This window comes from Aquarana catesbeiana, linkage group LG05 (genome assembly GCF_042186555.1).
Source record: "Aquarana catesbeiana isolate 2022-GZ linkage group LG05, ASM4218655v1, whole genome shotgun sequence".
Classification (NCBI taxonomy): domain Eukaryota; kingdom Metazoa; phylum Chordata; class Amphibia; order Anura; family Ranidae; genus Aquarana; species Aquarana catesbeiana.
The window spans coordinates 585,036,504-586,189,936 of record NC_133328.1 but is presented as its reverse complement, the minus strand read 5'-3'; the positions used below and the strand labels follow the sequence as shown (position 1 = coordinate 586,189,936).

The 1,153,433-nt window shown below is 42.0% G+C and overlaps 1 protein-coding gene and 1 pseudogene across 3 annotated transcripts; both read right to left on the bottom strand.

Annotated features, from left to right (window-relative positions):
• Window positions 1–241,710: 241,710 nt before the first annotated feature.
• ZFPM2 (zinc finger protein, FOG family member 2) lies at window positions 241,711–817,520 on the bottom strand. Of its 3 annotated transcripts, XM_073632140.1 has the most exons (8): window positions 816,925–817,519; window positions 708,703–708,861; window positions 693,910–694,011; window positions 583,169–583,293; window positions 477,849–477,960; window positions 261,832–262,038; window positions 256,472–256,696; window positions 241,711–248,017 (listed from the first exon to the last, which is right to left on the bottom strand). In XM_073632140.1, exons 1-8 carry the CDS (start codon window positions 816,962–816,964, stop codon window positions 245,535–245,537), a joined length of 3,453 nt encoding a protein of 1,150 aa, XP_073488241.1. In that variant the 5' UTR covers window positions 816,965–817,519; the 3' UTR covers window positions 241,711–245,534. The 3 variants fall into 3 exon arrangements, with proteins under 3 accessions (XP_073488241.1, XP_073488243.1, XP_073488242.1); XM_073632142.1 differs by lacking the exon at window positions 256,472–256,696 and having other exon boundaries at window positions 816,925–817,520; XM_073632141.1 differs by lacking the exon at window positions 816,925–817,519 and having other exon boundaries at window positions 693,910–694,036; window positions 708,703–708,857.
• LOC141146399 (U2 spliceosomal RNA) lies at window positions 636,573–636,735 on the bottom strand (annotated as a pseudogene).
• Window positions 817,521–1,153,433: the final 335,913 nt, after the last annotated feature.

Genomic DNA, 1,153,433 nt, shown 5'->3' with positions numbered 1-1,153,433 from the left:
TAGGTTTTTAAATGTAAAAATGAATTCAGAATGTATATCACACGTGTTTTAAAGTGATGCCAAACAGAGAAATATTAATTGCCATAATTCATTTACATAAATCATATATATCATGCCACTGTATTTTTGTTTTATAATTTTAATCCTCTAAGTACCTTATTCCTTCACATCTGTTGTGTGGTCCCATAATCTTTCCCTGTTCTTTGGCATGTGCAGGGAAAGATCTTTGGGAGGAGCTTCTATTATTCTGTTGATGTATGCTCTCTACAGCAGTGGTGACCAGTGCTTAACCCTTTCATGACTAAGCCTATTTTTGAAATTTGGTGTTTACAAGTTAAAATCCGTATTTTTTGCTAGAAAATTACTTAGAACCCCCAAACATTATATATATTTTTTTAGAAGAGAGTCTAAAGAATAAAATGGCGATTGTTGCAATATTTTTTATCACACGGTATTTGTGCAGCGGTGTTTTAAACGCAAATTTTTGGAAAAGTGACACTTTCATGAATTTTAAAAAATCCAAACAGTAAAGTTACCCCAATTTTTTTGTATAATGTGAAAGATGATGTTACGCCGAGTAAATAGATACCAAACATGTCACCCTTTATAATTGCACGCACTCGTGGAATGGCGACGAACTACGGTACCTATGAATTTCCATAGGCGATGCTTTAAAAATTTTTTACGGTTACCAGGTTTGAGCTACAGAGGAGGTCTAGGGCTAGAATTATTGCTCTCGCTCTGACGATCGCGGCGATACCTCACATGTGTGGTTTGAACACCGTTTACATATGGGGGCGCGACTTCCGTATGCGTTTTCTTCGCTGCGCGAGCTCGCGGGGACGGGGGCGCTTTAAAAATTTTTTTTTTTTATTTATTTATTTATTTTATTTATTTTTGTACTTTTATAAATTGTGTTTAAAAATTTTTTTTTTTTTTTTTACTTTTATTGCTGTCACAAGCAATGTAAACATCCCTTGTGACAGTAATATGTGGTGACAGGTACTCTTTATGGAGGGATGGGGGGTCTAAAAGACCCCCCATCCCTCCTTTACACTTCAAAGTATTCAGATCGCCGAAAACGGCGATTCTGAATACTGTGTACTTTTTTAAATTCGGCGCCATTGGCAGCCGAGTAAACGGGAAGTGACGTCATGACGTCGCTTCCGCGTTTACAATTAGAAGGCTGGAACGAAGCCGCTCACAGCTTCGTTCCAGCCCGCCCCAGCCGCCGGAGATTCCCGAATGGACACCGGGCCTCCCGATCGCACGGGTAACAGCGGCGGGAGGCGGCGGGAGGGGGGGGATGTCCCCTCCCGCTCCTCCGGTATAACAGCCGAGCGGCTTTTAGCCGCATCGGTTGTTATATTCGGGTAGCCGATCGCCCGCTGAAAACAATGGTACCGGGATGATGCCTGCAGCTGCGGGCATCATCCCGGTATAACCCCGGAAAGCCGAGGACGCATATGTGCGTTCGGTCGGCGGGAAGGGGTTAAAATATTGGGGAGGGAGGGGGGGGGGACTAGCACCAAAACCTCCACGCCCAATGGGAGATATAAGGTATCTAAAGGTATATTTTGTGTGCATTAATATGGTGTAGGCAGAGTTTGAGATGACTGACACTAGCTTTCATTATTTTCAAACAGTATCTGCATTCAAGGCTCTTTTTTTTTTACCTTACAGGTATTAGCAATGACATTGGATATATTAAATATTGATTTATATTAAAACTAAGCATTTTTGTGAATGCAATTAATCAGCATACTATATCCTGTCTCTGTAGTGGCTAGCAATAGGACATGGAGGAGGAGGGTGGGATTGGAGTGTCATTTACCACTTTGTATACACCCACATGTGTGACTCTATAGCAGTGGTTCTCAACTCCTGTCCTCAGGGCCCACTAACAGGCCAGATTTCAAGTATTACCATAGGGAGATGCAGACTAGAATATTGCAATCACTGAGCAGTAAAAGATATCACCTGTGACATTTCAGTTATCTTGTAAAACTGTCCTGTTAGTGGGTCCAGAGGACAGGAGTTGAGAACCACTGCTCTATAGTTACATGGGCTGCACGAAAAAGGAGAAAATGAAGAGCTTAGAACTGAGCATGCTCAGTAGAGGACACCGGCTCGTCTCCACAATCTCGACCTGCAATGGGGGCACAGAGAAGATGGGAGGGACAGCTGAAGGCAAAATTAACCAGATATATTTCACTCTACACAAAACAAATGCTTTAGTGGCTTTGTGAGTATGGGCACACTTTCAGTTTGGGTTTGATGACACTTTAAGTTTTTAAAGAATATCTAAAATCTAAGCTGCAATGTTAAAAAAAAAAAAAAATGTTTTCCTTGTTTTGCATGCTTGCATTTCTTCCATTCTCAGCCATTTTCTGCCTGTGCATTGCTCTGCAGTCTGGACCGCCTTACTGATAGTGACAACTGTTTTCTTGCATTTGATGTACTAACATTGGAAAAATGACAGATTATTAATTTTACTACATTTACTTTACGGTTCGCACCAGAACATACGAACAGGCAAAAAATTTGTGCGAACATGCGAACACCATTAAAGTCTTTGAGAAATGAACATGAAAAATGAAAAGTGCTCATTTTAAAGGCTTATATGCCATAAAAAGTGTTTGGGGACCCGGGTACTGCCCCAGGTGACATGTATCAATGCAAAAAAAAAGGTTTAAAAACAGACCTTTTTTCAGGAGCAGTGATTTTAACAATGCTTAAAGTGAAACAATAAAAATTAAATATTCCTTTAAATATCGTGCCTTAGTCTGCCCGTAAGGTAGCAACTCGTCCTGATATGTTTTACGTTTCCGTAGCAAAATTACATTTCTAAAGGAAAAAAAAATTTAAACTTGCTAGTGGCTGTAATGTATTGCCGGGTCCCGGCAGTATAGATAAAAATCAAGGAAAAAAACTTTTTTTCGGGTCTGTCTGCGCTGTGATTGAAGAAAGATGGACATCACAGGGCACTTTTTTTTAACCAAGGAATTGTCAAAAACTGTCTCCTGTCATTTTTACTTTTTTGACACTTTTTTGGTGAATGGGTAGGGGTACATTCACATAGGGGATGGGATCTGTGGGTTCCCTTGTTAAAGGGGGCTTCCAGATTCCGATAAGCCCCCCGCCTGCAGACCCCACAACCACTGGGCAAGGGTTGTGGGGATGAGGCCCTTGTCCCCATCAACATGGGGACAAAGTGCTTTGGGGGACCCCAAATCATCCTCCCAATGTTGAGGGCATGTGGCCTAGTAGGGTTCAGGAGGGGGAGGGCGCATGCTCACCCCCCCTATCCTGACCTGCCAGGTTGCATGCTCGGATAAGGGTCTGATATGGATTTTGGAGGGGACCCCTACACCATTTTTTTTTTTTATTTTGGCACAGGGGTCCCCTTAAAATACATACCAGACCTGAAGGGCCTGGTATGGATTTTGGGGGGGAACCCCATGCCATTTTTTTTTAAATTTCGGCATGTGGTTCCCCTTAAAATCCATACCAGACCTGAAGGGCCTGGTATGGATTTTGGGGGGGACCCCACGCCATTTTTTTTTAAATTTGGGCACGGGGTTCCCCTTAAAATCCATACCAGACCTGAAGAAGAATTTCATGAATAAAGGGATTGTAGGCAGCAGCAGATTCAAAATGGAGCGGTTCTAATACATTTTATTTTGGAATCATTTTAGGGGCATTTGTACTGTCCAGGCATTTTTTATTTGATATGTTTTATAATAGAGAAAGGGAAAGTGCTTTTTTTCAAAATCTTTGGTTTACTTTTAACTTTTGGCCCCCTTCACACTGGCGGAGTCCGCTAGTGGATCTGCCAGCTCAGCAGGGGATTTTTCTCCTGATCCCCACTGAGCAGGCGGATGACAGGTCTGTGTCCACTCTGCTGATGTAGAGCGGACACAGATACAGCCCACTGTCCTCTATGAACCGTCAGATGGAAATGGACTGCCTGTCTATTTCCATCTGACTGTCATCCGATCCGATCCACCAGGCGGATGGATAATAGATCCCTAGCCGTCTGCTTTTAGCAGACAGGATCAGATCAGGTGTCGACAGGTGTCAGTGGACCCATGTCCGCTGACATCTGCGCTCCATAGAGAGCAATGGATCCACCTGAAAACTGACCTGTCGGTCCATCAGTGTGAAAGGGGCCTTATACAGTGCCTTGAAAAAGTATTCATACCACTTTGAAATTTTCCACTATTTGTCATGTTACAACACCAACACAAAATGGCACATAATTGTGAAGTGGAAGGAAAATAATAAATGGTTTTCCAAATTTTTTCCATACAAATATGTGAAAAGTGTGGCGTGCATTTGTATTTAGCTCCCCTGAGTCACTACTTTGTAGAATCACCTTTCATTGCAATTACTGCTGCAAGTCTTTTTTAGGTATGTCTCCACCAACTTTGCACATCTAGAGAGTGAAATTTTTGCCCATTCTTCCTTAGAATAGCTCAAGCTCTGTCAGTTTGGATGGAGAACATCAGTGAACAGCAATTTTCAAGTCTTGCCACAGATTCTCAATTGGATTTAGGTCTGGACCTTAACTGGGCCATTCTAATACATGAATATGCTTTTATCTAAACCATTCCATTGTAGCTCTGGCTGTATGTTTAGGGTCCTTGTCCTGCTGGGAGGTGAACCTCCGCCCTAGTTGGCTTCATCCATCTTCTTATCAACTCTGACCAACTTCCCTGTCCCTGCTGAAGAAAAGCATACCTGCAAAATAATGCTGCCACCACCATGTTTCACGGTCAGGATGTTGTGTTCAGGGTGATGTGCAGTGTTAGTTTTACGCCACACAGAGGGGTTCATTTAATATAGTGCCACGCACTAATTAGCAGTAATCACCGCTAATTAGTGCTAATTACTTCTAGTTAGCACTAAATAGCCTCAAATTACTACGATCACGGTATTAGCGCCCAAACGAAATTCACAATAGCACTGGGGCAAAAATGCTCCCAAAACCGAATTTACTATAGCGCCCAGACAACCCTTATCTTGCTAGGACCTGGAGTATTGCACATAAAAATAATGTTTAGAGCATGATATGGTACTGAAATATGTGGAAAATTGTTTAAAGATAATCTGCTTTTAAACTGTGTTAAAAAATGTTATATAAAATATAACTATACTATACTAAAATATCTTTAAAAGTCTGAGAAGAGCTCATTTCCCTGTTTCTTTACAACTAGGTGCCAGCACAACTGAGCATGCTCAGACATGCAAACAACTCTCATTTTAACTCCCATGTCTTTTTTACCAAGAGTTATAGTACATACCAGCACGAGCACTGGTTTAAAAAGCGTTTTTTCAGAGTGAAGATTAGCGTTATGTAGCCCAATGCCAGTTTCAGCTATTGATTCCAAAGGCACAATTGTAACTTCCCCAAATAAATACTTTTCATGTTGAGATGAAATGTATCTTTCTCTAAAAAAAAAATGTCCTTGCAACAATGTTGCTTCTTCATCTACTTTGTTTCTAAGAATGCTAGCTCTCACCCATCTCACAAAAATCTTTACCCAAACTCACACAGGTATATTTACAAACCACAAACAGAAATCAAAACGTAATTTCCAAAAATATGAAGGTAACATCACTATTCTACACTCACACACCAAGAACAAACAAATATCACAGAATAAATCAAGTAGAATAACTCCCGGCTAATGTAATTCCACCACCCATATGTCCAAAGAAATGCAGTATTTATGTGTAGGAGGGATACCCATTTGGCAGCACAGTGGCTAACAGGTTAGCACTACTGCTTAGCAGTGCTTTGTTTGCTGGTTCAAATTCCAAGCATGCCACTTCATGTAGAGAAGTTGTCTGTTCTTCCTATGTTGTTAAACATGACTCCTGGTGCTTACATAAATTATGTCTAAATGTAGTATTTATGTGTAGGAGGGTCCTACCACCATTGCAAATTGTGTCATATGTTTTCAATGGGCAAGGATTATAATCAGCCTTAACATTTCCCCACCAGCATTAATTGCAGCCTCTTACCAAGCCAAAACCCACAAAATGACAGCTGTTTATCTCTCAGCATGCTGACAGTAATCAGCCATAGCCAGCCTTCAAAACAGATGGCATATGCCAGAAACAGGTTGTTCAGTGTCTCTCTGGCCTTCTACAGTACATCTGCATTGATTAATTTCTTGCACCAGTGGGACTTAGGACAGTTTGACACCACCGAGATGCAGCCTACACACAAGCACAGTGGCTGACAGGTTAGCACTTCTGCCTAGCAGCACTGGGGTTCTTGGTTTTAATCCCAATCCTGCTTTCCAGTTAGAGGTTTTTCTTCTGTCTTATTGTAAAAGTTTTTTTTCATCAGATGACATTTTTGATGGGTTTCACATAATACAACCCCGACAAATCACATTATGAATCAAGCAAATGTGGGTTTGCACCAAATCTAAAACTGGGGTGTTTTGGCCCAGATATGGATATATAAGTCTGGTGGGATCCTGCACACATATTTTAATGTTGTATGCTTATGATGAATGACAAATGTGCTTTGTCACCAATTTGTGTGACGCAGCCCTCACAAAGTTTCCATTTCCTGTTTCGGACCCTCCACATGGAACAACAACGTACAAGTTTGATTTGGAGATTTTTGGGATCACTGATCATGGCCAGAGCCTTGGACAATTGTTATTTTGAAGTTTACCCTGCACAGATATCTATGCTGATGCATTTTTTCATTTGTAAAGAGTGTTTTCCTAATTAGCAGATGTGAGCACTTGAGGCCTACTTGAAGAGACAGAATCAATTACACTGGTTGGTGTGTCCTTTACTGGGTAGGTGTGCGAGCAATCCTAGCTAGGTTATTTTAAAGCCTGCATTTGTGGCAGGTGTTTGGCCTAAGAACAGGCCTGAATTGTTCTTTTGCAGTATGTATTTTGGGTTACAAATAGATATGTTTTTGCCTTTTTTTTGGGGGGGGGGTGCATAATTCCTGACCCACACCCCACTAAGACTGTTGTTTGATGATTGCTTCTAAATCTCACATGTTAGACTTACAACTGCTATGTAATGGTTTAGATGAAAAGGAAGGTTCCTGCTAATTCATTCCTGCCGTGCATGTCAATGTAGTTTGTGCACTGCCTTTTTTGGCTTTATTATTATTTTATCTGTTTTTGCTTATGATAATCCTGCGTTTAACTTTTGTAGGGGTTTGGGGCGAGGACTTCTGATCACCACAAAGGTTTGTCATGGTTGTTATTAGCTTGATTTTTATCCCTGCTTTTCTAAAACAACCCTCCTCCAACGCTGCGGCCCGCCAATCCCTACACTTCCATGGCGCACATTTAATATATAACTATAGGGCGTGACCACCGGATGGCATCATCCAGAGACTCCGTCCCCTTGCGATGTCACGGACCTAGTGTGCCCCAGTGGTGAAGTCACAAGGAGTGGGGTCTCTGAATGATGTCATCTGCCCCATCGCAGCATCGTAAGAGGTTCTTTTTTAATATTTTGAGCGGGTCGGCAGTGGGAGTGGCAGCAGAGGAAGAAGAAGAAGGCCATAGGATGAAGCGGGGAAAAAGAAGCTGGAGGAAGACCGGGGGAAAAAGGGGAAGGCTGGAGGAAGAAGCAGGGGAAGGAGAATTCTGAAGGAAGAAGGAGAAGACTGGAGGAAAAAGAAGACATTTTTAATAATAGACTTGTCAAAAACTGGCTATTGTCTTTTGGCACACTACACTACTTTTTTTGGTGAATGGGTAGGGGTACAATCATATTCATTCACATAGGGGGGTGGGATCTGGGGCCCCTTGTTAAAGGGGGCTTCCAGATTCCGATAAGCCCCCTGCCCGCAGACCTGACTGTCAGGAAGAGGCCCTTGTCCTCATCAACATGGGGAGAAGGTGCTTTGGGGGGAACCCTCCGCAGGTTGAGGGCATGTGGCCTGGTACAGTTCAGGAGGGGGGGTGCTCGCTTGCCCCCCCTTTCCTGACCTCCAGGCTGCATGCTCGGATAAGGGTCTGGTATGGATTTGGGGGGCACCACACCAATTTTCTTTTGAATTTTGGTCATGGGGGTTCCCCTTAAAATCCATCCCAGACCCAAAGCACCTGGTATGTACTGGGGGGAACCACGTGCCTTTTTTTCATTTTTATTTAATTTATATTGCCAGGTGCCGGCAATACATTACAGCAGCGAGGAAGTTTAAATTACATTTTTTCCTTTAGAAATGTCATTATTGCTGCAGCACTGTTCTACACATTGCACAGATGTACCACTTTACATGCAGACTAAAGGGACACCCCCCCAGGCACTATAATTAAAGGAATATTTTATTTTTATTGTTTCACTTTAAGCATCATTAATCACTGCTCCTTTAAAAACAACCGTTTTAAAAACCTTTTTTGCATTGATACATGTCCCTTAGGGCAGTACCCAGGTCCCGATACAATTTTTATGGCTAATAATTTGCATACAAGCCTTCAATGAGGACTTTGGATTTTGCAGGTTCGAGCCCCATTGACTTCAACAATATGCGGATATGCCGATGTGACAGGCATGTTCGCTGGCAATAGCTCTTTCCATTTGTATGTCTGCCCAGTTGAAGTCGTAATTTATTCTAATTGGGCGCTATTAAATGTAGAGCGCCCAGTACTTCCTGGGAATCTTAGTAAATCAGCCCCATAGTGTTTTGCTTTTAGGTCAAAAAGTTCCATGTTTTGGTCTCATCTGACCAGAGCACCATCTTCCACATGTTTGCTGTGTCCCCCACAGGGCTTCTTGTAAACTGCAGTCGTGCTGGAATTGGTTAATTAAACTCGCATTTGTTAACCGTGGGTCATTATAAATGAAAAAACATGCTGTGTAGACTCAAAAAGCGGTAAAGAATACGGAGGGATGATAGATGATACAATATATACCCTGACTGTTTGCATTAAATTGCACTTTTTGACAGCACTGATCGAGGTGGAACCGGATAAACTAAATTACAGGAGTTGATTAAAAGTTTCCCCCATTGATAAAATATGTTATGTGCATTCATGAGTGGTTAAAAATACTAAATACTAAGGCACAACTGGTGACATGATGTATAACTTAATCGATTGCATCATGTCACTTCTTGAATACATATGTCCCAATAGTGTGGAAATCATGTTGTTGGAGGTTGTGAGTGTATTTAGGGTTAACACCAGCTCGCAGTATATAAGAGAGGTGAGCTGAGCTGTGTGGCCACGCCCTCTGATGAAGTGATGACGAAACGCGTGAGGGTGTGACCACGCAGCTCCATTTACAATCTGTTAGCTATTGTCTCAACCTGGGAACGCCGCTCTCTGAGAGATTCGAGGGGTAGTGAGAGACAGATGAGCAATAAGGACAGGATTGTTTTACATGCTTTATATGCTTTTATACTTTGATTTTATTGTAAGTGCGCATTTTTAAGGGGGGTTTTGGAACTGATGAATCTTGTTTAAGAAATAACACTATGTGCACCTATCTTTTCATTACGAGTGAAATCTAGATGGAAGGATGCAGTCCCAGATGCCAACAATATTCATTACAAGCGTTTGAGCAGAGTCTTTCTGGTGAGTTCATTACCATAGGGGTGTGCTTCTTCACACGGTGTGGTGATCCAGGATTTTAATTGGAAACTACATGAACAAACCAGGGATGGAGTTATGATTGGCTCTATTTGTGGACTTTTTTGTATTTCACACTTTTGGTCTACAATAAGTGTGGTATTTAAGTGCTGCTAAGGTTGAAGTTTGACTACAACATATCTTAATTTTATTTGATTTAATTTACAGCAGCTGCTAATCATATGTTGGTCCTAATTATTCTATGTGCGCTGGGTGGGAGGGATTATTCAAATCTTTGTGGATTTTCTTTCTTTGTTTGTTTTGAAGCTTCATTTTTGATTACCCATAGCAGCCATTGATGCAGTAAAATTTATAGATAACCGACCTAATAATCTTGATTCATTGTTCTCTGTTGATGGAACATTAGTTGAGAACGAGGACCAGAGCTTTCTGCTAACCTCTTTGGGTTATGCTTTGGAAAAGCAGATCCGTACCTGATGGGATATTTGCACTTTTGAACACTACTTAAAAGAAAAAATCATTATGCGGAACCTTAGATGGGAAGTGAAGCCACAGAATGGTTTAAACGATGAAGCATCCATGACAGAGTGGCACAATTTCTTTAATGTAGTGGGTTTAAAACTTCAGGAGTTAGTGCTCAAAAGAAAAAAACAAAAAATTAAGAATTTAGAAAAAAGATTATGGATCTACAAATTAAATTAGACCCGATTAAAGATACACAACAAGCACAAAAAAAAGAAAATAAAAAAAATTCATACAGATATGGGAGATTTTAGGAATAATTCCATTTATATATGATAAAGTACTAATGTATTGTCCTCTGAAACAGGAGAGAATTTGATACTAGCCCCTCCACCAATTAGAAATATACCAAATCACACTGGGAACACTACTACAACAAGTGTAAGAACACCAGGATGTACCTCAATCAGTGCAAAGAGATCGAGGAGGACAAAGGGGTAGAGGAAATAGAAAAAATGAAGGTAAAAAAACCCTAATCAGTGGTATCACCAAAATAAAGCATATTATCAGATTAGAAAACCTTCAAGAGATCAATATAAAAATTATGAGCAAGGAGATCAATACAACTCATATCCTGACTCACCTGTCCAACAGTATTCTAGACCCCAAGGAAGCTTTGAGTCCTCCCAGTATACCAGAGATCAGGGGTGGTGTAATCAGCCTCAATGGGAAAGACCACACAATCCAAAGGATACAAACATTTTTTTACAACTTTTAAAGACAAGTGTATCTAGTAACAGCAGATGTTGCATCTTTATATACTGTGATACATGATGACGCCTTGTTTGCCCTTAATTTGGCATTGAGCTAGAGAGATGACCTACCATGGTTACAAAAGAAGTTTTTAGGGATAGTTTTCGACTATTACCAAGAGCTTATAGATAGGGGCGAGTGGCGCTACCTGTATTGGATACCTGGTTGGATGTGTGCTCGTGTATAAATATATAAAGGTGGGTGTGTGCCCAGTGGGATTAATATCCTGTGCTACTTGTGTGCAAGACCAGTGCCTTCTAATTTTAGGATATAAATGGCTACCCTTCTGCCCAAGTGTGAATTGATCCAATAAAAAATAATAAATAAATCAATCAGTAAACATTCCCTCTAGTGCGTGAAGAGGAATAAATAAATATATACATTTCTAAATGCAAATCCTCCTTCTCATAATTATAATGCCTGTGCATTAATAACATTGATCTAAAAATGTATCTTAACATCCAATATTATTATCCCGTGCTACTTGTGTGCAAGACCAGTGCCTTCTAATTTTAGGATATAAATTAGAAGGCACTGGTCTTGCACACAAGTAGCACGGGATATTAATATTGGATGTTAAGATGCATTTTTAGATCAATGTTATTAATGCACAGGCATTATAATTATGAGAAGGAGGATTTGCATTTAGAAATTTATATATTTATTTATTCCTCTTCACGCACTAGAGGGAATGTTTACTGATTGATTTATTTATTATTTTTTATTGGATCAATTCACACTTGGGCGGAAGGGTAGCCATTTATATCCTAAAATTAGAAGGCACTGGTCTTGCACACAAGTAGCACAGGATATTAATCCCACTGGGCACACACTCACCTTTATATATTTATACACGAGCACACATCCAACCAGGTATCCAATACAGGTAGCGCCACTCGCCCCTATCTATAAGCTCTTGGTACTATATCTCACCCCTTTGGGGGTGTGTAAGGGGAGGCTGCAAACCTTTTTTAGTCTGTGAGCGCGGAAACTTTTTTATACTATAGATAGTTTTCGACTATTGTCTGTCCCATAATTATTTTTGGTTCTCTAATAAGTTTTACGCTCAGAGGAAAGGCATTGCTATGCGCGCTAAGTTTGCGCCGAGTTTAGCGAACCTTTTTATGAGTGAATGGGAGGATAGATTAATTTATGCTTAAACAGAGAGGTGAACTTTTATTTTATAAAAAGGTTCATAGACGATCTGATCTTTATTTGGTTAGGTACTGAAAGATCTCTGGTTAAATTTGTGGAGGATTTGAATCAGAATAAGAACAATATAAAATTGGAGTGTCAATGGAGTAGTGAACAAATTAAATATTTGGATTTCACAGTGATGTTAAGAGATGAAGGATTAACTACTACTCCTACTAAGTATTTTTTAAACCAACAGATCGAAATAGCTATTTACCTATTCAAAGTGGGCGCCATCCAACATGGCTTAAGAATATACCCAAGGGACAGTTCACAAGAATTAGAAGGAACTGTTCTCGGGATGAGGACTTTGTAGCACAAACTCAGATTATTAAAAAATGATTTGTGGAAAAGAGCTATAAAACCACATTTTTAGATAATGCCATACAAGAAGTTAGCCAATTCACTCAAGAGTTTTGTTTAGCTGATAAGGCAAGACAGAATGATATCAAACATGAGTGGGGCTTTATCAGTAAATATCATACCCAGTATAGGGAGGTGGAAACAATTTTTAGGATATATTGGCCTATATTAGGGATGGATAAAATATTAATGAAAGCGGTACCCAAAGACCCAATGTTTATATACAGGAAGGGGCCCACGTTTGGGGACAAGATAGTAAAAAAGATATTAGATCAACCGACTAGACCTTCAATGTTTTGGGACAAAGCTGGATTTTATGCTTGTCGCATATGTCTAGTTTGTCGCCAGGTGCACACACACTTAGCAAGTTTGAATCCACAGGCAATGGGAAGTAACTTGCAATTAAGGACTTTATTTCATTTAACTTGGCGCATGTGGTGTATGCACTGCAATGTCCTTGCAACTTAATGTACATTGGACGTACCAAAAGAACTGTTGGCAAAAGTATATTGGAACACATCAATAATATTAAAATTGGTTATAAAGATCATAGCGTATCAATGCACTTTTAATGCAAACATAATAGGGACCCTTCAGGTTTGAGATTATGGGGTATAGAAAAGATGAATCCTGTATGGATAGGAAGCAATAGAGTCAGAGACTCGTCAAAGTGTGAGACAAAGTGGATTTATTTAACTCATACATTATACCTTAATGGAATGAATATAGAATTGGACTTCAACTGTTTTATTAGTGATTATTAATTTATAGAATTTTTTTTGAGATGATATTGCTATGAATTTTAATAACGCCATTATATATTTTAGATTGAATAGTAATTCGATGTTCTTGTTGTATATTAAAATATGAATATATGAATGAAGATATGAATAATAATGTATATTTTGATTAGTGTGTGTATAGGATTTTAGATGAAATGAATGGTTTGTAGATCCCTGCCCTAAGTAATGTGTGATATAAGGACCCTTATTAGGGATAAAGTATTATTATTTTACCACCTTTTGATAATAAGGAGTCCATACATGCAGCGATTTGGCGAATCCGATCGTGCTGGAATTGATTAATTAAACGCGCATTTGTTAACCGGGGGTCATTATAAATGAAAAAATCATGATGTGTAGACCCAAAAAGCAGTAAAGAATACGAAGGGATGATAGATGATACAATATATATCCTGACCGTTTGCATTAAATTGCACTATTTGACAGCACCGATCGAGATGGAACCGGATAAACTAAATCGCAGTAGTTGATTAAAAGTTTACACCAATGATAAAATACCGTATTTATCGGCGTATAACACGCACTTTTTTCCCCTTAAAATCAGGGGAAAATCGCGGGTGCGTGTTATACGCCGATCCCCTGCGATCCTGACCTGTCAGAATTAAAAAATCGCTGACCGCGATTTGAAAATGGCGCCGCCGGCGCCGAAATACACAGTGCCAGTCCTCGGCTCTTCTCGACGGCTTTCGGTTTCACTCGAGCGCCGCCCGAACCTAGCCGAGTATACTCGGCTAGTTTCGGATAGCTCCGCTCACCGTCCGACTGAAACCGAAAGTAAACGAGAGCCGCCGAGAAGAGCCGAGGAACGGCTCTGTGTATTTTGGCGCCGGCGGCGCCATTTTCAAATCGCGGTCGGCGATTTTGAAGCTCACAGGCTTCAGCAAGGCTGGACTGGGGCAAGGCTGGACTGGGGCAAGGCTGGACTGGACACTGGGGAAGGCTGCACTGACATGGCTGCACTGACATGGCTGCACTGACATGGCTGCACTAGCAAGGCTGCACTGACATGGCTGCACTAGCAAGGCTGCACTGACATGGCTGCACTGGCAAGGCTGCACTGGCAAGGCTGCACTGACATGGCTGCACTGGCAAGGCTGCACTGACATGGCTGCACTGACAAGGCTGCACTGACAAGGCTGCACTGGGCAAGGCTGGACTGGGGCAAGGCTGCACTGAGAAGGCTGCAATGATGGGCATTTAAATGTAAGTTTTTTTCCCTTCAACTTCCCTCCTAAAAGTTTTTTTTCCTTAAAATTCCCTCCTAAATTGAGGTGCGTGTTATACGCCGGTGCGTGTTATACGCCGATAAATACGGTATGTTATGTGCATTCATGAGTGGTTAAAAATACTAAAGAACAACTGGTCACATGATGTATAACCTAATCGATTGCAGCATGTCACTTCTTGAATACATACAGTATGTCCCAATAGCGTGAAAATCGTGTTGTTGGAGGTTGCGAGTGTAGGGTTAACACCTGATGCTCACGGTATATAAGAGAGGTGAGCTGAGCTGTGTGGCCATGCCCTCTGATGAAGTGATGACAAAACGCGTGAGGGCGTGACCAGCTCCCTTTACGATCTGTTAGCTAACGCCACTCTCTGAGAGATTTGAGGAGTGGTGAGAGACAGATTACCGATAAGGACAGGATTGTTTTACATGCTTTATATACTTTTATACTTTGATTGTATTGTAAGTGCGCATTTGTAAGGGGGGTTTTGGAACTAATAAATCTTGTTTATGGAATTACACTATGTGCACCTATTTTTTCATTACGAGTGAGATCTAGATGGAAGGATGCCGTCCCAGATGCCAACAATAATCATTACAAGCATTTGAGCAGAGTCTGTCTGGTGAGTTAATTACCATAGGAGTGTGCTTCTTCACACGGTGCGGTGATGGGATCCAGGATTTTAATTGCAACCTACATATTTATTTGTAAAAAAATTTGGAAAACCATTTATCATTTTCCTTCCACTTTACAATTATTTGCCACTTTGTGTTGGTCTATCACATAAAATCCCAATATAATACATTCAGGTATTTGGTTGTAATATGACAAAATGTGGAAAAATTTCAAGGGGCATGCATACTTTTTCAAGGCTCTATATAGTATAGTAAAGAAGAAAAAAATATAAAAAAAGTATAGAAAAAAAAAACATTGATTATTACATACCAACAAAAGAAAGCGTTATCTGTCTCAAAGGATCATATACATGCATTTGGGTATACTATTGCATGATGAGTAATAGTCAGTCAAACTACCACAGCCCTGAAAGCTAAAAAAATAGCCTGGTAATGAAGGGGTGTATTCGGGCTGATACTGAACACATATAGGTGTATGCATCTACAGTATAATATGGGTACAATTGAACATAATGTCATAATCAACTGACCGGAGAAGCTGGTTGGTTTAGTGATACAACATAAGTCTGTCATAAAAAATATGTATAGATGCCCATACGGCTATGTGTATGCTCAAAAAAACAATAAAACAGGTTCAACCTCAGATCTCCTGTCTCCCATGACAAATATGAAACGTTGTGGTCAAGAATGTCACACTCACTTATAGCCCACTGTTCCACTCTTACTTCTAAACAACCCAAACACCCTTCATATTTATACAGGCATACCCCACTTTTAAGTACATAATGGAGTTTATTTACTAAAGCTGGAAAGTGCAAAATCAGGCTCACTTCTGCATAGAAACCAATGAGCTTCCAGGTTTTACTACCGAAGCTTAATTGAACAAGCTGGGGTTAGAAGCTCATTGGGCAGAAGTGAGCCTGATTTTGCACTTCCCAGCTTTAGTAAATAAACCCCATTGTGTACTTAAAAGTGGAGTATGCCTATATATATATATATATATATATATATATATATATATATATATATATATATATATATACAGTATATATATCGCATTTAACTCCTGGATTGATTTGCTCAGAGTTTAAACCATCATATAAATTCTGGTGGCTAGTTGATGGTTGTATTTACAAATATCTGACACAAATCTGCCCTTGCTGTGGCCTGTCATCATGTGACTTGCAACAAAGTTACAATGTTGCAGCTTAAAAACATGCTGGGCTGCCATTAATTCTTAATGGCACCCCCACCGCATCCTAAACCACAGCACAAATTCCTACGGGCCTTGTGTTTGACATATGTGGAGTAGACGCTTCTTTTCCCTGTGCGGTATAACTGAACACAGATTCGCAGGAAGTTTTTTTTTAGGTTTTTCTTTCCTTTTGCAGTTTTGTAATTGCAGTGAAAGGTGGTTCTACAAAGTATTGACTCTGGGGGGCTGAATACAAATGCACCCCACACTATTCAGATATTTATTTGTAAAAAATGTTAAAAACCATTTATCATTTTCCTTCTACTTCAAAATTATGTGCCACTTTGTGTTGGTCTATCACATAAAATCCCAATAAAATACATTTACATTTTTGGTTGTAACATGACAAAATGTGGAAAGTTTCAAGGGGTATGAATACTTTTTCAAGGCACTGTATATCTGTAGTGTTTTCTTATCTCTCTCCAAAGCACTAAATCCTCTGTCTTTCTGCTGTCTTGTTGCTCTGTTATCAGCATGATAAATTCTGACAAGTTCTCTGTTAACCGAGATAAAACCAGCCTGAAATTTGTGTTCAGGGAGGTTGCTATAAATAGATTAGCAGAGAGCTTGCCTTGTCACAGCACAGCTCTGCAAGTCTCTGCCTATGTGGAGAGGGTGTGTGTCTTTCCTCCAATCAGCTGTCTTGGTTGTATGCCAAGAATTCACTCCCAGTGCTGAACAGGAAGAGAAAATCTCTAACACGATGTGCAATTTCTAAAGAATATATAAAGCTGAAGATATGAATGTAAAACTTATGTAGGGAGATTTGTTTCATCCCTGTGTATCATCTTAGGCTGTTCACTTCACTGGGTATATGTGAGGGTTTACATGCATTTTAAAGCAGGGTTAGGTTATAAAAACATTTCCCAAGCTTTGAACATCTCATAGAGCACTGTTCAATCCATCATCCAAAAATAGAAAGAGTATGGCACAACTGCAAACCTACCAAGACATGGCCCTCCACCTAAACTGACAGGCTGGAGAGCATTAATGAGAGAAGCAGCCAAGAGGCCCATGGTAACTCTGGAGGAGCTGCAGAGATCCACAGCTAAGGTGGGAGAATCTGTCCACAGGACAACTATTAGTCGTGCACTCCACAAATCTGGCCTTGGCCTGGAAGAGTGGCAAGAAGAAAGCCATTGTTGAAAGAGAGCCATATGAAGTCCCGTTTGCAGTTTACGAGAAGCCACGTGGGGGACACAGCAAACATGTGGAAGAAGATGGTCTGGTCAGACGAGACCAAAATTGAACTTTTTTGGCCTAAACGCAAAACTCTATGTGTGGTGGAAAACTAACACTGCACATCACCCTGAACACACCATCCCCATCGTGGAATATGGTGGTGGCAGTATCATGCTGTGGGGATGCTTTTCTTCAGCAGGGACAGGGAAGCTGGTCAGAGTGTATGAGAAGATGGATGGAGCCAAATACAGAGCAATCTTAGAAGAAAACCTGTTAGAGTCTGCAAAACATTTAAGACTGGGGCGCAGGTTCACCTTCCAGCATTACCACTACCCTAAACTTACAACCAGAGCTACAATGGAATGGTTTAGATCAAAGCATATTCATGTGTTAGAATGGTCCAGTCAAATTCCAGACCTAAACCCATTTGAGAATCTGTGGCAAGACTTGAAAATTGCTGTTCACAGATGCTCACCACCATCCAATCTGCTAGAGCTTGAGCTTTTTTGCAAAGAAGAATGGGCAAACATGTCACTCTCTAGATGTGCAAAGCTGGTAGAGACATCCCCAAAAAGACTTGCAGCTGTAATTGCAGTGAAAGGTGGTTCTACAAAGTATTGACTCAGGGGGGCTGAATACAAATGCACCCCACACTTTTCACATATTTATCTGTAAAAAAAAATTGAAAACCATTTATCAATTTTCTTCCACTTCACAATTATGTCCCACTTTGTGTTGGTCTATCACATAAAATCCCAATAAAATATGTTTTTGGTTGTAACATGACAACATGTGGAAATATTTCAAGGGGTAAGAATACTTTTTCAAGGCACTGTATTTTTTAGGTTTCTGGCCTAGATCAAAATGATGTTATAAATATCAGGAGTGTTCATGGACATTATTTTTTTTTTCATCTGGAGGAGGGGGGTTAGTTGGCTAAGCACACCCTCCTGTCCACATGCCTGGTCTAAGGGCAGATGGATTCCAGGAAGTAAATGCTACATGAATAATTAATCTGCCCTTACTCAAGATGGCTAGAAATGCAAGGGGGTGTTTTCTAAGGTTATTTCTCAATAAAATACAGCATGGAGGCATAGATAGATGGGTGAGTTTAAATTAAAATGAATTATATAGCATTTTCATTTTGTGGTTCTCAGATACAGTTTAACTCCGCTTTAAATTAGTGTTCAAATAGCACCATTTTCTTTACATACCATATTATATTAACAGTACATAAAAAAAGTTGTATGGTAATTATATATGTTATATAAATGTTTTAAAAAAGTGGAATTCGCCATTAAGATCTGGCTGCAAAAAAGTGAGCGCAGTTTAAAAAGTTTTCCATCAATGCCAAAAGCATTTTTTATGTAAAGATATGACAGTAAGTTGTCCTTTGGTATTTGTATCCAAGGGAACTGGCTTCCTTTACATCCACCCCATCAGCAAATATCAGCTCTTCTTCTCTTTCAACCTAACATGCCTAATGTTCTGAGAGATGACCTTTAGCTTCTCCTTCTCTATTTAATTTGCTGCAGAATTGGCACATATACTGCCTAAAAGTAAAACAAACAGCACATCTCATTAGGATATCTATTTTATTTACAGATCTATATTACGCTCATATTTTCTCCACAACACTTTGCAGGGAAAATTGAAGGATTTCTATTTGTATATATAAGGTTTTAGGTAGGTGTGAAGAAATGCTGTAAAGTAATGCCCCGTACACACGGTCGGACATTGATCGGACATTCCGACAACAAAATCCTAGGATTTTGTCCGACGGATGTTGGCTCAAACTTGTCTTGCATACACACGGTCACACAAAGTTGTCGGAAAATCCGATCATTCTGAATGCGGTGACGTAAAACACGTACGTTGGGACTATAAATGGGGCAGTAGCCAATAGCTTTCATCTCTTTATTTATTCTGAGCATGCGTGGCGCTTTGTGCATCAGATTTGTGTACACACGATCAGAAATTCCGACAACAGATTTTGTTGTCGGAAAATTTTATAGCCTGCTCTCAAACTTTGTGTGTCGGAAAATCCGATGGAAAATGTGTGATGGAGCCTACACACGGTCGGAATTTCCGACAACAAGGTCCTATCACACATTTTCCGTCGGAAAATCCGACCGTGTGTACAGGGCATAAGAATGGTTTCAAAAATACACAGTGGGTATAGAAAAGAATCACTGCCCTTTAAAGTAATCACAATTTTTTTTGCTTTGCAGCCTGAAATGAAGACAGAGACAGTTTTTGTTTTATCCATCCGTATTTACTTAGTACAACTTATAACATCCAAGTGAAAGATATACTCTAACACCAACATGTCAGAAAAAAAAATTCAAAAAGTTCAAAAACAGAATCACTGAGTTGGAAAAAGGATCACCCCCCTTGTGTCAGTATTTTGTTGTACCACCTTTTGCTATAATTCCAGCCTTTAGTCTGTTGGAATATATCACTACTAATGCCGCGTACACATGACCAGACTTTCCGGCAGAAAAGGTCAGATGGAATCATTCCGTCGGACATTCTGATTGTGTGTGGGCTTCATCAGACTTTTTCTTTCTAAAATTCTGACGGACCTAGAAATAGAACATGTTTCAAATCTTTCTGACGGAATCAGTTCCTATTGGGAAAACCGCTCGTCTGTATGCTATTCCGATGGACCAAAATTGACGCAAGGGCAGCTATTGGCTATTGGCTACTGAACTCCCTTTTTCTAGTCCCGTTGAAAGACTGTCAGAGTCTATTCTGACGGAAAGTCCAGTCGTGTGTATGTGGCATAACTTTGCACATCTAGATTTTGCAATATGTGCCCTCTTTGCAAAACTGTTCAAGTTCAGTTAAATTTGATGGTGACTGTTTGTCTGAAGTCATTCCACAGCTTTTCAATGGGGTTTAAGACTAGGCTCTGACTAGGCTATGAAAGAACGTTCACCTTTTTCTCCTGCAACCACTGTGTGGTCATTTTTGCTGTGTGCTTTGGGTCATTGTTATGTTGGAAGGTAAACCTTCTTCCCATTGACAACTTTCTGGCAGAGAGCAGCAGATTTTCCTCAAGAATTTGATGGTATTTTGCCCCATCCATGTTTCCTTCTATCCTGACAAGTGCTCTAGTCCCTGCTGCAGAGAAACAACCACATATCAGGATATTACCACCGCCATTCTTTACTGTAGTAATGGTGTTATTTGGATGGTAAGCTGTATTGGATTTCTGCCAGACATATCATTTGGTGTTGAGGCCAAATAATTCAATTTTAGCTTCATCTGACCATAAAATCTTTTTTCATGTGGCCTTTTTTCTTCCAACCCTCCCATACAAGCCAGTTTGTAAATTTGTGATATTGTTGTCACATAGACACAATGACTACTCTTTGTCATAAATTCCTGCAACTGCTCCAGAGTTGCCTTAGGCCTCTTGGTAGCCTCTCTGACCAGTTTCCTCCTGGCTCTTTCATCCAGTCTGGAGCGACGTCCTTATCCAAGATGGGTCTCTGTTGTACCAAATACCTTCAAATTCCTAATAAGAGACTTCACTGTGACCGGTTAGTTTTTGTGTGCCGCTCAGGCTCGGTGAAGAGGGGGGCTGTACAAATGGATGCATCTGCATCTGCTGCTGAGAGTGCCGGCAAGGGATGGAGTCCATCCCAGCTCCTGTAATAGCTCGAAAGAAAGAGGGGTTACCCCCTGAATGCTGCACATCTAGAGAATCCTATGGAGGTGGATGGAGTGGCAACCTCAGCCTGGAGTCCAATCAGGCCACACCCCCAACACATTTTTCTTCGCCCCCCAGAACTTAGTCATGGGGATAGAGATCACATGCATATGGGGAATATTTAAGCATCATTGGTACTCACTCAATTAGTGTGGAGGGGTAGCAGGTGTATATGATTTCCTATGATTACTATTTGTCAGAAGAAAATCTGTGAGCTCAATAGGAACAAGTATGCTACACCCAGTACAATAAAGAATATATAAGTGCAAAAAGAAGTGCATAAGCGCTTATATTCCCAATTCGACCTTTAAAATAAATGTATTAGTGGATTGATTAAAAACTGAGGTTTTTTTTATATATGTGTTATATATAGTGTCTCGCTATGTTAGTTTTTTTTGTTTGTTCTGATATCTGATCGATGGTAGGCCTCTTGGTACTCTCTGACCAGTTTCCTCCTGGCTCTTTCATCCAGTCTGGAGCAACGTCCTTATCCAGTATGGGTCTGTGTTGTACCAAATACCTTCCACTTCTTAATAGACTTCACTGTGCTTCTAGCACAGTGATAAAGCATTTGAATTGTTTTCTGTATCCATCTCCTGACTTGTGCTTGTCCACAACTTTATACCGGAGATCTTTTGACAGTTCCTTGCTAACCATTGTCTATTGCTTCAGTTGCACTATCAGGGACTGAAATGCTCCAGGAAAGCTCCTTTCATGCTGAGCTAATCAAAACGACTACAGCTGATCACAGTTGAAAGTAAAATAGCTTTGTGTGCCACTGAGAAGGTGATTAGCTACACCTGATGGAGTTTACAAATTATTTTTAGGATGGGGGTGTTCCTTTTTCCAACGCGGGATTCTGTTTTTTAATTTAATTTTTTTTTTTTTTTTTTACATGTTGGTGTTACATCTTTTACTTGGATGTTATACATTACACAGAGTAAATACAGCTGGATAAAGCAAAGACTGTGTCTGTCTTCATTTCAAGCTGCAAAGTAACAAAATGTGATTATCTTAAAGGGGGTTATTCTTTTAAATACCCACTGTATATTTTAATTGTTTATTTTTATCAAATTACAAAATGCAAAGTGAATGAGGGCTTGAAAGTGTTTTTAGTAAAACTTCACACACATGGGAGTAAGAGAATAACAATATGGCTGTGCCAATTTCACAGTGCTATACGCTATGATGCCAAATGGATTTAATTTGCATTGAAAACATTTGCTCATGCGCTGATAATAGGTTAACATGACCATGAGGAACACAACATATAAGCTCTAGTATTATGGACATGTTATCACAGATCATCAAAGTTGGCTATTTTCGTATGACATCCACAATGTTACATTGTTTTTGTCCATATTTTTGAAGCTCTGTATACATAAAGCTATGTACATGTGTTTGATAATTGCATGTACTTAATACATTGCGCGACTTGTACTAACAGCCTTCATATTAAGTAAATGTTGCCATGTTGGTAAAGACTTCTATTACAGCCCATGCCTGAGGGAGAATAATGCTGCAAATTTGTGGGGTTGTTCTTGAGTCCTGCATGTTGTTGAGTACACAGGGGTTGATTTACTAAAACCGGAGAGTGCAAAATCTGGTGCAGTTGTGCACGGTAGCCAATCAGCTTCTAACTTCAGGCCTTACTCTGAGGAAGCGTTAGTTGTACCCTGTGTTCTGTGCATGTCCATGCACTGTGTTTATGGCCTTTTGTCAGTTGCATTTTGTAAGTACTCACTTTTATACAAAAATTTCTTATTATTAAATTACCGTATTTATCGGCCTATAACACGCACTTTTTTCCCCTGAAAATCAGGGGAAAATCGTGGGTGCGTGTTATAGGCCGATCCCCGCCGATTTCTGTGTCATCGGAGCGATCGCGGCAATTGCCGCGGTCGCCGCCGACATACACAGCCGTGGGTAGATTCAAAAATGGTGCCAAGACTGCAGGGAGTCGAGATACACATACTCGAGTGTTCTCGGCTTTTTCCGGCGCCGCCGTCACGCCCAGTCCCGCCCCTGGACCTGTGTTATGTCCATCATAGGGCGGGACTGGGCGTGACTGTGAGCGGCGCCGAAAAAAGCCGAGAAAACTCGGGTATGTGTATCTCGGCTCTTGTCGGATCCGAGATACACATACCCGAGTGTTCTCGGCTTTTTTCGGCGCCGCTCACAGTCACGCCCAGTCCCGCCCTATGATGGACATAACACAGGTCCAGGGGCGGGACTGGGCGTGACGGCGGCGCCGGAAAAAGCCGAGAACACTCGAGTATGTGTATCTCGGCTCCCTGCAGTCTCGGCGCCATTTTTTGAATCTACACCGAGTGCACAAAGCTGCACTGACATGGCTGGACTGGGGCAGACCTGCACTAACGAAGCTGCACTGGGGCAAGGCTGCACTGAGGCAAGGCTGCACTGGGGCAAAGCTTCACTGACAAGGCTGCACTGGGGCAAAGCTGCACTGACAAGGCTGCACTGACAAAGCTGCACTGACACTGAAAAGGCTGCAGATGGACAGATAAGGCTGCATTGATGGGCATTTTAATGTAAGTTTTTTTTTCCTTAAACTTCCCTCCTAAAAATTTTTTTTCCTTAAAATTCTCTCCTAAACTTGGGGTGCGTGTTATACGCCGGCGCGTGTTATACGCCGATAAATACGGTATCTCTGGTAATGTACTAGGTGTGCGCACCTTCCATTTCTGTTTTTCTTGTATCTAACTTCAGCTTGTTCAATTAGGCTTTGACAATAAAACCTGGAAGCTGATTGGTATCTATGCAGAGCTGCACCAGATTTTGCACTCCCCAGTTTTAGTAAAGCGACCCCATTGTGTTTGCGCCCCAACCAAGCCACCATAATGGGCTAGATCCCAGATCCACATCTTGCTCAAACATAACAGGGAAACCTCCAATGTGTGGACATCACTGAATTACTTGTATGAAGAATAATAGTGTGATGTTTAGAGCAGAAATAAAATTCCCACCATGTGGCCACAATGTCCTTCTCACAATGCTCAATAGTACAACTTTATTATTAAAAAAAAAAGTGAAAGCTGGAGCCAAATGGTCATGGAGGAGAAATGTACTGGCTTTCCAAACATTGCACAGGTCCTTGGTAGGATGGATGATATGCCTGGTGCCCAAAATGGAACCTGAGGACCACATGCTGCCCTTTGCCACTTACTGTGTGGCACTCGGGGCCCTTGCAGACAGTAATCTGTGTTTTATATTGCCATGTTATAGTCCTGATTTCTAGCAGTCTCTCTCGTAATATGTCTCCAGTCTATGCCTATCTCTTGAAGTATGTCCCCAACAACTCCTATAGCATGTTCACAGTCTGACAGTCTCCTGCAGCATGTCTGCAGTCTCTGAACATCTCACATCTGCAGTCTCTGAACATCTCACGTCTGCAGTCTCTGACCATCTCCTTTATCATGTCTGCAGTTCCTGACCATTTCTTGTATCATGTCTGCAGTCTCTGATCATTTCTTGTATCATGTCTGAAGTCTCTGACTATCTCATGTACCATGTCTGCAGTCTCTGCCTATCTCCTGTATCATGTCCGCAGTCTATGACCATCTCTTATATTATGTTTGCAGTCTCTGACCATCTCCTGTATCATGCCTGCCGTCTCTGGCCATATCATATACCATGTCCTCAGTCTCTTACCAGCTCTTGTATTATATTTGCAGTCTCTGACCAAATCATTTATCATGTTCACAGTCTCTGACCATCTCTTGTATCATGTCTGCAGCCTCTGACCATCTCCCATATCATGTCTGCAGTCTTTGGCCATGTCTTGTATCATACCCATAGATGTTGTATCCTGTTGTGTGCCTGCTGTCTCTAACATTGAATATTCGCTGGATTTAATATGTGGCCCTTTGGTGATATCGAGGGATGCACCTGAGATCCCTCATTTCAAGAAGGTTGACCATCACTGGGCTATATAAACAGCTTTACTACATTATCTTTTACGCATTACAAGAAGCTTAGGGATTCACTGGAGCTAGCTGGACAGTAGCATACATAAGATCAATACCAAGATGAATCGTTCAGCAGTCATACCATATCCCTGATTGAGTTCAAAAGGAATTTTTTTCATGTATGCCCAGAGTGTCTCTTTAAGTGAGATGAGTGGAAGTAAGTAATGAACACTGTCTACTTTCATCCAGCCCTATGTAACACGCACATACTAAAGTGTTCGTGGAGGTTAAAAGATAATGATGTAGAATCCAGTAATGATGATTCCTAATGACATAAATATAGCCCCTGGGGTGAGAAGAGTATGACAAAGTGTACTTCCGTGTATAGGCTTTTGAGTTCTTGCTTATTAAGACTAATTATTTCTTGATATTCTATCTCTGCAAATGAGACGAAAACACACAGAAGAGGTGATTCCATGTATTCAATCTATCAAAAGGGACAACGGCTGCCTGTTTGGTTTATTATTTTGTTTTAATATACACACAGGATAGTTCTCATATATAGACTGAATCATAATTACCCCATTTGTGGATCATATATAAGCAGCATGCATTGCAAGGACATCAGTAGGAGTTTATAACCATCCTGACACTGCCAGTAATAAATCTAATTAATGTCACTGCTACTTAGAAATATTTACTATGTAAAGACACTTTACAGAGCTTCAGGGTGCCTTGGGCATTTTGGGCTGTATTTTCCAAGTGCCAGATGAATGTTTTGTATTAAAACTGTTATTATAGCCTAAAAGTGAATGGTTATAAGAACATTTACATTTCAATTCATGCAAATCTTAGATTTTTGCAAAAAACAAACAATGTTTATCCCACACTAAAAGTGCTTCTACCAACATAAACACTTGACAGTAGCACTCACCAATATTTAAACATAAAGATAAATATACCTTAATAAAATAACATAAATATGTTGCGCTGTCACTTTAAGTTACATAGTTGGTAAGGTTGAAAAAAGAGACCAGTCCATCCAGTTCAACCTGTGTGTGTGAGTGTGCTTGTGTTTATATAAATAGTACATTGTATATCCCGGTATGTTGTGATCACAAAGGTGCCCATCTAATCGTTTTTTTTAAACTATCAATGCTCCTTGTTGATACTACTGCTTGTGGAAGAGAATTCCAGAACCTTACCGCTCTGATATTAAAGAACCCTCTACGCAGCTTAAGTTTAAACCGCTTCTCTTCCAATTTCAGTGAATGGCTGCGTGTCTTTTTAAACTCCCTTTCACTGAAAAGTTTTTCTGTATGCTAGGCGGGTCACCAGTACGGTATTTGTATATCGCTATCATATCCCCTCTCAAGCTTCTCCTCTCCAAAGAGAATAAGTTCAATGCTTGTAGTCTTTTCCCATAGCTGAGTCCTCCATTCCCTTAAATAGCTTTGTTGCCCTTATCTGGACTCTCTCCAGCTCCAGCACATCCATCCTGAGGGATGGTGCACAGAACTGGACGGCATACTCAGAGAGTCTTGTAGAGTGAGAGAATTATCATTGTATCTCTGGAGTAAATCCCCTTTTTAATGCATGCCAGTATTTTGCTGGGTTTGCTTGCAGCGGCAAGTGATTGATATGAACCCTTCACAAGTCACAAAAGCCAACTATCAAAGTGAGAGAAATGATAAATTCACCAATAATCATATTAATGTGCCCATAAATATATGTAAAGTCCCAAGTGCAAAAATCCAGAATCCACCAATCAGTGAAAGTAATTCTCCTAAAAAACATACAAAAAATAAGTGTTTAAAAATACATATTGCATATTGAATCCTAATTTGTTTGGTCTGACCATGCGATACATGGTAAAGCTTTAAAGTCAAATTCCAGCTTTCTTTTCATTAGAACTAAATGGAATGATCAATCCCAGCACAGATCATACCTCTGTACCATGTTTCTCTGTTGTCTGCAGATCCCCAGATATATTCTGGGTTTAGTTGTGGCTTTGTATCATGTGACACTCTGTATATCATGCTAATAGACTCTGTCCCTTCCACAGCCACTTCTTGCAGCAGCTAGAGTCAGACTTTGCAAATGATGTTTCTTCCTTCACAGCTCTGATGGTGGGTGCAAATGAATACATCCTAATTAGTATTCAGTTCCACCCAGTCACACCTACAGGAAGAGCCCAAACCTCCCAAGTCCCACCTAACAGATCCCAGCATTATTTAAAATCAAATAGGAAACATCTTCGTACAAAGCTGGTACTGAAAGCTAGCTGTGCTGCTCATGGGCAGGATTGAATGGATCACAATTAGAATTCCATCCTGCCCAGTTAAATATGCCGACCAGTGTGACCAGGGAGAGACCCACCCCTCAGATCCCGCCCTCCCAGGGTCCTGATCTATGTGAAGTGATCCATTTACATATGAAGGAAACACCTTCACAATAACCTCCCATAGCTCTTCCTCTGTAGTCTTGCAGTAAGCCATTATTCTCTAGCAAGACAAGAGGAGATATGAGAAATGTACACCTTTCACTGCCCACATGAAGGCCCAGAAACTCCCACAGTAACCCTAGGACCCACCCATATCAGCTCCCAGAACTGGTAAAAGTAAGTCCCGCAGCTCGCCCTGAAACTATAGAGGCTCAAAGGATCATGGGACATGTAGTATCAGGACTGGTAAAAGAAGGAAACAGGAAGTCAGAGAATGCTGAAATTCAGCAAGGAGGAGTAGTGACATCACAGACACAGAAACCTAAAGGAGGGAAGTTGCACACAAACTAACAGTGGGGTTGTGATTCATTTACATGCACAATGCATCTGTTGTTTTGGGGGAGGAAAAGCTGGAGTTCTTCTTTTCAATTACTCTGATACATTGACTAAAGCAGGGGTAGGCAACCTTAACCGCTTCCGGACCGCCCCACGTACATTTACTGCAGGAGGGCGCCCAGCTGCACAAAATCACGTACCTGTACATGATTTCGTGAACGCGGTTTAGGGGGCATGCATACGCTGCTCTTGCTGTGATTGGACACAATGGGAGCCAATCAGCGGGTTTGGCGGCCACGACTCGCTGATCATTCACAGGAGAGGCGGATTAGCTGTCTGCCTGTGTTAACAAGGCAAACGGCGGATCTGTCAGGAAGGGAAATAAAGATCTTCTGAATCACGGATCTCTCTTTTTCTTCAGTGTGACACTGCCCCCCACAGTTACTAAGCACCTCCCTAGGGAACATTTAACCCTTTGATCTCCCCTGGTGTTAACCCCTTCCCTGACAGTGCCATTTATACAGTAATCAGTCCATTTTTATAGTGCTGATCACTGTATTGATGTCACTGGTCCCCAAAAAGTGTCACTCAGTGTCAGATTTGTCTGCCGCAATGTTGCAGTCCTGCTAAAATTTCGCAGATCGCCGCCATTACCAGGAAAATAAATAAATAAAAGTCCCTAAATCTATCCCGTAGTTTGTAGATGCTATAACTTTTGCGCAAACCAATCAATATACGCTTATCGAGAATTTTTTTACCAAAAATATGTAGATGAATACATATTGGCCTAAATTGATAAAGACATTTTTTGTTTGGATACGTATTATAGCAGAAAGTAAAAAATATTTTTTCAAAATTGTCTGTCTTTTTTTTGTTTTAGAGCGCAGAAAATAAAAAAGGCAATCAAATACCACAAAAAGAAAGCTCTACTTGTGGGGAAAAAAAAAGGACATCAGTTTTATTGGGGTACAGTGTCGCTCGACCGCGCAGTTGTCAGTTAAAGCGACGCAGTGCCGTATTACAAAAAATGGCCTGGTCGGGAAGTGGGTAAAACCTTCCGGAGCTGAAGAGGTGGATATCAACCAGAACAACATGAGAGAAGTCAAAGATCACCCGACACAGTGTCGCCTCCTCACACCTGATTTAAACCTCTAATTGCCGTACTAACGTGTAGCAATCGCATGCATTGCACAGCAATCATGGGTTTAAATCAGGCGGTGAGGAGGCAACATATCGCTTCCTCACCACCTGTCACACACACACTCGGATTGCTTTTTAGGGAAGCAGAAGTGCCTGCCGCACTTAGGCATGAGCCCTTACTATTCTGAGCCCCCTATAAGGCTGCTTTCACACTGATGTGCTGCAGTTTACCCAACACCATGGGTGCAGTGCCTTTGCAAATTTCCTGGTTTAGCTGTGCTTTGCCATAGACTTCTATTATATCCTGCAGGCGTGGTGCAGTTTTTGAAAGCACACTAAAATTCCTGCACCAGTTTTGGTGTGCTTTCAAAAAGTGCACCAAACCTGCAGCATATACAGTAATAGAAGTCTAATGCTAAGCGCAACAAACCCACAGGAAAGCTGCAGGTAGGTGTGGGTAAACTGCAGCAAATCAGTGTGAAAGCAGCCCTATATGATTATGCCCAGTGTATTGCTTCACACTGACATGAAGATCTCTTCTTCCCTGCTGCTGGCACCAATCTGGAGACCGCTAGCAAGGATTAAAGGTGGAGTGCAGTAGGTATCACTCCATAGGGGACAGGAGTCGGCACTACAGAGGAGGCATCAGCTTATGCGGCTCATGCTCCCTACTAGAGCTCCAACTTTGCAAGTACTCCCTCTGTATTGCACTTTGTTTGATGCTCTGGGATGACTGCTCAGCAAGCCCAGACCATGATCTACCAGTCACCTGTCCATGATCTACTGGTTGCTGACCCCTGGACTAGCTTAGGATAGAGTGAAGTGGGATTAGAACTCCTATCAGGTTTTTATTTCTGTTTGTGTCCCCATTCACCCTCTATATTTGTCATTTTCACTCTTATCACGAAAAGTGAAAGTGAAAGAAAATCCCAAATTTTTTGTTGTCATCAGAACAGTAATAGAGGGGAAATATTCCATTTGGAACACTAGTTCCAGTGACCCTCATGACAATCAAGGACTCCTTTACTTTGGACACGTTTCCTTTCACTTTCTGTTTTGGCTATGAGGTAGGAAGTGAAGCGAAATCTCCCCATTATGACACAGATGGCAAAAGAAGCTGACAGGGGTTATAACTCACCCTTACTCTTTCCAAGTTTTTCATTTAGCGCTACTTTAAAGTGGTAGTAAACTCCCTCTTAAAACTTGTACCTACAAGTACGCTTATACTAAAGCTTACATGTAGGTACAGTGAAAATCTCCTAAATGTGTGCTGTTTAGAAGATATTCACAATTTCAGCAGCCGGTGATGTCACCGCCTTGAGTTCTGTATTAAGGTGTGAGTGTGACTGTAAATCATGTGCGGGAGTGATGTCATTGCGATGGGAGGGGGAGAGGAGGCAGGAGCAAGAGAGAGCAAGCTGACAGATAGAGACTCACAGCCCGCAGCTCTCAAGCCACAAACCGCTCTGACAAGTGAGCGGGGGGGGCTGCTGACACTTGGATACATTAGCTCAAATTATTTTTTTGGGGGAGGGGTTTAACCACTTGCTTACTGGGCACTTAAACCCCCCTCCTGCCCAGACCAATTTTTAGCTTTCAGCGCTGTCACACTGAATGACAATTGCGCAGTCATACAACACTGTACCCAAATGAAATTTTTATCATTTTTTTCACACAAATAGAGCTTTCTTTTGGTGGTATTTAAACACCACTTGGGTTTTTGTTAAACAAACAAAAAAAGACAGAAATTTTTGAAAAAAGCTGTCATTGGCTGACAGCTGATCAAATGGTAGGGGGTCGGGATCGACCCCTTACTCCGATCTGTGATCAGCCGAGTCTCATAGACTCCCTGATCACAGAGCGCGCCGCGCACCCTACAGGGAGTGCGCAGGCCGCTCGAGCACAGGAGGACGTCTATGGACGCCCTCCCAGCAAAGTAGTTCCGCTCTGTAGTCGCCTTTTGGCTATAGCGTGGACGGAAAGAGGTTAACTGATCCAAATCATTCCTCTTACTATCTCATCCCACAGTACCTGTGCAGAGGGGTTGTTATAAAGTCTTTGTGGTTTTCTTTCATATGTCGCAGCTCTCTAGCAATTCCTAAATAGCTTCTGTGAAAACTGTGTAAAAATTATCCCGGATAGCAAGGATAACTTAACACAAATTTGTGGTAGTGTTGAATTGTAAGTCTGTTTGAACATTTTCACTGGCAAATTGTACACTTGCAGAGCACTTGAAGCAAGTTCTAGTTGACACTTTTCCAATTTGTGGCAAATTTGTGTGGCAAGTCTCTAGCAAGAGCAAAGTTGCAGTGGGGAGTCTACATCAAGAGCTCTGCAAGTCTACAACATTGAAATTCAGCCACAGTGACCCCCTGTGGTGGGATGACTATTGCACAACATAGCTGAACCAGAACTTACAGCAGACTTGCAGAATGTTTGCAAAGAAAGTTAATCTGGTCATGCGATGCGGAACAAACTTATGAAACCTGGCAAGTCTGGCAATAACTTTGCAAGTAATTTTCAAACCTGCAGCACAATTGCTTGATATCTGAGATCTTTACCTTCAAAACTTATGAAAACAGTCCTCCTTTCCTGACTGGAGGGATATAGGGATATAGGTAGCAAAATTAATTTGTACAGGAAGTTTTCACAGCTGCTGCCTAGGGATTGCTAGAGAGCTGTGACATTAGAGAGTGGGAATTAAAGAGCTTACATCAGCCTCTATGTACTGTATGTGCTGTGGCATGCCATAGCAAGATACATGGCATCGGAGTCCGTCATCTCAATTTTTTTTTTATTTGGTGCACTTAGCAATGGGGTCACTATAATAGTCTGCTACTGGGGAGGCAGGATCTATCTTGATCTGGCCATGGTCAATAATATCCAAACTGTTAAAGACCTTGCCATTTTCTTCATCTTCCTCATGGAGGCGATACCCATACCTATTGACGTAACCCAAAGTGCCAGAGTATATAATGGCAGCAGGAAAGGCAATACAGAGTGAACTTTCTTCTAAAGAAAAAAAAACAAAACAAAACTCTACTACTTCCAGAGGCAGGGGGACTAGGGCTGTCATTATTCTGTCTATTTGGAATACTGTGAGATAGACACTTCATTTTCAGCTGTCAGTAGAGGCAGAACATGCAGTAAAAATAGACCTGTTTTATCAGTGTATACATTTTCACTTTACTTTATTTATGATATCCTTTGTCTCTTGGATGTCATTTACACAAGCCTGTCTGTCTCCAGAACTTCATATTCTTTGAGTGCGTGGGAACTGATTAAAGTTTGTGCTGTACAGCGCAACTCCTGTAGACCTGTCTGTCTGTCTAGCAGGCATGTGAAACGTCCTAATTTTTACCTAAATCCTCCCACATATTTCCTATATCACTTTGTATTTTGCATAGATTCGGCTGTCCTGTCACTAGTCATTAGGCAAGTATTGCTTGGATTTTATCGGTGGAAAGGTTTTGCATGAAGCCATGGTCATAATAAATGGCAGATAAGGCATCATTATGACCACAAAAGACATTTTACTTTCTTCTCTTATAATAAATTATATTCCTGGTGTTTTACATAAAGCAATAGTGATTTTTTTTTTTCATGAAAAAAAATGTAATGAACCCCGCTTGTTTGTGTGCAAATTTAAAGCGTATCTTAACCCAAAAACCAAAAAGTTAAAGCAGACCTTCACCTGAACCCAGGGTTGCCAACTGCCAGTACATTTACTTAGTTTGTAAAAATCTGTAATTTTTACAGCTGTCTGTACATATCAGGTACTGATAATTTGTCATACTCTGTTGACTTTTTAAAGGGGTTGTAAACCCTCATGGTTTTTCACCTTAATGCATTTTATGCATTAAGGTGAAAAACCTTCTGTGGTGCTGCATCCCCCCCCCGAGCCCCCATTTTACTTACCTGACTCCGATCCTTCTCCGGCCGGGAACAAGCACACCAGCTCTGCCTGGTGTCTCATTTCTTGATTGGATAGATTGATAGCAGCGCAGCCATTGGCTTCTGCTGTTGTCAATCAAATCCAATGATGCGGCGCCAGGGGGGGCGGGGCCGAGTCCTGCATTCAGTGTGAATGGACACAGATGCGGGATTCAGGAGCGCGCCCACATGGGTATCCACCAAGGACAGCGCTTCTCCAATGTGGACACTCGATGCGGGGAGGAGCCACGGCTACCGCTAAGGGACCCCAGAAAAGGATGATCGGGCTACTCTGTGCAAAACGAACTGCACAGTGGAGGTAAGTATGACATGATTGGGTTTTTTTGTTTTTTTTAAAACAAGGGTTTACAGCCCCTTTAAGTGTAAACCAGGCAAATTACTTGTTATGGGTATTTTCAGTGTTTCCTATATGGTGTTTATACTGTTTAACCACTTCCTGCCAGGAGGACGTTCCCTGGTCTCAATGGTGATACCGGGATGATGCCTGCACCTACAGGCATCATTCCAGTATGGTTATTTTCAGCCAGCGATTCTCTTTCATGCAGAAGTGATCTGAGTGGCTAATTAGGGGCTCTACTGTAGGATCGCGGAGTCCGGGAGCGATGCGAACAGCGGTGAAGGCTGCCCTAAACAGAGAGAGAGGAACTGACCTCATTCTCTTCTCTCTGTAACCCTGGAAACTGGGAGCGACGAGTTATGTCATCACTTCTGGTTCCGCCTCTTTGTTTACCTGGCCACCAGCGGCAAAGAAAGCAGCCGATCAGACCGATTTGTGTCTGATCGGCTGCAAGAGAGGCTAGAGAAGAGATTTGGGGTCGCCAGATCTCTCCATAAAGAGGATGTGTCACAGCCCAAGCTGAGGGGATGTTGTTCATCCCTTGTGATACCAATTAAGGTAATGCAAAAAAACTTTTTTTTTGTATAAAATAATTAATAATTAAAAAAAAATGAAAGCGCCTTGTGCCACCGTGCTCACACACTAATGCAAATGCATACGTTACTCCTGCAAGCATATGTAAATGGTAAATGCACCACATGTGAGGTATTGTCACGAACGTCAGAGCGAGAGCAGTAATTATAGCACCAGAACTCCTGTGCAACTCTAAACTGGTAATGGTAAAGGCATTTAAAGCGTAGCCTATGGAGAATTTTAACCACTTCCAATCCATGCCAATTCTGACACTTCACCCCTACATGTAAAAATCATCAATTTTTTTCTAGAAATATTACTCAGAACCCCCAAAACATTATATATATATATATATATATATATATATATATATATATATATATATATATATATATATATATATATATATATTTTTAGCGGAGACCCTAGGGAACAAAATGGCGGTCGTTGCAACTTTTTCAAACGCGTTTGAAGAAAAAATGTTTCATGAATAAAAAAATAAATAAATAAATAAAAATTGTGAACGTTCATAGAATGGCGCCAAACTTTTTTAACAGCATACATGTTTAGAGATACAGAGGAGGTCTTGGGCTAGAATTATTGCTACTCTCTAACATTCGCGGTTATACCTCACATGTGTGATTTAAACATTGTTTACATATGTGGACATGACGTACGTATGTATTTTCTTCTGCGTGCAAGCTCGCGTGGACAGGGGCAATTTTTTTTTATTGTTTATTTTATTTAAATATTTTTATTTTTTCACTTTCCCTTTAAATAACAAAAAAATGTGGTCACTTTTATTCCTATTACAAGGAATGTAAACATCCCTTGTAATAGGAATACTGTGTGACAGGTCCTCTTTATAAACCCCACATCTCTCCTCTAGGCAGGAAAGGCTGAGATCAAAAAAAAAAATCACGATCCCAGCCTTTTCTGCCGTGTTCCCGGCTGTGTTTACTTCCGCCGGCCTGGACGTGATGTTAAACTGTCGCGCCCAGGCCTCCGAGAGTCTTATGCCCTGTACACATGTTCGGACATTGATTGGATATTCCGACAACAAAATCCATGTATTTTTTCCGATGGATGTTGGCTCAAACTTGTCTTGCATACACACGGTCACACAAAGTTGTCGGATAATACGATCATTCTGAACGCGGTGACGTAAAACGCGTACGTCGGGACTATAAACGGGGCAGATGCCAATAGCTTTCATCTCTTAATTTATTCTGGGCATGCGTGGCACTTTGTGCGTCGGATTTGTGTACACACGATCGTAATTTCCGACAACGGATTTTGTTGTCGGAAAATTTTATAGCAAGCTCTTAAACTTTGTGTATCGGAAATTCCTATGGAAAATGTGTGATGGAGCCTACACACGGTCGGAATTTCCGACAACAAGGTCCTATCACACATTTTCCATCAGAAAATCCTATCGTGTTTACAGGGCAATAGAGATTGCCGGGACCATCTGCCCCTCGGTTATCTCTATGACTCTCTTCCGGCACTGGCGGATTCCTTCTCTGGGTCACCGATCATACGGAAGAGCCCGGAGAAGCACCATAGGGCGGCGGGAGGGGACGTAAGAACTATCGAGTGGCTGAACTGCCAATATGATTGTTCTTGCGGTCCACAGAATCGCCGGCTGAAAAAAACTATATCTGGATGATGCCTGTAGCTGCAGGCATCATTCAGATATCCCCCCACAAAGTCCATGATGTCATATGAAGTACCTTTGCCGCAAGGTGGTTAAGCACCATAGCGTGCCACCATTCCATGGGCAGACGCAATTTTAAAGCATGACATGTTAGGTATCTATTTACTTGGTGCAGCATCACCTTTCACATTATACAAAAAATTGGGCTAACTTTAGTGATATATTTTTTTTTAAATTCATTAAAATGTTTTTTTTTTTTTTTTTGCAAAAAAAAGTGTGTCTGAAAAACCGCTGCGCTAATATTGTGTGACATAAAAAATTGCAATACCCACCATTTTATTCTATAGGGCCTCTGCTAAAAAAATACATATATATATATATATATATATATATATATATATATATATATATATATATATATATATATATATATATATAATGTTTGGGAGTTCTAAGTAATTTTCTAGCAAAAACAAGTTGATTTTTACATGTAGGAGCGAAGTGTAATGGCCTGTACACACAATCGGACATTGATCGGACATTCCGACAACAAAATCCATCTGATTTTGGGCCAAACTTGTCTTGCATACACACGGCCGCACAAAGTTGTTGGAAAGTCCGCTCGTTCTGAACGCGGTGACGTAAAACACGTACGTCGGGACTATAAATGGGGCAGTGGCCAATAGCTTTCATCTCTTAATTTATTCTGAACATGCGTGGCACTTTGTGCGCCGGATTTGTGTACACACGATCGGAATTTAAATGATCGGATTTTGTTGTCGGAAAATTTTATATCCTGCTCTCAAACTTTGTGTGTCAGAAATTCCGATGGAAAAAGTTCGATGGAGCCCACACATAATCGGAATTTTCGACAACAAAATCCGATCGCACTTTTTCCATTGGAAAATCCGTGTGTACAGGGCATAAGAATTGGCTCGGATGGGCAGTGGTTAAATATTAATTGTCTTATTTTTTCTGTCATTGTTTAGGTTGCCAGTAAAAAATGTGCTCCATCAGTAATTTTTTCATGTTTTGTCAGTAAAAAATGCAGTGGAAGGTTGACAGCACTGCCTGGACCATCAACAATAAAGTAAAGGCCCCATTTAAATTCTTGTTAAAAGACATAATTAAAGAGAAACTTCATCTTAAAAAATAAATGAATTAATTTTAAAAAGTCAGCAGCTACAAATACTGTAACTGCTGACTTTTAATAATCAGGTTGTAACTAAGAAAGGGGTCCCTGTCCCAGCTTATTTCCATGTGGCTATCACGTACAGCTGGGCTCCGCCTTTACATACAGGGTCTCAAGGTCTCAAGGTGTCATGCTGATGTTCAGCCCAAACCCATATACTGTTTAATGTGCACAAATGTCAGTCCTAGCCCTCTTCATCCTGTTGGTCACTGTTCACACCTGGAGTACACTCACAGAGGCCTAGGCGGGGAACTCCTTTTACGTCCATCACCACTCACTATAGAGCCGACTAGGCTTGCACCATTGAAGCACATTACTCCTCACTCCAGGCATCGCTCACAGTAGAATATCACTCAGAGGCTTCTTGCTACCAAAAGTTTCTTTACTCTGCAGTATTGCAAACAAAACAGCCAAATACTGAGTTGCATTGCTTCCAAATATCGGTGAATAAACATGCTCCCAACTTTGCAGCATAGTTCCATTAGCATAAGAGAACATGGTAGTGCTTATACCGATGTAGTACCCTTCTAGGTAGGTGCTAGAGGAGAGTATAGTTTTTGGTCTTTCTGCTTACCAGGAAGATGGTCAGGTAAAACTTAGAGTGCTCTCTGCCTACCAAGGAGCAGGATATATTGGTTAGGTCTGCTCATTGTACTCAGGTGCAGCTCAGCTTGTTCTGACTGTTCCCCACTGGTCCAATAGAGAGGCATGTTGGACAGTGGGAGGGGACCTGCCAAGTGAGTGCACAGGCTTTGTTACAGCCCTGGCAATTGGCAGAAGGAAAGTGCTGCATTGCATTGTCGGATACTTTATATAAAGCCAGAGTACATGGGCTCAGAGTTACTTGGGCCAGGGAACAGAGCCTAGGAGGGAGAGGGGTGGCTGCCCTCTCCTCCGTGGTGCAGGCCGTGCGGCCCTGGGTGTTTGACCCAGGGGCCTAGAGAGAGAGAAAGAAGCTGAACCCAGAGGTCCTGCAGAGCTGACTAGAAGGGAGACACCATAATAAATCTGCTTCTGCCTACTGTGAGTACAGATCTGTGTCTTTGGGGTATGTCGAGTGAGGGTCGTCCCCTTTAGCTAGAAGAGTCAGTGGATGGGTGTCAGTAAAGAGGATGCTAGAGAGTGTCCTGAAGATAATGTAGTGCATCAAGTCTGCTGCTAGTGAGAGCAAAAAGACTTAACCCTTCCATACATGTGGTTGTATGGTTAAAGCAGTGTGTCTGCTTCCACAGATAATTCAGTGAGGTCAAGTGAGAGTTGTCCTAATCTATTGTGAATAGTTCCAGTTGGAGTATCCCACTCATCCCTTCTCCCATCCGAGTTCCAAATAAAATACAAAAAAAAAACAAATACCCTGTACTGGTCATTGAGTAATGAACAAGCTGGAGTAAGGGTGAGACAAGTGGGTGCTCCTACCAAACAAGAAGGAACCCCTAGCAACCAAGTGGGAACCCTCTGCACCTATGTGGGGATCCTCAGCAACTAAGTGGGAACCATTGGCAAACAGCTGCAGGTAACTAGAGAGGTGCCTATGAAGTCAACACTAAGCAAGCCCTACGGGGACAGTGCTGCACCATTAATCACAGTGCTTCCTTAATTTTTCTTATTCAGGGCTTGCTCTGAGGGTTTCCCATGGTCCCCTCCCAGGTAGGGGAGAGCACTCTTACAGCTCTCTTTCCGGTGGCACCAAAGAGTCTCTCCAAGGAAGATGACCCCAATCTCTGACTTCTATCACCTTATGAAGGGGCACCCTACATTATCACTCCACAATTAGGAAAAGTACATTTCTCACCTTCCTACAAAGTACTCAACAATCCCTGGAGTTCATGGCTGTCTTCCCGCAGCTGCTTCTCTCTCCTGTAGGGCCCCGGCACCACCATCTTCAATTTGGGAGCTGTGTGTGACTTCCTGAGGAATCACAGTCAGCTCCTCTCCACTGCGCAAGTGCGAGATCATGTGATGCAGTGAGACAGTATGCATGGTGTGTCCTAGAAGGCTTTCGGTGGGGATGTGTGACCACTGCCATTAAAAAAAGAAAGCCTCAAATTTGTTAGGGGAGGGGGCGAGAAGGAGGATGGGTGATACTTTCACTTTTGAGTGAAGGTCCACTTCCATTAAAAAGACAAAATTACTGCCCATTGCAGTCTGTTGTAGCCTCCAATTTTTTTACTTTTCTTATCTCTAGTGCTCTTCCCCCAGAAGCCATTTTTTGAAAGGGCAGAGGATTCTCTCCCCGATTACTTTCTAGAGGTATAATCCCCCCATGACAACGGGCAGAAAAATCGAATGCCCGTGCACTTAGCATACCCCAGTATACTATACATAGTCTAATTGGGAAAAAAAAATTACACCAAGATCATTGGAGATTTTTCCAATTTATAGGAACTCTTGTAAGATCTTGCTATTTACACATGAGATTTCCCTGAAAGACACAATGATAAAAACACTGTGTATGGTGACAAAGCCAGGGCATCGCAGCTGCCCCCTGGGAAGGCTACTTTACCAGACAGTGCTTTTATCATTGAATGACATCCCTAATTTTGGTCTTCTACATCTGTGTTTGCCAAAAAATTTATCAGGGGTACCTATTTGCAGTCAGTGCATCCTTCAGTACATATTTGAATCCCCTAGATAGATACCATAGAATGTCACAAGCATGTCTCAGTGCAATCATTATAGTGCAATTGCCAGCTACAGTAATAAAGATGTTTTGTAAAGTTTCCCTGTAGCAGAGACCTCTTAGAATTCCTATGAGAAGTTTGTATTGTTACAGCAAAATGTCAACTGTGAGTTTAGATAAATGGTGAGGTCAGGGAGAGACGATTATTATACATGACATTTCTTTGCTGGCCAGTGTTAACCTTTTGTTTCTGTTGGCTTAACTTTCAGCTCTGAGATACGGCAATGTAATGAACTTAGAAAGTTTTCACTTTATCCAATATAAAAGTGTCAAGAAACTTCTTTTTTTTTGTTGAATTTTTTATTTAATCAAACAACAAGATCCATAGCATCAAAGCAGAGGAAATGTAAGTATTAACAGAATAACACAGTACAGAACAGTATGACATCATATAAGAGACAAAATTAAAACTGCACGTGTCAAACTGCACTATGCGATTCTGGCCCGTATCTCTACAAGACATAACAGTATATCTATACAAAAATGAGGAGGCCTTTTGTCGGAGGAAAAAATAAAAAATGGTTCTATGAATCCTGCCCAACTAGTTTTCTCTTTTTCTAAAATCTAGAGAAGTAGAGAGTAGAGCCATGAGGATATGGAGAAAAAAATTGAAGAAAAAGAGATCACAGATTAAAAAAGGAGTAGTTGAAAGGAAATGAGGAAAAGTTGGTGGGGGGGAGTTGTAAACAAGGGATGGGGAGGGTAAAAAGGGCATGGATGCACAGAGTGTCTGAAAGGTCTGGAATTTAGTTCGTCATTTCTGTCAGAATCCATATGTCTCTCAGGAGAGGTAGCAGATGAATTCAGTCGGCAGTATTGTTTGCAAAGAGCGCTTGCCCCTCGTCAGAAGAGAAGATGAACAAATTCCATAAGGTCCAAGTTTTGGAATATCAGTCATGTTGGTTTCTTGATGAGAGGACAAGGTCTTCCATTTTGTTTATTTCCTTCACTTTTCTAAGCCAGAGATTACTGGTCGGTGGGTGTGGAGATTTCCAGTTAAGAGGGATACATGCCTTGACAGCGCCAAGAAGGTGGTGGATAACCGACTTCTTATACATTTTCTCTGGATTAGCGGAGCCATGAAGAAGAAAGAAGACTGGGTCACGGTGATTTTTTATATGATTCAACGGACCTCTGTCCAAAACTGTTCAAGTTTGGGACATGTCCAAAAGATGTGCAAAAGTGTTCCTCTGTCTTCCTGGCATCGCCAGCAATGGTCCAATGTTGAGGGAAAGAATTTGTGTAATTGTGATGGTGTACGATACCACCTGGACAGAATTTTAAAATTCGTCTCTTGTATTCTTGTGCAGATGGAAGATTTGTATGTAAACCTAAGAATGTGGTGTCGTTGGTTTGCACTGAATTTACTGTCTAGGTCTCTTTCCCAACTAGTCAAACCGGGAAGTTGATGGTTTTCTGGGGAGTAATGAACAGGTTATATGTTAAAGAGAGTATGTGCGGTAGAGCTCCAATATCTGAACAATATTCTTCAAGAGTGGTGAGGGGTTGACTAAAGTTTCCGGGTGGTGGTATGGACTTTAAGAAGTTGCACACACTGGGAGGACACAGAACCCATGGTGCAGCTGCTCTGACTTGTCTAAGGTAAATAATGTAACCCTTTTCCTTACATCCACAATTAAGCTGTACTTTGAATGGCTTATGGAGCTGTGGTATGTATATACATACTGAGCACCAGTATTGCCGATGGAGCTGAAAGATAATATTATACCTTATGCTCCTTGATAGATCCAAGAGCCCTTACTTATTATTGGAACATACGTTCCTTTTTTTGTGTCATTGCAGCTGCTGAACATAGGCGTTTTTCTGCCAATTTCTCCTGAATTGTGGTATTGAAGATCCACCAGCCACTACAGACAAAACCTATATGCGTGTCAGCACAGGGACCAACTGTTCATTATGCACCAATAGTACCCCTTATAGTTCCTATATTTGGGGTGTTGTTAGTTACTGGATATTTGCTTTGGGAGTCAGTTTACAGGCAACCCTAGTTTCCATATGACAAAAGGTATGTACAATTAAATACGCATTAGAGTCTCTCCCCCCTCAAATTCATTGGGGGGAACCTCTTATTTAATATACCACTAGAGCCTTTTTCTTTTTTTTCTTTTTGCTCTTTTTGCTCTCGTTTTCTGTATACATACCCCCCCTTTTTTTGTTCTTTAGCTGACTAGAGAACTTACACACTCAGCTGACGGACGTGACGCCCTTTGTGTCCGGTCCTGATCTGCTGGCGGTCTTGGTTTCGCGGCAGCGGCGCTGCTCTTGGGTCTGGACCCTGGTGGCTAACCACACTCTCCCTCCTCCCCCTTGCCCAAATTGGATGCCATGTGATGCCGATCTCGTAATAGCATGGTTAGAATACTTCTTTATTACAATATTACATCTTTACCATGTAAACAGTTGTATATATGTATTATTAATTTTTGATATATAACATTTTTTCTTTGTGTGTTTTCTCTGTCCTTTTTTTTTTTTTTCCACAATACTGTTCCTCAGACAGATATACACCTCACCTCCAGCCCCTGAAGAAGAAGTAGCAACCTCAAAACGCGTTGGACCTGCACTGTCAATTAGCTCCTGCTGATACAGCCTCTGTGGGGTTATGTGTAGCTCTGTCGACTTGGCGTGTATATCCTGGTTGTATTATCAATATTTGTAAATTGTGGCATCCATATTTGTTTTTATTTATGTGCCTTAGTATATGTTATACTTTTAAATTCTTGATACAATAAAATTTTGATATATTTTTTCATATTTTCTGTTATACTTTTCTGAGACCTCCGCCCTTTAAAATCCCACTTAAGAGGAAAAATCATCTAGTGTATATGAATATAGGGATGTGGGCTGGTTGTCTCCTTCCATTAAGTTCTTGTCACCACCATAGTCTCTTTCTCTAGTGGTCATCGCTCTCCTTCTCCTCGGGCTTCCCACTCCAAATCAAAATCAAAACGCAACCATATCCATCATCAGACTCTGCAGACTCTGGGCTTTAAATGTTGAGTTCACATTAGGTTCCCGGGCACCGGAAGAACTGTTCTCAACAAATCTTCAAGGCTTGAAATCGTCAGCTGAATTAATAGCGGAGGCAGTGGTGGACTTGGTCAGATTCACCTCCCGCATCATGGCCCACTCAGTCACGGCTAGGCTCTTTGGCTCAAACATTGGTCCGCAGATTCTGCCTCAAAACAGGTTTTATGTTCCATCCCTTTCTCAGTGAACACTCTCTTTGGTAAAACGCTAGAAGAGGCAATTCGTCGGGTGACTGGAGGGAAGTCTGGTCTTCTCCCCCAGGATTGGATGCGTCGTCCGCAGTCGTTTCAGACGAATAGAGAAGGCCAGGTCCTATCGGCCAGGTAGAGAGTTTTCACACTTTTCATGGCGATCTTGTGGCACTTTTTGCCGATAACTCAAAGTCAAAGGCCCCTCAACCTCTAAAATCCACAGCATAGTCCTTTTGAAGGGCGGCCCGCCCAGGGACTGCCAGTAGGGGCAAGACTGACCATCTACAGTGGTATCTGGGCGGAGAGGATAACAGAGAATTACTGGGTCCTGGAAGTAGTTCAGAATGGCCTTCGTCTTCAGTTCCAAAGTTTTCCTCCAAGAAGATGGAAATTCCCACTTCAGCAGAAATGCGGGCGTCACTGGAGGTGTACATCAGAGTTACTAGCTCTTCATGTTATTGTACCGGTGCCGGAGGAAGAGCAGGGTCGGGGAGTATGTTCCCCTCTCTTTCTCATCCAGAAAGTATCAAGAAAATGGCGCCCTGTCTTAGATTTAGGAAACTCCTCTCTGAAGCCACAGCCATTCCGGATGGAATCTCTCAAACTATTTCAGCAGTAATTAGTCGGGGCGACTGGATGGTCTCAGTGGACCTCGGAAAAGCGTATTTCCATATCCCAGTGGCCGATGTTCATCAATGCTTTCTAAGGTTTTTCTACGCGGGCAACCACTTTTAATTCAGATTCCTTCCCTTTGGGCTCAGCTCAGCGCCAAGAACTTTTATAAAAGTTCTAGTAACGGTAATTGCCTATCTTTGAAAAAGAGGAATAAGAATATTCCATTACTTGGACGATGTCCTGATCCTTGCTCAATCGGAAGATCTTTTGCTATGGCACCGGGATCAAGTTGTTACCACCTTAACACAGTTCGGATAGATGATAAATACGGCAAAAAAACAGCTCACTCCGTGCTAAACCTTAGTTTATTTGGGCATGTCTTTCGACTCCCTCCAATACAAGATAATCCACGTTTTAGCAGAAGCCTCTCCTATGAGGGATGAGGCTTCTGCTAAGAGGGATGAGTTTTTTAGGGAGCCCGACGGCCTGTATCTTGGCAGTTCCATGGGCGCAATGGCACAGGAGGAGATTCCAATTCGGTCTTCTCAGCCAATTAAGTCGTGGTTCCCTACATCAGAAAATACACATTCCGGCCTTTATTCACAATGATCTGCAGTGGTGGAGCAGAGCAGACAACCAAGCCGGGCAAGCCCATCAACCATGGGGGCTGGGACACGATCACTTCGGATGCGAGTCTCCAGGGTTGGGGTGCGCATTGCCAGGGACAGCATGCTCAGGGTAGATGGCCTCCTCAGGTCCCCTGTTCATCAAACCTGCTGGAACTCGCAGAGGCCAGGGAAGCTCTAAAGGTTTTTCTTCCCATCATTCAAGGCAAGAGGGTCAAACTTCTAATGGACAACAAGATGGCTGTTTCTTATGTCATGAAACAGGGAGGAACAAGAAGTCTACACCTGCTCCAGATAGCATCAGAGATCTTCAGATTTGCCGAAAAATCACCTGCTAGATCTCACAGTGGCGCAGAACACCTTGGTGGACCATCTAAATCACAACTTCACCAGCAACACAGAGTGGAGGTTGAACCCAAAATATCTCATGGAGATCTTCGATCAGTGGGGGATACCCAAGGTGGACCTTATGGCAACACCGGACAATTGTCAGGTTCCCCGGTTCTTCTCCAGGTTCTTCTGTCAACAGGCCCTGGCACATGATGCTCTCTCCCAATAATGGAAGTTCAGTCGGGTATACATATTCCCTCCGACGGTCATTACTGAAGATCATGGAAGAGAAAGTCTTGGCAATAGTAATTACTCCATTCTAGCCAAGGAGACCATGGTTCTCCCTCCTCTGTCACCTGGCGGCATGCTCACCAGTCAAATTGCCTCAGAATCAGGACCTACATCTTCAGCACGGCCAGTTTCACCCCAATCCAGCCCACCTAGCCTTGACTGCATGGCTTTTGAAAGGGACAGGCTGAACAGTCTAAATCTGCCTGAGTCAGTGGTGTCTATCCTACTAACAGCAAGAAAACTTTCTACTAAAGCCACCTATCACCGAGTTTGGAGGAGATTCGAGTCTTTTTCCACCCAACAGGGGTTTTTGATCCAGACCCCCTCGGTGATGAATGTGCTGTCTTTTCTTCAGTTCGGTCTGGATGCAGGCCTCAGCTACAATACCATTAAGGTGCAAGTTTTGGCGCTCACAGCATTAACTGAGGTTCCTTGGGCTAAAGATCAGCTTGTTATCAGGCTCCTCAAAGCAGCCATCAAGATTCAGCCACCGATTCGTTCCATGTTTCCAAGGTGGCTGGTACTGAATGGGTTACTGAAGTCACCATTTTTTCGGATTCGACCAGCTCTATATATTTTCTAACTTTGAAGATGGTATTCCTCACAGCAGTGGTGTCAGCTAGGCGAGTTTCCGATATTGCCGGATTTTCCTGTAAAGAGCCGTATTGCACATTTTTCCCAGAGACAGTTGTGTTACGTCCTTCTCCAAATTTCCTGATGAAGGTCTCTTCGGAGTTCCACTTTAATTGGCAGTCAGTACCTCCAGCCTTTTTACCTTCACCTTTGAACCCGGAATGGTCAGAATTGCACAAGTTGGACCTGAAGACCATGTTGCAGACGTATTTGGAGAGAACAGAGGCATTTTGAAAATCTGAGGCTCTTTTTATATATCCAAATGGCCCCAAAAGGGGCATGCCAGCCTCCCCAAGGGTCATTTCGTCGTGGGTGGTGAAAACAATTCGGATGGCATACTCACTAGAAGGCCTTCCCCTCCCCAGGAAATTTGTGTGCATTCGACCAGAATTCGTCTCATCCTCCTGGGCGGCCTGGTGCAAGGTATCAGTGGATGGGGTCTGTAAGGCGGCATGCTGGAGTTCTCCTAACACTTTCATTAAGCATTACAAGCTGGCTGTAGCATCTTCCCAATTAGGTCGCATGGGAACTTCTGTTTTGTCCTCTGCTCTGTCTAGATGTTAATAAACTTACCTTTTGGAAGCACCTGGTGTCTGATTTTTTGTTTTTCCCTCCCTTTGTGTATGCTAGTTAGGTCCAGAGGTTGTGCTGGCAGGAGGATGAGCCAGGAAAATAGAACATTGTTATCCATACTTACCGTAATTTTACTTTCCTGGCTCTGCCTCAGGACAGCACACACCCTCCCTGGACCGTCGCAAGCTATTTACAAGAACACCTGCACCGTGTACTGCTTGTCTTTTATCTATCTATACAGGGGTGTCCTATATGGAGAGTCAAGGGGCGGGGTTGACCCGAGATTGTGCTGTCCTGTGGCAGAGCCAGGAAAGGAAAATTACGCTATGGATAACAATTTTCCATTATCTTTTTGGGCCCTTTGCTGATACTACCTGTTTCTATATAGGATGTATACACCCTGTTCCAAATTATTATGCAAATTCTATTTCAGTGTCACAAAGATTAAATATTTTGCTTTTCAGTTTAACTCATGGATGGCATTGTGTCTCAGGGCTCTTTTGATCACTGAAAACAATCTTGGACACTTGTGATAATTAGATTGCCAGGTGAGCCCAATTAAAGGAAAAACTACTAAACGGGGGTGTTCCACATTATTAAGCAGAGCATTTTCAAGCAATATGGGGAAGAAAAAGGATCCCTTTGCTGCCGAAAAGAGTGAAATAGTTCAATGCCTTGGACGAGGTATGAAAACATTAGATATTTCACAAAAACGTAAGCGTGATTATCGCACTATTAAGAGATTTGTGGCTGATTCAGAGTTTGACAGGTTTCATGCAGATAAAGGCACATTGAGGAAGATTTCTGCAAGATCCATGCATTGGATCAAGAGAGCAGCTGATAAAAAAACCATTACATAGCAGCAAACAGATATTTGAAGCTGCTGGTGCCTCTGGAGTCCCACGGACATCAAGGTGTAGAGTCCTCCAGAATCTTGCAACTGTGCATAAACCTTCCATTTGGCCACCACTAACCAATGCTCACAAGCAGAAACAGCTGCATCGGGCAGAAAAATACATGAAGACTAATTTTCAAACAGTCCTGTTCACTGATGAGTGCTGTGCAACCCTGGATGGTCCAGATGGATGGAGTAGTGGATGGTTGGTGGACGGCCACCCTGTTGCAACAAGGCTGCGATGTCAGCAAGGCGGTGGTGGAGTCATGTTTTGGGCCGGAAGCATGGGAAGAGAGCTGGTCGGTCCCTTTAGGGTCCGCAAAGGTGTAAAGATGACCTCTGTAAAGTATGTGGAGTTCCTGACCGGCCACTTCCTTCCTGGTACAGAAGGAAGAACTATGCTTTCTGTAATAAAATCATCTTCATGCATGACAATGCACCATCTCATGCTGCAAAAAATACCTCTGCATCAATGGCTGCTATGGGGATAAAAGGAGATAAAGTCATGGGGTGGCCCCCATCCTCCCCTGACCCCAATCCTATTGGGAACCTTTGGAGCATCCTCAAGCAAAAGAGCTATGAGGGTCTGAGGAAGTTAACATCCAAACAGCAGCTCTGGGAGGCTATTCTGACATCTTACAAACAAATTCAAGCAGAAACTGTCCAAAAACTCACAAGTTCAATGGATGCAAGACCTATGAAGCTGCTATCAAACAAGGGGTCCTATGTTAAAATGTAACGTGACCTGTTTAAATGTTTAAAAAGTTTTAAATGTTGTTCAAAGTTTGATTGAAATAGCCTTTGATTTCAGTAAATATGCTGTAAACACAACAAATGACAATTTTTAGTTCTTTACAACCTATAAAGTGTTTTGAAACTTACTGTGCGTAATAATTTGGAACAGTGCATTGTAAGTTTTTTATTTAGAAAAAAAACTGTTATCATTAGGAGGTTTGTTCAATAAAATTTGAATTGTACTCCTTAATAGTCGATAACATGAGAATTATGCCGACTGTTGTTTACATCAATTATTTAGGTAAATGAGAAAAATATCATTGGCATAATAATTTGTAACAGGGTGTATACTGTTATTAAACTCTTCTTATATAAAGCTTGTATTACTTCTATACTTGTGTGCATCTTTATTCTTATGGTTAATGTGATATGCTAGTTGCAGTAGTTCTTTTGCTCCCAAATGCTTTGTTTAGATTACTGAATTTTTTCCCATTAAAGCTCCCACTTTTTTTTTTTTTTTTTTTAATATCCATATCTTTTGTTGATAATGGATATATAAAGCACTCACGATTGTGTTAAAAATCGGCACATGATTGCCGATTTTAAAGAGGAATATATCTTATATTCCTGTTTTGTAGAGGTTTCCATAGTGCTTGTGGGCATGTGAAGCCCACAAGCACTATCTTCCGGGCTCTGGTGCAGCTGAGCTACCAGCATGCACCGCCCCTTCTCGCGCATGCGGCGTATGCACGGCGCAGCGCCGTACACTTCTGACGTTGCCATCACAATGGGCAGCTTCGTCGAAAGTGCCCGCCCCCGTTGTGATGGCAACAAAGCCCTCAGCGCTCGTCCAGTGACTCCTGGGAAATGATGACAGACATCTCCCAGGAGCACTAGCGAGCACGGGCGCCGAGGGAAATGACATCAGGTGCCTTGGAGAGGAAGAGGCAGATTGCGAGGGACCCCCTAGCAACAGACCTGAAGAGGTGAGTAAAAAAAAAAAAAAATTCCAAAGGTTGTTCTAGGTATTGAATTGAGTTGAATAATGTATTTTTTTTCTGAGTGGAACTCCGCTTTAACCACTTGACGACCACCTCACGCCGATATACGTCGGCAAGGTGGCACGGACAGGCAGAATCACGTACATATACGTGATCTGCCTTCCGCGGGTGGGGGGTCTGATCGGACCCCCCCCCATGCCCGAGGCGGTCGCCATTTCTTCCCGGGCGATGAGAGGTGAGGGGGAGGCCATCCATTCGTGGCCACCCCCTCCCGGCGAATGAAAAGCTTCCTTTCCCTCTGTAATGTAAACAGAGGGAGAGGAAGTGATGTCATCCCTCCTCGAGCCGATCTTTTCGATCAGGCGCCGAGGAGAGAAGACATCAATGTAAGTTACACCAACACTACACTAACAGTAGAACACGCCAGGCACACTTTTCACCCCCCAACCCCCCCCGATCACCCCCCGATCACCCCCCTGTACCCCTTGTCACACTGACACCAATAGCATTTTTTTTTTTTGCATTGGTGTCAGTTTGTGACAGTTATAAGTGTTAGGGCAGTTAGGTTAGCCCCCTTTAGGTCTAGGGTACCCCCCTTTAGGTCCAGGGTACCCCCCTAACCCCCCCTAATAAAGGTTAACCCCTTGATCACCCCCCCGTCGCCAGTGTCGCTAAGCGATCGTTTTTCTGATCGCTGTATTAGTGACACAGGTGACGCTAATTAGGGAGGTAAGTATATAGGTTCGCTGTCAGTGTTTTATAGCGACAGGGACCCCCATATACTACCTAATAAAGGTTTTAACCCCCTGATTGCCCCCTAGTTAACCCTTTCACCAGCGATCACCGTATAAGTGTTACGGGTGACGCTGGTTAGTTTGTTTGTTTTTTATAGTTTTAGGGCACCCGCCGTTTATTACCTTATAAAGGTTTAACCCCCTAATTGCCCGGCGGTGATATAAGTTAAATTTTTAGGGTCAGATAAGGTCTGCGTCGCCCCAGGCAGCGTCAGGTTAGCGCCAGTACCGCTAACACCCACACACGCAGCATACACCTCCCTTAGTGCTATAGTATCTGAACGGATCGATATCTGATCCGATCAGATCTATACTCCCCAGCAGTTTAGGGTTCCCAAAAACGCAGTGTTAGCGGGATCAGCCCAGATACCTGCTAGCACCTGCATTTTGCCCCTCGGCCCAGCCCTGCCCAGCCCTGCCCAGCCCACCCAAGTGCAGTATCGATCGATCACTAACACCTACAAAACACTAAGCACACATAACTGCAGCATTCGCAGAGTCAGGCCTGATCCCTGCGATCGCTAACTTTTTTTGGTAGCGTTTTGATACAGTCGCTGGCAGTCAGGAGCTTTTTTGCCTGTGAGTCTCACTAGTGTACCCCTAAATTTAGAGCCCAAAATGGCAAATCGAAGAGGCCTACACGTTTCTGAGCATGACAGATAGTGAAGAGGAAGTCACTCATCTGTCAGATTCAGGCTCAGATCCTGTAGAGGACAGCGGCTCCATGACAGATAACTCTGACGACGGAGTTGTGGTCCCTGCCAAGGTCAGGCGTACCAGACCCCAATCTTCTTCTTCTGTCCTTGAAGTTCAAGAACCGCAGGGCTCTTGTATGGAGCAGAGCAGTACTAGTGCCGCTATTCCTTCTGGTGAACTGGCAAGCACCAGCGGCCTAGTACACCCTGGTCTTACATCCAGCACTGCAGTATCACGTGGTGATGTGGCGAGTCCCATAAGTGCAGTTCAAGCTGGCGAGGTGGCAAGCACAAGTAGTGTCCCGCTGCCACCAAGAAGATAAAGACAGGCCATTGTGCCCATAGTGCCCTTCCTGCTGCATTCGCCAATCCGAATTGTGAACCCACCACTTCTGCAGCACCCGTACTTCCCCCATTCACTGGCCAACCCGGAATTTAGGTGGAAACAGTTGATTTTACGCCACTGGATTTTTATTCGCTGTTTTTCACCGAAGATCTATATAGATCTATTGTGGACCAAAGCAATTTATACGCTGGTCAACACATCGCTGCTAATCCCCAGTCCTCCCTTGCCAGAGATTGGAGACCAATTACAGTCTCCGAATTTAAGATCTTTCTGGGCCTTTCCCTCAACATGGGCTTGAATAAAAAGAGTAAGTTGCGGTCATATTGGTCCACTGACCCAATTTACCATGCGCCCGTGTTCTCTGCCTCCATGGCCAGGGCACGATACGAGCAGATTTTGCGGTTCATGCACTTCAATGACAATGAACTCTGTTGTCCTCGTGGAGACCCTGGATACGATCGGCTCTACAAAATTCAGCCCCTCGTAAACCACTTCAACCAACGTTTTGCAGACTTGTTTACTCCCCATCAAGTTGTCTGCGTTGATGAGTCCCTGATTACATTTTCTGGCCGCTTGTCATTCAAACAATACCTTCCCAGCAAGCGTGCCAGATACGGGGTCAAGATGTATAAGCTCTGTGACAGGGCCACAGGCTATACATGTAGTTTTATGGTTTACGAGGGCAAAGATAGTCACGTAGAGCCGACAAACTGCCCTGACTACATAGGAAGCGCTGGCAAGATAGTGTGGAACTTGGTGTCATCCTTATTCGGAAAGGGTTACCACTTGTATGTGGACAATTATTACACGAGCGTGCCACATTTTAGTCACTTGTTTGATCAGCAGATTGGAGCATGTGGCACCGTGCGACCTAATTGCCGGGGCTTTCCCCAGCAGCTTGTAGATTCCCGTCTTAGGCTGGGGGAGAGAGCCTGCTTGAAGTGTAATAACTTGCTCGCTATGAAGTGGAGGGATAAGAAGAATGTTTTCGTTCTCACCTCCCTTCATGCAGACACGACGACCCAAATTACTACGGCGACTGGTGTTATGGAGAAACCCCTCTGTGTTCACGAATATAACCAAAATATGGGAGGGGTGGACCTCAACGACCAGTTGTTGGCACTGTACCTAGTTGCCCATAAGGCCAGACGCTGGTACAAAAAAGTGTCTGTTTATTTATTTCAATTGGCTTTGCTAAATGCTTATGTGCTATACAGAGCTTCAGGACAGACTGGATCCTTCCTTAAATTCCAGGAAGAGATCGTCAGAGCCCTTCTGTATCCAGACGGTGCTCCACCTCACCATCCCCAACCAAATGCAGTAAGCAGGCTGCATGAGAGGCATTTTCCTTATGCCCTCCCGAGTACCCCTACCCAAAAAGCCCCCCAAAAAAGATGTCGTGTCTGCAGCAAGCGCAGATTTAGGCGTGACACCCGGTGTTATTGTCCCTCCTGTCCTGGCAATCCTGGTCTTTGCATGGGTGAATGTTTTGAACGCTACCATTCACTAGTTGAGTATTAGTGTAGGGTACAGCACTGCACAGACTAGGACACACTTTCACAGGGTCTCCCAAGATGCCATTGCATTTTGAGAGACCCAAACCTGGTACCAGTTCGAAAAGTTAAAAGTTACTAAAAAAAGTGTAAAAAACAAAAAAAAAATAAAAATAAAAACACAAAAAAAATATAAAATAAAAAAACCAAAAATAGTTGTTGTTTTATTGTTCTCTCCCTCTCTCTATTCTCTCTCTATTGTTCTGCTCTTTTTTACTGTATTCTATTCTGCAATGTTTTATTGTTATTATGTTTTACCATATTTGCTTTTCAGATATGCAATTTTTTTATACTTTACTGTTTACTGTGTTTTGTTGGTAACCATTTTATTGTTTTCAGGTACGCCATTCAGCAGCAGAGCGGATTTACTTATTTTGACAGCAACAGCGTTTGCTCCCACGATACATAAATCCGTGACTCCAGGGCTGTCGGTGATTTCACCACCACAGTTACATACTTCAGCATATATGCCGAAGCGTGGGGGCAGCAGTGGGTGGAGGAGCGATTTTCTCCTGCCTTTTGTGGGAGGATGCCCCCATGCTTCGGCATATATATATTTTAGGCACAGGTTGCGTTAAATGTTTTATTTTTTACTATGTTTTTTTTTGTATTTACTTTGCAGGTATGGTAAGTCTTACTGTTATACTGTAATGTTACTTTGTTTTATTGTTAACCATCATTTGCTTAGCAGGTACGCCATTCAGTTGCAGCGCGGATTTATATATCTTGACAGCAACAGCGTTTGCTCCCACGATATATGACTCCGTGACTCCAGCGCTGTCGGAGGTGATTTCACCACCACAGTTACATACTTCAGCATATATGCCGAAGCGTGGGGGCAGCAGTGGGTGGAGGAGCGATTTGCTCCTGCCTTTTGTGGGAGGATGCCCCCATACTTCGGCATATATAAATGGTGCATGTATGCCCATCATTAGAAGTGGGTGGATGAAGGGAGGTATTCTAATGGTGGGCATACCCACCGATCAATATCTTTTTTCATTCAGCCCACAGGCTGCATGAAAAAAAAGTTTACAATATATGCCCAACAAGGACCAGCAACGTACTGGTATGTTGCTGGACTTTGAGTGGTTATACCAGAATGATGCCTGCAGGTTTGTATCCATCTTGGTATCATTCTTTTCAGCCAGCGGTCGGCTTTCATGTAAAAGCAATCCTAGCGGCTAATTAGCCTCTAGACTGCTTTTACAAGCAGTGGGAGGGAATGCCCCCCCACCGTCTTCCATGTTTTTCTCTGGCTCTCCTGTCCCAACAGGGAACCTGAAAATGCAGCCGGTGATTCAGCCAGCTGACCATAGAGCTGATCAGAGACCAGAATGGCTCCAAACATTTCTATGGCCTAAGAAACCGGAAGCTACGAGCATTTCATGACTTAGATTTCGCCGGATGTAAACAGCGCCATTGGGAAATTGGGAAAGCATTTTATCACACCGATCTTGGTGTGGTCAGATGCTTTGAGGGCAGAGGAGAGATCTAGGGTCTAATAGACCCCAATTTTTTAAAAAAAGAGTACCTGTCACTACCTATTGCTATCATAGGGGATATTTACATTCCCTGAGATAACAATAAAAATGATTAAAAAACATAAAAATGTAAGGAACAGTTTAAAAATAAGATAAAAAATCAAAAAAATAATAAAGAAAAAAAAAAAAAAAGCACCCCTGTCCCCCCCTGCTCTCGCGCAAAGGCGAACGCAAGCGTCGGTCTGGCGTCAAATGTAAACAGCAATTGCACCATGCATGTGAGGTATCACCGCGAAGGTCAGATCGAGGGCAGTAATTTTAGCAGTAGACCTCCTCTGTAAATCTAAAGTGGCAACCTGTAAAGGCTTTTAAAGGCTTTTAAAAATGTATTTAGTTTGTCGCCATTACATGTTTGTGTGCAATTTTAAAGCATGTCATGTTTGGTATGCATGTACTCGGCCTAAGATCATATTTTTTATTTCATCAAACATTTGGGCAATATAGTGTGTTTTAGTGCATTAAAATTTTAAAAAGTGTGTTTTTTCCCAAAAAAATGCGTTTGAAAAATCGCTGCACAATTACTGTGTGAAAAAAAAAAATGAAACACCCACCATTTTAATCTGTAGGGCATTTGCTTTAAAAAAATATATAATGTTTGGGGGTTCAAAGTAATTTTCTTGCAAAAAAAAATAATTTTTTCATGTAAACAAAAAGTGTCAGAAAGGGCTTTGTCTTCAAGTGGTTAGAAGAGTGGGTGATGTGTGACATAAGCTTCTAAATGTTGTGCATAAAATGCCAGGACAGTTCAAAACCCCCCCAAATAACCCCATTTTGGAAAGTAGACACCCCAAGCTATTTGCTGAGAGGCATGTCGAGTCCATGGAATATTTTATATTGTGACACAAGTTGCGGGAAAAAGACAAATTTTTTTATTTTTTTTATTTTTATGCACAAAGTTGTCACTAAATGATATATTGCTCAAACATGCCATGGGGATATGTGAAATTACACCCCAAAATAAATTCTGTTGCTTTGAGCAATATATCATTTAGTGACAACTGTGCAAAAAAAAAAAAAAAAAATGTGTTACATTCCCGCAACTTGTGTCAAAATGAGTGAAATCACAACTTTACGCCCTTAGAAATCCTGAAGGCAGTGCTTGGTTTTCGGGGCCCCGTATGCGGCTAGGCTCCCAAAAAGTCCTAAACATGTGGCATCCCCGTACTCAACACGCCTCTCAGCAAATAGCTTGGGGTGTCTACTTTCCAAAATGGGGTCATTTGGGGGGGGTTTGTGCCATCTGGGCATTTTATGGCCTTCAAAACTGTGATAGGTAGTGAGGAGTGAAATCAAAAATGTATGCCCTTAGAAATCCTGAAGGCAGTGATTGGTTTTCGGGGCCCCGTACGCGGCTAGGCTCCCAAAAAGTCCCACACATGTGGTATCCCTGTACTCAGGAGAAGCAGCTGGATGTATTTTGGGGTGCAATTCCACATAGGCTCATGGCCTGTGTGAGCAATATATCATTTAGTGACAACTTTTTGTAAATATTTTTTTTTTTTTGTCATTATTCAATCACTTGGGACAAAAAAAATAAATATTCAATGGGTTCGACATGCCTCTCAGAAATTTCCTTGGGGTGTCTACTCAACACGCCTCTCAGCAAATAGCTTGGGGTGTCTACTTTCCAAAATGGGGTCATTTGGGGGGGGGGGGTTGTACTGCCCTGCCATTTTAGCACCTCAAGAAATGACATAGGCAGTCATAAACTAAAAGCTGTGTAAATTCCAGAAAATGTACCCTAGTTTGTAGACGCTATAACTTTTGTGCAAACCAATAAATATACGCTTATTGACATTTTTTTTACCAAAGACATGTGGCTGAATACATTTTGGCCTAAATGTATGACTAAAATTGAGTTTATTGGATTTTTAACAAAAAGTAGAAAATATCATTTTTTTTCAAAATGTTCGGTCTTTTTCCGTTTATAGCGCAAGAAATAAAAACGACAGAGGTGATCAAATACCATCAAAAGAAAGCTCTATTTGTGGGAAGAAAAGGACGCAAATTTCGTTTGGGTACAGCATTGCATGACCGCGCAATTAGCAGTTAAACCGACGCAGTGCCAAATTGGAAAAAGTCCTCTGGTCCTTAGGCAGCATAATGGTCCGGGGCTAAAGTGGTTAAGAAAATCCCCTCTGTTCACAGATGCCCCTGTCATGGGATACGGCACTGACAACTTTAATATCAATCCCACTTTTCCACCTAGTGAAGGTTCTGGTTCTGTTAATTACCCACAGGTTTAGCTCAATATCCTGTTTGGGGAGGGCGACTTCTCATAACCACCAAAAAAGAGGTCTATACTTATATGAGAAGAAGAAATGCTCACAGCTCAAAAAAAACCCCTAGCAACCTCAGGAGGAACCATAAGATTACAGGTTTTTTGCTGTCTGTATTTTCATTGGAGAGATTATTGATGATGCACTGATGACCATTGTCACCAAGAAAGAATGTGAGGGGAAATCTAAAATCTACGAGTTGTCTTCAAAAAAAGAGATAAGGGGGAAAACCTGTAATGAGAACACTTGTTCCAGGAATTCTCACTTGTGGAAATTTCATCTACAGTAGCTCACAAAAGTGAGTACACCCCTCACATTTTTGTAAATATTTTATTATATCTTTTCATGTGACAACACTGAAGAAATTACTATTATTTCTTCTCTTCTTGATATTGCCAACAGTGATGAGCCGGGATTAGCACCTTGGATCAGGTGTGTCCATTTTTTGCCTGAAGCAGTGTGTGCACCCTTGTTCTGTTTACAGAAGAAATTACACTTTGCTACACTGTAAAGTAGTGAGTGTACAGCTTGTATTATGCCACGCACACACAATCGGAAATTTGGCCAGCAAAAGACCGATGAGAGCTTTTGGTCGGAAAATGCGACGTGTATGTATGCTCCATCTGACTTTTGCTGGCCGAATTTACGCCAGCAAAAGATTGAGAGCATGTTCCCAATTTTCCCGAAGGAAAACGTTTCTATCGGAAATTCCGTTCCTGTGTATGCAATTCCGACGCGCAAAAAAACACGCATTCTCAGAATCAAGTACAAGACGGAGCCGCTCAGTCTGGTAAAACGACCGTTTGTAATGGAGATGGCACATTCGCCACACTGCAAATTTTTTAATCTTTCAATGCAGCGCATTCTCTTCTTCTTTATAATGCTAAAAGAATGAAGTTGTTTTGCTGCTCATATTCACACAGACTTCTCACAAACTTATTTCTTTATTATTTCTCATGATCTCCTGAATAATCTTTTTGGTTTTTAAAGCCAGGTCTCCATAATAATGTTTATAATTAATTTTCTATAATCATTTTTTTTTCTCTGGAATCAAGATCTCCTGTTTTTTTTTTTTTTTTATTATTTTATAGTGATCTCCATTTTTTTTATTTTGTATGTCATGTTTCCACAAGACCATTATTATCTTGTCTTTGTAAATCTCAATGAGGTTGGTTGGTGTCCCTTGTTAATTTGACATTGTATTTTTTAAACTGTCCCTTTTGAAGTAAAACACATAGGCAAGTATTTCTGAAAGAAAAATATCTGTTTATTCTGGGTCATAACAAAATAAAGAGGAAGGCAACGCTGGAGAAACTGGTGAAATTTGCAAAGCCATTGTACCCCAGGGCAGACATCAATAATATTAGAGTCAAAATTGGTGGCCTGAGAAGTCCTTATAATAGTGAGCACAATCCGGTCCAGGACTACAAGAGATCAGGAACAGCAGCAGATGACATATCTGTCCCCAGGCTGTGGTCAGACCACAGCCTGCATCTTTTGCCAGATCAGACTGAACCCAGGCCATAACTCTCTGGTCTTAGACGCTTACTTCCAGGCTGTGGTTGTGGCGTTGGAGGTGTGGCAGGAGGTAGAGGAGGAGGATGACCTGGAGGAGGAGAAGGAGGACCATGGTTCAACTCACAAATGTGGCTTTGACTTTTGAGTTGGCCCCTCAAGCCCTTGTTTAGGGCTTGTAACATCACTTCCTCGCATATGAGGCGTTTGCCCTCCTTTATTTCCAGCATTTTGCATGCTGTGATGTATGCAAAGTCCTCTTGAACACTGTGGGGGGTTCTGAGGGCCGCAGTAGCCTTCAGAAATAGGCCAATTGCTGCATCCTTCATTTTACTCCTCTTCCTGCCACTTTTTGGTGGAAGATGGAGGGGAGCGACCTGCGATTCTGGCAGGCTACTGGGCCCAGCCACCTCCTGGCTGCCACTTTCCACGGCCTGGCTGAGGCTTTCCTATGTATGAAAAAGGGACATCAAAAGGGTTCATCAATCACAGACAATTTTCAAATCATGACTGTTGCAAATTGAATGTTAATAAATAGAAAAGACTATCATTCTGACCCCAGCATTTTTCATTCTTGTCCCAATCATTTGTGGCTACTACTGTCTATTGATATGTAAACCACTTTGTGAAATCAGAAGTTAGTGATCAAAATTAGCATATATTTTACATCATTAATTTAAAAACCAGAAATATTTTGAAGAATGCTATACCTGGCTCAAGCTGGGTTCCTTCACATGTTGCTGCCTGGAAGGCCCAGGTTGGATGTCAGAAGCCTCAGCTGGGGGGGGGGGGGGAGTGTGGAAGGAAGACTGGAGAGGGCTGGCCTGGGTTCAGTCTGGCCTGCCAGAAAATGCAGTCTGTCATAATACCACGGCCTGGGTACATAAATGTCATCTGCTGCAGCTCCTGATCTCAGGGAATCCTGGACCTTCTTGAGCTCCATATTATAAGTGCTCCTCATGCCACCAATTAGGGCCTTCAAATAGGGGATGTCTGCCGTGGGGATCACCGGCTTCACAAATTCCACCAATTGATCCAGCGCTGCCTTCCTCTTTGCTTGATTGTTATAATAGGGGTGGTTTACCTGCCACAGACAGGGCAGCTCCCTGTACATATCAATGAATATGGGCATAAAGTCCTCGTCATTGAATAGATCCATTTTCTCTGCAAGACACAACACAAGACAAACCCAAATGTCAGGCGAAACTCTCCTGATCTTGACCCAATATAGGCCTCAATCTATAAGCAGCATAGGCCACTGATGCACCAACTTAAAATTGTACCTTCGTTATAACGATCGGCGCTTCCGCTACACCTTCCTCCGCTCACAGATTGAACGTACGACGCATGCGTATTACGCTTTATATACACTGTGCATGCGTGAGACTCCGCCCGCGTCGCCCGCCCCTGACGTTCTTTATAGAATCCGTCTCTTTCATCACAGTGGGAGACGAACGACATGGCGGAGACACAGCAGGTGCTTAATAGCAGTAACGAGGAGGAAAGCCCGGAGCAAGAAATGTCCCGATCCAGGAGGAGAAGATTTAAGGCCTCAAATATGTCCTTTGAAGAGATGGTGGAGATGGTCAAATATTGAAGAGGGCCGATTATGATGGGAAGTATGGACCGTACCTAAACCCAAATGTGAGAAAGGCCAAGATCATGACTAAAGTTGTGAAGAGTCTGCGCCGGAATGTTGGGGTACGACGATCCAAGGAGCAATTGAGGAAACACTGGTCGGACCTCAAATTAAGGGAGCAGAATCAGTATAGAAGGATCAAGAAAGTGCTTCTAAAAAGTAAGTAGTTGTCGTGTGTTCCTATTCTTATTATTACTTGCATGCTGCGCCATGTGCTTTTCTTTACTGTTGGACAGTTTAAAATGCCTACTTTCATGTTCGTGGGCACAGTAATCGGTCGTAGTAAACATTGTTCATTTGCCAACTAAATACAATGTTTTTGCCAGATACAGGGTTAACTACATTTGGGCATAATTTGTATTCAAAGAAGCTTAGGACATTGTTGTCTAGATGTGTTTCGAATTGCAAACTTGATTCAATGTAATGTAAGGAGAGCACACTCAGTGGCTGTTTACACATCTGGACTCTGGAGCACTAGTGTGGGACACAAGAACAAACTTTTTTAGGGTGTCCCACACAGGTGCTCCAGTGGATAATTGGGGTGACTACATGTGTGAAAACTGTCCAAAAAAGGTAAGTATTCCAGCATTGGTAAGGGAAGAAATCATGTCTTCAGCTTTGAACTCTGCCCAAAACAATTGTACCCCACTTCCAAGCAATGTTTCATATTCCTATTTCTGGACTCAAATATTGGTGTGCTAAGTATACCTTTTGTTTCATTCTCATAGGTGAGCAAAGACTCGGAAAAAATTAGGACACCAGGGACCCCCCCCCCCCCACCTCCTGAAGGAAGGGAACAAAGCTCACAACCTGAGGATGTGGAGGAAGGAGAGGTGGTGGAGATTGTCACCACAACAGGTCAGTGTCAGACACCACAGATTCAGGTAATAGATGTATGCCTGCATATTTAAAATACATGGTGTGTATTTTTATTTTAGGTGATGTTCAGGTTGCACTACCAAAATCCAGTCATTTCACCAGTGACAGTGCACAATGGATGATCCAGGAAATCATGTTTTGTAGTCAGGATTTGGACATTATCAAAGAAAAAACCAAGGAGATTGAACAAAGACTGAAGAACATGATTGATGTACTAGGGGGAATTTAAATCCTAAAAAGATTCCTGGAATGTTATTTTTTTTTTGTTTTTGTTTTTTTTTTTTAATATCTTATCTAAAGTTTTAATACAGTTTAAAAGCCACATTTGGAAGATGCACACAGTGTGTCAACATGTGCTATCTGCTATCAGAGGATATCAATGTATGCGTTTTGTGGGTGCAACCCCTTCCTCCCAGCTCTAGTAGGTGAGAGGAAGGGGTTGCACCCCCAAAACACGTTCATTGATCCCCCATGATGGGAGATAGCACATGTTGACATTAGGTATGGGATCAGAAAGGAAATCCCCATTTTGACTCACAATTTGTGTGCATCTTCTAAATTTGGCTTTTACAGGGGTGACTTCGCCCCATCTGATGAAGGCAAGATCAAGACCTTTTTCACACTATAAAATGTCTGATATTGCCTTCTTTTTTGCAATGTTGAACTTTGTAAGTTCCAGAGTTGTGTATGTTATGTTTGTAAAAGTGCCTGTTTCTGTATTTTTTCAGAATTTTCAAGGTAAAACTTTGAAAAAACAAATGTGTTTTTTTTTTTTTTCCCGCCAAATGTTTTATAAAACGCACATGTGAATGTGCACTGAGTAAAAGGTTTTATATTCAACAATGTGTGGCTTCTTCTTTCAATGATCAATACCATTTTTTGTGTTCAGTTGGTGTTTACAGTGACCATGGGTGTTATTTAATAATGGAAAAAACACTTGGCACTACAAGTGCACTAGAGGAACCTTGGAGACAGCTAAAAGAAACCCAAGCATTACATGAAAATCAAGATTTGATCTGATAAAAGAGAAAATGTATTCAAAATGTGCTGGCATAGCAATGGCCCCCCTACCTGTAAAATATTCTACATATTTTTCTTGCACTTCCCGGGCGCTTTGGGGGGACAAGCCAGGATGGCCAGCTTCCAGGGCCGTCATTGGAGTTTCTGAAAGTCTGGCCTCAGGCCCAAATGAGGCAACATAATTAGGATTATTACACCAAGCCCACACAGCACGAACTCTACGAGGAGTACATACCCGCAACATGGCTTCTAAACGGTCGGCTGGTCAGATCGAACTAAACAGAACGCACTGAAGAACAGCAAGGCCTGTGAAGAGCGAGCTGAAAATCAGTAACGAGCAGACAAGAACGCACTGAAAAACAGATATGAACTGACTTCACCCACTGAGAAGCAGATACAAACCCCGCAAGCACAAACTGAACAGCAGTAAAACGATCTGAAAAAGCAGGCGTCTGAAAAACGTGAATCGTCTCTCACCAAACTTCTACTAACACCAGATAATGACCAGATTAGCAGAAGGAGCCCAAAGTGTGGCACGCTGGCTATTGAACTTCCCTTTTCTAGTCCCGCTGTACGTGTTGTAGGTCACCGCATTCTGGACGGTCGGACTTCGGTGTGACCGTGTGTACGCAAGACAAGCTTGAGCGGAATTCTGTCTGAAAAACCATCATAGCTTTTTCCCGATGAGAATTCCGATCGTGTGTATGCGGCATAACAGTGTAAATTTGCTGTCCCCTCAAAATAACTCAAAACACAGCCATTAATGTCTAAACTGCTAGCAACAAAAGTGAGTACACCCTAAGCGAAAATGTCCAGATTGGGCCCAATTAGCCATTTTTCCTCCCCGGTGTCATGTGGCTCATTAGTGTTACAAGGTCTCAGGTGTGACAGCATTGCTGCAGAGGTTGAAGGGGTGGGGGGTCAACCTGTCAGTGCTTAGACCATACGCCGCACACTGCATTAAATTTGTCTGCATGGCTGTGGTCCCAGAAGGAAGCCTCTTCTAAAGATGATCCTCAAGAAAGCCTGCAAACAGTTAGCTGAAGACAAGCAGACTAAGGACATGAATTACTGGAACCATGTCCTGTAATCTGATGAGACCAAGATAAACTTATTTGGTTCAGATGGTATCACGCGTGTGTGGCAGTAACCGGGTGAGATGTACAAATACAAGTGTGCCTTGCCTACAGTCAAGCATGATGGTGGGAGTGTCATGGTCTGGGGCTGCATGAGTGCTGCTGGCACTGGGGAGCTACAGTTCATTGAGGGAACCATGGATGCTAATATGCACTGTGACATACTGAAGCAGAGCATGATCTCCTCCCTTCGGAGACTGGGCTGCAGGGCAGTATTCCAACATAAGGTCCCCAAACACACCTCCAAGACGACCACTGCCTTGCTAAAGCTTAGGGTAAAGGTGATGGACTGGCCAAGCATGTATCCAGACCTAAATCCTAATGAGCATCTGTGGGGCATCCTCAAACGGAAGGTGGAGGAGCGCAAGGTCTCTAACATCCACCAGCTCTGTGATGTCATCATGGAGGAGTGGAAGAGGACTCCAGTGGCAACCTGTGAAGCTCTGGTGAACTCCATGCCCAAGAGGGTTAAGGCAGTGCTGGAAAATAATGGTGGCCACACAAAATATTGACACTTTGGGCCCGATTTGGACATTTTTACTTAGGGGTGTACTCACTTTTGTTGCCAGTGGTTTAGACATTAATGGCTGTGTGTTGAGTTATTTTGAGGGGACAGAAAATTTACACTGTTATACAAGCTGTACACTCACTACTTTACATTGTAGCAAAGTGTCATTTCTTCAGTGTTGTCACATGAAAAGGTATACAGAATATTTACAAACATGTGAGGGGTTTTTGTAAATATTTTGTAAAATATTTATTAAAATGTGAGGGGTGTACTCACTTTGTGAGATACTGTAACTTTCTGTTGCGTATCTGGGACTTAAAGTGATGAAAAATGTTTCCAATAATATACAGACAGCAAACAATAATTTGGTAAGGGCTTTACCACTTTAAAAAAAGTTTGTGCTGTACAAACTTTTTGACATCATATGCAGGTGGAAAGCTCATCAAAAATGATTGACTGATACGTTCTATGTATCCTTTGCCATTTTGTGGGTATATAAATATCTAGGCTAGTTGGAAAACAGATTTATAAATAAACATTTCCACTTGAATTTACTCACCTATATGTTCATTATGTAACTACCAGCTTGGGAAGGTTTTCAGTCTTCAGCAGAGCAAGTCTGTGTCATGAAATCACCCTATTTTCTGAAAGCATTGTTCTACTTCACATGTTAATAGAGTAATGGAGTCTTTTCCCTTGACAACCAGCAAGCCAAACTTTAGAAAGTTTTAGTTAAACTCTCATTTGATTCCCTCCTGCACTATTGTAACCTCCGTCAGAGACTTTCCTATATGACAGCACCACAAACAATAGAGTGAAATGAAAACCAGAGAATTTAATTAATGGGTTTCCCCTGTCTCAGTCTGAGAGTTAAATAATAATCTAAGTGCCATTTAATTGGAAAAGTTGATGCCAAAAACTTTGGATGTGACAAATGTTTGCTATCGTCTCTGATACAAAGAGATCATCCAAGTAAATTAACACATTGAAGCAATTAGAAGGCAGTGAGGAATCCAGGTGGGAATTGATCAGATAGCTGTAATGGAAAACAATAGTTCAAAAGAATTGTTGGAGGTTTTATAAAGGAGAGTACACGAGAGACACAAATGGTACTTTAAAAGAATCCCTGTAGAAAACAAAACGTTCCTATAACTTCTAATTGCAGATCTGTTTTGGACGCTTAACTTGACCTGTTATTAAAGTGTATCTAAAGCCAAAACTTTTTTCTTTGTTTTGTATAACAACCCTTTCAAATTTTTGATTGCTGTCTTGCTGGGGAAAGTCACTCTCTTTATTTGTCCTAGCAACCAGAACTAGAACATAATGGAAAACCCATCATTTTTAATTGTTATTGCCATAGGAGGAAGAAGTATCCCAATTGGCACATTTCCTGTGGCCACTGACAACTAAGACAGGATTTCTATTCACTTTGGAGAAATTTCCTCTCATTTGAAGAGGATGTGAAGAGAAATCTTCCCAATGGGACACAGGAAAAAAGAAACATGATAGGAATTTTAACCTTTTTCTAAAAAATATATAGATATAGTTTTTACATTTGTCTCAGATTCAGGTGTTGAAGGCTGCCAAAATGCAACCAAATGCAGCAGATATTCAAGCAACCTAGAAAAATGAATTGTGTATGCATACCCTGTTTTAACCACCACCTCCCTTCATGACCACTTGACCAGGCCATTTTTTGCTATATGGCACTGTGTTACTTTAACTAACAATTGAGCGGTCATGCCACTCTGTACCCAAATAAAATGTACTGTACGTCCTTTTTTCCCCACAAATAGAGCTTTCTTTTGGTGGTCACCTCTGCCTTTTTTCTTTTTTTCACTATGAAAAAAATATAATATATATTTTATATTTTCTGCTATTAATCATATCCAATAACAAAGTTGAAAAAATAAATTTTTTTCATAAATTTAGGCCAATATGTATTCGTCCACATATTTTTGGTAAAAAAAAAATCCCAATACGCGTATATTGATTGGTTTGTGCAAAAGTTATGGCGTCTACAAACTATGTGATATTTTAATTTTATTTTTTTACTAGTAAGGGGGGCAATCTGCAACTTATAGTGGGAATGGGATATTGCGATGGACATTCTGACACTAACTGATACTTTTGATACTTTTTGGGGACCTGTGACACTAATACAGTAATCAGTGCTAAAAATATGCAGTGTCACTGTACTAATGACAAAGGCTGGGAAGGGGTTAACATCATTGGTGTTTAAAGGGATAACTGTGTGCCTAACCAGTGTTTATGTGAACTGTGACAGGTGTTTTTACTAGGGGAAGAAATGGAACTGCGGGGATGCAAATTCCATCCCTTCTCTCCTGTTAGAACAGTTATTTGCCTTGTTTACATAGGCAGCTCACCGTTCTGTTTCTCTGCCTAACAATCGACGGAAGCAGGCGGACATCAGGTATCATGCACACGCTGATCAGCTCCCACTGTGTGTAATCATAGCAGAAGCGAGCCACTGGTGGCACGCATGCATGCCCACTACTCGTTGGAGTCGGATCACGTATGTATACGTGATCTGGGGCAGAGGTGCCGTCCTGTAGCAGTGAAATGGACCTTTACCACTTCCAGCCCAATCACGTCGTATGATGTCTTTGACTTTCAGTGGGAATATCTGAATAATGACTGCAGCTACAGGCATCATTCAGATATCCTTGTTTTCAGCCGGCGATTCTGTGCACCATAAGAATGATCATAGTGGCAGTTTGACCAATTGATCATTCTTACAGGCGACGGGAGGGGACATCCCCCCTTCCCGCCCCCATCAGGTGCTTCTTCGGGCTCTCCCGTGCCATCGGGGACCCGGAGAAAGAATCGGCTGCCGCCAAATGACGACCATAGAAATTTCCGGTGATCAGATGGTCACCAGTCATCTCTATGACCGCCGGAGGCCCGGGCACGGCGTTATGAAGTCACGTCTGGGCCGCGGTTGTGAATAAAGCCGCGATCACGGCTGGTAAGCATGAGATCGTGAATTTTATTTCTGATCTCATGCTTTCCAGCCTGGAGGAGAGATGTGGGGTCTTATTGACCCCGCATCTCTCCATAAAGAGGACCTGTCACGCACCATTCCTATTACAAGGGATGTTTACATTCCTTGTAATAGGAATAAAAATGATCAAAAAAAATGTAAAAGAAAGTGTAAAAGTAAAAAAAAATAAAGTAAAATAAATAATAAAAAAAAAATTTAGAGCCCCCCTGTCCCCGGTTGCCGTTCAAACCACACATGTGAGGTATCAATGCGTGCATTCAAGCGCAAGCAACCATTTTAGCACTAGACCTCCTCTGTAACTCTAAACTGGTGACCTGTAAAAAAAATGTGAAGTGTCGCCTATGGAGATTTTTAAGTACCAAAGTTTGGCGCCATTCCATGAGTGTGCACAATTTTAAAGAATGACATGTTGGGTATCTATTTACTCAGCATAACATCATCTTTCACATTATACAAAAAATTGGGCTAACTATACTGTTTTGTTGTTTTTTAAATTCATGAAACAGTTTTTTTTCCAAAAAAAAGCGTTTGAAAAATCGTTGCGCAAATACCATGCGAGATAAAAAGTTGAATGACCGTCATTTTATTCCCTATGGTGTCTGCTAAAAAAACATATATAATGTTAGGGGGTTCTGAGTAATTTTCCAGCAAAAAAAATGATGATTTTTACATGTAGGAGAGGAATACCAGAATAGGCCGGGTATGGAAGTGGTTAAGGGCGGACCTTACGTGGGTAAGCTAAATATGCAGTGCTGAAAAACCTAGCACAATAGGATCCACTTTAACTTATCCCCCACAGCTATTACCTTTTGTTCCACTTGACCCTCCCTTCTAGGTTTTAAGCTCTATTGAGCAGGGCCCTGTTGGCGCTATAAAAATCCTGTATAATAATAATAATAACTTGTGAGCCACACATCAGGCTAAGATGCTGTGTAAAAAGTAACACATAGTCCACCTAAAATCAAAATTTACACACAGCGTGGCTCAGCCATGCCTCTTGCTCCCTGCTCATAGCTTTTGATTGACAGCAGCAGGAACCAATGGCTCCCACTGCTATCAGTGCAGATTGTGAGAGCTGGAATTGGGGAAAGAAGAACTGCAGCTGGGCACAGCACTGGGTCCATACAGGACTAAGGTACGTGTTTGGGGGGGGGGGGGGGGCAGGTAGTAGGTTTTTTTACCTTAATGCAGAGAATACATTAAAGAGGAACTGCAACCTTTTCCCTCCTCCCCCCTCCCCCAGCTTTTTCCTTGCTTACCTGTCTTCCTGTCTTCTACATAGTATGCATACTCACCTAGCCAGCAGGTCCAGTGTTAAGCTGCTGAGATCCTCTTCTCTGCTGCCACTGCACTGGTCTGGCGTTCCCATGTTGTCTGTGATAGCTGCTGGCTCTTCCGCCGCCGCGCCCCTTTTTGATGAATAGGATTGCACGTCATGCATCCCAGAAGGCACTTGGGGCATCACGTCATTCACAAATTCTGGACACCGAGGGCGGGCCGAGCCTTGGATGCAAAGAAAAACACCATAATTAAGCAAACAAACAATATCAGCACTGTGGAGGGGAAGCAAGATGGAGAGGAGGAGAGTGATGTGGGAGGGTGAAGGTCCACATTAAGATAAAAACTACTTAAAATACTAGTACATTTAATTCCTCCCACGATTTCCATTATATTAGGTAGAGACAGAAAACAGAGCATATGCCATAGCGTGAGACCATTCATTAGATTAAAAAAAGGTCACAAAGCACTCACATTTGTTGGTACCCAATCCAACACTAGGGATCAAAGATGTATTTATATATCAGAGACAGGCTCCACTCACTGGCTTAAATCTAGAACTACCAATCAGAATGTATTTTCCACTCATCTTCCTGCAGTACATACAATTACTGATTGCTGTGGGTTATTTTACTTTGTATTTCATCACTGTTCCTTGCATCCCCTAAAAATGCTTGAATATGTGTTGTACTGTGTGCATAGAGAGGTGAAAGGTAAAAGTGCTATAGAATGTATAAATGTTATCCATTCCTAATTGGTACACTATCAAACAGTATCACCTTGAAGGAATTCTGAACCAAAAGTGTTTATTTCCATTCTGTGATTTCAATGGGTATAACCTCAAGTGCTTCCATGAAATAACTTCACCTCCTGCACCGCATTGAGAATTACATTTTGCCTGCTGAGATTGAAGCCTTGGCCCATAGGTTTAGATTACGTTAGTTTTAGAGAGACTGTAATAGGATTAGTTTAGAAGCTATCATTTCTGACACTGGATACAATGAATGAAGTATCTAGTTTTTATGGAAAATGTCATAAGCTGAGAACAAAGCAATGATCATGAGGCTGGTAGGTATGGAAGCACATAACCCGCAACTCAGGATGAAGAATATAGTTACATGGTTAATAAATTTGAAAAAAGGCCATTGCTCATGAAGATTAAACTCTTGTAATTCCCGCTGCTTTGGTCCAAAGAAGGGAAACTTCAATTTGCCAATTTTGTTTTACAAGAGAATAACCTTGATTACATTTTCTTGTCAAATTTGTTAATTGATTTTGAAAATATAAACATTGGTACAATTAACAAAATATTCATTACATTAAATGGTAGCATTAGTAGAATTTACATATCAAATCTCAGTATTACTTGTAGTTACAAGCGTTTAAAGAATTAAATAGGCTATATGATGTTTGAAAGACTAAGGTGTTACAATCAATTTTAACAATTATATAATCAAGAGCAACAAAAAATGAAAAAGTTGTTAAACTTTTAACTTTTAGAGTAATGTGTAATAAAGAAATAGTATTAATTACTACGACATTCATTTACTTATAATAGGACATTAGAGCTTTCTAACTATTATTGTGTTATAATTGAACATTATAAAAGTGAATGTTTCCCTACCATTCTGTTATATAAAAAAATATATATGAGAAGACAGGATAGAATAAGGAGAAAAGAAAAGACTAAAAAGAAAAGTAAAGATAAGAAGAAAAAGTCTGGATTAGTAGAGGTTTCTGGGGATTTCTTAGTAACAATATATACATAGTTCTATTCAGCAGTTATTCAAAACAAAGTTATATAGTTACCAAAGTCTTAGTAAAGCAGTGTCCTTTGATTGTGAAAAAAAAAAAAGAAGTGTCAAAATTAGGAGAAAGAAAGTGGGTCACCCAAGGATTCCATATTTTCTCAAATTTATGTATGTTATCGTTGGATATGGCATCTGTTTTCAAGAGGATCATGGCCTGATGTATTCTATTCGTAGTTTCAGAAAGCATTAATGATGCGGACTTCTGCGCTTTGGTGATGGTCTGTTTTGCGGCTGTGGTAATTTGTAGAAGGAGTTTAAACTGGGTATAGGAGATTTGGGTAGGCTCTAAATTTAGAAGCGCAATTGCTGGATCTGGGATGATAGTTTTCTTGTATAATTTAGAGAGCATTTGGAATATTTCTTTCCAATAATTTTTTGCTATATGACAATCCCAAAAGATATGAAAATGCGTTCCTGGATCACCACACCCGCAAAAGCAAAGTGGAGAGTATTGTGGAACAAATTTTGCAATCCTAACAGGGACCAGATACCAACGCAAAAGTACTTTATAGTTTGCCTCTAAGGCTACTACATTTTGACAAGTTACTTGGGTATTGGCCCAGCAAGATTTTAAGGAGCTCCGTATGAATGCTTGTGTTTTATGTTGTAGGTTCCTAAGGAAATATGCCGGGATAGGAATGGGTAATACACGAAAGATATATAACATTTTAGGTACTACCGTCATTTTTATTACATTTATTTTACCAATCCATGATATTGGCAAAGAAGACCATTGTTTAAGAAAATTAGTAATTTTTCGTAGTAGTGAAGAATAGTTAGCAGAGAAGATATCAGACAGATTGGGGTAAGAGTAATACCTAGATACATGGGGTGAGATGTTGATCATGTGAAAGGGAGAGATGCTTGAGCTTGTTGTAGTGTTTGCAGGGGTAAAGAGACGTTTAAAGCTGTGAGTTTATAATTAGTCCAGAAATGTGGGCAAAGTGATCTAGTTTGCTTATAAGATTGGGAGCAGAAATATGAGGAGAAGAAAAATGAATATATCATCAGCAAACAGACATAATTTATGTTGATGGCCTAAATCTATGCCCTTGATTCAGGGGTCTGTACGGAGAGCCTAGGCAAGAGGTTCAATGAGTAAGGCAAATAAGAGTGGGGAGAGAGGACAACCCTGACGTGTTCCTCTATTTATGTCAAACATGTCTGATTTGTATCCTGCATATTTAAAATATGCCTTTGCATTATTATAAAGTGAAGTGACCCAGCTTATAAAATGAGGGCCAAAGCCCCATTTTTTAGAGCAAATTTTAAGTAGGGCCACGTCACTGTATCAAATTTTTTGATATCTAATGACAGGAGACACAGAGGTATTCGCCTTGTTTTAGCTGCTTGAATCAATAATGCTGTTCTACGAACATTATCTGCTGCTTGTCATAGAGGAATGAAACCTACTTGATCTTTGCTTATTAATGAACCAATTATATTATTGAGACGAGATGCCATTACTTTCGCTAGTAGTTTTATATCTTGGTTTAATAAGGATATAGGTCTAAAGTTAGTACAAGATGAGTCATCAGACTGAGGTTCAGGGATCATTGAAATTATTGCTGTTAAAGTTTCCGGTCGGAAGCATTGTTTGTTAAGTAGGGAGTTAAATGCTTTTGTCAGTATGGGAGTAAGAATATGGGAACATTTTTTATAGTAGAGGGCTGAGAATCCATCAGGGCCTGGTCGTTTATTTAACTTAAGGGATTTAATTGCTATTTCGATTTCTATAGGTTTAATAGGACTTTCAAGGCTATCGTATTGAACTTGAGAAATGGTCAGAAGTTTAACATGTGAAAAAAATTATTCTGCTGAGGATTGGTTGAAGGATCCTTCTTTTTTGTATAAAGAAGTGAGATGTTTATGAAAGATGTGTAAGATCTTTGCTGGGTTACTAGTGTATTTATCATGGCTTAAAGGGGCTATTTAATTTTTTAGGCGCATGTGCAAGAAGGGTGCCAGGTTTATTAGCTTTAAAGTAGAATTTATGTTTAGATTTACATAATGTTTTGTCCACCGATTCTAATAGGAATAGGTCAAGATTCAAACTTGCCTTATCAAGTTGTGTTTTTGGTGTAGGGTTAGATTGGAAATTTGTGTGGCAGTCATTGAATTATTTTTCTAGTTTTTGTTGTAGTTGTCGTTTTTCCTTTTTAAGGTATGATGCTTGTCGTAAACAGACCCCTCTAGGAACAGGTTTATGGGCTTCCCACAATGTCAGTGGGGATATATCAGGAGTATCATTGTTTCCGAGATATTCTTTGATTGCTGATTCTAATGCTGGCCATACACTATAGGAAAAATCGGCCTCAATTCGGTCATCTAGACAGTTCGTTCGTTTTTCGGCCAGTTAATGAGCACAAGATTGATAATTGTTGTGACGTTTTTGAGCCGAAAAAACAAAGGACAAGTTTGGAAATTTTCTGCCGAATGAACAATAAATTGAAAGGTTAATGTGTTTCCTGTGCGAACTGACTGCACTAGGTATATGTCAAAAAATGAAAAAAATGCAGTAATTTATGTCCACTGAACGATTTATCGGTCATTACATGATGGCACTATCGTTTGAGCTCACGGCCGAATGTTCGTTGTTTATGTGCCATGTGGGGTCTTGAGCTTGGGATTAAAGAAGTAAAGGTTGAAATTATCGCACAATGATCTGTCCAAGTATAAGGTTTAATATAAGAGTTGAGTAATTCTGGTGACATACTTATAGATATTAGAATATGGTCAATACGGGAAAAAGATTTATGTGGGTGGGAATAAAAAGAGAATAGACGGTTTGAAGAATTAATTTCACGCCAGGAATCTAGCAGTGAATGTTGTTGAAGGAGTCTTTGAAATTTTCGAGATTGAGAGCTGGATATGGTTGGAGTTGGGGATTTATCTAGATAGGGATATAGAACTTGATTTGAATCACCACAAATCAAAAGTGTGCCCATTTTATGCAAATCTATTACTTGTAGCAAGTGAGAGAGGAATGATGTTGGTCATTTATTAGGTGCATAATAGGAAACAATTGTGAGTGGGATATCACATAGGTGTCCCAAAAGTATGAGATAGTGGCCTTGTGGATCTTTGATCTCTGTTATGAGGGAAAAAGGTTTAGTTCAGTGAAATGATATTAGTACTTCTCTGCGTTTTGATTTAGCTGAAGCAGTAAAAACTTGGGGGGAGAATGTCCCAAAATATTTAGGGGTTGAAGTTTCAGTAAAATGCGTCCCTTGGAGGCACACTATATGGGCTTTTGCGGAGGATAAAGAGCTGAATACTTTAGTTCATTTATAAGGGATGTTTAGACCTTGGACATTTAAGGTTAGAACATTTAAAGGAGCCATATATAATTCTTACATAAGATATATCGATATACTTCTGTTATCAGGTGCGGAATCAGAGAAACCCCAGGGAAAGATCGGATAAAAGAAGAAAGGAGAAGTAGATTATGAGAGAAGAAAGAAAGAATAAGAGTCATATATTTAAAATAAGTTATAATTACTGATATATACATAAAAATAAAATGATGGCGTACGGAGCCCGCAAATCTGCTAGCTCAGAGGCACAAAGTCTATCCAAGGAGGCTCCTCACACTGTAACCCGAATGGAGGGGAGTCCTAGGACAGAAAAAATGGGGGCAGCAGTGACCAATTCTCGGTCAAATTTTATGAAAAATATGTAAAAAATTTAATTTAGACATCCGATTTTGGCTATACTCCTTAAAAATAAGCAAACATAAGAGTAGGATTAAATAGTATTCCTTTTAACAAATCCTTAATGAATTTTAGATAAAATTAAATGTAAGGTTATACAATTTAACTTATAACATGTTAAGAACTTTAAATATTTAAAATTAAAGATAGGATAGGTGAACTGTAAAGTTGAATGAGCTTCAGAGAGAAATGCAAAATGCATTCAGTCCATTGTGTCCGGTGGGTCCAGGTCTGGAGAATTGAATCGACCCCTTTTTGATGAACTTTGTCTGCTTCTGTCAGTTCCAGGCTTAGAGGCACTTTGTGGAGAATTGGATATTGTACGCCCTGGTAGAGGGCCCATTGTAAAGATGAAGATTTTGCAATGTGTTCTGTAATTCTTCGGAAGATCTTCTTGAATATTTGGTGCCTTGAAATGTAAAACGAATAGAAAATGGGAATCCCCATTGATAAGAGATATGGTGGTGTTGGAGATTTTGGAGCAAAGGTTTCATCACGCGCTGTTTAGCAACTGTTATTGGGGGTAGGTCAGCAAAAATCTGGTATGAATGTCCTTGAAATTTAAGAGATTCTTTGTTCCTGGCAGCTATCATAAGTTGCTCTTTTGTGCAAAAAAAAAATGGAACTTTACAATTATGTCACGAGGGGGACCTTCAGCTTTGCGTGGCCCCAAATCTGTCTATTTCCAATCTTTCAATTGGGATTGACGGCGTTAATTCCTGAAAAAGAGCAGTCATAGTCGATTGAAGGTCAATGATTGACTCAGGCATACCTTGTATGCGAAGGTTTGATCGACGTGCCCTATTCTCAAAGTCTTCTAAACAAGCTTGCAGCATTAAATTTTCATCTTTAAGAGTCTCAAATTCATTGTCATGTGATAGTACATTAGTTTCAATGTCATCCATTCTGTTTTCCAATTCAGCTGTGTGTTGACCTAAATCTTATATTTCTTTTCTCAGTTTCTCTGTAATTTGGTCAGAGGTCTGCTTTAAAGCTTTCTGTAGCATTTTCTCTATTTGTTTTAATATATTTGGGTGTAATGTATCTGCTTGTTGTGGCTGGGAGCTGGCGCTCTATTCACTGTCTGTGTCATACAGTTCCTGAGGTAAATGCAGCTGTTTCTTGTCAGCGCATGCTTTAGCTGTGTGAGGAGAATTTGACTGAGCCATATTACAGGAGCCTCTGAGAGGTTTTTCCTGGAGGCTTTTCACTTTTTTGCCTCGGGCAGCTCCCAAAACCATTCTATTTGGTTCGCAGGGTACTAAGGAGGATATCAGTATGCTTTTTGTTTAGTTACCCTGCCATTCAGGCGTCTGTGGTGGCCACAAAGTCCCGGGAAGAACGGAGCCTCAGCGGGACATGTCCGTCACTGTCCGTTCCCCTGCCTTGATTACATTTTATACAATGTGCAGTCATTTTCAGTCAACGTTCTTTTGAATAGCGTATTTGAGATTCTATCTAAAAGGCTTTTAAAACCTAAAAGCAGAGAAGTGTAGTGTTTAAAATGTTTCTAAAGCCAAAACCTTTTTTTTAAGTTTTGGATAGAGCATGGAAGATTTAGAATATCTGTGAAGATTTGTTTCCTGCCTGTCTCCCTGCTGAGTAGACTGACCCTCTCTATTTGTCCTAGGGACAGTGATCTTTATAAACAAGACTCAAAATTAAGAGAAAGATGGAAAAATATGAGATTTTAGAGGTCCAGGTAAATCTTGCAATAGGGACACTTGTTCTAGTGACACTTGTAGAGATTTCCTCTCACTTTCTATTGTGTTTGCAGGACATAAGGAAAACAATACCATGACAGGGGTTTTAAAACCCACCTCTGGGCTGTTTTTTAATGCCCCTAGAGGTTTATAAAATAATTAAATAAAAACCTCTGACTTCAATACTTACCTTCACTCCAGAGCTTCACTGAGTGCTCTTCTTCTCCACAAGATGTCCCCAGTGACCTGAGTTAAATGACACACAAAGGTTTATTTAGTAAAGGCAAATAGACTGTGCAGTTGCCCTCTGCAAGAGCAGTTGCCCCAAAGCTTAGTAAATGAGATAAAGATCCACTTTGCAAAGAATACCCAATGATATGCAAAGAAAATGTAAAAATCTGCATTTTTGCTTGCACTTGATTGGATGATGGAAGTCAGCAGATCTTCTGCTCATTTACTAAGCTCTGGAGCAACTGCTCTTGCAGAGTACAACTGCACAGTCTATTTGCCTTTACTAAATTAACCCCACAGCGTTACTCAACAAAGAAGACTGGAGGAAGACTGAGTGAAAGGTGTCATAGTCCATTAACAAAGGTTACTGCCCCCCCCCCCCCCCCCCAAGCATGGCACCCTGTATTAATTACAGAAAGTAGCACTTACTGCATCGTCCAGATCTGCCCAAAGATGGCTAAAAATCAAAGGGTTTAGCCATGGAGTCAGGTGACCAGCCAGATGACATCTTAAAAAGTAAAGTTAAAATAAAAAAAACATACTGCTGGGAGAGGCATCAAACTGGAGATAGGGCCCTCTGGGTGGACAAAAGCATGGAGCCTGTAGCTCAGGGTTGGACTTTCACTGTTACCGGAATATGTCATATGTCGGCAGCAACAGGGGGTTTCATTCACACTCCAGGCTGCTACAGCAGCTGGAAATGCATGTGGTATATGTCACAAGCCCACTGTCAGCTTTTAGATCAGAGGTCTCCGAACTGCGGCCCTTTGCTTACCTGTATGTGGCCCTTGTGGCACTGTTCCTCCCACTGATACAAGGCACCATTCCTCCCACTGATACAAGGCACTGTTCCTCCCACTGACACCAACAATGAGTTACCATTCACCCCAGAGACACAAACAGTGGGGAAATATTCCTCCCACTGACACCAATGATGGGACACCATTACTTTGACTGACAATAGTGATGGGGCATTATTCCTTTCACTGACACCAGCAATGGGGCATAAATCCTCCAACTGATATAATAGGTTGGGGAGTATTCCTCCCACTGACACCAACAATAGGGCACTATTCTCTCTCCTACTGACCACAGGCACTATGTCATTTTTTTTACTCCCACTGGCCACCAAGCCTGAGACATTGTTTACTCTTGCTGACCACAGTTTGGCCCTCCTAAAGCCTGAAGGAAAGTAAACTGGCCCTTTGTTTATAACATTTGGAGACCCCTGTTTTAGATGAAAGTGACTGTTAGCTGTACAGGGACTGTACACAGACCCCCTCTCAAATGGGCATGCGTCTGCCATTTTTTCCAGGCTCTACTATACCACCTGCAGGTGGGTAGAGGGGAGGGAGACCACCCAACATTAATTTGCTCATATTCCCTAGTTAGTCAGAACATGGCAGCAACAAGGATTTTGTCACTTATGGTTTCTCCTGTTACATTCCCTGAACTGCTGTGGCTGGGTAAGATGCTAATGGAGCATGATTTGCACTCCTTCAGTTTCAGTGGAGTGTGGGGGAGACATGAAAAGTCTAATAGACCCCTGATGTCTCATTAAAAGATATTAGTGCATTATTAGTCCCCTATGTGTTTGCAAAAAAGTTAAGTTAAAAACTATAGGTACACCCAGGCACTTAACCCCTCCCCCCAAAAATACTTTTTTTAGCCCCCACATATATACGTAAATGCACATGTATGGTGCCCCTTCAAAAGAAATAATTGATTGCTCTACATTTTATATATTGCTGCACACATCGGAGTGAGAGCAATACTTCTAGGTCCATTATTCCTACTTTACTCTAAACTGATGACTTGTAACAGCTATTAAAGTGTTGCCTATGGGTACTGAAGTCTGACGCCGATCTACGGACACACATAATTTTAAGGCTTGGCATGTTGAGTATCTATTTACTTGGCACAGCCTCAACTCATAGTTTTAATGGGTAAAATTTTTTATTTAAGTGCAATAAAATACAACATAGTAGGACGTAAAAAATTGGAACTACCAACATTTTGATCTACATGGTCTCTGCTTTCAGAAAATGTATAATATCTGGGTTTTTTTTACGTAATTTTTGGGCCTAAAATGATTATTTTAACATGTGTGCCAAAAAAAAAAAAATGGTTTTACCAGCGAAAGGGTAAACCCCTCCCTACTCTAATCATCAAAAAAGAAAGAATACAAATATTTAACCAAACATACACTTAAAACTATATCTGGGTGTGCTAGCAACAGATTAGTAATAAGTGACCCTGATATTATTGAGGCCTGAATCAGCCAAGCAACTAGCATTTTCAAAGGGGTTCAGCAATAGAAAGTTCCATTTTTTTCTAAGAACAGGTTTCCTTGAAGCCTTCAATATCATGACACCTGTATAAAAAACAGCAGGAAATGGGGCTCGTTGGTTGTTAAAAATATGAAAATACATATATAATTTCAAAACTTGTTTTTCAACTCTGTTTAACCTTAATTCTATTTTAAAATTGGAATAAAGGTTTGGAGCTAAAACAGCCTGCAATATTTAGTTGTAATATGTGCTGCACACAGCTGGGTGCCCTTCCATTATATAACTATGATAAATTGTCTGAGCAACTATTACTTTCCTGTTTCATTAAATTTTCCAGTAAATCAGCAGAATACTAAATGATTATAGAGTATACACACTAAACAACAGCAGAAATCTGCTAAATAATCTATACAGCTACAATTCTATTATCAGGAATGTGTGCAACTTCCAAAATCCGCAAAAAGAGCAACTCCAGGCAAAACTTTTTTATAGTTATATGGTGTGGATTGTTTGGATTTACTGGTGCTTCTACACAAAAGTTCGGACCCGAATAACGAACCCCATTAAAGTCAATAGGACCCGAACGTCAAAAATCAAAAGTGCCCATTTTGAAGGCTTATATGCAAGTAATTGGGCATACAATGGTTATAGGGGTCCGGGTCCTGGGGACATGTATCAATGAAAAAAAGTTTTTGAAAAACGTCATTTTTAAATGAGCAGTCATTTATGGATTTTTAAAGTGAAAGGGTAAAAATGAAAAATTCCTTTTGATATAGTGCCTGGGGGGTCCCCTTAGTCTACCTGTAAAGTGGCAGATCTGTACCATGTCTAGAATCTGCTGCAGCAATAATTGCATTTATAAAGCCAAAAAAATGACTTTTTCCCTCCAAGCTGCCTTTATTTTGCACAGCAACAGCTGGGGAGGCAGTGTGTATGATGAGGCCACAATGTACTGCACTGGGAACAAGATTGGAGATTTTTTGGATACATTCTGGTGTCACTTTGACTTTGGATAGAAGTAACAGGTGTGTAAAAATTGGTCTTTGAGTGTCGGTGTTGCCTTCCCACTGTAACCCTATAGAGGTACTCTTAATGAAAGCACCTGTCAAACAAGTGCTGAAAAATTGGTCTTTGAGTGTTAATTGTGCCCATGAAACCTATACCAAAAACATTCTTCCAAATGAAATGATTGAACACCCTCAAAGCTAGGCAGCCTTGAAGTCCTGCAGCGACTCCACATCCCAAAAAGACTTAATCAGTGACATCGGCATCAGGGGCTTCATAGCTGGTAATCCAGGACTAATTCATTTTTATAAAAGTCAAACGGTCCAAGGAGTCTGTGGACAGATGTGTTCTATGATCAGTAATGAAACCTCCTGCAGCAGTGAATGCCCGCTCTGAAAGCACGCTGGATGCAGAGCAGCCCATACTGGACAAGTTCTGGCCAGTGGTCTATTCTCATGACCCAGTGAGTCAGTAGATCGTCAGCTGGAAAGCTCTCCATCTCTGTTTTGGCCCCGAGGTAATCGTCCACCATGTGATGCAGATGCTGCTGATGGGTTGTGGAAGCTGACAGCTCTAGGCGGCGAGGACTAAAAAAATTCCAAAATGCCTCCCTTAGGCTGACGTCTTCTCCAACACTCCTCTCTTGACCAACAGAAGACTCAAAACTAAGTTTTCCACGACACTGTAACCTGCTGGAGTCAAGAAAAACATTCAATAAAATCCTCTTTAACGTGTCCTCAAGAGATTTTATCTTCTGCACTCTCTGTGGGGACTGGATGAGTTCTGAGACTTTCCCCTTATAACAGTGGTCAAGGAGGGTTGCCAACCAGGATTCTTCCTTCTCCTTTATGCCATGTATTATTGGGTCCTTTCGCAGGCTTTGAAGCATGAGGTTGCCCATGCACCTAAAATTTGGATTGAGGATTGAGAAGCAGACTCCTCGGGGTCAATCAGGATGACAGCATCTGGAACTTCCTCCTCCCAGCCATGTACTACTCCCAAGGGTCCTGGGGTTGGAAAGCCATCACTTACAGATTGACGTATGTCTTCCTCTTCTTTGAAGCCTGTGAAAGTGCCAGAATCCTTCTCCTCATCCTCCTCCCCTCTCTCCTCTTGTGTGTTCTGTGATATAGGAATGATGGTGTCTGGATAAAGTGGGCCTTGAGAGGAAAGGAAGTCCTCCTCTTTCTCCTGCTGCTCTGCCTCTAGTGTCCTGTCCATAATGCCACACAGAGTCTGCTCCAGCAGGAACACAACAGGGATTGTGTCACTGATGCATGCACTGTCACGGCTCACCATCCTTGTGGCCTCCTCAAATGGTGACAATACAGTGCATACATCCTTAATGATCAGCCATTGGCGTGGGGAAAAATAAGCTGAGGTGGCCCTATGCTATACTGGCATAGGTACTCGTTGATGGCCCTCTGCTGCATGTATAGCAGCTACAGCATTCCCAAAGCTGAGTTCCACCTGGTGGGCATGTCACAAATCAGGCGGTTTACAGGCAGGTGGAATTCCCGCTGAATTTCAGCCTACCAAGCACTGTCTGTGTATGACCGCCTGAAATGGGTACAGACTCTTCTGGCCTACTTTAGTACATCTTGCAACCCTGGGTACGTACTTCGGAAATGTTGCACCACCAAATTGAGGACATGTGCCAGGCATGGCACATGTGTCAACTTTCCCTGTCTAAGAGTGGACAGGAGGTTTGAGCCATTATTGGACACCATCATTCCTGGCTCCAGCTGGCATGGTGTGAACCACCTCTGAGCCTTTCACTGCAGAGCTGCAAGAATCTCTGCTCCGGTGTGGTTCCTGTCCCCTAAACACACCAGCTGAAGCACTGCATGGCACCTTTTAGCCTGACTCTGGGAATAGCCCTTTGAACACTTAGGGGTACCTGATGTTCATAGGACAATTCTGCAGAGGAGGACATGGAGGTGTCGGAGGAGGAGGAGGGGGTAGAGCTCACAGGTCTGGCATCATCACCACCAGCTGTATGGAGACGTGGGGGCACACAAGCTGCAGCACTGAGCCCTGTCCTACATTCTTTCGAGTTGCAAGCAGCGTTGCCCTGTGTGCTGTGAACGAAATATATCGTCCCTGCCCATGATTGCTGGACCACGGGTCAGCAGTAAGGTGGATTTTATGGCTGACTTCCTTGCCCAACGATGCCAGAACATTCCCTTCCACGTGATGGTAGAGGGATGGAACGGCCTTACGTTAAAAGTAGTAGCGACTGGGAACCTGCCATTGGGGTACAGCACATTGTGCAAATTCACGGAAGGAGGCAGAATCCACCAGGGTGAAAGGCAGAAGTTGGAGAGCCAACAGCTTTGACAAGCTTGCATTTAGACGCTGGGCATGTGGGTGGCAGGGACTGTATTTTTTTTCCGCTGCAGCAGATGCGGCAGAGAAATTTGCCAGCTACAGTCTACAGCTGGTGGTGTGCTTCTGGCAGATGTGCTGCTAGGACCTGGGACACCCTGTGCTATACCATCATCCTTGTCAGTGGAGGCTGCTGAGAGGTAATGTCGGTATCGCAGGGGCAGACTTAAGTGGGTAAAGAGGAGGAGGAGGGGCAGATTTTTGCCCCTTTTGTGTGGCTTTTAGGTGCTCTTGCCAATGGGCTGAGTGGTTGGACATTAAATGCCTTGTTAAGCATGTAGCACCCAAATGGTTGGTGTTTTGCCACGTTTGATGTGCCTGAGACACAGTTTGAGGATAGCAACATGGCGATCTGCTGCAGATGTGCTGAAAAAGGCCCAGACAGCTGAGCTTTGGGGAGTGGGCTGGGAGATAACAGCTGAAGAATGTGATGGAATAGGGTGGCTGCTACTACTCTACTCTTTCTTGATGTCGGCCTCCTTGGGCTTGTGCCGCCTCACCTTCAGTTTCCTCCTCTGCTCTATCTGGAACCCAAGTCGCATCAGTGACATCATCATCCTCATCATCATCATCATCATCATCATCATCATCATCTCCATCTCCATCTCCATCTCCTCCATCTTCATCATTACCACTGGAGACAACTTGGCAATACGCTGAGGCTTGGGGAACATGGATGCCAATTTGTCTACCAGTGTTTCTCCCTCTCTCTAGGCTCATGCTCCTGTCATCCCCAACCTCAGAACCAACATCTGAATCCAGCAATGGCTGGGCATCATCAAGGAGCAAGTGGTTGACGCTGTGGTCAAATAACTCAGCTGTCTCCTCAATGGCTGATGTTGGGGCTATGGCAGGAATAGATGTTGACAAGGAGGCAGGTTTATCCTCTCTGGCAACTGCAGGGGACTGCACACTTGTTTCTGCTTGCATGACAGAGGATGAGGAGGATGAGGAAGGGTTACTAAGCCAGTCCACCACCTCTTCTGCATGCTGTGCCTGGATAGTACAGGCAAACTCACTAAACAGAGGAAATTATGCCCTGCCTGAGGACTGACCACCATGTCCACCTTTGCCTGTGGACACATTTTGTTGCTGGCCCCCTTACAGTGCCAAGGGAACGTCTGCCTCTCCTTGCTGTCCTCCCAGACATTATTGGGAGAGAGGGGGCAGTGCTTATAAGCAAATGTAAAGAGGAAGTTGAAATCTGTACGCAGATGCACTTTAATCAATGTAAAGAGGTGTTTGGTGCACTTTAATTTGAGTACTCACACTACACAGACACACTGCATGGATACACTATAATATACTGCAATATAATGCACCAAACATACAGTGACGCACAGAACTATGACGTTAAATTGGCAGTAACACACACAAAACTATATGGCGTTAAACTGGCAGTAACGCACACAAAACTATATGGGGTTAAACTGGCAGTAACGCACACAAATCTATATGGGGTTAAACTGGCAGTAACGCACACAACTATATGGCGTTAAACTGGCAGTAACGCACACAAAACTATATGGGGTTAAACTGGCAGTAACGCACACAAAACTATATGGCATTAAACTGGCAGTAAAGCACACAGAACTAAATGACATTAAACTGGCAGTAATGCATGCAAAACTTTACGGCATTAAAGTGGCAGTAACACACACAGAAGTAAATGGGGTTAAACTGGCAGTAACGCACACAGACATAAATGGCATTAAACTGCAGTAACGCACAAAACTATATGGTGTTAAACTGGCAGTAACGCACGCAGAACTATATGGCGTTAAACTGGCAGTAACGCACACAAAACTATATGGCGTTAAACTGGCAGTAACGCACAGAGAAGTAAATGGCGTTAAACTGGCAGTAACGCACACAGAAGTGAATGGTGTTAAACTGGCAGTAATGCAATTAAAGAGACGGCGTTTAGCCGTCGCTACACTGACGCTATCTGAACTGTCCCTACTCTAGCTATACACTAATGTAAAGATTACTGACACAGTCTCACTACACTACACTGAAACTGTCCGAGCTGTCCCTACTCTACGCTATTGTATGTATGAATGACATGGTCTCACTACACTAAAGTGAAACTATCTGAGCTATCCCTACTCTAGCTGCACACTGTGCAAAGCTGAATGATGTTCCTCCTCACTACACTCACACTATTCCTAGACTGACTAAAACTAATATTCTACACTGACAATTGAAGCAAAATAGCACAGTATAGCACACTAACTAACTAATAACACTGAACAGAGCAATATGGCCTTAAATTGGCAGTAACGCACACAAAACTATATGGTGTTAAACTGGCAGTAACGCACACCAAACTATATGGCATTAAACTGGCAGTAACGCACACAAAACTATATGGGGTTAAACTGGCAGTAAAGCACACAGAACTATATGACGTTAAACTGGCAGTAACACACGCAAAACTATATGGCATTAAACTGGCAGTAACGCACACAGAAGTAAATGGGGTTAAACTGGCAGTAACGCACACAGAAGTAAATGGCGTTAAACTGCAGTAACGCACAAAACTATATGGTGTTAAACTGGCAGTAACGCACACAGAACTATATGGTGTTAAACTGGCAGTAACACACACTAAACGATATGGCGTTAAACTGGCAGTAACGCACACAAAATCATATGGCATTAAGCTGGCAGTAACGCACACAGAAGTAAATGGCGTAAAACTGACAGTAACGCACACAAGTATATGGCATTAAACTGGCAGTAATGCACACAAAATGATATGGTGTTAAACTGGCAGTAACACACAAAAAACGATATGGCGTTAAACTGGCAGTGACACACACAGAACTATATGGCATTAAACTGGCAGTAACGCACACAAAACGATATGGCGTTAAACTGGCAGTAACGCACACAAAACGATATGGCGTTAAACTGGCAGTAACGGACACAGAAATAAATGGCTCTAAACTGGCAGTAATGCAATTAAAGAGACGGTGTTCAACCGTCACTACACTGACGCTATCTGAGCTGTCCCTACTCTATCTATACACTAATGTAAAGATTACTGACACAGTCTCACTACACTACACTGAAACTATCTGAGCTGTCCCTACTCTACACTATTGTATATATGAATGACATGGTCTCACCACAGTACAGTGAAACTATCTGAGCTGCCCTACTCTAGCTGCACACTGTGCAAAGCTGAATGATGTTCCTCCCCACTACACTCACACTATCCCTAGACTGATACCAAACTAATATTCTACACTGACAATTAAAGCAAAATAGCACAGTATAGCACACTAACTAATAACACTGAACAGAGCCCAGTTCTATCTCTCTCCACGGCAAAATCACAATGAAAATGGCTGCCATTGAAACAATACCTTTATACTGTGGGGCGGGAATGAGCCATGATTGGATAAAGTCATGATGACAGTGTCCAATCAAGACTCTGACAGTGCTCTGTGCCCTGACTGGCTGAAGCTTTCACTGCTTCAGCCAATCAGGGCTTGCAATGCACTGTTCAGCGCCACAATGCATTGTGGTCAGTTCAGGGTGTCTGAACAAACAGTCAAATGACCCGTTTGTTCGGCTGTTCTCCGAACGACTGAACAACGAAAGTTCGGCTGGAACTTAGACTCGGGCCGAACCGCTCGCCCATCCCTAATAATGATACATGTTTTAAAGAATGAATTAACACATTATTTATTTTTTATTTATTTTTTATTGTTATTCAGTCCACATTAACAGGTAAATTGTAGAGATGAGTAAAATTTTTTAAAAAAGAGGATTATATGGACTTGATTAACAGGTAAATATGACAGTGTCTATCATATGTGTTAAAATTCTGTACAGAGCCTAAAGCCTCATACACACTATTAGATTTTTTGCAGATTTTTGTCCTCAGATTTACCAAAACCATATACTAAGAGGTCAAACCTTAATGCAGCATACACATGACCGGACTTTACGGCATACTTGGTCCAGCGGACCGGAGTCCGTCGGACAATTCGATCGTGTGTGGGCTCCAGCGGACTTTTTTTCCCAAAAGTTCGACGGACCTAGAAATGAAACGTGTTTCAAATCTTTCCGACGGACTCGAGTCCGGTCGAAAAGTCAGCTCGTCTGTATGCTAGTCCGACGGACAAAAACCGACGCTAGGGCAGCTATTGACTATTGGCTATGAACTTCCTTGTTTTAGTCTGGTCGTACGTCATCACGTATTAATCCGTCGGACTTTGGTTGATCGTGTGTAGGCAAGTGCATTCATTCAGAAAGTCCGTCAAAGTACGCCAGACCTAGTCCGTCAAAGTTTGCCCGTGTGTAGGCGGCATAAGAGTTTCAATTTTTATGCAATCAGGCAGGCCCTTGCACTACATGGTTTTGGTAAATCTGAAGACAAAAATCTGCAGAAAATCTAATAGTGTGTATGGGGCCTTATGCTGCATACACACGACCGGTTTTGCCCTCAGAATAAACTCTGAAGGTTTCTCCGACGGAACTCTGATAGAATTCCACTCAAGCGGTCTTGCCTACACATGGTCACACCAAAGTCCGATCGTCTAGAACGCGGTGACGTACAACGGAACTAGAAAAAGGAAGTGCAATAGCGAGCACACCACCCTTTGGGCTCCTTCTGCTAATCTTGTGTTTATCTCGTGTTAGTAGAAGTTTGGTGAGAGACGATTCGCGCTTTCTTTGCAGTCCGTTACTGCTCTTCAGTTTGTGCTTGTGGGTTTGTATCTGCTTTTCAGAGCATGTAGACAGTTCGCATCTGTTTTTCTGTGTGTTCTTGTCCACTCGTTTCTGATTTTCAGCTTACTCTTCACAGGCCTTGCTGTTCTTCAGTGCGTTCTGTTAGTTCGTTCTGACCAGCCGACCGTTTTGAAGCCATGTTGCGGGGACGTACTCGTCGTAGAGTTCAAGCTGTGTGGGGGCTTCATGTTGGGGTTCATTCTTTGACCCAAGCCCAGTCCATGAACAGGGTGGGGAGGAGTTCATAGACCAAGAATTGATTACTCCAGCGTGACCAATTCTCTCACATGCCTTTGCTTCGTGAGATTCAGGAGAATAATCCTGATGATTTCAGGAGCTTTCTCAGGATGACAGACCCCATTTTTCACCATCTGTTGGCTTTGCTGACCCCTTATATTAGCAGGCAGGACACCTGCATGAGGCAAGCCATCACTCCAGAGCAAAGGCTAGTCGCCACGTTGCGGTACTTTGCGACTGGGAGAAGTCTACAGGACCTCAAGTTCTCGACTGGCATCTCCCCCCAGGCTCTGGGGATCATTATCCCAGAGACCTGTTCTGCTATTATTCAGGTCCTCCAGAAGGACTATATTAGGGTAAGTTTTCTCCTTTAACATCACATTCTATTGTATTTAATGTTTGCTAATGTATTGTATTTCTTTCCTCATTCCATAATTACCATGATTGTAATATGCTGTGAATGTCCCCTTTGTTCTCATGCATGCTGAAATCTTTTTTTGCCTTCACTAACCTCCCCAGCATGCTATCCTTGGCCCATATACACCTAGCCTAGTTACTTAACAATGTATTTTGTCAGCTCCATTGTAGTGCTTTACCCCAAACACCCCCTAAAATGTGTACAATTGTTATTGTTAACCTTAAATTCAGGCAGAGTGCCATAGGCTTTTTTTGGGGGTCCCAAACTCAGCTCAAACCCTTCCCCCCCCTAAAATTTTTACAATGGGCCATCAGAGGGGGGAAGGGGGGATCTGATAAGTGGACCTTATATTTTTGTCTTAAAATACTCCTTAAAATAAAAGTTATACTGATGTTGGGCAAGAATGTTTGTGTCTAATCTGCTTGCAATGTTATGTGCAAAAGTACTAATATATATTTTTCTGTTTTGACTCCACAGTTTCCATCAGCGCCACAGGAATGGCAGACCGTGGCCTCCCAATTTGCCGACCGTTGGGACTTTCCCAACTTTGGAGGGGCTATAGATGGGAAGCACGTCCATTTCATGCCACCACCCCATTCGGGATCTTACTATTATAACTATAAGGGGTTTAATAGTATAGTGTTAATGGCAGTGGTGTCGGCACAATATGAGTTCCTCTACGTGGACGTGGAGAAGAATGGTCAGATGTCAGATGGAGCAGTCTTCGCCCAGACAGAGTTTTACCAACGGCTCCAGAGTGGTGGCCTGGCATTACCAGCTGATGTGAACAGCGTTGAAGGACTCCCGTTTATCTTTCTTGCTGATAAAGCGTTCGGTCTGGGCGAGCACCTGATGAGGCCATTTCCCCAGAGGACCCTCACCCTGGAGAGGAGGGTTTTTAACTACTGGCTGACCAGAGCCAGAAGAGTCGTTGAGAATGCCTTCGGGATAATGGCCAGCCAGTTCCGCCTGTTTCTGACAGCATGGCGGAATACAAATTTTTAAGAAAAAATGCCCACAATTATATAGCCTCAGTTGGGCTTGAGGCCGGACTTCCTTCAAATCCTCTGACAGGCCTGGATACTGGCCATCCTGGCTTGGCACCCCAAAGCGCCCGTGAAGTTCGGGATAAATATGTCAATTATTTACGGGTGGGGGGGCCATTGCAATGCCAGATAATGTCTAAATACTTTTTTAATAATAAAAAAATAATATCTGATAAAATCTTGCATTTTCTTTATTGCTTGTGTTTCTTTTTGGCTGTCTCCTAGGTTCTCCTAGTGAACTTGTAGTGCCAAGTGGATTTTCCTTTAGTAAATAAGCCCCATTGTCACTGTAAACACAAAATTACTTACAAAACTGGTATTGAGCATTGAAATAAGAAGCCACACATTGTTCATTAGCAAACTTTTTACTCTGTGCACATTCACGTGTGCGTTATAAAATTTTGCAGTAACATTTTTTTTTTTTTTTTGTTCTTATTTTTTTATAAATTATTATTTTTTTTATTTCTAAACATAACATACCCAACTCTGGAACTTACAAAGTTCAACATAGAAAAACTGAAGGCAATATCAGACATTATAGTGTCAAAATAGTCTTGATATTGCATTCATCAGATGGGGTGATGTCACCCCGTAAAAGCCAAATTTTGAAGATGCACACAATTTGGGAGTCAAAATGGGTATTTCCCACCTGATCCCACGCCTAATGTCAACATGTGCTATCTCCCATCATGGGGGACCAATGGACGTGTTTTGGGGGTGCAACCCCTTCCTCTCACCTACTAGTGTGTCTATTTTTAAATAATTTTCTTAATAGATGTATACTTTGTAAACATATCTGTATGCGTCCACTTACTGGGTACCGACATAGTCCATCTACAATACTGGTGTTACTGGGCAACAACAATGGAGTAGCCCTAGTTAACCCGCACCCTCTCTCATATTCTATCAGGATGATGGTACCCACCCCTACCCATTATACAGTATATCCAATGAGGCAGCACCAATTCAATTAGGAGGATGGGGTTGCACCCACAAAACGCGTACATTGATATCCCCTGCTGGCAGATAGCACATGTTGACACAACGTGTGCATCTTCAAAATTTGGCTTTTAAAATGTCAAAAAAAAGTTTTTGTTTTAAGTCCAAAAAATGGGAAAATGGTGGCATTTAGAAGAAATTCAGATTTTCCCCAACACCTCAATCATGTTCTTCATTTGTTGTTCCATAACATTAAGTTTCTTCCTCATGATGTCAAGTTCACTATTCCATACCATGATGTTTTTTATTAGCCTTTGTTCCACAACCAGCACATCACCTAAAAATTAGCGTAAAAACATGTATTATAAATATGCAGACATACATATATTACCTGAAGCTGGGGTGTCAGACACTCACCTGTTGTGGTGACAATCTCATCGACTTTCTCCACCTCTCCTTCCTCCAGATCCTCGGGGTGTGTTGTATTTCTGAGTTCCCCTTCTTTTTGAGGTGGGGGGTCCCTGGTGTCCTCTGAGTGGTGTCCTCTGAGTCTTTTCTCCCCTATGAGAATGAAACAAAAGGTATACTTAGCACACAGATATTTGAGTCAAGAAATAGGAATATGAAACATTGCTGGGAAGTGGGGGACAATTGTCTGTTTTGGGCAGAGTTCCAAGCTGAAAACATGATTTTTTACCTTACCAAAGCTGGAATACTTACCTTTTTGTGACAATTTTCACACATGGAGACACCCCAAGTATCCACTGGAGCACCTGTGTGGGACACCTTAAAGAGTTTGTTCTTATGTTCCACACTATTGCTCCTGAATCCAGATGTGTAAACAGCTGCTAATGCCGCGTACACACGACCGGTCTTTCCGTTGGACCGAAGTCTGACAGTCTTTCCGACAGAGTTCCGACGGAGTTCCGCTGTAATGGACTTGCTTACGCACGATCACACCAAAGTCCGTTCGTTTAGAACGTGATGACGTAAGATGGGACTAGAAAAGAAGTCCAATAGCCAGTAGCCAATAGCTGCCCTTGCGTCGTTCTTGGTCCGTCGGACTATCATACAGACAAGCGGTTTTCCCGAACTGAGTCCGTTGGAAAGATTATAAACATGTTCTATGTCAGATTTTTCAAAAGAGTAGGTCCGATGAAGCCCACACATGATCGGAATGTCCGACGGAATCGTTCCGTCGGACCTTTTCTGCCGGAAAGTCCGCTCGTGTGTATGCGCCATTAGTGTCCTCTCCTTACATTACACTGAATCCAGCTTGCATTTCATTCTAGTTACAAACACATCTAGACAGCAATGTACTAAACGTATTTTTAGACAAATAGGCATGACCAAATGTATTTAACCTGTATCTGCCCAAAACATCGTAATTAATGAGCGAACGATGTTTCCAACGACCAATTACTGTGCCCACAAACATGAAAGTCGCCATTTTAAACTGTACAACAGTAAAGAAAATCACATGGCGCATCATGCAAGTATAATAATAATGACAGGAACACAGGACAAGTACTTCCTTTTTAGAAGCACTCTCTTGATTCTTCTATACTGATCCTGCTCCCTCAGTTTCCGGTCTGACCAGCGTTTCCTCAATTGCTCCTTGGATCATCATAATCCAAGGACTCTTCACAACTTTAGTCATGATCTTGGCCTTTCTCACATTTGGGTTTAGGTACGGTCCATGCTTCCCATCATAGTCGTTCCTCCTCAAGCTGTCCACCATCTCCACCATCTCTATAAAAGCCATATTTGAGGCCTTAAATCTTCTCCTTCGGGATCGGGTCCTTTTGGGCACCGGGCTTTCCTCCACCTCGTTAGTGGAATTAACACACACCTGCTCTTTCTCCGCCATGTCACTCCTACTGCGCGCCTTCAAGAGAAAATTGGGATCTTAAGGAACATGTATAAGAAGGAGCACACTCAGATCAGGAGCAGCAGCAGTGCAAGTGTATGTACCCAGGCTGTGGTACTTCAACAAACTGCGGTTTCTGGGCGACCAGACTGAAGCCAGGGAATCACTTTCTACCCTTCCCTGCAGCCTTCCCTTCACCCTTCCCTCAACTCCAGCAGAGGCTGACGAGGTACAACTTGGGCCTTACATCCTGGAAGAAGTGGATGCTCCCAGCTGGAGCCAGGTCCATTACTTTTATACATATTTATTGTCCTAATATTAATGATGCTATCTAGATGTTATAATTGATAAATAATTATTGATATATAAATCACTTTGTTTTAAATCATAAGACAGTAGTGGCAAAAAATGTTTGGGACAAGAATGAAAAATGCTGGGGTCAGAATGATAGTCTTTTCTATTTATTAACATTTAATTTGCAAGTCATGAGCTAAAAATTGTGCATGATTGATGAAGCAAAAACAAAAACTATGTCCCTTTTTTATACACAGGATGAGCTCAGCCAGGACGAGGGTCTGGAAAGTGGCAGGCAGGAGGAGGCTGTGCCCAGTGATAGCCAGGAGATGGCCATTCCCGTAACAGCCAGGAGGTGGCTGGCCCCAGTAAGACCCTCACCTAATCCCAGGTGCCTCCCCTCTGCCTTCAAACGAAAAAAGGCCCAGGAAGGGGACGATGACCGAGGAGGCAGCACTGGGCCTCATTAGGAAAGCAAGAAATGTCCTCCGAAGCCAACCCGACACTGAAGAGGCCTATGGCTGCTATCCAGCCACAAGATTGTTGAAATTAGAGGAGGGCCAACGCTTCTTCTGTGAGGGAATTATTGTTGAGGCCCTTCAGAAGGGGTTGAGGGGCTAGCTGACAGAGAACAGCCACATATATGATCTCATCCATTCTCCTCCTCCTCCTCCTCCTGCCACAAGTCCACCACCAGAGCCACAGCCTCCAAGGAAGGCTGCAGGGAAGGCTGCAGGGAAGGGTGCAGGGCAGCGTGGAGGGAAGGCTGCAGTGAAGAGAAGAAAGTGATGGCCTGGGTTCAGTCTGGTCGGACAGAAGACGCAGGCTGGTGTAGTACCACAGCCTGAGGACAGATATGTCATCTGCTGCTGGTCCTGATCTCTGGGAGTCCTGGACGAGATTGTGATCACTATTATATGGACTCCTCAAGATAACAATTTTTTTTACACAGACTTGATGTGTGCCCTGGGGGCCAAAAGGCTTCACAAATTCCAAAAGTTTCTCGAGCGTTGCCTTCATCTTTATTTTGTTACCCAGAATAAATGGATATTTTATTTTCGGAAAATACTTGCCTATGTGTTTTTATTCAAAAAGTTTGTGAGTAGGCAGGTACATTTCAAAAAGACAATGTCAAATTAACAAGGGAAACCAGCCTCCTTGAGGTTAAAAAATGCAAGATAATAATGTTATTGTGGTAACTTGACACACAAAAAATAAATAAAAAATTAGGGAGATCACTAGAAACTAATTTTGCAATAATCACAAAAAAAGGAGATCTTGATGAAATAAAAAATAAAAAAAGATGACGCTAAAAAAATAATTTGAAACATTATTCTGGAGATCTGGCTTTAAAAAAATAAAAGATTATTCATGAGATCACGAGAAATTATAAAGAAATAAGTTTGTGAGAACTCTGTGTGAATATCAGCAGCAAAACTACTTCATTATTCTAGCATTATAAAACACAAAAGAATGCGCTCCATTAAAAGATTACAGAATTTGCAGTATGAGGAATGTGCTATCTCCATTCCGAACGCTAGTTTTACCAGACCAAGCGCTTCCGTCTTGTACTTGCTTCTGCGCATGCGTCGTTTTTGGTACGTCGGAACAGCATACAGACGAGCGGGTTTCCTGATAGTAATTAGTTCCGTCAGAAAAATTTAGAACATGTTCTCTATCTAAGTCTGTCTGAATTTTCGACAGAAAAAGTCCGATGGGGCATATACACGGTCAGAATATACGATGAAAAGCTCCCATCGGACTTTTTCTGACGGATATTCCACTTGTGTGTACGCGGCATAAGACTCCACTTTGTGTAATAAGATGCTGTGGAGATAGCATTTATTTGGAGTCTATCCAACTGGCTGGTAGTATTTGCCACATGGCCTTAATTTTGCTATCAATAACAAAGTGTGTTCTAGTATGGGGAAGTAAGACAGTTATCTAAAATAGATCTTTCAGTTCCATGCATGTGTAGGCATAGTGAAAGTGCCATTAATCAATATATAGGGTCTGCTTTTATTGTACTAATCGCATAGGTATAAAGGTTTATTAAACTGCTTTTAGGGGATTCAACTCAAGGGATACACTAAAAACTGGTTAAAGTCTTTGATCTATATAGAATGTTTTACAAGAATATGGTGAATGGAGTAAATATGATCTTAAGGGAATAGAAATCTTCATAACATATGCAATTAAAGTTGTTCTTTTATTCACATCAGGCCAACAGGACAGCACAGGATAACTGTCCTGAGATGAGGATCCTGCGTAGTCCCAAAATACTGCATGGAACAATGTAAAATTATCCTGCCATGACTGTGTAGCACTAAGGTCTTGGGCAGCCACTCACCACTCCTGAACACCATTCACTGGGAGGGTGGGGGAGCCTAGAGGTGTGCAAGACTTTTGGAAGTTGATTTTTGCCCAGGATCCCTGTAGGGGTAACACCATGGAACTAACTGGCAATGGTGCTATTAATAACTAAAGGTACCAGTGGGAACTCATTCACAGTGGGGGATGAGGGATGAGATTGCTATTTTTGCTAAAGAAAGTTTTGCACTAAAGCTGAAATGCTGGCAGGAAAAAAAAAAAAAAATGCCAACTAGGGCCAAGGCCCACCCCACTGGAACTTGAATACTTTGCTAGAAATTGGGAAGGGCTGTGTGTTATTTAGGCTCCCGCCTGGCTAGCCATACACCAGTTTTTACAGTGGAGGGCTTCTTTCCTGGCTGCATACCACTTGCCCAGCTACCTATGCCTCTTCAGGTGTGGCCTTTTTGAGCTGCCACTGGAGGAAAGCAGATGTGTGCAGGATCCCAGGGAATTGTGGGAAATAAGTTAAGGGGCCTGCACCTGCATTTGAGCATTGTGGGCAAATGGGTACTCCACTACATGTTGAAGAACTGGCTTGCAAATATCATTATCTATTTCATGTAATTAGGGAAACAATCATTGTTGGCAGTATGTTTAACTGAGCCTAAAATGCAGCTTTAAATATGTTTTTAACTGATACAGATATTTGAAACTTGAAACAAATTTCCTTTACGCCACTGCACAGTAGCACACAGGACTAGGGATTTACTGCAGTGCAGACAAGATTCCTGCTAAGAGAAAGGGAGGAGAATCACAAATTGAAGACTGCCACATACACTATGTAATGTCAAATATGGAGTTGCTGGACCAGGGTGCAAGTTTCATAGAGGACCTTGACCTGTCCTAAAGCTAAGCCCACACAGCTCAGACGTGGGCCCTGCCCTCTCTATTCAACAGCCCAATTTGAGAGTTTCTATAGGCCACCAACTGTTAAACAAGGAAGAGGCCTGGAGTTAGCTCCAGATTGGGCTTACGATTAGGATAACCGAAAATTTGACATGTTGCATTATCACTTTGCTTACAAAAGGTTGAGTTTTGAATTTCTTCTTGACTAGAGATTCAGGGTGTCCAATCCATACTCATGGGTTGAGTATTTTCTTTTCCAGTTCAAAGTGATGATCCACATTTCAACTCCAGTAACTATTATTTTCCAAAAAGTCCCTATTTTGTGATGTAAGCCTTTGATGGGTTTTGGCTCTTGGTTTATCTTCAAACCACAAAAAACAGATCACTGTTCACAGTTCCTCTTTGGAGCAAACAGGGAGTGGTGCAGCCATGTTTACTGTACAATAGTGATAGAGTAAACTGAATGATGAAGGTCAAAGATCTGATAAAGTGTCAACAAAGGCACCATCTCTCGACATTCGTGCTCAGACATCTGTAAAGCCAACCTAAAGATTTTTATAGCAAAAGATCTTTATAGATATAAAGATTAGATAGATAGATAGATAGATACGGGGAGCTGGATTCAAATTTTCTAAGGGTGACTGAAATTGTCACTATATATAATGTCATTTAGGGATGAGCCGAACACCCCCCTGTTCGGTTCGCACCAGAACTTGCGAACAGTCAAAAAATTTGCTCGAACACGCGAACACCGTTAAAGTCTATGGGACACGAACGTGAATAATCAAAAGTGCTCATTTTAAAGGCTTATATGCAAGTTATTGTCATAAAAAGTGTTTGGAGACCTGGGCCATGCCCCAGGGGACATGGATCAATGCAAAAAAAAGTTTTAAACAGCCGTTTTTTCGGGAGCAGTGATTTTAATAATGCTTAAAGTGAAACAATAAAAGTGTAATATTCCTTTAAATTTCGTACCTGGGGGGGTGTCTATAGTATACCTGTAAAGTGGCGCATGTTTCCCGTGTTTAGAACAGTCTGACAGCAAAATGACATTTCAAAGGAAAAAAAGTCATTTAAAACTACTCGCGGCTATTAATAAATTGCCGGTCCGACAATACACATAAAAGTTTCATTGATAAAAATGGCATGGGAATTCCCCACAGGGGAACCCCAAACCAAAATTTAAAAAAAAAGACGTGGGGGTCCCCCTAAATTCCATACCAGGCCCTTCATGTCTGGTATGGATATTAAGGGGAACCCCGGCCAAAATTAAAAAAAAAAAAAAAATGGCGTGGGGTCCCCCTCAAAATCTATACCAGACCCTTCGGGTCTGGTAGGGATTTTAAAGGGAACCCGGCGGCAACATTTATTTAAAAATTGGCGTGGGGTCCCCCCAAAAAATCTATACAGACCCTTATCCGAACACGCAACCTGGCAGGCCGCAGGAAAAGAGGGGGGGACGAGAGAGCGCCCCCCTCCTGATCCGTACCAGGCCACATGCCCTCAACATTGGGAGGGTGCTTTGGGGTAGCCCCCAAAACACCTTGTCCCCATGTTGATGGGGACAAGGGCCTCATCCCCACAACCCTTGGCCGGTGGTTGTGGGGGTCTGCGGGCGGGGTGCTTATCAGAATCTGTAAGCCCCCTTTAACAAGGGGACCCCCAGATCCCGGTCCTCCCCCCGTGTGAAATGGTAAGGGGGTACAAAAGTAGCCCTACCCCCCTTGTTAAAGGGGGCTTCCAGATTCCGATAAGCCCCCCGCCCGCAAACCCCCCAGCCACCGGGCAAGGGTTGTGAGGATGAGGCCCTTGTCCCCATCAACACGGGGACAAGGTGTTTTGGGGGGCTACCCCAAAGCACCCTCCCAATGTTGAGGGCATGTGGCCTGGTACGGTTCAGGAGGGGGGGATCTCTCGTCCCCCCTCTTTTCCTGTGGCCTGCCAGGTTGCGTGCTCGGATAAGGGTCTGGTATGGATTTTTGGGGGAACCCACGCCGATTTTTTTTAAAATTTTGGCCGGGGTTCCCCTTAATATCCATATCAGACATGAAGGGCCTGGTATGGAATTTAGGGGGACCCCCCATGTCATTTTTTTTTTTTTTTAATTTTGGTTCCCCTGTGGGGAATTCCCATGCCGTTTTTATCAATGAGCTTTTTTGTGTATTGTCGGGCCGGCAATTCATTAATAGCCGCGAGTAGTTTTAAATGACTTTTTTTCCTTTGAAATTTCATTTTGCTGTCAGACTGTTCTAAACACGGGAAACATGAGCCCCTTTACAGGCATACTATAGACACCCCTCAGGTACGAAATTTAAAGGAATATTACACTTTTGTTGTTTGACTTTAAGCATTATTAAAATCACTGCTCCCGAAAAAACGTCCGTTTTTAAAACTTTTTTTTGCATTGATCCATGTCCCCTGGGGCAGGACCCAGGTCCCCAAACACTTTTTATGACAATACCATGCATATAAGACTTTAAAATTAGCACTTTTGATTTCTCCCATAGACTTTTAAAGGGTGTTCTGCAGCTTTCGAATTTGCCGCGAACACCCCAAATTGTTCGCTGTTCGGCGAAATAGCAAACAGCCGATGTTCGAGTCGAACATGAGTTCGACTCGAACTCGAAGCTCATCCCTAATGTCCTTATATATACATTATCTCACAAAAGTGAGTACCCCCCTCACATTTTTGTAAATATTTTATTATATCTTTTCATTTGACAACACTGAAGAAATGACACTTTGCTACAATGTAAAGTAGTGAGTGTACAGCTTGTATAACAGTGTAAATTTGCTGCCCCCTCAAAATAACTCAAGACACAGCCATTAATGTCTAAACCGCTGGCAACAAAACTGAGTACACCCCCTAAGTGAAATTAGTCCAAATTGGGCCCAAAGTGTCAATATTTTGTGTGGCCACCATTATTATCCAGCACTGTCTTAACCCTCTTTGGCATGGAGTTCATCACAGCGTCACAGGTTACAACTGGAGTCCTCTTCCACTCCTCCATAATGACATCATGGAGCTGGTGGATGTTAGAGACCTTGCACTCCTCCACCTTCCATTTGAGAATGCCCCACAGATGCTCAATAGGGATGAGCCGAACACCCCCGGTTCGGTTCGCACCTGAACTTACAAACAGGCAAAACGTGTGCTAATGCACGAACACCATTAAAGTCTATGTGAAACAAACATAAAAAATCAAAAGTGCTCATTTTCAAGGCTAATATGCATGATATTGCCATAAAAAATGTTTGGGGACCTGGGTACTGCCCCAGGGGACATGTATCAATGCAAAAAAATTTTTTTTTAAACTGACGTTTTTTCAGGAGCAGTGATTTTAGGAATGCTTAAAGCGGAGTTTCACCCGTTTTTTAGTTTATTAAAAGTCAGCAGCTACAAAAAGCATAGCTGCTGACTTTTAATAGACCGACACTTACCTGCCCCAAGGTCCAGCGAGGTGGCCGCGCTCGGAGGCTAGCTCCTCTTGCGCTGCTCTCTCCTATTGGCCTGCCGGTCTTCTGGGACCTGAGTTGTGTCCCAGAAGATTGCTGGCAGGGAGGGGCCACCTAGGGCAAGAGGAGTCGCCTAGGCGCCGAAGATAAGAAGCAGGAAGTGGGACAGGAAGTCCCATGAAAAAAGGGTACACACTCCCCCCCAAAAAAATGACATGCCAAATGTGGCATGTCAGGGGGCGAGGAGTGCTTAGAGCAAAGCGGAAGTTCCACTTTTGGGTGGAACTCGGCTTTAAAGTGAAACAATAAAAATGAAATATTTCTTTAAATATCATGCCTGGGGGGTGTCCTTAGTCTGCCTTTAAAGTAGCAAATCTTTCCCGTGTTTCTAACAGTACCACAGCAAAATGACATTGTAAAGGAAAAAATGTCATTTAAAACTGCTGGCGGCTGTAATGTATTATTGGGTCCTGGCAATATAGATAAAAATCATTGAAAAAAATAGCATGGGTTCCCCCCCAGTCCATTACCAGGCCCTTTAGGTCTAGTATGAATATTAAGGGGAACCCCACACCAAAGTGAAAAAAAAAATTAGTGGGGCCCCCCAAAATCCATACCAGACCTTCAGGTATGGTATGGATATTAAGGGGAACCCTGCACTAAAATGTAAAAAAAAATGATGTGGGGGTCTCCACAAAATCCATACCAGGCCCGATTTTAAGGGGAACCCTGTGCCAAAATTAAAAAAAAAATGGCATGGGGGTCCCCCCAAAATCCATACCAGACCCTTATCCGAGCACACAACCTTTCAGGCCACAGGAAAAGGGGGGCGAGAGCACCCCCCCTCCTGAACCATAACAGGCCACATGCCCTCAACATGGGAGGGTGTTTTGGGGTCCCCCCAAAGCACTTTGTCCCCATGTTGATGGGGACAAGGGCCTCTTCCCCACAACCCTTGCCCGGTGGTTGTGGGGGTCTGCAGGTGGAGGGCTTATCTGAATCTGGAAGCCCCCTTTTACAAAGGGACCCCCAGATCCCACCCCCCTATGTGAATGGGTATTACATTGTACCCCTACACATTCACCAAAAAAAGTGTAAAAAAAAGTATAAATGACAGTTAAAAGTTTGGGACAATTCCCTTATTAAAAAAAAAACTGAAAAACTCTACCTCGATGGGAGGCGCCCACCGACTGCAGCCTTTTAGCTTTGACAGCATCACAACATCACAACATCATGTTACATCACTTAACGTCAGAGGGCGTGGGATCACTCATTTACGTCACAGGGTGGCCCCGCCCTCAGCTATATAACAGCTGACATCGCAAAAAGGCTGCAGTCAGCGGGTGCCTCCCATTGAGGCAGAGTTTTTTCGTTTTTCTTCTTTTCTCAGTCCGTTGGCGCTGTTTGACGATGGATTTACATTGCGGGACTTTTTTTTTTTTTAATAAATGAATTGTCCCAAACTGTCTCCTGTCATTTTTACTTTTTTGACACTTTTTTTGGTGAATGAGTAGGGGTACGCATCTGAAGGGCCTAGTATAGATTTTAGGAGGGGCCCCATGCCATTTTTTTAAAATTTTGGAGGAGGGTTCCCCTTAATATCCATACCAGACCCAAGGGGCCTGGTAATGGACTGGGGGGGAACCCATGCCGTGTTTTTCAATGATGTGTATGTATATTACCAGGATCCGTCAACACATTACAGCCGCGAGCAGTTTTAAATTACATTTTTTCCTTTACAAATGTAATTTTGCTGTTCTCATTCATAAAACTATGTACGCCCGCTATGTAAGCAGCCTTACATAGTGTGGGGTGTGGACTCAGCTCACAGCAGAGTGCTGTGATTGGCCAAAGCACGTAGGTTAGGTGGCCAATCAGCAGCCGTCAATGCACTGCGATCTCGCAGTGCATTGACGGTCTCACCGTTCATTATGAGGCGTTCCGCGGGCGCTCGAATTTCCCGCGAATGCCCCCTAATGTTCTAAATTCAGCGAACGGGCGAACACCCGATGTTCGAGTCAATAGGGTTTAGGTCTGGAAAAATGCTTGGTCAGTCCATCACTTTTACCCTCAGCTTCTTTAGCAAGGCAGTGGTCGTCTTGGAGGTGTATTTGGGGTCGTTATCAGGTTGGAATACTGCCCTGCGGCCCAGTCTCCGAAGGGAGGGGATCAGGCTCCGCTTCAGTATGTCAAAGTACATGTTGGCATTTATGGTTCCCTCAATGAACTGTAGCTCCCCAGTGCCGGCAGCACTCATGCAGCCCCAGACCATGACACTCCCACCACCATGCTTGACTGCAGGCAAGAAACACTTGTCTTTGTACTCCTCACCTGGTTGCTGCCACACACGCTTGACACCATCTAAACCAAAAAAGTTGATCTTGGTCTCATCAGACCACAGGACATGATTCCAGTAATCTATGTACCTAGTCTGCTTATCTTCAGCAAACTGTTTGTGGGCTTTCTTGGGCATCATCTTTAGAAGAGGCTTCCTTCTGGAGTGACAGCTATGCAGACCAATTTTATGCAGTGTACGGCGTATGGTCTGAGCACTGACAGGCTGACTCCCCCCACCCCTTCAACCTCGGCAGCAATGCTGGCAGCACTCATACGTCTATTTCCCAAAGACAACCTCTCAATATGACGCTGAGCACGTGCACTCAACTTCATTAGTTACCCATGGCGAGGTCTGTTCTGAGTGGAACCTGTCCTGTTAAACCACTGTATGGTCTTGGCCACCGTGCTGCAGCTCAGTTTTAGGGTCTTGGCAATCTTCCTATAGCCTAGGCCATCTTTATGTAGAGCAACAATTCTTTTTTTCAGATCCTCAGAGAGTTATTTGCCATGAGGTGCCATGTTGAACTTCCAGTGTCCAGTATTAGAGAGTGAGAGCGATAACACCAAATTTAACACACCTGCTCCCCATTCACACCTGAGACCTTGTAACACTAATGAGTCACATGACACCATGGAGGGAAAATGGCTAATTGGGCCCAATTTGGGCATTTTTCACTTAGGGGTGTACTCAGTAGTGCATTTAAGTTTTGTGCTGCCCTAAGCCTGATTAAACTCGTGCACACCCTAATTCAAATATGACCCACCCCTTCCTGTCAAGGTCACACCCCTTGCTGTTTAAGTGGGGACACTAGTTCTGAGGGCCTGGGGGGGGGGGGGGGCAATGGATTCCCTTAATTTGCATAGATTTCCTCTTACTTCCTGTTTGGCTATGGGCAGGACGTGAAGAGAAATCTCTGCAATGGGGCAAGGATGGTAAAAAATAAACTGACAGGGGCTATAACCCTCCCTTATTCTATCCAAAATGAAAAAAAAGTGTTGCCTATAGTTCTACTTAAAGCACAAATCTCTGATAATTTTATGGAGAGGACTAAGAAGATATAACCATACCAATAGTGCAGCAGAAAACATATAGCACAGTGAGGAAGGTTTGTGGTCCAGGATGAGAGGACAGTCAAAATTAGAAGCGCCCCCCCCACAGTTGCGAAATGCCGGCCGCCCACATATTGGAAGCAGTGCAGCCGCTTTATGGGGGGCGCTAGACTCATTTGCCTTTCAGCCCAGTCCGCCCCATAAGACTGGCACTACACTAATGCCCTGTACATACGTTCGGATTTTCAGACGGATTTTCAGACGGAGCTTGTTGTCGGAAATTCCGACCGTATGTGGGCTCCATCGGATTTTTTCCATCGGATTTTCTGACACACAAATTTTGAGAGCAGGCTATAAAATTTTCCAACAACAAAATCCGATCGCGTCAATTCCGACCGTGTGTGGACAATTCCGACGCACAGAGTGCCACGCATGCTCAGAAGACATTCCCAGACGGAACTGCTCGGTCTGGTAAAATTAGCGTTCAGAATGGATATAGCACTTTCGTCAGGCTGCAATGTTTTAATTTGTTTAATGCAGCGCACTCTGTTCTTCTTTATAATGCTAGAAGAATGAAGTAGTTTCGCTGCTCATATTCTCACAAACTTATTTCTTTATTATTTATTGTGATTTCATCAATATAATATTTGTATTTGTCACATCTGATTCAAAAATTTTTTTTTTTTTTTTGGTTAGTATTTTTTTCAAGCCTGATGTTTATTTTTTTTTTAACTCCAAAATATTTTTGGGTGTGTTTTGTGCGTCAAGTTACCACAACACCATTATTATTGAGTATTATTTAATCTCAAGGAGGTTGCTTGGTGTTGGTGTCTCTTGTTAATTTCACATTGTATTTTTGAAATGTCCTTACCTCCTCACAAACAAACTGTCCTTTTAGAAGGAAAACGCACATAGGCGAGTATAATTGAAATAAAAATTCCTTTATTAGGGGTCCTAACCAAACAAAGAGGGAGGCAATGCTGGAGAAACAGCAAAAATTGCCGAAGCCTTTGGCCACCAGGGAACACATCAATTATTTCATGGCAAAATTGGTGGCCTGAGGAGTCCATATCTAAGGGAGTTCAATCTGGTCCAGAAGTCCTAGAGATCATGAACAGCAGCAGATGACATGTATGTCCCCAGGCTGTGATAATACAAGAGCCTGCATCTTTTGTCAGACCAGACTGAACCCAAGGCCATCACTCTCCGGTCTTCCTTCCACGCTTCCTTCCACGCTGTGTCTGTGGTGGTGGAGTTATGGCAGGAGGAGGAGGAGGAGGATGGTCCAACTCACACAGGAGGGTATTGGGTGTGATTTCGCCCCTCACCCCCTTAGTTAAGGTTTTATAAAGAATGTCCTCACACATGAGGCGTTGACCCACCTGCACGTCCTTCAGTTTTGTGGCAGCCATGCAGGCAAAGGCCTCTTCGCGAGTGGGGAAGGCTCTGAGGGACAAAGAAGCCTCCTGAATCAGCCTGAGTGCTGAATCCTGCACGTTACTCCCCTTCCTGGGTGTTTTGTTTGGAAGGCGGAGGGGAGGGACCTGTGATTCTGTCAGGCTCCTACTGGGCCCGGCCTTCTCCTGGCTGCCACTTAGCCCTGCCTCCTCCTGGCTGCCACTAACCCCTGCCTCCTCCTGGCTGCCACATTCCACAGCCTCCTCCTGTGTGCCACATTCCACAGCCTCCTACTGGCTGAGGTCTTCCTGTGTATGAAAAAGGGACATCGTTTTAGTTTTTTCTTCATCAATCTCACACAATTTTCACCTCATGACTGTTGCAAATTGAATGTAAACAAATATAACAGATTATCATTCTGAGCCCAAATCAGCAATTAGTGATCAATAATAACATCTGGTAAACATCATTTATTTATTGACCAGAAATCTGTAGAAGAATGCTATACCTGGCTCCAGCTGGGCTCCTGCACTTCTTCCTGGCTGGAAGTCCCAGGTTGGACATCCGAAGCCTCAGCTGGGGTGGAAGATAGGGTGGAAGGAAGGGTTGAGAGGGATTCCCTAAATTCAGTCTGGTCTGACAGAAATTGCAGCCTCTCATAGTACCACAGCCTGGGGACATAAACGTCATCTGCTGCAGCTCCGGATCTCTGGGAATCCGTGACCTTTTTGCGCTCCCAAGATAGGTGCTCCTCAGGCCACCAATTTTGGCTTTTAAATAGGGGATGGTTGCTGTGGGGACCACCGGCTTCACCAACTCCAGCAGTTTCTCCAGCACTGCCTGCCTCTTTTGTTTATTATTGTATTGGGGGTGTTTGATCTGCTACAGACAGGGCAGCTCCCTGTATTTGTCTATGAACAGGGGGAGGAAGTTGTGGTCATTGAAGCCATCCATTTTATCTGCAATACACAAGACAAACCCTAATGTCAGGCTAAAGTCTCCTAATCTTGTCCCAATATAGGCCTCAATCTATAAGCAGTATAGGCCCAATTTTTATTCTTACCTTTGTTATCACGATCGGCGCCTCCGATACTCCTTCCTCTGCTCACAGATCGTACGTATGTTTTATATACACTGCGCATGCGTGAAACCCACAACTGAACAGCAGAAAACGATCTGAAAGCCACGAGTCTGAAAAAGCGCGAATCGTCTCTCACCAAACTTTTACTAACACGAGATTAGCAAAAGGAACCCAAAGGGTGCCGCACTTGGTTCTGAACTGCCCTTTTATAGTCTCATCGTACGTGGTGTATGTGACCGCGTTCTTGGCGATCGGAAATTCCGACAACTTTGTGCGACTGTGTGTATGCAAAACAAGTTTGAGCCAACATCCGTCGGAAAAAATCCATGGATTTTGTTGTCAGAATGTCCGATCAATGTCCGATCGTGTGTACGGGGCATAACAGTGCAGCGCAAGCCGGCGGGGACTCTTTCCGTGCTGCCCCCCTGCAAAGTGCTGCACAAGGCCTGGACCTGTTATACAAGCTGTACACTCACTACTTTACATTGTAGCATAGTGTCATTTCTTCAGTGTTGTCACATGAAAAGATAGAATAAAATATTTACAAAAATGTGAAGGGTGTACTCACTTTTGTGAGATACTGTGTGTGTATAAATATATATATATATATATATATATATATATATATATATATATATACACACACACAGTATCTTTTTTAATATGAAATATTTGCATCTTTGCACCATTGTCTTATTTGTTGTAATGCAGGAGAGAATCCTAAAGCCTGTTTACGGCTGAACAAGTTTGTGATGATGTAAAAAATGGTGATGTATTGTCAAGCAAGATAGAGATATGTATTCCTTCCCTTCCATAATACGGATCCAGGTAAGGTTGATATAGTAGGGACAGGATATCTGTCGGCCTTTGTGGCCTTGGCACAGAGTTCACTCAAGCAAAACATCTTAATTTGATAAGACAATTGATTTTCTCCATCCAATACATGACAACTTGTCATTTTAATTAGTGTTCTTTCCGCTGCACTGAAGTCTCTTAATATTATTGTAGCATGACCGATTTCCATTTGAATGTTGGCTGAGACAATGCTGGGAAGTATTAAAGAATGGGCGGAGGGGCTTGTTAGTTTTATCCTTCAGCATTGTAGCAGAATATTGGGAAAAGGATTGACAGACTGTAATTTAGCTTGCAGCCAGGATACTAAACTAGAGCATTCGGAAAATGGGAACAGTTTCTTTTAGTGACAATTTTTCAGCATGAAATACTCAGTGTTATACATTTGGATTAAAGTGGAATGCACAAAAAAAAAAAAAAAAACGTACTATAATTTTTCATGTTATGTGAATGTCTGCTAATGTGTCAGTGTAACACGTACAGGTATTTTTTCCATCTTTCGTCAGGCAATTAATGCTGATCTGAAAAACAGGATAAGTACTAGACAGCTCAGTCCAGTACTCACTTAGGCCCCTTTCACGTAGGCAATGCTGCTGACTCGCCATCCATGGTGGATTACTTTGTCAGCAGTGGCTGACCTGCGGTTAGCAGGTTATAAGGAGATGATATGTCACCCATCTACGGCATGTCTGTTTGAAATCCTTTCTCTTCCATTAGGCTCGGTTGCAGCATGGCCCCTTGAACTTCTATAGGGCACAGTGACAGATGGTATTGCCTGCTGAATGTGACAAGCCCTACATTTTTTGACATGCCACGATGCAAAGCCTTATGGCTGCGACAATGAGTGTAGGTCCGTCCGGCAGCCATTGCTGGTTTTTGTCAGGCAGGCAAGGCATGTTAATAATATGCCTCAACTGCCTGGTTTTTCTGCACCAACAATGCCCAAGTGAAATGAGCCCTAAAGTGAGTAACATCTAGAAATGTTAATTGTGCCTAAGGCCGCTTACACACGGGCGGACTTTTCGACGGACTTTTGACGGACTTCCGACGGACTTTTGAATGAACGGACTTGCCTACACGCGAACACACCAAAATCCGACGGATTCTTACATGATGATGTATGACCGGACTAAAATAAGGAAGTTGATAGCCAGTAGCCAATAGCTGCTCTAGCGTCGGTTTTCGTCCTTCGGACTAGCATGCAGACGAGCGGATTTTTCGACCGGGCTCGAGTCCGTCGGAAAGATTTGAAGCATGTTTCAAATCTAAAGTCCATCAGATTTTCGACTGGAAAAGTCCGCTGAAGGTCCGATGAAGCCTACACACGATCGGATTGTCCGCCGGACGAGTCCGGTCGAAAAGTCCGCTCATGTGTACGCTGCATAAGCGGTACCCTGAAAAAAATCGACCTTTTCTTTGGAATTCCTCCTGAAATATAACAGTGGACTTTCATGCCCATAGAGCCCCGTAGTTACAGTATATCTTTGCAGTGTGTGATCTAAGGCACTGCTGTCTCTGCTGATAGTCTTAGAAGATCTGGAGTGGCATTTGGTGATATCACTGTAACAAGTCATTAGTACTCTATAAGACTGTAAGGCTGACACTCCCAGTGACTGATCTGTCCTAGGGAAAGGTAAAATGAGTTCTGAGGTGGGTGATGGGTGGGGCAGGGGCAGGGGCAGCATTTACTAGAACTGATCGCCTGTAGCTGCCCCCTGCAGCAGCTAAAATCTGGCTTCTCTTCCTCTCCCTCCCGGTTTTAGCTGTTGCAGGAGGGGACTACAGGGGATCAGTTTCAGTAAATGCTGCCTGGCCACACCGATCACCCCCCCCCCCCCCTTCTGTTCTGGTTCCTCTTCCTTCTGCTGACTGGGCTTCTTTGTGTGCTTCACTTGTCCCCCCCCCAGCACTTCTGGCTTACTTTTCTCTCCCTTTCAGCTGCTTTTAAGGGGGAACAACATGGTATTGGTTCACCCCTCCTTTCTCTCCCTCTGGCTGCTGTGGGGCACACAGGTAGTTGTCTCAGGATGAAGAGTGAGGGAGGGGTGCAGAAAATACACTGTTACCAAAACTATTGGGACGCCTGACTTTATACACATGAACTTTAATGGCATCCTAGTCTTAGTCCGTAGGGTTCAATATTGAGTTGCCCCACCCTTTGCAGCTATAACAGCTTCCACTCTTCTGGGAAGGCGGTCCACAAGGTTTAGGAGTGTCTATGGGAATGTTTTACCATTCTTCCAGAAGGTGAGGTCAGGCACTGATGTGGAGGAGAAGACCTGGCTTGCAGTCTCCGCTTTAATTCATCCCAAAGGTGTTCTAATGGGTTGAGGTCAGGACTCTGTGCAGGCCAGTCAAGTTCCTCCACCCCAAACTTGCATTCTATGCATGAAGGTAAAAAAAACATTCTGTGTGCAGCAGCATCCCCAACCCCCCTAATACTTACCTGAGCCCCATCGCGATCCAGCAATGTGTATGACAGCCTTGGCTCTCCGGGGACTCTCACTCCTCATATGGCTGAGGCAATCACAGCCAGTGAGCCAATGAGCAGAGAGAGGGGGTGGGTCCGAGCCATGGCTCTGTGGGTGAATGAACACACAGAACAGTAGTTTGGAAGCACGGCTGCACGGGTGCCCCCTCAGCGAGCTGGCTGCTGTGGGGGCACTGGGTAGGAGGGAGGGGCCAGGAGTGCCACCATGGAACCTGAGAAGAGGAGGAAAAAAACAAACATGTTATACTTACCTGATCTGTGCAGTGGTTTTGCAACAAGCCTTTACTGTCACTTTAAGGGCTCATTCACATGGGTTCTCTTGCCCATACAGTGTGAATGAGCGGTTTGTTTGTGTGGCTGAAGCCACTTGTTACTCTATAACAGGCATCACTAAATGGCACACCAAGGGCCAAGCCCGGACTGCGCCAATGCTCCATCTGGCCCCGCTGTGGTTGCGCCATTTAGGATCTGCTTTTATTTCTTCAGCCGATGCTGCCTGTTGGCTCCGTTATCTTCACAGAGCTGACATCAGAAGAGCAGCACAGTGACGCACGGAGGTAGGGGGCTGGCCCAGTTAACTGATTGGTTGCTAGAACTGCCCTGCATTCTAACAACCAATCAGTTAACTGGGGCAGGTCCTGCCCTCCGTCCATCCCTTTGCTGCACTTCCGATGTCAGCTGCTGTGCCTCCTACTGTGCTGTGCCTCCGATGTCAGCTGCTGTGCCCTGTGAAAAGTAAGACAGGGAAGAGGGCACTGTTATGAAGGATGGAGGGGGAAAGGGGAAAGGATCAGAAACTGTAAGGAATAAGTAGGGGTGATATGAAGGGGGATGGGGTTCTACAAAGGGGATGAGGACAGAAATGTGAAGGGGGACTGGGGATTGCGGTGTGAAGGGGAGTGCTATAAAGGGGGTGAGGACAGTTATGTGAAGCGGGTGCTATAAAAGGGATGAGGACAGGAATGTGAAGGGGGTGCTATAAAGGGGGTGAGCACAGGAATGTAAAGGGAGGTTGGGGGCTGCAGTGTGAAAGAGGGTGATATGAAGGGGGCTGGAAACTGCAATTTGAAGTAGGGGGTGATATAAAGGGGTACCGCAGACAAGAATGTTAAGGGGGGGCTGAGGACTGTAATGTGAAGGGGGGATGATGTGCAGGGGAACTGAGAACACTGATGTAATAAAAAGGATTGTGATGTAAAGGATCTGAGGCTAGCTTCACATTATTACCTACTGCATGTAGGCGGCCCCATCATTGCAGTCGACTGCCTTATAAGCAGAAACGCAGAAAAATAAGTCCCTTCCCTGACCCTTTTTTTTAAATTTAATTGCGCTATACCAAGCTGCATGGTACTGTGGCACCATGCGGTGTGGCACTTGCAAAAATTTGCCACATTTGCCATTGTACAGAGGTACCATTGAGAGTCAAACAAATGATTCGGACCTCGGCTGGAAGAAAATTTTATTGACTGGACCTTCGTGAATTCTAATGCAATACCCCTGCTTTATGGGAATGCAGAGGCTGTATGAACACAGGTCTTAATTTGACAGGTGCGCAGGTGTACCTGTGCTGGGGGCCATAGAACCACCTGTCAAATTAGAACCAGTGGCTGTGTTCTTACAGCCGTTGCATCCCCTTATGTAACATAGACTGCCTGCACACAACTTTTGTAAATTATGATGTATTTGTAAATTATTTTAGTATATTTTTAGCAAAAATATTGTTTTTATATTTTTGGGGGGGGGGGGGGTAGGGGGTGCTATCAGGTAGGCTGTATAGGGCCCTGTGAATTCTAACAGCGGCTACTATTGGGGAGTCGTGACTATGCCTTTGCTCCTTGCCTTTTTTGTGCAGGTACAGCAGCTTCCAGAGTTCATGTTTCTCTTTAAAGTAAATGGTGAGCATAGAACCAGTTGGAAAATTATGTACATGATAATATTTATGAAATGTAGCTAATTAGCATGATTTGCTACATAAGGAGTTGACCTCTCCTTCTGTCAAAGTGATGCAGATGATGTCATTTTCAAACAACTTGAGTGCATTGCTATCTCTTAGATATCGTCTAGCTGTAAACTGTGCTGTCAATCATGGTGGATAGGCAAAGAGCAGTAACCCACTTTTTTTGAGCAGAAAATTGAGGATCTGCTAATTAGCACATTAGTGTATCCCTGAGAAGTGTTACCCTGCTTTAGGTATGTTTCAAAAGCTGTGGTTGTGATCTCATGAAGCAATTACTTTAGTCTCAGAAAATATGGTTATGCTCCATTGCATAAAGTAGCTACACCACAGTAAGGCTCAACCCTTTTGAGACTGGACTCCAAATGTACGTAAAACATTTTTTCGGGGGCTGTAAAATAGAATACCCTATTTCTAAAGATTTTAAATGACTAAATTGTTGACTTTTTTCAAAATTTTTCACAAAACAAATGTAGTACCCTGGGGTTTAGTCAGGGAGATCCTCACTAAAATTCCTTATCAGGAGTAGCTACTGCAGTAAATGGATAGAGATCTATTTATTTCTCCCTGAGTTTGGACTTGTTGCACTTTTCTCTTCTACCGGCCGGGAACTTGGTGGTACCGGATATGAGAATGGCAACCCAAGGTCAGGTTATGGGTATATGGGGTGTCTCAGCCAATGGGCAGGGGTTTTATTGAATTTCTTGACCTGCGGGGAGAACCTATATATTCGGATGAGGTCAGGTGATCATTGTTCTGTGCCACCAGGATTGCTGTCAGGGTGGACGTGTGTCACACGCCCCAGGCTGCTAGGCTGGAGATTGGGCCTATCCTGGGGGCATCTGGCTGTCAGGCTGTGTGAGGGCATATCCAGAAGGGACAGGGCAGTGCAGGGTTTGGATTGCGGCTTGCAGTCCATCCAGGAGTGATGGTTCTGCCAGCCGGAGAACCTGTCGTAGTCGGAGGTAGAAGGAAAGCTGTTGCCACTAAGGGACCAACTACCTTTACCAGGGACCACAGTGAGTAACTTAAGCAAGTACCGGAGCAGTATTCTCACCGAACGGGCATGGTGGAGAATCGGAAAACTTCAGGCTGTGATCAAGTCAGGGACCCAACCAGCAGAGCAGCCTTGTGAGTCAAGCCAGGGACCGAGACGGTCAGCAGGGGTGAAGCTTGAGAGGTATCCGGAGTGCCAGGCTAGGGACCCAGCAGGGAAGCGTGGGTGACGCTTGAGGGAGATACCACCGCAAAAGCCTTGAGGAGCTCACGGGATTCAGAGTCTGTGAATCAGAGGGTCCAGTGAGAGACTAGGAGCTCAAGGGGCTGAATAACTACAAGTAGAAGTTGTAGTGAAGCTAAGTGAACTGTTGAGCTTTGTGTTAGGAACTGTTAAGTACTGTTGCCATAGGAGACAGCAAACCTGCACGTGCAGAAGGGGTGCCTTGCTGGGGCCTTTCCCTGTACGGCTGTTCTCCTATTGAAGTCTCGGAGTCTGCTAATTGAAATTGCTACCACTTAAGGGTGTCCTGGCCTTAAACCTCTTTCCCTTCAAAATATAAAAGCACTGTTAAAAGAAATAAAACCTCTTTTTGCATCCAAGAAGTGTCTGTCGCCCAATGACTTTCACCATCTTTGCACCTACTATGCCTCACAATCCACTGTATATGGAAGGATGTCAGCTGTCTTTGGCCTTGAAGGTCCTCATTAGGCTGGAAGAGGTTAAAGACTTGCTACACAAACTATTTAGAAGAACCTATTTAAAAGTTAAGTTTGCCTTTTCTTACCATTATTTCTTAGACTTTTAGATTCCACCATTGTTAAAACATCACAATTTCCCCAAATATGTTGTATTTTATTTAATAGAAAAAAAAACTTTTGTTCCCAGGTGTAAAAAATATATGACTGCTTTTTATAGTTTGCAAGTGCCTATTATTAGAGCTTTTTGTTCTCAGAGAATAGGTTCAGGTACCCACATCCCCCGCCATGCAGCCCCTCCTGTCCACCAGGGAGAGAAGCAAAGTGACATTTGCAGTGATACATGGGGGTGTGTACACAAGGTTCAGGAATGCATAATGAGCAGATTACAAGGCTCAGGAGTGCATATTGTGCAGGGCTCAGAAGTGCATACCAAGCAGAGCACAGGGATCAGGAGTGTCTATTATGCAGGGTGCAGGGATCAGGAGCATGTATTTTTCAAGGAGCAGGGCTCAGGAGTACATATTGTACAGAGTGCAGGGCTCAGGAGTGCATATTGTACATTTTTTTTTGGGGGGGGGGGGCGTCAAACAATCCACCTGCTGCCAAACCCTAAACCCCCCCCTACGGTCGGTCGGGTCTCAGGTACCTCCCGGTTGGTCACCAGCCCCACACTTATCCCATCTAGGTAGCGGGCAGCACTTTCTCCGGGCAGCGTCTCCTCCTCCTGGTGCTTCAGTGGCACATAGGATCGCTTCTCCTCTTGCCCAATCGGGTGACAGATCTCAGGACCCGCTTCCTGATCGGCCAAGAGGAGAATCAGGAAGACAATAGCGAATATTAATTTGCTGTTGTTACACAACTGGGTGGGCTCTGCGCCCCAAGCCCACCCTTTTTTGAAGCCTATTAGAGACTCTGGCCCTCTGGCTCTAATCACGTGCTTCTTAAAAAAAAAAAAAGGCCATTGGAATCCATGGGTCCGGCACCCCGCATGTAGATTGGGGAGCCTGATGCATGGATTAGGGGGGCATGGAATAGCCGCCCCTGTGCCCTGCATTACAGGCCACCACCGCTCTGAAATATGTATTGTGCAGTGTTCAGGAGTGTGTATTACAGAGGGCTCAAGAATGCATATTGTGCAATACTCAAGAGTGCATATTGTACAGGGCACAGGGCTCAGGAGTGCATATCATAAAAGTTATAGGGCTCCAGAGTGCATTTTGTGCAGTGCTCAGGAGTGTGTATCATATTTAAATGACTTTCCCCCCACACCCCTAACCCCCCCTCCCCCCAGTACAATATAGCTAACACTGAAGCTAACAGGAGGAGCCGCTACCATGGGACTAGTAGCCTCCTCCACTGTGTCATGTGAGCAGGGATGGTTGTGTGTGAGCCGCTGTAAGAGGCACTGTCATTGGAAAACACAGAAGCCAACAGAGGAAGTGAGTGGTGCAGAAAAGTAGAAAACCTCCTCTATCGGCTTCTGTGTTTTCCAGTGACAGGTCAGTAAGTGGAGAGCACGGGGCCAATGCGAAAGGTAGCGATACGGAGTAACATCACGTTCCAGACGCAAAGAAGCCCTGCTTATTATTCAAAGGAAAAACAACTTGCTTGAAGTTGCAAATTTGCATGCAACTTGATCATAAATTGTCAACACAGAGGGGGTTAGGAAAATCCACTTTGCACTGCAAGTGCCCTTGAAAGTACACTGAAAGTGCACTTGGATGTAAAGTCGCTGTAGATCCGAGGGGGACATGGAAGGAAAATAAAAAACAGCATTTTAGCTTGCACATGATTGGATAATAAAAGGAGCCGAGCTTCCACTCATTTCAGATCTACCCCTTAGATTTAGATTTATTTATTTATTTCAGGTACTTATATAGCGCTGTCAATTTACGCAGCGCTTTACATATATATTGTACATTCACATCAGTCCCTACCCTCAAGGAGCTTACAATCTAAGGTCCCTAACTCACATTCATACATACTAGGGACAATTTAGACAGGATCCAATTAACCTACCAGCATGTCTTTGGAGTGTGGGAGGAAACCCACGCAGGCACATGCAAACTCCAGGCAGGTAGTGTCGTGGCTGGGATACGAACCAGCGACCCTTCTTACTGCTAGGTGAAAGTGTTATCCACTACACCACTGTGCCGCCCAGATTGACTGCACTTCCAAGTGCACTTTCAGTGCAAAGTGGATTTGCCTTTCGAAAATAACCCCCAGAGTCCCCATTAAGACTCAAATAAATAACTGCCACATGTTGTTATCTGTGAAACCAAAAAACAAATTCAGGGACCCATTTTTATATTCAACCAGAAACTTCTCTCACCCTAGTTAAAGAGAAGAAGGGAGGCACCAAGTACTGGTAGTAAAGAAATTAAAAGTCACATGCAGCAACAATTCAACTGATTCTTTCAAACTGTCTTCCCCCATGCAGAGTGCTCTTTAGGTCTTCCCTCACCCTGCTTTACTTCCATTAAGCTGCCTCACAATCACAGAAATGTCCTATTTCAACTTTATTAAATAAAGTCTAAATAGGGCCATCTACATTATGTTGTTGCAGTGCACCCATAAAGCATTGGACCATGCCACCAATATCATTCAACTACTGACCAAATCACTGGTCAACTTGGATGGGCAGTGATTAAGTGCAGATGGAAGGGGAATATATGCTCAGAAACAAAGTCTGAAATTCATAAGTGGACTGGTAAATAGATCCAAAGGACCTTCTCACATTTCCACATGAATCTGAATAGGCAGTGAGTAGACAGTTTTCATAATACACTAAAATTTATTTTTCCCAAATCTCAAACTCCTCCTAAATTAACAAACAGCCACATCTTCTGCACTGGTCTACACACACATAATAAACTTTGCTCAGACTGATACTAAGATTTATAGAAATTAATATCATCCAAATAAAAGTCACAGCAGTGTAATCCACCCCTTGGGAATTCCGCTCATTATTATTCCTGGAATTACAGGCAAGAAGTGTAAATTCATGCCAGTTTTATTCATTCACAGTGCAATAGCAAGACACTGTAAAATTTATAGGTTTATTAAATTATTTTCTCCTGTAGATTTTACAATAGCTAATTTGTCAGACAGAAGGCCCTTCCTTCTCAGTGACTGGTTGTTGTAGTTTTTTTTTGTTTTTGATATAGTCTCATTAAAAGTCCATTATAGTCAAACTTTTAACATTGGAATTAGTAAAACTGATGTACTGTAGTCTGCATGCCAAAACCTTTGCTTTTTAATCTTGGTATTGACTGAGTACACCAAGCCACCCTGCTTAGAAATATTTTCTAGTACCTTGGGGTTTTATGAAATTTGAATCCCAAAACTATTAATCTGCCCAGAGATTCCCAACAAATTTCTATACAGATCGCAAAGTGCATCCCAATTAGGCAAGAAGCAAATATTTATAACCTGCTTCAACCTCATTAGAGATTACAAAAAGAATGGTTAGGTTTCATGACACACAATTAAAGAGAACAGTGCCCCCTGTTCCTCACAAGGTACTTTTTGAAGCATTTTCCTTGACATGTTTACATTATATAAATAGCTTTTTAAAGTGAAATGCATGGACCTTTTGAAGTGAAGCACATTTGCAATGCATCCTCAATTGTATTGGCAGTTGTTAGGGACCGGCCTGTGACAAAGATGTCCAAAGAAGTGGTTGCTGGTCATAAGCAGTGTGGCTGCCTGTCTGGGGTGCAGTCCGATATCGATCAATATACTGTAGATTGGACATCACTGGTACATCTTCGGCTCCCACTCTATTGACCCTTCTTTGGATTTCTTTTTAGACCAGCCCATCCCACATTACAGTTGCCTGTTATGCATACCTCCCAACTTTTTAAGATGGGAATGAGGGACACCTATCAGCAAAAGTATACAGGCATAGGACACCCCCCCCCCGCTACACCCCCTTAAAGGAGAATTGTTCAAAAAAAGAAGATTGGTTTAACCCACAAGTGCTTTTTTACCACTACTATTCCTTTATATTGGCTTTTGGAATTTACAAATGCAGCAATTTAGAAAGCAGATGAAAGGTTTAATGCTGGAAAACACTTTTTGATAGATAAAAAGGGCATTTTATATACATCCATATAGATCAGACCAAAATGAGGGACAAATGAGGAGGAATGAGGGACAGAGGGACATTACTCCAAATCAGGGACAGTTGGAAGCTATGTGTTATGTACTTTCTTAGCTTGTGGGAGCAGCCCTATTTACCCTAAACTCTCTTGTACTCCACCTGCTCTAAACCTCATTGCATCATCCTTGCTCATTGCCATAGTTCTGGCTATCCTAGGCAACAGCCCCTATTGTTACACCCAAATATTTTTGTGTTTCATACTTTAGTATCGTATACACCCTACCTATCTGGCTCCTGCTAAATTATTGCCTACTCTCTGTATACCTCACCCCGGTGTGGTACGTCACTTCCACGGGTGCATCCGGCCCTCCTTCTTCCCCCCACTGCCTTCTGAGACCTGAGTGTGTCCCAGAAGACGATGGGACCATTCAGAAAGCGCAGCGCGACTCGCGCATGCACAGTAGGAAACCAGCTGTGAAGCCTGAAGGCTTCACTGCCGGTTTCCCTTGCTTGCAATGTCGTCACCTGCACCCGAAGAAGATGGACGGATAGGCTTGGGGTGCTGACATCGAGGTCTCCCTGGTCAGGTAAGTGTCCTTATATTAAAATTCAGCAGCTACAATATTTGTAGCTGCTGACTTTTAATTTTTTTTCCCCAGGCTGAAACTCCTCTTTCTATTTACAAATGTTTTTATGTAAGATTCACACAAATTTCACCCATGTATTCTACGTATTCCAATTGAATCCGAGTAGAGAAATGTATGACTTTTGGATGAAAACTCTGTGACTCTTAAGTGAAAATATTTCTAAATTGACCCACTCTATCAGCATTGACACCCTTGGACAAGAAGTGACTTACTGGCAGGATCAACTGGGGAAAACTGAAAGAAAAAGAGAGATAAAAACAACTCCTTTAACACAAATTAAAGAGCTGTTTTATTTTTTATAATGGGGTTTGCACCATTTTAGACGTGGTGATATTCAGGATATCAGGCGTTCACCAAGCAGTGTTATTACTTCCTTTTGAAAATATGTTATTTAGTAAAATCATTTTCATTTCGGTTATGTTTGATGCTTAGGTTTTGTAGGGCCCTGTAATTAATGCAACAAAATAAAAGCCTGGCTATTATGCCTCTGCAGGAACTGTGCACAGCAGGTAGATCTCATATGTGAAAACTGATGCTGGTAAAACCCAATTAAATACTGCTGGAATGATTCTGGAAAATAGATGTTCACAGTGGAAATAACACTTGGTAAACAGTGACCCCTAAAGGAAAGGTGGACATATTAAATATTATAGTTTAATATATTCGTTTTAATGTGCATTTAAAGGCAATTTCAGAGAGTTTATTTAATAGTTTAGTTTGTTTTAAAGCTGAATTGCAGGCAGATATGAACGATATAAATTAATGGAGCTTTATATTAATTAATACACCAATATAATTACAATATAAATAGACCAAACAGACAGTGTTTTTGATCAGTCCGTTGGATGCGCTTGGAGGTCCGTGCAGCTAGCTGTGTGTCCTTGATTTCAACAGGCTGCCTGCACATCTCTGTATGGAAGACCTGTGCACCCTGGGCAGCTGAAGATAGCCCTTTGTACATGTGTACGCATCGGCACACTCATGTAAATGAAACCCTAGGTCCATTTCACACAGGCAGACCACCTATTGTTCTCTATGGGGCGGCGGATGTCAGCGGACATATATGAGCTGTCACCCACCGGCATCCGATCTGGTCTGCCCACCGGCATCTGACAGATGGTTATACATTCCCCATCCGATTGGATGACAATCAGGTGGAAAAGGACATTCCCCATAGAGAACAGCGGACTGAAAAATAAGGGTCACTGCCCATCTGCAGCCTCACCATTGCCATCAATGCAGCCTGATCAATGCCCATCTGCAGCCTCACAGGTGCCATCAATGCAGGCTCATCAGTGCCATCAATGCAGCAGCCTCACCATTGCCATCAATGCAGCCTGATCAATGTCAATCTGCAGCCTCACAAGTGCCATCAATGCAGCCTCACAAGTGCCATCAATGCAGCAGCCTCACCATTGCCTTCGATGCAGCAACCTCAACATTGCCATCAGTGCAGTCTGATCGATGCCCATCTGCAGCCTAGAGGGGACAGGGAGGGGGGCAGGACAAACGCTGACAGATTACGTACAGTGAGAATCTCCTGTGATAGACAGAACAGTAGTCCAATGGTGGCCCAGGAGACGGGGCCTTACAGAGGCCGCCAAGTAAACAGGAGATACTCCCTGTATGTAATCTGATGGCGCTCGTACCGCCCCCCCACCCCACCCCCCCGTCCCCTCCGAGGCAGCTAAAATTGAAGTATCGACGTTTAACACACACACGCTATTTGCTCCCGATTTTCAGGGTGAAAAAGTGCGTGTTATACACCAATAAATACAGTATCTATAGCAGTTATAATTAAAGCAAGTGTCTTGTTCCCTTTTGTGCAAAGATTTTCAACCAATGTTATGTAGGCCTAATACATATTTCTCATGGGTTCGGGGGGTCATTTATTTATTCATTTATTATTGCAGGTACTTATATAGCACCGTCAATTTACAGAGCGCTTTACATATTTATTATACATTCACATCATTCCTTCCCTCAAGGAGCTTATCTAATGTCCCTAACTCACATTCATACATACACATATTAAGGCCAATTTAGACAGGAGGCAATTAACCTACCAGCATGTCTTTGATTCTGTTTGTCAAACATTTTATACTGACAATTACCAAAGAAAATAATATATAGACTAGAACTGAGAACTATATTAGTTAATTATCCACGTTAGCATTAGACTAACTCTCAGAAAAATAGGCCAAAAAGTCGTTTTTTGTTTTCAACCATCATATATGATACAACAGTATATAGTTTGTATAGTATAGTTGGTAATTACACATTTTTACATAGCATGATATTTGTGCAATTGTTTTCTGTAAAAACATTTTTTTAAAAATACACTAACTAATTTTAGGGCGCACAATCAAAATATAATTCACATTTATTTTTTGGCAAAACTTAAAAGATGAAACAGTGTCGAGTAAATAGATCAATTAAGTCAAACCATAAAATCGTGTATGAAATAGAAATGCAACAAAAAAATTACAATGCTCAAAACTATCCATAGCTCACCTTTTAAAAACCTTTACAACTAATTGTTTTAGAGTTAAATGTAAATAATGAGAATTATCTCTCTCACTCTGGTGTGCATGGTGATGCCCAGTGTGGTACGCAATTGTCATTTACATATGCTAATGAGTCCAGAAGGTAGGGACGTTTACGTATGTGTATGGGGCAGGGCTAAGGATCACCTAATTATTTATGTGCTCACCATCCTGAGTCACTGGTGGTAACCCTGAGTTAGAAGATAGGGATCTATATCCTTCTGGTTCGCCATTATTATGGCCAGGAATTGAATTTTACCCCAAGTAACACTTGGGAATACCAGGTGTAGCAATGTGGACTACAATTGCAAAGTGCGGTGATCCTCTGTTTTCTGTATATCATGTTGTCCCTCTAGTGCCCAGCATCACTAACTGACCTCATATTTGTGAGGCAAACCAGAGGGATTGTGGGATTAGTAGTTTCTCAGAATGGCAATTGCTCCGCATGACTATACACCTGGACTACCTATCCCAGGGATCTTTGCTACCATCAGGAAGATTGCTGGGAGGAGCTATAAAAGAAGCCAGGGACCCGCCTTATGGTCTCCTCCACCTGGGCCTTGTGCAAGACAGACCTCTCCGCACACGGAGGGTGAGGTCACAGCCTACCACGCAGGGTACAACTTTCCAACCCGGACGAGAAGGGCCAAACTCTGCCGGCTGTTTGTCCGACATCCATCCAGCACCATCTCGATCATCCGACAACCCGTGCTTCAAGCCTCGCATCAGGAGATCATCACAGCGGATCCGCTGCAAGAACTTCGCTCTGGGAGCTGCAGTCCAGAAGTTATTAAATCGACCTGGTTATTGGTGAGAGGGCAATTGCGCACCTTTACAAACCTTTCCTTATTACTTCGCTGGGGCACTGTGTACAGACAGCTTTACCTTGGGAATACTTTACAGCACCTATCTTTGAACACTGTACATAGACATCTTTAGCTTCATCCATTCCAAGAAATACCATTGTCTCATTACTGCACCTTATTGGATACAGGTTATGAGCTCCGACTGCCAGTGAAGACTATCACGCCTGCAACGTGGACATTGCTGTCATCGCTGCTTAAAGGGCCCTCATATCATTCCTATTAAACTTGATCTCTTAGGAATTAAGGTTAAATAGGTCAGCCTGGGTTCCCCCTTTGGAAGTTTTGGCAGAACTAATGTTTAACTCTTGCTTATCCTTTCAGGTCATGTTCGAGTGGTATTCCTTTGTACATATGTGTATATAATATACTGTTACCATCAAATTATCTTAACTTGTGTCATTGTAGAGGAATTCCTCTGCTGAGCTAGAACTGTTACCCAAAGCCCAGTGGATCTATTACCTCCTCTGTGTAACAATATTCTCTCCGAGTTATTCCAGTAAACGTTAATAGCATATAAACGCAATTGTTTGATGGAGTTTTTTGACTTATTACTTTAAGGTGGTGCAAGGATGTCTGAACCCAGAATGTCAGGTGGGTTGGAATGTTCACAAGGTCATGGCGCTGCAGATGAGCAGGTAAATCCAAGCAGTCCCCAACAGGGTCGTGCTACACATATTAACATTGATTTCCTGGCCTGAATAATGGAATAAGGACACAGAGCACTACAGTATCTTCCATCTGGGGTTCCTTGACAACACGGCTTATGGATGTGTAATGCTTCAATTCAAGTGTGATCATGGGGAGATGCAGCGTGATGCAGTAACAGAAAACACATGGAGTCCAGCTGAAATGACAGGAATATATAATAACAAAAGTAAACAACAAACAGGCACAGTGGGAAGGCAACCCAACTGGGAGCACTCAGAAGTTGTAACAGCAAAGTGGCAGTAGAGTGATGGATCAAAGGTGCTGACAGCAACTTTCTCTAGTAGAGAAATGCGGCTTGCCGGTTAGGCTTCCAGGAAGGATGGCATATCCCTGCACTTTCATTACTCCTCCAAAACCTTTCCCTGATGCTAAGCACTGTTCCTGACAGATGGATGACCTGACCCTACTCTAGCTACTCGCAAAATGTGCACCAAACCCAGGAGTCAGGGTCTCAAATAGACTGCCTGTCCCAAGATGGTTGCCAGAGTCACGCGTGATACCGGCATCCAATCGGATAGCTACCTCCTGATGACAGAGGAAACCATACAGGAACTAGGTTCCTCTCAACTACCTCCTCTACTTGCATTACCACTGCAAATAAGTGCCACCTGCAGTGGAGAAAGTACACTGCACCTGCCTACATGATACTTGTAGGTGTAGTCCTACTTTTTCCTTTATGTTTATTAAGTGATTTTTACAATCCAGTGCCCTTTGAGTGTTGTTTTTTTTAGTTGACTCACTATATCTCACTAGTACATATACAAAGCTGGCAAGGATTGGCTCTGGTACATTACTTGGTCAGTAAGTCCCTATCCTTGCCTTTGGGCACCCAGAGAAGATAGGTAGGCAAATTGTGGTTGTGGAGAGGGACTTAAAATTTTTGCCTACTTACTATGTTCATGGTAACATATACCACAGTCCTTGTATCCACACAATATGCTATAAATGACTGTACCACAAGCGAGACTCTGATGCCGCGTACACACAAGCAGACTTTTCGACCGGACTGGTCCGACGGTCTATCCGACGGACTTTCGGCGACTTCCGACGGACTTTCCTAACGAACGGACTTGCCTGCACACGATCACACCAAAGTCCGACGGATTCGTACGTGATGATGTACGACCGGACTAAAAAGAGGAACTGAATAGCCAGTAGCCAATAGCTGCCCTAGCTTCGGTTTTAGTCCGTCGAACTAGCATACAGACGAGCGGATTTTTCGACCGGACTCGAGTCCGTCGGAAAGATTTGAAACATGTTTTATTTCTAAGTCCGTCTGACTTTTGGGAAAAAAAAGTCCACTGGAGCCCACACACGATCGAATTGTCCGACGGAGTCCGGTCCGCCGGAGCAAGTCTGCCAGAAAGTCCGCTTTTGTGTACGCGGCAGAACAGACACATACAAACCTCAGCACAATCATTTGTAAAAAAAAAAAGAAACGCTTCCACAACTGACAATATTCTTTGTACAGCCTACTTTGAGAAACAACTTTATTAAAGTAGTCAATAATTCCTAGCAACTAGCAACTGTTTTACAATGTAGCATAAAGTGTGCAAGGGTCAGAAGTATATAATACCCTTTAAGTGCAGTGGCCATAAGCGTGTCATATACAGCCCAGTGTTCAGAGTGCAATGATTAGTTCTAATATTCTATTAGAAGCACCCCTACTGAAATGATTGGTATGCCTGTCATACTGTATACTGTAGGTATAGAGCAATATGAATGTACATTGAAAATACTTTCCCCCCCTCACCCCTGTTTGTTTGGAACAAGCAGTGCATGCTAGTTGTCTAGAATCACGTTGTACCTTTAAGCACACTGTGACATGACTATGGTGGGAGTGAACAGACCAGTGGTGTTCCGTAGAAGGAGGTGGGGGGGTGGGTCGCAACTGTAATCCTGCCATTGCCAACGGAAGTTGCTGCATTCCACTCATTACAGCAGAAGGAAAAAGGTCCCCATCCGCCCTCCCCTTTTCATCACTTTGTTTTGTTTCATTTGTCTTTCCCTTGTGTACGAGCATTTGTAGGTGCACATGTTTTTCCTTGAATGTATTTTATTTTGATGTTCAAAAAGAAAAAAAAAAAAAAATAGAAGCACACATAAAAAAGAAGAAAAAGAAAAAATGCCTTTCCATTTGTCTTTTGATTTTTACATTTGTTTGTATGCTCTTTGTTCTTACCTTGTATGTGTTTGTGTTTACATTTTTTTTCTCCTGTAGTAGGTATTATTGTCACAGCAAGCATGGTCTGAGATGGCAGTAAAAATGCTGGCGAAGTTGTGCAGCTTGAAATTAAGGATGGAGGCTAGAATCGGCGCAAGAAGTCCCACTAACAGCAATGGAAAAAAATGGTTGTCTTCTTAGCAGTGGCAGCTGGTGGGTTTTTTTTTGGGGGGGGGGGCAAACAACCATCCCCCGGGCGGCTGAGATTTAGTGTGAAAATAGCGAATATTCATTCGCTATCTCACACAACTGGGTGAGCTTCAGGCGCAGTACTCTGTGCCTGGAGCCCACCCTTTTTTGAAGTCTATTAGAGCCTCTGGCTCTAATCATGTGCTTCAAAAAAACACTCCCCCCACATTGGAATTCATGGTCCAGCTCCCTGTATGTAGATCAGGGGGCTGGACGCATGGATAGGGGGGCGGTGCCCGTGCACCACTAATGGACAGGCCGCCACTGTTTCTAATGCCGCGTACACATGAGCGGACTTTTCGCCGGACTGGTCCGACAGTCTATCCGACGGACTTTCGAACGGATTTGCCTACACATGATCACACCAAAGTCCGACGGATTCGTACGTGATGACGTATGACCAAACTAAAATAAGGAAGCTGATAGCCAGTAGCCAATAGCTGCCGTAGTGTCGGTTTTAGTTGGTCGGACTAGCATACAGACGAGCGGATTTTTTGACCGGACTCGAGTCCGTTGAAAAGATTTGAAACATGTTTTATGTCTAGGTCTGTTGGGCTTTTGGGGAAAAAAAAGTCAGCTGGAGCCCACACATGATCGAATTGTCCGATGGAGTCCGGTCCGCCGGACCAAGTCTGCCGGAAAGGCCGCTCGTGTGTATGCGGCATTAGATATGTAAGTTATGTTTTAACATTTATGGCACGTTTTTGGAACGGCTGAAGCTCCGGTAAGCGATTGGGGGCAGTATTGGCTTCAGACATCAGACATTGCCAGCAGAGTCCCCCTTACATCAGACATTGCCAGTGGAGTCCCCCCTTACATCAGACATTGCCAGCGGAGTCCCCCCTTACATCAGACATTGCCAGCGGAGTCCCCCCTTACATCAGACATTGCCAGCGGAGTCCCCCCTTACATCAGACATTGCCAGTGGAGTCCCCCCTTACATCAGACATTGCCAGCGGAGTCCCCCCTTACATCAGGCATTGCCAGCGGAGTCCCCCCTTACATCAGGCATTGCCAGCGGAGTCCCCCCTTACATCAGACATTGCCAGCGGAGTCCCCCCTTACATCAGGCATTGCCAGCGGAGTCCCCCCTTACATCAGGCATTGCCAGCAGTCCGGTCCGCCGGACCAAGTCTGGCGGAAAGGCCGCTCGTGTGTATGCGGCATTAGATATGTAAGTTATGTTTTAACATTTATGGCACGTTTTTGGAACGGCTGAAGCTCCGGTAAGCGATTGGGGGCAGTATTGGCTTCAGACATCAGACATTGCCAGCAGAGTCCCCCCTTACATCAGACATTGCCATTGGAGTCCCCCCTTACATCAGACATTGCCAGCGGAGTCCCCCCTTACATCAGACATTGCCAGCGGAGTCCCCCCTTACATCAGGCATTGCCAGCGGAGTCCCCCCTTACATCAGGCATTGCCAGCGGAGTCCCCCCTTACATCAGACATTGCCAGCGGAGTCCCCCCTTACATCAGGCATTGCCAGCAGAGTCCTGTCCTTACACCAGGCATCCCTCAATGGAGCCCCCCCTTTCCTTACATCAAGCATTCCCAGCAGTGGAGACTCTCTCCGCCGCCATTACTAAATAGAATGGGGACAAAATAGCCGGGTGGCTGCCAATAGCAATTGAGCTGCGGCGCCGCCCACCCCCGTCCCTTCCCACATCAGGTCACAGACAGACGACAGCGGGGCGGGAGGTGGGCGGTGCCACAGCTCAAATTCTATTGGCAACCACCCGGCCATTGCTAAACAGCAATTTGGTCTTCGGGAAAATGGCGGCCGGTGGAGACATTGTCTTCGTCGGCCACGGACCTCTAGCGGCGGTAGCGGTAGTGGCGGCGGTGGCAGCAGCGAAAAAAAATCAGTAAAATAAGAATTTCCCGGGACATTTCCCGGGAATGGCTATATCCGGGGAAAAGGTTTAAATCCCGGGAATGTCCCGGGGAAATTCGTGACAGTTGGTAAGTATGGGAGTGTAAGGCCAGAGCAGCAGTGCTGCAAGTGAGAGCCAACTAGGCTGAATGTCATTTTGTTGATGGACAAAGGAATGCTGAAAACCCCTGCGAGGGAAACCTATGTTTGTTTGCTGAACTTGCTATTAATAAAAATGGGCAAACAAAGCCCTTAAAAAGAAGAACCAGTGAGTGTCCTTAAAGCTCTACATTTGACGCTAGTCCTTTACAACATTTACATAAAATATATTTCATTCTAACATGAAAACTGTGTCAGTGTAATTTGTCATGGTTCAAGGTGAATGGGAGGCATTTATGGTTGTTAGGGGAGTAGAGATGACCACTACACCAGTGGTCATCAACCCTGTCCTCAGGGCCCACTAACAGGCCAGGTTTTAAGTATTACCTTGGGGAGATGCAGACTAGAATACTGCAATCACTGAGCAGCAAATGATATCTCCTGTGATGTATTTCAGTTATCTTGCAAAGCTGGCCTGTTATTTGGCCCTGAGGACAGGGTTGATGACCACTGCACTACACCAATGCTTTATGCACTTTACAAATCCCATAGTCCATACTCCATCTCCAGAGGAAGCAGGAGAGGATGGCTACATTCCTACATACAGATTTGGAGGAGCATGAGAGCAATAGAAGGTACCTTTTTGAGTTAGGAATATACACTATATTGCCAAAAGTATTGGGACACCTGCATTCACACGCACATGAACTTTAATGGCATCGCAGTCTTATGCCGCGTACACACGAGCGGACTTTACGGCGGACTTTGCCCGGCGGACTTTTCGTCGGACTTTGTTTGCTCCTTGCGCCGGACTTAAAAACGAACGGACTTGGCCACACACGGTCACTGCAAAAGTCCGCTGGTTTTGAACGCGGTGACGTATAGCACGTACGACGGGACTAGAAAAAGGAAGTCCAAGCCCCACTCCGGCACCCTTTGGGCTCCTTCTGCTAATCTCGTGTTAGTAGAAGTTTGGTTAGAGACGATTCGCGCTTTTCACACTTCAGCTTATTTCGTTCGTTTTCTGCGGTTCAGTTTGTGCTTGTGAGGTTTGTATCTGCTTTTCAGTGCGTGTTGGTCAGTTCGTAACCTGCCTTGCAGGCCGTTCTGCTCCGCTCGTTCCTGATTTTCAGGTCGTTCTTCATAGGCCTTGCTGTTCTTCAGTGCGTTTGTTATAAGTTTGTTTGTTTGAGCAGCCGACCATTTTGAAGCCATGTCGAGTGGACGTTCTCGTTCTCGAGTTCGTGCTTTGTGGGGACTTGGTGTTGGGGTTAATACTTTGACCCGAGTCCAGTCCATGAACAGGGCGAGGAGGAGTTCATGGACCAAGAATTGGTTGCGCCAGCGTGACCAGTTCTGTCATATGCCTTTGCTCCGTGAGCTCCGTGAGAACAATCCTGATGATTTCAGGAATTTTCTCAGGATGACGGACCCCATCTTTGAGCGTCTGCTGGCTATGCTGACCCCCTATATCAGCAGGCAGGATACCTGCATGAGGCAAGCCATCAGTGCGGAGCAGAGGCTAGTTGCCACGTTACGTTATTTGGCGACAGGGAGAAGTCTTCAGGACTTAAAGTTCTCGACAGGCATCTCCCCCCAGGCTCTGGGGATCATAATCCCAGAGACCTGTTCTGCTATTATTCAGGTCCTGCAGAAGGAATATATGAAGGTAAGTTTTATCCTTTAACATTACATGATATGTATTAAATGTTTTTTGATGTATTGTAGAACTGTCCTCTTTACCTAATTGCCATGCTTTCAATCTGCTGTGAATGTCCCCTTTATCTTTGTGAATGCCTATTTTAATAATTTATTGCCCTATGCATGCCTAATTTTTTTCATTAACCTCCCCACCATGCAATGCTGGGTGCATTTTTATCTCTAGACTATAGTCCATTGAACAATGTATATTGTCTGCTCCATTGTCTTGTTTGTCCCTCCCCCACCCCACTAATGTTTCAGCCAGTCAGGTGTGTTTGTTAACCTAATTAGAACCCCTCCCCCACCCCACTAATGTTTCAGCCAGTCAGGTGTGTTTGTTAACCTAATTAGAACCCCTCCCCCACCCCACTAATGTTTCAGCCAGTCAGGTGTGTTTGTTAACCTAATTAGAACCCCTCCCCCACCCCACTAATGTTTCAGCCAGTCAGGTGTGTTTGTTAACCTAATTAGAACCCCTCCCCCACCCCACTAATGTTTCAGCCAGTCAGGTGTGTTTGTTAACCTAATTAGAACCCCTCCCCCACCCCACTAATGTTTCAGCCAGTCAGGTGTGTTTGTTAACCTAATTAGAACCCCTCCCCCACCCCACTAATGTTTCAGCCAGTCAGGTGTGTTTGTTAACCTAATTAGAACCCCTCCCCCACCCCACTAATGTTTCAGCCAGTCAGGTGTGTTTGTTAACCTAATTAGAACCCCTCCCCCACATTCAAATGTATCAATGGGCCATCATAGGGGGTGATTAATCTTATAAGTGTGCCTTATGTTTTTCAACATTTCAATTACAAACACACATATTCATAATATTTGACTGCTGTTGTTTACTAATGTTTTGGTGTAATCTGAAATAAAATTTTTGTTATTAAAGTCCTTATCTTTTTTTTTTGCACTCCACAGTTTCCTACAAGTCCACAGGAATGGCAGACTGTGGCCTCCCAGTTCGCTGACCGTTGGGACTTTCCCAACTGTGTCGGGGCGATTGACGGGAAACATGTCCGGATTGTGCCACCACCGCATTCGGGGTCTTATTTCTTTAACTACAAGGGGTTCCATAGTGTAGTTTTGATGGCGGTGGTCTCGGCACATTTGGAGTTTATGTTTGTGGATGTGGGGAAGAACGGCCGGATGTCTGATGGAGGAGTCTTTGCACAGACCGAGCTGTGCCATCGTCTCCAGACCGGTGGCCTGGAATTGCCACCTGATGACGATAATGTGGATGGACTCCCCTCAGTTTTTATTGCTGATGAAGCATTTGCTCTCTGTGAGAACTTGATGAGGCCGTTCCCCCAAAGGACACTCACCCCTGAGAGGAGGGTATTTAATTATCGGCTGGCCAGAGCAAGAAGGGTTGTGGAGAATGCCTTTGGTATTCTGGCCAGCCGGTTCCGTATCTTCCTTACGGCTATTAATTTGGCAGACTATAAAATCAACCACGTCATCCTTGCTTGCTGCATCTTGCATAACTTTTTAAGGAGACATTCAGCTACATATCTATCCTCTGTTGGGCCTGAGCCCAGACTGGAAGAGTCTAGTAGCACTTTCACAGGCCTAGAAATTGGGCGTATTGGCTTGGCCCCCCGAACCGCACGTCAAGTGCGTGACCGTTATGTCAATTATTTTAATGGTCGGGGGGCCATTGCTATTCAGCAACAGCTGTAAGTTTATATCAAAAATAAAAAAGAAAATTGGTTTATCTAAATATCTTGTTTTTATTGTTGTTTACCTTTAAGTTATGTCTGTCTCCTAGTGCACTTGTAGTAGTGTCAAGTGCGTTTCGCTTTAGTTAATCAGGCCCACAAAAACAACCCCGAAATTTTGACTTCAAGAAACAGCCACACACATTGTATAGTGTAAAAAATTTTACTTGGTGCACATTGAAAGGTGCATTTTTTACCATATTTTTTTTTTTTTTTTTTTTTTTTCAAAAATATTTTACGTTGTGTAAAAAAATACTATTTTAGTAAATTATTCAAGCCATTTTTTCTCAAAAATATAGACCTTTATCTAACAAGATTTACATACACAACAGTGTTTTTAGAAACAAAAATTAGAATATAAATTAACTTACAAAGTTCAACAATATTTCAAGAACGGTGCATGTAATGTCACCCTTGGAAATTGTTCATTTATAAGATGCTCAAAATTGAGCTTTAAGAAAGGGTCAAGTCAACATGTGCTATCTCCTATCATGGGAGAGCAATGTACGTGTTTTGTGTGTGCAATCCCATTTTTGGTTCCTCTCACCACCAAAGAATTTTCAGGATGAAGGGTTTGCAAACACAAAACAAGTACATTGCTAACCCATGATGGAAGATAGCACATGATGACACACCGTGTGCATCACACATTTTAAATTTGGGTATACCCCCAAAATATTCCAAAAATTTTTGATAACAAAATAACTTCACAAGGAAATGAAGAACATGATTGATGTTTTTAGGCCAAACGTGATTATATTCGGCCCAAAACATCAATCATGTTCTTCATTTCCTGTTGCATGGAGTCCAGGCGAAGTTTCATGCTGTGAATTTGTTCACGCATTTGATCTATGTGGCCATTCCACAGCATAATCTGGCCAATTAATCTTTGTGCACTGTCTGTGGTGAAGTGCTCTGCCGCTTGGCCTTCCACAACCAGAAACTCACCTAAAACGAGTGAATAAAAACAAGGTTTACAATATGCACGCCAAAATACAGTAAAACTGAAGCTGGGGTGTCAGTCACTCACTTGGTGGGCTTGAAACCTCGCACACTTCCTCCACCTCTCCTTCCTCAAGGTCGTCGGGTGGGCGTGGTCTTGGGCTGGGGCTTGGGGTAGGTTCGGCCTCAGGCTGGTGACTTGGGGGGGTCCTGAGATCCTTGGACTGTTGTCTGAGTCTTTTCTCCCCTATGAGATTAGAAAAAAAGGTATAGTTAAAAAACACTGATCTTTTATGTTTTAATAAATAAAGTAGAACGTTGGTTAATATTTTTTGGAAATTTTCACAGATGCTGACACCTCAATGATCTCCTATGTGTATTACCCCTCAAAAATTTCGTTATGGTCACATAGTACACTAGAAAATGCATTTCCTTAGCAAAATGCGTGGGAATGCTGAATAGCTACATGGCTAAAATGACCGCCATCAAAACTGCCCCATCATATTCCTATATTATAAATCAGTACATGGTGTGTCTGTCCCCTCCCCCTGGGCTCTGTAATCAGAGCTGAGATGCTCCAGCCACCTCCCCCCTGTGTATAACAGAAGCTTGGGTAACCATGGCAACAAAACAAACACAGTACACTCTGATTAATGTCTAAAATGTCACGAAATGACCTCTAAACAAAAATCTTTTTCTCCAAAATTTAAAAAAATATCAAACAGAAAGGATATAGCCAGATAGATGAATATTTAGTGAACATTGTAAAGTTTGTTTGGTGTCTCTAGGTGAAAGTATGAAGGACCGGAAACTTTTGGGAGCGGAAGAAGAATTTGAGGATTTCAAGCATGCTCCCATTGAATTCAATGTTGAAAAAAGTGAATAAAAAATTATTATTTAAGAAAGTATAAATGTTATTAACAAATTTGAAAATGACCACACATCAGCTAAAAGAGACGAACATTTTAATAGTTGAATGGTTTTAATAGCTGAAAGTATGCAGAAGTTACGCAGAGCCAAAAAACGTACAGAAGAAAAGTCTAAGTAAATTTATACACAAATAAAATCGAAGAACAATAGTGGGACTGCTAAATCATTCCCACTAACTATAGTGCTCGTGAGTCCAGATGTGGAAACAGCTGCTGTGTCCTGTCCCTACATTACACTGAATCATTTTGGATGAAGCATTATATTTTCAAACACATCTACACCACATCAACTCATTGTGGGAATTCGCAAAATTATCAAGCCATAAATGTATATCCAACCCTGTACCATCGTATTTGGCGAAAAAATAACGTCACTTTCTAAAGTATCCGATCTATTCCAAAGAACGGTATTTACGAACGATGCAGAAAAACCGCCAAAAATAAGGATCAGCATGCAAGTTCTGTATCTCAATAGTAAAACACAAGTACTTACTTTTTTTCAGCAGCTTCTTTATTCGCCAATATTGCTCTGGCTCACGACTTTTTATGTCAGACCACCGCTTCCGCAATTGTTCTTTCAAACGTTTTGTCCCAAATTTCTCTTCCAGAGCGGTGACAACTGAGGACATTATTTTGTCCTTTCTCAGATTGGGTCGTGTGTACGGTCCTTTTTTGCCATCGTAGTCCTCCCTTCTTAATATGGACACCATCTCCACCATCTCTCCAAAAGCCATGTTGGTGGCCTTATATCTCCTCCGGGATGTGGATGTTTGGGGCTCCGGGCTTTCCTCCGCGCTACTTGCACTTAATCGCTCCGCCATCTTTTGCTATCTACTCCCACTGCGCAACGAAGAGTGAAGGGGCGGGGCCAAATCGTACTTACGAACGTCAGGGGCGGGCGACGCAGGCGGAGCATGACACATGCGCAGTGTATATAAAGCTAGTACGATGGCCTATGTATGTCCGTGCGGAAGTAGCGAGCGGAACAAACGAAGGTAAGATTAAAGTGTGTGTGTGTGTGTGTGTGTGTTTGTGTGTGTCCCCGTGTGTGTCCCCTAGATTACAACACAAACTAATCCTGAGATTTGGGACTGACATTTAAGTTTTGATCTTGTGTCTTGTCTTGCAGAAATAATGAATCCCTTTAAAGAGGAAGAGTTTTTGACACATTTCATTGATCTCTATGAGCAGAAGAAAAACCTCTGGGAGGTCAAACACCCCCAATATTATAATCGTGATGTTAGGAAGGCAACACTGGGCACACTTTTAGAGTTTGTGAAGACTCGACTCCCCCAGGCAGACCTCAAGTTTGTGGACAGGAAAATAGGTATCTTGCGTAATATGTATAAGCGGGAACACAGAAAAATCCTGGAGTCGCTGAGATCCGGGGCAGCAGCTGACCAAGTTTATGTACCCAAGTTGTGGTATTACCACAAACTGCAATTCCTGGATGAGCAGACCGAAGCCAGGCAATCCCTTTCCACCCTTCCCTCCAGCCTTCCCTCCACCCTTCCCTCCAGCCTTCCCTCCAGCCTTCCCTCCAGCCTTCCATCCACCTCCACCCCAGCTGAGGAGTCCCAGGATGAACTGGGCCTTTTCACCATAGATGAAGTGGATGCGCCCAGCTTCAGCCAGGTATACTTTTTTGGAACATTTTGGGATTGTGTAAATGTTATTAATGATGTTAAGGTGTTAATTTTGAAAGTGCTTCATCAAAAATCACTTCTGCACAAAGAGTAATATGTAGACATATCACTAGACGTAACTTCTGATCTTGTTGATCATCTGAAATAATGGTGTGGTGAAATAGATAGCCTTTACTATTTTGTGTAATTATCTTTGAAAGTTAGGAGCTGAAAATTGTGTGTGATTGCATAACCGAAAATTACAACTATGTCCCTTTTTTTTACACAGGATGACCTCAGCCAGGAGGAGGCCTTGCCCAGTGGGAGAGAGGAGGAGGCTGTGGCTGGGCCAAGTAGAAGCCGCACAGAGTGTCAGGTGCCTCCCCTCCGCATTCTCCACCAAAGGCCCAGGAGGATGACTGCAACAGAGCAGGAATCCCTAGAGCTCATACGGGAAGCAAGCCGGATCCTGAGTAAACCTCCCAATGTAGAGGAGGCGTATGGCACCTATATAGCCGGCAGATTACAGGAGTTGGAAAAGGGCCAACGCCTCCTCTGTGAGGGTCTATTTTTCCAGGCTTACCAGAAGGGCTTGAGAGGGGAGCTTACTGCTAACACATATATAGCAGATGAAGCCACTCCTACTCCTCCTCCTCCTCCTGCCCCAAGTACACCACCAGAGGCACAACCTCCGAGGAAGGCTGCAGAGAAGCGTGGAGGGAAGGCTGCAGAGAAGCGTGGAGGGAAGGCTACACGGAAGAGTCGAAAGTGATTGCCTGGTTTCTGTCTGGTCTGACTGTGCTCCCTGTGCTCCCTATAGTCGCAAGATACCTATTTTCTTGTCCTGAAACTTGATGTGTGTCCTGGGGGACGAAAGGCTTCCCAGATTCTAAAAGTGTGTCCAGTGTTGCCTTCCTAATTTTTGTGTTTATTAAAAAAATACTTTTGGGTTTACCTTACATTCTTGCCTATGTCTTTGGATTAAAAGACGCCATTTTGTTTGGGAGTAGGCAGGTACAGGTCGAAAAGACTATGGGGTTGATTTTAGAAAAGCAAATAGTCTGTGCACTTTGCAGAGGGCAGTTGCCCTCTGCAAGTGCAATTGCTCCAGAGCATCAGAAATTAGTTAAAAGCTTGACTTTGCAAAGAGTACCCAATCCTGTGCAAGTAAAACCAAAAAAATAACCTTTTTGCTTGCACATGATTGGATGATGGAAGTCAGCAGAGCTGCTTCACATTTAATAAAGCTTGGGAGCAACTGCTCTTGCAGAGGGCAAATGCAATTTCAAAAATGCACAGCCTTTTTACCTTTAGGAAAGCAAGAATTTATTTTGATTTTACATGATTTTAGGAATCAATCAGCAGAGCTTCCCCGAATTTAAGCTCTTGCCCTCAGTTTTTATGCGACTGCACTTCCAACAAGTGCACTTGGTGTGCAATTTCTCAAGTGAACGTTTCACTTGATATTCTTAAATGATTTAAGCCTTTTGTCAAAAACAAGCTCGGGGGAAGCTCTGCTGATTTTTTCAGAAAAACATGTCAAATAAAAATTAATTGTTTTGGTTTGGGCTTCCTTGCATGTGCCCCTCGGATCCACAGCGAACACACTTCAAAATGCTCTTTATGTGGAATTATATGTATAATTAGCAATTGGAGTGAAAAATGATTTTGCATTTGTTAAATACACCCCCCTATGTCTAATGAACAAGGGACAACAACCTCATTAAGGTTCTTTAAAACAACACAAAATATGAATGTTAATTGTGGTAACTTGAAAATACACACCAAAAATGTGGTTAGCATTTAACACACATTGTAAAATAGCTAAAGTGTTGAAATAAAAAAAAAAAAAAAAAAATATTTTACAATTAAAAATTTATGGAGATCTGGCTGTTACAAAATATTATATTAGTCATGGCAGGAGGATAAATCACGAAGAAAGAAGTTTGTGAGAACTCTGTGTGAATATAAAGCAGAAAAACAACTTCATTCCTCTCGCATTATCAATCCTAAAAAAAGGCTGTATTAAAAGACGACAGAAGAGGAATGTGCTAGCTTCAAGACGAAGGCTAGTTTTACCAGACCGAGCGCTTCCGTCTTGTAATTGCTTTAGAGCATGCGTCAGTTTGAGTTCGTCGGACTAGCACACAGACGATCGGTTTGTCCGCTAGAAAGAAGAGTCCGTCGGATAAATTTTAAACAAGTTTCAAATCTAATTCCGTCCAACTTTTTAGAAAACAAAGTCCGCTGGAGCCCACACACATCGAATTGTCCGACGAAATCCAGTCCGCCGGGCAAAGTCCGCCGTAAAGTCCGCTCGTGTGTACGCGGCATTAGTCTATAGGGTTCAATATTGAGTTGGCCCACCCTTTGCAGCCATAACATCTTCATACTCTTCTGGGAAGGCTGTCCACAAGGTTTAGGAGTGTGTCTATGGGAATGTTTTTTTTTTAAATCAGATTCTTTTTATTGATTTTTAAAAACAGAAGAAGAGAAAAAACTCTTCCTTACAACAAAATCAAAAACAAAAACATACATCAAATTGCATTGCCAAGGACATATTATTATCCAAACATACAATCAATCAGCTTATGTTTCCTGCAATATTATGGTATATATAGGGTTACAATCAATCTATGAAGACAAATCTTTACGTATCTATACCAATTTCAGCTTTATCTCGTATTTTCTATGATTAGTAAGTGTGTCCTTTTAGTACTTTGTACCCCTACCCCGCTCCCGGTCCTTCAACGGACAATCGGTCGGTGTAGAGGTACCTCTCCCCTCTAAACAATGGGGGGCAGGGGGGGTAGTATCTGCTTTCTTTCTTTAACTAATATATAATTAAAACCATATAACTCATCACCGCAGAGTAAGACAACTTCTCATCAAAATTATTATGTCAGTTTGATCTATATTCTGAGTCCCTATAACATCATATCATCCTGTATCCATTCAATGTAGACAGCCTCCCTCCTCGTCTATGGGAATGTTTGACCATTCTTCCCGAAGCGCATTTGTGAGGTCAGCACTGATGTGGACGAGAAAGCCTGGCTCGCATTCTCCGCTCTAATTCATCCCAAAGGTATTCTATTGGGTTGAGGTCAGCTCTCTGTGCAGGCCAGTCAAGTTCCTCCACCCCAAACTCACTCATCCATGTCTTTATGGACCTTGTTTGTACACTGGTGCGCAGTCATGTTGGAAAAGGAAGAGGTCATCCCCAAATTGTTCCCACAAAGTTTTGAGTATGAAATTGTCCAAAATGTCTTGGTATGCTGACATCTTAAGATTTCCCATCACTGGAACTAAGGGGCCAAGCGCAACCCCTGAAAAACAACCTCACACCTTAACCTCCCCTCCACCAAATGATTTGGACCAGTGCACAAAATAAGGTCCATAAAGACATGGATGAGTGAGTTAATTCTATTTGACACAAAAGAAAACGGCCTAAATTTAGACTTGGGTTTTCTTACTCATTATCCAAGTTTTATGACCCCCTCAGTGACTGTCACCACACCCCCCCTAGTCTAAAGCTTAGCACACACTGGCAGAATGTCGGGGACATTCGGCCCCTGTGTACTGCAGCCAGTCTGACAGAAGCCCACCGTTCGAAAAAGGTCTCCAGCTCCCGATCAAGTGCAAGAATAGCTCCCAACTGTCCCTGATTTCAAGGGACTGTCCCTGATTTGGAGCAATGTCTCTCTGTCCCTCATTTGTCCCTCATTTTGGTCTGATCTATATAGTTGTATATAAAATGCACTTTTTATTTTTCAAAAAGTGTTTCCCACTTTCATCCAATTTCTAAATTGCTGCATTTGTACATTTTAAAAGCCAATATAAAGGAATAGTAGTGGTAAAAAAAGCACTTGTGGATTTAATTAACCTTTTTTTTTTTTGGGGGGGGGTTTATCCTTCTTTAAGGGGCGTGGCAAGGGGTGTGTCCTATGCCTACGTACATTTGCTAGTAGGTGTCCCTCATTCCCATCTCAAAATGTTGGGAGGTATGAGTGCAAGTGCATTAAGGTGTCCCACATAATGGGAATATAAGACACTGTCACAACATAAGTAGTAGATCTATCTATCTATCTATCTATCTATCTATCTATCTATCTATCTATCTATCTATCTATCTATCTATCTATCTATCTATCTATCTAGCGATGTTGTAATAAATACAAAGCTTCCTCTGATTGTCTAAGTCAGAGGTTGTGACATCATCAGCCTGCCTCTCTGACTCAGCCAATCAGAGGCAGCTCTGTATTTATTGATAGAATACATTGCTTGCTCTGAGCGGCTGAGCACTGCTGCGGTAGACTCTTCTGTGTTCTGGGTATGAGACAGTCTCAGCTCGCACCTGGAACACGTTTTGGTATTGCCTTATGTTGCCGCAGCTACATTCAGTTTATACAGCTCATCCAGCGGCCTCACAGGTTAGTGAGGGACATAGGTAGTTTGGCCAGTTTGGCCAAAATGAACTATGTAAAGTGAGTGGGCAGATGGAGTTCTTCTTTAAATGGAAATGGTCTATACAGCATCATTGACCTATTAATATTGTTTGAATATATCATGTAGGATGGCCACCAACTTTTGATGATACAGTATTTCAAATGGACTAATTACTACTAGATATACAATGAGATTGATAAATGAGAACCTTCACAGACATTAACTATGAATAACTACATGCTTATACAGTAACTTAATAATTTTTTTTCCACGTTGGGCAAACTGTGTATTGGTTTGATAAGTACTTATAGAAATCAATGTTCTCTTTCTGCCCTCTTGTGGTTTCATTAAGTATGGCTACAGAATCAATAATGATTAACAACAGAGATCACCAGCTTAGTCAGCTAGCAAGGTTGTCACCTAGATGTTATTTTATTGGCCTCGCTGACAAAAATAGTTATTACTAGCAGGCTGCTAATAGAAATCGGATCATGTGGTTGGTATTTTTATGACTCGTGAGCCATGATTAACTCTCTCGGTTTGAAAAGTAGTATTCAAAGAGAAGTTGTTACTTGGGAAATTAAAGAGACTGTCATTTTTCTCTGAATAGGCGAAGTGACAAAGTCTTGAATGTTCACCCTGCTTATACTCACCTTCCCCACCACTCCATTCTGTAATGATTGATAGGAGTCTTAACCCCAAGTAGGGTTTGTGTCAGATGATGTTGGAGTTGTTGATGTTCTCCCCATATGACAGTTTTCGAGAGAAGGTCACACTCCACATCCAGAATCACTGGGGATTTTGAGAGAGTTCTGACAGATCAACAGAGTAGTAGGTGAGCATGGTGATGGTGAGAATAAGTAGGTCAGGCGGTGACCTTTTGCTGTAAAGGTAAGCCTAACCTGAATATAAAGGTATATATAGTATTTACCTTTCATATATAAAGCAAAAAATAACTCAAACCAAATATTTTTAAGTGACAAAACCTATTCACATGTGCAGTACCACTATCTGATTCCTTCAGTTGTCTCTGGTTATGATTCTGACTGTTTTTTGGTTTCTGCTCTCTTCCTGCTGCCTGCCTTAAACCTCTGCTTGATCTTCAACTCCACTTGGCTGCTGCCAGCATTGACCCCCAGCCAGCTGTATGATTTAATACTTCCTTCTGGTCCTGTATAAAGTGTTAGATGTAACTATCTAGGTAATTCTGAGGGGGACAATTGCTTAAGGCGACCTGCAAAGCAACATCTGCACCATAACTATAGCTAGACACTACTAAAGCTTGCAAATAGGTGAAAGCCTTCTGCCACCTTCCAGTGACAGAAAGGATCCACCTCAACCTCAACCACAGGTTTATCATCCTGTGGATCTACATTTTCTTGCCTGGCACATTTTAGTATCTGACTTATCGGTTCAGTATACAAAAGAATAACCATAACTATGTTGTCAACAAATCTGAAGTATTGTCTGTTCTAGAATAACTACAAAGCATGCTGGACACAAGCTTCACCCCCTGTGGCAACTTCTGGTGTAGTAATTTTGTTATGTAATGGTATCAACCAAATCATCAAACCGCAATGAACAACTTGATGTTTACTGAATGAATGCAAGGTGAACTGACAATGGGAAACGTGTCAGCTTTATTGTTTTATTGTCACTCTGATGTACCAATAAACGTCACTTCAAGGATTACAGTTTTGCCGGCTCTCCTTATTACTGTTGCATTGGAGTGTGTTGGGACACATCGAGCCTCGGCACCTGTGAGTGGACCTGGTGTATGGATTAAGTTGTCCCTGCAGAGAGCGCTGTTACCTTTCTTCTTTTCAATGCAGATAGAATGGTCGGAAGGTATGCAATATTGTTGGACAAAGAATAACAGTCAATTAAACCAGGGGTCTCCAAACTGTGGCCCAGGAGCCAGATGTGGCCCTCTGCTTGCCCTTACCCGGCCCTTGGGGCACTATTCATCCCACTTACATGAGACACTATTCTACACACTAACATCAACAATGGGGAACTATTTCTCCCACTGACATCAACAATGGGGCACTGTTCCTCCCCCTATGTACTACTAAAGATGGGGCACTGTTTACTCTCACTGATGGCAAAAAAAAAATTATGCCCACAGTCCGGTGCCACTAAAGTCTGAGGGACAATAAGCTGGCCCCTCATTTAGAAAGTTTGAATTATAACAGAGATACTGGAATACTTTCCACACATAACCACAAGGTGGCAGCAAAATATAGTATACCGTAGTATAAGAAAAGCTTGTATGCAAAACAAATGGTGTAACACAGACTACTACTATTATTGTTATTATTATTACAGATTTATATAGCGCCAAAAGTTTGTGAAGCGCTTTACAACATGAGGGCAGACAGTACAGTACCAATACAATTCAATACCAGAGGAATTAGTGGGCCCTGCTTGTTAGAGTTTACAATCTAAAAGGGAGGGTAAAGTAATACAAAAGATAAAAACTGTGAAGCATGAGCTGATGGAGAAAATAAAAGTACAGTTGTAAATACACCTACTTGTGGGTCCCTGGGAATGGGAAAAGAAGCAGTGGCATTTATCTCCCCTGGGACATGTACCCACTACTGGACAAGATGGATAAAGAGAGACTTCACTACATTCACTACATATTTGCTGTCTTTGGCATGTCTGTAGACCATACAAATTCATCTTCTGCAACGTTCTAAGGTAATTTTCCAAAGTTAGACCTCTGGTTGTGCCGGGAGGGCTGAGTATCAGATCCATCTATCAGGTCATAAGGTAAAATGCCCTTCTATTCAGGCATGTCATTAGATAGTAGATCAGAGAGCTCCACATCAGGGCTGACTGACATCATCAGGTTTGGTAACTTCTCCCAAGGGTCTTGGAGGTACTTGTGGAAGAGCAGGAGTTACCATTGGACCTCTGATGGTCTAGACACCTGTGGCTCATGACCTTGGACAGGTGCTCCATACCATCTATGCGCCTCTGCATGGCTTTTGATGAGTTTGAGAAACCTTCTGTGTTGAGTTCTCAGCTTGCTTTGAGTACCCACCTTCCAGATGTCATAGACTTGTATGCCCGGAAAAGGTTACTTAAACTGTTGAGCTTTTGATGGATGCTGTTTACACTCCTAAATACAGGATATCAGAATGTCCTCCACTTCTTCAGAGGGGATGGTACCCAAAAGGTCATAAGGTCCCCTGAGAGCACAGTCAAACATAATGTTATAGGATGAGTGACCTGTTGCTGAGTGCACTGTTTGTTGTACTTCTAGTCTACCTCACCCAAGTAGTGGTCCATTCCTTTTGTTTTCTCGTGGGCTAGGCCTTTCAACAGATGCATCAGGGTGCAGTTGAATCTTTAGCATGCTATTTTGCCTTGTAGGTGGTATAGGGTAGTATGTGTATTTTTTTTATTTTTTATTTTTTTAGTTTCCATATAACTTTATTGAAAAATATTTTCCTTGTCAAAAGAAGTTTATTGAGTATACAATGTTATAAAGATACATAAATATACATAAAGTAAGTTTACAAGGATCTATAAAGTAAGCTCATTGTTTTACAGTAGGGTTTATATAGGTAAATATCATGAAATTTCAAATATTAAACATTGGGTTCACGTAAACCTAAATTAAAGATATATATCATTTCCTTAGTTACTTTTGTAGGTATTTAAATGATTTATACCTACTATACATATTGTTTACAAGTAGAGTGTATATAGGTCAAATAAGTTCTGATAATGAGCTTTAATCGTAAGGTGGAGAAAAGGAAAGAGAAAGAAGAAAAAGGGTTGAAAGGTAGAGGTATGGTCCACAAGGTTGTCCCGCTCGTCAGTTTATTATTCTTTTTAGTTCTCTTTGAAGCCTTAGAATGGGTGTCTCTGTAAGTCATTTAATCTGTTACCATGGCAACAGGACAGAGTCATTGAAATTTGACAGGAACTGTTGTTTTATCCAAGGATGCCAAAGTTTTTCAAATTTTGGAATTTGATTTTGATCGATGGTTACCATCTTAGCATGGGACATTGTATTATTCATTCTGTGAATTGTTTCTGCTAGTACCAATGTAGGAGATTTCCATGCCTTGGCCACTGTTTGTTTTGCAGCCGTTATTAGTTGGATCATAAGTTTGAATTGAGAGAGTGTTAACCATTCCGGTTTTAGATTAAGTAAAGTTAAATATGGATCTGGTTGTATTATTTTTTTAAATATTTTAGATGCAATCACGAAGACTTCCTTCCAGAAGGTTTGGATTACTGGGCATGTCCACCATATGTGTAAATATGTGCCTATTTCTGGGCATCCTCGAAAACAAAGAGTTGAGGTATTAGGTGAATATTTTGCAACTCTAGCGGGTACAAGGTACCAGCGAGTTAGGACTTTATAATTTGTCTCTAGTGCCAAGATGTTGGGTGAAGATGACTTAGATGTGAGCCATATATTAGACCAGTCCGTGTCTTCTAAAGTTCGTCCCAGGTCCTCCTCCCACCTCTGAACGTAAGAGGGTCTATTAAGATTTGCTACTCCATATAATTGATTATAAAGTGATGAAATTGTACCTTTAGCAAATGGATCTTTTGTACAGATTGATTCAAAAATGGATAATTGGGATAATGGTGTATCCCCCTTTAGGAATGGTGTATAGAAATTTTTGATTTGGAGATATCTAAATATCTCAGAGTTTGGTAGATCATATTTTTCTCTAAGCGATGGGAATGAAAGGAATGATTTAGATGCTATGAAGTCATTTAGTGTCTGAATGCCTGATGTTGTCCAAGCTTTAAAAGAATTTGGGTAGATCCATGCCGGATAAAAGGCCGGATTTCTGATAAAAGAAAGGAGAGGATTGTGTGGAGATTGTAACTGATATTTGGTTTTTAGTTTATCCCAGAGAGATAAGAAGTGTTTAGTTATGGGATTATGAATTTTAAAGCGGTCTTTAGGATCAAGCCATAATAAATTTGATATTAATAGAGGGTCATTTTCTGAAGCCTCTATAAATACCCATAATGGGATTTCCTGTTTTGCATGGTATTTGGACAGACTGGCCAAATGTGCTGCTCTGTAGTAGTTAGTAAAATTAGGGTATCCCAGGCCTCCTTTATTTTTGGGAAGATGTAGTGTGTGTATAGGTATACGTGGTTTAGAAGAACCCCATATAAACGAAGTTGCTCTTTTTTGTACTATTCTCAAAAAATAGGAAGGAATTGGAATAGGGAGGACTCTGAATAGATAAAGCAATTTGGGTAGAATAGTCATTTTGATTGCATTAATCTTCCCTATCCAGGATAAAGGAAGTTGCGACCATTGTTTTATTAGATTTGTGATCTGTCTTAATACAGGAGGATAATTGGTTGAGAATAAGTCAGAATGAGATGCTGTTAAATGAATTCCAAGATATGGGATTGATTTTTCTGCCCATGTGAATGGGAGTGCAGCCCTAGCCGGGATCAATTCCATGTTTGTGAGTGAAATATTAAGCACTAGGCATTTCTTAGGATTAATCATAAGGCCGGATAGGGCTGCAAATCCATCAAGAGCTGGTATTAAGTTAGGACCAGAGACCTGTGGTGATGATAGTAAAAGTAATATATCGTCTGCAAATATACATAATTTGTGTGTAATACCTCCTACTTCAATGCCAGTTATAGTTTGGTTTGTTCTGATGTATTGGGCCATGGGTTCGAGTATAAGGGCAAATAATAAGGGAGATAATGGGCAACCCTGTCGGGTACCTCTTTCGATATTAAAGGCTTCAGATTTGTATCCAGCATATTTTATATAGGCTTTGGGTTTATTATATAATGCTTTGATCCATGTTAAAAAGTGGGGTCCAAAAACCCATTTTTGTAATGAATATTGCATATATTGCCAGGATACTGTGTCAAATGCCCTCTTAATATCGAGAGATAGAAAACATAAAGGGATTTTCCGTTTTTTAGCAATATGTGCCAATAACACTGCCCTGCGTATATTATCGCCTGCCTGTCTATTTGGCATGAAGCCTACTTGATCTCTATGTATTAATTTTCCTATAATGCTATTGAGGCGTTTTGCTATTATTTTTGCTAATAATTTAATATCGAGGTTTAACAGAGAGATAGGCCGATAATTCACACAGGAAGTATCATCAGAAAGGGGTTTTGGGATCATACAAACAATTGCCATTAGTGTTTCTTGCCGAAAAGAATGTCCATCTAGAAGTTTGTTAAAAGTTTCAGTGAGAATGGGAGAGAGTATTTCTGAGAATGTTTTATAGTATAAAGCCGAGTAGCCGTCTGGGCCTGGTCTTTTGTTAAGTTTTAGGTCTTTTATGGCGTTAGCAACTTCATCTATAGTTATAGGCTCATCCAAACTGCTTTTTTGATTCTGAGATAACTCAGGTAAGGTTATTTTTGAGAAGAAGGATTCAGCTTCTGTAGGATTAAATTCATTGTTTGTCTTGTATAAATTTGCGAGATGTGAGTGAAATTTATGGACTATTTTAACTGGATTACAAGTGTAAACATTTTTTGATAATTTCAAACGTATTGGTTTGAAAGATTTGCTAGTTGAATTTAATGCCCGAGCCAAATATGTACCTGGTTTGTTTGTATTCATGTAGAAATTGTGTTTGGAGCGTTTGAGGGATTTATCAACTGACTCATTGAGAAATAGATCGTATTCCAATCTAGATTTTTCCAGATGAGATTTTGTACTCTGAGATGGATTATCTTGAAATGATATGTAGGCTGCATTAAAATTGAGTTCTAGTTTTTTTGCTAGATTTTTGCGTTCCCGTTTAAATAGTGCCATTTGTCTTTGTATTGTACCACGCAAGACAGGCTTATGAGCTTCCCACAGTGTTATTGGGGAGATGTCTGTTGTATTATTAATTGATATGTATTCCTTTAAAGCTTGTTCAATGGCCATCTGATGTAGTGGGTGTTTGAGCATTATGTCCGGTAAGTACCACGTTGGGTCATGCGCTTTTGGTATGGCTGAGGCTATAGTAGTGTATACTGCATTATGGTCAGACCACGGAATCGGAATTATATCTGATGCAATAATTTCTGGTATCATTCCTATTGTTAGAAAAATATGATCTATTCTGGTGAAGGTTTGATGAGGGTGCGAGAAATAAGTGAATTTCTTTTTTATTGGGTTACTTTCTCTCCATGAATCTACTAGATTGTATTTGGAAAGAAGTTGAGAAAAAGGTAATCTAGAGGTTATTTTGGATGGTGTAAAAGGTGATTTATCTAGAAATGGGAGGAGGACCTGGTTCGAATCCCCACACATTATCACTGTTCCTATTTTGTGTGTATTAATCACTTGTAATATATGTGAGAGGAATGGTGTAGGTTGTTTGTTAGGAGCGTAGTAGGAAATCACCGTGATTGCTGTATCCATTATATAACCCATGAGTATCAGGTATCTACCTTCTGGGTCTTTAATTTCTGATGATAAGGTGAATGGTGTGGATCGGTGAAATGCAATTAGAGTTCCCCTTTGCTTGGTACAGGCAGAAGCCGTGTAAATTTGTTGATAAAAAGGAGAAATATATTTTGGAGTAGAATCTTTGGTGAAGTGTGTTTCTTGGAGGCATACTATGTGAGCCTTCTTGTTATGGAAAGTACGGAAGGCTTTGGTCCTTTTTTGAGGGACATTTATTCCCTGAACATTCAGGGAAAGTATATTCAGTGGTGCCATGGCAATGGATCAAATAGTTTTGACTTACTTTTTGTTATGCAGAGCTGACTGCGCAGATCAACCTGTGTGGACTGAAGAGATGAATAGATAGAAAAGAAACCAGTGAATTCTGGAGTAAAGAGTAAACAAAAAACATATGAGATTAGATGATACATTGTATAAATTATTTTTTGCAAGTAATCACAATTTACCCGTGAAAGAGAATAAATATCTCTCTCAGGGGAATAAGTGCCTTCGTCACACTCCCACATAATATGGTTGGGAGAATGAGGAGGGCTAATGGGGGTACACGGATCTTCCGCTTACAGGAGAGAAGTGCTATGTCAAAAGACATCAAAATGATGTTTCATTAATTGGAGTGCAGAATATAGTTTTTATTGAAATTATTTATTCCAGGGTGGTTGTATATGGTTAGTCTTGCCCTAGGCTAAATAATTCAGTTAGAAAGGTACTGTTAATAACTTTGGTATTGATGAAGATAGTTTGAATTATTTTGGGATTTTAACCCTTTTAGAGTAAACAATTACATATTTTATTCATATGTAACTGTTTAGATATGTTAACTCATAAAATTGAGGTTGTATTGCTTCAGATTAGAATAAACAAAAACATAATTCTAGGAACTAGTTAGGTAATAATATATTTGTTTTAAGAAAAGAAAGAAAAAGCTTCCATTACTTCTGGATTATTGAACATATTTGTCCTAAAAAGTTATAAATCTATTGTTATTACCTGATAATATATAACTGAACAAGAATTTCCTTATTTCACTTATATATTCTAAGGCTATATGAATCAGAAGTAATAAGAAATATAACTGGAATGTAACATGATCCCATACAGTGTGTGACTATCAGAATGCAGTTACATTCAGTTATAAATATAGGTTTTTTATAGAGAACCATCTCTTAGTATAATAAATGAAGAGATATCAGGAATTAGGATGTCAGTCCATTGAATCTTCTTGGTCCATGGATGATGTGGCATAACGGCCTCTTTTGTGAGAATGATGATTCCCATTTTGTTCTGAAATTTTCTGGGTGCTGCCTGAAGGTGAAGATGACGCCATTCTTCTGCATGTGGGAGTGTTGCTGCTTGTGGGTTCTGTCAGATTTAATTTTAAAAGGGTTTGTTGTAGTTCATCTGCTGATCTGCTTCTGTAAATTGTACCTTGGTAGTTAAATCTGACTGAAAAGGGGAAGCCCCATTGATACATAATGTTGTGGCGTTGCAGTTCCATTAGTTGGGGTTTCATGGATCGTCTTTTAGTAATAGTAAGTTGGGATAGGTCAGCAAAAATTTGATAATTGTGTCCTTGAAAATTAAGTTCTTTTTTTTCTCTTGCAGCAATTAGTATTTGTTCTTTCGTTCTGTAATAATGAAATTTTGTGATTATATCACGTGGGGGTCCATCTTTCTTTTTGGCTGTGAGGGCTCTGTGTACTCTGTCCAGTTCTAAACGTTCAATAGGGATATCTGGCTTTAGTTCTTGTAATAGAGCAGTAATAGTAGATTGCAGGTCTGTCACAGTTTCAGGTATTCCCCTTATGCGCAAGTTTGAACGTCTGGCTCTATTTTCGTAATCTTCGAGCTTAGTTTGAAGTATTAAATTCTCTTTTTTTAATTGTTCCAATTCTGTTATATTTTCTTGGGTTGTAATTTCAATTTCATCCATTTTTATTTCTAAGGCTGCGGTGCGGTTTCCCAGCTCTCTTATTTCTTTGGTTAGGCTTTTTGTTATTTGGTCTGAGGTTTGTTTTAAAGCCTTATGAAGCATCTTTTCAAATTGTAATAATATTACTGGGGATACTGAGGAGGCTTGTGGAGAAGTTTGTGAGAGGATTTGTTCTGTATCTGACTCAAATGGAGAGTCTTGCTGTGACATTTTCTGTCTGTGAGAGCGCCCTGATGCTGTATCTTGTGAGGTGACTGGAGCTGCTTCAGCTGCAGTGAGTGCCTGTGAGCTCTTTGTGAGGTGATTTTTATTTCTGCCACGGTTTCCTCCCAGTACCATATTTCCTGCCCAAACTTTCACAGTTTGTTCCCTGGGGCAAAAATGTTCAAATGGATACCTTTTGAGCCTGCAGGCTCCGCTTTGTCCTTCTCTTCTCTCCTCAGCGGTGTGGAGCTCTAACAATGCATGTCTGCTCTGCTAGGCTCCGCCTCCTGCCCCGTCGAAAAATATTTTCTGAAATCAAACAAAATGTATAGTAGTCTTTAAAAAATACATAACAACTGATTGGATGGTATGTGTAGAGTGAAGAGACAAAGAATGGCCAAGGGGGCAGATCATAAAAGGAAAGCAAGATGAGGGAAGGGATGGAGAAGAGGAAAGGTAGTATAGGGGGAGAGGTAGGGTGAGGGAGATGGGAAGTCAAGATTATGCATGTGAGTCGGTACCGGTATGACTTTGAATAATGAGAAACAACTCATGTACAAATTAGGAAAGCATTTGAGAGAATGTTATTAAGCTCAGGTAGGTATAGATAAGGGCTCCTGGCACAGACGAATTGGTAAGAATGAGTGGGTTGTGTGCATAAGGATAGGATAAGTATTTTTTTTCTCGAGGGTATCAGAGTTCCAAGGAGCATTTCTGGTGGGTAAGCCAGGGTTGCCATTGGTGAAGAAATCTCCTTTGTAGAAGGTGGGCTTTGGCAAAAGCGTATTCATAATAGGCTTGCTTATTTAAGAGATGGGTGATCATAGCAGGATCAGGAGGTAGTGGGGATTTCCAATTGCTAGCAATAAGTAACCGGGCTGCGATAAAAGTGTGTACAAGGATTACATGAAAGTCGGAGGGCCAGGAGTCCATGTCTAATCCCAATAAAGCTGGTTTAGGAGTGGGTGGAATATTAAGTCAGTAATGCTGGACATGAACGAGAATACTTGAGACCAGAAGTACAGAAGTACGGGGCAGTGCCACCATATGTGGGATGAGGATCCAAAGTGAGCCACAGTTCCTCCAACAGAGGGAATTGATTTGCGTAAAAGCAAGCTAGTTTTTCTGGGGTACAGTACCGGCCGTGTAAAAGTTTCTAGGAAGACTCCCAGTGTGTGACACATCTTGAAACTTACAGGGGTAACAAAGATGCTTTTTTCCATTGTTGTACAATGGCTGTGAATCTAAGTTCCTTTTCCCATGAGAGTAGGGCATTTGGTTTCTTCAGGGCGGATGATGAGTTCAGTAAAGCGTATATAGGGGCGATTCATTTGGAGTTGGGTGATGTAGAGTCGAATATATTCAACAGATCATTCAGGATATGAGGTTCATCAAATTTGATATGCCGAAGTGCGTGGCGTACTTGAAGGTATTTGAAAAATTCTGAGTTCGGAAGTGAGTACCTGAAGTGGAGATCTTGAAAAGAATGTAGATGGGTATCTTTATACAGATGAGAAATTGTGTGAATGCCAGTCAGTTCCCAGGAGTGCAGGTATATGTCAGGTATCAAGTTCCTTAGTGATGATATTGGTATTTTCTGGAGCACATTTGGGGGGAGAATGTGAGGCTGGTTCAGTATGGAGGACCATACTCTGTAGGCTGCGGTGATAGTTGCTAGGAAGTGACGTGTAGGATGTGTCTGGAGGATCTTTGTTCCCAGTATACTTTTGAGGTCAGATTCCAAATCCGTTTGTTTGATTTGGATCCACAAGAGCAATGAGGTTGGGTTCCACCACATTTTCATTTGTGCTAAAATAGATGCTGTGTAGTAGAGTGTGATGTTTGGAGCTCCCAGACCTAGAGCTTTGACAGGAAGGAGAGAAGTAGTTGATTTTATCCATGAGGGTTTGCCTTTCCAAATCAAAAAGTTTAATATTGCTTGTATTTTCTTCAGGTGTGCTTAGAGGAAAGGGATTGGCAGAGTTCTAAACAAATATAGGACATGAGGCAGCATAAACATTTTGACCAAGGCTATGCGACCAGCCCAGGAGAATGAGATTGGTTGTAAGTTGGTGTTCAGATGGGTAAGCTTGGAGAGAAGGGCATTAAAGTTGTTTTGAAATAGTTTAGCACTGGGAGTGGTCAGCAGTATTCCTAGGTATTGAAGAGAGAAGGGAGCCCAAAAGAAGAAAGCAACGCGCAAGACTTGCATTTTAATAGAAGGGGTTAGTCCGATGGCTAACATTTGGCATTTTGCATGGTTAAGTTTATACAGTGAAAGTAAGCCAAATTGTTCTAGTAATTTAGACGGGGGGGGGGGGGGGGTAGAGACTGACGAGGGTTAGTTAAGGATAGGATTACGTCGTCTGCATGTAAGCCTATTTTGTGTTCAGTGTCGCCAACGGTTATGCCAAAGATAGAGGGGAGAGATCGAATGTGTTCTGCTAGTGGCTCCATTATCAAGGAGAATATAAGAGGGGCTAAGGGACATCCTTGTCTGGTGCCATTTGTGATGTTGAAGGGTAATGAAATAAGGCCTGATGTCCAGACTTTTGCACGGGGCAAAAGCAAGTGTAGAGAGTGGTTAGTGCTGAAAGGATCCGTCCTATGAAACCAAGCCTCTGGAGCACTTTGTTCACGTACATCCAGTGAAACCTGTCGCAGGTTTTTTCTGCATTGAATGAAATTAGAAGCGAGGGAATGTGGTGATGTTTAGCCCACTGTATAAGATTGATAGAGTGACGTGTACCATCGACCCAGGACGAAACCTACCTGATCTGGATGAATTAACCAAGGGGTAATTTTAACTATGTGAGTGGCAATAAGTTTAGCATAGAGTTTTGTGTCTAAATTAAGAAGGGAGATAGGAAGGAAGTTGGCAGGGTCTTCAGGAGGCTTACCAGGCTTCGGAATATTTATAATGAAAGATTCAAGGAGTTTTTTGGGGCAATTACTGTGGTCTATGATGCTTTTAAAGGAATCTGTTAGGAAAGGGATCAGTCGGTTCACAAATTGTTTATAGTATTCATTAATGAATCCATTGGGGACTGGGGATTTATGTAGGGGGAGTGAATGAATCGCATTGGTGACTTCAACTGTAGAGAATGGCGCTAATAGTTCTTTAAAGGCTAAGTTCACCTTTTTTTTTCTAAATTCCAACTCCCCCATACACCAATCTAGTATTTATGTACTTTTTTTGCAAAAATATTAAAGCTTTCCATAAAATCTACAGACATGTACCTTGCTGTCCTACATCAATGGTTCAAAAAGTATCTATTGCTTCTGTCTTACATCCATACAGACTGTAGGGAGAAAGTGTGAAGGAGAAGAGAGAAAGGCAAGACACGTGTGCATAGCACACTGGTTCTACTGGGGAGGGTATAACAAAAACAGTAAATATAATAATATCAACTCAAGAAGTTCAAGCTGGTAGCTCGGCACAGGAGAACAGTGAGAGAAGAATGTAAACAATGTATTTAAATGTCGCTATGGAAGGAGGGGCTATAAGCCCAGGCAAGTCAGGTAATATTAGCTTTATGCCAGGATTCCGGAACGTGATCTGGAGGGGTGTTAGAGGTGGGGTGGTTATTCCCTGGTGGGGAGGGGCCCCAGTTTTAAAGTTACTTCAGGCCCTGTTTAGAGTGGTGAAAAGTGATGGTTTTGCCCTGAAACATGATGATAAGCTTAGTGGGAAACCCCCAGCAGTGAGGGATGTTGTGCTCTCTCAGTGTAGCTGTGATCTGGGAGAATTATTTCTGCTTTTGGGCAGTGGCTGCAGAAATATCAGCATAGATTTTCAAGGAAGCGAATGGCTCTGGTAATGTGGGTGCTTTCCTTGCTTCCAGGAAGATGCATTCTTTAGCTTGGAAAAAGTGTAGACAGGTGAGGACGTCTTGTGGCTTGTCCATGTACATGTGATGGCTTGAAAATCCTATGTGCCCGATCGATCATAAGATCTAGCTCTGTAAGTGATGGAGCTAATGACTTGAAGAGACGTTGCAAGTAGGCAGGGAGCTCTGCAGAAGGAATGGACTCTGGACTGCTTTTGAGGTTGTTCCTGCGAGAGCGGTCTTCTAAGTCAGTGAGTTTAGTAGTAATGCGTTCTAGCACTTCAGCTTGAGCATGATGTGCATCCACTAATTTATTGTAAGCTGTGGCATAATCATAAATCTGTTTTTCTACAGTATCTGTGCGGTCACCTAAATCATTAATTTGGGACTGCATGCGTGACATAGAGTGGTGCATATCTTTTCTCAAATCTTTTGAAGGGAGAGAAGCATTTGCAAGTAGGCAGGGAGCTCTGCAAGAGGAATGGACTCTGGTATCCCTCTGCTTTTGAGGTTGTTCCTGCGAGAGCGGTCTTCTAAGTCAGTGAATTTAGTGGTAATGCATTCTAGCACTTCAGCTTGAGCATGATGTGCATCCACTAATTCATTGTAAGCTGTGGCATAATCATGAATCTGTTTTTCTACAGTATCTGTGCGGTCACCTAAATCATCATTGAAGGGAGAGAAGCATTTTCTTAATGGTGTTCTCAGATACATTGTTATCTCTGGTGTGCAGCTCTGCCAGAGAGTCCTTGGTTTCCTCATCTGAGTCAGAAGCCCAGGCATGAGAAACAGAGGAGGGAAAGGTTAATGTTTTTTGCTTACCGGGGCTGGATGAGAAGGGGAGGCATATGGAAAAGAAGCAGCCCGCATGGTGGATTCATTGGGCTGGGTTGGCAGCTTTGTGCAGTTCATACTTTTATTCCCTGTGCGGGTGGAGGGATGAGAGGAGGTGCACTGAGGAGAGGAAGGTGCCGCTCTGGCTGTGGAGCCAGTGCTATCTTGAGAGCCATGGGGCCGCGATCCGGTGAAGAATTCTGTCAGCTTGTGGGGACCCGCTGACAGAGTTTTCTTTTTCTTGGACATGCTATCGGGTGGTTCCGGGTCTCAGGCGTCCGTTCAGGGCAAGGAAGGAGCGGCATATGTCAGTGTAGCGCCTCTATGTTCTCCCGTGCCGGCCGGAGGGAGGATACTATGCAGCCATCTTAGTTTGCGGCTTGGCTCCGCCAGTATGTGTATTTTTGATGCCTAGAGAGTGGCACCACTTTGGGAAGAACTTGCTTTCAAAGCAGTGTCCCTGATCTGTGTGTATCTTCTGTGGGCATCAGTAGGGGAGGCAGAAGTACTTCCACACTATTTGGGTGGCAGTCTTGATGGTCTGATCATGAGTTAATATGCCTACCACAAACTTGGTAAAGTGGTCCACCATAAGGAGTGCATGATGTTAACCAACTTCCACCATCTTGACTTTCAGAAATCCAACAGTCAGTACTTCTAATAGGGCGGATGTGTGCCATGTTATGGGTGATACCCAGGCCTCAGCTTCTTTGACATTAACTTGGTCACGCAGTGCGAACAAATTTGTTTGATCAACTGGAACAGATCCACACACATGGCTTTCCTTTTAAATTAGTCAAACATTTTGTTGACACCCAGATGTTCTGCTTCCAAATGGATTCTTTTTGCCAAGGAGATGACAGCATGACCTGCCAGGTGAACGTTATTCTGTGGTATAACTGTACTGCCTTGATTTGGGGGCAAGTACTTTTTCCCTTTAGGTCCATCTATGGTTTTCATATAGGTCGCCCTCCAGTCAAGTCTGGGATTTTCCCTTTTAAGCTTCTTCATCCACATCTTGCTGTGGTCGGGCTACAGAGTAGCAGGACAGTGCATCTGCCACCTGGCTGTTCTCCCTAGGGTGGTAATGCAGGGACAACTTTGCTAGACAGGCTGCCCATTGTTGAGTGACAAGTTTAGCTGTTTGGAGATGTACTAATAAATTGTTATGCATCCAGTCCTTGAACATTGCCTCTGTCAAATACTATGCAAAATATTACTGTCCACACCAAGGCCAGCAGATCCAGCTTGAAAGAGTTGTTGTTCACAGGATTTCTCTCATTTACATGTAGGCTGCAACTGGCACAAATGATGACTCTCTCTTTACTGTCTTGCACTTGTGAGAGCAAAGCCCAGAGGCCCTGGGTAGTGGCTTCAGTTCTTAGCAAGGATGCAAGGGAGAAGTCAGCAAAGGCAAGTACATGGGCTGACATCAGCTATTGCTTCAAAAAGTATAACCCTTCTTGTTGGTCTGGTCTCCATTTTACCTTCATGTGGCCTCCCTTTTAGCCCTGTGAAGGAGTTTGCAGATTGGATAATATCGCGCTAGCGCTTGGAAGACCCAGACCTCTGTCAAGGTTGCTAGGGGCTTCCGCTATTGTATGGCTTTCAGTTTCTCAGGGTTGAGGAGCATATCTTTCCTGTAGATGACATGTCCTAGGTATTCTAGATAGGCAATGTGTTCTGCAAATGTGGCAGAGGACACCACTACATCATCTAAATAAATCAGGATGCTATCTACAGTAGGGTTATGTATCCAAGACAGTGTTCCATTGTCCTTTTGAAAGGTGTATTGCTCAGCCCAAACAGCATCCTCTTGAACTCATACAATCCTATAAGAGTAATTAAAACAGTTTTAGGGTGATGTGCCTTGGCAGCAGGGATCAGCTGATACCCACTGGGAAGACTGGTTGTGGGTAAAATTCTGGCCTGCCCTAGGGCGGTGAGGGATTCCTCAATTCATGGAAGAGGAAGCCATGGTTCCTCTGTGAAAACCACTCTGTCCATTTTATCCCAGCCTTTCCGAATTTTTTCTTTTTTTTTTATATGACAGAATCCTTGAAATAACTTACTGGTCTGGGGGAACTTTTGCTACTAATTATTATATCTACAGCTCATGGTACATTAGTGTCATTGTCAGTGAGAAGAATGCTCATTTATAGATATAGTCATTGGCAAATTTTCCCTCTTACAGATAAAGTAGCTAAAAAGATTATAGTTCTCAGTAGTTACTAATTGAGAGCTATAAATTTCTGATTATTCAAGAAACCCCTAGCAATCTCTGAATTAACCCTGTTTGATAAAAACTGACTTATCCACTAGATGTCTTATTGCCTCCAGCTGAGTGAGTAAGAGTTCCTAGGCATTTAGCTGTTTACCTGTCAAATGATTTGTATTTCTCTTCATGCAGTCCCAGAGTTATACACAGCTATGTCACATTGCACAGCCCTGTCTGGCAGGACAGAAGACCTAATTTTGTTCTCTACTGCATAGAAAATGAAATGGCGTCTCCTGTGTGCCTCCTAATTTTTTATCAACCAGCTGCCACCAATTTTGGTGGAAATCCAAAAAAGCATTTGATTTTGTATGTTGAGGTGCTAGCTATTATTGTTTACACCATAAATCTTAACACATAAATCCATTTAAAAAACAACCACACAAGTGAATAAAGATATAAAACTAAAAAAAAAACAATTCTGTACTATTGATAGCAGTGAGAAAATGTCCTGTAATCAATTATAGCAATAACAGTCCTTTTTGCAATTTCTTTATGTCACTACGTGTTCATTTATGAACCATGCTCTTACTTAAAAGTGCTCCTTTTTGCAAATATGCACCACCACCTGTAGTAAGGGGGCCACTCACAAGATGGCTTTGGTCCACCAGGACCCTTACAGCTTATATGAAATTCCTTTATATTGGCATGGGCTCAGCATCCATCCAATGTAACCAGCAGGAATATCCCAAAATGAAAAAAATAAATACCAGAAGATCGTGCAGTACGTTTATTAACCACTATTTTTCAGACTTGGTGTTTACTAGTTAAAATCTTTTTTTTTTGCTAGAAAATTACTTAGAACCTGAAACATTATATATATTTTTTTCAGACACCCTAAAGAATAAAATGGCGGTCATTGCAATACTTTATGTGACACCGTATTTGCGAAGCGGTCTTACAAGCGCAATTTTTTGGGAAAAAATACACTTTTTTTAATTAAAAAAAATAAGACGAGAGTAAAGTTAGCCCAATTTTTTTTTATATTGTGAAAGATAATGTTACACTAAGTAAATTGATACCCAACATGTCACGCTTCAAAATTGCGCCGGCTCTTGGAATGGCGACAAACTTTTACCCTTAAAATTCTCCATAGGCAACGTTTAAAAATTTCTACGGGTTACCAGTATTGAGTTACAGAGGAGGTCTAGTGCTACAATTATTGCTTTTGCTCTAATGATCGCGATGATACCTCACATGTGTGGTTTGAACACCGTTTTCATATGCGGGCGTGACATGAGTATGTGTTCGCTTCTGCGTGCGAGTTCGGCGGGACGGGCGCTTTCATTTTTTATTTTTTTTCCTATCTATTTTACTTTTTATTTTTGACTCTGTCCTTTTAAAAAAAAAAATCTGGGTCAATTTTATTCCTATTACAGGGAATGTAAACATCCCTTGTAATAGAAAAAAAGCATCACAGGACCTCTTAAATGTGAGATCTGGGGTCAAAAAGACCTCAGAGATAACATTTATACTAAGATGTAATCAAAAAAATAAAAATAATAAAAAAAGTCATTTTTTTTTTTTCAAAATTAAATTCCCTTTAAGACCATTGGGTGGAAGTGACATCCATCCAATGGTGTGGAGCCGAGTGGGGGCCATCTTTCCCTAACTCGGCTCCATGCCTGTCAGGTAAGAGGTCCTGATTGTCTTCGCCGCTACCGGCGGGTCCGTTGAGCGGTGGAGACCACCGGAGCGTGGCAGGAGGGGGGCCCTCTCCCCCCCTGATAAAAGTGATCTTGCGGTGGATACGCCATAGAGACCACTTTTATCTGAAAGAGGATTGCCCACTGATGACGAGGATACTGGGGTTATGGCAGCTATCTTCTGCCATAACAACCATATTCCTCTTCAAACAGCCGACGTACAACGACATTGGGTGGTCCTTAAGTGGTTAAAAACTTTTCCCATAAAAACTTAAGCCAGTAAACTCACATTTTCATGTGTGGTATAGTGGCACCCACTGTAAATCGCCTGGTTTATTTAAAATCCTTGCTGCTCGTATCTATGAGCTGGTGTGCGTTCCACCTGCGTACCCCCTAGATCAGACGTAACTAAAACGGAAGTATCATCGCTACAAGGACCTTAATGCATTTCACCAGAAGGCGTCATCAAGAAGTCAAAACTTCCTGATGACACCTTCTGGTGAAACGCATTGAGGTCCTTGTAGCTGTGATACTTCTGGTTTCGTCACGTCCGATCTAGGTGGTACGCAGGTGGAACGCACGCGGCTCAAAGATACAAGCAGCAAGGATTTTAAATAAACCGGGCGATTTACAGTGGGTGCCACTACACGGCACATCATGGATATGTGAGTTTACTGGCTTATGTTTTTATGGTAAACGTTTTTAATAAATGTACTGCACGATCATTTGGTATTGTTTTTTCGGTTCGGGATATCCCTTCTGGTGACATTGGATGCTTGCTGAGCCTATGGCAATAGAAAGGGAATTTGTATAAGCTGTGATGGTCCTGGTGGCCCAAAGTTATTTGGGTGTCCCTGCTGGTGAAACTGGATGGGTGCTGAGCCCATGCCAATATAAAGGAATTTCATATAAGCAGTGAGGGTCCTGGTGGCCCAAAGCTATCTGGTGAGTGGTCCCCCTTACTACAGGTGGTGGTGCACATTTGCAAAAAGAAGCACTTTTAAGTTAGAAGAGCATGGTTCACAAATGAACATGTCGTGGCATAAAGAAATTAAATAATGAATCAAGTCATTGATTACAGGACATTTTCTCACTGCTATCAATAGCATGGAATTGTTTTATTTGATTTTTCTCTCCATTTAGTGCGCTTTTTTAAAGTGGATTCATGTGTTAAAATATTACTAAAAGCAAAACTTTTTTTTAATTTTGAATAAATTGCAGAGGGATTAGAACGGCTGTCAGTTTTTATTGCTGTTTGTGTCCCCGTTAGGGAGATTCACCCTCTCTGTTTGTTTGCCATTATTGGTGAAAGTAAAAAAAAAAATATTAAGTTTTATAAAACTTTTTCTGGTTTCAGCAAACTATTTACAGATCTTACAGGGGTAGCTGCTGCCTCTATGCTTCTGTCTGTAATGTGCAACCTTCCTCTTGCTCCAGTATGCGAGGGAGAGGTTAGAGGATGCTCAGTGAGAGAGAAAGGAGCTACTGGAAGCATGGAACATCCTGCCCTATATTCTGTACCCTTAGATTCAGGGACATTCAAATGATATACTTTGTCACAAACATTACCTTAGTTCATGTCTTTCACGGTGTTGTATGGCTGGTATGTTCCTGTGTTTTTCAAAGTGTCTTGTTTACCTGATATTCATCGATGGAAGGATAAAATCTTCTTTCAGTAAATAAACCTATAAACTGTGCGTCAAATAAGATCTTTAGATTTCGCCTGCCTAGTTATTGCAACGTCCATCATTGTGACCTTCTAAGAGGGCTCTTTGTATTGGATTGATGGAAACACCGATAGGATAGGCAACTCTACAAATCTTCAATTACATCAGTGATCATTCTGATTACAGCAACATTGCCCTCCACACAATGGCTTGTATCTACAAGACTGTGTGCTCTTTGTGCCAGGTCCAAATGCAATCTTGGGTTTTAAATTGTAATCACTGGCCAAGTTTGGATTGATTCTGTCCATTTTTCTGAGGCATAAAAGGAAGCTTCTGAAGAACTCCACAAAACATCAATAGCATTATAACTGGTCACTAACATAATAACTGTAGATACTTTAATAATATTAGCAATTTAGTTTAATAATAATTTGCAAAATAAAGTCCAACTTAACGTTCAGCTTAAAGCCTAAGCGCAGCCAAAATCACAAACAGAAAAATCAGCACAAGGGACATAACTTACAGTCAATAAGCTGTCCCCCCCCGCTGCCGTAATCTTCCAGTTAATATAACTAAGGGGCTGTCACAGGCTCTCATGAACAGTAACCGACTAGCCCGCCCTGTCTGCCGGTTCCACCAATCATAGAAATGTACAAAGAAGAGAGCTCAAGGCTACCCTAGTGTAATACTGTTAAATGCCAAAAATGCAGATTCAAGTTAAAAAGGGTTACACTCACAAACATGGATCAGAGGGTCGCATGTACAGCAAAGTAGATGTCTCCTCTCCTGGCCTGAATGGATGGGTTGGCTCCCAGAAACGAGTGATATGGATGGGGGATGTTAGAGCGAACTCCGCTTCCTCATCGTGTCAGGCTGTGTTTGCTGTATGACACGCGCACGGTCCAGCCGGCGCAGCGTGACGTCACTTGTGGCTGTAAAGAAGGAGTTACTTAACTCACCTGGTCCTCCGTTTACGGCCACGAGTGACGTCACGCTGCGCCGGCTGGACCGTGCGCGTATCATACAGCAAACACAGCCTGACACGATGAGGAAGCAAAGTTTGCTCTAACATCCCCCATCCATATCACTCGTTTCTGGGAGACATTCAGGCCAGGAGAGGAGACATCTACTTTGCTGTACATGCGACCCTCTGAACCATGTTTGTGAGTGTAACTCTTTTTAACTTGAATCTGCATTTTTGGCATTAAACAATATTACACTAGGGTAGCCTTGCGCTCTCTTCTCTTTGTACATTTCAGATCAAGTCCGCCACCCTGTGGATTCTTGAGAGAGCTGCAGCACCTAGAGCTAAGAGAACTTTCTTCTTTTTTTTTATACAGACTGTTATATTATGTGTGTTGCCTATGGGGACAGTGGCAGCACTGGTCTGGTGTGATTTTTTTGTGTGTTTTGGATTTTTCACCAATCATAGAAGCCATACTACAACTCCTATGAATGAAACACAATCTATGAATGGAGCTACAAATTATCCACCAATCTTGCATTGTTAGATTGTGTTCCATTCATAGATTTAGTAGTACGGCCTCTATGAATGGAGTAGGTGGGTGGAAAGGACTGGCATAGTGGAGCTCTCTTGATGGGAGCTTGTGACAGCCCGTTAGCTGTAATAACCACCCACCACACAGGAAGACTGCAGCAGTGAGGTTTGAGGATGCAGGTCAGAGCAATACACGGCTTTAGGTGCATTTTATGAGCAGCTTTTCTCCTGCCAAGAGTTCTGCCATTTAGAGGAGCAAAGCAAATGCCCTGTATGCATGGGGCCTTAAGAGCTCATTCACACCATGTCAGTTGAGCTGCACTGATCTACATAGGACAACACAGGCTCAATGCAAGGAAATATAGAAAAGAGACATGCTGCATTTTTACCCAATGCACTCCACCTCACTGCATATCACCACATTGTCACATGTTTAAGGCACTGCAGTACATAGGGTTGAATGAAGTGTAATTTTGTGACACTTCAATAAAGTAAAAAAAAAAAAGCGAACAGTGTGATGCATTGTAACAATACATCACACCATGCCTCGTAGGGTTGCTACCTGTCCAGGATTCACCCTGACAGTCCGGGTTTTGAATCATGTGTCCGGGTTTCAGTCTGCCTGAAACCCGGACACATTATTCAGGCAGAAATGTGGCTCAGACCAGGGCCTGACAGGAGGGTGAGGGGGCACTATGCGCTCCACATTACTGTTCTCTTTGGAGTGCCCAAAAGTGTCCCAGGTCTGTTACAATCCTATATTGTAAACTAAAAAAACAAGAAACGTTTGCTGTGGTAAAGTGTTCAGGTTTGGCTTTAAAAAAAGTGGCAACCGTATGTCTCGCTGACCCTACACACTGTACACAAGCATACACATGTTTTAGCACATCCGTTGATCTGACTAGGTCATTGCAAGCTCTGGTGTGCACATGCACCGCATGTCACTAGACCTAGTTAAATTAAGTGTTATTTGGCGATGCCATTGCCAGGCGGCAGGGGCGGACTGATAACTCATGGGGCTCCCGGGCAATAGGAGATTATGGGGCCCCCAGGCAATCAGAGATTATGGGGCCACACAGTATACACACACACAGTATACAATCACACAGTATACACATACATGTACACACAGTATACACAGACAGATGTAAAAAAAACACAGATTTATACATACTGTCCCTGGTTTTACTGAGGCTGGCAACCCTGATGGGGCCCCCTAGTGGCCCAGGGCCCTCGGGCAGTGCCCTAATCGTTCAATGGTAAGTCCGCCCCTGCCAGGCGGTCAACCTTCTGTAGTTAGAATGCAACTGGGCAGTTGCTCAGCGTAAGAACCAGAAGCTAGTGGAGATCACTGAAGTGGCTGTTTCGACTACAGCTTCTAGAGGCATCAGTCACGTATGGTATTTACAAAGTTACATTGGTCCACAACTTTGGTAAAAATATCCACGCCTGAAATTCTTCTTTATAAAAACAATAAAAAGGGAAGAGTGCAATGCATTGTAACTGTGCACTATAATAAAAATGTAAAGAAATCTGGGCAAAAGATAAAAAAATTACAAAATTAAGCAACCACAAAATAATTGTGAAACAAATTGCTAAACAGGAAATATATGAAAAGGCAGTGCTACATCTACAAAAAAAATTTAAATTATAAACCAATTAAAGTGCAATAAAGTTAATACAACAAATGAAGAAAGTGCTTGCACAACAAAGTCCATACATTCATTCAGAAATAATGTAATTAGTAAGTGAAAATCCATGTATTTGAATGAGATTGGTTAAGAATAAAAGTGCTTACACCCCCTTGTGTCACCACTCATGGAAGCCTTTTACCAGATACCATGGACCATTATATTCTAAATGGTCAGACAGCACTCAAGTAAATTACGCCACCTTGCAGAGGCGTAACTAGAACCCGGTGAAAAAACCATGAAGGGCCTCCCTGACCCCCCCTTCCATCCGAGCCTTGAGCTTCCAGTTGTGGGAGGGAGACAACCCAGAACCCTGCCTCCCACGTTCCCTCTGGTGCACGCATCCAGCAGGCTCTGTGACTGCTGTGTCCTTTGGGCACAGCTTATCACAGATCATGGTAAAAGGCCAATCACAGTGGCCCCTTAACATGATCAGCTAATCACAGACTTTTCTGTTATTAGCAGTCCTTTCTTCCCACGCTGTGTTTGTGTGAGGAAAGGAGAGCCATTAACTGGCAAGACTGTCAGTACATTGTTTACACTGAAAATCAGTGGCCCGATGATCAGAGCTGCCCCATTAGTGCCACCTATCAGTGCCTCCTCCGCAGGACTCTCTCATACATTCCAGAGCCTGCACTGACAGTTCCCCCTCATTCCTCCCTCGCATGGATGGCAGAGAAGAGAGCCGATCTGCTCCTTCTCCTCCGGCCCCTCACCTCCTGTGTGCACCACATGCATGATCATTCACATGCTGGGCTTCACACTTCCCATGGTGCACACATGAAGAGAGGGGCCGGAGGAGAAAAAGCAGATCAGCTCTCTCCTCGCCCATTCGTGTGAGGGAGGAGGGAGGGGGAACTGTCAGTGCAGGATCTGGGCTGTATGAGAGAGACACACTCAGCTCAGACCCCCGCTGTTGCAACCTCTCTGGGGCCCCCTTGACAGTAGCAGAATGCCAGAGCCCGGTCACAAGTTCCACCTTTGCAACCCTGGTAGTTCCGCCACTGCCACCTGGTGTCCAGATCTCTAACTCGTCCTCCATTGGGATCCTCTCATCCACCATACAATGTCCCCACGTTTCTCCCTTAGTGAGTTTGGTGATGCCACAAATACAGAGACCTCTCAGACAGATGACGAAATCTACAAAGAGCATCTAGACCACCCTCTCCCCACTCTATTGCCATTCCTACTCCTTTGATGGGAATGTACTATGCAGGTTTAGGATACTGGTGTCCACAGGATACTACATGGAGACTGGGTGGTGATTAAAAGACATGTCAGGAAATTGAAGGTGTCCATTTATGATTGCCCATTTCAAGTCCTGCTGACCAATGCCCAGTGGCACCCACTTCATTAGGGGTGCAGGGGTGCAGGGGCGCCGCCCCCCTAATCTCCATGCAGGACACCAGACACATGAACTTCAATGGGTGTTTTTTTTTTTTTTAGAAGCACATGATTAGAGCCTGAGGCTCTAATTGGCTTCAAAAAAGGGTGAGGTCGGGGCGCAGAGCACTGCACTCTAAGCCCACCCAGTTGTGTGACATTAGTGAATTAATATTCTTCCTGCTTCTCCTCCTGGCCAATCAGAAAGCCGGTCCTGAGACCCGATTGGCCAGGAAGTCTTAGGACTCCAGGTCAATCGAGTCTCAGGACCCACTTCCTGTTCGGCCAGGAGGAGAAGCAATGGCCCCGACTCTTCCCTTGGCAAGCTGCAGCGAGGAGCAGTGGGAGAAGGAGCATCAATAGCTGCTTTGATGCACCCTACCCCGGATCCAGCACCACCTCATCATTGGAAGGTAAGGCCATGGATCGCCGCCTTCCCGTTCAACCCTCCTGGGGAGGGGGGGTTGTTTGCTGCCCCCTCAAAATATTGAGCAGCAGCTGCCACTGCCATTGACTCTTCTGTTATGCTAGAAGAAAAAGATACCAAACTCACAAAGGGAGAAATGTGGTGACATTGTATGGTGGATGAGAGGATCCCAGTGAAGGATGAGTTGGAGATTGGGACACCAGGTGGTGCAATTTACGTGAGCACTGTCTGACCATTTATAATATAATGATCTTTTGTTGTGGTAAGAGGTCTCCCTGAGTGGTGACACACGGGGGTGGAAGCACTTTTATTTTTAACAGGAAATAGAAGTGTGGGGACACTTTTATTCAAATACATGGACTTTGACTTAAAAATCATTATTAATCATGATATTTCTGCATGAATTAATGGACTTAGTTGCACAAGCACTTTGCACTTTATTTATTTGTTGTATTAACTTTATTGCACTTTAATTGGTTTATGATTTAATATTTTTTATATATGTAGCGCTGCCTTTTGATATATAACTGTAATGCCCCGTACACACGGTCGGACATTGATCGGACATTCCGACAACAAAATCCTAGGATTTGTTCCGACGGATGTTGGCTCAAACTTGTTTTGCGTACACATGGTCGCACAAAGTTGTCGGAATTTCCGATCGCCAACAACGCGGTGACGTCAGCCACGTACGACAAGACTAGAAAAGGCCAGTTCAGAACCAAGCGCGGCACCCTTTGGGCTCCTTTTGCTAATCTCGTGTTAGTAAAAGTCTGGTGAGAGACGATTCGCGCTTTTTCAGACTCGTGGCTTTCAGATCGTTTTCTGCTGTTCAGTTTGTGCTTGTGGGTTTGTATCTGCTCTTCAGTGCGTGCAAGCAAGTTCCGCGTGACTTAGTCATTGTATTCTTGTGCGTTCGTTACTGTTTTTCAGGTCGCTCTTCACAGGCCTTGCTGTTCTTCAGTGCGTTCTGTTACTTCGTTCTGAGCAGCTGACCATTTTCTAGCCATGTTGCGTATACGTACTCCTCGTAGAGTTCGTGCTGTGCGGGGGCTTGGTGTTGGGGTCCTGACCTTGACACAAGTCCAGTCCATGAACAGGGTGCGGAGGAGTTCATGGACCAAGAATTGGTTACTTCAGCGTGAACAGTTCTCTCATATGCCTATGCTCCGTGAGATCCGTGAGAATAATCCTGATGATTTCAGGAACTTTCTCAGGATGACAGACCCCGTATTTCACCGTCTGCTGGCTTTGCTGACCCCCTATATCAGCAGGCAGGATACCTGCATGAGGCAAGCCATCACTGCGGAGCAGAGGCTCGACGCTACCCTGCGGTATTTGGCCACAGGGAGAAGTCTGCAGGACTTGAAGTTCTCGACAGGCATCTCCCCCCAGGCTCTGGGGATCATTATCCCAGGGACCTGTTCTGCCATCATCCAGGTCCTGCAAAAGGAGTATATGAAGGTAAGATTTTTATCCTTTAATATCACATTTTATTGTATTTAATGTTTGCTAATATATTGTATTTCTCTCCTCATTCCCTAATTACCATGATTGTAATATGCTGTGAATGTCCCCTTTGTTCTCATGCATGCTGGATTTTTATGTAATTATTTTTTTTTTCCTTCATACATATTTGCCTTCGCTAACCTCCCCAGCATGCTCTCCTGCCCTATATTCACCTCATGTAGTCACTTAACAATGTATTTTATCAGCTCCATAGTAGTGCTTTACCCCAAACACCCCCTAAAATGTTTAGAAATGTGATTTGTGCTTTAAATTCAGGCAGAGTGCCAGAGGCTTTTTTTTGTTGTGTTTCCAAATCATTTTTATTAACCCTCCCTCCCCCCCAACTGCTAAGTCAGCTGATCCCAATTCTCTATCTATCCTCAATCATCTATCTGCTGACTTTGCCAAACCCATACACACTATACCCACCTCTTTTGTGGTCAGATGTATGGATGAATTCCCCAAAGCATGTAGTGCAAGGGCCTGCCTGTATACTTTCAAATGGTACTGTTTAAAGTTTTTGTATCCTATTATTATCTTGATAGGTAATAGCAGAATGTCCAAATGTGCTCAAATGTTTACAGTGTGTATTTATATTTTTGTATTATGACACTTCTTACCTGTCCAGTGGGCTGCCAATAGTGTAACTAAGGAGGGGCTGTTCCAAGTAATACCCTGTATTTAGGCATTCATCTCTCAATGAAGTAGAGAGGGTTACCTGTCCAAGATCCCCCCCCCTATAATGTTAGAAATGGCCCATGAGAGGGGGGGGGGATATAATAGGTGTACCTTATACTTTGGTGTTGTAAAATTCCCCTTAATAAATGTTATCTGGAGGTTGGCCAAGAATGTTTGTGTCTAATCTGCTTGCCATGTTTATGTGCAAAAATACTATTTTTTTTTGTTTTCCTCAACAGTTTCCTTCCACGCCACAGGAATGGCAGACTGTGGCCTCCCACTTTGCCCAGCGGTGGGACTTTCCTAACTGTGGAGGGGCAATTGCTGGGAAACACGTCCACATCGTCCCACCACCCAACTCAGGGTCGTACTATTATAATTACAAGGGGTTCAATAGTATTGTGATGTTGGTGGTGGTGTCGGCTAATTACGACTTCTTGTATGTGGACGTGGGGAAGAATGGCCGGATGTCCGATGGTGGAGTCATTGCCCAGGCGGAGTTTTACAGGCGTCTCCAGAATGGCAGCTTGGACTTGCCACCTCCAGAAGACAATGTGGAAGGACTCCCATTCATCTTCGTTGCAGATGAAGCATTTGCGCTGGGGGACCATCTTATGTGACCATTCCCGATGAGGACCCTCACCCCGGAACAGAGGGTTTTTAATTACTGGCTGGCCAGAGCCAGAAGAGTGGTGGAGAACACATTTGGAATCATGGCCAGCCGGTTCCGCCTATTTCTGACACCCATCCATATGGCGGAGTATAAACTTAATCATATAATCCTGGCGTGCTGTGTTCTACATAACTTTTTACGCCAACATTCTGCCAACTATGCTGGCTCAGTTGGGCCTGAGGCCGGAATTCTACATGAAACAACCCTGACGGTGCTTAAAAGTGGTTGTCCTGGCTTGCCCTCCCTGAGTGCTCGTGATGTCCAGTTAAGATACCTTGAGTTCTTTGCGGGTAGGGGGGCCATCAATATGCCAGACAATTTGTGAAGCCTTTATCAAATTAAAAAAAAAAAGCTAATCTTTGGTGACATTTACTGCTTGTGTTTGTTTTAACTGACCCTGACAGCAATGTGGGGAGTCCTGAAAATGGCGTGATTGTGTAACCTTATACAAAGCACTGTTGGGTGTTATTTACTAAAGGCGTAGACACTTTGCACTACAAGTGCACTTGAAATTGCACTGAAACTACACTTGTAGTGCAAAGAGGATTTGCCCTTAGGAAATAACCCCCATTTTCACAGAAAACAGCAATTACATCACCACAAAAGTGTTGTAGCGTTGAGACAATAATCCACACATTCTTGAATAACAATCTTTTTAATACCTGCACAATCACATGTGCATTTAGAAAAGGTTTTAAAAACAAACCAACATGTTTGTTGTGTAACAATTTTTGGGGTAACATTATCAAAAATAGAAATGTCCATTTAAGATAAAACAGGCCTGTGTAAAACCAACAAGAAAGACAAAAATCTTGAACTTACAAAGTTCACATATGGTAAAACTTGAAGGCAATATCAGACATGAGTATTTAGGAACTGTGTTTGATATTGCGTTCAGATGGGGTGAAGTCACCCCTTGAAAAGCCAAATTTGGAAGATGCACACCAATTTACGAATATCAACATGTGTTAGCTGCCATCACGGGGGATCAAGGGATGTGTTTTGGGGGAGCAACCCCTTCCTCACAGCTACTTTATTATTGAGGAAGGGGTTGCACCCCCAAAACGCGTCCATTGATCTCCCGTGATGGCAGATAGCACATGTTGGCACACTGTGTGCATCCTCCAAATTTGGCTTTTCTAAACATCGCTAAAACATTTTTAAGATTGTAGCACACAAAAAGTGATTTTGCGGGGTTTTAAATTCGCCCCAAAACATCAATGATGTTATTATTTTTTTGAATAACATCATTGATTTTTTTCTTGAGGTTTTCCAATTCTAAATTACACCCCATGATCTCCCCAATCAGGATCTGGGCACTTTCTGATGTGAAAGGATCTCGATCCACAACATCACGATCACCTAAAAAGAGAGAAACCAAACAAAAACAGGTATCAAAAATCTGCCGCCATCCATCTCTTACCTGAGCCTGTGGTCGCAGACACTCACCTGTTGTGGTGTCAATTTCCACCATGTCTTCTTCCTCCTCCTGCTCAGCTTGGGGGTATTTCCCCTTCTTCCAGAGGTGGGGGGTCTGTGGTCTCCTCGGATGAGGGGTGTCCTCCGAGTCTTTTCTCCCCTATGTAAAACAAAAATGGTATAATTAGCACACAGATATTTGATGGCCGAAATCTAAAGATGAAACATTGCTTGGAAGTGAGGTACAATTGTCTATTTGGGCAGAGTTCCAAGATGTAGCATTTTTATTGTCCTTTGTCAAGCTTCAATACTTTACCTGTCTTGTACAAGCTTCACAGATGGAGACACCCCTATAGTATACACTGGAGCACCTGTGTGGGCCCCCTAATAAAAAGGGTGTTCTTGTGTCCCGCACTAGTGCTCCAGCGACCAGATGTCTAAACAGCTGCTGAGTGTCCTCTCTTACACAGAATCTAGTTTGCATTTCATTCTAGTAACAAACCCATCTACACAACCAAATATTTTTCATACAAGTAGGCCCTAAAAAATGTTGGCAAATGCATATGCCCTAAACAATGGTGTTTTATAGGCAGAAAGAAAAATGTTTGATACGAACGAATAATGGGCCCATGAACATTAAATTTGCCATTTTAAACTGTACAACACTTAAGAAAAGCATATGGAGCAGCACGAACGTAATAAACACAAAAAAAATAGGAACACAGCATAACTACTTACTTTTTTGCAGCACTCTCCGTATCTTTCTGTACTGCTCTGGCTCTCTTAATTTCAGGTCCGACCACCACTTCCTGAGCTGATCTTTCGATCTTCGTACCCCGAAATTCCGGTGCAGACTTTTGACCACTTTCGCCATGATCTTGGCCTTTCTGATATTGGGGTTGGGGTAAGGTCCATACTTCCCGTCATAGTCGGCCTTCTTCAGGATGTCCACCATCTCCAACATCTCCCCAAAGGACATATTTGTGGCCTTAAATCGTCTCCTTCTGGATCGGGACTTTCCGGATCCGGGCTTTCCTCCTCCTCGTTGCTATAATTAGCACGCACCTGCTCTGACTCCGCCATGTGCTCTTCACCCACTGCGCCGAACGAAAAGGGGCGGGGAATAGACTAGAAAGATCGTCAGGGGCGGGCGGAGTTACACGCATGCGCAGTGTGTATAAAGCATAACACGCGTGCGTATTACGTACGATCTGTGAGCGGAGGAAGGAGCATTGGAGGCGCCGATCGTAATAACGAAGGTAAGAGCCAAACTTGGGCCTATACTGCTTCTAGATTGAGGCCTATATTGTAACAAGATTAGGAGAGTTTTGGCTGACATTAGGGTTTGTCTTGTGTTGTGTCTTGCAGTTAAAATGGATATCTTGAATGATACAGACTTCATGGCAATATTCATTGACATGTTCAGGGAGCTGCCTTGTCTGTGGGAGATCAACCACCCACATTATAGGAACCAAACAAAGAGGAAGGCAGCGCTGGATCAATTGTTGGAAATTGTGAAGCAGGTGATCCCCACGGCAGTCATCACATATTTGAAGATCCTAATTGGTGGCCTGAGGGAGCGCCAGAAAGTCCAGGATTCGCAGAGATCTGGAGCAGCAGATGACATCTATGTCCCCAGGACGTGGTACTATGACAGGCTGCATTTTCTGGCAGGCCAGACTGAACCCAGGCCATCACTCTCCAGTCTTCCTTCCACGCTTCCTTCCTCCCCAGCTGAGGCTTCTGACGCCCAACCTGGGCCTTCCAGGCAACAACATGTGGAGGAGCCCAGATTGAGCCAGGTATAGCATTCCTCTAAATAGTTCAGGTTGTCCAATCAATGATGTTAACTAGATGTTAGTTTGGAGTACTAATTTAGGATTGTGATTGATGATGCAAAACATTAAACCATGTCCCTTTTTCATACACAGGGAAGTCTCAGCCAGGAGGTGGCCGGGCCGAGCAGGCTGCCTGATATGCCGGTCCCTCCCCTACACCTGCAAAGAGAAAGTGGCAGGAAGAGGAGTACCCTAGAGGAGGCTGCCATAGGCCTCTTTTGGAAGGCTACAGAGGCCCTGGGAGCACCACACACTGTGGAGGAGGACTTTGCTGGCATAATTGCCTGTAAAATGCAGCGGATGGAGGAGGGCCAACAACTCATGTGTGAGTCATTAATTTTGGAGGCTCTCAATAGGGGGTTGAGGGCCCAAATAACATCTGATACAAACCTTTGTGACCTTACACATGGTCCTCCTCCTCCAGGTCCTCCTCCTTCTCCTCCAGGTCCTACTAGTCCTCCTCCTCCTCCAAGTCCTACTCCTCCTCCTGCCACATCTCCAACAGCAGAGCCACAGCCAGGAAGGAAGCGTGGAAGTAAGACCAGAAAGTGATGGCCATTGGTTCAGTCTGGTCGGCCAAAAGATGCAGCCTCTTGTGGTACCACAGCCTGGGGACACAGATGTCATCTGCTGCTTTCCGGATCTCTGGGACTTCTGGACCAGACTGCACTTCCTTACATATGGACTCCTCAGGCCACCAATTTTGATGTTCAAGAATTGATGTCTGCCCTGGGGGTCCAAGGCTTCGCTAATTTCTCCTGTTTATCCAGCGTTGCCTCCCTCTTTGTTTGGTTCTGATCCCTTAATAAAGGATTTTTGGTTTCAATCATACTTGCCTATGTGTGTTTTCCTTCTAAAAGGACAGTTTGTTTGTGAGGATTCAGGTACATTTCAAAAATACAATGTGAAATTAACAAGGGACACCAACACCAAACAATCTCCTTGAGATTAAATAATACAAGATAATAATGGTGTTGTGGTAACTTGACACACAAAACACACACAAAAATATTCTGGAGTAAAACTAAAACTAAAATAAAACAAAGATCAGCCTTTGAAAAAATACAAACCTAAAATAAAAAAAAATCTGCCTTTAAAAAAAAAAAAAACAACACAAACATATTTTTGTGAGATGTGACAAATCAAAATATATTAAGGGAATCCCGATAAATAATAAAGAAATAAGTTTGTGAGAAGTCTATGTGAATATGAGCAGCAAAACTACTTAATTCTTCTCACATTATAAAGAAGAAGAGAGTGCTCTGTATTAAACCATTTTTTACATTGCACCGTGACGAAAGTGTTGTATCCATTGCGAATGCTAAGTTTACCAGACCGAGCTGTTCCGTGTCGGAATTTCTTCTGAGCATGCGTGGCACTTTGTGCGTCGGAACAGGTCACACACGGTTGGAATTGACGCGATCGGATTTTGTTGTCGGAAAATTTTATAGCCTGCTCTCAAACTTTGTGTGTCGGAAAATCCGATGGAAAATGTCCGATGGAGCCCACACACGGTCGAAATTTCCGACAACACGCTCCGATCGGACATTGTCCATCGGAAAATCTGACCGTGTGTACGGGGCATAACTCCACAACTCATTCCAATGTGCATGTGTTTTAGAAAGCAGCCTGGTGTGAACAAGCTCTAAAGCACCCTATTTTCTCCCACCCTCTTGCACTGTGAAGCTTATTCATCATATGTGCAACAAAATGCACCTGTAACATACTGTATACCACGTACTTAGCTAATTGAAATGGAAAGTTCAGTATGGTTTAACCTATTCTTAAAAGCTATGTCCACCTTTCTGACCATGTTTCACGTTACACCCATATTTAGGGATTTAGTTCACAGAACCCTCCCCCAACCTGCCCTATCACCTACTGAATTCAGGGACTTTTATCTCTGTAGGCTACTGTATTTTTTTTTTTTTTTGGACGTGGCTGTGTGTAGCTATGGCTGCTTAGCTGCATTATCTATTTACAAAAATCTGCAAATAGAAAGACAGTGGCTAAGTAGTTAGCACTTCCCCCTAGCAGCACTGGGGGAAATCCCAACCATGGCACTACCTGCCTGGAGTTTGCATGTTCTCCATGTAGCTACTTGGGTTTCCTCCCACACTCCAGAGACATGCTGGTAGGTTAATTGGCTCCTGTCTAAAGTGGCCCTAGTATGTGTATGTATGAATGTGAGTTAGGGACCTTAGATTGTAAGCTCCTTGAGGGCAGGAACTGATGTGAATGTACAATATATGTAAAGTGTTTTGTAAATTGGTACTATATAAGTACCTATAATAAATAATAATTAATAAGACCCATCTTCCACTGCGGATGGAGGGACACATCGTTTCCAATGGAGCGCAGTTGCGGTGATGTCACTAAATGTGGGGGTTGATTTACTAACAGCAAATAGAGGGAATTTTCCCTGAAGTTTAGTGAATGAGGTGAAGCTCTGTTGACTTCCAGAGTTTTGACTTTTTGAAAGCAAAAATTCATTTTTTTTAGTTTCCATGCATGTGATTGGGAATTCTTTGCAAAGTGAAATGTACCACACTCACTAAGCCCTGGGGAAACTTCCCTTGCAGAATGCACTTTCCCAAGATGAACAGCTTATTTACCTTTTGTAAATCACCCCAATAGGAGTTAATTGATATTTTCTCCAGCCGCCATAGCTGAAGGGCCCGTACTTCAGTTTGGGCCTACAGCTGGAGGAATGGTCTGCAGGAACATGTACAGTGTACTCACGATCCACTGATAGGGGTTGAAATGCTTTGTACATTCCTATGAAAAAAATAAAAATGCATTTTTGCAGTGTGAGCGCGTTTTTCTTTTATTTATAATAAAATTACCTTTTGCAGTGGGGCTGTTCCCACACTGCAAGGGTTAATAGATCGGTTTGTCCAGGGGAGAGGAGAAACACTTTTATTTAAGACCCCTTTCACACTGGGGAGCTTTTCAGACGTTTCAGCGCTAAAAATAAAAAATAGCGCCTTTAAATCGCCTCTCAGGTGCCTCTCAAGCCACCCCAGTGTGGGGCAGTGTGCTTGCAGGATGGGAAAAAAAAGTCCTGCAAACACCATCTGTAGGACGGTGCGGGAGCCGAAAAATGCCCCTAAAACGATGGTAAAGCACCGCTAAGCCTAGCAGCGATTTAGGGTGAAAATACCCTAACTGATCCTCCACTCCTCCAGTAGGTGGTGCTCCCCCACGCTCCAACAGTACACTGTCCCTCAATGTCAACTTGTCCAATGCAGGGCTATGGACCCTGCTTTGGCCTTGATAATGTCAGGATCCTAAACTGCTGGGGCATGTGGGAGAGGAGGCTGCAGAGACCGGTCTAGCTGCAAGGAGCAGCGAAGAATCAGTAAATCTTCTTCTATTGTTCCCCTAGACCTAAATAAGCAAAAGACCCTTTCAGTACGGGTGCAGCCCCACTGCATGAGATCATTTTTTAGTTGTCCAGAGTTTCGCTTTAAGCTAGCTAGACATGGATCATTTTTTTCCTGTGCTGAACAAGAGAAAATTGATTGATTCCCCCATAAACAGCTTGAATGAAGTAATCTCCACTGGTTCCCACGGCAGCCTGAATACTGTGGTACTAGTCATGTGACACTCATTTATTTACGAACCGAAATCTGAGCAAAAGTTTTGTAATTCTAAGAATCGGATGTATCTGAATCTCCGAATTACAATAGTAATACATTTCAATGAATCCGAAATACAGTTGTGCTCATAAGTTTACATACCCTGGCAGAATCTATGATTTCTTGGCCATTTTTCAGAGAATATGAATAACACAAAAACTGTTCTTTCTCTCATGGTTAGCGTTTGGCTGAAGCCATTTATTATCAATCAACTGTGTTTACTCTTTTTAAATCATAATGACAGCAGAAACTACCCAAATCACCCTGATCAAAAGTTTACATACCCTGGTGGTTTTGGCCTGATAACATGCACATAAGTTGACACAAAGGGGTTTGAATGGTTATTAAAAGTAACCATCCTCACCTGTGATCTGTTTGCTTGTAATTAATGTGTGTGTATAAAAGGTCAATTAGTTTCTGGACTCCTGACAGACCCTTGCATCTTTCGTCCAGTGCTGCACTGACGTTTCTGGATTCTGAGTCATGGGGAAAGCAAAAGAATTGTCAAAGGATCTGCGGGAAAAGGTAGTTGAACTGTATAAAACAGGAAAGGGATATTAAAAGATATTAAAGGAATTGAGAATGCCAATCACCAGTGTTCAAATTTTTAACCACTTAAGGACCAGCCTCTTTTTGGATTTTAGGTGTTTACATGTTTAAAACAGGTTTTTCTGCTAGAAAATTACTTAGAACCCCCAAACATTATATATGGTTTTTCTTCTAACACCCTAGAGAATACAATGGCGGTCATTGCAATACTTTTTTTTGCACCGTATTTGCGCAGCGGTCTTATAAGCGCACTTTTTTTGGAAAAAATTCACTTTTTTGAATAAAAAAATAAAACAACAGTAAAGTTATCCCAATTTTTTTTTATATTGTGAAATGTAATGTTACGCCAAGTAAATTGATACCCAACATGTCATGCTTGAAAATTGCGCCCGCTCGTGGAATGGCGTCAAACTTTTACCCTCAAAAATCTCCATAGGCGACGTTTAAAAAATTCTACAGGTTGCATATTTTGCGCTACAAAGGAGGTCTAGGGCTAGAATTATTGCTCTCGCTCTACCGGTCGCTGTGATACCTCACATGTGTGGTTTGACCACCGTTTTCATATGTGGGCGCTACTCGCGTATGCGTTCGCTTCTGCGCGCGAGCTCGTCGGGACAGGGGGGTTTTAAAAATTTTTTTTTTTTTTTTTATTATTTATTTTAAAATATTTTATTTATTTTTACACTGTTTAAAAAAAAAAAAAAATTGTGTCACTTTTATTCCTATTACAAGGAATGTAAACATCCCTTGTAATAGAAAAAAGCATGGCAGGACCTCTTAAATATGAGATCTGGGGTCAAAAAGACCTCAGATCTCATATTTACACTAAAATGCAATAAAAAAAAAAAAAAAAAAAGTCATTTAGAAAAATGACATTTCAAAAAATATGCCTTTAAGAGGCGTGGACGGAAGTGACGTTTTGACGTCGCTTCCGCCCAGCAGTATCATGGAGACGAGTGAGCGCCATCTTGGCCTCACTCGTCTCCAGACACACCACGCAGAAGGACGCGATCGCCTCCGCCGCTACCGACGGCTCCGGTAAGCGGCGGAGGGCACCGGATCGCGGCGGGAGGGGGGGGCCCTCTCCCGCCACCGATAAAAGTGATCTCGCGGTGAATCCGCTGCAGGGACCACTTTTATCTGAAAGCTGGCCGCCGCACAAAAACGGGGATACCGGGGTTATGGCAGCTAGCTGCTGCCATAACAACGATGTCCCCGTTCAAACTTAGGACGTATATAGTCGTGCGGCGGTCGGGAAGTGGTTAATCAAGAAGTGGAAAATGAGGGATTCTGTTGAATCCAAACCACAGTCAGGTAGACCAACTAAAATTTCAGCCACAACTGCCAGGAAAATTGTTCAGGATGCAAAAAAAAAAAAACATAAATAACTTCAGGTGAAATACAGGAGTCTCTGAAAACATGTGATGTGGCTGTTTCAAGATGCGCAATAAGGAGGCACTTGCAGAAAGATGGGCTGCATGGTCGAGTCGCCAGAAGAAAGCCATTGCTAAGCAAATGCCACAAAGTATCCCACTTACAATACACCAAACAGCATAGAGATAAGCCTCAAATCTTCTGGCACAAAGTCATTTGGAGTGATGAGACCAAAATTTAGCTTTTTGGCCACAACCATAAATGCTACATTTGGAGAGGAGTCAAAAAGGCCTATGATGAAAGGTCCACCATTCCTACTGTGAAACACGGAGGTTGATCACTGATGTTTTGGGGATGTGTGAGCTACAAAGGCACAGGAAATTTGGTCAAAATTGATGGCAAGATGAATGCAGTATCTTATCAAAAAGTACTGGAGGAACATTTGCATTCATCAGCCAGGAAGCTGCGCATGCGACGTACTTGGACATTACACAAGGCCAAGCCGACCTGTCATTGGCTACAGCAGAATAAAGTGAAGGTTCTGGAGTGGTCATCTCAGTCTCCTGACCTCAATATCATTGAGCCACTCTGGGGAGATCTCAAGCGTGCAGTTCATGCAAGACAGCCCAAGAATTTCCAGGAACTGGAGGCTTTTTGCCAAGAGGAATGGGCAGCTTTACCATCTGAGAAGATAAAGAGCCTCATCCACAAATACCACAAAAGACTTCAAGTTGTCATTGATGTTAAAGGGGAGGCAATACACGGTATTAAGAACTGGGGTATGTAAACTTTTGATCAGGGTCATTTGGGTAGTTTCTGTGATTATGATTAAAAAAGAGTAACCATTAGTGAAAGAAAAGTTTTTGTGTTATCATTCATATTCTCTGAAAAATGGCCAAGAAATCATAGATTCTGCCAGGGTATGTAAACTTATGAGCACAACTGTAAATTATAAGGAAACAATTAATTCATTTGTATTCATTTGTTTCATTTGGATGATATGATGGAATAGTTTAGGCCTTTTGTTAATGTTTGAAGCATCTGAAACAATGTAATGACATTTTGAATGATCCCAATTGATTCAGATCCATTTCAATTTTTACTTTGCATTAATACTTTTCATTACTATAAACAATTCTCTACCTACTGTATGAAATGGAAACATATTGCAATACATACAGTAAGATGTAAAAGTGAAATACGATGATTCCTACTTATTGTGTTTGGATTGGATGGAGATGGATCCATCAGAATCTCCAAATGATAGCATAAAGAATGAATCTGAAATTTATTTTGTTACATTCATTCTTTCGGATGCACGCAAGTCGTCCGTATAGTCCTGTCAGATTATTACATTTCTCTTTGGGTTGGACTAGCAGGGATCACTTAGTGTGCATAAGCAATCTCCCAAAATAACGAATTAACACGTTACCTGCTTGCTAACCCTATACTGTACCTGCACGTGATTCTGCACTTCTGAGTCGGCAACCTGCTCCCTCTGTAATTGGACACAGTGGAAGCCAAGCAGCGGGTCCAGTGGATTTGATGTCTGCCGGGACACGCCGATTGGTAGGAAATTTAAAGTGTGTATACGGCCAACCTTTTTCTTTTTTGATTGAGTAGAGAAACCCCATGTGGTCTGCCTCCAATGGGTTTATGACTATTGTCCTGATCATTTTAATTTCCGGATCCAAACTTCCAGACTCTGATGGTGGGGCACATGTCCCATTTTCTGACTCGGGTGGCACGCCTTCCAGTGAGTTAAAAGACTCAGGCCCGAAAAGTGCGAAGAAGTCCGCAGACTTGGTGAGGAAACTTTTCAGTACCCAAACAGACTGTCAAGTCAAGGGCAGAATGGAGCGTCCCGAGGCCATTCCTTAACCACTTGACAAGTGGGCACTTAAACCCCCCCCGTGACCAGACCAATTTTCAGCTTTCAGTGCTCTCACACTTTGAATGACAATTACTCAGTCATGTAATACTGTACCCAAATGAATTTATGTCCTTTTTTTCATACAAATAGAGCTTTCTTTTGGTGGTGTTTGATCACCTCTGGGTTTTTTATTTTTTGCTATATAAATGAAAAAAGACTGAAATTTTTGAAAAAAAACGCACTTTTCTTAGTTTCTGTGATAAAATTTTGCAAATTATTAATTTTTCTTCATACATTTTGGCCACAATATATACTGCTACATAACTTAAAATAGTAAAAATAGGTAAAAATAACCCAAATTAGTGGATATTAGAGAGTCTACATGCTATGGTGCAAATCATAAAAAATTGATCACACCTGATGTACTGAAGGCCTATCTCATTTCTTGCGACCCTAACAAGCCAGGAGAGTTCAACCCCCCCCCCCCATGACCCTTTTTTGAAAGTAGACATTCCATTCCTCCTGAGTATTACGATACCACATGTGTGGGACTTTTTCACAGCCTAGCCACTTAGAGAGGCCCAACATGCAGGGAGCACCATCAGGTGTTCTAGGAGCATAAATTACACATCTAACTTGTTGACTACCTATAATGCCCCGTACACACGGTCGGACTTTGTTCGGACATTCCGACAACAAAATCCTAGGATTTTTCCCGACGGATGTTGGCTCAAACTTGTCTTGCATACACACGGTCACACACAGTTGTCGGAAAATCCGATCGTTCTAAACGAGGTGACGTAAAACATGTACGTCGGGACTATAAACGGGGCAGTAGCCAATAGCTTTCATCTCTTTATTTATTCTGAGCATGCGTGGCACTTTGTCCGTCGGATTTGTGTACACACGATCGGAATTTCCGACAACGGATTTTGTTGCCAGAAAATTTTATATCCTGCTCTCAAACTTTGTGTGTTGGAAAATCCGATGGAAAATGTGTGATGGAGCCCACACACGGTCGGAATTTCCGACAACAAGGTCCTATCACACATTTTCCGTCGGAAAATCCGACCGTGTGTACGGGGCATAACACTTTTGAAGGCCCTGGAGCACCAGGACAATGACACGTGACACTGACGTGGCACTGATGACAGATGGCACTGATATGTGGCACTGATGGCACGTGACACTGATATGGCACTGATGACAGATGGCACTGATACATGGCAACGATGGCACGTTACACTGATGTGGCACTGATGACAGATGGCACTAATATGTGGCACTGATGACAGATGGCACTAATACATGGCACTGATGACAGATGGCACTAATACGTGGCACTGATGACACATGACACTGATAAAAGATTGCACATGACACTGACAGATGTCACTGATGACAGATGGCACTGATGACACGTGACACTGATGACAGATGGCACTAATATGTGGCACTGATGACACGTGACACTGATGACAGATGGCACTAATACGTAGCACTGATGACAGATGGCACTAATACATGGCACTGATGACCTATGGCACTAATAGGTGGCACTGATGACACGTGACACTGATGTGGCACTGGGGACCGGTGGCACTGGGGACAGGTGGCACTGGGGACAGGTGGCACTGACAGGTACTGTGGGCCCTGTATTTTCTATTTTTTTTTTTACTCACGCTGCAGCAGTTCGCTCTCCCTCCTCACATGCTGTCTCTGTGTGAGGAGGGAGAGCCGGAGATGAGAGATGATCTCATATGTTTACATATGAGATCATCTCTCATTGGACACTCAGATCGAGTGCTAAATGGTCGCTGTGATTGGCCATTAAGCATGATCTGTGATTGGCTGTGTCCAAGGGTCCCGCGGGCGCGCACATCACGGAAGTAAACAGGACGACATCCAGGGACACCCTCCCGGCAATTGGAGTCCACGCTGTAGCCATCTTTCGGCTATAGCGCGGACGCCTAGTGGTTAAGGGGGGGACTGTCAGGAACCATGTAATTGCTTGGTTCACCTGCTGGTGGCACTGTTGCATTTAGCACCAAGGGATGTAGTGCTGATGGCCACCGGCGGGTGTCTCCCAGTCAAGATGTTAAATGACAATCAAGCCACACCTGACGTGGGACTGCTGGACTATATAAGCCCGCCCTTCACCAAGGTTTAGGGCTTCAGAATTCCCCCTGCAAGCCTTATCCCTGCCTTAGCCTGATCCATTCCTTGTTCTGTTCCTGTCTTTTGTCCTGGACTCTGTATCCTGACCCTGAGACTTGTTCCCTGTTGCCTGCTCCCTGCTCCCATTACGGTCTGTTTCCCCATACCTGCCTTCTGTTCCCCTTTTCGCTTATCTCTGTTGTTTATGTGTTTTTCCTAGGTGTTATTAGGGGTTAGCTGTGTTCTTTGTATTTATTACTTGTTTATGGTTTGCTGTTTGGTTTGCACATGTGTCTTTATCTTAAAAAAATATACCTTTTTTAACTTACTCTTGTGTTCCTATTCCTTAAGTGCAGCCCATCGATCTGATCACTCCGTGCTGGATGCTTGTGTATGGCATCCCTGACAGGTAGTGTCACCCTCTATATATAGTGTGATCATCCTCTCTAAATAATTTGAAATAATTTGATGCCCTTTGTCCCTGAATTTTGTCACCAGAACAGGAGGTAAGGGTAAATCTTACAATTCAGAAACCTATTTGCAGGATAACTAACAGGGGACTTTATTTTCACTTTGTAGGGATTTCCTCTCACTTCCTGTTGGGTCTTCAGGACAAGAAATGAAAGGAAATATCCCCAATGGGACACAGACAGAAAAAGATAAACTTATGGGCTTGTTAACCTTTCTCTGTTCAATCAAAAAAGAAAAAGAAAAGGTTGGCCGTATATACACTTTAAATTTCTTACCACTGAAGACCAATGTAATATGTGTGGAGTGTGGAGGCAATTGTGAACAGTAAGGTTTGTCTTTCTTAGGCAGATGTTATCTTGCAGAAATGGCTTTTAGGTATCATCATTTATTTGTAGACACGCTAAAATTACTCTTTCATGGAACACTAGCCTGCTGAAACATTTTTGCAGAATAGAATAAATCATCAAATTAGTGTTCAGCTCACATTTTCCACCACTGGGTGGAAGCAAAGCCCCAGGAAACTTTGTCCTCACTAATGAGAAGCTGGCGATTACACTGGTGCATATGCCATCATGATTCATGTTAACTTTTATTTTAGGATCTTTCCTTTGTGTGGTATGAAAGTGCCTGATAAGATAGACTGTCTAATTGCACAACAAATCATTAAATGAAACACTGGCAAGAAATCCTCCTATGTATAATGTGAATATGAACTGAAGATTTAAAAGGGCCAAGAATCCTGAAATACAAGCTCTTTATGTTAAGATTTTTGTCATCTGTAAAAGTGCACCTGTCATTAAAGTTCACACAATATGTAAACCAATATGTTACATATTTGCATTAATAAATCACATTTTTATTTTAAATAAATATATCCTTTGTTTAAAAAAGTGTTCATTCTCCTGGGCTACTAGCTAAAGCATTCCAGGTTATCTGGTGTACTTCTGCCAGTCATTAAAACCCAATCCCCCCCCCCGAGTGTTCCCCCAGACTTCCTCCAATAAAGCATAACAGTGTAAATCTGCTTTCCCCTCAAATTAACTCAACACACAGCCATTAATGTCTAAACCGCTGGCAACAAAAGTGAGTACACCCCTAAGTGAAAATGTCCAAATTGGGCCCAATTGGCCATTTTCCCTCCCCAGTGTCATGTGACTTGTTAGTATTAAAAGGTCTCAGGTGTGAATGGGGAGCAGGTGTGTTAAATTTGTTGTTATCACTCTCACTCTCTCATACTGGTCACTGGAAGTTCAACATGGCACCTCATGGCAAAGAACTCTCTGAGGATCTGAAAAAAAGAACTGTTGCTCTACATAAAGATGGCCTAGGCTATAAGAAGATTGCCAACATCCTGAAACTGAGCTGCAGCACGGTGGTCAAGATCATACAGAGGTTTAACAGGACAGGTTCCACTCAGAACAGGCCTTACCATGGTCGACCAAAGAAGTTGAGTGCACGTGCTCAGAGTTATATCCAGAGGTTGTCTTTGGGAAATAGACGCGGGAGTGCTGCCAACATTGCTGCAGAGGTTGAAGGGGTGGGGGGGTCAGCCTGTCAGTGCTCAGACCACACGCCGCACACTGCATCAAATTGGTCTGCATGGCTGTCGTCCCAGAAGGAAGCCTCTTCTAAAGATGATGCACAAGAAAGCCCGCAAACAGTTTGCTGAAGACAAGTAGACTAAGGATATGGATTACTGGAACCATGTCCTGTGGTCTGATGAGACCAAGATAAACTTATTTGGTTCAGATGGCGTCAAGCATGTGTGGTGGCAACTAGGTGAGGAGTACAAAGACAAGTGTGTTTTGCCTACAGTTCATGCATGGTGGTCGGAGTGTCATGGTCTGGGGCTGCATGAGTGCTCCCAGCACTGGGGAGCTACAGTTCAATGAGGGAACCATAAATGCCAACATGTACTTTGACATACTGAAACAGAGCATGATCCCCTCCCTTTGGAGACTGGGCCGCAGGGCAGTATTCCAACATGATAACGGCCCCAAACACGCCTCCAAGATGACCACTGCCTTGTTAAAGAAGCAGAGGGTAAAAGTAATGGACTGGCCAAGCATGTCTCCAGACCTAAACCCTATTGAGCATCTGTGAGGCATCCTCAAACGGATGGTGGAGGAGCGCAAGGTCTCTAACATCCACCAGCTCTGTGATGTTGTCATAGAGGAGTGGAAGAAGACTCCAATGGTAACCTGTGAAGCTCTGGTGGACTCCATGCCCAAAAGGGTTAAGGCAGTGCTGGAAAATAATGGTGGCAACACAAAATATTGACACTTTGGGCCCTATTTGGACATTTTCACTTAGGGGTGTACTCACTTTTGTTGCCAGCGGTTTAGACATTAATGGCTGTGTGTTGAGTTATTTTGAGGGGACAGCAAATTTACACTGTTATACAAGCTGTACACTCACTACTTTACATTGTAGCAAAGTGTAATTTCTTCAGTGTTGTCACATGAAAAGATATAATAAAATATTTACAAAAATGTGAGGGGTGTATTCACTTTTGTGAGATACTGTGTATATATATATACATATATACCATTTTTGAAATATGACATCATGTGTTCTTCCACTTGAGGAGTTGACAAAGAGGGATAAAGACATTTGGATTGTGTGGCCTGCCGTAGCAAAAATTGGGAACGAATAAGGTGTGCTGATTTAGCAAATAGGCTGCTTGAACCCTCTGTCATACAAGGTGTTACAGAAAAGTTAAGGATTAAGTGACAAGTGTCAAAGGCACAATATGACACATCGGCCAGAGATTTGCCAGAATTGAACATTGGGGAACAAATCCATATGAAACAATTACCTGGGGATCAAACAGGCTATTGGCGAATAGGTACAAAAGATTGCACAATGCTCCTATCTTGTGGACGTGGAAGGAACTCTATTGCCACAATCGAGTGGTTTTGAGAGTGGCAGAGCAACCTGAATCTCAGTGTACTGCTGATAGATCAGACTCACCCAGTATCACAAGGACATACTCACCCATTGACAGTGAGGCATGTACAGAGGCAATGCCTCATACCAACGGCAATGACAGTTCTGGGCAAGCAAGTATACCCGACAGCTGTCAAGCACAGAGCATGCCAGTACGTGATGAGAGGAGCCCCATAACTTCAGAGAGGGCTACAGGAATCCTGTTTTCTGTTCCTGCTGGGTCATTCAGTAAACATGGCTTCTGTACAGTAATGGCTTGTGCTGTCTCTTTACATATATCACATCAAACAATGGCTTAAAAGGGCACAGTTTGAATAACCTACTCAAATCACACTCATCTCTCTGAGTAATTTCTCCCACAAAATGTTCCTTATGCTGCGTACACACGACCGGACTTTACGGCATACTTGGTTAGGCGGACCGGAGTCCGTCGGACAATTCGATCGTGTGTGGGCTCCAGCAGACTTTTTTTCCCCAAAAGTTCGACGGACCTAGAAATGAGACATGTTTCAAATCTTTTCGACGGACTCGAGTCCGGTCGAAAAGTCCGCACGTCTGTATGCTAGTCCGATGGACAAAAAACTACGCTAGGGCAGCTATTGGCTACTGGCTATGAACTTCCTTGTTTTAGTGCGGTGTACGTCACCACGTACGAATCCATCGGACTTTGGTTGATCGTGTGTCGTCAAGTCCGTTCATCCTGAAAGTCCGTCGTAAAGTCCGTCAAAGTCCGCAGGACAAAGTCTGCCGTAAAGTCCGGTCGTGTGTACGCGGCATAATGCCGCGTACACACGACCGGCCTTTACGACATACTTGGTCCGGGGAACCGGAGTCTGTCGGACAATTCGATCGTGTGTGGGCTCCAGCGGACTTTTTTCCTCAAAAGTTTGACGGACCTAGAAATGAAACATGTTTCAAATCTTTTTGACGGACTCGAGTTCGGTCGAAAAGTCCGCTCGTCTGTATGCTAGTCTGACGGACAAAAACCGACACTAGGGCAGCTTTTGGCTACTGGCTATGAACTTCCTTGTTTTAGTCCAGTCATAAGTCATCACGTACGAATCCGTCGGACTTTGGTTGATCGTGTGTAGGTAAGTCCGTTCATTCGGAAAGTCCGTCATAAAGTCCGTCAAAGTCCGCAGGACAAAGTATGCCGTAAAGTCCGGTCGTGTGTACACCGCTCCTAAAGCGCCTCAAAGAAGAAGGAGCTACTTGCGAAACGCGGCACAGCGCCACCTCCCTGAAATGGGTTTGCCACCTCCCTGAAATCAGTTTTGGCAGGTTGGAACGTCTGTAATACCCCCTCCAAACATTGGTGATAAGTGGCAATTTGTATGCTTAGGGTCAATAAAGTCCCCTTCTTCCCTTCCAGTCAGTGGTTTTGAATAAAACAATAACCCAAAAAAGTAATTGGTGGTCAGTGTTGTTTAAAAAATTCCACCTCAAATTTTTTGGTGGTCAATGTATTTAACCCTCTCAACAATCATTGGTGGTCAGTGTACTGTATTTAACCCTTCCCTCCTTATAATCATTGGTCGTCAGTGTATTTAACCCTCCCCTTCTGACAAATTTTGGTGGTCAGTGTATTTAACCTCTCTCCACAGTTGTCAGTGTATTTTGTCACCCCGCACATTATCTTTGGTGGTCAGTGTATGTAACCCTCCCCTCCTGACAATTATTGGTGGTCAGTATATAAACCCCCCCCCCCCTCCAGAAAAATTGATACTTTGTGTATACTTACCGGAGCCTGAGATCCTCCTGTTGGACAGGAGATCACTCCTCCTGACAGTATATACATAGAAATAAGCCAAGCACTAGAATAAGTGTTTCAGCACTAGACTTTGGGACACTTTTTTTATCTATTGGACCCCCTAACAGCTTATTCTTATTCTTCCTCGGGTGGTGAGTGGGGCCTAAATGCTGAAGGGAATGTTGCTTGCATAATGACATGAGCTCTCTTTTACCAAATGACACCACAAAGCCTCTAATTCACTCCCTTGTTATTTCTTGCCTCAACTATTGAAGCTCCCTCCTCCCCCACTGCTACACAGGGTATCCCCAATTAGTCTAAAAGGAATGAGTGTTGCCAGACTCATCCATTTTACCAACCACTCGGTATCTGCCACTCCTCTCTGTCAATCCCTCCACTGACTTCCACTTGCCCAATGCAAGAAATTTAAAGTAGAAGGAAAGACTCCCCTTCAACTCTCTGCTAAACACTCACTAACCACAACAGTAGAAATTCTGCATAGTTCAAATATTTTAAACATGCTACTTTGTACCTGATCTGCTTTTAAGTCATGTGACTACACAGCTTTCGGCTTCAGTAGATCAGTGGGCTGTTGAAAGTGTGCTCCCTCTTCCTAGAATTGTGACTACCAGATAGTGGCGGCTGGTCCCCCCGGTCAGTTGGGGCCCTGCACTTACCCCATATCGCAGGCAGCATTCCTGGCGGTGGTTTCTCTCCATGCTGTGTGCGGTTGCTTTCTGTTTCCCTGTGTCTCCTCCCTCCTCCTCCTGGCAGCCAATCCAATTGGATCTCCTTTTGGCCTATCGGGTGACGGGTTTCATGTTTGGCCGGGAGGAGAATCAGTGTTACAATAGCGAATATTCAGTGCTCTGCGCCCCAAGCCCACCCTTTTATGAAACCTATTCGAGCCTCAGGCTCTAATCACGTTCTTCAAAAAAAAAAATACCCCGATTGTGTGTAGATCATGGGATATATATATATATATATATATCTAGATAGATAGATAGATAGATAGATAGATAGATAGATAGATAGAATATAAATTTTATATATATAATTGTTTTTTTATTAATAACTTTAAGCCCTCATGCACACAGGCTGTTAAAATAACGTTATGAAAACGCCAGTATCTTTGCATTGATTTTTTAAAACTTTTTTCAGCTTTTTTCAGCGTTTTTGAGCGTTTTTGAGCGTTTTTCCGCGTTAGCGTTTTTTAGCGTTTTTTTTTTCAATTTTTTTTTTTTCAATGGATCAAAAACGTTAAAAAACGTTGGTGAATGACATTTTTGAGCGTTTTTGAGTGTTTTTGAGCGTTAGAGCATTTTTACAGCTGAAAAACATCTCTCAGAACACACTGGTCCTGGGTTTTTTTTTACAGCTTAAAAACGCCTATGCCGCTTGCAGCTCAAAAACGCCTAGGTGGGCATGAAGCCATAGACTAACATAGACAGGCCTTTTTAAGCTGCAAAAAAAGCTCAAAAAAGCAGCTGTAAAAATGTCCGTGTGCATGAGGACTTACTGTGTATGCTGTTATTTCTCAATGCTGTGTTTATCAGTTTAACTTGATTCAGTATGATTGAAGTCTAGGTTAACTGCCATATTGTAGCCTAGTATTGACGTCAAATCCTTTAATGCAATTTACTGGATTCTTTACCTGTTTGTTGATGCTGGTGTGCTGACATTTACATTGCCTTCTAGTTGTGGATAGTATTCTAATACCTGAGCTAATATAATAGGTCCTTGTAGCACACTATTATATAACCATGTGTGTCAGATTGGACAAAGCTGTTTAAATTTTATTTTTGACAGACAGAACTTAAAGTGGTTGTAAACCCTTACAGACCACTTTTTGGACAGGTACGCCTATAATAACTACCCAGAATATCTCCTAAACCTCATGGTTTAGATGATATCCCCTGTATTTACATGTGTCGACATCATCGGCACATGCGCACTGAAGCAATGGCGCGTATGTGCCGTTTGCTTCAGGGAGCGTGCCGTTACCTCATTGCGGCTCCGGTCAATCACAGCACCGGAGCCGCGATACCTGGAAATGACCCCTGGGAGTGATCTTACCGGCCGGTGCTGTGTATGGACACCACAGTGAGGGCTTCGTTCTCAGGTGAGTATTACATAATGAGCTAGTATGCTATGCATACTAGCTCATTATGCCTTTGTCTTGCAGGTGTTAGTTTTTTTTTTTTCAAAGTGGGTTTACAACCACTTTAATTTTGGTGTTATTTAATCACCACTGAGTTTTTTTTACTATATAAATAAAAAAGATACAAAAAGTGAAATGAATGAATGAAAAAAAAAATGGTTTCCTTTAGTTTCTGTTATAAAACTTTGCAAATAAATATCAATATATTTATTTATAAATTTAGACCAGATGTATTCTGCTAAATATCTTTGGTTAAAAAAAAAAAACTAAAAAAATCAAAACAAATGTATACAAACAGTGTTTAACTGTGACGGTCCGTCCATTAGGGGTGCACGGGCACCGCCCCCCCATCTATGCGTCCGGCCCCCCGATCTACATACAGGGTGCCGGACTATGGATTTCAATGGGGGCGAGTTCAGAGGGTGGTGATAAATGGGGAGTACTCGGAATGGTCAGGGATAGGTAGTGGGGTCCCCCAGGGTTCTGTGCTGGGACCAATCCTGTTTAATTTGTTCATAAACGACCTGGAGGATGGGGTAAACAGTTCAATCTCTGTATTTGCGGACGATACTAAGCTAAGCAGGGCAATAACTTCTCCGCAGGATGTGGAAACCTTGCAAGAAAATCTGAACAAATTAATGGGGTGGGCAACTACATGGCAAATGAGGTTTAATGTAGAAAAATGTCAAATAATGCATTTGGGTGGCAAAAATATGAATGCAATCTTTACACTGGGGGGAGAACCTCTGGGGGAATCTAGGATGGAAAAGGACCTGGGGGTCCTAGTAGATGATAGGCTCAGCAATGGCATGCAATGCCAAGCTGCTGCTAACAAAGCAAACAGAATATTGGCATGCATTAAAAAAGGAGATAAACTCCAGAGATAAAACGATTCTCCCGCTCTTCAAGACTCTGGTCCGGCCGCACCTAGAGTATGCTGTCCACTTCTGGGCACCGGTCCTCAGGAAGGATGTAATGGAAATGGAGCGAGTACAAAGAAGGGCAACAAAGCTAATAAAGGGTCTGGAGGATCTTAGTTATGAGGAAAGGTTACGAGCACTGAACTTATTTTCTCTGGAGAAGAGATGCTTGAGAGGGGATATGATTTCAATATACAAATACCGTACTGGTGACCCCACAATAGGAATAAAACTTATTTGCAGAAGGGAGTTTAACAAGACTCGTGGCCACTCATTAAAATTAGAAGAAAAGAGGTTTAACCTTAATCTAGGTAGAGGGTTCTTTACTGTAAGAGCGGCAAGGATGTGAAATTCCCTTCCACAGGCTGTGGTCTCAGTGGGGAGCATAGATAGCTTCAAGAAACTATTAGATAAGGACCTGAATGACCACAACATACAGGGATATACAATGTAATACTGACATATAATCACACACATAGGTTGGTCTTGATTAGAGCCAGAGGCTCTAATAGGCTTCAAAAAAGTTGTGTGACATTAGTGAATTAATATTCTCTATTTTCACACTAAATCTCCTCCCCACCAATCAGGAAGCAGGTCGTGAGACCCGTTTCCCGATTGGCTAAAACATCAAGTGACCCTATTGCACACCTATTGCCTAGGAGGAGGAGAGATGACACACAAGGTGAAAGCCGCTTTGCTGGAGATGAGGACACCAAAGCCACTGTCCGCAGCCTGCCACCCTCCACCCACCACCTAGATGGGTGCCAGGGGTAGTGCCCGGCCACCACTAGTATATAATATTTAGTCTGTGTGAAAGTTTTAGAGTCTACAAGCTAAGGTATACAGTATATATTTGAAATTTATCAACCCTGATGTTCTGGCTGATTTCTTGAGCCCCTAAAATGACAGGAAAGTACAAACAACCCTAAAATTACCCATTTTTGGAAAGCATTGTTAGCTTTTTGAAGTTGCGATTTTTTTTTTTACCACAAGTTTTTTAGAAATGAAAAAAAAAATAAAATGTATTTTTTACACAAAGTTGTCAATTAAAAAGATATTTCTAACACACAGTACGGGTATACTTAGAATTGTACTCCAAAACACATTCTGCTAATCCTTCCAAAAATGAAGATATGACGTGTGAGTCCTTTTTAGAGCCTAGTTGCATAGAGGGAACTAAAATACACAGAGCACATTTAGGCTTTCAAGGGGAATAAATTACAATTTCCAGACTGTCTATGACATTTTTGAAGGCTGTGAACAGGATTCCTCCAGGACAGGAGAAAGACCCATAAAATAACCACAGTTTGGAAAAAGAAATTACCGAAAAGTATTTTTTCAGAAGCATTGAGAGTCGATTGATATTTTTTAGCAGGTTTTTGGAAAATGAGGAAAAATAAAATTATTTTTTTACACAAACATGTCAATTAATAGAATATTTATAACACATAGTATGGGCATATTTAGAATTATAATCTAAAACACTTTCTGCTACTTGCCCTGAGTATGGAGATACCACATGTGTTTGATGTTTTTGCAGCCTAGCCACAGAGAGGTGCCCAAAATCCAAGGAGCACTTCAGGCTTTTGAGGAACATAAATGGCGCATCTAACTACCTGACCACTCGTTACATTTTTTTACCAGGGTTTACTGCACTGCTGGCGTTTACCTCTACACCAGGATGTACTGCACTGCTGACGCTTGCTCCACTTGGACATCTTTGACAGTGGCTGTAATGTAAACTGATGACACAGGTACTGAGGGTGGTTGGTGATCAGGACATCTGTTTCAGCTAACAATGGTACTAGATCACACTGTACTAGTGTAGTTGGTGATTACTGGTGCTGGCTTTCACTGTCACTGGTGACATTGTAGTGGTATGGCAGTAATCAGGACAATGTTGCTGTCTTAAACTGGCATTAGTGACATTGGGTCTGGTGTGGCTTGCGATCAAGACACTGTTGCTGGCTGCTCTGGTCTGATGACACTGGCACTTGTATGGAGGTGATCAGAAACACTGTTGCTGGTTGAACTTGCTCTGATGACACTGACATTGGTATGGCCAAGAACACTGTTGCTGGCATACACTGGTCTGGTGACACTGGGACTTGTGTGGCTAGCTTGCAATCAGGACACTGTTGATGAATTTCACCGGCTCCAATTACACTGTACTGAAGTAGCTAGTGATCAGGACAATATTGCTGGCTTACACTGGCTCTGGTGACACTGTACTGGTGTGGCTAGCAATCAGAACACTGTTGCTGGCTGCTCTGGTGACATACTATGCTTCATTGGCACTTTTGTGTTAACAATCAGGAACACTGTTGCTGGCATACACTGGCTCTGGTGTCAGGATCACTGTTGCTGTCTGCATTGGTCTGGAGACAGTAGAACTATTGCAGTGGTGATCAGGAACACTGTTGCTGGCTGCACTGGTCTGCAGACACTGACACTCGTGTTGCACTGATCAGGAGCCCTGGTGCTGGCTTACACTGGCTCTGATGACACTGGTGTTGGTATGGTGTCAATTGGGGTCACTGTTGCTGGCTTAGACTGACCTGGCGACACTGCCACTGGTGTGGCACGGATCAGAAACACTGCTGCTGGCTTGCTCTGGCTCTGATGACACTGGGGCTGGTTGTCAGGAACTGGGAACCTGGCACCTCTTCGGTGTCTGGTGTTGACTCATCCCACTGAGCTATCTGGGAGGCTGGACAGCTCCCTGCCTGATCTATTGGACGATCCTATCTGATCCATTGGATAACCCTGCCTTGTGTCTTGATTGCTGTTGAACCTTTAACTCCTTGCTCCTCCCATGAACTTCCTATATAAGCCTTGTCTCAGCACTTCCTCTTTGCCAGGTTATTGTGCCTACTCAGCCAGTGCCTTGCTCTTGTCTTCCCTGCTGCCGTCTGTATTTTGCTACCACTCGTGATTGACCCTTGACTTGTTCCTTGACTACTTGACTGCCTGATCCCAACCTGCAACTACTCGTTACCGACCTTTTGGCTTGTTTACTGACCACTCTCTTGTTTGATCCTTATCTGCTCATCCGCTTCTGGACCCGGGCTTGCTCACACCCTTGTGGGGCAGACCTGAGGACCGTGACCTGGTACTAGCACGCAGCTAAATCCTTCTCCACCATCAGGAGCTCCAGTAAACACCGGTTAGTACTTAGAATCCGCACCTCAGGTGAGCCTGTGTCATCTGCCAGGGTGATTGCCTGTGTACCTATCCTGCTGGTCGGTGGTAGTCCTGCAGCTGCTATAGCAACTGGTCTTCAAGCCTGACGCCTGATCGTGACAGAATACCTGGCCTAAAACATGGAGGCCCCTGTAGCAAATGCTGTGGTTCCTTTCAGGCAGCAAATTGCAGAGCTGCAGGAGTTTGGTGTCATCTACTAAGAAAAATTTGCCGGACTGGAAAGTATGGTGAAAGGGCAACACGAAGAGATCTGTGCTCTGCAAAAATAGTTGCTGGACCTACGTTTCCGAGATGATGCTAACGCACATATGCCTCACCCACCCAACTTTAATGGAGATCGCCGCCATTACAGAGGATTTCTTAACCAGTGTTGCATATGTTTCCAAATGCGACCCGCTGCATTCACTTCTGAAAAACAGAAGATAATGTTTGTTATCCACCTCCTGACTGGGGAAGCTCTAGCCTGGGCCTGTCCTTATATAGAACAAGACAGTGCCATGCTGAATAATTTCCAGACTTTTAAGGCTGCGATGAATCAGGTTTTTGATGATCCCAACTGCTGTGCTACTGCTGAAGCAAAGTTGCATAGTTTACAGCAGGGTAAACGTTCTTTTGCTGAGTACACAGCTGAATTGGATCACAGATACCACTTGGAACCCAGCAGCACAAAAAAGTCAGTGCCGCCAAGGACTTTCTGAACAGGTAAAAGATGAACTTGCCAGAGTGGAGGTTCCTAATGATCTTGAGGCCTTCATCCAACTATGCGGTTGATTTACTAAAGGCAACTAGACTGTGCACTTTGCAAAGTGCAGTTGCACTCTGCAAGTGAAATTGCTCCAGAGCTTAGTAAATGAGGTAAGGCTTCACTTTGCAAACAATGCCCAATCACATGCAAGGAAAATTTAAAAAAATGCATTTTTGCTTGCACATGATTGGATGATGGAAATCAGTAGAGCTTCTGCTCATTTACTAAGCTCTGGAGCAACTGCTCTTTGTAGAGTGCAACTGCACATTGCAAAGTGCAACTGCACATTGCAAAGTGCACAGTCAATTTGGCTTTGGTAAATCAACCCCTATGTATCCGAATTGATCAAAGACTTATGCGGCACACGAGCGGACTTTTCGACGGACTAGGTCCGACAGTCTCTCCAACGGACTTTGCAACGTACGTCCGCCGGACTTTCAAACAAATGGACTTGGACACACACAATCACACCAAAGTCCAACGGATTTGTACGTGATGATGTACGACCGGCCTAAAATAAGGAAGTTGATAGCGAGTACCCAATAGCTGCCCTAGCATTGGTTTTAGTCCGTCGGACTAGCATACAGACGAGCAGATTTTTCGACCAGACTCAAATCCGTCAAAAAGATTTGAAACATGTTTCATTTCTAGGTCCGTCAAACTTTTGGGGAAAAAAGTCCGCTGGAGCCCACACATGATCGAATTGTCCGACGGAGTCCAGTCCGCCGGACCAAGTCTGCCGGAAAGTCCGCTCGTGTGTACGCGGCATTAGAGAAAGGAGGAAGGAGAGACTGGGAATGTTTGGAAGTAATAGTGGCATGTATTTCTCTGCTAGCCAATTTGTTCAGAAGGATCCAAGAGTTTTTCCAGATTCTGACACAGCTGAACCTATGCAGATTGATGCAATTAAGGCCCCTTTCACACGATCAGACCGTTCAGGTCCGCCTGTCAGTTTTGATTGCGGACCTGAACGGGCACTCCATGCTAGTCTCGGATGTCAACAGTGACATGTTCGCTGACATCCGACCTGGTCCGATCCGCTAAAAGCAGACGTATGCCTCTACGATCAGATCCGTCGCTGGCGAATCGGATCGGGTGAGATCTGATGAAAACGGACATGCTGTCCGTTTTCGTCCGATCTCTCCATAGAAACCAGCGGCGCTCGACAAGCCCCTCACTGCTCACTGACCTGTCATCCGCCGGCTCAGCGGAGATCAACGGAGAGATCTCCCGCTGAGCCGGCGGACCGAGGCGGACTCCGTGGAAGCCGATCTGCCTCATGAGAATGAGGCCATAGAGATTCATTTCTACTCAGGAGAAAGAGAGAAGACGTTCGGAAAACCTGTGTTTATATTGTGGGGACTCTGGGCATTACGCAGTTAACTGTCCTAACAAGGTTAGAAGAACAATTACGGCGACTGATGTGATCATGCCTGAACAAAAAAACTCTATTACCCAGTCAATCTCCCCATTGATTCATGAAGAGAATAAAGTCAATTCTGTATTATCTCATTTTATCATCCCTATTAAACTCATCTCTGATGGTATTGAAATTCTGTGCTCTGCTATGTTGGACTCTGGGGATAAAGAGAACTTTATGGACATAGAATTTGCCCACAGTAATACTATCCAAACAAGAAATAAGTCTGCTCCTATCGATATGGAGACGGTCGATGGTTCACTCTTAACTTCAGGACCAGTTGCCCGTGAAACAGTCCCTTTGGTATTGCAATTTGAGGCTAACCATCATGAGACCATCAGTTTTCAGCTGATTACGTCGCCCAAATTTCTTGTTATCCTGAGCATTCCTTGGTTTTCCACCCATAATCCCTCCATCAACTGGGAAACACGGATTATAAACTTTACATCCCCCCATTGCGAGGAATTCTGTAGAGAACCTTGTCAAACAAGTTCTTTGTCGGTCAAGGAATCACAGGTGGATGTTGTTACTACGCAGTCATATGACAACCTGCCTCCACAATATCTTGAGTTCCGGGATGTCTGTGATAAGAAGAATGCCGATCAATTAACTCCTCATCGCCCATATGATTGTCCCATTGAACTGCCCCCAGGGGCTGAAATACCTTTTGGTCGCCTTTTCAATCTTTGAGAACCTGAATTAAAGGTTCTCAGGGAATGGATTGATGAGAATTTAGAGAAGGGCTTCATTAGACCCTCATCATCTCCTGCAGGGGCAGCCCTGTTCTTTGCTGCAAAGAAAGATTCCACCTTGCATCACTATTAAAAACCGCTATCCACTTCCTTCAATCTCTGAAATGTTGGAAAGACTCTGCTCTGCCAAAGTCTTCACAAAACTAGACTTACGGGGGGCATATAACCTCATCCGCATGCGTCAAGGAGACGAATGGAAAACCACCTTTAGAACCAGATATGGCCATTTTGAATCCCTGGTTATGCCTTTTGACCTCTGCAACGCCCCTGCCACTCTCCAACGATGATGCTTTTCGAGACCTATTGGACCAGTTTGTGATTGCTTATCTGGATGATATTCTCATCTTTTCTAATAACCTGGAGGAACATCGCAAACATGTTTGCACTGTCTTTGAAAGGCTAAGGCCCCTTTCACACGAGGCGGATCCGCATCCACGGAGTCCACCTCGGTCCGCCGGCTCAGCGGGAGATCTCGCCGTTTATCTCCACTGAGCTGGCGGATGACAGGTCCCTCTCTGCTCACTAAGCGGGGAGGGGCTTGTCAAGCGCCGCTGCTGCCTATGAAGAGATCGGACGAAAACGGGCAGCATGTCCGTTTTCATCAGATCTCACCCGATCCCATCCGCCAGCGATGGATCCGAATGTAGAGGCATCTCCCTGCTTTTAGCAGGTCGGACCGGGTCGGATGTCAGCGGACATGTCTCCGCTGACATCCGTCGCTCCATAGGCTAGCATGGTGTGCCCGTCAAAACTGACAGGCGGACCTGAACGGTCCGACCGTGTGAAAGGGGCCTAAGGAAGAACCAACTTTATATTAAATTGGAGAAATGCGAGTTTGAACGAACCCAGATGCAGTTCTTGGGATATATTATTTCTCCTAAAGGAGTAAGCATGGATCCTGAGAAGATCAAAACAGTGGTGGATTGGCCTGGCCCTAGAAAGGTTAAAGAGATACAACGATTTTTTGGTTTTGCCAACTTCTACAACTTCTACTCTGCTGTGGGAGCTATCCTTTCTCAACGAAAAGGAGAAAAGATGCAGCTTCATCCTTGTGCGTATTTCTCTTAATATCATCAGCCGTAATAAATTATGACATTGGGAATAAGGAGTCACTGGCAATTAAGGAAGCCTTTTCTGAATGGAGGCATCTGCTGGAAGGGGCTAAGCATCCAGTAACTGTTCTCACTGATCATAAAAATCTAGAATTCATTTGTTCTGCCAAGAGGATGTCTTCTAGACAAGCACGTTGGTCACTGTTCTTTTCCAGGTTTACTTTTATCATCTCGTATTGACTTGGGTCAAGGATTGGCAAGGTCGATGCATTATCAAGGATGTTGACTGAACCATGCCAGGAAGACAACCCTGAATGTACTATCCTGCCTCAAAAGAACTTCATAGGGGCCACGGGTTTCAAGACATTCTTACGTCTCCTAAAGGAGGGGAATGAAAATTACCCTCTTCTCAATCATCCGCCTATGGATATTAACCTTGTGTACAAGAATGGCTTTTGGACTCATGCACATAGTCTCTATGTACCTGAATCTGCACAGATTGAAGCCCTCAGGTTGGTTCATGACTTAAAACTTGCTGGGGATTTTGGGACTTTCAAAACAGAAGAGCTATTGTGACGTTAATTTTGGTGGCCCAGCTATAAGAAAGATGTCAAACACTATGTGGCCTCATGCCTGACCTGTGCACGCAGTAAGACTCCCCGAGCTACTCCTTTGGGGTTGCTCCAGCCACTCCCTGTTCCATCAAGACCATGGGGCTCAATTTCTATGGACTTTGTGGTAGATTTACCTCTCTCAAAGGAAAGGAGCACTATCTTGGTCATGGTTGACCGTCTCACTAAGATAGCTCATTTTATACCTGTTAAGGGAGTACTTTCAGTTGAACAAACTGGTTTGAGAAGTTTTTAAACTACAGTACATGGAATTCCTGATAAAGTGGTGTCTAACAGATTGTACAGTTTACTTCGAAATTTTGGAAACTCTTTTGCTCAGCCTTAGGTGTAACAGTTAATCTGTCTTCTGCTTTTCATCCCCAGTCTAATGGTCAGACCGAGAGGACCAATCAAACCTTGGAGCAGTAACTTCAATATTTTGTCAGTTATCTTCAGGATGACTGGGTGGATTATCTTTCTACAGCAGAGTTTGTATACAACAATTCTAAACATAGCTCCACTTCTCAAAGTCCTTTTTATTTAAACAACGGGTATCATCTAGTTTTTATTCCTGATCTCTCTATCTCAACTCCTTCTGTTACCAACAGATTAACTACTGTGCAGGAGATTCAGGAGAAATTGATCGAAACTTTGAGGGAGGCTCAGGAATGTTACAAGAAGGCTGCTGATAGACATCGCAGATCACTTCCTACCTTTTAATGTGGGTGACAAAGTTTGGTTATCAACCAAAAATTTGAAGGTCCATGTTCCGTCTGCAAAGCTGGGCCAGAAGTTTGTAGGACCATTTAAGATTTCTGCTCAAATTAATCTGGTTACCCTTTGCTTAAAACTTCCTGATAGTATGAAAATTCATCCTGTTTTTGACATATCACTACTTAAACCATTTCCTGAAAATCCCTTTTCCGGAAGAATTCTTCCACCTCCTCCACCTGTTGAGGTACAGGGTGAGATAGAATTTGTGGTGGAGGAACTTCTAGGTTTCCTCACAAACCCAGCCCTAAGATGTCTAGAGGACATCCTGGGAGGAGGGGAGTACTGTCAGGAACTGGGCTCGAAACCTGGCACCTCTTCAGTGTCTGGCGTTGACTCATCCCACTGAGCTATCTGAGACACTGGACAGCTCCCTGCCTGATCTATTGGACAATCCTATCTGATCCATTGGATAACCCTGCCTTGTGTCTTGATTGCTGTTGAACCTTGAACTCCTTGCTCCTCCCAAGAACTTCCTATATAAGCCTTGTCTCAGCACTTCCTTTTTGCCAGGTTATTGTGCCTTCTCAGCCAGTGCCTTGCTCTTGTCTCCCCTGCTGCCGACTGTATTTTGCTACCACTCGTGATCAAACCTTGGCTTGTTCCTCGACTACTCGACTGCCTGATCCCAACCTACAACTACTCGTTACCGACCTTTTGGCTTGTTTACTGACCACACTGTTGTTTGATCCTTATCTGCTCATCCGCTTCTGGACCTGGCTTGCTCACACCCTTGTGGGGCAAATCTAAGGACCGTGACCTGGTACTAGTATGCAGCTAAATCCATCTCCACCATCAGGAGCTCCGGTGAACACCGTTTAGTACTTAGACTCCGCACCTCAGATGAGCCTGTGTCATCTGCCAGAGTGACTGCCTGTGTACCTATCCTGCTGGTCGGTGGTAGTCCTGCAACTGCTATAGCAACTGGTCTTCAAGCCTGACGCCTGATCGTGACACTGGTGTAGGTAGCTATCAGGAACACTGCTGATGGCAACTGGTCTATTCACATGGTGATTGGTATCATGGTGATCATGAACACTGCTGCTGGCTTGTCAACAGACTGGTCTGGTGACACTGGCACTGGTGTGGTGGCAATAAGGGACGCAATTAGTGTAGCCAGGTTTCTGGCTGCACTGGTCTAGTGACATTGTGATTAGTGTGGCAGAGATCAGGAACACTGTTGCTGGCTTAGACTGGTCTGCCAACACTGGAACGGGTGAGCTGAGGCATCAGAATCAACACTATGTGGGCCCCGTCAAGGCCCAGATGAGCGGATTAAAGGAGAGAAATCTGCTTTATTTAGAGGTTCTGTGTACTTTTTTACCTTTTGTATTTATTGTAGATTTATTAATTTCATTTGGTGTACTTTGTATTTCATATTTGTTATGTATTTAAATATTTTATTTTACTTTTTCCATGGTGTGTTTCTTTTCTTTCTGTGAAAAAATGTAAATAATGAAAGGCCAACAAAACAGATCCAGGATTGAGTGAAGCGTTCATAAGCCTTGAGAACCAATTACAGTCCATTACACCCTTAAAAACCACCAGAAAACACTTTAAAGTAGCTCTGCCACTAGACTATATATTCAAAATGAAATAGTTAGAAAAATACATTAGATACTCACCTCTCTTGCTGCCTGCACTGATGATCTCTGCAAAAGTAAAGAGAAACCACCGGCTTTAGATGATGGAGATTCCGAAACACTTCCAGCAATGTCAGATTCCTGGTCCCCTCAACACTCATTGGTTCCATCTGCTGACCGCCAAATTACTACTGGGTCCTGTAGCAACATAGGGACCACCAGTATATACTAGACAGCTTTAATGTCTGCTTCTCCTATGATTTGAAAGCATTTTGACAAAATGGTGAAATTTCACTAACATCTCAAAATTTTTATCAAAATGATCAAATTATTCAAATAAATGTGGCTGGCCACTATGCTAGTAGGAGCTGCCCCTTTGTCTCTGCTGTCTACAAGCACATGACCAATGTATCCTGTCTATACTCAAATATCAAATATATTGTTGGGGCAAATACAGGAATAATATAAGAAGGGTTGAAACAACAGCAATAAGAAAACTGCTACCCTAGAAAATGTCCTCATGGTGGCTGGTCAAGTGACCAAATGTAAACATTTTGGTCACATGATCTCAGGTACAGGAATTGGACAAAAGGGTTAGAGCTATACAAACAATTTTATTCTCTTTCAAATGAGACGTTTAACTACATACTTACATTGAACAGTCTAGAGGTACATAGAAGATTTTTAGTAGCTTCATTGTGCTACTTAAAAATAATAGATGTAGCCAGGGTTTTTTTTTTACAGAAAATAGGTGCAGGGGCTCAACCATGACCACTCAAAACCCCCATTGACCCCCACACACCCCTCAAACAGCATCAAATACTGGTTGTGGTCACATTTCACTAACAGTGGGAGGGTCTTAAAGGGGAGTGCATTATGTACAGAGTGCAGAGTTTGGGGGTGCGCTGCATACAGAGTGCAGCATTCAGGTGTGCACTACACACGGAGTGCAGAGTTCAGCCTTCTTACACAGCTGTTTACCTCTGTATCCCCCATCCACATCTCACTTTCACCCCTCTTCTCAGCCTGCTGTAGGACCTCCCCGCACACTGTAAATGGCTCCGCCTCTATCACGTGCAGGGAGATCATCCAGTATTAAGATAATAAAAATTGTTTATGAATGTCTAGCCCAGCCTTTCTCAACTTTTTTTTTAACATGGAGAAACCCTTTAAATAACTTCCAGGTCTTAGGGAACCCCTGCTAATTATTTATGCATTTACATCTCAAAGTATTTTACTTTAGCATGAACAGTAGGTTGTAGGTTTACGAATACATTAAGATATAAGGATATGGCATACTATGTTAATGTGACACCAAGGTCTTTTTTATACAAACAAGGGTAATTAAATACATTTCATAGTAGTAACAATGACGAGAAAAGAAGCATAGAAAGCTAAAATTGTAGTATTCCCTTCAGTGAGAAGTGCATGCTTACATTGAAGGTCAGTGATCTATGCACAAGGACCCTCTTATATTGGAAGTCAGAGAACGGTATAATTACGCTGTTGGTTAGTGGGAGAAGCACCCCCTTAGGTGGGTGGTCACTGGGAGAAGGACCCAAGTACACTGTTGGCCAGTGGAAGGATGCTCTTTACATTTCTGGTCTGTGGGAAGAAAGCTTGGGTCAGTGGAAAGAATGGTCCACTTATACATAGTTAAGAAAAATATTGCTCATTGGTCAGGGAACCCATAGCAAGCTTTGGAACAACCTTGGTTGAGAAAGACTGCACTGGCCTATTCGGGTGACTGCCAGCAAGAAATTAAAATGTTGCAGAAATCTCCTGTAAAACCAAATTTAGGCAATAACTTTTATTCAAAATGTCAGGCAGGACTAAAGGGAGAAGAAGAATTTCTGCATGCAGAGGTTGTAGGGGGTGAACAGGTTCTGTAGGACAAAGCGGTGGCAGAGCACATCTGCCTTTACTTTCTGAGAGTAGACATGCTAGACAACCATAAGAAGAATATCCTAACTAGAAAATATCAGGACTTTATTGGTACCACAAAAAGTAAGATAAAATATCACATTTTTATTTGTACAAGTGTTAAAACCATTGTGTTATTTTAAAACGGTCTTTTGCAATACATATAATATCCTCATACAAATAATTCATACAAATAAATCTGTATCTCATATTACATAGTGTTCTCCCCCATCATCCATATCAGAAATAGGTGATGGGTTGCCTACTATTAATTTTTTCAACACGTTTCACAGGTCAACGGCCCACTTCATCATGAAGGCAAGCATTGATATAAAGCTCTGAAATCATAAACAGATATATCAGACCACACTATTAAGCAGAAATTCATAATATGAGCACATTTCTTCATTTTGAAACAACAAGTGTATATTATACCTGTTGTGAATAATGAGGTTATTCATAATAAAAGCAAAATTATACAATTGTGACATCATGGGAGGAATGGAGGAATGGATCCATGAAGGCTAACATATGTCCAATCAAGCCACAGGAAAGGAATATAGACTCTGGTGAGAAAACCCCTCTATATTAATGCTGGAAACAAGGCAGGGATTTATGTAATAATATGTATATATGAAGATATATATGAAGATATATATGAAGATATAGACAATGATAACGTGACCTATACCAATATATATCAGGGACGTGCGGTGAGGTCAGTGGCTGGTGAGGCACTGGCTAGTATCAGAGCCAGATACACACTGGTTACATATACGCCGCAAACGTTAGAGCGGAGCAATAATTCTAGCACTAGACCTCCTCTGTAACTCTAAACATGTCATCTGTAAAAAAATTTAAAGCGTCGCCTATGGAGATTTTTAAGTAATGAAGCTTGACGACATTCCATGAGTGTGCACAATTTTAAAGCGTGACATGTTAGGTATCTATGCACTTGGCGTAACATCATCTTTCACAAATCCGGTTATCTTTATGTTTTTTTTTTATATTCATGAAACAGTTTTTCTCCAAAAAAAAGTGAAAAATTGCTGCGCAAATACCGTGTAATAAAAAAAGTTGCAACGACCACCATTTTATTCCCTAGGGTGTCTGCTAAAACAATATATATATAATGTTTTGGGGGTTCTGAGTAGTTTTCTAGCAATAAAATGATGATTTTTACATGTAGGAGAAAAGTGTTAGAATTGGTCTGGGTGACAAGGGGTTAATTACCGTAAGTAATATACAAATAATTATTATATATTGTTTTTAAGGTAATTTACTATATTTTCAAAAACTGTACTCAAGCAGGTGGCTTAACGGACAAATGACTGAAGTTTAAAGTTATATCTTCCAACCAGTAATTTCACAGTAAATCGATAAATAATGAATTATTATCTTATAACATGTAGCATAATAATATATGATTTAGCTTGTACCTTTTCAACAGCAGCAGATTCTCATTCTCCATCTTAACTGTGTGAGAAAAACATGGGACAATGAGTTGTGGTACTGCAAAAAAAGAAGTTTACAAACTATACTTTGAGCCAGATGTGCCACTGGCTTTTGTATGAAGTTGGGGGCTTTAGCTTTTTTTAAGAATAAAATTTGCTTATAGCAGTTAGATATGTTTTGGTTGTTACTTCCATTGGTCAATTCAGTACTATTACTGTTGAATAAAAAATCAGCTGTTGCAGCCAAAACTACCAAATTAAAGTGATTGTTTTTTTTAAAATAACAAACATGGTATACTTACCTCCTCTGTGCAAGGGTCTTCCTCCTCTTCTGGGGTCCCCCAGTGGCGTTCCTGGCTCCTCCCCGCATCGAGTCCCCCCCTCGGAGACCTGCGTTCTCGTGCGGGCGCGCTCCCAAGTCCTGCTGCTGCGTCCATTGACACAGACAGCAGGACTCGGCCCCACCCCTGGCTCTGGTGTCACTGGATTTGATTGACAGCAGCGGGAGCCAATGGCTGCTGCTGCTATCGATCTATCCAATGAGGACCAGAGACAGCAGCTGGAGCTGCTGGGCTCGTTCTTGTCGCTGGAAAGATCAGATTCAGGTAAGTAAAAGGGGGGCTCTGGGGGGCTGCTGCACTGTAGAAGGTTTTTCTATGCATTAAAGTGAAAAACCTTGAGGGTTTACAACCCCTTTAAGCCTTTTTTAAGTTGTAATGTATCAGATTGGGCTGTTGTTGCTGCATTTAAGCCAAGCACTAATGCAAAAGTACAAAAATCATTTACATATTGTGATGTCATAATATAATTTTGCTCACTCTATAAGTGAAAATTGCATTGTTCCGTAACACCACATATAGTTTAAATAAATCCTCCAAGCTTGTCATTTATAGAATTGGTGTTTTTCTCATGTCTCCCTTGAAGTAATATTTAACCACTTACCAACCGCATTATAGCTGAATGATGGCTACAACGTGGTCGGCCAGTTCTGGGAAGGCGTCATATGACACTGCTGATCACAGATTGAGGTAAAGAGCCATCAGCGGCTCTTTACCACGTGATCAGCGGTGTCCAATCACAGATTATGATGTAAACAGAAGCCAGTTAACTGCATTTCTTTCATCATGCTGACAGGAGAGGAGAAGAGAGCCGATAACCGCCTTGTGTAAAAGGGACATGTACACTGATAATCAGGGCACTGATTATCATTGTCCTACTTATCAGTGCAGTCCCAACAGTGCCCACAAGTGCTGTCAATCAGTGCTCATCAGTGCTGCTAAGCAGTATTCATCAGTGCTGCCACTCAGTGCCCATCAGTGCCTCCTCATCACTGTCACCTATCAGTGCTGCCTACCAGTGCCCATCAGTGCCACCTATCAGTGCCCATCAGTGCCGCCTAAGGACGTGAAGGAAGGAATCAACTGACACAGTTAGTAAGCAAGAAATTACCAGTGCCATTGATCCCATAATCCCCCACCACCACTGCTTACTGATAGGGATGAGATCAGTGGTGATTGGTGGGGGGGTGAGATCTCTGGTGATGGGGGGATAGAGATGAGATCAGTGGTAGAGGCTCTGCTGCTAATCTCATCCCTATCCCCCACCACTGCCACTGATCTCATCCCATACTTCCCCCTCCACCACTGCCACTGATCTCATCTCTATCCCCCCTCACCACCACTGCCACTGATCTCATCCCTACCCCCCACTACCACTGATCTCATCCCTACCCCCCCACACCACCACTGCCACTGATCTCATCCCTATCCCACCACCACCACTGATCTCATCCCTACCCCCCCACACCACCACTGCCACTGATCTCATCCCTACCCCACCACCACTACTGATCTCATCCCTACCCCCCACACCACCACTTCCACTGATCTCATCCCTACCCCACCACCACCACTGATCTCATCCCTACCCCCCCACACCACCACTGTCACTGATTTCATCCCTACCCCACCACCACCACTGATCTCATCCCTGCCCCCCACACGACCACCACCACTGATCTCATCCCTACCCCACCACCACCACCGATCTCATCCCTACCCCCCCCACCCCACCACCACTGATTGCATCTCTATCAGCCCCATCACCACCACTGCCACTGATCTCATACCTACCCCACCACCACCACCACCGCCACTGATCTCATCCCAATCCCCCCCACCACCCCTGCCACTGACGACATCCCTATTCCACCACCACTGAAGGAGGCAGCTGTCCTAGGGACTTGTGAGTAATGACCTTAAACTGATTCCTTGTGACTGTATGTGTCACGTACCTGGTCAGTGAGCCCGAAATGTAGAGGAAGGCCTCTTGTACAGCTCTGGCAGGAGAGCCACTGGTAGTGAGACAACAGTCACAGGAGTATGAGTGCCTGTAGTCAGTCCAGTAGCCTGTGTGGCAACAGTCAGCAGGTAGATATGGCAGCAGAGCAGGCTGGCAGTAGATGAGCTGACACAATGCTTGGCAGGTGGCAGACTGTAGTAAGCAGCTGGTAGCAGGAACCAGATAGGAACTTGCTGGACTAGGAGCTGTAGCAGGCTGGATGAGCAAGATGCTGAGTCAGACAAGCCAGGTTGGTAGCGGTTGGACAATTCAGGCATAGATGGCAGGCAGCAGGATGGTCAGGTAACAAGCTAAGTCAGCACTGGGAGATCAATCAAGCAGAAAACAAGAGGCAAAAGCAGAATCCAAAGACTAGCCGGGGTCAGGACAGGTAGCAGACAAACGTAGGTCAGAGGTAAGCCGGATCAAGATCATAGGTCACACAGAATCAGGAACAATACACAGAAGCTGCAGACCAAACAGCAATGAGCCAAAATGCCGAAGCCTGTTTAAATAGCCGGCTTGGTGCCAGCATTAGTGACAGATGCATTTATAGATTTGCAAGTGCGCATGCACACGCACCATTGCCCATGATTATGCACATCTGCCCGGCCATTTGCCGGTCTGTGCATGCGCATATGTGTGCGCCGAAAGAGTCCATCAGCACCACGGACATGCCCTCCCTGGTAATATGCTTTTGGGATATAAGTGCCAGAGGTAACTTGGACTGAGACAGCTCTATAGGGTCTCAAATACTGGCAATTCCGCTGTCCTAAGCAGTATCCTAGACTGTGAGCTTAGCAAATGCCCTCCTGTACTGTGCAGTGTTCTGGAGATTGTACTGGGTACCAATAGCTGGCAGTGGTGAAGGGTGACCAGATGCCAGACTTCCCTTATGGTCTTCAGCTGTGAGACCTTAGACTGTCCAATAATCACAGTTCCTCAAGGAGAAGATTGTCCCCTCACAGCCAATTGCTAACCATTTTGGGGTATCCTCTGCCCCAATCCCTCTCCTGTTAAATCTTTTACCAGCAATAAATCACAAAAAGATAACCCCTAGACTGTGTATTGGATCCAGAGTGAATAAACTGTTGCTTGGGTGGCTCATGGCCTCTGTACTGAACCAGATAAACCAGCGGCTCCTGTCGGGGTAGCTCTATATGATCCCCGAAGTGTTTTTCACTGCCTCAATACAGCCTAACGTAAAACATGTTTATTATATATAAAATAGATAAAAATGTGTGCAAAACAGCAGATAGAAAAAAACAAATGTCTTTATTCTTCAAGGTTTACTTCTTTCGTGCTCGTCAGAAAAAAATAGTTTTTTTCATGCAAAGCTTAAACTTGTGTATATTTAGATGTTTATTTGCCTGAATTATATTAGAGATTTGAGTACAGTTCTGCAGTGACCTGATTTCTATTAATTTTCTAAATCATGCTAGCATTTCCTTACCTGTTATCATGTTCTCTGTAGTAATGGTAAGTGATGCAGGTGTAAGAATTACCAGTTTATTTTCTGTTCTGTGCAGCTGCATTATTGACCTTCTATCCGCATATTGATTCTCAATTCTCTTCATATAGGTACATTTATTTTAAACCTTCTCACTCTCAAGGGATCCTCTCTGACTCATTTGAACAAGTGTAAACTTCTGATCCCTTTTCCATGTCATTATCGATTTTAATAAAGCAGGCATCAATGTATTCCACCTCTTGTGGGTAAATAAAGCATTTTAGCAATCAAAAGCAATAGAAAGTATGGAGTAAAAGTGAAAAGAGCCCATTTAATCAGAAAACAGGTGTTTAATGCTACCAGATGCTCTTTAGAAAAAATAAAAACGTATAACAATTTCCTGGATGTTCTAGATAGCTATAGCTATAGCTAATATATAAAATATAAATTATGGTAGCTACTACTATATGTAGCTAAATGGGGTTATATAGCTTAAAGTTTATCTAATCCCAGGAACAAAAATGTAATATATTTCAATTTAAAAGTTCTTAGATATACAGTATTGGCTGCATTTGCTTTATTTTTTTTTTTCAGGATTTTTCCCCTTTATTTTTACTAGTTATCTTTTTTACTAGTTGTCCTGCTAGTAACTGACTTCCCATTCTGGGGTAACTCCATTATGGAGTGTGGGGGGCAACCAGAGTACCCCTAGTCACAGGGAGAACATGCAAACTCCAGGCAGGTAGTGCCGTGGTTGGGATTCAAATCGACGCCCCTAAAGCTGTCAGGTGAAAGTGCTAACCATTTAGCCACTGCCTTGCAAAATCTTTTTTTTTTTTTTTTTTTTTTAACTTTGGATGGAGTGCGGAAAGGACAGACCTCCTGTCAAGCTTTTACTGCAGTTTATATCCCAGTTTGTAAGATTTACCTTTTGCTTGTATCAGTGACCACTGAACCAATCAAGAAAGTAAGGGAAAATCCAGCACTAGAGGTAAGGGGAAATCTTCCAAAGAGGATACCTGGACGCTGGTCTGCTTAGAAAACATTCCCCCATCCCTCAATGCCCTTGCAACTCAGGATTCAGATCCAAACCTAAGACCTCTGTTGCATTTGGCAGTGGCTCTTCCTACTGTGCCACCTGAGATGATGGACGGCTCGCTGCCTGATCTCTTGGACAACCTTACTTTGTATCTTGTTTCTGGTGAACCTCAAATTCCTTGCTCTCCCCATGAACTTCCTATTAAAGCCATGTCTGTTTGCCAGATTTTGTGCTCTCTCCAGCCAATATCCTGCTCATTGTGATCCTGCTGCTATCTGTATCCTCACCACCACTTGTTACCAATCTTTGGCCTGTTCCTCGACTATGATTCTGCTTGATCCCAACCTGCAACCACTTGCTACCAACCTTTGGCTGGTTTACTCACTACACATCTGCTTGATCTCTACCTTCTATATGTATTATCCGACCCCAGCTGGCTCAATTCCTGGTGGGAAGATCCTGAGGACCTGGAACTGGCATGCAGCAAAGCCCATCTCCTCCATCAGAAGCTCTGATGAAGACTGGTTAGTGCTTTGACCCCAGGCCTCAGGTAAGTCTGTGTTACCTGCCAGGGGGTATTTGTCCTGCTGTTTTCTGTGTGAACCTTTCCACTTCCCACGTTTGCTCACTGTTTTGCCTCATAGCTACTGCCTCCAAGCCTAACCCCTGACCATGATATTCTGGGCTAGATTTACTAAAACTGGAAAGTCCAAAATCTGTTGTAGCTTTGCACTGAAACCAATCAGCTTCCAGGTTTTTTGTCAAAGCTTAATTGAACAAGCTGAAGTTAGAAGCTGATTGACTACCACGCACAGCTGCCCCATATTTTGCATTCTCCAATTTTAGTAAATCAACCCCTGTGTGACATTAACCTCATAAGGGGTAACACATAACAAGCCTATCTTCGCTCCTAGGGGGAGATTTAATGAAACTTGAAATTGCAGTCAAAATAAGTGTTTTGTATTCATTAAAGTGTAATTAAAAACAAGCACAGTTCTGCCAAGTAGTAAAATCAGCCTCAAATAAAAAGTGTCTCTTCGAAGTGTAAATAAACTTCCCATGTTTGCTCACTGTTTTGCCCCTATCCCCCTAAGTAGGTCTCGCCCCCCCCAAATCACTATACTTACCTAGATCTCACTCTGAAGCTTATGACATTGTTTATATCCCTCTGTCGGCTTCTATAGAGCTGGTAGACTGGTTGGCTCTGATCTGTCTTTCACCCCCTATAGAGATCTATAGGGTCAAACTGTGCTGGCGTGGATGATTCAAGGTCATGAAGCCTGCAAAGGGCTGCTATTAAATACCCAAGAGTTCAAATCACCTCCCATTATGAATCCCTTTATGATGTTAATTTTAAACCACTGTTCCCCTCCATAAGGGCCAGGCTAGCTCGTTGGAAACACCATTGGATTTCTTGGCTGGGCCTTATTACATTAGTCAAAATGACTATACTGCCCAAACTTTTGTATTGTTTTGCTACTTTACCTATTCTTGTACCATCTGCACAACTTAGGTGCCTTCAGACGGACGTTTTGAATTTTGTTTGAGATTACAAGTAACATAGAGTAGATGCTTCTGTTCTTTTTACCTATAGGTATAATGGGGGATATGCTTTCCCTAATCCCTTGTGCTATTTTAATGCATCTCAACAGAAAGCAATTGCCTCCTGGGTTACCTTACCCACATACAACTGTTGGACTGAAATTGATAAATTATGGTTAGCCCCTGTTTATTAAAACGATAACGAAAATACCTGAAATTCGGACGAAAATGCATTCGGACAAGAACTAACACACATGTCTAATCCCTATTGTGGGGTCACCAGTACGGTATATGTACATTAAAATCATATCCCCTCTCAAGCATCTCTTCTCCAGAGAGAATAAGTTCAGTGCTCGCAACCTTTCCTCATAACTAATGTCCTCCAGACCCTTTATTAGCTTTGTTGCCCTTCTCTGGACTCTCTCCAGTTCCAGCACATCCTTCCTAAGGACTGGTCCCCAGAACTGGACAGCATACTCTAGGTGCAGCCGGACCAGAGTCTTGTAGAGTGGGAGGATTATTGTTTTATCTCTGGAGTTAATCCTCTTTTTAATGCATGCCAATATTCTGTTTGCTTTGCTTGCAGCAGCTTGGCATTGCATGCCATTGCTAAGTCTACTAGGACCCCCAGGTCCTTTTCCATCCTAGAGGTTCTCCCCCTAATGATCAGATTGCATTCATATTTTTGCACCCAAATGCATTATTTTACATTTTTCTACATTGAACCTCATTTGCCATGTAGTTGCCCACCCCATTAATTTGTTCAGATCTTTTTGCAAGGTTTCCACATCCTGCGGAGAAATTATTGCCGTACTTAGCTTAGTATCCTCTGCAAATACTGAGATCGAGCTGTTTATCCCATCCTCCAGATCGCTTATGAATAAATTAAATAGAATTGGTCCCAGGACAGAACCCTGGGGGACCCCACTTTCCACACCGGGCCATTCCAAGTACTACCCAGTACTACCCAAGTCACCACCCTCTGAACTCACCCCTGTAGCCAGTTTTCAATCCATGTACTCACCCTTTGGTCCATGCCGGCAGACCTTAGTTTGTACAGTAAGGGCCAGTTCACACCACATGCAGTCCAGTGCATTTTTTTTCTGCATCAAAAACGCATGGAAAGTAGGTTATATGGTTTTCAATGGCATAGTTCAGACCAGTGCTTTCAGTTCCAGTGTGTTCCAGTTCCAGAAAAAAAAGTAGAACATGCTGCATTTTTTCTGCACTAGACTGTACTGGAACGCTGTAAAACGCATCAAAAACGCACTGGAAAGCACCGGAATGCACCTAAATGCACACAAAATGCACTGCAACACACTTGTCCTTATTTAAGGTTAAGAAAAAAGAGGGGGGAAAAAAGCACAGGACTGCATCAAAAACGCACCAAAAATGCATCAAAAACTCACTGGAACGCATCAAAAACGCGCATGCAGAAAAGCACCTGGAACCCATCTGACTGCGTTTATATGGTGTGAACTGGCCATAAATGTTTATAGGGGAATTCTATCAAATGCCTTTGAAAAATCCAGATACACCACGTCTACGGGCCTTCCTTTATCTAGATGGCAGCTCACCTCCTCAAAGAAGGTAAAAAACGTTGGTTTGGCAAGAACAATTCTTGATTAATCCATGCTGATTACTACTAATGGTAACGTTTTCATTACTAAAATCTTGTATATAGTCCCTTATCATCCCCTCCAAGAGCTTGCATACTATTGATGTTAGGCTAACTGATCTGTAATTCCCAGGGATGTATCTTGGCCCTTTTTTAAATATTGGTGCTACTTTGGCTTTTCTCCAATCTGCTAGTAGCATTCCAGTCAGTAGACTGCACGTAAAAATTAGTAACAATGGTCTGGCAATTACTTATCTGAGGTCCTTAAGGACCCTCGGGTGTATGCCATCTGGTCCCAGTGACTTATTAATGTTACGTTTTTCAAGTCTGTTTCTAATTCTATCCTCTGTAAGCCATGAGGGTGGTTCCAGTGACATGTCATGAGGATAAACATTGCAGTTTTGGTTACTGAAGCCCCCTGTTTCCCTCATGAAGACTGAGGAGAAGAATAAATTAGATAGAATAAACCAGATTCCCTCCATCATTCTTAATGGGGCCAATATGATCTGACCTCCCTTTCTTACTATTTTATATACTTAAAGAATTTCTTGGAATTTTTTTTTGCTCTCCTCCGCTATGTGTCTTTCGTGTTCTATCTTAGCCGCCCTGATTGCATCCCTACATTTTTTGTTGCTTTCTTTGTAAAGTTGGAATGCTGATGATGAACCCTCAGCCTTGTATTTTTTGAAGGCCTTCTCCTTTGCTTTTATGTGCATTTTTACATTGGAGTTAAGCCACCCAGGACTTTTATTAGCTCTTTTAAATTTATTTCCCATTGGGATGCACTGGCTAATACCCTTATTTTAAATGCTCTTAAAGCTTACCCATTTTTCCTCCGTGTTCTTGTTCCTAATACCCCGTACACATGGTCGGACATTGATCGGACATTCCGACAACAAAATCCTAGGATTTTTTCCGACAGATGTTGGCTCAAATTTGTCTTGCATACACACGGTCACACAAAGTTGTCGGAAAATCCGATCATTCTGAACGCGGTGACATAAAACACATACGTCGGGACTATAAACGGGGCAGTAGCCAATAGCTTTCTCTTAGCAATCTCTTTATTTATTCTGAGCATGCGTGGCACTATGTGTGTTGGATTTGTGTACACACGATCGGAAATTCCGACAACGGATTTTGTTGTCGGAAAATTTTATAGCCTGCTCTCAAACTTTGCGTGTCGGAATTTCCGACAACAAGGTCCTATCACACATTTTCCGTCGGAAAATCCGACCGTGTGTACGGGGCATAAGACTTTATCCAATTTAGTATCTTCTAGCAAAGTTCGTAGTTTAGGGAAGTTGGCTCTTTTGAAATTCAGTGTCTTTGTATTCCCTTTATGTTTCTTAATTGTGTGATTTATACTGAAACAAATTGACCTGTGATCACTGTTTCCAAAATTACCCCGTATTTCCACATCCGTGATCAGTTCTGTATTGTTGGTAAGGTCTAATAGGTCTAATAATGCTTTGTTTCTTGTTGGTGCATTTACCATCTGACCTATGAAATTGTCCTGCAGGACATTTAGGAAATGGCAAGCTTTAGATGAATGCGTGGTTCCTGCCGCCCAGTCTATGTCTGGATAATTAAAATCCCCCATTATAATGACACTTCCCCATCCTTGCCGCTAATCCAAACTGTGACGTGGCGGATTATATGGTCCCAAGCGGCTAAGAACTCCAAATGTACCCTCTACAAGGAGAACACTTATAAAATATGATATTTTTGGTACCTGACTCCCTCAACCTCTGGGCCATTCATCCCACAGTCTCAGATCATTGTTGGCGCTGCGATAGCAGTCGTGGTACACTGCTACATGTTTATTGGCACTGTTCACTCTTCGAGCCATACTGGCGGACAGTTCAAGATCTTTTCCAATGCTAAATTGTTATTACTAGTAGACATGTGCAGTTTGTTTCATTCTGAATTGAAATTCGGATGAATTTTCGTTTTTTGGAAATTCGGATGTATCCAAATTTCTGAATTACAATAGTACCTAATTTAAACAAATCCGAAATAATGAAAAAAAAATGTAAACAAAATTCTAATTTAAATTGATTCGAATTGTTTTCGAATAGCTTTCGAATTTGAATAGTTTTAAAATTCTTATTTGAAAAGTTTTCGATTTTGAATAGTTTTCGAATTTGAATCGTTTTCCAATTTCCAAAGAGAATAAAATAGAATAGAAAATAAAGGAATAGAATAGAAAAGAATATAACAGATAACAAAAGAATATAATAGAGTAAAACAGAGCAAAATATAATAGAAAATAAAAGGACAAACTAGAATAGAATAGAATAGAAACAAATAGAATAGAATAAAAAAGAATAGAATAAAATATAAAGAATATACCCATTTTCTGAAATTCGAATTTCAAATAGAATAAATTCAAATTCGAATACAGAAGAAAAGCATAGAATAGAAAATAATAGAATAGAAAAAAAAGAATAAAATGGAATAGAATAGACTATAATAGAAAAAAAAAAAAGAATATAATTTAAAAAAAAATAGAATAGAAAGGATATAACCATCTTCCGAAATTCGAATTTGAATAGAATAGAATAGAAAAGAATAGAAAATAAAATAGAAAAGAATAGAATAAACAAATAGAAAAAGTATAGAATACAAAAAACAATAGAATAAAATAGAATTGAATAGAAAGAATATAACCATTTGCCAAAATTCAAATAAAATCGATTTGAATTTGAATAGAATAGAAAAGAATAGATTAGAATAGGAAGGTGGTTATATTATTTCTATACTATTCTATTGTTTTTTTGAATGCTATTCATTTCTTTTCCAATTTCAGAAGGTGGTTATATTCTTTCTATTTTACTCATTTCTATTCTATTCCATTCTATTCTTTTCTTTTCTATTCTATTTTGTTCTGTTTTACTCTATTATATTATATTATATTCTTTTACTTTCTGTTATATTATTTTCTATTCTATTCTATTTTTTTCTATTCTATTCCTTTATTTTCTATTCTATTTTATTCTCTTTGGAAATTGGAAAACTATTCGAATTCGCAGACTTTTCTAATTAAAATTTGAAAACTATTAGAATTGGAAAACTATTCGAAATGGATTAGAAAATGATTCAAATCGGTTTGAATTCGGAAACTTTGAATCGATTCAAATCCGGAAACTTCGACTCAATTCAAATTTGAAAACTTTGAATCGATTTGAAAACAAATGAAAGAAATTAATTCCGAAAATGAATTAAACGGGTTAAACAAATTTTACTAAACCAATTTATGTAAATAACGAATCAAAACGAAATGAAACAAAACTAATGTTTTCTTTCTGCACATATCTAGGTCTACTGCCTCCCAGGTTGCCTAAATTAGCCTAGAAGCTAGCACGCCATATCCTCACAGCAGGTCTTCTTTGGTGGAACTCTGCTGGGATCAAAAATGTGGAACCTATGGAATCTCTTACGGCGCGTCTTTCTGACAGAATGGAAAGTCACAGAGATATGGTAGCTCTGGACCCCCCTTCATAGTACTTTTACCCCTCTTTCCCTGTTTCCTAGCCACTTAATCAGTGTCTTTTGCCCTTGGGAGGGAGAGCCTGAAACTCTCATTTTAGCCTCGTACACACGATTGGATTTTCCGACGGGAATTGTGTGGTGACAGGCTGTTGGCGGAAAATCCGACCGTTTGTACGCTCCATCGGACAATTGTTGTCAGATTTTCTGCGGACAAATGTTGGATAGCAGGTTTTAAAATTTTCCGCGGACAAATGTCTGTCGTCAGACTTTCCGATCGTGTGTACACAAATCCGTCGGACAAAAGTCCAAAGTACAAACATGCATGCTCGGAAGCAAGGACGAGGCAAAAGCGGCCGGTCTTGTAAACTAGCGTTCGTAATGGAGAATTAACATTCGTGACGCGGCCAATTATGGAATCTCCAAATGCAGCGCACAATTCTCTTCTTCTTTAATGGGATAATAATGAAGCTGCTTTGCTGGTGATACTGATGGAGTTATTGCAAACACATTTTCAAAGGCTTTTTTTTCTAGTGATATCAAGAATAATATTATTATCCTTTTTTTTTTTTTGGCAACTTACCACAACACCATTATCCCGTAGTTTTTAAGATCAAAGATACAACTATGTTAGTGTCCCTTGTCAATTTTACATTGTATTTTTTAAAATGTAACTGCCTACTCCCAAACTGTCATTTGAAGTAAAACACATAGCCAAGTATTATTCTACACAATTTTTTTTTATTGTGCATTAAAAAAAGAAAACAAATAAAATTAGACATGCTATCTGCCAATAAAACTTAACCAAAAAGTGCATTCTATGCATCCAAAAATATAGAAAATATACCAAATCAAATCATTATTCAACCAAAAAATAAAATAAAAGCCTCATGCATGTGTCCTGCTTCTTCATATAGGGGGTCAACAATGCCAAGAGTTGGTGAAAGCAGGGGTCCGTCATCCGGAGATGATTCCGACAAACATCTGGATTATTCTCCTGGAGCTCCCGCAGCAAAGGCATATGATATAATTGGTCACGATTAATAAAGTAACCAATTTTTGGTCCAAGAAATCCTTCTCCTCCTGTTCCTGGACTGGACTTGGGTCAAAGTAATAACTCCAAACGAAACTGAAAAGCACGAACTGAAAATCGCTAAATGAAAAGTGTGAAATGAAAAGCGCGAATTAACACTCACCAAACTTCTACTAACACGAAATTAGCAGAAGGAGCCCAAAGGGTGGCGCTAGAGCTGAAAAAACACGTAGTATGTCACTACGTTTGTGTTTGTTGGCCAACAATTCCTTGCCGCTTGTATGCAAGACAAAATCCAGGCACACGCCTTCAGACAAAAGTCAGAGGTTTTGTCTGCGGAAAATCCAATCGTGTGTATGAGGCTTTTCTCTGATCTCTTTTCTTTTTATCCTTATGGTTGGATGCCTACCAGGGCCCACTGTACATAACCGGTTACAATTCTAAAGCAAATTATATATTTTTTTTCTGTATGTTTCTATTTCTCAACGGAGATAACTCTAGGGCAGATATTTCTGGAGATGTTTATATAGTTTGGTTATTAAATGCCCTGGTATACCTTTATGATGCTTAACTGTGAATCTGCTATTACTGTAAAGGTTGCATTATTCGAGTGTCCTCGATTTTTGTGCGCTTTAATCCTGCCTGTTGACAGCCCTGTGTAATGTCCACTGTTTGTTACCTCTGTAAAGGGGCCAATATATCTAGGGCCCAGTTTCTTGGATGGGCATGGCTACTTTAGGCTGGCTGGTGATCGCTACACCTTTTCTCCTTTAAGTAGAGGTACACTTTACTTGCGATATTTCAAGTTTACTTGGATATTGCGGTCCACGCTGGTTGCCGTCTCTCACCGCTGACGTCACTTCCAGGATCTCCGTCCATCCGGCTCATTGGTATTTCCAGGGCCTAGGATATCTTTCTGCTGGCGATCTTGGGATCCTCTGCTGCAGAATATGAACAGCCCCGAAACCACCTGCACTAATAATGATGACATGCTTTTTATCTCTTCAGATCATGTAAGTGTGTTTAATCCTTTTGGGGATATTAACCTCTTGAGATCCGCGCTATAGCCGAATGATGGCTACAGCGCGGACCTGCCCTGCCGGGACTACGTCCATTGACGTCGTCCCGTGCACAAGCGGCGTGCGCGGCGCGCTCTGTGATCAGCGAGTCTATGAGATCCCAACCCCTTACCACGTGATCAGCTGTCAGCCAATGACAGCTGATCATGTGATGTCAACAGAGCCGGTAATCGGCTATTTTTTTCTCCTCGCGCTGACAGTGTGAGGAGGAAAAAAAAGCCGATCACCGGCGGCTGTGAGAGGGACATCAGTCCCGATTTGCTGCCAGATCAACAGTGCCCACCTGTGCCCCCTGCCACCTAGCAATAGGCAGCAGTGCCGCCTACCAGTGCCCACAGTGCCACCCATCAGTGCCACCTCTCAGTGCCCACAATCAGTGCCTCAACAACAGTGCTGCACATCAGTGCCACCTATCAGTGCCCATCAGTGTCACCTACCAGTGCCCATCAGTGCCGCCCTTCAGTGCCGCCCATCAGTGGTACCTATCAGTGCCCATCCGTGCCACCCATCCGTGCCACCCATCCGTGCCACCCATCAGTGCCACCCCTCAGGGCCCATCAGTGGCCATCAGTGCTGCCTTATCTGTGCCCATCAGTACCGCCTTATCTGTCCCCATCAGTGCCGCCCTAACTGTGCCTATCAGTGCCGCCTTAACTGTGCCTATCAGTGCCGCCTTAACTGTGCCTATCCATGCCCATCAGTGCAACCTATCAGTGCCCACCAGTGCCGCCTCATCAGCGCATATCAATGAAGGAGAAAAATTACCTGTTTGCAAAATTTTATAACAAACTATGAAACATGTTTTGTTTTTTTTTTCAAAATTTTCCATCTTTTTTTGTTTGTTTAGCAAAAAATAAAAATCCCACCTGTGATTAAACACTACCAAAAGAAAGCTCTATTTGAAAAATGATAAAAATTTCATTTGGGTACAGTGTTGTATGACCGCGCAATTGTCATTCAAAATGCGTCAGCGCTGAAAGCTGAAAATTGGTCTAGGCAGGAAGGGGGTTTAAGTGCCCAGTAAGCAAGTGGTTAAATAGTTCTTAATTCTGCACTTAGAGGCGCCTTTCTTTTTGTTTTGTTTCCTATTAGAGATTGCTCCTCTTTGTGAGTGCAGCCCTAAGTGTGGAAGATTCACCACCAGACCCCTGTTCTAATACAGATACTCTCTGCTTGGTCTTGATGTTCAGAGCGCCCTTATACAGAACTATTTAACCACTTGCTTACTTGGCTGCAAACATTTTAGCCTCTCTTGAATTGTTGGGACTGAAGTTTGGGAATCACATCAGGTAAAAAAAAGTTGGATTAAATCTGAAGTTTGCAAAAAAATGTACTGAATAGAATAATTGTAGGCAAATTCTCCCAAGGTAAAAAGGAATGTTCAGTCCTTCTTTGCAAATGACAAAAAAAAGCACTGGAGATATTGTTCTAACATTTGATTTGTACATTCAGTTTGACCTCTCGTCTGTGGGTGGTAGGCTGAAGGGAAACGAGTTTCAGTCTTCAGTACTTTGCAGAGTTCTCTCTGCAAATTGGATGTAAACTGTACTCTCTGATCAAACATGATGTCCTTCCCACTCATAGGCACAAAATGTGTCATCTTGGATAATCTAGCAACAATCGGAAAGCGGCAGTAAACCTTTCATGGTGGTAGTTAAAAATTAAAGTCCATCTCCTGGAGCCTTCTGGGAATGTGTAAGGTCATCAACAAACACTATGATTTGGTCTTATCATTCTTACTTAGAATGCACGGAGAAGAAGAAGTGTAACAGGCAGTACCGGGTCGGTTGAGGTTGTTGGCAGGTGTGTGGGTCAGGCAAGTTGGCAACTGTAGACTTCTGAACAGAAACCAGACACAGAAACACTGGGATAAAAGAGAAGGTGACAGAAACATGTGCAGGATACAAGCCAAACAGTGCCAGGACAAGGTCATCTAGAGTCCAAGGTAGACATGTGCACTGACAAAAAAATTTTGTTTTCGTTTATTTGCTTTTTTCGGAAATTTGAAAATTCAGAAATCTGAAAATTTGGAATTCGGAGAATTCGGAAATCCGAAAATTCAAGATTTTCACATTTCCGAATTTTCAAATTTCGAATTTCCGAATTTTTGGAGTTTGAAGATCTGGAAATTCAAAAATTCGAAAATCCGAAAATTCAAAAATCTGAAAAAAAGAAAGAAAATCAGTAAAATTCGAAATAATAACTAACTAATAATAACTAACTATTAAATTACAGGTATTGGAATTTCCTTTAAATTTTGCTGTTTGTGAATGTAACAAATACAAATTTATCCAAAGTTAGGAATTATCTAAAATAACGAATGCTGCAACTAAACAAATGGAATGGAACAAATTAATAATAAATAATAATAATAAAAAGGTTTTATTATTATTATTATTGTTGTTTATTATTATTAGATCATTACGTTCCATTCGTTTAGATAGGGCATTCGTTATTTCAGATAATTCGTAGCTTCGGATAAATTCGTACTCGTTACGTTCACTAACAGCCAAATTTGAAAGGAAATTCAAATACCTATAATTTAATAATTATTATTAGTTAGTTATTTCAGATTTTTGGGTTTTTGAATTTTCAGATTTTCATTATTTTTGAGTTTTCAAATTTCTGAAATTTCGAATATTCGAATTTCCGAAATGTTCCACTTTCCGAAATTTTGCAATTTCTGCAATTTCGAATTTCCGAAATTCCGAGTTTCCAAAATTTAGAATTTTTGAAAATTCGGAAATTTGAAAATTTGGAATTTCAGAAATTTGAAATTTCTGAAATTTCGAATTTCTGAAATGTTGAATTTTCCAATTTCCGAAATTTCAGAAATTCGAAAATTTGAAAATTTGGAAATTCGAAATTAACGAATTTGTCAAAATTTGTTAAAGAACAAATTCGGAACTAGAAGAATTGCACATGTCCAGTCCAAGGCGAACATGCCCCCCTCCAAGAAGCCACAATCCCCCTCCACGCATAATTCCCCCTCCTCCCAGGATAAATCCACCCCCTGATGAAATTTCACCTCCCAGCACAAATCTTTGCCCCTCCCAGCTAAAATCCTCTTTCTCCCCAAGTCCCCCCTGGCATGAATCCCCCCTCCTAAAAAAAAAACATTCCTTGCTAAAAAAAAAAAAAAAAAAAATCCTTCCTAGAACAAATCCTCTAATCATACAGTAGAGCACACATCCTTTCCCCCTCACTCCAAATCCCCCCTCCCAGCACAAATCCCCCGCCAAGATTTCCCCTCCTAGAACAAGTCCCCCCTCTACCGTATCACCTTTTCTAGCACAAATGGGTGGGTGCCCTTTTAAAAGAAAGCAAACAAACTATCAAACTCCCCAAAAAAAGGTGGCATGAAGAACATAGTAGTGTCCTCTGCCCCCCCCTATAATATCACTCCCCCCCCCCACAGCAGTGTCCTCTGCCCCTCTACACATCATCCCCCACAGTAGTGTCCTGGGCCGCCCACCCCCACTGTAGTGTCCTCTGTCCCCATTCACATCATCCCTCTAACAGTAATGTACTCTGCCTCCCACATTAGTGTCCTCTGCCCCACTGTCCCTCTGCCCCTCTGCCCCCACACAGTAGTGGCCATTGCCCCCCTCCCTCCACTGTAGTGTCCTCTGTCTCCCAGTACAGCAGTGTCCTTTGTCCCCCATAGTAGTTTCCTCTGCTCCCCACAATAGTGACCTTTTCCCCCCATAGCAGTGTCCTCTGCCCCCTTCACATCACCCCCACTGCAGTGTCCTCTCCCGAGCAAGGCAGTGTCCTCTGCCCCCCTCAATCCAACAGTGTCCTCTGTCTCCTTTACATCATCCTCCCTCCCTACACAAACACATAGCACTGTGTAGGTAGCACCTTCCTACCTGACAGAGTGTGTACAGCAGAGCAGAGAGTGGGAGGCAGCACAGCACTGGATGGAGGGTGGGAGTAGGAGCTGTCGGAGTAAACTATTTATATTAAGAAGCTGGTGATTGGTTGCTAGGGCCATCTGGTGTCTTAGTAACCAATCACCTGCTGGTTAACTCGAAGGTTAACTGAGGCAGCTCCCACCCTCCATACAGTACTGTGATGCCTTCCGCTCTCCGCTCTGCAGTAAAGGTGAGAGAGGCAGAGGTTGGGGGGAAGCAAAGCCGTGTTTGCAATCTACCTGTTGGCTGCCTGCGATCGATGGGTAGATCTCAATTATAAGCTTACTGACCCCCGCTATAGTGCATCCTGGTACCATCTCTTCCCCAAGTAAGCGATGCACACTCACTCAGTAATCCACATGATGTAAAAGAAAAAACGTGATTCATCAGACCACGCCGCCTTCTTCCATTGCTGTTGTGGTCCAGTTCTGATGCTCACATGCCCGTTGTGGGCGCTTTTGGCTGTGGACATGGGTCAGCATGGGCATCCTGTCCAGTATGTAGCTCTATACACAAAAACTGTGATGCACACTTTTAATCAGAATTCAGATAAAAAAAAGAACAGTAGACTGAAGGCTGCCTGGCACTCTTCTCTTTGAAAAATTGATTGGCAGCACCAAGAGTTTAATACAAAAAATGCTACTGGCATATTTCTTTTTCTAACAGGTGTTAAGTTTAATGCCTGGCTTTGAAAAATGCAGCCTGTCAGCCTGCAATTTTTGCAAAGCAGCAAATAGAATGGCATTATAGTGATTAGTGTTTTATTTTCAGAGTGGAAACATTAACAAGTGTCAGCTTTGCTGCCATATAACAAAAAATGCAAAGTGAACTGTTAGTCTGTTAGGGGTTTGACAAACATCTACCTTGTCATAACTAGTGAGCTTGAGTGATGCAAAATCAAACTAAGATATACATAAACCCTAACTGAATTACATTTTCTTTGCTAAAGTACAGTATTAGTAACAGTCTTCTGGACAAGAGCATGGATAAATTCTCCCCTCCTGGTAAACGGAGTTCTGGCCCTAGTGGCCCCACTCCATCTGCTAGATTGGTCTCGGAGATCGGTTTGAGAGCTGTATGGAGGGCAAAGTATCCGGAGAAGAAATACTATTCATGTTACTCTGCTACATATAGGGGGGTCTTATGTATAGATCTTTGTTTATGTAACTCAATGGCTCTGCTTCAGGTAACCTTGGTTGAATATGTCCCATGTAGTATCTCTGATCATTCGCTCCTTAGAGTGCAAGTTTCCATTTCATGTATCGTTGGGGACAGATTATGGAAGGTTAACCCTTTTTGGTTTAATCTTTTCCCGACTAATGACCCCATACCTAAAGCGATTCAAATCTTTATGCAACATAATAGGGGTTCAGCTACGCCAGGGGTGGTCTGGGATGCTCTTAAAGCACATCTCCGGGGCCTTATTATTATGCAAATTTCTATCATTAAAACTACTACTAAAGAATGGGAAACATTGGTGCTCAGAGAGGCTAGCAAAGCAGAGGAAATTTATATTACAAACCCCTCACCTGCATCGGAATATAGCTGGTTGGCAGCGCAGTCCTTATAGCAGCAGGTTACCCTTACCAGTGCTGAAAATAAATGGTTCTTTATGTAGCAATGCTACTTTAAGGAAGGGGAGGACACTAGACACTTATTGGCAGTGATTTCTCCTTCACAGCATGGAGCACCACACATAGATGCCATTTAGAGCCCTGCAAGAGACACAGTACAGGATCTAGATTGCATTCCCTCGGTGTTTAGCAATTACTTTAGAGATATTTATGTGTCTAAGGTTAACCCTACAGAGGAAGCATTGGTGCAGTTTTTGGACCAGTGAACTCTCCCATTGCTGTCTATAAGTGATCGTAAAATGTTGAGCGCGCCTATTACGCTTGAAGAACTTACAGTGGCGGTGGCTGCTATGTCCAGTAGTAAATCCCCGGGTACTAATGGACTCCCAGCAGAGGTATATAAAAGATACAGTGAACTGCTATTGTCTGTACTTTTGGCTACACTGAATGATGCTGCCCAATATTGGTTTAACCGTATAGACTCTCAATACCGAGCATTCATTTGGAAACAGGAGGTAGCACGGATCAAGCTAACTACTTTACAGTATCCTAAGGATCAGGGTGGAATGGCTTTCTAGCTGCCCAGCTCCAACACCTAAAAGGGTGGGATCTTCCACTGGTGCCTGACTCCTCTAGGACCATGGTTATTCGTTCCTTAATGCAATTTTTTGTCATGTCTCAGTTGGAAATGGGCCTACCATAGCTGCAGTTACATTGCCCCGTGGTGCAGCTGCTGCTGAATCTTTGGGTGGGATTGAAACACAGGCTAGGCATAGTGGGTTTTCTTAACTGCACCCCTATTTGGCGTAATGTATAGTATAATGAATTAAGAAAACTTTTGAACTATTCTATAAGGATATATGCTGGAATCAAATATCTTTCACAGCTCTTTAGTAGGCGAGTCTTAAAATCTGTTGATCAGCTGTGCGTTGAATTACCCTCATTGTACAATCAATCTTATCTGTACCTGCAATTACGTTGCGCTATGAGAATGCAGGGTAGAAGTTCGTCCTTGCAACCGAGGAATCAGGATTTCTTAATACTATTTTTACCACCTCTGATAAAAAAAGGAATTATTTCTCACATATATGCTTGCTTATTTACAGATTTGCTGCCCTGTCGAGAAAAATGGGAAATGGATGTTGGTCCCATAGACGGGTATAAATGGGAACAAATATTGTCCGCTGGTCCACTGGTGTCAGTATCGGCTGCTCAAAAATTATCACACCTCTTTATTCTCCTCCGGGTATATTGAACGCTAGTGCAGCTGCATAAGGTGGGGTAGGAGGGATTCCCCTATATGTCCGAAATGTCAAATTCACCACGGAAACTTAATCCATACAATCAGGGGAAAGAACAGCACTGAACAACAGACATAAACAAAATCCTCAGGTTCAAAGCAATGACACTTTATTAAGTTGAAAGTGAAGGTAATCACCAAAGCATGCAGCAGTCTGTGAATGGTCATACAGAGACAAGACTATGGGCAAAACCCTGCTGCTGGGGCTAATCAGAAGCTGCTGGTGCCAAAAAAGGAGGATCCCACATTGCTGACAGGAGACACTACATGTTTTGGGGTCACGCCCCTTCTTCAGGTTATCTGTTTAGTTGGCAAAGTGTGGAGATTTAAATAGGGAAAAAAAACACAGGAAATGAGGGAGCAGGTAGGGGAGGAGCTGAGTGCCCCTGTCATCCATGAGGCTCCACCCACCCAAGTGAATAATAACATTACCCAGTACCCGAGTACATCCAAATATATGTAAAAAATAATCAATAAATAAAAAATAATGAAAAATAATAAATAAAAAACAGTAGTTAAAAATGTATAGTAGTAAATACATATACAGTTGGGATGGAAAGTATTCAGACCCCCTTAAATTTTTCACTCTTTGTTATATTGCAGCCATTTGCTAAAATCATTTCAAGTTCATTTTTTTCCTCATTAATGTACACACAGCACCCCATATTGACAGAAAAACACAGAATTGTTGACATTTTTGCAGATTTATTAAAAAGGAAAAACTGAAATATCACATGGTCCTAAGTATTCAGACCCTTTGCTCAGTATTTAGTAGAAGCACCCTTTTGATCTAATACAGCCATGAGTCTTTTTTTGAAAGATGTAACAAGTTTTTCACACCTGGATTTGGGGATCCTCTGCCATTCCTCCTTGCAGATCCTCTCCAGTTCTGTCATGTTGGATGGTAAACGTTGGTGGACAGCCATTTTTAGGTCTCTCCAGAGATGCTCAATTGGGTTTAAGTCAGGGCTCTGGCTGGGCCATTCAAGAACAGTCACGGAGTTGTTGTGAAGCCACTCCTTCGTTATTTTAGCTGTGTGCTTAGGGTCATTGTCTTGTTGGAAGGTAAACCTTCGGCCCAGTCTGAGGTCCTGAGCACTCTGGAGAAGGTTTTCGTCCAGGATAGCCCTGTATCCCTGCAACCAGTCGTCCTGTCTCTGCAGCTGAAAAACACCCACACAGCATGATGAGGCCACCACCATGCTTCACTGTTGGGACTGTATTGGACAGGTGATGAGCAGCGCCTGGTTTTCTCCACACATACCGCTTAGAATTAAGGCCAAAAAGTTCTATCTTGGTCTCATCAGATCAAAGAATCTTATTTCTCACCATCTTGGAGTCCTTCAGGTGTTTTTTAGCAAACTCCATGCGGGCTTTCATGTGTCTTGCACTGAGGAGGGGCTTCCGTCAGGCCACTCTGCCATAAAGCCCCGACTGGTGGAGGGCTGCAGTGATGGTTGACTTTCTACAACTTTCTCCCATCTCCCGACTGCATCTCTGGAGCTCAGCCACAGTGATCTTTGGGTTCTTCTTTACCTCTTTCACCAAGGCTCTTCTCCCCCGATAGCTTAGTTTGGCCGGACGGTCAGCTCTTGGAAGGATTCTGGTCGTCCCAAAGTTCTTCCATTTAAGGATTATGGAGGCCACTGTGCTCTTAGGAACCTTGAGTGCAGCAGAATTTTTTTTGTAACCTTGGCCAGATCTGTGCCTTGCCACAATTCTGTCTCTGAGCTCTTCAGGCAGTTCCTTTGACCCCATGATTCTCATTTGCTCTGACATGCACTGTGAGCTGTAAGGTCTTATATAGACAGGTGTGTGGCTTTCCTAATCAAGTCCAATCAGTATAATTAAACACAGCTGGACTCAAATGAAGGTGTAGAATCATCTCAAGGATGATCAGAAGAAATGGAAAGCACCTGAGTTAAATATATGAGTGTCACAGGAAAGGGTCTGAATACTTAGGACCATGTGATATTTCAGTTTTTCTTTTTTAATAAATCTGCAAAAATGTCAAAATTCTGTGTTTTTCTGTCAATATGGGGTGCTGTGTGTACATTAATGAGGAAAAAAATGAACTTAAATGATTTTAGCAAATGGCTGCAATATAACAAAAAGCGAAAAATTTAAGGGGGTCTGAATACTTTCCGTCCCCACTGTACATAAAAATGAATCATACATATAGATTTCTGTGTTTATGTCAACGTGAAACCTTATGGATATATAAGCTCAATACTCTTTCGCTTATTGGGTTGAATGAGGAACTTGAAGGCCATACAGTTATTTAATATACTTTAGTTGTTTTTTCACCTGGTTTGTTTTTTTGCATATATAGAGAAATAAACATAGATTTCTTTTGTATATTTAAAATTCATAATTTTTTAGAATTTCTTAATTTAGAATAGTTTTATATATAATTTATATGTCTCTCTTTGACATGGTGCTGTGTGTGTTATTTCACATATATACTTTTATTTTTATGTGTACATAGATATATTTACATATTTTTATGTCTATGTATGTGTGTATATATATATATATATATATATATATATATATATATATATATATAATTTTTATGTATATGTATTTACTACTATTAATTTTTAACTACTATTTTTTATTTATTATTTGTCATTATTTTTTATGTATTGATTATTTTTTAAATATATTTGGATGTACTCGGCTACTGGGTCCTAGTGATCAGGAACAGCGATCTCTCTCTACTCCCAGTCAGTACACTGCCCCACAGTTAGAAACACCTCTCTAGGACACACTTAACCCCTTGATCGCCCCCTAGTCTTAACCCGTTCCCTGCCAGTGACATTTATATAGTAATCAGTGGCTATTTTTAGCTCTGATCGCTGTATGGTCCCAAAAAAGTATCAAAAGTGTCCGATCTGTCTGCCACAATGTCAAAGACAGTTCCGCTAAAAATCGCTGATCACTTCTTTTGCAGTAAAAAAAAATAAAAACAAAAATGCCACAAACATATCCCCTATTTTGTAGACGCTATAACTTTTAAGCAAACCAATCAATATACACTTATTGCAATTTTGTTTACCAAAAATATGTAGAAGAAAACATACTGGCCTAAACTGATGAAGAAATTTTGTTTTTTTTCTTGGATATTTATTATAGCAAAAAGTAAAAAATTTTGTTTTTTTTTTACAAAATTGTCAGTCTTTTTTTGTTTATAGCACAAAAAATAAAAACCGCAGAGGTGATCAAATACCACCAAAAGAAAGCTCTATTTGTGGGGAAAAAAGGACATAAATTTTGTTTGGGTACAGCATCGCATGACTGCGCAATTGTCAGTTAAAATGACGCAGTGCCGTATAAAAAAATGGCCTGGTCAGGAAGGGGGCAAATCCTTCCGGTCCTTAAAGTGGAGTTCCACCCACTTTTACAACTCTTCAGCATCCCTCACTAAACTGTGCACTGTAAACGAATTGGATTTTTTTTTTTTTTTTCTCAACACCTACTGTATATCTGCTGTATTCATTTTTCACTTCCTCCTCCCTGGCCATGGCCCATCGCATCATTTCCTGTTTGCAATGCCTTCTGGGAAGGGGTGGCAACTTCCTCTGACACTGCCGTTGCTATGGAAACCTGACCTGAAACCTATTACACTGCTTGTGCTGCACTGAGTATGTGCAAGATCTGCAAGGATGAGATCCAGGAAGAAATACAGTCTGGCTTCAGATGCCCACACTTAAGATGGCCACGGCCTGCTGTAAGTTTATAAAATAACAAACTACTGCTATAAACTAACAAAACAGACCTTAGTTTACAGACTAACTTTACTAGATTACATTAAGCTTATGTATTATAGGGGTATTTTTATTTAAAAAGTATCATTTCGGCCGGAACACCACTTTAAGTGGTTAAAGAAAAGTGAAGATTTAAAAATAGTGAAAATTACTTAAAAATGTAATTTGGTTGTTAATGCTTGTTTGAGATTTTAGTAGAATAATAACATTTCAAATTGAATTTACATGTCTTGTGCAATGTAATAAAAATTATTGAAATAAATACATTACTGTAGCAAATTTAAAGCAGTACAGCAGTAGTCTCTCTTCCACTCTCCTATACAGTAATAGAAGTCCCTACCTAATAGCAGCCGTCCTCTTCCACAGTTTACATTGCATATAAAAGTCAGCCTGCTTATGTGTGCTAATGATTTTATATGAGTACTAATTTATTTCTGCCCTGTTAATTGGCTGCTGCCGGCAATTAGAAAGCTGATTCTTGGGTCAAAGGGGATGCTAGGGGTGACAATGAGGTCCACCAATGCCTCAATAAAAGTACATGTGTACATGAGCAATTTGCACTTGATTCAAGTAGTCTGATGGCAGTCACATACAAATAAAATACCAATTTTTGACTACCTGCTTATCCTCCAACGATGACCGTCCAAATAGATTTGGGTCTCCGTAAAGTTTAGACTTCCTAGGACCACTCTGATGCCCCCCAAACTGAGCGACTGTTTGGGCTTACCTAATTTTGCTAAGTATTACTATGCAGCCCGAGTTTAAAACCCCCTTTGGGTGAGCTTAGAATCATCTGATTGTGACCCCTTATTGATTAATACTGTCTTATGGCTACATCCACTGTGTATTTCTAACCCAGTCACACAATACTCCCTAGCTCTGGAGGAGAGGGTTTAGCGCCCCTTTCTTATGAATTCATCCTATGAATCTGGCCTTTGTCTCTCCTACTTCATTCCAAGTCTGGGTTGACTGAATCCTCACTAGGTTGCATCAATTCACAACCTCCACCAGCCTCAAAACTTTTCCAGCATTTGAAGAGCAGCATGGCCTACCCAGCTCAGAGGTATTTTGATACTTGCAATTTAAACACTTTCACACCACAGCTCCAGGACACCATATGTCCTGGGGTTGTCCTATATTGAATGTTATCATACAAATACATGTCCAGTCATAACACACATGTTATCTTATTTCTCAACTATATTTACAGTTAATTACTAAGCCTACTTCTCACCCCCCTAAATATACAAAACAATTGGCAATGGACCTCGGAGTCACTATTGATGTTGATGATTGAAACAAGATTTGGATGGTGGCAAAATATTCCTTGCAAAATATTGCAGCACTAGAAACAAATTTTAAAGTTCTGACTCTTTGGTACTTGGTTCCTGAACCTCCAAATATGTTCCAAAATACCCAGCAAAATGCTTTCGGTGATGTGGAGGATTGAGCACTCATCTACACATATGGTGGCCCTAACCCTAACAGATAAGATTGTGAAATACACAAAAGTGTGGCAACGATGGGTGGGCCACTTCCTTCCCTAAAACTTTGACTCCTCCTTACTGGCTTTAGTGCTACTCTGACCAGACTTGCAGTGCTTTGAAGAAGTATTCATACCCCTTGAAATGTTTCACATTTTGTCATGTTATAATCAAAAATGTAAATGTATTTTATTGGGATTTTATGTGATAGACCATCACAAAGTAGCACAAAATTGTAAAGTGGAAGGAAAATGATAAATGGTTTTCAATTTTTTTTACAAATAAATATGTGAAAAGTGTTGCGTGCATTTGTATCCAGCCCCTTTACTCTGATACCTCTAACTAAAGTCAATTGCCTTAAGGCTCGTTTCACACAGGGACGACTTGTCAGGCGACCTAGTCGCCTGACAAGTCGCCTCCCGTTCTGTGCTATGGAACAGTTCTAAGGGGAGCGACGCAAGTCGCTCCGACTTGAAAAAAGTTCCTGTACGACTTTGGGGGCGACTTGGGGCGACTTGCATAAACTTCTATACAGAAGTCGTTTTGCAAGTCGCCCGGGCAGTCGTGTGCAGGTCGCCTCGGTGAGGCGACCTGCAAGTCGTGCCGCCTCTGGTGTGAACCGAGGCTTAGAAGTCACCTAACTAATAAATAGAGTCCACCTGTGTGTAATTTAATCTCAGTATAAATACAGCTGCTCCGTGAAGCCCTCAGAGGTTTGTTAGAGAACCTTAGTGAACAAACAGCATCATGAAAGCCAAGGAACACACCAGACAGGTCAGGGACAAAGTTGTGGAGAAGTTTAAAGCAGAGTCAGCTTATCAAAAAATACCCCAAGCTTTAAAAATCTCACAGAGCACTGTTCAATCCATCATCTGAAAATGGAAAGAGTATGGCACAACTGCAAACCTAACAAGACATGGCCGTCCACCTAAACTGACAGGCCGGGCAAGGAGAGCATTAATCAGAGAAGCAGCCAAGAGGTCCATGGTAACTCTGGAGGAGCTGCAGAGATCCACAGCTCAGGTGGGAGAATCTGTCCAAAAGGACAACTATTAATCATGCTCTCCACAAATCTGGCCTTTATGAAAGAGTGGCAAGAAGAAAGCCATTGTTGAAAGAAAGCTATAAGTCCCATTTGAAGTTTGCGAGAAGCCATGTGTGGGACATAGCAAACATGCGGAAGAAGGTGCTCTGGACAGATAAGACCAAAATCAAACTTTTTGGCCTAAAGCAAAAGGCTATATGTGGCGGAAAACTAACACTGCACATCACCCTGATCACACCATCACCACCATGAAATAAGCTGATGGCAGCATCAAGTTTTGGGGATGCTTTTCTTCAGCAGTGACAGGGAAGCTGGTCAGAGTTGATGGAAAGATGGATGGAGCCAAATAAAGGGCAATCCTGTTATGCCCCGTACACACAGTCGGACTTTCCGACGTAAAATGTGCGATCGGAGCTTGTTATCAGAAATTCCGATCGTGTGTAGGCTCCATCGGACAGTTTCCATCGCACAAAATTTGAGATGTGGTTCTCAAATTTTCCGACAACAAAATCCGTTTGCGCAAATTCCGATCATGTGTGCACAATTCCGACGCACAAAGTGCCACGCATGCTAGGAATCAAGCTGAAGAGCAGCACTGGCTATTGAACTTAATTTTTCTCGGCTCGTCGTACGTGTTGTATGTCACCGCGTTCTTGACGTTTGGAATTTCTGACCAACTTTGTATGACCGTGTGTATGCAAGACAAGTTTTGAGCCAACATCCGTCGGAAAAAATCCATGGATTTTGTAGTCGGAATGTCTGATCAATGTGTGTACGTGGCATTAGAGTCTGCAAAAGACTTGAGACCTTCCAGCAGGTCAACGACCCTAAACATACAGCCAGAGCTACAATGGAATGGTTTAGATCAAAGCATATTCATATGTTAGAATGGCCCAGTCAAAGTCCAGACCTAAATCCAATTGAGAATCTGTGGCAAGACTTGAAGATTGCTGTTCACAGACGCTCTCCATCCAATCTGACAGAGCTTGAGCGATTTTGCAAAGAAGAATGGGCAAAAATGTCCCTCTCTAGATGTGCAAATCTGGTAGAGACATCCCCAAAAGACTTGCAGCTGTAATTGCAGTGAAAGGTGGTTCTACAAAGTTCAGGGGGCTGAATACAAATGTACCCCACACTTTTCACATATTTATTTGTAAAAAAGTTTGAAAACCATTTATCCTTTTTTTTCCACTTCACAATTATGTGCCACTTTGTGTTGGTCTATCACATAAAATCCCAATAAAATACATTTAAGTTTTTGGTTGTAACATGACAACATGTGGAAATATTTCAAGGGTTATGAATACTTTTTCAAGACACTGTATTTCATTCTCAGGGTCTGTACATATGAATGACCCCTCTACTCCACCCCATCTCCCGATCATTCCTTTCCCTCTACTTTTCTTATTTTATATATTTACTACTCTGTTAATGTGCTCTTGAAATTCTCCTTTTCTGATTCTGTATAATACAAATGTATGTAATGCTTGGGATCCTGTGTAACTTAGACAGCAATTAAGGTTTTATATGACTAATGCTCAGGATTAGGGATGAGCCGAACACCCCCCGGTTCGGTTCGCACCAGAACCCGCGAACGGACCGAAAGTTCGCACGAACGTTAGAACCCCATTGACGTCTATGGGACTCGAACGTTCGAAATCAAAAGTGCTCATTTTAAAGGCTAATTTGCATGGTATTGTCCTAAAAAGGGTTTGGGGACCCGGGTCCTACCCCAGGGGACATGTATCAATGCAAAAAAAAGTTTTAAAAACGGCCGTTTTTTCGGGAGCAGTGATTTTAATGATGCTTAAAGTAAAAAAAAAAAAGTGAAATATTCCTTTAAATATCGTACCTGGGGGGTGTCTATAGTATGCCTGTAAAGTGACGCGTGTTTCCCATGTTTAGAACAGTCCCTGCACCAAATGTCATTTTTAAAGGAAAAAATCTCATTTAAAACTGCTTGCGGGTTTAATGTCATGTCGGGTCATGGCAATATGGATGAAAATCAGTGAGACAAACGGCATGGGTACCCCCCAGTCCATTACCAGTCCCTTTGGGTCTTGTATGGATATTAAGGGGAACCCCGCACCCAAATTAAAATAAGGAAAGGTGTGGGGCCACCAGGCCCTATATACTCTGAACAGCAGTATACAGGCGGTGCAAACAAGACAGGGACTGTAGGTTTGTTGTTAAGTAGAATCTGTTTGTAATTTTGAACATTTTTAACGTGTTTAGCTCCAGCCAAAAAATCTTTTCTAAGCTTTTTGGAAAACATAGGGAAGGGTTATCACCCCTGTGACATTTGTTTTGCTGTCTTTCCTCCTCTTCAGAAGATTTCACCTCACTTTTTTGTCCCAATGAAAAATGTTTTTTGAAAATTTGGGTTTTTTTGTGGAACAAGGATTGGAAAGCATCAGTGGAAAGGAGAACTTGTTTTCCCATATTAACTCTTACAGGAGAGAATTTCCCTTCCTAGGGGTAGATTTCATCTCACTTCCTGTTGTCTCCTTCCGTTTGCAAGTAGGAGTCGTTTGTAAGTTAGATGTTTGAAAGTAGGGTCCTGCCCTATATACTCAGCAGAAATTTGGGCCTTAGGTGTTGCTGTGGCCACAACACTGTAAGCCCTCACAGGGCCCTGCTGTGAAATATTAGATCAAGAATTGTAATTACATGCCCCTGTTGAACAGGAGCTGAAAAATTAGGCCTTAGGCACTGGTGCTGGTGCCACAACACTGCAACCCCTCACAGACACTCTAGTTGGAACGCAGGAACGAGCCCTGCTGCAAATTATTGCTTCAAAAATTGTAATTACACGCCCCTGTTAGACAGGGGCAGAAAAATTGGGCCTTAGGCACTGGTGCTGGTGCCACAACACTGCAACCCCTCACAGACACTCTAGTTGGAACGCAGGAACGAGCCCTGCTGCAAAGTATTGCATCAAAAATTGTAATTACACGCCCCTGTTAGACAGGGGCAGAAAAATTGGGCCTTAGGCACTGGTGCTGGTGCCACAACACTGCAACCCCTCACAGACACTCTAGTTGGAACGCAGGAACGAGCCCTGCTGCAAAGTATTGCATCAAAAATTGTAATTACACGCCCCTGTTAGACAGGGGCAGAAAAATTGGGCCCTAGGCACTGGTGCTGGTGCCACAACACTGCAACCCCTCACAGACACTCTAGTTGGAATGCAGGAACGAGCCCTGCTGCAAAGTATTACATCAAAAATTGTAATTACACGCCCCTGTTAAACAGGGGCTGAAAAATTGTGCCTTAGGCACTGGTGGTGGCGCCCAGAACCAAAAATGTTCTTACAAGCTATCAGCGTGATGATTGAGGAGGAAGAGGATAATTACTCAGGGATAGTCACTCAGCATCAGCATAGGCAGTCTTTGAAGGGATCTGAGATTTCAAAAAAAATTATTCGGTTACATCAGCATCAGGTGCTTGGTAGCTGGTGGTGATCCAAGACTCATTCATTTTTATGAAGGTCAGCCGATCGACCGAGTCGGTGGACAGACGCACCCTGTGATCGGTTACCACGCCTCCAGCAGCACTGAATGTGCGTTCCGAAAGAACGCTGGATGCAGGACAGGCCAGTAGCTCAATTGCATACTGTGCAAGCTCTGGCCAGTGATCCATCCTCAAGACCCAGTAACCCAGAGGATTTTCGGTGGGAAAGGTGTCCAAGTCTGATCTTGCCCCTAGGTATTCCTGCACCATGTAAAACAGACGCTGGCGATGGTTGCTGGAACCGATCATACCTTGGGGCTGCGGACCAAAAAATTGTCTGAACGCATCGGTCAGACGGCCACCTTCTCCACCGCTCCTTCTTTGACTGACCGAAGCCTCAGCAACACGTTGTCCAGAAACAGGAGTTTGTAACCTCCCAGTCTCTGGGAACGCGTTGCACAGACCTTTCTGCAAGGCCTCCCGAAGATGTTTCATCCTCTGCTCCCTCTGCGATGGCAAGATAAGGTCCGCAACCTTACCCTTGTAACGTGGATCAAGGAGGGTTGCCAGCCAGTATTGGTCCTTCTCCTTGATACCACGAATACGAGGATCCTTACGCAGGCTTTGCAGGATCAGGGAGGCCATGCAGCGTAGGTTTGCTGAGGCATTCGGTCCGGAGTCCTCTGGGTCACTAAGAACGACATGGTCCGCAGCCACCTCCTCCCAGCCACGTACAAGTCCATGTGTTTCTTGGGACTGATCCCTTAAAGACTGCTGCTGATGCTGAGTGCCAGGCTCCACCTCCATACTGACACAATCTTCCTCCTCCTCCTCTTCCTCCTCGTCCTCTTCCTGTGTGATCGGCGGGCACGCAGGAACACTGTCTGGATAAAGGGGGCCTTGAGAGCTAAGGAAGTCCTCCTCTTCCTGTCTCTGTTCTGCCTCAAGTGCCCTGTCCATTATTCCACGCAGCGTGTGCTCCAACAGGTGGACAAGGGGGACAGTGTCACTGATGCATGCACTGTCACTGCTCACCATCCTCGTGGCCTCCTCGAATGGTGACAGGACAGTGCATGCATCCCTGATCATGGCCCACTGGCGTGGGGAAAAAAAACCAAGCTCCCCTGACCCTGTCCTGGTGCCATAGTCGCACAGGTACTCATTGATGGCCCTCTGCTGCGTGTGCAGCCGCTGCAGCATGGCCAACGTTGAGTTCCACCTGGTGGGCATGTCACAGATTAGGCGGTTCTTGGGCAGGTTAAACTCCTTTTGGAGGTCCGTCAGCCGAGCACTGGCATTATATGACCGGCGGAAATGCACACAGACTTTCCTGGCCTGCCTCAGGACATCCTGTAAGCCCGGGTACCTGCCCAAGAACCGCTGCACCACCAAGTTAAGGACGTGAGCCAAACAGGGCACATGGGTCATTTGTCCCTGTCGGAGGGCAGAGAGGAGGTTGGTGCCATTGTCGCAAACCACCATTCCTGCCTTAAGTTGGCGTGGCGTCAACCACCTCTGAACCTGCCCCTGCAGAGCTGACAGAACCTCTGCCCCAGTGTGGCTCCTGTCCCCCAAGCACACCAGCTCAAGCACCGCATGGCATCTTTTGGCCTGCGTACTTGCGTAGCCCCTTGAACGCCTACGGAGCACCGCTGGTTCCGAGGAAGAGGCCATGGAGGAAGAAGAAGAGGAGGGGGTGGAGGAGAGAGGTGTGTCACAATCAGCATTTTGGAGGCGTGGTGGCGGAACAACCTCCAACACTACTGCACCTTGTCCTGCATCCTTCCCAGCTGCCAGCAGAGTCACCCAATGCGCCGTGAAACTTAGGTAACGTCCCTGTCCATGCCTGCTGGACCATGAGTCAGCGGTAATATGCACCTTACCGCTGACCGCCCTGTCCAGCGAGGCATGGACATTGCCTTCCACATGCCGGTAGAGAGCCGGAATCGCCTTCCATGAGAAAAAGTGGCGTTTGGGTACCTGCCACTGAGGAACCGCACATTCCACAAACTCACGGAAGGGGGCAGAGTCTACCAACTGAAAAGGCAGCAGTTGAAGTGCTAGCAATTTTGCCAAGCTAGCATTCAACCGCTGGGCATGTGGATGGCTGGGAGCAAACTTCTTTCGGCGGTGCAGCAGCTGGGGCAGGGAAATTTGCCTGGTACAATCTGACGTCGGTGTACCAAAAGCAGATTGCCCACAAGTACTTGGCTGTGACACACCTAATTCTACACCTTCATTCCTCTCAGTGCAGGTCTCAGAGAGGACTGAAGGTCTAGTGGGGTTGGAAATCTCAGCTGATGAGGAGCAAGGAGAGATCCTCTTTGTTCTTTGGTGTGGGTCTTTTAGATACGCTTGCCAACGAACTGCATGGCAGGTCAACATATGTCTGGTCAAGCATGTGGTACCCAAGCGGGAGATATTTTGGCCACGCGAGATACGCTTGAGACATATGTTGCAAATAGCAGCGGTGCGATCTGATGCACTCGTCTCAAAAAAGGCCCACACCAAAGAACTTTTTGAATAACGCGCAGAGACTGCAGCGCCCTGCACATGTGGAGCTTTGGGGTGTGATGCAGTCAATGTGCTGCCCTTAGGCTGGCCCCTGGAGGGCATCCTGCCTCGTTGGTGATGTGCTGCCGCCTCCTCCTCCTCCTCCTCCTCCTCCTCCTCCTCCTCCTCTCTCCTATCAGGCACCCACGTTGAGTCAGTGACCTCATCATCCCCTCCCTCCTCATCACTGGAGCAAACCTGGCAGTATGCTGCAGCAGGGGGAGCATGACTGCCAGATTGCTGTCCTTCTTGGGCACCCCCTCTGTCCGCGCTCATGTTACTGCCTTCATCGAGCTCAGTATCGTCATCAGAGCCTTCCAAACGCTGGGCATCCTCCTGGAGCATGTACCCAACACTGTGGTCAAACAGTTCGAGGGAATCCTCATGAGGACATGGTGGAGCTAGGGAAGGAGTCACTGATGACATTGAGCTGAGGGAAGAGGCCGCTGCTTTGCCAGACAAAGCACCCTGGGCATGGGTGAGAGAGGATGAGGAGGATGAGGACGGCTTGGTCATCCACTCGACCAAGTCTTCCGCATGTTGCGGCTCAACATGGCCAGCTGCCGAAAAAAAGGCCAAGCGTGTCCCATGGCCACGTGCTGATGAGGATGCACAGTCTCCACGACCAGCACTAGACACAGAGCCTGCTTGCCCTCTCTTATTGGCTTGTGACTGTCTGCCTCTCCTTCTTGGCCTTCCAGACATACTAATGGCCTGTAGCTGCACTAAGCTGGGATAGAACACCTGTAATTTTCTTCAAGTAGCTTTATATACTGTAACCAGACAAGCCTGCCTGTCAGTAGGAAGATAACAGGAACGGATCTAGCTGAACACTGTGAGCAGGACGCACTGTACTAAATGTAAATAGTCTAGCTGCCTGACCGTGGTACTAATAGGATCAAATAGAACACCTGTAATTTTCTTCAGGTAGCTTTATATACTGTAACCAGACAAGCCTGCCTGTCAGTAGGAAGATAACAGGAACGGATCTAGCTGTACACTGTGAGCAGGACGCACTGTACTAAATGTAAATAGTCTAGCTGCCTGACCGTGGTACTAATAGGATCAAATAGAACACCTGTAATTTTCTTCAGGTAGCTTTATATACTGTAACCAGACAAGCCTGCCTGTCAGTAGGAAGATAACAGGAACGGATCTAGCTGAACACTGTGAGCAGGACGCACTGTACTAAATGTAAATAGTCTAGCTGCCTGACCGTGGTACTAATAGGATCAAATAGAACACCTGTAATTTTCTTCAGGTAGCTTTATATACTGTAACCAGACAAGCCTGCCGGTCAGTAGGAATTTAACAGGAACGGATCTAGCTGAACACTGTGAGCAGGACAACCAGACAAGCCTGCCGGTCAGTAGGAATTTAACAGGAACGGATCTAGCTGAACACTGTGAGCAGGACGCACTGCACTAAATGTAAATAGTCTAGAAGATAACAGGAACGGATCTAGCTGAACACTGTGAGCAGGACGCACTGCACTAAATGTAAATAGCAGGAACGGATCTAGCTGAACACTGTGAGCAGGACGCACTGCACTAAATGTAAATAGTCTAGAAGATAACAGGAACGGATCTAGCTGAACACTGTGAGCAGGACGCACTGCACTAAATGTAAATAGCAGGAACGGATCTAGCTGAACACTGTGAGCAGGACGCACTGCACTAAATGTAAATAGCAGGAACGGATCTAGCTGAACACTGTGAGCAGGACGCACTGCACTAAATGTAAATAGCAGGAACGGATCTAGCTGAACACTGTGAGCAGGACGCACTGCACTAAATGTAAATAGCAGGAACGGATCTAGCTGAACACTGTGAGCAGGACGCACTGCACTAAATGTAAATAGCAGGAACGGATCTAGCTGAACACTGTGAGCAGGACGCACTGCACTAAATGTAAATAGCAGGAACGGATCTAGCTGAACACTGTGAGCAGGACGCACTGCACTAAATGTAAATAGCAGGAACGGATCTAGCTGAACACTGTGAGCAGGACGCACTGCACTAAATGTAAATAGCAGGAACGGATCTAGCTGAACACTGTGAGCAGGACGCACTGCACTAAATGTAAATTGCAGGAACGGATCTAGCTGAACACTGTGAGCAGGACGCACTGCACTAAATGTAAATAGTCTAGAAGATAACAGGAACGGATCTAGCTGAACACTGTGAGCAGGACGCACTGCACTAAATGTAAATAGCAGGAACGGATCTAGCTGAACACTGTGAGCAGGACGCACTGCATTAAATGTAAATAGTCTAGATAGAAGATAACAGGAACGGATCTAGCTAAACTGAATACAGTGTATATATATATATGCAACACCTGGGATGCATATATATACACAATACACTGTAAGTGCAGCTAACTGACTGACTGTTCTGCCTAATCTATCTAACTCAAATCAAATGACACTGTCTCTCTCTCTCTCTATCTCTCAGCACACCGGAACACACACTACACAGGGCCGCCGTGCAGGCGGCCTTATATAGTGTGGGGTGTGTACTAAATCCCCTGAGCCATAATTGGCCAAAGCCACCCTGGCTTTGGCCAATTACAGCTCTCTCTACTGACAGCGCTGTGATTGGCCAAGCATGCGGGTCATAGTGCATGCTTGGCCAATCATCAGCCAGCAATGCACTGCGATGCCGCAGTGAGTTATGGGCCGTGACGCGCCACACGAATTTAGCGCGAACGGCCCATAACGTTCGCAATTCGGCGAACGATCGAACAGCCGATGTTCGAGTCGAACATGGGTTCGACTCGAACACGAAGCTCATCCCTACTCAGGATATCAAATGATTGTTGTAATGCTCAGGGCAACTTATACGATAACTGTCTCTTCTGAACCATCTGTTTTGTACTTTTTGTACCCTAATGTTTTATTAAAGATTTTGAACAGGAAAATACTAGTTGTTGGATGGATTTGGTCTGGTATTTTTAAATGCATGACTTTTTCTTTCAAGGTTCCTTCTATGGTCTAGTTAATATATTTAGGCAGAGCTAGGACATCAGCTGTGCTCTGCTGTCTCTGAATCCACAAGTATCTTGGTATCATACCCCAGTATTGTATACTGAAATGTATAGAGAAAAGAAAGGGAAAGCATGGCATTATATTTTGTGAAATAGTTGAAATCAATAAATATATCATTTGAATGTAGATTTATCATTTAATTTATAGTGGCATCATACAAGTGAGAGGACTCCCCTACGTCTTGTCATTACCCACATACTTCCTATTTGACTCCCATGGCAGATGTAGATGCCATGACCATTATGCCACTAATTATCAGGGATTTCATTAACCGGTTCAATACCGGGCATTTTCACCCCCTTCCTTCCCAGACCAATTTTTAGTTTTCAGCGCTGTCACACTTTAAACGACAATTGCGCGGTCGTGCGATGTTGTACCCAAACAAAATTGACGTCCTTTTTTCCCAACAAATAGAGCTTTCTTTTGGTGGTATTTGATCACCTCTGGGATTTTTATTTTTTGCGCTATAAACAAAAGAAGAGCGACAATTTTGAAAAAACACAATATTTTTTACTTTTTGCTATAATAAATATCCCAATTTTTAAAAAAAAAACGAATTTTTTCCTCACTTTCGGCCGATATGTATTCTTTTACATATTTTTGGTTAAAAAAATCGCAATAAGCGTATATTGATTGGTTTGCGCAAAAGTTATAGCGTCTATAAAATACGGGATAGATTTATGGCATTTAAAAAAAAAAATTATTTTTTTATTTTTTTTACTAGTAATAGCGGCGATCAGCGATTTATTTCATGACTGCGACATTATGGCGGACACATCGGACACTTTTTTGGGACCATTCACATTTATACAGCGATCAATGCTATAAAATTGCATTGATTACTGTGTAAATGTGACAGGCAGTGAAGGGGTTAACCACTAGGGGGCGGGGAGGGGTTAAATGTGTTTCCTAGGGAATGCTTCTAACTGTAGGGGGAGGGGACGCACAAGGGGAGGAGACCGATCAGTGTTCCGCTGTTCTGGGAACACAGATCACTCTCCTCTCACCTGACAGGATGTGGATCTGTGTGTTTACACACACAGATCCACGGTCCGGCGCGGTTAACGGGCAATCGCGGGTGCCCGGCGGACATCGCGCGCCCCCTAGGCGCCCCCTAGGCGTCCGGGAACCCGAGGCCGTCATATGACGTCCAGGCAGGATGTGAGGTCCCATCTGTGGACGTCATTTGACTATAGATGGGTCGGGAAGTGGTTAAAGAGCTGAGCTACTACAAAATGGTCTATCATTGCCAATAATGTTAAAATAGTATTTGCTCTCTTGTCTATACACTTTTTAGTTTCAAGCACCTCCAGATTTCTCAGGGAAGCCACGGTGCATACCAGTAATATTCCTAACTGGTTTAAAATGAAACCGATAAATTATAATTTGGTAGTATTATTTGTTAAGTATGCAGAGCCCTCCTAGGTTCAAACTTTAAAAACAGGGGTCTATTTGTAAAAAAAAATTGCTGTGCGAATGCATCAAACATTTGCACAGCTGTCATGAATAATCTCGGTATTGTGTCAAATACGTTTATTTCCTATGATCATCAGCTCCATCTAGTGGCCATAATGCAGTATTTTCCAGAAATGCCTCAATCAGAAAAAAATACTGCTTTATGGCCACTGGAGCTCACAGAAAATATGCATATTAGTTACACAATGGGGGAAATCTACTAAAACTGGTGCAGCTGGGCATAGTAATGAATCAGATTCTAACTTCAGCTTGTGCAGTTAGGCTTTGACAATAAAACCTAGAAGCTGATTGGTTACTATGCACAACTGCTCCATATTTCGTGTGCACCAGTTTTAGTAAATCTCCCCAAATATGGGGATCATTTGTGATCGTTGTGTGAATGCTCGAGACATTTAAATAGCTATTTAAAAAAAAATAAATAGACTCTTTAGTGTAATGGCAGAAAAAGATCGGAAAGCATATGTTTAGATTCATTAAAGCTTAACTCTAGACAGATATAAGGCAGACACAAATTAACGCAGCTTTGTCTTCATTATTATATCATTAAATGGGATAGGAAGTAGCCGCACAAGGAGACAGTCAGTTCATGTGCTGACAAGAAGCATGCTGAGAAGTAGAGAAAGCAGAATGAGAAAAAGATGACCTCATCACTGTGCTACTTCTCCTTCATTGTCCAGTCACAGGTTAATGTGTGGTTCATGACAGCCGTAGTTTAGAGGAATTGAGATTAATCATGCCTACTGCCGTTCGAACTGGGCCACTGAGGACATCTAGTAGAAGAAAAGAAGTACAGCTCTGGATTGAGGGTGAATGTTGCAGCAAAAGTTGCATTTTTATTTATTGTCCGGAGCTCTTACAAAATAAGACTTACACTTACTTTTTTACCTGGAGAAAATTAGGTGCGCATAGGGCAAGGTTGGATCTCACCTTGTCAGAAGCTGAATTGCTTATACCTAAAGGGAGATATTTAGTAAAACAGGAGCCCAGAGAATCTGGTGCAGCTGTGCACAGTAACCAATCAGCTTCTAGATGTTATTGTCAAAGCTTCATTGAACAAACTGAATTTAGAAGCTGATTGGTTACTATGAACAGCTGCGCCGGATACTCTGGGCTCCAGTTTTAGTAAATCCCTCTCCCCCACCCCCCATGTGTTATAACTGCATGTCTTGTCAAGCAGCCTGACAAACGTTTATTTCCTTTCAGCCAGAGTTGAAAGACATAAACCATGGTTTTATATTGCTACGAAAGCTGAACAAAATTGGCAGATCACTGATCATGCATGAAATGATCAAAAGAAACAACAACAAAATATCTAAAAACGTAAAAAAAAAAAAAAAAAAACCTATATAAACTCCCCTGTGGTTTTGAGGATTTTTCCCAAAAGTAGCAACTTCAAAAGTTTTAGGAGAGAGTACACAAGTGCTAAGTCCACGTCCCACACTATATAAGGCTGCTTACACGGCGGTCGTATATAGTGTTATGATTGAGAGAACGTTATCTAGAGGGAGGTTAGTTAGTGGCGTGCAAGCAGTTTAACTATTATTATTATTATTATTATACAGGATTTATATAGCGCCAACAGTTTGTGCATCGCTTTACAACATGGGGTAGACAGTACACTTACAATACAAATCAATACAGGAGGGATCAGAGGGCCCTGCTCGTTAGAGCTTACAATCCTAGAAGGGAGGGTCAAGTGGAGACAAAAGGTAATAACTGTGGGGGATGAGCTGATGGAAAAAAATGAAAATACAGTTGTTAGGTGTGGGTAGAATATGCTTCTCTGAAGAGAAGGGTTTTCAGGGATCTTCTGAAAGCTAATAAAGTAGGAGATAAGCGGACAGACTGGGGTAAGAAGTTCCATAGGATTGGAGAGGCTTTGGAAAAGTCCTGGAGGCGAGCATGGGAGGAGGTGACAAGGGAGCTAAAGAGCAGGAGGTCTTGAGAGGAACGAAGAGAGGGAGTAGGTTGGTATTTAGAAACTAAGCTAGTGATGTAGCTGGGGGCGAAATTGTGGATGGCTTTGTACGTAGTTGTTAGAATTTTGAATTTAATTCTTTGGCCGATCGGAAGCCAGTGGAGGGATTGACAGAGAGGAGTAGCAGACACAGAGCGATTGGTAAGGTGGATGAGTCTGGCAGCGGCATTCATAATGGATTGAAGAGGTGATAGACTATGTAGAGGTAAGCCAATGAGAAGGGAGTTGCAGTAGTCGAGGCAAGAGATGACCAGCGAGTGAATTAAGAGCTTTGTTGTGTCATTGGTTAGAAAGGGGCGTATTTTGGAGATGTTGCGGAGGTTGAGGCGGCAGGATTTGGACAGTGATTGGATGTGTTGCTTGAAGGAGAGTTCAGAGTCTAGGACTACACCTAGAACCTTGGCATGTGGAGATGGGCTTATAGTTGTGCCATCGATTTTGACAGAGAGATCAGGGGAAGAGGCATAGAGGGGAGGAAAAGTTATAAGTTCGGTTTTGGCTAGATTGAGTTTAAGGAAGTGGTGAGACATCCAGACTGATATATCTGAGAGTAAATTACTGATACCCGAGGAGACAGAGGGAGTGAGCTGAGGGGTAGAGAAATAGATTTGGGTGTCATCAGCGTAGAGGTGGTATTGGAAGCCATGGGAGGCTATCAGTTGACCCAGGGAGGCAGTGTAGATTGAAAATAGTAGAGGTCCAAGAACAGAACCCTGAGGGACCCCAACAGAGAAAGGAAGAGGAGAGGAGGAAGTAGAGTTATAAGAAACGCTAAAGGTGCGGTTGGATAAGTAGGAAGAGAACCAGCGAAGTGTACAGTCACGGAGACCAAAGGCGTGTAGTTTTTTGAGGAGGAGGGGGTGGTCAACCGTATCAAAGGCAGCAGAGAGGTCCAGGAGTAGGAGTACAGAATAGTGTCGATTGGTTTTGGCCGTTAGTAGATCGTTTGTTAGTTTTAGGAGAGCAGTTTCTGTGGAGTGTTGAGGACGAAATCCAGACTGAAGGGGATCGAGAAGGCCATTATCAGCGAGGTGGACGCTCAGTCAGTTGTAGACCAGACGTTCGAGGAGTTTGGATAGGAAGGGGAGCAAGGAGATGGGGCGTAGGTTGTTAAGATTGGATGGGTCCAGTGAGGGCTTTTTAAGTATGGGTCTGACAAGTGCATGTTTTAGAGAGTTAGGGAAGATGCCAGAAGAGAGGGAGAGATTGAAGATGTGGATTAGAGAGTGTAGTATAGGGCCAGAGGGTGAACGTAGCATTTGTGAGGGAACAGGATCCAGAGGGCAGGTGGTAAGGTGGACATTAGCAAGTAGTTTAGCAACTTCGTCTGTAGTGGTGGGGTTGAAAGAGGGAAATAATGATTGTGCCTGTGGGCATGAAGTGTAAAGCGTGGAGGGTGTCGGCACAGTAGAGATCTCAGCGCGAATAGTATCAATCTTCTGTTTGAAGTGATTGGCGATCTCCTGTGCAGTGAGTGAGTTGGCGGGTGGAGGCGGTGGAGGACGAAGTAGAGAGTTGAAGGTGGAGAAGGGTTGACGGGGACAGGATGATAAGTTGCTAATGAGAGTGGTAAAATAGGTCTGCTTGGCAGAGAGGAGGCTGGAGTTGTATTTTTGGAGGGCAGATTTATATTGGTAGAAATCTCTCTGGGACTTAGTCTTACGCCACAGGCGCTCCAGAGCACAACTACGTTTTTTCAGACTTCTAGTATCATCTGTTTGCCAAGGTTGAAGTGGTCTGGGCTTGATTCTGTGTGTAGTGAGGGGGGCAAGTGAGTTCAGTGAGGCTAGAAGTGAAGCGTTGTACACAGAAGTGGCTAGGTTGGTGCAGGATAGGGGTGAGATTTTGTCGTAGAGGTTGTTGATAGCAGAGAAGAGAAGAGAAGGGTTGAGATGACGTAGGTTTCTGCGGGTAACTTTAAGGTGGTTGGAGGGAGAGGAGGTGAAGGAGAGGGAGAGAGTGAAACTAATAAGGTGGTGATCAGAGAGAGGGGATGGATAGTTAGAGAGGTTGCATGGAGTGCAAAGGTGAGAGAACTCGAGGTCAAGGATATTGCATTCTGAGTGAGTTGGAGCATGTATCCACTGCTTCAGGTGAAAGGAGGATGTTAGGCTGAGAAGTTTGGAAGTGGAAGGAGTGTTAGTATTAATAGGGATGTTGAAGTCCCCGAGAATGATAGTGGGGATTTCAGAAGAAAGAAAGTAGGGTAGCCAGGCAGAGAAGTCTTCAAGAAAGGTTGATACTGGTCCAGGGGGCCTGTAGATCACAGCTATCCTTAGAGAAATTGGAGTGAAAAGGCGAATACAGTGTGCTTCGAAAGAGGAGAGTGACAGAGAGGGAGGTGACTGAAGTACCTGAAAGGTGCTATGTGGGGCTAGAAGGATTCCGACACCTCCTCCCTTACGTCCGCTGGATCTGGGGGAGTGAGTCCAGAGAAGACCACCATGGGATAGGGCAGCAGAAGATGCAGTGTCGGATTCGTGGAGCCAGGTTTCGGTAATGGCGAGTAGGTTAAATGAGTTGGCAATAAAGAGGTCATGGAGAGAGGTGAGCATTCAGTGTAGACTATATATACAGTGCAGGCAGTCTAGTATATATATAATACAGTGCAGTCAGTGTAGAATATATATATATATATATATATATATATATATATATATATATATATATATATATATAGTGCAGGCAGTGTAGTTTATAATACAGTGCATTGAAGTGGTTAAGGGGAACCCTATGACAAAATTAATAAAAAAACGGCATGGGTCCCCCCCCCCAGGCCATACCAGGCCTTTTGGGTCTGGTATGGATTTTAAGGGAAATTCCATGCCAAAATTTTAAGAGAAAAATGCGTGGGGCTCCCCTCCAAAATCCATACCAGGTCCTTTGGGTGTGGCATAGATTTTAAGGGGAACTCCCCCCTCCTGAACCATACCAGGCCGCTTGCCCTCAACATGGGGAGGGTTCTTTGTGGTCCCCCCCAAAGCACCTTGTCCCCATGTTGATGGGGACAAGGGCCTCGTCCCCGCAACCTTTAACAAGGGGGCCCCCAGATCCCGGCCACATTGAACCCCTACCCATTCACCAAAAAAAGTGTCAAAAAGTAAAAACCACAAAAGACAATAGGAAAAAAAAACTCCACCTCGATGGGAGGCGTCCCGCTGACTGCTGTCTCTTGGCCTCCCGGTGATGTAACCGAGTGACCCCGCCCTTTTTGACATTATGTGCCATCAGAGGGGGGCGGAGTCACCTGGTTACGTCAGTGGGTGGCCCCGCCATTGCCTATATCATAGCTGTCACAGTGAAAAGACAGAAGTCGCCGGGAGGCCTCCAATGGAGGCGGAGTATTTTCAGGTTTTTTTTCTTCCGTCAGGCGGCGTGATTGACAATGGACGTACATCGCAGGACACTCTTTTTTTTTTTTTTCTTTTTTAATAAAGATATTGTCAATAGTTGTCCTTTGTGGACCCCAAAACACCCTCCCCATGTTGAGGGCAAGCGGCCTGGTATGGTTCGGGGGGGGGGGGGGGGCGCTTGCTCGTCTCCTATCCTGTCCTACAGGCTGCATGCTCGGATAAGGGTCTGGTATGGATTTTGGGGACCCCACGCTGTTTTTTTTAAATTTGATGTGGGGTTCCCCTTAGAATCTATACCAAACCCGAATGGCCTGGTATGGACTGGGGGGGGGGGGGAACCCATGCCAATCTTTTCCTTGATTTTTATCTATATTGCCGGGAGTCGGCAATACATTATAGCTGCGAGCAATTTTAAATTAAATTTTTTCCTTTAGAAATGTAATTTTGCCGCGGGACTGTAAAACACATCACACAGATGCGCCACTTTACAGACTAAGGGTACCCCCAGGCACGATATTTAAAGGAACATTTCATTATTATTGTTTCACTTTAAGCGTTATTAAAATCACTGCTCCTGAAAAAACTGTTGTTTTAAAAACTTTTTTTTTTTGCATTGATACATGTCCCCTGGAGCAGGACCCAGGTCCCCATACACTTTTACACAGCCTTTAAGATTATCAATTTTTTGATTTTTCATGCTCGTGTCCCATAGACTTTAACCTCCCTGGCGGTATGATTATTTCGGATTTTAGGTGCTGAAAGCAGTACAATTATTTTGCATGGAAATTTGGCGTTTTATATTGTAGGTCTGTAATTCTTAACAATAACACATTTAAATCTGTCCAAACAAGAGTCTAGTAGATATCCCGGGTATGATAAAGTTTGAAACACAAAAACATAAATTATAATATAATAAATAAAAATAAATAATTAAAAAAAAAATAAAATAAATAATAATAAAATAAATTTCCCCACGATTCACTATCGCTCAATTCTGCAAGTGTTCTAATTTACTATCGCTGTTTTCTAGCTGATCTAAAGCCACTTTTCACATAAAGGGACACTTTTTGGTTGCTATGGACAATCTCCAGTTTCCAGGCAGAAAGAACAGTATATATAACATAAAACTGCATGCAGGGCATAGGACAAAGCACTGGGGACAAAAGGGATGTGAAATAATTTCATACAGTACTGTAATCTGAAGAATTTACAATTGAATTGAATTTGCCGCCAGGCTCCGCCCCCGTGCGTCGTGCCGCTCGCAGGGAACGGAGCCTGGCACGGAAAGGCTTCGGAGGAGGACGGAGCCCGCAGACACAGCGGGGGACATCGCAGGATCCCGGGGACAAGGTAAGTAAAGCCACACCAGGATCCTGCGATGTAATCCCGAGTGTGGCTCGGGGTTACCGCTAATGGTCTTGAATTTTAACCCCGAGCCACACTCGGGAAAACCGCCAGGGAGGTTAATAGGGTTCGCATGTTTGCACAAATTTTTTGCCTGTTCGCATGTTCTGTTGTGAACCACCCGGGGGATGTTCGGTCCATCCCTATTAGTTTTAGATGCTTTTCGTAAGAGACTACCTTATTCCAATATTGGATGTGCTATATACAGGACTAATGGGTAGTAATGACCAATTGTAATCCTTGGAAAAATAGTATTACCTTTTAAGGAAGCTAGAACACACATTCCTAAAGGGGCTCGGTCAGTTGGTCAGTTTGTAATGACATTCCTAAAAAACATTCTTAGATGGCCCCTTAACCAGGCTGTGGATGTATTCTTATGTATTAGCACTGGCGTAGCATGGTTAACCCCTTCACTGCCAGTGACATTTTTACAGTAATCAATGCAATTTTTTAGCATTGATCGCTGTATTAATGCCAATGGTCCCAAAAATGTGTCAAAATTGTCTGTTGTGTCCGCCATAATGTCACAGTCACGATAAAGATCGCTGATCGCCGCCATTACTAGTAAAAAAAAATGTATCAATAAAAATGCCATAAAACTATCCCCTATTTTGTAGACGCTATAACTTTTGCGCAAACCAATCAATAAACGCTTATTGCAATTTTTTTTTACCAAAAATATGTAGAAGAATACGTATCGACCTAAACTGAGGAAGAAAATTTTTTTTTTTATATATTTGGGGATATTTATTATAGCAAAAAGTCAAAAATGTGTTTTTTTCAAAATTGTCGCTATTTTTTGTTTATAGCGCAAAAAATAAAAACCGCAGAGGTGATCAAATACCACCAAAAGAAAGCTCTATTTGTGGGAAAAAAAGGACGTCAATCTTGTTTGGGAGCCACGTCACATGACTGCGCAATTGTCAGTTAAAGCAACACAGTGCCGTATCGCAAAAAGTGCTCTGGTCTTTGGCCAGCCTAATGGTCCGGGGCTGAAGTGGTTAAGGGAGTTTTAACTAGAAGTTTTACCCAAATTTTTTCCATTCTCCTTCAATTTTTCTATGAAGTTGCCATCCACACTGATGTTATAGATTGCGCATGCTTTTTTCAAATGCACGTTGATGAGTTGACAATTTGCCCCCTGGATCTGGTGTTCTTCTGGATACCTTGATAGAAAATATTGTTATGTGAACTAATAAAGGTGATTTTATATCTCTTCAAATCATACTCCAGTTAATTTTTTTTCTTTTCTTCCCTTATAAAATGTTTTAGCGTTATCCAGAACAAATAGAGAAGGTGACTATCCCCACCAGGAACATTCACCCTCTCTATTTGTCCTGGTGGTCATTGTCACTGAGACAGAAATAAGAAGAAATGTAAAATGTTAGGCCCCTTTCACACGGGACGGATCCGTGTTGATCCGCCCCGTGTTTATCCGCTGCTCAGCGGGGATCGCTCCGTTTTCCCCAGCTGAGCAGGCAGATGACAGGGCGGGACCCACACACTGTGCAGGGACCGCCCTGTCAGATCTCCGCTCTCCCCTATGGGAATAGGATTTTCTTCCGTCCGCAGAATCGGACGAGAGCGGAGCCGGACAACATCGGGTGTTAGCGGATGTACATCCGCTGACACCCGCTATCCCATAGGGATGCATGTATGTCCGTATTTCATCCGAAAACGGATGGATGAAATACGGACATACTGTCCGCATGTGTGAAAGGGGCCTTACAGTTGCAGTACTCTAATGGGAACACCTGTTCTAGAGGGGAATCCTCAATTTGGAAAGATTTCCTTTTATTTCCTGTTCTGTCTTCAAGATAGGATGTGAAGGTCGAATTCCTCCTCCTAGACAGCAACAAATAAATGTAGGGGAGGGTTACACCCCCTCTACCACCCAAGAATGAGAAAAATGGCTATACAGACACATTAATGAATAATTTTACATGAAAAAAAAAAACAGACTTTTTTTTTTCCAATGAACCGGAATTTTATTCCATCCATATACATGCATAGTAACAACATTTGTTGAGAAATTCTTTCTATCAGAAGTAGAACTTTTTCTCTGTGATCACCAGTCGCAGTACTGTCACATTTATAGGTACTGTAAATATATATTACATTTGAATTTGATTCATACTTGCAGCATTGTGTTTAGGGTTAAGATTGTAGTTATCTTCAAAGACAAAAGTGGCTGTCTACAGTTCATATCTTACAATACTGCTTCCGGTAATTTTGTTCATTCATTATAAAGTATTGCATTTAACAGCAAAGATTTTTTTTCTCCTCTTAAAAATTCAGACAAAGATGCATCAGCAAAGAAAAATACAGTTACTATACAAGAAAAAAATGTCCATCTTCATTTAACATACAGGTTTTTTTTTTTTCAGATTGAAAAGTGAACAGGAACAGACTGCTACATACAAATGCAAAGCCTAATGACTAGATCCATGTATCTGCTCAAATATAGCTGTAAAGGAGGTATAATGGCAAGGGCTGTATTACTGCAAAAGTAGCATCCGGGTCTAGAGTATTGTCCAGTCCAGTGCATTGTCTGCATGAAGTATGTAGGTTTTAATATTCCATAGTAATAGTTTACAAGCCATCAAATGGGATTCAAAGAATCAAAAGACCACCAGTCTGTTTCAAAAATAGGATATTCTTTAAAATGTACAAATGTTGGCATCACTAATGTAATACAGTAACACTTTTTATTTTCCTGGCAGTTGGAGAGTAGACATAATAGGAACACAGTTCCTGACAACAGCCTTGGACTGGTAATCTGGCAAATTAGGCATTTGCCAAAGGATTAGGGTATCTGTCAGTGCTCGGAGGCTGGTGAGGGTTTCTTTGGAGGCTATTTACTTCTCCTTATCATAAAAAGTAATGACCCCCTATTTGCCCGTCTTGACCACCTTTTCCAAAAATCCACTGAAACTCATGCATTGGATGAAGATTTCCACTGCTGTACCCTGCTGTACTCTGCTGTATCCTGCTGTATCTCTGCACATCATACATAGGCTGGCACCTTCTATATAGGGTAACAGCATGCACACGAGAGATTGTTACTTGAAAGTGCTGTTATCCTCTTATCCATGGGTGCTCAACCCGTGGCCCTCTAGCTGTTGCAGAACTACAAGTCCCATCATTCCTCAGCCTTTGGGAGTCATGCTTTGAACTGCCAGCCTTGCAAAGCCTCAAGTAACTTGTAGTTCCCCAACAGCTGGAGGTTAAGCACCCATGCTCTAAGCCTTATGGTTATATTGAACATTACTTTCTTTGCATATGTGCGTGATTATGGGTAGCTAGACTTTTATATGCCAGGGCTGCTCTCTTCATCTTAACTGGCACTGACCCTCTCAACTGATGTTTATGTGGCCACCTGTCCTCCTTAGTATATAATTTTGAGTGCACAATTTATATAGTAAATACATCAGGAGATAAAATGAGCATGGAGTTTTTGTTTGTTGTTGCTGAAGTGCTAAAGAATAGAGTAGCTACACACAGTGCAGCTTAAATTACATTTTTCCCCACGTACCTGATGGTAAGAGACATGTATCTTACAAATGATGTTTTTGTGACAAAATTATAATGGGTTAAAATGGTAGTTTTTATATACATTTAGCACATTAGTGCCATTGTTAATATTTTAAAGTGTTACAGTGACCATACTATGCACAATTAAATACGTATAGTCAGTAAATGAGTTGTAAAACAAGCCCTCACTGACCTTTGTAGCTGCAGACGCTATGGAGCAATTCAACTTCAAAATTCACTGCAAAAGCACTGAAGTTGCTTAAGTTATTCTCTCTGTAGCTCAGCTCACTCTGCTTCCCCTCACCGAGCTCCTGCTCTGTCTTTGTTAGGAATTTGAAAGCTGCAAAGTTACTGCTGGAAGAGGGTAACAGAGTGAGTTGAGCTGCTGATTCACTGCCGGAGGGAATTGAACTGTTAAGGGATTGACTTAACGGACTTATGTCCTGATTATGTCAATGATTATGGATTTTTAAAAATAAAATAACAAACATGTTATACTTACCTGCTCTGTGCAATGGTTTTGCACAGAATGGACCCGAACCTCCTCTTCTTGGGTCCTCCGCTGGTGCTCCAGGCTCCTCCTCTTTTCTGTGGGCTCGCTCCTGAGCTGGGCTGTGTGTATCTGTTGACACGCACAGTGCAGCTTGATCCCACCCCCTTTATCCCTCCTCACAGCCTTTGTTTGACAGCAGCAGGTGCCATTGGCTGCCATTGCTGATCAAGTCAATCTGAGAAGAAGAAGAGAAGGGAGAGAAGGCCTGAAGATGGGACAGCACTGGATGGCTGACTGGTAAGTAAATGTTGGAGGGGGGAATAGTTAGTGGGGTGTTTTTTACCTTAATGCAAAAAATGCATTAAGGTAAAAAAAACACCCATGCTTTGGAACCACTTTAAGTGCTTCTGCTTGGAACTTTGAAGGCAAATCCTTTGCAGTGCCTGCAGCTTCAGAAGTATGTGAAGGCTTGCTTTAATGTTCCTTTACTGCTTGGTAAGAATATATAAATACTTAAATGTCCATAACCTGGCCACTGGCTCACATAAAAGGCTTTGTAAGCTATTAATTGCTGAGCAGCATTTAGAATGAAAATAAATGTATTAATTTTTAATTTATAATGTGTGTAGAGTGTGCCATGACATGTCTATGGTGGTCAACAGAAATTATTTTCAAAGGATAGATAACAATATGTCCACTATGGAAATAACAGGTGTGTTGTATAGTGGTTTTAAGGCTATAAGTATACACAGTTTAGGATGCAGACGTGCACCTGGTGTGGGGGTGTATTTTTGGCAGAGTTGGGAGAGTTTCGGCCAACCTTCCATCAAGTTTCCAGCGTCAGGCACAGCCTGAATACTGCAGGCCTTGTTCCTCTTGAGATTCTATGGCAAAAAGCATTCAAGTGTTCTAAGCCACTGGGAGCAATACACTTTAATCAACTGGTCCTATTGATTTTCAGACCATTCTTTTCAAAGCTTGCCTGTATATTTAGCCTAAACCTGGCCACACATGTCATTGTACAATCTCCTTTATACTTACCAACACTTATGTTGTGGGGAGAACCTACCTAAAAAAAAAATACCCATTCAACTGCTATCCAGCTAGGTAAAGTTAGTAAATCTAAAGGAGATTATACAATCAGACTGTAACATATACAGTAAATCTAAAGGAAATTGTACAATCGGATTGTAATGTGGATGGCCGGCTTAACAAGTGTCAGCTATATTTCAGCAAAGACAGCTACTCGTTCTGCAACAGCGTAGGAAAGGAAATCAGTATACACAAGTGCTTCTGAAGCTATTCCTAATATGTCTTTTTTTTCTCTGCAATGTTGTGTCTATATTATTTAAAATCTACTATACAGGTGCAAACCATATGTGCTACACAATAACTATACAATAACATTACAAATGACTTTAATATAAAGTTCTTTAAATAAAAAATAACAGAACCACAGCTACAGTCGCATCCAACAGCGACCACTACCCTGGCAAGCTCATAGCTGAACAATAACGGCTGAGGAACAGGAGTCGCTGCTGGATGCAAATGTATGAACGATGCTGGTAAAATAAATAATAAGAAAAATGGCACCAATAATACACTTTTACGCATAACTGTTATGGAATTACACCTTAAATCTTCAAGTCATTTCAAATGTACGGATATCCTGATTGTCCGGATTTCAATTAAGCAGCATTATAGTTTGTTTTTTTCTTTTACTCTGACTGCAGGAAACAAACATACTTCATGTTGTAACAAAACCTCCAGATGTGATTGTTCACTTGACATGTTCGGCAGCATGTGATGAGCAGTAAAACTTTTTGTGAGTAATAAAGTTTGAAAGATTGTTAAACTGGATGTCACACAGGCGGCAATACTTCCCGCTGGCTGCAGCTGCTCCAGATCCGTTCACGGTTTTCGTTAGGCTTGATGCCTGATCCTCAACAGCCGGGGCTGCCGGAGAAACGTTTTCATTAGCTGCCGGAGGTTTGTCAGGTGCCCAGGAGGGTGATTTACATCCATCTTCTGCTGGAGGGTTCTGGGAAAGGTTCTCTTGCTGAGAGTTTACAGCAGGCCGATCCTCCTGCTTAAGTCCACCGTTCACTATTACCATGCCCCGGTTTTTTGGCAATAGTGGGAGCGACTCTTTCTTCAGTAAAGAACATCCATTTGAAGGTATCTGACTTTTGGGAGACTCGCTTTCTACATTTGTGCTTTGATCTAAATCCGCATTGTGTATTACAAGAGACCCAGAAATATAATCACTTGGCTTGATTCCATAATATGGGGAAAGCTGATCGGCGCCTTTCGCTTTTTTTATTGCTCCTGGGTAAAGGCATTGTGAAAAAAAAGCATTTTTGTTTTCCTCTTTTGTGGCGATAAGCTGTGCTGCCTCGCTAAAGACTTTAAGACCTTGAAGAGTCGCTAAGTGTGAAGAGAACAAGTTCCCATTAGGTGAGGACTGTTTTGAGGTCCTGTTCTTTTCACACTTTATGGAGCTCCTTTCGAAATTGGCTTCAGGGCTGTTCCTTTCGCTCTCGGGATTGGGGAAAACTTTGCTCTCTAGATTTCCTATGTCGTTACGTTGACTTGCTGTCACGGGACAGAAGTTTTGCTTGTGGGTAAGGTAGTTCTCAACTTTATTAAAACCTATCTTACATACTGTGCACTCGTGATAGTCCAGGAGCCTTTTGGGAGACGAGGCTATTCGATCAGACTGCGCTAAGCATTTTTTGCTAAGGTCTATTGGGGCATCCATCTCCAGGGAGGAAATGGTTGAGTGTGAAGTTTCGCATTTCACCACAGGAACACATTTACTAATTGAAAGTGATGTTTCCAAATGCTTTGGAACAACTCCTGGAAAGATATCGCACCTGGGATGATAACAGTCCCCGGGGTTTTCTGCAGGCTCTTGGACAGATGTGCAAGGGTTGCCAAGATTAGCTACATGAAGAAAATGCTGTTGAACTAGTTGTGGCCTCTGATCGTGCTCGGGAAGGCACATCTCATACATCTTTCTCCTCTTCCTAGTGCGCATAGTTCTCTGCATGGCAGGCACTTTGTTTGTCGCTGATCTTTTTAATGGGGGGTCATGGCGAGTTGCACAGTAGTACTGTTTATGAACCATGAATGTTTCATGCCTACTGAAGGTTATATTACAAGCAGCGCAGGTGGTACTGTTTGGGTCACTGCTGTCACCTTCCATTTGTGGGGGTGCAGCATTTTTAATTTCTGCTGCTTTTCCATTCATTTTCTCATCATTGTTACTCGAATTTGGCAATTTTTTTACATCAGAGGCAAAGTCTTTGTCCCTTGGCTTTAAGTTTGACCCCAGAAGATCTAGAACATTGCCTGAGTTAATGCAGGAGGCCTGAAGCAGTTGGTTTTCATTTTCGGAAGAATGAAGAGTTGTATTGAGAAGGTTGACAGGATTCTGAGCGTTGGTTGGGCTCACAGCTTCTGGCATCTTCTCCGTTACACTGGGAAAGTCTGACTTGCTTATGTGCTGCCATCGGCTATTACAGTAGTGTTTCTTATGTACCAAATAATTGTCCAAGTTGTTAAATGTTATATTGCACTCGAAGCAAGTGGCTCCCTTAGGCATCAGGGGGCTGTAAATGACAGGGGGATAGCTATTGCTACCGTGCCTTAGCCGCCGGTGTACCAGTTCAGACATCTTTGCCAGTATTTCTGAGGCTTGAGGAACCACAGTTATATCATGGGGAAAAGCAAACTGAGATAGAAAGGGTGCCATGGGGAAAGAGGGTCCAATAGTGGGCTGTACAGGAGATGAAGCAAGCCTGGGGCTTGATGGCTCAGATTTTATTTTAGTGTAGGAAAACATGTTTTTATTGCCTGTCTCTAGCCGCTGATTGGACAGAAAAGGATGCGGTTTCTTCTCACTCTTTTCCAGTTCACTGTCTGAGCTTGCATCTTTGTTCAGCCCAGTCTTTTGGCTCTGCAGAAGTTCATTTTTATTCAGCAGCTCTGGCGTCTGTTGTGCATTTGCTTCGTTGGCACCGGGAGAGTGTTCGGTGTCAGCTTCCCGTTGCAGTTTACTTCCAGGGACATGAAGCTCCTGGTGTTGTAGGAGTTCCCTCTGAGTTTGAAAGCCAAAATGGCACTGATTGCATCGAAAGGCAGCTTGCGTAAGATGAGAGAACAGGTGTTTGTGGAAGTTAATCACAGATTCTGCCGTGTAGTTACACACTGTACATTTCAGGCTGGCCCCGGGAGGAAAGACATCTTCAACTTTAACACCTGCAAAAAGACAGGATTATGTTAATACAAAAATAAATCTTGCTGATCTATCTGCAAACCCGACAAAATATCTTATCACACACAAAACATTCCCAACCCTTCTGGCTTTCTGAACAACTTGCCATTCTGCATTTTTGTTCTACAAATAAATAAAACAAAGAATGTTGGACTGTTAAAGGGCCTAACAAGTGAACTACAAATTGGGTAACACAAAATTAGACCTCCCTAACCACTCTGTCTGGTCAACACATTCAAAAAGAATTAGCAAAGTGTTAAAAACTTTGTGAACAGCACACTCTTCAGATACTCAGCATGAAGAAAGACTATTTAAACTGAATGCATTTGCACATAGGTGGGAAGCCACACTGCCAGGTCAAGGCGCCTTTGTAAAGTGTGGTTACTTCGCTCTAAACTAGCTGTAGAGTATGCTGGGGTAGTTATGTATCGGTCTGTGGATTGTCCCACCTATGTGCACCTTACCTGTGCTAGGTAATAAATTGATTTGAATGGTTGCCATTTTGCTTTGTTGGACTCAGTACAGACACACAGAGGTTGATTTACTAAAACTAAAGAGTGCAAAATCTGGTGCAGCTGGCCAATCAGCTTCTAACTTCAGCTTGTTCACTTAAGCTTTGAAAAAAAAAACCACTCGTTTTAGTACACCACACTGACAGTTTCTTCAGCTGTCTTAAGGGAGTATATATATATATATATATATATATATATATATATATATATATATATATATAAAACCCATATTTGAGAATTGGGCCAGTTTAAAGATAGAGATCACACTTTACAGAGCTACCTTGACGCAGCAGTGTATGCAACAAAAAACATTGAAAAAAGTTTAAACCTTTTTTATGGTCTTTTCGGGTTCTGCATCTGGAGAGCGTGCTGGGGAATTTTTGTATTTTCATTTATATTCATCTGGAGTTCAGCTTTAAAATATATATACCTAGCCCCTTGGTTTGTTTTTAAAAAAGTACGAAAGGATTAAAACATTTGTTGGGTTTTTACTGTTATCTGGAGCTTGCTTGGAGAGATGTTTCCTCATGTATTACCACCATTTAGCCAGACAAGAAGTGAGAGAAAAGTTACAGCAGGGACCCAAACAGTCATAAAACTGACAGGGGTTCTAACCTTCTCCTATTGTACTTAAATATATATATGTAGGAAGGCCAGTATGGTGGCCTGAATTTATAGGAGGAGCCCGGTGGGTATTTAACCAGCCCGCTCGCCTGTGGTCTTTGTCGATTTCCTGTGCGCGGTACTACGTCACTAGGCCGACTATTCGAGATTCATTAGCGTTCGTGAGTTCCGTCTTCAAAGTTCTCAAGGCTTTCGTTACCGTCGTGGTTTTGTACAAAGTGTCTGGCTCGGCTGTCGCAGGTAGGGTTTTATGTTTGACCTTTCATTTCATGCATTTATGTTAGATATCTTGTCACCAGATCTCGATATCGAAGATTACGAGTCATTCGTAAAATCCTACACATAGCCGTATCGTTAGCCACTCACTCGCACCGCTATCATAAAGAAACATTCAACACCTTATGTACTTCACTACAAGTCGAACCTTGTAGCAACAGTATTGCACCGCTCTTTTAAACGTGTCACAAATGTTTTTACGTCACCGTACCATGCTCCACAGACAGGTTGTTGTCAGTCGCAAATCACGGCACACCGCCTCGTGTCTCAGTTGTAGCAAATCATTTCAACCATTTCAATCATTTTAATCATTTCACTCATTTCTCTGTCACTACCGCGCTCTGATTCGAATCCAATGGCATCCCTGATGCACCAATTCGTCCTGGTGTGCCCCAGTTGTTTTTCGGCCTCATTTCAGTACATGCTCCAGAGTCTGGTTCGTTGTTAGTCGCAGTTTACAGCTCACCGATTCAGGCCTCTGTCATGGCAATCATTTCACTGTCACGAAACATGTCCCGGGTCCAATCCATTTGCATCCTTATGCACCGATTCGTCCCGGCGTGCCCCAGGGTTTTTTGCCTAATTTCAGTGCATGCTCCAGAGTCTGTTTTCGTTGTTAGTCGCAAAAAATTCAGCTCACCGATTCGAGTCTCTGTCATGGCAATTATTTCACTGTCACGTATCACGTTCCGATTCTAATCCAGTCACATCCGAGATGCAGCGATTCGTCCCGGCATGCTCCAGGGTTTTTTGGCCTCATTTCAGTACATGCTCCAGAGTTCGGTTTGTAGTCAGTCGCAGTTGCGGCCGACCGATTCATGCCTCTGTCATGGCAAATCATTTCATTTCACCGTCACGTACCGCGCTCCGATTCGAATCCAGTCGCATCTGTGATGCACCGATTCGTGCCCCAGGGTTTTTGGCCTCATTTCAGTACATGCTCCAGAGTCCGGTTCACTGTCAGTCACAGCCGCGGCCCGACCGCTTCGTGCCTCTGTCATGGCAAACAGTTCATTCATTTCGCTGTCACATACCGCGCTCCGATTCAAATCCAGTGGCATCCGAGATGCATCGATTCGTCTCGGCATGCCCTAGTTGGCTTGGCCTCATTTCATTTCATTTAAAATAAAAATAATAAATAAAAAGAAAAAAAAAAAAAACAAAAGGAAAAAAAAAGAGAAAGAAAAAAAAAAAGAAAAAAATCATGCACCTGTCGCTTAAACACGTTACAAGTCAAACACGTTACAAGTCACTTTTCAAGTCAGGTAGTCAAACCCTTGTCATCTGTCACTTTCCTCCAGGTCAGTCAAGTTAAAAAAAAAAAACAAAAAAAATAAAACAAACAAACAAAAAAAACCCCACACACCGTCTTCCTTCGAACTTCAGTCATGGTCACGGTTCATTCCTTAAAACCTTCGCCTCATTACTATCCCCCCTTATAGTCGCACAATCCGATTCATGTTGGTTTCATTTCATACACTTTACAAACCGATTCGTGTCAGGATTCACTGTATATAATATACGAATGATTCGTATCGGTTTAATTTCATACACGCTACAGTTCGATTCAAATCTAGCCGCGTCGGTGGCATAGCGATTCATATTGGATCCATATTCATACTCTCCACAATCCGATTTTATATTGGATAAATTTGCATACACTCTACAATCGGTTCATAGCAGATTAATTTCATACAACCAATTCGTATCGATTCAACTTCTTGCAATCGTTGCAAGTACGCATCCAAACATAACTTCTTGCAATCGTTGCAAGCACACCCAAGCACAATTTCTTGCAATCATTGCAAACACGCATCCAATCATAATCTTCTTGCAAACATTACAGGCATGCATTCAAGCATAACTTTTTGCAATCGTTGCAAGTACGCAGCCAATTACAACTTCTTGCAATCGTTGCAAGCACACATCCAAGCATAATTCTTGCAGTCTTTGCAAGCACATGCAGTAAATATGAACTTCTCACAGTCACTACAAACACATCTCCAGAGACATAAACTCCCTTGCAATCGTTGCAAGCACACATTTAAGCACAACTCTTACAATCATTACAAAAACACGCATCTTAGCATAACTTCTTGCAAGCATGCATCCAAGCATAAGTTCTTGCAATCGTTGCAAGCACGCATCCAGTCACAACTTCTTGCAATCATTGCAAACACGCATCCAAGCATAACTCCTTGCAGTCCGTGCAAGCACATGCAGTAATACAGACTTCTCACAGTCACTGCAAATACATCTCCATTGACACAAACTCCCTTGCAATCATTGCAAGCACGTATTTAAGCACAACTCTTGCAATCATTGCAGGGCTCGCATCTTAGCATGACTTCGTGCAATCGTTACAAACACATTCCCAGTGGCACACAATCAGTCACACATCATTCTTCAGTGGCACTTAATCGGCCAATTGTCTCCAGTGACATCTTCACACGAGGTACTCACCATATTCTGTATCATTTCTCGCTTAGGTCAGTGGAGTTCAGGTTCCATCCCGCACCAGGTATCGTATTGCCACACGCAGCTGGCTCCCTCTCATGACACTACCGGGCTATGCCTAGCCAGCGTCCAGCATTTCCTGTCCTTATGGGACCCCAGAGAGCCGTCTGTGTTTACGGCCCATACAGTAAGATCCCTTCTACTTGGCATCCAGAAGCATCAGCCCATAGCTAACGGCAAATGCTTGCCCATCACAACTGCCATCTTTAAGGACATGTCAAAAATCCTCACACGTTCCCCAGTCTAGTCATCCAAGCAGCCATCTATCTGGCCCTCTGCGCTTTTCTACGGCCTAACAAATTCACTTTTAGTGGCACTGGCAGCCAGGTACTGTGTAGACACCACTTGACTCACTGATAAAACCTTTACGTCCTTCAGCTTGTGGTCTCCAAAACTCAACAATTCGGAACCGAGGTCTACAATAACCTCTTTCAGACTAACAACTCCACGCAGGCCAGCCTCCCACTTGACAAGCTGACCCGCATCAGGCCAGTTCCCCAAGACTTCACCCATACACAGGTGTGTACTAAGAAGCAGCTTTAGTCTTTCTTGGGAATGCTCAATTTTGCATACGGGTCATTCCCCAGGGTCAATCTTCTGTATCATGCTTCCTGGTCTTCCTCTCCCAGACACAGGATCCCTTTCAGATCCTTAATTTAGATACTGTGGCAGTAGCTGACCTATTAATGTCGGAAGGTTCCGTACTACGTGGATCAGTACATCATTGTTTATACCATCTATGTCGCCCGTATCACCCCAGGTAGTGACAGATGCCACAGCCACCACAGGCTTCGCTGCAATTTTTATATGTATACCGACCATCAGACCAGGGCGCACTTCAGGTCCATTTCATGTTGTAAGTCTTATGGTAAATCTAATTGTTCATATCCGTATCGGCCATAGGGCTTCAACCATAAGTAAGAAGGCCAGTATGGTGGCCTGAATTTATGGGAGGAGCCCGGTGGGTATTTAACCAGCCCGCTCGCCTGTGGTCTTTGTCGATTTCCTGTGCGCGGTACCCACCATCCCATCCCCTTTTCAGGGCATTTCTCAAATTCATTTCTCTTCACAAAATATACATTTCTAATCTAGGGTATGCCCCCTTATTTTGGTATACCGACCATCAGACCAGGGCACACTTCAGGTCCATTTCATGTTGTAAGTCTTATGGTAAATCTAATTGTTCATATCCGTATCGGCCGTAGGGCTTCGACCATAAATATATTTATATATATATATATATATATTTCTGTCGGTGCTGCTGTGGCAGTTTTTCACTCACTTCCTGCCTAGTAAAAGTGATTGTAAACGATCACCTAGTAAAACGACCCATTCAGTTTAAAATAGAGATGAAATGCAAAACATTTTTGTATAGATATAAAAAACATTATAAATCCTTTTTTTCCCCCTATTTTATAAGTGATCACATTCCCTCTGTTCTCAGCTGCATGAGAGCTGGGGGGAGGAGAAAAAGCAGAACACTGAGCTTCCCAGTGAATGGCCATGCAGAGGGGGCTTGTCAGGACAAATCTCATCATTAGAGGAGAGCAGGCTGAGTTCCCAGCATACAGTGGGGACGGAAGGTATTCAGACCCCCTTAAATTTTTCACTCTTTGTTATATTGCAGCCATTTGCTAAAATCATTTAAGTTAATTTTTTTCCTCATTAATGTGCACACAGCACCCCATATAGACAGAAAAACACAGAATTGTTGACATTTTTGCAGATTTATTAAAAAAGAAAAATTGAAATATCACATGGTCCTAAGTATTCAGACCCTTTGCTCAGTATTTAGTAGAAGCACTCTTTTGATCTAATACAGCCATGAGTCTTTTTGGGAAAGATGCAACAAGTTTTTCACACCTGGATTTGGGGATCCTCTGCCATTCCTCCTTGCAGATCCTCTCCAGTTCTGTCAGGTTGGATGGTAAACATCTGTGGACAGCCATTTTTAGGTCTCTCAAGAGATGCTCAATTGGGTTTAAGTCGGGGCTCTGGCTGGGCCATTCAAGAACAGTCACGGAGTTGTTGTGAAGCCACTCCTTTTAGCTGTGTGCTTAGGGTCATTGTCTTGTTGGAAGGTAAACCTTCGGCCCAGTCTGAGGTCCTGAGCACTCTGGAGAAGGTTTTCATCCAGGATATCCCTGTACTTGGCCGCATTCATCTTTCCCTCGATTGCAAAACATCGTCCTGTCCCTGCAGTTGAAAAACACCCCCACAGCATGATGCTGCCACCACCATGCTTCACTGTTGGGACCGTATTGGACAGGTGATGAGCAGTGCCTGGTTTTCTCCACACATACCGCTTAGAATTAAGGCCAAAAAGTCCTATCTTGGTCTCATCAGACCAGAGAATCTTATTTCTCACCATCTTAGAGTCCTTCACGTGTTTTTTAGCAAACTCCATGCGGGCTTTCATGTGTCTTGCATTGAGGAGAGGCTTCCATCGGGCCACTCTGCCATAAAGCCCCGACTGGTGGAGGGCTGCAGTGATGGTTGACTTTCTACAACTTTCTCTCATCTCCCGACTGCATCTCTGGAGCTCAGCCACAGTGATCTTTGGGTTCTTCTTTACCTCTCTCACCAAGGCTCTTCTCCCCCGATAACTCCGTTTGGCCAGACGGCCAGCTCTACGAAGGGTTCTGGTCGTCCCAAATGTCTTCCATTTAAGGATTATGGAGGCCACTGTGTTCTTAGGAACCTTAAGTGCAGCAGAAATATTTTTGTAACCTTGGCCAGATCTGTGCCTTGCCACAATTCTGTCTCTGAGCTCTTCAGGCAGTTCCTTTGACCTCATAATTCTTATTTGCTCTGACATGCACTGTGAGCTGTAAGGTCTTATATAGACAGGTGTGTGGCTTTCCTAATCAAGTCCAATCAGTATAATCAAACACAGCTGGACTCAAATGAAGGTGTAAAACCATCTCAAGGATGAGCAGAAGAAATGGACAGCACCTGAGTTAAATACATGAGTGTCACAGCAAATGGTCTGAAAACTTAGGACCATGTGATATTTCATTTTTTCTTTTTTTAATAACTCTGCAAAAATGTCAACAATTCAGTGTTTTTCTGTCAATATGGGGTGCTGTGTGTACATTAATGAGGAAAAAAATTAACTTAAATGATTTTAACATATGGCTGCAATATAACAAAGAGTGAAAAATTTAAGGGGGTCTGAATACTTTCCGTCCCCACTGTAGCTAGAGAACTGACCAGGGTGCTCTCCTGCTTAGTGTGATCAGCTTTTAATAGGAAAACAAGGGGATGAGCAGGAACACCAGGGATTTCACATATAGGAAGCAATACAAAGAGAACAGGATACTTTCTCATACAAGTACATGTTACAACAGGCACATATCAGGAATATAAAGTGTTGCGGTAAAAAAACAATTTAAACCTTTGTTACCAAACAGTAAGAGGGAAACATTTCTCTAACATAGCCAGGGGTTTAAATCTTTCTCCATACTATCAAGAAAAAAAAAGTTTTATCTGGACATACACTTTAAGTTTTTTATGAGTTTAAGCAGAATTAGAAGAGGTCATAATGACTTAATGACTTAGTGGCTGCTGTCCATGAAGTTGCTTTTCCCTTTTACGATAATACAGGACTGGTTCTTTAAAAAAGGACATGACTGATGTCCCTACCACTGTGCTACAGTGTAATGGATATCTGTCATATCAAAGGAAATACATTGCTAACATTGCACATCAGATGACTAACACACCAGAACTGACCAGAAAGTCTAAGCTGCCCTGTCATTCAGCATTAAGACACCAGAATGTAACACATTTTACAAAGACGTTGTGACTTGGACTTTACATAGGGCTGAAGACTCTCTCCCCACCCTGATCTGACATTGTTGGGTGCTTGTTGAACCCTGTAAACGAAAAAAGTGAGCTATGAAATCACAGCACACAAAGTGCAGGAAGGTACAGAATAGCCCAACGTCCAAAGAGGACAGGCCTCAATCCCTAAACACCCAGGGCAAAATTATTCTGACGGGTGCAAGGCACACTCTAGTCCACCTAGCTAAAGCCAGGCATACTCCAATCCTCAGGGATCAGCCGATACCATTACTCCAAGTACTAAGTAAGGACTCAACTGAAGGAAGACCCTTTGGTTAGGGAGAGGAAAAGGACCCATGAAGGCCACAGATCCTCCCTGACATCAGGGTAGGCCTTGATAAACTTGCACTCTCTGCCTCTGTGGAGTGTAAAAGTAAGAAACCCATGTTCAGTGCAAGTGCTTGTGCAATAACTAGTCAAAAAATGGGAGGAATGGGATTTATTTACATATGCAGATGTACCAGGTTTCTCTCTTCACTCCCTGCTGTCAAACAGAAAGGTGTGGAAGTGAAAGAAAGGTATATGCAACTGTATGGGCAAAGCCCATGTTCTCAAGAACATAAACTATCCACCATCCCCAACTTTACAGTAAACCCCTAATGTGAGAGAAGAACATCTGAATTATTTTTCTTCACACAGAGAATTGTGATTCAACAGACTTACCGCTGTGGGAGTTTAGATGCACTTCCAGAGCTCTGGCATTAGAAAAGCTTTTGGTGCACTGTGGGTATGGGCAGATACTGGACATCTGTGGCGTGCTTTCCTCACTGTCCTCTGGAAGCTGGGCTGTATCCCTCTGGCGACCACTGCAATAATACATGAGATGGGCCTGCAAGTTGCGCTCGCTCCTGTACCAAATTCCACAAGATTTGCAGGGGAATATGTCTTCTGCAAAGAAGGCAGAAAAAGGCAACAAATCAGTGAAGCTGAATGCTGAACTCCAGGCAAACAACTGTTTTACCTGCCAAGGGATTTATAACTTTGTTCAGCCAGTCTTGTGATCCAAGCTTCATTACCAGAAAGCAAAGGCAGGTCCTAGACCTCTCAAACTTCACTACAGTTAAGCAATACAGACTGGTCTGGGACCCATTCCAGCCTCTGATTGGACAATGAAGGAACAGCAGCACACTGATGTGGTAAACCCTGTACTCTTCCCTGTGTAGGAATGTGCATGCCCATGATTGGTCTCTGCTGCTTTCATACAGGCAATGTACAGGAGATGGCTGGAGCCTGATAGCCTCCACTTAATCATTTATAATAAGTATATAACTGGATCAGCTATTGCAATTGACAGTGTTAAATTTGCCACGGCTCTGGTTGTATGGTAGGCAGGGCTTTTTTTCTCAGAGAATAGGTGCAGGAACTCCCCTCTCCCTAGTCACCCCTTGTCCTTGCCCCCTTTCCCACCTCCAAGCACCGTCCCTTGTTTCCACCCCCCTACCCACCTCCCAGTACCACCTCTTTTCGAGAAAACAGAAACAAGTATCATTTTGTGGTAAGTAATCTGTATGAAACTTGGTAATTACAACTGGAAAAGCGGTGAAATGGATCCAATGCAGCACAATAGCCCCCCCAAGCAAAAATAGACCTCCCCGCAATAATAGACACCCCCCAACACAACAACAGATACCCCCAGCAACAATAGACCGTTTGCAACAAAATACCGCCTTGCAACAACAAATCCACCCCAGGTTTAAAAGACCCCACCAGAAACTATAGACCCATCCCTCAACAATGGATCCTCCAGAAACAATATGTGCTCCAGCAGCCAGCTTTAATAGATCCTCCCTCAACCGCAGATCCCTCCCAGCAACAATTGACCCACTAGCAACATAATACCCCCCAGCAGCAGACGTCATTGGACCCTTTAGCACACTCCACTACCCCCCTTGCCACTGCATACATTCCGTGCTGGAGGTGCTGGAGGTGCCGGAACTGCGTTCCCCGGCGCTCCCACTGAAAAAAAAGCCCTGATGGTAGGTATTAGGTGGGTGGTCAGGAGTGTGTAAAACCGTTGTTCAACCACCTGTTTTTACTGCACCCTGGCCACCTATGTGAATAAAGCCTAAAATGTAATGGTAATGCATGTGTGGGTATTAATTGGCCCATAAAGTTTCCCTTTGTCTTTCAAACCTAAAGATGTGAACCGGGATCCTCTCAGCAGCGGTTGTCGCTCTGTTTCAATCCCCCCCCTCTTCCTTCCTCCCCAGGCCTTTGGCTCCCCCTTACCTATGCCCCACCCCCTGGACTCCGGTGTAGATTACTCACCTGTTGACGCGATACTTCTTTACCCGGGTCAAAATATCTGATGTTCCTTATTGTGGAATTATCTGCTGATAATGTACCTATTTGTATGTCTTTACCAATCTCTCACAGCCAACAATGTGTCTTCCTGTAACTTTCAATGATATGTACTGTGGAATGCTCTGATGTTGTCCTAAAATGTGTTTGCATAACGTGCCATCTACCAACAAACTATGGGGGTTATTTACGAAAGGCAAATCCACTTTGCACTACAAGTGCAAAGTGCACTTGAATTTGCACTGAAAGTGCACTTGGAAGATCAGTCGCTGTAAATCTGAGGGGTAGATCTGAAATGAGGCTCTGCTGATTTTATCATTCAATCATGTGAAAGCTAAAATGCTGTTTTTTACTTTCCTTGCATGTCCCCCTCGGATCTACAGCGACTTTACCTCCAAGTGCACTTTCAGTGCAATTTCAAGTGCACTTGTAGTTTGCACTTGTAGCGCAAAGTGGATTTGCCTTTACTAAATAATCCCTTTGTGCCTTATTGTTTAATGTTAACCTTTGTACATGTTTTCAAACAATAAATAAAAAATATTCTGTTAAAAAAAAAAAAAAAGGTGTGAACCAGTCACTTAGGAAAGCCTGGGTTTCTGCTTGACATACATTTTCATGCATGAAAATGCATCAAAACGGAATAGAGTAGCCCTCTAGAAGAGACCTAAAACTTCATTGCCATGTTTAGGAAAGATTTGGAAGGACACAAGCACTTTGTAACAGTTTGCCAAAGAAACTTTCTCCCCACTTAATTATTGATGGTATTTGCTATCATTCTATCCTAGTGCAATTCTACTATCGTATTCACCACTAAATATTATGATTGCCTTAATTTAGGTGTGATGGTGTGCTGGACACTACTGAGACCACAAACTATTTTTGAAGGTCCGGCATACCCGGAGGAAAGGACGGGAGAAGATGTCAGCCCTCTCAGGGGTGACCGGGCACAGCTGGGAGGGCTTGGTTCTAAGGTGAGTATTTCATGATGTGCTAATTTGCGATGCATACTAGCGCATTATGCCTTTGTCTGGCAAGGTTTTTTTTCCAGCGGTTTGCTACTGCTTTAAAGCCTACTGAATTATTATTATTATTATACAGGATTTATATAGTTCCAACAGTTTGTACAGCACTTTACAATATAAAAGGAGACAGTACAATTACAATGGAATATACTACCAGAGAGTTAAGACTGACATGCTCATAAGGGCTTACAATCTAATACTGAGTCTGATTGCTGCTGATTATACAAAATTTAGAAGATAGGCAAATTAAGTGGATTTTATGACCTTTATGACTATGTAAATGTTTTTTGGACAGCATTTGCTGTCGATTGATTTTACTTTTGTTCTAAGAAAAAACTATAACCTATAACAGACATTTTATATGTTTATATATAAATAGTTTTATAAACCACTATTAACTTGTAATATTGTTTTTGTATATATTTTTTTGAGCATCTATTTTTGCCTTATCAATGCCCCCAATGCTATTTATCAGCATAAACTGGATTTACCAGGAAACTCTGCTGAGAAAACTACAAAGACTGCCCCTTCTGAATATTCTAATGGTCTGGTCTTTATAGTGATGCATTCATTGGCTGCTATACTTTAGTGTTTTTTTGGAAACCTGTGCTATGTATGTGTGTACAGTATGTCTAGTAAGAAACATTTTAGTACTAAGATTTAGTAAGGAACTTGCAGGGGTGTATTTGTAAATACCTCTCCTGCACAGGAAGGGTTCCCATGTCTCCAGTTCACACAAAAGGGAGTCTTTAGCAATTCTTTAAATTGGAGCTATAGGAAAAATTAAGAAATTAAATATAAGATGCGGGGGAGGGGGGTTTACTAAAACTGGAGAGTGCAACATCTGGTGCAGTTCTGCATAGAAACTAATCAGCTTCCAGGTTTTTTGTCAAAGCTTAATTGAACAAGCTGAAGTTAGAAGCTGTGTATATATTATAAAAATACAGGGATGTGATGTATCTTCCTCAGGGGGTAGATCCGCCTGAGGAAGATACGTCACATCCCTGTATCGACACACGTTGGGGAGGGGACAGGACGATGCTGGAGACAGCTGGTCTGGCTCAAGAAGGAGAGACATATGATCTCACACAATTCCATCGTTTTTGCCTTCTATAGAGTGGTGCACCGAAACATCTATCCCATGTGAGTACCCCGCACTGGGGCTTGTGTTTAATAAATATTTATACTAAAACGGTATTACACTATCCAGACTCTTTTTTTATCTCACATGTATATGGAGACAACGTTATTGGGCAGCCCAGGATCACAAGATTCACAGAAGTCAGAGGTGGTTCATATGCATGTTTTGACTGAACTTAAATGTGAGGTCACACGCTCTGAGGTGATTACCTAGAGAGGGGCACCAGTGTGTGAACACATCAACACGTTTGGATCACCACAATAAGAATCAACTATATGATTTGTTATGGACTTTTTGGTTTAATTATGTCGGGCTGACTTATGAGATTTACTGCCAGTGCATCACATTCACGCACTATAGCACTTTATTCCACTATTTGTCACGTTTTATATTTATGTTATGGTATCCTCAGTGTATGGAAGTTGTGATTTAATCATGTCTGTTTGATTCACATGAATAGCACGTTATTGCATTATTGTCACTTTATCCAGTTATTACCATATACGTATTGTTTACAGTTTAAGATTTCATAATATATACACTGGTTTTGCACAAATTTATGGGACGTGATCAATGCCAGCATCTGTCCCTATAGTAGCATTTTTATGAGTGGTAGCTCGCAAGATTTCTTTATTTTGAAATTAGAAGCTGATTGGCCACCATGCACAGCTGTACCAGATTTTGCACTCTCCAGATTTAGTAAATAAACACCTATCTGTTATCCAGCAATGTCGGCACCCGAGCCGATTCTTCAATCGGCTTCTGGTGCAGGTGCCGGCATCTTCACTAAGGTAAGCTTGCTGTGAAGTCTTCAAGCTTCACAGTTGTTTTCCTACTGTGCATGCGCAAATCGCATTGCACTTTCTGAATAGTCCCACTGTCTGTTGGGACCTGTGAGTGTCCCAGAAGGCAGCGGGGTGGGGGGGAAGGAGGGGGGGCTGGACATACCCATAGATTGCCGCGGCGATCTCACCTGGAAGTGCGAGTAGGTACCTGTCAAAACCAGGTACCCCCTCCCCCCAAAAAAGTGCCAAATGTGGCACTGGAGGGGGGGGAGGGTACGAACGCGCGAGCTTCCCCTTTTGGGTGGAGCTCCGCTTTAATGTCTATAAAAAAGTTTTATTCACACAATAACACAAATTAAAAAAAAAAAAAACTGAAGCAAACAGACTAGGCTAAGTAGGCCAAGTAGCACCCATGAACATAATTGTTTCCTGATCTGAAACTGAAAATTTCCCTGCAAGGTGAACATATTCCATTTTTACTAAATTAACCCCAAAGTGTAGGTTATGGGTGGCTTAAGAAACACAAAAAATTACAATAAAAACAAAAAACCCATACATTATTAATGGTTTGCAGTATCTAAAAAAATAGTAAATAGAAGTTTTCCAACTCTTTACATGCCCAATTATTTGGCTTAAAATTAGCAGAAGAGGCATTTATTTAATTCTGTATGCATAAAATTGAGTTTACATTCATTTAATTTCCTCTATATGATACATTGTATTTAAAACATATGTCAGAGTTTCCAAAGAATCAGCGCATCACATGCCACTTACTGTTGACAATGGCTGTAGGCAAGATAGAAGCCATAGCTGCTTGTTGAGGAAGGAGCTGTATGGAGTCCAACAAGCGCGCTGGATACATCCCCTCCGCAAGAGTCATTTGAGTGGCAGCTTGTAGCCTTGAGTCAAAATCCACAACAAAGGCAATTAACTCCTCGCCCTCAGCAATAGACTTGGTGGTTGTACACCACAGTTGTCCCCCTGTAAGCACAAACGAAGGAGTGTACTGTTAGTGGCTAAATAACTCTCAAAATGTCAAACAAGAGCAAGGCACCAAATTGCTAAAATCTTCAGGTTGAACACATTTCAGAATGACTTTCACCCAGGAGACGAGAAACTAAAAATCTTAACAGCTTTCAGAAATGTTTAGGTGATAAAAGTTTATGAAGCTGGTAATTCAATGGGGTTGATTTATTAAAGGCAAATAGGCTCTTCACTTTGTAAGTGAAGTTTCACTGTGTTGGGGGATTTTTCTCGGAACTTAGTGAATGAATGAAGCTCTGCTGATTTCCAGCAATTAACCACTTCACCACCAGGAGGTTTTACCCCCTTCCTGACCACCAGGAGGTTTTACCCCCTTCATGACCAGAGCTCTTTTTGCTATTAAGCACTGTGCTACTTTAACCACTTCCCGGCCGCCTACTGCAGATGTACTGTGGCAGGTCGGCTCTATTGTATTTGTACGTAGTTTCGTGCAATAGCCACTGGGGCATGCCAGTCAGCAGGTCCAGCAGACCTGATGTCCGCCGGCCACCCGTAATGGTTCCCCAGAGAGATAGAACGGCGATCTGCCTATGTAAGTAAGGCAGATTGCCTTTCTGACAGGGGAGAAGATGGAGATCTTGTATTTCTGCTAAGCAGGAACACCCATCTCTGTCTTCACCCAGTCAGAGAAACTCCCACGCAGTTAGAAAGAACCCCCTAGGGACACACTTAACCCTTTGATCACTCCTGGTGTTAATCCCTTCCCTGCCAGTGTGATTAGTACAGTAACAGTACATATTTTTAGCAATGATCACTGTGATAATGTCATTGGTCCCCAAAAAAGACAGTTTGGTGTCCGATTTGTCCGCTGCAATGTTGCAGTCCCGCTAAAAATCGCTGATTACCGACATTACTAGTAAAAAAAATGCCATAAAAATATTCCATAGTTTGTAGACGCTATAACTTTTGCGCAAACCAATCAATATACGTTTACTGGGATTCTTTTTACCAAAAATATGTAGCAGAATACACATTGGCCTAAATTGATGAAGAAATTAGATTTTTTAAAATTTTTTTTATTGGATATGTATTATAGCAGAAAGTAAAAAATATATTTTTTTCTTCAAAATTGTTGCTCTTATTTTTATATAGCGCAAAAAATAAAAACCGCAGAGGTGAACAAATATCACCAAAAGAAAGCTCTATTTGTGGGAAAAAAGGACATCAATTTTATTTGTGTACAGCTTCGCAGGACCACTCAATTGTCAGTTAAAGTAACGCAGTGCAGTATCGCAAAAAAATGGCCTGGTCATTAAAGGGGTAAAACCCTCCTGGGCTGAAGTGGTTAACTGGCAATTGTGTGGTCATGCAACACTTTACACAAATTAAATGTATACAATTTTTTTTTCACACAAATAGAGCTAATTTTTTGGGGATATTTAATCAACACTGGGCTTTTCATCATTACTATATAAACAAAAAAATACCTATTTTTTTTATTTTAAAAACACGTTTTTCTTAGTCTATGTTGAAAAATTTTGCAAACAAATAATCCTTTTTCATAAATTTTGGCTAAAATGTAGTCTGCTACATGGTTGATAAATATAACCCAACTCTGTGTGTATTATTTAGACTGTTTGAAAGTTATATAGAAAGTTATATAGTCTACAAACTATGGTTTACTGTATTTAAACATTGATCCTCCTTGATGGTACTCCTCTCTTGAGGCCCATAAATACCAGGACAGTACAAATATCTCCCAAATGACCCCATTTTGGAAAGTAGACTGTCCAAGGTATTTAGTAAGAAGCATGGTACATTTTTTAAAGTTGTAATTTTTTTGGCACTTTTTTTGGAAAATGAAGAAATAAAAGAAAATGTATTTTTGTATTCACAACTTTTTTTTGTATTTTTTTAACTCTTAGCAGTGCAGTATAGCATCATGATATAACTGGTGTGGTGGTGACAGTACCAGTACGTCGTGGTGCCTGCAGCTATCGCTTGCTTGCAGCAATAATACTGTGGGCGGGTAGCAAGTGGTTATTCATGTGCAAGTAAATATGCTATTTATTAACTTTTTCTAGCACACAATTCGGTATTGTTTGCCAGGACACCGTATTCACTAAACTATTGGGAAAAATTGCAACTGCCCTTGCAAACTGAATAACCTATTTGCCTTTAGTAAATCAACCCCATTGTATCTCTAAAAATGATTGTGCCTAAGGTGGTATCCCACCTTCATGTGTCTTAAGGTGCGTGTAGACATTTGTTGCTCCCAAATGCTGCTTTTTCCATTTAAATGCACCACTGGGAAGCTGCCAAACTGCATTTGGTGTCAAATGTAGGAAAACAATGCCTTTTTTCCCAAGCCCTTAGGTAACTCTACCAATATATCAACCTGCCTAACCTTTCTATTCCCCTGAAGAAATAACATTTGATACATGGTGCTTCTATGGTATGGTATGGTATTTGAAGAGCATATTGGACTTTCTAGGCTTTTAGCAATTGCTGCTCACTTTTTGACTGTCCCTGTATAAGTGAAATGTATACATAGTACATAAGCAGAGGGAGGAACGGAGAGGGATTGGTTGTGTCACTCTTCTGATTGAGCACCATAGATTTTATTTCAAAATGCACATATAGTAGTCCACCTTTACATATGTGCACTGTCACTCTTATTTAAGGTGGTTAAGTTCTGAACAATAATGGCTTGTAAGTGCTCTCAGGTATAGCATATACTTTTATTTTCTATCCCTCATTTTTATGTTTATCAGTTTAATGTAATTACTTGTTGTTGAAATGAGTTGATCTAGTTTTTTTCTGTAAACAAGAATACCTGCATTGCTCAGGACCTCTGCAGCTTGGACCAAAAGTAATCTTTAAATCTATTCTTAAATAGCAACACTTATTTTTCAAAATGGCTCAAAAATAAAAATTCTTAATTACGGATACCATTTCTTCTGTTCATTTACTTCCACCTCTTTTAATTACTCAGTTGGGAAAAAAAACACTTTGATTCATTGCAGAGGAATTCCGAATTTGTGAAATATTGCCAACAAATGTTAGAAGTACACTTACCAACCTCAGTTCCTAACTTATGTAATAAATAAAACTCATAATAACTCCAGAGAGTTTTGTCATTTGAATTCGCACTATACATCATCACTTTGTCATTGTACTAGACAATGGTACAATTTTAAAATAACAAACAGTAAAAATGGTAGAATACTTAAAATGGAAAAAGGACATTTTGCAGAAACTAAACTTTGGCTTACAGTACACCAACAACCATCAAATTCTAGTTCTGTAAATTATTCTAATAGCTGAAGTCTTTTTAACTATTTCTGCCTACACCTCAACTTTCATAATTTAGAAGCTGATAAGATGGCAAATTGGTAACAGTTTACAGCAGCTATTCTCAACCAGGGTTCGTGGAATTCTAGGGTCCCTCAGAGGTTAATACAGGTTCCTTGAGCTGTGGCTGATTGACCTCCCATTTGATGGTGCTTGCATAGCTGCAGGATCAATGCCACTTATTTGGCAGAACCAGCAGCACGATACCAATTATCATTTTAGCTGTCTGTAAGGTTGGTATTTTGACCACCTCGGTAAGGGGCATGTTTGCCCTTGCCCCCCAATGAATTGGTTTTAGTAAGCGTTCCCCGAGACCTGAAAATTGTTTTCAGAAGTTCCTCTGGGGAAAAAAGGTTGAGAAGGCTGGTTTAGAGAAAGAATTTGGGGGCAAAAACATGTTCTATTTTACAAGCCCTGAAATACCCCTATCTTCAGTCAGACGGAAACAGAGAGGAGTTGATTTGCACAAAAACAAGGTTTTTTTTGTTTCATAACTCTAATAGCAGAAAAAAAAAAAAAAAAAAAAAAAAAATATATATATATATATATATATATATATATATATATATATATATATATATATATATATATATATATATATATATATATATTTAATGTATATCACAGAAAACAAAAATGTGGCCTGATTACAAGACTAGCTCTGTTTGCAATAATAATAAAGACTGTTTGTACTATGTTATTGTTATGAACCAACTCGCTTGTCTGTACCTAAACTTGTTTTTGTAAAATTTTCAAGAAAAACTGTTTGAAATGAAAAGAATCTTCTGCCTGGAGCAATATTCCTCCATTAGGCTTATACTAAGCAACACAGTCAGAGTATCTGCATGGGTGGCTCCTTTCACACAAGGCTTCTGATCAAGTCCGCCAGTCAGTTTTTCAAGTGGACCTGACAGGAGACTCTATTCAGCTCTATGGGCAGGCGGATGTGAACCGACTTGTATCAGCTTATATCTGCCCACCTCCAAGTCTATCCAAGTCCCAAGAAAATGGAAAAGGACTCATAATTTATGAGTAACTCAGAAAATCAGGCAAGCTAAAGACAAGTCACCCTATTATATAAGATATAAAAGTGTAACTTCAGGAAAAACTCTTTATAGAAAGTTAAAACGAGTATATTTTCTGTGTTGACTGTCAACGAGTTTGTCATTTTGGCCAACTATTCCTATGATACACACACCCCTGATCAGTCAGTAATATCATACTGCTACTTTCTTATTTTAAATTATTGTTTCTTGGGTCTGCTTCCAGCTCGTTGGACAGAGGTGATGATGATGATTTTATGTCCAATGAGAAGGCTGAAGTCAGAGTGTTTGACACATTGCTTGAAGAAGATGCATTGCTTAATCAGGAGCTCCATGTGTGTAAATCACAAAATTGGCTGCGCAGAATTACAAATCATTTAGCAGGTAAAATAGTAAATAGATATGTTTTAGAGCTGTGCATTCAGGGTTTGCCCTAAGTTCCACTTTAATGTCTTTAAAAACAGTTTTATTATGGAGAGATATGCTCCTAATTATCGCTTGGAATAATCAAGTGCAATGGAGTTGATTTACGAAAGGCAAATAGACTGTGCAATTTGCAGTTGCACTCTGAAAGAACGGTTGCTCCGAAGCTTAGTAATTGAGGTTAAGCTTCACTTTGCAAAAAATACCCAATCACGCGCAAGGAAAAAAAATAAATACATTTTTGCTTGCACTTGATTGGATGATGGAAGTCAGCAGAGCTTCTGCTCATTTACTAAGCTCTGAAGCAACTGCACTTGCAGAGAGCACAGTCTACTTGCCTTTAGTAAATCAACCTCAAATGTCATCTGCCACTCTCTTTTGGAAGTGCTCATTATCATCCACACTGATTTTATAGCCTTTTGGTAATCTCTGTGAAAGCTTTTCCACTCCTTCTATTCTCTACACTGAAATGGGTTGGATCATAGTGGTGCGCCATCAATCTGTCTTTAGAGTGGTGGGGTCTCAATGCCTGCCTAGTCTGTTCTAGGACGGGCACATATCTCCCTTCTTGCGGATCTCAGGGCAACATTCATCTGTCTACAGAAAGTCTTTTTGAGCCAACTCTATTATATTTTTGTTTTTGCGCATCATAAACAAACCCTTTATCAGCAATTTGCACAGGAGGATCATCTCACTTATATAACTTAATTATGGTGATCACAGCCCATGCATAAACAGACCTGAAGTCTTCTGCATTCTAATGATGTTTTATTCATGTCCCTAAACACCGATCCATTTAAAGATTAATATTCCAATTTATTTTCAAAGAAAATGCAATGTTTAAAAGTGGAAACAACTTTAAGAGCTAAAACTCCAAATTAGGCTGTTTTTTTTTTTTTTTTTTTATCTCATTCCTTAACTGCGAATGATGGCATCCTCATGGGACTGTGCATTAAAAAAAAAAAAAAAACTAGATTATGTCTGATGTATTAATGAGTTGAAGGGAAGAACTAATTTGTTTAACTTGTTTAGACACAAAAAACAAATCACTTAAATGGTGTTATCTTTAATTCCAGACCAAGGTATAAATTCATATCTGTTTTGGCTGGGATCATATCCTTTACTGCCGAGTTTACATTTCTTGGTGGATGGGGTGTATGGATGCTGTATTCGCTATGCAAGTGAAAAGTGTATCCATTTTGATAAGTAATATTGCAGTGTTTATCATAACAGATAAATGCCTTTTCAACTTCACTTCATTTTTCTCCACAAAGAGATTACAGTTTTAAAACAACTTATTACAGGAATCTGCTTGCTGAGATAAGAACAGATGATAGTCTATAGTTAAATTGCCAAAAAAAAAGAAATACATATATGGACATTGTTTAGCTGGAATTACTAAATAATTAATTCTGCATATCTGATTGGTTTCTCGGATGAGAGAGGCAATTTGTTGCAAAAACAGCATTTTCCTAAATAAATTAGGGTTTCTGTTCCATTATGAACCAAGCAATGCATTCTGATTTATTGATCTCAAGCTAAAATTTGAACCAGATGTAGGTACATAAAAATAAAAAAAAAATGAGTCATAAATATTATTAAAAAGTGTGCATAAAGAATATTTTAAACTTTTAGATAAAGCAGTATAAATATCTAAACATTTACTTATTTTAACCTCCCTGGCGGTATGATTATTTAAGATTTTTGATGCTCGAATCGGTACAATTCTTTTGCATAGAAATTTTATATTGTAGGCCTGTAATTCTTAGGAATAACACACTTAAATCTGTCCAAACAAGAGTCTAGTAGACATCCCGGGTATGATAAAGTTTGAAACACAAAATCATAAATTATAATATCATAAATAACTATAAATAATTATAACAAATAATAATACAATAATAATAAAAAATATTCAATAATGTAATCAGATCAAAAACACTGAAATTTGCTTAGTTGCAGAATTGTCGCTGTCACTACTTTCAGAGTTTGATGACGGATCTCCCCACAAATCACTATCGCTCAATTCTGCAAGTGATTTATTATCGCTTATTTATTATCGCTGTTTTCTAGCTGGTCTAAAACCGCTTTTGATGTAAAGGGACGGTTTTGGTTGCTATGGACAATCTCCAGTTGCCAGGTAGAAAGAACAGTATTTATAATATAAAACTGCATGCAGGGCACTGGAGAAACCACTAGGGACAAAAGGGATGTGAAATAATTACATACAGTAATGTAATCTGTAAGATTACAGTGTACTGTATGTATTGTGTGATTTTCACTTTTTGAATTTGGCGCCGTTCTCCGTCCGTGCGTCGCAACACTCGCAGGGAATGGAGCTCGGCTCTGTGAAGAATCGAGCGGAGACACAGCCGCCGCACACAGCGGGGAGACATCGCAGGATCCTGGGGGCAAGGTAAGTAAGCTGTACCTGGATCCTGCGATGCGATCCCGAGTGTGGCTCGGGGTTACCGCTTTTGGTACTGAAAATACCAAGCCACACTCGGGAATACCATCAGGGAGGTTAAATCTGAACTCCAGGGAAATTTTTAAAAAACTACCCTTGCAGTGGGGCACCTCCCATTCTGCAAGGGTTAAATGCTCCTTTCTGCCCACAGTACCATTAAAAGAAGTTTTTTTTCTTCCACAAATAAAAAGCAGTTTTACTTTCCTTATCCCTTGCTCCCCCCACAACCAGCACTTTCCTTTCTTGACGAAAGGGGTTGGCAGGCACTTGGCATCCTCACTTACAATGCATGACTGCTGGTCCTGCATTGTACATGATGATGTCAGAGTATGACCAACAAACAGGGCACTGAAGAGAAGCAGCTTCAGGGGACTGGTTGCATGAAGAGGAGAAACCTACAGGAGCGAGGAATAAGGGAAGTATAAGTGTACTATTTGAGACACAATAGTCAGAAATGTTGTACAGTGACTGGACAGTGGAGCTCCAGATGCAGCAGGCATAATTTTTTTTCTTTCTTTTTTTTCTTTTTAAGGGCATCCCTGTCTAGCTCAGGTAAACATGGGCACAACTTCAAGTTGTGTTCTGTTTATGGGAGATTGCAAAGGAACGTGAGCCTTGTAGCCTGTTCCATGGCATAACACACTGTGGTGAGCCAAGAGAATAGTGGTCCTTATCAAACATAGTGAAGAACTTGTGAAAACAGCTCCCACATTTTTTTTTCCTTTTAAGACTTTTCTTGCCCAACTCAAGCAAACATGAGCAGGGGCAGCAATGCAAACTGGGTAAAAATATTACCAGCTTGGAAGAATGCTGCAAGAGGGGTCCAACTGAATCTTTTTTGGCTGCCACATTTGGTAGGAGACTCATTTCAATCACCCTTCAGTCCTTACTGACCTTCTCCTATGATTCTTTCTCCAGGAACAAAGGCGGAAGAACAGGCAGAAGCAAAATCTGAGCGTACAATCTTAAGGCCACAGGATGCCTGCCCTTCCTGAAAGTGGTCCTCCAAATCAAATCATTATCCCACCACCTTCAGTAACATGCTTACCATACCATGTTTTCCTTTCCTCAGTTGCTGGGGCAAAAGAAAAAAATGTCCCCAAGCCAACCACAAGCCCAGAACCTAAATGTATGCATAGCAAAGCTACTAGGCATTTCGACTGCTTCCATACCAGCTCTTGTACACAACCCCTTTCCTCCAATTAATGGCTTGGGTGATCCCACATTAACATATTTCCACCTGCCAACCCTTTTTTATGTGTTTTATTCTTATTAAACATTATTTACCAATTAACTTTTGTAATCATTTTTATTAAGATTTTTTTTTTTTTTTTGTCATAAGGCCATCCCTACCATGATCAAGCAAATATGGGCAGGGACAACAAGACTTTTAACTAAAAAATGGACTACTAGGTGTCCAGAATTTACTACTGGCTGGGGGGTGGACCAATATGCTTTTGAAGTAACAACCTGCCTGTCATGTCAGAGAGGGCTTTCAGTGCAGCAGTAGAATTTGTGACTGAGTGGCAGGCTTTTATTAAAATGAATCAGGTCTCGATCAGAGGGGACCATCAAACCTGCCGAGAATGTTAATGATGAAATCAATACAATTCTATTATATCCATTTAACTATTAAAAAACTAAAAACGTTTCGTTCTTGTTCTTGCTGTTACTGCCAACACTCTGCCTTGGCCATTTCTTCCTTCTCTTTTCATATAAAAAAAAGAAAAAAAAAACCCTTAAAAGAGAAATATTGCCAACGCTTTTTTGGCTATACTTCTCCAATGGATCACAGGAGTACAATTTGTTCTGCACTCTTTCCACCTGTTTTCAGCTGACAGTCACTGCTCTCTGCTCAGAGTGGAGGTGAGAACTAAGTGATCAGCGGTGTTTACTTGCTCAGTTCTCAGTGCAGAGGGACAGATGCAGCATCGGAGCGAGGATGAATTCACCTAGGTGAGTATAAAGTTTTTTTTTGTTAGCCCCACACTTCACTTTTAATATAGAAAAAAAAAAAACTGTCCAGCGTTTAAAACCTCTATCCTATCTTCCATAGTTTCGTCCATAGTCTTTTTGGTCTGAAGTATAAACCTATGTAACTGCTCAAAATATCCTACTACACTAAATCATTTATTTAATATATACATTTTTGCTTTAAAAAAAAGTCAGTATAAAGTAGTAGTGTAGTGTAATGTAGTGTTGGAAATAAGGCACTTGACCACCAATTATTTTTTGAATTTTTAATCTTCAAGGCCTGTTTAACTGTGGGGTGTGGCAGAATTTATCACTCTTCCCATAACTCCCTACAGTCCTGGATTCTAATGCCGCGTACACACGGGCGGACTTTACGGCAGACTTTGTCCGGCGGACTTTTCAACGGACTTTCCGAATGAGCGGACTTGCCTACATATAATCAACCAAAGTCCGACGGATTATCACAAGACTTTTAGACACTCGCCTCGAAATTCTATCACAAGTAGAATACAAGTTCACTTTTTATAAACTCAACATGCTCCAGATCTCTACTTGCCCCTTTTGCTCCCTACCCCCCTTCTTAACACCCAAAGCCCCCTAAACTGTAAACTATAACCCCCACTGACTCATACAGATACTGACTGTACTTCAGTCTCACCAACATAAGGTCTTGCTTGATCCTACTTAGTTCCAAATGAACCTACAGGCCGGGTCACTTCTCTCACTTTGTTCGACTTGACATTGAAGTGATTGATTTCCTGATGTACAACGGTATACCTATACTATGCAATTCTTTATTGTTTTACCAATGTTATTGATTTCTGTACTTGCATATCCTTTTTTCAATAAAAGAAAATTACCTGTAAAAAAAAAAAAAAGTCAGACGGATTCGTACGTGATGACATACGACCGGACTAAAACAAGGAAGTTGATAGCCAGTAGCCAATAGCTGCCCTAGCGTCGTTTTTTGTCCGTCGGACTAGCATACAGACGAGTGGACTTTTCGACCGGACTCGAGTCCGTCTAAAAGATTTGTAACGTTTCATTTTTAGGTCGGTTGAACTTTTGGGGAAAAAAAGTCTGCTGGAGCCCACACAGATCGAATTGTCCGACGGACTTTGGTCCGCAGGACCAAGTATGCCGTAAAGTCCTCGTGTGTACACGGCATTAGGGACCGTCTGAGGATTTTAACAAAAGCCCTGCATCCCCAGATCCAGGGACTGTTTGAGGATTTTAACACAAATCTGTAAGGCCAACTGGTGGCCAGATGCTATAATGCACCCAGCGTTGACTCCTTTGCTGTTCTGACAGGCAGATTGATCTATAGTGGATAGATACAGTGGGTAAAATAAGTATTTGATCCCCTGCAGCTTTTGAAGAGTTTGCCCACTTACAAAGAAATTAATGGTCTATATATTTTTTTATCATTGGTGTATTTTAAATGATAGAGACAGAAAATCAACCAAAAATCCAGAAACAACACATGATGCAAATATCATAATAATATAATGTTATTATATGAGTTGCAGTTCAGTGAGCAAAATAAGTATTTGATCCCCAAGCAAAACATGACTTAGTACTTGGTGGGGAAACCCTTGTTGGCAAGCACAGGTAAGTCGTTTCTTGTAGTTGGTTACCAGGTTTGCACACAACTCAGGAGGGATTTTTGTCCACCCTTCTTTACAGATCTTCTCTAAATCCTGAAGGTTTCTTGACTGTTGCTTGGCAACTCAAAGTTTCAGCTCCCTTCTTAAATTTTCTATAGGATTAAGGTCCGGAGACTGGTTAGGCCACTCCATGACCTTAATGTGCTTCTTCTTGAGCCACCCCTTTGTTGCCTTGGCGGTATGTTTTGGGTCATCGTCATGCTGGAAGACCTATCTACGACCCATCTTCAGTGTTCTGACTGAGGAATGAAGGTTCTCTTCAAAGATTTTACAATACATGGCCCCGTCCATTGGCACCTCAATGCGTAAAAGTCGGCCTGTACCTTTAGCAGAGTAACAGCCCCAAAACATAATGTTTCCACCTCCATGCTTGACTGTAGGGATGGTTTTTCTTAGGGTCATAGCATTTTTCTTCCTCCAAACATGGCAAGGTAATGCCAAAGAGCTTAATTTTGGTCTCATCTGCTCACATCACTTACTTACAATCCTTCTCTGAATCATTCGGGTGTTCACTGGAAAATTTCAGATGGGCCTGTACATGTGCCTTCTTGAGGAAGGGGACCTTGCGGGCGCTGCAGGATTTCAATCCATGGTGGCATATTGTGTTACCAATGGTTTGTTTGGTGACTGTGGTCCCAAATGCCTTGAGATCATTCACAAGCTCCTCCCATGTAGTTTTGAGCTGATCCTCCACTTTTCTCATGATCATTACCCCATGAGGCGAATTCTTGCATGGTGCTCTAGACCGAGGGTGATTGATGGTTATTGTGTATTTCTTCTATTTGCGAATAATCACTCCAACAGTTGTCTCCTTCTCACCAAGCTTCTTGCTGATAGTTTTGTAGCCCATTCCAGCCTTGTGCATGTCTTCAATCTTGTCCCTGACGTCCTTTGACAGCTCTTTGGTCTTGCCCATGATGGTTAGTTTGAATGGAAGAAAGAGATTCTGTGGACAGGTGTCTTTTATACACATAACGAGTTGTCATTAGGAGCAGCTTCTAAAATTGACAGGACTAATCTGTGTACCACATGAGCACATACTGTAGCCAGTCTGTGGGAGCCAGAATTATTTTTGGTTTGTTAGGGGATTAAATACCTATTTTACTCAATGAACTGCAACTCAATTTATAACATTTGCATTATGTGTTTTTTTTCTGGATTGTTGGTTGATATTCTGTCTATATTGTTTAAAATACACCTATGATAAAATTATAGACCCTTCATTTCTTTGTAAGTGGGTAGACTTACAAAATCTGCAGGGGATCAAATAATTACTTTCCCCACTGTAAGTAGTCTATTGAACACCAATGGCCCACATTGAGACCCTATGCTAACCTCGCCATCCATTTCTGCTTCTCTCTCTCTCCACTGAACATCAGTACTAGTAAACCCATCTATCTTCATAGGAACTTGAGCCAGCAGCTTTAAAAGTTGTAAAATGCAAGTGTTGGAGTAAGAATTCTGGCAAATACATTACTGGGGAATGTTTATTTTATGGTGCTCAGCGTGTTAAACTAAAAAAAATGCTGAAGGTTTCATACTATTTAAATTTGGAAAGATTTTAAACTAGGATAAAGATCTTTATTTTAGCCATGTGACTAAAATTTTGAGATTCCATTGGATCAAGCTGGAAAGCACAGTCACGACTTAATAAAGATCCTTATCCTGGTGTGTTAGTTTTGTGAATTGATCACATTTTTTAAAGTGCTGAGTAGTGTAAACCACAGGAGAACAAGAGATGCCTATCATAGGATATCTATTAATATTTAGTCACATTCTAATTGTTCTGCAAGGTTGAAGATGTTTCACCACTCATCTAAGCAGCTTTTTCGGATAAGACAACTATCTTATAATTTCAGATTTAATCATTTACTTTTTCTTCTTTATTCAAAACTTTAGACAAAGAAGTTCCCGGGTTTCTGAAATCTTTGGCTTGCTATTTCCCTGTCCTGTTAATAATCATGATCCTTAACCAAACAGATCTGCTTCCCTACAGGAAGTGTCTGAGCGTTGCTCATAATTACTGTCAAAGCCATACTGAAGTATCCTGTGAGTTGTGATAACAAAGCATGAAATCATGGCTGAGACTTGATTACATTTTGGAAAATGTGCGCTTCTCCTGCAAGGATTGAGGGGTTTTAAATATCTATTCTCGCCGCCAAAAATGTTCACTCATACTTTTCATTATTTTAAATAAATCATCTTCTGTGCAATGTCACAGAGCCCTTTTGCTGATAAACTCTAATTAAGATTAAGACAAGGCTTTTGGAAAGAATCCCATCATTAGCAAGCATGATAAACAGAAAAATACTCCCAGCTTGTCAACTAGAGGCAATTCGGGAGTCGTAACATGGCTATCTGTTTCTAGGCAACGGAGATGACAAAGCTTCAATTATCTTGCATTATGCGGACATACCTTAAGTAAGCTAAATGCTGTTTTTGTATACAAGCATTTCATTTTCTGGATTACAAGCACAGGTGTTCTGCCTTTTAATGACTTTCTAATTCTTAAAATTTTGACCTTGCCAGGAATCACGGTGGACACTTCGAGAACTTGACGCTGTTTTAAACAAGTTGTAAAACAGTTTCACCATAATTAATCGGTCACATTGTTATTTAGGTCAGGGCCCATGTGGGCCTGGAGCAGTTGGTGGGTCTACTTTTACAAAAATATTGGGGTTGATTTACTAAAACTGGAGAGTGCAAAATCTGGTGCATCTCTGCATAGAAACCAATCAGCTTCCAGTTGTTTCTTTTTGTCAAAGCTTAAAGTGGTTCTAAACGCTGAAGGTCTTTTTATCTTAATGCATGCTATGCATAAGATAAAAAGCCTTCTGTGTGCAACAGCCCTCCTCAGCTCCCCTAATACTTACCTGAGCCCCTTCTTGATCCAGCGATGTCCACGAGTTCCTCGGCCATCCGAGACTCTCCCTCCTTATTGGCTGAGACACAGCAGCGGCATCATTGACTCCCACTGATGTCAGTCAAAGTCAGTTAGCCAGTGAGGAGAGAGGGGACAGGGCCGAACCAAAGCTCTGTGTCTGAATGGATATACAGATCTGCAGCCCGGCATGGGTGCCCCCATAGCAAGCTGCATGCTGTGGGGGCACTCAACAGGGGGGAGGGGCCAGGAGCACCAAGGAGGGACCCGAGAAGAGGAGGATCTGGGCTGATCTGTGCAAAACCAACTGCACAGAGCAGGTAAGTATAACATGTTTGTTATCTTTATAAAAAAAATAGATTTTACAATCACTTTAAATGAACAGCCTGAAGTTAGAAGCTGATTGGCTACCGTGCTGCACCAGATGTTACACAATTTAGGTTATTCAACCCCGTAGTGTATTTTCAGGTAGTGCATGTTTTAGGTGTTATTGCAATGCAGTAAATCCCAGTTAAAGTTTCCTATTATTTTCCTATTATTTTCCTATTATTGTAGCTAGATATATTGAATGTGCAGCAAAAAGGTACATAGCAAATGATTTACTGTTATGGCTCGTACACACGATCCGAATATCGTACGAAAGCGGTCATCCGAGGAAGGATCGTACGATATTCGGATCGTGTGTACACTACTTTCGACAGTCGATCGCGACCGTTCATCCGATATTATTCGATCGGACATACACGAAAATTTTCCTCGTACAATTCCAAATCGTACAATTTTCGTTTAGTCAGTATAGTTGTCGTCCGAAAATACAATACAAATACATTACAACACATGACATCACTTCCTATTTTTTTTTGTCTGTCGTACGAGAATTTATTCAGCTATTCAATTTCTACTTGCAACTATAGCGAGAACGGTCGTACGATTGGTCGTACGATATTCGGAACGTGTGTACGAGGCATTAGGCTCTCACGGTTGGTCAGAGGGCAGTAAAAACAGGGAGTTGTTTTACCACCAACAAGCAGGCATGGTTCAGCTCGGGGCTGTACGCATTGCCATGGCCGTGATGCTTTGCATTGCAGCATGGCAATTATAATGCTACATGTAAAGTTTAACAAGCATTACCACACAATAAACATTTCCGAATAGGTGAATGGAGCCACACTGCAACCGTGAGCCAAACATAAAAAGGTGGCATTAGGGGGCTGCAGTATTGCCTCCTGCACACCTGCTAACCTCCTTTCATTGCCTTCTGAAACCTGATCCACAGAAGATCACTTTTCAGGGGGGTGGTAAATAATACCACAAATGTGAAAGGAGCCTTGTGCTTCTAAATTTCTCCCCAGAGCCAGCCCTAAATCCAAGGCACAGGAAACAGAGAAGAACCATTGCTATCTGCGTGGAAGCAGCAGGCTCTCTTCAGCAGTCTGACACGCCTCCTGCTGAGTCAGAGCTAAAGCTTTCCAATCAGCAAGAACCATGAGCTAATTGGAGGGCTGTAGCTCTGACTCAACAGGGGATGTGGTGGACAGAGAGACCACTAATTCCTCCTCTGTTGCCTGTGCCTTGGATTGTGGGCTTGAGCCATGTTCTTTTTTTGCTGCACATTCAATATACCTAGCTAAAGTATAGGAATCTTAAGTTGGGCTTTAAAGTATTTATTTTACATTTTGATTGCATGCTCTTCCATGTTATTGTAACTGTATTCATTTCCAACCTTCCTACTCCCAGCTATTTATTAGTTCTCTAAAAAAAAAATGTTTTGAAGACCCTCATTTATGAACCTGCTGTCACATGACCATCAGTGGTGCTTCATTCAGTAGTGGGTACAGTAAATTGAAAGTTGCCCCTGCTTGGGATGAGACATCATGACAAAGCTACTATAATGCCCCGTACACACGGTCGGATTTTCCGATGGAAAATGTCCGATCGGAGCGTGTTGTCGGAAATTCCGACCGTGTGTGGGCTCCATCGGACATTTTCCATCGGATTTTACGACACACAAAGTTTGAGAGCAGGATATAAAATTTTCCGACAACAAAATCCGTTGTCGGAAATTCCGATCGTGTGTACACAAATCCGACAGACAAAGTGCCACGCATGTTCAGAATAAATAAAGAGATGAAAGCTATTGGCTACTGCCCCGTTTATAGTCCCGACGTACGTGTTTTACGTCACCGCGTTTAGAACGATCGGATTTTCCGACAACTTTGTGTGACCGTGTGTATGCAAGACAAGTTTGAGCCAACATCCGTCGGAAAAAATCCATGGATTTTGTTGTCGGAATGTCCGATCAATGTCCGATCGTGTGTACGGGGCATAAGACTAAAAGACCTGGTGAGAACTGTCTGATGAACAATTTTGACAACCAATGGGCAGTTTCCACATCAATATAATTTATAAGCTTTAAACAGCGCATAGATGAGTCTTTTTTTTTTTCACTTAACCAGGGGGTTCAAAACAAAAAAAAAATGATTCCACACATTCGATATGGATGGAGGAATACTCGCCGCTGAGCTATTGTTTTCTGATGGTGGGGAGACTTCCCCACCCTCATAATAGACCAATCAGTGCTGTCGGTTATAGCCATTGGTGCTGGATCAACCGGGCCCATACACAGATCAAGATTTGGCCAGTCCCTGATGAACCAGCCAAATTTCGGTCCATGTATGGCCGGCTTTAACCACTTGCTGACCACCCTATAACAGTTTCACTGCTACAGGGCGGCAGCTTTGAGCTGGATCCCATATGTATATATATATATATATATATATATATATATATATATATATATATATATATATATATATATATGTGATCCCGCCCTTCCGCCTACAGGGGGAGCGTGCGCCACTGGCGGGCCACTTCTGCTGTTATTATTCACAGCAGAAGCCGATCTGCGGGTGCCGGAACTAGATGTCCACCGGCACCCATCAATCATTGGGCAGAGACTCAGAGCAGAGCTCGGCCTATGTAAACAATGCAGAGTTCTGGGACCAAAATCCATCTCTTCCCCTAGTAAAATCAGCACATACAGTACACAAAAACACCGGCTAGGCACACCCTAGATGTTTAACCCCTTTCCAGCCGGTGTCATTAGTACAGAGTAAGTGTTTATTTTTAGCACTGGTCACTGTATTCGTGTCACTGGTTACCACAGAGTGTCAAAAGTGTTAGTTGATGTCCGATTGTCCAAAGCAATATTGCAGTCCTGCTATAAGTCACTGATCGCTGCCATTACTAGTATATAAAAAAATAAAAAAAATCCATAAATAGTAGACACAATAACCTTCATCTAAACCAATCAATATACGTTTATTGTGATTTTTTTTTTTTTACCAAAAACATGTAGCAGAATACATATTGGCCTAAATTTATAAAGAAATTAGATTTTATAGCAGAAAGTAATTTTTTTTTTTTTTTCAAAATTGTCAGATTTTTTTGTTTATAGAGCAAAAAATAGAAAACACAGAGGTGATCAAATACCACCAAAAGAAAGCCCTATTTGTGGGGAAAAAAATGACACAAATTTTCTTTGGGTACATGCTTGACCGCGCGATTGTCAGTTAAAGTAACGCAAAGCCGTATCGCAAAAAGTGGCCTGGTGATGAAGGGGGGTAAACGTTCCGAAGGTCAAGTGGTTAACTACCCTGTTTCCCCGAAAATAAGACCTAGCGTGATTGTCGGTCTTGGCTGCAATATAAGCCCTACCCCCCAAATAAGCCCTACCCTGTTTCCCTGAAAATAAGCCCTACCCTGAAAATAAGACCTACAAGGACTTTAACTAGGGCTTATTTGGGGGGTAGGGCTTATATTGCAGCCATCACCGACAATCACGCTAGGTCTTATTTTCGGGGAAACAGGGTATAGAGATTTGTAGATTAGACACTAGAGGAATCTGCTCACCACTCAGTTCAATGGCTTTCTCTTGAGACATAAGCCTCGCGGGAAGTGCATTGTTTCCAGTGAGTCACCTGACCCTCAGACTTGTATTGCGAAAAGCAAGATTACAGCAAAATCGTTTGAGTCATAGATTGATTATCTTTTTTTTTTATTTTATTTTTTATAATTTGTATTATTGTTATTATTATTGTTTACCATCCATGGAGTCTCAATCCTCCTGTTGCAATTGTAGCCTATGACAAATTACCACAACCATTGTTGATTCTTTATTTGTTGGAGCTCCTAATGTAAATAAAAATGATCCGGCTGAGACAACTAAAATATTTTTAAAGGGTTAGTTTGCTCAAATGTGATATATTAGTAATTGGTGGAGTCTGGTGGCAAACAAATGGCCCCTGCCCCCATCTATAACTGGCCTTCACAGCAAAGGGGTACATGGAAGGGCAACGCATGCAACACAAAACCAGAGAAAATTCCCATCTCAACTTACCGACCAGTCAGCTTACCAACCGAATTAGCCTATCTAACAGTATGCGTTAAAAACAGGAGTTTAGTTAGCACACATTTGCAAACGCATGCGTAAGCTGCAGGACCCCTTCACGGCACCCTGTATTACCCGCAGTCCTAACCCTTGTAAATTTATCAGAGTCTCCAAGAGTGGGAGCACATGCATTCTAATGGAGAGATAGAGGGCAGGTGGGCCTGGAGGTAGCCCAGTTCTCCTTAACCATTTGTCGACCGCCACATACCGATAAACAATGACACAATGGCAGCGGTGGGCAAATGGGCGTACCTGTACGTCCCCTTTAGTTGGCGGAGCTAGCAGGCACCTGCAGCATGATTTTGCCCACGGGTCCCGTGGACTCAATGCTTGCCCGTTCTGCCTAGAGACATGACAGAGATCACTGCTCCCTGTCATCGGGAGCAGTGACCGCTGTCATGTCAGTGGTAGCCCATCCCCCCCACAGTTAGAATCACTCCCTAGGACACACTTAACCCCTTGATCGCCCCCTAGTATTTAACCCCTTCCCTGCCAGTGTCACTTACACAGTAATCAGTGCATTTTTATAGCACTGATCGCTGTATAAATGACAATGGTCCCAAAATAGTGTCAAAAGTGTCCGATGTGTCCGCCATAATGTCACAGTCACGATAAAAATCGCAGATTGTCGCCATTACTAATAAAAAAATAATAATAATAATAAAAATGCCATAAAACTATCCCCTATTTTGTAGACGCTATAACTTTTCTGCAAACCAATCAATATATGCTTATTGTGATTTTTTTTGCCCAAAAATATGTAGAAGAATACATATCGGCCTAAACTGAGGAAAAAAGTTGGGGTTTTTTTTATATATTTTTGGGGGATATTTATTATAGCAATAATTAAAAAATAATGCTTTTTTTTTCAAAATTGTCGCTTTTTTTTATTTATAGAAAAAGAAAACAAAAGAAGGCTCTATTTGTGGGAAAAAGGACATCAATTTTATTTGGGTACAGCGTTGTGCAATTGTCAGTTAAAGTAACGCAAAAATAATGGCCTGGTCGTGAAGAGGGGGTAAACCTTCCGGAGCTGAAGAGGTTAAAATAAATTTAAAAAAAAGAGGAATATAAGAACTTGTCAGCTGGTATTTGCCTATCATCTGACATCTACCAAATACTAAGATATCAGTTTTGCCTATACCGGCGATTTAAGATTCTTACGAAAGTGGCGCTAGGAACGATTACAGTTCTGATCAGAAACAAAACGATTGACTTTGCTTGGGGCGTTAATGTCTACAACAGATCACATGACTGCTGCATACAAAGACGCCACTCAATGTATACATCTTATGCCAGGAACGCAGGTTTAAAAACATTCCTGGCACAGCTACACACAGAGCGCCCGACAGCACGGTTTTAATAGATACAGCATTTACGTCAGGAATTAAGCAGACAAGATATAAAAGACAAAGCTAACTTCAGACCAAGACAAATTAAAATCTGAACTCCTGACCCTGCAGGCTGGGAACCGAGAAATACGCCTGTCTTTCCCCGAGTTGGTTTCAGTGGTCTTTGAATTCCTGCAAATTGCAGAAAGTTGAGCAAAGCCGCAACTAGCTGAGTAGAAAATTAAACTGATGCAAATATAACTAATGGCTCTATTTTTACCATTCTGAAACAAAGTGATTATCGCTCAGCATGATGGCGTGTAAGTGCCATACAGCATGCTGGCAGTGTGCAATACACATGTTTTAATTAGGCTTAACTGAAGTTTTCTGAAACACAACAATGTTTTCATCTAAGCTCTGCTCTCGTTAACATACTAGTCATTTTCCTTTTGCTTTTAACTCCTTTTTTCATTTTCTAGAAGTTTAAAAAGAAACGCACATGCTTGTACATACTACACACGGGGAAACATATGCATGCAAAGAAACCCATATATTGTTATGGACATGGGCTTTTCAGCATAATTTGGTTGTTTGTACGGCTTTATTTACTAAACTTGAGGCTCACTGGAGGAAAATGCTTTCAAGGATCTTTAATAAGACTCAGGGCCACTCATTACAATTAGAAGAAAAGAGGTTTAACCTTAAACTACATAGAGGGTTCTTTACTGTAAGAGCGGTAAGGATGTGGAATTCCCTTCCACAGGCGGTGGTCTCAGCGGGGAGTATCGATAGCTTCAAGAAACTATTAGATAATCACCTGAATGACCGCAACATACAGGGATATACAATGTAATACTGACACATAATCACACACATAGGTTGGACTTGGTGGACTTGTGTCTTTTTTCAACCTCACCTACTATGTAACTATGTAACTATGTAGCTGCAATATCAGAATGATGCTTATTTATTTCAGGTACTTAGATAGTGCTGTCAATTTACTCAGCGCTTTACATATACATTGTACATTCACATCAGTCCCTGCCCTCAAGGAGCTTACAATTTAAAGTCCCTAACTCACATTCATACATACTAGGGACAATTTAGTCGGGATTTATTTATTGTGTGTGCACATATCTGTATCAACACAGGGAAATATTGTCTTTGTAGATCATAATTTAAAGTGTTACTAAACCCACAGCAGCAGTATCCATGCGTCCGGCCCCCTATCCCAATGGGTTTTTTCGTTTATTTTTGAAGCACGTGATTAGAGTCTGATGCTCTAATAGGCTTCAAAAAAGGATGGGCCCGAGTCCACCAACTTGTGTGACAATAGCGAATGAATATTCGCTATTGTCACACTGATAATGCCAACAATGCAGGGGGGTGCCCTGACCGACCGGGGATCAGGGCTGTGGCTGCATTGTTTGCCACCCCCCTAAAATATACCACCAGCCGCCACTGCAACAGTAAAATCACTCTGTATATGCAGTAATTACTCACCATGGAACCTAAGGGGTTAATCCTCTGCATTATGTAAAAAGGCTGTTTGATTCTGTCTATTCTCTGATCCTTCCCTTTTTTCACAGTCCCCAATCCATTTCCTGATAGGACAGAGCCTTGGGGACACTCTGCACATGCTCAGTTTGGTGTGTATTGCTAGTGTTTTTTTTTTTCTTGGGAGGGTCCATGTGATCAGCACAGGGCCAAATTAGCACTGTCCAGACAGAGTGTCAGGAGTCCTGCAGCCTGATAGGACAGTCATAGGAGAATGAAAACTCCTCCTACAAGCTTTAACCAGACAGTGATAGAAGTCACAAGACTGCTATATACTGCTGATGAGAAAATGCATTTAGCAGTTTATATTTACTAAAACAATTGCATTTCCACGTTCTGTGTATTGTGGGAGACCAGATATAGTGAAGGCAGGGTCCTGGGTTTAGTAACACTTCAAAGTAGTATTACACCCTCAACAATTTTAGGTTAACACATTCAGTTCAATAAAATAAAACATTTCCCAGTAAACTATTGCTACCCCCAGCACTTACAGTTTATAACTTTCAATGCTGTTGGCTCCTGATCTCTTAGTGCTGCTTCCATGAACTTCTAGTCTTCACAGGAAAGAGTTAACAGTAGAAACGCAGGGAGTTGCCTTGCCATCCTATACTGTGGGGCTGTATGTTTCTATTGATGTACACACTAGGGAGACACAACTCTAGGCCCTGTATGCAATGGTGGCTCTATAGGATGCTGCAAGGAAAAGGAGCCACTATGAAACAGGAAATCTGGAGCAATGATCATGGCAGCAGCCTAAACTGAAACATAGGTAAGGATTGAAATGTAAAGAAGCTGCATACTAAGTAATTGATTAAAGAGGTTGTAGATCTCCCTTTACACTTTGTACCTGTAGGTAAGCCTAGAATAAGGCTTACCTATAGGTACTGTAAATATCCCCTAAATGTGCGCCATTTAGGAGATACTTACAGTATACTGCTCCGATGATGTCATTGGCGCATGCGCTCTGAATAAACGGGCACCCATGCCGCTTCTTCAGTAGCGAGTGCCGTGACCGCTATAGTATGGCTTCTATGAATGGAGAAGGTGGGCATAGTTGGGCACTCTTGATGAGTGCCTGTCACAGGCCCATTGGCTTTTTTAACTACTGAACTAGAAGATTACAATCCTGGGGTAAGAGGGAGATTGATGGAGGAAGATTTCAAACAATACAGGAGCCAGCAACACAAGGGACACATTGCATCAATAGTAAGTAATGTCCTTATTTTTATTTTTTCTGACCACACTTAAGCTTTAAGGAAGAATAGCACTCAGACGAGATGTTTTTGGAATTTGTTTAGCATGAAATCTTTAATAAGCCTATGTAAATAAAAGTATTCAGTGAACCAGCGATACCACTGGATAATTCAAAATGAACATATGATGACATTCATAATGGTACCTTCAGTAAAAAGAAAAAAAAAAAAAAAAAAAAAGCACACGTCAAAATGATCAGTAGATAAAGCAGTATTCTTGGTAGTCGCCCAGCAAAACTCTCCATAAAGAATGCTGCAGAGCCTGCTCCCAATCCCTCCTCATGGTCTTGAGGCCCACCTTGCTCCTTTTTGAGCTTCTTGATTGCTCAGGGATTTCGGGACGGGTATTGGCAAATGATCACCAGATTAATGCCTGGGACAAACAATAAAATTATCGGACGAATGATCGTCCATTTTTTTTTTTTTTGCATGCTAATCTCATACCGAAAATGAAAAGTTTACTAAAGTTACAAAAACTTGTATGACAGAAAAAAGAATTCGGAAGTGATGTAATGTGTTGTAGTGTATTTTTGAATGACAACTCTACTGATTAAACGAAAATCGTACGATCTGGAATTGTACTTGTCCGTTCGGATAATATCGGATGAACTGTCATGATTGGCTCTCGAATGCTCTGTACTAACCATCAGAATATCATACGATTGCTTCGATAGCAGTATTTTTCATACGATTTTCTGATTGTGTGTATGGGACTTTACTCACTGATCTCCTCTAGGCTGAATGAACCTGGAAACACAAAATTATGAGTGCTTCCAGGTTTGAGACTCTCAGATCTTAGTTGTAGAAGCTGTGCAAGTTGCAGATCAGGGACTCTCTGTTTGTGATCAGTGTGGGGGATGGCAGGCACTGAGGAAAGAGGGTCCAGTATGGGGCACCAACCATTCTGCACCGGTGTGATAAGTACCAGAATGAGGGGGCAAGCACCAACATTTTCGGTGCTGCACTCCCCCCACAATTCTAAAGGGTGTCCATGAAACTATTTATTAATTCCCCACAATGAACGTTGAAAAGCGAAGTTGAGATTCTATACAGACCAAAAGAAAAAAAAATTACTAGTATATCTAAAGTGCAAAGATATTTTCAAACATTTTGTGAAGTTAATTAAAAGTATATTATAATGGGTGTTGGTCAAATCTACAACCTGATCTTTCATGTCACATTTTCATTATTTTTTGACTTGATCCAAGGTTCTTTAATGACAGATTGCAAAACATGCTGGGTTTTCTAATAAGAAAGCCCAGTACCGACTATGTACTTGTTTATTGAGTCCTTTTGTCTAATTAAATATACATATATTTGTATACCAGCTAGCAGCCAGGGAGGGGCAGACTCTCCTTTGACACATTCAGCTGTGTGTGTTAAGAATAGACCTATATAACAGCAGATCAATCTAACCAGGCTATTCACAACATAACAGTAAATCACTGCACAAACATCTCCTGTCCTGTGTAACAGCTTCTTCCACCTCATTTGCTGGAATTGAAAAATGCATCGGCAACACTTTACATGACCAGCCTGTGGGAAACAGAAGAAGCCACTAAGTGATGTACCTCCCCTGAGTCCACTCACAACCAAAATATCTCTTATGGGAGGATTGACCCTGTATTTTCTTAAAGTGGAACTCTAATCAGAAAATTAGGTCCTGCTAGATCACTTCCGGGCAGGTCCCTTTTACAGCTATGGCTACGTAAATATTAAAAAAAAGCACCTATACTGTGTAAAATTCAGTAATATATTGGGGTTGATTTACTAAAGGCAAATAGACTCTGCACTTTTTAAAGTACAGTTGCACTCTGCAAGTGCAATTGCTCCAGGGTTTAGTAAATGACCTAAAGCTTATTGGAAACAAACGTTCATCCAACACCCACCACGAGCGCCACAACGTCACTGCTGCTCTGTGCCTAGCCTGACATACATTTCGTTAAATGGGACTTCTTCTGTGAGGCACACTTTCTGCCTCAGAGAAGAAGTCCCATTGGACAAAACTTATGCCAAGCTAGGCACAGAGCAGAGGTGACGTTGTGGCACCCGTGTTGGGTGTTGGACGAATGTTTGTTTCCAATAGGCCTATTTTGATATCTTTGCTTATACTGTATGATCGGGTTTTGGAGTTCCCTATAGGATAATTGCTCTGGGGAGTTTCATCATTGGAGTCTGCTAAGTAGGCTGAACAGCTGAGGCGGTATATACCCAAAGTGAGGGGTGATTGCTCACTGACGCGCGTATAGGAAGATCTGGTAAGCAGATATATTTGCCCTATCCATCCTGTGGGGAGCACTGGGTGTTTGCAAAACCAATTGCAAATCCCCAATTGAAAGTGAAAAAAGTGTCCTTCCAATTTTGTGCGGTGCAAACACCCAGTACTTCCCACAGGATGGATAGGGCAAATATATCTGCTAGCCAGATCTTAAGCACTACCAAGGTCTATATGCGCATCAGTGAGCAATCACCCCTCACTTTGGGTATATACCGCCTCAGCTGTTCAGCCTACTTAGTGGACTTCAGTGATGCAACTCCCCACAGCAATTATCCTTTGGGGAACTGCAAAACCCGATCATACAGTATAAGCAAAAATATTAAAATAGGCTTATTGGAAACCAACGTTTGTCCAACACCTACCACATGTGCTACGATGTCACCTCTGCTCCGTGCCTAGCCTGACGTATGTTTTGTCCAATGGGACTTCTTCTGGCACACTTACTGCCTTTGGACTTTACATTTTATATAAGTTTATACATCTATTCTAAAGATGGACATGTTCTAACATGTTTCACGTTAAAGAACATTCATTTTTAATCAAATTGTTATGGGAAAAGTTCCGCTTTAACCACTCTTTAGTTACACTAAAAAAAATCCAATGTGCCAATAACAATGAATGTTGAAGAAAAGACATAGCTAAATACCTACCATCCATTTCTCACCCTGCCAAACCAATCGCCACATGTCGATTAAAAAAAACACTGCTTATCTCCAACTAGACAAAACCAAAATTTCCCCCAATTCATTTAGCTGTGTTTTTGTTTTAAATAAAAAAAAAAAAAATACTAGAAACAAAGCATGCTGTTGGCTAATTAGCACCCCAACCTCATCCTTCACAAACCAACGCGCGCATCTCTCATTAGACGCGACCGCGCCGCCTATATCTATATGTAGCCATTTTTTTGTGATTAAGGGAAAAGAAAAAAAAAATATAATGGATTCAAATTCAATACTGTTGAAATTCTTGACAGTGGAGTAGTGGATGGAGGAGAACTTATAAATTATGTGTGCCCCTTCTTTGAAAAATGCATCGGAGGTTCCTTTGTGCACTGGCAACTACAGTAGGAATATGAGGCATTGTGTGTTTCCTCCTGCACAGCACCTGATAAAAGAATAAAGAACTGTGACATATTCTTAAGACAATAGAGGAATTAAAAAGAGACAATGCAGCAGCTGCTTCATTAATACAATCAAAAGGGAGCCCACTGGAGTCCAGATAATTAAGCACTACTGCTTTAGCCCTCCTTTCTATAAAACGGCTACAGAAAAAAAAAAAATTAACCACTTCATAGTTCCTACGTACATGTATGTACTTGCTTATTTCACTTGATTAATGCCTCTTTGGAGCCCCTGGATCATGCCAACTCATGCTTTGTACAACTTTCCAACCGAACGAGAAAGAGTAGATGATAAAATCAGGTGGACATTGGGCAATAAATCAAAGCCTTCTCTCATTCGGACTATTTCTCCCCGTGCCTGGATCGTTTCCATGTTTTTCAGCAAAAAAGCAAACCAAATATAGCATTCTAAGACTAATTGTATTTTATTTTTGGACAGGTAGTTGTATGGGACTATGCTGAAGGCTTTTCAGGAAAAAAAATGATTTGTTGATATATTTTTTCTTTCTTTTCGTTTTTTTTTTTTTCTTTCACGTAGAACCAGGCTTACAAAACCTGTCTGAAAATGCACACACAGGCTTACGGTTCAGTTTTTGGGAGCTGAGTATTTTGGGATATTCTTTAGATCAAGGTCGGCCATGGATAACTCAATAATTACAGGCGATTAAGAGGGGATCTATTGGCAGTCAGTGATTCTCGCCATCACATAGGAGGGTGGGGTATTTTGCAATGTGTTGGGTCCTTTGCTATTAAGTAAAAAGGAGAATCAAAGTAGCAAATGTTCTCCACTGTCAGATAAGCATCACAGCGTGTCCTGGTGCTGGAGCAAAGACGGGCAGATGTCTCCCCTCCCATTCTTCTCTAGGAGATATCTGCCAGTCTGTGACCTACTTTATACAAGCATGTAGCAGTTTCCCATATGTTTGATAAAGTGTGTATAAAAAACCCTTATGCGTTAAAATAATAATAATTAACTACATTACCACAATGCATGCCACATTGTGCAGTGCCATTAATTTAGAACGGAGCCCTATACAGTACCTACAGTAGCCAGCAATGCATCCACACTGCAGTGCATCACAGCACATCAGGGACGTGTGGTGAGGTCAATGGCTTGTGAGGCACTGGCTAGTATCATAGCCAGATACACACAGGTTACATACGCCGAGATCATTAGAGCAAGAACAGTAATTCTAGCACTAGACCTCCTCTGTAACTAAACATGTAACCTGTAAAAAAATTTAAAGCGTCGTCTATGGAGATTTTTAAGTACTGAAGTTTGGCGCCGTTCCAAGTGTGCGCAATTTTAAAGCGTGGCATGTTAGGTATCTATTTACTCGGCGAAACATCATCTGTCACATTATACAAAGAAATTGGGCTAACTTTTGTTTTTTTTATTCATGAAACAGTTTCTTTAAAAAAAAAAGTGTGTTTGAAAAATTGCTGCGCAAATACCGTGTGGCATAAAAAAAAAAAAAAAAAAACAATTCCCTAGGGTGTCTGCTAAAACAATAATTATAATGTTTGGGAGTTCTGAGTATTTTTCTAGCAAAAAAATTATGATTTTTACATGAAGGATAGAAGTGTCAGAATTGGCCTGGGTTGCAAGGGGTTAATTATTAAGTAAGTAATATACAAATATATATATAATTATTTTTAAGGTAATTTACTATATTTTCAAAAACTGTACACAAGCAGGTGGCTTGACAAATTACTGAAGATTTCAAATTAATAATTTCACAGTAAATAGATAAATAATAAATTATTATCTTATAACATATAGCACAATAATATGTTATTTAGCTTGATTAAAAGAGTACCTTTTCAACAGCAGCAGATCCTCCCTCTTAACTGTGTGAAAAAAACATGGGGGTAAATCTTATACCCGTAAACACGTTTTTTTCTTATAGTTAAGAGGGCTGGCCTGGAAGGGAGCATTTGTCTTTTAGACACATGCCCCCCTCCATGACGCTGCAGTGAGAGGCGTGCCTCCCCTGCAGCATTTTTATTGGACAGCTTGTTCCAATGGTGCTTTACCATTTGTCCAAAGCTCCAAGCTGTCCATTGAGCTCAGTGCCTCTGACAAGAAGTGAGGAGAGGCACTGAGAGCTCATCCTCTCAGTCTGCTGCAAACCGAGTGTACTAGCTTGTATTTATACTGGCTGCTCTGTATGTAGCTTCTGACAGGCTGCACAAGGAGCCCCATATCTCTGGAACCATAGATGATAGGAGCCCCAACTTTGTGGTCTCTGTGACCCCAGGTCGCCGAGCTACGACCCTCAAAGCTCGATCATTTTTTAATTTATTTTTTTGTATGGTCATGGCAGGTGAGGTTCTGCCTCACCTGCCTCCCCTGACTGCACGTCTCTGCAACACATGTGTTGCAGGGCTGGTGTTTTGCTAGTAGGGATGAGCTTCGAGTTCGAGTCGAACTCATGTTCGACTCGAACATCGGCTGTTCACAAGTTCGCCGAACAGCGAACAATTTGGGGTGTTCGCGGCAAATTCGAATGCCGCAGAACACCCTTTAAAAGTCTATGGGAGAAATCAAAAGTGCTAATTTTAAAGGCTTATATGCAAGTTATTGTCATAAAGAGGGTTTGGGGACCTGGGTCCTGCCCCAGGGGACATGGATCAATGCAAAAAAAGTTTTAAAAACGGCGGTTATTTTAGGAGCAGTGATTTTAATAATGCTTAAAGTCAAACAATAAAAGTGTAATATTCCTTTAAATTTCGTAGCTGGGGGGTGTCTATAGTATGCCTGTAAAAGGGCGCATGTTTCCCATGTTTAGAACAGTCTGACTGCAAAATGACATTTCGAAGGAAAAAACCCATTAAAACTACACGCGGCTATTGCATTGCCGACAATACACATAGAAGTTAATTGATAAAAACGGCATGGGAATTCCCCACAGGGGAACCCCGAACCAAAATAAAAAAAAAAAAAATGACGTGGGATCCCCCTAAATTCCATACCATGCCCTTCAGGTCTGGTATGGATATTAAGGGGAACCCCGACCAAAATAAAAAAAAAAATGACGTGGGGTTCCCCCCTAAATTCCATACCAGACCCTTCAGGTGGCCCCGCCCCCCGTTATTTAAGAACCGTTATTTAAGAACCGTCAGACGAGGAGACGCCCTCACACAGCGGGAGCCTCCCTCTATGCCAGCATGGGTGCGGAGCGGCTCGGAGAAGAAAATGAAGAAGAGAAGAAGAGAAGAAGGAAGAAGAGAAGAAAACGAAGAGAAGAGCGGGAGCCTCCCCCCATGCCATGGGTGCAGAGCGGCCCGAGGAGAAGAAGATAGAAGACGCCGCGGAGGAGATGCTGGACGAGAACACCGGAGGAAGAACCAGAAGAGCCAGAAGAACCAGAAGAAGAAGATGAAGGAAGATAGAAGAAAGAAGAAGCATTTAAATAAAGGAATTGTCAAAAACTGTCTCTTGTAATTTTTAACATTTTTGACAGTTTTTTAGTGACATGGTAGGGGTAAGTACCCCCTTACCATTTCACACAGGGGGGGGGGCCGGGATCTGGGGGTCCCCTTGTTAAAGGGGGCTTCCAGATTCCGATAAGCCCCCCGCCCGCAGACCCCCACAACCGCCGGCCAGGGTTGTGGGGATGAGGCCCTTGTCCTCATCAACATGGGGACAAGGTGTTTTGGGGGGCTACCCCAAAGCACCCTCCCAATGTTGAGGGCATGTGGCCTGGTACGGTTCAGGAGGGGGGGCGCACTCTCATCCCCCCTCTTTTCCTGCGGCCTGCCAGGTTGCGTGCTCAGATAAGGGTCTGGTATGGATTTTTGGGGGGACCCCACGCCGTTTTTTTTTTTTTTTTTTGGCGCGGGGTTCCCCTTAAAATCCATACCAGACCTGAAGGGTCTGGTGTGGAATTTAGGGGGAACCCCAGGTCATTTTTTTTTTTTAATTTTGGTCGGGGTTCCCCTTAATATCCAGACCAGACCTGAAGGGCCTGGTATGGAATTTAGGGGGACTCCCACGTCATATTTTTTTTTAAATTTTGGTTCGGGGTTCCCCTGTGGGGAATTCCCATGCCATTTTTATCAATGAACTTCTATGTGTATTGTCGGCAATGCAATAGCCACGAGTAGTTTTAAATGGGTTTTTTCCTTCGAAATGTCATTTTGCTGTCAGACTGTTCTAAACACGGGAAACATGCGCCCCTTTACAGGCATACTATAGACACCCCCCAGCTACGAAATTTAAAGGGATATTACACTTTTATTGTTTGACTTTAAGCATTATTATCATCTTTTTTTGCATTGATCCATGTCCCCTGGGGCAGGACCCAGGTCCCCAAACACTTTTTATGACAATAACTTGCATATAAGCCTTTAAAATTAGCACTTTTGATTATTCATGTTCGTGTTCCATAGACTTTAACGGTGTTCGCGCGTTTGAACAAACTTTTTTCCTGTTCGCATGTTCTGGTGCGAACCGAACAGGGGGGTGTTCGGCTCATCCCTATTTGCTAGTTACCATGCATTAGCAACCCACCCAAATAAAAATATTGACTGCCTTAATGAAACACATGTTAACATGGAAATAGGGCACATGAGCATGCTGCCGTAATCAACTTCAATGAATCAAAAGGTTATAAAGGGGCTCTTACATTTCCAATGTTTAGTGAAACCACTGTAAAATATGAATTCTTTTTTAATTATATGAACTCACCAGTGCATAATCAGTAAACAAAGCTTTGACCCAGTTTCTCCAAAGACCATGTGATTCCCCCAATGGGTGAAGCCATCTTGCCTCCTGCAAAGCACAGGCTACAACAGCAGCCCCATATCAGACACATCTGCCTCTCATATAACACTCACTGAATTCTGCAGTTGAGGAAAGTGAAAAGATAGCCCTGGATCCCATAGGGTTATCTTATTGGTATTGTTAACTTAAAGCTGTGGTAAAGCCTGCTTTGTTATTTTCTCCTACAGGTAAGCCTATAATAAGGCTTACCTGTAGGTAAAATGAATAACTCCTAAACTTGCACTGTTTAGGAGATATTCACCCTGCACGCAACCGCTGACGTCACCGACGTCACAGACGCCTGCACTCTGAAGGTCCGGCATACCACGCCGGACATTTAGAGCTTCTTGCTGGAACCAAGGGCTTCTATGGGCATGCGTGGAAGTAACGTCATCGCGGCTTCAGCCACTCACAGTGCTGGAACCTGTGAACCCGGAAGAAAAGCCAGTAGAAGATCTCAGCCCTCTCAGCGGTGACCGGGCGCCATTGGAATGGGCTTTGTTCTAAGGTATGTTCTAAGGTAAATGTTTGTTGCAGAGGATGCTCAAAATCTGACTTGTATCTTAGAGCCGACTTCTGGGAAAATAAGCAAATCATACAAGCAAAAAAATTAAATTTCTGGGGGCATTCTGTACACGAATGATGTACTGATCGCTTCCAGGTAGCCATATTGCATTGGGTTTTACTGAAAATTACAGATTGAAAAGGAAATATTTAAAGTGGTTCTAAAGCCTTAAGGATTTTTCACCTTAATGCATTCTAGGCATATTAGGGTGATAAACCTTTTGTACTGCAACTGCCCCCCAGACCCCCTCTTTTCCTTACCTGAGCCCGATCCAATCCAGAGATGTGGATGAGCACAGCGGCTCCCGACGTTGTCTCTCTTATCATTGGACAAATTAATAGCAGTGGGAGCGATTGGCTCCGCTGCTGTCAATCAAATCCAGTGGAGGGCAGGGCAAAGTCTCACTTTCTGTGTCAATGGATGCAGTAGCAGGACTCAGGAGCGAGCCCGCATGGGTGCCCCTATGGAAAGCGTCCTTCCCTGGGGGCACTCGATGAAGAGAAAGGGCCTGGAGCCCCAAGGGGGTCCCCCGAAGAAGAGGATCGGGGTTGCTCTGAGCAAAACCATTGCACAGAGCAGGTAAGTATAGGCATGTTTGTTATCTTTAAAAAAAAAAAAAACAAAGCTTCACAACCACTTTAATAATGTTATATTACAAAATGACTTTTGTCGCAATTGTATACAATTGTATATGCTATATTATTTTTATTTGCAATTACCCTTATTTACTTACAAAATGCTGCCCCAAAAAGCAGAAGAAAAAATTATAGTTTTTGGGATTTTATACCCTTGTGTTTCTCATCCTTGTTGGAAAAAAAAAAAAAAAAAAAAAAAAAAAATATATATATATATATATATATATATATATATATATATATATATATATATATAAACACGCTGTATTGAGTTACTTTAAGATATAAACAATAAATTAAATTCTTCCTAATGTATTTATTACCTATGTTATGTCTAGCTTTTGAAAATTGATCATCTATGTTTTTATATCACATTGAAAGACTTGTGCAGCCACAAAACAATTGTTTGTCACTAACAAGTGATCAACATGCTCCTGCAGATTGTGTATATAATATAATATAATATATGGAGAGCCACAGGCAGCAATTACAGAACTACTCCAAGATGTATACTCAGAAAGACTACTAGACAATAAGACACTTAATATAAAATGATTTAATCAGCTGCTGAAGATAAGCTGCAACTAATGGTTTTTGTTGGCACAGTAATTATTACTATATCAAAAAAATCATGATTTGTAAAGTGATGGAATTACAATCCAGGAGAACTGGAAAGACACAAAATAAATTTTGATGACAGTTGCTTGAATGGCAGCAATGTAAGTTCTATTTAATGAACTGCACAATCCTCTACTGTGTAAAGTCTTAGTGTATTAGGCAAAGGTATCAAAACTGATACTACTGTGTATATAAGGGGAAAAAAAAAAAAAAAATATATATATATATATATATATATATATATATATATATATATATATATATATATATATATATATATATATATATAATATATATATAGTGGGGACGGAAAGTATTCAGACCCCCTTAAATTTTTCGCTCTTTTTTATATTGCAGCCATTTGCTAAGATCATTTAAGTTCATTTTTTTTCCTCATTAATGTACACACAGCACCCCATATTGACAGAAAAACACAGAATTGTTGACATTTTTGCAGATTTATTAAAAAAAAAAAACTGAAATATTACATGGTCCTAAGTATTCAGACCCTTTGCTGTGACACTCATATATTTAACTCAGGTGCTGTCCATTTTTTCTGATCATCCTTGAGATGGTTCTACACCTTCATTTGAGTCCAGCTGTGTTTGATTATACTGATTGGACTTGATTAAGAAGGCCACACAGCTGTCTATATAAGACCTTACAGCTCACAGTGCATGTCAGAGAAAATGAGAATTATGAGGTCAAAGGAACTGCCTGAGGAGCTCAGAGACAGAATTGTGGCAAGGCACAGATCTGGCCAAGGTTACAAATACATTTCTGCTGCACTTAAAGTTCCTAAGAGCACAGTGGCCTCCATAATCCTTAAATGGAAGATGTTTGGGACGACCAGAACCCTTCCTAGAGCTGGCCGTCCGGCCAAACTGAGCTATTGGGGGAGAAGAGCCTTGGTGAGAGAGGTAAAGAAGAACCCAAAGATCACTGTGGCTGAGCTCCAGAGATGCAGTCGGGAGATGGGAGAAAGTTGTAGAAAGTCAACCATCACTGCAGCCCTCCACCAGTCGGGGCTTTATGGCAGAGTGGCCCGACGGAAACCTCTCCTCAGTGCAAGACACATGAAAGCCCGCACAGAACAGCCTTCTTGAGGGTTATGTCCCACTAGAGATCCCAACACACTCTTCCCAACACACGTTCCTGAAGAAATGGCTGTGCATATAAGTGGGTGTTGAAGTGACCACCAGCTGGAACCATGTCTACTCAGAGCAGAGTCACCAGCACACCAAGGATCTCCAGAACGAATCTAAAATTTTATTCAGCGATCACATCTTTACAGCAGATAGCAACATTTTGGAGCCACGCAGGACCCTTCATTAGGCATGTCACTAGAGATCCCTTGTCTTGCAAGGCCAGGATTGCCAAAATCTGCACCCTCGCTCATCCAATGCTTTGTACACATGATATGAATATCGGACGAACGTTCGTCCGTTTTTTTGCATGCTAGTCTCATATTGAAAACCAATAGGTTACTAAAGTTAAGAAAATTCTTGTAAGACAGAATACAAGAAGAAAGAAGTAAATGAGAGACATTTTGGAGATTGTCCCTTTGGATAATTTTGCATGAACTGTCGTGATCGGCACTTGAAAGCTGTGTACTAACGATCAGATTATTGGACGATCGCTCCGAAAGCGGCATTTTTCGTCCGATTTTCTCATCATGTGTACTAGGCATAAGGGTCACTCATTTGTTGATGGGAATGCTACAGAAGTTCGTAGCAAGGCAGTGGTGTGTCTCTCAATCAGCTGACAAGGGAGTGACACATGGTAGTATTTCTCCTACATTTTTTTAACCATGGATAGGGATAAAGAGACGATTGTTAATGTGACATGGACCTTAAACAGCCCCCAATTCCATCACAAATTCTAAAAGTAATGCCCTGTACACACGACAGGTTTTCCCGTCGAAATAAACTCTGAAGGTTTTTCCAACGGAGTTCCAATGGAATTCCGCTCAAGCTGTCTTGCATACACACGGTCACACCAAATTCTGACCATCCAGAACGCAGTGACGTACAACACGTAGGACAGGACTAGAAAACGGAAGTTCAAAAGCCAGTAACCAATAGCTTCCGTCTCGTACTTGCTTCAGAGCATGCATCGTTTTTAGTACATTGGAACAGCATACAGACGATCGGTTTTCCCGATAGGAATTGGTTCCGTCGGAAAAATTTAGAACATGTTCTCTTTCTAGGTCCGTCAGAATTTTCGACGTAAAAAGTCAGATGAGGCATACACACGATCGGAATATACGATGAAAAGCTCCCGTCTGACTTTTTCTGTCGGACATTCCACTCGTGTGTACACGGCATAAGGATTTTATGATAATGGGCAAAGCCTTGCAAATCATTCCTTTAGAACAATTGGGCACCACTGAATTTAGAACTGCTGCTTTCCGACTCCAGGAAATCACTCACTCCAAGGTTTACACTCTCATTATGTCTAGGGGCAGAGGAATTTGCATTATTACCCTCTGCTCAATTGCTGCCCTCTTTTTCCTAAAGCTCTAGTCTGCGGACCGTCATAACGTACAATGTATTGTACATGGAGGGGATGGCCGAACAAATGTGAGTGCTTAGAGAGGAGGCTGCAGGGGGGAGGGAGCGTGGTCACAACGTTGGAAGGAAGTAATAAGGTATTTCTCCTTATTCTGGCATCCCTAGATATAACAAGCTATTGACCCTTGCAGTGGGGCCTGGGAAGGGCCCCACTTCAATGGTATATTTTTTTTCTGTGCCAGACATTGGGCTTTAAAGCACAGATACAGCCCGATGTTAGAGGCAGTGGCGGTGCATCCATAAGGGCGCAGGAGCGCAACCCCCCCTCTCCTGTCACTCTCTAATCACTCTCTAATCACCATATATAGATTCATGCGTTGCATGAATCTATCTATGGTCGCTGCTGACACCCCCTATTCAGGTGTCCGGCCCCTTTTCGGTACCAGGCACCTGAATTACAGCGGTGGGGGTGTTTTTTAGAAGCACCTGATTAGAGACGTAGGCTCTAATAGGCGTCCAAAAAAATGAGAAGCGGGCGCAACGCTGTGCGTTCCTTGTCACTCAGCTCAATGTTAGCAAAACCGAAAGAATTTGCTGGGTCTGTTACCGGTCGCCTGATTGGCTGAAACATCAGACGCTGTGATTGGACGCCTATCAGGCGTCCAATCATAAGAGAGGACGGGAGGAGAGGAGGACGGGAGAAGACACATGGAGGGGAGAAGACACATGGAAGACACCACTCGCCGTCACCCGCTGCCCCACCGAGACAGGGTAAGTGCCGGGCAGATGGCGAGCGGGTGGGGGCGGGGGGGGATCACAGTGGCAGCATTGGATGGCACAGTGGCAGCATTGGATGGCACAGTGGGAGCACTGATGGCACAGTGGCAGCATTGGGAGCATTTGATGGCACAGTGGCAGCATTTAATGGCACAGTGGCAGCATTGAGAGCATATGATGGCACTGTGCCAGCATTTGATGGGCACCGTGGCTGCAATTGATGAGCACAGCGGCTGCGTTTAATGGCACAGTGACTGCATTTGACGGCACAGTGGCACCATTTGATGGGCACAGTTATAGTGGCTGCGTGTGATGGCACAGTGGTGGTATTTGATGGCACAGTGGTGGTATTTGATGGCACAGTGGCTGCGTTTGATGGCACAGTGAGGCTGCAATTGATGTTTTTTTTTAATAGAATTTTTCAATTTGTTTGTGCCCCCCCCCAAAAAAAATTTTGAGCAACAGCCGCCACTGGTTAGAGAGCTATTTATTCCAAACTTTATACAACTGTTACAAGCTTGTTAGCCATCATCGGTGGCAGTTTATGGGAACCATGGCTTCTTTGGAGTAGAGCTTGTAGAGCAACAAGGTTATGATGAGGTGGGTAAAAAGGAAGCAAAAAGCCCTCCACTGAACCAGAGCAAAGTACAGTAATGCCTCATGCACACTGGGTGTAAAAAAACGCTGCTTTCAAGGGAGTTTGGCACTTTTTTCATGCCTCTAAACACCCCTCTATGTTAGTTTATGTGTCCATGCACACATGGGCTTTACAAACATATTAGAGGAGGAGTGTTTAAAGGCAGACAAAAAAAAAACTATAATCAGCGTGTTCAGGAGAAGAGTGTTCGGGCAGAAGAAAACGATGAACGCCCCTAAACGCATGTGAACGCTCCTAAATGCTAGATGCGTTTAGAACTTGAGTGTTCATTCATTCCTGAATGCAAGACCCTCTAGACCACTGACAATTTCTCTTCTACCCACTGTGAATTGCAGTAGTTTTGTTGAGGGGTCTAGATTGCAAATATCTTTCTCCATTTCAGGATGGATAGCTTGTGCTGTATGCTGCATAAATAATACAGCCAGGGGTTAGGTAACGCTAAACCACCAGCTTCTTTAGGTCTTTGAAATTGTTCAAGTTTAACTCTAGGGTGCTTGGATTGGAAAAGCAGGGATCTAAAAACTGAGTAAACAATGTGGAACACTTTTAGGGGAATAATTACAGGGGAGTTATAACAGTTGGTGCATAGGGTTGCCACTTGTCCGGGATTCACCTGGACAGTTCGGGTTTGGAATCATACGTCTGGGTTTCAGACTGCCTGAAACCCGGACACATTATTCAGACTGGACTATGGCTTCCCAGCAGGTTTGCTGGCTGCAGTTGTCTAAGCTGAGAGTATCTGTTACACTCTCTTTTATGCTACCCAAAGCCAGCACTAACAATCTCCTCCCCAAATACACACACAGATGGGAGAGGAGAGAGGGCTTGATCTGCACCTCTTCCTCCCGCCCCTCCACCTCTGTGTCTGCCCACACTCCATTCCTCAGCACTGTGCCTCAGAAAAGGAAAGTTGCGACCGTAAATTTGAAGTCAAGCAGCCTCAGATACATCTGGATGAGAGTTGCTGACTGCCAAGGGGTGAGTGGGCTCACCATCCATCCCTGTCTGTGACTGAAGTCTCCCCCCTTCTCTCTCCTGCCTCTGAGTGAGTACACTAAGGTAAATCAGGGTTCTCAGAGCACCCCTTACATCAGAGTTCCCCTTTACACCAGAGGCCACAGTGTTCCCCATTACATCAGAGTCCTCTCCATACATCAGAGTTCTCAGTGTTCTCCCTTTAATCAGGGTTCCCAGAGCATCCCTTATGTTAGAGTCCCCAGAGTTCTCCCTTACATCAGAGTCTGCAGAGCCCCCCCCCCTTACAGTGAATGGGAACTCTGTGAGTTCAGATGTAAAAGGGAAACTCTGATGTAAAGGGGGGCTCTTGTTATTAACTTCATATGATTAGAAATGTTATTTAATAGCAAAATATATGTATAGTTTATAAAACAACAAAAAATTGCTGTGCGCCGCTTAAGTGTTCGGGTTTGACTTGAAGAAAAGGTGGCAACCCTATTGGGGCATTAGAATAATTTTTATAAGGTTCGCTCGTTCAACTAAGGACAATTTAAGCTTAGACCACAGTCTAACCATATCCCGGAATTGGGCCAAGATCGGTGTCAGGTTGAGGCTAACATAGTCTAGCGGGCGGGGGGGGGGGGGGGGTCACTTGGATGACCAAGTACCTGAAGGAGGTAGAGACAGGGATGTTGGCTAATGTTGGGACAGCAGCAAATCTAATAGCATCTGTAAAGATTTAGAACAGTTTATAACTAGGCCGGAGTAGGTGCCAAATTTAGTAATTACTGCCACCGCCTCCTCAAGGGAGGGTACCCCCGTAATAGCATGGTATCATCGGCGTGCAACATGAGTTTTTCATGGAGTAGTTTATACTGGAACCTGCTTATCGTTGAGTTGGCCCGGACAAGCGCCACCATTGGCTCTATGGCAAGAGCAAAGAAGAGCGGGGATAAGGGGCATCCCTGCCTGGTGCCTCTGTGCAAGTCAAAGATATGGGATATTCTTCCCGTCTCTCTAATCACCACCTTTGGATTATGTTACCAGTGCCGGAACAAGGTCATCTAGAGCCCAGGGCGAACATGCCAAATTGCACCCCCCCCCCAAGATGTATGAGCAAATGTTGAGTTTGACCATTCTGCATGTTTCCCATCTAAGCAGAAATTCCCCCTCCTGCCACTTCAAATCAGCCCCCCCTGCTGAAAGCACAATTCTCCCCCCCCCATCCCCCTCACATCACATCCTCTCTCTCTCTCTCAGTATGCTCCCAGCACAAATACCCCACCACCTGCCCCCAAAATTTCCCCCCTCCCCTAGCACAAATATTCTACTCCTCAAATTTCCCCTTCAAGCACAAATCCTCTCCCCCTAACTTCAGATTCCCCCCTCCCAGCACAAATTCCACTCCCACATCCTAGCACAAAATACCCTCAAATCACCATTCCTAGCACACCTCTCCTAATCTCCCCTCCTAGAACAATTCTTACCCCATACCGCCCCCCAAATTCCCTCTCCCAACATAAATGTCCTCCCCCCAATCTCCTTGTAGTGCCCCCTCCCCCACCTCACATGATACCACGGTGCCCAGGGCAGTATCCCCTCCTGCCCACCCGTTGTCCCGGCCCTGTACGGTACAACAACTGAACTAATGAAATGAAGACCTCTCCGAACCCAGATTTCGAGTGTTCATTCATTCCAATGGACTGAATAAATTAACACTCCGGCCAATTGAATGAATGAACTCCCAAATGCTTGATGTGCCTAAACACGCCAAACACACCTGTAAAACACGACACGTTTTTTAAGCTGCTTTTTCCTGCCAGGAGAAAGCATTCGGAAGAGCTAGAAAAACACCCAGTGTGCATGAGGTCTACAACAGAAGGTATCTACATGTCTCACTTTTTTCCTAAATCCCCCTCCCCAAAAAAGGGGCTTATATTACAATAGTGAGTGGGGCCAAGCACATGATAAAATGGGAATAGGGACGGGTTACAGGCTATAAATTCTGTCTGTGCTCTTTTGTTAGGACATCTCCCCTTAAATCACTAGGAAAGGAAGTGAAAGGAGGAAACCCCAGAAGTGTCAAAAACATCAATAAAAACTAGACAGAGGTTCTCAACCAACCCAGTTCTAGCTAAAACAGAAATGTTTTGTGTTTACAGTTCCACTTTAAATCGGATCTTCCATGGAGAATAGAGTGGGTGGAGGTTGAATTACTGTGGACCCTTTAAGGCACTCCTGTCGAATAGGTTTTATAAAAGGTTTAAAACATTTTGAACGCAGTATTAAACCCAAAAGCAAAATTATATAGCAGCTTACCAATTATTAGATGTGATGGCTGCATTTGTTTTCTCTTTTAGGCTTCCTTTTGTTTTTCAACAGAACAAGCTGTCCTGAAGATGCAGCAATTAGAGTGCGGAAACAAATCATTTACCACTGACAGGGGTACTTACAATGATTACCTTTTATCTATTTATGTAAAACCAAAAGGAAAAAAAAAAACTGTTGCTGTAACTGCAGTGTGAGCTTCAATTTGTTATGCAGCGTACACACGGTCGGACTTTTCGACCTGACTGGTCCGACGGACGCAAACGGACCAAATCCGGCGGACAATCCGATCGTATGTGGGCTTCACCGGACTTTTCCAGTCACAAATCTGATGGACTTTAGATTTGGAACATGCTTCAAATCTTTACGTTGCAACTCCGCCGGACCTAGAAATCCGCTTGTCTGTATGCTAGTCCGACGGACAAAAAACAACGCTAGGGCAGCTATTGGCTACTGGCTATCAACTTCCTTATTTTAGTCTGGTGTACGTCATCACATACGAATCCGTCGGACTTTGGTGTGATCGTGTGTAGGCAAGTCCGTTCGTTAAAAAGTCAGTCAAAAGTCCGCTGGAAAGTCTGTCGGACCAGTCCGGTCGAAAAGTCCAACCGTGTGTACGTGACCTTAGGATATCTAAATCTGCTAGTATATCTAACCACCCCCAGATTAACAATACTATTGTCCAAAGGTGCCCCCTGCGCTCCTTTATCCAGAGTGAGGGCACTCTAATTCAGAAGGTGTGTTACTGGCCAGTTCACCAGGTGAAAACAGAGTGGAAATCCTAAAAATTAAAACAAATGCAGCTACCACATCTAATGATTGGTAGACTGCAATACATTACATTTTTTGCTTTGGGTTTATTACCGCTTTAACTGCATAATATTCTATATGTACCTGAAATGGAACTTGTAATAAAACGTGTAGCGCTACCACCGCAGGAGTCGCTGGTGAATGCAATATCTCCCACCCTGTATGGCCAGGCACACAAATTTTCCAAGCACACTGTAGTCAGAAAACAGTCCTTGCAGCTTTGTTTTTGTATTTTATTAGGAAAATTGAACTTGGATAGGGTTAAGGGTATTATGGAATGCCCACTTGATCAAACTCAGAACTCTTCAGGGACACAAACCATAAACACACGGTATATACACTTCTCCTTCTACCTCCAGCACAATCTTGCTTGTAGATCAACAACTCCCAGGACCATCTGGCACAGCAATGATGGTCTGACCAGAGCGTAATCAGACCATAGCAAATGGCCTTTGCAGGCAGAGACTGGGGGCCCCTTTGGTTATGTAGAAAAAAGAAGTCCCAGTGCTCAGCTGTGCTACTCCTGTGGCTACTGATCCCAGCACCACCTCTTCAGGGACTGCCAGCCCGCCTGGCTGCAGCTGTCCCTTTCTCTAGTCCCAAACTTATTCTGCATCCACCCCAGACTGCTTCCACCCAGTCCTCTCATGCATGCCTCTTAGTGTTCTGACTGTAACACTCACCAGCCCTCTTGGCTGTCTTCCTCCCTGGAGATTTGCCCAGCAGTGTCCTCCTGCTGTCCTCCTTGCTCCCGTGCCTCCTGGTCAGGATCCCTCTGTGTGTCATGAAGGTCCCTTCCACACCCAGGCCTGAGTTCACCCCCCCCCCCCCCCCCAGATTAGGGGGTTATTCTCAAAGGCCTCCGACAGCCTAACACTCCAGCTCCAGCTTCCATCCGAACTCCACACTGCCCCTACTGGGCTGACCCTGAGTATTTGAGGGGTCCCCTGCCAACCCATCTGTTGGGGATTGGTCAGGGCCCTCATGAATACTCCAGGCAGCTCCACCTTACGTCCCCTCCCACTCTTCTGGAAGTTTCTAGTAAGTTCGAGAAGTAAGGGGGGAGGTCTCAGTGATACTGCCTGCCAGTCATCCAGCCCTCCCTGGATCTCTGCCAAACCCAGGAAAAACACACATGCATAGTCTCGGCTTCCAGCCAAGCCTGCACAGATTTGCCTTCAAACAAAAACCATACTCTAGCACACTAGCGCGCTAGAGGGTGCTACAAATGTAAGATACTCCTATAATGTCCAGGACACTGAAAAATTGCCTGCAGATAGTATGTTTTAAATGTACGTTTAAAGAGAAAAGTTAGATTTATACTGACCTTACAAATTCCAGCTTCTGCCCGTGTTGAATAGGGTGACATCACATTCCTTCCAGTGAGATCCTGGGGAATACAGAGCAATCCAAATCTCAGGAGTAGATGCTCTTGCAATGGACTGGAGTCTCTTCTCACAAGATTTGGCCTGATCTGCATGTCCTACTGCTTTCCAGAACAGTTCTGAAATTAGATGGCTACGGTCTACCACTAGTGCCAGGATGGTCCAAGATCTACAGTAGTTATCACTGGTTATCACCTCTGAAGTGCATTCTTGGGGTGGGACCAGAAGTTGGGAAATGTGGCAGCCTGCTAATAATGTTTAAATGTTTAAATCAACATTAAAAAAGTAAGTGGAGGACATTGTGAGGAATATTAAGCTCTATCAGTCTATATAGCGGTGGCCAGATTTCAAAGTGGTCTGGGAATCCAAGTGCTGCTCTGCCACCCTACGCCAAAGTAGACTAGTGTGAGATTTGGCAGTACAAACAAATGGCAACTACCCCAACCCATAACTGGCCATAACAGCAAGGAGACCATGAAAGGGTGGCCCATGTCAAACAAAAAAGAAAAATTCCCAGCTCAACTTACCAGCCAGCATGCAACAAACCGAATTATCCTGTCCAACAGTTCACATTAAAAACAGGGCTTTAGTTTGCACACATCTGCAAATACATATGTAAGCTGCAGGTTTGCCTGGAGGGAGACCACTCGTTCTTAAAGGCACAGGGGCACTCTGCACACCCAGCAAATAGCACAATGGCAGCAAAGATGTCCAGTGCACCCCCCTCCCACCAAATAACCAACAGTACAATTAAACGGCAACTGCCCTAATCTGGGTATCCAATGTGCCCCTGTGCCTTTAAGGAGGAGTGGGCTCCCTCCAGGCAAACCTGCCCTCAATCCATCCATTACTATATATGTGTTTCTACTATGGAGGCTCTCAAAATTTATAGAGCTGGGACTACAGATAATACTGGGGTGCCTTGTCGCTGTCTCTGAAGCTTATGCATGTTTTTGCAAATATGTGCAAACTAAATCCCTGTTTTAATGTGAACTGTTTCGGTTTGTTGCAGGCTGGTTGGTAAGTTGAGCTGGGAATTTTTTTTTGTTTTTGTTAGTGTGAAATCTGAGCCTGATGCTGCTGCTTCATCATTTTCCAATCAATAGGCTAGGGTGGTTAAGTGGCCAAGCTTTACTGATTAACTGCAGTGGAATAAAGAAAATGAGGTCACTAACCTTGCTATGCTGCCTATCAGGGGTGCTTGGATTACAAGACTAGTTGAACAGATCTTTTGACTCAGAGTTCTGCTTCAACTGTCTAAAACTGTTTTTTTTTTTTTTTCTTGACTAGAATATCGCTTGAAAGTGAAATGTTCCTATGCTTGATGAACTCACGATCTTAGTCTATCAGGTCTTTTTTCCTTTTTTTTGCTATTAATAAGCATGTAAATTAAGCTATTTTTTCAGCTTTTAACAAAATTCAGGCCAATTCCTTCCAGCCTTGATTGAGTTGTTAGAGCTTATTTATTACACTGGGAGCTTCCTAAAGGAATATCCTCAGAACTTGTGTGAATTTAAGAAGATTATTTCTTTCTATGGGGACCTGAGTTCAAATCCAGAGTTGATCGGGCTGAGTATACATATCCTTTCATTAGATGACTAGGAAAGTCTTAGGTGAAATCAGTTCCTGGTGGAGTACAGTCATAAAACTATTAATTATTTGGCACGAAAAGTAGATTGGACTGAAAAAGCCTAAAACTGATGACTGAACAGGACTCCCAGAACACTTGAGGACTTGGAGCTGCTATAAAGCCACTGATCCACAACATTTCACTATATAATTCTGCTCAAACGTTGAGCACAGAGACAATGGAATCATTCTGAACGGAAGCTGTGGGGGCTTGTTTATAAAGTAACTGGAGCAAAGATAAAAATACTGGTGTCGTCTGGGGCACGGACATGTTTGCTTCACTTTCTAAAGTGCAGTAGTAACGAATAACAGCTGGAAAAGGACCCATTGGAATACGCAAATTCCTTCCTTCCCTCCTTCTCTCCCCTTTCTTTCGTCCCTTCTTCCTCATTCCCTTCCTTCTTTCCTCCTTCCTTCCCTGTTTCACCATTCATTATTCCCTCTTGTTCTATCATTCTTCCCTCCTCCATCCCTTCCTTCTTCCCCCTTTGTCCTTCCTTATTCCCTCCCTCATTCTTTCCTCCTCCATCTCTTCCTTCTTCCCCCTTTGTCCTTCCTTATTCCCCCCCTCGTTCTTTCCTCCTCCATCTCTTCCTTCTTCCCCCCTTTGTCCTTCCTTATTCCCCCCCTCGTTCTTTCCTCCTCCATCTCTTCCTTCTTCCCCCCTTTGTCCTTCCTTATTCCCCCCCTCGTTCTTTCCTCCTCCATCTCTTCCATCTTCCCTCCCTTCCCTTCTTCATTCTTCCTTCTTCACTCCCTCTTCACCTTTCTTCATTCTTCCTACATTTTTCCCTCCCCTCCTCTATTCCTTCCTTGTTCCCTCTTGTTCCTTCTTCCTTTGCTCCTTTATCGTTCTTTCTTTTCTTCTTTTGACACACTGCTCAGTGAGGAGAGCTCTGAGAGCTGATTGGAGGGACACACCCTCCTTCACACAGCTCACAGAAACAGAGCCGAGGTTGTCAATCAGCTGAAGATCCCTTCACTGTCACCATTTTTCTCTTGGTGTCAGGAAAACTTATCAGAAGTGATACATGCAGATAGCAGAGGAATGAAGTAGCAGATAGAAATTATACTTAGTGCTCTTAATTGAGGCAAGTACACACCATAGAGGGATATGCTTTGTCCATATTTCATGTCTGAGATTTACAACCACTTTAACTGTGTATTAACATTGCTTGAATATCAAGTCAAAATCTATTAAAAAATTTTGCTTGTCTTGCAAAACGCTCTCAAACCAAGGTTTTACTGTATAGCTAACGTAGCGCCCTCTAGTGTGCTAGGTTTATTAGTGTAGGAAAATGTACTTTAGCTCAGGGCTAAGCCTGAGCTGTGAATCTGGGTCAGGCTTCAGTGAGTCAGGCTGGATGACTCATTCTGACAGCTCCTCTGGTCTAGAAAGTTGTAGAAACTTCTAGAGTTGGTGGGTGGAGACGAGGAAGTGCTGTTTGGAATATTTATGAGGGCCTCAGCTAATCCCCAGTAAAAGGGCTGGCAGGGGGCAGATTCCCCTCATAAATAGGCATGGGCCATTCCAGCAGGGGCATGGAAGATGGAGTGCTGTGGAGGCTGTTGGTGACCCTTGAATGCTGCCCCCTAGTCTGGGGTTGGTGACCTTGGGTCGGGGCTCGGATGCTGGAAAGATCCTGCCACTACACATGGAGGAAGCTCTTCCTGGGGGCACGGGAGAAAGGAGAGAGGACAGAAGGAGCAGGTCAGCATTGCTGGGAGATCTCCTGAGATTCAGCCGGGTGGGCTGGTGAGTATCAGTCTGGAGGACTATGGGTAGAAGTTAGCCTGGAGGGCTAGTGAAAAGGGAAGCTGCAGCCAGGTGGGTTGGCGGTGGCTGAAGAGGTGGTGCTGGGATCAGTAGCCAAGGAAGTAATGCAAGCTGGACACTGAAATTCTGCTACACAACTAAGGGGCTTTGGGTTCCTGCTGTAATGGGCTATTGCTTTTAAATATGACTGAGTGACTGGCAGATCTTCACAGTGATCCAGCTGAGTTCTGCAAGCAATGAATGAAGAAGAGGAACTGTATATATAGAGATTGTATATAGGATTGTATGTAGGAAAAGTTGTCCCTGAAGTTCATTGCTGAAGTCAATGGGCATCCCATAACCTCCTATCCCTATCCAAGTTATTATCCCTCAATAAATAACAAAAACAAAGTCACGGACTGTTCTCTGACTCTGAAGTGCCTGTGAAAATTTGGTGTGCCTGGCTGTTCAGGGTGGGGGGGATCCCAGTTATCTGCGGCCCTTAAAGGGGTTATAAAGGTAAGTATTTATTCACCTTAAGGCATCCTATGCCTTAAGGTGAAAAACACCCGTCAGTGACCGGCCCCCCAGCCCCCACCCCCCGTTTTACTTAACTGAACGCTCAAACTTGTCCCACGGGGACGCGCCTTCTCTCTGCTGGGGGGTTCTCGGCTGTTGATTGGATAGATTAATAGCAGCGAAGCCATCGGCTTCAGCTGCTGTCAATCAAATCCAATGACGTGGCCGCCGGGGGTTGGGGCCGAGTCCGGCGTTTGGCGTCTATGGACGCCGAATGCTGGACTCGGGAGCGCGCCTGCAAGGTAACCCCCCCCCCCCCCCCGGGAGAGCGCTTCTCCTAGGGGTTTATCTGATGTGGGGAGGAGCCGAGACAGCTGCTGAGGGACCCCAGAAGAGCAGGTTCGGGGCCACTCTGTGAAAAATGAGCTGCACAGTGGAGGTAAGTATGACATGTTTGCTATTTAAAAAAAATACCTTACTTTAAGGGGTGCGCTACACTAAATATGTATAAAAGTGAATAAATTGCACAATGCGGCTCTGCCTTTGCTTACTGCTGTAAAATGTATTATCTCCACCTGCCTCATCACAATACCTTCCAGTAGCCAGCACCGGATGTGTGTCTTGACGGGAGGTTGTCACAACCCCGACCTGCAGCTGATAAGCTGATTACAAATTTGCTGAACACTATGCTATAAACAAAAGCATTTATCAATTAATAATTTGCAATAAAGTAATGTAACTTCCAACTGAGTCCCAAACTGTAATTGTCTTTACCATCTGTCTGTGAAAACAGCGAGTCTCAGCATTAGACATAGGCAAAAATAGATCACATCGACCTGAACAAAAAAATGTATTTCTATGCCAATGTTTTGTAAAGAGATGCAAATGACATGAGACATGAGAGGGGGTCAGTGGACTATGCATTGGGGGCTATTTACTAAAGACAATTTATATGCTAATAAAATGTGTCACACCGGATCTGGGGGTGGTGGTGGAGCAGAAGTCCTCCAAGGCCACAATACTACGGAAAGAAGCAGGTCTTTGGATTACAATGTTAGCTGAACACTACAGTTGCAACTGTCCAGAGTTATAAAGACAAAAATATATATTAACCACTCGCCGACCGCCTAACTGGGAATTTATGTCATGACTTTGACATTAAATACCGGGGTTATGGCTGCAGTTAGATGCCATAAGTCCGTTATTTCCTTTTCCCTTAGGTGGACAGCATTCAGATAAAAGTGATCCCAGGAGCGGATTCGCCATGGAATCACTTGCCTCTCCCCGGCACTTCCCGGGCTTACGTTACCGATCAGTGAGCCCGGGAATCATCCGGCGCCGGCAGTGTTTTCCTATAAAGATGAGTGATGGCAAGATGGCCACCGCTCATCTCTATGCCCTTGGAGGACCGGAGCGACGTCATACATCACTTCTGGTAAACATGTTTTTTTTTTTCTTAAAACAAAAAGATAAAAAAAAATTATTTTAAACCGACCCCGTCCCCGCATGCTCACGTGCAGTAGTGAACACATGCGTAGCTCACACTAACATATGTAAACGGTGTTCGCACCTCACATGTGAGATATTGCTGTGAACGTCTGAGTGAGAGCAATAATTCTAGCACTAGACCTCCTCTGTTAGGGCACTTTCACAATGAGGTGGTTTTCAGGTGCTGTAGCGCTAGAAATAGCCTCTGAAAAAGGACTGAAAAGCTGTAAATAGCGCTCCCAAAACGCCCTACCCATTGCAATGAATGGGCAGCGCTTCCAAAGCGCTTGAAAAGCTCCTTGAAAGCGCCGCAAAATGTGAATCTTTATTATTTTGTTTTGGTAAAAAGCGCCCCACTAGCGCTAAAGTACCGCAAAAACAATCAGTGCTTAAGTGCTAACAGCCTGGGCGCTGCCAGTGGGAAAGGGGTCTAACTCTAAACTGGTAACCTGTAGAAATTGTTAAAGCGTTGCCTATAGAGATCTTTAGGTATCGTAGATTGGTGCCATTCCATGAGCATGTGCAATTTTAAAGAATGACATGTTAGGTATCTATTTACTCGGCATAACATCATTTCATATTATACAAAAAAAATTGGGGTATACATTAAGTTTTTTTTTAATCCATTAAAGTGTATTTTTTCCCAAAAAATTGCATTTGAAAAACTACTGTGCAACCACTGTGACATAAAAAATTGCAACGAACACCATTTTATTCTCTAGGGTCTCTGCTAAAAAAATCTATAATGTTTGGGGGTTCTAAGTAATTTTCTAGCAAATAACACTGATTTTTACTTGTAAACAACAAATGTCTGAAAAAGGCTGGGTGCTTAAAGAGGAAGTAAACCCTGATGGGGGGCCGTTTCTTCACAACGCATGGACTGATTACATCATCTGTGCAAAACACAGTAAACAACTCCTAAACGGCGCACGTTTAGGAGATATTTACAGTACCTATGAGTAAGCCTTATTCTAGGCTTAGCTATAGGTACAACTTCCACAGAGAGGTTTACAACCTCTTTAGGTGGTTAATAAATGTGGAAGTCAAAGCATTTTTTAAACCTGTAGCAACCCTTAGATCTCATCAATGCACCTTATGTTATACTGATCTGCAGCCAAGATTCTTTTATATGGATCGCTAAATCTGGCTACCAGTCATGGCCTGAAGCAGTGACATCACAATAAAATGTCAGTCCCTTTAGGGTCATGTGACTTTGCCACGTAATAAGCTGAAGTAGTGGTGGTCAATATGGGGGGGGGGGGCGGCTCAAATGCGGCCCCCAACATCCAGAGGGCCACACAATAGTTTCCTTTTCATAAATATCAAGATATAAATAGTGTTTGACTAAATAAAAAAACTGAAATTACACTATAAGAGGCATCATCCCCAACTTTTACATTGCATAACAAAAGAAGAAATGAGTGGGGCTTTAAAAATGACTCTGATAGTGAAACCAACAAGTCAATAAAATTTACACAAAATTTTTATAACAAAATTCCATGTTAACCACTTGCCTACTGGACACTTTTACCCCCTTCCTGCCCAGGCCAATTTTCAGCTTTTAATACTCTCACACTTTGAATGACACTTGCGCGGTCATGCAACACTGTGCCCAAATAACATTTTTATAATTTTTTTCACACAAATAGAGCTTTCTTTTAGTGGGATTTAATCACCACTGCATTTTTTTTTACATTTTTTGCTACATAAATGAAAAAAAGACCAAAAATTTTGAAAAAAAAAAAAAAAACATTTTTCATAGTTTGTTATAAAGTTTTGCAAACAGGTAATTTTTCTCATTCACTGATGGGCACTGATGAGGCGGCAATGATAGGCACTGATAGGTGGCACCAATGGGTGCTGATAGGCGGCACTGAAGGGCACTGATAGGTGGCACTGATTAGTGGCACTAATGGACATTGATGGCACTGATGGGTGCTGATAGGTGCTGATAGGTGGCACTAAAGGGCACTGATAGGTGGCGCTGATAGATGGCAATGATGGGCACTGATAGGTGGCACTGATGGGCACTTATAGGTGGTGGGCACTGATAGTAACTGGTAGGCACTGATAGGCACTGGTAGGCGGCACTGATAGGTGGCACTGATAGGTGACATTGATGAGGACACACCGATTGGCAGCACTGATGGGCACTGATTGGCAGCACTGGTGGGCACTGCTGGGACTGCACTGATAATGTCCCTATAACACAAGCCGGTTACCAGCACTCTTCTCCTCTCCTCACGCTGTTTGTGTTTACATCGTGATCAGCTGTCATTGGACACAGCTGATCACGTGGTAAAGGGCCGCTGTGGTTGGCTCTTTATCCCGATCTGTGATCAGCTGAGTCCAAAGGGTGCGTCGCCCGCATGCCGGAGGGGGCAAACGGGCAGCGCGATCACATGATGCCCTCTCAGAAAAGTAAGCCTGCACTGTAGCCATCTTTCAGCTATAATACGGGTGGGGAGTGGCTAAAGAAGATTGCCCAAAGGATATTTACAAGAAACAACCATTAAAATACAATATATATGCATGAGTAACCCTTCCAATCCAGCAATTAGCTTCCCACAGGAAAGACTTACTTTGAGTTCATTCAAGGTTCTCTATTTTAACTGAAGCCCTGATGAAGGGGGAGTTTATTTGACCCCTGAAACGCATTGGGTGTGTTTTAGTACAATATCAATACATGAAATTGGACTTTTATCTTTTGGTCTGGCACTCTTTCCATGTATGCAAGTTTCTTTCTGGCAGCTCAAAGGATGGCATGGTGGCAAGGAGCCTTCCTGAATCAAATCCCATCCCCCATGGGGTCCGTTGCACTGCATGTCCTGCACACTTTAAAGACACCCCAGTAAGTATCATAAACTATTTCAATTCTTTGCAAAATCCTTTGTGCCAAATCAGTGCATCTGATCTTCCGCAGCTTTTTGACCAACACTTCCTGTATTTGCATTCAAGAGATGGCTGGCTGACATTTTTTGGATGCTGCCAACAGTAGACCATGCTGGCATAATATGTATTTAAATAGCCAGTTGTATTCTCCATTGGAAGCCCTTGTGACAGAGAGCAATGCAGGGGACTGAGACAGAGCGATGTCACCCTTTAACAGAAAGGGCATGAGTAGGGCCCTCCGATTCCTCCTGTGTTGAATCTAATTGTAACTGTACGGTCTGCCTTCATGTTGTAAAGCGCTGCGCAAACTGTTGGCGCTATATAAATCCTGTATTATAATAATAATAAGGACCTTTATAGCAGAATCACCAGATATTATGTTAATGAAAGCTGCAGAATAAAAAAAATATTAAAAATTACTTTTTGAATTACTTTACCATAATAAAGCTTATATGAGATTTAACTAAAAATTCAAATTGAATTTACATATTTTGTGCTATGTAAAAAAAACCTGAAACCAAAACTTTGTGCACAACCTATTATTAATCACTTTTGTTCACCTTTGATGAAGGAATTTTTTTTTTTTTGCACAGAGATTATAAGTGTGCCACAATTAATTATGTTGTTGATTAAATTTTATGTAATAAATTTTATGTAATAAAAATGATTGAAAAATAATATTACTACTTCTGCCTATTTTACTGATACTACCACCAGGGACAATAGTAAAAATGATGATGATGATGATAATGGTGTTAATGATTAGAAGAAGACAAAAAAAAAGGAATAGGAATGACAGAATATAGCTTTATTTAACTGCGGAAACCTGGGTGTTATAATTTTGTAGCTCATTAAACCATACACAGCCTGATCTTTTATAGGATATGACAAAGCAACTAAGAGCTGGCTGTTTTTCCAGCCACAAACGATACACAAACTCGAACAATTATCACCCTGCGTGTTATTTTGTAGCATGGTATTAAAACTGGAACTATACTGTAATCAGCCACTGTTTTACGTATTTATAAAAGAACCTAGTCTTTCAAGTAAGGAACGAGCCAGTAGAGGGCGCACTATGCATTTCAACTGGACCCCAGTGTACACAATCATTAGAAAACATTTAAGCCGACCAAGTGTGTTTCTTTCATTTAATTATATAACAACCAACTATTAAATAAGTATGCACTTTAAAAGGTAAACAGCAACATTAGGTAAATCCAGCATATTGTCCGAAATTGAGAACTGTCACGTATAAAATGTGTAACAAAATGACTAATATCTGCAGTTTGACATGAACGATATGTTATTTTAACTTACAGAAACTCACCCAGGGATGTGAACCTCTGAAAATAATATTAAGATTTGACTACTTGGAGGCAACATTGTATTAATAACCCAATTATGACATACAAAAAAATTGTATGGACCATGAGGTTTACGGAGACAATCCATCCACAGGTGGATGAGGCTCCCATGGCTGGCTGTCCGGTTTGTGCGGGTGTTAGATACCGTGGCCAGTACTCATTATTAGATCTGGATGGTCTAGATACCATGACTGTGTTTAGGAGAAGGAATGCAAAGCTACAGTTATTGACCTTCTTCTGTACATTGAAGCCTTCTTAAAACAGAAGGTATTTGCATGTCTCATGCCAAAAATATGGGGATCGTTTATCATTTCAGGACAGTGAGTGAAGCCATCAAAAACATTAATTTATGCCCCAAACAGCCAAATGCATATCCAGAAGCTCAACATATAGTACTAATACAGCACAAAATCTATGGTTTCCATACATTGCATGGATGATGGACAAAAAGGCCTGAAACAGCAGTATGTAATTTGGAATAAATGGCTGTATATCCACTTCAAGACCACAATACATATATATATATATATATATATATATATATATATATATATATATATATATATGTGATGGCTTTGAAGTGGTTTACCAGTATTATGGCTGAAGCTATCAGCCATAATCCTGGTATTGTTGTTGCTTTCTCATGAAAGCGTTCCAAGCGGCACATAAGCTGCTGGAACACTTTCGGAAGTGGCGGGAGAGGACCGTCTCTGACAGTTTGCCCGAGCAATGATCCAACAGTGCGGTTGGCTAGTCTCAGGGGTGATCAAAAAATAGGTCCTCTTTGATCGCCTCTATGGCCTTGGAAGACTAGGGTGACTTCATTACGTCACTTCTGGTCAAGGCTGGAAGTAAACCATTTTTTTTTTTAAAGCAAAAGGTCAAAAATGTTTTTTTTTTTTTTTTATTAAAGGTAAAGGAGAGATTTGGGGTCCTTTAGAGCCCTGATTTTTCTATAAAGAGGACCTGCCATCCTTATTTCTATTACAAGGGGTGTTTACATTCCTTGTATTAGGAATAAAAGTGATTAAAAAAAAAATGAAAGGAACCGTGTAAAAATAAAAAATAAAATAAATAAGAAAAGAAAATTGAACCACCCCGTCTCTTCGTGCTCACACGCAGAAGCGAACGCATATGTAAGTCGCTCACACATATGTAAACGGTATTCGCACCACACATGTGAGGTATCAACACGAGCATTAGAGCGAGAGCAATAAGTCTTGTGCTAGACCTTCTCTGTAAATCTATACAGGTGACCTGTAAAGGCATTTAAAGCGTCGCCTATGGAGATTTTTAAGTACCATCGTTTGTCACCATTCCATGAGCGTTTGCTAACCAAAAACAAGTCTCCTCTTCTTTGAACTAATAGGCATCAGCTCTCCCACATACACGGATGAGCACACACAAACCTTCTTGGATTGATGGCCACCTGCAACCTTGTCTTTCCCCCCAGAGTAGTGGCCACTCACAACTTCTCAACTTGGTTAAAGAGCACCCAAAACCTGAATAGGCTAGAAGATCAAAGCCGCATTGTCGGAGTTAACTTCTAGATTTTGGAAAGCGTTATCCAGACTTTAATTTAAGTCTAATCCCCGTAATCCAATGGAATGGCATACAATTGTAAGCTATGACTCAATAATGGTTTTGACAGGAGAAAGAGAAATAAAAAGCTGGCTTTTAACATCTATGGAAACCAAACCCAATGGCAACATGATAAACATGATGCTAACCACGATTTAGTTCAAATAGTTTACTAAATTTTAATTATAACATTTGTAAACCAGAGTAATAATAATCACAATTCAATGCCATACGGCATCCAAACATGGAAAGGAATGGGGGAGGATAGGTGCTAGATAAGATGTAGGGAACCACGCAGGAAAAGAACGAGCATGAAAGCAAATGATAAGCCAATGGTCAGGCCTTAAAACACCAAGGCGGTGATGCACTGGGCCTTGGTGGGGGTCTTTATTACATTGAAAGAGCGAATGAGGATTTGAATTAGAAAATGGGGGCCTTCCCAGTATGGGGATATAGGAACTCAATAAGTAATGGCCAGCTAATTGTTGGTGGGTTTCTTTAGGGACATTCTCATAGGTTAAAAAAAAACAGGGTCTCCACGAGCATAATGTCATTCAAAATTTGGGCCCATTCCACTACGTGAGGATAGTGCCAATTTCCAATGCCTTGAGATTGCAACCTGTGTGGCTAACCACCCTCATCTAAACACGCAGTGCGTTTGTGGGTGCTGAAAATCGCATGGTGTGCCTGTGGTTTTAACAAGGTGCAGCGGCCTTTTTCCTGCATTTCCTGCAGGTACATAAGCCCATTCAAAGTTTACCCGCACAAGTGTGAACCTAGCCTTAAGGCATGATCAGAAAATCTTACGAAAAATACTGCTTTCGAAGCGATCAAACAATAATCTGAATGTTAGTTCACAGCTTTAAAAAGTTCCTGGATTCTTTCCTAAATGTACATAATATAACTGGGTACTAACATTTATAGGTAAAGTTGATCCAGGGAAAATCCGATTGCCTCTCAGGGGATCCGGGAGGAATTTTTACCCCTGATGTAGCAAATTGGATCATGCTTTGCTGGGGTTTTTCGCCTTCCTCTGGATCAACTGTGGGTGAAGGATTGTGTATATGGGATTGTATTTATTTTTTTGGTTGAACTAGATGAACTTGTGTCTTTTTTCAACCTAACTAACTATGTAACTCTCGAGAAATATATAGGGACTACCTGGAGATAGAAAAGTTTGAACCCAAACCACATCCCAAAATAGAAGAAAAGTTTTTTGGAGAAGATGCCCCGGGGATTGTACGGGTAAGGGTTAACTAAAATGTGTATAAAGAAGAGTAATTGGGTATATCAAATAGTAGAAAAATGTATTAAACAAATACAATATCCATAAAAAAAAAATGGTTAAAAAACAGTGCTAATGATCATATTGAACATATCCATACAGCTAAATATAGTTTTTTATGTTTTTTACGGATATTGTATTTGTTTAATAAATTTTGCTACTATTTGATATACTCAATTACTCTTCTTTATACGCATTTTAGTTAACCCCGGGGCAGCTTCTCCAAAAAACTATGTAACTATAGCTTTCGAGAGCTGATCACAACAATTCATATGAAATTATCCAATTGAAGAAGCACTTGAAATGTTTCTCGTACGATACCAGATTGTACCATTTTCGCTTAATCAGTTCAGTTGTTATTCAAAAATACAATGCAACACATTACATCACTTCCGAAACTTTATTCTGTCGTACAACAATTTTCAAAACTTTAGTCAACTCTTCATTTTCGATATGAAACTGGCATGCAAAAAAAAAAAAAAAGGACGATCATTCATCCAATAATCTCATTGTTTATACCAGCCATTAAACATTTTAACACATAGAGAGAGATTTACTAAAACTGGAGCAATCAGAATCTGATGCAGCTGTGCATAGTAACCAATCAGCTTCTAACATCAGCTTGTTCAATTAAGCTTTCACAATAAAACCTGGCAGCTGATTGGTTTCTATGCAGAGATGCACCAGGTTTTGCACTCTCCAGTTTTAATAAATAACCCCCACAGTGCGCTTGCAGGGTGCAGGAAATCGCTTGGTGCAAAAGCTTACCCCATAGATACATGGGCTGCTGTGCCCGCACAAATGTGGGGCTGCACCGGACGCATAAGTCATTTTGCCCCCCATTTCTCTAAGATCCTGTGACATGAGAGTTACAAAATAGCTCTGTTCGCCATCTGCTGCCATAGCGAATGCTGCAAGAATTTATAAACTTCTGATTTGACTTGAACTGGCTAAACTAATTTTCAAAATGAATACATTCAGGAATCAGGACACATTTCCCTTCTAAATAGCAGCTGGTATGGAAATCGTGATGTTTATTCACACTTGTCATTAAGTTGGTTCTGTTCTGCTGCTTCCTGTACCTTTTCATCACAGATGAAAAACTTTTAGGCGATGAATAAGCCGGAGGGGGGAGGGGGGTGGACACATGTTCGGTCAGTTGTAGCAATTTTCTTATTACTGTTAAAATTGAAAGCGAGGATAGAAAAACCCTAAATCGAGGTCCTTTCATCTTTTGATCTGTGATAAAATGTGCATATTTTTTTTTTTTTTTGAATTTCCTTGTTACAAACCTAGTTTGGCTCATCTTTGCTTTTCTTTCATCTTGAACTATATTTTCATATCAACAGTATTATCAAATTCATCAATTTAAATGTATTCATCTGACGTTACAGCATCTCATGTTATTTAAATGGCTGTATTAATATTTAAATCTAACACTGACCCCTTTATATTTTTAGACGTTTATCTCTGCCTAACACCGGCACAATTAAAGATGCATTGAATTATAACCAATAGGTACATTTTAATAAGGTGAGGTTTTAGTGCCCCTCATCCGCTTCTTTAAACGTCTTAGCTACTGTATATTTCATTAAACAGAGGGACGATGGCTAATATGGATAGCGATTGCACTCATAGGCTGGTCATGTCATTTAGAAGTAGAATATGCAGGTTCTCTTTGGGTGGGGTGTGTGATGTGAATTTTTCGTCTGGTTGTGTACTTGGTAAATATGTCTCCTGGTATGTGTCGTCCAAGTAGGTTTTATACGGAACGACCAATTGCCTTTTTTTCATGTTCACACTTGGCCAAATATTTGTGACTGGTTGCTTTTGATAATTAGCCATTATTGGGGTAAATAACAAAATACTAAAAAGCTCATGCACCCATTGGATGTAATCATTTTTCCTTACATGCTAATAAAATATTAATGACCATTTTCTTTTACTCGTAGAATAGGCAATGATTCCTTTGCGGCATGATTGCATGATCACTGTCAAATGTTGCTCCATTTGGGTGGCAGGAGACAAAGGATGCCGGTTCTTCTGCATGAAAGTCTCAGTTCCTTATAATTTAAAGAACTGGCACTGAGTAATAATATTAGTAAAATATCCTTTTTCATTCAATAATTTTTTATTGTTTTAAAAGCAGCAGGTACAGAGCCAGTAAAAGGCACAGTAGACATGAATATTATTATTATTATTATTATTATTATTATTATTACAGTGGAACCTTGGTTAACGAGTAAGACGGTTAGCGAGCGTTTTGAAAGACGAGCAATTTTATTTTTTAAATTCTAACTCGGTTTGCGAGTGTTGTCCCCAAGTATTTCCGAAGGCTCTCCGCCCCCCCCCCACCTCTGGCCACATGCAGTATTGCATGCAATAGAAGTCAATGCGGAATGAATTAGCTTCAATTCCACTGACTTCTATGGGGAAACTTGCTTTGATATGCGAGTGCTTTGGATTACAAGCATTCTCCTGGAACAGATTATGCTCACAATCCGAGGTTCCACTGTATACAGGATTTATATAGCGCCAACCAGTTACGCAGAGCTTTACATTGTAAAAGGGAGAAAAAACAGTTACAATACAATAAAATACAGGAGGGTTAAGAGGGCCCTGCTCAGAAGAGATTACAATCTAATACGGTGGGGTAGGTGGTACAAAAGGTTGTAACTGGGGAATGAGCTGATGGATATGACAGGAGATTAGTTGGAGGCGTGATTGGCTTCCCTGAAGAGATGAGTTTTCAGGGATCGCCTGAAAGCAGCCAGAGTAGGAGATAGCCGGACAGATTGACTTAGGGAGTTCCAGAGGATGGGAGAGGCTCTGGAGAAGTCCTGGAGACGAGCATGAGAGGAGGAGACAAGGGAGCTTGAGAGCAGGAGATCTTGAGAGGAGCAGAGAGGACGGTTTGGGTGATATTTAAAGATACCATTTGTGATGTAGCTCAGGGCAGAGTTGTGAATATGGCACTGAGGCCAACAGTATAGAGTGGTCATCGATCAAAGATTCAAAAGGGTACATACATTGAGAAGACAATATGCGACCTTAGGGCTCAGTCAAGCTGTCAACTTAAATCGACATAAGAGGCAGTGGGTGGGTTTTTTTGGGGGGGCAAACAACCACCCCCCCACACTGTCGCTTGGTCGGGTCACCCGCACACACACCCCCCACGGGCGGTCTGTCGGTTGGTCATCCAGCCCCTCACTTACCCCATCTAGGTTGCGGGCGGCAGGTGGCAGCTTCCATCGCGTCTCCTCCTCTTCTGCATCACGGCGGCCCCGCCATGGGTTTACTTCCTCCTCCTCCTAGGCGTCCAATAGGATCGCCTATCCTTTCAGGCAATCAGGTGACAGGTCTCAGGACACGCTTCCTGATTGGCCGGGAGGAGGATCATTGTGACAATAGCGATTATTCATTCACTATTGTCACACAACTGGGTGGGCTCAGGGCGCAGTGCTCTGGCTCTAATCACGTGCTTCAAAAAACAAAAACTCTATTAGAATCCATGCGTTCGGCGCCCTTCATGTAGATTAGGGGGCCGGACACATAGACGGGGGGGGCAACGCCCGTGCGTCCCTAATGGACGGGCCGCCACTGATAAGAGGCATTGTACAAAAAGAGAGAAAAAAAGGGAGGTGGGGTAAAATGTGTGTGTGGGGAGTTGGGAGGGTGGGGGGGGGGGGAGCATCGCAGAGGTATACTTTCAGTCGTAGTTGAGGGAGAGCTCATCATCAGAGATCCATAAGTCAGCAGTCAGGTGGCATAAAGTTTGAAACTCACAGATCCCATATTTTATGGAAATTTCACATAGAATCAGTAGGTTTAAATATCCTGTTTATTGTATCTTTTAACCAGAGAGATACTAGTATGAAGTCTATTTTATAGTGCACGATATTATCTTGTATTAATCGGAACAGGTTCCCAGTATCAGCCATAAACAATTCTGTAGGCACCAGTACAAGGCAATGCAGAAGTTGAAATCACAGTGTCACATGGTTTGTATTCCTGGAGGACGGCTTCTGCTGGAACGTTGGTGATATATGATGCACCAAGGCGGCACTGTTTATACTGAATGAGGAGACTTCTCACTCCTATTCTGGACATCAGGCAATACCCTACACTGCAGGTGTTTTCCCTACTTTGTAACTTCTCCTCAGAAACCTGTACCTGCGCTAGTCTCGTTCCCTAACCAGAACCTTCCCCTGAGCTACCACTGGCTGCAAGCATGCCCAAATGACATTGGTCACCCTATTTATCAGGTCTCCTCATTAAGATGGCCACCTTAGATCTCAAAGGATTTCAGCACCCAACAAAGCATTCAGCATTGAACAACTGTCTTCCTTGAGAAGACTGATGGAGTCCAAAAGGGGACAATTCTCCCAACAAACTCTTCTCCACCCATAACAATGGCACAGTGCCACCTACAGGTTGGAGGTATATCTGCACCTGCCTACAAATTGACCACTCTACACTCTTTCAGTCACCACCCTGCTGCTGGAGTCCCCCATAAGTAAGCTCTGGTGTTTGATAGTGTTGTAGCTTACTTTGGTGTTTGATAGTGTTGTAGCTTACTTGGGTCGATAATTGAACTGCCCCCTACATAACAGTGCTCAGGGTTGAGTACTGTCTTAGAAAAAAAGGTTCATGCCCCCCCCCCCCCACGCCACCGAAGAAGCAATGGAGCAAGGTCTCCAACAGAGCAGGAAGAAGTATTTTTTAGGAAAAATGAAAAAAACGTATACTTACTTGCCTTCTCTGTTGCAGTGGATTTGCACAGAGCAGCCCAGATCCTCCTCTTCTCGGGTCCCTCTTCGACACTCCTGGCCCCTCTCTCTTGTTAAGTTCCCCTACAGCAAGCAGATTGCTATGGGGGCACCCGATCCCAGTCACAGTTCCCTGTGTCCATTCAGATATGGAGCCGCAGTCTGGCCCCTTCTCTTCTCATTGGCTGACTGACTTTGATTGACAGCAGTGGGGGCCAATGGTGCTGCGCTGCTGTCACAGCCAATGAGGAGGAGAGCTGGCTGATGCTGCGATCATCTGTGTACTAATGACTATGCTATGTGTGCAGTGTTTGGGACCTTTCTCTATGCTTATCCACAGAATATGAGGAGTTAGACAAACCCCTGTCCAGCGAGCACTGCAGGAAACACCGGATGGATTTACAGGAGCTTGAGAGGAGACCTTAAGTTTGATGACACTCCAGTCTGCTCACATAATCCCCTCTACCTGTGTCAGCCAGCACCACTGCAGAGGAGAGGAGGAAGTGCTGACAAAAGATGGACTATCGAAGCCTATGGGTGGCATCACAACTATCTCCTCTGCCCTGCAGCTTCTGCTGGCTGACACAGGGGAGATCACATGACCGGACCAGAGTGCACTCAAAATAGGTAAGTATATATATCTTTCTTATACAGGTCAGTAAGCATAGGTGTTGAGGGGACAGGGGACAGTTGTAAGATTAGTTTGGGTTATCCCAGAATTCCACCTTAAATGATATGTATTTCAAATGTGTATTCAGTTGTTAACCCAGGGTTTCATGGAACAATAAGGTTCCTTCAGAGGTTGCTAGGGGTTCCTTGAGCAATGAGCAATTTCTGCCCCCCAGATAAGTTCCCACTGACACCATTGATCTTTTTATTTATCTGTAAGGAGCATTCTTCCCACTGACCATCACACTAATATACATTATCATGAGTTGTAGATGTAGTCATTTTTAGCAGGGGTTTCTTGAGACTAGAAAGTTATTTTAAGGGTTCCTCTGTGTTGAAAAGGTTGAGAAAGGTTGTCCTAGAGTTTAGCTTTACAACGTAGGTTTCAAAATGTATAATATAAATAATGAGATGACTATAGTGTTATAGCAATTAAAGAATCACTGAAACTGACTAAATCACCTTAATTTTTTTCTAGAGTAAACCGATCCACCACAATGAATCCACCCTATAACTCAGCCTCGTGTATTAAAAGTCATTATACCTTTTTTGGCAGAGAATTGAGCAAATGAAGAAAAAGAGACTAAAACGGGATTTTAACCTCTCCTATTAATGTTACAACCTGGCGCTGTCAATTAGCCTGCATTACATTATACTATATAAAATATATCACACCATTAAAATGCCAAGTGCATTAGCAGACAATGTTAAACTGTAGCTGAAAATGCAACTTTGTATGACACTTTTAGTTAATTGAGCTACATCTTACAGACACAGAGCATATTATTGCCTCCTTGAAAGAGGCCTTGATCAAAAATCAGTGCAAACAGCATGTAACATTTAATTAATTTAAATTAATTGGACGGTACAGGAATAGTGTGCCAGTTTTTTAGGCAGGCAGAAAGGAACACAAAAAAGGGTCTATTTTTAAATGTTTTCACATGACTTTCACCAAGAATTGACACATTTTTTAGTTATTCAGTTGGGAAATAGTGTGAAAACATTTATAAATAAATCCCATAGTGTTGCTTTCAAGTAGGGATGAGTTCAGTGGTTGTAATCTACGTTCAAACCAAACTGAATGCTGGCTGTTCGGACATTCACGCTAAACTTTTGGCATGGAGGAACGTGAAAGCTTCCGGCTGTCAATGATTGCTAAGTAAACAGCGGGTGCTCAAACGCACCCCCACTTCTTACCTCTCCCCTAGAGTGGTGTAAATCCTGGTGAGTAATGGTATCCCCATCTCCAGCTGGCCTTTATTTGCAGGGACCCCCAAATCCTCTGTATCTGCATATAAGTCGCTGAGGGGGACCCTTTGGTGACGTCCTGTGTCCTGTGTCTGCCAAGGTTATAGATATCCTCCTGACGAAGCAGACTGCGAAACTAGTTGAGATGTTATCCGTGACCAACTATCCCACTGTGATCTTCCCCGTTTGGGGACCATTATTTTGGTGATACACATGGATTGTTACCATGCTTTTAATCTGTATTTGGTTATTTGCCATGTTTTATTAATTATGTATTAATAAATCTTTATATGTTTTTCTTTATACTTGCTCATACATTTGAATTAATTTTTGTTTAATTTGTACCGAGATAGTCCAATTGCCCTTGTCCTCTAAGGTAGGCTTGGTTGAGGACCAAGCCGCCGATCCCCATATCTCCAAGCCGCAAGACCAATATTTCATATAAAAAGAAGGGAGGGCGCATCGATTTTGTGCATTATTAAAATTAATTTGAATGAGGGTAAAACAGCAATGGTTATACTCACATACAAACGTGGTAAACATGCAAAACAAAGCAAAGATTCATCCCTTTGGCTCTGAGGAAGAGGGTCCTCCCTCGAAACGTGTAAGCCACCCTGCAATACCGTCTGGTCCTCCAGCATCTTTGGTTCCAGCCATAGACTTAAGAGTCACTGCTCGCTATTGCTGTTGCTTTGGTATGCATGTTTACCATGTTTGTATGTGAGTATAACCATTACTGTTTTACCTTCATTAAAATGTGCGCCCTCCCTTCTTTTTAGATGTTTCAGTTCCAAGGACACCCTTTGTTCTGAGAAGGGCAGCAAGACCATTGACATTCCATACAAAAGGGTTGACTGCACCACACACCCCTAGAAACAGTAACCGGAGCACAGGAGAATTGTTTTGTGTTTGTTTGATTTTATACCAATATTTCAGCCTGGGGAAGGAAGGAAGGAAGGAAGGAAGGAAGGAAGGAAGGAAGGAAGGAAGGAAGGAAGGAAGGAAGGAAGGAAGGAAGGAAGGAAGGAAGGAAGGGAGGAAAGGAGAAAGGTAGGAAGGATTGAAGAAGGAGGGAAGGTAGAAAAGAAGGAAGGGAGGCAGGGAGAGAGGGAAAGAGGATGGTAGAAAGGAAGAGAAGGAGAGAGGGAAGGAGAATGGAAGAAAAGAAGGAAGGAAGGATAGAAGGAAAGAAAAGAAAGGGAAAAAAAAGGAAGAATGGAAAGGAATTTAATGCCATTGTCTTTTTATGAAAGACTAAAGTGATGGATGGAAGGAAGCAAGGTAGAAAGAGAGGGAGAAAAGGAAGAATGAAGAAAGAAAAGAAGGAATGGAGGAAAGAAGGAAGGGAAGGAAAAGCAAAAAAAGGAAAGGAAAGTAAAGGGGTTGTAGAGGTTCGTGTTTTGTACCTTTAAAGAAAAGAAAAGAAGAAAAGAAGAGAAAAAAAGAAAGTAAAAGAGAGGAACGGCTAAAGGTAGAGAGATATTGAAGGAAGGGAGGGGTGACTGACTGTGGACACTAAATGCCAATCAGATCTTTATCTGTGACTGTGATTCAGTCTTATTTTTCAGTATGAACCCTTTCACACTTAGGCACTTGAAAACTGCCCATAAAACGCTGCACGCTTTTGTAGCGCTTTTGAGGTATTAGCGATGTGCTTTTTTGAAGGTCACCAGACTCAAAAGAACCATTTTGAGTCGCTTTTGAAGCGCTTTTCTTGCGCTTTTCAGACGCTTTTCAGGCAGTTTCCATTCATTTCAATAGAGAGGGGTGCTTTTAATGGAAATAGGTTTTCGTGAGCTTTTCATGCCCTTTTTTTTAGCGCAAAAGTGCCCGAAAAGCGCCTCAGTGTGAAAGGGGTCTAAATTAATTATGGAACTCCATAAGTATTGTATTTTAACCCTTTCATTGCAATGATATAAAATGTATGTCCATGCCCACCAAGGAAAATGTATAGCAATGACACATGTAATAAAACCTTGGAAGTCAAACAATTAAACTTATTAGGTGAAGTTCAAATTGGAGAATTCCCTAAATGACCTCAGGGATGTTTTATTTTACAAACTCTGGACTTTTTTTTGTCACTCTCCCCAATAAACCTATTCCTGTGTACAGGATAAAAGAAAACCTTGAGTAAAATGATGAATATATAGAAAATGCATTCTTAGAAAAAAATTCTTGTCACTTTTCATTAGTTATGAATTATGGAAGAGAAGAAGCCCTGATTTCATGTGTCACATTGCGTTGCAATGCAGCTCCTCCTGTCCCCATTCTGTTGTCCTGGCAGGCCCACACTGCCCCAGGTATCATGGCTGGGCCATCTGCAGCCGACATCTGTCTCTCTATTGATCAGACGGGTTTAGCACTTGATCAAACAAAGCAGGACAGTGTACATCGCTTTCTACAAGAGAGCAAATGCCAGCCAATGCACTAACACAGCTACAAAAGCATTCCATTACCCTTTCCAAATAATATGGGAGTAAGCTGTAAATTAAAGCAAAACAGAAAAAAATTATCGTTGATTAGGGGTGTATTTCTTAAGAATTCAATGTGAAATTTACCCAACATTCCCCCAACGTTCACCCATTTGTCAGCCAATATTCAAATGTCCACATTCCCTCTATTTATCACAGGAGTTTTCACTGGTTTTCAACCAAGATTTGCCTTTCTAATTAACAAGCTTATGCTTATGAAGAGAGCTGAAACCATATTTTATTAGAAGTTCAGCACTTCAATGGTTATTTTTTGATGTTTATTTTACTTTGCTGTAAAAATAAATAAACAGCATGCCCCCCCCTTTCCCAAATGAACCAACCTATCACATGCAGACTGGGATCCCCATAGCAGGAGAGTGGGGAACATGAAGCCCCCTTGCTTTCATTACACTAGCCCATGTGGACCCCAGGCCCCCAACCACAAGTGCCCTGACCCAATGCTGATTGGGACAGGGCTCTTTGGTACCCCTAGTGCCCAGAAAGTAGGGGGAGGCTCATGTTTCACATGCCTTGAAGGGGGGCAAATAGTTGGTCACCTCCTCCTTGTTGAACTTTTGTTAGGACCCCTGACCAGTCCACCTATGTGTGTGGGCAAGAGAAAATACTGCGGCAGATTGGTATGGGCAGGCTAATTGCTGTCATGTTGCGTCACTCCTTAAGGCAGCCGCTAGGGGCGCACGTGCCCGCAGCTCGTCCCCGTAGCCGATACGAGTGCCCAGCGGTCTCGATGACCGCCAGGCTCCCGCGAGCACTCATAACACGGCGAGAACCGGGATCTCTGTGTGTGTAAACACAGAGATCCCGGTTCTCTGAGGGGAGAAGTGACAGATCTTTGTTCATACAAAGTATGAACAGCAATCTGTCATCTCCCCTAGTCAGTCCCCTCCCCCTTCAGTTAGAACACACACTAGGGAACACAGTTAACCCCTTGATCGCCCCCTAGTGTTAACCCCTTCCCTGCCAGTGACATTTTTATAGTAATCAATGCATTTTTATAGCACTGATCGCTGTATAAATGCCAATGTGTCAAAATTGTCCAATGTGTCCGCCATAATGTCACAGTCATGGTAAAAATCATAGATCGCCGTCATTACTAGTAAAAAAAAAAAAAATAATAATAAAAATGCTATAAATCTATCCCCTATTTTGTAGACGCTATAACTTTTGCACAAACTAATCAATATACGCTTATTGCGATTTTTATTACCAAAAATATGTAGAAGAATACGTATCGGCCTAAACTGAGAAAAAATTTGCTTTTTTAAAAAAAAATGGGGGGATTTATTATAGCAAAAAATACAAAATATTTTGTCTTTTTTCAAAATTGTCGCTCTTTTTTTTGTTTATAGCGCAAAAAATAAAAACCACAGAAGGTTCTCAAATACCACCAAAAGAAAGTTCTATTTGTGGGAAATGAAGGACGTCAATTTTGTTTGGGTGCAACATTGCAGATCCGCGCAATTGTCAGTTAAAGCGACGCAGTGCCGAATCGCAAAAAGTGGCCTGGTCAGGAAGGGGGTAAAATCTTCTGGGGCTGAAGCGGTTAAACACCACACCACACACAAAGAAAATTTATTTTTTATTCTATTTCCACATCATCCACTTTCCAGAAAGTAGCCAGAAAATAAGGCAGTCTCTATATGACTTGCTGAAGCTTCTAATGAGCACTATGAGACGCACACAGTGAAATCAGGCTAAGCATTCCCAGTACAGGGGATGAGCGTGTACAACTATACAAGACTGAAGGGAAGGCTGGAGCGTCACAGATATTGAAAATGACTCTTAAAATTAAAATTAAAGTGGAACTTTACCAATAACAGCATATAAAAAAAGAATGTTCTTTAGCAAGGAGCACACATTCCACATGAATAATTATGCTACCAAAATGAGTGCATGCTGTAAATTGTCTCCAGTATTGTTCCTGTTTCTTCTTGCTGGAGTCTGCCATTTTTCTGAAGCCTATAGCCCCTGAGCAGCAGTAAATCTGTAAGCTGTCAGTAGATCGGCCTTTAGTGGCTCTGATATTAGGCACAGTGCCTAAAAATAGAGAGTAACTGAGCATGTGCAGAACAGGGTGAGACAGTGTATTACTGGATTTTATACAGTATAGGCACTTATGTTTAATGTCTTACATACCTACACCCAGTGGCGTTGTTAGGTGGGTGCGGGGGGTGCGGGCCGCACCGGGTGACACCCGCCAGAGGGGTGACACCCGTAGGTAGCGGCACACACCGCTACACTGCCCGCTGCGGCTTGTGCTGTGTCCCTCAGCACAGCGGACTGAAGCCGCCTCCCCCTCCTCTCTGTTTACTTCACACAGGAGGAGGAGGAGCCCGAGGGACACACAGGGCTGTGTGTATCATCCGTGCTGTTCTGAGGTCTGTAAACTTTATGCATACAGTATGTGGGTGGACATGTGCAGGGGGATTCTATACTAATGGGGGCTCTGCACTGAGGGGGATTCTATACTAATGGGGGCTCTGCACTGAGGGGGATTCTATACTAATGGGGGCTCTGCACTGAGGGGGATTCTATACTAATGGGGGCTCTGCACTGAGGGGGATTCTATACTAATGGGGGCTCTGCACTGAGGGGGATTCTATACTAATGGGGGGCTCTGCACTGAGGGGGATTCTATACTAATGGGGGGCTCTGCACTGAGGGGGATTCTATACTAATGGGGGGCTCTGCACTGAGGGGGATTCTATACTAATGGGGGGTCTGCACTGAGGGGGGATTCTATACTAATGGGGGGCTCTGCACTGAGGGGGGGATTTTATACTGATGGGGGAGTCTGCACTGACGGGGGATTCTATACTGATGGGGGTCAGCACTGCGGGGGGGTGTATGTACTGATGGGGTGGTCTGCACTGAGGTGGGAGGTTGATACTGATGGAGGGGGGTCTGCAGACTCTGTACTGAGGGAGGGTTTCTGTACTGATGGGAGGTCTGTACTGAGGGAGGGGGTCAGTACTTAGTGGGGGGTCTATACTGAGGAAAGGGGGTCTGCACTGAGCGGGGGTCTGTACTGATGGAGGGGGTCTGTACTGAGGGAGGGGAGTCTGTACTTAGTGGGGGGGGTCTATATTGATGGAAGGGGGTCTGTACTTAGGGAGGGGGGCTATATTGATGGAGTGGGGTCTGTAGTTAGTGGAGGGGGGTCTGTACTGAGGTAGTTGGTGGAGGGGGGTGACACCAATTTTTTTGGCACCGGGTGACACCAACCCTAGTGACGCCACTACCTACACCTGCAAAAAGGGCCAACCTGAAGTGATCTAGCAGGACTTAAAGCATTTGTTACCCCAGCACTTCATATTCCTCATATGTGTACAATTTACTTGTATGAGAAAGTATCTTGTTCTCTTCATATTGCTTCCTTCCTGAGAAATCCCTGGTGACCCTGCCAGTTTCGCTGCTTTCCTATTAAAAACTGACCACACTAATCAGGAGAGCACAATGTGGTCAGTTATCTAGCTATGCTGGGAACTCAGCCTGCTCTCCTCCAATAATCAGACTTATCCTGACACGTTCCCCCCCCGCACAGTCATTCACGGGGTAGCTCAGTGTGCTGCTGCTTCTCCTCCTCCAGCTCTTATGCAGCTGAGAACAGAGGGAATGTGATCATTTATAAAAAAGGGAAAACAGGTATTTAGAATGTTTTTTTAGATCTATACAAAAATGTTTTGCCTTTCATTTCTATTTTAAACGGAATGGGTTGTTTTACAAGGTGATCAATTACAATCACTTCGAGGCTTGGTTCACACTAGCGCAATGCGGGAACCAATGCGATTCCAGTGTGGGTTCACGCATTGCATAGAATTTGTAGGCAGTTCAAACTGCCCTATGCGAACCACTGCAGGTGTCAATAGAAAGTTAATGACAGCCCCAGATCGATGAACTGTCAAATGGTGCAGGAATCGGATCGTACGGGTGTGAGCACCCAAGCGATCCGATTCCAGTGTGGAACAAAAGAAAGGGTCCTGCACCATTTTGGTGCGATTGCGATGCAAATTCAGCCATACAGTTTGTATACAGTTTGCATCGCACAGACATCGCATGTGATCTGCACAGCAGTGCGGTACGAATCACATGTCTAACCACACACCAGTGTGATCCCAGGCTAAAGCTTATATGAGAGTTTTAGTGAGTGGCTATAAATAATGTTTAATTAATTAGATCTAATAAAAAATTACAACAGATCAATAGACTTTTTAAATGTTTAAATGTGATGTGAGCATTTTCATTTACAAACTGGAGTTTACATTACAAGGACATTGGGGATGATTTACTAAAGGCAAATAGATTGTGCACTTTGCAAGTGCAGCTGCTCCAGAACTTAGTACTCTAAATAGGGGAAGCTCTGCTGACTTCCATCGTCCATTCATGTGCAAGCAAAAATGCTGGGTATTTGTCTTTACAAAATGAGGCAGTCCCTCATTTACTAAGCTCTGGAGAAAACTGCACTTGCAAAGTGCACAGTCTATTTGCCATTAATAAATCAAACCCGTTGCATTAGATGTGACAGATATTTGGTTAACCCTCCAATGCCTCCTCCAATAGCCGCATTAAGGCTCAATTCACATCTATGCATGCTGCGTTTGAGCATTTTATTTTACAGAGATTTTGCCGCGATTTGCGTCTTTTGTGTTTTGCTTTTTTTTAAATTGTTTTTGGGCAGATTTAAAAACACAAATCGCTGTAATAACGCAATACATGCTTTTCTGCAGCTTCTCCATTAAAGTCTATTGAACAAAAAAAAAACGCAAAACAAAGCACCATTTTGCATTTAAAAAAGTCGCTGACCCTTTCCAAAAATGCAGAGGCACAAAAATACATTGATGTGAACGTGTTCCATAGGAACCCATGTTAAAAAAATGCCCTGCATTTCTGCAGAAAGCATTAAAAAATACATTGGTGTGAATAGAGCTGTACACTGGGAATGATAATAAATACCATAATATTCCCCACTGGGAATGATAATAAATACTGTGATATTCCCTACTGGGAATGATAATAAATACCATAGTATTCCCTACTGGGAATGATAATAAATACCATAGTAATCCCTACTGGGAATGATAATAAATACCATAGTAATCCCTACTGGGAATGATAATAAATACCACAATATTCCCTACTGTGAATGATAATAAATACCATAGTAATCCCCACTGGGAATGATAATAAATACCATAGTATTCCCTACTGGGAATGATAATAAATACCATGATATTCCCTACTGGGAATGATAATAAATACCATGATATTCCCTACTGAGAATGATAATAAATACCATAATATTCCCCACTGGGAATGATAATAAATACCATAGTATTCCCTACTGGGAATGATAATAAATACCATAGTAATCCCTACTGGGAATAATAATAAATACCATAGTAATCCCTACTGGTAATGATAATAAATACCATAGTAATCCCTACTGGGAATGATAATAAATACCATGATATTCCCTACTGAGAATGATAATAAATACCATAATATTCCCCACTGGGAATGATAATAAATACCATAGTAATCCCTACTGGGAATGATAATAAATACCGTGACATTCCCTACTGGGAATGATAATAAATACCATAGTAATCCCTACTGGGAATGATAATAAATACCATAGTAATCCCTACTGGGAATGATAATAAATACTGTGATATTCCCTACTGGGAATGATAATAAATACCATAGTATTCCCTACTGGCAATGATAATAAATACCATAGTAATCCCTACTGGGAATGATAATAAATACCATAGTAATCCCTACTGGTAATCATAATAAATACCATAGTAATCCCTACTGGGAATGATAATAAATACCACAGTATTCCCTACTGGGAATGATAATAAATACCATAGTAATCCCTACTGGGAATGATAATAAATACCATGATATTCCCTACTGGGAATGATAATAAATACCATGATATTCCCTACTGAGAATGATAATAAATACCATTGTATTCAATACTGGGAATGATAATAAATACCATAATATTCCCTACTGGCAATGATAATAAATACCATAGTAATCCCTACTGGGAATGATAATAAATACCATAGTAATCCCTACTGGGAATGATAATAAATACCATGATATTCCCCACTGGGAATGATAATAAATACCATAGTATTCCCTACTGGGAATGATAATAAATACCATAATATTACCTCCATTTATAATATCTGTGGACAATTAAATTTATTGCCATGTATTTTGTAGTAATTAAGTTGCAGGTAAGGATGTAAAATCACATTTGTGAAATCCCAGCCAAACACAGCCATAGAAGGCAGGGAAAAATGAATATTGAAAGCTAATTGAAACCGCACTACCTACAAAGATTAAGCTTCTTTCTATTCCAAATACTAAAGGCATTAAAATAACATTTTTAATGCCTTGTCTGAATGAGGCCTGACATTAATGCAAAGCTACATTAAAGCACTCAAATGACCAGCTCTTTTGTAATGTATTCTATATGATCAGACACCGGGTCAGGACTGGGCACGGCGTCTGAAGTGAAATCAAGTGGAAGCTTAATTAAAATATACTTGCAATGGAACTTCACTGAAACAGACACCAGAAATCCCATGTAGGTAGCGGAATACGGCAGTACATCTGAAGGAATCTTCTTTTTTCTTACAATAGTGGTGTAGAAGGATACCATGGAATCACAAAATAATTTGTCTTTTTAATGTGCGATGGGCGGCAAGCGATACTCATTTTGTTGTTCCTTTTAAGATGTATCTCCATCTTTCTGGAACAATTACTGTGTGGATGGAAGCTCATAGCAATCATTTGACACGGAACAATTAGATCCTTGTGCTATCGCCACTCAGGGTATGAGGAAGACAGGGACCTCTAGGGACAATTCTACATACTCTACTCTTTTTTTTTCAGTACTGAGACAAGTTCATCTAGTGTCCAGGGCAAGGATGCAGAACTGCACCCCCTCCTCTACTGTTAATGCATGCCTTAGAATGGATTTACTGCCCTATGCCCATTCCCTCCCCCCTCTTGTCCTGCTGTGCCCAGGGCAGCTTTTCCCTCCTGCCCACCCCTTGTCCCACACCTGCTCTTTGTATGTCTGTGTTCCTGCCTCTCTGTTCAGACAGAGGCAATTGTGTGTAAGTCAGATTGTGTGTAGAGTAACCTCTTTGCCACCACCTCCTGGCAGTGCTTTAACCCCTTGATGCCTAAGGGTAAAACAAATCGCAATGCTTAAGCACAATTTTGCAAATTTGACATGTGTTAGTAAAACCGTACATATCGTCAAAACTACTTAGTGTATCCAGGTGGATTATACCGTGATTTTTTCAGGACAAACTGAGCTTTTTTTTTTTGGTGGTAAATGGCTATGGATATCTTTTTTTATTATCAAAGGAAACCGTGCCCAAAATAGTAAAATAATATATACATATATGTTTTAAAGGTAGCTGTATATTTCTTGCTATTATCATAATTTACTGTACCATCAAAGAACAACCCAAAATAAATTCTCCTGCTCCTGACGTTTGCAGCAATACCACATATGTGTATGTTAGTTGTTGTTTGTACCCGTAGTACAGCCCAAAAATAATACTGTGCATTTTGAATGTTTTTATCCTGCCTAAAATCACATAATGACACTAACTGGCACTATTATTTAAAAAAAAAAATGTAATTCTTCCCAAAATATGCTGACCATGGCCTTTGACCCCAACCTTAAAACTAACCCTAGCAAACCTTGTTCTTGATAGAATGGTATTTGCATACAGTGGGCATTCCTCCATGTGACAGTGTGCAGTTGTGCTGATAGTTTGCTCGGGCATTGCACTAGGGGATTCATGTGCTGCCTATTGTTCACTATGACCAGGTCGGAGGATCAACCAATATTTAAAAAAGAATCATATAAATGCTCAGCTGTCTGTAAAGTATAACTTTCAGGCACACAAATCTTTCACTTAAAGTGTTACAAACCCAGGACCCTGAATTCACTATATGTGGTGTCCCACCGTACACAGAAGATGGAAATGCTATTATTTTAGTAAATATAAACTGCTAAATACCTTTTCAGTATATAGCAGCCTTGTACTTTGTATCAGTGTATGGTTAAAGCTTGTAGGAGGAGTTTTCATTCTCCCCTGATTGTCCTATGAGGCTGCAGGATGCCTGACCCTCTGTCTGGAAAGCGCTGATTGGCCCTGTGCTGATCACATGTACCCTCCCAAGGAAAAAAAAACGCTCTAGCAATTCACGCCAAACGGAACATGTGCAGCTTGTCCCCAAGGGTCTGTACAATCAGTAGATAGATTGGGGACTGTGGAAGTAGGGGAGGAACAGAGAAGACAGGATCAAACAGCCTTTTTACACAATGCAGGGGATTAAGCCCTTAGGTTCCACAGTGAGTATAACAATCATTCTTTACTGCATATACAGACTGATTTTACTGTTGTGGGTTTAGTAACACTTTAAATATATTCCTTAAAGGTCACAAAATATATAAATCCACTCTGCGTGCACTAAAGGATATTGCAAACTCAAATATTACCCTGTAAAAGTAGTGGTGACATCACTGTGCTGTTCATTGCCTGTGCAGAGAGTAGAACTGGAGCAAGCTCCACCCAATACAGGCGGCCTGCAGAAAACTACAGGAGGGGGCGGAGACAAGACCAGTCACCCTGCACAAGGAGAAGGAGCAGCAGCGAGCGGTCTTTATTACAGGAAGATTCCTGCACAGAGGTAATGTCTCACACTGGATTACTGCACAGATCTGGAAGAAATACACAACAAAGCACTCCACGATTCCAGGAAGAATACACATGATAAATGTATCTAGACAATATTTGCTTATCCCCAAAGTTCAACTTTAAAGCTGCTAGTTTGCTTGAATACTTTTTCCAATTGATTCACTTCATCGAAAGAATTGAGGCCTCCTTTAAGCCAGGTCTTCTAGATCTCCCAGAATCTGGCATTTCATACGACCTCAACTATCTTGGTGACACCCATTTCTGGGTCACAACGCCAGCAGTGACCCACATCTGATTGAGCCAATAAAGATTCACATATATCAGGATTTTAGCTGGTTTTATTATGGATTTTAAAAGCTTTGAATAACGTTTCACAAGGCTTGCCAACACTTACCGTGTTATTTATGGCAGTATGCTTAGAAAATTTCCTTTAGTGTCAGGGACTATATTCTTGTGTATACAGCCCAGCTTAGCTAATTGAGTGACCGCCTCTGTTCATAAATGTAACCTGTATCCACTGAGCACTTCAATAATATATTCCAGTAACGGCATAAAATAAAATCTGAACTTCAGTTAAATAGCTAAATATACCATTTATACTCTATATGTACATAAGCACTGTTTTACCTGGCAAAGGACTTGTGTCTGTCCAAGCAGTCCGGAGATTTACACAGCTCAGACAACTACCCAGCCAGCAGAGCTAACATAGCAATCTAACTTTTCACTGCTGCAGTTGGCCTTCTTCACATGGGTGGCTGGGAGGAGGGGGGGGGCAGTAAAAACAGGTGGTTGAGGAGCCAGTTTACAGCCCCTTGACCGCCTACCTAATGTCTAAGATACAGCCGGAGGAGGCTGTTTACATGCTGTGGGATGAAAAAACAAAATTCCGGCAACTCTGAAGATTCTTCTGTAATCTTTATTATAACATGACCATTAAAATGTGACGGCTAACGCGTTTCGGCACTAGCCTTGTTCACAGCACAGTCACCATAGAAAAATACAACATATAAATAGTGAAAAGATAAAAGGATAATGCATGTCACTCCCACTAATTAGATGATATCAGTAATTGAAGATAAACAAGAACAGCGCTGCAGGTGCATGGTTCTCAGGAAGTGATAACAAGCAAAAAAAATCATAACATGAATCACTGGGAAAGAAAAGAAAAGGAAACATAGATCAATATAAGAAGCCATATAATTAAAAAAAATCAAAAAATACAAGATAAAATAGAAAAATTGAAAAATATGTGTATCGCAAGAAAATTGCTAAACCTACATGCTGTGACCGTAGCAAATTTAGCAAAGCGTTAAGCGAATGAAGTTGACCATCCAATTTAGTAGGGCTTATGGTTATGATGCATTAGCCCCACTGTAAAAAACAAACCAGGCATCCAGGAGGCAGCAGTGGTATCTCCTCCACGCCTGATAGGATCTGCTTATTTGCACTCCAAAAAGCGATTCACCACAAATTGCTTTTCAGAGTGTGGGCTAGTGTGAACCTAGCCTTAGAGCCAAACAGATAGGTCACCTCTCTACTCTGTGCCTGTGATTGGACAGTAAAGGCAGCAACAGACTGATGAGCTAATCTTTCGGTTGTTTACTGCTATTATCACGATCCTTGTCAGCACATGGGCATACAGGAAACCTCATGGGCTCAAATGCTGTCCTTTCCTCTTCCAGCTTAAGTGCTGCTGTACAGAGGATTGCAGGGGCTCAAATCGCATCAAATTCAGGTATTTACACAAATTGCATTTAAAGGAAAAATGTTCTAAAGGCAGACGTTTCTTAACCACCTTAATGCAGTGGTTCTCACCTCCTGTCCTCATGACCCACTAACAGGCCAGATTTTAAGTATTACCTTAGGGAGATGCAGACTAGAATACTGCAATTACTGAGCAGCAAATTATATCACCTGTGATGTATTTCAGTTATCTTGCAAACCTGGCCTGTTGGTGGGTCCTGAGGACAGGAGTTGAGAACCACTGCCTTAATGCATGATGTCTGCATGAAGGTAAAAAAAGGTAAAAAAACCTTCTGTGTGCAGTTCTCTCCCCCAGCCCTGAGCCCCCTCTCTATCCAACAAGAGGAGTGTCACTCTCTGCTCTCTCTTCACTGGCCATAGAGACAGCAGTGGCAGCCATTGGCTGCCACTGCTGTCAATCACAGCCTGTGAGGAGAGAGCTGGGGGAGGAGCCGAGACACACTGTGTGTATCAACGGACACACAGAGCACAACTCGTGATTGAGCCTGCATGAGTGCCATCATAGCAAGCAGCTTGCTATGGGGGTATTCGGTGAGGGGAGGAGCCAAGAGTGCTGGCAGAGGACCCCCAGGATGATCAGGGCTGCTCTGTGTAAAAAACATTGCACAGAGCAGGTAAGTATAACATATTTGTTATTTAAAAAAAAAATAGGTTTACAGTCCCGAAAAAGGAGTGCCAAAATGAAAACATAGAAAAAGGGGTACCTACTGTACGTCCTATCAAATGGAGAAAGAAGTGGTTTGAGGCCATTTTGGACTTTCATGGTACCGTACACAGGCTAGACATAACCAAAGTATATAAAAATTATTTTTATTATACAAATCTTTAAAACATACAAAACATTTGAAAGTTATAGACCAAAAAATGTTTCTTGGACATTTAGCTCTACAAGGTTACAGATGGGATTATCAATAGAAGATGACAATAATCAACCATATCATATACCATCTGTATATTGGATGCCCACTTTATTGATGCTTGATGAATACATAAGTGCATTCATTGTTTTTCTTATACATACTGTATACATACACGTATATATATATATATATATATATATATATATATATATATATATATATATATATATATATATATATATTATATATATATATATATATATATATATATATATATATATATATATATATATATATATATATATATATATATATATATATATATAAATATCTATATACTGTATATCATCTAATGGGGAAACTTCCTGGGCAGTAAACCTAAGAACAATCTCAGGGACGCCTCTGAGAACAGCCAATATAAAGAGAAAGTGGACACTTGCTTCAACCAAATCTAAAAATAGGTCAATAAAACAGCATTTGAGCAATATGAATCCATGGAACAGATTGCACGTCTTTTAGGTCAAGGTCTGTGCAGTCGTCTACAAAAGTCATAGAGCCAATTAGAGAAGGAAGACAGGAAGATCTTGTTTCATTAATAGAAAAGTGTGGTTGGCTTCCGACAGAAATGAAGCAACCATTTATAATGAATTACAAAAGTGCTTTTCTTTCAATTATCTGTGTTGCTCTCTTTTGTAAATGTATAAAGCCTCATACACACGATCAGAGTTTCCAACGGGAATTGTGTGATGTCAGGCTGTTGTCGGTAAATCTGACCTTTTGTATGCTCCTTTGGACAATTGTTGTCGGATTTTCCGCTAACAAATGTTGGATAGCAGGTTTTAAAATTTTCCGTGGACAAATGTGTGTTGTCGGATTTTCCGAGCATGTGTACACAAGTCCGTCGGACAAAAGTCCAAAGTACAAACACGCATACTCGGAAGCAAGGACCAGCCAGAAGCGGTCGCTCTTGTAAACTAGCGTTCGTAATGGAGAATTAACATTCGTGACGTGGGAAATTATGAAATCTGGAAATGCAGCGCACAATTCTCTTCTTCTTTAATGGGATAATTTGGGCTTTTTTTTTTTTCTAGTGATATCAAGAATAATATTATTATGCTTTTTTTTTTTTTCATTTGGGCAAGTTACCACAACACCATTATCTCGTAGTTTTTAAGATTAAAGATACAACTATGTTGGTGTCCCTTGTCAATTTTACATCTTATTTTTTTAAATGTAACTGCCTACTCCCAAACTATCATTTGAAGTAAAACACATAGCCAAGTATTATTCTCCACAATTTTTTTATTGTGCATTAAAAAAATAAAACAAATAAAATTAGACATGATATCTGCCAATAGAACTTAACCAAAAAGTGCATTCTATACATCCAAAAATATAGAAAATATACCAAATCAAATCATTATTCAACCAAAAAAATAATGTCAAAGCAATAACTCCAAGGCCAATAATAAATAACACGTTATCTCCTCTGATTCCGCAACATGTCTGGTTGACAAACGGCCGTTCAGAAACAAACTGAAAAGCGCAAACTGAAAAGTGGGAAATGAAAAGTGCGAAATGAAGAGTACAAAATAAAAAGCGCAAATCAACACTCACCAAACTTCTACTAACATGAAATTAGCAGAAGGAGCCCAAAGGGTGGTGCTAAAGAGCTGAAAAACCACGTAGTACGTCTAGTGCGTCACTACGTTCGTAATTGTTGGCCAACAAGTGTGTGGCCGTGTGTATGCAAGACAAGTTTGAGCCAACGCCCTTCGGACAAAATTCCACGGTTTTGTTGGTGGAAAGTCCGATCGTGTGTACGAGGTATAAGAGTGGAACTCCAACCAAACCAATCTGTCAGGCTTTTATCGTAATCTGTGTCGCCACCGGGGAAATTCTGTCCCAATCACCACACACTAGTACTGGGTACACTCCATATGCTGAGTACACATGCGGTGTTAGTGCGGCAATCTTTCCACTGAGCTATTGTGTTTTGACGGGGGGGTCATTGACTGTGAGCGCTGATCGAATGCTTGTTTTTCAACATGCTTGTTAGGTAGAAGCTGGTCGTGGCTTCTGTCAGATGTAGAGCTGAACACACAGGGCGAAAGTCGCCAGGTTCATGCCGATCAGACCATTTTTAGATGTTTTTTGGCCTGTGTGTATCCAGTGTAAGTAAGGGAAAATTTTACCAGAGTGATATCGATCTCAGTCCTCTGAGTTGCTGCAGCAGTTTCCCATTTACTTCAAAGTTGCACCCTGTATAAAAAAATCTAAGGATGTTTGACCCACTTTGCATTTATGTAGCCAGTTCCAATAAGATCAGTTTTTATTGCAGGAAAAGCAGGTCAAACACAACATTCTACCGCTTTCAAGCAGCACTGCATTCATAAGCCAAACACCTATCTGCACAAGTCCTAAAAGAGAAACCTACCCCAGCCCCTTCTTATAAGCCTTTGAAATAACCTTGTCCACTGGCTGGAGCTATAATAGCATACTCACCCGCCCAGAGAATCCAGCGGTGTCTAGATATAACCCAGTGAAAGCTGCCACACGCCCAGTCTTGCACCGTCATCTTGTTATTAACACCAACAGGAGGTTGGCGATCTCTTCTGGTCCTTTACAGCCAGCCAACTAATGAAGTTGGACTGCACATGCACAATGTCTTCTACATAGTCCCCAAGTCTCCTGGGATGCATGTCCTGGATATCACAGGAGGCTTCAGGCAGGGAATGGTGGGGGATTGTCATTCTTGCCTAGGCAGAAGAGTTGGCTGCACTCCAGTGAAAATAGGTAACCCTTCTCCCCCAAGAAAAAAATGTTGTTGCAATATAATGAGGGGGGAGGGGTGCAAGATAGAAGGCACAAACAAAAATGAGTGAAGGTCTTAAAGTACCCAATTCAGTCAAAATGTCCTCCTCAAAGTAGTTTTTCCAATGTAAAATTCAGGAACTCTAGAATGTTGTGATTCATTCATCTAAATACTGGATGTGGGTTTCTGATTGCTCCATTAGGAATAATCCCATTTTGCTGTAGCCGATGATGACTTATCTTGTACACCATCAGTAGAGAATAACCGGGAACTTGTGTTTATTTTCCAGTCTAGCCAATTGGACATTTTAGGGACCTCTTATAATTAGATTGCCTAACACATTTGTAAGTCGAGAAAATGTTAACCCCTTCGAGTTAAATTTCTCTTTAACCATGTAGGGTGAAGCAGATGGTTCACAAATATGCCCCCCCCCCTCTTTGCTTCTTCCCTGTTCACCAATTGGATAGAAAGGGGATGATTTACTAAAATGTGCAAAATCTGTTGCAGCTCTGGATAGAAACCAATCAGCTTCCAGTTTTTTTTGTCAAAGCTTAATTGTACAAACTAAAGTTAGAGGTTTATTGGCTACCATGCACAACTGCACCAGATTTTCCACTCTCCAGTTTTGGTAAATCAATCCCAAAGTGTTGGAGAGCACATGACTCTCTTCTACCTACCACAATGCGGTGCTGAGTTCCTTGGCAGCCAATCACCAGATCTAAGAGCTGCGACATGGGGGATGGGTTAGTCCTCAATCCCATGTAAGCTCTGCCCAAGGTTTTTTTCTTTTTGCTCTGGTAGCAAAGAGCAGAATGGAAGTAAAGAATTGGTTGTCTTGTCTGCATTGCTACAATTTAGGTGGACACGTAAACGTGTGTGTGGGCATCATATTGGCACAATGATTAGGACTGATGCCTTGCAACACTAAGGTCCTGGACATTGTTTGCATGAAGCTCTGCCATGTTTCTGTGAATCTTAATGCCCATCCATATTTTAATGGGGGTGGGGTAGGTACCCCAATCACTTGCACCTAATGCAGTTAGCCTTTTTTAGTTTCCTTTCTTCGGTAGCTAATAACAGATTAATCAGTTAGCACTTAGCAAAGACACCTGCAAACACTTGATGTATTTGCTAAACAACGTTGACATTCAATTAACCAAAATTAAATGAAGTATTAAACTGCAACATCTGAAACATTTTTTCCTCATTGAGCTTTACAGGAATTTACCTTGTACTTAAGAAATAAATGATGTTAGTAATAAAAATAATAATTTCCCCATTCCTCTCTTCTAAGGTATTCCAGTATCCTGTGGCTCTGCTGCATGGCACCATATTGCTGATGTTAAAGTCATTGTAAAAGAAACATTTTTACATAAACAAATATGTCATACGCGTAATTACCTGCTCTGTGCAGTGGTTTTGCGCAGAGCAGCCCCTCCCCCTTGCTGGATGCCCCCATAGCAAGTCGCTTGCTGTGGGGGGCCCTCATGCTTGCTTGCTCCCAAGCCAGCTCTCTGCATCCATAAGGCACAGAGAGCACAGCTCAGGCCCCGCCCCCTGCTTCCGCCTCACTGGCTGTGATTGACGCAGCAGGAGCCCATGGCTCCTGCTGCTGCATCTCAGCCAATCAGGAGAGAGGGACCCAGGAGAGCCTCGGGACTTGTGCACATCGCTGGATCGAGATCCGACTTAGGTAAGTATTAGGGGGGCTGTGGGAGGAGCTGCACACTGAAGGTTTTTTACCTTCATGCATAGAAACCTTTACAACAACTTTAATCTCAGATTCACTTTCCTTTGCCCAGTGTTTCTTTGCCCCTGTGACATCAAATGCTGATACCTCCAGGGACAAGGAAGTATTCAACAGAATTAGAACATGGAAGGTTTGTCAAGTGTAGCACTACCCCAATAGGGGCCGCTGGATTAACTTGTTCTTTCCCAAAGCAGTAGGCCATTCACACAGTCGATTCACTCTGGATCCATTAAAGAGGGAGTCCCGTGAATTTTTTTTTTTTAAACGTCAGCAGCTACAAATACTGCAGCTGCTGACTTTTAAAATAAGGACACTCACCTGTCCCCGAATCCATCGGTGTCGGCACCCGAGGCCGAACCATCCCTCGGTCCTCTGCAGCTGCCGCCGCCATTCTCTGTGAGGGAATCAGGAAGTGAAGCATTGCGACTTCACTTCCCGATTCCCTACTGCGCATGCTGCGCGAGTCACGCTGCACGTCCTTACTGGTCCCTGCTATCTCCTGGGACCCGTGTGTGTCCCAGCAGACAGCGCGGGGGGACAGGAAGAGGCATAGTGGGAGTCTATGCCGGAAGTGGGTGCAAATACCTGTCTTAGACAGGTATCTGCACCCCCCTCCCCCCTGAAAGGTGCCAAATGTGACACCGGAGGGAGGGTTCCAAAAAGCGGAAGTTCAATTTTTGTGTGAACCTCCGCTTTAAACAGTCTAGTGGATTACTTTATTGATTTATTGCTTGCAAAACTTTTAAAAGGAGAGGGGTTGGGGTGGTATGTGATACCCCAGAAATGCTGACATGTAACAAGAGGACATACTTCACTAGTTGCAACTTCTTTGACTTTAAGCCAGTAACCCAGGGGAAGGTTAGAACTGAGACACTGTAGGAGCAGTCTCATAGAAAAAGCTACCGCTGGCCCCCAAGCACACAGTCTTTCGATTCTTGAGCTTGGTTGAGTACTCACAATTTCCCATGGCAGCTGCTCACCCAGCTCACACCAGGCACTCTTCATTGGGTCCTCCAGACCCAAACCCTTAGCTCCAGAAGTAATTAGAAATAGGCCTCCCAGCTCAGCTGTAGCTGGGACCTTGATGACCATCAGCAGACTTCAGCAGGACTGCCTCAAAGGGGCTGCAGCCCCTGAGGCTGGAAACTTTTCTGGTAGCACAAGCACATGGCTGCTTCAGACATCTACTGGGCACACCTCCCCAGGGATTGGCTGCAGCACAATAAATATTCAAGCTGCCCATTTGATTCCCCCAGCTCTCTATGTTCTGGAAGCCACCAGAATGCAGGGGGGAGCAATCAAACCTGCAGCCTGTGAGATCTAGAACAGCCCAAAGAAATCAAAAGCTGCTCAGAGGATTGCAGAGGAGGCATAAAGAACTAAATGTACCTGTTATCCTAGCAACCTACCTAGGAGGGTGCTACACAAGACAAAGCTGAACATAATAGAGAATTTAAGAGTCGGGCAAGATGGTGCCCCAAATTTAATCAACATTGTATCAAAATAAATCAGAGGAAGGGTATGGGGTAATCGTTACTTTACAAATTATCATTTATTTTTTGTTATTTGTTCACAGCCACCATATTTTTGTGTAAAACTGACTGATGACTGATTCACTTTAGGCCTCTGTGTATGAACAATACTAATATTAATAATATGCCAATATGCTAATATATTCTAATTCTAATACTCTAACTCTTGTAGACTCTTTAGGACACTAGTGTTTTTTCCCTTGCAATAATAAACCACTGCCACCTTCCTCCTTTAAAATTGTTTATGCTAATGAACCCAAACAGCACCAATGTGTTTAGACATTGTTACAGGCTTATTTCACTGATACCATGGCTTATACTAATTAGTCATTACCAGAATGCTTACACGGCCAACATAATAAGTGTTTTCCCTGCCATGATAAAAAAAAATGAAAGCGACAACCTCAAAGTAAAATAAAGGAAATAACGATTAAAATTATAACCTCCATTGGTAGCCGTACAAAAGGCTCATTTATCCCTTCCGCCCACCTGGTGTATGGAGCGCGGGGCTAATGTGGCGTATTGTTATTTTCTTTCTGTGCATATCGTGAAATCTAACCTTCTCTATTCATTTCTGCTGCTTGCTCTTATTATCTACATTCCACGCCTGCTTGTCGCTGAAACGTGTTAGATGAGTTAATAGAGAGCCAGATATAAGGATTTCAGTGCTGACGACATTTTTAATTGAACGTTTATAGAGATTGGATGCTGTGCAGTATGCCGGAAATGGTTGGGACACGATGACAAAAATCACAGAAGTACTAGATATTTAGATTTGCATCTGTGGTCTTAATTAATTAAAGAAGAGCTCCACCCTAAACCTTTTTATTTGTACTTTTGGGGGACGTGCAACAGGATCCCATTACTGTATTGTTATTTTAGTTTTCTGGCATCACATACTATTAACTCTGCATTATATGTAGTGGAGAAAACATGCAAGCATGGCCAGGAGCACCTACACTGATTCATCTTTTGGTGGAACAAAAATGCATGAAAAAAAGCGTTCCTTAAGATTCTATGGAACTCTTCACACCAATGCGTGTGGTGCGTCCTGTGTGCTGCATTTTTGGACATGTTTAAAAAGCAAACCAAAAATACACCTTCTCATTGAAATTAATGGAAAATGCAGCAAAAAAGCATCAAAACCACACACATGGTGTGTTTTTTTGAGTCACATGCCCAAGTTGCACAGGTGCATGCTGGGAGTCAGGAATGCAGAAAAACGCATTAAAATTGCATCAAAAACAAATGAGATAACTGTGACGGGAGTCACTTTGGGTGGGAGGGCTCGTGGGACCCAGCTTACCCTAGAGAGGTCAGGGAACTCGTGGTTCAGCTCTCCATGTCATTCTTATGTGTAAGTTACCCTGTGTATACTAGGGGCACAAAGTGACCGAGAAAATGATGGACAACTACTTAATGTACACTGAGAATGTGGTTTTAATTACTTTAAATGGGACAGTAATAATTATCAACAATATCTCTCAAGAAATATATGAAGACTATTCCTGGTTTGTTTGATTCTGAACTATACATGTTCATTGAAAGACCTGGTTACATTGATCTCTGTTTCATGTACTCCAATATAGGCGCTGGACAGTCTGTTGCTGGTGGTGTCCTGCTATTGTCTGTTTATTAAGGTGTTATGTGTTTTCTGCTAAGCTTGTCTATCCCATGGTTAAGTGTTAATTGGGTCGCCTATTGTCTGATTAATCACAACATTGTCTGGGTGGGCATTGAGTGACCTAGGCTAGTTTAAGTGACTAGTTAATTAGCTCATGTTAATTATATTTCTGTATACTGTTGCCTTTGCATATGATAATGTGATCAGCCTTACCTGACTGTGTACTGTATATATTCTGCAGGAGTTTTTCCAATAAAAAGTTCCAGATCTCATACAAGCTATGTGTCGGCTAGTCTTGTATGCTATGCAGATATAATATCTGGTTTCTATGTTCAGACTGGAGGAAGTGGTATTCTGACAAAAACACTCAAGCGGGTGCCCAAGAGGTTTCGTCACAATAACACATAAGATAACAATACATTTTTACCAAACTTTTTCAGCGGACCAGTGTGAAAGGGCCCTTAGAGAGGAAGCTGCAGAGGACTGGTCGCACCACTCGAGGGACCCTGCTGGAAAGAATAAAGTATTTTCTCCTTATTTTGACATCCCTAGATATGACGAGCATTTAGCACATACAGTGCTGATGTAGCAATACAACCAGAAGTGAGGGAATTCTACTACAGTTTGTAGGAAGCACATAACTAAAGACCCCTGTATGACAATCTAAACTAGAGCCAAATCCCTTTTTTTTTATTTCACAAGTCTCATAAAGTGAACAAAACTTTTTTTACTTTCCATAACTGATCCAAATCCTCCTTCATTTCTATCTCAAGCGCTCCCCATCCCAGACACTGCAGCTCACAGTGGAAGGTTTCAGAAGCAGTGCTGTCAATCTAGAAAGCAGTGGGCAGGACTAGGTGTGGTCAGGTGGTGATTGACAAACTACAGGCTTGTGAAACAGCAGTGACAAATCTGCCACGCCCCCAACATTATATCATCTCACTGTAGTGCAAGCCGGCACAGGGTACATGAGAGTGGCAACTCTGCTCAAGAATTCAAGAGCAGTGCAGCATTGTTTCCACAGCACAAGAGAAAGCTGTGTTAGGTAGACTACACTAGCAGGGTCAAAAGATATTTTGGGTATTTTGGAGACTTTTGAAGAGAAAATTGCAGATGCACTTATCATTATTGTGGAACTTCACCTGAAAAGGCATGTTACGCTTATCTACTTCCTCCCCAATCCTCTACCAGTTTTGGAGGATTTTTTGTTCTGGGAGAAGGTACCTATTTCTGACAGGTACTCGCTCTCACTTACGTTCTGCTCACCTAGGCGAGCAGAGCGGAAGTTTGCCGCCCCCCATCTGCTCACAACCTCCCGGGACACATCATATGCCCCAGGAGAAAGCGTAGCGCGTCTTGTGCATGTGCAGTGGGAATTCTTCTGTGAAACACCAGAACGTCACAGCTGGCTTCCCACAAGCACGATGGAAGCGCCGGGGACCTGAAGACCAGAAAAAATCTGGCCCGGTGATGACAGCATTGGATCCCTGGGCTGGAGAGTGTCTGTATATTCAGCATTTGTAGCTGCTGACTTTTATTTTGTTTTATTTTTAATCTGACTGGAGCTCCTCTTTAAAGTGTATCTATGATCATAATTTAAGATTTAATATTCATTACCACATTGTTTTTTTAATGTTTCTAGCCTACTCTGATTATTCTGAATAAACCTGGAGTTTGAAACGTACTTTTTGAAGAATCCGACACATTTACTTCCTTGAATTCTGTGATACATTTTTTTTTACTATGACATTTGTGCAGGCATTGCTGTGTCACACATTCAGAGCCTGCTTCCTGAACTTCAGAGGTGCTGAGAGGAGGAGGACAGGAATCACTGTTTGCAGGCAGCAGGGTACCATAGGATATGTAGTCCTTAGTCACAAAATATTGAATAAGTATCCATTGGTGGTACTATGGACTCTCGTCAACCCCAAATGTACAAATGTACCACATCCTGACATATTCAGCACAAATCACCAGAACTAGTTGGACCACAGTCCATGGACTTTATAAAACTTTATAATTGTGGTGCCCATAAAGTCCATGCACTGTGGTCCAATCAGTTCTGGTGATTTGTATTGCAGCCTTTTAGGAATCAAAAGGAACTTAAAGGAATGAGCAGAGGAGAGGCTGCAAAGCGAAAAGGAAATCCAGGAAGTCGTGGAAAGAGATGGCCCAGCAGACAGGCACAACTCACAACATGAAAGGAAATGTTTCAAGTAAGTTTATATAGGGTTGTACAAAATATAACTATATTTTATATTGCTATAACAATGCTGATGTTATAAAATGACAATGCTATGCTTTAACTGTAGAACACCTTTAATGCACTGGTTTTATGAGAGTTCTAATCCACAGCAAGCTAGAACCACTGAGTTTGGAGCACAGTATGTAAACAATCCTGAACCTCATAATGACTCTGTCACTCTGACTCTGGAGCTGCCACCAGGACATACCTGAAGCTTCTTCTAGACCCTGAGACCCTGAAATTCCAGGCTGTTCTGATCTTCAAAGTCTCCACACCTCCTGGTGGTGTTGAAGTATGTCACCCTATCCGACCCCTACTACCTTCCTATTTGTCTATCACTATGACGGGCTGCCGCAATGGCCAACACTTTAACTCTACCACGAAGTGTCTGAGCTTTACCCTTCAGAATAGCCTGGATTTGAGCTGTAATGTCAAGGTTTCCGGATTGTGCTGCATGGCTGTGCAAATACATGTATTTTATACAAGACAACAGTTTTTTTTTTTTTATCTAAAAAAATTATACACTTGTTTTTCCAACCATATCAAATGTATCAAAGCCTCCCTTCTTAAGCAGGGGTGTTCCCAATTATTAAAATCCACCATTGCGGAAAAAAAAAAAAGGACATTTTAATAAGTACAACAAAGTACCTGCTTATTATAGCCAGCAACTGGTGTGCCAGTTTGGGAAATTGCGTGCAGTAATGTTATCACTGACTGGGCTAATAAATTGTAGAAAAGTCAAAACATTTATGCAAATTACTGCTTAACTCATTTATGTATGCATAAAAAAAAAAAATATATAGTAAAACTTTGGATTGTGAACATAATTCCTTCCAGAAACATGCTTGTAATCCAAAGCACTTGTATATCAAGCAAATTTCCCCATAAGAAATAATGGAAACTCAAATGATTCATTCCATAACCATTTATAAGTCCTTCGTTTTATAGTCCATATAAATAGATTATAGCAATGTGACCAGGTTGTGTAACCACAAAATCCAGGAGGAGCTACAGCTGTAAAAGAGAAGAGAGGCGCCTCTAATGCGCGGTACACATGATGAGATTATCGGACGAATGATCGCCCATTTTTTTTCCATGATAATCGTATATCGAATCTGATGAGTTTACTAAAGTCAAAAAAATTCTTGTACGACAGAATAAAAATTCAGAAGTGATGTCATGTGTTGTATTGCATTTTCGAACGACAGCTGTGCTGATTAAACGAAAATTGTACGATCTGACATCGTACGAAGAAAAAAATGTGTGCATGTCCGATCAAATAATATCAGATTAACTGTCATGATTGGCTCTCGAAAGTTCTGTACTAACGAGCAGATTATCATACGATCGGCATTTTTCGTACGATTTTCTGATCGTGTGTACCGGGCATTAGTGTAGCAATATGTTGCTAAATGTTGTACCTTCACTAACCACTTGCCGACCAGCAGTTTTACTGCGGCAGAATGGCATGCTTGGGTGAAACGACATTATGCAGTGTTGCTTCGCCCTGTGGCCACTAGGGGCGCGCACGCCCGCTGCTTGCCACCAGGGCCGATGCGAGTGCGCGACAGTCGCGATCACCGCCGGGCTCCCGCAATAGAACCGGGAATCTGTGTGTGTAAACACACAGTTTCTGGTTCTCTGAGGAGAAGAGACTGATCGTCTGAGTATTCAGTTAGAACACAGAGAGGGAACACAATTAACCCCTTGATCGTCCCCTAGTGGTTAACCCCTTTCCTGCCAGGGACATTTTTACAGTAATCAGTGCATTTTTATAGCACTGATCGCTGTATAAATGCCAATGGTCCCAAAAATGTGTCAAAAGTGTCCGATGTGTCTGCCATAATGTTGCAGTCCCGATAAAAATCGCAGATGTCCGCCATTACTAGTAAAAAAAAATTAATAATAAAAATGCCATAAAACTATCCCCTATTTTGTAGACACTATAACTTTTGCGCAAACCAATCAATACACGCTTATTGTGATTTATTTTACCAAAAATATGTAGAAGAATACATATCGGCCTAAACTGAGAAAAAAAATAGTTTTTTGATATATTTTTGGGGAATATTTATTATAGCAAAAAGTAAAAAATATTGCGTTTTTTTCAAAATTGACGCTTTTTTTTGTTTATAGCGCAAAAAATAAAAACCGCAGAGGAGATCAAATACCACCAAAAGAAAACTCTATTTGTGGGAAAAAATGATGTCAATTTTGTTTGGGTGCAACGCCACACGACCGCGCAATTGTCAGTTAAAGCGGCGCAGTGCCGAATCGCAAAAAGTGCTCTGGTCAGGAAGAGGGTGAAAGGCACCTCTTTTATACTCAGTTGTGACATGACGCTACTTGTATATCAAGACATCGCTTGTCAATCAAGTCAAAATGTATTAAAAAATTTTGCTTGTCTTGCAAAACGCTCTCAAACCAAGTTACTCTTAAACCAAGGTTTTATTGTAGAATGCATTTTAAATATAACTACCATAAGTACCTAGATCTGCCTTGATATCCTTATCCTGTAATACCCTCCAAAGCAGGGCTCACTTTGGGAGAGGGAGGAGCAGCACCTTAAGCCTATCAGTTTCTGCTGCGTTGCCCAGTTTTGTCTGTCTCCCTTCCTCAACATGCTTATTAGACCCCTTTCACACTGGGGTGCTTTGCAGGCAGTACAGCACTAAAAATAGCGCCTGCACAGCGCCCTGAAAGAGCCGCTCCTGTCTCTCCAGTGTGAGAGCCCTGAGGGCTTTCACGCTGGAGCGGTGCGCTGGCAGGATGGTAAAAAAAAATCCTGCTAGCAGAATCTTTGGAGCGGTGAAGGAGCAGTGTATACACCGCTCCTTCACCGCTCCTGCCCATCGAAATCAATGGGGCAGCATAGCTATACCGCCGGCATAGCGCTGCTGCAGCAACGCTTTGTGGTGGTTTTAACCCTTTCTCGGCCGCTAGCAGGGGGACCGAATACCGCTGCTAAAACGACGCCAAATCGGCGCTAAAAATAGAACCGTTTTACCGCCGATGCCGCCCCAGTGTGAAAGGGGCCTTAGAGAAGAGAGCAGAGGGATGACCTCATTAGTGTAATTGTCTGAAGTTGATTGATGACTTTTTGCCACTATATTCATGATTTAAATAAAGTGGCTAAAAGTAAGGTCAGGATTTCCACCTGGATGGGGTGAGAGGCACTTGGAGGGTGGGGAAGAGGGGAGGAGGGAGAGGAGACAAAAAGTGACCAAGGTTTTCCAACCTTCACCACCTCTTACTAGAAGATTCATTGATGAAGAGGGCCCCCGGACCCCGCAGCATCAATTAAGGAGGTACTCGTCACTGTATATGCAACCACGAGTTTTGAAAACGTACAAGAACCCTGTGTTATCTTTCCCTCCATGTGTTGATGTTGATCACGTTTTTTCCCCCTTCCCTTTTGAATGTTTTCATATATGTTTGTACTTATTGTCTTAGCCCATGTTGGGCATTAATAAAAACTTATATTTGAAAAAAAAAAAAAAGTAAGGTCACCATACTGAGCGAACACCATTACAAATATTTTGGCAGCTAAGACAGTTTGCAGAAATGTATTTGAGTTGTGTTTTTAGCTGCTTGCCTGGAGTTCAGCTTAAACATTACCCAAAACTAAAATATTTTGATATTTGAGTTTTGGATAGCGTGATCACTTAATAGGTATATCAGACAGAACTGTACAAATTCAGAGTTAGATTAGATGTTCTTCGACTCATTAGTTAAAACAAAGTCCTTTGCCAAAAGGCATGTGATTTAGATGAGGATACAGACAAGCTCGCACGAACCAGCGCCGAGACCTACAGTGCATGTTCCTGAGACACGCTCAACTCTAGGTGGTGATATTAGTCTTTCAACGTCATTAGCACTTAAAATTCAGCAAGTTCACCCATTTCTTTAAAGAAGTAAATTAAATGCAACTAGACACATTCAATCAGGATTAGGAAATTCATACCTGGCTAGTGTGGGTAATGCCTGGCTGGCCAGAGATTAAAGTGAAGACTTCCAGAAATTTATATTATAGAATACGGAAAGTTCCCATTATCTCATTAGAATTTCAACAGATCCAATTAAAAAGATAACAGTAGCAGGGATATCAGTCAATATCAGCAGCCGACGTATTTTAACAAACCCGTTGGTCTATGAATTCTAATGGGTTTCATTAGAAATGTGTCTATGAGACAAATAAGAATCCCTTTACATGTAAAACAAACATTAGCCGGTCTATGCAAACATTGTAATGATTTTAAAAGAACAAGGCACATCTGCTCCGGTTTCATCCGGCATTAATGTCAATGTAAAGTGCTGCCGAGGTTTACAGGCTTTCCATCGTCGCTGCTTTCCCCCGTTGTCTATTTTTTATGTATCACAATGTCGGCTGATAACAGGATTTAGGGCTGTAATATTGGCACAAAGAGATAGGTGTGTAGACCCAGACGAAAGATGTTGTAAATCTATATAAGTCATTAGAATACTCAGGGAAAAGGCATCTGTTTCTCAAAGGGGAGAGATGGTAGCTGTGGTCATGTGTTTTGTCTATCGGAACCTCCAGCACTCAGAAGGTGTTTGATAATACAACAAGAATCACACACCTTGCCTTCTCTACAACAACCCACCCTCCAACAATCCCGACCCTCCCATCAGGAACCACATCCAGTACTTCCACAACTTTTTTTATCTCCAAATAGGAAAAAATGTAAAACAATGCATTTTGGTAACAAAAATATGAATGCAATCTATACACTTGGGGGGGGGGGGGGAACCTCTGGGGGAATCTAGGATGGAAAAGGACCTGGGGGTCCTAGTAGATAATAAGCTCAGCAATGGCATGCAATGCCACAAGCAAAGCAAACAGAATATTGGCATGCATTAAAAAGGGGATTAATTGCAGAGATAAAAAGATAATTCTCCTGCTCTACAAGACTCTGGTCCGGCTGCACCTAGAGTATGCTGTCCAGTTCTGGGCACCAGTCCTCAGGAAGGACGTACTGGAAATGGAGCGAGTACAGAGAAGGGTAACAAAGCTAATAAAGGGTCTGGAGGATCTTAGTTATGAAGAAAAGTTGTGAGCACTGAACTTATTTTCTCTGGAGAAGAGACGCTTGAGAGGGGATATGATTTCAATATACAAATACTGTACTGGTGATCCCACAATAGGGATAAAACTTTTCCGTGGAAGGGAGGTTAATAAGACACACGACCATTAACTAAAGTTAGAAGGAAAGCGGTTTAACCTTAAAGCGGGGTTCCACTCAAATTTTTAACTTAATCTTACCCCCTTCAGTTAATTGCATAGATGTTCAAATGCCACACGAAATTTTTTTTTATTGCTGTAATTACCTTTATATTGTACTTTATTGTGGCACTTCCTGTCTCTCCTCCCACTCTCCTCCCATGGGAGTAGGCGTGTTTATTGCCTTTCCCCGGCGCCGCACTGTCTCCTGGGAGCTTAGTGTCACGCTTCCCAAGATTCAGTGCGGGAACAATGATCATGCGTGTGAACAAGCTGTGAATGAACAGCATTCACCGCATCCAGGAAATCAATGCTTGTGGGCTTCACATGCCCACAAGCAAGATGGCAACAGCCAGCATCACATTTTTTAAGTTTATCTTCAGTACGAAAACAGACAGAAGCGGAAATATTACACCCAAACTGAGTATTATTTTGGGGTTAGCAAAGTGTCTCAATGACCTAAAAAAAACCCAAAAGATTGGTTGCCGGACTCCCGCTTTAAACTACGTAGAGGGTTCTTTACTGTAAAAGAGGCAAGTATGTGGAATTCCCTTCCACGGGCGGTGGTCTCAGCGGGGAGCATCGATAGTTTAAAAAAAACTATTAGATAAGCACCTGAACGACCACAACATACAGGGATATACAATGTAATACGGACATATAATCACACACATAGGTTGGACTGGATAGACTTGTATCTTTTTTCATCCTCACCTACTATGTAACAATGAAAGATTAAACCAAAATTGATTTCACAGCAAAATTACCAATTTTTTCTTCACTAAAATGTGGTGATCAAAATTAGCCTCAAATTTTTGCCATTCGAACTGCTATTTGAAGTGGAATTTATTTTTCAAAACAAAGAACACATGGCTTTGTTTTGTAACTTTGTTTATAAACAAAGGGTTAGGGGTTCACTGTTTCTGTTTCAGCCTTACCCTAAAAGGGACATTCCGCATTATGTCCCCCCCCCTCCTCTACCACATTTGGCACATTACATTTTTTTTTGCAGAACAAGTACGGTACCTAATTTTATTTAAAATTTGGTGTTTGAAGCGCTTCACAATGTGATAAAATAGATGAATAAATAGCCTATAAGCCACTAGTAGTAAATTGCTTAAATAAATCCAGCAGTGAGTAATTACAATGGTAAAAATCCCTAAAATTAATCCAGCAGTAAAAAATATGTGTAATTATATAAATTAGTGACACCAAATGTGTAAATAAAATACTCATAAAAAATTAAATAATAATGTGTTCAAAAAAGTTCAATCCATAAAATGTATACAACAATCCGGTTGACATAGAACCTTGATCTAGTCCCACTAGCAAAGTTCTAGAGAATAGCACACACTTGCTTAATTGTGGTGCTCATTGATACTTTTCAGCAACAATGTTTCTTTGCTTTTGTTCACATCAGCTGTGACGATCACCAACAGACCTCACAAATAAAGCAGATAAGAGAAAAAGAGATCATTGCGCAATGGTCTTAATACCAGGTACACGGGCAAACTTGTATCTAATCCACTCACGTGCGCCTAATAGTAACAAGGCATATGCAGGTTTCTATATAGCAGTCAGCCGCCTCAGACAGGAGCAGAATCGCTGCAGTACACTGTTCGATACTGCCAGTCTACACAGAGCGTCCGTGGCTCCTCCCACGCGTTGCGTCACGGTCACGTGACTTTTTCAAGGATCCTTGAAAAAGTCACGTGACCGTGACGCAACGCGTGGGAGGAGCCAATGACGCTCTGTGTAGACTGGCAGTATCGAACAGTGTACTGCAGCGATTCTGCTCCTGTCTGAGGCGGCTGACTGCTATATAGAAACCTGCATATGCCTTGTTACTATTAGGCGCACGTGAGTGGATTAGATACAAGTTTGCCTGTGTACCTGGTATTAAGACCATTGCGCAATGATCTCTTTTTCTCTTATCTTCTTTATTTGTGAGGTCTGTTGGTGATCGTCACAGCTGATGTGAACAAAAGCAAAGAAACATTGTTGCTGAAAAGTATCAATGAGCACCACAATTAAGAAAGTGTGTGCTATTCTCTAGAACTTTGCTAGTGGGACTAGATCAAGGTTCTATGTCAACCGGATTGTTGTATACATTTTATGGATTGAACTTTTTTGAACACATTATTATTTAATTTTTTATGAGTATTTTATTTACACATTTGGTGTCACTAATTTATATAATTACACACATTTTTTACTGCTGGATTTATTTTAGGGATTTTTACCATTGTAATTACTCACTTCTGGATTTATTTAAGCAATTTACTACTAGTGGCTTATAGGCTATTTATTCATCTATTTTATCACATTGTGAAGCGCTTCAAACACCATATTTTATTCTTTTTTAAGTGATCCTGAAAACACTCTTTTTTGATAGCAGCCTCACTTGGTTTATGTGTATTTATCAGTTACTAAGCATCACAGCGCTTTGTGTTTTTTATATTTTTTCACCTAATTTTATTTGCCTAGGCAATCCGAGTGGAAATTCTGCACCCCCTCTCTTTGCACGCAGCCTTCTAGGACATGTCACATGTCCCAGAAGGATGCGGGACCATTCACAAAGTGCAGAGTGGTTTACCCATGAGAAGTGGGAAGCCAGCTGTGAAGCTGCAAGGAGTCAAAGCTGGCATCCCACAGTAAACATGCTGGCGCCGGGGACCCGAAGACTGGTAGAGAACAGCCCCCCAGGTGAGGACAGTGCTAGATTCCTGGACAGGTGAGTGCCTTTTTATTAAAAGTCAGCAGCTGCAGTATTTGTAGCTGCTAACTTTAAATGTTTTCTCTCCCGGGTGAAGATTCTCTTTAATATCTAATTTCATGTTTGTAGTTAATGAGAAGACTTTTTGGGCAAAATACGTTTCAGAACAGTTGAAAAGAACTTCCATGCTGATAAGGAACCACGTAAAGCCCAAAGCACCTTTAATGCACAGTGCTGAAATTCTGGTGAACTGTCCCAATTTTCTATGAAATTTAAGAAATACAAGAAATACAATTTCAATCATCCATTTTTCCATTGGGTCCCAGCCTTAACTGCTAACCCCTCACCACCCCTAAAGTGCCATGACTAGACATGTGCAGTTCATTTAGTTCCGAATTGAAATTCGGGCGAATTTTCATTTTTCGGAAATTCGGATGTATCCGAATTTCTGAATTACAACAGTACCAAATTTAAATGAATCCGAAATAACGAAAAAAAAAAAAAAATAAGATGAAATCTGAATCCAGATTGTTTTTGAATAATTTTTTGAATACTTTTTGAATTCGAAAAGTTTTCTGAATCGAAAAGTTTTCTACTTGGAATAGTTTTCAAATTCAAACAGTTTTCAAATTTGAATTTGAAAATTTTTCTAATTCGAATAGTTTTCCAATTTCCAAAGAGAATGAAATAGAATAGAAAATAAAGGAAAAGAATAGAAAAAAATAAATAAATAGAAACGAATATAACAGAAAATAAAAGAAAAGAATATAATAGAGTAAAACAGAACAAAATGGAATAGAAAATAAAAGAACAGAATAGACTAGAATAGACTAAAATAAAATATAAAAAAATATAATATAATATAAACAAATAGAATAGAATAACATACAAAGAATATAACTATCTTCTGAAATTCGAATTACAAACAGAATAAATTTGAATACATAAGAAAAGAATAGAATAAAATAGAATAGAATAGAATAGAATAGAATAGAAAAAAAGAATAGAATAGACTATAATAGAATAGAAAAGAATTGAATAAAAAAAATAGAATAGAATAGAAAGAATATAACAATTTCCCAAAATTCAAATAGAATAAGTTCGAATTTGAATTGAATAGAAAAGAATAGATTAGAATAGAATAGAAAATAGCAGAATAGTATAGAAAAAAACAACAGAATAGAATAGAATAGAAATAATATAACCATCTTCTGAAATTCGAATTTCGAATAGAATAAATTTGAATTTGAATATTCTCTATTCTATTCTATTCGAATAGAATAGAGAAGAATAAAATAGAAAATAAAATAATAGAATAGAAAAGAATAGAATAAAATAGAATAAAAAATAGAAAGGGAGTATAATTAAAAAAAGCAAAAATTCAAATAGAATAAATTCAAATTTGAATAGAATAGAAAAGAATTAGAATAGGAAGATGGTTATATTCATTCTATTCTATTCTGTTGTTTTTTTCTATAGTATTATAGAGTTATTTTCTATTCCATTCTACTAGAAATAAACAACAAAATAGAATAGAATGAATATAACCATCTTCCTATTCAAATTCTTTTCTATTCTATTCAATTTCGAATTGAGTCTATTTGAATTTTGGAAAATGGTTATATTATTTCTACTCTATTCTATTGTTTTTTGAGTTCTTTTCTTTTCTATTCTATTCGAATTTCAGAAGATGGTTATAATCTTTCTACTTAATTCTATTCTTTTTTTATTCTGTTCTATTCTTTTCTATTCTATTTAATTCTATTCTGTTCTTTTATTTTCTGTCCTATTTTGTTCTGTTTTACTCTATTATATTCTATTCTTTTATTTTCTGTTATATTCTTTTCTATTCTATTCTATTTTTTTCTATTCTATTGCTTTATTTTCTATTCTATTTTATTCTCTTTGGAAATGAGAAAACTATTCAAATTCAAAAACTTTTCGAATTAGAAAACTATTCGAATTCGAAAACTATTCAAAATGTATTTGAAAACTTTTCGAATCGGTCCAAATTCGAATTCGAAAATTTGAATCGATTTGAATACGAATAAACGAAACAAATTCCGAAAACAAATTAAATGGATTAAACTAATTTAACTAAACAAATTTATGTAAATAACGAATCGAAACACATTTTTTCGTTCTGCACATGTCTAGCCACGACCCTATGCTTTCAAACCCTGATTGCCATGAACTTCAGTGATAAAGCTCTAAAATACTGAAACCAGAAAACCAAACACGACAGCCAGAAAATTGATCCATGGCGGAGGGCAGAAAGCGCTAACACCTGTCTGGAAGAGACCTAACACATCCAGCTTGGAGAATGGGAAGCCCTCATAATGACCACAGTAGGTGTTCAGACCCAGGAGCTCAGGTGCGGAGATCTGACCACTTACATAAAGAAGAGGTATAAGTAATTGTCTGCTGTTTTAATTCTCTGCCATCTACCAAACATTGAAATATCAGTTTTAAGTAGACTGACACGTTATTCCGTATAAAACCAGGGATTAAACTGAAAGGACGTAAACTAAATAAATTTTTGCTGCAAAGCACTTTTTTTTTTTCCCTCTGTACTCCTTTGAGAGAGAATCTGGATATAAAAGTCTAATATAACAAACAGCCGAACAGACAAAATCTATTTAGTTTACAAAACTTTTTATAGTTTTTGTAAGTTGTAGCAAGGATGTAAACATCTTCCTCGGGGATAGTGTGCGCAGAAATAAATTCCAGTAGATATGTTGGGTTAAGGGGGACAGAGAGCGTTTAAAACGTTGTCACTCTGCATAGCGATGCACTGGTGATTAATAGTCCAAATAAAAGGGATGCGAGTGACAAGGGTTACTGGGCTCTCCGGTGTACTAACAATACTGTCAAGGCACAGGGAGACTTTCCTTATTTCATATTCATCTACAATTGGCAGAATGATATGCAAGATACACTGTACAGCCAATATGAATCACAGTGCACAAGGTCATAGGAATTTATATAAGCAGGTATCCTCTGGCCTGTACTATATCTCAGAGTGCTAAAGATGTCATACCAGAAGAGTGAGTTTATTGAGAACAAATACCATGACAGAAATCAAGGATCCCAAAATAGTTCTACCTACAGGAGCTATTTACATGTCTACACTTTAGATACACTGCCCTACACCTTTAAAATGGACCTGAACTTAAAACGTGAAGATTTTCGAACTTATAGGAAACATCTAGAAATGGTTTCCCCGCATCCAATTCGCATTACAGGAGATTGTGACTGGCTGGCAATGGAGCGGGTTCACACATTTCCATGGATTCCAGCAGATTGCACAGGAGTCCTCTGCGTCTTTGGCTCCGTTTCAGGTCCAAATTCAGGCAAAAACTTGGGCCCGACTGGCCCTGAAATGGAGAACAGGGACACACTGGATCAGGGATGTGCAGTGAAGTCAGTGGCTGGTGAGGCACTGGCTAGTACTAGAGCCAGATACACACAGGTTACATACGCCTAGATCTAGAAGCTCTAGGAGCTTCTGAAGACCACTTCTTGGTGACATCTCTTGACCAATTGGATTGCATTACAACCTGATCTGGAACCCAGACGTGGAGGTCCCATATTTTGGTGGTTGCACCATAAGCCTTGTTGACTCACTGAGCATATGCCCATTTGAGTCCTCTCACTCCGGTCAGCCTCCTCACTAACCGGTGGTGGTTCTATTGTCTGTGTCCTCACCTCAACATTGATGTCACGTGGAATCTCACTTCTAGTTACACAATTTGTTTGCATTTGTTATTTAAAGACTGCTATGTTTATGTTTTAAAACAACTTTTGTATGATGGCACATGGACTTTAGTTTGGGTGTGAATTTCACATCTCATTTTCATTATTATTAGTTTTTGTGGTCATTGCACAGTGTACATTCGTTTGTATGCATATGTATTTCAATGTTTTGAGCGCTGCACATAATTTCACTTTTTATTTATTCCTTGATTTCCACTTGTCTTATGCCCTGTACACATGGTCGGACATTAATCGGACATTCCGACAACAAAATCCATGGATTTTTTCCGACGGATGTTGGCTCATACACACAGTCACACAAAGTTGTCGGAAAATCTGATTGTTCTAAACGCGGTGACGTAAAACACGTACGTACTATAAACGGGGCAGTAGCCAATAACTTTCGTCTCTTAATTTATTCTGAGCATGCGTGGCACTTTGTGCGTCGGATTTGTGTACACACGATCGGAATTTCCAACAACAGATTTTGTTGTCTGAAATTTTTATAGCAAGCTCTCAAACTTTGTGTGTCGGAAAATCCGATGGAAAATGTGTGATGGAGCCCACACACGGTCGAAATTTCCAACAACAAGGTCCTATCACACATTTTCCGTCGGAAAATCCGACCGTGTGTACAGGGCATTAGTGTGCTGGCTGCTACTAGATATATGTCAGTGCGATATACACCAATTTTTTCTATTTGTATTTACATACGCCAAGATCGTTAGAGTGAGAACAATAATTCTAGCACTAGACCTCCTCTGTAACTCTAAACATGTAACCTGTAAAAAAAATTTAAAGCGTCGCCTATGGAGATTTTTAAGTACTGACGTTGGGCCCCATTCCACAAGTGTGCGCAACTTTAAAGCATGACATGTTAGGTATCTATTTACTTAACATCATATTTCATAGTATGCAAAAAATCGGGCTAACTTTAGTGTTTTGTTTTTTTTTATTGATGAAATAGTTTCTTTAAAAAAAAATGCTTTCGAAAAATTGCTGCGCAAATACCGTGCAACATAAATAGTTGCAATGACCACAATTTTATTCCCTAGGGTATCTGCTAAAAAATATATATAATGTTTGGGGATTCTGGGTAATATTCCCGCAAAAAAAAATATGATTTTTACATGTAGGAGAGAAATGTCAGAATTGGCCTGGATGGCAAGGGGTTAATTACCATAAGTAAGTAATACACAAATAATTATTATATATTATTTTTAAGGTAATTTACGTTATTTTCAAAATCTGTACTCAAGCAGGTGGCTTAATGGACAAATTACTGAAGTTTGAAGTTATAATTTTAAACCAGTAATTTCACAGTAAATAGATAAATAATACCTTATTATCTTATAACATAATAAAATATGATTTAGCTTGTACCTTTTCAGCAGCAGCAGATTCTCATTCTCCCTCTTAACTGTGTGAGAAAAACATGGAATTATGGGTAAATCTTATACCCATAACTACAAGGAAAAAACATGGGTTTAAGAGGGCTGGGCTGCAAAGGGAGCATTTGTCTTTTATTGAGAAAGCTTGGGCCAATGGTACTTTACCATTGGTCCTAGACTCCAAGCTATCCATTGCGCTCAGTGCTTCTGACAAGAAGTGAGGAGAGGCACTGTGAGCTCATCCTCTCAGACTGCTGCAGAGTGTGCCAGCTTGTATTTAAACTGGCTGCTCTGTATGTAGCTTCTGACAGGCTGCGCAAAGAGTCCCCTATCTCCGGAACCATAGATAATAGGAGCCCCAATTTTTTTTGCCTCACCTGCCTCCCCTGACTGCACGTCCCTGCACCATACTCCTGCTGTGAGCTGCATTAGTATTAGGTGTGAACCCAGCCAAAAAGATGTAGTTTTTGTCCAGAATTCTTTCAGTGCTCTACGTGTGCCATGGCACCCCTGTGGCTCCAGCCTCACAGCTATATATCTGCAGTGTGATGTCTAAGGCACTTCTGGATTTTACATTTTTTTTACAAATGAATATATGAAAAGTGTGGTGTGCATTTATATTCAGCCCCCTTTACTCTGATACCCCTAACTAAAATCTAGTGAAACCAATTGCCTTCAGAAGTCACCTAGTTAGTAAATAGAGTCCACCTTTGTGTAATTTAATCTCAGTACAAAATACAGCTGTTCTGTGAAGCCCTCAGAGGTTTGTTAGAAAACCTTAATGAACAAACAACATCACGAAGGCCAAGGAACACACCAGACATGTCAGGGATAAAGTTGTGGAGAAGTTTAAAGCAGGGTTAGGTTATAAAAAAATATCCCAAGCTTTGAACATCACTGTTCAATCCATCATTCGAAAATTGCAAGAGTATGGCACAACTGCAAACCTACCAAGACATGGCCGTTCGACCTAAACTGACAGGTCGGGCAAGGAGAGCATTAATCAGAGAAGCAGCCAAGAGGCCCATGGTAACTCTGGAGGAGCTGCAGAGATCCACAGCTCAGGTGGGAGAATCTGTCCACAGGACAACTATTAGTCGTGCTCTCCACAAATCTGGCCTTTATGGAAGAATGGCAGTAAGAAAGACATTGATGAAAAAACCATAAGAATTCCTGTTTGCAGTTTGCAAGACGCAATGTGGGGGACACAGCAAACATGGAGAAGAAGTTGCTCTGTTCAGATGAGATTAAAATTGAACTGTATGACCTAAAAGCAAAACGCTTCGTGTGGCAGAAAACTAACACTGCACATCACCCTGAACACACCATGCCCACCGTGAAACATGGTGGTGACAGAATCATGTTGTGGGGATTATTTTCTTCAACAGGGACAGGGAAGCTGGTCAGAGTTGATGGGAAGATGGATGAAGCCAAATTCATGCATAAGAGGAAGAAAACCTGTTAGAGTCTGAAAAAGACTTGAGACTGGGGGGGAGGTTCACCTTCCAGCAGGACAACGACCCTAAACATACAGCCAGAGCTACAATGGAATGGTTTATATCAAAGCATATTCATGTGTTAGAATGGCCCAGTCAAAGTCCAGACCTAAATCCAATTGAGAATCTGTGGCAAGACTTGAAAATTGCTGTTCACAGACACTCTCCATCCAATCTGACAGAGCTTGAGCTATTTTGCAAAGAAGAATGGGCAACATTTTCACTCTCTAGATGTGCAAAGCTGGTAGACACATCCCCAAAAAGACTTGCAGATGTAATTGCAGCAAAAGGTAGTTCTACAAAGGATTAACTCAGGGGGGGGCTGAATACAAATGCACGCCACACTTTTCACATATTCTTTTGTAAAAAAAATTAAAACCATTTATCATTTTCCTTCCACTTCACAATTATGTGCCACTTTTTGTTGGTCTATCACATAAAATCCCAATAAAATACATTTACATTTTTGGTTGTAAGATGACAAAATGTGAAAAATGTCGAGGGGTATGAATACTTTTTCAAGGCACTGTACACACAGAGCTGAAGCTTGGCCCTACTCTCACCGTCTCCTGATTGGCTCTGTAGCTCTGATTGACAGCAGCAGGAGCCACTGGCCTGCTGCTGCCAAAAGCCAATCAGGAGTGTGTGTCCCTGGAGAAGCAAGGCTATCGTGGACATCGCTGGATCGAGAGGGGGCTAAGGTAAAACTAACACCCCCCCCCCCCCCGCGGGAGAAGGATGGTGGCCATCACCCTAAGACCCTAAGACTCCCTTGCCAATAGGGGCTTCCTGATTGGCCAGGAGGAGAATGAGGGAGACAATAGCAAATATTCATTCGCTATTGTCACACAACTGGGTGGGTTCAAGGCGCAGTATTCTGCGCCCTGAGCCCTCCCTTTTTTGAACTCTATTAGAGCCACTTGCACTAATCACATGCTTAAAAAAAAAAATTGGAATCCATGCGTCCAGTGCCCCGCATGTAGATTAGAGGGCCAGAAGTATGGATGGGGGTGAGGGCTGCGCACCTAATGAAACACCCACCACTGTTAGGGGGGGGGGGCTGTTGCACACAGAAGGTTTTTTACTTTGTGTAGAATACATGAAGCTAAACACCCTGGGGCCTTTACAACCACTTTAAGGGACATTGATATTCATCTGTTAGGGCAATCTGGAATTCAATCACTATTTCAGGATTGTTGAAGAGTTACAATCACTTCTAAGTGCCTTCTAAACACAGGAGGTCAGCTGCTTGGCAGGGGCACAATTCAGAGAATGCTTTGCATTTTCTGAATGAATGCAAAGCATTCTGCGATTGGACGAGGTGGAGGGCATGACACCGCCACCCCACCTCTCTGCCTCTTCCAGTCAAAGAATGCTTTGCAATCGTTCAGAATATGCAAAGCATTCTCTGAATGGTGCCCGTGTGAACCTGTGTTCACAATGCATCAGGCCGGCTGCTTCGCATGAGACCTGGAAGTAAGTGAATATCACTGAAGTAGTGGTGTTTACTTCAGTGATTTCCAGCTTAGAGTGGGATTTTCTGCTCATAACCAAAGCCAAGATTCCACAACTAGAAACACTTTACTCAACAAATTTGGAGCTAACTAGACAGGGTGTTGCATTGTCAGATGATTGATTATATGACCTGCTTGGTGAGTGATTAAAATGTATCTAAACCCAATAATAAAAATGTAATATATGCAGCTTTCCAGACCTTAGATGTAGAGGAAGTATTAATTTTCCTTTTTTTTTTGCCTGTTTTTATATAGTTACATAGTTAGTCTGATTGAAAAAAGACCCATTTAGTTCAACCAATAAAAGAAAAAAAAACTCTACAATCCTATATACACAATCCTATACCTACAGTTGATCCAGAGGAAGAAAAAAAAAAACAACAAACCATAATCCAATTTGCTCCAGCAGGGGAACAATTCCTTCCCCCAAGAGGCAATCAGATATTCCCTGGATCAACTTGATAATGTTAAAATACTAAATGTTAATATCCAGTTATATTATGTACATTAAGGAAAGGATCCAGACATTTTTTTTAAAGCAATCTATTGAACTGGACAGAACCAGCTCCTGAGGGAGTCTATTCCACATTGTCACAGCTCTTATGCCCCGTACACACGGTCGGATTTTCCGACGGCAAATGTGTGATAGGACCTTGTTGTCGGAAATTCCGACCGTGTGTAGGCTCCATCGGATTTTCTGACACACAAAGTTTGAGAGCAGGATATAAAATTTTCCGACAACAAAATCCGTTGTCGGAAATTCCGATTGTGTGTACACAAATCCGACGGACAAAGTGCCACGCATGCTCAGAATAAATAAAGAGATGAAAGCTATTGGCCACTGCCCCGTTTATAGTCCCGATGTACGTGTTTTACGTCACCGCGTTCAGAACGATCGGATTTTCTGACAACTTTGTGTGACCGTGTGTATGCAAGACAAGTTTGAGCCAACATCCGTCGGAAAAAATCCATGGATTTTGTTGTCGGAATGTCTGAACAATGTCCGACCGTGTGTACGGGGCATTACAGTTAAGAAGCCTTTCCTGTATTTGGAGATGAAATCTTTTTCCTCCAGACATAAAGAGTGCCCCCTTGTCCTCTGTGATTACCTTAAAGTGAATAACTCAACACCAAGTTCACTATATAGACCCCTTATATATTTGTACATATTGATCATATCCCCCCTTAATCTCCTCTTCTCAAGAGAATTACATTCAGTTCCTCTAATCTTTCCTCGTAGCTGAGCTCCTCCATGCCTCCTATCAGTTTGGTTGCCCTTCTCTGCCCTGTCTCCTTTCCTTTGTTTTCATCAAAAAATAACACACTTTCTGAACCTTCATGGCTACACACATTTCTCCACTGTATCTATAGAGGGCGCCATGTCACCCAGGCCGTTCTACAAGCCTGTCCACCATTGTTCATCTCCATTACATGGTGGATTAATGGGATTTGCAGCAGTAAATTGTTTGTGATTTCTTTTCAGCTCAGAGGAAGTAGCAAGATCAACAGGAATTCTCTGAACTTGCTGAAAATGTTGAGGAATAAGAAAATGAATGCAACCACCATATTTTATATTTTTGTTTGGTTTTGTGTTTGGTTATGCAGTAAGTAGTGGATATTTTTCTATCAGTCTTCTTGGTTTGATATCTTTGGTCATTTCTTACTTTGGGTGCTTCCTAATAGTTTTGATTGTGAATAAAGGCAAAAATACATTTATTCTATTCCCGTGCTCTGAATTTCCATTTTTAAATCTCCAATGTTGCTGTTGATTAGAAATGCTCTTAGGTGATGTTCAGTCATCTATAGGTTTCTATTTCTAATGGCAGACAACCAGAGGATTGCTCTTCCCCCATCCCTCCCAGATGTTTGCCAGCATACAGGTTACAGAATAATTCATATACAGAGATGAATTGTACCCAGGTATGTTTGTATGTGTGTACATTATTCACTTCCATTTGTAAACTGATGATTTCTCCCATGTTGTTTCACTAAACCTCTAATTATAGAAATTATAAAACCCACCTATCCATTATCATGGCTCAAGAGTGTATTAAAAAAAAAACAGACCAAACACCACGATCCGGACTTTCCATTATTAAGATTAAGACTGACAGTTTAATTGGGCTGAATTTAATTTCTGAAAGATTTACTCCCTTTTAATTACACTGCAAACAAGCAGCTTTGTGTCTGAGACCATGAACTGTCAGATTACTTCATTTTGTTTTTCACATTTTGCTTAAAACATTACAAATAATACAATATAATTAAAATATGAGACATGGACTAGACAAGTCAATAGACAATGTGTTCCTCCATTGGAGTTTCTCCTGAACCAAAGGCAAAAAGAAAATTCTCTATGTTGAATCAAGGTTGCCTAGCCGTGGCGTCCCGTCCATACGGGGTGCAGGGGTGCTACCCCCCTAATCCATGTGCCCGGCCCCTAATCTACATGCAGGGCACTGGATGCATAGATTCCAAATTTTTTTTTTTTTTTTAAGAAGCATGTGATTAGAGCCTGAGGCTCTAATTGGTTTTAAAAAAGGTTGGACTCGGGGTGCACCCCAGACCCCCCCCCCCAAAAAATATAGAACCAGTCGCACTGGTGCCTAGCCAGGGCTGATACCATTATCAATCACCGATCTACGGTAGTCAGTTTGTACACAGCACAGCAAGAATAGAATCAGTACTCCTAGCAGCCAATCAAGTCTTTTTATCATTCGCATCAAGTTTTGTTTTTGTTTGTTTTTATTCTGTTTCCTGTTAAGTGGAAACAATACATGAAATTTGATTGGTTTCCATAAATTTTAAAGGGGCTGTATACCCTTGCGGTTTTTTACCTCAATGCATTCTATGCATTGAGGTGAAAAACCTCTTGTAGTGCACCAGCCCCCCCAGAGCCCAATTGCTCCTGCACCGAGGACAAGCACACCCACTTCAGCCAGTGTCTCGGGTCCTGATTGGATAGATTGATAGCAACGCAGCCATTGGCTCCCTCTGCTGTCAATCAAATCCAATGAGCCAGGGGCGGAGCTGAGTCCTGCTGTCTGTGTCAATGGACGCAGCAGCAGGACACGAGAGCGCGCCGGCATGGGTGCCCTGAGGGAGAGCCCTTCTCGGATGGGGCGCTCGAGAAGAGGAGGAGCCCGAAGCGCCACTGAGGGACCCCAGAAGAGGAGGATCGGGGCCACTCTGCGCACAATGAACTGCACAGAGGAGGTACGTATGACATGATTGTTTTTGTTTTTGTTTTTTTTTGTTTTTGTTTTTTTTTTAAAGAAAGGTTTACACATCCTTTAACCTCTTGTGGACTGCCCCATTGTAAAAATACTGCAGCAGGCCGGCCACTCTGCACCAGATACAGTACATGTATGTGATCCAGCATTTCCAGGTAGGGGGCGCCGTCATTCGGTACAGCACAATTCAGTCAGCAGGTCCCAGGCAATGATTTATGGCTAGGATCTGCTGACCAGCTTAGCGAATTACAGTACAGAGCCCTGGGTCTACTAACAACACAGGGCTCTGTGTACAGAGCAGCGATGTGGCTGTTTTTCTCTCCCTGTAAAGGGAGAAAAAACAACCACGTACATTAGTAAAAGCAGCACACATTACACAATGTTAGGCACACAGTTAACTCATTGATTGCCCCTAGATGTTAACCCCTTCCCAGCCAGTGTCACTGTATTAGTGCCACTGGTGATGTCAGTCTCAGTTCCCACCCAGTGTCAGTTAGTGTCAGATTGGCTGATGCACAATCACAGTCCCATTATAAGTCGCTGATTACCACAATTACTACTATAAAAAAATTAAATAAATAAATAAAAATTCCAGTATACAAACCATAATTTATAGATGCTATAACTTTCATGCAAATCAATCAATATATACTTATTGGGATTCTTTTTTTTAACCAAAGACATGTAGCAGAATACATTTTGGCCTAAATTTCTGAAGAAATATTATTTTTTAAATTTTATAATTGGATATGTTTTATAGCAGAAAGTAAAAAATATGGTTTATATTTCAGAATTGTCAGTCTATTTTCACGCCACATTGATGCAGTAATTCATGCAAAAGGAGCCCCGACCAAGTATTGAGTGCATACTATACTGTACATGGACATACTTTTCAGTAAGCCAACATTTTTGTATTAAAAATCCTTTTTTTTTTTATTAGTCTGTATTATTCTAATTGTCTGAGATACAGAATTCTGGGTTTTCGTTAGTTGTAAGCCATAATCATCAAAATTAAAAGAAAGAAGTGTTTGAAATATGTGTATAGTGCAGATATGGAAAAAAAAACATATATGAGTTTCACTTTTAAAATTGAATTACTGAAATAAATTAACTTTTTGATGATATTCTAATATATACCGTATCTATATATCTATATCTATATCTATATATATATATCAGCGGATTGTGGGTGCAATGCCTTCCAGGCTCCCAATTAAAAAAGCAATATATGCACATTTTTTTACCTGCAAAAAGATGTGCTTTAATTTATATATCTTTTTTAAAAAAGGTGAACGTATCCTTTAAGTGGTTTTTAAAACAGCTTATCTGATATGCAGTGACAGCTGCATATCAGCATATACCTTTCTTTTGGAGTTTTTGCTTGAGGTAAATGTAGTCATATTTTTGCACTTGCAACACAGGTGGATGCTGTCTATGATATTTTTCTATTATTTTGTGGCTATGATATCTGATTTTGTTAGTGTAATGCTAAGGCTATCCTGTCCATTGAAATAGGAATAGGGTGGTATAGGACAGTCTGGGGGAGGGGGAACAGCCTATATAAATGTAACCATGGATAGCTTCAGACATCCTTCGATGCTTCATTGTAGAGATCCAGATTTCCAGTGTTCCCCATCCTAAAGTGTCATTATTTAACACCTCCCCCCCCATTAAAGATGATCTTAAAGTGGGAACTAAACCCACCAATTTTAGGTCCCTTTCACATGGGTTGTCCGAACAGGCCCACCTGTCAGTTTTTCAGACGGACCTGATCGGACCATCTATTCACCCCTATGGAGCAGCGGTTGTCAGCGGTGCTATCCGATATTATCCTGTCCACCAAATCCAGATGGTGGTCCTATTTTGCATCCGTCTGGCCGATCGGATTGGATGGGAACAGATGAAAACAGACAGACAGTCCGTTTTCATCCGGTTCCCCCATAGGGGAGAGCAGGACTGGGTCTGTCTCGGTTCTGCATAGTGAGCAGAGATGGACCTGTCATCTGGCTGCTTAGCGGCGATCAGCGAAGCAATCCCCCACTGAGCAAATGGAGTCCGTCAAACGGTGTGAAAGGGGCCTAACTATTTCCCAAAACAGTTACACCAAAGGCATGCCTTGATAACCATTAGGCCCCTTTCACACTGCAAGCCCGCTCGGATCCACCTGTCCGTTTTTCGGGCGGATCCAAGCAGGCCAACCGTTGACTCCTATGGGGAGACGGATGTCAGCGGAGATGTGTCCACTGACACTCGTCTGCCATCCGATCCGCTAAAATCAGACGTATGGCGAGACGTTCACCGTCCGTCTGGGTGGATCGGATGAGATCTGATGAAAACCCTCCATAGGATTCAGCGGCGCTCTAAAAGGTCCCTCCCTGCTCGGTGAGTAGAGACAGACCTGTCATCCCCCAGCTCAGCGGAAATCAACGGAGAGATCTCCTGCTGAGCTGGCGAACTCCGCTGAAAAGGATCTGCCTCATGTGAATGAGGCCTTACAGTTCCCAGTGTGCTTATGTTAGTTCTCAACTGAACTGTCCAGCCATCCAATGACTGGTGTCATAGACTTGTGCAGCACCATGACAATTGCAGATCCAACAGAGGCTGAGATAGCAGCTTTCTTGGCTGTAAAGATTATGAGGGTTTAGTTCCGCTTTAGCACCAAAGATTCTTACTGGGCTTCCAGATCATGTGATTCCTTAAATGGCTGTCACAGTGATCACATGATTGATATCCTACCTCCTCCTGATCATTGCTAAGTGACCAGGAGCTAATAGTGACAGCAGGGATCAGAGTGCTGGGGGGATCATGATTAAGTGTGCTTCTAGCAAAAAACAAAATTTTTATATATGTGGCAGCTCTGGATAAGGCCCACCTCTGTGCTGCCAAATATACGCAAACAGCTGATAGAAAGTGGTTAGATAAAAAGTAAAATGCCAAAAAAAAACTGAAACAAAAACTGTTAGCATTATTTCTGAAATTGGGTTTTAGGAAAAAGAAAAGCAAACACAAATAAATGTCAATTTCTGTTATTTATGACTCATCAGCAATTCTCAGCTAATGTTCCATTAAGCTGTAATATGCTGCTAATTAAAGAAAATAGTTTTTTTTTTGCTTTTGACATTTTTATATTTTTAAGACTGCACGTTAATAAAGAAATGAATATAACAGAAGCTAACACATCTCTGTAATCTGGTATTAAAATACACAGGCAGTCACCATGCAACCAACTGTTTCATGTTTATGATGAATAGTGGAATAACCCATTGATCTGGCAGTGTGGCACCTGCTTTGCCAACTGACTCAGTTGCCTTGGTCCCTGAACCCTCATTATGTATCTTCAATTAAAGTTCATTGTCTCCTAAAATCTGTGCTGAGCAGATGCATCGCCATTTCATCAGCTGAACGCAAAGAGACCACGAATAGAGGAAGCTATCACAATTAATAAGACAAAAATAGTGTAACAAATGATGCTTCTGTGATGTTTAGCTGAAATGTAAGATAAATGTACAGCGTACAACAGATATGGCTTAATGCCCATAACATATTGATACGTTTTTCAGAGAGTACGGACAGGAGGTACTATGCCAAAATTTTAGATTTGTGCAAAAAAACTAATTTCTTAACCCTTTCCTGGTAGTTTTCCCTCTAGCTACAGAAGCTACAGAAGTTACATTAGTTTAACTCCTAAAACAAGTCCAAGTTATCCCTTGATGACTGTCTCTATGAAGCAGGCAGCTGATGCAAGAAGTCACAAATAGTGAAAGAAGGGGGGAGATTCCTGTCAAAGATAACCCGGTCACCAAAAATGACCCCTGAAAATGAACAAAAATATTAAAGCCAAGCTCCAGCCAAAATTTTTTTTAGCTTTTGTCTGTTATTATTACAGGAAAAATAAAATTGTATGCTTTATTATTCATGTTCTTGGGTTCTTGTCTATTCAATATTACCGGACATTAATATTTATACTTCCAATACTATTGGCTATTGGGTATTTAGTTTTAAATATGACCCCCAGAGGGGATAGTGTATTGATATCGGATTGATATGGAGATGTTCTTATGTTTTTTTTCTAGCCCTGATGAAGGGGGTACTTTTGGACCCCTAAAATACATTAGATACTTTTTGGACTGTCCCCCTGACTTTTATTGGAATGACTTTGTATCTGTACTTCTTTTCCATTTCTGTTACATTATACTACAAACCAAGAAGACTGTGGAGATCCTCTGGTGTGTAGAAGCCGCCTCCCGGGAACTAGATCATTCACATCAGGGGTCTCCAAACTTTCTACACAAAGGGGCTATTTTAGGGGGGCTGGACTGTGGCCACTGAGACTAGAAATTGTCTTGGCATTAGTGGGAGTAAACAATGCATCTTTGGTATTAGGGGGAGGAATAGTGCCCCATCATTGGTGTCAGTGTTAGGAATAGTGCCCCAAAGTTGGTGTTAGTTTGAAGAATAGTGCCCCATCGTTCATGTCAGTGAAAGGAATAGTGCCCCATTGTTGTTGTCAGTGTGAGGAATAGTGCCCCATTGCTGGTGTCAGTTTGAGGAATAGTGCCCCATTGCTGGTGTCAGTTTGAGGAATAGTGCCCCATCATTGGCATCAATGGGAGAAATTGTGTCCCGTTATTGATGTCAGTAGCAAGAATTATGCCCCATTGCAGGTGTCAGTGGAAGGAATAGTGTCTTGTGTCAATGGGAGGAATAGTGCCCCAAGGGGCAGATAAAGGCAAGCAAAGGGTCACATCTGGCCCCCGGGCTTCAGTTTGGAGACCACTGATTTACATAAACATCAATACTTTAGCATAGCGGTACCAGTAAAATATCCCTAGGGGTCCAGCTCTATTTTTCCACTTTCCTCAACAATTTTTTAAGGCCAGGAACCATTGGAAAACCTCTCAAAAGGGGACAAAAACATATTTTTAGAATTTCTCATGTTGCTTTTATTGCTATCCATGCATTGCTACCTTGATAAAAGTTCCATTGTTTGCATTGCTGATGACAGGCAAACATAGAAACCTGACAGATATTCTATTTGGTGTACTTTATTTAAAACTAAGAAAAAATCCCTGGGTTTAATCTTAAAAATCAAGCATCTATATATGCCCATATGTCGTTCTGTTTATCTTCCAGAGCAATCTCTCAAAGCCATTTTTCCCCAGATGAACCCTTAAAATAAATTTCAGATCTTGGGGAACCCCAGCTAAACTCAAACTATAAGAAATGGTTGTCACACTGGTCAGTGGGAAGAATACGCACTTTACAGCGGAGATCAGCAAGCCAAGTGCCATGCCTTGACACGGATGCTATTCAAGCACCATCAGATGATACACCAATCAGCCACAGATCAAGGAACCCTGGTTATGAATGATTGTTCTATAGAGTGCCAGAAGCCCAGAGAATAGGGCGTCCAATATACCAATATGACTGTCATCTTGGAAGTCAATGTTCAGGCCCCTTGTACATTCAATGACATCCTATATATTGGTCAGAGAAGCACTGGGGGAGATTTAGGCCTGATTCACATCTATGCAGGTTGCAGTTTGCATATTGCAGGTGCATTTTGCGTTTTTCAATACATGCTTTTCATCCATTATAGTCTATGGAACCAAAAACCAGAAAAAGTCCCTGGCCCTTTCCATAAAATGCACAGATGTGAAATACATCCATAGGAAACCATGTTAAATGGACTGTAGTGTGTTTCTGCAAAATTGAAAACATGCTAAAAGAATGCATAGGTGTGAACCAGGCCTAACTAAATCTGGTGCAACTGTTAATGGTGGCCAATCAGCTTCTAACTTCAGCTTGTTCAGTTAAGCTTTGACAACAAAACCTGGAAGCTGATTGGTTTCTATGCAGAGCTGCACCACTGAGGGGTGAGTGGATGGTGGAGGAATGCAGAGGGCAGGTTTTAGCCGGAAGGCTCCCAAATTCGTATTGAGTGTCCCAACTTTGTCTGCTTCTTGTGGACTTTAGAAGGCTACAGAGGTAGGTGTACCATATGTATCTGTAATTTCCTTGGTTGGGGCATTTACTGGCTTTTAATTAAGTGTGAAGTTTCCTTTAAACAAGCCACCCAATACACTTAAAGAAATACTTACAGAAACAGATTTTAGTTTCTCATGGTTTTGATAGGAACTCGCAAATCACTGGCTTTGATGTAAGACTGCAATAAAAGTAACACCCTACAGTGGAAATAGTATTTATCATTTTTGTTTCATGCCTCAGAATATGTAATTTGTTAATTGGCTGCATTCTGTTTTAAATCTGATTGCTGGTTTATATTTCAGGTAAGGCTCTCTTACATCACATAGAGCGGTTCTTATTACACTGTAATAAAAGTAAGTGCTGGTTATCTTAAGCCTTTGTGGACAGCAGGTAGTTGACATTATTGTAAGCACATTTTTACTTAAATTGCTACTGCTGAGATATAATTTGATGCTCTTTTGATACCGTCACATGCTGCTTGTAACACTAACTTTACAGTCAGACAAATTAAAGGACACATCTGTGGTACATAAGAAAATGTAAGCAAGAGGATATTTTGCCTTCAGGGTTTCATCTCGGCTTGTTTCTTTAGTATATATACGCTATATCTTCTCCTGTTTCACACAATCTGATCAAATATGTAGTCTCGGAATAGCTTACAGGGATCAAAAAGGAAGAAGAAAAAAAAAAGCATCTCCTTTAGACCACTAGGTTTCCAACTGTTAAAGAGTACCTGTCATCTACACATTGCAGTATCTATGGGAAAATAATCAGACCCATTCAAATAAATCTGTACAGGGAGACATAAAGGGGCTGTCATTGCTCACCCCCTGCTGAAAATAATTATTGCCTGGATGTCTTTGTCTTTGAAGCTTAGGGAAAAAGTGGAGAAGTGGCGCTGGGAACAAACTTTGAATGAATGTATGAAGCCATGCACCCTAGGGCTCAGGTATGGCAGCTCTTCACAAAAATTAGGGTCCCTTTGGGAAAGGGAGGTCATCCGAAGTGAGAATCAACGTACCAATGAGGGTGCCAGATGAATGTTCAATAATAAAATGCCTTTAATGATAACTGCAATTCAAAATAAAAATGTAAAAAAAAAGTGTACATTTCAAAAACAGATAGCTACTCTCCCGCTGCCGATCTCCTCTTTATTGTAGAGCAACCACTTCCGAGAAAACTTCAGGGTTTGACATTCCTGGCAGTGTTGAATTTCTGGTCCCTTGTGGTGCTTTGTGGTTTCTCCTACCAGCGCCTACGTTGCCACAGGACAGAATAGTGACATGGTGACCAAAGGATCAAACCACTGAGTGCAGCTAGAGACAGGTAATCTCACACTCCTGAAAGTGTTGGATTCCTCGGGAGGCGGTTTCTCTTCAACAGAGCAGAGATTGATGCAGTGGTAGAAGGAAATACAAAGAAGCAAATGCCCAGTGCTTACCACTTTTTGGTCAGAAAATAAACCCTCCATCAAAAATATAACTGGATGGTTCTTAGCAGACTCATCGGCCATTTATCTTTTACACGATACACAAATATCCCAAAAATGCTTAAAAAATTCACTCCTGACTCCTGAGACATCTTCTGAATGCAGTAAAAGTGTGCATACCGGCTCTATCTACCATAGAGCATTGGGGTGCTAGAGCATCAGACATTCAGCTCACGCAACAATTGACTGCATTTCGCAAAGACCAATCTGAGAAGCTGTTGTATAGAGACACCCTATAAACTGCCTTGTCACGGTTCTCAGGGGTGCTTCAAGGAGAGGGGAGCTTCCCTTCCCCCTACCTTCCTTCTGCCACCCCCCGCCCCCTTTTTTCTCCCTAGCTATTCCCTTTTTAGTTTTCTGCCCGCTTTTACTCATCTGCCTGTTTACTTAGTCCTTCTAATAGTTAATTTTGTTCACCTAATCTGAAAAAAACAGACCAGGATGAGGCCAGGGTACAGCTACCACTGATGAGCAGCATAACTACACCACTTGGTGGACTCTATTTGCAGACTGTATATGCTTTAACTGATTGACCTCTACAACATAATCTAGATGTTGGAATGTATGCTAATGCTTGTATACTGTAAGATTTCTGTATGCTGTATTACTTGTCCTATGTTCATGTAAATTTAAATAAAGAATTAAAAAAAATATATATAAAAAGGCAAATGTAATAAAACTGAAGCAGACAAAATCTGAAGTTGATGTGAATAGTAACCAATAAACTTCAAGCCTCAGCTTGCTCGGTTAAGCTAGAAGGTGATCAGTTGCCATGCACAGTTGCTCCAGATTCTGTTTGCTCCAGTCTTTGTAAATTCCTCTCAAAGTATCTTCTTTCCAGGGGACACTTTTTGACAGTGACCTCTTCCTAAAATAATTTCAATATAATAACTATAAATAGATAAAATATCTGTATACCACAATGTGTACAACATTCTTATAGGCTGCAGACTAGCTTTTAGCTAACAAAGTCCATCCATGCTCCAATATACAGTTGTGCTCAAAAGTTTGCATACCCTGGCAGAAATTGTGAAATTTTGGCATTAATATTGAAAATATGACTGATCATGCCAAAAAAACTGTCTTTTATTTAAGTATCACAATCCCATGAAGCCATTTATTATCACATAGTTTTGTGGATCCTTTTTAAATCATAATGATAACAGAAATCACCCAAATGGCCCTAATAAAAAGTTTACATACCCTGGAATGTTTGGCCTTGGTACAGACACAGAAGGTGGCACACACAGGTTAAAATGGCAATTAAAGGTTAATTTGCCACATTTGTGGCTTTTTAAATCACAATTAGTGTCTGTGTAAAAATAGTCAATGAGTTTGTTAGCTCTCACATGGATGCACTAAGCAGGCTAGACACTGAGCCATGATTAAAAAAATCATTGATCTTCATGCAGTTCGGCCCATATTGGAGGTACAGGCAGACAGATGAGTGAAAGTCTGCAGGATCCTGGCATTGCACCAGCAATCTGGTGATCTTGGGTGCAATGTGTTACAGGCTGCAGAGTAAAACAATAAAAATGTGCATTTTCTTTTTTAGAAAGATGCATTTATCATTTTTTTTTAAACTCCCTGGCGGTTTTCACGAGTGTGGCTCAGGGTTAAGTTTCAGTACCATTAGCGGTAACCCCGAGCCACACTTCTGATTGCATTGCAGGATTCTGGTCCAGGTTACTTACCTTGTCCCCAGGATCCTGCGATGTCCCCCCGTTGTATCTGCAGGCTTTGTCCTCCGCCTGATGCCCCTGTGTGCCGGGCTCCGTTCCCTGCGAGCGCTGTATCGCACGGGGGCGGAGCCCGGCGGCGGAACCCAGCGGCAAATTAAAAAAATTGAAAATTCATAACACATACAGTACATTGTAATCTTACAGATTACATTACTGTATGAACTAATTTCACATCCCTTTTGTTCCTAGTGTTTTGTCCAATGCCCTGCATGCAGTTTTATATGATATATACTGTTCTTTCTGCCTGGAAACTGGAGATTGTCCATAGCAACCAAAAAGTGTCCCTTTACGTCAAAAGTGGTTTTAAACCAGCTAGAAAACAGCGATAGTAAATTAGAACACTTGCAGAATTGCGCGATAGTGAATCGTGGGGAAATTAATTTTATTATTATTATATTATTATTTTTTATAATTATTTATAGTTATTTATTATATTATATTTTATGATTTTGTGTTTCAAACTTTATCATACCCGGGATGTCTACTAGACTCTTGGTGGACAGATTTAAGTGTGTTATTGCTAAGAATTACAGGCCTACAATATAAAAACGCCAAATTTCAATGCAAAACAATTGTACCACTTTGAGATGCAAAAATCTGACATAATCATACCGCCAGGGAGGCTACTAAAAAGTGAGCTTAGCCTTTAATGCTGTACATTTATTGATCCTTCCTTTTGCCTTGACTGTCCAACTTTAAATGATCCTTTTTACCCCTCTTTTATCGTTACCAGTAATGCTCCAATCTGTACCATTACAAAACCGCGTATGTTAATTTTAGGTAAAACAATTTGTGTTAAAAATAATAATGTTTTCTATATTTAGATTCTATAATATATTACAGGATTACACTGCGCGCAGAGTCCTCTTATGCATAAGCAGTTCTGCATTTATTTGCGTTAGCGAACATCTGTCAGATTGCACAGACAATAAAGACAACGTGGCACTAAATAAAACATACCTGTCACCGAGGCAGCCTGCAGTCCCCAGTGAGAGGTACAGACATTGTGCATATCATTGCTTTGTAGCCTCTGCACACGCACTGCAAACAAGGCGATCAGGTGCAGAGCACTGTGCGGGAGAAGTGTAATCATTCTCGCAGAAAAATCAAACGCTTCAGATCATCCTATGCCAATGTTATATGAGGTTTCAACTGGAGGGAATTTAACTCCACAGATTATCTACTGGTAGAGCTCTGCTGACATACACACAACTTGCTTTTGAAGCAGAATATATTTATTCACTCTTAATCCCGCCACATTCTACTAAGGAAAGAAGAAGAAGGAGCCTTACAGATAATCGCAACCTTGTAAAAAATCTCATTCAGACTTTTTTTTTTTTCAAAAAAAGCAATTTCCCATGTTCTTAGTTCCAGCTATATATTTTTACATATGGTTAGGGATATATTTTTTTTTTTTTTTGCGAATCTATCATATATGAGGAAGGACCACTGTGCTGAAGTATTTGGAAGCAAAGTAAAAAACGGTTTGACTTTTAAAATTCACGTTGCCCGTGTTGAGAAGCCAACTGTGGAAATACATTTGTTTTATTGCCTTTTATTGGACCTCCAACTTTGGATCAGGATGCGGTACAGAGTTGGATGTTCCTGGAACTGCTCTGTGATTGGGCACTGAAGATAATGATGTGAAATGGCTGTGTTGCAACAACAGTGAAATTGGTATACTGTAGAATTAATCTCACGCTAAGGACGAATGGTGATCTTTTCATTTAAAGCAGAACTCAAACTAAAAAAAAAAAAAAAGATAATAACTAAAAACACCAATGAAAGATAAAATAACAAAAGCAAATGTTGCTGAAACATTCAGCTTAAATCTAGAGATACCCCATGCAGTACTTTTATTAGCCTCTTGATGTCCTCAACCTGATGGCCAGCATCATTCAAACCAACACTGATGGCGGCGCTTCATATTAGAAGCTTACAACCACTTCTAGTAGTGGATGTGTACGGATTATTTTTTGGCAATAAAGATTATCTTTTTAGTGGTTTAGCATGGGGGAGGGGGCTCAGTGCCCATCTGAATGAACCCTAAATCTCAAGGGCTTTTAACCACTTCAGCTCCAGAAGGATTCACCCACTCCCTGATAGGCCATTTTTTGCGATACGGCACTGCGTCGCTTTAACTGACAATTGCGCGGTCATGCGACGCTGTACCCAAACAGAATTGATGTCCTTTTTTTCCCACAAATAGAGCTTTATTTTGGTGGTATTTGATCACCTCTGCGTTTTTTTTTTTTTTGCAATATAAACAAAAAGATAGCGACAATTTTGAAAAAAAAAAAATACGTTTTTTATTTTCTGCTATAACATATTTCCAAAAAAAAGATGTAAAAAAAAACAATTTATTCATCAGTTTAGACCGATATGTATTCTACTACATATTTTTGGTAAAAAAAATCCTAATAAGCGTATATTGATTGGTTTGTGCAAATGTTATAGCATCTACAAAATAGGGGATAGATTTATGTCATTTTTATTATTATTATTTTTTTTACTAGTAATGGCGGCAATCGGTGATCTTTAGTGGGACTGCGATATTGCAGCAGACAGATCGGATACCTAGCTGACATTTTTGACACTTTTTTGGGAACCAGTGACATTATTACAGTAATCAGTGCCAAAAATATGCACTGTTATTGTACTAATGACACTGACAGGGAAGGGGTTAATATCAGGGGTGATCAAGGGGTTAAATGTGTTCCCTGTTTGTGTTTTCTAACTGTATGGGGGACTGTGTGTCTGGGGAAACACACAGATCCGTCTTCCTGCTTAGCGGAAACACAGGATTTGTATGATCCCCCCTGTCAGAATGGAGATTTGCCTTGTTTACACAGGCAGAGACTCGTTCTGCCACTGCCAGGAACGATCGCGGGTGGCCGGCGAACATCGAGTCTGCCGGACCCACTGATTGGCTCCTCCGCTGGCCAATGAGCATGCGCCCACAAAAGTGAGTTCTCCTGCCGACTTACACCTATGGCGATTTGCGGGATCGTGTAACCTTGCCGCAGTATATAAAAGTGTCCCCTTTTCCCATCTCAGAATGTTGGTACAGGGAAGTACTATGTGTATTCTGTAGTGAAATCTACATAATCTACATAAGGTGCTCACTACAGTACATTCCTGCCTATAGCTGACTATAGAATGTTTTAATACCTTAAAGTGGAAGTAAACCCTCCTATTGTTTTCAGCCAAGGAAGCTGCCATCTTGGCCTCTGTTTAAAGCGGGGGTCCACACACACCGCCAAAAAAAAAAATATTAAAAGCCAGCAGCTACAAATACTGCAGCTGCTGACTTTTAATACATGGCCACTTACCTGTCCCAGGGTCCAGAGATGTCGGCAGGCGACGCCGAGAACCCGCTCGGTTCTCGGCAGCTGCCGCCGCCATCCTAAGTGAGGGAATCAGGAAGTGAAGCGTTGCGGCTTCACTTCCTGGTTCCCTACTGCGCATGCGCGAGTCGCGCTGCGCGTCCCACGTGGTCCCCACTCTCTCCTGGGAGCTGTGTGTTTCCCAGGAGACAGCGCGGTGGGGACGGGAAGAGGCGTAGACTCCCATGGGAGTCTATGCCGGAAGTGGGTGCAAATACCTGTCTTAGACAGGTTAAGGAGAATCACCCTCTCTATTTGTCCCATATACCATTATCATTAAAAGTGAAAGTAAAAGAAAACCCCAAATTTTGGGTTGTCCCTAGAAAAGTAATAGAGGGATAATCTTCCAATGGGGACACTAGTTCTGGTGACCTGGGGGTCCCCAAGAAATTCCCTTAATTTGCAGGGATTTCCTCTCATTTCCTGTTTGGCTATGGGACAGGAAGTGAAGGGAAAACTCCGCAATGGGACACAGATGGGGAAAAAAATCTGACAGGGGTTATAAAATGAAAAATTAATAAAAACGTTTTGCCTATAGTTCTACTTTAAATCCATGGGTTTACTCCTGCTTTATGAAGCAAAATGTGAATAATTCCAAATGGGCACAACAAATACTTTAAGGCTATTTGCAGGTTTAAGGTAACAATGCAAATACATTTATAACATTTATTTTTAGCTGTTCAGCCTCATATTGTGGCATTTGTAGTAAAGCAGAGTTACAATTAAAATGTCAGTCACAATCTAATTAAGGCTAAATCTACTCCCAACCCCCATTCTAATGCCGCGTACACACGAGCCGAATGTCCGACAGAAAGAGTCAGACGGGAGCTTTTCATCGTCTATTCCGATTGTGTGTATGCCCCATCAGACTTTTTCAGTCAAAAATTCTGATGGACCTAGAAATGAAACATGTTCTAAATATTTCCAACGTAACAAATTCCTATTGGGGAAACCGCTCGTCTTTATGCTGTTCTGACGCACCAAAAACGACGCATGCTCTGAAGCAAGTACAAGACGGCAGCTATTGGCTACTGGCTATTGAACTTCCTCTTTCTAGTCCCGTCGTACGTGTTGTACGTCACCGCGTTCTGGACGATCGAACTTTGGTGTGATCGTGTGTACACAAGACAGTTTGAGCGAAATTCCGTCAGGAACTCCGTTGGAAAAACCTTCAGAGTTTATTCCGACTGGAAAACCGGTCATGTGTACAGGACATCAGCCTATTCTATCTACCATGTAAAAGAAAAGATGTGCATACTTACCTTTTCTGAAGCTGCTTCAGGCCGGTCACATGATTGGTTTCTAGCGCCGGCTTCAGTGTAGAGGAGGGTCAGCTGACAACAGATGCCCCATAGTAGGTCTCTAGGTGACATCATCTTCCATGTATTTGCAGCCATTCTCTCCTCTAAACAGAAGCTGCCACTGGAGAGATTATGTGACCCGGGCCTAAGCAGCTTCAGAAAAGTGTTTTCTTTTAAGGGTTAGGTAGAATAGGTAGAATGGGGGTGGGAGTAGGTTTAGCCTTAGTTTAATTTTGTCTGAACTTCCACTTTAAGTAACGAGCAGGGCCCTCTGATTCCTGCTGTACTTGGTTTGTAACTGTACTGTCTGCCCTCATGTTGCAAAGGGCTGCGCAAACTGCTGGTGCTATATAAATCCTGTATATTAATAGTACTATATAGAAAACATGGAACTCTTTATAACTACTGGTATTTCTGTATTTGGTGTTATTACAAATCAGTGTTGCTACCTTTGTGAAACATGCTATTGGACCCAATTAGCCATGAATGAGTTGACCAGTTTTTTTGCATTTTGGGACTATGGGTGGAAGCTGGGACATTTAGACAAAACTTCTGGACGAATGGCATCCTTCAAATACAAGGATCTTCAAACTGTTCAGTACAAGGGCCACATCATATATTTTACAAATGTTCATGGGCCGAGAAAAAATAACCATCAGGTTCCCCATCAGAGTCCCCCTTACATCAGTGTCCCCATCGGATTCCCCCTTACATCAGGGTCCCCATCAGATTCCCCCTTATATCAGTGTCCCCATCAGATTTCCCCTTACATCAGGGTCCCCATCAGAGTCCTCCCTTACATCAAGTTCCCTATCAGAGTCCTCCTTACTTCAGGGTCCTCATCAGAGTCCCCTCCCCTTACATCAGGTTGCCCATCAGGGTACCCCCTTCGATCAAGGCCCCATCAGGATCCCCCCCTTATATCAGGTTTCCCATCAGGGCCCCCATTTCAGTCTGCCCTTAAATTAGAAGCAGAGACCACAGGCAGCCTCTCCTGACATTAATCCTCAGTCAGTGCACATTCAATATATACCACTGACTATCGCTGGTGGGCTAAATAAAATCTTGTAGAAGGCCTGATGTGGCCTGCAGGCTGTAACCTGGAGACCCCGTTTTAATAGAAGTGCTGAAAGGCAACAAAGCTACTAAATAAAAACTGTGATGTATTCGTAAACATTATAAACTGCACACACACAAATAAAAATTAAAGCAGACACCTGGAGAGACAGTAGATTCCAGTACCAGGATTGCAGTGGTGGTGTTGGCACAAGAATGGTAAGGTGCTTGGTGTGGAGGATTTGGTATAAGAGGGATGCCACAGACAAAGAAGGGGTTACTGTTACTGTTAGGGTTATGATTAAAGGGAGAACTAGTGTAAAGTTTACAGGGAGGGTTAGCATTACTGTCATAGTGTGGGTTATTGTTGGGGTTCTAGGGTGGGTTAGTGTTAGGCTTGTGGTTACAGGAAGGGTTGCGGTTACAGGGAGGGTTAGTATTAGGCTTTTGGTTACAGGAAGGATTAGGGTTACAGCAAGTATTAGGGTTACAGGGAAGGTTAATGTAAGGGTTAGGACCTGTGTAAGTAGGCTTTTCTGTGCTTCAAATTGGTTTTGAAACCACATATAAATCTACAGGACTGCAACATCAGTTTGAAGCAGGTCAAAGACAGGTTAGATGTACAGTACCTGTCAATAAAGTATGATTGAATCATAAATGATTTTAGAAGCATCTCGAACTGATGTCAGACTGATGCTATTAGCACAAGCCCAAATCTTGTTGACATAGGTCCTTAAGATTACAGGAAGATATAGTGGGAGGGTTAGGGTCAGAGACTAATTAGGTACTAGTAAGACTTCAAAAATGTCAATAGATTGGTTTTACTTAATTAGTCCCTGTCACCAAGTGTCACCAGAAAACTGCAAATAAAAGCAGAGAAAATCCAGTAGTATACTTGCAGTGTTTTTCCTTTCCATATATTGTTTTTTACTTGCAATGTGCCTTTGAACTTGTTAGAAAATGTCACTACTCCACGAGAGTCAACTCCATTGAACAACCCCTTCACACCTTACACTTCATAGTCTTCTCCACTTTATGGAGTTTCTCACTACTATCTGTGTTTCCCCTGCTGCTCTGTTCCTCCCTCCACCTTCTTATTAAACCTTTTATTGAGGCGTGAAGGGCAATATTATAGAGTGATACTTTAGTGACAGCTCTGAGTCTTTTGGGACTCCTGACATCACATCCAAGATGACGGCACCCGGCGGCAGTCCCATGGCCTTTGGATATCTACACAAGGGTGGCTTTAACAGTTAACTAACATGGATAAATACCTTAAATGTATATATAGTCCTATAAGAAGATTTTTGTTGAAATGAAAGGTCTCTTTAACCCACTGTATGGATAGCTAGGAACAGGACAGCTGAAATAAAATCATAAGGATGTTATATATACTTATATAAAAACAGTAAATCACAAAACAGAAGCTAGCTATAATTAGTGAGCCTTTTGTTGTTTTTGTGCAACCAAAATATGGAATGAAGGTACAGTTACTTACAATGTTATTCACATGTAATTGAGCACATCAGGTTGATTTCTCCACTTTGATTTCAGGTTCAATAATGCTGAAAATTATTTTTTTTATTTTTTCAGAGATCCAGTACAATACCCCCATAATTCAGTTCCAATACTCCCAAGGAGTAAAGGTACCCTGGTAGAAAGCCTTTGTTTTAGAGGCACATTTCTTAAACTTTCTACCATGGAGAAACACTTGCAATAATATTCACGTCTCAGGGAACCCCTGCAAAGAATGCAAAGAATGATTTTATATACAAATTGTGGTATATAAGCCACACCACATTGGTGAGAGGTGGCCCCCTTACATTGGTGGTACATGGATAGAATGTTCATTACATTGATGGTCAGTGGAAAGAATACCCCTTTTATTGGTGGCCAGATAGAAGAATTCCTCCTTACAATGATGGTCAGTAAGAGGTATGCTCCGTATTTAGAGGCAGTTAACATGATCATCAGTGCCAGTGGTTACTCAACTAACAAAAGTGAGGAGGAGCTCTACTGGTCTCATGTTGTTGGCTCTGCCAAGTGGCATTACTGCTAGAATTATGCAGGCACCATCAGGTGGGAGTAAAATATACCACTGCTCAAGGATCCCCTAGCAATCTCTGGAGGAAACCAAGGGTTCTGCAGAACACTGATTGGGAAAGGCTGCATTGAATTTTCTGTCAGTGGAATAGTACCCCCTTACATTGGTGGTAATTGTAGGTGGGACACAAATCTGCCACTGCTCTAGGAACCCCTAGCAATCTTTGGAGGAACCCTAGTTGAGAAAAACTGCTTTAGAGTGTCCAGCTGTTGACCTAGCCCACTTATAAAACTTGATCATTTTCTTTCCATTACTTGTGAACAATATCCTAAACTTTTTCATAAAAGTCAAGAAAGCTCTCCACCCTATTCTGAGCCTACCACCTACTCTAATGTTTCATAAATGGACATCATTGCTCTACATGCTAAATAAACTCCATTGTCTATTTAAACCACGGTGTGTGGTATAGAGCGGAGACAAATCATATTCTTTTCTGAAGAGTTAACTGCACCAGTATATTATTAACTTCTAGATAGGCACGCTTTGCATCTTAAGTGACCCTGAAAATTTTACACAGAGACTACACATTATGGTTGTACCATCAGATGTAATGAGTTATGTTACTATTGGCACGTTGATAAGCTATAGCCCAAAGAGGAACAAGAAGGATGTATAAAAAATATGGCCAGAGGATGGGATAAAATTATCAGCCAGTGTGTTTTCCTGTTTGGTTTTAATCTACATTTAATTAAATTCTTATCTTCTGTGTACTTATGGTCGCATTTGAATGGCGAGACTGCATTCATTATGAATAGTGAAACTTAAGTCAGGGAACATTGCATGTGGTTTTGTTAAAAAAAAAAGAAAGGAAGCACAAATTTTGTTTTATTCTGCTTTTTTTACTATGCAGTTATTTCAGGGTCATAAATCATATAGTAACGGTTTTACCTCAAATGTATCATTATATTTAAGAAAACCTTTAGCAAATTGTGTGTTAAAATTAGACAAAATAGATAATCCTGATACTGATCATCATGTTATGAATGTTTTAGCACATTACATACATAAAACAATTGGGATGCAAAAAAATACGAGCAACGCTTGTCCTAATGTGGACTCTGGAAGTTACCCCTTGGTGCCATGAATGATGCCATCCAGTGTGGTGTAATGATTTAATAAAAGTGTATGCAAACCCTAACAATAAGCTTCTCTTTTTTGCTACATTTTAGAATGTTAAATATACCATTGAAAGTTCTTTTGTTTTTCTGTTTAATAACTGCAAAAAATCCAGTGAGTTCATAGTTGGTGACCAAGCTGCAGTAGAGAAATCTGAGGTCACCAACCCTTCTAGAGCTCAAAGAGGGCAGGGCAGAATACAAATATTTTTGCAAAATAGTCCATGTGTACTTACCTAACCAATGGCAACTTGTATATTTAGATATCTTCATAAGTTCCTCAGGAGTCCAAACACGAAGTTGAACTATAGGCAAAAGGGTTTTATTTTGCATAGAGTAAGGGGAGGTTATAACACCTGTCGTTTTTTTTTTGCCAGCTGTTCCCCATTAGGGAGATTTACCGTCACTTCCTGTCCCATAGCAGAAACCAGAAGTGAGGGAAATCCCTGCAAATTAAGGGAAACCCTTGGGGACCCTCAGGTAACCAGAACTAGTGTCACCATTGGAAGATTTCCCGAAACTTGGGATTTATTTTACTTTCACGCTAAATGATAATGGTAAACAGGACAAATAGAGAGGGTAATTCTCCTTGACTGGGGCAGAGACAGTAATATAAACCTAACAGGTGTTCTAATCCATGTCTACTCTATCCAAAGCTAAAAAGTTTTGCCTTTAGTTATACTTTAAAAAAACATAGGCAAATCTCTTTTGAAAAACTTTTAGCTGTGCTATGCTCACTCGTTACTGCTGAGTCCCTTAGCTATTGGTCAATAAGGTCACCTATCACATTGAGGGAATGCTGTCAATTTATTAAATTTAAAGTGTATTTCCAGCCAACACTTTTTTTCTAGTATAGAGTGGGGATGGCTTATAATGTCTGTCAGGTTTTTACTGCTCTGGGACTCCATTGGGGAGATTTCCACTTACTTTCTGTCTGGAATCTGCAAGATAATACAGTTAGGGTAAGTAAAATGGGGTCGAGGGTAGCCCTATTGCAGAGACACTGCCGCTTCCAGCTGCACAGATAAGCTAGCAGTAGGGTTGGTTTTCTAAAACTGGAGAATGCAAATTCTGGTACAGCTTTGCATAGAAGCTTCCGGGTTTTTTTTTTTTGTCAAAGCGTAATTGAACAAGCTGAAGTCCAACACTGATAGGCTACCATGCACAGCTGCACCAGAGTTTTTTCAGTTTTAGTAAATCAACCCCGGTGTCTCCTTAAATGTTTAAAACATACTGCTTTGCCATACACAATAAACATCATGAATTACAATTTACTAGATGGGTTCGCTATGTGTATGTACATGCACACACTCTGTGATCTTGCATTTATGCCTGCTTGGGTTCCCAGACCCAAAATGATGTTCAGACACCTTTAGGGCTCCTTCACTTTGGCAGCAGTGCTGCGGTGAATTGCTTTTCAGAGGCTTGCTGGCTATTATTCAAGAGGCAATCCTATAGACTGTTTTTTTTTTGTTTTTTTTAAATTCAAGAGATTTTGTATTAAAATTCTGCAAACCAGGCATTTGGCTTGTGTTTGCGGCACACTCCCATTGACCTCAATGGGCAAGTTTGACAAGGAGTGGTGCCTGTCAGCCTTGCAGCCTTGGTATGTATACTGCCCTCTCCAGCCATAATGTTAGAATTTAGGTGGGCAGCTGATGGGCAGTAAAACCGCTGCTCAACTGCCTGTTTTTTTCCTTCCTACGGCCACCTGTGAAAGAGCCCTTATGAGCTTGCAATATGCAAATACATTGGAGCATTTTTTTTTCTGTGTGACAGGTTCACTTTATATACTATTCGTTCAATATGGGAACCCTGTTAAGACAAGTATCCAAGGAAAATCCTCCATCAAACTTAAACAATCGGTTCAGTCTGAACTGATTCTGTTTTATAACTCCGTTAAAACAATTTTTTCCTTGCATATAGAGCTATGTCACCTTCCAGTTTTGTTTTCGCAAAATAATCAATTTATGTATTACCTATTGTTTGTACACCTACAGCCAATGCTATAGCTTTTTTTTTATTATTATTAAAATGCAATTGTTTCTTTTTATGTATGCACATAATGTGTGACTTATGGTAAACATTATGTCCAATACCTCATCCAGAGACAATGAACATGTTGACCTTTGCAACAAAAGAACATCACTCTGATAATGATGTAGCGGTCGCATCCTTTCCTCGGCACCAGACAATGAGCGGGAAGTTGGACATACGGTCTTAAGCAGTGTAATTAATAAAGGACCAATCTGCGGCATGTAGAGAGAAACGTTACTGGTGAACAAATGAACTTGTTATGGCACCTGTGTGCTGCCATTATACACAGAACACTAATACTCCCAATTACTAGCGGAGTGAAAGAAAATCTAGAAAGTGATGCCATGCAAATTAGAATTTCGGAACGCAAGAGAGAGGTGTTTGAAAAATAATAATGATGTATTTTTTTGTTACCAAGGGCAATGTAAAATGTGTTTTTTTTTTTTTTTTTGTAGATGCTTATTAAGAAAATAGATTGACATGTCCCTGTTTTTTTTTGTTGTTTTTTTTAGAGCTGGTCATTTTGGGAACGGCTCCTAGTCAAAAACAATTTTTTTTTTTAATCAGAAAAAGAGAAATTTAGACCATTTATAAAAGTGGAAGTGGAGGTTGATATCCATCGTACAGTGTACAGTTTTTCTTCTAGCGCAGTAAGGGTTCCATGAATAGGCGTGTGCACAGGGTGTGCCAGATGTGCCTAGGCACACCCTAATCATCCCGTGCGGCGCCGATTCCCCTGCTTCCTGTCTCCTCCCTGCAGTCCTGCCAACTTCCCTTCTCTCCTCTCAGGAGCGGGGATAGGGGCTTGTAAATATTTCATTAAGCGCCCCCTTCCTTTTCTGAATGAACATAGTGAGTGATCTGTACCGATCGCTCCTATCTTCATTCTTAACTGAAGCGTGGGAAACTATGTTTACTGCAGGCTGCAGAGAAAGGGACTGGGGAATCCCCGTCCTCAGTTTATTTCTCTGTCTCAAAAGTGAGACATCAGGGGTCTGTTTCACCAAAGCCCCAGAATGGGGCTCCTAAAAAATTGTAAAAAAATAATATTGTAAAAAATAACAAAAAAAATTAAATTGGAAAAAAAATAAGATTAAAAATAAAAAACTACTGACAACGTCCACTGCCCTGCTGACACCAATCTTTGCTCTACTGACACCATTCACTGATATACACGCATGTGTGTTTGTGCTCTGAGGTGCACACCCTAATGCAATAGGCTGTGCACACCAATGGTTCCATGGAAGACTAGGGGTCCTCATGAGGTTCAATCAAACATGAGTGGATGATCGCATTCCAATAAAAACACTCTTTTATTTTAGTATATTCATAAAAACAATTCTGCACAGCAGGAGAAATGAGGACTGATGCGTTTTACGCTACAAAGCATGGATTTGTAACATGGAATGTATTTTATTTATTCAGACCAGCCTTCCTAAACATCTTTCACAAGGAATCCTTTAAATAATTTTCAAAAACAATTCAGCACAGCAGGAGAATTGAGACCGGAATTGCATTTCTTGCTACAAAGTGCTTAATCATAGCAATATTCTATAATTAAGCATTTTGTATCGTGAAACGCGTCAACAGTCTCATTTCTCCCGGTGTGCTGTATTTTTTTTTTTGGATATACTGCAATAAATTTGTGTTTTTATTGAAGTGTGGTCATCCATCTATGTTTTATTGATTCTTCATTGACAAGTTGGATCAGGATCCAATATACACAGAGAGAAGAGCGGACCGAGCTAAGCGGTATTTTCTTTTTTTATGCCTCTTGAGGTTATTAGGGGATCCTTGAGCAGAGAGCAGTGTGTTGATTCCCCACCTACAGTTACCAGCAATAGGGGAACATTTCCCACAAGATACTAATTTAAGAAGCCATTTCTACATTGACCACTAATGTTAATGGACATCACAATTTTTTTCTCATCTTGCCATTTTCTTATTCTTGAAAATCATTTTGTTGTATTCAGCAAGTGGTGTTAAAAATAATCTGCCCTTGGGTATCAATTGCACCATGTTCTTTATTAGGGATGTAAACAATGAAAACATTTGTTTAGTTTTGGATTCATTTATTAAGTAAATCATCTCTTTTTTCGTCATATTCATCACGTTAGAATGATTTGTTTTCTGAATTTGTTTCATATATTCACATTAATTTCATATATTCGGATTCGCTTCGTATATATTCGTTGTTCCGGATCGATTCGTAAATTTCGGAAGCTATTTCGGAAGATTGGCTATATTCATTTTAACACGTTAATCAGTTATTTTGGGGGATTACTTACACACTCTGAGTCATCCCTGCTAGTCCAACCCACAAAGAGAAATGGAATGAGCTGATTGGATAATATCAACTGAAGTCCATTGGAAAGTAACGAATGGAACTAAATTATTTTCAGAGTCATTTTCTATGGTATGATTTGGAGATTCTGATGGATCCACCTCCATCCAACCCAAACACTATAAGTAGGAAACATCTTATTTATACCTTACTGTATTCATTACCATATGTTTCCTATTTCATATGTAGTGCATTTTTTATAATGATGAAAAAAGTTGATGAAAAAAGTTCATGCAAAAAGAATCGGCTGATTATCCAAAAGTCAAGGCTACCGCGCCGATCGAAAAAAACAAAAGGATCTGAATCAATTCAGATAATTCATTATATTGTTACAAAAGGCCCAAACTATTGCATCGTGTCATTTGACTAGAAAAAAGGAATACTAATAAATTTGTTTATTTCGTTAAAATTTATTTCAGATTCAAATTGAATTGAAATTCATTACAGTAGTAATCAGGAGATTCAGATATCCGAATCTCTGAATAATGAAAACTTTGGCCGAATTTTGATTTGTAACACAACAAATTGCACATGTCTAATCTTTATCCTCTTGTAAAACTTTCTACAACTCACTGGTCGTATACTTTGAGCTGTGGGTATAATTTTTGCATGGAAAAGAAGAAAGGTAACAGCGCTCTCTGCAGGGACAACTCAATCCATACACCAGGTCCACTCACAGGTGCCGAGGCTCGATGTGTCCCAACACACTCCAATGCAACAGTAATAAGGAGAGCCGGCAAAACTTTAATCCTTGAAGTGTCGTTTATTGGTACATCAGAGTGACATCAAAGTGACAATAAAACAATAAACTGACGCGTTTCGGCAATAGCCTTAGTCGTAGCTGACCAAGGCTATTGCCGAAACGCGTCAGCTTTATTGTTTTATTGTCACTCCGATGTACCAATAAACGACACTTCAAGGATTACAGTTTTGCCGGCTCTCCTTATTACCGGTATAATTTTTGGCAAGAGTTCTCTGAGACCTGAAAATGATTTTAGGTGATCCTTCTCATAAAACAGCCACAAAGGGAGACACACTGCACCCTATACCAGCACAATCCTCCCACTAAACGGACTACATAATCTACTTTACTTTATAAAGTACTTTAACCGAGATGTTTTTTGGGGGATTAAAATGATGTCAAAATACTGATACTAATAAGACATCCCCAAAAATAAGCCCTAGGATCTTTTTTGTAGCCCAAATTAATTTAGGACCCGGTCTTATTTTCGGGGAAATACGGTATATAATAGCAGCACACCTCTCCCTGCCAATCAAGGCTGTGCTATTTGACAGGGCTGTGTAAATCTGACAAATGGATGAATAGAAATTCCTTGGCAGACAAAACAGATCCCTTATATGTACCACATCTGTGTATTTAACTGTATGGTCAGATTGTACCATGTATGACGGCCCTTGGGATGTACGGGCTGCCAAAGCGCAACGCATGTTAACATGTCACACACGCTACCAAATGTTACAGCGCTGCAGATGTGTAAACTCTTAAGTCTTAGTCTTAATGTAAATAACAGCAACAAACATACATTTTTAAAATACAATTGGATTGCAGTAATTCATAGAAACCAGTGACATGCTTTTAAGGAAATCTTGTATTAAAAAAATAAAAATTGCCACTAAAAAGAGCCTGACAGCCAAACTCTAGGCAGATTTACACTATACTGTCAAAAGTATTGGGACACCTGCCTTTACACACACATGAACTTTAATTACATCCCAGTCTTAGTCCGTAGGGTTCACTATTGAGTTGGCCCACCCTTTGCAGCTATAACAGCTTCATCTCTTCTGGGAAAGCTGTCAACAAGGTTTAGGAGTGTGTCTATGTGGATGTTTGACCATTCTTCAAGAAGAACATTTGTGAGGTCATGCACTGATGTTGGACGAGAAGGCCTGGCTCTAGAGTTGCCACCTGATCCCATTAAACCCGAACACATATGAATTACAGAGTTTCTGAGGCTAATTGAATGCAGATAAGGCACTAAGTGAGTTTAATTACCACCTTAATCAGCTACAGAACCTGTGAAATTAATATGTGTTCGGGTTTAAAGGGATGAGATGGCAACCCTACCTGGCTCACAGTCTCCACTCTAATTTATCCCAAAGGTGTTCTATCGGGTTGAGGTCAGGATTCCGTGCAGGCCAGTCAAGTTCCTCCACCCCAAACTCGCTCATCCATGTCTTTATGGACCTTGCTTTGTGAAAGTTTTTTTGTTTTTTTTACCCTTTAAAAGACCTTCCATTTTCATCTTGTTTTTGACTGGAGTTCTGCTTTAAGAATAGGTGAATATCTACGAGTGCATTTTGTTTTTCGATGCACAGCTTGGCAGAAAATCTCTTAATCCAGATTTTGGCCTTCCACGACTCCAAAGGCCTGCTTATGACAAGAGGGTTTCTCTGCGTGAAGGACTACGCTTGTCACTCCAGGCTGTGTGATGTGAGCCAAAAGAAGGCTCAGCCAAAGATGGTAATCTGTAGCAGCTGGGAACTGGAGGTGATGGAGTTTAAACTGCAATACAGCAAGTTCTGGAAATCCCATGTAAAGTGTACCTGTGGTCTTAACAAAGCAGATTAACTGGTCCCCCCTCTGAATAGCAGGGATCTTCAGGAATGGCGATCCCCAGGTGCTCTGCTAAGAACATTCTAAACCAATGGTGGTCAACTTTCTTGATATGGTGGGCCCCAAGAACACGAAAGGGCCGCACATAGAATTCAGTGAATATTCAGTGTCAGAGACAGCAGACAGAGAACAGGATACTAACCTTAATGGCGTGATACAAGAGATGGTAACAGACAGGGTACACAAGATAGTGAGAGATTATGGACATAACACAAGAGATAGTCAGAGAATGCAGTGATGATACAAGAGATGGTCAGAGACTGTGGACATGGTACAATAGAAGGTCAGAGATTGTGGACATGATACAAAAGATGGTCAGAGACTGCAGACATACAGTGGGGACGGAAAGTATTCAGACCCCCTTAAATGTTTCACTCTTTGTTATATTGCAGCCATTTGCTAAAATCATTTAAGTTCATTTTTTTCCTCATTAATGTACACACAGCACCCCATATTGACAGAAAAACACAGAATTGTTGACATTTTTGCAGATTTATTAAAAAAGAAAAACTGAAATATCACATGGTCCTAAGTATTCAGACCCTTTGCTGTGACACTCATATATTTAACTCAGGTGCTGTCCATTTCTTCTGATCATCCTTGAGATGGTTCTACACCTTCATTTGAGTCCAGATGTGTTTGATTATACTGATTGGACTTGGTTAGGAAATCCACACACCTGTCTATATAAGATCTTACATCTCACAGTGCATGTCAGAGCAAATGAGAATCATGGGGTCAAAGGAACTGCCTAAAGAGCTCAGAGACAGAATTGTGGCAAGGCACAGATCTGGCCAAGGTTACAAAAAAATTTCTGCTGCACTTAAGGTTCCTAAGAGCACCGTAGCCTCCATAATCCTTACATGGAAGATGTTTGGGACGACCAGAACCATTCCTAGAGCTGGCCGTCCGGCCAAACTGAGCTATTATCAGAGACTACAGACATGATACAAGACATGATCAGAGACTGCGGACATGATACAAGAGATGGTCAGAGACTACAGACATGATACAAGAGATGGTCAGAGATGCAGTCACGCTGAAGGAGACTTTCAGAGACTGTGAACATGCTATAGGAGTTGTTGGGCACATATTACATGAGACTGCTACAAATCATTCCTATAACAGGGCAATAGATAATCACAGATTAGTGTCTGCCGAGGCCCTGAGTGCTGCACAAATACTGCCAAAGGCCAGCTTTAACAAGCAATTAAAAATGTAATCAATCTGTATTTTTATAAAGTATTACATTTCTATTTTATTTTTACAATTTCTATTTTTTTCTTCTGCAGGAATGCTGTATAATATATAGAGCGGCAATATAAGAATCTAATTTAATAACATAATACACCCACTCCATTTGGGGTGCATGACACTTCCTAGAAATGCTCCTTCTTACAGACAAGTGTACAATGAAGACTGTAAATGTTAAATTTCTGTTACTTCTCTATAGACACACACGCAGACAAAGATAGACACATGGGCACACAAACTCACACACAGACGTACACTCATATTTTTCCAATGCATTCCCGGCACTCCATAATGATCTGGTAACTGTGTGAATATGATAAGATACACGTGCTGAAAGCGTTATATATTTTCTGTTCTAGTGGTGCTAACTATGGAATATGAGGGAGATAAAAGGAATTTATCATGACACAGCTGGGAGCCAATAAACTTTGACTGCAATGAATTTTTGCAGCACTGGTGGACGTGCAGGAAGACAGTAATATTTGTTTTAAATATTCCAGAACATGAGCACAATATGAGCTTGTCATGCATAAAAACATTATGAGTGGACAGATACAGAATTATTTGCTCACAGCTTGTACCCTTTCTCCATTAGTCAAGGTCTTTGGAGAGAATATTCATGCAAATAAATTACTTTTGGTTGTGGTAGAAGGAACAGAAAACCTCAGAGTGTAAGGCTGGCTATACCTGGGACGGTCTTGAGCTCGATCTGGGGTGGCCCGGTTCGTTCATGATTTGGCCATACATTGGTATGACCAAATCTGGACAGTTAGGCGATTTGGAACCTATGTTGAATTCTACGTTGATCTATGGACAAAAGAAAAATGGATTGAGAACACCTCACTTTACAAAAAAAAGAAAAACTTGGGTTTCCCTTTGAAAATGGGGAGTTTCCAAACCAGGGCTGGGACAAGTGGTGGGCAGGAGGGGAAGCTGCCCTGGGTACAGCAGGACAAAAGGGAGCAGAGAATGAACACAGAACAGTAAACCAATTCTACGGCATGCATTAACAGTTTAGGAGAGGGTGCAGTTCCACATCCTTTCCCTGGGTGCTAGATGAACTTGTCCCGGTGCTGCTCCAAACTATGGCCTGAGGGCCATATCCGGACCCCTACAAGATTCTACCTGGCCTGCAGGAACCCTGGAGTAGTGGGGTGCTGCTCATGTGACAGCGGGACTCTGATGTGAAGGGGGGGCTTCTGATTGGAAAATGCAGTTGGATGTAAAAGCGAGGCTCTGATGTGAAAGAGGGAGCTCTGATGTGAAAGGGGGCTTCAGATTTGAAAAAGGGGGAGCTCTGATTTGAAAGGAGGAGCCCTGATGTGAAAGGGGGGGCTTTGATGTGAAGGGGGGTACTCTAATATGAAAGGGGGTATTCTGATATGAAGGGCAGCTTCTGATTTGAAAGGGATATGAAAAGCGGGACCTTGATGTAAAGGGGGGGGGGGTTCTGATGTAAGGAGGAATCTGATTTGAAAGGGGTGATCTGATGTGAAGGAGGGGCTTCTGATGTAAAAGGGGTCACAAATAATGGTCACTTAAGTTCATCCCAATCCATAGCAGGTGAATTATCATATTTTAGGGGATTTAACTCTGTCACAGCCACTTACGTCTTGAGCTGAATTGTGTTTGGAGTTTTCTAAAAAGGAATAACATGTAGACATTGTGACCAATAATGGTCCATCACTGTCCAGAGGTTGGGAAGGTAACAGCCAAAATCAATGCCTATACCTGTAAGAAGGGTGTACCGTGTAACATATGCAGTTAATCACTAAACTGGGTCTAACTGGAATCCTTGGAAAAGTACCCTACTTGCTTGGTAGACTTCTTCATAAGCCTTATGCCGCATACACACGGTTGGATTTTCCAACAGGAAATGTTCGATGTGAGCTTGTTGTCGGAAAGTCTGACCGTGTGTATGCTCCATTGAACGTTTGCTGTCGGAATTTCCGCACACAAATGTTTGAGAGCAGGTTCTCAAATTTTCACAAAGAAAACTTGTTGTTGGAAAGTCCGATCGTGTGTACAAAAGTTCACGCATGCTCTGAATCCAGCAGAAGGAGCCGCACTGGTTATTGAACTTCCTTTTTCTTGGCTCGTCGTACGTCTTGTACATCACCGCGTTCTCACGTTCAGGATTTTGGGCCAACATTTGTGTTACCGTGTGTATGCAAGACAAGTTTGAGCCAACATCCTTCGGAAAAAAATCCACGGTTTTGTTGTCGGAAAGTCCAATCGTGTGTACGGGGCATTCATTTCCACAGAAAACTCCTTCCCATGCATTAACGTCTGCGGCATTGACAAGCACTCAAGCGTATTTTGGGTATATTGCATCATGTTTTTGAAAGATTCTATTTGAAATGGCTTAAATGGCAGGCCTGTACACAGAAATGTAGCAGGACTATTTCCAGTACATTGTGATACATTTTGACGTGAACAGACTCTACTGAAAAACAATGGATTTTCCCACGTCCATACATTTTGCTTGCACTGGTGCAAATTGTATAAGAAGAATCCATCTAGTGTGAATACGTTCTTAACCACTTCAGCCCTGGAAGGATTTACCCCCTTCCTGACCAAGCCCTTTTTTGCGATACGGCACTGCGTCGCTTTAACTGACAATTGCGCGGTCGTGTGACGTTCTTTTTTCCCCACAAATAGAGCTTTCTTTTGTTGGTATTTGAGCACCTCTGCGTTTTTTGTTTTTTTTTGCGCTAAACAAAAAAAGAGCGACAATTTTGAAAAAAATGCAATGTTTTTTACTTTTTGCTATAATAAATATCCCCCAAAAATATATAAAAAAATGATTTCTTCCTCAGTTTAGGCCAGTATGTATTCTTCTACATATTTTTGGTAAAAACAAAAATTGCAATAAGTGTATATTGATTGGTTTGCGCAAAAGATATCAGGTCTACAAAATAGGGGATAGATTTATGACATTTCTATTATTAATTTTTTTTTTTTTTATTAGTAATGGCGGCGATCTGTGATTTTTATCGTGACTGCGACAGTGCGGCGGACAGATCAGACACTTTGACACTATTTTGGGACCATTGGCATTTATACAGCGATCAGTGCTATGAAAATGCACTGATTACTGTGTAAATGTCACTGGCAGTGTATAGAAGGGTTTATTAGATAAACAATATAATTGAGAAAAGTGATTTAAGGTAGAAGAGCAAAGATAAAAGTGTATATATATACAGTCTACTCTTTCATTTTTTTCTTTGTTTTTACATATCTTTTTGTACAGTATTGTATGGTTTGTCTTAAATGTAAAAAAAAATAATAAAAATTGAATTATAAAAAAAAAATATGTCACTGGCAGGGAAAGGGTTAAACACTAGGGGCTGATCAAGGGGTTAACTGTGTTCCCTCAGCATGTTCTAACTGTAGGGGGGGATGGGCTCACTAGAACATGACAGAGATCACTGCTCCCGATCACTGGGAGCAGTAGATCCCTGTCCTGTTGCTAGGCAGAACAGGGAAATGCCTTGTTGACATAGGCATCTCCCCATTCTGCCTCTCTGTGCCACGATCGCGGGCCACCGGCGGACATCGAGACATCGCGGGTGCCCGATTGCCGCGAAGGATGCAGCGACGTACAGGTACGTCATTTTGTGCACCCCTGCCACTTTGCCGACGTATATCGACGACGTATATCGGCGTGAGGCAAGTGGTTAAGGATGTTAGCCTTAAACAAACAGTTACTGCATGTGTGTGAAAGTTCTTATTTACCCAGGTCATGGTTTATCTAGTAGTATTCATCACATTCAACTGGACTTATTGAGGTTGATCTACTAAAGACAAAGAGACTGAGCACTATGCAAAGTGAAGTTGAACTCTGCAAGTGCAGTTGCTTCAGAGCTTAGTAAACAAGCAGAAGCTCTGCTGACTTCCATCATCCAATTATGTGCAACCAACAATGCTGTTTTTTTTTTTTAATTTTCCTTGCATGTGATTCTTTGATAAGAGAACCTTTACCTCATTTACTAAGCTCTGGAGCAATTTCACTTGCATAGTGCATTTGACTTTAGCAAATCAACCCTATATTGTCATTTTGGAGATGTTTTGTAGCTCCTTCAAGTCACTTCTTCAATTCCAATAAGTATCAGGAAAATCCCCCGGCATTTACATTCACGATTTTCACACCTCCCATCCTTGTTCTTGAACATCTGCCTTTTAATGGTGATTGGATCAAGGTGTTGCTGCATGAATATAAATGCTGGAATATTTGCCTGACACTCATTAGAACAAAGAAGTGACTTGGATAAGCTGTGAAATGTCTTGAAAATGACAGAACATGTCCAGTTGAATGTGAGTAACTACTACCGTATAGGGATGAGCTTCGAGTTCGAGTCGAACTCATGTTCTACTCGAACATTGGCTGTTCGCAAGTTCGCCGAACAGCGAACAATTTGGGGTGTTCGCGGCAAATTCGAATGCCGCGGAACACCCTTTAAAAGTCTATGGGAGAAATCAAAAGTGCTAATTTTAAAGGCTTATATGCAAGTTATTGTCATAAAAAGTGTTTGGGGACCTGGGTCCTGCCCCAGGGGACATGGATCAATGCAAAAAAAAGTTTTAAAAACGGACGTTTTTTCAGGAGCAGTGATTTTATTAATGCTTAAAGTCAAACAATAAAAGTGTAATATCCCTTTAAATTTCGTACCTGGGGGGTGTCTATAGTATGCCTGTAAAGGGGCGCATGTTTCCCGTGTTTAGAACAGTCTGACAGCAAAATGACATTTTGAAGGAAAAAACTCATTTAAAACTACCGCGGCTATTGCATTGCCGACAATACACATAGAAGTTCATTGATAAAAACGGCATGGGAATTCCCCACAGGGCAACCCCGAACCAAAATTAAAAAAAAAAAATGATGTGGGGGTCCCCCTAAATTCCATACAAGGCCCTTCGGGTCTGGTATGGATATTAAGGGGAACCCCAGCCAAAATTTAAAAAAAAAATTGACGTGGGGTTCCCCCTAAATTCCATACCAGACCCTTCAGGTCTGGTATGGATTTTAAGGGGAACCCCGCGCCAAAAAAAAAAAAAAAAAACGGCGTGGGGTCCCCCTAAAAATCCATACCAGACCCTTATCCGAGCACGCAACCTGGCAGGCCGCAGGAAAAGAGGGGGGGACGAGAGTGCGGCCCCCCCCCCCTCCTGAACCGTACCAGGCCACATGCCCTCAACATTGGGAGGGTGCTTTGGGGTAGCCCCCCAAAGCACCTTGTCCCCATGTTGATGAAGACAAGGGCCTCATCCCCACAACCGTGGCCGGTGGTTGTGGGGGTCTGCGGGCGGGGGGCTTATCGGAATCTGGAAGCCCCCTTTACCAAGGGGACCCCCAGATCCCGGCCCCCCCCCTGTGTGAAATGGTAAGGGGTTACTTACCCCTACCATTTCACTAAAAAACTGTCAAAAATGTTAAAAATGACAAGAGACAGTTTTTGACAATTCCTTTATTTAAATGCTTCTTCTTTCTTCCTTCATCTTCTTCTTCTTCTGGTTCTTCTGGCTCTTCTGGTTCTTCCTCCGGCGTTCTCGTCCAGCATCTCCTCCGCGGCGTCTTCTATCTTCTTCTCCTCGGGCCGCTCCGCACCCATGGCATGAGGGGGGAGGCTCCCGCTCTTCTCTTCATCTTCTTCTTCATCTTCATCTTCTTCTTCATCTTCTTCTTCTTCTTCTTCTTCTCTTCTTCATCTCTTCTTCCTTCTTCATTTCTTCTGCGGGCCGCTCCGCATCCATGCATGGAGGGAGGCTCCCGCTGTGTGACGGCGTCTCTTCGTCTGACGGTTCTTAAATAACGGGGGGCGGGGCCATCCGGTGACCCCGCCCCCCCTCTGACGCACGGTGAATTGACGGGACTTCCCTGTGACGTCACGGGGAATGCCACAGGGAAGTCCCGTCATGTCCCGTGCGTCAGAGGGGGGCGGGGTCACCGGGTGGCCCCGCCCCCCGTTATTTAAGAACCGTCAGACGAAGAGACGCTGTCACACAGCGGGAGCCTCCCTCCATGCATGGATGCGGAGCGGCCCGCAGAAGAAATGAAGAAGGAAGAAGAGATGAAGAAGAGAAGAAGAAGAAGAAGATGAAGAAGAAGATGAAGAGAAGAGCGGGAGCCTCCCCCCTCATGCCATGGGTGCGGAGCGGCCCGAGGAGAAGAAGATAGAAGACGCCGCGGAGGAGATGCTGGACGAGAACGCCGGAGGAAGAACCAGAAGAGCCAGAAGAACCAGAAGAAGAAGAAGATGAAGGAAGAAAGAAGAAGCATTTAAATAAAGGAATTGTCAAAAACTGTCTCTTGTCATTTTTAACATTTTTGACAGTTTTTTAGTGAAATGGTAGGGGTAAGTAACCCCTTACCATTTCACACAGGGGGGGGGCCGGGATCTGGGGGTCCCCTTGGTAAAGGGGGCTTCCAGATTCCGATAAGCCCCCCGCCCGCAGACCCCCACAACCACCGGCCACGGTTGTGAGGATGAGGCCCTTGTCTTCATCAACATGGGGACAAGGTGCTTTGGGGGGCTACCCCAAAGCACCCTCCCAATGTTGAGGGCATGTGGCCTGGTACGGTTCAGGAGGGGGGGGGGGCCGCACTCTCGTCCCCCCCTCTTTTCCTGCGGCCTGCCAGGTTGCGTGCTCGGATAAGGGTCTGGTATGGATTTTTAGGGGGACCCCACGCCGTTTTTTTTTTTTTTTTTTGGCGCGGGGTTCCCCTTAAAATCCATACCAGACCTGAAGGGTCTGGTATGGAATTTAGGGGGAACCCCACGTCAATTTTTTTTTTAAATTTTGGCTGGGGTTCCCCTTAATATCCATACCAGACCTGAAGGGCCTTGTATGGAATTTAGGGGGACCCCCACATCATTTTTTTTTTTTAATTTTGGTTCGGGGTTGCCCTGTGGGGAATTCCCATGCCGTTTTTATCAATGAACTTCTATGTGTATTGTCGGCAATGCAATAGCCGCGGTAGTTTTAAATGAGTTTTTTCCTTCAAAATGTCATTTTGCTGTCAGACTGTTCTAAACACGGGAAACATGCGCCCCTTTACAGGCATACTATAGACACCCCCCAGGTATGAAATTTAAAGGGATATTACACTTTTATTGTTTGACTTTAAGCATTTTTAAAATCACTGCTCCTGAAAAAACGGCCGTTTTTAAAACTTTTTTTTGCATTGATCCATGTCCCCTGGGGCAGGACCCAGGTCCCCAAACACTTTTATTGACAATAACTTGCATATTAGCCTTTAAAATTAGCACTTTTGATTATTCATGTTCGTGTCCCATAGACTTTAACGGTGTTCGCGTGTTCGAACGAATTTTTTTCCTGTTCGCATGTTCTGGTGCGAACCGAACAGGGGGGTGTTCGGCTCATCCCTACTACCGTACTAGATATAAGAAGTTAGGGTGGATGTAGATATGTGTCAAAATCTTCCTTTCTTCTGAAGCCCGATCTGCATTTGGATCGTGTTTCAGAAGCTATTGACAACAGGTGTCACATCACTTCCCCACCGCCTGTTTTAACCCCATTTTTACTGACAAATGCATAGCTCCCAACTGTCCCTGATTTCGAGGGACTGTCCCTGATTTGGAGCAATGTCCCTCTGTCCCTCTTTCCTCCTCATTTGTCCCTCATTGTGGTCTGATCTATATTAATTGTATATAAAATGCACTTTTTATCTTTCAAAAAGTGTTTCCCAGTGCTAAACCTTTCATCCAATTTCTAAATTGCTGCATTTGTAAATTTCAAAAGCCAATATAAAGGAATAATAGTGGTAAAAAAGCACTTGTGGGTTTAACCAATCTTTTTTTTTTTTTTTTTTTTTGTATAATTCTCCATTAAAAGGGGTGTGGCAGGGGTTGTGTCCTATGCCTACATACTTTTGATAAAAGGTGTCCCTCGTTCCTATCTCAAAAAGTTGGGAGGTATGAAAATGAACTGCATTCTTGTGCATTTGTGAGACTTCCTCAAAAAAAAAAAAAAAAAAAAAAGGAGGGTGCACCGACCTAGTGCATTACTGATAAAAGGTTTTAATAAAAGTATAAAAACAATGAAACTACTCACAAACATGCATGAATACATCAAAGAATGGACCACACCACCCGTGTCTAGCAAAACACTGGAGCGCAGGAGATTGTTTTGTTGGCATGTAAACACCCCCATCCACTGCCTATTGCAGCTTAAAGCATAACTTTAGTCATTTTTTCATCTTTCCATCTATTACTTCTTCTCCTCTTGTTGTTTTAACTTTGGATAGTAAAACATTTTTTTTTTCTGAGAGTAAATACCTTATACAGCCCACTCCCTGTTTCTTGTCTGGTCATTAGCCCCTAGGCTTATGATATCATGCACAGCTCTTTCTCTTACTCTTGTGAGAGTTTTCCAGGAAGGAGGGGGGGGGGGGCTGAGTCGTCATAAGAGGGCCAATGAGAGCTGCAGAGCTGGAGGTGTGTGTCTGTGAAAATCCAGGAAGTGAACAGGCAGCAACTTCAGCTGCCCATAGTTAAAATGATTGCAGCCAGACTCAGCGAAGGGAGATTTCTGCAGCATATTTGGCAAGTACAGGATCACAGTATATATAAAATAATATGCAAAGTGGTTGGAGGGAAGCTTCAGAATGGCAAAGATGTTTTTATTACAAATTATGTGAGCAGACTGCAGTTCCTCTTTAAGTGGGGGGCGGTTGGTGGGTGTCAAAAATGCATCTCAGTTGCATGTCTACTAAAGCCTTACTGTCTATTGTTCTTGCTTAGGCCTGGGTCCTAGCCCTTTCTTTTTCATTTATCCTTTCCTTCTGCCTAAAGCTCACTGTCCATGCTCACTTCTCTCCCTCTGTACAGACTGTAAGAGGGGACGGCACAGTGCTGTGAAGATGGAATCGAGGAGGAAAAGCCACTACATATACACACATGATGTCCATCCTGTACCAGTATATCACTGCTCTAATGCCCTGTACACACGGTCGGACTTTGTTCGGACATTCCGACAACAAAATCCTAGGATTTTTTCAGACGGATGTTGGCTCAAACTTGTCTTGCATACACACGGTCACACAAAGTTGTCGGAAAATCCGATCATTCTGAACGCGGTGACGTAAAACACGTACGTCGGGACTATAAACGGGGCAGTGGCCAATAGCTTTCATCTCTTTATTTATTCTGAGCATGCGTGGCACTTTGTCCGTCGGATTTGTGTACACACGATCGGAATTTCCGACAACGGATTTTGTTGTCGGAAAATTTTATAGCCTGCTCTCAAACTTTGTGTGTCGGAAAATCCGATGGAAAATGTGTGATGGAGCCTACACACGGTCGGAATTTCCAACAACAACATCCTATCACACATTTTCCATCAGAAAATCCGACCGTGTGTACGAGGCATTACAGTTCATGCCTACATCATTGCTATATGCTTTTCATATGCAACAGAAAAGGTCCATTGCATTTAAAGTATATGTAAACCATCACCTTGTAAAACAACTCATTCAGTTTAAAATAGAAATGAAAGGCAAAACATTTATATATATATATCTAGATATATCTATATCTATATCTATATAGATCTATCTATCTATCTATCTATCTATCTATCTATCTATCTATCTATCTATCTATCTATCTATCTATCTATCTATCTATCTAAAACAGTATTAATCATTTCATATATATATATATATATATATATATATATATATATATATATATATATATATATATATATATATATATATATATAACATGTTTAATCAATTTTTGCCATTTTTATAGGTGATCACATCCCTCTGTTCTCAGCTGCAGGAAGGAAAAACAGCAGCACACTGATCTTCCCAGTGTGTGTGTGTGTGTGTGTGTGTGCAGACTGAACTCCAACACAGCCAGAAAGCTGACAGCACTGTGTTCTCATGCCTAGTGTGGTCAGTTTTTAATAGGAAGGGGCTGGCAGGATTACCAGATATTTCACACAAAGGAAGCAATATAGCAGGCACATAAGAAATATGAAATGTTGGGTTTACATTTTCTTTAAAAATAAAACATGGAATTGAACAAAACTCTCACAGGAAAAAAATACTTGGTTACTTTGAAGAACGTTAAATAAAACAGAATGGGTGACAAATTATGCTGCCGCTGAACTGAGTAGGTGTTGTCACCTTAGTACAGGAAGTGTCTGTAAGTATAATTTAACTGAAAGCATGACATTAAAAACGGATTACATTTTGCATAATACAGATCAACATATTTTAATTTACAGTAGCACTCCAAGTGCACAGCTAAATACATAGATGGAATTCACATATGGGAGTGGTTTTAACTGAAAAAGGATTTGTATTTCTGTCTGCCCCGTTCTGAGATTTACACAGCTCTGCCAGACAGCACAGTCCAGTTATGTGCAGTAAAACCTTGGATTGAGAGCATAATTAGTTCTGGAAACATGCTTGTAATCCAAAGCACTTGTATATCAAAGCAAATCTCCCCATAAGAAATAATGGAAACTCAAATGATTCGTCCCACAACCATATATTCATAGGTCCTTCAGTTTATAGTCCATATAAAAAGATTATAGCAATGCGATTGGTTGTGTAACCATAAAATGTCCATCTACAAATGGAAGCCTCCACAAGGGGATTGGAAGCAAAATCCAGCAGGAGCTACAGAGTATAAAAGAGAAGAGAGGTGCCTCTAAGTGTAGCAATATGTTGCTAAATGCTGTAACTTCATTAACCACTTAATCAGGACTCTTTCTGTGATTTGTTGTTTAAAAGTTAAACAGTTTTTTTTGCTAGAAAATTACTTAGAACCCCCAAACATTATACTTTTTTTTTCTAACACCCTAGAGCATGAAATGGCGGTCGTTGCAATACTTTCTGTCACACCGTATTTGAGTAGCGGTCTTACAAGCGCACTTTTTTGAGAAAAATACACGTTTTTGAATTAAAAAATAAGGCAACAGTAAAGTTAGTAAAGTTTTTTTTTATATTGTGAAAGATAATTTTACACCGAGTAAATTGATACCCAACATGTCACGCTTCAAAATTGCGCCCTCTCGTGGAATGGCGACAAACTTTTACCCTTAAAACACCTCCATAGGTGACGTTTAAAAAATTCTACAGGTTGCATGTTTTGAGTTACAGAGGAGGTCTAGGGCTAGAATTATTGCTCTCGCTCTACCAATTGCGGTGATACCTCACATGTGTGGTTTGAACACCATTTTCATATGCCGGCGCTTCTGCACAGGAGCTCGTCAGGACAGGTGTGTTAAAATTTATTTATTTTTTTCTTATTTGTTTTACCTTTTACTTGTTATTTTTACACTGTTTTTTTTTTTTTTTTTAATGTCACTTTTATTCCTATTACAAGGAATGTAAATATCCCTTGTAATAGAAAGAAGCATGACAGGACCTCTTAAATATGAGATCTGGGGTCAAAAAGACCTCAGATCTCATATTTAGACTAAAATGCAATAGAAAAAAAAAATGTCATTTAAAAAAAAAAGTTGCTTCCGCCCAGCAATTGTATGGAGATGGGTGGGGGTTATCTTCCCCTCACTTGTCTCCATACTGAGCCAGCAAGAGGACGCGATCGCCTCCGCCCCTGCCGATGGCTCCGATAAGCGGCGGATGGCACTGGATCGCGGCGAGAGGGGGGGGCCCTCTCTCGCGACCAATAAAAGTGATCTTGCGGCGAATCCACCGCAGAGACCACTTTTATCTTGTAGCGGACCGCCCGCTGAAAAGGAGGATACCGGGGTTATGGCAGCTAGCTGCTGCCATTACAACAATATCCTCCTTCAAACAGCCAACGTAAAACTGCGACGGGCGGTCCGTAAGTGGTTAAATGTAACCATATTGCTATACTTAGAGGCGCCTCTCTTCTCTTTTATACTCAGTTGTGACATGACACTACTTGTATATCAAGTCAAAGTTTATTAAAAATGTTTGCTTCTCTTGCAAAGCGCTCTCAAACCAAGTTATCTTCAAACCAAGCTTTTAGTCTAGCTTCACACTGACTGCGGGAAAGAAATTGTGCGCGTTCAGCTGAACTCGCACAATTTCATTCCCGCATGTCAGTCCTGACTTCGGGGGCAATTTCAGAGACATCTGTGTGGGATTCTGCACAGATATCAATAGAAATCGCACCCCAAAATCGCCAAAAGTAGTACAGAAACTACTTTTGGGAATCGGTGTGGTGCCGCAAATGTGGCATTGCACCGATTCAGACGCTGCCATTGCTGCCAATTTGGCATGTGATTTGATTTGGCATCAATGTGAACCAGGGCTTACTCTAATGCTTACAGGTCTTGTCCCTCCCCCCAGCCTGTGACTGGACAGTGAAAGGAGAAGCAGCAGACTGATGTGTCCCTCTGCTCTCTTTTCCTATTGGGGTTTTTTTTTCGCCTTCCTCTGGATCAACTGTGGGTATAGGATTGGGTATATGGGATTGTATGATATTTTTTATGCTATTTATTTATTTAAATTTTTTTTTTTTTTTTTTTATGGTGTAACTATGTCCTTTGTTAGCACATGAGCACTGCAGCACACCTAATTGGCTCCCTGTGCTGCTTGTCCCTCTTCAATTGTGAGCTCTGCTCTGCTGTACCAAGGAGGATTGCAAGAGACTGATACCAAGTCACATTTAAGTATTTATATGGTTTGCATTTAAAAAAAAAAACACATTAAATAATTTATAAATGAATATAAAGCTGCATTATTTTTTTTTTTATATATATCTGCCTGGACTGTATCTTTTAGTGTTTGGTATTAGATACATTATAAGTAAAATAGAACAGAAGTAACAGCAAAAACTATTCTTTACTTTTCAGCAAATCACCTAAAAGAGTCAGCTGTGCAGAACGAAAGAGAAGCGGGGTCTGTCATTTCTTGTTCTTCAAGTCATAATTTCTTACAAAAATTAAATAGTCGAATCTTTCTTATATTACAAAAGTCATTAATTTTGTATAAATTGGTAATTGAAACAAGTTTATTGTCCCCCAAATGTGTGCTCTAGAGAGAGAAAAAAACTCCCAGGAACACACCTGTGGAATAACGATGTGTGTGTTTTATTTAATCCTCCGATCGCGGAGGAACGCAGTGGGATGTTTTTCATTGGAACCCTACTGTTAGGAGCCGTGTCTGGAGGCTGAACAACACATATCTCAATATTCAAAGCTTTACAAATCATTAACTGCAAAGACTTCTGACAATAGTGTTTGAAATAATATTTGAAGACAGATTTCTTCAATTAGACGTATGTAGTGGCTGCAGCCCTAGTAGTAGCACAAGAGCTAGGCATGACAAAGGAAACCTTAATAAGAACTGATGGAAATTAATGAAAAAGCTAGAGACGTTTCTGTATTTTAAAGGAATAGTATATCTTAACCACAAGCTGCCATAGCAATACTGCCTAAAATATGAAACTACATTAAAACAGATTTAAAGTCGAAATACAGGTATGATCGTTATGAAGCACTTCCATTGGTCAGGCTTCTATGCCCCCTCTCTCCTGTCACCTCTCTCTCACCATAGATAGATTCATGCATTGCATGAATCTATCTATGATCGCCTCTGTCGCCCCCTATTCAGGTGTCTGGCCCCTTGTCGGGCGCCGAGCACCTGAATTACACCTGCAGGGTTTTTTTGGAAGAGCCTGATTAGAGCCGTGGGCTCTAATAGGCATCCTAATTAGAGCCGGAGGCTCTAATAGGCTTCCAAAATGGTAAACAGTGGGCGCAATGCTGTGCGTTCGCTGTTTACTCAGTGTTGTGTTAGGAACACTGACCCGCCTCTCAGCCAATCAGGGGATCAGGTCTGGTTACCTGTAACCTGATTGGCTGAAACAACAGGCGCTGTGATTGGAGCCTGATAAAGAGGACCGAAGACATCGAGGAGCATGGACGTGGAGGACACCACCGTGACCCGCTGCGAGACAGGTAAGTCCTAACTCCCAGGCGATGCACACTGGCAGCATTTGATGGGGCACAGTAGCGGCAATTGGTGGGCACACTGGCAGCAATTGATGGGGCACAGTAGTGGCAATTGATGGGCACAGTGGCAGCAATTAATGGGCACACTGGCAGCAATTGATGGGTACAGTAGTTGCATTTGATGGCACAGTGGCGGCAATTTAGGGGTACAGTGGCTGTGTTTGATGGGCACAGTGGCTGCGCTTGATGGGCACAGTGGCTGCGTTTTATGGGCACAGTGGCTAAGCTTGATAGGCACTGTGACTGTGCTTGATGGGCACAGTGGCTGCGTTTGATAGGCACAGTGGCTGCGTTTGATGGACACAGTAGCTGCGTTTGATGGGCACAGTGGCTGAGTTTGATGGCACAGTGGCTGCATTTGATGGACACAGTGGCTGCGTTTGATGGGTACAGTGGCTGCGTTTGATGGCACAGTGGCTGCGTTTGATGCGCACAGTGGCTGCATTTGATGGCACAGTGGCTGCGTTTGATGGACACAGTGGTTGCGTTTAATGGCACAGTGGCTGCGTTTGATGGGCACAGTGGCTGCATTTGATGGCACAGTGGCTGCGTTTGATGGACACAGTGGTTGCGTTTAATGGCACAGTAGCTGCGTTTGATGGGCATATTGGCTGCATTTAATGGGGTTTTTTTCAGTTTGTTTGCGCCCCCCCAAAAATGTTGAGCACCAGCCGCCTGCACATCTCAGACCTGAAGAGCCAGTGGGGAAAATGACAATCACTGTAGTCCTTTGCTGAAAATATTTAGTACATGCCAGGGTCTCTATAAAACTAAACTCCAGGTGTGAGCTTTACTGCATACATTTATTGGTCCAGCTTGGCAGAATGTAAGTATATATGGGGAAGCTGACAATCGCTGTAGTAGTTGGTGCTGCTACAGTGATAGCCTTGATCTTCCAGGTACTGTGTGAGCCACTTCACCTTTGCACTCTGACCACAGGGGGTCGCCTGCTGGGCATTGCCGCCATTTTTAGAACAACTTATATTTCTTTCAATGATTACAAGGTGTTCTATGAATGTAATAGGTGGAAATTCTGACATTGCTGCCCCTCCTTTCAACCTCGTCCAATCAGAACCTGGTACGGTTCTCTTGTCTCCCCCTCTGTTCCTGCAGCCTGTCAGATTGCGGGCTCGGATAAGGGTCTGGTATGGATTTTGAGGGGAACCCCTATCCCGTTTTTTTTTAAATTTTGGGTCAGGGTTCCCCTTAAAATCCATACCAGACCTGAAGGGTCTGGTATGGATTTTGGGGGGGACCCCTACGCCATTTTTAAAAAAACTTTTGGTTTGGGGGTTCCCCTTAATATTCATACCAGACCCAAAGGGCCTGGTAATAGGCTGGGGGGAACCCATGCCGTTTTTTTCAATTAGTTTTATCTATATTGCCGAGACCCAACAATTCATTACAGCTGCGATCAGTTTTAAGTTATTTTTCACTTTAAGCATTATTAAAATCACTGCTCCCGAAAAAACGTCAGTTTTAAAACTCTTTTTTGCATTGATACATGTCCCCTGGGGCAGGACCCGGGTCCAAAACACTTTTTATGGCAATAAATTGCATATAAACCTTTAGAATGAGCACTTTTGGATTCTCATGTTAATGTCCCATAGACTTTAACGGTGTTCCATGGCTTTTGAATTTGCCGCGAACACTGCATATTGTTCGCTGTTCGGCGAACACCCGAGGTTCCAGTCAAACTTACATTGGACTCAAACATCAGTCTCAACCCTAGTCACAACATACAGGGATATATAATGTAATACTGACACATAATCACACATAGATTGGACTTGATGGACTTGAGTCTTTTTTCAACCTCACCTACTATGTAACTATATGTAACTATTAAGGTCCCAGAAGATTGCCCGGCCATTCACCGCACACAGCGCAGCTTGCACAGTAATGCCGCGTACACACGAGCGGACTTTACGGCAGACTTGGTTCGGCGTACTGGATTTCGTCGGACAATTCGATCGTGTGTGGGCTCCAGTGGACTTTGCTTAAAAGTTGGACGGACTTAGATTTGAAACATGTTTTAAATCAATCCGTTGATCCGCTCGTCTGTATGCTAGTTCGACGGACAAAAAGCCACGCTAGGGCAGCTATTGGCTACTGGCTATGAACTTCCTTATTTTAGTCCGGTCGTACGTCATCACGTACAAATTCATCAGACTTTGGTGGATTGTGTGTAGGCAAGTCTGTTCATTCAGAAAGTCCGTCGTAAAGTACGTCGAAAAGTCTGCCGGGCAAAGTCTGCTGTAAAGTCCGCTCGTGTGTACGCGGCATAAGAATGCCAGCGCCTCGGAGAGGAGGGGGAGAGGAACGGGGCTTTGTACGCCAGCATCGCTAGACTGTGGGACAGGCGAGTGTCCGATTATTAAAAGTCAGCAGCTACACTTTTTTTTTTCGGCGGAAATCCACTTTAAATGGCATGGGGCACTTCTCTGTTAAAAAAAAAAAAAATGGCATGGGGCCCATAGGCTAGTGCTCACCCTGCCTATTTGGTAATCCGGCACTGTATAAAGATTACTTAAGTACGAGGATTGATTTACTAAAATTGGAGAATGTAAAATCTGCTGCAGTTCTCCATAGAAACCAATCAGCTTCCAGTTTTTTTTTTTTTTTTGTCAAAGCTTAATTGAACAAGCTGAAGTTGGAAGCTGATTGGCTACCATGCACAGCTGCTCCAGATTTTGCACTCTCCAGTTTTAGTAAATGGACCACACATTGTTCCATTACTCAATAATTGTGTGTCAAACTATCAGCTAAAATGGCTAATAAAGGGGTATATACAGGCTAGCGCTCAAATAATTAAGGGAAGGCATAATTCTGAACCTTTAACCAGTTTGACAGGTTCACTTAAAACAACTTTCTCAAGTATAATAACCTTCAATACAATATTGATATTTTCTTACTAGAGCATTGTATCCAATCTTCCTTGTTTAATCTCCCTGCATTAGAAATCAACTGAAACTTTATGCCAGGAAAGCACAATTCTCCAAGTCTTTAAAAATTATTAACATACCAAGTGAAAGTTAATTTTCTTTTTCTAGTGTGACTTTTTTTTTCCCCCTCCCCCCTTTCCTATAAATGTTTAATCATAAAAAATCATTAGAACTGAAATGCTTCAGTACAATGTCTTCACCGCCCATTGCTCCAGTAGCTTAGTCAAACCTTCCTAGATTACTGTAATTTACAAAATGAATAAAAAAATTGCAAAGGCTTTGTTCGGCTTTTCAATGCACCATTAATACACTGTTCGAAAATTGGTTCCAAAAATGAAATTGCTAAATTCTGGAAGATTTGATGCCTTTTGCTAATGAGAAGCCGCATCCTTCTCTTTGCTAAGGATCCAGACTTTCCTGATAGAGTCTTGGGCTGTTTATTAATAATGAATGTTGGTGTGTGGAATGTTATCAGCTCAGACACAATCCAACCAATAGTTAGCCCTGATGGGGGTAGCTAGGATCCTCATTAGCTGAACATATTTAATCCAGAAGTTTCTTATCAAATGTCACACCTGCATCTCCAAATGGCATTTTCACATTCATTCGCATGTATTTCATAGATGAGGCTCCAAGGTGCTTCACGGAGATTAAGAAGGAGAGACTACAAGCTTATTTTATCATTTAGTGAGTCTGGAAAGAATCCAAGAAGTTTTTGTCTTGTTGTTGTAATTAGAAAGCCTTTTAAGTGATAACGTATGCACAGCCATATGAATATGTAGCGATCATGCGAATGCTATTTGAAATAAGGGGACAGCTTCTGTTTTTTTTTCTTTTTTTTTTTTCTCCCCTCCACCCTGTTGTATGCCGGAAAACACAGAATTTTATAGTGCATGGGAAGGATTAACTTCAAAACTTTAGGCAACAAAATCTGTCTCCTGTTGTTCAAAAGCTTACAGAGACAGAGGATGAGGTATATTTTTTAGGTTTGTTTATTACAAAAAAAATAAAAAAACAGGGAAAAATATGGGATTTATTACATCTCCTGGCATTGAAGGAGTTAAATGGCTGGATCTTATCAGGGAAGAATAATGGGGTACACAGGCTTGTAAAGATGTATGACAGGGTGCCATTAGTAAATCATTATAGAGGGCCTGTATAATGGTTTCATTTTTTATTACAAGTATTTATATAGTGATGACAATTTATGCAGCACTTTTTATATTATACATTCACATCAGTCTCTGCCCTCAAGGAGCTTACAATCTAAGGCCACTATCTCACATTCATACATACACAAACTAGGGCCATTTAAGTCAGGAGCCAATTAACCTACCAGCATGTCTTTGGATTGCGGGAGGAAACCCATGCCAGCTCAGAGAGAACATGCAAACTCCGAGAAGATAATGTCCTTGTTCAGATTCATACCAAAGACCCCAGTGCTGCAAGGCAAGGGCGCTAAGCCACAGTGCTGCCCACATTGGTTGTGTTTAGCACAATATATAGGCAATGTTTTACTCTTTTGGGCACCACATAAATTCTTGTCTTTGATATATTATTGAGATTTGTTTTAGGAGATTTTATTTTCAACATGTTATTATTATAAGAGCTAATATTGATGTGAAAGTATAGGTTTCATTGATCAGGTTCAAGGGTTTCAGCAGAGTTCAGATTAGCGTGAGGTTCAAGAAGACCTTACACTAGCTTCAAAAGCAGCAATTTTATGAGTGCTTTTAACCCCTTGGAGCTGGCGAGTGGCGGTATATGGGATGAGGCTTAAGATCATGTGACTGCCGTGATTGGTCATATGATTGGAAATCTTCCGATTGCATGGAGCAATCAAGAGTTTTCCGTCAGGCGCCGGTAACTGTGTTGGGAGAGCGCAGGGCACACACTCTAGGAACAGCACTGTTGGACTAATGCACGCAAATATGCGGGCGCTCGGCGCCAAGGAGTTAAAGCTCCATGAACGTCTGTCAAAATTGCATGTATTGCAGTAGCATGAGTTGTTCACATGGGTTAGCATCACATCATTGTTATGTTGTGTCAAAATTGACCCATGTAGGCTTCAGCCTGACCCTATTACATTTACATTACATTACTACACCAATTACAACTAAAACATGCAATTGGAAATTTGTGTAGACCTTTCAGGATTGGGAAGACCATCCAGAATTGGGAAGACTTTCCAGGATTGGGAGGACCTTCCAGGATTAGGAGGACCTTCCAGGATTGGGAATACTTTCCAGGATTGGGAGGACCTTCCAGGATTGGGAGGACCTTCAAAGTTGGCAGCGCCCAGCTGTCTCCCACATTTATCCTAGCATACCCTCCATGCACAGCATGCTTTCCTAGGCTTTATTAGCCATGGGCATTATTTAATCCTAATTAGGATCTGCTCCCTTTATATATTGGACCATATAGTCTTGCTCAGCTGGCCTCATATATGTTCTGGAGTGAAGGCTCTATTTGCCCCTGTTTACACAACTTGAAATTTACTTAGTATTTGGAAACCCACCGCCTATCCAGGCTGCTGGTATATATCTCAACTCACTTCAACTCAAGATAGTGAGATTTGTTCTCTTATCTGTTGCGTTTTTGAACCTTGGTCATGTCCTGAAGAAGCCTAACGGCGAAACGCGTAGACACACAAGGGCTCACTGTACTAATTGCATAAATGCATATGTATTATGTTTTTTACTATTTTCAACTATTATGTTTATATTTTATACTTTTCCAATAAATGTGACATTTTATATTATCCCCTTTTTTTCCATTGTTCCTTGGCCTATAAAGTCCGACCATAGGTAGTACTTTTAGTAATACCTCCTTTTCTCCTCCCCAATATTACGGACGTGGCAATTGAGTGCTCTTTCTTTTTATTTAAGGTTGGCAAAGACTTTCTAGGATTGGGAAGACCGTGCAGAAAAGAAGAGAAGTGAACTGGCGTGCAACGTCCCTTGTTTGCATTGCTGTCATTTGATGCTGCTGAATTCTCCATAATGTAATGACGACTAAGTGACACCATCGTCATGGGCCTTGTGCAAGACCACAGAGACACACAACGTGCTCCAGGGAAACCTCACCTTTTGAAGCACCTGAGATACAAACTTTAATATCAGTTTTGAGTGGAGCTTTTTTTTTTTTCCTTAGCCAGAGCAGACAGAGCCCGCTATTGTTACAGCAAAGCTGTGTAAGCACAGTACTGTTGTTCCACAAGTAATTACCGTTCTTTTATTGTACTAGAAAAGTCATGCTGGATCTTTATGCATATCTCAGTTCATGCTTACATTATACACTGCAGGTTTCATTCAACTGAAGGGAAATTGTTTGTTTGTTAAATAATTTTGATAAGGTTTTTTTTTTTCTCTCTCCATCTTGAAGCAGCAAAGTTGGAAAATCTCTAAGAGCAGGTTCATTTATAAAGCAAACAAACAAAAAATAGAAGCAGCTAAGAATAGCCGACAAATATCAACATAATATTTATCTAGCATATTTCCAGAAGATTTGTGCTACTGTTTGAATGTAATGTGTTCTATCTTGTCCCTCAGGCTGGGATGGTGGAATATTAAACATTAGTGCATTATATCAGTCGGAAGCCCACTGGGAGCTGTGTTGTATTAAAAATGGTCTTTTAATTTCAAAGAACAGATTGTAGAAAAGCAGCAGTGAATCCAAGGGTTCCTGGAGCCTACACGGTCATGCCTATGTCTATACAAACATACAATCACATATTTAAAGAATATGTTACCCCAAGATTTCATATTCCCGATATGTGTCTGTTGTTGGTCAGCTATGAGTAAGCATTCAATTAGGAGTGCGAATCGCGTCAGCTGAGCCTGTACATTCTGCCATATTGTCTTGTATTTTTGGTGATCCTATTTTTACAATAAAGCCAATTTTTCTACTTCATCCGGTGTGCGGCATCCAGATTCTCCTATTCAAAGCTATGTGTCTGTTGTACCTTTGAAAAAGTATCCTGTTCTCTTTTTATTGCTTCCTTTGTGTGAAATACCTGGTGATCCTGCCAGTCCCCCTGCTTTCCTATTTCAAACTGACCACGCTAGGCATGAGAGCACATCCATCCAAGCAAAGTCAGTTTTCTGACTGTGCTGGGTGCACAGCCTGTCTGTCCTCCGATATTAAAGGGGTTGTAAAGTCAGAAGGTTTTTTATCTTAATGCTTTTAATGCAATGCTTTTAAAGCCTTCTGTGTGCAGCAGCTCCCCTTAGCCCTTCAATACTTACCTGAGCCCCATATCTTTCCAACGATGTCCACGATTCCCTCTACCTTCTGGGACTCTCCCTCCTGATTGGCTGAGACACAGCAGCAGCGCCTTTGGCTCCCACTGCCCCAGGAGGTTGCGGGGGGGGGGGGGGGGCACAGTACTATCTTTACTGTTTTTCGCATCCCCAGCACTGCCATCTTATCTGTGGGAAGCCAGCTGTAACTTCATGCGCATGCACGAGGCGCACTGCACTTTCAGACTTGTCCTGCAACCTCCTGGGATGTGACGTGATGTGCCCCACGAGGTTGCAGGTGGGGGGGGGGGGGGGGGTTGAGGTAAGAAATGCAGAAGTTGGAGTGGATACCTGTCAGAAAGAGGTACCCAGAAAAACAAAAAAAACTCCCAAAAATGGTGGGGGGAAGGTAAGTGGTACTTTCACTTTTAAGTGAAGTTTCACTTTAGGCAGACCACCCAGAACACATGTGAGAAGCTTACGGGAATCCAGCGACATCATAAAACAGAAACTGAGATCACACTGATACATGTGACCTTTGATTTTGTCAACGCAAAAAGGCGGCGGCCTTTTCCAAAAAAGTATATACCGCTGTCAGCATTCAGAAGAGAATGAACGAATAAAAAAAGCTTTATAGTGACACATCACGGGGAAATATAAACATAAAGTACATATGGGAAGCTCCTCTTTCACCAAAACAACCATAACAGCAATATTCCAATGCAATATTACGCCAAGCATTATTTTGCCGCGCTCCTATCTACAAAAGCCTCTACCCACCAGTCAAGATAAGTCCTGAACTGAGCAGTATTGATCCACTAATAGCAGTTCAGAGTTTTCTGGTGACACTGTAACCCTCCAGACATAATGTCATAGGTTCTTATCCCCTGCCTCTTAACATCACCTGCCTATCTCCTCCGAGCTGTCACCTCTGGTAATACACTTCCAAAAGCTTTCTAATCGTTACTCGCTCAGGCTGCATTTTTTTTTCTGGCTTGTATATAAGTTGAGGAATTGCTTTGAGTTGTAAGAAGAACACGATTTCTTGTGTTGCAGCTTTCCTTTATGGTCTGGGCTTAACCGGCTACAATGCAGGGAAAATAGAGAAGCCATAGAGGACAGACAATATGAGGCTGCAGGAGAGGATCCAGCTTAGTGGAAATTGCAGCTATTTGGACTCGGGAGGCTGGATTTATCTCAGGGAACCTCGAGCCTTTTATAATGACCCAGAGAATGGCACTTTGTAAATGTTGTGTTAATCCCAATATGTAGTGCTGGGAAAACTGTAATAAAAGTGTAATGTAACAGTGCACCTAGGTCATTACTACCACAATGTTACACCAGATACGGCCAATAGCTAAAGAGCAATACAGCAGGTAATAGAGCAGGGCAGTAAGTCAGTGGGATATGGCGTATAAGCCAAAGAACTGCAGTGTACAAGGTCAAGGGAATACAATATACAAAATAAGGAAAAACAGTACAATATATAATATAAAAACCAAGGGACACAGTACAGAATGCAAATGGACAAAATATAAAAATCAATGGAAGACATCAAATATGCGCATATGCAAAATATATGTACTATAATGCTGAGTGGACTATGAAATAGAAAACACATAAATAAATATATATATATATATATATATATATATATATATATATATATATATATATATATACATATACATTTTATGTACTGTATATGTCCCAGGTGTCTCTGCCAGTCAGGTTCAGTCATGTTCTCTGCTCCAGCACAGAATGGCTCAGAACAAACCTACTGCTTGCTGATTAGACAATAAAGAAGCAATGGCACCCCAGTGAGATGTGCCAATGATCTCTGCTCCTGCCTGCATATCTGCATACAGTAGAGCACGTGTCAAACACAAGGCCCACAGGCCAAATCCAGCCCGCCAGACCATTTCTTGTTGCCCTTGCATCCCCTCCTGCAGTTACGGCACTCCCCTTGTCCTAGCCCCCACTTTATCCCAGCAGTTGGCAGCAGAAAGGAGGACAGAACTCCTTATATAGATCCTGTGCTTCTCGGTGCAGCCGCCTAGAGAGTCATCTCTGCTGTCCATCTCAGCAGTCAGCAGCAGAGAGGAGGACAGAACTCCTTCTACAAATTCTGCACCTCTCTGTGCAGCTGCAGCACCCCCTTGTCTCGGCCTCCTCGCTCTTAGCATTCAGCAGACTCTAGCCCTTCTCTGGTTCTCCTCCAGACCCTGTACTTTCTGCTTCCCAGCTCCGCCCCGGTTTCCTCCCGGCAGCAGCACTGTGATGTAAGTGTGGGTGGGGGACTCTTGACTTCCAATGATGTGGGGACTCTTGACATCTGATGTAAGGGGGGTGGGATGCACTGGACATTTGCTTATAATTATTATGAGAATAATACAATTATATGTCAGCGGAAAAAGAGGGTCGCAAGCGGCTGGTATCATCCACAAGAAACTTTATTGAAGACTGCTCAGACAGAACACCATATCAGAACCATGCTCTGTCTGAGCAGTTTCCAATAAAGTGTTTTGTGGATGATATCCGAGGCGACCCTCCTTTTCAGACTTGCATCATCAGCTACAGGAGTGGAAGTGGGCTCCATGCCAGTCTGCACCTGCCCTTCACAGTTTAAGTTTTAAAGTGATTGTAAAGTCTCTTTTTTTCCCTATAAAAACAACAAACATGTTATACTTACCTGCTCTGTTGCAGTGGATTTGCACAGAGCAGCCTGGATCCTCCCCTTCCCGGGTCCCTCTTCTGTGATCCTGGCCCCTCCCTTCTGTTCAGTGCCCCCCACAGCAAGCAGCTTGCTATGGGGGCACCTGAGCTGACTCACAGCTGCCTGTGTCTATTCATATACTGAGCCCTGCCCCAACCTGGCCTCCTCTCCCCTGATTGGCTAGCTGACTTTGATTGACAGATGTGGGAGCCAATCAGGAAGGAGAATCTCAGAAAGCCAAGACACTCGTGGACATCACTGGACAGAGAGGGACCTCAGGTAAGTATTAGGGGGACTGAGGGGGCTGCTGCACACAGAAGGCTTTTTATCTTAATATATAGAATGCATTATGATAAAAAAAACCTTCTGCCTTTACAACCCCTTTAAGTTATTGCTAAAACTAGTAATATTCGAATGCAGAGGCATGCATATTTATTATGATAAAGAGTAGAAACATTTATATAGTCTTACAGATAGAACCAGCCCTTTGAGGGCAAACATACTGCTGATGCATCCCGCAATGAAATTGAGTTTAACACCCCTGCAGTACAGTCTGTTTTTTTGCAACTGATCTCCTTTCCTCCCCCAGTTTGAGTGCTGCTATAAAGGGGGCTATAAGTGGCTGATATCAATAGATATTCAGGCACTAACCCTTCTCTCATGTAATGCTTTTTATGCAAAACATTATTTCATGAATTTGTATTTTCATTCCTGCTTGGAGTTCAGTTTTAAAAGAGTAGTGCATACAAGTCAAGGGGTAGGCATTAAGCCAAGTGAATATAGCACACTTTCTCAAACTTCTTTGACATGGATGAACTCTTGAAAATGACTTTCTGGTGTCAGGGAACCCCTGCTAATAATGACTGTATTTGCAGCTCATGGTACATCGGTGTTATGGTCAATAATAAGAATATTACATTTGTGGTCAGTAGGAGGACTCCCACTTTAGAAATAGCTTAAACGATCATTGTTATCAATGGTTACTTATCTGAAAGGCAGAAACTTCTTAAGGAACCCCTGGCAACCTCTGGAGGAACTCTGGTTGAGAAAGGATGGATAGAGTATGCAATTCATGAGATGCATACTTTAAATAACTGGAATGCAGTTTACAAGTCAAAAGAAATCACTATGCTAGTCTGAGGAATTCCACTGGAATACAATATGCAAGGAGAAATAAAATAGTGCAATACTGCATATACAACAAGGGAATAGAGTAGGTACATTGTATGTCACTAAATTATGGCATTAAAGTCAAAGGGAAACAGAACACAAATAATGTGGCACATAGGGTGGAGAGTATTAGAACTCCATTGTAAACACACTGCCTTGTCTGTGTACAGATTTCCATTGTAATGGGTGGAAAATGCTGAGTGTATATTATAGGAAGAGCCAACTGGAGGGATTTTGAACATAAACTCTTGGCAAATCTTGGACAACTATATACTCTGCTCACATGGCACACTGGTAAGTTCATTTAAAGCAAACTTTCCCTTCGACAAGAAAGTTAAAGTTTAAAGCAGTTGTAAACAAAATGAAAAATGAACAAAGCAGATCTTCCTATAGTGTGTACTTGCTTGAATCCAAAGCAACCAGTGTGATTTCTGCCTCCACTCTCAAACCTCTGCTATCTGCATGAGTCACTTCTGACAGCCTATGCCAACACCAGGCAATCCGGTAGACACTGCTCCCCACCCCCCACCTTCCCTCAGCACACAACAGATGATTGTCAACCTCAGATGTGCATGTTTCCCTATGAGACTGAGTAGAGCAGAGAAGAGGAGAGCCCATCCCCTCCACTGAAGTCTCAGATTACACTCAGCCCTCTACTCTATGCTGTGCTGTGTGTGACATCAGATTGCTACTCCCTACTTTCCAACGCTGGGAGATGCTGTGTAAATTCTGGACTTGAATGGATCTAGAGGAGAGAGGGCTGTAGATAAATAGGAACAATTTACTTAGGAGGTTTTGTTTCATTTCTGTCTATCACCTAAGGTCAGTCTCTTCTCTGGGTATATGTAAGGCAGGATTTCTCAACCATGGATCCCTAGGTTTCCTCCAGGGGGTTGCTAGGGGTTGCCTTGTGTCCTGTGCTCTGTGCCCTGAGCCTCATAACTGTATATCTGCAGTGTGATGTCTAATTGCCTCTAATTTCTAGTCTCAGAAGATTTGGAGTGAGATGGTGATGTCACTACAGCAGAGTTTCTCAACCAGGGTTCCATGGAACTCTAGGGTTGCTCCAGAGATTGTCGGGGTTCCTCGAGCAATTTGCAATTTCTGCCTCTCAGATAAGTTCCTACTAACACAATTTTTAGCTTTCTATTAGGGGATAATTCTTCCCAATGATCACAAGTGTAAGGAACATTCTTCCCATTAACCATTACACTAATATATGACAAGTTGTATATATAGTAATTTTTAGCAAGGTTTCCCTGAGCCCAGAAAGTTATTTCAAGGGTTTCTCTGAGTTAAAAGGTTGCGAAAGGATGATGTAAGCCAGGGTTTACAACCACTTTAATTGAGCAGCAAGAGGAATACATATAAAATAATATCATGTTAGCTTTTTTTTTTTAACATTTGCTTTTAGCAATTCATTGATGCAAGAGATAGCTAAAGACCGTGTGGATAAGTCACTTACTCAAAAATTCCCCAAAGACCGCTTCCTGGGGCACCATAGGTCACATTCTTTTTATTTGGGTACCTTCCGTGTGCAACCAATGTTAGCATTATGTTGTAATTTTAATAAAGTAAAGTGATTTGCAATTTTCAGTGACATTTCAGTTTATACAGTAAAAATGTGTGTGATCATATTTTTTTTTAAGGTCAGCTGCAAAGCCTCAGAAAAACGGTTGCCATGCAATCCTTCCTACAGACAGACATAAGCTGTGCTTAAATATCCAGTGCCCTCTTGCGTGGCCTTTTTTGATTTTGTGATACTTTAATGCTTCTCAACTAACTTCCATTAAGTAGTTCTTGTGGGATAGTATTCCAAGGTTAAAGTGATTAAATAACTTTTATGGTTGATCAAATATAAGCCCTTATTATACGCAGTAGGCAAAACCATACATTTTAATTACTTTGTTATCAACCATCTAGCTATTTACATTTCATTTTTTTCCGTCAGAACTAAGAATTTGTGCGACTTTCAGTGAAAATGCCAAAGATGCGCTTCTAACAGGGTTTCTTTAAATTCCTCTTATTGTAAAGAAGCACCGCACCTGAAAATTAAATGTGGATGAGGGATTGTAATTATCTTATATTTTCACAGAACCCAAAAAAAAAAAGAAAAGAGGAAAAAAAAATAATTGTTCGGACTGCTACTTTTTTTTAAAGTAATTTTAAGGTAATTATTCTGTGGCTGAATAAGTGGCCATCACATAGAAATTTACATAAATCCACTGTAAAAATACAACATTTTACTATATACTTACTTATACATATACTTCAACTATATACTTCAAGTGGGCAAGACCAAAATGCACTTGTTACATCAGCACACTGAAAGCAGTATTTTTGTCACGTAGGCTTGTTCTTCAAAAAAATCCTTTAAAGTATATATAAATTAAAAACGTATGTTTTCGATAGAATGAGGGTGTGTAAAATTTGTTCTGTTTTTCTTCACCATAAAACAATTTCTGTACATGCAGGCTCCTTCTAATAAAGACCGGTCACTGCTGCTCTCTCTTCTTGAGCAGGGTGGCTGGTCTTGTCTCCGCCCCCCCGCCTGTAGCTTTCTGCAGGGAGCCTGCAGTAGGTGGATCTGTTGAGCCCCTCCCATGGTTCTGCTCCCTTCACAGGCTATGTACAGCACAGCGATTATTTCACTGCTACTTATACAAGGTATTATCTGGATTTGCAAAGCTTTTTTTTGGACCACCTTTTGGCCATGTAAAAATATGTTGTTGTTTTTTGTTTTTTTTATCATGAAAGTTTTTAAACAGAATATGGCAATCCAGGACAATAAAAACAGTGCTAATGAACATACATTTCCATGACAATTATAGTCTAACACAGTCTTGTCTGAAAATCTCTCAATAGCTTCCAATACATATAAGAGACAAAAGTAACAAAAAGCAGCGAAGCAAGTTACAGTATAAGGCATATCTAGTACTTGATCTTTATGGTCCCGCTGGACATTGGAATAATCTTGTATACGTGAGTTTAATCGGGCTAAGGCCAGGCATATCTAGCCATGGTCCCCATAACTTCTCAAATTTGCTGGAGAAGCCCATGTGTTGGAAGATATGGTGTTCAAGCAGAAGGGTGTTTTCCACATTGGTCACCCAATTGGGTCAGGGGATTTCCATAAATGCAGTATTGAATGAGGGCTCGACTCAGGGCTGTCCTTGCAAACTCTGCAGGCACTACTTCCCCAAGAATGCCTAAGAGGCAGCATTTAGGATCTAGCGGTAAAGGTGTAGTTTTGGGCAGTGCCAAAGCAAGTAAATCAGGTCCACGTGGTCAGCTAGATTACCCATTTTGTAAAGATGGGGTCAGCTAGATTACCCAACAAAGGGGTCAGCTAGATTACCCACTTTGTAAAGATGTATTGGGTGTAAAGACATTAGGAGGAAACACATACACAATATTGGTAAAATGTTCTGCATGCTGATACAAGAAGGTGCAACCATGTGAATGGTGAGTGGATTGAAAGTTCTGGGGGATGAGCCCCTAAAAATTACAGTCCCTAAAAAAAGTCTCTAAATGGAGGCTGTAAAGGGAGCGAGGCTGCTTCAGGTACGGGCTGGGGAACCCGATCACTGTGAACAAAAGGAAAGCTAAAGGAGGAGAGAGAAGCACCAAGCCAATCCTTTAAATGGCATAGTGCAGTGACACAGGAGCACAGGAGGACCACAGGGAGGTCTCTATTGAGGGATCCACGAGCGCCCTGTGTTAGCTGCAGCTGGAGCTTCGGTAAGCCTTGTGGAGACGCCGGCTGTGTGTTTCCGGGTGGAAGTGGTCCAGGGCTGTCAAACTAGGGAGCTGTCTATGCACTGTCTGGCCAATCAGGACGCGTTTTGAAGGCACGGCCACGAGAACTGATCAAGAAGGTGTGGTCGTGCCTTCAAAATTATTAATAACATTCAATTACAATATGACTTGTGTACACGTTATATTATTTTTTCTTCATCTGCTATTTTTTTTTTCCTCCTGAAAGTGGAGTTACCCTTTAAAACAAGCTCATTTTGGCACAACTGATTTGCGATAACAGATCAGACTTTGCACAGCCGTCAGTTCTCTTGTGAAAGTTGAGCAAAGTGCCATAAATGATTCGACAATGTACCCCTCCCCAACTAGTATGTAACCGTTTTCTGGAAAATAATGCTTTATTTGGGTGCACGCGAGCAAAACATGGTGCAAACCTTTTAATATGGTCCACCCATTTATATTACAAACCATTAGGTGATTATTACAACCACCGAGGTGCTTTAATAATGGCAGCATACTGTTTGAATTAAGTGCAGATCTATAGTGAGTATACAGTTCACAAGCAGATGGATTTTTACACGGAATATATAAATTAATAGACAATGAACATATTTTACAAATTAAATTGCTTGGTGTCTCTTTCTTTTACCCCCTTGTCCCAGTGGCCATTGGGAAAATGCTAGCAGTGGTTGTAGAAACACAAGGCTTAAATCCACCTGCCTTGTAGATAAGGGTGAAATAATAGTAAACTATTTTGACCAATCATATCTCATCCTTGTGTAATAAAGTAGTTAAGCCAGTAAAAGATGCCTGGTTGCTATGGGATATTACGCCCTGGCCTACTGATTAAATAAAAGCCCATATCTAGTTTCCTAATCTCTATCAAAACAATGGCTGAATTCATAATGAGTGAAATCTCCTTTAAAAGAAGGTCTTGTCAGAGTAATCCATTAATATACCAGAAAAAAAAGGAAGAAATTTAAAGTCTATCCATTAACCTCTAACACAGGTGTAAAAACAGATTTATTAGAATTAGGTGGATATTCCATTTTGGCATCTCACACCATAAATATTTCATTATAAAAGGCCAGGATAATACATTAATAAAGATAAGAGTCTCAGGCTAATGGTAACAGCCTTGACAAAGAAACTGCCCACTGGACACGCGAGCTGTAACTGAAATACACAGTTTGGCTTAATCTAAAAATGTTTTCTAGAACAACTTCAGTCCAATTAAGAAGCAGGATGTTGGGTTAAAAGAAGCCGCTGAATCACTTATCACAATGGGTTTGCCATTTTGACTTGTTTGCAGTGGAAGAATAGCTATTACTCCTGATACTTTCACTGCCTCCACTACTACTTACTATTGGAACACAAAAGGAAGCACACAAGGTTTCCACTGTACAATGAAAGCAGAGGTTTTCTTTTCTGGATCAGACCAGCCTAGATAAGACATGCTGCATTGAAGGAGTTGTTACATACAGGTGCAGAAATACACCTAAAACTGCACATACCAGGCACCAGGGGGAGGCGTTAGGGCACTGAGAGAATTACAACATCAATCATAAGGTGATTTTAATAAATAATGCAATTGTCTTCAGTGGTGGGAGTTTGGTACTGGTAATTATGGCGCAGAAAGTGCTAATAGTATTGGCACAGATAACAATGCCCTTCCGTAAGGCCATTTCTCACATTAACCCTCCCTGCTACCCTAACAATAACCCAACTTTTTCTGTACCCCTCACACCAATTGTTCCTGTACCCCTCACATCAACCACTCCTGTACTGTACCCCTCACACCAACCATTCCTAAACCCCTCACACCAACCATTCCTGTACCCCTCACACCGACCATTCCTGTAGCCCTCACACCAACCATTCCTGTAGCTCTCACACCGACCATTCCTATACCCCTCACACTGACCATTTCTGTACCCCTCACACCATCCATTCCTGTACCCTTCACATCAACCGTTCCTGTACACCTCATATCAGCCATTCCTTTATTCCTCACACCAACCATTCCTGTACCCCTCACACCGACCATTCCTGTACCCTTCACATCAACCGTTCTTGTACACCTCATATCAGCCATTCCTTTATTCTTCACACCAACCATTCCTGTACCCCTCACACTAACCATTCCTGTACCCCTCACACCATTCTTGTACCCCTCACACCATCCATTCCTGTACCCTTCATATCAACCGTTCCTGTACACCTCATATCAGCCATTCCTGTATTCCTCACACCAACCATTCCTGTACCCCTCACACCAACTATTTCTTTAACCCTCATATCAGCCGTTCCTGTACCCCTCACACCAAGTATTCCTGTACCCCATACACCAACCATTTCTGTACCCCCCACATCATTCCTGTATCCCTCACACCATCCATTCCTGTACCCTTCACATCAACCGCCCCTGCACCCCTCATATCAGCCATTCCAGTACTCCTCACAGCAACCATTCCTGTAACCCCCACACCAACCATTTCTGTATCCCTTATACCAACCATTCCTGTACTCCTCACACCAACTATTTCTGTACCATTCATGCCAACCATTCTTGTAACTCCCACACCAATCGTTCCTGTATCCCCCACACCAACCATTCCAGTACCTCTCACTCCAACCATTTCTGTACCCCTCGTACCAACAATTCCTGGACTCCTCACACCATTTATTTTGTACTATTCACAGCAACTATTCCTGTAACTCCCACACCAAGTGTTCCTGTATCCCCCACACCAACCATTCAAGTATCCCTCACACCATCCATTCCTATACCCCTCAAACCAACCATTCCTGTAACTCCCACACCAAGCATTCCTGTACCCCTCACACCATCCATTCTTGTAACTCTTACACAAACACTGTCTGCAACCCTAATTCTAATGCCCTGTACACACGGTCGGACATTGATCGGACATTCCGACAACAAAATCCATGGATTTTTTCTGACGGATGTTGGCTCAAACTTGTCTTGCATACACACGGTCGCACAAAGTTGTCAGAAAATCCGATCGATCTGAACACAGTGACGTAAAACACGTACATCGGGACTATAAACGGGGCAGTAGCCAAAAGCTTTCGTCTCTTAATTTATTCTGAGCATTCGTGGCACTTTGTGCGTCGGATTTGTGTACATGCGATCGGAATTTAACCAATCGGATTTTGTTGTCGGAAATTTTATAGCCTGCTCTCAAACTTTGTGTGTCGGAAATTCCGACGGAAAAAGTCGGATGGAACCCACACACGGTCGGAATTTCCGACAACACCATCCGATCGCATTTTTTCCGTTGGAAAATCCGACCGTGTGTACAGGGCATAACTTTGATTCTTCAATAACCCTTCCTGTAACTCTAATATGAACCCTCACACCGACTATTTCTTTAACTACAACCCTTATGCCAACCCTGCTTGTAAGCTTAACCTTCACTCTTACCCCCACTGTACCTCCAATCCTCCCTGTAGCCCTAACACCTACCCTCATACTAACTGTTGCTCTCACATGAATAAAGGCAAAAGATTATGCAGTCTCTGTTCATATGAAACATACACAGTGTTCCTAATAATCAGCAGCCATGTGTTCTAGGCTGTATAGACTTTAGGCCACAGGAGAAAGCTAAGAAATAGAAGAAAGAAATAGCTAAGAAATAGAAGAAATACTTACTTTACTCAAAAAATGTATGTTGCTTGGCTATGCTGATACACGCCCTGTTGATTCATATGAAAATTGTAAATTTAACAACAGGTCAGTTTAAAATCTCTGAAGGCGTGTTGTTATTATCCTAAAGTGGAGTTCCACCCACTTTTACAACTCTTCAGCATCCGTCACTAAACTGTGCACTGTAAACGAATTGGATATTTTTAAATTTTTTTTCTCAGCACCTACTGTATATCTGCTGTATTCATTTTTCACTTCCTCCTCCCTGGCCGTGGCCCATCGCATCATTTCCTGTTTGCAATGCCTTCTGGGAAGGGTTGGCAACTTCCTCTGACACTGCCGTTGCTATGGAAACCTGACCTGAAACTTATTACACTGCTTGTGCTGCACTTGCGAGATCTGCAAGGATGAGATCCAGGAAGAAATACAGTCTGGCTTCAGATGCCCACACTTAAGATGGCCACAGCCTGCTGTAAGTTTATAAAATAACAAACTACTGCTATAAACTAACAAAACAGACCTTAGTTTACAGACTAACTTTACTAGAATACATTAAGCTTGTGTATTATAGGGGTATTTTTATTTAAAAAGTATAATTTTGGCCGGAACACCACTTTAATCACTTTGAGAACTGCAGTTTGAAAGCAAAAAAAAAATAGTAGGGCACCTAAGTATTGAAGATTAATCCTAAAGAGACAATATTCCTTTGCTCAGGGCAAAGGGACTGTGTCTCTGCAATAGGCCCCCGACCCGATATACTCACCTTACCAGCACTTGCCCACCACTCCTACCATTGTTGCAGCTATTGACACTACTCAGCTTCTGGATGTGGGGGATCATGTGACTTCCTATGCTGTGACAGTGCTTTGGCCTAGCAGCTAATCACTAAGCCCCAACACTGTCACACCCCCAGTGGCTAATACTCCTGATTTCAGTGCCAGCTACCATGCAGGGAGGAGTAGCTAAGGATCACAATCAAGGAGAGTATAAGGGGTCAGGGCATTGGCAAGTTTTTCACTAAGTAAAAATACAGCCACTTGCATGGTAGACTGTGTACGATGAATCATTTTAAAAATGAATGCATGTTTATGCTAAAAATTAAATTTTAAGATTTTATGTTGCTTCAATGCCTACAGTCTTACAACCATGATTTCATTACACCACTTGCCTTCTGTAATGTGTCTGCAAACATAAAAAAACTTTACATTGTCAGTACGTCAAAGGCATTACTTCTACTTATATGAAAAAAAACAAAAACTAAAATAAACACAAATTGCCTTGTCAACATTGCTGTAAACATTGTTTTGTATTATGTTATTGTTCACTTATAATTGTGTCCTTATTTGGACTTTTTTAATGTCTTACTCTTTAATAAACTAAAAGATTTTATATATACTTCTGTCTATATCCCTTTGGTACCGCAATAGTCCCAAATTCCTTTTTCTGAAAGAGGCAGGACTCAATTGGAGAGGTCCTAGCTGCTCTCTCTTTCAATCAAATATTGCTTTATACATTCAAAGGATGATGGTACCTATTAACGATACAATACCCCTTTTTTCTAATTTTGTGGCATTCACTTGATTAAAGGCATTCCTAGCATACAATTGCATGTGATTTCCCCCTTGCTGGAAAATGTAAAGATTCGCAAAGGTTTACCTAAATATATTTAATAATTTGCAGGGTTTTTTTTACTTTTTTTATATTTATTTATAACAGGAATGTATACAGTGCCAACAATTTACAAAGCCCTTTACTTGTTGAACATTTAGATCAGTCCCTGCCTTCAGGGAGCTTACAATCTAAGGTCCTGATATCTCATGCATACATACACAGGCACATACAGTATACTAGCACCAGTTTGGATAGGAGCTAAGTAACCTACCAGCTTGTATTTGTAGGGTTGGAGTAAACTCATGCAAGCACAGGGTGTCAGGAACCTCATGTCAGCCATCAGAGCATAAACAAGCGCATGCTTTCAGGCATTTGAACCTAAGTGTGCGAGAATGTGCATGTGAACCCTCGCAAAAAGGCATGCATATGGATTAACGGGCATGTTTACTCCAGATACTGGCGCCAAGTGGATAATTCAAACCTGAGGCCTGCATGTGATTATTGCTGGATGGACTTTCAGTTTGTTTCTCTATTATCTTTGATCCTGAATCCTGCTTGACTCGATTATTTAGCCAGCTTTCATCTGACCTACCTCTGGTTTACCCCTGCTTGTTTATATCTGCTGCCTATGTTTGTTACCGACTTCAACCTGGAATCTTGACCATGATTTTGCCTAAAAATTCTGCACATGGGCAGCCTCTGCTTATCTCTGACCTTGATCCTGCTTGTGATTTCTTGCCTTTCTGCCCAACTGTTACTCAAATCATCTTGTGACCTGGCTCTGCTCTCTACTGGTCTGGGTGAAGTCAGGATGGCCTCATCTGCTTACCTGACACCAGTGCTCCCAACTTCAAGTCTGTGCTTCTAGCTTCCTGGAACCTGCACCCTTTAACTGCCCTAGGAGTCCATGTCTCAATTTCCTAGGGTGCTCCAATGGGAATTGTACAAGAGGCCACACTCAGGGCCACTGACACAGGGAGAACATGTAAACTCTATACAGATAGTTTCCTGACCATAACAGGATACTCCAGTGGTACTTTCATTTGATTAAAGTGAAAAGGAATGTTTGGATACTTCAAATGTCTGCAGAATCTGTGACCTTTTACATTTGATGAATAATGCCGCGTACACAAGAGCGGACTTCTTGTCGGACTGAACCCCGAAGGACTTTTCGATGGAATCCCGACGGAGTTCTGACGAAACGAACTTGCCTACACACGATCCCACCAAAGTCCTATAGTTTCGAACGTGATGACATAGGACAGGCCTAGAAAAGGAAGTTCAATAGCCAGTAGCCAATAGCTGCCCTTGCGTCGTTTTCGGTCCGTCGGACTAGCATACAGACAAAGTTTTTTTTTCCATTGGAATCGAGTCCGTCGTCAGATTTTTCGACAGAAAAGGTCCGATGAAGCCCACACACGATCGGAATGTCCGACGGATTCGTTCCATTGGACCTTTTCTGCCGGAAAGTCCGGTCGTGTGTACACGGCATTAGAGATCTTTCCATGTAGTCCATAAGTAAAAAAAAAATCCCAACTGGTAAAGAAAATCTCGGATGGCTTCAGTGAATATTTAGAGTGGTATTTATGAGGATGGATGAACCTCCCATCTTTCGTCACATTACAGATCTGTTTTACTCTTCACTTTAGTCCAATCACCCTCCAGAACACACTAAGATTTACTTTAAACCTTTCACAGCCTCAGTGTTCCATTCCATAACCTCCCTTGCTTATACACACAATGTACAGAATACATTTAATTTGACAGTCTACACAATCCTTTAATAAGCTGACATTTAAATACCTTACATGGATTACCTTATCAGCAGATCTGCTCTGTATGCAAAATGTGACAGACTTATGGAAATTAGAAGTTGGGTAATGATGCCACGGACTGTAGAGCAGCACTTTTGCACAGCCCAAGATTAAACTTAACATATACCAAGTAATCTTGAGTAATTTATATAACGATGCATAATTCATCATTAAGATTAGGTATAAAACCATGAAGGGAAAAAAGGGGTAGATTAAGATATAAATCTCATCTTGCACTGTATGGCATAAGAGAAAAAAAAAAAAAAAGCCATGATCCCCACCATGCCACCTTAAACTCATAGTGTTAGCATGAAAAGCAAGCATTTTGTGTTTAATCCTAAAGTTACTTTTTTTTCCCCTTTTTTTCTTTTAATAATTTTAGTTTACAGTTTCTGCTGATGGATACAAAATTCTAAAGCACAGTATAATGGAAAGGCAAATCTCCTTTACATTTGTATAAGAAGCAACACATGTGATTCAGTGATTAGCGGAACACAGCACTTTCAAACACAAGCTACGGCTACGGTGCAGACCTTGCAAACCGTATCACTCTACGATGAGCATCAAAGGGCCTTTTCAATGCGCGCATCTATGATCTTGTTTCCAAAATGCAATTTAATATATTGATATTTCACATATTTATACAAGAAACTACTTTTTTTTTCTCCTCCCCCCTTCTATAATTCTCTAGCTTTCATTTTTTAAGCTGGGAGCCTCGGTTGCATGCTGCAGTCGGGGCAGATTGCTTAAAAATTAAATCTGTTTTGGCAACCTTGACAAGAGTTGAAAGAGAGGTAAAAACTAGGTCAGACATTATGATGTACTGAATAGATATTTTTTTTTTAGTTGCATAGAGAGTGTGTCTCGTAGGATGGTAAAAATACAGATTTAGGCGAGATGTAGAACTCAGGGACATTGGGCTTGGGGCAGAATGATTCTGTTCAGAGCCTATTGATTCTGTGTTTCACAGTGTTTTGGGAGGCAAATTCAACGTATTTAAAGACACCTTCTAATTAAAGTTGGACTAGAGGGAAACAGCTATATACACAGTGAAAATATGCATGTGAATTGTTTTTATCTGGAAACGGATACTTTATGTAATTCCGTTCAGTTATTTTTGTGATTTAGTCCACCTCTGCTAGACAACACTGCCAGAAGATTGACGAGGACTTTTGTACAGCTGTCCTTTAATAATTTTGCCCCATCTCCTGAGTATCTTCTACTAGGCAAATTACTTACTTTCGGCCCCCAGCACCCAGCATTCTTAAGCTGGCCATGGACGAGTAGGTTTTTTCATTCAGTGAACGAAAGAAAACGGACAGATTCTTTCATCCACACAAACAAGGTGGATGGAGGAATCCACCCCCAGGTATATTGTATTATGACAGTGTGACCCACCATTGCCAGAATACACTGATCAGTGGCAGGAGCTACTGATTGAAAAAAGTTTTCCAGCATGTCTCTTTAACGGAAGTCAATCAAACAACCAGTGGCGGCTGGTGCTCAAAATTTTTTTGGGGGCGCAAACAAACTGAAACCCCCCCCCATGAATTTCAGCCTTACTGTACCATCAAATGCAGCCACTGTGCCCATCAATTGCTGCCACAGTGCCCATCAAACGCAGCCACTGTGTCATAAAATGCCGCCACTGTGCCCATCAAATCCAGCCACTGTGCCCATCAAACACAGCCACTGTGCCCATCAAATGCTCCCACTGTGCCATCAAATGCTGCCACTATGCCATCAAATGCTCCTACTGTGCCATCAAATGCTGCTACTGTGGCATCAAATGCTCCCACTGTGCCATCAAATGCTGCTACTGTGCCATCAAATGCTGCCACTGTGCCATCAAATGCTCCTACTGTGCCATCAATTGCTCTCACTGTGCAATCAAATGCTGCCACTGTGCCATCAAATGCTGCCACTGTGCCATCAAATGCTGTCACTGGGCCATCAAATGCTCCCACTGTGCCATCAAATCTTGCCACTGTGCCATCAAATGCTCCCACTGTGCCATCAAATGCTCCCACTGTGCCATCAAATGCTGCCACTGTACCATCAAATGCTGCCACTGATCCATCAAATGCTCCCACTGTGCCATCAAATGTTGCCACTATGCCATCAAATGCTCCCACTGTGCCATCAAATGTTGCCACTATGCCATCAAATGCTCCCACTGTGCCATCAAATGCTCCCACTGTGCCCATTGAATGCTGCCACTGTGCCATCAAATGCTGCCACTGATCCATCAAATGCTCCCACTGTGCCATCAAATGTTGCCACTATGCCATCAAATGCTCCCACTGTGCCATCAAATGCTCCCACTGTGCCCATCGAATGCTGCCACTGTGCTCCCCCGCCCGCCATCTGCCTGGCACTTGCCCTGTCTCGGGGGGCAGCGGGAGACTGCGGCAAGTGGTTTCCTCCATGTCCTGGATGTCTTCTCCCATCCTCTCCTATGATTGGACGCCTGATTGGCGTCCAATAACAGCGCCTGTCATTTCAGCCAATCAGGTGACGGGTAACAGACCTGAGCACCTGATTGGCGGAGAGGCGGTTTAGTGTTAGGAAAGCGAATATTCATTCACTTTTCTAACACACCTGAGTGAACTGTGAGCGCCAAGCGTGGTGCTCGCTGTTTACCTTTTTTGACACCCATTAGAGCCTATGGCTCTAATCAGGTGATTCACAAAAATATCCCGCCGCTGATATGCAATGCATGAATCTATCTATTGGTGATAGAGGGGTGGCTGGAGAGAGGGGGCGGCGCCCTTGCGCCCTTATGGACGCACCGCCACTGCAAAATAATTGGTTATAATTAGATTGCGTGAAATGCGTTAACTGCTGTTTCCTGTCTACTTGGAGCTGTGATGTTGCCTTGATATGTTATATACTGAGTTTGTCAAGTTCCTGACTTCACTGGAGTGCCGTCAACCTTCTTGTCTTCTCTCAAATTGACCTGTTGAGCAGGGACAGCTAAAGATTGATCGAAATTCAGCCGGTCCTTGCTGAATCGGCCCGAGTATCAATCAGATTATAACCAGCTTTAGTTGCGTGGCCATGCTTGGAGCAGCACAGCTTTTCTCCCAAAAATGTCTGTTCTGTCCTGTACATGCACAAAGCAGCCCCATTTATTTCTGTGGGCCATACTAATGGTTGCCTCCATTGGTCTCTCGCAATATGGCTTTTCCAAAGGAATGAATGGCGCCATGGTACACAGTAGGAAGTGTCTCTTTTTGAAAGAAAGAGTGTGTTGCTCTGAGTGCAGCTGCATTGTGAAGATTTCTAGATCTGAGTGGAAGGTTAAATATTTGAGCTGGTGGGCTTCATCCAAGGGGGTAGGACAGTTGTGCAAAGTTTTATTTTTCTTTCAATAACAATTTTATTATAAGATCAAAAAGAAATAGAGCATTTGTACAATCATAATAACATTTGTACATATAGCTTGTATATAGTAATTTCAACAATTAATGTATTATGTTGTAACGTTAGAGCTCTCTTTAGTAGTTATCAATCAAACCATAGCTGGATTCTTGTCTTCTCCAGTATCAATATGAATTCAGTATGCGGTATCCATTTTTTTAAGTAGAAAAATAGTATGATATGATTAGCCGATCATTACTCCAGTATGTGTATTTGGCATACACTCTATTTACATGTATGTTGCATGAGAAATTGAGTTGGATAGGAAAAGATATCAGACCCAAGAGAGGGTGGCATTAGTGGAAGAAAAGAGGTGGTAAGAAAGGAGATAGTAAGGAGGTAGTAATCCCAGGTCCCAAGGCTATCCTGGGTTGTTTCTATAGCAAGGACTCATATGTTTTAGAATATTTGAAAATGACTCAGGGTTGCCATGTTTTATCAAAATTTTCGGTCGCTTCGTGAGCTGTTCCCCTAATCTCTTTTTTATAAAGGAGGTGAACCTCTTCTAGCCATTCCTGGATTGTAGGGGTAGTGGTATTTCTCCAGTGTCTGGGGATCACTGCCTTTGCAGCTGTGTGTAGAAATCTGGTCAGTGATCTCTTGTACTTTTTCATTGAACAATTATTGATGTGTAATAAGCAACATGCTGCGTTTAATTGAATCTGTGTCTCTGTTATAAGCTTTATGATTTCACTGACCTGTCGCCAGAATGACTGAATCAGCGTGCATTCCCACCATATATGCTGTAAAGTGCCTTTCTCCAGGTTGCAATGCCAGCAAAGGTCAGGAACTGTAGGGAACCATCTACGTATTTTGATCGGTGTGTTGTACCAGTTCGTTAGAAGCTTAAACAAGGTTTCCTGTAGTCGTGTGCTAATTGCACATTTGTGAGCGAACACACAAGCTTGTAACCATTGGTCCTTAGGACATGTTTAATGCTGTTTCCCAAAGCACTTTATGTTTATTAGGTTCCTGAAGACCAGAGGCTTACAACCAGGTGTAGGCTATAGAAATATTTTTCTTGGATATGTTTGCCTTAAGACACACAGTTTGAAATGGCGTTAGAGGTCTCATAAAATGTTTATGTCTCTGGGGCAGTTGTGCAAAGTTACATTTGTCCTTTAAAGTTACGTTTTAAGGGATGGGTGCGTTCACCATGAGTTCAACCCCACCCAGAATAATGAATGGAGTAATAACATATCACCAAAGCAGGGCTCAAGATAAGTATGCAAATGCGTGCGGACTAAACCCCTGTTTTTAACGCATACTTTAATGCCCTGTACACACGGTAGGATTTTCCGACGGAAAATGTGTGATAGGACCTTGTTGTCGGAAATTCCGACCGTGTGTAGGCTCCATCACACATTTTCCATCGGAATTTCCGACACACAAAGTTTGAGAACTTGCTATAAAATTTTCCGACAACAAAATCAGTTGTCGGAAATTCCGATCGTGTGTACACAAATCCGACGCACAAAGTGCCACGCATGCTCAGAATAAATTAAAAGACAAAAGCTATTGGCTACTGCCCCGTTTATAGTCCCGACGTACGTGTTTTACGTCACCGCGTTTAGAACGATCAGATTTTCCGACAACTTTGTGTGACCGTGTGTATGCAAGACAAGTTTGAACCAACATCCGTCGGAAAAAATCCATGGATTTTGTTGTCGGAATGTCCGATCGATGTCCGACCGTGTGTACAGGGCATTAGACAGGTTAATTTGGTTGTCTGCGAGCTAGTGGTAAGTAGGCTTGGATTTTTTGCTGGGCATTCCCCAGGCTTTGTTGGTATCTCAGGATAAGTATACCTTGTTTGGAGGGGCTATCAGGAAACACTGTCACTTTTTCCTTAATGGGCAATGTGGAGAGTTTCACTTTAATGCCACAGTAGAGGTGCGAATCTCCTACCCTTTTGATGTAAGTGACCTACAGTAAGTACCATAACGAATTATTAGGTGCTATGCAAATAAATAAGTATACTACTAGGGCAGTGATGCCACAGGAAATGCAGACTTCCTGTCAGAGGGCCCTGGAAAAAAAACTGAAATGGGTTCTCCTTGCTGTTTTGTGACAAACCCCAGGCTCACACCAAATCAGTTGGATTGCTGTACATGGCTCTTGCTCATCCCTAGTAAGAATGAAGTCAGAACTCATGATCTGCCATTTTACTCCAGTTCATTGACTATGCTATAGTATTGGCATGATAGCCAGATAACAGCCTACGGCCACACCACCCTGAATGTGCCTGATCTTGTCTGATCTTGGAAGCTAAGCAGGGTTGGGCCTGGTCAGTACTTGGTTGGGAGACAGCCTAGTGACTAGCATTTTCAAAAGGAGAAATCAGCTATGGCAGCTTGCGTATTTTTTATAGTACATGTTTCCTTACCTAAACACCTTTTGATCTATTTACTACACAAACCGTATGTACATCCTTTAGAACAGGAATTCTTTAAGACAAGACACACATGCTCCATATACTGTATAATTAATTGTCGGGTCAGCCCCGAGATCCTGTGATGTAATGATATTTCTTTCACAATTTATAATTGATGGTGACAAGAGGTTATTTGTCTAATGGAACAAGTCAAAGTCATCCCGTCATTGGCAATATTCAACCTTTCTCTACTCATTGAGGTACTCTTTAAATTTATGACATTTAATTTATTTCACGTAGGATAAAAATAAACATTACGTGAGACAATTTTACACTTTTTGGAGATGTAAATGTAAAAATGCGTAATAATTAGATAAATGCCAGTGTCTCTCCCCTCCTCCTCCCCCCCCTGCTTCGGTGACATATAAAAATAACATTTCAACTGCCTAGTTTGTTGGTGGAACAGGCTGCGCTGTCAGCTTCTGACCTGGTCCAAAATTTGCTGGACTGAAATTTTTTAACATAATACTCTGCCCTTGCTGCATTCTTACAGATGGATATCTCAGTGCCTAGTTCAGAGGATTTCAGAGCAAATCGTTATCTCCGATGGAACATAGAACACAACACTGACTAAAGTTACCAATTTAAAGGGTAACTCCACTTTCCTGGAAAAAAATATGGCAAAAAATGAATATAGCATATACAATTGCTACACAAGCCAATCATTTATTGTTAATAAAAATTACTTTTTCTTTTCAATCTGCAGCCACTGTAATGTTCTGTAAAATTCAACTCAATATACCAACTTGAAGGCGCTTCGCACACTGTTGGTGTGCAGAACACCCCCAGAAATATCATTCCCTGCTTGTGTGATTGGCTCACTAATTTTCTCAGAAGCACTAAGATACAAGTCAAATTTTAGGCATCCCCTGCAAAAGGTATTTCAGTTTTGGTGGGGCACTCCCCAAGGATTAAATAGTAAAGAGATGCAGACCCTGCAGCTTTTCTCATTAGAACACATAGTACACTAGCTGATTATAATGAACAAGACTCTCCCATTCAGAATCTGCCTGCAATCAGTCTTATGAAACAAACGGTCATTTTTTCAGAGTAACAAAACATATCATGCATAGCATACTAGCACATCATGAAAGACTTACCTTAAAACGAAGCCTTCCAGCGACGCACTGTCATCGCTGCAGAGGCTTCCATCTTTACCTGGTCTTCCTTCCTTCTGGGTTCCGGGACTCTGGGCTTCTGATTGGCCGTGATGAATTCACTCCTGCGTGTATGCTGTTCCTTTAGAGCGCATGCGCCGGTGACGTCACCAGCTGCTGCTTACAAGAATATCTCCTAAACTATGCATGTTTAGGGGATATTCAATTTACCTACAGGTAAGCTTTATTATAAGCTTACCTGTAGGCAAAAGTAATATCCCAGGGTTTACTACCACTTTCAAATCTCTGCAATGTATATTGGTCACCCAAAGGGGATTGGGGTTTTTCTCCCAAAAAAGTGGGGTTAGTATTTAAACTTCTTTGCCTGGAGGGGCAGTTGTATTTGGTGTGGACATATTAATTCAGATTTCTTGGTAGAATATGTGTCATTGAATTATTATGAGCCATAGAGCTTTGCTTTGGCCATAGACATTTCAGAGTTATAGCATTAGGTCTGTTGCTAACGTATGTATGGCTGAAGTTGGGGGTCAAAGTACACCTGTCAGTATGTGTAAATTTCTTAACCGACCTCCTACTAGAGTTGCCAGCTCAGCAGTAATTCACCAGCCTGGTAAAATAAGACTTGGTGCCAATGTTATTAATAGAGAGATTAAAATCCAGTATTTATTCCAAGGAAAGGTGGGAACCTTAACTCATACCTCAAGAGAAGACACCATCATTGCTTGGAAGAGTGGACAGAGAGCAGCAAATCCTACGGCATGCTTATTTGTAAGTTTATGTCAGAAAGTCAAGGACTGATCCATCCCATTCTGCAGGTACCTACTGGCCGTTAAGACCACCACTTGTGTTTAGGCCCAATAGGGAGTAGCTAGAGGGAGTAGATCAGTCTATGACTTTTCTGGTGAAAGTGAAGCTTTCTCTCTTTTTTTTTTTAATGTTCTAAATTTCTTTAAGTATAATCAAGCTCCTGGAGGACTCCTTATGGTGGGCAGGAGGATGTGGAGACATTTAAAGGAGAAGTTGCTTTTGAGGTAGTAGGCTAGTTTAGATACTTACACATTAATGAGAGGTGTTCTATATGGCTCCAGATGGCTACAGTTTAGTGAAAGATCAAAGGCTCTAATTGGCTATAAATAAAAAAAATAAAAATAATCTGTTTCACTTAAAGTGATTGTAAACCTCACACACGACATATGAACTAAGCATATCCCTCTATAGCGCGTACTTGTCACAATTAAGAGCACTAAGTGCCATTTCTGTCTGCTGCTTCGTTTCTCGGCTATCATCACCTCTGACAAGATATAGAGAAAATAATACTGTAGATAAACAGGTACAACTTATGTAGGAGGATTTGTTTAATCTCTGTGTATCACCTGAGGCCAATCACTTCACAGGGTATATGTGAGGGTTTACAACCACTTTAAGGAAGGCTCTGCTGCTCGGACTAGCTACAACTAATATATACGTATGTGTAACTGCCCTCTTTTCTTTTATAGCAGTAGTTTACCTTGGGTTTGTAGGCTCATTTTATACTTGCCCTTAGACGAGTGATCTGTGATAGATGGATGGTGCTGTTATGGCGTGGTTCTATTCAATTGAATGGGTCGCGTTTGGTTTTGCCCGAAGAACACCAGGGCAGGGATCATTTTTTTTTGTGCTGTGATGCCGTGGCATGCGTACACCCACATTCACTGCCTTTGCAGCTTAAGGGGGAGTAGTTAGGAAGTGGTAAAAATGTGGTTCAGCAGTATGTTTTTACTAGGGATGCACCGATATATCAGCTGCCAAAAATAGGGTTATCAGCGTTTTGCTGATGAAAAAAAAAAATTCTGATAATGGCATATTGCGTCCTATCGACTTCAATTGAAAAATCACATCCCATTGACTTCAATTTAAAATTGCGCCCTATTGACTTTAATGCAAAAATGCCCCCCTATTGACTTCTAGGAAAAATTGCATCCCATCCCAGATAGTAAGGATAACTTGCCACAAATTTGTGGCAGTGTTGAATGTAAGTCTTGTTACCTTGCTGCACGTTTTCACTGACAAGTTGTACACTTGCAGAGCACTTAAAGCACAAGTTCTAGTTGACATTTTTCCAAATTGTAGCAAATTTGTGTGGCAAGTCTCTAGCAAGAGCAAAGTTGCAGTGATGAGTCCACAGCAAGGGCTCTGCAAGTCAACAGCATAAAAATTCAGCCATAGTGACCCCTGTGGTGGGATGACTATTACACAACATAACTGAACCAGAACTTGCAGCAGTTTCGCAGAATGTTTGCAAAGAAAGTTGATCTGGAGTCATGCAATGCGGACTTGCTGCAATTGTGCAACAAACATGTGAAGCCTGGCAAGTCTAGCAATAGCTTAGCAAATCATTTTTAAACTTGCAGCACAATTGCTCGCTCTATGGGATTGACTTAATTGCAAAATCACATCCAATTGACTTCAATGCAAAATTGCATCCCATTAACTTCAATGCAAAATCGCGTCCCGTTGACTTCAATGCAAAATTGCGTCACGTTGACTTCAGTGCAGAAATGCCAGCCACATTAATTACATTAAAAAAAATAATTAAAATTTGTACATCCTAAATTTCGGTCCAGAATTTTCCTTTTCGGTGCACCACTAGTTTATACCGATCCCTAATATGTGTTCAACAAGGCCTTTGAGAGTTCTGCTGCTCTGATTGCCTACAATCCCTCTGAATAATGTACACTTTCTATTGGCTATCCATGCTTGTGAATGATCCAGTACTAATAAGTTAATAAAGGCTGGATCTAATTATAGTGAAACCTACAGAAGTCCAAAGCAACAAATTACTGATATTTTTATTGATCATTTTTATATTAGTGACCCTGACTTCTCACAGCTTGATACTGTTTTTATTAGGATCATTTTCCAACAGCTCAAAACAACAAAGCGTGTGCATTGTTAAAATGATTATTAAACAAATTCAGGATGTAAAAAAAAAAAAAAAGAAAGAGAGGGAGCTGAGTATAATGTATTCAGGGTTATCGCACCTCATGAAGAATCAGAAAACAAATATCCCCGTTGAGTACTTTTGTACTGGTATCAAAGTGTCTTATCACACGAGTTTAAAAGCTTTCTGTTCCTGTGTGGATTTAAACACGGCTTTGATTTGTGAGATGTGTATGGTAAAGATCCTGGCACTCCATCATAAACAGTAAATATGTAGGAAGGACGCTTTGTACGGGAAAAGATACATACCGGTATGGTATAACTAATATAAATAAATCAGGGATTGACATTTAGAAGTATAAAAAAATAAAGGATGGATATTGTAAATTCCCATCACAGTGTCATTTCAATGTACTTAGCTTTATTTACAACAAACCTTTCATGGGGAACTACAAGGACCGCTGTCACTGAACTCCTTCTGAAAATGCTAGTTGCCCGGCTGTTACTCTGGAACATCATATGAGTCACAAACCTAGACCCTGTATGCAGATAAGGAGACATAGAAAAGTCCTTATCTTATAGCTTGTTCCTCAGTTCCTGCTAGCATGATACAGATATGCAGCAACACGTTGGGTCGGCCTTAATGCTGATCCTCAGCATTTTCTTTCATTTTCTCTTTGCAGCCTTGTACTGCCATTAGGATTTGACAGTCTTTATTCAAATCCTAATATAGGTCTCCTATTCCATCTCATTGTGATTCTAAAAAATATCCACTGCTCCAGCCCTGAGGAAGGGGAGGCCTTTCCCCCGAAACGTATGAGGTAGCATCAAAAGGTTTTTGAGACTAGTTTTGTAACGCGCCAACAGATGGCAGCACAAGGCTGCAGGCACAGTCACAGAGAGCACCGACCTTCATAAGTCAGTGTGGCCAAAAGACATCGTCCTGTGTACATCGGGAGCTGTGCATTACCACGTCTGCTATTTTGTCATGGACAACAAGTTAGAACAAAGAGCAAACATAAAATTCGGAGACAGAGACGTTTGACATGATTCAGCAAGGTGTTTTGAGTGACACACGCTTCAAGAGCAGAAGAACATCACCAGAAGTGATGAGAGGTCAGAAGGACCTTCAATGAGCTTCTAACATGCTGTCCATGATGAAATAGCAGACGTGGCAACACACGTGGTCAGAATAGCACTAATTGCACAGCTCCCAATGTACACAGGACAATGTATTTTGGCACACTGACTTATGAAGGTCTGTGCTCCCTGTGACCGTGCCTGCAGCCTTGTGCTGCTATCTGTTGGCGTGTTACAAAACTAGTCTTGAAACTTTTTGATAGCATCTCATACTGGCTCTTAAAGTGGAACTTTACCCATAACAACTTGATAAAATAAAAAAAAATTATACTACCGAAATTAATGTTTGCTGTAAATTGCCTACAGCATTGTTCCTGTCTTTTTCTTGGCTGGAGGCTGCCAATTTGCTGAAGTCCAGAACCCCTGAGCAGCAATAAATCTTTACGCTGTCAGCAAATCGGCCTCTGAATTTGCGGTACAGTGCTGAAAACTAGGGAGCAGCTGAGCAGGATAAGACAGGACTGGATTTTAAACAACGCAGGCACTTATTTTGTATATTTTACATAGCTAGGCTGAGCATGTGCAGAGCAGGATAAGACAGTCCTTTACTGGACTTTAAACAATGCAGGCACTTGTTTTTTATATTTTACAAAGCTATACCTGCAAAAGAGGCCAACCTGAAGTAATCTAGCATGACTTCATTTTTTGACTAAAGTTCCACTTTAACCAATACATTTTTCAAAAATATCTCTAAATGATATGGACTTTTCTGCTAGGTGCTCCTCAATACTCACCCTAGAGTTTACCAGGAGCTCATGGCCATTGTTTATGATCAGGAGTGGGTGGGATGAACTCCCAATCATGTGACTACTGTGATAACCAATCACATGACCTTTACATTCTAACATTCAGAGCTCCTTAAAGAGCCAGCAGGAGTCAGTGGCAAGGGGTTAGAGTGGAAGTAAACCCTAGTTTTCAAAAAATGCTGACAGGTAGGCATATTATGGCAGTAGAGACTCTGTATGCTTTTCTATGGCTGTCAGAGTTTTTTTTCTTACTGGAGTGTACACTGAGCTATGCATATACAGTTCACTGTACAGTCTCAGCAAGTTTCTATGCTGGGTCATGCTTATTGGCCAACCAGTCACAATGGCCGAAAATTCTGAACCCCAAGGAAGACCTGTTGATAATGGAACCATTGGCAATGGAGGTCAGTGGAGGGGAATGGACAAACATGCTTTGCTTTGTATAGTTGCACATACGCAATACACTCCTGGTGGCCCAAAAATTACATCCACTTTAAGGGTCAGCGCTGGGGAGTAGATAAGGTGGGGAAAAGGTCCAACCCCCCAGACCAGGTTGCCAACTGTCTTTGTCGGGGCAAGATTTCCATGTGTCAGCTGCACTGGAGCACTCTCCGGCTTCCTGCCAAAAAAGTAATCTGCGCAGCTAAAGGGGTGCCAGGAATGCTAAATCTCACAACTCATTGACTCAAACACTCATTCTACCTGTGCAGCTAAAGGGATGCAAGGTATATACATCGTGCAACAGTAGGTTGTGAAGTAAACTAACATTGATATGTGGGACATTGCTGGAACAAGCAGGTTCTATAGCAAGGGGTATAACTACAAATCATGGGGTCCCATAGCAAAATTTTGACGAAAAAAATCCTCTCTCCCTCTGCTTAGCTATGGGCATAGCTTTTGCAACAGTAATTTGCCATGGATGCTAACTATATCAGCTGACATATTGATGTCCACTAGAGCAGTGTTTCTCAATTTCAGTCCTCAAGGCGCACCAACAGGTCATGTTTTCAGGATTTCCCTCAGATGAAATGGCTGTGGTAATTACTAACGCAGTGAAACTGATCAAATCACCTGTACAAAATAATGGAAAGCCTGAAAACATGTTGGGGTGCCTTCAGGACTGGAGCTGAGAAACACTGCACTAGAGGGAGCATTTGGAAATTCACATATAAAATATGGTAGTGAAACTATACCAAGACTTGGTTTTTACATATGAAATGTTTATTTGTAAAGCAAAAATTGTATGCATTTATGAAAAAAAGATGTAACTCATTGGCTCAAATGCTTAAAAAAAATAAAACCATTATAGTTTACCCTTAAAAATGCAAGTCTTGCCTAAAAATAAGTACCACAAGGCGTAAGCGTTTATCTTGTCCAGAAAATTCTCCCTAGTGTGCCTCTTTGATTTACTTTCTATCTGATACTATGAACTTCCTTCATTTTCATGACTAAACCCTCTTATCTGCTTGCACCCCATCCAATAACAATGTCAGCAAAGGCTAATGGAGTGCTCTAAATGGTCAAAATTTGGTCCTCTTGGTGCCCCGTGTGAAAAAAATAAAACCAAAAAGAATGTGCAGGGATCTTGTGCTATCTAATCTTTGGAAGGTCCACTAGTGCCTTATGGTTAAGGTCAAGTCCTCCTTCCTCCCCCTTTGAGTGCCCCACCCATGCACTTATTTTTCTGCTATTTCTTACTTACTAAAAAATTTCAGGGGTCTTTAGGGTCTTCTTCTCTGGCACTGCAATATAGCAGAGGCTGGTATTGATGTGATGATATCAGCGCCATTTTCTACATCATCGTACTTTGAGTGTAAGTTGTTGAAGTGATGCCCCCTAGAGGGGCAAGCCCATGGCACCATGCAGTCATTGGAAGTGCACTGAATGATACTAAGTGTCAATTAACCTAGAAGACAGGCAAAACCTAGTGGTGGAAGGAAAATGCTGCAGAGGACAGCACCACAGAGGTGGTGAGTATTCGAGCCAAAGCTGCTATTTTATTTTTAAAACGAATGGATGGGCATCATTAAAAACATTTTTGAAATTGGACTTGGGCTTTAAATAGGTTCTGTTCTGGAAACCATTTTCTCCAGATCACGAAAACTGTTGTACAATATCAACCTGAACAAAAGGACCACATCAATTAGCAGCTATTTTAAATAACTTGATTTACTGGTACAAGTCACTCAGCGTGCATTTTATGATATAGCCCAGTATGTGCCAAGCTTGTAGAGTTCCATTGTAGCACTGAATAGACGAGCGTGATTCCTGCAGAAAGATTTATTAGACTTTATGCCATAAAGGAGACTGGAATATAACTATGCTTACTTTATAAAATGAAATTTGGCCATTATAGGCAAGAGTTCAGAGTTGTAATTATTTCAATGCACTTCCCAATCAATGTGCCTAAGACAGCTGAGCCAAACCCTCTCCTGCCTACGTAGGTCATTGAATGCAAAGTATTACAGCTTCAACAACTTTGTGTGACCTTGCACTGAATAACACTGGAAAATTGATTTGGCTCTAGTAATAAAAGACCGTCTGCATTATCTGCATTCTAATTATAATTAATATGACCAGGATAACTGCTGTATTATTTACGATCAGAGCTAAGGCAAGCGCCGTGTAATAATAATCTGCTACATAATTTTTTATTGATCTGATGGCTTTATTGCACAAAAACAAAATGCTACACTGCTGCTCTTCCAAAATCACTCTTCTTGATATATTATTTTACATTCACAAGTCTTATTCAATATTCTCAAAGCCCGGCACATTTTATTATTTACCAGAATGATGATTACAGTCATTGTGTTTAGATTAAAGTTGCAGTTTTAAGTGCTTTTTGTTCTCAACAACACAAACAGATGCAAGTTTGATGGGTCTGACACCTTTTAACAGTCTACTATACAAAAATATGTCAACAACAGCAACCTTACAAGGTGCTTTGGACCCTTGGTTAGACTGGTATCTTGAGGGACCACTATAGCTTTTGAAACTCATCTCACCCTCAATCTTTGTCAAATCCTGAGCACTCTGAGGGCAGGTGGACATCACTTCAAGTCAAGAGGTCCAGCTGATTTTATTATTCAACCAAACATGCTAAGGACTGGGTGTAGAGTTGCCTACAGCCTAAAAGTTTATTTATAATCATTTTAAATAAAATAAGGAAAAATTAAATTCCCTGCTAAAGTGTATTGCTGTCTGTGGACACTCTGTAGATTCACACTCTCTATTTGTACTGGTGACTATTGTCACAGAAACAGAAAGTGATTTCCGAGATACTCTGGATTGTGATGTTTGTCTTCTAGATGTTTCGTGTCTCCTTTCTCTGACTTTATAAGACTGGAGTATCCTTCCTTATTTATTTTTTCTTTTGCTTTTTGTTTATGTATCCCATATGCAATTATAGCACTGGTAGATTTTTTTTATCTACCGCTGATAGGTAAATCTTGTGGGTTACTTGTTAGAGGGAGTTAGATTTGCCTCTGTTCCAGCTTGGCTGAGTTGCATGTGGTTCCACACTGTGCCGGTGGGTGTCGTTGTCACCATCGGCTGGTGTTGGAAAAGCAACGTGTTGAAGCGTATGAGTGCTCCTCTGTCCCGGAGACAACTCGGTGGAGGTGGTCCTCTGGGTTGCATTCTGGGAGAGGGTATTTATGGGACAGACGCCATGTTTAGGGGTTCGTTTTCAGCCACCTGCTGGCCCTCCTGGCCGACAGGTATGCGTTAAGAGTACCACCTCGTGGTCCTCCGTTCCGGAGGCCCACGTCGCTGCAGCGTGTGGGTGGGCCCAGAAGCCTGTCTGGAGCCTACCACAGCGGCAGAAGAATGGTCCTGAGCTGTCTATCCTGAGTGAAGAAGCTGGACAACCGAGAAGATCCCAGGGGAGGACCCATCATGGAAGGATCATGCAGAGTGCTGGTCTGGAGAGGGGCCTGGTGACTCGGTTGGAGAACGTATCCTGAAGTAATCTTACTGCATAGTACTGCCGGGTTGGCTTAAAGGTTCAAGTACTGTGTCTGACATTTATTGCAAACCAATACATCCTGTGGCAGAGGATCGTACGGGTTTTATTCCAAACAAGTCTGTGGCAGAGACTTTTGTTCATGCTACGTACTGGCTGCTAGGCAAGTGAGAGAGGCCTATCCAGGCGGGCAAAGATTGTGTCCCACAAGGGGAGCGCATTCAACCATTCAACCGCAAGTGTTCAATTCCAGAGAATGTCCTAAAGAATACTAAGGAAAGGTATTTGAGCTTCCCTGCAACTTTCCTTCTGCCTCTTTCCTGCTACTTCCTTTATTGTTTGTTCATTAAAGCATTGGAAAATCTACTCAAGTGTTAGTGTCTACATCGTCCAGAGGTAAACTCAACGGGACCCTAGACCCGGTGCCGGTGAAACAGAGGTGTCAAGAGTGAAGGTAACAGCCCGCTTTAAACCAGCAGCTCCACCGAGAGTTAGTGCTACACAATGTAACCATCTATTGAGCTGATCTGCTGGATTGAATATTAATAAATCTCTTTGTAAAAGAAACAGAAAGTGATGACCAATCCAAAATTTTGGAGATCCGGAGAAGAGGTTAGGGTACATCTTAAATGTTGGGACACTTGTTCTGGTGACAACTGTCTAAGTAGGGGAATTTCCCCTCACTATTAAAGTTTTCCTCTCACTTTCTGTTGCATTTCTTGGACAGGTGAATACATATCACCCCAATGGGATACAGACAACAAAAAAGACCTCTTCCTACTCTATCCAATACTAAAAAAATACAGTTTTACAGACTCTAATCCTAAGGCTGGCCAAAGATTGATGTTTTTTTTTTTATCAGCCGATATCAGCTGATGGAAAAAAAAACAACAAAAAAAACAAAAAACCCAAAGGGACTCTACCATCCACACAAGCCAGGTGAATGGAGAAATCCTCCCCCGCTGTGGTATTGTAAACTGACAGTGGAAGTCTTCACTGTCAGAATACACAGATCAGGCTGCAATAGGCTGCAACTGCTGATTGAGAAGAATTTTCCAACAGGAAAGTTCAACGGAAGTCAAAAGTTAGATCTACTTTTATATATAGTTGGAGCAGCCACACATGGATCGAAATTCGGCAGGTACCCGATCAACAAGCAGAGTTTCGAACCATCATGGCCAACTTAAAGCTGGACGTGCACCTGGCAATTTTCAGTCAATATCGACCACATCCTAATCACTCTGAATTAAAGATACAACTGCAAGTGATCTCCAGAGATTAAGCAACCCACCACCCATGAGGCTGATGGTTCAAGCACCACCCCAAGTACTTCTTAGGCCCTTTCACATGGGACGGACTTTTGAGATCAGCAGGGAATCTGTCCGCTGTTCCCCTGCTGATCAGAGCAGAGTGGGCAGATGAGCCATCTGTGTCTGCTCAGTTTATGTAGAGTGGACATAGTCAGAGCCCGCTCTGCTCTATAGGCTGCCCTCTGATCCGATTCACCAAGGTGAAGGAGGACGGATCCCCTTCTGTTTTCTTTTAGCAGACTGGACTGGAGGTAGGCAGGTGTAAGCAGACACGGATAGGGGTGAATTGACCACCTGATTAGGTCCGCCTGAAAAACTGACAGGTGGACCGGATTGGACCCTTCGAGTGAAGAGGGCCTTAGAGACAGTTTTTACAGTTCAGTCACCTGAGAAGAGTCTTTCTTCACTGTGAAGAAAAAAAGTGAAAAGCTACACAATTAGTCATTTAAAACTGAAAATAGGGTGAGGGATTTTCTGGACAGCATTAAAGCGGTGGTAAACTGCTTGTTTTTTGTTTTTTGTTTTTTTTTTTGCATTATGTGAAACTTACCTTAGAACAAAGCCCTCTATCGGGTCGCTGTCACCGCTGAAGGCGATTCCATCTTCACCAAGTCTTCTTTCCAGGTTCACAGACCCCGGCTGTGTGAGCTACCATTTACAGCACAGGACTCTGAAGGAATGGCACGGGTATGCCATTCCTTCAGAGCGCATGCACCAGTGATATCACGGCTACATCTACAGTAAGGATCTCCTAAACGGTGTATGTTTAGGAGATATTTACTGTACCTATAAGTAAGCCTTATTATAGGCTTACCTATAGGCAAAAAACATGCATGGGAGTTTACTCCCACTTTAACAGGTCATCAGGTGATTTTATTTGCTGGCTAGTTGCTCCTTACAAAAGCAAAGCCTTCTGCATGGATATCCATATAAAGAAGATCTAAAACCCTAACTGAATGACATTTAGTTTCCAAAAGCACTGTATATCATAAATAACTGCCATTATTTATATTTTTTTTATAAATACCATTTTTACCTTTTTTATCCATTGTTGCATCTCAGCTCTGTTGATCTCATGCAGCTTTTTAACAGCCACTTCCTGTCTACATGTATGTGTTCATGTAGGAGCACAAGTGGAAGAAAGGGACAAAGCCTTATCACCCTATAACATGAAATTTGTGCACAAGGGCCTACAAGAAAGGATCTCCAGATATTATTGGAATGAAAGCTACACATTTAAAATGATTGAAAAGTACTTTTGATATGATATTAACATGTATAACTTATATGAGATTTACTTTCCTGGGTTTATATATACTGTACTTTAAACGTAGTCCAACTCTACAGGAAACCATATTCAATTTTGATATCTATTTTTAAGGCAAAACTCTTGTGAAACAAGTACCTGCTACTCTTGTTATTTATTACAGTTAATGGGCTCATCAAGTTTCACTTAAGCAAATCCATTAGCGGCAATCATCTAGAAATATTTTGTGGTTAAACAACCTTTAGATGATCTACGATAAAGTACTATCAGGGAGGTGGCAAGTTGAAACCTCTCAGTCGTAGGACTGCAATGTTTTCTATAATATAAATGAAATAGTTCTGCTCCTGGTACCTTTGTACGTTCTGGCAGTTTTCCATTAAAATAAACATATAAAACAATATGGAAAACACATTTCTACTTGATGGTGTATAAAAAAAAAAGAAAATATCAGAATTTATGATCTCCAGCAGGTATATATAACATCACACCAGCAGATGTGAATTATGTTTTACCACCATATATATAATTATTTATATATGTACCAACAGTGCTCCTCCAGGGAAAAGGTATGACCCCATTTTGATCTGGTGTGATATAAACAGAGTAGAGGAGAAGACGTTTGGAAAACGACATAAAGAAAAAAAGAGGGGCAAGCATTCTTCCAGATGTGGGGATTTATGAATTTTGTTCTTAAAGGACAAATGTACTGATTGTATAAACTCCCCACAGCCCTCTACCAGCTCCCTTAAAGTGAACTAAGGTCCCATAATAAAAGACTGCAAACAGAAAGACTCTTTATTACAGAAGCGACATACAGTGTCTCTTCTGCAATAAAATAAACCTACTTACCTGCTCACACTTTTCTTTGGAATGCACACTGAGCTGCACACGCTCAGTTCAGTTTAGATTTTGGCACAGCACCAGGATGACTAAATCCCTGTGAATGTGCAGGAGTGGAAGAAACTGGGTAGAAGATGCAGGCATTGGCAAGGGACATTGGACCATTGAAGAAAGGGCAACATTAGTTCCACTTTAAAGAGTAACTCTACTTTTGTTGACAAAAAAACACTCCCCTCTGGGTGATCTATGTACATTGCAGGGGTTTTGACAAACTTTGTTGCAGATTCCTACCTTTTGTTATTCCAATGTAATAGCTGTTTGTCTGCGTCCTGCATGGGAGTGGATTTATAATTATCAGTCAGCTGCTGCACCTGCAGGGCTCTAATGAGGAAAGTGGCAGGGTCTGCATCCCTTTAGATATGATTTCCCTTTGAGAGTATCTCACCAAAAATGACATTTTTGTTGCAGGGGATGCTCAAAATCCGATTTTCAGCGTTCTGGGTAAATTAGGGAGCCAATCATACAAGCAGAAATTGATGACCTGTGTAAAGAATGCCACCAGGTAGCCATATTGCATTGTATTTTATAGAAAATTACAGCGCTGCAGATTGCAAACGAAAGGTCATTTTTAAAAACATTGAATTACACTATGACTTGTGTCGCAATTGTTAATGCTATATACATTCTTTTTTTGCAATTTTTTTTCCCACAAAAGTGGAGTTACCATTTAGGTACTCTAAGCAGAGGATTTTCTATCTAAATGGTTACTTACCTCCTCTGATGGCAGCAGCCTCCCATGTTGTTTACAGCCTAGCCTGTATTTGCTGCAACACTCACCCTCAATCCACAGCTGCCCCCCTGCAGTAATTCCATCACAAGATGTCCTCAGCCTTCCAAGCTGGATGATGGGCAGGGTCATTTGACTCACTTCCTCTGATCCGAGATCGTCATGGACCCAACCCCTGGGGATGTGTCATTATTATTATTATTCAAAATTTATATAGAGCCAACAGTTTACGCAGCACTTTACAATGTAGAGGGGGGACAGCACAATCACAATACAGTTCAATTCAGAAGGGACAGGAGGGCCTCGCTCATAGAGCATACATTCTAAAGGGAGGGGGTGGTGGTACAAAAGGGAAAAGATGCGGGGAATGATTTGATGGGGTTGTTAGGTGGGTGTGGGATAGATTTCCATGAATAAATGAGTTTTTAAGGATCTCCTAAAGGTGGAGAGGTTAGGGGCTGATCGGACATACCGGGGCAGGGAACTCCAGAGGATGGGAGAGGCTCTGGAGAAGCCCTGAAGATGAGCATGGGAGGAGGTAACAAGGGTGCTAGAGAGCAGGAGGTCCTGGGAGGAGCGGAGGGGATGATTTGGGCGATCTCTGCAGATGAGGTTGGTGATGTAGCTGGGGGCGATGTTGTGGACGGCCTTGTATGTTATGGTTAGCATTTTGAATTTTATACGGTGGGGTAGGGGAAACCAGTGAAGGGATTGGCAGAGAGGAGCAGCAGTCACTGATCGGTTAGTGAGGTGTATTCGTCTAGCAGCAGCATTCATAATAGATTGAAGGGGGGATAGTCTGTGTAAGGGTAGGTCATTAAGGAGAGAGTTGCAGTAGGCAAGGCGGGAAATAACCAAGGAGTGAAAAAGTTGCTGTTGAATAAGAGTCGAATTCTGGAGATGTTGCGGAGGTTAAGGCGGCAGGATTTAGCCAGAGATTGGATGTGGGGGTGAAGGAGAGGTCAGAGTCAAGGATTACACCCAGGACCCTGGCGTGTGTGGAGGGACCAATGGTTGTGCTGTTGATCTTAATGGTAAAGTCATGGGGGGGGTGAGGGGGGGACCGGGAAGGAGGAAATATTACAAGCTCAGTTTAATAAAGATTGAGTTTGAGAAAGTGGTGTGACACCCATACTGAGATGTCATTCAGTAAGTTTGAGATCCGTGAGGAGATCGAGGGGGTGAGTTGAGGAGTGGAGAGATAGATCTGGGTGTCATCAGCGTAGAGGTGGTATTGGAAGCCATGGGAGGTTATCAACTGGCCCAGGGAAGAGGTATAGAGTTAGAATAGGAGGGGCCCAAGGACAGAGCCTTGGGGCACCCCAACAGAGAGAGGAAGAGGAGTAGAGGAGATTAAGTTGTAAGTGACACTGTCATCATGCAGCTGGGCTCAGAATATTACTGTACGAAGAGGAGCTCACATGTCTGTTGCTGTCAGAGAAGTGGAAGGACCCATGATGTCATTAAACTGGGCAGAAGACCCTTAGAGAAAAAAATATATATACAGTATTGATATATATGTATACATTTTTTTCTCAAAGTTTCGGGGGAAGACCTGTGATGTCATTAAAATGGGCAGAAAGTGTGAAATGGTGAGAAAGACAGTAAGAGAAGAGGGAGGATGAATAAAGGAAAAGAGAAGAGAAGAGAAGAGAGGAAGGGAAAAAAGGCAGGAAGGAGGAAATAAAGAAGAAAAGGAAGGCAGGGACAAGAAAGTAAAGAGTGTGTTTGAGAAAGGAAGAGATGAATTAGCATCAGGCTTCTGAATAATATATAAATAAATCTCAAAACACAGGGTATTTTATCTAAAAAAAAAAATGCAAAGAAAGCAAGGCTGACTAGTATAATGACAAACTTTAATCTCTCAATAGCTGGAAAGGGTTGCAATTTTATCATTATTTATAATATCAGTGAAAATAAGGATATTTGTTATAAATAACAAAATAATACAGTATGCATTACCTGTCTTTTGCTGCAGTGTCCGGCCTAGCAGTAAAACCATTCAGCATGCCAAGAGTTAATTCTACCCCAGATACAGTCCATACTGTATCTCATGATAAAATGATGAAAGGATTTGATGCTATTGAAATGTGATGCTGCCCTGCATTGAGAGATTTGGTGGAAAATCTGCATTACAATACCTTTGATTCTCAATTCTTAGTGAGCTCCACTACATTACACAGGAAAAAAAAAATAGCACATTTCAATGACAACTATTAATATCGAAGGAGTAGCAGCTACATTAACTACGCATTGGAAAAGACTTTTAAAACACTTCCCAATCGTTAAAGCAGACAAAGTCGGCATCCATTGGTGGATGAGGACACACATACAGATATTGTAAAATATTACCATTAGAGGATTATTACGATCATATATAAAGCATTGTTTTTTAATCATATTCTTTTTTATTTAAATAACATTATATATATATATATATATATATATATATATATATATATATATATATATATATATATATATATATATATATATATATATATATTTATATATATTTATTTAGATTTAAAATGGTCTTTTAAGGTTTTTGAATAGTGTGTGAATGTGACCAGTTAATATAAAGAATGGTACCAATGCGTAAGGCAGATGCTTCCTTGCCTTCAACTAAACCAGCCATTTTCTTCAGGACAAACAGTATTTGATAAAAAAATTATTTTCTATAAATCAGCTTGTGGTTTAGGTATACTGGCCCTTTAATAATAAATAAGATTTTTTTTTAATACTCATGAATGTATGATATCATTACGAGATACCTTATTACAGACTGTCAGCATTGCCGGGCAATATATTGCTTTGCTTAGCAGTGTAAATGTCGGCTTGCCTACATCCACGTCGCTGTAACCAGCCTCGTTGCCTCCTCAATCACATGTGTTGTTTCTCATTTAAATGAACAGTTGGATTCCTTTATTTCTTACAAGTGCTGGATTTGCCTTATCGCCCTTGTTCCTTTGGGGGTTGCCAATTGGTTTTATCCACGGATGTATCATTCCTCTTGCCTACTTTTTTTCCCTTACAAAAGAAAAAGAACCACTTCGTCAACAAGCCTCTCCGGAGTGGAAGATTAAAAACCTAGACATCACCTACCTTGCAGCGTTACTCCCAACTGGGTTGTGTAAAACTCAATTAAACTTGTCCCCATTGAATACTGCATTACAGTACATTAAACAGAAAATTCTTCAAGCGTGATGACAAAGCTGGAAACCTTGCCTCAAAGCTGCTCCTTGCAGCTTTCTTCAACGTTTCTGTCTTTATGGTTTTGGTCTCCCATTGACACAACTTTAGTCCAGCCAGGAGGAATCACAGTGCCCCACGGGTATTAAAAGAAACTGGATAAATACACAGGATGCTGATTTTGGAACTGTCACTAATGAAATGGCTCCTGGAATTATAGCAGCTCTATTACATTGAGCAGAATATTTGACTAACGTACATCTTTGGATTTTTGATTATAATTAGGCAGGGAACATAGAAACCTCATTAAAGGTGCATAAACTTCAAAAAATAGTCTTTGCTTAAAGGAATTCTGTCACAGCAACTTTTACCAGCCACAACCAAAGCTTCCATCTGGTGCTGGAGGCTACAAATGCCTGACCTTCAGATAGTTCTAGGGCAGAGGACACACATGCGGCACCAACCACAGAGACTTTCCTGCCCCAGATAGCACCCCTTCCAGGGTTCGGAGAGTGGCAGACTTTATCATTATATGAAAGCATGAGCCAAGACTAGGGATGCTGACAGGTGCACTTTGAATAGCATCATTTTTTTTGCTTATCAGATTTGTAAAAAATAAAAATAAAAATAAGCCTACAAACCCTTTAGCTTCGAAGGGGTCTGAAATGAATCTACCTTCAGTTTGTCATGTTAATGACAGGGTTGCCCTAGGTTTGTGCACAATATGTACAATCATGATCATTTTTACAACTTTCCTGAAAATTGTGGGGATGTCCTTTCTTAACTGGTTCAGGGGACAGTGGGTATTCTAAAAGCCTTTGTACAAGCCATATAAGTGATTTTTGATCCTCTAAGAAAATGTGAGTTAGTAAGCTAAATTTGAAATAGTAAACTGCTGTAGTATCACATCCTGTTACTATATTCCTTTTGTCTCACTCCAAAGTTGCCTGGAGGCCTCAAAATAAGTATGTGCACAAGAATACCATGACATGGTAATGCTCAATAAGAAGTGGGAGCAAGGCGCAAAACTCAAAACTCTAACCTGTCAAAAAGGAACAATTGAGCCTAATGGCTTGAGATCTCAAGTCTGCATATAGGTTAACTTAAAATAGGACCAATGCAATTGTCTTGTGAGTCCAAAAAGTCATTTATTTTTGTCATAAATAACAACAGAAAAGCAAAAGGCAGTCCATACATTTTGGGGATCCACAAACTCCCCCATCATCAGGGCTTAAATGTAATGTCATTTCAAGAATTCCTTAACTTAAAATGGTATTTATAGATGTCATAGGTGTGCGCAGCCTGTTGCATTAGGATGTGCACCCCAAAGCTCAAACACACATGAGCGCCACCTGCTGTCACAGGAAGGGGGCTCTGGTGGTGGGAGCCAGTTGATTGGGAGCATATAACGATACACCCTAATTATGGGTGTAACGTGGTCCTAAAGTTGAACCTAGATTTTATTATAATGGGGGCATTTACAATGGTCACTGGCACCCCCAACCACCCACCTGGTGCTGCTCCTGGATAATGCTAATGCACATGGGGTGATTAGAGTGTGCCTAGGCACACCCGGCACACCCTGTGCGCACGCCTATGATAGATGTGTAATGAAGTGTTTGCAGCAGCAGGTAATGCAGAAAATGAAACAAACTCTACATTAACCTGCTGGTGGAGACACTTGATGTTATATTTTTTAATTCTTTCAAAACTATCTGCGTTTAGGCATTCTTGAAGTGAGATTACTTTCAAGGAAGAATTTGTGGACCCCTGAAAAGCATAGGCTTCCTTTTGCTTTTCTGTTATTTGTGACAAAAATAAAGGACTTTTTGGACCGTCAAGATAATTGCATTGGCTCTCTTTTTAATTCACTGGTATGCAGACTTTTGGGTGAACACTTTGTCTTAGGGGGGTTCCCCTGCCTTGTGGAGAGCTTGTTATCTCAAGTCAATTTCACACTTTCTGGACTCTCAGGGCAATTATATTGCTGCACTTAGACACAGCAATGCTGGAAGGTTTCTCATGCCAGGCATTGCACTTTGAGGTGATGGCAAGGGGCATGTCTATGCTTCACTAGGTGGAAGTGGAGAATAGATGGCACAACACTGACTTGCATTCTAAAGCCTTCCTGTGATGCTAGCTCTAAAGTACAGGGCTTTGGGGGTTATATAGGTGACACTGGAGTGACATATCCTATTTGTTGTTAGTTTACTAATGTAGTTTTTCCTACAGGTCCCTTTAAGGGACCAGAAAACTGGTACATTCATTGAATTCATTTAATTTTTTTGTTCAAGTTGCTTTGGCTTCCCATCTCCTGAGATTTGCCCAGCCTGGATTTAAGACATCAGGACCAGGAGGACTAAATATTAAAGACAATTATACCATGTCTTGTTTCTCTGATATAGCTAGAGCAATTTATATAAGAAGACTAAAACCAAACGGAGCTGCAAGGATACTCATATAATTGTCAAAGACTTACAGCTCCATCTTTTGTGGCTTACAGCTTGGTGCAATAGTAAATCATAGACAGGAATGAAAGGATTTATGAGTGCCTCTAAGGATTTTCTAGGTTTTTCATTTTAAATACTCTGAGTCTGGAAGAATAATTTACAGGGTTGAGAAAGCTGCACTCTCCTTTAGTAACTTGTCTAGTTATTAGAGTCTAATAATATTGGCTTCATAATGATATCAGCCACTTTGGGAATGGTGGTTATAATGGAACATTGGAAGAGAGATGCAGAAAACCATATTCTTGTGTGATATAAATTACCTTGCTAGCGGTATTTTGCAAACCAATTCATGGATTTTCACTGAACTGAAATATCATGCCAAAAAAGTAAAATGTGTACCAACAGCATATCTAAAATGTAGCATGGGCTATTTATGCCATCCATAAGCCATTTTGAGTCTTACTGATAGCGAGAGCTCCATATTTCTGCACATTCTAAAACACTATACAGAATTTACTTTTTGGAACATATGAAATTTGGATGCCTCAATGCTTAGTTTAAAGTCCCTCTATATATTTATTTTATTTATATAGCACTGACAAGAGAAGTAACTATAAATCACAGTGCCCCGTAACAAAAGAGATTGATTTCACAGCGGTATGTATAGGTAAATGAGACTGAGAATAAGGGACTTCCAGAAAATGAGAGAAAGACTGTCTGACTTGAAGAGAATAATGCCGTTTACACACAACCGGACTTTTCGACCGGACTGGTCCGACGGAACTAATCCGTCGGACAATCCGACCGTGGATGGGCTTCATCGGACCTTCAGCGGACCTTTTCTGTTGAAAATCAGATGGACTTTAGATTTGGAACATGTTTCAAATCTTTCCAACGGACTCAAGTCCGGTCGAAAAATCAGTTCGTCTGTATGCTAGACCGACGGAGAAAAAAGGACGCAAGGGCAGCTATTGGCTACTGGCTATGAACTTCCTTATTCTAGTCCGGTCGTACGTCATCATGTTCAAAAGAACGAACTTTCGAACGGACTTTAGTCCATTTGTGTGTGGGCAAGTCCGGTCGTTCGAAAGTCCGTCGTAACTCTGTCGAAAGTCCTTCGGAAAGAACGTCGGACCTTTGATGCTGAAAAGTCCGCTCGTGTGTACACAGCATTAGACTTCTCAGAAGGAACTCAGATTGACTATCCTGTAGAAAGAAACTGGCTAGTTTATGACTCCTTTGCACAGACACACTTATGAGACCTTTGATATCAATTTTGTGGTCCAAATCTCCGCAATTAGTATAAGTTCTGTAAATTAATGATATTCCTTAGTACCACCTCTGATTTTTAAAGGCATGTCAGCACCCACCACTCTGCACACATATGAGGTACAACAATGTAATTCCCAGAATGGACTGTAAAAAAAAAAAAATCAAACGCCTCTGCATTCTTCAAATGATCAGATGTAGTTTCTGATCTTCTGTCAAGATTTGAGGCACCATTTTTGAGGAAATCTTTCTCGTTCCCAAATCCTCCATTAGAATCTGCTGCACTGTTTCTCTGTTCAATTCTTCGGCCATCATTAGCACACTCAATCTTCGATCTGAGCATACAGGGGTACATACTCTGTCGATATTTGCATCCAACCTTTGAGTTCTTGGCTGCCCACGTCATTGTAGACATCTTCCCGCCCCTCCATAAACTGCCTATACCATTCAAAGTTCACCATAAGCCCTTTGTAACAGAGCTAAAGTTTCACTTGCACTTTTGCCAATTTTCACACAAAATTTGATGTTAATCCGCTGCTATAGATTCCTATCACTCATTTCCTGCCAAGAGCACAAAGCACACACGTGTTCTTTCTTCTACTACTTTGTTAAGACCGAATAAATTGGTCTGTCAACCACTGCAAGTTAGAACATGTCAGAACACGCTCGAGTGCTAAGTGCTGCGTGTGACTCACGACCATAGCGCTATGCCATGTACACACTAGGCCACACCTCTTACACACTAAGTCTTCCCAGGGCCCCATGCCCCCAGGCCCCATGGCAGCCACTTGCACTGCTGTGACTACAGTCAAACCCTTGGCTATGACTAGTTCTACAGCACTTTACAGGGTTTAAAGGCCTTTTATGTCTGTTTCTGCCCCGTGAAAGTTTTGCAATCTAATGTCCCTATCACACTCATACACACATGTGCAGACAGTTGGCAGTGTTGCACGAGAAGCAAATAATTAATTATACTAATCGAATCAAATCTATTCTAATACTATTCTTTTTATCCGAATAGAACTACAACTTTATAAGACTACATTCTTTATGCTAATATATATATATATATATATATATATATATATATATATAGATAGATATATATATATATCTATCTATATATATATATATATATATATTTTCATTCTCTGGCCTAGTCTTCTGCTCTTCTGTTTATTCATTCATTCCACTACCCACAATAATTATTAATTTACGTAATTACTTACCCAAATGCTTTCTTAATATTACTTCATCAGGAATGTGCACCCTTATTTGTCTCTGTGCATTTTATAGCTGGTATTTTCATTTTTTATTTGCCCAGCGTGGGTCCTAATTTGTTATCCTGGCTAAAGACCCCGCTCACTCCTCTCTGTCTCAAGTACATCCGTTCCAACTTCCAGCATTTCTGAATATTTTCTCCAGCTAACACATTAGTTCATCATAGTTTTAGAGTTGAAGGTTAGGGCATTGCAGTCAATTCCTGTTGCTGAGTGATGCTTGTTTTTGTCAAGATTATTCGGCTTTTTTTTTTTTCTGCCGGTGTAATTTAGTAGTTTAGTCTGGTGGATGCTGAACACATGTAACTGTATGCAAGATTTTAAAGTGGCAAATTAATCTTATCTATATATCATTCTCAAAGATCAATGCGTTTTGACTTGCTGTATTAATAAATTATAATGCTTCCTCTTTAACTGTCATTGAAGAAAACCAGCATGTAAACAACTTTAGCAAATCACATGGATATTTCAGAGCAGCTTGAAAGTGTCAGAAACGTAAAAAAGAAACTCCGGGCAGACATGTTATAATAGAAAACAAAAACACATATATTACGTTGTTTTAGTAAAAAATCTGAATCTGTCTTCATATTAGTTTAATGCAATCTCAGGCATATTTATTAATAGCACATTACTAGGCTGAGGGAAGGGAAGAGGTTTATTTTTTTATGTCCTATTTATGCCAAACATAACACACTTATTTCTTGCCATGCCTTAGTTATAGAGTACATTATGTCACCGACACCAAGTAACCACAAGTTACAAGCTGTTGCACCCTTTCAGGCTTTGTCTTAGGTACACTTAGATATGCTCTGCTGGCTGTACAATCGCTATAATTGCATTTGTTATAACACATATAACAAAAAAGAAAATATATTCTACTTTAGGCTTACATACATACAAAAGAGTAAATTCGTTGAAAGAAAAATTCCTAAAGTGTAAAATAAGTGTCACTCATGTTCTACGCTGGACAGACAGACAGGCATATGATTACAGCATACAAAGGTTCTACCAAAAAAGCTGCTGTTTTATGAAGTTGCCAATGTATATGATGTCACCAGTAGGTGGCGCTACCGATGAAGTCTGCAAATTCAGCTTTTGGTGAAACAACTGGTCAAGTAACTGCTGCAGCTGGAATGACCCTACCATGGGCATCTGCAGGTAGGGCCACTGGGGGTCAAGTGCCCCCCCCCCCTGGAATCAGGGATCGAATCTTAAATTCAGTACAGTTGCGTCGCTATCGTGGTGCAGGCAGCCACCTGCCAGTGGGTTGACACCATCAAGGTGCTGTCAAGCCCACCCATCAGTGTAATCTGACTTCGGACTCTTTTCCCTGTTCAGTCCAGCAGAGAACTCGATGGCGCTGTGACAGGAGAAAGGCGAGCTGTGGGCTATCAGAGGTTTCCCCCGCTCGCCCCCCCTTTCTCCTGTCTAGGAGAAGAGATGGCGACTCTCACCAGGTTCCCCACCCAGCTTCCTGCCCGCTCCATTCCTTCCCTATTGGCCATAACTGAGGGCCAATCAAAGGAGACTAGGAGAGGAGAGCATCATGGAACATGTAGTACCAAAGATTGGTGGCCCAATTTCCACAGGCAGGAGACTACAGCTTGATCAAGAGAGAGATTGAGAGACTGCAGCCTGGAAAAAAGCTGAGGGAGAGAGTGCTACAGGACAAAGAACGAGGAGTGTGCTGGGCGGAAGCCAGAGAGAGAGCCACGCTGCCCAGCGCCACCAGAGAGAGAGCCACACTGCCCAGCACCACCAGAGAGAGAAAGACTGAGCCACTACCAGGGTACAGACATGCTACACTACTGACCAGAGTCGCCCCCGGGGAACCCAGAGTGAGCGATCGTCCAGCCGGAGGAATCACTGCTGTCATTTCGCAGGGTCTGGTAAAAGGGCCTGTTGGCCATTATCCATTACTTATCCTAGGGACTGTACTATGTCTGCAGTCTCTGACCATGATAATGTGATAATGACATTGTTGAAAAGGGGCGGTGCATGGGTGACCCTAAAATTATGCCCCCCCTGAAAAAAGTTCTGCGGACGCCCATGAACCCTACACAGATGTGTCACAAGCATTTGAAGGATTTGCTGGTTTCCTATAAAGGTAAACTTTAATTGAATTTATTCCTTTTCATTTTATTATTTTTGCATTATTATCAACTGATCGTTTTTGTCACCTTATTGCTTAGTACCTAAGAAATAAACATTTAATATATTTCAATAACATTGTGTTTGTAGAAAATACTGGCCTTTTGAATAGCAGGGCAGATACCCACTTGTAAACTGCCTCTCTCTAAATGAAACTCCACATAAGGTGTATGGATCAAAGACAGAAAAGGGGTTGTGTTCCTCCTCTGACTCCTACAACTGAGTAGAACCAACTGCAGGGGATCAAACTAAAGCAATTTAAATTTAATTCCATGGGTGGCCCTGTTAATTAATTATTTATTATAGATTTGGTTTATTTAAACACAGAAGAAATCATCTGGGAAAACGATTTATAATTATATTAATAATAATAATTATTATTATTAACCACTTGCCCACCGTAATACGTATATATATGATATATACACCTGAGAAACGATCCAACAGTGCTGCCAGCTGGTCACAGAGACGATCAAAGAGTAGATCATCTTTGATTGCCTCTATGGGCTTGGAGGACCAGGGAAACGTCATGATGTCACTTCCAGTCCAGGGTGGAAGGAAACTATTTTTTTTTTAAAGCAAAAGTTCTTTTGCTTTTAAAGGTAAAGAAGAGATTTGGGGTCTTTCTGACCCCAGAATTCTTCATAAAGAGGACCTGTCATCCTTATTTTTATTACAAGGGATGTTTACATTCCTTGTATTAGGAATAAAAGTCATAAAAAAAAGTGTAAAAATAAAAAGATAAATAAATAAAGAAAAATATTTTTTAAAGTGCCCCCATCCCTCCGTGCTCACCGCGCAGAAGCACACCTATGTAAACGTTGTTCGAACCGCACATGTGAGGTATCGCAATAATTGTAGCACTAGACCTCCTCTGTAACTCTAAACAGGTTACCTGTAAAGGCGTTTAAAACTTTGCCTATGGAGATTTTTAAGTACCATAGTTTGTCGCCATTTCATGAGTGTGCACATTTTTAAAGGTATCTCTTAATACGGCGTAACATCATCTTTCATATTATACAAAAAATTGAGATATGTATGTTTTTGTTTTTTTTAATTCATTAAAATGTATTTTTCCCCAAAAAAAATTGCATTTGAAAAACTGCTGTGCAAATATCGTGTGACATAAAAAATTGCAATGATCGCCATTTTATTCTCTAGGGTCTCTGCTAAAAAAATATATATAATGTTTGGGGGTTATAAGTAATTTTCTAGCAAAAAATACTGATTTAAACTTGTAAACAAAAAGTGCCAGAAAAGGCCTGGTCTTCAAGTGGTAATTATTAATATTATTATTGTTAATATTATTTATTCATTATTTATGATAATTTTGGTTTATTTGAATGCAAAATAAATTATCTGGGAAGTATGAGCAAACTTCAAAGATGCTTCACAGATCAAATTTCCCTGCATTTAAATGTAGCTGTATGTATTTAGAAGGGGTCAGAGTATATAATTTGGAAGCAGAAAATTCTATTTGCTCTAAACAAAGCTAAACTAAGTGCACCTAAATGCAGGTAAATGCACAGTGTGAATTATACTATTAAAATCATTGCGTGCATTTAAATGCATTTAAAAATGTTCTATAATTGCACATAAATGAAGGTACTTAATTGATATTGTGAAGGAGCATAGAAGTAAAGAAAACTCTATAGCTCCCCCTGCTGGCTGGTGTGTGTATGGCAAATATAAGATATACATATGCTATATTATAGTTATTTGGCTACTAAGAAATATAAAATGCAACTGCTAATCTTTAGAACATCATACAATATTAAGAAAAATATATATACAACACTATACATTCCCTTTACACATGTACCCTAAACCAGGGTTCATACAATTTCGGGTTCAACCTTTAAATGCCAATAGGTCAACTTTTAATGTAAAAAGAACATCTCGATGCTGCTATTTTAATTTGTTCTTCAATAGAAGTATTTTTTTTACTATTTTTTTTATATCAGAAAAAATTGAAAATTGAAAAGATAAGTCTTAATTTTCCAGAAGTGAGCCTATTGCCAGCATGAAACTTCAATCCACAACGAGCGCGTATTAGAAAGCTGTAGATTTAAAACTTGTCCACCATGATCAAACTGGATTTATGGCACATCATAACTCCCCAGACACCATCCTGCAGCTTATTAATTTAATAGACTCCTGTCCATTCCGTGATGTTCTGGCCATGACAGTTTCTTCAGATAAGGCAAAAGGCTTCTGACAGCAGAGAGTGCGGATATATTTTCCTCTGTTTTCCTTCAAGCAGCAATGGTAGCGTCTTGTACTCAGGCTTTATTTCTTCCTCAGTGGAAATAAACTTTGAGCATTTGCTGCACTTGTAATATTCTTTCTGGGCGTTTTCCATTTCTTGATGTAGTTAATAAGGCATCCCATGTACACCAATCAAAACCATATTTCAATGTTTAACTGCTCCAGCTGATGAAGGTGAAATCTGGCTAGCTGTAGATTTCTGACTTTGCACTAGAGGGCACTGTTGGCAGGGAGGCTGCTTGTTTATTCTATTGCAGAGCAGGTTGAACAACAGCATCCTCTAGTGGTGGCAAGGGCAGTTTGCTCACAGCAGGACAGAATGTAAACACAGACTGGGTATGCTGCAGGCCATGCTACTTCAAACCAGACTTCTTTAGTAAAGGTAACCATTTTTTTTCAGTGGCAATGCTTCCCAGTCACAATGTGGTGCCCTTTTTTGCTCCTGACTCCCACACAGATTCTAGCACAATCAGTTACAGGGATTCTGTATGAAAGACAATCCTAATACTGCATGTGTGCTGTATGGGATTCAGCACAGGAGAATTGATCAAGAGCAACAAACATCAGACTCAGAAGCACAGAAGAAGGAACCAACAGTAATGGTGTGAATGTGGCTGATGATTTCAGACTCAGGAGCTTTGGAGAGGGGGCCAATGGACATGTTGTGAGTGTGGATAATGATATCCGACTGAAAAGCACTGGTGAGGGAACCAACTGCAATGGTTGATTGTAGTTGATGTCAAACTCAGGAACACCAGAGAGGGGACCAAGGGGACTAACATCAATGGTTGGTTGGGGCTGATGATGTCATACTCAGGAGCACCAGAGAGGGGACCAACTCAATGGTCGGATGTGGCCGGTAATATCAGACCCAGGAGCACTGGAGAAAGGACCAATGGCAATGGCATGAGTGTGGCTAATGATGTCCAACTCAGAAGCACAGAAGTGGGGACCAACTGCAATGGTTTGTTGTAGTTGATGATGTCAAACTCAGGAACACCCGAGAGGGGACCAACGGTGATGGTGTGAATGTGGCAGATGATGTCAGACTCAGGAGCACCAGAGAGAGGACCAATTGCAATGTGTGAGTGTGGCTGATGATGTCAGACTCAGAAACACAAGGGAGCCAACCAGCAGCAAAGTTATGGACACAGTTGATGATGTCAGCTGGACATCATAAGCCATTTGCATGCTATTTCCATTGGTCTGCTCTGCTTTTTCTCTCCAAAAGTCCAAAAGAGCTTACACAGTAGTTTGGTTACACACATAGAACCTGGCTTGCTAGTTTGTCATGCAAGACTCTCAATCATTTTCAATAGGAGACGACATATTGGTGGCAATTGTTCAGGTTGATGATGTCAAGCTGGCACATTAACCAAGACAACACCTCCATAATAGGGTTTCCTACCTATTATGCCCTGTACACACGGTCGGATTTTCCGATGGAAAATGTGTGATAGGACCTTGTTGTCGGAAATTCTGACCGTGTGTAGGCTCCATCACACATTTTCCATCGGAATTTCCGACACACAAAGTTTGAGAGCAGGCTATTGGCTACTGCCCCGTTTATAGTCCCGACGTACGTGTTTTACATCACCGCGTTCAGAACGATCGGATTTTCCGATAACTTTGTTTGACCGTGTGTATGCAAGACAAGTTTGAGCCAACATCCGGTGGAAAAAATCCATGGATTTTGTTGTCGGAATGTCTGATCAATGTCTGGTCATGTGTACAGGGCATCAGTGTTAACCCCCCCCCCCCCATCCTTTGGTTAGTACCTTCAGGTCCCTCCAGAGAAGAACTTGGGCCAAACACAGGTACATTTGAGATCTAGGGCTTCAATTTTTTTTTAAAGAAACTTGTCAACTTTGCACCCTATTCAATACCAGCCTTCTAGAATCACTTCTTTTACTTTTGTTGGTTTTAACCTGGCTCAGAATATTAAGATAGTATATACTGCAATATGTTTACATTGCCTCCAGTAGGCACAGGCCTACTGAGGCTGATGGTAAATCCACCATTGGGCTGGACATTTATTTTAATCCATTGTCATTAGAGTTTGCAATTGTGGCCTTTAGTGCAGTGGATAATATGTCACATGTCTCCAGATTACCGCCACTGTCCAATCTGGAACATCTCCCTTCCTCTGCCACACAAAGGAACAGCCTGAGACATTCCTGTAACATGTTGGTTTTTACAGCCCGGCATTATCCTGTGGAGCTGTGCAATCAATTACTGTTATACCACCATCATTAATAATTTTCTTAATGAAAATGATTCTGTTGATCTCCGCTGTATTTTAATTATCAGAGTTAAGCATAATTACATTGCAGCTCTGAGCTGGCATGTACACTCCTTTAGGGCGCAATTTTGTTTTAACACACTGATAATGTAATTTTACATTGTGTCAGTTGTTTAGTTATTATCCAGTCGTACAATTCCGCTGTATTCCTGATAACAGATAATAACCTTAGTACCTACCATATCCTGAAGTCATTTAAAAAGCAATATTGGAATTTCTTAACTAGCTAACTTAATCGTCTTATGAATGTATAATTCCCATTGCTAAATATTTGTCCCGGCACCCTGCTTTAATAATGCCTCTAAACGCAGGTAACCATACATGTAATGAGAAAAGGGAGATAATTGTGTTTCTTAACACAAACATGGTCTGGTCTTGCTGTTGTTACAGATCGCCACAGTTGCTGTCTTAGAAAACTGAAATTCTAAATTAGCAGGCATTTTCAAAGACACAAATAGCAATATGCAATCACCCAGAACAACCAATCACAGCATGTCCTTTACTGATCTGACACCATAAAATGAAACTTGATTGGCTGTGCATTGTCATGGCTCCATCGTAGGCTGTCTACCAACATTCCATTTATTATTACATTATCATTTTTTGTTATTAGACGGTCCTGATATGCACCACCGTTCCAAAGCATCCAAAAATGCTAATTTGTCCTACAGCACAGTTGGGTGCCAGGGCCCAGAAGCCTGCCTCCGCTCCAAACCTAAAAAGCATCGGGCCGCACACCGATGATGTTGGAGCATCCAATGACATTTAATGAGCAAGCAAAAAGGACAAACAGCATACACAGGAAAGCTTCTCACTAGAGGCAATGCCATTTTTACGTGTCTCACCCATTACAAGGCTTAATACCTACAATTAAACCCTGTAGGGGGTGAAATGCGTCAGTGGTGTGGGAGGTTTTCCTGGGTGTGCTGTTCTTCCCTTTCGCTTACTCAATAAAGTGGAGCTCCACCCAAAAGGGGAAGCTCTGCTTGTTTGCCTCCTCCACCCTTTGCTGCCACATTTGGCACCTTTCGGGGGGGGGGGGAGCGGGTACATGGTTTTGACAGGTACCCGCTCCCACTTTCGGCTGATCTCACAAAGTCACCCGAAGGTTAGGCCCCCCTCCTTCTTCCCCCTGCTGCCTGTCCATTCACAAAGCGCAGAGCGCTTTGCATATGTGGAGTAGGGAACCGGCTGTAAAGCCGCAGGGCTTCACTGCTGGTTTCCCTTAAAAGAAATGGCAATGGCAGCACCCGAGAGCCAATTAAAAAATTGGCTGGGGTGAAGACACCTCTGGATTTGTGGACAGGTAAGTGTCCTAATATTAAAAGTCAGCAGCTACAGTAATTGTAGTTGCTGACTTTTATTTTTTTTTATGAAGGAACCTGGAGCTTCTCTTTACATTTCACTGGATGCTCCAACATCATTGGTGTGCCGCCGGATCCATTCTAATCATTTTTTATTATATTCATTTATTTATCCCTTGTGATGCCATCATACAATTTTTATTTTTTCTTAATTAAAAGAGGATCTTAAATAAATCTTCATCTTAATCTTAAAAATAATAATAAATAAAAGAAGATAATACTATCCATCATAGCGGCATGTTTAACGTAAACCACTTGTGGACCAGAATTTAGGTCCGGGCATTGAAAGTATTTTTCCCTTGTCTGCACACCTCCTGACATTTGTGAGTAAGTTCGGTACAATTGGGCAAGGGGTTAGAGGCTGTACAGAGGAGTCACAAGACTGTAAGCAGCTTTGTGGGTTGTGCAGGTAAATAGTAACACTGCATATAAAGCAGGAACCATGCTAGCCCTAATAGTATTTGCAAAAATAAGTCTCTGATAAGCCTGAACCCAATAATATATTTTTTTTCCCAGTGTATTCATGGTAGCATGATGACTAAATACAGCACTCAGATTATTAAAGGCTAATTCTACAATTTGCAAAAGATAATACAGTAAATGCACCAACATTGATTTAAAAAAAAATGTGCAGTTATTTTTTTTTCCTAATTGGAGAGTTACTGCGGAACAGTAACTGCAATCAAAGGTGCAATGCTCAGGCTCCTGCAGACTATTCCTCCAGCCTAAGGTCAATACTGATCTTTGGTTATGGGGATGGAGGAAGTATCAATTGACTTAAATGCTCCAATAAGATCTATTAATCTCTCCACCCACACAGCTGTGCCAAATTCAAAAATATACAGGGTACTCCACGGAGGAAAAAAAAAGCAACAGGTTCGGTAAAGGGGTAGGCAGCTTGGGGGGTGGGGGGTGGGCTGCAGACTGTGACCATATTCCATGTTACACCCTAAATATGGGTGTCAGAGAAATATTCATGACCTAGAGAATAATCCTTCCCACACTGATTACTGGAACCCCCATCCAGAAACAGGCTGAAGCAATCAACCCACCAGGCTTAGGGAAACCTAGAGAACCCAGAATAGGAAAATAAGAGCTCAGGCTGGTTACATCCCAGCAGTAATACACTCTAAATTTATCAGGGAAATAATATCCTTCATGGCAGTACATTTTTTTTAGATATGGTATGTTTTATATTGATATTCAACAATAAAATGGATGTTTTATATAAAAAAAATTTAGTCTTTAGTTATAAAAACACTGGATGGTAGGCAAAGGCTATGTTGGGCTGTGAACATAATTGTTAATTTAATCTGATTGTTAATTAATGGAAACCTTAAATAGTGAATTGGATGAAATCTGCTGTCACTATGAAAATATTAATTTTAATATTTGATTATTGTTTTTATATTTTTTTTTTGCCAAAAACAACACAAAAATTGTTTATTTTGAAACTGCATAAATTAAAATTATGCTCTCGCGGATGATTGACACAACAATAAGAATTGTCCAATCTGCCAAATCATTTTCCTCCATCTAAAGAGATCAAAAGATCAATATTTGCTAGGTTTGTTTGAAACATCAAAACAATCAGTTCATCAAAAAATGGTATCAATATGTGTATGGCTTGTACCATAGCTCTGTATTATTCTGTGTGCAGTCAAGGGACTGTCCCTGTATCCCCCAGCAACCAATCAGAATCTTTTTTTCATTAGCATTTTTATTATGCCAAATGAAAAATATTTTAAATGCCACGCTGCTTCCAGCTTTTATATCATCACTACGCCTTCCCATAGAATGAAAAGGCCTGGGTAGGTTTCTATATAATGTTTATATTGTGCAAAAAGATATGACAAGCGCATCCTCCTCAGATGTCTTTCTCCTGACTTGGCATTTAAAATATGTTTTAACAGCACAAATACACACAGCTTTCTGCCCTGTGATCAGAGGTGTGGGGTCACGGCACAGAAATTCTGCCAAGTTTAACTCATTCTGTATCTAGCGGCGTCTACAAAATGGATCTGCTGCTACTCGATGATTAGAAAGGGGTCTGTAGACAGGGCAGAAATGGTCGGCTTGCCATTTATTTGATGTTTTTCACATTCCACCACCATGTACTTAAGTTTTTGTGAGTATCAAGTTCATCACTGCTATTCATTAAAGCCGAGCTCCGGGTAAAAATCTAAATACACAGACAAAATACATATATCAGAGCGGGTTTACCTGCTGAAGGCTTGGCATTTCTGCCAATCCAGTCCTGAGATTTACACAGCATTTCCAGATAGCACAACCCTGTCTGGCAGAGAAGAGGACTGAATGTATTCTCAGTTGCTGTTTTACTTCCACTTACAGGATTCCCAGGCATGTAAGCCATGGGTCTCCAAACTTTCTAAACAAAGGGCCAGTTGACTATCTGCCAGACATTTGGGGGGCCGGACTGTGACCGGTGGTAGTGGAAAATGTGCTGGTGTCAGCGGGAGGAATAGTGCCTCATCACTGGTGCCAGTAGGAGAAATAGTACCCCATCATTGGTGTCAGTGGGAGGAATAGTGCCCCATCACTGGTGTCAGTAGGAAGAATAATGCCTTATTATTGTCATTGGTGTGGGGAATAGTGCCCCATCATAGGTGTCATGGGGAGGAATAGTGCCCCATTGTTGGTATCAGTGTGAGGAACAGTGCCCCATCATTGGTGTCATGGGGAGAAATAGTGCCCCATTGTTGGTATCAATGGGAGGAATAGTGTACCAAAGGCCAGATAAAGGCAAGCAAAGGGCCGCATGTGTCTCCGCAGTTTGGAGACCTTCGATGTAAGTGAATGGGGTCAGTTATTTCACTGGCTTTTATTGCTGCTATGGTTCAGACCAAACCTTCAGCTAATCCTTAGGGCTGATTTACTAAGGGCGCTGAGAATCTTCACACGATTTCTGTTCATTTTGGATACCCAATCACGTGCAGATGAAATAAGTAAACAGGAATGTGTTTGTATTTAATTGGATAATTTTAGTGAATTTTTGCACAATTTATTCAACTCCATTAGTAAATCAGTATCTAGTTTATGGTGCCATGAACACATCACTTAATAGTTCTTAGCAAGGTATCTGAATTTAATCATCAGAAAGAAAGGGTAAAATAAAACTTTATATTGTTTAATATTATTTTTCTATAGAGGGGGCCTAGAGAAGTTGCCCATTTTGCCCCTATAATTCCGGCACTGCCCTCACCATTAACCCTCCTCTCACCCAAACTTTAAGGCACCTTTCACATGGGCAGCCAGTTGGTGGTAAAAACAGGTGATTGATCCACGTTTCAACTGCCCATCTACATTATGCTGCTGGAGCGGTACACGTTGCTTAGGGTGCAGGCCTTGGGGAACTGTACAGTGCACGTACCTCAATGTGTCACCATGGGGTTGGCTGTCCCTTCCTGGCTCTTGCACATGAGCATCATCAGGGGGCTGGCTGCAAGAACCAGGAAGAGACAGCTGGCTCCGTTAGAGAAGAATATGGAGGTGCAAGACTGGGTGTGCAGCAGCTGAGCCCTACAGGACACCACTGGATTTTCTGGATGTGCATTTCTTTTTCTTTTTTGATAACCCAACGAGAAAAGTAAGAAATGGGGAAAAAAATAGTGTGAAGGGGGGTGGAACTTAAAATGGAAAAAGGGCAACCAGGCAGGTTTTTTTATTAAGGGATATACTATTTATGCATAATCAGGTCAGTGTACAATTTTAACATATGTCAGGATGAATGAATCCAGGGTCACTAATAGTGGTGTAGAGCCAGCTTCCTTGTGCTGGGCCCAACCCCACCAGTTTAGCAGATGGCCCAGGGGTAAAGAGGGGCCTTTTAATTCTCTTTGGAAGCAGGCAGAGTAATCCCTTCAACTGCAGCTCCCTATTTTAAATGTAAAGTTCCCCGGCCCCTATCGGTTCCATAGCAAGGCCTGGAGGTAGAGAGGGGACTTTATTGAAAGAGTGGCAACGTTTTACATGTATATAACAAAGAGAATACATTGTGTATTGTAACAGCACATGCTTATACAGTTGTAGAACTAACATAAACATATATTGGGAGTATCACCGAACAAAAATAATAGAAGTCATTCACAAACTACCAGAGTTCACCTAGCACTACAATAGAATTATGTACCATAGAATATTTTAATAAGATGCAAGCATAAATCACCCATAAGAAGGGAAGGGGGGGTGTCAGGGGTTGGCAGGAGCGGGAGGGAAGAACATCACATCTTTTACAAGAAGTCAGTAACTACTTTTTAGAAAATAAGGTTCTGAGCCTCAACTCATGCTGATCAGATCTTGTCAAATTTTGGGGGGAAATTGCGACCCGTATATGTAATTCGGTAGAGAGAAAGCACCGCATTTACCACAGATCTCCAAGCAGCTACCGTTAGGGCATCTGCCAATTTCCATTTTGAGAGTATCTTTTTCCTAGTATAGTAGGTAGAGAGGGGACTTTTTGACCATCACTGGGTGCAAGTGGAGAAATCCAGCAGCTGAAAACTTCTGGAAACTAAAATAAAGTTCCAGCTCCTGCTTTCTGCTCTGGCAGATTCACCTCTGGGTGACTTGAGGCAGCTGGTCCTGCCATGTAGGCTGTACTGGGCCCTATGTTTTCTAATGGCTTCCTTGTATGAACTCCTGCACATGCATGGGAGTTGCATCATTTTGGCAAGGCCAATCAAGAAGGCCAAAGGTTCTGAACCCCGAGGAAGACCAGGAGATTGGCGAGGGGGCTTGTGGATGTCGTATCACTGGAGGAGAGGTGAGCATAGTTCCCCTTTAAAGCACTAAGCAAGACTTCCAATAATTATGTACACATTTTTAGACCTTGAGCATACTTATGGAGCTGACACATAAAAACACAGCTATTTATTTAAAGGTAATTCCATCTTCCAGTACTGTGAAGCAATAGCGCTGTGCGCAGACCCCTCTATCTTTTATCACACAACGCTGTTTTTGTTTGTGAACAAACAGTTAACTTCAATTCTATGCATAATAAATCTGCTTATTGTAACTTGGGTCATCTAAGAGCAGAGAGCGTCGACGGAGATACGTGGAATTGTGGTATCTGAGATAAACGGCGATAGCTCGGAGCCGAGAGCGCTCCCTCCATTGTGCGCATTCCTACACAACAAATGTTATGTTTTACAGAACCTGACACACGTTATTTAAATGCAAATTGATGCTGTGTATTTATATATTTAATATTTCATTTGGCACTTTCAAAGGCTTCTGAAGGTTAAAAAGAAACCCACTTCTGAGTGTGTAAAATGTAATGATTAAAAGAACAACTTGTAATTGTTTCGAGGAAGTTTTTCTGAAACTCTTTGATGTTCCGATTAATGTTTCGGATGTAAATAATTTGATATGAACGCCTGTTTGCTTAAATTCTTGGGCTTTATAATTTTTTTTCCCCTTTTTACAGCAGTCAGTAGGTTGCCTTGGCAAAAACATATTTCATCTTAGTGTGCCTGTACGGCTGTAAAACGCCAAGAAAATGTGTAAAATCGTAATATATTCTGTGAAATCTACAAAGAGGTAATCAAAGTTACTTCAAGGCACAACTAGGAGTTGTCTTGGTTGACAATAGCCGGTATTAACATAAGGGACTGGAGTGCTAAGCACTGCATGTTCATACTGGGGGGTGCCTGTGTTCCTTAAAGAGAACCTGTCATCGCTGGGCTTATGCAAGAATTTGAATCTTCATTTGTATTATAATTGCACATGCTTGAAGATGAATTTGCAAAGGGAAATGGCCCTATGGGGGTCTTACAGTTGCTGCCAACACATGCTTTCTCGGGAAAGCATAGATAAGCATGGATAATGGATAATGGAATTATGATTAATTTAAGCACTTTTCTCCATGGGGATTTAAAGAACTTTATCTGGAGCAGATGGTGAAGCAGCCACTGTGGGCATGCAATGGCCTAGTGCGGGTGGCACCACAGGGGCAGTTGCCCCAGGTGCAAAATTCTTAGGGGAGCAAAAAGATCCAATCAGGGTACTTCCAATCAGGCACTTTTCCCACATGTTCTTGGGGGGGGGGGGGGGGGTTTGGGTGGCCTGGCTCCCTAGTGCCACAATCTCACCCTCTGCAGCAACTGGGATTTCTCCCGGCCGGCTGCCTGTAACAAAAATGCATGTCAGAAGCTAGGCTCCTCCTCGGCTCTGACATGTCAATGGGGGGCTGGTAAGAGGATTTATGCTGGCCTGGCATTAATGCAAAATCATTTGCATGAATAGCTGGGAGCAGAGGCTGCACATATAATGAACAAATATGGCTGCCTCTATATACAGCTACTTCTTAAAAGACTACACTGCAGTTAAGTAATATAAGGCCCTACCCCCTGCCTTTGATTGGATGATGAAGGAACAGCAGGTCAGTTTTCTGCTTTCCCCTTCTGTAAGGTTTTTAACGGACAGAGCTGTGCCATATAAAAGCACCATGAATTGATCACAGTGTTGCACTTTGTCTCCCATTGTGAAAGCAGCTGTACAAAGCATTACAGTAGGGTAATAATAAGAAAGACATACTGTACATTATGCTAGTTTTATACTGGCTGGTTTTATACCTTTCCTGATGTGTTTTCTATTGAAATCAATGTAAATGCATCAAAATGCATATTGTACATCAACGCAAGTCAATATGTTAATAATGTGGTGGTGACCTCTGTGGGTTCTCCCTGACTCCTGGATAGTGGTAGAAAATGTTTTTGTTGATGATTCTGAAGGAATAGATATAGCTAGCCGATGACGGGTTTAAAAAGCTTGTCAACACTCACTAAAAACCCTAAAAACGCATGTCAAAGCTGGGCAGTGCATTTGTTAAGTTCTGATAATTAGCCCACAGCAATGGTTTGTGTTGTTCCATGTTGAAAACATAACGACAGACTATATTGGATAAGTTCATCGCTGAGGCCCAGTTCACATTATTGCAAAGCACGATTCTGCATGTCGCATAGTGTAGCCCAGTCACTTGAATAGGGTGCCCTATGTGTGTTTGGGCGAAAAGCTTTACACGATTTTTAAAGGAACATTTTGCCACAATTGCTGCACAATCCTGTCGTGAGACAATCGTGGCAGAATCGTATTGTGTTTGGGGTGCCAATAAAGGATAATGGCACCCAAATGCATGCATCGCTTTGTGCTACGATTGCCATACAGTTAGGGATTGTGGTTAGAATTGCAATGAAGTGTGAACGGAGCTTACTCTGATTTCACTGCACACCGTGACCTTCTAACAGTGTGCTTTAGATGCTGGAGCAAGTCAGATAAAACCTGCCTCATCACCTGGTTGGAGATGTCTATCATCATATCTGGCGCTTTCTTTCCCAGCATATATCTGACCCCCCCTCCCCTTTTTTTTCATTAAATAATGCGATTTTCTTTTCTGCAAGCACGGGTTGCAGGAGCAAAAATCTCTTAATTCCCCCATCAACACAGTCAGTGTTGATGGGGGAATCCCTCCCATGGAGCAATTGTGTTCTCCAGGCAGCGGGCGGGGGGTGCAGGAAGCTGTCCTTGCTGGGAGAACACCGTGATTATTGCTAGCGGCTATAGCCGCTGGAAATAATTGCATTTAAAAATTCGACATGCTGGTTGCATACAGGCAGTCCCCAAGTTACGAACACCCGAGTTATGAACGACTCCTACTTACGAATGGCCTCAAATGCCGGCCACTTGTGCTCCAGGCTGGTCCTGGATACCTTTCGAGCACCTCCGGACACATCCCACACTGCCATACTATGCCCCAGATAACATAACAAGCGCCCAGAACATCCCACATCCATGCACAGGCGACAGTTACACTTACGAATGCAGTGTTCCGACCGGAAGTTACACTTACAAATGCAGTGTTCCGATTTATGAACAACTTCGACTTCCGAACAAACCTACAGTCCCTATTGTGTTCGTAACTTGGGGACTTCCTGTAATTAGTCTGTCCATAGATGGTTCAAATCTCGTCTGGTCCCTGCTGAACTGGTCGGGATTCAAACCATCTATGTGAGTGTCTGTCTGCACCACATAGAGATCACAGAGACCTAGTGATGATGTCACTGGGTCCAATATAAGGTATATAATATTTTTTATTTTAAAAATGTCACTAGAAGCATGATATAGTAAGAAACAATAGCCCCCCAGTGTAACAGTAAAAGGTGAGAAAAGTATAGGACCGTATGGACTCTTAATCCATCCATGTTTCAGAACAGCAGTAAAGTTATAAAACCATCAGTAGTATGTATTTATTTCAGAGCAAAATGAATGGTTCTACATGACAGATCTCAGTATATCAATATGTTTACAAGGTAGCGGGGATCAGGCTAATCTCTACAGGTGCAACCACCGGCTGTTCCCGAAATAAATAAAAAACACAAACATTACACTCAAATGTGAGCCTGAAATGAAGAAAGATTAACTATGCACTTTAACAGCATTTAATGTATTGGAATAATCACAATATGTATGAATACAGATTTAAAGGGTCCAGAGGCAAAATAAAAGTGTGTTATTTACAGGTACTAAGTCACACAGAAGCTTCTTGTTGTGGACTTTGGTGATGAGATCTCCACACATAAGTTCCCAACTCCACCTACTTGCTGTAGTCTTCTCACTCTGATTATTGACCTGTCTATCTAGCAGGGGGAGTCAAACTACCTTGCCTTGCTTGTGGACTGGCCCTCTGCTTTAATTCTCAATGGTTAGGGTTAAGATTGCCAGAAGCAGACTAGTACTGTAGGCCTAAGCCATGAATACAGTAGAGAGATATAAATGGTACCAAAGCAAGTGCGGATAGCTCATATATTGGTGGATGGCCAGTTCATAAGCACCATGCATGATGACAAAAATGTATGTAACCTGCCCCCAAACCCATGGTGATACCATCTATATTTTTATATAAGAAGGGAGGCAAAGTGTACAGCTCCCCATACTAGTGGCTGGGTGAGTGCTTTGCATTCCATTGGTAATCAGAGCAAAAGTTGTCAAGTTTAACATTGCTGAATTTACTGCTCTGGGTGAGGATACAGAGATTAAACAAACCACAAAAATACAGAAAATTGTGTTAGTTTTACCATTCTTGGTGTCAAAACGCCTAAATGCAAGACCTACAGTATCTCACAAAAGTGAGTACACCCCTCACATTTTTGTAAATATTTTATTATATCTTTTCATGTGACAACACTGAAGAAATGACACTTTGCTACAATGTAAAGCAGTGAGTGTACAGCCATTAATGTCTAAACCGCTGGAAACATAAGTGAGTACACCCCTAAGTGAAAATGTCCAAATTGGGCCCAATTAGCCATTTTCCCTCCCCGGTGTCATGTGATTCGTTAGTGTTACAAGGTCTCAGGTGTGAATTGGGAGCATGTATGTTAAATTTGGTGTTATCGCTCTCACTCTCTCATGCTGGTCACTGGGAGTTCAATATGGCACCTCATGGCAAAGAAATCTCTGAGGTTTCTAAAAGAAAGAATTGTTGCTCTTCATAAAGATGGCCTAGACTATAAGATGATTGCCAAGACCCTAAAACTGAGCTGCAGCATAGTGGCCAAGACCATACAGTGGTTTAATAGGACAGGTTCCACTCAGAACAGGCCTCGCCATGGTCGACCAAAGAAGTTGAGTGCATGTGCTCAGCGTCATATCCAGAGGTTGTCTATGGGAAATAGACATATGAGTGCTGCCAGCATTGCTGCAGAAGTTGAGTTGGTGGGGAGTCAGCTTGTCAGTGCTCAGACCATACACTGCACACTGCATCTCATTGGTCTGCATAGCTGTTATCCCAGAAGGAAGTCTCTTCTAAAGATGATGCACAAGAAGGCCTGCAAACAGCTTGCTGAAGACAAGCAGACTAAGGAAATGGATTACTGGAACCATGTCCTGTGATCTGATAAGACCAAGATAAACGTAATTAGTTTAGATGGTGTCAAGTGTGTGTGGCGGCAACCAGGTGAGGAGTACAATGACAAGTATGTCTTGCCTACAGTCAAGCATGGTGGTGGGAGTGTCATGGTCTGGGGCTGCATGAGTGCTGCCGGCACTGGGGAGCTACAGTTCATTGAGGGAACCATGAATGCCAACATGTACTGTGACATACTGAAGCAGAGCATGATCCCCTCCCTTTGGAGTCTGGGCTGCAGGGCAGTATTCCAACATGATAACGACCGCAAACACACCTCCAAGACGACCACTGCCTTGCTAAAGAAGCTGAGGGTAAAGGTGATGGACTGGCCAAGCATGTCTCCAAACCTAAACCCAATTGAGCATCCTCAAATGGAAGGTGGAGGAGTGGAAGGTCTCTACCATCCACCAGCTCTGTGATGTCATCATGGAGGAGTGGAAGAGGACTCCAGTGGTAACCTGTGAAGCTCTGGTGAACTCCATGCCAAAGAGGGTTAAGGCAGTGCTGGAAATTAATTGTGGTCACACAAAATATTGACACTTTAGGCCCAATTTGGACATTTGCACTTAGGGGTGTACTCACTTTTGTTGCCAGCGGCTTAGACATTATTGGCTGTGTGTTGAGTTATTTTGAGGGGACAGCAAATTTACACTGTTATACAAGCTGTACACTCACTACTTTACATTGTAGCAAAGTGTCATTTCTTCAGTGTTGTCACACCAAAAGATATAATGAAATATTTACAAAAATGTGAGGGGTGTACTCACTATTGTGAGCTACTGTACAAGGCGGAAACCAATTACTGAAAAAAAAAAATTCCACCATCAACACAGAGCTTTGCAGGGGTGTCACATTTCCTCTTTCTATCTCTCTCCAGTATGGGTCAGTATAACAAGTTTTTCAAATTTCACAAGTACAAGGTATGGATGTACTTTAGTCTTCATATGCCATAGCAGCAAAAGCCTACAGCATTCGCCTACAGTGGACTTACAGCATTAGAAATGGGGTGTTCCATCCTGATAAGTGCTTTATATAATATTTTGTAATAAATAGATTTGTTGGTCATTCCCCTTAAAAAAAAATATGTAGACTGAAAGTGCGAGCTGCCTGGCTGTTATGCTGTTCTGACTTTAGCGCATGCTAGTTCCTGGTCAGTGACTGAAAGATTATGAAAGGCAACTAAAATTAAAGCAACTAGTATTTTCAGAATTAAGTCTGCAATGGCAGGCTCTCTATTTCTCTCCGTACAGGTGAAGTTTAACACCCAGTTAAACTTTCCATCAGCTTAAATCCGCTAAATATTTTTCAGGTACATGAAAACAAAAGGTGTGCAAAGTCTTAGGGCTCGTTTTCATTAGTGTTGCTCTCTCTGAAAACGATTGCAGTGGATCACTCTTTAGAGGATTATTTGACAAGTGGTGAGGAGGCATTATATCGCCTCCATACCACCTGTTTTAACCACCAAAAGCCTGCACCGTGGCTGTTGCGAGGTGGCCTTATTCACTTGAATGAGTTGTGTTCAGTTGGTTGTACTGCCTACTGAATGCAATGGAGATCATTTTTGCCATACCACAATGCAAAACCTTGCGCCCACGGCATGTGTATACCTCAATACGATTGCCTTTGCAGCTTAGATAGGGCAGTTTGGGGGATGTAAAAATGTGGCTTAAGAGCATGTTCCTACTAACCCCCAACCACAAGGGTAAACAGGGCCTTATAGTTTATGTCAGTGGTTCTCAACCTGGGGGTCGGGACCTCCTCGGGGGTCGAATGACGTTTTGCCAGGGGTCACCAAATCTTGGGCTGTTCCTGAAGCCCGCACCGCTCTGCCTTTTTGCAGCAGCCCAGTAGGCCTGTCCCTGGAGCCTGTGGCCACCCAGCAGGGCTGTCTCTGGAGCCTGTGGCCGCCCAGCAGGGCTGTCTCTGGAGCCTGTGGCCGCCCAGCTGGGCTATTCCTGGAGCCTGCGGCTTCCCACTCAGCCTCTTTGCAGCCGCCCATTCAGTTCACGGCATGGCTGGGGGGCAGAGACTAGAGGTCAGCTGAGTGATGAGGAATGTGAAGTGGGAGGGGCTGGAGGAGACCCTATCTCCTGATTTCGGCATAGGTGTCACTGCTACGAGAAACCGCAAAGTTGGAGACCCAGTGAATCTGGAGACACAGTGAGTAACAATGCCTGTGATTAGAGTTGCCATTAAAAGTCCCCACTACAGTTCTCAGATCAGCAGATGATCTTGATCAAGAGCAGCTAAGTTGGCTGATTAAAACTCCCCCCAGCACTGCCACTCATCTCATTCCCCCCCACCATGGAGTAAGAGAAGGAATAAAAATAGAGAATACATGGAAGGGAGAGGAAAAGAGAGGGAGGAACAAAGAAAAAGTGAGAGAAAGAATAAGAGAAAGAACAAGAAAGATGGCTAGAGAGAGGGATGTGGAAAAAAACAAGAAATTAGGATAGAGAGAGATAAAAGGGAAAGAAAAAAGAACAAAGAGAAAGAGTGGTACATCCTAAAATGTACCATAAGGGGTTTTAATACTTGTCTTGCCTTGGGTGCTGACAACCCACGCTACGAAAATATTTTTACTGTTAGGGGTCCCCACAATTTGGTAAATTTTATCAAGGGGTCACGGCACTAGAAGGTTGAGAACCACTGGTTTATGTTCTTTGGTAAGCAGCCACAGCATGAGTAAAAAAGCCTGTCCCCTGCCAGCGTGATGTAGAGAATGACCCTTGCTGTGTGGAAGCAGTGTTATTTTAGCAGAAGTCCAACATGCCTTTTGCAAGTAAGAGCTGGAATTCTCCAATCACCTGGGAGAATGAGTGTGTTGAACCTTGTCAAAGAGACCACTGCTTTCACTAAGAGAGCAAAGGTGCTTTTCTACAGCAACCTGGCATGGGCCAGGCTTTTCTTCTCATGCTGTGGCTAGTTTCTAAAGGAATTAAACTGTAAAACTTTGCACACTTTTTTTTTTTTTTTCATGTACCTGGAATGAATTTGATTTAAACTGAAAGTTCCATTGGGCTTTAAGTATATTATCCATTGAAAACCAGCCTTACAAATGTACAATATTTGCATCACTATGAAAAGAACAATAGGCAGTGTTTACCTTTGCTGTACACAATGCAGTTGTTCTTGCTATCCTCGACTCCTTGCCAAGTCACATCCAGCAGCCACTTAGGACCATCTGTCAACATCAGTGGCACAGGGGTCTTTGTTTTCTGCAGGAAACCACATAAAAAGAAAAGAGTGATGAAGGACTGTATTTCATTTAGAGGCAACTCACATTATCAGGTGTTTTTCTTCCATCTGTAGAGGGACACTGCAATACTCAGAAGATCTGGTGTGTTATTTTAAAATGGCAATTGAAGGACATAGTTGATGACAAGTAATCACTTGTATGAGTCCTGGAGAAGCCCACAGGTCAGGACTCTGGAAGTTTGAATCTAACTGGTGGCTTTGAGTTTAAAACTACAGTTCTTAGTAAGAACATGTTGACCCATTAAGTTCCATGGAGCTTTAGCAAACTAGTCTAATGCCCTGTACACACGATCGGACTTTCCGACAACAAAACCGTGGATTTCTGTTCGAAGGTTGTTGGCTCCAACTTGTCTTGCATACACACGTTCACACAAATGTTGGCCAACAATTACAAACGTAGTGATGTACAAGATATACATGATATCTCCATTACGAATTATAGTTTTACAAGACCGAGCGCTTCCAGCTCGTACTTGATTCCGAGCATGCATACACTTTTGTGCGACGGACTTGTGTACACACAATCGGAAAGTCCGACAACAAAAATTTGTTGGTGGAAAATTTGAGAACCTGCTAGCCAATATTTGTTGGCGGAAATGCCGACAACAAATGTTCGATGGAGCTTACACATGGTCGGACTTTCCGCCAACAAGCTCACATTCAATATTTGTTGTTAGAAAATCCGATCGTGTGTACGTGGCATTAGTCTTACACCCATCCCACAAAAGCCATAATTTCATGGGTTACAGCAGCAATAATACTAGTCTGTAGCTCCTGTTAATTTCTACTCTCACTGTGTTGGAGCATGGCCCCATTCAAGTCCATACCTTTGAACTTTCTGAGATGGGAAAGAGGGACATAATGAAGAACAAAGTACATAGTCAAAGATTACACCTCTACCAAACCCTCACTTACGTGGACCATGAATAAATAATATACGAAAAAAAATTGGACTTCACCCCTAGATTCCTTTATACCAGTTTTTCATAATGACAAATGCAAAAAATTAGGGGTTTATTGCAGTTTAATGCTTATGTTAATTGTACATTTTTAATATAGTTCTTCACATCAAGCCAAAAAAGAGAGAGAACTAAGATAGAGGGACTTGACCCTCCACCAGCCTGTGACTGGACAGTGAAAGAAGAAGCATCAGACTGATAAGTACATCTTTTTTTCACTCTGCTATCTCCTCCTATCAGCATATGCCTGGTTAACACAACTAATGGGCTCTTTGTGCTGCTTTTCTTTCTTCTCTTCTGGGATTTGCTGTTGACAGGAGAATATAACGCTCTTGTTCCTTGGCAGGTGCTGGTCTCTTTCCAGCATTCTGGTTTTGGCTGCATTCTCCCTGTCTGACTGTTCACCTGCAGGATGATTGATGTACACACAGCCTCTGAGTGAAGAGCAAACCTGTTTTAAGCCTGCCTAGCCCTTATGGTCATGCTTGTGATAGTGTTTGCAACATGTGCTTCAAGCTCCCGTCTGCCTTGCCTTATTCCCTTACCTTGACCTTTAACCTTAACCTGATCCCCGCCCTGCCAGCTAGTTTGGATACCCTTGTTAAAGACCTTTGATTGGACTTTGGATTACTCACAGAACTCAGCCTGCCTTTTGACCACAGATTTGATTCTGACTACTCTCTCAACGTTACCTGCCTTGAACCCAGACTGCCAATGGACCACTCTGCCTGTATGCCAACTGCAAGTACCTGTTTGCTGTGCTTAGCTTGTGCCTGCCCCGATGTGGTAACAAGGCACCGTAGCATTGTGTTTAAGATCTGGGGGCAACTGAGTACCGGTAGGCTGGCTTGCCTTATGGGAAAGGGGCTGCTATAAGTAAAGAACAAAGAGCCAGCTATATTGCTTGACTATCAATGCTAGGGGTAGTTGTGACAGCTGTAGGGGCAATTGGAAGAGGCTAATGCAAAGTCAAATTCAGGCACTAACATTTCTCATATGTAAAAAAAAAAAAAAAAAACATTTCATTATGCATTAATGAATACAAATCTACATAAATCTGTGTCTTTTATATCTGCCTGAAGTTCTGCTTTAACCATCTACTGACTACGATTAGAATTTTCAAAGAGTCCAGACCAGTTAGCCTTGACCTAATTTCCCAGCAATCTCTTCCCAGAACTATAAAATGAGGAAAAAAAGAGGGGAAAAAATGTTCTGGCTTTTTCACCAATCTGAATAGCTAAATTATTATCAAGGATATTTCCAAAAGATACTGTATCAGATCTCACAGATATGTGAGATCCCTGGCGGTCAGGGATTACAAAGAGAATGCAGATGACTTTGAGAGCAGAGATCCATGTTTGCAAGTGAACTTTAGCTACATTGTACTTCATTATCAATAAGATCTCACTATTTCCTGAAACAGACAGGAAAGAATTCAGGGAATCGGTATCCATTTCAAAACCTTATCCGCCGTAACATTTATTTTCTAGTAGGAAATTATTCTGAATGAATAATGTAATTTTTCCCTTTCTATCTTCTCCGTGTGATGATGTACAGTTTTACTGCCGCTGAAATAATAATATTGTTAATGTTTCAATATGAAGTCTCCAGAGGCAGAGCGAATACATTTCAAAGCAAGGGAGCTAAGGCATGACACCTCTTGTCCTTTGAGGTTTAATAAAATATAAAGAAGCAATTTTTATTTCAGCCGAAGATTTATTTTTATATATAACAAAGGATTGGTTTTTACATCCCGTTATTAAATGATGTTATAACGTTGTAGTAATGTACAAATAGAAGAAGGTTCATAGCGAAAAGGTGTTTATTTTCCACTCTGTTTAAAGGATAATGAAAATGGCAGGGTCTTATTGTATATAATAAGTTTAAAGGGAGGCGTAAGCCAAATAAATAAATATACAGATAAAATTGAATATATAGAAATTGTTTTACCTGCCAAGTTATTGGTGGAGCATTGTAATGCAATCCACCTAAGGACCTCCAGGACTTAATAAAAGAGGGGAAGCTCTGCTCATTTCCATTAGCCAGTCATGTGCAAGCAAAAATACATTTTTTTTTGTTTACATTTTCCTTACATGTGATTGGGTATTTTTTATAAAGTGAAGCTTTAATCCATTTACTAAACTTTACTGGGGCAACTGCACTTGCAAAGTACACACTCTATTTGCCTTTAGCTAATCAACCCCATTGAGTCTAGAATTAGAGGTATTGATAGTTTTACAATTTTCTAGGGCAGTCTTTTTTCTTAACCAGGTTTCAATGGAACCTTGGGGTTCCCCCTTAGGTTGCTAGTGGCTTCCTTGTACAGTGAACAATGGTGGATTGATCTCCCACCTACACTGACTACCAATGCAAGGGTGCAAGAGAGCAATTTTCCACTGAGCACCAGTGTAAGTGGGTCACTTCTACACTGATCACCAATGTCATAGGGCATCACAATTTATACTGTTGGCCTTTCCTTTCTTAAATGTATTATTTATTTTAGGCCACATTAGGCCACACCACATTACTTTCAAACTTACTTCAACTTGTTGCTCATGCTAATGTGCCATGCGTTTTAGGTATAATAATTTTTAGAAGGGTCTCCTGAGAACCTGGAAATTATTTCAAGGGTTTCTCAGGGGTAAAACGGATGGGAAAGTCTATTCTAGGGGGCTGTCATCCCTTGATTTTGAGGAATTTATAATATTGCATGGGGCTTTTGTAATAAAGCAACCTAGAGCTTCTTACTAGAAACAAACAGGAAGTACAAAAATATATTATGTTATTATTTGAAAAAATACCTAACATTTACACAAATTGATACATTTTTTGCTTAATATATGCAGTCACAATCACAGTTTTTCACATGTTTTGCACATATCCTGGTAAAAAAAACTCTAGGTTACTGTATTACAAATGCCTCATGCAATATGAATTAGTACTCAGATATGCTACAGTAAGATTGGATGAGGAAATATGTTCACTTTGCAAAGTGGGGGTTTGTTCAAACTATGGGAGGAATTAACAAAGAGTGATGCAAGCAAAATCTTTCTGCCTGTGTCCACCCATATCCCCGCTCAGCTCAGAGCAGGAGAGAGGAAAAAGGTTGATAACCCTGTAGGCTCTGCTCATGTGGTGTCATTGCTGCAAAAGCAGAGTGAAGGATGTGAGCTGTCTGCTGACAGCTCACAACTGTATAACAAGGTTGAACCTGGCATCTGAGGCAGTTTTCCACATGGAAAACTGCTACATTCTCTCTGTTGATCAGTTACACACCTTTGCTAGTTTCTATTTCACTCTGAAATACAAATTGGTGCAGGTGGAGCAGATAGACCTGAAACAGGTTGTACATGCCACTCCTTGAAAGGAAATAGTAGGTATTCTGGGTGACCACCCATCTATTAGGTACACCAACAGGGCCCTCAGGTATCTGGAGACACCATGAAATGAGAAGCAGGTTGTGCCTTCGTAAAATGTCTGCCTTTATTAGGTGTGTTACAGCTTATTAATGGTTCAACATACCAATAGAAAGAGGGGAGGGGAGAGTGGTTAGTAAATGAAGTATTGGTATAAAATATATGGTTATACAAGTCAATGACCCCTAAAATACATTTATCATGTGGTTACAAGAGTCAACAGGCCATCTGGTTATGAGTTATGAGTCATAAGTCATGCATCCTGTCCCATGGCCTACAGAACAGGGAACATATACAGGCATACCCCACTTTTAAGTACACAATGGGGTTTATTTACTAAAACTGGAAAGTGCAAAATCAGGCTCACTTCTGCATAGTAACCAATGAGCTTCTAACCACAGCTTGTTCAATTAAGCTATTGTAATAAAACCTGTAAGCTCATTGGTTTCTATACAGAAGTGAGCCTGATTTTGCACTTTCCAGCTTTAGTAAATAAACTCCATTATGTACTTAAAAGTGGGCTATGTCTATTTAAAGAGTACAGTGCTTGTGCAAGCATTTTGGTGCAGGAAGCTTAGTTAATTCACCTGTATATGTGGAAACTTGCATTTTTCTACACCTAAGCAACAAAGGTCTCTGAAAGGGAACATACAAAACAATTGTCCACACATACAACAGAGTTTACATTACAGCAGTCCACGCTACAACGGAGCAGAGAGTGTAGAGATGCAGATGAATACAGCATGTCTTAATTTTTCCAAATCACACCAGACAGGAGTAAAATGTTCCTCTATTATATAACATCATTTTCAAGCTTCTCCTTCCAATGTCCAGTTCCATCCAAAATTTACATTTCAATTTTCAATGGCATCAGTGAGTTGAAGCACCCAGTGGTATTGTAATGGTGAGGTGGGCCAAATGGCTTGTTGTCTCCTTTTGGCCCACCTCACCAAAACATGTCAGGTTATACCTTTACATATTGTAAATGTATTTCAAACTTATCAGTTGTGCCATAAGTATACTGTGGTTTCTTTCTTACCTATTCCTTGCAATTGTGAATTCACTACAAAGGAAGAGTACATTGTTCGACTGCCTAGTTTAACTGCATTTAGTAAATATTTGATTGTTAACACACTGTTCTCGCTAAAAGAGTTCCTTATGGATGAGTTAATCTTATTGTCTTGAGAACAGAGTAAGGCACAGCTTGTATGCTGTGCTATTTTTCTACCATAAAAGCTGGAGAATTCCACCTCTGTTAGCATTATACAGCGGCCAATGGAGAGTGCGTGATCTCATACTTATTTCCATCACAGTGGGTCATGGAGCAATTTGAATATTTGGATTGTATAAAGATTATCACAGTGGTGTTGTCATCAAAGGCAGCCTTACAGACGTTGTGCATAAATCATTTTCAATAAAAAAAATTTAAAATAGAATAATCAGAGAAATACTGTACTGAAAAACATAAATGTTCACGTCGCCAAGAAAAAAATCCCAGTTACTAGGTATCCATCCAGAGGAAAATGACTGTGAAAAAATGTATTTATATTAAAAAAAAATGCATATAAATATACAGAAATAGTGCTTAGGAAAATAGCAACATCACTTGGCAAGGAAACAAATTACAAAGTATAATATTTTTTTCTGTTTTGGATAGAGTAGGGAAGGGTTAAAACACCTATTAGGTTAAAAAAAAATTTCTGTCAATGACCCATTGGGGAAATGTTCCTTTACTGTCTGTCTTGGAGATGAAACAGTAATGCCCTGTACACACGGTCGGACATTGATTGGACATTCCGACAACAAAATCCATGGATTCTTTCCGACGGATGTTGGCTCAAACTTGTCTTGTATACACACAGTCACACAAAGTTGTCGGAAAATCCGATCGTTCTGAATGCGGTGACGTAAAACACGTACGTCGGGACTATAAATGGGGCAGTAGCCAATAGCTTTCATCTCTTAATTTATTCTGAGCATGCGTGGCACTTTGTGCGTCGGATTTGTGTACGCACGATCGGAATTTCCGACAACGGATTTTGTTGTCGGAAAATTTTATAGCAAGCTCTCAAACTTTGTGTGTCGGAAATTCCGATGGAAAATGTGTGATGGAGCCTACACACAGTCAGAATTTCCGACAACAAGGTTCTATCACACATTTTCCGTCGGAAAACCCAACTGTGTGTACAGGACAGTAGAGGAAATCTCTAATGCCACGTACACATGACCGGTTTTGCCCTCAGAATAAAATCTGAAGGTTTCTCCGATGGAATTCCATTCAAGCGGTCTTTCCTACACACGGTCAAACCAAAGTCCAACCAAAGTCCGACCACCAAGAACGCGGTGACGTACAACACTTACGACGGGACTAGAAAAAGGAGGTTCAATAGCCAGTAGCCAATAGCTTCCGTCTCGTTCTTGCTTCAGAGCATGCGTCATTTTTGGTCCGTCGGAACAACATACAGACGAGCGATTTTATCGATAGGAATTGGTTCCGTGGTAAATATTGAACCAATTCCTATCGATAAAATCGCTCGTCTGTATGTTGTTCCGACGGACCAAAAATGACGCATGCTCTGAAGCAAGAACGAGACGGAAGCTATTGGCTACTGGCTATTGAACCTCCTTTTTCTAGTCCCGTCGTAAGTGTTGTACGTCACCGCGTTCTTGGTGGTCGGACTTTGGTTGGACTTTGGTTTGACCGTGTGTAGGAAAGACCGCTTGAATGGAATTCCATCGGAGAAACCTTCAGATTTTATTCTGAGGGCAAAACCGGTCATGTGTACGTGGCATTAGAGATTTCCTCTACTGTCCTGTACACACAGTTGGGTTTTCCGACGGAGTCCGCTTCCACGGAGTCCGCCTCTGTCAGCCGGCTCAGCGGGAGATCAGTCCGTTGATCTCCGCTGAGCCGGCAGATGACAGGTCCCTCTCTGCTCACTGAGCCGGCGGATGACAGGTCCCTCTCTGCTCACTGAGCCGGCGGATGACAGGTCCCTCTCTGCTCACTGAGCCGGCGGATGACAGGTCCCTCTCTGCTCACTGAGCCGGCGGATGACAGGTCCCTCTCTGCTCACTGAGCGGGGAGGGGCTTGTCAGGCGCCGCTGCCGCCTATGGATGGATCGGGTGAAAACAGACAGTATGTCCGTTTTCATCAGATCTCACCCGATCCAATCCGCCAGCGACGGACCTGGACGTAGGGCCATCCATCTGCTTTTAGCGGATCGGATCGGGTCGGATGTCAGCGGACATGTCTCAGCTGACATCCATCGCTCCATAGGCTAACATGGAGCGCCCGTTCAGGTCCGCCGTCAAAACTGACAGGCGGACCTGAACGATCCGATCGTGTGAAAGGGGCCTAAGAGCACAAAGTAGTGGCTTCCTTTGGTCAAGTAATCATGGAGGAGTATTTTAGGCAATGTATTAGGCATAGGTTCTACAGATGTTACTGCTTTCGGGGGAAAGTGGAAATATTTACCCCCCCAAAACTTGAGTGAGTGTTTAGATATGTCCAGCATGGAACCTGTATCAGTGAATCAAATGTTTCAATTGAATCTGAAGCTACCAGTTTTGAACAATGCTGCTTAGCATTTTTGGGGAGTCCACCTTTCCAAACCAGATATATCAACCACGCACAGTGCATTATTTACAATGAGTTGGCTGACTCATAGGGATTGATTTACTAAAGGCAAATAGTTGCACTTTACAAGGGAATTATCCCCTGAAGGTCTGCTGACTTCTATCTAGACATTTCACCACTTTCATAGCTTTCAACTGTTCACGTTTTACTAACACAAGTACCAAATATTCTGATCTCTCAAAGTGTGATCCCTTAAAAGTGGGATTTTTTTAAAATTATTATTATTAGTAATAATAATAAGAAGAAGAAGAATAGTAAAAAAGAAGATGACCAGGAAGAATTATTTGTATTTATGTAATTATTTGTAACTATTATTATTATTTTAATAATTCATATTACTGATGTTATAAAAGATCTCAGCACATTGTATCAACCATTGGGCATGAAGATATTCTGATTCTATATAATTTAGGACAGTTAGGAAGATCTCACTCCTTTCATGCCAGGTAGTCCATTTTCTGTGTGAAATTAGATTTCTACAATCTAAAACAATGTCCTGGCACTACATTACAATTTCGAAAAACCAAAGAAGCTGCAGACTTTACATTTCCAGTATTGTAATTTTAAATGCCACATATCAACATATGTTCAAGTAGAACTATGGTCCATTACAAATTATATGCTGCAGCACATAATTATATATGCACATCTATTTATTTTTCTCTTAGTTTCCCTGCAAAGTCCCACAAATAACTGTTGATTCTGTTATAAAAGTCAATCTTATGCAGCTTCCTGTGATGGTGTGACAATGCTGCTGCACTGCTGCTGATCAGAGCAGAGTTGCTACTCCCGTGTAGACTGTACCTGCTTACTGTACAGTGGGATAAGAATATGATGCAGGGGATGTGGCTATCAGTATTTTCACTACTAATGTACAATTCTGTTGCTTTTTACTCCACACCTGGCCACATCTAGCCCTGCCCTCTGCTTTCCAGATTGACAACACTGCCTCTGTTGCAGAAACCCTCCCGCTGTAAACTGCAGTGCCTGGGAGGGGGAGCGTGTGAGACACAAATGAAGGAGGATTTGACTCAGTCAGAGAAGGTAAAGGAAGTTTATTTGCTTACTTCATGAGGCTTGTATAACACATAGTAACTGGTTTGGTACTCATTTAGACTGTCATACAGTAGCCTTTAATTGCACTGTAGGTTTTGCCAGCTGATTTTTTTTTTCCTTAACCCAGTTTCTATTCCAACATTAATATTACTACAAAGAATGTTAAGGAAGGAAATGGAAAGTGGACATTTCCTGAGACAATATTTTAGCAGTGATATCAGACAGTTAGAAAATATAAACAGGGAATTTTCATAGTTAACGTAGTAAATAATACAGACTTCCTGCAGACTACAAAAGGAAAGGAGGACTCTATGGCTAAGGACAGCTAAGAAATGGCTAGACTGTACGTTCCTCGGGGTGCTGAAATTGGCTCAATTGTCTCATTCAAGTAAAATAAATCATTAATATTCTCTAATTATAAAAAAAAAAAAAAACTTTATAGAAAAAATGCACATTAACAAGATGTCTAAAGAATAGCACCCAACCCTTACAAGCTTACAGTCTAAGCGCACTTATAATGCCTCATCCACACTGGATGTTTTTACAGCTGCTGTTTTTGGCTTCAGGCATTTTTTTTTGCAGCCAGTAAACTCCCCAGCATGTTATCCTATGTGCCCAAGCACTTTGAGGCTGTTATCAGCGTTTTTTGGCAGGGGCGTTTTCTGGCTGGAAAAAAAAAAACAGAACTAGTGGGTTTGAAGAGAAGTTTTTTAGCTGTAAAAATGCTCTAACTCTGAAAAACGCTAAAAACTGCGGCTATTCGCCATTTATGAGGGTTTTTGAGCCATAAGCTTTGGGGGAGCGAAGTTTTGCTAAAGAGACGCTAAAAACGCTGCTAAGCTCACGTTTTTAACATGTCATTCTACAGCTTAATATACTGGCGTTTTTATAACATCCAGTGTGCATGAGGCCTAAATCTGACACAGCAAGTCATAGAGTTGTGGACTGGATAGGTTAGCCAGGGCCAGCTCCTGTTTCCACCCCATTCCATTTCCAAACTGTAATGCCGCGTACACACGGTCGGACTTTTCATCTACAAAAGTCCGACAGCCTGTCCGACAGACTTCCGGCGGACTTTCGGCGGACTTGCGGCAGACTTTCTAACGAACGGACTTGCCTACACACGACCACACAAAAGTCCGACGGATTCGTACGTGATGACGTACACCGGACTAAAATAAGGAAGTTCATAGCCAGTAGCCAATAGCTGCCCTAGCATGGGTTTTTGTCCGTCGGACTAGCACACAGACGAGCGGATTTCGGGGTCCGTCGTAGTTACGACGTAAAGATTTGAAGCATGTTTCAAATCTAAAGTCCGTCGGATTTGAGGCTGAAAAAGTCTGCTGAAAGTCCGGAGAAGCCCACACACGATCGGATTACCAGCCAGCTTTAGTCCGTCGGCGTCCGTTGGACTTTTGTAGACGAAAAGTCCGACCGTGTGTACGCGGCATAAGATTTGTTGAGCTAAACTTGCAGGTTATGTGGCTGTTTTGTGTTCCTTTTACCTGATGTTGGTCAGATCATGTCTGGCCATCCAACCACTTTCTTGATTCTGTGGGCTGCCCTAAGGCCCGTACACAGGATCAGAAAATCGTACGAAAATCTCCGCTTTCAAAGTGATTGTACGATAATCTGATCGTTAGTACACAGCTTTCAAGAGCCGATCACGACAGTTTATCTGATATTATCGGAAGGGACAAACACAAAAACTTTTCTCATACGATACCAGATCGTGCGATTTTCGTTTAATCAGTACAGTATTCGTCCGAAAATACAATACAAATACAATACATTACATCACTTCCAAATTTTTATTCTGTCGTAAGAGAATTTTTGTAACTAGCAACCTCTTCATTTTCGATATGAGATTAGCATGCAAAAAAAATGGATGATCATCCGTCCAATAATCTCATTGTGTGTACCAGGCATTAGAACGTAAAGATCTGATCTGCCAGAACACCACAACAGAATTTTCTAACAACTAAAGTAATTCAATTTAGATTCAACCAGAGAGACTATCACCTTATACAGCTGATGATTAATTTTGCCGATGCGGTCATAAAGATTCGTTAAACACCTTCTTGGACTTGAAAGTTCAACAGATATTTTATGCAGCAGATCTTGGGGAGTATAATAAGTTTTATTTGCACAAAGTGATCTGTAACCACTATTAATATCACTGGGGATACCATACCTGACAGACCACTAGCCTTTAGTATTTGAAACATCCCCTGCAGAGACTCCATAGATCCTCCAAGTGACTGTGAAAATTCGGCAAAGGCCCCATCCATAAAGAGCAGGTGGGTGGGGCAGCTTCTTCTGTACACTCTCATTAAATATAATCAGCCAATCATTCTTAATGTTGATCGCCTTATTTTACCTGTTTTGCTGCAAACTTCTCAAGATCTCTCTTTCTAGATCTGATATTTCTAATTCTATAAACCTTATATCAACCACAGGCAGTATACCTATCCTGAGTATTTTTTTTTATTTAGCAAGAACCTAAAAGTAGACTAACAAGGGCAGATTGGGCTGATGTAAATTATATTTCTAGACAAAGTTCTAGCAATACATGTACTTTAAGCCGAACTTAACCTTCCTATCCTTTACAGCCAAGGAAGCTGTCATCTTTGATCTGCAGTTGACATGGTGTTGCACATGTGACCAGTTATGACACCAGCCATTTAACCACTTGCTTACTGGACACTTATACCCCCTATCTGCCCAGGCCAATTTTCAGCTTTCAGCGCTCTCACACTTTGAATGACAATTGCGCGGTCATTCAACACTGTGCCCAAACTAAATTTTTATAATTTTTTTCACTCAAATAGGGCTTTCTTTTGGTTGTATTTAATCATCAATGGGGTTTTTATTTTTTTTAAACAGGCAAAAAAAAGACTGAAAATTTTGTTATAACATTCTGCAAACAGGTAATTTTTCTTCTTCGCTGATGTGCACTGATAGGCTGCACTGATGGGCACTGAAGAGGTGGCACTGATGGGCACTGATGAGGCAGCACTGGTGGGCACTGATGAGGCTAGTGGCACTGATAGGTGGCACTGATGGCCACTGATAGGTGGCACTGATGGGTACTAATAGGCGGCACTGATGGGCACTGATGAAGTGGCACTGATGGACACTGATAGGTTGCACTGATGGGCACTGATGAGGTGGCACTTGTGGGCACTGATGAGGCTGCACTGATGGGTGGCACTGATGGGCACTGATAGGTGGCACTTATGGGCACTGATAGGCGGCACAGATTGGTGGCACTATTGGGCAGTGATATGTGGCACACGTGGGCACTGATAGGTGGCACAGATTGGTGGCACTATTGGGCAGTGATATGTGGCACACGTGGGCACTGATAGGCACTGGTAAGCGGCATTGATGATGAGGCACTGATTGGCAGCCCTGATGGGCACTGATAGGTGGCACTGATACGTGGCACTGGTAGGCACTGATGGCACTGATTTGCAGCACGATCTGAACTAATGTCCCTCTAACAGTAGCCGCGGCTTCTTTTTTCTTCATGCTGACAGCGTGAAGAAAAAAAAAACAGATAACGCCATTTGTTTATTTCCGTGATCAGCTGGGATTGGCTGACAGCTAATCACGTGGTAAAGGGCCTGCTGTGACTGGCCCTTTTCCTGATCTATAATCAGCTGAGTCTTAAGGACTCGGCTATCACAGAGCTTGCCGCCCACGCTCCATGAAGCGCGTGAATGGGAGGACGTCTATGTACACCCTCCCGGCAATTTAAGGCCACCCTGTAGCCATCTTTTAGCTATAGCGCAGGTGGCAAGTGGCTTGACAGGTCAGGGGAGAGCACAAGAAACTGTGACAGTTAATCAAGGCATGCCTTGAATGCAGAGCCGGTGTCTTGTCGAATACAGTCCCCTATCCAGAAGTGTCCGCCCTGTACTGCGCAGGCGCAGTACGGAGGACAAACGAGACGCCGAAAGTCTCCGAAGTTCAACAGCTGATCATCAGCTGTACACGGCGCCTGCGCATTTATTCTTACCCTATGTCCAGGATCATTCCCTACTATCCAAGTGGACATAGAGTTAGAATAAATAGTTGCCGAGCGCAGCGAGGCCGTGCCCGAAGCGTGGCGAGCGAAGCGAGCCCGCGAGGGGCCCTCTTGCAAAGCCATCACTAACAAGTGCCGAGCGCCGTGTACAGCTGATGGTCAGCTGATCAACTTCGGACATTTTCGGCATCTCCTGCTGCTCCGTACTGCGCAGGCGCTGCGCCTGCGCAGTACGGGGCGGACACTATCTGATAGGAGGACACTATATGTCAGAACACCGGTACAAGGGGAGGGCGGAAGGTGCGGATGCCCTGGGCGGGGCAATTTATTGGGTGTGGGGGGGCCGCAGTGAAGTGTCCTAAAACGGGCATCACTAAATGGCGGACCTCGGGCCAAATGCGGACCGCCTCACTCTCCTATGTGGCCCGCCGTGGTACCGCCATTTAGCAGTCTTTTCTTCCCCCTGCCGTCTCTGTAATCCTCACACAGAGCCGACAGCGGAAGGCGGAACAGTTCTGGATGGAGGGCGGAGCTGCCGGAGGTTAACAAGCAGGTGATTGGCTGCTAGGATGAAGGGCGGTCTCAGCAACCAATCACCATCTTGCAACACCCTCCCTCCATCCGAGACATGCCGTGCCTCCCTCCGATCTTCGGTCTGTGCAAGGTAAGTGAGGGAGGGGGCGAAGTTACAGGGAGTGAGGACACTGATAAGGGGGAAAGTGTGTGCTGACTCGCTGAGGACATTAAAATGGAGTTGTTGAGGGCTGTGATGTGGTGGGCTGACAGGTGGGGGGGGGCTGAGCAGACTGTGATGTATTGATGTATGGGGAGATGTGAATATTACAGTGCGATGTGAATATTACAGTGGGGGAGATGTGAATATTAAAGGGGGAGATGTGAATATTACAGTGCGATGTGAATATTACAGTGGGGGAGATGTGAATATTAAAGTGGGGAGATGTGAATATTACAGTGGGGGAGATGTGAATATTAAAGTGGGGAGATGTGAATATTACAGTGGGGGAGATGTGAATATTAAAGTGGGGAGATGTGAATATTACAGTGGGGGAGATGTGAATATTACAGTGGGGAGATGTGAATATTAAAGTGGGGAGATGTGAATATTACAGTGGGGGAGATGTGAATATTACAGTGGGAGAGATGGGGGGGGCAGTTTGCCATCTTCGCCCTGGGCACCAAATGGCCTTGTCCCAGCACTGCTTGAATGTAACTGTTTTGGGAAACAGTTAGAGTTTAGTGGGTTTAGTTGGGTTTAGTTTAGTTTTAAGTATAATATACAAGGAATTGCTGTGCATAAAGAATTTGAAACTATTGGTTGTTTGCATAATTCTTGGGCTTATTACCTCAAAAGTAAGTTGCCCTAGAAAAAAATAAAAAAAACTTCACTTCTATGCACATTTATGATAAATAGCTGATATGTGTAAAATCATTATGACTATACCCATAGAAACGTAAAAGGAAGCCACCCAAGTCACTTCAAAGCATAAGGAGGCTACAATGTTTTCACGCAAAATGTGTACAACTGTCACACAAGATTCACAGGGAGGAAATGTGTGCATGTCATGTGAATCTTGGATGAAAACATTGATAAATAAACTCTAAAGAGATGTCTTGGTTAATGACAACCATATTAACACAAAGGGGTTGCTTTAAAGGAGTTGTAAACCCTCAAGGTTTTTCACCCTAATGCATTCTATGCATTAAGGTGTGCTGCAGCTGCCCCCCCCCCCCCCCCGAACCTGATTGTTCCAGCGATAAGCACAAACCCAGCAGCTCCAGCCGCTGTCTCAGGTCCTCACTGGATTGCTTGATAGCAGCAGGAGTCATTGGCTCCCGCTGCTGTCAATCAAATCCAGTGACACGGGAGACGGGGGAGGGGCCGAGTCCTACTGTATGTGTCAATGGACGCAGCAGCAGGACTGGGGAGTGTGCCTGCACGGGTGTCCCCGTGGAAAGCGTCTCTCCGTGGGGGGGCACCCAATGAAAAGGAGGAGCCAGAAGCAAAGCCAGGACATCCCAGAAAAGGAGGATCGGGGCCACCCTGTGCAAAATACTTGCACAGAGCAGGTAAGTATAACATGTCTGTTATTTTACAAAAAAACAAACCTTTACAATCACTTTAAGGAAACTCACCAAGTGGATATTTTTGTAACCAGGAGGTTTATTAATTATTATTATTATTATTATTATTATTATTATTAATATTCAGGATTTATATTGTGCCAACAGCTTGGACAGTGCTTTACAATATATAGTTACAATACAATACGACACAAGCAGGGCCGGGACAAGGGGTGGGCAGGAAGGGTGGCTGCAGAAAACAAAAAGAGTTCTGAAACGCTAAAACTGGCAGTCATTAGAAACTTTTGTCATGTCATAACAATTATTCAAGGAATAGCTGGACACCAGTGCAGCTGTAAACTTCTGGAAGAAAAGTAGACAACAAAAATAAACAAAAATGCAGAGCTCAATGGGACCAGTAGTAAAGAACTATTGCTGATGGTATAATCAGTAAAGTTCATTTATTGGATGCATGCTGAGATTTGAAATGAAAAACAACTGTCAATGAAAAAACGAGATGATAAAATTATTAGACTTTATAAGCACAACTCATTATCATGGTTGAAGTAATCTGAAAATCAGTATATACAATACCACCATGACTTCCAGATGACAAGGGGTTAATGTCAGCAAGTGTGCTCCAAGCTCCGATCCTAATTGTCAGGTTCAATGTTCAGGGAGAAAAATAGAGGTGGAGAGACACCGCTCTCTAAGGTGCAATTAGTGGCTGTATTCCGGATATCAGACGCGCTGTGATCCAGGAGGTGTATTGTAGATCGCGCCTCTGAATGACCTTGGTCAAGCTGGCTGATCAGGTTGGCTGGAACCTGGCGTGCTGGAGGGCGCTCTGGATGGCACACACTAAATCCGGAAGCCGGGAGGCAGGGTCAGGGCCGGGAACGAAGAGTATCAGGAAGCTAGGCGGATTCCCCCATCCCAACTCCTTGTGTTGGGAGGGGGAATTTGGCAGGTGGCAAGGGGTAAGAATTGTTCTAGGAGGGGAAATTTGGGTGGAAGTGCAGGGAGTGGTAATTTAGGGGGATTTGTGTTGGGGGATGGGAGAAGAGGGATTTGTGGTAGTAGGGGGTTTGTGCTAGAAGAGGTGATTATGGTGGGGGGGGATTTTTTTTCTAGGGGTGGGGGGGAATTTGTGCTAGTAAGGATGATTGGGGAGTATTTATGCTAGGAAGGGAACAGTTTTTGGAGGGGATGTGTGCTGGGAGGGGGGGGATGTGTACTCGGAGGGGAAACTTTGTGCAAGGGGCAAAGATGTGTGCTGGGAGGGGGGATTTCAGCAGGGGGGTGGATTTGTCATGGGAGGAGGTGGGGGGATTTATGCTTAGGGGGTAAGCATGCAGATTCATGTTTGATTTTTGAGGGGAATTTTTGCTGACACATAATGCTCATACATCTTGGTGGGGGGGTGCGGTTTGATATGTTTGCCCTGGGCTCTAGAAGATCTTAAAACAAAAAAGTCAGTGCTACTACCCATACATCACATAGAAAGCAGAGATCCCAGGTGCTCGATCCACAGTCGCTGGCTGAGTAGGGAAATGAGGAAAAGATGATCCGCACTCCAGTGATTGCTCTTAAAAAGTATAATATTTATTTACAAGCCACAGTGACCAAACGCAAATAAGAACAAAAGAAGATCTTGTCCCAGCACTGAACACAAGAGGGTTAGGAGAGCTCTGCTCCTGAGAGCTTGCATTCTATTAGAGGGTTGAATGTTGGATACACCCAAGATTGACCATACTTTTTCTGACAAATCAATTGTCTGATTTATACTTACAAAGAATTTTGTTGCCACTGTTGAGAATATTTACATATATCATAGTCATGTAAAGAATATAGCACGTAACATCTCCTGGGAATAAAGATAAAGATAGTCACTTGATTAATGAAGGGCACAACTGCAGCATACCAACAAACAAAATGTGTCAGGTCAAATATCAGATCCTCCTTGTGATCTGATGGACATGGGGGAGTATGAAATCTCTTTTTGGTCCTCAGTGAGTCTCACTTGATACAGTGAGCAGTATGTCATTAATTGTCAGCAGCTGCTTGCATTTGACACAGAGATCCTCATTAGTTCCTCGGGGTAGAAGTCCCCTCAGGCAAGGTTTCCGGCTGTTGGAAAGTAAATGGCACTTGGCTGCTTTGAAATTGGCTGTGAGATATTTTAGACAATTGTCTTCAGTATAACGAGACCTCATTCAATAAGCCGAGGATCAGACAGGAATAAGCGATGTGAACAGAAATAAGTTGGCTTGCCACGATTGGAAAGATTGCTGCCACTTGACCATTTGGCCATAGCGCTCTAGTTGAAATTGTTACACTTGCCAGGTGCTGTAGCACGCAGTACCTGACAAGTGTAACAATTTCAACTAGAGCGCTATGGCCAAATGGTTATCAGTGGCAACGTTGCCATGCAGCATTGGAGTTCTAGGTACATTTCCTACCAGGAATCATATCTCCATCACACACCAAGGCCCCACTCCTCTCTCCTACTGGCCTGGGGGAGTAGGAGAGAGCCCCGTGGTGATGTCATGGGCCGCGGTGCAGACTCTCGGAAGTGGGAACAGGAACAGGATAGGTATCCTGCCCCCCCCCGAAAGGTGCCAATTGTGGCACCGGAGGGCGAGAGGAGACAAATGAGCGGAAGTTCCACTTTTGGGTGGGACTCCACTTTAAATAGTAGTTAAATGGTCTCTCAAGGGTGGGAAGATTAAATTTCACTGCCCCTATTAGTGACTGATGTGAATGTTCTATGTATTTTAAAACAATGCAAAATTTGTGGATATTATATAAAAAAAAATGAGTAAAACCACTAAGGAGGACCCTTAACTCCAAGGGGACAATCATCATGGAGATCCCATAAAACAACATACTTATTGGTGTCTCTCTGTGACTGCTTCTGACAGGGAGTGCATTTGAGGGTAATTTTAGTGTGCTATAGGCTCAATTCACAAAGCTAATGCACCAAGATAAGGATAGTTATTTTCAATAAAGTAACAGTTATTTTATGAAATTTTTAATTTATAGTCGCATAGTCCCCATGTTAAAGGAGAAAAAACATCTATATTCACCTTGGTCTGATAATGCCCCCCTGGCTCTAATCCAGGGAAATCAACAATCACATGACCACTGATCCCTCAGTTCTTAGTCTTCTTGGAGTGGAGAGCCATGACTGTCAGAGGGGTTGGTAGAAAGAAAGAAAGAACACTGAGTTATTTTACCAGCAGGAGGGGAGGGCTGAGGAGCAGGCCTAGCTGACAGGCAGGGAGGGAGGGGGGGGACAAAGGAGAGACAGTGGATGACAGAGGCATGTAAACTGACTATGGTGTCAGGGCTCAGCAGCCGTGATAAACAATGCTCAGTTTAAAGGGGGGAGGGCAGCACCAGGCAGGATCAGCTGGGTTTTTTAAGTTGAACAAGGGGCCAAATTACACAGCACAAGCACTGTGCTGTTATACATGCTTTAGGGGAACAGGATAATTTTTTTTTTTTTTTAGGGTTACAGACACTTTAAGTGTATAGTGTGTCTGGTTTATGAGTTCTACATATCAGTTAGGGAAGACATGAACATATGATCAAGCAAATTATTCATATGAACTATATATATATATATATATATATATATATACATATATATATATATATATATACATATATATATATATATATATATATATATATACGTTTACATTGAGGGCATTTGAATTATTTATGTAATTAACTAATACAAATGCATAGGATCAATAGCGATGTATTATATAATGTTATAGTAGGGTGATGTATTTCCTGACGTTGAAGTTCTTCTGCAGTGAATGATGATATATTTGTTTGACTCGGAAACAGTAAATGATTTATTGACTATATCCTGGGCAAGTTGTTACTTTTGTCTCTTGAGGCTCAAAAAGACCCTGAATCTGCACCCTTAATAAAAACACATCCATGTCCGTCCCCCCCCCCACCAATACTGTGACCTGGATGGACACATGCTGCATATTTGGTGGGTATACCCATCTATCGTTATATTCTGGGCAAGCATCACCGCCCTTATTCAGGACGTCACTAACTCCCATTGTACCTTAGCCCCCAGATGGCTCTTTTTGGTCTCGCCTCTCACACTGGCCCCTAAAATCCCATCCCATCATTACTCACATATTAATAGCTGCCCGACTCTCTCTATTGCCCATTTCTGGAAACAGGCTGATGCACCTAAAATCCGCAGTACCTTTGATATACTTAATGATCACCTATCAATGGAATTCTTATTTGCCAAAGCATAGCTGACACTGGACAAATTCTACTCTGGCAATTTTGACTATCAGACCCTAGAGCCTCATTTAGTTCTTGACTCACCACCAAAATGCCACCTCCTACTGGCTGCACTGACCCATGACAGGCTCTACACACCTGCCCCTCCCCCCTTGGACTGAACAGAGCCTTCTGGGTTAGATTGTTGATTTTTTATTTTTGACTATTGAAAAGTTTTGCTATATGGTATAACTTTACACTTCTAAGTATTAACTTGCTACTCTACTCCTTGCCTTTCCTCCTATCACTGATTCCTCCTTATCCCCCACCCTTTCCTGCTTTCCTTCTATTACTTACAGTATATGAATAGCAGGCTATAGTACTACTTAGGTTGGTTTTGTACCAGGTACTGTATACGGTATACAATTGACATCAACATTTAAGGAGGGGTATACAGTATACCCCTCCTTAAATGTTGATGTCAATTGATAATAATCATTACCTTCCAAGTTATTGTACATCACTTCATTTTTAAAATAAATAAAGACATTTCAATAAAGAATTTCAATAAAGAAATTTTAAAGAAATTTTAAAACAAAAAAAAAAAAAAGTAAAGTTCAATGCCACCTATTACAATTCAAAGCTCTGCCTCCGCACCAAGTTGTGGCACAAGGACAGAGTTCAGGCTTTATTTGCTTGCACCACCTTGGAATACTTGCACATATTCACCAGCCTCGTGGTTTAAAAGAACACAGGTAAATATACAAAGGATTCAAACTCAAAAGCAAGGCAAACAGAATATTTTCAGTTGCTTTTAGGGAAACCGGCTTGAATTTGAGATCCATCTTGGATCAGCCTTAATTCAGCCTGAATAACATTACTATTAAAGAAAAGACATCAAGCAAATAAAAAAAGAAGCCAAAGATGCCTAGAGGAAGATCCTAGATATTTCCAGGCTGACCAAAGACATAAGACAACCCTACCTCCACATTATCTTTTTTATGGGCAAAATATTAACACAATTGGATTACATACATGGAAGTGTCTGTGGAAGGTTGAACGCATCCACAGACCACAAGTCCCCTCAACACTGGCCCAATCCCAACAGAAGACAACAACGGTTACCGATAGAAATCCAAGTAGGTCGTTATTTATTAAAGGGTGAGAAGACTTAGTTGGTACCTTACTAAAAGCAAAATAAAACTGACCTTTTTTTGTTGCCTGGCTCTTACCTAGCTTCTTGAACTAATGATACACTACAGCGGGAACTCTACTAAGCTCAAAAAAGTGCCAACTACCCATCATATAACACACACAACCCCTACCAAGTCAGAAAGACAGCCAAAAAAACAATAAACAGAAGTAATTTTTAAATGTAATTTTAAAATCTCACCCCTGTTTTCCTGGGCTTGGTTCAATGAGTCCTTCAGTATTAAAGGTCACATGTACTCCTCCCATCAGTCACTGCACACTATCCCAGCGATTACCAAAAAAACTGTCACTCTTACTGTAGGCTCTCCACTAAACTTGTAAGTTACTGTAATCTCTTTTTAGCAACTAAAACTGAAGATAGGATGTGACACTGCACTAATAATGTGCATGGGGTATAGCTTGAGGCTGTGCTGGAGAGGGGGGGCTTTAGTGCTTGAAGTGCGGCTTAGCACAAAGCCAGGGGGGGAGGCATTAGGAGTAATGCATTAGGCAAGTTATCTCAGGAAAACAGATTTAACTTCTTATGACAACTGTTGTCATGGTATAAATGGTAAAACTCCTTAAATGGGTGGAGAAGCCTTGTAAAAGGATAAGTCTCTTTAAAGCTGCATACTCATTTCTGGATGGACTTCAGTTTTTATTGGTCATTTACTGACTACATTGGGTATACTCTGATGGGTTTCATCACCTGCTGGCTCTTTAAACTCTTTACCACTACAAAAGGCAACTGTTTCGGTGGTCATGACAGTCCTCACACAGGTGCATACCAATGGCAATCCCTTGTGTTAAATCTTATACTTAGTTTCTGCTGTAATCTTCTTAGGAACATATGGTGAAATCTGCACTGATTGGACAACACTAATACCAGTCTTCAACCTTAAAGTCAGTCATTGCTCTGACTAGGCCAGAGTGAAAGCCAATTAAAGATGATGTTCTGGACAGGGTACTAGGCTTAATGCAGATGCCAGTCAAATCAGGCTCAATAACAATTGGCGTTGATTTACTAAAACTGGAGAGTGCAAAATCTGGAGCAGCTCTACAGGAAAACCAATCAGCTTCCATGTTTTCTTGTCAAGGCCTAACTGAACAAGCTGAAGTTAGAAGCTACCGTGCACGGCTGATCCAGATTTTGCACTTTCCAGTTTTAGTGAATCAACCCCAAGGTGAAACTAAGAGAAATATACAGAAAAGGCCTTGCAAAGGTACCAGCAGACACCTTACAGTATTTGCCTTAAGCCTTGAATTTTACAGTTTAAAGTGGAACTACACTGTATCTGAGCACCACAAATTTAATTCATTTTTATTATTAAAAGAAAACTCCCCCTTCCATCCATGTCTCCATGCTTTATTTTGCAGAGAAATCACTTTGAACCCCCTAGAGTTTCTGGCTGTGGCCTTCCTAAGTAATTCATGTAGCAATTACTTCCTGGAATCCATCTGCCCTTAGGTCAGGCAGGCAGGCAGGAGGGTGTGCTTACCTGAGAAAACCCCTCCTGAAGACTCCTGGGATGTATGCAATGCTGTATACTGGCCTAGGCCGACAAGGCCCAGGCCTAGGGCAGCACTTTGCAGGGGGGGGGCAGCAGGGAAAGAGTCCCCCTAGAATTTCTGGCTGTGGCCTTCCTAAGTAATTCATGTAGCAATTACTTCCTGGAATCCATCTGCCCTTAGGTCAGGCAGGCAGGCAGGAGGGTGTGCTTACCTGAGAAAATCCCTCCTGAAGACTCCTGGGATGTATGCAATTCTGTATACTGGCCTAGGCCGACAAGGCCCAGGCCTAGGGCAGCACTTTGCAGGGGGGGCAGCAGGGAAAGAGTCCCCGCCGGCTTGCGCTACACTATTAGTGTAGCACCAGTCTTATGGGGTGGACTGGGCTGAGAGGCAAATTAGTCTAGCGCCCCCATAAAGCAGCCTCACTGTTTCCGGTAAGCGAGCGGCCGGCATTCTGCAACTGGGGGGGGGGGGGCGCCGCTTCTAGTTTTGACTGTCCTCTCATCCTGGACCACAAACATTCCTCACTGTGCTATACGTTTTCTGCTGCACCATTGGCATGGGTATATTTTCTTAGTCTTCTCCATAAAATTATCAGAAATTTGTGCTTAAAGTAGAACTATAGGCAACACTTTTTTTTTTTCATTTTGGATAGAGTAAGGGAGGGTTAGAACCCCTGTCAGCAGGGGCGTTGCTAGGTCTACCAAAGATCTGGGGCTAGAGCCCATAGCAGCGCAGTAAAGAAAGTCATACGCTTGGGCGGGCATACACATGTATATACAGTAATATACGTGTGTGTGTATATATATCCCCAGAGAGCCCCCCACTTACATCAGGGTCCCCAGAGAGTCCCCCCTTACATCTGGATCCCTAGAGAGCCTCCTCCTTACATCAGAGTCCTCTGAGAGCCTCCCCCTTTCATCAGGGTACCCAGAGGGCGCCCCTTACATTAGGGTCCCCAGAGAGCCTTCCCCTTAAATCTGGGTCCTTAGACAGCCTCTGCCTTGCATCAGGGTCCCCAGAGAGCCCCCCACTTACATAAGGGTCCCCAGAGAGCCTCCCCTCCCCTTTGGGGACCCCTGCTGAGACTCGGGGCTATTGGCCCCAGATTCGGGGCTATAGCCCCAAAAGCCACCCCCTAGCAACGCCCCTGCCTGTCAGTTTATTTTTTACCATCCCTGTGCCATTGCAGAGATTTCCCTTTACTTCCTGCCCCATAGCCAAACAGGAAGTGAGAGGAAATCTATGCAAATTAAGGGAGTCCATTGTCCCCCCCACTCCATGCACTTTTAGGTGATCCCTGAAAACCCTCCTTTTTGAAGAAGCCTATCCTGCCTACACCTAAGAACTGTAATTTCATTTTCTCCATCAGATCATCCCCCACAGTTATTACTTTTTGTATCACCTGACCCTCCCTTTTAGATTGTAAGCTCTAACGAGCAGAGCCCTCTAATTCCTCTTGTATTGAATTATATTGTAACTGTACTGTTTGCCTTCATTTTGTAAAGCACTGTGCAAACTGTTGGTACTATATAAAGTCTGTATAATAATATTAATAATAGTAATGTCCTTCTACACTCTCCCTTTTTTAAGCCTTATGAAGCATAGACATGAATGATTGAGTGATCCCAGCATGCATCCTTCTCTGCCCAGATAGTACCTGCATAACTATTTTCTGATGTCTATAGGCGCCATTAGAGGTGATTGCCATCCTTCCAATGAGGGGAAGGGTCACAGACTTTGCAAAGCTACTGGTTTAGTCAAAAATAGTTTATGGTAATGCAAAATGTCCACCTGATTGTAAAAAATAATTCCAGGACTCAAAATCATCAGTCCCTAGCCAAAGAATGTCAGTATTAGTCTGCAATACATAGAAATATCTAACTAGCACACAAAAAATCCAAAGCTTCTATCTTTGAAGATGGTTCCGCTTTAAGGCTAATATAGCAGGAAGCCAATAAATAATCCCTATGTAATCTTCCATCACTGCATAATTCTTGGCTGCAATGAACAAACATATGAGGGCATGATACAGTTTACAGCAAGTGTAGCTGAACCAGAAATCAGTGAAATACTGGTTTTATGATAAAAATGATTCGGTCAGTGGCAGAGACAAAAAATAATAATGGTTTTTGCTGCAACTCAGCGAGTTTTCAAGAACAAGCTTCACAACCCAGAGCAACACCAAATGTGACCTGATTTTCAAAATCACTGTCTTTGTTCTTCTGATTATTAGTGAAAACAGCAAAAAGAAAAAAAAAAAAACTTAAAAGAGAAAAACCTTGACAAAATGATCATTTGATGAGCCAATCATGGATATGGTTTTTAATTCATGAAGTTTTGTCATTAACTATTCAATATAAAATGTTCAGAGGAATGTCTACCATATGCTCGGAGTGTGAACTGTCATTAACATATGCAGGTTTAAGAAATCCCCCCCCCACTGCATGATTTATCTCCCCTTCATTTTGTTGAGAGGAACATTTTTGAATGACCTGTTATATAGCTTTTGGGGAATTGATTGACCATTGGAGATTTATTCCCTATTTTAGGATATTATGGTTGGTGTTTTTGTACTAGTTTTTGCTTTTTTCAGCGAATAAAATGTGTTTTATACCATTTTGTTTGTTATTTTTTTGTTCTTTGCTAGTCACTTTGATTTAACCCCCCCCCCCAGAATATATGCGATGAGTGCTACCATTTGTATAATAGACAGGATTCCCATTTTTCTATATTGGTTACATACAGGTTTAAGAAATCTTCCAGGAAAATTGCGCAGCCAAATGATAAACAGATTCCAAAGATGTCTTTGAAGCCCAATTTCCTTCTTCATATTTTACCTTTTTTAACAATTATGATTGCAGGAAAAATAAACAAAAGGTCCCAAGTACGTACCCAAATCCATGGTCAGATTTGTGAGGCATCAAGTCCAGAGGCCGGCATCGCTGCCTGGTGATGTGGACACTTCCCATTGGCTGCCCCTCAGTGAGCTCATCACATATCTTCAAAAGACTCCTTAGGCAGAGTGATGATGTCATGAAGAGGGGTGGCAACAAGATGGGTTTAAAGTTTTTTTTTTCCCCTTTTGTTGCCAAATTATTTATATTTGTTAGATGTTTTCATTTCCATTGAATAACTAAAAAAAGATTGCTGCATACATTTATAAGTGCTTAAAAATATGTCTAGCTTTTCCCCTCCCTTAAAAAGCCTGCTTGATACTGTCTTCTCTGATGATCCTCCCCTTTGTCCACAGTCCCCAATCCATCTCCTAATAGTTCAGAGCCTTGGGGGCACTCTGCACATGCTCAGTTTGATGTGTATTGCTAGAGAGTTTTTTTTTTTGGTGAGGGTGCATGTGATCAGCACAGGGTCCACCAGCACTGTGCAGACCCAGGCAGAGAGTCAGGAGTCATAGGACAGAGTAGAATGAAAACTCCTCTTACGATATTTAACCAGACACTAATAGAAGTTGACTGCTATATCCTGCTGATGAGAAAAGGTATTTATATTTAGTAATTGCATTTCCATGTCCTGTGTACCGTGGGAGACCAGATATAGTGACCAGATGGGTTCAGTAAAACTTTAATGTCTACCATAATTAACCCTGCCTGTACTGTGCTGGCAGATCTTCATTATTAGTTGTAACTAGATATGGGCACTGTTTGTCCTAATAATGGGGTCTAAAGATCCTGAGACTTGGGTGGTACATTGTGCGTAACTTAGTCTGTCCCCTAATTATACATTGCAAGCTATTCTGAACAATACAAGCTCCAAAGAAACAACTAGACAGCTAGAATTGTTTTAAATTAATTTTAGTTATGCTGTGTAAATGGGAACACATGAACTACATATAGTGGAAGTTACTTAAATTTGGATTGTACAAGTAGAAATACACTTTAAAACCGTTTTACCTTTAAAGATCTGGTGACAAAATGTATGCAATGTGTAGGGAGGTGCAGTTAGCCTTCCCACCTGTAGGTGGCTCTGTGCCATCATTACACAGGAAGTGGAGAATCATAAGCGAATCGAACCAGTGGTTTTCTCTCCAGCAGCTGTCCGTTCTGGCTGCGGGTGGAGGCAGTGTGCTGCAAGATTCAGCACATCACACAGCTCCCTTTTTTTTCACTGAACTTTATTTCTAGTGTACAAAAGTACACTTCATTTATGTCACTGTACAGATTTCTGTGTGTCTTTGCATTGACTGGCGCTTTACAATGCAGTAAAACGCCATTCATCGCACAAAGTGTAAATTCAGCCTTAGCGTCTCCATACCAGTACCTCAAGAGAAGAGTCCTGGTTGGACATTTGACTCTCGAGAAACATTGGTGGCCATTTTTGGTGAGGGAACCCTTTAAATAAGGGAAGACATGTCATGGCATGCTCCTGGTGGATGGTCAGGGACAGGAACCTGCTTGTGATGGAGATTGTAGAGCATAGGGAAAGATTCCTGCGGAGTAGGGGCAGTTCAGGGCAGGCTCCTGGGACATTGCAGGTGCTCTGGTGTGTGGAGTAGAGACACAGAGCCAGTGAAAACTGTTGCTACTTTTTAAAGATTTCTTCTTTGAGAATGCAACCCATGCTAGCTGAAGCCATCTTCTAGTAACCTATATATTATATGCAGAACTGTATAGTTTTATACCACTTAAGCATATACTGATAACCTTTGTAAGAACTCTAAAGCCTGCTGCTTGTCTGTATCGCACAGTAATCAAGAATTATATAAAAGGCACTGTGCATCATACAGAGTGTATGGCTGATTACTCACAACTTAACATACCTAAGAAAAGGCCCTGCCAACAGGATAGGGTACATCAAGCCTGGAGACATTGTGCCAACCTCATTGGTTGGAGTGGTGCCAGTAGGTGGAGCAAGGAAGTGTGTGCAGCCTGCAAATGTATTAAAATTATCCAGCTGGTGAACACGTTGTGCTGAGAAGGAAGTCGTGCCCAGAAAAATGAGTGGTGACAGAAATGGGTTTCAGATTTTAAATAAGTAAGATTCAAAATGGTGGAGCAACTTTCCAGGACAGGCATGTGCATACCTTATAAGAAAAAGAAGCTGGGCAGAGTTCCTGGCTAGCCTGGCGGAAACCAGCAGCTCACCCAGATTGCCAATAACTGGATTTCACAGATTTGCTCATCTGCAGTAGCTTTGTGTTCCAGTTTTTCTGGTTTCACATTTTTGCATGTGACTATGACTTCACATATATGGAAGCAGAGCTGGTTTCTATATTGGGAAGATCTCAGCAGGTGCTTACACATAACAATTGTTATCTTCTTGACAACTTCAATTTTGGATTCCCCGTATGTTATGTTTAAGTAAGGACATATAAAGGGTGGGAATCTCCCCAGTAGGTACACAGACAGCAATGAAAGATGACTGATGTTCTAACTTTTCCATACTCTATCCATACTTTCAAGTTATATTTTAGTCTGAAATTTGCCATGGCTCATGTGACCTCTATCAGTTCCTGAGGCCCAGAGCCTTGCATTGAAGGATGATAGGGGTGAAGGAGAATTCAGCTTTCTAGGCTACCAAATTGACACCGAGGTCCCTTGGTTGGGGGCTCCACATGTGCTTGTGAAGGCAGCCATTACAACTCACCCTAAAAACAAGGGTATCGCCTGTTTTTTTTTTATCTCTCTTACCTTCCTACGTGATGTATTAAATGCCCCTGATTCCTTTTAAACAGGAGAGACCAAACCCAACCTTCTTCCCTGCATGGTTGCCAAGTGATCTCTATATTGCAAGACAGTTCTTATGTGTTCACATGAGCAAAGATGACGTAAATGAGTATTTTTGCAGTTTTGGCTACAGTTTCTAATAGGTTGACAACAATTACACATGGAAATGTTCTTTTATTATACACACAGTTTTTTTTTCCTTCCATGTATATGTGATACAATACCACTTTTTGTTTTGTGCATCACCTATGTAATTCTCAGTTGTTCTTATTTTGTATTTGTCAATCACTGTTCTGTATTCCAGGTGTGATTCTCAGTGTCTGTTCTTATTCAGAACATATTGAATCTGCACATTATCACTTCCCTTGTTCTGCATGATGGGTGTAGTTCTCAGTATCTGATGTTATGTCTGTATGGACACTGTCTTGAACCTCTTCTCTTGCATCCTGGAACTTTTCTTATATGCTAAGTGCGCCGCACGGTTATAAGACCACTCTATATCTCACATACCTATGAGTGTCCTACTTTTTGGTCGTGTCATCATTTCATGTAGAGCTCCAAACCTCCCTCCACGCTCTAGAGCATGTCCCAACATTTTTTACTTTTATTTTTTTTACCTTGTATCAGTCCAGGCACACAGTATGGGAGTCAAGGCAACAGTATTGTTCTGTTATAAAATAAATCAATGTATCCATATGCAATCAAACCAAGAAGATAGATGCGGGATAGACAAAGTACTATAGTCTGGTAGGCAGGGCTGACAACACTGCTTGGGATTTCAGTTCAGCAAAAGTTTTAGGTTGTCAGTCAACAACAGGAAGTTAGTGCGCAACACAGTTCTAAGACCACTCAATTTTTCATATAGCTATGAGTAGTCTACTTTCTGGTCGTATCATCATCTCAAGTAGAGCTCCAAACCCCACTCTCCCCCTCTAGAGCATTTCCCAACCTTTTTTTTAATTTTTTTTACCTTGTATCAGAAGTACATCTCCCAAGAGCCCCTTCCCTACACACACTGTGTTGGCAGGCTCAGCATTGTTTTGCTATGAAAGAAATCTAAGTATCCATATGCAATTAAACTGAGAAGGATGGGGGGATAAACAAAGTACTATAGTTCAGTAGGCAGTGGACGTATGTGTTGGCTCCTCTGAAACATGCCTTATGTGACCTCTATCAATTACAGAGGCCCAGAGACTTGCATTGAAGGATGCTAGGGGCGAAGTAGAGTTTCAGCTTTCTAAGCTACCAAATTGACACCAAGGGTATCACCTAAGAAAGGATGGGGGGGGGGGATAGACAAAGTACTATAGCCCAGTAGGTAGGGCTGACAACACTTGGGATTTAAATTCAGCAAAGGTTTTATGTTGTCAGCCAATAAAAGGACGTTAGAAGCTTACTGGATTTCTTGCAGATCAACAAGTATTTTTCTGTACCTGCAGTGTTTTAAAGGGATTTTTTAAATATTTTTGCCATTACATGCACTTTAAAATATGCCAATAAATGAAGTTTTCCTTTAAAATCCAACAGAGAAAAAAAATAAATTCAAGAGGATAATCTAAATGCAGAAGTTTGTTCAAATGCACACATTATCCGTTGTATCACACACAAGCAGCTAAGCATCTTATTTTTAATATTTTATTCTCCAGGAAAGCCACGATATAGGTGGCTTTTTTCCTCAGTCTATAATTAACTTAGTGTGCCACAGGGCAGTATTAATAACTGCAGATAAAGAACTTTGCCGTAACATTTTACTGCAAATAGTAAAACAAAACACAAAAAAAGAGAATGTAATTTAAGCCGGGAAACATATAAAGTGAAATAATCAAGATGAAATGGCCTATCTCGCCTAGAACAGAAATACCCGTTAAAAGATACAGTAGCGGAGGAATATTAGCCAGCTTTGCAGTGATTACCAACCCATGCTCCAAATTCACTATAAAATGAAAATCAATATTTCCACAAGTTCCTGCAACATAAAAGATAACCTTCATTGATTTTTCTAGACTTAGACTTCGATGATAACATCTAATATAAATTTTCAGCCACGAGGATTTGGATCAGAGCTCGAGCGATAAGTCTTGCACATCCTTTAAGAGGTGATTTTTATTTTTTTTTTAAAGTGCACATTCATACTATTTATAATTTGCCTTGTATAAGTGAAAAAAATAGCTGGTCTGAGGCTTTATCAGCCATCTCTTCTAATTTTTATTACTGGGTAGCTAAAGCCAGTTCCAGATAATTTGGGAATTTCGGTAGAATCATGATAGGGAGGATAGTGCAGCAGTGGACGGCTGTAGAAAGAAGAAAAAAAAATAATAAAATAAAGTGCTAACCGGTAATAGCTTCCATGGCTTCGCTGATTAAATGCTGCCATAGATGAAAGGCCTGCCATCGCTGCAATAAATTAACCAATCACACAAATCCCAACTCACTGCTAATCCCTCCTTGATACCCTGATCCTCTGATCAGCTCAAGGAGGTAAAGAGACTGTTGGTTCTCTAACCCCAGCATTTCATGTGTACAACCAGCTAATGATATCTTGCTGACCAGTTCAACGGCATGCTTTAGCTTCTCCATTATTTGCTGTTCTATGGGGAAAAAAAGAATGGAAAGTGATCAGTTTTTCTTTTTTTTTTTTTTTTTGCTTTTTGTTCATTTTAAAACATAGCACTTCAAGCTGTCCTTTTTAAGCAAGCTCACTTTGTCTTTTAGCATTACAAGTCCTTAGGTGTCTTATTTACAGCACATATCTTGTATATAATTTCTGTCAATTCTTACAGTTTATTTCCAACTTGCACTGGAATTCTGTTTGCGTCCTTTAAATATACTGTATTCAATTGTTTTTTGGGACTTTGTCAATGTATAAATAAAGTTGCTGACAAGTGCAAAGTGGGAACGCTTAGAGGTGTCTACAAATACCAGTGGCAACTTTTAATATTTTCTATTTTGCCCCAATGCAGGGCAGATCTGTTAGGACCAAGCTCAGATAGTACCCGACCCTGCCCTCCTTCCAGCACGCAACTGCTTGGGGACTCTTAAAAATATAGAGTTAGGGCCGCAGTATAGGGAGGTGCCCTAACGGGGGCAATTTGGTTTGTTTGCAGGCTAGCTGGTAAGTGTTTGGGATTTTTTCTTTGTAATCCCTCCAGCACACAGCAGGTGATTGTTAGCCTAAGCTGTGCATGTTTGCCTATAAAAAGTTGTATTGGGTTGTGTGTGTCTGGTCCTTCAACTCAGGTCTCAGATTACAGTCAGCTTCCTGCTTGTCCCACTCCCCTCCAGTGACTGTGGCTTTGTAGAGAGAGTGTTTTGTAAGTTACAAGTTCAAGTCTCTGATCACTTGTAATTGAAAAGCCCTGAAGTTAGAGGAGTGTGACTTCTAGCCCTGACCCTATGGGAAACAGGCCTTTTATGAAGGTAAGCAGTTATACCTTCTTTACCCCTCATTTACCCCTGCTCTGCCTCTTCTCTTCCAGTTTAGGTGTCCCTACTGTTGACCTAATTTGATGTGCTGGAGATCATATGAACTGAATAAAAAAGAAGTACCACTGATAATTGCACATAGCACAAATGTGATTAAACTAACAAACCCCTTCGTTCACACTTGTGGTTGGGGTATAGTAAAACCACTTGGTTGAGCCACATTTTTACTGCCCATCTCCCACCAACACACACACACCATCGTCTCCCCCTTTAGCCTAAAAGGCAGTGGCTGGTTGTGTACACATGCTGCGGATACAATGCTTTACTTCGCAACTGCAGCAGAAACCTCTAGACACTAGTGCTCGCCAAACATGACCCAATAAAGTGAATAGGGCCCCGATGGAACCACACCAGCAAAAGTGCATTTAGGGGGTTAAAAAAGGAAGTGAGGAGGAGACAAATCACCTCCTTATTGCCTGTCAAGCATGGATCGCTTTTCAGAGGAGCAGCAGTCCTTGCCGCTAGTGTAAACAAGTCCTTAGAGGGGAATTCCTTCCAATTGAAATTTTTCATCAAACTTCCTGTTGTGTCACTTAAACAGGAAAGTAAAGAAAAACTCCCCAATGAAAAAAAAAAGCATTCTTGTTTTGTCTTTAAAGTGGTATTGAAGGTTTGACTTAAAAAAAAAAAAAAAAAACATAAAAAAACCATATACTTACTTATACTTACCTGCTCTGTGTAATGCTTTTGCATAGAGCAGCCCTGATCCTCTTCTTTGCCCCTCCCCCTTGACTAGTGCCCCCAAGAGCCCTTTAAGTTGTCAGCCTACAATGGGAAATGCTGTTACCTGCAGGATCTATATGTAAGAAATGAAACCGATTCACAAATGTATGCATTATGTTATATTATATTTACATTAATTGTTTGACATTTAAAACAGTTATATGTGTAGCACCATCCTAGTTAGTGCTTCTGATGTTAGACAAATTTAGTTCTTTTTGGCTCCCCGGTATTCACCAAAGCATTTGCTGATTGCTTTGGGCTGTTCTGTGTTTAACAGGCTGCAGGTTTAATTAGTTTCTCCTGCCTTCAAGGCTTTTCTAGAACATAGTGGGAAGGAAAGTCAATTAAGCAGTCTAAATATTTATGGGACTTCAGCCCATCCCTGGGGAGGTGTGCCCAGTAGGTGGCTGAAGAGCATATAAACAGTCTGAGTCTTGGAGCCTCCACCTTCTTATCATGCAAGAGGAATCCCCTGCCTCTGCCCCTTTGCACAGATTGTTGGAGTTTGCTGCATTTTCATCAAGGTCACATATGTTGCATAGCTGGGGAGCCTACTTCCAAAGATCCTTTTCTGGAGCTAATCAAAGGATTTCACCTAAGGACCTGGTCTGAAGAGCTCAATGAAGAGTGACCCCGATGGAAGTTGGAAAGGGTTTTGTTTTCCTGTGGCCTATGTGAGCATTAACCTCCCCCTCACTGAAGAGTGTCCGGTGGATACTGAAAGGAGGCACCGGGTGATCCTCTGACATTGTGGGTACTGACCTGAGCTCAGGCTCCTAGTGGCTTGATGCTTTTTCTTTTGGGTGGAAGAGACAGTGGCAGTTCTGACTGGGATAGCTTTTAAAAATGACTTGGCTCTAAATCTGTACTTGCTTCTGCATAGAGACTGTTCAGGGAGGCTTAGCAATGTGGAGTGTCCTCCTGCCAATATTTAGTCAATTTGGACTATCCCATATCACCCTACACCCCATCCAAGTTCTTCAGAAATAAAAATCCTAAAAGGCCATCCCCTAGACCAGGGGTCTCCAAGCTTTCTAAACAAAGGGCCAGTTTACTGTCCTTCAGACTTTAGGGGGGGTGCACTAAGGCCAATGGGAGTAGAAAATAGCCTGGCATCCAGTGGGAGTAAACAATGCCCTATCTTTGGTGTCAGTGGGAGGACTAGTGCCTCATCGTTGGTGTCATTGGAAGGAATAGTACCCCATTGTTGGAGGAATAGTGCCTTGTGGTTGGTGTCAATAGAAGGAAATCTGCCACATTGTTGGTGTTAGTAGGAGGAATTGTGCCCCAGTGTTGGTGTCAGTGGGAGGAATAATGCTCCACTGTTGGTGTCAGTGGGAGGAATAGTAGCTCATCGCTGATATCAATGGAGGGAATTGTGCCCCATCGTTGGTGTTAGTGGGAGGAATTGTGCCCCATTGTTGGTGCCAACGACAGGAATCATGCCTTATTTTTAATGCCAGTGGATGGAATAGTGCCCCAAGGGCCAGATAAAGGAAAGCAAAGGATGACATCGAAACAGTAAGAGTGGTGCTGCGCTAATCCTAATATACCCCACACTATCTATGTGGGAATAAGCGATGATAATATACCCCACACTATCTCGGTGGGAATGGAAAAAGGCAGTCAGTGGCTATTGTAAACAGCCTAAAAGCAATGCAACCGTAGGCTTACTGATCAATCAACCTAAAATTATAAATATGTGAATTAATCAAAAAAATCAGTGGTTGATTAGACACCATTGCTTTTCTTTATCACTAGTTGTTACCTTGCATAGTCACGTTTATATCCGGCCAGCACTTTAGGCCACTTGGCCATTGATTGATCAGTAGGCCTACGGTTGCATTGCTTTTAGGCTGTTTACAATAGCCACTGACTGCCTTTTTCCATTCCCACTGAGATAGTGTGGGGTATATTATCATCGCTTATTCCCACATAGATAGTGTGGGGTATATTAGGATTAGCGCAGTACCACTCTTACTGTTTGGATCTTTTTGCATTTAGGGGTCAGGCTGGACCCCTTTCGGTGCAAGCTGCTTTTCCTGCACTAACACACGATCCTTACATGGTAGCGCAGGAATAATCTTTATATAAAGGATGACATCTGGCCCCCGGGCTGCAGTTTGGAGACCGCTGCCCTAGACTGAAAACTGAGCCAGAATGAGTGAGCTGTTGTTGAGTGCCTGGCTGCCTCTTCACTAATCTTGGGAAAGAACTGGTTAAATTACAGCGGCTCCTTCGGGGGTAGTGCTACAAATGTGTGTTTGTAGATTGAATAAAAATACTTGTCTAATATTTGGAAACTTCCTCCTTTACTTCCACTTTCTTTCAGAAACTTTATGCTGTGTATCTGAATTTCTATATCCAAGATAATATCATGTGCATGGAGGTGTAACACCTAATATGACCTCCCCTCAGGCGGATCGTCTCACCGATGGAATGGTACAGAATCATCCGAATGGTAAGGGACTAAACACAAGGGGATTAATTAGCAAAAAGATAGCAAAAACACAGTCCACTGCCTGCAAAAGCTCCTAGGCCAAGGTTTCAGAGCAGCAAAACGCTCTCTTGGTAGCACAGTTATCCAAGATGAACAGATGTTAAAATAGTCAAGAGATGTGGTCGAAGAAAGTTTATTCAGCAGAATTGCTAGCTGGAAAATGTAAAACAATTTACTTGTCAACTCTGAATGTCTGCACTTCCCACTGCTCTGTTTTCTTCTTCTTGACACTTCTTCTGTCGCATCTGTTTGCTGTCATTTCAAAGTTTAACTTCTCAATAGAAATTTGAGAAACATACAAAGATCCATAGCCTGGGTAGGTTTGATAATGGATGTTGAACATTCTCAGACTGGATTTTTTATTTTTTTTGGATTGCTTACTATTTAGTTTCCATATGTATGTATCCTATACATATAACACAATACTTTACAAAGTGCATAAAGTCATTCACACCAGTCCCTGCCCTGGAGGAGCTAATCGTCTAATGTCCCTATCTGAATCTTACAGAAAAAACTCACCAGGGTTAGTTCAGTCCAAAGCCAATTAACCTACCATGAAATTTTTTGGAAGGAAACTGGATCATCCAGGGGCATCCAGAGGAAACACACACAAACACAACATGAATGAATACCTTCCATGCACATAGTATGCATGGTAGGAACTTAATTTCCAACCTGTCTGGGGCCATTGTCGCAGTTATGTAGCCCCTCGAGCAGGAGGTGTTCCCCAGCTGGGGAATGCCTGTGGGGGGGGGTTCCTGGTACCCTAGCTGGGAGTAGTAATATGGACAGGAAAAGGTTTACCCACCCTGGGGAAGGTACTGACAGCCGCTGACAGAATTATGAGAACTTGCCTGCCGTATTGTTCCTGAAGTAAAGAATTGAAAACTGACTGGACTTGTCTCCTAATGTTACCAGTGGCCTATTTCTAGAATTGTTACCTGGCCTGGATGAACGCAGGGAAGAGTCATGGCATATTACTGTACATGTGATGGTGATTACACACATTAATTGCTCCCTCAATGAGCAGAAACGAAGACAAGAGGCCTATTAATGGTACCCAGAATGATTATGCCAGAATTTTCCTGGGCCTGCCGACATGCCATCATGGGACATTCACTGCACCTGATTCCTTGTCTCCAGTGTCAGGCTGTCAGGAGGCAAGTATGATGATGTGCTAATGAATGCTTATAGGAAGGAGTTTCATGATGATGATGATGGTGGTCTACATTTAACCAGGAGGACAGGGTGGCACCAGTTTACAAGCAGCTACACTGAGAATAGCATGTTAAGAAAGTAGGTAGTATGTTTACACCTTTAAATAGTGTGACAGAGTCTGGGCTAAAATGACAAACAAGGTCGTGGAGGGGAAATATTTGTCACCCAAAATATAGAATGGGGCAGTTGTGAACTCCAGGGAAGCCTGGTGAGGAAAATAGGTTAGTCTCCCTTTAAGCATCTGGTCATAAACTTCCTCGGTAGGCCTGAAGTTTAGACTGTGGAAAAAACTGGGTGGGGCCAAAGCTTGGCATCCCGGTCCACCTACCAGGATACCCGGCTTGCCAAAAAAAAAAAGTTGTGAAGCCTAACAGGAATCAGCTGAACTTGGAAGATCTGCATATCCGACTGTCAGTTTTTTTGGGGCAAGCAAAGGTCCACCATAGGAATTCTGATGTGTTTGCTGAAGCAAGCAGAATTGTGTTTTTTTTTTATACTGAAGTGAAGCATATATTTTGTTATTCTGGTACAAGAAAATAAATGTGGGGCCAATCATCCTTTAATGAGAATGTGTTTTACAGTGCCTCCCTGCCATTGAGCTGCCATCTGAGCATGTCACTTGTCACAATAGACACACAGAAGAGCAAGTGCCAGTTACTCGGTTCCCCCTCAGCATCAGTTAGTGTCAGATTGTCCGTCGCACAATCGCAGTCCCATTATAAGTCACTGATCACGATCACTAGTAGTATAAAAAATTCCAATATAACTAATATATATAACTAATATATAATTATATATTACTAGTAGTATAAAAAATTCCAATATAGCTAATATATATAACTAAATATAGTACTATAAATATATAATATAATAATAATAATAATAATAATAATATAATAATATATAGTACTATATATATATAACTAATATATATAACTAACTATAGTACTGTAAATAGATAATACTAGTAGTATAAAAAATTCCAATATAACTAATATATATAACTAATATATAATATATACTAATATATATATATATATAACTAATATATCTACCGTAGTTTGTAGACGCTATAACTTTCACACAAATCAATCAATAGACACTTATTGGGATTTGTTTTACCAAAGACATGGACAAAATGTATAAAGAAATTCGATTTTTTTTTAATTGGATGTTGTATAGCAGAAAGTAAAAAATATTGTTTTATTTTTTTTCAAAATTTTTAGTCTCTTTTCGTTTACATTGCAAAAAAAAAAAAAAAACAGTGGTGATCAAATGCCACCAAAAGAAAGCTCTATTTGTGTGAAAAAATGATATAAATTTTGTTTGGCTACAGTGTTGCATGACTGCATAATTGCCAGTTAAAGTAGTGCAGTGCTAAATAGTAAAAATGTCCAGGTCAACGACGGGGTAAAATCTTCTGGAGCCGAAGTGGCTAATGTGATGTTATTTATTTCATTTTGTAAATGCTGCTGTGGCCATTTAAACCCATATCACTCAGTCAGTGTTATTATTCTAAGGGTTGGTAGAATAACTGAGGTTGTGGAAAACCAGCATCCGACCAGCAGCTGATCAGTGCTTGCAGCCAGAATACAAAGACAGAGCAGTGGAGATTGCGGCACTAACATTGCTTGTGTTAGTACGGCGGTCTGTCAGTTTTTTTGTTTTTTTTTTTACATTCAGCCCGCTGGGTTGAATGAAAAAATCCTGAGTGTGTGACCCAGCTTTAGCATGTTTTTGTTTGTTTGTTGCTGAGCTTCCATTTCTTTATCTGATAGGAAGCATGTCATCTAGAAGCTCAAGCTGTGAGTATCCAGAGTATCCTACTGGAGAGTGTTTCTCGGTCTCAGTCTAGGGTATGTACAATTGATCTTTGTTTTCTTGTCTCTTCTCAGTACATTGGGATTAACAGAAAACCTTTGTCTCTTCAAAATATTAAGCAAACTGCAGACAGCCATATGATGAAGCTGCTGTCTGCTCTGAGATGAGGCCCCCTGGCTGTCTACAGACACGGAACATATGATGTGAGTGATACAGGTGCCAGCCCTCTGCACACTACACAGGTGTTTCACCAGCAACATTACCTCCTGTTAATTAGCTGAAATGACCTACGAAGACTATTGTTTATTCTGATGAAGCCTTCACGTGCTCTCATGCAAAGTACAATCCACTTAGTTACATAACAGGTGAGGTTGAAAAAAGACACACGTCCATCAAGTCCAACCTATGCGTGTGATTATATGTCAGTATTACATTGTATATCCTTGTATGTTGCGGTCATTCAGGTGCTTATGTAATAGTTTTTTTAAACTATCGATGCCTCCCGCTGAGACCACCTCCTGTGGAAGGGAATTCCACATCCTTGCCGCTCTTACAGTAAAGAACCCTCTAGGTAGTTTAAGGTTAAACTTCTTTTCTTCTAATTTTAATGAGTGGCCACGTGTCTTGTTAAACTCCCTTCCGCGAAAAAGTTTAATGCCGATTGTGGGGTCACCATTACGGTCTTTATAAATTGAGATCGAAAACACTTAATTCACATAGGGTCCAATCTGTATTATTAGCAAGGAAATTTTAATGAATTCATTACAAAAAAAATTATTTTGTGACTACCGTGAATCATGGACAAATAAATATGTTCTTGCAAATAAAAATTACAAACAAGACAACTATCACTGGCTGAAGGACAGGACTTATAGCCCAAAAGAACGTTTAATTTTAAACTGTTTCCACCAGCTGCATGCATACGCAACATGCTTTAACTCCAAACTGCTGTACATGTGCGCCCATAGGGAACGGCTTTTCTACTGAGTGTGCACTCATTGACTGCTCCCAGCACATTGATCTAACGCAGGCCATACACGATTCAAATCAAACCATGTATGGGCAGGCTGAATGTACAAAGTTGATTGATCGACCAACTTAGGTATAACCAGCATGCCGGGTTTTACCTGCGATTATCGCTAGCGGCTGCCCCCTCTCCTCCGAAAATAATGGCCCGGCAAGAAGGATTCCCTCATCAACACGGTCTGTGTTGATGGGGGAATCAAGCAAACTTCCTTCCCGCACCCCGTGCAGGAAAGAAATTTGCTCCGTGTATGGCTGGCCTAAGCTATCACGGAGAGCTCTCCATAAAGCTGATCTCCAGGTTTACTGTGACCTGTTAGTGTAGGAATTAGCTTGTTTGGGCCAGCTTGGCCCAAATAAACTAGTTAAAGTGAAAGTAAAGCTGGAGATGAGCTTTAGGCTGGGTTCTCACTGCTGCTGGATGCGACTCGCAGCAAGAGGTCCGGTGCGTCCCTGTTCTCCATTTCAGGGATGAATCAGGGCCAAGTCTTTGCCTGAATTTGACCCTGAAATGGACCAGAAGATGCAAAGGACTCCTGTGCAAGCCGCTCCATAGCCGCCCTGGAGATGTATGAACTGGCTCCATAGTGAGCCGGTCACAATTTTCTGTCATTCGAATTGGATGCGGAGCAATTCGCACTGGTGTGAACCCAGTCTTCAGATAAATGTATAGTCTGCCATTGCTGACCTCCTAGTGAAAATGCTAGTTGCCTGGATTTCATCGCCACGAGAAACAAGTGCAGTCAGAATGAAATCAGAACAGCTACATAATTTATTGAGGTCAGTTGGAGTAAGTATTGAAGCCATTGGATTAGCATGACAGCCAGATGACTAGCACGGCCAGGAGGAAATGTCAGGAATTTGTAGCATCATATTTCTCCAAAGATACAGATAGAAAAAAGGGGGGTTTGGCTAGATAGTCCTCAATATAATACGGCACCTCATCCCAATTCGTTTTGTAACAATAGTGAGGAGAGAATAAGGGGATTATAGTGGTGCCAAAATTTTGAATATTATACAGTAACACATTAGTATTAAAAATATAATGTTTTATTGACAAGCAGATTAAAAGAAGGGTATACAGAAAAAGTATACGCAACAAGGGTGTAAACAAACAGTAGGGGAGAAGATACAGAACCAGCATATACAGAACCAGCATATGCAGCAATAATACAAGGACCGCCATTTTTTGTGAGGGAAGCCAGCAGTGAAGCCTTGCGGCTTCACAGCCTGTTCCCTACTGTGCATGAGTGAAGCTCGCTGTGCTTTGTTAATGGCCCAGTGACGGGGTTAGGAGGAGGGGGCCAAACTTCCAGGTGACTTCGCCACAGCAAGGTCAGCCAGAAGTGGGAGCAGGTACCTGTCAAAACCAGGTACCCGCTACCCCCTCCCGCCCCGAAAGGTGCCAACTGTGACAGTGGAGGGGGGGTGCCAAATAAGTGGAGCTTCCCCTTTTGGGTGGAGCTCCACTTTAACATTGAGTGATCTACTTCTAGAAGCAAAATGTCTTTAAAGTTACACAGTAAATGTCCAGTTGAATAAATCTAATTACTACTAGGTATGTAACCCATATAAATGAGAACCTTCACAGACACATATTAGGGTTATGTTTCAAGACTACATTTGGTTTTAAAGCAGCCTTTTTCAACCAGGGTACCCTGGCACCCTCTGATCCTTTCTTGGTTTTTCAAGGGTGCCTTGGCAAAATGCCAAAAAATTGCACCAAATTGCCCAAAAATGGTCAAAAGCTAGCAGGCGGATCAAGTCTGCCTTTTTATGTTACACAAAGCCATAGGTTTTTATAGTGGGGCATTACAACCGTGGGCACTGTCCTGACCAGTTGCAACCATCCCAACAACTGATAACATTATAGGTTGATAAGGAGGACACTGGACACCTGAGGATGTCCTTGTTTGCAGCTCCTTTTCCCCTCTCCATCAGCACTAGAGTCAGGTTAGCTGAATGAGGGACAGAAACTGTGGGAGAAGAGATGCTGGAATAGTAGGCAGTATCATTTTGCAAAGGTATATTGCTTTGTAAAAACCACCTCCAATGTTGGGTTTCCTACACGTGTAGATGTAAAATTATTTTTTTAAAGGAAAAAAGGAAGAGGAAGAAGCACTGGTCTAAGGTGTTATTTTCGGTGTTGGTTAAATTTGAGAGCTCAGGTGAAGGAAGGGTTGTGTGTTAGGGTCTCTATAAGGGCTTGTTGAAGGTTAAGTGCCCGGGGCATAGGTCAGGTCAGATATATTTCACAGTCAACAAAAACAGGCAAACACTACCAATAGCTGAGTTTATAATACCGAAACACAACACATTGGGCAAGGCATGCTGGGTTATGTAATTCCTTAGCAGCTGGATGGCCGGAGGTTACCCATGGCAGACCTATATTATTATATTATTCCAGACTGCAAGAGTCAGCTAGCTGTTATCATTCAGCTCTCCTACTACTCCCTACTCAGAAACAGCATTAACTCTTAAGGCAGCAAAGCTGATAAGTGTAAATGCTGCACTTCAGCACACAGAGCAGCAGAAAAATAAGTAACAATGAAAAGCAAATCATTGTAATATCAGTTGGTGGATATGAATTATAGAAGATAATAGGTATACAGAACTCTTTTAACTGTCCCATACATTTCATTTAAACATGCTGTACTTTCTAAGGCTGGATTAGAAAGAAAATATAGGTCTCTTCAAATGTGCTGAATGGCTTAAGCGATGACATAGGCACATGCATAACTCCACGCACCATAATCTAGTGACTACCATTACTGCGTGCTGGTCTATGGGGACACATTAAGCACGCAATATAATTGAACTACACAGTTATCCTCTGTTACTGCCTCTTATGAATCCAGCATTTCTTCCAGAACACTCAGCTTTGAAAGATGAAAGGTTTCCTTAAGATTAAAATTTTTATTCCCCTTGATAAAATAAAAATTATTCCAAGCCATAGAGGAATTTTCCTCTGAATTCTCCTTTACTTTTTGCTTTAATGTATTGGAAATGTGGGTTGTTCCTATAATCTCCTGCTCATTATCTACATCTATATAGTGTATGGCTTGTGTTGTTCTGAAAGGTTAAAGGGTAAGTGCACTTGTAGCACCATGACCCTTAATGGGCCCTCCCCCTGTCTTTTTGTTTCTTATCTTGATTGTTCAAGCAGATACTGCTGGTCAGTAAAGCCTAGTACACAAGATCAGAAAATCTGATGAAAAATATCTCTTTGAACAATAATCTGATCATTAGTAGAGCCCATTACAACAGTTTGTCTGAAATTATCTGAAGGGACAAACACGAAAATTTTTCTTGTTCAATACCAGCTCGTACAATTTTCATTTCATCAGTACAGTTTTCTTCTGAAAAAAATTGGAAGAACAAGACTACTCATGCTTGGAAACAAAAGAATACAATACAATACATTACATCACTTCCAAAGTTGTATTCTGTCGTATGAGAATTTTCGTAAGTTGAGTAACCATTTTCGATATGAGACTAGCATGCAAAAAAGAAAAATGGACGATCATTCAACCGATATTCTCATTATGTGTACAAGACTTAATTCCCCTGTTTTAGCAATTGGCTTTGCTACATAGATTCAGGAAAACCCTCTTTTTGAGTTCATTCAAGGTCCTTATTTTAACTGAAGTGCCGAAGAAGGTGACTTTTTTTCTAACCTTCAAAACACGTTGGCTGTTTTTTAGTGTAAACCAATAAAATAATTTAGACTCTTTTATTCTTTGGTCTTTCTTTTTTTTTTCTCTCTGATAACCTGCTAGGTACCCACAGGAAGGTAGCCCTGTCTGTTATGCGCAGCTTAAAGTGGAAGTTAAGCCTAAAACGAACTATCTCTAAATCTACTTGCAGCCACATTCTAAGAAAAACGTGCTATCAATATAGGGTGCATAAATCGAATCAAGTAAGAAATTCATATATATCAAAAACTGGAAATATGAACGTGTTAAAATTAACATTCATACATAATCCAGTAAAGTCCATCAGAGAAAAGAAGAAGAGAAGTGCTCTTGTGCCAAAAGTTAATTTATACTTGTGTATCAACAAAAATCCATATTTCATATGGATAGCAAAATCTTCACACCCAAAAGTGTACACCCAACTCTTCACACCCAAATCTCAAGCTGCTTACCAGCTATTCTGACCCCAAGATGGGGGTCTGGCTGCACTTTATCCCAGTATCCCCATGGGATGGATATCAGGAGACAAGTTTCGAGGATGGGTTACCATACGACCAGGATGTTCAACAGTGGGCTCAGCAAAAGGGACAGACAAAATCCATGCTTTTTACTGAAGGTTAAAACTACTAAGAAGGCAGGAGTAAATTCACATTTAAAACAATCAATCACATGCAGACACCCCATCCGGTATGATAAAGTCACCACTGTAGTTCCTGCCGACTAGTTTCATTCAAAAGAACATTATCAAAGGATACAGGTGTATTCTAAGACTAAAGCCGGGTACACACTACAGTTTATTTTTGTGCAACACCGCGGGTTGCACGAAAAAATTACTGACAGCCCCAGTCAGAAGCCACTGTACTAACCATGCAAGGTTAGTCCAGCGATTTCCCCCGCTGAGTTGTTATCTAATGACAAGGGGACGCCCCCCCCTGCCAGAACATTTTGATCAGTGTTCTCTGCCATTGGCTGAGAGCGCTGATTGGGAGTCGGTCGGCTACTGGCTTTCCAACATGCACGTCCGACAGACCGACTTACACACGGGCAGAATGTCGGCTGGTATTTTTTGTACTGGCAAATGTCTCCCAACATTATGCTCGTGTGTACGGGGCTTAACCTATAAAGCAAAAATCACTATACTTATCTTTTTTGAAGCCGACCTAGTTCAGTCTCCAACAGTGGATGCTGTGTGCAGGAGTCAGCCAACAACAGCTGGGAAATGCTTGGGAAGTGACGTCACCCATAGAGTTACTAAGGGGCTTCCATTGTCGGCTGCCCCTTTTACACATGCCTACACACAGAAGCTGCCGCTTACAGCTCAACGTGGGACCGTCTGGATCAGCTTCAGAAAAGGTGGATATAGCAATTTATTTTTTACAGGGCTAGATAGTTTAGTGTTAGAATGGGGCTGCAAGTAGATTTATGCCGCGTACACACGACTGGACTTCTCGACAGAAAAAGTCCGATGGGAGCTTTCGGTCGAACATTCCGACCGTGTGTATGCCCCATCTGACTTTTTCTGTCGGCATTTCCGACAGACTCAGATATAGAACATGTTCTAAATCTTTCCGTCGGAAATGCCGATGGAGTTTAGCCCGTTGGCAAGTCCGGCCGTGTGTACGCGGCATTAGAGTTAGTTAGTTTTAAGCTGAACTTCTACTGTAACCTGAACCAGTTGAGTTCTCCAATCATTTTTGCTCTCCCACTACTTTGTATTACACACATCAAAGTCCCAGTGCCTCTTGGATGTTCTTTTCCTCACTGGAGTCTACATACTAATTGGTAACCATTTTCCTATGTTATATTTCGCACGGGAAAGGACTTAGAGGAGTGGGGTACATATGCATCATTAGAAATAAGGGAGGGAGGGTGAAGAAATGCCCAGTAAGGGTAGAGTCGGCCATAGACGGCGCAAATTTCTTTTTACAACAGACATTGACAGTTGACAGTGTTGAATCCCTCCTGTTGAGCTATTGTCTTCTCACAGGGGGAGGGGAGCCGTCCCTACCGGGAGAACACAGTCATTATTGCTAACGGCTCTAACAGCCTCTAACAATAATCACATGTAAAATCCGGCAGGCTGGTTCAATTCTTGTCCGGTTCTGCAGGAAGAGATTCAAACTATCTATGGCTGGCTTAAGTGTACTATAAGGGATAATTCACACCACAATGGCCTAAGTGATTTTCAAAAGTATAGCACAATCCCATGCACATAGCATTTTTAGGTGGAGGTTGAGATTGAAGTTAAAAAGTCACCAAAGTTTTAAGAATTAGCAGGTTCCTTTCACCACCTTCACTACATAACTTATAGTGAACATTCTGGAGAAACATTCCAGAATGGGCTTGGATAAGCCACAGCTAACCCCAATGGCTCTAACACTGAGATACTATAGCATATTTTCAGTGGGTACATACAGCATTTTGAGTTAATACTGGGGTGGAGCAAAACTGAGGGTTTTAATATTTTCTAAATTTAAGCAAGAATCAGTAAAATGCATCGGAGTCATTGGGCAAGGCAAAATCAAGGTAGGATTTTAGTAGGCTTTAATGGGCTTTAAATGCCTGCTGTGGAATACAGATGCTCCTTTCAACTATCTTGGACCTGTTCTTGTGCCAAAAACAGCCCCTCATTAGCCTCAATTACTTTACATTTTTTAACAGGAAGGAAAAAAAATAGACAGCAGGAAAAAAAAGCAAAATTAAAGCATTAGTGCAAACACAATTATGATTCAAAATGGGGAAAAACACAAATAGAAAGAATACTAATTACAATAAAAAAAGTCCCTAAAGGCCTGGTTCCCACCTATGCATTTTTTAGTGCATTTTCAGTTTTACGGTCCATTTAACATGGTTTCCTATGGATGTAGTTCACATCTGTGGATTTACGGAAAGGGCCAGGGATTTTTTTCTGTTTTTTGGTTCCATAGACTTCAATGGATCATAAATGTGTATTAAAAAATATAAAATGCACTTGCAATGTGCAAACTGCAACCTGCATAAGTGTGAATCAGGCCTTAATGTAAATGTGTTAAAGAAAAAAAACTGCGCTGTTTAAACACTCCACACCAGCTGCAACTCAAAGTGAAATACGCACAAATATAAATAAAAAACACAGGGAGCTGCACTTAAACATATGAAAATAAAAAGTAAATGAATTTTAAAAAACCAATTGCAATTGAACAAGATCGATCGGATAAATCAGATCGAATTGAAAAACAAATCACAAAGAATGACTCCAAACAGGGCAAATAATAAGTGAACATAAATGGTAAACGAATCCTTAAATATCCAAAGAAAGGAAATGTTGAATAAGACACCATGTGATACAATCTTCAGTGACTTCTTATAAAACAACGTGTATCCACCACCACATAGAGTGCAAGCTTACCAGCTTCACAAGCTATCTAAGCTTGTGGCTAATACCCAGCCAGGGCCTTTGATCTTTCCAGCACTTCTGATGACTGATAAGCCAAGTGTTCCTGGGGACTTGGAGTATATCCAGCAATCAGCAGCCAGCCACAAGAATGACCTTGGTGTAAATATTATACCAGTGGAAAAAAATAGAAGAGAGTCGCCATCGGTAAAACCGGGTGGTATTTTATTGTATTAAAATCTACGTTAACAAGCAGAGAATGCACAAGTAAAAAAATTCCATAAAAAAAGACGGCCAGCAAGTAGTACAAACTCGCCCATACAAGCGGAATGTGAAACAGTGCGGTGACGTCAGCACATCGCTCCTCCCTATGCGTTTCGTCACTAAACTGACATCGTCCTGGTGTCTTATTCAACATTTCCTTTCTTTGAATATTTAAGGACTGTGGATTCATTTACCATTTATGTTCACTTATTGTTTGCCCTGTTTGGAGTTATTCTTTGTGATTTGTTTTTCAATTCGATTTGATTTATCCGATTGATCTTGTTCAATTGCACGTTTTTTTATTCATTTATTTTTTTATTCTTAATGTAGATTTATGTAGACGTTTTTTCTAGCAGATGGCAAAATCAGTAATTTTGTGGTGAAAATTTTCACCCAAACCACTACACCTATCGCTGGTTATTATCATAAAACTATTTATATTATTACTAGTATTATTATTATCATTATCATAATTAGCTTAAAGTCATTTGTTATAGGACTTCATAACTTTTTTCATGCCCACTGCACCATAATACAGTAAATATTCTATTAATCTGTAGATTCAGCCTCTAGTGGCTGTCTATATTTTAGTGCAAGCACTTAGCCTTGCCGATTAACAACTGTAGAGATAAAAATCAATAGTCTTCGGAGTATAAAATTGTACTCTAAAGGTGTCCCTAGACATTAAATGCAAGCCTTCGGATCCAATGTCTTCAAGTTACATTGGACACAGGTGGTTGAGACTTAAATGGGATGAAAGCCATAAGGCAGTGTAGAAAACCTTTACTTATCACCATTATTTCTCACCAATAAGCCAACGCAGGACATTTTGGAAGTGCGCCTTCTCACTGTTTTCCATGACCTAAATAGCAATAATCACCCAAAGTAGTGACCCAGACGTTGCCTGTATGTTCAGCTGTATTCTAATCTCCAAATGTTTCTGTCTATTAAAACAGGAACAGTAACGCTCCACAATTGTGAATCACTACAAAGCAGAAAGTAGAGCCTGTATATTTAATAAACACATACAGCTGCCCTACTACCCTATGTTCAGATATAATTACCAACTCCACTGGAGGTGTTTCTGGAGGTGATGGTTGCCATAATACTGCACTTACATTACCATAGTTACCTGATACTTTTTTTTGCACAAACAATTACATTTTCAGCACAAATTTGGATAGGCTGCAAAAGTTTGTCCTGAAAATGTAATGCCCTGTACACACCATCGGATATTGATTGGACATTCCGACAACAAAATCCCTGGACGGATGTTGGCTCAAACTTGTCTTGCATACACACGGCCGCACAAAGTTGTCGGAAAATCGGATCATTCTGAACGCGGTGACATAAAACACGTATGTCGGAACTATAAACGGGGCAGTAGCCAATAGCTTTCATCTCTTAATTTATTCTGAGAATGAGTGGCACTTTGTTCGCCGGATTTGTGTACACACGGTCCGAATTTAACCAATCGGATCTTGTTGTCGGAAAATTTCATAGCCTGCTCTCAAACTTTGTGTGTCGGAAATTCCGACGGAAAAAGTCCGATGGAGCCCACACACGATCGGAATTTCCGACAACAAGCTCCAATCGCACATTTTCCATCGGAAAATCCGACCGTGTGTACGGGGCATAACTGTTAGTGCAAATATAAAAAGTGTCTGGGATGGTACACAACTGTATTGCTGCAAACAAGACTATAAATTGTTACCCAGTTTTTTTTTATACTGGGTTACTTTTCTGGTTCTGAAAACTTTCTTGGTTGGCCAGGTGGGTTTTGGCAATAGAATATAGAGTAAGTCAAATTGTATGGGTTAAGCCTTCATTACATTTAAACTTTAACTTTAAACCCAACCTTAAATATGACACTTACCCTGAATCCAAACACTAACCCATATATATATATATATATATATATATATATATATATATATATATATATAAGTCAAGGTTAATCCTATCACAGTGATAAATACATTAATACAGTGAACACTATCACAGAAATAAACACATGAAATTTAAAGCGTAACTCCACTTTTGTTGAGAAAAAAACATTGCCCTCTGGGTGATCTATGTACATTGCAAGGATTTTAACAAACTTTGTTGCAGATTTTGTTATTCTGAAGAAATCACTGTTTGTTCCTCTGTACCCCTGTGCCAAGTGAATCTAATGGGATTGGTTTCATAATTATCAATCAGCTGCTGCAGCTGTAGGCCTCTAATAAGGAAAGTCGCAGGGTCTGCATTCCTTTAGACGTGATTTCCTATTGGGGGTATCTCACCAGAAATGACATTTTTGTTGCAGGGGATGCCTGAAATCTGATTTGTATCTTAGGCAGACTTCTGGGAAAATCAGTGAGCCAATCACACAAGCAGGAAATTATGTTTCTAGGGGGTGTTCGATACACATTCTGTGTACAAAGCGCCTCCAGGTAGCCATATTGCATTGCACTTTACAGAAAATTACAGCGGCTGCAGATTGAAAAAGAAAGGTTGTTTTTAATAACATTCAATTACAATATGACTTGTGTCACAATTGTATACATTTTATTATTTATTTTTCTGTCTGCTATTTTTTTCCAATGAAATTGGAGTTACCCTATAAATGGTCATACCGTGAAAGTGACTGTAGCCTCTATTTTATATTTTAACCATTTATTGTTTATATAACTGAGAATTCAGATATAACTGAACAAGGAGCAGTGGGCCTCCTGGTAAAATTCCACCACCTATGGTTTGGGATTATATGGAGCAAATATAACCCAGGAGGTTTATTGATAAATGCTTTCAGAAAGGATTTACACACTTTTCATCCAGGATTCACAGACTTTCAAATGAATCCAATTAGAACAGTATATGACTCTTGGGTGAAAGTTGTGTGAAAACAGATAAACAGAGAAACCGATAAAAACAGATAAACAGATCCCCAAGTGTTGACTGTGAATTAGAAAATTCTAAGACCGGCAAGGAATGAAAAAAAAAAAATGATACCAGGGATACGTTTGTTGTAGCTAAAAGTGATCCCAAACAAGTCAGCCGAAAGCCATCTCCAAAGAGTTGGGGTCTCCCCCATGTTATAACTTAGATTGGCCAAAAACATAAAATGACCGCACCACATTCTGTCTCTATACATAAAATAAATACATGTTTTCCTCTTAAAGCGGAGTTCCACCCAAAAGTGGAACTTCAACTTATTTACCCCCCCCTCCCCCTCCGGTACCACATTTGGCACCCTTTCAGGGAGGAAGGGGGAACAGGGACCTGTTTTGGACAGGTCCCCCTTCTCCACTTCCGGAGACGGTGCTGCGCACCGCCCCTGGGAAGTTCGCCCCCTCCTCCTTCCTCCACCGCCGGGCCAATTAGAAAGCGTAGCACACTTTGCGCATGTGCAGTAGGGAACAGTTTGTGAATAAGCCCAAAGGCTTCACTGCTGGTTTCCCTTAGAGGAGATGGCGGGAGCAGCACCCGACAGCCAATCCGAAGATCGGCTGGGGTGCCGACATCACGGGCTCCCTGGACAGGTAAGTGTCCATATATTAAAAGTCAGCAGCTGCAGTATTTGTAGCTGCTGACTTTTTTTTTATCCCAGGCTGGAACACCTCTTTAAAAATATTAACAATATCATACTGGGATATTGTGATTTTTTTTTGTGCTAAGGGCAAATAGGCTGTTAACATTGCAAAGGAATTTTCCTATAGCTTAGTAAGTATGGTGGAAATTCACTTTGCAAAGAATACCCAATCACTTCTAGGGAAAATAAAAATAAAAAAAACAAAATATTTTTGCTTCCATATAATTGGATGATGGTCAACAGCTTCACCTCATTCACTAAGCTAAGGGAGAATCCCCTTCCAAGCTGAACATTCCTTTGCAAAGTGAACAGCCTATTTTTCTTTAGTAAATCAACCCCCATTATTGTTAGTGACTTCTTACAATGGCCAAAGTCAAAACCCAACCTTGACCCCAACGAACATCATGATTAAAAAGTCTGACTTTGCTTAGCATGTCTAAGCCAACCTCCCCCACAAATTACATATGGAAATAAATGATCGGATTAAAGCTACAAACGCGAAACGACAGCCCCCAAAATACAGTAGATAAAATACTAAAATCATTTGTGTAATGCGAGCACGAAATCCCATCTTTCTCATTTTTAACCGCCGCCTAATTTCCTGTTAACACTTCATGTAAATTCCAGATAAGGTAGTCATTTTTTTCCCCAGAATTCTATTTCTGTTTCATTATATGTTCTATACCGTGCCCGACAGGTCAGGGTTATGATTGAAGTTCTATGGCTCATTAGTATTCGACCAGTTGAGTCGTTTTTTTTTTTTTTTCATTTCGGTTGATAATTCCTTTATCAAACACTACAATTAGCCTGTTCCGTTGGCTTTGTGTATTACTCTTTTATATACCTAGTGTAGTGTTGGTCAAGGAGTATATATGTCTTACATATACAGGCTCTTATCTGCTCTAAGTTCAGCAGCAGTATAAAAAATAAAAAAAAATTAAAAATTAAAAAAAAAAATATTGTCCTGCCACCTCCCAATCCTGCATTTCTAGCTAGCAGCTGCTATCAAGAACCTCAATAGCAAAAATATGCAAACTTGCACACTAATTCCCTTTGGAGATAGATCTTGGCTGCGGCCCTGTCATAAATCACAGGAATTTCGATATGAAATGAGGCAAGCAACTCTAATCATTTCTGCATTTCAAATTGGATCACTGGCTCAATCACCAGGCTTTTTTAAACTGCTTGCCTAAGAGCAAATGTGAGGCAGGAGATAATTCTGAAGAAATCTCTTTTGTGGCCGTCGAACTCTTTTAACTGTTTCAAGACTGAAAGGCAGTCATTTCTGCGATAATGGCGCCTATCTGCTGCCAGAGATATGGATCCTAAAAGGCGTTTTTCTTCTCTTTAAACTTATATAATCCAGCCGATATTAGTTTATGTAGATGCGCGCATGGAAGCGCGGGTGTTTGCCCAGGAATTTGCGTATTTAAATGGGTATTTTTATAATCGTTTAATGGAATGATGCAAAGCAGACAGTCTTATTTCCATATCTGTGCAGTTCAAAATGTTACCTATGAGATAGCATGGAAATGTTATTTTACCGCGTGACATGAAACAAAGCGTAAATAAGAACCTGCAGAATTTAGGCCAGGTGAAAGAGTTGTTATTTTTTTGTTATTTTTTTTTTTTGTTTGTTTGTTTTTTGCATGGTCAGTATTAATGGACTTTTTTTGGACTAAAAAGAACCTGAAAAATTATTTTAAATATAAAGACTTCAAGGAAGTTCCATGGGAAAATATGGAGCTCTTACATGGGGTTAAAAAATTAGTACTTGTATATACAAATCTTAAGGGTCATGGTAAGGCATTAAATTATTTTTCAGTCTGAAAATTGGATCGGCCTTCTTTGAGCCGGGAGATTTGGCAACAGAAATTTGAGCCCACAAATTTTTCAGCATGAATAACTTACGGCTTTGGTCATATGCTTATCACAACCAAAAAAAATCGTGTGGTAGTTGTAAGGCCTCAACATGCCAAAAAGGCCATTGGCCGTGATTAGATTTCTATGCTGGCTGCAATGAACAAAATAATGTAAATTGTTTGATTATATATCATATATATATATTTTTTTTGGGGGGGGGGGGGGGGTGGGCAGGGGGATTTTACCATAATGTTCTAGAATGCACACCATATTAGCACATTATCCCCTTCCTAATACCACAAAGCTTCTAATTCACTTCTTAGTCATCTCTCGCCGACTATTGCAACTCCCTCCTCATTGGATAACCATTACATAGGCTATCCCCTCTTCAGTCCATCATGAATGCTGCTGCCAGACTTATTCACCTTACCAACCGTTTAGTGTCTGCTACTCCTCTTTCCTAATGCCTCCATTGGCTTACGCTCACCCAACAAAATACAACCTACAAAGCTATCCACAACTCGGCCCCCCCAGCTATTGTGTTGCTGCCTGAAGTGCCTTACGTCAGCTGGGACATGGCTATCTATGACAACCGAACTCCCACCTTAGGATGGGAGGAGCTCTTTATGAGATGTGCGTGCACCATTGCAGGTTTCACATGAATGCAGACGTTTGCAACCAAATTCATGAGAAAACATTCATTGTGTATGCATTACCAGCAGTAGAAAGTGGAGAGGCCAACAACAGCTGGCAGGAAATAGGATTCACTAATGGTATTACAACACTGTCAGCCTTAAAACAGAAATATACAGGAGATGTGTGAACTGGCAGGATAACCAGGTACTGTATTAGTAATACATAAATAATGAAATGGAATGCATAATACAAAAGGTTATGGTGCATCGAAATAAATGGGAGAATGTATATTCTGATTGGAATTCAACTTTCATGTATCACCTGAAAGATAAAATCTATATGCATAAATTGTTTTTATCTGCCAGAGGATTTGTGTGGCCATTCTTGTGATCCAGACAGCGTAACCAGGTCAGTGACCTAATTTTTTTTTCTACTTTTCTCAGCTTTTACAACTTAGTCACTATCCTGCCCCCCAGCCTGTAATTTATCAATGAGGGAGAAGCAGTGCAATGATGACATCATCAATCTGCTCTCCTGTAATGCATGCTAAAGTTGTTGAGTAACATTGCTGGGCTTAGTTTGGCTCAGTGTATTACAAGAGGATGGATATCAGGACACATGCAGATGTTTCTTTAGTTCCACACAGGACTGGCACTACCGCTAGGCGAACTAGGCAGCCACCTAGTGGTGGATAAAAGAGGGGTCAGGGGGGTCCAAGCTCCCCCCAGAGCATCTATCAATGTCACAGCAGCTAGGCTAGTGTAGCGTTTGAGCTGCAGGTGCCACACCGCCACACACCAGCCTGTCTTCTCCATGCTGTTGGTAGGCAGGGTGGCCTACCAGTGATTAAAGACCATCCCATAATATAATACATATGTTTCCTGCCCGAATTGTAAAATAACATGCTGGGACTCGGGAAGTCCTGTGTGATGTCAGGAGGGAGGGACTTATGAGTTTCAGCTACCCATTGGCTGAGAAGGCAGCAGGGGATGGTGCCACTTCTCAGCTAACGGGTACACATCATTCCAACTAAATCTTCATCCCACTGGTTTCCTGCCTTAGTGGGTGTGGGATGAAGTGGCTCTGAGAAGTCTGCACACAAGATTCAGAACTTCATGCAGAGAGTTAAGGTTCTGCAGTGATTGAGGCGAGGGAAGAGAAAGTGTTTTGTCCCAGCAGAAAAAAAGGAAAAACGGGTTAATTGCCCCCTTTCAGTAACACTCATTGTAATACCACTGTCACCATGTTAAAAGGACAGGAATATGGGTGGTATTACAATGAGTGTTATTAGGCTGGACAGCTGCACTCTAGTATCCATCTTTGGAGCCCATTCACACTAGGCACTGCAAAAATCGCTGTGCGGTTCCTGTGCGCTTCACATTACAGTTCTGTGCAGTGCCTTTTTTTTTTGGGGGGGGGGGTGGCTGGTCTTGCCTAGGGCACAAAATAGTCCAGTGAGGAAAAGATGATCTGCACTCCGGTGATTGCTCTTAAGAAGTATAATATTTATTGACAAGCCACAATGACCAAACGCAAATAAGAACAGTTGACGCGTTTCAGCCTATAAGGCCTTAGTCATAGGCCTTATAGGCTGAAACGCGTCAACTGTTCTTATTTGCGTTTGGTCACTGTGGCTTGTCAATAAATATTATACTTCTTAAGAGCAATCGCCTGAGTGCGGATCATCCTTTCCTCATTTTCCTACTCTGCCAGCGACTGTGGATCAAGCACCTGGGATCTCTGCTTTCTATGTGATGTATGGATAGTAGCACTGACTTTTTTGTTTATACAAAATAGTCCAGCACTGGCCCTGGTTTCATGTTAAAATATAAACACTGTTTTACTTAAGACAAAAGTGGATATTTTTTAATCCATCTGGAATTCAGCTTTCAGAGTTACTTGCAGACCCTTAACCTCAATGTAATTCCTAAATTCAAACTGAACTCATAGGATAAGCCCAACCTTTAATTATAGGGAATCTGCACATTCATGCTAAGTTGACAGGTTCTCTTAAAAGCCCACCTTCACCAAACACCGATGCACATCTTTGCCATGTCCGCCTAAGCACGCTGTTCCCCTGGAAGCCTTGGGTCTTTATCCTGTCAAACTACTTTGTAGGTCAGTGGAAGAGTTAACACATGGTAAATGACTCTTGTGACAAAGAAAGAGGGAAAGGTGACTTGTTCCCCCTTGCCTTGAAATATGGGTGTATTCAACAGATTTGACAGATCAATGTGGGTGTGTTTGGCAAAGGTAAGTATTAGTAGGTGAGGGGTGTCAAGAAAACCTATTATTTTGGCCTGTGTGAGCCTGAACCTCAAGTTCAGTGATACATATGGTGATGCACAGTCGTGGATAACACCATGAAAGCTTATAAAATACAAGGTGCCAAAATCAAACAGAAGTACGCTAGAAGAATGCCAACATTATTAAACAAACACAATTTCTAAGTAACAGGAATCAAACAGTACCCACACATACATTTTTTTCCTGAAAGCCTCCAAATATGCAATACAAGAAAACTTCAGCTTTGTGAAACTCATCCCTTGAATCCCACTATGTACCAATCTATAGGTCATGTGTTGTGAATTTTGAGAATGTGTGCCAGTGCTGCAAATTAGTTGACATTTTCACATGCTTATCACTCAGGCTCAGAAGCTCCTGGGGCATATGGGAGATTTCTCAGGATAAAATGGTATATGAGGGCACCAGGTGGTGCCTGTTATTGGACAATCATGTAAGCTTAATAATCTTGGCATACTGACAGGTCCATTTAAAGTATTATCACCGCTCATAATAAGGTATAACACAGGACTTTATGAGTTTGAGCAGCCCACAGGGGTTTCCGCTAGCCCACAAGTAAACTCCGATTTCAGATTGCCAGAAAGGGATTGTTGAGTGTCAGCACTAAAGAGCAATTTGCTAAGTAGCGGTATTCTGGAGTATGTCCATTGCTCCCCAAGTGCGATCAGTACCAGCAGTATTGGCTGGATTAAACCATTGTCTAGCCAGAAGATACATATAGCTTGCAATTAAATATGCATTCTGGTGCTTCTTCTCTATATTACCTGCGGCAGCTGATTACAGAGGTGTTTTTAATAGTTCTAGCAGTGGTACATGATAGCATTTTAGGTACTTTGGTTTTAGGCAGCCATCAGCTTTGATGAAAACTTTAAAAAAAAAGTTGAATGTGATCAGCTTAATTAAAATCATCAACTTATTGCATCAATGTGGGTTAAAGAGGACCTTACATAATTATCACATTAAAAAGAACAATGATATCCCAATTTGATTTTATATAATTAGAACACACATCTGACTTTTCTGTAAATTTTATCTCTGGGGCTGCCATCCTTAAAGCAAGAATATGTAAGAATCTGATCCCGATTTTGTGGTACTCTTACTGCTTCTAACATCTGTAGGGACTTCTAACCTACATAGATCAGTGGTTGGCTCCAATTTGAAAATAATGGCCTTATCGTATAGCATTATCAAAGACACAGTAACAAGAAGGAACTGGGCTTGGAGTTTGGGGGGCAGTTACTTCTTAGACATGTACATATAATCAAGGTTGGGTTTGTAGCCTTGATTTGAGATACTCCCCCATTCAGAACCTTTGCAGAACACAATCTGCAGTCAGTGTCAGCTGCTGTATATTATAAAGATACCGGTTTCCTCCAATCCCAATGCTAATTTAGCACTTAGCTCTGAGATATCATGTGACTGATTGAGCTGAGCCACAAAGTAGGCTGATGTCTGGTCAGGGAACAGCTATCTATATAAGGCTGAGCATCTATCATACAGATCATGCTGTGAAGGTCCAAATGAAGAGGATGATTAAACTACTCTAAAATACAAGATCAGCTAATTACATAGTGTCTCTAGCACTCCACCACATGATGGCAGTAAAAGAAGAAAAAAATATTCTTACCCTACCTCTGACTTCCAGACTGAAGAGATGAACTGTCCATACTCTAGAGGAGACCCTAATGCCCTGTACACACGGTCGGATTTTCCAATGGAAAAAGTGTGATTGGATTGTGTTGTCAGAAATTCCGATCGTGTGTAGGCTCCATCAGACTTTTTCCGTCGGAATTTCCGCCACACAAAGTTTGAGAGCAGGATATCTGATCGTTTAAATTCCGATCGTGTGTACACAAATCCGACGCACAAAGTGCCACGCATGCTCAGAATAACTTAAGAGACGAAAGCTATTAGATACTGCCCCGTTTATAGTCCCGACGTACGTGTTTTACGTCAACGCGTTCAGAACAATCGGATTTTCTGACAACTTTGTGCGGCTGTGTTTATGCAAGACAAGTTTGGCCCAAAATCCGTCGGAAAAAATCCGATGGATTTTGTTGTCGGAATGTGCGATCAATGTCCGATCGTGTGTACATGGCATAAGAATTATGAGGATCCCAAATCTCAAGAGATCACTCCTTAGCACAGTACTGAAGTTTGTTATCATGAATTTTGGGATCCTCAAAGCTCCTAGGACATCACCCTTACCTAGGCATTCTAAGCAAAAGCCAAGGGTAAGGTAAATATATTTTGCAACCTTCTTTTCCTAGAGACGTGTTTTTTAACTGCCATTACATGCCAAATTGTGATAAGGGAGGGAGACACTGTGTGAAAAATGGACCTTGTCTTTTAGTGCAAGGTCCGCTTTAATCTCCGTCTTACTCATGCTGTCTCTACACATCTTTACACAATGTGCTGGGATCTTCCGCCACAATCCATTGAACTTGCTCCTTTTCTTTCCATTCATTATTATGGTCTCACTGTCTCCACCCACATGGAAATGCATTATAATTCTAAGACAAACACCCACCTTTCACCAATCACTGCAGTGCATTGGCATACTTTGTGTGGGGCACTTTTATTAGCCCACAGGAAACTGTCTCTACTCCCCCAGGCCAAAAGTTCCCAGTGCCCCAGCACAGAAATATGGACTGGATGAGCTAGATTCTTACAGTAGAACATGACAAATATGTTTTACATATGGAAGGTTTACAAAGTTGTGCGGGCAGTGTGGGTCTGCTGTCTGCTTAACATTGTAAAAGATGCAATTTTCTTATTTCACTCTTTCCTTTGTGCTCAGCTACTTTGTACTGCAGACCTCCACCCATATAAAACATTCAAAACAAGTTAAAACACATGGTCTATATCATATATGGGTAATGGTCTGTTTTACAAAGTATCCATTCACGTTGGAAAAGTAAGGTGGGCTAATAGACAACAGATGAAAACTGGTCACCTTGCTTATCAAGACAGAAATTATTAACATTAACAAAAGGTGTGCAAAGATTAAAAAAAAAATAGCATAATGATCAAAATAAAAGCCTGACTCCAGCCAAAACTTTATTATTTTGTTTTGGATAGAGCAGGGAATTTCTGCTACTTGTGCCCCACTGGAGAGATCTCCCTGTAATTCCTTGTCAAAAGAAGTTTATTGAGTATACAATGTTATAAAGATACATAAAGTAAGTTTACAAGGATCTATAAAGTAAGCTCATTGTTTTACAGTAGGGTTTATATAGGTAAATATCATGAAATTTCAAATATTAAACATTGGGTTCACGTAAACCTAAATTAAAGATATATATCATTTCCTTAGTTAGATCTCCCTGTAATTCCTATCAGGACATGACATGATGGGAAATCCCTCCAAAGGGGACAAAGACAAAAACATATTTTAGGTAGAGTGAGGAAAGTTAGAACTTCTGACAATCATTTATGAACTCTAAGATTGATTTACTAAAACTGGAGCGTGCAAAATCTGGTGCAGCTGTGCATGGTAGCCAATCAGCTTCTAACTTCAGCTTGTTCAATTAAGCTTTGGCAGAAAAAAAATGGAAGCTGATTGGTTTCTATGCAGAGCTGCACCAGATTTTGCACTCTGCAGTTTTAGTAAATCAACCCCTCTGTCAGTGGAAACCATAGACAGTGGTGCCCATTATCGTACAACAAATGTTGGTAAATGTGAAAAATTCAATGTATACAGTATGTCAGACACATATACATGAGTTTATCACCAAGCCTGCACTGTGCACAGGTCTCAAGACTGCTCTGTTTCCAAGCTTCAGGGGTTGCTAGAACTTTGGAGGCCGCTGTGTTCTAGCAACCAATGACATTGTGTGGCCAAAAGCCCTTCAAAAACATTCTTTCTTTGCTGAAATTAAGCTTTAAAAGACTATCACCTTGTCAGAACAGGAAAAAGCAACAATGCTGTGTAAAGCCCATACACCTAATGCATTATACTCATCTCTCCTGCGTTCCCCCACCACTTCTTCCTGTGTGTAGTGGCCATTGCAAAATACCTGGTGTTCCAAGTATGACTGCGCAAGTGATCACAGCCAATGATGCAGTGACAATGCCCTGTTGGTCGGTCACCATTCCCTCTGAGCTCCAACAGGCATCAGGTATTTTGATGGTGACATCAAGGAAGAAGTGGAGGTGAAGTGAATACAAAGTGGTGGAGGGGTGGATTTTGTTATTACATGTATTTTACACAGCACCAGCAACTTATGCAGCTCTTAACATTATATATATATATATATATATATATATATATATATATATATATAGATAGATAGATAGATAGATAGATAGATAGATAGATAGATAGATAGATAGATAGATAGATAGATATCTATCTATATAGATCTATATATAGATCTATATAGATATATAGATAGATATCTATATATATCTATATAGATAGATAGATATATATTTATATATATCTATCTATCTATATAGATATATATATATATATATATATATATATATATATATATTTATATATATTACATTCACATCAGTCCCTACCCTTAAGCTACTTACATTTACAATCTAAAGTCCCTGACTCATATTCATACATACACATACTATGACTAATTTAGAAAAGGGGCCAATTCACCTATGAGAAAATCCACACAACAAAGAGAGAACATTTAAACTCCTGCAGGTCAAGAGTGGCCGGTCCATAAGGGTCGCAGGGGTGCCGTCCCCCTAGTTTGCATGCAGGGATGTATGCGGGGCACCGGACTCATAGGTTTCTATGAGGTTTTTTTTTTTTTTTTAAAGCCACATGACTGGAGCTTGAGACTCTAATTGGCTTAAAAAAGTTTGGGTTCGGGGCGCACACATGTGACACTAGCAAATCAATATTTGCTATCGTCTTTAGGCTTCTCCCCCCTCAGATCCACTGCGACCATGGAGGGGTCATTGTGGACCAGAGGGGGGGTTGTTTACGCCCCCCCCCCCCAAAAAAAAAAAAATTTGAGCACCAGCCGCCACTGCTGCAGGTTAGTATTTGACCTAAAGACCTTAGTGCAGCCAGGCAGAAGTGCCAACCACTAAGCCACTGTGATGCACACAGAGAATAGTAAGATGACAGTGGGGTTGATCTGCTAAAACTAGAGAGCGCAAAATCTGGTGCAGCTGTGCATGGTGGCCAACCGGCTTCTAACTAATTCTTCAATTAGGCTGTGACAAAAATTGAAGCTGATTGGTTTCTATGCAGAGCTGCACCAGATGTTGCATGCTCCTGCTTTAGTAAATCAACCCTAGCATCTTGTTAAGATTATGGTTTATTACTCCACTCCAGCACCCTCTCCTGCTGGTGGTCTTCCAGGTAACCTCTCCCGATTCTTCTATATCTAGACACAGCCTGGTGCTCTTCATCCCTCAAAATGCCCAACATGCACTGAGCATCAGCAGTGTGAATGCACATCTTAGATGGCAGCGTCATTTCCTCAGGGTCAGATCATTTGGAATGATCAATGATCAGCTTTTCTAATGTAAGTCAATAGGAATAGAGATGTCACTGAATTCCCTTGTAGTTGTGTTTCACCAACACACAACATCTGGACAGAACTTTCTTTGTTAACATGTCAGAGAATTAAAGATTGGCTCTGCGCTGTCACAAGCTGTGAAAACATGTTCCTCTTCCAGTGTTTATATGTTCTCCGGCAATGTACAAAGCCACTCAAAAGGCACATTATGCTATTGTATATACAGTCAGAATGCACTAAAGATTGATCATGTGTTTGCATGTCTAAACTGAGACCATTTTAGGAATACCAAGCATGATATCCTCTCTAACTTATCTCCCGAATGCTGATAAATTCTTGTAATAACTCTGCTTTATCCAGCTAATCCATCCTCTATTTATATTTTGTTGGATGGGGCCCAAACTACTGTACTACTCTTGGCATGCGGCAGCCATCCCCTTTCATGTCCAAGGTCTTAATACCCCAATGGTTGCATGTTTTGTGCAGGACTGGCCTTGACTGCCATCTGCTCTATTGCTTCCTTACAAAGGAGGCTTTCTGGTGTGCTAATGTGACCACTGCAGTCACTACAGTACAGAAATCATTCCAAGAAATTTTAAGGCCAAAATTAAAGCTCAACCTTAGGCAGATAAAAAAAACACACCAAAAAAGGCAGATGTGTATTAATTAGAATTATTAAATGCATATGTAAATGCAGCCAGTGTCAGTACCTGAATTGGACTTGATATCAACCTCTTCTAATACCCCCATACAGCAGCACTTAGACTGTGAAAGAGAAGAACAGCACTAATAGCCAATCGGGATTGCTGCATGCAGATACACTGAGAAGGAACATGCCGACAGCAGGAGAGAGCAAAGAGACAAGCCCATCAATCTGCTGCTGCTCCTCCACCTCCCAGTCACAGATGGGGTCTGTATTTCTTAACTGCAGCACAAAATCATGTCCACATCCTCTCTATGCGGTCTGCCAGGGCTGTGTAAATCTCAGAATTAGACAGAAATACAAATCCTTTGCCAGGTAAAACAGTTCCCATATCTATACTTAAAGAATTCCAGGTTTGAGTATTTATACATATTTACATTGATTCAGCTTGGACAAATATAATTATTCATATATCATAACTGTGGGGTCCCTCTAGAAGCTGGAAATCACTGTAAGCACTGCTATTAGCTTCCGAGTCCCAAGTGGCTGACCTGATGTATTGTGAGTGCCTGCTCAGCATGGGGGCCATTCAGAGAATGCTTTGCATTTTCTCAATAAATGCAAAGCATTATCTGATTGGACGAATTGGAGAGTGTAACATCACCACAACGCCTCTCTACCTTTTCCAATCAGAGAATGTTTTGCATACATTGAGGACATGCAAAGTGTTTTCTGAAAGGCATCCGTGCTGAGCTGGTGACCTCCTGTGTGGGCATTTAGCTGTCTGCACCAGCTTTAAAGAGTAACTCCACTTTTGTTGACAAAAAAAACATTCCCTCTGGGTGATCTATGTACATTACAGTACAAAGATTTTAACAAACTTTGCAGCAGATTCCTACCTTTTGTTATTCTGAAGAAATCCCTGTGTGTTTGTCTGTGCCCATGTGCTCAGTGGGTCCAATGGGACTGTTTTTCATAACCATTAACCAGCTGCTGCACCCGCTGGGCTCTAATGAGTAAAATTGCAGTGTCTGTATTCCTTTAGACGTGATTTCCTATTGGTAGTATCTCACCAAAAATGACATTTTTGTTGCAGGGGATGCCAAAAATCTTACTTGTATCTTAGTGCAGACTTCTGGGAAAATCAAAGAGTCAATTACACAAGCAGGAAATGATGTTCGTTCTGTACACATGGTTATACCTCCCGGCCACCCACCTGAACTGTAAAATGACAACTGGATAGGGCTGTTCACATGCTGCAGCCAAGTTTGAGGCACCGCTTTTCAAACTTGGCCATTTCAATGAGGCTGCACGCGATTGCAGCGAGGTGATACTGCATTAAAAGGTTTAATTTAGGTGGTGAGCAGGTGATAAGACCTCCTCATTGCCTATCAAATGCCCTCTGAAATGCAATGTGACTGGAAGGAGAGAGCCTGAGATCGGTACCGAGGGGATTTCTTCAGATCCAGACCTGGGGTGAAGAACAGGTGCTCTAGGGGATTGCAGTGTGAATATTCTAACACAGGAAGAACCTGGCCTGGGTAACAGAGTGGTGGGAGAGCATCAGAATGTCTCCTAGGCAAAGCTCCCCCACCAGAACCAAGCCTCCCTGCTGTACCGATCAGCTCCTCAGGTTCTCTCCTTCTAGTTCCTACAGCTCTCCACATGGACATCTGTCAGGGGTCAGGAAGCAGAGAGGCTCAGAGAAGCATGCTGAAAGTGGAGGCATTGAGGGCCAGATAGAGACAGCCAAAGGGCCAGATGTGGCCCTGGGGCTGCAATTAGCCCAGGTCTACACCAGTGCCTTCCCATTAGTACTTGCAGGCATCATCTCTTAGGTTTACGCATGCGTGAAACTGCGCACAAATGTCATTGGAGGGCTGACCCAGAGTCATGGTCGCTGATGACATCTACTAGTCAGAAGAGTGGTAAGGATTTATGTGGGGAGGAGAAGAGGAACATTAACACGTGGGAAAACCGAAACCAGCGAGACGGGAAATTATTATTAGATGCATTTACTTGGTTATACAAACTACAATAATGGTGGCAGTTTCATATGAGGATTAAAGTGGAACTAAAGTCTCCACCTCTCAGGCTCTCCCCTGCCAGCCACAGTGCTTTTCTGAGGGCATTTGACAGACAGTGAGGAGGTGCAATCGCGTTCTTTACACGCGGTTATGGTGAGGACACAATTAAATCGATGGCTGAGTTTGGCAAGCCGAGCCGCTTGCCAAACTCTACCCCTAAAGTTAAAAATGCTGCAGCCACAGCATATGAACAGCCTGTCCAGCTGTCATTCTACAATTCGGATGAGTAGCCGTGGAATGGCAGACCACCCATCTGAAAGAGACCTATTTCATGATCTATTTCGTACCTGTTGTACCTAGCGCCAGGTGTTTATTTTCTATATATGTACATAGTTACGGACCCTCCCAGGTCCAAAATGAATATTGAACAGAAGTTCTGCCCTCCGCAACAGTCTCAGTTTGTGGCCCATTGGAAAATTAACCGCCCACCCCTGCAATAACCCCTTTTCTTTGATAGACTTTAGGCTGTCTTTAGACTTTAGAACAAGTCAGCATTCCAGGTCAGTGGCCAAACCTGAACCTTGTAGCTATCCTACAACTTGTATCTATTTGCCCCATATTGGCATGATATCCACTGGAGCATTTGCATTTTGCAGAGCAGAGTAGGGACTAGCCAGAGAGAGATTACTTTGACATATTTGGCCAGCTTAAACGGAATGCAATAAATGTAAACTAAAAAAAATTCCTTTTTTTTTTTATTTGCAAGGTTTGCTAGAAAGGGTATATAGCAGTCTGAATTTTTAATGTTAACATGTGGTCATACACCTGATATATTATATACATGTGGAAGCTATTGGGATCTGAGCACAGAACAGCTGATTTTAGAACAAGACAGCGACATATTTATGGGTATTTCTGTTATAAAGTGATTACTATGTGCCTTTTAGATCTTCCTGGGGTACAACCATTTAAAGTGATTGTAAAGGCTTGTTTAAAAAAAATAAAATAAATAACAAACATGTCATACTTACCTCTGTGCAGTTGGTTTTACATAGAGCAGCCCGGATCCTCCACTTCTTGTGTCCCTCTTTGCTGCTCCTGGCCCCTCCCTCCTATCGAGTGCCCCCTCAGCCAGCAGCTCTCTATGGGGGCACCAGAGCCAAGTCAGAGCTCCTTGTATCCATTCAGACACTGAGCCCCGACCTGGCCCCGCCCTCTCTCTCCCCTGATTGGCTGACTGACTTTGATTGACAGCTGCGGGTAGGGTTGCCACCTGTCCAGGATTCAACCGGACAGTTCGGGTTTGGAATCATGTGTCCGCGTTTCAGACTGCCTGAAACCTGGACACTTTATTTAGAATGGACTATGGCTTCCCAGCAGGTTTGCTGGCTGCAGTTGTCTAAGCTTCGAGCGTCTGTTACACTCTTTCACACTGCCCAAAGCCAGCACTAACAAACACCCCCCCAACACACACGGGAGAGGAGAGAGGGCTCGATTTGCACCTCTTCCCCCCACCCCTACCCCTCTGTGTCTACCCACACTCCAACCCCCAGCGCTGTGCCTCAGAAAAGGAAAGTTGGGACCGGAAATTTGAAATCCAGCAGCCTCAGATCCATCTGGATGAGAGGTGCCAAGGGGTGAGTGAGCTCACTATCCATCCATATCTGTGACTGAAGTCTCCCCCTTCTCTCTCCCGCATCTAAGTACACTAAGGCAAATCAGGGTTCTCAGAGCACCCCAGAGTTCCCCTTTACACCAGAGGCCACAGTGTTTCCCCTTACATCAGAGTTCTCAGTGTCCCCCCTTAAAGTGGGGTTCCACCCAAAAAAAAAGAACTACATGAAAAATCTTAAAAAAAAAAAAAAACATTTGGATATTTTTTTTTTTTTTTTTTACTCACCTCTAAATGCCTGTTGCTAGGGGGTCCCTCGTAGTCTGCCTCTTCCAGTGCCTGGGCTGGTGACATCCCTTCCCCCTCGGCGCAGGAAGGGCTCAGCTCTTCTCCCTCCCTCCTGTCAATCATCTGGGACCCATTACAGGTCCCAGGTGACTGAGCGTCCAATCACTGCGCGCGGCGCCGCTCGTGCATGCGCAATGGGTGCCAGGCTGTGAAGCCACAGCCCGGCACCCACAGTTGCAATGCCGGCGCCGCTGAACGGAGGGGAAGACAAGCGGGGCTTCGATCCCCCGCATCGCTGGACCCAGGGACAGGTAAGTGTCCAATTAAAAGTCAGCAGCTGCAGTATTTGTAGCTGCTAACTTTTAATTTTTTTTTTTTTTTTGACTGGACCTCGGGTGGAACTCCTCTTTAAATCAGGGTTCCCAGAGCATCCCTTATGTTAGAGTCCCCAGAGTTCTCCCTTACATCAGAGTCTGCAGAGCCCCCCCTTACAGTGAAAGGGAACCCTGTGAGTTCAGATGTAAAAGGGGAACTCTGTGGACTCTGATGTAAAGAGAGACTTTTGTTATTAAGTTCATATGATTAGAAATGGTATTTAATAGCAAAATATATGTATAGTTTATACTACAAAAAAAAAAAATGCTGTGCGCCGCTAAAGTGTTCGCGTTTGACTTGAAGAAAAGGTGGCAACCCTAGTCGCGGGAGCCAATGGAGCCGCTGCTGTGTCTCAGCCAATCAGAAGGAGTGTCCAGGACAGCTTAGACACTCATGGACATCCCTGGAGAGAGAAGAGGCTCAGGTAAGTAATTGGGGGGTGCTGGGGAGGCTGCTACACACAGAAGGTTTTTTCATCTTAATGTATAGAATGCATTAAGAAAAAAAAACCTTCTGCCTTTACAACTCCTTTAATAAAAATGCATTCACTGTCTGGGAGGATCGCTCTACTTTACATCTACTTCCTGATGTTATCCAAATCTACACAGACTGTTAATCCGCAAAAGAAGCAGCAGATGGGATGCGATACAATAGTTGGCACTGAAAGACTTGAAAACCCCCCTTTTCTGCCCTGCAGTATATGAAAGGTTAAAGCCTGCCTTGCTTTTCTCTTAACAAAGTAGAAGGGGGGGGGGGGGCATTTCCTTTTTTTTAGCAGCACGCCCTGGAAAGTACAACGCATGTCTGTGACAAGATGAAGAAGCTGGTCAATCTCATCCAACAAATGATCTCACTGTGACCCCGGCACTAAGTTTGCGATTAAGCACAAACAGCCACATTTTCAGCTATTGATTCCAACTAATGTCGGATCCTAACAGGCATGATGTTATCGAGGTTGGAGTATAACAGGAGGAGTGTCACCGCGCCGCCGAATCGTTCCCGGATAAGATCGCAATCTCCGCCGGGCGATACTATCAGAAAGCTGCTATAGTAAAACAAGTAATTATCATCAATAGCGATTGGTAATTGAAGCTGTCGTCAAACAAATTGGAGAGCGACGAGCCGGGCTGAATTTAGTTGCTCGGAAGTAGCGCTGATTTTTTGTTACAGACTCAACAAAGGGCAGACTTGTGGTCCTCCAAGGGACAGTCTTATATTGCCGTCAAGAGACGAAGAGTACAGCAACGTAATAAGAGAAACAACTGAAATAGCTTCATTTGCTGATACTGTGTAAGTCTCATTTCACCAGCATCAAGACTGTCAGAGCATGACTTCTTTACACTAACAAACCATTCATTCCGTGGAAGTAACCAGACCGTACATAACCTCTTGGAACAGAGCAAATTGCTTACAGGTTTTACTAAATCTACACTCTAAAGTCAAACAGTACAGTCAATTAAGACTCATATAAGTGGATTGGTTTACCTGCAAAAATATGTGCAACTCTGTTCAGCCACTTTTGTGATTTTCTCACTCCTGCCACACTAAATGGCCAGGAGGGTGACACCACAAATCACAATTAAAGTAAAGGATTTTTATTTTAGGAAGAGTAACGGGAGGGTTATAACCCCCGTCAGTTTTTTTTTTGCCATCTTGGGGAGATTACCCTTCACGTCTTGTCCCCTAGCCTATACCTCCCAACTTTTTGAGATGGGAATGAGGGACACCTATCAGCAAAAGTATGCAGGCATAGGACACACCCCTTGCCACGCCCCCTTAAAGGAGAATTGTACAAAAAAAAAAACAAGATTGGTTAAAGAGGAAGTAAACCCTGATGGGTTTTACTTCCGCTTTGTTTCCCTGCAAGGATAAAGCATAATGGGCTACTATGCATCGCATAATAGCCCATTATGTGTCACTTACCTGACACAGGAGCCTGCGATGTCCCCGATTTCCTCACTGGCAGGAAGCGTCCATCTTCACCCCTCTTCCTTCTGGGGTCACGAACTCCGGCTCTGTGACTGGCCGGAGTCGCGTGACGTCACTCCCGCGCATGGGTGCGGGAGCCACCAGTCACAGCATGACCCCAGCTTGAAACGGCACAGCGTGCCCTTTCAAGAGTGCGCAAGTGTCAAATACATCAGCGCATGCGCAGAAGACGGCATCATTCAGCGACATAGTAAATATCTCCTAAACCATGTAGGTTTAGGAAATATTCCAAGTACCTACAGGTGAGCCTTAATCTAGGCTTACCTGTAGGTGAAAGTGGTCTGTAAGGGTTTACAACCACTTTAAATCCACAAGTGCTTTTTTTACCACTAATATTCCTTTTTTTTGGCTTTTGGAATTTCCAAATGCAGCAATTTAGAAATCAGATGAAAGGTTTAGTGCTGGAAAACACTTTTTGAAAGATAAAAAGTGCATTTTATATACAATTAATATAGATCAGACCATAATGAGGGACAAATAAGGAGGAATGAGGGACAGAGGGACATTGCTCCAAATCAGGGACAGTCCCTCCAAATCAGGGACAGTTGGGAGCTATGTCTTAGCCAAAACATAAAGTGAGAGGAGACACCCCCAAGGTAAGGATATCCCTGGTTTTGCCAGGGTTCCCCCATTGGAAGATTTTCCCCTCTCATCCTGTTTTGGTGACAAACTAAAATTTGGGATTTTCTTCCACTTTCACTGTTGCTGACAATGGTTTTGAAGGACTAATAGAGAAAGTGAGTCTCCCCAATAGGGCACAGGCGGCAATAAAAATCTTACAGAAATTCTATTCCCTCTCCACTGAAAAAAAAAAGTTTAGCCTTTCCTTATATTTTACCACTTAAAGTGGAACTTCAGTCATTTTTTCATCTTTCCATCTATTTCATTTCTCAATTATTTTTATTAAGATATTTTTCACATAAAAACATTCCATATCATTTCATTTCAAAAAACCATATATATATAAACATGCTTAACATATATATATATATATATATATATATATATATATATATATATATATATATATATATATATATATATATATATATATATATATATATTATATATATATATATATATATATATATATATATATATATATATATATATATATAAAACAAAACTCATAATAACCACACTCAACATAACACATGGATCAATCTCGCAATACCTTCCAAGAATATTAAAAGTATTCCCCCGTCTCCCAGAGAAGAAGTGTAATATACCCCATTACCCTTTTCCCTATATTTTAGTGATCCCCTCTCCCTTCTTTCTTATTCGAAATTATAATTATCCCTTACGCCACATTAAGTCCCTAATATATATATATATATATATATATATATATATATATATATATATATATATATATATTTATATATATATGTGTGTGTGTGTTGCTATATTTTCCCAAACCTATTATGTATAGCTTTCCATCTATTAAATTTTCTGCCCTTGTTGTTTTAACTTTGGATAGTAAAACATTTTTTTTTCTGCCAGTAAATACCTTAGACAGCCCAGTTCCTGTTTCTTGTCTGGTCATTAGCCTAGGCTTATGATATCATGCACAGCTCTCTCCCTCACTCTCGTGAGAGTTTGCCAGGAAGGGAGGGGGGATGAGTCATAAGAGGGCCAATGAGAGCTGCAGAACTGGAGGTGTGCCTCTGTGTGTCTGTGTAAATCTTGGAAGTGAACAGGCAGCAGCTTCAGCTTCCCAGAGTTAAGATGATTGCAGCCAGACTCAGTGGAGGGAGATTTCTGTAGCATATTTGGCGAGTACAGAATCACAGTATATATAAAATAATATGCAAAGTGGTTGGAGGGAAGCTTCAGAATGGCAAAGATGTTTTTATTACAAATTATGTGAGCAGACTGCAGTTCCTCTCCCTTACATATATACTGATACAGGGTGGCCCTCCTGTGCAGAATCACAAATACATACGTGATTCTGCACTTCCACCTAGGGGGCGTGCATGAGCTGCCAGTGGGCCGTTTCTTCTGTGATTACTCAAAGCAGAAGCCGTTCTGCGGATACCGGGCGCTGGCAGTCCACCGGTACCCACTGATCATCGAGCAGAGACACAGAACAGAGCTCTGTCTATGTAAACAAGGCAGACCTTGGTTCTGACGGGGGGGAGTGAATCCATCACTTCCCTTAGTAAAAGCACATAACAAAGTACACAAAAACACTGGCTAGCACACAGTTAACTCTTTGTTAAGTGTTAGTGTCCGGTTGTCTGCCACAATATGGCAGTCCTACATTAAGTTGCTGATCACCGCTAGGGATGAGCCGAACACCCCCCGGTTCGGTTCGCACCAGAACCCGCGAACGGACCGAAAGTTCGCACGAACGTTAGAACCCCATTGACGTCTATGGGACTCGAACGTTCGAAATCAAAAGTGCTCATTTTAAAGGCTAATTTGCATGGTATTGTCCTAAAAAGGGTTTGGGGACCCGGGTCCTACCCCAGGGGACATGTATCAATGCAAAAAAAACTTTTAAAAACGGCCGTTTTTTCGGGAGCAGTGATTTTAATGATGCTTAAAGTAAAAAAAAAAAAAAGTGAAATATTCCTTTAAATATCGTACCTGGGGGGTGTCTATAGTATGCCTGTAAAGTGACGCGTGTTTCCCATGTTTAGAACAGTCCCTGCACCAAATGTCATTTTTAAAGGAAAAAATCTCATTTAAAACTGCTTGTGGGTTTAATGTCATGTCGGGTCATGGCAATATGGATGAAAATCAGTGAGACAAACGGCATGGGTACCCCCCAGTCCATTACCAGGCCCTTTGGGTCTTGTATGGATATTAAGGGGAACCCCGCACCCAAATTAAAATAAGGAAAGGTGCCACCAGGCCCTATATACTCTGAACAGCAGTATACAGGCGGTGCAAACAAGACAGGGACTGTAGGTTTGTTGTTAAGTAGAATCTGTTTGTAATTTTGAACATTTTTAACGTGTTTAGCTCCAGCCAAAAAATCTTTTCTAAGCTTTTTGGAAAACATAGGGAAGGGTTATCACCCCTGTGACATTTGTTTTGCTGTCTTTCCTCCTCTTCAGAAGATTTCACCTCACTTTTTTGTCCCAATGAAAAATGTTTTTTGAAAATTTGGGTTTTTTTGTGGAACAAGGATTGGAAAGCATCAGTGGAAAGGAGAAATTGTTTTCCCATATTAACTCTTACAGGAAAGAATTTCCCTTCCTAGGGGTAGATTTCATCTCACTTCCTGTTGTCTCCTTCCGTTTGCAAGTAGGAGTCGTTTGTAAGTTAGATGTTTGAAAGTAGGGTCCTGCCCTATATACTCAGCAGAAATTTGGGCCTTAGGTGTTGCTGTGGCCACAACACTGTAAGCCCTCACAGGGCCCTGCTGTGAAATATTAGATCAAGAATTGTAATTACATGCCCCTGTTGAACAGGAGCTGAAAAATTAGGCCTTAGGCACTGGGGCTGGTGCCACAACACTGCAACCCCTCACAGACACTCTAGTTGGAACGCAGGAACGAGCCCTGCTGCAAAGTATTGCTTCAAAAATTGTAATTACACGCCCCTGTTAGACAGGGGCAGAAAAATTGGGCCTTAGGCACTGGTGCTGGTGCCACAACACTGCAACCCCTCACAGACACTCTAGTTGGAACGCAGGAACGAGCCCTGCTGCAAAGTATTGCATCAAAAATTGTAATTACACGCCCCTGTTAGACAGGGGCAGAAAAATTGGGCCTTAGGCACTGGTGCTGGTGCCACAACACTGCAACCCCTCACAGACACTCTAGTTGGAACGCAGGAACGAGCCCTGCTGCAAAGTATTGCATCAAAAATTGTAATTACACGCCCCTGTTAGACAGGGGCAGAAAAATTGGGCCTTAGGCACTGGTGCTGGTGCCACAACACTGCAACCCCTCACAGACACTCTAGTTGGAACGCAGGAACGAGCCCTGCTGCAAAGTATTGCATCAAAAATTGTAATTACACGCCCCTGTTAGACAGGGGCAGAAAAATTGGGCCTTAGGCACTGGTGCTGGTGCCACAACACTGCAACCCCTCACAGACACTCTAGTTGAAATGCAGGAACGAGCCCTGCTGCAAAGTATTACATCAAAAATTGTAATTACACGCCCCTGTTAAACAGGGGCTGAAAAATTGTGCCTTAGGCACTGGTGGTGGCGCCCAGAACCAAAAATGTTCTTACAAGCTATCAGCGTGATGATTGAGGAGGAAGAGGATAATTACTCAGGGATAGTCACTCAGCATCAGCATAGGCAGTCTTTGAAGGGATCTGAGATTTCAAAAAAAATTATTCGGTTACATCAGCATCAGGTGCTTGGTAGCTGGTGGTGATCCAAGACTCATTCATTTTTATGAAGGTCAGCCGATCGACCGAGTCGGTGGACAGATGCACCCTGTGATCGGTTACCACGCCTCCAGCAGCACTGAATGTGCGTTCCGAAAGAACGCTGGATGCAGGACAGGCCAGTAGCTCAATTGCATACTGTGCAAGCTCTGGCCAGTGATCCATCCTCAAGACCCAGTAACCCAGAGGATTTTCGGTGGGAAAGGTGTCCAAGTCTGATCTTGCCCCTAGGTATTCCTGCACCATGTAAAACAGACGCTGGCGATGGTTGCTGGAACCGATCATACCTTGGGGCTGCGGACCAAAAAATTGTCTGAACGCATCGGTCAGACGGCCACCTTCTCCACCGCTCCTTCTTTGACTGACCGAAGCCTCAGCAACACGTTGTCCAGAAACAGGAGTTTGTAACCTCCCAGTCTCTGGGAACGCGTTGCACAGACCTTTCTGCAAGGCCTCCCGAAGATGTTTCATCCTCTGCTCCCTCTGCGATGGCAAGATAAGGTCCGCAACCTTACCCTTGTAACGTGGATCAAGGAGGGTTGCCAGCCAGTATTGGTCCTTCTCCTTGATACCACGAATACGAGGATCCTTACGCAGGCTTTGCAGGATCAGGGAGGCCATGCAGCGTAGGTTTGCTGAGGCATTCGGTCCGGAGTCCTCTGGGTCACTAAGAACGACATGGTCCGCGGCCACCTCCTCCCAGCCACGTACAAGTCCATGTGTTTCTTGGGACTGATCCCTTAAAGACTGCTGCTGATGCTGAGTGCCAGGCTCCACCTCCATACTGACACAATCTTCCTCCTCCTCCTCTTCCTCCTCGTCCTCTTCCTGTGTGATCGGCGGGCACGCAGGAACACTGTCTGGATAAAGGGGGCCTTGAGAGCTAAGGAAGTCCTCCTCTTCCTGCCTCTGTTCTGCCTCAAGTGCCCTGTCCATTATTCCACGCAGCGTGTGCTCCAACAGGTGGACAAGGGGGACAGTGTCACTGATGCATGCACTGTCACTGCTCACCATCCTCGTGGCCTCCTCGAATGGTGACAGGACAGTGCATGCATCCCTGATCATGGCCCACTGGCGTGGGGAAAAAAAACCAAGCTCCCCTGACCCTGTCCTGGTGCCATAGTCGCACAGGTACTCATTGATGGCCCTCTGCTGCGTGTGCAGCCGCTGCAGCATGGCCAACGTTGAGTTCCACCTGGTGGGCATGTCACAGATTAGGCGGTTCTTGGGCAGGTTAAACTCCTTTTGGAGGTCCGTCAGCCGAGCACTGGCATTATATGACCGGCGGAAATGCACACAGACTTTCCTGGCCTGCCTCAGGACATCCTGTAAGCCCGGGTACCTGCCCAAGAACCGCTGCACCACCAAGTTAAGGATGTGAGCCAAACAGGGCACATGGGTCATTTGTCCCTGTCGGAGGGCAGAGAGGAGGTTGGTGCCATTGTCGCAAACCACCATTCCTGCCTTAAGTTGGCGTGGCGTCAACCACCTCTGAACCTGCCCCTGCAGAGCTGACAAAACCTCTGCCCCAGTGTGGCTCCTGTCCCCCAAGCACACCAGCTCAAGCACCGCATGGCATCTTTTGGCCTGCGTACTTGCGTAGCCCCTTGAACGCCTACGGAGCACCGCTGGTTCCGAGGAAGAGGCCATGGAGGAAGAAGAAGAGGAGGGGGTGGAGGAGAGAGGTGTGTCACAATCAGCATTTTGGAGGCGTGGTGGCGGAACAACCTCCAACACTACTGCACCTTGTCCTGCATCCTTCCCAGCTGCCAGCAGAGTCACCCAATGCGCCGTGAAACTTAGGTAACGTCCCTGTCCATGCCTGCTGGACCATGAGTCAGCGGTAATATGCACCTTACCGCTGACCGCCCTGTCCAGCGAGGCATGGACATTGCCTTCCACATGCCGGTAGAGAGCCGGAATCGCCTTCCGTGAGAAAAAGTGGCGTTTGGGTACCTGCCACTGAGGAACCGCACATTCCACAAACTCACGGAAGGGGGCAGAGTCTACCAACTGAAAAGGCAGCAGTTGAAGTGCTAGCAATTTTGCCAAGCTAGCATTCAACCGCTGGGCATGTGGATGGCTGGGAGCAAACTTCTTTCGGCGGTGCAGCAGCTGGGGCAGGGAAATTTGCCTGGTACAATCTGACGTCGGTGTACCAAAAGCAGATTGCCCACAAGTACTTGGCTGTGACACACCTAATTCTACACCTTCATTCCTCTCACTGCAGGTCTCAGAGAGGACTGAAGGTCTAGTGGGGTTGGAAATCTCAGCTGATGAGGAGCAAGGAGAGATCCTCTTTGTTCTTTGGTGTGGGTCTTTTAGATACGCTTGCCAACGAACTGCATGGCAGGTCAACATATGTCTGGTCAAGCATGTGGTACCCAAGCGGGAGATGTTTTGGCCACGCGAGATACGCTTGAGACATATGTTGCAAATAGCAGCGGTGCGATCTGATGCACTCGTCTCAAAAAAGGCCCACACCAAAGAACTTTTTGAATAACGCGCAGAGACTGCAGCGCCCTGCACATGTGGAGCTTTGGGGTGTGATGCAGTCAATGTGCTGCCCTTAGGCTGGCCCCTGGAGGGCATCCTGCCTCGTTGGTGATGTGCCGCCGCCTCCTCCTCCTCCTCCTCCTCCTCCTCTCTCCTATCAGGCACCCACGTTGAGTCAGTGACCTCATCATCCCCTCCCTCCTCATCACTGGAGCAAACCTGGCAGTATGCTGCAGCAGGGGGAGCATGACTGCCAGATTGCTGTCCTTCTTGGGCACCCCCTCTGTCCGTGCTCATGTTACTGCCTTCATCTAGCTCAGTATCGTCATCAGAGCCTTCCAAACGCTGGGCATCCTCCTGGAGCATGTACCCAACACTGTGGTCAAACAGTTCGAGGGAATCCTCATGAGGACATGGTGGAGCTAGGGAAGGAGTCACTGATGACATTGAGCTGAGGGAAGAGGCCGCTGCTTTGCCAGACAAAGCACCCTGGGCATGGGTGAGAGAGGATGAGGAGGATGAGGACGGCTTGGTCATCCACTCGACCAAGTCTTCCGCATGTTGCGGCTCAACACGGCCAGCTGCCGAAAAAAAGGCCAAGCGTGTCCCATGGCCACGTGCTGATGAGGATGCACCGTCTCCACGACCAGCACTAGACACAGAGCCTGCTTGCCCTCTCTTATTGGCTTGTGACTGTCTGCCTCTCCTTCTTGGCCTTCCAGACATACTAATGGCCTGTAGCTGCACTAAGCTGGGATAGAACACCTGTAATTTTCTTCAAGTAGCTTTATATACTGTAACCAGACAAGCCTGCCTGTCAGTAGGAAGATAACAGGAACGGATCTAGCTGAACACTGTGAGCAGGACGCACTGTACTAAATGTAAATAGTCTAGCTGCCTGACCGTGGTACTAATAGGATCAAATAGAACACCTGTAATTTTCTTCAGGTAGCTTTATATACTGTAACCAGACAAGCCTGCCTGTCAGTAGGAAGATAACAGGAACGGATCTAGCTGAACACTGTGAGCAGGACGCACTGTACTAAATGTAAATAGTCTAGCTGCCTGACCGTGGTACTAATAGGATCAAATAGAACACCTGTAATTTTCTTCAGGTAGCTTTATATACTGTAACCAGACAAGCCTGCCTGTCAGTAGGAAGATAACAGGAACGGATCTAGCTGAACACTGTGAGCAGGACGCACTGTACTAAATGTAAATAGTCTAGCTGCCTGACCGTGGTACTAATAGGATCAAATAGAACACCTGTAATTTTCTTCAGGTAGCTTTATATACTGTAACCAGACAAGCCTGCCTGTCAGTAGGAAGATAACAGGAACGGATCTAGCTGTACACTGTGAGCAGGACGCACTGTACTAAATGTAAATAGTCTAGCTGCCTGACCGTGGTACTAATAGGATCAAATAGAACACCTGTAATTTTCTTCAGGTAGCTTTATATACTGTAACCAGACAAGCCTGCCTGTCAGTAGGAAGATAACAGGAACGGATCTAGCTGAACACTGTGAGCAGGACGCACTGTACTAAATGTAAATAGTCTAGCTGCCTGACCGTGGTACTAATAGGATCAAATAGTACACCTGTAATTTTCTTCAGGTAGCTTTATATACTGTAACCAGACAAGCCTGCCTGTCAGCAGGAAGATAACAGGAACGGATCTAGCTGAACACTGTGAGCAGGACGCACTGTACTAAATGTAAATAGTCTAGCTGCCTGACCGTGGTACTAATAGGATCAAATAGAACACCTGTAATTTTCTTCAAGTAGCTTTATATACTGTAACCAGACAAGCCTGCCTGTCAGTAGGAAGATAACAGGAACGGATCTAGCTGAACACTGTGAGCAGGACGCACTGTACTAAATGTAAATAGTCTAGCTGCCTGACCGTGGTACTAATAGGATCAAATAGAACACCTGTAATTTTCTTCAGGTAGCTTTATATACTGTAACCAGACAAGCCTGCCTGTCAGTAGGAAGATAACAGGAACGGATCTAGCTGTACACTGTGAGCAGGACGCACTGTACTAAATGTAAATAGTCTAGCTGCCTGACCGTGGTACTAATAGGATCAAATAGAACACCTGTAATTTTCTTCAGGTAGCTTTATATACTGTAACCAGACAAGCCTGCCTGTCAGTAGGAAGATAACAGGAACGGATCTAGCTGAACACTGTGAGCAGGACGCACTGTACTAAATGTAAATAGTCTAGCTGCCTGACCGTGGTACTAATAGGATCAAATAGAACACCTGTAATTTTCTTCAGGTAGCTTTATATACTGTAACCAGACAAGCCTGCCTGTCAGTAGGAATTTAACAGGAACGGATCTAGCTGAACACTGTGAGCAGGACGCACTGCACTAAATGTAAATAGTCTAGAAGATAACAGGAACGGATCTAGCTGAACACTGTGAGCAGGACGCACTGCACTAAATGTAAATAGTCTAGAAGATAACAGGAACGGATCTAGCTGAACACTGTGAGCAGGACGCACTGCATTAAATGTAAATAGTCTAGATAGAAGATAACAGGAACGGATCTAGCTAAACTGAATACAGTGTATATATATATATGCAACACCTGGGATGCATATATATACACAATACACTGTAAGTGCAGCTAACTGACTGACTGTTCTGCCTAATCTATCTAACTCAAATCAAATGACACTGTCTCTCTCTCTCTCTATCTCTCAGCACACCGGAACACACACTACACAGGGCCGCCGTGCAGGCGGCCTTATATAGTGTGGGGTGTGTACTAAATCCCCTGAGCCATAATTGGCCAAAGCCACCCTGGCTTTGGCCAATTACAGCTCTCTCTACTGACGGCGCTGTGATTGGCCAAGCATGCGGGTCATAGTGCATGCTTGGCCAATCATCAGCCAGCAATGCACTGCGATGCCGCAGTGAATTATGGGCCGTGACGCGCCACACGAATTTAGCGCGAACGGCCCATAACGTTCGCAATTCGGCGAACGATCGAACAGCCGATGTTCGAGTCGAACATGGGTTCGACTCGAACACGAAGCTCATCCCTAATCACCGCCATTTCTAGTATTAAAAAAAAAATAAAATTCCATAAGTTTATCCTATGGTTTGTAGACACTATAAAATTTGCGAAAACCAATCAATATACGCTTATTGGGGCTGTTTTACCAAAAATATGTAGAATATATATTGACCTAAATGTATTTATTGGATATGTTTTATAGCAGAAAATAAAAAATATTGTTTGTTTTTTTTAAATTGTTGTTGTTTTTTTGTTTATAGCGCAAAAAATAAAAAACCCAACAGTGATCAAATACCCCCAAAATAAAGCTCTATTTGCGGGAAAAAAAATGACATAAATTTCATTTGTGTATAGCGTTGGTATTTTTATAGGATATAGTTAAAGAGATACCGTCGCAACCCAAAAATAATAAATAGACACAACAAAGTAATATACATCTTTAATACTCACTAGCACCACCTTCCAAGCAGCCAATATGACCTTACTTGTAGTGCTAAAAGTGCTGCTAAATTCTTCAGCATTTGGTATCTCTGAGTCTGTTATGTATTTATTAGGATATTTTACACTTTCATAGAGACACTGTGTGGTTGATTTACTAAAGGCAAATAGACTGTGCACTTTGCAGGTGCAGTCCCAATCATTTTCCTTAGTAAATGTAGAGTTATAAAGCTTCATTTTGTAAAGAATACCCAATCAGGTGCAAGAAAAAAAACAAAACATTTTTGCTTGAACATGATTGGATGATGGAAATCAACAGAGCTTTACCACATTTGCTTAGCTCTGCGGAAAATGAGTGCAACTGTATATACAAAGTACACAGCCTATTTACCTTTAAAAAAACAGCCCTACTGTCATGTGCCTTTCCACTCCTCTTCTTACCCTACCCAGGAATAAACTAGTGGGGGGGGGGGGTATGCAGTTAAAGACAGTGTCCCATTCATCTTTTGTCTTTTTAAGAAATACATAACGGGGCAAAGGGTGTTTTTCAATATTCATTTGCCATTCAGCCTTAACAAAAAGCACTTACAGAATAAGGGGTATGGCACACACACACACAATCTGGGGTCTATTTATTAAAGTTTTTACCAGGGATGAGCTTTGGGTTGAGGTTCAACATGAGTTCAACCTAAATGCAGCCTATTCTCAGTTTGGCCAAAGGGCAAACAAACTGGCTGTGCCTACCCAAACCTACAGCGGCTGAAGCTAGAAGCCTGTATTTTTTGGAGGCGGCAACACTACCACCTATAAATGACATGACAGGTCAAGTCAGGTGATGTAGATCCACGTCAATCATGATGACCCACCAATACGACTACCGATCCCTCCAGATAATCTTTACCTGCTGCTATTACTGCCACTTATAAACAGAACCCCATTGGCTTCTTATGTATACAAGATGGAAGGGATCCTGGGTGACGTCATAGACCAAATATGGTCATGACCTTGATCAGTGACATCAGCCCGGATCCCGTCTGGCTTGTCTACATAAAAAAGCCAGTGCGGCTCTGTTATTTGCAGCAGAAATAGCAGCTGGTGAAAATTATCTGGAGCAGAAGGTTATCATGTCAGTGAATCATCATGATTGACGTGGATCCAGAGGCCCAAATAAAACCTTCAGGGCCTCAGTGCAGCCCTTCCCATTGATCCCGGGGGCCCTTTACTCCCATTCTGGGACCCTTTTTTACAGTCCCGCAGTGAGCCACCTTCCTGCTGTCTTGGGTTCCACCCACTTTGGCGGAACACCACAGCCCAGTCACAAGTGCTACCTTTGCGACCCTGGTAGTTCCGCCACTGGTGTCAGTAGTTATTGTTATTTATATTTATATATATTTTTTTTTTACCATTTCTGTTTTATTTTATATGTATATTTATTTTCCAATTTGATTTTTTATTATTTTTTAAATATGTTTTAGGAGCCCCCGTTGGGGGGCTTTGGAGAAATATCAGGGGTCTAAACAGACCCCTGTTGTCTCACTTTTGAGACAGGGAAAGGGACTGAGGAAAGAGTCATCAGTCCCTTTCTCTGCCAGGGAGGGGCGAGGGAAGTACACAGGGGCCCTGGGCAGCAGGACAGGAATAGGGAGGTGGTGGGAGCGGCATGTAGAGGAACCGATGCCCTCCCTTTCCCTCCTGCAGTTGCTGAATGTCTGTGGAAGGGAGAGGAGGAGATTCAGTGCAGAGGAGGAGAGCAGGCATTTAGCTGCTGCATGGAAGGATTGGTTCCCCTACATGCCGCCGCCCTCACTGTCCTCCTATCCAGGTGTACAGGGGGACCGCACAGGCCCCCTGGGGTATGGGGCCGGTTGCAATGGCAACCCCTGTACGTATGCCCCGGCATGGATCTACATTGCTTGACAGTGTGATTGATACTGGATTTACAGACTTCAATGGGGTTTCAGTGCTATGTTCAGGTTTAGTGGATTTTTTACTAGGATTGATGAACCTCCTGAAAAATTTGCACAGTTCGGTCATCCCTAGTTTCACCCAATATTTACACAACTTTTACGCAAGATTGATAATGTAAAAGGACACAAGAATACAACCCAAATAGTACACTATAACAGAAACAAAGAAAATGGGGAAACACAGATAACAAAGTATAAAGGGGATAGGAACGGGCAACATGGCGGCTAAATGGTTAGCTATCCAGCATTGCACGCTGGGGCCCTGACATTAATTTCTAGTAAGGACTATGTCGGTATGGAGTTCGTATGTTGTTATCTAAGTTTAAACAGATTTGCACCAGGTGTCCGGTTTTCCTCCCACTGCCCTAAAACATACTAGTAAGTTTAATGGCGTCTGACTGAAGAGTTCCTAATGTGCATTTCGTGTACAGGAGGAAGACCTGGCAATCTGAATGCTAAGATGTATAAAGTAAGACACTTTGTAGAAAGCCTGCTTTGTGGGATCTGGCAGAAAGGTCATTTAAGGCCATTACCGTCCACGCTTGAAAATCATTTTACCTTCCATTGTCTTCAGAAACTGTATTAGGAGAGGAGATCAATATCTCACTGCTCGGTATCTTTATTAGCAAAAAACATGAACCCATGTGAAGTGCAGCTAAAGAACACACCGTGCACCATGCTTAAGTCTTAAACTGTGCACCAAGCTTAGTAAAATACATAAAATAAGTATAGCTCTACTGTATATCATAACAAAATATATATTAGCAAAAGTTTGCATGTTCCTTAACAAGCAAGGTTGGGGATATTACAATCTAAAATGTAATTTAAAGCAGGCCTTTGCGCACAATTAATAAATGACAATATTCCAATTCTCCCCCAACCCGTTACACATTTAAAGTGATATTAAAGATTTGTTTAAAAGAGCAGCCCCAATCCTCCACTTCTCAGGTCCTCTGCCAGTGCTCTTGGATCCTCCCCCTTGACTAGTGCTCCCAATAGCAAGCCACTTGCTATGGGGGCACTGGTGTGTGCTCGCTCCCAAGCCCTGCTCTATGTGTTTATAAGACACATAGAGCAGGGCTTGGGAGCGATGCTTTTATAAGACACACTTGGCCCCGCTCCCCGCTCTCTCCTCATTGGCTTACTGGCTGTGATTGACAGCCGTGGGAGCCAATGTCTCAGCCAATGAATAGAGAGAGACCTGGGACAGCCTAGGCTCCTGTGCACATCGTGTGGGGGGGCAGCACACAGAAGGTTTTTACCTTCATGCATAGCAAACATGAAGGTAAAAAAACAGCCTTTAGAACAACTGTCTTTTTGGGTAGGAAGCATCTTTTTCAGCAGGAACTTGCTCCTACTTACTCATTGCTTGACTAGTCAAGGGAGCCCCCCATTGCACTCTCAGCCTTCTGGGATACATGCCACTGCCACACATTTTAGGTGACTTCAGGATAGTCCCCCCTCAGGTGGTGAATCTCTGACATGTGCAGTAGGGGGGGGTTAGCTGTGAGTGATCAGTAAGTCACAGCTGGCTCCTGAATCCAAGATGGTGGCATGAGAACAAAAAGAGCTGTGAAGTCTGAAGCTACTTTTAATTTTTGGATAGCCGGGGGAAGGTAAGACAAAGTATAATGGTAATATTATATTGGTATAATCATTATACTAACGCAAAGATATTGGGCTTGGGCGTCTCAATTACATCAAAATCTAAAGCAGCTGATGAAAGTGATACAAGTTTAAAAACTAAAACTAAACAAAAAAACAAAAAAATAATTAACTGTAATACAGTAAGTGCAACTCTATGTATGTAGAGCAGGTAAGTAAATGCTAAGAGGAATGTATTTGTTAACAGAACTGCACCATTTTGTGTCTTAGGTAGCACTTATGCCTCACATCACTAGGGTCCTCATTGCAAATCCCAGCCTGGACACTATCTGGTATCAAGGTATGCTGGTAAGTAGATTTGGCTCCTGCCTAATTTGGCCCTAGTTATGTGTATGTATGTGATATAGGGTCCTTAGATTGCAAGCTCCTTGAGGGCAGGGACTGATGCAAATGTTCATTATACTAAGCAGTGTGTAAATTGATTTGACACCACTATATAAATACCCCCGTGACAAAGTCGGAAGTGACGAAACACGTCGGGGTGTGGCTACACGGCGACTGTATGTTGAATCTGGGATGATGTTCTGATGTCTAGTGAATGAAGAGCCGCTCTGCATGTCTTGTACTATGTTACAAAAAGGCTGGTTCCAACTGTATTTGATGTACGTGCAATATATATTATAAATAGATCAATATCTCAAACGATTTTACACTATTGGAGGCTCCATTTCACCCTCTAGTTTCTACATGTGAAGTCAAACCCGGGCATGTAAACGGAGTGTGGCGGTTTACAGCAGCTGTTCAATATAATCTTTGAGCTTGTTTGCCAAACACGAGAGTGAATGGCAATATTATCTGGTGAACTTGTTTCCTAACAGGAGTTGATCTCCCATTCATTACTGTGGTAGAGGAATTAGTGTCATCGTATTGTTTTTGCACTCTTCAATAAGGACTGTCTTTTTGGTGTGGATTCACAACACTTTCTCATTATTCATATATATATATATCAGAGGTGGGGGACTCGAGTCATATGACTTGACTCGAGTCAGACTCGAGTCACCTGTTTGAGGACTTGCGACTTGCTTGACAAAATTAAATAAATGACTCGACTTGACTTTGACTTGTCACTAATGACTTGCGACTTGACTTTGACTTGGGCTATTTGACTTGCAATAACTTGCAATGACTTGGCACCACCAGTGCTGTGTCTTGGCCTAGGCAAAAGCCGCCCCCCCCCAAAAAAGAAAGCTCCCCCGAGTCCCGGCTTCGGGGTAGATCAGTATTTTGACTAAATTTGTGACTTGACCAAAATAAATGACTTGACTTGACTTGCTTGACTTCTAGCAGGGACTCGACTTGACTTGCTTGCTTTTCGCCACAGTAACTTGGGACTTGCTTGTGACTTGAAGGTTAAGACTTGAGACTTGCTTGTGACTTGCACATGTGTGACTTACTCCCATCACTGATATATATATATATATGAAACATTTTTTTCACCAAACATTTTTTTCACTGCATATGTATGTGTATATATATATATATATATATATATATATATATATATATATATATATATATATATATATATATATATATATATATATATATATATATATTTTTTTTTTTTTTTTTTATTATTATTTTTTTTTTTTCATTATCATTTTTGTCTTTTTTGGACACATTTAAGATGGCTGCTGTGGATTATATTATATATACACTGTTATATATTTATGTTTTTTATCTCTTGTTATGTTTATTTTATTTAAGTAGCAGCACTACTATTGAGTATTTTTGCATTCTAAAGTGCATTGCTTTTGTATTTATATATTTTTTCCCCACTATATAAATGCCTGCAATAAATAAGTCTGTGTAATAATTAATCAATAGCAGTGACAGAAGGGACTGTGGAGAGGTGATTAGTGATTAACAAAATTGGACATTTTTTTTTTTGAGTTTGAACAACATTTAGGTGAAATTAGCAGATTTTTAGTGGATTTTCACCATTTTGGCAATTGATAAGACAAAATGAATGGCCAAATGGGGTAATTACTGTTCTTATTTGAGTGGAGGAAGGCATAAATGGTTACCGTGTATAAACTCTGTATATACAGGATAAAGATGATATATACATATTTAGAGGATATAAATGGGTAGTTTTCAAGAAATTTTGCCTCATTTCCTGTCCCAGTGTCTAGAAGACATAATGTGTGGGATGCAGATAGCAATACAAAAATATAAAATAAATATATAAAAACCCATCAGTAATTTTAACTCTTTCCCACACTATCCAAGACTAAGAAAACAAGGTTAGATTTAGGTGTTACATTTTATGAAGCTTCCCTGCTGTCTAAGTCAGTTTGTTATCATGTATGTAATTTGGGTTTGTATTACATGGCGTTGGGGAAAGTTGTGAGGTTCTTACATACGCCGTCTTTGATCTACAAGCAGGCCATTGGGACTAGATTCAATAACACTTCAATAGGCTATTGTCAGCTGTGTGATGGAAACACTGTGATTAGGGGGCCTAAAAAAAGCATCGCTATGTAAGAGGCTTCCAGCATCCCGGAATCTGCATGGCCAGACAATTGTCATCACATGGTCTCTAATATGAATCGTTTTTTCCCCCCCTCTGTCATATGCACAAAGGTGCTTTAAATAGCATATGCCCTCCTGTGGCTGGTATCTCTTCATATGAATACCTGATGTCTGGCGAGGGGTAGAAAATATGGTTATCTGACGGAATATAAAAAAGAAGGGCATATCTTTCATCTAACGTGTCCTTTACATCATTGTAACATTACAGAAATGTTATTCCCCCTCGCCTAAAACTCTGACAATAAATATTATCCTTATATGCTACCCCATTACATTCCTCATATAATGTAGGTGTGTAGCTAAACCAGAGCTCGGGACAAGTATAATGATTGGGATTACAGATAGTGCTATCCAAAAAAAAATGTATACATGTATTTAAAGCTGAACTCCAGATAAATATATAAAACACAAATTAACGTGGCTCGGTTTTCAATAATAAATCATTAAAGTGACACTAAGCAATATTCTAATTCTCTAAAAAATGATCCATCCACATCCACTATTTAATGGTCCTGTAATCTATTTTTCATTAAAGTGTTTCCTGCTGTGTTTTCCTGTCTCCTTGTAACATCCTCCTTGAGCTCTAGATCCTCTCATTTTCCCACTCATTTCCATTTGTTTGAAACAAGCTGTGCCCCTTAGTTGCAGTCATATTTACTTGTAAGATAAGTTCAGTATTTGCTAGAACAAAAGACCATTGCATGCGCATGATCATGTTTCCAAGCATAAGTTTAATGCAAGAGATGTATTAGCATGTAAGCACAAACGTATTAGTGTCAATGTGTGTGAAGGTGCACACTCGGCACTGGTATTGGCCCCAAACGGCCAGTTTAGGCTGAATTGTGACATGGATGGATCGCTAAGTGGTCTTCAGTTAGTCCCTGATTTACCAGTGACCTGACCTGCTATGTTTTCTCGGTTTGCTTTTGACCCGTCTTTGGATTTCTCTCTACCTGTTGTGACTTTGGCTTGTGTTTGGACTCTGTGGGGTTGATTTACTAAAACTGGAGAGTGTAAAATCTGCTGCAGCTGTGAATGGTAGCCAATCAGCTTCCAGGGTTTATTGTCAAAGCTTAATTGAACAAGCTGAAGTTAGAAGCTGATTGGCTACCATGCACAGTCGCACCAAATTTTGCACTCTCCAGTTTTTGTAAATCAAATACCTTATCCTGCTTCCTGATTTGGTATCACAGGGTGCCTTGCCAGGGGCCTGTAGCTTATGCATGTATTTGCAAATCTGTGCAACTAAACCCCTGTTTTTAAATGCATACTGTTAGACCTACCCACTCCAACGGCAACACCCTTGACCTTGTCTTCTCCTATCTGTGCACTCCGTGCAACCTTTCCAACAATCCACTCCCACTCTCTGATCACCACCTTATTAGTTTTGCTCTCTCCCTGTCTTCCACCTCTTCTCCCTCCAACCGCCTAACAGTTACATGTAGAAACCTTTGCCACCTCAACCCTTCTCTTCTCTAATCTGCTACTGATCACCTCTATGACAAAATCTCACCTCTGTCCTGCCCCAACCTAGCTACTTTCATCTACAACAGCTCACTGTCTTCCTCCCTAGACAAGTTTGCCCCCCTCACTACACGCAGAATTAGGCCCCGACTGCTACAACCCTGGCAAACAGATGACACCAGAAGTCTCAGAAAACGTAGCCGCGCTCTTGAGCGTCTGTGGCATAAGACTAAGATCCAGGAAGACTTCACACAATATAAATCTGCCCTCCTAAAATACTATTCCTGCCTTCACACTGCCAAACAGACCTACTTTATCACACTCATTAACACCTTCTCATCCAGTCCACGTCAACTCTTCTCTACCTTCAACACTCTACTCTGTCCTCCACTGCCTCCACCCACCAACTCACTCACTGCCCAGGAGATTGCCAATCACTTCAAAACTAAGATTGATACAATTCATGAGGAGATCGCCAATGCGCAAAAACATCCCCCATGCAACACCCCATGTCCTCAGATACATACATAGTTACATAGTAGGTGAGGTTGAAAAAAGACACAAGTCCATCAAGTCCAACCTATGTGTGTGATTATGTGTCAGTATTACATTATATATCCCTGTATGTTGCGGTCATTCAGGTGCTTATCTAATAGTTTCTTGAAGCTATCGATGCTCCCTGCTGAGACCACCGCCTGTGGAAGGGAATTCCACATCCTTGCCGCTCTTACAGTAAAGAACCCTCTACGTAGTTTAAGGTTAAACCTCTTTTCTTCTAATTTTAATGAGTGGCCGCGAGTCTTGTAAAACTCTCTTCTGCGAAAAAGTTTTATTTCTATTGTAGGGTCACCAGTACAGTATTTGTATATCGAAATCATATCCCCTCTCAAGCGTCTCTTCTCCAGAGAGAATAAGTTCAGTGCTCGCAACCTTTCCTCATAACTAAGATCCTCCAGACCCTTTATTAGCTTTGTTGCCCTTCTTTGTACTCACTCCATTTCCAGTACATCCTTCCTGAGGACTGGTGCCCAGAACTGGACAGCATACTCCAGGTGCGGCCAGACCAGAGTCTTGTAGAGTGGGAGAATTATCGTCTTATCTTCGGAGTTGATCCCCTTTTTAATGCATGCCAATATTCTGTTTGCTTTGTTAGCAGCAGCTTGGCATTGCATGCCATTGCTGAGCCTATCATCTACTAGGACCCCCAGGTCCTTTTCCATCCTAGATCCCCCCAGAGGTTCTCCCTCCAGTGTATAGATTGCATTCATATTTTTGCCACCCAAATGCATTATTTTACATTTTTTTTACATTGAACCTCATTTGCCATGTAGTTGCCCACCCCATTAATTTGTTAAGATCTTTTTGCAAGGTTTCCAAATCCTGCGGAGACGTTATTGCCCTGCTTAGCTTAGTATCGTCTGCAAATACAGAGATTGAACTGTTTATCCCATCCTCCAGGTCGTTTATGAACAAATTAAATAGGATTGGTCCCAGCACAGAACCCTGGGGAACCCCACTACCCACCCCTGACCATTCCGAGTACTCCCCATACAATATTACTTCCCTCATTCAACCCTGCTACTACTACTGAGGTTGCTAAACTTTAATCTAACACTCATCTAACCACCTGCCCCCTGGATCCTGCTCCCTCGCAAATGCTATGCTCACCCTCTGACTCGATTCTACACTCTCTAACTCACATTTTCAACCTCTCCCTCTCTTGTGGCATCTTCCCAAACTCTCTAAAACATGCGCTAGTCACCCCCATACTTAAAAAGCCCTCACTGGATCCCACCAATCTCAACAACTTACGTCCCATCTCCTTACTCTCCTTCTCCTCCAAACTTCTTAAAAGACTGGTCTACAACCGACTAAGCGACCATCTGACCATGAATAAACTTCTTGATCCCCTTCAGTCCAGTTTTTGCCCTCAACACTCCACGGAAACTGCTCTCCTTAAACTCTCAAATGACCTACTAATGGCTAAAACCAGTGGACACTATTCTGTACTACTTCTCCTGGATCTCTCTGCTGCCTTTGACACAGTGGACCACCCCCTCCTCAAAAAAAAACTCCACTCCTTTGGTTTCCATGACTGTACTCTTCACTGGTTCTCATCCTACCTATCCTACCGCTCCTTCAGTGTCACTTACAACTCTACTTCCTCCTCTCCTCTTCCTTTCTCCGTTGGGGTCCCCCAAGGTTCTGTTCTTGGACCTCTCCTTTTCTCAATCTACACCACCTCCTTGGGTCAGTTGATTGCCTCCCACGGCTTTAAATATCATCTCTACTCTGATGCCACCCAAATCTATCTCTCCACCCCCCAGCTCTCTCCATCTGTCTCCTCACGCATTACCAACTTACTAGCAGACATATCAGCCTGGATGTCACATCACTTTCTCAAACGCAACCTATCCAAAACCGAGCTCTTGATATTTCCTCCCTCAGGTGCCACTTCCCCTGATTTCTCTGTCAATATCAACGGCTCAACTATCAACCCATCTCCCCACGCCAAGGTCCTAGGTGTAATCCTGGACTCTGAACTAACCTTTCGACCCCACATTCTATCACTATCCAAAACTTGCCGCCTCAATCTCCGCAACATCTCCAAGATACGCCCCTTCCTAACCAATGTCACCACAAAGCTTCTAATCCACTCCCTGGTCATCTCCCGCCTCGACTACTGCAACTCCCTCCTCATTGGGTTACCTCTAAATAGGCTATCCCCACTTCAGTCCATCATGAACGCTGCTGCCAGGCTCATCCACCTCACAAACCGCTCAGCGTCTGCTACACCCCTCTGCCAATCCCTCCATTGGCTGCCACTCAGTCACCGAATTAAATTCAAGATACTAACTATAACTTACAAAACCATCCACAACCTGGCCCCCAGCTACATCTCTAGCCTAGTCACAAAATACCAACCTAAGAGCCCTTTCACACTGGGGCGGTTTGCAGGCGCTATTGCGCTAATAATAGCGCCTGCAAACCGACCCGAAAGTGCCGCTGCTGTGTATCCAGTGTGAAAGCCCCGAGGGCTTTCACACTGGAGCGATGCGCTGGCAGGACGGTAAAAAAAGTCCTGCCAGCAGCATCTTCGGAGCGGTGAAGGAGCGGTGTGTATACCGCTCCTTTACCGCTCCTGCCCATTGAAATCAATGGGACGGCACGGCTATACCGCCGGCAAAGCGCCTCTGCAGAGGCGCTTTGCGGTGGTATTTAACCCTTTCTCGGCCGCTAGCGGGGGTAAAACAGCCCCGCTAGCGGCCGCATACCGACGGTAAAACGCCGCTAATAATAGCGGCGTTTTACCGCCGACGCCGCCCCCCACCCCAGTGTGAAAGGGCTCTTATCATTCTCTTCGCTCCTCCCAAGACCTCCTGCTCTCAAACTCCCTTGTCACCTCATCCCATGCTCGCCTTCAGAACTTCTCCAGAGTCTCTCCCATCCTCTGGAATACTCTACCCCAATCCGTCCGATTTTCTCCTACTTTATCCACTTTCAGACGATCCCTGAAAACTCATCTCTTCAGAGAAGCCTATCTGGCCCCCACCTAACAACTGTACATTTATCTTCTCAATCAGCACATCACCCACTGTTATTACCTCTTGTATCGCTTGACCTTCCCTCTTAGATTGTAAGCTCTAAGGAGCAGGGCCCTCCGATTCCTACTGTATTAAAGTGTATTGTATTTGTACTGTCTACCCTCAAGTTGTAAAGCGCTACATAAACTGTTGGCGCTATATAAATCCTGTATAATAATAATAATAATAATAATAGACAGGTTAATCTGGTTGGTCGCAGGCTGGTTGGTAAGGAGCTTGGAATTTTTCCAAGGATTTTTCCTTGGCTTTTGTTTGATATGCATTGCCTTCCAATACCCCTTGTTGCAAAGGCCAGTTATAGGTGAGGGTAGTGGCACATTTTTTGTATTTTTGTATTCCTGATTTGGTACCTTACTGACCGGCTGTGAACTGACCTTGGCTTGTATCCTGCCTCTGCCTTATGTTCCTGTACCGTACTGTTCAGATGTTGGAGACCTTTGGCTTGTGCCCTGATTTTGCTCCTGTCTTATAATCAAGTGTCAGTGTGCTCCAGCTTCTGGTCCCTGACTGGTAGTCCACAGTCATCTGTGTCCCATATCCAACAGTTGTCACTGCTCTTTACATTGGCCCTCGTGACCTTACATCTCCTGTCACAATTCCCAGGGGTGTTGGACAAGAGGTGCAAGAGAAGTCCCTTCTTCAGCTTAATCTCCACCAGGTATATGACAGTAGTGATTTATGCATGCTACAAATACCATAGACCATAGTCCATCTTAAGAGTGAGCAAAGGAGGGTGGCTACTTTGCTATATAGTGCGGAGCCATGGAAAATGAATGTAGACCCCCTCTAACAGGAAGTCAGATCACAGCAGGAAAAAAAAAGGAAAATAGAGATTCAAAGGAGGCTGAGAACAATAGAAGATACATTTTTGAGTAAAGAATGCATACTTGAATAGAACTTTTTTAAACCAGAGTTTAGTGTCACTTTACTTAGCTCATCGGAGATGGTATATATTTATATTCTGTATATGTCTTAAAGGAAATCAAAGTAAGTGTTCTGTTAAGGCCGACAACTGGTTTTCAGATTATTACCTTCATGCTATCACCAAATAATAAAATTGCCCACATTTTTTTTTAAACTGAACCTTTAATATTGCTTTAAGTGACCAAGAAAAAAAGGCAGGGAACTTACCCTTTAACGTCACTGTTCTACAATTTACTAATTATCACTAGGGAAATTAATTAATTTGCTCTAAAAATAATAGCAGCAAGAGCAACAATGATAACAATATAAGTCATAGTAATAATAGTATTAAAAATAATAGTAACAAATAATAGTACACTGCTGTGTTAGGCTCATGAACTAAGAACTGTTTGAGAGTGTATAAAAGTATTTTAGTATGTCACGTCTCTCATGATAAACAGTGCATCTATAAACATTAAAAAAAAAGCTGTTCAGAAGAGCTTACAATCTGAAGCTCATTAGAATGCAGCATGCAGGTAAAGTTCTTAGCCACCTGGCCTTGGTGTGTATGTGAGAACATCCATAATCATTAACAGCAGCCCGAGAATCCTTTGTAAAATACATACTATCTGTAACATCTCACAGCTCAGGGTAAGAAGCTTTTCTCACCAAGAACCTTCTAAATGTCCTTTGTTAAAAGGTCTCACAACTGAAAAGTCATTTCAACTTACATGATTCACACTCAGGATTAGTGTATAAAAATCTACAAAACACTACGGATTGATCGGTGCCCGACCAAGGTCTATGTGAAAAATTCTGATCCAATGAAAGAGTCGTATGTACATCATATGAATCAAAACACGGGTATAATCAACAGTTCCTTCAATCACTTTGTCTTTGCTTTTTAAAGACTAGCTAAATCTAGTTAACACTTCAACAGTAGAAAAGGGGTAATTGGGTCTGTAGAATCTCTTCGCTTTTTACTATACCAGTGTTCTGTCAAAATAGTCAACTCGTCAAAATCTCCAACTACGTCACTTCCATTGACTCTCCAGCAGCAGATTTCAATGAGTTGACTCTACTGGTCATGCGCGCGCGTGCACCCGACATAATAACAGAAACCTCCGACAGCTGCTGGAGAACTGGACAAGTTTTCCTTGGATCTACAAATTGCCGCAGAGCACATGCGCAAGGTACATCACTAACATTTTTTGTAAACTCGAGATCTTCGACAGCTGCCGGGGGTTTCTGTTATTCTGTTGGGTACACGCGCGCGTGCATGTCCAGTAGAGCCAACTCCTCGAAATCTGCTGCTGGAGAGTCACCAGAACTGAAGTAGTTGGAGATTTTGATGAGTTGGCTATTTCAACACCAGCATTAAAAGTGTACCCTTAAAGCTGAACTCAGGGGACAAAAACTTTCATTGGACTATATACCTCAATATCAGAATATAAACCCCCCGGAGTGCACCAAATCTCTTTGTGAAACCAGTTATTTATCTGTAAAAGTATTAGTTACATCATCACTGTGCTGTATGTAGCTGATCCAGACAGCAGAGCTGTGGGAGGGGCCTGGCAGGTCCACCCACTATAGGCTGCCTGCAAAAAACTACAGGAGGGGGAGGAGTCAAAACCAGTCACCGTGCACAAGGAGAGAGAGCAGCAGTGACCGGTCTGCGTTACAGAAAATTTCACTCTGGTTAATTGCACAGATATGGAAGAAATGCACAGAGCACACCAGGATTCAAGAAAGAATACACATGGCTGTTGCATTTAGACAAGCTTGCTTCTCCCAAAGTTCAGCTGTAACAATTCTAGAAAATAAATGTATGGTCAAATGGTATTTACCATAACTGTATTGCTTCTGTAAACCACCAAACTCCACTGAAGATCCTATGTATACATTATATTAGGTTTCAAATTCTGAAAGTCAATATTTACAAACTGATAGGCCTCCTCCACCTTGTTTGACAATATTCAGCTCTGCTATAGGTTATTTGGATGTCAATTGTTGCATTGTGGGATGGGTGGAGGGGCATGTCTGGTTACCAATCCCTGGGAGTTGGGTTAATACAGGGTATTCTAACAATACTTAAATGCTTTATACAAAAAGATGTAGGCATTATTATGCTCCTCATATTTCATATTATAGAGCATTACATTTATATTGTAGAATAAAGAGGAAGAAGAAGCCACATTATGAAAGAAGAAGCCACACTGTTTATTTTTAAATAGTAGTATTACCAACTGGATATAATTTACCAGTTTAGATCAAACCTGAGCATATGTAAAGACAGACAAATAGAAAGACAATTCCTGCTGTTTTCGAGCTGTGGGTTGGCCCTGTAAGTATCACACGGCTTGTCAAAATTGGATCTAAAAATTGACATGGCTGCACGGAAATGTATTCTACCTATCAGAGACAGTCACTGTTCTGCAGCGCCATTGTATTGAGGCAGCCAGCAGTGGAGATTCTTCCATACACGCTGTTAGCATGGATGGAGGAAGTGATTGAAACGAACTGTGTATGGCTAGATTAAGTGCCGGTTCACACAGGGGCGACTTGTCAGGCGACCTAGCCGCCTGACAAGTCGCCTCCCGTTCTGTACAATGGAACCATTCTAATAGGAGCGACGCAAGTCGCTCCGACTTAGAAAAAGGTTCCTGTACTACTTTGGGGGCGACTTGGGGTGACTCGCATAGACTTCTATACAGAAGTCGTTTTGCAAGTCGCCGTGGAAGTCGTGTGCAGGGTGCCTCGGTGAGGCGACCTGCAAGTCGTGCCGCCCCTGTATGAACCGGGGCTAAATGGCTCTAAATGTAAAAAAAATAAATAAAAGTGAAAGGAATTGAAAGAGAGATGAATAGGTGAATGGATAGATAGATAGATAGATAGATAGATAGATAGATAGATAGATAGATAGATAGATAGATAGATAGATAGATAGATAGATAGATAGATAGATAGATAGATAGATAGATAGATAGATCATAAGAAAAAAAACTAAATAGAAAAACCTCCAAAAACACAACTCTACAGCCACAGTTGATCCAGAGGAAGGTAAAACAAGACCAATTTGCTCCAACAAGTGGACAAGAAATTCCTTCCTGATCCCTATGGTAGATACAAACCTTTCACAGGTTCAGATAGTAGGTGGACAGATTGTTAGGGATGATTAATGAAGGGAAACACCAGAATTTACTTGAAAATGTGAACAAAATACACAGACCAGACATAACACTTAAAGGTTTCCAATAACAACATGGTAAAATGTTATTTATGGCAACACAGTCATTAGCTCATTTGTAATAGAAAGGCTCTCTGATGCACACAATCTTAAATGTGAACTATAGGCAAAACTTTTGGAAGGAGCAAGGGAGAGTTACAACCCCTGTCAGATTTTTTTTCGCCATCTTTGTCCCATTGCAGAGATTTTCCTTCACTTGCTGTCCTATAGCCAAACATGAAATGAGAGGCTATCCCTGCACATTAAGGGAATTACTTGGGGACCCCTAGGTCACCATAACTAGTGTCCCAAGTGGTGGCCCATCCATTAAGGACGCATGGGCGCCGCCCCCCATATCTATGCGTCCGGCCCCCTGATATAAATGCAAGGCACCGGACGCATGGATTCCAATTGTTTTTTTTTTTTTTAAGCACGTGATTAGAGCCAGAGGCTCTAATAGGCTTCAAAAAAGGGTGGGTTCGGGGGTCAGAGCACCGAGCCCCGAAGCCCACCCAGTTCTGTGACAATAGCGAATAAATATTCACTATTGTAACACTGATTCTCTTCCCGGCCAATCAGGAAGCGGGTCTGAGACCATCCGATTGGCCGAAAGGAGATCCGATTGGATTAGCTGCCAGGAGGAGGAGGGAGGAGACCCAGGGGAACCGAGAAAGCAGCCGCCCCCAGCCCGTAGAGAAGCCACCGCCACCTGGAGCGCTGCCCGCTAGATGGGTTAAGTGCGGGGCCCCGACTACTGACTGACCGACCAGGGGGTGGTGTTCCACCAGTGACCCTCGTGACCCAGACAGCTGCCCCCCCCCCCCCCCCCCAGCCACCACTGCCCCATTGGATGATTTCCCTTCTATTACTTTTCTGGGGACAACCTAAAATTTGGGATTTTCTTTTACCTTCACTTTCAATAATAATGGTTCTACAGGGCAGGGCACAGGCACCAATACAAACTCGCAAGCATTCTAGTCCCTCTGCACTCTGTCCAAAACAAAAAAAAAAGTTTTGCCTTTAGTTATACTTTAACTGGTCCTTTCAGTCACTGCTTGTTACTTGCCTATTGCTGGTCTTTTCAGACAACAATGGTCCTGTCACTGGTCCCTTACCACCCCTACAAAAGGTTGTCTGGTTGTAAAGCACCCACCATCTGTCCTTTTCTTTTTCTCGACACAGTAGTATGCAAAATATTGCTTCAGCCCTTCCAAGGTAGTCTTCCTTTGAGCGTTGTCTTGTAGTCGCTGTCAGGCACATTGGGGTTGATTTACTAAAACTGGAGAGTGCAAAATCTGATGCAGCTGTAGCCAATCAGCTTCTAACTTCAGATTGTTCAATTAAACTGTGATAAAAAAAACCTGGAACCTGATTGGTTTCTATGTGGATCTGCTCCAGTTTTACTAAATCTACCCCAATTGTTTTTTGATCTGGTACATTGTGCAAACACCACTGACATATAAAGCAGCAGAAGAGAAGACAAGGCTGCTTGTCAAAACTCATGAAACCAAACTCCACCATGAGATGGTCATCTGAGGGAAGCTTGCCTTTTACTTGTGATAAAAAATATTAAATTAAAGATGTCTGTGTCTTTTGTTGCGCATTTAGTGACCAGATGAGAAGTTTATTGTACTGTTTCATCAGTTCACGCGAGTCCTGTGGCAGAACCTTAGCTGCCCATATCATCAGATATTTTAGTATTGAAGTATGTCCCAAGATGTGCAGACTGCTGGATTCTGTAGAAATCTTCACTGCAGGGCTGCCCTGTCCTCTTCCTGCTCCTGAACTTCCAGTGTTGTTGGGGTTATTAACCTTGGGTCCCTGGGCTCAGCTGCACTAAAAATGCTCAGACAGGAACACACATCCCCATGCCTATTCACAAAAAGCCCTGTATGCTTTTTACAGAATATAAGGCGTTCCGCCAATGAACAAGTGGAGAGGAAGGGCGGATGAATGATAGGATCTCCCCTCATGCATTCACTGTCAAAGCCACAATTTTTCATTCCTGCAGCACCAGATACACAGCACTGTGTGTAGGATCCAGCATAAAAGAAACTGTGATTTCTACAGTGAACAGCAGCAGCAGAAACTTATTTCACTTAGGTCTTATCAAAAGCTATGTTTTTCCAAAATTCTACTTTAGAGTAGGGATGAGCTTCGTGTTCGAGTCGAACCCATGTTCGACTCGAACATCGGCTGTTCGATCGTTCGCCGAATTGCGAACGTTATGGGCCGTTCGCGCTAAATTCGTGTGGCGCGTCACGGCCCATAATTCACTGCGGCATCGCAGTGCATTGCTGGCTGATGATTGGCCAAGCATGCACTATGACCCGCATGCTTGGCCAATCACAGCGCCGTCAGTAGAGAGAGCTGTAATTGGCCAAAGCCAGGGTGGCTTTGGCCAATTATGGCTCAGGGGATTTAGTACACACCCCACACTATATAAGGCCGCCTGCACGGCGGCCCTGTGTAGTGTGTGTTCCGGTGTGCTGAGAGATAGAGAGAGAGAGAGAGACAGTGTCATTTGATTTGAGTTAGATAGATTAGGCAGAACAGTCAGTCAGTTAGCTGCACTTACAGTGTATTGTGTATATATATGCATCCCAGGTGTTGCATATATATATATACACTGTATTCAGTTTAGCTAGATCCGTTCCTGTTATCTTCTATCTAGACTATTTACATTTAATGCAGTGCGTCCTGCTCACAGTGTTCAGCTAGATCCGTTCCTGCTATTTACATTTAGTGCAGTGCGTCCTGCTCACAGTGTTCAGCTAGATCCGTTCCTGTTATCTTCTAGACTATTTACATTTAGTGCAGTGCGTCCTGCTCACAGTGTTCAGCTAGATCCGTTCCTGCAATTTACATTTAGTGCAGTGCGTCCTGCTCACAGTGTTCAGCTAGATCCGTTCCTGCTATTTACATTTAGTGCAGTGCGTCCTGCTCACAGTGTTCAGCTAGATCCGTTCCTGCTATTTACATTTAGTGCAGTGCGTCCTGCTCACAGTGTTCAGCTAGATCCGTTCCTGCTATTTACATTTAGTGCAGTGCGTCCTGCTCACAGTGTTCAGCTAGATCCGTTCCTGTTATCTTCTAGACTATTTACATTTAGTGCAGTGCGTCCTGCTCACAGTGTTCAGCTAGATCCGTTCCTGTTATCTTCTAGACTATTTACATTTAGTGCAGTGCGTCCTGCTCACAGTGTTCAGCTAGATCCGTTCCTGTTATCTTCTAGACTATTTACATTTAGTGCAGTGCGTCCTGCTCACAGTGTTCAGCTAGATCCGTTCCTGTTATCTTCTAGACTATTTACATTTAGTGCAGTGCGTCCTGCTCACAGTGTTCAGCTAGATCCGTTCCTGTTAAATTCCTACTGACAGGCAGGCTTGTCTGGTTACAGTATATAAAGCTACCTGAAGAATATTACAGGTGTTCTATTTGATCCTATTAGTACCACGGTCAGGCAGCTAGACTATTTACATTTAGTACAGTGCGTCCTGCTCACAGTGTTCAGCTAGATCCGTTCCTGTTATCTTCCTACTGACAGGCAGGCTTGTCTGGTTACAGTATATAAAGCTACCTGAAGAAAATTACAGGTGTTCTATTTGATCCTATTAGTACCACGGTCAGGCAGCTAGACTATTTACATTTAGTACAGTGCGTCCTGCTCACAGTGTACAGCTAGATCCGTTCCTGTTATCTTCCTACTGACAGGCAGGCTTGTCTGGTTACAGTATATAAAGCTACCTGAAGAAAATTACAGGTGTTCTATTTGATCCTATTAGTACCACGGTCAGGCAGCTAGACTATTTACATTTAGTACAGTGCGTCCTGCTCACAGTGTTCAGCTAGATCCGTTCCTGTTATCTTCCTACTGACAGGCAGGCTTGTCTGGTTACAGTATATAAAGCTACTTGAAGAAAATTACAGGTGTTCTATCCCAGCTTAGTGCAGCTACAGGCCATTAGTATGTCTGGAAGGCCAAGAAGGAGAGGCAGACAGTCACAAGCCAATAAGAGAGGGCAAGCAGGCTCTGTGTCTAGTGCTGGTCGTGGAGACGGTGCATCCTCATCAGCACGTGGCCATGGGACACGCTTGGCCTTTTTTTCGGCAGCTGGCCGTGTTGAGCCGCAACATGCGGAAGACTTGGTCGAGTGGATGACCAAGCCGTCCTCATCCTCCTCATCCTCTCTCACCCATGCCCAGGGTGCTTTGTCTGGCAAAGCAGCGGCCTCTTCCCTCAGCTCAATGTCATCAGTGACTCCTTCCCTAGCTCCACCATGTCCTCATGAGGATTCCCTCGAACTGTTTGACCACAGTGTTGGGTACATGCTCCAGGAGGATGCCCAGCGTTTGGAAGGCTCTGATGACGATACTGAGCTCGATGAAGACAGTAACATGAGCGCGGACAGAGGGGGTGCCCAAGAAGGACAGCAATCTGGCAGTCATGCTCCCCCTGCTGCAGCATACTGCCAGGTTTGCTCCAGTGATGAGGAGGGAGGGGATGATGAGGTCACTGACTCAACGTGGGTGCCTGATAGGAGAGAGGAGGAGGAGGAGGAGGAGGAGGAGGAGGAGGCGGCAGCACATCACCAACGAGGCAGGATGCCCTCCAGGGGCCAGCCTAAGGGCAGCACATTGACTGCATCACACCCCAAAGCTCCACATGTGCAGGGCGCTGCAGTCTCTGCGCGTTATTCAAAAAGTTCTTTGGTGTGGGCCTTTTTTGAGACGAGTGCATCAGATCGCACCGCTGCTATTTGCAACATATGTCTCAAGCGTATCTCGCGTGGCCAAAACATCTCCCGCTTGGGTACCACATGCTTGACCAGACATATGTTGACCTGCCATGCAGTTCGTTGGCAAGCGTATCTAAAAGACCCACACCAAAGAACAAAGAGGATCTCTCCTTGCTCCTCATCAGCTGAGATTTCCAACCCCACTAGACCTTCAGTCCTCTCTGAGACCTGCAGTGAGAGGAATGAAGGTGTAGAATTAGGTGTGTCACAGCCAAGTACTTGTGGGCAATCTGCTTTTGGTACACCGACGTCAGATTGTACCAGGCAAATTTCCCTGCCCCAGCTGCTGCACCGCCGAAAGAAGTTTGCTCCCAGCCATCCACATGCCCAGCGGTTGAATGCTAGCTTGGCAAAATTGCTAGCACTTCAACTGCTGCCTTTTCAGTTGGTAGACTCTGCCCCCTTCCGTGAGTTTGTGGAATGTGCGGTTCCTCAGTGGCAGGTACCCAAACGCCACTTTTTCTCACGGAAGGCGATTCCGGCTCTCTACCGGCATGTGGAAGGCAATGTCCATGCCTCGCTGGACAGGGCGGTCAGCGGTAAGGTGCATATTACCGCTGACTCATGGTCCAGCAGGCATGGACAGGGACGTTACCTAAGTTTCACGGCGCATTGGGTGACTCTGCTGGCAGCTGGGAAGGATGCAGGACAAGGTGCAGTAGTGTTGGAGGTTGTTCCGCCACCACGCCTCCAAAATGCTGATTGTGACACACCTCTCTCCTCCACCCCCTCCTCTTCTTCTTCCTCCATGGCCTCTTCCTCGGAACCAGCGGTGCTCCGTAGGCGTTCAAGGGGCTACGCAAGTACGCAGGCCAAAAGATGCCATGCGGTGCTTGAGCTGGTGTGCTTGGGGGACAGGAGCCACACTGGGGCAGAGGTTCTGTCAGCTCTGCAGGGGCAGGTTCAGAGGTGGTTGACGCCACGCCAACTTAAGGCAGGAATGGTGGTTTGCGACAATGGCACCAACCTCCTCTCTGCCCTCCGACAGGGACAAATGACCCATGTGCCCTGTTTGGCTCACGTCCTTAACTTGGTGGTGCAGCGGTTCTTGGGCAGGTACCCGGGCTTACAGGATGTCCTGAGGCAGGCCAGGAAAGTCTGTGTGCATTTCCGCCGGTCATATAATGCCAGTGCTCGGCTGACGGACCTCCAAAAGGAGTTTAACCTGCCCAAGAACCGCCTAATCTGTGACATGCCCACCAGGTGGAACTCAACGTTGGCCATGCTGCAGCGGCTGCACACGCAGCAGAGGGCCATCAATGAGTACCTGTGCGACTATGGCACCAGGACAGGGTCAGGGGAGCTTGGTTTTTTTTCCCCACGCCAGTGGGCCATGATCAGGGATGCATGCACTGTCCTGTCACCATTCGAGGAGGCCACGAGGATGGTGAGCAGTGACAGTGCATGCATCAGTGACACTGTCCCCCTTGTCCACCTGTTGGAGCACACGCTGCGTGGAATAATGGACAGGGCACTTGAGGCAGAACAGAGGCAGGAAGAGGAGGACTTCCTTAGCTCTCAAGGCCCCCTTTATCCAGACAGTGTTCCTGCGTGCCCGCCGATCACACAGGAAGAGGACGAGGAGGAAGAGGAGGAGGAGGAAGATTGTGTCAGTATGGAGGTGGAGCCTGGCACTCAGCATCAGCAGCAGTCTTTAAGGGATCAGTCCCAAGAAACACATGGACTTGTACGTGGCTGGGAGGAGGTGGCTGCGGACCATGTCGTTCTTAGTGACCCAGAGGACTCCGGACCAAATGCCTCAGCAAACCTACGCTGCATGGCCTCCCTGATCCTGCAAAGCCTGCGTAAGGATCCTCGTATTCGTGGTATCAAGGAGAAGGACCAATACTGGCTGGCAACCCTCCTTGATCCACGTTACAAGGGTAAGGTTGCGGACCTTATCTTGCCATCGCAGAGGGAGCAGAGGATGAAACATCTTCGGGAGGCCTTGCAGAAAGGTCTGTGCAACGCGTTCCCAGAGACTGGGAGGTTACAAACTCCTGTTTCTGGACAACGTGTTGCTGAGGCTTCGGTCAGTCAAAGAAGGAGCGGTGGAGAAGGTGGCCGTCTGACCGATGCGTTCAGACAATTTTTTGGTCCGCAGCCCCAAGGTATGATCGGTTCCAGCAACCATCGCCAGCGTCTGTTTTACATGGTGCAGGAATACCTAGGGGCAAGATCAGACTTGGACACCTTTCCCACCGAAAATCCTCTGGGTTACTGGGTCTTGAGGATGGATCACTGGCCAGAGCTTGCACAGTATGCAATTGAGCTACTGGCCTGTCCTGCATCCAGCGTTCTTTCGGAACGCACATTCAGTGCTGCTGGAGGCGTGGTAACCGATCACAGGGTGCGTCTGTCCACCGACTCGGTTGATCGGCTGACCTTCATAAAAATGAATGAGTCTTGGATCACCACCAGCTACCAAGCACCTGATGCTGATGTAACCGAATAATTTTTTTTGAAATCTCAGATCCCTTCAAAGACTGCCTATGCTGATGCTGAGTGACTATCCCTGAGTAATTATCCTCTTCCTCCTCAATCATCACGCTGATAGCTTGTAAGAACATTTTTGGTTCTGGGCGCCACCACCAGTGCCTAAGGCACAATTTTTCAGCCCCTGTTTAACAGGGGCGTGTAATTACAATTTTTGATGTAATACTTTGCAGCAGGGCTCGTTCCTGCATTCCAACTAGAGTGTCTGTGAGGGGTTGCAGTGTTGTGGCACCAGCACCAGTGCCTAGGGCCCAATTTTTCTGCCCCTGTCTAACAGGGGCGTGTAATTACAATTTTTGATGCAATACTTTGCAGCAGGGCTCGTTCCTGCGTTCCAACTAGAGTGTCTGTGAGGGGTTGCAGTGTTGTGGCACCAGCACCAGTGCCTAAGGCCCAATTTTTCTGCCCCTGTTTAACAGGGGCGTGTAATTACAATTTTTGAAGCAATAATTTGCAGCAGGGCTCGTTCCTGCGTTCCAACTAGAGTGTCTGTGAGGGGTTGCAGTGTTGTGGCACCAGCACCAGTGCCTAAGGCCTAATTTTTCAGCTCCTGTTCAACAGGGGCATGTAATTACAATTCTTGATCTAATATTTCACAGCAGGGCCCTGTGAGGGCTTACAGTGTTGTGGCCACAGCAACACCTAAGGCCCAAATTTCTGCTGAGTATATAGGGCAGGACCCTACTTTCAAACATCTAACTTACAAACGACTCCTACTTGCAAACGGAAGGAGACAACAGGAAGTGAGATGAAATCTACCCCTAGGAAGGGAAATTCTCTCCTGTAAGAGTTAATATGGGAAAACAATTTCTCCTTTCCACTGATGCTTTCCAATCCTTGTTCCACAAAAAAACCCAAATTTTCAAAAAACATTTTTCATTGGGACAAAAAAGTGAGGTGAAATCTTCTGAAGAGGAGGAAAGACAGCAAAACAAATGTCACAGGGGTGATAACCCTTCCCTATGTTTTCCAAAAAGCTTAGAAAAGATTTTTTGGCTGGAGCTAAACACGTTAAAAATGTTCAAAATTACAAACAGATTCTACTTAACAACAAACCTACAGTCCCTGTCTTGTTTGCACCGCCTGTATACTGCTGTTCAGAGTATATAGGGCCTGGTGGCCCCACACCTTTCCTTATTTTAATTTGGGTGCGGGGTTCCCCTTAATATCCATACAAGACCCAAAGGGCCTGGTAATGGACTGGGGGGTACCCATGCCGTTTGTCTCACTGATTTTCATCCATATTGCCATGACCCGACATGACATTAAACCCGCAAGCAGTTTTAAATGAGATTTTTTCCTTTAAAAATGACATTTGGTGCAGGGACTGTTCTAAACATGGGAAACATGCGTCACTTTACAGGCATACTATAGACACCCCCCAGGTACGATATTTAAAGGAATATTTCACTTTTTTTTTTTTACTTTAAGCATCATTAAAATCACTGCTCCCGAAAAAACGGCCGTTTTTAAAAGTTTTTTTTGCATTGATACATGTCCCCTGGGGTAGGACCCGGGTCCCCAAACCCTTTTTAGGACAATACCATGCAAATTAGCCTTTAAAATGAGCACTTTTGATTTCGAACGTTCGAGTCCCATAGACGTCAATGGGGTTCTAACGTTCGTGCGAACTTTCGGTCCGTTCGCGGGTTCTGGTGCGAACCGAACCGGGGGGTGTTCGGCTCATCCCTACTTTAGAGTAATTACATTGTATGTTTATGAAATAACCATCTGAAGTTGACATAAAATCTATTACCAGTCAGCGAGACCAGGCTGACAGATTGCCACTAAAGCTGGCCATACCCTGTGCAAATACCTCCTGAATTGGCCGAAATTCGAACTCTCTGGCCCTGTTGGCACCACCCGGCTTGACAAACTTCAATTGAAATATCAAAGGAGTCAAGTGGAAAATTGCTGCACTGTGACTGCATCCAATCAGATGCAGCCATTGTTCGAGTATATGCCTGACTATAACAATTGGTATGGGAGATCCCTCCCTCCCAACCATTTAGCAGGGCTGATCAAGAGAAATCAAAATGTGTATGGCCAGCCTTAGTGAAGGAAAAGTAGACAAAATCATAGCCAGGTATCTTAAAAATCAGCTCCCAACCTATTTGAGGTTAAAAACAGAGTGATGCTAGCTATGGTTCATCCTAAGGTTAAGGCAGTTTTATGTGGCAATGGATCATTATGATCCCCCACACTCTGATTACATTATTTTGCTTGCAAGCTGATGGATTCTTGCCATTTTGTGTTGTGCCACCTAACTACCATTACCACCTACTAAACCCCCCGGGACATGGGCCTTCCCTTATCCCCCTGCTTTCTTTCCTCCTCTACCCCCATTTACTTTTCATTCTGTCATCCTTAATCCCTATCTTTCATGCCAATCTTTAGGCAACCTGGGTCCCCCAGTTTGCCACTCATCAACACCACTGACACCTAGTTGTGTTTAACCACATCCTACTATTCCCTACCATTTATTATCTAATTTCTACTCTAGAAGGGCACTCATGATGCCCCAATTACATTTGTTTTTTTGATATTTGAACAAGTGGGCCACCAACCACCTATCTTTTAGTATAGCTTCTGGTTATTTAACTTTGCTCAGATGTATTTTATGTACCATGACATGTCAATTGGATCCTTGCTTATCATGTTTGTAATATGAGTATTGCATTATGACCAGTGTTAATTTTGACGTCAAATTTTGGGGGAATTTTAGTCATAGGGGGTGATTTACTAAACCAGGAGCATGCAAAATCTTCTAGGTTTTTTTGTCAAAGCTTAATTTAACAAGCTGAAGTTAGAAGCTGATTGGCTACCATGCACAGCTGCACTAGATTTTGCATTCTCCCATTTTAGTTCATAGTCTTTTGACTAAAATGCCATATTAGTTTTAGTTGTATTTTAGTCATCTGAATTGTTTTAGTTTTAGTAGTATTTTAGTCAACTAAAATCTCCAGTACATTTTAGTTGACTAAATTCACTCTAGACTTCTAAAATCGAATGGGTTTAGTTAAATTGTAATGCATTGTAAGCATTTCTCTGGAATTTCTGAACTCATTATATATATTGACATACAAGGGCTCACTGCACAATAATCATAGATGCATATATGCTATAATGTTTACTATCTTATTTCTTTTCTATGTATTTGTTAACCTTAATAAATTTGAATAATTTTATATTGCTTCTTCTCCATTGTTTCTTAGCCTATAAAGTCTGCTCCCCTAGTAATACTCAGTACTACCTTATTTTTGTGAACTCATTATATACTCCTGGATGAAAAATTGAATAACGTTATTGTTTATGGTATTAGGGTTTGACCGTGCACTAAAGACACAGATTTAGCCATTGTGATTTATAATCAGTGTTAATTTTGACCTCAAATTTCAATTTAGTTTTAGTCATAGTCTTTTGACTAAAATGCCATTTTAGCTTTAGTTGTATTTTTGTCTTCTGAATTGTTTTAGTTTTAGTCGTATTGTAGTCATCTAAATTGTTTTCATTTTAGTCGTATTTTAGTTGACTAAAATAGTGCTAATCTCATTGAAGAAAATATTTTCGTCATCGAAATTAACACTGATTATGACTGAATTTCAAGAAAGATCAGCTCTCATTAATATTCTTATTATTATCATTAAGCTGATCACATTTACACATCTACTCATGTCTCTGAAGAAGACTACAGGCAGCACATGAAGGTGTACAATATACCTATGATATGTACAATTTCTCAAATTAGAATTATGCAGACATGTGTTTTCTAGAGTCCATTTTGAGTGATTACTACAAAATACGGTATATAAAGTTACCCAGAACCCTTTGCTGATTATTGTCTCTAGATACGGATATTGTCTGTATATGAAGGCACAGTTGCATGTTGTGATTTCCTTCCAATCCATGTAGTCAGAGCCGGCTGCTGCAGGAGAGTGAGGAAAGGCTTAAGCATCCAGTAATAGCGCTTTATTGTACTGTAGTTACGCTCACATATTCATAATTGAACAGCTCAGCCAGTCGGAACCGCACATTTACAAATTTACATTCCAATATTTTCACAAGGAAAATGCTTAACGTGACCCAGAGCAGCTTATCCAGCACACATCTTCCAGGCACAGCCTGTACGGATGTTCCTACAGAGCTACCTCCTCCATCGATAACAAAGCATGGACCCTACAAGCTCAAAGCAAGGATTTTCAATAAGGTTCTTTGCAACCTTGAAATTGTTGAAAAAGAGGATATTTAAGGAGGTATCACAAATTAGGTAAATTGAACCTCTGCTTTACCCATGCAAGGCAAAACAATGGGTTTAATTTAACAGTGGCCCCACCAGCTGTACTTACACACTTTCCTTTCAGCTCACCTACCACTCCTTTCAGAGTAAAGAGGTCCTATTTTCTCAATCTTTTCTCTTGCCTTAAATTTGCCTGATCTATTTCCCCACATCAGCCAATCTAACTGTTTTCATTGCCCAATGCTTAGGATAATACTCTACTGAAACACTTTCATTGATTTTAATTAATTGCAAAACCTGCACATCTTGACAAACATGATGACAAGGAGCAGCACGAGAAGATAGAAGAAGTTCACAGCTTTGGACCAAAACAAAAGGCTATAAAAGGTACAGTTTAAACTGGTGAGAGGTGAAAAAACTGCACTACTGACACATCTCCTTTCAGCTCTAAATTGTGTTGCCTAAAATGGATTTGGTAAACCAGAGTGATGGACAAATAATGCAAATACCAGAACATGGTATCCTAAAACTGAATGCAACCAATGAAGTGGTTTCATTGCCATGCTGCCTTCATCCAATGTGTTGGCCCTAAAAGTCAGGCATGTCCATTACACAGTTCTAAACCACTTATTTTTTGGGATGATAACTGGGCCAAGTACATGTACCTTCATCTTAAACATGGGTGTCTTTATACACATTCCAACCTCAACAAAATTACCAATTTTAGTAGGATGTGTTCTTCAACTAGTATGGTTTGCCCATTTAAACTTATTTCAAAAATATAAATGTATATTATCTATATGCATACAATGCAGAGTAATAGGAGATACTCCCAGTCTAACTCCCAATGCAAAGTGCAGCACACAGAAGAGACTTCTTCAATAATAGAAATGAACATAATTGCTAAAAGTCTAAATCCTTGGCTTGACAATGGCACACCTGCAACTGCCATTGACTCCTATGTCCATTCCTGTGCTTGAATTATGCTCATATCACTGTACTGTATATAATGATAAATCGCATAAACTATATATAGCTATTGTGATTTTAAATAATATGTATATGTAATATATATATATATATATATATATATATATATATATATATATATATATATATATATTGTACATACATTTTTTTTTTCATTTTGGCATCCTCACTGAACAAAAATCAACCGAGTAGAAAGTGTTTTATCAGAGCCACATACCAAAGTGTTGTTATCATTGTTAAAATCCATCTTGCCAGCAAAAGGCCCCCACGTCGTTCCAACTGGAAGCTGCTGTCGGCTGTGAATCCTCCGCTCTCCATCCTTCTGGAACGCTTCCAGCTCTCCTACAGACACAGAAAACGAGATGCTGAATACTCTTTCTTGACAACGGTCACATCTCTCTGTTTGTTTTACAGGCCTGACACAATCTGAAATGACTTACAGTTGTCAAAATAAGTGACTGCAGACTTGCATTAAAATAAAATGAGGTGATTTATTTTTGTTACGCAGATGAGAACCTTATTTTCCAAGTAATTAGCTATCCGTTCTTACCTTATATAGTTTTGATTTGGTTACGGTCAAGGGATACGCCAAATGACGATACAAAAATAAAAGCCTTTATGAAGGTTCTCTTAGATATACTGTAGATTGTATGTGAATGAGATCAGCATAATGAAAGTAATCTTCCCAGGAATTTTTCATCATTGAAAAAATGTACGGTATAAGGGTGTATTTATCAATGTCTTCACCTAATGCTGTGTACACACGACTGGACTTTTCGGCATCAAAGGTCCGACGGAATGAATCCGTCTGACAATTTGATCATGTGTGGGCTTCATCGGACCTTTTCTGTCTAAAAATCTGACGGACTTTAGATTTAGAACATGTTTCAAATCTTTCCGACGGACTCGAGTCCTATCGAAAAATCCGTTTGTCTGTATGCTAGTCCGACAGACCAAAAATGACGCTAGGGCAGCTATTGGCTACTGGTTACAAACTTCCTTATTCTAGTCCGGTCATACGTCATCACGTTTGAATCAGTCGGACTTTGGTGTGATCGTGTGTAAGCAAGTCCATTTAGTTGGAACTCCGTTGGAACTCCGTTGAAAAGTCCTTCGGGGTTGAGTCCAACGAAAAGTCTGGTCGTGTGTACACGGCATAAGATTCACCCAATCCTTACCCAAGATTTACACATTGTTTTAACATAGGATTCAATTGGAAACTTGAGTGAGTTTTGGGTGAAGTTGTGTAAATTTTGAACAGGTCCCCAAGTATAATTTAAGTTTTATTACTACCTGCTGTTGTGGTATATTTATACTGTATATCATTAATGAAAGAGGCACAGGTCTGACACATATGACTATACTTTTGTCAATAGAATAGAAATAGAATAGAAACATTTGTCAATAGAGTTTTACTGAGCATAATATTATTAATAATAACAGTCATCATCACTTATTTTTATAATAATAATTAAAAATTTTTTTTTTTTTTGAGGGGATGGGGTTTAATTACAGGTTACAACACCTACAACATCATCTGCTAGGAAAATATGGCATCGTGGCACAACCATAAAGTCCATCTCAGGGCTAAACTCTCACTTTATGAGTTTTCTCAGTCTTGTGAGGGAAAACTTTCTCACCTAAGTTCCTCTGCCCAGGTTTTTTCCTGGTGCCTTTTCAGGATCGGGGGAACGTTACTACAGTTCTGTGCTAGCTCCATTGCCCTTTTTCTGGCATTACCACTACAGTCTCCTTTTCTGGATTCTAAGAGGACCTTGTCACTGGAAAGCTAAAACGAAGTGTCCACATCATGCATGCAGTGACATGAGTTCCTGAAGAAGGACCCTCCTCTGTACAGAGAAGAAGAGAGAAGACTTGGGACTGGAGCTCACCATGGATTTGGGTGAGTAAAAGGGACATTTAGGTAGGGTTTTCTTGCTAGTGATTGGTTAAAGGGTGAAGGGGGGATTGTGGTGTGAGTATTAAGCTGGAGGGCAGTTATAAACAAGCACAGGCAGTGTTCCAAACATTGTTCACCCAATACTGCCTAAAAAATACCCTAAAGAAGCAAAAGAAACAATAGGCAGTTGAAGCTCAAGCTTGGAATAGTTCTCCTCTATTTTAGTTCTGGTGACAACTAAAACATTTCGATTTTTCTTGACTTTTAGTCCCAGTGACAGTGGTAACCAGGAAAAATAGTCACTGGGGGGGATTTACTAAAACTGGAGCCTGCAACATTTAGTGCAGCTCTGCATAGAAACCAATCAGCTTCCAGGATTTATTCTCAAAGCTTAATGGAACAAGCTGAAGTTAGATGCGGATTGGCTATCATACACAGCTGCACTAGCTTCTGAGCGCTCCAGTTTTAGTAAGTCTCCAGGTTCTCCAGAACGGGGACATAGACTGTAATAAAAACCTAACATCACTCTCTCCAAAGCTAAAAAAAAGTTTTATGTATTTTGTTTAAAATAGCTTTAGTAGCCAATAATGTTAGTTATTATTTCAAAGTTAATGGGAGTTTGCAAGATTGCAAGTTTGCATACAGCAACAGAGATCAGGAAACCTGCAGCCTCTTTAGAGTTGCAGCAATGAAAGCAGACAAATTAATACACATAATGAAGAAGCAGAGACGTGATAAGATGAAGGCTGACATCACTCAGCATTATCTTCATTCTCGTTCGCTTGTTCCTCGGCTACATGTAAGCAAATGTGATCTGATCGCCGAGACGTCCAAACTTGCATGTGTGATTCTGTTCAGTTTATAATCTGGAAAGGCTAAGTTTATACTTCATGGCTTCTCTTGTCTAATTATCCCAGTGATTATCAGTTCATGTCAACAGGGGAACAATCACCATCTCGCCCATGCATTCTTTTACAGTGACTCCATGTAATAAACAAGTTTTAAGTGGCTGCCTTGGGTTTGTGGTTACTCTTCTGCCTTTATAAGACAGGAACAAAAGTTTGCATTAGTTAAACAGTGAGAATACATGTACTGCATTTTATACGACGGAGTTTTCAGTATGTGATATAGGAATATGAAAATACTGGTTGTTAGTATGAAGTGTTTGTTTTTATAACAGGTATTTATAGTCTAGAACCATCAATTTATTTAGTGCTTTACATAATGTCTTCCAGGAGCTTACAATCTAAAGCTGGCAATAGATGGATTGTTCTAACCACTTCAGCCCCGGAAGGATTTGCCCCCTTAATGACCAGGCCATTTTTTTCGATACGGCACTGCGTCGCTTTAACTGACAATTGCGCGGTTGTGCAATGTTGTACCCAAACAAAATTGACTTCCTTTTTTTTTCACAAATAGAGCTTTCTTTTGGTGGTATTTGATCACCTCTGCGGTTTTTATTTTTTGCGCTATAAACAAACAAAGAGGGACAATTTTGGAAAAAAAAATGTTTTTTTGTACTTTTTGCTATAATACATATCCAAAAAAGAAATGTTTTCATCAGTTTAGGCCAATATATATTCTTCTACATATTTTTGGTAAACAAAATCGCAATAGGCATATATTGATTGGTTTGCGTAAAACTTATCGTGTCTACAAACCACGGGATAGATTTAGGGACTTTTATTTTTTATTTTTTTACTAGTAATGGCGGCAATCTGCAATTTTTAGCGGGACTGCAACATTGCAGTGGACAAATCTGACCCTGAATGACACTTTTCGGGGACCAGTGACATTATTACCTTGATCAGTGCTACAAAAATGCACCACTTAATGTAAAAATGTCACTGGCAGTGAAGGGGTTAACACTAGGGGGCAATCAGGGGGTTAACTGTGTTCCCTCAGCGTGTTCTAACTGTAGGGGGGATGGGCTACCAGGGACATGACAGAGATCACTGTTCCTGATCATTGGGAACAGTAGATCTCTGTCATGTCTCCTGTCAGAATGAGGATCCGACTTGTTTACAAAGGCAGATCCCCATTCTGCCTCTGTACTAGGCGATCGCGGGTCGCCAGGGGACAAAGAGTCTGCGCGACCAGCGGGCGCCTGCACGAGCCCCCGTACAGCTACGGCAATTTGTGCAGGAGAGCCAACCTGCCGCCGAATAACGACGGTAGCTGGTCGGCAAACAGTTAAGTGAGGTAGATGGAGGAATCCTCCCTGCAGAGACATTGTATTCTGAAACAGGGACTCTCCACTCTCAGAATACACTGATCAGCAGCTGAAGCCCCTTGGTTGCAACTGTTGATCAAGAAATTTATGTAGATAGGCGCAGTTAGCAGCTTTGCCACTAGGTGGTTCTGAATCAGAATAGTGTCTGGTACAGCAGTGGTACCTAGTGGTACTAGCCGTTAGGCCCTCCCACAAGTGATGTCAGGGATCAGCACCCATATATAAACTAGAAGGGTAGGGACTCTCTTGGGGCATGGGAGCCAAACACCCCACTCCTGTGAGGATGTAACCAGCACATGTAGGCCCTGGACAGAACCGGAGGCCAGGTGGATTAGACCTGTATGCTAAGGTGGATTGCAAAAGGCCTTTCAGGCCAGGCTGGAGATCAATGTATGAGGCCGCTTCCCTTGAGGGGTCCAAGGAGAGGTGAACCCAGCTTGAACGTGTTTACAGAGAACACAGTCCTGTGAGTACTGATGACCCGGGGCAGAGGAGAGACTAGAGGGAAGTGGCTGTGAGGTGCTGCACGTGCTTTCACTTGTGACTACTGCGGACTATCCGCTTTATGAGATTGACTGTGTATGTCAAGTGACTCCAGATAGTATACCCTAGCGATGTGACTGACTTGCCATTCCCTGACAAACAATAGTAAAGTGCAGTAAAGCTAACTACCTTGTGGACATTCCTTCTTCTGATATAAATGGTCTATGTCAGGGAATGTTGTGAGACCTATGGCAAGACGCAGGGCATAAGAAGGTGGAGGGGTTGGCCTCAGCAAGTGGGATTGGGTTCTGGCAGGGCTGGATTGGGTGTCGGGCTTTGTGCTTGGACACCAAAACTAGCCGACCACAAAGCCCCTCTTACAAGCTCATTCAACAGAAGTCAATTGTTAGCGGGAGTGGCCAGTCATGGATCGAAATTAGGCCAGTCCATGCTCAATGGAAAAGTTTCAATACATCTATGGCCAGCTTAAGGTCCCTATCAAACATTCTAGTGCCACTTAAAGCAGACCTAAACTACATCTGAGCACTGCAATCTTCAAAGCAAACGTGCCCTTCCAAGCATGTCTCCATGCTTTATTTTGTTGAGAAATCACACTGAAAAACAACCCCCTAGCTTTTCTAGCCACGGCTATCTTGAATGAGTGCAGAGGATTCATGTAGCATTTACGTATTGGAACCCATCTACCCTTAGCTCAGGCATGTAGGCAGGATGGTGTGCTTAGCTGAGAAAGCTCCTCCTCTAGATAAAAGGAAAAAAATGGCCATGAAGACTCATGGGATGTATGTAATCAGTAATCATTTTGGTCTAGGCCAAAAACCAGGAAGCAACTGAAGTAATGGAAAAAAGTTTAAAAGAAGAAAATATAATATACCGTCCTATCTATATACTGAAGCTAGCAGCATAAGGGTTAAAAATAGTCAAAGTTGATTGAAAGCGTTTAATTCCACTTTAACCTACTAGTTATGCCCCGTACACGCAATCGGAAATTCGGCCAGCAAAAGACCGATGAGAGCTTTTGGTCGGAAAATGCGACCGTGCATATGCTCCATCAGACTTTTGCTGGCGGAATTCCAGCCAGCAAAAAATTGAGAGCATGTTCTCAATTTTTCGGTCGGAAAAAGTTCGGAAATTCCGATCGCATGCTGGAAAGCATTAAACTTCATTTTCTCGGCTCATCGTAGTGTTGTACGTCACCGCGTTCTTGATGGTCGAAAGTTCAGCGAACTTTTGTATGACCGTGTGTATGCAAGGCAAGCTTGAGCGGAATTCCTTCGGAAAAACCATCCAAGATTTTTCAGACGGAAATTCCGCTCGTGTGTACGGGGCATAAGTCTTTAGAGTGGGAAGAAAACCAACCTAAACTTGTAAGAGAGAACATGCAAACTCTAAAGCCTGGTACATACAATGAGATTATTGAACGAATGATGATCTGTTTTTTTTGCATGCTAGTCTCCATATCGAAAATGAAGAGGTTTCTAAAGTTCCGAAAATTCTCGCATGACAGAACAAAAATTGGGACGTGATTGTATTGTATCACAATTGTATTTTCGGACGAAAACTGTACCGATTAAGCGAAAAAACGTACGATCTGGTATTGTACGAGAAACATTTTTGTGTTTGTCCTTTGAATAATTTCGGATGAACTGCTGTGGTTGGCTCTCGAAAGCTCTGTACTAATAATCAGATTATCATACGGACGTGTCATAAGCGGTATTCTTCATACGATTTTTTCATTGTGTGTATGTGCTGCCTGTTTGTATACCGTAGTTTTCTACCTTGGGGGAAAAAAAAAAACATTTTCAGGATTTCCCACTTAGGACACTGCAACAAATACCTGACAAGGAAAAGGGTAAGGACTGAAAAGGTCTACACTAGGTACAGATAAATGTCTTCATTATCATGTATTAGGAGCAGTCTCTGAATAATCATTCTGGCATGGCAGATGGTATGTAGACGTAATGTATATTTTTGTTCAATCCTATACATTGCAAGTCAACCTGAACAATTTACATTTGCATATAGATGACAAGGAAAGGCACAATATATTATATAACATTTATTATAATATTGGTCATTTTTCATATCCTCCTCATGTGCATGATAAGACTGTGTGTGCTGTAGGAACAGCTGTGATGTTTTTAAACCAATATACAGTTTTACATGATGTGTTTGTCAGCTATTGTTATATATGAAAGAAAAATGCTTTACCTTATACCAGGGATATGCAATTAGCGGACCTCCAGTTGTCGCAAAACTACAAGTCCCATCATGCCTCTGCCTCTGGGTGTCATGCTTGTGGCTGCCAGAGTCTTGCTATGCCTCATGCGACTTGTAGTTCTGCAACAGCTGGAGGTTCGCTAATTGCATATCCCTGCCTTATACAGTATATATAAGTGTACCTATTCTCTAAAAACTTACTAGCAACATTAAAGTGATTCTAAAGCCAAGCCGCTTTTTACCTTGAAGAGTTACTAAACCCAAGACCCTGCATTCACTATATCTGGTCTCCCATAGTACACAGAACATGGAAATGCAATTATTTTTGTAAATATAAACTGCTAAATACCCTTTCTCATTCACATTATATAGCAGTCTTATGACTTCTGTCAGTGTCTGGTTAACACTTGTAGGAATTTTCCTTCCCCTCTGACTGTCCTATGAGGCTGGAGGACCCCTGACCCTCTGGCTGGGCAGTGTTGATTGGCCCTGTGCTGATCACATGCACCCTCCCAAGAAAAAAAAAAAACTCTCTAGCAATACACACCAAACTCAGCATGTGCAGAGTGACTCCAAAGGCTGTGTCTTATCAAGCGATAGATTGGGGACTGTAGATGAAGGGGAGGATCGGAGAAGACAGCACCAAATAGCCTTTTTACATAATGCGGAGGATTAACCCCTTAGGTTCCTAGGTGAGTATAACAAGCATGCTTTACTGCATATACACACTGATTTTACTGTTGTGGGTTTAGTAACACTTTAATGCATTCTCTGAATTAGGGTGAAACATGTTTGGATCACCCCATCACCCCCTAAATACTTACCTGAGTCCTATCTCAATCCAGTGATGTGCCTGTCTGCAGTGTCCCTCTCTTCTCTCTGCTCACAAAAGCAGCGGCTGGAGCCATTGGGTCTGGCTGCTATCTATCAAATCTTGTGAGCAGAGATCGGGGGTGGGGCTGAGCCACACTGTGTGTGTGTGAATGGATGCACACAGCTCGGTTCGGGATTGAACCCGCAAGTGTGCCACCATAGGAAACGGGTTCCTATGGTGGCACACTGAGCAGAGGAAGAGCCTAGAGGGCTGGAGGGGGACCGAGAAGAGGAGGTTCAGGGCTGCTCTGTGCAAAACCATTACCCAGAGCAGGTAAGTATAACATTTTTGTTATGTTAATTTACACTTTAAAGAGATGGCGGAAGGTAACCAGGGCAGACAGATGGAGGAAAAGTGGATGGGAGGCAGACAGGGGGACAGGAGATTTGGTAAGAAAAAAGGCACAAGCCAAACAACCCCATCATAGAATTCTCTGCAACAGCCTGTGCCAAAGGGCAGGTGGATCATGACAGTTCCTCAGAACCGAGGTCCTCCAGCCCTGTTAGCTTATTTGTCCTTTTCTTTCCAATTCAAGCAATCCTTCCTGAGGACTGGTGAGCAGAACTGGACGACGTACTCAAGATATGGCCGAACCAGAGTTTTTGTAAAGTGATAGAATTATAGTTTTATCTCTAGAGTAAATACCCTTTTTTAATACATGCTAATAGTCAGCTGACCTTGCATGCTGCATTTTGGAATTGCATGCTATTGCTGAGTCTGTGATCTACTAGGACCCCCAGATCCTTTTCCATCTTTGATTCCTCCAGAGGTTTTCCCCCAGTGAGTAACTTGCATGCATATTTTTAGTTTCCAAGTGCATTACTTTACATTTTTCAACATTAATTTCATCTACCATCTAGCTTCCCACCCTTCTATTTTAACCAGGTCTTCTTGTAAAGTTGCTATATCCTGTTGTGAAGTTATTGCCATAACAGGATATGTATTTTTTTTCTATATATTTAATTAGCAGCTTGCCAAAAGATCATCTTCAACAAAAACCCACATGTAATATTTTACTGGCCCTTTAATTAGCTCAGCACTCATATCTTTCCCTCTGTAGATGCAGAGTGTATTGAAGCTAGCTCACACCTATCCATAAGGATAGAGATTTGTCAGCGTGAATCGCTGCTGCCGTCTCTATAAAAGCCAGACGGTTTATTTTTAAAGTGCAACTTCCAAATCCTGCGGTGTTGAGATTCAAATCTCTGCACTGTCTCAGCATTCTGAAGTCAAACACACAGAAGTAATGCAGCAAGCTCTGTGATCTTCATCTTACAAGGTCACAGCATGATCATACAAGGTCAACGTGTCATTTCGGAGGAAGTAGAAGGAAGAGAGACACTGCTGTGCTACAATTCCCAGTCATAAAACGGAATGTTACAGGATGAATGACAGATAAGGAATGTGGGAAAGGCAGATAGTTTATACAAATAAAATCATACATCAGATATACATATACAGGTAAAGAGTTTGCAAAGCAAAAAAAAGAAGGGTAATGGTTCAAAGTAAGTACAGCTATACACAAAATTGTGCTAAGCTGGTTATAAATTTAAGATAGCATTAGACATGAGCACAAGTCTGACACTGAAATATCTCATTTTTGTTGCAGCTTGATGTACATACAAGTAGGAGCATAGTTGCCCAAGCACCCTATCACCAGACCTGTGTATGGGGAATAACAGTAACTGACCACTAAAATCCAACCTGACCAATCGTAAAATGATCTTGGTTTCTTTTTACCATTCTGAAGCCATATCTATCTTTTTTAAACTGTGCTAAAGTAGCATGTTAGAGGAACCCTATGCATCCGGGTTGTTAAACCAGTTCCCTGGCCGAAAAGGGAACTGTTCATTTGGCAGCTTTGCCAGGATGGTGGGTCAAAGCTGTATCTTATCCCACCAGGTCACCAAACTGATACTTTACAGGTTCACTTCTCAGACCTAAAGCCTAGAAAGAAATCTTCACACTTCGCTTCAGAGGTCTCATTCACTATAGGGATCACACATGCAATCTGAAAGCCACCATGTCTACTGCTGTAGCCAGGGTGCCCAGACGTCTCAGCTGGTATACTGGAGGAACCTACCTGATGTGTGCTCTGACTGACCCTTGTTATTGACCATCATCCTTCCTATTCTGAACCGGCTGCTATAGGGATTTTCCAAAGTAGAGGTTGGGCATAGGTGTAATAACTCTTCTACCTCCACTAAGAATGTTGTAGGGATTTACTGCTGTGCCTGCAGCCTTTACCCAATTACGCCAAATTCCCATCTGATCAACTTGTCTTCAGTAACTTAATTTACAAGAAAGCAAGCCTTTTTCCTAAATGGTTTACTGAACAGTTTCTGTGCCACAGAATACAAAACAATTTATGCAACCCAGTGGTATATTCCATACAGATGGTGCAGAACTTTCTATAGATTTGGTAGGCCACAGTTCCCATGAAAATGGAAGTGGTCCATATTTAGATGGCAACTTATAGTCCATAACCTGTACCCAGGTTTTGGGTGTTAAGGATGAGAAGAACTATGGCTGCTGTGTCTCTATAATCATACCCAGGTTACATCTCAGCCATTTCTTAAACACACTTGAACAAACCACCACTTCCTCCCCACTAGACATAGGCCCAAACTCTAACTCCACCAGAGGGCAGGTGAATCCAAATCAACACGGTACCTCCCTCTTACAAGCAATACACATTTGTTTATATAGACTATATTCATACCTCACAACTTTCTGAAATGGGAATGAGGGACACCTATTAGCAAAAGTATGTAGTCATAGGACACACCCCTATGCCACACCCCCTTAAAGGAGAATTATATTTAAAAAAAAATATTGTTTAAACCCACAAGTGCTTTTCACCATTACTATTCCTTTATGTTGGCTTTTGGTATTTACAAATAAATTTAGAACTTGGATGAAAGGTTTAGCACTGGGAAACACTCTATGATAGGTAAAAGGTGCATTTTATATACAATGTATAGATCAGACCAAAATGAGAGACAAATGAGGAGGAATGAGGGACAGAGGGGCATTGTTCCAAATCAGGGACAGTCCCTCAAAATCAGGGACAGTTGGGAGCTATGTATATTGCAAACCTAGTAATTGATTAAATTCCTTCCAATAATTAAATAGTCTGAGTTTTACAAAATGTTTCCCAACAAAAATATTTTAAAACAAGAAGTACATGAAGGGTAATAATAATAATAATAACGTAACATAATATAATAACAAATACATAGTCATAGAAATAACCCTTGTGGTACGTAGCAAAGAGTTGTAAGAAGTACAAGTTTATTAGGAAATTATTAATACGTTTTATGGAGAAATTATTGGTCATATATAGAGTGGAAATGTTATCTGTGAGATCTTTAGAAGGATATCAGTTTGAGTTATCGTATAAAACAGAATGTCAAGGGAGTCAAAATTAAGAAGGAATATGGGGAGGGGTATACCTCCAATAATATAATTGTATGGTGTTTTCTGAAAGATATAGGATTGTGTATATAAAATTGTATGATTTTTCTTTTTTTCTTTTTTTTTTCTCTTTTATTGGTTGAAATGGATGGACTTGTGCCTTTTTTTCAACCAGACTAACTATGTAACTATAATAAGAGACAATTACAGATGAGAAAACCAATTAGCGTTAACCAGGATTTGACCCAAACTAGACCAATCTTTTGGATGCAAATAGCTAGAAGTTTTTTAGATGGTGTTTAAGACTTAAAGTTTTTTTTAAAGTTCCTGGTGACCCTGTCAGGTTTCCACATGTAGCCTTCCATGCCCTCAAATTCTCTGCCATGGCCACTCACCTATTATTGCAGTCAATGAAGCAGGGTTCTTTTATCAGACACCATCCTCAGTGACAAGAGAGTAGAAATTAAGAAAAAAGATGGGAGGATAATGTGGAGGGGTATTCTTCCAATAATAAAGTTGTATGGCAGTTATCTCATGAGAGATAAAAATAAACAATTATAGATAAGAAAACCAATTAGCGTGAACCAGGATTTCACCCAAAATAGACCAATCCTTTGGATGCAGTCAGCTACAATTTTTTTAAGCTGGTGTCAAAGACTTAAACCTTTAAACTCACTGTGGCCCTGGCAGGTTTCTCTATGTGGTCCTCCATGCCCCCACATTCTCTTCATCATGATCTGCTCACAGATCATTAGAGAGAAAAGGAAAGCTGTGGCTGCTGGGAGATTGAGGGAAAAGTAAATCTGCTTGTTAAAGGTACCCTAAACAGGGGAAATAACCCTTGAAGTGTGGGGAGAGCCAAACTGCATGGGTAGTTAAACGATTTCCACAGAGTTCAACATTAACAAGGGTCTTGTTTTATAGGATTTCCATGGGCAGGACCCAAATTTACCCTCAAACATCTATCTCCTCTGCTAGAACATGTCCCAGCATTATTTCTTCCTTTATTACGCCCTGGGATGTCATCATTAGACTTTTAAAATTCTTGCAGTGGCAACTGTTAAATGTGCATATATTAGATCTATGGTTTTTTTTTTTTGCTCTGACATCCCAAGAAAATTATTCCAAACCATAATTTTCCAAAGCTGTAGAAATTATCATTTAATAGTATTTAAGTCTTCAAAAAATGTTCATTGTTAGATCATCATGCATTTCCAAACAAAAGATAAAATGGATCCCCAGGATTTCTCTATCATTTTCATTTCAGAGAACGAACTTATCCTGAACGCATTTTGTATAAACATGGACTACTCCAAGAAAAATGCGCGGAAAGAGTAAATAATAAATAAAGCCTGAAAAATAATCTTTTTTTACTTCCTTCTCGCTATATTCAAGTTACCAACTTCTATAGAAAAAAAAAAAAAACCTCTCTTCCCATACAGCTATAAGATTCAGACTGATGCTTTTAGTATAAAAAAGCAACAAGGTCTGTGGACATGACATATTTATCTGATAGGAGTAGAATCGTGAAAATCTTTGAAAACCTTTATAAAATATAATTCAGTTTTCTCTTCTGTCACTGACATTTTTCATTTGAAAAGGGTTCAGACTCCATCAAACAGTGACTCCTTATCTCTACCTGTGGATTTACAAGCGGCCTCTCTTTAAATGGATTAAGAACTACAAACTTTGGAGCAGATAGGCAGCAGATACACAAATACCAAAGTAAATTTAAAGCATGGAACGTATGGCAAAATAAACAAGCTGTTTTTGATAAAGTGTCTGAGCTATAAAACCTGAGGATTCAGAAGTTTTCAGTTAGATACTCTCAAAAAATCAAGCCTTTAGCGGTTTGCTAAACCAGATAAAAACGTTGGCTGTATTGTGAGATGGCATTATTATACCTTGCACATTAATTGGTGGACAGGATATGATGTCAGCAAGGTTAGAAAATACTTTCCAAAAAATTAAAAATTCATTTAGGTGGAATTTGGCTTTAAATTAAACTAAATATGCAGATTAAATGCATACAAGGTAGTTGTTCTACCTGCCAATGGATTTGAATTTTTGTCTATCCAGTCCTGAAATGTACACAGGTTTCCTACAGAGTACAGCCTGGCCTGGCAGGAGAAGGAACCTGATCTTTCTCTGATGGTTTCACTTTCACTTACAGGTCTCCTCCTTATCCCATCATGTGCTTGGATAGTGAAAGGAGAAGCGGTGCACTTGTATCGTCACATATGGCGACCCATCACATTTGGCTACCCGCTGGAGTGCGCATGCGTGACGCCGCCCTATGCGTTCCAACACTTTTACGAGAAAACAGCACACTAAAACCGTTAGTGTGACGGAACTGACGTTGAACTGCGCTTGCGCAGTTATTATGTGGCTCCACCCCTAAGTCCAGGTTCAAGCCCCACCATCCAAGTGGACATAGAGTTAGATTATAATTATGCCGAGGGAAGCGAGGCCGTGCCCGAAGCGTGGCGAGTGAAGCGAGCTCGCGAGGGGCCCTGTTGCAAAGTGGTGTCTTACAATCAATAATTATACAGAAGAAGAGCTTGTCTGTAACGTCACTTCCGTGACATTATCTGACGGTTTCACTGCTCCGTATTGTCGTAAAAACTTTTGGAACGCATATCGGCAAGTTACGCATGCGCAGTGCAAAATTTCTCAGCAGATCGTCACTTCCGTAGCCATGATGGGTCGCCATATGTGACGAAACACACTCATAAGGTTATCTCTCTAAACACAAGAGCAAGCAGGGCGCTGGATTCAGATTTTCTAAGGATCACTGAAATTGTCACTAGACACACTGGCTCCAGTTTGGTAGCACTCCACGAGACGGGTACTACCCTCACGAAACAGGTAAAGGATCCAAAGTTGAAAATCTACATACATCCAATGAGAGTGATGAACAAACGACCAAGTGTCCAAGGTTTTTGATGATAAAATTGATTCATAGCACAAAAACGACATGTTTCTGAGTCAAACCAGGATGGATAAAAATCGATTATTTAAAAAAGAAAAAATCAGATTTTTTTTTTTTTATTTGAATAAGATTTTTTTTATTTTTAACAAATTTATTTTAATAAAATGCCTTTTGTGTAAAAATTTATCTAAAGATAGTTTTCGATTAAAGATACATTAATAAATTAATTTATTCAGCATGAAATGGAGCTTAGTTATGTAGCATGAGACTGTATATTCTGCAATATTTACATTTTGGTAAACTCATTCAATGAATCCAAGCTCAAGCTGAGATAGCATGCACTGCATTGATGCATTCACACAATTTCACAGTAACCATTAGATAAAACAAAGTTCAGGGATATTCCTTTATCCCATTGCTTTGCAAATCTATGTACACTACAAACTGTATGATTGTTTGAAGAGAAATGCATCTGTACCTGGCTCTAAGTTAGAGGAGGAAGGGCATGTAGTAAAAATTAAAAAGTGAAACCTTCTAAGCAGCATAGAAACCTTGTGATCTTTCTGCACATGGCTTGAAGTGCTTTATTGCGCACCCTTGAGGAGCAAAATGGCAGCAAGCCGTAAAAAAGACCCAATTTGGGAATATTTTAATGATGTTCCTCTACCTATGGGTAAAGCAGGTAATATAATGTTATTGTTTTAATTAAATAAAAGAATTTAAATCGTTACCCAACTATGTATGATTAACCTATCGTCAGAATCAATTTTTTAACCTAAAATTGATTCTGATATCGCTGTTTTACTAACCTGACAGCTTATTATTCTAAATAGGAAACTTTAATTTTGTTTGTAAATATTGAAGATTCTAACTACCAGCAAAAATAAGTCCTTACATTTAAAGAGCACCTGTCATTTCAGATCCATCATGGCAGCGCCTGTTAGCGGGCATCCACTCACCTGCTGCCGCCACGTCCCTCACCTTGTTGTGTCACTGCCGCATCACCAGATATCACATTAAAGTGAATGGGACTGTCGGTGAGTCAACAGCGGGTCAGAGGAGGAGACACTGAGGGATAGATTGCCCGGCCATTGAGGAAGAACGAGTTGCACATGCGCAGTGTACATCCGGCTGTGAAGCTGCAAGCTGTCACAGCTGGGTGCCCACACTAGTGATGCCGGCGCCAGAGAGAACCGAGAGAGAGAACTAGGCATGTGCTATTTGTTTCGTTCCGAATTAGTTTTTTAATGAATTTCGACAAATTCGTTAATTCGGGAATATCCGAATTAAGGAAAACCCGTTTAACGAATTTTTTCCGAATATTCGTAAATTCGATAAAATTGGACATTCGTAAATTTGGACATTCGTACAATCGCAATTTACGAATGTACATTCGTACATTAGCAAATTAGTGAATTCGTAAAATTGTAAATTCGAAAATCTGACAAAAAATAGTTAACTAATAATAACTTAACTATTACTAGTAACTTTTACATTATAGGTATTGTAATTTCCTTTCAAATTTGGCTGTTAGTGAACGTAACACATACGAAATTTATCCGAAGTTATGAATGATCCGAAAAAACGAATGCTGTATCCAAACGAATGGAACGTAATGAATTGATAATAATAAATAACAATAATAATAATAACAACGTTTTATTATTATTATTTATTATTAATTTGTTCCGTTCCATTTGTTTAGATGCAGCATTCGTTTTGGATAATTCGTAACTTCGGATAAATTCGTATTTGTTACGTTCGCTGACAGTCAAATTTGAAAGGAAATTACAATACCTATAATTTAATAGTTAGTTACTATTTCAGATTTTTGAATTTTCGGGTTTTTGGATTTTCAAACTTCGAATTTACAAATTTCCGAATTTTCTAATTTACAAATGTGCGATTTTACGAATTTACGAATGTACGAATTTACGAATGTACAAATGTAAAAATGTACGAATGAACGAATGTACGAATGAACGCATTTCCGAATTTACGAATTAACGAATTTACGAATCGCGATCATAACGAATGACCCGAAAATCGAAAAAAATATTAAACTAATGAAACGAAATTGAAAATGAACAAATTTTTTGGCTGTGCACATGTCTAGAGAGAACCCAGGGCTCGGGCGGCTGCATCACTTAATCGTGGGACAGGTGAGTGTGTGTTTATTAAAAGTCAGCAGGTACACTTTTTTGTAGCTGCTGAATCTTAATTAATACAAAACCGAGTGGAACCCCGCTTTAAGCTGGGTATACAGTGCATTAGTAGAACCTCAACACTTTTAGTTGTAAGAACATTTGCAGTGATGAGAAAATTTGATGGAGCAGGATGGAAATTTTTTCTTGAATGTAAGAATTTCTAACAGTATATGTGGTTTTTGTTTGGTTAAGTCCATTCATTCCAAAAACGAACGTTAAAAGCAATAGCATTTTTAAACTACTTTTGATCGATAGTCTAATGAACTGAGAATTTTAATTCAAATTTTCATTCAAATTTTCCTAAGGATTTTCCTTCGAAATTCTAGTAGTGTATACTGTATCGTCAGGCAGCTAACATTTTCATAAGGAGAGGTCAACAACAGCAGCTCTTCAAAACGCTCTTTATACATTTTGTAGAGTAATTTTTTTTTTTGCCACTAAAGATGCTTACAGTTTGATACTGAAAAAAAATCTTTGCAGAAAACAGATGAGAAGTATCCACTAGACTAATTAATTAGCGGTCAAAGATAGCTCTGCTAGTATTGCAGCCTGCTTATCTTATTATGTTGATGTTGCATACTTTACAGCCAGTGATTAATCAAACACTTATGATAGCTTTAAAAAAAGGCAAAAAAGAAAAAAAGAACTAACTCGACCACAACGGATCTAGAAACTAGGGCAAAAAGTCAGTTCCGGCATATGAAACACACCAGAAATATTGCTGTACAAGAGCATAATTTTACTAAACCAAAGCAATAATATTGTTTATACCTGGTCTAATGACTGCCTGTGTAAAGCAGTGTGGGATAACTGCAGTATTCACAGTTTGTACTAAATGTTACTAATGTAAAGTCTAAGTTCACCATTTCCGAAACAAATTAAAAGATGAACTAACACCATACGTCCTTCTAGCCCAATTAGGAGCCTAGGGGTCCAGGGGATGTTAGACTCCCCCAGATAGAACTTTCATGCTCCTGCAGTAAACCAAAGGTATAATACAAATGCCAAAACTGTGCATCTACCTGTCATTTAGAAGGTAGGATTTACTTTTAGGCAGTTGGTGTCTAATGGAACCATGCCAGTACAGACACTGGAAATGGGGCTTCTCTATGCATACTACAATCCCCATCATTTACTAAGGAAAATCAGGGGACAAAACTATACCATGCCTAGTGTCCGATATAGTCCTAATCTATCTCTGTTCAAAACTTTGCCAAGATACCCTTTCTGGGAGAACTTCTGCCTCCAAAAGCAATCATAGAGACTCGACCAAATACTCTCTAAACTCATCAGGCCTTCTGGCAATCGTTCTGGTATTTTACTGGCCTAAATGGTCAAAATGGATCTTGTTACCAAGGTAATTTAAAAGGAAAGAAAGTTCACGAGGTCTGTATTTTCCCCAGAATAGACCTTACCTTAAAGCAGACCTTATACCTAATATGCAGGATGTGTTTTTTTTTAAAGTGTCCTTTCCTCTTGGTTAAAACATTGATTAAAATCCTAAAAAACAGGGAAAAAAATGGTGTATAATGTTTTTACATTACCTTCACCTAGGCTAGGGTGACCTCATCCTATCTCCAGTGAGATCTGAGAAATTTTGGGTAGCCTAAATTTCCATGAGAAGAGGATCCTGCATTGTGCTGCAGCGTATTCTCATAAGACTAATGCCCCGTACACACGGTCGGATTTTCCAACGGAAAATGTGCGATCGGAGCGTGTTGTCGGAAATTCCGACCATGTGTAGGCTCCATCGGACTTTTTCCATCAGATTTTCCGACACACAAAGTTGGAGAGCAGGCTATAAAATTTTCCGACAACAAAATCCGTTGTTGGAATTTCCGATTGTGTGTACACAAATCCGACGCACAAAGTGCCACGCATGCTCAGAATAAATAAAGAGATGAAAGCTATTGGCTACTGCCCCGTTTATAGTCCCGACGTACGTGTTTTACGTCACCGCGTTCAGAATGATCGGATTTTTCGACAACTTTGTGTGACCATGTGTATGCAAGAAAAGTTTGAGTCAACATCCGTCGGAAAAAATCCTAGGATTTTGTTGTCGAAATGTCCGATCAATGTCCGACCGTGTGTACAGGGCATAAGGCTTAATGTACACGGGACGTTTTTACAACCTTTCCTGAACGATTTAACTTGACAGATAAAAACCCACGTTTAAAACGTCCGTTTTGCAGCGTTTACATGCAGCGTTCAGCCACGTTTTGCCGCGTTTGCGTTTAAAAGCATCTGAAAAAAAAAATTTTTTTTCTTTTTTTTTCAAAATAGCCAAAAATGAAAAACGCCTGTAAATGAAACGGGGCTAAATGCCGGTACCGTGTTTTGCCAAGTTTAGCAGCGTTTAGCGTCTGTAACATCAGAAACGTCTGCGTCTGAACTCATTTTTTTGCCTTCAAAAAAAAATCTTTAAACACAACGGCCTAAAAAGGAGATTAAACAAACATGTGTACATGTACACATAAGATAACATTGGATGAGTTCAGGGGCAGCTGAAAAAAATAGCCAACTGCCTCTGAACGTCCGTTTACCAGCAGCAGTGTACATGTTCATTTACTGAGCTCTGGAACATGCAGTTCCAGAACTCATTAAAGAGGAGTTCCACCCAGGGGGGCCGTCAAAAAAAAAAAAAATTAAAAGTCAGCAGCTACAAATACTGCAGCTGCTGACTTTTAATTGGGCACTCACCTGTCCCTGGGTCCAGCGATGCGGGGGATCGAAGCCCCGCTCGTCCCCCCCCCTCCGCTCATCGGCGCCAGCATTTCAACTGTGGGCGCCGGGCTGTGGCTTCACAGCCTGGCACCCACTGCGCATGCGCGAGCGGCGCCGCGCGCCGTGATTGGCCACTCAATCACCTGGGACCTGTAATGGGTCCCAGATGATTGACAGGAGGGAGGGAGCAGAGCAGAGCCCTTCCTGTGCCTGGGGGGGGAAGTGATGTCACCAGCCCAGGCAAAGGAACAGGCAGACTACGAGGGACCACCTAGCAACAGGCATTTAGAGGTAAGTGAAAAAAAAAAATATCCAAATGTTTTTTTGGTTTTTTTTTTAGAATTTTTCCAGGTATTTTTGTTTTTTGGGTGGAACCCCACTTTAAGTGAGGTAAAGGTTTCTTTGCAAATCACATGCAAGGAAAATTTAAAAAACAGCATTTTTGCTTGCACATGATTGGATGATGGAAGTCAGCAGAACTTCTGCTCATTTACTAAGCTCTGGAGCAACTGCACTTTTCAAAGTCTTTTTGTCTTCAGTAAATCCATCCCTCTGTCACTTTAGGAAAACCAAAAGCTTCCAAAACCAACCCCCCTAAAACACCAAAATCAAACATTCAGGCAAAGCTTCAGCACTGGCCAATAGGGACTGGATCAGTGGTGCCCTGTCCATAAGGGGCACAGGGGCGCCACCCCCTTAATTCATGCACCTGGCCCCTAATCTACATGCAGGGCGCCGGACGCATGGATTCCAATGGGTTTTTTTTAAGCACATGACTAGAGCCTGAGGCTCTAAATGGCTTCAGAAAAGGGTGGACTTGGGGCTCGGCAGAACACTGTCTCCTGCCAGGGGGGGCAGGAGGGGTGCCGTTGGTTTGCGCCCCCCCAAAAAAAATATTGAGCACCAGCCGCCACTGGACTGGATCTAGTATATCAAATCACATTATCATTTATCTATTGTCCATTAGCCAGCCTACATTTTTAAATTGCTTACCTTAAAAAGCAAGAATTGCAAAGCTACATATCAACCTTTCTTTCATATAAAAGACTTCATGTTTTTTAATTGAAGCCCATATCTTATGGCCAGGTACAATTGACAGATGATAAGGAACATGACCGTTCCTTCACCGTATTTTCAAAATGTTGTAAATTACCAGTTGATAGGGTAAAAATGACTTTAACAGGGCTGCCATTTAATGTTGATAGTGTGTGTTCTTTTTATTGATAGAAACAATCATATCGATATATTTCTGCACTGCATGTGACCCTCCGTTTGTCAATAAGCACCCCATTTACCATAATGACACAGCATCTATGCAAGCATGTAAGTCAATTGGAAGTTTGGTGAATGCCCAAAGGCAGGAGGACGACTGATTAATGTAATATGATTTCTCACGTCACTAAAAGCAAAGAACAAACAGAAAAAAAAAACACGACTAAACAGGCCGCATTTTATCTAAAGCAAATGTTGCATCTTCACATGAGATAAAGCAGCGTGTTTATGCCTCGTCTATTGCTCTTGAAACAATGTACAGTAGTTCAAGAAAATATATTATTACTCTCATTTGGCAGAGTTAGACTGACTTATTGGAAAGCCTTTTTTTCAATTTTACTACCGCCATGCCGGTGTCTCCAACACGAAACACACTGAAGTATCCCCGGGAACATAAAGCTGAAATATGACATTTTCTGCTCAAGTACTCCGGTCAAACCCTGATAAATCAGGCTAGCCAAACAGCGATCTTATCCTGGTTGACTTAAATAAATCTAGCCGTGCTCCTTCGTGTTGTTGGAAGTTGTCACTAAATGGAAGTGTGACCTTATCCGATGTGTGAACTTATCCAGCAGACAAGCACATATATTGTGAAGATTAGAGAACGGAGGGAGAAATATACTTTGGATAATTGTAATCTGGGCCGTATGCAACTGGCAGAGGCGACATCGTTGTCATGTTTCATTAATGATGTGGAGGAGACGGAGGAAGCGCGGACCTTTGGTACAGGTGACCGAGGGGGTGCTAGGAAATTGGTATTACACAAGATATGGGGACCTCGGTCAGAAAATTGTGAAAATGGACCTTACGCTGAAAACGAAATGCAGACTAAGTTTTCAATGACCTAAAATAATTCCTTCCCCCATACCTCCCAACTGTTCCTTATATGGAGAGACTGTCCCTTTAGAACCAAATCTCTCTGTCTTTCCTTCCTCCCAGTGGCGTCTCCAGCTTTCATATTAGGTGGGCACATGTGGGGACAGGGACAAAAGTAGGATGGCAACTATAAAATGCAAATATATATATATATATATATATATATATATATATATATATATATATATCCTAGGGCCCTTTACTACGATCCCACAACGGGCCCTTTCACATGTTCTGCAGTGAGCTCCCTTCCTACTGTATTGGGGCCCCCCAGGGTGGCAGAAAACAAGAGATATATGTCACCAGCATACCAAGAAAATATAAGGGTCCAAAGCAATGGGAGAACTATCAGGGTTGCAATAGTTGTCTTGCCAACGAGGCCTGGTGTTCTGCCACTGTGGGGTTTCCCAGCCTCCTCTTGCTGTCCTGCCCTGCTATTGACAGCGCTGGTCTGGCATCTCTTGGAATTTACAGGCTGGTTCTCCTGTCATAAGGAAGGGAGAAATCAGTCCATTTTTTCAGTAACTGAGAGTCCTGGTGGAGACCTTCCTGCAACTCGCTCTTCTCCCTGCCAATGAGGATGCAGGGGAAGGAGCAGATCGGGTGGCCGTGGTTGTGTGAGCGCTCGCATTATGCAGTGTCAGCGAGCAGAGGGAGGGAGGAGGAATTATCTTGTTTGCTATTTTGAAAAGCCAGTATAAAGGAAAACTAGTGCTGGAAAAAAACCCAATTCTGAGTATACCCAATTATTTTTTACATATGCCTTTTTAATGGTCTGAATTACTGAGGGTGCTTCAGGGGTGTGTCTATTGCCTAAATACATTGAAATAGAAGGTATCCCTCTCTCTCATCTCAGAAAGTTAAGAGGAATGTACTCCCCTTCCTCGGATGTATACTTACCTGGATCCGATGGCTCTGCAAGTTTCACTGTCCTGGCAGCGCCTGCACATTACAGCCCCATAGACTTCTTTGAGGATTGGGGACAGTGGTCAACAACGCCATAGAAGTCTATGGAGTTGTAATGTACAGGCACAGCCAGGTTGTTAAAGAACACTGGAGGTCACGCCCGTTGGATCCAGGTAAGTATTCATCTGCGAAGAGGGAGAGTGGGTTAGCTCAGTGCCAAAAGGAAGGCAGGGTAAGTGCACTTCTCTTTTAAAAATGGAATGACTTAAAGTGTAACTATGGCCTCCCATTAAAAAAAAGGGCAGCAACACTTACTTGTAAGTGAATTTATAATTGAATTCAATTAGAAAAATATGTGTGACTCTGGGGTGAAAGTTGTGTGAATCTTGGAGAAAACCATTTATAAATAGACCCCCCCCCTAATCTGCATACTTGTTCAAAGTCAGTGACTTAGAAAACTCAAAGTCAGCGTCAACATGGTGTCCAGGAATCTAGCATTTTCAAAAGAACAGGTCACAAGTGCAACCTTCATACTTTTCTTAGCACAGGTTTTCTTTAACCTCCCTGGCGGTATGATTATTTCAGATTTTAGGTGCTGAAAGCGGTACCATTATTTTGCACAGAAATTTGGCGTTTTGTATTGTAGGCCTGTAAGTCTTAGGAATAATTCACTTAAATCTGTCCAAACCAGAGTCTAGTAGACATCCTGGGTATAATAAAGTTTGAAAAACGAAATAAAAAATTATAATATAATAAATAACTATAAATAATTATAACAAATAATAATATAATAATAATACAAATTATTCAATAATTTAATCAAATCAAAAACACTGAAATTTGCTCAGTTGCAGAATTGTCGCTTTCGTTACTTTTAGTGTTTGATGACGGATTTTCCCACAAATCACTATCGCTCAATTCTGCAAGTGATTCTAATTTATTATCACTGTTTTCTAGCTGCTCTAAAGCCACTTTTGATGTAAAGGGACAGTTTTGGTTGCTATGGACAATCTCCAGTTTCCAGGCAGAAAGAACAGTGTTTATAATATAAAAGTGCATGCAGGACACTGGGCAGACCACTAGGGACAAAGGGGATGTGTAATTATTTGATACAGTACTGTAATCTGTAAGATTACAGTATACTGTATCTGTACTGTGTGTTTCACTTTTTGAATTTTCCGCCGAACTCCATCCCCGTGCGTCGCAACGCTCGCAGGGAACGGAGCTCGGCACTTTGAATCGAGCGAGACACAGCGGCTCGCCGATCACAACGGAGAGACATCGCAGGATCCAGGGGACAAGGTAAGTAAACTCTTCCTGGGTCCTGCGATGCAATCCCGAGTCTGGCTCGGGGATACCGCATTTGGTATTGAAAATCCACCCCGAGCCAGACTCGGGAATACCACTAGGGGGGTTAAAGTGGAAGGCAAGTCAAAACCTGACTAAGCTTAAACGTACTCTCATCCCATTCTGAGCCTATTCTATGTACCCTGTAAAAGGAAAGATGTCTATACTTACCTATTCTGTAGTCTCTCCTGTGCGGTCACATGATCTAGTTTATACTTTTTTTTTTTTTGTTCAGGAGAAATGATTAACATCTCCATACCTTCCAATATTTTGAGATGGGAATGAGGGACACCTACTAACAAACATATGTAGGCTTAGGACACGCCCCCTGCCACACCCCTTTAAAGGAGAATTAACCAAAAAAAAAAAAATTGGCTTTTAAAATTTACAAATGCAGCAATTTAGAAATTGGATGAAAGGTTTAGCGCTGGGAAACACTTTTTGAAAGATAAAAAGTGCATTTTATATACAATGATATAGATCAGACCAAAATCAGGGACAAATGAGGAGGAAAGAGGGACAGAGGGACATTGCTCCAAATCAGGGACAGTCCCTCGAAATCAGGGACAGTTGGGAGCTATGACATCTCTAGTGTTGATGCTGACAGGTGTTAAAGAATGTTTTCAAGTTTGCTGAATGCATCACAAAAAGGTGTCAGTGCTTGGTAAACACATGGGGCAATTGGTAAGCTCCAATAATAGCTTTGATTTCAAACAATCATCTGATCGCTGCCCACGAAGGGCAAAACAATAGGCTACAGGTTTGAATATCTAGTTTACATAAAATATACTGTATTTAATGTAAATCTCTGCCATGTTGGTGCTATATGAATGCAAAAAAAAAAATCTATGGTCTAACCAAAAATAAGATACCCCCCTTATAATAACTAATCTCTATAAATAGGAGCAGTCCAAACACATTTTGTAAAATTTGGATAATATGAACATGGAGAAGTAATGTACTATAATTAACTCAGCTCATTATTTGGATATGTACCTTGGGCTATTATCTATGACGATGTGCTGCCTGTGTGCTAACACGCTTTGGAAAATGAATCCTTATCCAGGGAGATTCATATATTTAGGTATTTTGATGAGGGAAATGTGCTACTTCTTAAATCTATTAACTTGGAGTGCTTTTCCCTAAATCTGAACATTGCTGCAAACACTATAAACAGTATTATAAAGAAAAAAAAAATATGCCAAACATTCACTGCAGGTGAATCAATCTTCATTTATTTAAACCGGCGGGGACAGCCACTCTTTAGTGTATATCTTATCCTTTTGTTAAAGCTGAAGTTTAACTGGTTTATATTTGTCCCGCCCCACCCCCCTTTCCACCACATCAACATTTTAATAAATTGCTAAAGTGGTTGTAAAGGCAAAGTGCTAAGAATACATAGTCTGATCAGTTAGTGTGTATATTATCCGAGCTTTAAAAGTTTTTAAAAAAGGATACCTTTTTTAATGTATTTATTAGGTCATGTGATCACTGTTCCTCATCGTTTCGCTGTTCCGAGCAGCCAGGGGATGTGACTGTGTTGCAAGCGCATTGCTGTGGCTCTGAGGAAGAGGGTTTGCCCTCGTAACGTGTAAGCCGTTTGTGATGCCATCTGGTTCTTCCAAATATCTGGTCCAAGTTGCAGGAGTCTAGAGATACTGCCCGCAATTGCCGGAGTATTGATAAGCCTTGTTTTAAAGCTCGTTTGTGAGTATAATTCTTATATTTTATGAACAAAATTTTATCTTTGGTAATCCACAAGGTCGATGCGCCCCCCTGTTCTTTTTGTATGTTTCAGTTCTAAGGGTACCCATTGTTCTGACAAGGGCAGCAAGACCTGCGACATTCCATTTACTTTTCTATGTTTGGGGTTGGCTGCGCCACTTGTGACACTCCCGGAAGCAACAAGGCTAAGCGTTTTCCATGGAAATGGAATGCAGGGCAATAGCTCGGTGGCATACGTCACTTCCCCTTCCCCAGCCGACTTGCGCAGTTGAACAGCAAGGCTGGGGATTGAAACCAATGAGAAAAGAAGAGGGATGGGCGGGAGGCGTGGCTCCAAACTGACCATGGAAGATAGACAGGCAGAGCATGCAAACTGACCACGGTATTACATAGATAAGGTTCTATGCTAGCGTGGTCAGTTTTCAACCAGGAAGAAGGGGAACTGTCAGGATCAGCTAGGTATTAGATGGCAAGATCAGTAAAAATGAACAGTTATATAAATACAATAATAAAACCTATCTGTTTTCTTTACATACCTTATTTATGACCCAAGGACATTATCACTAGGTCTCTGTTCTTCTCTATGTAATGCAGGCAGATCATGGCTAGTGGGAGGGGCTGGCAGTATGCTGTACATGGCTCCCTGAAAAAGAGGAAGCTGGAAGCTGTGGTGATGCCCACATGTAATACTCAGCCTCCATAACTGAAAGAACGTATATCTAATAAATGAAAGGAACAGGCCAGGGACACTTAGCCTGGAGAGGAACTCTATAAAGTCCAAACAGAAGCTGTACTTCTCACAGCACTCATCGCTGTAATGATGGTGAATGCCAAGGGTGGTGCCATACCAGAATCAAATGCAAAGATGTGAAGGTAGCATCACTCCACACACATGTATTTTATGTGTTTATTGTAAAGACAGTGTCACACAAGGCATAAGAAACTGACTTTTCAGGGCCTTGCAGGGTCCCTTTCTCAAGGGAACATAATGACCCTGGCTAGAAACGAAAGGGCTAGATAATGTTGAATGTCCTCCATCCAGGTAATGAAGTGGGTTCAATCTGACTTGCTGCAGTTTCTAATGCACATTGTGTGAAATCAGAGTGAGTAATTTTCATACAGCAGAGGAGTCTGTACAACTACACGAGGTGGAAGATAAGGCCAGAGTACAGCTTTAAGTAATCAAAAATATGCCTTTTAAAAACAGAGAGAGATGTGGCATTTTCTGACCTCACATGTTCCCCCGGGAAAGGCTACGTCACCAGTGCCTTCCAGGGAAATTTCAGTTGCCCATGCGCCATGCGAGATCTGAGGTATCATTTAATTGAACAATTACATGCTGCTCCAGATTTCATTGGTGGATCTTGTACGGCGCATGAGTGACATAGGGAGCAACGTCAGAATTAGTAAGGAGGGGCAAGCAGGCCACTGATAATGGTGGCGTGGGTTAGGGAAGAGAAAGGGAAGATCGGCCACTAACGTGTGGCCACACAGGCAAGGGGAAGGCAGGCAGTAATCTCAAAGAAGATGTAAAACCAAGGTTCTAGGGTTCAATATTGAGTTGGCCCACCCTTTGCAGATATAACAGCTTCAAATCTTCTGGGAAGGCTGTCCACAAGGTTTAGGAGTGTGTCTATGGGAATGGTTGACCATTCTTCCAGAAGAACACTTGTGAGGACGGGCACTGATGTGGATTAGAAGGCCTGGCTCACAGTCTCCGCTCTAATTCATTCCAAAGGTGTTCTATCAGGTTGAGGTCAGCACTCTCTGCAGGCCAATCAAGTTCCTCCACCCCAAACTCGCTCATCCATCTCTTTATGGACCTTGCCTTGTGCACTGGTCCAAATCATTTGGTGGAGGGGGGATTATGGTGCGGGGTTGTTTTTCAGGGGCTGGTCTTGGCTCCTTAGTTATAGTGACTGGAACTCTTAAGGTGTCAGCATACCAAGACATTTTGGACATTTTGTGCACTGGTGCGCAGTCATGTTAGAACAAGAAGGGGCCATCCCCAAACTGTTCCCACAAAGTTGGGGGCATGAAATTGTCTTGTCGCTCTCAAACCAAGGTTTTACTGTACTCATCTTATAACATTGGAAGGTATGCACTCGGCACCTGATCAGTGGATGGCCATTATGGATAATTGTAGCAACATTATATTCAACTGACTTGAGAATTAATAAGTCTAATTTGATTCCTTCCATATGATTTCAGTTGACATCCCTACAAGCTGTGTGCAGCCCATGATGAAAGCACGGCAGGCACGGTAGTGCTGTCGGCACAGTCAGGTGTTTACTAAAAACGTCTTTCTAGTTAACTTTGCTGATCTTTACCTCGTGCCTCCCATTTTCTCCCTCCATGTGTCCCCTTTTTATATCTCTATCCCCCTGTCACTGCCGGCCTGCCTGGCTTTCCTCGCACAAATGCACATGATACAGAAATGCCAGGGACTTGGCAAGAGGCAGCTGATGATATGACTAGAGAGGGTTTTGTTGATAAGATCATCATCTGCTGCTGGACTCAAGGGCTCGCTTCTTTCCTCGGAAGAGGTGCAGCCACCCCTGATAAATGTCCCTTTGTGTGAAGATCGCTTCTGATACATGCAAAGACATTTTGTCCTCCCATCTGTTTGTTTTGTTGTGTGTTCAGGATTAATATCGCACAGTCCAATGCCTTTTGTTCAGGCATCTCCAGAAACACGGGTCTCTACTAAATGTTCAGCGTTACTGGAACTTTGCTAAATATCAGGTTGCAAAAAAAAAAAAAAATGAAACACCTTCCAAAATTCTTAGCAATAAAATAGATATTGTACAAATATAAAATAAAGCTAGGCTTACACATGCGACTAAATTGCCATGATTCAGAAAAGCATCCATGCTTTGATTGCTTTTCAGAGGCATCTGACAGGCGGTGAGGAAGCAATAAGATGTCTTTTCGCCTCCTGTTTTAACCCTGTAAATGTCACACTAAGGCCCCTTTCACACTGGGGCGGGGGCGGCGGTAAATCGCAATACTTTTAGCAGCGGTTTACCATCGTATTTGCAGAGGTATTCGCCCACTAGCGGGGCGCTTTTACCCCCCCCGCGCTAGTGACCGATAAAGGGTTAAAACCACCGCAAAGCGCTGCTGCAGCACTATGCCAGCAGTCAGGGACGTAACTAGAAATAGCAGGGCCCCATAGCAAAATGTTGTATGGGGCCCCCCTGCAAACAGCCCCCCCCCCCACAGCTGCCCTAGTGTCAATGCAGCGTGACCTGTGCCTCATACAGCGTGACCTGTGCCCAATGTAGCGTGACCTGTGCCCCATACAACGTGACCTGTGCCCCATACAGCATGACCTGTGCCCCATACAGCATGACCTGTGCCCAATACAGCGTGACCTGTGCCTCATATAGCGTGACCTGTGCCCAATGCAGCCAATGCAGCATGACCTGTGCCCCATACAGCGTGACCTGTGCCCCATACAGCGTGACCTGTGCCTCATACAGCGTGACCTGTGCCCAATGCAGCCAATGCAGCATGACCTGTGCCCCATACAGCGTGACCTGTGCCCCATACAGCGTGACCTCTGCCCCATACAGTGTGACCTGTGCCCCATGCAGCATGACCTGTGCCCAATGCAGCGTGACCTGTGCCCAATGCAACATGACCTGTGCCCAATGCAGCGTGACCTGTGCCCCATACAGCGTGACCTGTGCCCCATACAGCGTGACCTGTGCCCAATACAGCCTCACCTGTGCAGAGGAAGAGGCAAGCCACCCGGATCAGCAGAGAGCGGGATTGCCCGCTGTAATAGCTTTCATTTGAATTTCCCGTCTTCCCGGGGCTCATCGTCACATAACCCCACCTCTTGACCTGACGCCTTTGATGACGTCACATGCCCCGCATTGGATCGGCGTTCTGTCTATCAAAGGCGCAGGGCCAAGAGGTGGAGCTATGTGACATGAGCCCCGGGAACACTGGAAGTTCTAATGAAAGCTATTACATCGGGCAATTCAGCTCTCTGCTGATACGGACAGCTCGCCTCTTCCTCTCCTCTCTCTTCCCCTGGCTGGGAGACTGTGCCGGCGGTGCTCTCATCCTCACCGGGCCCCACTCGGCTGCGGGCCCCATAGTGCCCGCATGGGTCGCTATGGTGGTAGTTCCGCCCCTGTCAGCAGTATAGCCGCGCTGCCCCTTTGATTTCAATGGGCAGGAGCGGTGGAGAAAAGGTATACACACCGCTCCTTCACCGCTACAAAGATGCTGCTAGCAGGACTTTTTCTACCATCTAGCCAGTGCACCGCTCCAGTGTGAAATCCCTTGGGGCTTTCACATTGGAGGCACAGCAGCAGCTCTTTCAGGGCGCTTTGCAGTCGCTGCGTTTAGTGCTGTAGCGCCTGCAAAGCTCCCCAGTGTGAAAGGGGTCTAATATGCCGCAACTGTGCACATTGTAGGGTGTTTGTGGAGCGTGTTCAATCAGTTGAATGGGTCGCATTTGGCAATGCCCACTGAATGCAACGGGGGGGGGTCATTTTTGTCATGGACGCTGGGGCAGTTGGAGAAGCACTGAAAACGCAGCTCAACTGTGTGTATCAAACCTTCCTTTTTTCACACACCATTACATTAGTATGAAAGCAGAACTAAAGTCTAAAAAACATAATGAGCAGACAGGCTACTTATTGCAGAAGAGACATGCGATGAATACAAGTGTTACACAAGTGTTGTGTTCAGGGGTGGGCAGGTGGCCTGTTGAAATCAATGACAGCAGGTCGGCCTCATGGACCTGCATGGAGCTTCACGCACACCCAAGAGTGCACATTTATGTGGGTCTGATGCAGAGACCTACATTGATGTACACTCTGTGATGCGTGTGGAGGTCAGTATAGGTATGTGTGTATGGGTGTACCATGTATACCAGTGTATGTATGAATGTATGTGTTTTCCATGTATGCCAATATATGTATGTATGGATGGGTGTTCCATCTATGCCAGTGTATGTATGTAGGTATGTATGGGTGTACCACGTATGCCAGTGTATGTATGAATGTGTTTTGTGTTCCATGTATGCCAATACATGTATGTATGTATGTATGTATGGGTTTTCCATGTATGCCAGTGTATGTATGTATGTATGGGTGTACCATGTATGCCAGTGTATGTATGAATGTATTTTGTGTTCCATGTATGCCAATACATGTATGTATGTATGTATGTATGTATGGGTTTTCCATGTATGCCAGTGCATGTATGTAGGTATGTGTGGGTGTACCATATATGCCAATGTATGTATGTATGTATGTACTGTATGTGTATACTATGTATGCCAATGTATGTATGTATGTACTGTATGCGTATACCATGTATGCCAGTGTATGTATGTATGTACATCCAGGTGTGCCATGTATGCCAGTGTATGTATTTAGATATGTATGGGTGTTCCATGTATGCCAGTGTATGTATGTATTTATGTATGTATGGGTGTACCATGTATGCCGGTGCATGTATGTAAGTATGTATTGGTGTACCATGTATGCCAGTGTATGTATGTAGGTATGTATGGGTGTACCATGTATGCCAATGTATGTATGTACTGTATGTGTATACCATGTATGCCAATGTATGTATGTATGTATGTACTGTATACGTATACCATGTATGTATGTACAGGTGTTCCATGTATGCCAGTGTATGTATGTATTTATATATGTATGGGTGTACCATGTATACCAGTGTTTTATGTATGTATGGGAGTACCATGTATGCCAGTTATATGTATATATGTATGTATGGGTGTACCATGTATGCCAGTTATATGTATATATGTATGTATGGGTGTACCATGTATGCCAGTTGTATGTATGTATAGGTGTACTGTGTACACCAGTGTATAATATGTATGTATGGATGTACTATGTATGTCAGTGTGAATGAGGCCTAAAAGTGGATGGCAGAGCCTGAACTCGGAGGACAAGCTCACTCGGCAGGAAGCAGAAAATTGAATTAATTAAATTTAATTAAAGTGAATTAATAGAATGTAAGTTGCTTCAATAGTATATGGAACACCTTAAATAAATGTAGGCTTTAATATCAATTTAACAGCTTAACACATTCATGTAATTTCAAATATTTTTAAAATTGCACCTTTTTTTAAGATAATACTTGTTGATCACATTATGAAGGTCCTTGTCCAGGAACTAGGTACCTGCTTCCCCTTTCCCCTCAAAAAGTGCCTAGAAATTTGGTGGTGGAGGGTGCAAACAATCGGAGCTTCCCCCTTTTGTTGGGTGGAGCTCCGCTCACAAGTTAAAAATGCGGCTTAGTGCCTAAGGAAAGAGACTTCATCCCACATATTTGTTTTTTTCATCTATATTCTGCCATCTTTGGTCCACTACTAGAAAATCGCAGACTTGGATTAGTATGCAGCCCATGAAGTTAGGAACTTGTTCCAGGTTAGAGACCCACTAAGTAGTAAGGCAAACATAATAATTAACAGCCCTACACCTCCCAATATAATCCTTCAATTGAGGCTTTCACATTTCTGAACTCGGAGGATCCCTTTATTTTTCCCACTCGTATTTCACCTGTAAAGCTGTAAAAAAAAAAAATAAAATGTATTGGTTCTTATGTGTTGTGACTGTTATCAGTTAGCATTGTTCTCAGTTCTCTCTGTGGACTACAGACAACTCCTTCCTACATTAAGCAGCCTAAAAGAAGGGGAAGGGTTCTGTAGACTTAACACGCTACCTGCTCTAGAGTAGTGTGCTTCTCCACCCATACATTACAGTGAGTGAGTGTTCTCACCCAAGGACTGGAAGTGTTTCTGGTGGGATCAACAGGTGAAAATTATGTAAAAAAAAAAAAAAAAACCTGGAAAAAGTAAACGAATAAAGCCACCACATTGAAGGGCTGGTAAGCTTCAATATATTACAGTTTTGTTCAGTTGTTGCAACCTTAACAACTTTGCTTTTACTACTTAAGAAATGTAGAAGTTTTATTGACAAGGTGATAAACATGCAATTATCATTAAACATCCAATACATCACCATCAAGACATATATGAGTATGATAGTGTAAAATTTTATTCCTGGCTATGAAAAGCAATTTAAAAACAGCTGTTGGCAGCACCAAGTCAGTTAAAAAAATATATATGTGTAATCAAAGTCATAAAGGTAAAGGCAGAAGTATTAAAGGAAGGGTTCGGGTCTATGTGAGGTTTTCATTTATCTAAGATTTTAGTGCTTTCAGATTCCCCAATAAGAACGGCTGTTCAGGTGACAACAAGTAAAGGAGGCATTTTCTCTCACATGTATAGATTTGCCTTTATTTTCTGTTGTGTCACCAGGACAGCAAGTAAGGGAAATCAGCCCCATGGGGACAAAAGACAGCAATAAAAATCTGCTGGGGGCTTCTATTCAGTAGAAATGAAGTCTACTGACACAGAGAGCGGGGCTCTGCCCCACCCCCTGCTCCCTCATCATAGGATTTGATTGACAGGAGCGGGAACCAATGACTCCCACTGCTATCAATCTGCCCAGCGAGGAGCGACAGAGCTGGGACAACCGCTGCTCTTGTGTACATTGCTGGATCGAGGTCGGGCTCAGGTAAGTATAAGGAGGGGGGCTGGGGGAGATCCTCGGCAACAAAGATTTTTTACATTAATGCATAGAATGCATTAAGTAAAAAAAAACGTAAAGTGGTTCTAAAGCCTCAATGTTTTTTACTTTTAAGTGGTTGTACACCCTGTATAATCACTTTTATCTACAGTTAAGCCTATATTAAGCTTACCTGTAGGTGCTGGAAATATCTCTTAAACCTCCACGACGGTTTAGGAGATATCTTCAATAAAGCCATGTGCCGATGTCTACGGCGCATGCGCACTTTAGAAAGGGCAGATCGTGCCGTTTCTAAAGGGGGTCATGCCGTGACTGGCGGCTCCCGTGACTTCGGCCAGTCACAGAGCTGGAGTTCGTGGCCCCGGAAGGAAGAGGGGCGAAGATGGATGCTCGCTGCTCGTAGGGACATCGGTGACATCGCAGGCTTCGTTTTCTGGTAAATGACACATAATGGGCTAATTTGCGGTACATAGTAGCCCATTAGGCTTTACCTTTGCAGGGAAATGAAGAGGAAGTAAAACCCATCAGGGTTTACGTCCTCTTTAATGCATTCTTTGCATTAAGGTGAAAACCTTTCTGTACTGTAGGAGCCCCCCCAAGCCCTCCCACCCTTTTATTCTTACCTGAGCCCGATCTGATCCAGCAACGTGAGAGCAGTAGCTGTCTCCCTCCTCTTTGGGCAGATTGATAGTAGTGGCAGCCATTGGCTCCTAGTGCTGTCAATTATATGCCGTGACAAGGGAGCGGGAAAAGGGGGGGGGGGCGAGTCACTCGGTCTGTGTTAGACGCAGACTGGGTGGCTTGGGAAAGAGCATGCATGGGTGCCCCCCCCCAGGGAAAGCCACTTGCAGAAGAGGAGGAGCCTGGTGTGCCGGCAGGGGAAAACTATTGCACAGAGCAGGTAAGTATAACCTGTTTGTAAGTATAACATATTTGTTATTTTGGCTTATAAAAATCCTAAGGCCTTAAGGCTTTAGAACCACTTTAATAGCCCTGCCTTGTCACTGATGACACCAATAGGCCAACCCACAGCCTGGAGGGAGAAGAGGGCAGCACCAAAGTCTTCCTGGATTGCAGGTAGGGTAAGTGATGCAGCCTTCAGCTCCCCCTAGACCCAGCAAGCATTTAACACTTGCAGTGCCAGGGAGCCCCACGGCAGGGGAAAATTTTGTCTAATTGAATTATTTTATTGTATCTAATTATATCCTATATAATTATAAAATATATTTATTATTATTATTAATAATAATATGTTATCATATCTATAATATTAATAATAATAATAATAATAATAATAATAATAATATGTTATCATATCTATAATATTAATAATAATAATAATAATAATAATAATAATAATAATATGTTATCATATCTATAATATTAATAATAATAATAATTAAAGAGCTTATCATTTTATATCCTATTATATTGAACTATCAAATAAGTGTGGCTTTAAACCAAACAAATGCAAATTATTTCTGGAGGTCTGCAGAGTTTCCTCCTCTTGTGAGATAAGTTCAGAAATGATGTGAACATTTCAGATTGTTATCATGATGAATAAAATGATAAAAGATGAAGTGTAGAAAAAGAAGGCTGGGCTGAGTACAGAATCAGACAGTAATAGTTCTTGGATGTGACTATTCACTCCCCACCCTTTGATAAGTGAAAAATGTACTTTCCCCTCTTTCCCAAGAGGATGATTAAGAAGAAGTGAAGAAAATTCCTCATTTATAACCTGGAGCCCCAACACCATCCCAGGCCAAGGCACTTGTTAGAAAACACACAAGGATCTTTTTCTGCGGGAATAAAGCTCTCTGTTAGGCTCAGACGTCTTTTGAATCATGAAAGAAAGTTGACACACATGCAGCTCCATGTCTCCCAGCAACCACGCAATGGGTGGCGGCGGGGCCAGCCGCATAGTCTCCAGGTCATCGGCTCAGAAGTACAGAGGAAGCAGGGGGAACCGCGCCATTGTCTTTGATCACAGATAATATCTTCTATAGCTAGTGAAGAATATACAACGTGCCACACTAAAAACACAGAGCATAGCATTAACCCAAAGATGTCACCGGGGTTATAATCCTCAAAATGTATTTGGAACCCTTCTAGGAAAATTCTATACGTACGCTCACTGCGGTGTGACTCGCTCTATTATTCCCAGTATGTGGCTGAAGAGAATCAGGAGAAAAAAATTGCTTGCCTGTACTTCATTTTTCTATAGTTAGTTAATGCGTGCCTCTCATTGGACAAACAATATTGATGCAGGTTGCCCTGATTTATGCACACACCGAATGGCTATGAAGAAAACCTTTATACTAGATGTATACCCTAACTGGGTGACATTTAATTTGCTAAAGTACTGCTTTCATCTTTATTTGCAGCATTTTTTGCATCTTAGCACTGTTGATCATCTCCAGCCTCTTTGCAGCCACTTCCTATCTACAGTGGAGACTGCTGCATGTCATTGCTCTGGACTAGCTTCATTATGGTAACAATGGCCTGTGTAATGAGTATCAACAGGGTCACTTACAGCCTTCACTAGAATGACATGTAACTGGGGCACAATGCAGGAGCTCAACTGGGGGGCAGGGATAGAACGGTATCACACTTAAACCTGTACCTGAACAAAGATCTTCATGGCAGGATCACTAGATATTATTATAATGAAAGCTGTCAGTGTAACAATGTCACTGTTAGCCCCAATCCTGCAAAGAGATTTTCCAGCTTGTGGGACAACAATCTAAGGCAGGACCATACACGGGTCGAATTTTTGAAAGAATTTTCTTTCGAAAATATTATCTAAGAATTTTTGTTCGAATTTCGCACCATTAGTGGGCTGCAGAAACCGCTGATTTTCGTGCGGCCATCAAATTTGAGTAATCGGCCATGTTGGAAATTTTTTGAAAAACAAATGGTTTTCTAATCAATGATGGGTGAATCGTGCAAGAAATGTAATCGAAAAAAGAAATGCGCATGTGCAAGAAAAGAAAATTCCAGGAAAGAAAAGGAAATTCCCAGCCCTGTACACACAATCGGATTGTTGGCCAACAAAACCGTGGACTTTTGTCCGAAGGGTGTTGGCTCAAACTTCTCTTGCATACACACAGTCACACAAATGTTGGCCAACAATTACGAACGTAGTGAGGTATTAGACGTACTACGTGGTTTTCATCTCTTAAGCGCCACCGTTTGGGCTCCTTCTGCTAATTTTGTGTTACTAGAAGTTTGGTAAATGTTGATTCGCGCCTTTCATTTTGTGATTTTCAGTTCATTTCTGAACGGCTGTTCGTCAATCAGACATGTTGCGGAATCAGAGGAGATAACGTGTTATTTATTATTGGCCTTGGAGTTATTGCTTTGACATTTTTTTGGGTTGAATAATGATTTGATTTGGTATATTTTCTATATTTTTAGATGCATAGAATACACTTTTTGGTTAAGTTCCATTGGCAGATATCATGTTTTTTTTTTTTTTTTCGTTTTTTTTATACACAATAAAAAAAATTGTGGAGAATAATACTTGGCTATGTGTTTTACATCAAATGACAGTTTGGGAGTAGGCAGTTATATTTTATAAAATCCAATGTAAAATTAACAAGGGACACCAACATAGTTGTATCTTTGATCTTAAAAACTACGGGATAATGGTGTTGTGGTAAGTTGCCCAAAAAAAACAAAAATAAAGCATAATAATATTATTCTTGATATCACTAGAAAAAAAAGCCTTTGAAACTTCGTTTGCAATAACTCCATCAGTATCACCAGCAAAGCAGCTTCATTATTATCCCATTAAAGAAGAAGAGAATTGTGCGCTGCATTTGGAGATTTCATCATTTGCCACGTCACAAATGTTAATTCTCCATTACGAAAGCTAGTTTACAAGACCGACTGCTTCTGCTTCCGAGCATGTGTCTTTGTACTTTGGACTTAGGTCCGACAGACTTGTGTACACAGGTTCGGAAAGTCCGTCAACACATATTTGTTGGTGGAAAATTTGAGAACCTGCTAGCCAACATTTGTTGGTGGAAAGTCCAACAACAATTGTCCGATGGAGCATACACACGGTCGGACTTTCCGCCAACAAGCTCACATCCAACATTTCCCGTTGGAAAGTCCGATCATGTGTACGGGGCATAAGAATTTGGAAATGTCTGCAACAACCACTGCCATGCCAGACAAGGATGAAACTGAGTTTAAAATATTTTAGCTTTCTTCATGAGGAAAGAATTCTTTAGTTTCTGATTGGAGCAATTAGAGAACCAACTTAACTATTTTGACATATTGTTTTAAAAAAAGAAAAATATTCAAAGATATTTAAAAAAAACAGGTAATAGCAACAGTAAAATAAATGGGTTAAATCACACCTATTGCAGTGCGAGAAATGCATGGTTCTGTGCGCGTTTCCTGCACTGCACTGCACAGGAACACGCTGCACTTATTAGATACACACGGGTGTCATTCATTTTTAATGGGACCCTAAGCACATCTAGCAAACGCACTCAGGCCACCAAACTGCATGGTACCACAGTAGCATGTGGTTTGGTGCAGTGCGTTTTTAAAAGTCATGCCTGCTGAACCTTTTGCGCATATCTATGCCTTTGGCAACCCATTTTAATAAACAAGTTTTCAAAAACATGCCACATGGGTATGGAAAAAAAGGCACGTGCGAATGCACACATTCAGATATAAACCCACCCACAAAGTAAAAAAGATCACCAGGCCTTTGGCTCCAACAGAGTCCTATTCACTTCAGTGTAAGTCTGATACTGACAGAGACACTGGCCCTCTGGAATGATTTAGCATTTCTGCATAGTTTTGATGGAAAATTGAATGTTCCCAAGATGCAGATGAAGCCGTCTTTTCTGGTCCTACAGAAATGAAAAACCTACTGAAAGGGATCTGAGGACTGTTCTGGGGGGTGACAAAATGTTTTATGATAGTTCAGTGGTCACTTACTTAAAGCCAGTTTTTCTAATTGTATCAAAATCTACAGATCACCATATTTTACAGTCTGACCACCAACATATTATTGCTCAGAATGGAATAATGATTTGATAGAGACTAAACTTGATATAAACCAGATGCACACATTGGCTGTGAGATGTAATGTGAATGATTTACCTGTTGTACTCTATAGCATAGGCATGTGTGGTATCAAATTAGTCATCATTTACTTATACATTTGGGTAAACATGTTATATGATTACAATTGTATCATATATCATTTTATGGAGTACGTATAGATTTTGCATCTGGCAGTTAGGAAAAAAAAAGGGAGACTGAAATGTGTTTTCCTTTAACTGTTCTGTTAAGCTATTTAAGACACACATTAGGGGGGGCCTTTGCTAATAGAAGTTCAGGACCACCCCCCACCCACTAATTCTAGTCAGGACATCAAAGCTTGACAAGTCCTACACTAGAGGTCTTATGACATGGAAATGTTACAACAGGGCCTAATTGGGAGTCGTTTGAGGCTTACAGACCCCAGCTAAACATTATTTGTGATGGCCTGCTTTGTGTCTGTAGCTGAATGTTCAGTCTGACAATTAGTTGCTGACTTGTGAATTTCAGAATAAATACAGGGGACACAGTGTTCAGTTTAGTTCCCGATCGCTATAATCGGTTTGGGGTTTATCAGACCTTGTTGCCATTATAGTGGACATATTATTGCTTTGGACTGGCTTCCTGGGAGTTAAAATGCACTTGATTTTATATATACTTTAAGGTAAACCTTTTAATAATGTACTCACGAGGCTCACTGAAGACATGCTCTAGTATTGGATAGGCTGACATTAACATCACTTTTCCTTTTATATAATCTTTATAATTAAACCTGCTGTTTTTTTCTTTAAATAAGTTTCACACATTTTTGTTTTTATTCTGGAAAAAAAATAATATTTGGGACTAAATGGAATGATCGGTGCAAGAATTTCAATATGTTGGAGAGCAGAGGAAAGTCTATAGACAAAATGAAGGTAAATTTGGAGCTCTATTGGAGCATTTAATCGCTGTCTGCTTTACCCCAGCTCTGCCTCATATGTATCACTTGGACTTTACAGACATTTGATTTAATGAGATGCATGGAATTCTGTGTATGAATAATTATGATTAACATTCATCGGCAAGATTAAAGAGGAACTCTGCCGAGCACAGTTCAGACTGACCACATTATATAACGTCACTGTCATTTTAGATTAACTAGCTCTCCTTGTGACAAAATACTCCCTGCTTATTGCATCAATGTGACTCTAACAGTCAAACATGTTTGGAAGAATATATACAGTGCCTTGAAAAAGTATTCATACCCATTGAGATTTTCCACATTTTGTCATGTTACAACCAAAAACGTAAATGTATTTTATTGGGATTTTATGTGATAGACCAACACAAAGTGGCACATAATTGTGAAGTGAAAAGACAATGATAAATAGTTTTTCAAAATTTATTACAAATAAATATCTGAAAAGTGTGGCGTGCATTTATATTCAGCCTCCCTGAGTCAATACTTTTGTTCATAGTGATGTTCAGTGTTAGTTTTCCACCGCACATAGTGTTTTGCTTTTAGGCCAAAAAGTTAAATTTTAGTCTAATTTTACCAGAGCACCTTCTTCCACATGTTTGCTGTGTCCCCCACATGGCTTCTCACAAACTGCAAACAGGACCTCTTATGACTTTCTTTCAACAATTACTTTCTTCGTGCCACTCTTCCATAAAGGCCAGATTTGTGGAATGCATGAATAATAGTTGTCCTGTGGACAGATTCTCCCACCTGAGCTGTGGATCTCTGCAGCTCCTCCGGAGTTACCATGGACCTCTTGGCTGTTTCTCTGATTAATGCTCTCCTTGCCTGGCCTGTCAGTTTAGTTGGACGGCCATGTCTTGGTAGGTTTGCAGTTGTGCCATACTCTTTCTATTTTCGGATGATGGATTGAACAGTGCTCCATGGGATGTTCAAAGCTTGGGATATTTTTTTATAACCTAACCCTGCTTTAAACTTCTCCACAACTTTATTCCTGACCTGTCTGGTGTGTTCCTTGTTTGAATGCTCTCTAACAGACCTCTGAGGACTTTACAGAACAGCTGTATTTATACTCAGATTAAATTACACACAGGTGGACTCTATTTACTAATTAGGTGCTTTCTGAAAGCAACTGGTTCCACTAGATTTCAGTTAGGCCCCTTTCACACGTGCAGACCGTATGTCCGTATTTCATCCATCCGTTTTCGGATGAAATACGGACATACATGCATCCCTATGGGATAGCGGGTGTCAGTGGATGAACATCCGTCCCCGCCTTAGGGGTATTAGAATAAAATACAAATGGACGCCACACTTTTCAGATATTTTTTGTAAAAATTTCGAAAACCATTTATCATTTTTCTTCCACTTCATTATTATGTGTCACTTTGTGTTGGTCTATCACATGATACTCCAATAAAATATATTTAAGTTTTTGGTTGTTAACGTGACAAAATGTGGAAAATGTTAAGGGGTATAAATTATTATTATTATTCTTCTTCACGATTTATATACTTTTTCAAAGACACTGTGTGTATATATATATATATATATATATATATATATATATATATATATATATATATATATGGAATTGTCTGCAGTCCATCCTCCTCTTTCTCAGCATGTCAACATTTTTAGTAGTGGAGGTAGATACTGATAGGCTGCACTCTAGGTACTAGGTATCTTGGTGGAGATAACCCACTAGGATTATTCCTAACCTGAGCAATTCAGACCAAGTAAGTAATGATGAATGCATTGGCAGGGCAAAAGCAGGGCTGTATTTTAGCACTGGATCCTGTAGCCACATATCTTTTGGTGGCCTAAATAACAACCCCGTTTAGGATGACTTCTTCCGTGCAGAACATTTTCTTGTCTTCCTGGTGCTAACTTAGCTTAAAATATACCATTCCAGCCTTGTGCAGGTCTAAAATCTTGTCCCTGACGTCCTTTAACAGCTCTTTGGTCTTGCCCATGACGGCGAGGTTTGAATGAAAAAAAGAGATTGTGTGGACAGGTTTTTTTTTTATACACATAACGAGTTGTCGTTAGAAACACCTTCCTAAATTGACAGGCTGTGGGAGCCAGAATTATTGTTGGTTGCTTGGGGATCAAATACTTATTTTAATCACTGAACTGCAACTCAATTTATAACATTTGTATCATGTTTTTTTCTGGATTTTTGTTTGATATCTTGTCTCTATCATTTAAAATACACACATGATAAAAATGATAGACCCTTCATTTCTTTGTAAGTGGGAATACTTACAAAATCTGTAGGAGATCAAATAATAATTTTCCCCAATGTATATATATATATATATATATATATATATATATATATATATATATATATATATATTACACACACACACATTATGTGAAACAATTCATTCACATTTGAGTCATTTTATTTTTGGCAGTAAGTCTGCTATTCATAATATTGTGCTGCTCTGCACATCTCTCTCCACCTGTACATACTCTACATGGCTGAACAGATGTAGCCCATTTCACACAAAACGTACTCGCTGATACAACACAGCAGATGGTATTTTGCTGCAGTAAAAGGTATTTGAACAGAATCCGTTCACTAAAACATATCTTTGTTGTAAATTCTACATAAGGAACAAATGTATAACAGCAGTTACGCAAGGATCTGCCTTTGTCGAGGAGAAATTTGTTTGTATTGTTCTTACAAGGTCATACTATAAATAAGGTTTTGGGTGTATTTTTTAGGAACTTGTACCAGGGTATATAAAGAGGATCTGCAAAAACGCAGAAAAACTCTGTAATAGGCTGGACATAAGAATAGCTGCTGATGTGTATGCGTGTTCTACTTTTGGCTGCACTGTTTGGCAGAAAAGTTAATGATCTCCAACAGACCATAACTATATATCTAAAAGGATTTAAGAAACAAGACTTAATGCTGATATTCAGGACAGCACTAAATACTGCAGACTGCGTGATCTGAGCAAAAAACGAGTCCCTCCCAAATTCAATGAAAGTATAGCAGCTGGAAACTAAAGGAGATGAACTTAAAAGCTGAACTCTAGGCAGATATAATAGACACAGATTAAGGAAGCGTTGTAATCATTGTTAACCACTTTGCCTCTTTGGATGTGCTACATATGTCCAGAGAGTGAAAGGTTCAAAAGAAGCTCATAGCTTCAGGAGCAGCCAGGAGCTTGTATTTGCTCTTCTCAGCCAGCTCCTGGCTATACGGTAAAAGTGAGTACTTATACATTGTGGGTGGTGGGACACATCCCTTCCCCTCCCCACGCTGCTGCTCCCCATTCCCTGTTCCGAGGCTCTCCCATGATTCTCAGAGCACAGGACCACAACCAGCGACTTTAAAGACTTCAATATCAGGCACTTACACCCCCTTCCTGCCCAGGCCATTTTTCAGCTTTCAGCACTGTCGCACTTTGAAAAAACAATTGCGCGGTCATGATACACTGTACCCAAATCATCACATCATTTTCTTAACACAAATAGAGCTTTATTTTGGTGGTATTTAATCACTGCTGGGTTTTTTATTTTTTACTTAAAAAAAAAAAAAAAAACGTAAAGGGTGACCCCGCCCCCTCTGACGTCACGGGGAAAGCCACAGGGAAGTCCCCGTCAAGTCCCTGTGCGCCAGAGGGGGGCGGGTACACTGGGTGGCCCCGCCCTCCGTTATTTAAGAACGGAGAAGACGAGAAGCATCACATAGCGGGAGCCTCCCATCATGGATGCGGAGCAGCCCGAGAATGAAGAAGGGAAACAGACGCCGCGGAGGAAGATGCCGGACGAGAACACTGGAGCAAGAAGCAGAGGATCCAAGGAAGAACCAGAGGAAGAAGAAGATGGAGGAAGAAACCGAAGGAAGGTAGAAGAAAGAAGATAGAAGAAAGAAGATGGAAAGAAGAAGATTTTAAATAAAGGAATTGTCAAAAACTGGCTCTTGTCATTTTTAACATTTTTGACACTTTTTTTGTGAAATGGTAGGGGTACTTTTGTACCCCCTTACCATTTCACACAGGGGTGGCCGGGATCTGGCGGTCCCCTTGTTAAAGGGGGCTTCCAGATTCCGATAACCCCCCCGCCCGCAGACCCCCACAACCACCGGGCAAGGGTTGTGGGGATGAGGCCCTTGTCCCCATCAACATGGTGACAAGGTGCTTTGGGGGGGACCCCAAAGCACCCTCCCAATGTTGAGGGCATGTGGCCTGGTACAGTTCAGGAGGGGGGGCGCTCTCTCATCCCCCCCTATTTTCCTGCGGCCTGCCAGGTTGCGTGCTCGGATAAGGGTCTGGTATGGATTTTTGGGGGGACCCCACGCCATTTTTTGTTTTAATTTTGGCGCGGGGTTCCCCTTAATATCCATACCAGACCTGAAGGGCCAGGGGACAATAAGGATGGACCATTACCAGACACGGTGGACCTCCTTAATAGCAAGGTCTTATGCGCGTGCAGATACAGCCCTCTGCAGGGACAGATGAATGGCGGCGTCTGAATCCTCGTTCCGACAGGAAGCAGTTCCAGCGTGTCAGTCTAGAGGAAGGCACTCACTAATAGACTGCAAGGGTTTTGTCCCTGAAGAAAGGTCTTAGGTACCAACTTCTGGTGTCTGCTCCCCTCCTGGTTAAGAGACTTCATCTTGGTCTCCTTTTGAAACCTGGACCTCGGCAAGTTGGGACTCACTTGCCGAGGTCCAGGTTTCAAAGGGAGACCATCTGTCCCTGCAGAGGGCTGTATCTGCACGCGCATAAGACCTTGCTATTAAGGAGGTCCACCGTGTCTGGTAAGGGTCCATCCTTATTGTCCCTTGGAGTCACCGGTTGCTTGGATTCTTCTTCACACTCCCTTCCTCCCTCTTCACCTATACGTGCTGTGTTTAAACGAACTGTGGATATGTGATTCCCCTCCATGTGATTGGTGTATCTTCACTAAACTTCTTATGAATGGACTGAATTTATTTTTATCACTACTACCTTTCAATTTATTAGTTATTTATGAATTCTGGAATTTTTTATTTAGCAATTATGGATTTGATTATTTTTGTGTTAGATCACTGAATGCATATTTACTCAATTCATTTATAAGCACTTTTTGAACTTGGCAATATTTATTATTGGTAATTAATATACTCGCCTTATATTGATTCAATAACCTATTCTGCTATATTTTATTCACATTTTTTGATCACTGGATTGCAAGCACACTTAGTATACTCTTTTTAGCCCATTACACCGATATTAGTGTTTTTTTGTTGCAGATGCAATCTAAGGTGTTTTATAGCTTTTTAGCGCTTTTTTTTTTTCTTTATATCGCCTCCATGGTAAAATGTCAAAATAAGAAATGGCTGCACCTCATATGGGCTCCAAATAAAGTTTATTGGAATATGAAAATATCCAAAATGACACCAGAGGACACCAGCAGTGGTCAAGATAGATACGTTTCACACAACAGAAATTTGCTCAATCATTACTAAATGATGGTCTGCATGGCTGTTGTCCCAGAAGGAAACCTCTTTTAAAGATGATGCACAAGAAAGCCCGCAAACAGTTTGCTGAAGACAAACAGACTAAGGACATGGATTACTGGAACCATGTCCTGTGGTCTGATGAGACCAAGATAAACATATTTGGTTCAGATGGTGTCAAGCGTGTGTGGCGGCAACCAGGTGAGGAGTACAAAAACAAGTGTGTCTTGCCTACAGTCAAGCATGGTGGTGGAAGTGTCATGGTCTGGGGCTGCATGAGGGAGCTACAGTTCATTGAGGGAACCATGAATGCCAACATGTACTGTGACATACTGAAGCAAAGCATGATCCCCTCCCTTTGGAGACTGGGCCGCAGTGCAGTATTCCAACATGATAACAACCCCAAACACACCTCCAAGATGACCACTGCCTTGCTAAAGAAGTTGAAAGTAAAGGTGATGGACTGGCCAAGCATGTCTCAGACCTAAACCCTATTGAGCATCTGTGGGACATCCTCAAACAGAAGGTGGAGGAGCACAAGGTCTCTAACATCCACCAGCTCCGTGATGTCATCATGGAGGAGGGGAAGAGAACTCCAGTGGCAACCTGTGAAGCTCTGGTGAACTACATGCCCAAGAGGGTTAAGGCAGTGCTGGAAAATAATGGTGGCCACACAAAATATTGACACTTTGGGTCCAATTTGGACATTTGCACTTAGGGGTGTACTCACTTTTATTGCCAGCGGTTTAGACATTAATGGCTGTGTGTTGAGTTATTTTGAGGGGACAGCAAATTTACACTGTTATACAAGCTGTACACTCACTACTTTACATTGTAACAAAGTGTCATTTCTTCAGTGTTGTCACATGAAAAAATATAATAAATTATTTACAAAAATGTGAGGGGTGTACTCACTTTTGTGATACTGTATAAAGCTCACAAGTAACAATAGTGATTTTGTTTAATTCGATAATTCTGTAGTGAAATTTTGTCCCCATCTAACCTGCAGCACTGCAGATGAATCTGATGTATGGCAGATTCCTGATTTCTACGTGCTATAAAAAAAATACATGCTCTCATGTTCGCCTTTCTTATCAGTTGAAACCAATGAAACAAAAAAAAAAAAAAAAAAGTTTAGAATGTCCAAATCACAGCTGTAAGAGGATGTTCCCTCTTGACACACTCCAACATTCAGAGATTCCTTACAGTTTCTTTTTTTTTTTTTTTACAGGGGAAATAATAAATGTCAGTTGTTAATCCAGTCCTGAGAAAAAGCAGAAATCTGTGTTGAATTTTGCTCTGAGCTGTACAGCGAGCTACAAGGCCTTGTCTGCTGAGTGCGCCTCTGAACTGAGCCCTGACCAGCAAATGGGAAATGTCCAGTCACAGGTGTGAGTTGTTAATTCTGTCTCCAGAGCTTCCATTTATTTCTACTCTGCAAATGTCTCCAGCAACATATCGCATCCAAAGAATCCAGATAAACAGTGTGATTTATGAAACATCCAGCATGCTCAAAAAAAGAACTATAGCAGATGTAAAAAGTTATTTTTAGATTATGTAAGTGTATATTTGCTGTGTATATATATATATATATATATATATATATATATATATATATATATATATATATATATATATATTACACTGATCAGCCATAACTTAATGACCACTGACAGGTTAAGTGAATAACATTGATTATCTTGCTGCAATGACATCTGAACATCGGTGGGATATATATATTAGGCATCAAGTAAACATGTTGTCCCTGAAGCTAATGTGTTGAAAGCAAAAAAAAAATGGGCATTGCATTTTGTTGCTCAGTGTCCCATGCTGGCAAAATGTCGACAGCCGAAAGCACCTACAATGGCCAGTGAGCATCAGGACTGGACCACAGTGCCATGGAAGAAGGTGGCCTGATGAGTCACATCTTCCTTTAAATCATGTGGATGGCTGGATGCGTGTGCATCACTTACCAGCATGTAGTACAAGCATACCCCACTTTTAAGTACACAATGGGGTTTATTTACTAAAGCTGGAAAGTGCAAAATCAGGCTCACTTCTGCATAGAAACCAATGAGCTTCCAGGTTTTATTACCCAAGCTTAATTGAACAAGCCAAGATTAGAAGCTCATTGGTTTCTATGCAGAAGTGGGCCTGATTTTGCACTTTCCAGCTTTAGTAAATAAACCTCATTGTGTACTTAAAAGTGGGGTATGCCTGTATAAGACTTCATGTACACTTGGTAATGATGCACCACGGCTGCGGGAAAACACAAAATGTGGCCTTGTGGTCTCCCGCGGCCAGCGGTCAAAACGTTTCTATCCTGAATGCGATTCTTCCCCATTCAGGAGGGGGAGATTAAACCTCACCAAACCACACTAGCTCCTAAACGCTGATAAAAACCTATGTGTACGTAGACACCTAGGCTTTTATGGAGTTGAGTTGAGAAGCTTTGGCAAAAAAAATGCCAAAAGCTCCGAAACTCAAGTTTAGAAGCTGTAGTGTACATGAAGCCTAAGAAGGCAAGCCGGCGGAGGCAGTGTGATGCTTTGGGAAATGTTTTGCTGGGAAATCCTTGGGTCCTGCTATTCATGTGGATGTTACTTTGGCACATACCACCTACCTAAACATTGTTGCTGAACAGGTACACCCCTTCATGGAAACTGTATTCCCTGATGGCAGTGACCTCTTTCAGCAGGATAATGTGCCCCTGCCAAATGGCAAAAATGGTTCAAAAAAGGTTTGAGAGACAACCGCGAGTTATTATTATTATTATTATAAAGGATTTATATAGCGCCAACAGCTAGGGAGGACAGTACAAGTACAATACAATTCAATACAGGAGGAATCAGAGGGCCCTGCTCTTTAGAGTTTACAATCTAGGAAGTTTAATGTGTTGACCTGGCCTCCAAAATCTCCAGATCTAAATCCAATTAAGCATCTGTGGGATGTGCTGGAAAAACAAGTCCGATCCATGGAGTCCCCACCTCACAACTTACAGGACTTAAAGGATCTGCTACTGACATCTTGGTGCCAGACATCACAGCACACTTTCAGAGGTCTAAAGGAGGACCTACTCAATATTAGGTCAATGGTCATAAAGTCATGGCTGATCAATATATATATACACACACACACTATATTACCAAAAGTATTGTGACACCTGCCTTTACACATACATGAACCTTAATGGCATCCCAGTCTTAGTCTGTAGGGTTCAATATTGAGTTGGCCCACCCTTTGCAGCTAGAACAGCTTCAACTTTTCTGGGAAGACTGTCTACAAGGATTAGAAGTGTGTCTATGGGAATGTTTGACCATTCTTACAGAAGCGCATTTGTGAGGTCAGGCACTCATGTGGACGAGAAGGCCTGGCTCGCAGTCTCCACTCGAACTCATACCAAAGGTGTTCTATCGGGTTAAGGTCAGGACTCTGTGCAGGCCAGTCAAGTTCTTCCACCCAAACTCACTCATCCATGTCTTTATGGATTTGTGCAGTGGTCCAAATCATTTGGTGGAGGGGGGATTATGGTGTGGGGTTGTTTTTCAGGGGTTGGGCTTGGCCCCTTAGTTCCAATGAAGGGAACTCTTAAGGTGTCACCATACCAAGACATTTTGGACAATTTTATTCTCCCAACTTTGTGGGAACAGTTGCCACTGCACAAAGCAAGGTCCATACAGACTAAGACCGGGATGCCATTAAAGTTCATGTGCATGTAAAGGCAGGCATCCCAATACTTTTGACAATATAGTGTATATGTTATTTGTTATCTAGAAGGAGGTACAAATGTAATATATCCATGGCAGTCAAAGCACTATTTTGCATATAAACTAAAGACATGACAAAACCTTAAAAAAAATGCTTGTGACCTCGCCTTTAACAGTATTACACATGCAAATTAAATCTTGAGATTATAGTTGATCTCAATCTAGAGCACCTCCCACTAGACTTTACCCATTCCATCCTCTCTAGCTAAATCACTGATCTAAAAAAACAAAAACAAAACTATGTTTCCAAATTTCTTACTTTCATAAGAATCTGTAGCCTTGTGACATGTTGGGTCCTGGTCTGGTTTCCTCTGCACTGCAGAGTTGATTGTCTTTCTTTGAATGCCCATGTTGGTAGTTGGTGATGTGCACACTTACCGTTAGCCATAAGAATGTATTGACGGGCTCCTGAACACACCAGAAATGGTGTGACATCACATTTAGTGGTGGCAATAAGACACTTTGGGAGCAGGTGTGGACTGCAGCAGTGGATCACACAGGTTTCCACTGTTAGGAACCACATGGGGGTCACATAAAGTTATATCAATGAGTGGAAATGTTATGGCCATTAATGGATAGATTGCTCTTGCCAAGAGATTGGTTTTAAGCCCACAGTTCTACTGCCACCGTGCTCCACCCACATGGTTTACCTGTCAAACGGTATCTACTTTCTCACCTCCTCATCTGTTTATCCTGGATTACCTATCTTAAAGTCAGTTTTTGCATAGAACTAAGCATTCCCCCCAAGTGAAAGAGCTCAGTCTAATGAATACCAGCCACTGAGCACTGAATTGTGAAGGAGGTTCATATGTGCCTCATCCCAAGAAGTAATAGCTTTTCTTTTGCACTGCAACAGCTCATTAAGCTAATTTGGCTGCTGAGGAGTTCAGTAAGAGCAAAATATGATTGTTAATGTGTCTCAAACTTTTTTTTTAATGGGGATTCACCCTCTTTATTTGTCCTGGTGATTAATGAGAAGTTCAAAATGTTACAGTTGTCACCAAAACAGGAGGTACGGTAAATCTTCCAATGAGGACACCTGGTGACAACTGTGCAAAAGGGGAGTTTTCCTCACTTTATAGAACTTTTCTCTCTCTTCCTTATGTGTTTCCAAGGTACGAAGTGAGGGGACATCTCTTTATCGCACACTACACCAAAAAATGTAATAGAGTTTTTAACCCTACCATACTCCTTCTATACTTTATTCTCATACCTCACTTTAGTCTTTATGTATACTTGATCTAGGCACAATAAACTAGCATGCAGGTTACATAGGACTCTGTAAAGCTAAAATAGGAAATAGGCAATATGACAAAGGTTGGTAAATCATATGACGGGCTTAAGAGTGTAACAAATATTATTTTAGGCAACAATAGGGTTGACTAACTAAAGGTAACTAAACTGCACTTTGCAAGTACAGGCGCATCGGAATTTCCGACACACAAAGTTTGAGAGCTTGCTATAAAATTTTCCGACAACAAAATCCGTTGTCGGAATTTCCGATCGTGTGTACACAAATCCGATGCACAAAGTGCCACGCATGCTCAGAATAAATTAAAGCGGAGTTCCACCCAAATTTTGAACAATATCTGTATGTATTCTCTTCCTTACCTAGATGCTGACATGCCGTTTAAAAAAATTTAAATCGCCGTAATTACCTTTTATTTTTCTATTCTTCTTTGCACTTTCTGGTTCTCCTCCCGTGGGAGTAGGCGTGTTTCTAGCCTCTCCCAGACTCCTGGGAGCTAGTCTCAGGCTTCCCAGGATGCCACTGAGCATGTGCGGGAACGAGCAGTGAATGCTGGGAGCACAGCATTCACCGCATCCAGGAAATAAATGCTTGTGGGCTTTAAATGCCCACAATGAAGATGGAAACCGCCTGCAGTGAATAATATAAGTTATTCTTTCCGATGAAATCTGACACAGGTGGACATATTACACACAATATGTGAGTATGTAATGCTGAGAAGAAAAGTTTGTGAATGAACTAAAAAAAAAAAAAAAGGATAGATAGGTGGACCCCCGCTTTAAGAGACAAAAGCTATTGGCTACTGCCCCATTTATAGTCCCGACGTACGTATTTTACGTCACCGCGTTTAGAACGATCGGATTTTCCGACAACATCTGTCGGAAAAAATCCATGGATTTTGTTTTTGGAATGTCCAATTAATGTCCAACCGTGTGTACAGGGCATTTTGCTGGCGGAATTCCAGCCAGCAAAAGATTGAGGGCAGGTTCTCTATTTTTCGGTCGGAAAAAGTTCCTATCCGAAAATACGATCGTCTGTATGCAATTCTGATGCGCAAAAAATCATGCTCGGAAACAATTCGACGCATGCTCGGAAGCATTGAACTTCATTTTCTCGGCTCGTCGTAGTGTTGTACGTCACCGCGTTCATGACAGTCGACAGTTCAGAGAACTTTTGTGTGACCGTGTGTATGCAAGCCAAGCTTGAGCGGAATTCCGTCTGAAAAAATATTCAAGATTTTTTCGACGGAAATTCTGCTCGTGTGTACGGGCATAAGAATTACAGGCAAGCCTTTAAACCTGCCCATAATTTATTCACATGTTGTCAGGGCTGGGCTCAGCCCTTCCTTCTCTGAGCTGGCCGCTAAGCTGTCGGCTAATTGCCAGCTCCTATCTCTCCATAGTGACTCACCTGTTGATGATATCCTGCTCATCAGTCCTGCCTACTTAAGCCGTCCAGTCCAGATGATCTCTGCCTTCGCCTTGGTCATATCTCTAGAGACGCTCTCCTGTGTTCCTGTTAAAGACTTGCTTGGCTGACATTTCTTCTGACTCCAGATCCTGCTTGCTGTTCTACTACGTTCATTTCTGGCTCCCTGATGTTTTGGCTTGTCTGACTATACGTTCCTGAACTCTGGCTATGTTTTGACTACGTTTACTTTGTTTACCTTTTTTTTTATTATTATTAAACAAGTGTGATTTAACTGTACTTCTTTCTCAGTCTGATTCATGGTTTCTGATACATGGAGCTCATCTGCTGTATGCTCTTTCCAAGGTATTACTATGCTAGATTATTGTATTTTACAATGTTTAAAAATCCACATCAAATGACTTGCATCCTCATTGCACAGCATCTCCCTCGGCGCAAATTAGTACACTATGGTTAGCTATCAAATGTTGCATCATTAAAAACTTTAATGAATCACACGGGAGCAATTACCACTGCCAAAGTTATTAAAATGCAAAGTTAATGGCTCTTGATATACATTCAACCCCCTTGAGGAGAGCATCTTCCACTTCTAGTCATAACACAAGGCTTGTGTAAGATTTTAAGATTACAGTGGCAAAAAAGGGGCACAACCACACAGCTGCCAGGGGACTTGACTGGCTGACTAAAGGCACACTACGAGCCCGGACCTATCAAGACAATGTCGAATTCCTTAGACGATGGTCAGTATAATGAGTCATTTTAAAGGATTAAATGTATCAAAGAACACAAGGAAGGGCCGACCTCCTTGACAGAGGCTAGGTCAGCTGTTTTAATAATTGACACAAGAGCTAGAGATCGCCAGATTTTAAATGCTACAAAATTAATAGTAAATCAAGTTTTTTTTTTTTATTAATATAGTCACAGGGGGAATCGCCTGCTTAAAAGGAAGTCAACATCAAAGGACACCTGAGTGACTTCAACTTGAGCCGTGGACTGGGTGACCTTTGTGTTACATATCACTGGATTTTACATGGCAAAGTTAATATTAAATTAGGTTTTCTCTTTGAGTCACAGCAGATTCATCTTGCAATAAGGAAAGTTATAGCCAAAGCTCACTTAAAGTGTAAATGTAGGCAAACAGCTAAAGACACAGCTGCCATAGATATGTGTGATCTGTGTTTCTGGTCAAAAATTTGTGTTTTTGATCTTGGCTTCATATTGAAGATACTGCCCTTCAGAACATTATTCACCCCCTTGACATATTTAAAGGTTTTAATCACCTGCAAAAAGCACTGCAGAAACAGATTAAAAGCCAACTGCATAGGTGTGAACTAAGCTTTACTCCCCCAGCAAAGCGCTACAAACACCTGCTGATCCTGCCAGTGAAGTCCACCCAATTCATGGGGTGGCAACAATGCGGCGTTGTTCCTTAATTTGGAGGTAGATGTCTCCCTCTCATACAGCGGGATGAGAAGATATTGTGGGGATATGGCTATCAGCATTGTCACTGCTGAATAAGCAGACGCCTGTGTCTTGTCATTCAGCACCTGACCCATGGCTTTCTGAATTGACAGACTGCTTCTGTTGCTGAAACCCTCCCACTGTGAGCTGCAGTGTCTGGGAAGGAGAGCATATGAGACGTAAATAAAGGACGTAATAAAGACGTAAATAAAGGAGGATCTGTCTCAGTCGGGGAGGTAAAAAATGTGTGTTTACTTTACAAGGCTTGTGTATCATTAGAAACTGGATTTGGGAGTTGGTAAAGGGGATCTTCACTGCATCTGAGCACCATAAACCAAAAACACTTTCATTCATTTTTAATATTAAAATCAAACGCCTCCGGTCTCTATGCTTAATTTTGTTGAGAAATCACTTAAGCATGTCTCTATGCTTAATTTTGTTGAGAAAATGACCCCTAGCTTTTCTGCCCATGCCCTAGCATTTACTTCCTGGAATCCATCTGCCCTTATCTCAAGCATGCATACAGGAGAGTGTACTTAGCTGAGAAAACCCCTTCTCCTCTCCTCCCCTATTGCAGACTGCTGGGATGTATGACATCATTTGCCTAGGCAGAAACTAGGAAGTAACTGAAGAAATTTCGAAAAAAGTTTAAAACAAGTAAATATGATATACTTTCCTACTTATTTACTAATGCTATTAGCATAAGTATTAAAAAAAATCATTTATTGAAAATGTATAAAGAGAGTATTTTGTGCTCTTACACGGTAGATAAAAGGTACTTACATCCTGAATTAGTATGGTCTAAACCGGAGCGCAAATGCGGGGAATAAAGGAGGGCAATAGGATTTTCCTTGTACCGTCAAGAGCGCTACAGCCAGATAAAATCAAAATTCTGTATTACATATATATATATATATATATATATATATATATATATATATATAAAGGCATAAAACCACAAAGTATTAAGAAAAAGACCCATTTAAATGGCTACACTGTATAACAGTATATCAATATATCGATATTTATGTATTGAAAATGTGTAGCAGGAAACGTACTTGCTTGAATCAGTTGGACTTTACTGGCACCCATATGAGACAGAGTCACTTATTTATTAAAACTATACTGTACAACATGTTAAAAAATCATGCATATAGCATTAGTACTTCATTTAAAGATAGCATTGTCGCATTGATACCTAAGTCATTCTGGTTACTTCTACACACAACATCTCTTGTGTTAAACATCTATACTTCATAATTCAAAATGTAGAGATGTATGCATGCGCATGCGCTGGTCAACGTGTTTCGCCAATTGCGTAGCTTCCTCAGAACCAGGTTACATAGTATCAAATGTGACTAAATATATAGAGAGCAAAATGAGTTTGTCATATATAGCAACACCTTTACCTTAAACATAAACATTCAATGTTGATTGGGAGAGTGAGGTTCCACTTTAAGACTGTCATACAGAAGCCTTTAAATGTAATTTATCTCCATTTTTTTTTCTTTGCACCGGTCCTGGCCATGGCCGATGCATGGAGTGGACAGAGCAAGCTCTTCTTCCATCTCCCTGTTCTAAAAATCCAATTAATATATGGTCCCTAGATATTAAACTGATAAGAACAGATACTACACTTGATCTTAGACAAAAGGTCGAGAAGCAATAACTTCATTTAACTCCATTTTTGATTGTGTGTCATGAGAGCTACACATCACTGGATTCTAAACACAATAACAAGGGTTTTTTTTCTTATAATGTTTGTTTTCACTGAGTTAATAGAGATTCCTTTCACATCAAAGTTGAAAAGTATATTAGCAACTCCACTTCCCCCTGCTGTCAACTAACAAGACATTTTTATATCATAAGCCCACTTGGTATACTAATGCAGATTTCCCAAAAGGTTAGTCAACCCTTACTCCCTTCTTGCTAGAGATGTGTAGCTTAAAACCCCAATCAGATCAAAATTAAATTTACATATTTATAAAGGTTCCCTTAAAAAAAAAGGAAAGCAAAATATCGATGTGTATGCGTGTTCATGCGCTGGTCAACACGTTTCGCCAATTGTGTAGCTTCCTCAGGACCAGGTCACGAAGTATCAAATGCTGCGATATATATAAAGATTCAAATGAGTTTGTCATATATATCAACACCTTTACCTTAAACATAAACATTTAAAAATAATCAGTGTTGATTGGGAGAGTGAAGTTCCACTTTAAGACTGTCATACAGAAGCCTTTAATTGTAATTTAACTCCATTTTTGATTTGCTGGAGGTGTGTCAAGAGAGCCACACATTCCTGGATTCTAAACGCAATAAAATTGGAAGAGTATATTAGCAACTCCACTTCACCCTGCTGTCAACTAACAAGACATTTTTATATCATAAGCCCACTCGGAATACTAATGCAGATCTCCCAAAAGGTTGGTCAACCCTTACTCCCTTCTTGCTAGAGATGTGTAGCTTAAAAACCCCAATCAGATAAAAATGAAATTTACATATTTATAAAGGTTCCCTTAAAAAAAAGGAGAGCAAAAAAAAATTTGTTTTTCTTGTAGTGACTCTATATAGTTCTTTGAATGTATCTTGTGGTTACATGCGCTCCACTGCTCCGCTCCCCTTCCATGTATTGCATAGCGTGATTTCAATGTAAATGATGTTCATCACACAATCACAGCACTTCAGAAACTCTTTTCTGCTGGGATAGCTTAAATCTAAACACACTCAAGCAGCCTGCTGCACAGGACCAAGATTTCTTCTACGAGGAAGAGGGGAAAAAAAAATAAAAAAAAAATATAAAAAAAGTCAAAAATCCTTACACAACAATGCTGTGCGAAAAAAAGGGAAAGAAAAAATCTGAACAGTTTCTGCAGGAAGATGGTCTGTCTCCAAATCCGTGTGCCCTATCAGACAAATTAAAGTAAATCAAGCATGAAATGAAGCAGAAGAGCCATGAGATAAGGCTCCTTTAAGTCGTTTACAGATTAGGATAGAGAGTGGTGCATCTGGTCTGTGCCAGTGGAAGAGGCCAGTTTCCCGTCTCACAATAGCAGACTGTGTATAGGATTACCTTCCCTGTCAATGACAAGGCAAACGGCGCCTGCAAAATGTCTCTTAACTAACTTCTTAATGTTCCATCTAGGGGGCTCCTATTAGAGTATTAACTGTTACAATGGGACTGAAACACATTTCGATAAAGTTGAAAAAAATAAAAAAAAATAAAAATAAACAGACGTTGTTTCTTGATTTATTGACTAGTTAAGTTGCTGATAACCTGGCAGGAGACGAGCTTGCAGCAGATGAGCCTCTGCCCGTTATCGGGAACAGCTTTGCGCTTCTCGAATCTGTAGATAAGTTTCCAACTGGAATTAGTGACGCAGTCAGACGCCCCGCGTGTTACTGGTTGGACTGGTACTTGAACAGAAGCTAAAGGATGCTGTCGTTCTATCTGATGGGATGTCGCTGATAGAGAGCCGAAGCCAATTTTTAATTGAAATTGGCATCCTATTCATGGATGGAGACTGGACCAGTTCTCATGTAAAGGAAGCATGCAGGCTGCACATCTTATCAGTTTGAATTCTGCTGCAGTAAACTGAGGGGCTTTATGTGGAACAAGCAAATTTACTGGTGGTTTAGGTGCAATGTGTTGTCGCTAGTTGATCTGGCATCTTTGCCATCAACCCTGAAAATATAAAGTAGAGTGACATGCCCAATAACATCTTTATATGGTGAAAAAAATTACAAGAGTAACACAATATGATAGCATTTTAAAGAGAAAAAAAATCATAGGTGTTGCTTTTAGCAACAGGTCACATTTTAATAATCAGTTTTATTTCCTAATGCGGGTATAAAACTAACGATAAATATACACTCACAGAACACTTTATTAGGTACACCTATTCAATTGCTTGGTAACACAAATTGCTAATCAGCAATCACATGGCAGCAATTCAATGCATTTAGGCATCTAGATGTGGTAAAGACAACTTGCTTCAAACCGAGCATAAGAATGGGGAAGAAAGGGGATTTAAGTGACTTTGAACATGGCATGGTTGTTGGTGCCAGATAGGCTGGTCTAAGTTTTTTAAAAACTGCTGATCTACTGGGATTTTCATGTACAACCATCTCTAGAGTTTACATATTTGAAAATATGCAGTGAGCATCAGTTGTGTGGATAAAATGCCTTGTTGATGTCAGAGGTCAGAGGAGAATGGGCAGACTGGTTCAAGATGATAGAAAGGCAACAATAACTCAAATAACCACTTGTTACAACCAAGGTATGTAGAATACCATCTCTGAATGCACAACACATCGAACCTGGGCTACAGCAGCAGACGACCACACCGGGTGCCACTCCTGTCAGCTAAGAACAGGAACCTGAAGCTACAATTCGCTCAGGCTCACCAAAATTGGACAATAGAAGTTTGGAAAAATGTTGCCTGGTCTGCGCAGCCTGGATTACAGCTGCGATATTCAGATGGTAGGGTATAGATCCATCCTGCCTTGTAGCAATGGTTCAGGCTGGTGGTGGTGGTGTAATGGTATGAGGAATATTTTCTTGGCACACTTTGGGCACCAATTGAGCATTGTTTAAACCCCACGGCCTACCTGAGTATTGTTGCTGACCATGTCCATACCTTTATGACTACAGTGTACTCATCTTCTGATGGCTCCTTCCAGCAGGATAATGCACCATGTCACAAAGCTTAAATCATCTCACCACTGGTTTCTTGAAGATGACAATGAGTTCTCTGTACTACAATGTCCAAAAACCCCATTGGAATCCATGCGTCCGGCGCCCCGCATGTAGATTAGGGAGCTGGGCGCATGGATACAGGGACCGCGTCCCTGCACCCTGCATTACGGACCGCCACTGCTCTTCTTCCTATATAGCATTCCCTTCCATCCTCTCTAGTGCCTGCTTGCCCTGTCCCACAGTCAATCAGGCTTTAATCACAATCCCAATAGAGAAACATTGCAGAAATGAGCAACTGCCATTTTCTCAGCACACTGGTGGTAGTAACTTCCTGCTATGTCACACCCACTCTTATTATGAGTCACAGGAAGAGAAGGCAAAGGTATTGTCACAGTGATGCTATTTAGGAGCTAACAAAAATAATTGTCAATAAGACTGAAGAAAATAATCTATTGCTCCAAAAACGTGCATTTTTGATACTTTTGTTTTTATTGAAAAGGTACTGTATCACTTTGACACTTTGTTTTGTCTTCCAGAACGAGTGTACTTTTATAACTGTACAACACTTCTTTCTACCATTGTAAGAACTACATGGTGCTGTTATCATTACCAACCATAGTAGTAAACAGAGTATTTACTCATTTCTAGCATTCATTTCTAAACTGTCAGTAGTTCTCAGTGCTCTTTCAAAGTGCTGTAAGTACACTTTTTTGCAGACTCCTGAAGTTACAGATTTTACCCACCCACCTGGGAACCCTACTTATGACCCAGTATTGGCATCCCTATGGCAGCAAGAGCAATCACCCTCATTCTGCATGGAGACAGGTCTTTCTCCATTCGCCCCCCCAGGGTAACCGCAGCCTCAACAGATGTCTCTTCCTGCTTCCCTCTTCTCTTTTTTGGTGGACACCCTGAGCTGTACTAGTAGAATAATATAAAAAAAGCTGTACTAGTGACCACTGGCCAGTCCTCTAGGACCAAATACTTTGGACCTCAACTGACCACCACCTCCCAGATCCTCAAGTTAGACAGTCACCCCCCCCCACCTGGAAACCCTACTTATGACCCAGGATTGGGACCCCCAATGGCATCAAGAGCGATCCCCCTCATTCTGCATGGAGACAGGTCTTTCTCCATTCACCCGCCAGGGTAACCGCAGCCTCAACAGATGGCTCCCCGGCTTCCCACGTCTCTTTTTTGGTGGACATTCTGAGCTGAACCAGTGGCCACTGGTCCTCTAGGACTGATCACTTTGAACCTCAGTTGACCACCACCTCCCAGATCCTCGAGTTAGAAACTGTAAGTTAGAGGGATAGAGTTAAGAGATTCAGATCTGTTGTGGCAATCGTGTATGGAACAAGAACAATGGACAGTGAATTTTCTCGAAAAATAATTGGTTTAAAAGCACCTCTTTAAATGTTCTACTGTTGTCAGTAAGTGGTATCTATAATTTGTTTTTTAAACAAAGGTTTTATATGTGGATAGTATTGGCTTTTCACTTATTGATTTTACTGGTTTCCTGGAATTAGTATTTTATTTGTTGTATAAAAAAGATCAAAAAACTTGATCTATACTTGCATTTTACATAATATGTATCGACTGTGCTTTGTGTATCATTTTTATTGTCTAACACTGCTTTTTTTTGGTCACATTTAAATATAAATGTGGTGTAAGGAAAATAAGAGAAAGGTAGAGAGGGAGGAAAGGTAAAATAGAATGAATATAGTTAATTGTCAGCAATGTAATCATGTCATGCTTTACTAATCCATATTCTCACGTGTGGCTATATATACATTTGCAGTCTGTGATTACTAGTGTACTTTAATGCTAATCTTTGTAAAGCACAAAATCACACATCAAAGTGTAAACTCCTATACTGGTGTAGTGCCAGCAGTTTACCCAATCTTGGACCAATATCTATTGACCAAGAAAGGCCATTTTACACTTTCCCTTCCTTCAATCAGCCCATGCAAGAGTAGCGCCTGCTTCGGAGGCTGAAAAATTCATTGGATAGCATTAGTACTAATATTATTATATGACTTGTATATGTACTTATGCTTTTCTTTTAAAACAAATTAAAGTTTATATGATGTATTTTATTTAAATTATCAAATGCATCATACTTCTTTGGACAGACCTATAATTGTAGCTTCTCCATTTGCTCTTTAGCTTGGTTCACATGTGTGGCCAGGCGGCAATATAACCAGGTGGATGAGCTGTAGTTTTACCGCCAACCCGCCTGAACGCTAACATACAGCTGCTCATGGCTGTCCATAAAAACAAACAGATAAAAGTTTGCCGCTGATCTTAGGGTATCACAGGGGAATAAAAGTTCCACAGTGTATCCACATGGCAAGTCCATGAACTAGTCTATAGGTAGTGTGGTAGCTCACTCCAGTGACAGCTCGGCCTAGAGGTAAGAAGCAACTCTATAGAAGAGAAAAAAAAGGGGGGACAGAAGCACCAACTAAGTGTAGCATCAAGAGTAGTTTTAATCCAAAGTAAAATAATTACGCACAAAGGGAGTTAAATACAGGCATGAAGCACAGAAAAGACTAGTCCTCATCGACACAACCGATCAGCATCTGGATGGATTGGAAGGTTGGTCGTGAGGGCACCGGCAGCTCTCGGTGCTTCCTGATCCATGGAACGCACATCCCAAGCAGATGTGACGTCACAACCAGACGTGACGTAGGACATAGCTGGCGACACGTTTGCAGAGCATGAGCTCCTTCTTCAGGGATGAAGACCAACCTTCCAATCCATCCAGACGCTGACCCATTGTGTCGATGAGGACTTGTCTTTTCTGCGCTACATGCCTGTTTTTTACTCCTTTTGTGGGTAAGTATTTTACTTTGGATGAAAACTACTCTTGATTCTACACTTAGTTGGCGCTTGTGTCTCCCCCCCTTTTTTTTTCATGGATGTACATATGCAGCAAAACTTAAACAGCATGTCACTTTTGGCAGGCAGTACCACCACAGAATGTGACTAATGCAGTTCTATGCAGATGCAATGCACATGATTGCGGCACGGAAGTATGCCCAGTATGGGGTTAAATCAGGCGGCGAGGAGGTAACATATTGCCTCCTCAGTGCCTGTCAAACAGCTCTGAAAATGATCCAAACATGTGAACGGTGCCTTACTGTGCAGCGTTTTCACTTTTCAGAGTTTGGTAGCGTGCAAAATGTGTGTCCTGATGCTTTTATGCCAGAGTGGCACTAAGTGGACTATTTTCCTTTTAATCTAAAAATCTTAAATTTAAAAAAGGAAGCAGCAGGGAAATTTATTTTAAATGTGTTTGCTGAAAAGCTGGGTGACTCTTTTATGTCATCGGTGATGGGTGTGAGCTTCCTGAGGCACAGAGACCAAGAACTGCCTGGAGATTGCTAGGGACCTTGCAAAAACATTTGGTTCCTCAGGTTTGCCCTGTTGTCAAACTGACAAGAAACCAAACTGTCATATGAATCGTCATATGAAATCGAAGCAGGTGGCTGACAGACTTGCAGGAGGTTTAGACAAGCATCAGGCATCATATGAAAAGCAAGTACAAGATGACAAGCCGAAATTATAACAGGACTACATGAAAATATTATCAAATCAGGATACCAAAGCACTATCAAGGACCAATAGCAACATATTGCTCCAGTCAGAGTCACAAGAAAAGCAGGAGGTCGAGGCAAGTGTCAGATAGACTAATGTTAGGAACTGGAGATCAGACAAACAGGCAGGATTCTGAAAAGAAGATCAGAACATGCAAGGACCACCGGGGACCTGCTTATAGATGACCTATGGCATCCCATTAAAAACTGGTGAATTGGTGATTCAGCTTTATTAAACAAGTACCAAGACTTTATTGGCTGATAAAAATAGAAGGGTTTCAGATACAGAATGAATGTCAATAAGCCATAACTGTAACATTGTTATATCATATCTACTGGATTACTGGTGGTACATCAAAATGTTGCATGATTTGTATTGCACTACCTGAAAACTAGTAAAAACCATTGAAAAGGAAAAAAAAATGTTCTGCAGCACTTAAAGTGATACTAAACCCACAACAGTAAAATCAGTCTGTATATGCAGTAAAGCATGCTTGTTATACTCACTGTGGGACCTAAGGGATTAATCCTCTGCATTGTGTAAAATGGCTGTTTGATCCTGTCTTCTCTAATCCTCTCCTCCTTCCCCACTGACTCCAATATATTTCCTGATAATACAGAGCCAGGGGGCAGGCTGCACATGCTCAGTTTGGTTTGTATTGCTAGAGATTTTTTTTTCTTGGGAGGATGCATGTGAACAGTACAGGGCCAATCAGCACTGTCCAGACTCAGGGTCTACTACAAGCTTTAACCGGACACTCATAAAAGTCACAAGACTGCTATATACTGCTGATGAGAAAAGGTATTTAGCAGTTTATATTTACTAAAATAATTGCATTTCCATGTTATGTGTACTGTGGGAGACCAGATATAATGAATGCAGGGTCCTGGGTTTAGTAACACTTTAACTATAAGTGCAAATGCACTTATTGACAGATTGGATAAAAATCAATGATTTAAAAAAAAAAATTAAAAAAAACATTTTTTTTTTATTTAAATCAGATTTTTGGGATTTTTATCAAATTTATTTTGATAAAATGCTTTTGGATTAAAAAGCTATCTAAAGATAGCTTTTTATTTAAGATACATTAATAATTTAGTTTATTCAGCATGAAATGGAGCTTAGTTATGTAGCATGAGGCTGTATATTCTGCAATATTTACATTTTTGGTAAATTCATTTAATGAGTCTAAACTCTGCAAGCTGAGATAACATGCACTCCATTGATGCATTCACACAATGTCACAGCAACCATGAGATAAAACTAAGTTCAGTAATATTCCTTTATCCGATTGTTTTGCAAATCTGTGTACACTACAAACTGTATGATTGTTTGAGGAGAAATGCATCTGTACCAGGCTCTTAGTGTGAGGAGGAAGGGAAAGCAGTAAAAATTAAACTAAAGATTCTAACTACCAGCAAGAATGAGCCCCTACATTTAAAGAGCACCTGTCATTTTGGATCCATCATGTTAGTGTGCATCCATTCACCTGCTGCCACCACGTCCCTCACCTTGTTGTGTCACTGCCGCATCACCAGCCGTCCCATTAAAGTGAATGGGACTGTTGGTGAGTCAACAGCGGGTCAGAGGAGGAGGCACTGTGGGACAGAGATGACAGTTGCTCTTTAAAAATTATGATTTAAATCGAGCCTTTTTATTAGTGATTTAAATGTGTTGGTGTGGCAGCAATGCTGCACTGCTCCTCTTCTCCTCCTCTCCCCTCCTCCTTCCCATATGGCACATATTTTTTTTTGGGTGGGCACCTAATTTTGACAGGTACCCGCTCCTCCACTTCCAGTCAGATCGCCGCAGTGAAGTTCAGCCCCCTCCTTTCCCCAAAGCCTTCTGGGACACGTCACAGGTCCCAGAAAGCTGCAATACTAATGAGATGGTGCAGCATGGCTCGCACATGTGCAGTGAGCAGCCAGCTGTGAAGCCGCAAGTAGTCACAGCTCACAGTTAATATGCCAGCACTGGGGACTGAAGCCTGATGAAGAACCCAACTGGGTGAGGACATCGCTGGATCCTGGGACAGGTGAGTGTCTGTTTATTAAAAGTCAGCAGCTACAGTTATTGAAGATGTTGACTTTTATTGTTTCAGATGCTGACTGAAGAACCTCTCTCTATTAAAGCAAAGCTACCACTCTGGTAGGCTGTGCATGCTTGCACTACAGTGGGATGAAAAATAGTGTTACAGGGGATCAGCATTATCACTGCTGAATGACAAGCCTGTAGCTTTCAATCAGCACCTGGCCTCATCTAGGCCTTCCCACTGCTTTCTGGATCAGCATTACTGCCTCTGTTGCTGAATCCCCCTGTGAGCTGCAGTGTCTGGGAGGGGGAGCGTGTGAGACACAAATGAAGGAGGATTTAGCTTAGTCAGGAAGGGGAAGATTTTTGTATAATTTATAAGCCTTGTGCAACATGTAGGAACTGGATTTGGGAATTTGGTGCTCGCTTAGACTGTCATACTGTCTTTGGTTGTACTTTTCAAACATACCTGTACTGCAGTTCTTTTTTTTCGACCAACATTTTTTTGCAGCTTGAGCATGGTAAGTTGATTACCCAATAGGGTTAAAGGATATGTTCCATTTTAGGAACATGTTACATGTTACACCTGTATTTACACCCTTCCATCACCCCCATCAACAACTCACCAGTGACAGCGGGCGGGGGGGGGGGGTTCCTCATCACATTTAACATTGGTGTGGCTGTGCAGTGCTCCATCCACACAGCCGAATCATTCATTCACAGAGATCTGTGAATGAATAATCTACAAGTTCCGTCTGCCACCGTGGTAGATTGTTTGTAGTTCTCAATGGACAACGGGTGCTCTGAGCAGTGCACTTATAGTTCATTGACACATTAAGTTGAAAGCCCCTACAGAGATATGAGCAGAAGGCTGGAGGATGTGTCTGCCAGGGCCTGACATTACACCCACAACCCATTGATCGTTGGGGCAATGCTTTGCAGACTCCTGTGGGAAAAATAATAAATGTACATTTCTTTCCTGCAAAAATATGTGCATTTATTTATTTATTCCTGTAAAGGTTAGTTATAAAGCAGCACTATGACCTTATCATAGCCATACCACTGCTTTAAAAAAATTGTACATTTATAAAACTCAGCAATGTGCTTTACAAAAGTACTTTGAGATCCAGTGGCTTTGGGACGCCAAAACAGCAAAGCACTATTCTAAAAAGAAACAAAAGTCTGGGAGGGCGGCCTGTTAACGATCAAATTCAAGCGGACAGCTCTCCACCAATCTCACGTTAAGCACGGAAATGTCCATAGGACACCTCGGGCATACATTAAATCAGGGATATGCAATTAGCGGACCTCCAGCTGTTGCAAAGCTACAAGTCCCATCATGCCTCTGCCTCTGGGTGTCATGCTTATGGCTGTCATAGTCTTGCAATGCCTCATGGGACTTGTAGTTCTACAACAGCTGGAGGTCCGCTAATTGCATATCCCTGCATTAATTGAAGTCAGGCTGCAATGTTGACCAAAACAGTGGTATATAACCAAGAGTAGATACTGATATCTGCTGTCCGTTATAGGTGGACCCCTACATTAAGGAAAAATGCAGCAACATGGGAGTCGGCCATATTTGCACTGACCTGGCAGCTGCCCATGAGTGAAAAGAGGGAGCTTCTGGTTCCCCAAGGTTTGACCACAAATCTAAATTGAAACACTGCTGAAAGTTGAATGAAAAAAGTGGTGGGGAGCCAAATTGCTACAGTTTATCCAGCTGTAATATGTTAAGAGCTACATAATAAACATATCCCATACACACAATGAAAAAAGGGAAAGTTGAAAGTACATGTAATCCAAAAGCAACTATGATAAATACAATTGTTTTCATTGGTATGCTTGTGTCCTGTAAGTTATTAGAGAAAGAGTTAAAAAGTGAAGGAAGTAAAAAAAGAAAGACAAATATATATATATATATATATATATATATATATATATATATATATATATATATATATATATATATATACAGTTGTGCTCATAAGTTTGATAGGTTTATATATAAATTATATATAGAATTTATGATTTCTTGGCCATTTTTCAGAGAATATGTATAACACAAAAACTTTTCTTTCGCTCCTGGTTAGTGTTTGGCTGAAGCCATTTATTATCAATCAACTGTGTTTACTCTTTTTAAATTATAATGGCAACAGAAACTACCCAAATTACCCTGATCAAAAGTTTACATACCCCAGTTCTTAATAACGTGTATTGCCCCCTTCAATATCAATGACAGCTTGAAGTCTTTTGTGGTATTTGTGGATGAGGCTCTTTATCTTCCCAGATGGTAAAGCTGACGATTCCTCTTGGCCAAAAGCCTCCAGTTCCTGTAAATTCTTGGCTGCACGTTTGAGATCTCCCCAGAGTGGCTCAATGATATAGAGGTCAGGAGACTGAGATGGCCACTCCAGAACCTTCACTTCACTTCACGTAGCCAATGACAGGTCGACTTGGATCATTGTCATGTTGGAATGTCCAAGTACGTCCCATGCGCAGCTTCCTGGCTGATGAATGCAAATGTTCCTCCAGTATTTTTTATAACATACTGCATTCATCTTGCCAACAATTTTGACCAAATTTCCTGTGCCTTTGTAGCTCACACATCCCCAAAACATCAGCGATCCACCTCCATGTTTCACAGTAGGAATGGTGTACCTGTCATCATAGGCCTTGTTGACTCCTCTCCAAATGTAGTGTTTATGGTTGTGGCCAAAAAGCTCAATTTTGGTCTCTTCACTCCAAATGACTTTGTGCCAGAAGGTTTGAGGCTTGTCTCTGTGCTGTTTGGCGTATTGTAAGCTGGATGTGTGGTATTTGCGTAGTAATGGCTTTCTTCTGGTGACTCGACCATGCAGACCATCTTTCTTCAAGTGCCTCCTTATTGTACATCTTGACACATTTGTGGGTTTTTCTTTGCATCCCGAACAATTTTCCTGGCAGTTGTGGCTGAAATTTTAGTTGGTCCATCTGACCATGTTTTGGTTTCAACAGAACCCCTCATTTTCCACTTCTTGATTAGAGTTTGAACACTGCTGATTGGAATTCTCAATTCCTTGGATATCTTTTTATATCCCTTTCCTGTTTTATACAGTTCAACTACCTTTTCCCGCAGATCCTTTGACAATTCTTTTGCTTTCCCTATGACTCAGAATCCAGAAACGTGAGTGCAGCACTGGATGAAAGATGCAAGGGTCTGTCAGGAGTCCAGAAATTCAATGACCTTTTATACACACACACTAATTACAAGCAAACAGATCACAGGTGAGGATGGTTACCTTTAATAGCCATTCAAACCCTTTTGTGTCAACTTGTGTGCATGTTGTCAGGCCAAAATCACCAGGGTATGTAAACTTTTGATCAGGGTCATTTGGGTAGTTTCTGTTGTCATTATAAGTTAAAAAGAGTAAACAGAGTTGATTGATAATAAATGGCTTCAGTCAAACACTAACCATGAGTGAAAGAAATGTTTTTGTGTTATCATTCATATTCTCTGAAAAATGGCCAAGAAATCATAAATTCTGCCAGGGTATGTAAACTTATGAGCATAACTGTGTATATATATATATATATATATATATATATATATATATATATATATTGTTTTGTTTTTTGTTTTTTTCTCCTTTTTTAAATAAAGTTTGGTCCTGTCATCACTGACAGGAAAATATCTGCACACTTTTCCTACATGACAACTCTATACGGTCTAATCACCATGACTGATTAATTGCCATTCATTTGTTAAACTGAAGCAATGAGGCCTGGGGGTTTTCTCGGTTCATTCTTGACTAAATATTCTTCCAATGATTCTCTAAAAATAATGAATAAATTGCCATGTAAGTTATATTGGAGCCATGAAGTGGAATCACATTATTTTAAGCCTTAAAGTGTACACCAAATACCAGAGCCTGACGTTGCAGCGAGGTCCCAAGTTCACAGTCATTTAATGGATAGTATGCTTGGAAATTCTTTCAGGCCCATAACAATGTTGTTTCTGATACTGATCTACATTTAATTTAGAACTCTGGGGAAAATCAACAATGACATGTATGATGCAGTTTGTCAACAGCATTAAAGCGTAACTAAACTGTATGTGAGAAACACAAACTGAAAACGCAATTGGATTTATTTTTAATATTCAAAGCAAACTCTCCCATCCATGCAAGGCTCCATGCTTTATTTTATTGAGAAATCACTTTGAAAAACAAACCCCCTAGCATTTCTAGCTTCAGCCATCTTGAGTAAGGGCAGATGATTAATGTAGCATTTACTTCCTGGAATCCAGCCAGTCACACAGTGGCCCCGGAAGGAAGCCGTTTGAAGATGGATGGAGCCTCCAGCGGGGAGGACGCGGGCTTCGTTTGCAGGTAAGTGTCACATAATGTGCTGGTATGTGATGCATACCATCACATTATGCCTTTACTTTACAGGGAAGGAAAAAAGGAGAACAAATGCCAGAGTTTACTTCCTCTTTAAGCACTTCAATACGGGGCACTTACCCCCCTTCCTGCCCAAGCCAATTTTCAGCTTTCAGTGCTGTCACTTTTTAAATAACAATTGCGCGGTCATGCTACTTTGTACCCAAACAAAATTTTTATTATTTTGTTAGCACAAATAGAGCTTTCTTTTGGTGGTATTTGATCACCTCTGCGGTTTTTATTTTTTGCTAAACAAATAAAAAAAGACTAAAAATTTTGAAAAAACTAAAGTTTTTCTTTGTTTCTGTTATAAAATTTTGTAAAAAAATAAGTTTTCTCCTTTACTGATGGGCACTGATAAGCTGCACTGATAAGGTGGCACCGATTAGGTGATACTAATGAGATGGCACTGATGAAGTGGCACTGATGGGCACTGACGATGGGCACTGATAGGCGGCACTGATGGGCACATAGGTGGCACTTATGGGTGTCACCGATATGCAACACTGATGGGCATTGATAGGAGGCACTAATGGCACTCATAGGTGGCACTAGTGAGCACTGATGGGCACTGATGGGTGTCTGTCAGACGTGAGTGTGGAAAAGCCGATAAACGGCTCTTCCTGTTGATGATCACATGGTACAGAGCCTCCGTCAGAAGTTCTTTACTGAGATCAGTGCTGGGGTGTGTCAGACTGACACACCATACCGCCGATCACCGCGCTGTGCGCCCCCACGGGCACACGATCGCGGCTTATCCTGCTGTACATCATATGATGCCCAGTCAGGATAACTGAACTACTTCCCGGCTGTCATTCTGCTATAAGAGAAGAAAATAGCAACTAAAAGAATATAGTATATACAATTGCAACACAAGCCATATTGTAATTGAATATTATTAAAAATGATCTTTCCTTTTCAATCTGCAGCGCTGTCATTTTCTGAAAATGCAATGCAATATGGCTACGTGGAAGTGTTCTGTAAAAATAATGTGTACATAACACCCCCCAGAAACATCATTTCTTGCTTGTGTGATTGGCTCACTGATTTTCCCAGAAGTCTACACTAAGATACAAGTCAGATTTCAGGCATCCTCTGCAACAAAAATTTCATTTTTTGTGAGATACTTCCAATAGGAAAGTCACCCCCTGGGAGAAGACAGTGATTATCACTAGAGGCTATAGCAGCCACTAGCGATAATCGTAAGCGAGTCTGGTTGTACCCAAGCTGACCGATCGATCAACTTGATACATTCAGCCTGCCTATTAACAGTTCAAATCGTGTATGGTGGGCCTCAGTGTGGACTGTACGAATATTACTTTAAACTCACTAATAGTCCTTTCTACCACTTTAGAAGAAAATCATTTTTATGTCATGGCTTCTGCAGAAAGACAAATAAAGCTTAGGATGGTACAGTTTATAGTTTGGTACAAAAAAATAAAAAAAATAAAAAATATTACAATTTATTATTTTTTTTTATGTCTACAAAATCACCACTAATTAAACGTATTCACGGCTGAAACAGATAGCAGTAATTAAAATGAAGTACATCATTAACAAAATGATGAACCACAGGTCACCAAACTGATTCACAGGCTCAGGCTGGGCCGCAGCCAAAAAAAGGTTAACATCCCCTGATCTTAAGTGTATACTAAAATAAATTCTAGACTTGAAATCTTCAGCATGTCACTAATGGGAGTATATACTTAAAACACACCATGGTTTGCATTGTTTTATTGATCATTTAAAGCTGAATTCCAACTTGTGTTTTTTATTCAATTGCCTAGTATAAGTGAAAAGAAGTATAAAAGTGAAAACAAAAAAAGCCTCTCTCTCTCTCTCTCTGCAATACTTACCTTTTCCCTGATACTGTGCCCCATAAGGTTATTGCTCTGGGATCTAGCACCACTTCCTTTCTGGGCATAATAAGGATTGTGAGCACAGGTAATTTAGGGATCCGCTTCCTAGGGGCACATCATCACCCCAGCCTGGGCTCACAGCAAAATGCTAAAGAGAATGGTGCCATGTCAATACATCATTCAGAACCTAGCTGACAGGAAAATGAGGAAGAGGACCTGTGATGTCACACAACTGGACCAAAGACACCTAGAAAAAAGGTATATATATTGATTTTTGTTTTTTAAGGCAGGGGGTGCTCCAAAGCGGGGATAGGTAACACATACCAAAGTTTAGCTTTAAAGTGTTAGTTCATCTTTACAGAAAAAAACCCAAAAAGGGTGAACTAACGCGGCACACAGTTGCGGCTGATGGAAGTTTTTTTGGGGGGGCCGGCAAACAGTATGCCTCCAGGTCAGTAGCACCTACCCCATCAACGGAGGCTTCCCCTGCTCCGCGGCGGCGGCCTCCCGTTCTCCCTCCTCCTCGGCGGCCAATCGGGAATCTTCTCTTTTGGGCCAATCGGAAAACGGGTGACACCCGCTTCTAATTGCCCAGATTGAGGATCAGTGTTTTAACATTGAATATTCATTCGCTGTTGTAACACACCTGGGTTGGCTCCATTCACATTCACTGTGACCCGAGCCCATCCTATTTTGAAGCCTATTAGCGCCTGGGGCCCTGAAAGGGGCAGGACACATGAATAGGTGGCGGCTGCGGCGGCCATGGATAGATTCATGCTATTTAGATTAAGGCTTTTTACCTATTTTGTTACATTACAGCCTTTAGTTCAAATGTTTTTTTAATCTGAATGATTTGTGATGGATCAGAACACAATAGTCTAAGTTGCAAAAGTAAATTTAGAAAAATATATACATGAAAATATTTTTCAGAAATAAAAAACTGATAATTGGCATGTGCGTATGTATTCACCTCCTTTGTTATGAAACCCATAAAAAGCTCTGGTGTAACCAATTACCTTCAGAAGTCACATAATTAGTGAAAAGATGTCCACCTGTGTTATAAAAAAAATATCCAAATATTTGATGATCCCTAGGAGCACCATCAAAGCTATCATAACCTAATGGAAAGAGCATGGCACAACAGCAAACCTGCCAAGAGACGGCCGCACACCAAAACTCACGGACCGGGCAAGGAGGGCATTAATGAGAGAGGCAGCACAGAGACCTAAGGTAACCCTGGAGGAGCTGCAGAGTTCCACAGCAGAGACTGGAGTATCTGTACATAGGAAGACAATAAGCCGTACGCTCCATAGAGTTGGGCTTTATGGCAGAGTGGCCAGAAGAAAGCCATTACTTTCAGCAAAAAACAAAATGGCACGTTTTGAGTTTATGAAAAGGCAAGTGGGAGACTCCCAAAATGTATGGAGGAAGGTGCTCTGGTCTGATGAGACTAAAATTTTACTTTTTGGCCATCAAAGAAAATGCTATGTCAAAGCCCAGACCTCAATCCAATAGAAAATCTGAGGTCAGACTTAAATATTGCTGTTCACGAGTGCAAAAAATCCAACTTGAAGGAGCTGGAGCGGTTTTACAAGGAAGAATGGGCAAAAATCCCAGTGGTAAGATGTGGCAAGCTTATAGAGACTTATCCAAAGCGACTTGGAGCTGTGATAGCCACAAAAGGTGGCTCTACAAAATATTGACTTTAGGGGGGTGAATAGTTATGCACATTGACTTTTTCTGTTATTTTCTCCTATTTGTTGTTCGCTTCACAATAAAAAAAAATCTCCAAAGTTGTGGGCATGTTCTGTAAATTAAATGATGCAAATCCTCAAACAATCCATGTTAATTCCAGGTTGTGAGGCAACAAAACATGAAAAATGCCAAGGAGGGTGAATACTTTTGCAAGGCACAATGTATATGGAGTGGTACCTCAAAGCAAACTTGACCAACTCCCTGCGTAAATTGAAAGTCCCTGCTCATTCGACTTCAATATTTCATCTGTTTGATTGTTACACTACCTGCCAAATCGTCTTATGGACCTTGATTTCTAAAGAGGGCAAACCACGTACCCATCTTTCTTCCATGCCCCCTTCCCCACTTATTTGATATCACTTTAGTTGTCAAGTTCTAGTTCTTACATATGTCTACATTTGAGCTTACACATATTACGACTCGGTAGCCCGTTTTACACAACATTCTTTTTGACGAGAGTCATCCAACCCCTATACTAGTTTTCTCTCCCCGTTCCATGCGAGAAAACGTATTACTGTGATTTTATTGAAAACGTTGTGTTGTATGCTACCTTGTTACACATGTGGTACTATAATGCACCTGGTCATCATACATGTACTCGTATTCCTTTTTTTTTTTATTCCGCTTTTATAATGCTGATTGATCTTTATTTTACTGTACTGTGCTTTTCTAATTCTTCAAAAACCTTAATTAATATATATATATATATATATATATATATATATTAAAAACAGTAATAAACCCAAAAACAAACGTTTATTATATTGGAACCAATTCTTAGATATGATAGCTGCATTTGTTTTCTTTTATAGGCTTCCTCTCTTTTTATTTTCACTTGGTGATCTGGCCAGTAAGTCTGTTGTTATTCAACAGAACAAGCTGTGCTGCAGATGTAGCAGTTACAGGGATGAGACAAACCATTTACTACTGACAGTGGTGCTTACAATCATCAGATTTTATTTTTTTATGTAATCCTTTATCACAAAAGGAAAAAAAAACTGCTGTAACTGCTTATAAAATGTTAGTTGGAATTAGTTTGTTGGTTTATCTAAATCTGCTAGTTCATCTAACACTCCCCTCCCCCGAGATTGACAATGCTGCTGTCCAAAGGTGCCCCCTGTGCTCATCCATTCAGACTGGAGACTCTATAATACAGGAGGTGTGTTACTGGCCAGGTAAGCCAGGTGAAAACAGAGGGAAGAAAACCTAAAAAAAAAAGAAAACTGTTGCAGCCTCCACATCTAATGATTAGTAAGCTGCAATATATGACATTTTCGTTTTTGGGTTTTATACTGCTTTAAGGAATATTTATAGTGTTTTGAGTGTCAATAAACATCATCCACTCCTGATAAATTTATATATCAGTTATTATGTTTGGAAACTATTTTATACAAGCCCACTTGTTTTTTAGGAATGTTAATCTTGACAGTATAATAATTAAAATATTTTCCAGGACAAAAAATACCTATGAGTTTCCATAATAAATGTCCATTGATGAATGATGTCAATTGCTACCCTTATCTGAAGATTCAATTTTATTTATTTTCATGCTTCTATACATATTTTTTTTTAATTTAGTCACAATTTGTTTTGTGTTTTTTTCTCTAAGGAAGAAGGATAACTATTTTAAATTCAGCTTCTGAGAAAAAGAATTCACCAAAAAAAACTTTAAGCAGAATTATTATGTATAATTACTAAAAACTATTTTAAAAAGTTACTACCAATCAAGCTAAAATTATTGACAATATTAGTATAACATTGTTATCTAATATATTATTATTTGTATTATGATGATAATTATTATTGCCATTACTATTTACACACAAAAATGTGCAATCAAAATGAGTGGTCAATCTCCATTAACATGTATGCATTCATTATTTGAAGGTCTTAATCCAAACCGGACAATGGAAAATTAATTTTTGCATGTATTTAATTCCCTTGCAGGCATAATGCTATATTATCTTTGTTTTCTCTCCCTTTCTTAATAATTGCAGATGCATTTCTTTACTTCTCCTGTGAAGTTTTGCTGTTGTTGTTATTGTTGTTGTTGCTCTTGTGGAATGAGTTGTGTGTTCAAACTAAAAAAAAAAAAAAAAAAAAAAAACCTAAAAAAAAAAAAAAGATGAAGCCAGCATTTAAATTCATCTCACAGTCCAGAATTTACTTAACGGCCAGCCTGTGCGCTGTGATAAACGGAATGATGATCCGGCAACATGTCTTTATCCATGGTTTGCTTTAATTAACACCGGCTTGTTTGTTGAAAAGATGATTAATATGCCAATGAAAATTGCATAATTGAATACCACAACACTGGCACAATCAGGCGGACACATGCAGGTTTTTTTTTTTTATACCATTTTTTATATTTATTATTGTAACTATTGTTCTTGTTGTTCTACTGTTTCTGGAATTCCTTTTGACCAAATGTTAAGAGGAAACAGGAGCGTGCCTGGGATCCAAAGAAACAAACAAAACAGAAATAAAATAAATAATAAATAATTATAATACAATGCGCTATACACAAGGCTTTAAATATGGGGGCTTTGGCTAATTAGACCTCAGGCTTGGTCCTGGTCAAATCTTGGGCAATTAAATAAAAATACCAGCTAGGCAGACATCTTGAATTGACAGAAGTTGTCAAGTTAATTAACATGGTTGGTAGGAAATGTATGGCTGGAACCAGCGGATGGTTACACAGCCCACTTTTCTAATTATTTTAACAAGCAAATTTTCTTTTAGGAGCCTTATGGAGGAACTTTTTTTTTTTTTTTTTTAAATGAAGATAAAAAGGTTGCAGTATTTCTTTTCCTATAAATGTTTTCAGCATTAGCTAGTATTGTTAAAGATGAATTTTGGTAAGCACTACCTTGACTGCAGGGAAAGTACATAAAATGTTTTGATCGGTAGCAGGTCTTCGAGCGTCAAAGGCAAAGATGGCAAATTGTACTGCCCGCTCTATCTTTTTTTTAAAGTTTTGGACAGAGTTTGGAATGGTTAAAACACTTTTTTTTTATGATAATGAATTCCTTTGTTAATTTTTGCTGTGTGTCCCATAAGGGAGAATTTCCTTCACTACCTTTACACAACAGAAAATAAGAGACTTCTCTAAAGTTGGGAGTGAAGTAAAGGCAATCTTCTCTTAGACAACTGTGTACAAACAATGTGGTGCCACGCGGAAAAAAAAAAAAAAACTAGCTGACTACTATCTGGAGCCCTTGGTCCTTGTGTGCATAGTGCCTCCTTCCGTGACCGCCACTGGTACCTTTGGGTCAAAACTGAGACTGTTTTTATGTTTGGCTGATGTGTAATCAAATCACCATAAATACAGTGCCTTGCAAAAGTATTCACCCACCTTGGCTTTTTACCTAGTTTGTTACATTACAATCTTTAGTTCAATGTTTTTTTTACTCTGAATTATATGTGATAGATCAGAACACAATAGTCTAAGTTAGTGAAGTAAAATTTAAAAAATATATACATAAAACTATTTTTCAGAAAAAAAACTGATAATTGGCATGTGCGTATGTATTCACCCCCTTTGTTATGAAGCCCATAAAAAGCTCTGGTGCAACCAATTACCTTCAGAAGTCACATAATTAGTGAAATGATGTCCGCCTGTGTGCAATCTAAGTGTCACATGATCTGTCATTACATACACACACCTTTTTGAAAGGCCCCAGAGGCTGCAACACCTAAGCAAGAGGCACCACTAACCAAACACTGCTATGAAGACCAAGGAACTCTCCAAACAAGTAAGGGACAATGTTGTTGAGAAGTACAAGTCAGAGTTAGGTTATAAATAAATATCCAAATCTTTGATGATCCCTAAGAGCACCATCAAATCTATCATAACCAAATGGAAAGAACATGGCACAACAGCAAACCTGCCAAGAGATGGCCGCACACCAAAACTCATGGACCTGGCAAGGAGGGCATTAATCAGAGAGGCAGCACAGAGACCAAAGGTAACCCTGGAGGAGCTGCAGAGTTCCACAGCAGAGACTGGAGTATCTGTACATAGGACGACAATAAGCCGTACGCTCCATAGAGTTGGGCTTTATGGCAGAGTGGCCAGAAGAAAGCCATTACTTTTAGCAAAAAACAAAAATGTTTTGAGTTTGCGAAAAAAGGTATGAGGGAGACTCCCAAAATGTATGGAGGAAGGTGCTCTGGTCTGATGAGACTAAAATTGAACTTTTTGGCCATCAAAGAAAATGCTATGTCTGGAGCAAACCCAACACATCACATCACCCAAAGAACACCATCCCCACAGTGAAACATGGTGGTGGCAGCATCATGTTGTGGGGATGTTTTTTAGCAGTCAGGACTGGGAAACTGGTCAGAGTTGATGGAAAGATGGATGGTGCTAAATACAGGTATATTCTTGAGCAAAACCTGTACCACTCTGTGTGTGATTTGAGGCTAATACGGAGGTTCACCTTCCAGCAGGACAATGACCCCAAACACACTGCTAAAGCAACACTTGAGTGGTTGAAGGGGAAACATATAAATGTGTTGGAATGGCCTATTTAAAGCCCAGACCTCAATCCAATAGAAAATCTGTGGTCAAACTTAAAGATTTCTGTTCACAAGCGCAAACCATCCAACCTGAAGGAGCTGGAGCAGTTTTGCAAGGATGAATGGGCAAAAATCCCATTGGTAAGATGTGGCAAGCTCATAGAGACTTATCCAAAGCGACTTGGAGCTGTGATAGCCGCAAAAGGTGGCTCTACAAAATATTGACTTTAGGGGGGTAAATAGTTATGCACATTGACTTTTTCTGTTATTTTGTGCTATTTGTTGTTTGCTTTACAATAAAAAAAATCTTCAAAGTTGTGGACATGTTCTGTAAATTAAATTATGCAAATCCTCAAACAATCCATGTTAATTCCAGGTTGTGAGGCAACAAAACACGAAAAATGCCAAGGGGGTGAATACTTTTGCAAGGCACTGTACATGAGTGACCATGCTATTTATAGGTATTCTGTTTATATAATATATGGTTGATCAGTTTGTAATATTGTAATATGTCGTGCTTATCTCTTGTAGTTAGAGCTTTGTCCAGCCTCCTGATGAAGAGGGATGTTGGCACTATATAAAAAAATCCAATTATCACTTTTCTGTCTGTATTGAGTGCAAGACACTTGTGGCAGATGCATTTAAAGTAAATAATGTCATGGTGGCTCAAAGAGAATAAATTCCATTGTCTATACTAGTCAAATCCTGTATAATAATATACTGACCTCAACTTGAACAATGTGGTATGAAGCAGCAAAATGCTCTGAAGCACAGTTGAAATAAATGCAACTGATTTTAATGGGAAAGTTCAGAAGTATTTCACCCGTTTGGAAATATATAAAAATAAAGCCTTACATTTTCCTTATCAAGGCATTGCAAAGAAGGTCTGAACTAGGTAAAAAAAAGGTCCCATGATGCATCAGCAGCTTCCGCTATCCTTATCTGCTGGCCAGCATAATGAAAAGGAGAGAGCAGCCATGGACACATATTTTCAGGGTGTCAGGTCCTAGACTGCATATTATAGGCTCTCCCATAGCAAGGAAAATATGGAAATATGTTGGTTCTTTTTAATGACTATCCAAAGAGGTTTTCCTTCATTATTATTATTATTATTATTATTATTATTATTATTATTATTATTATACAGGATTTATATAGCGTCAACAGTTTACGTAGCGCTTTACAACTTGAGGGTAGACAGTACAAATACAATACACTTTAATACAGTAGGAATCAGAGGGCCCTGCTCCTTAGAGCTTGCATTACGATTACAATCTAAGAGGGAAGGTCAAGAGATACAAGAGGTAATAACTGTGGGTGATGTGCTGATTGAGAAGATAAATGTACAGTTGTTAGGTGGGGGCCAGATAGGCTTCTCTGAAGAGATGAGTTTTCAGGGATCGTCTGAAAGTGGATAAAGTAGGAGAAAATCGGACGGATTGGCGTAGAGCATTCCAGAGGATGGGAGAGGCTCTGGAAAAGTCCTGAAGGCGAGCATGGGAGGAGGTGACAAGGGAGTTTGAGAGCAGGAGGTCTTGGGGGGAGCGAAGAGAACGATTAGGTTGGTATTTTGTGACTAGGTTAGAGATGTAGCTGGGGACCAGGTTGTGGATGGCTTTGTAAGTTATAGTTAGTAACTTGAATTTAATTCGGTGACTAAGTGGCAGCCAATGGAGGGATTGGCAGAGGGGTGTAGCAGACGCTGAGCGGTTTGTGTGGTGGATGAGCCTGGCAGCAGCGTTCATAATGGACTGAAGTGGGGATAGCCTATTTAGAGGTAAACCAATGAGGAGGGAGTTGCAGTAGTTGAGGCGGGAGATGACCAGGGAGTGGATTAGAAGCTTTGTGGTGACATTGGTTAGGAAGGGGCGTATCTTGGAGATGTTGCGGAGATTGAGATGGCAAGTTTTGGATAGTGATAGAATGTGGGGTCGAAAGGTTTGTTCAGAGTCCAGGATTACACCTAGGACCTTGGCCTGGGGAGATGGGTTGATAGTTGAGCCGTTGATATTGACAGAGAAATCAGGGGAAGTGGCACCTGAGGGAGGAAATATCATGAGCTCGGTTTTGGATAGGTTGAGTTTGAGGACGTGATGTGACATCCAGGCTGATATGTCTGCTAGTAAGTTGGTAATGCGTGAGGAGACAGATGGAGAGAGCTGGGGGGTGGAGAGATAGATTTGGGTGTCATCATCGTAGAGATGATATTTAAAGCCGTAGGAGGCAATCAACTGACCCAAGGAAAATCCTGTTTTTTTTTTAATTGTTTAGTAACAACTCAATAAATGTTTCCAGCAATACCAGAAATCATGAAAGTGAATGTAAACCTCTAAAATGGAAAATGAACAGGGCATATTCTTCTGAAGTGTGTACTCAATCCAAAGCACCCAGTGTGATTTCTATCTGTTGTCTCTTACTTCTGTTGTCTGCATGACTCACTTGTGATAGTCTATCCTGATGCCCCGCCTCCCTCCAGCATACAGCAGGTGATTGACAGCCTCAGCAGTGCATGCTTCCCTGTTAGATTGTGTATAGAAGGATGTGTCCATCCCCTCCACTCAGGTCCCAGATTACATTCAGCTCCCTGCTCTATGCTGTGCTGTGTCCATATAAGATTCCCACCCCTGCCTGCTGGAGCTGAGAAATAGCCTTTGATCTATGTACTTTGAACAGATATAGAAAAGAAAGGTCTGAAGATAAACAAGTACAACTTATGTAGGAGGATTTGTTTCATCTCTGCATAATACCTGAGGCCAAGCACTTCACTGGGTATAATATGAAAGGGTTTACAACCACTTTAAATGATTTTCATTAAGCACATGTCTTCAGTCCAGTGTTGGCACGTATGTTTTCAAAAAGGAAAACACAGAAGCTGCAGAAAGAAGTCATCATTTGTGCAGGCTTTTAAAATAATGGATATCCCAATGAGGTGCTGATATTTGCTCTTGATGGCAGCTTTCAAAGTGCAGGAAAAGAAAAGAGAAATTAAACATAAGACATATGTATAAACTTGCTTAATTTGCCTGGATATGTAAAAGTAGCTGATGGGTCTTAAAACTCTCTTATCCTTTAAAGCAGGGATATGCAATTAGTGGACCTCAAGCTGTTGCAAAACTACAAGTTCAATCACGCCTCTGCCTATGGGTGTCATGCTTGCACTGTCAGAGTCTTGCTATGCCTCATGGGACTCAAAAACATATCTTACATGGTGTATATATATATATATATATATATATATATATATATATATATATATATATATATATATATAGTCCTGACTGCATGAGTGCATTCAGATCTGCATGTTACCATTTATAAATAATTGGATGCAGGCGGGGATGTTGCTACAGTGTGGTCACCACATAGTGACAGGGATACACTCCATGGCTGACCACACGAATTTTCACAAGTGATGTCACCAGTTTGCTCATTACTAGCAATAAAATATTAAGAGTATTTAATTTTAATAAATATGATATAATTAGACAGGTAGTATGCTCCCCAAAAAAAATTGTATATGAAAAGCTTTTATAAACCAGGGATTTTTGGCTCAACACGTTTAATTCTCTCTAAAACTGAGCCTGAGCCTGAAAGTGGTTCTAAAGGTTCTTCAGCATTAAGCCCCCCCTTATACCTACCTAAGCCTCATCTCGATCCAGTGATGTGCATGAGAGCAGCGGCTCTCCCGGATCTCTTTCTCCTCATTGGCTCACACAGCGGAAGGAGCCATTGTGTTCCTGCTGCTGCTGTCAATCACAGCCAGTGAGCCAATGAGGAGAGAGGGGGCGTGGCTGAGCCACGCTCATGTGTGAATGGACACACAGAGCGCAGCTTGCGAGCGAGCCTGCTCAAGTGCCCCCATAGCAAGCAGCTTGCTATTGGGAACACTCGGCAGGTGGGAGGAGCCACCTAAAAAGAAGAGGATCAGGGCTGCTCTGTACAAAACCATTGCACAGAGCAGATAAGAATAACATGGTTGTTATCTAAAACAAAACAAAAAATCCTTTAGAATAACTTTAAATCTTATTGAAACCCAAAAACAAAAATATAATACATTGCAGCTTACCAATCCTTATATGTTGTGGCTGCATTTGTTTTTTTCTCTTTATTTTCACCTGTAGCGCACTTCCTGTATTAGGGCCCATGCACACTGCATCTCAAAGAAGCTCAAAGAAGCGACTCCTGCAGACTTTTGAGTTTTTTTGAGCTTCTTTCTGCCCCTCCATGTTAGCCAATGTGTCTATGCACACTATGGCTTTTTCAGGAGTACAGGCATATGCTCTTACAGGCAGAAAAAACCCCCACCAAATTCGGGTTTTTGAGAGGAGCTATCAAGCAGAAAAGACGCCTAAGTGCCCAAAACCGCATGAAAAAGCATGAAAAAGCCCAAAAAAGCTCAAATAAGCTCAATAAAAATGCGCAAAAGAGCACAAAAATTAGCGTGGCTCCACTCCGACTGGAGGAGCAACACATCCACCCTTGGACAGCTGCATTGTCAACCTGTGGAGAGGTGGTATTGGATGGACTTGTAGATTTAGATGGACTTTACATAAGTGATTTACAAATGAAATTCTGACACCAGCTAACACTCTTTAACAGTTTCAGAATTTTTTTTTTCTTATTCCTTTGGGGATAAACATGATTAGAAGTAGACCATTGCGAGCACCTCAGTCAGTGTTAAATGGTTTATCTCAACCTCCCAACTTTCACTTTCGCTGGACAGCTTGGTCTGTCAACGGAAGTTGAAAAATATCAGACTTACTGGCAGGATCAACAGGTAGGGCCCTGATTCAGAAAAAAACAAAGACTGCCATGTTAATTCTAGAGACAGACTGCATCATATACAGTATGTCATTTTTAATTTTGCTTTTGGTGCCATTTTAAGAGTGTTAGTTATCTAAAATAAGATCTATGACAATGGCATGGCACACAATACGCTCTACAACACTCACACTCTTTGTCATTCAATGGGGAGCAACGCCTTCCTTTTTCCAAACAAATGTGCACAAACACACCCTAAACTTGTCATCACATTTCTTAATTTATCCTCCCGAGGCACATTTCAGAATCTGCTGCTTTTGGATTCAGTTCTGTGACCTATAGGCATCGGGCCAAGAAGTGACAATTGTTAATCTAATTCTGCCAGATGACAAACATCTCTTTAAGGCAAACCGGTTGCTTTTTTTTCGCCCATCGCGTATAAATATATAATAGTATAATGTGTTCTAATTGCTAAAATGGATAACTGCATGATAGCTAGGCCCGCTGTATAATGTTACTGGTGCATAAGTTAATAATGATGACTTTTATCTGAGATTCAAGCTGCCTATCAATGACAGAGATCTGGATCCTACCTCCCACCCATCACTATCTCCTGCAATAGCTGGGAGCATGCTGTGCTATACAGAGCTAGACGTTTAGATCTTCCCCTCCTTACTTCTTTTGCTCATGTGAGAGACGTCCTGCAAAACATACAGGAATCACATAAAAGGGAGATCCATGATAAATAATGGTTTAGTATTTGGACCTGAGGTACTGTATTTCTGCAGAAGATTAAAGCCCATCTCCGAGCAAAAAAAAAAGTTCTCCCATGCAGTGGGGCTGAGGCCGTACTGCACAGGTCAACTGCTCCTTTTTGTCCAGGGGTGAGGAGAAAGGAGACTTATTCCGCGTACACACGACCGGACTTTATGGCATAGTTGGTCCGGCGGACTGGAGTCCGGCGGACAATTCGATCGTGGTGGGCTCCAGCTGACTTTTTTCCCCCAAAAGTTTGACGGACCTAGAAATGAAACATGTTTCAAATCTTTCCGACAGACTCGAGTCCGGTCGAAAAGTCCGCTCGTCTGTATGCTAGTCCAACGGACAAAAACCGACGCTAGGGCAGCTATTGGCTACTGGCTATGAACTTCCTTGTTTTAGTCTGTTCGTACGTCATCACGTACAAATCTGTCGGACTTTGGTTGATCGTGTGTAGGCAAGTCCATTCTTTCGGAAAGTCCGTCTTAAAGTCCGTCGAAAAGTCCGCCGTACAAAGTCTGCCGTAAAGTCCGCTTGTGTCTACGCGGCATAACTTGCCTAATCCTTTGATCTTCCCAGCACAAGACCAGTCCATCACCCCCACGCTTCAGCGGTCTTGAGTTGTGGACTGTTGTGGACTGTTGTGGACTGTTCCTGATGAGGCTCCATAGACCAGGAACAGTCAACCACTGGACCACTGGGAAGTCCCATTTTCCGGTGGAATGAAGAACCAAGTATAGTCTTTCTCCTCGCCTCTAGACAAAATGAGCAGTTGAGCCTTGCATTGTGGACACAGCCTCACTGCATGGGAAAACATTATTTTTGCCTGGAGGTGAGCTTTAACCACTTCAGCTCTGGAAGGTTTTACCCCCTTCCGGACCAGGCCATACTTTGCGATGCTTTAACTGACAATTGTGCGGTCGTGCGGCGCTGTACCCAAATAAAATCGATGTCCATTTCCTTCCCACAAATACAGCTTTATTTTGGTATTTGATCACCTCTGCGGCTTTTATTTTTTGCGCTATAAACAAAAAAAGACCGACAATTTTGAAAAAAAAAACCCTAATTTTTTTACTTTCTGCTATAAAACACATCCAATAAAAAAAATGTAAAAACAATCAAATTTCTTCATCAATTTAGGCCAATTTGTATTCTGCTACATATTTTTAGTTAAAAAAAATCCCAAAAAGCGTATATTGATTGGTTTGCGCAAAAGTTATATAACGTCTACAACCTATGGGATAGATTTATGGACCAGGCCATACTTTGCGATACGGCACTGCGTTGCTTTAACTGACAATTGTGCGGTCGTGCGGCGCTGTACCCAAATAAAATCGATGTCCATTTCTTTCCCACAAATAGAGCTTTCTTTTGGTATTTGATCACCTCTGCGGCTTTTATTTTTTGCGCTATAAACAAAAAAAGACCGACAATTTTGAAAAAAAAAAAACCCTAATATTTTTTACTTTCTGCTATAAAACACATCCAATAAAAAAAATGTAAAAACAATCAAATTTATTCATCAATTTAGGCCAATTTGTATTCTGCTACATATTTTTAGATAAAAAAAATCCCAAAAAGCGTATATTGATTGGTTTGCGCAAAAGTTATAACATCTACAAACTATGGGATAGATTTATGGACTTTTTAGTTTTTTTTATTGTTTTTACTAGTAATGGCGGTGATCAGCGATTTTTAGCGGGACTGCGACATTGCGGTGGACAAATCTGACACTAAGTGACACTATTTGGGGACCAGTGACAACAATACAGTGATCAGTGCTAAAAAAAAAAATAGTACTGTCACTATATAAATGACACTGGCAGGGAAGGGGTTAACATCAGGGGTAATCAAAGGGTTAAGTGTGCTCCTAGGGAATCTTTTCTAACTGTGTGGGGGATGGACTGACTGGAGGAAGAGAGAGATCTGTGTTCCTGATTAGCAGGAACACAAGATCTCTCTCTTCCTGTCTGACAGAACGACGTTCTGCCTTGTTATACATAGGCAGACCGCCGCTCTGCCTCTCCTACGAATGATCGGCGGGTCCCGGCGGCCAATGCGACCGCCTGACCCGCTGATTGGCCCCAAAGACGACAACAGGAATCACGTACAGATACGTGATTTTGCTCTTAAGGGCCGTCCTGCTGCAGTAAATGTACGTGGGGCGGTCCTTAAGTGGTTAAAGTCTAAAGCCCAGAACACATGCACTAAAAATTACAATGTCGCAGCGGGAGAGATCCCTATCTCCACATTGCTTGTGCTGATGCAGCAATCTGTCTGTTTTATTTTATTGTAAAGCAAGAAGGGTGCTGACATGATAGATGGTGAGGGAAGGGGGTGCAGGCTTTGGGGGTGGTAAGTAAAGGGGGGCTGCAGGCATGGTGAGTGGTGAGGGAAGGTGAGCCTAGGTACGACAGATAGTGAGGGATGGGGGTCCCAGGTATGGTGGCTGATGAGGGAAGAGGGCTGCAGGTGCAGTGGGTGGTAAGGCAAGGGTGGCTACAGGACAGTAGGTGGTAAGAGAAAGGGGCCTAGGTGTGGTAGGTGATAAGGGAAGGGGGCTGTAGACACAGTGGATAGTGAAGGAAGGGGTCCCAGGCACGGTGGATGGTGTGGGAAGGAGTACATAGGCACAAGTGGTGGTTAAGAAAGTCAGGCTGTAGAGAAAATTTAAATGTAGCATATAGGGCAAGGGGCTTCATAATCCAGGGCCTACCCAAAAAAAGCCCACCAAAATTCACAGCACCAGGCCCATGATGCTCTTAATCTGCCCCTGAGTGCTTTACAATATAAAAGGCAGACATTATGGTTACAATACAATAAATTACAAGAGGGTTAAAGTGGATGTAAACCCGATTCATGAAATCTGACCTGGGCACATATATCTGTAGTGTTTACTTATCTCTTTCCAGAGCCCAGAGTCCTTTGTCTTTCTGCTGCTTTGTTCCTCTGTTATCAGCATGATAACTTCTGACAAGTTCTCTGAGATAAAAGCAGCTAAAAATTTGTGTAGGGGTGGATGCTATAAATAGAGTAGCAGAGAGCTTGTCTTGTCACAGCACAGCTCTGCAAGTATCTTCCTTCCTCTACTTATGTGGAGGGGGGTGTGTGTGCCTTTCCTTCAATCAGCTGTCTCCCAGTGTATGCCAAGACTACACTCCTACAGCTGAATGAGGAAGTAAAAATTCTAATCCTAATTATGTAGGGAGATTTGTTTCATCTCTATATATCATCTGAGGCTGTTCACTTCACTGGGTATAGGAGAGGGTTTACAATCACTTTAAGAGGGCCCTGGTCATAAGAGCTTACAATCTAATATATATATATATATATATATATATATATATACATTAAATGCATATACTGTTTTACCTACCAAGTTACTGGTAATTCTGTACAACCAGAACTGTGATTTATACACATCTGCCACACTTCACAGCTAGTCAGGGGTACACTATCCAGTTCAACAATTCAGCTTTCATAGTCCCCTCTCTGCCTCCTACCAGTTCACCAACCAATGAATCAGCATCCGCACCTCATGGCCAGGAAGAAATAAAGTATGGCAGAGGTGTGTAAATCACAGGAGTGGCTGAGCCAAGTTCCAAATCCCTTGGCAAGTAAAACAATACAAGTATTTGGGTTTCAACCGTGTACTTATTTACCCCTCCCTTATAGGACATGCTTGATGTTGATTTTAAAAGAAAACTCCACGTACATTACAAAAAAATGTAATGCTGTAATTTAATTTTATTAAAAATGACCTTTTCATTTTAATCTGCAGCTGCCAATGATTTTCTGTGACTGCCAAAATATTCAAATGTCAACACTTGAAACATTCTGTCACTATTTGTACACAAGCTCCCCAAAATTTCCTGCTATTGTGCTATTGTGATTGGCTCAATGCTTTTTTCCAGCAGCTTAGCTGGGGGTTTTGGTAGATCATAAGCTCAATAATAGCATGCAACGCCAAGCTGCAGTTTCGACAGCGAGCAAAGTGCTTTCTTGTATTAAGAGAGGTATGGACTCCAGAGAGAGCGATATAATTTTTCCCCTGTACAAATCATTAGTAAGACCTCATCTGGAATATGCAGTTCAGTTTTGGGAACCAATTCACAAAAAGGATATCGGGGAACAGGAGAAAGTGCAGAGAAGGGCAACCAAACTGATAAGAGGCATGGATGAGCTCAGCTATGAGGAAAGATTAGAGGAACTGAATTTATTCTCTCTTGAGAAGAAGAGATTAAGGTGGGATATGATCACCATGTACAAATTTCATAAGTGGTCCATATAGTGAACTTGGGGGGGTTATTTACTAAAACTGCATGGTGCAAAATCAAGTGCAGCTCCGCATAGAAACCAATCAGCTTCCAGGTTTTATTGTCAAAGCTTAATTGAACAACCTGAAGTTAGAAGCTGATTGGCTACCGTGCACAGATGTACCAGATTCTAAGTGCACCAGTTTCAGTAAATCTCCCCCTTGGTGTTGAGTTATTCACTTTAAGGTCATCACAGAGGACAAGGGGACACTCTTTAGACATCTCCAAATACGGAAAGGTTTCTTCACAGTAAGAGCTGTGAAAATGTGGAATAGACTCCCTCCAGAGGTGGTTCTGGCCAGCTCAGTCGATTGCTTTAAAAAAGGCCTGGATTCTTTCCTTAATGTACATAATATAACTGAATACTAACATTTATAGGTAAAGTTGATCCAGGGAATATCCGATTGCCTCTCAGGGGGATCAAGAAGGAATTTTTTCCCCTGCTGAAGCAAATTGGATCATGCTTTGCTGTGGTTTTTTTGCCTTCCTCTGGATCAACTGTGGGTATAGGTTTGTGTTATGGGATTGTATTTATTTATTTCTTGGTTAAACTTGATGGACTTGTGTCTTTTTTCAACCTAACTATGTAACTATGTAAATATAATAATGGGAATGATCATGTGAGTATAGGTAGAACTACCCCCACTCCCACTTAGCACTAATGCCGCGTACACACGAGCGGACTTTCCGGCAGACTCTGTCGGACAATTCAATCATGTGTGGGCTCCAGCGGACTTTTTTTTCCCAAAAGTCTGACGGACCTAGAAATAAAACAAGTTTCAAATGTTTCCGAAGGACTCGAGTCCGGTCGAAAAATACACTCGTCTGTATGCTGGTCAGACGGACAAAAACCGACGCTAGGGCAGCTATTGGCTACTGGCTATCAACTTCCTTATTTTAGTCCGGTCGTACGTCATCACGTACGAATCTGTCGGACTTTGGTTGATCGTGTGTAGGCAAGTCTGTTCGTTCAAAAGTCCGTCGGAAAGTCCGTCGAAAAGTCAGTCGGACCAGTCCGATCGAAAAGTCCGCCCGTGTGTACGCGGCATGACATTTCCTTTATCGGGAATAAGTTGGTAGAATGATCTGTCTCAGAAACAGGTAACTAAATTTACCCAGAATTAAACCCAGACAGGATTTTTATTTTTTATAATTTTTTTAATGCAAGTTTTATTGAAGTTTTTTTTTTTTTGAAGTACAGGTTATACATAGTTGTACAGTAAAGACTTAGAGGTGACTTAACATTAAATAACAAGTAGTTGTACGGATTTTTTTATTTTTTCGGTGAACATAGAGATTTATTTTAGGAATATAAAATTGGTGACTGGTTCTTTTTAAAATGAAATGCTCAGTTTCCTTACTGACAGCCTGGGACTGAACACCCTCTCCCTCCTCGTGATCCGGCCAGCTCCAAACTAATTGCATCCTGTTTTTCCTCTAATAATCTGATGTTTTCTTTAAAAGCTGTGAATTTAAAAAAGCCTGGTGTTACTGATTGCTATCTTCCACTGAATGTTTCCAAGTACATACCAGAACAAAGCACAAGAGCAGCGGTACCTTGCCAGAAAGTGACTGTGACGGGTGAATTGTGTGTGCCGTGATGACAAATTTCCATTCTCTGGTTACACATGTATGGTTGCACTCTTGCACTTATGCTTGTTCAGAATTACTTGCAGGCATTGGTGCTTATTCTAGCCAGCCTATTAATGGACCATGAATGCAAAAAAATAGTATTCTGTTACCTGTGGTTAATATATGTAATGATAATATTCAGTATACAAGTTCCCTTTTATTTCATATGACTTTTCAAATGTTCAGCCTCCCCTCCGTACCCCACTGTTCTTCTTCTTTCTGCAGGGCTTCCAGGACGGATCAGAGCAATGCTCTGTGTCAGCTATGTCCAATCTCAATCACTCTGATCTGTCCCTGCAAAAAAGGAGGGGGAGGAAGAGTAGCAATTGGGGGGTGTTGGGGAGGCTGTAGGGTGTTACGTCACCTTTTAATTTTTTTCTGAAAAGGTGAACTTACACTTTAAATTTACATGCAGATGCAACTGATCAGCAGTGAAAGGGGTGGGTTGGGGCAAATCTATGACAATGCCAAAAATGCTTAAGCAGTTCCTATAGGCTGGGTTCACACTTGCTGCAGCCATGGGTCACACCAGGGGGTCCGGTGTGTCCCTGTTCACTGTTTCAGGTGCAAATCAGGTCTGAATTTTTGCCTAAATTCTCACCTGAAACGACGCCAAAGATGCACAGGACCCTTCTGCAATTCGGACCTCGGCCGCCTGGAGATGTGTGAACCAGCTCCACTGAAAGCCGGTCACACTCTCCCGTCATGCAAATTGGATGCAGAGAAATCCTGCATCCAATTCGCATGAGTGTGAACCCAGCTTTAAAGTGTTAATAAAGGTCAATTTTTAAAAAATAAAATAACTAACACGTTATACTCACCTGCTCTGTGCAATAGAGCCCTGATCCTACTCTTCTTGGGTCCCCCTCTGGCAAGCTTAGCTCCTCCACTTCTTTTACTTGTTTGCTATGGGGGCACATGGTATCTGCTCGCTCCCAAGCCGCGCCCCAAAGACACACAGCAGGGTTTAGCTCCACTCCCCCACTTCCTCCTCACTGCATTTGATTGACAGCAGCAGGAGCCATTTAGCATTTTATTAATTTATGAAAAACCTTTACTCTGAAAGGAAATAAATGTTCTGTAACTGCTTTAAGAGTTTTAGCTGGAGTTCAGCTTTAAAGTGGTTGTAACCGTGCCATTATCAAAACCATGTGTCAACAGCTAAAAGCCAGCTTGAATGGACTGTGATCAGTCCCGGGACAAGGCCATCTAGAACCCAGGGCAAACATGACAAACTGTGCCCCCCCCCCCCAAGATGAATGAGCATTATGTGCCAGCAAAATTCCCCACACAAAAAACCTCCTAGCACAATACTTCTTCCCTCCATCCCCCCCTCCCAACAAGAATACTCCAAGATCACTCCCCCAAAGAATAATACTTACCCCCTGCGGCCCCCCCCCACTTCCCACTTCCAACACAAATCCCCCCAATCTCCTTGTGGTGCCCTCCCACTTCCCATGATATCACAGCGCCCAGGGCAGCCACCCCTCATGCCCACCCCTTGTCCCGGCCCTGACTGTGATCATTGTTTTTTTTTTTTTACTTGCCTTTACAGTATTCTCCAGCTTCATACTTGCAGACCACGTGTTTGCTCTCGGTTCCACAGCAATACACGGACTTGCAGGTGGGCGTGTCCAGTGCCAGTGCATTTACGTCAGTATCGGAAGTGACGTTGCCGCTAAGCTTCTTTGTTTCCATGACAATCAGACCCAGCGGTAAACGTCACTTCCTCCTTTCCCCATCGGAGAGCAGGGATGGGCAGATATGTAATAGGTACATGTAAAATCACATGTAAATACTTTAAAGAGACAGTGCAAAGTATTTATTTTTTACCTTTACAAACACTTTCATTTGTTAGTCAAGTCCATCTAAATTTGCTAGTACATCTAACACTACTATCTATACAGGCTATTAATTCTGCTGTCCAAGGGGGAAAAAGCTTTAAAAAATCAAATCAAGCCACCTCATTTAGGGGTTGGTAAACATCAATATATAACATTTTTATCTTTGTGTTTCAATACACTGTGAGGCTCACACACGTTTTTAGAAAGCTTTAAATATGTCGAGCTAACATTCCCTACTGAATCAGACCTACAGCTCTGCAATCAGCAAAGCTCACCTCTCTAACTCAGTGATCATCAACCCTGTCCTCAGGGCCCACTAACAGGCCAGGTTTTAAGTATTACCTTGGGGAGATGCAGACTAGAATACTACAATCACTGAGCAGCAAATGATATCTCCTGTGATGTATTTCAGTTATCTTGCAAACCTGGCCTGTTAGTAGGCCCTGAGGACAGGGTTGATGACCACTGCTCTAACTCATCAAGGAGTGTTTTGGATCACCGCAGAGAGCTCACTGCTTGCGCACAAAGAGCAAGGGTCCAACTCAGCAGTATGCTCACAAGGAACAGACTTTTTTTTTTATAGCTGCTTTAAAAGAATACAAAATTTAAGACATTGAACAACTTTTGTTTTGATGCACCTGGAAGGTAATTAGCTCATTTAAACTGAGAATTTAGTTTGACCTTTAAGAGGTTGTACTTCTGAAAAGCTGGAAATGCTTACTCAATAAATTATTACCATTTGCCTGCTGCCAAATCTAGGTGAAACTGATCTCTCAGCAGGTGTCTATATAGACCAGGGGTCTCCAAACTTTTTAAACAAAGGGCCAGTTTACTGTCCTTCAGACTTTAGGAGGGCCGGACTGTGACCAGTGGAAGTAGAAAAGGTCCTGAGGTCAGTGGGGAAAAAATAATGCCCCATGTTTCAGTGAGAGACTGAGAGTAATTGCACCCTAATGTTGGTGTAAGAGGGAGGAATTGTGCCCCATAGTTGATTTCATTGGGCCTCATCCTTGGTGTCATTGGGAGGAGTTGTGCCCCAACATTGATGCTATTGGACCCCATGGTTGGTGTCATTGGGAGGAATTGTGCCCCATTGTTGGTGTCTGTGGGAGGAATTGTGCCCCAACCTTGGTGTAATTTGGAGGAATTCTGTCCCTTCATTGGTGTCAGTGGGGGGGGAATTATGCCCCATTGTTGCCCAAGGGCCAGATAAAAGCAATCAAAGGGTTACATCTGGCCCCCAGCCGCAGTTTGCAGACTACTGATTTAGACTGTTCCCTTTGCCTTAGCAATACATGCCATAAACTATGCAGTTTTTACAAATCTTGCAACAGAATCAACTGTTGCTTAAACCAGGCAATATTAAATGAGTACCTTTCACTAGATTTTCCACCATGATGTAAAAGCACTGCTCTACATTTGTTACCATGTCAATGAGCTGTGATCCTTCATCTTTTGTGAAAAACCTCTTAAACTCATGTCACTGCTTTGCTATGCAGCACATTGGCCTGGCAATATAAGAAAGCCCAACGTAGCATCATATTGGCTTCACTATAAACAGTGACTATCCCAGACCTCACCTTTTGTGCTGTAGTAGCAGTAGCTCGTTGCTCAGAGAAGCAACTGCTGCCCAAAAAATATCCAACCTGGCCAACAGACTTTCCCTTGAACCTGACCCATCATCTTATGTCTTTTGATAGAACTGATAATGATGTTCCGATGATTCAGGGCTGCATATGGCCATATTAAGCCATCCCTGAGGTAATCCATGCCTTCCATTGTGGCTTGAGGCTTTCTAATAATTCACTATTCAGTATTAAAGTTACTGCTGCAACATAAAATGACCCTCTTGCTAGAGAAAGAAAAAGTGCACAATTAAACAATACTACTATTTCAGAGCTAATACTTCAACCATGTACATTTACAGGATTGTTTACAAAGGAAATAGCAGTTCAAAGGGCAGTAAATCACATCAACTGATCGTTTTCAGTTGATGTGAAGCCCCCACAATATATCAGGTTGCCCATCTACAGTCTGTAGTCCTCTAAAAGAACATTTCACGACAGATATGAAAGTTCACATTCTATATACACAACAGACCAGACCTTCCTTCCCACTTCATGCCTGCCATCGGTACAGCTGGAGCTCCATCACATCAGAGGACACACTCAGTATAGACTGACCAATCTCAGAGGGTTTCTCTCTTTATAAAAAAGCTTCGTGTTAGCAGCTTGAGGGGTTCAATCAGCACTGCTTTGATCTCGGCTGGAACTATAATTATTTAACATTGTTACAAGGATTTCTATAATCCATCCTACCATTAAATCCCTTTTACACCCTCATCTTCTGAAGCCTAATCTGCATCTGTACACTTGGTTTGTCTCTTGCGCGGGTTTCATCAGACTGTAGCATTCTCCAACATCCAAACTGATGATTCTCCCTTTTTTTTCTAATGAAATAATTTTCTTTTAAATTGAAAACTGAAAAGGAGGTCTTGTGCATTTGCTACCGTTTGATGGGATAGCTATATAGCCTAAGTATAATCCGACGACCTAATATGAATCCCATAAACTCATTTCTGAGTTCTTTGTTGCTATATATAGTATAGGGCCAGATACTGTACACACAATTTATCGCTCTGGATCTGCAAATACATGCTGTAAATTCCATCCATAGTTCCTAAAGTGGCTCACTTAAGGTATAACTCCAGCTGTCAAAAAATGTCATATTAAAAGACTGTTATGACCAGGCAGATAAGTAGTTAGTTGAAACAAATATATAGTAAATGTTAACCTGCCAAAAGATCAGCAAAGTAATGCAGACATCCTTGCTGTTACATATAGTTACATAGTAGGTGAGGTTGAAAAAAGACACAAGTCCATCAAGTCCAACCTATGTGTGTGATTATATGTCAGTATTACATTGTATATCCCTGTATGTTGTGGTCGTTCAGGTGCTTATCTAATAGTTTCTGGAAACTATCAATGCTCCCGACTGAGACCACCGCCTGTGGAAGGGAATTCCACATCCTTGCCACTCTTACAGTATGACTTTGTAGCAAGCAGAGTAAAGGCACATTTCAGAAGAATTCTCTAGATTGCTAGCATTGTCCTGCTTCTTGACTTCTCTATGGTGCATGTCACCACACTGCTGGGCTCCCTCCCCTTTGTAAGCTCAATTAGTGTCTCTACCTGCTGTCCATGGTCTTACAGATCAAGCAACCCCATGGTAAGTATGACTGCAGCTGATTGCAGCTCAACAGAAATATGCACCCATCACTTTTGATGAAGTCTGTAATTGAACAAAATTATGTTTTTATGTATGTGCCTGGAGATGCTCTTGCCAGGAATTGACTGCTGCATGCTGAACGCTAAGGTGTTCTAAAGTACCAAGCTTAGATTGCAAAGTTTAGCTCTGGTCCTTCCCCTCACCATTGGTCAAGAGGGCATGTAGATATATTATGAACAACCAAGGTAGAAGTACCTGCAGCTTGACGCATGTCCTGCATTTGGTCATGTGGCATCAAATCACATGACCCAGCTAAAGGAACCCAGACTATTCACTGTGCCTTGTGCTGGCCTGTGGCCTGTATTCTGTGATGGATTATGAAGGGGATCTTTTATAACACAAAGTGGCAGTAAGGTGGTGGTGGGGAGGTGCCCAGCAAGAGGGAACAAACCAAATATTACCCCAGAGCTCTTATCTACAGTATGAAGCTATGCTGCTAAGTTCACTGTATGGACAACAGTGAGATACTTTGAGGTTGAAAAGGTGGCCAGAGCACAATTTTGCATATCAAAGTTGGTATTTAAAATTCTCAGGAAGAAATCTAAAGCTATGTACAGAGAGGCGTAGGTGTGCACTTAATACTGTTGGTGGTCTAGTAAATTTAAGGTATGAACAGTTTTTGGTTAAGAAAAATAATCAAATTTACATATGGCATTTGATTTTATGTGTGTACAGGCCTTTTAAATATCCACTCTGTCTAGAGGAAGATGTTGATGTTGCACCTGTTTATGCATGCAGTGTCTACAGAACATAGATAAGGCAAGTTCAATTCTCAGTTCTGTGGGAAAAGGGACAAAATCCTAAAAAAAAGTGAATTGGGGAGGTTATTAGTGTGCTTTGTTGCTCCACTGGTTCCATCACATCCTCTTACTGCTTCCCCAGTGTCCATGAAATCCAAACAATCTAAAATAATGTCAGAAGCAAACTACAGAAGTTGGGCCTCTCATTGTTAGGGACAAGTGGAGCAAGTTTGGCTAAATTTATTTTACCATAAAATTTACCACAAAGTGAAAACTCCTCAGTTTTGCTCATTAAATTGCTTAGATGAAATTATGAGCCAATAAAAACACACTGCACCCTTAAAAAAACAACCAAACCACTTTAAGGCAAAATTAAACTCTGGAAGCTGCGCCCAAAACTGGACAACCAGTACTGCCTGTGGTCTCCATGCGGCTGATCTTTACCCCATTCCTGACATACCACGCCTTGTTCTTTACTGTGTCTCCATGTGGAGGTGGACATATTGGTAGAAGAGAGGTTTTTCTTCATCATGTCAGGGCCTCCAAGCAAGCGGTAAACAACACAATAGCGACCTCACTAAATCCCTCCCCAGATCGTCTAAAACTAGCAGTCAGAGGAAGCAGTGCCTTAGATCACACACTGCAGATATACAGCTATGAGACTGTAGGTACAGGAGTTCCTAGGCTCACTCACCAGTAAATGCACTGCTACTTTTTAGGAGGGATTCAAGACAAGGGGTACATTTTTAAGGGCAATGATTAGACACAATTACATTTTCTAAATATATGTTTATAATATGGTCAATCTTTACTTTTTGCGTTCCATCCCATTTTAATTCCACCTTCTGCGTGCACTCCAATTTATTTTACCTAAATGGCAAAATTTTGGTGAGATCTGCCAATTTTAGCAAAACTTTGGGGAAAATGAAAATGTACTATTTCACTCATGCCTACTCACCAGCTGTGTGGAGGGGGGGGTGTATTTTATCTGCTGCTTTACATGGCACAAGGAACACTGCCATCTGTATGGCCAGCAGGCATTATCATGTTGTCCAAGTTTATATTTGTGTCTGTAAAAAAGCTCTCAGTCTCTGCATGTATGTATTATATTTATCTCTGCTGCATGCTGCATTCATTTAAGTTTTCTTTACATTACGCTGACCTTTATCAGTGTTTTATTTAAAAAATTCCAGATGCTGACAGTGAATAAAAGACACAATAAGTAGCAGAACTATCCATTTCATTATTAGGAGCAAAGCACTGGAACACATGATGCTGCTTTGTTAGCAATCTCTGTTCTGTGTCCTGCACACTTTCACACAGAGATAAATCTCTGGTAGAGGATCACGTTTGTTTATTCCGTGGAAGAATCTGCAATTCCATGATGAAATATGCTTCCTTTAACAAATTATATATCATCTGCTAGCTGGTCCCTGCAAATGGAAAGGTCAGCTGGGGAGAGGTCATGAAGAAAAATGGATGCTTGGAGGAGGTTAAAAGGAATAGAGTACACCTGTGTGGGTCCAGACAACAGAGGATGGGTGGGAAATGGAGGACAGGATAAGGTACACATTCAAAATAAACAACAGGAAAGGAAAAGACATGTGTCTGGTGAGCCAAATGGCACTGGTGCGATTAAAATAACAAGATTGAAAAACAAAACAGTTTATCCTGATGTGTGACCACAGATAAGGCAATAATAACAGTCCCATAAATGTCACTGGAGATAAGTATTCTCATGTAAGACCTGTCCTTGGAATCAGTTCATCCAACGACTGATGAGACGATTTTATGTTGAGTTTGTGCTTTTGACAGCTGTACAAAAAGGGTCATTTTTGATAAACAGGGGCCATGCAAAACGGGGCATTATTCATTGAGTTCTTGTTTGTACAAAAAGACAAAAATGCCTCAACAATGTCTATATTATTATAAATCAGGAGCAGGGAAAATGTTTTAAAGGGACCATAGACCCAAGTTAGGCACTTTACAACGATTTTGCATAAAATGTTTCAATCAAGAGTGAATGTTTGAACACTAGATGGACATTTAAGTCAACGGTCAAAGGGGAAAATTCAACCTAGTGCAGGGGCTTATTTCCAGAGGTAAACTGGCCATGGATAGCATGGTTCCAATTCATCTCGCTAACTGGCATCTCTGAATATACAGGTTATGAAATAAAAAGCTAAAGCTGACCTTAGACTTGAGAAGTCAATTGTTTGTGAACTAATGATTCAACCATCTTCATCACAAGATGTCTGCTATAAACTTGTGAATTGAGAGAGCAAGGATGAGAATTCAGGACCAGGATGCTACAGTAAATTTGTTTTGAGGAGAAATAGCAAAATAAGAGAGGTACTGTAAGCTGTTCATTCACTCACTCCTGCGGCAGCTGACTGTTGGGGTCCTGGGCCTTCCATTGAGAACTTTACCTATCTGGTCAAAAATGGTCCGCTTAGGCTGCTGTTGTCTGATGGGTATGTGTACTTATAGCTACACTATATGGCCAAAGATTTGCGTACACTTGACCATTAAAGCTAAATGAGCTTGTTGTGCATTTCACTGCCAAACCTTCCCCCTTGTGGTTATATCAGTCTCTACTCTTTTGGGAAGGTTTTCACAACATTTTGGAGTGTACCTGTGGGAATTCATGTAATGTAGCCAAATATTTTAGGATCAAATCGATAGGATCAATTGAAGTCAGGGCTCTGTACAAGCCACTCGAGTTCCTTCACACTGACTAAGCCATGTCTTCTTGAAGCTGGCTTTATGCACAGGACATTGGCAGCAGAAAGGGACCTTCCTCAAACTATTACCACAAGGTTCTAAAATGTCTTTGCCTTCTGTAGCATTAACAGTACTCTTTACTGGAGACACTTGAACGTAAACTTATTATAAAGCATCATTTTTTATAAAAATAACAAACGTGCCTATACTTACCTGCTCTGTGCAATGGCACTAATCTTCTTCTTTTGGGGTCCCCAGCCGATGCTCCTGGCTCCTTCTCTTCATTGGGTGCCCCCAGGGAAAGCCGCTTTCCCTTCTATGCGTGCTCGCTTCTGAGTCTCACTGCTGCGTCCATTGACACAGACAGCAGGACTCGGCCTCACCCCCCCCCCCCGCTCCAGTGTCACCTGATTTGATTGACAGCAGTGGGACCCAATTGCTCCCGCTGCTATCAATCTGTCCAATGAAGAGAGAGAGAGAGAGACAGCGGCTGAAGCTGCTGCACTTGTGCACATCAAGTTCAGGTAAGGAAAAGGTGGGGGGTCTGGGGGGGGACTGCAGCACAGAAGGTTTTTCACCTTAATGCATTATATTTATACACATACTTTTGACCTCTAATTTTGCTTTGGGCACCATTCAAGGTGGAGGTGAAAGTATATCCCTGTGTCTCAGAGCATGGGTGCAGGCTTGTCCTGATATCAATCCAGAGGGCTAGTAAATATTTCTTCATCTGGGCTGGTTGGAAGCAGCGTACATCCACATATTTTAGGCCACATAATAGATGCAATGGTCAGGTTTCCTTAAAGTACATATCAGTAATTAAACAGATGAGTAAGTGTGTTGGAATGTCTGCATTTAAATATTACATAGCAATATCTGTACTTAAATATACACATATAAAATTCCACTATTATAACAAATTAAGAATTTACTTTCCATAATTTTCCTGAATGATTGCCTCTCCTTAAATCAGAGGGGCTGGTTTACTCAAGGTAAATAGACTGTTCACTTTGCAAGGGAATTGCAATTCATTAGTGAATGTGGTGAAATTTCACTTCGCAAAGAATACCGAATCAGGTGCAAGGAAATGTAAACAAAACAGCATGTTTCTTGCACATGATTGGATGATGAAGTTCAGCTCATTCACTAAGCTTTGGGGAAAGCTCCCTTGCAAAAGGCAGTGTCCTTTGCAAATTGAACAGTCTGCCTTTATTAATCAACCCAATAATGTTTAATAAATGTACCTACGCTGTACCTATGTACCTATGCTGTGTGTTTAAAAAAGAAAAATGCTACATTTTTGGTGTTTCCACCACATTCTTGTATGTGCTTGGCACGCTAATGCAAATGTTCGATGTGAGCTTGTTGTCGGAAATTCCGACTGTGTGTAGGCTTCATCGGACATTTGCTGTCAGAATTTCCGACAACAAATGTTTGAGAGCTGGATCTCAAATTTTCCAACAACAAAATTTGTTGTCGGGAATTCCGAGCGTGTGTAGACACTTCTGACGCACAAAATTCCACGCATGCTCAGAATCAAGCAGAAGAGCCGCACTGGCTATTGAACTTCAATTTTCTCGGCTCGTCCTATGTCTTGTACGTCACCGCGTTCTTGACGTTCCGAATTTCCAACAACATTTGTGTGACCGTGTGTATGCAAGACAAGTTTGAGCCAACATCCGTCAGAAATAAATCCACGATTTTGTTGTCGGAATGCCCGATAGTGTGTACGCGGCATTACAGTGTATGTCAAACTAAATAAAAAATTAAAAAACATGTGCAGTATATCTCTGCAATACATGCATCCCCGTGTTTAAACCCTTTAAGGATTCACTCAAACTAGTAATGTCCCGTTGTGCGATGATAAGACAGCTGCACTGGAATGGCAAAGAATGGTGTCAGCCCTGCACAGATGTCTTTTGCTAAACATATGGGAGGGAAAGGGGGTTAGGAGTCTATAGAAAGAACTGTGAGGGCTGATTAGATTGCTTGAGATAAGACTGCAGAGTGTTCAGTATATAGGACATCACTGGGATTATAATAGAATCAAAAGGCATTTGCTGAATAGATATAAACAAAATGCATTCAATGGTATAGTTAACCAACCAAAAGGGAGTAAATAAGAGTACATTGTTAAGGTTTACATAAACTTTAAGGGGTCTATTTATACATGTTTTCACCTAAGATTCACACATCTTTTACCCAAGATTCTCATTCTTTTTTCTAATTGTGTAAATTTTGGGTAAATTATAATTTTTTTTTTTATTTTAACACATTTTAAAATGCACAAAACTAGTACTCCAATACACTAAAGCAACATCAATGTGATAAAAAGTCTGCATATTTTAACAATTAAAGTGAAATAGGCTTAATCTTCCTTTACAGGCAGAACAGTTTTTCAAAGCAGAAAAAGTTTTATACTGTATTTATTTTTAAATTTAATAAAAAAAAAATGTATTAAATGTCACCATTTTTTTTTTTATATTGCTGTTGCCCTTTAATACATGCCTCCCACAATCCCCAGATGACCTCCTATCAAGCAGACACGTAAAAAAGCCACAAATCTTTCTGCAATCCAAAAATCACATGTCACTGCTTCCTTAAAAAAAAACGGCCATTTAATCCTATAGAAAAAAAAAAAAAAAAACAGCAATTAGGCACAAAATGGCCTCCAGTCTTTAGTCCTTCAATTGCTATGTGTAATTTAACACCTAATTAAAAAAAATACATTTTTTTCCCCTGTTCACGAATAATTATTAGCTATGGCTGTGCTTAAGCTTTGCTAATGAGTTTATAAATAATTTTAAACAACAGGCACACAGTTCTCCTCATTAAATGACAACCATATTTTACATTCAATGCTTATAGAGTAATTGATGTTTAACATAAAACCACCTATAATTTGTTAAATACATGTCATTAGGTTCAGCGGTTTTCCCTCTGTTTTTAAACAATGTAACGACGAACGAAACTGAAGTAATTTGCACTTTTATTTTTTATTTCCCTCAATCAATCTGTAGTGCACAGCCTTCTCTATATTCATTTAGTTTTACTGTGGAAGTAATTATTCTTAATTTTTCTGCTTAAAGTAATTGAAGTTGTCCGTTCTGAATTATTCTGAAAGTCTCAGGATTCAGAGTTACAATTAGCACTACAATCTGCAGAACCATATGGTCTAAGTACACTGGTCAATGCAGCTCACTGGACATCTGCCTCACGGGCAGGCCTGGGTCAATGCCAATGAAATATGATCATTTAAACATATTTCTTCAACATATATTTTTCTTCTCGAGTTGCCATATGATGTTAGCATGCGGTATATATACATTATTACCCTTTTGACTCTACTTTTTAATTGCAATTAATGGAATTTAGTTGGCTTTGCTTAGTCTTGGCTTTTGCTCAAGATGAATAATAATTGGCCAAAATGTTGGAAAGTCTTGGGCTGTTTTATGTGATTAAAGATTTAATAGTTTAATAGTGCATAAAGATTAAAAAAATATATATATATAATTTATTACAGGTATTGATATACCAACGACAATTTACACAACGCTTAATGTATATATTGCACATTCACATCAGTACCTGCCCTCAAGGAGCTTACAATCTAAGGTCCCTAACTCACACTCGTACATACACATACTAGGGCCAATTTAGACAGGAGCCATTTAACCTACCAGCATGTTTTTGCAGTGTGGGAGGAAACTGGAGTTCCCAGAGGAAACCCACACAGGCACCAGGAGAACATGAAAACTCCAAGCAGAAAGTGCTGTGATTGGGATTCAGCCTAGTGCTGACAGCCGGAAATACATTATCAAAAGTATTGGGATGCCTGCGTTTACACGCACATGAACTTTAATGGGATCCCAGTCTTAGTCTGTAGGGTTCAATATTGAGTTGGCCCACTCTTTGCAGCTATAACAGCTTCAACTCTTCTGGGAAGGCTGTCCACAAGGTTTAGGAGTGTCTATGGGAATATTTGACCATTCTTCCAGAAGCGCATTTGATGTTGGAGGAGGAGGCACTGATGTTGGCACTGATGTTGGAGGAGGAGGCCTGACTCGCGGGCTGTGCAGGCCAGTCAAGTTCCTCCAATCCAAACTCTCTCATCCATGTCCTTATGGACCTTACTTTGTGCACTGGTGCGCAGTCATATTGGAATAGAAAGGGACCATCCCCAAACTGTTCCCACAAAGTTGGGAGCATGAAATTGTCCAAAATGTTTTGGTATGCTGACGCCTTAAGAGTTCCCTTCACTGGAACTAAGGGGCCAAGCCCAACACCTGAAAAACAACCCCACACCACAATCCCCCCCACCAAATGATTTGGACCAGTGGACAAAGCAAGGTCCATAAAGACATGGATGAGCGAGTTTGGGGAGGAGGAACTTGACTGACCTCAACCCGATAGAACACCTTTGGGATGAATTAGAGTGGACAATGCGAAATAAGCCTTCTTGTCTGACATCAGTGCCTGACCTCACAAATGCGCTTCTGGAAGAATTGTCAGACATTCCCATAGACACACTCCTAAACCTTGTGGACAACCTTCCCAGAAGAGTTGATGCTGTTATAGCTGCAAAGGGTGGGCCAACTCACTATTGAACCCTACGGACTAAGATTGGGATGTCAGTAAAGTTCATGTGCGTGGTAAAGTGGTAAAGGCGGGCGTCCCAATACTTTTGTTAATACAGTGTGTGTGTGTGTGTGTGTGTGTGTGTATATATATATATATATATATATATATATATATATATATATATATATATCTGGTGGATGGAAGACATGGACAGAGCCCGCTCTTTTTTATGTTATGGGTGGCCTGGTGTAAACAGACAGGCTGTCCGTTTACACCTGACTTCCCTCTGATCTGATCCGCCTAGATGGAGGGGGATGGATTCCCTTTTTTTATTTTTTTATCGGATTGGAGGTAGGTGGGTGTAAACGACACAAGTCCGGTTACATCTGCCAGTCCATAGGGATACATGGACCATCTGATCAGGTCCACCTGAAAAACTGACAGACTGATCTGTTTGGATTGGCTGTGTGAAAGGGGCCTAAGGATTGTTATGCTAACCCTGCCCTAAGTGCCTTGACTGCTTGTTCGGAAAATATATAAATACTTTAGTAGGCATAATCTTGGCACAGGTTCACTTTAAGCAAATCTGACAAGGTGCAAACATTTCATTTCAATATTGTTGTACATAATTACAGCACGGTCATGCAAAGTATAAAGCTCTTTTGGGCTGAATGTAGAGTTCTTTTTTATGTGTGAAGTTTCTCTTTAAATAGCATGTGCTACACATAGTATATAAAAGGGATATTGTTAACAGATGAATGATGCAATAATATAGTCTACAAAAATTGTTTATTTTCTGCTGTGGCAAATAACAGCGATGATTGTGATTGTACATCAGTGTACATCAACAGCAGAAAAGTCATTGACACAGTGAAGGTCACTGCAAGTGGAAATCGTTACTTGAGATGTCCAGGCGTCCTGGGGATAACTATTCAATATATAACTGAAATCCATTTAACTTCTTCACCCTCTGAGCCCTTTGGCTGCTGGAATTTACTTGTCAGGGCTCTCGCACTATCACAGATGAAAGGGAAAGAAATACTGAAGCATGCAGACAAGGATTAAACCTAAAAGGCAGGTTACTTTATATGAATGAACCATTTTTGCTCCAGAATCAATCCAAATATTGCTACAAGTCACATGACATGATTTGGGGTCAGTTTTAAGCTTTATGGGTGGTTTGTTTTAATAAAGGGGGTCTAATAGCCTTAGGTCCTCCAGGACAGGTGGAACACCAACAGTCTAGCCAGCAATGGATTTTGGACTGTGAGGGGATCTCATGTATCATTCGCCTCTTGCTCTGAGAGGTCTGTTGCTTTTATGAGACTCTTAATTGTAGGTAAAAGCACAAAAACATTTTATTATGAAAATTGGTTAACAATAGAACAATAAAAAATAACAATAGTTATTTTGATACGACTTAAAAAAATAACAATAGTTATTTGATATGACTTAAAATTAAAAAAAAAGAAGTATGGCTAAAAAAAATGCTGCATCTGTCCATGGCCACCCCTAAGACTGAGCCATCAAAGACTGCTGTCTCCGGTTCTCCGGTGGACCGCAGTAAACTATTAGAACCATGAATGCCAACGGTAATGTTGGCATTCATGGTTCCCTCAATGAACTGTAGCTCCCTAATGCCGGCAGCACTCATGCAGCCCCAGACCATGACAATCCCACCACCATGCTTGACTGTAGGCAAGATACACTTGCCTTTGTACTCCTCACCTGGTTGCTGCCACACACACTTGACACCATCTGAACCAAATACGTTTATCTTGGTCTCATCAGACCACAGGACATGGTTCCAGTAGTCTGCTTGTCTTCAGCAAACAGTTTGTGGGCTTTCTTGTGCATCATCCTTAGAAGAGGCTTCCTTCTGGGACGACTGTCATGCAGACCAATTTTTTGCAGTGTGCGGCCTATGGTCTGAGCACTGACAGGCTGACCCCCCACCCCTTCAACCTCTGCAGCAATGCTGGCAGCACTCATACGTCTATTTCCCAAAGACAACCTCTGGATATGACGCTGAGCATGTGCACGCAACTTCTTTGGTCGACCATGGCAAGGCCTGTTCTGAGTGGAACCTGTCCTGTTAAACCGCTGTATGGTCTTGGACATCGTGCTGCAGCTCAGTTTCAGGGTCTTGGCCATCTTTATGTAGAGCAACTATTCTTCTTTTCAGATCCTCAGAGAGTTCTTTGCCATGAGGTGCCATGTTGAACTTCCAGTGACCAGTATGACAGAGTGAGAGCGATAACACCAAATTTAACACACCTGCTCCCCATTCACACCTGCGACCTTGTAACACTAACGAGTCACATGACACCGGGGAGGGAAAATGGCTAATTGGGTCCAATTTGGACATTTTCGCTTAGGGGTGTACTCTCTTTTGTTGCCAGCGGTTTAGACATTAATGGCAGTGTGTTGAGTTATGCTGAGGGGACAGCAAATGTACACTGTTATACAAGCTGTACACTCACTACTTTACATTGTAGCAAAGTGTCATTTCTTCAGTGTTGTCACATGAAAAGATATAATAAAATATTTACAAAATTGTGAGGGATGTACTCACTTTTGTGAGATACTGTATGTTTATAATAATAGTTGGCTTTTATGTCTGCTTCCTGTAATGTACAGCAGGACATGCACTGGAAGAGGAAGAGCAAGCAGTGGGAAACAGTCAACCGATGCAATGCACAGTGTTGTCAGTCTAACACAGGTAACATGGTGAAAGGAGGACAGAGTACAGGAAGGACCTCATCAGCAGCTAATCCTTGGGGGCATGTCCAGGATTCAGATGTGAAGGGAGCAACTGGGAGGCTTCTGCAGGTGAAAGTGCCTCTATGTGTCTGCAATACAAACCTTCAGCATGAGTCTGGTTTAAGATATTTTAGCTATGTATAGTTCAATTGTTGGCATATTACAGACAGGGACACTAGCAGCTATTCTTTGATATTACATTTTTTTGTGCCAGGAGTTAAGCTGTAACTAAGTATTGTGCTGCATAATGAGAAATTTGCTCCATGCTATTTTAAAAAATGTCCAGGGAACCCGACTGAAATTATACATTTTATTCCAAAGGAGTGAACATTTCCCTGGAGAAAAGCTGTGGTTTTGTCTTGTGACCAACAATGACTCCAATAGCCACCAATAAACCTGTATTTCATCACTGTGCCTATCTGGGGCAGAAATTATCATGGCTCAAAAAAGCACCCAAGCAAGTAGAGGCAAAACTATCAGGAGGGCATTACAACATATATGCTGCAACTTCTCATAAGATTAGAGAGGTTATGCCATGGAAAGATTTAGAGCCAAACTATGTCTAGGTTCTGTTTTTGCCAGTAAAAAAAAAAAAAAAAAAAAAAAAAATATATATATATATATATATATATATATATATATATATATATATATATATATATATATATATATATATATATTTTTTTTTTTTTTTTTTTTTGAAAAGGCGGGATATCAATATTCCAGTGTCTTACTAGTCCTAGGCCTAGTCCTCTCCTCTACCCTTTTATACTCACCTCCTCTGCTGCCCCTTTCCTCCAGAAGTCCAACCATGTAAGAGTTCCCTGTCCTTTGGTGTCAGAGCTGACACGTTATCGCTGATTTACTAAAGTGGTGAGTATATCCAGTTCATTTATTCAAACATGAGAAACACAATTTCCTGTACTTATTTTATTTGCACATGATTGGACAACTAAAGTGAAATTTCACACAATTTATTATGGATTTGGAGGAGTATGACCTCCATCCCTTTGACTCTCATTGATAAAGATTGTAATAGACATGGAGATTTCACTTGGCCACATTATCTGAAGTGGCATGGCGCCATCAGACACCGAAGCCTACAAGTTCATCCTCCCTTTTGAAGTGACAGTCAGGTGCACTGTTTTGACCAGTTGCTTTAGGCCCCTTTCCCACGGGTCTGCCTGTCAGTTTTTTAGGCGGGCTGGATCAGACCATCCATTGCCCTCTATGGAGCGAAAGATGTCAATAGATATGCGTCCGTTGACACCGACCGTCATCGAATCCGATCCTATCCGCTAAAAAAAAGACAGACAGGAGATCTGTTACCCATCTGTCTGGCAGATTGGATCAGATGACAGGTGGTCTGTTTCCATCCGACCATTCATAGAGGAAAGTGGGCTGTGTCCGAATTCACTCTGCATAAGCCGAGCAGACATGGACCTGCCATCCGCCTGCTCAGCAGGGATCAGCGGACAGATTCCCTGCTTAACAGGCAGATCTGCTGGTGGAGTCCACCTGTCTGAAAGGAGTCTTATCCACCAAGTTTGCTTTAGGAATATGAAGGTTGTAGATGGGGACACCTAGACATCCTCTAGGTCCTAGGTTGCCTTGTGGATTATCTAGTGAGTGAGTAAGTGATGGTACTTAGTGACTGCCAAAGTGCTATTACATGGGGGTAGGGAGACAGTTCTAGAATGACTCAGAGCTTACACAGGGCTTTCTTTCTTCATTCCCACGGACAGGCTAAGCAGCAAAGGAAGGGTGAGTATGTACTGCTGGGATGTGGGCATCAAAAAGAACCCATTGCTTTGCCTTGTGTGTATGTGTTTGCTTTAAGGGCAAAAAAAAAAAAGGTTTCCAACACTAATGAACAACCTACACCCAACCCAACCTTTTTGAAATGTGAACTGTAATGTCATTATGCTTCACTGACAATGCCAAAGCCCCCAGGCCCACAGACAAACACATATGTTCCTCTACACAGCTGAGTGACAGAATCATGACAACATAGGCCTAGAAATCGTAAGGTCACAAAACAGGGGCGAAACAGAATTTAAATATTTTGCTCTTCCTTTCTAGCTGGGTTCCAGTCTACAGTGATATTTAGCCTGACCTGTTCAGTGAAGTTCCAACTTCCGAGAGCACCACTGAAAGGGAAAGAAAATATAGCCTTTCTTTAATGCCGGAGAATTAATTTTCCTCTTTCGCCTTTGGTCTGCGGCCGGGCTTATTCTTTTAACCTGCTGTGTGCCAGATCTTTCAAAAAGCGGTCATGGTTACAGAGGAACCACAAAGACATCCCCGCTCCACTGTTTCCGCTCTCTGCAACAGAGATTGGGAGCTTTATTCTAATAATCTGATCTCCACTTCACAACAGAAGATTTATTTAGACTGCCTCTTGTTTTATAAAGGGCTTGGAAGTCTGTAGTAATTTTTGACACTTTGTTATAATGTTTTTCTCTGACCACCCTCCCCAGCTTCATTTTCATACGGACACAAAGCGCAGTGATGAAATGATGGTTCATTATAGTGCTACAGCGCTCTTATCTTCATCCGGCAAGAGTCATTTCCTTCTAAAGATTGAAATGCAAATGTGAAAATTAATGATAAGTGCATTATCTGATAGTGAAGATAATACTGATTCACTGTCAGAGTAACACACAGTCTTTCTATGATTTCTGCTTCTCATTCACAATATTCCTCTTACTGTCAAACTATCTCTACAGCTAACTATGTTTCAGGGTGCCTTTTTTTTTTTAATTTGCATCAAATGGCATTTCTGTAGATTGTCTATCTACCACATTTTTGCAATCAGAGAGGGAGGAAAAAAAAAATAGAACGTGGGACTGGTAATCTTGGTGTCCTTCGGAGGTTTATCTAAATGGAACTGTACTATTAGGAACTGCTGCTTTTTATTAGATTAGGCTGAGGCTGAGAAAACAAAATATATTGGCTAAAGGCTTTTAAAGGCCAGCTCCACCCAAAAAAAGGGTTATTTCAGTTTCAGTTTTGTGTAGTTGTCAGTGAGTACAATGAGAATGAGGCTTCTGGAGCTGATAATTTTCAGTCCATTTCAACTGCTTTCTGTCCATGGGGGAATCGCACATACTTTTGCAAATAATCACCAGAAACAAAGCAATCTACCAACCACATGTTCAATCAAACACCAGATTTCAGTTGATTGTGAAGTTGAAACTGGGCAATACTTTGACAGCTTTCATATAGGTAATATAATTTCAACTAAAGCCATCAGATTTTTTACCGGGTTTAATCAAGGCAATTTTGATCAGATCTCTTTGTGGTTGATCGAAGCACCAATTATGTCTTTGATTGCTTTATGATTTTGACATAAAATTGAATTGAAAGTTTGATCAAATTGCAAGTATAGCGAATTAGGGTGGAGATTTCCATGGCCTAATTGCTGCAGCTATTACAGAGCCAAATGATGGTGTTACGCTTTCCCAATGGATTATGGGTACCATACAGCAAATGACTGTCTCTCAGTCTGTCCAATATCTCCATTGGCAGCTTTGGACAGTACCAGCTGACAGCTCTCCAGGGAAAACGCTGTCAGGCAGATGTGAAAACCTTGTCCAACTGATTCCCCTCCCCCCCAGAATAAGTTTGCATTGGGTCTTGTTTGCTGGGAATGAGCCATGCCTCCCTTCTGCCTATGCTTACAGCAGAACCACATTATATTAAAGTATATCTAAACCTTCACCTTGTAAAATGATTCATTCCGTTTAAAATAGAGATGAAAGGCAAAACATTTGTGTATATATACAAAGAACATTATAAATACCCTTTTCCCCTTTTTTATAAGGTAATATGTACCCTCTGTTCTCAGCTGCATACGGAATTTAGAGAGATGGAGGAGGAGAAACAGAAGCACACTGGTCTTCCCAGTAAATGGCTATGCATGAAGGAGGGGTGTGTCAGGACAAGTCTGATCATTGGGGGAGTCAGTTGGTCAGTTCTCAGCACAGCCAGAAAACTGACCATGCTGTTCTCTCATGCCTAGTTTGCCAGTTTTTGATAGGAAAGCAGAGGGACTGGCAGGGACACCAGGGAATTCACACAAAGAAAGCAATACAAAGAAAATGGAATACTTTTTCATATAAGTACATGGTACAGCAGGTACAGTACATATCAGAAAGTAAAAGGCTGGGTTTACATATTCTTTAAAGAGGTTGTAAAGGCTATGCGTTAAGATAAAAAGCCTTCTGTTTGTAGCAGCCCCCCTCAGCCTCCCTAACACTTACTTGAGGTCCCTCTCTGTCCAGCGATGTCCATGAGTGTCACAGCTGTCCGAGATTCTCCCTCCTGATTGGCTGAGACACAGCAGAAGTGCCATTGGCCGCCGCTGCTGTTAATCAAAGTCAGCTAGCCAATCAGGGGAGAGAGGGGACAGGGGCAGAGCTCTGTGTCTGAATAGACACAGGGAGCTGTGACTTGGCTCGGGTGCCTCCATAGCAAGCTGCTTGTTGTGGGGACACTGAACAGGAAGGAGGGGCCAGGAGCACCAAAGAGGGACCCAAGAAGAGGGGGATCCGGGCTTATAATATGTTTTTTATTTTTTTCTGGGAAAAAAATGAGACTTTACAATTACTTTAAAATAACACCTACATTATATTTGTTAATTGTTCTCACGCATGGGATAGCTTGAAAAATATTTCAAAATTGCAGCTTACCTTTTTTTAGGTGTTATTTTCTGTAACCTCCAGCACTAGGAGGTTAGGTGGCTAGGCAGCGGAGTTTGACTTAATTATCACTGTCTGTACTGTGCAGACAGGTTTCATTATCATTTGTAAACTAGATGAACACTGCCTGTCCTAACAAAGGGTTAAAGCTAAAGCTGGGTTTCATCATTGTGTGTAAAGTGAGGAGACTTAGTCTGTCCTTAGGACAGACTGACTCCAAGATCTAACAGGTAAGAAATATATATATATATATATATATATATATATATATATATATATATATATATATATATATATATATATATATATATATATATATATATATGTATATATATATATATGTATATATATATATATGTATATATATATATATATATATATATATATATATATTTTTTTTTTTTTTTTTTTTAGGTATGTTGTGTGGGAACACACAACAGACATATACTGTAATGTATAATGACATATATTGTCATTATTCATTATAATGTACTGTAATTTTCTCAAATTAGACTGCAAAAGTGGAAATAAAATTTAAAGTGATGTTAACGGTCTTGCTGGGATGGATAAAAAAAATAATAAAAGAAAACTCAAAGTAATTTTAGGGAATCTGTCACTTTGCCCATTCAAGGCAAAATAAAAGGTTCTCTTGACAGGTTATTCCCACTCACTGAAACTCACCTTTGTCACACTCTCACTTCCCAAGGATTTTCATGACCCTAACTTTGTTCATCCAGGACGGAATATTAGAAAACTCTCGGGCCAGAATTTTTTGTCTGTGTCTCTTTTTTAAATGTTCCCCCCTATTTGTCTTGATTACCTCTTTCACAGAATTAAATGTGATCAAAATTTGCAAAATGTTATGGTTGTCACCAACACTGAAGCAAAGGGCGTAGCTTTGGGATCCACTGCCAATAGTCTGATTTCCCTTTACTTTGGGGAGACTTCTAATCATGGCTTGTCATATCTCAGGGTCAGGGTGTGAAGGGCAAAAAGGAACCCAAAAAGCAATAAAAGCCTAGAAGGAAAAACAATAGAGATCCTTCTTCAACATCCCAAAACACAAACAATTGCTGGAGATCTACTTTAAAAACACCATGGAGTTGATTTTCTAAAACCTTTGGTGCATCTGTGCATGGTAGCCAATCAACTTCTAACTTCAGCTTGTTCAATTAGGCTTTGACAAAAAACTGGAAGGTGATTGGTTTCTATGCAGAGCTGCACCAGATTTTGCACCCTCCAGTTTTAGTAAATCAATCCCATATTTGAGGAAATGTGACTTACAAAGGCTAGTGTATGCAGATATTACACTGACTACATCTGGTGATATACATATGTGGCCAGCATATAAACACTTCCACAATCTAATTCAGATTTAAACATAAATATAACCAAACCTGTTAAAGGTCCAAACACAGCTAGATGGGAGTTACATTGGGATCTGCTGATGTGTGGACACCTGCACATAATGGAAGCATATAAAAGGACTTCTGATGAGAAGCCAGGGATCAGAAAATTTCACACTGACACAGAATTTTCTGTCCTCGGGAGAAAATCCAGAGAGCAATATGGCCAGGACAGCTGTCACCGCCCACCAATCCGGAAATCTAAAACTCATTAGTATTCAAAGAAACATTCTGATAATCAAGAAAGTCATATAGAAAACTCCTAAAATAATTATGAATAAATTACAGCATAAGATGATCTATTCAGAAAGAGTTATCAGTACAACTAATATTATTTATATATAGTACATATATATATATATATATATATATATATATATATATATATATATATATATATATATATACACATATATATATATATATATATATATATACACATAATATAAAATATATAAATCACATCAGCTGTTTACAGTATCCTAGAAAATTAATTAAAGTAGTATTAAACCATTTTGAAAAAAAATGTTCCTCTATTGCACTCTTATAACTATTACTAATTTCATCAATTGTTAACTATTCTGCTGGTCAATTTTCTATTACCTTTTACTATTGTCCCCCATTCTGTCCACCTAGTACAACGCTTCCACCAACTTCCGGTCTGGAAAGCGGGCACACAGCTACATTTCAGTGCAGTGACCGAGGGACTTCTTCTCCCATTACTGCTTGTGCAGCAATGTTTGTTTCTTTAATAAACTTTATTGCTCATGTGTCAAAGTCCGGTGGGTGGAAAGAGGTGGGCAGTGCACAAGCCATCTTTCGCAGCAGCCCCAATGTGCAGCATAGTGTGGCATAACGTACATTTGTAGTTTAAAGGGGGGGGTGCACATGTTGTGGTTGTTCTATAGGGCTCTATTATTGCAAGGAGCCACCACAAAAGTAGAAGTTTGAAAAATAAATGAATTAGATTGATCCTGACATCATCAGAAGACACTGACAGCAATATTAAGGGGTATGCTATTTTACGAGTAAGTGTGGTAGAGATAGAATATTCAATAACAAGAGTTTAATAACACTTTAAGCAGCTGATCCAAGAAACAACTGAAATCAATTAGTAAGCTGCTACTGCTAACCCTTAGGCCCCTTTCACACCAGCGGACTGATTGGGTCTGCCTTTCCGTATTTTAGGCGGACCCGGTCAGACCACACATTGTTCTCTATTGGGCGGCAAATGTCAGTGGATGTGTGTCAGACGTATAGGGAATACGTTCACCATCCGTCAGGCGGATCGGATGACAATCGGATGGAAACGGATATGCAGTCCATTTCCATCCAACCGCCCCATAGAAAACAGCGGGCTGTGTCCGTGTCCACTCTGCATCTCTGAGCAGACACAGACCTGTCACCCGCCAGCTCGGTGGAGATCAGCGGAGAGAACCCCTGCTGAGCAGGCGGATCTGCTTGGATGGATTCCACCCCATGTAAGGGGTCCTAATCCAGCAACACTACAGCTAGGCTAAAGACAACCAAAATTCAAATTAATTTACTTTACTCTGAGTAATCATGGCCAAGCGAGAGTTTGCACATGCTCATGGATGGGCTTCTATAAAAAAAGTGCTGTGAAATTTCCCAAGTTTGCTTGCAGTATCACCAACAAGATTCTAACTGACTTTGAAGGTCGTAGTCTGATTAATGGCCCATATAGGTGTCTTAGTACACTGAACTATCAGGCTTTCAATTAGTATAGGAGCCTACAGTAGATATATTTGGAAATTCCTCTGATGGAATACAAATTAATGAGTAAAACGAGTTAAAAACAAGAAACATGGACTAAAATGTAACTTTTATTAAACATATGTAAAAACATGTAATAATAAATTAAAAATAGAGTAGGCTGAAGTAAAAAAAATTGCCAAGTCTATGTGTCATGCATGAGCATTAGTCCATAATTCTGGAGGTTTTTGACAAATCATTTCCTCCAGCAATCGGAGATATCACTGATTGTTGTTGAAAAGCAACAGTACTCTTAAAAACGTATCTCTAGATTTCTCAGAGAGGGCGAATGTTGCTAAACAAAGGAGTGTTCAAAGGGTGGTCAATGTGTTGACCTACCCTCTTAAGCTACAGGTCTGGACTAAAGCTAACGGGTACTGAGGTCACTGAAGGGCTTGACTGCCTACCTGAAGCCCAACATGCCACAGACCACAGCTCCAGCCTTGTAACATCACTATATTATAGCAGCAGTAATCCTCTCTGAGAGATCTAGACATATGTTTGCAGAAAGTTTGCAGGAAGTCAGGGTAAATCTCCCTAATGAGGGTACAGACGGCAGTAAAATTCTAACAGAGGATCTAATTCAAGAGTAAGGCTTTAAATGTAATGTTTTGTACTATTATCCAATAAACAAGGATGATTTTGCGCATTGCGTGATTGTCACTTACCTGGCCCATCCCAACCATCAGCCACTGTCCCGGTTTGTGTTGTTTTCTCTGTCTGTGCTTCTCCGTCTGATTCTGCTGTTCCATGACTGCCTTCTTCATCTCCTGAGTTCAAGACAATATGGCAATACTGCATTAAAAAGAAGTCTACAATTTATTCTTTATTATAGCCGAATTTCAGACAAGCAGCTAAGTACACAGATGGAAAACATATACAGTATGAAATCCAAATGATTTGTATTGCTGTCCATCCAGTCCTAAAATTTACAGTTCCTGCCAGAAAACACAGACAGGTGATTGACACAACTTACATTAAATAATACAGTGGTGTCCCCCCCTCCACTCCCAACCTTCCGACTGGACAGTGAAAGAGCAGTGAAAGACTGATGAGGTCACTCCGCTCTCTTCTCCTATCAGCATGTTACTGGTTAACATATCTGCACACAGCACGCCTGATTGACTTCTTGTCCTGCCCCTCTCCCAATCTGAGCGCTGCTGTATAGAAGATAGAAATAAGCTAATACAATTTAAACTCCATTACTTATGCAAGCTGCATTTAAAAATATATATTTAATGATTTATTAATGATTACAGAGCTCCATTTAATTGTGTCTTTTATGTCTGGCTAGAGTTCAAATTTAATAATACTAACCATACAAATGAATATCTTATACAGAATAATATACCTCTAAGGATGGCGATGTCATACAGTTATATAAAGAACAAAATATTACAGCGCACACATGCATGTGTGCGCTGTAATATTTTGTTCTGTTGTATGGTCTTATGGCTGCACCATTTTTAATGCATCTTTTAGGGTGTGCTCCCCAAATATCTTGTTTGTCTATTGTATGGATTCTGACCAAATCCTTTTGGGTGAGGAGCACCCCACTCCCTCATTAAGTACCTCTCAATAGGTTCCACCTGTGTCATGGGTGGAGACCTCAAGTTCTCCCATATAGAGGAGTGTATTGCTCCCATGGTTCAGAGAAGTAGGATCTCCCGATCTATGGATAGTGTAGGACCCACTAATCATGGGGGAATTTTTTCGCAATAAGTGGGCTTAGCACCATATAGCAATATGGTGTGACCAAATCCCCATATTTTTTGATAATGTTTTTTTGAAAATGTGTAGGTGTTTTAAACTAGCCTTGCTGGAGGTAAATGTCTTTTTTGCATGTGTGCGCTGTAATATTTTGTTCTGCTGTATGGTCTTATGGCTGCACCATCTTTATTGCATCTTTTAGATTGTGCCCCCCAAATATTTTGTTTGACAGTTATATAAAGAACACAATGACATTTCCATAGGTAGTGAAGGAGGGGGGTAAAAGAAGAAAGTGAGACCCAAAAAAGAGGAAATGGGCAGAGAGTCTGCATGACCAAGGGGAGGAATAGGCCGGAAAAGGGTTCAAATATGTGAGTTCAATGTGGAGGTGTTGGAGGTCTTATGGGGTTGGAAGGTAAAGGTCAGGTGGGCAGGGTGGAGCTGCAAGGGTTGTTAATGTGAAGGATGCTGGGTATTCATTTTGGAAACTTCAGGTGAAGAGAAAGTTTCCCTCCCACCCACCCTAGAATTGTGCTGCATTGTAAGTCAAGAGCTGTGGAAAGGTATTGATTATAAAAAAAACAAAAAAAAAGAACAAATGTCACAGCAGCTGGTGGGTTAGGGGTTCTTTGGCAGGATCAGTGAATATTTAAATTGTTACAAAACTAGTGGGTCCATCTGGGGTATGGTGCATTCACTTAGTTGGTTATTGGTGGTGCTCCCAGGATCCAGGTCCCCTGGAGGAAAAACTAACAACATGTGAGTTCATAACGTCTTTGAGCTGATTGGGGCACTTCTGAGGACATGGACAATTCTAGTTATAAATTGGACACCCAAACACCCCTTCCTGGTTGCATTGTCGAAATTGTTCATTGTTTGGTGTTTTGTTAATGTGATGTTATTTATTTCATTTTCTAAATAAAATGGCTTCTGTGACCACTTAAAACCATATCACCCAAGTCCATGTTATTATTTTAAGGGTAGGTAGAAGGGCAGGGGTTGCAGAATCCTTTGGTCAAGCATTTCTAAGGCCAGCCATACATGGGACAAATTTTGTGGTTACAGGAAAGAAATTCACTGGATTCCCCCATCAACACAGACAGTGTTGACATGGGAATCCCTCCCGTTGAGCCATTGTGTTCTCCCAGAAGAGGGAGCGGGGGAAGCCGTCCTCGCTGGGAGAAGACAGTGATTATTGTTAGCGGCTATACCAGCCGCTAGTGATAATCATATGTAAAATCCGGCAGGCAGGTTGTACTTAAGTTGATTGATCGATCAACTTGGTACATTCAGCCTGCTCATACATGGTTCGAATCCTGGCCGGTTCAGCAGGAATTCAAACTGTTTATGGCCGGCCTTAGCCAGTGTCTGATTCCTGGGCCTAAAAGCATCCCCTGAATTCTCACACACATACTATTATTGTATCTTGAATGTTGGCCAAATCATTGTGGACTTGGGTGCCAAACATCACAGGGTGTGGTTACTTATTCAGGAAGTCTGTTGAATCCTGACGGCCTCTCCCCATTAAGATCAGAGTTGTATCTTCCAAACGTTCCGATAAACTCTGAGTTCTTTGCAAATACATGTATTATGTAGCTATTCTACGTGAAACTTGCTTTCTATAGGAAGATATCTTTGTTTGAAATCAGACTTTCTGAAAAAATACAATGCTAAACTCCGACATGTATACAATACTCATTTATTTCTAAAGAAAAAAATATTCCTCATCCAAATGAACTATATACAGTACATAGTAAGGATTTTATTATTATTTTTTTTAAATATTTATTGGATTTTACAAATTTGAACACTTAGGCCTTTTACAGAAATGTCATATCAATACATTCCAACTGCACATCAAAGCATTGTAAAAGTAAACATAACAAAGAAAGATCCAGATGTAGCAAATACAATGCACTACGCTTCCATATCAAGAATGTATGTATGGAAATATAATAGCCTCTAATAAATGTGAACTGCTGTTTTTAAGATATACAATAGAATGAAAAATAAAGCAACCATGACAGATAAAAAAAAAGAAATTAGTGATAGTCTGATATGAGAAACATCAATATACCAAGTAACATCTTATACAAAAGACCATCCAATAAGGGGAAACAAATATGAAGCCTAGGACAATACCTCCTTTCAGGCGCAGACAGAATAAAGCTGTCAATACACAGAGCAAATGTTGGCCTCTTCCTGATGAATCAGCCGAAATTCATGGCGTGGGTGGCGTGGGTGGCCCTGTCGGCACGTTTCAATTCAACAACCTTTGATGTGAAAATTGATGGAGTCATGGAGACGAGTGGAAAAATATCAGCCGAACAGCAGCTCCATCCAATCGGCTGCCGTCATTGTGCAGGTATTCAGACAGCCACAGGTGTTGGCTTTTAAAATACATTAGCAGGCAGGGGAGATTTCCCCTTTCACGCTGTATACCGAGGATGAAGAAACTCTTAGGCAGGCCATACATGATTCATTTTTTTCCTTCAACCAGTGGATTAAAGGACAAAAAAGAATGAAATCACTCCCATTGAGCTACTGTATTCCATTGGTGAGGAGCCTTCCTTACTAGCAGAATACAATGATCAGCATTGCTGGCTACCCGATACGATCAATAGAATGACTGTACAACCATCCCATACATGGATGGAAATTCGGCAATTCCTTGCTGATCTAACCAACTTTCAATCCATGTATGGCAGGCTTTACATTGTATGGTCAGCTTAAAGCAAAGCTAAACTCACCCCTTCTTTAATCCCTGTCCCTTGCCACCACCAGCATCTTCTGCCGGGTGTCGGTTTTCAGCCATCTTCATTGGCTGGTGTGGGATGACGTCACTCCTACACATGCACAGGAGTCAGTGATCCCAGCACACAGGGAGTCTGCCAGCGAGGTAAGCTGTGCTGTGCATGCACAGCTCAGTTTACATGCCAGGGAAGGCAATGAGCAGGCAGGTAGGGGTATTTCATTGCAGAAGAGACGTTGCATGACTCTTCTGCAATAAAGAGCCTGTTTGCTCGCTGTTTTTGATAGTGGAACTTTAATTTCGCTCTAGGTGTAAGGAGAGTATGAAGTGATCCAATAATGAAATAACATTTAGAAGCAGGCTATATTTAGGGTGACGAACCCCCATTGCCCACAGAAGCAAAAAATGAGGTGTAAAGACTTCTTTTTTCTTGTGAACTCCTATTAAGAATATGCAAAAACATTTAAAGGAAAATGTGGTTGCTTCCACAATTTTGTGATACATCTTCTAGCAACCATAATATGACTTCCGAAACTGTTCTTTTTCCCAATCCCAGAAATGCTGATTCTGGGCCTAAGGCATTATCAGACCTCCACACTGAATACAAAAAAAAGTAAAAGGGTAAGGATAGCCATTCTGAAACACATCTTGGAATACTTACAAGCTATTTTAGATACAAGGGGTGGTGTAAAGCAGTGGTTCTCAACCCTGTTCCCAAGTACCCCCAACAGGCCATGTTTGCAGGTTTTCCTTTATCTTGCACAGGTACTTTAAATCAGAAACAATGGCTTGGTATTTTGGACAGCTATTTTAGAGAAATTCCCAAAACATGGCCTGTTGGGGGTGCTTGAAGACAGGGTTGAGAACCTCTGGTGTAAAATACCATCCCAGTACGATTTTCTGATCAGATTCCCTAGGTAATGTACAATAGAAACCCATACAAATCACCCACAGGCTGCAATCTAGGACTTTAGCAGCTTTTATTGCAGAGTTTTACAGGAGCCTGTTTTTTGGGTTATTCATATTAATTAACCAAGCCAGCTCTTCTGTAGAACTAACTGCTAAGTATAACAGTCTACTTTCATTATAACTGCCTTATCAGTCTAAGTGCTATATTTATAAAGCAGTGAATAGTGGCATATCAATTACATTAATTTTAAAAAACACATGCACTGGGAGGATTCACCTGTAGTGAATGTTTGGTGAATGTCAAATTCCCTGCTCTATAAATACAACCAACTTCTTTTTCCCCTTACTTGTGTCTACATTGTTTTGTTTCAATAGTATTTATTGGTATTTGAAGATAAACAATAAGCTTGAAATGAACATAACTCTTACACCGTATGGTAGAATGGTAGAATAACAATGAATATACAGAAAGTACAAGGTTAGGACAAAGATATTTCATATACGAAAATTCGTAAGTTGGTAAGTATGCAACTAATTTAAACAACTTAAGTGGAGTGGATAAAGACGGAGGACTAGTTCTCCCCAGACACCCCAATGGGTACACACTGTGTCTAGGGGAACTCAGCCTCCCCATAGTGAAAACATTGAAGATATACATACTCAAATGTAAAGAGATTCACCTATAATTTGCGTACCTAGATTTCCATTGAAGGAGGAAGGTTTTTAGCCTCCCTGAGCAGGACGTCACCATCTGTTCATAGGAGCATTGTAAATGCATTATTTCTACCACTTCTGTTGGGAAAGGAGGTAGGCGGTTTTCCATCTTCTCGTAATTGTTAGTCTTGCTGCTAGGAGTATGTGGGTAATTGTATGTTGTAGGTTAGGTGGTAGGAGTTCTATGCCTAGGGATAGTATTGCTACTGCTGGGTTCAAAGGGACCTGTTGTTGAGTAATATCAAATATAATGGTAAATACAGCAGTCCAGTATGTTGAGAGTATAGGGCAACTCTAGAGGACGTGTAGTATGTCCCCTTGCAGACCACAGTTTCTCTAACATCTATTGGATAGTTGGGGACTATATCTCGAGATTTTATCTGGGGTCTGGTACCATCTTAGTGTTATTTTTATTTGTGCCTTCATTTTTTTAAATGTTTAGGTACGATTTTCTTTGTACATGGAATAGCTATAGTTTTCTTTTAAAAAGCTGTACAACACATTCGGAGGGATTTACTAAAACTGGAGAGTGCAAACTTTGGTACAGCTCTGAATAGAAACCAATCAGCTTCTAGGTTGTATTGCTTAATTGAAAAAGCTGAAGTTAGAAGCTGATTGGCTACCATGCACAGCTGCACCAGATTCTGAATGCTCCAGTTTTAGTGAATCTCCCCCATTGCAAGATCCAAGCCTAATTATTCTTCCTAAGCCTTGTGTACAGGAGCTATAGATGTCTAAAGTTTCAGTAAACATAAAATAGAAGTTGACTTATGCAAAAAAAAACCACAATTACAGTACCAGTATTAAAAGCCAACTCCAACCAAAGAGCTAAATACATACATAAATCTATATACATGTAAAGCAAATGTATTTTACAGTTTCAGGTGTGCATTGCGGCAATCCATTTCATGCAATTCCTTGCTTCCCAGTCTGCCCGATGAAGTCCCCTGCTAAATTAAATTCATATCCAACCCAACTCTGGTACTGAGCCCACACAGGGCTAAGGATCCTCTGTGCAGCCCCTTGAAACAGTGCTCGGATCCAGTAATTGGCTGCTCAGGAACGGAACAATGCATTGTGAGGTAGCTGGGTAAGATTATACCTCCATTTCAGCTCCGGAGGATGACCAGATCAGAGTGACAGCAAATGGATAACATGTCCTCCTTAAAGCCCAACAACTTTTTGGCAAGAAAGGACACGACTCCAAAAACAGACACAGATAAAAACCCATGTCTTGTAGAGCTGGGAAAGGTAACGACGTCTGAAAATGTCCTTATTGCTGCTTATCCTTTCGTCTCCTGGTGACAACCCCACCTCTCATATCTTGTAAGGGTGTCCAGCACAGGAAGCAAAGGAAAATCTCCCCAATGGGGTCACAACCAGAGATAAAAACCTGCCAAAATTGTAACTCCTCCACACTCTTTCAAAAATATGTAAAAAGATTTTTTGGCTGGAGTTGGGCATTAACTTTCTAATCCAAAGCATGCCCCTTACTTTGCACTGAATGATCAAAGGGCAGGGTTGCTTTAAATCTAAAAAAATATGAACACAGAGCATGTTAGGAGATGTGAGCTTAAAGAACAGGTTGGTATATTGGACCGAGAAAATGACAAAGCCGGGTAGAGGAGATAATTTCCAGCCAGCAGGACGGGTCCACCAGCCAGTCGCACAGGGGCTGTTCAATCAGCTCTATCAGTGATCTATCAGTGTCCTCATTCTAGACATAACCAGGAGTCAAAGACTCAGGTCAATAAGCTTATAGGCGATTTGCACAAACATCTCCTGCAGCAAGGTAAACTACAATGTCAAATTGGTTTTTCCTCTAAGTACGTCCTTTTATTTATTTATTTAAGCACCCTTACTAATAGCATTAACTTACAAAAAAACTTGCTTGGTGTTTTCTAATATCAGTAGATGGTGCCCCTTTCCAGCTATTCATGTCTCTCTGTTTAAAAAGAACTCCACTAAATGACCATAAAGCATCACACCCTTTTAAGAAAAAAAAAAAACACGTTTACTGAGATTTTCATGCATCTAACAGTTGACAAGTTAACATTTTTGAGACCTCTCAGTTTTCCTCTATTGTTTTTATTTTTTTGGTGTTTGGTTTCAGTGTTATCAGCTCAGCTAAGGTATTTTTTCAGTGTGAAAAAATACCTTAGCATGTTATACATTGATCGAAATTTGACGGGCCCAGCAGAGACTGGCCAAATTTCAACTGATGTATGAGCAGGCTTGTTGTACAGAAGTCGTTCAGTTCAGTTAACCAGCCTGTCAGGTTTTTCCCAATCATTGGGAAATTGGCATTGATCAGTGTATTCTGAGGGTAGGGAAGGCCCCATTGTTAGAATACAATGACTTAGTGGAAAGGATTCCCCTATCTCAAGTGTGTGGATGGGGGATCAGGTCATTTTTGTTTTCATTCTACCCACTGGTTGAACGAAAAAATAAACGACTAATGTATTATGTCTAATGGCTTTACAGTACCAAAAACAACTGAATTCAACAGTTCCCTAGCTGTCACTATGCTCTAAAGAGTCTGTAAGGGCCTTTTCACACAGGCTTTCCAATCATGTCCACCTGTCAGTTTTTCAGGTGGACCTGATTGGAAGCTCAATGAAGCTCTATGGATAGGCAGATGTAAATGGACTTGTGTCTATAGACTACATGCAATAATAGTGACCTTTACCATTTGTCTGCCTTTTTGGGGCACAACTTTCAGAGTTCAGTTCCTCTTTAATTCTTGACCCAAAAGCTAAAATAATGTCTTAGCATTTAAAAAAGATACATTATGAACCTTGTTGCTGTTCTGTCTCCTATGGGACAACATACATGTAGCAATTGGTCCCATGTTGCTACAGTAATGCCGCGTACACACGGTCGGACTTTTCGTCTACAAAAGTCCGACAGCCTGTCCGACAGACTTCCGGCGGACTTTCGGCGGACTTGCAGCAGACTTTCTAACGAACGGACTTGCCTACACACGACCACACAAAAGTCCGACGGATTTGTACGTGATGACGTACACCGGACTAAAATAAGGAAGTTCATAGCCAGTAGCCAATAGCTGCCCTAGCATGGGTTTTTGTCCGTCGGACTAGCACACAGACGAGCGGATTTCGGGGTCCGTCGTAGTTACGACGTAAAGATTTGAAGCATGTTTCAAATCTAAAGTCCGTCGGATTTGAGTCTGAAAAAGTCTGCTGAAAGTCCGGAGAAGCCCACACACGATCGGATTACCAGCCAGCTTTAGTCCGTCGGCGTCCGTTGGACTTTTGTAGACGAAAAGTCCGACCGTGTGTACGCGGCATAAGTGTTTTCTTAGTATAATTGTAAGGTCCAACCTGCCCTCCCCTCCAGCTGATTCTACATTGGCTAGGAAGGAGGCGGCTGTTTAATAATGGCAGCTTATCTCTGCTCTGAGAGTTTCCATAGACTAGCAACGGCAAGAGGAATGCAGTGGGGGTGGGGGTTTGTCAGCCTCTGCATTGTCCTTGCTGTTGCTTGTCTGTGGAAAGTGCTCAGAGGCCAGACAAGCTGCCATTATCCATTAGCCATCTCCTTCCTTGCTGTTGTCTGGTTGGCTACAGCAGGGGAGGGGGGACCTCATAACTAGTCTTAGAAAACAACAAGATACATATTACTGCATGTACTTTGTCCCATAGAAGACAGAACTGTAAAAAAAAAAAAAAAAGAGCGGCAGGGCAGCAAGGCTGCACAAAATCATGTACCTGTACGCAGTGTTGTGCACGCGGTTTTGGGGCTGCGCCGCTCCCGTTGTTATTGGACACAGTGGGAGCAGGTCTGGAGGCCGCGGTGGCCGCCGCGACTCGTCGATTGTTCAGTGGAGACACGGATCAGTGGGGGGCCGATGTAAACAAGGCACACCGCTAATCTGTCAGTGAGGGAAAGCGAGATCTAGTGTTTCAGCTAAGCTTAAACACGATTTCAACTTTCCTCCAGTGCATCTGTCCCCCATTCAGTTAGGAAGCACCTCCCTAGGACACACTTAACCCCTTGATCACCACTAGTGTTAACCTCTTCCCTGCCAGTGTAATTTATACAGGGATCAGTGCCTTTTTTTTTTAGCACTGATCCCTGTATTAGTAACACTGGTCCCAAAAAATTGTCACTTGGGGTCAGATTTGTCCACAGCAATGTCCCAGTCCTGCTAAAAATCACTGATCACCGCCGCCATTACTAATTAAAAAAAAAAAATACTTAAATCTATCCCCTATATTGTAGACACGATAACTTTTGCGCAAACCAATAAATATACGCATATTGTGGGTTTTTTTACCAAAAATATGTAGAAGGATACAATAGTCCTAAATTTATGAATAAATTCATTTTATAGCAGAAAGTAAAAAATATTGGGGTTCTTTTTTTTCAAAATCACAGAGATGATTAAATACCACAATAAGAAAGCTCTATTTGTGGGAAAAAAAAGGACGTCAATTTTATTTGATACAGCGTCGCACGACCGTGCAATTGACAGTTAAAGCGACGCAGTGCCGAATCGCAAAAAAATGGCCCGGTCAGGAAGTGGTTAAAACCTTCCGGGGCTAAAGTGGTTAAGGCACAACTCCAGACAAAAGATATTTTCTTAAGCCAGACATAGACGGTTCAAATCTCAGCCGGTTCAACAGGGACCGTCTGACTTTCGAACTATGTATGGGCAGGTTGATTGTACTCAAGTTGATCAATCAACCAGCTTGGGTACAACAAGCATGTTGGATTTTTCATGTGATTATTGCCAGCGACTATAGCCGCTAGCAATAATACTCACTGTGTGTTCTCCCAGCTGGGACGGCTCACTGCGGGGGTCCGGTGCGTCCCTGTTTACCATTTCAGGTCCAATTTTGGTCTGAATTTTTGGCTGAATTTGGACCTGAAAAGGACCAGAAGACGCACAGGACTCCTGTTTAATTCGCTGTCCAGCCATCCTGGAGCTGTGTGAACCGACTCCATTGAGAGCCGATCACAATCTCCTGACATGCGAATTCGATGGGGGGGGGGGACCGGCATCCAATTCATAATAGAGTGAACCCAGCCTAAACCTGGATATTACCAGTATTTTCACTAATACACTTTGCATAGAACCACCTTTATTGTTGCGGTTATTGGATTATTAAACATTTTTGCAATGTTGTGAAAATGACAATAACAAGCAAAGGCATGATTAATTCTGTACCAACTTTATATCAGTTTTACCACCAACCACGACACTACCTGCCTGGAGTTTGCATGTTCTCCCTGTGCATGCGTGGGTTTCCTCCGGCTACTCCGGTTTCCTCCCAGAAATGCTGGTAGGTTAATTGGCTTCTGTCTAAAATTGGCCCTAGTATATGAATGTGAGTTAGGGGACCTTAGATTGTAAGCTCCTTGAGGGCAGGGACTGATGTGAATGTACAATGTATATGTAAAGCACTGCGTAAATTGACGGCGCTATAAAAGTACCTTAAATAATAATAATAACCATACTGTGATGTCAGGATGTTCAGGTTGCCATGCAAATCAGTTTAAACTTTTCATAGTATCATACTCTAGGGCATAACAAAACATAAGGATCTCTGCATCATTAAGTGAGATATCATTTAATATTTTGTATAAACACATTTATCTAATGCTGTAAACAAGCTCGGCTCTGGTTGCTCAGCTTAGAATCCTTTATGACACATTTATGTTGTGATTAGAGAAACAGATGAGTTAAAGCAGAAGAGTCACTGGTGGCTTGTATGATGCATACTCTGTATGTGTGCGTGTCATTGTTCTCACACACTTCCAGTATGTAACTCCACACAAAAAATAAAACATAAAGACACACAAGCTCTGTATTCAATAATACACACTAATTTGTATTTATGAATGCAATCCATGGGGTTGATTTGCTAAACCTGGAGAGTGCAGAATCTAGTGCATTTGTGCATGGTAGCCAATCAGCTTCCAACTTGAGCTTGTTTAATTAACCACTTCTGCTCTGGAAGATTTACCCCCCTTCACAACCAGGCCATTTTTGCGATACGGCACTGCGTTATATTAACTGACAATTGCACGATTGTGCAACACTGTATCCAAATAAAATGTATGTCCTTTTTTTCCCACAAATAGAACTTTCTTTTGGTGGTATTTGATCATCTGCGGTTTTTATTTTTTGCGCTTTAAACAAAAAAAGACTGAAAATTTAGAAAAAAAAAAACAATATTTTTTACTTTTTGCTATGAAACATATCCAATAAAATAAAAAAATGTAAAAAATCAAATGTCTTCATAAATTTAGGCCAATATGTAGTCTGCTACATATTTTTGGTAAAAAAAAAAAAAAAATCCCAATCGGTGTATATTGATTGTATATTGATTGGTTTGATTGGTTTGCGCAAAAGTTATAGCGTCTACAAACTATGGGATATATTTATGGAATTTTTATTAAAAAAAATGTTTTACTAATAATGGAGGCGATCAGCGACTTATACTGGGACTGCGATATTGCGGTGGACAAATTGGACACTAACTGACACTTTTGACAGTTTTTTGCGGACCAGTGATGCTAATACAGTATAGAAAACTAGAAAAAGATGAAGTCCTGTTGGACGTAACGCGTACGGGGGGAGGAGCTATCTTGCGGACGTCACCCGCTGCCATCTCTGGCATTCTGCTTTTTTTTATACTAGCTTTACGATTGCTATATGTAGCGCTATTTTATGCCATTGCTTCAAGAGTTTTATTTTGTGGATTATCTTAATAAATGAACTTCACGGAGAGCACTTCGATTGTGTTTATTTAATCTACATACTCGTCCTGGATGATCTGGTTCCATTGCTGTGCTGGTGAATCATCTCTATCCCTCTGTGGATACAAGTGTATTTGACCTTCTGTTAGCTCAGAGGTCCACCATATCTGGTAAGAATATTGACTTGCTGGTGGAGGGCCTATCACTCAGAACATTCAGTGGATTGGAATTTTTCTTCCCACGAGGTGTCTTCATCTTCCACTCTGGTATTTATTAGTCCCATTATATTTGTTTATGGACTTACCTTGTTTTATTGCGCTGCACTAATTTTATTTTCCTATATTCATTGGAGGTGTTGTGATCAACCTATAGTGTACATCTTGCATTTTCTTATACCCAATAATTGTTTGCGCTGTTTTTTTATTTGATACTAATCCAGTGATCAGTGCTAAAAATATGCACTGTCACTGTACTAATGACACTGGCTGGGAAGGGGTTAACATCAGGGGCAATCAAAGGGTTAACTGGTGTTTTACTGTAGTGGGGAGGTGCTTGTACTAGGGGAAGGCATAGATCTGTGTCCCTGCTTTGCAGGAACACAGGGTCAATGCCTTCTTACTGACAGAACGGCGATCTCCCTTGTTTATATAGGCAGATCGCTCTTCTGTTTGTGTCCTGAACGATCAGCGGGCAAACATCGGGTCTGCGGGACCCGCTGATCTGCTCCTGCTGTGCGAAATCACAGCGGAGGGCGAGCCTCCGGGGGCGAGCTCTCGAAACCCAGAAATGCAGGATCACATATATATACGTGATCCTGCACAGTGTGGCAAGTGGTTAAGCTTTAGCAAAAGAACCTGAAAGCTGATTTCGATGCAGAGCTGCACCAGATTTTCCACTCTCCAGTTTTAGTACATCATCCCCAGTAGCTGAATCAGGCCTGGTATCAGAATCTTGCAGTCCCAAGACCTCAAAGGAGTGGGGAGAAACAGGGAGCCAATCACGTGCTGATAGGAGGAGAGAGCAGCGTGCCAGTGAGATGAGCTAATCATTCTGCTGCTTCTCCTTTCATAACCCAGTCATAGATTGGGAGTGGGACAAGACCTGTAAGTGTTACTGAATTGCATCAGAAAATAAACAGAACTCATTTCCTGCCAGAAAGGGCTGTGTAAATTTCAGGACTAGATGGACAAATGTCTAGAAGGTTAAAAAAAGCTCCCTTATATGTGTTTTATCTGTGTATTTAGCTATTTGCCTGGAGTTAGGCTTCAAAGGATAAGCTCACCTTTAAAAAAATATTATATGCACATATTTTAAAAAGATAGTAAAAAAAAGTGCAATTATTTTTTTTCTAGTTGCCTACAGAGCATTGCACTCATGATCAGCAAATCACGGGTGCAATGGCAGGCTACTGCAAAGACTGCCTACAGCTTTCTGCCCATACTTCTGTAGAGGCTTTATGTTTGAAAGCTGTATGAGATGTCAACTATGAGAGCGCTCATCAGTGCCCTCACAGTTCATTGAGAAATATGAGCCGTATGCTGCAGTGGCAGACAGGACTTGTAGTTCATTCATTCACAGAACTCTGTGAATGAACGAGGCAGCTATATGGTTTTTAAATTGTGACAGCGGGTGCATGGAGAAGATTCCCCGCCTGATGCCATGGGGGGGGGGGGGGGGGGCTAAATTCTGGTGTAACATATACATGTTACTAAAGATGAACTTATCCTTTAAAGATACCCTACAAGTCTCTAAACGAATCAGTTTCCTTCAATAGAAGAATTAGTATGACTGCATTTCCTCTACCTTTGCTACCTTACCTCAGTGCATCAGTCTCTCTGTCAGTTGACACTTTCAGAAGTGTCAGTTGCCTGTGTCATCTGCTGAGTTTTTCCAACCCCTACATCACTGCTAAGTCCTGTACTGACATAAGGGTTTAGGGTTGCCGCCTCATCCCTTTAAAACCGAACACATATTAATTACACAGGTTCTGTGGCTAATTAAGGTGGTAATTAAACTCACTTGGTGCCTTATCTGCATTCAATTAGCCTCAGAACCTGTGTATTTCATATGTGTTCGGGTTTAAAGGGATGAAGTGGCAACTCTATAAGGGTTAGGGGAAGGAACCAAAGCAGGAACACAACCCTGAAGGACACAGTTATCCAACATTCCTTGGAGTGTCCAATCCTGAAAAAATTTACGGAGGGACTGTAAGAAACATGGGCCAGCACAGAGGTGGGTATACTATCTTTAAAATAGAAAGTGAGCCAAAACTAATTTTCTTTTCTTTTTTTTTTTTTGTCAATCGGATGCTGAAAAGGAAAATGACGGGAAAGTTGTCCACCAGGGACTTAGACAAAAATAAAAATGTTTTTCATTAGAAAGTGAAAGTGGAAGAACCTCAGTCAAGTTCTCACAGTTGTCTGAGCCACCACTGGGACGACTCTGCCAACGTCCTGTCCCAATGGCAGAGGACACAGAAGAAGGAAGAGAGTGGAGAACACCTCAACAGAGACACAGAAAACTAAAAATGTAACAGAGGTTACAACCCTTGTCCAAACTATCCAAAGCTGAAACATTTTGGATGGAGATACACTTTAAAGCAAGAGCTAAATGCACTAATGATGTGTCACAAGTCGGAAAAAACTACCTTTATTGCAGAAATATTCCACATCTTCACAGGTCATATTCTCCGGCTCAAACTCCGAAGTAAAACTTTCTTCTAGAGGAAAATCTTCTTTAGAGGCAATGTCATTCTCCTCAGACAAACAGTCTTCCTCTTCATCCTCTATAGCATCCTCCAGTGGACCTAAAAACACAGTTTATACAGTTCAGAGCCACAAAGTGCAAGATTAGCAATGTCACCATTTTAACGGACAACAAATCTCAAATAAAATATAACAAACTCCAAATACAATACATGTATACAGGGCTTTTTTTCTCAAACAATAGGTGCTGGAACTCAATCACGACCCCCCAAAACCACTCCCCCCACACACACCCTCCAAATCACATCAAATAGTGGGTGTGGTCATATTTCACAAACAGTAGAAGGGTCTTAAAGGGGCATTAAATATCAGGATTGCATTACATACAGAGTGCAGAGTTCATGGGGGTGCAGAGCTGTCACTTGTAAACACAGAAACCAGACTTCTGTGTTTACAAGTGATTGTGGTGAGCAGGCACCAAAGGGTCTGAGCCAGAGGTGGTGGAACTGAGTTCCACCAAGTTCCCCCTGAAAAAAAGCCCTGCATGTATATATCAGTAGCATTTATCATAATGTAAGACAAACTTTAGAAATATAATTAGATAGGGAAGCAGACAGATAGCATGCATTGTAGGTATTTCTCCTTTAATCTAATAGAAATCAATATTAAAACCCAATTGAAGTTTTGTACCTTTTTTCCCTTTATAGTTCTGTGTCACCACCACAGCATCTCAGCAGTATCCAGAATGTCATCTGGTTAGGACCTACCGCAGGCACCATGCCTCTCCGTGTCCTGCTTTACCAACTCCAGGGGGGTACTGAACAAGAGGAGTAAGGGAAGCCCTCTCATCAGCTGAGCCTCCATTATGTATGTCACATTTTTGTGACTAATTTTTGCTTGGAAATGTTTTAAAATACTTTTTTGTCTCTGTGAAAAAGCTGCTTCCTTCTGTCACACTGCAGTGCTCTGTGTTGGTAGAGCTGAGTAACAGCCACACCCCTCATCACAACTGTTCTCACAAAGACTTAATTATTAAGGAAAAAAGGAGCTATGAAAAACCAAATGCTGATTACTAAGGCACTGGGTCCAACTCTGGTGTCTATTGGACTGCACAGTTGTAGGCTTCATACACACGGCCATACAGCAGATAGTGTGTGTTCGGAGCATACACCCCTTAGTGTATGGGTGCCTTATACAACCCCCAGCGCATAAGGACATGCAAGCATCTTCTTATTCATCTCAATGGGTGGATATAGACAGCGGCAGTGGGTTTTAGGAGAGTGATTACACAGGCTCTAAGGTCTTGTGTATAATGCAGACTCCCTGCACAGCTGCTGTAATGGGAATTAAGGTATGACTATGAAAATGGAGCTTGTTAGTACTATGCCAATCTCACTGCTTACCACTTAAGTAATAAAGAAAACCTGTGCTGAGACTTGTAATAGGAGCACTAGGAGCACTATGTTTCTCTCAGCAAAGGTTTATTTTAATTTTTACATCATTTGTACGATAATTCAGGCCACCTGGAGGCTTATGATGATCATTGTCCTGTCATTCCAATCTGTCCTTGCACATTGGGGTTGATTTACTAAAGGCAAACACAAGTATGAGGCGCACAACCAATCTCATAAGACTACACACCTATGATGTATATAAGGAGGTTTATCAATCTCCAATTATAAGTCCATAGAAACCAACATGGGGTTAGTAAATAGAAGTCCATACAAAAAGGGCAGATAATAGGGTCCTTCAGCATTTTTAGTGGCTTGTTATCACACAAGGTGATTTTGGCTAATTAAAAGGTACAAAAAGTACCGATGTATAGATGGGTGGGGGCAATACATGACACTGGTTGGAAAATTAGGATTACAAATTATTCAAAGATAAAAGATTGCTGGGAGGGGAACTTTAATACAGATTAAAGACCAGAAAGCACCCTAATAAAACATGTAAACATTGTAAAATATTCAGGTTCACTGGCCTGCCTTTATTCTTCTCAATTATCTGCAATCAGCCAGGTGCCAGGGCCCTGGAGTCTTTCTCCACTACAATCCACAAATCAAATAACTGGACCACACATCGAAGACATTGATTTCCAGCCAAGGGTTATTGCAATGGCAGCGCACCAATCCATGTGGCTTGGATGGAGTTGAAAATTTTTGGTGTGCAGCCAATTATTTGGATGGCACCTAAAATGGACCTTTTAATTCGTTACAAGTACAGTAAGTCCCCAAGTTATGAACCTCTGACTTGTGAATGACTCCTACTTATGAACGGGAGGTGGCGTGATGTTCTGTGCATGCGCGGCCACTTTTCGACGCCGGGCACTTCGGAAAACATCGGAAAACATCTGATAACATCGGAAAACGACATCTGCGCATGCGCGGCTACTTGACAGAACATCGGAAAACGACGTCTCTGCCGTTCTTACGCATGCGCTTCCGACTTACGAACATATCCGACTTAAGAGCAAACCGGCAGTCCCTAACCTGTTCGTAACTCGGGGACTGCCTGTACACATAAATAAGTTCCCGACATGTCACAACATACAACAAACAGTTTTAACTTAAATAAAAATCCACCTTTAGAATTAAAAAGCCATCCTGAGGCTGAAATGATGTTATCAGTCTGCTGCAGGCAGGAGGAAGCATTTCCTTGGTCTCCTATTCCGCACTGATCAGACTGCAACATTGTAACGTTGTATCGCAGTCTCAGAAAGTAAAGGGATGATGGATGATGACTGAATAAATATAACGCCAACCTTCTGGACAGAAAAGCAATAAGGGCATTGTCGGAGGGAATACTGTGACCTCTGTGAGGGATAATAAATAATTGTAAGTTTTATACATTCACCTTACTTAACCTCCCTGGCGGTATTCCTGAGTGTGGCTCGGGGTGAATTTTCACTACCAAATGCAGTAACCCCGAGCCACACTCGGGGTCGCATCGCAGGATCCAGGTAAAGTTACTTACCTTGTCCCCAGGATCCTGCAATGTCTCCCCGCTGTGTGAGAGCCATGTCTCCGCCGGATCTGTCACAGAGGACGGAGAACGGCGCCAAATTGAAAAAGTGAAAAACACACAATACATACAGTACACTGAAATCTTACAGATTACATTACTGTATCAAATCATTTAACGTCCCTTTTGTCCCTTGTGCTTTGTCCAGTGTCCTGCATGCAGTTTTATATTATATATGCTGTTCTTTCTGCCTGGAAACTTGAGATTGTCCATAGCAACCAAAAAGTGTCCCTTTACATCAAAAACTGTTTTAGACCAGCTAGAAAACAACGATAATAAATTAGAATCACTTACAGAATTGAGCGATAGTGATTTGTGGGGAAATTCGTCATAAAACACTGAAAGTAATGACAGCGACAATTCTGCAACTGAGCAAATTTCAGTGTTTTTGATTTGATTACATTATTGAATAATTTTTATTATTATTATATTAGTATTTGTTATAATTATTTATAGTTATTTATTATTTTATAATTTATGATTTTGTGTTTCAAACTTTATAATACCCAGGATGTCTACTAGACTCTTGTTTGGACAGATTTAAGTGAGTTATTCCTAAGAATTACAGGCCTACAATATAGAACGCCAAATTTCCATGCAAAACAATTGTACCGCTTTGAGCATTAAAAATCTGAAATCATCATACCGCCAGGGAGGTTAAGATTCATGCATCTACCATGAAAAAAAACATACACCGTACTGTAATTTTGTTTGTAAACAAAAATTGATGATCAATTGAGGTGGAGAGCGATATCAGAAACTGAAATGAGAGCCACAGTTCTAAACTTTCACTGCAGCAAAAACAATTGGGTGCCAGTCTTGGAGCCCGTATACTAGCAAAAAAAACTGGATGCACACCCATAACGCCACAAGGCTCAAGCAAGTGCTTTTGACTTTTTTATGCTGCACTGCAGCACTTCCCCTTTCTTGCCTTAGAAAGATGTTGCGCTGGATATCCTGAACAGCCCTGCCCGGCCATTGGGACCCGGCTGAGACCTTAGGCACATCTGCGCTTGTGTGGGTTTTCCATGCGCATGCATGAAGATGCACATAGTTATGGAGGTCTTGAATAGCTAGTTGCTGCACATGCACAGGAAAACTTGGCACATGACCTGCCAGGTCCTAAAGGCTGTGCAGAGCCCTTCAGAACATTTGCGAATGTGCTGGACTATCAACTATGGCAGTGCTGGTGAGGGGGTGCTGGGCCAGCATTATGGGGACTGAAGTTTCTCTTTAACCATAGAGATGGGATATCACTATCTTATATGACAATGTCTTTAACCATAGAGATGGGATAGCACTATCTTTTATGACAATGTCTTTAACCATAGAGATGGGATATCACTATCTTATATGACAATGTCTTTAACCATAGAGATGGGATATCACTATCTTATATGACAATGTACAATGCGGCCTGCATTTTATGCCCCATCTATGGTGCGGTGTAGAGCCTGTGATAGGATGGAGGTCTCTCTACCTAATGTAACAGAGAGGTCATGCGGGTGGGATTTCCTCTCTTTTCTTTTCATTTCCCCATCTAGAGGAATAGTGTGCCACTTACTTTCACATTTTAAAACACATTCTTGGGATTTATAACTATAGGGGGCTTTTTTTTTTATAAAATAGTAGTAAGGCCACACTACTGGCATTATAAACAGGGCACTTAGATTAGATATAGAAAGGAAGAAGGTGCTCTGACTATAGATGCATAGAAGAATACTGGGTGACTGGGTGACACCAAGTTGGTACATTGAAAAGGTAATCAATTAAACTTCCCATTTCACAAGGAGAAGATGTTGCAGCGAATGTAATCACAACAAGGAGAGGGGAACACTATGTGGATTTAACTCGTGGTGTCATCAATGTAGTCCTTTTGCACTAGCTACTTCACTACCGTCATTTGTTCATGTATTATTAGTGCTTTAATGTAAGCTGAACTTGTTCATTTCATTTTTTTTTTTTTTTACTTTAAATGTGAACACCAACATTTCAACTACCTGCAAATGGAAACCATAATGATTAATCACCAACCGGTCTTTTTTAGCAGTATGAGTTTATTAATCAACACAAAATAATGCACCATAGTATGCAGTAACCAATGACAGCCAATCAAAATACAGTTTTCAAGACACTACCCATCGTAATCTGTTCTCTAGAGATTTTTAATGTACATCACAGATATCTGTACTTTTATTAAATATATTAACTACTTAGAAAAAAAATTAAAAATCTATTTTCAATTGTAAGCATTATATTTCTCTGTCTACCTCTGTCTAGTTTCCTCTGAAGACAGCGACTGATTGAAGGTAAGCTTAATTAAGCTTTGTTTTATGTCTGCTATCAACCAACAGGGCATATGCCCCAGGGATACTAATTTGAGGGAGTATTTTAAAGCAATAATTAAAAAAACTGAAAAATCTATTAACTGACAAATCATATGCATAAACCAGGTCTGTTGAAGTACCCTAGTTACTGAACCATGGATCGTTTTTTAAATATATATATTAAGCAGTTTGGGTGGGAAATATTCCAGCATTACAGGGTATCTGGTATAAGGCTGGGTTCACACTTATGCGAACTGGATGCGGATTTCCTCGCACCCAATTCCTCGCATCCAGTTCGTATGATATGAGAGAGTGACCGGCTCTCAATGGAGCCGATTCACACACCTCCGGGGCGGCCGCGATCCGCATTTGGAAAGGGTCCTGTGCGTCTTTTGCTCCTAATTAGGTGCAAGTTCAGGCAGAAATTCGGACCTGATTTGCCCCTAAATCGGTGAACAAGGACGCACCGGAACCCCTGCTGTGAGACGCGGCCGCAGCATGTGTGAACTTGGCCTTAGGCAACACATGAGAAGGGGTACTTAGAATACACACTGGGAGAGATTTATTAAAATGGTGCACATAGAATCTGGTGCAGCTGTGCATAGCAACCAATCAGCTTCTAACTTCAGCTTGTTTATTTAAGCTTTGAAATACAACATAGAAGCTGATTGGTTACTATGCACAATTGCTCCAAATTCTGTGTGCACCAGTTTTAGTAATTACCCTCCTTGTGTCATAATACAGTTGCACAGAGTACCATATAAAGAGTAACAAAGTAGCAAATAGAGAGTTAAGAAACACAGCTTTAAATTACCTGATTGTGAATGACTGGAAATTGCTAGATAATATCAGATTGATATTAAGGTAGATGTAAACTTTTTTTTTAAATAAATCTAAATCTAAATGATGATTAGTTTGCTAAATCACTTGCACTTCACACATTTGTATCACAAACAAATCTTTTAATTCAAAAAAATATGGTTCTCCTTTTTTTTTAATCTCTCTTGCATCCCAATGCTGCTGAGCTCCTCTGGGTCTTCCAGCTACTTCCTGTCTACATGCACTTGCTCCAGGGTGGGCCGCACATCATTGCGCTCAACCAGCTTCCTGACAGACCATGCCAGAAGGTGTGTCAGCAAGGACACTTGTAGTTACCATTACAAGTGACAGGGTAACAACCAGGTGCACAATTAGGAAATAGTTGTCACTCTATATCAGGAAGTGCCTGAACCCGGACTTTCATGGCAAAACCACAAGGTATTATTTAGATAAAAAATAGTAGACTTAAAAATTCAGACAACTTTTGAAATCACAATAAAATATTAAAGGGGTTGTAAAGGTCGTGTTTTTTCACCTTAATGCATCCTATGCATTAAGGTGAAAAAACACCTGGCAGTCACCGGCCCCCTGCCCCCCCCCCCGTTTTACTTACCTGAGCCCCTTCATCTTCTTCAGCGGGGATGCGCCGTCCTTCTCTCCACGGAGTCCCGGCTTTGATTGGATAGATTGAAAGCAGCGCAGCCATTGGCTCCCACTGCTGTCAATCAAATCCAATGGGGGCCGCGTCATACATTCGGCTTCTATGGACGCCGAATGAAGGACTCGGGAGAGCGCCCGCAAGCGCGCTTCTCCTAGGGGGTTACCTAATGCGGGGAGGAGGCACGAGATCCGCCGAGGGCCCCCAGAAGAGGATATTCGGGGCCACTCTGTGCAAGACGAGCTGCACAGTGGAGGTAAGTATGACATGTTTGTTATTTAAAAAAAAAACAAGCTTTAGTATCACTTTAAAGCTCACATTAGATTTTATTAATTGTAATTGAGTTTAGATTTAATTTAATTTTCATAAAACTAACAAAAAAAATTGTTGTCCATAGACGTGCTTTGAGATTCTTCAGAAAACATGCAGGATTGTAGTTTTTTGTTGTATTGGATCCACATATTTCAAATTGCAGGCTTTTTTTTTTTTTAATTACCAGAAACAAGGTGAAATTACACTTTACGTCTTATCTGCTAAAACTAGCCTGCCACACAGTATCCTGAAGCTCTACCTGAAAACCTTCTTAGAGATATTTAACGAAGAAAACTCTAAGACAGTTCTTCACAAGCAAGGCTCTTGTACATCCCACAGAGCACTTTAATGAAGGTTTGTTAGTTCTGTGACCATTGCAAGACCACATAAGCCTTATGTAATTGAGCTTAACAGCAAGAATAAAAGTGCTATTTCTCTAGCTTCTAAAAATCTATTTTAACCGAGTTAAGTTCCTCCTGCAGCCACTCAGTCACTTTAACAGGAGTTGCATCAGGGGATCTTGTAGGATGGAAATATTTTTTTTATTAATTTTTCTCTTATCACCAGGAGAATGTTGCTTTTTTTCATTTACATTCCTAGCCTCCAGGTAGCAGAGTAGAGAATCATAGACTAGAAAATTTTGATTAATTTCTTTCCATGTGTTATGTTATTTCTTATATATAATTGATTTCTTTTGCTCGTAGCTGTACATCTATTTTATATCTGCACCTACTGCCTTCCTTCAATCAAGAAAGTTGAAGAAAATTACCTGAATTTTGTTAAGTTTATTAAAAAAAAAAAAAAAAAAAAAAAAAAAGCGGCGCCTCTGTGAATATTTAAATTGTTAAGTTTATTAAAAAGAGCTCTGTGAATATTTAAATTGCGTTTTGAAATGCTAACGAAAGGAAGATATTACAGAATTTTAATAGTAGGTTCAATTTGACCCACCGACTTCGGCAGAAAGGGTCAAAAATTATTCAAATTGTTTCTTTACACTCAAAGACGGAAACCTTTGATATTTTTTTTAAATGGATTAATATTCTCCTCTGTTGGGTCTTTTGACACGGTGCTGTATGACAGTATTAATTCTACTGGTGTATAAATTTTTCAAAGACCTTGCTGCTTTCATTTTCACGTACACTCTTAACTTTTTTTTTATCTTTGTTATTGTGAGAGAAGAAGCTTTTATTAAGACTTTTTGGCCTTCTTTTGAGTTGGCCAAAATGCCTGTGACATTTTATAGAAAGTGCTACCTTCTTTTAAAATCTTTTACGACAACGATCCTTTTTTTTTTTTCTTGGCGAATAAACAGGATACGAGAGTGAACCATGAGTTTTAATGTAACCGTAGGAAGAAATCTTCGACTTAATGTCTACTAAAAACTATTCTTTTACACGGCCAAACCAAAGAAGAGTTAATTGGATGTTTATGTTTTAAGAATACTTTTTTAGAATTTTCTCCCCCTCCTGCTCAATAAAACCCCAACAGTTTTTCTATTTCATGAATGCTAAATACCTATTTGTTATAGTCTTATAGCTGTAATCTCCTTCTTCAACTTTCCCTGACCAAGGCAAGGATGATGTACACATCCTCCTCCTGCAGCCTCCTGGGATATCATGTCATGCCTTCCAGGGGGCTATAGGTCCACAAACAGAGAATTTACATGATATTTTGGTTATGAGAGATAGAAGATAATTTGTGCTTCATCTGGAGGCCAGGTACAAGAATCCAGCCAGCTTCCTTTGACAAAACACAAGAAAGGTGGTGTGGAACAAGACTTGGCACTATGAGATTCACAGCTGAGAAGAAGACAACACTGGATTCAAAGGCCATATAAGCATGTTTAATCTTCACAATACAGGTGGACCTTTAGGATAGCATTTCGTGGAACACAAGGACTGTTTTAAAGTGATTCTAAACATTTAATAATAAAAAATAATAATAAACATGTTATACTTACCTGCTCCATGCAATAGTTTTGCAGAGAGCAGCCCCAATCCTCCTCTTTTGGGGTCCCTCGCCGGAACTCTTGGCTCCTCCCCCCTTCCGAGTCCCCCCCCTCCAGCAAGCTGCTTGGTAAGTGGGATACTCATGTGGGCTTGCTCCCGAGCCCCACTGCCTGCGTTCAATCATTATTTGACATAGACAGCGGGGCTTTGCCCCACCCTCTGCTCCCCATCATAGGATTTGATTAAAAGCAGCAGGAACCAATGGCTCCCCTTGCTATCCCACTGCCCTATGAGGTGGGAGAGATCAGAGAGAGCTGTGCTTTCGTGCACAGTTCTGGATCTAGATCCAGCTCAATTATAAAGGGGGGGGGGGAGGCTGGTGGGGAACATCCTGGATGCAGAAGTTTTTTTTTAACCTTTATACAGAGAATGTTATAAGGTAAAAGAAACCTTAATGTGTTACTAAATCCAGGACCCTGCCTTCACTATATCTGGCCTCCCACACTACACAGAACATGGAAATGCAATAGTTTTACTAAATATAAACTGCTAAATACCTTTTCTCATCCGCAGTATATAGCAGTCTTGTGAATTATATCAATGTCTTGTTAAAGCTTGTAGGAGGGGTTTTCATTCTGCTCTGACTGTCCTATGAGGCTGCAGGAGCCCTGACCCTCTGTCTGGACAGTGCTGATCACATACACTCTCCTAAGAAAAAAAAAAACTCTATAGCAATACACAGCAAACTATTTTTACAAATATAACAGCAATCGGTAGTGTAGGGGTGACAGGAGAGGTAATTTACTATGTTCCTTGTAGGGAAACATTTTTTGAAAGTGTCATTTTAGTCACATAATAACTAAAAAAGCAAAACAGCTGTAGCTGTCAACACACACCTTCCGCTTCACCAGTGTGACTTGGAGTCAATCCAAAAGGCTTTGCAAATAGAGATTGTCTCAGGTTTTCATAGCTATAAGCACACTCCATTCTCCCCATAATACAATGCTTAGACCTGCAAAATGTTTTCTTAGGCACAGGGTATGTATTGTGGGATAGGGGTAAGGGGTGTACATAATCTGCAATATGAGGCAGCTATGATATTTAAAGTGGAACTTCGCTCTCCCAATCAACATTGATTATTTTTAATCCTAATGCTGCTAGTATTAGTAAATAGATAGGAAAAAAATATTATATTTACTTGTTTTAAACATCTTTTTTTTAATTTATTCAGTTACTTTCTGGTTTCCCGCCTAGGCAAATTATGTCATACATCCCAGGAGTCTTCAGGAGGAGGAGGAGAGGAGGAGTTTTTTTTTTTTAGCTAAGCACACTCTCCAACATGCATGCTTGAGCTAAGGGCAGATGGATTCCAAGAAGTAAATGCTATATGAATAATTTCCCTTCCTCAAGGTGGGCAGGACCAAAAATACTAGGGGGGGTTTTTCAAAGTGATGTCTCAACAAAATAAAGCATGGAGACATGGATAGATTGGGGAGTTTGATTTGAATATTAAAAATAAATTAGATAGTGTTTTTGGTTTGTGGTGCTCAGACACAGTGAAGATCCAATTTAAGGGAACTCCAGGCAGTGCTGGAGGAACAAAAACTAAAACAAAAGGTATGTGCTGACAGCTTTTGCTATCAGCTACCCCTAAGTTTACTAGTTTTGCTGTTCTCATTTTCCCATTTAATTTTACTTGGTGACCCTGCCACACTTCTGGTCCTAGGGTGATAACACTCACTCCTCATCTGTAGGAGTTATTGTCTTTAGAAAAAAAGTGTATTCATACTATGGAACCACGTCCTCCCATTATCTCCATAACATAGGGAAAAAGTTGTGATTTACTAACAGACATATCAGCCTGGATGTCACACCACTTCTTCAAACTGAATCTATCTAAAACTGAGCTCTTAATATTTCCTCCCCCACGTGCCCCTTCTCCTGACTTCTCTGTCAAGATCAATGGCACATCTATCAGTCTGTCCCCACATGCCAGGGTGCTAGGGGGTAATCTTAGACTCTGAACCGTCCTTTCAGGCCCACATCCAATCCCTGTCCAAATCATGCCGCCTTAGCCTCCGCAACATTCCCAGAATACGCCCCTTTTTAACCAATGACACCACCAAGCTACTAACTCACTCCCTGGTCATCTCTCGCCTCGACTACTACAACTCCCTCCTCATTGGATTACCTTTACATAGACTATCCCCTCTTCAGTCCATAATGAATGCCGCTGCCAGACTCCTCCACCTTACCAACCATTCATTGTCCTCCACCCCTCTCTGCCAATCCCTCCACTGGCTTCCACTCACCCAACAAATAAAATTCAAAGTACTAACAATAATTTACAAAGCTGTCCATAACTCTGCCCCCAGCTACATCACTAACCTAGTCCCAAAATACAAACCAAGCCGCTCTCTTCGGTCCTCCCAAGACCTTCTGCTCTCTAACTCCCTTGTCACCTCCTCCTATGCTCGCCTCCAGGATTTCTTCCAGAGCTTCTCCCATTATTTGGAACTCCCTACCCCAATCTGTCCGACAGTCCCCTAATCTATCCATCTTTAGATGATCCCTGAAAACCCTTCTCTTTAAAGAAGCTTATCCTGCTTCTAACTAATACACTGTTTTACTTCCTCCATCAGCTCATCCCACACAGCTATTACCTTTTTTATCAATTGAGCCTTCCTTTTTAGGTTGTAAGCTCTAATGAGCAGGGCCCTCTGATTCCTCTTGTACCAAATTGTAATATAATTGTAATGTCTGCCTTTATTATGTTAAGCACTGCGCAAACTGTTGGCGCTATATAAATCCTGTATAATAATAATAATAATAGTTTACAATAGTGAACGGGGCAGGGCTAACGATGTTTGGAATTTCAGTGCAGCACAGGCCGAGGACTCAGGATGCTAGGAGATCTTTGGATTTCTGGCAGATCAGTGGTATTTTTCTGTACTTACAGCTTTTTTAAGGAAAAAGTTTGTGTATTTGAGAGATGTACTAATGATCTTTTTTATTATTTTGTTCATACATACATTTAAATTGCTTTGAGTCTGAGTTCGGTTTATGTCAGTGTGTCAGATGTCACCTGAAGTCTGAGGACCAGTTCACACCACAATTGTGATATGTGTACTTGTGTGATTCTTGTGCATTTCCCTGCAGTGCGATTTTCAGCTCATTCACTGGATCGCACAAAAGAGTAGTGCAATAAAAAAACAAAAACAAACGACATTTGAAAAATGCACCAGATCACATGGTACTGCATTTGGGGTGCCCTCAACTATGTATTGGCACCTGCAGCAGATAGCAAAGTCAGTGCGTTTTGGACACGCACAGGGGAACGTGCCTTTTCCATACCACTTTCTACACTGTAGACTCAGATCCTGGGAAACGGTATCTGAGGTCAAGCAGTGACTGTAGACCTCAGGTGACCTCTGGTGAGAACCAGACTCAGACAGTCAAGCTATAAAAAAAAGGGCAGATATAGCTATGACCCAAGTAAGCTTGTACAGATATAACCATTTAAGACTGTTCAAAGTCCAAATGTGACTGGTCCTCTTTAATATTCTCTGCTTCTTCTCCACTTGCAAATTTTCAGCGTGACAAACTGTATCGTCATTATTAGTTTATCAATGCCATGATGGCAAGGATAAACTCTCTGTTACATTACAAGACAAAAAAATGATATGAACAGTCACGAAATTAACATATCAGAGATGAACTGTACTGCCGCTGGCCATTTTATTAAGCACGGCTCCATGCTTGATTAAATCAGCCAGAAGCCCTGAAACTCATATGTGTCTTTAAGACAATATCCCGGCATTTGTAGAGAGGAAGCCGGCCCGCTGCTACAAGTACTCGACAGGGAATTTGCCTGCTATATTTTATTAAGTAGATACAACCCTTCTTTCAGCTACTGAATCAATATCGGAAAAGACATTTATATGAGTCAGATTAAAGGCCGGGCTTGAAATATTCCATTTACACACTGCAGATCGATTTTTCCTTTCTCAGCGCATGCCCTCTGTAATTGCTAAGAGCATCATAAATTGCAAAACAAGATCTATATTAAAAGAGAGAAAGAAAAAAAAAAAGGGATGCCTAGCCCATAATCTCCAGAGCAGAGATAGAATCGGCAATGTCAATAAAACAGTTGGTGCGTTACTATTACTGATCACATCATGGGATATATGTCAGGACTATCATCGCAAAGACTGCCGAGTGTTCTTAATATAGGTGTATTCACATAGTAATGGGGCTTGATTTACACAAATTAGTGAAAAAAAAAAAAAAGAAAACTGTGTTAGTCTAGGGCAGTGGTGGTCAACTTACTAGATATGGGGAGCCACAAGTTCAGCCCCTGACATCACCGAAGAACTAGACATTATAATCAATATTGAATGTTACAGAAGACTGTCAGATATAGTGAGCTGCAGGGGATAATCAACATACCTCCCAACTGTCCCTGATTTTGAGATATTGTCCTTGATTTGGAGCAATGTCCCTCTGTCCCTCATTCCTCCTCATTTGTCCCTCATTTTGGTCTGATCTATATAGATGTATATAAAATGCACTTTTTATCTATCAAAAAGTGTTTCCCAGTGCTAAACATTTCATCTGATTTCTAAATTGCTGGATTTGTAAATTCCAAAAGCCAATATAAAGGAATAGTAGTGGTAAAATAAGCACTTGTGGGTTTAACCAATCCTATTTTTTTGTACAATTCTCCTTTAACCTCCCTGGCGGTATGATTATTTCAGATTTTTGATGCTGAAAGCGGTACAATTATTTTGCATGGAAATTTGGCGTTTTATATTGTAGGTCTGTAATTCTTAGGAATAACTCACTTAAATGTGTCCAAACAAGAGTCTAGTAGACATCCCGGGTATGATAAAGTTTGAAACACGAAATCATAAATTATAATATAATAAATAACTATAAATAATTATACCAAATAATAATATAATAATAATAAAAATTATTCAATAATGTAATCAAATAACACTAAAATTTGCTCAGTTGTAGAATTGTCGCTGTCATTACTTTCAGTGTTTAATGACGGATCTCCCCACAAATCACTATCACTCAATTCTGCAAGTGATTCTAATTTATTATTGCTGTTTTCTAGCTGCTCTAAAACCCCTTTTGATGTAAAGGGACGGTTTTGGTTGCTATGGACAATCTCCAGTTTCCAGGCAGAAAGAACAGTTTTTATAATATAAAACTGCATGCAGGACACTGGAGAAACCACTAGGGACAAAAGGGATGTGAAATAATTTCATTCAGTAATGTAATCTGTAAGATTACATTATACTGTATGTATTGTGTGTGTTTCACTTTTTGAATTTGGCGTCACTTTTTGAATTTGGCGTCGCAATGCTCGCAGGGAACGGAGCCCGGCTCCATGATGAATCGAGCGGAGGACGAGCCGTTCACACTGCGGGGAGACATCGCAGAATCCTGGGGACAAGGTAAGTAAGCTCTTTCTGGATCCTGCGATGCGATCCTGAGTCTGGCTCGGGGTTACCGCTTTTGGTTCTGTAATTCCACCCTGAGCCAGCCTCGGGAATACCGCCAGGGGGATTAAGGGGGCATGGCAAAAGGTGTGTCCTATGCCTGCATACTTTTGCTGATAGGTGTTCCTCATTCCCATCTCAGAAAGTTGGGAGGTATGTAGTCAGGGATTGTAGACATCCTACAAGCATGGTTAGAGACTGCGGGCATGTTACAGGAGACAGATAGAGGCTGCTAGAATGCCCTGTACCATTGGTTGTAGGTATTTTCAGGCTTTCCCTATGTCATAGTTCTCATGACTCAGAGTTGTAGGTGTGATGGGGAAATTTTAACTGTCCCTATTATTATTAGCTCACCAACATGTGGTTATCTTAGCTGACTTAATACTATAGGAATGTCATTACCAAGCCCCTTGTGTGCCAAAAGGTAATACTGTTTTCCATGAGTTATGATTGGTCATTACTACCCACCACCCCTGTAAATTCTGCAGACAAAACTGGAATAAGGTAGTCCCGTCCCAAGGCCGCTTAATGCATGCGTCCAGTTTGATAATCGTGCCAAGCCACAAAGAGACGGGGGACTCCTTGGCGAAAAGGCATCTATAGCTAAGTATTCTTGTTACATTACATTTGTTATTTGTATCTGTTATTATTTTATTAAATGTTATATACAGTTTGATTTTACCTACAAGTGTTTGTGTGATCTCTCTTTACACATCTGGAAAAAAAACAAAAATGTAAACTATCATGTTACTGTGATAAAACAAGGTGGTTGCTGCCATTGGCGGTAGGTGTTTTCAGACTTGCTCTATGTCATAGTTTTCATGGCTCAAAGCTGCAGGGAAGAGTCCAGGGATGCTTCTTCTCACACCATTTCGGAGCACATAACCTTGGAGAACACTAACTACTGGGCTAGGGCTCTTGGGCTCTTGGGCTCCATAGTATGTACCAAAGGACCTTGGGCCGTTGCTTGGGCTCTAGGGCATATGGCATAACTATAGGGGGGAGAAAGAGAAAGACTGCTACTAACCAATGTTTACCAGCCAGGCCAGTAAAATACCAGCCAGGTGCTAACCCTGCTTACATCCCATTTTTCTTCCTTACCGTATATGCCTCTAGCAGCCATCTAAAACAAGTAAAACGGTAACATTTTCTACATGTTTTCAAAAAATAAAAATATAAATACTACACATTCTGCACATCACTTGGTCATAGAGGCAGGTACAAATTCATATCAATTATTTCTCCTGTGAGAGATTTATTTTCAGGAACTTTTAATTTGAATACAAAAGAGACCTTTTGCTTACATTGGCCCAATAAAAGGGGGGTTTTTGGCTCCTGAAATGCACTGGCTGTCATGCTCCTTCCTATTGTTACAGTTAATATTAACAGTAACAGATTTTGAACTCTTGAGAGAAGAATCTGCCGCTCTCTCTTTATTTTTTTTTCAATTCACATGGACTTCACAACTTGAGTGACCCCTGTTCTCCAGGGGCCCCCCACTTTTGTGGGGCGTTGCTAAAGCCTAGCCATTAGGCATAATCAATGGCTCTTAGTTACGGGTTATGGATCTGTGTCCAGTGCCTCATATCTATCACTGTGCCATGATGGGACTACTGGGGCTTCAAATAGCCCAGCTCATATATGTACTACATTGGCTGATGTATTTATTGCTGTTTAATTAAAGCCCAATTTAAGTCACAGAAATTGCTTTTCTGCCAGATAGACATCTGGCGGAAAGTGTTACTACCACTTTCCTGTTATAAGAGTTAGCTGCACTGCCCTATACCCTCTGTGATCTAACAGACCTGGTCAGACATGCCCCCTCTTTTCATCAGAACTGCAAGTTTACTTCAGGACAAATATGATGAGGGGTGTGGCTGTCACTCAGCTATGCTAGCATAGAGCACTATACTAGGAGGACAGAAAGTGCATTCCCACCAGGAAATAAAGCTTTATAAAGGCATAGCCAAGCAAAAAAGAGTTAAAAATGATATCATACAGAAGTACAGGAATGTGAAGGGAGTAAGCCTAGGTTCACACTGATTGTGGGTTATAAATCGTGCGGGTTCAGCTGAACTTCCACGATTTCAAACCGTCAATGCAGTCCAACTTTGAGGGTGATTTGACAGACATCCGTGCGGGTTCATGCACAGATGTCTTTTCAAATCGCCCCCAAAGTCGCCAAAAATAGTACAGGAACTACTCCTGGTAAACGGTGTGGTGCCGCAAAGTCGGCGTCGCACCGTTTCGAATGGTGCCATTGCTGCAATAGCCGCCGATTTTGCAAATTGCATGCCAAATTGGCCTGATGTGAACGTGGGCTAAAAAATGTAAGATTTCAGTTGGGCTTAAAGCACCTGTGAGCTGCTTGACGTCATTAGGCCTTCTCTTAGTTAAATAGTAAATTAAACTTTTGTTGATTAGGTATCACGCTTTACAGGTTGGCAGATGTGACACTATTGCTGTAGCAGACTTCTTTTTCAGACTCAATCTCATACTATCCCTGACACACTATGCTCTCATTTGTTTGCAATGGGCAAAATAGACATGTTTCTTTTAAAAATGTTTACAGAAGATGCACTGTGTTCAGCTATAGGTTCACAGGATTAGCAGATACCAAGCCAGGAAAACAAATAAGTTGGCTCACTTGCTGAGTCTGTTGTCTCAATTTTATAAGATAGATTCACAATGACTGAAGTCAAAGAAACTGATAAGTAACTCTTGCAAAATATAAAATAAATGAATATATATATATATATATATATATATATATATATATATATGTTAAAAGGTAAGATAGACATGCAAACAGGCACATACAGTCATGGACTTTTCAGCAGATTCTTGTGGCTGAGTTGAGAGGGGACTACAGACAGCTGTGGCCAATTAACCTTTGTAAAGCATCTTTCCATGTATCTGCACCTGGAGCAGTTACCTGCATTTAGGAACAGATGTCCCTGGACGACCCTGGACACACAGATATATGTGTGTATTGGATTTATTGCATCAGGCTTTCTGTGTGTGTGAAAGGCAGCAAAGATGTTCCAGCATTACCAGCAGGTGTGTTCCAGGATCACTAGATTACTGACAAAATTAAATGTGGGGGAGTAAAGCTATGTCTAGATGGAAAACTTAAAGTGATTGTAAATGATCACCTTGTAAAACAAACCATTCAGTAATGAAAGGCAAAATATTTTTAAATAAATACCCTTTTCCCTTTTTTTTTTATAAATGATCACATTCCCTCTGTTCTCAGCTGCATAAGAGCTGGGGGAGGAAAAGCAGCAGCACACTGATCCTTGCAGTGCATGGCTGTGCAGCGAGGGCATTTCAGGACAAGTCTGATCATTGGAGGAGAGTACACTGAACTCCCAGCACAGCTAGAGAACTGACCATGATATATTCTCCTGCTTAGTGTGGCCAGTTTTTAACAGGAAAGCAACTAGCAGGAACAGGGATTTCACATAAAGGAAGCAATACAAAGGGAACAGGATACTTTATCATACAAGTACATGGAATAGCAAGCAGATATCAGGAATATGAAGTCTTGGGGTAACAAATGCTTTAACTACTCATCATGGAAGCTATATTGCCACTATGCTTCTCAAGGAAGAAAAACCATATTGGGAAATGTGGGACTTTATGTGTACTTGTTACTACATATGGATATACCACAATGAATTTAGTAAAAAAAGATATATTTTTATTACAGAAAGAAATAGCGTTAAAAATAAATCACTTCCTTCATACAATTTTCCACACAATCGTTCTACATGTTTCGCCTTGCGGCTTCCTCAGGAAATGCGTGGACTTTGTTTCTAATAAATAGATACAAAGATAAATCGAAAACAAAAAAGTACAGGTACAAAATGAAAAAATGAAAAAATAAAAAAGAGCATCAAAAACATATATATGCATACATATTAATACATACATAGATGCATCTGCATGAATGGCATGGATTTCCCAACCAAAGGTTCTTGCCCTAATGTTTTGAGGACCCAGAGCCGGGTTTATAGTAGAAGGGTGAAGTCAGAGTGAAGTTCAGGACCCAAACAATCCCGCCAAACCAAAACCTCCCAAATATGCTGGGCGAATATTATGAGGCACAGCGTCCCACCTGTTCCATTCACCCCTATACCATAGGATTCCAGTATGGACGCCCAGGGGCCCACAGCAGTATGGCCTTCAAACTCATGAGGCCAGTTACTGAGCTCCCGTTGAAACAGCAGCACCCATGTGTGTCCGATTTCGAGGTAGTGCTTCAGCTCAGGGAGAAGCTGTCCTCCGTTGTGTCATGGCTTGCGCATATACGGCTATTACATGCGGTGGTGTCACCCCACTTGGCACGCCCCTTGAGCGTGTCCATGTGCGGTGGATCCTCTGCCTGTTGGCCGATGACACGGGGACTGCGAATCTAGCACAGGAGATGACCAGAGACTGCAAATCTAGCACAGGAGATGACCAGAGACTGAAAATCTAGTACAGGAGATTATCAGAGATGGCAAATCTAGCACAGGAGATAACCAGAGACTGCAAATCTAGTACAGGAGATTATCAGAGACTGCAACTCTAGTACAGGAGATAACCAGAGACTGCAAATCTAGCACAGTAGATGACCAGAGACTGCAAATCTAGCACAGGAGATGACCAAAGACTGCAAATCTAGCACAGGAGATGACCAGAGACTGCGGATCTAATACAGGAGATAACCAGAGACTGCAAATCTAATACAGGAGATGACCAGAGACTGCAAATCCAATACAGAAGATAATCAGAGACCAGAGTACAGGAGGTGATCAACTAAGTAACCATTTTAAAATTTTACCTATCAGCAGTTTACAGCTATACTGTTCATAAACAGGTCAAGGCTAGGATAACAGTCAACAAGCACTCTATGGGGAGAAGGACCTACCAAGTCAGCCAGGCTCACCACCCGCTCTCATTGATTCAGGGATGGTGCTCTCAGAGGTCCAGGTGTGGGGCCCACAGAGGTCCAGATTCAGGGCCTTCAGGGGTCCGGTGCGGGGCCCTCAGACATCAAGGTGCGGGGCCCTCAGGGGTCCGCAGGCAGAGCACGCAAAGGTCTGGGGGCGGGACTCGCAAAGGTCTGGGGGCGGGACTCGCAAAGTCCGGGGCCGGGTTTCGAAGAGGTCCAGAGGTGGGGCTCTCAGCGCTCCTACTCTGATCTCAGCTTGGGGCGGGGTCAGAGCTGCAGTGGAGGTCCTGGGCCTGCCCACGCCCTGCTGGCCGGGGAATACAGCAATGTTTTTCTGTGCTCGGCGGGGTTATCAGGGGACCCCAATTTGCGGGCAGCGCGGGCTCAAGGGGCAGCTACTTTGGCAGGCCCACCCGACCATGACAGGGCGCAGGCAGCTGCCCCTTTTGATCTGCGTTAAAGATGGCCCTGTATCTACTTAAAAGAAATCTTTTATGTAAGCACATCTTCTCTTCTTGTTGAAAGACCTAGTATCTTAATCAAGTATATATATATATATATATATATATATAGACATGCACCGAGGTTGACGTGTCATATTAACACTCTGATTGATTCACAGGATACATTGTCTTAAAATATATACACGTCATTGATTTATATCTCTCTCTGCGGGTGACCCGGCATATTTGGGAGGTTTTGGTATGGCGGGATTGTTTGGGTCCTGAACTTCACTCTGACTTCACCCCTCTACTATAAATCCAGCTCTGAGTCCTCAAAACACTGAGGCAAGAACCTTTGGTTGGGAAATCCATGCCATCCATGCGGATGCATCCATGTATGTATTGATTTGTATGCATATATATGTTTTTGATGATTTTTGTGTTTTGATTTATCTTTGTATCTATTTATCAGAAACAAAGTCCACGCATTTCCTGAGGAAGCCGCAAGGCGAAACATGTAGAACGACTGTGTGGAAAATTGTATGAAGGAAGTGATTTTTTTTTTAACGCTATTTCTTTCTGTAATAAAAATATATCTTTTTTTACTAAAGTCATTGTGGTATATCCATTTGTAGTAACAAGCACCCATACAGTCCCACAATATGGTTTTTCTTCCTTGTCTATTGTAAGGGATGATGGTGGCTAAAGTTTGAATGTGTGTCTTGATCACTTTAACCCCCTACCTATGCTTCTCAAGGTTTGATTTTCAATTTTGACTGTACTACAATGAATATAATTATACTGTATATGTAATTGTATCCAAGCAGCAATGGCTTAATTATATCAAGAGTCCTGGACTGTTTTCAGTATGTGGGCCCCCTGCCAGTTTAAATGGATCATACAGAAGGATCAGTGTACACAGACATTGGTGTTTTGCTTCTGACATGGGTAAGTAAAACATTTTGGCAGGATTTGAAATGTAATGTTTGAACTTTAAATTGGATCCAATGCAGTAGTTTACTTTTTGAAAGTTACTTATATGATAGTGGCAGACAATATCAAATGATGTTGCTAGGTACTAGGAATATGCATATGCATACTTTACTAAAAGCAATACAAAGGCAGTCATTCCAGATTACCTTCTGAAAAAAAAAAAATAAAGACTTGCAATACTAAAATTGAATTCGTTTGAAAAGCTCTGAAATGTCGATTTTATATTTTTTTTACATTTCCATTGCTCCCTATTAATTTGGAGACCCCGGCCAGCCACCTGTTCTGTCCTTACTTAAACGAATGTTCACATTGAGCCGATTTGCCATGCGATTTGCTAAAGTACTTAGTTGTCATGGACGATGCCTGAGCAAAGGCACCATCCGAATCGGTGCGGCGTCGCACCGATTCCCAAAAGTAGTTATTATTATTATTTATTATTATTATACAGGATTTATATAGCGCCAACAGTTTACGTAGCGCTTTACAACTTGAGGGTAGACAGTACAAATACAATACACTTTGATACAGTAGGAATCAGAGGGCCCTGCTCCTTAGAGCTTACAATCTAAGAGGGAAGGTCAAAAGATACAAGAGGTAATAACTGTGGGTGATGTGCTGATTGAGAAGATAAATGTACAGTTGTTAGGAGGGGGCCAGATAGGCTTCTCTGAAGAGATGAGTTTTCAGGGATCGTCTGAAAGTGGATAAAGTAGGAGAAAAACGGACGGATTGTGGTAGAGCATTACAGAGGATGGGAGAGGCTCTGGAGAAGTCCTGAAGGCAAGCATGGGATGAGGTGACAAGGGAGTTTGAGAGCAGGAGGTCTTGGGAGGAGTGAAGAGAACGATTAGGTTGGTATTTTGTGACTAGGTTAGAGATGTAGCTGGGGGCCAGGTTGTGGATGGCTTTGTAAGTTATAGTTAGTATCTTGAATTTAATTTGGTGATTGAGTGGCAGCCAATGGAGGGATTGGCAGAGGGGTGTAGCAGACGCTGAGCGGTTTGTGTGGTGGATGAGCCTGGCAGCAGCGTGCATGATGGACTGAAGTGGGGATAGCCTATTTAGAGGTAACCCAATGAGGAGGGAGTTGCAGTAGTCGAGGCGGGAGATGACCAGGGAGTGGATTAGAAGCTTTGTGGTGACATTGGTTAGGAAGGGGCGTATCTTGGAGATGTTGCGGAGATTGAGGCGGCAAGCTTTGGATAGTGATAGAATGTGGGGTCGAAAGGTTAGTTCAGAGTCCAGGATTACACCTAGGATCCTGGCGTGGGGAGATGGAATGATAGTTGAGCCATTGATATTGACAGGGAAAGCAGGGGAAGTGGCACTTGAGGGAGGAAATATCATGAGCTCGGTTTTGGATAGGTTGAGTTTGAGGTAGTGATGTGACATCCAGGCTGATATGTCTGCTAGTAAGTTGGTAATGCGTGAGGAGACAGATGGAGAGAGCTGGGTGGAGAGATAGATTTGGGTGTCATCAGCGTAGAGATGATATTGAAAGCCATGGGAGGCAATCAACTGACCCAAGGAGGTGGTGTAGATTGAGAAAAGGAGAGGTCCAAGAACAGAACCTTGGGGGACCCCAACGGAAAACGGAAGAGGAGAGGAGGAAGTAGAGTTGTAAGTGACACTGAAGGAGCGGTGTGATAGGTAGGATGAGAACCAGCGAAGAGTACAGTCACGGAGACCAAAGTAGTTCCTGTACTACTTTAGTGACTTTGGGGGCGATTTGAATAGACATCTGGGCATGAACCCACACAGATCCTGTCAAATCGCCCCGGAAGCATTGTCGTGTGAGGTCAGCTGAACGATTTCTAACCCGCATCAGTGTAAACCTAGGCTTAAAAAACCAGCCACTTTTCAGAAGAAAGCCACTCCATGGGTAAAGCACAGGTAAAGTGAGGACAGAAACATGGGAGTTGTCATTTCTAAGCTTCTTCTGACACTATTAGTTACCTGGGCATCATTGTTTTTAGATCTTTATGAGTAGCTGACTTGGGACAAGCATGGTAGCATACAAACTTCTGAACTCAGAACTCTATATCTGCATGCCCTAATGCCGCGTACACACGAGCGGACTTTACGGCGGACTTTGCCCGGCGGACTGGATTTCGTCGGACAATTCGATGTGTGTGGGCTCCAGCGGACTTTGTTTTCTCAAAAGTTGGACGGACTTAGATTTTAAACTTGTTTAAAATTTATCCGTTGAAATCGAGTCCGGTCGAAAAGTCCGCTCGTCTGTATGCTAGTTCGACGGACAAAAAGGCACGCTAGGGCAGCTATTGGCTACTGGCTATGAACTTCCTTGTTTTAGTCCGGTCGTACGTCATCACGTACGAATTCGACGGACTTTGGTGGATTGTGTGTAGGCAAGTCCGTTCATTCACAAAGTCCGTCGGAAAGTACGTCGAAAAATCCGCCGGGCAAAGTCCGCCGTAAAGTCCGACCGTGTGTACGCGGCATTAGTCATTCGCTCAAAGTATTTTGGATAATGGATCAGCATGACAGTTTATTTACCAGGGCAATTTTTACTTTTTTTTTTTTTGCACACATTCAAATCTGAAGCTTTTTGCCAGAAATTGCTGTAAATCACCCCCCCCAAAAAAAAAAAAAAAATTCTTTTGTATGAAAGCAAAGACCCTGGAGAAGAAAATGATGGTAGTTACAGTTTTGTATGTCGCAAAATACTATGATTCCCAAAATTCTCTATAGGTGATGCTTTAAAAGTCTACACAGATCAACTGTTTAGAGTTAGCCGCGAATTATGCCCTAGAATTATTGGTCTCACTCAATGTTCATGACAATACTTCATATGTGTGGCACAATTGATGTTACATACACGTGCTCACCCTATGCTGCACATTTTAAATGGGTTTAAACTTTATTGCTATCACAAGGGTGCAACCACTCATTGTGATTGATGTGTATCTACATCACGTAATTCATCCCAAAGGTGTTCTATCAGGTTGAGGTCAGGACTCTGTGCAGGCCAGTCAAGCTCCTCCACCCCAAATTCGCTCATCCATGTCTTTATGGGCCTTGTGCACTGGTCCAAATCATTTGGTGGAGGGGGGATTATGATGTGGGGTTGTTTTTCAGGGGGTTGGGCTTGGCCTTAGTTCCAGTGAAGGGAACCAAGACATTTTGGACAATTTATACTCCTAACTTTGTGGGAAAAGTTTGGGGATGGCCCCTTCCTGTTCCAACATAACTGTGCACCAGTGCACAAAGCAAGGTCCATAAAGACATGGATGAGTGAGTTTGTGGTAGAGGAACTTGACTGGCCTGCACAGAGTCCTGACCTCAACCCGGTAGAACACCTTTGGGATGACTTAAGAGTGGAGACTGTAAGCCAGGCCTTTTTCGTCCAACATCAGTGCCTGACCTCACAAATGCACTTCTGGAAGAATGATCAAACATTCCCATAGACACACTCCTAAAATTGTGGACAGCCTTCCCAGAAGAGTTGAGCTGTTATAGCTGCAAAGGGTGGGCCAACTCAATATTGAACCCTACGGACTAAGGCCTCTTTCACACGGGACGGATCCATGATGATCCGCCCCGTGAACATCCGCTTGCTCAGCGGGGATCGCTACGCCGATCCCCGCTGAACAGGCAGATGACAGGTCCGTCGCTGCTCACTGTGCAGCGGCGGACCTGTCAGAGCGCCGCTCTCCCCTATGGGGGATCGGATGACGACAGACCGTAGAGTCCGTCGTCACCCGATCCAATCCGAAAACGGATGGAAAAGTAGTTTTTTCCTCCGTTACACTTTTTCGGATCGGAGAGGGTCGGATGTCAGCGAACATGTCACCGCTGACATCCGACGCTCCATAGAGGTCTATGGAGGGTCCGTTCAGGTCCGCCTAAAAAACTGACAGGCGGACCTGAACGGATTGTTTGTGTGAAAGGGGCCTAAGACTGGGATGTCATTAAAGTTTATGTGCGTGTAAGCGCAGGTGTCAGAATACTTTTGACAATATAGTGTATTTACACCCCAACTGGGAAAAAAGTTATTTGTCAGAGAAAAAAACAATATCCAATGATGTAAATCCAGTGTCAATCATGTTGTTGATGATGTAGATCTAAATCAATCACGGAGACGCCAATGTGACTACATGCTGCCCCTCCCATCACAAATGACAGATCTCCAGCTGGCTTCTGAATGTAAACAAACAGATTGAGTATTCTGGGTGATGTCATTAACTAAATATGTAAATGAATTTGTCAATTAGCAGTTGCAGAACAACCGCTAACTTTAGCTAGCGCAGTGCTAGTGCTGCTGGCCTTTAATGATAGATTGGCAGCTGTTTTATTTAAACACAGGTGGGGATGTGTAATTTTTCTGGAGTAGTGTTACTGCCACAAAATGACAGATCCCCAGTTGGCCTCTGGTCAATGACTATATTTGGTCAATGATGTCACCCTGTTTGTTTACATACAAAAGTCGGCGAGGGGTCTGTTATTTGTCATGAGAATAGATGGGTGAATATTCACTATGAGTCGTCGTGCCAAAAGGTCAACATCGTTGGGGGAGGTGTCATTGTGATTGATATGGATCTACATTGTTGAACAACATGATTGCCGTTACATTTACATCAGAGGACATCGTTTTGTTTGGGGGGTGGGGGGTTATTTTTTTTTCACTTTTTTTTTAGTGTGGGAATATTGATTCACTTTTTCACTTTTTTTTGTGAATGAATAACAAAGGGTTCTATTCGCTTAGAGGAGGGAGGGATTGGTATCTGTAGGCCCCCTATTTCTAGATTTCAGTAAGTCCCCCCAATGAAGAACCCCCCCATCTATTTTTGGCACACGTAGAATAGTGCTCCACTGTGTCCCTGATTTACATTGTAAATATACTGTAGGGTTTTTTCTCATTACACAATTATTTTCTGACATGCTCTGTTGACATGGATGATCTGCTGTCACCTGCAATAATGACCATTCTTTTTTGCTTTTGCCATCATGCAGATGCATATACACATATAGAGAATGCTAGCTGTAATAGGCCCTATTGTTATATTTTACAAAACTCCACACTGCTACCCACGTACATAACAGACTTTATTAAAGTCATTGATCAGTCGTAGTCTGTAGAAGATAATTACCACTCCCAACAGCCCTCTTTCCATCTTTATTTAAACCTAAGCATGTCAAATTAAACACATTCTACAGGCACACAGTTAAAGACTCATTAATAATACATTTTAATTACCGTAAAGTTAGTGTACTACAGAAATGCTGGAAGTGCGTAAAAAAAGAACTTTAGTCAAAGCAAAAGACAATAGAAATCTTATACGGTATCAGGGTATCTCCGGTTGGTATATTTCTCTTTAGAATTCATTTATTGAACTTTAAAGGTTAAGTTCATCTTTCGCTTTTTTTTTTTTTTCTAAATTCCAGCTCCCCCATGTACCAATATAGCATTAATGTACTTATTTTGCAAAAATAAAACAGCTTTCCATTAATTCTGCAACAGCTTACCTCGCTCTCTTCATAGCTGTTTAAACACACTGCTCCCTTACTTCTGCCTTATTTCCTAGACAGACTTTAGGTCATGACGCAGGAAGTAGTTGACCAGCTGAGGCTAGATGATCAAGGGGGGGGGTGTTAATGAGATCAGCTGGTCAACTCCTTCCTGTGTCATGACCTAAAGTGTGATCAGGAAGTAAGGCAGAAGTAATGGAGCAGTGGGTTTAAACAGTTATGAAGAGAGCGAGGTAAGCTGGTGTAGAATTATTGGATAGCTGTTTTATTATTGTAAGATAAGTACATTAATGTTATATTGGCACATACGGGTGCTGGAGATTTAAAAAAAAAAAAAAAGGTGACCAAAGGTGAACTTAGGATAATATTGGAGGAATTGGTACTGGACTCTATAGCCACCGAGATACACAGAGTTAAAAGTTAAAGTATTTTTATTACAATTTGATTAAAAAATAACAACCATGCAGACACTAGTTAAAAAACTTTGCAAAGTAGAGATTGCCTATGTGCTAATACAACACACAACCCATACACCAATGTTTGACCATTCTTCCAGAAGAGCATTTGTGAGGTCAGGCACTGATGTGGACAAGAAGGCCTGGCTCACAGTCTCCGCTCGAATTCATCCCAAAGGTGTTCTATTGGGTTGAGGTTAGGACTTTGTGCAGGCCAGTCAAGTTCCTCCACCCCAAACTCGCACACCACACAAAGGAAGCAATACAAAGAGAACAAGATACTTTTTCATACAAGTACATGGTACAGCAGGCACATATCAGGAATATGAAATGTTGTGGTAACATATTCTTTTAATACTAAATTATATTAATAACCAACATTTCTCTCTAGATAGACACTTTTTATGAGCAACGTATTTAAGCAAAAGATTTCTTCTTGCCGTACTCCAAGTCACACAGACCATGTAGAATGTATAAAAAAAAGTAAATCCTACTTGTGCTTTTTTATTACCCTTTTATTTATACATTTTATTTTATTTTATTTCCTTTATTTAAAGGTTTGAAATTATCTCTGGATGAAAAGTTTAGTGCAGCATAACACTTCTGCTAGTAAAAAGTAAATTTAATTATCCAGGCTTATACTGAGACCTAGAAGGGGACAGCTGATGGAGAAGGAGAAATTGAGGAACTGGGTGCCAAAGTGGGGATTGTCCCTCCAAAAGAGCAGAAGCTATTCTATTCTTTATTATAGGGAGGCCAGAGAACCTAATTATATGCATGGTTCCCTGTTTTTCATGGTTTGAAGAGTTTCCACAGGTGTAATGACTTATATTATCAGAATTATTTTAGTTGTTTGGAAGAGGTGAGAAAGCTGATGTGAATGAACTTGTGTTTGACCCATATTGTGGTGACTTGGTGGATTCCAAATACAGCTAATTCACATGGGCAGTGAATTAGATATCTATATTATGTCTTTCCTAAAGTAAATACAAAAATATGTGTTTCCCTATCTGCTACAAACCAATGACTTCCAGCGTACAACTGGTATCTGTATTGCTAGACTAATATTAAAGTGACATTGGACAATATCCTTATTCTCCAAAAACTATCCATCCACATCCACTGCTGTATCTATTTTTCATGGAAAAAAGGTCTTACTGTGGTTGTTTTTCCCTTGTAACATCCTCCATCAGCTCATGAACCTCTCCTTCTTCCCTTACTTCTGTTTGTTTGGAATGAGCAGTGCCTGTCATTTGTAATCATGTGCACTGCTCTATGTACACTACAAATCTCATAGTCCACAATCCATTTTGGGAGCTAGCAAGAGAGGGTGGCTATGTCCCTACATACAGTAAGACCATGGAGAACAAACAAAGACATCCTCTAACAAGAAGCTAAATCACAGCACCAAAACAATTACCTTGGGAGGTGTGGAGGAGAAGAGCAATAGAACATACTTTTTTTGAGTTAAGAATACATACTTTAATATAACTTTTTTTAAACCAGAGTTTAGTGTCACTTTACGTATGCGGGTATAGCACCCTCCTTGGCTGTCAGGTAAATGTAGTTCTTTTTGAGCTCCTCTGTAATTAATGGAACTGTTGTGCATTGCTTTGGACTGATCATGGTACCACAAGCTGCAGGCTTGATTGCTTTTTACTGCCTTCTTGAGGGCTCCAGAGCAAGATGTGGAGCAGGTCAAATGAGTAACTTGAATATTTATGGGGTCTCAACCAATCCCTGGGATAAGAGCACATACATAGTCTGAAGCTGGAGCAGTCTGGTTCCTTGTCTAGAAAGAGAAGTTCCCAGCCTGGAGGCCGCTTTTCTCCCAGGCAGCCCAGTTGACACTTGCCAAGAGCTCATCAAGGCCCAGCTATGCTAAAGCTGGGGGGGGGGGCTATCTACTAAAGAACCTCTAAAGCTAAAGAAGAGGTATTTCACCTAGAATCTGGTCTGGAGCATCCACTTAGAACATGTCTGCCTAATACAGGAGGTATGCATCCAAGTACCCAAGGACTTGTGAGTATAGACCTAATTGCAGAACCTGAGTGACTGTGTGGCTATTAACCCCCTGGTGCACTATACTAAGGCTTGCCTGGCCTGGAGCAATGTTTATGGTGTCCCAGTGCTGTCCATTCCCCAAACTATGGTTGAATGGACTGTTCTGAGAAGTAGTTGCAGAGTGAAGAGTGTCCTCCTTACACTGTTTGGCTTTCTAAAGTATCCCACAGCTCCATGCCCATGTTGTTCAACAAGAAATACAGAAAAAGGAAACCACTAGAATGTTTATTGAGCCGGAAGAGTGAATGCTGCTGTGTGTGTGGTTGCTGGTGCACTAGAGCAGTGGTCATCAACCCCATTCTCAGGGCCCACTAACAGGCCAGGTTTGCAAGATAACTGAAATACATCACAGGTGATATCATTTGCTGCTCAGTGATTGCAGTATTCTAGTCTGCATCTCCCCAAGGTAATGCATAAAACCTGGCCTGTTAGTGGGCCCTGAGGACAGGGTTGATGACCACTGCACTAGAGGGAGGGGGCACCTGGGCCAAATTAGCATCCCTCTTAGGGGTGAGCACTACACAGGCCTCCTGCCAAATTGACATTGTTACTGATCTTGTGCTCTGCAACCTCCCTCCCATGCTGCAATTATTTTCTTACTGGTGCATGAGCCCGTGAGTAACTGGACTACACCTCCCCAGGTTCAGATACAGGGCAATCCTAAAATAAAGTATCGCCAACCAGAAGGAATTAGCTGGAGGGGTTAAGAGGAAAGATTTGAGCCACTATCTCTAAGTGAATTTAAATCCAAAATGTTCATGCGTCTCCTGAGTATTCTACGAAGAGAGGCCTTGAAAAAACAGCTACACAAAATGCACATTTAATACAATGAACATTAGCCGCAAGCTTTTCCATGTCATTTTGCAGTGACTGGATGTTACTGCATTTTAACAGAAGTTCCAATAAGCTTCCATGATGTATTTATAGTTCTGTTCCTTTACAGTACTGCAATTTCAGCCCTTGAACTGGGTCAGTCGCCACTAACAGGGATCACCAGAAGTAAACAAGGGATTTGAACAGATGGTAACCCAGAGCCTGACGTGTTGTCATGCATGTAGAATGGGTAATTAAAGCCTAATTTATCTAAAGATTCAGAGGGTTTCATGGTCCCTGGCCACTTTCCCTTGTTTCACGCACAAGTATTGAACACACTGAGTATTGGATGGGGAACTTTGTAAAAGTAAAAAGGTGAAGTAACGAAACAGACCGAAAACAATTTTAAGGCATGTCATAATAGTAACTAAATTAACACAAGCAATAGCATGTTTAGTTGCTCTTTGGACATTGATCTGAATGATAACCACCACATTATTATTATTATTATACAGGATTTATATAGCGCCAACAGTTTACGCAGCGCTTTACAACATTAGGGAGGACAGTACAAGTACAATACAATTCAATACAGGAGGAATCACAGGGACCTGCTCGTTAGAGCTTACAATCTAGGAACATTATTTTTTGAAGTGGACGCAAACATAAAAAAAGAGATTTACTGGTATAGGGAACCTTTGGAAATGTTAAAGGCATTGTACACTTTCAACTACTGTGGGTATTAGTATAGTTACTGTATATTCCCTGAGTCATTTGCCTTATTTTGTAATGATGGATTCATATGTTGTTTTTGCAGTTTGTAGTGTCGTGGTGGATCAATTCCCCTATGCCCATGTATTCATTCACCTAGCTTGTCCCTATTTTCTAAAGGCACAGTCAACTTCTTGTGCCGGTGTCTTGCCGAGAAAGTTCCCTCGGCGGATAAGTTCCCCCCTGTACTGCGCAAGCGCAGCGCCTGCTCAGTACCAAATACTGTCAGCCGCCGGAAATAGCCGAAGCTCAAACATTTCAATCAGCTGTACACGGCGCCTGCGCTCTGGGTCCAGGTTCCTTCCCCACCATACAAGTGGACCTAGAGGGGGAATCAAAAAGAGCCGAGCGAAGCGAGGCTGTGCCCGAAGCGTGGCGAGCAAAGCGAGCCCGCGAGGGGCCCTCTTACAGGCGCCGCGTACAGCTGATTTTCAGCTATTCCCCTTCGGCTATTTCCGCTGGATCCTACTGCGCAGGCGGGTCCTTATCCGCCGAGCGGAACTTTCTCGGCAGAACACCGGGTTACGCAGTGTCCAGCCTATGCCTTACCATTTCTCTGTGTTATATCACAAATATGGGAGTGCTAATATGATAAAAACGCATCTCTTTTAGTATGGTGATCCCTATGTGAATGCTCAGCCTGTTTGTGTCTTTGTCAGATCTAATTACTGCACCTGCACCAGTGATAGACTGATAGACTGATAGAGTGACCCAGGGATTGTGGGATATATAGTTATTTATATAAACATGTGAAATTCCACGCTAGATTTAAAAATAGACCAAAATAAAAAGTGAAAGAAAAAAGGGACTGCTGCTGGCACAGATGAACAGATACAAATAATTCAAACAAAGTGCAGCACTAATTACAAAAAAACACAAATTATAAATTACAAAAGCACATACAAAGAACCTATCCTTTCCAAGAAAGAGTTCATGCATTAGTGTTGTTTAAAAATAAAAAGTAAAGAAGTCCACAAGTGTACAAAAAAGTGCTTCCCACAATCAAAGAACAAAAAAAAAACAAAAAAAAAAAAAAACACGATTCCAGAAGGGCAGGTTTCAAAGAGAAAAAAGACACCCCATAAGTCCAGTGGAGATGAAAGATGGCTGCTTACCAGAAATAATTGTTTTTTAAATGAATGAAAAGCCATGAGCACTTTAGGGGATAAACCCCACATGGATATGCAATGGATGATGGAACAAATGGTTCAAGAAAGGTTGACTGCACTCCCAGGTAAGAAGCAGTGATGATTACGTTATTGAAGATAAAAATCCATCAGGATACATCATAAGACATCATGAGACCTCTATGCAGGCATCTATATTTTTCTTGATCTCTTTTCTATATATATATATATATACGAATAAAATAAAACTTTTTCAACTCTGCACCCCCTCTGGGCTGTGCTGTTCTGTGTTTTTGTGAAAAAATTCCTTTCCACGTATCCTGTTTTTTCCGGTTCCTTTTCTGTTCTTTTTTTAATATGTTAGTATGCCTTCATGTTATCTTCTATCTATCTATCTATCTATCTATCTATCTATCTATCTAGATATATATATATATATATATATATATATATATATATATATATATATATATATATATATATATATATATATATATATATATATATATATAAATGATTGAGAGGGCGTATGCATATTTTTCTCGTGTGATTTGTTTCATGGGTGGACACACTTATTATTTAGAGAGTGCGACTGATATGACATGATGTGGTTGTTTGTCAGCAGGTAGGGAGTAACAAGTAAAATACAAATAAATGACTTTGGAAGGAGTTAGACAATAACTAGGTATACTATTTAATCTTCTATATTTAGAGGATACTCTCTACACTTCATGTTATTGTACATATGTTGCCATACTACCTGACAAATTCTCTTCCTCTTTGTGTGCGGGTGTGTTTACCCACATAAAAAGATGGTTTCCACAATTTTACTATATGCACAATTGTTTTATTATGTATGTTGAAAAGCTTCTGTTTGTCAATTTTCTGTATTTTGTTGTAACACCTTTTGTGGTTTGTGTGGATCTGGGCTCAGATACTCCAAACCAAGGGTTAATTGGCATAATCAAGCACCATTTATTTTTCAGCTGTGCACATGGTATTTTATAGTTGCACTTACTGGTGTTTGTTAGATTATGATTAAGCCAACCTTGATTCGTGAAACGTGTTAATCTTGCCATGCCTGCATAGATGTCTTATGATGTCTTATGATGTATCTTGATGGATTTTTATCTCCAATAAAGTAATCATCACTGCTTCATACCTGGGCGTGCGGTCAACCTTTCTTGAACCATTGGCTCTTATCCAGGCTGCAGACTGGACCTGCACCACATGACTGAGGAGAGCAATCATTCCCACCTGGAGCGACACTGCTCTGTCTTTGGATGATGGAACAGCCTTCTGACTCCTGACTCCACTCCTGGTCCCTGACGATGTCAAACATATGACGAAATGCATAGGGTGGTGCCTAACATGATATCACCACGTACAGCGCCCGCTGCCCGGAAGGAACCTGTCGGCCACATTACAACAGCTTCAGCTTAACAAGATTCTGATGCCTGTTTATTTCGTTCAGAATGTGAGTGGTTTTCTTTTTCTTTTTAATAATTCTTTATAAGAATATACTGCACAATATTTGCATTGTATATGTCCCTATGGACTGGGACTGAATTTGGAGTTAGTTGGATGATTAGCTGTATCCAGTTTGTGTGCCGCTCAAACCGCATACCCTGAATGCAATCCGTCAGAGTCCAGGGCCAGTCGAAAGCTCTATTCACGGGTAGCCACTGGTATAAGTAGTTACATGTGAACAGTGGCAGCTCTACGCACCAGAGTTTAGTCCCTGCATCTTTACAGAGTACAAAGAACCATTCCAACTAAAGCTGAAGTAAAATGTTAAAATATATACATGTGAAGTGCATATTTAGCTGTTTGTCTGGAGTTTAGTTCTAAAGTCCAACTCCATTTTCTGGCTCCTGTCACCCTATCCTTTAACTGTTCAGAAAAGTGGGCCTTACATACAATAAAAACTTGATGTACATTGTAGAATTAAAGGACCCAAGGGTTAAAATTGTTCTTTCAACAGTCTTTCTTTGGAAGAATAGTTAAAGAAAGATTGCCTATTTATAGACTTGAGATAATTGCTTTACTCATGTTTGCGATAACTGAAATAAATAGAAATATCCTGCAATTTCTACTTTCTTCTACTTGTTATACTCAAAATGTTGACAGCAATTTATCCCACCATAAGTCAAGTGTAACTTGTTATTTCTATTGGATGAGAGCTGGAAAAGGAATGTTCCTCTGGTCAGCATCACTTTGTGATTTTACTTTGCTACTTTATTTTGACATCACAATAATAACAAACTTATGCAAGGACAACCCAACCATCCCTGGGCAAGATAGGTCTAGAGTGGAACACAAAGCTATAATGTTAGCTCAGCGAATTGTAACCTAATTCTTCGGAAAGAGGAGGCCCATCAAAGAATGACAGCTGGTGCCACCATATCAGTAAGTAGAAATACAGTAACCAAGGCAGGGTTTCTACTTGCCCTACCAATGGTTCCTCCCAACTGTATCTGTTTGGAGGTCTCACTGACATTTATGTTGCAGATCAGTCAACTGTTCTCTCATTCTTTCTATAAAGTAAGTGCAGTAAAAGTGAAGACAGTTATTCTGCCAACCTAAGAATGTTGGGGGCCTGATGCATGGAAGGCCTTACCATGGGTGCCAGTGGGTCCACGGGACACAGGTGGCAAGTTGAGAGGGGCAACAGAGCAGGGCTGCCGCTACCTGCACAATCCGCACCGAGTGCAGACTCAGTGAGAGTGTTGCAGGCTGCCTGACACAGGGCTGTCCCGCACAGCCACGGCACTCGCACTGAGTCTGCAACCGATGCTCCAGTGACAGCCAGAGCCCGGAGATCAGTAAGCGAGCAAGTCTCCTCCTTTGCTCCGCCCATATGATAGAGCCAGGAGGAAATTTCTCACACGAGCTTCTGAGCAGGGGTGGCGTCAGGTGAGTCTGTATACCTTAGCCTGCCTGTATATACCCTAGCCTGTCTGTATATATCCTAGCCTATCCGTATATACCCTAGCCTGCCTGTATACCCTAGCCTGTGTGTATATACCCTAGCCTGTCTGTATATACCCTAGTTTGTCTATATATAACATAGCCTGTCTATATACTACACTAGCCTGTCTGTATATACCCTAGCCTGTCTATATACTACCCTAGCCTGTCTATATACTACACTAGCCTGTCTGTATACTACACTAGCCTGTGTGTATACTACACTAGCCTGTCTGTATATACCCTAGCCTGTCTATATACTACACTAGCCTGTCTATATACTATACTAGCTTGTCTATATACCCTAGCCTGTCTATATACTACCCTAGCCTGTCTATATACTACCCTAGCCTGTCTGTATATACCCTAGCCTGTCTATCTATAACATAGCCTGTCTGTATATACCCTAGCCTGTCTGTATACCCTAACTTGTCTGTATATACCCTAGCCTGTCTGTATATACCATAGCCTGTCTATATACTACACTAGCCTGTCTGTATGTACCCTAGCCTGTCTATATACTACCCTAGCCTGTCTGTATATACCCTAGCTTGTCTGTACACCCTAGCCTGTCTAAATACTACTCTAGCCTGTCTATATACTACACTAGCCTGTCTATATACTACACTAGCCCTTAACCTAGGTTCATACTTATGTGTTTAGTGCAAAATCTGACTTCCTGATAAATTTTATTTTATTTTTATTTTTAATGATATAAAATAATGGATGTGGGTGCCTTTTGGTGGGCATGATTCTTTATTTATTTATTTTTTTTGGGGGGGGGCAGCATTTCATTTTTGGACCCAGGCAGCACAATGTCTTTGGCCAGTCCTGGCCTGATGGCAGTTTTTATGGACATTCACACATTTATGTTCTGTTGCTCTTTGTTGTGGCACGTACATTAAGCTGCAGTATTTTTTGTTAAAGCAGTCCATTCATTTAGAAGCAATAGACAAAAACAAAAGTCCCCTATAGCATTTTGTACATCACGGTGTGCTGTAGCATAGGTGCGTTATCACCTTCTGTACGTGTGCTTGGGGTGTCATTTTAAATTAATGGCAATGCAGCGCACCAAATACGTTAATGTGAGTTGTGGTAATACGAGGGGCTTAAAGTGATTGTAAAGTCTTAACATAAGTCATAAATAACAAACATGTTATACTTACCTGCTCTGTTGCAGTGGTTTTGCACAGAGCAGCCTGGAACCTCTTCCTCTTCGGTCCCTATTCAGTGCTCCTGGCCCCTCCCTCCAGCTTGCTATGGGGGGCACTCGAGCCGAGTCACAGCTCCCAGTGTCCATTCAGACATGGAGCCTCGACCCGGCCCCACCCCCTCTCTCCTCTGATTGGTTAACTGACTTTGATTGACATCCGCGGGAGCCAATGGCGCCACTGCTTTGTCTCAGCCAATCAGGAGGAGAGTCTTGGATGGCCGAGGGACTCATGGACATTGCTGGACAGATTGGGGGCTCGGGTAAGTATTAGGGGGTGCTGGGGAGGTTGCTACAAACAGAAAGTGCATAGAACGCATTAGGATAAAAAACCTTCTGCCTTTACAACTCCTTTAAGAAAGCCTTTTTATTGCAAATGTTTCAGTAACTTCTGCCAGATGTAAGAATATATTTCTACTAAAGTTTTGTATTGATTTGGTCCGAATGATGAAAAAACCCACTCTAAAGACACCTCATCCCAAAAAACATTAAGTCAAAAAATGCAGGAAAGTAGGGGATGGAGGGATTTTTGCGGTGTCTAGCATAAATTTATACACTTAATTATGTATAAATTTATGCTAGACACCGCAAAAATCCTTCCATCCCCTACTTTCCTGCGTTTTTTGACTTAATATTTCTACTAAACCTCTGTGTGTAAGTACTGCTTGGACCAAGAAGAAGCGGGTAGCTTGTGCTGAAAAATGAAGTTGTAGTGCAAATTAAAAGGTATCATGGACAAGGGTCTAACATATCAGTAATATATGTTTTTTGGATGTTTAAAGCAGAACTTCACAATTTTGACATCCATGCCCCTTGCCACCCCAACCCTCTAAAGCCCCCCAAGTGTTTTTTACTTAAAAAAAATCCCATGCATAACTTTTTTTCTGCAATCTATTCACCTGCCAGGGACCTTCAAAGCAGTTTCCTCTGCTCCCTCCAGCAGTGGTGGGGGGCAGGCAAATTTTCCATTACTGAGTGACGCTTACATAATAACACGTGAGCGCAGCACAGTCCTAAAATACTGTGACTGCATGATGACCAGCCCCTCCAGGGGGGCATGTAATCGACAGGCTGGGCTTCCAGGAAAAGAACAGAATGACACAAGTGCTGTTCTACCCAAAGATGACTGCCAGCAGAGGACCAAGGAGGTGGTCTGAGACAGCCCTGGAGCGTTGAGAGTCTAAGTAGACATTGGCAATATTTTTTATTATATTTATGTTGGTTAATATTATTTTTATTATTATTAATATTATTTTTTATAAAGGGGAGGGGGGAGAAATCCAAGAGTAAAAAAAAAACAACAACAAAAAAGGACTTCTGCTTTAAGCTGCAAATTTTAGGAAAAAAATGATTGTTTTTAAAACCTCTGAAAAGGAAGATTATGAAGCTGCCGCACAATGTTTAGGAAAGGTTCACTTTAAAAACCATCTAAAACAGGTGCTACAAACCTATATCATTATTCTCACTACTGTTTTCTAGCTCTAACCATGTAAATGGAAGCAGAATGAGAGTGGAAATGAACCTAATAGTGTTCATATGTGAATCTGCAATCTCATATAATTAGTTGCTGGAGGGCTGAGCATACACTGTATTTAGCATCAAATGCGCACACAAAATACAGCACCATTTAGTTAGGGTGGTGGCACACAGGCTGTGTATTGCTTATGATCATTTTTGCAACTGAATATCTACTGATAATCTGCCAAGTTTAAAGTGAAATGAGCTGATTCCCTTGATAGGATATACGCAGAAATAATTTTTATTTTTTTATTTTTAGTACTACTTTATTGCTTGTGCATCAATCCATATTGAATATTAGTTGCAATTAAATAATAACTCCAGCTTCTTAAAAATAAACAAATAAATAATATATATATATATATATATATATATATACATACACATAGTGGGGGTTATTTACTAAAGGCAAATCCACTTTGCACTACAAGTGCACTTGTAAGTGCAGTCGCTGTAGATCGCTGTAGATCTGAGGGGAAGTTCTGAAATGAGGGGAAGCTCTGCTGATTTTATCATCCAACCATGTGCAAGTAAAAATGCTGTTTTTTTATTTTCCTTCCATGTCCCCCTCAGATCTACAGTGACTGCACTTCCAAGTGCATTTTAAGTGCACTTGTAGTGCAAAGTGGATTTGCCTTTAGTATATATATCTATATCTATATATATATATATAGATATAGATATATATATATCTATATCTATATCTATATATATATATATAGATATATATATATACGTATATATAAACATTTACCTGCTACTAAGGCCATTTGTTATATGATGTTATTATAAATCACCTTTCTCTTTCAGTCTGCAGCAATTTACAATTTTTCTGAAGCTGGAAAATAATGCACATGTTGTAAATGAGGGCAGTTTTATAAATTGCAAGCATACAGGATGTGCTAAGAAACATTTCATTTTCATGAAAATTTCATTTTGTTAAGGTACCTTCTAATTCTTCACACCTTGAGAAGTGCAAATTGTGCCCCTTTTCTCATTGCAATACTATGGGGTTGATTTACTAAAGGCAAATGAACTGTGCACCTTGCAAAGTGCAGTTGCACTCTGGAAGTGCATTTGCTCCAGATCTTAATAAATGAGCAGAAGCACTGCTGGCTTCCATCATCCAATCACGTGCAAGCAAAAATGCAGCCCCCCCTTCAATATGATTGGGTATTCTTTGCACAGTGAAGCTTTGGGGTTGATTTACTAAAGGAAAATAGTCTGTGCACTTTGCAAAGTGCAGTTGCACTCTGCAAGTACAATTGCTCGTAAATGAGGTAAACCTTCACTTTGCAAAGAATACCCAATCACGTGCAAGAAAAAAAGCAAAAAAAAATGAATTTATGCTTGCACATGATTGGATGGTGGAAGTCAGCAGAGCTTCTGCTCATTTACTAAGCTATGGAGCAATTGCACTTGCAGAGTGCACAGTCTATATGTCTTTAGTAAATCAACCCCTATATGTCATTTACTATGCTCTGGAGCAACTGCACTTGCAGAGTGCTACTGCACTTTGCACTCCGCAAGTGCAGTTGCTCCAGAGCATAGTAAATGACATATAGGGGTTGATTTACTAAAGACAAAGTGCACAGTCTATTTCCTTTAGTAACTCAACTCCTATGAGATTCTTCAGCTGGAGATAAAAACAACAGACTCTCCCTTCTCATTCAGATATAAACAATACAATAAAATACAAAGAGGGTTAAGAGGGCCCTGCTCAGAAGTGCTCAGAAGAGCTTACAATCTAAATCTAATGGGGAGTATATATAGATATAATATATATATATATATATATATATATTATATATCTTTTTTTCCCCTCAATGCAGTTACACTTTAAATAGCAGGTAAACCTTGTCTACATTTTCAGACAGATCTGGAGCTGTCAGCAAGCAAAGCAATAAATAATACATAAGGATAAGAGGAAGACAGCATTGCGCACCTGCTCTTAGTAGAGAAAAACAATTGCATAACACTTCTTTTACAGAAGACATGAGGGCATTTTTGTGGAAACATATACAGAATCCAACTTTGCTGTTTTTTTTTTTACTAGTAAATGTCTTCTCCAATAGTTGTACACAGGCAGTGATAAACTGGGGTCAGCCTCTTGTCTGCAGACATACACGAGCAAGCAGCAGCAAATACCACAGTCATTGCTTGTTAAACACAGGAGAGAATCTAGGCTTCAGGTAAACCTGTTTCGCATGCAGGAAATACAATCTAAGGTTCGAACTGCATAGAAGGCAACATAAGGTGCTACATTATCATTTGACAACAAACTGAATTCTTATAGGTGGGAAGAGTAACCAAATCTCAAGTAGGGATGTGCAAATTTAAGGGCTTCAGCAAATTTGGAACTTCAGCAAAATTTGGAGATTTCAGCAAACATTTTGACATTTCAGCTAAATTAATTTCATTCAACAGTTAAGTCGAAATTAAGAGGGTTTTTTTTTAGTGGAAAACTGGGAGATCTTGGTGAATTGTTGCCTTTTTGGAAAAATGCATTGAAGTCAACATAGAAAATGATATTAAAATGTGTTATTTGTAAGGCTTTTAAAGCAGAGTTCCACCCATTTTTTAGTTTAGTAAAAGTCAGCAGATACAAAAAGCATAGCTGCTGACTTTTAATAAACCGACACTTACCTGCCCCACGGTCCAGCGATGTGGCCGCCGCGGAAACTAGTTCCTCTCTCCCTCCTCTCCCAGGCGCCATCATGGTAACTGTAGGCAGTGCAACTCGCGCTGCGCTCTCCTATTGGCCAGCTGATTTTCTGGGACCTGAGTTGTGTCCCAGAAGTTTGCTGGCAAGGAGGGGCTGCCTAGGGCGAGAGGAGGAGTCGCCTAGGCGGCCGAAGATAGGAAGCAGGAAGTGGGACAGGAAGTCCCACGAAAAAAAGGGTACACACTCCCCCCCCCAAAAAAAATGACATGCCAAATGTGGCATGTCAGGGGGCGAGAAGTGCATAAAGCAGAAGTTCCACTTTTGGGTGGAACTTCGCTTTAATGGTGCAATAGGCTTTAAATAGCTCCCAAGGATTACTACCCTGGACCTGTTCTTGTGTCAAAAACATCTCTTCATTTTCTTTCTTCACAGAAACACAGATAATACTCACATTGACTGAATACGTTGAAAAGGAAACAAAAACATACAGTACAGAGAACACTGAATGAAATAAACAAAAGTGCCATAAACACATTTAAAAAAATAGCAGATCTTTCCTGTTTAAGCAATTTTTGCTTAACCACTTCAGGACCGACCTTCTGCACTTACACTGTGGCAGGGTGGCCCGCTGCGCCAAATCACGTACATGTATGTGATTTGTTATTTCTGTGTAGGCGGCACGCACGAGGATCCACCCCCCCTTCCCTGGCTGTGCTGTCATTCGCTACAGCACAAGCCGATCAGTGGGTCCCGGCCAATGATTTATGGCCACAACCCGCTGATCAACTGAGCGAATGACAGAAGAGAGCCCTGTGTACATAAACAACACAGGGCTCTCTACAGACTGCAGCGATGTGCTGTTTTTTTTCTTCCTGCGATGCAAGGAGTAAAAACCCGCACATTGCTTAGTATAAGCAGCATGTACTACACACAGTAAACATTGTTAGACACACAGTTAACCCTTTGATTGTGCCTAAATGTTAACCCCTTCCCAGCCAGTGTCATTGGTACAGTGTTAGTGTATATTATTTGTATTGATCACTGCATTAATGTCATTGGTGATATCAGTGTCAGTTCCCACAAAGTGTCAGTTAGTGTCAGATTTCCCACCGTACTATCACAGTCCCACTATAAATAAGTCACTGATTACCGCCATTAGCAGTATAAAAAATAAATAAATTCCAGTATATATACCATCGTTTGTAGACGCTATAACTTTGGGAGCAGAGTTGCATGACTGCACATTTACCAGTTGAAGTAGTGCAGTGCTAAATAAAAAAAAATGGCCTGTTTATGAAGGGAGCAAAATCTTCCGGAGCTAAAGTGGTTACGCAGATCATCAGCAATTTTGTATCAAAATTTATTTTACTGAATAAAGACTAATATAAAGGACAACATAAAAGTAGGTAAGAAAATTTGTTACTTTAGCTTTTTAGGGAAATTAATGAGTTCTTCTGAAAGTGCCCCCTTCCCACTGATTATTATCTTTCCAGTACTCCTCCGTCCCACCAATTGTCTGTCAGAGGCCTGAGTCTAAAGCAGCCCATAGATTATGCAATTTTCTTTCCTTCCACCAGGAGTAGAAGAAAAGAAAATTGCTCAATTTCCCCATCAACAGTCAGTGTTGATGAGGGAATCCCTCCTGAAGCGCTATTGTGTTCTGCTGGCAGGGAGCCTTCCCTACCAGCAGAACACAATGGTTACTACTGGCGGCTATAGCTACCAGAAGTGATTACATGCAAATAATCCAACAGGCTGGTTGTACTGAAGTTGACCAATTGATCGACTTCAATGCAACCAGCCTGCCCATAGATGGATCGAGTCTCGGCCAGTCCCTGCTGAACCGCTCGAGATTTAATCCATCTATGGCAGGCTTTAGCCTTGTATCAGCTCCATGTAAGTCTGTGTTGGAGCTTACACAGGGTTATTGATCTCCCCTCCGCATGTAACAGTTGTGGGGCTGGGATTTTACCATTCAGATCAGAGCACTGCATCCGGGGAGGGGAGGAAGTGACTTACTCCTCCATCCCCAGAAGCAGAGGGAATTTCCAAGGGCTCCAATGGATGAACAAAGTAGCAGGAGGAGCAGTGAAGGTAAGCATTATTACAAGGTTACTGGGGTGTCACGTGAGCAAGAAAACTTGTCACTTTGCCCTCAATGTACAAGATTGAGGAATGTGAAAAAATAACACTGAACCCATAGGTTATCTCACTGGTACTATTATTTTAAAGTACTGATGTTGATGTAAATGATCTGGTTCCCAAGCAAGCAGGTTCTACACCCCAGGGGATCTCCACGCTCTCCATGGCTTGTAGTGCAATGTGACAAAAAAAGTTAAAATTGACGCACTACACCATTGCTAAGAGGTACTGATAATGTTTTATCCCAATAAATGTCAGGGGAACAATCTAAAAAGTAGCTGAAACATGCTGGATACTTTTTGGATTGTCCCACTGACTTTTTTTGGAATAAAGTTGTAACTGGACCTCTTAGCAGTGATATTAGCTTCAATTTAAATTTCTGCTTATTGTACAAGGTGACAGATTTTCTTAGGGCCCATTCACACTGTTACAGTGCATTGACCCAGAATAAGCATGCAGATCATTAGTCTAAATTTTGTTCAGTGCTAATTATTATCAGCTCAGAAATCAGAACGCCTGACCCAAATACTTGTTCAAAGTCAGAGAGGTTGATTTTGAGGAGTAAAAGATTATCAAAGTGAATGTTCACTGAGCTTTGTAAATACAGTGTTCGCTTTAAATATTAAATTGTGCAAGGAAAAAAAAAAATATATATATATGCACGGAAAATGATTTTGCTTGAACACAACTGGATGATTGAAGTGAACACAGCATTGCTAAACTAAGTGAACATTCACTCTATAGAGTGAACATCTTTATTTCTTTAGTAGGTCGACCCCAGAGATTCAAAAAGTACCGAAGTCACATGGTCATCATGAAAGCCAAATACCTAGCATTTTTAGATCAGCAACCACCATGACTGGGTTCCTTTAATTGGTGGTCTTATCAGGTTCTGATTTCCCTCAAACGCTCTCACTTTGCACCCATGTAGGGTTTAAACGCTGTGCAGTCGACAGATTCGATAACATCTGCTACAGTTACAACAAATAACAAAAAATGAGTGTGAAGTCTGATGAATGTTTAAACAGAACATTTTTTTATGGATCAGCTAAATCTTTTCTGCTTTTTAATTAAAAGTAAAGAAAATGGAACTTAATTATCCTGTAAAGATTAGCTTGTGGGCATCTTTCTGTAAATTACTTCTAATTGAAAGCAAATCATCAAATGACATTCAAAGTACTGTCCTTTAAAACACAGCTGTTCAATTGCTGATTTTGGTGCATTACCGTACTTTCTTGATGCAATGTGGCATATATGAATATTTAACAAGTTGCGTGGTTTTATTTTTTTCAGAGCTTATTATATCTTAATCGCATTCTATCCACACCCCACTTATAATAAACATGTAGAAAAACAAAACATAAACACACCACCCCTCCCCCCATTTAAAAAACACTGCAAATCATTCTGCAAGCGCTATCTGCAAAGCCGTTCTTTTAAGTCAGCAACTGCAGAATTTTTTTTTTTTTTTGGGATAAAATAATATTACATCTAAGAAAAGCTTATTAAACGGAATGCTAATTACTTTTATCTTCCACCAAGTACCCCACCTTGCTGTGGTTAATGCATTATCAGCTTGTTTACAAAATCCTTTTTGGAGATCAAAAAGAGTTGATACTTAGTTGTCGAAAAATGGACGGCATCAACTTTTTCTAGACTAGGGAATATGTCTTCTTATTGAGAGTTTAAAATTTTTGCAGGAGAAAGTAAGACATTTCTTGTGCTATGACAATTTTCTGTTAGGAAATGATCTAATGAAAGAAGATACAACACATAAAAGTCTATATATAAACATTACAAAGCTATTTGTCCTGTTAAAATGCATGTACATTTGTTTTGTGTGAATTAACCAACATTCGCCCATTACCCCATGTATAAAAAGCTAGGTCTGCATTCAAATTGGGCAAAATCAAATGTTCCTAAAGTATTTTCTCCTCTGATCGAATGTTCTTTAAGTTTCGGTTCACACTGTCTTTGCATGCAGGGTGCAGAAGGGGGTCCGGTGCGTCCCTGTTCTCCGTTTCAGGGACGAATCAGGCCCGAAACCTTTCCCTAAATTTGGATCTTAAACGGAGTCAAAGACGCACAGGACCCCTGTGCAATCTGATACACAACCGCCACAGCGATGTGTTAACTGGCTCCATTGAGAGCCGGTCACAATTTTCTGTCATGCAAATTGGATGCGGGGAAATCCGCATCCAATTCACACTAGTGTGAACCAAGCCTAAAGCAGAAGTATCGGCGGAACAGCTTGGCCATCCATGTGAGCAGATGTGCTTCACATTGGCTCCAGCAGAATCCTGAAATTATTCTGTAGTGAGATGCTACGCCTGCCTGGCAAAACCCGGAGACAACACCGCTGTGTCTGTTATTTATCTGGTTTTCATGATCTCCTCTCCGGAGCACCACACAGATGACCAGGAGGAAGGAAAGAAGAAGTATCACCTTTGTTACATTATTTGGTTCCCCATGGGACGGAGTACATGCAGTAATTTGTCCCATCTTCCCAGGTGCCCTGTAACGTTGGCTGCAAAGTTAGACAGGACGCTTCTCCTTGGTGCAAGGCCATCCGACACCTCAGCCAGCCAGTAGACGGCTGCTTTGATAGCGAGTGCCTGTATATGGCTCACAGCACTTGCTTAAGGCAAACAGAAGCAAGAGGAAAGCAGAGAGAGATGAGATGAGTCAGCCTCACCTCCCTATTCATTCCTCTTCCCGGACTTTGCCTTGGGCAAGTGCTGGAAGCCAGAGACTGGCACTCACTATCAAAGCAGCCGTCTACTGGCTGGCTGAGGTGTCAGATGGCCTTGCACCAAGACAGGAGGGAGGAAGTGTGTCAGTGCCCTGTTCTACACTTTAACTAGTGTTATAGGGTGGGACAAAGTACTATGTATACTCCATCCCACGGGGAACTGAATAATGTAAAAAACTTAGTTATAATTCTTCAATAAACTAAAAGCAAAACTTTTTTTTTTTTGGATAAAGTAAGGGAGGGGTGCAACCCCTACCAGTTTTTAGGGTTTTTTTGCCCTCTGTGTCCCATTGTGAAGATGTCCCTTCACTTCCTGTCTCATAGCCAAAGCAGGAAGTGAGAGGAAATCCTTAGAAACTGAGGGAATCCCTGGTTGTCCCCAGGGTCACTGAAACTAGCACCCCCATTCGAATATTTCCCTCCTATTCCCATTCTGGTAACAACACAAATTTTAGGATTAATAGGAGAAATAGAGAAGGTGAATCTCCCTAACGGGGCACAGACAGCAATAAAAACCTGACTGCAGTTCTAATCCCCCTCAATTCTATCCAAAACCAAAAAAACTTTACCTTTAGCTATACTTTAGAGAAATATTTTCTTTTGATTGAATATTTTTCAAATATGTTGCCTCCAGTACTACCTAAATTCTGAGGAGAAATCAAAACAATACCGTGCACAATAGTTAATACATTCTAATTATGTTCAATTTGACAACATTGGAACAATCAGGGTTCGCCAAAAGATTGTGGTGTTTGCCTTGCATAAGAAAATGTAAATATCAGAAAATAAAATGTATTTCCCCACCTCTGATGGGGACCCTGAATTAAGTGGGGACCCTGAAATAAGATGAAACTCTGATGTAAGGGGGAACTATGAAGGGTATTCTAATGTAAGGGGGACACTGATTGGGAATCTAATGGGGACCTTGAAATAAGTGGGGACCCTGAAGTATGATGGAACTCTGATGACACTCTGATGTAAGGGGGAACCCTGATGGGTATTCTAATGTAAGGGGCCTCTGATGGGGACCTTAATGAAACAAGGGACACTAATAGAGATCCTGATGAAAGGAGGTTTGGCATTTTTTTGTTCAAGCTTTATTAATGTCTCCAGTTTATTTGGAATGTATTTGTGTTGTTCTAAATCATGCTATGCTGATTAAAAAAAGTGCATCAATTCATGATTTTTTTCGGCCCTTGAATATTAATAAAAATATATGATGTGGCCCTTGTAGTGAAAAGTTTGGAGACCCCTGTTCTATACAAAGGTTTTGACATTTTTTTATTATCTCTGGAGAACAATATAGAATATGACAAACATTTCCAACACAGCCAATCATATTTCCAAGATGACTTTGGTGTCCCAAAGTTATCAGCTATGACTAATGGTACTCCATATACTCTTCAATTATCAAAAAAAAAAAAAAGAAACCAGATGGATCCAATGCCTATGATAAGTTCATATTGAGAATCTCAATTGTCTATTAAGTTTTTTTTTTCCTTACCATGCAACATCTCATACATTGATATAGTGGTATAAAAAAAATCGCACATCAAAAATATATAACCAAAAAAGGAAAAATGACATTAACCCTTTCAGGAGCATAGATATTTTATGTTGCTTGAGAAATGTATGCCTGGAGATTTTAATAATTTTAGAGTTAGGGAAATCAAAAAATCATGTAAATGTCATGCAGACATGCAGACCTATCTAGTATCCTAAAGAAACTTTGTAGAAACTTGTGGTCAACAGCTGGACCTGTGTTCAGCTGACACTGGCTGCCCAACTATGACAAGAAGCCTACTGACAAAAATACACTTGTTTTTGCAAAAACAACAACGCATGCGTGTACATGTTAGTGGCCAAGCCAACATGCTGGAAAGAAGTACATATGGCTCTGAGAAGGAGAGGGGTTAAATTTTCAACAGTCAAAAAAATCAGTTGTTATTTATAGTGGTACCTTTAGTCGACAAGGTAATCTGATGATGTCTCTACTGACAAATCACCATCAGAAAGACCCGGCTTTGTTCAGCACCCCAGCACGTTCCTCTGCGCCTCTCAATCTAGAGTTCAAAGCCAATCTGACTGGTGGCGAGGATTTTTTGGCCGTCTACATGCCGATTCAGTAGAGTTATCAGTCCAAACAGACACACAATTCGGGTCCAATGTCACTTCTCCTCATTATGTTAATAGTTAATACATGCAAATGAAAACACTCCGGCAATTTGATTTCATTGAAGATAGTTTGCATATTGTCTTAGCCATAATGACAGTACACTTCCCGCCGCATGGATTTATGCAAGGGTAGTCGGTTCAGTTTTATCAGCACAAGTTCACGGTGGTTCTATTGGAATGCAGGGCCTTGTGTATTCCCTACCTCTTCACCTAATTGCCATGCAGGTACCATCGGCAGATTGTTCATGCTACTGGTGTTTTTCTTAATTAAGAAACAAATGAATTGTTTCCAAGTAGAAAGATGGAACAACAGCACAAGATGCCAGGGGTTGATGTTCAGTTTCTTAATTGAAGCTGTTCTATTGTTCTGCACTGTTGTGAGGGGGCACCGGTGTCTCGAGTTGAGGCTTTCCAGAAAACGACAAAAAGAAGACAATTTGCAGTACAAAGCTATAATCGACAGTATGTTATTTTTTCCTTCCCAGAAAAAAGACAAAATTGTTAAAGCATAATAATGTGTAACATCCAGACCTATTCGTTTTAAACTTAGCGTAGAGTTAAGCCTTTCTACAGTCATCACCACTGATGATCAATTAGGAGATGCCTGAGCCATCATGGGCAATGACAGAGTGCTCCAGTTTCCGATTACAGGAGTTTGTTCTACAGTTTAACCATTGATATTGGTTCCAAGGAAAGCCTTGTATTTTCCATTTTCACTATCAGAGGAAATCTATGGCAGAGGTGCCAAGTTGTCTCAGACTCTGTTTCCTTTTGTTAATTCCACAGTTCTACCAGCCTAAGTGTTACCCATTTCTATATACAGGAAAATGATATCAAGATATCAGAAAGGAAGCTGAGATTGTTTTTATTTTAGCCTGACATTAGCTTAGATTCATAAAATGCGGCTACAGCAATAATATAGGATAAATAGAGGTGTAGGCCTGTAGGGAGCAGACATTCAACAGCTTTTATTTTCCTATTACAGAAGATAAAAGCTAACCTCTCATTGGATGCAGCAGTGTTTTTTTGCATTTGTTTTTATATATGAATGATAAATGAGCACTATTTTATGTCTATTAAGGTCAGCGTCTCATGCCGACCAATATTGGGCAATTAGGAAATAAGTAAATTTTTTTAAAAAATTTAATTTACTTGATATTGCAGTCAATAACATCTCTATTGAAGATATACCAATATCTACTAAAGATATTATGGTTTTGGTGAAGGGAAGATTATTTTTGAGATGCTTTTCTTTGAACTCTACAAAACAGGCAACAGGGGCATACCTTGGCAATGCCACCTTGTATGGTTCAATGAACCTTAAACACAACAGATGGGAAGGTGGTGCTACTGTAGAATTAATTTAGGCTTCTGGAGCCAGCAAGGCAGGGAAGGTGACAGAATAGTCTGTATACACCTATGTCTAAAGTAACCATACAGGGAACCTCTCCTTTACCCATGCAAGGTAGAGTAAAATGTTCACTTACAGTAGCTTTACTGCACCCCAATCAGCAAATAGTAACCTTTTTCTTTACTCTCCCGCCAGGAGTAAAGTGAAATATGCAGTACATCTGTGTATGGATGAGCATGAAACAGCACTGGTGGCTTGTGTTTTTAAAAAATTGCCCTCTGACTCCATTTTTGATGCTCCCTTGTATGTTGAGCAGCCTCAGATATACCACTAGATTGAACAGCATCAGTTCTAGCCAGGAACCAAATCCCATTACATATTGTAGGTTTCACACAAAAAAGAATATAGCTCACCATAGTCAAATCATTGTCATTTTTTTTTTTAGTATCATGACACAAACCTAACCCATCAGACCCATTGAAATAAAGACAAACGCATCCTGTGTTCACAAAAGATGTCCCCTAAAATTAACCATAAAGAAACACAGAAATCATCTCCAATGAAACCCAGCTAGTGTTCAACCAAGCACATCTAGCCAGGAAGGTCTCAGGTCATAAAACACCATAGAAAGTGATAACTATAGCTGGAATATGAGTTATTAGATAAACAATACAATAAATAATTACAAGTGCTAAAAAATAACTATTGACCCCTAACTAAAAACATAAACGCACACCAAACGCTCATTTCCATGAAAGGCTCAGAATGTCAACGATTGAGTCATCACTCAATAAATTTACCAAAATAAAGGTAAAAAAAGTACTCCTGGAAATCCTATGCTGGATGAAGCTGGTCATGGAGGAAAAATAAGGATGCCCACAAACCCACACCCTCAGCTATACTTCTATGACACATGACACAGCCATAAAAATAATATCATCTAGTGGGAGCCCAAACACCAACTTCTTTTTCCTCAACATCTTCATTTTTTTGTAAATGTTTCTGGATACTTCATTGAAGGCATGTGCTGAGTCTAAACAATTAGGACTTCTACCATTGAAGCAATCAGGTGACAAAAGAAATGTACCAGTTAATGTGTATATTTATCACAAAATTCCACTTATTCTTTAGAAGGTCAAGCATTGTCAATAAGATCTTTCTGCTCCCATCTGTAACTCTCAAGCAGAATACGTATTCACTAAGGCAGACTGTACTTTCAACTTTCCCCATCCATCACTGGCACTCATTGAAGTCAAAGGCTTCCTCTAGCCCAGCAGCCCCACAGCTCAGTGCATGTTACACCCTCATTAATCTTCAATCTAAAGGACAGGCAGTGACTCCAGTATTCAATACATGACGCTGAAACAATAAAATGGTAATTAAGAAAATCAGTGTAAACAGTTTTACTCAAGCACATTAATGCTCTCATAAAACACTGAAAAATATGTCTGGAGAGGAGACGGTCTTCCCTTTCACCCACTGGGCTCATTACTGAGAAGTCTGGTTTTAAATTCTCCCTTTCTCTTCCCTCTATACCGACACATGTGCTGAATTCCTGGCTCGCCACTGAGGGAGGACAGTTCATACCATAGGAGTGTTGTTAATGAGACAGACAAACTTAGCCCAAATGGTTTATCCCAATAAATCATGTCTCTTACTCAATACTTGACAGGTCTCTGATACAATCACAGCGTAGCTGCAGCTTGAGATATCATGGTAAATCCTGCCATTATCACTCCTCACCCAACTGCACAAAAGCAAAATAGTGTATATTGTTTCAGGGTGGAGCTAGGACTTCACTGGCTTTACAGATAAAAGGGAAAATACAATGGTTTGTTTTAATGTTTGCATTAGTAACAATATACTGTAGATTTTTAAAGGCTAAAGCCTCGTATACAATACTATTTTTTTTTTCGTTCAACCAAAAAAACTGGCAGCTCAGGCCGGAGTTGCTGTACTAACAATATAATGTTAGTACAGCGATCTCCCCTGCTGTGCTACTATGGTCTGACAGAAGGATGGCCCCCCAGCCAGAACACTCTGGTCAGCGCTCTCGGCCATTGGCAGAAATCACTGATCGGGTGCTGGTCTGCAGACCTTTTTTCAGTCATGACCCTTTGACAGAACGGCCAGCATTTGTCGGACCGGCTATCGTACACACTGACCAAATATAGGCCAGTTTCTATTTAACAGGACGTTCAGTCCATATGTACCAGGTTTAAGAGCCGCTGTACTAAGAATCCGATGTTAGTATAGTGATCTCCCCTACTGTGCTATTGTGTTCTGACAGAAGGCAAGAACATTCCGGTCAGCGCTCTCAGCCATTGGCTGGTCATGACCCTTCAACAGATGCTGGCTTCTGTCAGACCAACTGCCATACATGATATCCGAACTGGCTGATGCCGCCCGACATTTAGCCCTAGTGTACTAGGCTTTAATCTATTCTAAACAAAGATGAGGGCTGTACTGAAAGTAATGAAAAAAGAAGGCATCATTTTTTTTCATAACCTAAATAGGTCGTTCAAGTTTCACATGTTCGTAGAGCAACTCTACCTCTACAGTAGTTCTTCTTCTTTTTCATTGCGGGTAAATAATGGATCCAATTAGAAGCCATCATTGAGTTCTTGAAGAAGGAGGGGTGCAGGCTGTCCAACATCCACAGTTTAAGAATGGATACGAAGATGACATCATGAACAAGATCAATGTCCTGTCATTGCAGACTATTGTCAATGGTGTCATCTCCATAAACATTTTACAGCTTTCTGTGGATATCAAGAACTCGATGAAAGCACATTGCTTCTGTTTGGTATACATTATTTACTGCAATGAAAAAGAAGGAGGCGTTGTTATAGAGCCCTGATGTCCAACCTGCGGTCTGAGAGCCGCATGCGTCCCTTTGGTATATAATGTGCGGCCTTTGGACCTCTGCAGGTTGTAGTGGGAATGTTGATTAGGGTAACATTGTTAATCTCTACTAGTTTCATGTAACATGTTCCCAGTTTCATATTGTCTTCTGTAGCAAATCTCCAGCCAAAATGTATCCTGTCCTCACTCTCTGACCATCATTTCCCCTATTAGGTCTACGACCTCTGACAGTCCTCTCAAGCATTACATATATTCAACATTATGTGCGGCCCTTTGGTGATATCAGGTTCCATATTTGAGGCCCCCTTTAGCTCATAGGTTGACAACCACTGCTATAGAGGAAGAGTAATTCTACCAACATGTGAAATTTGAATGACCTTTGTAAGTTCACAAAAAATGTATGCTCACTTTGGCACTCCTTTCTGTACAGCCCTAGTATTTCAGTTTTAGTGCAAGTCAGTCTCCATCTTTTTTTTATCGCTCAGGGAATGCAATGAAGCTCCAAGGCCCAACCACCTTCAGGTTTCACTCTTATCACTTGGATTTTCCTTTATATTACAACGTGTACAGCTGTTGGTATAAAGCCTCACTCTTGGCTTCCTAAATGACACAGAACAGACGCAGGGGGATTTAGTTAAATCTAGAAATTAGCAAATGGTGCTCACCAAATTCTGAAATGTTAGCTCAACCTGGATTAGCAGGAGCAATTAACAGGCTTGTCTTTTTTTTGCCAACATAAGAAAAGCTTTGCTTTGATTCACATTTCAAAACTTAAGGTGTATTTCCACTTTAGCAGTCAAAATAGGATAACACCTACTTTATATTTGCTACATGTCCCTGTTCACATATTGATATTTAAAAATTGCAGTTTACCATTTTAAGATGTTCTATTCTGGACCCTCCAGCAAAACATTCTAGCTAGTTCCCTTTGTTTATGATGGGGCCGAGCAGCTGTGTTTGCCATAATTAACCCTGTCTGTACTGTGCAGCCAGATCTCCATTATCAATTATAAAATCAATTGTCTGTTCTGTAGAGTCTGGGTTTCTTGTATTGCATGATAACGAGGACAGACTTGGGATAGGCTCACCCTAACAACTTGCAGTCAGCCATGATACGTCTTTCTGAAAAATATCTTAAAGGTAAGAATTATAAAAAAAAACAAAAAACAAACATGTTTTAGACATACTGTGTAAATGGGGACACATTACAAAAATACAGTGAGGTTTTCTCAAACCTGACTGCAAACGTCGAGATGCTTCTAATGCCGCGTACACACGAGCGGACTTTACGGCAGACTTCGCTCGGCGGACTTTTCGACAGACTTTACGACGGACTTTCTGAATGAACGGACTTGCCTACACACAATCCACCAAAGTCCGTCGAATTCGTACGTGATGACGTACGACCGGACTAAAACAAGGAAGTTGATAGCCAGTAGCCAATAGCTGCCCTAGCGTGGCTTTTTGTCTGTCGAACTAGCATACAGACGAGCGGACTTTTCGACCGGACTCGATTTCGACGGATTGATTTAAAACATGTTTCAAATCTAAGTCCGTACAACTTTTGAGAAAACAAAGTCCGCTGGAGCCCACACACGATCGAATTGTCTGACAAAATACAGTCCGCCGGGCAAAGTCTGCCATAAAGTCCGACCGTGTGTACGCGGCATAAGTGTATGTCAAGCCAACAATTTGTTTCCTAGTTTTGGAAATAGTAGGGAAGGAATTGAACCTTTGTTTGTACTGAGATCCAGGGCTCCAATACAGAGATTTACCCTCACTTTCTCCAGCAGAAGACAGAAATAAAAACAGCATGTGCTGCCCACCCCTACTGTAACTGCATACTTACAGGTCAGGCAGATCAAATCACATATGCGTCTAGCAAAAAAAACTTATTTAGGCTTATGATTTGGTAGCACAGTGTCTGCCTTCCATGGCTTGCATTATTGTTAGAAAGTATGTTACCCTTTTATTAATATTATTTATTATTATTATACAGGATTTATATAGCGCCGACAGTGTACAGACAGTGCAATTACAATACAACTCAATACAGGAGGAATCAGAGGGCCCCGTTTGTTAGAGCTTACAATCTTTTAAAGGGAACCATTTTTTACACATACTCTTTAGTAGTACAGTAGAGGTAGTACAGTTAACCTGATAAATATTAAACTTTGCACAAAAACATTTTGTATTCTCCCTTTAGGCTAGCAGGTGGATCTTTTGGCTCCTTTGCATGTGTTTAGGTATCTCCTTTGTTTCTCCTTTGTTTTTTGTTTTTTTAATTGTTATTAACAGAGCTAAATAGCTCAAGCAGACATTTACACACTCAAGAGAAGGAGTCAGAGCAATAACTAATGCTAATCTCTCTTTATGTCTGTGTCTGAGGTTTCATTAAAGGCAGCTTCCCAAAAAAGCGATTGTTCCTTTTTTATAAAACCTAAAGTTTTAAAAAAATATAAACCTTAAAAAAATAACATTTACCCAAAAGTATTATAGTTTCAGTGTAAACTTAACAGCTATTTCCTATAGCATTACCCCAGAAACACTCAAAAATGACATGCTTTTAAAATGAAATAAATCAAAACAAACCAGTTACTACATTTTCCCTGTTGGCTACAAAATATAGACTGTGCTATTGCTGCCATCAACCTCTCTTTAAATAGATTTGATTGCACTTACATCATAAACCAGCTGGCCATGCATTTTGCTATCCTTTCTTACTACACATGTACCACCAAGCAAATACAGACTTCATAGCGTACCTGCCAACCGCAGAATGGCACTTCTGTTTAACACTATGGTTTCTGGAGTGTTTTCTTACAGTCATAAATAAGGTAAACAGCCAAAGTTAGAACACCTAAAGTTTAACTCCAGGCAAAATATACAGATGGAATACTTACATGGATACAAAGAATGATACACCTTTGTGATATACTTATCTACAATAGGCATGTGCAATTCGTTTTGTTCCGAATTCGTTTTTTAACGAATTTTGACAAATTCATTAATTCGGGAATATCCGAATTAACGAAAACCCGTTTAACAAATTTTTTCAGAATATTCGGAAATTCGATAAAATTGGACATTCGTAAATTCGGGCATTCGTACATTCGCAATTTACGAATGTACATTCGTACATTAGTAAATTAGTGAATTCGTAAATTTGTGAATTCGAAAATTCGGAAATCTGAAATAGTTAACTAATAATAACTTAACTATTAGTAATTTCTAGTAACTTTTAAATTATAGGTATTGTAATTTCCTTTCAAATTTGGCTGTTAGTGAACGTAACACATACAAATTTATCCAAAGTTATGAATGATCCGAAAAAACGGAATGGAACGTAATGAATTAACATTAATAAATAACAATAATAATAATAACAACGTTTTATTATTATTATTATTTGTTATTAATTTGTTCCGTTCCATTTGTTTAGATGCAGCATTCGTTTTGGATAATTCGTAACTTCAGATAAATTCGTATTTGTTACGTTCACTGACAGTCAAATTTGAAAGGAAATTACAATACCTATAATTTAATAGTTAGTTACTATTTCAGATTTTTGAATTTTCGGGCTTTTGGATTTTCAAACTTCGAATTTACAAATTTCCGAATTTTCTAAATTACAAATGTACGATTTTACGAATTTACGAATGTACGAATTTACAAATGTACAAATGTAAAAATGTACGAATGTACGAATGAACGAATGTACGAATGAGCGAATGTTCGAATTTATGAATGTACGAATGTACGAATGAACGCATTTACGAATTTACGAATGAACGAATTTACGAATTTACGAATGAACGAATTTACGAATCGCGATCATAACGAATGACCCGAAAAACAAAAATAATAATAAAATAATAAACGAAAACGAAAATGGACAAATTTTTTGGCTGTCCACATGTCTAATCTACAATATATCTAAAGTAATGTTTCTGTTATAGAATGTATTTCCCCATCTTGGTTATTGTATACCCCTGAATAAGACTAAGAAAAATTGCTTTTGAAACCCGTTGGCTGTCCACCATCTGGGGACCACATCACTGGTGATCCACAATTTATGGAAAGACCATTATAGCCATTAAGTTGAAAAAGTGGAATGTTATATGAATAGCCTATACCTTTCTCGATCGTGTTTTTATATCATTATCCTTTGTCAAAATAAAGTTTTGTAATTTTATACTATACGACATGAGTGTCTATTTACTGCATCAGCTTGTGTTGCCACTAAAGTCCCACCTTTGAGGGTTTCTCTCCTTTTGTCTATACTTACATGGGAGTTGTTCACGTGCCAAAGAATTTGTATTTTTGTCCATCCAGTCCTGAAATGTACACAGCTCCTTCAAACTGTACAATCCCGTATGGCAGGACAGGCTATCTGGTTCTTCTCTCTTGCAGTTAAGTAACACTTACACTTACTTTTCCCTCCCCATGTCTGTGATTGGCGAGTGAAAAGAGAAGCAGCAGACTGATGAGCTCATTGCTCTGTCGTTTTTTGCTCTCCTCCTATCAGCATGTACCATGTTAGCACATAAAATTGCAGCACAGCTGAGTCCCTGTGCTGCTTCTCCCTCTCTCAGTCTGAGCCCTACTGTACCGGAACTACAAAAGGCTGATACCAAATCAAATTCAGAAACATACACTGCTTGCATTTAAAACATTGTAACAATGTATTAACACATACAGAGCTTCATTAATTTGTGTTTTTTTATGACCTTAGAGTTCAGCTTTATTCAAATTATTTCTGGTTCAAAATGATTTATTGGGTTTTCAAGAAAGAACAAAATGAGCACCAAATTTGCCCATGCAGGGGCTAAGAAAAAAGCATTCCATAGTATAAAAATAATAAGGTGCCAAATAAAGCCAGAACAACATAAAGTATGAACAAGTAAATGGGAAGAACCAGTGGGATGTCCCATAACATGAATCTCTAAATACCAAAAGATAGGTTTTCCATTCGTGGTACAACCCAAAAACAGGGAAAAATAAGAGAAAGAAAAGTAACAGGGGGCAGAGGCCCCAGGGGTAAAATAAATAAAGGGAAGGAGGGAGGTACGGGAGCGGAGGTGAAGGAGGGCGGTGAGAGGGGTGGGGGGGAGACATGGACTCGGGACTAATGCATCAGTCAAAGGCGACCAATGCTAGCCGGATGTATTATTCAAATTACTTCTAAACACTCGATTCTTAAAGAAGTTGTAATTTCCATCTTGTTTGTGGTTCTTTTTTGCCATTAGACCTCAAAATGTTTCATTGTTTATAAGCTTTATAAAGGATATGTAGAAAGCTGCCCTCTCTATCGGTAGCCTTGGGTCTGATTCCATTCATCTCAGCAGCATGGCATGTTCCAAAGCTTTAAGACTTCAGGCACACAGGGCTTAAAAAAAGTGCTTCTATGGGTGTTTGACGTTTTTTCTTCTGCCTATGTGTCCATGCATTTACAGGCGTATTAGAAGAGGAGCGTTTAACCCTTCATGACATGGTAGCACATATATGTGGCATCCAGGAGGTGGGCTTTAAACCTGGGCACCGTATACTGTATTAGTTTACATGTGTTGGTGCTGGGACTGAGATCTCACCAAGAGGCCTGGGTTTTCTACTAATGATAATTCTGACGATCCTCTGATTGGCTATTACAGTACTCAGTCAATATGCAGCCTGCTCTTGTTTTTTTTTTTTCTCCTCTGAATAGAGAGAGAGATACATCGTATCTTTCTCTACTTGCCAGGGGAGAAAAATGTAAAAAATTAAATTAAATTAAAAATTAACAAAAAAATAGATAGATCAAGGTTTGATCTAGATTAGTGTCAGGGTTAGTATTAGGGTAAATATCAGAGTCAAAGGTCAAGGTTAAAGGTCAGGGTTAATATATTTCAGGTAGGGTTAAAAAAAAAAAAGCATTTTTTAAATGAGTTTCATTGTCAGTTAGTATAATGCCCCGTACACACGGTCGGACTTTGTTCGGACATTCCGACAACAAAATCCTAGGATTTTTTCTGACGGATGTTGGCTCAAACTTGTCTTGCATACACACGGTCACACAAAGTTGTTGGAAAATCCGATCGTTCTAAACGCGGTGACGTAAAACACGTACGTCGGGACTATAAACGGGGCAGTGGCCAATAGCTTTCATCTCTTTATTTATTCTGAGCATGCGTGGCACTTTGTCCGTCGGATTTGTGTACACACGATCGGAATTTCCGACAACAGATTTTGTTGTCGGAAAATTTTATATCCTGCTCTCAAACTTTGTGTGTCGGAAAATCCGATGGAAAATGTGTGATGCAGCCTACACACGGTCGGAATTTCCGACAACAAGGTCCTATCACACATTTTCCATCGGAAAATCTGACCGTGTGTACAGGGCATTAGTGTGTTTTAGGTAGGATAAAAAAAGCAGAATGCACACTATTGCTTTTGGGCCCTACCACGAGCTGAGCAAATGCTCAGTGTGTTTGAGGCCTAAAGAAGCTGCTTCCTACGGTGGCATACCTGTGGGCGCACTCCTGAGCCAGGATGTGTGCATCCATAAACACACACAGTGCAGCTCAGCCCTGCCCTCTGGTCCCTCCTTTACAGGATTTGACTGACAATAGTAGGTGCCATTGGCTCCCCCTGCACTCAGCCTAGCTTATAAGAGCCTGTGAGAGGGGAGATATGACCTGCAGATAGGCATATCGCTGTATCGATGTAGGACTCGGTTAATTTTTTAGGGAGGGGGAAGGAACTGCAAATGGAAGGTTTTTCACCTTAATGCATAGAATACATTAGGGTATAAAAAAACCTGTTGACTTTAGAACCACTTGAGTTTAATTCCACCCTGACCAGCAGCATATACTTACCTTGACCCCGCTGCTCTGTTCAGGCACTGGGAGCAAGGAAAGAATACTTACAGTCACTCTAGTTGGAATTTTCAAAAGGCTGGGGACTCCCTGCCTCTTGGTCACATTGGGCCAATCATCAAGCACCAGTGCTGTCCCATAAGAGTAGCCTTTCTCAATCCTATAACCTCATCTTATAACCTCATTTTCAGATCTAGGGGAACCCCTGCTAAAAACAATTTATTAGTACAATGCGGCCACCATCAGATGCGAGTTCAATCATCCACAGCTCAAGGAACCCTTAGAATGTTCCTTACATGGGTGTTCAGTGGAGAAAATGCCTCTCTTACAGTGAAGGTCAGAATGCCACCAATACAGACAACTAGAACAGATTATTGGCGATATACTGTTGGCTCTGACATTGACCCCAGAGCAATGCCACCACCATCAGATGGGAGGTCAACCAGCCACAGCTAAAGGAACCCTTAGACTATTCTTTACATTGGTATTCAGTGTAAAAAATGCCCCACCTTACAGTGGAGGTCAGAATGCCACCCTTACAGACAGCTAGAACAGATCATTGGCAACATACCATTGGCTCTGACATTGACCCCCGAGAAATACAGCCACCATCAGATGGGAGGCCAACCATTCACAGCTCAAGGAACCATTGGAAACCTCTGGAGAAACTTTGGTTGAGAAAGGCTGCATTTGAGGAAGAGAAAGAATCAGATGCTTCTCAATATCCAGTACAGAGTATTTTTTGTTCTTCCAGTGGCTAAGTGAGGAAAAGACAGAATGCTAAGTACATGCTGCTGAGGAGGGGGTCATTGAAGCATACCTGTTGCTTGTCCCAAATTTGCATATTAGCAGCATTGCTACCATCACAAACTGAAACATACTCTCTAAGTTTCAAAGGGGCCTAAACTATGGATACAATTTTCAGCAGAACTGAACAACTGGCAGCCAATGAATAAAATAAATATTTATGATGAAAATGGGTAACTATCCTGGTGTAATAATCTTTATTAACTGTTATTATAAGTAACATATGCATCCCCCTATTGTAAAGCATTGTACACATTCTATTTTTTTTATACATCCCTTTTTTTACACAAGTCTATACAACTGCAATTGCACTTCTACATAATGCACACATTAAAAGCTGAACTTTGGATATTATTTTTGGATGACATTCAGGGAATCACACATTCCTCAAAAGGTGCATAAATGAACAGCGTTTCAAGCTCCCCCCTAATAACAAACGTCTTTGGACCGCTGTCAAGAAAAAAAAAAAGAAGAAAACAGCAGATATCTTAAAATGTAAAACATCTGATTAAGATGAAAGATGAACTGTTACTGGCACCGCCGAGAAAAAAATTTCAAAACTTGGGAAAACAACATGAAGAGATTAAAAAGTCTTGCTAACTCAGTTACTTAATCAGACACAAACCTTACTTAACACTACCGCCGGTCTGCAAGAGATGTGGAAGTAGCTCACGGTGACAGCATGTCTACTACTCTCTGCCCATCTCAGTTCACCATGTGAATGGAGTCCAAGCTTTCTGTCTTCTAGAGGCTCATGTTTACATTATATAGCCGTATGTAATTGTCTTAGGACAACACCGATTTATAGCCTGAAAACAACCTTTAATTATGTTACCATTGTCATTGGGAAGGTTGGGAAGGGAAGGAAACTCAATAGGAAAGTGGGCTGTCAGAATTATGAGAATCAGATTGTGTGACACGACGGAGAACATCAACAGAGGAAGTCTGTGTCTTGGAAAATATGCAAGGTAAATGATTGTAAATTCTGATGCAGCTGGAAGAAACGTGGCTTCATCTTAATATGTACATTCAAGTTGTGCTCTGCTATTCATATCATGCTTTGTGTAGGATGTGTCAATACATACTGCAGTTCTTTACAATAGGAGACACAGTAGGCCTACAGTCGTAAAGAAAACATAGTTTTTGCTGGCCTCCTTCTGAAAATGCTAGCTGCCTATCTGTCATGCGGATGCCCTGATTTCAGCACTCAAAGAAACTGACCTGGAACAGGTATGCATACCTCCCAACTTTCTGAAATGATAAAGAGAGACAGCATTTGGCACACTAGGTAGGCAAAGGACATGTCCCTGCCACAGCCCTGCTTACACGGACCACAAAGTTCTAAAAAGCTGAAAATGATTGTCTAAACCACACGAGTGCTTTTTTTTAACCTCTATTTTTCTTTTATATTGGCTTTTCAAAATAACAATAGCAGTAATGTAGCACCTTCCTAGATAAGTGATAGCTAGGTTAGGTAAATATAGTAAATATAGTTCTTTGGCTCCACTGTAATCAATGGAGCAGCTTGTGATTGCTTTGAGTTTTTCTGGTTGTGGGTATGATTGTTTACCTCTGTCTTCTGGAGGGTTCTGGAAGGTAGTGGGCTGGTAGAGTCAAATATATACCCTGAATATTTATGTGGCTCCAGCCAATTCCTGGGGTGGGGGACCGTAGGTGGCTGAGAGGGTGCATAAATAGTCTGAGGCCTAGAGCAGAGGGGTTCTTGTCCAGGTGAATTTCCCAGCCTGAAGGACTACTGCAGTCTAGTTGCATAATTTTATTTGGTCATAGAGGTCTCAGCTGTGTTAGCTGGGGGCCCATTCTACTGATCTCTAAGGGAGCTGACTGAAGGATTTATCTGGGGATCTGGTCTGGAGAGCTCCCGGGAGACATGTCTGGCTGATATTGGAAGGAGGCATCCAAATATCCAGAGACACTTGTAAGTACAGACCGGTGCTTGAGATCCCAGTGATTGTGTGCTGTTACAATCCCTCTTGCATCAGTGTCAGCCTGTGCGTAAAGGTGTGCATTTCTCATTGTGTCCCTGTTTAGTTCATTGCAATGTTTGCTGCTGCAAGGACTGTGCTAGGAAGCTTTGAGAAAGAGACAAGTGTCCCGAAGCTGCGGCTTTACGTTACTGGAGTATCCCACAATTATCCTACACCCCATCCAAGTTCAGGTTATATTAAAGCATCAGAAAAAGGATATCCCCAAAATATTTATTGAGCCAGAAGAGTGACTGAGATGGTAAGCCTGGCTGCATAAACAGCAGCTCGGGAAAGAACCTTGAGACAAAATCAATATGTCCCTTCAGAGGTGAGCACTACAGTAATATAGAGGTTGGATAAAATGTTTAGCACTGTATAGCACTTTTGATGGTAATATTATTATTATTATTATTATTATATTATAGCGCCAACAGTTTACGCAACGCTTTACAACATGAGGGCAGACATTACAGTTACATTACAATTTGGTACAAGAGGAATCAGAGGGCCCTGCTTGTTAGAGCTTACAATCTAAAAAGGAAGGGTCAATTGATACAAAAGGTAATAACTGTGGGGGGATGAGCTGATGGAGGAAGAAAAACAGTGTTAGTTAGAAGCAGGATAGGCTTCTTTGAAGAGAAGGGTTTTCAGGGATCGCCTAAAGATGGATAGATTAGGGGACAGTCGGACAGATTGGGGTAGGGAGTTCCAAAGGATGGGAGAAGCTCTGGAGAAATCCTGGAGGCGAGCATGGGAGGAGGTGACAAGGGAGCTAGAGAGTAGGAGGTCTTGGGATGACTGAAGAGAGCGGCTTGGTTGTTACTTTGGGACTAGGTTAGTGATGTAGCTGGGGGCAGAGTTGTGGATGGCTTTGTAAATTAGTATGTAAATATTAGTATGTAAATATAATGTAAATATATGTAAATATAGTAAATACATTTTGTATAGAGATGTATGCATCAGTCCAAAAAGAGAGACAACTGAGGGATTTGATTTCAAAAGAGGGACAGTCCCTCCAAATGAGTGACTGTTGGGAGTGTTGGGTATGTAGATCGTTTAAGTCAGCATTAAAGTGGACCTTTTCCTCCTTTCCTTAAAATTCATATCAGCATGCATCACTGTATGCTGATGTGAAATCACCCAACACTGCTTTCTTAAAAAAAAAACGTTTTTTGCTTAACTTTTTGGTTTCCATTTACTGGCAAGGTTGACGTAGCCCATCCACACAGATCCTCCCTAGGAAGGCAACATCACTATAGCCTTCAAGGAAATCTCATACATTAACAACGAGATCTTGTAGTGCTTTTTTTTTGCAACAGACGCATATAATGTTGAACAGCACATGCACAAGATTAGGCGCATGACAGTATGTGCAGTATGAAGTACATTTTTCTAAATGACATCACAAGAATAGGGGCCCAGGCAGCACAGAAGCAGGTGGTGCTACCTGTCAGACTCTACAGTCTGAGTTAGGATTGCTGCAGCCACAAGTGCCAGCTTTGGTTTAAAGTTAGAATTCCAGGGGGCACCTAGCCTGAAAGAGCCCTAAAGCAATGGAAATGTGTTGTAGAACATTGCAATGCGCCACGTATTGTGGTGTGCTGTGCTGGAAAAGTAGGTTTAGGTTCAGTTTGCGGTGTACTGGGTACATTGGCAGCCAATTTAAAAAAAAATAAGCAGCCTTAAAGTGGATGTAAACCCTCACATATACCCAGTGAAGTGAACAGACTCAGATGATACACAGGGATGAAATAAATCCTCCTCCCATGTATATCTGCTGTATTCAGCTTTATATACTGTTTAGAAAGTGCCCATTCTGTTAGAATTTTCACTTCCTGATTCACTTGTGGGTGTGGATTCTTGCTATACACTGTGAGACAGCTGATTAGAGGAGAGGCACACACCCCCCTCCACATAGGCAGAGACTTGCAGAGCTGGGCTGTAAATAGACCAGTTCTCTACTAATCTATTTATAGCACCCACCCTGACACAAAATTCAGGCTGGTTTTATCACATTTGTCGGAGAACTTGTCAGAAGTTATCATGCTGATAACAGAAGAACGGAGCAGGAGACAGCTACGGGACACAGTGCTTTTGGGAGAGATAAGAAAAAAACGGCAGATATATGTGCCCAGCTCAAATTTCATTAATCTGGTTTACATCCACTTTAATGCAAAGCACATTAATGCACAGCATTACAGGTATTAATGTCCCTGCGTTAACATACTGCAGGGTACCATGAATGTGAAGCGGCCCAATGGGTTTATTACCAACTGTATCTGAGGAGTGGCTTTGTGTGCTGTAAGCTGATTTACGAGTATAATTGAGCATTACATTTTAAAGTTAGTAGCCATTGTGGCTGCCTTAGCATTTTTTCTACTGAGCTCGCCATTAATGCAATTCAGGATATAAGTCATACATAGCAGTTACCCTTCATTAGATCATTGAACAAATCCCCAGAAACTGTGTCAGGATTTATATTTACAACACGCCAGAGCCCATTCCTGTGCCCCAGATATGCCATGTATGGCCGTATTCATTTTCTGACTCATTTGTTTTCTTTTTAAGATCAGAGAGAAAGTTTTCCTTATGGGGAATGCTCATTTTTCAGATTAATCAAAAGGGTGTTTCTGTAGACTGAGATTCTGCTGAACGCCGTGCTGTAGGAGCTTTAAAAATAATCACTCTGAACTATTATTAGTCTTTGCGTTTCAGAGTAAAAAGCTGTAGAAAGAAATACTCTCCTGTTTATGTTTTCTGTTACACATGCTAAAACATGTTTCAATTGGTCCAAAGCACAGAACGCTAATTAAAGAACTGGCCAACCACTGTATCTGATCCATATTAAAACCTAACATTTTATTTGTCATATCAGCTGATGAGCAAACACTTAAGCCTCGTACTCACGATCCAATTTTCCGCAGACAAAACCTCAGACCTTTTGTCCGAAGGGCGCTGGCCAGGAACTTGTCTTGCATTCAAACGGCAAGGAATTGTTGGCCAACAAACACGAACGTAGTGACGTACTACGTGGTTTTTCAGCTGTTTAGCACCACCCTTTGGGCTCCTTCTGCTAATTTTGTGTTATTAGAAGTTTGGTGAGTGTTGATTTGCGATTTTCATTTTGCGTTTTTCATTTTGAGTTTTTCATTTCACGCTTTTTATTTCGCACTTTTCACTTTGCGTTTTTAAGTTTGCGTTTTTCAGTTAGTTTCTGAACAGTCGTTCGTCAACCAACCATGTTGTGGAATCAGAGGAGATAACGTGTTATTTATTATTGGCCTTGAATTTATTGCTTTGACCCAAGTCCAGTCCAGGAACAGGAGGAAGAGAATTTCTTGGACCAAAAATTGGTTGCTTTATTAATCTTGACCAATTATGTCATATGCCTTTGCTGCGGGAGCTCTGGGAGAATAATCCAGATGATTTTTCGGAATTATCTCCAGATGACGGACCCCTGCTTTTACCAACTGTTGGCATTGTTGACACCCTATATTAAGAAGCAGGACACATGCATGAGACTTTTATTTTATTTTTTGGTTGAATAATGATTTGATTTGGCATATTTTCTATATTTTTTGATGCATATAATGCACTTTTTGTTTAATTGGCAGATAGCATGTCTAATTTTATTTGCTTTCTTTTTTTAATGCACAATAAAAAAAATTGTGGAGAATAATACTTGGCTAAATAATAAAACTATGTGGTTTACTTCAAATGACAGTTTGGGAGTAGGCAGTTACATTTTAAAAAACACAATGTAAAATTAACAAGGGACACCAACATAGTTGTATCTTTGATCTTAAAAACTACGATAATGGTGTTGTGGTAACTTGCACCAAAATAAAAATAAAGCATAATAATATTATTCTTGATATCACTAGAAAAAAAAAGCCTTTGAAAATTTGTTTGCAATAACTCCATCAGTATCACCAGCAAAGCAGCTTCATTATTATCCCATTAAAGAAGAAGAGAATTGTGCGCTGCATTTCGAGATTTCATAATTTGCCGAGTCACAAATGTTAATTCTCCATTACGAACGCTAGTTTACAAGACCGACCGCTTCTGGCTCGTCTTTGCTTCCGAGCATGCGTGTTTGTACTTTGGACTTTTGTCCGACGGACTTGTGCACACACGCTCGGAAAATCCGACAACAGACATTTGTCTGCGGAAAATTTTAGGGCCTGCCATCCAACATTTGTCCGCGAAAAATCCGACAACAATTGTCCGATGGAGCGTACAAACGGTTGGATTTTGCGCCAACAGTCTGTCATCACACAATTCCTGTTGGAAAATCCGATCGTGTGTATGAGGTTTTAAGCTAGCTATACACTAGAAGATTTGCAAAAGAAGGCTTGTATGAATATTTGTATGAACAGTCGTACCACAAATCTCTGTAAATTTGATGACGACCTCTGTTGTCTGCTAATAGTCTAAAATTTAATTTGCTTTTAACATTCAATTTTGGAACAAATTAATTTTCCACAATAAAAACCATATACACTGTTAAGCAGGTCATAGATGGATAGAATCCTGGCTGCTGGTTCAGCAGGGACTGGCCAAAATTCAATGCATCTATTGGCAGGCTGATTTTTTATGCAATCACTGCCGGTGGCTATAGCCACCAGCAGTGACCATTGTGTTCTGCCAGCAGAGAAGGTTCCCTAAGCTCAACTCCAGCAGAGCATAATAGCGATGCTGGAGGGATTGCCCCATCAGCACTGACTGTAAGGATGGGGGAATTTAGCCATTTTTCACTTACAACCATGGTGTAAGGGAAGAAAATTGCATGGGCTGCTTTAGAACTTTGCGAAAAAATTGCCATCCTGCTCCTTTGTATTTTCTCATCACTGCCGTCAGAAACAACCCTGATTTACCCCCCACTTAGAAAATTGAACAAGCATTCTTAAAACAAAAATGTCAAACTAAATTCTGCTAGTGTATGACCAGAGTTACCTGGTATACCTCTTCTTTCTTTCCTAAACCTTGCGTTTCCTCCACTTTGGCCCCACTTTCCAAGTCTAGGGTGGCTCATTTACCTTGCAGGGTCTTATGAATGTGAGTTAGAGAACTTAGATTGTAAGCTTCTTGAGGGCAGGGACTGATGTGGATGTACAATATATATGTAAAGTCCTGCGTAAATTGTGCCTGTAATAAATAATATATATATTTGCATGTTCTCCCTGTGGTTGCTTGGGCTTCTTCTCACACTCCAAAGACATTCTGGTAGGTTAAGTGGCTGCTGTCTGAATTGGCCCTAGTATATGTGTGCAAGTATGTATATGGGATAGGAATCTTAGATTGTAAGCTCCTTGAGGGCAGAAACTGAAATGCACTGCATAAATTGTTGGAGCTATAATATATATTTATGCATATATACTGTGTATATATATATATATATATATATATATATATATATATATAGTGGAACCTTGGTTAATGAGTAATGAGTAACGCGGTTACCAATCATTTTGAAAGACGAGCAACTTTTTTTTTTTAAATCCTGACTTGTTTGCGAGTGTTGTCTCACAAAACTAGCAGAATTCAAGCTAATGTGGTGTGAAGTACCGCATTTGGCCAGAGGTGTGGGGGCGCTGGTGACACTCGGAATGGTTCGGGGCTGTTCAGAGCCGTTCGGAAATACTCGGAATCATGCAGAAATACTCGGAAACACTCAGAAATACTAAGTCTCTGAGCCTTTCCGAGGGTTTCCGAGTCCCCAGGTATTTCTGAGGCTCTCCGGCGCCCCCCCACCCATGGCCACATGTGGTATTGCATGCAATAGAAGTCAATGTGGAACAAATTATCTTTGTTTCCATTAACTTCTATGGGGAAACTCGCTTTGAAATGCGAGTGCTTTGGAAATACAAGCATTCTCCTGGAACGGATCATGCTCGTAATCCAAGGTTCCACTGTATATATATATATATATATATATATATATATATATATATACAGTATATTTAAATATATTTATATATATATATATAGATATCTATCTATATATATAGATAGATATATCTATATAGATAGATATATCTACCTATATATAGATATATCTATCTATCTATAGATAGATATCTATCTATCTATAGATAGATATCTATCTATAGATAGATATATATATCTATCTATATATCTATCTATCTATCTATATATATATAGATATATATATATATATAGATATATATATATATTATATATATATATCTATATATATATAGATATATATAGTTCAATGGTAGTAGGCACTGCACTCAGATAATAGTAAAGACTGTTTTTTGGTTGATGTTTCGACAAGGTCTTGTTGCTTCAATGAAGGACCTGACTGTTATATATAACACGGGGCTGTTTAAATATACAGTGTATAAATACTGTATATTTTTGTATATACTATATATATATATATATATATATATATATATATATATATATATATATATATATATTATATATTTATTTTTTTTACACACACAAAAAAATATTAATAATGCAGGGCAATACGCTATTTTTCTAGTAGTTGTCTATAAAACAGGCTGCACTCTAGTATGTTGTCAACAAACTGTACCTTTAATAGTCTGGAAAACAAATCTTCCTAGTACACATTCCAACTTGGAAGAGCTTGGTGGCTGACACTGCACAGGCACTGACCTCTTTGTCCTTCAGGTTTGCATATCAGAACCCTCTTCTATCGCAAAAAGCCAAATCATCTGATCCCAAACTAACTGTCAGCTGCCTGTGATGGTGGCAAAGCAAGACATCAATCAATCAGTTTTTATCACAGGCGCCCTGTTCTTCTTTCTTGTGCTCATCTTATCACCTGACCCAGTTGCTGCCCTGACTTCTACATCTTCACAAACTTACAGAGAGGAATCTGTGCTTTCCTGTGCCATGAGATCCCTCTGATCAGGTCATGTTTCTGCCTTTTATTGTTATATTATTCATAGATTGCGTTGTTACTGTTTAACTCTGTTTTGAAGTGGATGTTTGCAAATTTATAATAGGGGAACAGAAAGATGGAAAGGTAAAGAGGAGAGGAAAGAGTATTAGACAATGGGGCAAGGACATGCACAAAAAAACTACAGAAACTGAGAAAGAAAAACTAAAAATATACCTCCCTCCCCTTCCAAAGGCCCCACCATATCTGTCACTTTTAGACCTCACCCTTCTGCTGTGGATAAAACACCGCTCAGTTTTCTTCTATCCATGCCAAATTATTTGTTTATTTACTTTTACTTTTGAACAGAGTGGGCAAGAATTTAAATTTCTTTCATGGTTTTTTTTTTTTTTTTTGTGGCCCCATTTGGGTGACTTCCTTCACTTCCTGAGCCTGTTACATCTTTCAAGAAATGGGGGAAATCATTGTCACCAGAACAGGTGGACACAGACAGCAATGAAAGTATTTCAGAAATTCTAACCCTTTCTCACTATACTAAAAATGTGCTTTTGCCTGTGTCCCCATTGCTGAAATCTCACATCACTTCCGGTTCTGACAGATGCAATTAGCAAAGTGCTACTTCTCCTTTCACTGTCCAGTCACAGGGTGGTGGTGAGAAGACCCGAAAGTGTTAATAAACAGCAGCCAAGAAAAAACACGTCCCCTGCCCTGCCATCCAGGGATGGACAGAAATGCAGATCCTTTGGCAGGCAAAACAGCTCCCCTATATATATGTTATCTGCCCTGAGTAGGGTATCTCTGGTCTAAATTTATTTCTATGGTTCTGCTTTCTGTTGGTTTTCCCCTAAGTTCAGGCTATTGTTTGCTTTTGCCTGCTGTTAGGGAGTGTCCCTGGCAATAGTGTTAGAAGATCCAATAGCCTGAGTTATGAATATTTATACCTTCCTCACCAATCACTAAGGCCCCATTCACACCTGAGCGTTTTGGAGCTTGAAGCCTGAAGCTATAAAACGCTTGAGGGGAAAAAATCCATTATTCTCTATGGAGATGGTTCACATCTCCACTCCATGTCGCCTGAAGCTCAAACAAGTTCTGGACCCTTTTTTGTCGCTCGAATCGGGCAGATTTGGGCGTTTTTGGGTCAGGAAGCAGATGCCAAAATCTAAAAACATAGCAACAAATGATGAAACAGATGATCATTTTTCCTATTGGCTAATAAAAAAAACGCCAAAGCTCAAAAACGCTGGAAAAAGCTGCATGGAAACGCGCAAATACGCGCTACAAAACGCCGGAAAAAAGCTCAAAAACGCTACGCTCAGGTGTGAATGGGGCCTAAGAGGTTTATTGCTTGTGGTGCATGATAGGGAATGGTATAAATATTTGTGGGAACCTTGTGAAGCTCTCTTGCCTTCGAGGCTTTACCTGGAGAAGACATGTGTTTAGCTGTTCTCCAACCGCCTGGGCCTGCTGCCTGAGGAGGACACATGTTTAAAGAAGGAAGGTCTGAGTTTGGGTCCCATAAACTTGCACTTCCTGGCCAGAGAAGTTACACAGGAGTATTGAATTTGGAACCTGGATAGGAGCACCAGGGGTGAACGTCAGCTACAGGAAGAGTGTCTGGATAAGCTGGGTTATATAGGCTTGAACATGGTAGGAAGTTGGATAGCTCATCCAGGGAGTTTATATACTGCTACTGCTTTACAGTCAGAAGAATACAGGGTGCTGGTTTGACTTAAAGGCCATTTTTCTGTATCAAATGTAAGTAGAAGTCTGCCTACTGTTATTATGGGTATTCTGTGCTCTAATGCCCCGTACACACGGTCGGATTTTCCGATGGAAAATGTCCGATCGGAGCGTGTTGTCGGAAATTCCGACCGTGTGTGGGCTCCATCGGACATTTTCCATCGGATTTTCTGACACACAAAGTTGGAGAGCAGGAGATAAAATTTTCCGACAACAAAATCCGTTGTCGGAAATTCCGATCGTGTGTACACAAATCCGACGGACAAAGTGCCACGCATGCTCAGAATAAATAAAGAGATGAAAGCTATTGGCCACTGCCCCGTTTATAGTCCCGGCGTACGTGTTTTACGTCACCGCGTTTAGAACGATCGGATTTTCCAACAACTTTGTGTGACCGCGTGTATGCAAGACAAGTTTGAGCCAACATCCGTCGGAAAAAATCCATGGATTTTGTTGTCGGAATGTCTGAACAAAGTCCGACCGTGTGTACGCCCTATAAGACTTAATGTACACGGGACATTTTTACAACCTCTCCTGAACGATTTAACTTGACAGATAGTAACCCACGTTTCAAACGTCCGTTTTGCCACGTTTACATGCCGGGTGAAGAACTCCTGCTCTAGTGTCTGTCTTTCTATTTACTATTAGTTGTCTGATTTATGATACATAAACACATGCATCTCCAATTTGTTTGGATAGGGATATCGGTGGTGCAAGACTCATTGGACAAACTCCACTTTAACTCTAAAAAAAATAAACGCCATAAGTCCAGTCTAGTCTAGTTGATGTACAACTTCTTCAGGAATAGTGTATATTGGTAAGTGCTTATTCTATAATATATAAAAACACCAATAATCCATATGTATATGTGATATATTTCACATCATCAGAGCAAAAAGTAAAAATAAATCTTACCAACACTTTCACAAGACTTGCTCATCACTATATACAATATACTGTATATGTGCCATTCAAACAAACCAACTAGAGGGAAGCTGGGAAGGACGGTTGGGCAAAACACATCAAGTTATGTATTAATGCTGTCAATATACACTATATTGTCAAAAGTATTGGGACACCTGCCTTTACTTGCACATGAACTTTAATGGCATCCCAGTCTTAGTCCGTAGGGTTCAATATTCAGTTGGCCCATCAACTCTTCTGGGAAGGCTGTTCACAAGGTTTATGGGTTTGTTTATGGGAATGTTTGACCATTGTTCCAGAAGCGCATTTGTGAGGTTGGGCACTGATGTTGGACGAGAAGGCCTGGCTCGCAGTCTCCGCTAATTAATCCCAAAGGTGTTCTATCAGGTTGAGGTCAGGACTCTGTGCAGGCCAGTCAAGTTCCTCCACTCCAAACTTGCTCATCCATGGCTTTATGGACCTTGCTTTGTGCACTGATCTAAATCATTTGGTGTGGAGGGGGGATTATGGTGTGGGGTTGTTTTTCAGGGGTTGGCCTTGGCCTCTTAGTTCCAGTGAAGGGAACTCTTAAGGCATCAGCATATCAAGACATTTTGGACAATTTCATGCTCCCAACTTTGTGGGAACAGTTTGAGGATGGCCCCTTCCTGTCTCAACATGACTGTGCACCAGTGAACAAAGCAAGGTCCATAAAGACATGGATGAGCGAGTTTGTGGTGTAGGAAGTTGACTGGCCTGGACAGAGATCTGAACTCAACCCGAAAGAACACCTTCGGAACAAATTAGAGTGGAGACTGCGAGCCAGGCCTTCTCATCCAACATCAGTGCCTGACCTCACAAATGCGCTTCTGGAACAATGTTGAAACATTGCCATAGACACACTCCTAAACCTGGTGGACAGCCTTCCCAGAAGAGTTGAAGATGTTATAGCTGCAAAGGGAGGGCCAACTTAATATTGAACTCTACGGACTAAGACTGGGATGCCATTAACCACTTGACCACTGGGCACTTAAACCCCCTTCCTAACCAGAACAATTTTCAGCTTTCGGTGTTCTCACACTTTGAATGACGATTACTCAGTCATGCAACACTGTACCCATATGAAATGTTTGTCCTTTTTTTCACACAAATACAGCTTTCTTTTGGTGGTATTTAATCACCGCAGTTTTTTACTTTTTGCGCTATAAATAAAAGAAGACTGAAAAATCGGTAAAAAAAAATTTAAAAAAAATTCTTTGTTTCTGTTAAAATTTATTGCAGAGTATTGGCAAGTATTGGCGAGTATTGGCAGAGTGTTGCAGAGTATTGGCAGAGTTTTGCAGAGTATTGGCAGAGTATTGGCGAGCATTGGCGAGTATTGGCAGAGTATTGGCGAGTATTGGCAGAGTTTTGCAGAGTATTGGCAGAGTATTGCAGTGTTGCAGAGTATTGCAGTCTTGCACAGTGTTGCAGAGTATTGGCAGAGTTTTGCAGAGTATTGGCAGAGTATTGCACAGTGTTGCAGAGTATTGCAGATTATTGGCACTGAGCAGTGCTGTGGGCACTACAGATCCAGACCACAGCGCTGCTGCAATCTCTCCCCCTCTCCCCTCGCACTGTACCGATCGGTACAGAGAGGGGATGGAGGAACCGGCGTCATGATGTGACGCCGGTTTGTTTACAAGTGATCGCTCCGTCATTTGATCATTTTATCAGCGGCTATTTACCGTGATCCATGATGCGGACCCGGCGGTCACAGATGTTCCCAGGGGTGCACGGAGCAACATTCTGGGAGGACGTCTTTCGGCTATGGCCCGGTCGGCAAGTGGTTAAAGTTCATGTGCGTGTAAAGGCAGGTGTCCCAATACTTTTGACAATATAGTGTATGTGCAGATACTTCATTGGTAGATCCATAGAAGATTAATCACCATTTCTAGTTTTAGTAGTTACTTACCCCCACCATCAGGAGAGTAATAGTTTGTACCTGGTCTAGAGAAGATGTGAAGAGAGAGAACAGGGAAGAGCTCAAACTCCCCTGCTAGTTGATGATCTCTTTCAGACAGACAGCTGGGGGCGGTAAAAACAGGCAGCCGGGCTTCAGGCTTTACTGCCCCCTGGCTGCCCACCTGAATTATATCAATACAGCCGGACAGGACTGTACACATGCCATGGCTGCAATGCTTTGATTTGCAGTCATGGCACTTTTAACTTGGGGTGCATAGTTTGACATGCTGCACCACCTGTCATACTCACCCTTTAAAGTGGAGCTCCTCCAAAATTTTTTTTTTAAAAGTCAGCAGCTACAAATACTGCAGCTGCTGACTTTTAAAACATGGACACTTACCTGTCCAGGGCGCCCGCGATGTCGGCAGCCGAGGCCAAACTGTCTCTCGGTCCTCGGGTGCTGCCGCCTCCATCTTCGGTAAGGGAATCAGGAAGTGAAGGCTTGCGGCTTCACTTCCCGGTTCCCTACTGTGCATGCGAGAGTCGCGCAGCGCAATACGAATGGTCCCTGCTGTCTCTGGGACCCGTGTGTTTCCCAGCAGACAGCGGGAGGGGGAACAGGAAGTGGCGTAAATAACCGCAGATTCTGCGGCTATCTATGCCAGAAGTGGGTACAGATACCTGTAATATACAGGTATTTGCACCCCCCTCCCCCCTGAAAGGTGCCAAATGTGACACCGGAGGGGGGGAGGAATCCGATGAGTGGAAGTTCCACTTTTGGGTGGAACTCCACTTTAAGTTAACAATGGGGCCGCACCGCAACCACAAACTGAATGCTTGACTCACAGTTGTGGTGCGATCCTGCAATGTAAAATTGGGTTTGTTTTTCAATTTAAGAATAAAAGAAATAAAATGTGAAAAATTGTTTTCTAAACATACATGTTGCAACCTTTTATAATATCTACAAAGCCCCTTAACCGTTTCATCCCCAGAAGATTCTACCCCCTTCCTGACCAGAGCACTTTTTGCGATTCGGCACTGCGTCGCTTTAACTGACAATTGCGCGGTCGTGCGACGTTTCACCAGAACAAAATTGACGTCCTTTTTTTCCCACAAATAGAGCTTTCTTTTGGCGGTATTCGATCACCTCTGTGGTTTTTATTTTTTGCTCTATAAACAAAAAAAGAGCGACAATTTTGAAAAAAACGCAATATTTTTTACTTTTTGCTATAATAAATATCCCCCCAAAAATATATAAAAAAACAATTTTTTTCCTCAGTTTAGGTCGATATGTATTCTTCTACATATTTTTGGTAAAAAAAATTGCAATAAGCGTATATTGATTGATTTGCACAAAAGTTATAGCGTCTACAAAATAGGGGATATATTTTTAGCATTTTTATTAATAATTTTTATTTACTAATAATGGCGACGATCTGCGATTTTTATCGTGACTGCGACATTATGGCAGACACATCGGACAATTTTGACACATTTTTGGGACCATTGGCATTAATACAGCGATCAGTGTGATTAAAAATGCATTGATTACTGTAAAAATATCACTGGCAGTGAAGGGGTTAACACTAGGGGGCAGTGAAGGGGTTAAGTGTGTCCTAGTTTGTCTTCTAACTGAAGGGGGGAGGGGACTGTGCAGGGAAGATAACAGATCACTGTACATACTTTGTATGCACAGACGATCTGTCACTTCTCCCCTTCAGAGAACTGGAAATTGTGTGTTTACACACACAGTTCCGGGTTCTCCGCGTCTCAGCGGGCGATCGCGGGAACCCGGCGGATGATCGAGACTGCCGGGCACTCGCATCAGCTCGGGGGGCATGCACGCGCCCCCTAGTGGCCACAGGGCGAAGCGACGTTACATAACGTCGTTTCGCCCAGCCGTACCATTCTGCCGCAGTACAACTGCGGCGGCTTGTCGGCATTTTAGCACCTCAAGAAATGACATAGGCAGTCATAAACTAAAAGCTGTGTAAATTACAGAAAATGTACCCTAGTTTGTAGACGCTATAACTTTTGCGCAAACCAATAAATATACGCTTATTGACATTTTTTTTACCAAAGACATGTGGCCGAATACATTTTGGCCTAAATGTATGACTAAAATTTAGTTTATTGGATTTTTTTTATAACAAAAAGTACAAAATATCATTTTTTTTCAAAATTTTCGGTATTTTTCCGTTTATAGCGCAAAAAATAAAAACTGCAGAGGTGATCAAATACCATCAAAAGAAAGCTCTATTTGTGGGAGGAAAAAGGACGCAAATATTGTTTGGGTACAGCATTGCATGACCGCGCAATTAGCAGTTAAAGCGATGCAGTGCCGAATTGTAAAAAGACCTCTGGTCCTTAGGCAGCATAATGGTCCGGGGCTCAAGTGGTTAAAGTGGAACTTCAGTCATTTTTTCATCTTTCCATCTATTAAATCTTCTGCTCTTCTTGTTTTAACTTTGAATAGTAAAACATTTTTTTTCTGCCATGAAACACCTTCTACAGCCCACTTCATGTTTCTTGTCTGGTAAAAAGCCTAGGCACATCATGCACAGCTCTCTCTCTCTCACTCTCGTGAGAGTTTGCCAGGAAGGAGTGGAGGTGAGTCATAAGAGGACCAATGAGAGTTGCAGAGCTGGAGGTGTGCCTCTGTGTCTGTGTAAATCCAGGAAATGAACAGACAGCAGCTTCACCTGCCCACAGTTAAAATGGTTACAGCCAGACTCAGTGGAGGGAGATTTCTGCAGCATATTTGGCAAGTACAGAATCACAGTATATATAAAATAATATGCAAAGTGGTTGGAGGGAAGCTTCGGAATGGCAAAGATGTTTTTATTACAAATTATGTGAGCAGACTGCAGTACCTCTTTACTGTACATAACTAGGTTAACCTAGGTCTCTTGCTGAGATGACAGGGTAAGCCACCTCCAGGCAGACCTATGGTAGAAGTTACAACCAGTCACCAGAGAGCATTACCACACAGCATGTAAATACTGTATAATGAGTGCACTTATCCTTTAACACACATTACTAAGACTATTCATATTAAGCTGATCACATTCACTTTCATATCTAAAAAAAAAATTAAAAGACTATTGATTCCCCTTAATTATCCAGAGACATTTAAGTGGGGATTAAATAAGCGTACAGGCAAAGCAACAAAAAAACTTTAATAATCTGGTGCCGATATTTTGCATGAAGGCAACGTTTTCATTTCACATGTAATATAATACAAAGTTTTATTTTTAGGAAATCGTTCCAAACACAAATGTCTGAGTTCCCTTTCTATCACGCTGCTCTGTCCTCGTTTTGCCTCTGTATCCAGTACACCGCGATCACTTTATGTATGGTACTAATTAAGTTAGCACTATATGGTCCATCAATCAATCATCAGGCTTTTAATCAAATGAGAGGAACTGCTTCCTGATCCTTTGAAGGTAGGCAGTATGAGATTTATGATCGGTGACATGGAAAAGCACATATTAAAAGGTATATAGGACAAGCTTTATAAATACTGGAAAAACTAGGACAATTGTGCTGATCAAATTAATAAAAAAAAATAAATAAAAGCCCAAAGTGAAAGTACCATAAATTCAAATATCCAGCTAGAAATTCAGATGCAAAGGCGTTTATTTACTAAGGGCTAATAGGCTGTGCACTTTGCAAGAGTATTTTCCTGTATCTTCCATCACCCAAATATGTCCAAAAAAAGCAAAAATGTTTACTCTCCGTTCATGTAATTGGGTCTTAATTGCCAAGTGAATTTTTACATTTAGTAAGCCAAGTGAAAATTCCTTTGCAAAGTCAACAGCCTATTTACCTTTAGTAGATCAAACCAAAAGCCATTCTGAGAACCGTTCTAAATTATGCAAGCATATTTAATAAAGAAAGAGCATTGTCATACAAGGTGCATTAAAAAAACCACAGCCAATCGAATTTCACAGTTTACAGTATTCAGCAAAAACAAAAAGATTAATGCTTGGATGTATTATTATTATTTAAGGTACTTTATATAGTGCCGTCAATTTACGCATTGTACATTCACATCAGTCCCTACCCTCAAGGAGCTTACAATCTAAGGTCCCTAACTCACATTCATATACTAGGGACAATTTAGACAGAAGCCAATTAACCTAGCAGCATGTATTTGGAGTGTGGGAGGAAACAGGAGTACCCAGAGGAAACCTACACAGGCACAGGGAGAACTTGCAAACCCAAGGCGGGTAGTGTCGTGGTTGGGATTTGAACCAACAACCCTTTTTACTGCTAGGCAAGAGTGCTGCCCACTACACCACTGTGCCACCCAATGTATTACGTAATTACTTGGTAGATATGGTTGGAAAAAGACACGGGTCCATCAAGTACAACCTCTGTGTGAGTTTTATGTGTTTGATCCAGAGGAAGGCAAAAACCAACCCCTACAAGCAAAGGTCAATTTGATGTAAGAGGATAAAGAAAATTCCTTTTCTGACCCCATAATGGTGATTGGATAAATCCTTAAATCCTCCTATCGAGTTTGAGAATTCCCATAGCCTGCTGACTGGGGAAGATATCTAACAGTTTTTGGGATTTATCAGCACTCTCCACTAATACTGCTACCTGGGGAAGTGAGTTGTATGTATTCACACTCTAACAGCAAATAACCCTTTCCCAGTTTAAGAATAAACCTCTTTTTGTCCAATCTTAAATTGCGACTGAGTGTCTTCTTCTGAGATCTTTAGCGTAAACGGGTTATTATAGTTTTTATAATCATCTTTGATATATTTATATATGGTGATCAAATCCACCCTGAAGCATCTCTTCTCTAGAATGAATAAATGTAATCTTCGTAATCGTTCCTCATAACTGAGGTCCTTCAACCCCCTTACCGGTCTTTGCAGTGAGTAACTCTATATACTATATGGGGATGAAGGCCGGTGTATATGAACACAGTTGGTGTTCTCTTTTCCTTTACCTAGACATGCAATAAGAATTGCTTACTACCAATACTGCTTTTTCCAATATTTATGAAGATGTGGCCTTCTTCTCCATAGGAGACCAATTTTATACACAGTCAAACTGTCACACAGCTGTGCCGGAATTATCTGCATCTTGCAACAATTTGACTCCATGTATGCATGAGTACCTTAAAGTAGATGTAAACTCTAGATGAATGACGTGTAGGGATTGATTTACTAAAACTGGAGAGTGCAAAATCTCATGTAGATCTGCATTAAAACCAATCACCTTCCAGTTTTTTTTTGTCAATGCCTAATTAAACAAGTTAAAGTTAGAACGACTACAATCACTAAATTTATCCTCGCTGGAGAAGAGACGCTTGAGAGGGAACATGATATCAATTTACAAATACCACATGGGCCACACAATGAGACTGGAGGAGAAGTGGTTTAACCTTAACCACTTAAGGACCGGAAGTATTTGCCCCCTTAATGACCAGGCCATTTTTTACGATACGGCACTGCGACGCTTTAACTGACAATTGCGCGGTCGTGCGATCATGTACCCAACCAAAATTGACATCCTTTATTTCCCACAAATAGAGCTTTCTTTCTTTTGATCACCTCTGCGGTTTTTATTTTTTGCGCTATAAACAAAAAAAGAGCGACAATTTTGAAAAAAATGAATATTTTTCACTTTTTGCTATAATCAATATCTAAAAAAATAATTTAAAAAAACAAATTTATAAGTGCATATTGATTGGTTTGCGCAAAAGTTATAGTTTCCACAAAATAGGGGATAGATTTATAGCATTTTTATTGTTCATTTTTTTTTTTACTAGTAATGGCAGCGATCTGCGATTTTTATCGTGACTGCGACATTATGGCGGACACGTCGGACAATTTTGACACATTTTTTGGACCATTGGCATTAATACAGCGATCAGTGTGATTAAAAATGCATTTATTACAAAATAGGGGATAGATTTATGGCATTTTTATTATTATTATATTGTTTTACTAGTAATGGCGGTGTTCAGCGATTTTTAGCAGGACTGCAACATTGCGGTGGACAGATCGGACACTTTTGGCACTATTTTGGGACCACTTATATAGCGATCAGTGCTATAAAAATGCACTGATTACTGTATAAATGACACTGGCAGGGAAGGGGTTAACACTAGTAGTGATCAAGGGGTTAAATGTGTTCCCTGGGAGGTGTTTCTAACTGTGGGGGGAGGGGAATGACTGGAAGAGGAGAGAGATCGCTGTTCTTAAACACTAGGAACAGACGATCTCCCTCTATTCCACTGTCAGAACGGGGATCTGTTTGTTTACATTGACAGACCCCCGTACTGGCTATCTGTGGAGTGATCACGGGTGGCCGGCGGGTACCGCGGCCGACGGCCATGCGCATCGGCTCCCCTGCCATGCAGCAGGCACTACGTGCCTGCTATAGCTCTTAAAAGAACCGACATACAGCTACGGCGATTTGCGGGAACAAGCCGACCTGCCGCTGTATAATGACGGTGACTGGTCGGCAAGTGGTTAAGCTGCATAGGGGGTTTTTCACTGTCAGGGCAATAAGGATGTGGAACTCTCTTCCCGCGGGGAGTATTGATATTTTTAACAGACTCTTGGAAGTGCATCTTAAAGAACACAATATACAGGGATATGGCAAATGATAATCAACACTGACACATGTAAACCTTCACAGGTTGAACTGAATAGACTATTGTATTTATTCAACTTTACCTACTATGTAACTATCGTTATAACTATGTAACTATGAAGCTGATTGGCTGCCATGCACAGCTGCACCAGATTTTGCACTCCAGTTATAGTAGTAGTAGTATTAGCCCCATAGCTTGCTAAAGCCCTGTGTATCATAAAAAATGCCATTTGAAAACAATAAAATACTGTTTTTATCATCCTTTGTTGCCATAGAATGCATGAAGGTAAAAAAAAACCTTGTGCCCTAGTTACAACCACTTTAAATTGAAAGTATTTTAACTGGTTAAAAATGAAAAACTCTTTTTAAAAAGTATTCAGTTTTTATGAGACTCCATGCACAAAAATACCAGTGCTCTTGGAAGAATAAAATGCTAATTTAGAATTTTTTTCTACTAGTGTTTAGCACTTTTTTCTCTGCCAGAAAAATGCTCTCAAAAACACAAAAACAGAAGGGTTTTTCTGCCTCTAAACGATGAGCGCCGGTTCACATTAGAAGCGGCACGACTTGCAGGTCGCCTCACCGAGGCGACCTGCACACGACTGCCGCGGCGACTTGCAAGACGACTTCTGTATAGAAGTCTATGCAAGTCGCCCCCAAAGTAGTACAGGAACCTTTCTTCTAAGTCGGAGCGACTTGCGTCGCTCCGATTAGAACGGTTCCATTGTACAGAACGGGAGGCGACTTGTCAGGCGGCTAGGTCGCCTGACAAGTCGCCCCCGTGTGAACCGGCTCTGAGCTTAAAGTGATTGTAAGGGTTCGTTTTTATTTTTATTTAAAATAACAAACATATCATACTTACCTCCACTGTGCAGCTCGTTTTGCACAGAGTGGCCCCGAACCTGGTCTTCTGGGTTCCCCCGGCGGCTCTCGCGGCTCCTCCCCACATCAGATAACCCCCTAGGGGAGGCGCTTCCCTGAGGGGGTCACCTTGCGGGTGCACTCCCGAGTCCAGCATTCAGCGTCCATAGCCACTTAATGTATGACTCGGCCCCGCCTCCTGGCGCCCGCGTCATTGGATTTGATTGACAGCAGCAGGAGCCAATGGCTGCGCTGCTATCAATCTATCCAATCAGGACACGAGGCGCCGGCCGGAGCTGGTCTTCTCGTTCCCATCGCGCAAATTTCGGGGCTCAGGTAAGTATAAGTGGGGCTCGGGGGCGCTGCTGCATTGAAAAACAGCGAAGGTTTACAACCCCTTTAAAAAAAGCCTCTAGATTACCAAGTGTGCATGGAAACATAGGATAACATTAGTTGCTTTTACAGGCAAAACGCTAAACTCCTCAAGAAGCAACGTTTTTTTAAGCCAGTGTGCATGGAGCCTAAATGTCGCTAGCAAGCTCATATAGAGTCAGGTTATGTGCAGTCTGTTTCTGAGTGTGTGCTGCCACACTGAAAGCTGAACCATGTCCACCCTTACCAACTAAGTGCCCCAGACCTCAGAGGGCACCCAGACCTCAGAGGGCAATGTTCTTCTGACATTGTCTGAATCTAGATAAGAGAATCGGGTAAGGTGCGCAATGAAAAGTGCTCAAATATTGCACTAGACCTCCATTGGATTACCAATATTAGCCATAGACATGACCATCACAGTGTATGTATGGGGTCCTTATGTGCCCTATATATGTGCCTCATGGGGTACACCCGCTTCAGAAGGACTTTAAGGGATATACATTTCAAAGTAAAACTCTCTTGCGCCATAAATCCCGCAAAAAAACAGGAAGAAGACAAGCTGAAGATGTTAGTGATAGGCAAGGAGCTTCTGAATGTTGCACCACTAGAGTGGAGGTGAATATAGTTCCAATTTAAAAACTTTTGTACTTTCCAGATAATTTTTCATTAGTTTGGCAGTTCCTGCTCTATAGCAGGTTTTGCAGCGTTTGCACATGTGCTCATCAGTATAACTACTTTCTACAGATATGCATTTTCTTTAAATGCAGATATACTGAATGGCCCCAAATGCAGCTAAACATCAATTCTGAATGATATTATTGAGAAGTCATTCCTTGCATTTATATGTATTTAGAAATGTGCTGTGGACAAATTGGCCCAAGTAAAGCAAAATATTGTATACTAACTCAAATGTTCAGCAGGAAAGTGTTAAAAGCTCTAGTGCAAAAAAAACAACAAATGCTTGTCCTATGGGAACTGCCCTAAAGACAAGAAAACACACAGAAAGAGCATCTGGACTCCAAACATTGTGCATGAGTAGACAGAGACGGCACGCTGGATCCCAAAGGAGGCAATCTAGCAAGCAAGCAATACAACTAACTCAACTTACTAAAAGGTTATTTTATTCCGCATTTAATTATTCCATACCCCTTATGGCAAATGGGGTTTAGATGGCCATTAAACATAAATTAGAAGTTTTAAAAACCTACCAAGAATGGAAAGAAAAAGCGGTGAGGTGTTAAACAATAATTACCAATTCACATCTGATGTCCTGGAATCAAATATAACAATACTACCAACCGGCTCATTCACACTACTGTACTGCACATTGGTACCATGCAATGCCATTTATTCTGAAGGAAACCCCCATATACCTTGCCAGCGAATGTGCTACACACTAACTTACATTATAGTGAACCAATCAAAAATCCCAACCTACATTACGGCGCACCATCAAAAATGCTACATGCACCTTTTTTGGTGTGTTTCGGTGTGTTTTGGTGTGTTGGGAAGCCCATTGAAATGGATGGGCTGCCTTAACATAATGCTTGTTACCATGTGGCACAACACATGTTTATTTGCGTGTGCTATTGAGTACAAGAGTGTGAATGGGCCTTCAATTTTAAACCTCTCCTAGGAATAGATAGAAGTCTTCACAAGAAAGACTTAGTATTATTAAATACACTGTATGGCAAAACATATGTGTACACCCATTCTATATGACTGAGTTCAGGTGATTCCAGTAAGGGTAGTGTTAATACTACAGCTTAGAATGATATTTTAGACATTTGTGCACTTCCAACCAGTTTGGGGAAGGCCCTTTTCTGTTCCATCATGATTGGGCCCCTGTCCACTAACCCAGATCCATATAGACATGGCTTGATGAGTTTGGTGTAGAGGAACACAAGTGGCCTGTACATAGCCCAAACCTCAACCCAACGGAACAGCTTTGACATGAACTGGAATGTTAATTGTAAGCTGGGTCTTCCCTTCTAACATCACTACATGACATCAGAAATGCTTGTTGGCAAACTGGATTAGCTGCCAAGCTGGTGAGGGGCCAAGCTGGTGAGACAGGGTATGCGCATACCTGACTTTAGGAGAAACTCTGTCATATTGTGTTACACATGCTCCAGGCCTAAGACCTACTCTTCTAACAGTCCACCTTTTTGAATTAAGAATGTCCACACAGGATGTTTTTTCTATGATTTACTGGAGAAAGACATAAGAACAACTTGTCAAAACAGCTTCACATCTTTCCCTTCTTTAATTTACAGTGCAGAGCACTTCCGTGCCACCAACAAGAACTCCTAAAGTCCAGCCATCTTCCCAAATGCTCTTTCATAAGTCCCCCAGCAGTAAGTCTTCACAAAAAGTCTCTCCCTGGGCCTAGGCCCAGAAGGTTTACTTCTCTCCAGGCTACAGACCTAAATGTTGTAGGTCAGGGGTAACCAGCTCCAATCCATTTTCTGCCCAGGGTTAACCTTTCAAGCATATAAAGGGCACAGCACTCCATCCACTAACACCACTAGGGGATTGACCTCTATAAAAGGGGTACCTACATGCGCTTTGGCTAAATGGGCCCAAATCCCCACAGGCACACTCCAAAATCTTGTGGAAAGCCTTCCCAGAGGAGTAGAGGCTGGTATTTTGGCAAAGGAGGAGAGAGCAACTTCATGTTAATAACCATAGTTTTGAAAAGGGATGTATGGGAAGCTCATAAAGGTGTGATGATTAGGTATCCACAATCTTTCGGCAGTATAGTGTATCTAATTTTGATTTTGCATATAGCTGTGGCTTTACTCAATACAATAACTTTGATCTATCTGTCAATTAGGATAATCTGTTGAAGCGTGTATGTGCACCCTCTCAAGTCAATATAGTAAATCTGGCCATAGATGGATCAAAAATTGGCCAGTTCAGCAGGGACTGGCTAAACTTCAATTCAGGTGTGCCCGCCCCTATTCAGCGGAAGTCAGTAGTTAGATTGATTTCTGTTGAATATACATGCCTAAAAACCTTTGTCGATCAGATGCTAATTAGTATATTCTGACAGCGAAGAGTCCACCTGGCTAAAACAAAAAATATATATATATAGTATGACAGCACACAGTATACCATATACAGTGTGTATATATATATATATATATACATACACACACTATATTGCCAAAAGTATTGGGACACCTGCCTTTACACGTACATGAACTTTAATGGCATCCCAGTCTTGGTCCATAGGGTTCAATATTGAGTTGGCCCACCATTTGTAGCTATAACAACTTCAACTCTTCTGGGAAGGCTGTCCACAAGGTTTAGGAGTGTGTCTATGGGAATGTTTGACCATTCTTCCAGAAGCGCATTTGTGAGGTCTATATCTATCTATCTATCGATCGATCGATCGATCTATCTATCTATCTATCTATCTATCTATCTATCTATCTATCTATCTATCTATCTATCTATCTATCTATCTATCTATCTATCTATCTATCTATCTATCTATCTATCTATCTATCACTAGATATGTATATCTAGATAGATAGATAGAGATCATAGATATATATATAGACTATATAGATATAGATAGATATAGATAGATATAAAAAGCATATATTAGATTTCAAACAAGTAGGGCTCTCCTAACCCTCCTGTCCTGCATTTTGTAAGGCGCTGTACAAATTGTCATAAAAATCCTGTAAAATAATAATTATATAGATGTATAGTATTTTTTTTTCTTTTACTGTATTACGTTTTCTGTTAAATAAATAAATAAATATCACAGAAAATATAAAGGAATGGGTATAAAACCTCCACTCATTATTATCTATTAAGTATTGATAATTATATGTTTAGAAATAAATGAACTGACAAAATGTATGCATTAACAACATCAACTCCTTCCACATGTTCACAGATTAATCCAGTCTTTCTCGCCATCTGATCACTTTACAAATTATAAAGCCTTTTTTTTTTTCTTTATTTTGCACGGTGTGATTTCTGCTTCACAAATCCAATGCTTGGCGTTGTAATAAAGTAGATATAGAATTATAAAAGAAATATCAGCTATACTTAAATAACGGCGAGGTCGCAGTTTACAAAATTACATTCATCACCCGCAGCAATTGGGATGTTATCTGTGTGTTGTGTTGCTATTATTTGGTGGCAGTGTGCGGTGGGAGCCCGGTGTATCAGTGTGAATGTTTTCTACAACAGTAATATGGAAACAGAGGAGTCTGCAGACTGGCAAGGAGGAGCTGGACTGAAGCAGTGCTAATGTGATAGATACTGAACAGCTGCAGTTACTCCCAAAGTTACACACAAGCACACCCTCTGTGCCAGGTAATTTAACCACAGGACCATTTTTCAAGTACATGTAAGCACCTATGGTGGAGATAGGCAATTTGCAGCCTCCGTACGATCAAGTCCTGCCGAGTGCGCAATTCAACAATCTCAATGTGTCGTTGAAATTTTTCATAAATAAAATTCTTCTTTTGCTTGAATGGCAATAAATTACAGATTGACAAGATAGTAGAGTGACGTTACTTAGGCTCCAGGCCGATATAACAGATTAAAAAAAGAATTGAACTCTATGTATTAGTACATTCTTAGATTTATTTTTTTAGGCAAGCAGTATAGCTACTTGAATTTGACTTGGTATCAGCCTCTTCCAGTCCCTGTACAGTAGATCTCAGACTGTGGAAAAAGAGCCAATTAATAGTGCTGTAGTGGAAGAAGCATGCTGGTTGAAGGAGAGAGCAGAGTGGCAGGGAGATGAGCTCATCAGTATGCTGATTCTTCTTTCACTGTCCAGTCACAGGTTGCGGGTTGGATGGGGACCTGAAAGTGTTATTTAGCTGAAGCAGAGAAAAATCGATTCTCTGCCCTGCAAGACATAGGGCAGGGTGGACAGAAATACAAATCCCTTATATGTAATTCATTTTTGTATTTATACGTCTGACTGTAGTTCAGCTTTAAAAATCTCCAAGAATGTAGGGCAATCCCACAATCAGTCTAGATTTTTTGATCTGGGAAAACCTCTTCAAAATGGTTCTCTATAGGAAAAAAGAACACTCGTGAAATAATGCCCAAGCCTTGTAAAACACACAGGAGGATAAGGCCTATTGGGGTTGATTTACTAAAGGCAAATAGAGTGTGCATTTTGCAAATTGCATTTGCTCCAGAGCTTAGTAAATGAGCAGAAGCTCTGCTGACTTCCATCATCCAATCACGTGCAAGCAAAAATGCTGTTTTTTTTTCATTTTCCTTGCATGTGATTGGGTGTTCTTTGCAAAGAGAACCTTTACCTTATTTACTAAGGTCTGGAGCAACTGCACTTGCAAGGTGCACAGTCTATTTGCCTTTAGTAAATCAACCCTATAGTGCCTTATGCGGTGGTGCTCTTTCATATCAAGGAAGGTCTTCCACCAGTGAGATAATGCCCAATCTATTGTGGTCTTTATTTTAAGATGACCATACACCTTGTGTACCATATTCTTTAGTTCTACCTACAATTATATTGTGTGAGAACCTACCTGGATAAAATTGAGTGTGTTATTTAGGTAGGGTTCCAAATACATGGTATGGTAGAAAGCACAAACATGGTGATGTAGTTAAAAGAATAAAAAAAATCACTATTTATTAAACATGGCACACTTACAGATTAAAATCTCTATATCCAGCATGGGATTGATTATGAATGGAACAGCAAACAGTATATAGGCCATCTAGCAGCAACAATGCCAGAGCGAGCCAGTAAGGCGGGCAGACTGGTGGCGTCTACAGCTGCAAGCAGGGACGGCCAGCTGCCAAATCCAGAGGATGATGTCGGGTATGGGCGGCGCCAATGCATTTCGGACGTCTGCCCCCTTTGTCAAGCAGTCCAAATGGAAGGAGAAGCCGGAATTGCAGTTAAGATGGCTAGAGTGGGAGGGGGCAAAGGTCAGACTGAAGCACTGATATTGAATGTATAATGCTACTGTATGATGAACTTGTGGAACTACCAGTATGTTATAAAAGAAGGGAGAAAAACTGCGCTAAGAAAAAACATAAAAAACACAATAATAAATATGGATGGACCAGTCCGAAAAGCAGCAATTAAATGTGCGATATAGCACAAACGTAATAGGTAGGAGAATAATCACGCTAATTACAGTCCATAAGTCCAATTGCAGGGAATAACAGTTCCAATGTTTGTATGTGGCTGAAAAAACTTCAAAGGAAGACAACACACTGATGCAATCACAGATATATGTCCCACCACCTCAAAGAAAATACGCTTACCAGATAGCAAGCAGATTAGGGTAGATGGCTTTAACCCAGCCCAGGCCTTTGCTTATCACGATCAGGATTCTGCATACAAGTTGATGTAACCCTCAATTGGATACCATAGATCCATGGCTCCGTAGGAGATAATTTGACAATCAGCCCAAAAAAGAAAAAATAACACAGACCAGAGCGTGACACTGTGTTGCACAAGGAACACTCCAGTGATGTTTAATGCAGACAAGTGAACCGCCACCACACAGGGAACACGCTTACCAGATGACCCACAAGTGTAAGCATAGAGTTTTCACCTAGCCCAGGCCTTTGCTCAGCAGGAGACCACAGGATGATATAAGCTGATAGATACCCAGGTGATTTACCATATGATCCGCAACTCTGTAGATCAAAAATCAGCCCAAAAAAGAGATATAAAGTAGACCATAGCGTAATATTGTCTACAACACAATTTAATAGAACAATTAAAAATTTTACATTTACATTTAATAATCTTAAAATCTCATAGAAAAAACGCGTTTCAATGGGTTCCCCATTGAGAATGCCATATGTGACGAAACGCGTATGAGGAGGTAACGTGAGGACTTCACCACGCTATTTTGTGAGAAGGATGGGAGTTTGAATTTGTTGCCAGCCGGCTTGGTTTTTTCTATGAGATTTTAAGATGATTAAATGTAAGTGTAAAATTTGTAATTAATCTATTGCCTTTCATTTCAAAGTTAAACTGAATATATTGTTTTACAAGGTGAGTGTTTACATATACTTTTAGCTTTGCTAGGATTGTCAAGTAAAAATATAACAGATTGCAATACTTAGAAAACAAATATGTTCTGTGGGTGCTCAGTGGAGGACAATAGCAGCTAGCAGCAAAGGTCAATATGCCAAAATAAATCCAATAACTAAAAAAATGTGGGTAAAGCGCTCAAAAGACTAGATTAAAAAAAAAAAACATAAATACTCAAAATGTGTGCAATAAATAAAACAAAGCACAATAATGATGTAAAAAAGTAAATAAGTGCTCAAATGTGAAAATTAATTCATAATAAATTTTGGGAGGAAGTAGAGAGGAGTCATTGGTGGAACTGGCAGCAGAGTAGCATTTGTTCCAAACAACTTTGCTACTTACCTGCTGGCCCTGAGGGGATGCTATTCCGGTTTGTGCCATAACCATAGTGATATCTACTTAAAAGGACCACATTCAATGGAGAGGTGCTGCTGTCTGAGTGACCCCATAGAACGTACTTGCTGATTATAATTTATGCAGCCATATGTTCTGGTGACTGCGGAGTGCTGGTGGTGGTTAGCACACTGGAAGTTTTGGAGACCACTTTATTGATCTGGATGTGAATAAAGGAGACACATTGCATAGACTGCTTATTTTGTCCCTTATGTGAATACATTTTCAAGGTTGGGCACTTATTTACTCTTTTACATCACTATTGTGCTTTGTTTTATTTATTGCATGCATTTTGAGTATTTACGTATTCGTTCATTTTTATCTAGTCTTTTGAGTGCTGCACCCATATTTATTTATTTATAGATTAAAATGCTTAACTTTCCTGGGGAAAATACAGCTTCAATCATGCTTCTAATGCCAGTCACATGAGCAAAAATACAGGTATGTATCCACATAATCTCTGCTGAATTGAGCAGTCAGAGTTCATATTTGCCGGTGTTCCTCTTCATCAGAGGTTAAGTGACCAAAAAACTTGGCTGTTCATGTCACTGACTCTGGAAGGAATATAGAACAGCTTTTTCTCTAAGAAAGGAAAGTACGGTATTTCAGTTCCCTTTATTAATCTTTATTTATCAATTCCAGCAAGACAGTTAACAGTGCTTTATATTGGCATTTACTAAGTATAGATCTACAAGAATCTCCAGTGTACCAAACTATATGCATCCGATGATAACATTTCAGTTACTTTCAATGAAAAAGTTATACTTGATTTGATTGTAGCCGTATTAGTGCAATACAGTACTCAATTTTCTAATGAAAAAGTTAAAAATATACAAAACTGCAACAAAAAGGAAATTGGGTGTCCTTAATGTTCTCTAAAATAACATCCATTCCCAAACCTGGGGAATTGGGGAATTGATTTTCTAAAGTTGAAAAGTGCAAAATCTGGTGCAGATGTGCATAGAAACCAATCAGCTTCCAAGTGTTACTGTCAAAGCTTAGTTGAACAAGCTGAAATTGGAAGCTGATTGGCTACCATGCACAGCTGCACCAGATTTTGCACTCTCCAGGTTCAGTAAATCAACCCCAGGATGTCTAGTGTTCCAGTTGCAGATAAACATGGAGAAACATAATCAGATAGAAACAATGATGCAATTATGTTAAACAGCTAAGAAAATATCTGCAGAAAAGACGTGTACAATTTAATTACTACAAAAGATAATACAAGACAACAGGTGATTGAAGAATTCCACACTTAAAAAGACAAACCAAGTTCAAAAAGGTTAGAAATTACTTTATGTGTGGTGTTTTTGTAGCTGTAGAACAGGGGTCTCCAAACTTTTTAAACAAAGGGCCAGATTAATATCCTTCAGACTTTAGAGGGGCCAGACTGTGGCCAGTAGGAGTAGAAAATGTTCTGGTGTCTGTAACAATGCCCAATCATTGGTGTCAGTGGGAGGAATAGCACCCCATCATTGGAGTCAGTGACAGGAATTATGACCCATTGTTAATGTCAGTGGGAGGAACTGTGAACCAAGAGCCAGATAAAGGCAAGCAAAGGGCCGCATCTGGCCCCCCTGGCCACATAGATCACTGCTGTAGAGGAAGAAGAATTGTGTCCACTCCACGTGGCTTATAGCCACCATACATGGCACAATTTTCTCTTGTCAAGCCTTTCGGAAGATCAATCAATTCTCAAATCCATGCTAAGAATGTGGATGGAGGACTCGCCACTGTCAGTTATTGTATCGATGTATTCAGCAGTTTCGGCATCCAAAGCCGCCTAAATACAATGATGCCGCACAACAGTGCCTACATCTAATTACTATTAGTTTTCCACCCGATTCTGTAGATATTTAAGTTGAATTTGTCAAAGTGGGATGGTGCTTGCAGGGCCATTCAAGGCTTGAATGTTATACAATTTAGAAAGAATGGGCCACAATTTGAGCCATCTATGGGGGCTTTTACTGACGTGTGAATGCTTAGAGTGGTGACCACAGCTACTACTGTACTAACTCAAAAATCACTCTTTTATCTTGTGCATCCAATACCAACCACCTTGTCAGAATTAACCAGTTGCCACACTGTCATGATTGTTCCCTGGCTTTCCCAATTATTGAGCCATTGGTCCATAACAATTATACAACCAACAAATTTCTAACTCTGAGTCCAAGCCTTTACACTTATTCCAGGACACTAGGAAGTGTACAAGCACTACATTTTCAGAAGGCACTGCTGTTTAGTATAAATGGAGGAATCAATTAGGTTTCTCATGTTAAGCCTGCAGGCTGAAATCTCTGTGTGTATGGTCAGCCTCACTAACCAATAGGGAGCAAGGGTAGGACAAAGCTTTGTCTTTACAGATAAAGAATAAATAATTTAGCAAAGTGTTGATCTGCGGATTCCTGCCTGGAAATCCACTTCCACACAAGGTTCCTTCTTGCACCACTTGCATTTCTGACCAGGTTGGGTGAGATCACAAATGACTGCTAACCTAATCTTTCAGGGATGGCCATGGTCTACTGTTCTTGATATCTTTTGTAAGTTGCAGAAGTTACATTGCAGTATTGTTTATTGTATATTATATATTCGATTTTGTACTATTATATATTTTTTCCTTTTTCCAGCAACCATACTCAGTTGCACCCCTTGAACCCCTGAAGCCTATTGAGCAAAACATGTCGGGATGAGTCCCTCCTCCCTCTCTTTTTCTCAATATATGTGATGTTTTATTCCACTCATATTTCTGTACAATATTGTATTGGGGAGGGCCTCAAAATCAGGGGGTTGCAATAATGAATATGATGTGCTCAATTTTTGTTTTATGTTTTTAGGGGGTGAAAAACAAAAAAATAACTTTTTGAATGAATTTGTAATAAAGGCACCATTTTTTAGTGAGTGAGTGTACAGCTTGTATAACAGTGTAAATTTGCTGTCCCCTCAAAATAACTCAACACACAGCCATTAATGTCTAAACTGCTGACAACAAAAGTGAGTACACCCCTAAGAGAAAATGTCCAAATTGGGCCCAAAGTGTCAATATTTTGTGTGGCCACCATTATTTTCCAGTACTGCCTTAACCCTCTTGAGCATGGAGTTCACCAGAGCTTCACAGGTTGCCCCTGGAGCCTAAAGTGTCATTTCTTCAGTGTTGTCACATGAAAAGATTTACAAAAAATGTGAGGGGTGTACTCACCTTTGTGAGATACTGTATGTCTATTGGCGTATCATTCTGATAGAAGGTTTCAACACCCTTTAAAATCCTTTTATTTATTTCAAAATGTTTTTATAATACAATTTGGGATGTGGGTTGATAACAACTATACCCATTCCTTGTTTGAATAAATAATTTAGCTAAGTGTGATGTCTGCTGATTATTTTTCAAATGCAGTTTTCACTGAACATAAACTGCTTATGCACTAATAAGCACAAAATTTGAAGAAAAGTTACATTTTGACAATTAAATGAATAATGACATTAAAGAAAAATTTCAGCCAAGTGGGAGCAATTAGTGAGCTACTTGGGACCAACATAGACCTATACTTAGACAAAAAGGTTTGAACTGAAGGTAAAACTTTTTTTTTTTCATTTTGAATAAAGTATGGGAGGTTTATTATTATTATACAGGATTTATATAGCGCCAACAGTTTATGCAGCGCTTTACAATATAAAAGGAAGACAATACAGTTAAGAGTACAATAAAATACAATAGGGTTAAGATGACCCTGCTCAGAAGAACTTACAATCTAATAGGGTGGTGCAAGTGGTAAAAAAGGTTATGACTGTGGGGAATGAGCCGATGGAAGTAATAAAAGATTAGTTGGAGGCGTGATAGGCTTCCCTAAAGAAATGAGTTTTCAGGGATTGCCTGAAGGCAGCCAGAGTAGGAGATAGCCTGACAGATTGAGGTAGAGAGTTCCAGAAGATGGGAGAGGCTCTGGAGAAGTCCTGGAAACGAGCATGGGAGGAGGAGACGAGGGGGCTTGAGAGCAGGAGGTCTTGTGAGGAGCGGAGAGGACAGTTTGGGGACAAGATTGGTGATGTACTGTAGCTCGGGGCTACAGTTGTGAATGGCTTTGTAGGTTGTGGTTAGTGTTTTGAATTTGATCCGTTAGGCGAATGTCTGTTTTTTTATGCCCTCTCTCTCATTGGCAGACTTTCCTTCACTTCTTGTCCCATAGCCTTAAAAAGGTGAGGAAATCCCTGGTAGTCACAAGGGTCAAAAGAACTAGTGTCGCAATTGGAAGATTACCCTTCTACTCCTGACCTGGTGAACACTCAAAATTTGATATTCTCTTTTACTTTTATTTTCGGTGATCACAGTCATCAGTTCAAATATGAAGGGTGAATCTAACAGCGGCACAGACAACAATAACAACCTAGCAGGGGTTTTAATCGCACTCCACTATCTAAAATGAAAAAAGGTTTTCCTTTTGTTATACTTTATAGTTAAACAATTAAACAATAATAATAAAAAAAAAAAAAAAAATTAAAGGTCAGACTCAATGGACCATTTGTTTTTTTGCTATCACCCTTCTATGTTTCTATTCAACAAATACTTCCAAAACACTAAAATGCACTTTCTGAACTCTAATCTGAGTTCTCTGTAATGCAGCACAGCCAGAAACCAGGGACCACCCCATAGCTTCTATCTGAATACTATCCTATCCTATCCTGTGTATCTTGTCTCTTCTCCTCTCCATTTTGCATCACCAATCAAATTCAAATTTCCATGGCAGGTTAAACACAATAGGTGCATGATTAGACCTTGTAAGTATTGTTATTTTATTTTACTCTAGGCTTTTTGGGTGTGGGAGAGAGCAATGAGCCTGCAATGGGCGTGATTGAGAATTCCTACTTTATCACAAGGATAGCTTACCATATTGTTGGAAATAGGGAGTGGGTGGACCTGTGTGTTACAGCAAGTCCTGTATGAAATAAATTAACGTTGGGCGAAATGTGCTTCAGAAGGAGTCATAGCTAATTATATTGTTAAAGTGGCTGTAATCCCTTACATATATCCAGTGCAGTGACTGGCCTCAGGTGAGATAAAAAAAAATCCTCCTACATAAGTTGTACCTTTTTATCTGCAGCAATTTCTCCTGTAGATCCTTCTAAAACACACAGATCAAAAGCTATTTCTCAGCTTTAGCAGGCAGGGGGCGGGAATCTGACATCACACACTGCACAGCATAGAGAGGAGAGAAGAGTGTAATCTGAAACCTGAGCGTGGGGAAAGGTTGTCAATAACTTGCTGTGTGCTGAAGGGGGGACAGGCTGACTCCTGAGATTCTGTGGTGTCTGGATAACCTGTCAGAAGTGACTAAAGCACATAGCAGAGGGAAAATAGATGAGACAGAAATTGCACCTAGTGCTTTGGATTGAGGCCTTTGGATTGAGGCAAGTATACACTATAGAGAATATGCTCTGTTCATTTTTCATTTCAGAAATTTAGAACCAGCTTAAGATTAGTTACAGTGATGGCAAAACACCATTGTATTTATCAACTGATTTTCAGTATAAAGATCATAAGAAAGAGTTTCTTAAATAGAACTGAAATAAAAAAATAAATACTAAAAATGTAGAAGTGACACGGTTATGAAGTGGAATGTAAAACTGAAATATAAATACAATATTAACTATATTACAGTACATGATAGCAAATGATAAAAAGTACATGAAGCATTCTAGCCTCTTATTTACACATCAGCTCACTGACAGTTCTATGTATGTAAGTCAATTCATTTTCCCCACCACCCCTCAGAAAATAATACAGAGATCAAAATCAGTAGCAACAAACCATTTTAAAGTGTATTTCCATCCAAAAAATTAAAAAGAGTCTGTGGATACCTTTCATATTGCCCTGATCATTTAATAGCCTTTGCATTCACCTAGTAATTACCCGTTGATCCTGCCAGTTTCCCATGCATGCAGCTAATTCTGGTGTTGGGCAGGCAAGGCAGGGGCAGTGCTGGGGCATGCAGAGGGTGAATTGTGCTTGACTAGCATTTTTTTAAACAGAAAGGGTGGGGGGGCGAATTCTAAAAAATACCTTCTTTTCAGTAAATATATTTAACTACTGGACTTCCCAGGAGATAGGAAACTTCACGTTATATTCAGGTCCTATCAAAGGCTTGGAAGACGTCTATAGCCATTTCTGGGCCCTGGGCAAACAATTCTTCAACCTCCTCAGAATGTAATGACATCTTTCCAGCCACCTGCAAGCATACAGTAACTGATTGGCAGATTAGTAATTACGACAGTTCTAGAGGGAGAGGGTGGAACAGGAGTGGTGGACTTCTCTCCTACGCAGAATGAGCATCGACTCTGATGGCAGTATTAATGCCGCGGACAGTAATGCGGACAGTAGGCCCAGTAAAAATATTTTGGGCAAATCTGGGAAGCTCACTAATGCTGAATTACAAGATTTTTTTTTATTTGAATTTTATGAACAATATTTTTGCAGTAACAAACATCCCATAGCGCCTTTTTATGAATTGTGTTCCCGACTTGTGTTTGTACTTCTCTTCAAGTCATCGGTTCTAGGTGCAACCAGGACGACGCTACTTAACACTTAAAGTACTTGCGAGTACTACAGGATTTATTAGAGCCATAAATGCTTTATCCTCTGTTGAGCTATGCATTAGAACATTCACAAGTAACTGTCTTTAGAAGTCAAAGAGTGATTTTATTCTATCAAATGAATTAATATTTGTATTAATATTTAAAACAAAAGCAGCCTGAAAAAAAATAATGCTTGAACCCCAAGTATAACTTTGTATGGCTTGTTATATTGTCGATTTCAAGCATTAAAGTATTTCATTATGAACAGCTCATACAGGCAAGCCTATTACAACAACACATTCTCAAAATTATAGATAACCCCTAGTACATCAGCAAAACTTATCGCACAAAAATTCGAAACTATCATTACAAGATCTCTGGTAAGCTGCCAGTGGCAATATTCTGGCAATTGTCATCCACCATTCACTGCACACTAGGGGGAACAGAACATACAATCTAAGATTAAAGGTATATACTAAATGTATATACAGTATATAATTGTGCTGTGTTTACTATATTGTTCAGTTTTAGTGCCAAGGGAATATACAAATAAATAGTTTTAAAATATAATTGCTAAGCTGGTCTAAACGTACAGTGAAAGTTATAGCAGAACAGTGACTAAGAATTTTACCTCTTGCAGGAAAAATGATGATATCTATCCCTACATAGAGTTTATACAATTTCAGAAAGTGATATGTGTCTTCCATGCAAAATTCAAACAGGATTTACACATTTTCCCAATTGAATCAGAGTCAAAAATGTTGAATCTTGGATGAAAGTTGTGTGAATCATGTGAAAACATTTGTAAATAGACCCCTTAGCTTGTTGGGTATCATATCATCAACAATTGCAATGCCTTCTTGTTGAAATACTGTTTTTCTAACTTTTTGTTTCAACTGTTTTTACAATGCTGATGAACTCCTTCATCCTCCTTCATCCTCTTTCAGACACTTCAGGGTTGATTTACTAAACGCGAATGGGCTGTTCACTTTGCAAGTGAATTTTCCAAATCACATTCAGAGAAACAAAACAAAAGAAAAACAACATTTCAGCATTTTAGCTTGCACGTAATTGGATAATGGAAGTCAGCAGAGATTTACCACATTTACTAAGCCCTGGGGAAAAAATTCCCGTACAAAGTGCAACTTCCCTTGTAAATTGAACAGCCTTTATAGTGACACTAAAGTCTCCTCTTTTGCTTTAAAAATAATAAACATGTCATACTTACCTGCTCTGCGTAATGGCTTTGCACAGAGCAGCCTGGATCCTCCTCTTCTCAGGTCCGTCTTCTGTGCTTCTGTCCCCTCCCTCCTGCTGAGTGCCCCCACAGCAAGATGCTTGCTATGTGGGCACCCAAGCCAAGCTGCAGCACCCTGTGTCAATTCAGACACGGAGCGGTGGTTTGGCCTCACCCCCTCTCTCCTGATTGGCTAACTGACTTTAAATGACAGCAGTGGGAGCCAATGGTGCCGCTGCTGTGTCTCAGGCAATCAGGAGGGGGAGTCTTGGACTGCCGAGGCACTTGTGCACATCACTGGAGGAAGGTCGGGCTCAGGTAAGTATTAGGGGGGCTGCTGCACACAAATAGCTTTTTATCGTAATGCATAGAATGCATTAAGACAAAAAAACCTTCTGACTTTTCAACCATTTTAATAAATCAACTCCTCCATGTCTACATGCACCCACTCTATGTCAACTGCACATCACTGCTCTGGACCGGTGTCCTGACAAAGCGGTGAAAACATCCGCTTGTAACCTTCAACTAGGGAGCATGTGACTGGATGACATTGCCGGAGTTAGAGTTGTGTCCTCATATCAGGAAGTACTGGATCTGAACAATGACTTTCATGGCTAGATCACTAAGTATATTTTTAACAAAAACTGCAGGTTTAAAAATGTATGTGATTTTTTTGTGATTGGGTTTAGATATACTTTAAATCACACATTCAAATAGTAGTCAACTTCTATTTTTTTTAACCTTTCTAAAAGATAAAAGTGATTTTTAATTTTTTAAAGTTGGTACTACTAATTTACTCATGAAAACATTTAGTAGGATAGTTTAGATGCAAATTAGTGGTCCTAAGAAATGTGTGATTTTGGTGTCAAACACTGGTCCATCTATAATATGTATAAAAAATCTGCAGAACTGAACTTTTTTGAACATTTTTTCCTGAACAAATGTTTTTTTTTTCCCATCGTGAGAATATTAAACAATCATATCTAATAGGCATGTGCATTGCCAGTACCTGGAAGTATTTTTGAAATATCTACACAACTAACTAACTTATTTTGTCACTAGAGAAAGTAATTGCTGTTTATGTTACAGTCTTTAAGGCTAAGAATACAACAATACTAAGAACTTGGCCACTCATCATATCTTAATGCATTTCTATGCTGGCGACACAAATAATAAAGCATTCCCTTGTTTTAACAGTAGTTTAATAAACCAAGAAAAAACATCCCATTGCATTAAATAAACAATAAATCATCCCTTTTATAGAAAATTTTGAAAAAAATAGCCCCTGAGTCCAAGGAGAGCCAAGACCTGTAACAATGTAACCAAGGGCACAAGGGTAAAGACCTGAAAATGCCTAAGGCACTCAGTAACACCCCTCGGGCATATGAGAAAGGGCATGATAACCACAAGCAATGTTAGAAATAGGAACGGCCTTTTTAATGCAATCTCTATTGGCAGCACATATTAAATTCAATGTTGTCAAGATTTCAATTCGTAATATGATTTACCTTTTAATAATTATGCTAAAGATCTTACAAGTAACAATGTATAGGGTGCATTTTGTGGAAACCACAGCATGGCCCCAGAATAGAACTAGAGCCTTCATAGAACTTGAGCCTTCAAACTCTACTATCCGTGTCCCTATATCCATTAATAGAGGGTGTGGACATGACACTGTCTAGAATCTATATTTGTGCCAACAGTCTGTGGGTTTTTTCTCCTATTTATTTTTCTTTACAATATGAAAGAGGAAGTGCATCAGTTAAAGCCCGAAAACTGTCAGCTAACAGAAAGAAACTATTACTAACACTTACAAATGCATGTAGATCTCATACTACAGCATAAACTATCATATACAACAGCTGTTCGCAATCAGGGTTCCGTAGGACACTAGAGTCCTAGGGTTTCTTCAGAGCTTGGTTCCCTGAGCTTAGGCTGATTTACCTCCCATCTCATAGTACATGCATAGTTTTGGGGTCAATACACAGCCAGCAGCATGATGCCAATGATCTTCTTAGCAGTCTGTAAGTGAGGCATTCTGATCCCGAACTGAAAGGAAGGCATACTTCCCACTGACCATTAAAGTAAGGTGCATTTTTCCCCACTGACCACAATGAATTGGTCTTTGCAAGGGGTCCCTGGGGCCTAAAAATTATTTTAAGGGTTCCCTTGTGGTAAAAATGTTGAGAAAGGCATATATACAATACCACAATGTATCCATATATGGTCTGAAGCAGCGTTTGACCAATTTTACCCAGGTTAGGTTCGGAAGAGACTGGGAGGGCAGTGTCATTCAGTTGGATTAGAGAATAAGTAAACAACAGCCTGTCATGAATAGTCTAACAAGAATACTAAGCAAGTTAAAACCACTTTAACCAAAGCTAATTGTATGTACTGAATAGGGTTGGGAAATGTTAGAATCTCTGTGAACTTATTTACTGTTGTCTGTATCTTCTGGAGATATTTCCCCTCACTTCCTGTCTTGGTGACAGCTGTCCGGGGGTCAGGGGGAAATCTTGTAAACAGTAGTAAAAACATGACAGAGGTTTCCTAAAGAAGAGTGTTTTATTCATGTCTGTGTTACTTTTTGAGAGATCTCCTCTCACTTTTGTCTTGGTGATTACCATCATCGAGATAGACAGTAAGGGCAATCCTTCTAAACAGGGTCAAAGACATCAATAAAAACTTGATTGCGGACAGGTAAGACAGCATCAGATAAATAATTTCTGTACAAATACTTTGTATTTGTTATTTGCATTCAACAATTTATTAAATACAAACAACATATAAATGTATTCTGAACAGAAATTTTTTATCTGATGGTCCTTTTTTTTTAAAAAACCTCAATCACGGTTCTAAAAGAACCTGGATACAGCTCCTGAATTCCAGAGGAAACAACAGTAGAAACAACTACACAAGTTAATCCACCCAATTAGGACTTCGTTAGTATCAAGCAATCCAGGGCTCCTCATCCGTACCGCTATCAAATAGCAATAAAAAGTTGACGGCTGTCCTAACCCTTCCTCATTATATCCAACAAGAAAAGAAAGATTTGGCTGGAATTCCACCTTATGCTAGACATACACATAAGACTAATCCATAAAATAATAATAACTACAGTATGCCTGTATTACCCTAGCACCAGCCTTCTTTTGCAAGGAAAATGGTAGTTACAGAATAGAAAAATTCTACCCGGCTGATCAACTAGAACATTGCCTGGATATGTCCTCCACATCTCTAAAAATAACCATTGATTCCTGGTCCATCCAATCAAGGAGACCACCATCATATCGTCTAATGTCTTTACCATCCTTGTAGTATTAATATTGTTTAAAACTAACTTTAAAAAAGGTGGCACAAAAAACACAGGGTGCTCATATCCCTGTTCAAACTTATCCTAAGCATGCATGTCTTCTGCCAACAGATTAAATTATGTATTTGGCCACACAACCAAAGATCGTACTCTCAGTCCTAGACTGTTAAACCATAACTTTTAGCATTAACAGGAGATACAGATAACATTTGATCATATTTGTATTGATATACAAATTATTTAGGCCCAGTTGTGTATAATAAGATTTAGGATTTTTTTTTTTTTTTACACAAGGCTTATATACATATCACACCTGTCTATGTTATGTCTTTTAAATTTACTATGTTAAGGGTTAGATTTTTTGATTCTTTACATAGACCTTAATGTAACTTTGCCCCACTGAGTATGAAAGCAACAATAACGCCCAACTGAGTCAAACATTCTAGAAAGAACGGCTTCCGTGTCCAATAGAAAACCTGCTGAAGCCTGGAAGGACAAACTATTCCACCAAATCTAATGCTATGGACCAATCTCAGCTGAATCTCTTAGCTGAAGTATCTGACAGTCATATCACTGGCAAAAAAGTAAATAATGCACCCCAGTCCTATGAGACCGAGCAGAGATTTATGTGTAACTAATCATACATATACTTGAGTCTACAATTGCCACAAAAGAATTAAGATAACCTTTTCTATTGGTTCTTTCTCGCCTTGCATTGTTGTTTATTGGGGATCTGGAAGGTATTATATTTGTTACTTTAAACTTTATTTGTAAGTATAAGACTCAAAAAATAGGTTTTAAAATCAAGTTTTAAATAACCAACCAACTAAAGACTTAAACACCAGTAACTAATAGCTATTTGAATGTACTTTAAAAGATACCTCCAATTGACCCACGACAAAAAAAAACAAAAAAAAAACAAACAAAAAAAAAAAAACCCAGAATATTTTTTTTTCATAAAAAATATGGTAAATAATTTTCTTTCTATTTGAAAATACTTGGCTATGGTGGTGGTTGCATTACTCTTACTATTTTCAACATCATTATACTTATTGTGACAGCATTCCACACACTGTTTGTATAATTTAAAGCCGTGTATCATACTGTATGCCTCACTCAATAGAACAGACTGTAATTTTGGCATACCTGCCAGATTTAACTGCATTCACATGAATACGTGAATATTAGTCTAACCTCTTCGAACCAGTTACTTTAAAGACTTTGCATTGTCCTATATTGAGAGTGATGGCTGAACAGCGTACTTGAAAACTAGCCAGATTTCTCAAGCCTAAAATATCCTAAAAGCCAGAGAGTTCAAAATACTTGGCCCTTCTGAGTCCGAACCATACAAAATGAAGGATGTAAATAATACCATGGAAAGCAAGTGAGTAGAGTTAACTATTAGATTCAATTATATGCATGCATTATTATTTTTTTTAGATAAAAAAAAGGAAAACAATTGTCCTAAGAGTCAACAATGAAAGTGTGTTATAACATCATCTTCATTTCTATTCTCATAATTATCATTGAAATTATCAAAATTATCAATTGTATCTGGAAAAATTCTGGTAAAAATGTATTTTCAGAGACAGTTTACTCATTTTCTACTGCACCCCTCGATAAAAAAAAAAAAAGGTTAAAATGTCATTTGAACTATGTATATTATACCCACAATATATTTAAAATAACTAGAAATAGTCAACAATTAGGTAAACTACTATATTAAATTAAAATGAACAGCTTTTGGTTTTTGACCAAAAAAAGTTTGAAAACGTAGCCATTGATTCTTCAGTTAAAAGAAAAGCTAATAAAAGTAAAAAAAAAATAAAAAAATGTTTTAAAAAAGAACTGCTTACAACTGTTAGATAATTTCTCAGAGTAGTAAAATTTAAATACAACATTGAACTCGGCAATCAAATCTCTTAAACCTTCTTTACCCTTCAGTCATTTTGAAATCACATTTTGACGGAAATAAAGCCACCGCCTTGCGGACAAGCTTCCGGCCATTAATATTTAAATCTTCCCTATCCCTTGTGATTGGAATTCAGTTTCTATTTGCAAACAAAAACTAAATCAATGCAGCTAGAGTTCAAACTAGATCCCTAAACAGTTTGCCACTCTCCATGAACAGATAAGATAAACTTTCTTTGACCCAAGAGATGAAGTTGCCATGACGATCCCAGAGTCCACTTTCTGTATTGATATTTTGCTGATGTAACAACAAATAGAACCAGATCTTAGAGCTGATAATGGTGATTAATTAATACTAATATTGATCCATACAAGCAAGAGACAAGGCTATTAACTTAAAGCCTGAAAAGTCAATTGTTACCTGTGGCAGAGATACTAACAGCTGATTCTGGAAGACAATAAACAAATGTGTTATCTTTATGCTAATACACTGTTAAAGGATGCTCCAAATTTTTAGACTTGCGCCCGATAAATTCAGCAAAACAGAGCGGTTCTTCAAGGAATACAAGTAAAAAAATTACAAAATAAATAAAAAAAAGAATTATCAATTTTCAAATCATCTTCTCTTCAATGGCTTGCATGCTCAAATTTGGCTCATGGTAAAAAAGTTTACATAAACAAATAAAAATGCAAAAATAACATTAACAACTTAACTAATATCCCTTATTCACTAATGTTTTTTGGAAAATGTCTTTCCACTTCTAGGTTATCTTCAGCACCTAAGTAAGATGTTCTTCTAGTCTAAGCTTACCAAACCTTGCAATTTCTGTAACTATCTTCTCCTAAGCCTGACAGTGATATTTCCTAGAGATGCACTTCTCCTATTAGCATATACTTGAGTTCACAGCTAATTAATGCTTAAAAAAATACATTAGGCTTCTAAAGTTTATTAGTTTTGTCCAAAATTTAGCACATTTATTTATTTGGTATCTCACAATAAGGCAGCCATTACCCAATGTGAACTTTAAGTATTCCAAAAATTACTATATACATCAAAATCAACCACTGAAAGGATTTAGAAAAACATACAGAACTAATTGGGTGCAAAAGACAGAGAAATATCAGTAAAATCTTATGGTTTTCTGACAATTTGGGCAGGTTATCATTTCTGCTTATTGCCACTCATATGTCTTATATATCCTATTCTAGAACCTTGACAAGTGGGCTTTAGAACCATGTTGGCTTGACAGTTTTTTTTAGACATTTTATATACACTGGTGTGTTTTTGCTGTTTTTTATCATTTTTTTTTATAATAAAGTATATATATTTGTATATATATATATATATATATGTATATATATATATATATATATATGTTTATATATATATATATATATATATATATATATATATATATATATATATATATATATATATATACATACATATATATATATATAAACAATATATATATATATATATATATATATACTATAAATATAATTATATTGTTGTTATCTTTTATATAATGTACAAAGTATTTATATTTTATATACACAAAATTAAGTACAGTGGAAATTCCTACTTTTGTACATTTAATGTGTTTAAGCATCTTCACAGAATTTTCCTAAAATATTGCCATTTATTTAAATAAATAAATAAATACAGTGGTCAGATTTTTCCCCCCATTTTAAAATATTTAAATGTGAACTACTCACTGTTTTGGCCTATATGTTATAGGCAGTATATTATAAAAGGGGGTCAAGAGCAAACTGCACCACTGCATACTAGTGCCTTTGATAAACCCCAGAGACAAACAGACTTCAAACTTTGAGATGGCAAGTGGTCACATTGATAGTGTGAATCCCTGTACTTTGCGGCCTCATGCAGCTTTTGGACAAATCTGTCATAATAATTAAGTGCAACAATATCTGCTGGTCTTTACTTTTCACCTACTTCTCTCAATTAATTTCAGGTTTACAATACTTCAGTCATGCCAACGAAACATATATACGCCATAAAATTGTAATGGAATTTACAGCCATGAATATATTATAGACTATAATACTCTACAATGGAATTAGGTCTGGTAATCGTGAAAAAACACAGGGCACATTTGCCATGAAAAAGGCAGATTTACACGTTTCCTAACACAGACAAAGCCTTTTTTTTAACGTGGCATCTATTCAACACATTCAATTATCATAATAGTTGTAAAGGGTCCAACCTTATTTCAAAATCAAATTGTGCAGTTGTACAGTTGGCTAGTCTGTGTCTATACCATCCAGAGACATGATTTAATTTGCAGTATCGCAGGTGTTTGCCACCCTAGCTCTGTTGAAAACAATGGCTACATTTTCTAGCAAATGCAGTTCTAGTCTACATAAAAAAAAGTTATAGAAAATAGGCATGCCACACGAATGCCACCATTAGGAATAGCTATGTACATGGTGTTCAAATGGTTTTACGAGTGCATACTGCTTACATATGTATGAGAAATATCAAGTATGTACCAACGCTGTTTATGATAATTTTATATATATATATATATATATATATATATATTCATTATGCATATAATGTATATTTGTTTTATATTATTGATAATATATTAACATTTATTATATTCCAAATATAAAACGTATTATTTTTTCTGAAAAAAAAGTTGAAAAATGTTATTTATTTTTTCCATTTATGTGTATTTTCACACAGAAAAACAATCGATTAAAGACATTCAATAGAGCAAGTACATAGCAGGAAAAGCCAAAGCAAGTTAAGACAATCTTATCGTGTACAGTAATATGGTCCATGATGAGTCAGTTACACTGCTCTCAAATTACACCGCTGTATTAAGAGCATTAATGGTGCCAAGTGAAAACCAAACAATGCTCAGCAAATTTCAAGTCAGTGTTATGAAAAAAGAATTAATATATAGCAGGACTAGAATTAAATTATTATTATAATAATTATTTTCTTGTATATTTTGCATAGGCATATTTTATTAATATAATGGTGCTAGAAAACAAATCTTTATTTTTTTAATTTTTTTTATTAAAATCCTTAATAAGCGGATTTTTTTTTCCCACTGTATGTTTATTTTAAAGCTTTGGAATGCTGGAACACATGGCTCTGACAATCTGTTTGCAAACAAACCAAACTATGATTCCAAACTCCTCCCACTTTTCTGGGACCTCTATTATGCTGTGATAAGTGCTGAATGACCTTCTAGGAGTTTACAGGCAAGTCAAGGTATAGAAAAATAGCCCCAAAATGGTTCAACAGCTTTGTCACCAAAAAAAAACAAAAAAAACAAAACAAACTGGTGTCATAAATTTTACAGTTAAATTACAGGGCGAAGGACGACCTAGGGCAATTTATTGGTATATTGGCAAGGGTTGATAAGGCTAAAAAACAACAACGGCAAGCAGCTGGCGCAGTGAGATGGGATGATAGCATCGATATGGCTCCCCCTACACAAAACACCTCGTTTGCTATCGCTGCTTTTTATCAATCACATATTACAATAATAGCTCACGAGAGAGAGGTTTTGTTTTTCTGGCCTGGGAGGGAGCTCACTTAGTGGAGACTTGCAATAAAATAAAAAAAATATAGAGGAGTAGAGAAAAATATATAATGAAATCAGAGTTTTTTTTGTTACAAAACGTGGGGGCCAAATACATAATTTATCACGGCATTATCAGGATATCCAGGCAGTCTAATCAAGGAGCACTGAGTGACTTTTTTTTTGCCTTATCATCCAAAGTGGTGGAAACGGAGAAGGAATTATCAGCCTTGTGCAGATTGCTGGGCTGGAATTTTAATGGTAATAATCGGGTTTCTGATGGTATATCTTCCCAGCTTATCTTTCCCATTATCTCCCCTTATCTGGCCAGTCATCAGAGCAAATTAATGGTGCTCTTTCAGCTTCGCCTTTTTATCGCTGCCCAGAGAGCACCCAAGGGGAAAGAATAAGCAAAATATTAAAATACTGCATAAATCACAATTTTAGATAGCACAGACAAGAATGCAGGGAGGAAAAAAAAAAAAGAAAAAAAAAAAAACTTTTTTTCCAACAACCTTTTTGTCCTTTAAAATAACTGTCTCCAGAGTTTTCTTGGCAAAAGGAACTGACTTTTGTTTTGCTGCTTACTTAATAGTAGTATCCTTATTGCTTAACCTGCACAGCCTGATTTGCCTGTACAAGGTGGACATAGATGCTGTATTACAAGGGGCCATGGCTAAATATATTAAATTTGGGCTTAAAAAGCACGATTGCATCACCTTAATGCATATATATATATATATATATATATATATATATATATATATATGTGTCACTGTATAATATATAGATACAACAGATATAGAAGTCACAACCATCTGTCTGTTTGTCTATATGTGAGTGCATATGTGTAACACAATATTTGTACATGAACACAATCTATAAATTAAAAATATTTTATATAGATTTTAATATACACAAATGCCAATATAGCCTATCACACATACAAATAAGCATTTGCAGTATGACATAATAGTGTCATCGCATATTTGTATAAATACACACTGCAGCCTTTTCTTAGACAATGTTCCGTCCCTTAGGCCTTGCAAAACTTGCAATGGATCCTCAGGCCTCTGTAGTATACTTTTCCATGTGGTTACAATATTGGACTTCCGAAATAAACACTACTGAAAAAATACAATGCACAGCTAGCATACTGTATCCCTATTACGTATTAGGTGACCCATTTACGACACTCACTACATTAAATGCCACGCTACTACTTGTATATAAAATAAAAGACGGCGTCAGAAGATGATTAAATAAAACATGTTACAAATAAGCATGGATGTCAGATCGCTGATCAATAATGCTTTCTGAATTATCAACATGCGATACTGTGTAACTAATGCCATCAACCTTATCAAATCCACAATGCCAGATTGAGACATAACGTGAGACTCTCTCACTTAGCTACACCATAAATATATAAATATGTATCAATTAACAGTCACGCTTTTATATCTGACTATAGCAGGAATAACTAAAATATAAACTGAACACACCTAATTGAGTTAATTGATAAAAGGCCAATCAGCAGGTCTGCGGTTTCACTGAGCAATTAATGTTAATAGTTATTAACAATCCATTTGCCAGCCTTTCCAGTGAAATGGCACAGTTATTCACACCATACAGGTAATACACACACAAAAAAAGTAGAAACAATTAAATTAGGCAGACAAAAAAAACAACACAGAAAAGAGCCGGACATATAAACAAAGTTTATATCAGCATACAAAACAGGAGGGACAATAGCAACACGTATATAATAGAACAAATTTGCTCTTTAATTATAGTGTATTAATATACATGGCCTAAAAATTTAAAGAGCAGAAATTGTAACGTCTAAAGAGGTGAAAATGAACAGAAAATGAATACATTTTACAATTACATGCAGTATAGAGATGTAAAATGGATATTACTTAAATAAGTGTTTTAGAGAGTCCATAAAAGTCATCGCAAATTAGCTATACCAGTGCAATTAGAGCAAAGAAAAATCAATAGGAAAATGCTATGAAGCAGCTCAGTGGGGTGACATGAGGATTACTTGGAAGCAAGTGTTTAGTGATGAAGATGCAGCTACGGTCATGGGAACTGTAGCTAATTAATTAATGCAGTAAGGTCTCATAGAAAGAATGATGGAAAGGTAAAGAGAAAGAGAGAGAAAGAAAGAAAGAAAGAAAGAAAGAAAGAAAGAAAGAAAGAAAGAAAGAAAGAAAGAAAGAAAGAAAGAAAGAAAGAAAGAAAGAAAGAAAGAAAGATAAAAAGAAATAAATAAAAACTAGCTAATAAATAAGTTTTAAAAAGTAATGCTGTAGTGGCAGATAAAGTCATATAGAAAAAACTGACGTCTTATCTACATTATGAGCACAGAACACCTACGTACAAACACCAAAAAAAAGTCAATGAAAAGTACTTGGCACTATTTTGTATCCAGCGTGAAAACTCGTGAAATTGGCAAACCCAAAAAATAATGACGACTAACATAACCACTGGAACCCAGTAAATGAACTTGGGTAAAGTTGTGTCAAAGAGGACGTCTGTATGCACTGGGGACAGGGAGTGTATAAAAGTCAGGCCATGGACTACAAATTCTGCTTGGAGTTAAAGGTCTGCACAGATGCAAGTCCATCAATTAGAATGTGAGTGACCTCATCCATTGGCCTCCCCAGCTGACAGCTCAAGAGCCCTAATCAGGCAGATAGAGACTGATGGTGCCTAGGCAGAAGGAGCACTGTCCTATCTGCAAAAGGTGCAAACGATGTTATATCCTTTCCAGGGACACTTTGCTGCTGAAGTAATGCCCTTAAGCTTCTCGCTCTCTTGGATGACAGAAGACGCTAAATCATTTCATCAAACTAATTTGAATTCATTTATGTGAAATGCCCCTCTTCCAGACTGTTTTCCATTTAGTATTAATACCTTTTTGCAAAAAATAACCAAGTTAGAAAAAAATAATACATACTGTAAAATAATCACTCGTGGACAAAAAATTTCCAGGGACACCAGTACCAAAGAAACTTTCTAAATACTGTAAATTGGGGGGGGGGGGGGGGGAATTGGCCGCTATAAAATAGTGAGATCTAAATCTAATCCTAGCACCCCTCAATACCATGGGGATTTATTGTGAAAGTGATAACATTTCCAGGGACAAACTTTGAAAGGCCGGGACGGCTCGTGGGAACCCGGGCGAGCTAGCCTCCATACCTGTCTGCACAGTTCCAAAAATGTTTGTACAAAGCCGCCAAGTTTGGTTATCTAAACTAGAAGCACCGCTGATTATAAATAATCCCGTCACAACGTATTTAATAAATATTATTCGAAAATTATTAAGATTATTGTATGCGTTTGGTTTACAATGTAAAAAAGCATAATAAAAAAATAAAAAAATAAAACATTTTATAAAAACAAACAAAAAAAAAAAAACAATATGAATATAATAACGAATGATCTGGATGTAACAATCTTGAAAAGGAAAATTATTATTATTCATTTTTTTTTTTTGTTTATCAAGAAGTTCACCCATGCTTAAAATCAGGGACAACTACGACAACTGTGCCAGGAAAACAGCTAACAAGCACACAGCATATTCCACCACAATGTGCCTAAGGGCATTTGAATAGTTGAGTTGCAAGTCTGCTGGAGAACTTCACCCTAGCTGGTTGACGGTACATTATGCACACATACACACACACACACACAGACACACACACACATATATATATATATATATATATATATATATATATATATATATATATATATATATATACACACACAGCATGGCACTCACGTTTGATTTGCCTGGGTTTGCTCTGTTTCCTTCGGGACATGCTGTCTGTACTTGGTCCAGGAACCCCAGCGGACAGATCAATTGGTTTGTCTCATAGAAGAGGCGATCGATGTCTTGCGATTGAGAGTCAGATGATGTGATGCCCGGATGGAGAAGAAGAAGAAGAGGGGAGAAGAGCAAGTAGAGGGACTGGAGCAAGAGACGAGAGGGACAAGCGAGAGGTGGGAGGGTGGCAGGGATGAGAGTGCAGAAGAGAGAGAGAGGGATAGAGAGTGCAGAGAGAGGAGGGAGTGAAGGGATGGAGAGCACAGAGAAGAGAGGGGGACAGAGAGGTGGGAGGGGGTCCTCTCCTACAGTCCCAGGGAGGATGGTGATGCTGCTGCTGCTTGAAGCTTGAGCCCAGTCAATGCTCACATCCACTCTCCCTGACTGATTGCTGAATGGGGAGGAAATCAGAGGAGGAGCGAAAAAGCCACTTTTCCAGTAGGAGGGGAAGCAGATAAGGAATGAGCAGGGAGGGAAAAGCCCTTTACAAACTGTCATAAAAAGAATGTGTCAAGACAGTAGCCTCTAACGAGCACTGCATGTGGCTTCCAGGAGAAGCGCCCAATGTGTGTGTTCCTCCTGGAAGCCGAATGGAAACTTGAGTAGCAACATCCTTTCCTCGTCCTCCCCATCACCTGAGCTGCTGCTGTCGGAATGGGAAAAGTTTCAGCAATTTTCTCATTACAGAACATTGCGGCACATTTCCTCCCGCTGCTCGGTGACACAGATCTTATCGGGGGCTCTCTCAGGCTGCGGCTTCATCCAGATAATGGTGTTCAGTCCACCTGTGAAAAAAAAAAATGGACTTGGAAAATGATGGGGACGTCGAGGTGGCATCGCTGTAACTGTTAAATCCAATCGCTAAGCTTTAACATATCGCTTTCAATATTTTTTATTCTGCAGATTTCATTTAGGGATCATTTACATTTGCGCGTAGCAAGAATGAACGCTGAAACGCGCCGCAATGCACGTTACGTGCGTTGATATAAAGCGGTCCATTCACTTTGAATAGAACCCCAAGGCTTCTTCACACTTGTGTTTGAGGGGCGGTAAAACCCCACAGTTAAGCCATGCTTTTACCGTCCCCCCAACCTCTGCTACCTTTAGGTTCCATTCACAGCAATGCGTTTTTTTTATGTTTTTTTGCAGAAACGCAGGGCATTATTTCTAGCGTGGGATGGAACACGTTCACATCAATGCATTTTTGTGCCTCTGTGTTTTTGGAAAGGGTCAGGGACTTTTTTAACCACTTCAGCTCCGGAAGGTTTACCCCCCCTTTTTTGCGATACGGCACTGCGTTACTTTAAATGACAATTTCACGGTCGTGCAACACTGTAACCAAATAAAATTAACAAAATAAAGAAATAGAGCTTTCTTTTGGTGGTATTTGATCACCCCTGCAGTTTTTTATTTTTTGCGCTACAGACAAAAAAGAGCGACTATTTCGAAAAAAAAAAAAAATGTAATTAAAATAATAATAATATTCTAATAACTATAACAATAAGTTATATCGTCTACAAACTATTGGACATATTTATGGAATTTTTATTTATTGTTTTTCTAGTAATGGCAGCGATCAGCGACTTATAACGGGACTGCGACATTGCTACTGGAAAGTGCCTGAAAACCACCTCCCATTCAATCCAGTGTGACTTTTCACACTCAGGCGGAGTGCTTGCAGGACGTTCCCAAAAATCCTGCAAGCAGCATCTTTGGGGCGGGTTGGGAGCACTGTATTTAGCACTCCCAAAATGCCCTGCCCATTGGAATGAATGGGCAGCGCTTCCAAAGCACCTGAAAAGCGATTTGAAAGCAACACAAAACGCAAGTTTTAACACACATTTTGGAGTTAAAAGCGCCCCGCTAGCAGCTGAAAATCGGCTCAAAAGCGTCCAATCACAGCCGGTCACAGAATGTCAACAAACCGCGGTAACTAGATATTACCGGGTTCTCCTCCTCACACACCGATCATGTGTGAGAAGGTGATTGCGGTAACATCTCGTTACTGCTCACAGTGTACACCAATCACACTGATTGCCCCCCCCCAATAAAGAGGACCTGTCACCACCCATCAAAGTACCTGTCACAGTTCATCTGAGTACCTGTCACAGTCGATCTGAGTACCTGAGTACCTGTCACAGTTCATCTGAGTACCCAATTCCTGAGTACCTGTCACAGTCGATCTGAGTACCTGAGTACCTGTCACAGTTCATCTGAGTACCCAATTCCTGAGTACCTGTCACAGTCGATCTGAGTACCTGAGTACCTGTCACAGTTCATCTGAGTACCCAATTCCTGAGTACCTGTCACAGTCGATCTGAGTACCTGAGTACCTGTCACAGCCCATCTGAGTACCTGAGTACCTGTCACAGCCCATCTGAGTACCTGAGTACCTGAGTACCTGAGTACCTGTCACAGCCCATCTGAGTACCCGAGTACCTGTCACAGTCCATCTTAGTACCTGAGTACCTGTCACAGTCCATCTGAGTATCTGTCAAAGTTCATCTGAGTACCCAAGTGCCTGAGCACCTGTCACAGCTCATCTGAGTACCTGAGTACCTGTCACAGTCCATCTGAGTACCTGAGTACCTGTCACAGTCCATCTGAGTATCTGTCAAAGTTCATCTGAGTACCCAAGTACCTGAGTAGCTGTCACAGTCCATTTGAGTACCCGAGTACCTGAGTACATGTCACAGTTCATCTAAGTACACGAATACCTGAGTACCTGTCACAGCCCATCTGAGTACCTGAGTATCTGTCACAGTCCATCTGAGTACCTGTCACAGTTCATCTGAGTACATGTAACAGCCCATCTCAGTACCTGTCACCGCCCTTCAGAGTACCTGTAAACAAGAAGGGGGCTTCCATCATAACAAGTATAGAGCATGATAGTCCCATCCCTTACATGATAAACCATAGAAAGAAGAAAGGTCCCCCCTTAGTTGGGACTTTAACAGACCACCACCTCTTGAAGTAAAAAAATATGTTTTATTGATATGCTTAAAAAAGACATGAAAGCATCTATAACACACAGAATAAAACCATTCCATACATAATTGATACAAAATCAAAACAGTACATATATATAAGGTGAAATAGTGGATGTACTCTCGTAGGGGTAGTGTACCCCAATACCCAGAGTACCTGTCACCACCCATCAGAGTACCCAAGTACCAGTCACCAGCCCATCAGAGTACCCGAGTACCTATCTGTAGCCCATCAGAGTACCCGAGTACCTGTCACTAGGCCATCAGAGTACCCGAGTACTTGTCACCAGCCCATCAGAGTACCAGAGTACCTGTCACCAGCCCATCAGAGTAACCGAGTACCTGTCTCCAGCCCATCAGAGTACCCAAGTACCTATCTGCAGCCCATCAGAGTACCCGAGTACCTATCTACAGCCCATGCCTCAAAGAATATACGTTGGGGTGTTTGCTTTCCAAAATGGGGTCATTTTGTGGGTAATTCAAAAGTGTCATAGGTAGGAATAAAATGAGATGTGTAATTTATGCTCCTAGAATGCCTGAAGGTACTACTTCAATGTTGGGCCTCTGTATGTGGACTAGCTGTGTAAAAGTCTCACACATGTGGTATTGCCATACTCAGGATGAGAAGCAGAATGTGTTTTGGGGTGTATTTTTTGCTATATACATGCTATGTGTTAGAAATATCTTATAAATTGACAACTTTGTGTAAAAAAAAAAAAAAAAAAAAAGGTTTTCATTTTCTTTCCACATTTTCTGAAGACTTGTGTAAAAAAATTAACTGTTCAAAAGACTCATAATGCCTCATAGAATACATGTTGGGGTGTTTGTTTTCCAAAATGGGGTAATTTTGTGGGTAATTCCCTTGTCCTGGTGCTCCAGGGCCTTCAAAAGTGTACTAGGTCGTTAGGAAATTAGAGGTGTAATTTATGCTCCTAGAACGCCTGACGGTGCTCCCTGCATGTTGGGCCTCAGTATGTGGCCAGGCTGTGTAAAAGTCTCGAATATGTGGTATTGCCATACTCAGGAGGAGTAGCAGAATGTATTTTGGGGTGTAATTGGAAGTATGCATAGGCTGTGTGTGAGAAATAACTTGTTATTATGACAATTTTGTGGAAAAAAAAAAATCTTAATTTTCCCAAGAATTGTGGGAAAAAATTACAACTTCAAAAAACTCACCATGCCTCTTACTAAATACCTTTTACTGTCAAAAAGGGGTCATTTGGGGGGTATTTGTACTTTCCTGACATTTCAGGATCTCAAGACATGAGATAGGCTGTCAGTGCATCAGGTGTGATCAACTTTTAATAATTGGTACCATAGCTTGTAGACTCTATAACTTTCACAGAGACTAAATAATATCCAGTCCACTAATTTGGGTTATTTTTATCAAAGAGATGTAGCAGTATACATTTTGGCCCAAATTTATGAACAAAAATGATATATTTGCAAAATTTTATCATAGAAGGTAAGTAAAAAGTGTTTTTTTTTTTCCAAATTTTCGCTTTTTTCACTTATGTCGCAAAAAATAAAAAACCCAGTGGTGATTAAATACCACCAAAAGAAAGCTCTATTTGTATGAAAAAAATTATGAAAATTTTGTTTGGATACAGTGTTGCACGATTGAGTAATTGGCATTCAAAGTGTGAGAGCGCTGAAAGCTAAAAAATTGGTCTGGGCAGGAGGGGTGTATTAATGCCCTGTACTAAAGCTAAAAATGTTTTTTTTTCTTAATGCATTCATTGCACTAAAGTAAAAAAACGTTTTCTATTCTTCTGCGCTACCCCCCCCCCCCCTTCTCTGTGTGAAGGGGAAGAGAGGGGAGAAGAGATCCAGCACAATGCACGGCTGTATCTTCTCTCCCCTCTATTCCTCTTCACACAGAACTTGAGCAGCTGTAGGAGTCATTGGCTCCTGCTGCCATCAATCAAATGCAGTGGGGGTGGGGCTAAGTCCCGCTGTGTAAGTCTATGGAGCGTGGCTTCATAGACACACAGCTCGGGAGCACGCAGACACTGTGTGCCTCCATAGCAATCGGCTTGCTATGTGGGACACACAAAGAAGTGGAGGAGCCAGGATAACCGGCTGGGGACCTGAGAAGAGGAGGTGAGTATAACATGTTTGTTATTTTGATTCTTTTTTTTTTTTTTATTGACTTTAGTAACACTTTAAGTCTGTTGCTTTTCAACTTTCTTTAACAGACCAAGCTGTTAAAGGATTGAGACAAACCATTTAACATTGACCGGGGTGCTTACGATGATCAGCTTTTATTTATTTATGTAAAGCCTTGTTGTATCTGCTTAAAAAGTGTTTGCTGGAGTTCAGCTTCTGTTTGTTAGTCAAGTCCGTCAAAATCTGCTAGTCTAATGCCCTGTATTTTTAGACGGAAAAAGTGCGATCGGATTGTATTGTCGGAAATTCCGATCGTGTGTGGGCTCCATCTGACTTTTTCCGTCGGAATTTCCGACACACAAGGTTGGAGAGCATGCTATAAACTTTTCCGACAACAAAATCCGATCAGTTAAATTGCGATCGTGTGTACACAAATCCGACGCACAAAGTGCCACGCATGCCCAGAATAAATAAAGAGATGAAAGCTATTGGCTACTGCCCCGTTTATAGTCCCGACGTACGTGTTTTACGTCACCGCGTTCAGAACGATCGGATTTTCCGACAACTTTGTATGACCGTGTGTATGCAAGACAAGTTTGAGCCAACATCCGTCGGAAAAAACCCATGGATTTTGTTGTCACGGTATATTAGCCTGAGCCCAGGAAGTAAATTTCAGAAGTACCAAACTTACTGAACGTGTCTGTGTCAGTGATTTGTGTCGAGTGTGCACACTTTTACATTGAAGGTTAATTTGGCCAGGGGGACAGAAACAAAAGTACCGAGCGGTTCTGTTCGGTCCAAAACATTTGGCGCCCAACGTGGGGCTCGAGATTGGCCCAAAAGGAAGCCGAACTTAGAGGACACTGAAAGAGGACCAAAATACGGGCGGAGCAGAGCCTGATCAACTCTGGAGAAAGCGGTAAGACATTTTCCTTAATGATTTGTCTGCTGTTTGATCCGCATCCGTATTTGGTTAATTTTTGTCTCCGCATCGGCTTCCCGCGGTCCACAAAGACAGGTATATATTTTGTCTCGAGCCTATTTATATAGTACGAACCTGCAATTGTTTCTGACCCGCCTGTATTTAGAGTATATTGTGTTTTGTTTTGTCGATCGATCTTGTGTTGTGTGACGCTGTTGTGAATAGGGATGAGCTTCGTGTTCGAGTCGAACCCATGTTCGACTCGAACATCGGCTGTTCGATCGTTCGCCGAATTGCGAACGTTATGGGCCGTTCGCGCTAAATTCGTGTGGCGCGTCACGGCCCATAATTCACTGCGGCATCGCAGTGCATTGCTGGCTGATGATTGGCCAAGCATGCACTATGACCCGCATGCTTGGCCAATCACAGCGCCGTCAGTAGAGAGAGCTGTAATTGGCCAAAGCCAGGGTGGCTTTGGCCAATTATGGCTCAGGGGATTTAGTACACACCCCACACTATATAAGGCCGCCTGCACGGCGGCCCTGTGTAGTGTGTGTTCCGGTGTGCTGAGAGATAGAGAGAGAGAGAGACAGTGTCATTTGATTTGAGTTAGATAGATTAGGCAGAACAGTCAGTCAGTTAGCTGCACTTACAGTGTATTGTGTATATATATGCATCCCAGGTGTTGCATATATATATATACACTGTATTCAGTTTAGCTAGATCCGTTCCTGTTATCTTCTATCTAGACTATTTACATTTAATGCAGTGCGTCCTGCTCACAGTGTTCAGCTAGATCCGTTCCTGCTATTTACATTTAGTGCAGTGCGTCCTGCTCACAGTGTTCAGCTAGATCCGTTCCTGTTATCTTCTAGACTATTTACATTTAGTGCAGTGCGTCCTGCTCACAGTGTTCAGCTAGATCCGTTCCTGCAATTTACATTTAGTGCAGTGCGTCCTGCTCACAGTGTTCAGCTAGATCCGTTCCTGCTATTTACATTTAGTGCAGTGCGTCCTGCTCACAGTGTTCAGCTAGATCCGTTCCTGCTATTTACATTTAGTGCAGTGCGTCCTGCTCACAGTGTTCAGCTAGATCCGTTCCTGCTATTTACATTTAGTGCAGTGCGTCCTGCTCACAGTGTTCAGCTAGATCCGTTCCTGTTATCTTCTAGACTATTTACATTTAGTGCAGTGCGTCCTGCTCACAGTGTTCAGCTAGATCCGTTCCTGCAATTTACATTTAGTGCAGTGCGTCCTGCTCACAGTGTTCAGCTAGATCCGTTCCTGCTATTTACATTTAGTGCAGTGCGTCCTGCTCACAGTGTTCAGCTAGATCCGTTCCTGCTATTTACATTTAGTGCAGTGCGTCCTGCTCACAGTGTTCAGCTAGATCCGTTCCTGCTATTTACATTTAGTGCAGTGCGTCCTGCTCACAGTGTTCAGCTAGATCCGTTCCTGCTATTTACATTTAGTGCAGTGCGTCCTGCGCACAGTGTTCAGCTAGAGCCGTTCCTGCTATTTACATTTAGTGCAGTGCGTCCTGCTCACAGTGTTCAGCTAGATCCGTTCCTGTTATCTTCTAGACTATTTACATTTAGTGCAGTGCGTCCTGCTCACAGTGTTCAGCTAGATCCGTTCCTGCTATTTACATTTAGTGCAGTGCGTCCTGCTCACAGTGTTCAGCTAGATCCGTTCCTGTTATCTTCTAGACTATTTACATTTAGTGCAGTGCGTCCTGCTCACAGTGTTCAGCTAGATCCGTTCCTGTTATCTTCTAGACTATTTACATTTAGTGCAGTGCGTCCTGCTCACAGTGTTCAGCTAGATCCGTTCCTGCTATTTACATTTAGTGCAGTGCGTCCTGCTCACAGTGTTCAGCTAGATCCGTTCCTGTTAAATTCCTACTGACCGGCAGGCTTGTCTGGTTACAGTATATAAAGCTACCTGAAGAAAATTACAGGTGTTCTATTTGATCCTATTAGTACCACGGTCAGGCAGCTAGACTATTTACATTTAGTACAGTGCGTCCTGCTCACAGTGTTCAGCTAGATCCGTTCCTGTTATCTTCCTACTGACAGGCAGGCTTGTCTGGTTACAGTATATAAAGCTACTTGAAGAAAATTACAGGTGTTCTATCCCAGCTTAGTGCAGCTACAGGCCATTAGTATGTCTGGAAGGCCAAGAAGGAGAGGCAGACAGTCACAAGCCAATAAGAGAGGGCAAGCAGGCTCTGTGTCTAGTGCTGGTCGTGGAGACGGTGCATCCTCATCAGCACGTGGCCATGGGACACGCTTGGCCTTTTTTTCGGCAGCTGGCCATGTTGAGCCGCAACATGCGGAAGACTTGGTCGAGTGGATGACCAAGCCGTCCTCATCCTCCTCATCCTCTCTCACCCATGCCCAGGGTGCTTTGTCTGGCAAAGCAGCGGCCTCTTCCCTCAGCTCAATGTCATCAGTGACTCCTTCCCTAGCTCCACCATGTCCTCATGAGGATTCCCTCGAACTGTTTGACCACAGTGTTGGGTACATGCTCCAGGAGGATGCCCAGCGTTTGGAAGGCTCTGATGACGATACTGAGCTCGATGAAGGCAGTAACATGAGCGCGGACAGAGGGGGTGCCCAAGAAGGACAGCAATCTGGCAGTCATGCTCCCCCTGCTGCAGCATACTGCCAGGTTTGCTCCAGTGATGAGGAGGGAGGGGATGATGAGGTCACTGACTCAACGTGGGTGCCTGATAGGAGAGAGGAGGAGGAGGAGGAGGAGGAGGAGGCGGCAGCACATCACCAACGAGGCAGGATGCCCTCCAGGGGCCAGCCTAAGGGCAGCACATTGACTGCATCACACCCCAAAGCTCCACATGTGCAGGGCGCTGCAGTCTCTGCGCGTTATTCAAAAAGTTCTTTGGTGTGGGCCTTTTTTGAGACGAGTGCATCAGATCGCACCGCTGCTATTTGCAACATATGTCTCAAGCGTATCTCGCGTGGCCAAAATATCTCCCGCTTGGGTACCACATGCTTGACCAGACATATGTTGACCTGCCATGCAGTTCGTTGGCAAGCGTATCTAAAAGACCCACACCAAAGAACAAAGAGGATCTCTCCTTGCTCCTCATCAGCTGAGATTTCCAACCCCACTAGACCTTCAGTCCTCTCTGAGACCTGCAGTGAGAGGAATGAAGGTGTAGAATTAGGTGTGTCACAGCCAAGTACTTGTGGGCAATCTGCTTTTGGTACACCGACGTCAGATTGTACCAGGCAAATTTCCCTGCCCCAGCTGCTGCACCGCCGAAAGAAGTTTGCTCCCAGCCATCCACATGCCCAGCGGTTGAATGCTAGCTTGGCAAAATTGCTAGCACTTCAACTGCTGCCTTTTCAGTTGGTAGACTCTGCCCCCTTCCGTGAGTTTGTGGAATGTGCGGTTCCTCAGTGGCAGGTACCCAAACGCCACTTTTTCTCACGGAAGGCGATTCCGGCTCTCTACCGGCATGTGGAAGGCAATGTCCATGCCTCGCTGGACAGGGCGGTCAGCGGTAAGGTGCATATTACCGCTGACTCATGGTCCAGCAGGCATGGACAGGGACGTTACCTAAGTTTCACGGCGCATTGGGTGACTCTGCTGGCAGCTGGGAAGGATGCAGGACAAGGTGCAGTAGTGTTGGAGGTTGTTCCGCCACCACGCCTCCAAAATGCTGATTGTGACACACCTCTCTCCTCCACCCCCTCCTCTTCTTCTTCCTCCATGGCCTCTTCCTCGGAACCAGCGGTGCTCCGTAGGCGTTCAAGGGGCTACGCAAGTAAAAGATGCCATGCGGTGCTTGAGCTGGTGTGCTTGGGGGACAGGAGCCACACTGGGGCAGAGGTTCTGTCAGCTCTGCAGGGGCTGGTTCAGAGGTGGTTGACGCCACGCCAACTTAAGGCAGGAATGGTGGTTTGCGACAATGGCACCAACCTCCTCTCTGCCCTCCGACAGGGACAAATGACCCATGTGCCCTGTTTGGCTCACGTCCTTAACTTGGTGGTGCAGCGGTTCTTGGGCAGGTACCCGGGCTTACAGGATGTCCTGAGGCAGGTCAGGAAAGTCTGTGTGCATTTCCGCCGGTCATATAATGCCAGTGCTCGGCTGACGGACCTCCAAAAGGAGTTTAACCTGCCCAAGAACCGCCTAATCTGTGACATGCCCACCAGGTGGAACTCAACGTTGGCCATGCTGCAGCGGCTGCACACGCAGCAGAGGGCCATCAATGAGTACCTGTGCGACTATGGCACCAGGACAGGGTCAGGGGAGCTTGGTTTTTTTTCCCCACGCCAGTGGGCCATGATCAGGGATGCATGCACTGTCCTGTCACCATTCGAGGAGGCCACGAGGATGGTGAGCAGTGACAGTGCATGCATCAGTGACACTGTCCCCCTTGTCCACCTGTTGGAGCACACGCTGCGTGGAATAATGGACAGGGCACTTGAGGCAGAACAGAGGCAGGAAGAGGAGGACTTCCTTAGCTCTCAAGGCCCCCTTTATCCAGACAGTGTTCCTGCGTGCCCGCCGATCACACAGGAAGAGGACGAGGAGGAAGAGGAGGAGGAGGAAGATTGTGTCAGTATGGAGGTGGAGCCTGGCACTCAGCATCAGCAGCAGTCTTTAAGGGATCAGTCCCAAGAAACACATGGACTTGTACGTGGCTGGGAGGAGGTGGCTGCGGACCATGTCGTTCTTAGTGACCCAGAGGACTCCGGACCGAATGCCTCAGCAAACCTACGCTGCATGGCCTCCCTGATCCTGCAAAGCCTGCGTAAGGATCCTCGTATTCGTGGTATCAAGGAGAAGGACCAATACTGGCTGGCAACCCTCCTTGATCCACGTTACAAGGGTAAGGTTGCGGACCTTATCTTGCCATCGCAGAGGGAGCAGAGGATGAAACATCTTCGGGAGGCCTTGCAGAAAGGTCTGTGCAACGCGTTCCCAGAGACTGGGAGGTTACAAACTCCTGTTTCTGGACAACGTGTTGCTGAGGCTTCGGTCAGTCAAAGAAGGAGCGGTGGAGAAGGTGGCCGTCTGACCGATGCGTTCAGACAATTTTTTGGTCCGCAGCCCCAAGGTATGATCGGTTCCAGCAACCATCGCCAGCGTCTGTTTTACATGGTGCAGGAATACCTAGGGGCAAGATCAGACTTGGACACCTTTCCCACCGAAAATCCTCTGGGTTACTGGGTCTTGAGGATGGATCACTGGCCAGAGCTTGCACAGTATGCAATTGAGCTACTGGCCTGTCCTGCATCCAGCGTTCTTTCGGAACGCACATTCAGTGCTGCTGGAGGCGTGGTAACCGATCACAGGGTGCGATTGTCCACCGACTCGGTCGATCGGCTGACCTTCATAAAAATGAATGAGTCTTGGATCACCACCAGCTACCAAGCACCTGATGCTGATGTAACCGAATAATTTTTTTTGAAATCTCAGATCCCTTCAAAGACTGCCTATGCTGATGCTGAGTGACTATCCCTGAGTAATTATCCTCTTCCTCCTCAATCATCACGCTGATAGCTTGTAAGAACATTTTTGGTTCTGGGCGCCACCACCAGTGCCTAAGGCACAATTTTTCAGCCCCTGTTTAACAGGGGCGTGTAATTACAATTTTTGATGTAATACTTTGCAGCAGGGCTCGTTCCTGCATTCCAACTAGAGTGTCTGTGAGGGGTTGCAGTGTTGTGGCACCAGCACCAGTGCCTAGGGCCCAATTTTTCTGCCCCTGTCTAACAGGGGCGTGTAATTACAATTTTTGATGCAATACTTTGCAGCAGGGCTCGTTCCTGCGTTCCAACTAGAGTGTCTGTGAGGGGTTGCAGTGTTGTGGCACCAGCACCAGTGCCTAAGGCCCAATTTTTCTGCCCCTGTCTAACAGGGGCGTGTAATTACAATTTTTGATGCAATACTTTGCAGCAGGGCTCGTTCCTGCGTTCCAACTAGAGTGTCTGTGAGGGGTTGCAGTGTTGTGGCACCAGCACCAGTGCCTAAGGCCCAATTTTTCTGCCCCTGTCTAACAGGGGCGTGTAATTACAATTTTTGAAGCAATAATTTGCAGCAGGGCTCGTTCCTGCGTTCCAACTAGAGTGTCTGTGAGGGGTTGCAGTGTTGTGGCACCAGCACCAGTGCCTAAGGCCTAATTTTTCAGCTCCTGTTCAACAGGGGCATGTAATTACAATTCTTGATCTAATATTTCACAGCAGGGCCCTGTGAGGGCTTACAGTGTTGTGGCCACAGCAACACCTAAGGCCCAAATTTCTGCTGAGTATATAGGGCAGGACCCTACTTTCAAACATCTAACTTACAAACGACTCCTACTTGCAAACGGAAGGAGACAACAGGAAGTGAGATGAAATCTACCCCTAGGAAGGGAAATTCTCTCCTGTAAGAGTTAATATGGGAAAACAATTTCTCCTTTCCACTGATGCTTTCCAATCCTTGTTCCACAAAAAAACCCAAATTTTCAAAAAACATTTTTCATTGGGACAAAAAAGTGAGGTGAAATCTTCTGAAGAGGAGGAAAGACAGCAAAACAAATGTCACAGGGGTGATAACCCTTCCCTATGTTTTCCAAAAAGCTTAGAAAAGATTTTTTGGCTGGAGCTAAACACGTTAAAAATGTTCAAAATTACAAACAGATTCTACTTAACAACAAACCTACAGTCCCTGTCTTGTTTGCACCGCCTGTATACTGCTGTTCAGAGTATATAGGGCCTGGTGGCCCCACACCTTTCCTTATTTTAATTTGGGTGCGGGGTTCCCCTTAATATCCATACAAGACCCAAAGGGCCTGGTAATGGACTGGGGGGTACCCATGCCGTTTGTCTCACTGATTTTCATCCATATTGCCATGACCCGACATGACATTAAACCCGCAAGCAGTTTTAAATGAGATTTTTTCCTTTAAAAATGACATTTGGTGCAGGGACTGTTCTAAACATGGGAAACACGCGTCACTTTACAGGCATACTATAGACACCCCCCAGGTACGATATTTAAAGGAATATTTCACTTTTTTTTTTTTACTTTAAGCATCATTAAAATCACTGCTCCCGAAAAAACGGCCGTTTTTAAAAGTTTTTTTTGCATTGATACATGTCCCCTGGGGTAGGACCCGGGTCCCCAAACCCTTTTTAGGACAATACCATGCAAATTAGCCTTTAAAATGAGCACTTTTGATTTCGAACGTTCGAGTCCCATAGACGTCAATGGGGTTCTAACGTTCGTGCGAACTTTCGGTCCGTTCGCGGGTTCTGGTGCGAACCGAACCGGGGGGTGTTCGGCTCATCCCTAGTTGTGAATGAGGGATTGATTATATAGTCACGGATGGAATAATTGACGTGGTTAAACTTCTCTTGAGGATTGATATCAAGAGAGGGCGTCGGGACGCGGTTAATCTCCTCCTGGGAGAAATAATTGTCGGTGCGGTGAAGCACGGGTTACCAGGACAGGGCATAACACCTACCCTCTCTCCAGATGATGCTGTCCAAAAGCAACTTCCTTGCTCCTCCATCCAGAGTAGAGACACTCTAATGCCACGTACACACGAGCGGACTTTCCGGCAAACTTTTCCGGCGTACCGGAGTCCATCAGACAATTCGATCGTGTTTGGGCTCCAGCGGACTTTTTTTTCTCAAAAGTTTGCCGGACTTAGATTTGAAACATGTTTCAAATCTATCCGACGGACTCGAGTCCGGAAGTAAATGTGTGGGGATCTTCAATAAGTACATTTTCAAACTTCAAGATCATTCAGATTATTAGGAGAAGGCTAAACATCATTGACATGTGGAAATTAATGGAAATCTTTACATTTTGGCCTTAAATACACTTTAATGACATTTAGTTTGCTAAAGCACCATGTATAAGGTACAACAGCCATGCTTATTTCTTTTAGAAAACACTTTTTTTTTAGGAACTTTTCATTCTTTTTGCATCTCAGTGCTGATCTCCTGTTGTCTCTTTACAGTCACTTCCTGTCTATGTACCCTCCAGTGATAGCCGCATGGCATTTTTTAGCTGAAGATAACAGATGGCAGCAGAACATGCCTGTGTAATGAGTGTTGGCACAGCCTCCACCTGAAGCTATAGGAACAGTTGGGAGACAAGGACAGGGTATTCTCACCCTATATCAGAAGGTGTCTGAACAAGGACCCTTATGGTAGGATCCCCAGAAATTAATTTCAGTAAAAAAACATTATGGATTGAAAATGATTTTGAACATTATATTGTATATTATCATGATGCATATTTATTTGTTTATTTATTGCAAGCATTCTTATAGCACTAACAATGTACTTAGCACTTTACATGTATTGTATATTCACATCAGTCCCTCCCCTCAAGGAGCTTACAATCTAAGGTCTAAGGTAACTCACATTCATACATACACATACTAGGGCCAATTTGGACAGGAGCCAATGAACCTTCCAGCATGTCTCTAGAGTGTGGAAGGAAACCAGAGTAGCTGGAGGGAACCCAGACAGACACAGGGAGAACATGCAAACTCCATGCAGATAATGTCCTAGCCAGGATTATACTAGATTTTAGTGATTGAGTTTATATATATAAGCCAAACTTTAGGCAAAACCGACCCAACATGCATCAGTCGGTGACAACACAAGGGGGGCGGTGCCACCAGGTGATGTTGCCAGGTGGCTCCACCCCCTTACCTATATAAGAACTGTGAAACGGCAAGCCGAGCCTTTTGGCGGTTTGACTTAGTTGACAGAGGAGCAATTACTTTTTGCTTTTTTGGTTCCAGCGGTGGCGGCGGGGTCATGATTGACGATGGATCGGGGGACACTGTTTTTTTATTTTTTAATAAAGGAATTGTCAAAAACTGTGTTTTTATTAGTTTTTGACACTTTTTTGGTGAATGGGTAGGGGTATTACCCCATACTCATTCACATAGGGCGGGCCAGGATCTTCCACTGCCCCAAAGCACCCACCCCCCCATATTGAGGGCATGTGGCCTGGTATGTTTCAGGAGGGGAGGGGAAGGGGGCGCTCGCTCGTCCCATCCCTCTTTCCTGACCTGCCAGGCTGCATGCTCTGATAAGGGTTTGGTATTGATTTTTGGAGTGGACGCCATTTTTTATTTTTTATTTTGGCGTGGGGTTTCTCCCCAAATCCATACCAGACCTGCAGTTTTTTTTCTTTATTTTTTTAATAGCCGGGTGCTGGCAATTGTAACGGCAAGTCATTTTAAAATGAATTTGACTTGTTTTCTTTTCTTTAGAATGTCATTTTTGCTGCAGCATGTTTTATGCATGCTACAGATGCACCACTTTACAGGCAGACTAAGGGGGCCCCCAGGCACTATATTTAAAGGAATTTTTCATTTTAATTGTTGCACTTTAAGCATAATTAAAATCACTGCTCCTGAAATAACAATCTTTTTTTTTTTTTATTGATACATGTCCCCCAGGGCAGTACCCAGAGCCCCATACCCCCTTTATGCCCAATTACTTGCATATAAGCATTCAAAGTGGGCACTTTTGGCTTTTCCTGTTTGGCTCCCATAGACTTCAACTGAGACTGGGGTTCGCCGTTCAGGTTAGGAACTGTAAGGATCTTTTTTTTTTCAATGGAGTTAAATTATAACTAAAGTCACATTTGTTTTTGTCTTGAATAGAGTGGAGAGGGATTAGAACACCTGTCAGGCTTTTATTGCTCTCTGTGCCCCTGTCAGGGAGATTCATCCTCTCGATTTGTCCTGTTTACTGTTATCACTGAGAGTTAAAGAAAATCCCAAATTTGGGGTTGTCACCAGAACTGGAATAGAAGGAAAATCTTTCAATGGGGACAACAGCTCTGGTGACAACCAAGGATTTCCTTCCACTTCCTGTTTTGGCTATGGGACAGGAAGTGAAGGAAAATCTCCCCAATGGGATAGCAAAAAAAAAAAAAAAAAAAAAAAAACCTGGGAGGGGGGTTCCCTTACTAAGGGAAATGAAAAAAAAATAGTTTGGACTTTAGTTCTACTTTAAAGACAGCAATGAAAACAAGACAAATGATCTAATGCATTCTGACTGACGATGATCAGCTGTGATTGGTCACAGCTGATCATGTGGTAAGAAGCCTCTGACAGAGGCTCCTTATCACGATCGGAGATGCGGCATGTCAGATTGACACGCCACACTCGTGATCGGCACACTGCATGCCCCTGTGGGTGCGCGCCGGCATGTTATCCTGCTGGACATTATAGGACGCCCAGTCAGGATAACAGAACCACTTCCCGGCCGTCAATCTGCTATATCCCGGGCGGGAAGTGGTTAAAATCCATACCAGACCCTTCAGTCTAATATGGTCTTGGAGGGGGAATTCCATGCCATTTTTTTTTTTTTTATTTGGTGTGGATTTTCTCTTCAAGATCCTCATGGCACAAGTTGCATGCCAAAGTCGGATCAGTTAAGCCGATGATCTGACTTTGATACGACTTCAGTGATATTCAATGGGCTGAAGTAGGATCAAAGTGGGACCAAAGTAGAGCAGGAACCTTTTTCAAAGTCGGACTGACTTGTGTCGGTCCAGTTAAAGGGGTTGTATGGGTGAGTTTTTTGGTTTTTTTTAAATAACAAACATGTTATACTTACCTCCACTGTGCAGTTCGGGGGTCCCTCGCCTGCTGTCTCGGCTCCTCCCCGCAATAGCTAACCCTCTCTGGGAAGCTCTATCACAAGGGGGTTAGCTTGCGGGCACGCTTCCTGTCATACACGCTGCATCCATAGACACAGAGTGTATGACTCGGTCCCGCCCCCCGGCGACCATGTCATTGGATGTGATTGACAGCAGTGCGAGCCAATGGCTGTGCTGCTATCAATCTATCCTATCTATCCAATCAACGGGCAGACTCTGTGGAGAAGAGGACGCCGGGGGACACGCACAGCAGGTGAACGGGCTCAGGTAAATAAACGGGGGGGGGCCGTCATTGCCAGGTGTTTTTTCACCTTAACCACTTCCCAATCGGCGCACGCCAATGTACGTCGGCCGAATGGCACGGCTGGGCAAATGGGCGTACCTGTAAGTCCCATTTGAATTCCCTGCCTTACCATTGCGTGCGCGCCGGCCGGGAGCTCCGTGAGTCGGGTCGCGGGTCCCGCGGACTCGATCGCGGCAGAGATACCCGCGATCGCCTCACGGAGAGGACAAACGGGGAGATGCTGATGTAAAAAGCATCTCCCCGTTCTGCCTAGTGACATTGTCACTCATCTCTGCTTCCTGTCATCGGGAGCAGAGATCAGTGACGTGTTACAGCTAGCCCATCCCCCCTACAGTTAGAACACATCCCTAGTACTGACTTAACCCCTCCCCGCCCCCTAGTGGTTAACTCCTTCACTGCCAGTGTCATTTACACAGGAATCAATGTATTTTTATAGCACTGATTGCACAATGATTGACAATGGTCCCAAAAATGTGTCAAAAAGTGTCCGATGCGCCATAATGTCGCAGTCACAATAAAAATTGCTGATCGCCGCCATTACTAGTAAAAAAAAATTATTAATAAAAATGCCATAAAACTATCCCCTATTTTGTAAAAGCTATAACTTTTGCGCAAACCAATCAATAATCGCTTATTGCGATTTTTTTTACCAAAAATATGTAGAAGAATACAGATCGGCCTAAACTGAGGAAAAAATGTTTTTTTAATTATTTTTTGGAGATATTTATTATAGCAAAAAGTAAAAAATAATGCGTTTTTTTTTCAAAATTGTCGCTATTTTTTTGTTTATAGCGCAAAAAATAAAAACCGCAGAGGTGATCAAATACCACCAAAAGAAAGTTCTATTTGTGGGGAAAAAAGGACGTCAATTTTGTTTGGGAGCCACGTCGCACGACCGCGCAATTGTCTGTTAAAGCGACACAGTGTCGAATCGCAAAAAGTGCTCTGGTCAGGAAGGGGGTAAAATCTTCCTGGGCTGAAGTGGTTAATGCATAGGATGCATTAAGCTGAAAAAACACGAACCTTTACAACCCCTTTAAGACGGCTCTCATAGGGAACCATTGATTTATACACGTCATGCGACATGAGCTCCCAAAGGCGGAGCGTTTGTCGTACCAGTGTGAACTTGGCCTAAAGGGATGCAGACCCTGAAAATTTCCTCATTAGAGCCCTGCAGGTGCAGCAGCTGGCTGGTAATTTAAAATCATTCTCATTCACCTTCATTTTGCACATAAACACAGACAAACAGCTTTTTTTTTTTCAGAATACAAATATCTAATAAAAGGTCTTTACAGTGATAAAGGAGGTTGCTAACAGGTTGATATACAAAAACCCTATGGAACCATAAATTGTGTGGTGCTGCAGGTGATTATCTTTATTTCTTTCGAATAACATAAGGTAGGAATCTGCAACAAAGTTTGGTAAAATATTTGCAATGTACATAGATCACCCAAAGGGGAATGTTTATTTTTTCAAGAAAAGCGGAGTTCCTCTTTAATACTGAATACATTTGCAGTTTGCGGTTTTTGTTTACTTCTATGTCGGTTTCACAGCTGCTTGATATCTTTAGTTTTAAAGTACCCCTGTATCTGACTTTTCATCAGGCATGATACAAATAAATCACTTGTGCACGCTCTTATCATTTCCTGTCTAGACTACTGTAACACCCTCCTTTGTGCCTTCCACTGGGCACAGTGGCGCCTATCCATTCTGTTATAGAAACCTGCAGCTGGTCTACTTCTCTACTTGTACTCTTCACAAGCTTTTCCTCCCTGTGCCAGTCTGCGACAAGCAAACTACAATTTTAAAGTTCAGATTTAAAAAGAAATTCTGAAAAGGTTACATTTCCACGTTGGTTGTCACCTCCCCTGCCATCATGTACCCATCTCTGTTTTCCTTTATTGCTTCAAGCCTCGGGCGCTTCTCTTGTGCTGCACCAGATCATTAAGATTTTCTTCTGGAGTTGAAAAAAATCAATGGACAAACTTAGATTTGACCTGGATTTTTTTTATTTCTCTTTTTTAGCTATCCTGTATTTCCAAGGGTAACCAGTCTGGGCATACAGGCTGGAGGGTCGAAGAAGTACGGGTCCACTGCCGCCTGTAAGCCAGCGAGTATACCTGTTAGCAGTGGGTTATCTATAGTGGATATAGCATTAGATATATTTCTTCATGTGCAATGCATTTGTGATAAGCAATGCATCAGCATAACAGTTCCAGGTATTCATTACCTCCAGCAGGGGTCACAGCACTCCCCCTGAAAATGCCTTTATCTGTTTTTCTTTACCAAGTGACAGCACTGGTATTGTTCAGCCATCATCCAGGGTTATCATCTACTTCCTGGACTAAGATGTTCACAATTGTCTGACACAAATCAGCCCCTGCTGCAGCCTTTCACTCTACAAAGTTACAATGTTGCAGTCTGATCGCTATTGGAGAGGAGACAGAAGAAATGCTTCCTGTTTTCTGCAGCTAGGGGATGGATTCTCTGGGTTTGGGCCAAGCTATGCTATCCATTAGGCAGCAGCCGAATATCATATATAATATAGTTGTGTAGCGGTACTCCCATAGGGGCTGCTGAAAGTTGTGGCCCACCTGTCACCCTGCCCAGCCCGGCATTCACTTTCCAATCACCTTGGAGAAAATGAACAGTCCAGATGTTTATTTTGTTATTTTATTGAGGGATTTGAACTTGGATAGGGATGAGAATATATGGGATGCCCAGTAGCATTATAGAACAGTCAATTTGGGACAGAACTATGTACACTCCTTGTACACATTTCTTCAAACTTCAAAAAAGTGCACAACACTTGCTTGCAGACTATCACTCCCTCAACGCTTGACTCCAGGCACAGTTAGCACATGGTTAGTGACTCCCAACACTGACTCAGTCAGGCCCTAGAAGTTGCCCTTTGTGCTGGGAGTGGCTCAGAGTAGGCTGGTGACTCACAGACAGCATCACTTCTCGGTTACCTCCCTCTGGCTTCTAGAGGATTCTAGAAGAGAGGAGGGGAAGAGAGATTGAGCTGCCTGGGGTGTTCTAAGGAGCCCTGACCAATCCCAAACTTGGATTGGCAGGGGGCAGGCCTTCTTAAATACCTAGAGTCAGCCCAGCTGGGGAGGAGTTGTCGGGTGGAAGAACTGAGGATGGGGTGCTAGGCTGTCGGGGCCTTTGAGGCCGCTCCCCAGTCTGGGGGGGGTGACCTTGGGCCTGGGACTCGGGTGCAGGAAGTATCCCTTCAAGACCGCATGAAGGATCTGGACAGGGGACACAGAGAGGAGCCAGAGAGGACAGCAGGAGCTAGTACTGCCGGGCAAGTCTTGTGTAGCAAAAACTATAATGGAAAGTCTTTAGTGCTAGCTGTCCTATGGTGGACTACTGCTCCCAGTAATCCCTCTTCAGGCCCTGCCAGCCCTCCCGGCTGCAGCTGCCCGACTCCACTGCCCGTGACATCACAGTCCTTACTGCTGGCTCTGCACCCATCCCAGACTGCACACTCCCAGTCTTCTCCGGCGTGCCTACCCAGTCCTCCTGACTGTGCCTGTCACTCACCGACCCTCCTGGTCACACAAACGCAGGTGGTTTCCTCCTGAAGACTTGCCCAACAGTACTAGCTCCCGCTGTCCTCTCTGACTCCTGTCTGTGCCTCCTGTCCAAATCCTTCATGTGGTCTTGAAGGGATACTTCCTGCACCCGAGTCCCAGGCTTAAGGTCACCCCCCCCAGACTGGGGAGCGGCCTCAAAGGCCTCAACACCCTAGCACCTCATCCTCAGTTCTTCCACCTGACAACTCCTCCCAAGCTGGGCTGACTCTAGGTATTTAAGGAGGCCTGCCCCTTGCCAATCCAAGTTTGGGATTGGTCAGGGCTCCTTAGAACACCCCAGGCAGCTCCATCTCTCTTCCCCTCCTCTCTTCTAGAATCCTCTCTAGAAGCCAGAGGGAGGTAACCGAGAAGTGATGCTGCCTGTAAGTCACCAGCCTAATCTGAGCCACTCCCAGCCCAAACAGATCAAAACAAACAGCCTAAATTTACCTGCACTCACAAAAACCTAACTCTAGCACCTACCTGAGTAGAGGGTGCTACAGTAGTTATTTTACTACTGCTACTATCTATGACAGCTTCCTCTGTCAATGATTGTTAGAGAAGCAGTGGGTGCTGAGTCCTTAGCAACCAGTGATTTCACCCAGCCCCTTTCAATTGTTGGCCGAGAATCCCTAGCCATGTAAACAAAATTACAGCAATAGTGGCTGATTGCCGAACTTACCGCTTTCCTGGCCAACCAGGCTGCATGTTTGGATAAGGGTCTGGTATGTATTTTGGGGGGAGCCCATTTTTTTTCTTGTTTTTGTGGGGGATACCCTCTTAAAATCTATACCAGACTCTAAGGAATTTAACGGAGATCCCACACCTTTGTTTTTGTTTGCACAGGGTCCCCCTTGATATGCATACCAAATCCTCTTTAGGGATAAGGGTCTGGTATGTATTTTTAGGGGTACCCTTGAGACTTTTTTTTTTGCATGGGAACACCTGATGAAGTCACGTGATCGGTGTTGTTACGCGCGGGGAGTGAGTCAGGTGATGTCACGGACCGGAACGAAGAGTACGCTGGATGCTTTTATCTTGGATGCACTGCACAAGATACATGTTTGTGAGTGTAACCTTTAATGCTATTCAAGTGATTCATTTTTTACATACTACACTATAGTGGGTTGCATTTGGTGTTGAGCTCTGCCTGAAGAAACTCTCAGAAACATCACAACATGTACCTGAGTGGAACAGAAAGAGAGAGAGGATACAGCTGAGGTGTATTAGAAAGGGAAAGTCCGTTGCCCCATCCCGGGACAGCCTCACGTACCTGATCACCCCTGAGGTTGGGGACAAAGGGTGTTTAGACTTATTGCATGGGGCTATGAATCAGGTATGGGTCCATCTTACATTCACATGCATGGTGGTGCACTGGAGTTTGATGTGGATTTGCAGCACTGAGATTGAGGAATCAGTAATTGCAGGGATTGCACATTGAATCCCCAATCTTTTGTACTTGCTACTACTTATTGTTCTGGTCCGTGACGCCACCAGGCTCACTCCCCCACACGTATTATCACCGATCATGTGACTTCATCAGGGTTCCACATGCAAAAAAAAAAGTCTCAAGGTTACCCCTAAAAATACATACTAGACTCTTATCCTTGATGAGGATCTGGTATGGCTATCAAGGGGGACTCTGTGCAAACAAAAACAAAGGTGTGGGATCTCCTCAAATTCCTTAGGGCCTGGTATCGATTTTAAAGTTGAAGTAAACTTCCATCAATGACTTTTACCTATAGGTAAGCCTATAATAAGGCTTACCCATAGGTACAGTAAATATCTCCTAAACAGGCACCCTTTAGGAGATATTTACTTTACATGCAGCCAGTGACATTACTGCATGCATAACACCACCGTGGCTCCTGCTAGTCACAGAGTCAGAGTCCGCGAACCCAATATCAAAAGAGCTGAAGATGGGAGCACCTGCCGCTCTGAAATTGCGGCACTGGAAAAGCTTTGTTTTAAGGTAAGTTTAACATAATGTGCTAGTATGCAATGCATACTAGCACATCATGACATTACCTTGCAGGGTAAGAAAAAAAAATGTCCAGCAGTTTACAACCACTTCAAGAGGGTACCCCCCCACAAAACCAAGAAAAAAAATCGGGTCCCCCAAAATACATACTAGACCCTTATGCAAACATGCAGCCAGTAATTGCACATAAAACTGAATTTTGGTCAAGGTTAAAACCTGGGGCGTTGCTAGGTCTTCAAAAGATCTGGGGCTAGAGCCAATAGCAGCGTAGTAAAGATGCTTGGGTGGGCATACACATGTATATACAGTAATATACGTGTGTGTATATCCCCAGAGAGCCCCCCACTTACATCAGGGTCCCCAGAGAGCACTCCTTACATCAGGGTCCCCAGAGAGCCTCCCCCTTGCATCGGGGTCTCCAGAGAGCCCCCCACTTACATCAGGGTCCCCAGAGAGCCCTCCTTACATCAGGGTCCCCAGAGAGCCTCCCCCTTGCATCGGGGTCCCCAGAGAGTCCCCCACGTACATCAGGGTCCCCAGAGAGCCTCCCCTCCCTTTGGGGACCCCTGCAGAGACTTGGGGCTATGGGCCCCAGATTCGGGGCTACAGTCCCAAAAGCCACCCCCTAGCAACGCCACTGGTTAAAACTGCTTTGAAGCATATTACATCTTTGTTAGTGTGTGGACTATATCTATGTGTGGACAATATTGTTTTTGGCACTGAAGGAGTAGTTTGAAGTACCTGTCATTTGTTCCACATCACTGGAAAATTTTTGGACAGCACTGGGACTATTGTAAATTGCCATATAGGATTACTTAGGCAATGCTATATATCATGAGGATTTGATTGATTGCACCATCACTATATTTGCTGTATTTTATTTTTCACAAGTGGATTTAATATTTGTTTCCAGCATTGTTTTAATTTTTCCTTAGACTATGGTTGTTAGAGAAGCAGCAGGTGCTGCGTATTTAGCAACCAGTGAATTCACCCAGCTCCATTCATTTGCAGGCCAGGAATCCCCAGCCATCATAAGCGTGCACACAGGGTGTGCCAGGTGTGCCTGGGCACATCGTAATCACCCTGTGTGGAGCAGATTCCCTTTTTTTAGACCCCTGATATTTCAACAAAGCCTCCTAATGGGGCTCCTAAAAAAACGGTAAGAAAAATCATAAAAGAACAACAATAAAAGAAATAAAACTGTAAAAGATAATAAAAAATGTAATAAAGATAAAAACTACTGACACCAGCCACTGCCTTGTTGACACCAATCTCTGCCCTACTGACAACGTTAGTATATATACACATGCACACACACATGTGTATTTGAGCTTTGGGGTGCATACCCTAATGTAATAGGCTGCGTGCACCTATGTCAGCCATGTAAACAAAATGACAGCGATAGTGGCTGATTGCCCAACTAACTGTTTTCCCGGCCAACCAAGCTGCATGTTTGGATAAGGGTCTGGTATGTATTTTGGGGGGACACTAATTTTTTTTTGGGGTGATACCCTCTTAAAATCAGGGTCTGGTATGGAATTTTAAGTAGATCCCACACCTTTGTTTTTGTTTGCACAGGGTCCCCCTTGATATCCATACCAGATCCTCATCAAGGATAAGGGTCTGGTATGTATTTTTTAGGGGCTGAGACTTTTTTTTTTTGCATGGGGTCCCCATTAACATTTATACCAGACATCTAGGATAAGGGTTTTATACAGATCAAGGGAATCCCTGGCCATTTGTTTACAAACAGAATAAAGCAGCCAGAAGCTGTGATTTACCAGCACTTTAAGGCTCCATTCACACTTGTGCGATTTGTCATGCAACTTTGGACAAGTCGCATGACAAGTCGCATCCCATTCTTTTCAATGGCACCCGTTCAAATTGGTGCGACTTAAAGTTGCAGTGACTTTGAAAAGGTGCCTGCACTACTTTTATGCGACTGTTGATGCAACTTTGATCCATAGAATGTAAAGTTGGATCAAAATTGCACCAAAAGTCGCGTTCCAAAGTCGCACTGGAAATCATGCGAATCATGAGACACACTAATGTGAAAGGAGCCTAAACTGCATTTTTTTCTTTGTAAATGTCAGTTTTGCTGCAATAGGTTGTACACATTACACAGATGCACTTGCAAGGTCAGGGCACCCCCAGACATGTTATTTAAGCAAATTTTGCATTTTAAATGTTGGCCTTTAAGCATTATTAAAATTGCTACTCCCTGTCAGATTTTAAAAACAAAATTGGTTGGGTTTGGTACATGCTACCTAGGGCAGTGCCCAAACCTGCACCCCCTACAATTCCCCTGCCTAAAATAAGACCATTATTATTATTGAATTCAATGTGGCTTGGTTTTGGCAATCAAACTCTAATGCCCCGTACACATGATCGGATTTTCTGACAACAAATGTTGGATGTGAGCTTGTTGGCTGAAAGTCCGACCGTGTGTATGCTCCATCGAACATTTGTTGTCAGACTTTCCCCCAACAAATGTTGGCTAGCAGGTTCTCAAATTTTCCACCAACAAAGCTTTGTTGACAGAATTTCCGATCGTGTGTACACAATTCCGATGCACAAAAGTTCACGCATGCTTGGGATCAAGCAGAAGGAGCCGCACTGGCTATTGAACTTCCTCTTTCTCGGCTTGTCGTACGTCTTGTAGGTCACCACGTTCCTACGTTCGTAATTGTTGGCCAACATTTGTGTGACAGTGTGTATACAAGACAAGTTGGAGCCAACAACCTTCGAACAAAAATCCACGGTTTTGTTGTCGGAAAATCCGATAGTGTGTATGGGGCTTTAGGTTCACTAACTTAAAGAGGAGGTCCAGCCCCCTCCCCACCAAAAAATTAAAAGTCAGCAGCTGGGTTATTGCGACTATGTTTCATACCCTAAATATGAGCATAACATAAAATATGGTCCTAAAGGTGAACTATGCATTTAGCCACTTGCCATGCAGCCATCGTAAATAAATGGTTGGTAGTATCCTAACGGCAGAAGGCCATTTTAAAATGAGCTAACCTTAACAGCGCTCATGCGCACCCTTTAGTGCACTCAGTGGTGCGCTATAATCACAATCATTGAACCATGTAATCTCTGACCAATTGCAGCGGTCACACATTTAAACAAAGGCTGCATGTTGTATTAAAATGTAAGCTAAATTAGATTGTAAGCTCTAACGAGCAGGGCCCTCTTATTCCTCCTGTATTGAATTGTATTGTACTTGTACTGTCTGCCCTAATGTTGTAAAGCGCTGCGTAAACTGTCGGCGCTATATAAATCCTGTATAATAATAATAAATAATAATAAAAAAGTAACTTCTGACAAAAGCTTTTTTCTAGTTTTGGATAAAGTGGGAGAGGCTTAGAACATCTGCCAGGATTTTATTGCTTAGGAGGTGGATTGATGGCCTGAAGGTGAAAATAGATGACAATTCTGCATTTATATTAATTTCAATGGTATGATGATGCTACCCCTGTGGAGCATCCAGATGGTAGGCAGGCAGCTTCCACACACCAAAATTTTATCACAACCACCTTGGGTCATGAAGGAAATACTTTATATCTGGAATTGAACCCCCAAAGTGAAATGAAGTTTATTCCATATATAAATTTAATACAAAACAAACCTATTTCAGGGCTCTTTATGAGAGTCCTAATGCCGCGTACACACGGTCGGACTTTTCGTCTACAAAAGTCCGACGGACGCCGATGGACTAAAGCTGGCTGACAATCCGATCGTGTGTGGGCTTCCCCGGACTTTCAGCGGACTTTTCCAGCCTCAAATCTGACGGACTTTAGATTTGAAACATGCTTCAAATCTTTACGTCGTAACTACGCCGGACCCAGAAATCCGCTCGTCTGTGTGCTAGTCCGACGGACAAAAACCCACGCTAGGGCAGCTATTGGCTACTGGCTATCAACTTCCTTATTTTAGTCCGGTGTACGTCATCACGTACAAATCCGTCAGACTTTTGTGTGATCGTATGTAGGCAAGTCCGTTCGTAAGAAAGTCTGCCGCAAGTCCGCCAAAAGTCCGACAAAAGTCCGTCAAAAGTCTGTCGGACAGGCTGTCGGACTTTTGTAGACGAAAAGTCCGACCGTGTGTACGCGGCATAAGAGTTGTGGACTTACAAATTCAAGTGTTACTTTGTTTCACGCTGCTTGATTTTGAAGTAAGCTCACTGTGACAGACTCACCCGGGATAGAGGCTTTTGGAGGGGACTGAATGTGAGCCTCTTGCCTACAGATTATGGGCCCTGGCATTTGGGGTACCCTTGAGGTGTTGTTAATTTGGCTTCGGGTCCTTGTCTCCCAGGACACACAGACTCTGGGGACCCTGTATTTGCCATAGTAGCAATAGTGACTGAGTCATACTGTTGGGACTCATACTGTGAGAAGATGCTAATGTCATCAACTCCACTCACCTGTCTGATGTCAGCTATAATGTGTTTAATGTAAATGAGTTTAGTCTGGCTTACCACAGGTTCTAAGTGTATTCAACTCATTGTTGTTTGTTCTAATTAACCCTGTGTTGATGTTTATGGTAATGTGTGTTGAATAGTCAATGAGCTAGGAGACGTAGTCACCTAGTCTGGGTAAATGATTTAGTAAACTAGCTCATGTTAATTAGGTTACAGTTGTATTGTTAGAGGAGGTTCCAACGGCATATAAAGTCTTGTAATTTTGATTCTAAATAAAATATAGTCCATGTTAGCAACAAGCAAGTGTCACCTTGTTTTGTGCTCAGAGAGGTTGGAATATCTGATATCTGTATCCAGACTACAAGGAAGTGGTATACTGATGGAAGCGATCAAGTGGAGTGTGGGACGTTCCGTGACATTGGTGGCAAGCAGCGGGAAGCTTCCGGCAGTCTGGGAAATCTAAACCTCCACCTGGATCCAAGATCAGGATAGCAGACTTCAGTACCCCAGCGGAGATATGGACCTGACATCAGAGTTCCCGGGGCTGCTGCGGATCATCCTTTCAACATACACCAGGACTGTGTGTGAGGATGAATACCTGGAGCTTAGGCAGCAAATTCCGGTGGAGCTCTGGATTGGAGCCCTCCAGCTCGCTGGTATAAAACAGGGCAAGTGCTTTCCAACCCAAGAGCAACTGGCCAGTGACCAACGGGCATTGCGGATGGCATTCCTGGGAGAGCGGTCCCAGGAGTAATGGGTGACTGAGTTGGACAGGCTGGTCCAGCAGGAGATAGAGCTGGACAATCATTATCGGGCTCTGCAATGGCACGCAGAACAGGGATATTTAGGGGAGACAACAGAATGCTCTCCAGAAGGATATGACTTTGGCGGCCCTGGATTGCTGTGGGAGAGCCTTACAGATCGTTTTGTGTTTGGCGATGAAGGGGAACCTACCCTTGAGGACCTGCGAGATTATAGAGAGGCTATGCTCGGTCTTGCAGGGGTTTCAGAGCTTAAACCTGATCTGGACCATTTGCTAAGGAAGGAACAGCATCTGGAAAGGGCATACAGGAAACTGCTAGAACACGTTCAGCAGCATGCCAGAGAATCGGCAGTGGAAAATCTGAAGATTGCCGTCCCCAAACCTGAAGTGCTGACCACAGGGCAGAGCTCTACTAACCTCTGTCCAGCACTGATAACATCTTCTGGGTTCCATGGACAGGAGATGGTGAACCTCTATCCCCAGACACCAGTTATAGAGACTGGGGATTTAATAGACGTTTCTGTAGAGGAGGAACCACCTAGCAAACCCCCAGCAGAAGTGCTGGCAACCGGACAGAGGGTCCAAGACATCTGCCACACACCTGTGGCAGTTTCGGAGGCTCCGGGTGAGAAGGTGGCAATCACTTCCCAGCAGCAGATACAGGGGGAGAAGGGAGAGGAGGTGTGTGTTGTCCCTCCCCAACAGTTGGCCAGGGAGGAGGAAGCGGACTTTCCTCCCCAGCAAAGATCTGTGCACCTGGAAGACAGTACCACAGACATGTCGTCCCAGCAGCCAGATGAGGGAATGGAACAGGAAGCAGCCGGCTCACCTCCCCAATGGCACCTACACAGTTTGGGAGTGGTGGAATCCAGCCTCCTGCCCCAACATTTAGCCAGAGCAGAGGGTGTGAAGTCCTCAGCAGAAGTGCTGGCAACAGGGCAGAGTGCTACCAACCTCTGCCCAGCACCGGCAACAACTGTGGAGATCCAGGGAGCCGGAGCAGTTGGCCCCTCTCTCCGATGACAAGCTGATGTAGTGGGGCTGCTACTCCCAGCTGAATCGCTGGCAACAGGGCAGATCACCGCTGGCCTCTGCCTAGCACCTACAGTTTCTTCTCAGCTTCAGGGAACTGGGACAGTGGGACCCTCTGCCCAGCAACAGGCCAAGCCATGGAATGGTAAACACCACCCAGATGAAGCGCTGACAGACGGACAGAGATTCAATGACCTCTGCCTCACACCTACTGAGGTCAACTATTCCTTGCAGCCAAGAAAGGAGATCATGCGGGAAGACTTTGTGAGTTCACTCTGCCTGACTAATGCATGTCCAGACCAGGTGGAGGTCAGGCACCTAGTTAGTCAACTTTTGATGTGGGAGAAATGAGACAGACTCACCGGGGATAGAGGCTTTTGGAGGGGACTGAATGTGAGCCTCTTGCCTACAGATTATGGGCCCTGGCATTTGGGGTACCCTTGAGGTGTTGTTACTTTGGCTTCGGGTCCTTGTCCCCCAGGACACACAGACTCTGGGGACCCTGTATTTGCCATAGTAGCAATAGTGACTAAGTCATACTGTTGGGACTCATACTGTGAGAAGATGCTAATGTCATCAACTCCACTCACCTGTCTGATGTCAGCTATAATGTGTTTAATGTAAATGAGTTTAGTCTGGCTTACCACAGGTTCTAAGGGTATTCAACTCATTGTTGTTTGTTCTAATTAACCCTGTGTTGATGTTTATGGTAATGTGTGTTGAATAGTCAATGAGCTAGGAGACGTAGTCACCTAGTCTGGGTAAATGATTTAGTAAACTAGCTCATGTTAATTAGGTTACAGTTGTATTGTTAGAGGAGGTTCCAACGGCATATAAAGTCTTGTAATTTTGATTCTAAATAAAATATAGTCCATGTTAGCAAACAAGCAAGTGTCACCTTGTTTTGTGCTCAGAGAGGTTGGAATATCTGACATCTGTATCCAGACTACAAGGAAGTGGTATACTGATGGAAGCACTCAAGTGGAGTGTGGGACGTTCCGTGACACTCACCATTTAATTTAGTGTTTGGAATGACCAATTAAACAGGCCATAGATGGATCAAAATTTAGCCGGTTCAGCAGACTGACCGAATTTTGATCTATGGGCAGGCTGGTTGTACTGAAGTCGACCGATAGATTGACTTCAGTACGACCAGTCTGTTGGGCTTTTTTCACCCGATCAATATTGGTGGCTATAGCCACCATCAGTGAGCATTGTATTCTGCCAGTAGGGAAGGCTCCCCACACTGCAGTACACTGAGTACTGTGCAGAGTCCAGGGAGAAGGACAACACATGTAACCAGTGCAGAAAAGGGGTGTACTCATAGACAGAGGGTCACTTACTGCACTCTGTACTCTGTGCCACTACTGACCCCTGAACTCTGCATCACATACTTTTGACCCCTGAACTCTGTAGTAAGTAACACAGAGGTCAGTAGTAAGTGACACAGAGTTCAGGGGCCAGCAAAAAGTGACACAGAAGTCATTAATAAGTAAAGCAAAGTTCAATGGGCAGGAGTAAGTGATGCGCAGTTCAGGGGTCAGTAGTAAGTGACATAGATTTCAGTAGTAAGTGACGCAGAATTCAGGGATCAGTAGTAAGTGACACAGAGTTCAGGGGCCAAAAGTAAGTGATGCAGTTAGGAGGTCAGTAGTAAGTGATGCAGAGTTCAGGAGTCAGCATTAGGTGGCGCAGAGGTCAGTAGTAAGTGACACAGAGTTTAGGGGTCAGGAGTGTGTGATGCAGAGTTCAGGGGTCCATAGTGGGTGATGCAGCATTTAGAGGTCAGTTAAATGGCTCAAAGTTCTGGGGTCAGTAGTGACTCAGAGTTCAGATAACAGTAGCAAATGACACAGAATTAAAAGGTCAGTAGTAAGTGACGTAGTGTTCAGGGGTCAGTAGTAGGTGACCGGAGTGTGGGAATCAGTAGTAAGTGACACAGAGTTCAGAGGTCAGTAGCAAGTGACACCGATTTTAGAGTTCAGTAATGACTCAGGGATCAGTAGTAAATGGCAGAGTTCAGAGGTCAGTAGTAAGTGACCCAGAGATCAGGGATCAGTAATAAGTCACCTACCACTAACCCCTGAAGAAATGCCCAAACGTTCAATGTTGGGCTCTGGCCCTTCTAATGTATCTCCACAGATACTGCACTGTACATTCACTATTCAACATTTTCTCACTCTATACTATGTAAGTCAACTCAGTTTAACCATATTTCTTTAACCCCTTGGCATCAGCCGAACACAAATATGGGGCCTCTAAGCACCTGGTCCTTAGCGCCGAGGGGCTGCATATTTGTGTGAATTACTACCTATACACCTGCTGAGAGCACGTGCACTGCGCACTCCCAGCACAACTACCGTAGACTAACTGACAGCTCCCGATCAATCGTTGCGATCTGGGGTTTTGGGAGCACGTGACCGTCATGACAGCCAATCATGGCGGTCACGTGATCTTAAGCCACCCCCTGGCATTATAAACCTCTTAAAGGGCCGGGAGGCACCAGTGCTAAGAGGTTAAGCCATGTCCAGTATTTAGCACAGTTAAAAACACACCAATATATGGCGTGCTCAGCGCCACATTTTTGTCATTCACTGACCAGGGGGCCCAATTTATAGTCTTGCACACAGGCCCACTGCTTTCATCAAATGCCCTTATGCCTGAGTGGGCCCTTATTGACAGCATTCAGAAGAGAGATTTTCATTTGTTTTGGGGAGTTATTCACTTGCATAGCTACAGTTGTGCTCATAAGTTTATATACCCTGGCATAATTTATAATTTCTTGGCCATTTTTCAGAGATTATGAATGATAACACAAAAACTTTTCTTTTCCTCATTGTTAGTGTTTGGCTGAAGCCATTTATTATCAATCAACTGTGTTTAAATCATAATGGCAACAGAAACTACCCAAATGACCCTGATCAAAAGTTTACATACCCTGGTGATTTTGGCCTGATAACATGCACATAACTTGACACAAAGGGGTTTGAATGGCTATTAAAGGTAACCATCCTCACCTGTGATCTGTTTGCTTGTAATTAGTGTGTATGTATAACAGATCAATGCGATTCTGGACTCCTGACAGGCCTTTGCAGCTTCATCCAGTGCTACACTGACGTTTCTGGATTCTGAGTCATGGGGGAAGCAAAAGAATTGTAAAAAGATCTGCGGGAAAAGGTAGTTGAACTGTATAAAACAGGAAAGGGATATAAAAAGATATCCAAGGAATTGAAAATGCCAATCAGCAGTGTTCCCGCTTACAATACGTCAAACAGCACAGAGACAAGCCTCAAACCTTCTGGCACAAAGTCATTTGGAGTGATGAGACCAAAATTGAGCTTTTTGGCCACAACAATAAACACTACATTTGGAGAGGAGTCAACAAGGCCTTTGATGAAAGGTACGGAGGTGGATCGCTGATGTTTTGGGGATGTGAGAGCTACAAAGGCATGGGAATGGGCAGCTTTACCATCTCAGAAGATAAAGAGCCTCATCCACAAATACCACAAAAAACTTCAAGCTGTCATTGATGTTAAAGGGGACATGGCACGGTATTGAGAACTGGGGTATGTAAACTTTTGTTTAGGGTCATTTGGGTAGTTTCTGTTGCCATTATGATTTATCCACTTATGGACCAGGCCTATTTTTAAACTTGTTATTTACAAGTTAAAATCATTTTTTTTTTTTGCTAGAAATTTTTTTAAAATTAAAAAATAAGACAACAGTAAAGTTAGCCAAATTGTTTTTATATTGTGAAAGATGATGTTACGCCGAGTAAATTGATACCCAACATGTTATGCTTCAAAGTTGTGCCTGCTCGTGGAATAAAAAAATTCTACAGGTTGCATGTTTTGAGTTACAGAGGAGGTCTAGGGCTAGAATTATTGCTCTACCAATCGCGGCGATACCTCACATGTGTGGTTTGAACACCGTTATATGCGGCTACGTATGCACGTATGCACGTTTAAAAAATATTTTTTCTCTTATTTATTTTACCTTTTATTTTTTATTTTTATACTGTTCTGTAAAAAAAAATTGTGTTACTTTTTTTCCTATTACAAGAAATGTAAACATCCCTTGTAATAGAAAAAAAAAGATGACAGGACCTCTTAAATATGAGATCTGGGGTCAAAAAGACCTCAGATCTCATATATACACTAAAATGCAATTAAAAAAAAAATGTTGTTTGAAATAAACAAAAAAAAAAATGTTTCTTTAAGAGCTATGGGCGGAAGTGAAGTTTTGTTGTTGCTTGCATTGGTATGGAGATGGGTGGGGGCCATCTTCCCCTCACTCAGCTTCATACCACAGATGGGAGCAGATGCGATTGCCTCTGCCGATGCCGGCGGCTCTGATAAGCGGCGGAGGGCACCAGAGAGCGGCAGGAGGGGGGGCCCCTTTTCCGGCCGCCGCAAAACGTGATCTCGCGGCGAATCCACCGCTGAGACCACTTTTATCTGAAAATGGACCGCTAGCTGCTGCCATAAAAACAATAGCCCTCTTCAAGCAACCGACGTATAACGACGGCGGGCGGTTCGTAAGTGGTTAAAAAGAGTAAACACAGTTGATTGATAATAAATGGCTTCAGCCAAACACTAACAATGAGTGAAACAAAAGTTTTGTGTTATCATTCATATTCTCTGAAAAATGGCCAAGAAATCATAAATTCTGCCAGGGTATGTAAACTTATGAGCACAACTGTGCATAGCTACATAGTTGGTACGGTTGAATAAATACACCAGCCCATCCAGTTTAACCTGAGTGTGTGCGTGTGTGCGTGCGTGCGCATGTTGCTACCATTTTCCATATCCCTATACATTAGGGGTGCAACGGATTGTCACTGATCCGTGATCCGAACGGTTCACCCTGTTCGGATCAGTACACATGCGCTCCGTGGAACGCGCCGCTGCCTCGGCCTTAGGAAAAGCCACGGCTTCGGCCTAGCTCCGGCGCTAGCGGCGGCCATCTTGGTACACCCGGCGGCCGTTTACCACGTGATGGCTCCATCAAATTTGACGGAGCGATCACTTGTAAACAAACCGGCGTCATGTCATGACGCCGGTTTCTCTCTCCCCTCTGTGTACTGATCTTTAAAGTGGAGGGGAGAGATCGGAAGGCAGCAGTGCCAATACTCTGCCATACCCTGCCAATACTCTGCCATACCCTGCCAATACCCTGCCAATACTCTGCCAATACCCTGCCAATACTCTGCCATACTCTGCAATACCCGCCAATACCCTGCCAATACTCTGCCAATACTCTACAATACCCGCCAATACCCTGCCAATACTCTGCAATACCCGCCAATACCCTGCCAATACCCTACAATACCCTGCAATACTCTGCCATACCCTGCTAATATATTATTACAGTGGGGGAGATTGTGGATATTACAGTGGGGGAGATTTTTTTTTTGTTGATCCGAAAATGATCCGAACCGTGACTCCGGATCTGAGGAACGATCCGAACCGTGAGTTTTTTGATCCGTTGCACCCCTACTATACATTGTGTTCTCTAAGAAACACATCTAAAGTTTTTTTAATTTTTTTTCACTCCCTTCTGACATCACCAACTTTGAAAGGTAGTTCCACACATATAATACTTACCACACTTACCGCTCTAACAGTAAAGAACCCCTTACACAGTTTAGAATTGAAGCACTTCTTATCCAACTTTATTGTGTGGTGGTATGTCTTTTTTTAGAGACCTTAGGTTAAATAGTTCCCGCCCAATGCTAGAGTCACCATTCAAAGATTTGTTTATTTCATTCATATCCCTCTTAATTATCTCATCTCCAGGAAGAATTATAGTTTTATCTATTGAGTAAATACTATTTTTATTGCATGCCAATGATTTGCTAGCCTTGCTTGCTGCGGCTTGGCATTGAATGCTATTGCTGCATCTGGATCTATTAGGACTCCCAGATCTTTTTTCATCCTCGATTACCCCAGAGGTTCTTACCCTAGTGAGTAACTTGCATTCATATTTTTAACTCCCAAGCGCATTACTTTACACTTCTCATCTGCTATATAGCTGTCCACCCTTTATTTTAACTAGGTCTTCGTGTAAAGTTGCTATTATCCTGTTATGAAGATATTGACCTGCTTAGCTTTGTATCATAATTAAACTATTTATTCCAACCTCTATATCATTTATGAACACGTTAAACAGAATTGGTCCTAGGACAGAGCCCTGTTGTACTCCACTCACAACTCTAGATGATTCAGAAAATATGCCAATTATCACCACTCTCTGGAATCGCTCTTGTAACCAGTTTTCTATCCAGGTAAATACAATATCTTCAATGCTAAAAGACCCTAATTTGTAAATTAAATTAATTTGTTAGTAACATCTAGACACACTAAGTCCACAGGTCATCCTCAATGGAAATTACAGTTCATCTCATCATAGAATGTTAAAAGGTTAGTCGGGCAAGTACGGTTTGTCATAAATCGATGTTGGCTACTACTAATGATATGAATTTCATCAGCAAATTCTTTGATATGGTCCCTTATCATTTTTTCCAATAGTTTACATACTATTGATGTTGGGCTGGCTGGTCTGTAGTTTCCAGGTATATACAATATCTCAGACCTTTTTTGATTTTTGGCCCCACTTTTGCTTTTTGACAATCACCTGGTACCATTCCAGTCAATGAGCTTTCCTTAAAATGTAGGAATGATGGTCTGGCTATAACATGGCTAAGTTCTTGGAGGACTCTTGTTTGTAAGCCATCTGATTCTGGTGATTTGTTCACATTGGGTTTTTCTAGTCTTTTTTGAACACTGGGCTCTGTCAGCCACACAAGTACTGTGCATTCAATATACTGTTATTAGCATAACAGTTTTGTTTATGTATCCCTCCTTTTCCTTCGTATAAACTGAGAAGAAGAATGTATTTAATACAGTTGCCTTCCCCCCTGTTACTGGTGACGAACTTCCCCTGGTCATCATATATGTGGCCAATATGTTTTGACCTAGTCTTTTTACAATTAATATATATGAAAAACTTTTTTGGTATTTTTTTCTATTCTCCTCAGCAATGTGTCTCTCATATGCTATTTAGCTGCCCTGATCACACTCTTGCATTTCCTTTTTAATATTTTGTAGTTTTGGAATGCTGGTGGAGACCCTTCATGCCTAGAGGCATGTGTTAGTGAGTGCTACCTCACGGCCCTCCAGCCTGGAGGGTTGCATTGCGGCATCCGAGCGGGTGGACCCAGAAGTCTGTCTGGGGCCTGCTATTGCTGGGATGGTCCTGTGCTGTCTGTCCTGTAAGAAGAAGCTGGACAATCGGAAAGATCTAGGGGAGGACCCATCTTGGAAGGGACCATGCAAGGCTGGTCTTAAGAAGGGCCTGGTGACTCGATTGGAGGACGTATCCTAAACTACCCTACTGCACAAGTACTGCCGGGTTGGCTTAAAGGTTCTGGTACTGTGTTTGCTGTTCATTGAAAACCCTTACATCCTGTGGCAGAGGATCATACGGGTTTTATTTCACTCAAGTCTGTGGCAGAGACTTTTTGTTCGTGCTGCGTACCGGCTGCTAGGTTGGTGAGAGAAACCTATCCGGGCGGGCAAAGATTTAACCCTGAAAGGAAAGTATATTCATCCCAAAGATTCTAATTACTCAGTACTACACCAAGAAAAGGTATTTGAACTTCCCTGCAATTCTTCTTCTACCTCTTTCCTGCTACTTCTTCCAGTTGTTTCCCATTAAAGCTTTGGAAAAAATACTCAAGTGACTGGTGCCTACATTGTCTGATAGTAAGCTCAACGGGAACCCTAGACCTGGTGTTGGTGAAACCACAGGTAAAAAGGTGACGGAAACAGCCCGCAACAAATCAGCAGCTCCACCGTGAGTTAGTGCTACATATATTTGTTGCCCAGTGGAATGCACTGATAAGTGCCATTGTTTAAAATGTCCTAAAAGCACTTCCACTTCTCTTCAGTGTTCTTGTTGCAAAAATTTGATCCCATTTAGCGTCATGTAGTATGGAGTGCAGCTTAGTAAAGTTGGCTGCTTTGAAATTTAGAGTACTTAGCCTTCTCCAGTGTCTCCCTTTCTACTACCTTCTTGTTGTGTCTGGAGATGTGAAATCCCTCTAAGTTTTCCCATTAAAAAAAAAAGAGAGAAAACAAAAAGAATAAAGGCTAGTTTACACTTACTTCAAAACAAGGCTTTGGACATGCTTTGTTAAAGCTCTCTTAACACCAGTCAAAGCTTATGTCACTAAATAAAATAGTTAGCTTACAGTCATGTTTACACCTTGTGTTTGCTTTGCTTTGCTTGGGCTTTGCTTCAAAAATGATACCCTATGTAGCTTTAGTGGTGCTTCAAAACATCTTCAAAGCCTCCATTGAGCTCTATGACAAAGCTCGTTTGAAGCTCGCTTAAAGCACCTGTGGCTTTTGAGAGGCTTTAATTCAGTTTTAGCTTCACTTTGTTTTGGAGAAATTGCAGGTGTGAGATATCAACACACACATAGGGCATCTGCCAAGCTTCAACAAAGCTTCAAAAGAGCACCACCGAAGCTTCATCGAAGCACCAACGAAGCCTCGTCGAAGCTCCACCAAAGCATCAAAAACACATCATAAGCTTGTTGAAGCAGTAGGGGCTTTTTTGTGCGTTGAAGCCGAATCAAGTGTAAATGAGCCCTAAAAGAGTTTTGGCTGTTGTTAAAGGTATACTTTAACTCTTAACTGAATCCTATGCCTAAACATAAAAAGTGAAAATTACTTTATTGGTACCAAAACAGCCCTAAACCAAATCCTATGCAGCCTATATTCGCATTTATACAGTAGTGGCCTCCCTCTGCTCCCGGCCTCCTGACTAGACAGTGAAGGAGCAGCAGTAAACTGACAAGGTCATCTGTCTACTTACTCTTCTCTCTCCTTTGGTGTTCCAGGTCAACATATTTGCTCTCAGTGCTGCCCCTACTTCTACCAGTCTAAGTGATGCTGAATAATAATCGCTGATACCAAGTCAAATCCAGGTACTTATACTAGTTGCATTTAAAAAATGTACAAAGCTGCATTGATTTGTGCGTTCTGTGTCTGTTTGGGGCTCAGCTATAAGGATTTAAATTGAATGAGATTACCGCTGTTCTGGAGCTGATGCAATTTATACTTCCTTACATCATTTTGCAGCTCATTGATTTTTTTTTTGCCTCTTTTTCTGGTCTAAAAGGTTGTAAGTTATAACTATAATATTATGTACCAAGATCTTATAATTATTGTTCTGAAAAATTTAGGTGTGGCTTTCTTTAGACATACTGAAACCCTTAAAAATGTATTCAACCCAATTTGGCCCCACAGTTTTAATTGAGTTTGACATGTCTGCCTTAGACCTATGGTCAATATATAGTTAATGTTTCCTGTATGAGGATGTCAAATTTAATAAGAAACACTATGCTACAGGCTTTTCTTTGATCGGTGCCTTATGATTTGGTAGTCATTTACATTTTCCTTGTATGTTTGTCAATGACCTAAATGTGATTTTTATAAAACCTAGTTTTGACAAACCTATTCTTTTCTTCCCAAGTACCTTTTATTTTAAATAATAAGAGTTTGTCGTCGGTATGGTGAATGACTGTTTGTCGGCAAATTAATTGTGCACTGGTAAAGCGTAGTCAACTCAATCTACAAACACAGAGCAGAATGCCAATGATAACTGATGTGATTGAAGTCTCTGGACTAAAATATTGTTTTTGCCATTGTTTTGCACAGATGGCAATGGTAATTAATATTGTGCTTTCAGCATTTGTGGAATTCCAGATGACAGAATTTGCAGATTATGTAATAAATAGCTAAGTTATGGGACATAAAAATGCTTTATGGCAAGACATCCATGCATCAAATCAAGCTTCCTGTTGGCGATGGCACTTTAAATTCTTAAATACTTTAATAAGTTCTGTTGTTGCTAAACACAAATGGGCCATCTAAAGGCACAGCCGAAGTATTTAAAACTTAATTCTCGCAAAACGCCTTTTAATGGCAATATACTATAGAAAGCATTTGTCTCATTTCATCACAGGAAGGACTGAACATTGCTACAGAGCATGTCTTAATTAGCCAGATACTACATTGAATTTTAATGAACCTACAATAATTGCTGAAAACAATTGTGCACATCAGGAATTTTAAATATGGCTATTTCTGGTAGCTTCACCAAACTAGAAAAAAAAAAAATCGACAACAAATAAAAGTCATTTTTTAACAGATGGTCTTGAAAGTTCATTGAACGAATATAGAATAAAAATGTGGTCAATCTAAGTGTGTGTTTGGGAATAGTATACAACTGTAAAGTAAAATGGTCTTATGAAACAGTAATTGACATAAAATGTATGCATAGCCAATGAAATGTATACTCAGATGAGTCCACGAGGAAGATAAAGAGACTCAAGGGGTTTACTCTGTGATGTAGCATAAGGCTTCTGGATTGCTGTATGTTGCTTTGTTTAATAAACCTCCTGATTGATCTTACCTTCCATGTGGATTATTTTGTGTATATGTTTCATAGAATACAGTCTGGCAAGCTTGTAGAGTCAGTGGCATAAGAGGGTGTGGATAGGGGCTGAATCCCTGTTTGGCAGCAGAATGGGGAAGTATTAGAACTAATGTTAAGTTTTTTTTTTTGCTGAGTTTATTTGACCTAATGACCACCGTTGAATGAATTAATGAATGACTTGTATAGCGCTACCTATGCAAACTGAATCGCCTCAGGGCACTTTTGTCACCGGTGTCCATCTGCAGTATAGCGCGGTCCTTTGCCCCATGGGGTCCCGACACGCTTACAAACACATACACATATTTGGCCAATTTTTTTGACAAGATCTAATTAACCTACCAGCATGTCTTTGGAGTGTGGGAGGAAACCGGAGTACTCGGAGGAAACCCACGCATGCACAGGGAGAACATGCAAACTCCAGGCAGATGGTGTCCTGGTCAGGATTTGAACCAGCGACCTTATTGCTGCTAGGTGAAAGTGCTATCCACTACACCACCGTGAATGAAACAAAAGGTAAATGTTCAAATGAAAAATCTCATCGGTTCATTTGCTAATGAATTGCCAATAGAGACTTGACAAATTTATTTCAAATGTACATCAAAATTTCATTACATTTAAATTTAGGTATGAATGGAATTCATAAAGCAGGAGAGTGCAAAATCTGGTTCAAATCTGCACAAACCAATTAGCTCCCAGGTTTTATTGCCAAAGCCTAATTGAACTAGCTGAAGTTAGAAGCTTATTCTGAGTCTACCAGTTTTAGTAAATCTTCACCACTGTTAGAATTTAGTTTTGTTCGAGAATTTTTTTTTTCTTCCTGCTCCTGTGAATTTTACTGTCACTATGGTCCAAAACAAACACCCATTTGACTAGTGTATAGCCAGTTTAAGAGAGAAATTCCCTGCACTTTGTAGAGGTTTCCTGTCACTTACTCTTGCATGACCCAAGAAGATTGGTCTGCCACTCAAGCTCGTGTAGTAATTAGGGGAGCAGTGTGGATGGTGTATAAGACCGCTGCTGCAGGAGTGTCGGCAAGGGAGTGGAGCTCGTCCCAGTTCCTGTAACCACTAGAGAGAGAAAGGAAAGAGTCCCCAGTGCCACACATGCATGCGTGTGGTGGACCAGGCCATGCCCCCAACGTGTTTCGCTCCACTCCCCATCGCTTAGTCATGGGGAGGGGGACACCCTCCCCATGACTAAGCACCGGGGGGTGGTGCAAAATGCGTTGGGGGCATGGCCAGGCTGAGGTAAAGTATGCACCCTGAGATGAATGGCCAGAACAAAAGCAGTCTGCATCCCAGGAATTCGGCCCTTAGTGCATACTATCCTCAACAAAGTATCACCAACTGCACTGCTCAGCCCCGTTCAATCGGCAGCTGTCAGACTATTATAGAGTTTGACAGACTTCCAGCAGCGGGGATGGTTCACCTTGGTCCTCTAGCCCATGCTAAGCACCAGAGCCTCATGCACCAGGACAAAACGCCCAGTGTGCATGAGGTCTTAAAGGGTAGCTGTACTTTTAAAAAAAAGGCAATTGATGTCTCCTGCTCCCAGCCTTGGCCTTTGCATCAAAACCTTGCCGGATAGCCTGCCTAAGCAGTAATTACTAGTTTGGAAAGCCCCCTTTGCACCTCTATCCTCAGAACATTTGCCTCACTGAATCTGCCTTGAACCAAAGCCAAGTACAATTGGCTCATCCATACATAGCGCCAAGGCCAAATTACAATTTACTTCATAGAAGCAGGGAAGCTATTTACCATTAGACTTTGTGTGCTCAGTCTAATAGAGGATAATTCTTAGGGTAATAGCTCTAAACTGGGAATTTAACATCAGTTCTTGATAGAATGACAACTGGGTCATATTCATTTTTTTTTTTTAAAGATATTGTTATTAATTTTTACAAACCAGTTGTACAAAACAACCACAACAAACAACCACTTAATATGCTTGGTCAGTCATTGGTAAACAGCAACAATATGTAGCTCATATAAACAAAGACAGACATTGGTGCATCTGCTAATATTTGCACATAACTACTTATACAAGCAATTCGTCCGTATATAACAGTATTAATAATCTGCATAAATTATATGCTATCCTGGCGCGACCTGTAAATGTCCCAACTATATATATCCTACAAGGTGAGGGTCAGAGGGCTAGCAAGCCACCTACCCCAAATTTTATGGAATGTTTTTGTCCGTTTCCTTAGTTCAAAGGTAAGTCTATACAGTGGTATAACATCATTGATTAATTTTAGCCATAGGGATTTCAAGGGTGTTGATACACCCTTCCATGACAACAGAATGGTCTTTCTAACATAAAAGTAGTGGATTTGTAGTAATCTTTTTGCCTGTGTTGATAGTTGTAAATCTCCAAAGATCCCCAACAGACCATTTTTTGGGTGGATGATATTAGGGAGGCCTAGAGCAGAGGAAATGAAGGAGCCTACTTCCACCCAAAAGTCCTGAACCACTGGGCGGGTCCAGAAGCAGTGCATGAAATCAGCACTCCCTCCACAACCACGAAAGCACTCAGCGAAGGACTTCAGCCCCATTTTGTGTAGTCTGGCCGGAGTAAGGTGAGAGTGGTGAAAAAATGTAATCTGTATAACTCTATCTCTGGATGAGATGACCGTGGCTTTATATGTGTCTCTGAATTCAGTCCAGTCCTCCTCAGTAAATGAAATGTCCATGGATGTCCATTTTTCCTGCGCTTTACTAAATCGGGGGTTAACGTCTGTCGTTAGGGCCGCATAATAGGTAGAAATAAGCTTATTAGGGTCTGGTTGTCTTAGTAGTCTCTCTAGTGGGGGTAAATTAATGGGATTCTTTAAGGAGCCAAACTGAGCTCGTATAGCATGCCTAAGTTGATAATAGTGGAACAAATAAGAGCGTGGTAGGTCAAAGTCTATTCTCAGTTGTTGAAAAGTTTTAAACCCTTGGGCATCATACATATGACATAAGTATTTTATTCCCTTGGAGTACCATCGCTTAGTGTCGGGCAATGAGCATAGTTCCTGCAAAGTAGGGTTGAACCACAGGGGACTATTTGGGGATATGGACCAGGAATGTTTAGAGATTTTTGTAACGATATATCGAAAAAGTAAGAGAGAAGTGGCTAGCATAGAGGTGCCTGGTCGATTTGGGACCTTCCCTCTATAAACAATGTTATGTAGAGTTTCCATAAAAGATGCAATGGCTCCCTCAGTGGTAGTACATGCATTTGCCGGGAGCGGACATAGCCAGTCATGCACATGCACTAGCTGTGATGCTAAGTAATAAAGAAAAAAATTTGGAAACGCCAACCCCGCCATATGTGATGGCAGTCTTAACGTCTCCAGTGCCACCCTGGGGGTCCCTCCACTCCACAGGAACGTTGTACAAATCATATCAATCCTTTTAAAAATAGATTTGGGGATTTTGCAAGGGGAGTTAGCCAGCACATATAGCAGTTTTCGGTAGGTAGATCATTTTAAGTAGACTTGCTCTTCCCATAAGATCTAGGGGCAGGTCCATCCACTGTTTAATTTGTTCCTGTAGTCTACTCGGTATGTTAGTAATGTAGGTGGATAAAGGCGATTGTACCAAGACCCCAAGATATCGGTAGGAGGTTACTACCTGTAAGTTGGAGTCCGGGTGGATCTGGGAGATTGCTGCAGAATCCAGAGGGAACAGGCTGGATTTGTCCCAGTTCACTCAGAATCCAGAGAAATCTCCAAACCTATTGATTTCGGCCAATAGCGACCGAAGTGATGCATTAGTATCTGCCAGATACACCAAGGTGTCGTCTGCATAGAGCGAAATACGCTCCTCAATGGTAGCAATAGGCAGGCCTTTAATGGAAGAGGATGTACGAATTTGTGCCGCCAGAGGTTCCATAGCCAAGGCAAACAGAAGCGGGGACAAAGGGCATCCCTGCCTCGTGCCCCTTGTAATGGAGAATGATTTAGTGATTGAGGAATTAACTCGCACTCGGGCTCGGGGGGATGTATAAAGTAGTCTAATCCATGCCACCATGCGAGGACCGAAACCATACACCTGCAACACACGAAAGAGATATGGCCATTCCACACTATCAAATGCTTTACATGTGTCCAAAGACACAATGGCACGTGTACGGGAACACTCATGAGGGTATTGCAGGTTGTGGAATAGTCTGCGGATATTCATTCTTGTGGACCGTCCAGGTATAAAACCCCCTTGGTCACTATTGACCAGAGACGTAACTACAGTATTTAAGCGATTTGCAAGCACTTTTGCTAGGATCTTAACATCCACATTTATGAGGGATATTGGGCGGTATGATTCACATTTAAGTGGATCTTTGCGGGGTTTCAGCAGGAGCACGATCAAGGCTTCTCGCATGGTGGGGGGAAGGATACCAGCATCCAAGGCCTTATTATATGTACGTAACAGAAATGGGCACAGTAAGTCCCTAAATTGTAAATACCATTCAGTGGGATAACCATCCAGCCCAGTCTTGTGGGCTGGCACTTAAGGGCCCTCACCTTAGTGTCAGTTAGGTGGGTCTCCTGTAGACACACCACATGAGGATGGCACTTCTTTAGGACTGAAAAAACGAGAGATCGTTTTTGAGGGGCATTCAAACCTCTAGTGTTTCATGACACTATTTTTAAGGACCCTGTCACTGTAAGACAAACAACATATCATGATCATAAGGATAAATAAGCACATACTTATCTAGTACCTCACAGGCCGCGCCAGGCCACATGCATTCAATTATATCTATATCACATTTTAAATATCTATGTTTACTACTGTCAGTATACAGACCCGAGTAAGCCAATAAACCGTTCCGAGCAGCATCTATATAAATTGCAAAAAGGAAAAAAGAGAAAAAAAAGTAAAAAAAAGTAAAAAGGAGCACAAAAAAGAGCAAACCGTGCTTGAAAAACCCATAACCCCCACCCCGCTCGGCCATCCCCAACTTAGCGAGCCTTGGATCCCAAAACCCAAATAGACCCCTCCTACCCCGTAAAAAAAAAAAGGGGGGGGGAATGTTATTGAGGGTCCAACTATTCCGTGGTCACACCACTGTCTGGTGGGGAGGTAACATGGAGATCGGTGTGGCTCTCAACTGACAGTAGAAAAAAATAAAGTCATGTCCTGATCCAGGATGTCTTTTCGGTATGTTTTGTAGGAAGACCAAAAAAAAAGAAAAATAAGAATCAGTCCTTCTTAATAGCGAGGAGAAGAACAAAAAAAAAAAAAAAAAAGGGAAATGACAGGCCAAGCAGGAATGTTAAAGGTTATTGCAGGATTACAGAGTTTTCTTTTTTTGTAAGATCTCTGGTATAGGTGGGTAGCCCCATATGATGAGGTTGGCATTTAGTGGATGGGGGACTGCATGGTGTCATCCATAAGGAGTTCAGCAGAGGGGAACATTAAACGGGTGAAGCTGTCAGTGACCTCTGCGCCTGTCTGCGGGCCCGTAACGGTCGTTTAGCCAAGCCATGGCTTCTTTAGGTCTGGAGTAAAAGTGAGCTTTACTGTCGAATATGATGCCAAGCTTGGCAGGAAAAAGCATGGCATATTTCAATCCCTCCTCACGCAGACGATTCTTCACTGCTGAGAATGATATGCGTTGGCGCTGCACCTCAGCGGAGAAGTCAGGATAAATAGAGATATTATTGCTGTTGTATTTAAGCGGACCTTTCTCTCTTGCTATTCGTAAAACGGCCACTTTGTCCTGGAAGTTTAGGATGCGAGCAATGATTGAACGTGGAGGTGCTCCCTCTGGGGGTGGACGTGGGGGTGTACGGTGTGCCCTCTCAATCACATATGAAAAAGATGGCACATCAGTGCCAAAGATATCTCTCAGCCAGGAGTATACAAATTTTTCAGGGTGTGAGCCCTCCGCGCGTTCAGGGAATCCAACAAAACGTAAATTGTTCCTTCTAGAACGATTCTCCAAATCGTCAATTTTGGTGCGGAGAGCTGCTAGTTCCCCAGTATTATCTCTCACATTAACAGTTAGGGGGTGCGTAGTGTCCTCCACAGAACTAATACGTTCCTCCATATCCCCAGCCCTGTCACGGAGGTTTTGGACATCCTGTTTAAGGAGTGAGAAATCCATTCTTATGGAGGCTATTTGAGTAGTGAGGGAGGCCTTACAATCTTGTATAGCCAGCATAATGGTGGCCAGGGTTGGTTCAGCAGGGGGATACAGCTCACCATCATCATCAGTTGATTGCTGGGGGTCCTGAGCTGTCTGGGGGTCTTGTGATAACTGGGAGACAGTCTATGTACGGAAGATAGCAGGAGTAGAAGCACTCACCCCACTAGCAGAGCTCCGGTCATCAGATAGATGCACCTGCAGCGTGGCTGCCTGAGAGGCCTGTGTCCCGGCGCCATCTTGCCTCCGGAATCCCGCCAGACGGTCCGACGTGGATGGGGGCCAAGCCGGCCCGTATTTCACCATGGTAGCCAGCCTGTTTTGTGCCCACCGCCGTGGGGAACAAATTGAGACCCTCGGTGAGGAGATAGGACTCAGGATGCCTGCAGGATGGTTGTTGAGAGCCGGAGCGCTGTGACTATGCGGCCGCTCGCTCCACCATCAAGCCACGCCCCTGGGTCATATTCTTAGATTACTTCACCTAACCCTGACTGGCAGGAACCCTTGAATAGTCCAATGGCATTGTGACATATGGTTCTTAAAGTCTGCTGGAGAGTACATCTTTACCACTCTATCTACTAACTTTGCACTGGAAGAACGCCTGTAGCTGCTCTAAACTAAAAAAGGGGGGAAAAGGGGATGGGGATTGGTGGGACTTTGTATGAAGCTATGGCCTAGTAAGGCCATGCACCTCCATAACTGTCAGTATACAAGGACAGAAAAAAGGTTGGGACTTTGAGCGCAGAGTAACTTTATGAATATAAGAAGTTTATTAATTCATATACATTATTTGATTCATATAAAAGTGTACAAACATGATCTCAATGTCTAATTGAAAACAGTTAACATGATACTAACACGGGTAGCAGTAGATATCATAAAGTTACAATTCCATAATTCATCAAGATTGATTACACATGCATAATTATTATAAAGAATGCCTGCCTGGCCTATGGCCTCATGGATCCCTATCATGATGGGTAACAACATGTAATAGATTATAAACTCATGAAAAAAATTATGGGGAACACGGCATATGTTAGCTCTACGTGTTTCATGGCTTGTGGCCAATCTTCAGGAGCAAGCGCATTATGTATCTGAAATTAAAAAATACACATATATATATATATATATATATATATATATATATATATATATATATCTAAATAGTTGGACCTATATCGACAAATAAGGGGGTAGGGTGAAGACGCTCCCCCCAGGGTGTTAACTTACATGAGTCTAAGCAATCAGAGCCATAGTGCCGACAAACGCGAGCCATCCAAGGGCATCATGGCTGGGAGCTGGGGCAGCGGGCTCAGCGGCGGCAGCCAACACAGACCACACCAATGGAGGATCCGGGTCAGCAAGGCTTCAATGGTGTGAGGATGGATGAGCCAACCAAGTGTGGCCTATATGAAAATATGTGGAAAAAAGAAACCATGGTTGGGATGGCAGTAATAATGGCACCCTCCACCAAGCTCGGAAAGTACTCCTGCCAGCACACCGGCGCCACGGGACGTTGCATGCTCGGCGTGTATGGCGTGACATCTATGCACAGTGATGGCGCACCTGCCCCCCAGCCGCCCAACAGAGGGCAAGGGGAGGGGGGAAGGAGGCCAGCAGTGAGCATCGCAGCTCCCAGACCAGACGAGAAGAGATGGCCCACGGATGCCAGCCCTTACACCACCAAGAGGCACAGAAGGAGCAAGACAACACACCTATTGGGGAGAGAATGAATTAATCGCCAGAGATAAATAATAAAGTTAGCAAAAAACAAAAGATTGTTAAAATTATAACTAATAAGACTAATAATGATGATAAAAAATTAGACTAGGGGAGACTATCATAGGCCAACTAAAGGCAAAAGAATGGTATAAGCAATAATATTAAGTAAAACGCTGCCACTTGCTTCCATCCATAAATTGAATACTAAAAAAGGGGGGAAAGGGGAAGGGGATTGGTGGGACTTTGAATGAAATCATGGCCTGGTAAGGCCATGCGCCTCCATCCTTGTCAGTATACGAGGACAGAAAAAAAGGTTGGGACTTTGAGCGAAGCACGTGACTGCAAGAGAGTAACTTGATGAATGTAAGAAGTTTATTAATTCATATACATTATTTGATAATATAAAAGTGTACAAACATGATCTTAATATTTAATTGAAATAATTGAAAACAGTTAACATGATACTAACATGGTAAGGCCATGCGCCTCCATCCCTGTCAGTATACGAGGACAGAACAAAAGGTTGGGACTTTGAGCAAAGCACATTACTGCAAGAGAGTAATGAATGTGAGAAGTTTATTCATATACATTATTTGATTCATATAAAAGTGTACAAACATGATTTCAATGTCTAATGGAAAACAGTTAACATAATACTAACACGGGTAGCAGTAGATATCACAAGGTTACAATTTCATAATTCATCAAGATTGATATACAGTATATACACATGAAGTGAGGGTGCATGAGCCAACCAAGTGTGTATGAAAATATGTGGAAAAGGGAAACCAGGGTTGGGATGGCAGTGATAAGTCAGTTAGAGTGCAGAATGAAAATGATAAAAAGGAGGGCCGAGATGTAGTTGTGTTATATGCCGTGTTCCCCATAATTTTTTCATGAGTTTATAATCTATTACATGTTTTTACCCATCATGATAAGGATCCATGAGGCCATAGGCCAGGCAGGCATTCTTTATAATAATTATGCTTGTATATATATATATCAATCTTGATGAATTATGGAATTGTAACCTTGTGATATCTACTGCTGAGATCATGTTTGTACACTTTATATGAATCAAATTAATAAACTTCTTACATTCATCAAGTTACTCTCACAGTACAGTCACGTGCTTCGCTCAAAGTCCCAACCTTTTGTTCTGTCCTCGTATACCTTCTCTATCATTATGTCCCAGGTCTTGTTGGTCACCAGTTCAAAACCTCCTAACAGACGATTTACTCAGCCTTCTCTCAGAGCTAGACTCTTATATGCTGTCTTTCTCACAAGACAATCAGCAGTACTTCAGGTCTTATACAACTGTAAAAAGTTCTTGTCATCTGCTTGCTATGTTAAAAAAACAAAAACAAAAGTTTTAAAATGTCTTTACGGTCTAAACATAGAGCCAGATTTACCATTCAACAGACTTGGATTGTGCATATAGGTAGCAGAGGCCAAAAGCCAAATTTTCTTATCAATGAAATTGGCTCTTTACCACGTGACCAGCTGCGTCCAATCACAGCCGCTCACAGAATGTAAACAAACCGTGGTAACGAGCTGCTACCTGGTTCTTCTCCTCACACACCAATCATGTGTGAGGAGGAGATTGCGGTAACAGCCCATTACCTCCCTACAGTGTACACCCAATCACACTTATTGCCCCCCCAGTAATAAAGAGGACCTGTCACCAGCCCATCAAAGTACCTGTGACCAGACCATCAGAGTACTCGAGTATCCTTGAACCAGCCCATCAGAGTCCTCGAGTACCTATCTGCAGCCCATCAGATTACCCGAGTACCTGTCACCAGCCCATCAGAGTACCCGAGTACCTTTCACCAGCTCATCAGTGTACCCGAGTACCTGTCACCAGCCCATCAGAGTACCCAAGTACCTGTCACCAGCCCATCAGATTACCCGAGTACCTGTCACCAGCCCATCAGAGTACCCGAGTACCTATCACCAGCTCATCAGTGTACCCGAGTACCCGTCACAAGCCCATCAGAGTACCCAAGTACCTGTCACCAGCCCATCAGAGTATTGAGTACCTGTCACCAACCCATCAGAGTACTTGTCACCAACGCATTAGAGTACCCGAGTACCTGTCATAACCCATCAGAGTACCCGAGTACCTGTCACCAGCCCATCAGAGTACCCGAGTACCTGTCACCAGCCCATCAGAGTACCCAAGTACCTATCACCAGCCCATCAGAGTACCCGAGTACCTGTCACCAGCCCATCAGAGTACCTAAGGGTTCCTTAGATAGACTTCTGCGCTACTATCTGTTGTGTATATTGGGTAATGTGGGTATTGCTGCAAGATCAAAATAGTGAACACTACTCACTACAAAGACTTCAAATAATGCACAATAAAAAACAAATTGTGTAAGTGATCCAGCGCAATGCCTCTAAATATGCGAATAAAAATAAATAAAAATGAATATTGCAATTCCAGTCCTAATAATGTGTATAATACATAAATATTCCTCAAAAAAAATAATATATATTTCCACAACTGATTAGTGAATTATTAATAGTCCATATGTGTATTAAACCGTGAATAAAGTGCTGTTATAATAAATACAATGTGAACAAATACAGTGAACATAAGTTGATAGAAGATCTGGTGACTTTCGTGACACCACACCACCGCTATGTGCTCACAGAACTCTCACCTTAATGGCACAGTATATATGCCTGTATATATCCTTTGGAGATGTAATCCTTGTGGCCGGGATGGTGGTGCCGATCCGTTCCGTTTATGGGGAGAGATCCCTCCCTATGGTTGGTGGACTCCACATAAAAGATAATAATAAAGGTCTCCAATAGGGTGATATCGTATGGCCAAAGACTTTTATTAAAAAATATCCGCTTACATTAAAATAAACACTGTTGCGCCAAACATCAGCAAAAAACAGCGTGATAACGATACCCGATACGTCACTTCCGGTCCGCGCTGTGTATTTCTGGTTCCGTCCTACGCGTTATGTCATATCACATGACTTCCTCAGGGAACCGGATTGGTTGATTCCTTTGTTTATTTATATGGTTGGGACAGGAAGTGCTAAAATTGCCATTTTGTTGTAGACCAAGTATTGTTAAGCCGGCGGCCATCATATAAGAGATGGTCACATAAAATCATTATAAATAAAGTTTATTCGTATTTAAACAGAAAAAAATGTTATAAAGAAGAGATGTTATCCCGTGAGTGAATTTAATTAGGGGGTATGTTCGTGCCGCCCATCCAACCGATGGGCGCTCAGCGTGCGATCCTACCCCATGGCCGATATAGATATTCTGATGCAATACATGGATGCATTTTCCTATGGATGTTTAGTAATGTGCTGGCAACCAAATGCATGTGATTGTAAACGAGCTCATAACAACTATTGTTTAAACTCATGTAAAACCTAAAATGAATAATAAGTGAATTAAAAAATCAATTAAAAATATATATATATTAAAAAATGTATATATATAAAACTCAATATTGATAAAATAATACCGATGAGGACATATAAGTATAAGGGATGTTCTGCACACCGGAAATGAGATATTGGGTTTACATTGATAGACATACGGAATAAATTAATAATCACTTATAAAACAGTTTAAGTCGAATTCTATATTTAACCCCTCAGGCGCTAATGTCCTAATTTTGTGTATCCACTTGGATTCTTTCTGACTGAGGGTCCTGATTTTATGATCTCCTCCCCACGATCTATTGTATTTTTCAATACCCCAAAATATAAGTCCTGTGGGGTCTTTATTATGTACTAAAGAAAAATGTTTGGATACATTGTGTTTCGGACAGCCTTTTACAATATTTTCAATATGTTCTTTAATTCTTGTTTTCAGTGCTCTCTTAGTCCTCCCTACATACTGCAATTTACAGGAACATTGTAGAATGTAAACTACCCCTTCTGTATAACAATTAATACAATCTTTGATTGGGTAAATGTTTCCTGTACTTGTTGCCTTAAACTCATGTTTCTTGCCTTGAAATTCTTTTGCATGTGTACATACATAACAATATTTACATTATTATTATTATTACATTATTTGAAGTCTTTGTAGTGAGTAGTGTTCACTATTTTGATCTTGCAGCAATACCCACATTACCCAATACACACAATAGATAGTAACGCAGAAGTCTATCTAAGGAACCCTTTTGTATTTATTTCACTCATTCACTTTTGCTGCCACTATGGAAGTTTTCACGTTTATGGAACACAGAAATGTTAATTTAGATGCGATTTTCTCCACACTGACCAAAATTAATGGTGACTCCCTAACTCGCAGACTAGGTCACACAATGGAGAAAAAAATTAGTTTGTGGTGGGACACAAACACATTTGAACGTTACTTGAGAGAAAACATAGTTCCCAGAAGACTCAGGTGGGAACTACCCCCAAATGATGGTCTTCTGGATAAAGAATCCATTGACGAATGGTATGGATTCTTCAATGGGAAGAGCATTGAAGGCCTACGATTCCTCTTAGACAGAAAATATAGGAAAATTAAAATTATGGATCAACAAATAGAGGAATTAAAATCCAAATTGGAACCACATAAAGAATCGGATTTAAAAAAATTAGCGAATCAGCTTAATAAGGATCTCATGGCCAAAGATTTAGAAACACAACAGAGAAAGACAAAAAAATACCAGAGAGATGTCACGGACTACAAAACAGACCAAGTGTTTAAATGGCAAATGACGTCAGATGACGAAGCGCGCACGACGGACCAACGCTTACACATCACTTCCTGGCAGAACAGTGGGAGGAACGTATTACATCTCCAGCTGACCGCTACTTCCCCCACTTGTACCTGCTTTGGTTACAGTGACTGAGCAACCAAACACCAACATACCTATACTCAAGTTACATCCCTCCCCAGTGGCCAAGGGGCAGGTGAACGAACGGTACCTGTTGGATGTTTGTAATTTTACAACTTTTTATTTATATTTCTTCTTTTATATTACTTTTTAAATAAACATTTTTGGGACTATATTACACTATGGAAGCCTTTTTCTTTCCCTGATATGAGGGTTAATTACAACATGATCATCGGAACCATCTGAAGCATCACAGCAGCAGCAGTCTTCCGTGCAGCATTACAGGCCTGATACCCCTGTAGGGGTTCCGACATCTGGTGAGTGAGCAATCTGAGGGGGACCACAGAAGTCACCATTCTACCCTGTACACACCAAGTCACTTTTGGGAAAAATATCAAGTCTGATTGCCGCATGAAATGCATGAGACTATTACATATCTGTGCAATCGCTATAACATATGAACTATATGAATATTGAGACACAGAGATACTGTTATGATACTGTGTATGGAATCCTTTTCCCTATAGGAATTAACATAAGTGGATCCATGCATGTTTCATGCATTTTTATCGCTATACAGAATATGTCTTTATTGTGCATAAAGTGCTGAATGTATTTTGTGGTGGAAAAAGTATACTGTTCTATTAGGATCTTAGGATATTTTGGCATATACATATTAACATCCATGTAGGATGTATGCGATTATATACTGACCCACACATATGTACTTTAGCCATTTTATTGCAACTCTTCAGCATTCATTTTCCATCTAATCACGGTATCCTTTCACTCATATTATTTTGAAACCTTGTGATATATATATTAAATAATTACGTTTATATAACGTTCCCTGTATAGGCAGAGCCAAACAGGTCTTTCAGGTAGCGCCGTTTTTTCCCTATTATCTCCTATACTTTTATTTCTGCAGGACATTCCTAGGGAGTGTCTCTGTTTAAGGGAGGCAGCAACCTGTATATATTTGGCCTATATACCTGTCCTAAGCGCGATTTTTTCAACTTTATCTATACCCCCTAATTAAATTCACTCACGGGCTAACATCTCTTCTTTATAACATTTTTTTCTGTTTAAATACGAATAAACTTTATTTATAATGATTTTATGTGACCATCTCTTATATGATGGCCGCCGGCTTAACAATACTTGGTCTACAACAAAATGGCAATTTTAACACTTCCTGTCCCAACCATATAAATAAACAAAGGAATCAACCAATCCGGTTCCCTGAGGAAGTCATGTGATATAACGTAACGCGTAGGATGTAACCGGAAATACACAGCGCGGACCGGAAGTGACGTATCGGGTATCGTTATCACACTGTTTTTTGCTGATGTTTGACGCAACAGTTTTTATTTTAATGTAAGCGGATATTTTTTTAATAAAAGTCTTTGGCCATATGATATCATCCTATTGGAGACCGTTATTATTATCTTTTATGTGGAGTCCACCAACCATAGGGAGGGATCTCTCCCCATAAACGGAACAGATCGGCACCACCATCCCGGCCACAAGGATTACATCTCCAAAGGATATATACAGACATATATACTGTGCCATTAAGGTGAGAGTTCTGTGAGCACATAGCGGTGGTGTGGTATCACGAAAGTCACCAGATCTTCTATCAACTTATGTTCACTGTATTTGTTCACATTGTATTTATTATAACAGCACTTTATTCACGGTTTAATACACATATGGACTATTAATAATTCACTAATCAGTTGTGGAAATATATATTATTTTTTTTGAGGAATATTTATGTATTATACACATTATTAGGACTGGAATTGCAATATTCATTTTTATTTATTTTTATTCGCATATTTAGAGGCATTGCGCTGGATCACTTACACAATTTGTTTTTTATTGTCCATCAGAGTACCTGTCACCAGCGCATAAGAGTACCCAAGTACCTGTCATAACCCCTACAGAGTACCCGAGTACCTGTCACCAGCCCATCAGAGTATCGAGTACCTGTCACCAGCCCATCAGAGTACCTGTCACCAGCGGATTGGAGTACACAAGTACCTGTCATAACCCCTACAGAGTACCCGAGTACCTGTCACCAGCCCATCAGAGTACCCGAATACCTGTCACCAGCCCATCAGAGTACCCAAGTACCTATCACCAGCCCAACAGAGTACCGAGTACCTGTCACCAGCCCATCAGAGTACCTGTCACCAGCGCATCAGAGTACCCGAGTACCTGTCACCAGCCCATCAGAGTACCCGAGTACCTATCTGCAGCCCATCAGATTACCCAAGTACCAGTCACCAGCCCATCAGAGTACCCAAGTACCTGTCACCAGCCCATCAGAGTACCTCTCACCAGCCCATCAGAGAACCCAAGTACCTGTCACCAGCCTATCAGAGTACCTGTCACCAGCCCATCAGAATACCCGAGTACCTGTCACCAGCCCATCAGAGTACCCGAGTACCTATCTGCAGCCCATCAGATTACCCAAGTACCTGTCACCAGCCCATCAGAGTACCCAAGTACCTGTCACCAGCCTATCAGAGTACCTGTCACGAGCCCATCAGAGTACCCGAGTACCTGTCACCAGCCCATCAGAGTACCCGAGTACCTGTCACCAGCCCATCAGAGTACCCAAGTACCTGTCACCAGCCCATCAGAGTACCCGGGTACCTGTCACCAGCCCATCAGAGTACCTGTCACCAGCACATCAGAGTACCCGTGTACCTATCTGCAGCCCATCAGAGTACCTGAGTACCTGTCTCCAGCCCATCAGAGTACCTGAGTACCTGTCTCCAGCCCATCAGAGTACCCAAGTACCTATCACCAGCCCAACAGAGTACTGAGTACCTGTCACCAGCCCATCAGAGTACCTGTCACCAGCGCATCAGAGTACCCGAGTACCTGTCACCAGCCCATCAGAGTACCTCTCACCAGCCCATCAGAGAACCCAAGTACCTGTCACCAGCCTATCAGAGTACCTGTCACCAGCCCATCAGAGTACCCGAGTACCTATCTGCAGCCCATCAGATTACCCAAGTACCTGTCACCAGCCCATCAGAGTACCCAAGTACCTGTCACCAGCCCATCAGAATACCCAAGTACCTGTCACCAGCCCATCAGAGTACCTGTCACCAGCCCATCAGAGTACCTGTCACCAGCCCATCAGAGTACCCGAGTACCTGTCACCAGCCCATCAGAGTACCTGAGTACCTGTCACCAGCCCATCAGAGTTGCTATTGAAAATTATTTCAGAAAATTATTCCAGCCCATCAAAGTACCCGAGTACCTGTCACCAGCCCATCAGAGTACCTGTCACCAGCACATCAGAGTACCCGTGTACCTATCTGCAGCCCATCAGAGTACCTGAGTACCTGTCTCCAGCCCATCAGAGTACCCGAGTACTCTGATGGGCTGGAATAATTTTCTGAAATAATTTTCAATAGCAATTTGGACTTTCTTTGCACTATATGTATTTATAATGATACTTTAATTTTGATATATAATAATTTATATAATAATTGAATTTTGATAATTGAATTTTGATATATAAGATAATTTTACACATTTAAACATGTTCACATGAGATTTAGGGATTTCTGCACTCTTATTTTTGATCACAGAAGTATTAACTCACATTTGGTATTTGTGTTTATCAGATTCACCCATAGGATTTGCTATTCAATTATAAAAGGAGAGGGGAGTTTGGGACTTTATATGAAGCACATAGCAAACTGGGACCCTGTGCCTCCATCCCTATTTGGATTAAAAAAAAGAAAAAGTTGGGACTTTGAATGAGGTGTGTGCCAGATCAGTTGGTGGATGATAGAATACATGAAAACACATTAATAATTCATATATATATACATACAAGTGGACTCAAAACACAGTAAATTGGAAAAGATAATAATGTTGAGAGTGAATTTAATAAAAAAAAAACTCATCAACAATTATAAAAAAAAAATCATAGTTACAACAATTCATTTACAAGTTAAAAACATATTCATCAATGGTTAGATCATAACATGTTGTCACAAGTGGATATTAGGTTGAGAGCTGATTGTGTAGATTGAAAAACAAGGCATGGTAGTGTAAAAATTACATCCTAAAGGCTTGACGCGTTTCATGGAGTATGCTCCACTCCCTCAGGAGCAGATGTTATAAAATGTGAAAAGGTCAGCTCAAGGTTCAACACATGTTGTTATGGACAGAGGGCAATCTGGGGGCATCTGCACCGGGAACTGTGGGAGTATTACACGTGAATGCTAGGGCACATATGTGAGGACCTCACAAAGAGTGCAGATCTCCATTAGTGTGGTCCATGGTAGCATGGTTGGCAATTCCAAGGGGTTTCTTAATGTGCATAGCTTAGCCATGGTCCAAAATGGATAATAGTACAAATTGTCCCAGGAGGGTAGAGAGAGTAAACAAAATGCTTTCAGAAAACACACCAATGGTGCCTGATCTAATAGAAGAAAACCGCAGAGGGGCAGTGTGAAAGGGGCCTAACAAGTGTCAAGCTAAAGCCACCTAGTAGGAGTGTGGCCAACCTAAGCCCTTAGGTTTAACCCTGCAGAAATGCCTACAATGCAGTGGATCCAGACACCATTAGGAAATGCCTAGAGCAGGTCATTTTTGTGGTAATATGACTGAACAGAAGTGACTCTGTTCAGTCATATGGGGAGTACTCAGAATGGTCAGGGGTGGGTAGTGGGGTTCCCCAAGGTTCTGTGCTGGGACCAATCCTATTTAATTTGTTCATAAACAACCTGGAGGATGGGATAAACAGTTCAATCTCTGTATTTGCAGACGATACTAAGCTAAGCAGGGCAATAACTTCTCCGCAGGACGTGGAAACCTTGCAAAAAGACCTGAACAAATTAATGGGGTGGGCGACTACATGGCAAATGAGGTTCAATGTAGAAAAATGTAAAATAATGCATTTGGGTGGCAAAAATATGAATGCAATCTATACACTGGGGGGAGAACCTCTGGGGGAATCTAGGATGGAAAAGGACCTGGGGGTCCTAGTAGATGATAGGCTCAGCAATGGCAGGCAATGCCAAGCTGCTGCTAACAAAGCAAACAGAATATTGGCATGCATTAAAAGGGGGATCAACTCCAGAGATAAAACGATAATTCTCCCGCTCTACAAGACTCTGGTGCGGCCGCACCTAGAGTATGCGGTCCAGTTCTGGGCACCAGTCCTCAGGAAGGATGTACTGGAAATGGAGTGAGTACAAAGAAGGGCAACAAAGCTAATAAAGGGTCTGGAGGATATTAGTTATGAGGAAAGGTTGCGAGCACTGAACTTATTCTCTCTGGAGAAGAGACGCTTGAGAGGGGATATGATTTCAATTTACAAATACCGGACTGGTGACCCCTCAATAGGGATAAAACTTTTTCGCAGAAGAGAGTTTACCAAGACTCGTGGCCACTCATTAAAATTAGAGGAAAAGAGGTTTAATCTTAAACTACATAGAGGGTTCTTTACTGTAAGAGCGGCAAGGATGTGGAAGGGAGGGTCTCAGCGGGGAGCATTGATAGCTTCAAGAAACTATTAGATAATCACCTGAATGACCACAACATAAAGGGATATACAATGCAATACTGACACATAATCACACACATAGGTTGGACTTGATGGACTTGTGTCTTTTTTCAACCTCACCTACTATGTAACTATGTAACTATGTGACTCCATTTTGTGCGGCCATAAAGTCATATAAATTCATACATCTTAACTTGTATCAGACTCAAGTTAAGTCAACTAGTTCTGTTTTTCAGCTTGGTAACAGGTTTTCTATAAAACACACATATAGGAAAATATAGCTTGCGTAAGCAGTTTTATTCTGTACCGTCTAAATAAAGAATTGTGGCTCAGTATGTCTGGGCCACCTTTCCTGTGTAATGAGACATGAAACAGGGAAGCAGGACTCATGACTATGAGTCATGAAAGCAGATGGCATAAGTTACTCTAGTGACCTATGTCAGCCATTTTCTGAAAGGTTAATCATCTGACCATTAATGATATGTAATGATATGTAATTATATGTAATGATATGAAATGTACACCCCTGTATTAACCACTCCCATCTTCCATATTATGATTGGTTAGTGATGACAATATATAAATTGTATACCCGCCCAGAATAAAACAGATAGCTTTGGACATTTAGACTCTGCATCATCTCTTTTTGTGTTCACCAAGAAGCTATCTCCTCAGTACTGGTAATGGTAATGGTAATGGTAATTGCTGTGATTATACCTAGCTGGTCTTGTCAGGTATACGGAAATACCATTTGATTCTCTTCAATTTTGGGCCTACTCTTGTATGGTGGTGGTTGATTCCACCAAACATTTCCCCTTTTATTGAGTAGGGAGTTTATTACACTTTTTTAACAGTTCAGTGTTGTAGTGACCCTAACAAATTATAATATGAAACCTTTTTCTTGCTGCTGTGGCTCCTACGTCCACTGTTCAATTCAAGCCTATTACTGCTAGAGAAAAAAAATCAGGCATCGCAGCCAAAACTAGCTTTTACAATTTGAAATGAATCAGATTGGGGTGCTGCTGTATTTAAGCCAAGCTCAATAAAAAACATTAACAAATCAATTACACATGCAAAATATATGATTTATTTTATATATTTTATTTATATCAGGTACTTATAAAGCACTGTCAATTTACACAGCACTTTACATATCGTATACATTCACATCAGTCCCTGCCCTCAAGGAGCTTACAATCTAAGGTACCTAACTCACATTCATACATACACATATTTGGGACAGTTTAGACAGGAGCCAATTAACCTACCAGCATGTCTTTGGAGTGTGGGAGAAAACTGAAGTACCTGGAGGAAACCCACGCAGGCACAGGAAGAACATGCAAACTATAGACAGGTAGTGCATAATGCCAGTATACATTGTCTGTGATTCTGTTTGTGAGATCTAAAATGTTTCATAGCACCACATACAGCTTAAAGGTGCCTCCTAAGTATGTAATAGAAATCGAAAGAGCTGGTGATTTTCCCCTGTCACCCGCAGAGCTCCATTTAAAGGTGGACCTTCTCCCCACGGTATAGTCATTTTAAATTTTATGTACTGGTACATATCGCCCCCAGCCAATGCCCAGTTTCCTGTGCCCTTTGTTTCACAATCCATTGCCAATTAGTCTTGCAAATGGCCAAAATTAATCTTCGAAATTGCTCCCCCTCTTTCCAAGATGGGAACTTTAGTGGGGTTCGGATTGACTATTTTTGATCTTTATGATGGGGTTCGACGGATAGACCGCCAACCAAACTCAGGTCAAATTACTCATCCCTACTGACTAAACTCCTTCTTTAGCAAAACATGGTATGTGTGACACATACCTTAGTTTTTAAGGCACTTTTATATACTGCAAATAAATATTTGTTTGCAACATACCTTCTACAGTATTTAAACATAGTATACTATTGTAGCCCAGTCTGCCGCTCTGGCAGGAAAATACTTTTACATATGCACAGCTGCTGGCCTAGCTGCTGTCACAGAACACAGAACAGATAGTGTTAAGCCACCCTCCATCCACTAGGGGATGAACTAAGGACATGGACTGCTGGAGACTCTGAGGAAAAGTGTGAAGGATTGTGGGAAATGTAGTCCCAGAAAAGAGACCTTATCTATATTATAGGTTGTTCCTGGACTTCAACTCCCAGTTAGACTGTGGGGGGAGAAAAGGGAGTTTCTCAAGTATTTTCCCAGGCTGAGAAAAGGAAAAATGGACATTCTGAACTGTGACTGAAATAAAAGCAGACCTGCTGCACCGGGGAAAAGAGGAGAGGTGACATCTTGCTGATGAGCAGAGGCGGTGAGCAGATAGCATTACTTGAGTGGATGCGGGGGGGCTGCTGCCTAGCTAAGGAGTTGGACACTGAGGACATTGGCAGAAGGGAACACCTTACCTGATGAGATGCTGCTGGCCAACCTAGCACTATACCTTTGTAACAGAGGAATAGAACACTGTAACACTGTATTATTGCCAGCATCAGTTCTTAAAGGAACACTACCCCAAGCATGCCAGCATAACCCCAGATAACAAGGATACCTTTCCACACATTTGTGACAGTGTAGAATTGTAAGTCTTGTTAACTTGCTGCACATTTTCACTGGCAAGTTGTACACTTGCAGAGCACTTGATGCACAAGTTCTAGTTGACAATTTTCCAATTTGTTGCAAATTTGTGTGGCAAGTCTCTAACAAGAGAAAAGTTGCAGTGGCGAGTCTACACCATGAAAATTCAGCCACAGTGACCCCTGTGGTGGGATGACTATTACACAACATAACTGAACCAGAACTTGCAGCAGACTTACAGAATGTTTGCAAAGAAAGTTAATCTGGAGTCATGCAATGCGGACTTGTGCAACAAACTTGTAAAGCCTGGCAAGTCTAGCAATAGATTAGCAAGTCAATTTTCAAACTTGCAGCTCAATTGCTTGCTATCTGGGACATTTTGGCCCCTAATGAGCTGGCCAGCAGAAGAAGTAGAGTAAGCTACTACTGACTACCAAACTGACAGTGTGTTATATCTTCCCCTCAGTTACGGTTACCCAGAATAGAGTGCAAAAGGGTTGTGTTTTATATTTATCATTGTTGTTGCAGGACATTCTTGCCCTTGCCCTCTGAGTTGTCACCATCACATTCTGTGTGCAGGAGGGGGGGGGGCAGGGTCATCCCCTGGGATACTGTTGTTTCGACCTAAACTATTAGGAGTGATTCATGCAGAGAGTAGAAACCACACTTGGAGCTTTGGATAGAGGCAAGTATACACTAGAAGGATATGGTTTGTTCATTTTTTATGTCAGAGGTTTACAACCACTTTAACATTTTATAGCCTAGATAAGCCTTTTTCAACCAGAGTGACCAGGCACCCTGGGGTGCCTTGAGGGTTCTTCAGGGGTGGCAAAATGCCTAAAAATTGTCCAAAACTGTATACAAGCCAGCATGTGAATGAAGGCTGCCTTTTAGTTACACTAAGTCATAGGTTTTCATTGTGCACCATTACAACCGTCTACAGTAGCTGCCAATGTCCTAACGACCAATAGCATCACCAGTTGATAAGAAGGATGTCAGTGGCCTGCATAGTATCCTTGTTTGACCCTCCCCTGCCCCTCTCCATCAGCGTGGGGTCACATTCGTTGAGTGAGGGAGAGAAACAAGGGAGAAGAGAAACATTGGAATATTAGTCAGTACCAGTTTGCAAAAGTGTATTTGCTTTGGAAGAATAAATCACCTCTAACTTTGGGTGTCCTACTTGGACTTGTGGATGTTGCTGCATTATGTAAAACGATTAGAATATTTTTTACATTTTAGGATGGGGTGCCTCAAGAATGTTAACAATTTTTAAAGGGTGCCTTGAGACTGTCCATCATTTTTAAAGGGTGACTCGGGATTGTCCATAATTTCAAAAGTGTTCCTTGATTGAAAAAAGGTTGAAAAAAACTCGCCTAGATGATATTGAGTTTAACTATACTTTAACTGTTAAAGTGTTGTGGTATGATACTGGACTAATTTGTATTGGCATCAAGAATACCTTTGTCACAGAGATGCCAGCAAAGTAGCACCAGCAGTGAAAGAAGAAGTGAGATATAGAGTGACATAGTCAATATGTAAAGACAAACTCCATGCATGTGGTTCCTCTCAACATATGTATAAAGCAACAACAATAAAACCAAACAGAGATTCTAACCCTTCCCCAATGTACTAAAATGTGTTCTTACTGCTTCTGTGTACCCATTGGAAGTATTCCTCTCATTTTTTATGTCAGTGACCACAGGGGGAAGAAAGGGAAATCTCAAGTGGGACACAGATAGCAGAACAAAAAATGTGGCATAGATTCTCCACTCCACTACTGTATGCAAAGCAGAATGAAACTGATAGGTTTTTATGAAACAAGTATTGAAACTTTTTTCTACATTTATAAGAAAACTCTTTTACATGGAAAGCAAGATTATGGTGATGTTTAACAGACTGAAACTATATAGAAATTACAATACCATTGTTGAATAATCTACAGTAACAAATTACATCTCTGACTGCATAGGCCTAGATTCTTTTTAGTATTACACAGTAAGATTGGTTGTAGATGAACAAATATCACCCTGATACAAAAGCTGAGAAGACATGTGCCTGTCCTCAATTGCATCAGAATGTGTCGCAGTCACTAGAATGACCTGGTGAGAAGTGACACATGAATGGTTCATTGTAACCTATTCTCACATGATAGATATCTGCCAGCCAACAACCTGGGAATCAGTTTCTTTCAGTGGCAGAAGCACTTAGTTTCACCCCCAAAGCATAATCCTAGGAAGTACACTATGGGGTAGCTTTACTAGATTTACTAAAATTGGAGAGATTAAAATCCGGTGCAGCTCTGCATAGTAGCCAATCAGCTACTAACTTCAGCTTGTTCAGTTAAGCTTTGAGCAAAAAAAATGGAAGCTGATTAATTTCTATGCACAGCTGCACCAGATTTTGCACTCTCCAGTTATAGTAAACTCAACCCCTATATGGCTAAATGTTTGTAGACTCACTTTCAAACTATTGAGGTCATGTGTTTCTGGTAAATGGTACACCATGCAAAGACATTTTAGACAATTTTTCACTTTTTTTGGACCAGTTTGGAGAAGGCCCTTTTCTGTTCCAGCAAAACTGTGCCCCTGTGCACAAAGACATGGTTTGGGGAGTTTGGTGTGGAGAAACTCTGGTGGCCTGCACAGAGATCTGACCTCAACCATACCAAACAGCTTAAGGATAAACTGAAAAACTGATTATAAGCAAGGTCTTCCTAACCACCTCCAGTACTTGACTTAACAAATGTTCTTTTGGCGTAATAGGCACACATTTCCACAGGCACCCTCCAGCATCATGTGTAAAGCTTTACCAGAAGAGTGGAGGCTGTTCTAGCCATAAGGTGTTAGGCAAGAATATATTAATTCTCATGATTTTGGTTTGGGATGCCCATCATGCTCATATAGGTGTAACGATCAGGTGTTCAGAAACTTTTGGCCAAAAAGTGCAACTAGAAATAATTGGGCCCTATAGAAAAATCCTGTGGCCCCAACTTCCTCTTGGATCCAGGCACACAGCTGTAATCAGGATAATGTGTTGGCTCATCTCGGAGTGGGATTAGATTGCTTATGACCAGCCTGACATTATTGTGGACACTGACAGACTCAGTAGAATAGTTAGGTATTTATTTAATTTTGGAAAGCTTGTGTCCAAATTATTTTTTCTTTTAGATGTTTCCTTTAAGAGGTAACAGATTTCACATGTTTGCTACTGGAAATATTTTGTAGTATTACATTATTCAATCTACTTTTTTTGCAAATACAAGGTGTTGCAATGGGGACATCATGTGCTCCAGCATATGCAAATCTATACCTAGGTGGTTGGGAGCGATATATCCATGCCCATGAACAATATACAGAATTTCTGGACTATATTCTCCTATGGTACCGTTTTATTGATGATTTGTTTGTGGTTTGGACGGGCCCTAGAGTCAAATTGTTACAATTTTTACATCTATTGGATAACAACGATCTAAACCTTAAATTTACCTCTAAAATCGAGACCGAGCGAATTCCCTTCCTAGACCTACTGATCATTAAACAATCTGATGGAACATTGGGCACCGACCTCTACAGGAAACCCACGGCGGGGAATACCCTATTATTTGCCACCAGTGCTCACCCTAAGTCCCTGGTACGGAGCATACCCTATGCCCAATACCTGCGGTTACGCAGAAACTGTACTCACCATAGTGATTTTTTACGCCAAGCTCAGGCACTACGTGAACGTCTTTTACGACGGGGTTACTCTGCTACCAACCTACGTAAAGCCTTTAACAAGTCCCTTTTACGTCCACGGACCTCTTTACTTTTCAAAAACAACAGACTTCCCCCCCCCTTAGAAACTGTTAAATTGATTACGACCTACTCTGTACACCACAGTATTCTACGGAATATCTTAACGAAACACTGGCACCTATTGACCGACCATCATGTACTAACTAAATACATTAGACATACACCGGAAGTGGTTTTCCGTAGAGCACGGTCACTACGCGACCAACTAACTGCCAGTCATTATAATCCTACTAGACCCGCTAGGGGTGGTTCCAATGGCACCTTCCAATGTGGAGATTGTCCTAGGTGCCCTTGGATCTTCGAAAGTAGAACTGTGGTCTTGCCTAACGGCGAGACTTTGGTCCCACGGACCTTCGCCGATTGCAATACGAAAGGGGTAGTTTACCTTATGAACTGCACCTGCAAAGCCTTTTACGTGGGCAAAACAATCAGGGAACTTAGACAGAGAATTGGGGACCACTTGTATGACTCAGAAAATGGCAAATTAACCACCATCGGCTGACATATCGGCCTCCATCATAGATTTGACAATTCCGTGGTTAAATTCTTAGTATTGGAGGTGGTCAAACCCAATCCCAGGGGTGGCGATTGGGATCGCTCAATACTACAGAGAGAATCCCTGTGGATTGAACGGCTCAACGCCACTATTCCCCCTGGCCTTAATGAATCGGTGTCCTATAGGGCCTTCCTATGAAGTCCCTATATGGTCCTAGCACCTCTCCTCTCCTCCCCCCTCCCTTCCCTCCTTCCCTTCCCTTTCCTCCCTCCCCTTTTCCCCTTCTTCCCCCCCCCCCCTTTTCCCTCCCATGTTTTCCTTCCCCCCTCTCCCCTCCTTTTCCTCTCCTTCTTTCCCCCCCCCCCCTTTCTTCTCCCTCCCCTCCCCTTTCCCATCCCTTCCCCTTTTTCCCCCTCCCCCTTTCCCCCCCCCCCCTTTTTTTTCCTTCCCCTTCTTCCCTTCTTCCCCTCCCCCCTCCCTCTCTTTTTCCCCCCCCCTTCTCCCCCACCCCTTGTCCCTTGCACTTGGGTTTCAACATACCCTATGATGCCCTTTCACTATTGGTGAACGCCTATGGTCTGTTGTCATTGACTGCCCATTGTCTAGATATAATATCACATTTGTTCAATTGTTTAATTATATTTACTCCTATTGAATTATTTGGTATTTGTTTGCTGTATAAGGATGCGCTTCTTTTTTTCCCCCCCGTTAGGTCTCTGTGGCTTCGCCCCGCCCCGAGCCTTTTTTCTGCGGCGGACACATGCCCGCCCTGGCAGCCTTACAGCTGCTTGCGTCTCCATGCCTGGGAACTTGATTCCCTTTGACAGGAGCGCGCGCTTGCGCAGTAGCAGCTGACACTGCACCTGCGCAGTGCGGGCGAGCAGACCCGGTGACGTCAGGGACCGCCCTTGATGCCGTCCCTGACTTCCGGGTCGGGGTGCTCTTATAGCGGCCAGTCATGGCCGCTATCTGAGCCTACAGCCCCTGTGATGCTGAACAACTGAGGACCACTGCTTTGGGTAAGTGTCGTGCCCCCTACCCCCCGCTGTCCTTCCTCTTCCCCCTCCCCTCCCTCCTTGTCTGTCTACAGGCAGTTTTCTTTTCAGCCTATACGTTGTGCTGAATAGCTATCCTCGTATACTGTGCCTAGCATGTTCCCTTATACCTTTCTATGTTATTATCCCAGTAATGACTCTATACCTTGCTACCTGTACGTGTTGCCTTGTATTTGTACCTGAGCCAGCTGGCTTCACTGACCGGTGAGTCAATTTTCACATGACTCTATTATCATGTTTGTTACAGCTGTTATTAGAACCTCTTTGAGTGCATACCAAGCACTCCAGCTGTACTTGGGGGTATCCTGTTCACTGCCCAATAACAACCAGTGGCCTCATCTCATTCATTATACGATCATCTGTATTTGGTCCTCACTCAAGTCCATGTGCTTGTCTATGCACTTTAGGGGTGAGTGCCAGTCTCATATCTATGTGTGCAACCCCCCTTATCTTCCCATTCCTTCTTTCCCTTTTTCCCCCCCCTCCCTCCTCCCTCCCCCCCCTCCCCCCTTTCCCCCCCCCCCTCCCCTCCCTTTTTTCCCCCCCTTCCCCTCCCCTCCTCCCCCCCCCTTTTCCCTCCCCCACTTCCCTATTCACACACACCTCCCGTGGTTTTCCCCTCACTTGCACACTGTTTGAAATTCAAAATACATCACTGGCACCCCCACCTTACTCCTCCCCCTCATTGATTCCTCATTCATCTACTCTACCTCATTATACATTTTATTAATCCAGGGTCTGTTTAGTCATCCCCTGTGTTCGCCGCGGGGGGAATTACTTGGGGCCATGCGTACCCACAGACAACCTTAGAACGGGTGAGCCCATCCCTTTTTTCTACCTATATTGTATATTATATAATGCATTCTTCAATGTCTTTGCTGCTTTCTTTTGTTTTTGTATAATTTTTATATGATTGTATTTACTACAATTACTGTATGTTGCACCACAGATATTGCTCTCCTGAGGAAGCGGTGAAACCGCGAAACCGGTCGAGAATCCAAGCTCTATTTGTGTCTATCTCACTACAAGTTGTAATGTAATTGGTTGTGTGTATTGCTCCCGCTTTTAATTGCAACTGTATGTGTTAATGTTACAATCTTTTAATCATGTTTTCTATTAAAATGGAATTTTTATATTTTACTATTGTTTTTGTCACTATTACCTTCTATTATTAATTTTGATTATACCCGGTACCGGAATAGTCCCCTCGTTTTTTTTCCCTCCCCTCTTTAGGGGTTATTGCCTTCAGTGCATGCGGTATTGAGATACTGGTCGACAGTGGCAGCTACCTGCGACCTCCCTCTACCTCATGCCCTTTGCCCTGTACAAGATATTTGGGATGATGGTACATGTATTTGTTTATATATCTTTTTGATTTAAAACGCTCTTCCTTTCCTTATTATTCAATCTACCTTTGACAGATCTGTGCTACAACTTTGCATCTATCACACTATAGCAGTTTCATTATAGTGCCTTAATTGCACAAAAATTTGCAGTGTGGAAATATTGTAAAATACTAACACGCTATGAAATAGATGAAAACCTACCAGATAAATGGATGAAAATGAGATGCAAAGGTATAATTTTAAGAAAAATAGCCAGTCTTTCATTGTGAAACCTTATGGAAACGCCAATGCAGGCTATGATAAAAGCAGGAAAATTACAATATGATAACTATCACTGAACGTAATGATTATAATGCAGGAACAATGTGCAAATTTCCATTAGTCTATGTAAAAATGTAAAGGAAAATTAAATAAAGAGGAAGAAAATGAAAATTCTCACACATGAAGCATGAATGTATAAAACATTGTCCAAACTTTACTATAGCTGGCTGTAAAGACAGGAATCTGACCAGACATTCATGATCAGACTCTTCCAATGGTCCCTTGTTATCACTGGTGCCTTGAAGAGGCCAGGATACTGCTACCTTTAAGCATAGAAAGGTTTTTTAATATTGTGTTTTCCTTAACAGCCTTGGAAAATGGATGTCTATTTTGCAGCGTGTCTCCCTGTTAACTATCAAATTGTCTGGTATTATATTTAAAGGCAAAGCAACATCTTTACTTTAATGCTAGCCTCACCAGAGGCACCTACAACCCCAGTTCTAGAAATGTTGGGACGCTGTTTAAAATCTATATAAAAAACAACGCAATGATTTGCAAATCTCATAAACCCCTATTTTATTCACAATAGAAAGTGGTAAACTTATCAAATGCTTAAACTGAGAAAATTTTAAATTTTAAGAAAAAAATAAGGTCATTTTGAAAATTGATGGCAGCAACATGTCTCAAAAAAGTTGGAACAGTCAATAAAAAGCTGGCACAGTAAGTGGTACTAAAAAGAAGAACTGGAAGAATGTTTTGCAACTAATTAGGTTATTTGGCAACAGGTGATGATTGGGTATAAAAAGGGAATTTTAGAGTGTCAGTGTCTCAGAAGTAAAGATGGGAAGAGGTTCCCCAATATGTGAAAAGCTGTATCTAAAAATTGTCAAACAATTTCAAAATAATGTTGGGACAGGGACATGTTTACCACGATGTGGCATCCCCTCCTCTTTTAACAAAACTCTGTAAATGTCTGGGAACTGAGGAAACCAGTTGCTGGAGTTTTGGGAGTGGAATGTTGTCACATTTTTGCTTGAGCATATGCTGCTCTAAAACCTGGCTATATCTTTCAGCATTGATGGTGCCTTTCCAGATGTGCAACCTGCCCATTCCATGCGCACTAATGCCTTTGAACGTAGTGCTGATAACAAGCCGGAAAATCCCTCTTCTCTTTGGAGGATGTGACGCCCATGGTTGCCAAAAAGAATTTCAAATTTCGATTTGTCAGACCACGGAACAATTTATCACTTTGCAACAGACCATTTTAGATGAGCTTTGGCCCAGAGAAGAAGGCAGCATTTCTGGATCATGTTCAGATATGGCTTCTTCTTTGTATGATAGAGGTTTAACTTGCATTTTTGAATGGCATGGTGAACTGTGTGCAAGAACAGTGATTTTTGGAAGTATTCCTGAGCCCATGCAGTGATGCCCATCACACAATCATGTCTGTTTTCAATGCAGTGCCGTCTGAGGGCCTGAAGATCATGAGCATCCAATATTGCATTTCAGCCTTGTGCACATAAATTTCTCCTGATTCTCACAATATTTTGATGATATTATATAGTGTAGATGATGATATATTTATAGTCTTTGTAATTTTACACTGAGTATTATTATTCTAAAATTGTTTGACAATTTTTAAATGCAGCTTTTCACAGATTGGTGAACCTCTGCCCATCTGACTCTAAGATAGCCTTTTATAGCCAATCATATTACTGACTTGTTGACAATTAACCTAATTACTGTAGTTGCAAAATGTTCTTCAAGCTATTTCTTGTTAGTACCACTTACTTTGATAGCTTTTTGTTGACTGTCACAACTTTTTTGAGACGTGTTGCTGCCATCTATTTCAAAATGACGTTATATTTTTCTTGAATTGGTACATTTTCTCACTTTAAACTTTTGATATTTTTTTCTAATTCCTATTGTGAATAAAATATGAGTTTATGAGATTTGCAAATAATTACATATGTTTTCATGTAGATTTTATCCCTGGAATTGGGGTTGTACTTCCCTATACTTTGCTTTCCTGACACCCCATTTAGAGCCAGGAGCAAAAAAAATGTTTGGCACTTTAGATATAGGGGAGCACGTGAGCCACTTCTCTTCTTCTCTCATATTATAATTGGTGCTTACCAGTTGATCATTCAGGCACCAGCACTGTCATGTAGGGACTGAGAGAAAGTTTTGGCGTTAAGTTCCAACTAGGATCAACTTCAATCACAAGTCTTCTCCTTGCTCTTGAAGAACAAAGTTAGGTATAAGCTGTTGTGAGGACTGGTGTTGATATTGTAATATTCACATAGGGCTTATCCCCACAGGAGCCACTGGTGATGGTGGGTTTTCTGCTCTGCCATGACTCAGTAAACTGCTCAGTCCCAACTGACACACCTAGCTGTGGTTTAAAACTTGCTTACACCCATGTGACTTAAACATTAATATACCTCCACCCTATATCAACACACAGAAAGTAAGACACAAACAACTGAATGGTAGACTAATTAAATGTATTATCAAGGCAATTAAACAGTACATCAATTAGGAAACAAACAACAGAATTCTTTGAAAGCTGGAGAACTAGGTATAGTGAACATTGGCCTATAACAGGGTGGTTTAACAGAATTGCAGCAATGTTAAATAAAGTTTTACCTGATGCAAGGAGTAATAAGCAGAGTCAGAAAACACAGTAATACTGTTCATGAATGCACCCTATGCTTACAGCCCTTTAATGTGTGGATTTACGCGTGCCTAATAAAGGGGTAACCCGGAAGGAGACTATAAGTACAAGGCACCAGATTTGTCAATAGTAGCCATCTTTCGGTGGGACCCTTCTGTAGGTGGTGCACTGTCCCTTTAAGAATGTGGGTGGTGAGTGGCAGATGAGCTGCTAGGTAAAAAAAAAGTCACTATTATGATAGTTTTGTTTAACAAAAGTTTAGAATGTGTTGTTCAGCTCACCACTCCTGGTGGGCAGCAGGTCAGGTCGGAGGCTCTTGGCAGTTAGCTGTTTCTGAAGTCTTAGTCCTCCCATGCAAATCTTCTTGGTTAGGTCCTCATTGGCTGTAGGCGTGCACAGTCCCTGTTCTCTGAATTTAGGTCGCTGGGTTTAGATGATGTAAAAGTCTTTAGCTTTCCTTTATCAATTAAGGCTGATTCTATAATGACCAGTGCCTCATAAGTTCCCATTAGGAAGAGTCATGTGCAACTTTCTTGCACAGCATAACATTCACATAAATAACAGGCTTAGGATCCCCCTTTCTAACCACCCTGCTAACTGCAGCTAGGCAGCACAAGGAACTGTCTATCACTGTCTCTTCATGCTAGGAAGCTAGCATTATCGTACATGCAAGTGCGATAACCGGGTGGCCCTGCCCCCTCTGACACCCGGGAAAGCCATGGGGAAGTCCTTGTGCTTCTGAGGGGGGCGAAGTCACCCAGGAACGTCATCATGTGGCCCCACCCTCAGTTATATAAGAACTGTCAAAGCGAAGACACATCATACGGCGGGTTCCTGCCATGGAGGCGGGTCGGTCACGGCTTTGTTTTTTTTTTCTTTTTGCTGTCCGTCGGCGACGCGAGAGAAGAAGATGAATGGACTTTATGGGACATTTTTTTTTTTTTATTTTTTAATAAAGGACTTGTCCCAAAGTGTGTCTTGTCTTTTTTAACATTTTGACCCCATTACCATTTCACACGGGGGGGGAGGCTGGGATCTGGGGGTCCCGTTGTTAAAAGGGGCTTCCAGATTCAGATAAGCCCCTGCTCGCAGACCCCCACAACCACCGGGCAAGGGTTGTGGGGATGAGGCCCTTGTCCCCATCACCATGGGAACAAGGTGCTTTGGGGGACTACCCCAAAGCACCCTCCCCATGTTGAGGGCATGTGGCCTGGTACGGTTCAGAAGGGGGTGCGCTCTCTCGCCCCCCCTCTTTTCGTTTGGCCTGCCAGGTTGCGTGCTTGGATAAGGGTCTGGTATGGATTTTTGGGAGGACCCCCACGCCATTTTATAAAAAATTTTGGCGCAGGGTTCCTCTTAAAATCCATACCAGAGCTGAAGGCTCTGGTATGGATTTTGAGGGGGGCCCCTAAGCCATTTTTTAAAAAATTTTGGCGCGGGGTTCCCCTTAATAACCTTTCCAGACCTGAAGGGCCTGGTATGGAATTTGAGGGGACCCCCACGCAATTTTTTTTATTTTGGATCGGGGTTCCCCTTAATATTCATACCAGACCCAAAGGGCCTGGTAATGGACTGGGGGGACCCTATGCCATTTTTTTCTATGAACTTTATCTGTATTGCCGGGACCGACAATTCATTATAGCCACGAGTACTTTTAAATGACTTTTTTTTCATTTAGAAATGTCATTTTGTGCAGGGACTGTTCTAAACACGGGAAAAATGCACCACTTTACAGGCATACTATAGACACCCCCCAGGTACGAAATTTAAAGGAATATTTCACTTTTATTGTTTCACTTTAAGCATTATTAAAATCACTGCTCCCGAAAAAATGGCCGTTTTTAAAACTATTTTTTGCATTGATCCGTGTCCCCTGGGGCAGGACCCAGGTCCCCAAACACTTTTTATGACAATAATTTGCATATAAGCCTTTAAAATGAGCACTTTTGATTATTCATGTTCGTGTCCCATAGACTTTAACGGTGTTCGTGTGTTCTGCCATTTTTTTTGCCTGTTCGGTATGTTCTGGTGCGTACCCAACCGGGTGGTGTTCGGCCCATCCTTAGTCATTATATCTGCTTGATCGTTTGTTACCAAACCCAGCTTGTCTGAACACGCATTCAGTGACTCCACAGCTCTGCACTTACCTGCTTCCTGTTCCTGCTTCCTGTCTGCGTTAGCTGAGCTGTCTACACCTGCCGTTAACCTGCTGGTCTACTCGGGGAAGACATCTGCTGCATGGAAGACTATCCAGGCACCCATACACCACCTGGCTATGGTGACCGCTGTTCCCAACATTGGTGTCCCTTGAACCGCGGTCGTACGTGAGGCCTTCCCACTGCACGTCAGGTCATCCATCAGGTACGTGACAAGATCTACTAAAGTAATATTTCTTGAGGTAACTTTAACTATTAAACAATTGTATGCATAAAGGTGATTATTTTACTGCCTATTTTACATGATAGGGTTTCAGAAAGACATAGTAATGCTTTTACGTAGGCTTGTTGTGACAGGCTTCATTTCCATTTCCAGTTCTTCTTTCTTTTTTAGAGTTAAAATCAACTTTATCATTTAGTATTCGTGCTGAGCCTCTAGCATTGTGTAAAACATTTATGCAGCTGATCCTTGTTGTGGCAGAATATATTTCAGCCCAATTCTCTCATAACTATATTTACAGAGACAATTTTCAGAGAAAATGAGTTCTATAAAATTAGGGGTAATCATAGCCAGGTGTACAAAGTACAATGTCCCTGCTTGAAACCGGGTGTTTGTCAGTTGTCATAAAGAAAACTTTATTAAACACAGCTTGAATTATATTGTTTTAAAGTAGATGGCACTGCTTTATACTCCAACTCACACAATCAATTTTCCAAGATTTAGCGTTGCTATATGTTGATGTCACACATAAATACTTTATTTTATTATGTTTCAATGTTTTCACATGACCGCTAAGGCTCCCATATCCCTTTTCCTATGTGGCCAGGGGAAGGAACTAAAGACACATTGACATCACAGGCAAGAAGCCTTCTCCTCCCATGATCAACTATAGTGAGGCTTGGAGGAAGGAAGAAGCTTTTCATGCTGGCCAGCACTAGGTATTGTGGGCACAGTGATTTTAGCAGTGGCCAGCAAACGTTGTCAGCCCTCTGCCAGAAATCCTGGTAACAGCAAGAAACTCGCAGGATCGACGGGTAATTTCATATGGATGCACATGCAAGTAAAATAAATGGCTAATACCATTGAACATGCATTGTACTCTTATGATGATTTTTAAATGGTGGAAACCCAAGTTTCATTTTATACAGTATGTCTTATTTTTAGTTTGATGTGTATTATATGTGAAGTTGCGTAACAGAGACCGGTATTGTCATAATATTGAAGCCTATTGAGATTTCCATACATTAGAGGATTCCACCATTATTGTTAAGTTATTGATCAGTAAGTTAGCGCTGCACTTTTTTTTCTTGTGGTGTGGGAACCCATAACAGTGCTTAGCGGCAGGCCTTTTACTGACACTTTTTCACTTTTTTTTATTTTACCCCCAGCAGTTTATTGTAAATAATAGTGTGGTGATTACCTATTATACTAAAGATCGGCATGTGGAATTAATAAATGTCAATAGATTTCAGTTGTGCCCCACCAGGCCGGCCCCCCATGGACATTGTGCCTGGCTGCTGAGTTCATCGCTCCATCCCTGCACTCAGTGCACTGATTGGCACTGATTGGCAGCACTGACAGGCATCAATTATTGGCACTGATAGGCGGCACTGATTGGCACTAATAGAAAGCATTGATTGGCACTGATTGGCAGCACCGATGGGCCCTGATTGGCACTGATAGATGGCACTGATTGGCAGCACTAATGGCACTGATAGACTGCACTAATGGCACTGAAAGGCTGCACTGATTGGTACTGATAGGCAGCACTGATTGGCACTGATAGGCAGCACTGATTGGCAGCATTTAGTGGCACTGATTGGCAGCACTGATGGGCACTAATTGACAGCACTGATGGGCACTGATAGGCAGCACTGAAAATCAGTACTGATGGGCGCTGATAGGTGGCACTCATGGGCATTGATTGGCAGCACTGATGAGCACTGACAGGTGGCACTGATAGGTGGCACTGATGGGCATTGATTGGCGGCACTGATTGGCACTGATTGGAAACACTGATTGGCACTGATAGGTGGCATTGGTTGGCACTGATATTAGGTGGCACTGATTGGCACTGACAGGTGGCACTGATTGGAAGCAATGATTGGCACTGACAGGTGGCACTGATTGGAAACACTGATTAACACTGACTGGCACTGACAGGTGGCACTGATTGGCACTAACAGATGGCACTGATTGTAAGCGCTGATTGGCACTGACAGGTGGCACTGATAGGTGGCACCGATTGACACTGACAGGTGGCACTGACAAGTGGCAATATATTGGCACTCAATGGCACTGAACAGGTGGCACTGATTGGAAAAACTGATTGGCACTGATTGGCACTGGCAGGTTGCACTGATTGGCACTGATTGGCACCGGCAGGTTGCACTGATTGGCATTGGCAGGTGGCACTGGCAGGTGGCACTGATTGGCCATGATTGGCACTGACAGGTGGCACTGATTTGCACTGACAGGTGGCACTGATTGTCAATGACAGGTTGCACTGATTAGCACTGGCAGGTGGCACTGATTGTCACTGATAGGTGGCACTGATTGGCATTGGCAGGTGACAGTGATTGGCAATGGCAGGTGGCACTGGCAGGTGGCACTGAGTGGCATTGGCAGGTGGCACTGATTGGCATTGACAGGTGGCACTGATTGGTGCTGGTAGGTGACACTGATTGGCACTGGCATAATTGTTCGATGGAAAGGGGTCATACCGTTGTGTATAATCTTACTGAACTTAACCAGAAGCGTTATTTAGTTTGGGGAACTCTGAGGTTGTTTGGAAATGTGTCCAGCATGCCCATTTTGAACAAAATTTTGTAGGTGTATCCTGACCTATGTGTATCAGTTCCTCCATTTCTGTTATTTTGTGTATTTTATGGAGCTGTTCCTTAATTGAGGGGGTTGAGGGGACAACATAAATATCTATGTAGCACCCTGATGTTTAGGCAGGGTTGCTAGTAAATTTACCTGCCAAGTGTAGTTGCCTTGGCCAATTGATAGGAGATCAATTGATTCCACCCTAATTCTGGAATTGCTGCACTTCTCTCTTCTGTCACTAGATGGCTGGGTATCTGGTGGCATTAGATAAGACAAGGGCATTGCAAGGGAAGATTAGGAATATATGGGGTGTCTCAGCCAATGAGCAGGGATTTTCTTGGGTCTCCTGGCCTGCTGGGAGAGCCTATTTATTTGGGTGAGGTCAGGTGATTGGGGTTCTGTGCCACCTGGATGGCTGTCTGAGTTGACATATGTTGTATTGCCCCGGGCTGCTAGGCCATGTTAGGTTCAACTTTTAAACAAGTTGCTTATAGTTTATATTGCTTTGTCTAATTATTGCTTCATATAGGAATTAAGACACAGAGTCAGGTATGTCTGTATCAAAGTTCTGAGCATCCCCAAAAGGACTGCTCCCTTTACTTCTTTTATAGGCAGTTCCAAAAGCAGTAATCTTATCGGCATTACCAAATGAGGTTAAGGTACAAAGAGTTTCTCATCAGCGAACATGTAATGATTATTCAGCAGGTCCAAATTCCATCTAGATACAGATTGATAGAACAATTGATACGTACACAGGTAAGAAAGGAGCACAAACAATTTAAATAGAACAATTGATACGTACACAGGTAAGAAAGGAGCACAAACAATTTAAATAGAACAATTGATACGTACACAGGTAAGAAAAAACAGAAACAATTAAAGTGGAACTCTAAGTCATTATTTCAACCCTATCAATTTCCCCCTTTGACATCATCCTCTCCTTCCCCCTGGGTCCTCATGAATAAGTTCTAGTCAGTTTTTCCCCAGAGTCCTTTCCCTGACCGCGAGTTGTCAGAGGGGTAGAACCCATCCCCCTAGGTATTACCAACATCTTAAAATTCAAGAAGAGGAGTTTTATAGGAGTAGGGTGATGTCAATACACACTTATCAGTATACCCTGTCTATTCTCCTAATTTTCCTATTTATTTTCCTGTATACACATATATTCGTGATTGTAAGTGATATTATTATTAGAATAATAATTACCATTGGACTTAACAACCAGTGAAAGGTATTGGTTGCTGTAGAAGACATTCCACTAAATATATCCCACCAATGTGGTGCAGTATCCTGTTGTATCTGTGAGGAAAGATGTACTAGTCTACCTTTGTCAATAATAATTTGCTACTTTAGGATCATCTATAGCCCATTCGAAAGTTGTTGTTTCCTCTACTTCAAGTACATTAATACCAGGAGTCCATGCATATATTTGTAAAACAACAATCTTCAACAAAAAATCTGTAAGTAGATATTTCATCATGTTGTTTTCTCGGGTTGTTTCTTGCAATGTGATGCGTGTATCCAGGTAGGTTTTCCTTCCAGCTTTACTGAGGTGGCTGTGGTCAAGAGTACTTGGTAAGGACCTTCAAACCTGGGTTCCAATGTATTTCTGGTGTGTTTCTTCACATATACATAATCCCCTGGTAGCAGAGTATGTGTACCTGTTATTGAATTAGGGTCTGGAAGAGAAGAATACACACTTTTGTGGATCTTAGTTAGACGTTGTTGTAATTGTATCACATATGCAGTCAAACTATCACATTGCAATTGCATACTCTGTGGAAAGTATAAACCCAATCTAGGTGCATTCCCAAAAAGTATCTCATATGGGGATAATCCTGTCTTTCCTGTTGGAGTGTACCTTATAGAGAACAAAGCCAAAGGCAGGCATTCTGGCCAAGGCTTGTTTAACTCTTGCAGGGCTTTTTGTATTTTTAACTTTATTGTCCCATTTACTCTCTCCACTGATCCTGAACTCTGTGGGTGGTAAGGGGTGTGAAAACTTTGTTGAACCCCTAACATGGTCATCACATTCTGCATGATTTCTCCTGTAAAGTGTGTCCCCCTATCTGATTCTATGGTTTCAGGAAGACCAAACCTAGGTATTAACTCAGTGATCAGTTTCTTAGCTGTGGCTTTAGCTGTAGCCGATTTTACTGGATAACTTTCGGGCCAACCTGAGAATAAATCGATACACACGAGGACAAATTCAAAAGGGCCGCTCTTAGGCATTTGTATGTAATCAATCTGCAGTCTCTGGAAGGGGTATTGGGCCCGGACCTGGTGTTTACGTGGGGTTTTTACTCTCTGTCCTGGGTTATTCAGGAGACAGATTTGGCAGGCTGCACAGTAGTTTCTTGCAGTGCTACTGAATCCAGGGGCGAGCCATCCTTGGTTCACAATCCTATACATGGAATTGGAACTGACGTGTGTGGGTAGGTGAACTGCCGCTGCCATTTCTGGGTACAGAGAGGCAGGTAGGCATATTTTGCCCCCCTTCCCTCCATACATTGTCAAGGTCTGGTGCTGCTCCCATTCTGACCCACTTATCTTTCTCGCTCTCCCCTGCTTGCTCCTGTAATTTACTCAGCTGCTGCCATGTTGGTTCTGGGATACTCACCTCTACCGCTGCTAAGGTCTCAGGGCTTCCTTCCCCTAGAGCTGCCTGTTTTGCAGTCAAATCTGCAAATGCATTTCCTTTTGCCTCAATTGTTTTTGCGCTCGTGTGTGCCGCTATCTTCATAATGGCTACTCGTTTAACCTTTTGAAGATTGTTCAGGACTCTCTTAATCCCTTCTCCATGTTTTACAGGTGTACCTGCTGCTGTCAGATAACCTCTAGCCCTCCATATGTGGCCATAATTGTGCGCTACACCATAAGCGTAGGCAGAGTCAGTGTAAATATTCCCTTCTCGTTCTTTTAAGTATTCTAGGGCTTGTTCTAAAGCTTTTAATTCTGCTTCCTGTGCTGACATGTGGGCTGGTAAGGGCTGTGCTTCAATTACCTGCGTATCAGTCACTACAGCATACCCTGTGTGATATTTACCCTTGTCATCAGCAAACCTACTACCATCTATATACAAGGTGTACTCAGCATTTAAAATCGGTGTATCTGTAACATGTGGGAATCCCATTGTCTCCTGTTCCATGAGCTGAAAACAATCGTGCTGATCTACTTCTTTAAACAAAAGAGTGTCAGTGTCCTCATTTCTTTTCTCACTAGTACTATTAGTACTATCATTCCCCCTTGCCAAATCTGGTGACTGAAGAGGCAAAAAGGTGGCCAAATTTAAGGTTGTACAGCGCTGAAAAGTAACATTTGGAGGTAAGAGTAAAGTACACTGTAATCTTAATTGCCTAGCCATTGAAATGTGTTTGGGCTGTACCTGAGACAAGATTGCATGTATGTCATGTGTGGTATGCACTACGACTGGATTGTCTAGAACAATCTCTGATGACTTATCTATGATAATTGACACTGCAGCTACCGCCCGTACACAAGACGGTGAACCTCTAGATACTGGATCTAATGCTGCTGAAAAGTAAGCGACTGGTCTTTGTTTTACATGTGCCTGTGTCAGAACACCTGTGGCATGTCCAGTGATCTCAGCAATGTACAGATTAAATATCTTGGTGTAATCTGGTATACCAATAGCCGGGGCAGAAATCAACAACTTTTTCAAAGTGATAAACGACTCATAAGCTACTTCTGTAAGCACATACGGTACAATTTTCAAACAATCGTATAATGGCTGCATCAAAGCACTAGCATGTGGTATCCACTGTCTACAATATGACACGATACCTAAAAACATACGCAATTGTTTGAAATTCCGTGGGGGTAACATTCCCTTTATCACTTGAACCCTCTCCTCAGTGAGATGTCTCGTACCCTGTGATATACAATGTCCCAAAAAGATAACTTTTTCCTGACACACTTGTAACTTTTTCTTATTAACCTTGCAACCTTTTTCTGCCAAAAATCGCAACAAATTAAGGGTGGTGGCCAAACAAGTTTCTTTGTCAGGGCAGCATAACAATAAATCATCCACATATTGTAACAATACACAGGAATCTGGTGGTACCCATTCTCCCAACACCGTTTGCAATGCTTGCGAATACAAGGTAGGTGAATGCGCCATACCCTGAGGTAGGCGTGTCCAGGTTAGTTGCCGATTTTTTATTGAAAATGCGAACCAAAGTTGGCATTCTTCAGCAAGCGGAACGGAAAAGAAAGCATTCGCTAAATCTATAACCGTAAAGTACATACTGGTTGATGGTATTTGTGACAGTAATGTATGTGGATTGGGTACTAAAGGTGTCATCGGGGCTAGTATTTTGTTGACCGCTCTAAGGTCTTGGACCATTCTATACTTAACCGGACTACCGGCTACTGATTTCTTTTTAACCGGGTACAAGGGAGTGTTTGCCGGTGATTTTACCTCTTTTAGAACTCCACTTTTTAAGAAGGATTGGACCTGCATTTCTATGGCCGTCTCTTGGGGTGCACTAAGTGGATACTGCTTTTGTTGGGGAAGCACTGCTCCTGGAATCAGCTGTAGGGTAACCGGAGGTATGGGCAAAAGTCCAACATCAGCTGGATGTTTTTCCCATAGTTCTCCTGGAAGGGACGACAAAATCTGATCTAAGTCTGAAGGAGGTGTGCCGGACAATTCCGATTCCTCCTCTAGGTATTGTATCAGGTTACACATCTCCATGTGTTCTTGATTATCCCCTATAGCTAAGGTGACAGTGCCATCTGGGTGATAGGTAATGTTAGCTCCTATTTTCTGCAAAATGTCAGTTCCTAACAAATTAGTGGGGGCTCCTCTGGATACCAGAAAGCGTGAAAGGAACATGTGGTTTCCTACTTTAACTTTCAGAGGTTTTGTAAGCGGGGCGTCGGCTAAAATGCCATCATATCCAGTTATTAGTAAAGTGTCAGGTGATTTTTGGCCAGGGAGTAGTTCAGAGTCAGAAAGTAACGAGCGTGAAGCTCCTGTAATCGACTAAACAAGAGATTTTCTTATTACCAACCGTTATATTTGTCTTAAGCATTGTTGTTTTGGATTTTTCTAAAACCGGGGTGAGTCATGCTCGTGGACCATCTCCCTGCTGCCTGATATGACTATTTTTGTTGTCCCTGGGCTGGTTCCTTCTCTGATTAACTGGAGAATCAACACCTTCCTCTCCTTCATCCCTTATTCTTTTCTTACAGTTGCGTCTGATGTGACCAATCTTGTTACAGTAGTGACAGGTAAGGGGTTTGCGAAAGGAACCTCTACCTTGCTCTTGGGGACCCCCGAGTGCGTTGATAGCATGAGATTTCCTCCCTTTGGTTTCTGCTAAGTCCGCCTCTATGCCTTGCGCTTTTTGTAACAACGTCCCTCTATCTCTAGTTGCCCTCCACTCTGGTGTGCAGGCTTTCAGTCTCTCACTTATCTGTGGAATTAATCCCTCCATAAATTGTCTATTGAAGGCTCGGATTGTGACTGGCAGGGCCAAGTCCAATCCCTCATCTGCCATCATACTTTCCATAGATAAGTAAAATTCCGATACAGTCTGTCCTGGCATTTGCTTCATGGGTGATATGGACCCCCTCTTCTGTTGTTTTGCCTGACAAAAAGCTTCTAATCTAGCAATAAAAGGGGCCCTTGAGTCTATATGTCTGACATGTCCTGTCTCTAAATTGCCATCCCCATCAACTTGTCCTGCAGGTCTGTGTGGACCTATTTCTGTCATAAACTGGTTAAACAGGGTCAGAGTCATTTTGTGTCTGCATAGATCCTCCCCATCCTGCCAGGTCGCTTCATGTGTATTCATTAACTGTGTCACAAATCTACAAAAAGCAGCTGGCTTTGCTACCGGGTCTGGGGCGCTCTGTATTAATGCCATAAGGGTGTCTGCCGACCATGGTGCCCAAGTCCTTATTTGCATTCTACGAGTGACAGTAGGCGGGGCATTTGGATGGGCTGCTTGTCCAAATTCTGGATTGTTTACCTGAACAATGCGTGTATCAGTGCGTACGGGAGCTACAGTTTCTGGATGAGGTTTTTGTGCCCCACAATGCACACATTCTACTGCCCATTCTGGGTTTTGTGCTCCACAATCCTGACAAACCCATCCTCTCCCCTCAAGTACCGGATATATCTTGTGTGGTTTGCGTTCTACGTCAGTGTATGGGGGTGGGATGGCTGAGCTGGGAGCCTCGACATTTTTTGTTCTTCTATCTTTCATATCCCAACCATCACAATCTGGATTATACTTCCACCCCTCTTCTTTCGCTCTATTTGAGACCTTAATTAAGCATTGAACCTGACGCATCCATTGCTTCTCTAACACCTCTCCTTGTCTGTCCCTTTTTATTTCACTCCATACATCCGGGTCTAAGCCCGCTGCTCCTTTCACCTTAAATTTACGAAGGACATCCTTTAAGTCCTGTGCTTCGGTTTTCCCATAAATGTTCTTAATTATCTGTGGCACCGTATAGTGCGCCACAATTCCCTGACGGGGTTTTGTGTTCCTCTGGCCCATTCTAACAGTCCTGCCTAGGTAGCGTGTGGGACACTTAGTGTACAATATAATGCGGCTACAACATATACAAGAATGAATAATTACTTTATATGCTAGCCCAATAGCAAACCAGCTAAGTTACACTAGTTCCTCGTTGCCTTCCTCCTAGGGTGCTAGAATTCTAGAAACCTCTCCGGAATGAGATTTCTGAAACCGAATTACTTTATATGCTAGCCCAATAATAAATAATTACTTTATATGCTAGCCCAATAACAAACCAGAATGCGGCTACAACATATACAAAAATGCGGCTACAACATATACAAGCATTCCTTTAAGTGGCCAGGTATCCGACTAGATCTCGGGACTTTGTTGAGACCTTATTCCCTCCCCGTATCTGGGAATCCCTCTCATACACTCTTATCCCTGCTTTATGGAGCAGACAGGGCTTATACTCTCAACCCGTCTATGGTTTATGAGTTAGATGTGAGGTTAAGCATAAGCGTCAGACCCCCAAGCTCACAAGCCCTCAGGTTCCCAATCGTGTGAGGTAAGGCGCATTCCGTTGCTTAGTTCGGCAATCCCCTTCTAACTCATACCATCCTTGACAAGGCTCATTCACTTTCTCAACAAGACAGACAAGACAGACAAGACAGACAAAACAAACAAATAATTCCAGCAATATAAACTAAAATATCCAGTAATTCTAGACTCACCACTACAGAGGCTGGTGTTTTAAAACCAGGAGAACCGTAACTGACAGAACGGATAGGCACAAATCAGGGGAGCACAGAATATAAGAAAAATAAAGCTTTTTCTTACCTGCGCAGGTTTTTTTTTTGATCTGTGGTTCCCGGAATGCCTGTCTTTTTGTTCCGTCAGCGTAGCTCAACCACCTCTTGTAGTATCATCGGTGAGTCCCTCGTCCGGGCGCCAAAATGTTAGGTTCAACTTTTAAACAAGTTGCTTATAGTTTATATTGCTTTGTCTAATTATTGCTTCATATAGGAATTAAGACACAGAGTCAGGTATGTCTGTATCAAAGTTCTGAGCATCCCCAAAAGGACTGCTCCCTTTACTTCTTTTATAGGCAGTTCCAAAAGCAGTAATCTTATCGGCATTACCAAATGAGGTTAAGGTACAAAGAGTTTCTCATCAGCGAACATGTAATGATTATTCAGCAGTTCCAAATTCCATCTAGATACAGATTGATAGAACAATTGATACGTACACAGGTAAGAAAGGAGCACAAACAATTTAAATAGAACAATTGATACGTACACAGGTAAGAAAGGAGCACAAACAATTTAAATAGAACAATTGATACGTACACAGGTAAGAAAAAACAGAAACAATTAAAGTGGAACTCTAAGTCATTATTTCAACCCTATCAGCCAGAGCCTGAGGCCTATCCCGGGGACATCTGGCTGCTAGGCTGTCTGAGGGCCTATCCAGAAGCAAGAGAGCAGCGCAGGGTTGGCACTGCGGCTTGCAGTCCAACCAGAAGTAACGGTTCTGCCGGCCGGAGAACCTGTCATGGTCAGAGGTAGAGGGGAAGCTGTTGCCACTAAGGGACCATCCACCTTGTTACCAGGGACCACCATGAGTAGCTGAAGCAAGTACCGGAGCAGCATTCTCACCAACCGGGAACGATGAAGAATTGGGAAACTTCAGCCAGGGACGGAGCAGGCCAGTGGGATGACACTTGAGGAGCATCTGTAAGTGCCAAGCTAGGGACCCAGCAGGGACGTGGGGGTGAAGCTTAAGGAAGATACTGTGTGCGAAGGTTAGAAGAGCTCAGGGGATCCAGTAGCAGTGGATCAGCAAGTCTAGTGAGAGAGACTGGGAGCTCAGTGGAAGTAAAGATCTACATGAGGAGAATGTAGAAGAAGTAAAGGAGTTTGTTACAACTTGTGTTAGAAACTGTTATAAAACTGTTGCCATAGGAGACAGCGATCCTACTCATGCAGATGTGGTGTCATGCTGGATGCCTTTACCTGCATGGCTGTCTACCTATAGAAGTCTTGGAGTCTGCCAAATTAACATTGCAACTACTAAAGGGTGTCCCGGCCCGAACCCGCTCTCCCCAAGTTCTGTTCAAGAGAAAATAAATCTCTTTGCATTCAAGAAGTATCTGGCGCCCATTAATCTACCTTACATTACACCCACCATGCCTCGTAACCCACTCTACATAGAAGGATGTCAGCTGTCCCTAACTCTTGGAGGTCACCATTAGGCCTGGAGAGGCCTGGGACTTGGCTACACCTATTTAACCCCTTCCCGCCGACCAAACGCACATATGCGTACTCGGCTTTCCGGGGTTATACCGGGATGATGCCCGCAGCTGCAGGCATCATCCCGGTACCGTTGTTTTCAGCGGGCGATCGGCTACCCGAGTATAACAACCGATGCGGCTAAAAGCCGCTCGGCTGTTATACCGGAGGAGCGGGAGAGGACATCCCCCACCTCCCGCCGCCTCCCGCCGCTGTTACCGGGCATCCCGTGCGATCGGGAGGCCCGGTGTCCGTTCGGCTGCCTTCGGCGGCTGGGGGCGGGCTGGAACGAAGCTGCGAGCGGCTTCATTCCAGCCTTCTTGTTGTAAATGCGGAAGCGACGTCATGACGTCACTTCCCGTTTACTCGGCTGCCAATGGCGCCGAATTTAAAAAAGTACACAGTATTCAGAATCGCCGTTTTCGGCGATCTGAATACTTTGAAGTGTAAAGGAGGGATGGGGGGTCTTTTAGACCCCCCATCCCTCCATAAAGAGTACCTGTCACCACATATTACTGTCACAAGGGATGTTTACATTGCTTGTGACAGCAAAAAAAGTAAAAAAAAAAAAAAAAAAAAAAATTTAAACACAATTTATAAAGTACAAAAATAAATAAATTAAATAAAAAAAAAAAAAAAAATGTTTAAAGTGCCCCTGTCCCCGCGAGCTCGCGCAGCGAAGAAAACGCATACGGAAGTCGCGCCCGCATATGTAAACGGTGTTCAAACCACACATGTGAGGTATCGCCGCGATCGTCAGAGCGAGAGCAATAATTCTAGCCCTAGACCTCCTCTGTAGCTCAAACCTGGTAACCGTAAAAATTTTTTAAATCGTCGCCTATGGAAATTCAAAGGTACCGTAGTTTGTCGCCATTCCACGAGTGCGTGCAATTATAAAGGGTGACATGTTTGGTATCTATTTACTCTGCGTAACATCATCTTTCACATTATACAAAAAAATTGGGGTAACTTTACTGTTTGGATTTTTTAAAATTCATTAAAATGTCACTTTTCAAAAAATTTGCGTTTAAAACACCGCTGCACAAATACCGTGTGATAAAAAATATTGCAACAATCGCCATTTTATTCTCTAGATTCTCTGCTAAAAAAATATATATAATGTTTGGGGGTTCTAAGTCATTTTCTAGCAAAAAATACGGATTTTAACTTGTAAACACCAAATTTCAAAAATAGGCTTAGTCATGAAAGGGTTAAAAAACACAAAAAACTATATAAACATTCACTTTTCCAATTCAACAGTGCCTACTCCCTATTGTGTGCTTTGGTCTCTTTCAGAAGGGTGGTGGTGGTGGGGGGGGGGCAGTAAAAACAGGCAGTTTTATTAAAGCCTAACCACCCACTCGAGCTGTAAAATGACAGTCAGATGCTGCATCCACGATGCTTTGTTTCAGTTTAAATTGTTAACTCGTTGCAAAGTTTGACAAGCGCTTCTCAAACTCTTGGGTTCAATGGAGCTGTGCAGCAACCACATGCAGTGCACGTAATTGTGGTGCAGTAGTAAGGCATTATAGGATTAAATCAGACTGTGAGGAGGCGATATAAGGCCTCCTCACTGTCTGTCAAATACCCTCTGAAAAGCAATCTGAATGCAAATTGTTCTTCAGACGGCACCACAATCCATCATGAGTGTGAAAGAGACCTTTGATTGGTAAACTGAGAGGCAAAGAAGTACATTATTTGCATTGTATGATGTGGTGGGTACGTATAAATACATATCCAATTTTAAGAATTCTAGCTGCCACGATGCTTCTTCCCAGCAGCAGCACAAGGTAAGCAGGATGCATTGTAATGTAAGGGAGGGTGGGGGACTCTTGACTTCTGATTTAAGGTGGAGTGGGGGTGTTCTGGACATCTAGTCTTACAGATACAACCAGGCTTTTGAGGCCAACCATAATGCTGATGCAGCCCACAATGAAATTGAGTTTGACACTCCTGTCCTAGTGGAAAGGTTGATAATAGACACACACAGTAAGACTTTAATAAAACAGTAGCCTATAACAACCAGCCAGAATCGGACCAGTAAAATATGGATTTTGCAAACTGGCCACAGATATGTGCATCTTGACAACTATTAAAGTCCAAAGGAGTACAGTGATACCTCTGTTTGCGAGTAATGTGGTATACGAGCGTTTCGCAAGATGAGCTATATTTTAAAGAAAATCCTGAGGCGAGCAGGACTCAAGGCGCTAGTGTATGTATTACCATATATGGCCAGAGGTCCGGGGGCGCTGGAGAACTCAGAGATGCTCGGAGACACTCAGAGACACTCCTAGCTGGCTGGGGCGGGCGTAACGTGTGTCTGAGCACCCGAAAGCGTCAACAGTTCCCGAGTGTCTCCAAGCGTCACCAGCGCCCCCGCACCTCTGACCACATACAGTGCTGCATACACCAGCAGTGGTTGTGCCACGAATCATCTGAGTTTCCATTATTTCTTATGGGAAAACTCGCTTATATATACGAGTGCTTTGGATTACAAGCATGCTTCTGGAACTAATTATGCTCGCAATCCAAGTTATTCCTTTATAAGCTTGTGTGTGTGCATAATGGCTCTCTGAACTTCTCTTTTGGACTATTAAATATACCATCGAAAGAGTTCTGTTATGTATGTTAAACATCCTCCAACCGTCCCAGATGCCGTGGGACTGTCCCAGGATTTTTTTTACATTCAGAAGTCCCACAGATCTAGGACATGACCATCTGCTGGGTGCTTGTGTTGCGTTTGTTAAAATATGATTTTTTAACTTAATCAGACATAACATTGCAAGGGACAATAGTGGTTGCTCATAGATTTTTTGTCAGGTTTTGGCTTGAGTAGATTTCTCAAACAAATGCTGCTGCATACAATGGGTACGTAGATACCATTGGTGTATTCAATTGACAGTTTCAACAGTTCAGTGTTTACACAGCTACAGTAAACAGGTATGTTTTCTGTTGTTTGGTAACTATGGTAAACAGGCTGACATAAAAAGGGAGATTCAGGCATAAGCTAGGGACACGCATATCATCATGCTTTAAGATCAGAAGCCACTCATGATAGAAGAAAGGTGCCTGGTCTCCAGAAGAATCGTTGCCAATGGAGATCATGAACATACAGTAACAGAAGATAAGTAATTTTAAAGCGGAGTTCCACACAAAAATGGAACTTCCGCTTTTCGGAACCCTCCCCCCCTCCGGTGTCACATTTGGGACCTTGCAGGGGGGTGCAGATACCTGTCTAAGACAGGTATTTGCACCCACTTCCGGCATAGACTCCCATGGGAGTCTATGCCTCTTCCCGTCCCAACCGCACTGTCTGCTGGGAACACACAGCTCCCAGCAGAGAGCGGGGACCACTAGGGACGCGCAGCGCGACTCGCGCATGCGCAGTAGGGAACCGGGAAGTGAAGCCGCAACGCTTCACTTCCTGATTCCCTCAGCTAGGATGGCGGCGGCAGCTGCCGAGAACCGAGCGGGTTCTCGGCGTCCCCTGCCGACATCGCTGGACCCTGGGACAGGTAAGTGGCCATGTATTAAAAGTCAGCAGCTGCAGTATTTGTAGCTGCTGGCTTTTAATATTTTTTTTTTTTTGGCGGTGTGGGTGAACCCCCGCTTTAAGTGTATTTGTACTGTTATAGACCATAGGCTGTTCATTGCTCATTATAATGACAGGTGAACAGTAATTGCAGTGAAACTTCTAAAGGAAGGCTGTCGGCTGTACCCCTAGCCCCCCCCCCCCCTTTCTTTCCCATCTGCTCACCTGTCCTCTCCACATAACCTGCTTCCTTATTGTACATATGCTGTCTGGTTAGTTACTTTGCACCTTCCCCTCTTTAGTGCTGGGTCATTATTGATGCTCTGCAGTGTCTGCATTCTTTACTATAAGTGTCTAATATCAACTTCGAGGATGAAACAATGAACCTTTTACCCTATTAATGTCTACAAGGCAAAGATAACTGTTGTAACCACTTGACCTCTGGAAAATGTACCCCCCTTCAGGCCCAGGCCGTTTCTTGCGATACGGCACTGCGTTACTTTAACTGACAATTGTGCTGTCATGCAACACTATACCCAAATAACATTTATGTACTTTTTTCCCCACAAATAGAGCTTTCTTTTGGGGTATTTGATCACCTCTGCGTTTTTTTATTTTTTGCACTATAAACAAAAAAATACCTTCAATTTTGAAAAAAAAAAACAATATTTTTTTACTTTCTGCTATAAAACTTATCCAATAAAAAAATAAAATAAAATAAATAAAAGGTATTTATACATTTAGGCCAATATGTATTCTGCTACATATTTTTGGTATAAAAAAATCCCAATAAGCGTATATTGATTTGTTTTCACAAAAGCTATAGCATCTACAAGCTATGGTTTATTTTTTTTATTTGTTTATTAGTTATGGCCGCAATTGGCGACTTATAGCGGGACTGCGATATTGCGACGGACATTTGGATACTAACTGACACTTTTTGGGGACCAGTGACACTAATACAGTAATCAGTGCTAAAAAAAATATGTGCTGTCACTGTACTTATTACACTGGCTGGGAAGAGGTTAAACATCAGGGGCGATCAAAGGGTTTAATGTGTGCCTAGCCAGTGTTTTATTACAGTGTAGGACATGCTTTTACTCAGGGAAGGCATGGATCCTAGTCCCTGCTTTGCAGAGACACAGGATCCATGCCTTCCCTCCTGTCAAAACGATGATCTGCCTTGTTTACATAGGCAGACCGCCATTCTGCCTCTGCTGGATCATCGGTGGGTGTTGGCTGACATTGAGTCTGCGGTACCCGCCACTGGGCTCCCGCTGTGTGATTACAGCGGGAGCAAGTCGCCTACCTGGAAGAGCCGGATCACGTATATATACTTCATCCAGCGCACAGGTGTTACCCTGTAGCAGAAAAACTGTTATGGGGCAGACCTGAAGTGGTTAACCTTACTCTGTTAATCCTGCCAGAAATCTAGTGAGCTGATAACTTTCTTTGATCCTTGTCTGTGATGACTGTTATCAATTATATCACATTAAGGAGAACTGCAAAACACCTCCCCCAATGTTTTAGAGCTGGAGTATTGCGTAGTCCTGTCCTAGGGTAACAACACCATGGATAGATACAGTGCTGTGAGTAAGTATTGTCAATTTTAGGACAGGAAGTATGTGATTGGCAAGATCATCAGGTGAAAATATAAAGGAAAAAAAGTCTGAACATTAATGCAGCCACCACATCTAAAGACTAGTAAGCTGCAATATATTACATTTTTATTCTTGGGTTTACATATGATATAATGCAAGCAGCCATGGACCCTCTGTGAGGGTTGAGCTGTGGCACCAACCAGCAAGCATAGCTCTGTACCTCTTTTTTCTCTCTGAAGTCTGCTAATAATGCTTGGTCTGTGCATTGAATGCATTACCATTTGGATTCTTTATCGAGGCAAATAATGACTAGAATGCACACATTAATGGATGTCAGTATTGTAGACATTAGTGCAAACCAGTCTGACACTCTTAAAGGGCCATTCCTCTGTTTGAAACAACTGCATGTTTTCAAACAATAGCCCACTTTCTAATTGACTCATTGGAGTTCCTCTTTAAAGGTTATATTGCTCTGACAAAAAAAAAATCTAATATGTGATAAAAGAAGAGATTAGTGAAGCATGTAATATTCCTTACAGGCAGACTTTCCTATCATGTACTATCAAAGCCCGCAAGGCATTGAAAGTTACAAATGTTATCAAGCATTAGCAGGCATTTAAAGAACATCTCCTGAATTTTTCCAGCACACAAAAAAGTATTTCAAGTAATGTAAATGAATGGTAATTTTTTTTTTTTACTTTAAAATAAGGCTCAATACAGTACAGTGTCCTGGACCCAATTCTGCAAACATGGAGAAGCTTTCGATTTGCTCAATCTGTCTCCTTCTCTTAGATGGCCATGATTGCAACAAGGAAAATTAATCCATTTAAAAATCTGAAAGCTTAAATATAAGAATTTCCAATACCCCCCTTCCCCCCATACTCTCTCTCTCTCCCTTTTTTTTTAAGAATATCAATAAGTTCCAATTGAAGAGTGGATTCTTTTGCAATTCAGGCATGTGCCGGCGATAACAGGCGAGTTGGCATGAAGAGAGGCAGAGATGGATTAATTATGCAGAGAACATGGAAATTCTGCTTATCATCGGCAAGCAAAGGAGCCCAGCTCACATAATCAGCAAACGAAGGGAGAAAAAAAAATAACAATGCAATGGCACCTTCCAGCCCATCATCACATTTTTTTACCCCCCTTGTAATTAAAAAATAACATACAATTATAGCCCTATCTGCCGTGCAAGGCAAGGAGTGGGTGTCCACAATATAATTGCAGCGGGATAATAAAGCAAAAAAAAAAAAAAAAAAAAACAAGGACTGTCCGTTTCTGCATTGCTACATGTCCCTGTCTATAATTTTTTCCTTCTCTGTCTCTTATTTTGTCTCCTCCAGCCTCAACACTTTTTATTGGCCAAGGCAACCATGAGATTAATATCTCAGGTGACGTTCTGCATTAGTATCCCCAAAAATAACATTTCTGATTTATCGCTTAAAAGCTTGGCACAGTAGAAATATTTGGCTTTTCTTAGGTAGATCTACTGTGGTCAAGAGCAATCAGTGTTCTGCTCTGAATATGGTTATAGCAATTGCTATAAAATATAATTTTGCTATTTATTTATATGAATCGTCAATACTAAAACTTTAAGACGCATCTTTGGCATTTGTTAAAATAAACTATATGGTTTGGTTTCAATTTTATGAAAAAAAAAAATTCCACTTATTTTTTTAGATGTGTGCAATGAATACAACAATTAATTAGCAAAGTGATTTATATAAAAAATATAATAAAAAATAACTTTTCATTGATGTCTTTGTTGTTGAATGTGAGTTTAATCCATGCAGCTTGGTTACTTGTTAAGAAAAAAATGTCATAATGAATGCCTTTTAAATTACAGATGATCAAACATTGCATTTGACCTAATTTACAAATGTGCTCTTTAAAAAAAAAGGGGAAAAATTCAGTTAACGAGAGGAAAAAAAAAAGTTAGAGTGTTCAAATCACTTTCTGCTCCAGTTGTTTAGACAAAAGTTGTGCGCGCTTATCATTTTTTCCCAAATTGGTAATTGCTACATTTTCAAATGTGTGCTGTGACAATTTATATGTAAAATATGCTGGAGTGTTTTAAACTGATGCTTCTTTTTTTTTTTTTTTTGTTATTTTTATCCTCGCCCTTTCTAGACAATTCTCAGAAACCTTCCTGCTTTATGTAATTATATGTAAAATGTTATTTATCACTGATTCAGCTATTAGCATTTGTATTGCTTAGAAGTATGTATATTATTACATTATCACATAAGAGGAAAAAGGAAGGGAAAGTCAGAATATATTTCATATAAAGACAAAATAGATAGAATATTTATAAAAAGATAGTCCTAAACTCAGTACATTTTATATATTTCTTAATTATTTCTCACAAAAAATAAAAAATGCTACAGTAAAATAAGGTGATTGGACTTGATGATTTTATGACTTTTAGGTTGCTAAGTTTCCCTGAGATGTGTCTTTGTCAGGGTCTGTATTGCTTCTGCATCAGCCAATCAGATTCAAACCTGCACTAGAAATTACAGTTGGAGAATGAAAGTGTGCATCTTATTGGTTCTTGTGATTTCATGCAGATATTTGTTTATTTACTTTGATAAATGAATAAGTTAAATTATTTAATGACTCCAGAAATTAGATTGACATGTGATATGATTATCCATTGCTCTTCTTTTAAACGCAAGGCAACATGATGTTTTGACGTATTTCTATGCAATCTTTATGCACTGGGGAGTCTTGTTGGAAATATATCTGCTAGCAAAATAATTCTTTAAAACTAATTACAATCCTTGAATCAAACATATCTAGCAAGGTGGTCTATTACTCAAAGAATGAAGACCTCATGCTTTTCTGTTTGTGTTAAATCAACAAATGGTCCATCCATGCGTGAACTGATTAGGGTACCAAGGACTAAAACATCCTACAGAAGCAGATATGATCACACAATGAAAGCTAGTTCTTTGAAAGTGTGCAATAATTTTTCTATGTATTGGGCATAATCCATACTATATCCTACATCCTACATCCTACATCTTAAAAAAAACGGTGCCAACACTGTGTGGAATCCTGATGTAGAGCCTCAAACTTTTCGTGCTAGGCACTGACCCATTCTCCTGGTGCAGAGGGCTTTAGATCCACTTCACATTTGTAGAGGAAGATGTATGAATTTTATTTCCTTCCCAGAGGAGGGAGGAATATGGTTTTGTCTGTGGCTCCTTTGTGACGCCAACAGCATTTTGGGGCTACACAGAACCTCTTTATCCAGGTGACAGATTATAAAAGGATCATGCAAAGACCTGAAATGCCGTTGGAGGTATGTGGTGCCAATCAAGTTTCAAATACCTCCTACGAGAGCCATGGATTATTTTTCTTCCTGGGGAGGTAGTTCAGTTTTGGAAAACCACAGGAGAATAATCATAATTTGGGCTTAATCACTGTGTACGTGGTACTATATGTCACAGTCCTTGTACCCACAAAATATGCTTTAATTACTATGCTAAAAACATGAGTCTAGCAAATACATACACCTCTGGAGGGGGTGCTTCCAAGGTGTCCTGGGAAGACCTCTACTGGGGACAGCAAGGTTCAATAAGCAGCAACCGCGTTTTAATAAGGGATAAATAAGGGTGTCCAAAGGCCCTGTATCAACTGATGCTTTGCAGTACTACCTGGAGTTCATCAGTTTAATAAACACTGTTCCAACTCTCTCAACTGCCTGAATCCAAGTTGCTAGTCTGGTAAAGGAGTCAGGAAGGTGGCCCACAGACCTTAGATTCCTTTCTCTTGGTGTCTCTAGTGATCAGCAGAAGGCAGAGCAGGATATGAGGGAGCCTTTCTGATGTTTCTACTTGTCCTCGCTCTCCTCCTCTTCTCCATCTATCCCCCTGCCTTTTTGCATATTTTGTTTTTATCCCCGGTCCTCTCCCTGTTTCTGATTTCCTTGGATCAGGGGCAGGACTTCAGTTTCCAGCAGCACTTTTTCCTTCCTCTCTCCCTGTGGGTTTGTTGGCTGGACTCAGCCCAGCTGCTAATGCAGCCAGTCAATGTCCTCCCTCTCCTCTCTCTCTCAGCAGCTTGTCAATCCCTTGGCCAGGCAGAAGAAATAACTATGCTGTCGTTGAGAGGTTGCTTGGGCTTTGTAGCTCCCAGCTTAATGGAGCCACAAGCCAGGTTACACTAGCCTAGTTGCTGCACCTGACCCCAAAGACAGACAACTCTGGTGGTGATTTGGGCCCCCATATCTACGCCTCTGCTTCCTACACATCTCTTGGCGCATTGGCATCTATTTTTTTTTTGCACCTGCATTGTCACTGCTGTTGTGCATCCATTGTCCTTTTATAACCTATGTGATTGTTTACGGCATGGATTTTTTTTTTCATGTTTCCATATGACACACTCCTGGCTTTAAAAAAGTGTTCATATTTTTTTATTCAATGTTTGTGGGCAGAGTTAATCTCCCTGTACAGACTTGAGCTTCAGCAGAGGAGGGGAGTATCGGAGCCAGTGGTAGAGCCTGCCCTGTCCCCTCTGGACATAACAAGTATATAACCCTTGAAGTGCAGGGGACAAGGCAATGGAGAATTTTGAATATTCTTGCAGTTGAGCTTTAAGAAATAAGATGAGGGAGGAAGTGGAGACAGATCTCCTATCACAATTTGGATTAGCAGCAAGGATGGGAAGTGTTATCATAATGGGGGATTTTAATTATCCAGACATAGACTGGGCGGAGGGAACCGCGCATTCATCTAAGGCTTGCCAGTTCCTTAATGTCTTGCAAGACAATTTTGTGGGTCAGATGGTAGACGCACCAACTAGAAATAAAACATTACTGGATCTACTGATTACCAACAATACAGACCTGATCACGGATGTGGAAATACGGGGCAATTTAGGTAACAGTGATCACAGGTCAATTAGTTTCAGTATAAATCACACAAATAGGAAACATAAAGGGAATACAAAGACACTGAATTTCAAAAGAGCCAACTTTCTTAAACTACAAACCTTGCTAAAAGGCATAAATTGGGATAAAGTATTAGGAACAAAGAATACAGAGGAGAGATGGGTTTGCTTTAAGAGTATATTAAATAAGGGCATTAGCCAATGTATCCCATTGGGTAATAAATTTAAAAGAGCGAACAATGGCTTAACTCCAATGTAAAAATGCATATAAAAGCAAAGGAGAAGGCCTTCAAAATATAAGGGTGCGATTAGGACGGCTAAGATAGCACATGAAAGACACATAGCGGAGGAGGGCAAAAAAAAAATCCCAAGAAATTCTTTAACCGGTTCAATACCGGGCAATTTCACCCCCTTCCTTCCCAGGCCAATTTTTAGTTTTCAGCACTGTCGCATTTTAAACATCAATTGCGTGGTCATGCGACGTTGTACCCAAAAGAAATTGACGTCCTTTTTTTCACCACAAATAGAGCTTTTTTTTGGTGGTATTTGATCGCCTCTGCGGTTTTTATTTTTTGCGCTATAAACAAAAGAAGAGCGACAATTTTGAAAAAAACACAATATTTTTTACTTTTTGCTATAATAAATATCCCAATTTTTTTTTTTAAAAACACATTTTTTCCTCAGTTTTGGCCGATACGTATTCTTCTACATATTTTTGGTAAAAAAAATCGCAATAACCGTATATTGATTGGTTTGCGCAAAAGTTATAGCGTCTACAAAATACGGGATAGATTTATAGCATTTAAAAAAAAAAAAAAAAAATTTATTTTTTTTAGCGGCGATTGCGATTTTTTTGGGTGACTGCGACATTATGGCGGACACATCGGACACTTTTGACACATTTTTGGGACCAATCACATTTATACAGCAATCAATGCTATAAAATTGCATTGATTACTGTGTAAATGTGACAGGCAGTGAAGGGGTTAACCACTAGGGGGCGGGGAGGGGTTAATATGTTTCCTAGGGAATGATTCTAACTGAAGGGGGAGGGGACGCACTAGGGGAGGAGACCGATCTGTGTTCCTCCATTCTGGGAACACAGATTGCTCTCCTCAGAGCTGACAGGCTGTGGATCTGTGTGTTTACACACACAGATCCACATGCCGGCACGGTTAACGGGCAATCGCGGGTGCCCGGCGGACATCGCGGCCGCCGGGCACACGCATCGGGTCCCGAGGAACGCGGCGGGCGCGCGCGCGCCCCCTAGACGGCCGGGAATCCCAGGACGTCATATGACGTCCACCCAGGATGGGAGATCCCATCTGTGGACCTCATATGACTATGGGCGGGTAGGGAAGTGGTTAAGTATGTAAACAGTACAAAAGGGAGGACAGACCATATTGGCCCCATAGAGAATGGGGAAGGACATCTGGTTACTAAGGATGGGGAGATGGCGAAGGTGTTGAATTTATTCTTCTCCTCAGTCTTCACGAGTGAATCGGGGGGCTTCAGTAACCAAAACTGCAGTGTTTATCCTCATGACACAACACAGGAAGCACCTCCATGGTCAACAGAGGTCAGAATTAAAATTAGACTTGAGAAACTTAACATTAATAAATCACCAGGACCAGATGGCTTGCATCTGAGGGTACTTAGGGAACTCAGTCAAGTGATTGCCAGACCATTGTTCCTAATTTTTACAGACAGTCTACTGACTGGAATGGTACCAGCTGGTTGGAAAAAAGCCAATGTAGCACCAATATTTAAAAAGGGCCCAAAATACATCCATGGGAATTACAGACCAGTTAGCCTAACATCAATAGTATGTAAACTCTTGGAGGGGATGATAAGGGACTATATACAAGATTTTAGTAATGAGAACGGTATCATTAGCAGTAATCAGCATGGATTCGTTCATGGATCCGAGAAATTCCAATTGGTAAAATCAGTCACATTTTGGCACTGACCAATCGGAATCACTCTGATGCATCCTGGATGCCCTGCAAAAAGAAGGCAGTGGTTAGCACTTACCTTTTGCAGCAATTTCTGCATTGAATTTGAATGTTCTCCTTGTGTTGTGTGGGTTTTCAGCAGTTACTTCGATTATATCCACACTCCAAAGACAAGCTGGTAAGTTAATTAGCTCCTGTCTAAAAATTGGCTCTTGTATGATATTCTATTGATCATGCTTAAAATGGCTGCCTCCACCTCTGCTCCAACAACAAAAAAAAGTGCTTTAAGTTCGCAGAGCAAAAAGTGTAATAGAAATATAAAAAAAAAAACTGAATAAAACATCTAGATCCAGTGGGAAGAGGGGATTTATATAGTTTTTAGCTATAGAAATATCAATTAATTAATTAATTAACCATGGTGAAATTGTAAAGAAGAAAGCACTTTTTCGGCCATGTATAAATATTGAATAACATTCCAGAGTGCAGAGCTACCACAAAAAACTGTGAGAATTTTCCTGAAGTATGACATTTGGGACCTTATTAGAAAATATAGTGCAATTTTCCAGTATGAATACATTCAGCCTCTGGTATCTGCAAATATATAACACAAAACCTTTTGGGGAAGATATAACACCGGCCATGAGGCACATACCTCTCTGAGATAACTGCAAAAAATCAGGGTTGCCAACAGTACAATTTTTTATTTTGAACCACAGCTTTTTTGGCAAATTTATCAAGTTCTCAGGTCTGTGTCCAGTTCCTATATGTCTGCAGAGCTGAACATAGACAGATAATTGGGAGGGGTGATACTAAACTACACATTCGGTACTAATCATTCCCTTCCTACCATGTCAAATAAACATCATCTCCTGTGCCATTAACCTATTCCCACATTGTATATGGCAGCTATTTTGAAATAATTTAGAGTCACAGTAAAGTTGAGAAGTGGTGAAACACAGTTTTACTTTTTCACAGCACAAAAAGTGGTGGCCATTCTAAAAATTTAAACTTTTCTAAGAATTGAGCCATACAAATTTTTGTGCCGTACTGTCAAGTTTTGATGACAGCTATTACATGAGTGCTTGTTTTTATACCCCCGCCTACTCCCTATAAATCTCCCATGAAAATAGGGAAATATAAACAAATGAGAATATTAGTATATACTGAAAGAACAAAAGAACAAAATTGTGCCATTTTTATAAAGCTCAACTGCTTGCTTACCATTAATTAAATGGAAGAAGCAGCGCTGTAAAGCAATATGTGATAAATAAATGTCACAATAATGTTAAATAATATTAGAGTCCATATCAGATCAATTGAATCAGCAAAGTTCTATAATAATAGTCTTCAAAGGTGAAACGGATGAGGACCCCAGCTTGGGTCTCTACCAAAAGTGATTGACAAATAAACTGGATAACCTTCACCACACCACTGTGATATGAGTAAAATGCACGCTTACCAACTGGCAAGCTTAATAAAGCTTGTGACCTTAACCCGGTCGGGGCCTTTCTTGAAATGGAGACACCACTAAAACGTTCCTTAGACCGTGACTAGACCACTAATTTCCATAGAAGGGGAACCTGGATGCGTGAGGTACTGAGCTCCTAGTTAGGAGTTGTTCTCTCAGACAATGCTGCAGTTTCTCTGTATTGTATGTTGCATAGTGTACCATTTACTTCTATTTTTCTCTCAATAGAAAAGTTGAATGGGACTTTACAAAGCTGTGATTCAACTCCATGGAAAGAAAGTTATTAACAAAATACAGCTAAACACTCTGTAGTCTGCCATGTTTTTAACCTCTTTCTATAGTATTAAAGAGTAGCTGGTGCAGAGCTTACTGTGAGCCTGACTGTGCAGCTGCAGCTTTTTTATATGCTTGCTTACCATTGTTGGAACTAAAAACACAAAGCACAACTAAGCGCTCAGTTTAAATCATCTAAAAACAATCCAGGTGCAATAAAACAAAAGGTGTTTAGTAGAAAAGTCTGTCCCCTGCCAGTAGCTGAAGAGTGGGACCTGTGCTCTCTGTGGGGAAGCAGTGGTCTTAGTGCAGAGAACCAGTACCTCTACAGAGTCAAACCTATATCTCTGCAATCAGCAAAGCTCATTCTTCCCCCTGATTGGAGCATTGTGGCTCTAACTCAGCAGGGGCACAGTGGGCCCCTGCAAACAATCATTGCTTCCACGCAGAGGGTAAGGGTTCCACTCTGCAACATATTGGCAATACACAGGTTTTCTACTCAATCTGTGACTAATTTTTAAACTTTGCACACCTTTTGCACACCTGAGATGTATTCAGCTCATTTAAACCAGAGGTTCAATTGGGTTTTAAGTGCTCACTAACACCTCAAACAAAAGAAAATTGGTATATCTAACAATAGGAATCCTCAAAATGTATTGTGGATTCCATGTACAGTCTTAAAGTGGTATTAAAGCTTTTTTTTTTTTTTTTTAATAATAAATACATTATACTTACATGCTCTGTGCAGCACCCCATCGGCTCCCCTGGCTCCTCCCCCTCGGTCAGTGCCCCCAAAGAAAGCCACTTGCCCTGGGGGCATCTCTGCATGCTCACTCCCGAGTCACTGCTCTATGCGTCCATAAGGCACATAAAGCCCCCCCCCGCTCTCTCCTCATTGGCTCACTGGCTGTGATTGACAGCAGTGGGAGCCAATGGGCTCTTGTTGCTATCTCAGCCAATGAGGAAGGAGAGTCCTGGGACAGCCGTGGCTATCATGAACATTGCTAGACTGGAGGGAGCTCAGGTAAGTTTTGGGGGGGCCTGCATACAGAAGGTTTTTTTACCTTTGTGCATAATCTTTAGAACCACTTTAAATCTAATGCCCCGTACACACGATCGGATTTTCCGCCAACGTGGATTTTTGTTCGAAGGTTGTTGGCTCAAACTTGTCTTACATACACACGGTCACACAAATGTTGGCCAACAATTACGAACGTGGGAACGTGGTAAAGTACAAGACGTACGACGGAATGAGAGAAAGGAAGTTCAATAGCCAGTGCGGCTCCTTCTGCTTGATTCCGAGCATGCGTGAACTTTTGTGCGCCAGACTTGTGTACACACGATCGGACTTTTCGACAACAAAGCTTTGCTGGCGGAAAATTTGAGAACCTGCTAGCAAACATTTGTTGGTGGAAAGTCCAACAGCAAATGTTCAGTGGAGCATACACATGGTCGGACTTTCCGACAACAAGCTCACATCCAACATTTCCCGTCGGAAAATCCAACCGTGTGTACGCGGCATAAGGCTACATTGACACCTAAGCATCACGTTTTCAACCATTTTTCAGGTGTTTTTGTAAGCGTTTTTTGGAGCAGAATTGCACATTTTTGCAGCTTTTATCAGTCATTTTTTCAGGCGTTTTTCAATTAAAAGGTGTGGAGTGCAAAAGTGACGATGAGCTGCTGTTTGAGAAGAAAACATGCAACAAAATGCTTGAAAATACCCTAAAGAAAAGCTTATATCACGCTTTTCAGGTGTTTCCATTAGAGTCTATGGGGACAAAAATGCTCAATTCTGCCTGAAAAGTAGCTCATGTACTTTTTTGAGTGGCAGGAGTTTTGCTACATGCAACAGAATGCTCGAATGTGAACAAGGGCTATTGAAAACAATGGTTTTTTTGCTTGTTGAGCATTTTTGAACTTTGAGCTACAAACTACAAAATGCTCAAGTGTGAACAAGGCCTTATGCCGCGTACACACAGTCGGACTTTTCGTCTACTAAGTCCGACAGACTTTCGACGGACTTTTGGCGGACTTGCGGTAGACTTTCTAACGAACGGACTTGCCTACATATGATCACACAAAAGTCCGACAGATTCGTACGTGATGACGTACACCGGACTAAAATAAGGAAGTTGATAGCCAGTAGCCAATAGCTGCCCTAGCGTGGGTTTTTGTCCGTCGGACTAGCATACAGACGAGCGGATTTCTGGGTCCGGCGTAGTTACGGCGTAAAGATTTGAAGCATGTGTCAAATCTAAAGTCCGTCAGATTTGCGGCTGGAAAAGTCCGCTAAAAGCCCGGGGAAGCCCACACACGATCGGATTGTCAGCCGTATTTTGTCCGTCGGTGTCCGTCGGACTTTTATAGACGACAAGTCTGACCGTGTGTACGCGGCATTAGGTTCAGCACCCTTGGACCAATCGTCTAACACTGCCAGGGAGCTTTGGATAGAGTTTGGGAAAGTTTAAGCTTTTTCTAGATTCTTATTGCTTCCTGTATTTTAATAAGGATGAGTTCTTGTCACTACCTGAGTGGTCAGCCATCTATGAAGTGAAATAAAACTTACCCAGCAGGGCACAATATTAATAATAAAATAAATACTTGCATTGCTATCCATTGGCATGATAACCCCTCACTTCCTGTGTGGTCATTGGGACTCCCCAGTGGGGCCACAAAGAGAGAGTTTCTATCCCTTCGATACTCCGTCCAAAACTAAGGAAGACATTATTGCTGGAGTTATACTTTAAACTTTAGAGATGCACTTAACATATTGCTTTTAAGTAGACTGACCCTTTAAATAAGGACCTGTAATGGATTTGTAAATGGTTGCTCGTATCACACTTGTTTTCCTCATTTTAAAATAAATGTGTTGACTAAAATGTTTTAAGACATTGAGATATTTAAAATGAATGCCACAATGATTATCAACAATGAAAGTGAATTTTTGAAACAGGTAAGATGGTATCACTGGATAGTCTGCTTTTCTTTGGGGCCGGTGCATCAAAACAGCAAGTTATTTAAACTCTTTGATGAAACAAGTCTATAGAATACCACAGAGCCGTGTGAGATTCTATCTCAGGACAGATAATATCTCCTGTTTGATGAATATACCTTATGGTTCTTTTCAAAGACTTGGCTTGTTTGTATCTTAATGCTAAGCTCTGAAATATGATGCATAATTTATGATGTGCATATTCTTACATTCAGCTTAAACAGTTTCCCTATAAGAAGGCAATGCTGAAATTCTTATCTTTATTCAAATAAATTGTGTTCCATAGCTTGGTTCATAAATAAAACAAAAGAATAGAAAAGAGCATTGTACATTATTTTAGCCATCATCATCAAGAGCTAAACATTGGATAAAATCCATCTTTGAATTTAAAGTTACATAAACTCAATAATACTATTGTATCATGAATAAGAATCAAAAAGGAAAAATGCCAGCTTTGGGGATCATTTGTACATTCTAGTTCGATTTTTGTATTGTTCTCCAAAAACTGTTTGTAGTATCTCACTGCAAATGTTGTAGGAAGACTCAAGTTGAGCAAAAGAAAATGTAAACTGAAAAAAATGTATTTACTGAAGGCTTTACATAGGTCATACATTAATGCATGAACACAAGACAATGGACACCTATGGCTCTACAACAATGATGCATATACAGGCCACGTGACCTAGTGCTGCCTGGCAATGCAACACAGCATAACCTGTGAAAAAAAATGATCAGCCACATTTAATTGGTCTGACTTTGTAACACAATTAAAGTACAATAATGAATTGTGACATATAAGAGCAAATAACCAATAATAGGAAAATATGAATGGTTGTGATGGATACCTGCACAATACACACTTGCCTTATTGATTAAAGTGGTTGTAAACCCTTACATATACCTAGTGACTGGCCTCAGTAATAAGTTGTACCTGTTTGTCTGCAGTCTTCTCTTCTGTACATCTGTTCAAAGTCCAGATTTTATAAAGCTTGTCTGAGTGTTTAGAACAGTGGTCTCCAAACTGCAGCCCGGTGGCCAGATGCAGCCCTTTGTTTGCCTTTATCCGGCCCTTGGGGCACTATTCATCTCACTGACTGGAGACACTATTCTGCCCACTGACACCAACAATGAAGCATAATTCCTGCTACTGACACCAACAATGGGGCACTATTCTTACCCCAAATAACAAAGATGGGACACTGTTTACTCCTACTGATTAAAAAAAAAAAACTATTCCTGCTGGCCACAGTCCAGTCCCCCCAAAAGTCTAAAGGACAGTACATTGGCCCTTTATTTAGAAAGTTTGGAGATCCCCGCTTTAGAAGAAAGAAGGTGGAGGGCTTAGATTACACTCTGCAAAGCTCAATGAGAAGAGTTCTGAGAGTTTCACAGTACACATATGAATAGAGCTGAGGCTGTCAATCAGCTGGAGATCCCTCCCCTGACACCTTTTTTCTCTTAGTATCAGGAAAACTTGTCAGAAGTGAATGACGCTAAAAGCAGAGGAATGAAACAGACGGCAGAAATGACACTTAGGGGTTGATTTACTAATGGCAAAAAGACTGTGCACTTTTGAAAGTTGCCTCAGAGCTTAGTACATGAGGTAAAGCTTTGCTTTACAAAGAACAACCAATCAGATGCAAGGAAAATTAAAAAAAACTGAATTTTTGCTGCACAAACTATAGAGTGATATGCTTTGTTCGTATTTCATGTCTGAGGTTTAAAACCACTTTAAAGTGGTAGCAAAATCTGTTATACCACTTATACCTACAGGTAAGCCTATAATAAGGCTTATCTGTAGGTACTGTGCATATCTACTTTCACTGTTTAGGAGATATTCAGAGTGCATGCAGCTGGTGAAATCACCAGCGCACGCACTCTAAAGCTCTGGCATACAGCGTTGGACCTTCAGAGCTCGCGCTGTAAACGACAGCTCCCACGTGCATGCGTGTGAGTGGTGTAATCGCGCCCCGGCCTCTCATGTAGCCAGAGGCTGTGAACCCAGAAGGAAGATAAGGGGAAGGTGGAAGCCCTCTCAGCGGTGACAGTGCAGAGCTGGAGGGCTTCATTTTGAGAGAAGTCTCCCATAATGTGCTAGTATGCAATGCATACTAGCACATTATGACATTGCCTTGCAGGGGAATATTTTTCTTCAACTGCGGTTTACTACCGCTTTAAAGCTCATTGAACTTTCAATTTGAATGCATTATAAAAACCTAAAACCAAAAGGTGTGCAAAGTCCCACAGTTCATTTTCATTAGAAAGCAGTCACAGCCTTATTAGAAAATCCTGATCCCTGCCTGCATGCTGCAGTGTGGGACCCTTGCTCTCTGTGTGGAAGCAGTGGGTCTTTGCAGAGGTGTACTGCTTTGTTTGCTACATCACAGCTGGGGCTCCCCAATCAGCAGGGAGCATGAGCCTTGCTGATTGGGAAGCTATTGGTCTGACTTGGCAGGTGGTATGTCAGATAACTGTAGATAGAACATTGGCTGTACCTTACCACTGTAGCTCTTTTCAAGTCTACCAAACACTAGTGTGCCACCAAAATTTTCATTGGCTGACCTTTATGACATTTGAAGAACTGGCCTTGTGGTATAAGCTCTGGGGTCACATGTAATACATACTAAGCAATAATGTGATTACACTTTGTTTTGGCTCATCTATAGGAATAAGAAGACTTCATCCTGTGGCAAAAGTTTTCCTAAGCATGTGGTTCATATATGGCTGCATTAAAGGTGAAGTCCTCTTTCTTACTAAAATGCTGGTATGCTGTTTTTTTATGTTTTCATTTTTCAGGCAAAGAAGATTCCTAGCAAGTACCGAAAATACCCATTGATCTTAACCTCCCTGGCGGTTTTCCCATGTGTGGCTCGGGGTTAAATTTCAGCACCATTAGCGGTAACCCCGAGCCGCACTCGGGATTGCACTGCAGGATCCTGGTGCAGTGTACTTACCTTGTCCCCAGGATCCTGCGATGTCCCCCCGCTGTGTCCGCGGGCTCTGTCCTCCGCCCAAAGCTCTGTGTGCCAGGCTCAGTTCCCTGCGAGAGACGCGATGCACGGGGGCAGAGCCCGGTGGCAAATTAAAAAAATAGAAAATTCATAACACATACAGTACACTGAAATCTTACAGATCACATTACTGTATGAAATCATTTCACATCCCTTTTGTCCCCAGTGCTTTGTCCAATGCCCTGCATGCAGTTTTATATTATATATACTGTTCTTTCTGCCTGGAAACTTGAGATTGTCCATAGCAACTAAAAAGTGTCCCTTTATGTCAAAAGTGGTTTTAGACCAGCTAGAAAACAGCGATAGTAAATTAGAACACTTGCAGAATTGAGCAATAGTGAATCGTGGGGAAATTAATTTTATTATTATTATATTATTATTTTTTTAATTATTTATAGTTATTTATTATTTTATAATTTATGATTTTGTGTTTCAAACTTTATCATACCCCGGATATGTCTACTAGACTCTTGTTTGGACAGATTTAAGTGTGTAATTGCTAAGAATTACAGGCCTACAATAAAAAAATGCCAAATTTCTATGCAAAACAATTGTAGTTTGAGTCGTAAAACCCTGACATAATCATACTGCCAGGGTGGATACCAGAAATGCAGTATCCTCGTCACCTCCTGTGAGATGAACTGGAAGCAAACACAATGTTATCTTTCTTGTGCAAACTGTTAATCCGATCACCCCTGTCTATAATGGAGATTGAGCTAGACATTTTATAGATAGGCAACTCCTATCCTCATATTGATTAGTGGTTCCAAATTAATAGTAACTACTGCAGTAGGGAACAGACACAAAAGATATGCTCAGCATATTTCCAAATAACTGTTCTGCTTTATTATGACGTAATTGAAGGTATTTATACACATGATTACGTAGGTATCACATTAATATTACATTTGTACTTTTATGGTAACAAGAGGCGTTACATAGGCAGGCTAATTCTCTTTCTCTTTTGATCAATATTTTGACCACTAACCATACCTGCTATCACCTTTAACCTGGAACCTCCACACGCTTAGGTGGAGGTAGTCTTGGCCAAAGAGGCAAGAACTCCATTGTGGAGAATAGCTGAGCAGGTTTTTCATTACAAAATGACTTTTCATTGTGAAAAACAAATGAATGATAAGACATATTTACAGAATATTGGCTGTACACACCTGTGGCCAGAATGGCCTTCTAGCTGAATTTTTGGCATGCTGACTTATCAGCACATGTAAACACAGAAAATTCTGCATAAAGTGGAAGACATTATATATATATATTGTGATTTGAAAAGTAGTTTTAGCCATGTTGAAGTCATATTTGTCTCTCTCTCTCTCTCTCTCTCTCTCTCTCTCTCTCTATATATATATATATATATATATATATATATATATATATATATATATATATATATATATATCCCTTACAATTAGTATTTGAACAAATAGTACCCTAGACTGCGATTCAAAGAGGGAAACAAATTAAACACAGAGATTTCTTAAATTTAGTCATTTTTGCAGTGTCTAGTGTGGATCCAGGTGACTTTTCCTTCAAGTTTTGCACAACTTTCCTTATATATAAATGTTTCTTAACAATCCACAAGTCACCTGGCTTTAGTTTTAGATCCTTCCAAACTTTTAGGATCTGGAATTGGGGAGAAAACACACAAATGAGTTTGTCAAAAACCTTAAAAGATCAGCAACATTCTCTCTGTGAGATCCGAATGGAGAACTTCAGCTGCTGAGACAAAATATAAGCAAGTGAGTAACACACTCCCAAACCAAATCCCATAGGGAGAGAGTCCAACATCCCCTTCATAAAATATAAGAAAACATTCAGGCAAAAGTTTTCTAATTTCTTACTCTACTTTTTCCGCTACATTGTAGACAGTAGGGGGTGTAAAAATAAAAACTCAAAACTTCTAGTAAGGACTCTCCTATAAAAATGATTTCCTCTGTTACTCTCTGTACTTTCTGCACTCTATATTTACAAACTACTTCTGATAACACTTTTTACTGTGGCCTTTGGAGTAGCATTTGCCGCTGGACATCCATAAAACATGTTCATACAGACAAAATGCATACTCGTAAGATCCTGACTTGGGCATCTGGATATATTTTTTTTGTAATCTCTGGAAGGGATTCAGATTTTGGTAACATCTTTGGTAACAGGTAAAACAAGAAGTGGTATGTTATAAAAACAACTGTGGAGAGCCCTGGCTCTATCCCATGCTCATTTACTAAGGCAGCCATAACTTCTTGTGACTGATGACACGGTCCATGTGTCAAGCTTGAGGGAAAAGAGTGTCTGGCAGACATAAATGATCACCTTTTCCAAAGTCCTGTTTCATAAGAAGTTGCCCCCTGTGGACCACTTGTTCTTCTCGTTCTTCGGTCCTTAAAGTTTAATTATTAATCCCAGCTTTACTGGGCTAGACCTAGGGTGGAATCTGTGAGTTGCACAGACCCAGCAAGTGTCCGGGGCTGATATGCAGCATCCTTAGTCACCTGGTCTGCTTTCATGTGGGAGTTTTAATGTTAGTATGGCTACCTCAGCAAGAACCTGGAAGGCTGAAAACAGCCAATCAAATTAACTTAGCATGCTTGATTGGTTTACCTGCCGAAGTAAAAACAAACTTCTGGCCCTTAAAATGGAACCAAAAGCTCTCTATATCTCAACTATCTATAAACATATACTTTTTATAGCTCACAGGCTTTGCTAAAACATGGAGCTCTGCTTCTTGAGCTGGGTAAAAGGGATCCAATGAGTCTAAATACAGAGTATCCTTCTGGGTGATAAACTGCACACTCAATATAAAACCGGGAATAACTCTACAAAAAATTAAATATCTGGGTCTTCAGGGAGTATGTCCTGTACTGGGCTCACAGCAGCTGATTCCTACGTCATCAATTTAACACATGTGGTTTTTCTTTGTCTCCAGCCTCCTCCAACAGAGGCAATAAGGTGGCTGTACGCATTTTTCATTGTTAGATTTGTACAAAAACAAACAAAACAAATTCATATTTTGAACCTTTCATTAGACAAACATTTAGTAAGCTGCATATTTGCTGCGCAGAATGTGGGACCATTAAAAATTAAATATTTGACCAAAATAATGTCTGTAACTTTGTCTAGTAGCACCTTTGCATAAAGCTACAGCTCTGATATATCGGGATGAACCCTTCATTACTGGGTCCAGCTTGCATAAATATATTACAATGGCTTGTTTTCTATCATGCTGTTTGTGTAAGAACTCCAGTTTCATGTTTCAAAAATACAACTTTTTCCTGGCAATATTATAATAAATGATAACAATACCCTGCGGTCATGCAGAGATTTCCATAAATCAAAAATATTCTTCTGCTTATACCACTGTACTTACAAGGAAAAGGGGCACATCATTTTACAATCCACACATTCTGCTTTGGATTTCAAAAATAAAAAATAAATAAAAACAAAAAGGACCAACAATCTGTATGATGGACCAGAAAGCTCTCAGTCACATCAAAAACTATAAAACAACTGGCTGCAGGTGGCATCTATCCTAACAGGGTGTGTGGACTTGATGTGATGGGTCTGTTATATTTAAATTTTATTTATTATTACTCTCACATCATGGACCGCACATCAAGTTATTATCAGACCTTTAGATTTCATTTTTGTAGAAAAACTTCTTATGTATCCCATCCATCTTGGCTTTGTTAAATATTATGGCAGCTGTATTCCAAATAACAACCTCATCTTAATCTTTTTTTTTTCTCTCAATAAGGGCTAATTGTATAAATGTAAAATTACAAAATTGTTATATTAATCTAAACTAATCTCATTCATTACAAATTTACCCATTAACCTGGATTTCATTTCCAACCAAAGGTTGTCTAAACCAGTTTCAATATATCTATATTATTAATAACATTGTTAAACTCATATTAGAAATTAATACTCAAATGATAATTTCAATATCACACACTAATATATATATCCACAGATAAATTTCCTTAACCACCTCAATACTGGGCACTTTGAATGACAATTGCGCGGTCATGTTACACTGCACCCTAATGAAATTTTTTCATTTTTTCCCCACAAATAGAGCTTTCTTTTGGTGGTATTTGATCACTTCTGCGGTTTTTATTTATTCTGCTCTAAACAAAAAAAGAGTGACAAGTTTGAAAAAATACAATATTTTTTACTTTTTGCTATAATAAATATCCAAATTTTTTTTTTAAACAAATTTTTTCCTCAGTTTAGGCCGATACGTATTCTTCTACATATTTTTTGGGAAAAAATCGCAATAAGCGTATATTGATTGGTTTGCACAAAAGTTATAGTGTCTACAACATAGGGGATAGATTAATAGCATTTTTATTATTATTTTTTTTTTTTACTAGACATGGCGGCGATCTGCGATTTTTATTGTGATTGCGATATTGAGGCGGATATATCGGACACTTCTGACACATTTTTGGGACCATTCACATTTATATAGCGATCCGTGCTATAAAAATGCATTGATTACTGTGTAAATGTGACTGGCAGGGAAGGGGTTAACACTAGGGGGTGATTGAGGGGTTAATGTGTGTCCTAGGGAGGTGATTCTAACTGTGGGGGAAGGGGACTGACTGGGGCAGGTGACCGATCGGTGTCCCTATGTACAAGGGACACACATTGGTCTCCTCTCCTCTCTGACAGGACGTGGATCTCGTTGTGTTTACATACACAGATCCACGGTCCTGCTCAGTTGCTGGGCAATCGCGGGTGCACGCCGGACATCGCGGCCGCCGGGCACGCACATCTGGTCCCCATCGATGCGGCGGCGCACGCGTGCCCCCTAGTGGCTCGGGAAGGCGATCACGTCATATGAAGTCCGCCCAGAACGAGAGCTGCCTCGTTCCACCATCATATGACAGTGGGCAGGCAGCTAGTGGTTAAGGAGCAGGACATATTACCTAATTTTACTTAATTTCCCTTTTTTAAATGCACTGTTTCCACTATCAAAGGATATTCAATTTGTGTAATAGACGGTTAAATGTAACCTTCATTTTACCATGTTTGAAAACAGTTTCAAAATAATTGTGATCACATTGTTTATCATTAGATTAATTAACCCGGCACATTTTGTTATAAATGTTTTGTCTAAAAAACAGAAATTGGCATGGTGTCCTTCCAGCTTATCACTGACCTCTCATCCCAGCCACATCCTTTCATGAGAGCTCAAAGGAGGGGGGTCACATCTGCATACATGACACACACAACAGATAGAACTAAAGGTTCCAGCATTCACACACATACACGAATATCTCTCTAAAATCGCTTACATTTTTCCCATTTGTACACAACACATGCATATCTTTATCTCACTTTCTTTTAACTCTCTTTAATATTTCCCTGCTTAACTTCTGCTTTCTTTATTTTGTTCTGATATCCTTTGCATCCCATGTATTGTAATACCATACTTCACATACTGTACCTTCTATAATCAGACGGGCAGCCATAGTGCTCATCCCGTCTCTCCTCTCCTATAGCGCTCCTCTTGTGCTGGGCATTTTTGAGGGTCTCTTACCCTTCTCTTACCCATAATGACTGGCCAATCTTCTCTACGTGTGCCTATACCCTCTTGCCTCTATACTACTTTATCTTGCAGATGTACTACATATACCTGTGAACAGCACTGTTCTTCCCTTTCTTATCAATAACACTCCGATGGACAGTAGACAGTGACAACATAACATATATAACCACCAATCAATACAGTTCGATTAAGGGGAGTAAAATAGTTACCCTTTGTCCAGAAAATGCCTTACCGATCAAGGAAATCTGATAACTCAAATGTAAGCAAAAGGCTTACCTCAGCCAGCTGATTATTAGAAATTCCCGCATTGTCTCAAGCTCCTCGTTTCGGATTCTCAGGGTCACCTGCAAAACCCCTCCTAGGCAAAGCTCGAAACCTGAAATGGACATTTTATAGATAGGCAACTCCTATCCTCATATTGATTAGTGGTTCCAAATTAATAATAACTACTGCAGTAGGGAACAGACACAAAAGATACGCTCAGCATCTTTCCAAATAACTGTTCTGCTTTATTATGATGCGATTGAAGGTTTTTATACACATGATTACGTAGGTATCACATTAATATTACAATTGTACTTTTATGGTAACAAGGGGCAAGCTAATTCTAATCAGGACTCGAAAGAATGTAAACATGTACTGAAAACATTATTAGTGCCGTGTGCACAGTGAGGGCATTGTGCAATACATACAAAATACAATACAATTATATACAGAACTTACAAATTTCATTAACAAAAGCAGATATGTTTGAAGTCCAGCCTGGGTGACAACCGAAGCTCCCTTCCTAGATATAGTGGAGGAATGAATGTAGTCACCCAGGGAGAGGACATATGTTATTCGTAGGATTATGAAAATAATGCCACCGCTCCATCTTATGACTGGTAAGCTGCAATATAGTACATTTTTGATTTTAGGTTTGTATACACGTTAAGCCTGATTGCAGAGTGTTCCCATGTCACTGCACATGCAAGTAGACACTCATAGGAAATTTTCAAGAAAAGTTTTGTGCTAAGATATACTACTTGTTTTAAGATACAATCCTAAATGGTATGGGTCTCAGTACAACAATAACTCATTAAAAACATCTTGTTAATGCTTGTTTTTTGGTTTATGAACATATGGTGGATGAATTTAGCATACCTCCCAACTATTTGAGATGGGAACGAGGGACACCTATTAGCAAAAGTATGTAGGCATGGGACACACCCCCTGCCGCGGCCCCTTAAAGGAGAATTATACAGAAAAAATTATTCGTTTAAACCCACAAATGTTTTTTAACACTACTATTCCTTTATTGAAATTCACAAATGCAGCAATTTAGAAATTGGATGAAAGGTTTAGCACTGTGAAACAATTTGTGAAAGAGAAATAGTGCATTCAGTATACAACTATATAGATCAGACCAAAATGATGGACAAATGAGGAGGAAAGAGGGACAGAGGGACTTTGACTCGAAATCAGGGACAGTTGGGAGCTATGATTTAGCCACCAAACACATATATATTCAACATACACTATATTGTCAAAACTGTTGGGACACCTGTCTTTATACGCACGTGAACTTTAATGGCATCCCAGTCCTAGTCCGTAGGATTCAATATTGAGTTGGCCCACCCTTTACAACTATAACAACTTCAACTCATCTGAGAAGGCTGTCCATAAGGTTTAGGAGTGTGTATATGGGAATGCTTGACCATTCTTCCAGAAGCGAATTTGTGAGGTCAGGCACTGATTTTGGATGAGAAGGCCTGGCTTGCAGTCTCCACTCTAATTCATCCCAAAAGGTGTTCTATCGGGTTGAGGTCTCTGTGCAGGCCAGTCAAGTTCCTCCACCCCAAACTCACTCATCCATGTCTTTATGGACCTTGCTTTGTGCACTGGTACGCAGTCATGTTAGAACAGGAAGGGGCCATCCCCAAACTGTCCCCACAAAGTTGGGAGCATGAAATTGTCCAAAATGTCTTGGCATGCTGACGCCTTAAAAGTTCCCTTCACTGGAGTTAAGAGGCCAAGCCCAAACCCTGAAAAACAACCCCGCACCATAATCCCCCCTCCACCAAATTATTTGGAGGGGTGGCCCAATACTTTTGGTAACATAGTGTGGTTGAACAAGTTTGGGGTGGAGGAACTTGACTGGCCCACATAGTGTCCTGATCTCAACTCGATAGAACACCTTTGGGATGAATTAGAGCAGAGACTGCGAGCCAGGCCTTCTCCTCCAACATCAGTGCCTGACCACACAAATAGGCTTCTGGAAGAATGGTCAAACATTCTCATAGACACACTCCTAAACCTTGTGGACAGCTTTCCCAGAAGAGTTGAAGCTGTTATAGCTGCAAAGGGTGGGCCAACTCAATATTGAACCCTACGGACTAGGACTGGGATTCCATTAAAGTTCATGTGCGTGTAAAGACAGGTGTCCCAATACTTTTGACAATATAGTGTACATAAGAATTTGTATATAGTAGATGCATTTAATCTGCCAGTGTGCACCCAAGAGTTGGACAACCCTGCCATAATTCATCCTAGATAAATCCTATGAATAAAATGAGTGGGGAAAGCAGAGGTTGGCTATAATCAACCTGTGAAAGGGAGCCAGCAGATCCTACCTTAGGCACATGACAGCATCTAAGCACAGATAGAGCTGAACGTGAGTATAAAGAGTATTTTCATTTCCAAAGCAGCAGACGCCATCTATTAGGATCCACCTATAGTGCAGCGCTATCAATAGAGCATCTCTAACAAGGCACTTAAGTTCCTTTCCACACAACAAAGTGTGCTAACACCAGACCTTTTGTAAGACAAATTAAAGGTCATAAAATGCCAGTATGTAAATGCTTCCACAGATTTCCAGAATGCTGACTATATTTGACGTCACTGTCAGTTCTCATCAAGAATGCCGGACTCCAGCAAGAATCAGCGCTACACTGCGTGGGTATTAATCCGACCAGACAAGACTGTCAGGTGTAGTCAGTGCTCTACCCAGAGTTTGAATCTAAAAGGGAGGATGGCAAAATTCGCTTGTTCTACTGATATAAACTGACAGTGACGTCAGGCCTACTCAGGATCCCTTCAATTAGAGTACTTTTTTTCCCCTTTATATTATTAATGCACTAAAACATCTAAATCAGATAACATGATCTGCTGAATAGTATAGTGCCTTGAATGTAAGAGTTCTAAGAAAAGGAAGTAGGCTTAATTTAAAGTGGCTGTAAAGGCTGAAGGTTTTTTAAGTTCACACATTTTTTGCATGAAGGTAAAAAACCTTTTTTGTGCAGCAGCCCCCCCCCCCTACTTATCTGAGGCCCATCTTGATCCAGCAATGTGCACGAGAGTAGCAGCTTTCCCACATCTCCCAGGTGCTCTTGCTACTCTTAATCACAGCCAGTGAGCCAATGAGGACAGAGCATGGGCAGGGCAGGCTGCTCCCCGTGTGTGAATGGACACACAGATGGAGGCACTGGGCAGGAGGGTGGGGCCAGGAATGCTGGCGGGGGACCTGAGAAGAGGAGGATCAGGGCTGCTTGGTGTAAAATTACTGCACAGGGCAGGTAAGTATGACATGTTTATTATTTAAAAAAAAAAATCTGCCTTCAATATCACTTTAAGGAAATAAAAACAACATCTAATATAGAGTGTGGATGGCAGAGTGGCTTGGTGGTTATCACTTATGCCTTGCAGCACTGGGGTCCTTGGTTCAAATCTCATTCAGGACACTACCTCCATTGCATTTGCATGGTCTGCCTATGTTTGTGCAGGTTTACTCCCACACACCAAGGACATACCAGTAGGCAAATTGCCTTCTACTTAAAGCCCGTTCTCCAGTCATTGATGGAAGCTCTAGTACAGCTTCATGAATGGAGGAGGGTGGCGGAAAGGGCAGGCATAGTCGGCAGTCTTGATGAGTGCCTATTACAGGTCAAGTGGATGTATTAACCTCCCCAACACTAACAGATTAGTATTGGAGGGGCAAGGGACTGAAGATTTCATCCAAGAGAGCAGCCACAAGCCCATGGGACACTTCTAATAGAAAGTAAGTACTGTCACTTGTGCAGATAAAAGGCAAGAAATAAAAAAAACTTAGACTTTAAATTGGCATTAGTATGTGTGTACAGATTGGCTATGCACATGTGAGGGTTTAGGAGGATCCTGGTGACTTACCTGGTAAAATTTTTTTACAGAAAAATGTTATAGAAATGACCCTGAAGTGTATCAGACATGAGAGCTGGCCCATAGAATTGCCAAGTGACAGATACATACTGTACATATATACTGTACAATATAGAATATCAGCTCTTTCCTGATTATATTTGCAGCAGGTCAATCAATGATAAAAATGAATCAACAACTTTATAGATCTCAGTTTCAAAGTGCAAATTCCATATTTGCTTATACACAACTCCTGTCTTGCAGACAGCAATGATCTACTGGTAAAAAATAACTTCTGTCTCTAGAGTGAGAATGTCTTTACTCAAATAAAAATCTGCTTCACCTACTATATATTGCGTGGGCTCATACGTTCTCATGCACACTGATAAAAATAAAAACAAAACATACATGCAAAAAAACCCCTAAAATGTCTGGCATCGCTTCAAGAGACTTGGTCACTTTGTCCTTTCAAGGTAGAGTGATATAGGAGTCAATTTATAAAGCAATACTATGGCCACACCGCTGCAGTAAAAGTGAAAAAAAACATGTTTTAGAAATGTGTGTAATGCTTCACTTTGGGACTTTGAAGCCAGTGGAGCGCTGCTCTTCTGATTGTAAGAGTAGGAATAAAAAAAAAATCATAAGTAATGCGTCATCTCATGACCTGTCAAAGTCACATGGCTGGCTTTTCTCTAATCTCAGACCTCTCTATGCTCTGTTAAACCCCTGACAAAGCACCTTGTCCCATGTTGATAAGGACAAGGGCCTCTTCCCTACAACCCTGGCCCAGTGGTTGTTAGGGTCTGTAGGTGGAGGGCTTATTGAAGTCCTTTATTTAAAAACTTAAAAGCCCAGAAAGAGTCCCTCATTGTAAATCCATCGTAAATCATGATAACTGCCAAATGCCGCTTTGCCAACAGAAAAAAAAAAAAGCAGATGGACCTGGAGCACATAGCTAATCCCAAGGCTACCCCTCGCTAAATGACTTCATCAGATATACACTGTTAGCCAGTGGTCATCAAACCTGTCCTCAGGGCCCACCAACAGGCCAGGTTTTATGTATTACCTTGGGGAGATGCGGACTAGAATACTGCAATCACTAAGCAGCAAATGATATCACTTGTGATGTATTTCAGTTATCTTGCAAACCTGGCCTGTTAGTGGGCCCTGAGGACAGGGTTGATGACCACTGCTGTAAGGGAAGGGGCAAGGTTAGGGACGATATCATTGATCAAATAATGTCATGGTCATATTTAGCCAATGTAGTGCTACCACTATCCATGCCTCTTTGCTTACGTGGCCAGGAAGTAAAGTGGGTCCCATCACCTGCCCCTTCCTTAGCAACTATTGACAGTCAAAAGCTGTTATATATTGAAGCAGTAGAAATCTTCTACATATGATGTTCAGCTATCGTCGAACAGGGGGGAGAATGGGCAAAAGTTTAGGTGATCCTCCAAACACCCAACAGTCAAAGTTTAATCCAAACCTTGGTTTGGACCAAACAGTTGGCATATCTCTTGTTATGACATATGCTTTTCTGCTCACAGACTACAAACATAGAACTAATACTTTGTATGAGGCCACCTTAAAGAAGAGCTTCATTAAATAATTGAGAAATACTTGACAACCAGCAACTGTTGAGACACTGAAAATGTATACGCAGATTACGAATCAGAGTATTTAACATACAACATCCCCTGGGTTGGCAACCTATGGACCGCGATCTACCAGTCGATCGCATCCGGGTGACCGGTAGATCGGTCCTGGGTTTGCCGACCTGCTGTCACTGAGCATGGATGAAGGTGGCAGCTGGCTGCAGAAGGAGAGACACAGGGCAGGAGGGAGCAGGTGGCCGTGGAGGAATCAGGCGGCCGAGGAGGCATCAGCCTGCCGCATGAGCCAATGCCTTGTCTATAGTGCTGACTGAAATGTCAAGCGGAGTGATACCAATAGCACTCCGCCTCTACTTCTTTGTAGCCGGATGCACAGCGGCTCAAAGCGCTGTAAGAAGGTAAGGTCAATGTGCAATGTGCATACTAGGGCACAGTAAAAGCTATGTGGGAACAAAAGCATTTATATAAGCACAATAGGATAAAGATGTTATTGTTACCATATAGCTGCTGTTGTGCCCATACAGATGCTATTGTGCCCATATAAATGCACAACAGCATCCATATGAATACAATAGTATCTATATGGGTACAATAGTGTTTATATGGAGTATGCCTCATCATTGGTGTCAGTGGGAGAAATAATGCCCCATTGTTGATGTCAGTTGGAGGAATAAGGTTCCTCATTCTGTGTCAATGGGAGGAATCATGCTCCCTTTTTGGTGTCAGTGGGAGGAATAAGGTATCTCCTTTGGTGTCAATGGAAACAATAGTGCCCTATTGCTGGTGTCAGTGGTATTAGTGTTCATAAAAAATAATACCAGTGTGTAGCGCCCTAGATAGTTACACATATACTGTATGTGGCTGCCCATTTAAAAAGTGAAAAACAACGCCTCTATACAATGCCTGTGACAAAAAAGATGGTGCTTACATATACTCATGAATTGTAGCTGAATACAAGATTGTATCAAGCAACTATAGTGAGTAAATACATAGACAAAATAATAGTGATACAATCATACCAAAACAACAAACAAACAAAATCAAAAGAAAAGAATTTAAAAATGTTCATCCTTTTTATCATCATATATTATTAGTATTGTTCAGTAGACATGCTTGATAAATGAAAAAGCAAAGGAGTACAAAAAGAAGTTAACAATTTAATGATTGAAGCATAGCCTCTGACTGTTGACCATGTGAAATTACAGAATTCCCTTAGTAAGATATGTGCATAGCTCCCAACTGTCCCTGATTTCGAGGGACTGTCCCTGATTTGGAGCAATATCCCTCTGTCCCTCTTTCCCCCTCATTTGTCCGTCATTTTTGGTCTGATCTATATAGTTGTATATAAAATGCACTTTTTATCTTTCAAAAACTGTTTCCCAGTGCTAAACCTTTCATCCAATTTCTAAATTGCTGCATTTGTACATTTTAAAAGCCAATATTAAGGAATAGTAGTGGTAAAAAAAAAGTCCTTGTGGATTTAATTAACCTTTTTTTTGGTTAATTCTCCTTTAAGGGGGTTTGGCACGGGGCGTGTCCTATGCCTACATACGTTTGTTAGTAGGTGTCCCTCATTCCCATCTCAAAATGTTGGGAGGTATGTATGTGTACCTGAACATTTAATGGTTCTTATGAAGAACCTCTACAGTGATCATAGAAGAATTCACAGTCATGACAGAAATTGGAAGCTGGAGGAAGACTTCTTGGTCCGTGTTTCAAGACGGGTCGGGTTTCTAGATTGGTAGAAGAAACATCGATAATCTTTAATGCTGATGACACTACACCCACTCAGAGCTTACATTTAAAGGTCCCCAAGAGCCACATAAAATAAAACGTAGTACTTCAACTAGATGATATCAGAAAGCTAATATTACAATAGAAAAAGAAGACTGGAGGACTGACTGGGGGGGCAGTGCTGTGTTTTGGCCTAGGCTGACAAGGCCCAGGCCTAGGGCAGAATTTTGTGGGGAGTGGCTTTGTTGCCCCCCCCCACAAACAAAAAGTGTATATACCGCTCCCAAACAGCCTCAAAGATGCTGCTTGCAGGACTTTTTTCCTTATCCCGCAAGCGCACCGCCCCAGTGTGAAAGCACTCGGGGTTTGGTTGTTTGGATGTTACAACTTTGGTTGTTCGGATGTTATGCAGAACACCGAACAATATGCGGTGTTTGGAGCAAATTTGAAAGTCGCCGGAACACCGTTAAAGTCTATGGGACATTAACATGAAAAATCAAAAGTGTTCATTTTAAAAGCTTATATGCAAGTTATTGTCATAAAAAGTGTTTGGGGACCTGGGTCCTGCCCCAGGGGACATGTATCAATGCAAAAAAAAGTTTTAAAAACGGTTCGGGAGCAGTGATTTTAATAATGCTTAAAGTGAAAGAATAAAAGTGAAATATTCCTTTAAATTTCATACCTGGGGGCGTGTCTATAGTGTAAAGTGGTGCTTTTTTCCCATGTTTAGAATAGTCCCTGCACAAAATGACATTTCTAAAGGAAAAAAAGTCATTTAAAAGTACTCGCGACTATAATGAATTGTCTGTCCCGGCAATACAGATAAAAGAAGTCATTGAAAAAAAGCCATGGGATCCCCCCAGCCGTTACCAGGCCCTTTGGGCTTGGTATGAATATTAAGGGGAACCCCGAACCAAAATTTAAAAAAAAAATTGCGTGGGGGTCCCCTCAAATTCCATACCAGGCCCTTCAGGTCTGGTATGGATCTTAAGGGGAACCCTGCACCAAAATTAAAAAAAAAAATGGAGTGGGCCCCCCCCTCAAAATCCATACCAGACCCTTCAGGTCTGGTGTGGATTTTAAGGGGAGCCCCATGCCAAAATGGCTGGCAGGCCGCAGGAAAAGAGGGGGGACAAGAGAGCGCCCCCCCTCCTGAACTGTACCAGGCCACATGCCCTCAACATGGGGAGGGTGCTTTGGGGTAGCCCCCCAAAGCACCTTGTCCCTATGTTGATGGGGACAAGGGCCTCATCCCCACAACCCTTGCCTGGTGGTTATGGGGGTCTGCGGGTGGGGGGCTTATCAGAAAATGGAAGCCCCCTTGAACAAGGGGACCCCCAGATCCCGGCCTCCCCCCTGTGTGAAATAGTAACGGGGTACAAATGTACCCCTACCATTTCACAAAAAAAGTGTCAAAATGGTACAAAAGACAAGACACAGCTTGGAACAAGTTTTTTATTAAAAAATTAAAAAAATAAAAATGTCCCACAAAGTCAATTCATCTTCTCTCGCTCCGCCGACGGACCGAAAAATAAAAAATAAAAAACAAAGCCACGACCGACCCGCCTCCATGGGAGGCACACGCCGTATGACGCGTCTTCGCTTTGAAAGTTCTTATATAACCGGGGCCACACGGTGACGTTCCCGGGTGACCTGCCCCTCTCTGACGCACAGGGACTTCCCCTTGGCTTTCCCGGGGTGTCAGAGGGGGGGCGTGGTCACCCGGTTATGTAAAGGGGTGGCCCCGTTTAGAGAAGGGTAGAACAGAATAGTAAGAATATAACAATATAACTGTTTTCCAAAATCGAATTTAGAATGGAATAAATTCAAATTCGAATGGAAAAGAATAGATTATAATAGAAAAGAAAAGAATAAAACAGAAATTAAAAGAATAGAATAGAAAAAAACAATAGAACAGAATGGAATAGAAAGAATACAACCATTTTCCTAAATTCGAATTTCAAATAGAATAAATTTGATTTTGAATAGAATTAGATTTGTATGGAATTCAAATTCGAATCTATTTGAATTTTCTAAATTCTGAAAATTCTAATCGATTTGAATTAGAATAAACAAAGCAAATTCCGAAAACAAATAAACAAATTAAATTAATTTACAAAAACAAATGTATGTCAATACTGAATCGAAATGAAACAACCTGCAACCAACACTCGATGCCACTCTGCATAAAATGGCAACAATGTCCGGTGATTTGGCTCCACATGCAGGCACTCATCTTACTGCCTCAGTGGTCTTGCCCTGCCTGGTGTGAATGAAGAGTAAAACAGCCTGCTGCAATGTGTTATGGTATAACTCTTGTGCTTTGATTTGCTAATAACGTCAGCTCTAGAAAACATGCAATTACATTTTTTTAAAAATATAAGTTGCTCCTATTTAACTCTTCAGTTAACCCTTGATTGCCATAATTAGCTGCATTTTTTCATTCGCTCACTTTCAAAGAATCACATTAAAACAAGTATTATGCAAAATGTGTGTTCTATTTCTTTTTTGTATAAATGTGTCTTGCTTTGTACTAGAAACATAATTTTAATATTATTATAAGTGGGATAAATTGCAAAAGAAAATGTGTTCTTTTTATCCACATTAACACTATAGTTGTTTTAAAACTATCACTAGTCAAACGGGAAGAAAGGCATATTTTTTCATAGTTTTGCTACTTTTAGCCTAGAATATAGAGAATATAGTATGATGTATGGAAGATAATTCTGCCAAAGAAAGCCTCATTTGTGCCAAAAAACATGATGTCCCCTTTCACACTGTTCGATGCATTGAAGTTCATTGGAGCACACTTTGTAATGTGCGTTATTTCATGTGTTAACATGCATTACATGCATTCAGTTAATGGCAGGTGCAGAATTTTTTCAACCCATTACACCAAGATGATTCAGATCTGAATGTTGTGGTGCACTGAAATGCATAAGTGTTGAGGTGTGATGGCAAAGTGCATTGCAGTGTATTTCCAAAATGAATGGTACCACAATGTACCACAACATGAGTTTATCTGTACTCTGTGCAATGCATAGATGTGAAAGCAGTTTATATGGTTCTTTTATCATTGGTACTGGCTAAGTTACTGCCAAAAAAAGAAGTCAATAGGTCCGATGTAAAAAGATTCTGGTCCATAAGGAGCATATGGGCATGGGAGTTCAAGCCCAGCTCCAGCCAAATCTTTTTTTATAGTTTTGAATAGTTGGGAGACAAAAAACCTCAATTAGCTCCTGCCTCATTAGCTGTTAGTGCAGCGGTCATCAACCCTGTCCTCAGGGCCCACTAACAGGTCAGGTTTTAAGTATTACCTTAGGGAGATGCAGACTAGAATACTGCAATCATTGAGCAGCAAATTATATCACCTGTGATGTATTTCAGTTATCTTGCAAACCTGGCCTGTTAGTGGGCCCTGAGGACAGGGTTGTTGGCCACTGTGTTATGCCCTGTACACACGGGCGGACTTCCCGACGGAATATGTGCAATCGGAGCTTGTTGTCGGAAATTGTGTGGGCTCCATCGGACTTTTTCCATTGGAATTTCCGACACACAAAGTTTGAGAGCAGGTTATAAAATTTTCCGACAACAAAATCCATTTCCGTAAATTCCGACCGTGTGGGGACAATTCCGACGCACAAAGTGCCACGCATGCTCAGAATAAATTAAGAGAGGAAAGCTATTGGCTACTGCCCCGTTTATAGTCCCGACGTACGTGTTTTACATTACCGCGTTCAGAACGATCAGATTTTCCGACAACTTTGTGCGACCGTGTGTATACAAGACAAGTTTGAGCCAGCATCCGTTGGAAAAAATCCATGGATTTTGTTGTCGGAATGTCCAATCAATGTCCGATCTTGTGTACAGGGCATTAGAGTACAGAGCTTGTGCCATGTTGGAAAGTCATACATTTTCACTTCTTCTCCACCACTACCCAATTACATTGATGGCATACGTTTTCACTTCTTCTCCACCACTACCCAACTACATTGATGGCACTGTGCCTAAGTTCCCGGACTTCTTGCTATGTTAGTATATCATTTGTCTTTATTTATCAATAAATAGTATATTAAGGTATTGTGCTAGGCTGGTGTTTTGTAGTGCTACACTTTCACAGTCTTGGATTCAGGGCCATTCTGAAAATTAAATTTTGGTGGCTCTAAGGAGAATATCTTCAGTGCAAGATGGACACCACGTTGGAAAAAAAATCATCCAGCTGTGTCCCCTGGTTTACCAGTGCAGAAAAGCAGAATATTCAGAATACCTTTACCACTAAGGCCTGGTTCACACCTATGCAGGTTGCAGTTTGCATATTGCAGGTGATTTTTGTGTTTTTCAATACACACTTTGATCCATTGGAGTATATGGAACCAAAAACCAGAAAAAAGTCCCTGGCCCTTTCCATAAAATTAACTACACCCATAGGAAACCATGTTAAAAGGACTGTAGTGTGTTTCTGCAAAACTGAAAATGCACAAAAAAATGGTGTGAACCAGGCCTTAACCTCCCTGGCGGTATGATTATTTCAGATTTTTGCATCTCAAAGCGGTACAATTATTTTGCATAGAAATTTGGCGTTTTATATTGTAGGTCTGTAATTCTTAGCAATAACACACTTAGAACTGTCCACCAAGAGTCTAGTAGATGTCCCGGGTATGATGAAGTTTGAAACACAAAATCATAAATTTTAATCTAATAAATAAATATAAATAATTTTAAAAAATAATAATATAATAATAATAATAATAATAATAATAATAATAATAATAATAAAATATAATTCCCCACTATTCACTATCGCTCAATTCTACAAGTGTTCTAATTTACTATCGCTGTTTTCTAGTTGGTCTAAAGCCACTTTTGACGTAAAGGGACACTTTTTGGTTGCTATGGACAATCTCAAGTTTCCAGGCAGAAAGAACAGTATATATAATATAAAACTGCATGCAAGGCATTGGAGAAAGCACTGAGGACAAAAGGGAAGTGAAATGATTTCATACAGTACTGTAATTTGTAAGATTACAGTACTGTATGTGTTATGATTTTTACATATTCTTGAATTTTTTTGCCAGGCTCCGCCCCGTGCGTCGCAACGCTCACAGGGAATAGAGCCTGGCACAGAGAGGCTTCGGGCAGAGGACAGAGCCCGCAGACAGTGCGGGGGGGGACATCACCGGATCCTGGGGACAAGGTAAGTATACTGCACCAGGATCCTGAGATGTAATCCCGAGTGTGGCTCGGGGTTACCGCTAATGGTGCTGAAATTTAACCCCCGAGCCACACTCGGGAATACCATCAGGGAGGCTACGGACCGGAAGGTTTTACCCCCTTAATGACCAGGCCATTTTTTGCAATTTGGCACTGCGCGATTTTAACTGGTAATTGCACAGTCATGCAATACTGTACTCAAACAAAATAGATTTCCTTTTTTTCCACACGAATAGAGCTTTCTTTTGGTGGTATTTGAGCACCACTGGGATTTTTATTTTTTGCGATATAAATGAAAAAAGACCAAAGATTTAGAGAAAAAATGATATTTTCTATTTTTTTCTTATACAAAATATCCAACAAATTATATTTTTGTCATACATTTAGCCCAAAATGTATTCAGCTACATGTCTTTGGTAAAAAAAAATCTCAATAAGTGTATATTTATCGGTTTGTACAAACTATGATTTATATACTGGCATTTACGCAGCTTTTACTTCCTGACTATGTATCTCATTTATTGAAGTGCTAAAATAGCAGGGCAGTACAACCTGCCCCCCCCCCCCCCCCCCCAAATTACCCCTTTTTGGAAGTAGACACCCTAAGGAATTTGCTGGGAGGCATATTGAGCTCATTGAATACTTACATTTTTTGTTACAAGTGTTTGAAAAATGACAAAAAAATATATATATATTTTTTTACATCAAGTTGTCACTAAATGATATATTGCTCACACATGCCATGGGTATATGTGGAAATACACCCCGAAATACATTCTGGAGATACCACATGCATGAGACTTTTTGGCAGTCCAGCTGCGTACAGGACCCCGAAAACCAATCACCACCTTCAGGCTTTTAAGGGCGTAAATTGCTCATTTCACTTCTTCACTACCTATCACTGTTTCAGAGGCCTAGAAATGCCAAGATAGCACAAACCCCCCCCAAATGATCTATTTTCAGAAAGTAGACGCCCCAAGCTATTTGCTAAGAGGCCTGGTGCGTATTTTGCAGATCATTTGTTGCCACAATTTTTTGGAAAATGAATAAAGAGAAGGAAAATGTATTTTTTATTTTCTTTTTTCCATTTTCAAAACTTTGCAACAAAAAGCGAGATCTGCAAAATACTCAACATGCCCTCAACAAATAGCTTGGGGTTTCTACTTTCCAAAATAATGTAATTGGGGGGGGGGGGGGGGGGTTGTGCTATCTTGACATTTCAGGGCCTCTGAAATGTGACAGGTAGTAAGGAAGGGAAATTATCAACTTACGCCCTTTGAAATCCTGAAGGCGGTGATTGGTTTTCAGGGTCCTGTACGTGGGTCGTACAGGACCCTGAACTCAGAAGCAGCAGAATGTATTTTGGGTTGTAATTCCACATATACCCATAGCATGTGGGAGCAATATATCATTTAAGTGACAACTTTGGGGGGGGGAATTGCAATTTTCTAGAAACTTGTGGCATAACATAAAATATTCCATGGACTCAACATGCCTCTCAGCAAATATCTTGGGGTGTCTACTTTCCAAAAAGGGGTGTTTGAAGTGTCCTGCCATTTTATTCCCAATATTAGAAGCTTATGCCACACATCATCCACTCTTCTAACCACTCTAAGACCAAGCCTTTTCTGACACTTTTTGTTTACATTTATTTTTTTACTAAAAATTACTTTAAACCCCCAAACATTATATATTTTTTAAAACAGAGCTACTACAGAATAAAATGGTGGGTGTTGCATTTTTTTTTTTAGTCACACAGTATTTGCGCAGCAATTTTCCAAATGCAATTTTTTTGGAAAAAAATAACTTTTTTAAAACTTAATGCACAAAAACACAATATATTGCCCAATTGTTTGGTAAGATATAAAAGATGATCTTATGTTAAGTACATAGATACCAAATATGACATGCTTTAAAATTGTGCAAAAACTATGTACATTTTTTAAAAAGCCTTTAAGAGCCTATATAGGTTACCACATTAGATTTACAAAGGAGGTCTACTGCAATAATTACTGCCCTCGATCTGATGTTTGTGGTGATACCTCACATGCTTGGTGCAATTGCTGTTTACATACGACACGAGACTGATGCTTGCGCTCATCTTTGCGTTCAAACACGTGCTTTAATTTTATTTATTTATTTTTTTGCTTTTTTTATATTTTTTTACACTGTCCCTTTCAATTTTTTAATTTTTTTTGTATCACTTTTTTTGTTATCACAGGGAATGTAAATATCCCCTATGACAGCAATAGGTAGTGACAGGCACTCATTTTTGAAAAAAATCGGAGTCTCTAGATCTCTCCTCTGCCCTTAAAGTATCTGACCACACCAAGATTGGTGTGATAAGATGCTTTCCCAATTTAAAAATGGCACTGTTTATATTTGGTGAAACCAAAGTATTCCGGTATCTTAGGCTATGGAGATGATTGGAGCCGTTCTGGTCTCCGATCAGCTCTATGGTCAACTGGCGGAACCACTGACTGCATTATCAGGTTACAGGGTGGGACAGGAGAAAAATGTGGAAAGCGGCGAGGGGGGGTCCCCTTCCACTGCTTCTAAAAGCAGTCTAGCGGCTAATTAGCCGCTGGGATTGCTTTTACATGAAAGCCGACCGCTGACTGAAAAAATTATACCAAGACGATGAGGGAGTGAAACAGTTAACTGGGGGCGATCAAGGGGTTAAATGTGCCTAACCATGTGTACTGGTGTCAGTGTAGTGCTTGTACTCACTGTCTGATGTGATCTCCTCTCACGCTGGAACCGAAAAGGGCTCAAGGACAGGCGATCACATCATTTTCTGGGCCTGTGTTTACATTACACAGGCACAAGACATTCTAGGATTCGTCAGAACCAATCAGCAGGTCAAGGCCATAAATTATTGATCGGTTCTGAATCAAATCCAGGTCACCTCTTCCCACTGCTGCAGTCTTCAGTTGACCACACCACAACCAATAGGAAGGTAGTAACATCCTTCTCCACTGCAGGAAAGAAGATGAAAGACTTGGGACCTGACGGGTCAATTGACCATGGATTAAGTTAAGTATTTCTGGCATTTAGAATAGTTTTTTAAACTAACAAAGCAATTTTTTAGTGGGCAAGCAGGACAGGAGACGTGACCAGAGTTCCGTTTTATTATTTAGCTCCTGTTATGAAATTGTCTCTGTTGGCACATACTGTACATGCAAAGTGATATATGCGAAACTGGCAGCATTGGCAGTATCAGCACCATATATAATTATAGCTCCGTGTCACGGTTATTATGCATTAGGTATTACACAGATGTTTTAAATCTACTTTAATTTAATAGACTTATGTCAAGCTTCTGCTGCACTGTGATAGATACATTTAAAAACATAAAAATGATTATGTATTTCATCTGCTGGGCCAACTTTTTGACCCCAGTTAATTTCGCCAGGAAGCTTAAAACGTTGTGTCATTATTGACATCAGAGCATAATTGTTTCCAAATAATCAGGTGCCGTTCTAAGACATGTAAGGATCACTTATTCATGTTAGATGTAATTACTGTAATGTGGGTTTTCACTGTCTCTAGTATCAATCACCCACGCGCTTTTTCTCGGTTGATAAAGTTAAAATGGTTAAAATTATGAGAAATCAACTACACTAAAGAAGGATTTTTTTTTTCTTTTAATTCTGGTTAGATTACAGGCTGGGTAAAGCTTAAAGAATTAAATTATCTACCTTTCATGTTAAAGATGGGAAAGAGGACCTGTCTTGATGCACTCAAAATTTTAGGCTTTACATGCATATGCACTCTGAGCTTTCAGCTATACTGAACTTCACAGCCAACAAGCGGATCCCCCGCGTTACGGGAAAAATAGGTCATTGTGCAGCACGTCTCTGGCATACATGGAAAGTATCTGAGGAAGCCAAAAGAAGCTAAGAAGCTTCCCCTGTATAAAGAAAACAAAGGATGCAATAGTGATTTATTCCAAAATGTAAAATCAACAGCATACAATGGCATACAGGCAGGGGGAAGCAGGTAACGTGTTTCACATGACTAGCGTGCTTTGTCAGAACCAGTTGGTTCTGACAAAGCACGCTAGTTGTGTGAAACGTGTTACCTGCTTCCCTCTGCCTGTATATCATTGTATGCTGTTGATTTTACATCTTGGAATAAATCACTATTGCATCGTGTATGGGAGTGCCGTCAACCTTTGTTTTCTTCATACATGCTTCTGTTGCAGTGACAGGGCGTGCATCCCTAGTCCCCTACCTACGGGCTTTACCACTCCACTTTGGTTCTTCTAAACCCACCTAGAGCAGCTGCACTTGTTTAGCTAAGAAGCTTCCCCTGTTTTAATTCTTTACTGTCTGTCCTATGCTATCCTTACGAAGGGGTGTTGCATTGTATACAGTACTCAGTACTCCTCCATTTCTTCCACAGCGTTGTGGAACCAACATGGATACACATGAAGGGCACTGTTAATTCTTAGAGCACTAAGCTGAACAGTAAAGTTATAAAAATGTTGCCTCTATTTCCTTATGAGAATGATTCATTTTGCTTTAACTTTTAAATAGATTTTCTTGTAAAATGCAAAATAATTTACTCTTCAGTCTACAGTCTGAAGATATCAGAGAGAGAGAAAGAAAGAAAGATTGTGTACTGTATACAGTGCCTTGAAAAAGTATTCATACCCCTAGAAATTTTCCTAGTTTTGTCATATTACAACCAAAAACGTAAATGTGTTTTATTGGGATTTTATGTGATAGACCAACACAAAGTGGCACATAATTGTGGAAGGAAAATGATAAATGGTTTTCAAATGTTTTATTAAATAAATGTTTGAAAAGTGTGGCGTGCATTTGTATTCAGCCCCCCTGAGTCAATACTGTGTAGAACCACCTTTCACTGCAATTACAGCTGCAAGTCTTTTTGAGGATGTCTCTACCAGCTTTGCACATCTAGAGAGTGACATCTGTGCCCATTCTTCTTTGCAAAATAGCTCAAGCTCTGTCAGATTGGATGGAGAGCGTCTGTGAACAACAATTTTCAAGTCTTGCCACAGATTCTCAATTGGATTCAAGGATTCAAGTCTGGACTTTGACTAAGCTATTCTAACACATGAATATGCTTTGATCTAAACCATTCCATTGTAGCTCTGGCTGTATGTTTAGAGTCGTTCTGCTGGAAGGTGAATGTCCACCCCTGTCTCAAGTCTTTTGCAGACTCTAATGCCCTGTACACATGACCGGTTTTGCCGTCGGAATAAACTCTGAAGGTTTTTCTGACGGAGTTCCGACGGAGTTCCGACGGAATTCCGCTCAAGCTGTCTTGCATACACACGGTCACACCAAATTCTGACCGTCCAGAACGCGGTGACGTACAACACATACGATGGGACTAGAAAACGGAAGTTCAATAGCCAGTAGCCAATAGCTTCTGTCTCGTACTTGCTTCAGAGCATGCATCGTTTTTGGTGCGTCGGAACAGCATACAGACGAGCGTTTTTTCCGATAGTAATTTGTTCCGTCACAAAAATATAGAACCTTTTCTCTATCCAAGTCCGTCTGAATTTTCAAGGGAAAAAGTTTGATGGGGCATACACATGGTCAGAATATACGATGAAAAGCTCCAATCGGACTCTTTCTGTCGGAAATTCCGCTCGTGTGTACACGGCATAACAGGTTATCTTCTAAGATTGCCCCGTATTTGGCTCCATCCATAAACTCTGACCAGCTTCCCTGTCCCTGCTGAAGAAAACCATCCCCACAACATGATGCTGCCACCACCATGTTTAACGGTGGGGATGGTGTGTTCAGGGTGATGTGCAGTGTTAGTTTTCCGCCACACATAGCGTTTTGCTTTTAGGCCAAAGAGTTAAATTTTGGTCTCATCTGACCAGAGCACCTTCTTCCATATGTTTGCAATGTCCCCCAAATGGCTTCTCGCAAACTACAAACAGGACCGTCCTCTACAAACAGCATTCCTCTTCCATAAAGGCCCGACTTATAGTTGTCCTGTGGACAGATTCTCCCACCTGAGCTGTGGATATCTGTGCAGCTCCTCCAGAGTTACCATGGACCTCTTGGCTGCTTCTCTGATTAATGCTCTCCTTACCCGGCCTGACAGTTTAGGTGGACGGCCATGTCTTGGTAGGTTGGAAGTTGTGCCATACTCTTTTCGGATGATGGATTGAACAGTGCTCCGTGAGATGTTCAAAGCTTGGGATTTTTTTTATAACCTAACCCTGCTTTAAACTTCTTCACAACTCTATCCCTGACCTGTCTGGTGTGTTCCTTGGCCTTCATGATGCTGTTTGTTCACTAAGGCTCTCTAACAAAGCTCTGAGGGCGTCACAGAACAGCTGTATTTATACTGATATTAAAATACACACAGCTTGACTCTACTAATTAGGTGACTTCTGAAGGCAATCAGTTCCACTAGATTTTAGTTAGGGGTATCAGAGTAAAAGGGGCTGAATACAAATGCACACCACACTTTTCAGATATGTATTTGTAAAAAAAAAATGAAAACCTTTTATCATTTTCCTTCCACTTCACAAGTTAGTCTATCACAAAAATCCCATTAAAATACATTTACGTTTTTGGCTGTAACATGACAAAATGTGGAAAATGTCAAGGGGTATGAATACTTTTTCAAGGCACTGTATGTATATGTAGATACTTGTGTTGTTCTATTTCGTATATACTGTACATACACATATTGTATAATAAAAGTATTTATAATGGGGTTGATTTACTAAAACTGTGCGGTGATTGCCCCAGGTACCATGTAATCACTCAAGGAAAAAAAGAAGAGAGGGAAAAGGGAACCCTCTAAAAGTAGGATTTTTTAAAACAGCTTACCTGTAAAATCCTTTTCTTTCTAAGGACATCACGGGACACAGAGCCACAGTAATTACTGATGGGTTATATAGATATCACTGGTGATTGGACACTGGCACACCCTATCAGGAAGTTCAACCCCCTATATAATCCCTCCCCCTTGCAGGGATACCTCAGTTTTGTAGCCAAGCAATATAGTGTATTAGAAGAGGGGCGGGACCTCTGTGTCCCGTGATGTCCTTCGAAAGAAAAGGATTTTACAGGTAAGCTGTTTTAAAAAATCCTATTTTCTTTCTCGAACATCACGGGACACAGAGCCACAGTAATTACTGATGGGATGTCCCAGAGCAATGCTACCTGAGGGGGGGGAACCACGACCAAGTAGGGTGCAATCAGACCTGAGGACCCTGTACCGCTGCCTGCAGCACACTACGCCCAAAGGCGATATCCTCATGCCTTCTCACATCCACCTGATAGAATCTGGTGAATGTATGAACTGAAGACCAGGTTGCGGCCTTGCAGATTTGAGCCATAGAGGCCTGGTGATGCACTGCCCAAGAAGCACCAATAGCCCTTGTGGAATGTGCCCTGATCTGAAACGGAGGAATCTTCTGTTTCAAACCGTAAGCTTGAATGATCAACTGTCGAATCCATTTAGAAATGGTAGCTTTTGACGCTGCCTGTCCTCTATTGGGACCCTCTGGCAGCACAAACAAAACATCCGTCTTGCGGATCTGAGCAGTTGCCCCTAGATAGGCCTTAACTGCTCTTACTACATCCAACGAATGTAGAGATCTCTCTTCCAGGGAACAGGGATCTGGAAAAAAGGAAGGTAGTGAAAATCAGAAACCACCTTCGGTAAAAAACTAGGATGAGGGCGTAGTACCACTCTATCCTTGTGTATAATCAAATAAAGCTCCTTACAGGAAAGAGCTGCTAATTCTGATACTCTTCTAGCAGAAGAGATGGCCACCAGAAAAATTAATTTCCTTGTCAACAAGACCAAAGGAATCTGACTTATTGGTTCAAAAGGCTGTTTCTGTAACACAGCCAGGATCAAATTCAAGTCCCAGGGGTTTAGGGGCGCTTTAACCGGAGGATTAAGACGCATCACCCCCTGCATAAAGTTTCGGACCAAAGAATGCAAAGCAAGTGGCCGCTGAAATAATACTGATAAAGCAGAGACCTGGCCCTTGATGGTACTCAAGGCCAGCTTCATCTCTAATCCTAATTGTAGAAAATCAAGAATTCTACCTATGACATATTTCCTGGGATGCCAACCTCTGGATTCACACCAGGATACATAAGCTTTCCAGACTCTATGATAAATCATCCTGGAAGCTGGCTTCCTTGCATTAATCAAGGTAGATATGACAGGACCTGAGAGCCCATGACTCTTCAGAACGTGGGTCTCAATAGCCAAACCGTCAAATTTAGCGTTTGTAAGGCAGGATGGAACACTGGACTTTGAGATAACAGGTCTGGGCGTTCCGATAGTGTCCACGGGGAACCTACCGTCATCCTTACTATTTCTGCATACCAAGTCCTTCTGGGCCAAGCGGGGGCCACCAGAAGTACCGACTTCCTTTCCTGCCTGATCCTGCGAAGGAGTCGTGGTAGTAGCAGAATAGGCGGGAATGCGTAAATCAGTGAGAACCGATGCCACGGAATCACCAACGCATCCGTCCCGCATGCAAGAGGATCTTTTGTCCTTGCCACAAATCTGTCTATCTTTTTGTTGAATCGGGATGCAAAGAGATCTACACCTGGAACCCCCCATCTTTGGCATATGGCCCAAAAGACGTCGGGATGCAGAGACCATTCCCCTGGAAGTAACTGCTGGCGACTTAGATAGTCCGCCTGTCAATTCTCTATTCCCGGGATGAAAACTGCCGATATGCATGGCACATGCATCTCTGCCCAGACTAAGATCTGGTTCACCTCTTTTTGAGCAGCTCGGCTCCGGGTGCCTCCCTGATGATTGACATAAGCCACTGCTGTGGCATTGTCGGACTGGATCCTGACCGGACAACCCTGTAGCCTGATAGTCCAGGCCTTTAGAGCTAGATGTATCGCCCGGATCTCCAGAATGTTGATGGGTAAGGTCCTCTCTGTCTTGGACCATACCCCTTGGACCGCAGCCTGTTCCAGAACTGCTCCCCAACCTGACAGACTTGCATCTGTTGTTACCACCGTCCAGGTAACCGGTAGAAAGGATTTCCCCTTCTGCAGGTTTTCGGGTATGAGCCACCAATTGAGGCTCTGACGCACCGCATGCGACAGGTGCATCGGAAAGTCTAATGCCTGAACCTTCTTGTTCCAGGTCGACAGAATACTGTGTTGCAGCATTCTTGAGTGAAACTGAGCATAGGGAACTGCTTCGAATGAAGACACCATCTTCCCTAGTAGCCTCATACAAAGGCGGACTGAGGGACCCTTCTTGGTCCTTACTGTCAGAATCAGCTCTCTCAAAGCAGTGATCTTTGCCTGGGGTAGAAATATTTTCTCCTGGCTTGTATCTATAATCAGACCTAAATACTCCAGTCTTCTTACTGGTTTTAGGAAAGACTTTTCTAAGTTGAGGATCCAACCCAGGTGTTCTAGATACCTGACCGTGGTCCTCAAGTTTCCATTCAAAGAGGCTACCGACCGGTCTATCAAGAGCAGGTCGTCTAGGTATGCTATGACAGCTATACCCTGAGCCCTTAATCTGGCCAGAGGAGGAGCCAAGATCTTTGTGAACACTCGAGGTGCAGTGGCTATCCCGAAAGTCAGAGCCACAAACTGGAAATGGCGCCCTCCTACCTCGAAGCGCAGAAACTTCTGATGAGCAGGAAAAATGGGCACATGCAGATATGCATCTCTGATGTCTATTGATGCCAGAAATTCTCCTCCCTGCAGGGTGGGAACTACTGTTCGAATTGATTCCATGCGGAAGGATTGAATCCTTAGGAATCGGTTCAGATCCCTTAAGTCCAAAATGGGCCTGACATCCCCATTTGGCTTTTGGACCGTAAAAAGGTTGGAATAGAAGCCCAATCCCTGGTCCTTTGCGGGAACTATCATAATGACCTCCTGCGACAAAAGTCGCTCTAACGCTAGAAGGAGCGACTGCTTCTTCTCTGGGTCTCTGGGAACATTTGATCTGAGGAACCGAGGAGAAGGGAATTCCTGAAACTCCAGCTTGTACCCTAAGGTTACCGTGGAGATTACCCATCTGTCCTGGAAGTCCTCGTGCCAGAGCTCTGAGAACTGTCGCAGTCTTCCCCCCACTCGAGTGAGCGGGGGCGCCCCCTCATGCAGAGGTCTTAGTGTTTTGCCTAGTAGGCTTCTTTCCCCAGGACTTCTTTTGTCCCTGGGGTTGACTCTTGTCTCTGGACCCCGATGGAGGCGGCCGTCGAGACTGCCTGGAGGCTGAAGCCCCCGGCGCTGGGGAAAGAGTCCGTTTGAAAGAGGGACGCTTACTCTTCTTCTTGACAGGTAAGAGAGTGCTTTTCCCACAAGAGATTCTCTTGATATAGTTATCCAAGTCCTCTCCAAACAACCTTGCACCACGAAATGGAAACCCAGCCAGTAGCTTCTTACATGGTGCTTCGGCTGACCAATTTTTCAACCATAGGATTCTACGTATATGCACCAACCCCAGTAAAAGACGGGAGGTTTGCACGATAGAATCTCTAATGGCGTCAAACACAAAGCATAAGGCCGCTGGAAGGTTAGCAAACCCCTGGGCCTGCTGTTCAGGTAATACTTTGATGACCTGCTTAACATGGTCTCTTAAGTATTGACAGACTCCAATCGCTGCTACTGCAGGTTGGGCCACTGATCCTGCTAAGGAGAAAACATCCTTCAATAGGGATTCCATCCTTTTATCTACAGGATCCCTGAGCATCTGAGCATTGTCTACAGGACAAGTCAGACTATTATTTACGGAGGAAATGGCGGCATCAATAGCCGGTATTCCCCACATTTTAATAAACTTTTCTTCCATTGGATAAAGTGTTGAAAACTTTCTCGGCGGAAAAAAACGTTTGTCTGGGTGATCCCACTCAGAATAAATGAGCTTTTCAAGTAAAGTATGAACAGGAAAAGCATGTGCTGCTTGGAAAGGTTTCAGTGACCCCAAAGCAGAAGAGGATTCTTTAGCAGTTTCAGGTATGGGCAACTTAAATGTGGAGCGGACCAATCCAGTGAGGATCTGCACTAAGACTTTCTCCTCTTGGGAAGTCGCAGAGGGTCCCTCTCCACCTGATTCCCCCGAAGAGGAATCATCCGTCCCATCCCGATCCTCTGAAAGGGATTCGTCTCCTTTATCCCAGAGCTCCTCTGTCTGAGGGTCTTGGGGAACAGAGGAAAGCCTAGTGCGTTTTCTTCCACTGAGTGAAGACGTAATCACGGCCATTAATCTTTCCTCTAGACCATTAATGGTTGAGGAAAAAACCTCTTGTGTAATATATACAGGGGCTGAAGTGCCAGAGGCAGGTGTAGCCCCTGACCCCGATGGCTCTCCCCAGCTAGCCACCCCTGGCCCATCTTTAGGGGGGGAGGATGCTGCCGACAGGGGGCCCTCAGAACCTGAATGAGATCCCCTAGTGTCTCTGGTTCCTGGGGTGCTTGAACCTCTTCTACCCATAGTGCAAAGCAACAAGGTGTGAGGTATACAAATGAACACTGCCCGCTGAGCGATGTAGTCTGGCTAAAAGCCTTGCTACCCAATGCTCAGTCTGGTGTTACTTCAGTAAATGCTGCCTAGGAGAATGCCTGTGTCCCACCTTACATGCGACCGTCAGCTCTGTGTCTCTCAGAAGGCTGAGTGCACCTGTACAGAGTGCCTTTAATAGCCTGCAGCTGGCCTGAGTGGGAGTCTAAGCACTCTGTGCTGACGTCCCGCCCCCTCCTCTACCGCCCCCCCCCTTGAGTTTTGAAAAAAACGAGCGCTTCCTGCACTGCCGACTCTCCTGTCATGCTTCTGGAGAAAGGCTGGGGATGGGGGGGGGAGGAGGGAGGCTGGTAACAAGATCTGCCTGAACGGCTATCTTCAGAGATGGTGGCCATTAGGCCACAGAGCCCGGGTGGTATAACCACTTTCTAGACCCCTGTCGCCCCTCTCTAGCCTGGGGGGGAACATTCAAACATGAGAAATCCCCCCTTCCACCTTACCTGTTTGCAGCCTGCTTGAGACGCTGGGACATAATCAGCGATTACAACACCTGAGACAGACAGTCAGCATGTGCAGGTTTGTGCTCTTGGCAGCCCCCGGTGGTCACAATAGGCATAGCATGCATTTACCTTAAAGGAGAAAAGCCACTAGAACTCAAAAATTCTGTGGAATCTCCTCTTACCTTATCCAGCTGCAGGGTGCTGTTTACACAGACCCAATCTTCACCTCTCACGGTGGGCTCCGTTTGAAAAAACCGTCAGAGACTGGGGCCCCCTACGAATAGGGGGATCCAACAGTTCTGGGACCGTAAAGCACCTCGCCAGAAATTAGGAAGTTTAAAGCCATTTTCTGATCTGCGGGGTCCAGCTCTCTAAAAAGAGAAGCATTACGGGTAAAACCTTGTTTCTTCGGACACGAGGCCCGGGTACCATTCAATTCGGCCATGAAAAGACACTTTGAATGGATCCGGTTCGCCTGGCTTGCCCCAGTATAGGATCTTAGGATATTCCCTTTGGAGCTCAGCACAGGACATCTTTACACGTCCATCACCTAAGACACTGGCGTAAAAACTGAGGTATCCCTGCAAGGGGGAGGGATTATATAGGGGGTTGAACTTCCTGATAGGGTGTGCCAGTGTCCAATCACCAGTGATACCTATATAACCCATCAGTAATTACTGTGGCTCTGTGTCCCGTGATGTTCGAGAAAGAAATATGTACAACACATTTTTTCTGTGCAATAAAGTTAAACATTTTTCAAGCAGCCTGGTCCACCCCAGCTCTTTTTGGGGGGTTCCCTTTTCCCTCTGTTCTTTTTTTTTCTTGAGTCTAAGGTATAGCTTACGGAGACCACACTAAATTTGGTGAGTCTGCAAAGCGGTTACTCAATAGTGAGCTGATGGCCTCCCTACCTTTTTTTACCATGTGATCACTGGTGACCAATCACAGATCACACACAGTAGTAAACAATGATGTCATAAATAGATTCCATGTCATCGCACAGTATCACATGGTATCTGGGCCACTCACAGCAGCCCCATTTTGAGCACCGCAATCTGCTGCTCACATTTCAATGCGCACAGTAAATCACAAAAGGTGTGAGGAGGGCCTCATTAAAGATTTTAAGCCAGTAATTACAAAGTAATGTGAATCTTGAATTTGTAAACGTCCAAAAAATGCACAAGATTGACCAGTTTTTTCCTTAGTGTGAATTCACACCACAAAAACGCACTCCAGATCCGTTCCGAATTAGTTTCTGCATGCGTGTTTTTGACACGTTCAGGTGCATTTTTGATGCGTTTTCGGATACTTTTTTCCTGTACTGGGGTCCGGTGCGTTTTTGATGCATTCCAGTGCATTTTTTATGCGTTTTACTGCGTTCCAGTTCAGTTCAGTGCAGGAAAAATGCAGCATGTTCTACTTTTTTTTTCTGTAACGCCCTGAAACTGACCGCACTGGTGTGAACTATGTAATTTTAAACCATATAACCAACTTTCCAACTTTTTGATGCAGAAGAAAAACACACTGGACTGCTAGGGATGGGCAAACGGTTCGGCCGGAGCATAAGTTCGGGCCGAACTTTCGTTGTTCAGACGTTCGAGCGAACAGCTGAACAAACAGGTAATTCGTCCATTTGTTTGGCCCCCCGAACTGACCACAATGCATTGCGACGCTGAACAGTGCATTGCAAGCCCTAATTGGCTGAAGCAGTGAAAACTTCAGCCAATCAGGGCACAGAGCCTTGTCAGAGTCATGACTGGACACTGTCATCATGACTTTATCCAATCATGGCTCATTCCCGCCCCACAGTATAAAAGTATTCTTTCAATGGCAGACTTTTTCAGTGTGATTTTGACATGGAGAGAGATAGAACAGGGCTCTGTTCAGTGCTATTAGTTGTGCTATACTGTGCTATTTTGCTTCAATTGTCAGTGTAGAATATTATTTTAGTGTCTATCTAGGGATAGTGTGAGTCTAGTGAGGAGGACCATCATTCAGCTTTGCATAGTGTGCAGCTAGAGTAGGGACAGCTCAGATAGTTTCACTGTAGTGTAGCGAGACCGTGTCATTCATACATACATTAGTGTAGAGTAAGGACAGCTCAGTGAGACCGTGTCAGTAATCTTTACATTAGTGTATAGCTAGAGTAGGGACAGTTCAGATAGCGTCAGTGTAGTGACGGTTGAATACCGTCTATTTGATTGTGTTACTGCCAGTTTAACGCCATTTAATTCTGTGTGCATTACTGCCAGTTTAACGCCATATAGTTCTGTGTGTGTTACTGCCAGTTTAACACCATATAGTTCTGTGTGCATTACTGCCAGTTTAACGCCATAAAGTTTTGTGCATTATTGCAAGTTTAACGCCATTTACTTCTGTGTGCTTTACTGCAAGTTTAACGGCATTTACTTCTGTGTGCAATACTGCAAGTTTACCGCCATTAACTTTTGTGTGCATTACTGCAAGAGTAACGCCATTTACTTCTGTGTGCGTTACTGCAAGTTTAATGCTATATAGTTCTGTGCGTCACTGTACGTTTGGCACATTATATTGCAGTATATTATAGTGTATCCATGGAGTGTGTCTGTGTAGTGTGAGAACTCAAATTAAAGTGCGCCAAACACACTTTACATTGATTAAAGTGCATCTACATACAGATTTCCACTTCTTCTTTACATTTGCTTTTAAGCACCAACCCCTCCCTCCTAATAATGTCTGGGAGGACAAAAAGAAGAGGCAGACGTTCCCTTGGCACTGTAAGGGGGCCAGCAACAAATGTGTCCACAGGCAAAAGTGGACGTGGTGTTCAGTCCTCAGGCAGGGCATCATTTCATCTGTTTAGTGAGTTTGCCCGTGCTATCCAGCCACAGCATGCAGAGGAGGTAGTGGACCAGCTTACTAAACCTTCCTCATCCTCCTCAAGCAATCAGAGACAAGTGTGCAGTCCCCTGCAGTTGCCAGAGTGGATAAACCTGCCCCCTTGTCCACATCTATTCATGCCATAGCCCCAATATCAGTCATGGAGGAGTCAGCTGAGTTATTTGACCACAGCATCAGCCACTTGCTCCTTGATTATGCCCAGCCATTACTGGATTCAAATGTTGGTTCTGAGGTTGAGGATGACAGGAACATGAGCCTAGAGAGAGGGAGGAACACTGGTAGACAAATTGACATTCATGTTCCCCCAGCCACAGAGTATTGTCAAGTTGTCTCCAGTGGTAATGATGATGATGGAGGAGATGGCGATGATGATGATGATGAGGTCAATGATGCAACTTGGGTGCCAGATAGAGCAGAGGAGGAAACTGAAAGTGAGGGGTCACAACCTCAAGGAGGCCAACATCAAGAAAGAGTAGAGTGCAGCCACCCTATTCCATCACATTTTGCAGCTGTTATCTCCCGACCACTCCCCAAAGCTCAGCTGTCTGGGCCTTTTTAAGCACATCTGCAGCAGATCGCATTGTTGCTATCTGCAAACTGTGTCTCAGGCACATCAAACGTGGCAAAAACACCACTCATTTGGGTATCACATGCTTAACAAGGCATTTAACGTCCAACCACTCAGCCCGTTGGCAAGAGCACCTAAAAGCCACACAAAAGGGGCACAAATTTGTCCCTCCTCCTCCTTACCCACTGCTATACCTAGTCATTACCTCTCAGCAGCCTCCACTGACAGGGATGATGGTATAGCACAGGGTGTCCCAGATCCCAGCAGCACATCTGCCAGCAACACACAACCAACTGTAGACTGTAGCTGGCAAAATTCTGCCCCATCTGCTGCAGCGGAAAAAAAATACAGTCCCTGCCACCCACATGCCCAATGTCTAAATGCAAGCTTGTCACAGCTGTTGGCTCTCCAACTTCTGCCTTTCAGCCTGGTGGATTCTGCCCCCTTCCGTGAATTCGCACATTGTGCTGTACCACAATGGCAGGTTCCCAGTCGCTACTACTTTTCAGGTCAGGCCACTCCATCTCTCTACCATCATGTGGAAGGGAATGTTCTGGCATCGTTGGGCAAGGCATTCAGCCCTAAAATCCACCTTACTGCTGACACGTGGTCCAGCAAGCATGGGCAGGGACGATATATTTAATTCACAGCACACTGGGTAATGCTGCTTGCAACTCAAAAGGGTGCAGGACAGGGCTCATTGCTGCAGATTGTCCCCCACATCTCCATACAGCTGGTGGCGTTGATGCCAGACCTGTAAGCTCTACCCTCGCCTTCTCCTCCTCCGCCACCTCCCTAATCATTCAAAGAGCTATTCCCAGGGTCAGGCTAAAAGGTTCCATGCAGTGCTTCAGCTGGTGTATTTAGGGGACAGGAACCACACCGGAGCAGAGATTCTTGCAGCTCTGCAGGGACAGACCCAGAGGTGGTTCACATCACGCCAACTGGAGCCAGGAATGGTGGTGTGCAATAATGGCTCAAACCTCCTGTCTGCCCTTAGACAGGGAAAGTTGACACATATGCCATGCCTGTCCTCAAACTGGTGGTGTTGGTGGCAGCGTTTCCTAAATATGTACCCAGGGTTGCAAGAGGTGCTAAAACTGGCCATAAGAGTCTGTTGCCATTTCAGGCTATCATACACAGCCAATGCTTGGTTGTCTGAAATTCAGCGGGAAATCCACCTTCCCATAAACCGCCTAATTTGTGACATGCCCACCAGGTGGAACTCGGCTTTGTCAACGCTGCAGCAGCTATACACGAGTACCTGTGTGAATACGGCACAACAACAGGGTCAGGCCACCTCTGCTTTTTTTTCCCATGCCAATGGCTGATCATTAAGGATGTATGCACTGTATTGTCACCATTTGAAGAGGCCATAGGATGGTGAGCCGTGACAGTGCATGCATCTGTGACACAATCCCTGTTGTGTTCCTGCTGGAGAAGACTCTGCATGGCATTATGGACAAGGCACTGGAGGCAGAGAAGCAGGCAGAAGAGGAGGACTTCCTTACCTTTCAAGGCTCACTTTATCCAGACACCATCATTCCTATGTCACAGAACACACAGGAGGAAAGAGGGGAGGGGGATGAGGAGCAGGATTCTAGCCCTTTCATAGGCTTCAAAGAAGAGGAAGACATGCATCAATCTGTAAGTGATGGCTTTCAAACCCCAGGACCCTTCGGAGTAGTGCGTGGCTGGGAGGAGGAAGTTACAGATGCTGTCATCCTGAGTGATCCTGAGGAGTCTGCTTCTCAAGCCTCAACAAATTTGAGGTGCATGGGCAACCTCATGCTTTAAAGGACCCAAGAATACGTGGCATAAAGGAGAAGGATGATTACTGGTTGGCAACCTTCCTTGACCACCGTTATAAGGGGAAGGTCTCAGAACTCATCCCGTCCCCACAGAGAGTGCAGCAGATAAAATCTCTTGAGGACACATTAAAGAGGATTTTATTGAACATTTTTCCTGACTCCAGTAGGTTACAGTCTCGTAAAAAATGTATTTTGAGTCTTCCGTTGGTCAAGAGAGGAGCGTTGGAGAAGGCGTCCGCCTAAGTGAGGCATTTCGGAATTTTTTTAGTCCTCGCTGCCCAGGGCTGTCAGCTTCCACATCCCATTGGCAGCATCTGCATCACATGGTGGACGATTACCCCGGGGCCAAAACAGAGATGGAGAGCTTTCCAGCTGATGATCCAGTGACTTATTTGGGTCATGAGAATAGACCACTGTCCAGAACTTGCCCAGTATGCTATTGCCCTGCATCCAGCGTGCTTTCAGAATGGGCATTCAGTGCTGCAGGAGGTTTCGTTACTGATCATAGAACGCGTCTGTCCAGAGACTCCGTTGACCGTTTGACTTTTATAAAAGTGAATCAGTCCTGGATTACCTGCTATAAAGCCCCTGATGCCGATGTCACTTTTTTTTGGGGATGTGGAATCTCTGGAATCTCTGCAAGACTTTGAGGCTGCTTAGCTTTGAGGGTGTTCAATCATTTCATCTTGAAGAATGTTTTTGGTATAGGTTTCATGGGCACAATTAACACCCAAAGACCATTTTTCACCACCTGTTTGACAGGTGCATATCATTGCAATTGTTTTTGCCTTCATCAAGAGCACCTCTATAGGGTTACAGTGGGAAGGAGTACCTGACACCCAAAGACACCCAAAGAGTAATTTTTCTGCACCTGTTTGACAGGTGCATATCATTGCAATTTTTTACAGCAAGGCCGATTCTTGCATTCATCAAGAGTACCTCTATAGGGTTATGGTGGGAAGGCACCACCAACAGCCAAAGACCAATTTTTCTGCACCTGTTTGACAGGTGCATATCATTGCAATTTTTTACAGCAAAGCCATATCTTGCTTTCATCAAGATTACCTCTATAGGGTTACGGTGGGAAGGCACCACCGACACCCAAAGACCAATTTTTCTGCACCTGTTTGACAGGTGCATATCATTGCAATTTTTTACAGCAAAGCCATATCTTGCTTTCATCAAGATTACCTCTATGGGGTTACGGTGGGAAGGCACCACCGACACCCAAAGACCAATTTTTACGCACCCATTACTTCTATACAGAGTCAACGTGACACCAGAATGTATCCAAAATATCTCTAATCTTGTTCGCAGTGCACTACATTATGGCCTCATCATACACACTGGCTCCTAAGCTGTTGCTGAGCAAAATAAAGGTAGCATGCAGGGAAAATGTCATTTTTTGGAGCTTTATAAATTCAATGATTGCTGCGGCAGATTCTAGACATGGTACAGATCTGCCACTTTACAGGTAGACTAAGGGGACCCCCCAGGCACTATATTGGAAGGATTTTTTCATTTTTATGCTTTTAGTTTAAAAATCAAAAAATCACTGCTCATTAAAAAATTAAGTTTTTCACAAACTTTTTTTTTATTGATACATGTCCCCCAGGGCAAGACCCGGACCCTTATAACCATTGTATGCCCAATTACTTGCATATAAGCCTTCAAAACGGGCACTTTTTATTTTTGACATTCGGGTCCCATTGACTTTAATGGGGTTCGTTATTCGGGTCCGAACTTTCGTGGTGTTCGAAAGTTCTGGTGCGAACCGAACAGGAGTCCGTTCGGCCTATCCCTATGGACTGCATGTGGTGTGAACTGGCCCTAAAGCAAAATATGATATCAAAGTATCTTGTCCCCATCCAACCCACAATTATTGGCACATAAATTTATCTTACATACTGCAAATACACACCTGTGTTTATAATAGGCAGATGTTGCCAATGGCGTTTTGTGTGCTGACACTAAAGGAGCAGTGGACTATTGACTTAAATTTTCAACCGGACAATCAGTTGTTTCCTATAATTGCAGTGCCAAGGAGGAAAAGGTTATTGCTTAGGAGCACAAGACATAGCTAGGAAACAAAGACGCTGGGACACAGAGGTCTAATATCTAGGAGTGTCTGGTTCTAACCAAGTGCTAAAACTAAAATAAAAACCAATCTCACATGAAAATCAATATTTAACAGAGGTAAATTACTAAATCAATATAGTTGTTGTAAAATATCAATCTAAGATTAAGTATCTCAAAGTAATTTCATGCAAGGACATAAGTCTTAGGCTTCATGCACACTGGGCTTAAAAAAAACGTCTGTTCTCTTTGAAGTAAAAAACATAGAGGATTTTTTGTACAAAGTTTAGATGAATTTAGGAAAGTTTTATGTTTTTTCTGCCAGTAAACTCCAATCAGAAACACGAACCAGAAGGGTTTTTTTTCCTGCTTGTAAACGTTGAGCTCAAAATAAGCCTGTAATCATCCTAATGTGTGTTAAACACATAGAATAACATTGAGTTGCTTCTACAGGCAGAACACAAAACTGACCCTGTAGACCCTGGAGAAGCAACGTTTTTTAACCACTAGCCGACCAGCGCATGACGATGTACGTTGGCACAATGGCACGGCTGGGTAAATGGGCGTACAGGCACATCCCCTTTAAATCGCGGCATTGTGGGCGCGTGCTCGATGTCCACTGGGGGCCCACGATCGTGTCGCGGAAGAACGGGGAGATGCCTTTGTAAACAAGGCATTTCCCCGTTCTGCCTAGTGACATGACAGGGATCTACTGCTCCCTGTCATCGGGAGCAGTGATTGCTATCATGTGAGTAGTAGCCCACCCCCCCCCACAGTTAGAATCACTCCCTAGGACACACTTAACCCCTTGATCGCTCCCTAGTGTTTAAACTCTTCCCTGCCATTGTCATTTACACAGTAATCAGTGCATTTTTATAGCACTGATCACTGTAAAAATGACAATGGTCCAAAATGGTGTCAAAAGTGTTCGATGTGTCCGCCATAATGTCACAGTCACAATAAAAATCGCAGATCACCGCCATTACTAATAAAAAAAAATAATAATAAAAATGCTATAAATCTATCCCCTATTTTGTAGACGCTATAACTTTTACGCAAACCAATCAATATATGCTTATTGCGATTTTTTTTACCAAAAATATGTAGCAGAATACATATCTGCAAAACTGAAAAAAAATAGTTTTTTTATATATTTTTTGGGGATATTTATTATAGTAAAAAGTAAAAAATATTGCTTTTTTTTTTAAATTGTTGCTCTTTTTTTGTTTATAGTGCAAAAAATAAAAACCGCAGAGGTGATCAAATACCACCAAAAGAAAGCTCTATTTGTGGGAAACAAAAGAACGTCAATTATTTTTGGGTGCAACATCGCACGACCATGCAATTGTCAGTTAAAGCGACGCAGTGCCGTATCGCAAAAAGTGCTCTGGTCAGGAAGGGGGGAAATCATTTTGGGGCTGAAGTGGTTAAGCCAGTGTGCATGGAACCTTAGGTGAGTTTTGTTTTTGATAAATGTCATCAAACCTAAAGTGGAATTCCAGGATAAAAATATTTAATCTTAAAAATGGTCCCACCCCTTCCTAACACCTTGGATACAGTAGTGAAGGATGAGAACCCCTGTCAAGTTTTTATTATTGCTTGTATTCCTGCTGGGGAGGTTCACCTTTCTATTTGTTCTGGTGACCATTTCCACTAAAATTTCAGAGTTGGGGGGTTGGAGTTGCCTTCCTCTGGATCAACTGTGGGTATAGGATTTTGTATATAAGATTGTATTTTTTTGTATTGGTTGAACTAGATGGACTTGTGTCTTTTTTCAACTAGACTATGTAACTATGTAAGTAATATTCTTATTCTCCAAATACTGTATAATCCATACACATCCACAAATTGATAGCCCTGTAATCTTTTATTCATGAACTTGTTTCTTACTGTGTTCTTTTGCCTCCTTGTAACATTCTCTATTAGTCCCTGAACCTATACTTTTCCCCCTCACTTCCATTTGTTTGGAATGAGCAGTGCACATTAGTTGTGGTCATGTGCACTGCTCTATGCACACTACAAATTTCATCGCCCCTAGTCCATCTTAGCAATGGCGTCCCTAGGGGTGGGGGCAGAGGGGGCCCTGACCCCCCCAACATTATGCTGTGCCCCACCATGTGCCCCCCACCCCCCCCATAAAATTTTTTTTTTTTTTTTTTTTACAAAAGAGGCAATGTCTAAGAGGGAGAGCGTCCCCAATCAGTTCCTGTGGGTGATTCCTCCCCCCTCCCTCTGCTCGCTGACACTGCATAATGCGAGCACTCACACAACCACGGCCGCCCGATCTGCTCCTTCCCCTGCATCCTTATTGGCAGGGAGAAGAGCGAGTTGCAGGAAGGACTCCACCAGGACTCTCAGTTACTGAAAAAACAGACTGATTTCTCCCATCCTTAGGACAAGAGAACCAGCCTGTAAATTCCAAGAGATGCCAGACCAGCGCTGTCAACAGCAGGGGCAGGACAGCAAGAGGAGGCTGGTGAACCCCACAGTGGCAGAACACCAGGGCCTGGTGGCAAGACAACCTTTGCAACCCTGATAGTTCTGCCACTGCTTTGGGCCCTTATATTTTCTTAGTATGCCGGTGACATATATCTCTTGTTTTCTGCCACCCTGGGGGCCCCAATACAGTAGGAAGGGAGCTCATGGCAGAACATGTGAAAGGGCCATTGTGGGATCGTAGTAAAGGGCCCCAGGATATATATATATAATTGCATTTTATAGTTGCCCCCCTACTTTTTTCCCTGTCCCCCCATGTGCCCCCCCTAAATATGAAAGCTGGAGACGCCACTGCATCTTAGTAGAAGGGGGTTACATTCCTACATATAGCGGGACTATGTAGAATGACCATAGCCATCCTCTTATGCCCTGTACACACGATCGGACATTGATCGGACATTCCGACAACAAAATCCATGGATTTTTTCCGACGGATGTTGGCTCAAACTTGTCTAGCATACACACAGTCACACAAAGTTGTCGGAAAATCCGATCGTTCTGAACGCGGTGACGTAAAACACGTACGTCGGGACTATAAACGGGGCAGTAGCCAATAGCTTTCGTCTCTTAATTTATTCTGAGCATGCGTGGCACTTTGTGCGTCGGATTTGTGTACACACGATCGGAAATTCCGACAACGGATTTTGTTGTCGGAAAATTTTATAGCAAGCTCTCAAACTTTGTGTGTCGGAAACTCCGATGGAAAATGTGTGATGGAGCATACACACGGTCAGAATTTCCGACAACCAGGTCCTATCACACATTTTCCATCAGAAAATCCGACCGTGTGTATGGGGCATTAGAGGAAGTCAGATCTCGGTTGCCACAAAACAAAAAGAAAAAAAAAAGGAGATTCAGAAAAGGCTGAGAGCAATAGAAGGTATTTTTTTGAGTTAAGAATACATACTTGAATAGACTTTTTTTAGCCAGAGTTTAGTGTTACTTTAATTTATAATTAAACCACATTGTCCGATCAGTTTAGTATATGGATCAAACGAGCAGGAATAAAACCAAGCTGTATAAAATTTGTAGAGTCAAGCATCAATAAAAGCAATAGGTTATTTATTCAGTGTCCCTCCTTTTTTATATTTAGGAGTATATTTTTTTACTGGAATAAAAGAGACAATAATCAAATTGTATGGCAATGTAATTCAAATGCATTCAGATCTATTCAAATATATGAGCAATGTATTTGCATATGTAAAAATATCAGAATACATTTGAATGTGCCTTAGTACTTTTTTATCAATAAAATATCTTAATAACAAAATAAGCTACAAACAGCGGTAGCATAATGGCAGAACAGAATATATGAGATGGTGTTGGAGTTGGAGTATGTTCAGAGTTTCTAGTTTAAAGGAACATTACAGTCCAGCAGAAAACGAATGTAGCACTAAACTGATCCTTTGTCACATTTGCAAGCTTGTTTAAAGGAATATTCTCTATTGTGTTTTTTTTTTTTTTTTTTTGTTAATGTAGCCTTTGTTAGCACAGCAGGATTGACCAGTAAACATGTGAAAAGATGCTTTGAGCTCCACTTTCTGGCTGACTGTAAGAATACAAAATATTTACATGCAATATCCCATATTAAACTGTATGTTTCACCAAAAATACATTTCCTATTCATATGTCTGCATTTTCATGTTTTTTGTTTTTTTTTTGTTTTTTTAATTAAGTCTTTTTTGTGAGGTCCTTATTTTTTCCTAAATACCTGCCAGATCCTACTATTTGCTTTGCTCCTGTGCCATTCTGACTTTGTCAAGCATGGAAGCAAATCTGTGCTGGAAGAGTCGTATCTGTTGCTCCTAGTTGGACATATAGGACACTGTGCCAGTTCGTGGCATGTCTGTATCGATGTAGTTTGTCTGCCATTCCCTCTGCCCAGCCCTGCTATGTTGGTTAAAAGTGGCTTCCAACAGAACCCTCGCTGACAATGCTGAAAGCACACACAGATGGGGAACATACAGTACTTCCCGCTGTGTATGACATCACTGCCTGCCTACTAGCCGGTTACTCTGCCCATCCTCTAAGAGAGACACGTCCCTATTTTGGAGAGAGGAACGTAAAGAGAGGCTGTTAACATATGACCGCAAATATAAGATTTTTTAAAAGGTAGAATTGTATTTAAAGAATACTGTCTGCTACGTTATTATTAGCTTCAGGGGCGTAACTAGAAATAACAGGGCCCCATAGCAAAATGTTGTATGGGGGCCCCCCTGCAAACAGCCCCCCCCCCCACAGATGCCCTAGTGTCAATGCAGCGTGACCTGTGCCACATACAGCGTGACCTGTGCCCAATGCAGCGTGACCTGTGCCCAATACAGCATGACCTGTGCCCCATACAGCGTGACCTGTGTCCAATACAGCCTGGTCTGCCTGTGCCCCATACAGCCCCACTTATGCAGAGGAAGAGGCAAGCCACCCGGATCAGCAGAGAGCGGGATTGCCCGCTGTAATAGCTTTCATTTGAATTTCCTGTCTTCCCGGGGCTCATCGTCACATAGCCCCACCTCTTGGCCCGACGTCTTTGATGACGTCACATGTCCCACATTGGATCGGCGTTCTGTCTATCAAAGGCGCCGGGCCAAAAGGTGGAGCTATGTGACGTGAGCCCCGGGAACACTGGAAGTTCTAATGAAAGCTCTTACATCTGGCAATTCAGCTCTCTGCTGATATGGACAGCTCGCCTCTTCCTTTCCTCTCTCTTCCCCTGGCTGGGAGACTGTGCCGGCGGTGCTCTTATCCTCACTGGGCCCCACTCGGCTGCGGGCTGCATAGCGCCCGCATGGGTTGCTATGGTGGTAGTTACGCCCCTGATTAGCTTTATTAGTGCACAATTACTTTAACTACTTAAAGGTGCTGTAAACCCTCAAGGTTTTTCACCTCAATGCATTCTATGCATTGAGGTGAAAAACCTCCTGTAATGCTGCAGCCCCCTCCGAGCCCTCATTTTACTCACCTGTACCCCCTCTATTTTGTGAGCACACCAGTGTAGCGATGCGGACTACCAGCATAAAGCACTATACCTTTAGGTGTTTCTAGACATCGCTTGCCCCTTGGAGAATCAGTGACCTCATAACTGTGTGCCCAACAGAGTGGATTGTGGGACGAATAGTCCTCTTTCAGATACTTGCTTTCCAATAATGTACCCAAATGCCGCGTACAGACGATCGGAATTTCCGACAACCAAACCGTGGATTTATTTCTGACAGATGTTGGGCAAAACTTGTCTTGCATACACACGGTTGCACAAATGTTGTCGGAAATTCCGATCGTCTGTACGTGGCATAAGACTACACATCCCAGGGATCCTTGTTGTAACCTGAAGATTGCTTGGAGTGGCTACAAAGGGAGCTGAAATCCCACGCGGAGGTCTCTTCCTTCTGGGTCTGACTTAAGATGGACCTCTCCGTGCCACAGGGAGAGAGGTTGCGGCCTACCACGCGGGGTCTACTTCCAACCCGAGGCCTAAGGGGCCAAGCTCTGGCATCCGCCGTTGGACACCCTGTCATCACACTACTGAGATCACCTGCCTGTCTGTGTGGGTGCATGTGACAAGCTTCATCTCGGAAGATCAAAACAGAAGATCCGCCGCACAAGCGTCGCTACGTGAGTCCCAGTCAGAGCGACCTGGCTGGTGGTGAGAGGGGCAAATAGCTCAACTTTTAACTATCCATTGCTATTGTTACAGAGACACTGTGCACAGACATCTTTACCCCAAGAACACTTTATTGCATACCTTGAACACTGTGCTCAGACACCTTTAGATCTCCCTTACTAGAAACTTACTGTTTCATCAAACCCCTAATGGGTTACAGTTAACGAGCTCCAACTAGCTAGCGAAGAACATCAGATCTGCAACGTGGAACTTTCTTTGCCATTACTTAGAGAGCCCCTATACTACTCTTGATATACTACTCTTGATAAACCTGCTTTTATCCTTTGGTATTATAGTGTAGATTGGCCAGATTACATCTTTCTCTGTGTGGCAGCATAAGCAGTTAACTGAAAAATCCTTTAGGGAGAGTGTATATATATATATATATATATATATATATATATATATATATATATATATGTATATATATATATATATAAATAATAGTGTTGTTGCTAAACAACACATTTTGTGCCTTTGGAAGGGGCTGGTTTGCTAAATTGGCCCTGTTGTCTTGGCTCAGCAGATTATCACCTCCCTCTCTAAAATAACTTCTCTTATCGGTTCAAGTAAAATATTTCAGAACCTATTCATACTGAGTTGGTGCTACAAGGATGTCTGAACCCAGAGTGTCAGGTGGGTTGGAAGGTTCACTTGGTCATGGCCGTGCAGATGAGCAGGTAATTCTCAGCAGTCCTCTAGGGGGCCATGCTACACCAGCAAAAGCTAGTGTCTCGGGTCCTGATTGGATGGATTGATAGCAGCGCAGCCATTGGTTCCCACTGCTGTCAATCAAATCCAATGACGCAGGCTTTCTGTGTGAATAGACGCAGAAACAGAACACAGGAGCATGCCTGCACGGGTGTCCACGAAGGAGAGCGCTTCTCCGACGGGGCACTCAAGAAGAGGAGGAGCCAGGAGCGCCGCTGAGGGACCCCAGAAGAGGAGAATCGGGGCCACTCTGTGTAAAACCAACTGCACAGCGGAGGGAAGTATGACATGTTTTTTTTTTAAAAACCCTTGAACCTTTACAACCCCTTTAAAGCAGTTGTAAACCCCTGGACGTTTTATTTTTATTTTTTACTACCTGCATGGTAGGAAAACCTGAAAACTAAGCATTCCATCCAAGTCATCGCTGGAGGCCGCTTCCATCTTCACCCGTCTTGCTTCTGGGTTCGCTGGAGTCGGCTCTGTGACCGGAGCCGCGAGGACATCACTCCCGTGCATGCGCACAGAAGCCGCCATTCATGGCACAGGGCTCTAAAGGAACGGCAAGGGGCCAGTGACGTCACTGGCTGCATGTACAGTAAATATCTCCCAAACGGTGCGTGTTTAGGAGATATTTACATTACTTATAGGTAAGCCTTATTATAGGCTTACCTATAGGTAAAATTTAATGTTGGAAGTTTTCTCCAACTTTAAGCGCTGGAAGATTTTACCCCCTTCTTGACCAGGGTATTTTTTGTTATTTGGTACTGCGCTATTTTAACTGACAATTGTGCAGTCATGCAACACTGTACCCAAATGAACAATTATGGTGATAAACACTGATATTGCAATAATATGAAAAAAGTCCAAAAACATAAAATGAATGACTCCACGTTGTGCAAAAAATAAAAAACAAAAAAACAAAAACAAGCTTGTGTGATATCTTCAGACAACCTCAATGAACGGTCGCTCACCTCCTTTAAACGACCCTGCAAGGGGTCAAACACGCCTTGCACCCTGTGCAAACATTCCCTCCCAGGGATGATCAGAGAATCTTGGTGGGTCAAAGGATGAAAGTAATCAAAAAGCAGGTAGGTACTCCTTCCACTGTGCTGCTTCAAACTTTAAATCCACAATGACTACCAGTAAGTTCAGCAACACATGAAAAAAAAACGAGAGACAGTGCCTCCTATAGTGCAGTATCCGAGGGGTTAAAAATGAAACCACTCCACCCCAGCTAGCATTGAACTCACATTTAATGAAATTTGTTGCCAGATGAAGCCACGTGGGAGGTGGTGAAACTAGTAGAGGTGGAGCCTGGTGGTGGACTACTACTACTACTACTACTGAGTGAGACTGTCATGTCATTTTTAATGCTTTTAAAATTTCATTAAATGTGAGTTCAATTCTAGCTGGGGTGGAGTGGTTTCATTTTTAACCCCTCGGATACTGTACCATAGGAGGCACTTTCTCTCGTTTTTTTTTTTCATGTGTTGCTGATCTTACCGGTAGTCATTGTGGATTTAAAGTTTGAAGCAGCACGGTGGAAGGAGTACCTACCTGCATTTTGATTACTTTCATCCTTTGACCCACCAAGATTCCCCAGGGAGGGAATGTTTACACAGGGTGCAAGGCGTGTTTAACCCCTTGCAGGGTCGTTTAAAGGAGGTGAGCGACCATTGCATGAGGTGGTGGGAGCACTCCGTTTATGGAGGTTGTCTGAAGATATCACACAAGCTTGTTTTTGTTTTTTATTTTTTATTTTTTATTTTTTGCACAACGTGGATTCATTCATCTTATGTTTTTGGACTTTTTTCATATTATTATTGCAATATCAGTGTTTATCACCACAATTGTTTATTTCACTTTTACAGCGCTGTCACACCTATATTGTTTTTTTACTGATTTCTGTGGGAGCACATTAGTGACAGCTGCAGTAAAAAGTTATCACTATTATATGTTTTTCTAAGTTTCACATTTCACACCATATTAGCGCGCAACTACCTCAATTTTCACTGTATCCAAATAAAATTGATATCATTTTTTCACACAAATATAACTTTCTTTTGGTAGAACCACTAGTTTTTTTTATTTTTTTATTATATAAAAAAAAGACTGAAAATTTAAAAAAAACAAAAAACAAAAAACAATTTTCTGCTATAAAACCTATCCAATAAATAAAAAAATCAAATTTCTTAATGAATTTAGGCCAAAAGGTATTCTGCTACATTTCTTTGGTAAAAAAAAAATCCCAACAAGTGTCTATTGATTGGTTTGCGTGAAAGTTATAGCGTCTACAAATGATGGTATACTATATATACTGGAATTTTTATTTTTTTACACCAGTAATGGCATTGATCAGCGACTTAGGGAGGGACTGTGATAGTGCGGTGGCCAATCTGGTACTAATTGACACTGGGAGGGAACTGACTGACACTGACATTACCACTTTGTATATATACTGTAAGTGACCTGGCTCTTCTGGGTAGGGGGCACGCTTTTGCACACCATCTGCGGCTCACCCCCCGTGATCACACACAGCGGGAGCCCAACAGTGGGCACCGCAAACTCAATGTCCACCAGCACCCATCGATCATCCAGGAGAGAGGCAGAATGGCATTCTACCTATGTAAACAAAGCAGATCGCTGCTCTGACAGGGGGAAGGCATGGATTCTGTGTCTCTGCAAAGCAGGGACTAGGATCCATGTCTTCCCCAAGTAAAAGCATTTCCCATAGTTTAGTGAAACACAGGCTAGGAACACAGCTAACCCCTTGACCGCCCCTGATGTTAACCCCTTCCCAGCCAGTGTTATTAGTACAGTGACAATGCATATTTTTTAGCACTGTACTAGTGTTACTGCTCCCCAAAAAGTGTCAAAAGTGTCAGTTAGTGTCAGAATGTCTGCTACAATATTGCAGTCCGGCTATAAGTCACTAGTAAAAAAAGAAATTAATAGAAATGTCTCATAGTTTGTAGACGCTATAACTTTCACACCAATCAATATACGCTTATTGCGATTTTTTTAATAAAATATGTGTAGCAGAATTCATATTATCCTAAATAAATAAAGAAATTAGATTTTTTTCTTAAATAGGTTTTATAGCAGTAAGTAAAAAATATTGTTTTAGTTTTCAAAATTGTCAGTCTTTTTTTGTTTATAGCGCAAAAACCCCCCCCCCCAAAATATGCAGAGGTGATAAAATACCAACTAAAGGAAAGCGCTATTTGTGGGAAAAAAGACACAGATTTTTTTGGGGGTACGGTGCTGCATAACTGCGCAGTTGTCAGTTAAAGTAATGCAGGACCGTATCGCAAAAAAATGGGCTGATCATGAAGGGGGGTAAATCTTCCCGGAGATCAAGTGGTTAATTGAACAAGCTGAAGCTAGAAGCTGATTGGCTACCATGCACAGCTGCACCAGATTTTGCACTCTCCAGTTTTATTAAATCAACCCCTATGTGTGTGTCATGATGCTGCAAGGGTGGAGGCGGGCACGGGCGAGCCATGATGGACTTTTAGTCATCTTAAGCCCCGTACACACGCTTAGATTTTCAGACTACCGAACGTCCTTTTTTTGTGGCATGCTAGTCTCATGTTGAAAATGAAGAGGGTTACTCATAATACAAAAATTTTCGTACAACAGAATACAACATCAGAAGTGACGTAATGTGTTGAATAGTTTTGTATGTATTTCATTTCGTAGTCTTGCTCTTACGATTTTTTTTTTCATACGAAAACCGTACTAACGAAACGAAAATCGGACGTTGAGTTCACATCCGAGAACATTTTTTAAAGTCTGCGCATCCACCTTTTGTCTGACGAAAAAGTGAAATTGGCTGTCAAAAGCACCGTACTAACGATCTGAAAATCGGCAGACAGCTCGTCGAACAAATTTTTTCATCCGATTTTCGTATATCATGTGTATGGCCCTTTAGAGGTAGGGTGGACACAAACACTGAATTATCCTTAGTTAACAGGGTCATCTAATCAGCATATGAGCAGCCTCCCTCTAGAAAATGAAACATAATTATTATTGGGTTGTCTATTCACCGCAAAACAGATCACGGTAAACTTTTTGCTTCCAGTAACTATTATGCTACGTCATTGTTAACCTGAAATTTGTGTCCTTAATGCATTTCCATGTTCGGAATCTTTTAAATAAATAGAAAATATTTGTAGCATTACCCCAGAATAAAATTTTACATCTCATACCGCGCTTTTCACGGCGAGAATAAGAATCAAAACACAATGCAACACAAATCCCTTAATGTGCATCTGAAGAGACACGGCAACATGAAATATTCTGTCTGCCTCTCTCCTTCTTTTTTTTTTTTTTTAAACTGAAATTTTTGCACATCAAAACATTCTTTTAAATGTGCCTTCATTTGCAGATTTCAGCGGGGTTGTAAAAGCACACCTGTTGTGCTGTCTGCCTTTGCCTTTTTCTGATCATAGGCTTCTGACAAAGAGGGAGGGAAGGGAGATGCTATCTGGGACTCTTCACTGGACAATGCATTTTCTTTACCATTTGAATGTATTTGTGGAATGCCTGACTGATTCATTACAGCAGATTCTCAAGTATGACAATGGGCCATAGAAATGACTGATGCTATCTTTTTCCTGATTTCATTTCCCTGATCCTCTTCATCCCCTGCCCTGTGTACCTCGATTAATTAGAAACCAGGGATTTTCACTCATCAGCTGATGGGTTTCATGCTCAACTCTGTCACAAATCTTCTGCTTGCACTATCTCTCTTACAGCTGCTGTCTGCTTAAAAAAAAACTTGCCTCTTTTTTTTTTTCCTCTCCTGTAGACGCCGCTTTGTGACTTCAGGTTTAGGCCTTTTTAAGATTCAGACGTAGTTTTTTTTATTTTTTTATTTTTTTCTAAAGAGATTAAAAATTAAAGCAAAGAAGATTCAAAATCTCTGATTAAGTTAATCCCTATCCAAAAGATACTTGTCCAGAAATGAACTTTTGAAGAGATAATGATGTAAATGTCTCCTAGCTTTCAGCTTTCTACTTCCCCGTTTTTTCTCCGGCGTATAATAACTGAAGTGGCGAGCGTGTGGAGAATCAGATGCTTGAAGGTGTGTTTCTGAGCGCCAACGTGTCTGTTGTAATCGTTTTGTAGTTCACTAATGTCTGTGTGTGCACTCCATGCTCGACTAAACCTATAAAGAAGCTAAGAGGAGGAGATGCAGCTGTATTTAGGTCACAAATGTCCACATAATGTATGGAAAATGCGATGGATAAACTGACTCTCCAGGTGTCTTTTATTGGTGTACAGTGCCTTGCAAAAGTATTCACCCCCTTAGCATTTTTTGTGTTTTGTTGCCTCACAACCTGGAATTAACATGGATTGTTTGAGGATTTGAATCATTTCATTTACAGAACATGCCCACAACTTTGACAATGTTTTTCTTTTTTTTAATTGTGAAGCAAACAACAAATAGGACAAAATGACAGAAAAAGTCAATGTGCATAACTATTCACCCCCCTAAAGTCAATACTTTGTAGAGCCACCTTTTGTGGCTATCACAGCTCCAAAAAAGTATATATAATTATTCCTGCGCTATCATGTGTGTTAAAAAGAGCTATAGGGAAAAGCTGCCTGCACCGAGTAGGGTACAACCAGACCCTGCCAGTAAATGGATAAATAGATAGAGTGGTGTTGCGCTAATCCCAGCGGGAACACAAATGATATTAATAGGATGCTCCTATTAAAGCAGATAAAAAAGGCCTATCTCCAACGAGCGGCGAGCTTGTAAGCCACAATCAGCATCGGTACCTGTCCTGTCCCTACGCGTGATGTCACAGCACATGTGACTTCATCTTCCCCTGATGAAGTCACGTGAGCTGTGACGTCGGCATCCACTCATATATTGGACTTTTTGAACTGTATACAGGAGTTGCTACTGCTACATCTGCTGTTACTATTTTTGTATTTTATATTGATATTTTGGAACACAGATTCACTGTTATTATTACAGCACTACAGCACTAGTGCACTTTATAATCCACTATTTATTACTTATTCACTTCCTGTTTAGTGGTTGATCCCTTTAAGGGATCACTACTATCTATTATTGATGTATTTAGTTTTTTAAGATTTATTTGTATCTTAGTATTTTCTATCAAGTCTACTAGGAGCATCCTATTAATATCATTTATGTTCCCGCTGGGATTAGCGCAGCACCGCTCTATCTATTTATCACAGCTCCAAGTCACTTTGGATAAGTCTCTATGAGCTTGCCACATCTTACCACTGAGATTTTTGCCCATTCCTCCTTGTAAAACTGCTCCAGCTCCTTCAAGTTGGATGGTTTGCGCTTGTGAACAGCAATCTTTAAGTCTGACCACAGATTTTCTATTGGATTGAAGTCTGGGCTTTGACTAGGCCATTCCAACACATTTACATGTTTCCCCTTAAACCACTCAAGTGTTGCTTTAGCAGTGTGTTTTGGGTCATCGTCTTGCTGGAAGGTGAACCTCCGTCCTAACCTCAAATCACACACAGAGTGGTACAGGTTTTGCTCATGAATATCCCTGTATTTAGCACCATCCATCTTTCCCTCAACTCTGACCAGTTTCCCAGTCCCGACTGCTGAAAAACATCCCCACAGCATGATGCTGCCACCACCATCAGCGTTGCCAACCTACCAGATTGAAATTTACTGACACAACACCCAAAAATTACTGGCACAGCCAAGTTTTGACTGGCATTTCCAAAAGTTACAAAATTACAGTTTTAAGTGCAAATGAGAGTATTTAGGCTACAAATAAATATAATATACAATTAGCAATATGATTTAAAGTAGATAAGGCAAAAAACATATTTCTTATTTTATTTTCGATATAGTAAGTAAGTAGCTCAGGGACAGGACTCAGGAGGGTAAGAAATTAGAATGGGCACACACACACACATAACATTGACTCTCACAGTGACACTGACAGCAGTGTGCAGCAGCACAGATGATGATGAGACCTCACTGACACAACACGTCCCCTCCTGAGTCACAGTGACAGTCTCTTTCCAAGCCAAGCGGTCTCTCCAGTCCACTCCAGTCTAAACAGCACTGATGGTCCCGGCCCCAGCTTGCCTTGCTCCAATACCGCAGACCCGCACACGAGGATCTGGCCGCTCTGCTTGGCTCCTTTGCACCATGACATCACACAACATGCTCAGGCACCGCCTCCGCCAGAGCCGCCCAATCACACTATAGCAGGCACTGGGGTGGTCTCAGCCAACTCCGGACCAAGCCGAGTGTCAGAGCCATATTTTTTACTGGCAACCTTTACTTTTACTGGCAGGAGAAAATTGCCTGTTTTTTACTGGCTGCCAGTAAAAATACTGACGGTTGGCAACACTGACCACCATATTTCACTGTGGGGATGGTGTTCGCTGGGTGATGTGATGTGTTGGGTTTGCGACAGACATAGCGTTTTCTTTGATGGCCAAAAAGTTCAATTTTAATCTCATCAGACCAGAGCACCTTCCTCCATGCATTTTAGGAGTCTCCCACATGCTTTTTTGCAAACTCAAAACTTTTGCTGGAAAGTAATGGCTTTCTTCTGGCCACTCTGCCATAAAGCCCAACTCTATGGAGCGTACGGCTTATTGTCGTCCTATGTACAGATACTCCAGTCTCTGCTGTGGAACTCTGCAGCTCCTCCAGTGTTACCTTAGGTCTCTCTGCTGCCTCTCTGATAAATGCCCTCCTTGGCCGGTCCATGAGTTTTGGTGTGAGGCCGTCTCTTGGCAGGTTTGCTATTGTGCCATGTTCTTTCCATTTGGTTATGATAGATTTGATGGTGCTCCTAGGAATCATCAACGATTTGGATATTTTTTTTATAACCTAACCCTGACTTGTACTCCTCAACAACATTGTCCCTTACATTTTTGGAGAGTTCCTTGGTCTTTGTGGCAGTGTTTGGTTAGTGGTGCCTCTTGCTTAGGTGTTGCAGCCTTTGGGGCCTTTCAAAAAGGTGTGTATATGTAATGACATATCATGTGACACTTATATTGCACACAGGTGGCCATAATTTCACTAATTATGTGACTTCTGAAGGTAATTGGTTGCACCAGAGCTTTTTATGGGCTTCATAACAAAGGGGGTGAATACATACGCACATGCCAATTATCATTTTTTTATTTCTATACAAAATTGTTTTATGTATATATATGTATATATTTTTTTAATTTTACTTCACCAACTTAGACTATTGTCTTCTGATCCATCACATGTAATTCAGATAAAAAAAAATTGAACTAAAGGCTGTAATGTAACAAAATAGGTAAAAAGCCAAGGGGGGTGAATACTTTTGCAAGGCACTGTAGATCAGGGGTGTCAAACTTAATTTAATCATGGGTCACATCAGCATTATGTTTGCCCTCAAAGAGCCAATTGTATCTGTAAGACTAAATGGCCAGAGCACCCCACTCTCCCTTACATCAGATATCAAGAGACCCCCCCTCTTTCATCAAAGGTCAGGAGTCCCCCACCCTCCCTTAAACCACAGTTTACCCCCCTTACCATGTGCTGTTCTTGGGAAGAAGTTTGAGGGCATTATGATCACCGTCAAAGGGCTGGTTGTATCTGTGAGACTAGATGACCAGAGCACCCCACCCTCCCCTACATCAGATGTCAAGAGGTCCCCCCTTTCATCAAAGGTCAAGAGTCCCCCACCCTCCCTTACTTCACAGTTTAGCCCCCTTACCATGTGCTGCTCCTGGGAAGAAGTTTGAGGGCATTATGGTTGCCCTCAAAGGGCCGGTTGTATTTGTAAGACTAGATAGCCAGAGCACCCCACCCTCCCATACAATAGATGTCAAAAGCCCCCCCTTTATCAAAGGTCAAGAGTCCCCCGCCATCCCTTACATCACAGTTTACCCCCCTTACCATGAGCTTCTGGCGGGAAGAAGCTGGGGGCAGAGCAGAGGCAGAGGCAGAAAGTGTAGGGTCTGGAGGAGGACCAGAGAAGGGTTGGAATCAGCTGCCAGAGTCTGCTGAATGCTGAGACCAGGGGAGGTGGAGGTGAGGGGGTGCTGTAGCTACACAGAGAGACACAGGATCTGGCAGAGGAGTTCTCTCTGCCCTCTTCTCTCTGCTGCCGACTGCTGAGACAAGGTGGAAGCAGAGACGAGAGGGTGCCACAGCTACAGGAGAGGTCTGAGGGCCACATGATTCGGCCCATGGGCCTTGTGTTTGGCACATGTGTATGTAGCACCCTCTTGCTAGGTGCTAGTGTACATAGTTGTTAGTGTAGGAAAATTTGGCTTGGCTGAGAGCCAGGCCTGGGTTGAATCTGAGTCAGGACTGAGTGACTCAGCGAGGCTGGATGACTCAGCAAGCAGCATCTCTGGTGACTCCCCCTGCTTTCTGGAACACTGGAGAAGCTTCTAGATGCAGTAGGGTGGAATCTAGGAGGAGCTGCTTGGTGTATGGATGAGGGCCCCAGCCAATCCCCAGCAAAGTGGGCTAGAAGGAGGCAGGACCTCATAAATACTCATGGGTCATGCTAGCAGGGGCAGTTGGGTGGAAGCTAAGGATGGAGTGCTGAAGAGACTGTTGGAGGCTGTAGCAGGGTGCCCCCTAGTCTTGGGGGGGTGACTTCGGACCTGGGGCTCGGGTGCTGGAGGGACCCTCTACAATACATGGAAGATATCCTTCATGGAGGCATGGGAGCATTGAGAGGGCAGTGGGAGAGAGTCAGCACACAGGAGTCTCCAGAGGAGGTAGCCGGGTGGGCTGGTGAGTGAGCAGTGTGGGAGGACTGTGGTGTCAGTCTGGGAGGACCGTGGAGAGGTAGCCGGGAGGGCTAGTGTAAGGGGGCAGCTGCAGCCAGGCAGGCTGGTAGTGCCTGAAGAGTTGGTGCTGGGATCAGTACCAACGGGGATGTAAGGTGGACACTGGACTTTGCTACACAGCCAAAGGGTCCCAGGGACCCCTGCCTGTAAAGGGCTTTTGCTTGGATTCACTTGTAAGCCTTGTACACATAATCAGATTATTGGACACATATTTGTCATTTTTTTGTTGGCTGCTAGTCTAAAATCGAAAGTGAAGAGGGTACTCACCATCAGAAAATTTTCGGACGACAGAATTCAAGGTCAGAAATGATGTAATGTGTTGAATTGTTTTGTGTTCTTTCATTTCTGAGCATGCCTAGTCTTGCTCTTCAGATTTTTTTTTTGGGCAGAAAACCGTACTAATGAAAAGAAAATTGGACATTGTGGTCACATCAGACAAAAATTTTGGAGCCTGCACATACGGTTTTTGTCTGACGAAAATTCGTAATCGGCTGTCAAAAGCAGCATACTAATGATCAGAAAATTGGCAGACCGCTCATCGGACGAAATTTACCTTCAGATTTTCTGACCATGTGTATGGGCCTTAAGTGTCCCAGCTGAGTCTGTTTTTGCAAGCAAGGGAGTGCTGCAGGAAGAAGAGGAGTGTACATAGTGACTGTATATAGCTGTATATAGGAAGTTGTCCCTGAAGAGAATCAAGTGGGCATGCCATAAAACCCCTATCTCCATCCTAGTTTTATCCCCTCAATAAAACAGAAAAAAACAAAGTACTGGACTGTTTTCTGACTGTGGGAGACTGTGAGAATTCAGTGTGACTGGCTGTGTAGGGTGGTGGATCCCAGTTCATCTGCGGCTCCTACATGGGGTGCCCTACATGTAGATCATAAAAAAGAAGCTTTGCCCCCTTAATGACCAGGCCACTTTTTGCGATTCGGCACTGCGTCGCTTTAACTGACAATTGCGCTGTCGTGCGATGCTGTACCCAAACAAAATTAACATCCTTTTTACTCACAAATAGAGCTTTCTTTTGGTGGTATTTGATCACCTCTGCGGTTTTTATTTTTTGCGCTATAAACCAAAAAAAGAGAGACAATTTTGAAAAAAAAAAACATTTTTTTTTTTACTTTCTGCTATAATACATATCCAAAAACAAAAATATAAAAAACCCAAATGTATTCATCAGTTTAGGCCGATATGTTTTCTTCTACATATTTTTGGTAAAAAAAATAGCAATAGGTGTATACTGATTGGTTTGTGCAAAAGTTATAGTGTCTACAAACTATGGGATAGATTTAGGGACTTGTATTTTTGTACTTTTTTTTAATAGTAATCTGCGATTCTTTGCGGGACTGCGACATTGCGGCGGACAAATCTGACCCCAAATGACACTTTTTGGGGACCAGTGACATTGTTACATTGATAAGTGCTATAAAAATGCACTGATCAATGTAAAAATGACACTGGCAGGGAAGGGGTTAACACTAGGAGGCGATCAAGGGGTTAAGTGTGTTCCCTGGGTGTGTTCTAACTGTAGGGGGGATGGGCTCACTGGGACATGACAGAGATCACTGTTCCCGATCACTAGGGAACAGTAAATCTCTGACATGTCATTAGGCAGAACGGGGAATCTCCTTGTTTACATAGGCAGTTGCCCATTTTGCCTCTGTACAGAGCGATCACGGATCGCCATCGGACATTGAGTCCGTGGGACTCACGGGCGCGATCCCCCGCTATCCTCCTTGCACGGACCGACGTGTTAGCACAGGAGAGCTGACCTGCCACAGTAAATGTATGTGAGCAGGTCGGCAAGTGGTTAAATCAGCTAAATAACAAGGTTTTGCCAAGCCAGTCAGTGTCCAAAATTGAAGTACAGATAAAATATATATAAGTAGAAGTTTGGGTTTTGGGTGATTCCTAAACTTCTATTTTTGTTGATGGCTAGCATGGTACAACACTCTGCTGCTGTGTTTTTCTAAGTACAGCTATGGTCTCATATTTTTCTCTTAGTCCCTCTGCAAGGTCCCTCAAATACCTGTTCTGCCCGTGTAGTCCACCTAATGCAGCTTCTGGTGATGGAGTGGGAACAATGCTGCATTGCTCCTGAATTCAGTTGCCAGTCTCATGTAGGTTGTGCCTGCTGGCTCTCCAGTGGGGTGAGAAGATGTTGCAAAGGAGTGACTATCAGCATTGTCACTGTTGATTCATAATAATAATAATAAGTCTGTAGCTTGTCAATAGTGATGAGCCTAACACACCTGAGTTCAGATTTAAACAGGGTTTTGTTCGGTTCAGTTTGGTGAACATGAATAAAGTTTGGGTTATGATTAGCTCAGCAAACATGACTAAAGTTCAGATGCTGAATCCAAAACCTCTTGAAGTCAATGGCATAATTAAAAAAAAAAGAAACAGTTCTGGACATTTTCTAGTCTAATAGGCATGGGATCAGGGGCATAGCTACAGGGGTCGCAGGGGTCGCAATTGCAACCCAGCCCCATATTCCAGGGGGCCATGCACCCTCCTGCAGGGTTGCCAACTGTCAGACAGATTTGTTTAACTAATCCCGCCTGCTAGTGCCATGGCTCTGCCACTGGCCGCCACTACCCACCACTGCCAACCGCTGTCAACATTATTGGTTGCTAGGATCGCCTAGCAATTAATCACATGCATACACAGGTCCCTGAAAGAGGGGGAGGATGTAACCTCCTCCTCCCTGCTTCACCTCCTACTGTCTCGCCTCCCGGCTTCTTTCCGGAATCCCGGCTGACCATGTAATTCTGTAAGGTAAGAGGGACCCGCCTTTTAGTAATGCCTAAAGTTAAACGTTAAAAGAGAAGTATGGGAATTTTTTTTTTCCCCATTCATACTTACATAAGTGGATGCAGCATGGGTCCGATTCTGCATCTGTCCCCCAGCGCCTCTGCATTGAAAACCGAGAGATCGAACACTGCCGATCACTTGGTTTTCAAAGCTCAGTGAGCAGAGAGCTGCAGACTGTCAGTCACAGCTCTCTGCTCATCTCCCTCCTCGCTCAATGGAGTGCTGAGCTGTGGAGGGGGCAGAGTGGGCCATCTCAGGCTCTCAGCAGCTCACTGAGAGGCTAAGACGGGGTTCAGTCTAGGCACCTGGTGAATCCAGACTTTATTGTTGTGATGACGCAGTGCCTAACCTGAAGTCTATGACGTCAACAGAGAGCAGACTTCAGTCCGCTCTCTGCTGAGAACGGGTCACAGGAGTGCGAAACGAATTGCACTCCTGTGACCCATAGGAGAATCCCAGCCAAACGAGCTTTGGCTGGAATTTTCCTTTAAAAATGCAAATATTCTACTATATAACATACACTATATTGTCTAAAGTATTGGGACACCTGCCTTTACAAGCACAGTCTTAGTCCCGTAGGGTTCAATATTGAGTTGGCCTACCCTTTGCAAGTATAGCAGCTTCAACTCTTCTGGGAAGGCTGTCCACAAGGTTTAGGAGTGTGTCTATGGGAATGTTTGACCATTCTTCCAGAAGTGCATTTGTGAGGTCAGGCACTGATGTTGGAAGAGAAGGCCTGGCACGCAGTTTCCGCTCTATATCACCCCAAAGGTGTTCTATCGGGTTGAGGTCAGGATTCTGTGCAGGCCAGTCAAGTTCCTTAACCCCAAACTCGCTCATCCATGTCTTTATGGGCCTTGATTTGTGCACTGGTCCAAATCATTTGGTGGAGGGGGATTATGGTGTGGGATTGTTTTTCAGGGGTTGGGCTTGGCCCCTTAGTTCCAGTGAAAGGAGCTCTTAAGGCGTCAGCATACCAAGACATTTTGGACAATTTCATGCTCCCAACTTTGTGGGAACAGTTTGGGGATGACCCCTTCCTGTTCCAACATGACTGCGCACCAGTGCACAAAACAAGGTCCTTAAAGACATGGATGAGCGAGTTTGGGGTGGAGGAACTTGACTGGACTGCACAGAGTCCTGACCTGAACCCGATAGAACACCTCTGGGACGAATTAGAGCGAAGACTGTGAGCCAGGCCTTCTCGTCTACATCAGTGCCTGACCTCACGAATGCACTTCTGGAAGAATGGTCAAGCATTCCCATAGACACACTCCTAAACCTTGTGGACAGCCTTCCCAGAAGAGTTGAAGCTGTTATAGCTGCAAAGGGTGGGCCAACTCAAGATTGAACCCTATGGACCAAGACTGGGATGCAATTAAAGTTTATGTGCTTGTAAAGGCAGGTGTCCCAATACTTTTGGCAATATAGTGTTCATACCTGGGGGATGCCTTCACCCTATCTGTGAAGTGGCGATACTGTACAACCTACAACAACACTGACCTTTACAAGAGCCCTTAAGGTCAGGTGTGAATTTTAAGGAGTGCTTCATGTAAAAACAAGAAAAAAACATGACCTCGGGTAATTTTTTACATTTTTTTTCTGCATGGGGTCCTTTTTAAATTAAAGTGGTCATAAAGTCTCCACAATAAACTCCCATGGTTCTCTTATGGAGCAACAGTAATGGCAGGCTGTTTGTTTTTCAGCAAATAATCTCGAAATACCTTTTCCGAGCAGTGCTCCTGTGCAGACACATAATTTCTCCGGGTCTTACTCCCTAGCAGAGGGACTCAGGTGGGAGGGGCTCACATCCCTCTGCTGGTTTAGTTTCAGTTTCAGGAGGGGAGACAGACCACAGGAATGACAGAAGGGAGGGGGAGAGAGGGAGATACAGATGCAGGATGATGGAAAGTCAGTCTACTGACAGGAATACAGGAACAGGCAGGATCAACCAGGTATTATACTGTATGGAAAAGGATAAATAACATTGCAGAAAATGACTAGCACAAAAATAATGAAGGAAGGAAGGATCAAAGATAGGAAGGAAGAATCGATTAAAACAAGGAGGGATTGGTCAAAAGAAGGATCGGTGAGTCAATCGCAGGAAGGTTCAAAGTAAGGAAGGATCAGTTGATCAATCACAGGAAGGATCGATCAACTGCAGGAAGGATTGATCGCAGTAAGGATTGATTGATAGCAGGAAAGATTGTTTGATCGCAGGTAGCATTGGTCGATCAAATTAAGGATCAAAGTTTCAGTCTATTGAAGGAAGGATCAATCGCAGGAAGCATCAGTTGATCGAAAGACGGATTGTTCGGTTGATCGCAGGAAGGATCGGTCAGTCAACCGCAGGAAGGATTGGTCAATCGATCACAGAAAGGATCGGTCAATCGAACTCAGGAAGGATTGGTCAGTCAATCGCAGGAAGGATCAAAGCAAGGAAGGATTGTTTGATCGATCGCAGGAAGGATCAATTAATCAATCACAGGAATTGCAAAAAAATGTAAAGGAATAATTCACCTTTACCACAAAAGTGCCTATGCAGATAAGGGGCATCTGTAAATAAAAACAAACTGTACAGCTCTGACTACAGTTGAATAATACCCTTGTTATAGGTGTAGGCTATTTACATACCTTATGAAGCCTGACTGGAATATTCCCAGGACGTTGCTAAGTGAGGCCTAGTCATCACTGCTCACCTCCACCATCACAGGAGTGTGCTCTCAAATGCTGAGCTCAGAACTACTGCATCATGGGAGAGAATGTGAGGGGGTTTGAATCAAAGAAAGAGCTCACTCCTGTGATGGTGGAGGTGAGCCGTGATGACTAGGCGTCACTTAGCAATGTCCTGGGAGTATTTTGCACCACTTTTCGGCCACTAGTGGGGCGCTTTTAACCCAAAAAAAGGGTTAAAAACTCCCGTTTTGTGGTGCTTACAAAACGCTTTTCAGGCACTTTGAAAGCGCTGGCCATGCATTCCAATGGACAGGGCATTTAGGGAGCACTAATTACAGCGCTTCCAACCCGCCCCAAAGAGGCTGCTTGCAGGACTTTTTGGAAATTTCCAGTGCTAAAGCGCCTGAAAACTGTTCCAGTGTACAAGGGGTCTAAGTGCAAACTGTTCCAAATTGCAAATTGATGAAACTGTATAACCATACAGATGGAAAGAAAGGACCAAAGGAATCAAAAAGCCCTAGTCAATCTAGTCCATGCATAGCACAGCAAAGCTTTATTAAAACAAAAGTTATTCTCATTCAATCACATATCCCAAAATGTCCTGATGCACATCCACAACCATTGGTGTATTATGATGTATCACCCTCTATTGCAGAGTGCTAATATGTAATTTTTTTCCAGGTTAGGTAAATTGTTTGGCTTGGCTTGCAGCCAAGCCTGTGTGTTTTGAATCTGGGAGGTGGTGAAGGTAATGCTATCATCTGAGGGAAGTGATGTCATCATTCCCTGGAAGGAAGTTCTCTGTAGCAACTAGTTTCATTCTTTACTAGGACAAGTTCTGGCCAACTCAGTGTTGGAAGAACAACAGCATAGTAGCTTTATATACTGTGAACTATACATATGCATTATACCTGTCTATACCAGCAGGTGGCGCTGCAGTAATATAGTGTGTATCTATGATATGATGTAATGGGAAGAAGTACTGTTTTTCCTCTGTGTGTACTTGTTTGTGTTCAGTTCCTGTTTCATGTTTCTCATGCTGTAAGACATGCCCTGTACTCCTCCATCAAAAAGCAAAGCTATTGCTGCAAACAAGAAGCTTCCAGCACATGATATTAATACTCAGCTAACAGGTTATGGGCCCAGGCACCCAGCAGGCACCCAGCAGGCACTGGAGCAAAGAGAACTCTGCAACTCAGTGAGTTCAGTGAGTACTGTATACAAGCTACTGAAAGATGGCAAGTGGTTCAGATGTGAAGTTTGCAATTGCAAAGCTGAACAATACCAATTACCAGCTGTGGAAGTTTAAACTAGAAATACTTCTCGGCAAGGATGACTTGTAGCAAGTGCTGAATACAGACAGACCCACAAGTGGAGAGACGGAGGACTGGAACAGAAAGGATAGACGGGCAAAAGTGACCATAAGCTTACTAGTTGAAGATGACCAGCTTATCCACATAAGAATAGAGAAAACGGCCAAAGCTATGTGGACTTCATTACAAAAACTGCATGAGCGTTCAAGCCTCAACAGTAAGTTGTTTCTGCTAAGAAAGTTGAGACTAGAAGAAGGCCAGCAAATGTGTGACCACGTGAAAGCTATGCTAGAGATAATAGAGCAGCTACGTGCCATTGGATAGGACATCAAAGATAACCATATTGTTGCCCTGCTCCTCTGCAGCCTTGAAGAGACATATACTACTCTTATTAACGCTTTAGAAACCAGCTAGCATATGTCAAAGGGAAATTAATCGATGACTATGACAGAAGGAAAGAAAATTTGCACCATGATGACAAAGCTCTTAAGATGTACACAAAGCACAACAAAGAAAGCAGAATCTGTTTTTGCTGTAAAAGGACCGGTCACTTAAAAAAGGACTGTTCTATCTGGAAAGCTGAGCAGTGAAAGCTATCCACAAAAGAAAGAATCAAAGCAATCACAAAGGAAACTGCGAGACAGATCATGGACTGGCACCTTTAAAGTGACACAGAGCAACAAGCCGTGTGGCTGGTGCATAGACTCAGGTGCGACAAGCCACATGACTAGCGATGAGACCTTCTTCACAAACATTGATTACAGTGCAAAAGACAAAGTTTTCCTAGCAAATGGGAAAAGCATCACTGCAGAAGGTAAAGGCCAGGGCTTCCTGAACTACATTACACCACAAGGCAAGCAGAGTATTCTTGTAAAGAAAGTGCTGCATGTTCCACAACTAGAAGGCAGCCTCCTATTAGTGAAAAGTCTTGCAAACAACAGTCTCACAGTTAAGTTCCGGGGTGATGAATGCACAATTCACAATAATAAGCAATTCCTCGCAAAAGGAAAACTGGGTGATCACCTATACAGGCTCATCACCACAGACCAGCAAGCCAATATAGCCTCTAATGACCTACACAGCAAACACTGATACCTGAAAGCTGTGAAGTGAATATGCCAAGCAAACCAGAAGAAAAAGTAGACCAAAGCAAACCTGTACAGGAGTCAGAACAAGAGGTGGAACTCACAATGCCTAAATCAAGTTCCCCACCAAATCCTGTTGAACTGCCTGAAGTCAGAAGATCCACTCGGGCTACAAAGGGGATTCCACCCTACAAGCTGTCATACATTGTCAAAACACACAACATACTTGAACCAACATCCTGGGAAGTTATAGAAAAACTGCCAAAACATGAAGCCAATAAATGGAGAAAGGCAGCAAAGGAAGAAGAATTAAAGTCACTTCAAGAAAAATAAACCTGGACACTCACAGAGCTCCCTCCTAACCACAAAACTATAGGAAGCAAGTGGACTTTCAAAGTAAAGTCAGATGCAGAAGGAAATATCCATAAATACAAAGCTAGACTAGTTGCCAAGGGTTACTCCCAAAAATTTGGTGAAGATTACATAAAACACTCCACAATCAGAACACTTCTAAGTGTTGCAGCCAGGAAGGCCATGCAAGTCAAACACCTAGACATTAAAACTGCTTTCCTATATGAAGACATTGAGGAAGATCTCCACATGGAGCAACCACCAGGGTTTGAGCAAGGAGATAACCTTGTGTGTAAACTTCAGAAGATAATCTATGGTCTTAAGCAATCTGCAAGGATGTGGAATGAGAAAGTGAATGAAGTATTTACTAGAGAGGGATTTTCAAGAGGTAAAGCAGACCCCTGTCTTTACTCCAGGAATCAAGATGACAGATGGATATACATCCGTATCTATGTTGATGACATTATAACCTGTTTTGAACAAGAAGGTGATTATAATCAGATAGTTCACAAGCTGAAAGAAAATTTTCAAATCAAAGAGCTAGGGAACATTAGATACTATCTGGGAATCCAAATAGAGATAGAAGACGATGGAAGTTATCTTCTCAACCAATCTCAGACAATTAAAAAAATCTTGGAAGAATTCCATATGCAAGATGAAAGGAAGTAAAAACTCATATGGAACCAGGCTATCAAATGAGCAATAAAGCAGAAAACTTGCTACCCAACAATGACACGTATCGCACAGCAATCATAAAGCTGTTATATGTTGCCACTGTGATGAGACCAGACATAGCCACTGCAGTGGGCATACTATGCAGGAAAGTCTCAGCTTTCTATCAGCATGATTGGAATGCAATAGGCATGTTCATTTCGTTTCGTTCCGAATCGAAATTCGGACGAATTTTTCATTATTCGGAAATTCGGATGCATCCGAATTTCCAAATTACAAAAGTAAAGAATTTAAACGAATCCGAAAAAAACGAACGAATTCGAAAACATATTCGAATCAAATTTGAAAGCATATTCGAATCGAATTCGAAGACAAATTCGAATCGGATTCAAAAACATATTCGAATCAAATTCGAAGACAAATTCGAATCGAATTCGAAAACATATTCGAATCGAATTCGAAGACAAATTAGAAAAAAATAGAAAATGTTTTTCTAAAAAAAAACAATAAGATAGAATATAAAATAATAAAGCAATAGGATTCAAATTCAAATTCATTCTATACGAAATTCGAATTTCTGAACATGGCTTCTGAATTTTGAATTTCGTATAGAATGAATTTGAATAGAAAAGATTAGAACAGAAAATAACAGAAAAGAATAGACTAGAAAAACAATAGAACAGAATAGAAAAAATATTATATATATATATATATATATATATATATATATATATATATATATACATAAAACCATCTTTCGAATTTCGTATAAAATGAATTTGAATTTGAATAGAAAAGATTAAAATAGAGTAGAAAGAATAGACTAGAAAAACAATAGAACAGAATAGAATAAGATATAATATATATATTATATTTTATTCTGTTCGGTTCTATTGTTTTTCTAGTCTATTCTTTTCTATAATTTTCTATTCAAATTCAAATTCATTCTATACGAAATTCGAATTTCAGAAGCCATCTTCCGAAATTCGAATTTCGTATAGAATGAATTCAAATTCGAATAGAAAAGTTTAGAATAGAATAAAAAAGAATAGCACAGAAAAACAATGAAACAGAATAGAAAAAAATATAATATATATATTATATTTTATTCTCTTCTGTTCTATTGTTTTTCTAGTCTATTCTATTTCTATTATTTTCTATTCTAATCTTTTCTATTCAAATTCGAATTAATTCTATACGAAATTCTAATTTTAGAAGCCATCTTCCGAAATTCGAATTTCACATCGAATTAATTCAAATTCGAATAGAAAAGTTTAGAATAGAATAGAAAAGAATAGCATAGAAAAACAATGGAACAGAATAGAAAAAAAATATAATATATATATAACCATCTTCCGAAATTGGAATTTGGTACAGAATGAATTCGAATTCGAATAGAAAAGATTAGAATACAATATATTATATTTTTTTCTATTCTGTTCTATTGGTTTTCTATGCTATTCTTTTATATTCTCTATTCTATCCTAATCTTTTCTATTGGAATTTGATTTCATTCTATACGAATTTCAAATTTCGCAAAATGGTTATATATAGTTTACTTTTTCAAATTCAGTTAATGTTTTTTTGAATGCGGTAGAATTTTTTCCAATTTTATAGTTTTTTTCGAATGTGGTAGAATTTTTTCGAATTTGACAGTGTTTTTCAAATGTGGTAGAATTTTTTCGAATTTGACAGTTTTTTTCAAATGTGGTAGAATTTTTTCGAATTTGATAGTTTTTTTCGAATGTGGTAGAATTTTTTCGCATTTGATAGTTTTTTTTCGAATGCGGTCGAATTCTTTTGAATACGAAACGAAACGAATTCCGAAAACAAATGTAACGAATGCAACTAATTTAACTAAACGAATTTAGTTAAATAACGAAACTAAACTAAACAAATTTTTTCATCCTGCACATGTCTAGAATGCAATAAAAAGAGTGATGCAGTACCTCAAAGGAACAATTCAGATGAAGTTACGGTTACCAGCAACATCGGAAACAAAACTGGTCAGATGTGGAGGCTGATCGGGCCAGGGACTGCACAGACCACAAATTCACAAGTGGATTCATCTTCCAATATGGGGAAGGAACCATAAGTTGGTCTAGTCGAAAGCAAGCAACTGTTGCTCTATCTTTAACTGAAGCAGAGTACATTGCAGCAGCACACGCATGTCAAAAAGCGATATGAATTTATCAACTTTTTGTGGACATTGGGATAGACACGTCAAAACCAATTCCCATTTTTGAAGACAACCAGGGATGTATAAAGCTTACGCAATCAAAAAGGATCAATCCTAGGACCAAACACATCGATGTCAAGTATCACCCCGCCCCGCCCCATTCGAGCAAAGTATGGGCTTACCTATAATTACAAGTCAGAGATTGGAGTTTACAACCACTTTAAGTAAATTATATCAACCAATCAGAATCCATCTTGTTTTAGCTTGACCCAGGGTTGCTAACCTTCAGTAAATTTACAGACAGTTTGTAAAAATGTGATTTTTTTTACAACTGTCTGTAAATAACAAGGGCTGATAATTTGTCATGCTGTGTTGACCTTTTAAGTGTAAACCAGGCAAATTACTTGCTATGAGTATTATTAGGGCTCATTTACACTTGCTTTGGCTTCAACACACATTAATGGCTAGTTTACATTTGCTTCAAAACAAGGCTTCAGATAGGCTTTGTTAACGCTCTCTGAATGCTAGTCAAAGCTCCTGTCACCGAATAAAATGGTTAGCTTACAGTCCTGTTTACACCTTGCTTTTGCTTTGCTTTGCTTTGGCTTTGCTTCAAAAATGATACCCCATGTATCTTTAGTGGTGCTTCAAAGCGTCTTCAAGGCCTCCATAGAAGTCTATGGCAAAGCTTGCTTGAAGACTCACTGATGCCCCACCGAAGCTTTAGCCTGTCCAAAGCCATGTTTTGAAGCAAGTGTAAACTAGCCCTTATTGTTTCCATATTGTGCTTACACTGTTTAAATATTGATTGTCTTAGCTTTTAATAGGAGTTCTGTAAATTTTCAGGTTGTCAGTAATAAATGTGCTCTGTCAGTAAATTTGTTCTTCGAACAGGAGCCAGGGGATTTGGGAGGCTGGGGCATACCATTGAGCTAGTTGGGTGAATCTGGCTGATAGATAATATAGCCATAAATTTGGGATATTTAGACCTCCTTTTAGTTGGGGCATCAACATTAAGGAGTAGCTAAACCTTGGTTTTCTGTTTTGCCAATTTAATTTATTGATTTCTCTTTGGAGAGAGTCTTACATATTTTTGGGCAATGTAAGAGGAAGGGCTCTAAAAAATAATAAAAGTTTGGGTAGTATAACCATTTTCGTGGCCACTATTCTTCCCGAGAATGATATTTGGTATGATGACCATAGTTTCATTATACTTTTGATGCTATTAAATATTGGTGGGTAATTTGCATGAAATAGTGTTTTGTATGAGGGCGTAATATGGATTCCTAGGTATCTAAATGAATCCGTGCAACAATTGAATGGGAACTTGTCTTTGAGTGTTGTTATTAAGGCTGGTGGGATATTGATGGGTAGGGCTGAGCATTGAGACAAGTTTACACTTAAGCCAGTCAGGTCATGAAAAATGTCTAGTGTTTTGGTCAAATTCGGTAAGGAGATGAGGGGATCTGTTAGAAAGAGAAGGACGTTGTCCGCATAGAGGCTTAGTTTGAATTCCTTGGACCCTTTAGTGTATCCTTTGATATCTGTGTTGTTTCTAATCGCACAGGCAAGGGGCTCTATTGCCAGGGCAAAGAGGAGCGGGGATAGTGGGCATCCTTGCCTGGTGCTCTTGCTCAGAGGGAAAAAGTCAGAATTGTTGCCGGGGAGTTTGATGCGTGTTTGGGTGTTATGGTAGAGGACTTTGAAACCATGTAAGAATTCGCTGTTTATGTGTCTAGTAGTGTGTCTAAGTATGACCAGCTGACGCTGTCGAAGGCTTTGTGGATATCAAGACTGAGTAGGAGTGTCGATTTAGAGTGTAGCTTAGAGTCTTGAATGATGTTTGTAGTCAGTATTATGTTATCCGTTATTTGTCTGTTCGGGATGAATCCTGTTTGGTCTGGATTTATTAATGGGGAAATAACTGCAGATAATCTGTCTGCTAGCATTCGGCCAAAAATTTTAAGATCATTATCAATGGGCGATAATTTTGTGGGATGGAATGATCTTTATTTGGTTTGGGAAAAAGGGACATGTTTGCTAGGAGCACTTCTGATGGGAATTGGTTTCCTTGTAAGATATGGTTATATAATTTTGTAAGGTGTGGGGTTAATGTGGAGGCAAATTTTTTATAATAGGATGTGGAGTATCCATCAGGGCCTGGAGCTGTAGAGGTTTTTAACAAGCTAATGATTCTATTAATTTCTATGTCTGAGCAAGGAGCGTTGAGCATCTCTATTTGTTGGTTAGATAGAATGGGTAGTGTAATATCATTAAGCCAGTTCAGGGAAGATTGTTTAGGTGAGGATTGGGGAGTAGAGAGAAGATTTTTATAGAAGTCTAAAAATATGTTCATAACTTCTTTGGGATGGGATACTAAGTTGCCTGATGAATTCCTTAATTTATAGGTGTGGGGAGGTTTTGTTGTTTGATTTAGTTTTCTGGCAAACATGGTAGAGTATAAATCGCTAGTAAGCAAAAATCTAGCTTTAGACCATCTAAGGGCTTTTTCTGTATCTGATGTAAGTAATGAGTCTAATGCCCTGTACACACGGTCGGACTTTGTTCGGACATTCCGACAACAAAATCCTAGGATTTTTTCCGACGGATGTTGGCTCAAACTTGTCTTGCATACACACGGTCACACAAAGTTGTCAGAAAATCCGATCGTTCTAAACGCGGTGACGTAAAACACGTACGTCGGGACTATAAACGGGGCAGTGGCCAATAGCTTTCATCTCTTTATTTATTCTGAGCATGCGTGGCACTTTGTCCGTCGGATTTGTGTACACACGATCAGAATTTCCGACAACGGATTTTGTTGTCGGAAAATTTTATATCCTGCTCTCAAACTTTGTGTGTTGGAAAATCCGATGGAAAATGTGTGATGGAGCCTACACACGGTCGGAATTTCCGACAACAAGGTCCTATCACACATTTTCCGTCGGAAAATCCGACCGTGTGTACGGGGCATATGGCTGTGCGTTTTTCTTGAATTGTTTAAACAGATCGCTGTAGGGGTTTTGGTTGTTCCTGTGATACAAGAGATCTAGATCTCTTGTAAGAGATCTTATATCAGCGAGTTTAGATTTGTTTTTGGTTGAGGCAATATTAATCAAATGGCCTCTCATGACTGCCTTATGTGCCATCCATAAAGTTGTAGGAGGCATGTCTGGTGCTATGTTAAGTGCAAAGTATTGCTCGAGGTGAGATTTCTTGAGAGATTGTTGGGTCAGTTAGCAGGGAATCATTTATTCGCCATTTATGTGTTGTGGTTGCTAGGCCTATATGTGAGGTGTTGAAGGAGACTATATGGTGGTCTGACCAGGGACATGGGTGGATCTCCGCTTTTGAGGAATTGGCTAATATGATTGGGGTACAAAAAATATAATCCAGCCATGCATAGCTATCATGTGGGTGAGAGTAGAATGTGTAGGCTTTAATATCTACATTGTGTCTCCATGTCTCCATTGCTCTCCATGTATCTACTAGTTGTTGGTTGTATATTGATCGATTTAGTGATTTAGGGAATGCTTTAGAGGATGGAACTACTCTGCTTCTATCTAGTGCTGAATGTGTATCTAGGTTAAAAACACCCCCTACTATTAAGTGTGTGTGTATTTTATTGAACCTTTTAAAATCAAATATTGACTTTCTGGGTCTTTAAAAACACTTTAGGTTTCTAATACCACTAAATTGCTTACAAAGATTGCTGCGCCCCTGGATTTAGTGTTATATGTTGTACAATAGAATTGACTGTAACTCTTGTCAAAAAAATTAGGATGTTTATCTGTTGCAAAATGAGTTTCCTGCAACAGAATAACGTCAGCCCCCAATCTCTTGTAGTGCCGGAAAGCTTTTTTCCTCTTTTGAGGAGAGTTAATGCCCTGGGCATTGTGAGATATCACCCTAAGCCCTATTGAATAAGTGATGGGTAACTGTAGTAGTTAGGGTGATAGAAAAAGCTCACGAGGCCTAGGGCACAGCACATATGCAAAAAGATACAGAATTACCATTGTCATCATCACTGTCAACATTGGGATTTTTGTAGGATCTGTGAAAGAGATCAAACTATTCTTTTCTATGATATAGTATAATTTGTCACTTGTGTGCAACATTATTAAATATATCAATCTTAACTCTAGGTTTACTATGGTTGACCTTCTTATATAAGATAACTTGTAAAAACATTTTCTATAAAGTAGAGAGTCTGGGTGTGGAACACCGCCTGACCAAGAACCATTTTGATGTGGACAAAATTGTCCAAAACTCACATAGGGAGCCCTATCTAATAAAATAACAGATAACATGATCAGTTGCGTAAGAAACGCTACGGACTGAACCATATTTTGGGAACCCATTGTGAGTAGGGGGACAAACTAACTGAGATGGAGCAGATTAGCCTCAGCGAAGATTCTATAAGACAAAAAAAGTGTGTGCATGTAGCATATCATATATTGAAAAAGTGAAAACAAAAATATATGACTTCCTATAAAAGGCAATATACCATACCAGCAAGTGTCCTTCCAAAGGAGTATATCAACTGTTTACTTTGAGCTGCCATATTAACTTGCAACCTTTCAAAACTTTAATAACCTTTCTTTTAACTTGATGGAATAAGTGGAAATATTTGATCTTTGTCTCTTTTTAGTTCCTATCTTTTCTTTGATTTTGTATTTTAAAAGATAGGATGACATGTTAACCGAGGGAATGAGACAACTTCTTCAGGCATCCATATTTCTGAAGGATTGTCGCTATCTTCTTTGATCCCGACGTGTGGCTGGGGTAGCCCAAATAGGTGAAGTGTGGGGAGTAGTAGGTCCTGCTTCTGCAAGCGCATCCAAAAGTCCCAACTTCACCAGGAGATCTTCACCTTCCAAGACATTACAGATGGTGTAAGTAGTGCCATTGTGGGGCACTGTTAATTTAAAAGAAAATCCCCATCTATATCTTATGTAAGCAGATTGTAGCCCCGAGGTTATTTCCTACATTTTGCGTCTTCTTTCTAGGGTAGCCTGGGAAATATTTGGATTTTTGTGCCATCAAATTCGATGTTGTGCATGTTTCTGGAAGCTCTTAATATGCTCTCTTTTGTGATGAAATCTTTCATGCACAAAATTATGTCACGTGGGGGCTTGTCTGGCGGTGGTTTAGGATGCAAGGCCCTATGGATTCTGTCACAAGCAAACGCAGATGGTGGTGGCTCTGGGAGGAGATTGTGGAACAATTTAGATGCAGTCGGCAATAGGGCAGAAATTGATTTTGGGATACCGCGAATCCTTAGGTTGTTCCTACGGTTTTGATTATCCAAATCTTCCACTTGCGATTGCAAATATGAGTAGTTTTCAGCTAGGAGTTCAAAGTCTTTTCTAAGATCATTATGAGCAAATGATAGCTCATCATGTTTAGTTTCTAGAACGTCTGTGCGACCTCCGAGGGTTGCTATTTCTTGTGTGAGTGTGCTTGTTGATTTTTGGGGCTCATATTGTATTTTATCCGCAAGTTTTTCATAAATCTTAGCTAAGCTGGTATCTAAGTCCGCTTTTGTAATTTGAGTGGAGTTTTCACTGTTATTTTTTGTGGAAGGGATCTCCTGTAGAGGGTCACCCGCCGCTGTAGGAGACTGTACTGTCTGTGGAGAACCTGCACCTTTTTGAGCCATTTTCTTCTGTTCCTTGTTACGCAGAGGATATGTGGTCGAAGAATGTTGTTGTGAATGGCGGCGGATCGCCTTCCTGCCCGACGGCATGCACTGGATTGACCTGCAGGGGTGGTAGTGGAAATGGAGGTGATTTGCTGAGGTTTTTTCTTTTTTTTTTTTTAAATCTTCGCTAATCTGATGGAGCTCCTACATGAAGCTGCTGATCTGCATTGCATCCCGCATGCATCCACCCTTTAATTAGAAGCGTGACTTTAGTTCATCTTATCCACTCAGAATAAGAGGCAGCTACATTCTGACACTACAGCATGGTATCAAACTGTTTGGTACGATGGCTGTGGCACCCTGATGGGGTTAGGGTCTAACACCGGAGAGTCAGGGTGGTCAAAAAGAAGCTGTTGTGGTGTAGCAATATGGCCGCCCCCTTTCAAACTACTGCTAGGAACCACACCACCCACAGGGAGCAGCAGACTCTTTTTAAAGATAACAACCTCTAGTGGTAGTCTTTCAGGCTTGTTAACTCAGGTTGTGATGCAGGGAGCAGCGTGTCTAAAGAAGAGTAAGGGAGACCTCTGTAACACTATGGCTGGGTGTAGCAATATGGCTGCCACACGTGGCTATGGGGTCAAGGCCGATTCTGCTGTCTGCTCCACAAATGGAGGTGGAATCCTTTTTCAATCCCCCCCACAGGTTCGGCTATTTTTTCTCCTCGCGCTGACAGCGTGAGGAGAAAAAAAAAAAGATCACCGGCTGCTCTCAGAGGGACATCGGTCCCGATCAAGGAGAGCTCATCTGTGCCCACCTGTGCCACCTGCCAGTGCCACCTAGCAGTACACAACAGTGCCGCCTACCAGTGCCCACCACCAGCACCACCTACCAGTGCCCACAGTGCCACCCATAAGTGCCCACAGTGCCACCCATCAGTGCCCACAGTGCCACCTATCAGTGTCACCAATCAGTGCCTCATCAACAGTGCTACCCATCAGTGTCCACTACCAGTGCCCATCAGTGTCACCTACCAGTGCCCATCAGTGCCACCTATCAGTGCCATCAGTGCCATCTATCAGTGGTACCTATCAGTAACACCTATTAGTGCCACCCATCAGTGCCATCTTATCAGTGGCCATCAGTGCCACCTTATCTGTGCCCATCAGTACCGCCTTATTTGTCACCATAAGTGCCGCCTTATTTGTCACCATAAGTGCCGCCTTATCTGTGCCTATCAGTGCCGCCTTAACTGTGCCTATCAGTGCCCATCAGTGCAGCATATCAGTGCCCACCAGTGCAGCCTATCAGTGCCCACTAGTGCCGCCTCATCAGCGCATATTAATGAAGGAGAAAAATGATCTGTTTGCAAAATTTTATAACAAACTATGAAACATGATTTTTTTTCCTTCAAAATTTTCCATCTTTTTTTTGTTTGTTTAGCAAAGAATAAAAACCCCAGCTGTGATTAAATACCACCAAAAGAAAGCTCTATTTGTTAGGCTTGTGCAATTCGTTTCGTAACGGACCAAAATTCGGGGGAATTTTGCATCTTTCGGACATCCGGATGCATCCGAATGTCCGAGTAAAAAAATTCCGAATTTCAACTAAAACAAATGAAATTATAGCGGATATAACGAATGAATTCGACATGATTCGGTAATTCCTTAAAGATCTAATGAAACAAAAGGTCAACTCAAAGTAAATCTTACAGTCCAATCAGCTGATTAATTTTGTGCTGGAAGTTGGATTACTTGCAAAGTGCATTCCTAAGAACTGAGTGAGAAGGGTGTTGTATTGTATTTGAGCCGAGGAGGAGAGATATTGTCATTGCGTGTGTTAAAAGATTCAATATACACAACGACTTTCCAAACTACAAATCATTATCACGAATCAATATACATACATAAATATCGAATTTCAATGAATACTAATGAAATTATAGCGCATATAACGAATGAATTTAACATGATTCGAGATTCAGTATAACGAATATCGGCACTCTACAGAAATAACGAATTATCTAAAAACGTATTAACGTAACATAACGAATATAACAGAATGACATTATGAATTTTACGAATGACAACGAACCAAAACGAAACAAAATTTTCCATTGTGCACAAGACTACTGTTTGTGTGAAAAAAATTATAAAAATTTAATTTAGGTACAGTGTTGTATGATCGCGCAATTGTCATTCAAAGTGTGTCAGTGCTGAAAGCTGAAAATTGGTCTGGGCAGGAGGGGGGTTTAAGTGACCAGTAAGCAAGCGGTTAAAAAAAAGAGCATATATGCCGAAGCATGGGGCAGGGGTGGAGGAGCGATTTGCTCCTAACATTAGGGGTGGATTGCACCCATGCTTCGGCATATATTTTTTAGGGACTATCACGTACCTGGTAGATGAGCCTGAATGGACGAGCAAGGCTTCCCTTACCACTCTGACTCAGGGCCCCTGATAGTGTAGACAGAAGGCACCAGAGTACAGAGTTGCACAAGCGCCAAGAAGTGTTCGGTGGCAACAGGGCGGCTGGTTCTGGAGGAACTGGAGAAGTCACAGGAGGGACACAGCAAGGTCATCGACAGGTAGGCAGCTGGTGCAGATGACAGGCAACAAGAAGCAAGGTCAGGCAGGCGGGGTCAAACACGGCTGGCAGAATCAGGTACTGTGGTCAGGAGGCAAGCCAGGTCAAACCGGATCAGAAGTGCAGGTGCCAAGGAGGAGACAGAAGATTGGTCACAGAACAAGCCTAGGTTGGTGGACAACAGGAATCAGATACAGGAACAGGCTGATAGGCTGACTGTCTTGTTTCAACACATTCCAAGTCATTGACCTGGAACAAGGATGTAAATTAACAATACTTTTTTGTGAGTTGTGATTCAGAAAGCACCGAAGCCAGCATATCAGCCAGCAATTTAGCATTTTCAGATGGAGATCAGCAGTGGTGGTCCCTATACTTCTCTTATGGCAGATTTATAGAAAAGATATGTAGCAATAACTCTCGGTGGAGTTGCTGGTTTATAGCGGGCTGTTACCGTCACCTCCGTTACCTTTATTTCACCAGAACCGGATCTAGGGTCCCGTCGAGTTTAACACCGTACAATGTAGGCACCGGACACTTGAGTATCTTTTCCAATGCTTTAATAAACACAAGTTGAAGGAAGTAGCAGGAAAGAGGCAGAAGGAGAGTTGCAGGGAAGTTCAAATACCTTTTCTTGGTGAAGCACTAGGAATTGAGAACTTATAGATGAATGTGCTATCTCTTTAGAGTTGAATCTTTGCCCGCCTGGATAGGTTTCTCTCACTAACCTAGCAGCCAGTACGCAGCACGAACAAAAGTCTCTGCCACAGACTTGATCGGAACAAAACCCGTACGATCCTCTGCCACAGGATGTAATGGTTTAGGATGAACAGCAAACACAGCACTAGAACCTTTAAGCCGACCCGGCAGTACTATGCGGTAGGGTTACTTTAGGATACGTCCTCCAACTGAGTCACCAGGCCCCTCTCCAGACTAGCACTCTGCATGATCCTTCCATGACGGGTCCTCCCCTGGGATCTTCTCAGTTCTCCAGCTTCTTCCCTTTAGGACAGACAGCCCAGGACCATTCCTCTGCCGCTGTGGTAGGCCCCAGACAGGTTTCTGGGCCCACCCACACGCCACAACTACGTGGGCCTCCCGATCGGAGGACCACGAGGTAGTACTCCTAGCACATACCTGTCAGCCAGGAGGGCCAGCAGGTGGAACGAAATGAACCCCGGAACATGGCATCTGTCCCATAAATACCCTCCCCCAGAATGCAACTCGGAGGACCACCTCCACCGAGTTATCTCCGGGACAGAGGAGCACTCATACGCCTCAGCGTGTTGCCTTTCCAACACCGACCCATGGCGACAACGACACCCACAGGCACAGTGTGAAACTACATGCAACTCAGCCAAGCTGGAACAGAGGCAAATCTGACTATGTATGAACAGATAACCCACTAAATTTTCCTATCAGCAGTAGATTGAAAATCTACCAGCGCTACATACTCCCCCCACTACAATAGACGTTGTCCTCAACGTCTGTCAAAATAACTCCCAAGCCTGAGAGTAGGTATTTGAACTAAAAACTTGGATAAAGGCAAGGAAAAAGAAAAGACAGTATAGAGATAATACAGTTTCAACATTTATAAAACATGTTCACATCCGCAAACAAAAATCACATTATGACTGTCACAACCCCACTGTCTATCTAGCTGAAAAGCCTTGATAGGAGATCCAATTGTTCCTGAAAAAAAAACAAAGTTAGACACACACTAAATATGTACAGTATCCTTACTAAACAGTTTAGGAGCAAAGTCTCATTCCAATAGAAGAATGACACTCTCTTCCTGTATATTTTTCCCTATTAATAAAACAAACTAGAGTAACTTGAGAAGTCCATCCCTATATTTTTTTTTTTTGTTTAAATCACATCCCTTCAATGAAAAAAAATCCAGCTATCAAAGAGTCTTTGGATTTTAGAAACGCTGAGATGAACATTATCTCTTGATCGCGAAGATCTCTAAACACTGACACTCTCTAACTATACACCCCAGAGTTCTTTGTTCATAATCACCAATAAAACCGAGGATCTGGCAATGTCAGTTTCTTTCCAAGTTTATCCACTGTAGAGATAAAGTACACAATGTCATCTTTTCCGGGCCTGCAAATGACCACTTTGTCAGCATAGATGTGCCGACCATAGTTCCAGTGTAGGAAACATCCACTGAAGCGTTCGTCCATGGCAACAGAACATCCAGTTTTCCGGAAAGGCTTTGGCACAGACAAATAGACCCAAACAGCTTCACTGTACCACAGTTCCCGGTTGGCCTCAATTTCCTGCATGATCTCCTGAGGAACATAGGGAAACTCCAGACCATATTCTGTGGCAACACGTTTGCTAAGCACTCTCTGTAAATGTGCAAGTTTAGGCAAAGATCTATTTTTCCCCAAACCAGGAGGCACACAAGAGTTCGGTGATTTACTCACCATAGACCCGACGGGTGTCGGAAGCAAATTAGCAACTTTAGACATGTCTCTTTGGTAGTACTGTGCAGCTCCATACAAGGCGATGTCTTCCCAGAGTCCATAGCTGTCCACTCTGAGAAAGTCAAGGCAGAAGCAACATCTTCGCCCTGGGCCCACAATAGTTCCTGTGACACTGTCTCAAACAAATCATCATCACCGGAGAGATCCGACATGGAATCTATCTCCGAATCTCTCAATTCTTCTGCTGGCAAATATTTACAAAGAGTCCCAAATATGTCCCCCTTTGATCTCTCACCCATTCCTGACGTGGACTTCTCCAGATCCATGCATTTCTCCGGCTGCGGTTTGGGTAGTCTCTGGGGCAGGCCTCGACCATGGCCGCGGGAAGCCTTTACATATCCCACCTTCCTCTGGACAGGTGCAAAGGGGATCGGTGTAGTGGACGTGGAAATTAAAGTGATGTCCGCTGCTGAAGTAGTGACAGCGGTTTCTCCCTCAGGAACACTCTCGGTGGCAACAGATGAAATCACAGTCTGTTGTTCTCCAACAGCAATGGTAGCAGCTTCCACTGTAGCAATACCTGTAGCCCAGTCCATCCAATAAGCACAGGGCGACATAGTAGGCTGCTCCACTATGAACAAATATTCTCCGCACCTCAAACAACGAACAAATGGACGGAGATGTTTGGCCAGACCTTCACACTTGTGGCAAAGCATGCCCAGCCCTTCAATATCTCCAACTCTGTAGAGAACTAACCTCCCCTGTGGTTTCAGACGAATGCCGGTATCTGTCAGCAGGGTTCCAGTCAGCATAGCACCCACAGCTGTACTCGTAGGGAACATCCTAGGTCCCATATTTGGCGGTATCAATGAAAAAGAAGACATGGCCGTACTCTGATCCTTTTCAGCACGATCATGAGGCCTCTCTTTTCCTCTGGCGCCAAACACACACACACGAGTCCCACAGGTTAGGCTCCTCCCACTTGTTCTTCTGATCACGTAGCTCCCGAGCTTTTACTTCTCACCCAAAGCCTACGCAGTCAGAAATAAAGTCCTGTCCTTTAACCCCTTCCTCTCTCCAAAAAATTGACAAAGTTCAGAAATTTGTTCCAACATAAACTCCCGGTGAAATACTTCTCAGGGTTGCGAGAAATTGACAGCCAACAATCCCTGACGACACCCCCACATGTAGCAATAACTCTCGGTGGAGCTGCTGGTTTATAGCGGGCTGTTACCGTCACCTCCATTACCTTTATTTCACCGGAACCCAGTCTAGGGTCCCGTTGAGTTTAACACCGTACAATGTAGGCACCGGACACTTGAGTATTTTCCAATGCTTTAATAAACACAAGTGGAAGGAAGTAGTGGGAAAGAGGCAGAAGGAGAGTTGCAGGGAAGTTCAAATACCTTTTCTTGGTGTAGCACTGGGAATTGAGAACTTATAGATGAATGTGCTATCTCTTTAGAGTTGAATCTTTGCCCGCCTGGATAGGTTTCTCTCACTAACCTAGCAGCCAGTACGCAGCACGAACAAAAGTCTCTGCCATAGACTTGATCGGAACAAAACCCATATGATCCTCTGCCACAGGATGTAATGGTTTAGGATGAACAGCAAACACAGCACTAGAACCTTTAAGCCGACCCGGCAGTACTATGCGGTAGGGTTACTGTAGGATACGTCCTCCAACTGAGTCACCAGGCCCCTCTCCAGACCAGCACTCTGCATGATCCTTCCATGACGGGTCCTCCCCTGGGATCTTCTCAGTTGTCCAGCTTATTCCCTCTAGGACAGACAGCCCAGGACCATTCCTCTGCCGCTGTGGTAGGCCCCAGACAGGCTTCTGGGCCCACCCACATGCCGCAGCTACGTGGGCCTCCCGATCGGAGGACCACGAGGTAGTACTCCTAGCACATACCTGTTGGCCAGGAGGGCCAGCAGGTGGAACGAAACAAACCCCGGAACAAGGTGTCTGTCCCATAAATACCCTCCCCCAGAATGCAACTTGGAGGACCACCTCCACCGAGTTATCTCTGGGACAGAGGAGGACTCATACGCTTCAGCGTGTTGCCTTTCCAACACCGACCCATGGCGACAACGACACCCACAGGCACAGTGTGAAACTACATGCAACTCAGCCAAGCTGGAACATAGGCAAATCTGACTATGTATGAACAGATAACCCACTAAATTTGCCTATCAGGAGTAGATTGAAAATCTACCAGTGCTACAGATATGTTCCAGTCAAACTTTAAAGTGGTTGTAAAGCCTAAACATTATTTTTACCTTAATGCATTATCCGCTTTAATGTAAAAATTAAAGCGGATAATGCATTAAGGTAAAAATAATGTTTCAGTATGTGTATCACCCCCTCACCCCTTGACAATAGAGCTGGTGGCAGGGCTGACCCTCGCAGCTTCCTATGATGGCACACTGAGAAGTGCCAGGGGACCAGAGAAGAGAAATACCATTGCACAGAGCAGATAAATATAACATGTTTGTTATTTTAAAAGAAAAAATGATTGACTTTACAAATGCTTTTAGGGTTCATTCACAGTTGTAGGAAATCTGTTTTAGTTCAGGAAATGGCACTAAGCACACACAGAAAGTTTTCTCTGTGCGGTTCTCACACTGAAACACAGGTGGCAGTTGTGTGGAATTTCTATGCACTGCAGCTAAGCAACAGTACATAAAAATGAATTAAATGTCACTCAGTGACATTTCAATAAAGCTACAAAAGTAAAACAACACCAAGGGGTTTATTTACTAAAGGCAAATCCACTTTGCACTACAATTGCACTTGGCAGTACACTTGGAAATGCAATCGCTGTAGAGCTGAGGGGGACATGCAAGGAAAATAAAAAAACAGCATTTTTGTTTGTACATGATTGGATGATAAAATCAGCAGAGCTTACCCCTCATTTCAGATCTTCCCCTCAGATCTAAAGTGACTGCACTTCCAAGTGCACTTGCAGAGCACATGTAATGCAAAGTGGATTTGCCTTTAGTAAATCAACCCCCTTGTGTTTTAAAAGGTACTGGCCCCAGAGGCCTACCCAGCACAAATACTAGCCCACACAGGAAAATATACTGTTTTATTTTGCGGCTAGTGTGAACAAGCCCCAAACCAGATTCACAGGACCCAACCTACCTGCTAAATAACTCAGCATTTATCTGTGCAGCTTGCCTCCCTTCCTCAAGTTACTAGTAGCCTAATCGTCTAATCAGTTCTGAATGTTAGGCTGAAAGAATGCAACATTCTTTGGTTCAGAGATGGCCCCTTCTATAGCCCAACACAGTCCTGGTCATAATCCAAAAGAAATCAGAGGTTTTGCGAAAGCGCTAGACCACTAGAAGTGAAAATTGGTTCTGATGGAGCTCCCATAAAACAAAAATTTCCTTTAAATAAGCCAGTCTGTGATTGAAGTCTATTATAGATGGACCCTGTTCTGGTTCTAGGCTGCTGCCTCTCTGATAGCAACAAAGGAAGCACAAGCAAGATAGTAAATTCTTACACACAGGAATCGTATGGACACAGGAATTGTAGAAATTTTTTGAACAGTCTAGACCTCCAAAAGCAATTCAGCTTAGTGGGTGGACAATAGCGACTAAGAGATCAATCAAAGTAGATACTGCATAGAGTATCTAAAAGAATTAAACCTGGATGAAGATTTGGAAATGAAGAAAGGCCAACAAAAAGTGCTATCTGAGGGATCTATGGGTCTTAATCAGCACCTAACCTTTGACTTCAGGAAAAGTAAACAGGAATAAACAGACATCCAGGGAATATACCAACCAGTCAGCAGCCTCATCCTTGACTTCATGGAGATGGGGGGTCCAAGACGAGAAAGGATGTCACCTGGTAGCCAGCTTGACTCTTGAAGGATATTTTTAAATGTGAGAGCCTTCACAGCATAAAAATGTAAATGGATAAACAGAATGGACATTAAGAGCCCATTCACACAGGGGCAACTTTGGATCCGACTTCAAGTCGCCCCAAGTCGCCCCTAGTCGCCTCAAGTCGCACTACATGAAAAAATCAATGTAAGTGAATGGATCTGTCTTAATGCACACTACTGCAGTCGCTCCGACTTCAGAAAAGGTTCCTGTACTACTTCAATCCGACTTGAAGGCAACTTGTACTCATTGATTTCAATGGAAGTTGCCTCCAAGTCTGATCACTGTTCATACTGAGGCAACTTTACAGGAAGCAGAAAGGAAACAGAAAGTAATTCCCTCCACTAAACAGCCAGCCCCCTCCTTCTCACACACAGCTGATAAGCTCTGATTGGCCACTTGTAAAGTTCCCTGTCCTGCAGGCGACTTCAAGTTGTGTTGTAAGTTGCCCCAAGTCGTGCTGTGATTCATACTCAAGTCGTGTCCAAGTTGCCTCCCAAAGTCACGCTGGAAGTCGTGTTGCCCCTGTGTGAATGGGCTCTAAAGCTGGCCATGCACTAGTAGTCTATCAGGCTCTTTCGAATTTTCTCATCATTGCAGTAAAAAATGAATGCCAATTTGACCCCACCAATTATGGGAAACTTGACTGAAGTTTCTGAAAACAAAAATGTTCTAACAAAAACCTTTTTAAGGAGAGGGTGAGATGATCAACAACATCTGTATAAAAGAGCGGACAGGAATGAGGATATATCATAATACAATCTGCCATATAAGTACATTAAAACTAGAGAGATGAGTCCTTTCAAACACCCATAGGTGTTTTAGGAGTGTAGTAACCACACTGTAAACCTGCCTAACCAGTTATAAATTATTCTAGAAATCACCTAACCTACCCCATGCAAGTGCAGAAGCCTTCCCTGAAGAGCCATGGGTAAGAATCCTAGTACTAGCACTAGACATATTCACGCTGAAAGACAGTGTGATCATTAACGACACAACCAACACTGTTCAATGTAGGAAGTAGGTTACCTGGCAAGTTGCAAGGGGAGTTCTCAAACCTTCCTAAGAATTAGGATCTTGCAGCTTCCAGAAGAAATCCAGTGGAGGTCAGATTAAAAGACTAACCAACAAAGTGATCCCCCAAACAACACTGGAATTGTCTGTTCCAGAAAACAAGAGTTGATGAATAACCAAGAGAATACTTCCATTAGGGAATGGGGGAGGACCATGACCACCCTGGCTAAATTATATGACAAATAACATCTGAAACTTTATGATCTAAACTCTAAAGAGATCAATTTGGTACCTTGTCCAAATACAGACTCCCTTACTCAGAGAGTAAATTAAAAGGGGCTGAGAGACTGTACAAAACAGAGGGAACTATACTGAAAGGGAATACTCCAACAATCCCACAAGCCCAAAGGGGTGAACAGGAAAAAATTTGCTACTACCACAAAAGGGTGAAAAGTCCACAGGGAGTTGACTTTTAAAGTAAGCCTTTGTGTCAAATTTGATCTAAAAGTACTAGCACTGGGTAGTTGTTAATTCGTATATAGACATGCCTTGCTGATAGGACCCTCGGCATTGCAAGAACTGCAAAAATCTAGGAAACAGACTCTGTTCAGGGAAGATCTTGAGTATTCCATAATAGGGATGTCAATAAAAGGCATTAGGGTGGACGTAAGGGTCTGTGTTCTAAGCAGCCTCTAAAATGGCTAGAAGACACTAGAGACTCATGTGCTTACTAGGAAAGTAAACAATAGGGACTGATGGGGTCCCTCTTAAGTTGGCCATAGATGAGTAGAAACTCGAAAGAAAATTCTTAGGAAAAGACAGTTCTAAGAAAGTTTGTTCATTTTTTTAATCATTAGTGGGTCATATTGATGTTCGTTTTCGACCACAGTAATGATAAAATTTGATGGAGCAGTAAAGTACATGTGGTTTTCATTCGATAAAGTCCATTCATCCCAAAATCAAACAAAACCTTTCAAAAAACAAACAAATGAGTTTCTATCCACCTATGGCAGGCTTCATGGATAATGAGAATCATCAATGAAGAAAGGAGTGAACATTTGAGTGGGATATCATTTCCAAGGAAAGGCTTTTACTAGAGTAGGAACGAGAGATCTCATGGTGTAGGGAACCCCAACATGCCTGGGAAGAAGTACAATGGGGTACAGTAATACCAGAAGCACAAAGAAAGGCAAATGAAGGAGATGCCTGATTGAAAAGTATAGAGTGTAAGCTATAGGGGGAAGCCTGAGCATCCAAGCTGCAAGAAGATAAACTACCAAGGCACCCTCTAGGATACACAACTAGGTTCCCACTTGCAAACTTTGGAGCTTACCTTCATGCAAAAGGCTGATCAAGCAGGACAGAGAGCTTCTGGCTTGGATATCTGCAGCTTGAGTGGGATATAGACTCTGGTCACCGTTGCGGTACTACTACAGTGGTAGATGAAGATTGGGATTCCGCCTTCCGTTGCAGAGATCTCCTGCATTTATGCAGACACACAATGTGACTACCAGTAGTATCGGGAATGACACTGTTAAAGGCAGGTCTGAAGAACCTTCATTCCCTTTAAGGGCAAGTAAATCAGATGTTCCTTATGCTTATCCATGATGTCCCAAACACATAGCCAAAGTAGCTTATGTAAATGAACAGACATCACTCTCATGCGAGACATAAGCTAGATGCTAGTAAAAGGCCATCACAGATGAAGTGCAGGGCTCCAGATATTTGTTCCAAAAATTAAAGGACATATGGGTTTGAATTTGTGTTGGAATAGTCCCATTTAGGGTACGGTATATGATCGACTGTAACATAGCTTCTTAAATCAAAGGCACTGCCAAGATAGATTACTCCAGTTAATTCAAACTGAGACTAAATAGGGAGTCCAATTGTGTGTCAGTGAAATCCCTAAACATAAGAACACCATCAAACTATTTGGTGGTAAATTGGGGTGATGAGTATGACCGGGAGACACTTCTTTTTTGATTAATATTTTATGACATGCATAATTATTTGTTGGTCGAGCGAGAGCTACACTGAGCAGACTTAATTTCATTAATTGTTTGGTTGCCTAGCTCCTGATGGGATGTTACTCAGTATTATCTGGCCCCTGCCTGGGCGATTGTATTATTATTCATTATTATTTTTCTCACTTTTGTTTTGTTTTTCTTGTTGGAGTTGGTTGTGGTGTGTGTTGTACACCTACAATCTTAATAAAAAGATATTTAAAAAAAAAAAAAAAACCTATTTGGTGGCATGCTTGTTAGGACTTCGTGTACACTTGGGAAATGCTATATTTGCGGTTTCTTGTGGCCATCGGTCAAAACGTTCCTTCTGCATGCCTGCCACTAGGACAAGTAGTTGTAGCTCTGCAGCTGATACATCTTTATAGGTTTGAACAGGCCTCAGCACCAGTGTAAATGAGGCCTTTATCTTTACATGTTACTGTAGTTGATGTATCCAGAATGTTTTATTTTCCCTTGAAAATTTTATTTTTATTTTTACTATTCTTGTACAGCGAAGTGTTAACGTACTGAAAAGTGGTTGCTGCATCCACAGCTCATAATAAATACAGTGGTAAATCATTTAAATATTATTGTTTCTGGGGGATATATGTAATAATTGAAATATGTTCTCCTTAAGGCATAGAGCAAATTAATACATCCTGCAACAGAAACCCTAGGGAAACAAAGTATAATTAAATTGTATTTAAAAGACTGCACATTGGAGAAGCTATTCAGCGTTGTCAAAATATACAATATTGTATCAAAGAAATGGGAGTGTAACTAAAAATCAAATTTTATTCTTTTTTTAGTTTACAAGTTTACAACGAACATATACTGCACCATGTAATTTACATTTCTGACACACACATTGGGCATGAGCATTTTTGAAATGGTAAGAGAATGATTAAAGCTTCGTTTTTTTATATAATGCACAGGTGTGACCAAGTTCATTCTGCATTTCACTTCTGACCTTTTAAGCTGCAATATTAAGGGCCAGCTCCACCCAAAATGTATATTTCAGTTTTGTCTAGTCCTTGCAGTGTTAAATTACACAATGGCTTGTTAGAGCTCTTCTTGACTTTTTATTGAATATTATGTTTCTTTTAGTTTAATAAATATTACAGAAACCAGTGGCCACACAGGACCACAATGAACCATGGACTAACTATCTTTTACTAAAGCAATTCCTCTGGCTCAACCTCCTCCCCACCTAACTGTGCAAAGGACTCCATACAAGTATTCCAGAGATAAGGACCTATGTTCCAGATAGGCCTGTAGAGCAAAGCAGAATGACCTGGTGGTGTTTTAATGCTAAGCATTATTAGCCAAATCAGACTACATTTTGAGGCAATGACATGAGGTCTCACTCAAGGAGCAACCGGCAATGCTCCCCATCCTCCATAGCTCTGAAGAGCACCATGCATATCTCTGGATGACATATTTGGATGGGGAACAGGACTGGGCCCACCGAGCCAGGCAACAGACCAAAGCACTATGATTACGGTTAATAGTTTGGTTTAATTGCTGATAACCAGCAGTTCGAGACCTTATAGATCTTAGATGGGCAGACTCTACTTATTTATGTGGCCTTGTAGAATGGCAATGAGGTTTTGTCCATTCCTTCCAATGTAGGTGCATTTGTTTTTTTCCAATGCAATATAATAGCCTAGAGGCCACCCCTTCCACCAATTTAGCAGGTAAATATGGAGACCTAAAAATAATACACAATAAATGACTGGGAAGTATCACTTTTATTATGTCAATGTGGGAAAGGAATGTAGTAAAAAAAATGTGCAAGACTGCTCAATTAGAGATATGATATATCAGAGTTCAATGCCTGGGGTACACCGAGATGTCACTCCATTCACAGTACATCCAATAGAAATTCCAGTCTACCAGGACAATATAGCAGCCAACAGATTATGCTATTTTCCTTCCTTTCAGCACAGGTTGAAGGAAAATAAACTGCTCAATTCCCATGAACGCAGTCAGTGTTGATGGGGGAGTCCCTCACATAGCGCTATAGCTTTCTGCCAGCAGAGAGTGTGGGAAGCCTTCCCTGCCACCAGAACAGAATGGTCACCACTGGCAGCTATAGCCTCGGGCAGTGATCGTGTGAATAAAATCCAACAGGCTTGTTGTACTGAAGTCGATCAATGGATCCAGGCACAACTAGCCTGCCCATAAATGGATTGAAAGTCTGCCGGTCCTTGCTGAATCGGCAGAGATTTGATCCATTTGTGACCAGCTTAACACATGCCCAAAATAAGTCACAATTTGTAAAGATTCCTATAAATAAAACCACAACTGCTGTTGTATTTTACCAGTTATGCCCTGTACACACGGTCGGATTTTCCGACGGAAAATGTGTGATAGGACCTTGTTGTCGGAAATTCCGACCGTGTGTGGGCTCCATCACTCATTTTCCATCGGAATTTTCGACACACAAAGTTTGAGAGCTTGCTATAAAATTTTCCGACAACAAAATCCGTTGTCGGAAATTCCGATCGTGTGTACACAAATCTGATGCACAAAGTGCCACGTATGCTCAGAATAAATTAAGAGACAAAAGCTATTGGCTACTGCCCCGTTTATAGTCCCGACGTACGTGTTTTACGTCACCACGTTTAGAACGATCGGATTTTCCGATAACTGTGTGTGACCGTGTGTATGCAAGACAAGTTTGAGCCAACATCCGTCGGAAAAAATCCATGGATTTTGTTGTCGGAATGTCCGATCAATGTCCGATCATGTGTACGGGGCATAAGTCTTAAGTTATAGGTGCATTTCCAGTTTTAAAGCATACAGCGGGTAAAATAAGTTATGAACACGTCACCATTTTTCTAGGTAAATATATTTCTAAAGGTGCTGTTGACATGAAATTGTCACTGCATGTCAGTAATAACCTATGCAATCCATACATACTTGAAAAACAAAACAAATAAGGTCAGAAATTAAGTTATGTGTAATAAAATGGAATGACACAGGGAAAAAGTATTGAACACGGTAACTTAAATGTATTTAATACTTTGTACAAAATCCTTTGTTGGTAATGACCGCTTCAAGAGGCCTCCTGTATGGAGAAACTAGTCTCATGCATTGCTCAGGTGTGATTTTGGCCCATTCTTCCCCACAAACCGTCTTCAAATCTGGAAGGTTCCGTGGGCCTCTTCTATGAGCTCCGATCTTTTGTTATTTCCATAGATTTTCTATTGGATTCAAGTAAAAGTGAAGTAAACAGGATTTTCAGTTTGTGGTGCTCAGATACAGTTGAGTTCCACTTCAGAAAAAGCTGTGGTTCCTCCTGCTGGCTGCTACATCACTACTGTGTCCTAGTGAGAGGAACAACAGCACCCAACAGGGAACCAGGTATTCAACACACCCAAAAAAGTTGTATACCAGTGGCACATATGGGCAATAAAGCAAAGACTGGAATCACTGCCTGCTAAAAAGGTATGTATTAAATCTTTGGTTTAATAAGGTGTTTCTGTTATTATTATTATTTTTTTTTACTGTAGTGACTTTAATAATATTGTAGTGGTAAAGTAAAGTAGGTGGTACTAACCAGGGCTGTCTTTAACGCAGAGCAAAAGGGGCAGCTGCCCCTGGTCCAGTCATTGTTGTGGAGACCAAAGCAGTTGCCCCTTGAGCACACACTGCCCGCAAATAGTTGAAAAGTGGAATCGGGAGCACCCAAGAAAATGTTTGCCCAGGGTCCAATCAATATTAAAGACAGCCCTGGTACTAACATGGAAGATACCTTTACATCAATCAATGTTCACATCTTCTAAAATTTGACTTTGTGCTAAAATGAAAGGTCCAGTTATTATATCAGCCTCCCTCCCCAACTCAAATACCAAATGATAATTTTAAAAAGAAGAAAAAAACTGTACTGTACTGGGAAAAAAAGTTAGAGAACATAATTACCTTCTGCTCCACTTTTTACTCTTGATACCTAAGCAAGGCTGTCTTTTTGATGCTTCCAGCAAGATTCTGGGCTCCCTAATGCCGGACTTTTCGTTGGACTGAACTCCGAAGGACTTTTCGATGGAGTTCCGACGGAGTTCCAACGAAACGGACTTGCCTACACACGATCACACCAAAGTCTGACTGTTCGAACGTGATGACGTACGACCGGACTAGAATAAGGAGGTTCATAGCCAGTAGCCAATAGCTGCCCTTGAGTCCTTTTTTGTCCGTCAGACAAGCATACAGACGAACGGATTTTTCGATCGGACTCGAATCCGTCAGAAAGATTTGAAACATGTTCTATTTCTAAAGTCCGACAGATTTTTAGACAGAAAAGGTCCGATGAAGCCCACACACGATCGGATTGTCCGACGGATTTGTTCCGGCGGACCAGTACGGTCGATAAGTCCGGTCGTGTGTACACGGCATAAGGTTTACAGATCTTGTGAAAAGATGCTCCTGCTCTGTGCTGAAACCTCTTCTCATAAAATGTTGGATCATCAGCATTCCCAGGTTCTTGGTGGAAAGGGCATTACCTCAACCTCTACAGTGCAGCTGGCTGTGGGGTATTTTTTCTTACCTCTTCTTCCCCTTTTTTAAGTTATCATGCCACAATTTAAGTTGGAAGGATGCTAGGAGGGATGTTGGCAGGATGCTTAAATACTTTGCAGACCTTTCTTTTAATGTGTTTGTTACCCCAACATTTTATATTCCTGATATGTGCCTGCTGTACCATGTACCTGTGTTAAAAATGATCCTATTCTCTTTGCATTTGTTCCTTTGTGAAAAATCTCTGGTGATCCTGCCAGTCCCCCTGCTTTCCTGTTTCAAACTGACCATGCTAGGCATAGAAGAACATCCATACCATCATGGTCAGTTTGTTAGTTGTCCTGGGAGAATAGTCAATGGCTAATGGCCAAGACTTGTGCTGATATGCCCCCCTGCACAGCCAATCACTGGAAAGTTCAGTGTACTCCTGTTTCTCTGCCTCATGCTTACATGCCCCTCTGCAATCTCCACCCATACCTCCTATGCTGCTGAGAACAGAGGTTATATGATGAATTATAAAAAAAGAAAAAAAAAGTATTTACAATGTGTATAAATATTATATATAAAATAACACACACACACATGTATTTATATATACACTCACCGGCCACTTTAAACTTATAAAACGTAATAAACTTTAACTTCATTAGGTACACCTGTTCAATTGCTTAGTAACACAAATTGCTAATCAGCCAATCACATGGCAGCAACTCAATGCATTTAGGCATCTAGATGTGGTGAAGATGACTTGCTGAAGTTCACACTGAGTATCAGAATGGGGAAGAAAGGGGATTTAAGTGATTTTGAACGTGGCGTGGTTGTTGGTGCCAGACGGTTGGTCTGAGTATTCAAAAATTGCTGATCTACTGAGCTTTTCACACACAACCATCTCTAGGGTTTACAGAGAATGGTCCAAAAAAGAGAAAACATCCAGTGAGCAGCAGTTATGTGGACGAAAATGCCTTGTTGATGTCAGAGCTCAGGTGAGAATTGGCATGATAGAAAGGCATTTCTATCAATGAGATGATAGAAAGGCAACAGTAACTCAAATAACCACTCAGTACAACCAAGGTATACAGAATACCATCTGTGAATGCAGAACACATCGAACCTTGAAGCAGATGGGTTACAGCAGCAGAAGACTATACCAGGTGCCACTTCTGTCAGCTAAGAATAGGAAACTGAGGCTACAATTCTCACAGGCTCATCAAAATTGCACAATAGAAGATTGGAAAAATGTTGCCTGGTCTGATGAATCTCAATTTCAGCTGCAACATTCAGATGGTAGGGTCAGAACTTGCTGTAAACAACATAAAAGCATGGATCCATCCTGCCTTGTATCAGGCTGGTGGTGGTGGTGTAATGGTGTGGAGGATAATTTCTTGGCACACTTTGGACCCCTTAGTACCAATTGAGCATTGTTTAAATGCTACAGCCTACCTGAGTATTGTTGCTGACCATGTCCATCCCTTTATGACTACAGTGTACCCATCTTCTGATTTTCTCCTTCCAGCAGGATAATGCACCATGTCACAAAGCTCAAATCATCTCACCACTGGTTTCTTGAACATGACAATGAGATCACTGTACTCCAATGTCCTCCACAGTCACCATATCTTAGTCCAATAGAGCACCTTTGGGATGTGGTGGAACGGGAGATTCGTATCATGGATATGCAGCTGACAAATCTGCAGCAACTGCATGATGCTATCATGTCAATATGAACCAAAAACTCTGAGGAATGTTTCCAACACCTTATTGAATCTATGCCACAAAGAATTAAGGCAGTTCTGAAGGGAAAAGGGGTCCAACCCAGTACTGGCAAGGTGTACCTAATAATGTGGGCAGTGGGCGTATACGCACACATGTGTGTGTATACACAGTATCTCACAAAAGTGAGTACACCCCTCACATTTTTGTAATATTTTATTCTATCTTTTCATGTGACAACACTGAAGAAATGACACTTTGCTACAATGTAAAGTAGTGAGTGTACAGCTTGGATAACAGTGTAAATTTGTTGTCCCCTCAAAATAACTCAACACACAGCCATTAATGTCTAAACCGCTGGCAACAAAAGTGAGTACACCCCTAAGTGAAAATTTTGAAATTGGGCCCAATTAGCCATTTTCTCTCCCCGATGTCATGTGACTCGTTAGTGTTACTGTTACAAGGTCTCAGGTGTGAATGGGAAGCAGGTGTGTTAAATTTGGTGTTATCGCTCTCACTCTCTCATACTGTTCACTGGAAGTTAAACATGACACCTCATGGCAAAGAACTTTCTGAGGATCTGACAAAAAAGAACTGTTGCTCTACATAAAGATGGCCTAGGCTATAAGAAGATTGCCAAGACCCTGAAACTGAGCTGCATCATGGTGGCCAAGACCATACAGAGGTTTAACAGGACAGGTACCACTCAGAACAGGCCTCGCCATGGTCGATCAAAGAAGTTGATTGCACGTGCTCAGAGTTATATCCAGAGGTTGTCTTTGGGAAATAGACGTATGAGTGCTGCCAGCATTGCTGCAGAGGTTAAAGGGGTGGGGGGTCAGCTTGTCAGTGCTCAGACCATACGCCGCACACTGCATCAAATTGGTCTGCATGACTGTCGTCCCAGAAAGAAGCCTCTTCTAAAGATGATGCACAAGAAAGCCCGCAAACAGTTTGCTGAAGACAAGCAGACTAAGGACATGGATTACTGGAACCATGTCCTGTGGTCTGATGAGACCAAGATAAACTTATTTGGTTCAGATGGTGTCAGGCCTGTGTGGCGGCAACCAGGTGAGAAGTACAAAGCAAGTGTGCCTTGTCTACAGTCAAGCATGGTGGTGGGAGTGTCATGGTCTGGAGCTGCATGAGTGCTGCCGGCACTGGGGAGCTACAGTTCATTGAGGGAACCATGAATGCCAACATGTACTGTGACATACTGAAGCAGAGCATGATCCCCTCCCTTCTGAGACTGGGCCGCAGGGCAGTATTCCAACATGATAACGACCCCAAACACACCTCCAAGATGACCACTGCTTTGCTAAAGAAGCTGAGGGTAAAGGTGATGGACGGGCCAGGCATGTCTCCAGACCTAAACCCAATTGAGCATCTGTGGGGCATCCTCAAATGGAAGGTGGAGGAGTGCAAGGTCTCTAACATCCACCAGCTCCGTGATGTTGTCATGGAGGAGTGGAAGAGGACTCCAGTGGTAACCTGTGAAGCTCTGGTGAACTCCATGCCCAAGAGGGTTAAGGCAGTGCTGGAAAATAATGGTGGCAACGCAAAATATTGACAGTTTGGGCCCAATTTGGATATTTTCACTTAGGGGTGTACTCACTTTTGTTGCCAGCAGTTTAGACATTAATGGCTGTGTGTTGAGTTATTTTGAGGGGACAACAAATTTACACTGTTATACAAGCTGTACACTCACTACTTTACATTGTAGCGAAGTGTAATTTCTTCAGTGTTGTCACATGAAAATATATAAGAAAATATTTACAAAAATGTGAGGATGTACTTACTTTTGTGAGATACTGTGTGTGTATATATATATATATATATATATATATATATATATATATATATATATATATATATATGTACTGTATATACACATTGTATATACACACCACACACACACGCACAAGTTTTGCCTTGCTTTTCTACTTCAATCCCTTCATGCCGACATAATGCAAATATGCGGCCTTCGGCTTGAAGGGGTTGTACCGGGGTTGTACCTGGGTGAAGCATGCAGCTGCAAGCATTAACCCGGTACCGTTTTTTAGAGCCGATGGTCAGCTTTCTTGTGATAACAGCCGATGTGACTAAGCAGCCGCTCAGCTGTTATTCCAAGCAGCAGGGGGGATGCCCCCCTCCTCCCGCCGCCTTCCATGGCTCGCCCGGGCGTCCCACAGCCAAACTTGCCATTTTGAATGCCTGTCACTGCCTATTACTGTCACAACGAATGTTTACATCCCTTGTGACAGCAAAAAAAGTGATCAGATTTTTTTTTTTTTTTTTTTTTAGGGAAAGTGTAAAAATGAAAAAAAGCAAATAAATAATAATAAAAAAAAAAATTTTAAGCACCCCATCCCTCCATGTTCGCACGCAGAAGCGAACGCATACGTAACTCACGCCTGCAAATGTTAACAGTGTTCAAACCACACATGTGAGGCATCACCATGAACGTTCAAGCGAGAGCAATAATTCTAGCACAAGACCTCTTCTGTAACTCTAAAATGGTGACCTGCGGAGATTTTTAAAGCGTCGCCTATGGATATTTTTAAGTACCGTAGTTTGTCGCCATTCCACGAGTGTACGCAATTTTAGAGCGTGACATGTTAGGTATCTATTTACTCTGTGTAACATCATCTTTCACATTATACAAAAAATTGGGCTGACTTTACTGTCTTTTTTTTTTTTAATTCATGAAAGTGTATTTCTTCCAAAAAAAAATAGCATTTGAAAGACTGCTGCGCAAATACAGTGTGACATAAAATATTGCAATGATCGTCATTTTATTCTCTAGGATCTCTGTTAAAAAAAAAAGCAACACGTGTCAGAAAAAGGCTTAGGCATGAAGGGGTTAAACTGAATGGGTCTACTTTAATATCACAGCCTAGGCATTGCCTACTATTTCCAACATCTTTCTGGCAGCAAGTAATATCTACAATATCAAAAGAAAAACTTGCCTGTCTGACAGATTCCAGCAGATGTGTATGTCAGATGGAAAAACAATTACACAAGAGTCTGTTTATTCCCCATGGAAAGATCGAAATCCTGAGAGAAAGAGAGGAAAGGGAAAACGAGTAATGAAAAATATGGGAATGAGAGAGACAGACGAATAGAGGGAGAGTGAGAGAGAGAAAACAAAGTGTGTAAAAATGTGCAGTCTAGTGAATAGGCCATGAATGTCTAATTCTCTTACTTAGCCTTATTTGCATACCACATTTGCATATCACACACATGTGCATGCTCTGAAACCAATCACACAAGACAAGCTGCACTGGCAAAGACAGCTGCATGGTTTGGACAGGCGACGGGGATTAGGCACTGAATAAAGTGAGGAGAGGGAACAGCCAATTGTAAAGAGAAATATAATTATTGTGACCACGCTTCCCAGATATTGGAGGAATCTTGTCTTTCTATGAACGCGGACAGTGCGCTTCTTATCGGCCCTGGATCTCCGGAGCTGGCATTCTGCATGGAAATGTATCTCTGTCACTGGTGTTGCCTATGCAACACTTATTTATTACACAAGGATATTTCTGGGAATAAAACAATCATTGGAAGAAATATGAATTAATTCTTTAGAACTCATATTAGCTATTTATAATCTAACATATTTTTAAATTTTGAAATTAGGATTTTGCAATTAAGTTGCTTTATCTTTTATTCTAAATTGATCCTTTGTGTGCTGAATGACTGCTGTCTTCTGTCATAGCTATATATATATATATATATATATATATATATATATATATATATATATATATATATATATATATATATATATATATATATACATATATATATATACAGTATCTCATAAAAGTGAGTACACCCCTCACATTTTTATAAATATTTTATTATATCTTTTCATGTGATAACACTGAAGAAATGATACTTTGCTACAATGTAGTGAGTGTACAGCTTGTATAACGGTGTAAATTTGTTGTCCCCTCAAAAAAACTCAACACACAGCCATTAATGTCTAAACCACTGGCAACAAAAGTGAGTACACCACTAAGTGAAAATGTCCAAATTGGGTCCTAAGTGTCAATATTTTGTGTGGTTTTCCAGCACTGCCTTAACCCTCTTGGGCATGGAGTTCACCAGAGCTTCACAGGTTGCCACTGGAGTCCTCTTCCACTCCTCCATGACGACATCACGGAGCTGGTGAATGTTAGAGACCTTGCGCTCCTCCACCATCCATTTGAAGATGCCTCACAGATGCTCAATAGGGTTTAGGTCTGGAGACATGCTTGGCCAGTGCACCACCTTTACCCTCAGCTTCTTTAGCAAGGCAGTTGTCGTCTTAGAGGTGGGTTTGGGGTCGTTATCATGTTGGAATTTTTCCCTGAGGCCCAGTCTCCGAAGGGAGGGGATCATGCTCTGCTTCAGTATGTCACAGTACATGCTGGCATTCATGATTCCCTCAATGAACTGTAGTTCCCCAGTACCAGTGTCTTGCCGAGAAAGTTCCCCCGGCGGATAAGTACCCCCCTGTACTGCGCAGGCGCAGCGCTTGCGCAGTACGATGACTACAGAGCTGCCGAAAATAGCCGAAGCTGAAAACCTTGAGTCAGCTGTACACGGTGCTTGCGCCTGAGTCCAGGTTCAAGCCCCACTATCCAAGTGGACCTAAAGGTGGAATAAAAAAGTGCAGAGCGAAGCGAGGCTGTGCCCGAAGCGTGGCGAGCCCGCGAGGGGCCCTGTTACAGGCGCCGTGTACAGCTGATTTACAGCTTTTCAGCTTCGGCTACTTCCAGCGGCTCATACTGCGCAAGCGCTGCGCGGTACAGGGGGGTTCTTATCCGCCGAGGGGAACTTTCTCAACAGAACACCGGCAGCACTCATGCAGTCCCATGACACTCCCACCACAATGCTTGACTGTAGACAATAGACGTGTGCAGGATGAAAAAATGTGTTTAGTTTCGTTTCGATCTGTTATTTAACTAAATTTGTTTCGTTAAATTTGTTGCGTTCGTTACATTTGTTTTCAGGATTCGTTTAGTTTCGTATTCAAATTTAAAAAATTCACCCGCATTCAAAAAAATTCGACCGCATTCGAAAAAACATCAAATTCGAGAAAAATTCTACCGCATTCGAAAAAAATTTAACCGAATTTGAAAAAGTAAACTATATATAATCATTTTGCGAAATTGGTATAGAATGAAATCGAATTCCAATAGTAAAGATTAGAATAGAAAATAATATAAAAGAATAGCATAGAAAAACAATAGAACAGAATAGAAAAAAATATAATATATTCTATTCTGATCTTTTCTATTGAAATTCGAATTCATTCTGTACCAAAATTCAAAATTCCAATGGTTATATATATATATATATATATATATATATATATATATATATAAAATATATTTTTTTCTATTCTGTTCTATTGTTTTTTCTATACTAATATTTTCTATTAGAATTCGATTTCATTCTATTTCATTCTATTTCTATATAACCACTTTTCGAAATTCGTATTTCGTATATAGAATGAATTCGCATTCAAATAGAAAAGATTAGAATAAAATAGAAAAATAATAGAAAGGAATAGCATAGAAAAACAATAGACCAGCATAGAAAAAATATTTTATATATATATATATATATATATATATATATATATATATATATATGCAGTAAGAAGGGTCACTGGTTCGAATCCCAACCACGACACTACCTGCTTGGAGTTTGCATGTTCTCCCTGTGCCTGCGTGGGTTTACTCCGGGTACTCCGGTTTCCTCCCACACTCCAAAGACATGCTGGTAGGTTAATTGGATCCTGTCTAAATTGTCCCTAGTATGTATGAATGTGAGTTAGGGACCTTAGATTGTAAGCCCCTTGAGGGTAGGGACTGATGTGAATGTACAATGTATATGTAAAGTGCTGCGTAAATTGACGGCGCTATATAAGTACCTGAAATAAATAAATAAATATATATATATATATATATATATATATATTCGAATTTCATATAGTGTTAATTCAAATTCAATAGAAAAGATTAGAGTAGAATAGAAAATAATAGAAAAACAATAGAACAGAATAGAATAAAATATAATATATTATATTTTATTCTGTTCTGTTCTATTGTTTTTCTAGTCTATTTTTTTCTATTCTAATCTTTTCTGTTTAAATTCGAATTCATTCTATACGAAATTTGAATTTCAGAAGCGATCTTTCGAATTTCTTACATAAAATACCGAGGGGGGTGGGCATGAGCGGCGAGACTTAGAATATTTTATGTGACCGACTGTGATTGGACACAGCTGGTCACGTGGTAAAGGACCATTTTTATTTGCTCTTTACCCCGTGTCCCGGGGGACACGCCTCATCTCCGATCGTCACTCCGATTGCCCCAGGGGATGCACAGAAGTGGTGAGATGGGGCAAACAACCACCCGGAGGGACGGAGTGTTCCTGCCGGTGTCATTTACAATGGCCCTGTATAGAACTGGTTAACGATACATAAAAAAACATATACAATTCAATTGTGGTTTCATCTTTAATGTCCATAAAATCAGACACATGTACATAAAATACCACATATATTTGCCACAACATGCGATTCCTTATCCATCGAGGCTGTAATCTCTAAGCGTTTCGTGGGGTGCCCCCTTCTTCAGGAGACAGCCAGAATTGAATTTTGCATGTATTTGTGAAAAGACCATGTCATAACAGAAAAAATAATAATAAACTAAAGAAATTTGAAAATCATGTATTTGTAATAAAATAAAATAAAAAATATATATATATAGTATATGCATCTGCATTGTATAGGTCACAATGTAAAAAAGAAGAAAAATATACTCACAAGAAAAATGGTTTTAGCGTGAAGATGAGCACAATAATGCAGACACACAGAGAAAAATTGTTAGCACCAGAATCTCAATGCTGTGGACAAAAGTACTACATAGAATTTTTTTAAATTTTTTTTTCTTGTGAGTATATTTTTCTTCTTTCTGTATATTTTCACCTATACAATGCAGACACACACATATATATATATATACACACACTATATTGTCAAAAGTATTGGGACAGCAGCCCCCCAACATTATACTGTGCCCCCCAATTAAAACAATCGGCATGACAATTGCAGAGCGATTGTCAGCTGAGAGCCTCCTGTAGGCTCTCAGCTGCTGGAGGGAGATACACACAGGGCATCGCTCTGTAATTGCCATGCCGTTCATCTTTCCTGTCCTGTTGTTCAAAATTTGCAGTCCGGTTCTCCTGCTTGTCATAATGACAGCAGGCAGGGCCAGCTCGAGCAGCAGCGCTTCCACCCCTAAGCCTGCCCATGTGTGTGCAAAACACATCTCCAACCTGTAATGCCCGAACAAGGGCACACAGCAGTAAGATGCAGGGCTGCATGCAGTGTTGCCAACCTACCAGATTGAAATTTACTGACACAACACCCAAAATTTACTGGCACCGCCACGTTTTTACTGGCGTTTCCAAAAGTTACAAAATTACAGTTTTAAGTGCAAATGAGAGTATTTAGGCTACAAACAAATACATCATGCAATTAGCAATGATGCATCTCCTTGCTCCCCTTTTCCTCTAAACTCCTTGAACGCCTGGTTTACAACCAACTGAGTGACCACCTCATTAAAAACAACCTTCTTGATCCCCTTCAATCTGGATTTCGCCCTCAACACTCCACAGAAACTGCTCTTTTAAAACTCACAAATGACCTACTAACTGCAAAAACCAACGGACACTATTCTGTACTCCTACTTCTGGACCTTTCAGCTGCCTTTGACACGGTTGACCACCCCCTCCTCCTCAAAAAACTTCACTCCATCGGTCTCCGTGACTGTGCTCTTCAGTGGCTCTCATCCTACCTATCCCAACGCACCTTCAGTGTCACTTACAATTCTACTTCCTCCACTCCTCTTCCCTTCTCTGTCGGGGTCCCCCAAGGTTCTGTTCTTGGACCTCTTTTATTTTCAATCTACACCTCTTCCCTGGGTCAGCTGATAGCCTCTCATGGCTTTCAATATCATTTCTATGCTGATGACACACAAATCTATCTCTCCACCCCTCAACTCACTCCATCAGTCTCTTCACGCATCACTAACTTACTAACCGACATATCTGTATGGATGTCACACCACTTCCTCAAACTCAACTTGTCCAAAACTGAGCTTATAATATTTCCTCCCCCACGTGCCTCTTCCCCTGACTTCTCTGTCAAGAGCAATGGCAAAACCATCCACCCGTCCACACATGTCAGGGTGCTAGGTGTTATCCTAGATTCTGAACTCTCCTTTCAGCCCCACATCCAATCACTTTCCAAAGCTTGCCGCCTCAACCTCCGCAACATCTCTAAACTACGTCCCTTTCTAACCAGTGAAACTACAAAGCTCCTGATTCACTCCCTGGTTATCTCTCGCCTTGACTACTGCAACTCACTCCTCATTGGCTTACCTTTAAATAGACTATCCCCCCTTCAGTCCATCATGAATGCTGCTGCCAGACTCATCCACCTTACAAACCGATCAGTGTCTGCTACCCCTCTCTGCCAATCCCTCCATTGGCTGCCACTCGCCCAACGAATTAAATTCAAAATACTAACAATAAGTTTCAAAGCCATCCACAACTGTGCCCCCAGCTACATCACTAACCTAGTCTCAAAATACCAACCTAAACGCCATCTCCGTTCCTCCCAAGATCTCCTGCTCTCTAGCTCCCTCATCACCTCCTCCCATATCCGCCTCCAGGACTTCTCCCGAGCCTCGCCCATCCTCTGGAATTCCCTACCCCAATCTGTCAGACTGTCTCCAAATTTATCCACTTTTAGGCGATCCCTGAAGACTTTCCTCTTCAGAGAAGCCTATCCTGCCTCCATCTAACAACTGCATTATTTTCTCCATTAGCTCATTCCCCACAGCTATTACCCTTTTGTATAACTTGACCCTCCCTCCTAGATTGTAAGCTCTAACGAGCAGGGCCCTCTGATTCCTCCTGTATTGAATTGTATTGTACTTGTACTGTCTGCCCTAATGTTGTTGTAAAGCGCTGCGTAAACTGTCGGCGCTATATAAATCCTGTATAATAATAATAATAATTAGCAATATGATTTAAGGTAGATAATAAGGCAAAAAACATATTTCTTATTTTATTTTCGATATAGTAAGTAAGTGGCTCAGGGACAGGACTCAGGAGTGCAAGAAATTAGAATGGGTGCACACACACACATAACATTGACTCTCACAGTGATGATGACACTTCACTGACACAACACGTCCCCTCCTGAGTCACAGTGACAGTCTCTCTCCAAGCCAAGCGATCCCTCCAGTTCACTCCAGTCTAAACAGCACTGACGGTCCTGGTCCCAGCCTGCCTTGCTCCGATACCGCAGACCCGCACATGAGGCTCTGGCCGTTCTGCTTGGCTCCATTGCACCATGACATCACATGACATGCTCAGGCACCGCCTCTGCCAGAGCCGCCCGATCACACTGTAGCAGGCACTTGGATGGTCTCAGCCGGCTCCGGAGTAGGGATGAGCCGAACACCCCCCTGTTCGGTTCGCACTAGAACTTGCGAACAGGCAAAAAATTTGTTTGAACACGCGAACACCGTTAAAGTCTATGGGACACGAACATGAATAATCTAAAGTGCTAATTTTAAAGGCTTATATGCAAGTTATTGTCATAAAAAGTGTTTGGGGACCTGGGTCCTGCCCCAGGGGACATGGATCAATGCAAAAAAAAGTTTTAAATAGGGCCGTTTTTTTGGGAGCAGTGATTTTAATAATGCTTAAAGTGAAACAATAAAAGTGTAATATCCCTTTAAATTTTGTACCTGGGGGGTGTCCATAGTATGCCTGTAAAGGGGCGCATGTTTCCCATGTTTAGAACAGTCTGACAGCAAAATGACATTTCAAAGGAAAAAAAGTCATTTAAAACTACTCGCGGCTATTAATGAATTGCCGGTCCGACAATACACATAAAAGTTCATTGATAAAAACGGCATGGGAATTCCCCACAGGGGAACCCCGAACCAAAATTTAAAAAAAAAATGACGTGGGGGGTCCCCCTAAATTCCATATCAGGCCCTTCTTTCTTCTTTCTTCTATCTTCCTTCGGTGTCTTCCTCCATCTTCTTCTGGTTCTTCTGGTTCTTCCTCCGGTGTTCTTGTCCGGCATCTTCCCCCACAGCGTCGGCGTCTTCTTCCCTTCTTCTCCGTGCCGCTCCGCATCCATGATGGCATGGAGGGAGGCTCCCGCTGTGTGACGCTTCTCCTCTTCTGACGGTTCTTAAATAACGGGGGGCGGGGCCACCCGGTGACTACACCCCCCTTTGACGCAATGTGACTTGACGGTACTTCCCTGTGACGTCACGGGTAATGCCACAGGGAAGTCCCGTCAAGTCCCTGTGCGTCAGAGGGGGGTGGGGTCACCAGGTGGCCCCGCTCCCCCGTTATTTAAGAGCCGTCAGAAGAGGAGAAGCGTCACACAGCAGGAGCCTCCCTCCATGCAATCATGGATGTGGAGCAGCCCGAAAAGAAGATGAAGACAAGAAGATGAAGAGAAGAAGATGAAGAGAAGAAGATGAAGAGAGAAGCGTCACACAGCGGGAGCCTCCCTCCATGCCATCATGGATGCGGAGCGGCCCGGAGAAGAAGGGAAGAAGACGCCGACGCTGCGGAGGAAGATGCCGGACGAGAACACTGGAGGAAGAACCAGAAGAACCAGAAGAAGAAGAAGATGGAGGAAGAAACCTAAGGAAGATAGAAGATAGAAGAAAGAAGAAAGAAGAAAGAAGAAGCATTTAAATAAAGGAATTGTCAAAAACTGTCTCTTGTCATTTTTAACATTCTTGACAGTTTTTTTGTGAAATGGTAGGGGTACAAGTACCCCCTTACCATTTCACGCAGGGGGGAGGACCGGGATCTGGGGGTCCCCTTGTTAAACAGGGCTTCCAGATTCTGATAAGCCCCCCGCCTGCAGACCCCCACAACCACCGGCCAGGGTTGTGAGGATGAGGCCCTTGTCCTCATCAACATGGGGACAAGGTGTTTTGGGGGGCTACCTCAAAGCACCCTCCCAATGTTGAAGGTATGTGGCCTGGTACAGTTCAGGGGGGGGGGCGCCCTCTCGTCCCCCCCTCTTTTCCTGCGGCCTGCCAGGTTGCGTGCTCGGATAAGGGGTCTGGTATGGATTTTTGGGGGGACCCCACGCCGTTTTTTTTTTTATTTTGGCGCGGGGTTCCCCTTAAAATCCATACCAGACCTGAAGGGTCTGGTATAGATTTTGAGGGGGACCCCACGCCATTTTTAAAAAAAATTTTGGCCGGGGTTCCCCTTAATATCCATACCAGACCTGAAGGGCCTGGGAGAGAGAGAAAACAATAAAACGACAACTATTTTTTTTTATTTTATATATTTTTTTGTGTTTTTTTTTTTTTTTTTTACACTTTTTTTTGTAACTGTAACTTTTATAACTGTAACCGGTTCTAGGTTCGGGTCTGTCAAAATGCGATGGCATCTTGGGAGACCCTGTGAAAGTGTGTCCTAGTCTGTGCAATGCTGTACCCTACGCTAATACTCAACTAGTGCATGGTAGCGTTCAAAACATTCACCAATGCAAAGACCAGGATTATCAGGACAGGAGGGACAATAATAGCGGGTGTCACACCTATATCCGCGCTTGCTGCAGACACAACATCTTTTTGGGGGGGGGGGGTTCGTTGGGTAGGGGTACTCGGGAGGACATAAAAATGGCTCTCATGCAGCCGACTGCATTTGGTTGGGGATGTGAATGGGGGAAGTACGGGTGCTGCAGAAGGGGTGGATTCCCAATTATTAGGATTGGCGAATCCAGCAGGAAGGGCATTATGGGCACGACGGGCCTGTGTTTGCCTTCTTCTTGGTGGCAGCGGGACACTACTTGTGCTTTCCACCTCACCAGCTTGAACTGCACTTATGGGACTCGCCACGTCACCAAGTGTTACTGCAGTGATGGTTTGACTACGACCGGGGTGTACTAGGCCGCTGATGCTTGCCAGTTCACCAAAACGCTACCAAAAAAACTGTTAGCAATCGCAGGGATCAGGCCTGACTCTGCGAATGCTGCAGTTATGCGTTTAGTGTTTTGTAAGTGACAGTGATCGATCGATACTGCACTTGGGTGGGCTGGGCCGGGCGGAGGGGCAAAACGCAGGTGCTAGCAGGTATCTGGGCTGATCCCGCTAATACTGCGTTTTTCGGGACCCTAAACTGCTGGGGACGCTAGTATAGATCTGATTGGATCAGATATTGATCCGTTCAGATACTATACCACTAAGGGAGGTGTACGGTGTGTGCGTGGGTGTTAGCGGTACTGGCGCTAACCTGACGCTGCTTGGGGCTAGTGCTTGCCAGTTCACCAAAATGCTACCAAAAAAACTGTTAGCGATCGCAGGGATTAGGCCTGACTCTGCGAACGCTGCAGTTATGCGTTTAGTGTTTTGTAAGTGACAGTGATCGATCGATACTGCACTTGGGTGGGCTGGGCTGGGCTGGGCCGGGCGGAGGGGCAAAACGCAGGTGCTAGCAGGTATCTGGGCTGATCCCGCTAACACTGCATTTTTGGGAACCCTAAACTGCTGGGGACGCTAGTATAGATCTGATTGGATCAGATATTGATCCGTTCAGATACTATACCACTAAGGGAGGTGTACATTGCGTGCGTGGGTGTTAGCGGTACTGGCGCTAACCTGACGCTGCCTATGGCTGGTGCTTGCCAGTTCACCAAAATGCTACCAAAAACCTGTTAGCGAGCGCAGGGATCAGGCCTGACTCTGTGAACGCTGCAGTTATGTGTTTAGTGTTTTGTAAGTGACAGTGATCGATCGAAACTGCACTTGAGTGGGCTGGGCTGGGTCGGGCGGAGGGGCAAAACGCAGGTGCTAGCAGGTATCTGGGCTGATCCCGCTAACACTGCGTTTTTGGGAACTCTAAACTGCTGGAGATGCTAGTATAGATCTGATCGGATCAGATATTGATCTGTTCAGATACTATACCACTAAGGGAGGCGTATGCTGCGTGCGTGGGTGTTAGCGGTACTGGCGCTAATCTGACGCTGTCTGGGGTGACGCATATCACCGCCGGGCGATTAGGGGGCTAAACCTTTATTCGGTAATAAACGGCGGGTGCCCTGACACTATAAAAAATAAATGAACTAACCATTGTCACCCGTAACAGTTATAAGGTGATCACGGGTGAAAGGGTTAACTAGGGGGCAATCAAGGGGTTAAAACATTTATTAGATAGTATATGGGGATCCCTGACGCTATAAAACGCTGACGGCGAACCTAAATATTTACCTCCCTAACTAGCGTCACCAGTGACACTAATACAGCGATCAGAAAAATGATCGCTTACTGACACTGGCGACGGGGGGGTGATCAAGGGGATAAACTTTATTAGGGGGGGTTAGGGGGGTATCCTAGACCTAAAGGGGGCTACCACTAACTGCCCTACCACACTAACTGTCACAAACTGACACCAATGCAGTAATCAGAAAAAAAAAACTGCTTGGTGTCAGTGTGACGGGATGGGGGGTGATTGGGGGGTGATTGGGGGGGGGGGATCGGGGGTGTATTGTGTGCCTGGCGTGTTCTACTGTGTGTGTAGTGTTTGTGCACTCACATTGAAGTCTTCTCTCCTCGGCGCCGGAACGGAAAATACCGAGCCGAGGAGAGATGACATAATTTCCTTTGCTGCTGTTTAGCATACAGCAGCAGAGGAAGAAGCTGATTGGCTGGGAGCGATCGCGAGGGGGGGGGCACGAATGGATGGTCTCCCCCTCACCTCTCATCACTCCCGGACACAAGCCGACCGCCTCGGGCACCGGGGGGGTCCGATTGGACCCCCCGCCCGCGGGAGGCAGATCACGTACAGGTACGTGATTCTGCCTGCCCGTGCTATTCTGCTGACGTATATCAGCGTGAGACGGTCGGCAAGTGGTTACAATTAGCACTTTTGATTTCTCCCATAGGCTTTTAAAGGGTGTTCCGCGGCATTCGAATTTGCCGCGAACACCCCAAATTGTTTGCTGTTCGGTGAACTTGCGAACAGCCGATGTTCGAGTCGAACATGAGTTCGACTCAAACTCAAAGCTCATCCCTACGCCGGAGCAAGCAGAGAATCACAGCCATATTTTTTACTGGCGACCTTTTACTTTTACTGGCATTTACTGTTAGAAGAAAATTGCCTGTTTTTTATTGGCTGCTAGTAAAAATACTGACGGTTGACAACACTGGCTGCATGATGTTATTTCGGTGTCCCGACTCCCGACCATCAAAGGGAGGGGGAGATTTGCATCTCATCTCAGCCAATAATGCTTTGTCCATTCTGCAGCCCCTCCCTCTTAACCACCCGCCACATTTTGACTGCAGTTCCAGGAAGAAGAAGCAAAAATCAGCCCTCAGCTTGCTAACTACAATTTGAGTTTTTTTTTTTTCTTTAGGTTTATTTCAGGGAGGGGAGAAGGAGGTTCTGCAGCAGCAGAGACAGCCATAGGTTTGTACTTTTAGTGCAGCTGATGGAGGAAGACGGGAACAGGACCAGCATTCTCTTATCTATTCATGTTGTCATGTATTTACACCAGGCTTAGTGTCAGAGAAAAAGACAACAGACTTTAACCACTTGCTGACCAGCCGCCGTCATTATACTGCAGCAGGTTGGCTCATTCCCACAAATTGCCATAGCTGTACGTCGGCCTATGTGTGCATGCTCCCAGTGGCCTATCAACGGGTCAAGCGGACTCAATGTATGCCGGCCACCCATAATCATTGCCATAGGCGTGCGCAGGGGGTGTGCCTGGGCACACCCTAATCACCCCCATCTAGCATAGCTTCCTCCTGCTGCCTGGGCCCGTGTCATTTACTGGCCACTTCCTTTTCTGAATGAGCACAGTGAGTGATTGGCACTGTGTCTACTAAGCTTTGGTTTGTGAATGAACAGGAAGCCTCTCAGCACAGAGCACATCCCATTCATTCACTGTCCAGTCAGCTTAGGCTGCAGAGAAAGGGACTGGAGAACCTCTGTCCTCAGCCTCTTTCTCTGTCGCAAAAGTGAGACATCAGGGGTCTGTTCAGACCCCTGATATTTCACCAAAGCCCCCCCCCCCCCCAGTGGGGCTCCTAAAAGAATTTTAAATAAAAAATACTGTAAAAAAGTAATAAAAATAAACTACTGACACCGCCCAACTGACACCAATCTCTGCCCTACTGACACCATCCATTGCCCTACTGACACTGTCCACTTTTTAATATTTTTATATTTTTATATATATATATATATATATATATATATATATATATATATATATACACACACACACACACACATATACACACACATACGCTTTGCGATGCACACCATAATGTAATAGTCTGCGCACACCAATGATCATTGCCCACAGTGACAGAACGGGGATCTGCCTGTGTAAACAAGGCAGATCTCTGTTCTGACAGGGGAGATCACACCGATCCTGTATTTCTGCTTAGCAGGAAGACAGATCTGTGTGTTTCCCCAGACACACAGTCCCCCATACAGTTAGAAAACACAAACAGGGAAAACATGTAACCCTTTGATCGCCCCTGATGTTAACCCCTTCCCTGCCAGTGTCATTAGTACATTTAGCACAGATCACTGTAATAATGTCACTGGTTCCCAAAAAAGTGTCAGAAATGTCAGTTAGGTGTCCGATCTGTCTGCCGCAATGTAGCAGTCCCGCTAAAAATCACTGCTCACCATTACTAGTAAAAAAAAAAAAAAAATGCCATAAATCTATCCCTTATTTTGTAGATGCAATAACTTTTGCGCAAACCAATCAATATACGCTTTATGGGATTTTTTTTACCAAAAATATGTAGCAGTATACAAATCGGCCTAAACTGATGAATACATTTTTTTTGGAAGTAGCAGAAAGTAAAAAATATTGGGTTTTTTTTTCAAAATTGTCGCTCTTTTTTTGTTTATAGTGCAAAAAATACTATTACTACTCAAATGCCACAAAGTATCCTGCTTACTATATGCCAAACAGCATAGAGATAAGCCTCAAACCTTCTGGCCTAGTCATTTGGAGTGATGAGACCAAAATTTAGCTTTTTGGCCACAACCATAAACACTACATTTGGAGAGGAGTCAACAAGGCCTATGATGAAAGGTACACCATTCCTACTGTGAATGGGGGATGTGTGAGCTACAAAGGCACAGGAAATTTGGTCAAAGTTGATGGCAAGATAAATGCAGTATGTTATCAAAAAATACTGGAGGAAGATTCGCACTCATCAGCCAGGAAGCTGCGCATGGGACGTACTTGGACATTCCAACATGACAATGATCCAAAACACAAGGCCAAGTCGACCTGTAATTGGCTACAGCAGAATAAATTGAAGGTTCTTAAAAACTGGGTAAACTTTTGATCAGGGTCATTTGGGTAGTTTCTGTTATCATTATGATTTAAAAAGAGTAAACACAGTTGAGTGATAATAAAAGGCTTCAGCCAAACACTAACAATGAGTGAAAGAAAAGTTTTTGTGTTATCATTCATATTCTCTGAAAAATGGCCAAGAAATCATAAATTCTGCCAGGGTAAACTTATGAGCACAACTGTATATACAGTATGATTTAGTGGTGAAAATTATTAGTGCCCCCCAGTTTTGACTGTAATATCTTATGTGCTCCCCCCATTTATTGTTCCTAGAGTCAGCACTGCAGGCACATAAACTTTAACGGCATCCCAGTCTTAGTCCGTAGGGTTCAATATTAAGTTGGCCCACCCTTTGCAGCTATAACAGCTTCAACTCTTTTAGGAAGGCTGTCCACAAGGTTTAGGAGTGTCTATGGGAATGTTTGACCATTCTTCCAGAAGCGCATTTGTGAGGTCAGACTTCGCTCTACTTCATCCCAAAGGTGTTCCATCAGGTTGACTCACCCCTCCACCCCAAACTTGCTTATCCACGTCTTTATGCTCTTTTCTTGTGCACTGGTCCACATCATTTAGTGGAGGGGGGATTATGGTGTGGGGTTGCTTTTCAGGGGTTGGGCTTGGCCCTTTAGTTCCAGTGAAGGGAACTCTTAAGGCATCAGCATACCAAGATGTTTTGGACAATATCATGCTTCCAACCTTGTGGGAACAGTTTGGGGATGGCCCCTTCCTGTTCCAACATAATTGCTCACCAGAGCACAAAGCAAGGTCCATAAAGACATGCATGAGCGGAGCCAGGCCCTCTCGTCCAACATCAGTGCCTGACCTCACAAATGAGCTTCTGAAAGAATGGTCAAACATTCCCAAAGACACACTCCTAAGGCTCCACCATGGCTTTCCACTTTTCCGGCAGAATCGCCGCTATTGTCGCTGGACGATTCGCAGTAAAATATCTGTAAAAATGCGCAAACAAAATTGCGGTGCACCCGACACCCAAAGCAAGTACAAGAACTTTGGGCGTCCCACGATTCTGTTTGTGCATTTTTACCATAATTTTACTGTGATTTGTGGGGCGACAATCACAGTAAAATGGCACCGATTTGGTGCCATTCAAAATAACGGGGATCGCAAGGGTGTCCCATTATTTGCGCCGTTTCCCATCACGATGATTCCGCCCGCAAAACAGATTGCCATGGTGTGAATGGAGCCCTAACCTTGTAGATAGCCTTCCCAGAAGAGTTGAAGCTGTTATAGCTGCAAAGGGTGGGCCAACTCAATATTGAACCTTATGAATTAAGACTGGGATGCCATTAAAGTTCATGTGTGTGAAAAGGCAGGTGTCCCACTTTTGACAATATAGTGTGTGTATATATATATATATATATATATATATATATGTATTTATATACGATATGTGTAAACACGTTGTCCCTGAAGTTGATGTGCTGAAAGCATAAAAAATGTGCATTGCAATTTGTTGTGTATGGGGCTGCATAGCTGCAAACCAGTCAAGTTGCCCTTGATTAACAGTGTCCACAGCCAAAAGTGCCTACACTGGGCACAAGAGCATCAGAACTGGACCACAAAGCTATAGCACCCTCCTAGTAAATCAGCTAGGCTGTTAGGCAAATGTAGTTCTTTTTGGCTTCCCTGTACTTAGTGGAGCAGTTGTTGATCAATTTTGGCTGTTCAGGATCTCACAGGCTGCAAGTTTCATCGCTCTCCCCTGCCTTCCAGAGGCTTCTGGAACATAGAAGGTTGAGCAAGACAAATGGGCTGCCTGAACATTTATTGTGCTCCAGCCAATCCCTGAGGTGTACCCAGAAGGTGGCTGGTGAAGCATATAAATAGTCTGGGATTTGGAGCAGCAAGGCTCTTTCCCTTGTTGGACAGCATCCACCCATCTGGGTCGAGGTGGGGGGTGTCTACACCCACCTGCAGCAGTAGCTAACCTGAGTTTAACCTTCTTCCATCAAGGTCCCAGCTGTGGCAGACCTGGGGAACTATTTATCAGGATTCCTGTCTGGAGCCATTTAGGGAACCCTCACCTGAAACCTGGTCTGGAGAGCTTACTGAAGAGTGCCCAGTGAAAGTTAGAAGGGGTCTGGCTGTTCTGTGACATTATGAACATTAACCTCTCCTTCATTGAAGAGTGTCTGGTGGATACTGAAAGGAGGCATTCGGTGATCCTGTGACATTGTAAATACTGAATTGTTACCAGGACTTTTGTGACTGTTTGCTGTATCCCCTGGGTGGATAAACCAATAGTATTCCTGCTTAGGATAGCTTCTATAGGGCTCAGACTCTGTCATCCACATATATACATTGCTCTGCATAAATGAGAACACCCCAACAGATTTGTCAGAAAACCTTTCTTTCCCTTTCCTTTCCTTTCAGTATCAACATTTTCTATGGGACACTATACTACAAAATACTCCCACAAATGCAGACCATTGATTGCAAACAAGATTTGTTACTTTGCACACACAAAAAAGTATTTTTCCTAACAAATCCATTCAAGACCATGTTGCAAAAATGAATTCACCCCAATGAAAGTCTTAGGCCCCATACACAGTATTAAGCCCCATACACACAATAGGACTTTGTACAAACTTTCCCTTGGATTTTTGTACAAAGGGCGTTGGCCAGAAGTTTGTCTTGCATACAGACGGCAGGACTTTTCCAGCCAACTTTCACCAAATCACATGGTTTTAGCTCTTTACCACCACCCTTTGGTCAACTTCTGTATTGTTGTCTGATATTGTGTCAATCTCGCCACTTTTGTTGGCGAGATTGACACTTTGTGATCCGGGTTCACGCTGGTGCGGGGATCCGAGTTGGATCCCCGCCAATGCCAGGCACTGTGTTTGGTATGAATCTTGAGTGGGAACTCCACACCAAATTTTAAATAAAAAACTGGAATGGGTTTCCCTCCAGGGGCATACCAGGCCCTTAGATCTGGCTGAAAAAACAGCGTGGGGATCCCCCCAAAGTCCATACCAGACCCTTATCTGAGCACGCAGCCCGGCCGGTCAAGAAAGGGGGTGGGGACGAGCGAGCGCCCCCCCTCCTGAGCCATACCAGGCCGCATGCCCTCAACATGGGGGGATGGGTGCTTTGGGGGAGGGGGCGCCCTGCAGCTCCAGTCTAATCAGAACCTTCAGGGCCAAAGATAGCTGACATCCTTCTGTATGTGGTGGGTTGTGAGGCATAGTGGGTGCAAGGTGGATAAAGTTATTGGGTACCAGACACTTCTTGGATGTAAAAGAGGTTTTATTTCTCTTAACAGTCCTTTTTATATTTTGAGGGGGAAAGAGGGTTAGGGCCAGGACACCCTTAAGCAGTTGCAATTTCAATTGGCAGACTCCAAGACTTCAATAGTAGGACAGCCGTACAGGGAAAGGCCCCCAGCACAGCGCCACATCTGCACATGCAGGATTGCTGTCTCCTATGGCAACAGTCTTTAACAGTTCCTAACACAAATCATCACAGTCCTCTTTACTTCACTACAACTTCTACTTGTAGCCCTTCAGCCCCTTGAGCTCCTGGTCTCTCACTGGACCCTCTGATTCTCTGACTCTGAATCCCCGGAACTCCTCAAAGCTTTGCGTTGGTACCTCCCTTATGAGTCACCCACGTTTCTCTGCTGGGTCCCTAGCATGGCACTCCAGATACTTCTCAAGCTTCACCCCTGCTAACCGGCTCGGTCCCTGGCTTGACTCACAAGGCTGCTCTGCAAGCGTCACTTCCGCTGGTTGGGTCCCCGACTTGATCACCGCCTGAAGCTTCCCGATTCTCCACCGTGCCCGTTTGGTGAGAATGCTGCTCCAGTACTTGCTTCAATTACTCACTGTGGTCCCTGGTAAAGGTGGCTGGTCCCTTAGTAGCGACAGCTTCCCTTCTACCTCCGACAACGTCAGGTTCTCCGGCCGGCAGAACCGTCACTTATGGTTGGATTGTAAGTCGTAATCCCAACCCTGCGCTGCCCTCTTATGCCTCGTACACATGATTGAACTTTCCGACGGAAAACATTGGATGTGAGCCTGTTGGCTGAAAGTCCAACCGTGTGTATGCTCCATGGAACATTTGTTGTCGGACTTTCCACCAACAAATGTTGGCTAGCAGGTTCTCAAATTTTCCGCCTACAAAACTTTGTTGTCGGACTTTCCGATCGTGTGTACACAAGTCCGTTGCACAAAAGTTCATGCTCGGAAATCAAGTACGAGCCGGAAGCACACGGTCTTGTAAAACTAGCGTTCGTAATGGACATATCACATGACTATAGAAATTCCTTTTTCTTGGCTCGCCGTACGTCTTGTACTTCACTACGTTCGTAATTGTTGGCCAACATTTGTGTGACCGTGTGTATGCAAGACAAGTTGGAGCCAACAACCTTCAAACAAAATTCCACGGTTTTGTTGTCGGAAAGTCTGATCGTGTGTACGGGGCATAACTTCTGGTTAGGCCCTCAAAAAGCCTGGCAGCCAGATGCCCCCGGGATAGGCCCAATCTCTGGCCTAGCAGCCCGGGGCGTATGACACACGTCCACCCAGACAGCCATCCAGGTGGCACAGAACACAGATCACCCGACCTCACCCGAATATATAGGCTCTCCCAGCAGGCCAAGGGATTCAAGAAAACCCCTGCCCATTGGTTGAGATACCCCATATACCCATAACCTGACCTTGGGTTGCCCTTCTCGTATCTAGTACCACCAAGTACCTGGCCACCTAGCGGTTGAAGGCAAAAGTGCAACAAGGCAAAACTTAGGGAGAAATCAATGGATCTCTAGCAATTGATCAGGATAACTACTCATGGCAAGTACATTTGTGAGGAGCTCCCTGACTAAACCCCAGGGCGCTACATGCGTTTTTACCGCAATTTTGCTACAGAGCAGTGTGAAAGTACCCTTAGTACTGAGACAAGAAGGTCCTCTATTATGAATGCTTTACTTTAAGTAGTAGAGTGTAAGCACTATAGTTCCCAGATGCTCAATTGGTAGTACGTGATCTCTCGGGGACTGGTCTAGAAGGTATTTCTAATGTTAAAACTGAACCCTACTCAGCTATTAAAAATGAATGATTCAATGCTCATTTACCGTAGTTCAATGGGATGTAATGGATTGGAATACTTTATTTCCCACTCCCATGGCAACCCATGTTCTTCTTTGCTCCCGCTCTAAAACTTGGGTTGAACTTCATTGTCATCATGTACATTGCAGGACCAGCATTTTTCCTTTTTAATATACTTGTTTATGTGTTGGCCCTTAACATATATGTATATAGTGGCATATTTGCTTACCACAATATTCCTGCTTTGCAGTGCTTTACAATGATTGTGCTTTACTTCCCCACATCACAATCCAAGTGTATGAGTTGACTGACTCACTTAAAACAATGTGTGTAGCAAATAGGTTTCACCTCACTCACTAATCTCTGCAGCAAATTCCCTTGCAAAGTGCAGCTACGCTAATAAAGTAAGGCCTCATGCACATAAGGCATTTTTCCTGACACTTTTAGGAGCGTCAGGCGTTTTTTTTTTTACAGCTTAAAAACGCCTATTAATGTTATTCTATGTGTCCATGCACACATAGGCTTTTAGGAGCTATAAGTGGCATAGGCATTTTAAAGCTGTAAAAAAAACCCGGGGACAGCGCGTTAAGAAGACCAGCAGTACAGCTGTAAAAACGTCTGACCTGGTTAAATGCATGTTAACGCTGTATAGCGTTAAGTCACGTCAAGCGTTTTGAAGCTGTAGTTATGCGATTTGGGAGTGGAAAATAGAAGAGGGCAGTGTTCTTTAAAAAGTTTGCACTCAATGGAAAATACAATGGGCCAGATAAACAAAGTTTGGCAGTTGTTGAAGAATGTGCAATCTTTTTTTGGCCTATCACATATCAAATTAATTAATTTATTGTAGCACATGTAGTTTATTTGGTGCATAGTAGAATGTGTAACTGTCTAGTGCTATCATCCTCTTGGTGCATTACTGTACACCTCTATTGCTAAAGCTATTGGCAAATTCATTTTCTGTACCATTATTTATTTGGCACAGATTATGAGACTTTTTGTGCAAAAAGATGCACTTGGGATTTTTTTGCAATTTACACACGAGTCTCATCTTTAATTTCAAACCCTTCAAATTAGGCAAATATTTGATGCAAAAAAAAAAAAACAGGTTTCTTTGCACCAAATTTGGTGCATTGGCAATAGTTTATCTGGCCAATTGTGTTTTCCCTTTAGCAAAGTTACAGATACATAAAATTATTCTTAAAAAATATATATATATTTTGGTTGTATATTATCTATATATTTTCCATACATTTGTGTCTTTTATGCTTTTCAAATTCAATGTGAGAACATAACTAAGTTCTTATTCACAACAATAACATGGCACAAGCCATATTTACATTGTACAGCTCCACTGCACAAAGGCCTTCATGGAATATGAATACTCAGGAAGAAGAAATAAGATGGAAATGGCTTGAATCCAAAACCATCATAGTGAGGACGACACAGATGAGTGAGATAAGAGTAACTTCTGTAAGACCTCAGACAATGGTGACTTTTTTCCGCTGTACTCCAGGGATCGGGAGCCGTGAGCCACCTGCATCCCTGTGACATCACTAATAAAAAGGACAATGTGTGATTGCTTGATGGGTGCCATTTATCAAATATCAGACATCACCTGTGATTAGAGCATCCCGGCTAAAGATAAAATTCATCTGTCATCTGCCAAACTATTTCCTTTTTTAGTTCACTCCACAGATTTTCTCAGGAAAAAAACACAATTTCAATCTTTATAAAAACATGCAAAATGTAAAGACAAATGTTATCTGAAGTAAAATATTAGCTAGAAAATAAAATATTAATAAAAGTCTCTCTTGTACCCCCCCAAAAAAAAATATAACTAAAAAATAATATATATTCTATATATATATATATATATATATATATATATATATATATATATATATATATATATATATATATATATATATATATATATATATAATATACATATATATACACAGTATTCCACAAAAGTTAGTACACCCCTCACATTTTTGTAAATATTTTATTATATCTTTTCATGTGACAACACTGAAGAAACAACACTTTGCTACAATGTAAAGTAGTGAGTGTACAGCTTGTATAACAGTGTACATTTTCTGTCCCCTCAAAATAACTCAACTCACAGCCATTAATGTCTAAACCATGAGTATACCCCTTAGTGAAAATGTCCAAATTGGGCCCAAAGTGTCAATATTTTGTGTGGCCACCATTATTTTCCAGCACTGCCTTAACCCTCTTGGGCGTGGAGTTCACCAGAGCTTCACAGGTTGCCACTGGAGTCCTCTTCCACTCCTCCATGACGAAATCACGGAGCTGGTGGATGTTAGAGACCTTGCACTCCTCCACCTTCTGTTTGAGGATGCTCAATAGGGTTTAGGTCTGAAGACATGCTTGGCCAGTCCATCACCTTTACCCTCAGCTTCTTTAGCAAGGCAGTGGTTGTCTTGGAGTTGTGTTTGGGGTCGTCATCATGTTGGAATACTGCCCTGCGGCCCAGTCTCCAAAGGGAGGGGATCATGCTCTGCTTCAGTATGTTACAGTACATGCTGGCATTCATGGTTCCCTCAATGAACTGTAGCTCCCCAGTCCCGGCAGCACTCATGCAGCCCCAGACCATGACACTCCCACCACCATGCTTGACTGTAGGCAAGACACACTTGTTGCTGCCACACATGCTTAACACCATCTGAACCAAATAGGTTTATCTTGGTCTCATCAGACCACAGGACAGTGTTCCAGTAATCCATGTCCTTAGTCTGCTTGTCTTCAGCAAACTGTTTGTGGGCTTTCTTGTGCATCATCTTCAGAAGAGGCTTCCTTCTGGGATGACAGCCATGCAGACCAATTTGATGCAGTGTGCTGTGTATGGTCTGAGCACTGACAGACTGACCCCCCCACCCCTTCAACCTCTGCAGCAATGCTGGCAGTACACATATGTCTATTTCCCAAAGACAACCTCTGGATATGATGCTAAGTACGTGCACTCAACTTCTTTGGTCGACCATGGCGAGGCCTATTCTGATTGGAACCTGTCCTGTTAAACCGCTGTATGGTCTTGGCCACCTTGCTGCAGCTCAGTTTAAGGGTCCTGGCAATTTTCTTATAGACTAGGCCCTCTTCATGTAGAGCAACAATTGTTTTTTGCAGATCTTCACAGTTTTTTTTTCCATGAGGTGCCATGTTGAACTTCCAGTGACCGGTATGAGAGAGTGAGAGCATTTCAACATTTTCACTTAGGGGTCTACTCACTTTTGTTGCCAGGGGTTTAGACATTAATGGCTGTGTGTTGAGTTATTTTGAGGGGACAGCAAATTTACACTGTTATACAAGCTGTACACTCACTACTTTACATTGTAGCAAAGTGTAATTTCTTCGGTGTTGTCACATGGAGATATAAGATGGTAAGCTCTAATGAGCAGGGCCCTCTGATCCCCTCTGTATTAAATTGAATTATAACTGTACTGTTTTCCCCATGTTTTAAAGAGCTGTGCAAACTGTTGTCGCTATATAAATCCTGTATAATAATAATAATAATAATAATAATAAAATATTTTTTAAAATGTGAGGGGTGTACTCACTTTTGTGAGATACTATATATATATATAAAATATACTGTATATACTGTATGTACATTGCTCATCATAAATGAGTACACCCCTTATAAAAAAGTAAGATTTTAATCAATATCTCAATGAAAACAGAGTTTTATAGAACATTTGTTTAGCTCATTACATGAAAGTAAAGGTAATAATAATTTAGATTACAAAATCGTCATTTTTACTCAAATTAGTTGATGCAAAAATGAATACACCCAACAACAAAAACTACTACATCTGATGGTTTGTATGATTTGTTTTACATGATTTGTAAGGACAGCAACACGTCTTCTAGGCATAGAATGAACAAGTTAGAGACATATTGCAACATCAATCTTTTTCAATTCTTCAAGAATGACCTCTTTTAGAGCCTGGATGCTGGATGGAGAGTGATGCTCAACTTGTCTCTTCAAAATTCCCCAGAGGTGTTGGGTTGGGTTCAGATCAGGAGACATACTTGGCCACTGAATCACTTTCACTCTGTTCTTCTTCAGAAATGTAACAGTGGCCTTAGATGTGTGTTTTGGATCATTGTCATGTTGGAAAAGTGCATGACGACCAAGGGCACAAAGTGATGGTAGCATCTTCTCTTTCAATATAGAGCAGTACATCTGTGAATTCATGATACCATCAATAAAATGCAGATCTGGAGCCATCAGTTTTAAAAACATTTATCTTGGTCTCATCACTCCAGAGCACAGAGTCCCAGTAGTCGTCTTCTTTTTCAGCAAGGGGCCCTGGCAAATTCTAGGCAAGCTTTTTTGTGCATGGGCTTCAGGAGAGGATTACACCCATGCATGCCATTCCTCTGCAGTGTATGCCATATTGTGTCACAGGAAACAATCACCCCAGTTTGGCTTTCTACTTCTTTAGCTAACTGCAGTGAACTTGCATACTGATTTCTTTTAACCTTCATCATCCAAAGATGCTCCTGTCGAGCTGTTAACTTCCATAGATGGTCTGGACGTCTCGGTGAGATAGTTGCAGTTCCATCTTTGAAACATTTTTGTATCACTTTTGCTACAGTATTCTGACTGATAAGTAAAGCTTTGCTGATCTTCTTGTAGCCTTCACCTTTCCTGCGTAAAGAAATCATTTTCTTTCTCAGACCTTGTGACATTTCTCTTTCATGTGGTACCATTGCTGACATCATGAACTGGGAAGGGCTTTTCTTTGTTAAGTAACTCCCTTTTAAGATCAAATGTCTTCTGGACATCTGTTTAATGAACACTTAGTATCACCTGTAGTTGAATTCTTGTTAATTAGGATTTTGTTGTCTAAAATTTAGCTTTGCTAAGCTGGATACACACTATACAACTTTTGATAGATTTCCTTTAGGTTTACCTTCAACTATGTAGTGCTTCCACTGTGGAGACACTTATAAATTTAGTGTTAGGACTGCAAGTAATACAGGGTGCCTTGACGAGGCCTTGCAGCTTTCACATGCATTTGCAAATGTGTGTTAACTAAACCCCTGCCTTTAACATACGGTTAGACAGGTAAATTTGGTTGGTCAGCAGACTGGTTGGTGAGTTGAGCTATGGAATTGTCTTTTTCTTGTATGTATATGCCCTCCATGTGCTCCTTACTGTGAAGGCCAGTTATGGGTGTGGGCGGTGACCAGTGTCTTGTTACCGTTTGTATATTTGGGTCGGGGACACACTGGACGCCTCTGCTGCTATTGCTGGGTGTCCAGTGTGTGTCCTGTCCCTTTAAGGGGGCTAGGGCGGCCTCCTGGCTCACCTGTCTCACACCTATCCATTCAATGCATGTGCTTCCACTGTGGAGACACTTATAAATTTAGTGTTAGGACTGCAAGTAATACAGGGTGCCTTGACGAGGCCTTGCAGCTTTCACATGCATTTGCAAATGTGTGCTAACTAAACCCCTGCCTTTAACATACGGTTAGACAGGTAAATTTGGTTGGTCAGCAGACTGGTTGGTGAGTTGAGCTATGGAATTGTCTTTTTCTTGTATGTATATGCCCTCCATGTGCTCCTTACCGTGAAGGCCAGTTATGGGTGTGGGCGGTGACCAGTGTCTTGTTACCGTTTGTATATTTGGGTCGGGGACACACTGGACGCCTCTGCTGCTATTGCTGGGTGTCCAGTGTGTGTCCTGTCCCTTTAAGGGGCCTAGGGCGGCCTCCTGGCTCACCTGTCTCACACCTATCCATTCAATGCATGTGCTTCCACTGTGGAGACACTTATAAATTTAGTGTTAGGACTGCAAGTAATACAGGGTGCCTTGACGAGGCCTTGCAGCTTTCACATGCATTTGCAAATGTGTGCTAACTAAACCCCTGCCTTTAACATACGGTTAGACAGGTAAATTTGGTTGGTCAGCAGACTGGTTGGTGAGTTGAGCTATGGAATTGTCTTTTTCTTGTAAGTATATGCCCTCCATGTGCTCCTTACTGTGAAGGCCAGTTATGGGTGTGGGCGGTGACCAGTGTCTTGTTACCGTTTGTATATTTGGGTCGGGGACACACTGGACGCCTCTGCTGCTATTGCTGGGTGTCCAGTGTGTGTCCTGTCCCTTTAAGGGGGCTAGGGCGGCCTCCTGGCTCACCTGTCTCACACCTATCCATTCAATGCATGTGCTTCCACTGTGGAGACACTTATAAATTTAGTGTTAGGACTGCAAGTAATACAGGGTGCCTTGACGAGGCCTTGCAGCTTTCACATGCATTTGCAAATGTGTGCTAACTAAACCCCTGCCTTTAACATACGGTTAGACAGGTAAATTTGGTTGGTCAGCAGACTGGTTGGTGAGTTGAGCTATGGAATTGTCTTTTTCTTGTATGTATATGCCCTCCATGTGCTCCTTACTGTGAAGGCCAGTTATGGGTGTGGGCGGTGACCAGTGTCTTGTTACCGTTTGTATATTTGGGTCGGGGACACACTGGACGCCTCTGCTGCTATTGCTGGGTGTCCAGTGTGTGTCCTGTCCCTTTAAGGGGGCTAGGGCGGCCTCCTGGCTCACCTGTCTCACACCTATCCATTCAATGCATGTGCTTCCACTGTGGAGACACTTATAAATTTAGTGTTAGGACTGCAAGTAATACAGGGTGCCTTGACGAGGCCTTGCAGCTTTCACATGCATTTGCAAATGTGTGCTAACTAAACCCCTGCCTTTAACATACGGTTAGACAGGTAAATTTGGTTGGTCAGCAGACTGGTTGGTGAGTTGAGCTATGGAATTGTCTTTTTCTTGTATGTATATGCCCTCCATGTGCTCCTTACTGTGAAGGCCAGTTATGGGTGTGGGCGGTGACCAGTGTCTTGTTACCGTTTGTATATTTGGGTCGGGGACACACTGGACGCCTCTGCTGCTATTGCTGGGTGTCCAGTGTGTGTCCTGTCCCTTTAAGGGGGCTAGGGCGGCCTCCTGGCTCACCTGTCTCACACCTATCCATTCAATGCATGTGCTTCCACTGTGGAGACACTTATAAATTTAGTGTTAGGACTGCAAGTAATACAGGGTGCCTTGACGAGGCCTTGCAGCTTTCACATGCATTTGCAAATGTGTGCTAACTAAACCCCTGCCTTTAACATACGGTTAGACAGGTAAATTTGGTTGGTCAGCAGACTGGTTGGTGAGTTGAGCTATGGAATTGTCTTTTTCTTGTATGTATATGCCCTCCATGTGCTCCTTACTGTGAAGGCCAGTTATGGGTGTGGGCGGTGACCAGTGTCTTGTTACCGTTTGTATATTTGGGTCGGGGACACACTGGACGCCTCTGCTGCTATTGCTGGGTGTCCAGTGTGTGTCCTGTCCCTTTAAGGGGGCTAGGGCGGCCTCCTGGCTCACCTGTCTCACACCTATCCATTCAATGCATGTGCTTCCACTGTGGAGACACTTATAAATTTAGTGTTAGGACTGCAAGTAATACAGGGTGCCTTGACGAGGCCTTGCAGCTTTCACATGCATTTGCAAATGTGTGCTAACTAAACCCCTGCCTTTAACATACGGTTAGACAGGTAAATTTGGTTGGTCAGCAGACTGGTTGGTGAGTTGAGCTATGGAATTGTCTTTTTCTTGTATGTATATGCCCTCCATGTGCTCCTTACTGTGAAGGCCAGTTATGGGTGTGGGCGGTGACCAGTGTCTTGTTACCGTTTGTATATTTGGGTCGGGGACACACTGGACGCCTCTGCTGCTATTGCTGGGTGTCCAGTGTGTGTCCTGTCCCTTTAAGGGGGCTAGGGCGGCCTCCTGGCTCACCTGTCTCACACCTATCCATTCAATGCATGTGCTTCCACTGTGGAGACACTTATAAATTTAGTGTTAGGACTGCAAGTAATACAGGGTGCCTTGACGAGGCCTTGCAGCTTTCACATGCATTTGCAAATGTGTGCTAACTAAACCCCTGCCTTTAACATACGGTTAGACAGGTAAATTTGGTTGGTCAGCAGACTGGTTGGTGAGTTGAGCTATGGAATTGTCTTTTTCTTGTATGTATATGCCCTCCATGTGCTCCTTACTGTGAAGGCCAGTTATGGGTGTGGGCGGTGACCAGTGTCTTGTTACCGTATGTAGTGCAAGGGCCTGTGTGACTGAATACAAATTGAAAGTGTTTAGGTTTGACCTCATATTAAAAGAAAATATAGGAACCAAAGGTTCCAAACCCACGCAAATCAATGACTAAAAAATAAATAAACTACAATAAGGAGGTGAGTGTTGTAAAGTGTAAAAAACACCTATAACGTGTAAAAGAAACAGAGGAACCACACTCGTATATTATTATTATTATTATACACGATTTATATAGCGCCAACAGTTTACGTAGCGCTACAATGTAGAGGGGGAACAACACAATCACAGTACAATACAGAAGGTACAGGAGGGCCCTGCTTGTAGAGCTTACATTCTAAAGGGAGGGGGTGGTGGTACAAAAGGTAATAGATGCAGGGAATGATTTGATAGGGGGTGGCTCAGGACAGTTGTTAGGCGGGTGTGGGATAGGCCTCCCTGAATAAGTGAGTTTTCAGGGATCTCCTAAAGGTGGAGAGGTTAGGGGCTGATCGGACATACAGGGGCAGGGAGTTCCAGAGGATGGGAGAGGCTCTGGAGAAGTCCTGAGAGGAGGTAACAAGGGATCTAGAGAGCTGGAGGTCCTGGGAGGAGCGGAGGGGACGATTTGGGTGATATCTGCAGATGAGGTTGGTGATGTAGATGGGGGCGATGTTGTGGATGGCCTTGTATGTTGTGGTTAGCATTTTGAATTTTATACGGTGGGGTAGGGGAAGCCAGTGAAGGAATATCATATATCATAAAATTCCATATCACAAGTCACCATAGTGAATAAACAAATAAATCTTCATTTGAATTATAAACAATACATAAAAATTGTGAGTCCATGTATAAATCCCACACGTGAATAACGTCCTCAGTGAGTATAGAAAAGGTTCCTCTCTGCCTGCATGCAGACACACAATGCACTCACCAGACTTAATAGACCCCTATTACAGGGAGTCAAATTGCGCATATGGGAAGATCCAAGGTGTCATACATGAGGTCACAGAAATGAATCCAAACCACTGCTGTCATCTATTCGACATATATACAGTATAGATAGCGTATACAAAGCTCCGGTGTTGCCATATAGAGAGGAAGAGGAAAGGATACTCTCAAGGTGCAGTACTTTATTTTTAAAAAAAAGGTTGTATTACACTTACATCAAAGAAGACAAGGATCAGCATGTATTGTATAGGAATAGCAGGTTAGCGCACCACCTGAGTTCCAGCTGACCAGAAATTACGTATCTCAAACACTACTCAACGCCGCTTTGTCAGCCGATGTCTTGCATACAAATTGAAAGTGTTTAGGTTTGCCCTCATATTATATGTTTTTGGTAAATCTAAAGAAAAAAATCTAAAGAAAATTGAATAGCGTGTATCCAGCCTAAGGGAGTAATTCAGTAAAAATGAAATTTATGTTTCCATGGGGGCCTAAAATATGACTTGCATCTTTGTGCAGATTCTGAGAAAATCAGTGAGCCAATTACACAATCAGGAAATGAAATTTTGGAGACATTCTGTAAACCAACAGTCTTCTTCTGTTCCTTCAATGTCCAGTCACAGGCTGGGGGCAGGGAGATGACCAGGTTGTGTTACCTAACTGCAGCAGAGGAAAGTCAGGTCACCAGGCTAGTTGTACTGGAAAGTACTGTAGGGTTGTCTAAATCTTAGGACGGTATGCACAGAAATACAAGCCCTTTAGCAGGTAACACAGCACCTATATATGTATTGCATCTGTGTATTTAGATGTATGTTTGGCATTCAGTTTGAAAGTGTATTAAAAAAAGACAAGAATAACAACAAATGATAAATACACAAATTGATTAACATTGGTAGAAGAGGTTTCCTTCTGGGATGACAGCCATGCAGACCAATTTGATGCAGTGTTCTGTGTATGGTCTGAGCACTGACAGGCTGACCCCCCATCCCTTCATCCTCTGCAGCAATGCAGGCAGCACACATATGTCTATTTCCCAAAGACAACCTCTGGATATGATGCTGAGTACGTGCACTCAACTTCTTTGGTCGACCATGGAGAGGCCTATTCTGATTGGAACCTGTCCTGTTAAACCGCTGTATGGTCTTGGCCACCTTGCTGCAGCTCAGTTTAAGGGTCCTGGCAATTTTCTTATAGACTAGGCCCTCTTTATGTACCTAACTCCAGCAGAGGAAACTCAGGTCACCAGGCTAGTTGTGCTGGAAAGTAATGTAGGGTTGTTTAAATCTTAGGATGGTATGCATAGGAATACAAGCCCTTTAGCAGGTAACACAGCACCTATATATGTATTGCTTCTGTGTATTTAGATGTATGTTTGGCATTCAGTTTAAAAGTGTGTTAAAAAAAGACAAGAATAACAACAAATAATAAATACACAAATTGATTAACAGTGGTACAGCCTCCCGAGGTAAAAATCATATAGACGCATATTATAAAGGCCATTGTATTGGAAGCATATATTTTCCTACGTGCAAGTTATAAATTGTCTTCAGGGTGAAAGTGATAAATGGGTATTTTATACTGATTGATATCAGTTCCACAATCTTTGCTTTTGCTGACTGGTTGCTGCCATGATAATGTCTGTCAAGTCGCCCAGAAATGTGTCAAGTATTTCCTAAGAGAAAATTGTGAGAAAAAATCAGATTGGTCTTCTCTGTCTGTCTACTTTACAAGTGTGGAATGTTAAAAAAGGGAAAAAAAATCTTCTGAGTGATGCTTCACTGCAAGCAAGGCACATTGTTTTAACATTTAAAACTTCCTACTGCCCATTTGCAAACTACTCTAGCTTTGGGTCAAGTTGTCTGAAAGATGATAAATGCTATTGCTTGACAGATGTCAAAACTCTTCTGCTGTTTTCTGATTACTTCTTCGTCTTGAGAGGCAAATGAAACAGCCAATCAAAGGACAGTAAGGACAACAAATTGAAACTAGAAAAATCAATTGGTTGATGGAAAAGCACTCCAACCCTCAAGTCTAAATATGATCAGTGTTAATTTTGGCAGCAAATTTTAATTTAGTTTTAGTCTTGGTCTTTTGACTAAAATGCTATTTTAGTTTTATTCCCATTTCAATCGTGTTTTAGTTTTAGCCATATTTAGTTGACTAAAATCTCCAGTACATTTTAGTTGACTAAAATCATTTTAGTCGACTAAAATCATTTTAGTCGACTAAAATCGAATGTGTTCAGTTAAATTGTAATGCATTATTTAACCACCATATACCATAAGGGGGGTAAACCTTCCGGGGCTGAAGTGGTTAAGCATTTCTCTAGAATTTCAAAACTCGTTATTCACTCCTGGAGTAAAAAAAAAAAAAAAACACCTAATATTATGGTATTATTTATGGTAAGGTTTGAACAAACTACACAGACACAGATTTAGCCGTTATATTATGTCTATATTATTATATGTCTATATTACTCTGTAAAACTATTCATTACAAAATGAATAGTTTCATTACAAAAATATAGCTTTTTTGAGTCAAAGCTTCATTCCTTGCTATAAGTGCATGTTACTTTGGGACATACCGAAGAGGAAGATCCTAAGAGTTATATCAGACAATAGGAGTAATATGGTGGCAGCACTCCTATATGACAGAAAGTAACAGTGAGACTAAGTCTGAAATTGATGATCTGCGGCGAGCCATTTTTATTATTCTTTTACATGATGACAGTCAATTATCAAATGGATAAGAGATGATTGATCTTAGGGCTGTCTGCTCTACTGGTGTATCTTTGTTATTTTTTCACTTTATTTGTATCTCGTGTAAAACTATTCCCATAAGATGCTGGACCGGGAGGCGCATGCACCTTTTCTTGAAACTGTCAGAATTGCTGGACAGGGGCCTTGCACAAAGGGCAGCTAAAATCACTGGGGACATCCAGATAATTTCCAAAACCTGGGATCCAGGATGGAAGCTATAGAACAGAAACTGGACATGACTGTCTCTAAAACTAAACAAAACTTGGATCATATCCAGGTTCTCCAGGATCAACTGGATACGGCCCTCTGCGGATTGACGACCTTGAAAATAGGTCCAGAAGGCAAAACTTCCGATACAGAGGCCTCCCTGAATCAATCAATGACACCCTGGCCGTCGTGCAAGACTTCATCAAACAACTGATTCCCAACATCCCTCCACACAAACTGGAGATAGACTGGGTTCACAGAGCCCTGAACCCCCCCCCCCCCAGGTAAAATGGTTCCCCAAGAGATATATTGGTGAAACCCCATTTCTTCTCCGTCAAGGAAGACGTAATGAAACTGTGTCACTTCAGATCTCACCTGACATGCCGGGGGCATGCCATACATGTCTTTGCTGACATCTCACCTACTACCATCCAAAAAAGGAGAACCATGAAACCCCTCCTAAGAGTCCTGTCCCAGAAGGACATCAAGTACAGATGGGCCTTCCCCTTTGCTCTAATTTCAAAATTTCTAAATTTCAAGGGGAAAGCATCTTTTCTTCTTTCTCACCTCTTTCTCTTTTCCAGCCAACCACCAGACTCCGTACAGCATACTCACCATCCGGGAGGTCAAAGCTTCCAAATGTTTCCGAACCCAAGACCAGACCAATAGCTCCCCTCAGGTAAGTGATGATGAATTGGACATAGGCCTTCCCTCCCAGCTTCATTACTTATAACGCACCATCAGCTGCTCCTTTGAGAGTAGCCACTCACAATGCCCTGGGGCTAAATTCCCCTATCAAATGCAGTTAGAGGGCTCAGTAATCTTTGGAGGGGACTCTAATACGGCCTTCGACCAAGGCCTAGACAAATCTAAACTTCCCAATGCTCAAACCACTCACCCAATCAGGAGCAGCTCTAAGATTGCTAAAATTATTTTGCAGATGAGCCTCACTGACATCTGGAGAGAACTGAATCCTGCCCAAAAAGACTACACGCACTTTTCCCACTCACACCAATCATATGCAAGGATTGACCATCTGCTGGTCTCCAACACTTTAATCCCCTCTGTGCTCAAAGCACACATCAAAGACACAGTCTGGTCGGACCACTCCATGGTGATCATTACAATACGTAACCGACTACCCCAACCAAACCTGCTCCACTGGAGATTTAATGAAGCCATCCTAGCTGACCCAATAGGAAAATTGAGTTAGAAAAGGCCCTTACTGAATACTTTTCCCTAAATGACGTAAACAATATTTCTCCGGAAACTCTATGGGTGGCTCACAAAGTCACGATCCGGGGTAAAATCATTCAAATGGCCACCCAGATAAAAAGGGAGAGATGTGCAGACATCGGAAAATTAGAGAAGAATTACTCTTCTCTCCAGCTTAACCACAAGAAAAACCCATCTCGAGTACCCACCTCCCTCTTGGATGCGGCTCGCCTGGAGCTGAACCTAGCACTGACAGCTAATGCAGAACAGAGCATCAGATGGAGCAGAGTGAGATACTATCATCGGAGAGACAAGATAGGCTCCCTGCTGGCAGCTAGGCTATCACCCAGGGCTCGCACACACTCCTTCCCTAAACTTAAAATCACAGGCAGACCCCCAACGGCGAACCCCATGAGTATAATGCAAGCCTTTCATGAATTCTATGAGAACTTATACAGTGCAAAGCACACCGAAAGCTCCTCAAACATCGCCAGCTTCCTAGATAACCTCCACATCCCCTCCCTGTTAATGGCACACAGAGACAGACTAGAAGCTCCCTTCTCTACAGAGGAGGTAGTAGAGGTAATCAAAAACCTGAAGAACAAATCAGCCCCGGGACCAGACGGGTTCTCAATCCCCTACTACAAAGCCTTTGCAACCACGGTGGTGCCCTATATGGTAAAAATTTTTTATGCTAAAACCAAAAGAGACCCCCTTGACACACAGTTAAACTCTGCGTTTATAACCGTCATCCCTAAACCAGATAAGGACCCTGGTGAAGTAAGCAACTACAGACCGATATCCCTGATCAACAATGATTTAAAGACCATGACTAAAGTCATGGCTGACCGCCTTGCATCATTCATAGGCTTATACTTCTATAAGGATCAGGTGGGTTTTATCCCTGGCAGGCAGGGACCGGACCAGATTAGAAGAGCAGTAGACATTGTCTCTCTCTTACAATGTGGTTGGGGTGGCGGTCCTAAACAAAAAGGTATGTTACTGTCGTTGGACCTGCAAAAGGCCTTCGACTTGGTCTCATGGCCTTACCTGTTTACTCTGATGGATCACTGAGGATTTGGCCCTCGTTTCACTGGTCTCCTTAAGGCATTATACTCCACCCCAGGAGCCAGAGTTCGCTTACAAGGCCTTTACAAGGACACTATTAAAATAGCGAAAGGCACCCGCCAAGGTTGCCCATTATCTCCACTGATCTTTGCCCTTGCAATAGAAACCCTAGCAATAGCCACCTGAAGAAACCCAAATATCGCGGGGGTCAAGTGTGGTCCCAATACACATAAATGTGGTCTCTTTGCAGACGACCACCTCCTCTTCATCACCTTCCTGGCCACCTCCCTCCCTGTTATATGTAAACTTCTAGAAGATTTCTCCAAGGTCACAGGAAGGTGTGAATTATGCCAAATCCCATGCAATGAATGTTTCTCTCCAGGTGTCACTAGTGTCGCAGCTGAAGGAATCCTTTAAATTTGAGATTCCTCTATCCAGTATCTAGGGATAAACCTCACTCCCAAGTTTGAACACCTGTACACCACTAATTATCCCCCCATGTACCGGAAGCTAGAAACTGGTTCCCAAGTCTCCCTCAACGGCTCTCCTAAACATCCATAACCCTAAAATCACGAAATTTTCTCAAAAACGTATCTTTTTCATTCTCCTAGGCTCCAAATTTTCCATAGACAAAGCCTGGAAACTCCCCAAGGTTTCCATTCAGGCAGCCAAGCACAAAATCTCCTGGATCATGTCACAGGAGAAATTGGCAAGTTCCTTACTGGATACCTCTGCACAGTTTCGGGATACCTGGGATCCCTGGGCCACCTGCGTAGGACTTCACCTCCCGCCTAGTCCCTCCCACTCCTAAGTTCTTACAATGGTACTCTGATGGTTGAGCCTCTTCCTCCCTTGTCTCTTTCCCCCCCACTTTTCTATTGTTTTCCGGACTATGTCCTCTATCTTTTCTATTTCCGCCCCACTGGGGTATATTTTCCAAGTTGCAGTCTAGTTTTACCAACTTACTTACCAACCCATTTAATACACTTGCCACAGACCTGTTAATCCAGCCATAGCTTCCACTTAAGTCTCCATGGTTATTATCTTTATACTATGTCTTCACATCACTGTGCAATGTTACTATTTTGAAAATCAATAAAAATCTTTGAAAGTAAAAACTGCAGGCAAACCAGAAAGCTCAATAATAAATATGTAAAGTGAAAAGCTAAAAAAAAAAAAAAAGATGCTGGACCGGACACCATGTGTGGTCTTGTCTGGTGCATACCCTGGTCCACATGATGCAACAGAACGAGGCAAGTGTTAAGAGAATCTTTAATAAAGCAAGATCAATAGTAAACAGTGTTACCCCCCCCCCCTCCAGTAAAATTAACTGGCAGGAGCCCACAATTTACAAACACCACCAATTTTTTTTACTGACAAAAATCGCTGCAAAAAAGTACCTACAATGCCTGTTTTCAGTGCTAAACAGTGCAAATATCAATACTTAAACTATAAATACGTAGCTAGTGCTATTAGCAATGTGTTTAACCACTTGCCTACCGGGCACTTACACCCCCTTCCTGCCCAGGCCATTTTTCAGCTTTCAGCGCTGTCGCATTTTGAATGACAATTGCGCGGTCGTGCTACACTGTACCCAAACAATTTTTTTAATCATTTTCTTCACACAAATAGAGCTTTATTTTGGCAGTATTTAATCACTGCTGGGTTTTTTATTTTTTACAGAAAAAAAACAAAAATTTTGAAAAAAAAATATTTTTTACTTTTTTTCTGTCAGTAAATTTTTCGCCTTCACTGTTGTGCGCTGATGAGGCCACACTGATGGGCACTCATAGGCTGAACTGGTGGACATTGATGAGGTGGCACTTATGGGCACTGATGAGGCGGCACTTATGGGTACTGATTAAGTGGCACTGACGAGGAGGCACTAATATGCCGCATTTATGGGCACTGATAGGTGGCACTGATGAGCACTGATAGGTGGCACTGATGGGCACTGTTAGGCGGCACTGGTGGGCACTGATAAGCGGCACTGGTGGGCACTGATAGGCGGTACAGATAGGCGGTACTGATGGGCACTGATGGACATTGATAGGGGGCACTGATGGGCGACACTGATGGGCATTACTGATGGGCATTGATCGACAGCAGTGATGGGCATTGATGGGCAGCACTGATTGCCAGCACTGATTGCCAGCATTGACTGTCAACCGCTAATGGGCACTGATTGGTGGCACTTGTGGGCACTGATTGCTGCCACTGGTGGGCACTAATTGCTGGCAATGGTGGGCACTGTTTGGTGACACTGTATTTCTATATTGTAATCAGGGCACTGATGATCAGTGACCTGATTACATTCCTATATGTCCCCCTGCATGGAGATGCCGCTGATCGGCTCTCCTCGCCACACACTCTGTCAGTGTGAGGCGAGGAGAGCCGATTACCGGCATCTCCGTGTTTACATGTGACCGTCTGTGATTGGAAACAGGCGATTACATGGTTAAAGAGCCGCGGACGTGGCTCTTTACAGAGATCGGGGTCACGCCATGTCCTAGCAACACCGTGCGGCCGCGGCGTTCCGCACCCCTGCAGGCTCGCCAGAGCGGGCATTCTGGGACACCGCCATATGACGACATCCCAGAATGAGAGCCGCACTGCCCCCGCTGTCATTTGACAGTGGGCGGGTGGCAAGCAGTTAAGTTAAACAAAAGTCAAAAACCATACTTCTCCATTTACATGGTACAGGAGGGGGTCAGAGGCTGTGTGAACATGGTACAGGGGTCAGAGGCTGTGCAGACATGGTACAGAGGTCAGAGGGTGTGCGGACATGGTGGTACAGTGGTCAGAGGCTGTGTGGACATGGTACAGGGGTCAGAGGCTGTGTGGACATGGTACAGGGGTCAGAGGCTGTGCGGACTTGGTACAGGGGTCAAAGGCTGTGTGGATATGGTACAGGGGTCATAGGCTGTGTGGACATGGTACAGGGGTCAGAGGCTGTGCGGTGTGTGGACATGGTGCAGGGGTCAAAGGCTGTGTGGACATGATACAGGAGGGGGTCTGTCTCTGTGGATGGCTCTGCTCCTGCTCAGTCATTCTGTCTATCTGTCCTCCCTCCTCTTCCCCCTCCTCCTCCTCCATACTTGGCTCAGTATAGGTCAGCACAATGAACATTTGAAGTCTAACTGACCTGGATGGATGGTCAGTCAGTGCTCCATTCCAGAATCCTATCCAGGCCAGGCACAGGCATTATCGACCTCCCCGGACCCCTGCTGTGGCAAGGCACCGTCGAAAACGAGTGCCGGCCATTCAAAAATGGTGCCAGGCAGCCCCATTACACCACTGCGCATGTGCCCACCCGCGGTACCCGGCCAAGCATGTACGAGTTCTTCCGAGCATGACAGGCTTTGAAACGGCATATATGCAGTTACGCTGTCGGCCCACAGCCATCTTTTGTACGAGCACTGCTGCCAGCAACGGACCCTGAAAATGGGGTGCAATTTACGGGCTGCCCGTAAATTAATGGGTGGTTTTCAACACTGATAGTGAACGTCTTCAAGTCTTCCATTGCAACACTGAAGATATTGGAGCAGTGCAGCCTTATGGGGCGTACACACGGTCGGACTTTTCGTCTACAAAAGTCCAACGGACGCTGACGGACTAAAGCTGGCTGGTAATCCGATCGTGTGTGGGCTTCTCCGGACTTTCAGCAGACTTTTTCAGCCTCAAATCCGACGGACTTTAGATTTGAAACATGCTTCAAATCTTTACGTCGTAACTACGACGGACCCCGAAATCCGCTCGTCTGTGTGCTAGTCCGACGGACAAAAACCCACGCTAGGGCAACTATTGGCTACTGGCTATGAACTTCCTTATTTTAGTCCGGTGTACGTCATCACGTACGAATCCGTCGGACTTTTGTGTGGTCGTGTGTAGGCAAGTCAGTTCGTTAGAAAGTCTGCTGCAAGTCCGCCGAAAGTCCGCCGGAAGTCTGTCGGACAGGCTGTCGGACTTTTGTAGACGAAAAGTCCGACCGTGTGTACGCCCCATAACTCTTTTAAATGACTGCCCCACACGCTGGTCAAGTAATACTACTAATACATTCAATATAATCGAAAGACTCCTCAAACTGAAAGGGTCGGTCTGGCAAATCGCAAACAACATGGGATGGGACAGCTTGCTCCCTAGTTAAATAGATAAAGCTCACATCATTGCATGACCTACTGATGTCTTTTGCAAAGTGGAAAATACTAAAACCCTCCAGAGTAACACCATGTCCATGTCCCTGCTCACTTTGATCTACTCAGCCACCTAGAGGACCTTAAACAGAACACTAGCTACCAAAACCTTGCCACAATTGCACAAAAAATGAAAGAACATTTTTTGCTTCATTCATTCTTATATTTAAATAACTGATGAAATGTTCTCCCCACTTGCAGCAGCTGCATGTTTAGTCAACCCTACTGTTTGTGGAAACCCTTGTTGATGTGGCAGATGATAATATTCAAGAACTGTTTAAGAAGGCAGAGGAGTATGCCTGTGACGTAAGAAAATCCGCATTGCCCCACATACAAGATAAGGATCTGTCTGAAGATGATGTCTAAGAGGAGAATATTGAAAAATCGCAGGAAGTGGAAGAAGCACCATCCAGATCAAAGCAGCCAGTCTTTCTTTTTTTTTCAAAATGCCGCAGAAGATCAGGCAGAGGATCCCCCCAAACAGGCGGCATAGAGCAGCAGATCAGTCTGACTCTTAATCAGATGCACACAATCCATTTTGCTATGTCCTCTTTCTGGCCTTAGTAGCCTGTTGTTCCTTATGGGGCGTACACACGGTCGGACTTTTCGTCTACAAAAGTCCAACGGACGCCGATGGACTAAAGCTGGCTGGTAATCCGATCGTGTGTGGGCTTCTCCGGACTTTCAGCAGACTTTTTCAGCCTCAAATCCGACGGACTTTAGATTTGAAACATGCTTCAAATCTTTACGTCGTAACTACGACGGACCCCGAAATCCGCTCGTCTGTGTGCTAGTCCGACGGACAAAAACCCACGCTAGGGCAGCTATTGGCTACTGGCTATGAACTTCCTTATTTTAGTCCGGTGTACGTCATCACGTACGAATCCGTCGGACTTTTGTGTGGTCGTGTGTAGGCAAGTCAGTTCGTTAGAAAGTCTGCTGCAAGTCCGCCGAAAGTCCGCCGGAAGTCTGTCGGACAGGCTGTCGGACTTTTGTAGACGAAAAGTCCGACCGTGTGTACGCCCCATTAGAGTCAATTTTGTATTTTGAAGCACTTAAAATAGCAGTGCAAATAGTTTGCTGTGGTAGTGCACTGGCTTGACTTGGCCCATCATTGGAGGTTTAATGTATCTGTGGGATTGAATTATGGGGAAAAAATCAAGTTATTCTGATTTTACTTTCTCTCTCACCCCACACAGTCAGCTCCAAGTTGTCTCTCTATATTGTACTACATGTATGGCCCTTCCCAGGGCCAGCCTTAGGTCTTTATGCTCCCTGTGCCATACGAAACTTATTAACAGTGCCCCTCTCAGTGACCACATCCCTCTATATATATTTTGGTGGGGTACTTCAATTCAGGGAAAGCAGCAGCTGATAGATATTATGAAATCACCCCTATTAAGATTCAGTGACTAAGTGCACAACATGGACAGACAAACTAACATCTATTACTTCAGAATAACAAAAGGTATGCAATCTGACTGCAACAAGGTTTGTTAAAAAAAAATCCCTGTAATGTTTATAAATAAGACTGTTCGCAACAAAAGTGGAGTTAAATGTGCTGTGCCTACCTTTGTATGAATTTTGGGATGAGTTGTCCACAAATGACGCTTCAGGTTTGCTGTATTTTTACCAGCGAGTGTCACTCCTAATGGTTTGCAAAGGGTCTTGTTGTCCTTAACATCAAATGTAAAATACATCCATAGATCTTCTCTTTCTACCAATCACAAACACTAACATTTTCTGTATAGTTTGAGCAGCAGTGGGGATGGGAAGATAGGAGCAACTCAATCTGAGTCTGACACGCCTCGGTGAGGTCTGGATGTGGACGGTGAGGAGGAGGCCTGTAATGCTGCACAGTGCTCTGAACGGTGGCTGTTATGCTACACAGTGTTCTGGACGGTTGCTGCAATGCTGCACAGTGCTCTGAACGGTGGCTGTAATGCTACACAGTGTTTTGGACGGTGGTCTGAGGAGGCCTGTAATGCTGCAGAGTGCTCTGGACGGTGGTCTGAGGAGGCCTGTAATGCTGCACAGTGCTCTGAACAGTGGCTGAAATGCTACACAGTGCTCTGGGCGGTGGTCTGAGGAGGCCTTTAATGCTGCACAGTGATCTGGACAGTGGTCTGATAGGCCTTATACTGCACAGTGCTGTGGATGATGGTGGTCAGAGGAGCCCTGTAATGCACACACAGTGCTCTAGACGGTGGTCACTCTGAGGGGAGGAATGCACAGTGCACAGTGCTGTGGATGTCGGTGGTCAGAGGAGGCCTGTAATGCTGCACAGTGCTGGATGGTGGTCTCAGGTCTGAAGGATGGCCTGTAATGCACAGAGCTCTGTATGCCGGATGTCAGAGGAGACCTGTAATGCTGCACATTGCTGAATGGTGGTCTCAGGTCTGAGGGATGGCCTGTAATGCACACACAGTGCTCTGGATGGATGGTGGTCTGAAGGGATGCCTCAGGCCTGTAATTGTAATGTACACACTCACAGTGCTCTCATCTGCTCTGGACGGTCGTCGTTGTTGTAAGTTGGGAGTAGCACTCTTGTCAGGAGGCTGCATAGTGCTGCTCTGCTCTGGATGGTCGCCGGAGGAGGCCTGTAATGCTGGATGCACAGTGCTACAACTGCTGCTAAGCAATGCACGCTACAGACTTGACTTACTTGCTTACTGGGAGCGAAAGCAGGTGGAGCTCTGTGGAAACCGGAAGTTCCTAGGGTAAATGTCCCTGCCTCACATTTTCATTTCGTTAATGAAAACCAAATTGATTTTCATCATAGTTATCGTCAGTGAATGAAAATGTGGTGTACTTTTCATTTCATTTTCATCACTGTAAAAAGGCCGCTGACGAAAACGTTGACAAAATTAACACTGATTATGACATACCTGCATACTCATTTCTTGCTATGGGTAACAGCAATTGCTTGGTAAAGTTTCTGTCCATTACTGACCTGTAAGAAGACTAGGAAGAAGGAAGAATACTGAAAGGTTAAAGCGGAACTCCAGGAATTATCTTTTTTTGCGATCTTACTTTGGTGCATCTTGGCTTCATGCAAGCAGTACCAGGACAAGGTCATATAGTGCCCAGAACGCAGATTCCAAATTGCACCCTCTATGCCTCCTATGATGTATGAGCATCATGTGTCAGCAGAGATCCCTTCACTACCCCCCCCCCAAAAAAAAATCCAGCACTGATTTGCTCACCCCTCTCCCTCCCTGCAAGCCGAGATTCACTCTAGACAAAAAATGTAAAAAATCCAAGAATCCAAAAATTCCCCCTCCTCCCAGTAAAATCCTCCCCCTGTTAAAATCCCCCCTCCCAACAAAAATCTTTGCCCTCCCCAAATCCCCCTTTCCAACTCAACCCCCCCATCCCCCCTCTTAGAAGCACCCCTCCCCATTGCCCAAAATCATCCCTTTTAGCACAAATTTCTTCCCTAGCACAAATCCTCCTCTCGAATCCCCCCACCTAGCACAACCCTTTTACCCCCTTCAAACCCCCTCCTACAAATTCCTCCCCTCCACAAATGTATTCTCTAAATACAAATCCCCCCCAATCCCACCTTTTAGCACATATTCCATCCCTCCTTCCCTCAAACCTAAAAACCTCATATGCATCATAGCAGATGGCCATGGGATGTCAACCCCCCCCCCCCCCAAAAACAAGAGGCAGACAGGGAGAGATACTGAATGCTGCAGTGGTAGAGAATTGTAGCGTCTGGGACACACCCAGATAGCAAGGATAACTTGCCACAAATTTGTGGCAGTGTTGAATTGTAAGTCCTCCTAACTTGCTGCGCATTTTCTTTTACAAAAGGTTTTATTGATAACCATAGCAATTACACAGTTAAACAGTGTGAAAAATGCATCATGAATGAACATAACATAAAATTTAGCATCTTATAAATAAAATAAGTATGCTAGTAAATCAAAGAAAAACAGAACAATAAGGATATAACAGAGGCTGAAAACAGTTGTACGTTGGAAACATGAAAGTGGTTGGACACACTAAGTTTTCAGGAATGCCCATAGGACCGCGTCCGATGTTTAACAAATACTTGAAGAGTTTGTCTCAACAGGGGCCTAACTGTAAATAGTCCTGAGTATCTATCCATGTAACCATCTCATCCAAGGCTATGCCCGGTGGCCAGATGGATTCTTAGGTGCAACTGAGGAGTAAGAGTATTGAGAGGGAGGTTAAAGAAAAAATAGGGGTTGAGATTAGAGGAAGAGGAAAAAAAGGGGGGTGGGTCCTCGCAGTGGGGAGCAAGCGTGCATTAAATCCAAAGAAGGGTGGTATCAAATCTGGTGGGTTTAGTATAATCGACCCATGGCCTCCATACCTTCAGGAACTTATCATGAGTGTCCAAAAGGACAGCAGTCAGCTTTTCTTCAACCATTATATCGTCCATGCGGTTCTTAACCGCCTCAAAACTTAGTACCTGTGTCTTCCATGCCCTAGCTATCGTTAGTTTGGTTGCAGTAAAGAGATGCAGAGCCAGTTGGCGCTCCGGGCGAAGCAGTTCTGTGATTGGGTTGCAGAGAAGTGCTTTGTATGGATCTTTTTTGAGGTCAGCATGAGGTATGTTTTGGAGGAGGGAGTAAACTCTGATCCATAACCTGTGTACCCTCAGACAGGTCACCAGATGTGCATCATTGTGCCCTCCTGGGAGCACCCTCGGAAACACAGGGGGGAGTAGGCTGGAATGAAATGGGCCAGTTCTTTGAGCATTTGGATATCGTTAAAGTCAAGACCTGCCAGTCCTTCGGATCTAGATGTTTTCCTAGTTCCCTTTCCCATTGAAGGTGGTAGGGCCATGTCGGTGTTTTTTTAGAGGTAATAATAGAGGAATAGATCAGTGATATTAAACCCGAGGTTTGGGGTCTAGCTATGAAGAAGTTCTCAAAGGGGGTCAAAGTATAAGGGGTCGGTCGAAATTTTATAAGCCCCTGGAGAAAATGGCAAACCTGTAGGTGGCTGTAGTGTTCACGTTACGGGATATCGTGAGAGGAGCGTAGAGCCTCAAATGATAATATCCTAGTGGGGGTAAAAAAAGAGTGGATGTCCGTGAAACCGTTTGTCTTCCACCAGGAGAACTGCTGGGGAATTTTGCAGCCTGGTGGGAACAATGGGCACTGGGGAAATTGAAGTAAGGATAAATGAGGAGAAGTCAGGCCGGCCGAGTACTTAACCGAGTCCCATATGCGAAGGGAGCGGGCCAGACACGGCCCCGTCACGAAAAGGCGATGTGTGGAGGGGAGCCAGGGCAATGAGGAGATGGGTGTTGGGAGTGAGTCCACTAGGTCTATAGTGGCCCATAGCAGCATTTGGTGTTTTTCATGGAGTTGGGATAACAGGGCTATGTTTGCAGCTATATAGTAGGTTTGTAGGTTAGGGATTGAGAGTCCTCCATTGATTCTGCGGGCATATAGTACTTGCTTATTGATCCTGGGATGGGTAGAACCCCACAAAATTTCATGATTTTACGCTGATGTATTTGTAAGATATGCAGTGGAATCAGGACTGGTAGGACTCTAAAGAAATAAAGTAATTTCGGCAGGTATGTCATACGAATTTCCACGATCCTGTCGAACCAGGATAATGGGAGATGAGCCCAGGAGGACAACATGTCCGTCAGCTTCTTAAGTATAGGAGGAAAGTTTGCCTTATAGAGTCCCGCATAGGTTGGGGTGAGCCGGATCCCCAGATAGGGTAATGAGGTCAGCCATTGGAGCGTGAAGGTGTTTTTTAAGGCTATCAAGTCTGAGGGCAGAAGATTGATTGACATGGCTTTTGATTTGGTGGGGTTAACGGACAAGCCAGAGAGGGAGGCAAAAGAGAACTTGCTGCACATGTTCATTGGCAAGTTGTACACTTGCAGAACATTTGAAGCAAAAGTCCTAGTTGACACTTTTCCATATTGTAGCAAATTTGTGTGGCAAGTCTCTAGCAAGAGCAAAGTTGCAGTGGTGAGTCTACAGCAAGAGCTCTGCAATTCACATAGACCCCTGTGGTGGGGTGACTACTGCACAACACAAGTGAGCCAGAACTTGCAACAGACTTGTTTGCAAAGAAAGTTGAATTTGAGTCATACAGTGCGGACTTGCTGCAATTGTGCAACCAACTTGTGAAGCCTGGCAAGTCTAGCAATAGCTTAGCAAGTCATTTTCAAACTTGCAGCACAATCTGGCCTGTGAAGCCACTGGCTGTCAGATCAGGACTTTGTAGGGTTTGCCTGCCCTGCACCCACATTTTGCTGCTGTTGGAACAGGAACACTCTAGCGAGGAGATATAGTGTGGGGAAGCAAACCTTGCATAGTCCTGATCTGTGAACATTCCTGTGTTGAACTCCTGTATCCTGGAGCAATGCAGTGACAGGAGGGAGGAGCTGGAGGGGGGGGGAGCACAGCCTGCACCTTCTCCTAGTTATCTCCTTCTCTCCTTACCACTTTCAGCCCTGAACTAACAGGAGTAGTGATACTGCTGTTGCTGCTCTTGTCAGAGCCTGTAGGGCCAGGAACTCACCACACAGGCGCCTCCCCTCTTCACATTTTTTTTTCCAATTAATAAAAGATGTTCTCTGAGCGTATGAGGTGGAAAGGAATGGCAAATGACATCACAATCTCCACCTCATCCAATCACAAAAAGTACAAGGCATTCTATGAATGGCAGAGATCTTTGAAGGGAGGATGGGTGGATGAGTAAAAGCTCTTTCCCTCCCCATTTATAGATCTTGTGTCATACATAGAAGCTGTAGTACGCCTTCTATGAATGGAGGATCAGGCAGGAAAGGGTGTGCATAGTTAATCTCTCCTAATGAGAGCTCCTGACAGCCCTTTAGTTGATTTAACCCCCACCACACTGGAAGTCTACAGTGGCAAGGGTGGAGATAGGACAAAGGAAGATGTTTCAAAAAAGAAGAATCAGCACAAAAGACATATCATTCTATCTGTAAGATATGCCTTGTGCTGATTTTTATGTTTTTGATTTTAGCTAAATCTAGGCTTTAAAAAAGTGTTCAAGTAAATGCCTGTCACATGCCAGAAGGGTTCCTGCAGTCTGCACCCCCATCTCACCTGTAGGGGCTGCTTAAAAAAACACATAGACATGATCCAAGAGAAAAAAAGCAAAAGCCTTATCGCTAATAACTGGATTCAATAATCGTTTCTTACAATTAACTTGAAAGAAATGTCAGACATTTCTTATCTGTGAAATGTTCTGACATCCTCCACATTAGCTTGTGTACTCTGCTAGTCATATAACAAGAACTAACAAGGAGCTCACAATAACCAAAAATCAATCAGGGATGTTATGTATTGTGGGTATACCTAAATTCCATCTAAACTGTTCAGTCTGGTGATAGTTACTGCTATATGTCTAGTAAAGTGCACTGTACATAATGACAACTAAGTACGGAATACATGGTTATCATTACCTTTTTCTTATATTATAATGTATGCATCTTCCCTGGTGTTGGAGTGTTCTTGGATGGAGCCATTTTGGGCTGTGGTTAAAGTGGAAGTAAACTTTCAGCTTTTGCTTTTACCTATAGGTACAGTGCCTTGAAAAAGTATTCACCCCCCTTAAAATGATTTTCAACATTTTTTACAAATAAATATCTGAAAAGTGTGGCGTGCATTTGTATTCAGCCCCCCTTTGTCAAAACCTTGTAGAACCACCTTTTGCTGCAACTACAGCTGCAAGTCTTTTTGGGGATGTCTCTACCAGCTTTCCACATCTAGAGAGTGACATTTTTGCCCATCCTTCTTTACAAAATAGCCCAAGCTCTGTCTGATTGGATGGAGAGCATCTGTGAACAGCAATTTTCAAGTCTTGCCACAGATTCTCAATTGGATTCAGGTCTGGACTTTGACGGGACCATTCTAACACATGAATATGCTTTGATTGAAACCATTCCATTGTAGCTCTGGTTGTATGTTTAAGGTTGTTGTCCTGCTGGAGGGTGAACCTCCATCCCAGTCTCAAGTCTTTTGCAGACTCTAACAGGTTTTCTTCTAATGCTGCGTACACACGATCGGACTTTACGGCATACTTGGTCCGGCGTACCGGATTTAGTCGGACAGTTCGATCGTGTGTGGGCCCCAGCGGACTTTGTTTTCTCAAAAGTTTGACGGACTTAGATTTGAAACATGTTTCAAATCTTTCCGATGGACTCTGCTTTCTAGCGTACAAACGGTTCATCTGTGTGCTAGTCCGATGGACCCAAACTGATGCATGCTCTGAAGCAAGTACAAGACGGAAGCGCTCGGTCTGGTAAAACTAGCCTTCGTATTGAAGCTAGCACATTCCTCTTCTGTGATCTTTTAATACAGCGCATTCTTTTTTTCTTTATAATGCGAGAAGAAGGAAGTTGTTTTGCTGCTTATATTAACATAGAGTTCTCACAAACTACTTTCTTCATGATTTATCCTCATGCCATGACTAATATGATATTTTTTAAAAGCCAGATCTCCAGAACTAAAGTAGCACATTTTTTTTTTGACTCATCTTTATTTTTTACAGATTTAAACAATATTGATTTTACAATGTGTGCTAAATTATACAAAATTTTTTTTGTTTTTTTTTTTATTTTGAGTTTCAAGTTACCACAATAACCTTAATAATTTTTATTGTTTTAATGAACCTTAATGAGGTTGGTGTCCTTTGTTAATTAGACATAGGGGGGTTATTTTAAAAAGTCAAAATAATTTTTTACTACAAGTGCAAATTGTACTTGGAATTGCCCTGAAAGAGCATTTGGAAGTGCATTCGCTGTGGATCCGAGGGGCACATGCAAGGAACCCCCCCAAAAAAAACAGATTTCTCTTGCACATGATTGTATGATAAAATCAGCAGAGCTTCCCCTCATTTCAGATGTTCCCCTCAGATTTACAGCGACTGCACTTCCAACAAGTGCACTTGCAGTGCAATTTATCAAGTGCACTTTGCAATAGCACTTTGCACTTGAATTGCAAAATGATTTAGCCTTTTGTAAATAACCCACATATAGTCTTTTTGACCTGTACCTGCCTACTCACAAACTAAATGTCCTTTTTTAATCAAAATACATAATCAATAATGTAAGGTAACGCAAATATCCATTTATTTTGGTCAAAACAGAAATGAGGAAGGCAACACTGGAGACACTTTTGGAATGTTTGAAGCCTTTTGTCCCCCAGGACACACATCAAGTTTTAGGACACTAAAATTGGTATCTTGCGACTAGGGAGCACAGTCAGAAGTCAGACCAGACAGAAGCCAGCCAATTACTTTCGACTCTTCCGTGGAGCCTTCCCTGCACGCTGCCCTGCAGCCTTCCCTCCACGCTTCGCTGCAGCCTTTCTTGGAGGCTGTGCCTCTGGTGGTGTACTTGGGGCAGGAGGAGGAGGAGGAGTAGCAGGAGGAGTGGCTTCATCTGCTATATATGTTTTTGCAGTAAGCTCCCCTCTCAAGCCCTTCTGATATGCTTGAAAAATCAGACCCTCACAGAGGAGGCGTTGCCCCTTTTCTAGTTCCAGCAATCTGGTGGCCATATATGTTCCATACGCCTCTTCCGCATTGGGTGGTGTGCTGACGATTTGGCTGGCTTCGCGAATGAGGGCTAGTGATTCCTCCTCTGTTCGGGTCATCTTTCTGGGCCTTTTGGTGGTAATGTGGAGGGGAGGCACCTGACACTCCGTGAGGCTTCTACTGGGCCCAGCCACGGCCTCCTCCTCTCTCCCACTGGGCAAGGCCTCCTCCTCTATACCTCTGGGCATGGACTCCTCCTGGCTGAGCTCATCCTGGTTTAAAAAAGGGACATACCGGTAGTTGTAATTTTTGGTTACGCAATCACACACAATTTTCAGCTCATGACTTGCAAATATAATTCTAAACAAATAGTAAAGGTTATCTTGACCCCACCATTATTCTAGCTGCTCACCAATATTTGAAGTATATTTTTGGCCACTACTGTCTAGTGATATGTCTACATATTAATAATTGTGATGAAGTCATTTTTGGTGAAGCACTTCAAAAATTTTTAGGTTTACATCATTAATATTTACACAATCCCAAATTCACCAAAAATGTATACCTGGCTGAAGCTGGGCGCATCCACTTCATCAAGGATGAAAGGGCCCAGTTCTTCTTGGGACTCCTCAGCTGGGGTGGAGGGAAGGGTGGAGGTGGAGGGAGGGCTGGAGGGAAGGGTGGAGGGAAGGCTGGAGGGAAGGCTCAAAAGTGATTGCCTTGCTTCTGTCTGGTCATCCAGAAATCACATTTTTTGGTAGTACCACAGCTTGGGGACATAAACCTGGTCTGCTGCTGCTCCGGATCTGCGCGACTCCTGGATCTTCTTGTGTTCCCGTCTGTACATATTGCGCAAGATACCAATTTTATTGTCCAGAAACTTAAGGTCTGCCTGGGGGACTCGAGTCTTCACAAATTCCAAAAGTGTGCGCAGTGTTGCCTTCCTTACATCTCTATTAGGATACAGTGGGTGCTTGACCTCCCACAGGTTTCTGTTTTCTTGATACAAATCAAGAAAACGTGTCAAAAATTCTTCCTCCTTAAAGGGATTCATTTTTGCTGAAAAACAAAACACAAGATAAAAACTGTAATGTCAGTCCAAACTCCCAGTATTATTTTTGGCTCAATCTAGGGTACACACACACACACACAAACCAAACACATTCACCAAAAACACACCCACGTTTAATCTTACCTTAGTTTCTGATGCTCGCTACTTCCGCTCGGACATACGTAGGCCAGCGTAATAGCTTTATATACACTCCGCATGTGTCATGCTATGCCTACGTTACCCGCCCCTGACGTTCTTTAGTACGATTTGTCCCCGCCCCTTCACTCTTCGTTGCGCAGTGGCAGGATATAGAGAAAGATGGCGGAGAGATTATCTGCAAGTAGCGCGGAGGAAAGCCCGGAGCCACAACCATCCAGATCCAGGAGGAGATATAAGGCCACCAACATGGCCTTTGAAGAGATGGTGGAGATGGTGTCTATATTGAGAAGGGAGGACTACGATCGCAAAAAAGCACCGTACACCCGACCCAATATGCGGAAGGACAAAATAATGTCCTCAGTTGTCACCGCTCTTGAACAAAAATTTGTCACTAAACGGGCTAAAGAACAATTGAGGAAGCGGTGGTCTGATCTCAAAAGTAGGGAGCCTGAACAATATTGGCGAATAAAGAAGCTGCTTAAAAAAAGTAAGTACTTGTTGTGTGTTCCGAATGAGATACTTAACTTGCATGCTGATCCATATGCTTTTCGTTTATACAGCATCGTTCGTAAAGACCGTTCTTTTGAAAAAATATATGATACTAAGAAAATGACGGGTTTTTTTCGCCAAATACGATGGTACATGGTTTGGACATACATTTAGGTCTGGATAATTTGTCGTAATCCAAAAATGTGGTGATGTTGTGTAGATGTGTTTAAAACTATAATGCTTCTTCAAAAATGATTCAGTTTAATGTAAGGACAGGACACAGCAGCTGTTTCCACATCTGGACTCATGAGCACTTGCGTACTATGTGACACCAGAGAAAATTTTTGGGGGTAATACACATAGGGGCTCCAGGGGATACTTGAGGTCTCTGCATCTGTGAAACTTGCATGAAAATGTGTATTGTTTGGCATTTTTGGGCAGAGTGAATTTTAATCCTGTCTTCAAAATTTTTGGTGCAAAAAAATGACAATTGTTCACAACTTCTAACCAACGTTTCATATTCCTTTTTCAAGACTGAAATATCACTGTGTTTTAACTATACCTTTTGTTTAATTATCATGGGGGAGAAAAGACTCAGACAACAGTCCAAGGATCCCAGTACCCCCCCAAGTCACCAGCCTGAAGCAGAAATTACCCCAAGCCCCAGCCCAAGACCACGCCCACCTGACAAGCTGGAGGAAGGGGAGGTGGAGGAAGTGTGCGATATTTCCCCCCCACCAAGTGAGTGACTGACACCCCAGCTTAAGTTCATCTATTTAGGCGTGCATATTTTACAATAATTTTTTATCCACAAATTTTAGGTGATGTTCTGGTTGTGGAAGGCCAAGCGGCAGAGCCATTTAGCACAGACAGTGCACAAAGACTCACTGGCCAGATAATGGTGTGGAATGGCCAAATTGATAGAATGTGTGACCAAATTGACAGCATGAGAAATCGGCTGGACAGCATGCAACAGGAAATGAAGAACATGATTGATGTTTTGGGCAGAATCTAATAACTTTTTGCCTAAAAACATCAATCATGTTCTTCATTTCATTGTCAAGTTTTATTTTTCTAAAATGTTTTAACTTGCTAAATACTAATGTAAAAATTTTGCAGATGCGCATGGTGTGTCATCATGTGCTATCTTCCATCATGGGATATCAATGTACTTGTTTTGTGTTTGCAACCCCTTCATCGGAATAATGTTAGTTTGTGAGAGGAACAAAGGGATTGCACACGCAAAACACGTCCATTGCTCCCCCATGATGGGAGATAGCACATGTTGACTTGAACCTTTTTTCAACAGAAATTGTGAGCATCTGCAATTTTTTTAGTTTACATGGGTGACATCACCAGCACCATTATTAACATGTTGAACTTTGTAAGTTCCTGTTATTTTTTGTTCTTATGGTTTTTAAAACCCTGTTGTGAAGCCAAATTTTGTAAACAATGTATATTTTCTACAAATATGCCTAAACTAAAAAAAAATTTAAAAATATTGTTAACAAAAACAAAAAAAACAAAAAAACACGTTCAAACAAAATGCACCTTTCAATGTGCACACAGTAAAATGTTTTTACTACTACAATGTGTGTGGCTTATTATTTATCAATAACGGTTTGTTATTTTTTTGTGTGGTTACAGTGACAAAGGGCCTTATTAACTAAAGGGAAATGCACTTGCCACTACAAGTGCACTAGGAGACAGACAAAACTAAATGCAAACAAGAATCAAAACAAGAGATTGTTGCCAAAATGTTTTTATTTTTTTTTCAAAAAATCTTAAAGATCTTGTTGCATTGCAATGGCCCCCCGACCATTAAAATAATTGACATATCTGTCATGCACTTCACGGGCGGTTTGGGGGGCCAAGCCAATACGGCCACTTTCCAGGCCTGTGAGTGGTTCATCAACACCAAGTCCGGCCTCAGGCCCAACAGAAGTTAGATATGTCAAAGAATGACGTCTCAAGAAATTATGCAGAATGCAGCAAGCAAAGATCACATAATTGATTTTGTACTCTGCTAGATTTATTGCCAAGAGGAACAAACGGAACCGGCTGGCCAGAATCCCAAAGGCATTCTCCACAACTCTTCTTGCTCTGGCCAGCCGGTAATTAAATACCCTCCTCTCAGGGGTGAGTGTCCTTTGGGGGAACGGCCTCATCAAGTGCTCACCGAGAGCAAACGCTTCATCAGCGATGAAAACTGAGGGGAGTCCATCCACATTCTGGTCATCAGGTGGCAATCCCAGGCCACCAGTCTGGAGATGCTGGCACAGCTCGGTCTGTGCAAAGACTCCTCCGTCAGACATCCGGCCGTTCTTCCCCACGTCCACGAACATAAATTCCAATTGTGCCGACACCACCGCCATCAAAACTACACTATGGAACCCCTTATAGTTGTAGAAATAAGACCCCGAATGGGGTGGTGGCACAATGCGGACATGCTTCCCATCGATCGCCCCGACACAGTTGGGAAAGCCCCAACGGTCAGCGAACTGGGAGGCCACAGTCTGCCATTCCTGTGTGTTCGAAGGAAACTGTGGAGTCAAACAAGAAAAAAATATATAAGTACTGTTAAACCTAACTTGGATATCAGATTACACAAAAACATTCTTGAACAACAGCAGTTGAACATTATTAATATGTGTTATTTTTAGAAAAAAAAAAGGCCCACTTATAAGATTACTCACCCCCTCTGCTGGACCATTGATCAATTTGTATGTGGGGGGAGGGGTACTAATTGGGGCCAAGAACACACCTGACAGTTGAAAACATTTGAGGGGGTGGGGGAGGGGTACTAATTGGGGCCAAGAACACACCTGACAGTTGCAAACATTTGAGGGGGTGGGAGAGGGGTACTAATTGGGGCCAAGAACACACCTGACAGTTGCAAACATTTGAGGGGATGGGGGAGGGGTACTAATTGGGGCCAAGAACACACCTGACCGTTGAAAACATTTGAGGGGGTGGGGGAGGGTAAAACAGTACAATGGAGCTGACAATATACATTGTTCAAGGGACTATAGGCTAGAGGTATAAATGGACCCAGGATTGCATGGTGGGGAGGTTATTGAAGGGAAATATGCATGTAGGCCAAAAAATGATTAAGGTAAAAAACAGGCATGCATGAAGTAAAAGGGGACATTCCCAGCATATTCAAAGCATGGTAATTAGGTAACAAGGACATTTAGACAATACATTAGCAAACATTAAATACATATAATGTAATGTTAAAGGATAAAACTTACCCTAATATAGTCCTTCTGCAGGACCTGAATGATGGCAGAACAGGTCTCTGGGATTATGATCCCCAGAGCCTGGGGGGAGATGCCTGTCGAGAACTTCAAGTCCTGAAGACTTCTCCCAGTTGCCAAGTAACATAAAGTGGCAACTAGCATCTGCTCCGCACTGATGGCTTGCCTCAAGCAGGTATCCTGCCTGCTGATATAGGGGGTCAGCATAGCCAGCAGACGTTCAAAAACGGGGTCCGTCATCCTGAGAAAATTCCTGAAATCCTCAGAATTATTCTCACGGATCTCACGGAGCAAAGGCATATGAGAGAATTGGTCACGCTGGTGCAACCAATTCTTCATCCATGAACTCCTCCTCGCCCTGTTCATGGACTGGACTCGGGTCAAAGTATTAACCCCACAACCATGTCCCCACACAGCACGAACTCGAGAACAAGTACGTCCACGCAACATGGCTTCAAAACGGTCGGCTGGTCAAACAAACAAACTTAGAACAAACGCACTGAAGAACAGCAAGGCCTATGAAGAGCGACCTGAAAATCAGGAACGAGCGGACCAGAACGGCCTGCTAGGCAGGTTACAAACTGACCAACACGCACTGAAAAGCAGATACAAACCTCACAAGCACAAACTGAACCGCAGAAAACTATCGAAATAAGCTGAAGTGTGAAAAGCGCGAATCGTCTCTAACCAACTTCTACTAACACGAGATAAACACGAGATTAGCAGAAGGAGCCCAAAGGGTGGCGTAGTAGGGATTGAACTTCCTTTTTCTAGTCCCGTTGTACGTGCTGTACGTCACCGCGTTCAAAACCATCGGACTTTTGGAGTGATCGTGTGTGTCCAAGTCCGTCCGTTTTTAAGTCCGGCGCACCTAGCATACAAAGTCCGTTGAAAAGATCGCCGGACCAAGTATGCCGTAAAGTCCGATCGTGTGTACGCGGCATAAGATGTCCTGTATTTGACCCCATCTTCCCATCAACTCTGACCAGCTTCCCTGTCCCTGTGGAAGAAAAGCATCCCCACAACATGATGCGGCCACCATTATGTTTCACGGTGGGGATGGTGTGTACAGGGGATGGTGTGTACAGGGTGATGTGCAGTGTTATAAAAAGAAGACAAATCAGCGCAATAAAAATAACCATATTTTGTAATAGTTGCTGAACACCAAGGGTCAAAATTCAAATCATAAAAAGACAGTGCAGCGCTAAAAGGAACAAAGAACTAGTCCATAGATCAGATGAAAGACAATCTGTGAAGTTTTCAGTGATTAACTACAGGTAATTTAGCAGGTGACTTCGTGGGAAAATCAGAACCTCCACCATTGGTAAAGATGGCAGCTCACCTCATTGAGTGGACCGTTTGATTATAGAGGGTCTGCCACGCATTCCCACTCGGGGCATCAGATGGTGAATCAGCAAGCATATCCAAGAAAATCCCCTCTTGGCTGGATATACCCATCCGCACTATCCACTCCTTTCCTGATGTCCACACCTACAAACACTTCTCAAATCCTGAGAAATCTTCTGCTGAACTCTGCAGACAAGCTGACACTTGTGGGATGGTGGATTTCCTGGGTTCATTTGGGAGCTACAAGGAACCCAGGAAATCCACCCTCCCAGAATGTCAGCTTGTCTGCAGAGTTCAGCAGAAGATTTTTCAGGATTTGAGAAGTGTTTGTAGGTGTGGACATTGTATGGTCTAAGACCATAACATATGTTTTGAGATATGGGTTTTATGTTCTGTAAATAAATGTTTTTTATATAATTTTTGGTCTTTAAATTCTATCTGGTGCCGTGAAGGTCCCATACATCCATGACACAATTTATGGGATTTTCTCAAGTTATGACAATCCCAGTTTGAGTGGCACTGGGTTCTAAATAAACTCTTAACATTAACACTTGTCGATATACGTCGGCACAATGGCAGCGGTGGGCAAATGGGCATACCTGTACGTCCCCTTTAATTGGCGGGGTTAGTAGGCGCACGCGCGCCGCGTACAGCGCGACCCTGTCTACGGGTCCCGCGGAGTCGATGTGCCACCGGTGTCCCGCGATCATGTCACGGAGCCGCAGAATGGGGAGATGCCTATGTAAACAAGGCATTTCCCCATTCTGCCTAGTGACATGGCAGGGATCTACTGCTTCCTGTCATCTGGAGCAGTGATCGCTGTCATGTCAGTGGTACCCCATCCCCCCCACAGTTAGAATTACTCCCTGGGACACATTTAACCCCTACGCCCCCTAGTGTTTAACCCCTTCCCTGCCAGTGTCATTTACACAGTAATCAGTGCATTTTTATAGCACTGATCGCTGTATAAATGACAATGGTCCCAGAATAGTGTCAAAAGTGTCCGATGTGTCCGCCATAATGTCACAGTCACCATAAAAATTGCAGATCGCCACCATTACTAATAAAAAAATAATAATAATAAAAATGCCATAAATCTATCCCCTACTTCGTAGATGCTATAAGTTTTGCACAAACCAATCAATATACACTTATTGTGATTTTTTTTTTTTACCAAAAATATGTAGAAGAATACATATCGACCTAAACTGAGAATTTTTTTTTAATATATATACCGTATTTAATAATGAAGCTGCTTTGCTGGTGATACTGATGGAGTTATTGCAAATGAGTTTTAAAATGCTTTTTTTTTCTAGTGATATCAAGAATAATATTATTATGCTTTTTTTTTTATTATTTGGGCAAGTTACCACAACACCATTATCCCAGACTTTTTAAGATCAAAGATACAACTATGTTGGTGCCCCTTATTAATTTTACATTGTATTGTTTAAAATGTAACTGCCTACTCCCAAACTGTCATTTGAAGTAAAACACATAGCAAAGTATTATTCTACACAATTTTTTTATTGTGCAATAAAAAAAAGAAAACAAATAAAATTAGACATGATATCTGCCAATAGAACTTAACCAAAAAGTGCATTCTATGCATCCAAAAATACAAAAAATATACAAAATCAAATAATTATTAAAAAAAAAAATCTCAATGCAACAACTCCAAGGCCAATAATAAATAACACGTTATCTCCTCCGATTCCGCAACACGTCTGATTGACGAACGGCCGTTCAGAAACAAACTGAAAAGCACAAAATAAGAAGTGCGAAATGAAAAGCGCTAAATGAAAAGCACGAAATGAAAAGCGTAAAATGAAAAGCGTAAATCAACACTCACCAAACTTCTACCAACACAAAATTAGCAGAAGGAGCCCAAAGGGTGGCGCTAAAGAGTTGAAAAACTACGTAGTACGTCTAGTACGTCACTACTTTCGTAATTGTTGGCCAACAATTGTGTGGCCGTGTGTATGCAAGTCAAGTTTGGGCCAACGCCAAATTTAAGCAAAATAAAATTCAGCCTCTGTCTTAGAGGTAAGCCCGTGCTTAGGATCCAAGGGGCTTTTAGACACTGTAAGGTACCTGTACTTTATTGCTGTTTTTACTGTAGGCACTTTTTTATGCTAGGTTAAGTTCACTTTAAACTATATTATATAAGCCATAAAATGAATATAATTTGTGGGGATTTTTTAGAGTTTCAGATATACCATATCTACAGAATCAAGGCTATTCATAATTGTAAAAGTCACACCTTCTCAGAATGTACATTTCCCTGCATGTTATTGAATTTCCATTTACAAATGATAACTGCAGTGTCCTTAATTAAAAAAAATGGCTTTGCTATACTGAAATGCTATCGCAATCTACTTATTCTTGGAATCATATCAGTAATTACCTCAACATGAACATAAATGAGGAGCATTTGACATCTGGCCTAAAAATAAGACAGTCAGCCACTAAGGCTTTGATTAAAAAAATACAATTTTTCCAATCTGTAGTTTGGCCTCTCCTGCTGTCAAATGATAGTTTCTCTCAACACCTGCAAATTTCCAGTACAAATGTCCAGAAATCCAGACTATCTCTTCTGGAGTCCATCGCCCCTCTCAGACACACAAACTGTCATCTGAAGATGTATCTGTATAAAAGAATGAGAGATGTTATGCTGTTTAACTGAATGTCTGCAAGGTCCACGCTGGGACTAGGCATTATGTTTGGCATACAAAGCTCTTGGGGACTTAATCCCCATGTAGAACGCACGTGCATACCCCATTAAGAGTAATATTTATTTATGCGTTGGCTACAATTTGGATAAATCGGAGTCTGCACTGCTCAAAGGAAGAATTCCAATTCACTACAGCCTACTTGGAAACTGCCAGTGTGTCCACATTCCTAGTCTAGGCAAATGTAGAAGCCTCCCCATGATACAAATAATCTTCGCATTATATTAATCGTGGGGGTTAATATAATCTTTCATGACCTTCAGTCCTGTCAGTGAAGTACATGTCAGGGCTTTCTGCTCACTTTTGTTCAAAAGTAAGATTCAAAGACACCCAAAAGCAGTGGCGGACCATGCATTAAGGGCGCACGGGCGTCGCCCCCTCTCTCCTGCCACCCCTCTATCACCAATAGATAGATTCATGCATTGCATGAATCTATGTATGGCCGCCGCTGCAAACCCTCTATTCAGGCGCCCAACCCCTTTTCGGGCGCAGGGCGCCTGAATTACAGTGGCAGGGGGTGTTTTTGAAGCACCTGATTAGAGCCATAGGCTCTAATAGGTGTCAAAAAAGGTGACCTGCGAGCACCATGCTGGGCTGAATATCCACTTTCCTAACACTAAACCGCCTCTGCGCCAATCAGGTGCTCGGATCTGTTACCTGTCACCTGATTGGCTGAAACGACAGGCGCCGCTATTGGATGCCTATCAGGAGGAGAGGACGGGAGATGAGGATGGCAGGAGACACAAGAAGGACTCCGCTCATTGCCGTCACCCACTGCCCCACCAAGACAGGGTAAGTGCCAGGCAGACGGCGAGCGGGCGGGGGTCACACTGGGGGGGCATTTGATGGGCACACTGGCAGCATTTGATGGGCACACTGGCAGCATATGATGGGCACACTGGCAGCATTTGTTGAGCACACTGGCAACATTTGATGGGCACACTGGCAGCATTTGGCACAGTGGCAGCGTTTGATGGGCACAGTGACAGCATTTGGCACAGTGGCTGCGTTTGATGGGCACAGTGGCAGCATTTGATGGCACAGTGGCAGCGTTTGATGGTACAGTGGCAGTGTTTGGCACAGTGGCAGCATTTGATGGCACAGTGGTAGCATTTGAGGGCACAGTGGCAGCGTTTGGCACAGTGGCTGCAATTGATGGCACAGTAGCAGCGTTTGATGGCACAGTGGCAGCGTTTGGGGGCACAGTGGCAGAATTTAATGGCACAGTGGCAGCATTTGAGGGCACAGTGGCAGCATTTGATGGCACAGTGGCAGAGTTTGATGGGACAGTGGCAGCGTTTGGCACAGTGGCTGCAATTTATGGCACAGTGGCAGCATTTGAGGGCACAGTGGTAGCGTTTGATGGCACAGTGGCAGCGTTTGATGAGCACAGTGGCAGTGTTTGATGGCACAGTGGCTGCAATTGATGGCACAGTGGCAGCATTTGAGGGCACAGTGGCAGTGGCTGCAATTGATGATTTCTTTAAAAAAAAAAATTTGCGCCCCCCCCCCCCCCCCAAAAAAAAATTTTGAGCACCAGCCCAAAAGGCTACTCTTGCAGGTGTTTTCAGCGCCACAATGTAAAAATAGACATTTTTCAGTTATTTTCTAGTTATCCGGACTCCATAGTCTCTGAGCCTGTCTCTGTATAGACTCACCACATTATCCCATTCAGTCTTGTGACAAACAAATTGCTCAACTTGGGGCTTTACAGTCTCCTACCTAATTAAACAAAAATTTAATGTCCTAATAACTCTCTCAGGCGCCGGCCTGTTCAGATCAGTCCTCTCCCAGTGTCAGTACCTACATGGTGTGCGTGTAGAGAAGGATCCCTAAACCATAGACAGTTCCTTCACTAAAAGAACTGTGCACACCTACACAACCAGAATGCTGGTTTCCAGTAAAATCCAATCCAGTAAGAAATGGAACACATAGGCACACACCCCTTTCTGTGGCACATCTGTGCCAGCTATTACTTACATTGGCAGACTTCTTCCTGTCACCACTTTCCTTCTTCCTAAGGAGAGAACTCTACTCTATGACTCATTCTGTAATTCTCTGTATCCCCCATTGTCATTCTGCTATGGGCTCTACTTATACAATCCCAAATCTTTCTCCCGGTATGCGTCAACAAGCGCTTCTTCCTAAACCCTATTGGGGGCCCACTGATCACTTTACCAACCTGTCCAACTTTTCTTTTGCTTTGGGTTTCTTTAACTTTCCTGGTTAGTCCTTGATTTCAGGAAACCTCTGTCTAAACTATTATTTGTAGGGTGCCCATTCCCACCACACTTTCTGTCCCTATATCCACCCTCAACTACTAAAAGTTTTTTTCCCAAACCAGCCTTTTGAACCTGTAAGGGCCTAATTCCACTGTACTGTTCATCTCTACTGTGAATATTAAGAAATTTCCCATCTTATTACATGTATAAGCCTAAGCCATCAGAGACCGTCTTTTAGGTTTACCATCCCCTTTGCAGTTATCCCTAAGGCTGCATTCACACCTGAACGTTTCAAAGTTGCGTGTTTTTACAGCGATTTTTGGTGCGTTTTTCCCGCGATTTTGTTTAAGTTACCAATGTAAAAGGCAGAAAAACGCCTGTAATCTGCCCCAAAGTAGCTCATGTTCTTATTTGAGCTTAAGGCGTTTTTCAGGCATTTTGCTACAGGTGACAAAACGCTCAGGTGTGAACAGGTGCCATTGAAATGAATGGGATTTTGCTTCTTGGGCGTTTTTCAGGCATTTTTTCGGCCGTTTTACGAGCGTTTTATGAGCTGAAAACGCTCAGGTGTGAATGCAGCCTAAAAACCAAATAATCAGAGACCAACAAGGCATCACCCTGTTCACTGTTAACAGTAATGTTCAGCAATGTATTATGCTTCTCATTGTCAATAATGCTATCAATTCTGTCAGCAATACCTTTCTCAGTGCTTGGTAGGGCTGTATCTGCAGAGGGAATACACATAGTTGAGCAGTTACCTCCTGCGGGAACCTCATGAAATATCAACTCACCTGTTGTCAGACACTCTGAAAGCAGCTCTCCTGACATCTGACATTTAACACAGCAAGCTACTGTAGGTCTCTATCCATACCTCAACTAGATGAGAACTCTTCTGACCCACCATAACACTTTCCACATGTAGTGCTACCCTCGCAGGAGCCACTCGTTATGTTCAGACCTCTGTTCTTAGCTTGACCTTGGCACCACTGACACCTTGGGTATACACATCAATAGGTAGAGATTATTCGTTTTTGTTAATACCTTGTTAATACCTTGGTGTCACCCTGAAATGAGACTCGACACCTTGTGGTAAGGTAACAAAGTATATTGTCAAAAAATGTTCAGACAAGCAGAGTATAACAGTGAGGATTTCTTTGCAGAATACACTATAATAAGGCTTCACTTGATATGGTTAGCGTGCTACCTTAAGTTTGAAACAGCACTAAATGAGCAGCATAGCACAACAACAGACTGGAACCAATGCAGATCAAGGCTACTTTGCCTATGGGCACCTGAGGTGAGGGAGCTAAGCCTAGGCCTTCTTGAAACAGAGCAATATGAATATGCTGAAAACTGTGCTCAATAGCAGGTGAATTATGTACAGTCTTTAACCAGTTAACGACCGCCCGTCGCAGTTGTACTGTGGCAAATTGGCTCTCCTGCACGAACCGCTGTCATTGTACGTCGGCTCGTGAAGGTGCAGTTGCTGGCTGGCGCGCTCAATGTTCGCCAGCAAAACATGATCCCGGTGAGGAGAGGCATAATGAGAATCTACAGTGGGGACGGAAAGTATTCAGACCCCCTAAAATTTTTCACTCTTTGTTATATTGCAGCCATTTGCTAAAATCATTTAAGTTCATTTTTTTTTCCTCATTAATGTACACACAGCACCCCATATTGACAGAAAAACACAGAATTGTTGACATTTTTGCAGATTTATTAAAAAAGAAAAATTGAAATATCACATGGTCTTAAGTATTCAGACCCTTTGCTCAGTATTTAGTAGAAGCACCCTTTGATCTAATACAGCCATGAGTCTTTTTGGGAAAGATGCAACAAGTTTTTCACACCTGGATTTGAGGATCCTCTGCCATTCCTCCTTGCAGATCCTCTCCAGTTCTGTCAGGTTGGATGGTAAACGTTGGTGGACAGCCATTTTTAGGTCTCTCCAGAGATGCTCAATTGGGTTTAAGTCAGGGCTCTGGCTGGGCCATTCAAGAACAGTCATGGAGTTGTAATGAAGCCACTCCTTCGTTATTTTAGCTGTGTGCTTAGGGTCATTGTCTTGTTGGAAGGTAAACCTTCGGCCCAGTCTGAGGTCCTGAACACTCTGGAGAAGGTTTTCGTCCAGGATATCCCTGTACTTGGCCGCATTCATCTTTCCCTCGATTGCAACCAGTCGTCCTGTCCCTGCAGCTGAAAAACACCCCCACAGCATGATGCTGCCACCACCATGCTTCACTGTTGCGACTGTATTGGACAGGTGATGATCAGTGCCTGGTTTTCTCCACACATACCACTTAGAATTAAGGCCAAAAAGTTCTATCTTGGACTCATCAGACCAAAGAATCTTATTTCTCACCATCTTGGAGTCCTTCAGGTGTTTTTTTAGCAAACTCCATGCGAGCTTTCATGTGTCTTGCACTGAGGAGAGGCTTCTGTCGGGCCACTCTGCCATAAAGCCTCGACTGGTGGAGGGCTGCAGTGATGATTGACTTTCTACAACTTTCTCCCATCTCCCGATTGCATCTCTGCAGCTCAGCCACAGTGATCTTTGGGTTTTTCTTTACCCTCTCACCAAGGCTCTCCTCCCCGCTCAGTTTGGCCGGACGGCCAGCTCTAGGAAGGGTTCCAAACGTCTTTCATTTAAGGATTATTGAGGCCACTGTGCTCTTAGGAACCTTAAGTGCAGCGGACATTTTTTTTTGTAACCTTGGCCAGATCTGTGCCTTGCCACAATTCTTTTTCTGAGCTCTTCAGGCAGTTCCTTTGACCTCATGATTCTCATTTGCTCTGACATGCACTGTGAGCTGTAAGGTCTTATATAAACAGGTGTGTGGCTTTCCTAACCACGTCCAATCAGTATAATCAAACACAACTGGACTCAAATGAAGGTGTAGAACCATCTCAAGGATGATCAGAGGAAACTGACAGCACCTGAGTTAAATATATGAGTGTCACAGCAAAGGGTCTGAATACTTAGGACCATGTGATATTTCAGTTTTTCTTTTTTAATTAGTCTGCAAAAATGTCAACAATTCTGTGTTTTTCTATCAATATGGGGTGCTGTGTGTACATTAATGAGGAAAAAAATGAACTTAAATGATTTTAGCAAATGGCTGCAATATAACAAAGAGTGAAAATTTTAAGGGGGTCTTAATACTTTCCGTCCCCACTGTATCTGCCTTTGTAAACTAGGCGGATCCCTATTCTGACAGATGACATGACAGAGATCTTTTGCATTTTTATAGCACTGACTAATGTAATAATGTCACTGGTTCCCAAAAAGTGTGATTAAAGGTCAGATTTGTCCGTTGCAATGTCGCAGTCCCGCTAAAAATCGCAGATTGCCGCCATAACTAGTAGAAACAATAAAAAAATCTAAAATAAAAGTCCCTAAATCTATCCCCTAGTTTGTAGACGCGATAACTTTTACGCAAACCAATCAATATACGCCAATTGCAATTTTGTTTTACCAAAAATATGTAGAAGAATATATATCGGCCTAAACTGATGAATAAATTACCTTTTTAAATTTTTTTTTTTTTGGATATGTATTATAGCAAAAAGTTAAAAAAAAATTTTTTTCAAAATGGTCGCTCTTTATTTGTTTATAGAGCAAAAAATAAAAACCGCAGAGGTGATCAAATACCCCCAAAAGAAAGCCCTATTTGTGGGTAAAAAAGGACGTCAATTTTGTTTGGGTACAGTGTCGCACGACCGCGCAATTGTCAGTTAAAATGACGCAGTGCCGTATCGCAAAAAATGGGCTGGTCATTAAGGGGCAAATCGTTCCCATCCTTAAGTGGTTAGGGTTAGTTTTCTGCCGGCTACGTTGGGGCCCTTGAAGCCGCTGTTGAAGGGAGGTAATACAAGGAAGTCAGTTCTGGAAAAAAATTGGCTCCTTGGAGCACTAAAGGATAAAAAAGTTCTCCAGGTGATTAGGCACAAAGTCAAATGATGGCTCACTAATGGGTCATTACCTACTCACAAGCTTCTCTGTATCTGTAGAAGCAGATTTCCTTTCTCAGACGGGGGAGGGGCCCTTTAAATTGGTCTTGGTTCCCAGGTGGCTTCCTGCAGTGATCAAATGAGTGGTGATTTCTGTGATGCAACAGAATCTGATTAGACCCTGTGTGACAGCAGCAGCGGTCAGTTTGTCTGCTTTCAGTGCTCTGGGTGCCTTGGTGGCACAAGTGATAGGCGGTGTGGAACTTGACCACAGCAAACAGCAACTCACTGCTTCTAACACCATCCAGCAGTATGCAGCTGATCTCCCTGCTCTCCCGAATATAATGTAGTATACACTAGGATCAATAAGAACACCTGTAAATAGCTCTGTCAAAGTAGGAGGACTCAAGGCTGGGCATAAAAACAGCAAGTATGCAAAAGTGGCATCTCAAGACACATAGGAAGCAGACTCCAGCTCTAATGCTAGATCTACACATGCAGCACCGATTCTTGTTTTGCAGTGGATTGCTTCTCAAAGGCATTATGTCTCCTGTTTTAACCTTGTAAATGTCACACCACCATGCTGCAACTGCAGTTGCGGGGTAGTTGCAGTATGGCCCAATTCACTTGAATAGGTCAGGGTCGGTGGTGGTACTGCCTGCTAAACACGACAGAGGGGATAGTTTTTGACTCAAAGCATCACGGCTCTGGCATGTGTACACCCCTGTCCAGCTGCCTTTGCAGGTTAAGGTGCAACACAACTCAACCACCTGCCTTCCACCCCACCCCCCCACCCACAAACCACAAGTGTAACTGATTCCTTATTGAAATTTTTACTGTTCAGTGGATTGATCTTTCAAATATGGACATCAAATGACACTAAAACCTTCAACATTGAAAAAAGGGAATTATGAGCACCCCCCCACAAGTTTCCCCCTTTACAACAACATGTTTATTATGAAAGTAAAGCATGCTCCAACCTCTCCTGGACTTATTTATGTATACAGTATAACCACCTTATTATTTTTGTTTTGTAACCTATCATCAAATTGCAGCTCTGGAAGCTCTAGGGTGCTTTTCTGATCCAAACTTATTTCAAAGGTTATAAAACTATGCCACTTAAATGTAACTCTAGTTCTGAGTATCTATATTCAGATTGCTGAGAAGAATCAACCTTCGCAGGCAGAAATATAAAGATACTGAAATGAAGAGCCGTGAGGCTGCAATATCACCATGAATTAAACGTGTGAAATGAGACAGCAGCTCGTGGCTCCAGAGACAGGGAGGACACACAGGACTTCTGAAAAGAACACATCCGTAATGAGCCGGCCAACGTCTGCCTGTTCCTTCAGAAAGGCAAATTATGTGATAAAACTTGCTACCAGCGTAATTTTTAGCACACTTGTATTAACACATTCTCTGCAATGTGTTACTTTATTGAAGCTTAGTGCATCAGTTAAATGGACGATGCCCATGTTTATTCCTGGTACAATGGTACTCTAGAATCCCAGCCCTTAAGCAATGATATGATATTTGGGCTGAAGGACTGTTGACCACCTCCATGGCCCTTTCAAAGATGGCATCAGTAAATATATGATTAAGAGCTTGTTCACACCAGCCCACAAGCTATAAATATTGTACATGGGCGGCAAGGGGTGGTCCAATGTGTTGGTACAACATATAGTACTGTTTACTTTTTTCTTTTTTGTTTTTTATAGGTCAACTCTGGTAAAAAAAAAATCCCCTCCCCTAAATACCTCTTTTGAGGGACACAGGCTGGCTTTTACGCCTTTCTCACCTAGGAAAAAATGACATATCCTCCTTCCCCAAAGGCAGAGGTGCCAGGTGAAAGAACCCTGAAGAGAGACTGGCCCCCTGATGATATCAGAATAGCCGATGGCAGGGAGGGCCCTGGAGGGTTGCGGCTGAAGGAAAGCATGAAGCAGGCAACGCTGGCTATGTGAGTACATTTTATGAAGATAATCAGTTGGTAAGAGAACAAGAAAAAAAACATAAAGGGGGAGTGAAGCTAACTGATGGGAAGGGTAGTGGGCATGGTTTTCTTTACAGACCTTGTAGGCACACTCATAGGTGGAACGTTCTCTTGTGTTCCCACATCCTCTACTGGCTCCAAGTGGAAGGTGGAGAGATGTATTATGGGAGGTGGAGATGGAAGACAGGAAGAATAGATAAAGCACAGTGAGTAGAGTGCAGAGAGAAGCATTAGAATGATATGGCACACGCATACTTGCTGGAGCTATTACGTCAGTTGTTAGTCCGGTCTTACAGAGTTATCGAAGTGGAGTGAAGGGTCTGGTTCTCAGGTCAGGAAATCTGAATTTTTAAAAATAAAAGGTAATGCCCAAATGCAAAATAGTAAGTGTTGTAAAAAATCTGAATAAAATTGTATGACCTTACTTAAAATTAAGTAAAGTGACAAAAAGTGATATAAAGCAATGTATTACTCCATTTATACTATGTGCACAATCACAAAAACAGTTCAGAAGAAAGTCCATAAAATCAAGAAATCCAGTGCAATGTACAACTTAAGGGGACATGAGGAAATGTATAGGGGTGAGGCGGTGGCTCACGAGGACCCAATACGTTTCGGCCAATCCAGGGGACTCCTTTGCCGGTATTGATCTAATAAAAAGTGCTGTTTTATATTTCACATGTGAGTGGTTTTATCTTTTTTTTTTTTAATAAATATTATTTGCGGTATTACACTATAGTTCATTTTTATTTTTGTGTGGGCACTGCTGTGAGTGTGGCAATACAAGTAGAAGATATTGGCAGAGACCTGATTTCAGATGGGCTTTATAAAAATGCTCACCATGACCACTCCGTAATCCGGGGTCATGGTTATCTGGTAAATGCTCTCCCCTATGGGCACAGTGATTTTATGGACTTTATACCTGGCTGTTTTTGTGATGCACACACACACATGAAGTAATACATTGCTTTAAAGTAGAACTATGGGCAAAAACATTTTTTTTCATGACTAGGGTATAAAATATGGCTTGTCATAAAGACTGCTAAAACCAAGATCCCACAGCCACCAACATAATAACTACACAACACATATTGAAGTTAATGGCCATAGCGGCCTTTTATTAACCAAATATAAAACAAATCAGTAACTGATAAATAACATCATAACATAAACATAATAACATAAAACCCCAGAGTGTCAAAGAATGGAGCCACAAGCTCGTATTGGGCATCAAACAAAGACAATACTTACTCAGGCCTCCGGCCGCAAAACCACCGACTCGGAGACAACATGTATGTACACATCACAACAACTGGGAGACGTACCTCAGATGGGCCCCTACACTGTACCTTTTTTGTGGACATACAACTTATAAAGGACCTTGCACCCCGACTTTCCATACCAAGTTACCCCTGTAGTAATATGCTCAAACCATTGTGACTGATATGCTTTGATACGCTCTGCTATTTCAGTATACAAGATAGCTTAAATTTGCAACTATAACAGAATTGATTTAAGACTCAGTTCAGTATCCTTTTGGGAAGGGTATTTAGGTAACCAACAGCGCCCGCTAAATCTTTGCTTCTCTTTCTGTTGCATAGAAGTAATAAGATAACTTGTAATTGCTGATATTTTTTTGTTGTAGCAGCTTGGGGTTCCTATAATGTTATGCCCTGGTTGGCTTTAAGCGTTTTGTGAACGCTGTGGAAAAGTGTACACGCCCATTGGAAGCTTGGTGCTCATGGGAATAAAGGTGAATGATCAGGTAGGTAGGAATTTTAGTCAGAAATAGGGACAAAGTAAATTAGAAATTTCCTTTGCTTATATCCAAAATATCGTGGGAGTGGTGAGTACTTTTGTATGTATGTTCATATAATCTGCTAAGTTTTCTTTAATGAATGAAAGAAGGTATGGGGAAAATACAAATGTGTGTGTGTCATTACTTAAGGTGGTAAAAAGAAATTAAGAAATGTTGTTGCTGTGGTGCATATGAAAAAAAAGAGGTTTTTGGCTATGCTATTTAAATTTGGAACGGGTGTTTATATTTTTGCTGAGTGTCAACAAATATCTTAAAAGAACAAAATAGACATACAGTGTATAAAGAGAATGAATATTAAACGGCCAGTCAGTATAGTAAAAGTGCAATAGTATATGAGGTCTCCCCTTTACTTATATTTGTTTATAGAAATGTAATTATAAGTGCTTAATTTGTTTGCAAGATGTGCAATTGTTTGAAGTACATGTTTAAACATGTTTGATGACTTTTTGAAGGTAAAAAGAATAGTATTTTGAAGGTTGCAAAGGAATGTGTTAGATGGGCTGGGGGGTTGTGTAAAGAAAGGGAATGTTCTTAGAACACCCTACTTTGTGATGAGGTTAAAGTAAGTGAGTTTAAAGCTGTTTTTAATAAAAACATCCTACATGCTATTTCAGTATACAAGATAGCTTAAATTTGCAATTATAACAGAATGCTTATAAAGATGCGTGCACAAGCACGGCTCTATATATACACCATTGTGGGTTGGTAAGCCACGGGACAGGATGTATGACTCATAACCATACAGCCCGTTGACCCGTGTTAACTCATGATGAGGTATCTTGGAGGGGCACTGACTTGTATAACCATATAACTATATATTTCTATACAAATACTTCATTTACTAACCGCTCCCCCCTCCCCTCTTTCTATTGGTATGTTGAACCATATATAAGCTGTAACACACCTAATAAAGGCAGACATTTTACGAATGCACAACTTGCTCCTCATTTTCATGGGGTCTCCAGATATCTGAGGGTGCTGCTGGTGTATACAGAATACCTACTATTTCCTTTCAACCCCCAACAACCAAATACCCAAACCTAGATTCTACAAATACAGGGCAGCAGGGAGGGAAGTTTTCCCCTTACTTGCTGACCTCCAACTGAAGCCCACCCCACTCAGCTACCCAACAACCCTCCTACACCTCCACCCATAACTGACCATAACCCATTCATCTAAACTCTTTCCTTGTTTATTTTGAAAATAGCCCAACATTCCCCAGCAATACCCAAGCCCCTTTAAACCCCTGTAATGCCGGCCCTTCATTTATTGCATTCTTAATTTTACTCCAGGCCTCCCTTTTTGGATAGAGTAGGGGAAGGTTATAACCCTTGTCAGATTTTTTTTTTTTGGCATCTGTGTCCCATTGGGGAGATTTACCTTTACTTCCTGTCCCATAGCCAAACAGGAAGTGAGAGGAAATCCATGCAGATTAAGGAAATCCCTTTGGGGTCCCCCAGGTCACTAGAACTAGTGTCCCCTTTGAAAGATTTCCCCTCTATTACTTTTCTGGGGACAACTCAAAATTTGAGATTTTATTTTACTTTCACTTTCAATGATAATGGTAAACAGGACAAACAGAGAGGGTGAATCTCCTTAACAGGGACACAAATATAAAAAAAAACTGACATGCGTCCTAATCCATACCCACTAAATATTTAGCCCCCCAATTCACACTTGAGCGTTTTGTTGCATGTTTCCTATTTAATTCAGTGATGCCTGTTCACATCTGAGTGCAGTGCGACCCCTTGTCATGCGAAAAAGTACATGAGCTTTTTTTGGGCAGAATTATGCTTTTTGGCCCCATAAAATTAAATGGGAGTGCCTGAAAAACACAACACAACATTTTAGCACATTTTTGTACCTAACAATTGGTCTCCTTGTCCTAGCAGCCTCAAGATTGAAACAAAGTGGAGAATTCACGAGTGTCCATGCTGGATGTAGAAACAAGGACCTCTACAACCCCAGTGATGGCGTTACAAGACCCATGTAAGCAGCAGAGGGCCTGGAAAGAAAGCAAATTAGTGGAGATGCTTGAATAGAAAAAGACACCACAACAGCACACAGAAAAATGCTTCAAATTGTGTGCAAAAAAGGTGCAGAAAAATGCTTCAAATTTGCCTGAAAACACTCGCATGAATGGGGCTTATGCAATGCACCACAACACTCCTGTATGGTGTGAAAATGGCACATAGAAAGAATTGTTGATAAGTAACTGATCAATGCAGCTCATCGAACATGGTGTGAACGAGCCCTAAATGATCATAAGATTTCTACCTTTTCAAAAATCCAACCATGTCTGCTATGTCCCCATCTACTTTTTAACTCTTATGCCGCGTACATATGATCACACATTCCGACAACAAAATCCATGTTTTTTTTCCGACGGATGTTGGCTCAAACTTGTCTTGCATACACACGGTCAAATCTTGTCGGAAATTACGATCGCCAAGAACGCGGTGAAGTACAACACGTACGAGGAGCCGAGAAAAATGAAGTTCAATAGCCAGTGTGGCTCTTCTGCTTGATTCCGAGCATGCGTGGAACTTTGTGCGTCAGAACTGTGTACACACGATCGATCGCCAAGAATGCGGTGAAGTACAACACGTACGACGAGCCGAGAAAAATGAAGTTCAATAGCCAGTGCGGCTCTTCTGCTTGATTCCGAGCATGCGTGGAACTTTGTGCGTCGGAACTGTGTACATACGATCGATCGGAATTTACGCATTTTGTTGTCGGAAAATTTGAGATCCAGATCTCAAATTTTGTTTGTCGGTAATTCAGAGCCTCGGAATTTCCGACAACAAGCTCCCATTGAACATTTCCCGTCGGAAAATCTGACCGTGTGTATGCGGCATTATAGTCACTGCATTCAAGCAAGGACACACAATCTCTTAAAGATTTCATATATACTTAAAGGGGTTGTAAACCCTCACGGTTTTTCACCTTAATGCATTCTATGCATTAAGGTGAAAAACCTTTGTGCTGGGCACCCAAGCTGCATCATGATGCGCCATAGACCTTCGCGACTGACAGTGTCAAAAGCCTTGGTGAGATCCACGAAGATGGTTTACAGTTCACGATTCTGCTCTTGACACTTCTTCTAGAGCTTACAGGCTGCAAAGATCATGTCCACTGTGTAACGTTCTTTGCGGAAGCTGCACTGTGTCTCGGCCAGTACACCCTGTTCCAGGTGGTCAATCATGCGATTCAGCAACACTCATGCAAGGATCTTGCCTGTGGTGGAAAGCAGTGATATTTCTCTATGATTATCGCAAACTTGTCGATTTTCGTTTCCTCTTTTAGAGGTGTACAATGGACGTGTCTTTTAGTTCCTGAGGAATGAATCCTTGATTACAGAAGGACTGGAACAACTGAGTAAGTTTGTCAACAATCACTGCACCACCAACCTTATAGACTTTCGCTGGAATCGCATCAGTTTCTGGGGCCTTGCCTCTGGACATCTGGCTGATTGCCTGTAAGGTTTCAGCCTCTGATGTTGGGATGTCCAGGCTGTAGTTGACATCCGCCTGAGGCATTCTGCCAATCGCCTCATTATTGATGGAAGATGTGTGCTTCAGTACAGATTAGGAGTGCTCAGCCCAAAGCTGTAGAATCTTTTCAGTAAATAGAATTTGATTAGCTAAGTCTAGTAGAGGGGAGCTTCCTGAGGGCTGAGGTCCATACAAGGATCTGAAGGCTTCGTAGAACTATTTGGCATCATTTCCATCAGCAAACTTCTGGATTTCATCTGCTTTGCCATTCAACCAGCAATCCTTCATCTTGCGAAGCTTGCTTTGTACGACCCTGCTAGTGTTGTTGAAGGCATTTTTCTTAGCTTAGACGATGGGTCATTCTGGTGAGCACAGTGAAGGCGGTGCTTTTCAGCAAGTAGGGCCTTAATCTCTTCATCGTTTTCATCAAACCAATCCTGCTGTTTCCTGTGTGAGGGTCCAACAACCTTTAGTGCAGAAGAGTACATAATATCCCGGAAGCATTCCCAGTCCTCTCAGCATTTTCATATAATTGCAGCTCTGACAGTTGGTTGTCAAGATCTTCTGCTAGTAAAGCTGCTGTGTTGGAATTCCTCAGTTTACTGACGTTGATCTTTTTCATCTCAGCTTTATTTCCCTGTGGACGCCTCTTTGGCTTGATGTGAAGGCTTAATTTAGAGATGATGAGTTTGTGATCAGTCCAGCAGTCAGCACTCGACATAGCCTTAGTTACCCTTACATTCTGTCTGTCTTTCCTCCGCACGATGACATAATCAATGAGATGCTAGTGTTTGAAACGTGAGTGCACCCAGGAAATCTTTTTGCGAGTAGTAATTTTTCCAATGATGCCATCCCAGGCAGAGTGATCGGACCCCACTTAAATTGCCAAGTAGAATCAGCCTATCGGTGCACTTCACGGATGAGAGTAGGGCATTGAGATCTTCATAAAACTTGTCCTTTACTTCATCTGGATTCGTCATTGTGGGTGCGTAGGCGCTGATAAGTGTGGCTTGCTTTCCACTCGGTAGTGGGAGATGCAGTGTCACGAGTCAGTCATTCACGCCCTTATGCCGTGTACACACGGGCGGACTTTTCGACCGGACTGGTCCATCGGACAATCTTTCAGCGGACTTTTCCTGTTGAAAATCAGACTTTGACGGACTCGAGTCTGGTTGAAAAATCTGTTCGTCTGTATGCTAGTCCGACGGACAAAAAAGGACGCAAGGGCAGCTATTGGCTACTGGCTATGAACTTCCTTATTCTAGTCCCTTCGTACGTCATCACATTCATACCAATGGACTTTCGGATGACCGGACATAACTCTGTCAAAAGTCCGTCGGAAAGACCGTAGGACGTTTGATGCTGAAAAGTCCGCCCGTGTGTACATGGCTTTAGGAAGACTGGCAAGTTTGCAGACAAGATAATTCTTATCCGCAAAGCCAACTCCAGATTTATGATGTTCATCACTGCTGCGTCCACACCAGAAGAATGTATAACCGCCTCCTGTTTCTGTGAGCTGACTTTCGTTGGCAAGCCAAGTTTCACACAGGGCAACGATATCGATATAATAATAATAATAATAATATAAGCTCTCTGGCGACCAGGGCTGTTCTTCTTTCTGGTCAATCTGCTGAGAGGTTGTCTTGAAGCATGCGTACGTTCCATGTGCCAATAATGAGTGGTGTCACCTTGCGTTTTGTTTGAAGTTTCATTAAGCTGGCCAGGGTTATGTGAAGCAAACAATGTTTAGGGCACCATTTCTAGCCCCTTCCTCTTACTACAGAGGTAAGCAGTGCGATCCTAAAGAGGGCCACTCAGGTAGATGCTGAATCCAGCTGTTGTTTCGTTCAGCAAGAAGACCACCATTAGACCTGAGCTGCCTGTGTCCAGGCCAGCTACTACAGCTTACAGTGAATCCACACCCGCTACTTCTTTGCTCGCCTATTGCCACAGGACTTTGAGGTATGGAATTTGGGGGGATGTCAAGACTTGCGTGTGAATTGGATTAAAGTGAGGGAATGGTGCGCATAGTCAGCTTTACTCTCTCTTACCAGATTCCATCTTGCTCCAATGACAGGACAAAAGTTGAGACAGTTACAGATGGGCTGGGCGCAGTGGTTGACCAGGGCGTCTTTCATGCCGTGCCATGCTCTTAGCGTACCACATCACTTGCAGTAACCACCTTCATGACCGTTCCTATTTGCTAAATCTCATCCGCTCAATCCACCGGAGTCTGTCTTCACATACTCGGGTCAGACAAGTCCCTATCTCACCGAATGTCAATGACACGACGGCTGCCCTTAACCTGGTTTGGCCAGCCTGTCAAAGATGTTGCCCAGGGTGTGGCCTCTGCGCATGCTACAGCTAATAGGAGCCACAGGTGAGAGCTGAGTGACAAGTGGGAACCAAAGGTGAACAAGCTGCCCTAAGAAGGGCACGACATGCCCTTACACCAGAGGTGCTACCCCGCCCTGAACACCCCATACAACCCATCCCAGTAGGTAAAGTTTCATGTTTACCTATTGTAAAATGATAAAGCCAGTAAGTAAAGCCAGTACGTAAAGTTTCATGTTTACCTATTGTAAAATTAGGGGATCATCAATTAGCCCTTTGTAAAAGTCTTTGGATTGTTAAAACATCAAAACAGGGTAGCTTTTCCTCAGCATGAAGCAAACAAAACCGTCTATAACATTGTGGTGCAAACAAATATTTGGCTCACCACCAGTAGAGTCCTGTTTCACAACAGGGTTACCATTCCCATCTTCTCTCAGGGTTCCAAAAAGGTCACAGAGCCAAGCAGAGTCTCAGCAAAGGGCAGTTCACAGCCCACTGTGTCCAACACCACAAAACACTTCACAGACATCTGCTGAATGCTTTCCCAAGCAAACAGACAGATGGAGGCTGTAACTTGTGTTTTATTTGATGTACACTACTAAGGAAGTTTTAGGCAGCTGTAAAAAAAAATGCTGTAAATAAAAGTGGTGTATAGTCACATAAATTACTTGTATCCTCTCTGTTTTAGAAAGATATAAAGTACAGTGTACAACAAGTACAAGTACAACAAACTCAGACACTGTACTTAAAGTGTTCCAAAACCCACAACAGTAAAATCAGTCTATATATGCAGTACAGCATGCTTATTTTACTCACTGTGGAACCCAAGGGGTTAATCCTCTGCATTGTGTAAAAGAGCTGTTTGATCCTATCTTCTACTGGCTCCAGAACATGTCCGGATGATACAGAGCCTTTGGAGTCAGGCTGCACATGCTCAGTTTGATGTGTATTGCTAGAGAGGTTTTTGTTTTCTTAGGAGAGTTCGTGTGATCAGCACAGGGCCAGTGAGCACTGTCCAGACAGAAGGTCAGGGGCCCTGGATTCTGATAGGACAGCTAAGTGCAGTATGAAAACTCCTCCTTCAAGGTTTACCAGGAACTGATAGAAGTCACAATATTGCTATATCCTGCTGATGAGAAAAGGTATTTAGCAGTTTATATTTACTAAAATAATTGTATTTTTATGTTCTGTGTACTGTGGGAGACCAGACATAGTGAATGCAGGGTCCTGTTTAGTAACACTTTAATATGTTCCTGAAACAGAGGTGATACAAGTAATTAATATATGTTACTTTACGGCCACAAGGGAATAGATGCAGGAGGGGAGGGGCTGAGAGGAGATCAGCTCGGCATAAAAACTTCGGAAATGACAGGCAGGGAGGGAAGGGGAGATGCTGAGACGCTAAAGAAAGAGCAGGATGACAGAGGCACGTAATCTGACCATGCTATTATGGATCAGCAGCTATGATAAGCATGGTCAGATTACAGAGAAGAACACAAAGCAATTGAACAGAAGAGAAATCTAAATCAAATATTTTTTTGGGGTTACCACCCTTTGTCTTATAAACAGCATCAATTCTTCTAGGTACACATGCACACAGTTTTTAAAGGAACTCAGCAGGTAGGTTGTTCCAAACATCTTGGAGAACTAACCACAGATCTTCTGTGGATGTAGACTGCCCCAAATCCTTCTGTCACATAGTTATATAGTTAGCCTGGTTGAAAAAAGGCACAAGTCCATCTAGTTTGAACAATCTCTTAATGTAATCCCAGACAGACTTAATGATGCTGAGATCAGTTCTTTGTGGGGGCCAAACCATCACTTTCAGGACTCCTTGTTCTTCTTTATGCTGAAGATAGTTCTTATATTTGGGATCATTGTCCTGCTGCAGAATGCAAATGCAGAATAAATGTGGGGCCAATTAGAAGCCTCTCTGGTGGTATGCATGATGGATAAGTATCTGCTTGTCTTCCACAACCTCACCTTAGTAGCAGAGTTTGGCTGTTCCTCACCTAAATTTAAGCCTCCTACACAGCTGTTTCTGTTTCAGTTGATGACCATGTTCCAAATTACATATGAACTTGATGATCATTAACACATGCTCAGTACAAAGTAACAAAAGTTAATCATACACCTAACTCTAATTCTACAAAATCCCTGACTTTGTGCATGTGTACAAAGTGTGCAAGAGTAAGAATTGATACTGGTTTGAAGCCAAAGGATAGTCACACCAAATAGTTATTTGGTTTAGCTTTTTCTTCTGTTCATTCACTTTGCATTTTGTAAATGAATAAAAATAAACAATTAAAATATATATTTTGAAAGCATTCTTACTTTACAGCATTTCTTCACACCTGCCTAAAACCTTTGCATTGTACTGTATGTCTGTGGAGGATGACTTTGGGTTAAATTCCATTGCCGTAGAATAAAAGTGGGTAAGAAATTCTTAAGGTCCAACTCCAGTCTGTCATATAAAATGTTCTTAAGTGCTGGCTATGCCTGAAATTCCTTGTTATATGGCCACATTCAGAAAAAAAAAATGAAATCCTAAACCAAAAATGTAATATATTGCAGCTTACCAGTCATTAGATGAGTTGGCTGCATTAGTTGTTTTTTTTTTTTTTTTTAATTCCTTTTTGTTCCCCATGGTGATACTGCAAATAACACACTTCCTGTCCCTGGGTGGCCACGCTCACTCCTCCACTGTATGGAGGGAGCCATGGTTGTCACCCTAGGCTGCTCTTCTGATTTGGACTATATATAGGTCTTCTTGCAGTTATCCTCTAATTATCTTAAAGCTAAATACTTACACAAGACAGCAGACTGTGGGCTGTGAATTCTGATGACTTTTGCTGTGTTCCTTGCTGCATTCTGTTTCCCCCTAATATATTAATGAGTTAAATATTCATATTTCCACTATTTGAGAAGTTTGGTGCAACATTTAAATAATTAAAAATTCTAATACATTTCCAACAGTGCATATGTGCTCGTTTGTCATGCTGAATACCAAAATGTCTATCTTCCATTAAAATGTATCAGCAACACAGGAACATTAAATATTTAATTCCATTGAAACTAATCTTTCATTTGTTTCTATAGTTCAGAAAAAATTTACTTCCATCAAATTACAATTTAAATTGTGTTTGTGTAAATTCTGCACAAACGTTGCAGAATATTGGAGCAGATTCATGCTTGAATGGCATTTCCAATACCAGCCTGACTGAATGTTACAAGTCTCTGCTGATTTCTCATGAGAAGTATTATACGATAATTTTTTTTTTATATTGTTTTGTAAGTTTTACTTTATAGGATACTTTATTCAGCTATCTTTGTAACTGAGTTTATGAGTTCTCATTTGCATAAAGAGAAGTCTGTATGCTGTCCATAAAGGGATGATGAGTTTTTTTAAGATTCATGCTCCAACATTTTCCTAGAGGAGAAATTTGTGGTTCTTCTTTGCCCACCCCACCATAAGTGTAGTAGTTGCAGTTGTTGCTTTATTTAATTGCCCTACAGGCCCTATCACATAGAAGCCACTATTTTTATATTCTGCTTTCAAAGTCAGAGCCATCATATGCCTCTCCTCAGTGTTTCTTTGCCTCTTTTGTGAGTGATATCCAAGGATACACCATAGCAAATTGAGTGTACTTACTCAGCTAGCATCTGTATTAATCATACAGGCTTTTTTTCTGATAGAATAAGTGCAGGTATGCCCACCTTCTAGGTCACCCCTTGTGTCCGCCCCCTACCCACCTATGAGCGCCATCCCTGGTTTCCACCCCTACCCACCTCCCAGTGGCGCCCTTTTTAGAAAATACAGAACCAAGTATCATTTTGTGGTGCTAAGTAATTTGTATAAAATTAGTTAATGATAACAAGAAAAGCAGTAAAATAGAATCCCTGCAGCCAACAACAAAAGATCCTCCCAGCAACAATAGACCCCTTCCAGCAACAATAGATCTCCTAGCAGCCAACAATAATAGACCCTCCAGCGGCAGGCAAAAATAGACCCCTCCCTTAACAGTAAATCCCTCCCAACAACAATTGACACCCAGCAACAATAGCTACAACCCTCAACATTCTAATCTCCCCCAGCAACAATAGATTCACCCCAGCAACAACAGATCCCCCACCAGCAGCAACAGACCACCCCAGCAACAGTAGATCCCCCAGCAACCAGCATCACTAAACCCTCCAGCACAGCCCAGCACTTCTGGCCATTACATACATTAACTGCTGGAGGTGCCGGAACTGCATTTCCTGCTGAAAAAAAGCTCTTGTCCAGAACACACTTTGCTCAACATTATGAAGCCCCAAAGAACCCTCTGAACCTGAAATTTATTAATTTGTTATGATACAAGATTCTAAATAAAGAAAATCTGGACTTTATATATTCTGCTTCTGGCACTTTTCTCCTTGGGCACCTAGTTCCTACTTAAGTTAAGAGCTGACCTTCAGCCACCGCTCCTGAGAGAGCCACCTACTCATTCCTTCTACACTTTTTAAGACCTGACTGAAAAAACTGTTTTAAGAGATGCAGCACCATACACCTTCCTTCTCTACTTTTTGCAATAAAAACCTTACAGACCTCATCCACCTTATTCTAAACAAAAATAAATACGTGTCCTAAGACTGGTCTCTTTTCACTCAGATTAATATCTATTTGTGCGTGTGTGTGTATATATATATATATATATATATATATATATATATATATATATGTGTGTGTGTGTGTGTGTGTGTGTGTAGCACTCTCTAGGTATGTAGGTGTAGGATTTTTGTAGGACAGGCAAATTTAGGTAGGCCTGGTTGGCAACAAGGCCTGTTTGTTTTGATTAATCTGGTCTGGGAGTGGCTCAGGGTAGCAGCTGGTGACTCACAGGCGGCATCACTCAGACCTCCCTCTTCTTTCTAGAGTTTGCTAAAAAAAAATGGAAAGAGAGGAGGAGAGTTGGAGCTGCCTGGGGTGTTTTAGGGAGCCCTGACCAATCCCCAACCTGGATTGGCAGGGGGAAGGCCTCCTTAAATACCTAGGGTCAGCCCAGCTGGGGGGAGTTATCAGGTGGAAGAGCTGGAGTGAGAGAGTGTGGAGGCTGTCAGAGCCTTTGGGGGAACTCCCCAGTCTGGGGGACCACCTTCAAGAACACGTGAAGAGGTCCTGGACCGGAGGCATAAGAGAGAGCAAGGAGTGGACAGTAGGAGAGAGCACTGCTAAGAGACGCCAGTGAGGACAGCTGGTCGCAGCCAAGAGGGCTGGTGAGTGAGGCACGGTCTGGAGGACTGGGGAGGCATGCCTGAGAGGACTGGGAGCATGCAGTCTGAGATGGGTGCAGAACCAGAAGAGTGGACTGTGGTAAAAATAGGCAGTGGAGAGAGGCAGCTGCAGCCAGGAGGGCTGGCAGGGCCTGAGGATGGAATACTGGGCTCAGTAGCCATGTGTAGGACAGCTAGCACCAGAAATTTTGTATTTTGCTACACTATAGGGGCCCACGGTCCCTGCCTGTAAAGGGCAATTGCTAAAAGCCTGGCTGAGCCAGTGTCAGGCCTAACCATTTTGTGCTAGCTGTGCCTGAAGATTAGAGAGGAAGTGATGTGTCGGTGGAGAAAGGAGTGAAGACTAGAGGGGAAGTGATGTGCAGGAAGAGAAATGGAAAGTATATATGGACTGTATATAGTTGTCCCAAGCAAGTTGTACCAATTCTACTGGTCAGCCCATATTTCCTTTACCCCATCCAAGTTCAATGCCCTCAATAAAAACAAAAAAAAAACAAAGCACATAGACTGTTCTATGTCTCTGATTGTTTGAGAGGTGAATGCCGGGCTGGGCAGCGTGACAGACAATCCAAAAGTTCAGCAGCCCCTTTGGGGGTACCGCTACATTTGGGGGCTCATCCAGGATGCTAACCTGTTTAACCCTGATTGCTACCTGCTTTCCCAGTTGCCCAAACCACGGCTGGGACGGACACTTGTGCTGATCCTGCAATTCAGCAACTTTTACCATGTGCTGTCACCCGTGGCAACCACGGCGGGCTATCGGTTACAAATATGTCCAGCAATCTGTTACTGGTGGACATTCTAAACTTTTGCTTAAAATTCCTGCTTGTTACAGTAAAGGATGCCTGGAACTGTCTACTGTTGCCCGGGGTAAACAGGGTAAGCCTGCAGGTGCCTACGGGCGGGACTGTGCTAAGAATGTTCCTTCCAGATAGACAGGGGTTCCAAACTTTATTGTTGCTACCGGAAACCACCGGAGAAGTCAGCGGCCATCTGCTTTTAGTTGTATGAGCACAGTGGGTGCTGAGCAACATGTCTAGACAAGTCTTGCTAATCACAGCATGCCTGCCAACTTTAGTTCATCTAACAAGGGGTTACTGCAGGATGCTCAAGAAGGGGCCTGCCTATCAGTTTTGCAGATGCAAATCTGTCTGGAAGCGAGGGGGCGGTGCCACGCCCTAGAGGAGATCCAGCATTCCATGCAAGCAGACACCACGAGGCAGATGAGAAAGATGGCAGAGAGTTTGCATCGGTACCCAGCGCTGACCTGGTTGCCTGACACTCATTGACACCGGTTTACCCCTTGGGATGATAGATGGAATGGAGCAACTGTGTTTACTGTGCCCAGAGTGCCGGATGCTGACCGCGGTGATCAGTGCCTGGATCCAATGTGGTCATTGCGGCGAGCCACTTACCCGGCTTGCATCCAGCCAGCAGGGGCCACAGTACTTCAACATGGACCTGCACTCAGGACTGTGTCGTGTGCAGCTGCGGAAGTCCTGGAAGGCCGGAGCGGGCCTGGAGTCATTCCTGAAAGGTGGGGTAGAGTCTGGTGACTCCCCTGCGAACATCAGCACCATAAGGGAAGAGGAGTCTGTCATGGCCTGCGGCCTGGTCGGGATCCTGGTGATTGTAAGTACTGCCCACCAGGAACCAGATATTGTCCCTGAAATGCCGGCCGCTCTTATGTTCCCTGCTACCCAAGTCCAGAAGGAGCCAGTGCTGGAGGGGGGTGTGCCTTCAGGTGAGCTAAACGGGGAGTGCGAGGACAGGGCCATAGATTGAGGTTCTCTCAGACTGTTAGCGGAGTTCGGGTCCCTGGAGAAGCTAGCAGAATGGCCATCTCCTGATAGCTGCTCAGAGGAGGAAGAGGAGCCAGAGTCTGCTGGGAGACCCGAAGACATACCAGGATCCCCGATAAGCAGCACACAACTTTTTGTCCGAAGACACTACACTACCCAGACCAGAGCGCCCACCTATAGGCAGTGGGTGAAGAGGTCCCCTGATGCCTGCGTCCTGCTCGGGAAAGGAAAACCTAGATAGCTGCCCAGGTTTTCCAGGTTCCAGCAGGAAGTTCAAAGGAAAATTGCTATGAAGTGGGGTCTGGACTATCCCTATGTCCCTCCCAAGATCATAGATGTTGTGGAGAGCACTCGGAAAGCGTGGGAAGACAATTTGATCTGGGAGTATCTGCACATCCCCAGGCCTCTTCAGGTGCCCGAGTGTGAGGAGACTTGGGCTCACTTTGTGGACATTTGGAAGGAATGGAGACTGGGGAGAGCTATATACAAAGACAGAGTGATGGTAGTGAAGGCGTAGCGGCCTGTGAGGAATCACTCTGCCTCCATCAAAGACGAAGGGGGTAACAGGAGGAGATTGCCTGACCCACACTTCTATGCATGAGGGGACTGTTAGCCTACCATAGAAATGGCCACCTGGACTAGTAGAGAGCAGCAGAATGTGTCCTTCTTCTCTGACTTTGCAGGCTTGCCACCCTGTGTGCCCAATGGATGGACCTTTCCTGTTGCAAGGACAATTAGGATGAGGTTTGTTTCCTAAACTAACTCTTTAAGGAACCTGTTTGCATCAGGAACTCCAAAAATAACTTTTGATTAATAATGAATAATGAATAATGTGTTTCTCCTCCCAGTGTTCTGTCAGTAGGTCTATAATCACAGGTGGAAACATAATTTGAAGTAGTCTATGTGTTTGGTTGTGGCGCTATTTCTGTCACCAGGCTTTTAACCTCCTTCTGCCAGAAATGTACAGGTGGTTGGTAGGATAGGATGTTGTTTCATTTGTTTTATAGGACCCTATTGTCTATCTATCTCCGGCTGGAGCTGCGGATCCTGTGGACAGAGGATTTCCCTTGAGAGGGAGATGCTCTGGTCCTATGTAATATGCATAATTGTTTGTAGTGGTAGGGATTTGTGGTTAGGAATGCAATGTATATACTGTATATACTGAACAAAATGATCTTCTCCATTTTTGGTACATATTTATTTGCATATATGTTTCCCATCCAAGTTTATTCCCTTTTTTCCCCTCTTATTGAATCTATGGAATGCCCTTGCTCCTGGGCCCAGGAGTTATTTTTAACCACTTCAGCCCCGGAAGGTTTTACCCCCTTCCTGACCAGAGCACTTTTTACAATTCGGCACTGCGTCGCTTTAACTGCTAATTGCGCGGTCATGCAATGCTGTACCCAAACGAAATTTGCGTCCTTTTCTTCCCACAAATAGAGCTTTCTTTTGATAGTATTTGATCACCTCTGCCGTTTTTATTTTTTGCGCTATACACGGAAAAAGACCGAAAATTTTGAAAAAAAATGATATTTTCTACTTTTTGTTCTAAAAAAAATCCAATAAACTCAATTTTAGTCATACATCTAGGCCAAAATGTATTCGGCCACATGTCTTTGGTAAAAAAAATGTCAATAAGTGTATATTTATTGGTTTGCGCAAAAGTTATAGCGTCTACAAACTAGGGTACATTTTCTGGAATTTACACAGCCTTTAATTTATGACTGCCTATGTCGTTTCTTGAGGTGCTAAAATGGCAGGGCAGTACAAAACCCCCACAAATGACCCCATTTTGGAAAGTAGACACCCCAAGGAATTTGCTGAGAGGCATGTTGAGCCCATTGAATATTCATTTTTTTTGTCCCAAGTGATTGAACAATGACAAAAAAAAAAAAAAAAAAAAAAAATTACAAAAATTTGTCACTAAATGATATATTGCTCACACAGGCCATGGGCATATGTGGAATTGCACCCCAAAATACATTTAGCTGCTTCTCCTGAGTATGGGGATACCACATGTGTGAGACTTTTTGGGAGCCTAGCCGCGTACGGGGCCCCGAAAACCAATCACTGCCTTCAGGATTTCTAAGGGCGTACATTTTTGATTTTACTCCTCACTACCTATCACAGTTTTGAAGGCCATAAAATGCCCAGATGACATAAAACCCCCCCAAATGACCCCATTTTGGAAAGTAGACACCCCAAGCTATTTGCTTTGAGGCATGTTGAGTCCATGGAATGTTTTATATTTTGACACAAGTTGCGGGAAAGTGACAAATTTTTTTTTTTTTTTTTTTTTTTTGCACAAAGTTGTCACTAAATGATATATTGCTCACACAGGCCATGGGCATATGTGGAATTGCACCCCAAAATACATTTAGCTGCTTCTCCCGAGTATGGGGATACCACATGTGTGGGACTTTTTGGGAGCCTAGCCGCGTACGGGACCCCGAAAACCAATCACTGCCTTCAGGATTTCTAAGGGCGTACATTTTTGATTTTACTCCTCACTGCCTATCACAGTTTCGGAGGCCATGGAATGCCCAGGTGGCACAAACCCCCCCCAAATGACCCCATTTTGGAAAGTAGACACCCCAAGCTATTTGCTGAGAGGCATGGTGAGTATTTTGCAGCTCTCATTTGTTTTTGAAAATAAAGAAAGACGAGAAAAAAAATTTTTTTTTTTCTTTTTTCAATTTTCAAAACTTTGTGACAAAAAGTGAGGTCTGCAAAATACTCACTATACCTCTCATCAAATAGCTTGGGGTGTCTACTTTCCAAAATGGGGTCATTTGGGGGGTTTTTTTGCCACCTGGGCATTCCATGGCCTCCGAAACTGTGATAGGCAGTGAAGAGTGAAATCAAAAATTTACGGCCTAAGAAAGCCTGAAGGCGGTGCTTGGTTTTCGGGGTCCCGTACGCGGCTAGGCTCCCAAAAAGTCCCACACATGTGGTATCCCCGTACTCAGGAGAAGCAGCAGAATGTATTTTGGGGTGTAATTTCACATATTCCCATGGCATGTTTGAGCAATATATCATTTAGTGACAACTTTGCGCAAAAAAAAATAAAAAAAATAAAAAATTGTCTCTTTCCCGCAACTTGTGTCACAATATAAATTATTCCATGGACTCAACATGACTCTCAGCAAATAGCTTGGGGTGTCTACTTTCCAAAATGGGGTCATTTGGGGGGGTTTTGAACTGTCCTGGCATTTTATGCACAACATCTAGAAGCTTATGTCACACATCACCCACACTTCTAACCACTTGAAGACAAAGCCCTTTCTGACACTTATTGTTTACATAAAAAAATAATTTTTTTTTGCAAGAAAATTACTTTGAACCCCCAAACATTATATATTTTTTTTAAAGCAAATGCCCTACAGATTAAAATGGTGGGTGTTTCATTTTTTTTTTTCACACAGTATTTGCGCAGCGATTTTTCAAACGCATTTTTTGGGGAAAAAACACACTTTTTTACATTTTAATGCACTAAAACACACTATATTGCCCAAATGTTTGATGAAATAAAAAAGATGATCTTAGGCCGAGTACATGGATACCAAACATGACATGCTTTAAAATTGCGCACAAACGTGCAGTGGCGACAAACTAAATACATTTTTAAAAGCCTTTAAAAGCCTTTACAGGTTACCACTTTAGATTTACAGAGGAGGTCTACTGCTAAACTTACTGCCCTCGATCTGACCTTCGCGGCGATACCTCACATGCATGGTGCAATTGCTGTTTACATTTGACGCCAGACCGACGCTTGCGTTCGCCTTAGCGCGAGAGCAGGGGGGACAGGGGTGCTTTTTTTTTTTTTTTTTTTTTTCTTTATTATTATTATTTTTTTATCTTATTTTTAAACTGTTCCTTTCATTTTTTTTTTTTTTTTAATCATTTTTATTGTTATCTCAGGGAATGTAAATATCCCCTATCATAGCAATAGGTAGTGACAGGTACTCTTTTTTGCAAAAATTGGGGTCTATTAGACCCTAGATTTCTCCTCTGCCCTCAAAGCATCTGACCACACCAAGATCGGTGTGATAAAATGCTTTCCCAATTTCCCAATGGCGCTGTTTACATCCGGCGAAATCTAAGTCATAAAATGCTCGTAGCTTCCGGTTTCTTAGGCCATAGAGATGTTTGGAGCCACTCTGGTCTCTGATCAGCTCTATGGTCAGCTGGCTGAATCACCGGCTGCATTTTCAGGTTCCCTGTTGAGACAGGAGAGCCAGAGAAAAACACGGAAGACGTTGGGGGGGGAGGGGCATTCCCTCCCACTGCTTGTAAAAGCAGTCTAGAGGCTAATTAGCCGCTAGGATTGCTTTTACATGAAAGCCGACCGCTGGCTGAAAAGAATGATACCAAGATGATACCTAAACCTGCAGGCATCATTCTGGTATAACCACTCAAAGTCGTGAATGGCGTACCTGAAGACAAAAAAATGGTTAACAATAAAGCACAGTAAACGGTAAGGTATAAAAAATTGCATACCTGAAAAGCAAACATGATAAAACATAATAACAATAAAACATTGCAGAATAGAATACAGTAAAAAAGAACAGAACAATAGAGAGAGAGAATAGAGAGAGAAAGAACAATAAAACGACAACTATTTTTTTTTTATTTTATATTTTTGTATGTGTTTTTTTTTTTTTTTACACTTTTTTTTGTAACTAACTTTTATAACTGTAACCGGTTCCAGGTTCGGGTCTCTCAAAATGCGATGGCATCTTGGGAGACCCTGTGAAAGTGTGCCTAGTCTGTGCAATGCTGTACCCTACGCTAATACTCAACTAGTGCATGGTAGCGTTCAAAACATTCACCAATGCAAAGACCAGGATTGTCAGGACAGGAGGGACAATAATAGCGGGTGTCACGCCTATATCCGCGCTTGCTGCAGACACGACATCTTTTTTGGGGGGGGGTTCGTTGGGTAGGGGTACTCGGGAGGACATAAAGAAAATGCCTCTCATGCAGCCGACTGCATTTGGTTGGGGATGTGAATGGGGGAAGTACGGGCGCCGCAGAAGCGGTGGGTTCCCAATTAGGATTGGCGAATGCAGCAGGAAGGGCATTATGGGCACGACGGGCCTGTGTTCGTCTTCTTGGTGGCAGCGGGACACTACTTGTGCTTGCCACCTCACCAGCTTGAACTGCACTTATGGGACTCGCCACGTCACCAAGTGTTACTGCAGTGCTGGTTTGACTACGACCGGGGTGTACTAGGCCGCTGGTGCTTGCCAGTTCACCAAAACGCTACCAAAAAAACTGTTAGCGATCGCAAGGATCAGGCCTGACTCTGCGAACGCTGCAGTTATGCGTTTAGTGTTTTGTAAGTGACAGTGATCGATCGATACTGCACTTGGGTGGGCTGGGCTGGGCCGGGCGGAGGGGCAAAACGCAGGTGCTAGCAGGTATCTGGGCTGATCCCGCTAACACTGCGTTTGTGGGAACCCTAAACTGCTGGGGACGCTAGTATAGATCTGATCAGATCAGATATTGATCCGTTCAGATACTATACCACTAAGGGAGGCGTATGCTGCGTGCGTGGGTGTTAGCGGTACTGGCGCTAACCTGACGCTGCCTGGGGCTGGTGCTTGCCAGTTCACCAAAACGCTACCAGAAAAACTGTTAGCGATCGCAGTGATCAGGCCTGACTCTGCGAACGCTGCAGTTATGTGTTTAGTGTTTTGTAAGTGTCAGTGATCGATCGATACTGCACTTGGGTGGGCCGGGCGGAGGGGCAAAACGCAGGTGCTAGCAGGTATCTGGGCTGATCCCGCTAACACTGCGTTTGTGGGAACCCTAAACTGCTGGGGATGCTAGTATAGATCTGATCAGATCAGATATTGATCCGATCAGATACTATACCACTAAGGGAGGTGTACGGTGCGTGCGTGGGTGTTAGCGGTACTGGCGCTAATCTGACGCTGCCTGGGGCTGGTGCTTGCCAGTTCACCAAAACGCTACCAAAAAAACTGTTAGCGATCGCAGGGATCAGGCCTGACTATGCGAACGCTGCAGTTATGCGTTTAGTGTTTTGTAAGTGACAGTGATCGATCGATACTGCACTTGGGTGGGCCGGGCAGAGGGGCAAAACGCAGGTGCTAGCGAGTATCTGGGCTGATCCCGCTAACACTGCGTTTTCGGGAACCCTAAACTGCCGGGGACGCTAGTATAGATCTGATTGGATCAGATATTGATCCGATCAGATACTATACCACTAAGGGAGGCGTATGCTGCGTGCGTGGGTGTTAGCGGTACTGGCGCTAATCTGACGCTGCCTGGGGCGACGCATATCACCGCCGGGCGATCAGGGGGCTAAACCTTTATTCGGTAATAAACGGCGGGTGCCCTGACACTATAAAAAATAAACAAACTAACCAGCGTCACTCGTAACAGTTATACGGTGATCAGTGGTGAAAGGGTTAACTAGGGGGCAATCAAGGGGTTAAAACCTTTATTAGATAGTATATGGGGGTCCCTGACGCTATAAAACGCTGACGGCGAACCTAAATATTTACGTCTCTAACTATCGTCACCAGCGACACTAATACAGCGATCAGAAAAATGATCGCTTAGTGACACTGGTGACAGGGGGTGATCAAGGGGTTAAAACTTTATTAGGGGGGGTTAGGGGGGTATCCTAGACCTAAAGGGGGCTACCACTCACTGCCCTAACACTGTAACTGTCACAAACTGACACTATGCAGTAATCAGAAAAAAAAAAAAAAAAAAAAAAAAAAAATACTGCTAATGTCAGTTTGTGACGGGGGGGGGGTGATTGGGGGGGGGGTCGGGGGGCGATCGGGGGGGGATCGGGGGTGTAAGGTATGCCTGGCATGTTCTACTGTGTGTGTTTGTGTGTTGTGTGCACTTACATGTCTTCTCTCCTCGGCGCTGGACGGAAACTGCCAGACCGAGGAGAGATGACATCACATCCTCTGCCTGTGTGAAACTATACACAGGCAGAGGAGGATTCCCATTGGCTGGGAGCGATCGCGAGGGGGGGGCCACGATCGGATGGTCTCCCCCTCGCCTCCCGACGCTCCCAGTCAGATGCCGACCGCCGATGGCACCGGGGGGGGGTCCGATCGGACCCCCCGCCCGCGGGAGGCAGATCACGTACAGGTACGTGATTCTGCCTGCCCGTGCCATTCTGCCGACGTATATATACGTTAGGCGGTCGGCAAGTGGTTAAGCAGCCAGGCCTGTTTGTTTTGATTAATCTGGGCTGGGAGTGGCTCAGAGAAGCAGCTGGTGACTCACAAGCAGCATCACTGAGACTTCTCTCTTCTTTCTAGAGTTTGCTGGAAAGTCCTGCCTTGTATCAATGGTTCAGGTTCGTGGTGATGGTGTAATGGTGTGGGGGATATTTTCTTGGCACACTTTGGTCCCCTTAGTACCAATTGAGCATAGTTTAAATGCCTGAGTATTGTTGCTGACCATATCCATCCCTTTATGACTACAGTGTACCCATGTTCTGATGGCTCCTTCCAGCAGGATAATGCACCATGTCAGAAAGCTCAAATCATCTCAACACTGATTTCTTGAACATGACAATGAGTTCACTGTACTCCAATGGCCTCCACAGTCACCAGATCTCAATCTAATAGAGCACCTTTGGGATGTGGTGGAACGGGAGATTTGCAGTATGGACGTGCAGCCGACATATCTGTGGCAACTGCGTGGTGCTATCATGTCAATATGGACCAAAATCTCTGAAGAATGTTTCCAACACCTTGTTGAATCTATGCCACAAAGAATGAAGGCAGTTCTGAAGGCAAAAGGGGATACAACCCGGTACTAGCAAGGTGTACCTAATAATAAAGTGGTCCGTGAGTGTATAAATCTTCATTTAGTTATCCTTTCCAACCTAATTACACATATGCAGAAACTGAGCTTTGTGGTTCCTTTTGTACTGCCTCAACCCAACCTTAATGTTTGTACTGTTTCCTGGAAATTAAACTGTAAACTCAACTCAAACATTATTACTGATTAAAGAAAACCTATCCCACACAATTTTTATTTGAAATGGTCATGTAATATAACCCCATAATACTGCAAAATATTTTTAGCAAAACTCTAAAAAAAAGGTGCAAATCTCAACTCTCACCTTAACAAATTCCCACAGCAATCTCAGAGAACCCACAATCATCCCGGTATGAAAACTCTTTTTTTTTGTTCCTAATGATTCTAACAGTCACTGGACACAATGCAGTTCAATAAACATGTAGACAGGTGCAGTCTATTCTCTCCATTGTAGGTGGCACTTAACTACAATGGCATTGTAGCTGGAGGGGAAGTCAAGAGAAACATGGTTCCTCTATGGTTTCCTGGGTCACTGGGGAAGCTATCCGATTGGATGCTGCTGCCCCATGTGACTCTGACAGCCATCTTGGGTCAGGCAGGGCCTAGCTACCAGGCTTGTTGTGCATTTTGTGTGTGGGCAAAGTAGGGTCAGGTCACCCCGCTGACAGAGACAGTGATTCATGGCAGAGAGAGGTTCCAGACAAGTAGGGAAAGGATAGGGACATGCCATCCTTCCTGGAGACCTCCCTATTTGGGCACAGACCTGCCAGGCTGCATTCCGCCCATCAAGACAGACGCTGTCAGTAAATCCGAGACCTGCTCTACTACACATCGCTGTTACATCCTGTTATGCCGCCTACACACAACCGGTTTTGACGTTGGAATAAACTCTGAAGGTTTCTCCAACGGAACTCCGATGGAATTCCATTCAAGCGGTCTTGCCTACACACGGTCAAACCAAAGTCCGACCAAAGTCCAACCGTCCAGAACGCGGTGATGTACAGCACATATGATGGGACTACAAAAAGGAAGTTCAATAGCCAGTAGCCAATAGCTTCAGTCTCGTACTTGCTTCAGAGCATGCATCGTTTTTGGTCTGTCGGAACAGCATACAGACGAGCGGTTTTCCCAGATAGGAATAGGTTCCGTTGGAAATATTTAGAACATGTTCCATTTTTAGGTCCGTCAGAATTTGCGAAAAAAAAAGTCCGATGAGGCATACACAGGATCTGAATAGACGATGGAAAGATTCCGTCTGACTTTTTCTGTCGGACATTCCGCTTGTGTGTACACGACTTTAGTGTGCCGGGCTTGTTATAAATTGTCAAATTTCAACTTTAACACAAGTTCTGTTTTCTGCAACTGGACTCTAATGCCCCGTACACACGGTCGGACATTGATTGGACATTCTGACAACAAAATCCTAGGATTTTTTCCGACGGATGTTTGCTCAAACTTGTCTTGCATACACACGGTCACACAAAGTTGTCGGAAAATCCGATCATTCTGAACGCGGTGACGTAAAACACATACGTCGGGACTATAAACGGGGCAGTAGCCAATAGCTTTCACCTCTTTATTTATTCTGAGCATGCATGGCACTTTGTCCGTCAGATTTGTGTACACACGATCGGAATTTCCGATAACGGATTTTGTTGTCGGAAAATTTTATAGCCTGCTCTCAAACTTTGTGTGTTGGAAAATCCGATGGAAAACGTGTGATGGAGCCTACACACGGTCGGAATTTCCGACAACAAGGTCCTATCACACATTTTCCATCGGAAAATCCGACCGTGTGTACGGGGCATAAGAGTCAGTTCACACTGAGGCAGCACGACTTGCAGCGCGACTGCCTCAGACGAGTTGAACACGACTGCAGCGGCGACTTGCAAAACGACTTCTATATAAAAGTCAATGCAAGTCGCCCCAAGTCGCCCCCAAAGTAGCAAGGAACCTTTTTCTAAGTCGGAGTGACTTGCCTTGCTCCGATTAGAACGGTTGCATTGTACAGAACGGGACGCTACTTGTTAGGCGGCTAAGTCGCCTGACAAGTCGTCCTAGTGTGAACCGGCTCTAAGGTCTCATGCACACAAGACGTTTATTTAACTCTCCTAGAAGCCAGGAGCGTAAGGCAAAAAAAAAAACCTGACGCTTGTTAAAGTGTCTAAAGCTTTTACAAGGTATTAGGAGCTTTTACTGGTGTCAAGCTCTTGGATGTTAATTCATTTCATTGGCTAAAATAAATAATTTATTCAAGTCATTGAAATGAATGAATGCTCAAGCACTAACGTTTAGCAGCTTTTAGTAGCTTCAAGCATTTTTTCTGCTCGAACTCTGCTGCTCCGGAACGCACTGGCAGTGGGGGTTTTTCTCCTGCCTCTAAAAGCTCATGCCACTAAACGCTGCTAAAAACCTATGTGTGCATGGACACATAGGCTAACATAGAGGGGTTTTAGAGGTAGGAAAAAAAAATGGCAGACGCCCCTAGAAGCAGCTGTAAAAAAGTCTAGTGTGCATGAGGCCTAAGTTTTTACTTCTGCCACACTATGCTGCACTTCCCCACAAGCATGTGTGGCTTCTCCTCCTTTACACATCATTTCTTGTGGTTCTAAGGCCTAATGCACACGGACGTTTTTACAGCTGCTTTTTTTTTTTTCTTTTTTTTACAGCACCTAGGCGTTTTTTGAGCTGCAAATGGCATAGGTGTTTTTAAGCTGTAAAAAATACCCAGGACCAGTGGGTTCTGAGAGATGTTTTTCAGCTGTAAAACCGCTCTAACGCTGATAAACGCTCAAAAACGTCGTTCACCAACGTTTTTTAACGTTTTTGATCCATTGAAAAAAAAAAAAAATGTTTTGAAAAAAAAAAAAAACGCTCAAAAACGCTAACGCGGAAAAACGCTCAAAAACGCTAAAAACCTCTAAAAACAGCTATTGCAAAAACGTTGAAAAAAAGTGAAAAAAGTTTTAAAAAATCACTGCAAAGATACTGGCGTTTTCATAACGTTATTTTAACAGCCTGTGTGCATGAGGCCTGAATCATCGAAAAAATAAATAAAACCATGCATCCCTTGCCTTCCTTCAAATGTAAAACAAGATGGTGTCATGCATATAGTAAGTATATGACAAGTATATGACAGTACCAAAAGTGAGAACCATGTAACAGAGATGCTGAGGTAGCCAAAATTTACATAACTACTATTCTGCTCTTCCTGAGGCAAAGCTGTGAGTTATATTTCAACAACGTATTATTGTGGAGTCTGGTGGTCTGAGTCATCAGGAACATCAGGAAAAGTGGCTGCTGTAGTTATGCAGACCCTGAAACTCAGAGCAGAGATCTAAGTCTTATGCCGCGTACACACGGTCGGACTTTTCATCTACAAAAGTCCGACAGCCTGTCCGACAGACTTCCGACGTACCTTCGGCGGACTTGCGGCAGACTTTCTTACGAACGGACTTGCACACACACGACCACACAAAAGTACGACAGCCTAGTACGCGGTGACGTACACCAAGTCCGACGAGACTATAAAACGGAAGTTCAATAGCCCGTACGACACCCTTTGGGCTCCTTCTGCTAATCTCGTGTTTATCTCGTGTTAGTAGAAGTTTGGTGAGAGACGATTCGCGCTTGTGAGACTCGTATTTTTCAGTTCGTTTTAACTGTTGTTCAGTCTGTGCTTGTGAGGTTTGTATCTGCTTTTCAGTGCGTGCGGTCAGTTGGCATTGAGAAATCTTTGTTTTATTGGCCGCTCGTTCCTGATTTTCAGGTCGTTCTTCACAGGCCTTGCTGTTCTTCAGTGCGTTCTGTTTAGTGCGTTCTGACCAGCCGACCGTTTTGAAGCCATGTTACCTGTACGTACTCGTCGTAGAGCTCGTGCATTGTATGTGCTTGGTGCTGTAGTTTATTCTTCAGCCCAAGACCAGTCCATGAACAGGGCGAGGAGGAGTTCATGGACCAAGAATTGGTTGCTTCAGCGTGACCAGTTCTGTCACATGCCTTTGCTCCGTGAGATCCGTGAGAATAATCCTGAGGATTTCAGGAACTTTCTCCGGATGACGGACCCCGTTTTTGACCGTTTGTTGGCTTTGCTGACCCCCTATATCAGCAGGCAGGATACCTGCATGAGGCAAGCCATCACTCCGGAGCAGAGGCTGGTCGCTACCTTGCGGTATTTGGCCACAGGGAGAAGCCTGCAGGACCTTAAGTTCTCGACAGGCATCTCCCCCCAGGCTCTGGGGATCATTATCCCAGAGACCTGTTCTGCCATCATACAGGTCCTGCAGAAGGACTATATTAAGGTAAGATATTTTTCTTTTATTAGTATCACATGTTCTTTTATGTAATCTTTGATAATGTGATGTATTTCTTGCTTCAAACACTACTTACCATCATTGCAATATAGTGTGAATGTCCCCTTTTTATCCTCACACATGCTGGAATTTTTTACTGTTATTTTTTGTCATGCATGTATATTTTCCTTCAATAACCTTCCCAGCATGAAGTGATGGGAACATATCCACCTAGTCTACTCATTTGGAATGTATTTTGTTTGAGTGTATTTAGTGTGCTGCTAATGAGCAATTATCTAGATTTCACAACCCCCCCCCCCCCCACCACCTAAACTCACTCCAAATAGTGTGCTGCTAATGAGCAATTATCTAGATTTCACAACCCCCCCACCTAAACTCACTCCAAATAGTGTGCTGCTAATGAGCAATTATCTAGATTTCACACCCCCCCCCCCCCACACACCTAAACTCACTCCAAATAGTGTGCTGCTAATGAGCAATTATCTAGATTTCACAACCCCCCCACCCCCACCCCCCCACCACCTAAACTCACTCCAAATAGTGTGCTGCTAATGAGCAATTATCTAGATTTCACAACCCCCCCACCCCCACCCTCGTTAAAATTTGCTGGAATGTTCTGTGGTGTTGATTTGTCTAAAGCAAATATATGTTGCACTTTGCAAAATGCATGTGCACTCTACAAGTGCATTTGTTCCAGTGCTTTAGTAAATGAGCAGAAGCTCTGCTGATTTCCATCATCAAATCATATGCAAGCCTCAAAGTGTTTTCATTAATTGCCCTTGCATGTGATTGTGTACTCCTTGCAACATGAATGCCTTTTTACATTACCTCATTTACTGTAAGCTGGTTAGCAACTGCACCTGCAGAGTGCGACAACTGCAGTCTTGTAGCCTTTTTAGTCCCTAAATTCCTGCGTGTCCTAAAAGTAATTTTTTTTAGGGATTTCACAACCCCCTAAAATGTAATCAATGTTCCATCAGAGGGGGTGAGCAATCTGATAAGTGTGCCTTTCCATATTAGTTATTCCAGAACAATTAAATTATTGAATGTTATACTGATGCTGGGGAATAATGTTTTTAATTGTCTAATTTTCTTGCAATGTTAGCTTCCAAATTAATTGATTTTGGTTTTCTTGTTTGATTTCCCAGTTTCCTTCAACGCCACAGGAATGGCAGACTGTGGCATCCCATTTTGCCAGCCGTTGGGACTTTCCCAATTGTGGAGGGGCTATAGATGGGAAACATGTCCACATTGTGCCACCACCCCATTCGGGGTCATATTATTTTAATTATAAGGGGTTCCACAGTATTGTTTTAATGGCGGTGGTGTCGGCACACTATGATTTTTTATATGTGGACGTGGGGAAGAATGGCTGGATGTCGGATGGAGGAGTATTTGCCCAGACGGAGTTCTGCCAGCGTCTCCAGAGTGGTGGCCTGGGATTGCCACCTGATGAGGATAACGTGGAAGGACTCCCCTTTGTCTTCATTGCCGATGAAGCCTTCGCTCTCAGCAAGCACCTCATGAGGCCATTCCCCCAAAGAACCCTCACCCCGGAGAGGAGGGTTTTTAATTACCGGCTGGCCAGAGCTAGAAGAGTGGTTGAGAATGCGTTTGGAATTCTGGCCAGCCGGTTCCGCCTGTTTCAAACAGCCATTAATTTGGCGGAATACAAACTTAATTTTATCGTTTTATCGTGCTGCATTCTGCACAACTTTTTAAATAAGCATTCTCCAAATTATATAGGCACATTTGGGCCTGAGGCCGGACAAATAGAAGCCAACCTTACAGGCCTGGATACTGTCCGTACTGGCTTGGCCCCCCAAAGTGCCCGTCAAGTTAGACAGCAATATGTTAATTATTTTATGGGTAGGGGGGCCATTGCAATGGGCCAGGATATATAATTTTTGACAATAAAAAAATTATTGATGAAATCTTGCATTATATTTATTGCTTGCCTTTCTTTTGGGCTGTCTCCTAGGTTATGGTCGAGCAGTTGTAGTGCCAACTGTATTGTAATTTTAAATGTCTAAATAAGCTCCATTGCCACTGTAAACAACTTTTTTACAATTATAACTAAAATGATACTGAGCCTTGAAATAACAAACCACACATTTATTTAATTCCTATAAGGAGATGTTTTTATTAATGGTTGTTATGCATTCCGTTCTGCATTTAGTATAAAATGTTCATAGACAAAAATAGAATGATATCTTAATAATGTAGCAAAATATAATTATATCTAAATATTTATACCTAATCCACAAAAAAATATTTTTGGCTTTTTGATTTTCACAAACAGGCTTTTTTTTTTGTTTTGGGAAAATCAAGTTTTTATTTTTTTTTTTTTTTTTTTAAGCAATTTTTTTATTTATGTTTTTTTTTTTTATCAAGTTATTTTTGTTTTTATTATTTTTTTTTAATAAAGTTTGTATATTAATTTTTTTTGGTTTTTTAAAATCAAGTTTTTTATTTTTTTGGTTTTTTAAAATCAAGTTTTTTATTTTTTTTGGTTTTTTAAAATCAATTTTTTTTTTTTTTTGGTTTTTTAAAATCAAGTTTTTTATTTTTTTTGGTTTTTTAAAATCAAGTTTTTTATTTTTTTTGGTTTTTTAAAATCAAGTTTTTTATTTTTTTTGGTTTTTTAAAATCAAGTTTTTTATTTTTTTTGGTTTTTTAAAATCAAGTTTTTTATTTTTTTTTTGGTTTTTTAAAATCAAGTTTTTTATTTTTTTTGGTTTTTTAAAATCAAGTTTTTTTTTTTTTTTTTTTTGTGTTTTTTTGAAAATCAATTTTTATTTTTTTGTGGATTTTTGAGGTATTTACGAGAAACAGCCCTCCTTTTTTACATTAGGTTAAACAGCCATTTATGTTCTGCCAAAAAAAAAAAAGAGAAGGCCCAGAATGGGGTCAGCAAAACAGGAAATGAAGGACATGATTGATGTTTTGGGGTTTAAAAAAGGGCATTTAGATTCGACCCAAAACATCAATCATGTCCTTCATTTCCTGCTGCATACGATCCAGCCGATTCCGCATTTGATCGATCTCCCCATTCCAGGCCATGATTTGAGCAATTAGCCGTTGGGCACTGTCTGTGGTGAAATAGTCACTTGGACCTAAAGTGGAATGAAAAAAAAAAATATGTTTAGAAATATGCACACATAAGTTTACCTTACCATAAAGCTGGTGTCTCAAACACTGACCTGGTGGGGTGCCCATGTCGCATACTTCATGAACATCCTCGGGGGTGGCGCTGTTGCTTGACTCAAGCACAACCAGATCACCTAAAATAGAGTAGAAAAATTACATAAAATAAAAGGCAGCCATGCATAGATTACCGTAAGCTGGTGTGTCAGACACTCACCTGGTGGGGTGCCCATGTCGCCCACCTCTCCTTCCTCCACATCCTCAATGGGACTTGGGCTTATTTCCCAATCATGTTTTGCTTGGGGTGGACTGTCTTCTGGTTGTTGGCTGAGTGATTTTTCCCCTATGTGAAACAAAAAATTATTTAATCTAATTAGCACACAGATATTTTAGTACATAGTAATTTTCCAACATTTGTAATGAAGTGGTTTGTGTAGAGTTCCTATTTTACCTCAATATTTAAAATTAGAAAGACATATCGGATAGATAGATATCAATATCTCAAAATATAGTTAATAATCTTTTGATCTCTCTCTATATCTGGAACAAAATCTCTAAATATCTAACTAAATGTAAAGCCAAAAAATTAAGATAACTTCAAATCTTCAAAAAGAATGTTTTACATTTCTATATCTATCTATCTACCTATCTCTATATTTCTCTCTCTCTCTATATATTTCTCTCTCTCTCTCTCTCTCTCTCTCTCTCTCTATATCTCTATATCTATATCTATATCTATCTCTCAATATATATATATATATATATATATATATATATAGATATATATATCTATATATCTATATATATATATATAGATATATAGATATATATATCTATATATCTATATATATATATCTCTCTCTCTCTATAGTTATATATATATATATATATATATATATATATATATATATATATAGTTAGTTATATATATATATATATAGTTATATATATATATATAGTTATATATATATATATAGTATATATATATATGTATATATATATATATATATGTATATATATATGTATATATATATATATATATATATATATATATATATGTGTATATATATGTGTATATATGTGTATATATATGTGTATATATGTGTATATATATATATGTATATATGTGTATATATATGTATATATATATGTATATATGTATATATATATATATATATATATATATGTATATATATATATGTATGTATATATATGTGTATATGTATATATAGATATATATCTATAGATATGTAACGAGGTTTCTTAAAAGATCGTTTAAAACAATGAACAAAAAATCGGATAGGAAGGAAAAGCACATGGAGCAGTATACAAGGTAATAAACACAAGAGAAAAACACGACAAGTACTTACTTTTTTTAAGAACTTTCCGGATACGTCGGTATTGATCCGGCTCCCTGAGTTTCAGGTCAGACCATCTTTTTCGCAGTTGATCTTTGGAGCGCTGGACCCCAAAAGATGCCTGCAAAGTCTCCACGACCTTCGCCATTATTTTGGCCTTGCGCAAATTTGGCCGTGCGTACGGCCCATAATTGCCATCATAGTCGTCTTTGTGAAGAATGGCCACCATCTCCACCATCTCTTTAAAACTCATATTAGAGGCCTTAAATCTAGGCCTCATAGATTTCGCTGACGTTCCAGCCTCCGGGCTGTCTCCACTACCTGAGGTCGTCAACATTTCAGGTGTCTCCGCCATTCTTTAACTCCACTACGCGCCGTAACAAAAAATGGGCGGAGAACATGAGTTAAAATCGAACGTCAGGGACGGGCGACGCAGGCGGAGTTTCACACATGCGTAGTGTATAAAGAGGGGCCTTGCGCACGTGTCGTACGTACGTTCTGTGCGTCGAATTAGGGGGCGGAGAACATGAGTTAATTTCGAACGTCAGGGGCGGGCGACGCAGGCGGAGTTTCACACATGCGTAGTGTATAAAGAGGGGCCTTGCGCACGTGTCGTACGTACGTTCTGTGCGTCGAATTAGGGGGCGGAGAACATGAGTTAATTTCGAACGTCAGGGGCGGGCGACGCAGGCGGAGTTTCACACATGCGTAGTGTATAAAGAGGGGCCTTGCGCACGTGTCGTACGTACGTTCTGTGCGTAGGTGATAGTGGACCAGGACGTTACAAAACGAAGGTAATTTTAAATATATTTTTTTTGGGTTTTATGGTCATGACTTTGTAGCAAGCGGCCTATATGGCTTGATAGATTGATGAGGCCTACATAGGGAGAAGATGATGAGGGGTTAGCCGAAACCTATAATAAAAGTGTTTTTTGTCTTGTGACTTCATCTTTTCCAGATATAATGAATCCCCTATTTAAGGATCCAGAGTTCCTTACATCTTTTATTTCCAAATATCGAGAGATGAGGAATTTGTGGGAGGTGAAACACCCTCAGTATTATGCTAAGCATGTGAGGAAGTCAACGCTGGAGAGACTTCTGGCCTTTGTCCAGGCGACCATCCCGGAAGCAACAATGGAGACATTGCTCAAGAAAATTGGGGTCTTGAGGAACATGTATAAGAGGGAGCATAAGAAGATCCAGGAATCAAGGAGATCAGGAGCATCAGCAGATGATGTTTATGTACCCAGGCTGTGGTACTATAATCAACCCTGTTTTCTGGATGACCAGAATGAAGCCAGGCCATCACTTTCAACCCTTCCCTCCACCCTTCCCTCCACCCCAGCAGAGGCTGATGAGGAGCAAGCTGGGTCTTCCATCCTGGATGAACCAGATATGACCATCTGGAGTCAGGTAAATTATTTTAACAAATATTTACTGTACTAATATTAATGATGTTAACTGGATGTTATAATTGTCTAAAATAATTTGGCACTCAAAATTGTGTATACATATCAATTGACAGTAGTGGCTAAATATGTTTGGCACCTGCTTGAAATAATTAGGGTGTCTGATTAGACTCTTTTATTAAAGAGAAGTATTCACATTGAATTTGCTATTCATGAGAAGCAAACTGTGTGTCATTGATGAACCCAAAAAAATATACTCAAACTATTGTCCTTTTTTTATACACAGGATGAGTCCATCCAGGAGGAATGTGGGGAAAGTGGCAGGCAGGAGGAGACCAGGCCCATGGACAGCCTGGAGGAGGCCGGATTCACCATCATCCTGGAGGAGGCTGGGCCCAGTGTCAGGCAGGAGGTGGCTGCTCCCAGTGAGGTGGCTGCTCCCAGTGAGGTGGCTGGGCCAAGTGAGGTGGCTGGGCCAAGTGAGGTGGCTGGGCCAAGTGAGGTGGCTGGGCCCAGTAGGAGCCTGACCGAATCCCAAGTGCCTCCCCTCCACCTTCCCAAAAAAAGGGCCAGGAAGGGGATGGTCACACAGGACGCATCCCTGCGCCTCATGCAAGAGGCCACCCGTTTTTTAAGGAGCCCCCCCGAAGCGGAAGAATCCTATGGCTGCTACTTAGCCAGCAGGCTTCTTCAGATGAATAGGGAGCAGCGCCTCATTTGTGAGCGCCTATTTGGGGAAACAATCCATAAGGGGCTGCAGGGCACGCTAACACAAAACACCCAACTACATGAGGCAGCCCCCCCTCCTCCTCCTCCTCCTCCTCCTCCTCCTCCTGCCACAACTGAAACACCAGAGCCACAGCCTCAAAAGAAGGCTACAGGGAAGGCTGCAGGGCAGCGTGGAGGAAAGGCTGCAGGGAAGAGAAGAAAATGATGACCTGGGTTCAGTCTGGTCTGACAGAAGACGCAGGCTGTTGTAGGACCACAGTCTGGGGACATCTAGATCATCTGCTGGTGCTGTTGATCTCTGGGATTCTTGGACCAGATTGTGCTCCCTCTTATATGGACTCCGCAAGATCCCAATTTTCTGGTACACCGACTTTTTCCAGCGTTGACTTCCTCTTTATTTTATTTTGACCATGAATAAATGGATCATTTTTTGAGTTTAGCAAAAGACTTTTTATGTTTTTTCTTTGAAATCATTGATTTTACACACAATGTTAAATTAACAAGGGACAACAATCTCATTGAATTAGAAAAAAAACACACCAAAAATACATTACTAATGTTAATAATGTTCAAGTGGTAAGTCTTGAAAATCCAAAAATTTACGTAACCAAAAACGGTGCTTTGGGTTAACTTTTATCTAAAAACTAAAAAATAATCACTATAAAAAAAAAAAACAGAATAATGGGTTCTTTGTGGTAACTTTACAAACCTAAAAAAAAAAAAGGGGAAAAAGTATTATTAGTATGGAAACATTGTTTTTAAAATGCATACTATATCATTCATGAGATCAAAGAGAAAAAGAATCCAGAAATCAGTTTGGGAGAACTCTGATTATGAACAGCAAAACACCTTCGTTCTTTATAGAGCCTTCGTAAAGAAGAAATAAAATGCGCTGCATTCAACGATCACAGATTTTGCAGCGTGATGAATGTGCTACCTACAATACGAACACTAGTTTTACTAGACCGAGTGCTTCCGTTTAGTTTTTGCTTATGAGCATGCGTCGTTTTTTTGTCCGTCGGACTAGCATACAGACGAGCGGACTTCGGGGTCCGTCGTACTTACGACGTAAAGATTTGAAGCATGCTTCAAATCTAAAGTCCGTCGGATTTGAGGCTAAAAAAGTCCGTTGAAAGTCCGGAGAAGCCCACACACGATCGGATTACCAGCCAGCTTTAGTCCGTCAGCGTCCGTTGGACTTTTGTAGACGAAAAGTCCGACCGTGTGTACGCGGCATTATGCCCGGTACACATGATCGGACTTTCCGACAACAAAACCGTGGAATTTTGTTTGAAGGTTGTTGGCTCCAACTTGTCTTGCATACACACGGTCACACAAATGTTGGCCAACAATTACGTACGTAGTGACGTACAAGACGTACGTGATGTATCCATTACGAACGCTAGTTTTACAAGACTGAGCGCTTCCGGGCTCGTACTTGATTCCGAGCATGCGTGGACTTGTGTACATTTGAGAACCTGCTAGCCAACATGTGTTGGCGGAAAGTCTGACAACAAATGTTCGATGGAGCATACACACGGTCAGACTTTACGCCAACAAGCTCACATCCAACATTTGTTTGTTGGAAAATCCGATCCTGTGTACGCGGCATTAGAGTCCCTGAAAATATGAGAAACCAATATAACAAACCTTGAAAATAAATCTTTTAAAGCCCAGGTCCACTTTTTTAAAATAAATTGTGGCCCAGCAGATATGAAAATAAAAAAGCAGATCTGTCTTCTGGGTTGAGTGACATCCTTCTTGTGAGCCCAGGTTGTCATGTACAGGCTGTATTTGACACCTCCCTTGGAGGTACATCATTATGCGACCTATGATCACAGGACAGGATAATGCTCACACAGTTCCAGCCCTAAGAATGTAGTGTAAGGACTCTGACATCAGTGGACCGGTGACCAGAAGACTGCAGGAGAAAAAAAGACATATACAGTGGAGACGGAAAGTATTCAGACCCCCTTAAATTTTTCACTCTTTGTTATATTGCAGCCATTTGCTAAAATCATTTAAGTTCATTTTTTTCCATATTAATGTACACACAGCACCCCATATTGACAGAAAAATACAGAATGTTGACATTTCTGCAGATTTATTAAAAAGAAAAACTGAAATATCACATGGTCCTAAGTATTCGGACTCTTTGCTGTGACACTCATATATTTAACTCAGGTGCTGCCCATTTCTTCTGATCATCCTTGAGATGGTTCTACACCTTCATTTGAGTCCAGCTGTGTTTGATTATACTGATGATTGGACTTGATTAGGAAAGACACACACCTGTTTATATAAGACCTTACAGCTCACAGTGCATGTCAGAGCAAATGAGAATCATGAGGTCAAAGGAACTGCCTGAAGAGCTCAGAGACAGAATTGTGGCAAGGCACAGATCTGGCCAAGGTTACAGAAAAAATTCTGCTGCACTTAAGGTCCCTAAGAGCACAGTGGCCTCCATAATCCTTAAATGGAAGACATTTGGGACAACCGAACCCTTCCTAGAGCTGGCCGTCCAGCCAAACTGAGCTATCGGGGGAGAAGAGCCTTGGTGAGAGAGGTAAAGAAGAACCCAAAGATCACTGTGGCTGAGCTCCAGAGATGCAGTCAGGAGATGGGAGAAAGTTGTAGAAAGTCAACCATCACTGCAGCCCTCCACCAGTCCGGGCTTTATGGCAGAGTGGCCCAACGGAAGCCTCTCCTCAGTGCAAGGCATATGAAATCCCACATGGAGTTTGCTAAAAAAACACCTGAAGGACTCCAAGATGGTGAGAAATAAGATTCTCTGGTCTGATGAGACCAAGATAGAACTTTTTGGCCATAATTCTAAGCGGTATGTGTGGAAAAAACCAGGCACTGCTCATCACCTGTCCAATACAGTCCCAACAGTAAAGCATGGTGGTGGCAGCATCATGCTGTGGGGTGTTTTTCAGCTGCAGGGACAGGACAACTGGTTGCAATGGAGGGAAAGATGAATGCGGCCAAGTACAGGGATATCCTGGATGAAAACCTTCTCCAGAATGCTCAGGACCTCAGACTGGGCCGAAGGTTACCTTCCAACAAGACAATGACCCTAAGCACACAGCTAAAATAACGAAGGAGTGCTTCACAACAACTTTATGACTGTTCTTGAATGGCCCAGCCAGAGCCCTGACTTAACCCAATTGAGCATCTCTGGAGAGCCCTAAAAATGGCTGTCCACCAACGTTTACCATCCAACCTGACAGAACTGGAGAGGATCTGCAAGGAGGAATGGCAGAGGATCCCCAAATCCAGGTTGAAAAACTTGTTGTATCTTTCCCAAAAGACTCATGGCTTGTATTAGATCAAAAGGGTGCTTCTACTAAATACTGAGCAAAGGGTCTGAATACTTAGGACCATGTGATATTTCAGTTTTTCTTTTTTAATAAATCTGCAAAAATGTCAACAATTCTGTGTTTTTCTGTCAATATGGGGTGCTGTGTGTACATTAATGAGGAAAAAAATGAAGTTAAATGATTTTAGCAAATGGCTGCAATATAACAAAGAGTGAAAAATTTAAGGGGGTCTGAATACTTTCCGTACCCACTGTATAATAGATTTTTAAAAGCAGCCCGGGAGAGAGGCAGAGAAGGAAGGGGAGAGGAAGGGCAGAGAATAAAGGGAAGCTTGGAGCTGAATTAAATTATTTTGATGATGCATTCACTGTATATCAGCATAGTAGTAAAGAAGGAGTGAGCTTATGAGGGTGTCAGGAATGGAATGCTGTAAAGTTGTCCTTTGGCTGTTCTTCTATTACAAACAAAACTAAAAAATGTTAATTGGTTGTATTTAGTGATTGGTCTCAATGTTAGGAACTGCTTCCATTTTTTTAATAAGATTTGGATTCTTCGGCATCACTTATGTAATACGCCGTATAAAAAGAATAACAACCAAAAAAATGAAGTTTTCTTCTGTATCATAAAACTAATATTCACAACGCAGAAAAAAAATCCAGTTTCGTCGACATGACGATAAACAGAAACTAATTTATAGAATCTATTAAACCACCAATGTGCATGCATTCATTATATACAGCTTCATAATAAAAACAAGAGGCCTGAGATTAATTGGCATAAAAATATAGTTATAAGTCTTCAGGTAGAAATAATAGCAGTGTGAAATAAAAAGCTTTTGAAAGTCATTCGAGGTCTGGTAAGAAAGCTAGGCCATGAACCGTCCAGATGCTCGACAAGAGAAGATACTAACCTTGCAGAACAAAGTATTTTTCATCATGCTAGTCTATTTAATTAAGTGAAATGACTTGTGGAAACTACAGAACAGAAGAACAAGTGCACAACATAATACACTTTAAAGAAATCCAAATAGCCATAATACCCAGCGCCGGAGGCTGCTGCTGGATGGATATTAGAGAAAACAGTGCAGTTTTCATTTTAATGATGCTTTTATATTCAGGCACTTTAGATGTATTTGTTTTTATACAGGGGTGGGCAACAGTAGACAAAGACTGGTCCTTGGTACAGCAAATACTCTCGGCAAGTCAACCAACATTTCTTGTTCTAGGAAAAAAATAGAAGCTGCAAATTCTGCAAAATCCATACTGTGAGCACCTGTAGTATATGAGAATCCTACATTAACCCCCTATAAAGATTAAAGAGGCTGCACCTCTAGTACTCTGTGTAAGTTATATCAGCTCCCTACCAAGACTTGAGACAGGCAGAACCTCCAGTATTCTGCATAGCTTACAAGTCCCTACCAAGTCTTGGGACAGATAGGACCTCCAGTTCTTCGTGTAATTCTTACTAAGACCAGGGACAAGCAAGACTTTAAGTTTGCTGTGTAGTTTGAAAAAACTTTTTCACAGGCAGCTTGTTTAATACTCTGTGTAGCTTACATCAAGCCCCCTCCCCCCCCCCCACACCACCACCACCACCACCACCACCACCACCAAAAAGACAGGCAACAACTCCTGTACTCTGTTAAGGCATTTCAACACCTTGCCATGAGTTGAGACCAGCCTACCCTCCAGTACTTAGTGTAATTTACATCAACACTTTACCAAGGTTTGAGACTTCTCCATTTCTCAGTGTAGGCACATTCAGTACATTGTGTAAGTTGCATGAATCTCCTATCAAAGTTTGAGATAGGTAGCACCTACAGTAGTGAGTTAAGCGTACTACAAATAATCTAAGGTGTGACATACTAGAGGTGGGGGACTCGAGTCACATGACTTGACTCGAGTCAGACTCGAGTCACCTGTTTGAGGACTTGCGACTTGCTTGACAAAATTAAATAAATGACTCGACTTGACTTTGACTTGTCACTAATGACTTGCGACTTGACTTTGACTTGGGCTATTTGACTTGCAATGACTTGCAATGACTTGGCACCACCAGTTCTGTGTCTTGGCCTAGGCAAAAGCCGCCCCCCCCCACAAAAGAAAGCTCCCCCCGAGTCCTGGCTTCGGGGTAGATCAGTATTTTGACTTAATTTGTGACTTGACCAAAATAAATGACTTGACTTGACTTGCTTGACTTCTAGCAGGGACTCGACTTGACTTGCTTGCTTTTCGCCACAGTAATTTGGGACTTGCTTATGACTTGAAGGTTAAGACTTGAGACTTGCTTGTGACTTGCACATGTGTGACTTACTCCCATCACTGTGACATACTGTAACAATACCTGCAAAACTACATGTAGCTTACTAAAATGCCTGGGGATTAAGACAGGCAGTATCTGCAGTGTTTGTGGCCTCAATTAAAAAGACAGGCAGCATCCATATTGCTTTGTAAAAATGTTCAAACACTGGTTCAAACACTGGTTCAGGAAGCAGGTCTACCCATTTGTTCCAGACTACTAGTGCCCAGGAGGTAACGAGGGAATCACCAAGGAATCACCAAGGAATTAAGTGAAATGTGCCTTCTCTATTTGATTGAAGGCTATCCCCTACCTGGTAAGCCACCTATCTAGGGTCAAAGTTAGGGTCTCTCCAGTACTTCACTCTCAGGTGTCCAGCCTCAATCTGAATAAATGTCATTGGGACTTACTATTAAAGGCAAATGAATAATCAAGAATCAGACCAACAAATTAATCCACTGGGTTTCTAATTTCAGGGGTGTGAAGTGAGTTCATACATATTTCTATTCTTTAATATGATCAGAAAAAAATACACTAAAGAGAACAGATTTCTCTGAAGCCTATTCAGAAACACACCTCCTGGAGTTCCCCACTGCTCTCAGTGGTTCCTCCCGCTGACCTCCACATCACTACTGTGTCCTGAGGGTCAGAGGGAGAAACCACTGAGCGCAGAAGGGGACCAACACTCCAAAAGGTGTTGTATTCTAAACAGACTTCAGTGAAAGATTTCTCTACAACAGAATTGCATTTTATGGTACGGCAGCAGGAGAAGTATTTACTCTTTTGTTTTAATAGCACTACTTTATGGCTAATTTAGTTTTCTCAGAGTTACTTTAAAAATAAATAAAATTGACCCAAGCCATAGTTTTGAGTAGCCGACCGCAGCCGGGACTCATATACTACTCGGGTCAGAGAGGGACACAGGAGCCTGTCAGCAGCTGAGGGGGAATTCTCCCCCCTCCCTCTCCTCACTGAACCCTCAGTATGCCTCATTTAGGCAGCCGGCCATCCTGCTCCCTCCCCTCCTTCCTCATTGGCAGGAGGAGAGGAATGAATCCAGGAAGCATTGCAGGAGGAGCAAGGAACTCTGGGACATGTAGTCCCTAGCACAGACAGCCCCACTGTATACTCTAGGGGGAAAACTACACACTCCAGCAGCCCACAGGGACAAGAGGAGGAACCTTACACCTAGAGGCTGCCTGGGAGCAGACAGAGACCACAAGACAAGGCTACCTGAAGAGCCTGCCTGCCAGGACATCTCCTTTGGGGCCTTGGTCGCAGGATTGGTGAGTGGAACTTGCCCATCTTAGAGGCACAGAGCACAGAGACACTGCATGCAGACAACGTTGTCTATTTTTGCCTACACTAGTAGAGCACTGTGCTGCACTCATCCTCTGCCAGGCAGTAAAAGTGTTCTTCCTACTTCAGGAGTTCCACAGTACACTTTGCCAAACAGGACACCTAAGTGCACCAACTAAAGTAACTAGCTGAAGATTCAAGGCCTTCTTTCTTATAGACGCAAAGAGGGACTGCAACTCATTTCCCCTCAAGGGACTGAAGTCACTGGTGCCATACGGGTACACACATATACCCAGGACTCAGGATATATAGTGAATGAGTGGGGTAGTCTGACTTGGGAGTTACACTATTGAACGCTAAACTAGGTATGGTGTTTACGGTTCCCTGGGACTGTGGTGTCAGGGAACAGAAGGGAGAGGTCTGACATAAGAAAAAGTTATTCCTCTGCCCTCATCCTGCCTGGACCCATAGAGCTCAATTAAAGTTGGTGGTCAGCAGTGGTGGCTGGTGGGGTTTTTTTGGGGGGGGCAAACAACCCCCCCGGGCGACCGGTGGTGGCACTACCCCCTATCTAGGTGGTGGGTGAGGAGATTTAGTGTGAAAATAGGGAATATTGGGGGGCGTGGCCTGGAGAGCAATGGAGTAGGACATATGTAGTGAGTGCTCCGCTTGTTCATACTCCTGTAAGAGCCATCCTGCCTTAATCCTGCCGATCTTACCCAGCCTCTGCATCCCAGTAAGCTTGGAGCACCGCCCGAGGCCGCCATCGTCGGACTTCCCCGCCCTGGGACTGCCTGTGGCACAGGCCGCGGCTTCGGCCTAGATCCCGAAGCGGTGGCCATCTTGCTACACCCGGCAGCAGCCCCTGCAAGTCTCCCCGGTCTGCCTGACTGCCCAGAGACTAATCTCTGTGTCAGGTCACCTCGAGGCTAGGTGACAGATGCACTCTGTAAGAGTCAGAAGTGCACCGCTAGGTAGTGGACCCTAGGACTGACTGCTGCGGATTGAACCCTGGGAGGTTCAGGAAGCAGGTCTACTGGATCACTGACACAGATCCCACTGGGAGCTAGAGCATAGATTCCCCAAGGCGCGGAGTCTAAGAGCCAGCAGGTGTTCACCAGAGACTTTAATGGTAAGGATGGACTGAGCTGCAGTCTGGCTCCAGGTCGCGGCCCCCAGGGTCTCACAGCTCACGCTCACGGTAGACTACAGGAGAAGTGGAAGAAGGCAGCAGGCTGGAGCAACAAGGAAGTAAGGGACAAGCCAAGGTTGGGGCCACAAGCAGACAAGGACAACAGAGTACACGCCAAGGTTCAGGGTCACAGGCAAACAGGGATGGTCGGGGACACGCCAAGGTCAGGGTCATGAGCAGACAGGAATATTGACGAACAGGCCAAAGTCGGTAACAGGAATCAGACGCAGGAACATAGCAAGTACACACGGAGGCTAACACACAATGGTTGATCAGCACTGCTGGCTTGCAGTGCACAGGTTAATATAGGGTTTCCTGATAGGGCCTGGGGTGGGGCCATGCTTAGAGGAGAGGTTATAAAAGCAGTCAGGTGAGAGGCAGCTGGTCTCTAGAGAGGAATACATGGAGACAGGTGAGCTGACAAAGAAACTCTATTGCATAACCATGACAGTACCCCCCCCCTCTTATGAGACCTCCCCCTCCCCCGCCTGTGCCCAGGCTTAAAGGGAAACTCCAGATGGAACCTCCTCAATAGACAAGGAGCAAAGACCTTAGATGCAGTGATCCAAGACCTCTCCTCAGGACCAAACCCTTTCCAATGTACGAGGTACTGAAGAATGCCTTTACGGAGCCGGGAATCCACAACTTGACTAACCTCGTACTTTAGATTATCCTCAGAGACCGGAACCGAGGTAAGGAGAGGACGAAAGGACTTATTGAGGACTAAAGGCTTTTTAGAACGGGGTAAGGGCACAAGAAGACCATCAGAAGTCTGAGCAGGGTCCCCCAGACCCTTAAAGATGCGCTGGACATCCAACAAAGGACCATCAGACTGGGTAGAGGTCAGTGGATCCCTGAGGTCAGGTTGGTTAAAAGGTGATATGTCAAAAGAGTTAAGCTGGATAGCTGAAACACAAACAGAATGCAGAGAGCCCTGAACAAAAGATTGAAAACCCCACCTGGCCAAATGAGGCAGTCTATCCAAAGGATGGATTGAGCCTCTTAAACGGTTTGAACTGACGTAGTAGCAGTAGGGTGAGGCCAGGTTACAGAAGGTCCTGAACAAGAAGCAGGAAGCTCACTGGGCATAGGCTGGACTGGTGCAGAGGCCGACTGAACAGCATTGCCAGGTGCAGCGACCACCAGAATTGCATCGCAGGGCGTAGCTACTGTGGAACTGGTGGACGAGTCAGCCTGGGTGTGTGTCCAAGGGGGTCCAGGGACAGGCAAAGGGAAATGACCATGCAAACTGGAGTGACTGATCAGCTCAGGTTCACAGGTAGGCTCCTCATCCAGAGTGCCACACGACCCAGAGAGTGCCTCAGCCCGACTATTGCAGGAGACATTCCAGAAATCGCTATATGCAGCGGGAAGAGCAGAAGATACTGGGATGGTGGCAACAGGAGGATTCTCTTTTGGGGTAACCTTGAGTAGGCAGGAGGAGGAACAGGAGGAACCCCAAGTCAAGATCTGTCCAGCAGTCCAGTCAACATGTGGAGAATGGAGCCGTAACCAAGGAAGACCTAATATGATAGGAGACGAAGCCTTAGGTAAGACAAGGAAGGATATCCACTCCTGGTGGAGTGTCCCTACCGACATCTTAACAGGGAGGGTCTGGAAGCGGATAGGGCCCCCTGGGAGAACAGTGCCATCAATCGCCAAGACCACCAATGGCGTTGTAAGGGGCAAAAGGATAAGTCTCATGGAAGACGCAGTTTCCCAGTCCATAAAATTGCCAGCGGCTCCGGAATCCAGATGTGCCTAGACCGAACGAGAGGAAGCGCCGACATGAAGGAACACAGAAAGAAGAAGACGAGAAGGTGAAGGTGATACTTCAGGTTCTAATACTCCACCTTCCAGATGTATTAGCCCCGATCGTTTTTTCGGACGAAGAGAACAAGTGTCACGAAAATGACCTTTGGCCCCACAGTAGAGGCACAGGCCCAGAGTTCTGCGCCTAGCGTGTTCTTCAGGAGACAACTTGGTCTAGCCCAGCTGTATAGGTTCCTCAGCGGGCAGGGGGTGCTCCTCGGATCGAAGAGAAGGGACTGGGAGCTCAAGCTGCCTAAGGAACAAGGAGTGCTGGCATCTTTTTTCCAGGGCCCTCTCCTGAAAGCGAATATCGATCTGGTTACACAAGGTGATAACACCATCCAGATCAGCAGGAAGGGATCTTCCTGCTAATTCATCCTTCACTCTATCAGAGAGGCCATGTAAAAAGGTTGCAACTAGGTCCTCATTATTCCAGCTCAATTCAGCTGTGAGGATATGGAACTGAAGAGCATACTGTCCCACAGAAGCGAACTCTTGACGGAGACGTAAAAGAGCGCCAGCCGCTGAGGAGACACGACCCGGTTCCTCGAAGATATTCCGAAAAAGTTTAAAAAAATCAGACAGGCTAGAAACCACTGGATCATCCAGTTCCCACAGAGGGGCAGCCCAAGCTAGCGCCTCGCCGGACAGAGGGGATATAATATAGGCTACTTTCGCCCGATCGGACAGCAGGATGGAGCAACAAGGAAGTAAGGGACAAGCCAAGGTCGGGGCCACAAGCAGACAAGGACAACAGAGTACACGCCAAGGTTCAGGGTCACAGGCAAACAGGGATGGTCGGGGACACGCCAAGGTCAGGGTCACGAGCAGACAGGAATAGTGACGAACAGGCCAAAGTCGGTAACAGGAATCAGACGCAGGAACACAGCAAGTACACACGGAGGCTAACGCACAATGGTTGATCAGCACTGACAAAGTACTTGATGCTATTGCCCTGTGCCAGAACACGCTCACCACCAAAATTGAGGAGGTCAAAATCAATGTATCTCATCCGGCAAGGTCTCTCTACCCTCTACCTGACCACCCCCTGCAACATGACTACTGATGAGGTGCACCGCCAGCTACAACAGATTAGCGCGAAACAGGACGACATGGAGTATCGCCTCCGGAAATGTAATCTCCGCTTTATCGGCCTCCCTGTGATTGCTGAAGGCAACGACCCGGCGAGCTTCCTTGAAAACCTCCTGACATCCACCTTTGGTGGAGATGCATTCTCGGTAATGTTAGCGGTGGAGAGAGCCCATCGAATCCCTGCCCGTCCTCCTTCCCAAGGGGCTCTACCGCGTACCCTGATAGCGAAATTCCTTAACTTCAAGGACCGCGACAAGATCCTCCACCTGACCAGAGAAAAGGGAAATATCCCCTACACCAATGTGCATGTGGCCGTGAGGTACAATGAGGTACAACGACAGCGGTCCAGGTTTCAGGATGTTAAGCGGCGCCTCTGCATGCTACACCTTAAATACGCTATGCTGTACCCTGCAAAGCTTCGTGTGGAGTGCGAGGGCCCAACCCACTTTTTTGAGGACCCTGAGCTAGCATCCACTTGGATTGATCAGAGGAATCGCTGAGACTGAGCATATCACCCTGCCTACAAGCTCTGAGTACCTTTCTTTTCTTCCCCCAGCCCCCCCTGTATCCACGGTACTGCCTGCTGCCATACAGATGCTTAGCCCCTCGATGGGCAGACCTGGAAATCCTTCTCTGCCCTACACTGGACCTCGCAGCATACCTACGGTCTCCGGGTGACTTTACTGACTCATGATCCCCGTTTCCCTCACACCTGAGAGATGCCTGTGGAGGACAGTAGATCGTCACTTTTTTTTTTTACCTTACTTTATCTACCACCCTGATGGCAGGCGGGCCCCCCCCCCCCCCGCACAGCTGTAATGGTGCTACACCTTTATGGCTCCTAGACCCCATGCACTTCTCAGAGAAGAAGTTGCCCCCCTAGGATCTTTGTGAACTTTTTCATCCCCCATTTGCTTGACTGTTTTCTTTTCCCCTTTGTTTTTTTTCTTTTTATCACGGGTATCTATGCTCCTCTGAAATTAAGTTCCTTGCCTCCAATGGGTCCACCGTTGATACCTGGTTATGGGGTACTATGTCCATGCTGAGTTAGGGTGGCATTGGACTGGGAGGGAAGGGAAATGTGGCTATTATTTTTCTTACACCACCATTTTTGCAACTGTTTACTTATGCTAAAGGTATTATGTTATTGTCGTACATGCACTATCGTTATTGGTTATCACTGTGTTTTATGCTATCCAGTGTGGCTATGTCTGCTCTGCCGGTCCTGGTCCAGCTTCGGTTTATCATATACGCCCTATACCCGCCATGAGTTCTCTAAAGTTCCTTGCGTGGATCATTAGAGGCTTGCGAAATAAGATTAAACGCACAGCTGCCCTGACATTCCTTAAGTCCCAACATGCTGACATCATCACACTAGTTGAGACCCACCTCACGGGCCACTTACAATCCTCTCTTTAAAAGCTTTGAATAGGGTGGGCATATCATGCCACCCACACCTCATACTCCAGAGGAGTTGTCAGAGAACTCACACAGCAAGCACCCGTCTCCATGCAGCAGCTGCCAATCCTCGTTCTGCTAATGCCAAGGTGCATGCACGGAACCATAGCCAGAGGCAAATGAGATCCAGGGTGGGCATGCACAATGGCACCTCTATGCGAATGCGCACGCGCGCTAAAGCGCGTCCGTGAGTGCCAAAGCGCTAATATGCTAATACCACCAGGGGTGCTTGGACCGGAACCGTGCAAGAGGCCACCCTCATCATTTCGGGCTCCGCTGTAAGGTACGTGACAGGAGTATCGGTCCTGATCACTAAAAGGGTTCCATTTGACCTAGTGCTGCTCCAGACGGACCGGCAGGGCAGATATGTGTTTATACTATTAATAGATCCCCTATCCTGATACTAGCCTGCTATGTCCCCCCCCCATACAACCCAGTTGTAATTTAGGAGGGCCTTGCCTTTATGACACAATACACATCTGTACCGGCAGTGTGGATGGGAGACTTTAATATAACCCTCATTCCCGCTCTAGACCGAATGGGCACACTGGACCTTCCCCTTGACCCGCTGGCCCATACCAGACTAAGCCGCATACTGACTAACTTTGCTCTTGTCGACACTTGGCACCACAAACATCCGCACACTAAAGTCTTCTCGTGCTTCTCAGCCAGCCATAACAAAATGTCACGAATAGATTTAATTCTAATTTCAAAAACCCTGACACCTAAACTGGGAGATGTGGGCTTTGCTCCGAGAACACTCTCAGATCACGCCCCCTACTGGATTACTATCCAGCTCCTGAAGGCCTCCCCTGCTCCTCTTTGGTGGCTGAACCCATTTTGCTGACTGCTCTGCAAGACCAGGATGACATCCCCACAGAATTGCAATACTATTTTACAGCCAACAGGGACTCAGTCACGTATGACATAGTGTGGGAGACGTTTAAGCTCCACGCCCGCTCCCTGATCTTCACACGTATCAACAGACTTAAGCGATCATCGAAACTCATTGTCCAACAGGCTACAGAACACCTACAGGTGCTGGAGGAGGCATTTCATTGAGACCCCTCGCCCAGCACTGCCAACAATCTTAAGATTCAGATGCAACAGGTCTCCCAATTGCATATTGAGAAGGCCAAGCAACGCATCTTTTTCTGTAGGCAAAGGGTATTTGAGTATGGAGAAAGATCGGGCAAACTACTTGTGTATCTCGCCCATTTAGACTCACGTCCCCGGTGGTGGTGTTGCTGATTGACCCCCAGGGGAACAACATCACTGATCTGCAACAGTTGGCGGAGGAATTTGCGAGATTCTATCGTGCACTCTACACCTCCCCAAGATACCAGAGATTGCTTAGCGAGAATTGAATTCCCTAGAATGACTGACGTCCAACGTGAACTCTTAGAGGCTCCCATTACTCCCATTACATTATTATATTTCCAAGGCTATCTCCTGTCTGGCCACATCTAAGGCCCCAGGACCAGACGGCTTACCACCTGAATTTTATGCCACCTACTCTGAAATTGTAACCCCTAAACTCCATGACCTATACAAATCCATATTCGACTCAGGAATCCAACCCCCTCTATGAGAGAAGCCCAAATTATAGTAATCCCTAAACCCGGTAAGGACCCCAAATACCCGGAATCGTATAGACCTATTTCCTTGCTACAGGTCGACATTAAAATACTGGCTAAGATTCTAGTCTCCCGCCTTAACCAGGTCATTCTGTCACTAATCCACCCAGACAGGCCTTATGCCAGGGAAAAACACTGCAATGAATATTCGCGGCCTATTCATGAACATTCAGGGGTCCCATGATGAAGTCGGCTCAAGGGTCGTGGTGGCTCTAGATGCTGCCAAGGCCTTCGATTCTGTGGAGTGAAACTGCCTGTGGGAGTGCCTCTTGGGATTTGGACTTGGCCCCAACTTTATTCGCTGGGTTCAGCTCCTATATCAATTCCCGAAGGCCAAGGTGTTTATGAACACAGCTGGCTCTCCGACCAATTCCCTCTGGAGAGAGGGACCCGACAAGGCTGCCCCCTTTCCCCATGCTGTACGCATTGGCTGTGGAGCCATTGACCATCATGGTTCGTGCAGACACCAGCATCCGAGGCCTTAAGATAGGGAATGTGGAAGAAAAGATTTGGATGTATGCCGATGATATGCTCCTATACTTGGCCGACTCGGGTTCCTCCCTTGTTTCAGCCCTCCACTCCAAAGAACGTATTGATAGCCACTCAGGTCTGAGTATTAATTGGTCTAAATCCCAGATCCTTCCGATTGACCATTTCCCTCCCCTATACAACGTCCCCCCCTCTGACTCTCCCCAGGGTCTCCTTGATCAAGTACCTTGGAGTGCAAGTTACTAGATTGCTTACAGACTACACACTCTTGAAGATTGAACCCCTGTTTACTCTGATCAAGTCCAAGACACAAACTTGGGCCAGACTACCCCTGGGTGTTATGGGACGTGTCAGTCTAGTCAAAATGATACTTCTCCCAAAGATATTCTATCTGGTGTGGCATGCCCCCTGTATATACCACAAAAAATGTTTAAAACAATTGAATCAATTCTCATTTCGTTTATATGGGGTCACAGCAGACACAAATTATCTTGGAGAATTCTGAAGAACCCAGTGACATTGGGAGGAGCTGCTCTTCCATATTTTCAGGACTATTATCTTGCCTCCCAAATGTCCCACTTCTATTATTTTGACAAAAACGAGCTACCAAGATACCAGCTATTACTCTGTGAGCACCCTGATGACCCAGCCCATACCCCACTTCAGTCAGTCCTCAGGGCCCCACTGACAAGACTTCCGCCCCAACACAAAGCAGTTATGTTGACACATCACCGGAGGGTATGGCGGACGGCACTACAAAAACTTGGGACCCCACAAGTTCAATTACCTCCTTTTCAGGTATTTACAACTCCGCCATGCTATACAAACTCAGTTTGCTGACTCCAACCCGTCCCTGACAGTCCCCTCTATAGTAGACACAATCACAGGTGCTGAACCAGCCAAACTAATCTCCATCCTTTACTCTGCCATCCGTATCCCTAGTAACATAGCCTTGGCCTATACTGCTAAGACTAGATGGGAGGTGGACTTTGGAAAAATTGAGGATGAAGATTGGGATGAAATCTTGGGTGACATGAAAAGAGTCTCCCCCAAGCTGTTGGACCACCTCACGCAGTTGTATATTATACATAGGACATATCTGACTCCTCAGAGAATAGCGCGTTTTCAAACCCATGTACAATCCAGGATACTGTTTATGTGACCATACCCCAGGCTCCTTTTACCACCTTATATGGTCCTGCCCAACTATCCAAGCATACTGGATACAGATGATACGCTTCCTGCACGATCAGATGGGCTCTCCTGCTACCCTAGACCCAAAGATGTGCCTACTCGGTCTGCTGCCAGACTTAGACGCTGACAAACACCTTCGTACCATTTTACATGAGATGCTATTCTTGGTGAGAAAAGCGATAGCCCGTAATTGGATGCAGGCCTTACCCCCTACAATCCAGTGCTGGAAAAAAGAAATTAACGACACTCTCCCATATAAGAAGCTGATTTATGTACATAGAGGATGTCCGCTCAAGTATGAGCAGGTCTGGAACAGATGGTTGGAGGATGGTGGAACATGTACTTGAAATGCTGATATGTTCATCCCTCATCCCCCCCTCCTCTCCCCCTTTTTTTCCCTTTTTTTTATTGTGTACTGGCTTCATTCCCAGTGGGTATTTCACCTTATACCACGCAGGCAACTCAATGTGCTTATGTACTACTGTTCTGGCCATGTTGGCTTATATCATTTTATGTACCATGCATATATTTTTTCAATGAAAAAAAAAAAAGAAAATAGCGAATATTCATTCGCTATTGTCACACAACTGGGTGGGATCAGGGGCAGTTCCCTGCGCCACCGAGCCCACCATTTTTTGAAGCCTATTAGGGCCTCTGGCTCTAATCATGTGCTTTAACCCCCCCCCCCATTGGAATCCATAGTTTGGTGCCCCTGTATGTAGATCAGGGGGCCAGACGCATGGATGGGGGGCGGCGCCTGTGCGCCTTTAATGGACGGGCCGCCACTGGTGGTCAGTCTGTTAACGTGTTTTCTATTTTATCTGTCATTGTTAGAGTGTTTGCCTCTGCTTTTGTGGTGATTTACCTTGAAGAGTTCCCTGAAAGCAGCCAAACAGTATCATTGAGTTCTATTGCTCCTAATCTTCAGTTGGGATTACACAGCTGATTTATTTGAGTTATACCTGTCTATTATTCAGTTATACTGTTACTTTTGTTCCATTCCTAAGAAATTTCACAGTAAAGATAATGTTTGTGTTTACTACGATTTGTGTCCTTTTACTGTGATGTTCGCACTAACATTATTGCCAGGTGTGCCAGAGGGGCTGAGACTGTTCTTGGGGTTGAGTGGTAGAGTACAGAACCAAATATACACAAGCGGCTCTTGCGGGGGGTAGCGCTACATTTGCATAATGCACAGTTGTTTAGAATAATTCCGTTTCCCCTCCAATCTTAAACATTATACAAATTTATAGTGTGCTGAGTTTCTCCTTTTGCAATACCTGTCAAAGGTAAAAGGTAGGAGAAGAAAGGTTGTGTCTTTACACTGGGGTTGAGACCTATGATCATCATCCTGCATTTTGGCCATATGTTATACAATGTTGTAATCTTATGCATACTTATGTATTACCTATTCTTGATAGCTAGGGCCAAGCAGAAATAGTGCTCTTTCAGGGATTACCGATATGACAATATTGTAATCTTATGATATCCTCTTTTTTAATCAATAATGATGTGAATAAACTATTGTCATTTTACTGAGGCTGTGTGGTTATCTTTATTTGGGGTTATGTTTGGCACCTTAAAGTCCACTTTTTCTTTTGTTTCAAATGTTTAATTTGGATGTGGTACCAATTAGAGCAAACTATGTTGCCCAATAATATACTTTACACTGGGGCTCTCAGCCCCAGTATGACTAAATGCGACTTAGGTTCCCAGTAATAACTGCATCCTGGCAGTTAAGAGTTCTGTTCTGATGTTGTTTTTGTTAGTTAATTAATTATTTAATTACCGTATTTATCGGCCTATAACATGCACTTTCCACCTGAACATAGGGGGCATATCACGGGTGCTAGTTATATGCCGATAGTGTACCTTGGAGGTGAAGGAGGGGACGAGCGCCGTCGGAATTCACCGAGCCGTCATCTCCTGTTTACTCGGCTCTCACTCAGCAGTTACACATACAGTCCTGCCTCCACCACCAGCTTTGGACCAGTGTTCTGTCAATCACAGGAGCTGTTCCAATGCCGATGGCGGAGGCGGGACTGTGTGCGTGACTGCTGAGTGAGAGCCGAGTAAACAGGAGATGATGGCTCTGTGATTTCCTGCACTGTTCAGGCTGCATTGATGAGAGATGGTGAGACTGCAGAGAGGCTTTGAGGCTGAAAATGGGCAATAATCAGGCTGCATTGAGGCTGAAAGTGGGCTTTAATCAGGCTGCATTGAGGCTACAGATGGGCATTGATCTGGCTGCATTGATGGGAGATGGGGAGGCTGCAGATGGGCACTAATCAGGATGCATTGATGGTGACTGACCCTTATTTTGCTTCAAAGTTGTTTATGTAAAAAATATGTTTTTTTTCCTGAAACTTCCCTCTTAAAATGAAGGTGCGTGTTATACACCTGTGCATGTTATAAGCCGATAAATACAGTAATTTATTAGGAATGAGGATAGAAAAGTGTAGCGCTAATTAGTGCATAAAAAAGGCGTGTTGTGTATAACACCTATGTGCATATCAAACGGTGAGATCTGTTAAACCCAACATGTGAATTTACTAGTGATAGCCTCTATAAAAATAGAGTAATATAAATAGTGAAGTCAATGTGTAATGCGAGCGTTAGGTTCTATTAAACCAAACGTGTGAACCTATTATTAATGACCTATATATAAAAAATTGAATAGAAAAATATAACTTGATATCAACGTATAATAAACCAACTTATATATCGTGTGCACACAATCAATATAATCATCAACCATCAAATCCAAAGCCCAAAATATGTATATTGCAACATGACATGAGATGGAAATAAATGGCAAGTCCCTAGGATATTCAACAGTTCATTCAATTATATACAGGAATCCTGGGTAGATGCAGATATCACAGTAACATCTATTCCTATCTTCAAATAGGCTTTTCCAACTCTTGACCAGGCAAAGGAAATGATATAAAATGCCCTTACCGGACGCGGTGGACTCACAGGCCGTTGGCGGTGAGTCGTATGAGCTTGCACCGTTTAAGTACGGTAGGGTGACTGTTGTCCTTGGTCTCTGGCAAGAGAGTCTTGGAAGGGTTCCCAATCCAAAGCGAAGTCCCGGATTCCTCCTCCAATAAACATTCGTATCTCATGCAACCAGGAAAAGTGGATAAGGAGAAAAAAGGCTCCACATAGTGTAAATTCCGGATTACCGGGAAATTTAATTATATCAAAAAAGAAATTTCCAGTAAAAGTTTAGGTAAAAAAGTTCCTAAAAATAACAAAGGTACATTTAGCGCAGTAACTGATGATAAAATGGCGTCATACACCCGACGCGTTTCGTCTACAAAAGACATCAACAGGGGTAAAGTTGCCCTTTCATCTGCTGCGCTATTTATATAAAACTATTAAAATTTACACCGGGGACACCTGTGCGGCGTAACTTCCGGGATTCCCGTCATGTGAGAGTCAGCTGACAGTCAGCTGACTATCCTTCCGACCTATCTAGAGATAGGGGATATTTGTCCAACCTATCAAGGGATAGGAACCAAGCCTCGGTCTGATCTTTGAATTCAGCCAATTATGGTTAAGTAAAGGGGCATGTGATGGACACGTCAGAGCGTCTCTGCGCAGGAACGCAGATCGCACGTCACTCTTCCTCGATGGTTACAGCGTCATTACGTATTTACGCAATGATGCGGGAGGGACGTACCTTCTCATTATCTGGGGAGTATATCTCATAAGACTTACGTTCCATCACACATGCGCATCAGCGCGAAACCGAAGGATTCTCCCCCTTCAGTGCGCCTAAGCAAGTCAATGTGAACAAATATCCAATGGGAACTCAACCCATACCACTCAGGCCGCTCACCTTTCTCCTTGCATTCCACAGGGCCGCTTGATCATAACCTGGTTAACCAACAACACAAGGAAACTATGATCATTGAGACACAAAAGTGGTGTACACACATACACTGTCCAATCATTGAAGGTGGATTCTCCCCTACCTATAGAGCTAAAGTGGTCATGTCGCACAGATTCCCCTATGTTTACACATAACACTTATAAAACCCTATTGGGAATAATCAGCAGGGGGCAACCAAAAAGGGCACAATTAAAAAATAGAGGTGCATTTTACATTATGATAAAAATAGCCATCTATTTTCTACATATATCTAAGGGGAGACACATGTATCACTCATGTTCAACAACCCCAGGATATATATGCATAAAAAACGTATAGCAATTTGGAAATCAAAATAAAATAAATAAAAATAAAGAGGATAATTACAAACATATAAAGAGATAATGCTCTTTTTTGTAACGTGTATGGTTATCAAAGAGAGATATCCCCTGCCTGACTTTTAAAGAGATATCTCATAGGAAATATCTACTCAAAGGTATCAGTAAAAAAGTATGTGTAAAAAAGTATATAAAAAAACACATTAAAAAATATTGATAAAAGGAAAGAAGGAAAGTATAAAACATATGAAGAAAAGTCCATAAGTACCATCTTCATATGGGTTGGGCATGCATGGATGGATGAAAGGGGCTAGTCTAGAGCATCATGACTGATTAATAAACGCATTAATGTCCCATTCTATGTTCAAACCGTGGGGTACATAGCATTTGATCTGATGTATCCACCACGTTTCGAGTCTAGAAACTCCTCTTAAACTAGATTCCCCTCTCCAGTGTGGTATGAATCTATCTATGACCTGAAAACTGGTCCCTGCTGGATTACGGTCATGGTGCAAGGCATAATGTTTGGAAACACTATGGTTTGTTTTACCTTTTTTAATCGCTGTGATATGTTCTTTTACTCTGGTAGTGAAATTGCGTTTTGTTCGACCAATATATTGTTTTTTGCACGGGCAAGTGATGAGATATACAATGTATTTAGTTTTGCATGTAGCGAATTCCTTCATCCTATATTCCTTATTAGGAAGCCTTGTGATTATAACAAAAAATATTTAAAAAAAAAAAACTAGCAGATCTGCCTGTGGTTCAGGAATTTAGAGGTAGACCCATCCACTTGTTTGCATTACCAAGGCACATTCCAGGTTCCATTCACACCTGAGCGTATCAATTTACTGGTGTTTTGTGGACGTTTTTTTAAAGCTTTTTTTGCAGCTTTTACAAGCGTTTTTAAAGCATATTACAAGCATTTCACAGCTTCAGGATTTTTTGTTTAGCCAATAGAAAGCACTAGGGGAAGGAGAGGGAGAGGAAATTAGGGTTGGAGAGCTGCTGTTTGAGCAGAAAACGAGCGGCTTGAATAACGCTCAAGTCAGGCATTTCTGTTAAAGTCTATGGAGCCAAAAATGCTTGTAATCTGCCAAAAAGAAGCTCATGTACTTTTTTGAGCTTCAGGCATTTTGCTTCAGGTAACAGAATGCTCAGATGTGAACAGGGGCCATTGAAATGAATGGGATTTGGCTTATTGAGCTTTTAGAGCTACAAACTTCAAGCAGAAAATCGCCCAGGTGTGAACGGGGCCTGGTCAGTGGCTGTAAACACTGGGCCACAGCACTGATGCTTGGAATGGAAAGAGGCACTAATTTCTATCCAATAAGTCAGCGCTGCCTATAAATATAAATTGGTATTTTTTAGGCCACATCTACCTAGTAACCGTCACAAAAGTGAAAGATTTTAATGATTTTAATGTAGTCCTAGCTACCAAAAACAAAAACAAATTTTTTATACATTACTACTATATCAAAAAATGGGTTTGGTAAGACAATAAAATCAGTGATGCCTAAAATAACTATGCATACTTTAATAATGTACTAATTACATTCCATTATAAACAAATATTCTCCTACATGATTAGAATAGATATTCCGCAAATTTCAAACACAACTCAAAAAAGTAAACATTACTTAATTATTCTTAAGTAACATACTTTCTCTCTAATTACCATCCATTTTTTATTTAAGTTCAGATCGTCTTCATTCTACTGAGATTAATATATTAATTATCCTTGAGAGAATTAATTAAATGCCTTAGGTTTAATTGCAGTTTATGTTCTAATGATGGCCAAGTATAGTTTACCACCCTTGACCTTCAACCTAGCAGTCAGCAGAGGGCAACAGAATTGCGCACATCATAAATGCCCTCCCCAGCCCCGACACTACATATCTTATGCACAATGCTAATAAAGAGTAAGCATGATTAAAAATATAAAGCATGACAATAATATTTTCATTCTATAAATGTTTAGAAAGTTGACTGCAGCCGTCTGAACTGTGGGTGATGGATTCAATTTTTCTTTGTCCCCCAAAACAATTATTTGCAAATTCTCAAAATCAATGCAAAGCCCCTGAGAATCTAGAGGAGATAAGTCCAGCTCCATAGAGAATGAGGGTCAAGGTTTGGAGGATAACTCAGTAAGTAAGGGGCTGCATTAGTATTAGGGAGGGTAGCACAAAAATAAAAATATCACAAGGCATTAGGGAATAACATAAAATGTTTTACATTTTAAAGTATATCTAAAACACCAAATTTTTACTTTTGGACAGAGCAGGGAATCGTTAGAACTTTTCAGGCTATTTGGTTTTTTTGGGGGTTTTTTTATGCTGTTTTTGTCCTATTGTGGAGATATCCCTTTACTTCCTATCCTAGAGTCAGAAACAGGAAGTGAGAAGAGAAAATATTTTCAAAGTGAAAGAAAAGCCCCTCGTAAACAGTTGTCACCAGAACAGTTGTTTGCATCATCAGATTTCCCCTCTATCCCCATTTGGGTGACCACTGTAACAATTTGTCATCACTTTTTGTGTGAAGACAGATAGAGAGGGGTGAATATACCTGGTAGGGACAGCAATAAAAATCTGACCGTTTCCTACTTCATCCAAAATGTAAAAAACAAAAACAAAAAAAGATTTTAGCTTTAGATACACTTTAGGGTCCTGTTTTTTTGCACTACATGAATGCAACATGCATGCGACTTGCCATCAAATGCCAAGAAAGCATAAATATATTGTAAATTAGTTTGGTAGTGTTAAATCATTCCTTTGGCATCTTTTGAAGTTATTGCAAAAAAGCAATGAAAATTTGGATGTAGAGGCCTCTGCCTGCAAATACTTTATTCCTTTATACCATCTTGTCACACTAAATGCTTTAAAAATATTTATTTTGCAGCGACTTTACTTTACTTTTACTTTACGTTCACAATTGCTAGGTTCTTTTGTTGCAGTAAACTTGACAATCTATGTATTACCTATGTAGCAGGGATCTTACCTGCAGTATCAAAAGACACTCTGCAACATTGTTGCAATGAGACTGTTTCCCTCTAGTGCCAGCTAAGACTCTGTGTCATCACATCCTGCCAACAGAGTGATTAACACCAGGAAGCAAAGCATACAGGGAAATGTAGTTCCAGGACTCAAGTTTCATTAAGAATTAACTGTATGGAACTACAAAAGACCAGCATGCTCTGAGAGCAGGAACGGAGACACTCCATTTTGATTTCCTCAGGAGAATTCAGACAGCACGAGGTGGAGGAAGAGATCAGACCTGACGGAGAGATTCTGTCTCTCAGGTGATTTCACCACGTGATTTAGGCCTCCGCAGCCAGTCCGAACATCCAGTCTGAGAGAGGGGGATCCCAGGTGCAAATCCAGGCTCACCTGCACCTACGGTGAAGCGTTCCAGTGTGGGGTGACCAGTCGGGTCGCCGGGAGAGTCTGCTGTTCCAGGAAGTTCATTTGGGCCTTAACCGCAGGGTTGGGTGAGAGGGCTTTTGCCCATTTGCAGGAATTGGGGACACTGCACCACAGAAGAAGTTAAATAGACACTATATACAGACATCATTGCTGTTAGTCATCACGCTGACACTTGTAGTGCCAAAGGGCTAAAGGATAAGGCCAATTATTTCCAGGGACACTGTATACAGACACCATTGTCCTTTCACCTTGCTGAGAAAGATCCTGCCTTCTTCACTTGATAATCCGGGCCAGTTGTGTTGTTTGGCTCTGCTATTTAGGAGTTTAAGTGCACCAAAGAAAGTGGCTAGCTGAAGACATAAAGTTTTATCTGTTCTTCAAAAGGACTGAAGCTACTAGTGCCATACGGACCTGCACACACATATTCAGGGCTCTGTATATGCAGTGGGAGTGTGGGACAGATTATCTAGGAAGTTAAGCCATTACATGTTGATTTGAATAACGTGTTTAAAGTTGGGTCTGTGGAGTCAGGGGACAGAAGAGAGGGGCCTGACACACTCCTCCTGCCTGGACTCATAGAGCCAACCTGAGTAAAGGTAACCAATCTGATACGGATTGCCATGTTGTGATTTATTTGCCATGTAAGTGTGTCTCTGTTTTTGAGGTTATTCTCAGGTTCTGAATACCGTGAAAGCAGCCTGAATATAGTATTGAGCTATATTGCTCATAACCTCAGTTATTGCTCTCCCATTGCATTCCTTGAACATATGTATTGTTACTGTTTGTCACTTTTCCACAGAAATATTACAGTAAAGACAATTTCTGTGTTTTATCATAATTTGTGTGTTTCTCATTGGTTATTGCACTTACACTATTGCCAGGTGTGCCAGAGGGGGCTAAGACTGTTACTGGGGTTGAGAGGCAGAGTAACGGACTGAACAAACTTAAAGCGGAGTTCCACCCAAAAATGGAACTTCCCCTTTTCCAGTTCCTCCCCCCCTCCGGTGTCACATTTGGCACCTTTCAGGTGGGAGGGGGGAGCAAATACCTGTCTAATACAGGTATTTTGCTCCTACTTCCGGGCATAGATACCCATGCCACCCGCGGTTATCTACGCCACTTCCCTCCCCCCTGCTGTATTCTGGGATACACACGGGTCCCAGAAAACAGCAGGGACCAGTAGGATAGCGCAGCGCGAGTCACGCATGCGCAGTAGGGAGCCAGGAAGTGAAGCCCCAAGGCTTCACTTCCTGATTCCCTTACCGAGGATGGCGGCGGCAGCACCCGACAGCCAAGGGACAGATCGGCTTCAGGTGCCGACATCGCGGGCGCCCTGGACAGGTAAGTGTCCTTATTTTAAAAGTCAGCAGCTACAGTATTTGTAGCTGCTGACTTAAAAAAAAAAAAAAAAAAATGGCGGAACACCGCTTTAAGCGGCTCCTCTGGGGGTAGCGCTATACTTATATACTTACAATAAAACTGCATTTTTTCTATAATTCTAGAGGCTAGCACTGTTATAAAAAACAGCAGCATTTGCTACAATCATTATCTCAACCACTTCGACTTTAGAGCAATTGTTTCATTTTTTACACCTCAAAATCTGCATTTCTGCCTAACAAATTACCCAGCCACCTAGCCGTTACAACCTTCCCTTGTCAAAGTTGCTCAAATCTCAATGCTTGCTCATTTTTTCCCTTTTCAAAGCATCAGCTTCAGCTGACAGCTGTCAAAGTTTCTGAAAGAATCTCCACTGTGCGGGCAAAGCGAACCTCCTTCTGGCCATTGTGCTTCCCCAAGCTCTGTGTACCGTGAGGGAATCCAGAGCAGGATGGTCAGGAGGTGGAGCGCTTAGCCTCACACACTGAAAACAAATGCAGGCGCCTCTGAGGTAGACTGTAAAAGTGTGTATTAATAAAAACACACAGTAACTTACATCTAGGAAGACAAGGAAGGGTACATCTGTGGGTAAACACTCTGTGGGGCATCCATCACACTGGTCAGTAGAAGGTATGCTGTCTCAGCCATTTTGTGGGCTCACCCAGCTGGCAGGAAGATGGTATGATGCTGGAGAAAGGCTTGGAACCAATGCCCTTTCAGCATTAGATATTCTCAATCTTTGGGGTTAAACGATGGCCAGCATTATATAAACTACTTTTTCTGAGCCCATGTCTGCCATGTGCCCACCCCTTGTGGTAGCATCATGCATCTAAGGCTCAGAGTATTAATGCAATTAATGGCGCTCAGAGGCCATTATATGGTCACTGTTTAGCGCAGTAATAAGGAAATTTTTCCCTGGGGAAAAAAATAAACAAAAAATATATACACCCCTCACATTTTTGTAAATATTTTATTATATCTTTTCACGTGACAACACTGAAGAAATGACACTTTGCTACAATGTAAAGTAGTGAGTGTACAGCTTGTATAACAGTGTAAATTTGCTGTCCCCTCAAAATAACTCAACACACAGCCATTAATGTCTAAACCGGTGGCAACAAAAGTGAGTACACCCCTAAGTGAAAATGTCCAAATTGAACCCAAAGTGTCAATATCTTGTGTGGCCACCATTATTGTTCAGCACTGCCTTAACCCTCTTGGGCATGAACTTCACCAGAGCTTCTATCAGGAAAGGAATATCTGTGCAGCAGTATTTGCACGACATGGATGCACACTCACCACGCGTCAGCGCGAGCGCACGTGCACCTGTCACTAAAGCTGGCGCCAAAAGGGCTATTTAAACTGAGTGCACCAAGTACTCTTGGCTGTTTTGGTCTGCAGCTTCTGTGTGTTTTGACCTGTTGCCTGTGCTGACCTCTGATCTTGATCCGGCTTGTTGTCACGAACGCTGTCTGCTTGATACCGTGACACGAACCAGGTATGTGACAGCGTCACAGGTTGCCACTGGGGTCCTCTTCCACGCCTCCATGAGGAAATCACGGAGCTGGTGGATATTAGAGACCTTGTGCTCCTCCACCTTCCATTTAAAGATGCCCCACAGATCCTCCATAGGGTTTAGGTCTGGAGACATGCTTGGCCAGTCCATATATATATATATATATATATATATATATATATATACAGTCAGGTCCATAAATATTGGGACATCGACACAATTCTAATCTTTTTGGCTCTATACACCACCACAATGGATTTGAAATTAAACGAACACGATGTTCTTTAACTGCAGACTTTCAGCTTTAATTTTAGGGTATTTATATCCAAAACAGGTGAACGGTGTAGGAATGACAGTTTGTATATGTGCCTCCCACTTTTTAAGAGACCAAAAGTAATGGGACAATTGGCTGCTCAGCTGTTCCATGGCCAGTTGTGTGTTATTCCCTCATTATCCCAACTACAAGGAGCAGATAAAAGGTCCAGAGTTTATTTCAAGTGTGCTATTTGCATTTGGAATCTGTTGCTGTCAACTTTCAATATGAGATCCAAAGAGCTGTCACTATCAGTGAAGCAAGCCATCATAAGGCTGAAAAAACAAAACAAACCCATCAGAGAGATAGCAAACACATTAGGTGTGCCCAAATCAACTGTTTGGAACATCCTTAAAAAGAAAGAACGCACCAGTGAGCTCAGCAACACCAAAAGACACGGAAAACAACTGTGGTGGGTGACCAAAGAATTCTTTCCCTGGTGAAGAAAACACCATTCACAACAGTTGGCCAGATCAAGAACACTCTCCAGGAGGTAGGTGTATGTGTATAAAAGTCAACAATCAAGAGAAGACTTCACCAGAGTGAATACAGAGGGTTCACCATAAGATGTAAACCATTGGTGAGCCTCAAAAACAGGAAGGCCAGATTAGAGTTTGCCAAACAACATCTAAAAAAGCCTTCACGGTTCTGGAACAACATCCTATGGACAGATGAGACCAAGATCAACTTGTACCAGAGTGATGGGAAGAGAAGAATATAGAGAAGGAAAGGAACTGCTCATGATCCAAAGCATACCACCTCATCAGTGAAGCATGGTGGTGGTAGTGTCATGGCGTGGGCATGTATGGCTGCCAATGGAAGTGGTTCTCTTGTATTTATTGATGATGTGACTGCTGACAAAAGCAGCAAGATGAATTCTGAAGTGTTTCAGGCAATATTATCTGCTCATATTCAGCCAAATGCTTCAGAACTCATTGGACGGCGCTTCACAGTGCAGATGCACAATGTCCCGAAGCATACTGCGAAAGCAACCAAAGAGTTTTGTTAAGGGAAAGAAGTGGAATGTTATGCAATGGCCGAGTCAATCACCTGACCTGAATCCGATTGAGCATGCATTTCACCTGCTGAAGACAAAAATGAAGGGAAAATGCCCCAAGAACAAGCAGGAAGTGAAGACAGTTGTAGTAGAGGCCTGGCAGAGCATCACCAGGGATGAAACCCAGCGTCTGGTGATGTCTATGCATTCCAGACTTCAGGCTTTAATTGACTGCAAAGGATTTGCAACCAAGTATTAAAAAGTGAAAGTTTGATGGATGATTGTTAATCTGTCCCATTACTTTTGGTCCCCTAAAAAGTGGGCAGCACATATACAAACTGTTGACATTCCTACACCGTTCACCTGATTTGGATGTAAATACCCTTTAATTAAAGCTGAAAGTCTGCAGTTAAAGCACATCGTGTTTGTTTCATTTCAAATCCATTGTGGTAATGTATAGAGCCAAAAAGATTAGAATTGTGTCCCAATATTTATGGACCTGACTGTATATATATATATAAATATATATATACCAGAGGTCAAAATTTTAAGTCCTGAGCTACTAGCCAGGCCTCAAGGGTTACTCTCCACCAGTTGCCCCACCCAACCCCTACCCTTTCCCGCCCCTAATTCTGTCCCTAAACACGCCTTCATAAATTATCTCATGAAATGACTTAAGTTATAAAACTAAATATTAACAACAACTTTATCCGTGCCCATCAATGCAGCCTCACCTGTGTCCACCAATGCAGCCTCACCTGTGTCCACCAATGCAGCCTGCCCGTGTCTGCCAATGCAGCCTGCCCGTGTCTGCCAATGCAGCCTGCCCGTGTTCACCAATGCAGCCTGCCCGTGTCCACCAATGCAGCCTGCCTGTGTCCACCAATGCAGCCTGCCCATGTCTGTGTCCACCAATGCAGCCTACCTGTGTCCACCAATGCAGCCTACCTGTGTCCACCATGCAACTTACCTGTGTCCATCATGCAGCATACCTGTGTCTTTGTGCAGATGCAAAAAGAAGCAATTAGAGACAATTATGTGACATTTTTCTATCTATAGGTCCTGGTTGTGTATTGTACTTTTTAGATGTATTTCACTTAGTTCATTTATTTCCATAGAAAATGCAAAAGATCTTTTAAGCCATAAAAAATGACCCTGCTTCCCAAATGAGAGGACTGAGATTAAGGCGATTCTCTAGATGTTTTTTAGTAAGACTTCACATTATATGCCTAAATCACATGTTTCAACACAAGGAACGCAGGCCGGATATGGCCTGCCAGGCCATTTCATGTGGCCCTCACACCTCTCCTGAAGCTGTAGCACCCCCCCTCTCCATCTTCACCCCCACCTTATCTCAGGAGTTGGTGGCAGAGAGGAGGACAGGACCGCTCCTATAGATCCCTATCCTCTCTATGCAGCCAGAGCATCCCCTCGTCTCCGCCTCCCCTAGTCTCACCATTCAGCAGACTCAGGCAGCTGACTCCAGCCCTCCGCTGGTCCTCCTCCAGACTCTGCACTCTCTGCTTCCCAGCTCCGGCCCCAGTTTCTTCCTGGCAGCAGCAAAAAGTAAGGGGTGTGCACTGTGATGAAAGGGAGGATGGGGGACTCTTGACTTCTGATGGTGGGGGGCTCTTGACATCTGATGTAAAAGGGGGGGTTGGGGTGCTCTGGACATCTGCTTATAATTATTATAATTAATATTACAATTCTATGCCAGTTGAAAAGATGGGTCGCATACTGCTGGTATCATCCACAAGAAACGTTATTGGAGACTGCTCAGACAGAACACCATGGCAGAACCATGTACTGTCTGAGCAGTCTCTAATAAAGTTTCATGTGGATGATACCAGCTGTGTGCAACCCTTCTTTTTAGACTTGCATCATCTGCTACAGGAGTGTGAGTGGGCTCTGTGCCAGCCTGCACCTGCCCTTCACAGCTTAAGTCTTAAGTTATTACTAAAACTAGTAATAATTAAATGTGGAGGGAATTATTTAATATGATAAAGATTAAATATATTTATATAAAATTACAGACACAACCTGCCCTTTGAGGGCAAACATAATGCTGCTGTGGCCCTTGATAAAATTGAGTTTGACACCCCTGGTCTAAAAGCTTGGAATTTAGTTAAGGTTTTGAAGAATTCCAAGAAACCCGGAATGCTTTTCAGGTCTTTTGATTTGGTGAGTTCATTGTGGCTATTTAATCCTTTCTTCAGGAGGTTGTGGTAGCAGATGGCAGCATTTACTTTGCAAGGGAATTTTTACTTTGCATGATATTTTTCCCCTGGGTTACTTAACACAGTGAAAATTCACATTGCATAGAATACCCAATCACGTGCATGAAAAAAAACTATATTTTTGCTTGTACAAGATTGGATGATGGAGGTCAGCAGAGCATCACCTCATTCACCAAGCTAAGGGAAAACACCCTTGCAAAGTGAACAGTCTATTTGTCTTCTGGAAAACAACTCCTTTATCTCAACCTTATACGGAATGATGGGGACCTTACTTTACTTTTTACTAAATAATTTGCACTACACATTTGCTGAAAGTATTGGAAAAGAAAAACAGCATGTCTGTTTTTTATTGAAAATAAAATGTAAGCTTTAATGAAGCGAAAACAAACCCGGATCATGCTCAACGAAAAAATGGTCAGTGCCCTATGAGACAAACAACCCCTGTTTGAAAAGGTGTGGACTCCTTGGCTTTTTTACCTACAGGTGATGACATTGGATCGGTGCCAGGTTGGACTCCAGGACAGGTGTGACCTCACCCCTTTGCTCTCTTTTCTGATTCTCTTCCTTTCCTTTTCCTAATCCGCTCTTTTCTATCTCTTTACTCAGGTGCAATATAGATCCTCTAGTCGGACCCTTTGTCTCGACTTTAGGGTTTCTGTCTAGGTTTTATATGTGACATTATATCTTAAAAGGATATGTTACTGATACATTTGATTCCTCTAATGCCACGTACACACGATCGGAATTTTGGTCGGAAAAAGCTCTGATGATTTTTCCGACGGAATTCAGACGGGATTTTGCTCAAGCTGTCGTGCATACACACGGTCACACCAAATTCCGACTGTCAAGAACGCGGTGACGTACAACACGTATAACTAGAGAAGGGAAATTCAATAGGCAGTGCGCCACCTATTGGGCTCCTTCTGCTAATCTCGTGTTAGTAGAAGCTTGGTGAGAGATGATTCGAGCTTTTCAGACTCCTGCTTTTTTAGATCGTTTTACTGCTGTTTAGTTTGTGCTTGTGGGTTTGTATCTGGTTTTCAGTGCGTGTAGTCAGTTCGTATCTGTTTTTCAGTGCATTCTTGTCTGCTTGTTTCTGATTTTCAGCTTGCTTTTCACAGGCCTTGCTGTTTTTCAGTGCGTTTGGTTAGTTCGTTCTGACCAGCCGACCGTTTTGAAGCCATCTTGCGGTTACGTACTCGTCGTAGAGTTTGTGCTGTGCGGGGGCTTGGTGTTGGGGTTCTTACTTTGACCCAAGCCCAGTCCATGAACAGGGTGGGGAGGAGTTCATGGACCAAGAATTGGTTACTCCAGCGTGACCAAGTCTCTCATATGCCTTTGCTGCGTGAGATCCAGGAGAATAATCCTGATGATTTCAGGAATTTTCTCCGGATGATGGACCCCATTTTTCACTGTTTGTTGGCTTTGCTCACCCCTTATATTAGCAGGCAGGATTCCTGCATGAGGCAAGCCATCACTCCGGAGCAGAGGCTAGTCGCCACCTTGCGGTACTTGGCGACGGGGAGAAGTCTACAGGACTTCAAGTTCTCTACAGGCATCTCCCCCCAGGCTCTGGGGATCATTATTCCAGAGACCTGTTCTGCCATCATTCAGGTCCTGCAGAAGGACTATATTAGGGTAAGTTTTATCCTTTAACATTACATTATATGTATTTAATGTATGCTAATGTTTTGTATTTCTTTCACCATTCCATAATTACCCTGATTGTAATATGCTGTTAATGTCCCCTTTGTCCTCATGCATTCGTGAATCTTTTAATGCTCCTTTTTTGGCCTACATGCATATTTGCCTTCACTAACCTCCCCAGCATGCTATCCAGGACCCATATACACCTAGCCTAGTCACTTAAACAATGTATTTTGTCATCTCCATTGTACTGCTTTACCCTAAACACCCCCTATAATGTGTACAAATGTTATTGTTGTCCTTAACCAGTTACCAACCGGCCCGCACCCGAGAACATCTGTGGCATCACGGCCGTTTACCATGTGATCGCTCCGTCAAATGATGGAGTGATCACATGTAAACAAACCGGCGTCAAGTCATAATGCCGGTTCCTCTCTCCCCTCTGTGTACCGATCGGTACAGAGGGGGAGGGATCGGATGGCAGCAGCGCTGTGGGCTGGATATGTAGTGCCCACAGCGATGTTCTGTGACAATTACAGTCACATCCACCCATCTATCCATCCATGCTCAGCCATCCCTCAATGCTCTGCAATACCCTGCACTACTCTTCAATACCTTGCACTACTCTGCAATGCTCTGCAATACTCTGCAGTGCTCTGCAATACTCTACAATACTCTGCAATACTCTGCAATACTCTGCAATACCCTGCAATACTCTGCAATACCCTGCAATACATTGCAATACCCCACAATACTCTGCAATACTCTGCAATATTCTGCAATACTCTGCAATACTCTGCAGTACCCTGCAATATACACAATACCCTGAAATACTCTGCAATACCCCGCAATACCCTGCAATACCCCACAATACCCTGCAATACCCCACAATAGCCTGCAATACTCTGCAATACCCCGCAATACCCTGCAATACCCCACAATACCGCGCAATACCCTGCAATACTCTGCAATACCCTGCCATACTCTGCAATACCCAGCCATACTCTGCAATACCCAGCCATACTCTGCAATACTCAGTGATACCCAGCCATACTCTGCCATACCCAGCCATACCCAGTCATACTCGACGATACCCTGCAATACCCTGCCATACTCAGCCATGCTCAGCCATACTCGGCTATACTCTGCCATACTCGGCTGTACTCGGCCTCTGCATGTGGCCAGGCTGTGGAAGTCTCACACATATGGTATCGCCGTACTCAGGAGGAGTAGGAGAATCTATTTTGGGGTATAATTTTTGGTATGTCCATGCTATGTGTTAGAAACATTGTATAAATTGACAACTTTGTGTTAAAAAAATGCGTTTTAACCACTTCCCGCCGGCCCGCCGGCCGTCATATGACGTCCTTGACTTTGTGCGGGGATCTCTGAATGATGCCTGCAGCTACATGCATCATTCAGATATCAGCTTTTTCAGCCGGCGATTCCCTACACCATAACAATGATCATAGCGGCTGTTCCACTGCTTGATCGTTCCCCCCCCTCGCACCGCCTTCCGGTGCTTCTACCGACTCACCGCTACTATCGAAGCCAGGATCATTTTTTTTTTAATTATTTCAGGCTTCCCAGCCTAGAGGTGAGATGTGGGGTTTTATTGACCCCATATCTCACTGTAAAGAGGACCTGTCATGCCATATACCTATTACAAGGGATGTTTACATCCCTTGTAATAAGAATAAAAGTGATCAAAAAATGTGTTTTTTTGGAAAAAAGTGTCAAACTAAAATAAATAAAGTAAAATGAACAATAAAAAAAAAAAAAATTTTAAGCGCCCCTGTCCCCGTGTGCTCGCATACAGAAGCGAACGCATACGTAAGTCCCGCCCACATATGAAAACGGTGTTCAAACGACACATGTGAGGTATCGCTGTGAATGTTAGAGCGAGAAGAATAATTTTGGGCCTAGACCTCCTCTGTAACTCAAAACATGTAACCAGTAAAAAAAAAAAATGTTAAAGCGTCGACTATGGGGATTTTTAAGTAGCGAAGTTTGGTGCCATTCCATGAGCGTGTGCAATTTTGAAGGGTGACATGTTAGGTATCTATTTACTCGGCGTAACTTCATTTTTCACGTTATGCAAAAACATTGGGCTAACTTTACTGTTTTGGGTTTTTTTAAAGCACAAAACTGTTTTTTTTCCAAAAAAAACATGTTCGGAAAATTGCTGCACAAAAACCGTGCGAGATAAAAAGTTGCAGCGACTGCCACTGTATTCTCTAGGGTCTTTGCTAAAAAAACATATATAATGTTTTGGGGTTCTATGTAATTTTCTAGCAAATAAATGATGATTTTTACATGTAGGAGAGAAATGTCAGAATTGGCCTGGGTGCTCCAGAACGCCCGAAGGTGCTCCGTGCACGTTGGGCCTCTATATGTGGCCACGCACGTTGTGTAAAAGTCTCACACATGTGGTATCACCGTACTCGGGAGTAATAGCAGAATGTGTTTTGGAGTGTAATTTGTGGTATGCATATGCTGTGTGTGAGAAATAACCTGCTAATATGACAATTTTGTGAAAAAAAAGAAAAAGAAAAAAAAAATCTTGATTTTGCAAAGAATTGTGGCAAAAAAATGACAACTTCAAAAAACTCACCATGCATCTTTCTAAATACCTTGGAATGTCTTCTTTCCAAGAAGGGGTCATTTGGGGGGTATTTGTACTTTTCTGGTATGTTAGGGTCTCAAGAAATTAGATAGGCCGTCAGTACTTCAGGTGTGATCTATTGGCACCATAGCTTTTTGACTCTATAACTTTCACAAAGACCAAATAATATACACCAATTTGGGTTATTTTTACCAAAGATATGCAATGGTATAAATTTTGGCCAAAATATATGAAGAAAAATTACCAATGTGCAAAATTTTATAACAGAAACGAAGAAAAATTCATTTTTATACAGAATTTTCAGTCTTTTTTCTTTTATAGAGCAAAAAAATAAAGAACCCAGCGGTGATTAAATACCACCAAACGAAAGCTCTATTTGTGTGAAAAAAAGGACAAAAATTTTACATAGGTATGACTGAGTAATTGTCATTCAAAATGTGAGAGCACTGAAAGCTGAAAATTGGTCTGGTTATTAAGCAGGTTTAAGTGCCCAGTGTGTCAGAGGCTTTTTTTGGGCTCACAAACTCATTTAGAACCCTCCCCCCCTAAAATTTGGACAATGGGCCATCAGGGGGGGGGGGGGGGATCTGATAAGTGGACCTTATTTTTTTGTCTTTAAATACGCATTAAAATAAATGTTATACTGATGTTGGCCAAGAACGTTTGTCAACCTGGCGGAGTACAAACTGAACCATATTGTTATATGCTGCTGCATCCTGCATAACTTTTTAAAAAGAAATGCTCCAAATTATATAGCCTCAGTTGAGCCTGAGGCTGGACTTTGGGAACTAACACTGATGGCCCTGGAAGCTGTCCGTCCTGGCTTGCCCCCCCCCCAAAGCGCCTGTGAAGTGCGTGAAAAATATGTGGAAGATATTACGGGTAGGGGGGCCATTGCTATGCCATCTAATTTGAAAATATTTTTTAACTAAACTAAAAATTGATGTGATAAAATCTTGATTTGGATTTACTGCTTGTGTTTGTTTTATCTGTCTCCTAGGCTCTCCTAGTGCACTTGTACTGCCAAGTGGTTTTCACATTATATAAATAACACCCATTGTAACAGTAAACACCAACTTAATACAAAAAGTATTATAAAAAGGCAATATTAGACATTTTATAGTGTGAAAAGGGTCTTGATCTTGCCTTCATCAGATGGAGTGATGTCACCCTTGTAAAAGCCAAATTTAGAAGATGCACACAAATTGTGAGTCAAAATGGGGATTTCCTTTCTGATCCCATACCAAATGTCAACATGTGCTATCTCCCATCATAGGTGATCAATGGACGTATTTTGGGGGTGCAACCACTTCCTCTCACCTACTACAGTTGGGAGGAAAGGGTTGCACGCGTACATTGAAATCCCCTAATGGCAGATAGCACATATTGACACACTGTGTGCATCTTCCAAATTTGGCTTTTAAACTGTATTAAAACTTTAGAGAAAATTTTTAGAAAAAAAAAAAATCCAGGAATCTTTTTAGGATTTAGATTCTCCCTAGTACATCAGTCATGTTCTTCAGTCTTTGTTCAATCTCCTTGGTTTTTTCTTTGATAAGGTCCAAATCACAACTACAAAACATGATTTCCTGGATCAGCCGTTGTGCACTGTCACTGGTGAAATGACTGGATTTTGGTTCCACAATCTGAACAACACCTAAAAAAAAAATACACACCATGTATAAAAAATATGCAGGCATACATCTATTACCTGAATCTGTGGTGTCCGACACTGACCTGTTGTGGTGCCAAATTCGAGCACTTCTTCCACCTCTCCTTCCTCCACATCCTGAGGTACCACAATACTCTGCTCCCCTTCTTCCTGAGGTGTGGTTTTGCTGGTGTCCTCTGATGGAGGGAGTCTTTTTTCCCCTATGAGAATGAAACAAAAGGTATACTTAGCACACAGATATTTGTGGACAGAAATATGAATGTGACACATTGCTTGGAAGTGGGGTACAATTGTCTGTTTGGGCAGAGTTCCAAGTTGAAGAATGATTAATTCCCTTAACCAAGCTGGAATACTTACCTTTTTTTGGACAAGTTTCACACATGGAGCCACCCCAAGTATCCACTGGAGCACCTGTGTGGGTCACCCTAAAAAATGTGCTCCAGAGTCCAGATGTGTAAACAGCTGCTGGGTGTCCTCTCCTTACATTCCACTGAATCACGTTTGCAATTCATTCTAGTTTCAAAGACATCTAGACAACAATGTCATAAACTTTTTTTATACAAATTATCATGACCAAATGTAGTTAACCCTGTATCTGGCAAAAACATTGTATTTAGTTGGCAAACGAACGATGTTTACTACGACCGATTACTGTGCCCACAAACATGAAAGTAGCCATTTTAAACTGTACAACAGTAAAGAAAAGCACATGGAGCAGCATGCAAGTAATAATAAGAAGAGGAACACACGACAAGAACTTACTTTTTAGAAGCACTTTCTTGATCCTTCTATACTGATCCTGCTCCCTTAATTTGAGATCCGGCCAGCGTTTCCTCAATTGCTCCTTGGATCGTCGTACCTCAAAATTCCGGCGCAGACTCTTCACAACTTTAGTCATGATCTTGGCCTTTCTCACATTTGGGTTTAGGTACGGTCCATACTTCCCATCATAGTCGGCCCTCTTCAATATGTCCACCATTTCCACCATCTCTTCAAAGGACATATTTGAGGCCTTAAATCTCCTCCTCCTGGATCGGGATGTTTCTTGCTCCGGGCTTTCCTCCTCGTTACTGCTATTAAGCACCTGCTGTGTCTCCGCCATGTTCCTCTCCCACTGCGACGAAAGAGATGGGACGGGGAATATTCTAGAAAGAACGTCAGGGGCGGGCGACGCGGGCGGAGTTTCACGAATGCGCAGTGTATATAAAGCGTAACACACGTGCGTGGTACGTTTAATCTGTGAGCGGAGGAAGGCGTAATGGAAGCGCCGATTGTTATAACGAAGGTACAATTTTAAGTTGGTGCATCAGTGGCCTATACTGCTTATAGATTGAGGCCTATATTGGGTCAAGATTAGGATAGTTTAGCCTGACATTAGGGTTTGTCTTGTGTTGGGTCTTGCAGAGAAAATGGATCTATTCAATGACGAGGACTTTATGCCCATATTCATTGATATGTACAGGGAATTTGTGAAGCTGGTGATCCCCACGGCAGACATCCCCTATTTGAAGGCTCTAATTGGTGGCATGAGGAGCACTTATAATAGGGAGCTCAAGAAGGTCCAGGATTCCTTGAGATCAGGTGCTGCAGCAGATGACATTTATGTCCCCAGGCTGTGGTACTATGACAGACTGCATTTTCTGGCAGGCCAGAATGAACCCAGGCCAGCACTCTCCAGTCTTCCTTCCACACTTCCTTCCCTCCCAGCTGAGGCTTCTGACGTCCAACCTGGGCCTTCCAGGCAGCAACATGTGGAGGAGCCCAGCTTGAGCCAGGTATAGAATTCTTCAAAATATTTCTAGTTACATAGTTGCATAGTTACATAGTAGGTGAGGTTGAAAAAAGACACAAGTCCATCAAGTCCAACCTATGTGTGTGATTATGTGTCAGTATTACATTACATATCCCTTGCGGTCATTCAGGTGATTATCTAATAGTTTCTTGAAGCTATCAATGCTCCCCGCTGAGACCACCGCCTGTGGAAGGGAATTCCACATCCTTGCCGCTCTTACAGTAAAGAACCCTCTACGTAGTTTAAGGTTAAACCTCTTTTCTACTAATTGTAATGAGTGGCCACGAGTCTTATTAAACTCTCTTCTGCAAAAAAGTTTTATCCCTATTGTGGGGTCACCAGTACAGTATTTGTAAATTGAAATCATATCCCCTCTCAAGCGTCTCTTCTCCAGAGAGAATAAGTTCAGTGCTCGCAACCTTTCCTCATAACTAAGATCTTCCAGACCCTTTATTAGCTTTGTTGCCCTTCTTTGTACTCGCTCCATTTCCAGTACGTCCTTCCTGAGGACTGGTGCCCAGAACTGGACAGCATACTCCAGGTGCGGGCGGACCAGAGTCTTGTAGAGCGGGAGAATTATCGTTTTATCTCTGCAGTTGATCCCCTTTTTAATGCATGCCAGTATTCTGTTTGCTTTATTAGCAGCAGCTTGGCATTGCATGCCATTGCTGAGCCTATCATCCACTAGGACCCCCAGGTCCTATTCCATCCTAGATTCCCCCAGAGGTTCTCCCCCCAGTGTATAGATTGCATTCATATTTTTGCCACCCAAATGCATTATTTTACATTTTTCTACATTGAACCTCATTTGCCATGTAGTCGCCCACCCCATTAATTTGTTCAGGTCTTTTTGCAAGATTTCCACATCCTGCGGAGAAGTTATTGCCCTGCTTAGCTTAGTATCGTCTGCAAATACAGAGATTGAACTGTTTATCCCATCCTCCAGGTCGTTTATGAACAAATTAAATAGGATTGGTCCCAGCACAGAACCCTGGGGAACCCCACTACCCACCCCTGACCATTCTGAGCACTCCCCATTTATCACCACCCTCTGAACACGCCCTTGTAGCCAGTTTTCAATCCATGTACTCACCCTATGGTCCATGCCAACGCACCTTATTTTGTACAGTAAACGTTTATGGGGAACTGTGTCAACTGCTTTTGCAAAATCCAGATACACCATGTCTACGGGCCTTCCTTTATCTAGATGGCAACTCACCTCCTCATAGAAGGTTAATAGATTGGTCTGGCAAGAACGATTCTTCATGAATCCATGCTGATTACTGCTAATGATATCATTCTTATTACTAAAATCTTGTATATAGTCCCTTATCATCCCCTCCAAGAGTTTACATACTATTGATGTTAGGCTAACTGGTCTGTAATTCCCAGGGATGTTTTTTGGGCCCTTTTTAAATATTGGTGCTACATTGGCTTTTCTCCAATCAGCTGGTACCATTCCAGTCAATAGACTGTCTGTAAAAATTAGGAACAACGGTCTGGCAATCACCTGACTGAGTTCCCTAAGTACCCTCGGATGCAAGCCATCTGGTCCCGGTGATTTATTAATGTTAAGTTTCTCAAGTCTAATTTTAATTTCGTCCTCTGTTAACCATGTAGGTGCTTCCTGTGTTGTGTCATGAGGATAAACACTGCAGTTTTGGTTACTGAAGCCCCCCGATTCACTCGTGAAGACTGAGGAGAAGAATAAATTCAATACCTTTGCCATCTCCCCATCCTTTGTAACCAGATGTCCTTCCTCATTCTTTATGGGGCCAATATGGTCTGTCCTCCCTTTTTTACTGTTTACATACTTAAAGAATTTCTTGGGATTTTTTTTGCTCTCCTCCGCTATGTGTCTTTCATGTTCTATCTTAGCCATCCTAATTGCACCCTTACATTTCTTATTGCATTCTTTATAAATTCTGAATGCTGTGGATGATCCCTCAACCTTGTATTTTTTGAAGGCCTTCTCCTTTGCTTTTATATGCATTTTTACATTGGAGTTAAGCCATCCAGGATGTTTGTTCGCTCTTTTAAATTTATTACCCAATGGGATACATTGGCTAATGCCCTTATTTAATATGCTCTTAAAGCAAACCCATCTCTCCTCCGTATTCTTTGTTCCTAATATTTTATCCCAATTTATGCCTTTTAGCAAGGTTTGTAGTTTAGGGAAGTTGGCTCTTTTGAAATTCAGTGTCTTTGTGTTCCCTTCATGTCTCCTATTTGTGTGATTTATACGGAAACTAATTGACCTGTGATCGCTGTTACCTAAATTGCCCCGTATTTCCACATCTGTTATCAGGTCTGTATTGTTGGTAATCAGTAGATCTAGTAATGTTTTATTTCTAGTTGATGCGTCTACCATCTGACCCATAAAATTGTCCTGCAAGACACTAAGGAACTGGCGAGCCTTAAATGAATGCGCAGTTCCCTCCGCCCAGTCTATGTCTGGATAATTAAAATCCCCCATTATGATAACACTTCCCATCCTTGCTGCTAGTTGTTAAATTAAATTAATGATGTGAAATATAGTTTTGATAACTAATTTCTGATTTCACAAAGTGTTTTACATATCAATAGATAGTAGTGGCCACAAATGATTGAGACAATCATTCCTGGGTCAGAATGATAGTCTTTTCTATTTATTAACATTAAATTTGTGTCATGGAACGTCCCACACTCCGCTTGAGTGCTTCCGTCATATACCACTTCCTCCCAGTCTGTATACAGATATCAGATATTCCAACCTCTCTGAGCACAAAACAAGGCGACACTTGCTTGTTGTTTATCTAGAATCAAAGTTACAAGACTTTATATGCCGTTGGAACCTCCTCTAACAATACAACTGTAACCTAATTAACATAATTAACATGGAATCCAGAAGAAGGTTCTTCTTTTTTGGTCTGCTCCAGGCCACCTGTTGTTTGCAGTTTTAAGTAATTTGTTTGCTGCATCCCCCCTGCCAAACCTGCCCCTCCATGTTCAGCCTCTCATGGAGTTGGAAGACCCTGAATGCTGAAGGACGTCTCTATCCTCCATATGGAGGAGGCATCCCAGGGAAGCACCCCTAGGATTTCTTCTCCAGTGTACCATTGGGATCTCCTCATCTTTGCCAGGGGGCAACTTTTAAGCCTGTTTGACTCATACAGCATACGCTGTCTTGGGTCCCAACCTTTCGGTAAGCCTCCATTCATATGGGTGGTGGTATCTGCACAATCTTTATTTTTTCACATCAAACCCCTGAGAAGGCCTCCAAGGCGATTTATACCTGTATATTTTCTTCTGACCTACACTTTTGCTATTGGACATTAAAGGCTTGTCTAGACCTATATAACATCAGCTATTTTTAGGTCCAATATCCATGATACGCCTTCATTACTTTGGGGATTATTTTGACCACTGTTTTCACTATTTATCCATGTGGTGACTATAATTGTTTCACAATCAAGATGGACTGTTTTACTAATAAGGAACATTTATCATTTTTATGTTGATACTCACATTTTGTCACTTCACTTTTGAATAATTTACAGCGCTGCACGTAACTTATAAATCCAGATGATGCTATCAGTGCTGGGCAAAGGTTAGCAGAGCTCTGCCCTGTTGTCAGCACTTCAGGTTGGGGGATGGCAATCTCCAGATTTTCCACTGCAGATTCTCTGGCATGCTGCTGGACAGGCATATTCCTCCATCCAAGATCATCCCATGCAGAAACAGGATCATCAAGGTCAGTCAGCACTTGCTGCATCCGCCATAAGACCTCCGCCTCCATAGCTACGGGGGCAGGTTGGCAAAGCACACTATTGCTCTGCCACATTGCTGACTCTTCAGCCAGGATTTCAGGGTTGACAGCTGGTATTTCCTGATAGTCTTAGGCAAAGGGAGCCCAGCCCTGGCACTGAGCAATGTCTAGCAGCCGTCTGTAGGCGATCTCTAGCTCCTATTCCTGAACGGCCAGAAACTCCAAATCTTCCTGTGCCCAGTGCACTTCCGGAATGTTCAGTAGCCCTTCTCTGAAATCCATGATTTCGTCCAACCGCCACTCCAAATCACTCCCAAAGTTAGAGTCCCCTGTCAGCTTCACATACAACAGTCCCAAGCCGCCGTAGCTTAAGCCTTCCGTTGGGCTGTCATCCGCTATCCAGGGACATGCTTGGGATACATGCCACCGGAGGGCTCTGTAGCTCTCATCCAGCTTTATCTCTGCCCAGACCAGCCTGCTTAATTCAGCTGTCTGCTTCTTGTGTGGTTTTTCTCCCAAAAACCGCACCCGCAGTCCGTACTGCGACCAGTACCTTTCCTCGATGGAGGGGAGAACTTTTCCCTGGTGTCGCTGCTCACGGGCTAGCGCTTCCTTCCAGAGTTTGCAGCGAATAGAATCACACCATCCCAGCAGGACCTGCTCTGACACTGGTCCTCTGTGCTGTATCTGCATCTCTCGCAACCTCCTTCTGAATTCCTCATCCATGGTGGCTGGTATCTGTACCTCTCCTCTCCTGCTATCTGGACCTTGGATCCAGACGGAAATTTGGATGTCCCAGACTGCAGGAAGCTTTCCCTCTGCTTGCCACCAATGTCACGGAACGTCCCACACTCCGCTTGAGTGCTTCCGTCATATACCACTTCCTCCCAGTCTGTATACAGATATCAGATATTCCAACCTCTCTGAGCACAAAACAAGGCGACACTTGCTTGTTGCTACCATGAACTGTTTATCTAGAATCAAAGTTACAAGACTTTATATGCCGTTGGAACCTCCTCTAACAATACAACTGTAACCTAATTAACATAATTAACATGAGCTAATTAACTAAAAAATTTACCCAGACCAGATGACAGACTTGTGGGCACCGAGCTTCACACAGTAGTATAAACACAATAGCTGCAGCTCCAATAGGAGTCGTCCCGTCTCCTACATTGTATAGAGGACAATGTAATCAGCTCATTCAATTAACATAAACACAGGTAGTTGGAGTTGATGACACCAGCATCTCCTCACAGGATGTGTCCCAACAGAATGAATCAGTCTTATCAGCAGGGGGCTGCTGGAGGAATCCCCCCTCCCTCTTCAGGGACACAAATCCACAGCAAAGAGTCCCCAACAGAATCAAACAACATACAATATATACATATATACACAACGGAGTCCGATTAGTACAGTTCAGACTGGATTTCTCATTTACCTCACAAAGAGTATTGTTCCATTGAAAATCCAGGGCCCATAATCAAAAGGCAACAGGCTTGCATTCAGTCCTCTCCAACAGCCTCTGTCCCGGCTAGGTCTGTCACAATTTGTAACGGTCATGAGATGAAAATTGTGTGTGATTAATGAACCAAAATCTAAAACAATGTCCCTTTTTCATACACAGGAAAGCCTCAGCCAGGCCATGGAAAGTGGCAGCCGGGAGGTGGCCGGGCCCAGTAGCTTGCCAGAATCGCAGGTCCCTCCCCTCCGCCTCACCACCAAAAAGTGTCAGGAAGAGGAGTAATGTGAAGGAGGCAGCAATTAGCCTATTTCTGAAGGCTACTGCGGCCCTCAGAAACCCCCACAGTGTTCAAGAGGACTTTGCGTACATTACAGCCTGCAAAATGCTGGAAATGGAGGATTGCCAAAGCCTCTTATGTGAGGAAGTAATGTTACAAGCCCTAAATAAGGGGTTGAGGGCCAACTCAAAAGTCAAAGCCACAATTGTGACTTGAACCATGGTCCTCCTCCTCCTTCTCCAGGTCCTCCTCCTCCACCTCCTGCCACACCTCCAACACCACAGCCACAGCCTGGAAGGAAGCATCTAAGGAAGACCAGAGAGTGATGGCCTGGGTTCAGTCTGGTCTGGCAAAAGATGCAGGCTGTGGTAAGACCACAGCCTGGGGACAGATATGTCATCTGCTGCTGTTCCTGATCTCTTGTAGTCCTGGACCGGATTGTGCTCACTATTATAAGGACTCCTCAGGCCACCAATTTTGACAGTAAAATTATTGATGTCTGCCCTGGGGTACAAAGGCTTTGCAGATTTCACCAGTTTCTCCAGTGTTGCCTTCCTCTTTATTTTGTTATGACCCAGAATAAATGGATATTATTTTTCAGAAATACTTGCCTGTGTGTTTTACTTCAAAAAGGACAGTTTGTGAGTAGGCAGGTACATTTAAAAAATACAATGTCAAACTAACAAGGGACACCAACCAACCTCCTTGAGATTTACAAATACAAGATTATAATGGTGTTGTGGAAATGTGACATGTGAAAAAAAATAGAGATCACTATAAAATAATTAAA

Excerpts from the sequence above, each read along its gene's own strand:
- ZFPM2 (XM_073632140.1), bottom strand. The coding sequence starts at position 816,964 with ATGTCCCGAAGGAAACAGAGCAAACCCAGGCAAATCAAAC. Across the intron at positions 262,039-477,848 it reads CTGCATTGTGTACAGCAAAG|GGGGACAACTGTGGTGTACA; the intron begins GTAAACACTGCC and ends TTGTGCTTACAG. Across the intron at positions 256,697-261,831 it reads GCCTACAGCCATTGTCAACA|AAGACATATTCCCCTGCAAA; the intron begins GTAAGTGGCATG and ends CCTTCTTTGCAG.